Raw genomic sequence first — 1149287 nt, 5'->3', positions numbered from 1 at the left:
TGAGATTTTGCATTGTGCCCCAGATCGATGTCGATTGACAGTCATTTTGTACTTCTTCCGTTTTCTTACTATTGTGCCAACAGTTGTCTCCTTCTCACCTAGTGTCTTACTTATGGCTTTGTAGCCCATTCCAGCTTCATGAAGGTCTATGATCTTGTCCATGACATCCTTAGAAAGCTCTTTGGTCTTGCCCATGCTGTAGAGGTAAGAGTATAACTGATTGAGTCTGTGGACAGGAGTCTTTTATAAAGGTGACAGCTGTTTTTAATGCAGGTAACGAGTTGATTAGGAGCGTCTAACTAGTCTGTAGGAGCCAGAACTCTTAATGGTTGGTAGGGGATCAAATACCATATTTTTAGGATAAGGCGCTCTGGATTATAAGACGCACCCCAAATTTTGAGGCGACAAATAGGAAAAAAGTGTTTTTAATAAAATTGTGGTGCTTCATATAATCCATGCATCTGATTGCTTACCGGGGGGTTGTGTCTGTGTTGAAGCGGGGCCTCAGGGTCGCTGCTGGAGGAGGCAGGAGTGGGGTGATGCTGCAGGCTGGGATGAATGAGGTGTTCCCATGTGCGGCGCGCCACTGCTGATGTCCAGTTATGCTGCTGGTGTCCGGTGCTGCTGCTTGTGTCCAGTGCTGAGGGGTGTGCTTCGGGGGTTTCCGGTGCTGCTGCGGGTGTCTCCATGTCTCTGGTGCTGCTGCGGCTGTCTCCGGTGCTGAGGGGGGCTGTGCTGACATTTTGTGAAAGGCCAGAGCCCCCTGTAGTTCCTTGGTTTCCTGTGCAGTGGACTCCGGGAAAATGGCCACTGGGGCGGAGCATGCGCAGATGGAGATCTCGGCACCAAGATCTTGGGAGATGAGATCTCAGGGAAATTACTCTCTAGTACAATATGATATTTGCCTTACCTTGGGCATTAAGATTGCATTAGTGAGATTAAGAATTTGTACAAAGTACTCATTAGGAGCAAAATGCCATCATATGCTGTACTGGTTGGCATTAAGCATGACAAAATAATACTAATGGATTTCATTTTGCCAGATTTCAATGCCTTTTCCTTACACAATTGACTCTTTTTAAAAAAGGAGATGGCAGACTGTTCTTGTGGTTTTGTGGGTTAAAGCGCCCATCTGGTGGTTCGAATCTCAGGAGAGAGACGTTTAAATCTATCCACAATAAAGCTTCCTAGCGAACAAATGGAAATTTCTCTCCAGCACAATATGACATTTCCCTTACCTTGGGCTTTAAGATGGTGAGATTAAAAATTTGAACAAAGTACTCAATAGGAGCAAAATGTCATCATATACTGTACTGGTTGGCATTAGCTGTATGATGAGTATATACTGTATGTCTATGTGTATGTGTTTTGTTTTTGTTTTTTTACACTTGACCACAGTAGCTGGGTGATGGGACTACTACTGTCCCATAATCTGGCTACCTGTCACTGTAGCAGGCATAGCCAGATGGGACTAGTAGACCCATCGGAGGATGCCTGACACACACACGCACACACACACAGCCCCACACACCCACACAGATACACATAGACACAAACAAAAACCCGCACCCAGCCCCGCACATCTTCTCTGCCCACACACACAGTCTCTGCCCACACACTCTTCCCCCTCCCGATCTCGCAGGCACATCCGCAGCAAAACCGCAGATGTTTTTTAAAACAATGGAAGTCAATGGATGCAGAAACGCTGCAGATTGCACACGTTTTTTCCACATCATGTGCACACCAAATGTCAATTTCACATAGGCTAACGTTGCTTGTGCACTAAACTGTTGATTTGATGCAATTCTGTGCGTCCAAAAACACTGCGGATCCGCATCAAAATCTGCAATGTGTGCACATACCCTTCAGCTTCCTAGCCAGGAAAAGAAAATTTTTTTCTCCAGTACAATATGACATTTGCCTTACCTTGGGCTTTAAGATAGTTCCATGGTGAGATTAAGAATTTGTATAAAGCACTCATTAGGAGCAAAATGTCATCATGTGCTGTACTGGTTGGCATTAAGCATGACAAAGATATACCAATGGATGTCATTATGCCAGATTTGAAAGCCTTCTCCTTACACAGCTAATTATTTTAACAAAGGGTGATGGCAGGCTGTTCTTGTGGGTTAGGCTGGCGTCAGATGAGCATTGGATGCTATATGCTAATGACCCTTGGCTCCTGGTCTGCTGCGAGCGGGAGCCGAGTGTCATGCGTCTGTGCTCTGAGCCTTTCGTACAAAGAGGATCAGAGCACAGCTGCAGAGGAGGCGGAGAAATGATTTCTCCATTTCCTCCATTGGTCAGTGTATACCGCACATCGCTGTGATGATTTCACTCGCACACTGAAAACGGCAGAGAAAAAATACGGTGATGTGAGCTGCCCCATAGATGAATATGATTTTTTGTCACATAGCACTCGTCCATATTCAATGGTAGTGTGACTCCGGCCTTAAAGCGCTTATCTGGAGTCTGTGAGTTCACGAGTTCGAATCTCAGCAGAGAGCCTTTTACATCTACCCACAATTAGGCTTCCTAGACAGCAGAAGAAAATTTCTCTCCAGTACAATATGACATTTCCCTTAACTTGGTCTTTGAGATATTGCAATGGTAAGATTAAGAATTTGTACAAAGTGCTCATTAGGAACAAAATGTCATTATATGGTGTACTGGTTGGCATTAAGCATCACAAGGTAACATTAATGGATTTCATTTTGACAGATTTGAAAGCCTTCTCCTTACGCAGCTAATTATTTTAACAAAGGGTGATGGCAGGCTGTTCTTGTGGGTTAGGCTGGCGTCAGATGAGCATTGGATGCGATATGCTAATGACCCTTGGCTCCTGGTCTGCTGTGAGCGGGAGCCGAGTGTCATGCGTCTGTGCTCCGAGCCTCTCGTACAAAGAGGATCAGAGCACAGCTGCAGAGGAGGCGGAGAAATGATTTCTCCATTTCCTCCATTGCCAGGGTCAGCGTATATCGCACATCGCTGTGATGATTTCACTCGCACACTGAAAACGGCAGAGAAAAAATACGGTGATGTGAGCTGCCCCATAGATGAATATGATTTTTTGTCACATAGCACTCGTCCTTATTCAATGGCAGTGTGACTCCGGCCTTAAAGCGCCTATCTGGAGTCTGTGAGTTCACGAGCTCGAATCTCAGCAGAGAGCCTTTTACATCTACCCACAATTAGGCTTCCTAGACAGCAGAAGAAAATTTCTCTCCAGTACAATATGACATTTCCCTTAACTTGGTCTTTGAGATATTGCAATGGTGAGATTAAGAATTTGTACAAAGTGCTCATTAGGAACAAAATGTCATTATATGGTGTACTGGTTGGCATTAAGCATCACAAGGTAATATTAATGGATTTCATTTTGCCAGATTTGAATGCCTTCTCCTTACGCAAATGACTTTTTTTTTTTAACAAAGGGATCACCTAGCAGACTGTTCTTGTGGGTTAAAGCTCATTTCTGGCATCACGAGTTTGAATCTCAGGAAAGAGGCTCTTAGGCTAAATTCACACTTGCGTTGTGCAGTCCGTTCAACACATCCATTAAACGGACTGCACTAGCGCAAGTGCCGACGTTTGCACAGCGCTAGCACAGATGGAGCATCTGCTAGCTCCATCTGCGCTAGCAGTGCGCTAGCAGTGACGGACCCGGAAACACTGCAGCCCACGTCTCGGGTCCGTCACTCAATGACTGCACATCGCTAGCGCACGCCCATTGTGGGTGTGCGCTAGCGATGCGTCCGCCATTGAAAGTAATGGCGGCGTTAACGAACTATGTTACACCGCGTTATGCCACGGTGAAACGTAGTCCGTTAAACGGGTCTCACTAACGCAGTGTGAACCCAGCCTTACATATACCAAAATGAAACTTCCTAGCCAGCAGAGGAAAATTTGTCTCCAATACAATATGACATTTGCCTTACCTTGGGCTTTACAAGAGTGCAATGGTGAGATTAGGCTATGTGCACATGTTCAGAATTTATTGCAGAAATTTCTTGAGAAAAACCTGAAATTTTCTGCAAGAAATCTGCATGCATTTTTTGCATCTTTTTACGGCGTTTTTGGTGCGTTTTTTCCCAGACATTTCCCAATGCATTATATAGTGGGAAATCTGCAAAAAAAACGCAAAATTAATGAACATGCTGCGTGTGCAAAAAAATGGGATGCATAATGTATGCAGTTTTTTTTGCAGTTTTATAGCGTTTTTATAGCGAAAAAAACGTGAAAAAACAGCAACGTGTGCACACAGCCTAAGGGTATGTGTCCACGGGCCATTTTACATCCGGACTAGCTGCGGATTGAACGCTGCGTGGAGCCGCAGTATTCAATCCGCAGCGCCAGATGTTACAGCGTAGTGGAGGGGATTTTATGAAATCCCGTCTCCACTATGCGTGGTAACACGCATCCGGCGGCCCTGCGATTCCGGACATGCGGCGCGTCTTTTTAGATCGCAGCATGTCGGTTTACCTTGCGGCGCCGCTGCAAGGTAAAACACAGGGCCCAATGTGTGGGGTGCGATGATTCCGGATGTGTGCAATGAACACATCCGGCATCATCGCGTCTCCAGAAGGGGGCGGAACGAGTTTTCTGCTCCGTCCAATGCGCCGGCCATCCTGAATGTGGACACGTACCCTAAGAGTTTCCACAAAGTACTCATTAGTAACAAAATGTCATCATATGATGTACTGGTTGGTATTATCCCCTTTACCCCCAAGGGTGGTTTGCATGTTAATGACCAGGCCAATTTTTACAATTCTGACCACTGTCCTTTTATGAGGTAATATCTCTGGAACATATTGTATTTCATGATAGTGGTAAAATTTCTTTGATATTACTAGCGATTATTTGTGAAAAAAGCGGAAATTTGGTGAAAACTTTGAAAATTTCACAATTTTCCAACTTTTAATTTTCTTGCCCTTAATAAGTAACATTTCCCACATGTCTACTTTACATCAGCACAATTTTGGAACCAAAATTTTTTTCTTAAGAAGTTATAAGGGTTAAAAGTTGACCAGCAATTTCTCATTTTTTACAGCAACGTTTTTTTTAGGGATCACATCACATTTGAATTCACTTTGAGGGGTCTGTATGATAGAAAATACCCAAAAGTGACACCATTCCAAAAACTCCAGCCTCCAAGGTGCTCAAAACGACATTCAAGAAGTTTATTAACCCTTCAGGTGCTTCACAGGAATTTTTAGAATGTTTAAAAAAAATGAACATTTAACTTTTTCCACAAAAATTTACTTAACCCCTTCATGACCCAGCCTATTTTGACCTTAATGACCTGGGCGTTTTTTGCAATTCTGACCAGTGTCCCTTTATGAGGTAATAACTCAGGAACGCTTCAACGGATCCTAGCGGTTCTGAGATTGTTTTTTCGTGACATATTGGGCTTCATGTTGGTGGTAAATTTAGGTCAATAAATTCTGTGTTTATTTGTGATAAAAACAGAAATTTGGCGAAAATTTTGAAAATTTCGCAATTTTCACATTTTGAATTTTTATTCTATTAAACCAGAGAGTTATGTGACACAAAATAGTTAATAAATAACATTTCCCACATGTATACTTAACATCAGCACAATTTTGGAAACAAAATTTTTTTTTTGCTAGGAAGTTATAAGGGTTAAAATTTGACCAGCGATTTCTCATTTTTACAACGAAATTTACAAAACCATTTTTTTTAGGGACCACCTCACATTTGAAGTCAGTTTGAGGGGTCTATATGGCTGAAAATACCCAAAAGTGACACCATTCTAAAAACTGCACCCCTCAAGGTGCACAAAACCACATTCAAGAAGTTTATTAACCCTTCAGGTGCTTCACAGCAGAAGAAGCAACATGGAAGGAAAAAATGAACATTTAACTTTTTAGTCACAAAAATGATCTTTTAGCAACAATTTTTTTATTTTCCCAATGGTAAAAGGAGAAACTGAACCACGAAAGTTGTCCAATTTGTCCTGAGTACACCGATACCTCATATGTGGGGGTAAACGACTGTTTGGGCACATGGTAAGGCTCGGAAGGGAAGGAGTGCCATTTGACTTTTTGAATGAAAAATTATCTCCATCATTAGCGGACACCATGTCGTGTTTGGAGAGCCCCTGTGTGCCTAAACATTGGAGCTCCCCCACAAGTGACCCCATTTTGGAAACTAGACCCTCAAGGAACTTATCAAGATGCCTACGGACCACTTTAAACCCTCAGGTGCTTCACAAATTGATCCGTAAAAATGAAAAAGTACTTTTTTTTTTCACAAAAAAATTCTTTTCGCCTCAATTTTTTCATTTTCACATGGGCAATAGGATAAAATGGATCCTAAAATTTCTTGGGCAATTTCTCCTGAGTACGCCGATACCTCATATGTGGGGGTAAACCACTGTTTGCGCACACGGCAGGGCTCGGAAGGGAAGGCGCGCCATTTGACTTTTTGAATGGAAAATTAGTTCCAATTGTTAGCGGACACCATGTCGCGTTTGGAGAGCCCCTATGTGCCTAAATATTGGAGCTCCCCCACAAGTGACCCCATTTTGGAAACTAGACCCCCAAGGAACTTATCTAGATGCATATTGAGCACTTTAAACCCCCAGGTGCTTCACAGAAGTTTATAACGCAGAGCCATGAAAATAAAAAATAATTTTTCTTTCCTCAAAAATGATTTTTTAGCCTTGAATTTCCTATTTTGCCAAGGGTAATAGGAGAAATTGGACCCCAAATGTTGTTGTCCAGTTTGTCCTGAGTACGCTGATACCCCATATGTGGGGGTAAACCACTGTTTGGGCGCACGGTAGGGCTCGGAAGGGAAGGCACGCCATTTGGCTTTTTAAATGGAAAATTAGCTCCAATCATTAGCGGACACCATGTCACGTTTGGAGAGCCCCTGTGTGCCTAAACATTGGAGATCCCCCACAAATGACCCCATTTTGGAAACGACCCCCAAAGGAACTAATCTAGATGTGTGGTGAGCACTTTGAACCCCCAACTGCTTCACAGAAGTTTATAACGCACAGCCATGAAAATAAAAAAAAAATGTCTTTTCTCAAAAATGATTTTTTAGCCCGCAATTTTTTATTTTCCCAAGGGTAACAGGAGAAATTTGACCCCAAAAGTTGTTGTCCAGTTTCTCCTGAGTACGCTGATACCCCATATGTGGGGGTAAACCATTTTGGAAACTAGACCCCGAAAAGAATTTATCTAGATATGTGGTGAGCACTTTGATCCCTCAAGTGCTTCACAGAAGTTTATAACGCAGAGCCGTGAAAATAATAAATGTTTTCTTTCCTCAAAAATAATTATTTAGCCCAGAATTTTTTAATTTTCCCAAGGGTAACAGGACAAATTTGACTCCAATATTTGTTGTCCAGTTTCTCCTGAGTACGGTGATACCCCATATGTGGGGGTAAACCACTGTTTGGGCACATGCCGGGGCTCGGAAGTGAAGTAGTGACGTTTTGAAATGCAGACTTTGATGGAATGTTCTGCGGGCGTCACGTTGCGTTTGCAGAGACCCTGATGTGGCTAAACAGTATAAATCCCCCACAAGTGACCCCATTTTGGAAACTAGACCCCGAAAAGAATTTATCTAGATATGTGGTGAGCACTTTGAACCCCCAAGTGCTTCACAGACGTTTACAACGCAGAGCCGTGAAAATAAAAAATAATTTTTCTTTCCTCAAAAATTATGTTTTAGCAAGCAATTTTTTATTTTCACAAGGGTAACAGGAGAAATTGGACCCCAGTAATTGTTGCGCAGTTTGTCCTGAGTATGCTGGTACCCCATATGTGGGGGTAAACCACTGTTTGGGCGCACGGAAGAGCTTGGAAGTGAGGGAGCACCATTTGACTTTTTGAATACAAGATTGGCTGGAATCAATGGTGGCGCCATGTTGCGTTTGGAGACCCCTGATGTGCCTAAACAGTGGAAACCCCTCAATTCTACCTCCAACACTAACCCCCCACACCCCTAACCCTAATCACAACCCTAACCACAACCCTAATTCCAACCCTAACTCTAAGGCTATGTGCCCATGTTGCGGATTCGTGTGAGATTTTTCAGCACCATTTTTGAAAAATCCGCGGATATTTCCACTGTTTTTTGTGCAGATTTCACCTGCGAATTCCTATTGAGGAACAGGTGTAAAACGCTGCGGAATCCGCACAAAGAATTGACATGCTGCGGAAAATACAACGCAGCGTTTCCGCGCAGTATTTCCCGCACCATGGGCACAGCGGATTTGGTTTTCCATAGCTTTACATGGTACTGTAAATCTGATGGAACACTGCTGCAAATCCGCAGCGGCCAATCCGCTGCGGATCTGCAGCCAAATCCGCACCGTGTGCACATAGCCTAATTCTAAAAGTATGTGCACACGCTGCGGAAAACGCTGCGGATCCGCAGCAGTTTCCCATGTGTACAGTTCAATGTAAACCTATGGGAAACAAAAATCGCTGTACACATGCTGCAGAAAAACTGCACGGAAACACAGCGATTTACATTCCGCAGCATGTCACTTCTTTCTGCGGATTCCGCAGCAGTTTTACAACTGCTCCAATAGAAAATCGCAGTTGTAAAACCGCAGTGAAATGCGCAGAAAAACCGTGGTAAATCCGCCATAAATCCGCAGCGGTTTAGCACTGCGGATTTATCAAATCTGCTGTGGAAAAATCCGCAGAGGACCAGAATACGTGTGCACATACCGAAACCCTAACCCTAATACGTGTGCACATACCGAAACCCTAACCCTAGTTCTAACCCCAACCTTAGTGGGAAAAAAAAATTCTTTATTTTAATATTGTCCCTACCTATGGGTGTGACAAAGGTAGGGTCATTTACTATTTTTTTTATTTTGATCACTGTGATAGGTTTTATCACAGTGATCAAAATGCACATTGGAACGAATCTGCCTGCCGGCAGATTCGGCGGGCGCACTGTGCAGCGCCCTAGAGACCTGGTCTTTGCAGAATGGCACTCTGCCGCTAAGGAGAGTGGCGGTACGTCTGATGGTACTAAAGAGTTCTCCTGACCAGGTATCACCAGAACACATTACACTTCACACTCCGGCTACTAGGGGGAGAAAAAGGCTTTATTTATTGGGCCATTCCTCACACTGGTAAAACTAGGGGCTGGGGAGGAAGTTAGTTAGAAGCTGACTGGGTTGGAACCAGGCAACATCCCGTGGCAAGGGGTGTTGCAGGGAGAAGGCACAGGGGAGTCCCTGTCAGGCGTGGGAACCTGGCAGGTGCCTAGCGAACAGAACGTAACGGAACCTCGCCTGCACACCCTGCGGCGGTATCCAGGAGAGAGACACGAAGGGAAGGATATTGTGGAACAGTGTAAACAAGATCAAGCACAAAGGAGAGCCAGTAAGAGTTGTACCAAGAGAGAGAGGCAACATCTTACTGAGGCACGTAGTCGGTGGCCGGATCACCGTAGGAGTAACTGACTTCAGGCCTTACTTCAAATTCCGCTGGACAGTTAATTATAGGTTGGCTGTCTACCTACTACACCTACGAAGACATAGGGGGCAACATTGGGTGAGGGGCGTCTCTAGGGTCCCAGAAGACCTCCAAGCCTTCCCATCAAACGGGTGGCGTCCTAGCCATAACATATCTGGGGGACGTTAGAAACTAGTAACATCTGGAACCAAAGAACAAGAGAGAGAAAGAAAGCTGTAGAGAACGAACGAACGAGAACAGCAGTTGTGAGGACTATTCAGAATGCTCAGCAGGGTAGGACTACAACACACAGGCGCTATTGGTAGGCAACGATTTCCATCTGCGAGGGAAACTCTGGATGTGCCCATCGGACCGGCCGGTCTCTGATAGCCCGGTTGAACGTGCTCTGGACTGAGGATCTTGAAGCCTTCAGTAAAGAGGTAAAGAGACTGCAACCTTGTGTCCTCGTTATTGCCTGCACCTCACACCATCCACCTTACTGGGAAGCCCTGGGGACATACTTCACCTGTGGGAAGTTATACCATCCAGCTGCCATTCCATCACCCCAGCGGACCCCACAGCAGCGTCGGTCACCCTGACCGAACAACACAGGTGGCGTCACGAACCCTTGACAGACTGTACTATCACCTTTATTGGACACCCCTTAGCAGGGTCACGACCGGGTCCAGCCACCGTGACAACCCCAGAACCGAGAAGAAAGGACCGGTACTGAGTAACCTGTGGCCCTGTGTCTGGGGGCGATCCACACTGCGCATGCGCCCGCCATTTTGGAAGATGGCGGTGCCCATGGAGAAGACAGACGGACCCCGGGAGGATCGGTAAGTATGATGGGGTGGGGAGGAGCACGGGGGGGGGGTGGATCGGAGCATGCGGGGGTGGATTGGAGCACGGGAGGTGGATCGGAGGAGGGGGTGGATCGGAGCAGGGGGGTGGATCGGAGTGCGGGGGGTGGATTGGAGCACGGGGGGTGGATCGGAGCATGGGGGTGGGATTGGAGCACGGGGGGAGCGTACATGAGGACGGAGAGGAGCAGGGCAGTGTTCAGGACTGATCGGAGGACTGGGGGGGCAATCGGTGGGGTGGGTGGGGGCAGACCAGTGTTTCCAGCCATGGCCGATGATATTGCAGCATCGGCCATGGCTGGATTGTAATATTTCACCAGTTTTAATAGGTGAAATATTACAAATCGCTCTGATTGGCAGTTTCACTTTCAACAGCCAATCAGAGCGATCATAGCCACGGGGGGTGAAGCCACCCCCCCTGGGCTGTACTACCACTCCCCCTGTCCCTGCAGATCTGGTGAAATTGGAGTTAACCCTTTCACCGAATCTGCAGAGACGCAATCTTTCCATGACGCCACATAGGCGTCATGGGTCGGATTGGCACTGACTTTCATGACGCTTACGTGGCGTCATGGGTCGGGAAGGGGTTAAGATCCAATTTTTTTTATTTTACCAAGGGTAACAGAAGAATTTGGACCCCAAAAGTTGTTGTGCAATTTGTCCTGAGTACGCTGATACCCCTTATGTTTGGCCACATGGCAGAGCTCAGAAGGGAAGGAGCGCTTCTACTGTAATGATTTGCAGACACCATGACCCACTGGGAGAGCCCAGGAGGTGAAAAAACAGCAGAACCCCCCATAAGTGACCCCATTTTACGAATTACACTTCAAAATGAATTCATCTAGGGGTGCAGTGATCATATTGACACCATGGGTGTGTCACATAATTTTATATCATTGGGCAGCCATGCGGAGAGACTCGGGAGGAATGGAGCGCTATTTGCCTATTCAACTGAATGGGTCTGTGCATGTCAGTGTGTTTCCACGGACTGTGTGACCGTGGGCAAAACACGCTGACGTGTTGCTTTTTTAATGTCATCACTAGCCACAAAACATCCAGCACACGTGCATACGCATAACACACCCGGCGCCGGGTGCTGAACACGACTCTCATTGTGGTACCTCTGAGGGTCCAGTGACCACAGAGGTACTTCACCTCAGCCAGAGGTGTGGTATCCCACTTTTGGGTAAGGAGGGGGCACTATCCATTACCCGCACACTAGCATCCAACACCACTCCAGGCCAGGGAATCTGGACGGACCCTATTTAGGGAGGGCCCCATCTCAGGCTGGAGAGAACTAGGTAGAGGGTGTGGGTGGAGGAAGTAGATTGACAGTGGGGAGTTAAGAGTTGTTATGGTGTATTGCCAAGTTTTTAACACTAAGGTTTGGATACGGCTTTAAAGAAGGCTACTACTTGCGATATAACGCAATTTTAATTCAAAATACAAAATTAATGGAATAATATGATTGAATAGTATGATTGCGTACACCTTTGTATATTTTAAGATACAAAGTACATACAGTATAAGGATTAAATTCATATAATGATTAAGTACATATACTCACATCATCCATCACCAAGAAGCTTTTAAACATCATCCGTCTGGAAAATCAGAGAAGCAACACCAAGACAGAGAACCCCTGGAAAATTCTCAACACTGCACGGGCGTCCCCACTTATGCAGGTATCTCAATAGTCAACACTGTACACATGTAAGTACAGGTATACCAGTTTATGCTTCTGTCTTAAGGTACCTTCACACTAAACAACTTTCCAACGAGAACGACAACGATCCGTGACGTTGCAGCGTCCTGGATAGCGATCTGGATCCCGCTGTGATATCGCTGGTCGGAGCTAGAAGTCCAGAACTTTATTTCGTCGTTAGGTCGTCGTGTATCGTCATGTTTGACATCAAAAGCAACGACACCAGCAACGAGCATAGGGGGCATCGCAGCGTCTCGTTCTAGCCAGGTAGGCGTTTTACATTACAAAAGGAGACGCCCTCCGTCGTGACGGCCAGGGAGGTGGCGTAACATTACAAAAGGAGACGCCTTTAAAATACATTACATTACAAAAGGAGACGCCTTTACATTAAAAAAAGGAGACGCTATTACATTATATTACAAAAGGAGACCCCATTATATTACATTACAAAAGGAGACGCCTTTACATTATAAAAGGAGACGCCCTCAGTCGCGACGGCCTGGGAGGTGGCGTGTACATTACAAAAAGGAGGCCTTTGAACACTATATTTGAGTGGGCACCATCCAAATATTCTAATGCAAAAGGGGATCACCATATGCATACCAATAAACAGTAATAGCAAACAAGAACAAGCGTATGCACTAAAATAGGGATCACCACAGTATAGCTCAAAGTAGAAAAAATCTTTATTCAAAGAACAACGTGTACAAAAACATTTAAAAACATAGATAGACATAATGGGTCCACCAATATAACAGATAAATGCTGACAGAAATATGCACCTTACACAGATAATATAAATGTTCTAACACCATTTGGCATAAATCACAGCTGATTCTGACAATACACCCAGAGCACATATGCACACTCTGAAGACCAATACTCCAAGGTGCTGGGCAAGTAGATTGGAACTCATGGGCCACAATTGAGCCTGGTCCCACATATGAACTGCTACCAAGTGGGGATATAATGAAAAGAGTCTCAATACTCAGATAGCGACCCCACTAGATCCACCTCAACAGTCCTGAATTGTCTCTTACCCAGCCCTAGTGCAGACACCTATAGAGACGATCCTAACCAGCAAGCATGTCAGATCAGTGAAGCTGTGTGGGTGCCCAGACCCACGCGTATCGACGCTCAAGGCGTCTTTCTCAAGGTCAGTATAATACTACTCACGTTGTTCCCCGGTATTTGTAGTCAAAGATAATGTAGGGAGCACCTGTCAGCTGTGCAGGGGCATGGCGGCGCTGGAGATTCCACCCGGTATTATGGCCGATACTCTGCGCAGGCGCTGGGAAAGCAGAATCCCAGAGGGCTGTGCGCTGTCATCCAGACATGCGCAGAACAGCCATAGTCCGGGTTTAATCACCCTGGAAACCACCAGCACTTACCAGCTACACCGCGTCCGCAAAACATCAAAATATGAAGATCCCACGGCGCCGAAGCGGCGCTCAAACACCGGAGCACTCAACCCACCCATATGTAGGGGGATTTTTACACATCCTTCATCGCCGCAAGTCGCGCATGCGCCCACAAGGGGAGCAATCTACCCCATGTATAAGGCACCTACCAGCCCGACAGTATATCAGTAGGTAGTTCACAAACTAGTGCGCCCGTGCCAGACGAAACTACGGTTTCTCTGGTAGCCGCAGGTGTTAACCATATAGGGGGCCCTCCAGGAACTTATGTGACATCATAAACCCAGCACTCAGGCGTAAGGGCAGTTAACCCACCACAGACAACTGGGGGCTTTTTAACCTGCCCAACGTCACAGCAGTTCCAGGCAGGATACAGCATATAGAGCTAAAATAACACATACATGCCAACATACAAAAACTCTGGCCAGGGTACAAGCACCAACACATACATATCCACACTCCTACCCCCACCCACAGAAAAGTGATGAGAGCAGGGGACTGCCGCGCAATTACCACCACATAAATGAGCTGACAGATAGTACTATCGTCGTGCAGGGAGTAATGCTCATCCCCAACTGTAGATCTTACACAATCCCATATCCCCAATATGTAAGGGGGTAAGGTGGTGCATGCCCGGTGCGGTGAACACAGCTAGTAAGGTTATCAAGTATATAAAATTAAATTAGAGAGCATAAGCACGCTCTACTGTAATGTGTTATGTGTCACTGAGACCTGACACCCAGTAAGTGGTAATACAGTTTTTCAGTTTTCCAGTTCTTCAGGGAGAGGAGGGGCATACGTGGACCAAGGACCAGACCACCCACAAAATCCAAGGACCAGATAGCAACAGAGATAATCCCCCCACCATCATTAAGTCAGTCTATAACATATCCTATTAATTAGACAATGCCTAATACGGAGAAAACCGACAGCTATTCTCCTTGTTCTCGAACCAGAAGACAATAGATGTAAAACAAATTCACAAGCAGAGAAGGACAGATAATGAAATATTAAAGAAGTGGGAACACCACTCAAATATGTCCCTCGGATCCAATAATTATGAGCTTCGGTTCCTCCATAGTTAATCTTCGACTGGAGGATTTCCTCTCCGAATGGTCCCCGTGAGGGTCGGGATTAGAGATCCGCCGAACCCAGTCAGGCCGCCAACAAACGATGAAATCACCTATAACACCTATAAAAAAGCCAGGGATAAGTTTAACATGAAATGGTGCCCATAATCAACCCATCCCAGCGGACCAAAGCACACGGGCACCACAAAAAGACCATAGATGACAACATCTAGAGCTTTTTGTAGAAACCCGTGTACAGTAGCTCCTCATTCAAACCAACTGGAGCTAAGCTCTTCAATTCAAAAATCAGACGGGATTCCTTCCTCAGTAGTTCGTCTGTGAGCCTACCACCCCTAATGCTGGGGGTAACCCCCTCGAGGCCCATAACACGGAGGGTCCTGTGGCTGCAATTATGATGTTCTAAGAAATGGGTTGCCACAGAGGTGATCTGTTTCCCTTTTTCCCTATCACCTTTGGCCGTAGAAATATTCGAGATGTGCTGTTGCACCTTCCGGCGCAACTCTTGGGTGGTCTGACCAACATAAATTTTCTGGCAACCACATATCAGGGCATATACCAGATTCCTGGTGCGGCAATTAAAATATGATTTTGACTTAACCCGAAAAGGTAGAGATGGGATATAGGTCCCCAATTCGACCAACATGAGGGGGCAAATCTAACAACTATCACACGGATAAGACCCAATGATGGTTTTACCTGTATTCGTTCTGGTCGTGGGTCGCCTATAGTGGCTCCTGGTCAGGCAGTCCTTCAGGTTATGCGCTCACCTTGCTACCATTCTTGGCCTATTCGGGATGATGGTCTTCAATCTCATATCACTGAGTAGGATCCCCCAGTTAGACTCCATTATGTGGTACACATCCTTCCACTGGTTATTAAACCTTGTGATCAGGCACAGCTGATTCTTGTTGTTTCTCTGCTGTGTCCTGAGGACCTCTTCCCTTGATTTTTGCCGAGAGAACTCGTATGCTCTCGAGACCACTCTCCGTGGGTACCCCCGTTCCTGGAAGCATTTAGTGAGCAATTTAGATTGTTCTTGAAAGCATGTCATGGTACTACAGTTCCTCCTGACGTGCAGGAATTGACCCTTAGGGATACTATTGCGTAGATGGTGTGGGTGGAAGCTGGAGTAATGTAAGATGTTATTAGTGTCCGTCTTCTTGCGGAAGAGAGTCGTGGTAATCCGATGGTCATTAATCATGATCCTCAAATCCAGGAAGTCCACCGTCCTGCTGGAATAACAATGTCAACCTGATACCACATTGGTTGGTATTCAGCTCCCTAATAAAGTCTTCCAGGGTTTCCACAGTACCTGTCCATAAGACAACAATGTCATCAATGAAGCGGTACCATTTTAGGACGTGCTCCCGGTAGTCACGGTTCTTATATACCTGGGTCTCTGTTATGTTTGCTAATGACAGGTGTTATGAAGGCAATCCAGAAACACAGTGTGCTTAGCGATCAGAGCGCACACAGTGATCTGACAAATACCCAAAAATACAAGAACGAGCTCTGAGACGTGGAAACTCTGTAGACTGCACACCTGATCCTATCCTAAACACAACTAAAAGCGGCTGTGGATTGCGCCTAACAACTACCTAGGCAACTCGGCACAGCCTAAGAAACTAGCTAGCCTGAAGATAGAAAAATAGGCCTGACTTGCCCCAGAGAAATTCCCCAAAGGAAAAGGCAGCCCCCCACATATAATGACTGTGAGTAAGATGAAAAGACAAAACGTAGGGATGAAATAGATTCAGCAAAGTGGGGCCCGATATTCTAGGACAGAGCGAGGACAGTAAAGCGAACTTTGCAGTCTACAAAAAACCCTAAAGCAAAACCACGCAAAGGGGGCAAAAAAAAAACCCACCGTGCCGAACTAACGGCACGGCGGTACACCCTTTGCGTCTCAGAGCTTCCAGCAAAACAAAAGACAAGCTGGACAGAAAAAAAGCAACAAAAAAGCAAAAAGGCACTTAGCTATACAGAGCAGCAGGTCACAGGAACAATCAGGAGAAGCTCAGATCCAACACTGAAACATTGACAAGGAGCAAGGATAGCAGCATCAGGCGGAGTTAAGTAATGAAGCAGTTAACGAGCTCACCAGAACACCTGAGGGAGGAAGCTCAGAAGCTGCAGTACCACTTGTGACCACAGGAGTGAATTCAGCCACAGAATTCACAACAGGTCTCCTCCCACCACCCCATAAATAGGTTTGCATAAGGGGGCGCACACCTCGCCCCCATAGCTGTACCGGACACCTGTTTGTAATAGACCCTATCAAAAATAAAATAATTCTTTTCCAAGATAATTTTGAGAAGGTCTAGAACAAACGAGTCATGGCCCATACTCCCCGTAGTATATTTATCCAAAAAGTATCCCACAGCTGTAATACCTAGGTCGTGATTAATGTTGGTGTACAACGCCATAACTCCGGGTGGAATCTCCAGCGCCGCCATGCCCCTGCACAGCTGACAGGTGCTCCCTACATTATCTTTGACTACAAATACCAGGAAACAAGGTGAGTAGTATTATACTGACCTTGAGAAAGACGCCTTGAGCGTCGATACGCGTGGGTCTGGGCACCCACACAGCTTCACTGATCTGACATGCTTGCTGGTTAGGATCATCTCTATAGGTGTCTGCACTAGGGCTGGGTAAGAGACAATTCAGGACTGTTGAGGTGGATCTAGTGGGGTGGCTATCTGAGTATTGAGACTCTTTTCATTATATCCCCACTTGGTAGCAGTTCATATGTGGGACCAGGCTCAATTGTGGCCCATGAGTTCCAATCTACTTGCCCAGCACCTTGGAGTATTGGTCTTCAGAGTGTGCATATGTGCTCTGGGTGTATTGTCAGAATCAGCTGTGATTTATGCCAAATGGTGTTAGAACATTTATATTAGCTGTGTAAGGTGCATATTTCTGTCAGCATTTATCTGTTATATTGGTGGACCCATTATGTCTATCTATGTTTTTAGATGTTTTTAAATGTTTTTGTACACGTTGTTCTTTGAATAAAGATTTTTTCTACTTTGAGCTATACTGTGGTGATCCCTAGTTTAGTGCATACGCTTGTTCTTGTTTGCTATTAAAAAGGAGACCTTTACAATACATTACATTACAAAAGGCGACGCCTTTACATTACATTATTACATTACAAAAGGAGACGCCATTAAGTTACATTCCATTACAAAAGGAGACTCCTTTACATTACAAAAGGAGACGCCCTCAGTCGCAATGGCCTGAAAAGAGTGGCTGTTACGCCGTCTCCCTGTGAACGTTGATAGGCCACAGCGGGATCATCTGTAGCTGCATTCCAAAATATAAACCGCGACTCTACTCCTTTGCAATCACTTGTGCGTACTCCGCCATCTACGAGCATCTCATGAGCGTCTTGGTTGGAAATCCTGAACTCAGCATCGTGTTCACTCTCCATCATCTCGTGAGCGTCCTTGTTGGAAATCCAGATCTTTGCACCGTCTTCGTTCTCTAGCCTCTCGTGAGCGTCTTGTTTGGAGATCCTGAACTCAGCATCGTCTTCATTCTCCAGCATCTCGTGAGCATCTTGGTTGGAAATTGAGAACCCTGCATCGTCTTCGTTCTCTAGCCTCTCGTGAGTGTCCTGTTTGGAGATCTTGAACTCAGCATCATTCTCTATTAGCTCATCAACGGTAAGTATATCTTTGTGCTGTTACTCATCTGCCATGCAGCAATGCTAATTTATGTGTATTGTAAAGTGATGTATACTACATCTCTGCAGTGATTTGTTTGAGCTTGCAAGTTTGTTAACAAATACGCTTTTGTGCTGGCTGGCAGCCACTTTGTGCTTTCACTATATGGAAAGGTAAACTAATACGTTTTTACGCTGGCTGGCAGCCCTTTTGAGCTATTGCTTTATGGAAAGTGTATTGTAGAGTGATGTATACTACATCTCTGCAGAGATCTGTTTGAGCTTGCAAGTTTGTAAACAAATACGCTTTTGCACTGTAGTATTGGCCGTTAGTGGTCATTGCTGGGTAACAAGGATTTGGTGATGTGGTGTGTTAAGATGTTCACCAACAAAATGGCCACCGCCAAATTAACATTTGCCATCCACAAAATAGCCACCATTAGAATTAACACCTTTTCAACCCACAAAATGGCTGCTAACAATAGGAAAAATAACACGGCCCATCCCATCCACAAAATGGCGGCTAACAATAGGAAAAAGCCCACGGCCCTTCCATTCTACTAAATGGCTGCTAACAATAGGAAAAAGCCCACGGCCCATCCCATTCAAAAAATGGCTGCTAACAATAGGAACAGCACATGGCCCATCACTTTCTTGCTTGCTGTAACTTAACTATTTCTTTCTTTTTTCCAGATGTCTGCCAATGACCAGGACTGTGTTCGGGCACTCATCGATATGTACCGCTCCCTGCCCTGCTTGTGGAAGATAAAGTCTGCGGATTACAGCAACCACTACAAAAAGAAAGCAGCGTATGAGAAGCTGGTGGCCATCTACAAGGAGCATCATCCCACTGAGATGGTGGATGAAAACATTGTGCGGAAGAAGGATCAGGCTCTTCGCACAGTGTACAAAAAAAGAGTAAACAAGGTTAAAAAGTCGATGAAGTCTGGGGCCGGAACTGATGACGTCTATGTGCCCAAATTGTGGTACTATGACCTGCTGGCGTTCACTCGTGACCAGGAAATCCCTCGCCCGTGCCAGACTGTCACAAGCCTTTGTGCGCCATCTGCCGAAGAGATCCTGCCCGAATCTCCTGATGAACATGTAAGTACCCCCCAGCTTCCCTTCTTGTAGCTTGCCGTGTGTCTTGTATGTTTATGAGACTGCACGGTTTCCAATAATAATGATTCACATTTTTCATGTTTAATCCCCCAGATAATAACAATTGCCAATTCCTGTTCAGATAAGTATGTCCAAACAGTCCTTCCCTTCCTTTAAATGCTGTCTTATTATTTAAAAGGTCAATAACATAAATATACAGATATTTACATTTTGTGTCTTCCGCACATTCGTACAGTATAGCCGGCAAAAGTAGTTCAGCCCAGCTCTGTAAGCTCTGTAACCCCTGTGGCATGGCTACCTAGATAACTGTTCCTCATAGCTTCCCATGGACGGGCATAGAGGTGTTGGGGAGGTGGGGGCTCTCTAGGGCTGATTTGTTTCTATGTTATTGCGTTTTTATTTTCTTTTTTCCTGTACTCGCAGGTGCCTCCGCAACAGCTGGAAACACCGGAAGGGAACGATGACCAGACCCCTCAGTCCTCTAGAAGCCCGTGTCTCGAGGAGCAGACACGTCCACAGCGGACACCACCTCCACCCCCTTCTTTTGGTGACTTTTCACAAGGACCTCCTACGTCCACACACCAGTACAGCATGATGGACACCTACTATCAACATCTGTAGTGTTCTTGGCTTGAAAACAATAGAGACTTCTGTTTCATAAGCTCCGTAATCCCCTATGCCTACTCCCCTGCACTCACTGCCCGGCGCCCCCTCCGTAATCCCCTATGCCTATGCAGCATCAACAGTAAAAAAAGTCATGTAAAAAAAATCACCTGCTATCACACCTGCTATACTCACCCTCCGTCGCCTTTCCCGCTCCCGGGACCGCTCCATTGCAAGCGGCAGCTTACGGTCCCAGGGAAAGGTGGCGGAGGGTGAGTATAGCAGGACTTCATCGGGACTTCGGAAGAAGAGTATATATATATATATATATATATATTTATATGTTAATAAACTCCGATAAATAAATGCTTCGGTGCGAAACGCGCGTCGGGTGTGGTGGGTCCCCAGGAGCGCGCCATTTGGTAACTATATCACTATAGGTTTATCTCTACTGCTGTATTTGTCACCCATTTTGCCATTTATTGTTGCATATTTGTACATGACTATTTGCACATCGGCACATGCCTATTTATACTGTACTTATTGTGCTGCTATTGCTATATATGGAGTTTTGTTCCGGGTTGCCCACCTTTTGTGCTGTGCCTTAGGTGTTCACCCGCCATTGATTTTTATATATTATTGTCATTAATAAAAGTTATTTTTTAATCTTATGGCCTTTGTGTGAAGGTAGTTCTTTTGGTGTATCTATGTGTTTTCTTCACGGCTGTATACTAGGGATATTGTTAGGTGTTGGTTATTATAATACATGGTACAAGTACAAGAGAACACTTCAACCCCAAAAAATGTATTCCATAATACATGGTAAAAGTAATGGCTACAGTTACGCTACTGCTGGAGATGCTGCCATGGGACAGCCCCTGGCCCATTGAAAAAGTCACAGTACTTCTCCCTGCAAATCGTCGCATCATCAGAGTTCCTTCCGGATCCAAGACTTTCCAAGCCTGAAACCCTGTGCTCGTCTAGACGCCATTCGCCCTGGGTTACATCTCCGTTTGCAGGGTCGGGTCAACAGAGTCAACATATTGTGGAGGGCTGTATGCACTGGCATCACGGCAGCGTAGAAAGTTGTGCAGGACGCAACAGGCAAGCACCACAGAGTCAATAGACGAGAGTTTCATGTTGAGTGCAGTGTGGAAAACCCGAAATCGGTTTGCCATAATACCAAAAGCATTCTCCACAACGCGTCTAGCTCTGGAAAGTCTGTAATTAAAAATATGTCGCTCCGGTGTCAATGTTTTCTGGGAGAAGGGCTTCAGAAGGTTGGAATGCAGTGGGAACGCCTCATCTCCGACAAACACAAAGTTCATGTTTTCAGTTGTGTCACTGTTGGGCGGCAAGGCCAGTTTGTGTTCTTTCAAGCGGTCCCCAAAATCGGTGTGCTCCAAAACTCCGCCATCAGATACTCTCCCGTTGATCCTTACAGCCACACTTATAAATTCATAGTTTGCATTAACGAGGGCCATGAGAATAACGCTGAAATAACCCTTATAATTGTAGAAAAATGAGCCGGAGTGTGGTCTTTGGGTGATGCGGACATGTTTCCCATCCAAGGCCCCACCGCAATTTGGGAACTGCCATTGCTGCTGAAATCCATGGGAAATCTGTTTCCAATCATCAGGGGTCTCTGGTAAAGGCATGTAAGGGCGGTGTAAAGCTGAGACGATTGCTTTACATGTCTCTGGGATGATGACGCTGAGCAGGGATCGGGAAATAGCTGAGCAGTAATGCAAGTCTTGCAAAGACCTGCCAGTCGCCAGGAACCGCAGCGTGACAGCCAGCCTCTCATCTACAGGGACAGCAGCTCACATCCTGGTATTTTGCCACCTGATATAAGGTTCCACAGCAGCAATTAGCACATTAAAGGAATCCTCCGACATTCGCAGGTAGTTCCTGAAATTATGCGGGTTGTTCTCCTGCATTTCCCTTATTAGGCCCATATGGGACAATTGATTCCTCTTCTGCAGCCACTGTCTGGTCTACATGCGGCGCTGTCACTTAGCACGAGTGTTCCGTGCGTGAGCCTCCAGCTGGCGGTGAGCTTAAACCAACAACGCAGCCGCTACAATCACAGGTACATCTGAAATAGACATGGCAACCTGAAAAAGACCCCCAAAAAATTAGTACTTATGATTTGCTAAACTGACACAAGACATCCCATACTGTAATGTAGCGTTCACACATCGCATTTTTTGCCACTTATAAGGCTACGTTCACATTAGCGTTGCGTCGGGCGCAGCCGCGGAGATGCATGCATCATCCGCCCCTATATTTAACATGGGGGGCGCATGGACATGTGTTGCTCTAGCGTTTTGTGACGCATGCGTCAAATGCGTCAGGGCGCAGAGGACGCTGCATGAAGCAGTTTTTTCTGCGCGAAAAACCATGCAAAAGTGAACGCATGTGTCACAAAATGCTGCGTTGTGCATGCGTTTACATTTGCGTTGTGCATTGCGTCGCCGACGCTGCACCGCTCAGCGCAAATGTTAACATAGCCTTACACGTACATTAAATACGTAGGGCTAATAAGCAGCGTTGACGCAACAGCCGTACCCCATAGATACCCTAAAATCACTGTACAAGCCACTGAAACACTGAACCCAGGACGATGAGCGCTGCGGCTTGAAACCGGGAACGCCAAAGAGGGATTTCTGGAGCCGGCGCCACAACCGCGACGCTGTGCATAAACGGAGAAGCTATAGCGATGCGGATCGCGCGGCAGCATGGCTGAGTCAAGGACCTCCTCTGGGCGTGGTTAGGCGGTGCCGTACAGCGTCTTTCCAGCAAAAATGGTGGTGAGACAACGTTCTACTCCTCTGGGGCAGACCGAGCTCAGATTTTTAGTGAGCAAAATGGATGCCCTGGACTACGAGGGCCTGGAGACTCAACCTGCCCACCCGAACCTCCACAAGCAGGAGGTGCTGCGCCGCATTAGGCACATGATGGAGAGGCGGTTCGGCATCCGCCGCAGTGCGCTGCAGCTGCGGAAAAAGTGGGCTGACCTCCGCTACAAAAACCCACAGCATCTGGCAGAGTTGCGGGCGGAGACAAGGCGAGGCAAGTACCAGTATGGGGGAATTGGGAGACGCACGCTGCCGGGAGGGGGGAATCAGTAGACTCGCGATCGTGGTTGCCAACTTTTCCTGGAAAAACATGCCACTTTTTTCTCATGTCCGTATTGTCCGAGAGGAAAATGCGGTGTTTGTGAAAAATGGTCAGGTCAGGGGTTCCAGAATCTCCACCCCCATATTTACATTTTTTTGAATGTCCACAATTTTTATCTAGATTGTCCAGAAATCATTTAGGAGGAGGTTGGCAACCCTGCGCGCACTGCCAGGAGGGGGAATCAGGAGACGCACGCTGCCGTGAGGCACTTCCTAGTGATGCAATAATATGTGTCCCAGGCCAGGCAGACCATTGAACACCAAAGCCCCCAGACAATGCAGAGTATAGCATCACTGGGAAGTGTGATCTCTATTTTCTATATATGTACGTACATTTGGCGTCTCAAAATTTATTTTACTCCTTGCCGCCAATGGCTTAGGTATTTTTTTTTAAACATTGCGGTTCTTTAATTTTTGTGTAGAGAGACGCCGCCGGGAACAGGCACCTGCCATTGCCAGCAGCACTTCTTCCGCCACCAGTGGCAGCCCACAGCCCGGGACGTTACGTAAGTTAACCATCATTCATTGCAATTTTATTACTGCATACGGGGCATAAGAGGGGAGCTGAAATATTGTATACATAATTACCTGCGCAGTTAGGACCAGGCGCCCTAGCACCCCTCCACCATCAGTAAGGACCAGGCGCCCTAGCACCCCTCCACCATCCTCAACACCTCCCTTCCACCACTCATCTTCCTCCCCCGGGTCGGCGGCATTCTCCCCAGAGGCGACCATTCATAAGTGACCAAAACTGCGAGCGCTTCCCCACAGCATGTTCAATTGTTAACCAGATATGTATTTGCTGCCTTTTAGCTGCGGCAGCTGTGGCTCGAGCGAGGGGCTGTGAAATGAGCAGCTCTTGTTCCGGCGATGAAGAACCGGCGTCCCTTCTCCGTAAGTATACAGACAGTGGGAGGGGTTATCGGTGGGATGTCACATTTGACAACGACAAAAACGCCAAAAAAAAAATGTTCTCGACCTCTGGGACAGGACCAAATTGAGTGTGTAGTAAATCTCAGGGTATGTTCACACATGCCGTATTTCCAGCGTAATCACTGTTTGGTCTCCGACCTCTTCTATCCATAGAATCGGCCACCATGAGAGAGCTGCTGGCAAAGCAAAAGCGGCTGGAGGGGACAGCAGCGCGCCTGCTGGAACAAGTTAAGCAGCAGGGCCGCACGCTGCGACACCTCTTGGGCCGTGGGAGGATGTAATTGTTTTTTTTTGTTGTTGTGGTTATGTTTGGTAATTGTTTACAAAAAAAAAGTTTATATTACCAGTTTTCTACCAAAAAAAAATTTCTTATTACCGTTATGTTGTGTGCTGTTTTAATTAACTAGAGGAGCAGGCCAGGGCCAGCCAAGCTAAAGCAGGCACAAAAGAGTTGGTTTACCTTTCCATATAGTGTGCGCACAAAATGGCAGCCAGCGCAATAGAGCTTGCTAACCGCATCCTAAAGTGCCTCCATCTTGTGCATCCGCTTGCCAGATGCACAAGATGGCTGCCAGAGATGTTTTATACATCATTTTAACGTGCACGTAGATAAGCACTGCTGCATAGCCATAACTATACACACAAGAAACAACCCAACTCAAAGATATTTCATACCGTTGATGAGCAAGAAAAGAACCGATGAAGACGCCTGCAGTATACTGAGTACGGCGTTCCGGACAGAACGTTCACGGGAGAAGAGGATCGTAGTTGGTGGAGGATCGTCACAGTAGAGTCGCGGTTTATATTCCGGGACGCCGGGACGTCACATCCTGGGTGTCTCCCTGTGGAGAAACACGCCTATCTGGCTACGCTGCAATTTGTCGGATCATTACACCCCAGCTGTTTGTCATGGAGCTAACAACCAGCGAGAACGATAAGTGAGTCGCTGTTACGTCACTGGATCGCTCCTGCATCGTTCAGGAGTTGGTGTGTTTGACGTCTCTACAGCGACCTAAACAGCGACGCTCCAGCGATCTAGTTTAGGTCAGATCATTGTCTATATCGCTGCAGCGTCGCTGAGTGTGAAGGTTACCTTTAGATAAACCCACCACAGACAGAGGTTAAATAAACCTTGTTTTACAATAACAAACAGAAACATTGAACTGTTTGTGAACTGAAAGGTCTTCAGACAATTAACAGCTCTCAAGATTGTGTCACAATGAGCATTGTCTGTCTGTAAATGTATGACAAGAAATGCTGCTCTGTAATGGTCTGAATGCATTCAGTATATTTCAAAATGGACTCAAAATAACCATTTTTATATTCACATTACATTCCACCCTTGGCTATTTTGAGCCAAACATTATTTATACAAGGTACCATATCCTAAGGGGATGGTTTTAGTGGATGATTGGCATAAGGATAATAATGGAAGTGTGCACTGAATACAACAGCACAAAGCAATGCATGCACAAATTATAGCAAGATTACTATTATATGTGAAGTTTTAAGTCACTTCTTCGTCTATGTCTTCATAGAATACCCCTGTCTTCTTTAATACCCCTATCAGCTTTGTCCATAACTGTAAAGGGGCCCGTACTGCCACCAGACACGTTTCTAATATATTGGTAGCAGTAGTAGTCTTTGTCATAAAAAAAAATGGCTAGTGTTCATCAGCTGAGCCAAGTACATCCATAGATTCTGTTTGGTCTTCCTTAAGCTCCACTTTCCATGGTTGGTCTCTTGGTGTTCGGTCTGAAGATCTCTTGGGTAGTGACGGAACTTGAAAGGACCATGCACACGGTAGCTGCAATGATGCACCATTTCCAGGTTTTGATCTAAAGGGAAAATATATATTATTCTCTGATATAACACCTGTCTGTTGGGACGTGTTCCCACTTCTCTTGCCCGGGTTTCATAACTATCAGCACATTATTTGCTCCACAAGCAATTACTTCTGCATGTTCTGGAGGACCTTTGTCCCACAGATTTTTCTTTAGACCATCATTGGTAGGATGTAAGAATCCAAATACTTTAGCAAATCTAACCAGATGGGCACCCCTATGGTCTGTGCCCATTGGTAAATAGCTTTTTCTCCCAGGTGCCATGTTTCTGGTGTGCCCACTGAGTCAATCCAAGCAGTCCCTCAGTGGTGTCAGCCTTTGAACTGGATTCAGAGACTGATATTTTGGAATGTTCATCTGATACTGAGTTGAAAAGTCTTTCCAGTATACCTGAAGCACAATAATCATGAACATTAAACACAGTAACTTTAATTCTTTGTACAATTACCCATATATCTTGCCTCAACTTCCCCCACACTACAGGATTGTTCCATTCAGTAGTAGTAAGCACAAGCACACAGGTCTCTAATAAATTCTGCAATTGTAACCTTGCGCCCACTGAACTAAACTGTTTTGGATTTACATAAATCAAACTGGCCTCCACCCTTGTATCTGTTATGTTTGCTAATGACAGGTGTTATGAAGGCAATCCAGAAACACAGTGTGCTTAGCGATCAGAGCGCACACAGTGATCTGACAAATACCCAAAAATACAAGAACGAGCTCTGAGACGTGGAAACTCTGTAGACTGCACACCTGATCCTATCCTAAACACAACTAAAAGCGGCTGTGGATTGCGCCTAACAACTACCTAGGCAACTCGGCACAGCCTAAGAAACTAGCTAGCCTGAAGATAGAAAAATAGGCCTGACTTGCCCCAGAGAAATTCCCCAAAGGAAAAGGCAGCCCCCCACATATAATGACTGTGAGTAAGATGAAAAGACAAAACGTAGGGATGAAATAGATTCAGCAAAGTGGGGCCCGATATTCTAGGACAGAGCGAGGACAGTAAAGCGAACTTTGCAGTCTACAAAAAACCCTAAAGCAAAACCACGCAAAGGGGGGCAAAAAAAAACCACCGTGCCGAACTAACGGCACGGCGGTACACCCTTTGTGTCTCAGAGCTTCCAGCAAAACAAAAGACAAGCTGGACAGAAAAAAAAAGCAACAAAAAAACAAAAGGCACTTAGCTATACAGAGCAGCAGGTCACAGGAACAATCAGGAGAAGCTCAGATCCAACACTGAAACATTGACAAGGAGCAAGGATAGCAGCATCAGGCAGAGTTAAGTAATGAAGCAGTTAACGAGCTCACCAGAACACCTGAGGGAGGAAGCTCAGAAGCTGCAGTACCACTTGTGACCACAGGAGTGAATTCAGCCACAGAATTCACAACAGTACCCCCCCCTTGAGGAGGGGTCACCGAACCCTCACCAGAGCCCCCAGGCCGACCAGGATGAGCCGCATGAAAGGCACGAACAAGATCGGAAGCATGAACATCAGAGGCAAAAACCCAGGAATTATCTTCCTGAGCATAACCCTTCCATTTAACCAGATACTGGAGTTTCCGTCTAGAAACACGAGAATCCAAAATCTTCTCCACAATATACTCCAATTCCCCCTCCACCAAAACCGGGGCAGGAGGCTCAACAGATGGAACCATAGGTGCCACGTATCTCCGCAACAACGACCTATGGAATACATTATGTATGGAAAAGGAGTCTGGGAGGGTCAAACGAAAAGACACAGGATTGAGAACCTCAGAAATCCTATACGGACCAATAAAACGAGGTTTAAATTTAGTAGAGGAAACCTTCATAGGAATATGACGAGAAGATAACCAAACCAGATCCCCAACACGAAATCGGGGACCCACACGGCGTCTGCGATTAGCGAAAAGTTGAGCTTTCTCCTGGGACAAGATCAAATTGTCCACTACCTGAGTCCAGATCTGCTGCAACCTATCCACCACAGAATCCACACCAGGACAGTCCGAAGACTCAACCTGTCCTGAAGAGAAACGAGGATGGAACCCAGAATTGCAAAAAAATGGAGAAACCAAGGTAGCCGAGCTGGCCCGATTATTAAGGGCGAACTCAGCCAACGGCAAAAAGGACACCCAATCATCCTGGTCTGCAGAAACAAAACATCTCAGATATGTTTCCAAGGTCTGATTGGTTCGTTCGGTCTGGCCATTAGTCTGAGGATGGAAAGCCGAGGAAAAGGATAGGTCAATGCCCATCCTACCACAAAAGGCTCGCCAAAACCTTGAAACAAACTGGGAACCTCTGTCAGAAACAATATTCTCAGGAATGCCATGCAACCGAACCACATGCTTAAAGAACAAAGGAACCAAATCAGAGGAGGAAGGCAATTTAGCCAAGGGCACCAGATGGACCATTTTAGAAAAGCGATCACAGACCACCCAAATGACTGACATCTTTTGAGAAACGGGAAGGTCAGAAATGAAATCCATCGAAATATGTGTCCAAGGCCTCTTTGGGACCGGCAAGGGCAAAAGCAACCCACTGGCACGAGAACAGCAGGGCTTAGCCCTAGCACAAATCCCACAGGACTGCACAAAAGTACGTACATCCCGTGACAGAGATGGCCACCAGAAGGATCTAGCCACTAACTCTCTGGTACCAAAGATTCCAGGATGACCAGCCAACACCGAACAATGAAGTTCAGAGATAAGTTTATTAGTCCACCTATCAGGGACGAACAGTTTCTCTGCTGGACAACGATCAGGTTTATTCGCCTGAAATTTTTGCAGCACCCGCCGCAAATCAGGGGAGATGGCAGACACAATGACTCCTTCCTTGAGGATACCCGCTGGCTCAGATAAACCCGGAGAGTCGGGCACAAAACTCCTAGACAGAGCATCCGCCTTCACATTTTTAGAGCCCGGAAGGTACGAAATCACAAAGTCGAAGCGGGCAAAAAATAACGACCAACGGGCCTGTCTAGGATTCAAGCGCTTGGCAGACTCGAGATAAGTCAAGTTCTTATGATCAGTCAATACCACCACGCGATGCTTAGCTCCTTCAAGCCAATGACGCCACTCCTCGAATGCCCACTTCATGGCCAGCAACTCTCGATTGCCCACATCATAATTACGCTCAGCGGGCGAAAACTTCCTGGAAAAGAAAGCACATGGTTTCATCACTGAGCAATCAGAACCTCTCTGTGACAAAACCGCCCCTGCTCCAATCTCAGAAGCATCAACCTCGACCTGGAACGGAAGAGAAACATCTGGCTGACACAACACAGGGGCAGAACAAAAACGACGCTTCAACTCCTGAAAAGCTTCCACAGCAGCAGAAGACCAATTAACCAAATCAGCACCCTTCTTGGTCAAATCGGTCAATGGTTTGGCAATGCTAGAAAAATTACAGATGAAGCGACGATAAAAATAAGCAAAGCCCAGGAACTTTTGCAGACTTTTCAGAGATGTCGGCTGAATCCAATCCTGGATGGCTTGGACCTTAACTGGATCCATCTCGATAGTAGAAGGGGTAAAGATGAACCCTAAAAATGAAACTTTCTGCACACCGAAGAGACACTTTGATCCCTTCACAAACAAAGAGTTAGCACGCAGGACCTGAAAAACCATTCTGACCTGCTTCACATGAGACTCCCAATCATCTGAGAAGATCAAAATGTCATCCAAGTAAACAATCAGGAATTTATCCAGATACTCACGGAAGATGTCATGCATAAAAGACTGAAACACAGATGGAGCATTGGCAAGTCCGAACGGCATCACTAGATACTCAAAATGACCCTCGGGCGTATTGAATGCAGTTTTCCATTCATCTCCTTGCCTGATTCTCACCAGATTATACGCACCACGAAGATCTATCTTAGTGAACCAACTAGCCCCCTTAATCCGAGCAAACAAGTCAGATAACAATGGCAAGGGATACTGAAATTTAACAGTGATCTTATTAAGAAGGCGGTAATCAATACACGGTCTCAGCGAACCATCCTTCTTGGCTACAAAGAAGAACCCTGCTCCCAGTGGTGATGACGATGGGCGAATATGTCCCTTCTCCAGGGATTCCTTCACATAACTGCGCATAGCGGCGTGTTCGGGCACGGATAAATTAAATAATCGACCTTTAGGGAATTTACTACCAGGAATCAAATTGATAGCACAATCACAATCCCTATGCGGAGGTAGAGCATCGGACTTGGGCTCTTCAAATACATCCTGATAATCAGACAAGAACTCTGGGACCTCAGAAGGGGTGGATGACGAAATCGACAAAAATGGAACATCACCATGTACCCCCTGACAACCCCAGCTGGATACCGACATGGAATTCCAATCGAATACTGGATTATGGGTTTGTAGCCATGGCAACCCCAACACGACCACATCATGCAGATTATGCAACACCAGAAAGCGAATAACTTCCTGATGTGCAGGAGCCATGCACATGGTCAGCTGGGCCCAGTATTGAGGTTTATTCTTGGCCAAAGGTGTAGCATCAATTCCTCTCAATGGAATAGGACACCGCAAAGGCTCCAAGAAAAACCCACAACGTTTAGCATAATCCAAATCCATCAGATTCAGGGCAGCGCCCGAATCCACAAACGCCATGACAGAAAACGACGACAAAGAGCATATCAAGGTAATGGACAGAAGGAATTTGGACTGTACAGTACCAATGACGGCAGACCTAGCGGACCGCTTAGTGCGCTTAGGACAATCAGAAATAGCATGAGTGGAATCACCACAGTAGAAACACAGACCATTCAGATGTCTGTATTCCTGCCGTTCAACTCTAGTCATAGTCCTATCGCAATGCATAGGCTCAGGTTTAACCTCAGGCAGTACCGCCAAATGGTGCACAGATTTACGCTCGCGCAAGCGTCGACCGATCTGAATGGCCAAAGACAAAGACTCATTCAAACCAGCAGGCATAGGAAATCCCACCATGACATCCTTAAGAGCCTCAGAGAGACCCTTTCTGAACAAAGCTGCCAGCGCAGATTCATTCCACTGAGTGAGTACTGACCATTTCCTAAATTTCTGACAATATACTTCTATATCATCCTGACCCTGGCACAAAGCCAGCAAATTTTTCTCAGCCTGATCCACTGAATTAGGCTCATCGTACAGCAATCCGAGCGCCAGGAAAAACGCATCGACACTACTCAATGCAGGGTCTCCTGGCGCAAGAGAAAATGCCCAGTCTTGAGGGTCGCCGCGCAAAAAAGAAATAATAATCAAAACCTGTTGAATAGGATTACCAGAAGAATGAGGTTTCAAGGCCAGAAATAGCTTACAATTATTTTTGAAACTTAGAAACTTAGTTCTATCTCCAAAAAACAAATCAGGAATAGGAATTCTTGGTTCTAACATAGATTTCTGATCAATAGTATCTTGAATTTTTTGTACATTTATAACGAGATTATCCATTGAAGAGCACAGACCCTGAATATCCATGTCCACACCTGTGTCCAGAATCACCCAAATGTCTAGGGGAAAAAAAAAGTGAACACAGAGCAGAAAAAAAAAAAAAAAGGATGTCAGAACTTTTTCTTTCCCTCTATTGAGAATCATTAGTTTGGCTCCTTGTACTGTTATGTTTGCTAATGACAGGTGTTATGAAGGCAATCCAGAAACACAGTGTGCTTAGCGATCAGAGCGCACACAGTGATCTGACAAATACCCAAAAATACAAGAACGAGCTCTGAGACGTGGAAACTCTGTAGACTGCACACCTGATCCTATCCTAAACACAACTAAAAGCGGCTGTGGATTGCGCCTAACAACTACCTAGGCAACTCGGCACAGCCTAAGAAACTAGCTAGCCTGAAGATAGAAAAATAGGCCTGACTTGCCCCAGAGAAATTCCCCAAAGGAAAAGGCAGCCCCCCACATATAATGACTGTGAGTAAGATGAAAAGACAAAACGTAGGGATGAAATAGATTCAGCAAAGTGGGGCCCGATATTCTAGGACAGAGCGAGGACAGTAAAGCGAACTTTGCAGTCTACAAAAAACCCTAAAGCAAACCACGCAAAGGGGGGAAAAAAAAACCCACCGTGCCGAACTAACGGCACGGCGGTACACCCTTTGCGTCTCAGAGCTTCCAGCAAAACAAAAGACAAGCTGGACAGAAAAAAAAAGCAACAAAAAAACAAAAGGCACTTAGCTATACAGAGCAGCAGGTCACAGGAACAATCAGGAGAAGCTCAGATCCAACACTGAAACATTGACAAGGAGCAAGGATAGCAGCATCAGGCGGAGTTAAGTAATGAAGCAGTTAACGAGCTCACCAGAACACCTGAGGGAGGAAGCTCAGAAGCTGCAGTACCACTTGTGACCACAGGAGTGAATTCAGCCACAGAATTCACAACATGTATCTACCAAAGCTTTAACATGTTGGCTGTTTTATTTTTCCAGTTAATCACTAAATCTACATGAGGACATCTATCCATTTGTGGGGCGTGGCCAGCTAGTTAATCACTCTTATTTCCCCTCCCAATTGATCCAACATTTTAGATGAAGGCATCTTGGTAGGATAAAATGATAGCCCCCTCAGTTGGGCTTTGAATTCATGTATCAAGGATTTGTCTTCAGCATAAAGATCCTCAATCCTGGCCCCTGCTGTGGAGATTCAGAATCTTTCACTGTAACCTTTTCATTATGCGACACACCTGACTTTTTATTAATTCCTCTCTTTTGATACAATTTCAACATCGCATCAGTACTAATGCCATCTATTTTATCCCTGTGGACGCCATCCTTTATTAAATAAATAGGGCAGCACACTGCAGCGCCAAAACATGCAAACTTGAAAACACGAAATTTAAACTGCATTACTGCACTAGAAATATGAAAAATGAGAGCTTTTAGCGCACAAAAATGGCCAATTTTATGTGTACCTCGTAGCCACTTTACGGCATCTCTCTTATACGAGGTCCTACTCTAAACCTACCTCGCTGAGAATAAACGTCTCCATCTGAATGGGTACATGTGAAACCTCTCCTTGGACTCAAATTCTCTCTCACTGTGGAGGGGTATTGGACCTACTATAATTAAAACACCTGAAGCTAGGAGGCAGGGAGTGCACGATCAGAAGGCTAGAGAATACATTTCAAAAAACCTGATCTGCACATCCAAACATAGACTGAGTGTGAACAGGTGCTGAACCCAGAGTCGCCAACTCGTATATAGTTAAATAAATAGGGCAGCACACTGCAGCGCCAAAACATGCAAACTTGAAAACACGAAATTTAAACTGCATTACTGCACTAGAAATATGAAAAATGAGAGCTTTTAGCGCACAAAAATGGCCAATTTTATGTGTACCTCGTAGCCACTTTACGGCATCTCTCTTATACGAGGTCCTACTCTAAACCTACCTCGCTGAGAATAAACGTCTCCATCTGAATGGGTACATGTGAAACCTCTCCTTGGACTCAAATTCTCTCTCACTGTGGAGGGGTATTGGACCTACTATAATTTAAACACCTGAAGCTAGGAGGCAGGGAGTGCACGATCAGAAGGCTCGAGAATACATTTCAAAAAACCTGATCTGCACATCCAAACATAGACTGAGTGTGAACAGGTGCTGAACCCAGAGTCGCCAACTCGTATATAGTTAAATAAATAGGGCAGCACACTGCAGCGCCAAAACATGCAAACTTGAAAACACGAAATTTAAACTGCATTACTGCACTAGAAATATGAAAAATGAGAGCTTTTAGCGCACAAAAATGGCCAATTTTATGTGTACCTCGTAGCCACTTTACGGCATCTCTCTTATACGAGGTCCTACTCTAAACCTACCTCGCTGAGAATAAACGTCTCCATCTGAATGGGTACATGTGAAACCTCTCCTTGGACTCAAATTCTCTCTCACTGTGGAGGGGTATTGGACCTACTATAATTAAAACACCTGAAGCTAGAAGGCAGGGAGTGCACGATCAGAAGGCTAGAGAATACATTTCAAAAAACCTGATCTGCACATCCAAACATAGACTGAGTGTGAACAGGTGCTGAACCCAGAGTCGCCAACTCGTATATAGTTAAATAAATAGGGCAGCACACTGCAGCGCCAAAACATGCAAACTTGAAAACACGAAATTTAAACTGCATTACTGCACTAGAAATATGAAAAATGAGAGCTTTTAGCGCACAAAAATGGCCAATTTTATGTGTACCTCGTAGCCACTTTATGGCATCTCTCTTATACGAGGTCCTACTCTAAACCTACCTCGCTGAGAATAAACGTCTCCATCTGAATGGGTACATGTGAAACCTCTCCTTGGACTCAAATTCTCTCTCACTGTGGAGGGGTATTGGACCTACTATAATTAAAACACCTGAAGCTAGGAGGCAGGGAGTGCACGATCAGAAGGCTAGAGAATACATTTCAAAAAACCTGATATGCACATCCAAACATAGACTGAGTGTGAACAGGTGCTGAACCCAGAGTCGCCAACTCGTATATAGTTAAATAAATAGGGCAGCACACTGCAGCGCCAAAACATGCAAACTTGAAAACACGAAATTTAAACTGCATTACTGCACTAGAAATATTACTGGGTTCAGCACCTGTTCACACTCAGTCTATGTTTGGATGTGCAGATCAGGTTTTTTGAAATGTATTCTCTAGCCTTCTGATCGTGCACTCCCTGCCTCCTAGCTTCAGGTGTTTTAATTATAGCAGGTCCAATACCCCTCCACAGTGAGAGAGAATTTGAGTCCAAGGAGAGGTTTCACATGTACCCATTCAGATGGAGACGTTTATTCTCAGCGAGGTAGGTTTAGAGTAGGACCTCGTATAAGAGAGATGCCGTAAAGTGGCTATGAGGTACACATAAAATTGGCCATTTTTGTGCGCTAAAAGCTCTCATTTTTCATATTTCTAGTGCAGTAATGCAGTTTAAATTTCGTGTTTTCAAGTTTGCATGTTTTGGCGCTGCAGTGTGCTGCCCTATTTATTTAACTATATACGAGTTGGCGACTCTGGGTTCAGCACCTGTTCACACTCAGTCTATGTTTGGATGTGCAGATCAAGTTTTTTGAAATGTATTCTCTAGCCTTCTGATCGTGCACTCCCTGCCTCCTAGCTTCAGGTGTTTTAATTATAGTAGGTCCAATACCCCTCCACAGTGAGAGAGAATTTGAGTCCAAGGAGAGGTTTCACATGTAACCATTCAGATGGAGACGTTTATTCTCAGCGAGGTAGGTTTAGAGTAGGACCTCGTATAAGAGAGATGCCGTAAAGTGGCTACGAGGTACACATAAAATTGGCCATTTTTGTGCGCTAAAAGCTCTCATTTTTCATATTTCTAGTGCAGTAATGCAGTTTAAATTTCGTGTTTTCAAGTTTGCATGTTTTGGCGCTGCAGTGTGCTGCCCTATTTATTTAACTATATACGAGTTGGCGACTCTGGGTTCAGCACCTGTTCACACTCAGTCTATGTTTGGATGTGCAGATCAGGTTTTTTGAAATGTATTCTCTAGCCTTCTGATCGTGCACTTCCTGCCTCCTAGCTTCAGGTGTTTTAATTATAGTAGGTCCAATACCCCTCCACAGTGAGAGAGAATTTGAGTCCAAGGAGAGGTTTCACATGTACCCATTCAGATGGAGACGTTTATTCTCAGCGAGGTAGGTTTAGAGTAGGACCTCGTATAAGAGAGATGCCGTAAAGTGGCTACGAGGTACACATAAAATTGGCCATTTTTGTGCGCTAAAAGCTCTCATTTTTCATATTTCTAGTGCAGTAATGCAGTTTAAATTTCGTGTTTTCAAGTTTGCATGTTTTGGCGCTGCAGTGTGCTGCCCTATTTATTTAACTATATACGAGTTGGCGACTCTGGGTTCAGCACCTGTTCACACTCAGTCTATGTTTGGATGTGCAGATTAGGTTTTTTGAAATGTATTCTCTAGCCTTCTGATCGTGCACTCCCTGCCTCCTAGCTTCAGGTGTTTTAACCCTCCGTCACATACAATATTCGGACTAACGAGTTCACATACAATGTGCCTGTCAGGCGCCTGCTGGAAAAATACCTATAATATCTAATGTTTGCAATTTCAGTGCTCTAAAAGTGATCAGTGACCTTCATAGGGATGTAATAAAAGAGACTACACATAATCAGTTGCAAAAAAAACATTTACTTAACATAAAACTAATAACTATGAAATACAAACTTTTCAAAACTCCCGCCAAATAGTCCCCAGTTCGACTCTCTCAAAAAAATGTACAAAGAAAATTTTTGAACACAAACTTAATTTTAAGGTACCTTAAGTACTATTAAAAACATATTCAATCAGAAGTAGATGCTGAGGTTTCCCCAGAAAAGTCACACTTGCAGAGCAAATAGCAAGAATTACACACCATTGCAAATTGCTTTATGACATTTGAGACATTCATAATTTGAAAGCCTTCTGGTTCCGCTTTCCGTTTGGCAGGTGGTGCATCTCCTTCTTTTGTGAGGTGGTGCAGATGGTGACTTTTCACCATCATCTTCTGGGCGGAACCTCTTGAGCTGAACTTGAAGGCGAGAGGGGATACCGATTGTTTTCACGCTTCTCCTGCGTAGCTCTCCAAGTACTAGTTCATGGGCCAATTTTTTCAGATACAATCGTCTACGGAGTGGTTCAAGCTTGTTTTCAAGATAAATTACTTGTGAATTTATACCACCCAAATTCAACATAGCAAAAAATATGACCATTGGCCAACGTTTGATGTTTCTGCTGACGTTGAAAGTGGAGCACATCTGATCTGCTGTATCCACACCCCCTTTGGTGGCATTGTAAAATGTAATTATCTCCGGTTTTTTTTCTGCCCCAGTCCCAGGATCGATGGCAGCATCATCATGAAGTGTTGATAGAAGTACGATTTTTTTGGCATGTGGTACATAGGAAACTAAAGCCTTTCCATTATGGAATGCAAACATACTGCTGTACTATTGTCTCTCTTTCACACTTACAAACTGTGGCGGCAATTCCCTTTTGTTTTTTCTTACAGTTCCCACATATGACAGCTTCTGAATTTTCAGATAATAAATCAGATCACAACTTGTAAACCAATTGTCAGCTGTAATATTGCGACCCGATCCAAATAAGGGTTCAGCCAGTCTTTTTACAACATCAATGGGTTTGTTGCTCACACAGTAAGGACCTTCTGGTTGTTTTCCTGCATAAACTTCCAGGTTGTAAGTGTAGGTCTTACTGGCATCAACAAGGGCATAAATTTTTATTCCATATTTGTTTGGCTTTGATGGAATATATTGACGAAAGGCACATCTACCACGAAAACCAGGGAGCATTTCGTCAATAGTGAGATTCTCTCCACGGTAATAACTTTGTTTACAGTTTACAACAAATCTTTGAAATATATCACGAATTGGAGCAAGTCGGTCATGTGTTTTGCGTTCAGTTCGGGTAGTTCTGTCGTCAAACCGAAGGCAACGAATTAGAATCTTGAATCTGTTTATGGACATAACAAGGCTAAATTTTTCAACTCCATCCCCATCTTTACCCCAAAGTTCCTCCAAACTTTGTCTATTTGCCCTATAAGCTCCTGCAAGGTACAGTAATCCAAAAAAAGCACGCAGTTCTATTTCATCTGTGGGCTTGATGGTTCTGTTGCAGATGTACTTGTCCTTTATAATGTCTATATATTGGTTGGTATATGTGACAATAGAGTCCAGAATGTCATCTGTAAATATACTGTTCCAGCATTCAACTGCAGTTTTTGCATTACGTGCAGTTCCTATTACTGCAGGAAGGTGAGTAATAATGTTTAAAGGTTCCCTACGTTTTTTCTGGAATGGCTTCTTGTTCCATTTAGTATTTTTATCTTTTCCAATATAATATGATCCAACTTCTTCATCCTCACCACTGTCACCATCTTGCTCTGTTTCAGAATCCAGGACACATTCTTCCACCTCATCATGAGAATCAATCTCACTTTCCTCTCCTAAATCCTCATTCAGTGTGAGGTCTCTATCATCTAACAGCATGTTTGTTACTTCCTCAACATCAAGTTGTTTGGATAAATTGTACATTTTCCTCTCCATTTCAGCAGATAATCTGAAGCAAGAGAAGGAATATGTTAGGGAACTACTGTATATGCCTGAGCAGCACACTTTCTTTTATAAAATCTCCCTTATTTCTATGAAATATCCTCACATTTTGTGCTATACATTCATAAAACAAGCTAAATAAACTATTGTGATGAATAAAAACATAAAATACCAACCTTACTGAATGTGACGTATTCACAAACAATGAGCCTGAGAGATCTGTGCAGCTATATCCTCTCCCCTGAAGCTCTGAAATCCAACTGTGATATCAGGTTTCACAGACCTTCAAGAGACAGGAGACTACCTGGAGGGAGGGGGTTTCCTCACAATCTGGTGAGGAAGGAGAAATGAAAGTAAAAGAGAAGCGCCTGTCAGATCAGTTGTATGTGACGGAGGGTTAATTATAGTAGGTCCAATACCCCTCCACAGTGAGAGAGAATTTGAGTCCAAGGAGAGGTTTCACATGTACCCATTCAGATGGAGACGTTTATTCTCAGCGAGGTAGGTTTAGAGTAGGACCTCGTATAAGAGAGATGCCGTAAAGTGGCTACGAGGTACACATAAAATTGGCCATTTTTGTGCGCTAAAAGCTCTCATTTTTCATATTTCTAGTGCAGTAATGCAGTTTAAATTTTGTGTTTTCAAGTTTGCATGTTTTGGCGCTGCAGTGTGCTGCCCTATTTATTTAACTATATACGAGTTGGCGACTCTGGGTTCAGCACCTGTTCACACTCAGTCTATGTTTGGATGTGCAGATCAGGTTTTTTGAAAAGCCATCCTTTATTAAGGCCCTAAACATATATTTTCAGGTAATACAGGTCCTAGGATTGTAATTACTTTTGACATCATCACGCTGCTCTTCAGAGGGAAAATTACCCTTTTGTTTGGGACCCCAATCTCCCAGATCCCTTAACTGTCGAATTGTCTCCAATGTACTGGCAATTGTTATCCCAGTCTGATTTACCATTAGCATCATCATGACATGTTTATAAGCTGGAGGGGTGTTTCTAATGATACGATTTCTAACAGTTACACTTACAATAACTTGCATATAATCATCATAGGTGTTTGCTGAAATAGCATTTTTCATTACCTCCTCCTTCAACCTCTGAGCACAATCTTTCAACGTAAACCATGGTTTTTCATTGGGCGGCCAGTCCGTCTTAGATGGGTATATATGCTGCAGTGCCATAGCCACAACATCAAGCATACTACATACCACATGTGGTTGCTGGATTATCAAAGTACGAAATGCCTCCTTCACTACAGGCTCATGACAGAGTTGGACAAATTTGGGGCCATTCACAGCATCCACCAGTACTCCATGAGCCCCCATCTCCCATAATCTGATTGCCCAAGCTACCAGGGATTCATTTGACTTTTGAGAAAAACGATCATGAAGATCACTAAGCTCCTGCTGACTGTAATCCTCTACTGCATTCTCGATCCGTCTGCTTGTCGCTGTCTCTACAATCCGTCTCCGATATATAGATTGAGCTTTCACTGGGTTAAGAGGAGGATCAATTTCCCTCTTCCCATGGAAATGTTCATCTTCAGACTCGGGATCAGTGATGTTTTCGGAGTCAGTTGAATTCCAAATATCACCATCCCACTGATCAGGGTTCCACTCTATCCCTGCTTTGGCTATGCCCAAAGCCACTTTGTTTTTATTCACCTTCCCTCGCCTCTTTTTGTACTTATACTCTGCTACACGTACGGCAGCCTTTTCTGCAACATGCTGATATCCATCACATCTGTCCATTAATAACTTATTCTGACATTGTGCTCTAACCAATGCTTTCTGGGCCTCATACAACTGTTTTTCCAATTTCTGGACTCTTGTTAACATACATATTCTTTCCTCATGCTGTTTTCTATATGCAACCAACAATATCCATCCACGCCTAGCAACAGCGCCCAACTCTTTACCTTTCTCCACTTTCACTTTCTGTTAGCATGCAACAACATCAGCAGGTTCAGCATCCTTCAAACATTTGTCCCATGCTTCACCCAAACCAGCACTATGCGACCACTTAGTTGCCAAAATATCTTAGGGAGCCCATTCCCAACCTGGAATCTCAATAGACTCACCCACAGCCACCTTTTTCTTAAAGAGAGGCATGTTTTACACAATATCACACAGAGTCCTGTTAATATTATAAACTTCTGAGCCTTCTGCGTATCCTGCCGACTCGGCCAATTATGTATTGCCAAGTTTTTATCACTAAGGTTCGGATACGGCTTTAAAGAAGGCTACTACTTGCGATATAATGCAATTTTAATTCAAAATACAAAATTAAAGGAATAATATGATTGAATAGTATGATTGCGTACACCTTTGTATATTTTAAGATAAAAAGTACATACAGTATAAGGATTAAATTCATATAATGATTAAGTACATATAAGGATTAAATACATATAATGATTAAAGGGACACTGTCACCTGAATTTGGAGGGAACAATCTTCAGCCATGGAGGCGGGGTTTTTGATTCACCCTTTCCTTACCTGCTGGCTGCATGCTGGCTGCAATATTGGATTGAAGTTCATTCTCTGTCCTCTGTAGTACATGCCTGCACAAGGTAATCTTGCCTTGCGCAGGCGTGTACTATGGAGGACAGAGAATGAACTTCAATCCAATATTGCAGCCAGCATGCAGCCAGCAGGTAAGGAAAGGGTGAATCAAAAACCCCAAAACCCCGCCTCCATGGCTGAAGATTGTTCCCTCCAAATTCAGGTGACAGTGTCCCTTTAAGTACATATACTCACATCATCCGTCACCAAGAAGCTTTTAAACATCATCCGTCTGGAAAATCAGAGAAGCAACACCAAGACAGAGAACCCCTGGAAAATGCTCAACACTGCACGGGCATCTCCACTTATGCAGGTATCTCAACAGTCAACACTGTACACATGTAAGTACAGGTATACCAGTTTATGCTTCTGTCTTAAGGTACCTTCACACTAAACAACTTTCCAATGAGAACGACAACGATCCGTGACGTTGCAGCGTCCTGGATAGCGATCTCGTGTTTGACACGCAGCAGCGATCTGGATCCCGCTGTGATATCGCTGGTCGGAGCTAGAAGTCCAGAACTTTATTTCTCCGTCAGGTTGCTGGGTATCGTCATGTTTGACATCGCCAGCAACGAGCATAGAGGGCGTCGCAGCGTCTCGTTCTAGCCAGGTAGGCGTTTTACATTACAAAAGGAGACGCCCTCCATTGCAACGGCCTGGGAGGTGGCGTGTACATTACAAAAGGAGATGCCTTTACAATACATTACATTAGAAAAGGAGAGGCCTTTACATTACATAAAAAAAGGAGACGCTATTACGTTACATTACATTACAAAAGGAGACCCCATTACATTACATTACAAAAGGAGACGCCCTCAGTCACGATGGCCTGGGAGGTGGCGTGTACATTACATAAAGGGGGCCTTTACAATACATTACATTACAAAAGGAGTCGCCTTTACCTTACATTATTACATTACAAAAGGAGACGCCATTACCTTGCATTCCATTACAAAAGGAGAGGTAATTACATTCCATTACAAAAGGAGACGCCCTCAGTCGTGATGGCCTGAAATGAGTGGCTGTGACGTCGTCTCCCTGTGAACGCTGATAGGCCACAGCGGGATCATCTGTAGCTGCGTTCCAAAATATAAACTGCGACTCTACTCCTTTGCAATCACTTGTGCGTACTCCGCCATCTACGAGCATCTCGTGAGCGTCTTGGTTGGAAATCCTGAACTTAGCATCGTGTTCATTCTCCATCATCTCGTGAGCGTCCTGGTTGCAAATCAAGATCTTTGCCCCGTCTTCGTTCTGTATCCTCTCGTGAGCGTCTTGTTTGGAGATCCTGAACTCAGCATCGTCTTCATTCTCCAGCATCTCGTGAGCATCTTGGTTGGAAATCGAGAACTCTGCATCATCTTCGTTCTCTAGCCTCTTGTGAGCGTCCTGTTTGGAGATCTTGAACTCAGCATCGTTCTCTATTAGCTCATCAACGGTAAATATATCTTTGTGCTGTTACTCATCTGCCATGCAGCAATGCTAATTTATGTGTATTGTAAAGTGATGTATACTACATCTCTGCAGTGATTTGTTTGAGCTTGCAAGTTTGTTAACAAATACGCTTTTGCGCTGGCTGGCAGCCACTTTGTGCTTTCACCATATGGAAAGGTAAACCAATATGTTTTTACGCTGGCTGGCAGCCCTTTTGAGCTATTGCTTTATGGAAAGTGTATTGTAGAGTGATGTATACTACATCTCTGCAGAGATCTGTTTGAGCTTGCAAGTTTGTAAACAAATACGCTTTTGTGCATTAGTATTGGCTGTTAGTGGTCATTACTGGGTAACAAGGATTTGGTGATGTGGTGTGTTAAGATGTTCACCAACAAAATGGCCACCGCCAAATTAACATTTGCCATCCACAAAAAATAGCCACCATTAGAATTAACACCTTTTCAACCCACAAAATGGCTGCTAACAATAGGAAAAAGAACACGGCCCATCCCATCCACAAAATGGCAGCTAACAATAGGAAAAAGCCCATGGCCCATCCCATCCACAAAATGGCGGCTAACAATTGGAAAAAGCACACGGCCCATCCAATCTGTTATGGCCTGGTGGTCAGGACAATAATGGACCTGGTGGTTAAGAGCACACGGAATGACCTGATAGTTACTGATAATAAAGGACGAGCTCTGGGACGTGGGAACTCTGCTGACCGCAATCCCTAATCCTATCAAACACACTAGAAATAGCCGTCGATTGCGCCTAACGCTCCCTATGGAACTCGGCACAGCCTAAGGAACTAGCTAGCCCTGAAGATAGAAAAATAAAGCCTACCTTGCCTCAGAGAAATTCCCCAAAGGAAAAGGCAGCCCCCCACATATGACTGTGAGTAAAGATGAAAATACAAACACAGAGATGAAATAGATTTAGCAAAGTGAGGCCCGACTTACTGAACAGACCGAGGATAGGAAAGGTTACTTTGCGGTCAGCACAAAAACCTACAAAAAGACCACGCAGAGGGCGCAAAAAGACCCTCCGCACCGACTCACGGTGCGGAGGCGCTCCCTCTGCGTCCCAGAGCTTCCAGCAAGCAAGACAACAATAAAAATAGCAAGCTGGACAGAAAAATAGCAAACCAAAGAAATACAAGCTGGAATTTAGCTTCTGCTGGGAAGACAGGTCACAAGAACGATCCAGGAGTGAACTAGACCAATACTGGAACATTGACAGGTGGCATGGAGCAAAGATCTAAGTGGAGTTAAATAGAGCAGCAAGCTAACGAATTAACCTCGTCACCTGTGGAAGGAAACTCAGAAACACCCACCAGAGGAAGTCCATGGACAGAACCAGCCGAAGTACCATTCATGACCACAGGAGGGAGCCCGACAACAGAATTCACAACAGTACCCCCCCCTTGAGGAGGGGTCACCGAACCCTCACCAAAGCCCCCAGGCCGACCAGGATGAGCCAAATGAAAGGCACGAACCAGATCGGCAACATTAACATCAGAGGCAAAAACCCAGGAATTATCTTCCTGACCATAACCCTTCCACTTGACCAAGTACTGGAGTTTCCGTCTCGAAACACGAGAATCCAAAATCTTCTCCACCACATACTCCAACTCCCCCTCAACCAACACCGGGGCAGGAGGATCAACGGATGGAACCACAGGCGCCACGTATCTCCGCAATAACGACCTATGGAACACATTATGGATGGCAAAAGAAGCAGGAAGGGCCAAACGAAATGACACAGGATTGATAACCTCAGAAATCTTATACGGACCAATGAAACGAGGCTTAAACTTAGGAGAGGAAACCTTCATAGGAACATAACGAGACAACAACCAAACCAAATCCCCAACACGAAGTCGGGGACCCACACAGCGCCGGCGGTTAGCGAAACGTTGAGCCTTCTCCTGGGACAATGTCAAATTGTCCACCACATGAGTCCAAATCTGCTGCAACCTATCCACCACAGTATCTACACCAGGACAGTCCGAAGACTCAACCTGCCCTGAAGAGAAACGAGGATGGAAACCAGAATTGCAGAAAAACGGCGAAACCAAAGTAGCCGAGCTGGCCCGATTATTAAGGGCGAACTCAGCCAACGGCAAAAAGGACACCCAATCATCCTGATCAGCAGAAACAAAACATCTCAGATATGTTTCCAAAGTTTGATTAGTTCGTTCGGTTTGGCCATTTGTCTGAGGATGGAAAGCCGAGGAAAAAGACAAGTCAATGCCCATCCTTGCACAAAAGGATCGCCAAAACCTCGAAACAAACTGGGAACCTCTGTCAGAAACGATGTTCTCCGGGATACCATGTAAACGAACCACATGCTGGAAAAATAATGGCACCAAATCAGAGGAGGAAGGCAATTTAGACAAAGGTACCAAATGGACCATCTTAGAAAAGCGATCACAAACCACCCAGATGACTGACATCTCTTGAGAGACGGGGAGATCCGAAATAAAATCCATAGAAATATGCGTCCAGGGCCTCTTCGGGACTGGCAAGGGCAAAAGCAACCCACTGGCACGAGAACAGCAGGGCTTAGCCCGTGCACAAGTCCCACAGGACTGCACAAAAGAACGCACATCCCGTGACAAAGACGGCCACCAAAAGGATCTAGCCACCAAATCTCTGGTACCAAAGATTCCAGGATGCCCAGCCAACACTGAACAATGAATCTCAGAGATAACTCTACTAGTCCATCTATCAGGGACAAACAGTTTCTCCGCTGGGCAACGGTCAGGTCTATCAGCCTGAAATTTTTGCAGCACCCGCCGCAAATCAGGGGAGATGGCAGACAAAATTACCCCCTCTTTGAGAATACCCGCCGGCTCAGGAACACCTGGAGAGTCAGGCACAAAACTCCTTGACAGGGCATCAGCCTTCACATTCTTAGAGCCCGGAAGGTACGAAACCACAAAATCAAAACAGGAGAAAAATAACAACCATCGAGCCTGTCTCGGATTCAACCGTTTGGCAGACTCAAGATAAGTCAAATTCTTGTGATCTGTCAAGACCACCACGCGATGCTTGGCTCCTTCAAGCCAATGACGCCACTCCTCGAATGCCCACTTCATGGCCAACAACTCTCGATTGCCAACATCATAATTGCACTCAGCAGGCGAAAACTTTCTAGAAAAGAAAGCACATGGCTTCATCACCGAGCCATCAGAACTTCTTTGCGACAAAACAGCCTACAGCTGCAGAAGACCAATTGACCCTTCTTGGTCAAATCAGTCAACGGTTTAGCAACAGTAGAAAAATTAGCGATGAAGCGCCGATAAAAATTAGCAAAGCCCAGGAACTTTTGCAGGCTCTTCACAGATGTCGGCTGAGTCCAATCGTAAATGGCCTGGACTTTAACAGGGTCCATCTCGATAGTAGAATGGGAAAAAATGAACCCCAAAAATGAAACCTTCTGAACTCCAAAGAGACACTTTGACCCCTTCACAAACAAGGAATTCGCACGAAGGACCTGGAACACCATTCTGACCTGCTTCACATGAGACTCCCAATCATCCGAAAAGACCAAAATATCATCCAAATACACAATCAGGAATTTATCCAGGTACTCTCGGAAGAGGTCATGCATAAAGGACTGAAATACTGATGGAGCATTGGAAAGCCCGAATGGCATAACCAGGTATTCAAAATGGCCCTCGGGCGTATTAAATGCTGTTTTCCATTCATCGCCTTGTTTAATACGCACAAGATTATACGCCCCTCGAAGATCTATCTTGGTGAACCAACTAGCCCCTTTAATACGAGCAAACAAATCAGACAGCAACGGCAAAGGATACTGAAATTTGACTGTAATTTTATTAAGAAGGCGGTAATCAATACAAGGTCTCAAAGAACCATCCTTCTTGGCCACAAAAAAGAACCCTGCTCCTAACGGTGATGACGACGGGCGAATATGGCCTTTCTCCAAGGATTCCTTTATATAACTCCGCATAGCGGCGTGTTCTGGCACAGATAAATTGAACAATCGGCCCTTAGGAAACTTACTACCAGGAATCAAATTAATTGCACAATCGCAATCCCTATGAGGAGGTAGGGCACTGGCTTTGGGCTCATCAAATACATCCCGATAATCCGACAAAAACTCTGGAACTTCAGAAGAAGTGGAAGACGAAATAGACAAAAATGGAACATCACCATGTACCCCCTGGCAACCCCAGCTGGACACAGACATAGATTTCCAGTCCAATACTGGATTATGAACCTGTAGCCATGGCAACCCCAAAACGACCACATCATGCAGATTATGCAACACCAGAAAGCGGATATCCTCCTGATGTGCAGGAGCCATGAACATGGTCAATTGGGTCCAGTACTGAGGCTTATTCTTGGCCAAAGGCGTAGCATCAATTCCTCTCAATGGAATAGGATACTGCAAGGGCTCCAAGAAAAAACCACAGCGCCTAGCATACTCCAAGTCCATCAAATTCAGGGCAGCGCCTGAATCCACAAATGCCATAACAGAATAGGATGACAAAGAGCAAATCAGAGTAACGGACAATAGAAATTTAGACTGTACTGTACCAATGGTGGCAGACCTAGTGAACCGCTTAGTGCGCTTAGGACAATCGGAGATAGCATGAGTGGAATCACCACAGTAAAAACACAGCCCATTCCGACATCTGTGTTCTTGCCGTTCAGCTCTGGTCAAAGTCCTATCACATTGCATAGGCTCAGGTCTATGCTCAGATAATACCGCCAAATGGTGCACAGCTTTACGCTCACGCAAGCGTCGATCGATCTGAATGGCCAAGGACATAGACTCATTCAGACCAGCAGGCATGGGAAATCCCACCATGACATCCTTAAGGGCTTCAGAGAGACCCTTTCTGAATATTGCTGCCAGGGCACATTCATTCCACTGAGTGAGCACAGACCACTTTCTAAACTTCTGACAATATATCTCCGCTTCATCCTGACCATGACACAGAGCCAGCAAGATTTTCTCTGCCTGATCCACTGAATTAGGTTCGTCATAAAGCAATCCAAGCGCCAGGAAAAACGCATCAACATCACGCAATGCCGGATCTCCTGGCGCAAGGGAAAATGCCCAGTCTTGAGGGTCACCACGTAACAAAGAAATAATGATCTTTACTTGTTGAACAGGGTCACCTGAAGAGCGAGGTTTCAAGGCAAGAAACAATTTACAATTATTTTTGAAATTCAAGAACTTAGATCTATCACCAAAAAACAAATCAGGAATTGGAATCCTAGGCTCTGACATCGGATTCTGAACCACAAAATCTTGAATGTTTTGTACCCTTGTAGTGAGATTATCCATCCAAGAGGACAGACCTTGAATGTCCATGTTTACACCTGTGTCCTGAACCTCCCAGAGGTAAAGGGGAAAAGAGAGACAAAACACACTGCAAAGAAAAAAAAATGGTCTCAGAACTTCTCTTATCCCTCTATTGAGATGCATTAGTACTTTGGGCCACCTGTACTGTTAAGACCTGGTGGTCAGGACAATAATGGACCTGGTGGTTAAGAGCACACGGAATGACCTGATAGTTACTGATAATAAAGGACAAGCTCTGGGACGTGGGAACTCTGCTGACCGCAATCCCTAATCCTATCAAACACACTAGAAATAGCCGTGGATTGCGCCTAACGCTCCCTATGCAACTCGGCACAGCCTAAGGAACTAGCTAGCCCTGAAGATAGAAAAATAAAGCCTACCTTGCCTCAGAGAAATTCCCCAAAGGAAAAGGCAGCCCCCCACATATAATGACTGTGAGTAAAGATGAAAATACAAACACAGAGATGAAATAGATTTACCAAAGTGAGGCCCGACTTACTGAACAGACCGAGGATAGGAAAGGTTACTTTGCGGTCAGCACAAAAACCTACAAAAAGACCACGCAGAGGGCGCAAAAAGACCCTCCGCACCGACTCACGGTGCGGAGGCGCTCCCTCTGCGTCCCAGAGCTTCCAGCAAGCAAGACAACAATAAAAATAGCAAGCTGGACAGAAAAATAGCAAACCAAAGAAATACAAGCTGGAACTTAGCTTCTGCTGGGAAGACAGGTCACAAGAACGATACATGAGTGAACTAGACCAATACTGGAACATTGACAGGTGGCATGGAGCAAAGATCTAAGTGGAGTTAAATAGAGCAGCAAGCTAACGAATTAACCTCGTCACCTGTGGAAGGAAACTCAGAAACACCCACCAGAGGAAGTCCATGGACAGAACCAGCCGAAGTACCATTCATGACCACAGGAGGGAGCCCGACAACAGAATTTACAACACCCATCCACAAAATGGCGGCTAACAATAGGAAAAAGCATATGGCCCATCCCATCCACAAAATGGCGGCTAACAATAGGAAAAAACATACGGCCCATCCCATACAAAAAATGGCTGCTAACAATAGGAACAGCACACGGCCCATCACTTTCTTGCTTGCTGTAACTTAACTATTTCTTTCTTTTTTCCAGATGTCTGCCAATGACCAGGACTGTCTTCGGGCACTCATCGATATGTACCACTCCCTGCCCTGCTTGTGGATGATAAAGTCTGCGGATTACAGCAACCGCTACAAAAAGAAAGCAGCATACGAGAAGCTGATGTGTTGTGAATTCTGTGGTCAAGCTCCCTCCTGTGGTCATGAGTGGAACTTCGGCTGGTTCTGTCCATGGGCTTCCTCTGGTGGATGTGAGTGGGGCTGCGGCTTCTGAGTTTCCTTCCTCAGGTGACGAGGTTAAGTCGTTAGGTGCTGCTCTATTTAACTCCACCTAGTTCTTTGTTCCTTGCCTCCAGTCAATGTTCCAGTATTGGTCTTGCTCTCTCCTGAATCGTTCTTGTGGCCTGTCTTCCCTGCATAAGCTAAGTTCTGCTTGTGTTTCTTGTTTGCTATTTTTTCTGTCCAGCTTGCTATTTTGGTTTGACTTGCTTGCTGGAAGCTCTGGGACGCAGAGGGAGCACCTCCGTACTGTTAGTCGGTGCGGAGGGTCTTTTTGCGCCCTCTGCGTGGTTGTTTGTAGGTTTTTGTGCTGACCGCAAAGCTATCTTTCCTATCCTCGGTCTATTTAGTAAGTCGGGCCTCACTTTGCTAAAATCTATTTAATCTCTGTGTTTGTATTTTCATCTTTACTCACAGTCATTATATGGGGGGGCTGCCTTTTCCTTTGGGGAATTTCTCTGAGGCAAGGTAGGCTTATTTTTCTATCTTCAGGGCTAGCTAGTTTCTTAGGCTGTACCGAGGCGCCTAGGTCTGGTCAGGAGCGCTCCACGGCTACCTCTAGTGTGGTGTGATAGGATTAGGGATTGCGGTCAGCAGAGTTCCCATGTCTCAGAGCTCGTCCTATGTTATTATTAACTATCAGGTCATTTTGTGTGCTCTTAACCACCAGGTCCATTGTGTTTCTAAAACCACCAGTTTATAACAGTACTGGAGGCCAAAAGTACTAATGCTTCTCAATAGAGGGAAAAGAGAAGTTCTGAGACCATTTTTTTTTCTCTGCCCTGTGTTTTGTCTTTCTTTTCCCCTAGACATTTGGGTGGTTCAGGACACAGGTGTAGTGATGGACATTAAAGGTCTCTCTTCTTGTGTGGATCATCTCACTGCAAGAGTACAAAATATTCAAGACTTTGTGGTTCAGAATTCTATGTTAGAGCCTAGAATTCCTATTCCTGATTTATTTTCTGGAGATAGAGCTAAGTTTCTGAATTTCAACAAGTAAAGATCATTATTTCTTTATTACGTGGCGACCCTCAAGACTGGGCATTTTCCCTTGCGCCAGGAGATCCTGCATTATGTGATATTGATGCATTTTTTCTGGCGCTCGGATTGCTTTATGATGAACCTAATTTAGTGGATCAGGCAGAGAAAGTCTTGCTGGCTCTGTGTCAGGGCCAGGATGAGGTAGAGATATATTGTCAGAAGTTTAAGAAGTGGTCTGTGCTCACTCAATGGAATGAATGTGCTCTGGCAGCAATATTCAGAAAGGGTCTCTCTGAAGCCCTTAAGGATGTCATGGTGGGATTTCCTATGCCTGCTGGTCTGAATGAGTCTATGTCTTTGGCCATTCAGATCGATCGATGCTTACGTGAGCGTAAAACTGTGCACCATTTGGCGGTATTATCTGAGCATAAACCTGAGCCTATGCAATGTGATAGGACTTTGACCAGAGCTGAACGGCAAGAACACAGACGTCGGAATTGGCTGTGTTTTTACTGTGGTGATTCCACTCATGCTATCTCCGATTGTCTTAAGCGCACCAGGCGTTTCGCTAGGTCTGCCACCATTGGTACGGTACAGTCGAAATTTCTTTTGTCCGTTACTTTGATCTGCTCTTTGTCATCCTATTCTGTCATGGCATTTGTGGATTCAGGCGCTGCCCTGAATTTGATGGACTTGGAGTTTGCTAGGCGCTGTGGGTTTATCTTGGTGTAAGGATTCTGGAATTTCCTAGTGCCTGTTCGCCCTGATCCAAGATGAAGTCTTGTATCTCGCCCTGTCATGGAACTTCCTGTCTGTCCAGATTATTTAAGTCCTGGTCATGTGTGCTAAGGTGCCTGAGTATTTTGTGCTGCTGGCTCCTGAGCTTCTGCTGGTGAACTCCCTGCTACTTCTGTTCACTACTCAGTGGTCTGCATTCAGCTATCTCTGGAACCTCTGCAACGGACTGCGTATCTGTGGAAGTATCTTCCTTGTTTGCAAAACTTTTCCCAGTGTTGTGCCTCTTTGCACAACCACACCAGGTGAGCAAGATTCAAGTTGTGCTTGTCTCATTCAGGAATATTTACTCATTTGCTACGCTTAGTTAGCGCTCTCTCTTTTTCCCTCATCCTCTCTTTCCCAGGACTGCATTCACACAACGCCTCATCTGTGAATTACTGGACTCCTTCTACAATTACTGTGTACATGTGTGATCGAGTTTTGCTGGACTTCCTGATTTAAGGACTGCATGCATTTGCACTAATAACCTTATCAGACTTCCTTGTTTATATATCTGTTCGCCTCTCCATTTGCTGTGACTTACTATATTGTGCTGAGGACCTCGTCACTGTAACAGGAATATCTGTATTATGTTCTGTCTGCTATTATTTACTATATAGAGCTGATGACCTCGTTACAATTGCAGAAATATCTGTTTACTTTTCTGTTTTGAGTAAAATATTCTTTGCTGCAACTTAGTGCTCGGACGGGCTTTATCCCATGCTATTAGATTCCATAGTATCCATATAATTATTACACTTGGAGCCCTTGCAGTATCCTATTCCATTGAGAGGAATTGATGCTACGCCTTTGGCCAAGAATAAGCCTCAGTACTGGACCCAACTGACCATGTGCATGGCTCCTGCGCATCAGGAGGATATTCGCTTTTTGGTGTTGCATAATCTGCATGATGTGGTCGTGTTGGGGTTGCCATGGCTACAGGTCCATAACCCAGTATTGGATTGGAAATCTATATCTGTGTCCAGCTGGGGTTGTCAGGGGGTACATGGTGATGTTCCATTTCTGTCTATTTCATCATCCACCCCTTCTGAGGTCCCAGAGTTCTTGTCAGATTACCGGGATGTATTTGATGAGCCCAAATCCAGTGCCCTACCTCCACATAGGGATTGCGATTGTGCTATCGATTTGATTCCTGGTAGTAAATTTCCTAAAGGTCGACTGTTTAATTTGTCTGTGCCTGAGCACACCGCTATGCAGAGTTATGTAAAGGAATCCTTGGAGAAGGGTCATATTCGCCCGTCGTTGTCGCCATTGGGAGCAGGGTTCTTTTTTGTGGCCAAGAAGGATGGTTCGTTAAGACCTTGTATTGATTACCGCCTTCTTAATAAAATCACAGTCAAATTTCAGTAACCCTTGCCGCTGCTGTCTGATTTGTTTGCTCGGATTAAGGGGGCTAGTTGGTTCACCAAGATAGATCTTCGTGGTGCGTATAATCTTGTGCGTATTAAACAGGGCGATGAATGGAAAACAGCATTTAATATGCCCGAGGGCCATTTTGAGTACCTGGTTATGCCATTCGGGCTTTCCAATGCTCCATCAGTATTTCAGTCCTTTATGCATGACATCTTCCGAGAGTACCTGGACAAATTCCTGATTGTATACTTGGATGATATTTTGGTCTTCTCGGATGATTGGGAGTCTCACGTGAAGCAGGTTAGAATGGTGTTCCAGGTCCTGCGTGCAAATTCTTTGTTTGTGAAGGGGTCAAAGTGTCTCTTTGGTGTTCAGAAGGTTTCATTTTTGGGTTTCATTTTTTCCCCTTCTACTATCGAGATGGACCCTGTTAAAGTTCAGGCCATTTATGATTGGACTTAGCCGACATCTCTGAAGAGTCTGCAAAAGTTCCTGGGCTTTGCTAATTTTTATCGTCGCTTCATCAATAATTTTTCTAGTATTGCTAAACCGTTGACTGATTTAACCAAGAAGGGTGCTGATGTGGTCAATTGGTCTTCTGCTGCTGTGGAAGCTTTTCAGGAGTTGAAGCGTCGTTTTTCTTCTGCCCCTGTGTTGTGCCAGCCAGATGTTTCGCTCCCGTTCCAGGTCGAGGTTGATGCTTCTGAGATTGGAGCAAGGGCTGTTTTGTCGCAAAGAAGTTCTGATGGCTCGGTGATGAAACCATGTGCCTTCTTTTCCAGGAAGTTTTTGCCTGCTGAGCGTAATTATGATGTTGGCAATCGAGAGTTGCTGGCCATGAAGTGGGCATTCGAGGAATGGCGTCATTGGCTTGAAGGAGCTAAGCATCGCGTGGTGGTCTTGACTGATCACAAGAATCTGACTTATCTCGAGTCTGCCAAACGGTTGAATCCTAGACAGGCTCGTTGGTCGCTGTTTTTCTCCCGTTTTGACTTTGTGGTTTCGTACCTTCCGGGCTCTAAGAATGTGAAGGCGGATGCCCTGTCTAGGAGTTTTGTGCCCGACTCTTCGGGTTTGCCTGAGCCGGCGGGTATTCTCAAGGAGGGGGTAATTTTGTCTGCCATCTCCCCTGATTTGTGGTGGGTGCTGCAAAAATTTCAGGCTAATAGACCTGACCGTTGCCCAGCGGAGAAACTGTTTGTCCCTGATAAATGGACGAATAGAGTTATCTCTGAGGTTCATTGTTCGGTGTTGGCTGGTCATCCTGGAATCTTTGGTACCAGAGATTTGGTGGCTTGATCCTTTTGGTGGCCGTCTCTGTCGCGGGATGTGCGTTCGTTTGTGCAGTCCTATGGGACTTGTGCTCGGGCTAAGCCCTGCTGTTCTCGTGCCAGTGGGTTGCTTTTGCCCTTGCTGGTCCCGAAGAGGCCCTGGACACATATCTCTATGGATTTTATTTCGGATCTCCCTGTCTCTCAAAAGATGTCGGTCATTTGGGTGGTTTGTGATCGCTTCTCTAAGATGGTCCATTTGGTACCCTTGTCTAAATTGCCTTCCTCCTCTGATTTGGTGCCATTGTTTTTCCAGCATGTGGTTCGTTTACATGGCATTCCGGAGAACATCGTTTCTGACAGAGGTTCCCAGTTTGTTTCGAGGTTTTGGCGAGCCTTTTGTGCTGGGATGGGCATTGATTTGTCTTTTTCCTCGGCTTTCCATCCTCAGACAAATGGCCAAACTGAACGAACCAATCAGACCTTGGAAACATATCTGAGATGCTTTGTTTCAGCTGATCAGGATGATTGGGTGTCCTTTTTGCCTTTGGCTGAGTTCGCCCCTAATAATCGGGCCAGCTCGGCTACTTTGATTTCGCCGTTTTTCTGCAATTCTGGTTTCCATCCTCGTTTCTCTTCAGGGCAGGTTGAGTCTTCGGACTGTCCTGGTGTGGATACTGTGGTGGATAGGTTGCAGCAGATTTGGACTCATGTGGTGGACAATTTGACATTGTCCCAGGAGAAGGCTCAACGTTTCGCTAACCGCAGGCGCTGTGTGGGTCCCCGACTTCGTGTTGGGGATTTGGTTTGGTTGTCATCTCGTCATATTCCTATGAAAGTTTCCTCTCCTAAGTTTAAGCCTCGTTTCATTGGTCCGTATAGGATTTCTGAGGTTCTTAATCCTGTGTCGTTTCGTTTGACCCTTCCAGCTTCTTTTTCCATCCATAATGTATTCCATAGGTCATTGTTGCGGAGATACGTGGCACCTGTGGTTCCATCCGTTGATCCTCCTGCCCCGGTTTTGGTTGAGGGGGAGTTGGAGTATGTGGTGGAGAAAATTTTGGATTCTCGTATTTCGAGACGGAAACTCCAGTACCTGGTTAAGTGGAAGGGTTATGGTCAGGAAGATAATTCCTGGGTCTTTGCCTCTGATGTTCATGCTGCCGATCTGGTTAGTGCCTTTCATTTGGCTCATCCTGGTCGGCCTGGGGGCTCTGGTGAGGGTTCGGTGACCCCTCCTCAAGGGGGGGGTACTGTTGTGAATTCTGTGGTCAAGCTCCCTCCTGTGGTCATGAGTGGTACTTCGGCTGGTTCTGTCTATGGGCTTCCTCTGGTGGATGTAAGTGGGGCTGCGGCTTCTGAGTTTCCTTCCTCAGGTGACGAGGTTAAGTCGTTAGGTGCTGCTCTATTTAACTCCACCTAGTTCTTTGTTCCTTGCCTCCAGTCAATGTTCCAGTATTGGTCTTGCTCTCTCCTGAATCGTTCTTGTGGCCTGTCTTCCCTGCATAAGCTAAGTTCTGCTTGTGTTTCTTGTTTGCTATTTTTTCTGTCCAGCTTGCTATTTTGGTTTGTCTTGCTTGCTGGAAGCTCTGGGACGCGGAGGGAGCACCTCCGTACCGTTAGTCGGTGCGGAGGGTCTTTTTGCGCCCTCTGCGTGGTTGTTTGTAGGTTTTTGTGCTGACCGCAAAGCTATCTTTCCTATCCTCGGTCTATTCAGTAAGTCGGGCCTCACTTTGCTAAAATCTATTTCATCTCTGTGTTTGTATTTTCATCTTTACTCACAGTCATTATATGTGGGGGGCTGCCTTTTCCTTTGGGGAATTTCTCTGATGCAAGGTAGGCTTATTTTTCTATCTTCAGGGCTAGCTAGTTTCTTAGGCTGTGCCGAGGCGCCTAGGTCTGGTCAGGAGCGCTCCACGGCTACCTCTAGTGTGGTGTGATAGGATTAGGGATTGCGGTCAGCAGAGTTCCCACGTCTCAGTGCTCGTCCTATGTTATTATTAACTATCAGGTCATTTTGTGTGCTCTTAACCACCAGGTCCATTGTGTTTCTAAAACCACCAGTTTATAACACTGATGGCCATCTACAAGGAGCATCATCCCACTGAGATGGTGGATGAAAACATTGTGCGGAAGAAGATTCAGGCTCTCCGCACAGTGTACAAAAAAGAAGTAAACAAGGTTAAAAAGTCGATGAAGTCTGGGGCCGGTACTGACGACGTCTATGTGCCCAAGTTGTGGTACTATGACCTGCTGGCGTTCACTCGTGACCAGGAAATCCCTCACCTGTGCCAGACTGTCACAAGCCTTTGTGCCCCATCCGCTGAAGAGATCCTGCCCGAGTCTCCTGACGAGCATGTAAGTACCCCCTAGCTTCCCTTCTTGTAGCATGCCGTGTGTCTTGTATGTTTATGAAAGTGCACGGTTTCCTATAATAATGATTCACGTTTTTCATGTTTAATCCCCCAGATAATAACAGTTGCCACTTCCTGTTCAGATAAGTATGTCCAGACAGTCCTTCCCTTCCTTTAAATGCTGTCTTATTATTTCAAAAGTCTATAACATAAATATACAGATATTTACATTTTGTGTCTTCTGCACATTCGTACAGTATAGTCGGCAAAAGTAGTTCAGCCCAGCTCTGTAAGCTCTGTAACCCCTGTGGTTTGCTACCTAGATAACTGATCCTCATAGCTTCCCATGGACGGGCATAGAGGTGTTGGGGAGGTCCCCCACCTCCCCAACACCTCTAGGGCTGATTTGTTTCTATGTTATTGCGTTTTTATTTTCTTTTTTCCTGTACTCGCAGGTGCCTCCGCAACAGCTGGAAACACCGGAAGGAAACGATGACCAGAACCCTCATTCCTCCAGAAGCCCGTGTCTCGAGGAGCAGACACGTCCACAGCGGCCATCTCGCAAAAGAAAGGCGACTGTGGGCACACCTGTGGATCTCCTGGCACTGGCCAACAACATCTTGACTCAGCATGCCACAACCCAGCTCACCGGATTCCCATCCTTGGTTGCGGAACGGTTAAACCGATTGGACGTTACCCAGCGAACGCATGTGGAGAGATTAATGTTTGACGTTTTGAACGCGGCAGCCGCTGGCAAACTGAGCGAGAGATCAACGGTGACCATCAGCGACCGTCAGCCCAGTGGCCAGTTTTATTGGGGACACCAGCAGGAGCCCATACACAGCACTCCTGTCCGCAGACCTGGCCCACATCTTTTGCAGTTCCGGACACCACCTCCACCCCCTTCTTTTGGTGACTTTTCACAAGGACCTCCTACGGCCACACACCAGTACAGCGAGATGGACACCTACTATCAACATCTGTAGTGTTCTTGGCTTGAAAACAATAGAGACTTCTGTTTCATAAGCTCCGTAATCCTCTATGCCTACTCTCCTGCACTCACTGCCCGGCGCCCATTCCGTAATCCCCTATGCCTATGCAGCATCAATAGTAAAAAAATGTCATGTCCAAAAAATAAATAAAAAATCACCTGCTATCACACCTGCTATACTCACCCTCCGTCGCCTTTCCCGCTCCCGGAACCGCTCCATTGCAAGCGGCAGCTTACGGTCCCAGGGAAAGGTGGCAGAGGATGAGTATAGTAGGACTTCAACGGGACTTCGGAAGGTGAGTATATATATTTATATGTTAATAAACTTTATAAGTCTGATTAGTTCCTCCCCTACTCCGTAATCCCCTATGCAGCATCAACAGTAAAAATATGTCATGTTAAAAAAAAAAAATCACCTGCTATCACACCTGCTATACTCACCCTCCGTCGCCTTTCCCGCTCCCGGGACCGCTCCATTGCAAGCGGCAGCTTACAGTCCCAGGGAAAGGCGGTGGAGGGTGAAATAACCCTTATAATTGTAGAAAAATGAGCCGGAGTGTGGTGGTTGGGTGATGCGGACATGTTTCCCATCCAAGGCCCCACTGCAATTTGGGAACTGCCATTGCTGCTGAAATCCATGGGAAATCTGTTTCCAATCATCCGGGGTCTCCGGGAAAGGCATGTAAGTGCGGTGTAAAGCTGAGACGATTGCTTTACATGTCTCTGGGATGATGACGCTGAGCAGGGATCGGTAAATAGCTGCGCAGTAATGCAAGTCTTGCTAAGACCTGCCAGTCGCCAGGAACCGCAGCGTGACAGCCAGTCTCTCATCCACAGGGACAGCAGCTCACATCCTGGCATTTTGCCGCCTGATATAAGGTTCCACAGCAGCAAGTAGCACATTAAAGGAATCCTCTGACATTCGCAGGTAGTTCCTGAAATCATGCGGGTTGTTCTCCTGCAGTTCCCTTATTAGGCCCATATGGGACAATTGATTCCTCTTCTGCAGCCACTGTCTGGTCCACATGCAGCGCTGTCGCTTAGCACGAGTGTTCCGCGCGTGAGCCTCCAGCTGGCGGTGAGCTTCAACCAACAACGCAGCCGCTACAATCACAGGTACATTTGAAATAGACATGGCAACCTGAAAAAGCCAAAAAAAAAAAAAAGAATTAGTACTTATGATTTGCTAAACTGACAGAAGACATCCAATACTGTAATGTAGCATTCACACATAGCGTTTTTACCACATATCATACGTACATTAAATACACAGGGCTAATAAGCTGCGTTGACGCAACAGCCGTACCTCATAGATACCCTAAAATCACAGTACAAGCCGCTGAAATGTTGATACCAGGACGGAAAGCGCTGCGGCTTGAAACCGGGAACGCCCAAGAGTGATTTCAGGAGCCGGCATCACAACCGCGACGCTGTGCATAAAGGGAGACGCTATAACGTTGCGGATCGCGGTCCTCCTCTGGGCGTGGTTAGGCGGTGCCGTTCAGCGTCATTTCAGGTTAAATGGCGGCGAGACAATGTTGCACTCCTTTAGGCCAGGTGGAGTTGCGTTTTTTCGTATGGAAAATGACAGCCTGGGACTATGAAGGTCTTCAGACGGCACCTGCCCACATCAACCTGCACAAGCAGGAGGTGCTGCACCGCATTGCTGGGCACATGGAGAAGCGGTTTGGCATCCGCCGCAGTGCGCTCCAGCTGTGCAAGAAGTGGGCGGACCTCAAGTTCAAAACCCCACAGCTTCTGGCAGAGTTGCGGGCGGATACCAGTCAAGGCAAGTACCAGTGTGGGGGAATCGTGTGACGCACCCTGCCGGGAAAGGGGAAAATGTGGAAAAATGGTCAGGTCAGGGGGATGTCTTTTGGGATGTCTGCAATTGCCGGGAGGGGGGAATCAGGAGACGCGCGCTGCAGTGAGGCACTTCCTAGTGATGCAATAATAAGTGTCCCAGGCCAGGCAGACCATTGAACAACAGAGCCCCCAGACAATGCAGAGTATAGCATCACTGGGAAGTGTGATCTCTATTTTCTATATATGTACGTACGTTAGGCGACTCAAAATTTCATTTTACTCCTTGCCGCCAATGGCCTAGGTATTTAATTTTTTTTAGTATGGAGCCCTGTACTTTTGCTGTCTAAACATTACGGTGCTTTAATGTTTGTGTAGGGGGACAACAGCGCCGACAACAGGCACCAGCACTTGCCAGCACGCTTTCTTCCGCCACCAGCGGCAGCCCACAGCCCGGGACGTCACGTAAGTTAACCATCATTCATTGCAATTTAATTAATGCATACGGGACATTAAAGGGGAGCTGAAATATTGTATAAATTACAGGCGCAGTAAGGACCCTAGCACCCTTCCACCATCCTCGACACCTCCCTTCCGCCACTCATCTTCCTCCCCCGGGTCGGCGGCATTCTCCCCAGAGGTGAGCATTCGTAAGTGACCAAAACTGCGAGCGCTTCCCAACGACGTGTTCAATTGTTAACCAGATATGTTTTTGTTTCCTTTTAGCTGCGGCAGCTGTGGCCCGAGCGAGGGGCTGGGAGATAAGCAGCACTTCTTCCGGGGATGAACAACTGGCGTCCCTTCTCCGTAAGTATGCAGACAGTGGGAGGGGTTATCGGTGGGATGTCACCTTTGACAACAACAAATAAAAAAACATTCTCGCCCCCTGGGACAGGACCAAATTGAGTGTGTAGTAAATCTCAGGGTATGTTCACACATGTCGTATTTGCAGCGTAATCACTGTCCGTTCTCCGACCTCTTCTATCCACAGAACCGCCCACTGTGAGAGAGCTGCTGGCTAAACAACAGCGCCTGGAGCGGACAGCAGCGCTCCAGCTGGAGCAAGTCAAGCAGCAGGGCCGCACGCTGCGACATCTCTTGGGCCGTGGGAGGATGTAATTTTTTTTTCTTATTGTTTGTTAATTTGTTTGTTACAACAACAACAAAAAAAATTTATATTCCCTGTTTTTCACAAACAAAAAAAAGTTTCTTATTAGGCTGGCGTCACACACAGCGTAAAACAATACGGTCCGTATATTACGGCCGTAATACGCTGAAAAGTCCCGAAAAAAGTGGTCCGTAGCTCCTCCGTAGGCAGGGTGTGTCAGCGTTTTTTGCGCATGGCATCCTCCGTATGTAATCCGTATGGCATCCGTACTGCGTGGTTTTCTCGCAGGCTAGCAAAACCAACATACCGCTATAGAAGTGATCCATGTGTCCCAAAAAGAAAAGAAAATATATATATACTGTCTATATATATATATATATATATATATATATGTCAGTAGACACATATATGTATATATATTCATATTTATTCCAGCGCTATACAGCTTGAAAGCCGGTAATTCAATTACCGGCTTTTTCTTTCTCCTTCCTAAAACCCGACATGATTTGAGACATGGTTTACATACAGTAAACCATGTCTTCTCTCCATTTTTTTTGCAGATTCCACACTACTAATGTCAGTAGTGTGTATCTGCAAAATTTGGCCGTTCTAGCTCTTAAAATAAAGGGTTAAATGGCGGAAAAAATTGGCGTGGGCTCCCGCACAATTTTCTCCGCCAGAGTAGTAAAGCCAGTGACTGAGGGCAGATATTAATAGCCTGGAGAGGGTCCACGGTTATTGGCCCCCCCCCGGCTAAAAATATCTGCCCCCAGCCACACCAGAAAAGGCACATCTGGAAGATGCGCCTATTCTGGCACTTGGCCACTCTCTTCCCATTCCCGTGTAGCGGTGGGATATGGGGTAATGAAGGGTTAATGCCACCTTGCTATTGTAAGGTGACATTAAGCCTAATTAATAATGGAGAGGCGTCAATTATGACACCTATCCATTATTAATCCAATTGTAGTGAAGGGTTAAATAAAACACAAACACATTATTTAAAATTACTTTAATGAAATAAAAACAATGGTTGTTGGAGTATTTTATTCAACGCCCAATCCAGTCACTGAAGACCCTCGTTCTGTGAGTAAAAAAACATAATAAACCAACAATATACTTACCCTCCGCAGATCTGTAACATCCAACGATGTAAATCCTTCTGAAGGGGTTAAAACATTTTGCAGAAAGGAGCTGTGCTAATGCAGGCTGCTCCTCGCTGCAAAACCCCAGGGAATGAGGCTAAAAATAGATCAATGATCTATATTTAGCTTCATTTGCGGTGAGGCGCCCTCTGCTGGCTGTTCATAGATCGTGGGAAATTACCTAGAAAGCTCCCTGGCTTTCCCCATATCCCACCGCTACACGGGAATGGGAAGAGAGTGGCCAAGTGCCAGAATAGGCGCATCTTCCAGATGTGCCTTTTCTGGGGTGGCTGGGGGCAGATATTTTTAGCCAGGGGGGGGCCAATAACCGTGGACCCTCTCCAGGCTATTAATATCTGCCCTCAGTCACTGGCTTTACTACTCTGGCGGAGAAAATTGCGCGGGAGCCCACGCCAATTTTTTCCGCCATTTAACCCTTTATTTTAAGAGCTAGAACGGCCAAATTTTGCAGATACACACTACTGACATTAGTAGTGTGGAATCTGCAAAAAAAATGGAGAGAAGACATGGTTTACTGTATGTAAACCATGTCTCAAATCATGTCGGGTTTTAGGAAGGAGAAAGAAAAAGCCGGTAATTGAATTACAGGCTTTCAAGCTGTATAGCGCTGGAATAAATATTAATATATATACATATATGTGTCTCACTGACATATATATATATATACCTATTCTATGTGTACACATTTATTCTACCTATTCTACTGTAAGCTGTCAGTGTGATTTTACTGTACACCGCACTGAATTACCGGCTTTTCTCTCTAACAGCGCTGCGTATTTCTCGCAAGTCACACTGCTTGTCCGTGTGTAATCCGTATTTTTCACGCTTCCATAGACTTTCATTGGCGTATTTCTTGCGCAGTACGGTGACAAACGCAGCATGCTGCGATTTTGTACGGCCGTAGAAAGCCGTATAATACTGATCAGTAAAATACGGCAAATAGGAGCAGGGGCATAGAGAATAATTGTGCCGTATTTTTTGCGAGTTTTACGGACGTAGATTCTGCGCTCTTACGTCCGTAAAACTCGCATGTGTGACGGCGGCCTTACTGTTATGTTGTGTGCTGTTTTAATTAACTAGCGGAGCAGGCCACGGCCAGCCAAGCCAAGGCAGACACAAAAGAGTTGGTTTACCTTTCCATATAGTGTGCGTACAAAATGGCAGCCAGAGTAAAAGAGTTTGCTAACTGCATCCTAAAGTGCCTCCATCTTGTGCGTCCGCTTGCCAGATGCACAAGATGGCTGCCAGAGATGTTTTATACATCATTATATCGTGTACGTAGATAAGCATTGCTGCATAGCCATAACTATACACAGAAGAAACAAACAAACAACAACTCAAAGATATTTCATACCGTTGATGAGCAAGAAAAGAACCGATGAAGACGCCTGCAGTATACTGAGTACAGCGTTCCGGACAGAACGTTCACAGGAGAAGAGGATCGTAGTTGGCGGAGGATCGTTCCTAACAGGACGCTGGAAAGGCAGAAGATCCTCTCAAACAATATGGAATCAATCGCTGTAGAGTCGCGCTTTATATTCCGGGACGTCACATCCTGGGTGTCTCCCTGTGGAGAAACACGCCTATCTGGCTACGCTGCAATTTGTCGGATCGTTACCACCCCAGCTGTTTGACATGGAGCTAACAACCAGCGAGAACGATAAGTGAGTAAGGAACAGGCGCCCGCTGTAACGTCACTGGATCGCTCCTGCATCGTTCGGGAGTTGGTCTGTTTGACGTCTCTACAGCGACCTAAACAGCGACACTCAAGCGATCTAGTTTTGGTCGGCTCGTTGTCTATATCGCTGCAGCGTCGCTGAGTGTGACGGTACCTTTAGTCATGTTTCTCTGGTCTTATATAGTGATTTGCACTATGTTTAAAGGGAACCTGTCATCTGAATTTGGCGGGACTGGTTTTGGGTCATATGGGCGGAGTTTTCGGGTGTTTGATTCACCCTTTCCTTACCCGCTGGCTGCATGCTGGCCGCAATATTGGATTGAAATTCATTCTCTGTCCTCTGTAGTACCTGCCTGCGAAAGGCAATCTTGCCTTACGCAGGTGTGTACTACGGAGGACATAGAATGAACTTCAGTCCATTATTGCGGCCAGCATGCCATATGACCCCAAACCGGTCCCACCAAATTCAGGTGACAGGTTCCCTTTAACTTTGGTTTCACTCTGCCCTTCAAGTGGCCAGCTTTCAAGATAGGATGAGACCAAGATATCAGTCATACATCAGACAATGGGCCAACCCATAGATACATAAAAACCCACAAGGGTTAGATAAACCCACCACAGACAGAGGTTAAATAAACCTTGTTTTACAATAACAAACAGAAACATAGAACTGTTTGTGAACTGAAAGGTCTTCAGACAATAAATAAACAGCTCTCAAGATCAGGGGTGTCAAACTGCATTCCTCGAGGGCTGCAAACAGGTCATGTTTTCAGGATTTCCTTGTACTGAACAGGTGATAATTTAATCACCTACACACATAATGATTGCAGCACCTTGTGCAATGCTAAGGAAATCTTGAAAACACGCATGGTTTGCGGCCCTCGAGGAATGCAGTTTGACAACCCTGCTCAAGATTGTGTCACAATGAGCATTGTCTGTTTGTAAATGTATGACAAGAAATGCTGCTCTGTAATGGTCTGAATGCACTCAGTATATTTCAAAATGGACTCAAAATAGCCATTTTTATGTTCACATTACATATGGAAACAGGAGGCAGAGATAGTTAGTCAGCGAGAGCAGGACAGAAGTGTGGGAGAAGAGCTCTAGAGAGAAGGGGTCCTAGGGGCCAGGGAAGTGAAGAATCCATCCATTGCTCCTGAATCCACGCCGACCGTAGTCGGGTGGAAGGACCAGGTCGCAGTGGGGACCGGCCCCCATCTAGTGGAGAGACTGTAGGACTAGCAAACCGAAGGCAGTGGCATCTGTATGTGGCACAGCCAAATCTACACATATTCACTAAAAAGACAGCCACATAGGGTCAATGGGACCAGGAGATAGTTGCCTGACAGGACGTGAGGCTGCTGGCTTGGGACACTGTGTGTAAAGCGCACGGCAAGAAGACAATAGCCAGCGCAGAGAGATGACCTGGAATGGTACATAAGAAGGGGGTCCTGGAAAAGTTCACCCCAAATTACTTGAGAGCTGGCTGAACCACCGACCCGGAGGACACAGCACCCGGCTGGTGACTGTAACCTACAAACTGTGAGTAAAGTGTGAAGACTGCAACACGCTGTGTCCTCAGAATTATTTACTGTGTCACCTGCCCAGTACTACAAAAGCCATCATCACTAACCCTATATCTCCCCTGGGGCCCCGATCTACCCGCGGAGAGCTGAAACATCTTTGCTGCGTCACCATCGGCCCCAGTGGACCTGAACCGCAGTGTCAACCATCCCTTGCCGACAGAGGCGTAGCTAGGGTTTTGGTTCAGGGGGGGAAAACTTCTAAGTGGGCCCCTAACCAGGTAACCTTGATTACAACTCGGTGACGCATCCTAATAGTGGAGGAGAACCTCCGCAGATCACCGCGCTGTTACTGAAGATAATCTCTATATAACGACCAACATGGATATTACCGCCATATGGTCAGTGGTAGATACCTGTCCTACAGAACATATAAGAGATCACAGCACAGTTACAGATAATGTCTTACGGCTGACGTTCTTTCTGATGGAATTGTTCCTTTTTTGCCGTCTTTTCCATCTGGCCCAGACTGACATGACAACTTCTTCCAGCAACAACTCACCTGCAGAGAATACAACAAAGACACATTTCACTTCTCATATTCCAGCCCCATCATCTATTCCCAACCTGCACAAACTCCTCATACCACTGATACCCCAATGCTGAGCCGCTGCTGCCGTATCTGTCCTTATTACTGCACCTGATACCCCAATGCTGAGCCGCTGCTGCCGTATGTGTCCTATTACTGTACCTGATACCCCATTACTGAGCCGCTGCTGTCGTATGTGTCCCTATTACTGCCCCTGATGCCCCAATACTGAGCCGCTGCTGCCGTATGTGTCCCTATTACTTCCCCTGATACCCCAATACTGAGCTGCTACTGCCGTATGTATCCGTATTACTCCACCTGATACCCCAATACTGAGACGCTGCTGCCGTATGTGTCCCTATTACTGCACCTGCTGTGTGGTCCTCTCTATAATATAGTAATGCTGGCTGCAAGTGCCCTAGTGCCCATATTTTGCCCCCTAGAAAGCAATATTGCCCTCTGTGCCCCTTTTGATAGCCATAGTAACCTGAGTTCGCCTATAACAATAAAGGTATGTTTCCACGTTCAGGTTTGCATCAGGATTTGACGCAGGTAAAATCTGCACCAAATCTGCACCTGAGGTCACTGGCAGGTCACCTGCATTTTTCATGCATTTTTGATGCGTTTTTTTTTTTTTTCATGCGGATTTGTGTGTTTTTGTAAGCTCAATAAAGATATACAAAAAAAAAATGGTGATGTCATTTCTTGTCCAACCTCTTCATTTACATACTCCATTGAAAAATAATGTTTACAAACAGAGACAGATAGATGATAGATAACAGATAGATTATAGATAATAGATACGATAGATCTATCTATTATCTATCTAACTATCCCATATCTATCTATAAATATATCTATCGATAGATATATTTATAGATAGCTAGATAGATATATTGATAGATAGATAATAAATATATAGATAGATAACACTGGGGAACAATTTGAAAAAAAAATTCTGTTGAGTTAGGTTTTTGAGCTGATTTATACTAAAATTGGCATGCTGATTCCAAAAATGTAGTCAGTTTTTTTCTAGCACGTCAAGTTTTTCCTCCACAACTTACCTGCCAGAGAAGCACAATTGCACTGATATCTGTAATAAGACTTATTATCTGATTACAATTCGACTCATGTAGAGCTACGTGGCAACTTGTAAGAGTAGTCACAACTGAGACAGTGTGGTGAGAGGTGTGTGCAGCTCCCAATACGTCATAATTATCAATATCTTTACACAAAAAGTTTATCATAGTAGGAATAAATAGGATTTGTGATCGCTTTTCTCTTTACATTGGGCGCTTAGTTGTAATTTATATATCTTTTATGATTTTTTTTCTTTGTTAGTTTTCAAAGCTTGTAACTTTCCATCTCAGTGTTTTATTTACATATGTACATATTTCCTTTGTTTCAGATCATGTCTGCTTCTTATATATTTCATTTTTTGTTCATATTTGTACTATTTAAAAAAAACAACACTTTTTAGGTACAGTAGTTTACATATTTTTGAGAAGACAAAAATCCTATAGTTCACAAACTTGACGTGATAGAGAAAAACTGAGATCATTTCTGGATTCAGCATCCAAAAATTAGTTAAGAACAGTTGTCTGACCTAACTCCTAAAAAATTGTGTTCCCCAGTGTAATAGATAGATACGATAGATAGATAATACCAAGCCCGATGTTTAGTATATCTATGTATCTATCGATATATCTATCTATAAATATATCTATAGATAGATTATCCATATACAGTATATATAATCGTCTAAGGGTCTGTTTGTAATGGAAATCCCGCATCGCTGATTAGTCGCGGGCGGCTGGCACGACCAATCAGTGACAGGTGTAGTCTGGCCGCGAATTGGCACGGGATTTAAACCACACTTCGCTGATTGGTTGTGTCCGGCCGGCCGCGACCAATTAGCGATATTGCAGCGGGATTTAAACACTGCTTCGTAAATAAACTACATACATATACTAGAATACCCGATGCGTTAGAATCGGGCCACCATCTAGAAGATATGTAATAGCAAGGCTGACGTTTATTAATGAAAATTTAATTTAAAAAAATGGCGTGGGCTCCGGCGCAATTTTCTGCGCCAGAGGGGGATGGCCGGGGGACAATATTTGTAGCCTGGGAAGGGATTAATACCCATGGCCCCTCTCTAGGCTATGAATATCAGCCCGCAGCAGTCTGCATAGCCTTTACTGGCTATTAAATTAGGGGGGCCCCCAAAAAATGACGTGAGGTCCCCCTATATTTTATAGCCAGAAAGGCTACGCAGACAGCTGCGGGCTGATATTCATAGCCCAGAGAGGGGCCATGGTTATTGGCCCCACCAGCTACAAATACCAGCCGCCCCAGAAATGGCACATCTGTTAGATGCGCCAATTCAGGCACTTAGTTCCTCTCTTCCCACTCCCCTGTATCGGTGGGATATGGGTAATAAGGGGTTAATGTCACCTTGCTATTGTTAGGTGACATTAAGCCCGGATAATAATGGAGAGGCGTCAATAAGACGCCTATCCATTACTAATCCTACAGTAGTGAAAGGGTTAAAAATAAAAAGACACAGCCAGAAAAAAGTATTTTAATATTCTTAATTTCACCATACTTACCATACTCGATCACCTGCAAAAAATTAAAAATAGTAAACCAACCGTATACTACCTTTCTGCCGTAGTCCAATTAATAACGAGTGTCCCACGACCATCTCCCCTATAGAACAGTGACAATCGGGTGATATCACTGCTCTATAGGCCCTCCAGTGACACACTGACAGAAGACAATGGCTCCTGCAGAGCATCACTGAAGAGGTTAACTGAGTTCAGGGTCTCACTTTATGGCAAAGCTGCGTGGGAATTTTCCCACACAGCAGTGCCACAAGTGAGATTAGGGAGTATTTCTCACAGAGGCGGAGGAATATGTTGCTGAAGGATACTGTTATGAACTGGTGGTTTAGGAGCAACATGGGACGAGCTCTGAAGGAGGTGGTACCTGTACTGACCGCAGTCCCTAATCTCAACACAACACTAGAAGTAGCCGTGGGATGCTCCTGTCACTCCCTAGGCACCTTGTCACAGCCTGAGAATTAACTACCCCTAAAGATAGAAACAGGAAAACTATCTTGCCTCAGAGAAAATCCCCAAACGATAGATAGCCCCCCACAAGTAATGACTGTGAGTGGAGAGGGAAAAGACATACACAGAATGAAACCAGGATGAGCACAGGAGGCCAGTCTAGCTAGATAGATAGGACAGGATAGAATACTGTACGGTCAGTATTAAAAACTACAAAAATACACACAGAGTTTACAAAAGTCTCCACACCTGACTAAAGGTGTGGAGGGTAAGTCTGCTTCCCAGAGCTTCCAGCTTAACTGAAATAATCCATACTGACAAGCTGGACAAAACATAGAATGCACAGAACGAATAAGTCCACAACATGTGGACAGAAAAGAGCAAAGCAAGGACTTAACTTTGCAGAACTGGTCAGGATATCAGGGAAATCCAAGAGAGATGTGAATCCAACCAGGAACCATTGACAAGTGGCACTGGCTGAAGAGAAGAGCCAGGCATAAATAGCCGAGCAGAAAGACAATCAGTGGAAGCAGCAGCAGACTGCTAAATCCAAGGAGCAGCCATACCACTTAAAACCACCGGAGGGAGCCCAAGAGCAGAACTCACAAAAGTGCCACTTTCAACCACCGGAGGGAGCCCAAGAGCGGAATTCACAACAGGATACCTTCCTTCATTGCATTCCTGGAGCCCTTGGAGAGCGGTCACATCAGCTGATGTGGCTGCTCTCCACAAGAGATCGTCGTGGGACCCTCGTTTTAATTGGATATCTGCGGATCAGGGAGTATAGTGTTTATCATTTTAATATTTTTTACAGGTGACAAGGTGATGGTGAGTATGTACTCTATGTTATATGTACTGTATGTCTATATGTATGTTGTATGTAGTTTATGTGTGTTGTATGGTGTATGTTGTACGTACTGTATGTTGCATGTCGCATGGTGCATGTTGTATGTCGTTTGTCGCATGTTGGATGTCGTATGTTGCATGTCGCATGGTGCATGTCGCATGGTGCATGTCACATGGTGCATGTTGTATGTAGCATGGTGCATGTCGTATGTCGAATGGTGCATGTTGTATGTCGCATGGTACATGTTGCATGTCGCATGGTGCATGTTGCATGTCGCATGGTGCATGTTGTATGTCGCATGGTGCATGTTGTATGTTGCATGTCGCATGGTGCATGTTGCATGGTACATGCCTGTTGCATGGTGTATGGTGTGTGTTATATGTGCACACAGTCTAGACGAGTCCAGCTCTGCTATATCTGGATGCCTGACATCCAGATGTAGCAGAGCCTGTAGATGATCGCTGGAGATAACTCTCTAGCGATCACCAACACTGCAGCGTTCTCACAATCATCTGATCAGCTGTTTGTGAGAACCAGACTAGTGACCAGAGATAACTCCCGGTCACATGCACGGCAGTTCTCGCGATAATATAAGTTATCGCGGGAACTGCAATGGACGAGGGACTTCCGGCGGCGGGACAGGTGAGCCAGCATGGACATGCGTAGTAAGCTGCGTTTACAGCACGGCGACGGAGCGTCGCCGCATTGTAAACAGACATGCTGCGTTCTGAAAAGATGCACCGCGTGTCCGTTTAAGCGGGTCTGCCGCCTGCGTGTTTTACCGCATAGTGGATACGGGATTTCATGAAATCCCCTCCACTATGCTGACGCTGCGGCTCTGCGCAGGGTCAAACACGCAGCGTTTCCTGAACGTGGAAACATTCCCTAAGTGCCCACTTAACATTTAATAATGTCCCGAGTCTCCCCCTGTACAGCTCCCCTATACACAGCATGATGCTCCCTCAATGTATAGTACCACCCACACAGTATACTGGCATCTTAGTAGCCTCCAAACTGTTTGATGGCTCCAACAATGTATAATGACTCCCACACTGTAATCTCCATACTGTGTGATGGCCCCCTAGATAGCCTACATATACACAATATAGTATAATGCACTCCCCATAGGCAGACTCTGCAGCATAAGGCAGCCCCCATAGGCAGACACTGTAATAAGGCAGTACCCCCATAGGCAGACTCTATCGTATAACGCAGCACCCCTATAGGCAGACCCTGTAATAAGGCAGCACCCCCATAGTCAGACCCTGTAATAAGGCAGCACCCCTATAGGCAGACCCTGTAGTAAAGCAGCGCCCCCATTGTCAGACCCTGTAATAAGGAAGCCCCCATAGTCAGACCCTGTAATAAGGCACCACATACATAGAAAAACGGAGTTCTAGTCCCAGATTTTATAAAGGTAAAAATCTATTTTATTTAACATACATATTTTACATGAAGTCACCACAACTATTGAACATGCTCAGCAAAGGGACATTTGGTACCAGACCTGTGTGATCACACACACCTGCTCACTATCTAAAATACAGTGCTCAGTACATATCAATAAATATCATGGGATCCAGAGTCCCCCCAGGAAAGAGTCAACACCTCCTTGGTCTAAACGTCTCAAGTCTCTCATAACCCAGCTATCTCAAATATAAGTTTAAATCCTAGGTATGACTCCTTACCCATGTGGCAGATGCAGTGCGATCACACAGTACAGCCCCATTGTCAGACCCTGTAATAAGGAAGCCCCCATAGTCAGACCCTGTAATAAGGCAGCACCCCCATACTCAGACCCTGTAATAAGGCAGCCCCAATAGTCAGACCCTGTAATTAGGCAGCACCCCTATAGGCAGACCCTGTAATAAGGCAGCCCCCATAGACCCTATAATAAGGCAGCACCCCCATAGTCAGACCCTTTAATAAGGCAGCACCCCTAAAGGCAGACCCTAAAATAAGGCAGCCCCCATAGTCAGACCCTGTAATAAGGCAGCACCACTATAGGCACACCCTGTAATAAGGCAGCACCCCCATAGTCAGACCCTGTAATAAGGCAGTACCCCTATAGGCAGACCCTGTAATAAGGCAGCACCCCCATAATCAGACCCTGTAATAAGGCAGCACCCCTATAGGCAGACCCTGTAGTAAGGCAGCGCCCCATTGTCAGACCCTGTAATAAGGAAGCCCCCATAGTCAGACCCTGTAATAAGGCAGCCCTGATAGTCAGACCCTGTAATTAGGCAGCACCCCTATAGGCAGACCCTGTAATAAGGCAGCCCCCATAGACCCTGTAATAAGGCAGCACCCCCATAGTCAGACCCTTTAATAAGGCAGCACCCCTAAAGGCGGACCCTAAAATAAGGCAGCCCCCATAGTCAGACCCTGTAATAAGGCAGCACCACTATAGGCACACCCTGTAATAAGGCAGCACCCCCATAGTCAGACCCTGTAATAAGGCAGTACCCCTATAGGCAGACCCTGTAATAAGGCAGCACCCCCATAATCAGACCCTGTAATAAGGCAGCACCCCTATAGGCAGACCCTGTAGTAAGGCAGCGCCCCCATTGTCAGACCCTGTAATAAGGAAGCCCCCATAGTCAGACCCTGTAATAAGGCAGCACCCCCATACTCAGACCCTGTAATAAGGCAGCCCCGATAGTCAAACCCTGTAATTAGGCAGCACCACTATAGGCAGACCCTATAATAAGGCAGCCCCCATAGACCCTGTAATAAGGCAGCACCCCCATAGTCAGACCCTTTAATAAGGCAGCACCCCTAAAGGCGGACCCTAAAATAAGGCAGCCCCCATAGTCAGACCCTGTAATAAGGCAGCACCACTATAGGCACACCCTGTAATAAGGCAGCACCCCCATAGTCAGACCCTGTAATAAGGCAGTACCCCTATAGGCAGACCCTCTAATAAGGCAGACCCCATAGTCAGACCCTGTAATAAGACAGCCCCCATAGGTAGACCCGGTAATAAGACAGCCCCCATAGGTAGACCCGGTAATAAGGCAGCCCCCATAAGCAGACCCTGTAATAAGGCAGCACTCGCATAGTTAGACCCTGTAATAAGGCAGCACCCCCATAGTCACACCCTGTAATAAGGCAGTACCCCTATAGGCAGACCCTGTAATAAGGCAGCCCCCTTAGACCCTATAATAAGGCAGCCCCCATAGTCAGATCCTGTAATAAGGCAGTACCGCTATAGGCAGACCCTGTATTAAGGCTGCACCCCCATAGTCACACCCTGTAATAAGGCAGCACCCCTATAGTCAGACCCTGTAATAAGGCAGCACCCCCATAGTCAGACCCTGTAATAAGGCAGCCCCCATAGGTAGACCCTGTAATAAGGCAACGCCCATAGGCAGACCCTGTAATAAGGCAGCACTCGCATAGTTAGACCCTGTAATAAGGCAGCACCCCCATAGTCAGACCTTGTAATAAGGCAGTACCGCTATAGGCAGACCCTGTAATAAGGCTGCACCCCCATAGTCACACCCTGTAATAAGGCAGCACCCCTATAGTCAGACCCTGTAATAAGGCGGCACCCCCATAGTCAGACCCTGTAATAAGGCAGCACACCATAGTCAAACCCTGTAATAAGGCAGCCCCCATAGTCAGACCCTGTAATAAGGCAGCCCCTATAGGCAGACCATGTAATAAGGCAGCACCCCCATAGTCAGACCCTGTAATAAGGCAGCACTCCCATATAGGCAGACCCTGTAATAAGGCGGCACCCCCATAGTCAGACTCTGTAATAAGGCGGAACCCCCATAGTCAGACCCTGTAATAAGGCGGCACCACATAGTCAAACCCTGTAATAAGGCAGTACCGCTATAGGCAGACCCTGTAATAAGGCTGCCCCCATAGTCAGACCCTGTAATAAGGCAGCCCCCATAGTCAGACCCTGTAATAAGGCGGCACCCCCATAGTCAGACCCTGTAATAAGGCAGCACCCCCATATAGGCAGACCCTGTAATAAGACGGTACCCCCATAGTCAGACCCTGTAATAAGGCGGAACCCCCATAGTCAGACCCTGTAATGAGGCAGCAACCCTATAGTCCGACCCTGTAATAAGGCAGCCCCCATAGTCAGACCCTTTAATAAGGCAGCCCCCATAGGTAGAGCCTGTAATATGGCAACGCCCATAGGCAGACCCTGTAATAAGGCAGCACCCCATAGTCAGACCCTGTAATGAGGCGGCACCCCCATAGCCAGACCCTGTAATAAGGCGGCACCCCCATAGTCAGACCCTGTAATAAGGCGGAACCCCCATAGTCAGACCCTGTAATAAGGCGGCACCCCCATAGTCAAACCCTGTAATAAGGCAGTACCGCTATAGGCAGACCCTGTAATAAGGCTGCACCCCCATAGTCACACCCTGTAATAAGGCAGTACCCCTATAGGCAGACCCTGTAATAAGGCAGCCCCCATAGTCAGACCCTGTAATAAGGCAGCACCCCTATAGGCATACCCTGTAATAAGGCAGCACCCCCATAGTCAGACCCTGTAATAAGGCAGTACCCCTATAGGCAGACCCTGTAATAAGGCAGCCCCCATAGTCAGACCCTTTAATAAGGCAGCCCCCATAGGTAGACCCTGTAATAAGGCAGCACCCCATAGTCAGACCCTGTAATAAGGCAGCACCCCCATAGTCTGACCCTGTAATAAGGCGGCACCCCATAGTCAGACCCTGTAATAAGGCGGAACCCCCATAGTCAGACCCTGTAATAAGGCGGAACCCCCATAGTCAGACCCTGTAATAAGGCGGCACCCCCATAGTCAGACCCTGTAATGAGGCGGCACCCCTATAGTCAGACCCTGTAATAAGGCAGCCCCCATAGTCAGACCCTGTAATAAGGCAGCACCCCCATAGTCAGACCCTGTAATGAGGCGGCACCCCCATTGTCAGACCCTGTAATGAGGCAGCACCCCTATAGTCAGACCCTGTAATAAGACAGCCCCCGTAGTCAGACCCTGTAATAAGGCAGCACGCCCATAGTCAGACTCTGTAATAAGGCAGCACCCCTATAGTCAGACCCTGCAAAAAGGCAGCCCCCCCATAGTCAGACCCTGTAATAAGGCAGCACCCCCATATAGGCAGACCCTGTAATAAGCCGTACCCCATAGTCAGACCCTGTAATGAGGCAGCACCCCTATAGTCAGACCCTGTAATAAGGCAGCCCCCATAGTCAGACTATGTAATAAAGCAGCACCCCCATAGTCAGACCCTGTACTAAGGCAGCACCCCTATACTCACCTCTCTTCTTCCTGGTTCCTGTGCTGCTCCCGCTGATCTCCTGACAGCGGGTGCTGGGCAGTGACGTCATCGCGCCCGCTGTCAGTGTTGGCGACGTCCGATGCCGAAACTGACAGGGGGATGATGGTAGAAGGAGCGTAGCGTTCCTTCTCCCATCAATGTGATCAGCTGTATTGGCTAAATGCCAGTACAGCTGATCTTCCCATGAAGGCGGGGGGCCCACTGCTGGCACCGGGCCCCCCCCCCCCCGCCTGCTCAGGGGCCCAATAGCGGCAGAGCAGGGAGATCTATTCTCCCTGCTTTGCCGCAGTATGTAACTGTATCGGCCCTGCGTGCGCCGATGCAGTTACAGTAGCGTAGCTCCGGGTGGGTCCCGTCAGAGCACCGGACCCGGGGCGCCTGCACCCTCAGCCCCCCCGGTAGCTACGCTACTGCTTGCCGAACATCACTGGCGGCGTCACGAATCAATCCCATATAAACTTTCCCGCTTGTATCATTTTTATTGCACACCCAGGGCCACGGAGTGACTTCCCCAAAGAACTGTCCGACCCAGTTCCGAGTACCCCACGGCCCTGGTGGGTGTCGCATCATCATTCTCCCCTGCTTGTGCCGATCGCTGGCAGAACAGGGGAGAATGATGAGAGGCATGTTCAGCGCCGGTGAACAGCGCTTACTGTAACACTTCTTCGCTGGCGCCCATCCTTATGGTACTGATGCGGCTCACGCATGCCACACGTGTGACGTAAGTATTACACACACGGACACTGACATCTCCGGTACCGGAAATATCAGGACATGTGAAAGAGGCATTATTAAAGCGGGTTTTTATGTTTGGCTGCTATCACACACTAAAAGACACTTTTTATTGCAAAAAATTGTTTTTGCATCACCATATTTTAAGAACTATAATTTTTCCATATTTTGGCCCACAGAGTCATTTGAGATCTTGTTTTTGCGGGACGAGTTGACGTTTTTATTGGTACCATTTTCGGGCACATGACTTTTTTTACCTCTTTTTATTCCGATTTCTGTGAGGCAAAATTAACAAAAACCAGCAATTCATGAATTTCTTTTAGGGAGGGGGCGTTTATACCGTTCCGCATGTGGTAAAATTGATAAGGCAGTTTTATTCTTTGGGTTAGTACGATTACAAAAATAACTCATTTATATCATTTTTTTATGTTTTGCCGCTTTTATACAATAAAAACTATTTTATATAAAAAATAAATATTTTTTCTTTATTCTGAGAGCTCTAACTTTTTTTTTTTCCGGTGGTGGTGCCGTATGGTGGCTTGTTTTTTTGCAGGACAAGTTGACATTTTCAGCGGTACCATGATTATTTTTATTTGTCTTTTTGAACGCGTGTTATTCCACTTTTTGTTCAGCGGTATGATGATGAAGCATTGTTTTTTGCCGTGTTTTTTTGTTGTTCACTAAAGGCGTTAACTAGTTTGACAGTTTTATAGGGCGGGGTCATTACGGACAATGGGATACCAAATATGTGTACTTTTATTGTTTAGACTTTTTTTCATGGGCAGCACGGTGGCGCAGTGGTCAGAACTACAGCCTTGTAGCGCTGGAGTCCTGGGTTCAAACCCAACCAAGGACAACATCTGCAAAGCGTTTGTATGTTCTCTCTGTGTTTGCGTGGGTTTACTCTGGGTACTCCAGTTTCCTCCCACATTCCAAAGACATACAGATAGGGAATTTAGATTGTGAGCCCGTCGGGGACAGTGATGATAATGTGTGCAAAATGTAAAGCGCTGCGGAATATGTTAGCGCTATATAAAAATAAAGATTATTATTATTCCAATATTTATTTATTGATAGAATAAATATTGATTTTTTTATTACTATTTTTTTCATATTTTTACAATTATTTTTTACATTTTTTTTACCTTTTTTTCTATAGCATGCAGATCTTGGGCTTTAAGATATTGCAATTGTGAGATTCAAAATTTGTACAAAGAACTTATTAGGAATAAAAGGTCTTCATATGCTGTACTGGTTGGCATTAAGCATGACAAAGTAATACCAATGGATTTCATTTTGCCCGATTTGAATGCCTTCTCATTAAGCAACTGACTCTTTGAACAAAAAGTGACAGCAGACAGTTCTTGTGGTTTTGTGGGTTAAAGCGCCATTCTGGTGGGTGTGAAGTCATGAGCTTGAATCTCAGGAGAGAGCATCTCACATTTACCTACAATAAAGCTTCCTAGCCAGCAAAGGAAAAAAAAAATTCTCCAGTACAATATGATATTCGTCTTACCTTGGGCTGTATGATAGTGCAATTGTGAGATTAAGAATTTATACAAAGCGCTCATTAGTAACAAAATGTCATCATATGGTGTACTGGTTGGCATTAAGCACCACAAGGTAATATTAATGGATTTCATTTTTCCAGATTTGAATGCCTTCTCCTTATCCAATTGACTATTTTACCAAATGGTGATAGCAGACTATTCTTGTGGGTTAAAGCGCCTATCTGGTGACTATGAGGTATCTCAGGAAATTATGCAAATTGTCTCTTCAGAGAGGAAGAGAGCTAGAACTCTTGTGCCACCTTTTGGAAGGTAGCAATCCTACAAGTCAATGTTGACCCTTTAACGAGCCATGTCACATGACTTAGGATAATAGCCAAACCAGAATCTCTATTTGCAGACAGTGTGTTTCGGGGTACTGCCCCTCATCAATGCAAAGTGGAGATCTGGTTTTACTGATTGAGAGGCGTCTGACCGGGATCCACAAAGTATTGTTTCTCCTTGCGGAGAATGACATGATAAGCATGTCGAGGTGAGGAGACTTAAAGCAGCAATGCTCTTCTGGGAACTATGCTAATTATGCAAATTGTCTCTTCAGAGAGAAAGAGAACTAGAACTCTAGTGCCACCTATTGGAAGGTAGCAATCCTAGGAGTCAATGTCGACTCTTTAACGAGCCTTGTCACATGACTTAGGACAATAGCCAAACCAGAATCTCAATTTGCAGGCACTGTGTTTCAGGTCCTGCCCCTCGACAGTGCAAAGCAGAGATCTGGTTTGGTTGTTTGAGAGGCGTCAGACCATTATCCAAGAAGTGTGGAGGAGAAATGAAAGCTAGCACTCAATCAGTACAGTTCTCGGTGCCAGTGAACGGGATGTTTAATCCCACACGTCATTAATACAGAAGAAATCACTGCACTCGTTTGGTTTTCAAATGCATTAATTAATAAGTTTATTTGAATTAGTGAAGAAGAGATACTAGGCGAATTGACGTTTCGGCCAACCCGTGGCCTTGTTCATAAAACCGCTGTAACAAGCAAAGAAACAAAACAATATTACAAACAGGTAAATATATACATATACGAGGGGCGATCCAAAAGTAATGATAACTAATCACAATGAATATAGTCAAAAAATTTTTTTATTTTTTTACATAGTCTCCTAACAAGTCTATACATTTAGTCCATCTCTTTTCTAAACTTAGAATTCCCTTAGAAAAAAATTCTTGATCTTGACCCTCAAAAAAATCCCCAACAGCGGTTATCACGTCGCTATTGTCATCAAATTTCTTTCCCAGGAGGTGTTCCTTGAGCCGAGGAAAGAGAAAGAAGTCACTGGGAGCTAGATCTGGCCAATAGGGGGGGCGTTCCACCAGTTCAAAGCCCGCTTCTTGAATGGTAGCCATGGCAACTGCAGTTTTGTGAGCCGGCGCATTATCTTGGTGAAACAGCACTCCAGCCCGCAGTTTGCCGCTCCTTTTCTCCTTGATAGCCTCCTGCAATCTTCTTATTTGTTCTGCGTAGTAGGAGCCCGTAATAGTGGCTCCCTTCTCCAAATAGTCCACCATAATAATTCCTTCAGCGTCCCAAAAAACGGACGCCATAACCTTCCCTGCTGAGCTTGACACTTTGAATTTCTTCGGCGTCGGTTCGTCGGGTCGTTTCCACGTCATTGATTGGGTTCGAACCCCACCAAGGACAACATCTGCAAAGAGTTTGTATGTTCTCTCCGTGTTTGCGTGGGTTTCCTCCGGGCACTCCGGTTTCCTCCCTCATTCCAAAGACATACTGATAGGGAATTTAGATTGTGAGCCCCATCTGGGACAGCGATGATAATGTGTGCCAAAAGTGTAAAGCGCTGCGGAATATGTTAGCGCTATATAAAAATAAAGATTATTATTATTATTATTATTGTTGTTTAGTTTCGGGATCAAAGTGGTGGATCCAGGTCTTGTCCATGGTCAAAAAACGTGACAAAAAATTTTCCTTGTCTGCTTGGAACTTTTCGAGATTTGCTATTGAAATGTCAACTCGTTTCTTCTTTTGCTCGTCGGTTAACATTTTTGGCACCCAACGCGCGGAGACCTTTCTCATATGCAATTCTTTTGCAAGGATTCTTTGAATACAGCCATATGAGATCCCTGTGACCTCAGCTACATGCCTGATAGTCACTCTTCGATCTGCCAATACAACTTCTTCAACTTTTTTCATGTTTTCTTCATTGAGGGACGTGGATGGGCGTCCTTCACGATGTTCATCTTCCGTCGATGTTCTTCCCAGCTTAAATTCCTTGGCCCAGCAGGCAACTGTGGAATATGGAGGAGAAGAGTCCCCCAATGTTTCCACCAAGTCGCTGTGTATGTCTTTGGTAGTCATTTTTTTCAAGCAGAGGTATTTGATGACAGCTCTGAGCTCGTTTTTTTCCATTTTGATGTTCACTCCTCGGCAGTTCATATTCAAATGAATGTAGCTCCCGGGAATCGTGGTCTATTTAAGTGATTTTTTTTTTCCTGGACTAGTGGGTACTTAAGAGAGAAGAAAACATTTTATTTTAATTTCTGTGTGCAATAGAAATAACCGATTATCATTACTTTTGGATCGCCCCTCGTATACAATTATACATAGGGGCAAAAATCCATATCAAGATCAATAAGCTGCCATTAATTGGACATATTATGTAAAGACCAAGACTGAAAATCGTGTTATACAACGGTGGGAAGTACAAAAGAGAAAATATATTGGAGTTTCAAAAAACGGTACTGGAGGAAGAACATACCCTGTTAGAACTCTGTTGCATATAAAGAAGGACCCTTTACTTTATGTTGAGTCATACAAAGTGGTATGGAAATATACCTGAAAAGAACAACATAGCGTAAGATAGCAGCTAAAGTCCTATGTCCACCAGGTAGCGGGCCTATACAGACCTTATAGGGTTTATCTAGTAGTACAGAACGGACGTCCCCTTGATAGTATCTACAATCTACATAGTATAGTGTTGACTAAAAATCCCTGTATAGTGCCCAGTTACACATATCCCAAGTGAAAATAAAGATACTGACCTAGCCGGAAAGCTAGACAACGTATGCCCATGCACAAAAGCCGTATCTGCGGCCGGAACAAAACTTGTGGCTGAAATATATGCGCATATATGAGGATGAGGCACAACTGTATATATTGACTCGACTGTAAACTATAAAGTCATTGTAATACCTGTCTTGTGGGTACAGTGAGCAATAAATTTCAGGTGGTGTTCGTCTTGTATACTCTGATGTGTCCCCAAGGGCACATAGAGGTATAGTGCTGTGGGCAGAGCAGAAGGGATCAAACCTTATATAGGGGATAGTCAGTTGGAAAATTACGTTCGTGACATTGCTAGATACCTGTGTTAAGTACGCATGCAGGGGACCAAATATGTTCTGGCAAATATTCGTAGAGGTGACCTGGGTTATAGGGTATGCTGCCAGTGGATAGAGGAATTCCGTCCCTGTTAGAGGAGATGATAGTACAGGCTAGAGTAACCTCTCATAGTAGTGTGACACTTATCTGCTGGTAGCGCTGGAGTCTCACGTTTCCGTTGTCAGTGCAGGCAAGGGGCAAGCGTTGGTGGCGTAGTGGAGGAGGCCGACACAATCCTGTGTCTTGGCAGTGGAACAGCTCAATGTGATGCATGGTGCCAGGCGTCATGTGACCGGAAGCTCAAGGGGACCCTGGTGCCTGCGCATGAGTTACTCATACTGCTGCGTAGGTATGCAGATCGGCGCTTGCGCACACAGCCCCATACCTGGCGCTTGTGTACAGCGCCTGCGTCTGCATGCTTTGTGTGTGTGAGACCAAGAAGCGGCACCTGCGCAGATCTTGTAGTGGGCGTTATTGGGAGGACACTGATATCACCCGTGCCCCTGATGATGATTTCACCATAATAGCTAGCAATTGTCAGCCACTGCCGCAAGTGGGATATAAAGAGGTCACTATTAAGGTGGGGCGGGTAGAATTGGAGGCCCAAGGAATTGTCATTGTTGATATTGACCGGCGTGAACGTAACCCCATGATGACCATCGGTACTAATGTCATAGAAAATTGTCTTGCAGAAGTTATTGTTTTGTTGCAGCAAGCAGCAGAGACAGCTGGTTACAGTGAACAACGTGCTTTACAGAAAGAAATCAGAGCCCTAATGCGGAGACAGCAAGTGGAGCTGACTGGTGGTGAAATTGGCCGGGTCACCGTGAGTGATTCGAACCCCATTGCAATACCCCCCAGGAGTGAAATGTTAATATGGTGTCGGGCAGCCATAGGTTTCGGGGGTAAAGACTATCAGGCCCTGGTAGAACTTGTGTATTCGGAGAATAGGCCTACCCTCCTGACAGCCAGAGGGGTGGTTGACGTCCGCAAGGGGAGGGTGCCGGTACGTGTTCTTAACTGCGGGGAGGAGGAAGTCCACCTAACTAAATATGTCACACTTGCCAAGCTGTTTACTGTTAATAATAGTGTGATACAGGCACCCGGGCCCTTGGCTCCGTCCAAGTCGGCGGAGGACAACGGCTCTGCAGAGCAATCAAAAGATTGGTGCCAAGAATTACATGTGGGCACTGATGCTACTCCATCTCACCAGATACAGGGGGCCTACAGGGTGGTTCACGAGTATGAGCGGATATTCAGCAAACACCCCCTTGATTTCGGGCGGGTAAAGGGATTCAACATCACATCCTCACAGGAGATCACCCGCCCGTAAAAGAAAGATACCGTCCTGTACCCCCAGCTCATTATCAGTGTGCCAAGGACATGTTGCGAGAGATGAAGGAGGCTGGGGTAGTGAGAGACAGCTGTAGCCCCTGGGCACCTCCATTAGTCCTCGTTAGAAAGAAAGATGGCACCATGAGGATGTGTGTGGATTATAGGCAATTAAACCGCATTACACATAAGGACGCATACCCCCTGCCTAGGATAGAGGAGTCCTTGGCTGCGTTAAAGTCTGCTAATTACTTCTCTACTTTAGATCTCACCAGTGGGTATTGGCAGGTTCCCGTGGCAGAGGCGGACAAAGAAAAGACAGCCTTCACGACGCCGATGGGTCTCTGCGAGTTCAACTACATGCCCTTCAGATTGTGTAACGCCCCGGGGACGTTCCAGAGGATGATGGAGTGCTGTTTGGGACACAAGAGCTTTGAGACCGTGCTGCTGTATCTGGACGATGTCATTGTCTTCTCTAAGACCTATGAAGACCATCTGAAGCACCTGGCCGAGGTCTTTGAAGCGCTGTTGAACTTTGGCTTAAAGGTGAAACCGTCCAAATGCCATCTGCTCAAACCCAAAGTACAGTACCTGGGCCATGTGGTGAGTGCCGAAGGAGTGGCCCCAGACTCCGACAAGGTCACGGTGATCAAGGACTGGCCGCAGCCCAGTAACATTCATGAGGTCCGGCAGTTCCTCAGGTTGGTGGGTTACTACCGGAGGTTTATCAAGGACTTCACCAAGAAGGCCGCGCCGTTGCAAGACCTGTTGGTGGGCCAGCCCAAGAAACCCAAGGGTAAGAATACCCCGTTGGATTGGAACGACGGACTGGAAGGATCGTTCACTTGCTTAAAATCGGCATTAACGGGAGAGGAAGTACTAGCCTACCCGGAATACGACCAACCATTTGTATTGTACACGGACGCCAGCAACGTGGGACTGAGAGCGGTGCTGTCCCAGGTCCAGAAGGGCAAGGAATGAGTAATCGCTTTTGCCAGCAGGAAGCTTCACCCCACTGAAAGGAACCCAGACAACTACAGTTCCTTTAAGCTGGAGTTCCTCGCAGTCGTTTGGGCCGTGACAGAGAGGTTCAAGCACTAACTGGCCTCAGCGAAATTCACCATCTTCACGGATAATAATCCACTTACGCACTTGGACACAGCGAAACTCGGCGCCTTGGAGCAGTGGTGGATGGCCCGGTTGTCTAATTACGATTTTACCATCAAGTACCGGGCAGGGCACAAGAATGCGAATGCCGTTGCATTGTCCCGAATGCCTCACCTACCCGAAACGGAGGAAGACCCAGAAGCATTTGAAGAAGTGGAGCTGCCCACTTTCCATCGTCCCAAGGCAACTCAGTGTTCCCATCAGGTGGAGAACAGGCGCAGAAACAAACAGGGTGCCCCGTTGAATCCCCTGCCCCACCACGGGTGGACAGAGAACCAGGATGGTGACCCTGCAGTCCGTCGGGTGAAGGAGCTCCTGACGCAGGCAGGTTTGCATCCTGGCCTGGATGATCCACCGGAGACATTACAGTTGTGGAAGGAGAGGGGCAAACTGTTTCTTCACGATGGCAAGCTGTGCCGAAGGAACATCGACCCTCGCACTCACGAATTAGTGTGGCAGATTGTGGTCCCCAGACAAGATGTGCCCATGGTCCTGGGAGCATACCATGATGGGGCAGGACACTTCGGATGGAGAAAGCTGGAGAGGGTACTCCGTGGGAGGTTCTACTGGGTCGGCATGAGGAAGGCCATCGAGAAGTGGTGTCGAGAGTGTGGCCCCTGTAGCCTACGCCGGAAGGATCGTGACAGCCAATGCGCTCCCCTGCAGCCCATCATCACCAAACGGCCGCTCGAGTTGGTCGCGCTGGGTCACGTAAAGCTAACACCTAGCCGGTCAGGGTATATCTACGCTCTCACCATTTTGGACCACTATTCCAGATTCCTGGTAGTCATACCAGTCAAAGATCTGACGGCTAGGACGGCTGCCAAAACCTTCCAGCAGTACTTCTGTCGACCCCATGGGTACCCAGAGAAGGTGTTGACCGATCAGGGGCCGGCATTTGAAGCGGAGGTGTTCCAGGAGTTCTGCAATTTGTACGGGTGTAAGAAGATCAGAACCACGCCGTACCATCCACAGACCAACGGAATGTGTGAAAAGATGAATCAAGTGGTGATCGACTTACTGAAAACCTTACCTGTAGAGGAGCGGAACTTGTGGCCTACGAAGTTACCAGACTTGGTGGACATGTACAACCACATTCCGGTGAATTCCACCAACTGCACCCCAGCATACCTGATGCGAGGAAGGTCTAGCAAGTTACCCGTCGATCTGGACATGGGGGTTCTGACCCCCAAAGATATATCAGCAAATGCGGATTGGGATACCGAGAGGCAGCAGAGGTACCGCAAAGTACAGGAATGTGTGGAAAAGAGTCTCAATCAGGCCAGACAGAAGCAAGAGAGGGACTACAACCTGCATGCTCCCGCGACTCCATTGGCACCTGGTGAGCAAGTACTCAAAAGAAAGAGGAGACTACACAAGCTTGATGATCAATGGGAAGCGGAACCGTATACCATTCTCCCCTCCGACTTCGACAATACAAAGGTCTGTCTCATCAGTAAGTACGGAGGAGCGGCCTCAGCGGCCATATCCAGAGACCACCTGAAAATATGCCCGGATAAGCTGAAAGATGGGGAAATAGATCCCAGGATTTCTCCGCCCATGGAAGAGGAGAAGATGATACACACTGTTCTTGGCGATTTTCCCCAGTCCTGGACTCAAATAAATCAGGCCATTGTGGTACCTGTCCTAACGTTCCGTCAACCGAGACCGCCAGAACTAAATGTGGTGCCAGGGCAGCTGGACCCGCCAGCGCAGCCGACCCCACCAGAAGATGCGATGCCAACGGTCGAACCAGCGGATCCTCCCTCTGTCATCGGTGAATCTGCCATGCCCACCACTAATAGTGGTAGCACTGAGGACGCAAGTATGCCAGTGCTGCCCAGAATCACTAGAAGTGTAGCTAGAAGACAGTGCACTACACTAGCGATAGCAAGCGTAGCGGGTCCTGTCAGGCCAGTAGCAACCCCTGCGCTGCGGAGGTCCACGCGTAGCACCAAGAATCAGACTCCACTTCGTTATAGACCTTGGCGATATTAACGATAGTTGTTATTTGGTTGAAAATGCTTGTGTAAATATCTGTGTTATAGGTTAAAAATGGACAATGGCGTGATGGACAGTGAATCACTCCAAAACTTTCACAGGGGCCCCTTTGTTTACCCGGGGTCCCTGCTATTCTATGGTTGCACCTACAGAACTGGGAGTCATGGACTGTGCATGACCAATCTTTTGCAACGTTCAAGCGTCCTTACCTTCCATAACGGAAAGCACTGTTATATTTATTTGTTCATAGTATATATATAAGAATTTTTTTTTTTGTGTGTTTTCTATTAACATGTATTGTTGTTCTTCTTTTCCCAGTCTGGGAGTACTGGATTTAACGGGGGGGAGTGCAGCGCCCCAGAGATCTGGTCATTGCAGTAACATCGCTCTGTCACTAAGGGGAGTGATGGTATGTCTGATGGCACTAAAGGAGTTCTACTGACCAGGTATCACCAAGCACACACTACACTTCACACTCCGGCCACTAGGTGGAGCAAAAGGCTTATTTATTGGGCCACTTCTCACATTGGTAAAACTAGGGGTCGGACAGGAAGTTAGGCAGAACGAAACCTGGGAGAGCTCCAGGGAGGACCTGTCAGAACTGGGAAATCTGGCAGGTACCTAGTGAAAGGACAGATAGTTACGGAACCGCGCCTGCACTACCTTGCGGCGGTATCCTAAGAAAGAGACACGAAGCGAAGGATATTGTGGAACAGTGAGAAACGAGATCAGCACAAAAGAGATCCAGTAGAAGTCGTGCCCCGAGAACGGCAACATCTTACTGAGACGCATAGCCGGTGGCCGGAGCACCGAAGAAGTAACAGTCTCCACACATTACTTCAAACAGCGGCAGGACAGTTAATTACAGGTTGGCTGTCTACCATACAACACCTAAGAAGGACATAGGAGGCAATCGTGGGAGAGGGGCGACACTAGGGTTCCAGAATAACTCCAGGCCTACCTGTCATAAAGGTGCGTCCTAGCCATAACATACCTGGGGGACGGAGAAGAGAAAGATCTAGAACGAACGAGAACAGCAGTTGTGAGGACTATCCTGAATGCTCAGCAGGGAAGCCCTACAACACACAGGCGCTAGTGGGTAAACACTGATTTCCACCTGCAAAGGGAACTCTGGATGTGCCTTCGGACCGGCCGGTCTCAGACAGCCCTGTTGAAAGTGCCCTGGAATGAGGATCCTAAAACCTTCAGTAAAAGGTAAAGAAACTGAACCCTGTGTCCTCGTTATTCCTCGCACTACGCACCATCACCCTTTATTGGACGCCCCTTAGCAGGGTCGCTGTTATGGACCTGGTGGTTAGGAGCACCCGGCACGACCTGATAGTTAAACTCACACAAGACAAGCTCTGGGATGTGGGAGCTTTGCTGACCGCAGGCTCTAATGACACTCCCTAGACGTCTCTTCACAGCCTAAGAGCTTGCTAGCCCTAGAGATAGAAAATAAAGCCTACCTTGCTTCAGAGAAATTCCCCAAAGGAAAAGGCAGCCCCCCACATATATTGACTGTGAGTAAAGATGAAAGTCACAAACGCAGAAATGAAACAGGTTTCAGCAAAGGGAGGCCAGACTTACTAAACAGACAGAGGATAGGAAAGGTATCTTTGCGGTCAGCACAAAAAACTACAAAAGACCACGCAGAGTGTGCAAAAAGACCTCCGCACCGACTAACGGTGCGGAGATGCCACTCTGCATCCCAGAGCTTCCAGCTAGCAAGACAAAATCATGATAACCAGCTGGACAAGGAAACAATGAACAAATAATAACTAGCAGGAACTTAGCTTCTGTTGGAGAAGACAGGTCACGAGAAAGATCCAAGAGCGAACTGAACCAATGCAGGAACATTGACAGCTGGCATGGAGTAACGATCTGAGTGGAGTTAAATAGAGCAGCCAACCAAAGGATAAACCACGTCACCTGTGTAAGGAACCTCAGAAGCAGCAGCTCCACTCACAGCCACCAGAGGGAGTCCATGGACAGAACTCGCCGAAGTACCATTCACGACCTCAGGAGGGAGTTCGACAACAGAATTCACAACAGTCCCCCCCCTTGAGGAGGGGTCACCGAACCCTCACCAGAGCCCCCAGGCCGATCAGGATGAGCCAAATGAAAGGCACGAACTAGATCGGCAGCATGAACATCAGAGGCAAAAACCCAGGAATTATCTTCCTGACCATAACCCTTCCACTTGACCAGGTACTGGAGTTTCCGTCTCAAAATACGAGAATCCAAAATCTTTTCCACCACATACTCCAACTCCCCCTCGACCAACACCGGGGCAGGAGGATCAACGGAAGGAACCATAGGCGCCACGTATCTCCGCAACAACGACCTATGGAACACATTATGGATGGCAAAAGAAGCTGGAAGGTCCAAACGAAATGACACAGGATTAAGAACTTCAGAAATCTTATATGGCCCAATGAAACGAGGCTTAAATTTAGGAGAGGAAACCTTCATAGGAACGTGACAAGATGACAACCAAACCAAATCCCCAACACGAAGTCGGGGACCAACACAGCGCCGGCGGTTAGCGAAACGTTGAGCCTTCTCCTGGGACAATGCCAAATTGTCCACCACATGAATTCAAATCTGCTGCAACCTGTCCACTACCGTATCCACACCAGGACAGTCCGAAGGCTCAACCTGCCCTGAAGAGAAACGAGGATGGAAACCAGAATTACAGAAAAAAGGAGAAACTAAAGTAGCCGAGCTGGCCCGATTATTAAGGGCGAACTCAGCCAAAGGCAAGAAGGACACCCAATCATCCTGATCAGCAGAAACAAAGCATCTCAGATATGTTTCCAAAGTCTGATTAGTTCGTTCGGTTTGGCCATTAGTCTGAGGATGGAAAGCCGAAGAAAAAGACAAATCAATGCCCATCTTAGCACAAAAAGACCGCCAAAACCTCGAAAAAACTGGGAACCTCTGTCCGAGACGATGTTCTCCGGAATGCCATGCAAACGAACCACATGCTGGAAAAACAATGGCACCAAATCAGAGGAGGAAGGCAATTTAGACAAGGGTACCAAATGGACCATCTTAGAGAAGCGATCACAAACCACCCAAATGACCGACATCCTTTGAGAAACAGGGAGATCAGAAATAAAATCCATGGAAATATGCGTCCAGGGTCTCTTCGGGACCGGCAAGGGCAAAAGCAACCCACTGGCACGAGAACAGCAGGGCTTAGCCCGAGCACAAGTCCCACAGGACTGCACAAAAGAACGCACATCCCGTGACAAAGAAGGCCACCAAAAGGATCAAGCCACCAAATCTCTGGTACCAAAGATTCCAGGATGACCAGCCAACACCGAACAATGAACCTCAAAGATAACTCTGCTAGTCCATCTATCAGGGACAAACAGTTTCTCCTGTTGTGAATTCTGTGGTCGAGCTCCCTCCTGTGGTCATGAGTGGTACTTCGGCTGGTTCTGTCTATGAGCTTCCGCTGGTGGATGTGAGTGGGGCTGCGGCTTCTGAGTTTCCTTCCTCAGGTGACGAGGTTAAGTCGTTAGGTGCTGCTCTATTTAACTCCACCTAGTTCTTTGTTCCTGGCCTCCAGTCAATGTTCCAGTATTGGTCTTGCTCTCTCCTGGATCGTCTTGTGGCCTGTCTGCCCTGCATATGCTAAGTTCGGCTTGTGTTACTTTTGTTTGCTATTTTTTCTGTCCAGCTTGCTATATTGGTTTTTCTTGCTTGCTGGAAGCTCTGGGACGCAGAGGGAGCACCTCCGTGCCGTTAGTCGGTACGGAGGGTCTTTTTGCCCCCTCTGAGTGGTTGTTTGTAGGTTTTTGTGCTGACCGGAAAGCTATCTTTACTATCCTCTGTCTATTCAGTAAGTCGGGCCTCACTTTGCTAAAACCTATTTCATCTCTGTGTTTGTATTTTCATCTTTACTCACAGTCATTATATGTGGGGGGCTGCCTTTTCCTTTGGGGAATTTCTCTGATGCAAGGTAGGCTTATTTTTCTATCTTCAGGGCTAGCTAGTTTCTCAGGCTGTGCCCGAGGCGCCTAGGTCTGGTCAGGAGCGCTCCACGGCTACCTCTAGTGTGGTGTGATAGGTTTAGGGATTGCGGTCAGCAGAGTTCCCACGTCTCAGAGCTCGTCCTATGTTATTAGTAACTATCAGGTCACTTTGTGTGCTCTTAACCACCAGGTCCATTGTGTTTTTGAATCACCAGTTCATAACAGTACTGGAGGCCCAAAGTACTAATGCTTCTCAATAGAGGGAAAAGAGAAGTTCTGAGACCATTTTTTTTTCTCTGCACTGTGTTTTGTCTTCCTTTTCCCCTAGACATTTGGGTGGTTCAGGACACAGGTGTAGTGATGGACATTAAAGGTCTGTTTTCTTGTGTGGATCATCTCACTGCAAGAGTACAAAATATTCAAGACATTGTGGTTCAGAAATCTATGTTAGAACCTAGGATTCCTATTCCTGACTTATTTTCTGGAGATAGAGCTAAGTTTCTGAATTTCAAAAATAATTGTAAACTGTTTCTGGCTTTGAAACCGCGCTCCTCTGGTGACCCAGTTCAACAAGTTAAGATCATTATTTCTTTATTACGTGGCGACCCTCAAGACTGGGCATTTTCCCTTGCGCCAGGAGATCCTGCATTATGCGATATTGATGCGTTTTTTCTGGCGCTCGGATTGCTGTATGATGAACCTAATTCAGTGGATCAGGCAGAGAAAAATTTGCTGGCTCTGTGTCAGGGTCAGGATGAGGTAGAGATATATTGTCAGAAGTTTAGGAAGTGGTCTGTGCTCACTCAATGGAATGAATGTGCTCTGGCAGCAATTTTCAGAAAGGGTCTCTCTGAAGCCCTTAAGGATGTCATGGTGGGATTTTCTATGCCTGCTGGTCTGAATGAGTCTATGTCTTTGGCCATTCAGATCGATCGACGCTTACGTGAGCGTAAAAATGTGCACCATTTGGTGGTATTATCTGAGCATAAACCTGAGCCTATGCAATGTGATAGGACTTTGACCAGAGCTGAACGGCAAGAACACAGACGTCGGAATGGGCTGTGTTTTTATTGTGGTGATTCCACTCATGCTATCTCCGATTGCGCACTAAGCGGTTCGCTAGGTCTGCCACCATTGGTACGGTACAGTCGAAATTTCTTTTGTCCGTTACTTTGATCTGCTCTTTGTCATCCTATTCTGTCATGGCATTTGTGGATTCAGGCGCTGCCCTGAATTTGATGGACTTGGACTTTGCTAGGCGCTGTGGGTTTTTCTTGGAGCCCTTGCAGTATCCTATTCCATTGAGAGGAATTGATGCTATGCCTTTTGTCATGATCCCAATGGCAGGGGATCACAAAAGGACAAGCACAAAAACAAAACAAGCTCTAGGGTGATGGAACCTGAGCTGACCGCGATCCTGAACCTAACACACAACTAGCAGTAGCCGGGGAACGTGCCTACGATGATTCCTAGACGTCTCGCGCCAGCCGAAGGATTAACTTCCCCTATCAGAAGAAACACAGACCTCACTTGCCTCCAGAGAAACACCCCACAGAAATAGCAGCCCCCCACATGTAATAACGGTGAAATGAGAGGAAAGCACATACGTAGTTATGAAAATAGAATCAGCAAAAATGAGGCCCGCTAAAACTAGATAGCAGAGGATACAAAAGTGAACTGCGCGGTCAGCGAAAAACCCTTCAAAAAACCATCCTGAAATTACTTGAACTCATGTGCCAACTCATGGAACATGAGGAGTAATTTCAGCCCACTAGAGCAACCAGCAGCAAGGAATCACATATCTGCAAGCTGGACTAAGACAAAAATTAAGCAAAACGTGGAACAGGAAAATCAAAACTTAGCTTGTCCTGAAGATAACAGACGCAGGGAGCAGAGGTAAAAAGACACGCTGATTACATTGATAGCCGGCGATGAAAAGACAAAAAAGCCAGGTTAAATAGGAAACTCCCACAACCTGATGGAACAGGTGGACACCAGAGACCGCAGAGAACACAAGTCACCCAGTACCATCAGTAACCACCAGAGGGAGCCCAAAAACAGAACTCACAACAGTACCCCCCCCTTGAGGAGGGGTCACCGAACCCTCACGAGAACCACCAGGGCGACCAGGATGAGCCCTATGAAAAGCACGGACCAAATCGGCAGCATGAACATCAGAGGCAATCACCCAAGAATTATCCTGACCATAACCCTTCCACTTGACCAAATACTGGAGTTTCCGTCTGGAAACACAAGAATCCAAGATCTTCTCCACAACATACTCCAATTCACCCTCCACCAGCACCGGAGCAGGAGGCTCAACGAAGGAACAACAGGTACCTCATACTTCCGCAACAACGACCGATGGAACACATTATGAATAGCAAACGATGCCGGGAGATCCAAACGAAACGACACAGGGTTAAGAATTTCCAAGATCCTATAGGGACCGATGAACCGAGGCTTGAACTTAGGAGAAGAGACCTTCATAGGAACAAAACGAGAAGACAACCACACCAAGTCCCCAACAAGAAGTCGAGGACCCACGCGGCGACGGCGATTAGCAAACTGCTGAGCCCTCTCCTGGGACAACTTCAAATTGTCCACCACATGACTCCAAATCCGATGCAACCTATCCACCACCATGTCCACTCCAGGACAATCAGAAGGCTCCACCTGACCAGAGGAAAAACGAGGATGAAAACCCGAATTACAAAAGAAAGGAGAAACCAAGGTAGCAGAACTAGCCCGATTATTAAGGGCAAACTCGGCAAGCGGCAAAAAGGAAACCCAGTCATCTTGATCAGCAGAAACAAAACACCTTAAATAAGTTTCTAAAGTCTGATTAGTTCGTTCCGTCTGGCCATTCGTCTGGGGATGGAATGCAGACGAAAAGGACAAATCAATGCCCATCTTAGCACAGAACGTCCGCCAAAATCTAGACACAAACTGGGATCCCCTGTAAGAAACGATGTTCTCCGGAATGCCATGCAAACGGACCACGTTTTGAAAAAACAGAGGGACCAACTCAGAGGAGGAAGGTAACTTAGGCAAGGGTACCAGATGAACCATCTTAGAAAAGCGGTCACACACAACCCATATGACGGACATTTTTTGAGAGACAGGGAGATCCGAAATAAAGTCCATGGAAATGTGCGTCCAAGGCCTCTTCGGGATAGGCAAAGGTGACAACAATCCACTGGCCCGAGAACAGCAAGGCTTAGCCCGAGCGCAAACTCCACAAGACTACGCGAAAGAACGCACATACCTCGACAAGGAAGGCCACCAAAAAGACCTGGCCACCAAGTCTCTAGTACCAAATATTCCAGGATGACCTGCCAACACAGAAGAATGGACCTCGGAGATGACTCTACTGGTCCAATTATCCGGAACAAACAGTCTTTCCGGCGGACAACGATCAGGTTTATCCGCCTGAAACTCCTGCAAAGCACGTCGCAAGTCTGGGGAGACAGCCGACAAAATCACCCCATCCCTAAGGATACCAGTGGGCTCAGAATTTCCAGGGGAGTCAGGCACAAAACTCCTAGAAAGAGCACAAAATTGATACGGGAGAAAAACAGTGACCAACGAGCCTGTCTAGGATTCAGACGCTTGGCAGACTCAAGGTACATCAGATTTTTGTGATCAGTCAATACCACCACATGATGTCTAGCACCCTCAAGCCAATGACGCCACTCCTCAAATGCCCACTTCATGGCCAAAAGCTCCCGATTACCAACATCATAATTCCGTTCAGCGGGCGAAAATTTTCTAGAAAAGAACGCACATGGCTTCATCACTGAGCCATCGGAGCTTCTCTGTGACAAAACCGCCCCCGCTCCGATCTCGGAAGCATCAACCTCAACCTGAAAAGGAAGCGACGTATCTGGCTGACGCAACACAGGAGCAGAAGAAAACCGGCGCTTAAGTTCCTGAAAGGCCTCCACAGCCGCAGGAGACCAATTAGTAACATCAGCACCCTTTTTAGTCAAATCCGTCAAAGGCTTAACAACACTAGAAAAATTAGTTATGAAGCGACGATAAAAATTAGCAAAGCCTAAGAACTTCTGTAGACTCTTAAGAGATGTAGGCTGCGTCCAGTCACAAATAGCCTGAACCTTGACGGGATCCATCTCAATAGTAGAAGGGGAAAAAATATACCCCAAAAAAGAAATCTTCTGGACTCCAAAGAGACATTTAGAACCTTTTACAAACAAAGAATTGGCCCGCAGGACCTGAAACACCTTCCTGACCTGCTGAACATGAGACTCCCAGTCATCAGAAAAAACCAAAACATCATCCAAATACACGATAATAAATTTATCCAGATATTCACGGAAAATATCGTGCATAAAAGACTGGAAGACAGAAGGAGCATTAGAATGTCCAAAAGGCATCACCAAATACTCGAAATGGCCCTCAGGCGTATTAAATGCGGTTTTCCACTCATCACCCTGTCTTATCCGCACAAGATTATACGCACCCCGAAGATCAATCTTAGTGAACCATTTAGCCCCCTTAATGCGAGCGAACAAATCAGTAAACAATGGCAAAGGATACTGATATTTGAATGTAATCTTATTCAAAAGACAATAATCTATGCAAGGCCTCAAGGAACCATCTTTTTTGGCTACAAAAAAAAAACCTGCTCCCAAAGGGGACGAAGATGGACGGATATGTCCCTTTTCCAAGGACTCCTTAACATAATTCCGCATAGCAGTATGCTCTGGCACTGACAGATTGAACAAACGACCTTTAGGGAATTTACTGCCAGGAATCAAATCTATAGCACAATCGCAATCCCTGTGAGGAGGAAGCGAACTGAGCTTAGGCTCCTCAAAAACCTCCCGATAATCAGACAGAAATACCGGAACCTCAGAAGGAGTAGATGAAGCGATAGAAATCGGAGATGCATCATCATGAACCCCCTGACATCCCCAGCTTAACACAGACATTGTTTTCCAGTCCAGGACTGGGTTATGAGTTTGTAACCATGGCAGACCAAGCACTAAGACATCATGTAAATTATACAGTACCAGGAAGCGCATCACCTCCTGATGAACGGGAGTCATACGCATGGTCACTTGTGTCCAGTACTGAGGTTTATTCATAGCCAAAGGTGTAGAGTCAATTCCTTTCAAAGGAATAGGAACTTCCAGAGGTTCCAGACTAAACCCACAGCGATTGGCAAATGACCAATCCATAAGACTCAGGGCAGCGCCTGAATCCACATAGACATCGACGGAAATGGATGATAATGAACAAATCAGCGTCACAGACAGAATGAACTTAGACTGTAAAGTACCAATGGCAACAGACTTATCAACCTTTTTTGTGCGTTTAGAGCATGCTGATATAACATGAGCTGAATCACCACAATAAAAACACAATCCATTTTTCCGCCTATAATTTTGCCGTTCACTTCTGGACTGAATTCTATCACATTGCATTATCTCAGGTGCCTGTTCAGAAGACACCGCCAAATGGTGCACAGGTTTGCGCTCCCGTAAACGCCGATCAATCTGAATAGCCATAGTCATGGACTCATTCAGACCTATAGGCGCCGGGAACCCCACCATAACATCTTTAATGGCCTCAGAAAGGCCATCTCTGAATTTTGCAGCCAGAGCGCACTCATTCCATTGAGTAAGCACCGACCATTTCCGAAATTTCTGACAATATATTTCTGCTTCATCTTGCCCCTGAGAGAGAGCCAATAAAGCTTTTTCAGCCTGAATCTCTAGGTTAGGTTCCTCATAGAGCAAACCCAATGCCAGAAAAAACGCATCCACATTGAGCAACGCAGGATCCCCTGGTGCCAATGCAAATGCCCAATTCTGAGGGTCACCCCGCAGGAAAGATATAACAATCTTGACCTGCTGAGCAGGGTCTCCAGAGGAGCGAGATTTCAAGGAAAGAAACAACTTGCAATTGTTCCTAAAATTCAGAAAACTAGATCTATCTCCAGAAAAAAACTCTGGGATAGGAATTCTAGGTTCAGACATAGGCGTATGTACAACAAAATCTTGTATATTTTGAACCTTAGCAGCAAGATTATTCAGGCTGGAAGCCAAACTCTGGACGTCCATGATAAACAGCTGAGGTCAGAGCCATTCAAGGATTAAGAGGAGGAATTAAGACTAGGCAGCAAACACTGAGGAGGGAAAAAAAAAAAAAACTTCCTCAGACTACTTTTCCTCCTACTTCAGCCAAAACGATGACCAATATTTTTTTTTTGTGGCCGGCTATACTGTCATGATCCCAATGGCAGGGGATCACAAAAGGACAAGCACAAAAACAAAACAAGCTCTAGGGTGATGGAACCTGAGCTGACCGCGATCCTGAACCTAACACACAACTAGCAGTAGCCGGGGAACGTGCCTACGATGATTCCTAGACGTCTCGCGCCAGCCGAAGGATTAACTTCCCCTATCAGAAGAAACACAGACCTCACTTGCCTCCAGAGAAACACCCCACAGAAATAGCAGCCCCCCACATGTAATAACGGTGAAATGAGAGGAAAGCACATACGTAGTTATGAAAATAGAATCAGCAAAAATGAGGCCCGCTAAAGCTAGATAGCAGAGGATACAAAAGTGAACTGCGCGGTCAGCGAAAAACCCTTCAAAAAACCATCCTGAAATTACTTGAACTCATGTGCCAACTCATGGAACATGAGGAGTAATTTCAGCCCACTAGAGCAACCAGCAGCAAGGAATCACATATCTGCAAGCTGGACTAAGACAAAAATTAAGCAAAACGTGGAACAGGAAAATCAAAACTTAGCTTGTCCTGAAGATAACAGACGCAGGGAGCAGAGGTAAAAAGACACGCTGATTACATTGATAGCCGGCGAGGAAAAGACAAAAAAGCCAGGTTAAATAGGAAACTCCCATAACCTGATGGAACAGGTGGACACCAGAGAATGCAGAGAACACAAGTCACCCAGTACCATCAGTAACCACCAGAGGGAGCCCAAAAACAGAACTCACAACAGCCTTTGGCCAAGAATAAGCCTCAGTACTGGACCCAACTGACCATGTGCATGGCTCCTGCGCATCAGGAGGATATTCGCTTTTTGGTGTTGCATAATCTGCATGATGTGGTCGTGTTGGGGTTGCCATGGCTACAAGTCCATAACCCAGTATTGGATTGACAATCTATATCTGTGTCCAGCTGGGGTTGCCAGGGGGTACATGGTGATGTTCCAGTTCTGTCTATCTCATCATCCACCCCTTCTGAGGTCCCAGAGTTCTTGTCGGATTACCGGGATGTATTTGATGAGCCCAAGTCCAGTGCCCTACCTCCGCATAGGGATTGCGATTGTGCTATCGATTTGATTCCTGGTAGTAAGTTTCCTAAGGGTCGACTGTTTAATTTGTCTGTGCCTGAGCACGCCGCTATGCGGAGTTACGTAAAGGAATCCTTGGAGAAGGGTCATATTCGCCCGTCATCGTCGCCATTGGGAGCAGGGTTCTTTTTTGTGGCCAAGAAGGATGGTTCGTTGAGACCTTGTATTGATTACCGCCTTCTAAATAAAATCACAGTCAAATTTCAGTACCCCTTGCCACTGCTGTCTGATTTGTTTGCTCGGATTAAGGGGGCTAGTTGGTTCACCAAGATAGATCTTCGTGGTGTGTATAATCTTGTGCGTATTAAACAGGGCGATGAATGGAAAACAGCATTTAATACGCCCGAAGGCCATTTTGAGTACCTGGTTATGCCATTCGTGCTTTCCAATGCTCCATCAGTATTTCAGTCCTTTATGCATGACATCTTCCGTGAGTACCTGGATAAATTCCTGATTGTATACTTGGATGATATTTTGGTCTTCTCGGATGATTGGGAGTCTCACGTGAAGCAGGTTAGAATGGTGTTCCAGGTCCTGCGTGCGAATTCTTTGTTTGTGAAGGGGTCAAAGTGTCTCTTTGGTGTTCAGAAGGTTTCATTTTTGGGTTTCGTTTTATCCCCTTCTACTATCGAGATGGACCCTGTTAAAGTTCAGGCCATTTATGATTGGACTCAGCCGACATCTCTGAAGAGTCTTGCAAAAGTTTCTGGGCTTTGCTAATTTTTATCTTCGCTTCATCAATAATTTTTCTAGTATTGCTAAACCGTTGACTGATTTAACCAAGAAGGGTGCTGATGTGGTCAATTGGTCTTCTGCTGCTGTAGAAGCTTTTCAGGAGTTGAAGCATCGTTTTTCTTCTGCCCCTGTGTTGTGCCAGCCAGATGTTTTGCTCCCATTCCAGGTCGAGGTTGATGCTTCTGAGATTGGAGCAGGGGCTGTTTTGTCGCAAAGAAGTTCTGATGGCTCGGTGATGAAACCATGTGCCTTCTTTTCCAGGAAGTTTTCGCCTGCTGAGCGCAATTATGATGTTGGCAATCGAGAGTTGTTGGCCATGAAGTGGGCATTCGAGGAGTGGCGTCATTGGCTTGAAGGAGCTAAGCATCGCGTGGTGGTCTTGACTGATCACAAGAACTTGACTTATCTCGAGTCTGCCAAACGGTTGAATTCTAGACAGGCTCGTTGGTCACTGTTTTTCTCCCATTTTGACTTTGTGGTTTCGTACCTTCCGGGCTCTAAGAATGTGAAGGCGGATGCCCTGTCTACGAGTTTTGTGCCCGACTCTCTAGGTTTGCCTGAGTCGGCGGGTATTCTCAAAGAGGGGGTAATTTTGTCTGCCATCTCCCCTGATTTGCGGCGGGTGCTGCAAAAATTTCAGGCTAATAGACCTGACCGTTGCCCAGCGGAGAAACTGTTTGTCCCTGATAAATGGACGAGTAGAGTTATCTCTGAGGTTCATTGTTCGGTGCTGGCTGGTCATCCTGGAATCTTTGGTACCAGAGATTTGGTGGCTAGATCCTTTTGGTGGCCGTCTCTGTCGCGGGATGTGCGTTTGTTTGTGCAGTCCTGTGGGATTTGTGCTCGGGCTAAGCCCTGCTATTCTCGTGCCAGTGGGTTGCTTTTGCCTCCTGGATCGTTCCTGTGGCCTGTCTGCCCTGCATAAGCTAAGTTCTGCTTGTGTTACTTTTGTTTGCTATTTTTTCTGTCCAGCTTGCTATATTGGTTTTTCTTGCTTGCTGGAAGCTCGGAGACGCAGAGGGAGCACCTCCGTACCGTTAGTCGGTGCGGAGGGTCTTTTTGCCCCTCTGCGTGGTTGTTTGTAGGTTTTTGTGTTGACCGCAAAGCTATCTTTCCTATCCTCGGTCTATTCAGTAAGTCGGGCCTCACTTTGCTAAATCTATTTCATCTCTGTGTTTGTATTTTCATCTTTACTCACAGTCATTATATGTGGGGGGCTGCCTTTTCCTTTGGGGAATTTCTCTGAGGCAAGGTAGGCTTATTTTTCTATCTTCAGGGCTAGTTAGTTTCTCAGGCTGTGCCGAGTTGCATAGGGAGCGTTAGGCGCAATCCACGGCTACCTCTAGTGTGGTGTGATAGGATTAGGGATTGCGGTCAGCAGAGTTCCCACGTCTCAGAGCTCGTCCTATGTTTTTGGTAATTGTCAGGTCATTTTGTGTGCTCTGAACTTCAAGGTCCATTGTCGTTCTGAATTACCTGTTCATAAGAGATTGGGTGTCCTTTTTGCCTTTGGCTGAGTTGGCCCTTAATAATCTGGCCAGCTCGGCTACTTTGGTTTCGCCGTTTTTCTGCAATTTTGGTTTCCATCCTCGTTTCTCTTCAGGGCAGGTTGAGTCTTCGAACTGTCCTGGTGTGGATACTGTGGTGGATAGGTTGCAGCAGATTTGGACTCATGTAGTGGACAATTTGACATTGTCCCAGGAGAAGGCTCAACGTTTCGCTAACCGCAGGCACTGTGTGGGTCCCCGACTTCGTGTTGGGGATTTGGTTTGGTTGTCGTCTCGTTATATTCCTATGAAAGTTTCCTCTCCTAAGTTTAAGCCTCGTTTCATTGGTCTCTATAGGATTTCTGAGGTTCTTAATCCTGTGTCTTTTCGTTTGACCCTTCCAGCTTCTTTTTCCATCCATAATGTGTTCCATAGGTCGTTGTTGCGGAGATACGTGGCACCTGTGGTTCCATCCGTTGATCCTCCTGCCCCGGTTTTGGTTGAGGGGGAGTTGGAGTATATAGTGGAGAAGATTTTGGATTCTCGTATTTCGAGACGGTAACTCCAGTACCTGGTTAAGTGGAAGGGTTATGGTCAGGAAGATAATTCCTGGGTCTTTGCCTCTGATGTTCATGCTGCCGATCTGGTTCGTGCCTTTCATTTGGCTCATCCTGGTCGGCCTGGGGGCTCTGGTGAGGGTTCGGTGACCCCTCCTCAAGGGGGGGGTACTGTTGTGAATTCTGTGGTTGAGTTCCCTCCTGTGGTCATGAGTGGTACTTCGGCTGGTTCTGTCTATGAGCTTCCGCTGGTGGATGTGAGTGGGGCTGCGGCTTCTGAGTTTCCTTCCTCAGGTGACGAGGTTAAGTCGTTAGGTGCTGCTCTATTTAACTCCACCTAGTTCTTTGTTCCTGGCCTCCAGTCAATGTTCCAGTATTGGTCTTGCTCTCTCCTGGATCGTCTTGTGGCCTGTCTGCCCTGCATAAGCTAAGTTCGGCTTGTGTTACTTTTGTTTGCTATTTTTTCTGTCCAGCTTGCTATATTGGTTTTTCTTGCTTGCTGGAAGCTCTGGGACGCAGAGGGAGCACCTCCGTGCCGTTAGTCGGTACGGAGGGTTTTTTTGCCCCCTCTGCGTGGTTGTTTGTAGGTTTTTGTGCTGACCGCAAAGCTATCTTTACTATCCTCGGTCTATTCAGTAAGTCGGGCCTCACTTTGCTAAAACCTATTTCATCTCTGTTTGTATTTTCATCTTTACTCACAGTCATTATATGTGGGGGGCTGCCTTTTCCTGTGGGGAATTTCTCTGAGGCAAGGTAGGCTTATTTTTCTATTTTCAGGGCTAGCTAGTTTATCAGGCTGTGCCCGAGGCGCCTAGGTCTGGTCAGGAGCGCTCCACGGCTACCTCTAGTGTGGTGTGATAGGTTTAGGGATTGCGGTCAGCAGAGTTCCCACGTCTCAGAGCTCGTCCTATGTTATTAGTAACTATCAGGTCACTTTGTGTGCTCTTAACCACCAGGTCCATTGTGTTTCTGAATCACCAGTTCATAACAATCTCCGTAGGACAACGGTCAGGTCTATCAGCCTGAAACTTCTGCAGCACGCGCCGCAAATCAGGGGAGATGGCAGACAAAATTACCCCCTCTTTAAGAATACACGCCGGCTCCGGAACACCCGGAGAGTCAGGCACAAAACTCCTTGACAGGGCATCAGCCTTCACATTCTTAGATCCCGGAAGGTATGAAACCACAAAATCAAAACGGGAGAAAAAGAGCGACCATCGAGCCTGTCTAGGATTCAACCGTTTGGCAGACTCGAGATAAGTCAAATTCTTGTGATCCGTCAAGACCACCACTTGATGTTTAGCTCCTTCAAGCCAATGTCACCACTCCTCGAATGCCCACTTCATGGCCAACAACTCTCGATTGCCAACATCATAATTGCGCTCAGCAGGCGAGAATTTTCTAGAAAAGAAGGCACATGGTTTCATCACCGAGCCATCAGAACTTCTTTGCAACAAAACAGCCCCTGCTCCAATCTCAGAAGCATCAACCTCGACCTGAAACGGGAGCGAAACATCTGGCTGGCACAACACAGGGGCAGAAGAAAAACAACGCTTCAACTCCTGAAAAGCCTCTACAGCCGCAGAGGACCAATTGACCACGTCAGCACCTTTCTTGGTCAAATCAGTCAACGGTTTAGCAATACTAGAAAAATTAGCGATGAAGCGACGGTAAAAATTAGCAAAGCCCAGGAACTTCTGCAGGCTCTTCACAGATGTCGGCTGAGTCCAATCATAAATGGCCTGAACTTTAACAGGGTCCATCTCGATAGTAGAAGGGGAAAAAATGAAACCCAAAAATGAAACCTTCTGAACTCCAAAGAGACACTTTGACCCCTTCACAAACAAGGAATTCGCACGAAGGACCTGGAACACCATTCTGACCTGCTTCACATGAGACTCCCAATCATCCCAAAAGACCAAAATGTCATCCAAATATACAATCATGAATCTCTCCAGGTACTCTCGGAAGATGTCATGCATAAAGGACTGAAACACAGATGGAGCATTAGAAAGCCCGAATGGCATAACCAGGTACTCAAAATGGCCCTCGGGCGTATTAAATGCTGTTTTCCATTCATCGCCCTGTTTAATTCGCACAAGATTATACGCCCCTTGAAGATCTATCTTGGTGAACCAACTAGCCCCTTTAATCCGAGCAAACAAATCAGACAGCAGCGGCAAAGGATACTGAAATTTGACTGTGATCTTATTAAGAAGGCGGTAATCAATACAAGGTCTCAAAGAGCCATCCTTCTTGGCCACAAAAAAGAACCCTGCTCCCAATGGTGACGACGACGGGCGAATATGACCCTTCTCCAAGGATTCCTTTATATAACTCCGCATAGCGGCGTGCTCTGGCACAGATAAATTAAACAGTCGGCCCTTAGGAAACTTACTACCAGGAATCAAATTAATAGCACAATCGCAATCCCTATGAGGAGGTAGGGCACCGGATTTGGGCTCTTCAAATACATCCCGGTAATCTGATAAAAACTCAGGGACTTCAGAAGGAGTGGAAGGCGAAATTGACAACAATGGAACATCACCATGTACCCCCTGACAACCCCAGCCGGACACAGACATAGATTTCCAATCCAACACTGGATTATGGACCTGTAGCCATGGCAACCCCAAAACGACCACATCATGCAGATTATGCAACACCAAAAAGCGAATATCCTCCTGATGTGCAGGAGCCATGCACATGGTCAATTGAGTCCAGTACTGAGGCTTATTCTTGGCCAAAGGCTTAGCATCAATTCCTCTCAATGGAATAGGATACTGCAAGGGCTCCAAGAAAAAACCACAGCGCCTGGCAAACTCCAAGTCCATCAAATTCAGGGCAGCGCCTGAATCCACAAATGCCATAACAGAATAGGACGACAGAGAGCAAATCAGAGTAACGGACAAAAGAAATTTCGACTGTACCGTACCAATTGTGGCAGACCTAGCGAACCGCTTAGTGCGCTTAGGACAATCGGAGATAGCATGAGTGGATTCACCACAGTAAAAACACAGCCCATTCCGATGTCTGTGTTCTTGCCGTTCAGCTCTGGTCAAAGTCCTATCACACTGCATAGTCTCAGGCCTATGCTCAGAGAATACCGCCAGGTGGTGCACAGCTTTGCGCTTACGCAAGCGCTGATCGATCTGAATGGCCAAGGACATAGACTCAGTCAGACCAGCAGGCGTGGGAAATCCCACCATGACATCCTTAAGGGCTTCAGAAAGACCCTTTCTGAAAGTTGCCGCCAGGGCACACTCATTCCACTGAGTAAGCACAGACCACTTTCTAAACTTCAGACAGTACACCTCCGCTTCATCCTGACCCTGACACAAAGCCAGCAAGATTTTCTCTGCCTGATCCACTGAATTTGGTTCATTATAAAGCAATCCAAGCGCCAGAATAACGCATCAAAATCACGCAATGCAGGATCTCCTGGCGCAAGTGAAAATGCCCAGTCTTGAGGGTCACCACGCAACAAAGAAATAATGATTTTTACTTGTTGAACGGGGTCACCAGAGGAGCGGGGTTTCAAAGCTAGAAACAGTTTACAATTATTTTTGAAATTCAGGAACTTAGATCTATCCCCAGAAAATAAATCAGGAATAGGAATTCTAGGCTCTAACATAGGATTCTGAACCACAAAATCTTGAATGTTTTGTACCCTTGCAGTGAGATGATCCACACAAGAGGACAGACCTTGAATGTCCATATCTACACCTGTGTCCTGAACCACCCAAAGGTTTAAGGGAAAAGAAAGACAAAGCACAGTGCAAAGAAAAAAAAATGGTCTCAGAACTTCTCTTATCCCTCTATTGAGATGCATTAATACTTTAGGCCAGCTGTACTGTTATGGACCTGGTGGTTAGGAGCACCCGGCACGACCTGATAGTTAAACACACACAAGACAAGCTCTGGGATGTGGGAGCTCTGCTGACCGCAGGCCCTAATCCTATCACAACAACTATAAATAGGCATGGAGCGTTCCTGACACTCCCTAGACGCCTCTTCACAGCCTAAGAGCTAGCTAGCCCTAGAGATAGAAAATAAAGCCTACCTTGCCTCAGAGAAATTCCCCAAAGGAAAAGGCAGCCCCCCACATATATTGACTGTGAGTAAAGATGAAAGTCACAAACGCAGAAATGAAACAGGTTTCAGCAAAGGGAGGCCAGACTTACTAAACAGACAGAGGATAGGAAAGGTATCTTTGCAGTCAGCACAAAAAACTACAAAAGACCACGCAGAGTGTGCAAAAAGACCTCCGCACTGACTAACGGTGCGGAGATGCCACTCTGCATCCCAGAGCTTCCAGCTAGCAAGACAAAATCATGATAACCAGCTGGACAAGGAAACAATGAACAAATAATAACTAGCAGGAGCTTAGCTTCTGCTGGAGAAGACAGGTCACCAGAAAGATCCAAGAGCGAACTGAACCAATGCAGGAACATTGACAGCTGGCATGGAGTAACGATCTGAGTGGAGTTAAATAGAGCAGCCAACCAAAGGATAAACCACGTCACCTGTGTAAGGAACCTCAGAAGCAGCAGCTCCACTCACAGCCACCAGAGGGAGTCCATGGACAGAACTCGCCGAAGTACCATTCACGACCACAGGAGGGAGTTCGACAACAGAATTCACAACAGGTCACGGACCGGGTCCAGCCACCGTGACAACCCCAGAACTGAGACAGAAAGGACCGGTACCAAGTAACCTGTGGCCCTGTGTCTGGGGGCAATCCATATATTTCCATACCACTTTGTATGACTCAACATAAAGTAAAGGGTCCTTCTTTATATGCAACAGAGTTCTAACAGGGTAAGTTCTTCCTCCAGTACCGTTTTTTGAAACTCCAATATATTTTCTCTTTTGTACTTCCCTCCGTTATATAACACGATTTTCAGTCTTGGTCTTTACATAATATGTCCAATTAATGGCAGATTTTTGATCTTGATATGGATTTTTGCCCCTATGTATAATTGTATATATGTATATATTTACCTGTTTGTAATATTGTTTTGTTTCTTTGCTTGTTACACCGGTTTTGTGAAGAAGGCCACGGGTTGGCCGAAACGTCAATTCGCCTAGTATCTCTTCTTCACTAATTCAAATAAACTTATTAATTAATGCATTTGAAAACCAAATGAGTGCAGTGATTTCTTCTGACTTTATGACGTGTCGGATTAAACATCCCATTCACTGGCACCGTGAACTGTACTGATTGAGTGCTAGCTTTCATTTCTCCTCTACAGTTACTTGTTTCGTAAGCTGTAATCACCAATCGAATCCATGTCAGCCGAGACATATGTTTACGACGAATCTACCGGTTCTACCATTCTATCAAAGATTAAGACTAAAACTGACTTTCTTCATCTACCAAGCAAAGATGTAAAATCGAGGGATTGGGAAAAGGAGAGAAAGAAGCTCATCAGCTACGATTTACATTGTGCAACATTAGGGGAATACCACCGACAAGCCAGGATACCTCGTGGTCTACGCTGCAATTTACATCCCACATTATTTTCAGATAATGAGAAATACTGTACCACATTCTAAAAAATTCTAAACAAATGTTCCTTCGACATAATACTATTGACCATTGAATATCTACAAGAGGCTATAAAGAGTACTGAAGAGAAAATTGAAAGTATTGAAACTCAACTCACTGCTACTTTAAACACCACCGAATTTTCTACTCTCAAGAATACAATAGACGCTAGCCTCGTTTCCTACCAAAGGTCCTTGGAGGAAAGGAAACAAACAAAATTTCAAAGGGACACTGAGGACTATTTATCTAATAAAGTGTACCAATGGGAGGATACAGCTCCCCTCCGACCGAGATCAAGATATCGCCGCACACCAGGAGGCAACTACCCCTCAGGGGGCTCCTCGCCGGCCAGGGATCATCAGCAGGATCCGGCAGTGAGACTGGCGGGGCCCAAGCTATAGGACCGCGTTTTTTAGGACAAGCCGCGCGCCCACAAGGAGGGGAAGGAAGAAGAAATGGGTATCGACACATGACGTTGAGATCTCAGGTAGGAGTCCAAACTCTGTGGTAAACATCTCTGATTACACCCTTTCTCCTTTAGAACTTAAAGTCTTGAATATAGGCCTCTCCTTCTGCCCCCCAAATGGGATTCTTTTCAACTGGAAAAGGATCTTCAACGGTTTTATAGGAATATAAGACTTAAGGTACATTTCAATGAACTTCCTTATACAGTAGGTAACTACATCTAGTCAGAGCGAAGAAGCTGGCATTATCTTAGGATCATTGGGCCTGAGGAATCCTAGGTCCTTCGTTCCATCTAAATCCAATTATGCAGTGGAAACTTTCATCGACCTCCTTGATAGAGATATCAGAGAGACTATACATGAACAACGCCTTGGTCTCCTCCCAGTCCGACATAACCTTAGCTCCTCAGAAAAACAAGCGTTAGACACACTGAGTGAGAATAGGAACATTGTAATTAAACCCGCAGACAAGGGGGGAGCCATCGTCATTATGAATAAACACCACTATGTCACCGAAATAAGATGCCAACTATCCGATACAAATACTTACAAAAAGCTCCAGAGGGACCCTACATATTCCATACAGCGGAAAATCAATACTGTAGTTGACAAATACATGAGCCTAGGTACCATAGATAGCAAAACCAAAATTTACCTCACTAACCATCATCCAGTTACACCAGTATTGTACATTCTCCCGAAAATACATAAAAACCTTCAGAATCCCCCTGGCCGCCCCATTTGTTGCTTCAACCGACTCAGTGCTCAACCCCCTTTCAAAATTCTTGGAAAAAATACTCACACCCTACACCAAGTTGACTAAATACTTTATACTGGACACCAGTGATTTCTTATCCAAAATTCACAATATCTCTAACATCCCTCCCGACAGCCTTCTTTGTACTTTGGATGTCAACAGCCTGTACACCTCTACTGTACATGATAGGGGTGTTACAGCGGTTTCACTCACATTACAGGAAGCAGGCATTGACAGGAACACACATGACCTTTGTGTAGACCTCTTGAACCTGGTGCTCAGGGAGAACTTCTTCCTCTTTGAGGATGACTTCTTTGTACAGACGTGCGGCACCGCCATGGGGTCCAATGTGGCCCCGGCATACGCAAATTTGTACATGGACCACTTCGAGAGGGAATATGTATATGCCAACCCTATCTTCCAACAAAACGCATTAGTTTGGTACAGATATATCGACGATATATTCTGTATCTGGCAAGGAAACCACACCAGCCTTCAGGGATTCTACGATGCCATTAATACCACCCGACCGGAGGTTACCTTCACACTTACTTACCATGACAGTGAAGTCACCTTCCTAGACACTAAAGTCCTAAAGAAAACCTTGGGTAATTTAAGCACGGACTTATACTCCAAACCAACTGATTGTAACAGCCTTCTGCTTTACAACAGTTGTCACCCTAAATCCACGAAAGATAGTCTTCCAAGGTCCCAGTTCAAGAGAGTATCAAGAATTGTCTCTGACTCTGATTTGAAAGCTACCAGACTACAAGAGATGTCTAATAAATTTAGGGCCCGCAATTACCCTATTGACCTTCTTAAAACTGAGTCCACTAAAATTCTTAATGAAGCGGAGAATGATACAATTAAAATTCAAAAAAACCCTAGACTCCTATTTGTGCATAGTCACCATCCTACTATGCGTAGAGTACATAATCTAATCAGGGCACACTGGCCACTCTTGAATAAAGCGTACCCCACCATCCCCATATTCAAAGAACCCCCTCTGATGTGCACAAGAAGGCCCAAGAACATAAAGGACAGGGTTGTCAAGGCAGATCTGGGCACTCAAAAAACACTGACACATAGAACGCTTTTGGGTCAGAAACGTACAGGGACCTTCCCATGTTTGGGCTGCATGAGCTGCTCAAATGTAATTAAGGGTAGTGAAGTGGTACACCCACGGACAGCCAAATCTTATAAAATCAAGGACTATTATACGTGTGAAACGAATTTTGTGGTGTATATCATAAAGTGCCCTTGCGGGTTACTATATGTAGGGGAGACCACCCAAGCGGTTAGAGATCGTATCTCTAACCATAAATCGACTATTCGTTGCGGCAAAGTGTGGCTCCCCCTCCCCCTTCACTTCAAAGAAGCCAACCACAACGTAGCACAATTAAGATTCCAAGTCATAGAAAAGGTCCCCCATCCTAGGCGAGGAGGGAATCATGTTAAATTATTGAAACAGCGTGAGACCTATTGGATTTACACACTCGACACTTCACATCCACGTGGCTTAAACCACGAGATAGACTGGCTAACTTAATTTTTCTCCCATATAGGCCAATTGACCCTTTGCACAACCAACCCCTATGGTAAACGCGTTTTGGATGGTAAGACGCATACCCCATTAGTCTTTTTACAAGTTTCCTTATCAGTTCCCCTTTTTTTTAGTTTTTTTTTTTTTTCGTTTTTTCAATTTTCATAGTTCAAATTCTTATCTTTTTTTTTTTTTTTATTGTTTATTTTTTTCATTTCATTTTTTCATTTCATTCATTTCATTCATTTTTTTTCATTTCATTGATTTCATTTTTTCATCATATTTTTTTCCATCATATTCAATTATCATCAGCTAATTTGTTCAGTAGTCATTGCAATTTTTTTTCTTATTATTACCTTTTTTTTCCTTTTTTATTAGGTTTGTTCCTTTTCATTTCTTTTCTTGATTTCATTTCTTTTATTTCTTATTTATTTCCTTTTGTTTGGACTCCTACCATTATAAATGTAATTACATTGTATCAATTGTGGTTATATATATTATGGCTATGTGCTTTCTTGTACCGATAGAATGCCGGTTATTATCTACCTCTTTTTCCCTTCTCCCCTTTCATTAGATAAGAGGATTTATCTAGGCAATATACCGTTTAATCACAGGCATCCATATAGGCACCATTAAACACATTAGCGCTGACTGATGTGGCTACATAATACAACGCCTAGGCGCTAGATCCCCGCCTTCATATAGTAGCACTCTGCCTGGTGCGCCGCCTCTCCGGTTTCCATATACGAGTGCCCTGCCCGACAAGATCTGCGCAGGCGCCGCTTCTTGGTCTCACACACACAAAGCATGCAGACGCAGGCGCTGTACACAAGCGCCAGGTATGGGGCTGTGTGCGCAAGCGTCGATCTGCATACCTCCGCAGCAGTATGAGTAACTCCTGCGCAGGCGCCGGCGTCCCATTGAACTTCCGGTCACCTGACCGGCTGGGGAATCAGATAAAACGCCGGGCACCATGCATCACATTGAGCTGTTCCACTGCCAAGACACAGGATTGTGTCGGCCTCCTCCACTACGCCACCAACGCTTGCCCCTTGCCTGCACTGACAACGGAAACGTGAGACTCCAGCGCTACCAACAGCTAAGTGTCACACTACTATGAGAGGTTACTCCAGCCTGTGCTATCATCTCCTCTAACAGGGACGGGATTCCTCTATCCACTGGCAGCATACCCTATTACCCAGGGAGGTCACCTCTACGAATATTTGCCAGAACATATTTGGTCCCCTGCATGCGTACTTAACACAGGTATCTAGCAATGTCACGAACGTAATTTTCCAACTGACTATCCCCTATATAAGGTTTGATCCCACATGTATCCTCCCTTCTGCTCTGCCCACAGCACTATACCTCTATTTGCCCTTGGGGACACATCAGAGTATACAGGACAAACACCACCTGAAATTTATTGCTGCTCACTGTACCCACAAGACAGGTATAACAATGACTTTATAGTTTACAGTCGAGTCCATGGGTGGATTAAGGGTAGCCAGGGCCCTGGGCTGTTCAGACACTGTGGGCCCCACGGTCATGTGACGGGGGTCATGATATACCTGAACCAGATCATTCCAGAAAAATGGCCGGGCCCCACTCTACTGTAACCTATTAAATATTTGTTAAAATATGCAATACAATTTAGGTATATTTTGATTTATTTTTCAATTTTTAAAATGACCAATATCACATACAAGGAACAAATACCACCGCACCATGGCCAGACCACAAATTTCAACCACAGCGATCGAATAAAATCACATACAAGGAACAAATACCACCACACCATGTCAAGACCACATATTACCACCACTTGGAGACCAAATAGCACATACAAGGGACAAATACCGCAACACCATTTCCAGACCACATATTACCACCACATAGTGACTGAATACTACAATACTGATCAGTAATAAAAAAAAAAAAAAAAACACAATACTATCACCATAAGTGCCAGTATTCACAGGAGATCTGTACCTAGTATGAAGTGTCTGTGTAGAGGTTATACAGCAATCACTGGTGACATTATACACAGGAGCTCTGTATATAGTATACAGTGTATAGTGTCAGTGTATAGGTAACACACGGACTCACCAGTGACGTCTCTAGGTGAAGTCCTTCACCTTTCATCCAGCACAGACCGCCATCATTTCTTCCAGCCAGGGCTCGTTTCTGCAGGAAATAACACAGTTATCTCAAGGTCCGCTTGCAGAACACATTACTTAATTTTTCCCAATTTCTACATTACACCACATGAAGAAAAAAAGGCGATATAGTGTCACTCTGCACAGTAACAGGACCGCCCCCCCATTTAAAACAGTATACTCAAAAAATAAAATAAATACATCACTGCAGTAATAATATCCCTTAATTAGCCCCTATGGTAATAATATTCCCCATCCTGGCCCCGTGTATCTCATTCCTGGCTCCTGCAATATGTTCTCACATTCTGCCCTCATGAGTATCCATTCTACCCCATATGATCTCCCCATCCTGCACCATCTGTCTCCATCGTATCCATCCTGCCCTATGTCTTTCATTCTGCCCCGTGTCTCCAATCATGCCCCATATCTACATTCTGCCCATGCCTCCAGTCCCGCCCCCAGTGTCTCCAGCAATCTGCACCAGTATGTCCAGCATATTGCCCCAGTGTGTCCAGCATTGCCCCCAGACAGTGTGTCCAGCAATCTGCCCCAGTGTGTCCAGCAATCTGCCCCACTGTGTCCAGCATATTACCCCCAGTGTGTCCAGCAATCTGCCCCAGTATGTCCAGCATTGCCCCCAGTGTGTCCTGTCCAGCAATATGCCCCAGTATGTCCAATTGTCCAGCATTGCCCACAGTTTGTCCAGCAATCATCTGCCCCAGACTGTGTCCTCCAGCATTGCCCCCAGTGTGTCCAGCAATCATCTGCCCCAGACTGTGTCCTCCAGCATTGCCCCAGTGTCTCCAGCATTGCCCCAGTGTGCCCAGCAATCATCTGCCCCACACTGTGTCCTCCAGCATTGCCCCAGTGTCTCCAGCATAGCCCCTGTGTGTCCAGCAATCATCTGCCCCAGACTGTGTCCTCCAGCATTGCCCCAGTGTCCCCAGCATTGCCCCAGTGTGTCCAGCAATCATCTGCCCCAGATTGTGTCCTCCAGCATTGCCCCAGTGTGTCCAGCAATCATCTGCCCCAGACTGTGCCCACCAGCATTGCCCCCAGTGTGTCCAGCAATCATCTGCCACAGACTGTGTCCTCCAGCATTGCCCCAGTGTCTCCAGCATTGCCCCAGTGTGTCCAGCAATCATCTGCCCCAGACTGTGTCCTCCAGCATTGCCCCAGTGTCTCCAGCATTGCCCCAGTGTGTCCAGCAATCATCTTCCCCAGACTGTGTCCTCCAACATTGCCCCAGTGTCTCCAGCATTTCCCCAGTGTGCCCAGCAATCATCTGCCCCACACCGTGTCCTCCAGCATTGCCCCAGTGTCTCCAGCATAGCCCCTGTGTGTCCAGCAATCATCTGCCCCAGACTGGGTCCTCCAGCATTGCCCCAGTGTCCCCAGCATTGCCCCAGTGTGTCCAGCAATCATCTGCCCCAGATTGTATCCTCCAGCATTGCCCCAGTGTGTCCAGCAATCATCTGCCCCAGACTGTGTCCATCAGCATTGCCCCCAATGTGTCCAGCAATCATCTGCCCCAGACTGTGTCCTCCAGCATTGCCCCAGTGTCTCCAGCATTGCCCCAGTGTGTCCAGCAATCATCTGCCCCAGACTGTGTCCTCCAGCATTGCCCCAGTGTCTCCAGCATTGCCCCAGTGTGTCCAGCAATCATCTGCCCCAGACTGTGTCCTCCAGCATTGCCCCCAGTGTGTCCAGCAATCTTCCCCAGTGTCTCCGACTCCACCGTTAGGTTATCAAAAAAGAAGAAAAACACCTGACCAGCGTTACAAGCGGCGAGCTCCCTCCAGCAGCGCGCACTCGCCAGCGACTGACAATGACGTCAGACGCCGGCGACGTATGCGCTGCGCCTGCGGCTGACTTCAGCTGCCAGCCTCCAATTGGCTGGCGGCTGTTGTTGACTATTGACGTGCGGGCACGCGCCCGCACGTCAATAGGAAACCGCCGCAGGCAGCACCGGTAGGGGCCCGGTGAGCAGATGAGACGGGGCCCGATGCGGGCCCCCTCTCTCTGCCCTCCGGGTCCGGCACGGGCGGCACATAAATAATCATACGTAACGCCACCAGTCTGACAGGGGCCGGTGCACACTGAGTGACTGTCTGGACCGCTGCAGTAGTAATGCCCTGATGATGGCAGCGGGCAATCTGTGCGGTAGCCCAGGGCCCCCCTACACCACTGGGCCCTGGGCTACCGCCCAGATGGACCCTCTTATAATCCGCCCCTGGTCGAGTCAATATACACAGTTGTGCCTCATCCTCATATATGCGCATATATTTCAGCCACAAGTTTCGTTCCGACCACAGATACGACTTTTGTGCATGGGCATACTTGTCTAGCGTTCCGGCTAGGTCAGTATCTTTATTTTCACTCGGGATATGTGTAACCGGGCACTATACAGGGATTTTTAGTCAACACTATACTATGTAGATACTATCAAGGGGACGTCCGTTCTGTACTACTAGATAAACCCTATAAGGTCTGTATAGGCCCGCTACCTGGTGGACATAGGACTTTAGCTGCTATCTTACGCTATGTTGTTCTTTTCAGGTATATTTCCATACCACTTTGTATGACTCAACATAAAGTAAAGGGTCCTTCTTTATATGCAACAGAGTTCTAACAGGGTATGTTCTTCTTCCAGTACCGTTTTTTGAAACTCCAATATATTTTCTCTTTTGTACTTCCCACCGTTGTATAACATGATTTTCAGTCTTGGTCTTTACATAATATGTCCAATTAATGGCAGCTTATTGATCTTGATATGGATTTTTGTCCCTATGTATAATTGTATATACAGTTAGGGCCAGAAATATTTGGACAGTGACACAATTTTCGCGAGTTGGGCTCTGCATGCCACCACATTGGATTTGAAATGAAACCTCTACAACAGAATTCAAGTGCAGATTGTAACGTTTAATTTGAAGGGCTGAACAAAAATATCTGATAGAAAATGTAGGAATTGTACACATTTCTTTACAAACACTCCACATTTTAGGAGGTCAAAAGTAATTGGACAAATAAACATAACCCAAACAAAATATTTTTATTTTCAATATTTTGTTGCAAATCCTTTGGAGGCAATCACTGCCTTAAGTCTGGAACCCATGGACATCACCAAACGCTGGGTTTCCTCCTTCTTAATGCTTTGCCAGGCCTTTACAGCCGCAGCCTTCAGGTCTTTGCTTGTTTGTGGGTCTTTCCGTCTTAAGTCTGGATTTGAGCAAGTGAAATGCATGCTCAATTGGGTTTAGATCTGGAGATTGACTTGGCCATTGCAGAATGTTCCACTTTTTGGCACTCATGAACTCCTGGGTAGCTTTGGCTGTATGCTTGGGGTCATTGTCCATCTGTACTATGAAGCGCCGTCCAATCAACTTTGCAGCATTTGGCTGAATCTGGGCTGAAAGTATATCCCGGTACACTTCAGAATTCATCCGGCTACTCTTGTCTGCTCTTATGTCATCAATAAACACAAGTGACCCAGTGCCATTGAAAGCCATGCATGCCCATGCCATCACGTTGCCTCCACCATGTTTTACAGAGGATGTGGTGTGCCTTGGATCATGTGCCGTTCCCTTTCTTCTCCAAACTTTTTTCTTCCCATCATTCTGGTACAGGTTGATCTTTGTCTCATCTGTCCATAGAATACTTTTCCAGAACTGAGCTGGCTTCTTGAGGTGTTTTTCTGCAAATTTAACTCTGGCCTGTCTATTTTTGGTATTGATGAATGGTTTGCATCTAGATGTGAACCCTTTGTATTTACTGTCATGGAGTCTTCTCTTTACTGTTGACTTAGAGACAGATACACCTACTTCACTGAGAGTGTTCTGGACTTCAGTTGATGTTGTGAATGGGTTCTTCTTCACCAAATTAAGTATGCGGCGATCATCCACCACTGTTGTCATCTGTGGACGCCCAGGCCTTTTTGAGTTCCCAAGCTCACCAGTCAATTCCTTTTTTCTCAGAATGTACCCAACTGTTGATTTTGCTACTCCAAGCATGTCTGCTATCTCTCTGATGGATTTTTTCTTTTTTTTCAGCCTCAGGATGTTCTGCTTCACCTCAATTGAGAGTTCCTTTGACCGCATGTTGTCTGCTCACAGCAACAGCTTCCAAATGCAAAACCACACACCTGGAATCCACCCCTGACCTTTTAACTACTTCATTGATTACAGGTTAACGAGGGAGACGCCTTCAGAGTTAATTGCAGCCCTTAGAGTCCATTGTCCAATTACTTTTGGTCCCTTGAAAAAGAGGACGCTATGCATTACAGAGCTATGATTCCTAAACCCTTTCTCCGATTTGGATGTGGAAACTATCATATTGCAGTGTGCACTTTCAGCCCATATTATATATATAATTGTATTTATGAACATGTTTTTGTAAACAGCTAAAATAACAAAACTTGTGTCACTGTCCAAATATTTCTGGCCCTAACTGTATGTATATATTTACCTGTTTGTAATATTGTTTTGTTTCTTTGCTTGTTACAGCGGTTTTGTGAACAAAGCCACGGGTTGGCCGAAACGTCAATTCGCCTAGTATCTCTTCTTCACTAATTCAAATAAACGATACTTTTATCTCAGGAAAGAAAATCTTACATACAGTTAGGGCCAGAAATATTTGGACAGTGACACAATTTTCGCGAGTTGGGCTCTGCATGCCACCACATTGGATTTGAAATGAAACCTCTACAACAGAATTCAAGTGCAGATTGTAACGTTTAATTTGAAGGGTTGAACAAAAATATCTGATAGAAAATGTAGGAATTGTACACATTTCTTTACAAACACTCCACATTTTAGGAGGTCAAAAGTAATTGGACAAATAAACATAACCCAAACAAAATATTTTGATTTTCAATATTTTGTTGCAAATCCTTTGGAGGCAATCACTGCCTTAAGTCTGGAACCCATGGACATCACCAAACGCTGGGTTTCCTCCTTCTTAATGCTTTGCCAGGCCTTTACAGCCGCAGCTTTCAGGTCTTGCTTGTTTGTGGGTCTTTCCGTCTTAAGTCTGGATTTGAGCAAGTGAAATGCATGCTCAATTGGGTTTAGATCTGGAGATTGACTTGGCCATTGCAGAATGTTCCACTTTTTGGCACTCATGAACTCCTGGGTAGCTTTGGATGTATGCTTGGGGTCATTGTCCATCTGTACTATGAAGCGCCGTCCAATCAACTTTGCAGCATTTGGCTGAATCTGGGCTGAAAGTATATCCCGGTACACTTCAGAATTCATCCGGCTACTCTTGTCTGCTCTTATGTCATCAATAAACACAAGTGACCCAGTGCCATTGAAAGCCATGCATGCCCATGCCATCACGTTGCCTCCACCATGTTTTACAGAGGATGTGGTGTGCCTTGGATCATGTGCCGTTCCCTTTCTTCTCCAAACTTTTCTCTTCCCATCATTCTGGTACAGGTTGATCTTTGTCTCATCTGTCCATAGAATACTTTTCCAGAACTGATCTGGCTTCTTGAGGTGTTTTTCTGCAAATTTAACTCTGGCCTGTCTATTTTTGGTATTGATGAATGGTTTGCATCTAGATGTGAACCCTTTGTATTTACTGTAATGGAGTCTTCTCTTTACTGTTGACTTAGAGACAGATACACCTACTTCACTGAGAGTGTTCTGGACTTCAGTTGATGTTGTGAACGGGTTCTTCTTCACCAAATTAAGTATGCGGCGATCATCCACCACTGTTGTCATCCGTGGACGCCCAGGCCTTTTTGAGTTCCCAAGCTCACCAGTCAATTCCTTTTTTCTCAGAAAGTACCCAACTGTTGATTTTGCTACTCCAAGCATGTCTGCTATCTCTCTGATGGATTTTTTTTTTTTTTCAGCCTCAGGATGTTCTGCTTCACCTCAATTGAGAGTTCCTTTGACCGCATGTTGTCTGCTCACAGCAACAGCTTCCAAATGCAAAACCACACATCTGGCATCCACCCCTGACCTTATAACTACTTCATTGATTACAGGTTAACGAGGGAGACGCCTTCAGAGTTAATTGCAGCCCTTAGAGTCCATTGTCCAATTACTTTTGGTCCCTTGAAAAAGAGGACGCAATGCATTACAGAGCTATGATTCCTAAACCCTTTCTCCGATTTGGATGTGGAAACTATCATATTGCAGCTGGGAGTGTGCACTTTCAGCCCATATTATATATATAATTGTATTTCTGAACATGTTTTTGTAAACAGCTAAAATAACAAAACTTGTGTCACTGTCCAAATATTTCTGGCCCTAACTGTATACCCAAAATGAAGCTTCCTAGCCAGCAGAGGAAAATTTGTCTCCAGTTCAATATGACATTTGCCTTACCTTGGGCTTTACAATAGTGCAATGGTGAGATTAAGAATTTCCACAAAGTACTCATTAGTAACAAAATGTCATCATATGTTGTACTGGTTGGTATTAAGCATGACAAAGTTAATACCAATGGACTTCATTTTGCCAGATTTGAATGCCTTCTAATTACGCAACTGATTCTTTGAACAAACCGTGATTGCAGACTGTTCTTGTGGCTTTGTGGGTTGGAGTGCCTAAAGGTACCGTCACACTCAGCGACGCTGCAGCGATATAGACAATGAGCCGATCGCTGGAGCGTCGCTGTTTAGGTCGCTGTAGAGACGTCAAACACAGTAACTCCAGAACGATGCAGGAGCGATCCAGTGACATAACGGCGACTCACTTATCGTTCCCGCTGGTTGTTAGCTCCATGTAAAACATTGCTGGCATCATTGCTTTTGATGTCAAACATGACGATACACGCCGACCTGATGACCAAATAAAATTCTGGACTTCTAGCTCCAACCAGTGATGGTACAGCGAGATCCAGATCGCTGCTGCGTGTCAAACACAACGAGATCGCTATCCAGGACGCTGCAACGTCACGGATCATTGTTCTCATTGTAAAGTTGCTGAGTGTGACGGTACCTTAACTGGCATATGTGAGGTCATGAGTTCGAATCTCAGGAGAGAGTCTTTTACATCTATCCACAATGAAGCTTCCTAGCTAACAAATGACATTTTTTTCCAGTACAATATGACATTTGCCTTACCTTGGGCTTTACGATCGTGCAATGGTGAGATTAAGAATTTGTACAAAGTACTCTTTAGGAATAAAATGTCATCAAATGCTGTACTGGTTGGCATTAAGCATGACAAGGTAATACCAATGCATTTCATTTTGCCAGATTGGAATGCCTTCTCCTTAAAGGGACACTGTCACCTGAATTTGGAGGGAATAATCTTCAGCCATGGAGGCGGGGTTTTTGGGTGTTTGATTCACCCTTTCCTTACCCGCTGGCTGCATGCTGGCTGCAATATTGGATTGAAGTTCATTCTCTGTCCTCCGTAGTACATGCCTGCACAAGGCAATCTTGCCTTGTGCAGGCATGTACTATGGAGGACAGAGAATGCAATTGTGAGATTACAAATTTGTACAAAGTACTCATTAGTAACAAAATGTCATCATATGGTGTACTGGTTGGCATTAAGCATCACAAGGTAACATTAATGGATTTCATTTTGCCAGATTTGAATGCTTTCTCCTTACGCAATTGACTATTTTAACAAAGGGTGATGGCAGACTGTTCTTGTGGGTTAAAGCACCTATATGGTGGCTGTGAGGTCATGCGTTTGTATCTCAGGAAAGAGACTCTTACATATACCCAAAATGAAGCTTCCTAGCCAGCAGAGCAAATTGAGATTCTGGTTTGGCTATTATCCTAAGTCATGTGACAAGGCTCATTAAAGGGTCGACATTGACTCCTAGGATTGCGACCTTCCAATAGGTGGCACTAGAGTTCTAGTTCTCTTCCTCTCTGAAGAGACAATTTCAATAATTAGCATATTTCCCAGAGGAGCATTGCGGCTTTAAGTCTCCTCACCTCGACATGATACATGATAGGAGAAATGATACTTCTTGGATCCCGGTCAGACACCTCTCAATCAGCCAAACCAAATCTCAACTTTGCACTGACAAGGGGCAGTACCCCGAAACATAGTGTCTGCAAATTGAGATTCTGGTTTGGCTATTATCCTACGTCATGTGACAAGGCTTGTTAAAGGGTCGACATTGACTCCTAGGATTGCTACCTTCCAATAGGTGGCACTAGAGTTCTAGTTCTCTTCCTCTCTGAAGAGACAATTTGCATAATTAGCCAGCAGAGGAAAATTTGTCTCCAGTTCAATATGACATTTGCCTTACCTTGGGCTTTACGATAGTGCCATGGTGAGATTAATATTTTGCACAAAGTACTCATTAGTAACAAAATGTCATCATATGATGTACTGGTTGGTATTAAGCATGACAAAGTAATACCAAGAGGAATGAGGGCCCTGCTCGCAAGCTTATAAACTATGAGGAAAAGGGGAGACAATAGAGGTGGATGGAAACAATTGCTTTTGTTGTTCATACCAACCATAGTGTAAGATTCGGGTGTTCATGCAATGCTGCATGAACCGGTTATCAGCCTAAGTATGTAAGTAAGTAAGATACAGATGGTTATTAAATGCATAAAGCGTATGAGAACATGATGCGAGGAACCCGATTATGGTTTAAGTTTTTTGAATGGGCAACACAGGGATAGTTAGATTAATGCGTTGAGACTGTAGGCCAGTCTGAACAAATGCGTTTTTAGGGCACGCTTAAAACTATGGGGATTGGGGATTAATCATATTAACCTGGGTAGTGTGTTCCAAAGAATTGGCGCAGCATGTGAAAAGTCTTAGAGACGGGAGTGGGAGGGTCTGATTATTGAGGATGTTAACTTCAGGTCATTAGTAGAACTGAGAGCACGGGTAATGGTGGTAGGCTGAGACCAAGGAGGAGATGTAGGGTGGAGATGAGTGATGGAGTGCTTTGTGGGTGAGAGTAATAAGTTTCTACTGGATTCTGGAGTGGATGGGTAACCAGTGTAATGACTGGCACAAGGCAGAGGCATTGGAATAACAGTTGGTGAGGAATATGATCCTGGCTGCAGCATTCAGGACAGATTCGAAAGGGGAGAGTTTGCTAAGAGGGAGGCCGATTAGTAGAGAGCTACAATAGTCCAGATGAGAATGAATAAGAGAAACAGTAAGAGTTTTTGCAGAGTCTAAAGTAAGAAAAGGTTGAATTCTAGAAATGTTTTTGAGGTGCAGATAACAAGAGCGAGCCAGTGATCGGATGTGGGGGGTGAATGAAAGCTTGAAATCAAGTATGACACCAAGGCAGCGGGCATGTTGCTTGGGAGTAATGATGAAACCAAACACGGAAATGGCAATGTCGGGCGGAAACCAGATTGAAGAGGGTTGAGAAAAGAGTTATCTGAGAGATAGCGGATAAGATGGGAGTATGGGAGTGGACAAGGTGTTCGAGGAGTTTAGAGACAGGTCTATAGTTAGCAGCACAGTTTTGGTCGAGGGATGGTTTTTTAAGTAATGGATGTATGATGGCATGCTTAAATAAGGAGAGAAAGATATCGGAAGAGAGAGAAAGGTTGAATATTATTGTTAGGTGAGAGGTGACAGCAGGGGAAAGGGACTAGAGGAGAAATGATGGAATGGGGTCACTGGTACAAGTGGTCGGGCGAGAAGATGCAAGGAGCCTGATTACTTCTTCTTCTTCTGTGACTGGTTCAAAGTCAGAGAGTGAGCAGTGGGGGAGGGAGGACAGTGCATGATATGAGGGGACTGGGAGATAATTTCCTGTCCGATACGGTCAATATTTTCTTTGAACTAAAGCGCCTATCTGGTGGATGTGAGGTCATAAATTTGAATCTCAGCAGATAGCCTTTTGCATCTACCCACAATGAAGCTTCCTAGACAGGAATCAGTTATCATGCTTCGTACTGACGAGGGCCAACAGCCCGAAACACCATGTCTGCGAATTGAGATTCTGATTTGGCTCTTATCCTAAGTCATATTGCAAGACACGTTAAAGGGTTGATTGTGACTTGTAGGATGACTACTTCCAATAGGTGGTACTATAGAGTTCAAGTCCTTTTTTTCCTCTGAAGATGCAATTTGCATATTAAATTTCCCAGAGAAGCATTGCATGGCGAATAAGCCTCCTTACCTTGAGAAGCCAGAGCTGGTATGTCACTCTCCATAAGGAGAAACCTTACCCCTTAGACCTGTCTAGAGCCTCTCACCTAGCCAAATCAGTTCTCATGCTTCGCACTGACGAGGGCCAACAGCCTGAAACACTGTGTCTGCAAATTGAGATACTGATTTGGCTCTTATCTTAAGTCATATCGCAAGACTCGATAAAGGGTTGATTGTGACTTGCAGGATCGCTACTTCCAATAGGTAGCACTATAGAGTTCAAGTCCTCTTTTTCACTGGAGAGGCAATTTGCATGGATTACCAGTAAAAATAAAATGGTCAAACTGTTTTATTTCATTAAAAGAGTTTATTCTGCATGTGTGTGTTTACAAACTATACGATTAGTAATGGAGAGATGTCTTATTGACACCTCTCCATTACTAAGCCAGGCTTAATGTCACCTTACAATACAAAGGTTACATTAACCCCTTATTACCCCATATGCACAGCTACAGGGCAGTGGTAAGAGAGAGGCTAAATGCTGGAATTGGCGCGACTTTTTTGGGGTGGCTGGGGGCAGATGTTTTTAGCCAGGGGGAGGCAATAACCATGGTCCTTTTCTAAGCTAATAATATCTGCCATCAGACTTCAAAAAAGTGTAACATGCCTAGGCTAGGCAGCTTTAAACAAATAGATGCATCAGAAGAGAGAACAAAGCTATTGCCATAAAGGAATTCTTAATATTTTGTTATAGTCAAATTAAAATGTAAAGTTTGCAAACAAACAACATGCAGATAAAAAAATTAATCCGAGGATACAATGTACAAATATAAATCGGCCTTGCCGGCATAAATAAGGTGCCAACGGCTATAGAAGAGGTAAGCACATGTATATAATTTGTGTAATATCAAAGTGAAAAAGCTCATATCCAAAACAAAGGGTAAAAAACCTCTTAAAAGGTCAGAGTGACCTGAGGACCTGAGTCAGTAGCAAATAGTTAAATAAATAATGAGTATAGTACTAGTGAGAATACATCAAAAAATAAGTGTGGAGAAAGAGATGGTAAAGTAAAGCGTCCAAATGCAAGTGCAGCATGGCTGAATCACGGAGGTAAGCGAAGATGGCTATAGATAACCCAAACAATATAGAGCACTAGTGGCGCTGGCTTATTACCTTTCTGGCCCGGACCGATTCCCCGACGAGTGCAGCTTTATCGAGGGGTAGATGGATATGTGTCAAATACTGGGAGCTTTATATCATGTAAGCTTAGGACATTAGTGGCAGCGGCTGTGTAGCGGCGCTACGGTCGGGTGAATCCGCCGACGTCATCAGGCCTCGGCGTCATGTGACACTGGAGCTCCGCCCAGCCCGACGCGTCAGAGCGGGGAGGTAGAACCAGGTCACTGTAGATGCGCCACCCCGGCGACGTCAAGACAGGAAGCCCGGACGGAGCGCACGCCGCTGGGAGTGTGCTGGGACTAACAGGAGTAAGTGTTATACATAAAAGGGGTTGTGCGGTACTGTGGAAAAGTGAATGGAGGGGAAAGTGAACAGCGGCCAACATATAAGAAAAAGTGAAGAAAATACGTGGGCATGGAGTATGGAAAAATACTTGGTAACTAAAGAAATATATACTCATATTAAATTTTTAGTGATACAAGTGAAGGGTAATGATTAAAATGTCCAGATACTAAAACATACCTAAGAAATATGATAATGCACTGTGACCTATAAAATGTGAAATTCAATATTGCACTGTGAATTATAAAGTTCAAAGTTCAATAAAGCACTGGATATGATAAATGAAACATATACAGTGAGTACAAAAAGTATTCATACCCCTTTACATTTTTCACTCTTTGTTTCATTGCAGCAATTTGGTAAATTCAAAAAAGTTCATTTTTTTCTCATTAATGAACACTCTGCACCCCATCTTGACTGAAAAAAAAACAGAAATGTAGTAATTTTTGTAAATTTATTAAAAACTAAAAACTGAAATATCACATGGTCATAAGTATTCAGACCCTTTGCTCAGTATTGAGCAGAAGCACCTTTTGAGCTAGTACAGTCTTGAGTCTTATTGGGAATGATGCAACAAGTTTTTCACACCTGGATTTGGGGATCCTCTGCCATTCTTCCTTGCAGATCCTCTCCAGTTCCGTCAGGTTGGATGGTGAACGTTGGTGGACAGCCATTTTCAGGTCTCTCCAGAGATGCTCAATTGGGTCTAGGTCAGGGCTCTGGCTGGGACAGTCAAGAATGGTCACAGAGTTGTTCTGAAGCCACTCCTTTGTTATTTTAGGTGTGTGCTTAGGGTCATTGTCTTGTTGGAAGGTGAACCTTTGGCCAAGTCTGAGGTCCAGAGCACTCTGGGAGAGGTTTTCATCCAGGATATCTCTGTACTTGGCCACATTCATGTTTCCTTCAATGACAGCCAGTCATTCTGTCCCTGCAGCTGAAAAACACCCCATAGCATGATGCTGCCACCACCATGTTTCACTGTTGGGATTGTATTGAACAGGTGCTGAGCAGTGCCTGGTTTTCTCCACACATACTGCTTAGAATTATCACCAAAAAGGTCTATCTTTGTCTCATCAGACCAGAGAATCTTATTTCTTATAGTCTGGGAGTACTTCATGTGTTTTTTAGCAAACTCTGTGAGGCCTTTCATGTCTTGCACTGAGGAGAGGCTTCCATCGGGCCATTCTGCCATAAAGGCCCAACTGGTGGAGGGTTGCAGTGATAGTTGACTTTGTGGAATTTTCTTCCATCTCCCTACTGCACCTCTGGAGCTCAGCCACAGTGATCTTGGGGTTCTTCCTTTACCTCTCTAACCAATGCTCTTCTCCCACGATTGCTCAGTTTGGCTGGATGGCCAGGTCTAGGAAGACTTCTGGTGGTCCCAAACGTCTCCCATTTAAGGATTATGGTGGCCACTGTGCTCTTAGGAACCTTGAGTACTGCAGAAAATCTGTTGTAAACTTTGCCAGATCTGTGTCTTGACAACAATTCTGTCTCTGAGCTCCTTGGCCAGTTCCTTTAGCCTGATGATTCTCATTTGGTCTGACATGCACTGTGAGCTGTGAGGTCTTATTTAGACAGGTGCGGGCCTTTCCAAATCAAGTCCTATCAGTTTAATTAAACACAACTGGACTCCAATGAAGGAGTAGAACCATTTCAAGGAGGATCACAAGGAAATTGACAGCATATGACTTAAATATGAGAGTCTGAGCAACGGGTCTGAATACTTATGACCATGTGATATTTCAGTTTTTCTTTTTTAATAAATTTGCACAAATTTCTGCAGTTCTGTTTTTTTTCAGTCAAGATGGGGTGCAGAGAGTACATTAATGTAAAAAAAATGAACTTTTTTGAATTTACCAAATGGCTGCAATGAAACAAAGAGTGAAAAATGTAAAGGGGTCTGAAAACTTTCCGTACCCACTGTATGAATAAACCGTAAAAGAACATGAAGCTAAAATCGAATGCACATAAAGACAATTTAAAAAAAAGGGTCTCAAACAAGAGAGCACACAAAATAAGCCAGCGGGTTGTCCTGGGTAGTCCACGATGAAGATGCCAGAAATGTCCACAGCAAATGATGGAAAGAAGAAAGATGCAGCTTAATGGATAAACACATCATTACGATAATCTATTAATAAAGAAAAAATACAAAAGTGTTAAAACATGATAAAACAGCTAAAAATATATTTACAATCAGAGAAAAGGTGCAAAACTAAAGGACCTCATTTAGGCCTACAGGTTGAACAGATCCTATCCTGTAGATCCATCGGGCTTCTAATTGAGCCAGCGATTTCCTCCAATTTCCTCCCCATGTATCTATGTATATTTTATCTATACCCATGGCTTTCATAAGGGAGGCATTGCAATCATGTGTGAGCTTAAAGTGTTTAGGTACAGATTTAAGAAGTGCAGGATCATCTATCTCACGTGCATTCATGATGTCGCGATAGTGCTCCCTGATCCTGGTTTTGAGAGGTCTGGAGGTAAGTCCTACGTAGACTTTGGGGCAGGGACAGAAGATGTAATAAATCACACCGATGGTATTACAGGTAATGTGTTGAGTGATGGAAAAGGTTGTTTTTCCATCACAAGAGTCAAAGGTGGTAGAGCGCAGCATGTTGGGGCAGGCGATGCAATCGTCGCATGGATAGAAGCCCCATTTAGGTCCTCTGGAGGAGAATGCCTTCTCTAGAGTGGGGCCAGAGTAATAACTTTGGACCAAATATTCTTTAACCCCTTTCTGCCATTAGACGTACTATTCCGTCCAGGTGGGGTGGGCTTTACTTCACAAGGACGGAATAGTACGTCATAGGCGATCGGCCGCGCTCACGGGGGAAGCACGGCCGATCGCGGCCGGGTGTCAGCTGCTTATCGCAGCTGACATCCGGCACTATGTGCCAGGAGCGGTCACGGACCGCCCCCGGAACATTAACCCCCGGCACACCGCGATCAAACATGATCGCGATGTGCTGGCGGTGCAGGGAAGCATCGCGCAGGGAGGGGGCTCTCTGCGTGCTTCCCTGAGACTCCCGCAGCAACACGATGTGATCGCGTTGCTCCGGGGGTCTCTTACCTCCTCCCTGCAGCAAGTCCTGGATCCAAGATGGCCGCGGATCCGGGTCCTGCAGGGAGGGAGGTGGCTTACCAAGTGCCTGCTTAGAGCAGGCACTTGGTAACGCTGCAGCGCTGTTTTACAGATCGGTGATCTGTCAGAGTGCTGTGCAAACTGGCAGATCACCGATCTGTATTGTCCCCCCCTGGGACAAAGTAAAAAAGTTAAAAAAAAAAATTTACAAGTGTGTGAAAAAAATAATTAAAAAAAAATCCTAAATAATGAAAAAAAAAAAAATATATTATTCCCATAAATACATTTCTTTATCTAAAAAAAAAAACCAAAACAATAAAAGTACACATATTTAGTATCGCCGCGTCCGTAATGACCCGACCTATAAAACTGGCCCACTAGTTAACCCCTTCAGTAAACACCGTAAGAAAAAAAAAACTGAGGCAAAAAACAACGCTTTATTATCATACCGCCAAACAAAAAGTGGAATAACACACGATCAAAAAGACAGATATAAATAACCATGGTACCGCTGAAAGCGACATCTTGTCCCGCAAAAAACGAGCTGCCATACAGCAACATCAGCAAAAAAATAAAAAAGTCATAGTCCTCAGAATAAAGCGATGCAAAAATAATTATTTTTTCTATAAAATAGTTTTTATCGTATAAAAGCACCAAAACATAAAAAAATTATATAAATGAGATGTCGCTGTAATCATACTGACCCGAAGAATAAAACTGCTTTATCAATTTTACCAAACGCGGAACGGTATAAACGCCTCCCCCAAAAGAAATTCATGAATAGCTGTTTTTTGCTAATTCTGCCTCACAAAAATCAGAATAAAAAGCGATCAAAAAATGTCACGTGCCCGAAAGTGTTAGCAATAAAAACGTCAACTCGTCCCACAAAAAACAAGATCTCACATGACTCTGTGGACTCAAATATGGAAAAATTATAGCTCTCAAAATGTGGTAACGCAAAAAATATTTTTTGCAATAAAAAGCGTCTTTCAGTGGGTGACAGCTGCCAATCATAAAAATCCGCTAAAAACCTGCTATAAAAGTAAATCAAACCCCCCTTCATTACCCCCTTAGTTAGGGAAAAATTAAAAAAATTAAAAAAATGTATTTATTTCCATTTGCCCGCTAGGGTTAGGGTTAGGACTAGGGCTAGGGTTAGGGCTAGGGTTAGGGCTAGGGTTATGGTTAGGGCTAGGGTTAGGGCTAGGGTTAAGGCTACAGTTAGGGTTAAGGCTACAGTTAGGGTTAAGGCTACAGTTAGGGTTAAGGCTACAGTTAGGGTTGGGGCTAAAGTTAGGGTTAGGGTTTGGATTACATTTGCGGTTGGGAATAGGGTTGGGATTAGGGTTAGGGGTGTGTCTGGGTTAGAGGTGTGGTTAGGGTTACCGTTAGAATTAGGGTTAGGGGTGTGTTTGGATTAGGGTTTCAGTTATAATTGGGGGGTTTCAACTGTTTAGACACATCAGAGGCTCTCCAAACGCGACATGGCGTCCGATCTCAATTCCAGCCAATTCTGCGTTGAAAAAGTAAAACAGTTCTCCTTCCCTTCCGAGCTCTCCCGTGTGCCCAAACAGGAGTTTACCCCAACATATGGGGTATCAGCGTACTCAGGACAAACTGGACAACAACTTTTGGGGTGCAATTTCTCCTGTTACCCTTGGGAAAATACAAAACTGGGGGCTAAAAAATAAGTTTTGTGGGAAAAAAAGATTTTTTAATTTTCACGGCTCTCCGTTATAAACTGTAGTGAAACACTTGGGGGCTCAAAGTTCTCACAATACATCTAGATAAGTTCGTGGGGGGGTCTATTTTCCAATATGTGACGCCTGCAGACCATTCCATCTAAGTCTGCATTCCAAATGGCGCTCCTTCCCTTCCGAGCCCTCCCATGCGCCCAAACTGTGGTTCCCCCCCACATATGGGGCATCAGCGCACTCAGGACAAATTGGACAACAAATTTTGGGGTCCAATTTCTCCTGTTACCCTCGAGAAAATACAAAACTGGGGGCTAAAAAAATAATTTTGGGGGGAATGTTTTTTTTTATTTTCACGGCTCTGCGTTAGAAACTGTTGTGAAACACTTCGGGGCTCAAAGTTCTCACAACACATCTAGATAAGTTCCTTGGGGGGTCTAGTTTCCAATATGGGGTCACTTGTGGGGCGTTTCTACTGTTTAGGTACATTAGGGACTCTGCAAACGCAATGTGACGCCTGCAGACCATTCCATCTAAGTCTGTATTTCAAATGGCGCTCCTTCCCTTCTGAGCCTTCCCATGCGCCCAAACGGTGGTTCCCCCCCACATATGGGGTATCAGCGCACTCAGGACAAATTGTACAACAACTTTTTGGTTCCAATTTCTTCTCTTACCATTGGGAAAATAAAAAATTGGGGGCGAAAAGATCATTTTTTTCACAAAAATTATTTTTTATTTTTACGGTTCTGCATTATAATCTTCTGTGAAGCACTTGGTGGGTCAAAGTGCTCACCACACCTCTAGATAAGTTCCTTAGGGGGTCTACTTTCCAAAATGGTGTCACTTGTGGGGGGTTTCAATGTTTAGGCACATCAGTGGCTCTTCAAACGCAACATGGCGTCCCATCTCAATTCCTATCAATTTTGCATTGAAAGGTCAAACGGCGCTCCTTCCCTTCCGAGGTCTCCCATGCGCCCAAACAGTGGTTAACCCCCACATATGGGGCATCAGAGTACTCAGGACAAATTGTGCAACAACTTTTTGGTTCCAATTTCTTCTCTTACCATTGGGAAAATAAAAAATTGGGGGCGAAAAGATAATTTTTGTGAAAAAAAAATATTTTTTATTTTTACGGTTCTGCATTATAAACTTCTGTGAAGCACTTGGTGGGTCAAAGTGCTCACCACACCTCTAGCTAAGTTCCTTAGGGGGTCTACTTTCCAAAATGGTGTCACTTGTGGGGGGTTTCAATGTTTAGGCACATCAGTGGCTCTCCAAACGCAACATGGCGTCCCTTCTCAATTCCAGTCAATTTTGCATTAAAAAGTCAAATGGCGCTCCTTCCCTTCCGAGCTCTGCCATGCACACAAACTGTGGTTTACCTCCACTTATGGGGTATCGGCGTACTCAGGACAAATTGTGCAACAAGGTTTGGGGTCCATTTTCTCCTGTAACACATGGCAAAATAAAACAAATTGGAGCTGAAGTAAATTTTTTGTGAAAAAAAGTTAAATGTTCATTTAAACATTCCAAAAATTCCTGTGAAACACCTGAAGGGTTAATAAACTTCTTGAATGTGGTTTTGAGAACCTTGAGGGGTGCAGCTTTTAGAATGGTGTCACACTTGGGTATTTTCTATCATATAGACCCCTCAAAATGACTTCAAATGAGATGTGGTCCCTAAAATAAAATGGTGTTGTAAAAATGAGAAATTGCTGGTCAACTTTTACCCTTATAACTCCCTAACAAAAAAAAATTTTGGTTCCAAAATTGTGCTGATGTAAAGTAGACATGTGGGAAATGTTACTTATTAAGTATTTTGTGTGACATATCTCTGTGATTTAATTGCATAAAAATTCAAATTTGGAAAATTGCAAAATTTTCAAAATTTTCGCCATGTTTCTGTTTTTTTCACAAATAAACGCAGGTAATATCAAAGAAATTTTACCACTATCATGAAGTACAATATGTCACGAGAAAACCATGTCAGAATCTCCGGGATCCGTTGAAGCGTTCCAGAGTTATAACCTCATAAAGGGACAGTGGTCAGAATTGTAAAAATTTGGCCCGGTCCATAACGTGCAAACCACCCTTGGGGGTAAAGGGGTTAAGGTTAGGAGATTTTTTGTAAGTGATAGAGGGATGGTCAGGCAGGTGTTTGGAGAGAGTGCGATCTATTTTCAATAGAGGCCAATATTTTTCCAAGGCCTTTTTGGAAAATAGTAATAGTAATAGTAATAAATCGTAATAAAGTAATAAATCTGTAGAAGGACGTAAATCTGGGGATTTATTATGATGGAATATAGGCTGAACTGGATGGACAAATGTCTTTTTTCGGCCTTACTAACTATGTTATGTATTAACCCCTTAATGACCGCCAATACGTCTTTTAACTGACCTGAGATATAAGAGAATAGCCTCCCCATACAGATGACAATCCAGCATCTGTCGGTTGTACACTATAGCTGACAACTTGCTGCATCAGCCACGATCAGTATTTGCACCATCTAAATCTGTTTAACCCCTTAGATGCTGCTGTCAATAGTGACTACATCATTATAAATGGTTAACAGTGTGTGGGGGCTTCTTCTTTGTCACAATTGGTGCCCTCAGATCATGATTTTGTTGTCCTGATGTTTGCCATGGCAATTCATGACCAAATAGCGGCCTTAGAGTCTGACGGCTGTAGTAATCTGTTCAGAAGTTAGAGGCATTTAGGTGGTAAAAATACACATTTTCATTTCTGTCATACCACTTTGCATTAATTCCTGTAAAGCACCTGAAGGGTTAATAAACTACCTGACAGCTGTTTTCAATATGTTTAGGGGTGCTGTTTTTAAAATGGTATCACGTTTGTGGGTTTCCCAATATATGGGACCCCTAAAGTGACTTCAAACATGGATAAGTCCCTAAAAAAATAAATTTTGTAAATTTCTTTGAAAAAATGAAAAATTGTTGCTACATTTTTAAACCTCCTAAAATGCTAACAAAATAAAATAACATTTTACAAATGGTGCTGATGTAAAGCCGACATGTGGGAAATGTTATTTATTAATGGTTTGCTGTTGTATGACTATCTGGAATAAAGGGATAATCATTCAAATTTAGAAAATTGCTAATTTTTTAACATTTTTCTAAAATTTTTGATATTTTTTATAAATAAACACAAAAAATGTTGAACAAAATTTACCATTATCATAAAGTATAATGTGTCACGAAAAAACAGTCTCAAAATCACTGGGATTTGTTGAAGCGTTGCAGAGTTATTACCACATAAAGTGACACTGGTCAGATTTCAAAAATTTGGCTCGGTCACTAAGGGGTTAAGGAGTCGGCGGTAGATTTGGTGTGCGGTTTTAGTAACTCCAACCGATTGGATATAAGGGCATGAAGGTTGTGTTAGGGCTGGCAGAATGCACCGAGTATATTTAGATATAATTATTGGTGTGTTCGCAGCCCGGGGTCCACCATACAGGAGACGAACCTGCTGCTAGCAAATGGCACAATATGGCGGTATAAGCAAACTCTGTTACTTCACAGAGTCGCACAGAAGGGATAACGCTGTGCCCTGTTAGCGTCACAGACTTCAAAGAGTCGCACAGAAGGGATAACGCTGTGCCCTGTTGGCGTCACAGGTGAACACAAATGCCTAAGGGTATGTGTCCATGTTCAGGATTGCATCAGGATTTGGTCAGGATTTTTCATCAGTAATTGTAAGCCAAAACCAGGTCTGGCTCGGCGTTATAAACTTTTGTGAAGCACTTGGGGGTTGAAAGTGCTCACCACACATCTAGATAAGTTCCTTGGGGGGTCTAGTTTCCAAAATGGGGTCACTTGTGGGGGGTTTCTACTGTTTCGGCACATCAGGGGCAAATGAAACGTGACGCCCACAGACCATTCCATCAAAGTCTGCATTTCAAAAGTCACTACTTCTCTTCCAAGCCCCGATGTGTGCCCAAACAGTGGTTAACCCCCACATATGGGGTATGAGTGTACTCAGGACAAACTGGGCAACAACTATTGGGGTCTAATTTCTTTTGTTACCCTTGTGAAAATAAAAAATTGCTTGCTAAAACATCATTTTTGAGGACAGAAAAATGATTTTTTATTTTCACGGCTCTGCGTTGTAAACTTCTGTGAAGCACTTGGGGGTTCAAAGTGCTCACCACATATCTAGATAAGTTCCTTGGGGGGTCTAGTTTCCAAAATAGGGTCAGTTGTGGGGGGTTTCTACTGTTTAGGCACATCAGGGGCTCTGCAAACATAGTAACATAGTAACATAGTAACATAGTTAGTAAGGCCGAAAAAAGACATTTGTCCATCCAGTTCAGCCTATATTCCATCATAATAAATACCCAGATCTACGTCCTTCTACAGAACCTAATAATTGTATGATACAATATTGTTCTGCTCCAGGAAGACATCCAGGCCTCTCTTGAACCCCTCGACTGAGTTCGCCATCACCACCTCCTCAGGCAAGCAATTCCAGATTCTCACTGCCCTAACAGTAAAGAATCCTCTTCTATGTTGGTGGAAAAACCTTCTCTCCTCCAGACGCAAAGAATGCCCCCTTGTGCCCGTCACCTTCCTTGGTATAAACAGATCCTCAGCGAGATATTTGTATTGTCCCCTTATATACTTATACATGGTTATTAGATCGCCCCTCAGTCGTCTTTTTTCTAGACTAAATAATCCTAATTTCGCTAATCTATCTGGGTATTGTAGTTCTCCCATCCCCTTTATTAATTTTGTTGCCCTCCTTTGTACTCTCTCTAGTTCCATTATATCCTTCCTGAGCACCGGTGCCCAAAACTGGACACAGTACTCCATGTGCGGTCTAACTAGGGATTTGTACAGAGGCAGTATAATGCTCTCATCATGTGTATCCAGACCTCTTTTAATGCACCCCATGATCCTGTTTGCCTTGGCAGCTGCTGCCTGGCACTGGCTGCTCCAGGTAAGTTTATCATTAACTAGGATCCCCAAGTCCTTCTCCCTGTCAGATTTACCCAGTGGTTTCCCGTTCAGTGTGTAATGGTGATATTGATTCCCTCTTCCCATGTGTATAACCTTACATTTATCATTGTTAAACCTCATCTGCCACCTTTCAGCCCAAGTTTCCAACTTATCCAGATCCATCTGTAGCAGAATACTATCTTCTCTTGTATTAACTGCTTTACATAGTTTTGTATCATCTGCAAATATCGATATTTTACTGTGTAAACCTTCTACCAGATCATTAATGAATATGTTGAAGAGAACAGGTCCCAATACTGACCCCTGCGGTACCCCACTGGTCACAGCGACCCAGTTAGAGACTATACCATTTATAACCACCCTCTGCTTTCTATCACTAAGCCAGTTACTAACCCATTTACACACATTTTCCCCCAGACCAAGCATTCTCATTTTGTGTACCAACCTCTTGTGCGGCACGGTATCAAACGCTTTGGAAAAATCGAGATATACCACGTCCAATGACTCACCGTGGTCCAGCCTATAGCTTACCTCTTCATAAAAACTGATTAGATTGGTTTGACAGGAGCGATTTCTCATAAACCCATGCTGATATGGAGTTAAACAGTTATTCTCATTGAGATACTCCAGAATAACATCCCTCAGAAACCCTTCAAATATTTTACCAACAATAGAGGTTAGACTTACTGGCCTATAATTTCCAGGTTCACTTTTAGAGCCCTTTTTGAATATTGGCACCACATTTGCTATGCGCCAGTCCTGCGGAACAGACCCTGTCGCTATAGAGTCACTAAAAATAAGAAATAATGGTTTATCTATTACATTACTTAGTTCTCTTAGTACTCGTGGGTGTATGCCATCCGGACCCGGAGATTTATCTATTTTAATCTTATTTAGCCGGTTTCGCACCTCTTCTTGGGTTAGATTGGTGACCCTTAATATAGCGTTTTCATTGTTTCTTGGGATTTCACCTAGCATTTCATTTTCCACCGTGAATACCGTGGAGAAGAAGGTGTTTAATATGTTAGCTTTTTCCTCGTCATCTACAACCATTCTTTCCTCACTATTTTTTAAGGGGCCTACATTTTCAGTTTTTATTCTTTTACTATTGATATAGTTGAAGAACAGTTTGGGATTAGTTTTACTCTCCTTAGCAATGTGCTTCTCTGTTTCCTTTTTGGCAGCTTTAATTAGTTTTTTAGATAAAGTATTTTTCTCCCTATAGTTTTTTAGAGCTTCAATGGTGCCATCCTGCTTTAGTAGTGCAAATGCTTTCTTTTTACTGTTAATTGCCTGTCTTACTTCTTTGTTTAGCCACATTGGGTTTTTCCTATTTCTAGTCCTTTTATTCCCACAAGGTATAAACCGCTTACACTGCCTATTTAGGATGTTCTTAAACATTTCCCATTTATTATCTGTATTCTCATTTCTGAGGATATTGTCCCAGTCTACCAGATTAAGGGCATCTCTAAGCTGTTCAAACTTTGCCTTCCTAAAGTTCAATGTTTTTGTGACTCCCTGACAAGTCCCCCTAGTGAAAGACAGGTGAAACTGTACAATATTGTGGTCGCTGTTTCCTAGATGCCCGACCACCTGCAGATTTGTTATTCTGTCAGGTCTATTAGATAGTATTAGGTCTAAAAGTGCTGCTCCTCTGGTTGGATTCTGCACCAATTGTGAAAGATAATTTTTCTTGGTTATTAGCAGAAACCTGTTGCCTTTATGGGTTTCACAGGTTTCTGTTTCCCAGTTAATATCCGGGTAGTTAAAGTCCCCCATAACCAGGACCTCATTATGGGTTGCAGCTTCATCTATCTGCTTTAGAAGTAGACTTTCCATGGTTTCTGTTATATTTGGGGGTTTGTAACAGACCCCAATGAGAATTTTGCTACCATTTTTCCCTCCATGAATTTCAACCCATATGGACTCGACATCCTCATTCCCTTCGCTAATATCCTCCCTTAAAGTGGACTTTAGACAAGACTTTACATAGAGACAAACCCCTCCTCCTCTCCGATTTTTACGATCCTTTCTAAACAGACTGTAACCCTGTAAGTTAACTGCCCAGTCATAGCTTTCATCTAACCATGTCTCGGTTATTCCCACTATGTCAAAGTTACCTGTAGATATTTCTGCTTCTAGTTCTTCCATCTTGTTTGTCAGGCTTCTGGCGTTTGCGAGCATGCAGTTTAGAGGATTTTGTTTTGTTCCAATCTCCTCACTGTGGATTGTTTTAGAAATGTTCTTACCTCCCTTCTGAGTATGTTTTCCTGGGTCGTCTTTGTTCGAGTCTAATGTTTTTCTTCCCTTCCCCTCTTCTTCTAGTTTAACGCCCTCCTGATGAGTGTAGCGAGTCTTCTGGCGAATGTGTGTTTCCCAGGTTTGTTGAGGTGTAGTCCGTCTCTGGCGAGGAGTCCATCATACCAGTAATTCACACCGTGGTCCAGGAATCCAAATCCTTGTTGTCTGCACCATCGTCTTAGCCAGTTGTTTGCATCAAGGATCCTGTTCCATCTCCTGGTGCCATGCCCGTCTACTGGAAGGATAGAAGAAAAAACTACCTGTGCATCCAGTTCTTTTACTTTCTTCCCCAACTCTTCAAAGTCCTTGCAGATTGTCGGTAGGTCCTTCCTTGCCGTGTCATTGGTGCCAACATGTATCAGAAGAAATGGGTGGACGTCCTTGGAGCTGAAGAGCTTTGGTATCCTATCGGTCACATCCTTGATCATCGCACCTGGAAGGCAGCATACTTCTCTTGCAGTTATGTCCGGTCTGCAGATGGCTGCTTCGGTGCCTCTCAGTAGTGAGTCTCCCACCACCACCACTCTTCGTTGCTTCTTGGCTGTACTTTTTGCTGTCACTTGTTGCTGTGTGCCCTTTTCTTTCTTGCTTGCTGGTATTGCTTCATTCTTAGGTGTGCCATCTTCATCCTCTACAAAGATTTGATATCGGTTCTTCAGTTGTGTGGTTGGTGATTTCTCCATGGTCTTCTTGCTTCTTTTGGTCACATGCTTCCACTCATCTGCTTTTGGAGGTTCTCTGACACTTTTTGCACCTTCTGTGACCAGTAGAGATGCTTCTGTTCTGTCTAGAAAGTCTTCATTCTCTTTGATGAGTTTCAAAGTTGCTATTCTTTCTTCCAGACCCCGCACCTTTTCTTCTAAAAGGGCCACTAGTCTACACTTCTGACAGGTGAAATTGGATTCTTCTTCTGGTCGATCTGTGAACATGTAGCACATGCTGCAGCTCACCATGTAGGTTGTCACATCTGCCATGTTGCTCCTAGATCCTGCTGACTTGCTGTGTGTTTTCCTTCTTGTGTAATCTACTCAGCCAAGCTCTCTTGCAATAATGTCCTACAGGGAAAAATTTGCGCGCCGTAAGGCGCGCGGTTTGGTGATGCTTTTGAAGCAGCTGGTCCCGGCTGTACCCAACGATCTTCTAGCTTAGGGAGACTTCGCTTCTCCCAGAAGGCACCTGGAATATGCAAATTAGCCTCCTGAAGCTTGAATCCCTGGTTTGGTGATGCTTTCGAAGCAGCTGGTCCCGGCTGTACCCAACGATCTTCTAGCTTAGGGAGACTTCGCTTCTCCCAGAAGGCACCTGGAATATGCAAATTAGCCTCCTGAAGCTTGAATCCCTGGTTTGGTGATGCTTTCGAAGCAGCTGGTCCCGGCTGTACCCAACGATCTTCTAGCTTAGGGAGACTTCGCTTCTCCCAGAAGGCACCTGGAATATGCAAATTAGCCTCCTGAAGCTTGAATCCCTGGTTTGGTGATGCTTTCGAAGCAGCTGGTCCCGGCTGTACCCAACGATCTTCTAGCTTAGGGAGACTTCGCTTCTCCCAGAAGGCACCTGGAATATGCAAATTAGCCTCCTGAAGCTTGAATCCCTGGTTTGGTGATGCTTTCGAAGCAGCTGGTCCCGGCTGTACCCAACGATCTTCTAGCTTAGGGAGACTTCGCTTCTCCCAGAAGGCACCTGGAATATGCAAATTAGCCTCCTGAAGCTTGAATCCCTGGTTTGGTGATGCTTTCGAAGCAGCTGGTCCCGGCTGTACCCAACGATCTTCTAGCTTAGGGAGACTTCGCTTCTCCCAGAAGGCACCTGGAATATGCAAATTAGCCTCCTGAAGCTTGAATCCCTGGTTTGGTGATGCTTTCGAAGCAGCTGGTCCCGGCTGTACCCAACGATCTTCTAGCTTAGGGAGACTTCGCTTCTCCCAGAAGGCACCTGGAATATGCAAATTAGCCTCCTGAAGCTTGAATCCCTGGTTTGGTGATGCTTTCGAAGCAGCTGGTCCCGGCTGTACCCAACGATCTTCTAGCTTAGGGAGACTTCGCTTCTCCCAGAAGGCACCTGGAATATGCAAATTAGCCTCCTGAAGCTTGAATCCCTGGTTTGGTGATGCTTTCGAAGCAGCTGGTCCCGGCTGTACCCAACGATCTTCTAGCTTAGGGAGACTTCGCTTCTCCCAGAAGGCACCTGGAATATGCAAATTAGCCTCCTGAAGCTTGAATCCCTGGTTTGGTGATGCTTTCGAAGCAGCTGGTCCCGGCTGTACCCAACGATCTTCTAGCTTAGGGAGACTTCGCTTCTCCCAGAAGGCACCTGGAATATGCAAATTAGCCTCCTGAAGCTTGAATCCCTGGTTTGGTGATGCTTTCGAAGCAGCTGGTCCCGGCTGTACCCAACGATCTTCTAGCTTAGGGAGACTTCGCTTCTCCCAGAAGGCACCTGGAATATGCAAATTAGCCTCCTGAAGCTTGAATCCCTGGTTTGGTGATGCTTTCGAAGCAGCTGGTCCCGGCTGTACCCAACGATCTTCTAGCTTAGGGAGACTTCGCTTCTCCCAGAAGGCACCTGGAATATGCAAATTAGCCTCCTGAAGCTTGAATCCCTGGTTTGGTGATGCTTTCGAAGCAGCTGGTCCCGGCTGTACCCAACGATCTTCTAGCTTAGGGAGACTTCGCTTCTCCCAGAAGGCACCTGGAATATGCAAATTAGCCTCCTGAAGCTTGAATCCCTGGTTTGGTGATGCTTTCGAAGCAGCTGGTCCCGGCTGTACCCAACGATCTTCTAGCTTAGGGAGACTTCGCTTCTCCCAGAAGGCACCTGGAATATGCAAATTAGCCTCCTGAAGCTTGAATCCCTGGTTTGGTGATGCTTTCGAAGCAGCTGGTCCCGGCTGTACCCAACGATCTTCTAGCTTAGGGAGACTTCGCTTCTCCCAGAAGGCACCTGGAATATGCAAATTAGCCTCCTGAAGCTTGAATCCCTGGTTTGGTGATGCTTTCGAAGCAGCTGGTCCCGGTGTACCCAACGATCTTCTAGCTTAGGGAGACTTCGGCTTCTCCCAGAAGGCACCTGGAATATGCAAATTAGCCTCCTGAAGCTTGAATCCCTGGTTTGGTGATGCTTTCGAAGCAGCTGGTCCCGGCTGTACCCAACGATCTTCTAGCTTAGGGAGACTTCGCTTCTCCCAGAAGGCACCTGGAATATGCAAATTAGCCTCCTGAAGCTTGAATCCCTGGTTTGGTGATGCTTTCGAAGCAGCTGGTCCCGGCTGTACCCAACGATCTTCTAGCTTAGGGAGACTTCGCTTCTCCCAGAAGGCACCTGGAATATGCAAATTAGCCTCCTGAAGCTTGAATCCCTGGTTTGGTGATGCTTTCGAAGCAGCTGGTCCCGGCTGTACCCAACGATCTTCTAGCTTAGGGAGACTTCGCTTCTCCCAGAAGGCACCTGGAATATGCAAATTAGCCTCCTGAAGCTTGAATCCCTGGTTTGGTGATGCTTTCGAAGCAGCTGGTCCCGGCTGTACCCAACGATCTTCTAGCTTAGGGAGACTTCGCTTCTCCCAGAAGGCACCTGGAATATGCAAATTAGCCTCCTGAAGCTTGAATCCCTGGTTTGGTGATGCTTTCGAAGCAGCTGGTCCCGGCTGTACCCAACGATCTTCTAGCTTAGGGAGACTTCGCTTCTCCCAGAAGGCACCTGGAATATGCAAATTAGCCTCCTGAAGCTTGAATCCCTGGTTTGGTGATGCTTTCGAAGCAGCTGGTCCCGGCTGTACCCAACGATCTTCTAGCTTAGGGAGACTTCGCTTCTCCCAGAAGGCACCTGGAATATGCAAATTAGCCTCCTGAAGCTTGAATCCCTGGTTTGGTGATGCTTTCGAAGCAGCTGGTCCCGGCTGTACCCAACGATCTTCTAGCTTAGGGAGACTTCGCTTCTCCCAGAAGGCACCTGGAATATGCAAATTAGCCTCCTGAAGCTTGAATCCCTGGTTTGGTGATGCTTTCGAAGCAGCTGGTCCCGGCTGTACCCAACGATCTTCTAGCTTAGGGAGACTTCGCTTCTCCCAGAAGGCACCTGGAATATGCAAATTAGCCTCCTGAAGCTTGAATCCCTGGTTTGGTGATGCTTTCGAAGCAGCTGGTCCCGGCTGTACCCAACGATCTTCTAGCTTAGGGAGACTTCGCTTCTCCCAGAAGGCACCTGGAATATGCAAATTAGCCTCCTGAAGCTTGAATCCCTGGTTTGGTGATGCTTTCGAAGCAGCTGGTCCCGGCTGTACCCAACGATCTTCTAGCTTAGGGAGACTTCGCTTCTCCCAGAAGGCACCTGGAATATGCAAATTAGCCTCCTGAAGCTTGAATCCCTGGTTTGGTGATGCTTTCGAAGCAGCTGGTCCCGGCTGTACCCAACGATCTTCTAGCTTAGGGAGACTTCGCTTCTCCCAGAAGGCACCTGGAATATGCAAATTAGCCTCCTGAAGCTTGAATCCCTGGTTTGGTGATGCTTTCGAAGCAGCTGGTCCCGGCTGTACCCAACGATCTTCTAGCTTAGGGAGACTTCGCTTCTCCCAGAAGGCACCTGGAATATGCAAATTAGCCTCCTGAAGCTTGAATCCCTGGTTTGGTGATGCTTTCGAAGCAGCTGGTCCCGGCTGTACCCAACGATCTTCTAGCTTAGGGAGACTTCGCTTCTCCCAGAAGGCACCTGGAATATGCAAATTAGCCTCCTGAAGCTTGAATCCCTGGTTTGGTGATGCTTTCGAAGCAGCTGGTCCCGGCTGTACCCAACGATCTTCTAGCTTAGGGAGACTTCGCTTCTCCCAGAAGGCACCTGGAATATGCAAATTAGCCTCCTGAAGCTTGAATCCCTGGTTTGGTGATGCTTTCGAAGCAGCTGGTCCCGGCTGTACCCAACGATCTTCTAGCTTAGGGAGACTTCGCTTCTCCCAGAAGGCACCTGGAATATGCAAATTAGCCTCCTGAAGCTTGAATCCCTGGTTTGGTGATGCTTTCGAAGCAGCTGGTCCCGGCTGTACCCAACGATCTTCTAGCTTAGGGAGACTTCGCTTCTCCCAGAAGGCACCTGGAATATGCAAATTAGCCTCCTGAAGCTTGAATCCCTGGTTTGGTGATGCTTTCGAAGCAGCTGGTCCCGGCTGTACCCAACGATCTTCTAGCTTAGGGAGACTTCGCTTCTCCCAGAAGGCACCTGGAATATGCAAATTAGCCTCCTGAAGCTTGAATCCCTGGTTTGGTGATGCTTTCGAAGCAGCTGGTCCCGGCTGTACCCAACGATCTTCTAGCTTAGGGAGACTTCGCTTCTCCCAGAAGGCACCTGGAATATGCAAATTAGCCTCCTGAAGCTTGAATCCCTGGTTTGGTGATGCTTTCGAAGCAGCTGGTCCCGGCTGTACCCAACGATCTTCTAGCTTAGGGAGACTTCGCTTCTCCCAGAAGGCACCTGGAATATGCAAATTAGCCTCCTGAAGCTTGAATCCCTGGTTTGGTGATGCTTTCGAAGCAGCTGGTCCCGGCTGTACCCAACGATCTTCTAGCTTAGGGAGACTTCGCTTCTCCCAGAAGGCACCTGGAATATGCAAATTAGCCTCCTGAAGCTTGAATCCCTGGTTTGGTGATGCTTTCGAAGCAGCTGGTCCCGGCTGTACCCAACGATCTTCTAGCTTAGGGAGACTTCGCTTCTCCCAGAAGGCACCTGGAATATGCAAATTAGCCTCCTGAAGCTTGAATCCCTGGTTTGGTGATGCTTTCGAAGCAGCTGGTCCCGGCTGTACCCAACGATCTTCTAGCTTAGGGAGACTTCGCTTCTCCCAGAAGGCACCTGGAATATGCAAATTAGCCTCCTGAAGCTTGAATCCCTGGTTTGGTGATGCTTTCGAAGCAGCTGGTCCCGGCTGTACCCAACGATCTTCTAGCTTAGGGAGACTTCGCTTCTCCCAGAAGGCACCTGGAATATGCAAATTAGCCTCCTGAAGCTTGAATCCCTGGTTTGGTGATGCTTTCGAAGCAGCTGGTCCCGGCTGTACCCAACGATCTTCTAGCTTAGGGAGACTTCGCTTCTCCCAGAAGGCACCTGGAATATGCAAATTAGCCTCCTGAAGCTTGAATCCCTGGTTTGGTGATGCTTTCGAAGCAGCTGGTCCCGGCTGTACCCAACGATCTTCTAGCTTAGGGAGACTTCGCTTCTCCCAGAAGGCACCTGGAATATGCAAATTAGCCTCCTGAAGCTTGAATCCCTGGTTTGGTGATGCTTTCGAAGCAGCTGGTCCCGGCTGTACCCAACGATCTTCTAGCTTAGGGAGACTTCGCTTCTCCCAGAAGGCACCTGGAATATGCAAATTAGCCTCCTGAAGCTTGAATCCCTGGTTTGGTGATGCTTTCGAAGCAGCTGGTCCCGGCTGTACCCAACGATCTTCTAGCTTAGGGAGACTTCGCTTCTCCCAGAAGGCACCTGGAATATGCAAATTAGCCTCCTGAAGCTTGAATCCCTGGTTTGGTGATGCTTTCGAAGCAGCTGGTCCCGGCTGTACCCAACGATCTTCTAGCTTAGGGAGACTTCGCTTCTCCCAGAAGGCACCTGGAATATGCAAATTAGCCTCCTGAAGCTTGAATCCCTGGTTTGGTGATGCTTTCGAAGCAGCTGGTCCCGGCTGTACCCAACGATCTTCTAGCTTAGGGAGACTTCGCTTCTCCCAGAAGGCACCTGGAATATGCAAATTAGCCTCCTGAAGCTTGAATCCCTGGTTTGGTGATGCTTTCGAAGCAGCTGGTCCCGGCTGTACCCAACGATCTTCTAGCTTAGGGAGACTTCGCTTCTCCCAGAAGGCACCTGGAATATGCAAATTAGCCTCCTGAAGCTTGAATCCCTGGTTTGGTGATGCTTTCGAAGCAGCTGGTCCCGGCTGTACCCAACGATCTTCTAGCTTAGGGAGACTTCGCTTCTCCCAGAAGGCACCTGGAATATGCAAATTAGCCTCCTGAAGCTTGAATCCCTGGTTTGGTGATGCTTTCGAAGCAGCTGGTCCCGGCTGTACCCAACGATCTTCTAGCTTAGGGAGACTTCGCTTCTCCCAGAAGGCACCTGGAATATGCAAATTAGCCTCCTGAAGCTTGAATCCCTGGTTTGGTGATGCTTTCGAAGCAGCTGGTCCCGGCTGCACCCAACGATCTTCTAGCTTAGGGAGACTTCGCTTCTCCCAGAAGGCACCTGGAATATGCAAATTAGCCTCCTGAAGCTTGAATCCCTGGTTTGGTGATGCTTTCGAAGCAGCTGGTCCCGGCTGCACCCAACGATCTTCTAGCTTAGGGAGACTTCGCTTCTCCCAGAAGGCACCTGGAATATGCAAATTAGCCTCCTGAAGCTTGAATCCCTGGTTTGGTGATGCTTTCGAAGCAGCTGGTCCCGGCTGTACCCAACGATCTTCTAGCTTAGGGAGACTTCGCTTCTCCCAGAAGGCACCTGGAATATGCAAATTAGCCTCCTGAAGCTTGAATCCCTGGTTTGGTGATGCTTTCGAAGCAGCTGGTCCCGGCTGTACCCAACGATCTTCTAGCTTAGGGAGACTTCGCTTCTCCCAGAAGGCACCTGGAATATGCAAATTAGCCTCCTGAAGCTTGAATCCCTGGTTTGGTGATGCTTTCGAAGCAGCTGGTCCCGGCTGTACCCAACGATCTTCTAGCTTAGGGAGACTTCGCTTCTCCCAGAAGGCACCTGGAATATGCAAATTAGCCTCCTGAAGCTTGAATCCCTGGTTTGGTGATGCTTTCGAAGCAGCTGGTCCCGGCTGTACCCAACGATCTTCTAGCTTAGGGAGACTTCGCTTCTCCCAGAAGGCACCTGGAATATGCAAATTAGCCTCCTGAAGCTTGAATCCCTGGTTTGGTGATGCTTTCGAAGCAGCTGGTCCCGGCTGTACCCAACGATCTTCTAGCTTAGGGAGACTTCGCTTCTCCCAGAAGGCACCTGGAATATGCAAATTAGCCTCCTGAAGCTTGAATCCCTGGTTTGGTGATGCTTTCGAAGCAGCTGGTCCCGGCTGTACCCAACGATCTTCTAGCTTAGGGAGACTTCGCTTCTCCCAGAAGGCACCTGGAATATGCAAATTAGCCTCCTGAAGCTTGAATCCCTGGTTTGGTGATGCTTTCGAAGCAGCTGGTCCCGGCTGTACCCAACGATCTTCTAGCTTAGGGAGACTTCGCTTCTCCCAGAAGGCACCTGGAATATGCAAATTAGCCTCCTGAAGCTTGAATCCCTGGTTTGGTGATGCTTTCGAAGCAGCTGGTCCCGGCTGTACCCAACGATCTTCTAGCTTAGGGAGACTTCGCTTCTCCCAGAAGGCACCTGGAATATGCAAATTAGCCTCCTGAAGCTTGAATCCCTGGTTTGGTGATGCTTTCGAAGCAGCTGGTCCCGGCTGTACCCAACGATCTTCTAGCTTAGGGAGACTTCGCTTCTCCCAGAAGGCACCTGGAATATGCAAATTAGCCTCCTGAAGCTTGAATCCCTGGTTTGGTGATGCTTTCGAAGCAGCTGGTCCCGGCTGTACCCAACGATCTTCTAGCTTAGGGAGACTTCGCTTCTCCCAGAAGGCACCTGGAATATGCAAATTAGCCTCCTGAAGCTTGAATCCCTGGTTTGGTGATGCTTTCGAAGCAGCTGGTCCCGGCTGTACCCAACGATCTTCTAGCTTAGGGAGACTTCGCTTCTCCCAGAAGGCACCTGGAATATGCAAATTAGCCTCCTGAAGCTTGAATCCCTGGTTTGGTGATGCTTTCGAAGCAGCTGGTCCCGGCTGTACCCAACGATCTTCTAGCTTAGGGAGACTTCGCTTCTCCCAGAAGGCACCTGGAATATGCAAATTAGCCTCCTGAAGCTTGAATCCCTGGTTTGGTGATGCTTTCGAAGCAGCTGGTCCCGGCTGTACCCAACGATCTTCTAGCTTAGGGAGACTTCGCTTCTCCCAGAAGGCACCTGGAATATGCAAATTAGCCTCCTGAAGCTTGAATCCCTGGTTTGGTGATGCTTTCGAAGCAGCTGGTCCCGGCTGTACCCAACGATCTTCTAGCTTAGGGAGACTTCGCTTCTCCCAGAAGGCACCTGGAATATGCAAATTAGCCTCCTGAAGCTTGAATCCCTGGTTTGGTGATGCTTTCGAAGCAGCTGGTCCCGGCTGTACCCAACGATCTTCTAGCTTAGGGAGACTTCGCTTCTCCCAGAAGGCACCTGGAATATGCAAATTAGCCTCCTGAAGCTTGAATCCCTGGTTTGGTGATGCTTTCGAAGCAGCTGGTCCCGGCTGTACCCAACGATCTTCTAGCTTAGGGAGACTTCGCTTCTCCCAGAAGGCACCTGGAATATGCAAATTAGCCTCCTGAAGCTTGAATCCCTGGTTTGGTGATGCTTTCGAAGCAGCTGGTCCCGGCTGTACCCAACGATCTTCTAGCTTAGGGAGACTTCGCTTCTCCCAGAAGGCACCTGGAATATGCAAATTAGCCTCCTGAAGCTTGAATCCCTGGTTTGGTGATGCTTTCGAAGCAGCTGGTCCCGGCTGTACCCAACGATCTTCTAGCTTAGGGAGACTTCGCTTCTCCCAGAAGGCACCTGGAATATGCAAATTAGCCTCCTGAAGCTTGAATCCCTGGTTTGGTGATGCTTTCGAAGCAGCTGGTCCCGGCTGTACCCAACGATCTTCTAGCTTAGGGAGACTTCGCTTCTCCCAGAAGGCACCTGGAATATGCAAATTAGCCTCCTGAAGCTTGAATCCCTGGTTTGGTGATGCTTTCGAAGCAGCTGGTCCCGGCTGTACCCAACGATCTTCTAGCTTAGGGAGACTTCGCTTCTCCCAGAAGGCACCTGGAATATGCAAATTAGCCTCCTGAAGCTTGAATCCCTGGTTTGGTGATGCTTTCGAAGCAGCTGGTCCCGGCTGTACCCAACGATCTTCTAGCTTAGGGAGACTTCGCTTCTCCCAGAAGGCACCTGGAATATGCAAATTAGCCTCCTGAAGCTTGAATCCCTGGTTTGGTGATGCTTTCGAAGCAGCTGGTCCCGGCTGTACCCAACGATCTTCTAGCTTAGGGAGACTTCGCTTCTCCCAGAAGGCACCTGGAATATGCAAATTAGCCTCCTGAAGCTTGAATCCCTGGTTCAAACGCAACGTCATGCCCGCAGACCATTCCATCAAAGACTGCATTTCAAAAGTCACTACTTCCCTTCTGAGCCCCGTCGTGTGCCCAACCAGTGGTTCCCCCCCCCCACATATGGGGCATCAGCGTACTCAGGACAAACTGGACAACAACTTTGGGGGTCCGATTTCTCCTGTTACTCTTGTGAAAATAAAAAATTGCAGTCTAAAAAAAAATTTTTGAGGAAAGAAAAATGATTTTTTATTTTCACGGCTCTGCATTATAAACTTCTATGAAGCACTTGGGGGTTTAAAGTGGTCACCGCACATCTAGATTAGTTCCATGGGAGATCTAGTTTTCAAAATGGGGTCACATGTGGGGGAGCTCCAATGTTTAGGCACACAGGGGCTCTCCAAACGCGACATGGTGTCCGCTAACGATTGGAGCTAATTTTTCATTCAAAAAGTCAAATGGCACTCTTTCCTTTCTGAGCCCTGCTGCGTGCCCCTAAAATTTATTGGGCAACTTCTCCTGAGTACACTGATACCTCACATGTGGAGGTAAACCACTGTTTAGTGGTTTACTCCCTCATGTGAGGTATCAGTGTGCTCAGGAGAAATTGCCCAATAAATTTTAGGATCCATTTTATCCTATAGCTCATGTGAAAATGAACAAATTGAGGCTAAATGAAATTTTTTGAGAAAACAAAGTACTTTTTCATTTTTTCCGATCAATTTGTGAAGCACCTGGGGGTTCAAAGTGTTCACTATGCATCTTGATAAGTTCCTTGAGGGGTCTACTTTCGAAAATGGGGTCACATGTGGGGGAGCTCCAATGTTTAGGCACACAGGGGCTCTCCAAACACGACATGGTGTCCGCTAATGATTGGAGCTAATTTTTCATTCAAAAGTCAAATGGCGCTCCTTCCCTTCCGAGCCGTGCCGTGTGCACAAACAGTGGTTTGTGACCACATATGCGGTATTGGTGTACTCAGGAGAAATTTCCCAACACATTTTAGGATCCATTTTATCCTGTTGCCCATGTGAAAATGAAAAAATTGAGGCTAAAATAAATTTTTTGTGAAAAAAAGTACTTTTTCATTTTTACGGATCAATTTGTGAAGCACCTGGGGGTTCAAAGAGCTCACTATGCATCTAGATAAGCTCCTTGGGGGGTCTAGTTTCCAAAATGGGGTCACTTGTGGGGAAGCTCCAGTGTTTAGGCACACATGGGCTCTCCAAACGCAACATGGTGTCCGCTAAAGATTGGAGCCAATTTTTCATTGAAAAAGTCAAATGGCGCTCCTTCCCTTCAGAGCCCTGTCGTGCGCCCAGACAGTGGTTTCTTCCATATATGAGGTATCCGCGTACTCAGGACAAATTGTGCAATAACGTTTGGGGTCCAGTTTCACTTTTTACCATTGGGAAAATAAAAAAATTGTTGCTAAAACATCATTTTTGTGACTAAAAAGTTAAATGTTCATTTTTTCCTTCCATGTTGTTTCTGCTGCTGTGAAGTACCTGAAGGGTTAATATACTTCTTGAATGTGGTTTTGAGTACCTTGAGGGGTGCAGTTTTTAGAATGGTGTCACTTTTGGGTATTTACAGCCATACAGACCGCTCAAACTGACTTCAAATGTGAGGTGGTCCCTAAAAAAATGGTTTTGTAAATTTCTTTGTAAAAATGAGAAATCGCTGGTCAAATTTTAACCCTTATAACTTCCTAGCAAAAAAAAATGTTGTTTCCAAAATTGTGCTGATATAAAGTAGACATGTGGGAAATGTAATTTATTAACTATTTTGTGTCACATCTCTCTGGTTTAACAGAATAAAAATTTGAAAATTGCTAAATTTTCAAAATTTTAGCCAAATTTCCATTTTTTTCACAAATAAACGCAAAAATTATTGACCTAAATTTACCACTATCATGAAGCCCAATATGTCACGAAAAAACAATCTCAGAACCGTTACGATCCATTGAAGTGTTCCTGAGTTATTACCTCATAAAGGGACACTGGTCAGAATTGCAAAAATCGGCCAGGTCATTAAGGTCAAAATAGGCTGGGTCATGAAGGGGTTAACCTGTTCGAGGACCTTGAAGGGTCCCAAGTAGCAAGGTGCAAACTTAGTGGACTCAACTCGCAGCCTGATGTTACGGGCGGAGAACCACACTAAGTCGCCAGGAGAAAAGGTAGGAGCGGGGCACGATGTGTATCTGCGGAGGACCTCATTCTCTCCTTGGAGGCCCGGATGGCATCCTGAGTGTGGTCCCAAATGTCCCGTGCCTCCACAGCCCAGTCTGCCACCCTGGAGTCAGCAGAAGACACGGGCATAGGCACAGGAACCCGCGGATGCTGACTATAGTTAGGAAGGAATGGGGTTTGCCCAGTGGAGTCAGATATGGCGTTGTTCAGCGCAAACTCCATCCACGGTAGCAAGGATTCCCAGTCATCCTGCCTGGCTGAAACAAAATGTTGCAGATATGTGACCAAGGTGGCCCTCTCTACCAACCCATTTGTCTCGGGATGGTATGCTGAAGAGAGATTCAACTCGATGCTGAGTAGACGACAAAGCTCTCTCCCGAACTGAGACGCAAACTGGGGACCCCGGCCACTGACAATTTTGTCTGGCATGCTGTGTAGGCGGAAAATGTGTTTTATATACAACGCTGCCAAGGCCCTTTCAGAAGGTAACCGTGAAAGCGGCACCAAGTGCACCATTTTAGAAAAATGGTCGCTGGTTACCCAAATGATGGTGCAGCCACGGAACTTGGGTAAGCCCACCACAAAGTCCATCCCAACCATCTCCCAGGGCCTGTCTGCCACTGGCAGGGGATAAAGTAACCCAGCTGGCCGTTGTCGAGGAGACTTATTTTTGGCGCAGGAGACACATGCCCGAATATATAGTCTCCGACGTCAGGGGCCATATGCGGCCCCCAGTACGTCCTCGCCAGAAGCTCAGATGTCCTTTTGGTCCCAAAGTGTCCACCCACCCTGGAGTGAGCCCAAGAGAGAACCTCCATTCACAACTTTGATGGCGCGAAGGTCTTGTTCGAGGGCACAGACTCTAGCGAAACCGGAGCCACGGTCCTCAGGCTCTCAGAAGGGACAATAAGGAGCGGGAGAGAGTGTCGGCACGAATGTTCTTCTCCCTGGAGAGAAAATGGAGGGTGAAATGGAATCAGGAAGAAGAACAGGGACCGCCTGGCGACAATTTAGCAGCTGGGCAGTCTGAATATAGAACAAGTTCTTGTGGTCGTTGTAAACTTGGAAGGGAAAGCGAGCCCCCTCCAGGAGGTGTCTCCACTCCGAGAAGGCAAACTTCATAGCTAGCAACTCCCTGTCCCCGATGGAATAATTCATCTCCGCCGGTGTGAAGGTCTTAGAGAAAAAGAAGCAAGGATGCTTCCAACCTTGAGCATCCTTTTGGAATAGGACAGGTCCAGCACCGACAGATGAGGCATTCACCTCCATTATGAAAGGTTTATCTGCATCGGGGCGATGTAGAATGGGAGCGCTAGCAAAGTGGGACTTAATAGAGAGGAAGGCCTTGGAGACCTCCTCTGACCACAATTTGGGATTTGCTCCCTTTTTGGTGAGGGCAACCAAAGGAGCTACCAAAGTTGAGAAGTGGGGAATGAACTGGCGATAGTAATAAATGAACCCCATAATGCGCTGCACCGCTTTGAGAGAATGGGGTTCCTGCCAGTCCATCACAGCCTGTAGCTTGGCGGGATCCATAGGCAATCCTTAATTATCAGATTCTCCTGGATGTACTGAGACATCGCCTCCATCTCTGGGAGAGATAATGGGTAGACTCGACCCCGAGGAGGCTCAGCACCAGGCAACAAAATTGCTTTCCTGGATGTGTCCATCGCCATACAACTGGATGGCTCGTTGTAAACCTCTATCTTTAGGAAACCTATGGCTACGAATAGTCTATTGAGGTGGGAGAGCCACCATCCTGTCCCCCAAAAACAGGGTATCCCGAAGGGTCAGTTCCTTCGCCTTAGAAGGAACTGCTTGGGGACAGCAGACTTCTGTGATAAGGCACGTGATCTCACTAAGAGATTTAGAGATCGAGGGTATCCAGAGCCGGTGATAAAAAGAATATGATAACGCACTCAGGACTGATAGGACATCCCTTCTGACGACAAAGAAGGAGCAAGATCCGGAGACACTCACTAGACTGATAGGAACGTTTGACGATCAAAACCCTAAAGTAATGCATATTCTCAGAAAACATTGGAATGTTTTGAAAACTGATTCTGATATTGTCAAGTGGATTACACCGAGACCCTCAGTTACATTCAGACGGGGGAAATCAATAAAGGACCAACTTGTGAATGGTCACTTTGCCCCTCCTAAAAAAGAAGGTACGTGGCTTGAAAATAGAGCCGTAGGCACCTTCAGGTGTGGGCACTGTATCTATTGTCGGTACGTAGCGCCTTCCAATTCATTTACGAGCACAGTCACCAAGAGAGCATATAATAATAAACAGTTTGCAAATTGCAAAATGGTGGGTGTTGTATACTTGTGCACATGTTCCTGTCCATTAAACTATATCGGAAAGACCAAGAGACAGTTTAAAATTCGTATTGGAGAGCATCTTGGCGACATACGCAAAAAGAGAGATACACCATTGGCGCGTCATGTGAATATGCATCACGGGGGGGGGATTTGGGGTCAATTGCATTTAGGGTAATTGAAGTGGTGGAACCATCAGTCCGTCAAGGAGATTGGGATAAGAAAATCTTGCAGAGAAAAACAAGATGGATCTTTTGGATGGATACAGTCCATCCTAATGGACTAAATGAGCAGTTGACTTTCTCGAGCTTTATTTAGTTGTTATGGTGAGAGCATTTCCCATGCGAGGAAACAACATAGCCTAGTTAATATATTGATATTTTGTTATCCATATAAATCCAGGTGGTAGAGGTACCCCTGGTTTGTAACATCCTCTAAAATAGTGGAAGGCTCTTATCTGCTATTCAGCTATCACATATATAGGTAATCTTAGCTTTGATAATCTTTTGCCGTATAGCTTCCACTTTTAGCCATATCCTCTCTACAAGATGTCGTATTGGTACCCGGTAAACTATACAGAATGGAGTTTTATAACTGCCACCTAATTAGACTTGATGACATTGTGGCGTTTGATAAATTATATCTCATACTGTGAGGAAATATATGTGGATACCTTTTAATTGTTACTCTGTCAATCAGGACAGTATCAATTATATACATCATTTACTCATATTTTGAGTGGTAAGCACTATCTGGGTTTGATAACAAGTTACCCATATTCAGCTGCTTGATTAGGTGGCTATACGGGCAGCACATATGTTAGTATTGCTGTTTGCATGAGAAAGTGCAGGCGCATGCACAGGACAGAAGCGGTGCGCGCTGTCATCACATCTCTGTGACCGGCAAGGCTAGTCTGCGGCTGTGCGGTATGCATAGATATGGTGGAGTGCTTGTGCGTTCCACAGAACACTGCTCGCGTCATCAATGTGAGCACATGCGGTCCAGAGAACGTCATCATTAGGAGCGCATGAGCTCCGTAGAGCACGCCTGACGTCACTAAACTTCCTGATGCAGCACAACACGTGGATTATGGTGCCGGGTATAGGAGGACGCCGATGCCTGATTGAGGTGGGTGGAGATTGAAGCACTGCGCTATATAAGTGAGTGGATAAGGCAGTTGGTAGCACAGACTCTGGAATTCAGCATCTTGATTCCTGCGTGTAGCTCTATGACCTACAAGAAAAGAATAGCATGCACAAAAGAAGGGATCACCGCAAATAGTAGCAAAACATAACAATTTTATTATAACACCACACATAAACACTACAAAAATCATAAAAACAGTTAAAATTGCACAACAAAGTACAAAGATGAATGAAAACCAGACCCAAAATAAGGTCAACCACGGTGCCCCCCTATATATATATATGCAAGAAGCTGCCTAATCTATCGATGCATGCAAGGGATACAAAAAAGAGATGGTGACTCCCTCATACAACCAGACCCCTATGGAGCCCTATGGAGAACAACCTGAACAAGGTGAGGTTACCTGTAGCATGTTGAAGGTGATCCCGGGCGGCGGTGCCTGCCTCTACTTTGTTGTTCATAGCTCTATGACCTATTACGGAGAAGTGATCTGTTAAGTCCTCTGATGAACCACCTGAGTGAATAATACGGGGGAGAAACGCGTCGGGTCAGCGTGAACATGAGCCGATGTATCTACATGGCTGTTATGAGGGAACATCTGAGGAGCAAAGAGCTAAGTGGATAACTTTTATTAGTTATAGTTTTCTATAATATATGGTGCAATTATAGTATACCAAGCACTTGATTTACTAAGGCACTAGATATATACAGTTAGGGCCGGAAATATTTGGACAGTGACACAATTTTCGCGAGTTGGGCTCTGCATGCCACCACATTGGATTTGAAATGAAACCTCTACAACAGAATTCAAGTGCAGATTGTAACGTTTAATTTGAAGGGTTGAACAAAAATATCTGATAGAAAATGTAGGAATTGTACACATTTCTTTACAAACACTCCACATTTTAGGAGGTCAAAAGTAATTGGACAAATAAACATAACCCAAACAAAATATTTTTATTTTCAATATTTTGTTGCAAATCCTTTGGAGGCAATCACTGCCTTAAGTCTGGAACCCATGGACATCACCAAACGCTGGGTTTCCTCCTTCTTAATGCTTTGCCAGGCCTTTACAGCCGCAGCCTTCAGGTCTTTGCTTGTTTGTGGGTCTTTCCGTCTTAAGTCTGGATTTGAGCAAGTGAAATGCATGCTCAATTGGGTTTAGATCTGGAGATTGACTTGGCCATTGCAGAATGTTCCACTTTTTGGCACTCATGAACTCCTGGGTAGCTTTGGCTGTATGCTTGGGGTCATTGTCCATCTGTACTATGAAGCGCCGTCCAATCAACTTTGCAGCATTTGGCTGAATCTGGGCTGAAAGTATATCCCGGTACACTTCAGAATTCATCCGGCTACTCTTGTCTGCTCTTATGTCATCAATAAACACAAGTGACCCAGTGCCATTGAAAGCCATGCATGCCCATGCCATCACGTTGCCTCCACCATGTTTTACAGAGGATGTGGTGTGCCTTGGATCATGTGCCGTTCCCTTTCTTCTCCAAACTTTTTTCTTCCCATCATTCTGGTACAGGTTGATCTTTGTCTCATCTGTCCATAGAATACTTTTCCAGAACTGAGCTGGCTTCTTGAGGTGTTTTTCTGCAAATTTAACTCTGGCCTGTCTATTTTTGGTATTGATGAATGGTTTGCATCTAGATGTGAACCCTTTGTATTTACTGTCATGGAGTCTTCTCTTTACTGTTGACTTAGAGACAGATACACCTACTTCACTGAGAGTGTTCTGGACTTCAGTTGATGTTGTGAACGGGTTCTTCTTCACCAAATTAAGTATGCGGCGATCATCCACCACTGTTGTCATCTGTGGACGCCCAGGCCTTTTTGAGTTCCCAAGCTCACCAGTCAATTCCTTTTTTCTCAGAATGTACCCAACTGTTGATTTTGCTACTCCAAGCATGTCTGCTATCTCTCTGATGGATTTTTTCTTTTTTTTCAGCCTCAGGATGTTCTGCTTCACCTCAATTGAGAGTTCCTTTGACCGCATGTTGTCTGCTCACAGCAACAGCTTCCAAATGCAAAACCACACACCTGGAATCCACCCCTGACCTTTTAACTACTTCATTGATTACAGGTTAACGAGGGAGACGCCTTCAGAGTTAATTGCAGCCCTTAGAGTCCATTGTCCAATTACTTTTGGTCCCTTGAAAAAGAGGACGCTATGCATTACAGAGCTATGATTCCTAAACCCTTTCTCCGATTTGGATGTGGAAACTATCATATTGCAGCTGGGAGTGTGCACTTTCAGCCCATATTATATATATAATTGTATTTATGAACATGTTTTTGTAAACAGCTAAAATAACAAAACTTGTGTCACTGTCCAAATATTTCTGGCCCTAACTGTACAATATCTGTGTGGGCATATCCCCGTTATGGTAAACTATGAAGCTGGGAGTATGTATCTACCCCATTTATGAAAACATATAACATATGGTGCATAAATGGTTTATGAAGCACTATTTTGACTAAGGCATCAGTTATAAACAATTGTGTGAGTTCACCCCCTCTATGATAAACTATGGATATATGAGCACTTTTTTTCTAGCCTATCTGTGTATTCAGTAAAGCTGATTTATTGATGTAGGACAATCTTACAGAATTTTGTTATGCTGTCAAAGATAAACCTGTTGCTAATATACATATACAGGGCAGCTAAGGAGCAGTTTAGTTTCCTACTGATCATACATCTGTTACTATTCTGGATACACATGATGAGAGCATTATACTGCCTCTGTACAAATCCCTAGTTAGACCGCACATGGAGTACTGTGTCCAGTTTTGGGCACCGGTGCTCAGGAAGGATATAATGGAACTAGAGAGAGTACAAAGGAGGGCAACAAAATTAATAAAGGGGATGGGAGAACTACAATACCCAGATAGATTAGCGAAATTAGGATTATTTAGTCTAGAAAAAAGAAGACTGAGGGGCGATCTAATAACCATGTATAAGTATATAAGGGGACAATACAAATATCTCGCTGAGGATCTGTTTATACCAAGGAAGGTGACGGGCACAAGGGGGCATTCTTTGCGTCTGGAGGAGAGAAGGTATTTCCACCAACATAGAAGAGGATTCTTTACTGTTAGGGCAGTGAGAATCTGGAATTGCTTGCCTGAGGAGGTGGTGATGGCGAACTCAGTCGAGGGGTTCAAGAGAGGCCTGGATGTCTTCCTGGAGCAGAACAATATTGTATCATACAATTATTAGGTTCTGTAGAAGGACGTAGATCTGGGGATTTATTATGATGGAATATAGGCTGAACTGGATGGACAAATGTCTTTTTTCGGCCTTACTAACTATGTTACTATGTTACTATGTTACTATGATTGCCACTCTGTTCTCCTGGCCTATTTACATGCACTTGTTTGCCAATTTTAGCCCATCTACTTGTTAGAAACCTTTTTTGTATATTTAATAAACTTTACAATATTTGTTTAAATTCTGGACTACTACACTGTGGTTCTTCTGTGATTTATTCTGCTGGAACGTGTACAACCCCTGGCAAAAATTATGGAATCACCGGCCTTGGAGGATCTTCATTCAGTTGTTTAATTTTGTAAAAAGAAGGCAGATCACAGACATGGCACAAAACTAAAGTAATTTCAAATGGCGACTTTCTGGCTTTAAGAAACACTAAAAGAAATCAAGAACAAAAAATGTGGTAGTCAGTAATGGTTACTTTTTTTAACCAAGCATAGGGAAAAAATTATGGAATCACTCAATTCTGAGGAAAAATTTATGGAATCACCCTGTAAATTTTCATACCCAAAACAACACCTGCATCAAATTAGATCTGCTTGTTAGTCTGCATCTAAAAAGGAGTGATCACACCTTGGAGAGCTGTTGCACCAAGTGGACTGACATGAATCATGGCTCCAACACGAGAGATATCAATTGAAACAAAGGAGAGGATTATCAAACTCTTAAAAGAGGGTAAATCATCATGCAATGTTGCAAAAGATGTTGGTTGTTCAAAGTCAGCTATGTCTAAAATTTGGACCAAATACAAACAACATGGGAAGGTTGTTAAAGGCAAAATACTGGTAGACCAAGGAAGACATCAAAGCGTCAAAACCAGAAACTTATAGCAATATGTCTCCAAAACAGGAAATGCACAACAAAACAAATGAGGAACGAATGGGTGGAAACTGGAGTCAACGTCTGTGACCGAACTGTAAGAAACTGCCTAAATGAAATAGGATTTACATTCAGAAAAGCTAAATGAAAGCCATCACTAACACCTAAACAGAAAAAAACAAGGTTACAATGGATGAAAGTCATATTCAGTGATGAATCACGAATCTGTATTGGGCAAGGTGATGATGCTGGAACCTTTGTTTGGTGCCATTCCAATGAGATTTATAAAGATGTCTGCCTGAAGAGAACATGCAAATTTCCACAGTCATTGATGACATGGGGCTGCATGTCAGGTAAAGGCACTGGGGAGATGACTGTCATTACATCTTCAATAAATGCACAAGATTATGTTGATATTTTGGACACTTTTCTTACCCCATCAATTGAAAGGATGTTTGGGGATGATGAAATCATTTTTCAAGATGATAATGCATCCTGCCATAGAGCAAAAATTGTGAAAACATGCCTTGAAAAAAGACACATATAAGGTCAATGTCATGGCCTGCAAATAGTCCGGATCTCAATCCAATTGAAAATCTTTGGTGGAAGTTGAAGAAAATGCTCCATGACAAGGCGCCAACCTGCAAAGCTGATCTGGCAACAGCAATCAGAGAAAGTTGGAGCCAGATTGATGAAGAGTACTGTTTGGCACTCATTAAGTTCATGCCACAGAGACTGCAAGCTGTTATAAAAGCCAGAGGTGGTGCGACAAAACACTAGTGATGTGTTGGAGTGTTTTTTGTTTGTTTTTCATGATTCCATAATTTTTTCCTCAGAATTGAGTGATTCCATATTTTTTTCCCTATGCTTGGTAAAAAAGTAACCATTACTGACTACCACATTTTTTGTTCTTGATTTCTTTTAGTGTTTCTTAAAGCCAGAAAGTTGCCATTTGAAATTACTTTAGTTTTGTGCCATGTCTGTGATCTGCTTTCTTTCTACAAAATTAAACAACTGAATGAACATCCTCCAAGGCCGGTGATTCCATAATTTTTGCGAGGGGTTGTACTGTATATCATTAAGGCAGAGGTTGATGGTGCAGGTGGACACCCAAAGGGAGGTAAAATCATCAGCTTTTGGAAACTGTATCTATCAGGCGGAAAGGCAGCATTTCCATGGCCAACAGATTGGAGATGGTGAGGTTCAGCCTTTTAGCTTTGTCATATGTAGGAGGAAACAATCTTTTACGATACCACATCTGCGGGACCATGGGCTGGCTGCAGTGCTGAGAGAAGGCAGAGTACGGTGAACCGGACAAACTGCTTGACCATGAGGAAGGTGCAGGTGCAGATGTTACGGTGGATTGAGAAAGTAGTCATGTGATTGATGTCTCCGATCTGTCAAAAACAGCAGGCATGTCCACTTCCATTACAGCTGAGGGGCTCTCATTCATCCGGACTGGGGCGGGTATATAACCCGAGGTTCTGCGGTCAGAGACCTGTGTCACAGTACTTGGCATGGTAACAGAGGAGGAGGAAGAAGCAGCAGATCCGATTGATGGGATGGCTGATGGTTGTTGAGGTCCACAGTTTATCACAGTGGGATTTCTAGAGTAAAGCATGTTGATTGCGCAATCATACATTCATACATGTAGTAGTCAAATTATTGCACTTTTTACCTCTACTCAGATTTTTTTGTAAAGTTGGCAGATTACGTGAGTTAGCTCATTGTTTGCAGTATCAAAAAAGGCCCAGGCTAGGCTACCCTTGCAACCCCTCTGAGCTGCAGACCCGCGAAGACTGCTGATCACAGCCACAGTTGTGACTGAGGATGCATTGTTTGTCGTGGCTGCATCACTACGTGTCTACGCCGTATTTGATGACCTACTCAGCTGTGTGCCTCTGTGTTCATGCCAACTGGAATCTACCACCTCATCATCATCCTCTGTGTTATCACATTCCTCGCCCTGAGAGTCCCCCTTACCCTCTTCCTGCCCTGACAGCACAGTACAGTCCGTGTGAGCCCCAGATATTTGAGTTTCATAGGGATCACCTTTCCCCCGGGTGTTATCGTGTGGTGACGAGAGTCAGGATTCTGCTTTGGCCCTACTTTGTCCTGTCCTGGATTCAAGCTAAAAAAAATTTGGACATTGGTGCAGATGATTTCCTCCTCTTGACTCTGTGAAGCTTTTGAGTACACTTCTGATGCCCATGGCATAGAATGTGTGAACAATTCTTCAGACTCACCCATCTGTGGTTCCCTACAGTCAGTAGTGCTTTCACAAACATTACCACTTATCCCACATACACCTTGAACACAAAGCCATTACTGACTACCACATTTTTTGTTCTTGATTTCTTTTAGTGTTTCTTAAAGCCAGAAAGTTGCCATTTGAAATTACTTTAGTTTTGTGCCATGTCTGTGATCTGCTTTCTTTCTACAAAATTAAACAACTGAATGAACATCCTCCAAGGCCGGTGATTCCATAATTTTTGCGAGGAGTTGTACTGTATATCATTAAGGCAGAGGTTGATGGTGCAGGTGGACACCCAAAGGGAGGTAAAATTATCAGCTTTTGAAAACTGTATCTATCAGGCGGAAAGGCAGCATTTCCATGGCCAACAGATTGGAGATGGTGAGGTTCAGCCTTTTAGCTTTGTCATATGTAGGAGGAAACAATCTTTTACGATACCACATCTGCAGGACCATGGGCTGGCTGCAGTGCTGAGAGAAGGCAGAGTACGGTGAACCGGACAAACTGCTTGACCATGAGGAAGGTGCAGGTGCAGATGTTACGGTGGATTGAGAAAGTAGTCATGTGATTGATGTCTCCGATCTGTCAAAAACAGCAGGCATGTCCACTTCCATTACAGCTGAGGGGCTCTCATTCATCCGGACTGAGGCGGGTATATAACCCGAGGTTCTGCGGTCAGAGACCTGTGTCACAGTACTTGGCATGGTAACAGAGGAGGAGGAAGAAGCAGCAGATCCGATTGATGGGATGGCTGATGGTTGTTGAGGTCCACAGTTTAGCACAGTGGGATTTCTAGAGTAAAGCATGTTGATTGCGCATTCATACATTCATACATGTAGTAGTCAAATTATTGCACTTTTTACCTCTACTCAGATTTTTTTGTAAAGTTGGCAGATTACGTGAGTTAGCTCATTGTTTGCAGTATCAAAAAAGGCCCAGGCTAGGCTACCCTTGCAACCCCTCTGAGCTGCAGACCCGCGAAGACTGCTGATCACAGCCACAGTTGTGACTGAGGATGCATTGTTTGTCATGGCTGCATCACTACGTGTCTACGCCGTATTTGATGACCTACTCAGCTGTGTGCCTCTGTGTTCATGCCAACTGGAATCTACCACCTCATCATCATCCTCTGTGTTATCACATTCCTCGCCCTGAGAGTCCCCCTTACCCTCTTCCTGCCCTGACAGCACAGTACAGTCCGTGTGAGCCCCAGATATTTGAGTTTCATAGGGATCACCTCTCCCCCGGGTGTTATCGTGTGGTGACGAGAGTCAGGATTCTGCTTTGGCCCTACTTTGTCCTGTCCTGGATTCAAGCTAAAAAAAATTTGGACATTGGTGCAGATGATTTCCTCCTCTTGACTCTGTGAAGCTTTTGAGTACACTTCTGATGCCCATGGCATAGAATGTGTGAACAATTCTTAAGACTCACCCAGCTGTGGTTCCCTACAGTCAGTAGTGCTTTCACAAACATTACCACTTATCCCACATACACCTTGAACACAAAGCCTAATTCCCCTTCCACCACAACCTCGATTTTTGCCAGTCATGTTGTTCAAGTAGTGTGGTAAGAGCAGGAACGGACTGTGACTGAAATTCGGCACTCAAAGAATCATGAAAAAATGATTTGTTTATTAAATGATCCAACTTTAAGTCATATATAACGTTTCGGCCTTTATGGCCTTCATCAGACAGTGGATGCAGACACTAGTGAAATCACTGGTATAGCATAAAGGGTCCTTTATGCTATACCAGTGATTTCACTAGTGTCTGCATCCACTGTCTGATGAAGGCCATAAAGGCCGAAACGTTATATATGACTTAAAGTTGGATCATTTAATAAACAAATCATTTTTTCATGATTCTTTGAGTGCCGGATTTTTTCTTATTATATTGAAATAGGGGTTGGCATCCCTTCTCTGAGCACCTAATTAAAAAGAGGAGTGACGTGATACAAAATTTAAAAATGTGACTGAAATTCAGCCCTGGCATTTGAAATCACATAGGCCAATGCTGTCCCTGTCCCTGAGCACCAGATGGGCCCTGCCTAAAGGATATCAAGATTTACTACAAGACTGATATTTCTAATAAAACCAATAATATTGCTATATAAGATTAAATAATTATAATATCAAGATAATAATATTGCAATATTGCAAACAAATACCAACCAACCATAACCAAATATTACCAGTAATAATAATACCACCATACTGATCATTAACCCCTTTACCCCCAAGGGTGGTTTGCACGTCAATGATCAGGCCAATTTTTACAATTCTGACCACTGTCCCTTTATGAGGTTATAACTCTGGAACGCTTCAATGCTTCAACGCTTCTGGAACGCTTGATTCTGACAATGTTTTCTCGTGACATATTGTACTTCATGATAGTGGTAAAATTTCTTTGATAGTACCTGCGTTTATTTGTGAAAAAAACGGAAATTTGGCGAAAATTTTGAAAATTTCGCAATTTTCAAACTTTGAATTTTTATGCAATTAAATCACAGAGATATGTCACACAAAATACTTAATAAGTAACATTTCCCACATGTCTCCTTTACATCAGCATAATTTTGGAACCAAATTTTTTTTTTGTTAGGGAGTTATAAGGGTTAAAAGTTGACCAGCAATTTCTCATTTTTACGACACCATTTTTTTTAGGGACCACGTCTCATTTGAAGTCATTTTGAGGGGTCTATATGATAGAAAATGCCCAAGTGTGACACCATTCTAAAAACTGCACCCCTCAAGGTGCTCAAAACCACAATCAAGAAGTTTATAAACCCTTCAGGTGTTTAATAGGAATTTTTGGAATGTTTAAATAAAAATGAACATTTAACTTTTTTACACAAAAAATTTACTTCAGCTCCAATTTGTTTTATTTTACCAAGGGTAACAGGAGAAAATGGACCCCAAAAGTTGTTGTCCAATTTGTCCTGAGTACGCTGATACCCCATATGTGGCAGTAAACCACTGTTTGGGCGCATGGGAGAGCTCGGAAGGGAAGGAGCGCCGTTTGACTTTTCAATGCAAAATTGACAGGAATTGAGATGGGATGCCATGTTGCGTTTGGAGAGCCACTGATGTGCCTAAACATTGAAACCCCCCAAAAGTGACACCATTTTGGAAAGTAGACCCCCTAAGGAACTTATCTGGATGTGTGGTGAGCACTTTGACCCACCAAGTGCTTCACAGAAGTTTATAATGCAGAACCGTAAAAATAAAAAATCATATTTTTTCACAAAAATTATATTTTTGCCCCCAATTTTTTATTTTTCCAAGGGTAAGAGAAGAAATTGGACCTCAAAAGTTGTTGTCCAATTTGTCCTGAGTATGCTGATACCCCATATGTGGCAGTAAACCACTGTTTGGGCGCATGGGAGAGCTCGGAAGGGAAGGAGCGCCGTTTGACTTTTCAATGCAAAATTGACAGGAATTGAGATGGGACGCCATGTTGCGTTTGGAGAGCCACTGATGTGCCTAAACATTGAAACCCCCGACAAGTGACACCATTTTGGAAAGTAGACCCCCTAAGGAACTTATCTGGATGTGTGGTGAGCACTTTGACCCACCAAGGGCTTCACAGAAGTTTATAATGCAGAGCCATAAAAATAAAACAAAATTTTTTTCCCCAAAAAATTATTTTTTAGCCCCCAGTTTTGCATTTTCCCTAGGGTAACAGGAGAAATTGGACCCCAAAAGTTGTTGTCCAATTTGTCCTGAGTACGCTGATACCCCATATGTGGGGGGAGAACCACCGTTTGGGCGCATGGGAGGGCTCAGAAGGGAAGGAGCATCATTTGGAATGCAGACTTAGATGGAATGGTCTGCAGGCGTCATATTGCGTTTGCAGAGCCCCTAATGTACCTAAACAGTAGAAACCCCCCACAAGTGACACCATTTTGGAAAGTAGACCCCCTAAGGAACTCATCTTGATGTGTTGTGAGAGCTTTGAACTCCCAAGTATTTCACTACAGTTTATAACGCAGAGCCGTGCAAATAAAAAATATTTTTTTTTCCACAAAAATTATATTTTAGCCCCAGTTTTTTATTTTTCCAAGGTTAGCAGGAGAAATTGGACCCTAAATGTTGTTGTCCAATTTGTCCTGAGTACGCTGATACCCGATATGTGGGGGTAAACCCCTGTTTGGGCACACAGGAGAGCTCGGAAGGGAAGGAGCACTGTTTTACTTTTTCAACGCAGAATTTGCTGGAATTGAGATCGGACGCCATGTCGTGTTTGGAGAGTCCCTGATGTGCTGAAACAGTGGAAACCCCCCAATTATAACTGAAACCCTAATCTAAACACACCCCTAACCCTAATTCCAACGGTAACCCTAACCACACCTCTAACCCTGACACACCCCTAACCCTAATCCCAACTCTATTCCCAACTGTAAATGTAATCTAAACCCTAACCCTAACTTTAGCCCCAACCCTAACTGTAGCCCCAACCCTAACCCTAGCCCTAACCCTAGCCCTAACCCTAGCCCTAACCCTAGCCCTAGCCCTAACCCTAGCCCTAACCCTAGCCCTAACCCTAACCCTAGCCCTAACCCTAACCCTAACCCTAGCCCTAACCCTAACCCTAGCCCTAACCCTAACCCTAGCCCTAGCCCTAACCCTAGCCCTAGCCCTAACCCTAGCCCTAACCCTAGCCCTAATGGGAAAATGGAAATAAATACATTTTTTTTACTTTTCCCTAACTAAGGGGATGATGAAGGGGGGTTTGATTTACTTTTATAGCGAGTTTTTTAGCGGATTTTTATGATTGGCAGCCGTCACACACTAAAAGACCCTTTTTATTGCAAAAAATATTTTTTGCAATACCACATTTTGAGAGCTATAATTTTTCCATATTTTGGTCCACAGAGTCATGTGAGGTCTTGTTTTTTGTGGGACGAGTTGACGTTTTTATTGAAAACATTTTCGGGCACGTGACATTTTTTGATCGCTTTTTATTCCGATTTTTGTGAGGAAGAATGACCAAAAACCAGCTATTCATGAATTTCTATTGGGGGAGGCGTTTATACCGTTCCGCGTTTGATAAAATTGATAAATCAGTTTTATTCTTCGGGTCAGTACGATTACAGCGATACCTCATTTATATCATTTTTTTATGGTTTGGCGCTTTTATACGATAAAAACTATTTTACAGAAAAAATAATTATTTCTGCATCGCTTTATTCTCAGGACTATAACTTTATTATTTTTTTGCTGATGATGCTGTATGGCAGCTCGTTGTTTGCGGGACAATATGACGTTTTCAGCGGTACCATGGTTATTTATATCTGTCCTTTTGATCGCGTGTTATTCCACTTTTTGTTCAGCGGTATGATAATAAAGCGTTGTTTTTTGCCTCGTTTTTTTTTTTTTTCCTTACGGTGTTTACTGAAGGGGTTAACTAGTGGGACAGTTTTATAGGTCGGGTCGTTACGGACGCGGCGATACTAAATATGTGTACTTTTATTGGGTTTTTTTTATTTAGATGAAGAAATGTATTTATGGGAATAATATTTTTTTTTCTTTTTCATTATTTTGGAATATTTTTTTTTATTTTTTTTTACACATTTGGAAAAATTTTTTTTTACTTTTTTACTTTGTCCCAGGGGGGGACATCACAGATCAGTGATCTGACAGAGCTCTGAGCAGGCTCTGTGAAGCCACCTCCCTCCCTGCAGGACCCGCATCCGCGGCCATCTTGGATCCGGGGCTGGAGGAAGCAGGGAGGGAGGTGAGACCCTCGCAGCAACGCGATCACATCGCGTTGCTGCGGGGGGCTCAGGGAAGCCCGCAGGGAGCCCCCTCCCTGCGGGAAGCTTCCCTATACCGCCGGCACATCGCGATCATGTTTGATCGCGGTGTGCCAGGGGTTAATGTGCCGGGGGCGGTCCGTGACCGCTCCTGGCACATAGTGCCGGATGTCAGCTGCGATAAGCAGCTGACACCCGGCCGCGATCGGCGGCGCTCCCCCCGTGAGCGCTGCCGATCGCTATGACGTACTATCCTGTCCAGGGTCAGATAAGCCCAGGGCACCTCGACGGGATAGTACGTCTAAGGTCACAGAGGGGTTAAAGGTGTTGAGGTTAAAATCTATGTAACCTCACACTTCTTATCCTCATAGTGCACACGGTGAGGATTCTCCAGTGCCAGCATTGGGAGCGGGCCTCCATGTGACCACAAGTATGGGATTTCCACACCTCCGGCCACAGTACAAATAATTGTACTCAATTTTGCTAATCTCAATTGTATTGAGAGAGGCCATAAACGTCTAGTCAGCATGTGACTGCATGTATGCAAATTGCATACTTGCTGTAACATGACATAATCACCAATGACCAATGCCAACACTTATGAGCTCTGTGAGGATTCAGAAGTCCGCAGTAACATAGAGTAACTACAGACTTTAACTGCCATCTTGGACAACTACTGTAACCAAAAACACTGTACTTAGACTGATATTACCACCAGACAGTGACCATATAATGGTAATATCAATTTTACACCAGTGCTCTGCAGACCATATAGTGGAGGAAATAATTATTTGATCCCTTGCTGATTTTGTAAGTTTGCCCACTGAAAACACATGAACAGTCTATAATTTTAAGGGCAGGTTAATTTTAACATTGAGAGATATAATATCAAAAATAATATCCAGAAAATCACATTGCATAAATTATATAAATTTACAGTATATACTCGAGTATAAGCTGACCCAAGTATAAGCCGACCCCCCCTAATTTTGCCACAAAAAACTGGGAAAACTTAATGACTTGAGTATAAGCCTAGGGTGGAAAATGCAGCAGCTACCGGTAAATGTCAAAAGTAAAAATAGGTACCAATAAAAGTAAAATTAATTGAGACATCAGTAGGTTAAGTGTTTTTGAATATCCATATTGAATCAGGAGCCCCATATAATGCTCCATAAAGTTTATGATGACCCCACAAGATGTTCCATATTAAAATATGCCCCATACTAGCCTGCACAAAGGTTAATAATGGCCCCATAAGATGGTCCATAGACACATTTGCCCAATATAATGCTGCACAAATGTTGATTATGGCCCCATAAGATGCTCCATAAAGATATTTGCCCCATATAATCCTGCACAAACGTTGATTATGGCTCCATACAGACACTTGCCCCATTTACTGTTGCTGCAATAAAAAAAAAAAATCACACACTCACCTCTCGTCGCTCAGGCCCCCGGCACTTGCAATATTCACCTTTCCTCGTTCCGGTGCCGCTTCATCTTCAGCGTCTTCTGCACTGACGTTCAGGCAGAGGGCGCACTAGCCACGTCATCGCTCCCTCGGACCTGAGCGTCACTGCAGAAGACACTGAAGACGGAGCGGTACCGGAACGAGGAGCAGGTGAATATCATGCAGCGCAGAGCTCCCCCTCCCCGTTATACTCACCTGCTCCTGGCGCGGTGCAGTCCCGGCTCATTACAGTAATGAATATGCAGCTCCACCCCTATGGGAGGTGGAGCTGCATATTCATTACTGTAATGAGCAGTACCATGTGACCGCTCAGTACAAGAAGAGGCTCCGGTGCCGGGGAAGCAGGGGCCTGCAGGGACCGCGCCAGGAGTAGGTGAGTATAATTAGACCCCCCCCGTTCCCCCTCCCCTGCCAACCCCTGGGTATGACTCGAGTATAAGCCGAAAGGGGAACTTTCAACCCCCAAAATGGGCTGAAAATCTCGGCTTATACTCGAGTATATACAGTATTTGCATTTTGCAGTGAGAAATAAATATTTGATCCCCTACCAACCATTGAGAGTTCTGGCTCCTACAGACTAGTTAGACGCTCCTAATCAACTCGTTACCTGCATTAAAGGGCCACTGTCACCCCCCTCCAGCCGTTATAAACTAAAAGAGCCACCTTGTGCAGCAGTAATGCTGCATTCTAACAAGGTGGCTCTTTTAGTTTTGTGTTCATGTATTACTAAAATAAAGCACTTTGAAACTTTTCAATAATACATATCTTTGTCCACGGATGCAGGTCTGAAGCCTCCTCTGTGAAGCGCTAAACTGCCGTCACTCATCTCTTCTGGGGCGATGGTCGCCGCCCCCTGCACGCTGTTCTTCTTAAATCCGGCGCCTGCGCTGTGCGTGCCTGCCTGGGGCAGGTGCATTGAGAATTGGCAGTCATAGCTCAGATGCCAGGTTCCTGACTGCGCCTGTGCGGGCAGTGCGGCCACCCTGTTACAGAATCCCCGCCCCGTGTTATGCATTATGCACAGCGTGGGGCTGGGATTCCTGGGCAGATTCCTGCACAGACCGACACTGGAAGGCGGGGAACCTGGGGGAGCGTCTGACAAGCGCAGTGCGCATGCCCAGGAATCCTAGCCCGCACTGTGCATAATGCATAACACAGTGCGGGGCGGGGATTCAGTAACAGGGTGGCCGCACTGCCCGCACAGGCGCAGTCAGCAACCCGGCATCTGAGCTATGACTGCCAATTCTCAATGCGCCTACCCCAGGCAGGCACGCACAGCGCAGGCGCCAGATTTAAGAAGAACAGCGCGCAGGGGGCGGCGACCATCGCCCCCGAAGAGATGAGTGACGGCAGTTGGACACTTCACAGAGGAGGTTTCAGACCCGCCTCCGTGGACAAAGATAGGTATTTTTGAAAACTTTCAAAGCGCTTTATTTTAGTAATACATGAACACAAAACTAAAAGAGCCACCTTGCTAGAAAGCAGTAATACTGCTGCACAAGGTGGCTCTTTTAGTTTATAACGGCTGGAGGGGGTGACAGTGGCCATTTAATGACAGCTGTCTGTCTTACATAGTCACCTTTATAATAGACTCCTGTCCACAGACTCAAATTATCAGTCAGACTCTAACCTCTACAACATGGGCAAGACCAGAGAGCTTTATAAGGATGTCAGGGACAAGATCATAGACCTGCGCAAAGCTGGAATGGGCTATAAAACCATAAGTAAGATGCTGAGTGAGAAGGAGACAACCCGTTCCTCTGACGCCCACCCCCTGCTCCCTCTCTCTCGAGCACTCTGGAATGCCCGCTCAATCTGCAATAAGCTTCATATGATTCATAACCTTTTTCTCTCTCGCAATCTTGCCTTCCTCGGCCTCACAGAAACATGGCTAACACCCTTTGACACCGCCTCCTCTGCTGTGCTGTGTTACGGCGGCCTCCACTTCACCCACACCCCTCGCCCTGGCAACAGACATGGTGGAGGAGTGGGTCTTCTCCTTTCTTCAAACTGCACCTTTAACCCAATCCCACCTCTTCCCTCCCTTATCCTCCTCTCTTTTGAAGTCCACTCTGTCCGCATCTACTCTCCCTCCAAACTCCAATTGGCCATTATATACCGACCTCCAGGCCCGGCTACTGCCTTTATTGACCAATTCTCCACCTGACTTCTTCACTTTCTCTCTGCTGACATTCCCACCATCATCATGGGTGACTTCAACATCCCCACTGAAACCCTTCAGTCAACAGCCTCCAAACTTCTGTCCCTTACTTCATCTTTTGGACTTACTCAGTGGTCCTCCACAGCCACCCACACAGACGGACATACACTAGACCTGGTCTTCACCCGTCTCTACTCTCTATCTAACTTCACCACCTCCCCTCTCCCTCTATCCGACCACCATCTGCTCACCTTCTCATCCCTGTCCTCCTCACCGGTCACCCATGTCCAGCAACATGCGCACCCCCGCAGAAACCTTGCACACCTAGACACCCACACACTCTCTGACTCTATGCTACCACTGGCATCCATATCCTCACTCCACGACACAGACCGTGCCACTGCTTTCTACAATGCCACTCTCGCATCAGCTATTGACACGGTTGCCCTTCTCATTCATAGCAAAGTGCGACGTATAAATAGACAACCCTGGTACAATAACATCACTAAAAAGCTCCGGCAAGTGTCCAGGGTTGCACAGCGGCGTTGGAAGAAAACAAATTAGCAAGATGACTTCACTGCATTCAAACATTCACTTTTAAATATGCTCTCACCTCTGCTAAACAGGCCTACTTCACAACCCTCATATCTTCCCTATCCTACAACCCCAGTTATTCAAAACCTTTAACGCTCTCCTCCGCCCCCACTGCCCCCTCCAACCACCCTCATCTCTGCTGAGGACTTTGCCACACATTTTAAAAATAAGATCGACCAAACAAGGCAAGTCTTCATTGTTCAACCACCGCAACCCCTATCCAACATCACTGAAGGGGGGCTAATAATAATAATAATAATTTTTATTTATATAGCGCCAACATATTCTGCAGGAGGATAATATGTGCCTTGTTACCGCTGATATACAATCTCTGTACACCTGCATTGGCCATGGAGATGGGTTGGAGGCGGTCCACTTTTTCCTGGATGCTGGCAACTGGGATGGAGCCATCTGTGAACTGGTCATGGAACTTCTGACATTTATTTTGACAAAGAATTTTTTTGTTTTTAAGGATGTTTTTTACCTGCAGCAGCGCGGCACTGCCATGGGCGCGGCCTGTGCGCCCTCTTTCGCCAATCTCTTCCTGGGGTATTGGGAGAGGGAGATTTTTGGCGGGGGAGGGCCGCAGGCCGCGGACCATGTGCAGTGCTGGCTGCGCTACATTGATGATCTATTCATTATATGGCAAGGACCTGATGAAGCTCTGCATGAGTTTATGCATCAACTTAATGAGAATACGTATAATATCAAACTGACGTATCAAATGAGCAAGACCGAGGTGGATTTTCTGGACATCAAAGTTGAGGTCGATGGTGATCGTTATCTGCAGACTGATGTTTTCAGAAAATCCACGTCGGTCAACTCACTCCTTCATGCAGAATCAGGTCATCCATATAGCACAATTAAAGCCATCCCAGTTGGTCAGCATCTTAGGATGAAGCGGATCTGCTCCTCCACCCCCAAGTTTGAAGCCCAAGCAGCAGATCTTAAGGTCAGATTCCAAAATAGGGGATATAGCAATAGAAGTGTCATGATCCAGTTCTGAGATTATGCTCAGCTCTCTTGTCTCTGGACTGGTCATGTGGGAGTTAATCCTCTCTGCCTCACCCTGGAGCTGGCTGAACTATTTAAGTCCTCTGCAGCCATTTGGCCAGTGTCAGCTATAGTTCATGCTGCACGGTTTGAGCTCCTGACCTGATCCCTGTTATTGTGTTCCTGTTTGCCTCTGACTGCCTACACCCGTTTATGACTTGTCCTGACCTCTGGCCTGTACCCCGACTCCGTCTCCGTCTCACGTTTTGGTTACCACGTTCCCGGTAGGTTCTGACGTCTTGCTTGTCCCCGACGATTCTCTGCTCGCCCCTTCTTTCATGTCCCTTTCATTACCTGTGACACCTGTGTTGTTGCTCAGTGTTGCTGTGCTGTGTGTGCAACCTCCTTTCCTTAGCCAGAACCCCCTGGTGGAGATTGCTCTATACTGCACTGCAGCAGCACATCACAAGAAGCATCAGAAAGGGGTATCTAAGAGCTAAATATGCCCCGCGTGATGAATTGTTGTGTTCTACTAATAAGAGCAGGAAAGCCATTGAACAACAAAATGTGGTAAGATTTATCTCCACCTACAATGGCGAATGGTCCACTATGAGAGATTGTCTCCAAAGACATTGGGGCATTCTCCAAAGTGATCCATTGTTGTCCAAATGTCTTACAAATCGCCCCTCAATGACCGCAAGACGCAGTAAAAATCTTAAGGATTTATTGGTATCTAGTCACTATATCCCCAGGGTGAATACATACAACTTTGGATCTTGTGGGCCACCCCATGGCCGTTTTCCATGTGGCGATTGTGTCTCTTGTCAAAATGTCGGTCGCATTGCTTGATTCAGCGGATGGTAGAAAAACCTTTTCCATCAATTATATTATTATTATATAACATGTAATACCATCCAGGTTGTATACTATGCTGTATGCAGCTGCCCGAAAATTTATATCGGATTAACATCCCGCCGTTTGGGCACACGCACCAGAGAACACGTGCGCGACATTATGGCTGCTGACATGACACAGTTGAAGACGATACCACGTAATTTTCGACAGTTCCATGGGTGTAACCCTAGGTCTTTCTTGGTACGTGGAATTGATCTTGTCCAGTGTGGTATTAGAGGTGGAAACGTTAAACGTATTTTGGCACAGAGGGAATGCCGTTGGATTACCACACTGGGCACAATGACGCCCATGGGTCTCAATGAAGCGCATGGATTCTCCTCTTATCTCTGAAGGAGATATACATTTACATTATTTCCCTTGTTGTCTTTATTATGCCCGATCAGTTTTTAATTTTGTATCTCTGTTTCATATAATTTTTAGTGTGTTTATTATCCTGACCGTGCCCATGTGACGCCCGACATTGTGAACATCAACATTTAAATGGAATGCGACTGAAAAAATTTATAACATCACCCTTGAATGGATTTTTACAAAGATTGGATAATGGATAAGACAATTATGACAAATTTGGAATGTATAGGCTAATTAATAATAGCTGTTGTAATGGTAACTAATGTAAGATTTGTCATATGGCTACAGAATTTATATATTTTCACTTTTTGTCATTTTCAACTTCTATGTCCTTAATGCTTGATATGGTGTTACTATGTATGCCCCCAGTTGAGGGGTCTCTCATGTGCATCGCCGGGATGTTTTATTCTTTGTGCTTGTCAATAGTTGTTTTTTTTAATGTTATTACCATATATTTGATAATGCACATTTACCTTTTTAAGCACACATTATTTATTAATTATTCCCCTGCCCGTCTCTTCTCCTACCGGTGGACCTCGGTCATGGGGTATGGATATGGCCTGGATCCATCGTGGGGTTGTGGGGGTGGGACATTGGGGACTTATTCACCATCAACATGATTCACGCATGCGCACTACTCTGCGTTACATGGTTGGTATGGGAACGCTAATATGTATTAAATTGTAATTCATCTTTGCACTTTACCTCACTGTCACTTTAGATCCAGACATCAGATGGTGTTCTGTACGCCAGCATGCGGAGCTCATTTGTGCCCCTGGTCCCTTCTCTAACAGCGGTCCCGTGTCATGTGTTGTGGGCATGGCGCTGGCCCGCTCACATGACCGGTGTCTGCTGGATAGGTGTGAGGCCTGGGACGCATACATGGGGCTCTGCGTGCGGTCCACGCATGCGCACGCGCTATTTTCACTTCATCACATGATCGGATGTGATCATTATTTAAATGGGACTGAGATCTTGATTAAGCCACGCCCCCTGAGGAAGCAGCAACTATTGAACACAAAATGCGCGTTGGGGTATGTGACTGGGATCCAGACGGGACACTCCACATGGGTAATTAAATCTCCTGTATATTGCATTGTATGCACATTAGTTTACGGCCATTATTATAGTACTTATCTATGCGCTTACACTATTAAGCCTGGCTGATTGGACATTAGTAAATACCTTCATGTTCACGTGCTGGCAGCATGCCGGCTGCATGTTTGAGTTAACAAACTATTGTGTTACCGTCCCGGACTGTGATTCATGGTTATTATTGTATCAATGGATTTAGTCACAAATCTGTCACTTTTACTTATATGGTAATATTATGTTTATGATTATTATGTGCCTTCAATAAAGTTTGTATTTTTTGTAAATCTTTTTGGCTACCTTTTGACTCATGGTTCTCCTATCCTTGCTACTTTACAATTAAGCGGGGACATGTACAGACAATAAATTCAGTACAAGTTAAGACAATTTAAACCGTGACATTAAGGATGAGGTCCCTGCTCGCAAGCTTACAATCTACAAGGAAATGGGGGGACACAATAGGTGAAAAGTGCTTGTTAATTCAGGTCTGGCAATTATAATAAATAGGGATTTTCATATAAAGCTGCACGGTCATGTGTTTAAGTGCAATAGTCAAGTATCAAGTGCAGTTATTGTGTGCATGGAGGGTGTGGAGACAGATGAATAGTAGGGTGCAGATTCACATGCAGATAATATTTGGAAGGAGGGAACAGGACAAAGTTAGTTTACTGAGTAGTTGATGTGGTAGGCTTGTTTGAAGAGATGGGTTTTAAAGCGCGCTTGAATAGGTCGGGGCTAGGTATCAGTCTGATCGTCTGGGGAAGTGCATTCCAGAGAGCTGGCACAGCACGAGAGAAGTCTTTGAGACGGAGGTGCGAGGTTCAGATTACGGGGGATGTTAGTCTTAGGTCATTTGTAGAACGGAGGGCACGTGTAGAGCGATAGACAGAGATGAGAGAGGAGATATAAGGTGGTGCAGATCTGTGGAGAGCTTTGTGGGTGAGAGAGATGAGTTTATACTGGATCCTGTAGCGAATGGGTAGCTAGTGTAATGACTGGCACAAGATGGAGGCATCGGTGAAGTGGCTGGACAGAAATATGACCCTGGCTGCCGCATTTAAGATGGATTGGAGAGGAGAAAGTTTGGAAAGAGGGAGACCGATCAGAAGAGAGTTGCAGTAGTCCAGACGAGAATGAATAAGATATATACTTCGATTGAGAATGAATAAGAGCGACAGGAAGAGTCTTAGCAGTTTCAAAGGTGAGAAAAGGTCAGATTCTGGAGATGTTTTTAAGATGCAGGTGACAGGAGCGAGTGAGTGATCGGATATAGGGAGTAAAGGAAAGTTTGGTGTCGAATATGACCCCAATACAGAGGGCGTGCTGCTTGGGAGCTATGGTTGAACCCTACAGGGTAATTTCGATGTTGGGTAGAGTGAGGTTCGTAGAAAGGAGAAACATAAGTAGGTCAGTTTTGGAGAGATTTAGTTTCAGATAGAGGGAGGACATGATGTTAGAGGCAGCAGACAGACAATCCTTGGTATTTTGAATTAGGGTAGGGGTGATGTCGGGGGAAGAAGTGTATAATTGGGTGTTGTAACGGGGTCTACTGTGCTGTAGTACCTCTTTCAGCACCCCCCGTGTTTCAGGAGGTCCACTCTGCTTTTGCTGGATTCTGAATGAAGGACGCTGGCTGGAATTCCTTGATTACATGGGAGCATATAAAAGCTGACTGCTACTCCACGTATTTCCAGTCTAAAAGAACACACTTTTTTCACAGCAAACAGAATATATAACACAGATACACAGGGCAGGCCAATAGAAAAAACAGGCCAGACATACATTACAATAGCCGCAGGGGGCCGGAGCCTGCTGGTATTTACTGTGGGAATTACAAAGGTGAGGGAGGTCAGAAGGAGAATATCTTGTCCCCTCTGCCCAGGGATGCAGCCTGTGGACTGATGCATTTCACATGGAACCTATTATACATAATATATATATAGCATAACATATTCTTGGTTCTGGGGTTCTGTAACACGGCTCCCCTTTTCAGCGACGCGATTGGCATACACAGTCTGATCCTTAATGGATCGGTTTGGGGATGACCGAAGTTTATGGGGTTGGTACAAGTTCCATTTGTCGACTTAGTCCATCGGCATTACCGTTTTGTTTGCCGGGTCTGTAGTGGATGGTGAAGTCCAGAGGTTGTAGGGCTAAACTCCACCGCAGTAATCTGGCGTTGTCTCCGGAGACCCGATTAAGCCAGACTAGGGGATTATGGTCCGTTAGGAGGGAAAACTGTCATCCATACAAATATGGTTGTAAGTTTTTGAGTGCCCATACTATTGCCAGGCACTCCTTCTCGATGGCCGCATAGCTCACTTCACGGGGCAGTAGTTTCCAACTCAGGTAAGCTACCGGGTGTTCTTGGCCGTCCGGCCCGACTTGGCTTAGTACTGCCCCCAATCCAAACATAGAAGCGTCTGTGTGAACCAGGAAACGTTTAGTTGGATCGGGTGCGGCCAATACAGGGGTATTGGTGAGGGCGTCCTTTAGCTGGCGGAAGGCTTCCTCACACTCTGGGGTCCAGGTTACCTGGCGGGGTTGGTTCTTATGGGTCAGATCAGTGAGGGGCTTGGCCACGCTGCTGTAATTGGGAACGAATTTCCTGTAATACCCCGCTGTCCCTAGAAACGCCATGACCTGGGTTTTAGTGCGTGGGGTGGGCCATTTGGCTATGGCCTCAATCTTGGCTGGTTCTGGTCTCTGTTTCCCACTTCCCACCCAATACCCTAAATACTGAACCTCTGCTTCGCCCACGTGACACTTGTTTGGGTTCAGGGTGATTCCGGCCTTGTGGATCCTGTCTAATACTGTCTCTAGGTGATTTAGATGCTCTTCCCATGTCGCGCTGTAGATGGCGATGTCATCCAGGTAGGCACACGCATAGTCCTGGAGACCATCCAGAAGCCGGTCAGCCAGCCTCTGGAAGGTCGCCGGGGCAGTCTTCATCCCGAATGACATAACTCGAAACTGGAATAAGCCAAACAGGGTGACAAATGCCGACTTGGGAATAGCATCAGGACTAAGGGGAATCTGCCAGTAGCCTTTGCATAGATCGATGGTGGTCAAATACTTTGCCCCCGCCAGCCGGTCTAACAACTCATCCACACGCGGCATGGGATACGCATCCATCACTGTTTTCTCATTGAGCTTACGATAGTATACACAAAACCGTGTAGTCCCATCCATCTTGGGCACTAACACTACGGGGGATGCCCAGGGACTATCTGACTCTTCAATGACCCCTAAACGCAACATCTCTTGTATCTCTTGTCGCATCCCTTCTCGTACAGACTCAGGGATGCGGAAGGGAGGTTGTCGCAGGGGGGTCTGATCCTGGGTCTCAACCTTGTGTTGTGCCGGGTGAGTGTACCAGGGTTTCCCCAAAAACATCCTCTGTTGCTGCCTCAACAACTCCTCCGCCTGCTGTCTCTCCCAGGGACCTAAGTCTTCACCCCAGTGTACCTGGTCCCATGTTTTAGACTGAGTCCTCTCCCCTAAGACATCCGGCAAGGGAAGTCCGGCTAAATCCTCTGCTTCAGGTGCACAGATGGCCACTACCTCTTCAGGGCGCTCCCAATAGGGCTTCAGCATATTCACGTGGAACATGCGGATAACCCTGGGGTCGTCACAATCGGCGACATTGTAGGTGGTGTCGGCTATTTTCCCCACTACCTGGTAGGGCCCCTGCCAAGCAGCTTGGAACTTGTTCTGCCTAGTGGGCTCTAACACCAGGACCTTCTGCCCTATTTCCAAAGTGCGCTCTCTGGCCCTCCGATCGTACCATACGCGCTGGTGCCGCTGGGCCACCTGCATGTTCCCACGTACAGCCTGGGTCAGCTCCTGTAGGCGGTCCCGGAATTCCAGCACATAGGGTACAATAGGAACCCCTTCTATGATGCCCTCCCCTTCCCAGTGTTCTAGCACTAAGTCTAGGGGTCCCCTTACCCGTCTCCCAGTTCGAATGGGGAGAACCCCATGGATTCTTGGGGCACCTCTCGATAGGCAAACAGGAGGTGAGGCAAGAATTTCTTCCAGTCACTGTAGGTCCTTGTAAAAGTCCCAATGAGTTGTTTTAACGTCCCGTTAAAGCGTTCACAGAACCCATTGGTTTGCGGGTGGTATGGGGCGCTTCTAATGGACTTTACGCCACACAGCTTCCACAGTTGGTTGGTCACCTCTGCTGTAAACTGGGTACCCTGGTCTGAGATAATCTGCCGGGGAAAACCAACCCGTGAGAAAACCTGGAGCAGGGCAGACGCCACCGTCTCTGCCAGTATGTTAGGTAATGCAACCGCCTCTGGATACCGTGTGGCATAATCTACCACTGTCAATATATACCTTTTCCCTGAGGGACTGGGTTTGGCTAACGGCCCTATCAGATCGACCGCTACTCGGCTAAATGGTTCATCCACAATGGGGAGGGGGCGTAATTTGGCCTTGCATCGATCTCCCCTCTTGCCAATGCGCTGGCAACTGTCACAGGTCTGGCAGTATTGACGAACATCATAGGTTACTCCCGGCCAAAAGAAGTTTTGTGTCAGACGATGCCTGGTGCGACTGATGCCGAAGTGCCGGCCAAGGGTATGTCATGAGAGATTCGCAGTAACTCCTGCCTATACTTCCTGGGAACTACCAGCTGTCGTTTTATAGTGGGGCTCGTTGATGTGTGGTGCTGCTCTGTGATGCGGTAGAGGAGTCCCTGCTTCCATATAAACTGTTCCCCTTCCAGTACCCCTCTCCCCTCCTATGCCTTCCCACGATATCCCTCCAATGAAGTAACTCCCTCTTAAATTCATCTGGGGTGGCCCAAGAAATGTGTCTGGCTATGGGAATACATGTAGGGCTGGGATGTCTTACCTGGGCCTCTTCTGAGTGTGATTCCGCCTCCGCAGCTCAAGCTTGTCTCCGGGTGGTCACAGGATATGTCTCAGCCAGAGGGGCAACCGAGAAGGCAGAGAACATGGGCCCCAAGTCATTTCCCAGCAAAACGTCTGCAGGCAAATCCTCCATCAAGCCGACCCCAACAAGACTCTCCCCAACTCCCCAGTTCAGGTGAATCCTGGCAGTGGGCAGTCGATGTATGGCTCCCCCTGCTTCACGGACTGCCACTGTGTTCTCTTGGTCTCGGACGAGATGAGGCTTCGCAACAGTCAAAGTTGCCCTGGAATCTCTTAGTCCCTGCATACGTTTCCCATTAACCCACACGACCTGTCGATGCTGTTGTCGATTATCTGCCCGGGCTGTCTGCACGGGGTCTACTTCATGCAGCACTTCCTCCATCTCTTCCACCCCTTGGTTAGTCGTAGCCCCCGAGTCAGCTTCGAATTGGTAGCAGTGTACAGCAGCCCGGCTAAAGGTAGCTGTTCCCGCCTTTGGCCACTGGGTATGCGGAGTCTGGTTGGGACATTGTCTTTGCAGGTGGCCCAGCTGACAGCAGGTGTGGCATCACGTCCCAGGGGGACTGTGGTAGGCCGGGTTTCTAGCTGGTCCCCCTACAATCTTCGGTGGTTTGGGGCCCTCCAGGTCCACGGGCGGACCCCTAGTGACCATCTTTGATCCAGACAACTGAGGCCTCCTGGCATCATGATGTTCATCGGCCAGACGAGCGGCTTCCTCCAGAGTCGTTGGCCGCTTGTCCCGAAGCCATTCCTGTGTCTCGGGGTTTAGTCCATTAAAGAATCGTTCTAACAAGAAGAGCTGGAGGACATCCTCCTTAGTGGTTGCTTGGCTCCCTTTTTCCCATTGTAGCAGTGACCGCCATAATTTACAGGCCCATTCAGCGTGGGTATCGGTTACGCTTTTTATAAGTCCACGGAACTATTGGCGGTATGCCTCTGGTGTCAGCGCATACTGGGCCAAGATCACTTCTTTGATACGCTCATAGTCCATACAGTCTTCATCAGGTACCGTGCGATAGGCGTCCACTGCCCGGCCTGTCAGCTTGCTGGCGAGAATCTGAACCCGTTCCTCACTCGATGAAGGGCACACTGCCGCTCAAAGTCCTGCAGAAAGCCATCAATGTCTTCCTCTGCCTCCCCCCAACTGTCGGAAGGCATTTTACTGGATCTTTCTGTGGCTTACTGTTGAAGGTACCTGGTCGGAGGCCAGAGCTCCCCCTGCTCGATGACTCTCCTCTCTTTGCTCTGCCATCTCCATCCTGGCCAGCTCCACTTTGGTCCGCTCTGCCATCTCCATCTTGGCTAGCTCTATCCTGGTCCGCTCGGCCATCTTTTCCTTCAAATCAGTACGCAGATCAGTCATCACCTCTCGTATGATCTCTACTGCAGGGTTTGGGCCATAGAACGCCAGTCTGTTCTTTACCTCCCTCTGGAATTCAGTCTCCTCCACGTTCACATTGGGGGGCGCTGCACTGTCGTGTTCCATGATGGCTACTATCAAATCCGCTTTTGTTTTGTTGCTGGCGATTAACCCTCGGGCTTCCACCAGATCTTTTAATTAAGTCCTCTTTAACTTCTGGTAGTTGTTTTCCATTCATTCCTTTCCTCCTGCAGAAGGGGTATCACATCCCACTGTCTGCCACCAGTGTAATGGGGTCTACCGAGCTGGGGTACCTTTTTTTGTACCACCCTGTGTTTCAAGAGGTCCACTCTGCTTTGCCTGGAGTCTGAATGAAGGACGCTGGCTGGAATTCCTTGATTACATTGGCGCATATAAAAGCTCACTGCTTCCCCACGTATTTCCAGTCTGACCACACTTTATTCACAGGACACAGAATATATCACACAGATACAGAGGGCAGGCCAATTGAAAAGCGGCAGGCCAGACATACATTACAATAGCCGCAGGGGGCTGGAGCCTGCCGATATTTACTGTGGGAATTACAAAGGTGGGGGAGGTTAGAAGGGGGATATCTTGTCCCCTCTGCCCAGGGGCGCAGCCATGGGCTGATGCATTAGGGACATGCATCTCACATGGAACCTATTATAAATATATATAACTGCACAACATATTCTGGGTTCTGAGGAGTTCTGTAACACGTAACACCATATATCTCGAAAAATACTTACAGATGCTAGCCCCAGGGGCGGGGGAGCGCATATGTGAAGTAGCTGGGTCCAGGGTTTATGGTCTCAACCTGAACAAAGCTTATAGTTCAACCTAAAGGAATTACTAGCAGTAGAACAGGCTCTAAGTAGTTTTCTTATATCCCTACTGGGCCGGCACATCGGGCTATTTTCAGACAACCAGCCTACATTAACCACTAGGGGGGGAACTCGGTCCAAGTCATTAATAGAAGTTGCGCATCATATCTTTCAGATAGCTGAAGTTCATCTGCTGTAACTTACATCTCTTCACATAAAAAGCACAATATCACAGCCTCAACAGACTCAAACAAGGAGATTGGGTGCTATATCAGACCATCTTCAATCAGATCGTGCAATTATGGGGGGCCCCAGATATAGACCTTTTTGCCAACAAAGAAAATAAAAAGCTGCACCGATTTTGTTCCTTGAATCCCAGAGAGAATCCGTATGCAGTGAACGCTCTCCTAACCTCGTGGCGCTTCAATCTCGCCTATGCCTTTCCCCCATTAAACCTAATTCCGATAGCTCTGAGGAAGATACGAGAGGACAGAGCCCGGGTAATCTTAATAGTGCCATTCTGGCCCAGGAGACCTTGGTTTCCCTGGTTGAGAAAGATGCCCATTTTCCCAGCCTTGGATTCTTCCAGAAATTCCAGATCTCCTCTCCCAAGGCCCAATTTACCATCCACGGGTGTCCAATTTACATCTGGTGGCGTGGAATTTGAAAGGGCATAGCTAAGGGGGAAGGGGTTTTCCAGGGAACTCGTTAATACCCTGCTGAAAAGCAGGAAAGCTTCCATAACAAATATTTGTTAGAATCTGGAAAAAATGTTTGACAGTTTCAGGAACAGAGATTGGTCAAGGTCCAAGGAGTCTGTATTAGCAAAATTTTGGAATTTATGCAAACAGGTTTAGCCACGAGTACTCTTAGAGTTCAAGTATTGGTTCTAGGAGCACTATATAATTGTAACTTAGCTAGCAATTATTGGGTTACTAGGTTCATCAAGGCAGTGGCTAGGTCCAGACCCATTATTAAACAGAAATTAGTTCTGTGGGACCTAAACCTAGTACTTACAGCATTAACAGAAGCTCCTTTTGAGCATATTGACTCTGCCCCGATAAAGATCCTGTCCCTCAAAACTGCTCTTATAGTTGTTCCCACATCTGCAAGAAGGGTTAGTGACCTGCAGGCACTCTCTAGACAGACCCTGTATATTCAATTTAGAGACGATCGAGTGATTCTAAAACCTGACCCTCTTTACCTTCCTAAGGCTACGTTCACATTAGCGTTTCCCGACGCAGCGTCAGGAAACGCAGCGGTGACGCATGCGTCATGCGCCCCTATATTTAACATGGGGGACGCATGGACATGCGTTGTGCTGCGTTGTGCGACGCATGCGGTTTTTTTGCCGCAAGCGTCGGGCAAAGAAAACGCAACAAGTTGAATTTTTTTTGCGTCGAAATTTCGGCAAAAAACGACGCATGCGTCGTAAAACGCAGCGTTTTTGCGTGCGTTTTGGTGCGTTTTTATTTGCATTTGCAGCGGCGCACAACGCAAATGTGAACGTAGCCTAAAGTAGCTTCAAAATTCCATAGACTGCAAGAGTTAGTCCTCCCTTCTTCCTGCCCTAATCCCCTTAATCAAAAGGAACATAAACTTCATTCGTTAGATGTATGAAGGTGTCTGCTTAAGTATATTTTAGTGACAGACCCTTGGAAAAAAATATAATTCCTTGTTTATATCCTTTCAGGGGGTTAGGAAAGGACTTAATGTCCAAAAACACTTTAGGCAGATGGATTAGTGAGGCAATTTCTTTAACTTATACGGCAGGTGGCATGGAAGTTCTGGCAGGTATAAGAGTGCACTCCACTCGAGCCATGGCAACATCCTGGGCAGAGAGGTCGGAGGTGTCGATTGAGGACATATGTAAGGCGGCCACATGGTCCTCTCCGTCTACTTTCTTTAAACACTATAGACTAGAGCTAGGTGGCTCCTCCGATCTCACGCTTGGGAGAAGGGTACTGGAGGCAGTAATCTCTCCCTAAGACTCTTTTCTCTGTAAATCTCTCGTTGGTGCTGTGTTGGCGACTGAATAAAAACTCAAGCAACTTACCGGTAGGGTGTTTTTCAGGAGCCCATGACAACACCCTTATATTCCCTCCCTTTTTCCTTCTCGTATGGGTTAACACCTTTTGTTCCTTCGGAGCTTTAAGTTTAATCACATGGGTGAAATGTAATGTGGTTATTGTTGTTTATGTGCTACTAACCAAGGAGGTCCTCTCATGGTCTCTAATCCAACTGATGCGGGAGAGAGGTGCCGCTCTTTTATGTCTGTAGGTTTCCTGTCCCCGAAGGGCGGATCCCCTCTCTCGTTGGTGCTGTCATGGGCTCCTGAAAAACACCACTACCGGTAAGTAGGTTGAGTATTTTTGCATCGCTTTATTCTGAGGGCTATAATTTTTTTTATTTTTTAGCTGATGACGCTGTATGGCAGCTCGTTTTTTGCAGGACAAGATGACGTTTTCAGCGGTACCATGTTTATTTATATCCGTCTTTTTGATCGCATGTTATTCCACTTTTTGTTTGGCGGTATGATGATAAAGCATTGTTTTTTGCCTTGTTTATTTATTTTTTTACGGTATTCATTGAAGGGGTTAACTAGTGGGACAGTTTTATAGGTTGGGTCGTTACGGACGCGGCGGTACTAAATATGTGTACTTTTATTGTGTTTTTTTCTTTTTCAGAAAAATGTATTTATTGGGACAAATATATATATATATATATATATATATATATATATATATCTAATATATAAAGCTGAATGTGTGTGTGTGTGTGTGTATGTATGTATGTATGTATGTCCGGGATTGGCATCTGCACCGTCGCAGCTACAGCAACAAAATTTTACACAGTCACACGTCTGGGGACCCTGAGAGCGTCATAGGCTACGTTGTGAGGTGAAATTTTAATCCCGCGCTTTCCAATTCACCAAACAATTTTGCCTCTATGTACATAATGGGGAAAAAAGTGAAAGGAAAAGTGTTGGAGGCGTCGCAGCTACAGCAACAAAATTTTGCACAGTCACACGTCTGGACCCTGAGAGCGTCATAGGCTACGTTGTGAGGTGAAATTTTAACCCCGCGCTTTCCAATTCACCAAACAATTTTGCCCCTATCTACATAATGGGGAAAAAGTGAAAGGAAAAGTGTTGGAGGCGTTGCAGCTACAGAAACAAAATTTTGCACAGTCACACGTCTGGACCCTGAGAGCATAGGTGGCTTTCCTTCATAGGATGCTGCCCTTCCCGTGGTTGTTCCTTCCCGGGGAAAGGCCTGGCTATTCACTGCTTGCGTCGAGAAACACGTGATGGTGTCTCCGCAGCTTCTTTACATGGACCCTGAGAGCGTCATAGGCTACGTTGAGAGGTGAAATTTTAACCCCGCGCTTTCCAATTCACCAAACAATTTTGCCCCTATGTACATAATGGGGAAAAAAGTGAAAGGAAAAGTGTTGGAGGCGTCGCAGCTACAGAAACAAAATTTTGCACAGTCACACGTCTGGACCCTGAGAGCGTCATAGGCTACGCTGTGAGGTGAAATTTTAACCCCGCGCTTTCCAATTCACCAAACAATTTTGCCCCTATCTACATAATGGGGAAAAAGTGAAATGAAAACTGTTGGAGGCGTCGCAGCTACAGCCACATAATTTTGCACACTCACATGTCTGGACCCTGAGAGCGTCATAGGCTACGTTCTGAGGTGAAATTTTAACTCCGCGCTTTCCAATTCACCAAACAATTTTGCCCCTATCTACATAATGGGGAAAAAGTGAAAGGAAAAGTGTTGGAGGCAAATTGACAGCTGCCAGATGTGAACAAGGGGGACTTAAAGAATGAGAGCGATGGCGCCAAAGAGTATATACCGATCAGTTGCTAAGGTGGGGCCCCGACATGAGATACTCACCACACACGGGGATATGAGCACACACACAAAATGCGCCACACACTACCACGTGCTTGAACACATAATTCCACCCTCAGCACACATTTCACCACACATACACCAACCTCGCCACATAAAAGTCAAAACACAAAAGTCGCCGCTCAAAACTCACCACGCGCAAAACTCGCCACATGCAAAAACTAGGCTCACGCAAAACTCGCCACAAGTGCAAAACTCACCTCATGGAAAACTCGCCACACGCAAAACTTGCACATGCGGAAAAATTGCCACATGCACAAAATTTGCAACACATGCAAAAGTTGCCTCACACAAAACTTGCACATACTCAAAAGGCACCAGACATAAAACTCACCACGCGCAAAACTCGCCATGCGCAAAACTTGCTGCACACAACTTGCTACACTAACCTGTCACATGCAACTCGACACACAAAAAGTTGCTACACGCATGTTGCCACACAAAACTCATCTCACAAAAGTCGCTACATGCATGTCGCCACACACAACTCAACACACACAACTTGACAAACGAAACTAGCCCTAAAACACACAAAGTCTGGTATTAGCCTTCAAAAATTAAAATCTGATTAATAAGCAGACAAACTACAAGAGCAACAAATGTACCATATAGGAAATAAGGCAGCTGTCAGTCACATGACCTGTCTATTATGTGTATGTGTGAGCTAATATATACTGCCAGGGGGAGGGCTTCCTGTTGGCTGGGGATTTATCAGGCTGCCAATTTATCTTACAAATACTGAGGTAAAAATACTGAACAAATAACGTGTTAACGAGGTCTAATAAAGGAGATCACACAGGTATATACTATATACAGGAGACATGACACACAGGTATATACTATATAAAGAAGGAGATGACATACAGGTACATACTATACACAGGAGGAGATGACATACAGGTATATACTATATACAGGAGGAGATTACCTACAGGTATATACTATATACAGGAGGAGATGACATACAGGTATATGCTATATATAGAAGATGACATACAGGTATATACTATATACAGGAGGAGATGACACACAGATATATACTATATACAGGGGAGATGACACACAGGTATATACTATATACAGGAGGAGATGACATACAGGTATATACTATATATAGAAGGAGATGACATACAGGTATATACTATACAGGTCCTTCTCAAAAAATTAGCATATAGTGTTAAATTTCATTATTTACCATAATGTAATGATTACAATTAAACTTTCATATATTATAGATTCATTATCCACCAACTGAAATTTGTCAGGTCTTTTATTGTTTTAATACTGATGATTTTGGCATACAACTCCTGATAACCCAAAAAACCTGTCTCAATAAATTAGCATATTTCACCCATCCAATCAAATAAAAGTGTTTTTTAATAACAAACAAAAAAACCATCAAATAATAATGTTCAGTTATGCACTCAATACTTGGTCGGGAATCCTTTGGCAGAAATGACTGCTTCAATGCGGCGTGGCATGGAGGCAATCAGCCTGTGACACTGCTGAGATGTTATGGAGGCCCAGGATGCTTCAATAGCGGCCTTAAGCTCATCCAGAGTGTTGGGTCTTGCGTCTCTCAACTTTCTCTTCACAATATCCCACAGATTCTCTATGGGGTTCAGGTCAGGAGAGTTGGCAGGCCAATTGAGCACAGTAATACCATGGTCAGTAAACCATTTACCAGTGGTTTTGGCACTGTGAGCAGGTGCCAGGTCGTGCTGAAAAATGAAATCTTCATCTCCATAAAGCATTTCAGCCGATGGAAGCATGAAGTGCTCCAAAATCTCCTGATAGCTAGCTGCATTGACCCTGCCCTTGATGAAACACAGTGGACCAACACCAGCAGCTGACATGGCACCCCACACCATCACTGACTGTGGGTACTTGACACTGGACTTCAGGCATTTTGGCATTTCCTTCTCCCCAGTCTTCCTCCAGACTCTGGCACCTTGATTTCCGAATGACATGCAAAATTTGCTTTCATCAGAAAAAAGTACTTGGGACCACTTAGCAACAGTCCAGTGCTGCTTCTCTGTAGCCCAGGTCATGCGCCTCTGCCGCTGTTTATGGTTCAAAAGTGGCTTTACCTGGGGAATGCGGCACCTGTAGCCCATTTCCTGCACACGCCTGTGCACGGTGGCTCTGGATGTTTCCACTTCTCCACAATCTTCCTCAGGGTCCGGTCTCCTCTTCTCGTTGTACAGCGTTTTCTGCCACATTGTTTCCTTCCAACAGACTTACCATTGAGGTGCCTTGATACAGCACTCTGGGAACAGCCTATTTGTTGAGAAATTTCTTTCTGGGTCTTACCCTCTTGCTTGAGGGTGTCAATGATGGCCTTCTTGACATCTGTCAGGTCGCTAGTCTTACCCATGATGGGGGTTTTGAGTAATGAACCAGGCAGGGAGTTTATAAAAGCCTCAGGTATCTTTTGCATGTGTTTAGAGTTAATTAGTTGATTCAGAAGATTAGGGTAATAGGTCGTTTAGAGAACCTTTTCTTGATATGCTAATTTATTGAGACAGGTTTTTTGGGTTATCAGGAGTTGTATGCCAAAATCATCAGTATTAAAACAATAAAAGACCTGACAAATTTCAGTTGGTGGATAATGAATCTATAATATATGAAAGTTTAATTGTAATCATTACATTATGGTAAATAATGAAATTTAACACTATATGCTAATTTTTTGAGAAGGACCTGTATATAGGAGGAGATGACATACAGGTATATACTATATATAGGAGATGACATACAGGTATATACTATATATAGGAGGAGATGACATACAGGTATATACTATATACAGGGGAGATGACACACAGCAGGTATATACTATATACAGGGGAGATGACATACAGGTATATACTATATACAGGAGATGACATACAGGTGTATACTATATATAAGGGAGATGACAAACATGTATATACTGAGGTGAAAATGAGAGGTGTGAGGTGAAAATGAAAAGGTGTGAGTGCAAAATGAGAGGAGTGAGGGAAAATAGTGTAGTGATCGGAAAATGACAGATGTGAGGTCGAAATGACAAGTGTTAGGCGGGAATGAGAGGAGTGAGGGAGAAAATGAGAGGTGTGAGGGAGAAAATGAGAGATGTGAGGGGGGAAATTAAAAATGTGATTGGGAAAATGAGAGGTGTGATGGGAAAATAAGAGAAGTGACGTGCTATAACTAACCACAGATATTTACTATGCCCAGGCAACGCCGGGCTCTTCAGCTAGTATATATATATATTTATTTTTTCTTTATTAGGTTTTTTTTTCTTTTTTACACGTTAATATTTTTTTTTTAGCTTTTTACTTTGTCCCAGGGTGGGACATCATTGTATAATATCAGATCGGTCTTCTGACACTTTGCAAAGCACTGTGTCAGATCAGCGATCTGACAGGCAGTGCAGGAGTCTTGCCGGTGGCTTGCAAGCCACCTCCCTGAAGGACCCCCATGGCCATCTTGGATCCAGGGCCTGCAGAGAGGAGACAGGAGGAGATGCTCGGAACAACACGATCACATTGCGTTGTTCCAAGGGTCTCAGGGAAGCACGCAGGGAGCCCCCTCCCTGTGCGATGCTTTCCTATGCCGTCGGAATGCTGCCATCATGATTGATCACAGTGTTTCGTGGGTTAATGTGCTGGGAGAGGTCCGTGACCGCTCCTGGCACATAGTAACGGATGTCAGCTGTGATAATCAGCTGACACCCGGCCACGATCAGCCGCACTCCCCTCGCTGATCGCATATGGCGTACTATCCCATCGGTGGTCATACGGGCCCAGGCCACCTCAACGGGATAGTATGTCTAATGTCAGAAAGGGGTTAATTAAACTTTATTAGAAAAGAATTTATATTGACATTAACCCCTTTACCAACTCGTGTTTTTAAGTTTTCGTTTTTTGCTCCCCTTCTTCCCAGAGCCATAACTTTTTTTTCTTTTTGCAACAATATGGCCATGTGAGGACTTGTTTTTTGCGGAACAAGTTGTACTTTTGAACAATACCATTGGTTTTACCAAACAATGTACTGGAAAACAGAAAAAAAAAATCAAAGTGCGGTGAAATTCTGAAAGTGACCTTCCATTATGATTCTCCAGGTCATTACTAGTTTGTAGATACCAAACCCATAGCATCTCCATTTTTTGTGATCTAGGGCTGAGTGAGGGCTGATTTTTGAATGCTGAGCTGATGTTTTCATTGATACAATTTTGGTGTACATACAATGTTTTGATCGCCTGATGTTGCATTTTGATGCAATGTTGGGCAACCAAAAAACGAAATTCTGGCATTTTGATTTTTTTTATTGTTACACCGGTTACCAATCTGATTCATTTTATACATTGATAGATCGGGCGATTCTGAACGTGGCAATACCAAATATGTGTAATTTTTTATGTTTTATTTTTATTGAGGCAAAAGGGGGGGATTTAACCCCTTAGTGACAGGTCCAATTTGGTACTTAATGACCGAGACAATTTTTACAATTCTGATCACTGTCCCTTTATGAGGTTATAACTTGGGAACACTTCAACGGATCCTGCTGATTCTGAGAATGTTTTTTCATGACATATTGTACTTCATGTTAGTGGTAACATTTCTTCGATATTACTTGCGTTTATTTATTAAAAAAACAGAAATATGGCAAAAAGTTTGAAAATTGATGTAATGTAAAGTAATGCTGCACAAGGAAAAGGTGGCTCTTTTAATTATGCTCCTTGCAGACGCTGAAGTTAACACTTATAAAATGTGCCCCCTCATACCTTCAAACGGTCCCGGAGGTGAGACTTTCCTTCTTAATGAGACGAAGCACAGCCGTCATTCATACCCCCTTGGCGCTGGGCGCCACCTCCTCAGCGTTGTTTGAATCTGTCCCTGAGCCAGCGCTGTTATGTTATCCCTTGACCATGCGCAGTTAGCGCTGCCCATCTTCTAACATCATTTGTTGTCAGGCTGGCTGCGCTTGTGCGGCAACGCTGCCCGGGATCACGCCCCGCAGTGTCTTATTTATTCACACTGCGGGCCTGGGATTCATGGGCATGCACAGTGCATATCTTGGCCTCTCACTCATCTCCTTCCGCCTTCTTCAGACTGTGCCACGTCACTGCCGTGGCATGCGATTTGGGATCAGCTGATGCGGCACAGTCTTAGGAAGGCGGAAGGAGATGAGAGAGAGGCCAAGATATGCACTGCGTATGCCCATAAATCCCAGGCCCGCAGTGTCTTCACATTTATTCACACTGCGGGCCTGGGATTCATGGGCATGCACAGTGCATATCTTGGCCTCTCACTCATCTCCTTCCGCCTTCCTCAGACTGTGCCGCGTCACGGCCGTGGCATACGATTTGGGATCAGCTGATGTGGCACAGTCTAAAGAAGGTGGAAGGAGATGAGTGAAAGGCGAAGATATGCACTGTGCATGCCCATGAATCCCAGACCCGCAGTGTGAATAAATCAGAAGACACTGCGGGGCAGGATCTCTGGCAGGGCGGCCGCACAGGCGCAGCCAGCCTGACAACAAATGATGTCTGAAGACAGGCAGCGCTAACTGCGCATGGCCAAGGGATAACATAACAGCGCAGGCTCCGGGACAGATTCAAACAATGCCGAGGAGGCGGCACACGTCGCCAAGGGGGTGTGAATGACAGCTGTGCTGTGTCTCATTAAGAAGGAAACGTGAGTGAAAACACTGTGTGCACAGCTACAAAGTGGTGCTGAGACTAGGTTCCCAAACCATCAAGTCAATATAAAGAAGTCTAGCACTCAACTTAAGCATCAATAAGTTTGATTTATTTGTAGCACTTGAAACTTTTCAGTCCGTGAGGACTTTCATCAGTCACTACAGTGATATAGCAAAAATGAAATAAAACATAAGGTACAACAAATACAAAATAAAGAAAGTATATACAAATGACAAAAAAACAGGTCATTGTACATGATCGTAGCATAACCAAATGCCAAATGTATAGCAGTGGTGTCGAGACAAGTAGCCCCGCTCAGTAAAGAATGTGGTGAGAGTGAAATAATGTAAAGGCCGACATAAAAGGAGAAAAATACCATACCATGCTAATCGTAGCATGTATGGCAAGGTTCATGCGGGAGAAAATACACGGAACGTGCCTAATATGATGTAAGAAGAAATAAGGGTTAAAGGGGACAGAAGTGAGAGAGGAGGGGTTGGGATGTATGTAACATATTCACAAGAGAGCCGCCACGCCGTTGGGTAATAATAGTAATATTTAGTATGGCTGTAGAGCAACAACGGAAAGAATTAGGTCTGCCTGTAGGAGACAGCTAGGTGACAGTATAAAATGAACGTTGTGACGGTAGTTCATATAGATAAGTACCTTTAATTGAATGCTGTTGTAGTGGGGCAGTGACCACATTTAACCATAGAGCACCCATGGGCTAAAAGGAATATGGCTGTTAGAATATAATATGCTCTAGTTAACATGTCCGGGGAGGTATATAAAGGTATTACCTGATAGAGCCGGTATGTAGAGCGAAGGACCTAGCCTCCAGACACGGAATCCACTGCTAGTCTGGGGTGTGCTCAGCCCTGTGAGGTTAAGTGCAAAATGGAGCGGAAGCCGGGTGGACTGGGTTCGGAGCGCGGTAACCGGATGTGATGTAGCGCGACATGGTACAAACCGGAAGAAGATGTCCGTGCAGTTCAGTAGCCCAGTATGCGTTCCACATATGTGCAGAATATGCAGAGGAACTGAGGACTATGAAAATAGTATGGGATATGTGAGTGTGGTAACCGGATGTGACGTAGCGTGACTTGGTACAAAACCGGAAGAAAATGTACGTGCGGTTAAGTCGGTACCTGTTAAACATATATAGAAATATACAAATAATGCAACGGTTCTGAGGACTGTGGAGATAATATAGGATAGAACGTATAATCTAAACTGGAGATGCCGCAGTGTATTGAAAAGTGGAAATCTGTGGTAAAGAGCACAGAAGGAGGAGGCAAGGGGTGGAGCCTAACAGATGGAATAGATGTAATGAATAGAGAAGATACTATTTGGCCATAGGTGGATGAAGTATACCTGTGAAAAGGAATATGTTATCTACAGACATACAGTGTACTGGTGACATAGTGGCATCTATTTGTAGCATGTAGCAGTGCCTATGGTGAAGCGTGATACGATGTCTTCAGGTCGTAGTAGACAGGCAAAAGGTAGTGATATATCCAGTGGGAATTCGTGATGTCCTCATCAAATCACTTAATAAAGACGGCTCTGAAGGAATAGAAATATGTGTTAGAATATATATCACAGTTCCCACATCCATAATACAGTGGGGCAAAAAAGTATTTAGTCAGTCAGCAATAGTGCAAGTTCCACCACTTAAAAAGATGAGAGGCGTCTGTAATTTACATCATAGGTAGACCTCAACTATGGGAGACAAACTGAGAAAAAAAAATCCAGAAAATCACATTGTCTGTTTTTTTAACATTTTATTTGCATATTATGGTGGAAAATAAGTATTTGGTCAGAAACAAAATTTAATCTCAATACTTTGTAATATATCCTTTGTTGGCAATGACAGAGGTCAAACGTTTTCTGTAAGTCTTCACAAGGTTGCCACACACTGTTGTTGGTATGTTGGCCCATTTCTCCATGCAGATCTCCTCTAGAGCAGTGATGTTTTTGGCTTTTCGCTTGGCAACACGGACATTCAACTCCCTCCAAAGGTTTTCTATAGGGTTGAGATCTGGAGACTGGCTAGGCCACTCCAGGACCTTGAAATGCTTCTTACGAAGCCACTCCTTCGTGTGCTTTGGATCATTGTCATGTTGAAAGACCCAGCCACGTTTCATCTTCAATGCCCTTGCTGATGGAAGGAGGTTTGCACTCAAAATCTCACGATACATGGCCCCATTAATTCTTTCATGTACCCGGATCAGTCGTCCTGGCCCCTTTGCAGAGAAACAGCCCCAAAGCATGATGTTTCCACCACCATGCTTTACAGTAGGTATGGTGTTTGATGGATGCAACTCAGTATTCTTTTTCCTCCAAACACGACAAGTTGTGTTTCTACCAAACAGTTCCAGTTTGGTTTCATCAGACCATAGGACATTCTCCCAAAACTCCTCTTGATCATCCAAATTCTCTCTAGCAAACTTCAGACGGGCCCGGACATGTACTGGCTTAAGCAGTGGGACACGTCTGGCACTGCAGGATCTGAGTCCATGGTGGCGTAGTGTGTTACTTATGGTAGGCCTTGTTACATTGGTCCAAGCTCTCTGCAGTTCATTCACTAGGTCCCCCTGCGTGGTTCTGGGATTTTTGCTCACCGTTCTTGTGATCATTCTGACCCCACGGGGTGGGATTTTGCGTGGAGCCCCAGATCGAGGGAGATTATCAGTGGTCTTGTATGTCTTCCATTTTCTAATTATTGCTCCCACTGTTGATTTCTTCACTCCAAGCTGGTTGGCTATTGCAGATTCAGTCTTCCCAGCCTGGTGCATGGCTACAATTTTGTTTCTGGTGTGCTTTGACAGCTCTTTGGTCTTCACCATAGTGGAGTTTGGAGTCAGACTGTTTGAGGGTGTGCACAGGTGTCTTTTTATACTGATAACAAGTTTAAACAGGTGCCATTACTACAGGTAATGAGTGGAGGAAAGAGTAGACTCTTAAAGAAGAAGTTACAGGTCTGTGAGAACCAGAAATCTTGATTGTTTGTTTCTGACCAAATACTTATTTTCCACCACAATATGCAAATAAAATGTTAAAAAAACAGACAATGTGATTTTCTGGATTTTTTTTTTCTCAGTTTGTCTCCCATAGTTGAGGTCTACCTATGATGTAAATTACAGACGCCTCTCATCTTTTTAAGTGGTGGAACATGCACTATTGCTGACTGACTAAATACTTTTTTGCCCCACTGTATATAGTCAGTCTAACAGGTATCATACATATAAAACAATACAAAGGCGGATAGTTCGTACTCTCGATTTAAGCCTTTAGGTGACATCGTATCAAGTGTATGGATCCAAAACGCTTCACGTTTTTTAAGAGTTAGGATTCTGTTGCCCCCTCGGCGTGATAGTGGTATCTGTTCCAGGTTTCGAATTTCAACTGGGAAATGTTGTGTCCCTTTGAAATAAAGTGATGGGGTATAGGTAGGAGGAGGTTTTTGCAACGAATCGTTGATTTATGTTTAGATACTGTAAGATTGCTCTTACTGAGTGTATTGGGGGACACTCGCTTAGCACGGGATTCACGTACACAGGCACGTTTTTTTTCCAAACAAAACAGTCCATATGGTTTATTATGGCATCATAAACCACAGAAATACGAACAATAAGCAAACAGTGTTTGCATCAATCTCCCCATTAACAGGTTGCAGCAACTAATCACGCTGGTCCTCCTCTGACCAGTTGCCATGGGTTACCACACAGTTCATATCACACAGGTTGCAGCAACTAAACACGCTGGTCCTCCTGACCAGTTGCCGTGGGTTACCACACAGTTCATTTAACATATGAAGCACCAACAATCAATGGTACCTTCTGGGAGCTCCTGCTCCACCTGCTGACTCCTTGTCAGTCCTCACTCTTCCGGGAAAGCTGCCAAACGGGGGATCACCAACTTGCCTGGTCGGCACACATTAGTCAGTCCAGACCCACCGAAGGACTGTAGCTTCCCCACATGAACCGCACATGTGACCTGTCCAGGTGCTATTCAGGACCTCGTCCAACACCCCAGGCCACCCGCAAGTCCAAAGCCCCACCGTGTGCTCTTCAGAACTCCTACTCCCAGGAATCCAACACACCAGGCTCACCAGGTCCAAAGCCCCACTATGTGCTATTCAGAACTCCTAGTCCCAGGAAATTCAACACAGGTGGTTCAGTGTGCTATTCAAGGATCCGGTCCTACTCCCAGGGCCTCCCAACACACAGGCTCTCCAGGACCTTCCACTGGAACCACACAGGAACATGTGACCCACACCCTAGTCACGTATGTATACACTTAAACCACTCCCCTGGGTGGGAGTGTGGGTGTGTGTGGCTAGTTTGTCCCGCCCATCTCACATAACTAGCCCTGCCAAACCTCCCATGACTATTTTACAACACTACACTTGTAGGACTACAGGTCCCAGAACACCATATCGCTTCAGGCTGGCAGCGCAGAGTCCCCTGCTCTGCGACACATATATCGGCCATTCACCACAATGCCGGACTTTGTCACATAATCACATCCATGTATGCAATTGCCATGCATTCTCACGGCCTCAACACACCTCTGTGCGCCTACTGGGGAGACTATGCAGCGCCCCCTACCTGTTACAGGGGTCACTGCGTCACATACCCCCCCCCCTGTTCAAACTTGTGGGGTTGAACAACTGTCACACACCTGGGGTCTCGAGACCGGGTACCCAAGTCACCTTGGCCTACTAGTCGAGAGAGCCCTCTCAGTCGGGTTTGGGCATCACACATCATACCATTGTTGGGTTTACCCCGCCCCAGTGGTCAACACGTAGGTTTTGAGCTTTGGCCCTTAAGTCACAGTCTCTCTGTGTCACCAAACTTTTAGTCACCACACTTTCCAAGTGTACCCCATTACCCGGCCTTTTTCTCCATGGCCGCCACCCCCGGTTGGTGCGGTCATGAGTCCCTCTTACAGTCGAGGCTACTGTCTGGTCAGAGTTTGCCCCTCTGTCACCACTTTGGCTACAAGGTCTCCCACCTATGTCGCTCAGTCCTGAGTTAGCTGAGGCGACACCACTTCTTTCATCCGAGAGGGTACTCCCACCCCTTTGTTTGTCCACATTTCGGGTCGAAAGTGGCCGCCATCTTCCATCAAATGGGCGCAGCAGTCCTGTAAGGCGCCGTCCTTCAACCCTTAACTGCTCCATTTCCTTCAGCCATACCATGCGATATTCCAGCAGAGTCCGCATTTTGTTAAGACTCTCCACTGTTCCTACCATGAAGAAGGGAACCATACCCTTTTCCCAGGGTAACTGGTCTTCGTGGACACCAGGTATTCTCAACCTCACCACTCCAGATTTGTCAACCATCTCTTGCATGGCTTGACCACTTCCAATGACCTTCTTCACCATAAAGATGGGTACCTGTATTAGCCCTTCCTGCAGACTCTGAGCTTTCCTCATAAGCTCCAGCCGCCTAGCAGCGTCTTCATTCTTCAATTGGGCCATCCACTTTGTGCGCACATATCTCAAGTGCATGTCACTCAGGGTGGCTACTCTCTTGGCTGTGACCTCAGTTGTGGACAGTATCACTAACTGACTTGTTTCCGGGGTCCAGTTCACCTTACAGGCTACCACAGCTCTCTTAAGCTCTTCATGCATAGACTCCCTGGCACATGCCTCTCTCAGGTCTTCAGGTACATCTATCATGCACTTGAACAAGTAAGTCTCCTTCTCTTCTGCTGTCAGACACCCATCTTGTTCCGCTTCCAGAACTATCTTCTCAATGTCACCAGCTTTCAGATGTTTGGCCAGGATAGACACCTGCCGCTCCATCTTCTCCCAGGCTGCTTTATTTATTGACTGGCTTTCTGCCAAGTGATCTCTGAGCTCCGCCACCTCTTTCTCTAAGGCCCCCACACGGCGCTCAGCAGCCCATCTCCGAAGCGCCTCTTGCTTCAACCGGGTATCCACTTCAGGCCCCACTCCTTTGGTGGCCTCCTCCCCATCTTCCCAAGGTGCAACTGGTACCACCTCTTTCTCTTTACATCTCCGGCGATCAAAGGATTTGCCCTTCTTTTGGGGCTCTTCTTTACTGTGCTCCCCTACTTCCTCAGAGTCACAGTCACCCTGGTATTCTGTGTCACACCCCACAGTATGGCGACCTCCCAAGTCACACTCTAACTGGGTGTCAGCTCCACTCTGTTTAACCACCACATCCTTATCTACCAGATCATTACCAGTCACACTGTTGCACACTTCAGGTGATGTCAGGTCAGTAAGTTCGGCAGACGCACCTTTTCCTCTGGTCACCCTTATACCTGGCCCATCAGTGTTGGGAGGTGTTTCTGCCAACGTCATGTCACTAAGTTGGGCCCATTCACCATTTTCTTTGGTCATGCCCAGCTTAGGTCTGTCATCTCTAGGGGGTGCATTCTCAACATTACTACCTCCCATACACATAATTTCCACAAACACTTCACCTTTTTCCCACCAGTCCCACAGTGCTTCCAAATCTTGTCCTATTACCATAGGACACGGCAAGTTTGGGACTACAGCCACTTCATGGTATGTGGAAACCTCAGCTGCAACAATATAGAGAGTGGCTACCTGAAGACCTTTAGTGTCCCCAACTATGCCACCCACTTTCGCCTTTGTCCCAGGTGACACAGAACTTTCAGGAAGGGTCCTCAGAAAAGACGCTTCCCTCTCCGGGTCTAACAACCCCCGCACACGCTCTCCATCCAGCCAAAAAGGACACAGTCGTGACTCCTCACTGATTGCCGCCCCTTTTTTGGCTCCACCCCCTTTTGGGCAAGTGCTCCGCTTTTTGACACCACCCCTGTTCGGGATACAGCCCCCTTTTGGGATTCCACCCCTTTTTGGGCTACTACCCCTGCTCGGGTTACCGCCCCTTTTTGGGACTCTGCCCCCTTTTGGGCAACCATCCCCATTTGGGTCCCCGCCCACTTTTAGGGACACCCCCTTCCCTGGGGTACACCCCGTGGACTTCCCCACGGCACTCAGGCCCCAGTTCGCACAGTACACCCCTATGTCTCTGGGCTTGTACTGGCCCTTTAAGAGTCTACACGATCTGGGAAAGAGAGAAAGGGAAAAAAATATATATTTTTTCTTTTTATATGTCACTTCACCAGCTCCTGCTGGTACTGCCACAGCTCCTCGCTGCAAACACATATAACCGGCACCTCCGGCTGCCGACGACAAGCCACTGCAGCTCCGGCTGCTGCGGAACCTCTTGCTGCAACTGCAGCTATGCTCCACAAGGCTCTGCATGGCTCCACCGCAAACTTCGTGGACCCGCCGATCCACAGCAAGCCACTTGTCACCTTCATGGACCCGCCGATCCACAGCAAGATGCTTGTCAGCTTCGTAACCCCGCCGAGTTACAGCCAGACACAATCTTCGTGGCCCGCCGAGCCACAGCAATTATCACTGAACATGCCACCTGGAACGTTGCCCGCATTCGAACGCCATATGTAAGATTGCTCTTACTGAGTGTATTGGGGGACACTCACTTAGCACGGGATTCACGTACACAGGCACGTTTTTTTTCCAAACAAAACAGTCCATATGGTTTATTATGGCATCATAAACCACAGAAATACGAACAATAAGCAAACAGTCTTTGCATCAATCTTCCCATTAACAGGTTGCAGCAACTAATCACGCTGGTCCTCCTCTGACCAGTTGCCGTGGGTTACCACACAGTTCATATCACACAGGTTGCAGCAACTAAACACGCTGGTCCTCCTGACCAGTTGCCATGGGTTACCACACAGTTCATTTAACATATGAAGCACCAACAATCAATGGTACCTTCTGGGAGCTCCTGCTCCACCTGCTGACTCCTTGTCAGTCCTCACTCTTCCGGGAAAGCTGCCAAACGGGGATCACCAACTTGCCTGGTCGGCACACATTAGTCAGTCCAGACACAACGAAGGACTGTAGCTTCCCCACATGAACCGCACATGTGACCTGTCCAGGTGCTATTCAGGACCTCGTCCAACACCCCAGGCCACCCGCAAGTCCAAAGCCCCACCGTGTGCTCTTCAGAACTCCTACTCCCAGGAATCCAACACACCAGGCTCACCAGGTCCAAAGTCCCACTATGTGCTATTCAGAACTCCTACTCCCAGGAAATTCAACACAGGTGGTTCAGTGTGCTATTCAGGGATCCGGTCCTACTCCCAGGGCCTCCCAACACACAGGCTCTCCAGGACCTTCCACTGGAACCACACAGGAACATGTGACCCACACCCTGGTCACATATATATACACTTAAACCACTCCCCTGGGTGGGAGTGTGGGTGTGTGTGGCTAGTTTGTCCCACCCATCTCACATAACTAGCCCTGCCAAACCTCCCATGACTATTTTACAACACTACACTTGTAGGACTACAGGTCCCAGAACACCATATCGCTTCAGACTGGCAGCACAGAGTCCCCTGCTCTGCGACACATATATCGGCCATTCACCACAATGCCAGACTTTGTCACATAATCACATCCATGTATGCAATTGCCATGCATTCTCACGGCCTGAACACACCTCTGTGCGCCTACTCGGGAGACTATGCAGCGCCTCCTACCTGTTACAGGGGTCACTGCATCACAATACCCTATCGCGGATAGGTTGGGATGTCTCCTACATACAGAAGGCCACAAGGGCATTTTATGACATAAATGAGGTATGTTGAACTGCACGTAAAATAGCCCTGTATTTTAAATTCCTTACCCGAGTATGGGTGTGTAACTTTATCGCCTTTGAGGACATTATTACACTGTACACAGTGCAGACACGGGAAGGTCCCTTCCCTAGGTTTATGGAGAAAACGTCTTGTTACAGTGCTAGGGCCTATGTCCGCTCTAACAAAAGTGTCCCTTAGGCTGGAAGCCCTTTCAAAGCACGGTAAGAATGGTTGTTTGAACTCAGGAACATCTGGGTAGGTGGTGGAGAGTATTGGCCAGTTCTTACATATGGACTGAAAGGGTGAAACGAATGAACGAATGGAATTCGTTTAGTGGTATCCGTTCTGGGTCTGTTAGGTGTCAACTTAGATTCTTCCAAAAGGGAAAGTGGGTACCCCCTCGTCTGAAATTTGTTTGTCATTTCGCGGGTGCGCAAGTCTCTGGTTTGGGTATCGGAGACAATCCGTTGAACTCTATGGTATTGTGCCTTAGGTATGGATTTCTTAGTGGATGGGGGGTGGAGGCTCTGGAAATGTAAGAGACTATTGCGATCTGTACTCTTTGAGTACAGGTCGGTGCTCAAGAGGCCATCTGAGTCTTTGATGACAAGTGTGCCCAAAAAGTTCATACTCCCGGGATCGTGATTGATTGTGAAGCCGATACCTGGCCAGGAGGTGTTGAGGACTTCAAAAAAAGTATACAGAGTCTCAATGGATCTCAATTGTTCTCTTGTTTCTACAAGACTAGGGAGTCCACCACTCCTTATGGGTCATTTGCATCAAAGCTGTTCCATCAAGCATGTCCACATGGATATTCCCTCTCTAAACCCTGCTTATACAGATACTATACAGATGATCAGGTTTTTAAATACATCAGATATGGGATTATATACATTAGTTAGGACTGCTCTATATGGGTATACCTTGATGATTGGTGGAGCAGCTTAGTATACATTTTTTTGCAAAAAACGTATCGACTAAATACCCTGTTTTTTCCATCTTTTGACTAGCATTTGCTTATTACTGTGATTTTTTTTTTACAACAGAGTATTTTTTACCTCACTGTGCTCTTTTGTGTCTTCAAGTTTCTTGGTGGTGTGTGAACAGGTTCCTACAGACTTGTTCAATGTGCAAGTAGCCCATGTGTTTCTGGTTCTATAATTGTTCTCTTGTTTCTACAAGACTAGGGAGTCCACCACTCCTTATGGGTCATTTGCATTAAAGCTGTTCCATCCAGCATGTCCACATGGATATTCCCTCTCTGAACCCTGCTTATACAGATACTATACAGATGATCAAGTTTTTAAATACATCAGATAGGGATTATATACATTAGTTAGGACTGCTCTATATGGGTATACCTTGACGATTGGTGGAGCAGCTTAGTATACATTTTTTGCAAAAAAACCTATCAACTAAATGTTAGGGGTCGAGTTCCCGCCTCTGCACAGGGGGAATCTCGGGCCATCTTCGCTGCGGTCTCCCATTCTTCTCCTGCTGCAGTGGAGCCTGCTCAGTGGAGACGTCTGTCCCAGCATCTTGCTCAGTCCCACTCTGTACAAAGAGTTACTGCTGCTTTTCCTGCTTCTGCCATTGAAGTCAGTGCTGGACAGCGGCGAGCAGACTCTTCTTGTTCTAAGTCCTGCTTTTCTCGTTCTGAGCAAGCCCTGAGTAAGATCTCTCAGTGGAGATCGAGGGTCACATGGTCAGATACTGCAGCTAAGTCCATTGGTCCTTTTAGGAAGGTCCTGTAGGTGCTAGGACTAAGTCTTGCTTTGCACACACTGAGCATGCCCAGGGCAAGATCTCTCAGTGGAGATTTAGGGTCACATGCTCAGGTATGGCAGTCTATCATTGGTCCTTCTAGGAAGGTCTTTTACTTGCTGCAGCTATATAAGGCTCGCATGGCCGCACGGCCATACGCTAGTATCAATTCATATATGTGCTTTGCGCCAGTGTGGTTATGCATGAGTGTGTTCAGAGACCCAGCTGAAATAAGCCCCCAGAATACCGGCACCTCCGGTGAGGAGATTGTATGAGTGTGTTCAGGGACCCGGCTGAAATAAGCCCCTAGAATACTGGCTTCTCCGGTGAGGAGATTGCATGTTGCATAACCACTAACTGCTATCAGCTTGGCAGTAAGCTTGTGCTCCTGTGAGGCTAACAGGGCACAGTGCTTCCCTTTCACGGCTACTCTGTGGAGTAACAGAGCTATTCTATACTGCCAAACAGTGCCGCCATTCGCTAGCAGCAGGATCCTCCTGCACGGTGGACCCCGGGCTGTGAAAGCACCATTTATAATTAACATCTCTATTTACTCGGTGCGTTCCGCTAGCCCTAACACTAAATACCCTGTTTTTTCCATCTTTTGACTAGCACTTGCTTATTACTGTGATTTTTTTTACAACAGAGTATTTTTTACCTCACTGTGCTCTTTTGTGTCTTCAAGAGTCTCAATGGAGCCAAGCCATACACAGAATATGTCATCTATATATCTCTTCCATAAGATGACGTTATCTTGAAAGAGAAGATTCCTATAAATAATACTTTCCTCGAAATCAATCATGTAAGCATTAGCATACTGGGGTGCTGCGTGCGAGCCCATCGCAGTCCCCCTTACCTGTAAATAAAACGTAACTTGAAAGAGAAAAAAGTTAGATGTCAGTATCAATTTCAAGAGGTCAGTGCAAAGGGATACCTGGTCAGAATCCATTTCTGTGTTCTCTAATAGACGGCGTACGGAATTGATGCCCTCGACATGTGGAATTGAGGTGTATAGATCCCTAATATCGAGGGTCACTAGAAGAGCATCAGTCGGTACAAAGTGGGTATCATGGAAAAGTTGAAGAAAGGAATCCGTGTCTAAAAGAAAAGATCTAGATTGTTGTATTAGCGTAGTGAGGATTTTTTCAAGGTATTTGGCAATGGGCGATAGTAATGAGTCCGTGAAGGCTATAATAGGCCTCCCGGGTGGATTTTCAAGATTTTTATGGACCTTCGGTAGTGTATAGAAGACCGGCATGATGGGATTGGAATTTGTAAGATAGTCGCAAGTTTTTAGGTCAAGGATTCCAAGGTGCATATATTTGTGAAGTATTATTTCAATCTCATGTTGAATAGTACAGGAGGGATCTCTTTCGAGTGCCCGATAGACTGAGTTATCACTCAATTGCCATGCGATTTCCGCTAGATACATAGTTTTGTCCATAATTACCAGTGCCCCACCCTTGTCAGCCGGTTTAATTATAATTGAGTCATCCTCCTGTAGGTTTTTAAGGGAGTATCTCTCCTCTACAGTGAGATTATGTGGGTAGAAAAGAGTACCTTTTTCCACATCATTTTTGAAAGATATAAACGAGTCCTGTACAAAGCTGATAAAAGTTTCCACAGCATGGAAAGAGTGTGGAGGTCGGAAGTGACTCTTTGTGCGTAGTCCCAGGCTAGAGGAGGACAAAAGCCTGGGATTACTGGTAATAGTATTAATGTCACTGACAAAGGGTGTGGTGGAAAAATATGCTTTCAATCTGATGAGGCGAAAGAAATGTTGGAGATCCATGTCCAAATCGAATGTACGACAGCGATATGATGGACAAAAAGAGAGACCCTTTTGTAATAAAGAATGTTCTGCGACGTTAAGAGTTCTGAATGAAATGTTGATCACCAGATTGTCCATACCTTCGATCTGGTGGTCCGTCCTGAGTCCTGATTTCTTCTTACACTCCTGTCCCCGTCTGGTTTTCTTCTGGGATATTTGCGTCGACCTAAAAAAGGAGGAGGAGGCATCGAGGAAGATGGTCCCTGTTCGTGATCTGACCCAGAGGTAGAGAGATCTGAGGATGTGGGCTGATTTGTACGTATATTTGTGCGCCAATAGCTGTCATGCCATCTGTAAACCCTGTTATTCTTGTAGTCTTCTGCGTCTCTTGCAAATTTGTTACGCTTCCTTGTTTCATTGTCTCTCTTATAGCGGTTAATGCGTTCCTGGATTTCAGCTCTAAGGGAGTTTAGTTCATCAGGCGTACCTGTTGTGGATAACTGAGCTTCAATAGTCTTAATCTTTTCTGAGTTATCAGCAATAGCCCGTTGAAGATGTTCCACTGTCAGGGTGATTAGATCCAGAGAACAATTGTTAAGGATGTGCTCAAATTTAGCGCAAAAATCCGGTGACTCTCTAAAAAGTGTGGGGCACAGAGGAACCCGTAAACCTCTGGGGATGCGCTGCACCCGCAGATGTTCTGAGAGGGTGGCGCAATGTAACTCAAGGTTAACAAAGGATCTAAGTTCCCATTCCAGGTCTCTTCCACGAATTTCTCGTGGCGGGATTGAGAGGAACTCACTCGGTAGTTTAGACTGGGCGAGGATATTTGTCTCGACACCACTGCTATACATTTGGTTATGCTAGGATCATGTACAATGACCTGTTTTTTTGTCATTTGTATATACTTTCTTTATTTTGTATTTGTTGTACCTTATGTTTTATTTCATTTTTGCTATATCATTGTAGTGACTGATGAAAGTCCCCACGGACTGAAACGTTTCAAGTGCTACATATGAATCAAACTTATTGATGCTTAAGTTGAGTGCTAGACTTCTTTATATTTCATTAAGAAGAAAAGTCCCACCTCCGGGATGGTTTCAGGGTATGAGGGGACACATTTTATAAGTGTTAACTTCAGCGTCTGCAAGGAGGATAATTAAAAGAGCCAACTTTTCCTTGTGCAGCAATAGTGCTGCACAAGGTGGATCTTTTAGTTGCAAACACCTGGAGGGGTTAAAGGTTCCCTTTCAACTTGCTCCAATTAGGCCTCAGCCTATACTCGGCTTCTCCTGCATTCCCTGGGCTCCAACACCGTCAGCTGCTGCTCAGAAGTGTCTTTGGCATGGGTACTCCCTCCTGCCCAGCCCGGTTCCAGCACACCAGCTGTTTCCAGGTAGTGTCAAGGTCACTTTGCCTCCAATACATTGTCCTGTCATGTTGCGGTCTGGTTAGCCAACTCTATGGTGCCTGCAGTTTAGGTGCTTTCTATGTGGACTGCGGGAACTGGCAATGAAGGCTGGTTCCGTTGTGCCAATAGGACAAGCTCCCCCTGTTGGACTGTGGGTTTTCGATAACTACGGTGGCTCGCTGCCTAGCAATTTTTTTTTCCTGTGGACCTTCTGCTGCCTATCTGAGTTCCAGCACCTTTAGCTGGTTCTTAGGAACACAAGCTTGAATAGGTCCCCCTGTGTTGTGAATTCTGTTGTCGAACTCCCTCCTGTGGTCGTGAATGGTACTTCGGCGAGTTCTGTCTATGGGCTCCCTCTGGTGGCTATGAGTGAAGCTGCTGCTTCTGAGGTTCCTTACACAGGTGACGTGGTTTATCCTTTGGTTGGCTGCTCTATTTAACTCCTCTCAGATCGTTACTCCATGCCAGCTGTCAATGTTTTTGCATTTGTTCAGTTCGCTCCTGGATCTCTCTGGTGACCTGCCTTCTCCTGCAGAAGCTAAGTTCCTGATAGTCATTATTTGTTCACTGTTTTCTTGTCCAGCTGGTTATCATGATTTTGTCTTGCTAGCTGGAAGCTCTGGGATGCAGAGTGGCCCCTCCGCACCGTGAGTCGGTGCGGAGGTCTTTTTTGCACACTCTGCGTGGTCTTTTGTAGGTTTTTGAGCTGATCGCAAAGTTACCTTTCCTATCCTCTGTCTATTTAGTAAGTCTGGCCTCCCTTTGCTGAAACCTGTTTCATTTCTGCGTTTGTGACTTTCATCTTTACTCACAGTCAATATATGTGGGGGGCTTCCTTTACCTTTGGGGAATTTCTCTGAGGCAAGGTAGGCTTTATTTTCCATCTCTAGGGCTACATAGCTCTTAGGCTGTGACGAGGCGCCTAGGTCTGGTCAGGAGCGCTCCACGGCTATTTCTAAGTGTGTGTGATAGGATTAGGGCTTGCAGTCAGCAGAGTTCCCACATCCCAGAGCTCGTCCTGTATGAGGTTTAACTATCAGGTCATTCCGGGTGCTCCTAGCCACCAGGTCTTAACACCCTGGTTCCAGTACCGTCAGCTGGTTCTGGGCAGAGCCTTTGGCTTAGGTGCCTCCTTCTGGGTATCCGAGTTCCACCAACGTCAGGTGGTCCTTGGTAGTTGTAACGCCCACAGGGTGGGACAAGGTATAGTGGACTCACTAGACCACTGATGGTGCAGTGGCGGCTGTATACCCGATATTCAAAAGACAGGAGAGTGGATCTCATAAACCAAAAGATATTTATTAACAAGGTAAAAACAAAAAGGAAAACAGAATCAGAGGGAAAGAACCTCTGGATCATAACACTGTACCACGTAGTGGAGCACCGGGCTAGGTGTACCCCTATACAGGGATTCCCCCGTCACAACACCAGGTGGCCTGAATGCCACGAAACCAGGACCAGAGGACGACCCGAACTGACAAACTAGCAACACAGAAGAATACTTGGGCCTGCTGGTGGAGAGAATCCGAGAAGCTCCATGAAGTCCAGAAAGGTTGATCCCACCGGTAGCTGGGTCAGGAGGGTTCCGTGAGAAAAGGCAAGACAACTTGGAGTGGGAACCAGAGAGACCAGAGGAGTCCAGGATGGGAATTGCCAGAAGGGAACTCTGTGAAAATAGAGGAATCATTAAGGTGCAGAGCACAGCAGAGTGTGGCCTGACGCTGGGGCAACTATCCAGAGAATGAACACGTTGCCCAGGCACCTCCCATAAGGGGAGGGTGCATTTTATGCACAGAACATCATGACACAGACAGCCCTAATAGCGAACAGGTGCTCTGCTCTTTTAAGTATGTGCAGGAAGCGGGGCGGGGCTCCTAAGAGCATTTCCAGGATACTTGCCAAGAGGATGCATGTTCTTAGCAGAGAAAGGAGCCGCTGAACGTCTGGAGCCACGGACAGGGTGAGCAAAGCTGTGTAATAGGCGCCGGTCTTCCTGCGCAGCGGAGACCGGACCTGCGGCTGAGGGCATGACAGTACCCCCCCCCCCCTTATGCCCCCCCTTCTTCAAACCTGCCAGGAACCTTCTAAGAACCAGGGCATTAATGTTCTCCACAGGCTCCCAGGATCTCTCTTCAGGACCGTATCCCTTCCAGTCAACCAGAAAGAGTGACCTGCCCCCTATTTTCTTCATGGCCAGGATGTCCTTCACTTCATAGACGTCCTCGGAACTGACAGGAGAAGGAAAATTACCTGGATCCTAGGTGAAGCGACTGAGAACAACTGGTTTCAGCAGGGATACATTGAAGGAGTTATGGATCCGTAAGGAGACAGGCAATTTCAAACGATAGCACACATCGTTGATCCGGTGGATTACTTCAAAGGGACCGATGAAATGAGGAGCCAGCTTATAAGAAGGGACTTTAAGATGGATGTGCCTGGAAGATAGCCATACCTTATCTCCGGGTTGGAAAGATGGAGGATCCAGACGTCTCTTATCCACATGTTCCTTGGTTCGAACAGATGCCTGCTCCAGTGAGGTCCTTGTCTCAGTCCAGACTTTTGTGAAGTCCTTGGCCAGGGACTCAGCTGCAGGATTGCCGGAAGCAAGAGGCAATGGAGTCGGAATCTTAGGATGCTGTCCATAAACAATGAAAAATGGGGAGTTAGAGGAGGACTCACCGACATTATTATTGTAGGAAAACTCAGCCCATGGCAGCAGGTCAGCCCAGTCTGTTGTGAATTCAGCTTTTGGGCTCCCTCCGGTGGTTGTAGAGGGTAATGCAGTTGTGACTGGACTGCAGGATTGGACAGGTGTATCTACTAATTGCAAAACTGACTGGGGTATATAGCCTTGCTGGACTCTTTAGTCCCTGCCAGTTGTCCATTGTTTTTGAAGGATTCACTTCCCTGCTGGTCTCTCCAGTTTGCTGTGCTTTTCTACAAAGATAAATCCTGGCTTTGTTTTTGCTGTCCACCTGCTGTGGACCTTAAAGTTTTGTGCATATTCATGTTTTTGTCTTGTTCAGCTTTGTCTGTGAAGGATTTTCTGCAGCTAAGCTGTGTCTCTGGAGATGCAGATATACCCCCCATGTCTTTAGTCAGATGTGGTGATTCGTATTTTCTGTGGTGGATATTTTCTAGTGTTTTTATACTGACCGCATAGTACTCTGTTCTATTCTTTCTTTTTAGCTAGTATGGCCTCCTATGCTAAAATCTGATTTCATTTCTGCGTATGTTATTTCCCTCTCCTCTCACCGTCAATATTTGTGGGGGGCTATCTATCCTTTGGGGATTTTCTCTGAGGCAAGATAGGTTTCCTGTTTCTGTCTTTAGGGGTAGTTAGATCTTAGGCTGTGCCGAGGGGTCTAGGGAGTGTCAGGTACCCCCCACGGCTACTTTTAGGTGCGCTGCTAGGTTCAGGGTTTGCGGTCAGTACAGGGACCACCTTCTCCAGAGTCCGTCTCATGTTGCTCCTAGGCCACCAGATCATAACACCAGTCGATGTGGTGACCATTCACAAAGTGTCGCAGATAGTTGGTGAGGACTTGATTCACTCTCTCCACTTGGCCATTAGATTGTGGGTGATAGGCCGAGAAGTCCAGGGTGACATCCAACAGTTTACAGAGGGACCGCCAGAATCGGGAAATGAATTGGACTCCTCTGTCGGAAACAATGTGGAGTGGAAGTCCGTGAAGCCGAAGGACATGCTGAATGAAGAGCTCCGCGAGTTTAGGAGCGGAAAGAAGACCAGACATTGGAGTGAAATGTCCCATCTTGGAGAACCGGTCCACAACAACCCAGATTACTGTACAACCAGATGATGCTGGCAGATCTGTGATGAAATCCATGGCAATGTGTTGCCAGGGAGCAGACGGAATCGGGAGCGGGAGGAGGTGACCGGCTGGCAGTTTCTTGGGTGTTTTATTACGAGCACAGGAGGGACAGGCTGCAACAAAGTTCAGAACATCTTGGCGCAAGGTGGACCACCAGTAGTGTCGAGATATTAGTTGTAACGTCTTCTTCTGACCGGCGTGTCCGGCAAGCTTAGAAGAATGACCCCAGCGAAGAACTCGCTTCTTATCTCTTTCAGTTACAAGGGTCTTTCCAGGAGGGAGCTGCGACAGCCTGACTGGAGCCACCGTGATCATCTTGGACGGTTCAATGATATGCTGAAGCTCCTCTTCATGGTCATCTGACAAGCACATCGGCTTTGATATTCTTCTCTGCAGGACGGAAATGGAGAGAGAAATTGAACCGAGCAAAGAATAATGACCAACGAGCTTGGCGAGGATTGAGTCTTTGAGCAGACTGAAGATAGGACAGATTCTTATGATCAGTGTAAATGATGACTGGATGAACTGCGCCTTCAAGCAGATATCGCCATTCCTCTAAGGCTAGCTTAATTGCTAGTAACTCTCTATCGCCAATTGAGTAGTTACGTTCACAGGGTGAAAATGCCTTGGAGAAGAAACCACAGGTACCCATCTTACCGGTAGGCAGTTTTTGTGTGAGGACTGCTCCAGCTCCGGATGACAAAGCGTCCACCTCAAGGAAAAACTGTTTGTTGATCATAGGCCTATGAAGAGCTGGTGCGGTTGAGAAGGCTTGTTTGAGGGAGGTGAAAGCTGATTCGGCCTCAGGAGTCCAATCCTTAGGTTTGGCACCTTTACAAGTCAGGGCGGTGAGTGGTCTTACCAGAGAAGAGAATTGGGGAATGAATTGCCGATAGTAGTTGGCGAATCCTAGGAACCGCTGAATGGCCTTGATTCCCTCAGGTTGGGGCCACTTTTACACGGCAGAGACCTTCTCAGGATCCATCTCCAGACCTGTATCGGAATTAATATAGCCAAGAAAGGGTAAAGACCTCCGTTCAAACAGACATTTTTCAAACTTTGCGTAGAGACGATTCTCCCTCAATCTTTGGAGAACGAGACGAACATTCCTCCTGTGAGTTGGTAAGTCGGGAGAAAACACCAGGATGTCATCTAGATATACCACTACACAAACATAGAGCAGGTCCCGAAACACGTCATTGACAAACTCCTGGAAGACAGCGGGTGCATTGCTTAACCCTAAAGGCATGACCCGATATTCATAGTGACCATCTTGCGTGTTGAAGGCGGTTTTCCACTCATCCCCGGATCGTATCCTGACGAGGTTGTAAGCCCCAAGGAGATACAACTTGGTGAAAATCCTAGAACCTCGAAGCCGATCAAAGAGCTCGGGAATTAAGGGAAGAGGGTATCTGTTCTTTACCGTTATTAGGTTGAGACCACGGTAGTCGATACACGGGCGAAGAGACCCATCTTTCTTCTTGACGAAGAAGAACCCAGCTCCAGCTGGGGAGGAGGACTTCTGGATAAACCCTCGAGCCAAATTCTCCTTGATGTAATCGGACATGGCTTGAGTCTCAGTAGGGGAAAGAGGGTAGATCCTACCTCGAGGCGGAGTAGATCCAGGGATTAGATCGATGGGGCAATCATAAGGCTTGTGAGGCAGAAGTGTCTCGGCTTCCCTCTTGTTGAATACATTCGCGAAGGACCAGTAGGCAGAAGGTAACCCGGGTAAAGCTGCAGGAGGCCGCGGGGTAGAACCAGGCCGTACTGGTTTGAGGCAGTGTTCATAGCAAGACTGACCCCATCGAAGGACATCTCCAGACTGCCAATCCAGGACAGGTTCATGGAGGCGTAGCCACGGAAGACCTAGAAGGAATGGTGGAGAAAGATTCGGTAACACATAGAAGGTAATTTTCTCTCTGTGGAGTGCCCCAATTAGAAGCTCCACCTCTTCAGTGATACCGATAATGGCATCTTTCAGGGGTCTACCATCTACAGAGGCAATGCGCCAGGACCGCTGCAGTGGAACGATTGGAATCCCGAACCGCCTGGCCACAGCTTGCTGGATGAAATTTCCACCAGACCCAGAGTCCAGATAGGCCGTCTCGGAGAACCGCACCTTCCCGAAGATCACCTGTATGGATATGGTTAGCGAGAGAGAAGAGTCATTCTCATCAAGGGAGATCTCCTTTACCTGTCCTAGGCGGAAGAGTTTTTCCGACTTCTCAGTTCCACTGCATTGACCGGAAGTGGAGCGTCCACCATAACGATATGGATTCCTAGGGAGAATCTCCTCCTGCTGATTCCTCTTCACCTTTACGCTGTCAAGCTCAACAGGCTCATCCTCGAAGACCGGAGCAGGACAAAGCGTAAACCGAGGTTTCGGTGAAGAAGACGCTGGATGAGGAAATTGCTTCTCGAGAAGCCTCTCTCTGGAACGCTGCTGAAGATGCAGGTCAATCCAAATGGCGAGGGATATGAGATCATCCAGGGTCTCGGGTAGGTCCCTGCTTACCAATTCATCCTTGATTCTTCCAGATAACCCTCGCCGGAAGACTCCGACCATGGACTCATTGGTCCACTGGAGTTCCGAAGCCAAGGTGCGGAAACGGATGGCATACTGACCGACAGAGAGAGAGCCCTGTTGCAAATTGAAGAGAGACTCCATGGCAGATGTGGCACGACCAGGCTCATCAAATATCTTGAGGAACGTGTCCAAGAATACCTGCAGATCAGACACGATGGGATCATTCCGCTCCATTAGGGGGTTGAACCAAGCTAAAGCCTCTCCCTCCAGATGAGAGGCAAGGAAAGCCACCTTGGCCATGTCTGTTTGAAAATGCTGAGGCAAAAAATGAAAATGCAGCAAGCATAGGTTGAGAAATCCTCTGCACAACTTGGGGTCACCATAGTAACGAGGAGGCTTGCAGAGACGAGGACAGGGTCTCATGGTGGGATCAACCATCGGATGCTGTACCTTAGTTAACTGGTCATCCATAGAGGTCAAGAAGTCCAACAAGCGGGTCTGCGTCTCATGTTGGCGATTGAATTCCAGACGGAGCTCTGCTAGCTGGGTCACGTTGGTGGACTTGGCAGCCTGTAGAGTAGATAAGCGGGTACCCAGAGTTTTCAAGAAGGCAACTAGCTGATCTTGGCTTTGACAAAGCATAGCTAGCTCTCTCTGGACTGAGAATTGGGTATCAGCGGAGTCCATGGCCTGGGCAAACTGTAACGCCCACAGGGTGGGACAAGGTTTAGTGGACTCACTAGACCACTGACGGTGCAGTGGCGGCTGTATACCCGATACTCAAAAGACAGGAGAGTGGATCTCATAAACCAAAAGATATTTATTAACAAGGTAAGAACAAAAAGGAAAACGGAATCAGAGGGAAAGAACCTCTGGATCATAACACTGTACCACGTAGTGGAGCACCGGGCTAGGTGTACCCCTATACAGGGATTCCCCCGTCACAACACCAGGTGGCCTGAATGCCACGAAACCAGGACCAGAGGACGACCCGTACTGACAAACTAGCAACACAGAAGAATACTTGGGCCTGCTGGTGGAGAGAATCCGAGAAGCTCCATGAAGTCCAGAAAGGTTGATCCCGCCGGTAGCTGAGTCAGGAGGGTTCCATGAGAAGAGGCAAGACAACTTGGAGTGGGAACCAGAGAGACCAGAGGAGTCCAGGATGGGAATCGCCAGAAGAGAACTCTGTGAAAATAGAGGAATCATTAAGGTGCAGAGCACAGCAGAGTGTGGCCTGACGCTGGGGCAACTATCCAGAGAATGAACACGTTGCCCAGGCACCTCCCATAAGGGGAGGGTGCTTTTCATGCACAGAACATCATGACACAGACAGCCCTAATAGCGAACAGGTGCTCTGCTGTTTTAAGTATGTGCAGGAAGTGGGGCGCGGCTCCTAAGAGCATTTCCAGGATACTTGCCAAGAGGATGCATGTTCTTAGCAGAGAAAGGAGCCGCTGAACGTCTGGAGCCACGGACAGGGTGAGCAAAGCTGTGTAATAGGCGCCGGTCTCCCTGCGCAGCGGAGACCGGACCTGCGGCTGAGGGCATGACAGTAGTGCTTTCTGGCACGGGTACCTCCTGCTTAGTAACCAGGTTCCAGTAACGTCAGCTGGTCCTCGGTAGTTCCATTGGCTCTTGTACCTTCGGCTAGCCATCCGGCTTCCAGTACCGTCAGCTGGTTCTCAGCAGTGTCTTTTGCTCTTGTACCTTCTGCTCCCCATCCTGGTTCCAGTACCGTCAGCTGGTTCCAGGCAGAGCCTTTGGCTTAGGTGCCTCCTTCTGGGTATCCGAGTTCCACCAACGTCAGGTGGTCCTTGGTAGTGCTTTCTGGCATGGGTACCTCCTGCTTAGTAACCGGGTTCCAGTAATCAGCTGGTCCTCGGTAGTTCCATTGGCTCTTGTACCTTCGGCTAGCCATCCGGGTTCCAGTACCGTTAGCTGGTTCTCGGCAGTGTGTATTGCTCTTGTACCTTCTGCTCCCCATCCTGGTTCCAGTACCGTCAGCTAGTTCTGGGCAGAGCCTTTGGCTTAGGTGCCTCCTTTTGGGTGTCCGAGTTCCATCAACGTCTGGTGGTCCTTGGTTGTGCTTTCTGGCAAAGGTACCTCCTGCTTAGTAACTGGGTTCCAGTAACGTCAGCTGGTCCTCGGTTGTTCCATTGGCTCTTGTACCTTCGGCTAGCCATCCGGGTTCCAGTACCGTCAGCTTGTTCTTGGCAGTGTCTTTTGCTCTTGTACCTTCTGCTACATTTCCAAGTTCAAGACCTTAAAGATGACAACCCTGAAGACCGAGAAGCAGAAGAACGAGAAGCTGCAGATCAAAAAGCAGAAGAACATTAAGCATAAGACTAAAAATAAGAGCAAAAGATATTATCTAATTTATAAGCAGAAGAAGACTAAGCAATGTATTTGGGTGAGTCCGTTCCTCCTCATGGTGCCCCTGGAAAAAAACTGCTGCTGCAGGCCAAACTGAACGCGGACAAATCCTGTTGTAAATCTTTTGTGACAGGCAGAACAGAAGGTGTAATCTTCAAACTTTTATAGATAACTACAGGAAGGCCTGGCTGTCACAAATAAGAATATGATGAAGAAGAAGAATATGAAGAAGATGAATAAGTTGATTATGAAGAAGAATAATAGTTGAATAAAAAGAATATGAAGAATGTAAAAAAAAATAATAATACGAAGAAGGTGAAGAAGAAGAAGAAGAAGAAGAAGAAGATGAATAAGGTGAAGGAGAAGTTGATGGAAAAGATGATGCTGCTGAGGATGATGAAGAAGAAAGTGTGGGAGAAGTTAAAAAGAAGGTGAACAGCATGGAAGTAGTGAAACATAAATATCTGACTAAATATAAAAAATTGTAACATAGTCAATAGCTTTGTAACTCCGAACGTCTTAAAAAAAAAAAATTAATTCCTGCTATTCCATTTGATTGGGCTAAACCTCTATGCCTTTAATGTCTCCTCCACCTCCCCCAATACATCCTACATTATTCTTAGTTGTTTTCCTTCATGTAGAATTAACCTACAAAGAAAGAAAGGGTTTATTTTAATTCCGATATTTTGGTCCCATTGACTTGCATTGGTATCGGGTATCGGCGATATCCGATATTTTTTGAATATCGACTGATACAATCCGATACCGATACTTATGGATATCGGAAGGTATCACTCAACACTAGTGAGGAGATAATCTTATAAATGTGCCCGTGCTGTGTACTGTGTAATGGCTGTGTCTGACCATACAGGGACATGGTCTGATAATTCCAGAGCTCCTGGGCAGGGAGGGACACAGACATTACAGCAGAGGATCACAAATGATTCTTTATGTGAGATAAAACATTGTTTATAAAAAGGCAGCGAAATGTGTTTCCTTGCAGCGATAATAAGCGGTGATCCCATGCAGTAATGTCTGTATACTCTTTGGCTTCTCCCCTGCTCAGAAGCTGTGGCATGATCAGACCATGCCCCTGTACGGTCAGACACAGCAATTACACAGTACACAGCAGGGGAACATTTATAAGATTATCTCAGCCCAGGAACATTTTATTTAAATGGAACCTGTCAGCAGGATTGTGCATAGTAACCTACACACAGTGTGTGCTATACTTTTAAAATTATACCTTGGTTGATGAAATCCATCTTGTGGTTCTCAAATCTTTATTTTCAGTTTGTAACTAATGATATGCTGAAGCCTGGAAGGGGGTCTGCATGTGATGCTCTGATTAGGTATTCGTAATGCTGACTGCTGACAGGTCACTGATCCCTCACTGACCTGCCTCCTACTTTGCACAATGAATAACTACATATTTAAAAAAAAAAAAAAACTTCTGCAGTCTGGTGCCAACCGTGGCACCTGGTCTGCGGCATAATCACATGTTTTGTGTGCCAATAATACATTTTGTCATTGATCCTCAATATTTGTTAGGACTTTCTTAATCCCACAAATCCCTGATATCACAGGCTGGGATAGTCATGAGTACCAACCACTGTGATCTTTGGAGCGAACAGTTCTCTCCTGCCTCTTATCGTCTGGGCAATTACATGATTGACCGACAATCAACGGAGAAGGCCGCAGCCTGTTCGCACCACTAGGCCGGCTATCGGAAAATTAGCGCTGAGTGTACGGCATATACACCTCCAGATTCCAACATATGGAATAGGTGTACACACCCAAGTACAGTAGGAGTCAACTCTCAGACAACCCCAGGGGCGTGGCCTGAGAGTCCATGTGAGCGGACGTGCGGCTGTGAGCTCCCGCCGCTGTATATTGTAAAATCCTGCAGAGCCGCTGCTGTTTGGTCCCTGCGGGGGCTTACTGGCTGCGGGGAGACTTGGAGAGGCCGGCGGTGCTGTTCGGTAGCGCTGGAACCGACGAACATGACCAGGAGACGGCAGAAGGACGCGGGAGCCGGGGATGCAGGCGCAATCCAAGATGGCGCCGACTTGAGGGAAAAGGCAGACAAGGAGAACGCCGCATGCAGAAAGCGCATGGAGGTAGCGGCAAAGCTCCAGCAGTTTGCGAGAGCGGAGGCCGCAGAGGAGGGAGCCGGAGCTGATACCGAAGAGGAGGAGGAGGAGGAGAGCCCAGCAGGAGAACATGAGGTACAACAGGGGAGAAAGGAGAGTAAAATGGCGGTGGCAGAAGGGGGACCCGAGGAAATGGCGCCAGAAGCTGAGCCTACCCTAAGAGACGTTTTTGCGCTAGTCTCTTCATGTAAACAATCTCTGACCATACAGATACAGGAGGTTAAGGGGGACACAGCCCAGATAAACGCAGCCATGCAGAAGATTGACAAACGTGTGGGGGAGGTAGAGGAGAGAGTGAGCACTGCAGAAGATCATATAGTGCAGCTGCAAAAAGCAGAGAAAAAGTTCACTCAAGCAATAGCTGAATTGGCTGCGAAAAATGAGGACCTTGAGAACAGGTCCAGAAGAAATAATATTCGCATAGTGGGCATCCCTGAAAAAGCTGAAGGGAGGAATCCAACGGAATATATTGAAAAATGGCTGTTAGAGACATTTGGAGATATGGCGCTAACAAAAGTGTTCGCGGTAGAAAGAGCGCATAGGGTCCCGCCGAAACCACCTGTCCCTGGAGCGAATCCCCGTACCATGCTCGCCAAAATTCTAAACTATAGAGACAGAGACATTATACTGAGGAAGGCCAGAGACATGACGGATCTGACAGTTGAAGGCCAAAAGATTGCTATATACCCAGACTATTCTACTCTGGTGCAGAAACAACGGATGATGTTCACGGGTATCAAGAGACGGCTGAGGGAATTGGGTGTGCAGTATTCCATGATGTTCCCAGCAAGACTGAGGGTGGTGGCGTTTGATAAAATTCATTTTTTCCAGAAGCCGGAGGACGCTACCCAGTGGATCGATATTAATGCTAAAAAGCTTAAAGGAAAAGGAGACTGAAACTGTGGGAAGAGTCTGAAGTTGTTTACTTATCTGTCAGTTGGAAAAGAGTCATGTGATTGACAAACCAGGGGGTATGGGTGGTGAAGAAGGGAGCTGGATTGTATTAAGTTAAAGGGATGGTGTAATGGTTGCTGGGAAAGGGGGAGGAAGGGTATGCGGCATATTTTAAGTGTATGCAGGCTTCTTGTGTGTGCAAATAATTCTAAGTTAAAATGTTTTGAGAACGTTATTTTTCAAAATGTCTGAAATCCTGCTATGTACAGTGGTGGGAGGAGGGTTGGGAAGGTAATGCCAAACGGAGTGTTCGCTATGGGCGATGGTGCCCCACTCTTGGAAAGAGGTGGAATGGTTAGATGTGAGGGGGGAAGGGTGGGAGGGGGAGTTGGGAGGGGGGGGGGGGGGAGGGTAGTTAGACAGCCTGAGCTCAAAATTGATGATACTTATAGTAAAGATGAGCCAAGTGATGGGGACCCGTTTTAAGATTTTGTGCTGGAATGTGAGAGGCCTAGGGGAGAAATCTAGACGTGCTGCGTGTTTGCAATATGCAAGAGACCAAAGGGCCTCAATGATATGCTTGCTGGAGACGCATTTGGTAAGGGAAAAAGTGGATGTTTTGAATAGACGATGGATCCAGAGGGGATATCATTCTACCTTCTCCACGTATGCAAGAGGAGTCTCAATCTTGGTTCCAGCGGGAGTTCAGTATGAGGAGGTGAAGGTATATGTGGACGTGGAGGGACAGTATGTACTATTACGGTGTATACTGTATGGAGTGATGCTGTGTGTTGCCGCGATGTATACTCCGCCTCCCTACTCTAGCAGGAAGATTAGAGAAGTAATGGAGCGAGTGGAAAAATGGGGACCGACACCGTTAATAATTATCGGAGATCTAAATAACATCTGTGATGAATATTGGGATAAAAATAAAAATACTCAGAATAGGTCGGAGGGACACATAACAACATTTGGCACCTATATACAGGAGATAGGTTTGATTGATCTGTGGAGGGTTAGACATGTGGGGGAGAGAGGGTACTCATGTTATTCACCGGCACATGCCACACTCTCTAGAATCGATATGGCTCTGGGTAACAGGATCTTGGACACACTGGTTGGGGAGGTGAGATATCTGCCAAGGGCCTGGTCGGACCATAGTCCAATTGAAGTAGAGGTTAGATTGGAGGGGGCTCGCTCGCTAAGTGGGAGAGAATGGAAGATTCATCCTATTTGGTTACAGAGTATTGAGTTGGAAAGTATAGGACGGGAGGTGGCGGAATTCTTTCTCTTAAATGATGGAAGCGCCGACGCTCTTACAATTTGGGATGCAATGAAGGCGTACCTGAGGGGACTACTGTTTAGGGACATTAGTAGGTGTAAGCGGAAGACGAGAGAGGTAGAAAAAGCGGCAGTTGAGGAGTTGAAGGAAGCAGAGGATGGGATGGCCACACTGGGAACCCCTGAGGCAGAGAAAAGAATGAAAAACGCACAAGATCATTTGGAAAAAATTCTGCTAGGTAAAGCTGAGAGGAAATGAGATTTCCAAAGGGTATTGTTCTATCAGGAGGGAGAAACAGTGGGACATATGCTGTCGGTAGTGGCTGCTGCTCAGAGAGGTTCTTCATATGTACACTCTTTGGATTCTGCTAGTGGAGGTAAAATAACGGAAACACCTGAAATTTTGAGAGCCTTTGCGGACTTCTATGCAGATTTGTATTCCTCTCGGGTTGGTGAATCGGTCGAGGATGCACTGACTTTCTTGGAAGGTCTGGATTTGCCGAGACTGAGTGAGGCAGATAGGGAGAGCCTTGAGGCCCCTATCACTGAGGAGGGATTGAGTCGGGCATTGATGTCTATGGCCAATGGGAAGGCGCCTGGGGTCGATGGGTTACCCGCTGAGATCTATAAAGGGTTGGCAGAAGTGTTGATTCCTAGATTAAAAATAGTATTGGAGGAAGCTAGGTCTTGTGGGCGCTTGCCAGCCTCTATGAGAGAGGCCATAATAGTGGTCATTCCAAAGGAGGATAAGGACTTGGGGAAACCGGAGTCGTACCGCCCAATTTCTTTACTAACAATTGATGTCAAGCTTCTGGCCAAGGTGTTGGCTCTCCGCCTCTCTAGTGTTATTGCGAGTCTGGTGCATTCGGACCAATCTGGCTTTATGCCGGATAGATCAACGGCGATCAATTTGCGGAGGTTATATGTAAATTTGCAGGTAGAGTCTGATAACTGTGGTCGAAGAGTGATTGTATCGCTAGATGCACACAAGGCGTTTGACAGCGTCGAATGGGGGTACCTCTGGCAGGTGCTGGAATGTATGGGGTTTGGCCCGCAGTTTGTGGCCTGGATACAGCTGTTGTACTCATTACCATCCGCCAGAATTAGAGTAAATGGGGAGCTATCTCGTCCTATAGGGCTGGCTAGGGGTACTAGGCAGGGATGCCCGCTGTCACCCCTCCTGTTCGCGTTGGCTGTAGAACCTCTTGCTGCTAAGATTCGGCAGTCGGATGGGGTCCCTGGGTTTAGGTATGGCAAAGTAGAGGAAAAAATAGCGTTATATGCGGATGATGTTTTGCTGTTCCTGGAGGATCCAGACAATTCACTAAGAGGGGCCGTTGAAATTGTTGAGAGATTTGGTACTGTGTCGGGACTAACAATTAATTGGGATAAGACGGTTCTTTTTAGAGTGGATGACGTAGGAGAGAATGTGAGTGAGGATGTTGGGGATGAGAGGCTGAAGGTGGTTTCCCAATTTAAATATCTTGGAATATGGATTTCGGTGCCGGTGGCGGAGTTTCTGCAAAGAAATTTGACTCCTGTTATGGGGGTACTCAAGGCAAAGGTAGACGCCTGGAATAAGCTACATCTATCGGTCGTCGGTAGGGTTAACCTTATTAAAATGGTCCTTATGCCCAAAATTCTCTATGTTCTGCATAACGCACCAATTTGGATCCCTCGGGGGAAGTTCAGGCAGATTAATGCCCTCTTTAGAAGTTTGATATGGGGTAGACAATATCCACGTATTAGCTTGGAGACGCTTCAACGACCCAAGGAAGATGGTGGTTTGGCTTTGCCCAACCCGGAAATATACTTCCTTGCGGCCCAGGGCCAGCATTTGAAGGGCTGGGCGCGAGGGGCGTCATCCAGTGCAGTACAACAGCTATTGGAAGAGGTGACGGACCGACGACCGATGGCCAGGTGTTTGGAGGATGGCTCATTGGGCGCGCTGGGGAAAATATACCCAACCCTGTTCCTGATTCGTAAATTATGGAATAGACTAAGGCAGATTCGTGGGGTTACAGGGTTGACTAGATTCACACCGATATGGTCTAACCACAACTTAAAGGATTTTGAGGCCCTGGGAGGATTGATGGAATGGCAGAATAAGGGAATTTGCTTTGTTCACCAGATAATCCAGCAGCAGGAGCTGAAGTCCTTTTCCCAATTGCAGGAAGAATTTGGTTTGCGATCCACAGGGGAATATCAGTATGCGCAGATGAGACATGCCTTTAGAGCTCAGAATAAGAAGGCTGATATCAGGGTTCAAGATGATATAGTGTTGGAGTATGTGTGTGGTGAGGGTACTACAAGGGGAGTTATTTCCACTCTGTATAAGGATCTTATGCACACATTTCTGCTAGATTTCCCTATAAAGGCGAGAGCTAAGTGGGAGAGAGAAGTGGGGCCGATGGAAAATGAAACCTGGGAATCGGTGATGGAGTGGGTTCCGCGACTGTCCTTGAGTGAACCATATAGGCTCTCGCAGCTATACATTTTGCATAGGGTATATAAATCTCCGGAAGTGTTATACAAAGCGGGATTGCGTGCCAATTCTGGGTGTCCGAGGTGTGCGAGTGAGAAGGCAGGAATATATCACATGATGTGGACGTGTCCGAGACTGGCTGCCTTTTGGGTGGTGGTTTTGAGCCGGGTTGAAGCAGCATATAAGTGCAGAGTTGTTAGAGACCCGATAGTATGTGTGCTGGGATATGTGGAAGAAATTGGAGTTGACAATACTTGGAAGATTGCAATCGCTAGGCTACTCTACATGGCCAGGAAAGTAATAGCACGAAACTGGATAAACGCGGAACCACCTGTGAGAAGGGAATTTCTCCAATATGTTCAACATGGTCTAAAATTGGAAAAGGGGGTGTACAGTAAAAGGGGGAAAATAGAACTCTTTAATAAAATATGGTCTCCTTGGCTTGATTTGGATTGAGGAGTATAGGCGTCGTGTTTCCTAAGACCTGGAAGAGGATAAATTACATGAGGCAGATAATGCCTCGGTGGGGTGGAGATTGAGACTGTGCTGTCTTATGGGGGAGGGGGGTAGTTGGGGTAATGTTGGGGTTTATTAAAGTAAGAAAATGTGTATCTGATATAATGCAATGTAAATGGCATTCTGTTGTTCTCTTTTTTTATATTGTTAATAAAAATCTATTTAAATCAAAAACTCTCAGACAACCCCAGACTACTTGCTGCCACCACTAATCTGTTTCAATCGATTAGACTCTGTTAACCCCTTTACCCCCAAGGGTGGTTTGCACGTTATGGTCGGGCCAATTTTTACAATTCTGACCACTGTCCCTTTATGAGGTTATAACTCTGGAACGCTTCAACGGATCCCGGTGATTCTGACATGGTTTTCTCGTGACACATTGTACTTCATGATAGTGGTAAAATTTCTTTGATATTACCTGCGTTTATTTGTGAAAAAAACAGAAATTTGGCAAAAATTTTGAAAATTTCGCAATTTTCCAAATTTGAATTCTTATGCAATTAAATCACAGAGATATGTCACACAAAATACTTGATAAATAACATTTTCCACATGTCTACTTTACATCAGCACAATTTTGGAACCAAAATTTTTTTTTGTTAGGGAGTTATAAGGGTTAAAACTTGACCAGCAATTTCTCATTTTTACAACACTATTTTATTTTAGGGACCACATCTCATTTGAAGTCATTTTGAGGGGTCTATATGATAGAAAATACCCAAGTGTGACACCATTCTAAAAACTGCACCCCTCAAGGTGCTCAAAACCATATTCAAGAAATTTATTAACCCTTCTGGTGCTTCACAGGAATTTTTGGAATGTTTAAATAAAAATGAACATTTAACATTTTTTTCACAAAAAATTTAATTCAGCTCCAATTTGTTTTATTTTACCAAGGGTAACAGGAGAAAATGGACCCCAAAAGTTGTTGTACAATTTGTCCTGAGTACGCCGATACCCCATAAGTGGAGGTAAACCTCTGTTTGGGCGCATGACAGAGCTTGGAAGCGAAGGAGCGCCATTTGACTTTTCAATGCAAAATTGACTGGAATTGAGATGGGACGCCATGTTGCGTTTGGAGAGCCACTGATGTGCCTAAACATTGAAACCCCCCACAAGTGACCCCATATTGGAAACTAGACCCCCCCAAGGAACTTATCTAGATGTGTTGTGAGAACTTTGAGCCCCCAAGTGTTTCACTACGCAGAGCCGTGAAAAAAAAAATTTCCCCCCAAAATTATTTTTTAACCCCCAGTTTTGTATTTTCTCGAGGGTAACAGGATAAATTGGACCCCAAAAGTTGTTGTCCAATTTGTCCTGAGTGCGCTGATACCCCTTATGTGGGGGGAACCACCGTTTGGGCGCATGGGAGGGCTCGGAAGGGAAGGAGCGCCATTTGGAATGCAGACTTAGATGAAATGGTCTGCAGGCGTCACATTGCATTTGCAGAGCCCCTATTGTACCTAAACAGTAGAAACCCCCCACAAGTGACCCCATATTGGAAACTAGACCCCCCACAAACTTATCTAGATGTGTTGTGAGATATTTGAGCCCCCAAGTGTTTCACTACAGTTTATAACGCAGAGCCATGAAAATAAAAAATCTTTTTTTTCCCACAAAAATTGTATTTTAGCCCCCAGTTTTGTATTTTCCCAAGGGTAACAGGAGAAATTGGACCCCAAAAGTTGTTGTCCAATTTGTCCTGAGTACGCTGATACCCCATATGTTGGGGTAAACTCCTGTTTGGGCACACGGGAGAGCTCGGAAGGGAAGGGGCACTGTTTTACTTTTTCAATGCAGAATTGGCTGGAATTGAGATCGGACGCCATGTCGCGTTTGGAGAGCCCCTGATGTGCCTAAACAGTGGAAACCCCCCAATTATAACTGAAACCCTAATCCAAACACAACCCTAACCCTAATTCCAACAGTAAACCTAACCACACCTCTTGTAAGGATTTGGACTGTACATCTGTTCCTGTCTGCTGTTGCCCTCAGTTCGGTTACTTTTGCCCTTACCTAAGATGGAGTCACTGGCCTCACGGGGGCCATCTTGCTTCCTGTCAGACTTTCCTTGTTCCTGTCTGTGGTGTATATAAGGGAGCTCTGTATATTACTCATTGCTTGAGTATCTTGTTCCTGGACTTGTGATCAAGCTGGAAGAACTGCTATCTTGCTGGTTTCTTCGTTACTTTGGGATACCCCATCTGTCTCCGGATCTACATCTCTTCATCATAAGACTTGTTTCCCTGGATCTGCTCTGCACTCATCTCTGCTGCTGGACTGTTCCCTGCTAGGAGGCCTGGCCTGGTCTCCAGGTCTCTGGATCTGACATACTTGGACTTCCACGGTCTGTACACGTGCTTACTGCTTATCCAGCTCTGTCTGCTACTAACTTGCTGTGTCATAGCTGTTTACCTGCATACCATCATAAATATTATTGAACTCTTAACCTGTTGTCTCTCGGCCTCTTTTCTGACCCATGATACTGATCTCCACTGCACTTAGCACTAAGTTTATAACAGAATACTCAAGCCCAAAAAAATGGAGATCTCTGGGTCAGATTCTACGGAGGTGCGAATGAAAAAACTTTGCTCTTTTGTCTCTGGACTTCATGGGGAGCTGCAGGCTATAAAAACAAAACTGGGGACATTAGAATCGCAAACTAATCATAATGCGAATGTGGCCGATACGTCTATTCAGGCCTTAGCATCTCGACTTTCAAATGTGGAGACTACAGCTGCAAACATGGTATCTGCTCCAATCCCGGCTCCTGGTCCGGCTTTTCCTAAACTCCCACCATTCAGGTTTGGTGGTGAAAGAGAGAAATTTCGGGGGTTTTTGAATCAATGTCAGCTGTATTTCTCTGCACGTGTGTTGTGAATTCTGTGGCAGAGCTCCCTCCTGTGGTCACAAGTGGTACTTCGGCTGGTTCTCTCTGTGAGCTTCCATTGGTGGAGGAAAGTGGTACTGCGGCTTCTGAGTTTCCTTCCTCAGGTGATGTGGTGAAGTCATTAGGTGCTGCTCTATTTAACTCCACCTAGTGCTTTGATCCTGGCCTCCAGTCAATGTTCTAGTATTGGACCTGTTTCCTCCTGGATCGTTCCTGTGGTCTGCTGCTCTGCATAGCTAAGTTCTTCTTTGCTATTTGTTTGCTGTTTTTTTCTGTCCAGCTTGTCAATTTGTTTTTTACTGCTTGCTGGAAGCTCTGGGACGCAGAGGGTGTACCTCCGTGCCGTTAGTTCGGTACGGAGGGTCTTTTTGCCCCCTTTGCGTGGTTTTTGTAGGGTTTTGTGTTGACCGCAAAGTTACCTTTCCTATCCTCGCTCTGTTCAGAAAGTTGGGCCTCACTTTGCTAAATCTATTTCATCTCTACGTTTGTCTTTTCATCTTAACTCACAGTCATTATATGTGGGGGCTGCCTTTTCCTTTGGGGTATTTCTCTGAGGCAAGGTAGGTGTATTTTCTATCTTCAGGCTAGCTAGTTTCTCAGGCCGTGCCGAGTTGCATAGGGAGCGTTAGGCGCAATCCACGGCTGCCTTTAGTGTGGTTGGAGAGGATTAGGGATTGCGGTCAACAGAGTTCCCACGTCTCAGAGCTCGTTCTTGTTTTTTGGGTTATTGCCAGGTCACTGTATGTGCGCTGACCTCTATGTCCATTGTGGTACTGAATTACCTTTCATAACAGTACTGGAGGCCCAAAGTACTAATGATTCCCAATAGAGGGAAAAAAAGAAGTTCTGAGACCATTTTTTTTTTCTTTGCACTGTGTTTTGCCTTTTTTTTCCCCTAGACATTTGGGTGGTTCAGGACACAGGTGTAGCAATGGACATTAAAGGTCTGTCTTCATGTGTGGATCAGCTCACGGCAAGAGTACAAAGTATTCAAGACTTTGTGGTTCAGAATTCTATGTTAGAACCGAGAATTCCTATTCCTGATTTGTTTTTTGGAGATAGAACTAAATTTCTGAGTTTCAAAAATAATTGTAAACTATTTCTGGCTTTGAAACCTCGCTCCTCTGGTGACCCAGTTCAACAAGTTAGGATCGTTATTTCTTTTTTGCGTGGCGACCCTCAGGACTGGGCATTTTCTCTTGCGTCAGGAGATCCTGCATTAAGTAATATCGATGCATTTTTCCTGGCGCTTGGATTGCTGTACGATGAGCCTAATTCTGTGGATCAGGTAGAGAAGAATTTGCTGGCTCTGTGTCAGGGTCAGGATGAAATAGAGGTATATTGTCAGAAATTTAGAAAGTGGTCCGTACTCACTCAGTGGAATGAAGGTGCGCTCGCAGCTATTTTCAGAAAAGGTCTCTCTGAAGCCCTTAAGGATGTCATGGTGGGATTTCCTATGCCTGCTGGTCTGAATGAGTCTATGTCTTTGGCCATTCAGATCGGTCGACGCTTGCGCGAGCGTAAATCTGTGCACCATTTGGCGATATTACCTGAGCTTAAACCTGAGCCTATGCAGTGCGATAGGACTTTGACCAGAGTTGAACGGCAAGAACACAGACGTCTGAATGGGCTGTGTTTCTACTGTGGTGATTCCACTCATGCTATCTCTGATTGTCCTAAGCGCACTAAGCGGTTCGCTAGGTCTGCCACCATTGGTACGGTACAGTCAAAATTTCTTTTGTCTGTTACCTTGATCTGCTCTTTGTCATCGTATTCTGTCATGGCATTTGTGGACTCAGGCGCTGCTCTGAATTTGATGGACTTGGAGTATGCTAGGCGTTGTGGGTTTTTCTTGGAGCCCTTGCAGTGTCCTATTCCATTGAGAGGAATTGATGCTACGCCTTTGGCCAAGAATAAGCCTCAGTACTGGACCCAGCTGACCATGTGCATGGCTCCTGCACATCAGGAGGTTATTCGCTTTCTGGTGTTGCATAATCTGCATGATGTGGTCGTGTTGGGGTTGCCATGGCTACAAGTCCATAATCCAGTATTATATTGGAAATCCATGTCTGTGTCCAGCTGGGGTTGTCAGGGGGTACATGGTGATGTCCCATTTCTGACTATTTCGTCATCCACCCCTTCTGAGGTTCCTGAGTTCTTGTCTGATTACCGGGATTTATTTGATGAGCCCAAGTCCGATACCCTACCTCCGCATAGGGATTGTGATTGTGCTATCGATTTGATTCCTGGTAGTAAATTCCCAAAAGGTCGACTGTTTAATTTATCTGTGCCTGAGCACGCCGCTATGCGGAGTTATGTGAAGGAGTCTTTGGAGAAGGGGCATATTCGCCCGTCATCGTCGCCATTAGGAGCAGGGTTCTTTTTTGTAGCCAAGAAGGATGGTTCACTGAGACCTTGTATAGATTACCGCCTTCTAAATAAGATCACGGTTAAATTTCAGTACCCCTTGCCATTGTTATCTGATTTGTTTGCTCGGATTAAGGGGGCTAGTTGGTTCACCAAGATAGATCTTCGTGGTGCGTATAATCTTGTGCGTATTAAGCGAGGCGATGAGTGGAAAACTGCATTTAATACGCCCGAGGGCCATTTTGAGTATCTAGTAATGCCATTCGGACTTGCCAATGCTCCATCAGTGTTTCAGTCCTTTATGCATGACATCTTCCGAGAGTACCTGGATAAATTCCTGATTGTGTACTTAGATGACATTTTGATCTTCTCGGATGATTGGGAGTCTCATGTGAAGCAGGTCAGAACGGTGTTTCAGGTCCTGCGTGCTAATTCTTTGTTTGTGAAGGGATCAAAGTGTCTCTTTGGTGTTCAGAAGGTTTCATTTTTGGGGTTCATCTTTTCCCCTTCTACTATCGAGATGGACCCTGTTAAGGTCCAAGCCATCCATAATTGGACTCAGCCGACATCTCTGAAAAGTCTGCAAAAGTTTCTGGGCTTTGCTAATTTTTATCGTCGCTTCATCTGCAATTTTTCTAGTATTGCTAAACCATTGACCGATTTGACCAAGAAAGGTGCTGATTTGGTCAATTGGTCTTCTGCTGCGGTGGAAGCTTTTCAAGAGTTGAAGCGTCGTTTTTCTTCTGCCCCTGTGTTGTGTCAACCAGATGTTTCGCTTCCGTTCCAGGTCGAGGTTGATGCTTCTGAGATTGGAGCAGGGGCTGTTTTGTCGCAGAGAAGTTCTGATTGCTCGGTGATGAAACCATGCACCTTCTTTTCCAGGAAGTTTTCGCCTGCTGAGGGAAATTATGATGTGGGCAATCGAGAGTTGCTGGCCATGAAGTGGGCATTCGAGGAGTGGCGTCATTGGCTTGAAGGAGCTAAGCATCGCGTGGTGGTCTTGACTGATCATAAGAACTTGACTTGTCTCGAGTCCGCCAAGCGGTTGAATCCTAGACAAGCTCGTTGGCCGTTGTTTTTTGCCCGTTTTGACTTTGTGATTTCATACCTTCCGGGCTCTAAAAATGTGAAGGCGGATGCTCTGTCTAGGAGTTTTGTGCCCGACTCTCCGGGTGTATCTGAGCCGGCGGGTATCCTCAAAGAGGGAGTAATTGTGTCTGCCATCTCCCCTGATTTGCGGCGGGTGCTGCAAAAATTTCAGGCTAATAAACCTGATCGTTGCCCAGCGGAGAAACTGTTTGTCCCTGATAGGTGGACGAATAAAGTTATCTCTGAGGTTCATTGTTCGGTGTTGGCTGGTCATCCTGGAATCTTTGGTACCAGAGAATTAGTGGCTAGATCCTTTTGGTGGCCATCTCTGTCGCGGGATGTGCGTACTTTTGTGCAGTCCTGTGGGATTTGTGCTCGGGCTAAGCCCTGCTGTTCTCGTGCCAGTGGGTTGCTTTTGCCCTTGCCGGTCCCGAAGAGGCCTTGGACACATATCTCTATGGATTTTATTTCAGATCTTCCCGTCTCTCAAAAGATGTCAGTCATTTGGGTGGTCTGTGATCGCTTCTCTAAGATGGTCCATTTGGTACCCTTGTCTAAATTGCCTTCCTCCTCTGATTTGGTGCCATTGTTTTTCCAGCATGTGGTTCGTTTACATGGCATTCCAGAGAATATCGTTTCTGACAGAGGTTCCCAGTTTGTTTCGAGGTTTTGGCGAGCCTTTTGTGGTAGGATGGGCATTGACTTGTCTTTTTCCTCGGCTTTCCATCCTCAGACTAATGGCCAGACCGAACGAACCAATCAGACCTTGGAAACATATCTGAGATGCTTTGTTTCTGCTGATCAGGGTGACTGGGTGTCCTTTTTGCCTTTGGCTGAGTTCGCCCTTAATAATCGGGCCAGCTCGGCTACCTTGGTTTCACCGTTTTTCTGCAACTCTGGGTTCCATCCTCGTTTCTCTTCAGGGCAGGTTGAGTCTTCGGACTGTCCTGGTGTGGATACTGTGGTGGACAGGTTGCAGCAGATTTGGACTCATGTAGTGGACAATTTGACTTTGTCCCAGGAGAAGGCTCAACGTTTCGCTAATCGCAGACGCTGTGTGGGTCCCCGACTTCGGGTTGGGGACTTGGTTTGGTTATCTTCTCGTCATATTCCTATGAAGGTTTCCTCTCCTAAGTTTAAACCTCGTTTTATTGGTCCGTATAGGATTTCTGAGGTTCTTAATCCTGTGTCTTTTTGTCTGACCCTTCCAGATTCTTTTTCCATACATAACGTATTCCATAGGTCATTGTTGCGGAGATACGTGGCACCTATGGTTCCATCTGTTGATCCTCCTGCCCCGGTTTTGGTGGAGGGGGAGTTGGAGTATATTGTGGAGAAGATTTTGGATTCTCGTGTTTCAAGGCGGAAACTCCAGTATCTGGTTAAGTGGAAGGGTTATGCTCAGGAAGATAATTCCTGGGTCTTTGCCTCTGATGTCCATGCTCCCGATCTTGTTCGTGCCTTTCATATGGCTCATCCTGGTCGTCCTGGGAGCTCTGGTGAGGGTTCGGTGACCCCTCCTCAAGGGGGGGTACTGTTGTGAATTCTGTGGCAGAGCTCCCTCCTGTGGTCACAAGTGGTACTTTGGCTGGTTCTCTCTGTGAGCTTCCATTGGTGGAGGAAAGTGGTACTGCGGCTTCTGAGTTTCCTTCCTCAGGTGATGTGGTGAAGTCATTAGGTGCTGCTCTATTTAACTCCACCTAGTGCTTTGATCCTGGCCTCCAGTCAATGTTCTAGTATTGGACCTGTTTCCTCCTGGATCGTTCCTGTGGCCTGCTGCTCTGCATAGCTAAGTTCTTCTTTGCTATTTGTTTGCTGTTTTTTTCTGTCCAGCTTGTCAATTTGTTTTTTACTGCTTGCTGTAAGCTCTGGGACGCAGAGGGTGTACCTCCGTGCCGTTAGTTCGGTACGGAGGGTCTTTTTGCCCCCTTTGCGTGGTTTTTGTAGGGTTTTGTGTTGACCGCAAAGTTACCTTTCCTATCCTCGCTCTGTTCAGAAAGTTGGGCCTCACTTTGCTAAATCTATTTCATCTCTACGTTTGTCTTTTCATCTTAACTCACAGTCATTATATGTGGGGGCTGCCTTTTCCTTTGGGGTATTTCTCTGAGGCAAGGTAGGCTTATTTTCTATCTTCAGGCTAGCTAGTTTCTCAGGCCGTGCCGAGTTGCATAGGGAGCGTTAGGCGCAATCCACGGCTGCCTTTAGTGTGGTTGGAGAGGATTAGGGATTGCGGTCAACAGAGTTCCCACGTCTCAGAGCTCGTTCTTGTTTTTTGGGTTATTGCCAGGTCACTGTATGTGCACTGACCTCTATGTCCATTGTGGTACTGAATTACCTTTCATAACACATGTGCGGCCCAGTTTGCAACTGATCGGGATAAAGTGTTGACTATAATTATGTTGCTAACAAACAAAGCGTTAGCCTGGGCTAATCCTCTAATTGAGACTAATGGTGTGTGCTTGAATTCCCTGAAAGACTTTACTGCAGCAATGTGTCAAATGTTTGATGACCCTAATCGGAGTATCACAGCTGAAACTGCATTACTGACACTACGTTAGGGGAAGCGTCCTGTTGTGGAATACGCAATGGAGTTTCGGAAATGGGTGCTGGATACTACATGGTGCGATTCAGCGAAATATGCAGTGTTCAGGAGAGGTTTATCTGCTTCCATCAAAGATGAACTAGCTCGAGGTGAATCACCTACTAACTTGGCTGACTTTATACATCATTGTATTCGGATTGATATTCGTCTCACCGAACGTCGTCAAGAAAAATGGGCTGATGCTAATCGTAATAACTTTATGCCTTTTCCATCCCCCACCAAGGAGGCGCTGACTAAGACTTTATCTCAGACAGAGCTGGAACCTATGCAGGTTGACGCAGTACGGAGGAAACCCATCGATGCACGTAAGGAATATCGTTTCAAGGAGAATCTATGTTTTTACTGCGGTAAATCGGGTCACTATATTTCAGAGTGCCCTGGGAAAAATCGCAAGTCCGCAGCTGCAGTAACTGGACTTGACTTTTCGGATGTATCTTCAGTGTGTTCTCTTCCGCACAGACAGGAAATATCCGCTGATAACTTTGATTTTCCTGATGATTCATCATTAACATCATCACCTGTGGACATAGCCTTACTTTCCGTAAGTTCTACCACGGCGAGAAGGGATTCGCTCTGCTGCGTTTCCATCAAAATTTGGGTGTGTTCCTGCTGGATCACCTGCTCCGCCATGATAGACTCTGGAGCTTGCAGCAATCTCGTGGACATCTCCTTTGCTGAAAAACATGGCATACGCTCACGAAAAAGTGGATGGGTCTCCACTAATATCTGGGCCTGTGAAACTCGAAACAGTCCCATTAAAGATCCGTATGGGCGCGGATCATTCTGAAAATATGTCCTTTTTGTTGATTTCTTCTCCTAATTTTCCTATTATTTTAGGTTTGCCCTGGTTGCGGCTGCGAAATCCGACTATCAATTGGACAACGAAGGAATTACAGTTTCCAAATGAATCAGCGTTGTCCGGAGAGCTGGCTCCAGTGAAGACCGCAGTCACGGTCGACTCGACATTGCTGGTAGAGTATCGGGACTTCAGTGATGTGTGTGACAAAAAAAATGCGGATAAATTACCGCCACATCGGCCATATGACTGTCCCGTGGAATTATTGCCTGGTGCCGCGATTCCTTTCGGGAGTATTTATCCATTGTCTGGGCTAGAATTAAAAGCTCTCAAGGAGTACATAGATGAAAACCTAGCTAAAGGGTTTATACGACCATCTTCCTCCCCAGCAGGTGCTCCAATCTTCTTTGTCAAAAAAAAAGATGGCTCACTCCGACCATGCATTGACTACCGGGAGCTTAACAAAGTCACAATCAGGAACTCTTATCCACTCCCACTAATTCCCGAATTACTTGAAAGAGTGCGACACGCCAAAATCTTCACAAAATTGGATCTTCGTGGAGCTTACAATTTAGTACGGATTCGTCCTGGCGATGAGTGGAAAACGGCTTTTCGGTCACGTTGTGGACATTTTGAGTACCTCGTTATGTCTTTCGGTCTCCGTAACGCACCGGCTACATTCCAGCACTTGGCGAATGATGTTTTCCGGGATATACTCGATATTTTTGTTGTGATTTATTTGGATGACATCTTGATTTTTTCCAGCAACATCGAGGACCATCAGTGACACGTGAAAATAGTCTTGGATCGTCTACGGCAGAATCATTTATACATCAAACTGGAGAAATGTGAGTTTCACAAAACAGAAATTCAATTCTTGGGATATGTTATTTCTCCCCAGGGTCTCAGCATGGACGCAAGCAAGACACAAGCCATTCAGGAGTGGCCGACTCCCAAGTCAGTGAAGGAAGTACAGCGATTCATCGGATTCGCCAATTTTTACAGACGCTTTATTAAAAATTTTTCAGCGATCGTTGCACCCATCACTCAGTTAACCCAGAAGAAGACGCCATTTGTCTGGTCTCCCCAAGCTCAAACAGCATTTTCTACATTGAAATCCAGACAAAGCCTTCATAGTGGAAGTGGATGCCTCGGACTGTGTTGTAGGGGCCATACTCTCGCAAAGAACAGGTGAGAAAGATCTCTTGCATCCATGTGCCTTTCTCTCGCAAAAATTGTCACCCGCAGAAAGGAATTACGACGTTGGCAACAAGGAACTGTTAGCCATCATAACCGCATTTAAGGAATGGAGACATCTGTTACAAGGAGCATCCCAACAGATTGTTATACTCACAGATCATCGGAATCTCGAATTTATGAGGTCGGCAAGATGTCTGAAACCTAGACAGGCTCGATGGAAACTTTTTCCTAATCAATTTGATTTTGTCATTTCCTATAGGCCGGGCTCTCGTAATAAGAAGGCTGATGCACTATCCAGGATTCATTCAGATGAAGCAACTTCGGCTTCGTCTTCAAGGACCATTCTATCTGAGAAAAACTTTGTAAGCGTCTTGCATAATCAGGATCTTCTAACTGAGATTAAGGAGGCTTATGCTGCGGATTCACTTTTGAGTCAACCACCCACTCGGGTAAATCTGACTTTCAAGAATGGACTTTGGTTTCAAGGACAGCGTCTGTATATCCCAGAAACAGTAAAACTGAGTGTGTTGAAATTAATGCATGACTCCAAGTTTGCCGGTCATAGGGGAGTTCAGAAGACTCAGGAATTTCTGTCTCGTTTTTTCTGGTGGCTGACTTTTCGGAAAGATGTTCTTCGGTACGTGTCATCGTGTGAGGTATGTGCCAGGTCAAAAGTCCCTCGTTCTTCACCTACAGGACTGTTGCAACCTCTGCCTGTTCCATCTCGTCCCTGGGGGTCTATTTCAATGGATTTTATTGTGGAGTTGCCTTTGTCACAGGGAAAAACCACGATTCTTGTAGTAGTTGACCGGTTGACTAAAGCTGCTCATTTTATTCCCTGTGCTGGTGTCCCAACAGCTAAGCAAACAGCGGATCTTGTTGTGCAAAATGTTTTTCGTTTACACGGAGCTCCGGATGAAGTCATATCTGATCGTGGAGTTCAATTCACCTCACGGTTCTGGCAAAGCTTCTGTGCTGCTCTGGACATCAAAGTTAAATTATCATCTGCTTTTCATCCACAGTCTAACGGCCAAACAGAGTGAACCAATCAAACCTTGGAGCAGTATCTGTGTTGCTACGTGTGTCATCTACAAGACGATTGGGTGAGTCTACTGCCGTTGGCCGAGTTCACGTATAACAACTCTCAGAATGCTTCCACCAAATTATCTCCGTTCTTTGCTAACAAGGGATGTCATCCCAGTATTCTCCCTCGACTCCCCATAGACATGTCTGTGCCTGCGGTTGCTGACCGCATTGCATTTTTACAGCAAAATTTGGACGTTCTAAAAAACACCTTAGTTTAAGCACAGGAAAGATTCAAGAAGGCAGCAGACAGATTCCGTAAGCCAGCACCAACGTACAAGGTAGGAGACATGGTCTGGCTCTCAACAAAAAACTTAAAACTCAGAATTCCAACTTCCAAGCTGGGACAAAAGTATGTTGGCCCGTATAAGATCAGCGGTATTGTGAGTCCTGTAGCCTGTCGACTCAAGTTGCCTAACTCTTTAAAAATTCATCCTGTTTTCCATGTTTCCCTGCTTAAACCAGCAGTGCCTATTTCTTTTCCCGGACGCACCTCTGCTCCTCCTGATCCAGTCTTCATTGATGGGCAAGAGGAATTCGTTGTGGAGAAAATCTTGGATTCACGGATTCATAGGGGACGTCTTCAGTATCTGGTGAAATTGCAGGGATACTCGGTTGAAGTAAATTCCTGGGAACCTCTGGAGAACATCCATGCTTCCCATCTGATCAGACTGTTTCACAGCAGATACCCCAATAAGCCAGACTTAAGATCGTCCAGAGGACGTCTTTTAAGAAGGGAGTTATGTAAGGATTTGGACTGTACATCTGTTCCTGTCTGCTGTTGCCCTCAGTTCGGTTACTTTTGCCCTTACCTAAGATGGAGTCACTGGCCTCACGGGGGCCATCTTGCTTCCTGTCAGACTTTCCTTGTTCCTGTCTGTGGTGTATATAAGGGAGCTCTGTATATTACTCATTGCTTGAGTATCTTGTTCCTGGACTTGTGATCAAGCTGGAAGAACTGCTATCTTGCTGGTTTCTTCGTTACTTTGGGATACCCCATCTGTCTCCGGATCTACATCTCTTCATCATAAGACTTGTTTCCCTGGTTCTGCTCTGCACTCATCTCTGCTGCTGGACTGTTCCCTGCTAGGAGGCCTGGCCTGGTCTCCAGGTCTCTGGATCTGACATACTTGGACTTCCACGGTCTGTACAGGTGCTTACTGCTTATCCAGCTCTGTCTGCTACTAACTTGCTGTATCACAGCTGTTTACCTGCATACCATCATAAATATTATTGAACTCTTAACCTGTTGTCTCCCGGCCTCTTTTCTGACCCATGATACTGATCTCCACTGCACTTAGCACTAAGTTTATAACACCTCTAACCCAGACACACCCCTAACCCTAATCCCAACACTATTCCCAACCATAAATGTAATCCAAACCCTAACCCTAACTTTAGCCCCAACCCTAACTGTAGCCTTAACCCTAGCCCTAACCATAACCCTAGCCCTAACCCTAGCCCTAACCCTAGCCCTAACCCTAGCCCTAACCCTAGCCCTAACCCTAGCCCTAACCCTAACCCTAATGGGAAAATGGAAATAAATACATTTTTTTAATTTTTCCCTAACTAAGGGGGTGATGAAGGGGGGTTTGATTTACTTTTATAGTGGGTTTTTTAGCGGATTTTTATGATTGGCAGCCGTCACACACTGAAAGACGCTTTTTATTGAAAAAAATATTTTTTGCGTTACCACATTTTGAGACCTATAATTTTTCCAAATTTGAGTCCACAGAGTCAAGTGAGGTCTTGTTTTTGGCGGGACGAGTTGACGTTTTTATTGGTAACATTTTCGGGCATGTGACATTTTTTGATCGCTTTTATTCCGATTTTTGTGAGGCAGAATTACCGAAAACCAGCTATTCATGAATTTCTTTTGGGGGAGGCGTTTATACCGTTCCGCCTTTGGTAAAATTGATAAAGCCGTTTTATTCTTCGGGTCAGTACGATTACAGCGATACCTCATTTATATCATTTTTTTTATGTTTTGGCGCTTTTATACGATAAAAACTATTTTATAGAAAAAATAATTATTTTTGCATCGCTTTATTCTGAGGACTATAACTTTTTTAATTTTATTCGCTGCTGATGCTGTATGGTGACTTATTTTTTTTCGGGACAAGATGACGCTTTCAGCGGTAGCATGGTTATTTATAACCGTCTTGATCGCGTGTTATTCCACTTTTTGTTCGGCGGTATGATAATAAAGCGTTGTTTTTTGCCTCGGTTTTTTTTTTCTTACGGTGTTTACTGAAGGGGTTATCTAGTGGGCCAGTTTTATAGGTCGGGTCGTTACGGACGCGGCGATACTAAATATGTGTACTTTTATTGTTTTTTTTTATTTAGATAAAGAAATGTATTTATGGGAATAATATATATATATTTTTTTTCATTATTTAGGATTTTTTTTTAAAATTTTTTTTACACATTTGGAAAAAAATTTTTTTAACTTTTTTACTTTGTCCCAGTGGGGGACATCACAGATCGGTGATCTGACAGTTTGCACAGCACTCTGTCAGATCACCGATCTGTCTCAGAGCGCTGCAGGCTTACCGAGCGCCTGCTCTGAGCAGGCACTTGGTAAGCCACCTCCCTCCCTGCAGGACCCAGATGCCGTGGCCATATTGGATCTGGGCCTGCTGCGCGATGCTTCCCTATACCGCCGGCACATCATGTTTGATCGCAGTGTGCCGGTGGTTAATGTGCCGGGGGCGGTCCGTGACCGCTCCTGGCACATAGCGCCGGATGTCAGCTGCGATAGGCAGCTGACACTCGGCCGCGCTCCCCCCGTGAGCGCGGCCGATCGCCCTGGACGTACTATTCCGTCCTTGGGAAGTAGGGCCCACCCCACATGGACGGAATAGTACGTCCATTGGCAGAAAGGGGTTAAAACAGTAGCTAATGTCTTTGGGGCATAGTTTACAGAACAGAACTATTACATTTTATATTTAGTCCAAAGGGGGGCAGTGTTTATGAAAAATATACAAAAGATTTAATAAAGGGTACAAAACAATACAGCATAAACGGTTACATAAAGAGAAATGGAATAAAAGAGAACTTATTACACCAATCGCAGAGACGATTCAATTTAGCAGAAGAGAGCACTTTACTTGGTCTGTGGATAAACAGGGTCCCTACATACATAAAAATGTATCTCTCGTGTAGGAATGCTAATCATAATTGGGATCGATCTTTTATCAGACCCTGAGTCCCACCCACACACCCCTTGACATGAATATGCACACCTGTACAGCTCTGCTACATCTCTTTGGCTTTGTAGTAGCAGGCTCCAGCCCTGACCCCCACCCCCCTTGCAGCTTCCCCCCCCCTTCACAGCTGCATATGTGTGTAAGTCCACTTCTCCCTCTCCCCTGCTGTACAGCTGTAATATGAAAACAGTGTGCTAGCAGCCACGCTGGTTAGTTTTATGGCTCTGAACTGGTTGAAAGCAGCCTACAGCCTCATGGCCATCTCTGTTGTGAATTCTGTGGCTGAATTCACTTCTGTGGTCACAAGTGGTATTGCAGTCTCTGGGCTTCCTCCCTCAGGTGTTTTGGTGAGCTCGTTGGCTGCCTTGCTATTTAGCTCCACCTGAGTCTGTCTTCCTTGCTCCTTGTCAATGTTCCAGTGTTGGATCTGAGCTACTGCATCTTTCCTTGGGCCTGCTGCTCTGCTAGATAAGTGCTTCTAGTTTGTTTTCTGTTTTTTCTGTCCAGCTTGCTATTAACTTTTGCTGGAAGCTCTGAGAAGCAAAGGGGTGCACCGCCGTGCTGTTAGTTCGGCACGGTGGGTCTTTTTGCCCCTTTGCGTGGTTTTCGTTTTAGGGTTTTTTGTAGACTGCATAGTTCTCTTTGCTATCCTCGCTCTGTCTAGAATATCGGGCCTCACTTTGCTGAATCTATTTCATTCCTACGTTTGTCTTTTCATCTTGCTAACAGTCATTATATGTGGGGGGCTGCCTATTCCTTTGGGGTATTTCTCTGAGGTAAGTCAGGCTTGTATTTCTATCTTCAGGCTAGTCAGCTCCTCAGGCAGTGCCGAGTTGCATAGGTAGTGATAGGCGCAATCCACTGCTGCTTATAGTTGTGTGAGGATAGATCAGGTACTGCAGTCTACAGAGATTCCACGTCTCAGAGCTCGTCCTATTGTTTTTGGTTATTGCCAGATCTCTGTATGTGCGCTGATTACTGCACGCTGTGTTGCCTGATTGCCAGCCATAACACATCTCTTTGTCTAGTACAGTGTTCATTTTAAGACCAAATATAATGGCATCGATTAAGTGAGATAGGGGAAATCTTACATTTTTGGAATGTGCATCAGTAGAGCTATACACCAGTGCATTTTCTAATTTCCCGTACCAGCAGAATCCGAGAAATGGATTACTACTTAACCGGGTCATACAGATACTTCATGTTTGGGCTCAAATTAAAGCCCAGCCCTACGCTATTCTTGATATATAAATTATGGGGAAGAGTTAGACAAATTTGTGGAGTCACCTGTCTTACCAGGTTCTCCCCCTGTGGTTTAATAACAATTTACCGGAGTTTTTGGCAATGGTATGTTTATCAGAATGGCAGGCCAGGGGGATACGATATGTCTATTAGGTTCTAGAACGGCGAGAGCTGAAATCCTTTTCCCAGCTACAATTGGAATTTGGTATTAGGACTTCTGGGGGATATCCATATGCACAGGTGAGACATGCGTTTAATGCCCAGAACAGGGGAGACTGTTTTAAAATTCAAGGTGATTTAGTGTTGGAGTATGTGTGTGGAGAGGGGGCAACGAGAGGGGATATTTCCACCTTGTACAGAGACCTACTACATACTCATTTACTGGGTTTCCAGATTGGCACTAGAACTAAATGGGAGAGAGAATTGGGCCATTTAGAGGATGAAACATGGATGTCTGTGTTAGAATTGATACCAAAACTGCCACTGAATGAACCATACAGACTGTCTCAGCTTTATATCCTACATAGAGTGTATAGATCTCCAGATGTTTTGTATAAGGCCGGATTGCGGTCTGACTCAGAGTGCCCTAGGTGCAGGAATGACAGTGCTGGACTGCTTCACATGCTCTGGACTTGTCCGAGGTTTGCTGCTCTCTGGTTGGTGATTATCAGTCGAATAGAGGTGGGCTTATAAATGCGTGGTCCCAATGGAACCGGTGGTGTGTTTTTTGGGATATGTACAGGAGATAAGAGTAGATAACAATTTGAAGATAGCAATTGCTAGACTATTGTACATGGCTCGGAAGGTCATAGCAAGAAACTGGATAAAAGAGGATCGAGAGAGAATACTTTCAATATGTGAAACATGTTATTACTCTAGAAAAGGGGGTTTACCAGAAAAGAGGGAAAGTGGAGTTTTATGATAACCTGTGGCTGGAATTTGGGAGGGATGAGGGAAGAATGTTCTGTGAAGTTTTTTCCTGTTGGAATGTTTGTTTATATGGGGACAGTAGGAGTCATCATCACATAATACTAAAGTATATGCTGGTATACGATATGCTAAGGGAAAAGCATGAGCTGTCTAAATGGAGAGAAGGGGAGGTGGTGGTAATGTTGGGATATATTGCGGGAGGGGGTGAAATCTTTTCAAAATCCCTGTATTGTTGTAAATTTTTTATTGTGATTTAATACTTAATAAAAATCTATTTGAGTTAAAAAAAACTAAACCCAGCTCATGCTCGGAAGAATGGTAGTTCCGTCATCGCTATACAAGGTTCCATTCCAGAGCGATGACGGTTATAAGTTTTCAGTGAAATTTGAGTTCATCTGAGAAAAGAGGAGTGCATATCATAACTCAGCCCACTCAGTGATGTCACGAGCAGAGGGTATAAAATATGGAACCTCATTTTAGGAAAGGGTTTTTGTCTAAGAAGCCTGCTACAGGAGGCCCTGCAACCAGCATGATGCATTGGGATGTCACTCCCTTCCCCCCACATTGCATGGCAGCCATGATATGAGATAATTGTGTTTTTTCAACTTTAATCCCTTTTATGTGTAACAAGATGGTGGCTCGATTCTAACGCATCGGGTATTCTAGAATATGCATGTCCACGTAGTATATTGCCCAGCCACGTAGTATATTGCCCAGCCACGTAGTATATTGTCCAGTGACATAGTATATTGCCCAGCTATGTAGTATATTGCCCAGTGACGTAGTATATTGCACAGCAACGTAGTTTACAGCACAGAGCCACGTAGTATATTGCCCAGTAACGTGGTATATTGCCCAGCCACGTAGTATATTGCCCAGTGACATAGTATATTGCCCAGTGACATAGTATACAGCACAGAGCCACGTAGTATATTGCCCAGCCACGTAGTATATTGCACAGCCACGTAGTGTATTGCCCAGTGATGTAGTATATTGCCTAGTGACGTAGTATACAGCACAGAGCCACGTAGTATATTGCCCTGTCACGTAGTATATTGCCCAATGGCGTAGTATATTGCCGAGTGACGTAGTATACAGCACAGAGCCACGTAGTATATTGCCCAGTGACATAGTATATTGCCCAGCCACGTAGTATATTGCCCAGCCACGTAGTATATTGCCCAGTGACGTAGTATATTGCACAGCCACGTAGTATATTGTCGAGCCACGTAGTATATTGCCCAGTGACGTAGTATATTGCCCAGTGACGTAGTATACAACACAGAGCCACATAGTATATTGTCCAGTCACGTAGTATATTGCCCAGTGATGTAGTATACAACACAGAGCCACGTAGTATATTGCCCAGCCACGTAGTATATTGCCCAGTCACGTAGTATATTGCCCAGCCACGTAGTATATTGCTGAGTGACTTAGTATACAGCAGAGACACGTAGTATATTGCCCAGCCATGTAGTATATTGCCCAGTCACGTAGTATATTGCCAGTGACGTAGTATATTGCCCAGTGACGTAGTATATTGCCCAGCCACGTAGTATATTGCCCAGTGACGTAGTATACAGCACAGAGCCACATAGTATATTGCCCAGTCACGTAGTAAATTGCCCAGAAAAAGCAAACAGGTGACCGACAGCACTCAATTATACGGGCTCTCGTTCCATATCCAGGGACCCTCCTGGGTAACACATCAATATCCTCACAAAAGAACAGCGCTCCACCGGGTGTAATAGTCCAAAAGAAAACTTTATTCAGCCATATAACATCAGCAACGTTTCGACCATATGCTGGTCTTTTTCAAGCATACAAACATGGCGGCAGAGCGGGCTTAAATAGTGTGGACACCACGCAGGGGGCCAATCACCATTCAGTGCCACCCACCTTACTTCTTAATATAAACTTACAAAATATTAGACATCAGACATTGGTATATATATATATATATATATATAACAATAAAACCTTATCACCATTGCAATAATTATATTAATTCATATAGAATCATCTAAAGAACGCTTTGTTTACATTTCTTCTCCATAGGTCTCTTTGTTACTTAGTTGCCATGGTGCTCAGCGGCCAATCAGAAGCCCCTTCTGTTGTATTCCTTCTTAACTATGTATCAGATTGGCGCCAAGAATATCATTCAGCCAATCCGTATACTCCTTATATTCTGGCCCTCACAGCTCTCCCAATCCAAATCCTTTATATGACCTACGCCACCGGCATCTGCCGGCGTCTATACTAAATATCGGGCACCTGGGTAGTGAGGCGCACGCGCACCAGCGCGATCCAGGGGTATGCCACGTCACAAAAAGTGATCGAAGACACGCCCAAGGATGACGCAGGTCAGCGCTGTACCACATCACCAACCCGGCGTCTCCGAAGGAATATCCGGGGAAGCAGTGACGCGTCACCATGGGAACTCATCCAAACGGCGAGCAGGGCCGTGGAGCGAGGGCGCAGGCGCGCTGTGTCAGGGCCATGCCTCTTCTGGAATACCCTTCTGAGGCACGCCCCCACACGACGCAACTCCGCGTATCCCAGCAACCACCCCACACATACGCCGAACAGGAAGGTAACCAGGACGCTGTACCAGCCAATAAGTGGGCACTTAATCACATAGCCAGAGCTACCTTCTCCTACCATTATTACTATGGCCCTAAATATTATATATTATACATTAATACATCGATTAATATAAGAATAGCAAAAACACCCTTGTGAAAAAAAACGCAAACACCAAATAGATACAAGCCAATCACATAGGGGCAGTCGGGAATCAGGAAAAGGACAATATCCAAAATGAATAACATTATTATCATACAGATAATCCGCATCTTGATCTATTTCATTACTTTATCTTCATCCATATCCATTCACCGACTGTCCCATGTGTGGCGCCTCTAAAAAACATATATAAAAAAACAATTAAAATCTCCACATCTGATGGTAAAAACAAATGACGACTGCAAACATATCTAAAGGGGCAATAGATTCAATGCGTACACATCTGAAGATTAAAATCTAAATTTAGACCCCCTGGTTGTAATGAACCCAGGGTATATATCCATTTCATTTCTTTTGTTTTTAACATTTGTAATCTATCGCCTCCCCTCCTTAGAACAGGTACATTGTCTATGACTCTGAATCTAAGTTGATTCACCGAATGTTTTCTCTCAATAAAATGTTTTGGCACAGGCAACTCCGTAAGTCCTCTTCTGATCGTACTTTTATGTTTAATTATGCGGGCTTTCACTTCCATAGTGGTCTCCCCTATGTAAGCAAGCCCGCATGGACAGGTAATCATATAGATGACATAACTTGATGTACACGTATATCTCTATTTTAGAAAAAACTTTTTTCCTGTATGGGTATGGCAGAAAAACTCTCCTTTAATCAGGTTATTGCAACAGGTGCAACACAGGCACGGGAAATTCCCGTATCTCGGTGCACTCAAAACTCTTTGGCCCAATGATCTGGAGGTACCAACATCAGATTTTACTAATTTGTCACTTAAGTTTCTACCCCTTCTATAAGACATCATCGGAAATTATTTAAAGCCTGTCACTTGAGGTAACCCTCGTTGTAAGAGGGCCCAATGCTTCTTGATCACCCCACTTACACGATTACTTATCGAGCTGTATGTGGAGACAAAAGGAATGCGATCACTTACATTTCTCGAAGAAGGTTTTTTACGGACACTTTCCCTTGTAGAATTACGGGCCTTATTTTTAAAGACTTCAATTTCTATCTTGGGGTACCCTCTTGCTATAAACTTGGAACTCATGTCCTCCAGACGTTGATCACCCACACCCTCATCGGACACTATTCTCCGTACCCTTAATAATTGACTCCATGGGAGCGAGTCAATCATTTTCCTCGGATAGTTACTGTCAAATGATAACAGGCTGTTTCTATCCGTTTCTTTAATGAAAATGTCCGTTCTTAATCTCCCTCCTTCTTTGTAAACCAAGGTATCTAAAAATTGAATTTGAACCGCCGAGTGTACCAGCGTGAATTGCAGTTCCGCATAAATCTCATTTAGACTAGTATGGAAGTTTTCTAGCTCTGATAAACTCCCCTCCCAAATCAAAAAAATATCATCAATGTAGCGCCACCAAGCTCTGACGTGGTGCCAGAGGATGGAATTGCACACAAACCTGTCCTCAAATACCGCCATATAGATGTTGGCATATGTGGGGGCCACATTGGACCCCATGGCGGTACCTCTCAACTGAAGGAAAAACTCATCCCCAAAGAGAAAAAAATTTCTCCTGAGGATGAGCTCCAACAGTGTGAGGACAAGCTGTGCACACTCCGGGGCCACGTCAGAGCTCAATAGCGCACACCGCACAGCCTCAAGGCCCTTCTCATGTTCGATTGACGTGTATAATGATGTCACATCGAATGATGCCAAAATGGATGTATCAGAAACCGTTAAATTTTTGATTTTATCCAAAAAATCGCTCGTATCCCTCACATAGGACCGTGCTGCCACTGCATAGGGGCGTAGCACTTTATCCAGGAAGATAGCAGTTTTGCTAAACAATGAACCTCTCACCGAGACTATCGGCCTACCAGGGGGGTTGAACAGGTCTTTATGAATCTTCGGTAACACGTACAGCACGGGTGTAACCGGAGCTTCAACAGTCAAGAACTCAGACAGCTTGTGGTCAATGAGTCCCGAAGTTAAGGAGTCACTGATCACAAGCTGTAATTCCTTCTGAAATCTTAAAGTGGGATTACATGACAATTTTTCATAAATGAGATGGTCACTCAACTGTCTAAATATTTCCGCTTTGTATTTGTCACTATCCATAATGACCACTGCTCCGCCTTTGTCGGCCCTTTTGATGGTAATTGCAGTGTTATTAGCCAGATTGTTAACCACTTTCCTCTCAGCTACAGTCATATTTTGACATAAGGCGGGTTTGTATGTTTTTTTCAGTTGGTTAATCTCATTCTGAACCAACTCAATATATGATTCAATAAAATGGTTCTTAACTGGCGGTTGAAAAGTACTCTTGTTATAGAGGCCTAGCTCTTTCAGTGAGAAACCCCGCACCGGAGTGACCGGATTCACAATCTCAAATTTATCTGAAAAATATGATGACAGTCTCAGCCTTCTAAAAAAAGCCTGTAAGTCAATCTCAATCCCAAACCAGTCAGGATGACTGGATGGGCAAAACGACAGTCCTTTAGATATAACTTTAAGTTCAATATCAGATAAAGTAAAGGAAGAAATATTTACCACTAATTCGTGATTATCTGTCAGTAGTTCTTTGTGTTCCTCGTCTTCATTGTTGTTGTCCTCCCTTGTTTCTGTTCCCTGGGGTGTCCTTTGTTTTCTATGTTTCCGACCCCCTCTCCGATTCCGTTTCCTGGGGTAGTCTTGTCCATTCTCGTTGGTTCTAAAAAATGTGCTCCCCTGCCACTTCCTGCGATCGATTCATCTGTAGAGTCGGATTCAGCTGTGGTAAAACCGAAATTAGAGTACTTCCGTGCTTGTGGTCTCCTTCTTCTTTTTGCTACCATATTAGTCCCTTTATTATTCTTTGAGAATTGATTAGATCTCATATGCCAGGCAAACACTCGACCACCTCTGTAGTCCTCCATATCTCTAAACCATTTCGTTCTTTTAGTGGTTTCTATATCAGATCTATATTTCATCAAATTCTCTTCCGTTTTGGTTTTAAGTGGGCTCCATTCCTGGGCTGTCAGTTGTTTCATTAGCTGTTCTTCCCAGTCAACAATATTTTTCCTGGTAGTCTCCATTTCTTTATTCAGAAATTCAATGTTCAATAACATAATGTCAAATGCGAATTTATTGGAAATTGCTTCAAATTTCGAGCAGAATTGTGCATTTTCTGGGAATAGGGTTGGCCTTAAATGCGGCCGCAACCCCCGTGGGATCCTTTTCACCTTATAATACTCTGTCAAAGTTATAGCATGGAGCTCAGATGAAATAAGCTTCCTTCTTTCACTTTCCCACTTCCTTCTCAGCATATCAGCAGTTGGTTTACTTAGAAAGGCAGTGTCAACATTAGAGCCAGACAATATTCGTGTTGCATCGTCATTAGTGTAAGAAAAAGTCATGGTCATACCAGAGTCACCCATCTCAGTATTAGTAATACCTTCCATCTTGGTGGTTCAGGTGCACGTCAGTCTGGGTCCAATCCAGCAGAAAAAGCAAACAGGTGACCGACAGCACTCAATTATACGGGCGCTCGTTCCATATCACCATTCAGTGCCACCCACCTTACTTCTTAATATAAACTTACAAAGTTTATATTAAGAAGTAAGGTGGGTGGCACTGAATGGTGATTGGCCCCCTGCGTGGTGTCCACACTATTTAAGACCGCTCTGCGGCCATGTTTGTATGCTTGAAAAAGACCAGCATATGGTCGAAACGTTGCTGATGTTATATGGCTGAATAAAGTTTTCTTTTGGACTATTACACCCGGTGGAGCGCTGTTCCTTTGTGAGGGTAGTAAATTGCCCAGTGATGTAGTATACAGCACAGAACCACGTAGTATATTGCCCAGCCACATAGTATATTGCCCAGTCACGTAGTATATTGCCCAGCCACGTAGTATATTGCCGAGTGACGTAGTATACAGCACAGAGCCACGCAGTATTTTGCCCAGCCACGTAGTATATTGCCCAGTGACGTAGTATATTGCCCAGTCACGTAGTATATTGCCAGTGACGTAGTATATTGCCCAGTGACGTAGTATATTGCCCAGCCACGTAGTATATTGCCCAGCTACGTAGTATATTGCCCAGTGACGTAGTATACAGCACAGAACCACATAGTATTGTCACGATATGGTATAAAATATCATATAAGTAGTTCCTCTTGCAGCAGGCTGTGGGCTAAAAAGCCCCCCCCCTTTCCTTTCACTCAGCCAAGAGCTGCTTTGCCAATGTACTGGGGGGAGTTTTATGGCCGAAAGGTATTTACGACCAGGTTAGAATCTTCCTCCAGCTAGAACTGGAGTCTAAGTTTCCAGAAATGCATGGAAGTTCTTTGTTCTGTTTTTGTAAGATATTATGCCGACCGTTTACGTTACGAACACGAAAATATATATTCTTAATCTCACTCGGTGGACCTACCCATCCCTCGAAACACGGGCTTCTAACTCCATCTGGTAAAGAAGTAGGGTTTTCTCTGTAAATATGTATCCCAGATAGGACACATTTGATCTCATTAGAATGCCCATGTGAATCCGAGATGAATGCTGGGTTTGTTATGACTATGACATGTGTTGTAGCGAAGTTATAGAAATTAGATATAGATTAGGGTAAGATTAGTTAACTGAAGAGGCAGGAGGGACGAGGTGATCCAACCCTTTTCTGGGATGTTACAGGCTTAGCTATAACTGTCTGCCCACATCCCCAGCTCAGGTTCTTGTCTGTTTTTTTTTCCTGGAAGAGCTGAGCACGTCCCATGAACTGGGACGTATGGAAAACTGCACTAGCCTGGGTGCCTGCCATGCTTTGAACATGTGAGTGTTAGCTTTTCTCCTTTACTCCCTTTACGTTATAATTACCGTGTACATATTTGCAATTGTCTCATTTGTAACCTCTTTTGTTGTGATAGGCAATTCAGTAACACAATGTACATAGCGATCAGAGCACATACAGTGATCTGACAATAACCCAAAATAATAGAACGAGCTCTGAGACGTGGGAACTCTGTAGACCGCAATTCCTGATCCTCTCCAAACACAACTAGAGGCAGCTGTGGATTGCGCCTTACGCTCCCTATGCAACTCGGCACAGCCTGAGAAACTAACTAGCCTGAAGATAGAAAAATAAGCCTACCTTGCCTCAGAGAAATACCCCAAAGGAAAAGGCAGCCCCCCACATATAATGACTGTGAGTAAGATGAAAAGACAAACGTAGGGATGAAATAGATTCAGCAAAGTGAGGCCCGATATTCTAGACAGAACGAGGATAGGAAAGATAACTTTGCGGTCTACACAAAACCCTAAAGAAAACCACGCAAAGGGGGCAAAAAGACCCTCCGTACCGAACTAACGGCACGGAGGTACACCCCTTGCGTCCCAGAGCTTCCAGCAAAACAAAAAGACAAGCTGGACAGAAAAAATAGCAACAAATAGCAAAGAAGCACTTAGCTATGCAGAGCAGCAGGCCACAGGAATGATCCAGAGATACACAAGTCCAACACTGGAACATTGACAGGAAGCATGGATCAAAGCATTAGGTGGAGTTAAGTAGAGAAGCAGCTAACGAGCTCACCAGATCACCTGAGGGAGGAAACTCAGAAGCTGCAGTACCAGTTTCCTCCACAAACGGAAGCTCCCAGAGAGAATCAGCCGAAGTACCACTTGTGACCACAGGAGTGAACTCTGCCACAGAATTCACAACAGTACCCCCCCCCCTTGAGGAGGGGTCACCGAACCCTCACCAGAGCCCCCAGGCCGACCAGGATGAGCCACATGAAAGGCACGAACAAGATCGGGAGCATGGACATCAGAGGCAAAAACCCAGGAATTATCTTCCTGAGCATAACCCTTCCATTTAACCAGATACTGGAGTTTCCGTCTTGAAACACGAGAATCCAAAATCTTCTCCACAATATACTCCAATTCCCCCTCCACCAAAACCGGGGCAGGAGGCTCAACAGATGGAACCATAGGTGCCACGTATCTCCGCAACAATGACCTATGGAATACGTTATGTATGGAAAAAGAATCTGGAAGGGTCAGACGAAAAGACACAGGATTAAGAACCTCAGAAATCCTATACGGACCAATAAAACGAGGTTTAAACTTAGGAGAGGAAACCTTCATAGGAATATGACGAGAAGATAACCAAACCAGATCCCCAACACGAAGTCGGGGAACCACACGGCGTCTGCGATTAGCGAAAAGTTGTGCCTTCTCCTGGGACAAGGTCAAATTGTCCACTACCTGAGTCCAAATCTGCTGCAACCTGTCCACCACAGTATCCACACCAGGACAGTCCGAAGACTCAACCTGTCCTGAAGAGAAACGAGGATGGAACCCAGAATTGCAGAAAAACGGCGAAACCAAGGTAGCCGAGCTGGCCCGATTATTAAGGGCGAACTCAGCCAAACGGCAAAAAGGACACCCAGTCATCCTGATCAGCCGAAACAAAGCATCTCAGATATGTTTCCAAGGTCTGATTGGTTCGTTCGGTCTGGCCATTAGTCTGAGGATGGAAAGCCGAGGAAAAAGACAAGTCAGTGCCCATCCTACCACAAAAGGCTCGCCAAAACCTCGAAACAAACTGGGAACCTCTGTCAGAAACAATATTCTCTGGAATGCCATGCAAACGAACCACATGCTGGAAGAACAAAGGCACCAAATCAGAGGAGGAAGGCAATTTAGACAAGGGTACCAGATGGACCATCTTAGAAAAGCGATCACAGACCACCCAAATGACTGACATCTTTTGAGAAACGGGAAGGTCAGAAATAAAATCCATAGAGATATGTGTCCAATGCCTCTTCGGGACCGGCAAGGGTAAAAGCAACCCACTGGCACGAGAACAGCAGGGCTTAGCCCGAGCACAAATCCCACAGGACTGCACAAAAGTACGCACATCCCGCGACAGAGACGTCCACCAAAAGGATCTAGCCACTAACTCTCTGGTACCAAAGATTCCAGGATGACCAGCCAATACCGAACAATGAAGTTCAGAGATAACTCTATTCGTCCACCTATCAGGGACAAACAGTTTCTCCGCTGGGCAACGATCAGGTTTATTAGCCTGAAATTTCTGCAGCACCCGCCGCAAATCAGGGGAGATGGCAGACACAATTACTCCTTCCTTGAGGATACCCGCCGGCTCAGATAAACCCGGAGAGTCGGGCACAAAACTCCTAGACAGAGCATCCGCCTTCACATTTTTAGAGCCCGGAAGGTACGAAATCACAAAGTCAAAATGGGCAAAAAACAACGACCAATGAGCTTGTCTAGGATTCAAGCGCTTGGCAGACTCGAGATAAGTCAAGTTCTTATGATCAGTCAATACCACCACGCGATGCTTAGCTCCTTCAAGCCAATGACGCCACTCCTCGAATGCCCACTTCATGGCCAGCAACTCTCGGTTGCCCACATCATAATTTCGCTCAGCAGGCGAAAACTTCCTGGAAAAGAAAGCGCATGGTTTCATCACTGAGCAACCAGGACCTCTCTGTGACAAAACAGCCCCTGCTCCAATCTCAGAAGCATCAACCTCGACCTGGAACGGAAGAAAAACATCTGGTTGACACAACACAGGGGCAGAAGAAAAACGACGCTTCAACTCTTGAAAAGCCTCCACAGCAGCAGAAGACCAATTGACCAAATCAGCACCCTTCTTGGTCAAATCGGTCAATGGTTTGGCAACACTAGAAAAATTGCAGATGAAGCGACGATAAAAATTAGCAAAGCCCAGGAACTTTTGCAGACTTTTCAGAGATGTCGGCTGAGTCCAATCATGGATGGCTTGGACCTTAACCGGATCCATCTCGATAGTAGAAGGGGAAAAGATGAACCCCAAAAATGAAACCTTCTGCACACCAAAGAGACACTTTGATCCCTTCACAAACAAAGAATTAGCACGCAGGACCTGAAAAACCGTTCTGACCTGCTTCACATGAGACTCCCAAACATCCGAGAAGATCAAAATGTCATCTAAGTACACAATCAGGAATTTATCCAGGTACTCACGGAAGATGTCATGCATAAAGGATTGAAACACTGATGGAGCATTGGCAAGTCCGAACGGCATCACTAGATACTCAAAATGACCCTCGGGCGTATTAAATGCAGTTTTCCATTCATCGCCTTGCCTGATTCTCACCAGATTATACGCACCACGAAGATCTATCTTAGTGAACCAACTAGCCCCCTTAATCCGAGCAAACAAATCAGATAACAATGGCAAGGGGTACTGAAATTTAACAGTGATCTTATTAAGAAGGCGATAATCTATACACGGTCTCAGCGAACCATCCTTCTTGGCTACAAAAAAGAACCCTGCTCCTAATGGCGACGATGACGGGCGCCTTCTCCAGGGATTCCTTCACATAACTGCGCATAGCGGTGTGCTCAGGCACGGATAAATTAAACAGTCGACCTTTTGGGAATTTACTACCAGGAATCAAATTGATAGCACAATCACAATCCCTATGCGGAGGTAGGGCATCGGACTTGGGCTCATCAAATACATCCCGGTAATCAGACAAGAACTCTGGAACCTCAGAAGGGGTGGATGACGAAATTGACAGAAATGGAACATCACCATGTACCCCATGACAACCCCAGCTGGACACCAACATGGAATTCCAATCTAATACTGGATTATGGGCTTGTAGCCATGGCAACCCCAACACGACCACATCATGCAGATTATGCAACACCAGAAAGCGAATAACCTCCTGATGTGCAGGAGCCATGCACATGGTCAGCTGGGTCCAGTACTGAGGCTTATTCTTGGCCAAAGGTGTAGCATCAATTCCTCTCAATGGAATAGGACACTGCAAGGGCTCCAAGAAAAACCCACAACGTTTAGCATAATCCAAGTCCATCAAATTCAGGGCAGCGCCTGAATCCACAAACGCCATGACAGAATACGACGACAAGGAGCATATCAAGGTAACGGACAGAAGAAATTTTGACTGTACAGTACCAATGGCGGCAGACCTAGCGAACCGCTTAGTGCGCTTAGGACAATCAGAGATAGCATGAGTGGAATCACCACAGTAGAAACACAGCCCATTCAGACGTCTGTGTTCTTGCCGTTCAACTCTGGTCATAGTCCTATCGCACTGCATAGGCTCAGGTTTAATCTCAGGTAATACCGCCAAATGGTGCACAGATTTACGCTCACGCAAGCGTCGACCGATCTGAATGGCCAAAGACATAGACTCATTCAAACCAGCGGGCATAGGAAATCCCACCATGACATCCTTAATGGCTTCAGAGAGACCCTTTCTGAAAATGGCTGCAAGCGCAGATTCATTCCATTGAGTGAGCACGGACCATTTTCTAAATTTCTGGCAATATAGCTCTATCTCATCCTGAGCCTGACAAAGAGCCAGCAAATTCTTTTCTGCCTGATCTACTGAATTAGGCTCATCGTACAGCAATCCAAGCACCAGGAAAAATGCATCGATATTACTTAATGCAGGATCTCCTGACGCAAGAGAAAATGCCCAGTCCTGAGGGTCGCCACGCAAAAAAGAAATGACGATCCTAACCTGTTGCGCTGGGTCACCAGAGGAGCGAGGTTTCAAAGCCAGAAACAGTTTACAATTATTCTTGAAACTCAGAAATTTAGTTCTATCTCCAAAAAACAAATCTGGAATAGGAATTCTCGGTTCTAACAAAGAATTCTGAACCACAAAATTTTGAATATCTTGAACTCTTGCCATGAGCTGATCTACACATGAAGACAGACCTTTAATGTCCATTGTAACACCTGTGTCCTGAACCACCCAAATGTCTAGGGGAAAAAAAAGACAAATCACAGTGCAAAGGAAAAAAAATGGTCTCATAACTTCTTTTTTTACCTCTATTGAGAATCAGTAGTACTTTTGGGCTTCCTGTACTGTTGTGATAGGCAATTCAGTAACACAATGTACATAGCGATCAGAGCACATACAGTGATCTGACAATAACCCAAAATAATAGAACGAGCTCTGAGACGTGGGAACTCTGTAGACCCCAATTCCTGATCCTCTCCAAACACAACTAGAGGCAGCTGTGGATTGCGCCTTACGCTCCCTATGCAACTCGGCACAGCCTGAGAAACTAACTAACCTGAAGATAGAAAAATAAGCCTACCTTGCCTCAGAGAAATACCCCAAAGGAAAAGGCAGCCCCCCACATATAATGACTGTAAGTAAGATGAAAAGACAAACGTAGGGATGAAATAGATTCAGCAAAGTGAGGCCCGATATTCTAGACAGAACGAGGATAGGAAAGATAACTTTGCGGTCTACACAAAACCCTAAAGAAAACCACGCAAAGGGGGCAAAAAGACCCTCCGTACCGAACTAACGGCACGGAGGTACACCCCTTGCGTCCCAGAGCTTCCAGCAAAACAAAAAGACAAGCTGGACAGAAAAAATAGCAACAAATAGCAAAGAAGCACTTAGCTATGCAGAGCAGCAGGCCACAGGAATGATCCAGAGATACACAAGTCCAACACTGGAACATTGACAGGAAGCATGGATCAAAGCATTAGGTGGAGTTAAGTAGAGAAGCAGCTAACGAGCTCACCAGATCACCTGAGGGAGGAAACTCAGAAGCTGCAGTACCAGTTTCCTCCACAAACGGAAGCTCACAGAGAGAATCAGCCGAAGTACCACTTGTGACCACAGGAGTGAACTCTGCCACAGAATTCACAACACTCTTTGTAGAATACTTTGATAAAGCACTGCCTAAATTTTGTGGGGTATATTATTTCATGCCAGTTCTTTCTCCATGCTCTAAAAACCGTACCCTAAGTCTCCTGAAGGGAAATACGCTACTGTTGTTTTTGGGTTAGCTTCGGACCCGTTTAATCGAAGCTGGTGGCAGCGATACCATGTGCAGACTTTTGGGTTATGTTGTAGCGACTGCGGCGTTGATAATTATTGTTCCTGCCTCAGTGGGAGTAGTTTATCGCGTCGCTGCAGCGTGCCCAATAGCCAGTACATAGCAGGCAGCCTGTCTGGCGACTAATTACCTGGGGTGCAGTACCTAATCTGACCTGAGAGTAAGGGGGGGTGCCAGAGAGCTGCAAGTGTGAAGTGAAACTGTAAGCGGGATAGACATAAATCCCTGCAGTTCGTGGTATATTAAAAAGCAGTGGGATATCTAAAATAAGCCCCTGCTGGAAACTAAGAGGTCAATAGCCTTGTGTGTGTTTTTTCATCACATTGTTAGCAGTGGAGGGATAACTAAGATAAGCCCCCCTGCACATGTGATAGCCGTCTGTTGGCCTAAAGTCACCCCGACCCGTGACGTAGGGGTGACGGTCACGGTGTGAATCGTGACAAATTGGTGGCAGCGGTCAGGGATTCCTGACAAATTGGTGGCAGCGGTCAGGGATTCCTGACAAATTGGTGGCAAGGCGGTGGGAGATATTAGAGCATTAGTGATTTGGCTTGAGCAATCATTCCCCTCACTAAAAACTTGCAGAAAGTTCTTGCGAGGACTCTGCGCAAATAAGTTTGGAGAAGGAACTCAGTGTTTTTTAGTCTTGAGACAATTGCGTACTGGTAATTATCCCCTCCCTTTCTCTTCGTTTTTCTGTCCTATCGTTTATTTGGCAACCATGGTTGTGCTGGGAGAAACCTTTTATGAGCAGCAGACCAGAGACACCCTTATTGCCTTATGCAAGTCACAGCACATTGACTTTGCAAGCAAAAACAAAGCCCAACTGCAGAAACCAAAAAGAGACAGGTACATGCATATACTTGTAGGATCAACCACGAGACAGCAAAATGCTAATCACAAAAATTCAAGTTTTATTTGACACATCAAAGAAAAAAAAAGACGAACCCGCATCTGACACTGCATTGAAACCCGGAGCACTCAAGAATACAAAACTGAGTTATACATGGACTGAAAGCTCTAAAGGGGTTAACGGCAGGTCTATAGGGGATGAGCACCCTCTGCCAGTTCATTAATGTTTGTAACCCCCAATGGGGGGGATGGATGGCCTTTTCTGATAAATGAAGTTTCTTCAAATTGTAATTCAATTTTCTTGTCAATGTAGGTCTCTCTACCCATGATGATAGGGGTAAGACTGATGTGCGCATTTAGTGCTAGTGTTCAGGTCATGTGTGCCTACATGGGTTCACAGTGTTTAGATGTGTACTCATGTATACTGTGGGTTCTTTATTTTGAGCGCCCATAGTGAGGTATTAGGCTATGCGCCAGTATGGACAAGGGCTCAATCCCTACTGTACATATTCGACTTGGCCACATGTGCCACCTGAGCCCACATGGGTTCTGTTTAACCATGCTCGTCAATTGGGATGGGGGGGGGTCTGTATTTTAAATACCTCCAACAGGAATAAGTAGGATGCTGGGGCAACGTCACTATACGTACTGATGGCACTTAAGCTGCCCGAGCCCATTGAGGCTTGGGCGACTGAGCATGTGCATTATAGACCGTGGGGACAATAGCCTGTGGTGCCCCAGGCGGACTGAAGATGTGTATGCAATCTAGGCGCAGGGGAAATTGAGCTGGACGTACTTTACGTCGGGTCCTACGCAATTGGCGCCCACACAGGCCCCTAGTGATGATGCACATCTATGGTACTCTGGGGGAGTGTGTACTTGGAGCGCTTTCTATGTAGCACTCGCGAATATATAAATAAGGGGTGAAATTCTTGTACACATCTAACGCTGGTATTTATGCCATATGCGCCCACATGGGCTCCATCTAACTGCGACTACCTAATGTATACAGGGGGGGGTGGAGCGCCCGAGCGCCCGAGCGCGGCTGGTTGACTGTGGGCGCCATTATTCCTCGATACAGGGGAGGAGCTTCGCTGCATGCAGTCAGTGGTGGTATAGATGCGCTATTTGCGCCCATACGGACGCCAAAAGAGTACGCGCGCGCACTCTAAATAAGGGAGGATCGTCTCCTACAGTACCTACAAAATGAGTAAAATGTTGGTGTAATAAACGGGGTAGTACTATTGGCCTTTGGGGCACCCCTTTGTAGGTGCCCTTTTGTTAAAAACTAAGCCGTGTGGGTGATTTTGAGATGTGAATGGATGCGCAGGCGCACTCCACAATACGAAAATCTGTGGGAGGCGTCTTCTATTACTCCACTCTTGGCGTCAGTAAACCATGTGACCTGTGAACTCCACTTCCGGGGCAGCAGCGCACAGATTCATCTGCATGCTTGCGGAGCTGCGTCTCACAGCTGCAACATGAACATAATTTAAGGTATCTATAAATAGACACATTTAGCTAATCTCAGACAGTACCACCTTGAGAAAGACACAGGGTGTGTTGGAACGCGTGGGTCCAGCTATCATGCCCGGACTGTAACAGTGCACTTAGGACCATGATGACGGTAGTGGACTTGGAGACGGTATAGGGTGGAGTATGACCAACTCGCTACTCGGGCAGTGTACCTCTTGTCTTTCTGTTACCCTTAGGGTGTAAGGGAGTATCCATGTGTTAATCTGTGCTCTGGGACACCCTCTATATAAGACTCTATGTGGATGCCCACACTAATAGGAATATATATATGTATGAGGGCACTTGGTTCTAGTATTGTATGGTTTTGGGTTGTTATCACCATACTGTGGGGTGCTGCCTATGCCCTATGGACTACCAGAGTCCACTCTGATTGGTTTCCATTATAACCTAGTGCATTATAAAATAGAAAAATAGGTAGTACAAACTATGGACTTTTCTTGTATTTAAGTATATTTCACAGCCGGGCACTTTTTGTTATGATATATACTGATTGTCATTCATTATATGCCATTTGGATCTAACTGATTGTTCAATGTGGAACAAGTTTTAAATGTTTTTAATTGTGTGTTCTGTCTGTTTTTTCTTTGATGTGTCAAATAAAACTTGAATTTTGTGATTAGCACTTTGCTGTCTCGTGGTTGATCCTACAAGTATATGCATGTACCTGTCTCTTTTTGGTTTCTGCGGTATTTTTTACATGCATGGTAGTGATCCCCGACAAGTTATCATAGTATTATATGCGATGGTGCCCACTTAAACAGCTCTTTGTCAACAAAGCCCAACTGGTCGCAGATCTGGTGCAATGGGAAGCCGCTCTAGACCGCTCTCAGAGCTCAGAGGCCGCAGAAGCCAGCACGAGCAGAGGTGCTGCAGCAGAGGTCCAACCACTGAATGCTGGCCCTGTTAGCAATCCGGGCGAATTGGACCCCCACCTGCAGGCGGCCTTGAAAGAATTCCCCACTGACGACCATGAGGGACGTCGGCAGCTGATTCAGCAATACCAGGAGCGAGCCGAGTGAGAGGCCCAGGCCCAGCGAGCCGAGTGGGAGGCTGAGAGAGCCGAGCGCCAAGCCTAGCGAGCACATGAACCGGAGATGCTCCGGCAGGGGGGGATGCCCTGTTATGACCTGGTGGTTAGGACAATAATGGACCTGGTGGTTAAGAGCACACGGAATGACCTGATAGTTACTAATAATATAGGACGAGCTCTGAGACGTGGGAACTCTGCTGACCGCAATCCCTAATCCTATCACACACACTAGAAATAGCCGTGGATTGCTCCTAACGCTCCCTATGCAGCTCGTCACAGCCTAAGAAACTAGCTAGCCCTGAAGATAGAAAAATAAAGCCTACCTTGCCTCAGAGAAATTCCCCAAAGGAAAAGGCAGCCCCCCACATATAATGACTGTGAGTACAGATGAAAATTACAAACACAGAGGTGAAATAGATTTAGCAAAGTGAGGCCCGACTTACTGAACAGACTGAGGATAGGAAAGGCAACTTTGCGGTCAGCACAAAAAACTACAAAAAGACCACGCAGAGGGCGCAAAAAGACCCTCCGCACCGACTCACGGTGCGGAGGCGCTCCCTCTGCGTCCCAGAGCTTCCAGCAAGCAAGACAAAAATCAAAATAGCAAGCTGGACAGAAAGACAGCAAACAAGAGAAAAACAAGCAGGAACTTCTGCTGGGAAGACAGGTCACAAGAACGATCCAGGAGTGAACAAGACCAATACTGGAACATTGACAGGTGGCATGGAGCAATGATCAAAGTGGAGTTAAATAGAGCAGCCAGCTAACGAATTAACCTCGTCACCTGTGGGAGGAAACTCAGAAGCCGCAGCCCCACTCACAACCACCAGAGGAAGCCCATGGACAGAACCAGCCGAAGTACTATTCACGACCACAGGAGGGAGCTTGACAACAGAATTCACAACAATGCCCTCCACCGCCCAGAGACGTGAGCCCAGCAGCGCTCAGATACCTAAGCCCTGGCCCGATCAATTTCCTGTTATGGAGAAGGACGGGGACTTGGACACGTTTCTGCGGGCCTTTGAGAAAGCCTGCAGACAGTACAGGCTGCCTACAGATGAATGGGCACGATACCTGACACCAGGGCTGAGAGGCAAAGCTCTGGAGGCGTTTTCTGCCCTCCCCCAAGAACAAAGGTGGTGACTATGAGGCCATCAAGCAGGCTCTCATAGCCAAGTACCAGCTTACACCCGAGGTGTACCGTAGAAAGTTCCGGACCCTCCAACGTGGCACACAACGACAGTTACAGTGATGTGGTGCATGGACTGGGGACCCACTTTGACCAGTGGACCCAAGGACTGTCAGTGACCACCTTTGCACAGTTGCGAGACCTGATGATCAAAGACCAGTTCTTTCATCTTTGCCCAGCTGAGGTGCGACAGTTCGTGATGGACAGAGAACCCAAAGACATGACGAAAGCAGCGCAGATTGCCGATGCCTATGAGGCCATCCGTAGATCGGAAGTGCGGAAGCCAGTCACCACCAGCTTGGAGAGGGGGTAAGCTTGCAACCAACGCCAGTATCCCTGCCAGCCAACACACCAGAGGTCCTGGCCCTGTGGCCAACAGCACCAGACCTACCACCGAACCTCGCAAGTGTTACACCTGCAATCAGACTGGTCATCTCAGTCCCTCCTGCCCAACCAAGCAGAAGAACACCCCAGCCAAGGCCCCAGGGCCTAATGCAGCAGTTCTTTTGGTGGGTGGTGTGGTTGGGAGGGTGTGTGACAACATACAGCACGTCACTGTGGGAGGCCATGTTGCTACAGGCCTCAAGGACACCGGGGCTGAACGAACCCTCATCCAACCCGAACTGGCGGCCCCTGAAGAAATCTTTCCGGGGAAAACCCTAACTGTCACTGGGATTGGGGGCATCAGCTGTCCCTTACCGATGGCCCGGGTTTTTATTGATTGGGGTGCCGGGAGCGGGGTGAAGGAAGTGGGGCTGTCTGATAATTTGCCCACTGATGTTTTGTTGGGGACTGATTTGAGGAGGATGGTTGCATACTACGTTCCTGACAACCCTCCCCAATCTACTAATAAGGGTAACGTTAACCCTGATGATGATGATGATGATGATGGGAAATCGCATGTGTTACCTGACCATGCTTTATCTTGTAATGATGCATCTAATAACCATTTTTTTCCTAGCATTGATGGTGAAAATGTTGTACCTGTGCCAGCTGAACCTGATAATGATTTTTCTGTGAATGTTAATGTGTCCATAGGTACAGGCGTGCCCAGCCACGTCGCTCAGCGGAGTGAGACGGCTGAGGAACCCCTATCAGGGGCAAGTGTCGGTGCTACAGGAAATGGGGAGATGCATGGGAACCGTGAGGAAGGTGATGCCATGAAAGTGACCAGTGCCACCGAGGAAGGTAACTGGCCCATAAGTAGCACTGCCCCTGGAGTGTTGGGGGTGGATGGGGTGGTAGAGCCCATAGCAGCGCCGGCTGATGGGTCTGTAGAAACCCCCGGGGAGACAGCCTATGTAGCTGCTGTCACCCGCAGTCAGAGTGCAGATAACTGTCAGCCTTCCGGACCCTCCTCAGTCATCACTGTGACTGAACCAGAGGTGGACTTAGAGCAGGTCCAAGAGGGTTCCCGTGGGGAAGGGACCCTGACGTCTCTTCTGGCTTCCCCTAGCCAGGAGTTTCAGGCCGCTCTGCACACAGATGCGAGCCTAGAGAGTTTGAGGCAACTCGCCGAGACGCCCACCTCCGAGACTGATAAGGAGAGGGTGTTCTGGGAACGAGGAAGGTTATACCGGGAGACAGTACCCGGAGAATCACAAAAGGAGTGGTTGAGGGAAAGACTGCTGGTCGTCCCGCGGCAATTCCGGGGTGAGTTGTTGCAGATTGCCCATGAGATCCCGCTAGCTGGACACTTGGGGATCAGCAAAACTAAGGCCCGGCTGTCTCAACACTTCTATTGGCCTAAGATGGGGACAGATGTGTCAAACTACTGCCGCTCCTGTGTCACCTGTCAAAGAGTGGGGAAGGCGGGGCCTGCTATTACGGCTCCCCTGATCCCTTTGCCAGTAATAGAGGAGCCTTTCCAGAGTATCGCGGTGGACATTGTGGGCCCGCTGGCCGTCCCCAACAGCTCTGGAAAGCAATACATCCTTACTGTGATAGACTACGCTACCCGGTACCCAGAGGCAGTAGCTCTGTCTTCAATTAGGGTAGATAAGGTGGCGGATGCCCTGTTGGCTATCTTTTCACGTGTAGGATTTCCCAGGGAAATGCTTACTGATCAAGGGACCCAATTTATGTCTCGCCTAATGGAGGCTCTCTGTAAGAGAATGCAGGTGAAGCACCTGGTATCGAGTGCGTATCACCCACAGACCAATGGCTTGTGTGAATGCTTCAATGGTACCCTCAAACAGATGCTACGCATGCTGGTTGAGAGTCAAGGGCGCGACTGGGAGCGGTATCTCCCACACCTGCTGTTCGCTTACCGAGAGGTTCCGCAGGCCTCGACGGGGTCTCCCCCTTCGAGCTCCTGTACGGCAGGCGAGTCCGGGGGAAGAGGGGCCGAACCCTTCTGAAGTGTCCATAGTGGAGTATGTCATGCGCTTCCGTGACAAGATGCAGACCTTGACGCAGTTGGTGCATGACAACATGACGCAGGCTCAGGCTGACCAGAAGCACTGGTACGACCAGAACGCCCGGGAGCGGACCTACTACGTGGGTCAAAAGGTGTGGGTGCTGGTCCCCGTACCAACGGATAAGCTTCAGGCAGCCTGGGAGGGCCCATACGTCGTCCACCAACAGCTCAACCCGGTCACTTACGTGGTCACGCTTGACCACGCTCGGGGTAGGCGAAAGGCCTTTCACATCAACATGATGAAGGCTCATCACGAACGTGAACCTTTCGTCATACCGGTCTGCAGCTTGCCCGAAGACGGGGAGGAAGACACCCTCCTGGACATGCTGGCCCAAGCCAAGGCCAATGGGTCCATCGAGGACATGGAGGTAAGCACCTCGTTAATGGCACCCCAACGGTTGCAGTTGCAAACCACACTGGAACCCTTCCGGGTCGTGTTCTCCAACCGACCTGGGAGGACTGAGTTAGCCGTCCACGAGGTGGACACCGGGAATCACGCCCCACTACGGCGAACACCCTATCGAATCTCTGACCAGATGCACCAGATTATGCGCCAAGAGATCGATGAGATGTTACAGCTGGGGGTGATTCGACGGTCAAAGAGCGCGTGGGCCTCACCTGTAGTTCTCGTGCCAAAGAAAGACCGGACCACCCGGTTCTGCGTGGAATACAGGGGGCTCAACGCCATCACAGCCTCTGACGCGCACCCAATGCCGCGCATCGAGGAGCTGCTTGAGAAGTTAGCTGGCGTGAAATACCTGACGATAATGAATCTGAGTCGAGGATACTGGCAGATTCCCCTGAGCCCCGAGGCGCAGAAGTCCGCCTTTATCACACCCTTTGGACTGTACAAGTCCACGGTCATGCCCTTCGGCATGAAGAATGCCCCTGCCACTTTCCAGCGGATGGTCAACCTCCTGCTTCAGGGACTGGAGAAGTACGCCATGGCGTACTTGGATGACATTGCCATCTTCAGTTCCTCCTGGAAGGAACACCTGCAGCATCTCGAGGAGGTGCTCAGGAGAATTCACCAAACAGGACTGACTATCAAGCCGGGAAAGTGCCAGATGGGCATGAGGGAGGTTCACTACCTGGGGCACCGGGTAGGCGGGAACACCCTGAAGCCAGAGCCGGAGAAAGTGGGCGCTATCGTGAACTGGCCCACTCCCATGACCAAGGAACAGGTTATGTCCTTCTTGGACACTGCAGGGTACTATAGGCGCTTCGTACAGCACTATAGTAGCCTGGCAAAACCTTTGACGGACCTCACCAGGAAGAAGCTACCCCACATTGTCAACTGGACAGATGGCTGTGAGGGGGCCTTCCAGGCGTTGAAAAATGCACTGTGCAACGCCCCTGTGTTGAAAGCAGTCGACAGCAGTCGACCGTTCTTGGTGCAGACCGACGCCAGCGAGTTTGGCCTTGGTGCTGTGCTCAGCCAGGTTGACTCAGAGGACCAAGAGCACCCTGTGTTATACCTGAGCCGGAAACTTTTGCAGAGGGAAGTGGCCTACTCCACCACCGAGAAGGAGTGCCTGGCCATAGTCTGGGCCCTGCAGCACTTGCAGCCCTACTTGTACGGTCGCCCCTTCACTGTGGTGACTGACCACAACCCTTTGCGCTGGCTAAACGCCATGGGTGGAACCAACGGCAGGTTGGTACGCTGGAGCCTTGCCCTTCAGCAGTTTGACTTCACCATTGAACACAAAACTGGCAAAGAGCATGGGAATGCAGATGGACTGTCCCACCAGGGTGAACCCACTGAGGTGCGCATGGAGGCATACCGTGGGGTTCTACCTCCCTAGTGCACACCAAAGAGGGGAAGGTGTCACGATATGGTATGAAATATCATATAAGTAGTTTCTCTTGCAGCAGGCTGTGGGCTAAAAAGCACCCCCTGTTATGATCCGGTGGTTTGAACAAATAATGGACCTGATAGTTACTGATAATAAGGACGAGCTCTGGGACGTGGGAACTCTGCTGACCGCAATCCCTAAACCTATCAAAACACACTAGAAATAGCCGTGGATTGCGCCTAACGCTCCCTATGCAACTCGGCACAGCCTAAGAAACTAGCTAGCCCTGAAGATAGAAAAATAAGCCTACCTTGCCTCAGAGAAATTCCCCAAAGGAAAAGGCAGCCCCCACATATAATGACTGTGAGTAAAGAAGAAAATACAAACACAGAGATGAAATAGATTTAGCAAAGTGAGGCCCGACTTACTGAACAGACCGAGGATAGAAAAGGTTACTTTGCGGTCAGCACAAAAACCTACAAAAGACCACGCAGAGAGTGCAGGGAAAAATACCTTCCGCACCGACTCACGGTGCGGGAGGCGCCCCTCTGCGTCCCAGAGCTTCCAGCAAGCAAGGCAATATTGACAAAAGCAAGCTGGACAGAAAAAAATAGCAAACAAGCAAAATAGCACAGAGGAACTTAGCTTCTGCTGGAGCCACAGGAACTCAGAACGATCCAGGAGCGAACTAGAGCCATAGTACAACATTGACAGCTGGCATGGGGCAAAGATCTAAGTGGAGTTAAATAGAGCAGCCCACTAACGAATTAGCCTCGTCACCTGTGGAAGGAAACTCAGAAACACCCACAGGCACCAGAGAAAGTCCATGGACAGAACCAGCCGAAGTACCATTCATGACCACAGGAGGGAGCCTGACAACAGAATTCACAACAGTACCCCCCCTCCCTTGAGGAGGGGTCACTGAACCCTCACGAGAGCCCCCAGGCCGACCAGGATGAGCCAAATGAAAGGCACGAACCAGATCGGCCGCATGAACATCAGAGGCAAAAACCCAGGAATTATCCTCCTGACCATAACCCTTCCACTTGACCAAGTACTGGAGTTTCCGTCTCGAAATACGAGAATCCAAAATCTTCTCCACCACATACTCCAACTCCCCCTCAACCAACACTGGAGCAGGAGGGTCAACGGATGGAACCACAGGCGCCACGTATCTCCGCAATAACGACCTATGGAACACATTATGGATGGCAAAAGAATCTGGAAGGGCCAAACAAAATGACACAGGATTGATAACCTCAGAAATTTTATACGGACCAATGAAACGAGGCTTAAACTTAGGAGAGGAAACCTTCATAGGAACATAACGAGACGACAACCAAACTAAATCCCCAACACGAAGTCGGGGACCCACACAGCGCCGGCGGTTAGCGAAACGTTGAGCCTTCTCCTGGGACATTGGTCAAATTGTCCACCACATGAGTCCAAATCTGCTGCAACCTATCCACCACAGTATCTACACCAGGACAGTCCGAAGACTCAACCTGCCCTGAAGAGAAACGAGGATGGAAACCAGAATTGCAGAAAAACGGCGAAACCAAAGTAGCCGAGCTGGCCCGATTATTAAGGGCAAACTCAGCCAACGGCAAAAAGGACACCCAATCATCCTGACCAGCAGAAACAAAGCATCTCAAATATGTTTCCAACGTCTGATTAGTTCGTTCGGTTTGGCCATTTGTCTGATGATGGAAAGCCGAGGAAAAAGACAAATCAATGCCCATCCTAGCACAAAAGGATCGCCAAAACCTCGAAACAAACTGGGAACCTCTGTCCGAAACGATGTTCTCCGGGATGCCATGCAAACGAACCACATGCTGGAAAAACAATGGCACCAAATCAGAGGAGGAAGGCAATTTAGACAAGGGTACCAAATGGACCATCTTAGAAAAGCGATCACAAACCACTCAAATGACTGACATCTTTTGAGAGACGGGAAGATCCGAAATAAAATATACGTCCAGGGCCTCTTCGGGACCGGCAAGGGCAAAAGCAACCCACTAGCACGAGAACAGCAGGGCTTAGCCCGAGCCCAAGTCCCACAGGACTGCACAAAAGAACGCACATCCCGTGACAAAGACGGCCACCAAAAGGATCTAGCCACCAAATCTCTGGTACCAAAGATTCCAGGATGCCCAGCCAACACCGAACAATGAAGCTCAGAGATAACTCTATTAGTCCATTTATCAGGGACAAACAGTTTCTCTGCTGGGCAACGGTCAGGTCTATCAGCCTGAAATTATTGCAGCACCCGCCGCAAATCAGGGGAGATGGCAGACAAAATTATCCCCTTTTTGAGAATACCTGCCGGCTCAGAAACACCCGGAGAGTCAGGCACAAAACTCCTTGACAGGGTATCAGCCTTCACATTCTTAGAGCCCGGAAGGTACGAAACCACAAAATCAAAACGGGAGAAAAACAACGCCCATCGAGCCTGTCTCGGATTCAACCGTTTGGCAGACTCAAGGTAAGTCAAATTTTTGTGATCTGTCAAGACCACCACGCGATGCTTGGCTCCTTCAAGCCAATGACGCCACTCCTCGAATGCCCACTTCATGGCCAACAATTCACGATTACCAACATCGTAATTGCGCTCAGCAGGCGAAAACTTTCTAGAAAAGAAAGCACATGGCTTCATTCCCGAGCCATCAGAACTTTTTTGCGACAAAACAGCCCCTGCCCCAATCTCAGAGGCATCAACCTCAACCTGAAACGGGAGCGAAACATCTGGCTGGCACAACACAGGGGCAGAAGAAAAACGACGCTTCAATTCCTGAAAAGCATCCACGGCCGCAGAAGACCAATTGACCACATCAGCACCCTCATTGGTCAAATCAGTCAACGGTTTAGCAACACTAGAAAAATTAGCGATGAAGCGACGATAAAAATTAGCAAAGCCCAGGAACTTTTGCAGGCTCTTCACAGATGTCGGCTGAGTCCAATCATGAATGGCCTGGACTTTAACAGGGTCCATCTCGACAGTGGAAGGGGAAAAAATGAACCCCAAAAATGAAACCTTCTGAACTCCAAAGAGACACTTTGACCCCTTCACAAACAAGGAATTAGCACGAAGGACCTGGAACACCATTCTGACCTGCTTCACATGAGACTTCCAATCATCCGAAAAGACCAAAATATCATCCAAATACACAATCAGGAATTTATCCAGGTACTCTCGGAAGATGTCATGCATAAAAGACTGAAATACTGATGGAGCATTGGAAAGCCCGAATGGCATCACCAGGTACTCAAAATGGCCCTCGGGCGTATTAAATGCTGTTTTCCATTCATCGCCCAGTTTAATACGCACAAGATTATATGCCCCTCGAAGGTCTATCTTGGTAAACCAACTAGCCCCTTTAATACGAGCAAACAAGTCGGACAGCAACGGCAAAGGATACTGAAATTTGACTGTAATTTTATTAAGAAGGCGGTAATCAATACAAGGTCTCAAAGAACCATCCTTCTTGGCCACAAAAAAGAACCCTGCTCCCAACGGTGATGACGATGGGCGAATATGGCCTTTCTCCAAGGATTCCTTTATATAACTCCGCATAGCGGCGTGTTCTGGCACAGATAAATTGAACAATCGGCCCTTAGGAAACTTACTACCAGGAATCAAATTAATTGCACAATCGCAATCCCTATGAGGAGGTAGGGCACTGGCTTTGGGCTCATCAAATACATCCTGATAATCCGACAAAAACTCCGGAACTTCAGAAGGAGTAGAAGACAAAATTGACAAAAATGGAACATCACCATGTACCCCCTGGCAACCCCAGCTGGACACAGACATAGATTTCCAGTCCAATACTGGATTTTGGACCTGTAGCCATGGTAACCCTAAAACGACCACATCATGCAGATTATGTAACACCAAAAAACGGATATCCTCCTGATGTGCAGGAGCCATGCACATGGTCAATTGAGTCCAGTACTGAGGCTTATTCTTGGCCAAAGGCGTAGCATCAATTCCTCTCAATGGAATAGGATGCTGCAAAGGCTCCAAGAAAAAACCACAGCGCCTAGCATACTCCAAGTCCATCAAATTCAGGGCAGCGCCTGAATCCACAAATGCCATAACAGAATAGGACGACAAAGAGCAAATTAGAGTAACGGACAAAAGAAATTTAGACTGTACCGTACCAATGGTGGCAGACTTAGCGAACCGCTTAGTGCGCTTAGGACAATCGGAGATAGCATGAGTGGAGTCACCACAGTAAAAACACAGCCCATTCTGACGTCTGTGTTCCTGCCGTTCAGCTCTGGTCAAAGTCCTATCACACTGCATAGGCTCAGGCCCATGCTCAGATAGTACCGCCAAATGGTGCACAGTTTTACGCTCACGCAAGCGCCGATCGATCTGAATAGCCAAAGACATAGACTCATTCAGACCAGCAGGCATGGGAAATCCCACCATGACATCTTTAAGGGCTTCAGAGAGACTCTTTCTAAAGATTGCTGACAGGGCACAATCATTCCACTGAGTGAGCACAGACCACTTTCTAAACTTCTGACAATATATCTCTGCTTCATCCTGACCCTGACATAGAGCCAGCAAGATTTTCTCTGCCTGATCCACTGAATTAGGTTTGTGATAAAGCAATCCGAGCACCAGGAAAAACGCATCTACATCACGCAATGCCGGGTCTCCTGGCGCAAGAGAAAATGCCCAGTCTTGAGGGTCGCCACGTAATAAGGAAATAATGATCCTTACCTGTTGAACAGGATCACCTGAGGAGTGAGGTTTCAAAGCTAGAAACAATTTACAATTATTTTTGAAATTCAAGAACTTAGATCTATCACCAAAAAATAAATCAGGAATTGGAATCCTAGGCTCTGACATCGGATTCTGAACCACAAAATCTTGAATGTTTTGTACCCTTGTAGTGAGATTATCCATCCAAGAGGACAGACCTTGAATGTCCATGTCTACACCTGTGTTCTGAACCACCCAGAGGTAAAGGGGAAAAGTGAGACAGAACACGCTGCAAAGAAAAAAAAATGGTCTCAGAGCTTCACTTATCCCTCTATTGAGATGCATCAATACTTTGGGCCAGCTGTACTGTTATGATCTGGTGGTTTGGACAAATAATGGACCTGATAGTTACTGATAATAAGGACGAGCTCTGGGACGTGGGAACTCTGCTGACCGCAATCCCTAAACCTATCAAAACACACTAGAAATAGCCATGGATTGCGCCTAACGCTCCCTATGCAACTCGGCACAGCCTAAGAAACTAGCTAGCCCTGAAGATAGAAAAATAAGCCTACCTTGCCTCAGAGACATTCCCCAAAGGAAAAGGCAGCCCCCACATATAATGACTGTGAGTAAAGATGAAAATACAAACACAGAGATGAAATAGATTTAGCAAAGTGAGGCCCGACTTACTGAACAGACCGAGGATAGAAAAGGTTACTTTGCGGTCAGCACAAAAACCTACAAAAGACCACGCAGAGAGTGCAGGGAAAAATACCTTCTGCACCGTGCGGGAGGTGCCCCTCTGCGTCCCAGAGCTTCCAGCAAGCAAGGCAATATTGACAAAAGCAAGCTGGACAGAAAAAAATAGCAAACAAGCAAAATAGCACAGAGGAACTTAGCTTCTGCTGGAGCAACAGGAACTCAGAACGATCCAGGAGCGAACTAGAGCCATAGTACAACATTGACAGCTGGCATGGGGCAAAGATCTAAGTGGAGTTAAATAGAGCAGCCCACTAACGAATTAGCCTCGTCACCTGTGGAAGGAAACTCAGAAACACCCACAGGCACCAGAGAAAGTCCATGGACAGAACCAGCCGAAGTACCATTCATGACCACAGGAGGGAGCCTGACAACAGAATTCACAACAACCCCCCTTCCCTTTCACTCAGCCAAGAGCTGCTTTGCCAATGTAGTGGGGGGAGTTTTATGGCTGAAAGGTATTTACGACCAGGTTAGAATCTTCCTCCAGCTAGAACTGGAGTCTAAGTTTCCAGAAATGCATGGAAGTTCTTTGTTCTGTTTTTGTAAGATATTATGCCGACCGTTTACGTTACGAACACGAAAATATATATTCTTAATCTCACTCGGTGGACCTACCCATCCCTCGAAACAAGGGCTTCTAACTCCATCTGGTAAAGAAGTAGGGTTTTCTCTGTAAATATGTATCCCAGATAGGACACATTTGATCTCATTAGAATGCCCACGTGAATCCGAGATGAATGCTGGGTTTGTTATGACTATGACATGTGTTGTAGCGAAGTTATAGCAATTAGATATAGATTATGTAAGATTAGTTAACTGAAGAGGTAGGAGGGACGAGGTGATCCAACCCCTTTCTGGGATGATACAGGCTTAGCTATAACTGTCTGCCCACATCCCCAGCTCAGGTTCTTGTCTGTTTTTTTCCTGGAAGAGCTGAGCACGTCCCATGAACTGGGACGTATGGAAAACTGCACTAGCCTGGGTGCCTGCCATGCTTTGAACATGTGAGTGTTAGCTTTTCTCCATTATTCCCTTTATATTATAATTACCGTGTACATATTTGCAATTGTCTTATTTGTAACCTCTTTGTAGAATATTTTGATAAAGCACTGCCTAAATTTTGTGGGGTATATTATTTCATGCCAGTTCTTTCTCCATGCTCTAAAAACCGTACCCTAAGTCTCCTGAAGGGAAATACGCTACTGTTGTTTTTGGGTTAGCTTAGGACCCGTTTAATCGAAGCTGGTGGCAGCGATACCGTGTGCAGACTTTTAGGTTATGTTGTAGCGACTGCGGCATTGATAATTATTGTTCCTGTCTGAGTGGGAGTAGTTTATCACGTCGCTGCAGCGTGCCCAATAGCCAGTACATAGCAGGCAGCCTGTCTGGCGACTAATTACCCAGGGTGCAGTACCTAATCTGACTTGAGAGTAAGGGGGGGCGCCAGAGAGCTGCAAGTGTGAAGTGAAACTGTAAGCGGAATAGACATAAATCCCTGCAGTTCGTGGTATATTGAAAAGCAGTGGGATACCTAAAATAAGCCCCTGCTGGAAACTAAGAGGTCAATAGCCTTGTGTGTGTTTTTTCATCACATTGTTTGCAGTGGAGGGATAACTAAGATAAGCCCCCCTGCACATGTGATAGCCGTCTGTTGGCCTAAAGTCACCCCGACCCGTGACGTAGGGGTGACGGTCACGGTGTGAATCGTGACAAATTGGTGGCAGCGGTCAGGGATTCCTGACAAATTGGTGGCAGCGGTCAGGGATTCCTGACAAGCATATTGCCCAGCCACGTAGTATATTGCCCAGTGACGTAGTATACAGCACAGAGCCACGTAGTATATTGCCCAATCACGTAGTATATTGCCCAGTGATGTAGTGTACAGCACAGAACCACGTAGTATATTGCCCAGCCACGTAGTATATTGCCAAGTGACGTAGTATACAGCAGAGCCACGTAGTATATTGCCCAGCCACGTAGTATATTGTCCAGTCACGTAGTATATTGCCAGTGACTTAGTATATTGCCCAGTGACGTAGTATATTGTCCATCCACGTAGTATATTGCCCAGCTACGTAGTATATTGCCCAGTGACATATTATACAGCAGAGCCACGTAGTATATTGCCCAGTGACGTAGTATATTGCCCAGTGACGTAGTATATTGCACAGCCACGTAGTGTATTGCCCAGTGACGTAGTATATTGCCCAGTGACGTAGTATACAGCACAGAGCCACGTAGTATATTGCCCTGTCACGTAGTATATTGCCCAGTGATGTAGTATACAGCAAAGAGCCACATAGTATAATGCCCAGCCACGTAGTATATTGCCCAGTGATGTAGTATACAACACAGAGCCACGTAGTATATTGCCCAGCCACCTAGTATATTGCACAGTCACGTAGTATATTGCCCAGCCACGTAGTATCTTTCCCAGTGACGTAGTATACAGCACAGAGCCATGTAGTATATTGCCCATCCACGTAGTATATTGCCCAGGCATGTAGTATATTGCTCAGCCACGTAGTATATTGCCCAGTGACATAGTATATTGCACAGCCACGTAGTATATTGTTGAGCCACGTAGTATATTGCCCAGTGACGTAGTATACAGCACAGAGCCACACAGTATATTGCCCAGTCACGTACTATATTGCCCAGTGATGTAGTATACAACAGAGCCACGTAGTATATTGCCCAGCCACGTAGTATATTTTCCAGTCATGTATATTGCCCAGCTACGTAGAATATTGCTGAGTGACGTAGTATACAGCAGAGACACGTAGTATATTGCCCAGTCACGTAGTATATTGCCAGTGACATAGTATATTGCCCAGTGATGTAGTATATTGCCCAGCCACGTAGTATATTGCCCAGCTATGTAGTATATTGCCCAGTGACATAGTATACAGCACAGAACCACGTAGTATATTGCCCAGCCACGTAGTATATTGCCCAGTGATGTAGTATATTGCACAGCCACGTAGTATATTGCCCAGTGATGTAGTATATTGCCCAGTGACGTAGTATACAGCACAGAGCCACATAGTATATTGCCCAGCCACGTAGCATATTGCCCAGTCACGTAGTATATTGCCCAGCCACATAGTATATTGCCGAGTGACGTAGTATACAGCAGAGCCACGTAGTATATTGCCCAGCCACGTAGTATATTGCCCAGTCACGTAGTATATTGCCAGTGATGTAGTATATTGCCCAGTGACGTAGTATATTGCCCAGCTACGTAGTATATTGCCCAGTGACATAGTATACAGCACAGAACCACGTAGTATATTGCCCAGCCACGTAGTATATTGCCCAGTGATGTAGTATATTGCACAGCCACGTAGTATATTGCCGAGCCACGTAGTATATTGCCCAGTGACATAGTATATTGCCCAGTGACGTAGTATACAGCACAGACCCACATAGTATATTGCCCAGTCACGCAGTATATTGCCCAGTGATGTAGTATACAGCACAGAACCACGTAGTATATTGCCAGTGACTTAGTATATTGCCCAGTGACGTAGTATATTGTCCATCCATGTAGTATATTGCCCAGCTACGTAGTATATTGCCCAGTGACATATTATACAGCAGAGCCACGTAGTATATTGCCCAGCCACGTAGTATATTGCCCAGTGACGTAGTATATTGCACAGCCACGTAGTGTATTGACCAGTGACGTAGTATATTGCCCAGTGACGTAGTATACAGCACAAAGCCACGTAGTATATTGCCCTGTCACGTAGTATATTGCCCAGTGATGTAGTATACAGCAAAGAGCTACATAGTATAATGCCCAGCTACGTAGTATATTGCCCAGCCACGTAGTATATTGCCCAGTGATGTAGTATACAACACAGAGTCACGTAGTATATTGCCCAGCCACCTAGTATATTGCACAGTCACGTAGTATATTGCCCAGCCACGTAGTATATTTCCCAGTGACGTAGTATACAGCACAGAGCCATGTAGTATATTGCCCAGCCACGTAGTATATTGCCCAGGCATGTAGTATATTGCTCAGCCACGTAGTATATTGCCCAGTGACGTAGTATATTGCACAGCCACGTAGTATATTGTTGAGCCACGTAGTATATTGCCCAGTGACGTAGTATACAGCACAGAGCCACACAGTATATTGCCCAGTCACGTACTATATTGCCCAGTGACGTAGTATACAGCACAGAGCCACGTAGTATATTGCCCAGCCACGTAGTATATTGCCCAGTGATGTAGTACACAACACAGAGCCACGTAGTATATTGCCCAGTGACGTAGTATATTGCCCAGCCACGAAGTATATTGCCCAGCCATGTAGTATATTGCTCAGCCACGTAGTATATTGCCCAGCCACGTGGTATATTGCCCAGTCATGTATATTGCCCAGCTACGTAGAATATTGCTGAGTGACGTAGTATACAGCAGAGACACATAGTATATTGCCCAGTCACGTAGTATATTGCCAGTGACATAGTATATTGCCCAGTGATGTAGTATATTGCCCAGCCACGTAGTATATTGCCCAGCTATGTAGTATATTGCCCAGTGACGTAGTATACAGCACAGAACAACGTAGTATATTGCCCAGCCACGTAGTATATTGCCCAGTGATGTAGTATATTGCACAGCCACGTAGTATATTGCCCAGTGACGTAGTATATTGCCCACTGACGTAGTATACAGCGCAGAGCCACATAGTATATTGCTCAGCCACGTAGCATATTGCCCAGTCACGTAGTATATTGCCCAGCCACGTAGTATATTGCCGAGTGACGTAGTATACAGCAGAGCCACGTAGTATATTGCCCAGCCACGTAGTATATTGCCCAGTCACGTAGTATATTGCCAGTGACGTAGTATATTGCCCAGTGACGTAGTATATTGCCCAGCTACGTAGTATATTGCCCAGTGACGGAGTATACAGCACAGAACCACGTAGTATATTGCCCAGCCACGTAGTATATTGCCCAGTGATGTAGTATATTGCACAGCCACGTAGTATATTGCCCAGTGACATAGTATATTGCCCAGTGATGTAGTATACAGCACAGAGCCACATAGTATATTGCCCAGTCACGTAGTATATTGCCCAGTGATGTAGTATACAGCACAGAACCACGTAGTATATTGCCCAGCCACGTAGTATATTGCCCAGTGAGGTAGTATATTGCCCAGTCACGAAGTATATTGCCAGTGACGTAGTGTATTGCCCAGTGACGTAGTATATTGCCCAGCCACATAGTATATTTCACAGCTACGTAGTATATTGCCCAGTGATGTAGTATACAGCACAGAACCACATAGTATATTGCCCAGCCACGTAGTATATTGCCCAGTGATGTAGTATATTGCACAGCCAATAGTATATTGCCGAGCCACGTAGTATATTGCCCAGTGACATAGTATATTGCCCAGTGACGTAGTATACAGCACAGAGCCACGTAGTATATTGCCCAGCCACGTAGTATATTGCCCAGCCACGTAGTATATTGCCCAGTGATGTAGTATACAACACAGAGCCACGTAGTATATTGCCCAGCCACCTAGTATATTGCCCAGTGACGTAGTATATTGCCCAGCCACGTAGTATATTTCCCAGCTACGTAGTATATTGCCCAGTGATGTAGTATACAGCACAGAACCACATAGTATATTGCCCAGCCACGTAGTATATTGCCCAGTGATGTAGTATATTGCACAGCCAATAGTATATTGCCGAGCCACGTAGTATATTGCCCAGTGACATAGTATATTGCCCAGTGACGTAGTATACAGCACAGAGCCACGTAGTATATTGCCCAGCCACGTAGTATATTGCCCAGCCACGTAGTATATTGCCCAGTGATGTAGTATACAACACAGAGCCACGTAGTATATTGCCCAGTGACGTAGTATATTGCCCAGCCACGAAGTATATTGCCCAGCCATGTAGTATATTGCTCAGCCACGTAGTATATTGCCCAGTGACATAGTATATTGCCCAGTGACGTAGTATACAGCACAGAGCCACATAGTATATTGCCCAGTCACGTAGTATATTGCCCAGTGATGTAATATACAGCACAGAACCACGTAGTATATTGCCCAGCCACGTAGTATATTGCCCAATGAGGTAGTATATTGCCCAGTCACGTAGTATATTGTCGAGCCACGTAGTATATTGCCCAGTGACGTAGTATATTGTCCAGTGATGTAATATACAGCACAGAGCCACACAGTATATTGCCCAGTCACGTAGTATATTGCCCAGTGATGTAGTATACAACAGAGCCACGTAGTATATTGCCCAGCCACGTAGTATATTGCCCAGTCATGTATATTGCCCAGCTACGTAGAATATTGCTGAGTTACGTAGTATACAGCAGAGACACGTAGTATATTTCCCAGCCATGTTGTATATTGCCCAGTCACGTAGTATATTGCCGAGTGACGTAGTATATTGCATAGCCACGTAGTATATTGCTGAGCCATGTAGTATATTGCCCAGTGACGTAGTATATTGCCCAGTCACGTAGTATATTGCCAGTGACGTAGTATATTGCCAAGTGACGTAGTATATTGCCCAGCCACGTAGTATATTTCCCAGCTACGTAGTATATTGCCCAGTGATGTAGTATACAGCACAGAACCACATAGTATATTGCCCAGCCACGTAGTATATTGCCCAGTGATGTAGTATATTGCACAGCCACGTAGTATATTGCCGAGTCACGTAGTATATTGCCAGTGATGTAGTATATTGCCCAGTGACGTAGTATATTGCCCAGCCACGTAGTATATTGCCCAGTGACATAGTATATTTCCCAGTGACGTAGTATACAGCACAGAGCCACATAGTATATTGCCCAGTCACATAGTATACTGCCCAGTGATGTAGTATACAGCACAGAACCACGTAGTATATTGCCCAGCCACGTAGTATATTGCCCAGTGACGTAGTATATTGCCCAATAACGTAGTATATTGCCAGTGACGTAGTATATTGCCCAGTGACGTAGTATATTGCCCAGCCACGTAGTATATTTCCCAGCTACGTAGTATATTGCCCAGTAATGTAGTATACAGCACAGAACCACATAGTATATTGCCCAGCCACGTAGTATATTGCCCAGTGATGTAGTATATTGCACAGCCACGTAGTATATTGCAGAGCCACGTAGTATATTGCCCAGTGACATAGTATATTGCCCAGTGACGTAGTATACAGCACAGAGCCACATAGTATATTGCCCAGCCACGTAGTATATTGCCCAGTGACGTAGTATATTGCCCAGCCACGTAGTATATTGCCAGTGACGTAGTATATTGCCCAGTGATGTAGTATACAGCACAGAACCACGTAGTATATTGCCCAGCCACGTAGTTAATGGCCCAGCTATGTAGTATATTGCCCAGTGACGTAGTATACAGCACAGAACCACGTAGTATATTGCCCAGCCACGTAGTATATTGCCCAGTGATGTAGTATATTGCACAGCCACGTAGTATATTGCCCAGTGACGTAGTATACAGCACAGAGCCACATAGTATATTGCCCAGCCACGTAGCATATTGCCGAGTGACGTAGTATACAGCAGAGCCACATAGTATATTGCTCAGCCACGTAGTATATTGCCGAGTGACGTAGTATACAGCAGAGCCACATAGTATATTGCTCAGCCACGTAGTATATTGCCCAGTCACGTAGTATATTGCCAGTGATGTAGTATATTGCCCAGTGACGTAGTATATTGCCCAGCCACGTAGTATATTGCCCAGCTACGTAGTATATTGCCCAGTGACGTAGTATACAGCACAGAACCACGTAGTATATTGCCCAGCCACGTAGTATATTGCCCAGTGATGTAGTATATTGCACAGCCACGTAGTATATTGCCGAGCCACGTAGTATATTGCCCAGTGACATAGTATATTGCCCAGTGACGTAGTATACAGCACAAAGCCACAGAGTATATTGCCCAGTCACGTAGTATATTGCCCAGTGATGTAGTATACAGCACAGAACCACGTAGTATATTGCCCAGCCACGTAGCATATTGCCCAGTCACGTAGTATATTGCCCAGCCACGTAGTATATTGCCGAGTGACGTAGTATACAGCAGAGCCACGTAGTATATTGCCCAGCCACGTAGTATATTGCCCAGTCACGTAATATTTTGCCAGTGATGTAGTATATTGCCCAGTGACGTAGTATATTGCCCAGCCACGTAGTATATTGCCCAGCTACGTAGTATATTGCCCAGTGATGTAGTATACAGCACAGAACCACGTAGTATACTGCCCAGCCATGTAGTATATTGCCCAGTGATGTAGTATATTGCACAGCCACGTAGTATATTGCCCAGTGACATAGTATATTGCCCAGTGATGTAGTATACAGCACAGAGCCACGTAGTATATTGCCCAGCCACGTAGTATATTGCCCAGCCACGTAGTATATTGCCCAGTCACGTAGTATATTGCCCAGTCACGTAGTATATTGCCCAGTCACGTAGTATACAGCACAGAGCCACGTAGTATATTGCCCAGCCACGTAGTATATTGCCCAGTCACGTAGTATATTGCTCAGCCACGTAGTATATTGCACAGCGACGTAGTATATTGCCCAGCTACTTAGTATTTTGCACAGCGACGTAGTATATTGACCAGCCACGTATGTCACAGGTTACAAAATAAAAAATAAACACACTCACCTTCGGATCCGAGGGCCCCTTGTAGCGCACGGCTGCCACCATCTTCCATTCCCAGGATGCATTGCGAAATTACCCAGATGACTTAGCGAGGCCGCTAAGTCTTCTGGGTAATTTCGCAATGCATAGCCGGGAACGGAAGATGGCGGCCAGCTCTGCGGACAATGGAGGGTGAGTATAGCAGGTTTTTTGTTTTTTTATTATTTTTAACATTACATTTTTTACTATTGATGCCGCATAGGCAGCATCAATAGTAAAAAGTTGGGGACACACAGGGTTAATAGCGGCGGTAACGGAGTGCGTTACCCGCGGCATAACGCGGCCCGTTACCGCCGGTATTAACCCTGTGTTAGCGGTGGCTGGAGGGGAGTATGCGGGCGCCGGTCAGTGACTGCGGGGAGTAAGGAGCGGCCATTTTCTTCCGGACTGTGCCCATCGCTGATTGGTCATGGCTGTTTTGCCGCGACCAATCAGTGACTTGGATTTCTTTGACAGACAGAGGCCGCGACCAATGAATATCCGTGACAGAAAGAAGGAAAGACAGAAAGACGGAAGTGACCCTTAGACAATTATATAGTAGATTGTCTGTACATACTATAATTGTCTCATCTTGTAATATCATTTTTTTATACCTTTTGTAAACACTCCCTAATCTTTTTGGAGTAAAAGCTATAATATTTACTAGTGTCATTTTCCTTGCTCTAAACGTACCCTAACTCCTCCGACCTAACCCATTGCTACTGATCGGGTTGGCTCCTAACCCGCTATTGATCATAGTAATAGGAGCTGGTGGCAGCGGAGCGTGCTGAGCTTGTTGGGTAAAATTGGCAGTGACAGAAAGGGGTTTGTAAGTATATTGCCCGGCTGCGGCTGGGAATAGTTACATTGCCTTGCAAAAGTATTCGGCCCCTTGGAACTTTTCAACCTTTTCCCACATATCATGCTTCAATCATAAAGATACTAAATGTACATGTTTGGTGAAGAATCAACAACAAGTGGAGCACAACTGTGAAGTTGAACGAAATTTATTGGTTATTTTAAATTTTGTGGAAATTCAAAAACTGAAAAGTGGGGCATGCAATATTATTCGGCCCCTTTACTTTCAGTGCAGCAAACTCACTCCAGAAGTTCATTGTGGATCTCTGAATGATCCAATGTTGTCCTAAATGCCTAATGATGATACATATAATCCACGTGTGTGTAATCAAGCCTCCGTATAAATGCACCTGCTCTGTGATAGTATCAGGGTTCTGTTTGAAGCACAGAGAGCATCATGAAGACCAAGGAACACAACAGGCAGGACCGTGATACTGTTGTGGAGAAGTTTAAAGCTGGATTTGGATATAAAATGATTTCCAAAACTTTAAACATCCGAAGGAGCACTGTGCAAGCAATCATATTGAAATGGAAGGAGTATCATACCACTGCAAATCAACCAAGACCCGGCCGTCCCTCTAAACTTTCATCTCAAACAAAGAGAAGACTGATCAGAGATGCAGCCAAGAGGCCCATGATCACTCTGGATGAACTGCAGAGATGTACAGCTGAGGTGGGACAGTCTGTCCAGAGGACAACAATCAATCATACACTTCACAAATCTGGCCTTTATGGAAGAGTGGCAAGAAGAAAGCCATTTCTCAAAGATATCCATATAAAGTGTCCTTTAAAGTTTGCAACAAGCCACCTGGGAGACACACCAAACATGTGGAAGAAGGTACTCTGGTCAGAAGAAACCAAAATCAAACTTTTTGGCAACAATGCCAAACGATATGTTTGGCGTAAAGGCAACACAGCTCATCACCTTGACCACACCATCCCCACTGTCAAACATGGTGGTGGCAGCATCATGGTTTGGGCCTGCTTTTCTTCAGCAGGGACAGGGAAGATGGTTAAAATTGATGGGAAGATGGACGGAGCCAAATACAGGACCATTCTTGAAGAAAACCTGTTGGAGTCTGCAAAAGACCTGAGACTGGGACAGAGATTTGTCTTCCAACAAAACAACAATCCCAAACATAAAGCAAAATTTACAACGGAATGGTTCACAAATAAACGTATCCAAGTGTTAGAATGGCCAAGTCAAAGTTCAGACCTCAATCCAATCGAGAATCTGTGGAAAGAACTGAAAACTGCTGTTCACAAACGATCTCCATCAAACCTCACTGAGATCCAGCTGTTTGACAAGGAAGAATGGGCAAGAATTTCAGTCTCTCGACGTACAAAACTGATAGAGACATACCCCAATCGACTTACAGCTGAGATTGCAGCAAAAGGTGGCGTAACAAAGTATTAAGTTAAAGGGGCCGAATAATATTGCACGCTACACTTTTCAGTTTTTGAATTTCCAAAAAATTTTTAAATAAGCAATAAATTTGGTTCAACTTCACAATTCTGTTCCACTTGTTGTTAAATCTTCACCAAAAATTTACATTTGGTATCTTTATGTTTGAAGCATGATATGTGGGAAAAGTTCCATGGGGCCGAATACTTTTGCAAGGCACTGTACATCACCCTCACTGCAACGTGCCCAATAGTCAGATTTTTTATATTTTCTATGACATTTTACTCACATTATTCAGCTAGGGAAAAAAAATCAATGTGAAACTGTCTAGCTGTTATCCGATAGTTGCTACTTCGCATGCACTGGTGGCGCCATCTTACAGGAGAAGAAAAAAAAATTCCTTCTCTAAGATGCACAGTAGCATCTCTCGGATCACAGGTATATACACAGGAGATAGATGAGAGATGCTACAGCGCAGGTGCGTGGGGCGCCATCTTGGAGGAATTTTTTTTTTCTTCTCCAGTAGGGTATGTGCACACGTTGCAGAATTGCCTGCGGATTTGTCTGCACTAAATCCGCAGCTCTTGGCAGAAAATGCAGGTGCGTTTTTGATGCGTTTTTGCACGTTTTTGATGCGTTTTTTGCTCGGTTTTGACGCGTTTTTGTATGCGTTTTTGAAAGCTAAATAAAGATGTATTATTGAACAAAAAAAAAGATTTGTGATGTCATGTCTTGTCCAACCTCCTCTTTTACATTTGTCCAACCCACACTCCATTAGGCCGGTTTCACACGTCAGTGGCTCCGGTACGTGAGGTGACAGTTTCCTCACGTACCGGAGCCACTTACACACGTAGACACATTAAAATCAATGCATCTGTGCAGATGTCATTTATTTTTTGCGGACCGTGTCTCCATGTGCCAAACACGGAGATATGTCAGTGTTCGTGGGAGCACACGGATTACACGGACCCATTAAAGTCAATGGGTCCATGTAAAGCACGTACTGCACACGGACATTGTCCGTGTGCAGTCCGTGTGTCGTGCAGGAGACAGCGCTACATTAAGCGCTGTCCCCCCCACTGGTGCTGAATCCGCCATTCATATCGTCCCTGCAGCAGCGTAAAATCAAGATCCAGGTCCCCAACCCCCTCCCACCCCCTGTGCCCCCCCCCTCCCCCCCGCTGTTATTAAAATACTCACCCGGCTCCCTCACTGCTTCCTGTCCGGGCCGCACCTTCTACTGTATGAGCAGTCACGTGGGGCCGCCGATTACAGTCATGAATATGCGGCTCCACCTCCCATAGGGGTGGAGCCACATATTCATTACTGTAAATGAGCGGCCCCACGTGACCACTCATACAGTAGAAGGTGCGGCCAGGACAGGACGCTGCGAGGGAGTCGGGAGCCGGGTGAGTATTTTAATCACAGCGGGGGAGGCGCACAGGGGGTGGGAGGTGGGTGGGGACCTGGATCTTGATTTTACACACGATTATTCATATCTTCTCTACAGCAAACGCTGCTGCAGGGAAGATATGAATGGGGATTCAGCACCAGATGCAGGGGACAGCGCTAAACTTTAGCGCTGTCTCCTACACGGTGCGTGTGGTACCCAGTGGGCACACGGGCGGCACATGTGTGCCGCACGTGTGCCACACTGATGTGCCACAGAAACGCAGGGGCACACGGACACGGATAATTTTTCCGGTACCAGAATTATCTGGACGTGTGGGACTGCCCCTACACACATAGATAGATAGATAAAAGGAATGAGATAGATAGATAGATAGATAGATAGATAGATAGATAGATAGATAGATAGATGTAGATAGATATATGGATAGTTAGGCTACTTTCACACATCAGTTTTCTTCTGTCAGGCAGGATCCGACAAATTTTTTAAAAAACGGATCCGTTGCAAATAGTGAAAAACTGATGCAACTGATCCGTTTTTTTTGAGAGAGAGAGAGAGAGAAAGGAAAATGTGCATGATTTGAATGGAAACATGAACGAACAACCAGATTCGGAGGCCGGATTCATCATTTCACATCTCAGTTTCATACGTTTTTCGCCGGATCTGTCACTGTGCGTTTTTGTTGGACAGAAAAACCGTTCTTCTGTACGTTTTCTCTGTCCACCGGAAACAGCTTTTCTGACGGATCCGGCAAAAAACGGATGAAACGTGAGGCCATCAGGCGCAATCCGGTGCTAATACAACTCTATGAGAAAAAAACGGATTCGGCGGGAAAAAAACAACTGATCTGTTATTTTCAAAACTCACCAGATTGTGCCTGATGGCAAAAACCTGATATGTGAAAGTAGCCAGATAGATACAGTATATGGATAGATGTATCTATGTATCTACAGATATTGTGAAGGAACAAATTATGAAAGATTCTCCATTTTGTGCTAGGTTCTCCATTTTGTGCTTTGACTCCATTTTGTTGTTGGTTAAAGATAAATTCTGTTATTTACTTAGGTAGAAGGTTACAGCTGCCATGAAGTAACTCTGTCCTGTTTCTCACGAAGATAACATTTTGTTATTCAACTAGGCTATGGTTTATAATTGGTATAAAGACCTTGAGTGTTCTAACTCGAGCCAGGGAGGGGACTCGGGAGTGTATCGCTAGATAAGACTTTCAGGCACCTGTTAATATGTTTTTTATGCCAAAAAGACACGACCATATCTGTAGTTTCCGTTTTTTCCTGTATCTTTATGGGTTAAGTTTTTCCTGCATTCTTATAGGTTAAGAACTGCGAGCGTGTTCTTATGCTGATTGGTGGAAGTAGAATTTGCTAATATGATAAAACTGCAACACAATAAACGGGGGCCCAGAGATCTGCTCGATCCCCCACACAGAGACACGTGTCTCCGTCTGGTCATTTTCAGTTGCCGGCAACGCCCTGTAGATTAATTTGGAAATCACTGAGTCAACCGTGAAGGATCAATTTAGATCCTCCCTCAACAGCTTGGCGCCCGTAACGTGGGGCCCCAAACAGGAACGCCTCTGCTCCCCGGAGGACAACAAGATAAAGGACCCTCGGACCGGACACAGGCACTGGAAAATTCGGACTGATCATCCCCCACAACAACCACGGTAAGTTGGCAGTTATACTGTCCAGACTGACTGTTTGGTGTGGTTTTCCTGTGTTTGTGCTGCAAAGAGGATCTGAGGTTTGTCCCCGATGGTGGGGTGATTTTTGGGTGGAATCATATAGAGGTGTAGTTCCGTTGGGAGCCCAGTGCTCGAACCGTACCTCATAAGGGACGGACACCCCGGATTGACCAGTGATGTAATTCTCTTTATAGTCAAAATATCCTGAATTCCTGATCATTGTTAGAATCAGGCGTGGTGAGGTGATCGAAGATTGGGTAGGATACGTAACTCAGGAATATATAGAAGTATACAGTATATATATCCAGAGGTGTCCGGAGGGAAGTCTGAGACACCCTCCTCCTTTCACTGAGTACCGCGTTTTTGGGTTGTCCCAGTGGGGGACTGAGAGACCCGTGAAACAAACCGTAAGGCCGCTCGGTATTGTGCACAAGTAAAGTAAGGATATTTAGCTCTAAAGGAGAATCATGTTTCCATGGAAGTAAGAGAAGACTTTGAATTTGTGTGATGAATCTGATATTGTTAGCCCAAAGATGAGGAAAATATTCTCAATCATTGGTTTTTCTAAGGTGTTCTGGCATGTGAATTGTGTGATGAAGGTTTTGTAGAAATTAATGAAGTCTGAGAACTGCTGTATTCTGTTTCTGTGTAGATTTCCAAGATACCCAATGGGGGGGGTCAAACGTCTGCGCTATTGCTTTTTTTTTGTGTTGAGGAATGCTGTGATGTTCTTATCTGTTCTGTGTCTCTGGTATGGAGGGGGCACGAAGCTGCGTCCTCTCTGAATTTTCTATCCTTGTGTAGTATGTGCTGAGAGATCTGTGTTTTGTTTGAAGCAATAGTACAATATTGTATTGAAGTAGACAGAAATATTGTGGAAGTTTAAAGTAAAAAATGGCACCTAGATTTAGAAGGAAACATGTAAGAGATTGTTTGGTTATCAGTGTAATTGAAAGATTGGTAAAAGATTCATCTGCTTCAAGTCGAATGGTTGATATATAGCTAATTAAGGATTAACAGAGGAAGTGAATTCTGATTTGTTTTTGTTACGTTGAAAAAGGAAAGTTGTCTATTACTATGACAAAAACTGGATGTTTGTGGTGCAAGAAGGAACTGAGAAAGTGACTGAGATTAATGTGTTGGGAAAGCAAACAATTAAAAATTTGAAACAGGGGGGCTCCCTGCTAGATAATATGGTCCCTCCCCAGGAAATTAAGCCTCTTCTCCTGACTGTAAGCCCTATGCCCCTTAACCCCAAGGCACCAATATATCCTGGACTGCCGAGAAGCTCTATGGGCGTCTTATGGTAGTATTTAAAGATCTGGGGTTTTCACTGTATAATAAAGCCCATACACACCCTTTTGTGGCAGCTTTGATATCCGGCCTTAAATCTGAATTGAAAGAGGCAATAATGTCAGTGAGACCCGATATTGAGACTTCCATTCTGGACGATGCATTGAAAAAAAGTGGTACAAAATTTTCAGAAGAACTTAACCCATTCTGCATCAGCAGAGATATTAAAGGTTAAATCAGTAGCTGCAGCGATTTCTGCTCCAATCTCAGCCCCCCCCCCACAGTTACAAGGATGCAGCTGGTTCCTTATCAGTGGCCCAGACTCCAGCTCCAGCCCTCCTGCTTTACACAAATCCAGTCCCATACTCCAATATCCCTTTTTAACCCTATGTCTGGGAATCTCCCTCGCCATGTTAATTCTCAGATCAAGAGCTTGTTTTAATTAGAGTAGATAGCAGACCCAATAAATATACTCTCACAAAACCCATCCTTGTGGGACCTTTCCCTGAAGTTACTGCTGAGTTCATAATCTCTCCCTCATGTCCGGTAAATTTACTGGGGGCAGATTTATCATCACAGCTCCGCTCCAGAATACAATTCCAGGATGATGGTCAGATGGTACTTACGTTATATAACCCCTATGCAGATGAACATAATGAGATGTGTATCTTACATGCCCTTCCCACGGTTATGATGGCCCTTATAGGCCCAGATCCACCCCCAATAATGCCTGTAGGACCAGTAAAAGTGTTTCTCAAACCTGGTGCCCTTTTTCCCAAAGTCCATCAGCACCCTTTGAAACATGATCTGGAGCAGGGCCCCAAGGGCAAATACAAACGTTACTCGATAATGGTGCCCTCGTACCCTGTGTTTCCCCATGTAACACGCCCTTGTTTCCCGTTAAGAAAAAAGACCCCACCCGGCCAGTCCCCTGTGTACCGGCTGGTACAAGATCTACGGGCAGTTAATGCAGCTACTGTTCTGGAAACTCCGGTGCCTACGCCACATACTATCTTGTCCCAGATATCTCAGGATGCTGCTTGGTTCACACTCATCGACCTTGCCAATTCCTTCTTCAGCATTCCATTACACCCAGATTGCCAGTTTCTGTTTGTATTAATTTATCAGGGACGACAATTGACGTGGACAGTTATGCCACAAGGGGCCCAAAACAGTCCCAATCAGTTTGCAAAAAATATGGGCCAATGTCTTTTACCCTGGCAGTTAAATCACCCCTATGTCACGCTGCTTCAGTATGCGGCTGATCTTCTGTTGTGTGCACGAACAGAGCAGGAAGCCATTGCTGCCACTGTTAGCCTCCTCAAGTATCTGGCAGATCTGAACTGTCGGGTTTCAGCCTCGAAACTTCAGTTCTGCCTTGGTCAAGTGATATTTTTGGGTCACTGTCTCCTTCAGGGTGCCAGACACCTCACAGAAGAAAGAAAAATAGCCGTCAGCTCCCTTTTTTTTCCCAAAAGATGAGACTGAACTCCAGCGTTTTCTTGGGCTATGTACTTATTGTTGTCAGTGGATACCGGACGCATCCCGCATAATGCAACCTCTCTACAAGTCCCTGAAAGACGGTTCAAGATGTGCTGATGATTTTGGCAGATTCCACACGGGATACACTGTTACTACAGAAGACACTGTAGTGCACAGAGCTGCGCTCCCTCCCTCCCTGTCAGCACAAGAAGAACAGAACTTCAGGCTCTGTCTACTGCATGTGTTCTGGCCAAAGACAGGCGGGCTAATATATACACGGACTCACAGTATGCATTTGGTATTGCTCATGATTTCGGAGCCCTATGGGCCAATCGAGGGTTTGTTACTACTGCCGGGACTCCAATGGAGAATGCTGAAGCTGTTAAAACCCTCATAGACTCAATCAAATTACCTACTCAGGTGGCCATTATCAAAGTTAAGGAGCGCGGTCCTAGGAACAGTCCACAGACTGTTGGTAACGCCTTTGCGGATATGCAAGCAAAAGCTGCTGCTCTCCTACCCGTTGAACAGACCATACCAGCTATGGTGACCACACGCTCTCAGCGTAAACAGTTACAAGAAACACTGACTCTACAGGAACCTGATGATCTATGCCAGACTGAAGTTTTCTGTCGGACCCCACGAGACCGCTTAATGACGATGCAGAGAATGTCTCCAAAGGAAGAAGTGAAGCAGTGGAAAGCTGATGGAGCACGTATGGACATGGTCTCTGGAAAAAGGACCAACTTGTGTGTCTCCCTAAGCGGATGTACCCTGCTATCGCCACGTGGGCACATGGGCCCACACATATTGAGGAAAAAAACCAGGCCCTTGACCTGGTACAAAAATTCTACTGGGCTCCAGGTATTTCTACAGTCCTGACAGCACTCAACCATGCATGTAACATCTGTCAGACCTGCAATCCCGGTCAACTTCAACATGCACCCCAAAGCACCTTGCTAAGCCCGACTATTCTTTCCAAAGGCTCCAGGTGGACCACATCACGTTGCCTAAGTCTGGAAGGTATGAATATTGTCTGGTGGTTGTCGACATGTTCTCCAGTTGGCCAGAAGCATTCCCTGTTACCAACATGACTGCAAAAACCACAGCGAAGAAACTGGTGATGGAAGTTATATGCAGATATGGTGTTCCAAAAGTTGTTGAAAGTGACCAAGGCCTGGCCTTTCCTTCTCATGTGTATCAGGAGGTTCTGACAATGCTTGGATCCACTGTAGCCCTCCATACTCCGTACCATCCACAATCCAGTGGGAAAGTTGAGAGGCTGAACGGCACACTGAAGGGACAATTGACCAAAATGATGAAGGAGACTACGGCTCCATGGCCAGAGCTCTTACCCATTGTACTATACCATATTTGTACTACCCCTATTGCAAAACATGGCCTGTCCCCATATGAGATATTGTTTGGTGCCAGGCCCTCAGTTGCAAATTTCCAGTCTCAGTAGTTGTCAGAAGAAACTCACCGTACTGTTCAATATGTTATTCAGCTTAGTAAAAATCTTGCTAACACCCATGCTCTAGTTTCTTCTTCCCTTCCAGATCCAGCAGAAACTGACACTTGTCACAATTTGAAGCCTGGTGGTTTTATGGTCGTGAAAAGCTATGTCAGAAAACACGGACTAGAACCCTTGTATGACGGTCCCTACCAAGTCCTCCTCATTACTCCTATGTCAGTAAAGCTGGAAGGAAGGCCGACGTGGATCCACGCATCGCACTGAAAGCTGGTCAAACAGACTAGTAGCAAATAAGGGGACATAATGTTTTGGTTTTTCGTATTTCCATATAATAATATTGATAACCGAATGGGACAGTCTAAATTCCCCAACATCCTTGAATAATAAGTTTGTACAATATCATGAAAGATTATTTTCATTTACCCTCTGATTACACAAATGTGGGATAAATTGCTTAGGGCTACAGACTATCTAGATGATCAAATTTGGGATATATTGGATATACTTTATACTACTGTTGCTGTCCAAAACCAACTTATCATAGTCACTAATCGATATACTGTAGTACTGGACTACTTAACAGCAGCACAGGGTGGTATGTGTCAGGTTATTGGACCCGCTTTCTGTTATTATACAGATCCCAATAGTACTTTAAAGTTAAAGTTAGAGAATATTCAAAGACTCAGAGATTGATATGATAAAGACAATGACCGTAATAATGACAGTTGGTGGGCAGACACCTTCTCCTTTCTTAATCCAGCCAATTGGTTTGAGGGACTTGGGGGCTGGATAGCTGGAATCTTGCAAAGTTTGTTACACATCGCTGCCTTTATCGTTGTCATGTATGTAATACTAAAACTTGTTCTTTGGTGTATTTCTGTATGTATTAGGAAATTCTGCACTAAGACAACTAATGATGAAACCAAAAGCGTTGCCACCCCTGCTCTTCTCTACACCGATTTCACAAAATTACCTGATGAAGATGTTGAAGTCAAGCACATGGCTATCTTCAAAAGATCCCCACCACCGTTATCAATAATTGTTATTCGTAAATTCTAGTATACAGGGGGGACGGGGACGCCGCAACAGCCATGGCTGGTAACATGGCACCAGTCATGTGAAGACCAGTACCCCTCGAGCTTATAGCTTGGGATAGTACCTCTGATGCTGGACATTAATTAACAAAATTTATCTAGGGGGGAATGTGAAGGAACAAATTATGAAAGATTCTCCATTTTGTGCTAGATTCTCCATTTTGTGCTTTGACTCCATTTTGTTGCTGGTTAAAGATAAATTCTGTTATTTACTTAGGTAGAAGGTTACAGCTGCCATGAAGTAACTCTGTCCTGTTTCTCACGAAGATAACATTTTGTTATTCAACTAGGCTATGGTTTATAATTGGTATAAAGACCTTGAGTGTTCTAACTCGAGCCAGGGAGGGGACTCGGGAGTGTATCACTAGATAAGACTTTGAGGCACCTGTTAATATGTTTTTTTCCTGTATCTTTATGGGTTAAGTTTTTCCTGCATTCTTATAGGTTAAGAACTGCGGGCGTGTTCTTATGCTGATTGGTGGAAGTAGAATTTGCTAATATGATAAAACTGCAACACAATAAACGGGGGCCCAGAGATCTGCTCGATCCCCCACACAGAGGCACGTGTCTCCGTCTGGTCATTTTCAGTTGCCGGCAACGCCATGTAGATTAATTTGGAAATCACTGAGTCAACCGTGAAGGATCAATTTAGATCCTCCCTCAACAATATATCTATCTATAAATATATCTATAGATAGATATAGCCATAGTTATCCATCTATAGATATACAGATTTATCTATGGATATATCCATATATATATCCATAAATATATAATAGCAAGGCCTATGTTTATTAATGAACGTTTAATTAAAAAAACAACAAAAAAACGGAAAAAAAAGTTGGTCTCCCGCGCAATTTTCTGCACCAGAGGTGGAAAGCTGATGGCCGGGGGCCAATTTTTGTAGCCTGGGAAGGGGGTAATACCCATGGCCCCTTCCCAGGCTATGAATATCAGCCCGCAGCTGTCTGTGTAGCCTTTACTGGCTATTACAATAGGGCGACGTGGGGTCCCCCTATATTTTATAGCCAGAAAGGCTACGCAGACAACTGCGGGCTGATATTCATAGCCTAGTGAGGGGCCATGGATATTTTCCCCCCTTCCTGGCTACAAATACCAGCCCGCAGCCGCCACAGAAATGGCGCATCTGTAAGATGCGCCAATTCCTGCACTTAGCCCCTCTCTTCCCACTCCCCTCTAACGGTGGGATATGGGGTAATAAGGGGTTAATGTCACCTTGCTAGTGTAAGGTGACATTAAGCCCGGTTAATTATGGAGAGGCCTTTATTAATCCTATAGTAGTGAAAGGGTTAAAAACAAAATAAAGACACAGCCAGAAAAAAGTATTTTAATATTCTTAATTTAACCATATTTGCCATACTCAATCGCCGAAACAAATTCCCAGTCTGCGCTGTAAGGAATACAAAGGGCACGGATCAGCTGTGATGTAGGCAGGAGGTACACAGTCTAGAAGGTAGGAAGAGAATAGAGAATACCTGCGGATCCGGTGTGCTGGCGTGCCTGCGGTGATGTGTGGAGCCGTGGGAAGTCGGTGGGATTAATAAAGGGGCGGCACAGGAAGTGCAAAGCAGGACCGAGGGCTGGAGCGCAGGGCCAGAGAAAGAGAGAGAGAAGAGAAAAGCGCAGACTGGGAATTTGTTTCCCCTTCCCTGACCTTCTCTCCGCATTTTCGCTAAACGGTATGTTATGTACCTTCACCCCCTACTTCCCTACTACACATCCTTATCCTATTTAATCTTACATCATCCCCCTTTTTACAGTTTTCCTCTGGGTCCTGCCTCATATTATTATCTGTCCCGCAACTTCGGGGTACCCTCCACTTTTTTCTTTCTACAACAAGGTTAGTCGCCCTCCCTCTTTTACTACTACTTGCATTTAATTTTACAGAACCTTACCTCTGGATGCCATTCGTTTATACCACGCCAACCTGCATGATGGCTCTATGAATGTATATAATTTTTTCGTTATTCAGCTATTGGCTCGAGATGCATATTCTTTGTAAATTTTTGTATATATATAGTGTCTGTATTGGGTAGACATCACTGTATATAGTCTTACAAACCACTAGTTGTTGTACATGTATAGTACCGTTTTATTTTTGTTCTGTTTCTCTGTTTCTTTGTTTGTTTTTTTGTACTTCTATTAGTAACATTGTGCAATTCTCATTGTTTTCTAGTGAGGTTTGACAAAGGCCCACTACAGGGCCGAAACGTTACCTCAGTACCTTGGTATATGATTGTGGTGACCCCAGCTTCGCAATACCACTGTGGTGAACATAATAAATTACTTTATTGCATATGAAAAAACCAAATATCGAGTGCGGCTATAGTCCAATTAATAAGCAGTGTCCCAAGATGATCTACTCTATAGAACAGTGACATCAGATGATGTCACTGCTCTATAGACCTTCAGTGACACACTGACAGGAGACAATGGCTCCTGCAGTGCATCACTGAAGAGGTTACCTGAGTTCAGGGTCTCACTTTATGGCAATGCTGCGTGGGAATTTTTCCACACAGCATTGCCACAAGTGAGACTAGGGACTATTTCTCACAGGGGTGGAGGAATACATTGCGGAAAGATACCTTCCGTCATTGTATTCCTGGAGCCCTGCAGATCAGGGAGTATATTGTTTACTGACCAACAGAAAAGAAACTGAGCGGCACTCGGTATAACAATCTTCACAGGCAGTAACAACATAGGAGGAGTCTCGGCATAAACTTCAAGCAACAAATCTTTATACTCGCAATGCCGGGTGGTGCTTAGCATATGAAGTGGTTAGAAATCCAGGAATAGCAAATAACAAAAGATGCAGCACTCACCCGAATCTTGCTGAAGATAGTGTCCTTTATTCGCTTTAAACGGTGTTAGACATATTGCGGAGAGGCGGCAGGAAGGAAGAATAGGTGTGGGGGAAAGAAAGGACGGACTACGGCCGTTTCATGCAGATGCGCTTCAACGGGTCCAGGTGCACAATCAAGTGTGTCATTTCCCTTTTATAGTATAGTATATTGTTTGTTTGTTATTTTAATATTTTTTACAGGTGACAATGTGATGGTAAGTATGTACTCTTTGTTGTATGTACTGTATGTCTATATGTATATATTGTATGAATGTACTGTATGTATGTATTGTATGTTATATGTACTGTATGTTGTATGTACTGTTGTATGTACTGTTATATGTTGTATGTACTGTTGTATGTTGTATGTACTGTTGGATGCTGTATGTACTGTTGGATGCTGTATGTACTGTTGGATGTTGTATGTTCTGTTATATGTTGTATGTTCTGTTATATGTTTGTGGTTTTTTTTTACATTCAAACACATTAGCCGGATGTTGGGACTACTACTGTCCCATCCTTGGCTAATGTGTTAATTACTGTCACTGTAGCAGGCATAGCCTGATGGGACTTGTAGTCCCATCGGACGATGCCTGCACACACACCCCCCCCCGACAGACACGGCAGACCCCCGACAGCCCCACACAGACCCCCGACAGCCCCGCACAGACCCCCGACAGCCCCGCACAGACCCCCGACAGCCTGCACAGACCCCCGACAGCCCCGCAGACACACACACGCGCAGAGTCCGCCCGCACACAGACACGTAGTCTCTGCCCACACACTCCCCTCCTCCCGATCTGCAGCGTTTCCCCCACAGCTAAACTACAGATATTTTTTACATCTGCGATTTTGCTGCGAATGTGCCCGACTCAATGCAAGCCAATGGGTGCAGAAACGCTGCAGATCCGCACAAAGAATTGACATGCTGAGGAAAAAACAATGCTCTGTTTCTGCACGTTTTTTTCCACAGCATGTGCACAGTGGATTGGGTTTTCCATAGGTTTACATGGTACTGTAAACCGCATGGAAAACTGCTGCAGATCCGCAGCTTCAAAAACGCTGTGGATCCACGGTAAAATCCGCAACGTGTGAACATGGCCGTAAGATGGCGCCACCGACGCATGAAAATTGGCAGCTATCGGATCATATTTAGACACAGATAGCTACTACTGTGCAGGCACCAATTTCAAATTGATTTTTTCCCCCCTAGCTGAATAACGTGAATAAAATGTATTATTGGCATATAAAACACGCTATTATGCTGCAGAAGGGGGCAAACTAGGGGGCAGGTCAGTGAGGGATCAGTGATCTGTGAGCAGTCTGCATTATGAATATATAATCAGAGCAACACATGAAGCCCCCCCTCACATGCCGCATCGGAGCACTATCATATAATTAACTGAAAATAGTGATTTTTGTGTACTCACCATAAAAGCCTTTTCTAAGAGCCAATCATTGGAGGACTGTTGTGAATTCCGTTCTGGAGCTCCCTCCTGTGGTTGCTAATGGTATTTTTGTGAGTTCTGCCCTTGGGCTCCCTCTGATGGTTTCGAGTGGAACTGCTGCTCCTTTAGCTAGCTGTAGCAGCTGCCTTCACTAATCGCCTTGCCTGGGTTTGTTATTTAAACCTGCTCTGGGCTTTAGTCCATGCCTGCTGTCAATGTTCTTGGTTGGATTTGGTTCTCTCCTTGGAATTTTCATATGGCCAGTCCTTGTCTGCAAAAGATAAGTTTTTGCTAGTTTTTGTTTGTCCATTTGTTTGGACTCTATTGCTTTGCAAATATGTCTCTTTTTGTCCAGCTTGTCACTATGTCTTATTCAGGCTAGCTGGAAGCTCTGGGAAAGCAGATTTGCCCCTCCACACCGTGAGTCGGTGTGGAGTTCATTTTTGTAAACTCTGCGTGGATTTTGTAGTTTTTTATACTGACCGCACAGTATCCTTTTCTCTCTGTCTATCTAGTTTAGTATTGGCCTCCTTTGCTGAATTCTGATTTCATTTCTTAGTACGTCATTTCCCTCTCCATTCACAGTCAATATTTGTGGGGGGCTATCTTTCCTTTTGGGGGTTTTCTCTGAGGCAAGATAGCTTTCTATTTCCTTCTTTAGGGGTAGTTATTTCTTAGGCTGTGAAGAGGTGTCTAGGGAGAGTCAGGAACATCCCACGGCTATTTCTAGTGTTGTTGTTAGGATTAGGGACTGCGGTCAGTAGAGATACCACCTTCTCAGAGCTCGCTCCATGTTGCGTTTTAGCCACCAGGTCATATCAGTGTGGCCTCTTAACCACCAGGTCATAACAGTACAGCAGGCCAGAAATGAATTAAATGCATCTCAAAAGAAGGAAAAGAAAGTTCTGAACCATTTTTTTTCTGTGCTCTGTTCTGTCTTTTTTTTCCTCTTGATATGTGGGTGGTGCTGGATATATGCTCTGGTATGGAGGTTCAGAGTTTGTTTTCTCGTGTGGATCAACTTGCTGCAAGAGTCCAGAGTATCCAAGATTATATTGTCCAGACTCAGGCTCTAGAGCCTAGAATCCCTACTCCTGATTTGTTTTTTGGGGACAGATCCAAGTTTTTGAACTTTAAAAATAGCTGCAAATTGTTTTTTGCTTTGAAACCCCGTTCTTCTGGTGATCCCATTCAGCAAGTAAAAATCATCATATCCTTACTGTGTGGTGATCCTCAAGACTGGGCTTTTGCTCTTGAAACAGGGGATCCGGCATTGTTGAGTGTGGATGCATTTTTTCAAGCGCTCGGATTGTTGTATGACAAACCTAACTCAGTAGAGCATGCTGAGAAAACACTGTTGGCTCTGTGTCAGGGTCAAGAAGCGGCTGAGTTATACTGCCAGAAATTTAGAAAATGGTCTGTGCTCACTAAGTGGAATGAAGAGGCTCTGGCTGCTATTTTCAGAAAAGGTCTTTCTGAAACCCTTAAAGATGTTATGGTGGGCTTTCCTACGCCTACCGGTTTGAGCGAATCTATGTCTCTAGCCATTCAGATTGATCGGCGCTTGCGTGAGTGCAAGGTGGTGCACCATATGGCAGTGTCCTCTGAGTAAAGTCCTGACTCTATGCAATGTGATAGGATTTTGACTAGAGCAGAAAGACAGAAATTCAGACGTCAGAATGGCCTGTGTTTTTACTGTGGTGATTCTGCTCATGCTATTTCTGATTGCCCTAAGCGTACTAGGAGGGTTCCTGGGTCTGTTACCATTAGTACTGTACAGCCTAAATTTCTCTTGTCTGTTACCCTGATTTGCTCATTGTCGTCCTTCTCTGTTATGGCATTTGTGGATTCTGGCGCTGCCCTGAACTTAATGGACTTAGAATTTGCCAAGCGCTGTGGTTTTTCCTTGGAGCCTTTGCAGAGTCCTATTCCCTTAAGGGGGATTGATGCTACGCCATTGGCCAAGAATAAACCTCAGTATTGGACTCAGTTAACCATGTACATGGCTCCAGCACATCAGGAAAATATTCGCTTTTTGGTGTTGCATAATTTGCATGATGTTGTTGTGCTGGGTTTTCCATGGTTACAGGTACATAACTCAGTGCTGGATTGGAGATCTATGTCTGTAACTGGTTGGGGTTGTCAGGGGATAAATAGTGATATTCCTTTGATGTCCATTTCCTCGTCCCCTTCTTCTGAAGTTCCTGAGTTTTTGTCGGATTTCCAGGATGTATTTGATGAGCCCAAGTCCAGTTCTCTGCCTCCTCATAGGGACTGCAATTGTGCCATTAATTTGATTCCTGGCTGTAAGTTCCCTAAGGGCCGACTTTTCAATCTGTCTGTGCCAGAGCATGCCGCTATGCGGAGTTATGTAAAGGAGTCCTTGGAGAAGGGGCATATTCGCCCGTCTTCGTCACCGTTGGGAGCGGGATTTTTTTTTGTTGCCAAGAAGGATGGCTCCTTGAGACCCTATATAGATTATCGCCTTCTCAATAAGATCACTGTCAAATTCCAGTACCCTTTACCTTTACTTTCTGATTTGTTTGCTCGGATTAAGGGTGCCAGTTGGTTTACTAAAATCGACCTTCGAGGGGCGTATAATCTCGTGCGTATTAAACAAGGTGATGAATGGAAAACAGCATTTAATACGCCCGAAGGCCATTTTGAATATCTTGTGATGCCATTCGGGCTCTCTAATGCTCCATCGGTATTTCAGTCCTTTATGCATGATATCTTCCGGAATTATCTGGATAAATTCATGATTGCGTATTTGGATGATATTTTGGTTTTCTCCGATGATTGGGAGTCTCATGTAAAGCAGGTTAGGATGGTATTTCAGGTCCTTCGTGCTAATGCGTTGTTTGTGAAGGGGTCTAAGTGCCTCTTTGGAGTTCAGAAGGTTTCTTTTTTGGGTTTCATTTTTTCCCCCTCGGCTATTGAAATGGACCCTGTTAAAGTCCAGGCCATTCATGATTGGACTCAACCTACATCTGTAAAGAGCCTTCAGAAATTTTTGGGCTTTGCCAATTTTTATCGCCGCTTTATTGCTAATTTTTCTAGTGTGGTGAAGCCTCTGACCGATTTGACGAGGAAGGGCGCTGATGTGGTGAATTGGTCCTCTGCAGCTGTTGAGGCCTTTCAGGAGCTTAAACGTCATTTTACTTCTGCCCCTGTGTTGCGTCAGCCAGATGTTTCTCTCCCTTTTCAGGTTGAGGTTGATGCTTCTGAGATTGGGGCAGGGGCCATTTTGTCTCAGAGAAATTCTGATGGCTCTTTGATGAAACCGTGTGCTTTCTTCTCCAGAAAGTTTTCGCCTGCTGAGCGTAATTATGATGTCGGCAATCGGGAGTTGTTGGCTATGAATTGGGCATTTGAGGAGTGGCGAAATTGGCTTGAGGGAGCCAAGCATCGCGTGGTGGTCTTGACTGATCACAAGAATCTGATTTACTTCGAGTCTGCTAAGCGGTTGAATCCTAGACAGGCTCGGTGGTCTCTGTTTTTCTCACGTTTTGATTTTGTGGTCTCGTATATTCCGGGTTCTAAGAATATGAAGGCTGATGCCCTTTCTAGGAGTTTTTTGCCTGATTCTCCGGGAGTTCTTGAGCCGCCTGGGATCCTCAAGGAGGGGGTGATTCTTTCTGCCATCTCCCCTGATTTGCGGCGGGTACTTCAGGAGTTTCAGGCTGATAAACCTGACCGCTGTCCTGTGGAGAAATTGTTTGTTCCTATCGATGGACTAGTAGGGTAATTTCTGAGGTTCATTGTTCGGTGTTGGCTGGTCACCCTGGGATTTTCGGTACCAGAGATTTGGTGGCTAGGTCCTTTTGGTGGCCTTCCTTGTCGCGGGATGTGCGTTCGTTTGTGCAGTCCTGTGGGACCTGTGCTCGGGCTGAGCCTTGCTGTTCCCATGCCAGCGGGTTGCTTTTGCCTTTGCCTATTCCTGAGAGGCCCAGGACGCATATTTCCATGGATTTTATTTCTGATCTTCCTGTCTCTCAGAAGATGTCTGTCATCTGGGTGGTTTGTGACCGGTTTTCTAAGATGGTCCATTTGGTGCCGTTGCCTAAGTTGCCTTCCTCATCTGATTTGGTTCCATTATTTTTCCAGCATGTGGTTCGTTTGCATGGTATTCCGGAGAATATAGTGTCTGACAGAGGTTCTCAGTTCGTTTCTAGGTTTTGGCGGTCCTTTTGTGCTAGAATGGGCATTGATTTGTCTTTTTCTTCAGCATTCCATCCTCAGACAAATGGCCAAACGGAGCGAACTAATCAGACCTTGGAGACCTATTTGAGATGCTTCGTGTCTGCTGATCAGGATGATTGGGTGACCTTTTTGCCGTTGGCTGAGTTTGCCCTTAATAATCGGGCTAGTTCTGCTACCTTGGTTTCGCCTTTTTTTTTGTAACTTTGGTTTTCATCCTCGTTTTTCTTCAGGGCAGCTTGAGCCTTCTGACTGTCCTGGTGTGGATTCCGTGGTGGACAGGTTGCAGCAAATTTGGACTCATGTGGTGGACAATTTGACGTTGTCTCAGGAAAAGGCTCAGCGTTTTGCTAACCGTCGTCGGTGTGTTGGTCCCCGGCTTCGTGTTGGTGATTTGGTCTGGTTGTCTTCTCGTCATGTGCCTATGAAGGTTTCTTCCCCTAAGTTCAAGCCTCCCTTTATTGGGCCTTATAAGATTTCTGAAATTATCAATCCAGTGTCTTTTCGTTTGGCCCTTCCAGCTTCCTTTTCCATTTATAATGTGTTCCATAGATCCATGTTGCGGAGATATGTGGTACCTATGGTTCCCTCCGTTGATCCTCCTGCTCCGGTGTTGGTTGAGGGGGAATTGGAATATGTGGTGGAGAAGATTTTGGATTCTCGTTTTTCGAGGCGGAAGCTTCAGTATCTGGTCAAGTGGAAGGGTTATGGCCAGGAGGATAATTCTTGGGTTGTTGCCTCCGATGTACATGCTGCCGATTTGGTTCGTGCTTTCCATTTGGCTCGTCCTGATCGGCCTGGGAGCTCTGGTGAGGGTTCATGACCCCTCCTCAAGGGGGGGTACTGTTGTGAATTCCGTTCTGGAGCTCCCTCCTGTGGTTACTAATGGTATTTTTGTGAGTTCTGCCCTTGGGCTCCCTCTGGTGGTTTCGAGTGGAACTGCTGCTCCTTTAGCTAGCTGTAGCAGCTGCCTTCACTAATCGCCTTGCCTGGGTTTGTTATTTAAACCTGCTCTGGGCTTTAGTCCATGCCTGCTGTTAATGTTCTTGTTTGGATTTGGTTCTCTCCTTGGAATTTTCATATGGCCAGTCCTTGTCTGCAAAAGATAAGTTTTTGCTAGTTTTTGTTTGTCCATTTGTTTGGACTCTATTGCTTTGCAAATATGTCTCTTTTTGTCCAGCTTGTCACTATGTCTTATTCAGGCTAGCTGGAAGCTCTGGGAAAGCAGATTTACCCCTCCACACCATGAGTCGGTGTGGAGTTCATTTTTGTAAACTCTGCGTGGATTTTGTAGTTTTTTATAATGACCGCACAGTATCCTTTTCTCTCTGTCTATCTAGTTTAGTATTGGCCTCCTTTGCTGAATTCTGATTTCATTTCTTAGTACGTCATTTCCCTCTCCATTCACAGTCAATATTTGTGGGGGGCTATCTTTCCTTTTGGGGGTTTTCTCTGAGGCAAGATAGCTTTCTATTTCCTTCTTTAGGGGTAGTTATTTCTTAGGCTGTGAAGAGGTGTCTAGGGAGAGTCAAGAACATTCCACGGCTATTTCTAGTGTTGTTGTTAGGATTAGGGACTGCGGTCAGTAGAGATACCACCTTCTCAGAGCTCGCTCCATGTTGCGTTTTAGCCACCAGGTCATATCAGTGTGGCCTCTTAACCACCAGGTCGTAACAGGGGACACAGACCATGGGTGTATGCTGCTGCCACCAGGAGGCTGACACTAAGTATTACAAAGAAAGTTAGCTCCTCCCCTGCAGTATACACCCTCATGTTGGCTCCCAGAGAACCAGTTCAGTGCAAAAGCAGTAGGAGATCAATAATAACATATAAGAGCATAACATGTCACATTACAGAACAAGCACAGTCATTAACAGGGTGGGTGCTGTGTCCCCCAATGATTGGCTCGGAGAAAAGGATTTACGGTGAGTACACAAAAATCCCTACTTCTCCTTCGCTTCATTGGGGGACACAGACCATGGGACATCCCAAAGCAGTCCCTGGGTGGGGACAACATAACAAATCAGGCCCTGCATAGCCGCTTCTTAAGAATGCGCTACCAGGGCCTGCTGAGTCCACCTGCCCAGACTCACATCTGCGGAAGTCTGGGTGTGAATATTGTAGTGCTTCAAAAATGTGTGCAAACTGGATGAAACCGTAACGTTGTCGGCCTGCTTTGCCGACATCTGGTGACTAATGGCCCAAGAAGTTACTATCGACAAAGTGGGAAGTGCCCCGATCCCCGCTGGGATAGGCTGACCTCTGACAAGGACCCCTGGATGGTGTAACAAATCTACCAGGCTAACAATGAAGTGGCTAAACTCTTCCTGTAACCATCAGGACGCCTTCCTGTGACCGTCAGGAAGCCCAAATAAAGTGTCCAACCTTCGGATGGACACCGTCCTCAATACGTACCTTCTCAGAGCACTCACCTCGTCCAGAGTATGGGGAACCCGCTCCTTTTTGTGGACTGGTGCCGAACGAGACGAGGGAAGAATGATGTCCTCGTAACAGAGGGAGTACGATACCACATTGGTAACAAGGGACGAGGACAGCCTGAGCACAACCTTGCCTTGATGGCAATAAGGAAAAGAGTCTAAAAGGACAGAGCGGCTAGCACCGAAGACTCGCCTGAATGACGTGACCGCAGAGAAAAAGGCGACCTTCCATGACAGTAAAATCTGTCCGGATCAAAAGGAGTCTACTATAAGACCCCCAGGACCATTAAGGTCCCAAAGATCTAACGGTAAGCGATAGGGAAGAACCGCATGTGAACACTCCCTGCGAGAAAACTCCCTACTTGCAGTTTTGTTGCAATAAGACCGAAAAGGCTAAAATGTAGACTTACAGTGAGCTGAGCATTAGGCCTGAATCTAGACTATTTTGAAGTAAAACTAAAAAAGGGGAAAGGCGTCCGTGATCTCTGCCCCAAGCAAAATGCGTACTGAAGCGGGCTTACAGGCACTAGTTGCTGACTTGTTGTAAGAGTCCTGCCTGGGTCAGAACGGGTTCCTGGAGAGCAGATCTGGACGATCCGACAACCACCAGAGAAAATTGGAGACGAGTTGTACTAGCTCCGCAAACAAAACCTGACGTGGTCAGTGCAGATCGCCCAGGATCACTGGGACCCTTTCCGCCTCCTAAAGACTCTCGGAAGTAGTGGAAGAGGGGTGACGGAATTGGTACCACGGAAGAACCAGAGCATGCACTGCGATGGCTTTTGGATTTCCAAACCGAACAATGAACTCGAGTACATTAGCATTCAGTCTGGACGCCATCTATCTACATCTGCAGTGTTCCAGTGAAGGCAGATCTGTTGGAAGACTTCTGGATGAAGTTCCCACTCGCTGGAGGCGAGACCCTGACAGCTAAAGAAGTCTGCCGCCCAGAGTTCTACTCCTGGGATGTGTACTGCCGAGATCACCGAGTGATTGATCTCGGCTAGTGTTGAGCATTCCGATACCGCAAGTATCGGGTATCGGCCGATATTTGCGGTATCGGAATTCCGATACTGAATTCCGATACTTCCCGCGTATCGGATACCGGAATCGGAAGTTCCCAGAATTCAAATTGAACGCAGCAGCCAATGAGGAATGAATGAAAGTGTGGGCACATCCTGTTTAGCATGGTGGGCATGTAAGTACTGGCAAGGCTGGGATTGGCTGCTGAAATGATGTCACTCTGCACTATAAAAAAGCGCTGCCGCCATTTTGCGCTCACTCTGCTGTGATTTCAGTTAGGGACAGGACGCTGTGTTCTAACTGAGGGCCAGTTGAGCTTGCTAATTGCTTTATTTTCCTTTCCAAAGGCTAATTTAGCAAAACGCTGTGTGTTCTTCACTGTTCACCTTGCTCTTGCCTTGCAGCGCTGTTTTAACAGCGTTCTGCAAGGTCTCTGTGTGTGTGTGTGTGTGTGCAGCTCACTCTGTAGTCTGTGTGCAGCCATATACCCGGTTGTATTCAGCTCAGGGGGGGTTCACACTGCCTCACACAGTTGTTCTTTTTTGCTCTTAGTGCAGCCTGCTGCACATTTTTTCTCAAATTTCCTATTAGTGTTTTTCCACCAGTCTCCAGCTCTATTGTGGAAAAACACTACATAGGATAACCTAGAGGGGGGTTTTTGGGCCTTGCAGCGCCGTTTACGGCTGTCTGCACGGTCTCCGTGTGAGCCCAGCTCGCCCTGTAGTCTGTGTGCAGCCATAGCCGGTTGGATTCAGCTCAGGGTTCGTTACTGGCTCATACCTTGCGAAAAATTTTCCTTTTTTTTCAAATAGTGCAGCCTGTTTAAAATTTGACAAAAAAAAATCCTATAAGTGTCTTTCCACTCGTATCCAGCTAAATAGTGGAAAAACACTATATAGGATAACCTAGAGGAGGGTTTTTTGGCCTTGCAGCGCCGTTTACGGCTGTCTGCACGGTCTCCGTGTGAGCCCAGCTCGCCCTGTAGTCTGTGTGCAGCCATAGCCGGTTGGATTCAGCTCAGGGTTCGTTACTGGCTCATACCTTGAGAAAAATTTTCCTTTTTTTGAAATAGTGCAGCCTGTTTAAAATTTGAAAAAAAAAAAATTCCTATTAGTGTCTTTCCACCAGTCTCCAGCTCAATTGTGGAAAAACACTACATAGGATAACCTAGAGGGTTTTTTTGGGGCCTTGCAGCGCCGTTTACGGCTGTCTGCACGGTCTCTGTGTGAGCGCAGCTCGCCCTGTAGTCTGTGTGCAGCCATAGCCGGTTGGATTCAGCTCAGGGTGCGTTACTGCCTCATACCTTGAAAAACAATTTCCTTTTTTTCAAATAGTGCAGCCAGTTTAAAATTTGAAAAAAAAAATTCCTATTAGTGTCTTTCCACTTGTATCCAGCTAAATAGTGGAAAAACACTATATAGGATAACCTAGAGGAGGGTTTTTTGGCCTTGCAGCGCCGTTTACGGCTGTCTGCACGGTCTCCGTGTGATTTAAACTAGCTCTGTAGCCCGATCTGCACCAAAAAAAAAGTTAAGTTCACCAAACACAACTTAACACTTGTGTAGGCCACATTTGAAAAATAATAAAGTTTAGTCCACAATTTACAACATTAGTGTTTCTTACACCTGTTAGGAGGAGCATTACAGGAATAAGCACACTAAGGCCTTAGTACTTTTCTGCTTATCTTTATCTGTCAACCAAGATGAAGAGGGCAGGGAGTAAGGCACGTGGGCGTGGGCTCGGAGCAGGGAGAGGAGCAGGGAGAGGACGTGGTGATTCTGTGCCTGCTGCGGGCGCCGGTGACTCGTCGTCACTCAGTTTCAGCAGGGAACAGTCCTTCATGCGCAGCTTTGTCGGAGAGCGCCGTGCACCGCTGCTGCGTGAAGACCAAATTGAAGCCGTTGTCGGGTGGATGGCAGCTAACGCCTCGGCATCGACTTCAGTTAGTGCCACATCCTCTCAGGCACAGAGCACTGGAGAGCAGCCATCTGTCTCTTCACCACCTGCCAAATTGGCCAGGCAGTCAGAGAGCCCAGGACAGGAGCCGTCTCTACTTCTGTTCTCTGAATCTCTTGGCTTGGAAACAGGGGGCCAGCCAAGCAGCATTGGAGAAATGGAAGAAGAGGCAGTGTGCAGTGATGCCCAACACCTTTTTCTCTCTGACTCTGAAGAGGCAGGTGGGCCAGTGCCTCCGGTGACCACAGCGCAGTACGCATCTGATGATGAAACTCAGGTGCCGCTTTCTCGTGCGTACTGTGCTGCTGAGACTACCCAGGAGGAGCAGTTGGTGGCAGAGGGTAGTGGAGATGATGAGGTCCTTGACCCATCGTGGCGTGAGGAACAGGAAGGTGGTGGGAGCAGCTCAGAGGAAGAGCTTCCTCTTACGGGCCAAAGAGGGAGAGGGAGGGGGAAGACTGCGGAGCCTGTAGCCTCCACTTTGGCACCCGTTAGGAGCCTGTCTCTTTCCAAAGCCAAAAAGGGCGCTCCCAAGACTTGCAGTGCCTGGTCCTTTTTTGACACAGTTGCAGATGACATTTGTTTTGTCAAATGCAAGCTGTGTCATCATAAAGTAAAAAGAGGGAAAAATGTCAGCAACCTCAATACCACAAATATGTGGAAACATGTGCGGACCAGGCACGCGGTGGAGTTACAGAAACACACTGAAGATGTAGGCCAACCAACAGCGGCAGCTACCACCTCTTCAGCTCGTGTTGCCTCTTCCTCCAGCTCACGCACAGCTGGTTTGGCTTCCTCCCAGAGACCTTGTGTAATTCCACCCACAGCACCACCTTCCCAGTCATCCTCACACTCCCAGTCTACTCTACAGCCATCGGTAGTACAGGCATGGGAGAAAAGGCGGGCATTCTCGGCCAACCATCCCCGAGCACAGGCTCTGAATGCAGGCATTGCCAAACTGTTGTCCCTGGAAATGCTCTCGTTGAGGCTGGTGGAGACTGACAGCTTCCGTGACTTGATGGCATTGGCAGTCCCACAGTACAAGGTGCCCAGCCGCTTTTACTTCAGCAGGCAGGCTGTCCCTGCCCTGCACAGGCATGTTGAGGCAAACATAAAACATGCGCTACTGAACGCCATCAGTAGCAAGGTCCACCTCACCACCGATGCGTGGACCAGTCAGCATGGACAGGGGCGATATGTTTCCCTCACTGCCCATTGGGTTAATGTTGTTGAGCCAGGTACAGATCGTGCGAGTGGCGCAGGACGTGTCCTGCCCACTCCAAGGATTGCAGGAATCCAGTCTGTACGCATCGACTCCTCCTCTTACACCAGTTCCTCTGATTCCTCTCTGCAGGATCCGTCACAGTCCACCCCCACATGGACCCGTGAACGTTTACCTATGACCGACATGAGCACAGCCGTGGCCAAACGTCAGCAGGCCGTCTTGAAACTAGTTTCATTGGGGCATCGAAGCCACACAGCGCAGGAGCTCTGGAATGCCATAAAGCAGGAGAGCGATGTGTGGTTACTGCCAGCGAATCTCCAGCCAGGCATGGTAGTGTGTGACAATGGCCGAAATCTGGTGGCAGCTTTGGCCCTTGGCAACCTCACTCACATCCCATGTCTGGCACATGTGCTCAATTTGGTTGTGCAGAGTTTTCTGAGGGACTATCCGGATCTTGATGCCCTGCTGCACAAGGTCCGCCTAGAGTGTGCTCACTTGCGGCGTTCCAGCTTGGCCAGATCCCGCATTGCTGCTCTGCAGCGCCGATTCCGCCTTCCGGAACACCGCATCATATGTGACCTACCTACCCGGTGGAATTCCACGTTACATATGTTGGAGCGGTTGTGTGAGCAGCAGCAAGCAGTTATGGAGTACCAGCTGCATCAGGCGCAAAGAAGTCGCAGTCAGCGCCGATCAGACTTCACAACCACAGAGTGGGCCACTATGAAGGACGTCTGCCAGGTTTTGCGTCCTTTTGATTATTCCACGCGGATGGCAAGTGCAGATGATGCACTAGTCAGCATGACTGTCCCCCTTATCTGCCTGCTTCAGCAAACTTTGCAAGGGTTAAGGGATGATGTGGTGGAAGAGGTGGAGGATGAGGAGTCACCTTTTCCATCAGCTTCTGGAGACTCAGCGCCACGTGGTTCCTCACAAAGGGGTACGCAGGGGCCAATTTGTGAGGAGGATGAGGAGGAGTCAATGGAGGAGGAAGAGCTCCGTCCAGAGGAGGGAGCGACACAATTGTCCAGTGGTCAGTGTGTACAGCGAGGGTGGGGTGATGACGAGCGGGCAGAGATCATGTCTCAAGCAGGGGACAGCGTTTCTGGGCCAGTTGGCACTCTGCAGCACATGGTGGATTTCATGCTGCAGTGCCTGAGAAACGACCGCCGCATCGACCACATTCTCAACATGCCTGATTATTGGGTGTTCACCCTCCTCGATCCTCGCTACCGGGACAACGTCCAAAACCTCATCCCTGCGTTGACCCGTCAGCGTAAATTGCGGGAGTACCACGACACACTGGTGAATTCCATCATCTTCTCCTGTCCAACTGAGAGGAGTGCTGCTAGTGCTTTACAAAGCAGCTCAGTGCGTCGAGGCAGTGGGGGAGGCTCTGCCCAAAGAGGGAGCAGAAGCAGTGCCTCTGCCCAAGGCAAGCCCAGTATGGCACAACTCTGGCACACTTTTGTGTGCCCGCCCCAAATGTCTACACCATCACCGGCGGCTCCAGTCAGCAGGAGGCAACGGTTCCGTCAGATGGTGACAGACTACATGGCTTGCCCTCTTACTGTACTCCCAGACGGCTCTTCCCCGTTCAAGTTTTGGGTCTCTAAGCTGGATACATGGCCAGAGCTAAGCCAGTATGCATTGGAGGTGCTGGCTTGCCCTGCGGCTAGTGTCTTATCGGAACGTGTCTTTAGTGCCGCAGGTGGTGTACTAACAGACCGTCGCATGCGACTATCCTCCGATAACGTTGACCGGCTTACTTTCCTGAAAATGAACCAGGCCTGGATCTCGCAGGAATTTGCCACTCCTCTGCCTGATTAAGTAATTGGGTGTCATCCAGGTCTCCTGCTGTGTTCATCTTTCTACCACCTGAACTGCTATTCCTGGGCTCCAACACCGCCAGTTGCGGCTCAGAAGTGCAGGCTGCACAGTAAAAACATACGACCCAGTGTTATTGGGTTTCAGTAACGTCAGCTGATCCCCAGCTGTGTAGCCGGCAATGTGTCCTGCGACCGCCACGCTGGCACAACAACCTAAATGTAAGGGAACCTGTTCCCCCCCCCCCCGTCGTTTGTTACTGAAAGAGCCATCTTGTGCAGCAGTAATGCTGCACAAGGAAAAGGTAGCTTTTTTTTTTTAGCTCTTTGCACACGCAGAACTTAACACTTATAAAATGTGTTCACTGATACCGTTATACCGTCCCGGAGCTGGGACTTTCCTTCGTAATGTGACGCAGCACAGCCGTCATTCCTACCCCCTTGGTGCCATGCGCTGCCTCCTCAGCGTTGTTTTAAGCTGTCACGGAGCCTGCGCTGTTCTGTTATCCCTTGGGCATGCCCTATTTGCGCTGCCTGTCTTCTGACATAATTTGGTGTCAGGCTGGCTGCGCCTGTGCGGCCGCGGTGCCCGAGATCCCGCCTCGCAGTGTCTTCTGATTGAGTCACACTGCGGGCCTGGGATCCATGGGCATGCGCAGTGCATATCTTCCCCTCGGGCTCTCGCTCATTTCCCTCCGCCTTCTTTAGACTGTGCGCCGTCAGCTGATCCCTAGCATGCCATGGCCATGACACCGCACAGTCTGAAGAAGAGGGAAGGAGGGGAGTGAGAGTCGAGGTTATGCACTGTGCATGCCCATGGTTCCAAGGCCCGCAGTGGGATTACGTTAGATGAGACTGCGAGGTGGGATCTGGAGCAGCGTGGACGCACAGGCACTGACAGCCTGACACCAAATTATGTCAGAAGACAGGCAGCGCTAATTGGGCATGGCCAAGGGCTAACAGAACAGCGCAGGCTCCGTGACAGCTTAAAACAACGCTGAGGAGGCAGCGCACGGCATCAAGGGGATAGGAATGACAGCTGTGCTGTGTCCCATTACGAAGGAAATTCGCACCTCCGGAACGGTTTAACGGTATAAAGGGACACATTTTTAGTGTTTACTTCGGTGTTTGCAAGGAGCATAATTAAAAGAGCAACCTTTTCCTTTTGCATCCTTAGTGCTGCACAACATGGCTCTTTCAGCTACAAACGTCTTGGGGGGGGGGTTAAAGGTTTCCTTTCAACTTGCTCCAATCAGGCTTCGGCCTACACTCTGTTCCTCTGCTCCTCCTTCTGTCCCTGGGCTCTAACACCGCCAGTTGGTGCCTGGAAGTGCTGTGTGCACAGTCAACAGTCGCTCCTCTGTTATTGGGGTTCAGTAACGTCAGCTGATCCCCAGCTGTGTGTGCGGCAATACCTCCAATCTGCTCCTCCTGCTGTCCCTGGGCTCTAACACCGCCAGTTGGTGCCTGGAAGTGCTGTGTGCACAGTCAACAGTCGCTCCTCTGTTATTGGGGTTCAGTAACGTCAGCTGATCCCCAGCTGTGTGTGCGGCAATACCTCCAATCTGCTCCTCCTGCTGTCCCTGGGCTCTAACACCGCCAGTTGGTGCCTGGAAGTGCTGTGTGCACAGTCAACAGTCGCTCCTCTGTTATTGGGGTTCAGTAACGTCAGCTGATCCCCAGCTGTGTATCCGGCAACGTGTCATGCGACCGCCACGCTGGCACAACTAAAATGTAAGGGGACCTGTCCCCCCCCCCCCAGGCGTTTGTTACTGAAAGAGCCACCATGTGCAGCACTAATACTGCACAAGGGAAAGGTCGCTCTTGAAATTATGCTCCTTGCAAACGCTGAACTACACACTCATGTAATGTGTCCCCTCACACCGTCCAACCGTCCCGGAGGTGGGACTTTCCTTTGTAATGTGACGCAGCACAGCCGTCATTGCTACCCCCTTGGCACCGTGCGCTGCCTCCTTAGCGTTGTTTGATTCTGTCATGGACCCTGCGCTGTTATGTTATCCCTTGGCCATGCACAGTTTGCGCTGCCCGTCCTCTGACATCATTTGTTGTCGTCCTGGCTGCGCCTGTGCGTCCACGCTGCCCGAAATCACACCTCGCAGTGTCGTCTAATGTGATCCCACAGTGGGCCTGGTATCCATGGCCATGCGCAGTGCATATACTAGCCTCTCACTCCCCTTCTTCACGCTTCTTCAGACTAGGCGGCGTCAGCTGATCCCTAATAGCATGCCACGGCCGTGACGCCGCACAGTCTGAAGAAGCAGGAAGGAGGTGAGTGAGAGGCGATGATATGCACTGCGCATGCCCATGGATCCCTGGCCCGCAGTGGGACTACATTAGATGACACTGCAAGGTTGGATCTCGGGCAGCTTGGACGCACAGGCACTGCCAGCCTGACACCTACATGATGTCAGAAGACGGGCACCGCTAACTGTGCATGGCCAAGGGATAACATTACAGCGCGGGCTCCGTGACAGAACCAAACAACGTTGAGGAGGTGGCGCCCGGCACCAAGGGGGTTGGAATGACGGCTGTGCTGTGTCACATTACAAAGGAAAGTCCCACTTCCGGGATGGTTTGACGGTGTGAGGGGACACATTATATGAGTGTGTACTTCAGCGTTTGCAAGGAGCATAATTTTCGGAACAACCATTTTCCATGTGCAGTATTACTGCTGTACAAGATGGCTCTTTCAGCAACAAATGCCTGGGGGGGGGGTTAAAGGTTCCCTTTCAACTTGCTCCACTGCAGGCTTCGGCCTACACTCTGCTCCTCTTTGATTCCCTGGGTTTCAACACTGTCAGTTGCCACCTGGAAGTGTTGTCTACACAGAAAAAACACTAGGTGATGTGTCAGTGGGGTTCAGCACCGCCAGCTGTTCCCCTGCTGTGTAGTCGGCAACGTGTCCAGCACAAGCCACGCTGGCACAACAGAACAAAAGCTGCCACCAGTGCAGGCTTCGGCCTACACTCTGCTCCTCTCCTCCTCCTGCTGACCCTGGGCTCAAACACCGCTAGTTTTTGCCTGGAAGTGCTAGCTGCACAGAGAAAAACACCAGCCAATGTGTTAGTGGGGTTCAGCAACGCCAGCTGTTCCCCTGCTGTGTAGCCGGCAACGTGACCTGCAAACGCCATGCAGGCACAGGAACTGAAATTAAAAGGGAACCTGGCCCCACCCCCCAGGTGTTTCTATGTATAACAGCCACCTAGTACAGCAGTACTGCTGCATTTGTACAAGGTGGCTGACTTTTTCTCCTTGCCCACGTGGAACTCAACACGTACAAAATGTGTCTCATTGAGACCATTCCACTGTCCCTGAGGTGTGACTTTCCTTTGTAATGATACGCAGCACCCCCCTTGGTAGCGTTTCCCGTCTTTTGTCATCATGGTTAGCTGGCTGCGCCTGTGCATCCGCCCTGCTAGAAACAACGCCCCTCGTTGTCATATTTATTTTGTCAGCGAGGGTGTGGTTTATGGGCACGAGCAGTGCATATGTTCGCCTGTCTTAACTCATCTCCTTCCGCCTTCTTCAGACTGTGCGGCCTCCTGGCCGTGGTAGGCGATAAGGGATCAGCTGAGGCCGCCCAGTCTGGAGCAGGTGTAAGGACATGTGTAAGCGGCAAACCTATTTACTGCACAAGGCCACGAATCCCAGCCACGCAGTGTGATTTTTTGAAAACACACTGTGGGTCTGGGATTCATGTCCATCGCTAACCGCAACGGCCGACATGAAATGAGGTCAGAAGACAGGAAGCGCTCACAGCGCATGGCCAAGGGATCACAATAGCGCAGACTCCTGTACAGCAAATAACAACGCTCAGGAATCTGCGCCCAGTACCTAGGTGAAAATTTTGACACCTGTGCTGCGTCTCGTTAAAAAGACAAGTCACGCCTCCACAACTGTTTGACAGTATAATGGGCTAAATAGTGTACGTGTTTTAGTCAGCGTGTGCAAGGAGCAAAACAAATAGAGCAACCTTTTACTTGTGCAGCATTAATGCTGCACAAGGTGTGGCTCTTGTACCTTGCAACACCTGAGGGGGGTTAAAGGTAACCTTTGAAATTGGTTCAACTAGGCTTCGGCCTACACTCTGCTCCTCTACTCCTCCTGCTGACCCTGGGCTCAAACACCGCTAGTTTTTGCCCGGAACTGCTAGCTGCACAGAGAAAAACACCAGCCAATGTGTTAGTGGGGTTCAGCACCGCCAGCTGTTCCCCTGCTGTGTAGTCGGCAACGTGTCCAGCACAAGCCACGCTGGCACAACAGAACAAAAGCTGCCACCAGTGCAGGCTTCGGCCTACACTTTGCTCCTCTCCTCCTCCTGCTGACCCTGGGCTCAAACAACGCCAGTTTCTGCCCGGACATGCTAGCTGCACAGAGAAAAACACCAGCCAATGTGTTAGTGGGGTTCAGCACCGCCAGCTGTTCCCCTGCTGTGTAGCTGGCAACGTTTCCTGCAAACGCCACGCAGGAACATGAACTGAAATTGAAGGGAGCCTGCCCCCCACCCCCCCCAGGTGTTTCTATGTATAACAGCCACCTTGTACAGCAGTACTGCTGCATTTGTACAAGGTGGCTGACTTTTTCTCCTTGCACACGTGGAACTCAACAAGTACAAAATGTGTCTCATTACAGACCATTACAATGTCCCTGAGGTGTGACTTTCCTTTTTAATGACACGCAGCACCCCCATTGTTAGCGCTGCCCGTCTCCTGACATCATTGGTTGGCTGGCTGTGCCTGTGCGTCCCCCCTGCCCGACACAACGCCCCCCGTTGTCTCATATATTTTGACTGCGAGGGTGTGATTGATGGGCACGAGCAGTGCATATGTTCCCCTGTTTTCACTCCCCTCCTTCCGCCTTCTTCTGACTGTGCGGCCTCATGGCCGCGGCATGCGATAAGGGATCAGCTGAGGCCGCCCAGTCTGAAGCAGGTGTAAGGACATGTGTGAGCGGCGAACATATTTACTGCACAAGGCCACGAATCCCAGCACCGCAGTGTGACTTTAGGAAAAGCCACTGTGGGTCTGGGATTTATGGCCATCGTTAACCGCACCGGCCAACATGAAATGAGGTCATGAGACGGCCTGCACTAACAGGGTATTGCCAAGGGATAACACAAGAGCGCAGTTTCCTGTACTGCAAATAACAACGGTAAGGAATCTGCGCACAGCACCTAGGTGTAAATTTGTACACCTGTGCTGCGTCTCCTTAAAAAGACTAGTAGTCACGCCTCCACTACTGTTTGACAGTATAATGGGCTAAATAGTGTACGTGTTTAATTCAGCGTGTGCAAGGAGCAAAATTAAATAGAGCAACCTTTGACTTGTGCATCATTAATGCTGTTCAAGGTGTGGCTCTTGTACCTTGCAACACCTGAGGGGGGGTTAAAGGTAACCTTTGAAATTGGTTCAACTAGGCTTCGGCCTACACTCTGCTCCTCTACTCCTCCTGCTGACCCTGGGCTCAAACACCGCTAGTTTTTGCCCGGAAATGCTAGCTGCACAGAGAAAAACACCAGCCAATGTGTTAGTGGGGTTCAGCAACGCCAGCTGTTCCCCTGCTGTGTAGTCGGCAACGTGTCCAGCACAAGCCACGCTGGCACAACAGAACAAAAGCTGCCACCAGTGCAGGCTTCGGCCTACACTTTGCTCCTCTCCTCCTCCTGCTGACCCTGGGCTCAAACAACGCCAGTTTCTGCCCGGACATGCTAGCTGCACAGAGAAAAACACCAGCCAATGTGTTAGTGGGGTTCAGCACCGCCAGCTGTTCCTCTGCTGTGTAGTCGGCATCGTGTCCAGCACAAGCCACGCTGGCACAACTGACCAAAAGCTGCCACCAGTGCAGGCTTCGGCCTACACTTTGCTCCTCTCCTCCTCCTGCTGACCCTGGGCTCAAACAACGCCAGTTTCTGCCCGGACATGCTAGCTGCACAGAGAAAAACACCAGCCAATGTGTTAGTGGGGTTCAGCACCGCCAGCTGTTCCTCTGCTGTGTAGTCGGCATCGTGTCCAGCACAAGCCACGCTGGCACAACTGACCAAAAGCTGCCACCAGTGCAGGCTTCGGCCTACACTTTGCTCCTCTCCTCCTCCTGCTGACCCTGGGCTCAAACAACGCCAGTTTCTGGCCGGACATGCTAGCTGCACAGAGATAAAAAAAACAGCCAATGTGTTAGTGGGGTTCAGCACCGCCAGCTGTTCCCCTGCTGTATAGCTGGCAACGTGTCCTGCAAACGCCACGTAGGCACATGAACTGAAATTGAAGGGAGCCTGCCCCCCACCCCCCCAGGTGTTTCTATGTATAACAGCCACCTTGTACAGCAGTACTGCTGCATTTGTACAAGGTGGCTGGCTTTTTCTCCTTGCACACGTGGAACTCAACAAGTACAAAATGTGTCTCATTACAGACCATTACAATGTCCCTGAGGTGTGACTTTCCTTTTTAATGACACGCAGCACCCCCATTGTTAGCGCTGCCCGTCTCCTGACATCATTGGTTGGCTGGCTGTGCCTGTGCGTCCCCCCTGCCCGACACAACGCCCCCCGTTGTCTCATATATTTTGACTGCGAGGGTGTGATTGATGGGCACGAGCAGTGCATATGTTCCCCTGTTTTCACTCCCCTCCTTCCGCCTTCTTCTGACTGTGCGGCCTCATGGCCGCGGCATGCGATAAGGGATCAGCTGAGGCCGCCCAGTCTGAAGCAGGTGTAAGGACATGTGTGAGCGGCGAACATATTTACTGCACAAGGCCACGAATCCCAGCACCGCAGTGTGACTTTAGGAAAAGCCACTGTGGGTCTGGGATTTATGGCCATCGTTAACCGCACCGGCCAACATGAAATGAGGTCATGAGACGGCCTGCACTAACAGGGTATTGCCAAGGGATAACACAAGAGCGCAGTTTCCTGTACTGCAAATAACAACGGTAAGGAATCTGCGCACAGCACCTAGGTGTAAATTTGTACACCTGTGCTGCGTCACCTTAAAAAGACTAGTAGTCACGCCTCCACTACTGTTTGACAGTATAATGGGCTAAATAGTGTACGTGTTTAGTTCAGCGTGTGCAAGGAGCAAAATTAAATAGAGCAACCTTTGACTTGTGCATCATTAATGCTGTTCAAGGTGTGGCTCTTGTACCTTGCAACACCTGAGGGGGGGGTTAAAGGTAACCTTTGAAATTGGTTCAACTAGGCTTCGGCCTACACTCTGCTCCTCTACTCCTCCTGCTGACCCTGGGCTCAAACACCGCTAGTTTTTGCCCGGAAATGCTAGCTGCACAGAGAAAAACACCAGCCAATGTGTTAGTGGGGTTCAGCACCGCCAGCTGTTCCCCCGCTGTGTAGCCGGCATCGTGTCCAGCACAAGCCACGCTGGCACAACCGACCAAAAGCTGCCACCAGTGCAGGCTTCGGCCTACACTTTGCTCCTCTCCTCCTCCTCCTGCTGACCCTGGGCTCTAACACCGCTAGTTTTTGCCCGGACATGCAATCTGCACAGAGAAAAACACCAGTCAATGTGTCAGTGGGGTTCAGCAACGCCAGCTGTTCCCCTGCTGTGTAGCTTGCAACGTGACCTGCAAACGCCACGCAGGCACATGAACTGAAATTGAAGGGAGCCTGCCCCCCACCCACAGGTGTTTCTATGTATAACAGCCACCTTGTACAGCAGTACTGCTGCATTTGTACAAGGTGGCTGACTTTTTCTCCTTGCCCACGTGGAACTCAACACGTACAAAATGTGTCTCATTAGAGACCATTACAATGTCCCTGAGGTGTGACTTTCCTTTGTAATGACACGCAGCACCACCCTTGTTAGCGCTGCCCGTCTTTTGACATCATTGGTTAGCTGGCTGCGCCTGTGCATCTCCCCTGCTCGAAACAACGCCCCACGGTGTCTTATTTTTTTGGACAGCGAGGGTGTGATTGATGGGCATGTGCAGTGGATATGTTTGCCTGTGTTCACTCATCTCCTTCCGCCTTCTTCAGACTGGGTGTCCAGTCTGAAGCAGGTGTAAGGACATGTGTGAGCGGCAAACATATTTAGTGCACCAGGGCACGAATCCCAGCACCGCAGTGTGATTTTTTAAAAACACACTGTGGGTCTGGGATTCATGTCCATCGCTAACCGCAACGGCCAACATGAAATGAGGTCATAAGACAGGAAGCGCTCACAGCGCATGGCCAAAGGATCACAAGAGCGCAGACTCCTGTACAGCAACTAACAACGCTCAGGAAGCTGCGCCCATGCAAAAAGGTGTTGTTTTCGACACCTGTGCTGCTTTTCTTTAAAAAGACAAGTCACGCCTCCACTACTGTTTAACAGTATAATGGGCTAAATAGTCTACGTGTTGCATTCAGCTTGTGCAAGTAGAAAAATTAATAGAGCAACCTTTTACTTGTGCAGCATTAATGCTGCAGAAGGAGTGGCTCTTGTACTTTGTAACACCTGAGGGGGGGTTAAAGGTAACCTTTGAAATTGGTTCAACTAGGCTTCGGCCTACACTCTGCTCCTCTCCTCCTCCTGCTGACCCTGGGCTCTAACAACGCTAGTTTTTGCCCGGAAATGCTACCCTGCTGTGCAGCTTGCAACGTGACCTGCAAACGCCACGCAGGCACATGAACTGAAATTGAAGGGAGCCTGGCCCCCACCCCCAGGTGTTTCTATGTATAACAGCCACCTTGTACAGCAGTACTGCTGCATTTGTACAAGGTGGCTGATGTTTTCTCCTTGCCCACGTGGAACTCAACACGTACAAAATGTGTCTCTTTGAGACCATTCCACTGTCCCTGAGGTGTGACTTTCCTTTCTAATGATACGCAGCACCCCCCTTGGTAGCGCTTCCCGTCTTCTGACATCATTGGTTGGCTACTTGCGCCTGTTCGTCCGCCCTGCCTGAATAAAATGCTCCTCGTTGTCTTAATTATTTTGACTGCGAGGGTGTGATTGATGGGCACGAGCAGTGCATATCTTCGCCTGTCTTAACTCATCTCCTTCCGCCTTCTTCAGACTGTGCAGCCTCATGGCCGCGGCATGCGAGAAGGGATCAGCAGAGGCCGCCCAGTCTGAAGCAGGTGTAAGGACGTGTGTGAGCGGCCAAAATATTTACTGCTCAAGGCCACGAATCCCAGCACCGCAGTGTGGCTTTATGAAAAGACACTGGGGGTCTGGGATTTATGGCCATCGTTAACCGCACGGGCCAACATGAAATGATGTCATAAGATGGGCAGCGCTAACAGGGCATTGCCAAGGGATAACACAAGAGCGCAGACTCCTGTACAGCAAATAACAACGCTCAGGAAGCTGCGCCAAGCACCAAGGCGTTATTTTGGACACCTGTGCTGCGTCTCATCAAAAAACCAAGTCACGCATCCACTACAGTTTGACTGTAGAATGGGGTAAATTGTGTATGTCTTTCATTCAGCGTGTGCAAGTAGACAAATTAATAGAGCAACCTTTCACTTGTGCAGCATTAATACTGCACAAGGTGTGTCTCTTGTACTTTGTAACACCTGAGGGGGGGGTTAAAGGTTTCCTTTGAAATTGGTTCAACTAGGCTTCGGCCTACACTCTGCTCCTCTCCTCCTCCTCCTGCTTCAACACGGGCTCTAACATCGCTAGTTTTTGCCCGCAAGTGCTAGCTGCACAGAGAAAAACACACGCCATTGTGTTAGTGGGGTTCAGCAACGCCAGCTGTTCCCCCAGTGTGTAGCCGGCAAAGTGTCCTGCAAACGCAACGCAGACACAAAGCTGCCTCCAGTGCAGGCTTCGGCCTACACTCATCTCCCCCTGCTTACCCTTTGCTCCAACACCGCTAGTTGGGGCTCTAGGAAGACAATCTTTAATAGGCAAGGCAACGCATCTGGGTTCCAGCACCGCCAGCTGGTTCTCGGCAGTGTTCTTGTCACAGGTACTCCCTCGTGCCAAGCCTGGTTTCAGCACCGTCAGCTGTTTCCGGGTTGTGTCAACTTCACTGAGACGCCTATGCTTGCCCCGTCGTGGTGCGGTCGAGTTAGCCAACTCCAGGGTGCCTCCAGTTTAGGAGCTTCCTATGTGGGCTGCGTGAACTGGTAGTCAAGGCTGGTTCTGTAGTGCCAGTAGGCCCAGCTCCCCCTGTAGGACTGTTGGGGTTCGGTAACTGCGGCTGCCTCGCGGCCTAGCTGTTCTCTCCTCTCCTGTGGGCCTTGGGGTCCACCACCTGGTTCCAGCACCGTCAGCTGGTTCCGGGCCGAGCCTTTGGCTTAGGTGCCTCCTCCTGGGTATCCGAGTTCCGCCAACGCCAGGCGGTCCTTGGTAGTGCTTTTAAGCACGGGCACCTACAGCTTAGTAACCGGGTTCCAGCACCGTCAGCTAGTCCTCGGTCGTGCCATTGGCTCTTGCACACTGGGGCAACGCATCCGGGTTCCAGCACCGCCAGCTGGTTCTCGGCAGTGTTTTTGTCACAGGTACTCCCTCGTGCCAAACCTGGTTTCAGCACCGTCAGCTGTTTCCGGGTTGTGTCAAGCTCACTGAGACACCTATGCTTGCCTCGTCGTGGTGCGGTCGGGTTAGCCAACTCCAGGGTGCCTCCAGTTTAGGAGCTTCCTATGTGGGCTGCGTGAACTGGTAGTCAAGGCTGGTTCTGTAGTGCCAGTAGGCCCAGCTCCCCCTGTAGGACTGTTGGGGTTCGGTAACTGCGGCTGCCTCGCGGCCTAGCTGTTCTCTCCTCTCCTGTGGGCCTTGGGGTCCACCACCTGGTTCCAGCACCGTCAGCTGGTTCCGGGCCGAGCCTTTGGCTTAGGTGCCTCCTCCTGGGTATCCGAGTTCCGCCAACGCCAGGCGGTCCTTGGTAGTGCTTTTAAGCGCGGGCACCTACAGCTTAGTAACCGGGTTCCAGCACCGTCAGCTAGTCCTCGGTCGTGCCATTGGCTCTTGCACACTGGGGCAACGCATCCGGGTTCCAGCACCGCCAGCTGGTTCTCGGCAGTGTTTTTGTCACAGGTACTCCCTCGTGCCAAACCTGGTTTCAGCACCGTCAGCTGTTTCCGGGTTGTGTCAAGCTCACTGAGACACCTATGCTTGCCTCGTCGTGGTGCGGTCGGGTTAGCCAACTCCAGGGTGCCTCCAGTTTAGGAGCTTCCTATGTGGGCTGCGTGAACTGGTAGTCAAGGCTGGTTCTGTAGTGCCAGTAGGCCCAGCTCCCCCTGTAGGACTGTTGGGGTTCGGTAACTGCGGCTGCCTCGCGGCCTAGCTGTTCTCTCCTCTCCTGTGGGCCTTGGGGTCCACCACCTGGTTCCAGCACCGTCAGCTGGTTCCGGGCCGAGCCTTTGGCTTAGGTGCCTCCTCCTGGGTATCCGAGTTCCGCCAACGCCAGGCGGTCCTTGGTAGTGCTTTTAAGCGCGGGCACCTACAGCTTAGTAACCGGGTTCCAGCACCGTCAGCTAGTCCTCGGTCGTGCCATTGGCTCTTGCACACTGGGGCAACGCATCCGGGTTCCAGCACCGCCAGCTGGTTCTCGGCAGTGTTTTTATCACAGGTACTCCCTCGTGCCAAACCTGGTTTCAGCACCGTCAGCTGTTTCCGGGTTGTGTCAAGCTCACTGAGACACCTATGCTTGCCTCGTCGTGGTGCGGTCGGGTTAGCCAACTCCAGGGTGCCTCCAGTTTAGGAGCTTCCTATGTGGGCTGCGTGAACTGGTAGTCAAGGCTGGTTCTGTAGTGCCAGTAGGCCCAGCTCCCCCTGTAGGACTGTTGGGGTTCGGTAACTGCGGCTGCCTCGCGGCCTAGCTGTTCTCTCCTCTCCTGTGGGCCTTGGGGTCCACCACCTGGTTCCAGCACCGTCAGCTGGTTCCGGGCCGAGCCTTTGGCTTAGGTGCCTCCTCCTGGGTATCCGAGTTCCGCCAACGCCAGGCGGTCCTTGGTAGTGCTTTTAAGCGCGGGCACCTACAGCTTAGTAACCGGGTTCCAGCACCGTCAGCTGGTCCTCGGTCGTGCCATTGGCTCTTGCACACTGGGGCAACGCATCCGGGTTCCAGCACCGCCAGCTGGTTCTCGGCAGTGTTCTTGTCACAGGTACTCCCTCGTGCCAAGCCTGGTTTCAGCACCGTCAGCTGTTTCCGGGTTGTGTCAAGCTCACTGAGACACCTATGCTTGCCTCGTCGTGGTGCGGTCGGGTTAGCCAACTCCAGGGTGCCTCCAGTTTAGGAGCTTCCTATGTGGGCTGCGTGAACTGGTAGTCAAGGCTGGTTCTGTAGTGCCAGTAGGCCCAGCTCCCCCTGTAGGACTGTTGGGGTTCGGTAACTGCGGCTGCCTCGCGGCCTAGCTGTTCTCTCCTCTCCTGTGGGCCTTGGGGTTCACCACCTGGTTCCAGCACCGTCAGCTGGTTCCGGGCCGAGCCTTTGGCTTAGGTGCCTCCTCCTGGGTATCCGAGTTCCGCCAACGCCAGGCGGTCCTTGGTAGTGCTTTTAAGCGCGGGCACCTACAGCTTAGTAACCGGGTTCCAGCACCGTCAGCTAGTCCTCGGTCGTGCCATTGGCTCTTGCACACTGGGGCAACGCATCCGGGTTCCAGCACCGCCAGCTGGTTCTCGGCAGTGTTCTTGTCACAGGTACTCCCTCGTGCCAAGCCTGGTTTCAGCACCGTCAGCTGTTTCCGGGTTGTGTCAAGCTCACTGAGACACCTATGCTTGCCTCGTCGTGGTGCGGTCGGGTTAGCCAACTCCAGGGTGCCTCCAGTTTAGGAGCTTCCTATGTGGGCTGCGTGAACTGGTAGTCAAGGCTGGTTCTGTAGTGCCAGTAGGCCCAGCTCCCCCTGTAGGACTGTTGGGGTTCGGTAACTGCGGCTGCCTCGCGGCCTAGCTGTTCTCTCCTCTCCTGTGGGCCTTAGGGTCCACCACCTGGTTCCAGCACCGTCAGCTGGTTCCGGGCCGAGCCTTTGGCTTAGGTGCCTCCTCCTGGGTATCCGAGTTCCGCCAACGCCAGGCGGTCCTTGGTAGTGCTTTTAAGCGCGGGCACCTACAGCTTAGTAACCGGGTTCCAGCACCGTCAGCTAGTCCTCGGTCGTGCCATTGGCTCTTGCACACTGGGGCAACGCATCCGGGTTCCAGCACCGCCAGCTGGTTCTCGGCAGTGTTCTTGTCACAGGTACTCCCTCGTGCCAAGCCTGGTTTCAGCACCGTCAGCTGTTTCCGGGTTGTGTCAACTTCACTGAGACGCCTATGCTTGCCCCGTCGTGGTGCGGTCGAGTTAGCCAACTCCAGGGTGCCTCCAGTTTAGGAGCTTCCTATGTGGGCTGCGTGAACTGGTAGTCAAGGCTGGTTCTGTAGTGCCAGTAGGCCCAGCTCCCCCTGTAGGACTGTTGGGGTTCGGTAACTGCGGCTGCCTCGCGGCCTAGCTGTTCTCTCCTCTCCTGTGGGCCTTCGGGTCCACCACCTGGTTCCAGCACCGTCAGCTGGTTCTCGGCAGTGTCTTTTGCTCTTGTACCTTCTGCTCCCCATCCTGGTTCCAGTACCGTCAGCTGGTTCCGGGCAGAGCCTTTGGCTTAGGTGCCTCCTTCTGGGTATCCAAGTTCCACCAACGTCAGGTGGTCCTTGGTAGTGCTTTCAGGCACGGGTACCTCCTGCTTAGTAACCGGGTTCCAGTAACGTCAGCTGGTCCTTGGTAGTTCCATTGGCTCTTGGACCTTCGGCTACCCATCCGGGTTCCAGTACCGTCAGCTGGTTCTCGGCAGTGTCTTTTGCTCTTGTACCTTCTGCTCCCCATCCTGGTTCCAGTAACGTCAGCTGGTTCCGGGCAGAGCCTTTGGCTTAGGTGCCTCCTTCTGGGTATCCGAGTTCCGCCAACGTCAGGCGGTCCTTGGTAGTGCTTTTTAGCACGGGTACCTCCTGCTTAGTAACCGGGTTCCAGTAACGTCAGCTGGTCCTCGGTAGTTCCATAGGCTCTTGAACCTTCGGGTAGCCATAGGAGTTCCAGTTCCATCAGCTGGTTCTTGGCATTTTCTCAGCCTTCTTGTACCTTCTGCTACATTTCCAAGTTGAAGACCCTAACGTCGACGACCCGGAAGACCACCCCGATGACGACGACCCGGAAGACCATCCCGATGACGACGACGGCGGAGACGACGACGGCGGAGACGACGACGGCTGAGACGACGACGGCGGAGATGACGACACTGGAGACGACGACCCTGGAGACGACAACATGGAAGACCGAGAAGCAGAAGAACAAGAGGCTGCAGAACAAAGAGCAGAAGAACATTAAGCATAAGACTTAATATCAGAGCAAAAGATATTATCTCAATTATATGCAGAAGAAGACTAAGCAGTGTATGGGGGTGAGTCCGTTCCTCCTCGTGGTGCCCCTGGATAAAGCCTGATGCTGCAGGCCAAACTGAACGCGGACAAATGTAACTTTTGTGACTGGCAGAACGGAAGGTGTAATCTTCCAACTTTTATAGATAACAACTACGGGAATGCCTGTCACAAATGAGAATATGATGAAGAAGTAGAATAGGAAGAATAATAACAGTGGAATAAAAAGAATATGTAGAATAGGAAGAATAATAATAGTTGAAGAAAATGAATATGAAGAATGTAATAAAAAAAAAAATATAGGTAGAAGATGAAGAAGAAGATGAATAAGGTGAAGAAGTTGATGTCAAAGATGCTGATGATGATGAAGATGAAAGTGTGGGAAAAGGAAAAAAAAGAAGGGGAAGGTCGTGGAATAGTGAAACATCAATATCTGACAAAATAAAAAAAATTTACATAGTCAATATCTTTTTCAATCCGAACGTCTTTAAAAAAAAAAAAAATCATGCTATTCTATTTGATTGGACTAATCCTCATTGCCTTTAATGTCTCCGCCACCTCCCCCATACATCCTACATTATTCTTAGTTGTTTTCCTTCATGTAGAATGAACCTACAAGGAAAGAAAGGGTTTATTTTAATTCCGATATTTTGGTCCCATTGACTTGCATTGGGATCGGGTATCGGTATCGGCGATATCCGATATTTTTTGAATATCGGCCGATCCAAACCGATACCGATACTTTCCGATATCGGAAGGTATCGCTCAACACTAATCTCGGCCCATCGGAGAATATGAGGTACCTCGGACATGGGCACCTGGCCGCGGGTTCCTCCTAGATGATTGACTTACGGCACAGCCGTGGCATTATCCGATTAATTTAGGAGGCAGTGGACCTGCTGTAGGACTAGCCATACCGATCGGATCCCCAGAACAAAGATCAGGATACTGAATTCCCGAGCCGACCGGCAGCCTTGAGCAGTGTGGTGATGCTCCCCAGTCCAGAAGACTGGCATTGGTAGTCAAATAACCATTGAACCAGGAGAAAGGATCTCCCCTGGATGAGGAAGGAGCTCAGAGACTACCCTCTGAGAGCCTGTCTAACCTGCAGAAAACAAGCGGAGCAAAGGGAACTGCTTCCATTGCCGAAACCATTTTTTCCTCAAAACCATCATAGTAAATTGAATGGAATGAGATGAGTGACCAAGTGCATGAGCTCCCTGTTGAAGGGCCAGGGCCTTGTCTCAAGGGAGAATTACCAACCCTCTGGAGGTGTCCAGGATCATCCTCAAAAAGGATATCTGCTGGGCTGGAAATGAGGAGGACTTGTCTAAGTTTATCTGCCAGCCCAGGTGAGAAAGGGTATCCCAAGTGATATAGTCGACTCAGCGCAGTCCTGGAAGGATGGCTAGAAAGTCGACCGGATAGGGCAGGACGAACACGCCCCGAGAGTGCAAGATGGACATGACAGCCACCATGACCTTTGTGAATACTCTGTGAGAAATAGCAAAGCCGAAGGGCAAGGTCGTGACCTGAAAATGCTGTTCGCAAATGGAAAAGCGCAGGAATTTTTTTTCTGGAGAGGGGAAAAATCGGAATGTGGAGGTAAGCATCCCGAATGTCGATGGATGCCAGTAACTCCACCTTTTTCCATTGAGGTAATGGCCGAATGGAGGAACTCCATCCAAAAAAGGAGGACCGTGTCAAGCTTGTTAGAAGTTTGAGGTCCAGGATCGGTCTTAGTTTTCTGTCCCCTTTTTGGGACCAAGATCCCTCAGATCTAGACTGTTTTGGACAACCCTTCCACTGCTGGTTGGGGCTATAGGAAACATGTGATCCTTTGTTACTGCATGGGGAACGCCCCCAACTTCTCACCGAATAACCGACCACTCTGGTAAGGGAGTGATGTCAGGCTTTTTGAACGCAGAGTACGCTTCCATTCTCTGAGCCATAATGCCCATCTGAATGTAATGGCATTTGCTGCTGACAGCGCTGCTCAACTAGCCGCATCCAAGAGGCGTGAACCACAGTCTCCTGCTCAAGATGTTGGATTGGCCAGCTGTGTTGTCTTCAGGAAAAGGTTACTGTTGTGAATCAAAATAGTTAAGGTCTCCGACCAGGCGACCACTGCTCTAGCAACTCATGCGGCGGCTAAGGGAGGGTAGGGCGCTGAACCCAAGGCCGCAAGACGGAACGAGCCTGATTTGCTATCTGACAGTCTGTGGTATTTTTAATTGATCACCCATCGGACAGGGATACTGGTAGGTATACCACAGGAGATTCTACCCAGTTAAGCTGCCGGGTGGCAGAATGCGCGGCTGCATCCAGCAGGTCAGGAAAAAGCCATCTCTTGCTATCGCTGCTGTCTTTTGACGGTGTAGAGTAAAAATGATGAACCCTCAATCCACCATCCTCTTAACAGGGAAGTGGAGAGGGATAGTCTGCCTTCTTGCATCATCCGCAAACTAGTGGTGATGCAGAGGGGGCTGCTCAGACGCCAAAAGGGGTGTCTCTGTACATCCATGGAGCTCAGGTCCCCGGGTGGACAGGGCTGGTTGTCCGGCATTAGGCCTGGCTGCAGAAGAGGATACATAGAGGCGACACTCCATGTGCTTGTCTGTTGATGGTGTGGGAAGATCGGTGCCCTTAACAGGACCCGTCACCCCTAAAAATCAGACCAGGCATGGCATCCCACATCATAGGGGATGGGGGGTAAAACGTGGATGGGATTCTCCACGTGTTCGCATATTGGCTGAAAAAGGATACCTCGCTTGAAGAGGCTTCTGTCCAATGAATCGCTTATCAAGACGCTCCCTATCCGGGTGAATGGTAAATGCTCTAGGATTTTAGTCTCCTTTTGAGGGTCACTGCCCGATCTAGAGCAGAACCGGAGTCCTCGTCAATCTACAGAGATTGGTTGATGGTCTAAATAGGCGAAACCATCTTTTTCTGAACCTCTGGCGAGTCTAGATCCAAGGCAACATCTGATCCATATTCAGAGTCTTGTTCTCGGCAAACCATTTGTGAGGGAGATCAGGAAACGAAGCTTCCATTTTCTAGATGCCTGTACGTTTCTAGAATACTTGCGGCCTCTACTAGCCGACGGCTCCCATATAGGAGAGGGTCCATCTACATCGGTTCTGCAAGCACTCCGAGCTACAGAGGGTTCATGGAGGGATTAAATCTTGGTTAGAGAAGCCATGGATTGCGGCAGTGACAAAGCCCACTCAGGGGAACTAGGTACTCTGGGATAAGCTGGGATCAGTGCCGGCAGAGGGCTCCTGAGATCATTTGGGGTGACCGGCTTCGGACTGGTCATGTACCTTTAAAGACCAGGGAATACTGGTCATGTGCCTTTAAAGACCAGGGAATACTGGTTCTGTGCCTTTAAGACCAGGGAATACTAGTCATGTGCTTTTAAGACCAGGGAATACTGGCCTTTATGCTGCCGGAGATAATGTGGGAAGGGGGAGGGAGCGGCATCTCCTTACCCGGATCCTGGGTCCCCCGAGTCCCGCCGGGTCATATGCAGCAGCCGCTTCCGGATGCCAACTCGTGTCCGGAAGCGGCAGAATATGCTGCGAGTGCTCTCATCCTGAACGAGAAGCGCCTAAATAGGGGGACGGAGCCGTGGAAGCACGGCATAGTATGGGCTGCGGCCTATACAAACCCGAAGCCGGGGGCTAAATTTTTGGCGCTGGCCGGCAGGAAAAGAAAGGTGACCCATGCTGCAAAGAAACCGGGGATCTGCCGGTTGCGCAGAGCACTCCAGCAGCTCCAGTCTCGGCACTTTGCCTTCCGGCAGCTTCTTGGCTGAGTACGCAGCTCTATTCAGCAGGTCAGAAAAGTAGAAAAGATCCTCTGCTGTCGCTGCTGTTTGGACGGCGCAGGGATAAAAAGAAAAACCTCAATCCATCATCCCTTTAGTAGGGAGGTGGAGAGGTACTGTCTGCCTCCTTGTACCATCTGCTTTAACTGTGGTGGTGCAGTGAGGGCTGCTTGAACGCCACGAGGTGTGCCTCTGTACATCCAAAGGGTTAATCACCTAGGATGGGACAGGACTGAATGTCCAGCAATAGACCTGGCTGTAGAAGAGGATATGTGGAGGCGACACTCCATGTGCTCGTCCGTTGAAGGTTTGGGGAGATTAGTACCTGTCGCCCCTAAGAATCAGCTCAGGTGTGGCATCCTAAGTTGCAGGAAAGGATACGGAGAGGCGACACTCAACGTACGCCCCTGGTGATGGTTCGGGGAGATCGGAACCTTGAAAAAAGGATCGGCCGCCCCTTTGTCTGTTGTGAAAAGTAAAATCAAAAATGTAAAAGGTAAAAAATGTAAAAATATACTATATAATTGTCTAAGGGTTACTTCCGTCTTTCTCTCTGTCACGGAAGTCCCAAGTCGCTGATTGGTCGCGGCAAAACAGCCATGACCAATCAGCGACGGGCACAGACCGGCGGCAAAATGGCCGCTCCTTACTCCCCGCAGTCAGTGCCCGCTCCATACTCCCCTCCAGTCAGCGCTCACACAGGGTTAATGGCAGCGTTAACGGACCGCGTTATGCCGCGGTGTAACGCACTCCGTTAACGCTGCTATTAACCCTGTGTGACCAACTTTTTACTATTGATGCTGCCTATGCAGCATCAATAGTAAAAAGATCTAATGTTAAAAATAATAAAAAAAATAAAAAATTGTTATATACTCACCGTCCAGCCCCTCGGATCCAGAACAGGCCTTTCCCGCTCCTCGCAACGCTCCGGTGATCGCTCCATGCATTGCGATATAGCGAGATGATGACGTAGCGGTCTTGCGAGACCGCTACGTCATCATCTCGCGAGACCGCAATGCACTATTGGGACCGGAGCGTGCGAGGAGCATCGGTAACTGCTTCGCCTAGATCCGGGGGCCAACGGAAGGTGAGTATATAACTATTTTTTATTTTCATTCTTTTTTTAACAGGGATATGGTGCCCACATTGCTATATACTACGTGGGCTGTGCAATATACTACGTGGGCTGTGCAATATACTATGTGGGCTGTGCAATATACTATGTGGGCTGTGCAATATACTATGTGGACTGTGCAATATACAGTACTACGTGGGGTGTGCTATATACTACATGGCTGTGCTATATACTACGTGGGCAGTTATATACTACGTGGGCTGTGTTAGGGTACGTTCACATTTGCGCCTTTCGACGCAGCGTCGGCGACGCAAATCGACGCATGCGTCATGCGCCCCTATCTTTATCATGGGGGGCGCATGGACATGCGTTTGTATGCGTTTTCCTGCGTTTTCCAACTCATGCGTCGTTTTGCCGCACCTGTCAGCGCGCGGCTGACGCTACATGTTGCATTTTTGAATTTAAAAAAAAAAACGCATGTGTCACCCTTGTGTCGTCAATGCGTCGTTCAAAATCCCATTGAAAACAATTGACGACGCAAGTGCTTGCGTCGCAGTGCGTTGTACGACGCATGCGTCGTTAAATAAAATAAGATAAAGTGTCTAGACGGTGTCTAGACAGTGACAGAACAACCCATATATAAAATAAATGTTGATGCATTGTTTGTCAGTTGGCTGCAACATAGGACACACAGCAGACAAGCTCTCTCCCATCTTCTTTCAAGAAATGTAAGTACAGGTCCTTCTCAAAAAATTAGCATATAGTGTTAAATTTCATTATTTACCATAATGTAATGATTACAATTAAACTTTCATATATTATAGATTCATTATCCACCAACTGAAATTTGTCAGGTCTTTTATTGTTTTAATACTGATGATTTTGGCATACAACTCCTGATAACCCAAAAAACCTGTCTCAATAAATTAGCATATCAAGAAAAGGTTCTCTAAACGACCTATTACCCTAATCTTCTGAATCAACTAATTAACTCTAAACACATGCAAAAGATACCTGAGGCTTTTATAAACTCCCTGCCTGGTTCATTACTCAAAACCCCCATCATGGGTAAGACTAGCGACCTGACAGGTGTCAAGAAGGCCATCATTGACACCCTCAAGCAAGAGGGTAAGACCCAGAAAGAAATTTCTCAACAAATAGGCTGTTCCCAGAGTGCTGTATCAAGGCACCTCAATGGTAAGTCTGTTGGAAGGAAACAATGTGGCAGAAAACGCTGTACAACGAGAAGAGGAGACCGGACCCTGAGGAAGATTGTGGAGAAGGACCGATTCCAGACCTTGGGGAACCTGAGGAAGCAGTGGACTGAGTCTGGTGTGGAAACATCCAGAGCCACCGTGCACAGGCGTGTGCAGGAAATGGGCTACAGGTGCCGCATTCCCCAGGTAAAGCCACTTTTGAGCTGCAGAGAAGCAGCACTGGACTGTTGCTAAGTGGTCCCAAGTACTTTTTTCTGATGAAAGCAAATTTTGCATGTCATTCGGAAATCAAGGTGCCAGAGTCTGGAGGAAGACTGGGGAGAAGGAAATGCCAAAATGCCTGAAGTCCAGTGTCAAGTACCCACAGTCAGTGATGGTGTGGGGTGCCATGTCAGCTGCTGGTGTTGGTCCACTGTGTTTCATCAAGGGCAGGGTCAATGCAGCTAGCTATCAGGAGATTTTGGAGCACTTCATGCTTCCATCGGCTGAAATGCTTTATGGAGATGAAGATTTCATTTTTCAGCACGACCTGGCACCTGCTCACAGTGCCAAAACCACTGGTAAATGGTTTACTGACCATGGTATTACTGTGCTCAATTGGCCTGCCAACTCTCCTGACCTGAACCCCATAGAGAATCTGTGGGATATTGTGAAGAGAAAGTTGAGAGACGCAAGACCCAACACTCTGGATGAGCTTAAGGCCGCTATTGAAGCATCCTGGGCCTCCATAACATCTCAGCAGTGTCACAGGCTGATTGCCTCCATGCCACGCCGCATTGAAGCAGTCATTTCTGCCAAAGGATTCCCGACCAAGTATTGAGTGCATAACTGAACATTATTATTTGTTGGTTTTTTTGTTTGTTATTAAAAAACACTTTTATTTGATTGGATGGGTGAAATATGCTAATTTATTGAGACAGGATTTTTGGGTTATCAGGAGTTGTATGCCAAAATCATCAGTATTAAAACAATAAAAGACCTGACAAATTTCAGTTGGTGGATAATGAATCTATAATATATGAAAGTTTAATTGTAATCATTACATTATGGTAAATAATGAAATTTAACACTATATGCTAATTTTTTGAGAAGGACCTGTATATAATGTATTCTGTGCATTTTCTTGGTGATTTATTTTAAAAAAATTGTATTGTATGTTTTGGAGGTTTATTAATGTTTGCTCTGTCCTTTAATCCGGCTATACTGTGGTTGGTTAATGTAAAAATTGGTGTTTTTTATTATCTGGTTCTGATGTATTTTTGGCGTTATGATGGCGTTGTCTCCGGCCTAATTGGTTTTATGGTAAAGTATGGTGGTTTATACAGGATTGCATTTCAGAATTTATCTGCTCATTTTCTTTCTTTTTTTTTAAATTTTTTTTTAAATGCAATTTGTGGTTGTTTGTTTGTTCTGTACTGTAATCCGGCTATACTGTGGTTGATTAATGTAAATATGTGTTTTTTTATTATCTGTTTCTGATGTATGTTTGGCGTTATGATGGCGTTTCATTGTATCCGGCCTTGTTGGTTTTATTGTAAAGTATGGTGGTTTATCCAGGATTGAAGTTTAGAATGTATCTGCTCATTTTTTTTTAATGCAATTTGTGGTTGTTTGTTTGTTCTGTACTGTAATCCGGCTATACTGTGGTTGATTAATGTAAATATGTGTTTTTTTATTATCTGTGTCTGATGTTTGTTTGGCGCTAAGATGGCATTTCATTGTCTCCAGCCTTGTTGCTTTTATTGTAAAGTATGGTGGTCTATCCAGGATTGACTTTTCTTTTCATAATTTTTTTTTCCTATTAATTTAAGGTGTTTTAAAATAATTGTTGGTTGTTCTGTATTGCACGTGGTTGTTCCACTGTGTTTTTTTTTTTAGAAATGTTTATTTTCTTATCAGGTTCTGATGTATTTATGGGGTTACATGCAACCGAATGGCGTTATCTTGGCTTTGTTGTTTTTTAATAAAATTGTAAAGCATGGTGGTTTATAATGCATTTCCTTTTCCTGTGGCTTTTCTGGAAATAAATTATTTTTTTTTTTAAAAAAAAAAAGGTATATTTGTTATTTTTTGATTTTGTCATAGTGGCTTTTGTTTATTTTTTGGTTATCTTTTCTGGGAAATTTTATATTCTGTTTTTGCTGTACTCTGCCATTGTTTTTTTTCAATGTATGGCGGTGTTGTTTGCTCAGCGCTTGTTCTGTTGGCATTGTACTATGAGTGCACTGTTCGTTGTGGTCGTAATGTTTGTGTATGGATTTTTGGTTATTTTTTTCTATGTGGCTGAGGATTCTGTTAATGTAGTAATTGTTTAACTTTTACCTTACAGAATTTATCTTGCAAAACCATGGCCAGTGACTCAAACCACACAACACCGCAGGGGAGTTCGGTGAGTACATGACCTACTGTTGTTTACTATTCGTTGTATTTGTACACGTGTCAGTACATTTTTTGTAAACTGTTTTCCAGGCTTCTTCAAATGAGGAGGAAGCGAGCCAGCAGGAGCAGCCACCTCGGGGCCAAGCTGTGGTGGCAAGACGGCGAGTAAGTATTTTTTTAATCAACATTAGGAATGTTTTCATGGTTAAATTTATTTTTTTTTTGTGGGGGTGGGGGGTGGGGAAATATTTGTATTGCTTGCAAACATTCATGTTTTCCAATTATTCTAGGTTCCACGACGGGACCAATATGACTCCATTGACATAGATATGATGATCGCCTTAATCCAGGAGCGAGGCCCGTTGTGGGACAGCCGTAACCCGTGGGACAGCCGTGACCCCCCGGCACGCAGACCAGGTGGTGTTGAGGCGGATGTGGAAGGAGGTGGCCACATCGCTGTGGGATGGCTTTGACAGCGCTTCTCCCACGGACAAAGGCAAATTTGGTAAGTATTGCTGAAATGCCGCTCTGACCCATCAGGCCACGATAACACAACCGTGTGCGATGTGATCAACTCATGCCAGTTTGTTGCATCGCACACGGTTGTGTTATCATTTGCAAATGTACAATCGCTAATTTTTTTTGTGGCTTTTTCACAGTCCAAAAATTGAAGACAAGATGGCGTTCCATGAAGGACCGTTTCAATCAGGGCCTGCGGAAGGAGGAGGAACAGGCTTGAAGTGGTGCTGGTACGGCAAGGATATCAACGTATAAGTACACACGACTTCTACAGTTCCTGAGACTGATCCTTGGCCAATGAGAGTAAGTATTTTACCTATTCCAACACATCGGGTATTGTACAACATGTCCAGCCATGTAGTATATTGCCCAGCCATTTAGTACATTGCCCAGTGACGTAGTATACATCCCAGAGACACATAGTATATTGGCCAGCCACGTACACTATTTCATACTATTTCATAGTATATTGACCGTGATGTCATGGCAGGCAGGTCCGATGATAAGTGTAAACGATGACGGTCATCACAAACGGCTACGGAGGGTGAGTATAGCATGGTAATTTAAAAAATCTAAATGTTTAAATTTTTTAATACTGATGCGGTATAGGCAGCGTCAATATTAAAAAATTGGTGACATCAAGGTTTAACGGCGGCAACGGATTGCACACGCGGCATAACGTGGTGCGTTACCACCGGTAAGTGTTGATGACAGAGGGGAGTATGCGGGCGACAGGCATTCACTGTGGGGAGTAAGGAGCGGCCATTTTATTCATGACTCTGCCCATCGCTAATTGGTCTCGTCAGCCATGACAGTCAGCTGGCCAGAACAATCAGCGAATGAATAACGGTTACTGAAGTACAGAAAGACTGACAGACGGAAATGACCCTTTACAATTATGTTAGATTATTTTATAGTTTTGTGTGATGCAATGTTCACTTTATATTACACAGGAGGTAGCGAATGTAAAATGTTATATTTTGTATACTAATGTTTTCTTTATGTTTTCACAGAACACACAGCAGCACCCTCGAGCCTGTTCGGCCTTCTGGAGCGGTCCTTCAGGAATCGCCATCTGAGCTGTCACAACCATCCCACAGAGTGAGCAGGCTTGCACCACCATCTAGAGAACCGGCAGCCGGTACATCAGGTGTTCCCCTGGCCGAGGCCTCTGTCGCTCTTTCTTTCGGGTATACCCGACAGCGTCAGCGGGCCTCGGACAGGCCGCTAATGCCCGAATATTTTCACTTGGGCACAGTATTCCAAACTTGTTTCAAGGTGCTGGGAGATAGGATGGACACTGCTCTGTCCACTATCGACCGGCAACTTGAATCAATGGAATCCGAGCTCATGAAGCCAGCGAAACATTTTTTTAGTACAATAGCGAAGGGCATGGTGGAACACCTTACGCCGGAACTCCAAATTTCGGTGATGCAGGCCTGCAACAATGCCTATGTGAGTGCTCTGCAGCAGGCTAGGATAATGCAGTCAGCGGCTACAATGCCAGTAGTACCAACGCTGGCAAGCATGACTCCTAGTCCTGCTGCAGAGCAACTCTACCGAGGTCCGGGTGCTGAGGGACGACGCCACCGACACCATCGCACTGAGCCGCCGAGTCATGCTCCTGCCAGGCCCTCAAGTTCACAAAGACTGCCTGCGGAGGAACACCAAGAGGGACACAGGAAGAGAAAGAAAACACGGACAGCTACGGCGCCTCTGGCTGCTCCAACACCCACAACGAGCTCTCGTCCGGGTTCAACCCGGAGCAGGAGTAGCCAGAGCCAGTCAACAGTCACGCGTGAGTCATGAGTTGGCAATATCACCACCGACGGCCACAGGGTGGTCTCAGATACCGTCTAGTATCCTGGAGTATGGTTCCTCCACCTCCTCCACCCCCGCTATAGACTGCCAAAACGAGGAATATCAGTCGCCCTTAATTGCCGACGTTGATACCCCTTAATCTTCCCCCATTTTTTCTTTTGTTTCCCTAATAAAAATGTTTGTTTCAAACTCTATTTATTTTTTTGGTAGTTGCCGGCAACTCACACCGTGCGCCGTGTACACAAATCTTGGGTTTTTCACACCTCATATCTGCAATGTCAGACACTATTTTAACATTTTGTTAATCTTTTTTTTTTCGTGTCTCTCATTGTAGTATGAGGTGTTAAACACAAAGATAGTAAAATTATTTCAATTTTTAGGCTGGCGTCACACTCGCAGTATTTGGTCAGTATTTTACTTCAGTATTTGTAAAAGCCAAAACCAGGAGTGGAACTGTTCTGTCTTCATACACGTTGATACGGTGTGTGATCCGACATACGGCATAAACCATTTCTGTCTCCCAAATAAGCAGACTGTTCTCTGTAGTCTAACTTGTTTATTGGTAAACATGAGCGCGGTAAAACTATAAGAATACAAATGATTTGTATAAGTATTGGGCAAATAATAACATGACTGCAACTAACAGGGAAAGCATACAGGATGATGCAACTTCTATAATAACTACATACAGCAGGTAACCAAAAATCACATTTCCTGTGTACTAGCTGCTATACAGTTAATCACACTCTGTACAACATTACATAGCAAGAACAGGGATAATGGTCTTACCGGATAATCTTAACCGGAATGGCAAGTAAGTGAGGTAGTTCAACACAGCAGATTAACACGTGTGTCCAGGGAAATACACAGAGAGAAAATGGAGTTTCCCCTTCCCATGATACCTTGGTGAATCCCAGAATGCAGCACTCTAATAGTTACTGAAAAACACAGGTAGGTGCTGGTGGGTGGTAGGTGGGTGGTGCTATAACACAGCAAAACCAAAACTATGGTATTAAACCTTTTTAAAGCTAGATACAAAACCTGACCTTCGCTAGAATGGGCAGAACACTCCCCGCTTGGCATCAACCGATGCCACCCACAGGTTCTTTTGGCGAAAACAGTAAGACAAGTTCCGCAACTGGTCTGAGGAATAGTTTACTCTCCCCTGACTTGCCTACTTTGACCTCGACCTTACGCACCTTCCCATCTTTGCTTGGGAGTATCTTAGTGATGAGGCCTAGTGGCCACTCATTACGGTGAGACTGGCTGTCTTTCATGAGAACGACATCACTGGTTTTGATGTTTGGTTTGTCGGTCTGCCACTTCTTCCTGGGTTGTAAGGTAGAGAGGTACTGCTTCCTCCATCTGTCCCAGAAGGTATTGGAGAGACTTTGGACTTGTCTCCATTGTCGTCTGTAGAGGTCCTTGTTGCTAAATTCTCCAGGTGGAGCGCTGAGAACGCTGGCTTTCTGAGTAAGTAACATGGCAGGAGTGAGAATGGTCGGATCCTCAGAGTCACTAGAAAGTGAAGTCAATGGTCTAGCATTAAGAATGGCCGAAACTTCTGCCAGGAATGTGGTCAAACTTTCATGTGTGAGTCTTGCGCTACCTGCTTGCAAGAAGGTGGAGTCAAGGATTCTGCGTGCCATTCCTATCATCCTCTCCCAAGCGCCTCCCATGTGAGAAGAGTGTGGAAGATTGAAAGTCCAGGTGCACCCTCTCATTCAAGTACCTTTCCACACTGGTGGTGTCTAGGTTGGAAGGAATTTGAAGTTCTTTCACTGCTCCTACAAAGTTGGTACCTCTATCGGAGCGTATGTGCTTCACGGGCCCTCTAATGACGATGAAACGTCGGAGTGCATTTATAAACCCTGAAGTGTCCATGGACTCAATTACTTCGATGTGGACTGCTCTGATGGACATACAGGTGAACATAACCGCCCAGCGTTTGGCGTTGGCTTGGACTCTTCTAGTGTGCCGTGCAACCACAGACCATGGCCCGAATACGTCCAGTCCGACGTTGGTAAAAGGAGGTTCTGTACTAAGTCTGTCTGGTGGGAGATTGGCCATCTTTGGCTTTTGAGTCCCGCCACGGAGTTTGCGACAAATCACGCAGTTGTAAATGAGTTTACTCACGCACCGCTTTGCTCCAACTATCCATAGTCCAGCAGTTCGTAGATTTCCTTCGGTAAACAGTCGGCCCTGATGTTTCACCAAGACGTGGTGGTGTTGCACAAGCAGGGTCGTGACATGATGATGTCCAGGAATTATTATAGGGTGTTTCTCCCCAAATTCCACTTCAGCTTCTTGAAGACGACCTCCAATTCTTAACAGCCCATCTTGGTCGATGATTGGATCAAGCTTCTTCAAGACACTGTCTCTAGAGACAGGTTGGTTTTTATTGATCTATTTCTTTGGCATAACATTCACGTTGTATGGTACGAATTATAACGTTCTTGGCATTTTCCATGTTTGGAATGGTAAAGGCAAGCTTGCAGTGGTGCCAACCTTTGCAAGGTTCCTGGATGGCGGGTGACGTTGACTTGTAGGATCGAGCCGCATGAATTAAACAAGCGAGGGCACGAACAAGCGAGTTCCAAGATGAGAACCTATTGAAACGGTGGGATTTGAGGTGATTGTCTTTAGTCACCGTACGTAGGACGGATACCTGAGGGCGGATTTCTTCATCTGCCTCCGGATCTACCAGCTCAAAGATGTTTGACTCGTCCGTGTATGGCATCGAACGGTATAAGAATGTTGGGCCAGTAAACCAGGTTGTGTCCTTAAGGTGTCTTGCTTCAATGGATCTGGTTGCGTGGTCTGCAGGGTTGTGGTTTGTGGACACATAATGCCACTGTTTAGGGTCGGTGGATCTCCTGATCCTTAGCACCCGATTGCTGATGTAGACATAGAAACGACGAGTTTCATTGCAAATGTACACCAACACTACCTTGCTGTCAGTGTAGAACTCGATTTCTTTGACCTCCAGGTCCATTTCTGTTGAGATAAGCTCAGCTAACTCTACTGCTAACACAGCTGCACAGAGTTCCAGTCTGGGTACTGTGTGTTCACGGAGCGGGGCCAGTTTTGTCCGGCTCATAACAAGCCTCACGTGGCATTGTTCGTTGATGTCAATAGTTTTCAAATACACCACTGCTGCAATTGCTTTGGTTGAGGCATCGCAGAAGATACAAAGCCTTTGCATCTTGATTTCTGTAGATGGCACAGAAGCATATGGTCGTGCAACGTAGAGACTTGACAGGGCTTCTAACGAGTTCTTCCATCTTACCCACAAGTCTCTTTTCTCACTGGGAAGCGGATCATCCCAATCGGACGTCTCTTGGGTGAAGTCTCTCAACATCATTTTACCTTGGATAGTTACAGGAGTTACAAATCCCAGAGGATCGTACAAGCTGTTCACAACGGACAGGACGCCTCTACGCGTGAAAGGTTTCTCTTCTTCGCTGATCTGGAAGGTGAATGCATCCCTTTTCAAATCCCAAAGTAAACCCAGGCTCCGCTGCATAGGGAGGGAGTCTGTGCTTAAATCCAAGTCTTTTAAATCGGTTGAGTAATCTTGAGAGGGAAAGGCTGCCATTAGTTTTTGGCTGTTGGAAGCAATTTTGTGCAACCTCAAATTGGATGAAGCGAGCATTTCTTGCGCCCTTTTCAGGAGACTGACTGCAGACTCATCTGTGGGTGTGGATTTCAGGCAGTCATCTACGTAGAAATCCTTTTCCACAAAAGATCTTACATCCGATCCGTACTTTGCTTCACCCTCTCTGGCTGAATGTCTACGCCCATAGATAGCGACAGCAGGGGAAGGGCTGTTCCCGAAGATGTGTACCTTCATACGATATTCCACGATGTCCTTGTAGGGGTCATTATCGCGGTGCCAGAAAAACCTCAAGTAGTTTCTGTGTTCTTCTTTAACAAGGAAGCAGTGAAACATCTGTTGTATGTCGGCCATAAATGCTACTGCATCTTTGCGGAAACGAAGAAGTACTCCCAGAAGTCTGTTGTTGAGGTCTGGACAAGATAGAAAGACGTCGTTTAAAGAAACACCTTCGTATCTGGCACTTGAGTCAAATACCACTCTTATCTGACCAGGTTTCTTCGGATGATACACACCGAAAATAGGTAAGTACCAACATTCCTCGGAATCTTGAAGTACAGGTGCAATTTCCGCGTGGCCACTCTGGAATATTCTCTCCATGAAGGTAAAGAAGTGTTCTTTTGTCTCTGGTGACTTCTGCAGTTTGCGTGTAAGGGAGACAAATCGACTGTACACAAGTTCTCTGTTGTTGGGTAAGCGTTGCCTCTGTGGTTTGAATGGTAAAGGTGCGACCCAACTCTTTGATTCATCTCTTACTATCTCCCGCTCCATGATGTCCAAGAACAGTCTGTCCTCTATGGACGTTGCTACCTGGTTGTCTTCTCTTGTCCTGTGGAAAACTGTGCACCCTATATGATCTTCCTCACCATCGCATGCATGGTCTTCACAGGAAGGATCAGCTAACGGACAAGGTGGAAGGGCGTTGTGTGGCAATTCTTTAATCAGGAAACTGCTCTCGCATGGCTGGAAGAGAGACGGGCGTCCATTCTCGAGGGTATTGGTGAGCATGCTGTTGACTGATGTCTGCCTGTGTGCTCCACCCAAACAGACGTCTCCCACAATGACCCATCCTAGGTCAAGTCTCTGAGCATATGGGGCATTTTGTGGGCCGTTGATCTGTCCTCTAGCCTTGTGGACCTGTAAAATGTCTCTTCCGAGGAGTAAGACGATAGGAGCTCCATGGTCAAGCTCCGGTATCAGGTGAGCTATACATTTCAAGTGGGTATGATGAGCTGCTACCTCTGGTGTAGGTATCTCCGACCTGTTGTCGGGAATTTGATTGCACTCCAGTATCGATGGCCAGGTTTGGCCGTCTATAGACTCTACTTTGAATCCGGTCGCCTTTCTCCCCGCCGTCTCGACAGTACCTGCACATGTCTTCAAGGAGTACAGAGAGCCGGGACCAGCAATGTTGAAGGTGTTGAAGAAATACCGGATTACGTACCGGTAATGCTCTTTTATAGAGCCCACGACAGCACCCACTAGAGAGAGGGGATCCGCCCCTAGGAACAGGAAACCTACAGAGAGATAAAAGGGGCGGCCCCCCCTCGCTCCTCAGTTGTTTTACAGAGAATAGGAGGAACCGCCGCCAAGTTTTAGTTAACAGGTTCAAGTATATACATATATACACATATTTATAACCTCATATTATATCTTTCTAATATTTACACCTCACCAAAAAAGCACCATGTGCAACTATATACAGAAAAGGGAGGGATGTGAACGGGTGCTGTCGTGGGCTCTATAAAAGAGCATTACCGGTACGTAATCCGGTATTTTCTATTCGCCACGACAGCACCCACTAGAGAGAATTGCAGAGACTATAGACTGGGTGGGTTTACTGAGTCAAGGACCGATACACCAAAAGTTAGATCAGAAGCAGAGGATAGATCTAATCTATAATGCTTATAGAAGGTATTTGGTGAAGACCAAGTTGCAGCCTTACATATAAGGTCTATTGGCACATTCGCCCTTTCTGCCCAGGAAGTCGACAAGGCTCTTGTAGAGTGCGCTCCCACATGCATTGGAGGATCTTTCCCTCCAGCTTTATAGGCCAAGATTATGGCCTCTCTGATCCAGCGAGATAATGTGTTCTTTGTGACTCCGGCACCCTTGGTTTTACCCTGGAAAGACACAAAGAGAGCCCTACTCTTCCTCCAGTCCCTAGTTCTCTCTAAATAGGCTAGGACAGACCTTTTTACATCTAGGGTGTGAAGTCTTTCTTCTTCTGGAGTTGAGTGGTTCTCATAAAAGGTGGGTAACAAGATCTCCTGGGATCTATGAAAGGTAGAAGCCACCTTAGGGAGATAACAAGGATCTGTTTTTAAAAGTATCCTATCTGATGTTACCGTTAAAAAGGGAGGATCTATAGATAATGCATGGAGATCGCTCACTCTTCTGGCAGAGACTAACGCCACTAGCAAAACCGTCTTCAAAGAAATATTCTTTAGTGAGGCTGTATGGAGAGGCTCAAAAGGTGGTTGTGTTAATGCATTTAAAACTATCGAAAGATCCCACTGAGGAACCCGAGGAATGTTAATTGGTTTTGATCTTTCACAAGCGGATATAAACCGGGATATCCATTTATTTCCTGCAATGTTATGATTAAAAAGAGCTCCTAATGCTGAAACCTGCACCTTCAGAGTGCTCACGGAGATCCCTAATTCCAGCCCTTTTTGTAGAAATTCTAACATTGCAAATATAGGAATCTCAGAGGAAAATTGTGTAGTATGAAATTGAAGGAATTTCCTCCAAATTTTAACATAAATCCTGGTAGTTGAAGGTTTTCTGCTCTTCATAAGAGTATCGATTAACCCATTAGAAAACCCCCTGAGATTTAGTAACCGCCTCTCAAACTCCAGGCAGTTAAGTTCATGCCCTTTGCCTGAGGATGGAGGAATGGACCTTGAGAGAGCAGGTCCTTGGACTGAGGCAGAATCCATGGATCTGACACTGACATCGCCCTCAGCCATGAGAACCATGGCCTCTTGGGCCAGAATGGGGCTATCAACAGAACTTTTGCGCCCTCCTCCCTTATTTTTCTTATTACTATAGGTAATAGATTCCATGGAGGGAAAGCATAGGCCAGATCAAATGTCCATGGCGTCTGGAGGGCATCGAGTATGTCTGGCTTGTCCTCCCTGTTTAGAGAGGCAAACATCTTGACTTGACGGTTGGCTCTTGTGGCAAACAAGTCTATTTGAGGAACACCCCATCGAGCTGTTATTGCCTTGAAAATCTTCCTGCTCAGCATCCATTCCCCTTGATGAAGAGTATGACGGCTCAGGAAATCGGCACGAAAGTTGTCTGTGCCTCTGATGTGTACTGCCGATAGTGATAGTAGATGACCTTCGGCTAATTCCATGATGTCTGATGCCACCTCCCTGAGTTTGTCCGACCTCGTACCTCCCTGATGGTTCAGATACGCCACCGCAGTGGTGTTGTCGGAGAATACTCTTGTATGAGAGCCGCTGAGCTGGGGAAGAAAGTGGAGAAGGGAGTAATATACCGCCCTCAACTCCTTGACATTCGAGGAATTATTAAGATCTGAGCTGGACCAAAGATCCTGAACCCATTGATCCTGAAAATGTGCCCCCCAGCCTTCAGGACTAGCATCTGTGGTCACAACATTAGAAGGAGTGATTACCCATAGAACCCCCTTTGAAAGATTATTCTGATCCAACCACCACCTAAGGGAGTGTAATAGTTCCGATGTTAGAAAAACTGTTCTATCCAGACATCCTCTATTCTTAATGTCCTCCTCCAATACAAATTTTTGTAGCTGCCTAGTATGGAACTGTGCCCACTGTACCGCAGGAATGCACGATGTTAGAGAGCCTAGCAACGACATGACCTGTCTTAGTGACATACTACGTCTTTTTATTGCTGAGGACACCTTATCAACTATGGAGAGCTTCTTATCCTCAGGCAGTTTACAAATCTGGTCAACGGAATCCAGAAGGAGCCCAAGGAATTTCTGACACGTTACAGGCTGAAGTCTAGATTTTTCCCAATTAACTAGCCAACCCAGGGATTGTAAGGATATGACTACTTCCCGTAATCTCTGCTCACACTGTAGGGGGCTCTTTCCTACAATCAACAGGTCATCTAGATATGGAATGACCAAAGTATCCTTTACCCGTAAAAAGGACATTACTTCTGATAGTAACTTAGTAAAAATCCTTGGGGCCATAGATAACCCGAAGGGCATTGCTCTATATTGTAAATGACGAATTTGCCCCTCTATACAAACTGCTACTCGAAGAAATTGTTGGTGCGAATTATGAATGGGATATGGTAGTAAGCATCTTTTAGATCCAATACTACCATGTAACAATTTGGAAATAGATTTTTTATAGCTGAACGAATGGATTCCATTTTGAATGTTTTAGGTTTTATAAAGGAATTCAGCTTCCTCAAATTGATTATAGTTCTGAAAGAGCCATCCGGCTTACTAATCAGAAACAAGGGAGAGTAAAAACCTCTCCCCATCTGGGAAGATGGAACCTCTACTAGGACATGTTTGCGTAGGAGGGTTTTAACCTCGGTTTCAAGTGCCTCTTGCTGAGGCTTGGATCTTAGGGTGGTAAGAAGGAAAGAATCCGGAGGAGTTTTAATAAAGTCTAGTGTGAGGCCTGAGGATGTTAATTTAATAGCCCATTGATTAGTTGTTATTTCTTTCCATTGATGACTGAATTGTTTTAGTCTTCCACCCACCGGAGAAATATCACTGATGGAATTTATCGGTTGGCTTGAAGGGGCGTTTATTAAACAGATTTCCTTTTTGTTTGAAATCCTTATTATTCCACCTGTCTCTGAAGCCTCCCTTTCTTCCGAATGGTGGCTTCCTGAACGCCCTTCTGTAAGACGGAATAAAGGGATTAGGGAATCCTTTCTTCCTCTCGCCCGCCTTAGTGAGAATATCATCAAGGACTGTGCCAAACAGGTACTCACCCTGACAGGGTATGGAACATAATTTGGATCTTGACTGGGCATCCCCCTTCCAGTTTTTTAACCATAAAGCCCGCCGAGCCGTATTAGCGAGATTAGCTGTTCTGGCCGCCAGGCGGAGGGAATCAATTGAGGCATCTGAAATAAAAGCCGCAGCACCTTTAATCAAAGGGATAGATGCCCTTAATTTCTCTCTAGATACGCCACTTTTAATCTTCTGATCCAGCTGATCCAGCCAGACTAGCATTGATCTGCCAGTACATGTGGCTGAAATAGCCGGCTTGAATGCCGTGACACAGGCCTCCCACGATTTTTTAAGGAGTGCGTCTGATTTCCGGTCCATAGGATCTGATAAGGAACCTGCATCCTCCACTGGTAAGGAAAAACGGCGAGATGTAGACGCAACTGCCGCATCGACTTTTGGTATCTTGGCCCAGGTATTCAAATCCTCATCATCAAAGGGGTAGCGCCTCTTACAGGATATTGGGACCAACCCCTTTTGACCTCTACTCCATTCCTTTTTAACGAGATCTTTTATGGCCTGATTTATTGGAAATACGTGGCCTTTCTTCTGAGAAAGACCAGCGAACATAACTTCTTGTGGCGTCTGGGGTTCTTTTGATTCAGACACCCCCATCGTATTTCTCACTGATTTTACTAGGTTGTTTATGCCCTCAGTTGGAAAACAGACGAAGTCCTCTTCCTCTGAGGAATTAGATTGTTGAGAAATATCAGAGTCGACCTCCCCACTCTCCGCTGATGTGTCAGCTCTAGGAGAGGATGTTTTTCTCCTTCGTTTCTCCATATTTACAGAAGAAGTAGAACCACCTCCTAACGACTGGAGTTCTTCCCGAATTATGAGACGTATCTCATTCATTTTAACCGATTCCTCCTGCCGTAAGGTGTTGTCTATACATGCCTGACACAGATTTTTAAGATAGGAGTCAGGCAGGGGTTCGGTACATATGGCACATTGTTTGTGCTTACTCTTCCCCGTCCTCTTTGCCTAGAAATAATACAAGCAAAGGAATCAATATAAGCTTCAGTGAAGCAAAATACGCACTCACCCAGCGTAATAATTATACCGGCTGCGGAGATGCCTTAGCTTGGGGTGTGGAACGGGAGGATTTTCTTCCTGATTTATCAGTGGAGTCACTTATTTTAGAGTGTCCACTATTTCTTTTCCTGGCTTCACCACTAGGGACTAATGGCTCTTCCGTAGGGTGCACCCTGACCTCCTCTTGGGATGACATAATGGCACACTGACTGCCTTAACTGACTACACTTTATAGTGTAGTAATGTACACACCCCTTGCTTTGTCTCCACTTTTTTTTTTTTTTTTTTACTTACAGATCCGGCGTTTAGAGTAATGGCACCGCATGGGGGAATCCAATATGGCGGTTCCCCCGGAAATGACCTCCAACACCGTGCCCCGGAAGTTTCTCTCCATTTCCGGGACGCCGACGCTACTGCGCATGCGCCCGCGTCCTGTATGCCAGGAGACGCCACTGCCTGCTGCATCCCACCATGTCACCGCTTACCTTGGAGGGACAGGAGGGCCTCGTATCATGGAACCGTCTCACCGCTGCTCAGACGCACACCGGAGGACGTCCTCTATCACCGGCCGCACCAGGTACCCGCACTGTCGGGGTCTCCACAACGGTGTCCCAGCAGGGAGACCGTTGGATAACTTCAGGCTGCCTGTCAGCCGCACCAGATGAGGGGGGAGCCCGCAGGATCATTCCCCCGACTCTGTCTACCTGCTCTGGAACCCCTGCCGCTCAGCAGAGTCGTACAGGCGGTAGTCCAGGCAGGTCTTCCTCTTCCTATCCATAGAGTCTTCTCTGTGGGTCTCCATCTAGGAACAGGAAACCAACTGAGGAGCGAGGGGGGGCCGCCCCTTTTATCTCTCTGTAGGTTTCCTGTTCCTAGGGGCGGATCCCCTCTCTCTAGTGGGTGCTGTCGTTGGCGAATAGAAAAAAGGACTTAGCTAGAGACCTGTTGCTCTGATCGTCCAATATTGCATATACCTTGATTGCCTTATCCTGTTGGCTCACTGGGAATACTGTGACAAGACAGATCTTCGAGCAGGATCTCCCTGCTACAAATTCCTTGCAGATCTCTGTACACTGAGAAGTGACCACTGGGGTGTCAATGTCAGTGTCCGTCTGTTTTTCAGCAGACTCTTCTACTCGTGACGATACCCCTGAGGGTGGTCCAGGGTGTAAAGCCGTGTTGTGCTCCACACTACTGCATTCTGCGCATTTCACACTGGTTTCACAGTTCTTGGCGAAGTGTGAGGTAGTCGCGCAGCATCTGAAGCATATCTTGTTTTCCCTTAGGAAGCTCTTACGGTCATCTAGAAGCTTCTCCCTGAAGGTTCTACATTTTAGTAGAGGATGAGGTTTCTTGTGTAGGGGGCAGTGTTTGCTGAGATCCTGAGGTTTGTCCTCCTCTGGAGAGGACTTACTTGCCCTGTAAGGAAAATCTGTGGAGGTAACATTAGTTTTGTGTACTGCCACTGGTGTTTTACTGGGTTTTACACCGGAGGCAGTGGTACATGACATAGTGAAATCGAAACTGGGGTCATTTCTAACTTTAGCCTGCTGAGCAACAAAGTCTACAAACACCCTGAAAGGAGGAAATGGCACCTTATGAGCCTGTTTGTAATGGGACCCGTGACTGACCCACTTTTCTTGTAAATTGTAAGGGAGCTTTTGGACAATCGGGTTGACACCTCTGGCAGTGTCCAGGAATGCCAACCCTGGTAGGTCACCTTCTGCCTGAGCAGCATGTACCTCCATTAACAAGTCGCTCAGTTCCCTGAGCTTTTGATAACCCTTATTTGCTATCTTGGGGAAATCATCAATTCTTTTATACAAAGCATTTTCTATAGCTTCTATTGACCCATAACATTCTTCGAGTCTCTCCCACACCATGCGAAGTCCTGTGTGTGGGTACTTTATGTTAATGTTCCTGATTCTTTTGGCGTGTTCAGCTGACTCGTTCCCAAGCCACTTAACCAGCAGATCTAACTCTTCACTACTGGAAAGATGCAAGTCTCTGATGGCGTTCTGGAAGGAGGCTCGCCAAGCTCTGTAGCTTTCAGCTCGATCGGTGAACTTTACAAGTCCCTTGGTCACCAGCTCCCGGCGGGTAAAGAACCTTGCAAAGTTCATAGTGGCTGAGTCAGTGTCAACATGAGCTGGTGTGCTGTTGTCATGCAGTGTGTGTGGTGCATCCTCATACCTGGTAGGAGCTTCTGGCTTAGGAAAGTCTGTATAAAACCGTTCTGAAGCGAAGGGTGTCCCTGTCAGTCTGGGAGGAGGCCGTACCTTCTGTTCTGTAAGACGATAGTGGTAGTCGACGTCGTTTCGCAGTATACCTTCCTGCTTCCAGTACGGTGTTTGGGGGAAGGATCTCTGGTAATCTGTATAGGCTGGTTGGTGTAACGGATCAGAATTGTCTTCAATTCCGGGATGTTGGTGGACATATTCTGAGACGCGTTGAGCAGGGTCCTGACGATCAAGGTCTGGTCCACGTACGTCGCTGTCATGCTCAGATTCGGGAAACTCCACGGCTTCTAAGAACTCAGCTTTGGCTATTGCGGCTGCTGCTTCTTTTTCGGCGGAAAGCCTTTCTAAGGTCGCTCGCAGGCGTGCTGTATCTGCGTCTCTATCGGCTTGCAGGCGGGCTCTTTCTGCTTCTTGCTCGGCTTGCAGGCGGGCTCTTTCTGCTTCTTGGCAGGCTCTTTCTGCTTCTCTATCTGCTTGCAGGCGGGCTCTTTCTGCTTCTTGCTCTGCTTGCAGGCGGGCTCTTTCTGCTTCTCTATCTGCTTGCAGGCGGGCTCTTTCTGCTTCTTGCTCTGCTTGTCTTAACTTTAACTGCATCTCTTGTGCAGCGAAGGAGGATCTTACCTTCGCCGCCTCAGCTTCTGCTCGGGCGAGGGTGACAGACCTTTTCGAGGAAGACTTGCTAGAGCGGCTTGTTTGAGACCTCGTCCTGACTGAGGATGCTCGACTTGCAGACATCGTGTGTCCGTTTGCAGGCTGTAGGACGTCTCAGAGCGGGTAGGAATGACTTCAGCGTAGACTGAGACGTGTAGCGCTTGGCGGGCAATATGGCGGCCGCTGCGGTATCTGCAGGCTGTGCGGTGAGGTACAAGGGGCTGTGTAAGTGGTCTTGTTATTCCTGGTGTCTAGCCTGGTTTTGCTAGCCTCCGCTGGTATTTAGCTTCTGTTTTACTGGCCAAGCTGGCGTCAAGAATCCGTTTTACTGTTCTGTCTTCATACACGTTGATACGGTGTGTGATCCGACATACGGCATAAACCACTTCTGTCTCCAAAATAAGCAGACTGTTCTCTGTAGTCTAACTTGTTTATTGGTAAACATGAGCGCAGTAAAACTATAAGAATACAAATGATTTGTATAAGTATTGGGCAAATAATAACATGACTGCAACTAACAGGGAAAGCATACAGGATGATGCAACTTCTATAATAACTACATACAGCAGGTAACCAAAAATCACATTTCCTGTGTACTAGCTGCTATACAGTTAATCAAACTCTGTACAACATTACATAGCAAGAACAGGGATAATGGTCTTACCGGATAATCTTAACCGGAATGGCAAGTAAGTGAGGTAGTTCAACACAGCAGATTAACACGTGTGTCCAGGGAAATACACAGAGAGAAAATGGAGTTTCCCCTTCCCATGATACCTTGGTGAATCCCAGAATGCAACACTCTAATAGTTACTGAAAAACACAGGTAATAAATTTAACCACCACTGGGTGGTGCTATAACACAGCAAAACCAAAACTATGGTATTAAACCTTTTTAAAGCTAGATACGAAACCTGACCTTTGCTAGAATGGGAAGAACAGGAACAAATATAGGAAAAGTATACTAGAAACATATGCACCACTTCTGCATTTATCACCCACTCCTGGTTTTGGCTTTCAAATACTGATGTAAAATACTAACCAAATACTGCTAGTGTGACGGCAATAAACATACTTGAAGGTAATGTGTCAGGTGAGGTGGTAGCAATGGTCATTAGAAGAACATTAGAGTAGGCACACAAATGGTTATTTTATGGACACAATTGTGTTAAAATCTTTAAATGCCAGTATTTTCTTTAAATCACAATACATTTATGGTATGTTAAAATCAGGATAAAGTAGAACTGCTAAACATAACACTACACCATTTGATCTTGCCATGACACACGGCCAAGATCAGAAACAAAATAGGAAGCGAATCGATCCCTCATCTGCCCAATTTCAACTGTTGTCCTCAGAGGATGATCTTGGTAATCGGGCAATGGGTTTGGTATGGGTTCATCTAGGTCCACGTTCAGTCTCTCTTTAGCAATAATATAATTGTGTAGAACCACACGAGCCTTCACCACCTCATCCACTGTCTCAATTTTAAGATTGATGGCGGATCCTAAAATACGCCATTTGGAGACCAGGATGCCAAAGGCGCACTCCACAGTTCTTCTGGTCCAAGCCCCGACTGGAGTAGGGTTTCAGTAGGTTGGCACACATTTGAAATGCCTCATCCCCAACCACAACAAACGGCATCGCCGGGTCATCGGCGTTGGGAAGAAGTCGTGGCTGGGGGAAATTAAAATTGTTCTCATATAATCTTCGGCCCATATCAGACTCTTTAAATGTCCGCGAGTCATTTGTCCGGCCAAAAGCTGCTATGTCCACGGCAAGAAACCTGCAGTCCCCACCTGCAATTGCCATGAGCACGGTGGAAAAATATTTTTTATAATTAAAAAACATAGATCCACTTCTTACAGGCTTTGTAATCCTTATGTGCTTCCCATCCACAGCTCCAATACAGTTAGAGAAAGAACACAGCTGTTCAAATTTATTGGCGTTGGCCTCCCATATTTCACTTGTAGTGAGGGGTAAAAATTCTTCACGGAGATTGTCCCACAAAGTGCGGCATGTGTCGGCAATAATTCCCGAAAGTGTGGAGACTCCAATCCTGAATTGGAAATGCAGGGATCTCAAGGTCTCTCCGGTAACCAGGAAACTGCCAAGAAGAAAAATAAATACATTTAGTACACTGTAATAAGAAAAATATACATTTACCATACCCACACAAAAAAAATAAACAAAAAAAAAAGAATGGCAGAACATATCACTGTCGTTCAAATATATCAACATTATGTACCGTAGAGTCACCAGCAGCCGTTCCTCTGCGGAAATTGATCTCCGGAGCTGTGTGTCCCACCTGGTAATGACTCCTTCCACACAACGCAGCAGATAGCGGAAGCTGTCTTGAGACATCCTGGTATATTCAAAATATTTTTCCAGGTTCTCATTCAGCTCGCCAAACAAACAATTGTAAGCTCCACGGCTCTCCCGGACTTCCACGATAGGGTGTAACCAAAAGCGCCGATGACTCCTTCTCCGTTATTCTCTCTTCCTTTGTTCATGAAAGGCAATGGCATAAGCATTAGCCAAGGCAAAATCCAACTCCATATTCATGTAGATACTCTCCATGGGACGCTCCATCATGACGCTGTAGAAAAATGGGAGGAATTCATCTATGCCGGGGTATATATACACTAATTCCATTACACCCACCCTCCTCTATCCATTGGTGGTCTTTATCTAGTGTCTAGACACTATGGATATTTTTTTACTGCAATTGTGACAACTTTTGTTTGACGACGCATGCGTCTTCAAACGCAGCGTTTTTTTACAAAAACACAAGGAAAAGTGCAAAAAACGCATTCAATGCATGCGTTCAACGCATGCATAAAAATATGCTGCGTTTTCTGTGCGTTTTCAGTGCGTCGTGCGTTGCGTCGACGACGCTGCGCCTAAAGACGCGAATGTGAACCTAGCCTTATACACTACGTGGGCTGTGTTATATACTACGTGGGCTGTGTTATATACTACGTGGGCTGTTATACACTACGTGGGCTGTGTTATATACTGCGTGTGTGGGCTGTTATATACTATGTGAGCTGTGTTATATGCTACGTGGGCTGTTATAAACTATGTGGCTGTGTTATATGCTATGTGGGCTGTTATACACTCCATGGGCTGTGCTATATACTACGTGGCTGTGCTATATACTATGTAGCTGTGCTATATACTATGTGGCTGTGCTATATACTATGTGGCTGTGCTATATATTATGTGGCTGTGCTATATATTATGTGGCTGTGCTATATACTATGTGGCTGTGCTATATACTATGTGGCTGTGCTATTTACTATGTGGGCTGTTATATACTACGTGGCTGTGCTATATAATACGTGGCCAGCCGCGAACAATCAGCAACAGGCGCAGTCCGCCCTTGAATTGGCGCAGGATTTCAACCACGCTTCGCTAATTGGTCACGCCCGGCCGGCCGAATGCTGTGTATTCAATGTATTATTCTAAAATCTTCATAAATAAACTACATACATATTCTAGAATACTCGATGCGTTAGAATCGGGCTACCATCTAGTCTACTATATAATTGTCTAAGGGGTACTTCAGACTGTCTGTTCCGGAAATCCAGCGTCGCTGATTGGTCTCGCCAGCTGCCTGTCCTGGCTGTCGCGACCAATCAGCGACAGGCACAGTCCGGCCGAGAATTAATCCCTCCCTACTTCCGTCCAGTCAGTGCCCGGCGCCTGCTCCATACTCCCCTCCACTCAGCGCTCACACCAGGTTAATGACGTTAACGGACTGTGTTATGCCGCGGGTAACGCACTCCGTTAATGCTGCTATTAACCCTGTGTGACCAACTTTTTACAATTGATGCTGCCTATGCAGCATCAATAGTAAAAAGATCTAATGTTAAAAATAATAAAAAAAACCTGCTATTCTCACCTTCCGTCGTCTGCCGATGCGCTCGTGGCTGCCGCCAGCTTCCGTTCCCAGAGATGCATTGCGAAATTATCCAGAAGACTTAGCGGTCTCGCGATACCGCTAAGTCATGTGGGTAATTCCACAATGCATCTCTGGGAACGGAAGCTGGCGGCAGCAGCGCGCGCATCGAGACAGAGCTTCGCTGGACAACGGAGGGTGAGTATATAACTATTTTTTATTTTAATACTTTTTTTTAACAGGGATATGGTGCCCACACTGCTATATACTACGTGGGCTGTGTTATATACTGCGTGGCTGCTATATACTACGTGGGCAGTGTTATATACTGCGTGGGCTGTGTTATATACTATGTGGCTTGTGTGATATACTGCGTGGGCTGTGCTATATATTACATGGGCTGTTATATACTGCGTGGCTGCTATATACTACGTGGGCAGTGCTATATATTACGTGGGCTGTGTTATATACTGCGTGTCTGCTATATACTACATGGCTCCTATATACTATGTGGCCTATGCTATATACTATGTGGCTGCTATATACATACATACATATGCTAGAATACCCGATGCGTTAGAATCGGGCCACCATCTAGTAAAATAATAAAGAGTTTGGGGTCTGAATAGCAGACCTGCTCATGTGCCTCCTTTCAGACACTAAGCAAGAACTGGTTCTCTGGGAGCCAGCAGGAAGGTGTGTACTGCAGGGGAGGAGCTAACTTTCTTTGTAATACTTGGTGTCAGCCTCCTGGTGGCAGCAGCATACACCCATGGTCTGTGTCCCCCCCCCCAATGAGGCGAAGGAGAAATAAAGATTACACAACAGGCACTGTATAATTTTAATCAGTGTAAGGGTATGTTTCCACGTTCAGGTTACGCTGCTTGTTTGACGCTGCTTAGAGGCACAGTGACAAACATGCAGCGTCCAGATGTTACAGCATAGTGGAGGGAATTTCATGAAATCCCGTCTCCACTATGCGGTAAAACACACAGGCGGCAGACCTGCGGTAAACGGACATGTGGCACATCTTTTCAGAACGCAGCCTGTCGGTTTACAATGTGGCGACGCTCCGTAGCCGCGCCGTATATGTACCATAGACTATCATTAGATGCAATAAAATCGCATCTAATGATTAGTCACATGCGTAGAAACTGCGTAAATGCAGCTTACTATGCATATCTGCCGACCAGTCCCACCGCCGGAAGTCCCTCGTCCACTGCAGTTCTCGCGATAACTTATGTTATCGCGAGAACTGCCGTGCACGTGACCGGGACTTATCTCCGGCCACTAGTCTGGTTCTTGCAAACAGCTGATCAGCTGTTTGCGAGAACGCTGTAGTGTAAGTGATTGCTGGAGAGGCATCCAGATGTAGTAGAGCCAGACTCATCTACACTGTGTGCACATACAACATACACCACACAACATAGACCATGCAACAACATGCAACATGCGACGACATGCAACATACGACATGCAACATATACACAGTACATACATATAGACATACAGTACATTAAACATAGATTACATACTCACCATCACTTTTCACTTTGATCCCCGAAGCCAGTGTAAAAAATATTAAAATAATAAACACTATACTACCTGATCGCAGAAATCCAATTAAAACGAGTGTCCCACGACGATCTCCCGTGGAGAGCAGCAGCATCATCTGATGCGACAGCTCTCCAGGGGCTCTAGGAATACAATTAAGGAAGGTATCCTTCCACACTGTGTTCCTCCGCAACTGTAAAAAAAATAGTCCCTAGTCTCACTTGTGGCACTGCTGTGTGAGAAAGTTCCCAAGCAGCAATGCCATAAAGTGAGACCCTGAACTGAGGTAACCTCAGTGATACACTACAGGAGCCATTGTCTCCTGTCAGTGTGTCACTGGAGGGCCTTTAGAGCAGTGACATCACCAGATGTCACTGTTCTATAGGGGAGATCGTCGTGGGACACTCGTTATTAATTGGACTACGGCGGACAGATAGTATACGGTTTATTATTTTTAATTTTTTGAAGGTGATCGAGTATGGTAAGTATGGTTAAATTAAGAATAAAATACTTTTTTCTGGCTGTGTCTTTATTTAGTTTTTTAACTCTTTCACTCCATTATTAACCCGGCTTAACCCCTTCCCGACCTGTGACACAGCGTATGCGTCATGAAAGTCGGTGCCAATCAAACCTGTGACACATATGCTGTGTCACAGAATGATCGCGTCCCTGCAGATCGGGTGAAAGGGTTAACTCCAATTTCACCCGATCTGCAGGGACAGGGGGAGTGGTAGTACCGCCCGCGGGGGGGGGGGGCTTGGCTTCACCCCCCTGTGGTTACGATCGCTCTGATTGGCTGTTGAAAGTGAAACTGCCAATCAGAGCGATTTGTAATATTTCACCTATGAAAAGTGGTGAAATATTACAATCCAGCCATGGCCGATGCTGCAATACCATCGGCCATGGCTGGAAACACTGGTCTGCCCCCCCACCCATCGCCCCCCCCTAGTCCTCCGATCAGTCCTATGCACCGCTCCCCTCTGTCCTGTGCTCCGCTACCCCCGTGCTCCTGTCCACTCCCTCCGTGCTCCAATCCCACCCCCCTGCACTCCAATCCACCCCCGTGCTCCGATCCACCCCCCATGCTCCGATCCACCCCCGTGCTCCGATCCACCCCCCTGTGCTCCGATCCACCCCCCTGTGCTCCACCCCACCCCATCATACTTACCGATCCTCCCGGGGTCCGTCCGTCTCCTCCATGGGCGCCGCCATCTTCCAAAATGGCGGGCGCATGCGCAGTGCGCCCGCCGAATCTGCCGGCCGGCAGATTCGTTCCATATACAGTTTGGTCACTGTGATAAAACCTATCACAGTGATCAAAATAAAAAAAAAGTAAATGACCCCCCCCCCCCCCTTTGTCACCCCCATATGTAGGGATAATAATAAAATAAAGAATTTTTTTTTTTTTTTCCACTAAGGTTGAGGTTAGAACTAGGGTTAGGGTTTCGGTATGTGCACACGTATTCTGGTCCTCTGCGGATTTTTCCGCAGCGGAATTGATAAATCCGCAGTGCTAAACCGCTGCGCATTTATCGCAGATTTACCGCAGTTTTTCTGCGCATTTCACTGCGGTTCTACAACTGCGATTTTCTATTGGAGCAGTTGTAAAACCGCTGTGGAATCCGCAGAAAGAAGTGACATGCTGCGGAATGTAAACCGCTGCGTTTCCGTGCAGTTTTTCTGCAGCATTTGTACAGCGATTTTTGTTTCCCATAGGTTTACATTACATAGTAACATAGTAACATAGTTAGTAAGGCCGAAAAAAGACATTTGTCCATCCAGTTCAGCCTATATTCCATCATAATAAATCCCCAGATCTACGTCCTTCTACAGAACCTAATAATTGTATGATACAATATTGTTCTGCTCCAGGAAGACATCCAGGCCTCTCTTGAACCCCTCGACTGAGTTCGCCATCACCACCTCCTCAGACAAGCAATTCCAGATTCTCACTGCCCTAACAGTAAAGAATCCTCTTCTAAGTTGGTGGAAAAACCTTCTCTCCTCCAGACGCAAAGAATGCCCCCTTGTGCCCGTCACCTTCCTTGGTATAAACAGATCCTCAGCAAGATATTTGTATTGTCCCCTTATATACTTATACATGGTTATTAGATCGCCCCTCAGTCGTCTTTTTTCTAGACTAAATAATCCTAATTTCGCTAATCTATCTGGGTATTGTAGTTCTCCCATCCCCTTTATTAATTTTGTTGCCCTCTTTTGTACTCTCTCTAGTTCCATTATATCCTTCCTGAGCACCGGTGCCCAAAACTGGACACAGTACTCCATGTGCGGTCTAACTAGGGATTTGTACAGAGGCAGTATAATGCTCTCATCATGTGTATCCAGACCTCTTTTAATGCACCCCATGATCCTGTTTGCCTTGGCAGCTGCTGCCTGGCACTGGCTGCTCCAGGTAAGTTTATCATTAACTAGGATCCCCAAGTCCTTCTCCCTGTCAGATTTACCCAGTGGTTTCCCGTTCAGTGTGTAATGGTGATATTGATTCCCTCTTCCCATGTGTATAACCTTACATTTATCATTGTTAAACCTCATCTGCCACCTTTCAGCCCAAGTTTCCAACTTATCCAGATCCATCTGTAGCAGAATACTATCTTCTCTTGTATTAACTGCTTTACATAGTTTTGTATCATCTGCAAATATCGATATTTTACTGTGTAAACCTTCTACCAGATCATTAATGAATATGTTGAAGAGAACAGGTCCCAATACTGACCCCTGCGGTACCCCACTGGTCACAGCGACCCAGTTAGAGACTATACCATTTATAACCACCCTCTGCTTTCTATCACTAAGCCAGTTACTAACCCATTTACACACATTTTCCCCCAGACCAAGCATTCTCATTTTGTGTACCAACCTCTTGTGCGGCACGGTATCAAACGCTTTGGAAAAATCGAGATATACCACGTCCAATGACTCACCGTGGTCCAGCCTATAGCTTACCTCTTCATAAAAACTGATTAGATTGGTTTGACAGGAGCGATTTCTCATAAACCCATGCTGATATGGAGTTAAACAGTTATTCTCATTGAGATAATCCAGAATAACATCCCTCAGAAACCCTTCAAATATTTTACCAACAATAGAGGTTAGACTTACTGGCCTATAATTTCCAGGTTCACTTTTAGAGCCCTTTTTGAATATTGGCACCACATTTGCTATGCGCCAGTCCTGCGGAACAGACCCTGTCGCTATAGAGTCCCTAAAAATAAGAAATAATGGTTTATCTATTACATTACTTAGTTCTCTTAGTACTCGTGGGTGTATGCCATCCGGACCCGGAGATTTATCTATTTTAATCTTATTTAGCCGGTTTCGCACCTCTTCTTGGGTTAGATTGGTGACCCTTAATATAGGGTTTTCATTGTTTCTTGGGATTTCACCTAGCATTTCATTTTCCACCGTGAATACCGTGGAGAAGAAGGTGTTTAATATGTTAGCTTTTTCCTCGTCATCTACAACCATTCTTTCCTCACTATTTTTTAAGGGGCCTACATTTTCAGTTTTTATTCTTTTACTATTGATATAGTTGAAGAACAGTTTGGGATTAGTTTTACTCTCCTTAGCAATGTGCTTCTCTGTTTCCTTTTTGGCAGCTTTAATTAGTTTTTTAGATAAAGTATTTTTCTCCCTATAGTTTTTTAGAGCTTCAATGGTGCCATCCTGCTTTAGTAGTGCAAATGCTTTCTTTTTACTGTTAATTGCCTGTCTTACTTCTTTGTTTAGCCACATTGGGTTTTTCCTATTTCTAGTCCTTTTATTCCCACAAGGTATAAACCGCTTACACTGCCTATTTAGGATGTTCTTAAACATTTCCCATTTATTATCTGTATTCTCATTTCTGAGGATATTGTCCCAGTCTACCAGATTAAGGGCATCTCTAAGCTGGTCAAACTTTGCCTTCCTAAAGTTCAGTGTTTTTGTGACTCCCTGACAAGTCCCCCTAGTGAAAGACAGGTGAAACTGTACAATATTGTGGTCGCTATTTCCTAAATGCCCAACCACCTGCAGATTTGTTATTCTGTCAGGTCTATTAGATAGTATTAGGTCTAAAAGTGCTGCTCCTCTGGTTGGATTCTGCACCAATTGTGAAAGATAATTTTTCTTGGTTATTAGCAGAAACCTGTTGCCTTTATGGGTTTCACAGGTTTCTGTTTCCCAGTTAATATCCGGGTAGTTAAAGTCCCCCATAACCAGGACCTCATTATGGGTTGCAGCTTCATCTATCTGCTTTAGAAGTAGACTTTCCATGCTTTCTGTTATATTTGGGGGTTTGTAACAGACCCCAATGAGAATTTTGTTACCATTTTTCCCTCCATGAATTTCAACCCATATGGACTCGACATCCTCATTCCCTTCGCTAATATCCTCCCTTAAAGTGGACTTTAGACAAGACTTTACATAGAGACAAACCCCTCCTCCTCTCCGATTTTTACGATCCTTTCTAAACAGACTGTAACCCTGTAAGTTAACATTGAACTGTAAACTCATGGGAAACTGCTGCGGATCCGCAGCGTGTGCACATACCTTTAGAATTGGGCTATGTGCACACGGTGTGGATTTGGCTGCGGATCCGCAGCGGATTGCCCGCTGTGGATTCACAGCAGTGTTCCATCAGGTTTACAGTACCACGTAAACCTATAGAAAACCAAATCCGCTGTGCCCATGGTGCGGAAAATACAGCGCGGAAATGCTGCGTTGTATTTTCCGCAGCATGTCAATTCTTTGTGCGGATTCCGCAGTGTTTTATACCTGTTCCTCAATAGGAATCTGCAGGTGAAATCCACACAAAAAACACTGGAAATCTGCGGTAAATCCGCAGGTAAAACGCAGTGCCTTTTAACCGCGGATTTTTCAAAAATGGTGCTGAAAATCTCACACGAATCCGCAACGTGGGCAAATAGCCTTAGGGTTAGGGTTGGAATTAGGGTTGTGATAAGGGTTATGGCTACATTTGGGATTAGGGTTAGGGGTGTGTTGGGGTTAGTGTTGGAGTTAGAATTGAGGGGTTTCCACTGTTTAGGCACATCAGGAGTCTCCAAACGCAACATGGCGCCACCATTGATTCCAGCCAATCTTGTATTCAAAAAGTCAAATGGTGCTCCCTCACTTCCGAGCCCCGACGTGTGCCCAAACAGTGGTTTACCCCCACATATGGGGTACCAGCATACTCAGGACAAACTGCGCAACAATTACTGGGGTCCAATTTCTCCTGTCACACTTGTGAAAATAAAAAATTGCTTGCTAAATCATCATTTTTGAGGAAAGAAAAATGATTTTTTATTCGGCTCTGCGTTGTAAACGCCTGTGAAGCACTTGGGGGTTCAAAGTGCTCACCACATATCTAGATAAGTTCCTTGGGGGGTCTAGTTTCCAAAATGGGGTCACTTGTGGGGGGTTTCTACTGTTTAGGCACACCAGGGGCTCTGCAAACGCAACGTGACGCCCTCAGACCATTCCATCAAAGTCTGCATTTCAAAAGTCACTACTTCTCTTCTGAGCCCCGACGTGTGCCCAAACAGTGGTTTACCCCCACACATGGGGTATCAGCGTACTCAGGAGAAACTGGACAACAACATTTGGGGTCCAATTTCTCCTATTACCCTTGGAAAAATAACAAATTCTGGGCTAAAAAATTATTTTTGAGGAAAGAAAACATTTTTTTTATTTTCATGGCTCTGCGTTATAAACTTCTGTGAAGCACTTGGGGGTTCAAAGTGCTCACCACGCATCTAGATTAGTTCCTTTGGGGGTCTAGTTTCCAAAATGGGGTCATTTTTGGGGGATCTCCAATGTTTAGGCACACAGGGGCTCTCCAAACGTGACATGGTGTCCGCTAATGATTGGAGCTAATTTTACATTTAAAAAGCCAAATGGTGTGCCTTCCCTTCCGAGCCCTGCCGTGCGCCCAAACAGTGGTTTACCCGCACATATGGGGTATCAGCGTACTCAGGACAAACTGGACAACAACATTTGGGGTCCAATTTCTCCTATTACCCTTGACAAAATAGGAAATTCCAGGCTAAAAAATCATTTTTGAGGAAAGAAAAATTATTTTTATTTTCATGGCTCTGCGTTATAAACTTCTGTGAAGCACCAGGGGATTTAAAGTGCTCAACATGCATCTAGATAAGAGTTCCTTGGGGGGTCTAGTTTCCAAAATGGGGTCACTTGTGGGGGAGCTCCAATGTTTAGGCACACAGGGGCTCTCCAAACGCGACATGGTGTCCGCTAACAATTGGAGCTACCGTATATACTCGAGTATAAGCCGAGATTTTCAGCCCAAATTTTTGGGCTGAAAGTGCCCCCCTCGGCTTATACTCGAGTCACGGTAGCGGTGGGGTCGGCGGGTGAGGGGGTGAGGGCGCTGAGGCATACTTACCTAGTCCCAGCGATCCTCGCGCTGTCCCTGCCGTCCCACGGGCTTCGGCGCTGCAGCTTCTTCCTCTCTTCAGCGGTCACGTGGGACCGCTCATTACAGAAATGAATAAGCGGCTCCACCTCCCATAGGGGCGGAGCCGCTTATTCATTTCTCTAATCAGCGGTGCCGGTGACCGCTGATAAAGAAGCTGCGGCACCGAAGACCAGGCAGAGGGACAGCGCGAGGATCGCCAGGACTAGGTGAGTATGTTATATTCACCTGTCCACGTTCCAGCCGCCGGGCGTCGCTCCATCTTCCCGGCGTCTCCATCTTCCCGGCGTCTGCACTCTGACTGTTCAGGTCAAAGGGCGCGATGACGCATACAGTGTGCGCGGCGCCCTCTGCCTGATCAGTCAGAGCAGAGACGCCGGGAAGATGGAGGCGCCGGAACGAGACGCCGGGAGCTGCAATCAAGGGAGGTATGTGTTTTTGTTTTTTTTATTGCAGCAGCAGCAGCGGCAGAACAGATTAATGTGGAGCATCTATGGGGCACAATGAACGGTGCAGAGCACCGTATATGGAGCACATCTATGGGGCACAATGAACGGTGCAGAGCACCGTATATGGAGTACATCTATGGGGCACAGTGAACGGTGCAGAGCACCGTATATGGAGCACATCTATGGGGCACAGTGAACGGTGCAGAGCACCGTATATGGAGCACATCTATGGGGCACAGTGAACGGTGCAGAGCACCGTATATGGCACAGCTATGGGGCACAGTGAACGGTGCAGAGCACCGTATATGGCACACCTATGGGGCACAATGAACGGTGCAGAGCACCGTATATGGCACACCTATGGGGCACAGTGAACGGTGCAGAGCACCATATATGGCACACCTATGGGGCACAGTGAACGGTGCAGAGCATCGTATATGGCACACCTATGGGGCACAGTGAACGGTGCAGAGCATCGTATATGGCACACCTATGGGGCACAGTGAACGGTGCAGAGCACCGTATATGGAGTACATCTATGGGGCACAGTGAACGGTGCAGAGCACCGTATATGGAGCACATCTATGGGGCACAGTGAACGGTGCAGAGCACCGTATATGGAGCACATCTATGGGGCACAGTGAACGGTGCAGAGCACCGTATATGGCACAGCTATGGGGCACAGTGAACGGTGCAGAGCACCGTATATGGCACAGCTATGGGGCACAGTGAACGGTGCAGAGCACCGTATATGGCACACCTATGGGGCACAATGAACGGTGCAGAGCACCGTATATGGCACACCTATGGGGCACAGTGAACGGTGCAGAGCACCGTATATGGCACACCTATGGGGCACAGTGAACGGTGCAGAGCATCGTATATGGCACACCTATGGGGCACAGTGAACGGTGCAGAGCATCGTATATGGCACACCTATGGGGCACAGTGAACGGTGCAGAGCACCGTATATGGCACAGCTAGGGGGCACAATGAACGGTGCAGAGCACTGTATATGGCACAGCTATGGGGCACAGTGAACGGTGCAGAGCACTATATGGGGCACAGCTATGGGGAAATATGAACGGTGTAGAGCACTATATGGCACAGCTATGGGGAAATAATTATCTATTTTTATTTTTGAAATTCACCGGTAAATGCTGCATTTCCACCCTAGGCTTATACTCGAGTCAATAAGTTTTCCCAGTTTTTTGTGGCAAAATTAGGGGGGTCGGCTTATACTCGGGTCGGCTTATACTCGAGTATATACGGTAATTTTCCATTCAAAAAGTCAAATGGCGCGCCTTCCCTTCCGAGCCCTGCCGTGTGCCCAAACAGTGGTTTACCCCCACATATGAGGTATTGGCGTACTCGGGAGAAATTGCCCAACAAATTTTAGGATCCATTTTATCCTATTGCTCATGGGAAAATGAAAAAATTGAGGCGAAAATAATTTTTTTGCGAAAAAAAGTACTTTTTCATTTTTACGGATCAATTTGTGAAGCACCTGAGGGTTTAAAGTGCTCACTAGGCATCTAGATAAGTTCCTTGGGGGTCCAGTTTCCAAAATGGGGTCACTTGTGGGGGAGCTCTGTTGTGAATTCTGTTGTCGAACTCGCTCCTGTGGTCGTGAATGGTACTTCGGCGAGTTCTGTTCATGGACTCCCTCTGGTGGCTGTGAGTGAAGCTGCTGCTTCTGAGGTTCCTTGCACAGGTGACGTGGTTTATCCTTTGGTTGGCTGCTCTATTTAACTCCACTCAGATCGTTACTCCATGCCAGCTGTCAATGTTCCTGCATTGGTTCAGTTCGCTCTTGGATCTTTCTGGTGACCTGTCTTCTCCAGCAGAAGCTAAGTTCCTGCTAGTTATTATTTGTTCATTGTTTCCTTGTCCAGCTGGTTATCATGATTTTGTATTGCTAGCTGGAAGCTCTGGGATGCAGAGTGGCACCTCCGCACCGTGAGTCGGTGCGGAGGTCTTTTTGCACACTCTGCGTGGTCTTTTGTAGTTTTTTTGCTGACCGCAAAGATACCTTTCCTATCCTCTGTCTGTTTAGTAAGTCTGGCCTCCCTTTGCTGAAACCTGTTTCATTTCTGCGTTTGTGACTTTCATCTTTACTCACAGTCAATATATGTGGGGGGCTGCCTTTTCCTTTGGGGAATTTCTCTGAGGCTAGGTAGGCTTTATTTTCTAACTCTAGGGCTAGCTAACTCTTAGGCTGTGAAGAGGCGTCTAGGGAGAGTCAGGAACGCCCCACGGATATTTCTAGTTGTTGTGATAGGATTAGGGCTTGCGGTCAGCAGAGCTCCCACATCCCAGAGCTTGTCCTGTGTGAGTTTAACTATCAGGTCGTGACGGGTGCTCCTAACCACCAGGTCCATAACAGTACAGCTGGCCAAAAGTATTAGTGCATCTCAATAGAGGGATAAGAGAAGTTCTGAGACCATTTTTTTTTTCTTTGCACTGTGTTTTGTCTTTCTTTTCCCCTAAACCTTTGGGTGGTTCAGGACACAGGTGTAGATATGGACATTCAAAGTCTGTCCTCTTGTGTGCATCATCTCACTGCAAGGGTACAAAACATTCAAGATTTTGTGGTTCAGAATCCTATGTTAGAGCCAAGAATTCCTATTCCTGATTTATTTTCTGGGGATAGATCTAAGTTCTTGAATTTCAAAAATAATTGTAAACTGTTTCTAGCCTTGAAACCCCGCTCCTCTGGTGACCCCGTTCAACAAGTAAAAATCATTATTTCTTTGTTGCGTGGTGACCCTCAAGACTGGGCATTTTCCCTTGCGCCAGGAGATCCTGCATTGCGTGATGTTGATGCGTTTTTTCTGGCGCTTGAATTGCTTTATGATGAAACCATGTGCCTTCTTTTCTAGAAAATTCTCGCCTGCTGAGCGCAATTATGATGTTGGCAATCGAGAGTTGTTGGCCATGAAGTGGGCATTCGAGGAGTGGCGACATTGGCTTGAAGGAGCTAAACATCGCGTGGTGGTCTTGACGGATCACAAGAATTTGACTTATCTCGAGTCTGCCAAACGGTTGAATCCTAGACAGGCTCGATGGTCGCTCTTTTTCTCCCGTTTTGATTTTGTGGTTTCATACCTTCCGGGATCTAAGAATGTGAAGGCTGATGCCCTGTCAAGGAGTTTTGTGCCTGATTCTCCGGGTGTTCCGGAGCCGCGGGTATTCTTAAAGAGGGGGTAATTTTGTCTGCCATCTCCCCTGATTTGCGGCGCGTGCTGCAGAAGTTTCAGGCTGATAGACCTGACCGTTGTCCTACGGAGAAACTGTTTGTCCCTGATAGATGGACTAGTAGAGTTATCTCTGAGGTTCATTGTTCGGTGTTGGCTGGTCATCCTGGAATCTTTGGTACCAGAGATTTGGTGGCTAGATCCTTTTGGTGGCCTTCCTTGTCACGGGATGTGCGTTCTTTTGTGCAGCCCTGTGGGACTTGTGCTCGGGCTAAGCCCTGCTGTTCTCGTGCCAGTGGGTTGCTTTTGCCCTTGCCGGTCCCGAAGACGCCCTGGACGCATATTTCCATGGATTTTATTTCTGATCTCCCTGTTTCTCAAAGGATGTCGGTCATTTGGGTGGTTTGTGAACGCTTCTCTAAGATGGTCCATTTGGTACCCTTGTCTAAATTGCCTTCCTCCTCTGATTTGGTGCCATTGTTTTTCCCGCATGTGGTTCGTTTGCATGGCATTCCAGAGAACATCGTCTCGGACAGAGGTTCCCAGTTTGTTTCGAGGTAGGTTTTGGCAGTCCTTTTGTGCTAAGATGGGCACTGATTTGTCTTTTTCTTCGGCTTTCCATTCCCAGACTAATGGCCAAACCGAATGAACTAATCAGACTTTGGAAACATATCTGAGATGCTTTGTTTCTGCTGATCAGGATGATTGGGTGTCCTTCTTGCCTTTGGCTGAGTTCGCCCTTAATAATCGGGCCAGCTCGGCTACTTTAGTTTCTCCTTTTTTCTGTAATTCTGGTTTCCATCCTCGTTTCTCTTCAGTGCAGGTTGAGCCTTCGGACTGTCCTTGTGTGGATACGGTGGTGGACAGGTTGCAGCAGATTTGGACTCATGTGGTGGACAATTTGACATTGTCCCAGGAGAAGGCTCAACGTTTCGCTAACCGCCGGCGCTGTGTTGGTCCCCGACTTCGTGTTGGGGATTTGGTTTGCTTGTCATCTCGTCATGTTCCTATGAAGGTTTCCTCTCCTAAGTTTAAGCCTCGTTTCATTGGGCCATATAAGATTTCTGAAGTTCTTAATCCTGTGTCATTTCGTTTGGACCTTCCAGCTTCTTTTGCCATCCATAATGTGTTCCATAGGTCGTTGTTGCGGAGATACGTGGCGCCTATGGTTCCCTCCATTGATCCTCCTGCCCCGGTGTTGGTCGAGGGGGAGTTGGAGTATGTGGTGGAGAAGATTTTGGATTCTCGTGTTTCGAGACGGAAACTCCAGTACCTGGTCAAGTGGAAGGGTTATTGTCAGGAAGATAATTCCTGGGTTTTTGCCTCTGATGTTCATGCTGCCGATCTAGTTCATGCCTTTCATTTGGCTCATCCTGATCGGCCTGGGGGCTCTGGTGAGGGTTCGGTGACCCCTCCTCAAGGGGGGGTACTGTTGTGAATTCTGTTGTCGAACTCCCTCCTGTGGTCGTGAATGGTACTTCGGCGAGTTCTGTCCATGGACTCCCTCTGGTGGCTGTGAGTGAAGCTGCTGCTTCTGAGGTTCCTTGCACAGGTGACGTGGTTTATCCTTTGGTTGGCTGCTCTATTTAACTCCACTCAGATCGTTACTCCATGCCAGCTGTCAATGTTCCTGCATTGGTTCAGTTCGCTCTTGGATCTTTCTGGTGACCTGTCTTGTCCAGCAGAAGCTAAGTTCCTGATAGTTATTATTTGTTCATTCTTTCCTTGTCCAGCTGGTTATCATTTTGTCTTGCTAGCTGGAAGCTCTGGAATGCAGAGTGGCACCTCCGCACCGTGAGTCGGTGCGGAGGTCTTTTTGCACACTCTGCGTGGTCTTTTGTAGTTTTTGTGCTGACCGCAAAGATACCTTTCCTATCCTCTGTCTGTTTAGTAAGTCTGGCCTCCCTTTGCTGAAACCTGTTTCATTTCTGCGTTTGTGACTTCATCTTTACTCACAGTCAATATATGTGGGGGGCTGCCTTTTCCTTTGGGGAATTTCTCTGAGGCTAGGTAGGCTTTATTTTCTATCTCTAGGGCTAGCTAACTCTTAGGCTGTGAAGAGGCGTCTAGGGAGAGTCAGGAACGCTCCACGGCTATTTCTAGTTGTTGTGATAGGATTAGGGCTTGCGGTCAGCAGAGCTCCCACATCCCAGAGCTTGTCCTGTGTGAGTTTAACTATCAGGTCGTGCCGGGTGCTCCTAACCACCAGGTCCATAACAGAGCTCCAATGTTTAGGCACACAGGGGCTCTCCAAACGTGACATGGTGTCCGCTAACGATGGAGATAATTTTTCATTCAAAAAGTCAAATGGCGCTCCTTCCCTTCCGAGCCTTACCATGTGCCCAAACTGTGGTTTACCCCCACATGTGAGGAATCGGTGTACTCAGGAGAAATTGCCCAACAAATTTTAGGATCCATTTTATCCTGTTGCCCATGTGAAAATGAAAAAATTGAGGCTAAAAGAATTTTTTTGTGAAAAAAAAGTACTTTTTCATTTTTACGGATCAATTTGTGAAGCACCTGGGGTTTAAAGTGCTCACTATGCATCTAGATAAGTTCCTTGGGGCGTCTAGTTTCCAAAATGGGGTCACTTGTGGGGGAGCTCCAATTTTTAGGCACACGGGGGTTCTCCAAACATGACATGGTGTCCGCTAAAGAGTGGAGCCAATTTTTCATTCAAAAAGTCAAATGGCGCTCCTTCCCTTCCAAGCCTGGCCGTGCGCCCAAACAGTGGTACCCCCCACATGAGGTATCATCCTACTCAGGACAAATTGGACAACAACATTCGTGGTTCAGTTTCTCCTTGTACCATTGGGAAAATAAAAAAAATTGTTGCTAAAAGATCATTTTTGTGACTAAAAAGTTAAATGTTCATTTTTTCCTTCCATGTTGCTTCTGCTGCTGTGAAGCACCTGAAGGGTTAATAAACTTCTTGAATGTGGTTTTGTGCACCTTGAGGGGTGCAGTTTTTAGAATGGTGTCACTTTTGGGTATTTTCAGCCATATAGACCCCTCAAACTGACTTCAAATGTGAGGTGGTCCCTAAAAAAATGGTTTTGTAAATTTCGTTGTAAAAATGAGAAATCGCTGGTGAAATTTTAACCCTTATAACTTCCTAGCAAAAAAAAAATTTTGTTTCCAAAATTGTGCTGATGTAAAGTAGACATGTGGGAAATGTTATATATTAACTATTTTGCAGGGTGAATAAAAATCCATGTTTTTTTTTTAAAAATAAAAAAAAAAAAATCGGATTTTTTTTATTTAAATCGGATTTTTTTTTCAATAAACTGCTTTTTGAGGAAAATATTTAACCATCCAAAGGTTCTTCCATCATGAGATAAAGCTGAGTTGTTTAACTCAGTAGAATAAAGGCTGTATATGTGTAACATTCACAATGCCATGCTCTTCCAGAGGTTTCTGTAGGATTAGTGGGCAGTTTCTCTCCTATATTATCACAGACGCTCGCTTTACTTACGCAGTTCTCAAAACTGAATTTGACTCCGCAGAGGTCCCAGCCTCTTCTTCACGGCAAAAATGTTACAACATGAACAGAGTTGAGAAAAAGATCTTAATCCTATTGTTCTACAAACCTATGAATACAGAATCAACCCCTTCAGTGCCAAGTCCAAGAAGTTAGACAATATGTTTCTGATTGTTTGGAGTGGAATAGATCTGCACAACACAAGAAGAATGTGAATCTAAGTGTGAGGAGGAGGAAGGGCAAGCAGGCAAGAAAATGAAAGTGAAACTTTGAGCACAATACTGCAGCATAGCCACAGACAGACAAGTCTGGATCTGTTTGTGTGTACGATCTGAGGTTTATTACATTCTTTCCTTATAATGGCAGCAGGCCGTAAAAGAGACCCAGTTTGGGAATATTTTAATGAAGCTCCTTCGCCTATCGGTAAGGCAGGCATGCGTGCAAAATGCAAACGATGCAACAAAGAGATGCAAGGCCTGGTGGCGCGAATGAGGCAACATCATGAGAAGTGCGGTGATGAAGATGACCAAAGAAACACTTCTGGACAGACAGGATCTTCAGGTTGGTAAACATTTTTATTGAATCCTATTTCTAAAGACTGAACTGTCATGTGTGAGAAAAATTATATTTCTTATTATTACTGCATGTTACTGTCATTTGGTACAGTTATGAAGAAAAACAAATATTCCTTTTGGGGCAGGGGCAGTGATGTGTTGTGTACAATAAGCAGAAATTGTATAAACAATAAAATAACAGCATTGACTTTTTTTGTTTAGGGGAATTCATGGATTCTGGAAACTATCCACCTCCAAGATCACCATCATCCTGTTCTACAGTTTCAGAGTTATCCATCCAGGATAGTGCTTCATTAGCAGCAGCATCATCATCAGACACCCACAGCCACATATCACCATCACCCTAAAGGAAGAAAAAACCTTTACCTCCTGGAACCACCATAGATAGGTTTGTGATAAGAACTAGCAGATTAGAAAAAGAGTTGATTGATGAAAAAATTGCCCAGTTTATTTATGCAACGAACTCTTTTTTCCTTCTGACTGAGAACCCACATTTCATTAATATGGTTCAGTCACTGAGACCAGGATTCAGTCCACCCAGCAGAGCTGATGTTGCAGGGAAACTGCTAGATCAAGTGTATGACAGAGAAATGGAGCAATGTGCAACAGCTCTGGAGGGTAAAATTGTTAACCTAAGTATTGATGGGTGGAGTAATGTCCACAATGATCCTATTGTATGTGCTTGTATAACAACAGAAGAAGGTAAAGTCTTCCTTGCACAAACAACTGATACGTCAGGAAATGCACACACAGCAGAATACTTACAAGAAGTGGCAGTAAAAGCTATAACGACATGTGAACAAAAATTCAAATGTCTACTACGCAGTTTGGTCACTGACAATGCTGCAAACGTATCCAAGATGAGAAGAGATTTAGAAGAGCAGGGAGGGAATACAAAGCTGCTAATAAAATATGGTTGCAGTGCTCATTTGCTGCACCTCTTAGCCAAAGACTAAGTGTTCCAGAAATAAAGGCTAATGTTGTTGAAATTGCTAAATACTTCCGTAATAATCATTTTGCTGCAGCAGCTCTGAAAAGGATGGGTGGAACTAAGCTAACGCTCCCACAAGATGTTAGATGGAACTCTGTGGTGGACTGTTTTGAGCAGTATTCCAAAGGAAGATGAACAGCGCTCCAGCCGGGTGTCTTGGTATCAAAAAGGAAACTTTATTGGTCCATGTAAAAGCAACGTTTCGACCAGTATCCTGGTCTTTTTCAAGCATGTAACACAGTACAAAGTGTCGGCTTAAATGGTGTGGATACCACACAGGGCACCAATCACCAACCAGCCACTAATTACATATATAAATACAAAAAGTAACATCAATCAAACCCTATATGATTCATTAAAATAGATACATACAATGTCTGCAGCTTTAGAAACAAAGAAAATCAAAACTCAAAAGCATATAACATGATATTGCTGCATTGTTTATATTTCGTCCAGCCAATAAGATTCAGGCATACCCGTAGTCACGGCTACAAGGCTCCAATGAAACAGTCCTTGCAGCGATCTTCTTGTCCAAGCCGGATCAATTCTGCAGTGGGCGCCAAAATTCAACCAGCCTGTCAAACCCCATCATGCTTCCAAGCATGTCCCAGATAACCAATCAGGCAAACACTTATACCATATACCATGACTACATCACAATCCTGCGACTCACTGCGGCAAGCCACCTGGCCGCAGAGGACTCAGAAGCAACCTGGTAAGTATAACTGTGCGTCATGGCAACAGCCCGCCCACCTCACGTGATCACACAACTGGGTCCGCCCCACAGTGACGCAACCATCCCTCCCCCATGCACAGGAGAAGCCGTGGATACGCGCAGACTCAGCACCGACGGAAACCGCCGCATCGTAAACCACGATACAAGCAGATCCAGCGGCACAGTGAGATGCCACGCCCCCCTCCAGCCCCCATGCAAGGAGGACGCCGGCGCGTCACAGTCAGGACGTCCCAGATGCGACGTCACAGAGTCGGCTAGCCAGATGCCAATACACAGGCGCCCACAACCATTGGATCTGCGCAGCCACGGCCACAACGGGTTGCCAAGGGAACCTAAATAAATGTAAATAGATACAATTAACCATCTATAAGGTGTGACTCAAGAAAAAATATGGAAGCATCCATTTTGATCAAATAGATCAATAGAGTAACACTACCTAAGGACGGAAAAAGACATTGTATAATCAATCGCTAAAAACAATAAAAAACGACAAAAACACTATAAAAACAATATACCGATGAATAATGCCATAACCAAGGGGAGAGAGAACAGTAAACCATGTAAAAGAAAATATTACCTAGGAATGCAGACCTGTAAATTAAAGTCTAAATTAAGGCCTCCAGGTTGTAAAGTCCCCAATGAGTAAATCCATCTCATTTCTTTCTTCCTAAGCAACGATAATCTATCCCCACCTCTCCTCAGAACCGGAACACTATCTATTACCCTAAAGCGTAATTGATTGACAGTGTTTATTGTCAAGAAAATGTTTGGGGATCGGCAAATCTGTAAGTCCTGTACGTATCGTGCTTTTGTGTTTACTGATTCGCGCCCGCACCTCCATCGTGGTCTCCCCCACATAAGCTAACCCGCACGGGCACGTAATCATGTAAACAACAAAGCTCGAAGAACAAGTGTAACGTTCCTTCAGATAAATCTTCTTCCCCGTATGAGGGTGGTAGAAAAATTCCCCTTTAAGTATGTTGTTACAGCTCGCACACCCCAGACATGGAAAATTTCCAAGTCTGGGTGTGCTTAGAGTTGATTGGACTAGGGAACTCTTAGATGATCCAATATCTGATCTCACGAAGCTATCACCCAGATTGCGACCCCTTCTATATGGCATCATTGGATAGTTTTTAAACGCCGGTATAGATGGTAAACCGCGTTGCAAACCCATCCAATGTTTTTTCAAAATCCTGTCAATTTGACCACCAGCTGAAGTGTATGTAGATACAAAAGGGATACGTTCCCCAGGCTGTTTCAAAGAGCCTGATTTACGAGTGGACTCACGTGGTACATTCCGAGCCTTATGACTAAATCTGCAAAGCTCCTTCTTGGGATAACCCCTGTTGGAGAACTTAAGACACATTTTATCAAGCCTCCGATCATCCAGAGTGTCATCCGACACTATTCTCCGCACCCTCAGGAGTTGGCTCCATGGTAAGGAGTTAACCATTCTCCGAGGATGGTTGCTATCAAATAGCAACAGGCCATTTCTATCGGTCTCCTTCACAAAAATGTCTGTCTTCAGTTTATCTCCTTCTTTATAAACAAGGGTATCCAAAAACTGGAGCTGAGAAGTAGAAAAAGTCAAAGTAAACTGTAATTCCACGTATACTCATAGTAACATAGTAACATAGTAACATAGTTAGTAAGGCCGAAAAAAGACATTTGTCCATCCAGTTCAGCCTATATTCCATCATAATAAATCCCCAGATCTACGTCCTTCTACAGAACCTAATAATTGTATGATACAATATTGTTCTGCTCCAGGAAGACATCCAGGCCTCTCTTGAACCCCTCGACTGAGTTCGCCATCACCACCTCCTCAGACAAGCAATTCCAGATTCTCACTGCCCTAACAGTAAAGAATCCTCTTCTAAGTTGGTGGAAAAACCTTCTCTCCTCCAGACGCAAAGAATGCCCCCTTGTGCCCGTCACCTTCCTTGGTATAAACAGATCCTCAGCAAGATATTTGTATTGTCCCCTTATATACTTATACATGGTTATTAGATCGCCCCTCAGTCGTCTTTTTTCTAGACTAAATAATCCTAATTTCGCTAATCTATCTGGGTATTGTAGTTCTCCCATCCCCTTTATTAATTTTGTTGCCCTCTTTTGTACTCTCTCTAGTTCCATTATATCCTTCCTGAGCACCGGTGCCCAAAACTGGACACAGTACTCCATGTGCGGTCTAACTAGGGATTTGTACAGAGGCAGTATAATGCTCTCATCATGTGTATCCAGACCTCTTTTAATGCACCCCATGATCCTGTTTGCCTTGGCAGCTGCTGCCTGGCACTGGCTGCTCCAGGTAAGTTTATCATTAACTAGGATCCCCAAGTCCTTCTCCCTGTCAGATTTACCCAGTGGTTTCCCGTTCAGTGTGTAATGGTGATATTGATTCCCTCTTCCCATGTGTATAACCTTACATTTATCATTGTTAAACCTCATCTGCCACCTTTCAGCCCAAGTTTCCAACTTATCCAGATCCATCTGTAGCAGAATACTATCTTCTCTTGTATTAACTGCTTTACATAGTTTTGTATCATCTGCAAATATCGATATTTTACTGTGTAAACCTTCTACCAGATCATTAATGAATATGTTGAAGAGAACAGGTCCCAATACTGACCCCTGCGGTACCCCACTGGTCACAGCGACCCAGTTAGAGACTATACCATTTATAACCACCCTCTGCTTTCTATCACTAAGCCAGTTACTAACCCATTTACACACATTTTCCCCCAGACCAAGCATTCTCATTTTGTGTACCAACCTCTTGTGCGGCACGGTATCAAACGCTTTGGAAAAATCGAGATATACCACGTCCAATGACTCACCGTGGTCCAGCCTATAGCTTACCTCTTCATAAAAACTGATTAGATTGGTTTGACAGGAGCGATTTCTCATAAACCCATGCTGATATGGAGTTAAACAGTTATTCTCATTGAGATAATCCAGAATAACATCCCTCAGAAACCCTTCAAATATTTTACCAACAATAGAGGTTAGACTTACTGGCCTATAATTTCCAGGTTCACTTTTAGAGCCCTTTTTGAATATTGGCACCACATTTGCTATGCGCCAGTCCTGCGGAACAGACCCTGTCGCTATAGAGTCCCTAAAAATAAGAAATAATGGTTTATCTATTACATTACTTAGTTCTCTTAGTACTCGTGGGTGTATGCCATCCGGACCCGGAGATTTATCTATTTTAATCTTATTTAGCCGGTTTCGCACCTCTTCTTGGGTTAGATTGGTGACCCTTAATATAGGGTTTTCATTGTTTCTTGGGATTTCACCTAGCATTTCATTTTCCACCGTGAATACCGTGGAGAAGAAGGTGTTTAATATGTTAGCTTTTTCCTCGTCATCTACAACCATTCTTTCCTCACTATTTTTTAAGGGGCCTACATTTTCAGTTTTTATTCTTTTACTATTGATATAGTTGAAGAACAGTTTGGGATTAGTTTTACTCTCCTTAGCAATGTGCTTCTCTGTTTCCTTTTTGGCAGCTTTAATTAGTTTTTTAGATAAAGTATTTTTCTCCCTATAGTTTTTTAGAGCTTCAATGGTGCCATCCTGCTTTAGTAGTGCAAATGCTTTCTTTTTACTGTTAATTGCCTGTCTTACTTCTTTGTTTAGCCACATTGGGTTTTTCCTATTTCTAGTCCTTTTATTCCCACAAGGTATAAACCGCTTACACTGCCTATTTAGGATGTTCTTAAACATTTCCCATTTATTATCTGTATTCTCATTTCTGAGGATATTGTCCCAGTCTACCAGATTAAGGGCATCTCTAAGCTGGTCAAACTTTGCCTTCCTAAAGTTCAGTGTTTTTGTGACTCCCTGACAAGTCCCCCTAGTGAAAGACAGGTGAAACTGTACAATATTGTGGTCGCTATTTCCTAAATGCCCAACCACCTGCAGATTTGTTATTCTGTCAGGTCTATTAGATAGTATTAGGTCTAAAAGTGCTGCTCCTCTGGTTGGATTCTGCACCAATTGTGAAAGATAATTTTTCTTGGTTATTAGCAGAAACCTGTTGCCTTTATGGGTTTCACAGGTTTCTGTTTCCCAGTTAATATCCGGGTAGTTAAAGTCCCCCATAACCAGGACCTCATTATGGGTTGCAGCTTCATCTATCTGCTTTAGAAGTAGACTTTCCATGCTTTCTGTTATATTTGGGGGTTTGTAACAGACCCCAATGAGAATTTTGTTACCATTTTTCCCTCCATGAATTTCAACCCATATGGACTCGACATCCTCATTCCCTTCGCTAATATCCTCCCTTAAAGTGGACTTTAGACAAGACTTTACATAGAGACAAACCCCTCCTCCTCTCCGATTTTTACGATCCTTTCTAAACAGACTGTAACCCTGTAAGTTAACTGCCCAGTCATAGCTTTCATCAAACCATGTCTCGGTTATTCCCACTATGTCAAAGTTACCTGTAGATATTTCTGCTTCTAGTTCTTCCATCTTGTTTGTCAGGCTTCTGGCGTTTGCGAGCATGCAGTTTAGAGGATTTTGTTTTGTTCCAATCTCCTCACTGTGGATTGTTTTAGAAATGTTCTTACCTCCCTTCTGAGTATGTTTTCCTGGGTCGTCTTTGTTCGAGTCTAATGTTTTTCTTCCCGTCCCCTCTTCTTCTAGTTTAACGCCCTCCTGATGAGTGTAGCGAGTCTTCTGGCGAATGTGTGTTTCCCAGGTTTGTTGAGGTGTAGTCCGTCTCTGGCGAGGAGTCCATCATACCAGTAATTCACACCGTGGTCCAGGAATCCAAATCCTTGTTGTCTGCACCATCGTCTTAGCCAGTTGTTTGCATCAAGGATCCTGTTCCATCTCCTGGTGCCATGCCCGTCTACTGGAAGGATAGAAGAAAAAACTACCTGTGCATCCAGTTCCTTTACTTTCTTCCCCATTAAGATCTTCTTCCATTAAGATATTGATGGAACTCATTAAGTTCTGTCTCATTTCCATCCCAAATCAAAAAAATATCATCAATGTAACGCCACCAGGCTCTGACGTGGCGCCAGAGGTTGGAACAGTACACGAATCTGTCCTCGAATACCGCCATGTAGATGTTTGCATAAGTGGGGGCCACATTGGACCCCATGGCGGTACCCCTCAACTGTAAAAAGAACTCATCCCCAAAGAGAAAATAATTCCTCCTGAGGATGAGCTCTAACAGTGTGAGGACAAGTCGTGCACTCTCCGGGGCCACGTCAGAGCCCGATAGCGCACAAGAAACTGCGTCGAGCCCCTTGTCATGCTCGATCGACGTGTACAAAGATACGTCAAACGATGCAAGCAAGGTGGTCTCAGATACAGTGATGCCTTCAAGTTTGTCAAGGAAATCATTCGTGTCACGAATGTAAGATCTAGCTGATATAGCATAGGTACGCAATACTTTATCTAAGAAAATCGCTGTCTTATTAAATAGAGAGCCCCTCCCCGACACAATAGGCCTTCCGGGGGGGTTTTCCAGATCCTTATGAATTTTCGGTAGTATATATATCACCGGTATCACTGGTGCATCAACGATCAAAAATTCTGACAACTTGTGGTCAATGAGTCCCATGGCTAGGGAGTCACTGACCACAAGTTGTAATTCCTTCTGAAAACGAGTAGTGGGATTACTTGGTAGTTTCTCATAAACACATCGATCACCCAGTTGCCGCAAGATCTCTGCTTTGTATTTTACACTGTCCATAACGACAACCGCCCCGCCTTTATCGGCCTGTTTAATGGTCAACAAAGTATTATCTGCCAAGGCCCTCAAAACTTTCTTATCAGCCACTGTCATATTACGATTGCCCGGAGGTTTAAATGTCTTTTTTAATCTGTCAATATCCCTCTGAACCAATACAATATAAGATTCTACAAAATGATCCCTATTGGGTGGCTGAAAATCACTTTTCGTATATAACCCCAACTCCCGCAGAGTAAATCCCCGTGATGGTATATTCGTGCTAGACGATATTTCATTACATTTACCAGCAAAAAACAAAGATAGTCTTAACCTCCTAAAAAAGGCATGCAGATCAACTTCTAACGAAAACCAATCAGGGTTACTAGACGGGCAAAATGACAGGCCTTTAGACAATACTTTGAGTTCAATTTCAGAAAGCGTGACAGAAGAAATATTTACCACCAAGCTCCTATTGTCATTTAACTGTCCTTCGTGTTCCTCGTTTTCATCGTGTTCTTCCTCGTTGGACGTTGTTCTCTGTGCATACTCCGATTTTCTATGTTTCCGGCCGCCTCTACGGCCCCTCCTCCTGGATCTGCTTTGTCCATATTTTCTCTCTCTAAAAAAGGCAAACGCCTAGCGCCCTCCATATTAGAATCCTCTGTGGAGTCAGATTCCGCCGAGGTGAAGCCAAAGTTCGAATGTTTCTTCACCTGTTGCCTCCTGCGTTTTCTAGACACCCCGGGCTTACCCCTACCATTATAGGGGAGATGATTAGGTCCCATATGCCATGAGAAAACCCGGCCCGCCTTATAGTCTTCCACGTCACGGAACCACTTTACCCGTTTAGTGGATTCAATGTCTGCCTGGAACTTCCCCAAATTCACCTCGATTTTATTTTGTAGGGAGCCCCAATCCTGTGCTGTCAGCTGCGATTTCAGTTGTTCCTCTAGTTCCAAAGTACCTTTCTTCAGCACCTCCATTTCCTTCTTTAAAAATTCAATGTTCAATAGCATGATGTCAAATGCAAACTTGTTAGTAATTGACTCGAATTTAGAGCAAAATTGTTCATTATCTGGTAAAAGGGTGGGTCTAAGATGTGGCCGTAGCCCACGTGGAATTCTCCTCGCTCTGAAATATTCCATCAGAGTCACCACATGGAGTTCCAGAGAAATGTATCTCCTCCTGTCATTCTCCCACTTCTTTTTAAGCATATCTGCCGTGGGTTTACTCAAGAATGACATGTCCGCATTAGAGCCAGAAAGTATCCGTCTGGCATCATCATCAGTAGTATACGAGAAAATCATGGCATTATCTAGGCCACCCACCTCTAGATTAGTATTCACATCCATATTTATGGTTGGGGTGCACATCAGTCCAGGTTCAGTCCATGTAGTAGAAAAAAGAAGTCGGGCTGACAGCACTCACACAAACGGGCGCTCGTTCCTTGTCCAGGGAACCCACCTGGATATATACAATAATCCAAAGGAAGATGAACAGCGCTCCAGCCGGGTGTCTTGGTATCAAAAAGGAAACTTTATTGGTCCATGTAAAAGCAACGTTTCGACCAGTATCCTGGTCTTTTTCAAGCATGTAACACAGTACAAAGTGTCGGCTTAAATGGTGTGGATACCACACAGGGCACCAATCACCAACCAGCCACTAATTACATATATAAATACAAAAAGTAACATCAATCAAACCCTATATGATTCATTAAAATAGATACATACAATGTCTGCAGCTTTAGAAACAAAGAAAATCAAAACTCAAAAGCATATAACATGATATTGCTGCATTGTTTATATTTCGTCCAGCCAATAAGGTTCAGGCATACCCGTAGTCACGGCTACAAGGCTCCAATGAAACAGTCCTTGCAGCGATCTTCTTGTACAATCCGGATCAATTCTGCAGTGGGCGCCAAAATTCAACCAGCCTATCAAACCCCATCATGCTTCCAAGCATGTCCCAGATAACCAATCAGGCAAACACTTATATCATATACCATGACTACATCACAATCCTGCGACTCACTGCGGCAAGCCACCTGGCCGCAGAGGACTCAGAAGCAACCTGGTAAGTATAACTGTGTCATGGCAACAGCCCGCCCACCTCACGTGATCACACAACCGGGTCCGCCCCACGGTGACGCAACCATCCCTCCCCCATGCACAGGAGAAGCCGTGGATACGCGCAGACTCAGCACCGACGGAAACCGCCGCATCGTAAACCACGATACAAGCAGATCCAGCGGCACAGTGAGATGCCACGCCCCCCTCCAGCCCCCATGCAAGGAGGACGCCGTTGCGTCACAGTCAGGACGTCCCAGATGCGACGTCACAGAGTCGGCTAGCCAGATGCCAATACACAGGCGCCCACAACCATTGGATCTGCGCAGCCACGGCCACAACGGGTTGCCAAGGGAACCTAAATAAATGTAAATAGATACAATTAACCATCTATAAGGTGTGACTCAAGAAAAAACATGGAAGCATCCATTTTGATCAAATAGATCAATAGAGTAACACTACCTAAGGACGGAAAAAGACATTGTATAATCAATCGCTAAAAACAATAAAAAACGACAAAAACACTATAAAAACAATATACCGATGAATAATGCCATAACCAAGGGGAGAGAGAACAGTAAACCATGTAAAAGAAAATATTACCTAGGAATGCAGACCTGTAAATTAAAGTCTAAATTAAGGCCTCCAGGTTGTAAAGTCCCCAATGAGTAAATCCATCTCATTTCTTTCTTCCTAAGCAACGATAATCTATCCCCACCTCTCCTCAGAACCGGAACACTATCTATTACCCTAAAGCGTAATTGATTGACAGAGTGTTTATTGTCAAGAAAATGTTTGTGGATCGGCAAATCTGTAAGTCCTGTACGTATCGTGCTTTTGTGTTTACTGATTCACGCCCGCACCTCCATCGTGGTCTCCCCCACATAAGCTAAGGTGTTTTGAGCAGTATATCAAAAACTGGCCTATTCTGATGACACTTTGTGAAGAAAATCGAGATAAAACAGATGGCACTGTCACGGCGAAAATCCTCAACATTGGGCTTAAGAGAAATGTTGAACATATGCTGAGCTTCCTGAAACCCATCTCTCAAGCTTTAAACAAAATACAGAAAAATAGCTGTTTTATTGCGGATGCTGTTGAAATTTGGAAGGAACTGAGTGAACACTTAAAAACAGAACTACACATGGACAGAATTAAATTACAAGCAGTAAACAAACGAATGGGACAAGCACTGACTCCAGCTCACTTTTTGGCAAATATTGTCAATATCCAATATCAGGGTCAAAACCTAAGTGCTGAGGAAGAGGAGTTAGCTATGACATGGGTATCCAGCAATCATCCATCTTTAATGCCAACTATAATAAACTTCAGAGCTAAGGGGGAACCATTCAAGAAATATATGTTTGCTGAAGATATTTTAAGGAAGGTCACACCAGTAAACTGGTGGAAGTCACTTAAGCGCTTGGATTTAGAGACTGTTCAAGTAATGATTTCACTTTTAACAGCAGTAGCTTCTTCTGCAGGCGTTGAAAGAATATTCTCTTCCTTTGGACTCATTCATTCTAAATTGAGAAATCGGTTGGGACCCAATAAAGCAGGAAAGCTTGTTTTTCTTTTCCAGATTATGAATAGGAACAAAGAAGAAGATGATGATGAAGATGACGACAAGTGAGCTACAGAGGACAGCAGGGACAGTAGTATTTGTTTTTCATGTGTCGGCTGGGCTGACAGTCTAAGTTTCTTATATATATATTTTGTTTAGCCAAATTAGTTAACAAACATGGATGTTTGTTTAAGCAAATAACTTATGCTGTAATGTTGTTATTGTTTCAGTTGAATAAATCTATTTAAATTGTTATTAAGGTCAGGATTATTTTTCTGCTTCCTAAGTACAACAGAACAGTGGTGTCCAAATATGAATGATTAACCCATTAAACTGGGGAGAAAAAAGTAATATAAAAAGTGATTCTAAAAATCTTCATCTACTTGCATGTTAAAGTAGCAAGAACTAGTTTAGGTAGAAACTTTGATTTAAATCACTGATTTAAATCAAGCCTTACTGACTAGTGATTTAAATCGTGATTTAAATCAGTTAGATTTAAATCAAATCCACCCTGCTATTTTGTGTCACAAAACGCTCTGGTTTAACAGAATAAAAATTCAAAATGTGAAAACTGCGAAATTTTCAAAATTTTCGCCAAATTTCCGCTTTTATCACAAATAAACGCAGAATTTATTGACCTAAATTTACCACTAACATGAAGCCCAATATGTCTCGAAAAAACAATCTCAGAACGGCTAGGATCCGTTGAAGTGTTCCTGAATTATTACCTCATAAAGGGACACTGGTCAGATTTGCAAAAAATGGCCAGGTCATTAAGGTCAAAATAGGCTGGGTCATGAAGGGGTTAATGTCACCTTACAATAGCAAGGTGACACTGACCTCTTATTACCCCATATCCCACTACACGGGAGTGGGAAGAGAGGGGCTAAGTGCCGTAATTGGCGCATCTTACAGATGCGCCATTTCTGGGGCGGCTGGTATTTGTAGCCGGGGGGGCCAATATCCATGGCCCCTGTCTAGGCTATGAATATCAGCCCGCAGCTGTGTGCGTAGCCTTTCTGGCTATAAAATATAGGGGGACCCCACGTCTTTTTTTTTTTTTTTGGGGGGGGGGTCCCTCTATATCCAGTAAAGGCGACGCAGACAGCTGCGGATATTCATAGCCTAGAGAGGGGCCATGGGCATGACCCCCTTCCGAGGCTACAAATATTGGCCCCTGGCCGTCTGCTTTCCCCCTCTGGTGCAGAAAATTGCGCGGGAGCCCACGCCGTTTTTTTCCCATTTTTTTTTTTAAATTAAACGTTCATTCATAAACATCGGCCTTGCTATTACATATCTACTAGATGGTGGCCCGATTTTAATGCATCGGGTATTCTAGAATATGTACAGTTAGGGACAGAAATATTTGGACAGTGACACAATTTTCGCGATTTGGGCTCTGCATGCCACCACATTGGATTTGAAATGAAACCTCTACAACAGAATTCAAGTGCAGATTGTAACGTTTAATTTGAAGGGTTGAACAAAAATATCTGATAGACAATGTAGGAATTGTACACATTTCTTTACAAACACTCCACATTTTAGGAGGTCAAAAGTAATTGGACAAATAAACATAACCCAAACAAAATATTTTTATTTTCAATATTTTGTTGCAAATCCTTTGGAGGCAATCACTGCCTTAAGTCTGGAACCCATGGACATCACCAAACGCTGGGTTTCCTCCTTCTAAATGCTTTGCCAGGCCTTTACAGCCGCAGCCTTCAGGTCTTGCTTGTTTGTGGGTCTTTCCGTCTTAAGTCTGGATTTGAGCAAGTGAAATGCATGCTCAATTGGGTTTAGATCTGGAGATTGACTTGGCCATTGCAGAATGTTCCACTTTTTGGCACTCATGAACTCCTGGGTAGCTTTGGCTGTATGCTTGGGGTCATTGTCCATCTGTACTATGAAGCGCCGTCCAATCAACTTTGCAGCATTTGGCTGAATCTGGGCTGAAAGTATATCCCGGTACACTTCAGAATTCATCCGGCTACTCTTGTCTGCTCTTATGTCATCAATAAACACAAGTGACCCAGTGCCATTGAAAGCCATGCATGCCCATGCCATCACGTTGCCTCCACCATGTTTTACAGAGGATGTGGTGTGCCTTGGATCATGTGCCGTTCCCTTTCTTCTCCAAACTTTTTTCTTCCCATCATTCTGGTACAGGTTGATCTTTGTCTCATCTGTCCATAGAATACTTTTCCAGAACTGAGCTGGCTTCTTGAGGTGTTTTTCTGCAAATTTAACTCTGGCCTGTCTATTTTTGGTATTGATGAATGGTTTGCATCTAGATGTGAACCCTTTGTATTTACTGTCATGGAGTCTTCTCTTTACTGTTGACTTAGAGACAGATACTCCTACTTCACTGAGAGTGTTCTGGACTTCAGTTGATGTTGTGAACGGGTTCTTCTTCACCAAATTAAGTATGCGGCGATCATCCACCACTGTTGTCATCCGTGGACGCCCAGGCCTTTTTGAGTTCCCAAGCTCACCAGTCAATTCCTTTTTTCTCAGAATGTACCCAACTGTTGATTTTGCTACTCCAAGCATGTCTGCTATCTCTCTGATGGATTTTTTCTTTTTTTTCAGCCTCAGGATGTTCTGCTTCACCTCAATTGAGAGTTCCTTTGACCGCATGTTGTCTGCTCACAGCAACAGCTTCCAAATGCAAAACCACACACCTGGAATCCACCCCTGACCTTTTAACTACTTCATTGATTACAGGTTAACGAGGGAGACGCCTTCAGAGTTAATTGCAGCCCTTAGAGTCCATTGTCCAATTACTTTTGGTCCCTTGAAAAAGAGGACGCTATGCATTACAGAGCTATGATTCCTAAACCCTTTCTCCGATTTGGATGTGGAAACTATCATATTGCAGCTGGGAGTGTGCACTTTCAGCCCATATTATATATATAATTGTATTTCTGAACATGTTTTTGTAAACAGCTAAAATAACAAAACTTGTGTCACTGTCCAAATATTTCTGGCCCTAACTGTATGTATGTATGTCGCGCTGTGAGTGGGGGTTAAATTCCGTGCCAATATCGCTGATTGGTCGCGGCCGGCCGTGTAGTATATAGCACAGCAACGTGGTATATAGCACAGCGATGTAGTATATAGCACAGCCCATGTAGTATATAACAGACACGTAGTATATAGCACAGCCAACACAGTAGATAGCACAGCCATGTAGTATTTAGCAGCCACGTAATATATAGCACAGCCACGTAGTATATAGCACAGCGATGTAGTATATAGCAGCCACGTAATATATAGCACAGCCACGTAGTATATAGCACAGCGATGTAGTATATAGCAGCCACGTAGTATATAGCACAGCGATGTAGTATATAGCACAGCCAACACAGTAGATTGTGCAGCCATGTAGTATAAAGCATAGCCACAAAGTATATAGCACAGCCACGTAGTATATAGCACAGCAATGTAGTATAACACAGCCCACGTAGTATATAGCAGCCACGTAGTATATAGCACAGCGATGTAGTATATAGCACAGCCCACATAGCATAAAACACAGCGACGAAGTATATAGCACAGCCAACACAGTAGATAGCGCTGCCACGTAGTATATAGCAGCCACGTAGTATATAGCACAGCAATGCAGTATATAACACAGCCCACGTAGTATATGGCAGCCACGTAGTATATAGCACAGTGATTTAGTATATAACACTGCCCACGCAGTAGATAGCACAGCCCACGCAGTAGATGGCACAGCCACATAGTATATAACACAGCCAACGCAGTAGATAGCACAGCCACGTACTATATAGCAGCCACGTAGTAAATAACACAGCCCACAAAAAGAATGAAAATAAAAAGTTACTCACCTTCCGTCGTCCACCGAAGCTGTCCCGCTCATCGCGATGCGGCTGGCAGCTTCCGTTCCCAGAGCGCTAAGTCATCTGTGTAATTTCGCAATGCATCTCTGGGAACGGAAGCTGCCGAGAGTATCGGGAGGAGCGGAAAAGCTGCGGAGGCGACGGAAGGTCAGAATAGCATGATTATTGTTATTTTTTTTTTATTACTTTTTCCATATCTTTTTACTATTGATGCTGCATAGCCAGCATCAATAGTAAAAAAGTTGGTCCGGGATGGGGAGTAGGGAGGCACCAATCAGCGACTCGAAATTTCCGTTACAGACAGAAAGACAGACAAACAGACGGAAGTACTCCTTAGATGATTATATAGATAGATGGATAATCTATCTATGGATATATTTATAGATAATTTATACATAGATATACTAAACATCGGGCTTGGTATTATCATCTACCTATTATCTATATATATCTAATAATAATCTTTATTTTTATATAGCGCTAACATATTCCGCAGCGATTTACACACATTATCATCACTGTCCCCGATGGGGCTCACAATCTAAATTCCCTATCAGTATGTCTTTTGAATGTGGGAGGAAACCGGAGTACCCGGAGGAAACCCACGCAAACACGGAGAGAACATACAAACTCTTCTAGCTTATCTAGATATCTACAGATATATCTATCGATAGATATATTTATAGATAGATCTATCGTATCTATTATCTGTGTATCTATCTATCTATCAGTCTGCGTGTAAACATTATTCTTCAATGGAGTATGCAAATGAAGAGGTTGGACAAAAAATGACATCACCCCTTTTTTTTTTTGGTATATCTTTATTGAGCTTGCAAAAACACACACAAATCCGCATGAAAAAAACGCGTCAAAAAACGCATGAAAAACGCAGGTGACCTGCCAGTGACCTCAGGTGCAGATTTGACCTGCATCAAATCCTGATGCAATCCAGAACGTGGACACATACCCTAAACAGCGCCGACCTGACACTGTGTGTAGGTTACTGTGCACGATCCTGCTGACAGGTTCCCCCTTTGAGGATGTTTCCACGGTCAGTAAACGCTGCAGGTTGGACTCTGCGTACATCCGCAGCATCCAGATTTTACAGCATAGTGGAGGAAATTTTATGAAATCCCATCTCCACTATTTAGGCAGGGACACCTCTGGCTTCCCTTCGTGAATGGACATGCAGCGTTTTTCAAGACTGCATCATGTCTATCTGGTGGAGACGCTCAATGTCCGCAAGATAATGATCACCGTCCAATGTATAGGATGCAGTGATTCTGCACGGTTCAATGAACACACGCGGAATCACCGGCGTTCAAAAGCCGGCAGCGCTTTGGACAGAGCAGACATGTGGTGCGTCCAAAACGCTGCCCGTGGAAACATACCATAACACATCCACTTGAAGTTATTATTATTCCAAGATCTATTGATTAAAATATACTTTGTTCTGGGACATTGCCTTTAATACTAAATCTAGTTGCTATGGGTTTAACACAGTGTATTTATGCAGCAGCCAGATGTTACAGCATAGTGGATAGGATTTCTAGAACTCCCTGTCCACTATACGTGTATGTGCACCTCTGGATCACCCACGGAGACTGATGTGCGGGCAGGTGTCTCCGCAACAGAAATGTCAGTAGAATTTCTTGGATGAGGTAAAGTCACACGGTTCAGTGAACACATGCAGATTTACCTGCGTGACTAGGCCGGGAGCCCACCATCTGCTAGTAGCAGTGCAGGTCCGCTACGTCCAAAGCGCTGCCTGAACGCAGGTGAATTGCGTGATCGCTGAACCGTGTGGATTCACTGTGTCCAATACATTGTGCAGGTGAAAATACTCTTGTGGTCTGGAAAGCCTCGCCACATGTCCGACTCCGCAGGTGATCCGCAGGCGCCGCTGCACGCATAGTGGAGATGAGACTTCTTGGTATTCCATCTACTATACTGCAACATCTGGCTGCTTAACACTAGCGCCCAACCCGCAGCAAGTACTGACCGTGTGCACATGCACATACCCTTCGCATTTAGCGTTGTGGGCGCAGAGCAAATCCGCTGCTATAGCTTCAGATAACCTGCGCCGGTGCCTTCTCTGAACCAGTGGCCGTGTGCACAGCAGGAGTACACTGCATGCCCCGGCCAGTAGCACTGGGACGGATGCCGCCCCCAGGTGACTGCGCCAGCTATGTATTAGCGGGGCGGAGACCCCGAACTCTAAGCTTTGTACTCTGTAGCCCTAAAATGGAGCCTTCTCTTCCGACTTCCGCCCGCGCCCTCAGCGCAATTCACAGGGCGCCATGTCCCAGTAGGGTTGAGCCTAGAGTGTATGGGCTCCTTCCAGGTCCTGACTGCAGCCCATACACTCTAACCGGCTCACTGGTGAAGATGCTAGAGTGTATGGGCTCCTTCCTGGTTTCCTGACAGCAGCCCATACACTCTAGCCGGCTCAGTACTGAAGATGCTAGAGTGTATGGGCTCTTTCCAGGTCACCTGACTTCAGCCCATACAGTCTAGCCGGCTCACTGTGAAGATGCTAGAGTGTATGGGCTCCTTTCAGGTCCTGACTGCAACCCATACATTGTAGCTGGCTCAGTACTGAAGATGCTAAACTGTATGGGCTCCTTCCAGGTGCCTGACTGCAGCCCATACAGTGTAGCAGGCTCACTACTGAAGATGCTAGAGTGTATGGGCTGCAGTCAGGTATATACTCTTGAAGATAGCAGACTTTATGGGCTGCTGCCTGGCCCTGACTGCAGCCCATACATGACACTAGAATGTATGTGCTCCTTCAAGGTATAAATTATTAAAACCAGCAGAATATATGGGCTCCTGCCAGGTCCTGACTGCAGCCCATACAGTCTAGTCAGCTCACTGGTGAAGACACTAGACTGTATGGGCTCCTGTCAGGTATATAGTATGGTAGATATAGACTGTACGGGCTCCTGTCAGGTATATATTATTGTAGATATAGACTGTACGGGCTCCTGTCAGGTATATATTATTGTAGATACAGACTGTATGGGCTCCTGTCAGGTGTATATTATTGTAGATACAGACTGTACGGGCTCCTGTCAGGTACCGTATATACTCGAGTATAAGCCGAGATTTTCAGCCCAAATTTTTGGGCTGAAAGTGCCCCTCTCGGCTTATACTCGAGTCAAGGTGGGTGGCAGGGTCGGCGGGTGAGGGCACTGAGGCATACTTACCTAGTCCCAGCGATCCTCGCGCTGTCCCTGCCGTCCCACGGGCTTCTGTGCTGCAGTGTCTTCCCCTCTTCAGCAGTCACGTGGGACCGCTCATTAAAAAAATGAATAGGCGGCTCCACCTCCCATAGGGGCGGAGCCGCCTATTCATTCCTCTAATCAGCGGTGTCGGTGACCGCTGATAGAGAAAGAAGCTGCGGCACCGAAGACCAGGCAGAGGGACAGCGCGAGGATCGCCAGGACTAGGTAAGTATAGCATATTCACCTGTCCGCGTTTTAGCCGCCGGGCGTCGCTCCATCTTCCCGGCCGGCGCCTCCATCTTCCCGGCATCTGCGCTCTGACTGTTCAGGTCAGAGGGCGCGATGACGCATATAGTGTGCGCGGCGCCCTCTGCCTGATCAGTCAGAGGAGAGACGCCGGGAAGATGGAGGCGCCGGAACGAGACGCTGGGAGCTGCAATCAAGGGAGGTGAGTATGTGTTTTTTTTTTTTTATTGCAGCAGCAGCGGCAGCAGAGATTTATGTGGAGCATCTATGGGGCACAATGAACGGTGCAGAGCACCGTATATGGGCACAGCTATGGGGCACAATGAACGGTGCAGAGCACCGTATATGGGCACAGCTCTGGGGCACAATGAACGGTGCAGAGCACCGTATATGGGCACAGCTATGGGGCACAATGAACGGTGCAGAGCACCGTATATGGGCACAGCTATGGGGCACAATGAACGGTGCAGAGCACCGTATATGGCACAGCTATGGGGCACAATGAACGGTGCAGAGCACCGTATATGGCCACAGCTCTGGGGCACAATGAACGGTGCAGAGCACCGTATATGGGCACAGCTATGGGGCACAATGAACGGTGCAGAGCACCGTATATGGGCACAGCTATGGGGCAGAATGAACGGTGCAGAGCACTGTATATGGGGCACAATGAACGGTGCAGAGCACTATATGGGGCACAGCTATGGGGAAATATGAACGGTGCAGAGCACTATATGGCACAGCTATGGGGAAATATGAACGGTGCAGAGCACTATATGGCACAGCTATGGGGAAATAATGATCTATTTTTCTATTTTTATTTTTGAAATTCACCGGTAAATGCTGCATTTCCACCCTAGGCTTATACTCGAGTCAATAAGTTTTCCCAGTTTTTTGGGCAAAATTAGGGGGGTCGGCTTATACTCGGGTCGGCTTATACTCGAGTATATACGGTATATATTATTGTAGATATAGACTGTACGGGCTCCTGTCAGGTATATATTATTGTAGCTACAGATTGTATGGGCTCCTGTCAGGTGTATATTATTGCAGATACAGACTGTACGGGCTCCTGTCAGGTATATATTATTGTAGATACAGACTGTACGGGCTCCTGTCAGGTGTATATTATTGTAGATACAGACTGTACGGGCTCCTGTCAGGTATATATTATTGTAGATATAGACTGTACGGACTCCTGTCAGGTATATATTATTGTAGACATAGACTGTACGGGCTCCTGTCAGGTATATATTATTGTAGATATAGACTGTACGGGCTCCTGTCAGGTATATATTATTGTACATACAGACTGTACGGACTCCTGTCAGGTATATATTATTGTAGATATAGACTGTATGGGCTCCTGTCAGGTATATAGTATGGTAGATACAGAGTGTACGGGCTCCTGTCAGGTATATATTATTGTAGATATAGACTGTACGGGCTCCTGTCAGGTATATATTATTGTAGATACAGACTGTACGGACTCCTGTCAGGTATATATTAGTGATGATATCAGAATGTATAGGCCCGTCAGGTATATATTATTATTGATATCAGAATGTACGGGCCCCTGTCAGGTATATATTAGTGATGATATCAGAATGTACGGGCCCCTGTCAGGTATATATCACTGATGATATCAGAATGTACGGACCCCTGTCAGGTATATATTACTGATGATATCAGAATGTATGGGCCCCTGTCAGGTATATATTATTGATGATATCAGAATGTATGGGCCACTGTCAGGTATATATTACTGATATCAGAATGTACGGGCCCCTGTCAGGTGTATATTACTGATGATATCAGAATGTATGGGCCCCTGTCAGGTATATATTACTGATATCAGAATGTACGGGCCCCTGTCAGGTGTATATTAGTGATAATATCAGAATGTATGGGCCCCTGTCAGGTATAAATTACTGTAGATATAGACTGTACGGGCTCCTGTCAGGTGTATATTAGTGATGATATCAGAATGTATGGGCCCCTGTCAGGTATATATTACTGATGATATCAGAATGTATGGGCCCCTGTCAGGTATATATTATTGATGATATCAGAATGTATGGGCCCCTGTCAGGTATATATGCTGCGATTGTTCTCGTATGCCGATTCGGCATGAAAAAATAATCACAGATGTGATCTGCCCCATAGATTAACCCTGGTCCAAGTGCCATGCGATGTTTTCTCACATAGCGCTCGTCCGTATTCTACGCTAGTGTGACCCCGGCCTTAAACTTATGAAGAGACACAGACCACCTGCAGCTCAGCCTTCATCAATATTTAAATTACAAGTTTTTCACCATCCAAAAAATGCTATTTTTTACCTAGTTCCATAGGTTTCTTAAAGGGAACCTGTCACCAGGTTTTCCCCATATATAGTACCACCAGAACCTATATGCCCTTATACACACCCTTCTACAGTGCTGTACCGTACATACCGTATATACTCGAGTATAAGCCGAGATTTTCAGCCCACTTTTTTGGGCTGAAAGTGACCCTCTCGGCTTATACTCAAGTCATTGTCGGCGGGGGAGGGGGAGCGGCGGCTGTCACATACTCACCTGCTCCCGGCGCGGTCCCTGCATGTCCGATGGTCTCCGGGCAGCTCTTCCTTTGTTCAACGGTCACGTGGAACCGCTCATTAATGAATATGGATGCATATTCATTACTTTAATGAGCTGTTCGTGACAGCTGAACATAGGAAGACGCTGCCGACTCCCGGAGACCATCTTACAGTGAGAAGCTGCCAGGGACTGCATCGGGAGCAGGTGAGTATGACGGGGGAGGTGAGCATTGCGCGATATTCACCTCTCCCCTTTCCACCGCTGTGGGCCGCTCTGTCCTCTGGCTGTGACTGTTTAGGTCAGAGGGCACGATGACGTAGTTAGTGTGCGCGCCGCCCTCTGCCTGAACAGTCAGTGCAGAGGATGGAAGACAGAGCAGCGCTCAGCAGTGGAAAGTGCCGGGGGCCTGAGCGAAGAGAGGCGAGTATGTAGTTTTTTTTTTATTTTATTCGCAGCAACAGCAAATGGGGCATAATGTGTGGAGCATCTCATGGGGCATAATGTGTGGAGCATCTCATGGGGCATAATCTATGGAGTAAAATCTATGGAGCATCTTATGGGGCCATCAACCTTTATGCAGCATTGTATGGGGCAAGTTTCTATGAAGCATCTTATGGGGCCATTATTAACATTTGTGCAGCATTATATGGGGCATATTTTAATATGGAGCATCTTATGGGGCCATCATAAACTTTATGGAGCATTATATGGGGCTCCTCATTCAATATGGATATTCAAATATACTTAACCTACTGATGTCTCAATTAATTTTACTTTTATTGGTATCTATTTTTATTTTTGACATTTATCAGTAGCTGCTGCATTTTCCACCCTAAGGCTTATACTCGAGGCATTAAGTTTTCCCAGTTTTTTGTGGCAAAATTAGGGGGGCGGGGGGGTGGTCGGCTTCTACTCGAGTATATACGGTATGTCCCTAAGCCAATGTGCATAATGTAAATAACTTCTTATACTCACCTACGGGGCGGTCCGGTGTTATGTTTGGCGCTGGTCTTCATCCGGCACAGTCCTTCCCGTGGATGATGTGTTCTACATCATCCACACAACCTCCCTCATCACGCTTCTGTGCAGGAACACTTCTCTGCCGAGCACAAAGCAAAGTACTGCAACGGGCAGAAAGAAGTGCGATGCACAGGAGCACGATGGAAGACACCGTGTGGATGACATAGGACGCGTCATCGACTCAAAGAAAGAAGGACGGTGATAGAAGAGGAGAAGGCCCCGGATTATGACTAGCAAAGCCCATTGTATGGGGCTAGGCAAGTCTTAAGGGCATACAGATAGTGGTTGTGCTTTATAAAATGCTGTATATAAGGGTATACAGGCAGTGGGCCTACTATATATACACAGCATTCTAGAATGCTGTATATAAAGGCATATAGATAGTGGTCGTACTTTATGTGGGGGGGGGGGGGGGACAGAAACAATGATTGAATACCCTGTAGTAAGTGAACGGCTACAGTGCAAGAAAATAAAGGGTACTTAGTTAACACTTTTTTGGGGGCCTGAGAAAGGAGTCAGAAAAGAGCATCGGGGCGGACGCGCTGCTGTGAATGTCAGTGTCTATATCTAGCACGGCATAATTTTCATAACCAGCAGAGGGAAAGCTGACAGCTGATGTTAATATTCTGGATAGGAGCCAATAACCATACAGGTTCCCAGGCTATTAATATCAGCTCACAGCTGTTTGCTTAGCCTTTACTGGCTATTTTACAGTGGGACACAAAATATTGACATGAGGTCCCCCTATAAAAGCTGTAGGCTGATATTAATAGTCTGTGAAGAGGCCATGGATATTGGCAGCCCCAGAGGCTAAAAACCATCAGCTCTCAGCCATCCCATAAATGGCGCATCTTATAGATCTGCCAATTCTGGTACTTAGCCTCGCTCTTCCCACTTGCCCTGTAGCAGTGGGGCTCAGATTTGTGGGGTTGATGTCACCATTTTATTGTCAAGTAACATCAAGCCCAAAGGTTAGTAATGGAGAGGCATCTATCAGACACCTCTCCATTAGTAAGCTGGCCTACTGTCACCTTACAATACAAAGGTGACATTAACCCCTTATTACCCCATATGCCACCGCTACAGGGCAGTGAGAACAGAGGCTGAGTGCCAGAATTGGCGCATCTTACAGATGCACCTTTTCTGGGGTGGCAATAACCATGGTCCCTCTCTAGGCTATAATATCTGTCCTCAGTCACTGACTTTCCCTCTGTGGCACAGAAAATTGTGTGGGAGCCCACGCCAGTTTTTTCAGTGAAAACATTTTTATTAAATACATATAGGTCCCAAATTTTACACACACACACATACTACTAACCGTATTAGTCACTGACCTATATAAATCTAACCGTTCTGCAATGGTTTACTGTATGTAAACCATGTCTCCTATCCTGCAATGATTTGACAGAAGCCGACAAATTAACTATTTGTAAATATTGTAAGCTGTCAGTGTGATTTTACTGTACACTGCACCTGAATTGCAAGCCTTTCAAAGGACACCGTTGCGTATTTCTCGCAAGTCACACTGATGGCCCGTGTGGTATGAGTTTTTCTTGCATAAACAGACTTTCATTGGGGATTCTCGGCTGATATACGGTGCAAATCGCAGCATAGTACAATTTCACTCGCACATATAATACGGCCGTGAAAAAAAAAAAAAGTGATGGGAGCTGCCCAACAGATTAACATTGGTCCGAGTGCTATGCAATTTTTTTTTTCTCGCATAGCACTTGTCCGTATTCCTCTCTAGTGTGACTCCGGCCTTAAAGGGAAAATCATTCAAAATTTGAAAATTTCTATTTTTTAAAATTTCGGATATTTTTACAAAATAAAGCAAAACATATTAACCCAAGTTTATCATTAGCCCAAGTTTACCATTATCATAAAGTCTAATATGTCAGGAAAAAAAAAAACTCAAAATCAATGGAATATGTTGAAGCATTCCAGAGTTATTACTACATAAAGTGACACTGGTCAGATTTTAAAAAATTGGCCCCGTCACTGAGGGGTTAAATGCTTGTACAAGTGAACATTGTTTCAAAAGTGGTTTACCTGTCTAAGACTGGTTTCACACCAGCGTTCGGCAGCCTTCTTCCTCCGTTAAGCCCCACCCACTGCTACACCTCTTCTTTCAGCTCCGCCTACGTCTGCATGCATCCCCTATCTTTAACATTGGGTACACAGGCACGTGTCGTTTTGACGATGCGCTGAACTGCGTCGAACGCAACATGTTGCATTTTGTTGCGGTCGGCGCAGCGTTAAAACAACGCATGCAGAGGCATCCGCTTGGCCTGCGTACCCAATGTTAAAGATAGGGTATGCAGGACGCATGCAGATGCAGGACGCATGCAGACGTAGGCGGAACTGAAGGAAGAGGTGCGGCATTGGGCGGGGCTTAACGGAGGAAGAAGGCTGCCATCCGCAGCCCTGCCGAATGCTGGTGTGAAACCAGCCCAAGGCTGTTATTATAGCACCTTAAGTCTTACGCTAGGTTCACATTGCGTTAGTGCAATCCGTTAAGCACATAGTGCTAGCGGATTGCGCTAACGCAATGTTTCTAGAGGGTCGGCGTTCACCCTCCCCGCTAGCGCAGATCCCCGATCTGCGGTAGTGAGGAACGGGCATCGGACGCACCTCGGACGCAGCAAGCAGCGTCTGAGGTCCGTCACAAAAGAACGGCACATCGCTAGCGCGTGCCGAAAATGGCATGCGCTAGTGATGCGCTTCAGCTAAAAGTAACATTGCTGTCAATGGGTGCGCTAACGGACCCGTTGCACGGCGTTAATTTTGACATTTTCGCCGTGCAACGCAGTCCGTTAGCGTTAACCCATTAACGCAATGTGAACCTAGCTTTACACAGATACATCATGGGCTTGTCCTGCCCTACGCATGAAATGAAAGACAAATACAATGTGGAGACTAAGGCTATGTGCACACGTAGGAAATGTGGTGCAGAATTTTCTGCACTAAATCTGCATCTGCAGATTTGGTGCAGTTTCTGTGCAGTACAATGTAAATCAATGTGAAAAGAAAAAAGTTGTGCACATGGTGCAGAAAAATCTGCGCAGAAACGCTGCAGAACTGCACAAAAGAAGAGACGTGCACTTCTTTGAAACCTGCAGCGTTTCTGCGCAGATTTTTCTGCACCATGTGCACAACTTTTTTCTTTTCACATTGAGTTACATTGTACTGTAAATCACAGTGCAGTTCTGCAGCGTTTCTGCAGCAGAAAAATCTGCTGCAGTTCTGCACCAATTCTGCATCGTGTGCACATACCCTTAATCAGAGCAATGTTTTATTTACATTCAGAACTGGTTTAAGAGGTAAACAATTACCATTTCTCACAGAAATCTCAGACTTTTACTTATAGAAATACTGGATAAATATCATTTTAACATTAGATATAGAAATATTTCTAATTTTATAAAACTTGCCGTTTTTTGCATAGAAAAACTTTATGCCTTTCCTTGTTTCATTTTATGCCTTTGCTTGTTTCATTTTATGCATTTCTAAAGTATTGTAAAAATGTAATATGCTGTTGGTGCATGCGGGCAGGACTGTCGGTAGGGTATGCGGCTCTGAAGCCCCCCCCTTCCCCCTCAGGCCTGCCTCCGGTGTCTGAGGTTTCGGTGTCCCGGACCAGAGATCATAATACCGGCCTTGAATTGTGAAGGACACGGCAGCCGATCCTGAGAAACATCCAAGGTGGGAACGCCCCATCATGTCGAAGAGAGTCTGCTAGATCCAGGCCTAGCAGACCAGTGCTGGTGGGTTCATGGATGCCAGGAGGGAGCTGGCCTAAAGGAAGGTCTCGTCTTTTCCTAGCGGGTCAGAGAGTTGTCCCGTCGTTTGTTTTTTTTGGACAGAACATTTCCAAAACAACCAAATTTGAACAGATCTCTTGGGAGGCAGACTTTAGTCCTCTGTTGCAGAAGCGAAGTACTCTTAGGGCCCCTTTCCACTTGCGAGGAAAACGGACGAGTGCAATCCGATAAAAAAATCGGATTGCACTCGGACCAATGTTAATCAATAGGTGACATTCCATTTGCGATTTTTTTCTCAGCCGAAATCGGACTGAAAAAAATCTGTCGGCTGAGAAAAAAAATCGCAGCATGCTGCGTATTGCTGCGATTCTCGGACGAGACTCGCCAATGCAAGTCAATGGGTGCGAGAAAAAAAACGCACAGCACTCGCACCATGCTGTCCGATTTTTACGCATCCGTGTCCTTAGAAAAGCCGGCAATTCAGCGTAGAGTACAGTAAAATCACACTGACAGGTTAGATTAGAGTAGATATATACACATAGAATAGATATATATATATATATTTAATGCAGAGTGAGATAGCTTTAAAGCTGGTAATTCAATTACCGGCTTTTGCTTTCTCCTTCACAAAAAGGTGTTTTTAGCCGGGGGGGGGGGGGGGGGGGGCAATAACCATGGACCCTCTCCAGGCTATTAATATCTGCCCTCAGTCACTGGCTTTACTACTCTGGCGGAGAAAATTGTGCGGGAGCCCACGCCGATTTTTTCCATCATTTAACCCCTTATTTTACTAGCTAGAATGGCCAAATTTTGCATATACACACTACTAACATTAGTAGTGCGGAATATGCAAAAAAAAATGGTGATATGAGATGGTTTACTGTATGTAAACCAGGTCTCATATGTCGGGTTTGTGAAGGAGAAAGCAAAAGCCGGTAATTGAATTACCAGCTTTAAAGCTATCTAGTGCTGTATGAAATACATACATACATACATACATATGTCTCCCTGACATATATATATATACCCGTGTTTCCCCGAAAGTAAGGCCCTGTCTTACATTAATTTTACCCCCAAAAGTCCCACCCTGCCTTACTTTCGGGGGAGGCCTTACATTGGGAAAAAAAAATGACAATTTTTTTTAACAATAAAATTAACATTTATTAACAGGCTGAACAGTATGGTCAAACAAATAATCAAACAAATGTCTCAAGAATATCTTGTTACGTACTAAAGTTCCGTATCATTACGGTATTTTCATGTATAACATGCAAAACAATGAACAGTAACGAACAGTCTCAATACCGTATGTAACACCGTAACATAAAGCAAGATTTATTCAAGGACAACCATGTCATCCTCTTCTGGAACATCATCATAAACATCCAAGTTTTGAGGTTCCTCTGGGATTGCTTGGGACTCAAGTTCCTGCAGAATCATTGGGCCATATCGCTCATGTGTAGCCACGGCACTGTCCAGAAATGAGCAGGTCTTGTCCAGGTAGCCAGCTCGTAGGGCATTTTGAATGCAAATGTCCGCGATCTTAGCCCATGAATTCTTGACCCAATTCACGATCTCTGGCAGTCTGGGCTTCACAAAGTTCCCACGCACATTTCTCTCCATTCTGTTCTCAATGTAGTCATTGATCTCGGCACGGAGATTGTCCTTGAAGGGCTTGTTTATGGCGATATCCAGAGTCTGGAGATAAGCCGTCATCCCTGCCGGAATCATGATCTGGTCGATTCGTCGCTCATGAAGAAAGTTCTTCATGTCTTTGGCGCGGTGTGTGCTGGCTGCATCCCAGATCAGCATCCCTCTTTGGGTGCCTCGCATAACAAGCGGCAGCATTAAATCAAGCCACTTCCTTATAACCGCTTGTGTGGCCCAGGCTTTCTCAGTTTCCAGCACATAAATGCCAGACACCCTCTCAATCTTGTCCTTCTTGCCCTTTGCAATGAGTAGCGGTGGGACTTTAGTGCCATCCAGCCGAATTGCCAAAATGCAGGTGACACGTGCACTTTCATATGCAGTGGAGGGAACGTACACGGAGGAGGCACCTCGTTGGTCAATGGTGGTTTGAGCAGCTTGACCCATGAACACTGCGGTTTCATCCATGGCAATCATGTTGGAGAGACTGTACTTTGTGAAGTCAGTGTCATCCACAAACTTTTTGTAGGCAAAAGCACGTTTCACTATTTCTGCATCCTCCACCCTAAAGAGTGTGGTGGATCTTCTCAGAGACAGGTCATTGCGTTCAAGAAAGTTATCCACCCAGTGCTGTGAGGCCTTGAATTCCTCAGGGGAAATCTCAAACTGTGGTGCACTTGCAAGAGCAAATTCCTGAATCTGAGCCCTGGTCACCACCAATGTCTTCGCTCTCCTGTCAGCAACCCACTCAGAGACCAGGGCTTCCAGCTCAGTAAACATTGGTTGCCGACCACATCCAACCTTACGCATTTTAGCCTTTCCGGTCTCCGCTCGTTCACTGAGGTGATCATAATCAGCTCGCCATTTGCGGACCAAACGTTCAGCCAGCATTTTTTGTTTGCAGAATTCCGCAAGATTCTTGCCCCGAGATTCCTCCACTATCCCTTTTTTGTACTCCACAGAGTAGCTTTTTCTTTTACCGGGACCGGAAGAGCTCATCTGGGGGTAAAAATATACGGTATCAGCATTGTTTCTGGTTCCGTATCTGTTTTACAGTACGGTACTTTACATTACGGTAGACTGTTCAACAAGCAAGCAATCCCTGCAGCCTCCCCATTGTTGTACAGTCCGACATCCCTTCCCATACAGTATCCCTGCAGCCTCCCCATTGTTGTACGGTACAGTACGGCATCCCCTGCAGCCTCCCCATTGTTGTACAGTCCGGCAACCCTCCCCATACAGTATCCCTGCAGCCTACCCATTGTTGTATGGTACAGTACGGCATCCCCTGGTGCCTCCCCATTGTTTGAGAGTCCGGCATCCACCCCATCCTCCCCCCTGCAGCATCCCCATTGTTTGAGAGTCCGGCATCCACCCCATCCTCCCTCCTGCAGCCTCCCCATACAGTGGTTCTGCCCCCCACTCTGCCACCACACACACTGACACATACGGTACCGGTACAGCCCCACACGGCACCCACACACATATCGTACCGGTACCGTACACACACTGACACATACAGCCCCATACGGCACCCATACACATACCGTACACACACGCACACACAGAGAGAGTTTCGGAACTTAACGTTACTTTCCTTCTGTTTCGATCTCCTCTGCGGTGCCGGGCTGACGATTCGGATGCCGGGGAAGCTGGACCAATCGGAGCGAGCCTGCAGGCGGTGACGTCGCAGCTGATTCGGCCAATCAGCTGCGAGCCGGCTTACTGCCAATCACAGCTCGAGCTGATGGCCAGCAGGGACTAGGGAGCCTGTGACGAACAGGCTGATCGGCCAATCAGCCTTACATTCCCCGGCCCCCCCCCTCCCGCTACCCTGCCTTACAATCGGGGGGTGCCCTACATTGGCGGACCCCCCGAAACCCCCCACCCTGCCTTACTTTCGGGGGGGTCTTACTTTCGGGGAAACACGGTATATGTATATATACCTATTCTATGTGTATATATCTACTCTAATCTAACCTGTCAGTGTGATTTTACTGCACTCTGCTCTGAATTGCCGGCTTTTCTAAGGACACGGGTGCGTAAAAATCGGACAGCAAATACGGATGTCATACGGATGTTGCGATAAAAAACTCGCATCACACTCGCAGACGTTACATCAGTTTTTTCGGTCCGTAAATCGGACCGCTTTTTTCTCACACAAGTGGAAAGGGGCCCTTAAACTGATAGGCGCAGAGTAGGACGCACTAGAAAGTTGGCGTGCATGATTGTTCAGGGCGCTGGCGGTGTGGACCGGCCACCAGAGAAGGCCTAGACCAAAGCCTGGATATTTTAAGAGCAAGGTCACAGGAGCCTCTGGAAAACGTGGAGGCTGCATGAATAGGAAGGTTTCCTCAGGAGACGTCCACATTGCTCAGGGGAAAACTAGGACATATTTGTCCTGTGTTTTTTTTTTTTTTTAAAGTAGCCCCCTTACTGCCTCGTAGGATATACCAGTCCTTAAGATCATAAATCCTTTTTCGCAGAGCGATGATGAAGATGGGCATGGAATAACCTGAACGCAGAGAGGCGAGAGGGTAGGGCGATTCGTGGCATGAACGGTCCTCCGGGGAACCCCAAACACTCTTGATGTGTTAGGGCCTTGCCTCGTAGACCACAGATGATATGGTAGTGAGTGACAATTCTAGGTGGGAGATTAGAGTGACAATTCCACTGTCGCCCTCAAAAGCCATATCTGGGAAGAAAAAAAAAAATTAAAAAGAAAAATCGTTAATAAAAAACCTCCCAAAACCTAAGGCCTAAACTGGGCTGGGCGGTCCAGACCCATGTCTTCCTCCTACTGACATTAAGTTAAAACGGATTAGCTTCGTGCTAGTTGGTGGTGTACCCTCCTCTACAGGAAATACCTAAATTTTTTTTTTGCATAGCATAAGCAGCATACACCCATTTTTTTTTGTGTACCCCAATGAAGCATTAGCTCCCCCACATCAACCAGAAGGCCACACAGCATAACCTCGCTCCCCCAGTCAGAAACCTCCACCTCACATTAACCAGCGGACCCCACAGGATAAACCCAAAGCCCACCAGACATTCCCTCCCACAAGCGTAAATCCCCATATGACGCCCCCTGCCCCCAACCATAAATCCCATCAGACACCCCCCCCAAATCGGATGCCACCCCAGCTTAACCCCCCAGCATAAACCCCCATCGGACGTCCACCCCTCCTCCAAGCATTACTCCCATCGTACACCACGCCCACCCAATAATAAACCCCCACCGGACGGCCAAACCCCCACAGGACGTGGACCCCCCCATACAGCACACACCCCCATCAGACGCGGACACCCCACCCAGCACAAACCCCCCATCGGACGTCCGCCCCCGACCCAGCCTAAACTCTTATCGGACGTCCACTCCACCCAGCCTAAGCCCTCATCAGCCCCCCAAACCCAACCCATAAGCAGGTCGCCCCCCAATAAAGGGGATCCCTCCGTAAGCGGCAGGTCGCCTCAACACGACCCACCACAGGCAGGTCGCCTCCCCACGTCCCACCACAGGCAGGTCGCCTCCCCACGTCCCACCACAGGCAGGTCGCCTCCCCACGTCCCACCACAGGCAGGTCGCCTCCCCACGTCCCACCACAGGCAGGTCGCCTCCCCACGTCCCACCACAGGCAGGTCGCCTCCCCACGTCCCACCACAGGCAGGTCGCCTCCCCACGTCCCACCACAGGCAGGTCGCCTCCCCACGTCCCACCACAGGCAGGTCGCCTCCCCACGTCCCACCACAGGCAGGTCGCCTCCCCACGTCCCACCACAGGCAGGTCGCCTGCCCACGTCCCACCACATCCCACCACAGGGGTCCCCCAATAGCCTGCAGCAGGTCTCCCCCCACATCCCACAAGCAGATAGCCCTTAAATCCCACAACAGGGGTCCCCCCCAATAGACAGGTCACACCCCCCCAGACCGAACCACAAGCATGTCACCCTCAAACCCCACCACAGGTCTCCCCCACTAAAAGGGCTCCACCCCGTAAGCAGGTCACCTCCAAACCCCACCACAGGGGTCCCCCCCAACAGCCAGCAGGTGCCCCCCAAAAGAGTCAGCAGCAGGTGCCCCCCAAAATCCCACCACAGGGGTCCCACCACAACAGCCAGCAGCAGTAGGTGCCCCCCCCAAATCTCACCACAGGGGTCCCCCCACAACATCCCACCACAGGGGTCCCCCACAATAGCCAGCAGCAGGTCCCCCCCAAAATCTCACCACAGGGGTCCCCCACAACAGCCAGTAGCAGCGGTGCCCCCCCAAAAAGCCCACCACGGGGGTCCCCCACAACAGCCAGTAGCAGCGGTGCCCCCCCAGAAAGCCCACCACGGGGGTCCCCCACAGCCCACCACGGGGGTCCCCCACAGCAGCAGCGGTGCCCCCCCCCACAAAGCCCACCACAGGGGTCCCCCACAACAGCCAGCAGCAGCGGTGCCCCCCCAGAGCCCACCACGGGGATCCTCCACAACAGCAGTGGTGCCACCCCCCAAAAAGCCCACCACGGGGGTCCCACACAGCAGCAGCGGTGCCCCCCAAAAGCCCACCACGGGGGTCCCACACAGCAGCAGCGGTGCCCCCCCAAAAAGCTCACCATGGGGGTCTCCCACAACAGCCAGCAGCAGCGGTGCCCCCCAAAAAGCCCACCACGGGGGTCCCCCACAACAGCCAGCAGCAGCGGTGCCCCCCCCTAAAAGCCCACCACGGTGGTCCCCCACAACAGCAGCGGTCCCCCCCAAAAGTCCACCACAGGGGTCCCCCACAACAGCCAGCAGCAGCGGTGCCCCCCCCAAAAAGCCCACCACGGGGGTCCCCCACAACAGCCAGCAGCAGCGGTGCTCCCCTCAAAAAGCCCACCACGGGGGTCCCCCACAACAGCCAGCAGCAGCGGTGCCCCCCCAAAAAAGCCCACCACAGGGGTCCCCCACAACAAGAGTGGTGACCCCCCCCAAAGAAAGCCCACCATGGGGGTCCCCCACAGCAGCAGCGGTGCCCCCCCCCACAAAGCCCACCACGGGGGTCCCCCACAGCAGCAGCGGTGCCCCCCCCACAAAGCCCACAACGGGGGTCCCCCACGGTGGTCCCCCACAGCAGCAGCGGTGCCCCCCCCACAAAGCCCACAACGGGGGTCCCCCACAGCAGCAGCGGTGCCCCCCCCACAAAGCCTACCACAGGGGTCCCCCACAGCAGTAGCGGTGCCCCACCACCACCACGGGGGTCCCCCACAACAGCCGGCCGGCAGCATCGGTCCCCCCCCCCACAAAGCCCACCACAGGGGTCCCCCACAGCAGCAGCGGTGCCCCCCTGTGAAGAGCAGAACAAAAAAGATTACAAATATTGACCTGTCCATTCAAGGACATTTTAGCTATAGTATGAAATCCTGTTTTTCCTGTCTGTGGAATTGCCTTTGTACTGTTTGTTGTGAAACTGCCGCCCACGAAACTGTTTTTTCTTTTCTTTCTTTCCTGTTTTGTCTCTTTGTTTAAACATGCAAAACTTGTATAACCACTAAACCTGCTGAAACAACTATATAAAGAAGGGATAGCACCATTGAAGGCAGGCGTGCTTCAGAGACTTCCCAGTGATACACTATACAAGACGTGTCTTGTGTATTATTTCTGGTGATTCACCACTTCCAAAGGCTGCTCCGACTGAGTGTGATCCCGACATTTCCTGGCGCCTGAACAGGGACCCGAGGTCTGTGTATTCCTTCAAGAACACCGGCAGAATACGAACGAAAAGAGAATCTGGGATAATGGACGGCAGATGAACAAAAACCTGGCCAGGTAAGAGACACTGTTAGATCTCTTATATCTGCCCTGCACTGTCCGTAAGATTTTCTGTGTCGTGTTTTTTAGCGGGTAGTTCTAGTAGAGGAGGATACCTATAGCTCGGGTTCTTGAACTATTTAGGAATTGATCACCTCACGGAGTACGGCATTGAATGAGAGTGAATGTGAATAGAAGGTGTGTGGAAGTTGGGAATAGCCCTATAAGCCGCCCAGGGGGTTGAAACAGAAGAAGTGACTGTCCCACTGGGCAAAGTGGTTGCGTCCTTTCGGGGAGACCTCCGCGCCTATGTTCAATCTCTGATCCTGTCTTTGACAAAAACCTGGTGACGGATAAGTGTATGATAGTATGAGCCCAGGACAGATAAATTAGCCTGGGACAAGAATACGTTGTATGTGATAGTATAAGCCCAGGACAGATAAATTAGCCTGGGACAAGATACGTTGTATGTTCTTTTTCTTTTTCTGTCTGGTTGCATTTGTGTTGTTTGCTATAGGTGTAGGAATCAGGATTTTCTTACATCAACACAGTTTAAACATCCTAGCTCCTTAGGAAGAAGGTAACGAGGTATTCTCATACCCAAACGCCACCTAGGGCAAGAAAAGGACATCCTAGCTCCTTAGGAAGAAGGTAACGAGGTATTCTCATACCCAAACGCCACCTAGGGCAAGAAAGCTCAGGATAAGAAAATGGGGAATAAGCAAACAAAGTCGGAACCAGAAGAATTAGATATCTATACTATCATAAAGGAGAGAAGTGGTGAAGATGCCACTAAGGGGCTGAAAAAGATTTTTAGTAAGTTTGGAGTTACTAGGGCAGAAGCTTTTAGTAGAAAACTATGGGAAGGAATTCAGGAAAGGAAAAAAGGCATAATCAGAGACAAGAAATGGATAGATCAGATCCAAGCATTGATTGATGTCTCTAGGGTAGCAGAAAATGAGGGATGGACATATAATCAACAGAGTAAAAAGTGGTGTATTAGACCCACAGGCTGTGGAGAAAAACAAAATGTAGAATCTAAAAATACCCCACCCCCATACCTTAACCCACATGCCCCATCTTTTCTCCAAACACCACCTCAAAGTTTAGCCGGACCAGGAGGATGGGTATGTCCGCACTGTGGACAACAAAATCCAGACTGGAGAAATGATTGCCTAGCCTGTGGTACACCTAGACATGGCGCTGTACTTGCCCCTGTTAGGGTAGTACCAAGACCCTTTAGGGAACCTGGTGCTGACGGAGTAATGGGAACTAGATATCACCAAACTCGACAATATTTCCCTTGGTCCCCCGCTGAAGGCATGTCTCTCTTGCATAACGCACCAGATCCCACCCAGTGTCCAGTTAGATTTGCACAATATATACAGCAAATTATGCAGACTCACGCTGGAGTTTGGGCAGATGGAGAAGAATTATGTAGAATGAAAATGACTCCTGGACTCTTCCAGGAGCTATTAGCGAATCTACAGGTACATAGGCCCCAAGCAGGAGATGGTGCCTTACAAACGATAGAATCAGGTACACAATTTGTAGATCACTTAATGGTTTTCATGAGGGAGAGACAGAGGCAGAGAGGAACAACGGGAGTGGTGGCTCAGAAATCTGGACAATCAGTAGACGAATATTATCTAAGTGTAGAAAATAATTTCAGAGATGAAGGCATGGATCTAACCGCTCCAGGAATGATGAGGTTAGTTACAAAAACCTTTATAGATGGATTGTCTCCAAAAGTGAAGGAAAAGCTTAAGGCCGCAACCCCTGATTGGAGAACCTTGGAAGACCCACACCTGGCTAGACAGAAAGCTGTAGGGATAGAAATGGACTTAAGAGAAAATTCTAAGCCAGTAAGAATTGCACAGGCTAATACTGGCTCTGCTAATCAAAAGTTTACTTGTCATTACTGTAAGAAGCCAGGACATTTCCAAAGGGAATGTAGGAAGAGAAAAGCAGATATAGATTCAGGAACCTTTGTACCCAAAAATAGGATAAATAACCCAGTGCCTGATCAAACAGACAGCTCAGAATGACTGAAAGTTATGCAGGTCTCTCTTCCTTCTAGAAGACCAATAATACAAGTTGAAGTTGAGGGTAAAAATGTACCTTTTCTGATAGATACGGGAGCAACATCCTCCATTTTAAATCAGGACTTTTTACCATATCCTGACAATATATCCTCAAAGGTTACATATGCAGAAGGGTATGATGGTAAAATTCAGGCGTTGCCCTTTACAAAACATTTAAATGTGAGCTTTGGCCCTAAAACTTTTGTATCCAAATTTTTATTTGCTAAAGGTGCACCTACCTGCTTGTTGGGTACTGATGTCTTAAGTAAAATGCATGCAAACATCCATTTTAGAGAAGATGGCACAGTTATGCTGACCATCCCTGAAGATGCAGAAACTCTGGAACCATATGTTAGAATACAGGCAATGGAGGATTTTCCCGAAATTTACACTCAACAAGCAAAAATTGACTTGTCTCGGGTTCCTGACAGCCTATGGGCAAAAGGAGACACTGATGTAGGATTTTTATCAGTAGCTCCTATACTGTTAGAAACTGCCCCGGGAACCATATTACCTCAGCTTAGGCAATACCCCATCAGCGCCCAGCAAGAACAGGCGATTTCTCAACAAATTCAGGATTATGTGTTACAAGGTGTTTTGGTAGAAATCAGGTCACCCGCCAATACACCCTTATATCCTGTTAAAAAGAAAGTGTCCTCCAAAGAAACTATGGTGAAATATCGCATGGTGCACGACTTACGGGAAATCAATAAGGTTTTGGCACCGGTCACCCCTGTGGTACCGAATCCTCATACCTTACTGTCTCAAATTCCCAGCACTGCTGCATATTTTACGGTAATTGACTTATCAAACGCATTTTTTTCTGTGCCACTATATAAGAACTGTTGGCATTTGTTTGCCTTTACATTCAAGGGTAAACAATTAGCATGGACAAGATTGCCACAAGGTATGGTACACTCACCAACTTTGTACTCTGAAGCAATGCAGACCGTGCTAAAAAATTTCATCCCAGAACCAGGAGTAGTCATTCTACAGTAGAATGTACATTCTACTGTAGAAGGACGTAGATCTGGGGATTTATTATGATGGAATATAGGCTGAACTGGATGGACAAATGTCTTTTTTCGGCCTTACTAACTATGTTACTATGTTACTATGTATGTTACTTATTTGTTGCCCTGATGAGCAGACGGCAGTTACCTCAACTGTTAATTTCTTAATTTTCCTAGCGCAAGAAGACTGTAAAGTAAATAGACAGAAACTCCAGGCTTGTCAACAAAGAGTCGTGTTTTTAGGTCACTGCATATCACAGGGCATCAGACACCTCACACCTCAACGTACGGAAGCCATACGTAACATGCTTGAACCCAGGAATCACAAACAGCTGCGTGCTTTCCTAGGTATTGTTTCACAATATTGTTTCACACTGTAGACAGTGGATCATACATGCAAGTCAACTCATGCAGCCTTTATATGACTGTATTGCCAACACACCATATTCACTCAGTGAAGAGGCTAAACAGTCATTTTCCTCTTTGAAAACAGCACTGGTATCAGCTCCGGCTTTGGGACTCCCAGACTACACTAAACCTTTTCAATTGATGGCAGCTGAGATATCCTCACATGCTACAGGGGTGCTCACACAAAAACATGGAAACAAACAGAGACCTGTGGCATACATATCAGCTCATCTGGACCCTGTAGCTAGAGCCGCACCTTCTTGTGTAAGAGTAGTAGCCGCAATTTCACTGTTATTAGATAAAGCTTCTGAGATTGTTCTTGATCACCCACTTCTAGTTCAGACCACTCATGATGTACATGGCATTCTTAACCAGGTCCAACCTAAACATATTTCAATGGCCAGACACCTCCGTCTCCAATGTTCCCTACTACTGCCGCCCAACATTTCCTTTGCCAGGATTCAGACTCTTAATCTCGCGTCTTTGCTCCCTTTAGAGTCTGAGGGGGGTACCATACCTGAGGAAACTGCAACTGCACTCTCCAACTCCTTTGACCCATCAAAGTCAATGCATGATTGTGTACAATTAATGGAACAAGAGACTCAGGGCTTATGTAATGTAAGTGACAAGCCACTCTGTAATGCTACATTTGAACTTTTCATAGATGGCAGTAGATATGCAGATATGAATGGACAATTTCATACAGGTTATGCGGTAGTAACTCAGCATGAAGTGCTGAAAGCAGAACCTCTCCCTGCTAATCAGTCTGCACAAGAAGCAGAACTTACGGCATTAGTTGAAGCTCTAAAAATAGCCAAAGATCAGACAGCAAACATATACACTGATTCTAGATATGCACATGGCATTATTTTCGATTTTGGCGTAATATGGAGAGCCAGAGGTTATATGACTGCTTCAGGCCAACCTGTTAAACATGCCTCCCTCATTAGACAGATTCTGGAGGCAGCACAAGAAACTAAAGAAATAGCGGTGATAAAGGTAGCTGCACATGTGAGACTCGACACCGAGGAAGCCAGGGGTAACGATAAAGCCGATAAGGCAGCAAAACAGGCAGCACGTAAACCCTTACATCATGCCCACACACTAGATAGCTCTGAAGATGATGAGGAAAGATTGAAGGAAGCTCAGAAACAGGTAGACGACGAAGAACGAGGGCAGTGGCAGAAAAAAGGGGCAGAAGATCAGCAAGGATTATGGAAAAAAGGAACTTTGTTGTGTTTACCCAGAGCCTGGTACCCCGCAGTGGCAAGTGACCTCCACCTACCCACGCATGTGTCGGCAAATGGTATGACGCTCAAGGTAAAAGAAAGGTGGTTGGCTCCAGGTTTTGGTAATTTTGCTCGGAACATGTGTGCTGCATGCGCTATATGCCTGGCACACAATCCAGGTCAGGCCATTAAAACCCCAACCAAGCATCATGTAAGACCACTGTATCCCTTTCAAAGACTCCAGATCGACTACATCCAACTTCCTAGGTACAATGGATACGAATATGTGCTTGTGTGTGTGGACATGTTCTCAGGGTGGCCAGAGGCTTATCCAGTTCGTAGAGCCTCAGCAAAAACTACTGCCATTAAAATAGCACATGAACTGATACCCCGTTACGGCATGCCTGAGGTGATCGAGTCAGATAGAGGTACCCATTTTACTGGGGAAATATTCCAGAATGTTATGAAAATGTTGGGAGTAGAAAACCAGTTTCACACTCCATATCATCCACAGAGTTCAGGTAAAGTGGAAAGATTAAATGGGACAATAAAATTAAAAATCCAGAAGGCCATGGCAGAAACAGGAAAGCCTTGGACCGAGTGTCTACCACTTGCCCTGTATTCCATCCGAAACACCCCAAGGGGGAAGGCTAAGCTGTCACCACATGAGATTCTTTTTGATAGAGCAGCAAATTTGGGTTGTTATTTTCCACAACAACTGATGTTGAATACTGAGACTTTAACTGCTTATGTACAAGAATTACAAAAACGTTTAACTAAAGTGCATTCGCAAGTTTTTGCTTCCCTTCCAGATCCAGAAAATCTCGAAGGAGGCCACAAGTTGGAACCTGGTGATCAAGTCTACGTGAAAAGACACACCAGAAAGACTCTGGAACCGAGATTTGACGGACCTTTCCAAGTCCTGTTAACAACTCCAACAGCAGTCAAGCTTGAAGGAAAGGCATCATGGATACATGCAAGCCATTGCAAAAAAGCAGTATAAGACTCATGATATTGATGTTAATAATGTTAACCTCAACGGAGGCATGGGAAAGACTGAATTCTCTAGCCCCTTTGAACAATAGATTCGTACAACATCATAGAAAATTAGTGCATGACTTGTTAAATAATACGCAACCCCTGGCAGATTGTTGGATCTGTACCCATTCACCAGTATCAGCCACAAGTATACCTTTTCTAGCAGTTCCCGTGTCAGCTGAAGAAATATTCGCTTGGCCTAATTGTTCAGACAACCTGGCCAACAACCAACCTGGCAATACTAGACTATGGAATACTACAATCGCCATACCAATTGTGGGATGGGTAGAATTTCCTTGGTGGCAGGGCAATCTTACAGTGTTAAATCATCAGACCCACCTGCTGTCATTATATAGACCCGAATAGTACTATGAGTATGAGATTTAAATTAAAAGACGTACAACGACTCAGGGATCAGTATGACAAAGACAATGACCAAAATAAGGATAGCTGGTGGTCAGATACCTTTTCTTTTCTTAACCCGGCTAATTGGTTCAGAGGGATCGGTGGGTGGGTTACCGGGATTATGCAAAGCCTAATACATACAGTTATGGTTATTGTAATTATATATGTATTGTTCAAGGTTGTACTCAAGGGTATCTCGGTATGCACAAATAAATTTTGTGTAATGGATGCGAGAATATAAAGTTTTTTTTGTAATATCACAAAAAGAATGACTAAAATGATCGACAAGGTTTTGAATGGAATATGTCAAAGGGGGGATTGTGAAGAGCAGAACAAAAAAGATTACAAATATTGACCTGTCCATTCAAGGACATTTTAGCTATAGTATGAAATCCTGTTTTTCCTGTCTGTGGAATTGCCTTTGTACTGTTTGTTGTGAAACTGCCGCCCACGAAACTGTTTTTTCTTTTCTTTCTTTCCTGTTTTGTCTCTTTGTTTAAACATGCAAAACTTGTATAACCACTAAACCTGCTGAAACAACTATATAAAGAAGGGATAGCACCATTGAAGGCAGGCGTGCTTCAGAGACTTCCCAGTGATACACTATACAAGACGTGTCTTGTGTATTATTTCTGGTGATTCACCACTTCCAAAGGCTGCTCCGACTGAGTGTGATCCCGACACCCCCCCCCCCCACAAAGCCCACCACGGGGGTCCCCCACAGCAGCAGCGATGCCCCCCCCCACAAAGCCCACCACGGGGGTCCCCCACAGCAGCAGCGGTGCCCCCCCACAGCAGCAGCGGTGCCCCCCCCAACAAAGCCCACCACAGGGGTCCCCCACAGCAGCAGCGGTGCCCCCCCCACAAAGCCCACCACAGGGGTCCCCCACAGCAGCAGCGGTGCCCCCCACACAGACAAGCAGGTCGCCCATCACAGAGCCTCCCCCCAATTGCGAGCACCAAATAGCATTTTTTCACCCTGAAACCACTAACCTCCATGTGCCATGGCGTCCACAAGCTAGAATCATGCTGCCTTGCTTTGCCGCCTTCATGATGGGTAAATGCTAGAGTGTATGGGCTCCTTCCAGGTGTGACGTCATTTCCGGGGGCGTGTCCTATCGGGAGGGGGCGTGTTTTCAGTCACATCATGAAGGCGGCAAAGCAAAGCAGCATGATTATATCTTGTGGACGGCATGGCACATGGAGGTTAGTGGTTTCAGGGTGAAAAAATGCTACTTGCTGCTCGCTATTGGGGGAGGCTCTGTGGTGGGCGACCTGCTTGTCTGTGTGGGGGGCACCGCTGCTGCTGTGGGGGACCCCTGTGGTGGGCTTTGTGGGGGGGGCACCGCTGCTGCTGTGGGGGACCCCCGTGGTGGGCTTTGTGTGGGGGGGCACCGCTGCTGCTGTGGGGGACCCCTGTGGTGGGCTTTGTGGGGGGAGCACCGCTGCTGCTGTGGGGGACCCCTGTGGTGGGCTTTGTGGGGGGGCACCGCTGCTGCTGTGGGGGACCCCTGTGGTGGGCTTTGTGGGGGGGCACTGCTGCTGCTGTGGGGGACCCCTGTGGTAGGGGGGGCACCGCTGCTGCTGTGGGGGACCCCTGTGGTAGGCTTTGTGGGGGGGGGCACCGCTGCTGCTGTGGGGGACCCCCGTTGTGGGCTTTGTGGGGGCGGGCACCGCTGCTGCTGTGGGGGACCACCGTGGGGGACCCCCGTTGTGGGCTTTGTGGGGGGGCACCGCTGCTGCTGTGGGGGACCCCCGTGGTGGGCTTTGTGGGGGGGGCACCGCTGCTGCTGTGGGGGACCCCCGTGGTGGGCTTTGTGGGGGGGGTCACCGCTCTTGTTGTGGGGGACCCCTGTGGTGGGCTTTTTTTGGGGGGGCACCGCTGCTGCTGGCTGTTGTGGGGGACCCCCGTGGTGGGCTTTTTGGGGGGGGCACCGCTGCTGCTGGCTGTTGTGGGGGACCCCTGTGTTGGGCTTTTGGGGGGGACCGCTGCGGTTGTGGGGGACCCCCGTGGTGGGCTTTTAGGGGGGGCACCGCTGCTGCTGGCTGTTGTGGGGGACCCCCGTGGTGGGCTTTTTGGGGGGCACCGCTGCTGCTGGCTGTTGTGGGAGACCCCCATGGTGAGCTTTTTGGGGGGGCAGCGCTGCTGCTGGCTGTTGTGGGGAACCCCCGTGGTGGGCTTTTGGGGGGCACCACTGCTGCTGGATGTTGTGGGGGACCCCTGTGGTAGGCTTTTGGGGGGCACCGCTGCTGCTGGCTGTTGTGGGGGACCCATGTGGTGGGCTTTTTGGGTGGGCACCGCTGCTGCTGGCTGTTGTGGGGACCCCCATGGTGGGCTTTCTGGGGGGGGCACCGCTGCTGCTGTGGGGGACCCCCGTGGTGGGCTTTTGGGGGGCAGAGCTGCTGCTGTGGGGAACCCCTGTGGTGGGCTTTTTGGGGGGTGGCACCGCTGCTGTTGTGGGGGATCCCCGTGGTGGGCTCTTGGGGGGCGCTGCTGCTGGCTGTTGTGGGGGACCCCCGTGGTGGGCTTTTTGGGGGGCACCGCTGCTGCTGGCTGTTGTGGGGGACCCCTGTGGTGAGATTTTGGGGGGACCTGCTGCTGGCTGTTGTGGGGGACCCCTGTGGTGAGATTTTGGGGGGGACCTGCTGCTGGCTATTGTGGGGTACCCCTGTGGTGGGATGTTGTGGGGGGGACCCCTGTGGTGAGATTTGGGGGGGGGGCACCTACTGCTGCTGGCTGTTGTGGGGGACCCCCTGTGGTGGACTGTTGAGGGGGGCACCTACTGCTGCTGCTGGCTATTGTGGTGGGATTTTGGGGGGCACCTGCTGCTGCTGACTATTGTGGGGGACCCCTGTAGTTGGATTTTGGGGGGCACCTGCTGGCTGTTGGGGGGGACCCCTGTGGTGGGGTTTGGAGGTGACCTGCTTACGGGGTGGACCCCTTTTAGTGGGGGAGACCTGTGGTGGGGTTTGAGGGTGACATGCTTGTGGTTCGGTTTGGGGGGGTGTGACCTGTCTATTGGGGGGGACCCCTGTTGTGGGATTTGAGGGCTATCTGCTTGTGGGATGTGGGGGGAGACCTGCTGCAGGCTATTGGGGGACCCATGTGGTGGGATGTGGTGGTGACCTGCTCGTGGTGGGACGTGGGGAGGCGACCTGCCTGTGGTGGGACGTGGGGAGGCGACCTGCCTGTGGTGGGACGTGGGGAGGCGACCTGCCTGTGGTGGGACGTGGGGAGGCGACCTGCCTGTGGTGGGACGTGGGGAGGCGACCTGCCTGTGGTGGGACGTGGGGAGGCGACCTGCCTGTGGTGGGACGTGGGGAGGCGACCTGCCTGTGGTGGGACGTGGGGAGGCGACCTGCCGCTTACGGAGGGATCCCCTTTATTGGGGGGCGACCTGCTTATGGGTTGGGTTTGGGGGGCTGATGAGGGCTTAGGCTGGGTGAAGTGGACGTCCGATAAGAGTTTAGGCTGGGTCGGGGGTGGACATCCGATGGGGGGTTTGTGCTGGGTGGGGTGTCCGCGTCTGATGGGGGTGTGTGCTGGATGGGGGTGTGTGCTGGATGGGGGGGGTCCACGTCCTGTGGGGGTTTGACCATCGGGTGGGGGTTTATTATTGGGTGGGCGTGGTGTACGATGGGAGTAATGCTTGGAGGAGGGGTGGACGTCCGATGGGGGTTTATGCTGGGGGGTTAAGCTGGGGTGGCATCCGATTGGGGGGGGGTGTCTGATGGGATTTATGGTTGGGGGCAGGGGGCGTCATGGGGATTTACGCTTGTGGGAGGGAATGTCTGGTGGGCTTTGGGTTTATCCTGTGGGGTCCGCTGGTTAATGTGAGGTGGGGGTTTCTGACTGGGGGAGCGAGGTTATGCTGTGTGGCCTTCTGGTTGATGTGGGGGAGCTAATGTTGGGGTACACAAAAAAAAATGGGTGTATGCTGCTTATGCTATGCAAAAAAAAAAATTTAGGTATTTCCTGTAGAGGAGGGTACACCACCAACTAGCACGAAGCTAATCCGTTTTAACTTAATGTCAGTAGGAGGAAGACATGGGTCTGGACCGCCCAGCCCAGTTTAGGCCTTAGGTTTTGGGAGGTTTTTTTATTAACGATTTTTCTTTTTAATTTTTTTTTTTCTTCCCAGATATGGCTTTTGAGGGCGACAGTGGAATTGTCACTCTAATCTCCCACCTAGAATTGTCACTACCATATCATCTGTGGTCTACGAGGCAAGGCCCTAACACATCAAGAGTGTTTGGGGTTCCCCGGAGGACCGTTCATGCCACGAATCGCCCTACCCTCTCGCCTCTCTGCGTCCAGGTTATTCCATGCCCATCTTCATCATCGCTCTGCGTAAAAGGATTTGTGATCTTAAGGACTGGTATATCCTACGAGGCAGTAAGGGGGCTACTTTAAAAAAAAAAAAAAAAACACAGGACAAATATGTCCTAGTTTTCCCCTGAGCAATGTGGACGTCTCCTGAGGAAACCTTCCTATTCATGCAGCCTCCACGTTTCCAGAGGCTCCTGTGACCTTGCTCTTAAAATATCCAGGCTTTGGTCTAGGCCTTCTCTGGTGGCCGGTCCACACCGCCAGCGCCCTGAACAATCATGCACGCCAACTTTCTAGTGCGTCCTACTCTGCGCCTATCAGTTTAAGAGTACTTCGCTTCTGCAACAGAGGACTAAAGTCTGCCTCCCAAGAGATCTGTTCAAATTTGGTTGTTTTGGAAATTTTCTGTCCAAAAAAAACAAACGACGGGACAACTCTCTGACCCGCCAGGAAAAGACGAGACCTTCCTTTAGGCCAGCTCCCTCCTGGCATCCATGAACCCACCAGCACTGGTCTGCTAGGCCTGGATCTAGCAGACTCTCTTCGACATGATGGGGCATTCCCACCTTGGATGTTTCTCAGGATCGGCTGCCGTGTCCTTCACAATTCAAGGCCGTTATTATGATCTCTGGCCCGGGACACCGGAGGCAGGCCCGGGGGGGGCTTCAGAGCCGTATACCCTACCGACAGTCCTGCCCGCATGCACCAACAGCATATTACATTTTTACAATACTTTAGAAAGGCATAAAATGAAACAAGCAAAGGCATAAAGTGAAACAAGGAAAGGCATAAAGTTTTTCTATGCAAAAAAAGGCAGTTTTATAAAATTAGAAATATTTCTATATCTAATGTTAAAATGATATTTATCCAGTATTTCTATAAGTAAAAGTCTGAGATTTCTGTGAGAAACTGTAATTGTTTACCTCTTAAACCAGTTCTGAATGTAAATAAAACATTGCTCTGATTAAAGGTACCGTCACACTAGACGATATCGCTAGCGATCCGTGACGTTGCAGCGTCCTCGCTAGCGATATCGTCCAGTGTGACAGGCAGCAGCGATCAGGGCCCTGCTGTGCTGTCGCTGGTCGGGGAAGAAAGTCCAGAACTTTGTTTCGTCGCTGGACTCCCCGCAGACATCGCTGAATCGGCGTGTGTGACACCGATTCAGCGATGTCTTCACTGGTAACCAGGGTAAACATCGGGTTACTAAGCGCAGGGCCGCGCTTAGTAACCCGATGTTTACCCTGGTTACCATCCTAAAAGTAAAAAAAAAACAAACACTACATACTTACCTACAGCCGTCTGTCCTCCAGCGCTGTGCTCTGCACTCCTCCTGCTCTGGCTGTGAGCGTCGGTCAGCCGGAAAGCAGAGCGGTGACGTCACCGCTCTGCTTTCCGGCCGCTGTGCTCACACAGACAGTACAGGAGGAGTGCAGAGCACAGCGCTGGAGGACAGACAGCGTTAGGTAAGTATGTAGTGTTTTTTTTAGTGTAGTTTTTTTTTTTTACGTTTAGGATGGTAACCAGGGTAAACATCGGGTTACTAAGCGCGGCCCTGCGCTTAGTTACCCGATGTTTACCCTGGTTACCGGCATCGTTGGTCGCTGGAGAGCGGTCTGTGTGACAGCTCTCCAGCGACCAAACAGCGACGCTGCAGCGATCCGGATCGTTGTCGGTATCGCTGCAGCGTCGCTAAGTGTGACGGTACCTTAAGTCTCCACATTGTATTTGTCTTTCATTTCATGCGTAGGGCAGGACAAGCCCATGATGTATCTGTGTAAAGCTAGGTTCACATTGCGTTAATGGGTTAACGCTAACGGAATGCGTTGCACGGCGAAAATGTCGAAATTAACGCCGTGCAACGGGTCCGTTAGCGCACCCATTGACAGCAATGTTACTTTTAGCTGAAGCGCATCACTAGCGCATGCCATTTTCGGCACGCGCTAGCGATGTGCCATTCTTTTGTGACGGACCTCGGACGCTGCTTGCAGCGTCCGAGGCCTGTTCCTCGCTACCGCAGATCGGGGATCTGCGCTATCGGGGAGGGTGAACGCCGACCCTCTATAAACATTGCGTTAGCGCAATCCGCTAGCGCTATGCGCTTAACGGATTGCACTAACGCAATTTGAACCTAGCGTAAGACGTAAGGTGCTATAATAACAGCCTTGGGCTGGTTTCACACCAGCATTCGGCAGGGCTGCGGATGGCAGCCTTCTTCCTCCGTTAAGCCCCGCCCAATGCTGCACCTCTTCCTTCAGTTCCGCCTACGTCTGCATGCGTCCTGCATCTGCATGCGTCCTGCATACCCTATCTTTAACATTGGGTACGCAGGCCAAGCAGATGCCGCTGCATGCGTTGTTTTAACGCTGCGCCGACCGCAACAAAATGCAACATGTTGCGTTCGACGCAGTTCAGCGCATCGTCAAAACGACACGTGCCTGTGTACCCAATGTTAAAGATAGGGGATGCATGCAGACGTAGGCGGAGCTGAAAGAAGAGGTGTAGCAGTTGGTGGGGCTTAACGGAGGAAGAAGGTTGCCGAACGCTGGTGTGAAACCAGTCTTAGACAGGTAAACCACTTTTGAAACAATGTTCACTTGTACAAGCATTTAACCCCTCAGTGACGGGGCCAATTTTTTAAAATCTGACCAGTGTCACTTTATGTAGTAATAACTCTGGAATGCTTCAACATATTCCATTGATTTTGAGGTTTTTTTTTTCCTGACATATTAGACTGTATGATAATGGTAAACTTGGGCTAATGATAAACTTGGGTTAATATGCTTTGCTTTATTTTGTAAAAATATCAGAAATTTTAAAAAATAGAAATTTTCAAATTTTGAATGATTTTTCCCTTTAAGGCCGGAGTCACACTAGAGAGGAATACGGACGAGTGCTATGCGAGAAAAAAAAAATTGCATAGCACTCGGACCAATGTTTTTTTTTTTTTTTTTTTTTTCACGGCCGTATTATATGTGCGAGTGAAATTGCACTATGCTGCGATTTGCACCGTATATCAGCCGAGAATCCCCAATGAAAGTCTGTTTATGCAAGAAAAACTCATACCACACGGGCCATCAGTGTGACTTGCGAGAAATACGCAACGGTGTCCTTTGAAAGGCTTGCAATTCAGGTGCAATGTACAGTAAAATCACACTGACAGCTTACAATATTTACAAATAGTTACTTTGTCGACTTCTGTCAAATCATTGCAGGATAGGAGACATGGTTTACATACAGTAAACCATTGCAGAACGGTTAGATTTATGTAGGTCAGTGACTAATACGGTGAGTAGTATGTGTGTGTAAAATTTGGGACCTGTATGTATTTAATAAAAATGTTTTCACTGAAAAAACTGGCGTGGGCTCCCACACAATTTTCTGTGCCACAGAGGGAAAGCCAGTGACTGGTGACAGATATTATAGCCTAGAGAGGGACCATGTTTATTGCCACCCCAGAAAAGGTGCATCTGTAAGATGCGCCAATTCTGGCACTCAGCCTCTGTTCTCACTGCACTGTAGCGGTGGCATATGGGGTAATAAGGGGTAATGTCACCTTTGTATTGTAAGGTGACAGTAGGCCAGCTTACTAATGGAGAGGTGTCTGATAGATGCCTCTCCATTACTAACCTTTGGGCTTGATGTTACTTGACAATAAAATGGTGACATCAACCCCACAAATCTGAGCCCCACTGCTACAAGGCAAGTGGGAAGAGCGAGGCTAAGTACCAGAATTGGCAGATCTATAAGATGCGCCATTTCTGGGATGGCTGAGAGCTGATGGTTTTTAGCCTCTGGGGCTGCCAATATCCATGGCCTCTTCACAGACTATTAATATCAGCCTACAGCTTTTATAGGGGGACCCCATGTCAATATTTTGTGTCCCACTGTAAAATAGCCAGTAAAGGCTAAGCAAACAGCTGTGAGCTGATATTAATAGCCTGGGAACCTTTATGGTTATTGGCTCCTTTCCAGAATATTAACATCAGCTGTCAGCTTTCCCTCTACTGGTTATGAAAATTATGCCGTGCTAGATATAGACACTGACATTCACAGCAGCGCGTCCGCCCCGATGCTCTTTTCTGACTCCTTTCTCAGGCCCCCAAAAAAGTGTTAACTAAGTACCCTTTATTTTCTTGCACTGTAGCCGTTCACTTACTACAGGGTATTCAATCATTGTTTCTGTCCCCCCCACATAAAGTACGACCACTATCTATATGCCTTTATATACAGCATTCTAGAATGCTGTGTATATATAGTAGGCCCACTGCCTGTATACCCTTATATACAGCATTTTATAAAGCACAACCACTATCTGTATGCCCTTAAGACTTGCCTAGCCCCATACAATGGGCTTTGCTAGTCTTAATCCGGGGCCTTCTCCTCTTCTATCACCGCCCTTCTTTCTTTGAGTCAATGACGCGTCCTATGTCATCCACACGGTGTCTTCCATCGTGCTCCTGTGCATCGCACTTCTTTCTGCCCGTTGCAGTACTTTGCTTTGTGCTCGGCAGAGAAGTGTTCCTGCACAGAAGCGTGATGAGGGAGGTTGTGTGGATGATGTAGAACACATCATCCACGGGAAGGACTGTGCCGGATGAAGACCAGCGCCAAACATAACACCGGACCGCCCCGTAGGTGAGTATAAGAAGTTATTTACATTATGCACGTTGGCTTAGGGACATACCGTATATACTCAAGTAGAAATAGACCACCCCCCCCACTACCTAATTTTGCCACAAAAAACTGGGGAAACTTAGTGACTCGAGTATAAGCCTTAGGGTGGAAAATGCAGCAGCTACTGGTAAATGTCAAAAATAAAAATAGATACCAATAAAAGTAAAATTAATTGAGACATCAGTAGGTTAAGAGTTTTTGAATATCCATATTGAATGAGGAGCCCCATAAAATGCTCCATAAAGTTTATGATGGCCCCATAAGATGCTCCATATTAAAATATGCCCCATATAATGCTGCACAAATGTTAATAATTGCCCCATAAGATGCTTCATAGAAACTTTTGCCCCATACAATGCTGCATAAAGGTTGATGGCCCATAAGATGCTCCATAGATTTTACTCCATGAGATGCTCCACACATTATGCCCCATGAGATGCTCCACACATTATGCCCCATTTGCTGTTGCTGCGAATAAAATAAAAAAAAACACATACTCGCCTCTCTTCGCTCAGGCCCCCGGCACTTTCCACTGCTGCGCGCTGCTCTGTCTTCCATCCTCTGCACTGACTGTTCAGGCAGAGGGCGGCGCGCACACTAACTACGTCATCGTGCCCTCTGACCTAAACAGTCACAGCCAGAGGACAGAGCGGCCCGCAGCGGTGGAAAGGGGAGAGATGAATATCGCGCAATGCTCACCTCCCCCGTCATACTCACCTGCTCCTGACGCGGTCCCTGGCAGCTTCTCACTGTCAGATGGTCTCCGGGAGTCGGCAGCGAGTATGTGACAGCCGCCGCTCCCCCTCCCCCGCCGACAATGACTTGAGTATAAGCCGAGAGGGTCACTTTCAGCCCAAAAAAGTGGGCTGAAAATCTCGGCTTATACTCGAGTATATACGGTATGTACGGTACAGCACTGTAGAAGGGTGTGTATAAGGGCATATAGGTTCTGGTGGTACTATATATGGGGAAAACCTGGTGACAGGTTCCCTTTAAGAAACCTATGGAACTAGGTAAAAAATAGCATTTTTTGTATGGTGAAAAACTTGTAATTTAAATATTGATGAAGGTTGAACTGCAGGTGGTCTGTGTCTCTTCATAAGTTTAAGGCCGGGGTCACACTAGCGTAGAATACGGACGAGCGCTATGTGAGAAAACATCGCATGGCACTCGGACCAGTGTTAATCTATGGGGCAGATCACATCTGTGATTATTTTTTCATGCCGAATCGGCATACGAGAACAATCGCAGCATATATACCTGACAGGGGCCCATACATTCTGATATCATCAGTAATATGTACCTGACGGGCCCATACATTCTGATATTATCAGTAATATATACCTGACAGGGGCCCATACATTCTGATATCATCACTAATATACACCTGACAGGAGCCCGTACAGTCTATACAGTAATATATACCTGACAGGGGCCCATACATTCTGATATTATCACTAATATACACCTGACAGGGGCCCGTACATTCTGATATCAGTAATATATACCTGACAGGGGCCCATACATTCTGATATCATCAGTAATATACACCTGACGGGCCCGTACATTCTGATATCAGTAATATATACCTGACAGGGGCCCATACATTCTGATATCTTCAGTAATATATACCTGACAGGAGCCCATACATTCTGATATCAATAATAATATATACTTGACAGGAGCCCATACATTCTGATATCATCACTAATATACACCTGACAGGGGCCCGTACATTCTGATATCATCAATAATATATACCTGACAGGGGCCCATACATTCTGATATCATCACTAATATATACCTGACAGGGGCCCATACATTCTGATATCATCACTAATATATACCTGACAGGAGCCCATACATTCTGATATCAATAATAATATATACATGACAGGAGCCCATACATTCTGATATCATCAATAATATATACCTGACAGGGGCCCATACATTCTGATATCATCACTAATATATACCTGACAGGGGCCCGTACATTCTGATATCATCAGTAATATATACCTGATAGGGGCCCATACATTCTGATATCATCAGTAATATATACCTGACAGGGGCCCGTACATTCTGATATCAATAATAATATACACCTGACAGGGGCCCGTACATTCTGATATCATCACTAATATATACCTGACAGGAGTCCGTACAGTCTGTATCTACCATACTATATACCTGACAGGAGCCCGTACAGTCTGTATCTACAATAATATATACCTGACAGAGGCCCATACATTCTGACATCATTAATATATAACTGACAGGAGCCCATACAGTCTGTATCTACAATAATATATACCTGACAGGAGCCCGTACAGTCTGTATCTACAATAATATATACCTGACAGGAGCCTGTACAGTCTGTATCTACAATAATATATACCTGACAGGAGCCCGTACAGTCTGTATCTACGATAATATACACCTGACAGGAGCCCGTACAGTCTGTATCTACAATAATATATACCTGACAGGAGCCCGTACAGTCTGTATCTACAATAATATATACCTGACAGGAGACCGTACAGTCTGTATCTACCATACTATAGACCTGACAGGAGCCCATAGAGTCTGTATCTACAATAATATACACCTGACAGGAGCCCGTAGTCTATATCTACAATAATATATACCTGACAGGAGCCCGTACAGTCTGTATGTACAATAATATATACCTGACAGGAGCCCGTACAGTCTGTATCTACAATAATATACACCTGACAGGAGCCCGTACAGTCTGTATCTACAATAATATATACCTGACAGGAGCCCGTACAGTCTGTATCTACAATAATATATACCTGACAGGAGACCGTACAGTCTGTATCTACCATACTATAGACCTGACAGGAGCCCATACAGTCTGTATCTACAATAATATACACCTGACAGGAGCCCGTAGTCTATATCTACCATACTATAGACCTGACAGGAGCCCATACAGTCTGTATGTACAATAATATATACCTGACAGGAGCCCGTACAATCTGTATCTACAATAATATATACCTGACAGGAGCCCGTACAGTCTGTATCTACCATACTATAGACCTGACAGGAGCCCGTACAGTCTATATCTACAATAATATATACCTGACAGGAGCCCGTACAGTCTATATCTACAATAATATATACCTGACAGGCGCCCGTACAGTCTGTATCTACAATAATATATACCTGACAGGAGCCCGTACAGTCTGTATCTACCATACTATATACCTGACAGGAGCCCGTACAGTCTATATCTACAATAATATATACCTGACAGGAGCCCGTACAGTCTATATCTACAATAATATATACCTGACAGGCGCCCGTACAGTCTGTATCTACAATAATATATACCTGACAGGAGCCCGTACAGTCTGTATCTACCATACTATAGACCTGACAGGAGCCCGTACAGTCTGTATCTACCATACTATAGACCTGACAGGAGCCCATACAGTCTGTATCTACAATAATATATACCTGACAGGAGCCCATACAGTCTAGTGTCTTCACCAGTGAGCTGACTAGACTGTATGGGCTGCAGTCAGGACCTGGCAGGAGCCCATATATTCTGCTGGTTTTAATAATTTATACCTTGAAGGAGCACATACATTCTAGTGTCATGTATAGGCTGCAGTCAGGGCCAGGCAGCCGCCCATAAAGTCTGCTTAAGTCTGCTATCTTCAAGAATATATACCTGACTGCAGCCCATACACTCTAGCATCTTCAGTAGTGAGCAGGCTACACTGTATGGGCTGCAGTCAGGCACCTGGAAGGAGCCCATACAGTTTAGCATCTTCAGTACTGAGCCAGCTACAATGTATGGGCTGCAGTCAGGACCTGGAAGGAGCCCATACACTCTAGCATCTTCACCAGTGAGCCCGCTAGAGTGTATGGGCTGCAGTCAGGAAACCAGGAAGGAGCCCATACACTCTAGCATCTTCACCAGTGAGCCCGCTAGAGTGTATGGGCTGCAGTCAGGACCTGGAAGGAGCCCATACACTCTAGGCTCAACCCTTCATGATGGGACTGAAAACACGCCCCCTCCCGATAGGACACGCCCCCGGAAATGAATGACGTCACACCTGGAAGGAGCCCATACACTCTAGCATTTACCCTTACACAATTGTCTACATCCTCTTTTGCTTGGAATTTTCGTCTAGAAAAGCGAGTGCAGCGGGAGCGGGCCGGTAAGAAGTGTTGTCTCATACACGGCGTAATACAGGCCGAGGTGGCTCAGTGAGCGCAGCAGTGCGCAGGCCCACATGGCTGGTAGGTCAGTGAGCGCGGCACTGCGCAGGCGCAGATGGTAGTTCGGGGCGCAGTATTCGTCTGGTCTCTGGTGTGCGGCTCCAGGAGGGCAGCATCGATGACGAGAAGAGCCCAGTGCTCGGGAGCAAGGTGCCGAGGGGTAATTTTTTCTGTTTGCTTGCGTAAGGGTCTCACAGCAGGGTGGTAAACAACTGGCCGGGACTGCGGGGGCACCGCATGTGTGGCCCGGGGGCACAGGACCCACCTCATAAGAGACAGGCTGCTCACATTGGAAAAAGGCCAAAATTTCTCCCACGTGAGGGCTAGGCCTCCTCACACATAAGATGGCTACCGTGGTGTGGGAGTCCATGCACACGTCCTGTGAGTAGCCACTGTTAGGCTACGTTCACACTAGCGTTGTGCGCCTCGGCGACGCGACGCACAACGCACCGAAAAACGCGTGCAAACGTTTGCACGCAAAAACGCTGCGTTTTTCGACGCGTGCGTCGTTTTTTGACGAAAATCGGACGCAAGAAAAATGCAACTTGTTGCGTTTTCTTGGTCCGACGCTAGCGTCAAAAAAGACGCATGTGTCGGAAAACGCAACAAGCAAAAACGCATGCGTCCCCCATGTTAAACATAGGGGCGCATGACGCGTGCGTCGCCGCTGCGTCGCCCGACGCTATCGCGACGCACACTAGCCGAACGTTAGTGTGAACGTAGCCTAAGGCCGCTGCGTCGGCGACGCAACGCACGACGCACGCAAAAACGCGGCAAAACGCACGCAAAAACGCTGCGTTTTGCGACGCGTGCGTCGTTTTTTGCCGAAAATCGGACGCAAGAAAAATGCAACTTGTTGCGTTTTCTTGGTCCGACGCTTGCGGCAAAAAAGACGCATGCGTCACACAACGCAACAAACAAAAACACATGCGTCCCCCATGTTAAACATAGGGGCGCATGACGCGTGCGTCGCCCGACGCTAACCCGACGCACACTAGCACAACGCTAGTCTGAACGTAGCCTTGCCTGTGTCCGCGGCTCTTCTTTTCATTAGTTGGCATGGCATCGGTACCGCCTCTTGCCTGCCTGTGTCCGCAGCTCTTTTTGTTAGCATGGCATCGGTACCGCCTCTTGCCTGCCTGTGTCCGCAGCTCTTTTTGTTAGTTAGCATGGCATCGGTACCACCTCTTGCCTGCCTGTGTCCGCAGCTCTTTTTGTTAGTTAGCATGGCATCGGTACCGCCTCTTGCCTGCCTGTGTCCGCAGCTCTTTTTGTTAGTTAGCATGGCATCGGTACCGCCTCTTGCCTGCCTGTGTCCGCAGCTCTTTTTGTTAGTTAGCATGGCATCGGTACCGCCTCTTGCCTGCCTGTGTCCGCAGCTCTTTTTGTTAGTTAGCATGGCATCGGTACCGCCTCTTGCCTGCCTGTGTCCGCAGCTCTTTTTGTTAGTTAGCATGGCATCGGTACCGCCTCTTGCCTGCCTGTGTCCGCAGCTCTTTTTGTTAGTTAGCATGGCATCGGTACCGCCTCTTGCCTGCCTGTGTCCGCAGCTCTTTTTGTTAGTTAGCATGGCATCGGTACCGCCTCTTGCCTGCCTGTGTCCGCAGCTCTTTTTGTTAGTTAGCATGGCATCGGTACCGCCTCTTGCCTGCCTGTGTCCGCAGCTCTTTTTGTTAGTTAGCATGGCTCGGTACCGCCTCTTGCCTGCCTGTGTCCGCAGCTCTTCTCTTCATTAGTTGGCACGGCATCGGTACCGCCTCTTGCCTGCCTGTGTCCGCAGCTCTTTTTGTTAGTTAGCATGGCATCGGTACCGCCTCTTGCCTGCCTGTGTCCGCGGCTCTTCTCTTCATTAGTTGGCACGGCATCGGTACCGCCTCTTGCCTGCCTGTGTCCGCAGCTCTTTTTGTTAGTTAGCATGGCATCGGTACCGCCTCTTGCCTGCCTGTGTCCACGGCTCTTCTCTTCATTAGTTGGCACAGCATTGGTACCGCCTCTTGCCTGCCTGTGTCCGCGGCTCTTCTCTTCATTAGTTGGCACGGCATCGGTACCGCCTCTTGCCTGCCTGTGTCCGCAGCTCTTTTTGTTAGTTAGCATGGCATCGGTACCGCCTCTTGCCTGCCTGTGTCCACGGCTCTTCTCTTCATTAGTTGGCACGGCATTGGTACCGCCTCTTACCTGCCTGTGTCCGCGGCTCTTCTCTTCATTAGTTGGCACGGCATCGGTACCGCCTCTTGTCTGCCTGTGTCCGCTGCTCTTCTTTTCATTAGTTGGCATGGAATCGGTAAAGCCTCTTACCCGTTTGTGTCCGCGGCTCTTCTTTTCATTAGTTGGCATGGCACCGTGCCGCCTCTTACCTGCCTGTGTCTGCAGCGTTTTCGGTTTCCCATAGGTTTACATTGTACTGTAAACTCATGGGAAACTCTGCATCGTGTTCACATAGCCTGACACTTTCTGAAGTGCTGACTTCAGGAGCCAGCTGTGGGTCCATTCTTTTGTTAGGTGACATACGGTACTTCTCCTTATACCAGTACACGAAGTATTTTTAAATGTGATTTTTTTACTTGTATTTTTAGTACAATAGAAAAGACTGAAGAAAACAACATACCAATAGTGAATTGTAATCTTATATCCGTGTATGTTATGAAAAAACAAACTTTACAAAAACACCAGAAAACAAACAACTTTTTTGCATTTCAACTTTGAAATATTCTACTTAGAAGCTTCAGGCTGTGTTCACATCTGTATTGGTGGCCAAATACAGATTGTGCATTGTAGTGAATATTCGGACTTGCATATTGTCAGTGGCCATGTAGATTTGTGGCACCGTACCCTAAGGCTATGTGCACACGTTCAGGATTTCGTGCAGAAAAGCCTGAAATTTTCTGCAAGAAATCTGCATGCGTTTTTGCCCGCGGTTTTGATGCGTTTTTTTCCCAGACATTTCCCAATGCATTTTATAGTGGGAAAACCGCAAAATTAATGAACATGCTGCGTTTTTTACCGCAATGCGTTTTTTTTTTTCACGGAAAAAAAACGCATCATGTGCACAAAACATGCGGAATTCATTCTAAATGATGGGATGCTTATTGTATGCTTTTTTTTTTGCGGTTTTATAGCGTTTTTATCGTGAAAAAAACGTGAAAAATCAGCAACGTGTGCACAAAGCCTAAAGATGGGGTGAGATGCCTTTGAAGTAAAGTCAGTAAAGGTGTCCTTTTGTATTGAATTTGGAGAAACCACTTCTTACTGTGTTTGGCATTTACATTATTTTTTCGAATTAGTGTATGGCAAGAATAAGGAATTTGAAATGGCGTTTGATTAATTTTGATCACGGTTGTAATTATGCTTATGAAAGCTGATGACTTTGTTAGTACAGAGTGACTACTGAAACCACCATGTCACTCATTTGTATGCACCTTCCCACCTGCTTGTTTTCCCTCTATCTCCTTCTCCCTCTTTAGTTGACAGCTCTGGCTTCATACAGCCAGAGAAGGGAGGAGATAGATGGGATGGTGTATTTAAATGATTGGGTTCAACAGTCACTGTGCTGACAGTCCCTTTTAAAGGGAACCTGTCAGCAGGATTGTGCACAGTAACCTACAGTGTCAGGTCTGCGCCATTGTACTGACTAAAATGATACCTTGGTTGATATCCATTTTATGGTTAATTTTTATTTTTAGTTTTGAGTTAATGATATCCGTGTCCTCTGGGTGCGGCCTGTGGGGGGGTCTTAATGTGATGTTCTGATTAGCTATTCATAATGCAGACTGCTGACAGGTCACCAATCCCTCACTGACCTGCCCCTAGTTTACATAATGATTATTATATATACACATATTTGGAAAAAACCCTTCTGCAGGAAGGTACCAGCCATGGCACCTGCTCTGCAGCATAATCACATATGCACTGTGTATAGAATTAATGTCTGAGGTTATCCTGCTATTGCAAAAAAATCAATTTGAAAATGGTGCCGGCTGCGCCTGCGCAGTAGTAGCCATCAGTGATCCAATAGCTGCTACTTTGCTTTTTTTCTCAAGCAAGATGGTGCCGCCTGCACAGTAGCAGCTATCGGATCACTGATGGCTACCACTGCGCAGGTGCTGCTGGCGCTATTTTCAAGTGGGTTTTTTTTCTTTGGAATATCAGGAGTATCTCAAGCATATTAATTCTGTACATAGTACATATACGATCATGCTGCAGCGCAGGTGCCACGGCTGGTGCCTTTCTGCAGAAGGGTTTTGTTATATATTACTCATTATGTAAACTTGGGGGCAGGTCACTGAGGGGTCTGTGACTCACCAGAAGCCATACAGATGATTAGCTAATCAGAGCACCACATAAAGCCCCCCCCCCCCCCCCCCCACATGCCACCCCTGAGCACCAGCATGTCATTAACTCAAAACTGAAAACAAAGATTAAACAACAAGCACAAGATGGATTTAATCACCTAAGGTATCATTTTATTCAGTGTAACGGTGCCAACCTGGCAATGTCTGTAGGTTACTGTACACAATCCTGCTGACAGGTTCCCTATAAATTAGGCCTGTCACTTTTTGCTTTTCCGTGCAGTCGAAGGGCCCATCAAAATGCTGCATTTGGATGCATCCGCATACAACGCATGTCCCTATGTACCGAATGTTAAAGACAGGTATGCAGACCCATGCAGAAGTAGGCGGAGCTTTAGGTATGCAGACCCATGCAGAAGTAGGCGGAGCTTAACTCCTTTACCCCCAAGGGTGGTTTGCACATCAATGACCAGGCCAATTTTTACAATACTGACCACTGTCCCTTTATGAGGTTATAACTCTGGAACGCTTCAACGGATCCCAGTGATTCTGACATTGTTTTCTCGTGACATATTGTACTTCATGATAGTGGTAAAATGTCTTTGATATTACCTGCGTTTATTTGTGAAAAAAAACGGAAATTTGGCGAAAATTTAGAAAATTTTGCAATTTTCCAACTTTGAATTTTTATGCAATTAAATCGCAGAGGTATGTCACACAAAATACTTAAGTAACATTTCCCACATGTTTACTTTACATCAGTACAATTTTGGAACCAAATTTTTTTTTTTTTGTTAGGGAGTTATAAGGGTTAAAATTTGACCAGCGATTTCTCATTTTTACAACACCATTTTTTTTTTTGGGACCACATCTCATTTGAAGTCATTTTGAGGGGTCTACATGATAGAAAATACCCAAGTGTGACACTTCTAAAAACTGCACCCCTCAATGTGCTCAAAACCATATTCAAGAAGTTTATTAACCCTTCTGGTGCTTCACAGGAATTTTTGGAATGTGTAAAAAAAAAAAAAAAAAAATGAACATTTACCTTTCTTTCACAAAAAAATTACTTCAGCTCCAATTTGTTTTATTTTACCAAGGGTAACAGGAGAAAATGGACCCCAAAAGTTGTTGTACAATTTGTCCTGAGTACACCGATACCCCATATGTGGGGGTAAACCACTGTTTAAGCGCATGACAGAGCTCGGAAGCGGAGCGCCATTTGACTTTTCAATGCAAAATTGACAGGAATTGAGATGGGACGCCATTTTGCGTTTGGAGAGCCACTGATGTGCCTAAACATTGAAACCCCCCACAAGTGACACCATTTTGGAAAGTAGACCCTTAAGGAACTTATCTAAATGTGTGGTGAGCACTTTGACCCACCAAGGGCTTCACAGAAGTTTATAATGCAGAGCCGTAAAAATAAAACAAATTTTTTCCCACAAAAATTATTTTTTAGCCCCCAGTTTTGTATTTTTAACAGGAGAAATTGGACCCCAAAAGTTGTTGTCCAATTTGTCCTGAGTACGCTGATACCCCATATGGGGGGGGGGGGGGATGCGCGCCTGGAAGGTGAGTGCATGGACGCTGGAGGGCGACAGAGCAGCGCGCATCGGAAGTAAGTGCAGGAGTGCCGCCTCCCAGAAGAAAAAGAAGAAAAAATCAAACAGATGATTATGGCCACATTAAAAAAAGCCGGAAATGACCTTAAGAAGGGCCATGTCGGTGTTGGGGTCCCTAACCTTCTGCATACCGGCAGTAAAATGGGCCCAGTTCCATGCAAGAGAACTACAATGGTGTGTGCTGCAGAACGACCGAGAACTTCAGGGACAGTTAGAGCAGAAGCTCACTCTCCCACTCTCTGTGCTCCAATCTCTCAGATGGTGGTTACAGATAGTCATCCCCCAGAGGAGTTCCCTGGACATTCACAGCCTCCATGGTAATCACAACGGACGCCAGTCCATGGGGATGGGGAGCTTACTCGGACACACTATGGGTCCAAGACCCCTGGGCTCAAGACGAGTGGGAGCTCCTAGCAATAGAAAGGGCACTAGAGAGATTACTTCCACACTTGGCAGGGCATCATGTGAGAGTCCTATCGGACAACCGAACAGCGGTCGCATACGTGAACCACCAGGGAGGCACCCGCTCTCGGGCACTGATGCACATAACCACAAGACTCATGTCTCTAGCCGAAAAGCACTTCCTGTCATTATCGGCCCTGCATATCCGAGGTGTGGACAACATAAAGGCAGACTTTCTAAGCAGGAACCACTTGAGGCAAGGGGAATGGTCCCTAAAAAAGTCCGTTTTTCAACGGATAGTGCACATGTGGGGAAAACCCAGGGTGGACCTCTTTGCCTCAAAAGTCAACAAGAAAGTCCAAAAATTCTGCTCCCTGAACCCTACAGACAGGCCGTTGGCAGTAGACGCCTTTAGCATAAAATGGACATCTGGACTCCTGTATGCCTTCCCACCGATATGTCTAATCCCAGTGGTTCTGAGGAAGATCAGGGAAGACAAGGCCAGAGTGATCGTGATAGCGCCCTTCTGGCCGAAAAGACCGTGGTTCTACTGGCTGAGAGTGATGTCAGTGACGGACCCGTGGGTTCTCCCGGAAGACCAGGACCTTCTAACTCAGGGTCCCTTCAACCACCCGCAGAACTCCGGGCTTCATTTGACAGCCTGGCATTTGAGCGGTCGTTACTAGAGAAAGAAGGGTTCTCAGCTGGGTTAATATCCACCTTGCTCAGCAGCAGAAAACCAGTAACGACCAAGATCTATGGGAGGATATGGAAGAAATTCCTGTCCAGCTCAGGGCCAATACGGGAAGGGGAGGTCCCGATAGTGGCAATACTCGAGTTCCTGCAGAAGGGCTTAGATCTGGGGTTAGCTGTTAGTACCCTCAAAGTACACATTTCAGCCTTAGCAGCCCTATTCAACTGTGACCTGGCAAGTAATAGGTGGGTGGTGAGGTTTATCAGAGCCTGTAGTAGAGCTGACTCTGTCCCATCTCCTACTCCTCCACCATGGGATCTAAATCTAGTGTTAACTGCCCTGACGGAAAGCCCCTTTGAGCCGTTAAATACAACTTCTGATAAAATTCTAACATTAAAAACAGCTTTGTTAGTGGCACTTACATCGGCCCGTAGGGTGGGGGATTTACACGCATTGTCAGCTGACCCTCCTTACACACAAATCATGGACGATAGGGTTGTATTAAAATTAGATCCGGCGTATCTCCCCAAAGTGGTATCGAGATTCCATAGAACTCAGGATATAACCCTACCCTCTTTTTGTCCCAACCCTAGTAACAAAAAAGAGGAGAGACTCCATTGCCTAGACGTTAGGAGATGTATCCTACAGTATCTAGAGAATACAAAATCCTGGAGGAAGCAGAGGGCTTTATTTGTTTCGTTCCAGGGGTCAAGGAAGGGCCTTAAAGCCTCAAAACAGACTATAGCTAGATGGGAGAGATAGGCCATTATTCTAGCATATAGTAGTGCAGGCAGGGTTGTTCCACAGGGTCTGAAAGCCCACTCCACGAGGGCCATGGCGACGTCGTGGGCGGAGAGAGCAGATGCTACCATCGACCAAATCTGTAAGGCGGCCACTTGGTCCTCTCCGTCTACATTTTTTAAACATTATAGGCTAGACCTATCTGCTACCTTTGATCTCACATTTGGGAGAAGAGTGTTACAAGCAGTGATCCCTCCCTAGAAGAGAATACAAATCTCTGTAACTCTCTCGTGGTGCCGTCATGTATGATGGAAAAACACGGGTATTACATACCTGGTAATGTGTTTTTTCATGAGACATGACGGCACCCTTATATTCCCACCCTTTTGATCACGTCATTAGTTGGGTGCATGATTAGCATTATTTGTATTATACACTCCCTGGGGTATCGGTGAATAGAACCGTATAGGATGTATTATTTATGTGTACACTAACCAGCGGAGTTCCTCTCGTACTCTGTAAAACAACTGATGTGGAGAGAGGAGCCACCCCTTTTATCTTGAAGGTTTCCTGTCCTTGATGGGCGGATTCCCTCTCTCGTGGTGCCGTCATGTCTCATGGAAAAACACATTACCAGGTATGTAATACCCGTGTTTCGTCGCTGGACTCCCGCAGACATCGCTGAATCGGCGTGTGTGACGCCGATTCAGCGATGTCTTAACTGGTAACCAGGGTAAACATCGGGTTACTAAGTGTAAATGAAAAAAAACAAAACAAACACTACATACTTACAGTCCGGTGTCTGTCCCCAGCGTTCTGCTTCCCTGCACTCCTCCTGCATCCTGTGTCAGCGCTGGCCAGCCGTAAAGCAATTACAGCGGTGAAGTCACCGCTCTGCTTTTACGCCAGCACTTACACAGTGCAGGGAAGCAGAAAGCCGGGGGACGCGACAGGAATGTAAGTATGTAGTGTTTTTTTTTTTTTACATTTACACTGGTAACCAGGGTAAACATCGGGTTACTAAGCGCGGCCCTGCGCTTAGTAACCCGATGTTTACCCGGGGACTTCGGATCGTTGGTCGCTGGAGAGCTGTCTGTGTGACAGCTCTGCAGCGACCAAACAGCGACACCGCAGCGATCGGCATCGTTGTCGGTATCACTGCAGCGTCGCTAAATGTGACGGTACCTTTAGATGGAATGGTCTGCAGGCGTCACATTGCAATTGCAGAGCCCCTAATGTAACCTAAACAGTAGAAACCCCCCACAAGTGACACCATTTTGGAAAGTAGACCCCTAAGGAACTCATCTAGATGTGTTGTGAGAGCTTTGAGCCCCCAAGTGTTTCACTAGTGTTTATAACGCAGCCGTGCAAATAAAAATATTTTTTTTCCACAAAAATTATTTTTTAGCCCCCAGTTTTGTATTTTTCCGAGGGTAACAGGAGAAATTGGACCCTAAATGTTGTCCAATGTGTCCTGAGTACGCTGATACCCCATATGTTGGGGTAAACTCCTGTTTGGGCACATGGGAGAGCTCGGAAGGGAAGGAGCACTGTTTTACTTTTTCAATGCAGAATTGGCTGGAATTGAGATCGGACGCCATGTCGCGTTTGGAGAGCCCCTGATGTGCCTAAACAGTGGAAGCCCCCCAATTATAACTGAAACCCTAATCCAAACACACCCCTAACCCTAATCCCAACGGTAACCCTAACCACACCTCTAACCCTGACACACCCCTAACCCTAATCCCAACCCTATTCCCAACCGTAAATGTAATCCAAACCCTAACCCTAATTTTAGCCCCAATCCTAACTGTAGCCTTAACCCTAGCCCCAATGGGAAAATGGAAATAAATACTTTTTTTTAATTTTTTAATTTTTCCCCAACTAAGGGGGTGATGAAGGGGGGTTTGATTTACTTTTATTGCGGTTTATTTAGCGGATTTTTATGATTGGCAGCCGTCACACACTGAAAGACGCTTTTTATTGCAAAAAATATTTTTTGCGTTACCACATTTTGAGAGCTATAATTTTTCCATATTTGAGTCCACAGAGTCATGTGAGGTCTTGTTTTTTGCGGGACGAGTTGACGTTTTTATTAGTAACATTTTCGGGCACGTGACATTTTTTGATCGCTTTTTATTCCGATTTTTGTGAGGCAGAATGACCAAAAACCAGCTATTCATGAATTTCTTTTGGGGAGGGGCATTTATACCGTTCCGCTTTTGGTAAAATTGATAAAGCAGTTTTATTCTTCGGGTCAGTATGATTACAGTGATACCTCATATCATTTTTTTATGTTTTGGTGCTTTTATACGATAAAAACCATTTTATAGAAAAAATAATTATTTTTGCATCGCTTTATTCTGAGGACTATAACTTTTTAATTTTTTTCGCTGATGATGCTGTATGGCGGCTCGTTTTTTGCGGGACAAGATGACGTTTTCAGCGGTACCATGGTTATTTATATCTGTCTTTTTGATCGCGTGTTATTCCACTTTTTGTTTGGCAGCATGAGAATAAAGCGTTTTTTGCCTCGTTTTTTTTTTTTTACGGTGTTCACTGAAGGGGTTAACTAGTGATATAGTTTTATAGGTGGGGTCGTTACGGACGCGGCGATACTAAATATGTGTATTTTTTTTTTTTTTAATTTAGATAAAGAAATGTATTTATAGGAAGAAAATAATAATAATAATAATAATCTTTATATAACGCTAACCTATTCCTCAGCGCTTTAAAGGTTGCACACATTATCAGTATGTCTTTGGAATGTGGGAGGATACCGGAGAACCCGGAGGAAACCCACGCAAACACGGAGAGAACATAAAAACTCTTTGCAGATGTCATCCTTAGTGGGGCTTGAACCCAGAACTCCAGCTCTGCAAGGCTGTTGTGCTATCCACTGCGAATATATATATATATATATATATATATATATATATATATATATATATATATATATATATAATTTTTTTTGTTTAGTTTCTTTTTACACATTTGAATATATAAATTTTTTTACACTATAACATTGCCCCAGGCGGAGGCATCATGTTATAGTGTAAGATCGCTGATCTAACACTTTGCTGTGCACGGTGTCAGATCAGCGATCTGACGTGCATTTCTCCTGGCTTCCCGGCGCCTGCTCTGAGCAGGCGCAGTGAAGCCACCTCCCTGCAGGACCCGGATGCTGCGGCCATCTTGGATCCGGGCCTGCAAGGAGGAGGAGGTGGTAAGAGACCCTCGCAGCAACGCGATCACATCGCGTTGCTGCGAGGGTCTCAGGGAAGCCCGCAGGGAGCCCCCTCCCTGCGCGATGCTTCCCTATACCGCGATCATGTCGGGGGCTAATGTACCAGGGGCGGTCCGTGACCGCTCCTGTACATAGTGCCGGATGTCAGCTGCGATAGGCAGCTGATACTTGGCCACGCTCCCCCCGTGAGTGCGGCCAGTCGCTATGACGCACTATCCCGTCGAGGGTCAGATAGGCCCAGGTCACCTCGACGGGATAGTACGTCTAAGGTCAGAAAGGGGTTAAGGGAAGGTATACGCAGACCAGCTAAACGCAAGTGTATGCCTAGCCTTAGGGCTCTTTTCCACTTGAAAGATAAACGTCCGTGTCTCACATGTGAAAACCAAGCTGTGGCGTCGGCACTGCAGAGCGGAGCGTGCAGCTGCATAGCAATATATGCAGCTGCACGCTCCGCTCCCAAGTGCTGACGCCCGAGCTTGGTTTTCGCATGCGAGACACGGACGTTTATCTCGCAAGTGGAAAAGAGCCCTTAGAGAGAACAAGGTCAATCATTTTATAATATTAACAATAGTAACAAGAAAGGAATTACAATAAACCAGGGTAACATCAAAGGATGTACATGTACATTTCACATGAGAGCAGCATAATACAAAGAATAGCAGGTTTACCCAGAATTCTTTGCAGTAGGCGGAGCTATGCAAATCATCTTTCCACCCCAGTCTAATCCACAGCGCTTGGAACCGCCAAGCGTGCAATGCTGCGGATTAGTTTCTAAATTTACACAGCCAACCAATTCCTACCTGTGGACACGTGTTTCGGGCTTTAGGCCCTCATCAGCACAGGGCTGGAATTGGTTGGCTGTATGGAGTGGGGCTCGGTGAGCAAGCGATACATATATGCTAGCCACCTTAGGGCTCACTGAGCCCCACTCCATACAGCCAACCAATTTCAGCCCTGTGCTGATGAGGGCCTAAAGCCCGAAACACGTGTCCACAGGTAGGAATTGGTTGGCTGTGTAAATTTAGAAACTAATCCGCAGCATTGCACACTTGGCGGTTCCAAGCGCTGTGGATTAGACTGGGGTGGAAAGAGATGATTTGCATAGCTCCGCCTACTGCAAAGGATTCTGGGTAAACCTGCTATTCTTTGTATTATGCTGCTTGCAAGTACTTTCCGTTTCAGGAAAGCATCTACTATGTATTTCCTTTAACCCCTTTCTGACATGGGACGTACTATCCCGTCGAGGTGGGGTGGGCCCCTATGACCATGGACGGGATAGTACGTCCAGCGCGATCGGTGGCGCTCACGGGGGGAGCGCCGCCGATCGCGGCCGGGTGTCAGCTGCCTATCGCAGCTGACATCCGGCACTATGTGCCAGGAGCGGTCACGGACCGCCCCCGGCACATTAACCCCTGGCACACCGCGATAAAAGATGATCGCGATGTGCCGGCGGTGCAGGGAAGCATCGCGCAGGGAGGGGGCTCCCTGCGGGCTTCCCTGAGCCCCCCGCAGCAATGCGATGTGATCGCGTTGCTGCGAGGGTCTTACCTCCCTCCCTGCCTGCTCGAGCCCCGGATCCAAGATGGCCGCGGATCCGGGTCCTGCAGGGAGGGAGGTGGCTTCACAGAGCCTGTTCAGAGCAGGCACTGTGAAGCAGCCTGCACTGCTATCAGATCGGTGATCTGACAGAGTGCTGTGCACACTGTCAGATCACCGATCTGTGATGTCCCCCCCTGGGACAAAGTAAAAAAGTAAAAAAAAAATTTTTTCAAATGTGTAAAAAAAAAAATATTCCAAAATAATGAAAAAAAAAAAAGAAAAATATTATTCCCATAAATACATTTCTTTATCTAAATAAAAAAAAACAAAACAATAAAAGTACATATATTTAGTATCGCCGCGTCCGTAACGGCCCGACCTATAAAACTGGCCCACTAGTTAACCCCTTCAGTAAACACCGTAAGAAAAAAAAAATGGTACCGCTGACAACGTCATCTTGTCCCGCAAAAAACGAGCCGCCATACAGCATCATCAGCAAAAAAATAAAAAAGTTATAGTCCTGAGAATAAAGCGATGCAAAAATAATTATTTTTTCTATAAAATAGTTTTTATCGTATAAAAGCGCCAAAACATAAAAAAAGATATAAATGAGGTGTCGCTGTAATCGTACTGACCCGAAGAATAAAACTGCTTTATCAATTTTACCAAACGCGGAACGGTATAAACGCTTCCCCCAAAAGAAATTCATGAATAGCTGGTTTTTGGTCATTCTGCCTCACAAAAATCGGAATAAAAAGCGATCAAAACATGTCACGTGCCCGAAAATGTTACCAATAAAAACGTCAACTCGTCCCGCAAAAAACAAGACCTCACATGACTCTGTGGACCAAAATATGGAAAAATTATAGCTCTCAAAATGTGGTAACGCAAAAAATATTTTTTGCAATAAAAAGCGTCTTTCAGTGTGTGACGGCTGCCAATCATAAAAATCCGCTAAAAAACTTTCTATAAAAGTAAATCAAACCCCCCTTCATCACCCCCTTAGTTAGGAAAAAATTAAAAAAATGTATTTATTTCCATTTTCCCGTTAGGGTTAGGGCTAGGGTTAGGGCTAGAGTTTGGGTTGGGGCTAAAGTTAGGGTTCGGGTTGGGGCTAAAGTTACAGTTAGGGTTTAGATTACATTTACAGCTGGGAATAGGGTTGGGATTAGGGTTAGGGGTGTGTCAGGGTTAGAGGTGTGGTTAGGGTTACTGTTGGGATTAAGGTTAGGGGTGTGTTTGGATTAGGGTTTCAGTTATAATTGGGGGTTTCCACTGTTTAGGCACATCAGGGGCTCTCCAAACGCGACATGGCGTCCGATCTCAATTCCAGCCAATTCTGCGTTGAAAAAGTAAAACAGTGCTTCTTCCCTTCCGAGCTCTCCCGTGTGCCCAAACAGGGGTTTACCCCAACATATGGGGTATCAGCGTACTCAGGACAAATAGGACAACAACTTTTGGGGTCCAATTTCTCCTGTTACCCTTGGGAAAATACAAAACTGGGGGCTAAAAAATAATTTTTGTGGGAAAAAAAGATTTTTTATTTTCACGGCTCTGCGTTATAAACTGTAGTGAAACACTTGGGGGTTCAAAGCTATCACAACACATCTAGATGAGTTCCTTAGGGGGTCTAGTTTCCAAAATGGTGTCACTTGTGGGAGGTTTCTACTGTTTAGGTACATTAGGGGCTCTGCAAATGCAATGTGACACCTGCAGACCATTCCATCTAAGTCCTCATTCCAAATGGAGCTCCTTCTCTTCCGAGCCCTCCCATGTGCCCAAACAGTGGTTCCCCCCACATATGGTGTATCATCGCACTCAGGACAAATTGGGCAACAAATTTTGGGGTCCAATTTCTCTTGTTACCCTCGGGAAAATACAAAACTGGGGGCTAAAAAAATTAATTTTTGTGGGAAAAAAATTTTGTTTTATTTTTAGGGCTCTGCATTATAATACTTTAGCAAAACAAAAGTCCAAACGTAACGTTCTAGACGCCTCTGACCAATATTAATACACAAGACAGCAAAGCCAGCCACTAAATTTTAAAACTTAACATTTAATATGTATACTTCTAAAACAATATCTTATGTTTAAAATTATAATTAGGTGCTCATGCGTACCAGTGCACTAGACAAAAAATAGTTTGATCTCACCAAACGCCGTTTCTCTCCTTCTTATAGATTTCTGTGCTTTTCCAGAGCACGGCGTAGGGGAGAGACAAGTAAACCTTTTCCCCTCAAGGGGGAGACGAAGGGGAGGGGGTGGGGGTTGAAACCTATCTCCCCTGTCGTGCCCCGTGTATAAGTCTCCCACCCTGACAAGGGCAGTTCCCAAGTTTGAGCCTGTTTAAATGAAGCCCATTGGAAAATATAGCCACCCTGGATAATGTATCGTCTTATACTTCCTTTTTTCTTCCCGACGCGTTTCCCTCCCCGTTATGGGGGTTCATCAGGGGATTGAAAGAATGTCCAGGTTCATGAAGGTATTCTGCAGTGGCAGACAAAACCTCATCTAGTAGTATCCTCCATGTGAGGGTCAAGCAGTCTCTCTCTTGTCAGGTCTAGTTGCCATTAAATAAGGGAGGGGGAGGTGCTTGGACTCAGCGTCTGTCATCACTTCCCTTTTAATTATACCATACATATTATTCTATTTAAATCGCTCCTTGTTAAACACATATTTCTAACAATACTCACAGAACAGTTTATTATACTCTTTAAGCAGTTCACATGTAGTTGTAGATTAGTTCTTATATCATGCGCTGTTCAGCGTGCCTCATTAACACCTCTGCGTAATGGAGCAACTGCGCATGCTCCTCTAAACCATAGAATTCCTTCACCCACATTTGCCGATCTGATTGATAATGACTCAGAACATACTACCACCCGTGCGCTCTTCACATAACCCGGGTCAAAGTGCTCACCACACCTCTAGATAAGTTCCTTAGGGGGTCTACTTTCCAAAATGGTGTCACTTGTGGGGGGTTTCAATGTTTAGGCACATCAGGGGCTCTCCAAACGAAACATGGCGTCCCATCTCAATTCCAGTCAATTTTGCATTGAAAAGTCAAATGGCGCTCCTTCGCTTCCGAGCTCTGCCATGCGTCCAAACAGTGGTTTGCCCCCACATGTGGGGTATTGACGTACTCAGGACAAATTGTACAACAATGTTTGGGGTCCATTTTCTCCTGTTACCCTTGGTAAAATAAAACCAATTGGAGCTGAATTAAATTTTTTGTGAAAAAAAGTTAAATGTTCATTTTTATTTAAACATTGAAAAAAATTCCTGTGAAGCACCAGAAGGGTTAATAAACTTTTTGAATATGGTTTTGAGCACCTTGAGGGGTGTAGTTTTTAGAATGGTGTCACACTTGGGTATTTTCTATCATACAGACCCCTCAAGATGACTTCAAATGAGATGTGGTCCCTAAAAAAAAAAAAATGGTGTAGTAGAAATGAGAAATTGCTGGTCAACTTTTAACCGTTATAACTCCCTAACAAAAAAAATGTTGGTTCCAAAATTGTGCTGATGTAAAGTAGACATGTGGGAAATGTTACTTATTAAGTATTTTGTGTGACATATCTGTGATTTAATTGCATAAAAATTGGAAAATTGCGAAATTTTCTAAATTTTCGCCAAATTTCCGTTTTTTTCACAAATAAACGCAGGTAATAGCAAAGAAATTTTACCACTATCATGAAGTACAATATGTCACGAGAAAACAATGTCAGAATCACCTGGATCCGTTGAAGCGTTCCAGAGTTATAACCTCATAAAGGGACAGTGGTCAGAATTGTAAAAATTGGCCCGGTCCATAACGTGCAAACCACCCTTGGGGGTAAAGGGGTTAAAAAAAGAGCCGGATTGGGCCAGAGGGAAAAAACCTGATGTGTGAAAATAGCCTAACCTACAGTGTCAGTGCCGTTATACTGAATAAAATGATGGCTTGGGAGATGAAATCCGTCTTGTGACTGTTAATCTTTTCAGTTAACCCATTACTTGCCAAATTAAAATTTTTACAAGTACGGATTTTTCAGAAAAGGGCGTCCCAATATTCAATTAAAAATGACAATGACATGATTTCCTATTTTGAAAACATTCACTCTACAAACGCAACACAAAAAATTGGACCTAATTATAAAAATTATAAAATCTAAGTTTCTAGAAGCTAAAGATTAGGCGTCCCCAAAAAAAGGACATTGGTAGATAATGGGTTAATGAGATGCTCGTTCTCTGGGGCGGCGTGGGGGGGGGGGGGGGGGTGTTTGCTTGATGTGGTGCTCTGATTAGATATTCATAATGCAGACTGCTGACAAGTCACTGATCCCTCTCTGACCTGCCCCCTAGTTTGCATAATGAATCTATAATATAACGCTGGGAGTGTCACTCTGTCCGAAGCCTTTATAGACTGCGCAAGCGCCGGCGCAGTCTGGGCCTCACAGAGTGACGCTCCCGGGAGATCGCGGTATGCGTTCACACTGAACGCACACCGCGATCTCCAGCAGAGAAGCAGGGACCGCCAGGAGGGGGAGTATCGCCTATATTCACCTGTCCTCCGTTCCACCGCTGAGCGCCGCCATCTTTCCAGTCCTCAGCCTGTGACCTTCAGTTCAGAGGGCACGATGACGCGCTTAATGCGCGCTGGCGCCACCCACTGACCAGTCACGGGCCGAGAAGATGGCGGCGCTCAGCGGTGGAACGGAGGACAGGTGAATATAGTAAGTGCTGGGGGGCCTGAGCTGGCGGCGATACCGGCACCTGACCCCCACAGCGCGCCGGTGTCCCCACCTGCTCAGGCCCCCCAGCACTCAGCGCCCAGCGACGATAGGTGAGTATGTTTTTTTTTTTTTTTTTTTTATATTGCAGCATACGGGAGCATATAGAATGGAGCATGTTAACCATCAACCATAATGGAGCAGTGTATGAGGGCATATAGAATGGAGCATGTTAAGGGGGCCATAAACCATAATGGAGCAGTGTAAGGGGGCATATGGTATGGAGCATCTTATGGGGGCCATAAACCTTTATGGAGCAGTGTACGGGGGCATATACTATGGAGCATCTTATGGGGGCCATCAACCTTTATGGAGCAGTGTACGGGGCATATACTATGGAGCATTTTATGGGGGCCATAAACCTTTATGGAGCAGTGTATGGGGCATATGGATGGGAGCAGCAAATTAAAGAACGGTGGCGCAGGATGGGAGCAGCACATGTCAGAACGGGGGCGCAGGATGGGAGCAGCACATGACAGGATGGGGACGCAGGATGGGTGCAGCACATGACAGGATGGGGACGCAGGATGGGTGCAGCACATGACTGGATGGGGACGCAGGATTTAGCAGCACATACCAGGATGGAGACCATATACCAATATAAATGCTCGCCACCCGGGCGTAGAACGGGTTCAATAGCTAGTAGTATATATACATACTGGGAATAAAGGTACCTTCACACTGAGCGACGCTGCAGCGATACCGACAACGATCCCGATCGCTGCAGCGTCGCTGTTTGGTCGCTGGAGAGCTGTCACACAGACGGCTCTCCAGCGACCAACGATCCCGAGGTCCCCGGTAACCAGGGTAAACATCGGGTTACTAAGCGCAGGGCCGCGCTTAGTAACCCGATGTTTACCATGGTTACCAGCGTAAACGTTAAAAAAACAAATAATAATAATAATAATTTTTATTTATATAGCGCCAACATATTCCGCAGCGCTTTACAAATTATAGAGGGGACTTGTACATACAATAGACATTACAGCATAACAGAAATACAGTTCAAAACAGATACCAGGAGGAATGAGGGCCCTGACACGAGAGGTGGATGGTAACAATTGCTATAATTATTCGGACCGGCCATAGTGTAAGGCTCGGGTGTTCATGTAAAGCTGCATGAACCAGTTAACTGCCTAAGTATGCAGCAGTACAGACACAGAGGGCTATTAACTGCATAAAGTGAATGAGAACATAGTGCGAGGAATGTGTTTTTTTTTTTTTTTTTTAAATAGGCCACACAGGGATCGTTAGGTTAATGCATTGAGGCGGTAGGCCAGTCTGAACAAATGAGTTTTTAGGGCACGCTTAAAACTGTGGGGATTGGGAATTAATCGTATTAACCTAGGTAGTGCATTCCAAAGAATCGGCGCAGCACGTGTAAAGTCTTGGAGACGGGAGTGGGAGGTTCTGATTATTGAGGATGCTAACCTGAGGTCATCAGCGGAGCGGAGGGCACGGGAAGGGTGGTAGACTGAGACCAGAGAGGAGATGTAGGGTGGTGCTGAGCCATGGAGCGCTTTGTGGATGAGGGTAGTAGTTTTGTACTGGATTCTGGAGTGGATGGGTAGCCAGTGTAATGACTGGCACAAGGTAACAAACAAACACTACATACTTACCTTCAGCTGTCTGTCCTCCGGCGCTCTGCTTTCCTCTGCACTGTCAGCGCCGGTCAGCCGGAAAGCAGAGCGGTGACGTCACCGCTGTGCTTTCCGGCTGGCCGGCGCTGACACAGGATGCAGGAGGAGTGCAGAGAAGCACAGCGCCGGGGACAGACAGCTGAAGGTAAGTATGTAGTATATGTTTTTTTAACGTTTACGCTGGTAACCTGGGTAAACATCGGGTCACTAAGCGCGGCCCTGCGCTTAGTAACCCGATGTTTACCCTGGTTACCAGTGAAGACATCGCTGGATCGGCGTCACACACGCTGATCCAGCGATGTCAGCGGGAAGTCCAGCGACGAAATAAAGTTCTGGACTTTCCTCAGCGACCAGGGATCTCCCAGCAGGGGCCTGGTCGCTGTCACACATAACGATTTCCTTAACGATATCGTTGCTACGTCACAAAAAGCAACGATATCGTTAACGATATCGTTATGTGTGACGGTACTTTAAGGCTGTCTTACCAATTTTACCACACGCGGAACGGTATAAAAGAACAAGACAAAAAGCAATTCCTGAATTACTATTTTTTGTTCATTTTGTCTCCCAATAATCGGAATAGAAAGCGATAAAAAAATGTCACGTGCCAGAAAATGGTACTAATTAACCCCTTTACCCCCAAGGGTGGTTTGCACGTTATGGACCGGGCCAATTTTTACAATTCTGACCACTGTCCCCTTATGAGGTTATAACTCTGGAACGCTTCAACGGATCCAGGTGATTCTGACATTGTTTTCTCGTGACATATTGTACTTCATGATAGTGGTAAAATTTCTTTGCTATTACCTGCGTTTATTTGTGAAAAAAAACGGAAGTTTGGCAAAAATTTTGAAAATTTCGCAATTTTCCAACTTTGAATTTTAATGCAATTAAATCACAGAGATATGTCACACAAAATACTTAATAAGTAACATTTCCCACATGTCTACTTTACATCAGCACAATTTTGGAACCAAAATTTTTTTGTTAGGGAGTTATAAGGGTTAAAAGTTGACCAGCAATTTCTCTTTTTTTAGGGACCACATCTCATTTGAAGTCATTTTGAGGGGTTCATGATAGAAAATACCCAAGTGTGACACCATTCTAAAAACTGCACCCCTCAAGGTGCTCAAAACCATATTAAGAAGTTTATTAACCCTTCTGGTGCTTCACAGGAATTTTTGGAATGTTTAAATAAAAATGAACATTTAACTTTTTTTCACAAAAAATTTAATTCAGCTCCAATTTGTTTTATTTTACCAAGGGTAACAGGAGAAAATGGACCCCAAAAGTTGTTGTACAATTTGTCCGGAGTACGCTGATACCCCATATGTGGGGGTAAACCACTGTTTGGGCGCATGGGAGAGCTCGGAAGGGAAGGAGCGCCTTTTACTTTTCAATGCAAAATTGACAGGAATTGAGATGGGATGCCAGGTTTCGTTTGGAGAGCCACTGATGTGCCTAAACATTGAAACCCCCCCACAAGTGACACCATTTTGGAAAGTAGACCCCATAAGGAACTTATCTGGATGTGTGGTGAGCGCTTTGACCCACCAAGGGCTTCACAGAACTTTATAATGCAGAGCCGTAAAAATAAAACAAACATTTTTTCCCACAAAAATTATTTTTTAGCCCCCAGTTTTGTATTTTCCCGAGGGTAACAGAAATTGGACCCCAAAATCTGTTGTCCAATTTGTCCTGAGTGCGCTGATACCCCATATGTGGGGGTGAACCACTGATTGGGCGCATGGGAGGGCTCGGAAGGGAAGGAGCGCCATTTGGAATGCAGACTTAGATGGAATGGTCTGCAGGTGTCACATTGCGTTTGCAGAGCCCCTAATGTACCTAAACAGTAGAAACCCCCCACAATTAACACCATTTTGGAAAGTAGACCCCCTAAGGAACTCATCTAGATGTGTTGTGAGAGCTTTGAACCCCCAAGTGTTTCACTACAGTTTATAACGCAGAGCCGTGAAAATAAAAAATCTTTTTTTCCCCCCAAAATTATTTTTTAGCCCCCAGTTTTGTATGGGACATCACAGATCGATGATCTCACAGTTTGCATAACACTCTGTCAGATCACCGATCTGACTTAGAGCAGTGCAGGCTTACCAAGCGCCTGCTCTGAGCAGGCAGTTGGTAAGCCACCTCCCTCCCTGCAGGACCCGGATGCGGTGGCCATCTTGGATCCGGGCCTGGAGCAGGGAGGGAGGTAGGGAGACCCTTGCAGCAACGCGATCACATCGCGTTGCTCCGGGGGTCTCAGGGAAGCCCGCAGGGAGCCCCCTCCCTGTGCGACGCTTCCCTATACCGCCGGTACACCGCGATCATGTTTGATCGCGGTGTGCCGGGGGCGGTCCGTGACCGCTCCTGGCACATAGTGCCGGATGTCAGCTGCGATAGGCAGCTGACACCCGGCCGCACTCCGCCCGTGCTCCCCCCGTGAGTGTGGCCGATCGCTCTGACGTACTATCCCGTCGGTGGTCATACGGGCCCATCCCACCTCGACGGGATAGTACGTCAGATGTCAGAAAGGGGTTAAAATGTCAGCTCGTCCTACACAAGTCCTCACATGACTGTCAGCCGAAATGTAAAAATATTGTAGCTCTCAAAATGTGATGCAAAAACTAGTTTTCCATTACATCCCTCAGGACGGCACCATGGAGGATGTCCTTCCTTGACATATAGCGGGACAGGATCATAGAGAGGTTAAAAGGGCCCTCCACCCTTCAGTGCTTTTCCTGTCCCTACAGGGACGGTTGTATGAGAGGTTGCTCCTAGAGCAAAAAGAGCCTGTGGATTCTCTTCCCCCTGTCAAGTGGACCGTGGCCGACTCCTCTTTGAGAGGTTCCTAAGCCAACAGCCTGTGCAATGGGCTTAGGGGGATCGTGCGGCAGGTCCAATCCTTCCCCCTGTCAAGTAGCCCAGGGTGGAAACTCCCCGGTGGGGAGTCCCTCAGCCCCAGAGACCAGTCGAGCGGACTTGCTCCTGGGTAGAGCCGCTTCCTCCCGGTGGGGGGGCTCTCGTCTCGGACACCGACCGGCAAAACACAGCTACTTCCGAAAGGAGCACTGAAACTCAACTTCCACCTCTCTACAGTGAGAGCCAAAATGGGCTAGACCCCTTACTTTGCAAATCTAAAATCACCTGTGCCAAATGGGAGGAGTGCTGGTCCAAGAAATAGACTAGAACATGCTTTGCAAAAAAAAAAAAGGAGCATGAACCGCACATCCCAAAATCATACGTTGCTCTAAAGCCTACAGTTATATGAAAAAGTTTGGGGCCCCCTATTAATCTTAAGCTTAATGTTTTATAAAAATTGTTTTTTTTTTTTGCAACAGCTATTTCAGTTTCATATATCTAATTACTGTTGGACACAGTAATGTTTCTGCCTTTAAATGAGGTTTATTGTACTAACAGAAAATGTGCAATCTGCATTCAAACAAAATTGGACAGGTGCATAAGTATGGGCACCCTTCCAGAAAAGTGACGTTAATATTTAGTAGATCCTCCTTTTGTAAAAATAACAGCCTCTAGTCGCTTCCTGTAGCTTTTAATGAGTTCCTGGATGAAGGTATTTTTGACCATTCCTCTTTACAAAACAATTCCAGTTCAGTTAAATTTGATGGTCGCCGAGCATGGACAGCCCTCTTCAAATGATCCCACAGATGTTCAATGATATTCAGGTCTGGGGACTGGGATGGCCATTCCAGAACAGTGTAATTGTTCCTCTGCATGAATGCCTGGGTAGATTTGGAGCTGTGTTTTGGATCATTGTCTTGCTGAAAGATCCATCCTCTGGGTAACTTCAACTTTGTCACTGATTTATGAACATTATTGTCAAGAATCTGCTGATACTGAGAGGAATCCATGCGTCCCTCAACTTTAACAAGATTCCAGGTGCCGGCATTGGCCACACAACCCCAAAGCATGATGGAACCTCCACCAAATTTTACTGTGGGTAACAAGTGTTTTTCTTGGAATGCTGTGTTTTTTGGCCGCCATGCATAACGCCTTTTTGTATGACCAAACAACTCAATCTTGGTTTCATCAGTCCACAGGACCTTCTTCCAAAAAGAAATTGGCTTCTCCAAATGTGCTTTTGCATACCTCAGCCGACTCTGTGGCGTGCTTGCAGAAACGGCTTCTTTCGCATCACTCTCCCATACAGCTTCTCCTTGTGCAAAGTGCGTTGTATAGTTGACCGATGCACAGTGACACCATCTGCAGCAAGTTGATGCTGCAGCTCTCTGGAGGTGGTCTGAGGATTGTCCTTGACTGATCTCACCATTCTTCTTCTCTGCCTTTCTGATGTTTCTCTTGGCCTGCCACTTCTGGCCTTAACAAGAACTGTTCCTGTGTTCTTCCATTTCCTTACTATGTTCCTCTCATTGGAAATTGACAGGTTAAATCTCTGAGACAGCTTTTTGTATCCTTCCCCTGAAAACTATGTTGAGTAATCTGTTTTCAGATCATTAGACAGTTGTTTTGAGGAGCCCATGATGCCACTCTTCAGAGGAGATTCAAACAGGAGAACAACTTGCAAGTGGCCACTTTAGGTAGCTTTTCTCATGATTGCATACACCTGGCTATGAAGTTCAAAGCTCAATGAGGTTAGAAAACCAAAAAAAGTGCTTTAGTAAGTCAGTAAAAAGTAGGTAGGAGTATTTAAAACAAGAAAATGATAAGGGTGCCCATACTTATGCACCTGTCAAATTTTGTTTGAATGCAGATTGCACATTTTCTGTTAGTACAATAAACCTCATTTCAAAGCAGAAACATTACTGTGTCCAACAGTTATTAGATATATGAAACTGAAATAGCTGTTGAAAAAAAAACAAAACAATTTTTATAAAACATTAAGCTTAAGATTAATAGGGGTGCCCAAACTTTTTCATATAACTGTATAAGCATCATAGTGCTTCATATTGCCTTTGTGCGTCCTATTGCATCATATTGCTTCATGGTTCCTATATGCATCATAGCGCTTCATAGTGACTTTGTGCATCATATTGCATCACTGTTCCTATATGCATCATAGCGCTTCATATTGCATTTGTGCATTATATTTCAGCATATTGCTTCATGTTTCCTATACGCATCAGCACTTCATATTGCCTTTGTGCATTATATTACTGCATATTACTTCATGGTTCCTATACGCATCATAGCACTTCATAGTGACTTTGTGCATTATATTACAGTATATTGCTTCATAGTTCCTATATGCATCAGAGTGCTTCATAGTTACTTCATGCACCATATTGCATTGTATTGCTTCATTGTTCTTATATGCACCATAGCGCTTCATAGTTACTTCATGCATCATATTGCTTCATAGTCCCTATATGCATCGTATTGCTTCATTGCTCCTATATGCACCATAGCGCTTCATAGTTACTTCATGCATCATATTGCATCATACTGCTTCATTGTTCCTATATGCATCATATTGCTTCATTGTTCCTATATGCATCATAGTGATTCAGATTGCCTTTGTGCATCATATTTCTTCATAGTTGCTATATGCTTTCATAGTGCTTCATAGTGACTTTGTGCATCATATTACATCGTATTGAATCAGATTACTTAATAGTGCCTTTTGACATCATATTGCATTATATTGCATCATAGGGTTTCGGTGCCCTTTGCCTCAGGGGGTATCGTTAGTGTGTCGGGCTTGGTGCCTTTTTTTCGCCTCTGGCTGTGAGCCACTGGGTTAGACTTTCTATATGGTGCCTTGTTGTGTGGCCGCAACATTGTATCATTGGCCTACCACTTCACATTTTTGTCTTGGGCCTCAACTCTGGATATGGAATCCTTGTGTTTTGGACCCAGATCCAGCTTCTGTTACTTCATTCTTTACAACAAGGCTTAAGGTACCGTCACACTCAGCAACTTTGCAACGAGAACGACAACGATCCGTGACGTTGCAGCGTCCTGGATATCGATCTCGTTGTGTTTGACACGCAGCAGCGATCTGGATCCCGCTGTGCCATTGCTGGTCGGAGCTAGGAGTCCAGAACTTTATTTCGTCGTCAGGTCGGCGTGTATCGTCATGTTTGACATCCAAAGCAACGATGCCAGCAATGTTTTACATGGAGCTAACAACCAGCGAGAACGATAAGTGAGTCGCCGTTACATCACTGGATCGCTCCTGCATCGTTCTGGAGTTGCTGTGTTTGACGTCTCTACAGCAACCTAAACAGCAACGCTCCAGCGATCGGCTCGTTGTCTATATCGCTGCAGCGTCGCTGAGTGTGACGGTACCTTTAGTCAAGCAAACATATATGCTTGAATTGGCTTAGTAAAATTTGCATTTCTTCTGTTTGGAACAGATCTCTCAGGTAGGTTCTACCTTGAGTGCTAAAGGCAAGTCTATTACATAATTGGCTTTAAATGATGGCATACATCATTTTGATACATCCTATAAAAGGACATACTACTGTCCTGGGAGCGGAAAATCCCACGAGTTGAAAGGAAGTATTCCTTCAGCCTCAGACTGCTTTGCCCTAAGATATTAGGACCATCCACAATTTGCAAAACCAATTTGTTCAGAGCGGCCTATCACGTTCCTTAATCAGTCACTTTGTTTGTGTGTGCATGTGTAGCCCATCCACTATCTCCATATATCCCACACCCCCTGAAAATGGCGGGGCCATCATTGTAAATACAACATTGTTGTTACACACCTGTACATTGTATCTTCCCCGCCTCATTGTAGATTGTCAGCTTTCACGAGCAGGGTCGTTTTATTTTGTTTAATTATTATATGGTTGCTACTTATGACTGTTGTGTTTGAAATTGTCAAACTGTAAAGCGCTGCGGAATACACTATCTAAATAAAGTTTATTATTTATTATTGTTGTTGTTATTAATCCTTCCTAAACTCCACATTCGGCAATCAGACAGATTCTTGTCCCATAAGTCTGTGGCGTTTTGGTTACCAGGGACATCAGCACTGCTTTTTTACCTTGTGGCGAAGCAGCAGCACTGTCATGTGGCAGAGGATCCCATTCTCGCGGCTCTTACAGCAATCATTGCTCCTAATTTAAATGAAACTGTATCCAGGGCTCTTTATGTTAAGACCCCATAGTCTCACTGCCTCACAGTAGATAATCTCCCTCTGTGATGAGGAAGAAACCTACTTTTTCTCTAGCCATGGAATATGCATATATGGACAAATATGGTAAGTTGACATACTTATTATGTCTGCATTTATACGAGTCATTAGTCCAGTTTCGAATAATTTAAAGTGTCGGAAGATTTTTACTAGCACCACCACCACCACCTTCATCGATTCAGAGTCCAGACTCCCTGTGTCAAACATCAAGTAAAACAGGAGTGATGATCCACGTTTCTCTTTCAGCGCTTGTAATGAGAAGCCCGACGTTGGTAATGGCAGGAGATATTACCTGCCGGATGGTGTATTCCTTAGTTTCAATAATATATATCCCTTACTTGGGGTTAGACATCTAAGGATTCGGAATAGACGTGAGCTCCTGGATGAGTAATGTGCGTACATCCCAATGCTCTGCCATTATCCATTTACTAACTGTTATTGGTTTGATCCTCCCGCAGTCCAGGGCCTCTGTCCTGCAGGTCTCCTTGTAGTACAGTAAGCTGGTCTGTAACCAAGGCATAACCTGAGCCCAGAAGGACCGATGAAGGAACAGTCCTGTGTTGTTAAGCACATGCAGCTGCTTATTGGTCGGTACAGTCCTCATTGGGTGGTGGCTGTGACTTTCACCATATTTTGCTGGGCAGTAAGGTTTTCTAACCCTATTCTGGGGCTGCGGTGTCTATAAGTATCTATCACAATAAATAACTTGCTGTGGTTCATTATTGGTATTGGAGTACAATGGGTGTATTTCACTCTCTGCTTCTGATACTTATTTCGTTTACCACATTCATACGGAAATTGGCCATTATAGATGTATATAAGACACTTACTACAGTGATTTTCTTTGCGGATCTCTTTAGATATCTCTGGTTTTTCTGATCTTTCAGATCATTTATATATCTAGTCTGATTTTTGACTGGGACTTGGATTCCGTGGCTTCTGTACCCTCCCTGGGAGAGTTGCTTTGGTATTCTCCATGATGCTGTCCTGAGGGACGTAATGGAAAAAGGGAATTAGACCTACCGGTAATTCGGTTTCCAGGTAGTCCCTCAGGACAGCACCCATAGTTCCCTCCCTTATGTTTCTCTTTTTAGGTTTGCACGGGATTAATTTACCGGCAGATCGTTCATCCTTTGGGTCACCATGGCTCGAAATTAAGATGAAGCTGTTAAATGGTTTCACACCTGTTTGTAAGGGCACGTTTAGACCATTTATTTCCATCCTTCTGTGGTACTTTGAAAAAACACTGGCGGGTGGAGGTGGGAGGGTCCTTTTAACCTATGATCCTGTCCGGCTCTAGGTCAAGGAAGGACGTCCTCCATGGTGTTGTCCTGAGGGACTACCTGGAAGCCGAATTACCGGTAGGTCTAATTCCCTTTTTTCGCAATAAAAAGCATCTTTTAGTGTGTGACAGCACCAAATATAAAAACCCGATATAAATCCGGTATCGCTGTAATCGCGCCGACACGAAGTATAAAGTTGCCTAGTCACTTATACCGCACAAGGAGTCACGGACCGGACCATGACGCCCATCGGACCAGAACCGGACTGGGATCGCCCCTGAGTGAGCATAATCTAACCTCTTTTTTTTCATCTTTCAGGATATCTACAGAATTCTGTAGATAAGCCCCTGATGCCGGTGGGCTTAGCGCACCTTCGATTTTGGGGGTGATGGGTTCCTTTAACTATTTTGTGCACTATGACTCTGATTTAAGGTCATAAAAATTAAGTTAGAAAATTGCGACATTTTCGCCAATTTTACATTCTTTTTTCACAAATAAATGTATTGTATATACTCGAGTATAAGCCGAGATTTTCAGCCCATTTGTTTGGGCTGAAAGTCCCCCTCTCGGCTTATACTCGAGTCATACCCAGGGGTCGGCAGGGGAGGGGGAGCAGCAGCTGTCTAATTATACTCACCTGCTCCTAGCGTGGTCCCTGCAGGTCCCTGGCTCCCCAACAGCTTCTTCCTGTACTGAGCGGTCACATAGGGGTGGAGCCGCATATTCATTACTGTATTGAGCGGTACCGGTGACCGCTCAGTACAGGAAGAAGCTGGAGCGTCGGGGAAGCAGGGACTGCACCGTGCCAGGAGCAGGTCAGTATAATGGGGAGCGCTGTGCGATATTCACCTGCTCCTTGTTCTGGCGCCGCTCCATCTTCAGCGTCTTCTGCAGTGACGCTCAGGTGAGAGGGCGCGATAACGTGGTTTGTGTGCGCCCTCTGCCCGAACGTCCGTGCAGAAGATGCTGAAGATGGAGTGACTCCGGAACAAAGTCAAGTGAATATTGAAAGTGCCGGGGGCCTGAGCGCCGGAGAGGTGAGTATGTGATTTTTTTTTTTTTTTTATCGCAGCAAATGGGGAAAGTGTCTGTATGGAGCATCTTATGGGGGCCATAACGTTTGTGCAGTACTATATGGGGCAAGTGTCTGTATGGGGCCATAATCAACTTTTGTGCAGCATTGAGGCAAATGTCTGTATGTAGTATTTTATGGGGCCATAATGTTTGTGGAGCATTATATGGGGCAAGTGTCTGTATGGAGCATCTTATGGGGCCATAATCAAGGTTTGTGCAGCACTATATGGGGCAAATATCTTTATGGAGCATCTCATGGGGCCATAATCAACATTTCTGCAGCATTATATTGGGCAAATGTGTCTATGGAGCATCTTATGGGGCCATTATTAACCTTTATGCAGGATTATATGGGGCATATTTTAATATGGAGCATCTTATGGGGCCATCATAAATTTTATGGAGCATTATATGGGGCTCCTGATTCAATATGGATATTCAAAAACACTTAACCTACTGATGTCTCAATTAATTTTACTTTTATTGGTATCTATTTTTACTTTTGACATTTACCGGTAGCTGCTGCATTTCCCACCCTAGGCTTATACTCGAGTCATTAAGTTTTCCCAGTTTTTTGTGGCAAAATTAGGGGGGGGTCGGCTTATACTCGAGTATATATGGTAAATCATATCAAAGAAATGTTACCCATATCATAAAGTACAATATGTCACAAGAAAACATTCTCGGAATCAGTGGGATCCATTGAGGTCATAACTCTAGAACGCTTCAAAGTGACAGTGGTCAGGAAGGTGAAAACAGGCTTCAGGGTAAAGGGTTTAAGTGTGAGATTTGTATTGGACTGGAAGACTGATGAGCACCTTGTACTCACGCCTGTGTCATTTGTTGTTTTGTTTTTCAGTTTATTGACAATCGTGGGAAATCAATCAGTGTGAGTATGGAACTAACCTTTATCTACAAAGTGGCATTGCTTAGCCCTAATAGGATCACATCTTGCTCAGGTTGGGAGAACATCCGACAATGGCACGTAGCTTTTCTAGAATACTTGGTACTCATTCCACCAGGTTAAAAAGTGTAATAATCCATTATAGACCAAGTGCTTTAATAAAAAACTGCACAAACCCCTTGTATATTTTTTATATGGTAAGACATACATTATTGCATAACACTACTGGATATAGTGTGATTTCTTGACCAGTAAATATTCAGTTAGAACCGTAGTCATGGATACACCATTATTTGGTTAGACCGTATACATATAATCTATTAGATGCTCCTGTCTATACCATGGTAGTAGCAATATGTTTAAGACCGTATAATAACCCTGTGCTTATCTACTTCCGCTTTATTTTTAAGAAAGGGGGAGTTTTTTTGTTCTTTTCATACTAGGTTAAGAAGATGTGGAATGGAAGTTATTGAAAGCAGCTTAATTTTTCTTTTACTTTTTTTTTCCCCAAGAAGATTTTTTGATATTACATTCCTTGCAGAAAACTGGCCTTACGCTTTTTGGTGTTTTTTTTTTTTTCCTACTTTCTTTCCCCTCAAGTAGTTGAGGATTATATTTAAAAAAAATAGTTTTTTTTAAAAAGCCTTTTTTGTCTATGGACTGTCCTGTATTTCTTATACATAACTGATCATTCAAGGTCAAGTCTTAATTCCATTCCTTCACCTTACGGGCCATTCTCTGCCACAAATTAACTGTTGGATTGATGGTTGATTCGACCTACAGGAGAAAAGTCTTGCAGCTGTTTCAGTTCGGAGATCTACCAATGTGCCTTGGTGAGTTTTCACCTGCTAAAATGTTGTTTTAAGGGTATATCTATAGACAAAAATAAAGCAGGGTAGCAGGAGCAGGCAGTCTATTCTTATGGGCTATGCTAGAATTCTATTTAATGGGGTCGTGCTTTGTACTTGTAGCCAAACACATATGAAATTAAAGACCTAGTTGCCTGCCACTTTGCGCACAGACTTTAACCCCTTTCTGACCTTTGACGTACTATCCCGTCGAGGTGACCTGGGCCTATCTGACCCTCGACTGGATAGTACGGGGGGAGCGCGGCCGATCGCGGCCGGGTGTCAGCTGCCTATCGCAGCTGACATCCAGCACTATGTGCCAGGAGCCGTCACGGACCGCCCCCGGCACATTAACCCCCGGCACACGGCGATCAAACACGCGGTGTGCCGGCGGTATAGGGAAGCATCGCGCAGGGAGGGGGCTCCCTGCGGGCTTCCCTGTGACCCCTGCAGCAACGCGATGTGATCGCGTTGCTGCGAGGGTCTCTTCTCCTCCCTGCAGCAGGCCCGGATCCAAAATGGCCACGGCATCCGGGTCCTGCAGGGAGGGAGGTGGCTTACCAAGTGTCTGCTCAGAGCAGGCGCTTGGTAAGCCTGCAGTGCTGTAAAGGTACCGTCACACTAGACGATATCGCTAGCGATCCGTGACGTTGCAGCGTCCTGGCTAGTGATATCGTCCAGTGTGACAGGCAGCAGCGATCAGGCCCCTGCTGTGATATCGTTGGTCGGGGAAGAAAGTCCAGAACTTTGTTTCGTCGCTGAATCGGCGTGTGTGACGCCGATTCAGCGATGTCTTCGCTGGTAACCAGGGTAAACATCGGGTTACTAAGCGCAGGGCCGCGCTTAGTAACCCGCTGTTTACCCTGGTTACCATCGTTAAAGTAAAAAAAAACAACCACTACATACTTACCTACCGCTGTCTGTCCCCGGCGCTCAGCTTCTCTGCACTCCTCCTGCACTGACTGTGAGCACAGCGGCCGGAAAGCAGAGCGGCTCCCATAGGCTTCCATTCTAGCAAACAGCCGGATCCGGCACGTCCGGCTCTTCCCCTGGAGACAAAAAAACGTTGCTATGGACGTTTTTCCGGAAACTGCATATTTGCTGGATCCTGCGAAAACCGGATGAAGCACAATGTCATCCAGCGCAATCCGGCACTAATACAAACCGGACGAAATGCAATGTCACCCGGCGCAATCCAGCACGAATACAAGTCTATTGGAAAGAAATGGATCCGGCGGCAACATTCGCCGGATCCGTTTTTTAAATTTAGCCGGATTGAGCCTGACAGCGAAAACCTTGTCTGAAAGTAGCCTTAGAGGAAGGGAGAAGTGACAAAGCTTTTTTTTTTCCCCAACCTCTCCACACACCATCTGCATCTTCAGTCCCCACTCGCACATGCCTTGTTAGCTGAAAAGAGATGTCATCAAGGGGCACTGATAGAAACGGTGAGTGACAGTAGCACCGCCCCACAGTTTCCATCACCACTCTGATGTGAATTGTCATCAGGGGAGGCCCTGGTGTTTCTCCCTTTGCTTCAATCACCGCACCCTGATGACTCTTTTCAGTGAATGAGGTGGTAGGGACACAAGACGACATGTGGCAGTGGTGAATAAAGCTGCCATCCCTCTTCTTGCCTCCATCATCCCAATTACTTTTGGACATGAGGATGACAGTGAAAATGCTGTACAGTAGTCACTGAATGGTAGGGAATTTTTTAATAAAGCGAATTATAAATGTGCTTAGGGCTTAAAGCTGAATATTTATAAAGTGCATTATATGTATCAGACAATCCCTTTAGGATACGAAGCTTGCAACGTGTTTGTAATTTGACAACCCTAAATAAGTGTTACACCCCCCGCCATGTTGTGTCAATGTCTTAGGCTGAATTTCTTTTTAAGGGCTCATTCAGGTGTTGGTATTTTTCTTGGATGCAAAAAACGGAGATGATTTTTTTTCTTTAGTGCTTTGAATCAGATTTTCTGTCATGAAGTTGTTTTTTTGCCTATGTTACAGTTTTCAAGCTTCTATCACATAAACATGGATATTGCACAGCACTGGGATGCTACTGTGGTGGCACAAGTGCTGTTCATTTTTTTTTTCCTTTCCTCACAAATCCATAGACTTGCAGCGGTGAGTTTCATATGTGATTTGGATCATAATCGGGCATGTGCTTTAGTGCTGACCACTCCTGCAAAAAAATATTTGAACAGCCCCATAGACTGTAATGGCTACGAGTTATATCCATGAAAAACAGATTGAACCCGAAAGTTTTTAATTGACGTCATATTGAGGCCTAAGATTTCGGTCTTGCAACATATACAGGATTAACCCCTTCATGACCCAGCCTATTTTGACCTTAATGACCTGGCCGTTTTTTGCAATTCTGACCAGTGTTCCTTTATGAGGTAATAACTCAGGAACGCGTCAACGGATCCTAGCGGTTCTGAGATTGTTTCTTCGTGACATATTGGGCTTCATGGTAGTGGTAAATTTAGGTCAATAAATTATGCGTTTATTTGTGATAAAAACGGAAATTTGGCGAAAATTTTGACAATTTCACAATTTGAATTTTTATTCTGTTAAACCAGAGAGTTATGTGACACAAAATAGTTAATAAATAACATTTCCCACATGTATACTTTACATCAGCACAATTTTGGAAACAAAATTTTTTTTTTGCTAGGAAGTTATAAGGGTTAAAATTTGACCAGCGATTTCTCATTTTTACAACAAAATTTACAAAACCACAATGGTAAAAGGAGAAACTGAACCACGAAAGTTGTTGTCCAATTTGTCCTGAGTACGCTGATACCTCATATGTAGGGGTAAACCACTGTTTGGGCGCACGGCAGAGCTTGGAAGGGAAGGAGCGCCATTTGACTTTTTGAATGGAAAATTAGCTCCAATCATTAGCGGACACCATGTCACGTTTGGAGAGCCCCTGTGTGCCTAAACATTGGAGATCCCCCACGAATGACCCCATTTTGGAAACTAGACCCCCAAAGGAACTAATCTAGATGTGTGGTGAGCACTTTGAACCCCCAAGTGCTTCACAGAAGTTTATAACGCAGAGCCGTGAAAATAATGAATAAGTTTTCTTTCCTCAAAAATAATTATTTAGCCAAGAATTTTTTAATTTTCCCAAGGGTAACAGGAGAAATTTGACCCCAATATTTGTTGTCCACTTTCTCCTGAGTACGGTAATACCCCATATGTGGGGGTAAACTACTGTTTGGGCACATGCCGGGGCTCGGAAGTGAAGTAGTGACGTTTTGAAATGCAGACTTTGATGGAATGCTCTGCGGGCGTCACGTTGGTTTGCAGAGCCCCTGATGTGGCTAAACAGTAGAAACCCCCCACAAGTGACCCCATTTTGGAAACTAGACCCCCGAAAGGAACTTGTCTGGTTGTGTGGTGAGCACTTTGAACCCCCAAACACATCAGTGTTTCCAGCCATGGCCGATGATATTGCAGCATCGGCCATGGCTGGATTGTAATATTTCACCAGTTATAATAGGTGAAATATTACAAATCGCTCTGATTGGCAGTTTCACTTTCAACAGCCAATCAGAGCGATCGTAGCCACGGGGGGGGGGGGGGGGTGAAGCCACCCCCCTTGGGCTGTACTACCACTCCCCCTGTCCCTGCAGATCGGGTGAAATTGGAGTTAACCCTTTCACCGGATCTGCAGGGACGCGATTGGCACCAACTTTCATGACGCATACGCTGTGTCACAGGTCGGGAAGGGGTTAATGATACTGGAGTGCCCAATACAGTCTGGTAACAGTACTGAAGCAGAATTGTGATTTTAGCATTTTGTCTGAGGACATCAAAGCTTGGGTGATCATGTACCAAAACTTCTAAACAGATTACTATTATTAACCCCTTTACCCCCAAGGGTGTTTTGCACGTTAATGTTCAGGCCAATTTTTACAATTTTACAATTCTGACCACTGTCCCTTTATGAGGTTATAACTCTGAAACGCTCCAACGAATCGCGGTGATTCTGACTGTTTTCTCGTGACATATTGTACTTCATGATAGTGGTAACATTTTCTTTGATATTACCTGCGTTTATTTGTGAAAAAAAAACAGAAATTTGGTGAAAATTTCGCAATTTTCCCGTCTCCCATGACAGCACACATGAGAGAGGGGATCCGCCCAGTCAGGACAGGAAACCTACTGAAATAAAAGGGCGGTACCTCTCCCTCGCTTCAGTTGGGTTTCCTGTTCTGATGGGAACCCCAGTGCTGGAAATCACGGCGGTTTTTGAAGACTCACTCACTCCTGTCCCGCCACTGGAAGAACAGGCAGGATGCCTGTATGCCGGCCTTCAGGTTGTGGAAGCGCCGTTCGCAGGTCCTGGGGCCTTTGCGCACGTGCGGGCGTTAGGCAGCGCAGTCCGGAGTCCTGTGGCTCTTCTGCGGCTGCCACACCGCTCTCTGCCCCCTCTGCTGCTGCCTTCGGCCCTGGCCTAGCTTCCGGGTGCGCGGCAGGAGTTGTGCGCAGGGCATGCTGGGAATGGGTGTGCTCGCGTGACGTCACGCGTGCTCGCGTGACGGGACTTACCCTCAAAAAATAGACTGTTCCATTCCGTGTGACGGTAAATTCCTCTTTGGTCAAAAGCTGGAGGACATTTTAGAAAAAGCAGGCGACAAGAAAAAAGGTTTTCCTCGCTTTCCAGTGGATATCAGAAGGCCTTATTTTCGGAGAGGAAGATTCAATAGAGGTCGCCCTCCGGGAGATAGAAGGAACTGGGACTATAGCGATAGAAAAGGATCTGGGTACATGTTTAAGGGCCCCTCCACATCCACAAAAAAGCCCTCCCAATGACGCCAAGCCAGAAGTAGGGGGAAGGCTCTCTTTCTTTCTTCACGCCTGGTTAAGTATTTCCCCCAGTGATTGGGCGTTAAATGTTGTCAGCGAAGGACTAAAAATAAAATTTATTCATCCACCTCGACAGACTTTTGTGTTGACACCACGCAGAAAACTTCCAGAGGAACAGCTAGCTCTGGAAACAGAGGTATTGGGGCTAGTTCTAAAAAAGGTCCTAGTAGAGGTTCCAAGGGAAGAAAAGGGAGAAGGGTCTTATTCCCCTCTCTTTTTTATACGAAAACCAGATGGCTCACTAAGGCTACGTTCACATTAGCGTTGTGCCGCCGTGCGTCGGCGACGCAACGCGCGACGCACGCTGAAACGCACGCAAACGCGCGCAAAAACGCGCGCGTTTTGCGACGCGTGCGTCGTTTTCCGACGAAAATCGGACGCACAGAAAATGCTACATGTAGCGTTTCCTTGCGTCCGACGCTAGCGTCGGAAACGACGCACATGGCGAAAAACGCCACCAAAACGACGCACGCGTCCCCTATGTTAAACATAGGGGCGCGTCGCCGCTGCGTCGCCGGCGCAACAGCGACGCACATTGGCGGAACGCCAATGTGAACGTAGCCTAAGGACTATTGTCAATTTTAAGAAAACTCAAATCGATCAGTAATAAATTACTCCTTCAAAATGGAGTCGGTAAGCTCAGCGATAAAGATGCTTTTCCCGGACTGCTTCATGGCAGCTATAGACCTAAAAGACGCTTACTACTGTCGGGGTCGTCACGACAATACCCTTCCTTCACCAGTCATTCCAAATCAGAATAAAAGCATTGGTACCGGATAAGAAGAATGAGTCAGACAAAATGCTGGTTCAAACTAATTGCATGCTTGTGTGTCTACATAGTGTAGCAACGTCACAGCAACTCACTTTATTTTCTAATACACAACATTATATGATCTATTGGGGGAAGGTGTGCAGAGGGCGGGGATAGGCAGGGTTTAAGCAATGTATCTAGTATTCAGTCTTTCTGGTTGGCTCTGACATCATCTGATGGATCCTCCTTCCTCCACGTCACTTTAAGTTTCCATTTCACCAGAAACGATACTTTAGCTTCAGAAACGAAAGTAGCTTTTTGGCAAGAACAAAAACTAGGGCAAAAGTGAATACTGGCAGCCATATTAAATACAGTTAAATTTGCATTAGCAAGCATAAAGGGAAAAACTTATTGTTTCACAGCATAAGAATATATAAAAGTTCAAAAGAGTATAAAGAAAATATATTTTCACCTTGACACTACCATGTCCCAATTCATCGGGACAATCAAAAATTTCTGAGGGTAGCAGTGTTTTGTCCAAGGGCAACTCAAACACTACCAGTACGCTGCCCTTCCATTTGGTCTATCTATAGCGCCAAGAATATTTCCAAAATTAATGTCAGAGGTCATGTCCTTCCTCTGTTCCCGGGACATAGTCATCGTTCCGTACCTAGACGACTTCCTTGTAATAGGCAAGATCAGTGGATCACTGTCTTGCACAAATAGAAGAAGTGACTACGACCCTAGCAGTGTTAGGTTGGGAAATAAATGTCGCCAAATCGAGGTTAACACCAGAGAAAGTTCAGTCCTTCTTGGGGTTTGTTCTGGACTCCACGCGTCAACTCTGTCTCCTGCCGGAGAACAAAATATCCAAAATACAAAGTCTTGTGGAATTGGCGATACATCAGTCTGTAATGACACTAAGAAAGGCGATGTCCCTGCTAGGGTCACTAACATCCTGTATTCCCGCTGTAAAATGGGCACAGTTTCACCTGAGGCAATTACAGTGGGAGGTCCTGTCAACACAAAGGTTGTTAGAAGGGCGTTTGGAGGAAAAAATTCACCTCTCAATACGCGTCAGATTCCCTAGTCTGGTGGTCAGTAAGGGATCACTTGGGCTCAGGGGTTCAGTGGCTAACTCCGATAGAAGACGTAATCACAATGGACGCGAGTGGTACAGGATGGGGTGCACATCTAGGGACCCTTTCCATACAGGGATCCTGGTCCCATACAGAAAAACATCAGACATCCAATATAAGAGAGTTATGGGCTGTAGAAAGGGCAGTAAGACATTTCCTTCCAATACTTCAGGGTCGTCATACCAGAGTGATGTCTGACAATTACGCGGTAGTAGCCTATATCAATCATCAGGGGGGAACAAGGTCCCTTTCACTCATGAGGGCAACATCGGTGCTTCTTCCGTTAGCAGAATCTCACCTTCTGTCCCTTACAGCTTTGCACATAAAGGGGGTCGAAAACACGAAGGCGGACTGCTTAAGTCGCAAAAAGCTAAGACAGGGAGAATGGTCGCTGAGTCCCAGGGTGTTCCATCAAATAGTGCAGGCCTGGGGCGAGTCGGTAATAGACTTGTTTGCCACGCTTCACAACAAGAAGGTGGAGAGGTTCTGCTCGTTAGACCCGAGGGGGAACCCGGTTGCAGTAGATGCCCTCCGAATACCGTGGGAATTCAGCCTTGCTTACGTGTTTCCACCAATAGCATTAATTCCGGTAGTGGTAAGGAAGATCAGGATGGAGCAAGCAAGAGTGATTCTGATTGCTCCATTCTGGCCGGAGAGACCATGGTTTTCTCTTCTAAGGCAAATGTCGGTAACCGATCCATGGATCCTACCGGAGGTTCCGGACCTGCTTACCCAGGGTCCAGTATGCCACTCTCAAGTGAAGGGCTTCCATCTGGCAGCCTGGAATTTGAGAGGGCATTACTAAGCCGACAGGGATTCTCATCAGGGCTAATCTCCACCCTGTTGAGAAGTAGGAAGCCGATTACATCAAGAATTTATGGTAGGACATGGAAGAGGTTTCTTGAGTTTTTAGGACAACCTTTGTCTGATGAGGCTCCTGTGGGTGCTATTTTAGAGTTTCTGCAAGCAGGCTTACAGCTGGGATTGGCTACTAATACGCTTAAAGTTCAGGTGTCAGCATTAGGAGCTTTATATCATTGTAATCTAGCCTCCAACAAGTGGGTAGCCCGTTTCATTAAATCATGCAGTAGGTCTGGACCTGTTGTAATTCAGAAAATTCCTTCCTGGGATTTAAATCTGGTATTAGATGCTCTAACTAAAAGTCCCTTTGAGCCTTTGCAAGAGTTATCGATAAAATTTCTCACTCTAAAAACAGTGCTATGGGTAGCTTTGACATCCGCACGTAGAGTGAGTGACTTACAAGCCCTGTCCGTTTGTCCTCCATACACTCAGATATATGATGACAGGGTGGTTCTAAAACCAGAACCGGCTTATCTACCTAAAGTAGTTCTTAAATTTCATAGAAGTCAGGAGATTGTTTTACCCTCATTTTGTGTAAATCCTAAAAATCCAGGCGAGGAGAGGTTTCACACTCTTGATGTAAGAATATCTGTTACAGTACATATCCTTATCTAGTCAGTGGAGGAAAGATCAGTCTCTATTTGTAGCATTCCAGGGTAGCAGGAAAGGTCATGGGGTGTCCAAAAGTACTATTGCCAGATAGATTAGGGAGGCCATTAGCTTATCCTATGCTGCATGTGGCGTTCCGATCCCTGATGGCATCAAGGCTCACTCCACCAGGGCCGTGGCTACTTCCTAGGCTGAAAAAGCAGAGGTATCGATTGATCAGATATTTAAGGCCGCTACCTGGTCCTCACCGTCTACCTTCTTTAAACACTACCGACTGAACTTATCTTCCTCTGCTGACCTTACCTTTGGTAAAAGGGTGCTGCAAGCGGTGGTCCCTCCCTAAGGTGTGCGCTGTCATGGGAGACGGGAAAACACCAAGGTTACTTACTGGTAGCCGTTTTTTCCGGAGCCCATGACAGCACCTGTATATTCCCTCCCTTTTTTCACCCTTTGGTGTGCACTTTTAGTTGGCTGTTTTTTATTATTATTATAATGTGGTGGTAGATTACCATGTGAACTAACCAAGGGGGCCTCTCATGCTCTGAGATCCAACTGAAGCGAGGGAGAGGTACCGCCCTTTTATTTCAGTAGGTTTCCTGTCCTAACTGGGCAGATCCCCTCTCTCATGTGTGCTGTCATGGGCTCCGGAAAAACCGGCTACCAGTAAGTAACCTTGGTGTTTTCCAACTTTGAATTTTTATGCAATTAAATCACAGAGATATGTCACACAAAATAAGTAACATTTCCCACATGTCTTCTTTACATCAGCACAATTTTGGAACCTAATTTTTTTTTTTGTTAGGGAGTTATAAGGGTTAAAAGTTGACCGGCAATGTCTCATTTTTACACCATTTTTTTTTTTTTTTTTTTTAGGGACCACATCTCATTTGAAGTCATTTTGAGGGGTCTATATGATAGAAAATAACCAAGTGTGACACCATTCTAAAAACTGCACCCCTCAAGGTGCTCAAAGCCACATTCAAGAAGTTTATTAACCCTTCAGGTGTTTCACAGGAATTTTTGGAATGTGTAAATAAAAATGAACATTTACCTTTTTTTCACACAAAATTTATTTCAGCTCCAATTTGTTTTATTTTACCAAGGGTAACAGGAGAAAATGGACCCCAAAAGTTGTTTTACAATTTGTCCTGAGAACGCCGATACCCCATATGTGGGGGTAAACCACTGTTTAAGCGCATGGCAGAGCTCGGAATCGAAGGAGCGCCATTTGACTTTTCAATGCAAAATTGACAGGAATTGAGATGGGACGCCATGTTGCGTTTGGAGAGCCACTGATGTGCCTAAACATTGAAACCCCCCACAAGTGACACCATTTTGGAAAGTAGACCCCCCTAAGAAACTCATCTAGATGTGTTGTGAGAGCTTTGAACCCCCAAGTGTTTCACTACAGTTTATAACGCAGAGCCGTGAAAATAAAAAAATCCTTTTTTTCCCCACAAAAATTATTTTTTAGCCCCCAGATTTGTATTTTTCCACGGGTAACAGGAGAAATTGGACCCTAAATGTTGTTGTCCAATTTGTCCTGAGTACGCTGATATCCCATATGTTGGGGTAAACCCCTGTTTGGGCGCATGGGAGAGCTCGGAAAGGAAGGAGCACTGTTTTGCCTTTTTAACGCAGAATTGGCTGGAATTGAGATCGGACGCCATGTCGCGTTTGGAGAGCCCCTGATGTGCCTAAACCCCCCAATTATAACTGAAACCCTAATGTCAACGGTAACCCTAACCACACCCCTAACCCTAATCCCAACCCTATTCCCAACTGTAAATGTAACCCTAGCCCCAACCCTAGCCAGAAAATGGAAATAAATACATTTTTTTTTTTAAACTTTGTAATTTTTCCTTAACTAAGGGGGTGATGAAGGGGGGGTTTGATTTACTATTTATAGCGGGTTTTCTAGCGGATTTGTATGATTGGCAGCCGTCACACACTAAAAGACGCTTTTTATTGCAAAAAATGTTTTTTTGCGTTACCACATTTTGAGAGCTATAATTTTTCCCTCCCTGCGCGATGCTTCCCTATACCGCCGGATCACTGCGATCATGTTTGATCGGTGTGCCAGGGGTTAATGTGCCGGGGGCGGTTCGTGACCGCTCCTGGCACATAGCGCCGGATGTCAGCTGTGATAGTCAGCCGACACCCGGCCGCGATCGGCTACGCTCTCCCCCGTGAGCGCGGCTGATCGCGCTGAACGTACTATTCCGTCCTTGGGAAGTAGGACCCACCCCACATGGACGGAATAGTACGTCCAATGGCAGAAAGGGGTTAAAGTTGTTAATACTGTACAAGCTCATTTTAATAGTTCCACTCTGCAGCATAAAATTTAAAAAGCTCTGTGACCTGTCGCCGTTCCTACGATCTCGGCATCAGGTCCCCTGGTGATCACGTGACATAAACTTGTTACTTGAGCACTGATGACAAACCACATCCCCTGATCTGCTGCAGCCTTCACTATTCACTGCTGCATAGTAGAACTATTCGGCTATGTGCACACGTTGCAGATTAGACTGTGGAATTTTCGGTGCAGATTCTGCATTTCTTGGCAGAAAACGCAGGTTTTTGGTATGTGCACACGTTGCAGATTTTTGTGCAGATTTCTTCCTTTTTTTACCCCTGCAGATTTCTATAATGGAATGGGTGCAGAAACGCAGCAGATCTGCGCAAAGAATTGACATGGTCCTTTTTTGAATCTGCTGCGTTTTCCGTGCAGATTTTTCTCCACCATCAGCACAGCATTTTTTTTTTTGCCATTGATTTACATTGTACTGTAAATCACTTGCAGATCTGCAGCGTTTCTGCACAGAAAAAAAAGTTGCAGATCTGCGTGAAATCTGCAACGTGTGCGCATACCCTTAATAAGGAATTTCCAATAATAGACAACCCCTTAATGACCACCAATACATCTTTTTACTGACCTGAGATATAAGGGAATATCATCCCCATACAGGTGACAATCCAGCAGCTGTACACTATAGCTGAAAACTTGCTCCATTAGCCATGATCAGCCATGGCACCGTCCATATCTGCTTAAGGCTACTTTCACATTAGCGTCGTTCGACGCACGTCACAATGCGTCGCTTGACGCACATCACAATGCGTCATTTTGAAGAAAAAACGCATCCTGCAAAGTTGCCTGCAGGATGCGTTTTTTCTCCATAGACTTTCATTAGCGACGCATTGTGACAGATTGCCACACGTCATGCGACGGATGCGACTTGTTTTTGCAGTCCGTCGGGACAAAAAACTGTTGCTTGCAACGTTTTTGTCCATCGGGTCCACTTTTTCCGACCGCACATGCGCGGCCGGAACTCTGCCCCCTCCTCCCAAGACCTTACAATGGGGCAGCGGATGCGTTGTAAAACTGCATCCACTGCCCCCGTTGTGCTTTTACTTCACAGCATTCGTCAGTACGTTGGGCTGACGCACTGCGACGGGCCCATACCGACGCTAGTGTGAAAGTAGCTTAACCCCTTATATGTTCCTGTCCATAGTGACTACATCATATAAATAGTTAATAGAGTGTGGGGCTTCCTATTTAACCCCATCGGCACCTAGAGATCATGATTGTGTGGTCCTGATGTTTGCCATGGCAATTTTTGGCCTAAGGGCTTGTTTCCACTTGCGAGAAACACGTCTGTCTCGCATGTGAAAACCAAGCTCTGGCACCGGCATTTGGGAGCGGAGCGTGCAGCTCCATGTGCTGCTATGTGGCCGCACGCTCCGCTCTGGAGTGCCGACGCCACAGCTTGGTTTTCACATGCGAGACACGGACGTGTTTCTCGCAAGTGGAAACAAGCCCTAATAGTGACCTTAGAGTCTGCCGGCTACAGTGACCTGTTCAGAAGTTACCGAGATTTAGGTGGTAAAAATACACTTTGCATTAATTCCTGAAAATCACCTTCAGTGCAAATAAGCTACCTGACAGCAGTTTTCAGTATGTAGAGGGGTGCAGTTTTTAAAATGCTATCACTTTTGGGGGTTTTCCAATATCTGGGACCCCCAAAGTCACTTCAAACCTGGATAGGTCCCTAAAAAAAAAAAAAAAAAAATTGGTGCTACATGTTTAAACCTCCTAAAATAATAAACATTTTACAAATGGTGCTGATGTAAAGCAGACAAAAGGAAAATGTTATTTATTAATGTTTCTGTGGTATGACTATCTGGATTTAAGGGATAATCATTCAAAGTTTGAAAATTGCACATTTTTTAAGTTTTTAACAAATTTTTTTATATTTGTTTTAGAAATAAACACAAAACATATCAACCTAAAGTTACCATTATCATAAGTTATAATGTGCCACGAAATGATAATCTCAAAATCACGGATTTGTTGAAGCGTTCCAGAGTTATAAACACATAAAGTGACACTGGTCAGATTTCAGAAATTTGGCCCATCACTAAGGGATTAAAAAACACACGAACTTTAAAAGAAATCTACTGAATCAGATTATCATGAACAATTTTATTTTATCTGGGTTGTCCAACATCTAGAATGTTATGAACAGTAAGACAATAGTGTTTGAGAAAAATGAGATGTGGTCTTTGAGATTCTTGAGGCTGGTGGTAGCTGAGGTCATATTGATAGTAGGTATGCTGGTAATGGGTTTAGACCAGTGTATTGAGCCGTAGACCTGTATTGCTGAGAGTATTATTTAATGATATCTTTCGCCAGATTTAACAATACAAAATATTTATAGATGTCTTGGACCTTATGGCTCGCATACTTTGTTTCAGCCATAGGAGTGGGGGATCTTTAGCTTTCTAATCACGGTCAGTCAAATGCCTTTTCAAATTCTCCATGCCTATTGTAAGTTCCAGCTTCATATCAAATGTGTTCATGCTCCAGAGCCACTGAGTCACACCATCCACAAGCCACTGACTCTGACTCCAGAGCATGCGCACATGATGTGACGCTGGGACGTACACTCAGATTCGGTGCACATTGCCAGGAAGTGGATAGTCCTTGCGCAAGCCCAAGATCTGCTGGGAGATTTTGGTGATGTAGGGAGCAGTGAAGGAAATTAATTATGATGGGATGGGTGTGGAAAATTTGAAAAGGCATTTGACTAACCATAACTGGAAAGCTAGAGATCCCTGCCCCTATGACTGAAACAGAAAGTATGTGGGGCAATCAAAGTAGCAAATGAGATTTAATGTAGATAAATGTACAGTAATGCACCTAGGACAGAGTAATCCTATTGCTGCATATGGGAGTATACTCTGGACATTATGGTTACAAGTAAGCTGAGCAACAGTACTCAATGTCAAAGAGAAAATCCCATGATCCGAACGTATTGTTACTCCTTAATAAATCACTGGTGGGGTCACATCTAGAATATGGGGTCCAGTTTTGGGCTACACGTTTTAAAAAGAATATTCAGAAATTAGAGACAGTTCAAAGACTGGCAACTAGATTATTACAGTGATGGAAGGCCTCTCATATGAGGAGAGGTTGGAAAAGTGTGGCTTGTTTAGCTTGGAAAGAAGACACCTCGGAGGAGATCTCATTTACATGTATAAATGTGTGTGATCAGTACAAAGGACTGGCACGTGAATTATTCCTTCTAAGGACTATACTAGGGACCAGGGGGCACACATTACGGGTGTAAGAAAGGTAATTCCGACAGCAAAATAGGAAATGGTTGTTTACTAGGGTTGATTGAATAGCCTCGGACAAGAGCTTATCCGAATAGCCATAGCACTTCCCAAATAGCTGCGTCCGTAAGCTGGATACCTGGAGCGCTCTCGATCAGCTGTTTGGCTCTGAAGCTGCATGTCGCGGATGTGACAGTCACAGCACATGCATTGGGAGAGCCAGTTTGTTGGGCAGTCAAGACTGGAATGCCCGACCACAGGAGGTAGTAGACTGGAATGCCCGACCACAGGAGGTAGTAATGGCCGACACTATAACAGCTTTTAAAAAAAAAAAAAAAGGGCTGGGTGATTTCCTTGATACACATAACATTGCGGGTTATAGTTAGTTTTTTTTTTTTTTTTTCAACCTATGCAACTATGTAAATAGATCGGGTGCGGGTGACAGCTGACACCCCACAGCAATGCCCAGGATCAGTGCTAGCACAAATCGTGGGCATTTAACCATTCTGATACCGCTGTCAGTATACTGTGACAGAAGGGCATCGCGCAGGAATGGTTTTCCATTTTTTGTTGTAAAAATGAGAAATCGCTGGTCAACTTTTAATCCTGATAACTTCCTAACAAAAAGTTTCAAAAATTGTCGATGTAAAGTAGACATGTGAGAAATGTTGTTTATTAACTATTATGTGCGATATGACTGATTTAAGGGTATAAAAATTAAAAGTTTTAAAATTGAAAATTTTCTCCAAATTTTAGCTTTTCACAAATAAACGCAAGTCATATCAAAGAAATCATGAAGTACAATATGTCACGAGAAAAAAGTCACAGAATCAGTGGGATCCATTGAAGTGTTCCAGAGTTATGACATCATAATATGACAGTGGTCAGAATTCTAGAAATTGGCCTGGTCAGGAAGGTTTAAACAGATTTGGGGGTGAAGAGGTTACAGACTTAAACTACTCCTGTGTTATTTATCTCAAATTTCTGAGGACCCCAGCCAGTGCTTGCTTACTTTTCAAGTCACATGCTGCCCTTACTAGCATCACTACCAGAAAATAAAGGACCAGCGGGCATCAGCACTGGAGGAGGAGCATTCAGCAGTTGAGGATTTTATTTATTTATAACATTTCCTGCTGCTAGTTTTAGACTAGGAGTGCTAGGCGAAATGTGACTCATGTGCAACTTGCTGTTTTATTACTATGCTTTGAATAAAATTGCCACGTTGCCATTGCATGTAACTTGCATGTGACTTTCATGCAAGTTGCGACCAACATCTGACATAAAATCTGACATTTTTGGTCAGAAGCACTCCAGGGCACTGAATCCTATGCCCAGTTCTAAAAAGAAAATTTGTGAGCTATGAACAGAAATGTTTTTCTTTTTGCACAGAATGTGGATAGCCAAACTAACTAAAATATGTCTTCTTTGTTTTAGTATAGAAGATTATTTAAGATCTATATATACTTCTATATATATTTGTTAGAAAAAAAAATAACCGGCTGAGTTGCCAAGCTTGAAGTCCGATGTCTAACCAAGGAGATGATTGCTATTTCTTCTTCTACTCCACCTGCACTAAGGTAACCCTGTGACCTTAAAAGCTGTGCTTTGCTAGCTCCAGTTTGGTTGCATGACACTTCACTTTGCTCATAGTTCCATGTTTACTTCATAAGTGTAAATGAATTGTATAATATCATGCTAGCTATTTTCACATCATTAACCCCTTACCCCACTTTGATGCAGACTTGGAAGTTGAACCTGCATCATTTTCTGCAATTGGTAGCTGTATTACATAGCCATCATCTGCTATCCCTTACCCCACTTTGATGCAGACTTGGGAGCTGAACCTGCATCATTTTCAACAATTGGTAGCTGTATTACATAGCCATCATCTGCTGCTAACAGCAGCGATCGGAGCTGAGCACCACCTGCTGCTGTTAACTCTGTTAAAATTTTTGAAAGTGCAGCATTTACATGCAGTCCAGAAGGCACCTTTTCCACACGCCAAACTTCTTTACCCAACCCTTGGTGTCTGACAGATTTACTATGTCAGTTGGGGACCTGCTGAAAATGCCAATGCCTACCAGTGCAGGACTATATATTGCAATGCTTTAGTATTGCAGTATATAATACAAGTGATTGGATAAAATTGAAAACCGTGGAAAGTTTAAAAAAAAACAAAAACACCATTTTTATTCCTATTTAAAAATAAACATTAAAAAATCTAGCCAACAGATTTGTTGTTCCAAACAACTTTATTAAAATTTTTAACCAAAACAAGACAGAGAGAGAGAGCAAGGTTAACACAAATGCAATGACATGAAACATTCACGAAGCATAAAAGTAAAAATAGAATAAAATAAAACCACAAAACAATAAATACAGTAAATTCTTATGGAAATATTTCCAGCCAGCGAGACCATTTTTTCAAAAAGAAAGGAAAGCAGCCATTCAGTAACTTCAATATTTGTCATAGGATTTATGCAAAGCCATACATTTTACTTATAGAAAAAAGGAGTTCAAGTCCAAAATACACAACCGGTACCAGACCTGGGGCTGTACTGTGTGATCTGTCCACATCTGCTACATGGGTAAGGAACAAAAACCTTGGGCTTTAATGGATATGTTTTGTTAATGAGATACTCCCAAACCAAGGATAAATGATATGAGATATTGTGACTTCTAGGTCTGAGGTGGTCCTGTTTCCCATGGTATCTGGATTTATGCACATAGCACTTTATTATATACGTTTATGGAAACAGGAACACATGGGCTACTTGCACAGTGAACAAGTCTGTAAGAACATGTTCACACACCACCAAGAAACCTGAAGACACAAAAGAGAATGGTAAAACCAAAAACACTCAGTTTGAAAAAATGTTTGCAGTAATCCGCAAGTGCTAGTAAAAGATGTAAATAACAGGGTATTTGGTTGATACGTTTTTTGCAAAAAATGTATACTAAGCTGCTCTACCAATCTTCACGGTATACCCATATCAGAGCAGTCCTAACTAATGTATGCAATCCCTATCTGATGTATTTAAAAACCTGATCATCTGTATATAACCTGTGTGAACAGGGTTCAGAGAGGAAAAATCCATGTGTGCATACAGGGTAGAACAGCTTTTGTGCAGATAGCCCAAGAGGAGTGGTGGAACTCCCCAGTCTTGTAGACACAAGAGAACAATCATGGAAACAGGAACACATGGGCTACTTGCACAGTGAACAAGTCTGTAAGAACATGTTCACACACCACCAAGAAACCTGAAGACACAAAAGAGAATGGTAAAACCAAAAACACTCAGTTTTATATACGTTTAGCAGTATGTGGTAGGTTACACAGGTCTGGTACCGGTTGTGTTCCCTTTCTGAGCATGTGATAAATTTTAGTACATTCGATAGATTGTTATTGATGGATATATTGTACAAATAAAATTGATTATACTTTTTCACGATTTTGGACTTCTTTTTTCTATAAGTAAAATGTATGGTCAATGGAGTGTCCTAAATTGCTGGTGTGATTCCTCTATTTTCAGCTCCTCCACATGGAGATGAACTGATATTTGAGGATTATTGGCTTCACTATGGGATATAATTATCTCGTGATCCCAAAAACTATTGCTCACACAATTCCAGCGGCAGAAAAATGAAAACATTAAGTGTCTTGGAAAATGATGACCTAAGCAAAAAACAAAAAAAATTTAATATATATTTTTTTTTTATATACAACTTAACCCCTTCATGACCTTGGGATTTTTCGTTTTTCCGTGTTCGTTTTTTCACTCCCCTCCTTCCAAGAGCCATAACTTTTTTTATTTTTCCGTCAATTTGGCCATGTGAGGGCTTATTTTTTGCGGGACGAGTTGTACTTTTGAACGACATCATTGGTTTTAGCATGTCGTGAACTAGAAAACGGGAAAAAAATTCCAAGTGCGGTGAAATTGCAAAAAAAGTGCAATCCCACACTTGTTTTTTGTTTGGCTTTTTTGCTAGGTTCACTAAATGCTAAAACTGACCTGCCATTATGATTCTCCAGGTCAGTACGAGTTCATAGACACCTAACATGACTAGGTTATTTTTTACCTAAGTGGTGAAAAAAAATTCCAAACTTTGCTAAAAAAAAAAAAATTGCGCCATTTTCCGATACTCGTAGTGTCTCTATTTTTCGTGATCTGGGGTCGGTTGAAGGCTTATTTTTTGAGTGCCAAGATGACGTTTTTAATGATAGCATTTTGTTGCAGATACGTTCTTTTGATCGCCCGTTATTGCATTTTAATGCAATGTCGCGGAGACCTAAAAAACGTAATTCTAGCGTTTCGAATTTTTTTCTCGCTACGCCGTTTAGCGATCAGGTTAATGCTTTTTTTTTAATAGATCGGGCGATTCTGAGCGCGGCGATACCAAATATGTGTAGGTTTGATTTTTTTTTTATTGATTTATTTTGATTGGGGCGAAAGGGGGGTGATTTAAACTTTTATATTTTTTTTCTTTTTTTTTCACATTTTTTTTTTTTTTTTTTAACTTTTGCCATGCTTCAATAGCCTCCATAGGAGGCTAGAAGCAGGCACAACTCGATCGCCTCTGCTACATAGCAGCGATCTGCTGATCGCTGCTATGTAGCAGAAATGCAGGTGTGCTGTGAGCGCCGACCACAGGGTGGTGCTCACAGCCACCGGTGATCAGTAACCATAGAGGTCTCTAGGACCACTATGGCAGGGGTCCCCAACTCCAGTCCTCAAGGCCCACCAACATGTCATGTTTTCAGGATTTCCTTAGTCTTGCCCAGGTAATAATTGCATCACCTGTGCAATGCAAAGGAAATCCTGAAAACATGACCTGTTGGTGGGCCTTGAGGACTGGAGTTGGGGACCCCTGCTCTATGGTTACCATCCTGACGCATCGCCGACCCCCGATCATGTGACGCGGGTCGGCGACGACGTCATTTTGTTTGCGTTTGACAGCGGCATTGAACTAGTTAATAGGCGCGGGCAGATCGCGATTCTGCTCGCGCCTATTACGGGCACATGTCAGCTGTTCAAAACCGCTGACATGTCCCGGCTTTGGTGCGGGCTCACCTCGGAGCCCTGCATCAAAGCGGGGCTTCTGACCTCGGACGTACTATCCCATCCGAGGTCAGAAAGGGGTTAAACACGAAAACCTAACATTTTCATGGCGGGAAGAGGCTCGAGTGCACCTAATTTGTCACGCTGACTTGTGTTGGATAAGAAATGTGGTGCATTATACACTCTTGTCTCTTTACACTGCATCTTAGTATCTTGCTCATGGATAATTTTTTTCACCAAAAACTATTGCCCAGGGCCACAATTACTAAATTGGGTGCATTTTAGAAATGACATGTGACACTGGGATTGTGATATCGCATCTAGCCATTTCCCATGGTGGCACATTGCGACCTACATTTGAGCCCCAAATATTTAAAATGTTAGATTTTCAGTTGCTGTTGCAAGTGACATGCAACTTTGGCAGTACCAAATTTGTGTAATTTTGTAGGTTTTACAACTTTTACACAATACTCCCATGTCCTTGCAATCAGAATGATGAACATGTATGTCAACGTTTGGCCAGGCATCTATATACTGCAAATGACGTGTATGGTTTTAAGTCAGGTGGTTAAGCAGCTATGCTATATACTTCGGATATTCCATATCCAATATATAATTGAATATTTTTGTTTATGCTACTTCATTATTCATCATGGGATCAGTAAGTTGGTACAAATGTCTCCTTTTCAACAGGGGGACGGCTGTGCGTTCCGTCACTCTGAGGCTGCCTTAGGAAATGAAACCGTTTGCACTTTGTGGAAGGAAGGCCGGTGTTTTCGCCAAATCTGCAAGTTTCGCCACATGGAAATTGATGTAAGTGCTCAAGATTAGAGATGAGCGAATATCTTTAGCTTGCCGAATAAGGAGGAAGGCAGTGCTTACCGAAGATGCTGCAGCGGGAACCCGGATGCCTGGAGCGCTCCGATAATCAGTGTCCGGCGCCGCTTCTGCATGTGTCGCGGCTGTGTCACTGCCACAGCACACACTCTCCATGCAGGTGCATCGCGAGGCATCGGATTATCGGAGCGCTCCAGGTATACGGGTTCTTTCTGCAGCTTCTTCAGTAAGCGCTATAGCTTGCTGAATAAGGAGGGAGCCGAACATATTAACTCATGTCTATTCAAGATCAATAAGTGACAGCCAAATGTGGATCATTTTTGGGTTGTAAAAAATCCTTTTTTTGTATTGTTTACATAAATGGCTAATTCAGCATCACACCTTTTGCATCTTTATGGAGTATTTTTTTCTGCCTTATATCTGGTATATAAAATAAGACAAGTTAAATTTGAAAATATTATTTTTGGTGATGTAGAAATGAATTACGGTAAGTATAACTTAATGTGCAAAAATAGAACAGAGAGGGCGTGCTGAGATCAATTAAGGATAAAGAGTACATCATGACTTTACTAAGCAATATCAAGTATAATAGAATTATGATGGCTATTTATAATGAGTGCTATGCACACCAATCACCCATCCTTGCTTTTATTGGTCATACTAGCACCAGGCGTTTGTCCAGTACTTGAGAGCAACAAAAGCTGCCCAAAAACTTAGAACAGTGTACTTTTAACTCTTATAATACATGAAAACACCAGAAAGAGAGGGTATACGTACCATAAAAAAATCTTTTTATTAAATATGTATTTAAAAAGACCACATATATGAAATATACAATTGTAATGGCAGAGACTGCAAAAAACGTATACAAATCAGGGGAGGCCAAAACACATGTATTATCCCCAAATGAGGTTCTACCACATGTCTACAAAATATAAACCTTGAATAGTAGATTACAATCAGTAAAAGTGCATATAGTGCAAAAAGCTGTCGAATGGCATGCAAACTTAATACATGTAAATAAAGGGACTTACCTTATTTTTCTGATTATAAGATGCACTTTTTTCCCCCCAAACTTGGTGGGGAATGGGGGTGCGTCTTATAATGCGGATATACCTTACCTAGTAGCGTTGCTGCAGGCCGTAGGCTGGATGAGGGAGTGTCTGGCGGTGCCATGGGGGTGTCTGACGCTGTGGGTGGTGTCCTGCGCTGCCCGGTGGTGCTCATGCTGGTCTCAGTTTGAGATCTCAGGAGATGAGATTTCAGCGCTGAGATCTCATCTCCTGAGATCTTGGTGCAGAGATCTCAATCTGCGCATGGGGGCTGCACCGGAGACCAGCATGAGCACCACCGAGCAGCACTGCCCGACACCCCCCTATTTGACATGGACAGGTTATCAATTTCGGTGAGAACTGTTGTGACTCTTTGAGAGAATACAGGCAACTGTTTATTACTCTACAGATTGCAGCTGACAACAGGGGGCAGCCTCTGGATATATGTCACTGTAAGGGTATGTGCACACGTCTGGATTTTTAGCGTTTTTTTTTGCGGAATTTCGCTATAAAAACGCTATAAATCCGGGAAAAAAACGCTAACATTATGCATCCTATCTTTTAGAATGCATTCCGCATTTTTTGTGCATATGTTAGCGTTTTTTTCCGCAAAAAAAAAAACGCATTCCGCAAAAAAAACGGACATGCTCATTCTTTTTGCGGATTCCATAGCAAAAATGACATTCAGGGGGGGAAAAAAAAAAACCGCAAAAAACGCGCAAATTCCGTGAGAAATCCGCGTGAAAAAAAAACGCGAATTTCTGGCAGAATTCTCAGGATTTTGTCAAAAAAAAAATCCTGACGCGTGCACACATACCCTAAATAAGTTTTAGGCAGGTGTTGAAAAAAGCTGTAACGTAAGTGTTTATTGGGAAGCCGCAGCAGCACGCCACACATTGGAACACCCCTCATCCCATCCTGCGCCTCCAGCAGCGACCCTGGGACCCCGCTTGACCGCAGCCACAACCCCCAGTAAGCAATGGATTATAAGAAGCACCACCATTTTATTAAAAAAAAAAATCCTATTCCTGACAGCACCCTGGAGGACGTCCTCCTCCCCTTGCTGGGACAGGAAACACACGAGTTTAAAAGGTCATGTCCCACCCCCAGTCCTCAGTGTTTTTCCTGCCCCTGCAAGGAAGGGACGCATGAGTGATAGCTGCGCAAGGCTTACCAGAGCTCAGGGGGATCGTGCGGCTTGCCAATACCCTTCCCCCTGTCAAGAGGCTCAGGGCAGAAACTCTCTGGAGGGGGGTCCCTCTGCTCCAAAGACCAGGAGCGGGACGAGGCTCTAGGTGGCAGCTGCTCCTCCCGGTGGGAGGCTCTCGGCTGCGGACGCCATCCACGCTGAGTTCAAAGGCAGTGCGGTGTCCAGCTCGGCGTCTCCAGACGGAAGTTCGCAGGGACGCGTCACTTCCGGGTTTTCAGCATCCGGTACCGTCACTTCCGGTATCACTGCATGAGTGGGGGAAAGCGTGCATTCCAGCGTGGATTACAGAGCGGCTGAAGCGTTCCTGATTTGGCGCTAGGAGCCGTGGGGACCTGCAACTTTCACCATGGATGCGAGCATTCCAGTCGAGGAGGGGGTAAGTGCGCATAGCGCGGATTCCCCTACCTGTACGCAGGAGCAGGCTTACCCCAGTGCTTATCCCTACCTTATGTCTTTAAGGATAATGGAACCCCCGCTGGCCCCTCTGGTCAAGTCAAAAGATCCGGCAAGGCCTCTGGGAGGTCCATTAGATGCCCTATATGTAATACGAAGCTCCCAGACTCCCATGGGAAGACCTTGTGTGCAGATTGCACATCTAAGGTCATGAGGGACAAACAACCCGCACTGCTGTCTGAGATGAGATCTCTTATACGCGAAGAAGTACAAGCTTCTTTGTCCAGCATGGTGCTGAAATCCAGTCCTATTCCCAGCCGCAAGAGAGCCAGACGGGAGCGAGACTTAAGAGAGCAGGAGTTTACTTCTGAGGACAAGTCTGACTCTGAAGACTTCGTCTCAGAAGAAGATGGAGAAATTCCGTCAGGGAGCCAGGACCACCAAAGAAAATATATCTTCCAAGCTGAAGAGACGAATGACCTAGTGCAGGATGTACGTTGCACTATGCAGATTGAAGAGACTGCTAAGCCGCAATTCAGGCAGGACCTGATGTTTGGGGAACTAATGTCACGCCAGCAGACAGTGTTCCCGGTCAGTGAGCATATTAAGGCCATGATTCTGGAGGAGTGGAAAGAGGCGGAACGCCGGCTGGTACTAACTAAAGACTTCAAAGCTCTTTTACCATTCGAGCCTGAAGACATAAGACTTTGGGAAGAAATTCCCAAGGTAGACGTTCCAGTCGCAAAGGTGGCTAAAAAGACAGCCATACCGTTTGAGGACTCGTCAAACCTGCGTGATCCCATGGATAGGAAGACTGACATACTGTTGAAAAGAGCCTGGGAATCTTCTGTGGCTCTAATAAAAACTAACATAGCGGCTATTTCGGTAGCTCGGTCTATGTACCTGTGGATGGGTCAATTGGAAGAGCACCTGTCCAATAACACTCCGAGATCTGAAATCCTAAATTCTCTCCCTATAATGAGATCCGCCACGGCTTTTCTGTCTGATATGACTGCCGAGTCAGTCAGATTTTCGGCTAGAAGCGGCTCTCTATCCAACGCGGCTAGGAAGGCGGTTTGGCTGAGATCCTGGTCTGGGGATAGTGCTTCTAAATCTAAGTTATGTTCAATTCCCTTCTCAGGAGCAAGGGTATTTGGGCCATCCCTGGATACTATTCTAGAGCCGACCTCTGATAAAAAGAAGGGGTTTCCGGAAGAGAAACCCAGGAAACCTCAGTCCTTTCGGAGAGGATTCCCCTTCAGGAGGCAGTCCGATTTTAGAGGTGGCAGATCCAATAGAGGTTCCTATAGGGGTTCCCGTAGCCAGGGAAATAGAAACAGAAGTTTCTTCTTTAGTCCCTCCTCAAAATCTAAGACACAATGACACCACACTCATAGGGGGTCGACTCCGTCATTTTGCACACAATTGGGCCCGGGTCACCCAGAACCAGTGGGTCCTTCCGACTGTGTCAGAGAGCTACAATATCGAGCTTCACTCCCCCCCCCCCCCCCAGACAGATTAATCGTGCCTACGGTAGTATCACGAGACTCTCCCATGTTGTTAGACCTAAGGGATATGCTTTCCTCAGAGGTCATAGTTCCAGTACCACCACTAGAGGTAGGCCGGGGTCACTACTCCCCCCTTTTCTCTATAACAAAACCGTCCGGCGAATCTCGCACGATAATAAATCTGAAACCTCTGAATGCCTGGGTCAGATACAAGAGGTTCCGTATGGAGTCCATTCGATCGGCTATCCTCCTTATAGATCGGGATGCCGTGATGTGCACTCTCGACTTGAAGAGCGCCTATTACCAGGTTCCCATCCACCTCTCTTCTCAAAGGCTTCTGAGGTTTGCGGTGGTTCTGCCATCCGGGACCTGTCACTACCAGTTTCAGTGCCTTCCGTTCGGTCTTGCCTCAGCACCCCGTATCTTTACAAAACTGGTGTCGGAGATTGTCGCGTTCTTAAGGAACCAGGGGATCATAATAATCCCATATCTAGACGACTTCCTCCTGGTTGTAAGAACGTCAGAGATTCTATCAGACCACAGGAACAGAACCATTTCTGTGATGGAAGAATTAGGATGGGTCATAAACTGGCAGACATCCAACCTAACTCCAGAAAACAGGAAGACCTTTCTGGGAGTATGTCTGGACTCAACAAACAGAATATCACTCCTACCCGAGGCCAAGCTGGATGCTATACAGTCTCAGATCTGGCTCTTATTAGAGCACAGAGTATCAATAAGGACGGCCATGAGAGTTCTCTGCCTAATGACGGCTTGTATTCCATGTGTAAGATGGGCACAGTTCCATTCAAGGCCACTGCAGAAACTAATCCTTTCCAGATGGGACAGGCATCTGTCTTCTCTGGACAGTACTTTAAGGCTACCACATTCCGTAAGAAGGTCTTTCCTCTGGTGGACAGAGCCAACAAACTTAAGAAGAGGAGTGTTATGGTCTGTCAATCCCTACGTGGTAGTTACTACAGACGCCAGCGCCTGGGGCTGGGGAGCTCACTTAGAAGACAGGATTCTTCAAGGGAGTTGGCCGGAAGATGTCGTCCACTGCTCCTCTAACTACAAAGAACTGTACGCTGTTTTGGGAGGCCTTGAGAAGGAACAGACATATATTCTGGAGAACCGCCATGCCAGAATAATGTCCGACAACGTGACAACAGTCTCTTTCCTGAAACATCAGGGAGGCACAAGACACAATCGGCTTCAGGAATTGGCGGGGAGAATATTTCATTGGGCAGAAAGATCAGTTCTATCCATTACGGCGATTCACCTGGAAGGCTCCCAGAATGTCATAGCAGACTATCTCAGCAGGAGAAGGGTGTTCGCAACAGAGTGGGAACTCAACCAAGATGTCTTCCAGGACCTGTGTCTACGCTGGGGAACTCCCTGCATAGACCTGTTCGCAAACAGAACAAACTCGAAGGTCTCGAGATTCTTCTCTCTGAACCCTCGGGATCTTCCGGAAGGAATAGATGCTCTGAGCCAGGTTTGGACAGAACCTCTCTCGTATGCATTCCCTCCTCTGGCATTGGTTCCGGCTGTTCTCAGAAAGATCAAGGAGGATCAAGCTCGTGTCATATTGATCGTTCCATACTGGCCAAGAAGGAGTTGGTTTTCCCTTCTTTTGGAGCTGGCAACCGAGAATCTAGTAGAGCTTCCTCTCAGAGCAGACGTAATCCACCAGGGTCCGGTACTTCACCCGAACCCAGAGAAGCTCCATCTTTCAGCATGGATCCTGAAGGGTTCATCCTGAAGGCAAGAGGTCTGTCAAGCCAAGTAATAACTACTATCAAGTCCAGTAGGAAGCCCGTTACTTCAGCAATTTACCTGAAGATCTGGAGGCGGTTTAGTCTGGAAGGTGGCAGGTCTGAGGTTTCGGCAGGCACTCCCGACTTACCCAGAATTCTAGACTTCCTACAGGCTGGGTTTGACAAGGGTCTCAAACCAAGTACCTTGAAGGTGCCGGTTTCTGCACTTGGCTCCTTTCTTCACTATCCCCTAGCGTCGCACCCGTGGATAGTTAGATTTATCAGAGCCACCCAGAGGTTGCGTCCCACCATTAATTTGGTCCTCAAATTCCTCTGTAAAGACCTCTATGCTTCAACTGATAAAATGCCCATCTCGGTTCTCACGCGTAAAACGGCTTTTTTAGTAGCAATTACCACGGCTAAAAGAGTGGGGGAAATTCAGGCCCTGTGCACTAGGGACCCGTACCTCCAAATTAGAGAGGATTGTATAATTGTTAAACTAGACCCCTCTTTTATTCCTAAAGTAGGTACAATTAAAAATAGAAATCAAGAGATTGTGTTACCATCTTTCTGCAATAACCCTGCTAATGCTAAAGAAAAGGCCCTTCATTCGCTGGATGGCAGGCAGGCAGTTCTAGACTACCTGACAGCCACCAACTCTTGGCGCATTGACCCAAACCTATTCATTCTGTATGGGGGAAAGAATAGGGGTAGGAAGGCCTCTAAGGCCTCAGTCGCACGGTGGATCACGTCTGTGATCTGAGGCCTACCAGTCAGAGGGTGTCTCTCCTCCAAAAGGTGTCCATGCACATTCTACTAGAGGGATGGCTACTTCTTGGGCAGAGAGGGCAGGTGCCTCTCTAGATCAGATCTGCAGGGCAGCGACGTGGGCTAGTGCCAACACCTTTTGTAAACATTATAAACTTGATGTTTTGTCTGGTCAACATACTGCATTTGGGAGAAAAGTTCTCCAAGCGGTAATCCCACCCTGAGGAGGTGCTTTGGTACTCTCCAGGGTGCTGTCAGGAGGACGTCCTGGAAAATAGGTATTAAGCTTACCGTTAATGATGTTTCCAGGAGTCCATCCTGACAGCACGGGTAGTTCCCTCCCTGTAATATCTATATCAGGTTATAGTATCCTGACTTGTATGTAACATGTTCCTATCATATGATGTAATACGGTTTTGGATACAATGTAATTTGTGTGTTACCATTAAACGATTTTTTCTGCATTTCCTTGAAGCGGTTCTTGTTACAACACTGAGGACTGGGGGTGGGACATGACCTTTTAAACTCATGTGTTTCCTGTCCCAGCAAGGGGAGGAGGACGTCCTCCAGGGTGCTGTCAATGATGTTTCCAGGAGTCCATCCTAACAGTAAGCTTAATACCTATTTTTTTTTTTTCCTCAAAATTTGGGGTGCGTATTATAATCCGAAAAATGCGGTACATTGAAGGACAGGGTATAGTGATGGCACTCCCACTGCCCTAGCGCACGTTACGTTATGTAACTTCCTCAGGATGCCTCCTTTTGTAGACGTGATAGAATCTCATTTGGGGATAATACATATGTTTTTGTCTTCCCTGATTTTGTATACGGTTTTTACAGCCTCTGCTATTACAATTGTAGGTTTCATATATATGGTCTTTTTAATTTAATAAGATTTTTTTATGGTACTTATACTCTCTCGTTCTGGTGTTTTCTTGTTTGTCCAGTACTGTAACACTTTTATATTAAGGCGAATATTATTCTCACCATGTTAATTGTGATCTGATCTTTGCAGAAAAAACGCAGTGAGATAGCCTGCTACTGGGAAAACCAGATCTCTGGTTGTCAGAAGGCAAACTGTGCTTTCCATCACATAAAGGGGAGATTTGTGGATGGCGCATACTTTCCTCCCAATAAGGGTGAGTGTTTTGCTTTCTGTGTACTTGGCAAATATTCTCTCATCTGCTTTAACTTTGCAGCTGACCTGATGCATCTAAATATTCTTCCATAGCAGTGACAATGCCTGAACTATGTGAACCTGATGTGCAGAACTCTCTACCATTGCCAGCCCCAGCTAAGCTTTCAGTGGTCCCCACACCACAGTTACGTGGGGTCAAAAAAATGGAAGCTACAGAGAATGTTCCAAGTCCTACACATCCACCTGTGGTCATAAATGCAGCTGATGATGATGAAGATGACGATGGTGAGATTGACTTGCAGGATAACCTAGTACACAATTTTGCAGGGGTAAAGTAATTAAGTACTGTATTTTTCGGATTATAAGATGCACTTTTATGATCCCCAAACATAGGGGGAAAATGGGGGTGCGTCTTAAAAACCAAACATTGTTCTTACGAGATCAATGCTGTGGGCCCGGAGCTGGGGGTGTTGCGGTGGTACAGCAACGAGTAGTGATCCTGCTGTGGTGGAATGGTGGCGAGCGGTAGCCATACGGTGGCAGCCGTTCTTCTTCCGGGGTCCGGCTTCTTACTCTGCGCAGATGGCGGAAAGCCGAAATCTCCATCCCCGCCTGCCTCTGTGATGTCTCCAGGAAAATAAACGCAGATGGAGATCTTGGCTTTCTTCCATCTGCGCCAAGTAAGAAGCCGGACCCTGGAAGAAGAATGGCTGCTGCTGCCGCCACAGGGATGCCGCTCGCTGCCGTACCACCATTGCACCACAACACCCCCTGATCCGGGCCCATAGCATTGACGCTCCAGTAAGAATGCTTCACCGAGCCACTACCTCCGGTAAGCTATAAGACACCTGGATTGTAAGAAGCACCACAATTTTATTAAAACAAAGTTTCCTATTTTTCTCAGAATTTGGGGTTTGCCTTATAAACCGCAAAATATGGTACACATTTGTCAACACTATTGTGCTCAGCTAAAGCCTCAATCAGAAGTCAGGGTTTTTTCTAGTATTTTTAATCAGTTTTTTTTTATATTTCTAATCCAACTGCTCACTGTCAGTTTTAGCATCAGAAATGAGCCATTTTCATAAATTTTTCCGAGACACTAAAAAGAAATTTAGGTTTCTCAACTATCTCGTATCAAACAGTACATGAAAGGCAGCGGAGTGCTTTCCAGTTTTTTTTTTTTTCTCAGACCTATAGACTTTGCTTCAAACAATTTTAATCTCTTCAAGACTGAGTACATCTCAGTGATTTTCTGACAACCACTCAGCCCGTAAAAATATACAGCTCAATAGGCTAGAATTATGATGTTATTTTCACAGAACTCGTATGAAAAACTGACATCTGAGCCCTGTAAAAGACTACTGCCACCAGATATTTGTACCTGTAAATTTGCATCATTGAAGCCAGTTTCTCTATTGGAGGCACAGCTGAATTCCATTGTTTAGGAATTCAAGCGCAGTTCAGACTGGCGTTCCACACAATGTCAGGTTTGTCAAATTTAATTTATGTTAATTTTTACTTTTTTTTTTTTTTTTTTTTCTTGAAAGATCAATTTTCAGAAGGTGAGGAGATGAAGAATTCTTCCCAGCATAGTGTGGCACCTGGAAATCAACAACGAATACATACATTATCTACTAGAAAATCAGTGAAAAAAGGTAAATGAAAGGGGTTACCGTATTTTTCTGACCATAAGATGCACTTTTTTCCTCCAAATTTGGGAGCAGCTTTAATCTGGCATAGGTTTTTACAAAATCATAGTTATAAATGATGGATTATGAGGGTCAACAAGTGTCAGGAAGATTTGTATCACATTAACCCCTTCAAGACCTTGCCCTTTTTCGGTTTTCACTCCCCTCCTTCCCAGAGCCATAACTTTTTTATTTTTCTGTCATTATGGCAATGTGGGGGCTTATATTTTGCGGGACAAGTTGTACTATTGAACAACTTCATTGGTTTTAGCATGTCGTGTACTAGAAACCGGGAAAAAAATTCCAAGTTAGATGAAATTGCAAAAAAAGCGCATTCCCACACTTGTTTTTTGTTTGGCTCTTTTGCTACAGTAGGTTCACTAAATGCTAAAACTAACCTGGCATTTTGATTCTCCTGGTCATTACGAGTTCATATAAACATAAGGATGAATGACCTCGGGGAGATCAAAACATTCAACACCGCGGAGACACCATCACGTGTTTCTCAACGCAGTGATCCAGAACACTGCCCCCATCCCTTATGGGAAATATGCAAATGCACGTAAAAAAGCCACGGAGACACCATCACGTGTTTCTCAACGCAAGCAATGAATAGCCAGGTCTTTCACCGGGAAGGAACAACCACGGGAAGGGCAGCATCCATAAAGGAATACCACCTATGCCAAAACATGGTATCCATCCACAGACAGCTGTTTCGGGGTATTTGCCCCTCATCAGTGTGGAGTAGGAAACTGGCTATTAGGAGCAGTGCCTAGTAAAAGGACTATAAACATAAGGATGTTCATAGGCAACAAAAATGTCTAGGGGGAGGGCTTATTTCTGTTGTGCTGAGCTGACATTTTTAATGATACAATTTTGGTGCAGATACGTTCTTTTGATTGCCCGTTATTACTTTTTAATGCAATGTCGTGGCAACCCAAAAAAAGTTATTCTGGTGTTTCAAATGCTTTTCTCACTACGCCGTTTAGCGTTCAGGTTAATCCTTTTTTTATCTTTTCTTTTTTTTTTATTGATCGGGCGATTCTGAATGCGGCGATACCAAATGTGTAGATTTTTTTATTTATTTTGAATGGGGCGAAAGGGGGGCTGTTTAAAATATATATATCTCTATAGCTCAATATATATATTTGTATCTCTATAGCTCAATATATATATTTATATCTCAATATATCTATATCTCATATCTATATATCTATATCTCGTATATCTATATCTCATATATCTTATATCTCATATATCTTATATCTCATATATCTCATATCTCGTATATATCTCATATCTCGTATATATCTATATCTCGTATATCTATATCTCGTATATCTATATCTCGTATATCTGTCTCGTATATCTGTCTCGTATATCTATATCTCTGTCTCGTATCTCTATATCTATCTATCTATCTCTATATCTATCTATCTATCTATCTATCTATCTATCTATCTATACATACACACTCACTCTCCCGGAAGGTGAGTATATGATGATTTTTTTTATTTTTAACATTAGATCTTTTTACTATTGATGCTGCATAGGCATCATCAATAGTAAAAAAAAGTTGGTCACACAAGGTTAATAGCAGCGTTAATGGAGTGCGTTACACCGTGGCATAACGCTGTCTGTTAGCGCTGCCATTAACCCTGTGTGAGCGCTAACTAGAGGGGAGTATGATTGGTCCAATCAGCGACTTGGATTCCATGACAGAGACCGCGACCAATGAATATCTGTGACAGAAGGACAGACAGAAAGACGGAAGTGACCCTTAGACAAATATATAGTGTGTATGTATATATATATATATATATATATATATATATATATATATATATATATATATATATATATATATATATATATATATATATACAGGTCCTTCTCAAAAAATTAGCATATAGTGTTAAATTTCATTATTTACCATAATGTAATGATTACAATTAAACTTTCATATATTATAGATTCATTATCCACCAACTGAAATTTGTCAGGTCTTTTATTGTTTTAATACTGATGATTTTGGCATACAACTCCTGATAACCCAAAAAACCTGTCTCAATAAATTAGCATATTTCACCCATCCAATCAAATAAAAGTGTTTTTTAATAACAAACAAAAAAAACATCAAATAATAATGTTCAGTTATGCACTCAATACTTGGTCGGGAATCCTTTGGCAGAAATGACTGCTTCAATGCGGCGTGGCATGGAGGCAATCAGCCTGTGACACTGCTGAGATGTTATGGAGGCCCAGGATGCTTCAATAGCGGCCTTAAGCTCATCCAGAGTGTTGGGTCTTGCGTCTCTCAACTTTCTCTTCACAATATCCCACAGATTCTCTATGGGGTTCAGGTCAGGAGAGTTGGCAGGCCAATTGAGCACAGTAATACCATGGTCAGTAAACCATTTACCAGTGGTTTTGGCACTGTGAGCAGGTGCCAGGTCGTGCTGAAAAATGAAATCTTCATCTCCATAAAGCATTTCAGCCGATGGAAGCATGAAGTGCTCCAAAATCTCCTGATAGCTAGCTGCATTGACCCTGCCCTTGATGAAACACAGTGGACCAACACCAGCAGCTGACATGGCACCCCACACCATCACTGACTGTGGGTACTTGACACTGGACTTCAGGCATTTTGGCATTTCCTTCTCCCCAGTCTTCCTCCAGACTCTGGCACCTTGATTTCCGAATGACATGCAAAATTTGCTTTCATCAGAAAAAAGTACTTGGGACCACTTAGCAACAGTCCAGTGCTGCTTCTCTGTAGCCCATTTCGGCACCTGTAGCCCATTTCCTGCACACGCCTGTGCACGGTGGCTCTGGATGTTTCCACACCAGACTCAGTCCACTGCTTCCTCAGGTTCCCCAAGGTCTGGAATCGGTCCTTCTCCACAATCTTCCTCAGGGTCCGGTCTCCTCTTCTCGTTGTACAGCGTTTTCTGCCACATTGTTTCCTTCCAACAGACTTACCATTGAGGTGCCTTGATACAGCACTCTGGGAACAGCCTATTTGTTGAGAAATTTCTTTCTGGGTCTTACCCTCTTGCTTGAGGGTGTCAATGATGGCCTTCTTGACATCTGTCAGGTCGCTAGTCTTACCCATGATGGGGGTTTTGAGTAATGAACCAGGCAGGGAGTTTATAAAAGCCTCAGGTATCTTTTGCATGTGTTTAGAGTTAATTAGTTGATTCAGAAGATTAGGGTAATAGGTCGTTTAGAGAACCTTTTCTTGATATGCTAATTTATTGAGACAGGTTTTTTGGGTTATCAGGAGTTGTATGCCAAAATCATCAGTATTAAAACAATAAAAGACGTGACAAATTTCAGTTGGTGGATAATGAATCTATAATATATGAAAGTTTAATTGTAATCATTACATTATGGTAAATAATGAAATTTAACACTATATGCTAATTTTTTGAGAAGGACCTGTATATATATATATATATATATATATATAATTTTCTCGATTAGCCGAACAGCCAGGCAATCTCCACATGTATTCATGCTGTCTAGCAGCTGCATCAACAAAAACTAAATCTCAGAGCACTCACAAATACTCGGAGTCCACCCAACCATGCTTGGGAAAACCCGAGCAACTAATATACTCGCTCATCACTGCTAATAATTTTTTAAAAAAAAGTTAACTAGTATGGAGGGGAAAAAAGCACAAGATCAAATCACCCTCTGGTTTGCCCTTTATTGCTTCATTGGGGGACACAGGCAACCATGGGTGTATGCTGCTGTCGCTAGGCGGCTGACACTAGGCAAAAAAAGGATAATGGCTCCACCTCTGCAGTGTACACCCCACCGACAGTCACAAAGTACCTCAGTTTAAGCTTAGTGTCTGTAGGAGGCAGACCTGGATCTGATTCCAGATCCGTATTTTCCGTTCAGGTCACCTGTGGTTTTATTAATCTTTTCCTTTTCTTTCAGGTTCCTTCGTCTTCTGGGTAACTGGGTATAATTTCTCCCCCTGTTTTCCCACACTTATGCGACCGAGAGAGCAGTGTGGTGTCACCCACATCGCCCACTCTCGGACCCGCAGGCAGGACTTTCCCCTGTCACTTTTACTGGTGTTTCATGATGATTCCCGGTGGCCAGTCCTTTGCCTTTTCTCCACCCACCCCTCTCCTCGGAGAGGGCTGGGCGGAAGACTCTGGTCACCAGTAGTGGCCTCCCCCCTTCTTGTGAGGGGTTGATGCCGTCTTCTGCACCATCTGGAGATGGTGTAGGAAGGAGGATCCTGGATTCCAGTGACCCTCTCCCACCCGAGGACTCCAGATGTGATCCTCATCGCTGCAGAGGGATCGGGTTTCACCGCAGGCATGTCTCCCACCCCTCCCTCCGCAGCGGCAGGCGTTATCCTGGGGTACGCTGTCCCTTCATCCCAAGGGGATGGGCGGCGTTAGTGGTAGGGAACAGCCGGCGGCCGCAGCCATGTTTCCCATAGCCAGGCCCAGCACTTGCGCACACCCCGCTCCCTTTGCTGGCTGCACCTTTCCTGTTTTCCTTTAGCCAGTCACTGGTGTGCGTTTAAATGCTGGATTATCAACAGGGAGAAGTCCTCCCTGACCCCAGCTCAGCACTTGGTGTTTTAGGGCATAAGGTTACACAAGACCCAAGACCGTGTCTTCCTTCCAAAGGAGAAGTTTTCATCCCTCTGCCAGGACATACGTACTCTAAAGCGACCAGCTTCTCTCCCCCTTCGGTCCAACGTGGGAGTTCTAGGGAAGAGATTGTCGCCATGGAAGCCGTTCCTTTTGCCCAGTTCCATAATCGTCCTCTTCAGATGGCCCGCTTGTCAGCTTTGGACAGTTTTCCTGGATGGTCCTGTGCTTCTACCTTTCAAGGTGAGGCAGTACCTCACCTGGTGACGCTATCGGCATCAGTCCTATGAGGGAAGTCCTTCCTTCCACTCTGATGGCAGGTCATCACTATCGACGCCAGTCTCCTCAGTTGCGGAGTGCTTTTTTTTCTTCGTCACACAGCGCAGGGCTACTGATCACCCAAGAGGCCGCTCTCCCCATCAATCTCCTGGAGATCAGGGCAATTTTCTTTGCCCTTCGCCACTGGCAGACCCTCTTCGCATTCCAGCCGGGCTGCATACAGCCGGACAACGCCATGGGCATAATAAACCATCAAGGCGGAACTCGCAGCAAGCAGGTTATGATAGAGGTGACCCTCTTCGCGTTCCAGCCGGTCCGCATACAGCCGGACAATGCCATGGGCATAATAAATCGTCAAGGCGGAACTCGCAGCAAACAGGTTATGATAGAGGTAACAAGGATTCTGCTATGGGCAGAGCGTTCCCGCCATATCAGCCGTGCACATTCTGGGGGTAGAAAATCAGGCAGCCGATTTTCTGAGCCGTCAGGTACTCGCTTCAGCCGAGTGGTTGCTCATCCCCTCCATCTTCATCCAGATATGCCAGAAATGGGGCACCCCAGACGTCAACCTGATGGCGTCTAAGATGAACCACAAGGTTCCTCAGTTCGCAGCCAAGTCTCGGTATTCGCTGGCCACCGGTTGCCATGGTCTAGTAATCATGTGGTCACAATTCCACCTGTCTAATCTTTTTCCACCTCTCCCTTTTGATCCGAGTCGTGAAAAAGATACACAGAAGAGATCCCCGCAATCCTGATGGCTCCGGACTGGCCAAGAAGTGTCTGGTGCGTGGAGCTAGTGAACATGCTCACGGATGCCCCCTGGAGGCTTCCAGACCGTCCAGATTTCTCTCAAGGCCCCCTCTTCCACCAGAGTTCACAGTCTGAGTTTAACAGTATAGCCGTTGAGGCCGCAGTCCTGAGGGAGGCTGGTTTTTCCCATCAGGTCATTCAGACCATGATTGGGGCCAGAAAACCAGTATCCTTGCGTATCTACTACCGATACTGAAAGGCCTTCTTCTGGTGGAATGAGGAAAATGGTTTGGTCCCTATGTCCTTTTCTCTTCCTTCCATTCTTGGTTTTCTACAAGGGGGTCTTGACTTGGGTCTATCGCTCTGTCAATTCTTGTCCAACGAAATCTGGGTTCTCGTTCCCAGGTAAAGCCCTTTCTTCAAGAAGTAGTCCACCTGGCACCTCCTTACCGTCTTCCGATAGATCCATGGGATTTTAACCTGGTCTTTGGCGCTCTCCTGTTGAGCCCATTCAAGACATCACATTTTCTCTCCTGTCGTGCAAAGTTGTCTTCCTAGTTGCATTATGTCCAAGAGGAGAGTTTCCGAGTTAGGGGCATTGTCCGGCCGTTTATGATTCTACATCAGGACAAGGTAGTTCTCAGGCCTGTTCCTTCCTTCCTACCCAAGGTGGTCTCTTCATTTCACATTACTGAAGACATTGTCCTTCCTTCTCTATGTCCCTCTCCGGTCCAACCCCTGGAGAAGTCCCTCCATAAGCTGGATCCCATCAGTTATCAGAGTCTATCATTCAAGGACTGCTCCCTTTCATCAATCTGATGCCCTGTTCGTTATCTCTGAATGTCGTCGGAATGGGCTCCCAGCTTCTACGTTCACTATTGCCGTTGGATTCGTTTGGCAAAATTTTAGGCATACCGCTCAGCGATGGGGGCCTCCTGGGCTGTTCGACACCAGGCCTCGGCTTTCCAGATTTGTAAAGCTGCGACCTGGTCATCTTTTCACTCCTTTGCGAGGTTTCACAGGGTTCATATCCATGCCTCGTCTGATGCAGGCCTGGTAAGGAAGGTGCTACAGGCGGCGGATACTCCAATGAAGGCTCCAAAAAAGATTTTACAGTTAATACCAAGTTAATACCAAGAATCTCCCTTTTTTAGCTGCCCCAACATTGAAATAAGAGGTAATCAAAATATTGTATCTACCCCAACATGGTATAGGTAAAAACATCAGTTCAGAGCTTAAAAAAAGTGATTACTCAGCCTGATATCTTAAACATTGAGAGCGAGGAAAACGGCGACACAAGCAGAAGTGTTTGGAGTGGTTTCTTTTTATTTCCATTTTTTTTTCACCACTTAAATAAAAAAACAAAACAAATATGCATGTTTGGTATCTGCGTAATAGTACATACCTGGAGAATCATATTGCGGGTCAGTTTTACCGTGCAGTAAACAAGGTCAATAACCAATTTGTCTGTTATGCTCAACTTGTACTCTGCTTATAAAGAAGAGCAAGGTGTTTATAGCTCACACAGGAGTAGTCCAGAACAGGCAAAGCTGCTCCTATGTGAGATGTAATGACAGTCTGCTCTTATCTTGCTGCAACGCGATTACAAGCTGTTTGCATACAGCAGACATAAGTATGATTTTTTTTTTTTTAAATAACATACTTAGTAACCACCAGAGCTGATAGGGTTTGTAATTGCGGTTGATCAAATAGCTTATCCGAATAGCTATAGCGCTTACCGAATATCTGCCTTGGTAACCTGGATACCTAGAGCGCTCCCAATAATTAGCTGTTCTGGTCCGCAGCTGCATGTGTCGCAGCTGTGTGACAATCACAACACATGCATGGAAAGCCCAACAAACTGGCTCTCCATGCATGTGTTGTCACACAGGGCAACACATGCAGCTGCGGCGCTGAGCAGCTGATTATTGGGAGCACTCCAGGTATCCAGGTTACCGAGGCAGCTATTCGGATTAGCTCTTATCCGAAGCTATTTGATCAGCCTTCTTTGTAATGTGACACAGATAATCTCAGATGCAGTGCCCTTTTCCCCCACACTGACTCATGCAGGAGGTTAGACCAGGAGATCAGGGCTGTATCATTATATCTCGCACAAGGGGAATTCTGCTCTAAGCTTCTAGTATGGGGCATGTTCTTTTTTTCCTTTTGAGTGTCTGATTAGGCTACTTAAACACTAGCGTCGGTACGGGCCCGTCGCAGTGCGTTGGGCCGACGCATACTGTGAAGTAAAATCACAACGGGGCAGCGGATGCAGTTTTACAATGCATCTGCTGTCCCATTGTAAGGTCCAGGGGGGAGGGGGCGGAAAAAGCGGACCCGACGGACAAAAAAAACGTTGCAACGTTTTTTTGTCCCGACTGCAAAAACACGTCGCATCCGTCACACGTGTGGCAATGCGTCGCTAATGAAAGTCTATGGAGGAAAAACGCATCCTGCAGGCAACTTTGCAGGATGCGTTTTTTCTTCAACACGACGCATTTTGACGTGCGTCGAACGACGCTAGTGTGAAAGTAGCCTTAGTCAGAATTGTACAGGGAGCAGTACAAGCCCCTAGTGAAAATTATCTGATAACACCCACTTGGATTTAACTTTTTTTTTTTTAACTCATGAGGTGCCAAATTTCTATAATGCTCACCATGGAAAAGGGCATGAAAAACGTTCCACTCTGCAGCTACTACTACATCCTGTGTACAGTTAAACATAAAAAATTTGGTGAAAGGTCTTCTGCAAGTGCATTGATCAGCAAGTAGAAGCGCTTAGCTTCTGCATGACTGCTTGTGCAGAGTGGTGTACAGGCTGTGAATCAGTTATTGGGGCACAGTCAGACTACTGTATTACTCGTGTGAGGATCACATTGCAATCCTCACACTTGGCGTTGGCTGTCTTGACCTGAGTAGGACACCATGTATTTCTATGCAGCTGTCACACTCGGGCAGGGAGAAGCCGACTGCCAGTCCGAGGATTGTGATGCGATACTTGCAAGTAATACTGCAGTCTGACAGCACCCTAAATCCCATACTCTGCTCTGTGTACTCGCTTATGCTCGAGCACCTGCTTTTGCTTGCTGAGCATTGAGCTTCTGAGCAGTTTTTTTTGAGGGATAGTGGGGGTTTCTATACTCGGACCACCAACAATCTTGCAGGATAAGTCTGAGTAATTTTTATTTATTTTAATGACCTTTGGCTCTGTCTCAAGTTATGATGACTTGATGGATGAATGCTCTGTAGGAAGATTGATCTTGTGCAAACCTAGATGGGTCCGCCATTATCTCGATCCTATCACTAAATAGAACGTGTTTGTGAAATAAATGATCGGTATTAGTGATGAGCGAATATACTCATTACTCAAGATTTCTCGAGCATGCTCGGGGGTCCTCCAAGTAATTGTTAGTGCTCAGAGATTGTTTTTCTTGCCGCAGCTGAATGATTTACATCTGTTGCCCAGCATAAGTACATGTGGGGGTTGCCTGGTTGTAGGGAATCCCCACATGTAATCAAGCTGGCTAAGAGATGTAAATCATTCCACTGCAGCAAGAAAAACTAAATCGCTGAGCACTAAAAAAATACTGAGGAGTGAGGACCCCCGAGCGTTCTCGAGAAATCTCGAGTGACGAGTATATTCGCTCATCACTAATAGGTACACTTTAAAAGGGAGGAACTATAAGTGCACTTTGATTTCGCTAAATTTACTACTCCTGACTTATTTTATTTTAGACACATTTACAATGTTTTTCATTTTAAGATAGAGCCTTTTCCAAAACACAAACTTTTTCTTTTTTCCCCAGAATCCACGGTTTCTTCAGAAATTTTAGTTTCATCCTATAAACAAAGAGACAACAGCATTTCATTTCAGCGAACTGTAAAGTTCACCAACAAAGGTAGCCTGAAGATGGGTTTTCAGCTTTTCATTTGTATCCCTGACTATTAATGTTTTGCTAAAGCCCTTTTTCTTGAAAAATGTTAAAGAAAGTAATTGGAGGAAACATGGGTGTGATTGCGTGGGTTGTCATCAATTTATATGTAAAATATTATATACTCTGCATGTGTGTATGCATGTAGATGATAGTGATGTATAATTAATTACATATTATATAATGTGTGTGATATTTATACACACTATAATATATTTGTATATAAAATATTTTTTTGCTTTCAAACAGATTTGGCAACAAACCTTAGTTTGGCACAACGATTGGGAAAAAGCAAGAAATTCCAGGGAGACAGTCCATTAGGTAGTGCATTTACTGCTTTATTTTGTGAACTGTTATGTGATTAAAAGAGCAACTTTTCTGGATGGAATTGTATGTTCTGTTTAAATATGTTGATTGAATTGCATATACAGGAACAGCAAATTAGTTACAAATATTCTTTTAATCTGTTCCACAAGCTGCTTCTGATGGAGAGGTTCCGCCTTCTGTGAAGAAATCATTATCAGAAAGACTTGGGAAGAGAATTGCCACACCTACTGATAGCCTAGAGCGTCCACCAAAGAAAGGTATTTATTTTATAGCTCGAAATTGTTTGGTTTAATAATTGTTGTAAAGCGGTTTTAAGCCAAATAGTCAAATGTCTTCATTTAACCAAACTAAACTTGAATTGTGCAATAGATTGTGAGACCATTCTGGACAGTGAGTGATGACCATGTCTGTAAAGCGTTGCAGAGGAGAGATGTGGCACATTAGGGAACTTGTTCATTGGCACTTTACAATTTTGACCATCTTTTAAACAACTCTGAATCAAAAAATTTTTGATCACAGCTGAGTCCTGAAAAATAGGCATCAGCGGCATGGATGAACTCTGCATGTCCTTAATGCTTACGTCTAAATGCGTATATGACCACATAATTACAAGAACAATATCCCAAAAAGCAGATGTCCACGACTTGGAGTCCATAAATGACTGGATTAAGGCGTTACATGCTCGCCATACTCACTGATTATTATAAAAGTATGACGGAGTTAAATAGTCCTTAACCCCTTTCTGACCTCGGACAGAATAGTACGTCTGAGGTCAGGACCCCCGCTTTGATGCGGGCTCCGGCGGTGAGCCCGCATCAATGCCGGGACATGTCATCTGTTTTGTACAGCTGACATGCGCCTGCAGCAGCGGAATCCACGATCCACCCACCCCGTCACGTGAACGGGGGTCAGCGATGCGTCGGCATGACAACCAGAGGTCTCCTTGAGACCTCTATAGTTGTTCATGCCGGATTGCTATGAGCACCACCCCGTGGTCGGCGCTCATAGCAATGCAGAAAATCTACTACATAGGAGCAATCTGAGGATCGCTCCTATATAGCAGAGCCGATCGAGTTGTGCCAGCTTCTAGCCTCCCATAGAGGCTATTTGAAGCATGCCAAAAGTTTAAAAAAAAAAAAAAAAAAAAAAAAAAGGATTAACCTGATCGCTAAACGGCGTGGTGAGAGAAAAATTCAAAACCCCATAATCTTTTCTTGGTCGCCACAACATTGCATTAAAATGCAATAACAGGAGATCAAAAGAATGTATCTGCACCAAAATGGTATTAAAAACGTCAGCACAGCGCGCAAAACGTAAGCCCTCACCCAACCCAAAATCCTAAAAAATGGAGACGCTACGGGTATCGGAAAATTGCTTAAAAAAACAAATTGTGCAAAGTTTAACATTTTTTTCCCCCTCTTAGATAAAAAATAATCTAGACATGTTTGGTGTCGATGAACTCTTAATGACCTGGAGAATCATAATGGCAGGTCAGTTTTAGCATTTAGTGAACCTAGCAAAAAAGCCAAACAAAAAAACAAGTGTTGGGTTGCACTTTTTTCCCCAATTTCACCGTACTTGGAATTTTTTTCCCGTTTTCTAGTACATGGCATGCTAAAACCAATGATGTCGTTCAAAAGTACAACTTGTCCCTCAAAAAATAAGCCCTCACATGGCCATATTGATGGAAAAATAAAAAAGTTATGGCTCTGGGAAGGAGGGGAGCGAAAAACGAAAAAGCTAAACTAAAAAAAGCTCCGGGGTCATGAAGGTTTTTATTTGGAAAGGGTGTGATCTGAAGATAGGTTCCACTATCCTTCACCTTTAGGATTACTTGAGACTGTACAGGCAGGCAGATATGTGATGCTTACAGGCTGTAATCTTTCTTCCTGCTGTCACTAGTAGTGTCTCCCACCCTTTCCTTACTGGGCTGTTCTTTTAAAATATATTTTAGTCTAGTATCAAGTGATAGCAAAGATTTTGTCCTTTTTTAATATCACTTACAGATCTATGATTAAAATATGGCAGTCATTTAAAGGGGTTATCTGTGACTTTAGACTTGTCCTTTTGGGCGATGAACTTGCTGGCAGTTGCCGACCACTCTTGCCAGGAAAATTCTTGCTTCCGGTGACGTGACATCGACAACAGTGCTTTCTCTTCTGTTCTGATCTGTTGACAAGGTCATCACTGCCGATGTCATGCTGATTGATCGCCGACTCCTTCCCATTCTGCCTGTCAATCAATATGACATTGGCACTGATGCCTCGTTGGCAAAGGTGACTGGAAGAGAAGGGGCTGCTCTGTTGACGGGAGATCGAAAGAAGCAGAGGAATTGCTGCCTGAGCTGGGAGAGATCGTCACAAGGAAGAAGATGCTGGAAGTTCTTAGCACCATAGGAAAGAAACCCTAAAGTCCCAGATTACCCATTCTGTAATAAATATTCTCTTTTTTTAGGCCGTGGTCACACTTGCGAGTTCAATGCGAGAAACTCTGGCATCAATACACGGCACTGCTGCTGGCACTTGGGACCTAAGCATTCAGCTGCATAGAAATACATGCAGCCGCACAATCCGGTCACGAGTACCTGTGGCAGTGCCGGGTATTGATGAGAGAGACTCGCGTGAGTTTCTCGCATTGCACTCACAAGTGTGACACCGGCCTTACACATACTTATGCACCATGCACACTTAACCCACAGTTTTATGTAGACTATATTGCTGTGCATGCCAATAAAATAAATAAAAATACATTTTTTTCATACAAAGCACCATTTTATTCCACTGTGCTTGATAGATATTCTCAGCACTGTCCCCTTTGGGGCTCAGTCTAAATCGGTATCACCCAGTCAGCCTGACTTGCTTATGGATCATAACATAAATATGTCCTGATTGGTGCATCAATATCTGCAAAAAAATATTTTTTATTGGGAGGAGAAGCGCCAATACAGAAATTTACCTACCTTTTATTTGTAAAACAATCCTGACAGGTTCCCTTTAACATCCAGGAACAATTGGTAACTATGATGAAATCTTTGTTTTTCAGTTCAAATTTCCAGACCTTTGAAGGATCGACTTGGTTTACCAATAGAACAAGGCAACAAAGAAGCAGGTAACAAATTAAACTCCAAACTAAGTTTGTGTATTTTTTTTCTTTATCCTTTCAGACTAAGAGGTTATCTTACGTAGTTTTGTAAAGTTAATGATCTTTTGCTGTATATCTTAAAGGGATTGTCCAAGGCAGACATTATTGACCTATTTTTTTTGGATATGTCATTAAATTTAGACTTTTTGAGTCTGATATCTCGCCCATGAGCTGATGGATTATATAGTGGCCACCAAAGGTAAATGGTATGTACAGAGGCAAAACTCGACAGCACCATGCACTCTATACTCCATAAGCTGTCGTGGAATACTTAAACTCATCTCCAATTTACTTCAGCGTGAGCTGAACTGTAGTACCCAAGAATGGCAGCAGTCTCTCCTATTGCAGATCTTTGCTCATAGCTATCCTCATGGATGACTCCCGTGCCTGTCATTACTCATCCTGTGAATACTGAACCATGGCCAGTTTTCATAGATGGAGATTCCAGCTATACAGATGCTGATACACTGCTATGTATAGTACAGTCCATCAGAACATCACGTGTTCAAGTCCTCTGAGGGGGCTATTAACCCCTTTACCCCCAAGGGTGGTTTGCACTTTAATGACCTGGCCAATTTTTTACAATTCTGACCACTGTCCCTTTGAGGTTATAACTCTGGAACGCTTCAACAGATCCCAGTGATTCTGACATTGTGTTCTCGTGACATATTGTACTTCATGATAGTGGTAAAAATTCTTTGATGGTACTTGCGTTTATTTGTGAAAAAAACGGAAATTTGGCGAAAATTATGAAAATTTCGCAATTTTCCAACTTTGAATTTTTATGCAATTAAATCACAGAGATCTGTCACACAAAATACTTAATAAGTAACATTTCCCACATGTCTACTTTACATCAGCACATTTTTGGAACCCAAATTTTTTTTTTGTTAGGGAATTATAAGGGTTAAAAGTTGACCAGCAATTTCTGATTTTTACAACACCATTTTTTTTTTTAGGGACCACATCTCATTTGAAGTCATTTTGAGGGGTCTATATGATAGAAAATACCCAAGTGTGACACCATTCTAAAAACTGCACCCCTCAAGGTGCTCAAAACCATATTCAAGACGTTTATTAACCCTTCTGGTGCTTCACAGGAATTTTTGGAATGTTTAAATAAAAATGAACATTTAACTTTTTTTTCACAAAAATGTTACTTCAGCTCCAATTTGTTCTTTTACCAAGGGTAACAGGACAAATTGTACAACAACTTCTGGGGTCCATTTTCTCCTGAGTACACAGATACCCCATATGTGGGGGTAAACCACTGTTTGGGCGCATGACAGAGCTCGGAAGCGAAGGAGCGCCATTTGACTTTTCAATGCAAATTTGACTGGAATCGAGATGGGACACCATGTTGCGTTTGGAGAGCCCCTGATGTGCCTAAACATTGAAACCCCCCACAAGTGACACCATTTTAGAAAGTAGACCCCCTAAGGAACTTATCTAGATGTGTTTTGAGCGCTTTGACCCACCAAGGGCTTCACAGAAGTTTATAATGCAGAGCCGTAAAAATAAAACAAATTTTTTCCCACAAAAATTATTTTTTAGCTCCCAGTTTTGTATTTTCCCCAGGGTAACAGGAGAAATTGGACCCCAAAATTTGTTATGCAATTTGTCCTGAGTACGCTGGTACCCCATATGTGGGGGGAACCACTGTTTGGGCGCATGGGAGGGCTCGGAAGGGAAGGAGCACCATTTGGAATTCAGACTTAGATGGAATGGTCTGCAGGTGTCACATTGCGTTTGCAGAGCCCCTAATGTACCTAAACAGTAGAAACCCCCCACAAGTGACACCATTTTGGAAAGTAGACCCCCCAAGAAACTTATCTAGATGTGTTGTGAGAACTTTGAACCCCCAAGTGTTTCACTACAGTTTATAACGCAGAGCCGTGAAAATAAAAAATCTTCTTTTTCCGCACAAAAACTATTTTTTAGCCCCCAGTTTTGTATTTTCCCAAGGGTAACAGGAGAAATTGGACCCCAAAAGTTGTTGTCCTATTTGTCCTGAGTACGCTGATACCCCATATGTTGGGGTAAACCCCTGTTTGGGCACACGGGAGAGCTCGGAAGGGAAGGAGCACTGTTTTACTTTTTCAACGCAGAATTGGCTGGAATTGAGATCGGACGCCATGTCGCGTTTGGAGAGCCCCCAATTATAACTGAAACCCTAATCCAAACACCACCTTAACCCTAATCCCAACAGTAACCCTAACCACACCCCTAACCCTAATCCCAACCCTATTCCCAACTGTAAATGTAATCTAAACCCTAACCCTAACTTTAGCCCCAACCCTAACTGTAGCCTTAGCCCTAACCCTAGCCCTAATGGGAAAATGGAAATAAATACATTTTTTTTTTTTATTTTTCCCTAACTAAGGGGGTGATGAAGGGGGGTTTGATTTACTTTTATAGCGGGTTTTTTAGCGGATTTTTATGATTGGCAGCCGTCACACACTGAAGACGTTTTTTATTGCAAAAAATATTTTTTGCGTTACATTTTGAGAGCTATAATTTTTCCATATTTTGGTCCACAGAGTCATGTGAGGTCTTGTTTTTTGCGGGACGAGTTGACGTTTTTATTGGTAACATTTTCGGGCACGTGACATTTTTTGATCGCTTTTTATTCCGATTTTTGTGAGGCAGAATGACCAAAAACCAGCTATTCATGAATTTCTTTTGGGGGAGGCGTTTATACCGTTCCGCGTTTGGTAAAATTGATAAAGCAGTTTTATTCTTCGGGTCAGTACGATTACAGCGACACCTCATTTATATCATTTTTTTTATGTTTTGGCGCTTTTATACGATAAAAACTATTTTATAGAAAAAATAATTGTTTTTGCATCGCTTTATTCACAGGACTATAACTTTTTAATTTTTTTTGCTGATGATGCTGTATGGCGGCTCGTTTTTTGCGGGACAATATGACGTTTTCAGCGGTACCATGGTTATTTATATCTCTTTTTGATCGCGTGTTATTCCACTTTTTGTTCGGCGGTATGATAATAAAGCGTTGTTTTTTGCCTCGTGTTTTTTTTTTTTTTCTTACGGTGTTTACTGAAGGGGTTAGCTAGTGGGCCAGTTTTATAGGTCGGGCCGTTACGGACGCGGCGATACTAAATGTGTACTTTTATTGTTTTTTTTTTTTTTTTCAATTTTTTTATTTCGATAAAGAAATGTATTTATGGGAATAATATATATATTTTTCCCGTCTCCCATGACAGCACACCTGAGAGAGGGTTCCGCACAGTCGGGACAGGAAACCTACTGAAATAAAAGGGCGGTACCTCTCCCTCGCTTCAGTTGGGTTTCCTGTCCTGATGGGAACCCTTGTGCTGAACATCATAGCGGTATTGTTGATTGAAGTTCCACTCACCCACTCCTGTCCCGGTACTGGAAGAACAGGCGGGGCGCCTGTATACCGGCCTTCAGGAAGATGGAAGCGCCGTCCGCAGATCCTCCAGGCTCTGGCGCACGTGCGGGCGTCGGGTCAGCCATGATTCGTGGTCCTGGGGCCCTTCTGTGTCTCCCACGCCGCTCTCCCCCTCTGTGAGCAGTCACTTCCAGGCGCGCAGCTGGCGTTGCGCGCAAGGCACGCTGGGTAGGGGCATGCCTGCGTGACGTCAGAGCCGCGCGCCGGATCCAACATTGCGGCGCCCATCGCTCTGATCACCGGCATCGTTCCAGGCTTCCCGGTGGGTTTCAGGAGGGGGAGAAGTTATATCAGGGACCGGAAGAGGCGGTGAGCACGGCGGTTCACCCTATTTAAGGGTGTAAAGACATAGAAACGCCGCTCACTTCGTTAAAGTCTCCAGAGATGGAGAATACTATGGAGCAACAGCAGCAGCCTTTACAGCAGCAGCATGAGCCTAGGTCAGGTGATTCACCTGCCCACCAACGTGTTAAAGGAAGCGGCCGCTCCAGTGGAAGGAGTAGCAATCGCCCTCGGAGATCACAGGACTCCTCAACGTCTAGGTGGGATGTGGTCCATGCTCCTATTCAGCCTCAAAATCCGGTACCCTTCATGGTCAGCGGGTGGTGAGTGATCTTCGTGAATGTCACCCTGGTGGTAATGGGCTACATTTTCTGTTTGCTTGGCAGGCGCCGAGGAAGGCTAGCACCAAGTCTAAGAACAAGGAGTGTGCCCTCTGTAGAGTTCCGTTGACAGCCCAGTGGCAGAAAAGTCTTTGTGCGGATTGTATCCAAAAGACTATCCAGGAGGAGACCCCTGACTTTGCCTCTAGTCTTAGAGCCATGATTAGGGCCGAAGTGGAAGGCTCAGTTAAATCAGCACTTAAAAGAAAGGGTAGTAAGAACCCTGAACTTATTTTAGATTCTGATGTCTCTCCGTCTGACGAGGAATATCAGGAAGAACAGTTCTCCTCTCCACTCTTCGTCTATATTCCCCGACTCCTCTTCAGATAGCGATGTGGGGGGCCGTCCGTGTTTTCTGACTGAGAACACGGATAAATTAATAAAAGCCGTTAGAGCTTCGATGGGACTTAAAGATGAAAAAGCGGCCAAGTCCCTGGAGGACATTATGTTTGGGGGTTTAGAAAAAAAAGGAAGCATACTTTCCCTGTGAATTCCAAGGTAAAATCCCTTATAGAAAGAGAGTGGAGGAAGCCGGAAAAATCGGGTAATCTGCCCTCGGCTTCTAAAAGACATTATCCCTTTGAGAAGAAGGATTCGGAAATATGGGATAAAGTTCCAAAAATTGATGGTGCAGTTGCCAGGTCCTCTAAAGTCTTCTCTTCCCTTAGAAGACTCTGGTGTATTAAGAGACCCTCTAGATAAGAAAGCGGACGGGTTCCTAAAGCATACCTGGGAGGCAACTGCAGGGGGCTTAAAACCAGCAATCACCGGAACTTGTGTTGCACGCTCCCTTATAGTCTGGTTACAACAGATTAAAGACTAGTTAAAATCTAAAGTGTCGAGAGAAGACATCCTAACCAATGTAACTATGGCTAAAGGAGCGGCTGCCTTTATAGCAGACTCATCGGCAGACTCCGTGAGACTAGCAGCCAGAGCTGCGAATTTATCTAATGCGGCTAGACATGCTCTTTGGTTAAAGGGTTGCCCGGGTGACTTGCCTTCAAAAAACAGACTTTGTTCTTTGCCATGTGATGGCCATTTCCTTTTTTGGACAGAAATAAGAGGATATTTTGGAGAAAGCAGGGGATAGAAAAAAGGGATTCCCTCGCTTTCCGGTGGACTTGGCGGCCCTATTTTCGGAGGGGAAAATTTAGTAGGGGTCGCCCCTGGGAGATAGAAGGAATTGGGATTCCAGAGACAGGAGAGGATCTGGATATATGTTTAAAGGTCCCTCAACATCGGCGAGGAAGCCCTCCCAATGACGCCAGGCTGGAAGTAGGGGGAAGGCTTTCGTCTTTTTTCCCAGCTTGGGTAAAGATCTCCCCCAGTCCTTGGACTCTGAAGGTCATCAAAGATGGCCTAAAAATAAATTTTGTTTATCTGCCACGACAGACTTTTGTGTTAACGCCCCAAAGAAAAACCCCGGAGGAACAGCTTGCCTTGGAAGCAGAGGTATTGGAACTGGTATCAAAACGAGTTCTGGTAGAAGTCCCGGGAGAAGAGCATGGAAAAGGTTTTTATTCCCCTCTTTTTTTTTTTTTTTGATAAGAAAGCCAGACGGGTCGCTTAGAACCATTGTCAATTTAAAAAATCTAAACCGGTCGGTAGTAAACTGCTCCTTCAAAATGGAGTCTGTGAATACAGCGATAAAACTCTTGTTCCCAGGTTGCTTCATGGCAGCCATAGACTTAAAGGACGCCTACTACCACGTCCCAATCCATCGGGACTACCAAAAATTCCTAAGAGTAGCAGTTTGTCCATGGTTGTCTCAGGCACTATCAATACGCTGCCCTCCCGTTCGGCCTGTCAATAGCGCCGAGAATTTTTACAAAGCTAATGTCAGATGTCATGTCTTTCCTCCGCTCTCAGAACGTAGTTATAGTTCCGTACCTGGACGACTTCCTTATAATAGGGAACTCAGCAGCACATTGTCTGGCGCAAATAAAAGAAGTTATAACAACGCTAGAACGGTTGGGGTGGAAAATAAATCTCGCCAAGTCGAGATTGACGCCGGAGCTAGTCCAGTCCTTTCTGGGTTTAGTTCTGGACTCCACACGTCAGCTTTGTCTCCTACCAGAAAACAAGCTGGTCAAAATTCAAAATCTGGTGAAATCAGCAATCCATCACCCCATAATGACGTTAAAGGCAATGTCCCTGAGTTCCCTGACGTCTTGTATACCTGCAGTAAGATGGGCACAGTTCCATCTAAGACAGTTACAGTGGGAGGTCCTGTCAGCACAGAGGTCGTTAAAAGGGCATTTAGAGGGGAAGCTTCGCCTTTCATTAGAGGTAACAGATTCCCTAAAATGGTGGGCCGTGACAGATCATTTGGCGTCGGGGGTCCAGTGGATAACTCCGATAGATCAGATCATCACCACAGACGCAAGCGGTTCAGGATGGGGGGCCCATTTGGGGACTCTCTCAGTTCAGGGATCCTGGTCCCAACTAGAATCACGTCAGGCATCAAATTTAAGAGGGTTATGGGCTGTAGAGAGAGCTATAAAACATTTCCTTCCCATCCTTCAGGGTCACCATACCAGGGTCATGTCAGACAATCACGCAGTAGTTGCATATATCAACCACCAAGGGGGGACGAGATCCCCTTCCCTGATGAAGTTAGCGTCTGTCCTCCTACAATTAGCGGAGCGCCACCTACTATCCCTCTCTGCTCTCCAAATAAAGGGAGTCGAGAATACGAAAGCAGACTACCTAAGTCGCAAAATACTGAAACAAGGAGAGTGGTCTTTGAATTCCCAGGTGTTTCAACAGATAGTGCAGGCTTGGGGCTTACCTGTGATAGATTTATTTGCCACTCTAAACAGGAAAGTAGAGTTTCTGTTCATTAGACCCGAGAGAGAAACCCTTCGCGGTAGATGCTCTCCAAATACAATGGAATTTCAGTCTCGCGTATGTGTTTCCACCAATAGCGATGATTCCGACAGTGGTAAGGAAGATCAGGATGGAGCAGGCGAGAGTAATTTTGATTGCTTCATTCTGGCCAAAAAGACCTTGGTTCTCCCTTCTGAGACAAATGTCAGTGACCGATCCATGGATTCTGCCAGAAATTCCAGACCTGCTTACTCAGGGTCCAATATACCACTCTCAAGTGAAGGGCTTCCATCTTGCAGCCTGGAATTTGAGAGGGCATTACTGAGTAGGCAGGGGTTTTCACCAGGGTTAGTCTCCACCTTGTTGAAAAGTAGAAAGCCAGTAACATCGAGGATATATGGCAGAACATGGAAAAAGTTTCTAGATTTTTCAGGACAACCTCTGGGGGATAAGGCGCCTGTAGGTACTATTCTAGAATTTTTACAGGCGGGTTTACAACTGGGGTTGGCAACAAATACGCTCAAGGTACAGGTGTCGGCTTTAGGAGCCTTATATAATTGTAATCTGGCCTCCAACAGATGGGTATCCCGCTTTATAAAATCCTGTAGTAGGTCTAGACCAGTAATAATTCAGAAGGTTCCTCCATGGGATTTAAATTTGGTGTTAGAGGCTCTGACTAGTGATCCATTTGAGCCTTTGCAGGAGTCATCAATAAAAATGCTCACTCTTAAGACAGTACTTCTGGTAGCGTTGACATCAGCCCGTAGGGTCAGTGACTTGCAAGCCCTGTCTGTCTCCCCTCCTTACACACAAATATTTGATGACAGAGTAGTACTCAGACCAGACCCGGCATACCTGCCGAAAGTAGTTCTTAAATTCCATGGAAGCCAGGAGATTGTATTACCCTCTTTTTGTAATAATCCCAAAAATCCGGGGGAAGAGAAATTTCATACACTGGATGTAAGAAGAGCTATTTTGCAATGCTTATCATTGACTAGTCAGTGGAAGAAAGATCAGTCCTTATTTGTAGCTTTTCAGGGTAGCAGAAAAGGACATGGGGTATCCAAGGGTACTATCGCTAGGTGGATTAGGGAGGCCATTTCCTTATCCTATGCTTCTCGTGGTGCCCCAATCCCTGAAGGCATCAAGGCTCACTCCACCAGAGCTGTGGCTACTTCCTGGGCAGAAAAAGCATAGGTATCCATTGATCAAATTTGTAAGGCCGCTACCTGGTCCTCACCGTCTACCTTCTTTAGACACTATCGACTAGATCTATCCTCCTCAACTGACCTTACCTTTGGTAGAAGGGTGCTGCAAGCGGCGGTGGTCCCTCCCTAAGGTGTTTCTTTCTCCAAAAATCTCTCAGGTGTGCTGTCATGGGAGACGGGAAAACACCAAGGTTACTTACTGGTAGCCGGTTTTTCCGGAGCCCATGACAGCACCTGTATATTCCCTCCCTTTTTTTCACCCTTTGGTGTGCACTTTTAGTTGGGTGTTTTTTATTATTATAATGTGGTGGTAGATTACCATGTGAACTAACCAAGGGGGCCTCTCATGCTCTGAAAACCAACTGAAGCGAGGGAGAGGTACCGCCCTTTTATTTCAGTAGGTTTCCTGTCCCGACTGGGCGGATCCCTCTCTCAGGTGTGCTGTCATGGGCTCCGGAAAAACCGGCTACCAGTAAGTAACCTTGGTGTTTTTTCATTATTTAGGTTTTTTGTGTTTTTTTTTTTTTTTTTTAACACATCTGGAAAATTTTTTTTTTACTTTGTCCCAGGAGGGGACATCACAGATCGGTGATCTGACAGTTTGCACAGCACTCTGTCAGATCACCGATCTGTCTCAGAGCACTGCAGGCTTCACAGTGCCTGCTCTGAACAGGCACTTGGTAAGCCACCTCCCTTCCTGCAGGACCCGGATGCCGTGGCCATCTTGGATCCGGGCCTGGAGCGGGGAGGGAGGTAGGAAGACCCTCGCAGCAACGCGATCACATCGCGTTGCTGCGGGGGGCTCAGGGAAGCCCGCAGGGAGCCCCCTCCCTGCGCGATGCTTCCCTGTACCGCCGGCACATCGCGATCATGTTTGATCGCGGTGTGTCGGGAGCGGTCTGTGACCGCTCCTGGCACATAGTGCCGGATGTCAGCTGCGATAGGCAGCTGACACCCGGCTGCGATCGGCTACGCTCCCCCCGTGAGCGCGGCCGATCGCGTAAGACGCACTAAAGACGTACTATCCCGTCGGTGGTCATAGGGGCCCACCCCACCTCGACGGGATAGTACGTCTAATGTCAGAAAGGGGTTAAATACAATAAAAAGTGAAGAAAAAAGTTTTGATAATACAAAGTTTAAATCGCCTCTTTTTGCCCCATTAAAAGTAAAGTGATTAATACACGTGGCAGGCATCCCTGTGTTTAGAAATGTCCGATCTATCACAATATAAAATTAATCTGATCGGTAAATGGTGTAATGAGAAACAAAGTTCATAACTACACAAATGCCTTTTCTCCTTCGCCTCATTGGGGGGGACAGGATCATGGGTGTTATGCTGCTGCCACTAGGAGGACACAAAGCAAATACACAAAAAAGTTAACTCCTCCTCCGTAGTATACACCCTCTACTGGCTCTCTCTTGAACCAGTTCTTGCTTAGTGTCTGTAGGAGGCACTAGGGTCTGATTTCAGACCCCGATTTTCTTATTTTATTTTTTGCTATTTTTGTCTTTTTTTTTCCACGGATTGGGCGGACGGGGCTTTTCAAGGTCCCGATCTCACAAAACATCAACAGGCGGGAACGCGGAGTGTCGCCTCCCCGTACCCCTCCTGCGACGTCAGCCTGGGCTCTCATCGAGGTGACAGATTCCTTTAATGGGTCCACTCTCCCCACACCAACAATGGACGGTCAGTGGGGGCCTCCTGGGCCATTCGGCACCAGGCATCTGCACAGCAAGTGTGTAAGGCTGCAACTTGTCTAGTCTTCACATATTTGCTAAACATTACAACATTCATACTCAAGCCTCTTCAGATGCGGCCCTGGCAGACAGATTCTGCAAGCGGCAGTTTCGCATCTGTAAGCTTCATTTAATCACTTAATCCTTTAAGCATTGGGTGTGCAAGGTTTCACCTGTTGTGACGTTTTCCCACCCAGGGACTGCTTTAGGACGTCCCATGGTCTTGTGTCCCCCAATGAGGCAAAGGAGAAACAAGGATTTTTGTGTACTCACCGTAAAATCCTTTTCTCTGAGCCAATCATTGGGGGACACAGCACCCGCCCTGTTAGCCGTTGGCTTGTTGTCTTTGTTGGTTTTGACATATTGCAATTCTGTTTGTGAGCTCCTACTGCTTTGGCACTGAACTGGTTCACGAGGGAGCCAGCAGAGGGTGTATACTGCGGTGGAGTTTACTTTTTTGTGTATTTGCTTAGTGGCAGCAGCACAACACCCATGGTCCTGTGTCCCCCAATGATTGGCTCGGAGAAAAGGATTTTACGGTGAGTACACAAAAATCCTTGTTTTTGGCCACCGCAACATTGCTATAAAATACAGTAAGAGGCGACCAAAACATCGTATCAATAAAAACGTCAACCCAGGGTGCAAAAAATAAGCATCATACAGCCCAATATCCAAAAAAATACAAACGTATGGGTCTCAGAAAGTAGTGAAAAAGCAAGTTTTTATTTCTTACAAATTTATAAAAAAAATTTTTTACCACATAAATAAAATAAAATCTATACACGTTTGGTATCTGTGTACTTGTATTGACCCAGAGAATCGTATTGCCCAGTCAGTTTTACCATATATTGAATATGGTAAATAATAACTAAAAAGTTGTGGAATTGCACTTTTTTTTTTTTTTGGAATTTCAGCGCGCTTGGAATTTTTTTCCTGCTTTCCATTTGCATCACGTGATAAAATGGTGTCAGTGAAAACTACAACTCATCTCCCAAAAAACAGCCCACCATACAGCTATACTTACCGAAAAATGGAAAAGGTATGGCTCTTGGAAGGAGGGGAGGAAAAATCGACATCTTAAGAAAAAAAAAAATGGAAAACTGCAAGTTGATTAAGGGATTGAAGTACCATATATACACGCGTATAAACCGAGATTTTCAGCCCATTTTTTGGGGCTGAAAGTCCCTCTCTCGGCTTATACTTGAGTCATACCCGGGGGTCGACAGGTGAGGGGGGGGGGGGGGGGAGGCGGGGGCTGTCTAATTATACTCACCTGCTGGCGCAGTCCCTGCACGTCCCTGCTTCCAGTGCTGCAGATTCTTCCTGTACTGAGCGGTCACATGGTACCGCTCATTACAGTAATGAATATGCGGCTCCTCCTCCCATAGAGGCGGAGCCGCATATTCATTACTGTAATGAGCGGTAACTGTGACCGCTTAATACAGGAAGAAGATGCAGCGCTGGAAGAAGCAGGGACTGCACAGCGCCAGCAGTAGGTGAGTATATGGGGAGGGGAGCGCTGCGCGATATTTACCCCTCCTCGTTCCGGTGCGGCTCCATCTTCATCGTCCTCTGGCTGTAACGCTCAGGTCAGAGGGCGCGGTGACTTAGTCGGTGCGCGCCTTCTGCTGAACGTCAGTGCTGAAGACGGAGCCGCACGAGGAGCAGGTAAATATTGAAAGTGCCGGGGGTCCTGAGCGAAGAGAGGTGAGTGTGATTTTTTTTTTATTTTTATCGCAGCAAAAGCATAAGGGGCAAGTGACTGTATGGAGCATCTTATGGGGTCATAACGAACGCTTGTGCAGCATTATAATGGAGCAAGTGACTGTACGGAGCATCTTATGGGGCTATAACGCTTGTGCAGCATTATATGGGGCAATTGACTGTATGGAGCATCTTATGGGGCCATAACGCTTGTGCAGCATTATAATGGGGCAAGTGACTGGAGCATCTTATGGGGCCATAACGCTTGTGCAGCATTATATGGGGCAAGTGACTGTACGGAGCATCTTATGGGGCCATAACGCTTGTGCAGCATTATATGGGGCAAGTGACTGTATGGAGCATTTTATGGGGCCATAACGTTTGTGCAGCATTATAATGGAGCAAGTGACTGTACGGAGCATCTTATGGGGCCATAACGCTTGTGCAGCATTATATGGGGCAAGTGACTGTATGGAGCATCTTATGGGGCCATAACGCTTGTGCAGCACTATATGGGGCATGTGTCTGTATGGAGCATCTTATGGGGCCCTTATTACCCTTTATGCAGGATTATATGGGGCATATTTTAATATGGAGCATCTAATGGGGCCCATGAAACTTTATGGAGCATTATACGGGGCTCCTGATTCAATATGGATATTCAAAAACACTTAACCTACTGATGTCTCAATTAATTTTACTTTTATTGGTATCTATTCTTACTTTTGAAATTTACCGGTAGCTACTGCATTTTCTACCCTAGGCTTATACTCAAATCATTAAGTTTTCCCAGTTTTTTGTGGCAAAATTAGGGGGGTCGGCTTATACTCGGGTCAGCTTATACTCGAGAAAATACGGTATGTGACATTTTCTGCCTGACATGAGTGCGTAATGCTTTTGGCTAATATATTAGTCCCATGGTATCTTAAGGACAGGGTTAAATCTGCCAGACCGTATTAATGAGAAATTATTGTTTTTGTTCTATGATGTAACCTTTATTATGTTGTATAATCTTCAATAAAATGAGTTTAAAAAAAAAAAGCGTTTATAAAAAAAAAAAAAAAAGGGTCCAACAACCAGCATTCACCCCCAATCTGAAGTTGGCTTTTAGTCCCTTTCAACTCATTTAAATTCTTAAGGTACCGTTACACTAACCGATTTACCAACGATCACTACCAGCGAGACGACCTGGCCGTGATCGTTGGTAAGTCGTTATGTGGTCGCTGTGGAGCTGTCACACACAGCTCTCTCCAGCGACCAACGATCAGGGGAACGATTTCGGTATCGTTGAAACTGTCTTCAACGATGCCGAAGTCCCCGGGTAACCAGGGTAAACATCGGGTTACTAAGCGCAGGGCCGCGCTTAATAACCCGATATTTACCCTGGTTACCATTGTAAAAGTAAAAAAAACACACTACATACTTACATTCCGATGTCTGTCACGTCCTCCGCCGTCAGCTTCCCACACTGACTGTGTCAGCGCCGGCTGTAAAGCAGAGCACAGCGGTGACGTCACTGCTGTGCTCTGCTTTACGGCCGGCGCTTACAGTCAGTGCAGGGAAGCTGACGGCAGGGGGCGTGACAGACATCGGAATGTAAGTATGTAGTGTTTTTTTCTTTTATAATGGAAACCAGGGTAAATATCGGGTTACTAAGCGCGGCCCTGCGCTTAGTAACCCAATATTTACCCTGGTTACAAGTGAACACATCACAGCGGGTGATCAGCGACCAAAAAAAGGTCCTGATCATTCCCCGACGATTTCCCAGCAGGGGCCTAATCGTTGGTTGCTGTCACACATAACGAGATCGTTAGCGGGATCGTTGCTACGTCACAAAAAGCGTGACGTTGCAACGATATCGTTAACGAAATCGTTGTGTGAAGGTACCTTTAAACTGATTCTAATAGATGAGAATGAGACACAATGTCCACGTGTCGACCATGCTTTTCTTCATACAGGCATCGGTGACCATCAGATCCTCCGTCAAAATGTCCAGTTGAAAAGAACAAATTAAACTGGTTTCCTGGGACCTAACTGGGTTTTCACAGGATTGAAAGTTTTCACACCAATTCCAAGAATGGGCTGGGCAGAAACCTGTAGAAATGGAGTGGAGTCAAGCATGCTCGCCTCCTCTCTTCATTGTTATGCGACTCTGGGAGAAAGCAGAGTGCAGGACTTGGCCATTTCCTACAGTCCTATAGCCAATAAATGGTGTACTAGTGCACATGTGTGAATCCAGGGTTCTTGTGCTTCAACCCTAACTGATCCCCCATTAAATAGGGAATAACTTTCAATGTTGGCAGAACCCCTTTAGACTTTAGAAAAAAATCCCATCAAAATGTAGGAGGTTCAAAAACTTTGCCGGTCTGCACAATGAGGTGGATAGGAGTCAGCTGCAGTACCCACACAACTGCTTGTACAGATGATGCTGTGTTCGTACTGATAATTAGGAGGCACTTGTTTTTTTTTATAGCAGGATAAAAAAAAAAAAAAACTTCACCATTTGAATACCAATGGCGTATCCTAAGTAAAACAAGTTCTGTTTTGTTTTAGGGAAAGCAATCCCTCCAAGAAAGTGGTTTACAAGCCCTGAGTGATTTAGGCTACGTTCACATTTGCGTTGTGCGCCGCTGCGTCGGCGACGCAACGCACAACGCAAATAAAAACGCACCAAAACGCTCGCAGAAACGCTGCGTTTTGCGACGCATGCGTCGTTTTTTGCCGAAATTTGGATGCAAGAAAAATGCAACGTGTTGCGTTTTCTTGGTCCGACGCTTGCGGCAAAAAAAAACGCATGCGTCGCACAACGCAACAAACAAAAACGCATGCGTCTCCCATGTTAAATATGGGGGCGCATGACGCATGCGTCGCCGCTGCGTCACCCGACGCAAACCCGACGCAAACTAGCATAATGCTAATGTGAACGTAGCCTAAATGCTTCGTTTCGAGTTACCTGTGATTTTATGTCACTACACCAGATCTTCTGTTAACTGTCATAAGCAGATACATAACTCAAGCATCCCATAAAGGATCGGGTATCACAATGCAGAAGTGAACTACATAATACCTCTATAGATTTGTGAGGTTGTAAATATATACTTAAAGCCGGCTTCTTACAGGTCACCAGCCCTAACATTGATGCTTATGGTGTGTGCTGTCCACTGTCGGCCACTCCACCCAAACTGACCAAACCCTTATTAACCCCTTCGCGCAACGCGCCGTACTAGTACTGCGCTGCCGGCACTGCATTTGTGCCAGCAGCAGTAATAGTACGGCGCACCGATCACCGCGGTCTCGCGCTGAGCGCCGCGGTGATCGGGTGCGGGTGTCAGCTGTATATGACAGCTGACACCCCGCAGCAATGCCCACGATCGGCGCTATGGCCGATCGCGGGCATTTAACCCCTCTGATGCCGCTGTCAGTAGGGACAGCGGCATAGAGGGGGATCGCGCAGGGACGGGGGCTCCCTGCGCTCTCCCACCGGAGCAACGCAATGAGATCGCGTTGCTCCGGTGACCCGGAAGGAGTCCCCAGATCCAAGATGGCCGCCGGACTCCTTCCGGGTCATGAAATGACCTGGCTAGCCGGCGCCTGCTGAGAGCAGGCGCTGGAAAGCCAGCTAAACTGCCTGTCAGATCGTTGATCTGACAGTGTGCTATGCACAGTGTCAGATCAACGATCTGATCTAATACAGAGATGTCCCACCCTGGGACAATGTTAGAAAGTTAAAAAAAAAAAAAATAGAATGTGTAAAAAAAAAAAAAAAATCCCCAAATAAAAAAACAAAAACATTTCCCAATAAATCCATTTATTTATGTAAATAAAAAAAAAAAACAATAAATGTACACATTTGGTATCGCCGCGTCCGTAACGACCCGCTCTATAAAACTATCCCACTAGTTAACCCCTTCAGTGAACACTGCAAAAAATAAAAAATAAAAAAACAAGGCAAAAAACATTGCTTTATTATCATACAGGCGAACAAAAAGTGGAATAACACGCGATCAAAACGACGGATATAAATAACCATGGTACCGCTGAAAACGTCATCTTGTCCCGAAAAAAAAAGCCGCCATACAGCATCATCAGCAGAAAAATAAAAAAGTTATAGCTCTCAGAATAATGCGATGTAAAAACAATAATTTTTTTATTATTTTTTTTATATTAAATAGTTTTTATTGTGTAAAAGCGCCAAAACATAAAAAAAAATTACATAAATGAGGTATCGCTGTAATCGTACTGACCTGAAGAATAAAACTGCTTTATCCATTTTACCACACGTGGAACGGTATAAATGCCCCCCCTAAAAGAAATTCAGGAATGGCTGTTTTTTGTTCATTCCGCCTCCCAAAAATCGGAATAAAAAGCGATCAAAAAATGTCATCTGCCCGAAAATGTTACCAATAAAAATGTCAACTCGTCCCGCAAAAAACAAGACCTCATATGACTCTGTGGGCCAAAATATGGATAAATTATAGCTCTCAAAATGTGGTGATGCAAAAACTATTTTTTGCAATAAAAAGCGTCTTTTAGTGTGTGACAGCTGCCAATCATAAAAATCCGCCAAAAAAACGCTATAAAAGTAAATCAAACCCCCCTTCATCACCCCCTTAGTTAGGGAAAAATAATAAAATATAAAAAAATGTATTTATTTCCATTTTCCCATTAGGGCTAAGGTTAGGGTTAGGGCTAGGGTTAGGGCTAGGGTTGGGGTTAGGGTTTCAGTTATAATTGGGGATTTCCACTGTTTAGGCACATCAGGGGCTCTCCAAACGCGACATGGCGTCCGATCTCAATTCCAGCCAATTCTGCTTTGAAAAAGTAAAACAGGGCTCCTTCCCTTCCGAGTTCTCCTGTGCGCCCAAACAGTGGTTCCCCCCAACATATGGGGTATCAGCGTTCTCAGGACAAGTTGGACAACAACTTTTGGGGTCCAATTTGTCCTTTTACCCTTGGGAAAATAAAAACGGGATAAAATATCATTTTCGTGGAAAAAAAAATATTTTTTATTTTCACGGCTCTGCGTTATAAACTGTAGTGAAACACTTGGTTCAAAGCTCTCACAACACATCTAGATAAGTTCCTTGGGGGGGTCTAGTTTCCAATATGGGGTCACTTGTGGGGGGTTTCTACTGTTTAGGTACATCAGGGGCTCTGGAAATGCAACATGACGCCTGCAGACCAATCCATCTAAGTCTGCATTTCCAATGGTGCTCCTTCCCTTCCGAGCTCTGCCGTGCACCCAAACAGTGGTTCCCCCCAACATATGGGGTATCAGCGTTCTCAGGACAAGTTGGACAACAACTTTTGGGGTCCAATTTGTCCTTTTACCCTTGGGAAAATAAAAACGGGATAAAATATCATTTTCGTGGAAAAAAAAATATTTTTTATTTTCACGGCTCTGCGTTATAAACTGTAGTGAAACATTGTTGGTTCAAAGCTCTCACAACACATCTAGATAAGTTCCTTGGGGGGTCTAGTTTCCAATATGGGGTCACTCGTGGTGGGTTTCTACTGTTTAGGTACATCAGGGGCTCTGCAAATGCAACATGCCACCTGCAGTCCATTCCATCTAAGTCTGCATTTCAAACGGTGCTCCTTCCCTTCCGAGCTCTGCCATGCACTCAAACGGTGGTTCCCACCCACATGTGGGGTATCTGCGTACTCAGGACAAATTGGACAATAACATTTGTGGTCCAATTTCTCCTGTTACCCTTGGGAAAAAAAAAATTGCGGGCTAAAACATCATTTTGTGGAAAGAAAAAATGATTTTTTAATTTTCACAATGCTACGTTCTAAACTTTAGTGAAACAATTGGGGGTTAAAAGTGCTCACCACACATCTAGATAAGTTCCTTAGGGGGTCTTCTTTCCAAAATGGGGTCACTTGTGGGGGGTTTCCACTGTTAAGGCACGCCAGGGGCTCTCCAAATGCGACATGGCGTCCGATCTCAATTCCAGCCAATTTTGCATTGAAAAGTCAAATGGCACTCCTTCCCTTCCGAGCTCTGCCATGTGCTCAAAGAGTGGTTTATCCCCACATATGAAGTATCGACGTACTCAGGACAAATTGCACAACAACTTTTGGGGTCCAATTTATCCTGTTACCCTTGGGAAAATATAAAATTTGGGGCAAAAAGATCATTTTTTGTGAAAATTAATATAAAATTTTTTTTTACGGCTCTACATTATAAACTTCTGTGAAGCACTTGGAGGTTCAAAGTGCTCACCACACATCTAGATTAGTTCCTTAGGGGGTCTACTTTCCAAAATGGTGTCACTTGTGGGGGTTTCCACTGTTTAGGCACATCAGGGGCTCGCCAATCGTGACATGGGCTCCGATCTCAATTCCAGCAAATCTTGCATTGAAAAGTCAAATGGCGCTCCTTCCCTTCCGAGCTCTGCCATGTGCCCAAACAGTGGTTTACCCCCACATATGGGGTATCGGCGTACTCAGGACAAATTGTACAACGACTTTTGTGGTCCAATTTCTCCTGTTACCCTTGGTAAAATGAAACAAATTGGACCTGAAGTAAAAATTTTGTGAAAAAAAAAGTTAAATGTTCAATTTTTTTAAACATTCAAAAAATTCCTGTGAAGCACCTGAAGGGTTAATAAACTTTTTGAATGTGGTTTTGAGTACCTTGAGGGGTACAGTTTTTAGAATGGTGTCACTTTTGGGCATTTTCTGTCATATAGACCCCTCAAAGTCACTTCAAGTGTGAGGTGGTCCGTAAAAAAAATGGTTTTGCAAATTTTGTTGCAAAAATGAGAAATCGCTGGTCAACTTTTAACCCTTATAACGTCCTAACAAAAAAAAAAAATTGTTTCCAAAATTGTGCTGATGTAAAGCAGACATGTGGGAAATGTTGTTTATTAACTATATTATGTGATATAACTCTCTAATTTAAGGGCATAAAAACTAAGAGTTTGAAAATTGCTAAATTTTCATAATTTCCGACAAATTTTTGTTTTTTTCACAAATAAATGCAAGTCATATCGAAGAAGTTTTACCACTATCATGAAGTACAATATGTCACGAGAAAACAGTGTCAGAATCACCAGGATCCGTTGAAGCGTTTCAGAGTTATGACCTCATAAAGTGACAGTGGTCAGAATTGTAAAAATTGGCCCGGTCACTTAGGTGAAAACAGGCTTTGGGGTGAAGGGGTTAAAGAAAAGATGTCTCATTGTTCTGTGGGATTTCAATAGAATATTCAAAGGTTGTAGGGTGACTGGGTCACTCATTTTTGAGACCAGTCTGTTTTTTTTCTGCTGGTTTGCACATTCTAAGAGTCCAGATGCTCCTGACTCATGAAGAGGCATACGCCTTTTGCATCTGGAGCATTGGACAAGTAGTATACATGTCAGTGTGCGACACCACAAATCCTATTCAATGTCCCTGCTGGAGTAAGACTTGTGGCTTGGCAAACGCCTTCTCTCTTTTTTTATTTGATGATCATCGCTCAATACGCCCACGTTCCGCCAACTTTGTCAGAATTGGGTAAGAACTGCATGAGAGCATTAAAAGATGAAAAAGCTTTGATCAGTCGGGGCCAAATTGTATTTCAATGTGTGCTATTTTTTTTCAGTCTCTTGTGGATTTTTGTATCCAATAAATTCTATGGCTTGATCATCTTAGTGTGCACGGCTGTGGCACATTATAGAATTTACCATGGTTGTGCCTGTTCATCGTTATAGAAGGCTCCTTTGCCTACTGCCAATTCCTTCTATTGACTCATCAGACCACATTGCTGCTTGTAGTAAAAAATATAACCACATTGTTTTATTATAGTAGTTTTGACTTTGTTGAAATAAACTGCCAGTAATGGTGTAGAAATCTTCTAGTGCCAGGCTGCAATGCAGTAGGGTCTTTTACAGCCTTCTGGGTAATTCCCAGGGCCATGTGGTGCCAACAATGTAGAACGTTAGTACTTAAAATTATTATTATTATAGAATCTAGTTTATTTATATAGCGCCAACATATTCCGCAGCGCTTTACAAATTGTAAAGGGGACTTGTACAGACAATAGACATTACAACGTAACAAAAACACAGTTCAAAATAGATACCAAGAGGAATGAGGGCCCTGCTCGCAAGCTTACAATCTATAGGAATGTCCCTAAATGACGGGGGGTTTTTTTTTTTTTTGCAGAAACAGATGACAATACAGGGAATGACTTCCATATTAAGACTCTTCAAGAAATCCGTCAGGAAAAAGCCAATCAAAGGCAGGATCACAATGTCTCAAGTTTATCTTCTCAAAATGAAGACAAAGTCCTTGTTAAGAGCAAACCTTCCTCCAAGCCTCAAATAGCAATTTACATCAAATCATTAAGTGAAATTCAGGCAGAAAAGAGACTTAGACAACTGAAAAATGGGGTAGAGAAGTGTGAGACCCCAAAAGATGAAAAACAGAGCATTGCAGATAATGCTCTAGAGCAAAAAACGGATGGAAGTACAGCACAACATTGTCTGGTCCCACCTGAAACCACACAAAAACAGACTGGTGTTAATTGTAAAATTCAGTGTGAAAGAAAGATGAAACGGACAAATGACAATATTTCCAGCAATTCTGGTACTGCTAAACTTCTTTCTGTGAGTTTACAGTCAATAGAAAAAGTAAGAGTCAAAACATTGGAAGAGATCAGGCAAGAGAAAGCTCTCCGTCTCCAACAAGCCGCAAAATCAGAGAATGTGGAGTCTGCATTTCAGCCATCGGCACCCGTACACCACAGAAAGATCCTGTGGCTCTCCAAACTCCCCGGTAAATATGATTATCTGTAAGGTGTAACTACTATAGCCTTCAACTTCTGACCTCTAGAGATCTCGCTTACTGATCATCAGTGCACAGATATCTGCACGGCTTGGTTCTTATTAATCTTCTGCTTTAAATGTATTTATATTTTAAATCTGTGCCTTGCCTGCTGTAAGTAATCACTTGCCACTTCAATAGTCAAGATGTGGGGAAAATGGTAACCCTTTAATGAGAAAGCAAGTTTTTGGGATTGGTGCATTTGTTTTTTTTTTCCTTTTTTTTTGTCTTCTAAGAGACACAGCTGGCATCTGCCGGAAATGGTGCATGCTCAGCTCCCTAGCCCTCTCCCTACACCCACATTCGAGAAGTAGTTAAAAGGTTGTTCTGCATAAACAAGTTATCACTAGCTTATTGGTGGGTGTCCCATCACTGCAATTCTCACCGATCAGTAGATCGGGGAACTTCTATCAACCGACCGCCCCTCTATTCATTTTTTTATGAGCGCGTGGGAAAAAGCCGAGCACAGCGCTTGGCAGCCCCAAAGTGCAATGTAGTGCAGGTCACACACATTGCCACTCCATTCTGAAGGGGATAAATGTTCCACACTTTGCTGTTCAGTGGGGGTCTCAGCAGTCAGACCCTCACCAATATATGTTATCACTTATCTTATGCATAGGAAGCTACTTGTTTTAACCGGACAACCACTTTAAAGGGGTTATCTGGTTTGCTAGTTTAGTCTGGCATGTTAATGTTCGAATTAACCCACATATGATTGATTGGACCACTCTGCCCAATTCTTATTGACTGCTTAAGAGGAAAGTCCATAGTTTCATGCAGGTCCTTGGTTGGAATCCTACCACATGAACCATAGTGGCACAAAACAACAATGTGCTATAGCTGGGTACAGAAGAGCCACATTTAGATAAGCGACAATTGTTTTTAAGCACTTGGTACTAAACCATTATGTACTCCATTCCTCATTTCCATTCAGTTTTTTCCCCCCTCCCTATATATCGGGAAGATCTGGACAGAAAACATCATATAACTCACATCAGTTCTTATCCCACACAAGACTAATTTTCCCTCATCATACACATGGATACACATTTAACACTTAAATAAATAAAAAAACTACATTGCTATATCATAATATATGTAACTAGCTGTTGAACCCGTTCTACGCCCGGGTAGCGAGCATTTATATTGGTATATGGTCTCCATCCTGTCATGTGCTAATCCATCCTGCGTCCCCATCCTGTCATGTGCTGCTCCCATCCTGCGCCCCCGTTCTGTCATGTGCTGCTCCCATCCTGCGCCCCCGTTCTGTCATGTGCTGCTCCCATCCTGCGCCCCCGTTCTGTCATGTGCTGCTCCCATCCTGCGCCCCCGTTCTGTCATGTGCTGCTCCCATCCTGCGCCTCCGTTCTGTCATTTGCTGCTCCCATCCTGTCATGTGCTGCTCCCATCCTGCGCCACCGTTCTGTCATGTGCTGCTCCCATCCTGCGCCCCCGTTCTGTCATGTGCTGCTCCCATCCTGCGCCCCCGTTCTGTCATGTGCTGCTCCCATCCTGCGCCTCCGTTCTGTCATTTGCTGCTCCCATCCTGTCATGTGCTGCTCCCATCCTGCGCCACCGTTCTGTCATGTGCTGCTCCCATCCTGTGCCCCCGTTCTGTCATGTGCTGCTCCCATCCTGCGCCCCCGTTCTGTCATGTGCTGCTTCCATCCTGCACCCCCGTTCTGTCATGTGCTGCTGCCATCCTGCGCCCCCGTTCTGTCATGTGCTGCTCCCATCCTGCGCCCACGTTCTGTCATGTGCTGCTCCCATCCTGTGCCCCCGTTCTGTCATGTGCTGCTCCCATCCTGTGCCCCCGTTCTGTCATGTGCTGCTCCCATCCTGCGGCACCGTTCTGTCATGTGCTGCTCCCATCCTGCGGCACCGTTCTTTAATTTGCTGCTCCCATCCATATGCCCCATACGCTGCTCCATAAGATGCTCCATAGTATATGCCCCGTATCAGGTGGCGTAAGTAACAAATAGCTGTGGCATGAAGTGCCACAGCCTCATGCCACAGCAATTTGTTACTTACGCCATTCCTTTCCGCCCATTTTCTTTGCCCTCCTGCCTGAATCGGCGCCTGCGCAGTCCGCGCTTTCTGGCGCCATTTTCTTGAAGACACACCTGCAGTGTGTCTTCAAGAAAATGGCGCCGGCAGTGTGTCTTCATGAAAATGGCGCCGGAAAGCGCGGACTGCGCAGGCGCCGATTCCGGCAGCAGGAATCGGCGCAGTCCGCGCTTTCCGGCGCCATTTTCTTGAAGACACACTGCAGTGCGCAGGTGCCGCCATTTTCTTTGTCCTGCTGCCGGAATCGGCACCTGCGCACTGCAGTGTGTCTTCAAGAAAATGGTGCCGGAAAGTGCGGACTGCGCAGGCACCGATTCCTGCTGCCGGGATCGGCGCCTGAGCAGTCCGCGCTTTCCGGCGCCATTTTCTTGAAGACACACTGCAGTGCGCAGGTGCCGCCATTTTCTTTGTCCTGCTGCCGGAATCGGCACCTGCGCACTGCAGTGTGTCTTCAAGAAAATGGTGCCGGAAAGTGCGGACTGCGCAGGCACCGATTCCTGCTGCCGGGATCGGCGCCTGAGCAGTCCGCGCTTTCCGGCGCCATTTTCTTGAAGACACACTCCGGCATTAAGCACGTCATCGCATCGCTCCCTCTGAACTGTGAACGTCACAGCAGAGGACCCGGGAGACGGAGCCACACGCAGCGCTGGAACGGGGGACAGGTGAATATACTTACTCCCTGACTCTCCGGTGGAGATCGCGGTGTGCGTTCATTGCTTACGCATACAGCGATCTCCTGGGAGCGTCACTCTGTGGGGGCCAGACTGCGCCGGCGCTTGCGCAGTCTATAAAGGCTTCGGAAAGAGTGACGCTCCCAGCGTTATATTATAGATGGCATACCAGATTTCCAGAAAAATTCTGCTCTACTTACCCCAACAATCACCTCTTGCTGAAAATATCTTTTTATACTATGTATTTAACAAATGATTGCAAAAATTGTGTATGTTCTTTAAAAAAAAAAATAGGTAGGACAGATGCAAAGATGGACCAAACGACTGACAAGCCAACCCCTGCTGAAGAGGTAAGTTGGGTATTTTGTCGTAAGGTCTGATGTTTCTGATCTAATTCTTGTAGATGAGGACAATGAGACGCATCTTCCATGTATTGACTGTGCTTTTCTGCATACAGACATCCGTGACGATCAGATCCTCCGTTAAAATGTCAAGTCGAAAAGAAATTAAAAAAAATCTCTCCACCAAGACTGAAAGTAGCACATTGATTGCAGACTCTCAAGTGTCCACACCGAAACATGGAAGCAACACAGAAGTGTTTAAGCCAACGCCTATAGCGCTTGAAAAGAGAGGTATGTGTTTCAGTGAATTCTGATAATGGTGAATAAACAGTAGTGCATGAATATAAGATAACTGGTTTTACAGTTACAATTGTTAGGCGTTATGGAGTATTCAGTCTGTATTTGCCACACAGTAAAGATGGTTGCAGATTGGTACTTCATGAGTATTATGCATTTTCAACAGTATCATTTCCACCACAAGTGTAACTTGTACATCCTGGGGTGTAGCCAGGTAGAAAATAGCTATACTGCCTTTCATGCTTGGAAACAGTGGTTGTCAAATGGTGTCATACATTGGATATGCCTTACATGTTCATGTGTTGTGGTGTAACTGCTGGGAGCACCATTAATCCCATGGATGATCTTTCAACAAATGGACACTGCACTCTTACATCCAATAAACCTATCCTATATTCTCATTCTGCTACAAGCCTTTACTGTTTTTAGATAATTATTAGTAACATTTAATATCTTCCTGCTTTACAGAGAAACCAAAACATAATGTTGAGCCATTGCCTGTGAAAGTTGCCACGAAGCAGAAAGCACAAGAAAGAACTATAGTTGCTGAAGTTAAACCAATGAGCTCTGCTCTAACATGCAGCAAAGGCGAGACCTCACCAGGAATAGTAAGTAACACTTTACTTATGTTTTATTATAAACACTTCACAAACTGAGAGAACAGTAGGACAATTGCAGGAACATAGTCTGAGCCGTGCTGCCACTTGTTAGTCTGCTGTCCATCAGTGATCAATCACTCCAAAGACCTACTGATAGGGAATTTACATTGTGAGCCCCACTAGGGACAGTGATGATACTGTATGTAAAGCGCTGCAGAATATGATAGTGCTGTATAAGCAAAGCATAATAAATAATAATAATCGCTCAATTCAGTGTAGAGTTTAACAGAAGCCATTGCGAGCCTTCCTCTCTCTTACACCTGATGGCAAAGCTGACATTGCCTTTGCTCTGTTCCACTCTCCCAAGTAGATTATCACCTGTACTTTTGCACAGTACACCACAGTGCATCTTATGATGGTTGTCCTCATGAACTGGTGATACACCATGTGAGTTCAACAAACATTTATCTAACTTGCTTAACCCCTTAGAGCTATATGACATGTATATCCATAATCAGCACATGTCAGTAGATCAGTGTCTTTCTATTGCGATCATTTGTTTTCAACAATTTTATTGGGGAATTTCAACTTTTAACAAGGAGGGATAAATTAGGAAGGGAAGGGAAAGGGAAGTGGGGTATGAGAATAGGGAAAAAAAATAAAAAATAAACCCCTATAGCAATAGGGGTGACAGGCAATCAATCATATAGTCGGTTAATGTAGTGTAATAAGCTAATAAGTTAACATTAAGTAGCATAACATATTGAACAGTGAGTCAAATTTTAAGAGGTCGCTAAATAAACAGTTTAGAACTATGCACAAATTTGCTGACTAAACGTTCGTAGGAATGTTATAAAGCTTAGTCTAAAGTCGCTAAATAAACAATTAGAGTATGAATATGAATGCCCTTTGTGGACTCTAAGCTTGGTGTATAGTAAGTAGTAATATCTAAAGCTATGTTAGTTAATCAGTATGTAGTAATATGTAAAGGCCTGTTTTGAACATAAGCTTGCAGTATGTTATAAGGTAGCTTACTATGTCCGGGAACACCTTCGGGTGGCCCTGCGACTGTGGGCAGCAAAATAACTGGCTCATTGTTAAGGCTAATCATTGGGAAGAGGCATATCTAAAACTCCTATTAGTAGAAAAGAGATGACGCTATGTGTCAGGCAGAACTATAATTCAGGTAGGACTGTTGTGGGTTCTGTAAGAGTACAAGCCATGCTGTTGCAGAAAGGACATGCCCTCTGAAGGGGTCGCGATGTGTACAGTTCCGGACAAGAGTTTTATTAAAAGAGTAGAGGATGGCGACCATGAATAGGTGAAATGAGACCTCCGGAGCTCCCGCGTAACTGGTGAAAAGTCCCGTCGCTTTTTTAGAGTGTCTTTGGACAAATCTCTCTGTAGAATGTTAGGTGACCATATGGGGAAAGCAGGAAATTTTTTTCAGAGGAGAGGTCGAATAGTTTACCTCTAACCCAGGCTGGAAAAAAGGAAACAATGATGTCTCTTGGCATGTCAGGTGGCAGTGACACAGGTTTTTTAATTCTGTAGGCACTTTCAATAATGTTAGGATCGTTGATCTCAGGAATAAATTTGGAGATCATATTTTATTCGGACTCCCATGACAGCACTACGAGAGAGGGGATCCGCCCTTCAGGAACAGGAAACCTACAGATACAAAAGGGCGGTACCTCTCCCCATGCATCAGTTGGTTTCCTGTTCCTGGAGGGGCAGGATCCTACAGATGAATCTCGTAAATGGATCCCAGGCCGGCCGGTCGAATCAGGTAGCGGGGGGGTCTCCTACCTCGACCGGTGCGGAAGCTCCTGGAAGACATCACGGTGGTCCTGGCTGGACTGCACGTCAGTGATGTAGACAGCAGGGAGCAGAGTCCAGAGGATTCCTGATCTCCGTTAGCGCCGGCGCCGGTAAGTATATCGCTCCTTCGGTGTGGTGGTGCAGCACGGTGGTGATGTAGCGGTGCCAGGAGGGGAACGCTATCCGGAACGCTGCTGCGTGCTCTTCGGCGTCCTGCATCGCTCTCAGCGTTAGCTGGAGCGTTTCCGGTGCAGTGACGTCGAGGGGGCGGAGTCAGCAGGCGTTTCCGGTCTCTGGGTGACTGCGCATGCGCAGTTCATCCAAGATGGCGGCGCCCATCGATCCTGAACGCCGGTCTCCTCACACACTGCGCTGACCCCCCAGATGTAGTCTCATCAGCCGGAACCAATAGGAGTGGCGCCAAGCAGCCTGCTGACCGGATCTGAGGGGGATTTAAGCAGGAGCTGGGAATAGAGCTCTGCCTTTGGTCACATCCACATCATGGAGAGTGATGGTGAGCGGCAGCTTCAGTTGCCGGAGGACGTGCGACAAAAGCCCACGGAGAAGGAGCATGCCAGAAGTGACCAGTCCAGCCGTAAAAGCTCGTCCAAGCAGGGATCCAGAGCATCGACTGGCAAAGAACCCCCTCGTGTTCCGGTACCTTTTTTGGCGTACACTGGTAAGAGATCTACGTGAATGCTCACTCAGTGACGCGGGCCCCTTATACTTTGTCATTTTAGGGAAAGAAAAGTGCAAAGTCGAAACATAAGGAGTGTGCCCTGTGTGAAGTCCCGTTACCAGATTCTTATATTAAAAAATTATGCGCCTCCTGTATACAACAGACGGTGAGGTCTACAGGAGTGGAGGGGTTGAGTGACATCAGGCTAGATAGATGGTATCACCCTTATTGTCCTCCCCTAGGTAGCGGAAGAATCTGCTTCTACGGCTAATCTGCGTGAGATGATCCGTACAGAAGTAAGGGAATCCCTGCGGTCTATGTCCCAGGCGGGGAGTTCAAAACAGAGAACCTCGGTGATCTCTGATTCATCAGAGGAAGATAAGGATGAAGGTTCCTATGGCTCAAATCTCTCTTCCTCGTCATCAGAAGAGGAATCTGGCCGATTCTGTCTGCCTCTGGACCGAGTAGATAAATTAGTTAAGTCGGTCAGAGGTACGATGGGCCTAGAAGAACCTAAGACTCCGCTTTCCCGTCAGCAACTAATGTTCAGTGGTTTGGAACACAAGAAGCGTAGGTCCTTCCCCGTGAATGATAAAATTCAAGACCTGATTCTCCGGGAATGGAAGAAACCGGAGAAGAAAGGCTCATTACCACCAGCCTTAAAACGCAGATATCCCTTTGAGGATACGACTGTGGATACCTGGGACAAGGCCCCTAAATTAGATGCTGCGGTAGCAAAGGCATCAAAAAAGGCCGCATTACCTTTCGAAGATATGGGATCCCTTAAAGACCCCCTTGACAGGAAGGCGGATACCTTCCTTAAAGGTACCTGGGAGATGGCAGCCGGATCGTTGAGGCCAGCGGTGGCTGCGACTTGTACAGCCAGATCCCTAATGGTCTGGCTGGAACAGTTGGAATCCCAGCTTAAGGAAGGCGCTTCCAGAAGTTCCATTCTAAGTGCGCTTCCGGTGATTCAAGATGCTGCGGCTTTCCTGTCGGACGCGTCGGTCGATTCGGTCAGGATGGCGGCCAGAGCAGCAGGACTCTCCAACGCGGCTCGTAGAGCCCTGTGGTTGAAATGTTGGTCGGGTGACATTCAATCAAGGTCCAAATTATGCGCTATCCCATGCAAAGGGGAATACCTCTTCGGACCAACCTTGGATGACCTGCTTGAAAAGGCTGGAGATGACAAGAAAAAATTCCCGAGTTTGTCATCATCTTCTTATCGGCGTCCATTCAACAGGAGGAGATTTGGTCGCGGAAGGAAGCGCGCATCCTCACCCACTAGAGAGAATTTTAGATGGGAGGATAGACGCAGGAGAGGTACGGGTTACATGTTCCGCCGTTCCTCAAAAGAACGTAAGAAACCGGACCAATGACTAGCGATCCCTGTGGGAGGGAGATTGTCAGCCTTCTCTTCCGCATGGTCTAACATCTCAAATAGTGACTGGGTCCGAGGTATTATTTCAGAAGGTCTGAAATTAGAATTTATTCACTGGCCTCGGGATAAATTTATGTTAACCCCCTTACGTTCCTCCACTATTGAACAGACGGCTTTGGAGGCAGAAGTTGTGAGTTTATGCCTCAAAAACGTGCTGATTGAAGTTCCAGAGTCAGAAAGAGGGAGTGGATTCTACTCTCCCCTTTTTCTAATCCAGAAACCAGACAGATCATTTAGGACTATCATTAACCTTAAATCCCTGAATGAATACCTGGTTAAAGCCACATTTAAAATGGAGTCAATCAGCTCTGCAATTAAAATGTTGTTCAAACACTGCTTCATGGTAGTTGTGGACTTAAAAGATGCGTATTATCATGTTCCTATCCATGAAAACTTTCAGAGGTTTCTACGTGTGGCGGTGTCTATGGGGGGTATTGTTCGACATTTTCAATTTAGAGCCCTTCCCTTCGGCCTCTCAACGTCTCCCCGAGTATTCACTAAAGTAGTTGCGGAGGTCATGGCGCATTTACGTGAATCTGATATCCTCATAATCCCTTATCTGGATGATTTCCTGATAGTTGGGAACTCAGCAGACCATTGCCTTGCTCAGGTAAAAACAGCTATATCTAAGCTAGAGAATCTGGGCTGGATCGTGAATTATGAAAAATCCCGATTACAACCCCTAAAAAACCAGAGATTCCTAGGTCTGCTGTTAGATTCCGAGTCCCAACAATGCTGTCTTCCAACTGATAAACTGCGCCATATCCAACAACAGGTATTAAAAGCAATTAAAGAACCAACCATGACTCTTAGACAGGCTATGTCCTTGTTAGGTTCCCTAACTTCCTGTATTCCCGCCGTCCGTTGGGCCCAGTTCCACTCCAGACCTTTACAGTTTGACGTACTGAATTATGACAGAGTCTTACAGGGTTCCTTGCAGGGTCAGATGACATTGAGTCCAGAGGTTCTGACATCTCTTAGATGGTGGCTAAGGGAAGACAATCTGTCAGCAGGAGTTCCCTGGGTGACTCAAGTGACTCGGGTAGTTACGACGGACGCCAGCCCCACAGGGTGGGGGGCACACATGGGTGACGTGGTAGTCCAGGGTCTATGGGACCCCCAAACATCAGCCTCTTCTAATCAAAAGGAGTTGTTGGCGATTGAATTATCAATTAAGGAACTCCTCGTGTATCTACAGGGTCACCATGTCAAAATCCTCTCCGACAATCAGGTGGCAGTGGCCTACGTGAATCACCAAGGTGGAACACGCTCCGAGTCCCTGATGGAAATAGCGGACCGCCTGCTCCAGATAGCGGAAAATCATTTTCTATCTTTAGCAGCAGTACATATAAAAGGGAAGGAAAATATAAAGGCGGACTTTCTAAGTCGAAACACCTTAAGACAAGGAGAGTGGTCTCTGAACACAAAAATCTTCAACCAGATTGTCCGCAGGTGGGGTCATCCAGAGGTGGACCTATTTGCCAACAAGGACAACAGAAAAACGAAAAAATTCTGTTCCTTGAATCCCAGGGAATATCCGCTGGTAGTGGATGCCTTCCTGATCAGATGGGATTTCCGGTTGGCTTATGCGTTTCCCCCGCTAAACCTGTTGCCTCTGGTGGTCAGAAAGATAAGGGAGGATCAAGCGAGAATCATACTGATCGCTCCGTTCTGGCCCCGAAGGGCTTGGTTCTCCTGGCTCAGGACCATGTCGGTGGAAGACCCCTGGGTACTGCCAGACATCCGGACCTACTTCATCAAGGTCCGATCAACCATCCACAAGTGAAGGGTCTACATTTGACGGCATGGTCTTTGAAAGGTCACTGTTAAAAAACAGAGGATTTTCTCCAAATCTCATTGATACCCTTATGAAGAGTAGAAAACTCATAACAACTAAGATCTACTCTAGAACTTGGAGGAAGTTTCTGGCCTCTTCAAATTTTAATATCGAAGAGGGTTTACCAATCAACCAGATTCTAGAATTCCTGCAGAGAGGGCTAGAGCTAAATCTATCCACGAGTACGCTAAAAGTACAAGTCTCAGCCCTAGGGGCCTTATTTTCTTGCAACATTGCTGGTAATTATTGGGTATCAAGGTTCATCAAAGCAGCTAGTAGATCCAGACCTATACACAGGAATAGGTCAATGCCTTGGGATCTTAACCTAGTCCTCTCAGCCTTGACTAAAGAACCGTTTGAGCCTTTACATTCAGCCTCACTTAAATTACTATCCCTCAAAACAGCATTTTTGGTGGCAATTACATCTGCTCGTAGGGTAGGAGACATACAGGCTCTTTCTAGGCTGTCCCCCTATACAGAGTTTCTACAGGACAGGGTAGTCCTCAGACCAGATCCAGCTTACTTACCAAAAGTGGCCTCAGAATTTCATAGATCTCAGGAGATAGTTCTACCATCATTTCTCCCTAATCCTTCTAATTCCAAAGAGGAGTTACTCCATACGTTAGATGTTAGGAGATGTCTCTTAGAATATATATCAGTCACTGATGCTTGGAAGAGAGAGGAGGCGTTGTTTCTATCTTTCCAAGGTCCCAGGAAAGGTCTTAGAGTGTCGAAGTACACGCTAGCGAAGTGGATTAGGGAGGCTATCTCTCTGGCTTATACTGCAGGTGGAGGTCCAGCTCCGCAGAATCTGAGGGCACATTCCACTCGGGCCATGGCTGCATCCTGGGCTGAGAGATCTGGAGTTTCCATCGACCAGATATGTAAGGCAGCTACGTGGTCATCCCCTTCCACCTTTTTCAAGCACTATAGGTTGGACTTGGGGTTCTCTTCTGATCTCACCTTCGGGTTAAGGGTGCTACAGGCTATAGTCCCTCCCTAAGGTAGTTTACATCTCTGTAATTCTCTCGTAGTGCTGTCATGGGAGTCCGAATAAAGCATTAAGCTACTTACTGGTAGCGGCATTTTTCGGAGGCCCATGACAGCACCCTTAGTTCCCTCCCTATTCACGTGGGGGTTGCACTTCCCATAATGTATATAATGAGATAGATAGATCTCACGTGTGGTATATAGTTCATTATGATTGATTATTTTTGGACATAAACTGTATATAATGTATGTTTGTGTGCTACTAACCGCGGTAGTCCTCTCAGGCTCTAATATACAACTGATGCATGGGGAGAGGTACCGCCCTTTTGTATCTGTAGGTTTCCTGTTCCTGAAGGGCGGATCCCCTCTCTCGTAGTGCTGTCATGGGCCTCCGAAAAATGCCGCTACCAGTAAGTAGCTTAATGCTTTGAATATAGCTTTTTAAATGGAGGGGTTTAACAGACTCCGGAACTCCCCTGATTTTTACATTATTTCTTCGCTTGTGGTCCTCTAGGCTCGTCCGGTTACATTTTAGAGAGGCAATTTCTTTTTGTAGATTCTCTAGAAGAACTGCGGAGATTGGGGGAGTTGGTAAACTGTCCGAAAGGGGGAGATCTATACCCTCAGGTGAGTATTCTTCCATGCTACTGATTGAGGAGCATACAGAGGAGGCGTACGAGTCACATGTAGTAGAGGAGTAGCTACATTGGGACGACCTTGAAGATGATACGTGTGAAGAGGAACTAAGACTTTCTGCAATGGAAGTCAGCGCGTCTCTCACATAGGACTCAGATGCCTTCTCCGTGCGTGATGATCTCGAGTTTAATGTGTTGAGAGAGAATATATGTTTATCCAGTATTGCTGAGCCTTCTTCCATTTTTTTGTTAATGATGTCACAAAAGTTTTTTAGCATAGTGTCCATTGCTGATTCGGTAGGGGGTCCCTCCTCATCTATCACTCCCTCTGTGCCAAGGAATGGGTATGGAGATTTTGAGGTGGAGCTTCCCTCCCCCTTGTTGCTATGACAGTCCTCACCCTGTTTTGGGGCGTCCTGTGAGTGACAATTATCCTGTGGTTGACCTTCTGATTCACTCGGTGTCACCAAAGGGTCTGTGGCCTGGTGTTTCTCCCCCGTCTGGGGTCTGCGCTGCGGTGTAAATGTGGGAGCTTCAAATCTTAATGTGCGGCCAGTAGACTGGATAAACCTATCCATAGCAGCAGTGTCTCTGCGAGCTGTGGGCTGAGTTATGGGCGGGGTTTCGTCCTGTCTCCCTCTCCCCTGTCTCGCTTGCATATTGGTGGCTGTGGTTTTAAGAACTCTCCCTGAGACCGCATCTGTCTGGTGACATGGACCAGGGGTACCCGGGGGCTCTGAGGTTAGTGTCACCCTTTGTGCCGGCTCACCTGTGACTCTCCTCTTGTCCGCGCTGATTCTCTCTCCTCCTGCAGTGTTACCGCCGCTTATCGCAGTCGGAGCTTTGGGCGCAGCTGTGGATCCCCCTGCAGCAGCGTTGGATTTCTTTGTTCCATTCGCGGTGCCGCCGCTATTAGTGGGAGGAGTTGTAGGCGTGGCTCCAGTCCCGTCTCGTCTCTCCGGCTTCTGTACTGCTCCCGTAGCCGCAGCTCCGGGTCTCGTCCCAGCAGCCGTGCCAGCCCGGGAGCGGCGACCATCGGGCCCCGGAGGTCCAGCAGCCCCCGCCGCTTGAGGTAAAGGCTCCTCCGATGTCTTCTCTGCCGCTTGGTTGCGGCTCCGTCCTCTGGGGGCGGCACCGCTGCTTGCCGTGGGCATGTCCAGGGGCGGGGTAACCTCCCCTCTCATGCTTCTCGGCCTCGCCAACTCAGGCGAGGCCACGGCTTTGGGCCTACCTGCGGCAGCAGCTCCGATTCCAGCGGTGATGCCTGTAAGACCCGCGGTTTTCAGTGTGGGAGCCACTGTGGACGTGTGCTTGTCCAGAAGTCCTTCTGTGGACGGATTTGGTCTGGGGCTTTGTGGCACCGATGTATGCAGCCTCTTGTCCTCCTGTTCATGCAGGCCTGTCACACGGCCATGTCTGGGATTAGTATGTCCCTTTGTGTTCTGTGCCTTCCATAAAGTTGCTTTTTTCATGGTGTATCTCTCTCCTGGGCACTTCCAACAAATTTCTGGGTAGTCTCTTCCCAATAAAGTAGCTATTAGTTGCTAATAAAACGGGATTCAGCAGGAGCTCCCCAGTCACAGGTCTGCTCCTGAGCCCGTGCAAGCCACGCCCCCTATTGCGATCATTTGAATCACGTCTCTGTCCTCCTGGGAGACTAATAAATATTGTGTATGTATATATATATATATATATATATATATATATATATATATATATATATATATATATATATATATATATATATATATATATATATATATATAAAAAAAAAAAGTAAAACAATTAACACCTTTCCCAAAATGCAATTTTCTTAATTTTTTTTTGTTTAATCCAGAAGAAATATACGTACCTTTTTTAAAGGGAACCTGTCACCTGAAAAAGCAGAGGTTTTGCAGGTTAATAGCGTTGTGAACCTGCCTGGTGTGGCACTTAAGGTACCTTCACATTTAGCGACGCTGCAGCGATCCAGACAACGATCCCGATCGCTGCAGCGTCGCTGGAGAGCTGTCACACAGACAGCTCTCCAGCGACCAACGATGCCGGTCCCCTGGTAACCAGGGTAAACATCGGGTTACTAAGCGCAGGGCTGCGCTTAGTAACCCGATGTTTACCCTGGTTACCAGCGTAAACGTAAAAAAAAAAACAAACACTACATACTTACCTTCCGCTGTCTGTCCTCTGGCGCTCTGCTTCTCTGCACTGACTGAGCGCCAGCTGGAAAGCACAGCGGTGACGTCACCGCTGTGTTCTGCTTTCCGGCTGGCCGGCGCTGACAGTGCAGAGAAGCAGAGCGCCGGTTACCCCTGGTTACCAGTGAAGATATCGCTGAATCGGCGTCACACACGCCGATTCAGTGATGTCTGCGAGAGATCCAGCGACGAAATAAAGTGCTGGCCTTCTAGCTCCGACCAACGATGGCACAGCAGGATCCAGATCGCTGCTGCGTGTCAAACTCAACGATATCGCTAGCCAGGACGCTGCAACGTCACGGATCGCTAGCGATATCGTTGAGTGTGAAGGTACCTTTAGACCCTCTGCCAAGAGAAAATTAACTTTCTCCCCCCTCCCCCCAGCAGCATTCGAGTACGTCATAGGGATGGCACTATATACACAAAGCGGTGGCTGAACTCTGGTCCCTTCCACCCCTGTGATCGCTACCGGGGAAATAAAGTTTATTTACTCTAGACAGCATGGGTGTAAGTGAAGGCGCCGGGCAGGTTAACAACGCTATTAACCTACAGATTAACCCCATATCAGCAGGTTAATACTGGGTTTTTTTTTTCAGGTGATAAGTCACATATTTAATACTACCATGTCCATAATATCTTGCATGGTAAGCCGTGCAATAAATATACAGTACAGACCAAAAGTTTGGACACGCCTTCTCATTAAAAGATTTATCACTTGCACTTGGATACTTTGAAAGCTTTCCAAATTTTTCGAACTGACTGACCTTCATTTCTTAAAGTAATGATGGCCACTTGTTTTTCTTTACTTAGCTACTTTTTCTTGCCATAATACAAATTCTAAGTAAAGAAAAACGAGTGGCCATCATGGTGTTGGGACCATCAGTTGTGTTGTGCAGAAGTCTGGTGGATACACAGCTGATAGTCCTATTGAATAGACTGTTAGCTACTTTTTCTTGCCATAATACAAATTCTAACAGTCTATTCAATAAGACTATCAGCTGTGTATCCACCAGACTTCTGCACAACACAACTGATGGTCCCAACACCATGATGGCCACTCGTTTTTCTTTACTTAGCTACTTTTTCTTGCCATAATACAAATTCTTACACTCTATTCAGTAGGACTAACAGCTGTGTATCCAGCAGACTTCTGCACAACACAACTGATGGTCCCAACCCCATTTATAAGGCAAGAAATCCCACTTATTAAACCTGACAGGGCACACCTGTGAAGTGAAAACCATTCCCGGTGACTACCTCTTGAAGCTCATCAAGAGAATTCAGAGTGTGCAAAAAGCAGTCATCAAAGCAAAAGATGGCTACTTTGAAGAACCTAGAATATAACACACAATTTCAGTTGTTTCACACTTTTTTGTTAAGTATATAATTCCACATGTGTTAGTTCATTGTTTTGATGCCTTCAGTGTGAATATACAATTTTCATAGTCATGATACAGAAAAATCTTTAAATGAGAAGTTGTGTCCAAAATTTTGGTCTGTACTTGTATGTATTTTGATTTAAAATGTTGCTTTCTTGTTCAAAATGTATAAAATGTAAAAAATAAATAAAATGACCTGTACTATGAAACAATAAAATTATGGATCCCGTATTATGAATGACATAAAGGAAAAAGTGGAAAACTATACCAAATTTGTCAGTGTTTGCTCATCCAGCTTCATAAAAATAAAAAAAAAAGCAATTCAAAAGTTGTATGTGGCAAAAAATACGGTAAATGCACCAGTGAAATTACAGCTTGTCTTGCAAAAAATAAGCCTTAACACGACTGGGTAAAAATTGTAAAAGTTATTACCCTTGTAATATGGTGAACCACCCCCTTCACCACCATATTTTTAAGTAATAAATCCAAACAGAATAAGGAAGTATAAGCCCCAAAAAAAAAAAAGTTACTGCCTAATATGGTTGTACACCCATACCTAACTAGATCAGTGTAATCATGCAAAGCTGATCTATATCACTGCCAAATAAACAATTCCCTTAAGGTACCTTCACACTGAACGATATCGCTAGCGATCTGTGACGTTGCAGCGTCCTGGCTAGCGATATCGTTCAGTGTGACAGCGACCAACGATCAGGCCCCTGCTGGGAGATCGTTGGTCGCTGCAGAAAGTCCAGAACTTTATTTCGTCGCTGGACTCCCTGCAGACATCGCTGAATCGGCGTGTGTGACGCCGATTCAGCGATGTCTTCACTGGTAACCAGGGTAAACATCGGGTTACTAAGCGCAGGGCCGCGCTTAGTAACCCGATGTTTACCCTGGTTACCATCGTAAAAGTAAAAAAAACAAACACTACATACTTACCTTCAGCTGTATGTCCCCGGCGCTCTGCTTTCTGCACTGGCTGTGAGCGCCGATCAGCCGGAAAGCACAGCGGTGACGTCACCGCTCTGCTTTCCAGCCGCTGTGCTCACAGTCAGTGCAGGAAAGCAGAGCGCCGGGGACAGACAGCTGAAGGTAAGTATGTAGTGTTTGTTTTTTTTACTTTTAGGATGGTAATCAGGGTAAACATCGGGTTACTAAGCGCGGCCCTGAGCTTAGTAACCCGATGTTTACCCTGGTTACCAGGGGACTTCGGGATCGTTGGTCGCTGGAGAGCTGTCCAGCGACCAAACAGCGACGCTGCAGCGATCGACATCGTTGTCGATATCGACGCAGCGTCGCTTAGTGTGAAGGTACCTTTACAAAAGGTTCAACTGCAGACAGGACAGAGTACATAAAATATGAGGCAGCTAATATAAATCTGGATAGTAGATTTCATGGGATCAGTACATTTGCAGCACTAGTTAAGCTTAATGCATAGAGGTAAATATGAAGTCAATGTAAGACTATACTTACTAGAGCTGATTTCAGGTGTATGAGAGCTCTGTTTACTAAACGTGCAAATACAGATATATCTATATATCAAAAGAAATCAAGTGTATTGTACTAAAAAATATATATATATATACACACACACACACACACACACACACACACACACACACACACACACACACATATATGGATATATATATATACACGCACACACGCACACACGCACACACACACAGACCAGAAGTTTGTACATTCACACTGAATGCATCAAAACTATGAATTAACACATGTGGAATTATATACTTAACAAAAAAGTGTGAAACAACTGAAATTATGTCTTATATTCTAGGTTCTTCAAAGTAGCCACCTTTTGCTTTGACTGCTTTGCACGCCCTTGGCATTCTCTTGATGAGCTTCAAGAGGTAGTCACCAGAAATGGTCTTCCAACAATCTTGAAGGAGTTCCCAGAGATGCTTAGCACTTGTTGGCCCTTTTGCCTTCACGCTGCGGTCCAGCTGACCCCAAACCATCTCGATTGGGTTCAGATCTGGAGACTGTGGAGTACAGGTCATCTGGCGTAGCACCCCATCACTCTTCTTCTTGGTCAAATAGCCCTTACACAGCCTGGAGGTGTGTTTAAGGTCATTGTCCTGTTAAAAAATAAATGATGGTCCAACTAAACGCAAACCGGATGGAATAGCATGCTGCTGCAAGATGCTGTGGTAGCCATGCTGGTTCAGAATACCTTCAATTTTGAATAAATCCCGAACAGTTTCACCAGCAAAGCACCCCCACACCATCACACCTTCTCCTCCATGCCTCACTGTGGGAACCAGGCATGTAGAGTCCATCGGTTCACCTTTTTCTGCGTCGCACAAAGACATGGTGGTTGGAACCAAAGATCTCAAATTTTGACTCATCAGACCAAAGCACAGATTTCCACTGGTGTAATGTCCATTCCTTCTGTTATTTAGCCCAAACAAGTCTCTTTTGCTTGTTGCCTGTCCTTAGCAGTGGTTTTTTAGCAGCTATTTTACCATGAAGGCCTTCTGCACAAAGTCTCCTCTTAACAGTTGTTGTAGAGATGTGTCTGCTGCTAGAACTCTGTGTGGCATTGACCTGGTCTCTAATCTGAGCTGCTGTTAACCTGCGATTTCTAAGGCTGGTGACTCGGATAAACTTCTCAGAAGCAGAGGAGAATCTTGGTCTTCCTTTCCTGGGGCGGTCCTCATGTGAGCCAGTTTCTTTGTAGCGCTTGATGGTTTTTGCCACTGCACTTGGGGACACTTTCAAAGTTTTCCCAATTCTTCGGACTGACTGACCTTCATTTCTTAAAGTATTGATGGCCACTCGTTTTTCTTTACTTAGCTGCTTTTTTCTTGCCATAATACAAATTCTTACACTCTATTCAGTAGGACTAACAGCTGTGTATCCAGCAGACTTCTGCACAACACAACTGATGGTCCCAACCCCATTTATAAGGCAAGAAATCCCACTTATTAAACCTGACAGGGCACACCTGTGAAGTGAAAACCATTCCCGGTGACTACCTCTTGAAGCTCATCAAGAGAATGCCAAGAGTGTGCAAAGCAGCCATCAAAGCAAAAGGTGGCTACTTTGAAGAACCTTGAATATAAGACATAATAATATATATAATATAACCCCTTCACGACCTGTGACGCCACGTAGGCGTCATGAAAGTCTGTGCCAATCCGACCTCTGACGCCTATGAGGCGTCATGCAGGGATCGCATCCCTGCAGATCGGGTGAAAGGGTTGACTCCAATTTCTCCCGATCTGCAGGGACAGGGGGAGTGGTACTTCAGCCCGGGGGGGTGTGACTATAGCTCCCCACCCTTCCCCCGTGGCTACGATTGCTCTGATTGGCAGTTTCACTTTCAACAGCCAATCTGCGATTTGTAATGTTTCACCTATGAAAACTGGTGAAATATTACAATCCAGCCATGGCCGATGCTGCAATATCATCGGCCATGGCTGGAAACCCTGATATACCCCCCCCACCGCCACTGATCTCTTCCCCAGTCCTCCGTCCTGTGCTCCGCTCCCCCTGTGCTCCGATCTCCTCTCCCCCCTCATACTTACCGAGCCTCCTGGTGTCCGTCTTCTCCATGGGCGCTGCCATCTTCCAAAATGGCGGGCGCATGCGCAGTCCGCCCGCCGAATCGACCGGCATATTCATTCCAGGTATAGGTTTTATCAGTGATCAAAATAAAAAAAAATAGTAAATGAACCCCCCTTCCCCTTTATCACCCCCATATGTAGGGACAATAATAAAATAAAGAAAATATACTTTTTTTTTTTCCCACTAGGGTTAGGGTTAGAGCTAGGGTTAGGGTTAGAACTAGGGTTAGGGTTAGAACTAGGGTTAGGGTTAGAATTAGGCTATGTGCACATGGTGCGGATTTGGCTGCAGATCCGCAGCGGATTGGCCGCTGCGGATTAGTAGCAGTTTTCCATCAGGTTTACAGGACTATGTAAACCTATGGAAAACCAAATCCACTGTGCCCATGGTGCTGAAAATACCACGCGGAAACACTACGGAGAGAGGGGATCCGCCCTTCAGGGACAGGAAACCTACAGATAAAAGGGCGATACCTCTCCCTCGCATCAGTTGGTTTCCTGTCCCTGACGGGGAACCTCTCTTCGGTGGTACCTGTATGAAGACCTATGGACCGGGACCGGGCGGTCGGGTTCCGGCAGCGAGGAGGCCCCTGCCGCGGCTTGTCCAGCTCCCGAAGCCACCACCGCTGGAACCGAGGGGTTCTTCAGGGTGAGAGGAGGGAGAACGCCACCGAATCTGAAATGAGGAAGGGGCGCTGGATCACCCGGAGCTCCTGTGCCGATAAGCGCACACTCCGGGTGTAGAAAGATGGCCGCCGCTCCGGAAATGCGGCAGGACTTCCGGGTCATCGCCGCGCGCATGTGCTGTAGCTTCTTCTCCCTGGAGGATGTACGCAGGAAACCGGAAGTGCGGTGAACGCCGGGGGTGGCGCCGGATTCAAATAGGGAGATGCTGCACACATGGTTGTCACACTATCTCCCTGTAACCATGGAGGACAGCGATCCACAGCAGGAGCTGCAGCCAAGGCAGCAGCACCACAGGAAGGCAGACCCAAAGAGTACCAGGAGAAGTGGGTCTAGCAGCCGTTCCACACAGCGCAGCAGATCTGCTGCAATGACTAATACTCCTCCTCAAGAACTTCCTCTACAAGACCCAGGCCCTCCTCCAGAACCGGTACCTGCCTCCACATCCGAATGGTGAGTGATCTCCGTGAATGAACATATTTTATAGGGAATGAAGAGGTTGGAGAAAAAGAAATCCTGCCCCACCTGTAACAAAGCTTTACAGGTAACCTGGGACATAAAGCTTTGCAAATCATGCATCCAACGCTTGTTATGTGAGGAGACCCCCGACTTCGCATCTGAACTTAAAAACATAATCGGGTCCGAGGTTCAGAATGCCCTTTTATCTTCCAAAAAAGGGAAGGAAGGAGACGGTACATTCCCACTCTGTCCGATCCTCATCTGAAGATGCAGATTCGGACGATTCTAATTCCTCCCTATCCTCCGAGGAAGATTCGGGCCGGCATTGCTTCCCACTAGAAGTGGATACTCTAGTGAGAGCCGTTAGGGCTACAATGGGGGTTGAGGAGCCCAGACCCGATAAAACGGCCCAAGATGTAATGTTCGGAGGTCTGGGACAAAAAAAGCGGAGGACATTTCCTCTAAATCCCAATGTCCAGACACTAATTAAAAAGAGTGGGAGAAACCGGATAGGAGAAATTCTTCGGTGCCCTCGCTTAAAAGAAAGTATCCCTTCGAAGATGAGGCATCCTCTTCCTGGGACAAGGCACCAAAACTGGATGTAGCGGTGGCCAAAGCCTCAAAAAAATTTGCGATCTCGTTCGAGGATATGGGTACCCTCAAAGACCCTTTAGATAAGAAAGCGGATACATTTCTTAAAGGGGCATGGGAATCGGCTGGGGGTAGCTTGCGACCTGCACCTTCAGATCTCTAATGGTGTGGATTGACCAGCTAGAAAGTCAAATTAAAGATGGGTTACCCAGAAATAAGTTGCTGGATTCAATCCCTGTAATTAGAGCAGCAGCAGCGTTGCTGGCGGACTCCTCAGCAGACTCCGTGCGCTTAACATCTACACTATGTTCCAAATTATTATGCAGATGACATTTTTCTCGGGTTTTCCTAAATGGTCGGTGCATATGAAAGTCAGTCTAATAAAAGTCATCACCCGTTAGAGTATAAATCGAATTTTATTGAAGAAACCTCCCAATAACAGTATAATCTACAAAATGAATAAAAACTCAAAATGCACTGTTCCAACTTATTAGGCAGTTAATTTTCTAAACATTTGATATGTTTTAAAGAACTGAAAATGCTCATTTGTGGAATTAGCAGCATTAGGAGGTCACATTCACTGAGCAAAAAAGCTATTTAACTCCAAAACATCCTAACAGGCCAAGTTACATTACATAGGACCCCTTCTTTGATATCACCTTCACAATTCTTGCATTCTTGAGTTTTTGGAGAGTTTCTGCTTGTATTTCTTTGCATGAAGTCAGAATAGCCTCCTAGAGCTGCTATTTTGATGTGACCTGCCTCTCACCCTCATAGATCTTGTGCTGGATGATACTCCAAAGCTTTTCTATAGGGTTGAGGTCAGGGGAAGATGGTGGCCACACCATGAGTTTATCTCCTTTTATGCCCATATCAGCCAATGACTCAGAGGTATTCTTTGCAGCATGAGATGGGGCATTGTCATGCATGAAGATGATTTTCCTCCTGAAGGCACGTTTCTGCTGTTGGACCATGGAAGAAATTTGTCAGTCAGAAACGCTATTTACTTTACAGAGGTCATTTTCACATCTTTAGGAACCTTAAAGGGCCCCACCTGCTGTTTCCCCATGATTCCGGCCCAAAACATGATTTCTACACCTCCTTGCTGACGTCGCAGCCTTGTTGCGACAAGGTGGCCATCCACCAACCATCCACTATTCCGTCCATCTGGACCATCCAGGGTTGCTCGACACTCATCAGTAAACAAGACTGTTTGAAAATTAGTCTTCATGTATGTCTGGGCCCACTGCAACCGTTTCTGCTCATGAACACTGTTTAGGGGTGGCCGAATAGTAGGTTTATGCACCACAGCAAGCTTTTGAAGGATCATACACCTTGAGGTTCGAGGGACTCCAGAGGCACCAGCAGCTTGAAATAACTGTTTGCTGCTTTGTAATGGTATTTTGGCAGCTGCTCTCTTAATCCAATGAATTTGTCTGGCAGAAACCTTCCTCAATATGCTTTTATCTGCATGAACTCTGAAGAGATTTGTGACTGAAACAAAGCACAGACACAGTATGATGATCACAAAGTTTTTGTGAAGTATCTAATTTTTTCATACCTTGTCCAAGGCATTGCACTATTTAACGCTTTTCAGCAGCAGAGATATCCTTTTTATTTCTCATATTGCTTGAAACCTTTGGCCTGCTTAATAATGTGGAACATAATTTTTAAGTAGTTTTCCCTTTATTAGAATCACCTGGAAAACTAATCGCATGTGTTTAACCCCTTAGCGACCGCCGATACGCCTTTTAACGGCGGCCGCTAAGGGTACTTAAACCACAGCGCCGTTAATTAACGGCGCTGTGGAAAAAGTGAATAGCGCCCCCCAGAGTCGGATTTTCTCCGGGGACCCCAGAGAACATGATTCGGGGGGGGGGGGGGGGGCTTAACCCACCCCGCATTTGCGATCGCCGGTAATTAACCGTTTACCGGCGATCGCAAAAAATAAAACAAAAAAATACCGCGATCTCTTTTTAATTTCTCTGTCCTCCGATGTGATCGCACATCGGAGGACAGAGAAAATGGGTCCCAGGTAGCCCCCCAATACTCACCTATCTCCCCCGATGCTCCTCGTGTCTCCTGGTGGGCGCCGCCATCTTCAAAATGGCGGGCGCATGCGCAGTGCGCCCGCCGGCTGGCCCCGCGAGAATCTTTGGGGTCTCGGCTGCCGGGGGTAGCCGAGACCCCAAAGAGCATGATCGGGGTCGGTTTTACCGGCGACCGCAAAAAAAAAAAAAAAAAAAAAAAAGTAAAGAGTAATTCTCTGTCCTCTGATGTGATCGCACATCAGAGGACAGAGAAATAGGGGGATTCGGGGACCCTACAATACTCACCTGTGTCACTGGATCCTCTTGCTGCTCCTCCTGGCCGCCGGCAGAAGAAAATGGCAGGCGCATGCGCAGTGCGCCCGCCATCTGTCTCCATCTGCCGGCCGGCAGGAGAACAGCAGTTGGGGCTAAAATTAGGGTTAGGGGTAGGGCTAGGGTTAGGGCTAGGGTTGGGGCTAAATTTAGGGTTAGGGTTGGGGATAAATTTAGGGTTGGGGCTAAATTTAGGGTTAGGCTTCTTTCACACTTACGTCGGTACGGGGCCGTCGCAATGTGTCGGCCCGACATACCGACGCACGTTGTGAAAATTGTGCACAACGTGGGCAGCAGCTGTAGTTTTTCAACGCATCCGCTGCCCAATCTATGTCCTGGGGAGGAGGGGGCGGAGTTACGGCCACGCATGCGCGGTCAGAAATGGCGGATGCGACGTACAAAAAAACGTTTCATTGAACGGCAATACAAGTCTATGGGCAAAAAACGCATCCCGCGGGCATATTTGCAGGATCCGTTTCTTGTCCAAAACGACGGATTGCGACGGAATGCCAAACGACGCAAGTGTGAAAGTAGCCTTAGGGTTGGGGCTAAAGTTAGTGCTAGGGTTGGGGCTAAAGTTAGGGTTAGAGCTGGGGTTAGGGTTAGGGTTTGGATTAGGGTTGGTATTAGGGTTGGGGTTGGCATTAGGGTTAGGGCTTGGGATTAGGGTTAGGTTTGGGATTAGGGTTAAGGTTAGGGTTGTGATTAGGGGTGTATTGGGATTAGGGTTAGGTTTGAGGTTAGGGTTGAGATTAGGATTAGGGGTGTGTTGGATTTAGGGTTTTGATTAGGGTTATGGTTAGGGTTGACATTAGGGTTGTTTTGGGGTAAGGGTTGTGATTATGGTTAGGGTTAGTGATTAGGATTATGGATCAGGTTGGGATTAGGGTTAGGGGTGTGTTGGGGTTAGGGTTGGAGCTAGAATTGGGGGGTTTCCACTGTTTAGGTACATCAGGGGGTCTCCAAACACGACAGCCAATTTTGCGCTCAAAAAGTCAAATGGTGCTCCCTCCCTTCTGAGCTCTGCCGTGCTCCCAAACAGTGGGTTACCCCCACATATGGGGCATCAGCGTACTCTGGATAAATTGGACAACAACTTCTGGGGTCCAATTTCTCTTTTTACCCTTGTGAAAATAAAAACTTGGGGGCTACAATATCTTTTTTGTGAAAAAAAAAATATTTTTTATTTTCACGACTCTGCATTCTAAACTTCTGTGAAGCACTTGGGCATTCAAAGTTCTCACCACACATCTAGATAAGTTCCTTGGGGGTCTAGTTTCCAAAATGGGGTCACTTGTGGGGGGTTACTACAGTTTAGGTACATCAGGGGCTCTGCAATCGCAACATAATGCCCACAGACCATTCTATCAAAGTCTGCATTCCAAAAAGGCGCTCCTTCCCTTCTGAGCTCTGCCGTGCGCCCAATCAGTGGTTTACCCCCACGTATGGCGCATCAGCGTACTCGGGATAAATTGGACAACAACTATTGCAGTCCAATTTCTCCCATTACCCTTGTGAAAATAAAAACTTGGGGGCTACAATATCTTTTTTGTGGAAAAAAAAATATTTTTTATTTTCACGACTCTGCATTCTAAACTTCTGTGAAGCACTTGGGCATTCAAAGCTCTCACCACACATCTAGATAAGTTCCTTGGGGGGTCTAGTTTCCAAAATGGGGTCACTTGTGGAGGGTTTCTACTGGTTAGGTACATCAGGGGCTCTGCAAACGCAACATAATACCCACAGACCATTCTATCAAAGTCTGCATTCCAAAACGGCGCTCCTTCCTTCTGAGCTCTGCTGTGCGCCCAAACAGTGGTTTACCCCCACATATGGGGTACCAGCATACTCAGGACAAATTGGACAACAACTTTTGGGGTCCAATTTCTCTTGTCACCCTTGTGAAAATAAAAACTTGGGGGCTAAAAAATCTTTTTTGTGGAAAAAAAAATATTTTTTATTTTCACGACTCTGCATTCTAAACTTCTGTGAAGCACTTGGGCATTCAAGGTTCTCACCACACATCTAGATAAGTTCCATGGGGGGTCTAGTTTCCAAAATGGGGTCACTTGTGGGGGATTTCTACTGTTTAGGCACATCAGGGGCTCTCCAAACGCGACATGGCGTCCGATCTCAATTCCAGCCAATTCTACATTGAAAAAGTAAAATGGCACTCTTTCTCTTCCAAGCTCTGCGGTGCGCCTAAACAGTGGTTTACTCCCACATATTGGGTATCAACGTACTCAGGAGAAATTGCACAACAACTTTAGTGGTCTAATTTCTCCTGTTACCCTTGTGAAAATAAAAATTTGTGGGCAAAAAGATCATTTTTGTAGAAAAAATGCAATTTTTTATTTCACGGCTCTACGTTATAAACTTCTGTGAAGCACATGGGGGTTCAAAGTGCTCGCCACACATCTAGATAAGTTCCTTAAGGGGTCTAGTTTCCAAAATGGTGTCACTTGTGGGGAGTTTCCACTGTTTAGGCACATCAGGGGCTCTCTAAACGTGACATGGCGTCCGATCTCAATTCCAGCCAATTCTGCATTGAAAAAGTCAAATGGCGCTCCTTCACTTCTAAGTTCTGCGGTGCGCCCAAAAAGTGGTTTACCCCCACATATGGGGTATTGGCGTATTCAGGAGAAATTGCATAACAAAATTTATGGTTACATTTCTGTTTTTACACTTGTGAAAATAAAAAAAAAATGGTTCTGAATTAAGATGTTTGCAAAAAAAAGTTAAATGTTCATTTTTTCCTTCCACATTGTTTCAGTTCCTGTGAAGCACGTAAAGGGTTAATAAACTTCTTGAATGTGGTTTTGAGAACCTTGAGGGGTGTAGTTTTTAGAATGGTGTCACACTTCATTATTTTCTATCGACCCCTCAAAATGACTTCAAATGTGATGTGGTCCCTAAAAAGAAATGGTGTTGTAAAAATGAGAAATTGCTGGTCAACTTTTAACCCTTATAACTCCCTAACAAAAAAAAATTTTGTTTCCAAAATTGTTCTGATGTAAAGTAGACATGTGGGAAATGTTATTTATTAACTATTTTTCGTGACATATCTCTCTGATTTAAGGGCATAAAAATACAAAGTTTGAAAATTGCAAAATTTTAAAAATTTTCGCCATATTTCCGTTTTTTTCATAAATAATCGCAAGTAATATCGAAGAAATGTTACAACTAACATGAAGTACAATATGTCACGAAAAAACAATCTCAGAATCAGCGGGATCCGTTGAAGCGTTCCAGAGTTATAACCTCATAAAGTGACAGTGATCAGAATTGCAAAAATTGGCCTGGTCATTTAGTACCAAATTGGCTCTGTCACTAAGGGGTTAAGATTGATTTCAGTTATCTATTGAGCCCTGAGACACAATACCATCCACAAGTTTATTTGAAAAACAAAACAATTACCGTATATACTCGAGTATAAGCCGACCCGAGTATAAGCCGACCCCCCTAATTTTGCCACAAAAAACTGGGAAAACTTATTGACTCGAGTATAAGCCTAGGGTGGAAATGCAGCATTTACCGGTGAATTTCAAAAATAAAAATAGATCATTATTTCCCCATAGCTGTGCCATATAGTGCTCTGCACCGTTCATATTTCCCCATAGGTGTGAACCATATAGTGCTCTGCACCGTTCATTGTGCCCCCTAGCTGTGCCATATACGGTGCTCTGCACCGTTCATTGTGCCCCATAGATGTGCCATATACGGTGCTCTGCACCGTTCACTGTGCCCCATAGCTGTGCCATATACGGTGCTCTGCACCGTTCACTGTGCCCCATAGCTGTGCTGTGCCATATACGGTGCTCTGCACCGTTCACTGTGCCCCATACATAGCTGTGCTGTGCCATATACGGTGCTCTGCACCGTTCACTGTGCCCCATAGCTGTGCTGTGCCATATACGGTGCTCTGCACCGTTCACTGTGCCCCATAGCTGTGCTGTGCCATATACGGTGCTCTGCACCGTTCACTGTGCCCCATAGCTGTGCTGTGCCATATACGGTGCTCTGCACCGTTCATTGTGCCCCATAGCTGTGCCATATACAGTGCTCTGCACCGTTCACTGTGCCCCATAGATGTGCCATATACAGTGCTCTGCACCGTTCACTGTGCCCCATAGATGTGCCATATACAGTGCTCTGCACCGTTCACTGTGCCCCATAGCTGTGCCATATACAGTGCTCTGCACCGTTCATTGTGCCCCATTGCTGTGCCATATACAGTGCTCTGCACCGTTCACTGTGCCCCATAGCTGTGCCATATACGGTGCTCTGCACCGTTCACTGTGCCCCATAGCTGTGCTGTGCCATATACGGTGCTCTGCACCGTTCACTGTGCCCCATACATAGCTGTGCTGTGCCATATACGGTGCTCTGCACCGTTCACTGTGCCCCATACATAGCTGTGCTGTGCCATATACGGTGCTCTGCACCGTTCATTGTGCCCCCTAGCTGTGCCATATACGGTGCTCTGCACCGTTCACTGTGCCCCATAGATGTTCCACATAAATTTGTGCCGCCGCTGCCGCAATAAAGAAAAAAAACACATACTCACCTCCCTTGATTGCAGCTCCCGGCGTCTCGTTCCGGCGCCTCCATCTTCCCGGCGTCTCTGCTCTGACTGATCAGGCAGAGGGCGCCGCGCACACTGTATGCGTCATCGCGCCCTCTGCCTGAACAGTCAGAGAGCAGAGACGCCGGGAAGATGGAGGCGCCGGCCGGGAAGATGGATCGGCGCCCGGCGGCTGGAACGAGGACAGGTGAATATGCTATACTCACCTAGTCCTGGCGATCCTCGCGCTGTCCCCTCCTGGTCTTCGGTGCCGCAGCTTCTTTCTCTATCAGCGGTCACCGGCACCGCTGATTAGAGAAATGAATAAGCGGCTCCGCCCCTATGGGAGGTGGAGCCGCTTATTCATTTCTGTAATGAGCGGTCCCACGTGACCGCTGAAGAGAGGAAGAAACTGCAGCGCCGAAGCCCGTGGGACGGCAGGGACAGCGCGAGGATCGCTGGGACTAGGTAAGTATACCCCAGCGCCCTCACCCCCTCACCCGCCGACCCCACCGCTACCGTGACTCGAGTATAAGCCGAGGGGGGCACTTTCAGCCCAAAAATTTGGGCTGAAAATCTCGGCTTATACTCGAGTATATAAATCTTTGACACTTAAATCCAATTAGCATAATAATTTGGAACACCGTGTAAGGCCGCTGCTCTCTCCAATGCAGCCAGAAGAACCTTATGGCTCGAGCTGGCCTGGAGACCTCCAAACAAAGTTGAAACTATGTTCTATCCCATGCGAAGGGAATTTTTTGTTTGGAGAGACCCTGGATGACATCCTCCAGACAAAAAGGAGGGGTCTCCAAATCTGGGTACAGCCCCGTTCAGACAGTACTTTTGGAACCGGAGATTTTTCCGTCGTAGACCCCCAGGGAGCAGAAGAAGTGGGAAGAAGGGAGAAGAAGGGATAGGGGTTACCTCTTTGACAACACCTCCCGTGACAAAAAGCCCTCCAATTGACATTTTTCCTACGGTGGTGGGGGGAGGGGGGGGTGGGGGGGGGAGACTCACATCATTCCTTCCCGCCTGGAAGAAAATATCCAACAACATCTGGATTTTAAATATCATACAGTTTGGTCTAAAAATAGATTTTGTTTCTTTTCCCCCCCGGAATTACATAGTAACAAAAACAAGATCTTCGGCAGCAGAACAAGCAGCATTAGAGAGAGAAATTTTTTCCCTACTGAAAAAATCTGTAATTCGGGAAATCTCCCCTCAGGAAATAGGGGAAGGTTTTTTCTCCCCTCTATTTTTAGTACCGAAACCCGACTGGTCCTTTCGGACAATTCTAAATCTAAAAAACTTAAACAGATAAGTAAGAAATCACAAATTCAAAATGGAAACAAAGTCTACCATAAAAATCCTTTTCCCGAATTGCTACATGGTCGTGATAGACCTAACCGATGCATATTACCATGTGCCCATCCGCGATCAATCTCAAAAATTTCTCAGGATGGCCGTCTCCATAAAGGGACAAATAAGGTATTTCCAATACAGGGCTCTCCCATTCGGGATCTCAGTAGCTCCACGAATATTCACGAAAATTGTAGCGAAAATGATGGCCCACATAAGGGAACAAAATATATTAATAGTCCCTTACCTGGATGATTTTCTTATTGCAAGCAACTCTGCTCAAAGTTGCAGGGAACAGAGAAACCAAGTAATGACCATTCTGATGGACTTGGGGTGGCTCATAAATGTAAAAAAATCAAAGTTGGTACCCTGTCAAGTACAGGAGTTCCTAGGGCTGACGTTAGACTCCCGGATCCAAGAATGCCGACTCCCAGGTCCCAAAAAAGACAACATATTAACCATGATAGCACGAACGTTACACAATCCCTCCATGACTCTAAGGAGAGCAATGTCGCTACTAGGCTCACTACCCTCATGCCTACCAGCGATATCCTTCGCACAATTCCACACAAGGGAGCTTCAGTGGCACATACTAGAATGGCAGTTATTACTAAAAAACAATTTGGAAAGCCGGGTCATCCTAAATTCCTCAGTTATTCTTTCCGTTCTTTGGTGGGGAAAGAACCAAAACCTGTCAAAGGGAGTCCCTTGGGTGCCAAAAATATCTCGGATAATAACAACCGATGCGAGTCCCAGAGGGTGGGGGGGCTCACATGGGGGACAGAGTGGCTCAGGGAAACTGGTCAGTTAAGGAACTATCAGCATCCTCAAACCAAAAAGAACTTTGGGCGGTGCATCAGCCTCTTCTGTCTTTCCTAACCTACATTCAGGGACATCATGTCCGAATTTTTTCGGACAACAAAGTGACTGTACCGTATATAAATCACCAGGGAGGAACAAGGTCTCGATCACTGATGAGTTCCTCCGCCAAAATTATCAAGATTGCGGAAGAAAATCTACTATCCCTCTCTGCGCTACATATTCAGGGTTCAAGCAACGAGAAAGCAGATTACTTGAGTCGAACTCCATTAAAACAAGCCGAGTGGTCCCTAAACCAATCTATCTACAACCAGATCACAGAAATGTGGGGAACACCAACAATAGACTTATTCGCCAATTCCAAAAACAAGAAGGTAAACAAATTCTGCTCACTGAACCCGGAAGGCAATCCACAGGCTCTAGATGCCTTTCTGATTCCATGGACCCACAAGTTGACTTATGCCTTTCCTCCAACCATTCTGATCCCGGCAGTTATTCGGAAAGTCAGAAAGGACAAAACAAAAATGATCCTTATAGCCCCGTTCTGGCCAAAAAGAACGTGGTTTTCCTGGCTGAGGATGCTATCGGTCTCAGACCCATGGGTCCTACCGAATATACCAGACCTGCTACAGCAGGGGCCAATCTTCCACCCACAGGAGTCGAACTTGCATTTGACAGCCTGACTTTTGAACGGAGACTATTAAAAGAAAGGGGTTTCTCAGACAACTTAGTTGCTACGCTATTAAAAAGTATCACTACTAAAATATATGGGAAAACATGGAGAAAATTCCTGTCTGTCTCCAAGGTAAAAGTCCAGGATGGGCCTTCAATTCCTAAAATACTTGAGTTCCTACAAAAAGGTCTGGAACAGGGGTTGGCGGTCAGTACTCTTAAGGTACAGATAGCAGCTCTAGGAGCACTCTATAATCAAAATATTGCGGCCGACCCATGGGTAATAAGGTTTATTAAGGTAGTAACAAGATCAAAGCCCTTAATTACTCAAAAGATGCCCTCATGGGACCTAAATTTAGTCCTCTCGGCGTTAACGGGTCCTCCATTCGAACCCATAGAGATGATTCCCATTAAAACATTATCACTTAAGACCATTCTCTTGGTAGCATTAACATCTGCGCGCAGAATAAGTGACATTCAAGCCCTATCCTCTAATCCACCTTTCACTAAAATATTGGATGATAGGCCGGGTCGGGTCTAAGAGTGACTGTTTGCCAAAAGTGGCGTCAAAATTCCATAGGTCACAAGAAGTATCCCTGCCGTCCTTTTGCCCAAACCCAAAAAATGAGAAAGAGCAGAGCTTCCATAATCTAGACGTCAGAAAATGCCTAGTCCAAAACTTAGATTCCACCAGGGAGTATAGGAAGGAAGGCTCTTTGTTTGTCTGTTTTCAGGGTCCCAGAAAAGGATTCCGGGCATCCAAAGATACTTTGGCAAGGTGGATAAAGAAGGCGATAGCCTTGGCATATTCATCCTCGGGGGAATACGATCCCGGATGGTATAAGAGCGCATTCCACAAGAACAGTAGCTACCTCATGGGCTGAGAGGTCAGAGGTATCGATAGAGCAAATATGTAAGGCGGCCACCTGGTCATCACCATCAACCCTTCTTTAGACACTATAGATTAAATCTAGCCTCTGTGTCTGACTTAACCTTCGGACGAAGGGTTCTCGAGGCGGTGGTCCCTCCCTAAGCTTAGTCTCTGCAATTCTCTCCGTAGTGCTGTCATGGGAGACCGAGAAAGTCATAGTTACTCACCGATAACGGTGTTTCTCGGAGCCCATGACAGCACCCGCTTATTCCCTCCTATCACGAGTGCAGTGAGCACCTTTAATTACATATAATTTATATAGTATAGTCTAGGCACAGGGTTCCTCTATTAAGAAATGTTGTAATATGATTTTTTTCTCTGTTGTAAACTAACCTGGAGGTCCTCCAATGCTCTGTAAACCAACTGATGCGAGGGAGAGGTACCGCCCTTTTATCTGTAGGTTTCCTGTCCCTGAAGGGCGGATCCCCTCTCTCCGTAGTGCTGTCATGGGCTCCGCGAAACACCGTTATCGGTGAGTAACTATGACTTTCCGCAGCATGTTAATTTTTTGTGCGGATTCCGCAGCGTTTTACACCTGTTCCTCAATAGGAATCCGCAGGTGAAATGCGCACAAAAAACACTGAAAATCCGCTCTAAATCCGCAGGTAAAACGCAGTGCCTTTTACCTGCGGATTTTTCAAAAAATTGTTTGGAAAAATCTCACACGAATCCGCAAAGTGGGCACATAGCCTTAAGGTACCGTCACATTTAGCGACGCTGCAGCGATCTAGACAACGATGCCGATCGCTGCAGCATCGCTGTGTGGTCGCTGGAGAGCTGTCACACAGACAGCTCTCCAGCGACCAACGATGCCGAAGTCTCCTGGTAACCAGGGTAAAAATCGGGTTACTAAGTAAGACTTCACCGCTGTGCTCTGCTTTACGGCCAGCCGGCGCTGACACAGTGCAGGGAAGCAGAATGCCGGGGGACGTGACAGACACCGGAATGTAAGTATGTAATGGTGTTTTTTTTTTTTTACATTTACACTGGTAACCAGGGTAAATATCGGGTTACTAAGCGCGGCCCTGCGCTTAGTAACCCGATGTTTACCCTGGTTACCAGTGAAGACATCGCTAAATCGGCGTCACACACGCCGATCCAGCGATGTCAGCGGGTGATCCAGCGATGAAATAAAGTTCTGGCCTTTCTGCTCCGACCAACGATGTCACAGCAGGATCCAGATCGCTGCTTCGTGTCAAACACAACGATATCGCTATCCAGGACGCTGCAACGTCACGGATCGCTAACGATATCGTTGTTAAATTGTTCAGTGTGAAGGTACCTTTAGGGTTCGGGTTGGAAATAGGGTTAAGATTAGGCTTGTGGTTAGGGTTAGGAGTGTGTTGGGGTTAAAGTTGTGGTTAGGGGTGTGTTGGGGTTAGGGTTGTGATTAGGGGTAAGGCTACAGTTGGGATTAGGGTTAGGGGTGTGTTGGTGTTAGTGTTGAAGTTAGAATTGAGGGGTTTCCACTGTTAAGGCACATCAGAGGTCTCCAATCGCAACACGGCGCCACCATTGATTCCACCAATCTTGCGTTCAAAAAGTCAAATGGTGCTCCCTCCCTTCCAAGCCCCGACGTGTGCCCAAACAGTGGTTTACCCCCACATATGGGGTACCAGCGTACTCAGGAGAAATTGGATGCCAATAATTGTTGCCCAGTTTGTCCTGTTACCCTTGCAAAAATAAAAAAATTGCTTGCTAAAACATAATTTTTGAGGAAAGAAACATTATTTTTTATTTTCACGGCTCTGCGTTATAAACTTCTGTGAAGCACTTGGGGGTTCAAAGTGCTCACCACACATCTAGATTAGTTCCTTGGGGGATCTAGTTTCCAAAATGGGGTCACTTGTGGGGGGTTTCTACTGTTTAGGCACATCAGGGGCTCTGCAAATGCAGCGTGACGCCCGCTGACCATTCCATCAAAGTCTGCAATTCAAAACGTCACTACTTCCCTTCCAAACCCCGACGTGTGCCCAAACAGTGGTTTACCCCCACATATGGGATATCAGCGTACTCAGGACAAACTGTGCAGCAACTATTGGGGTCCAATTTCTCCTGTTACTCTTGTCAAAATAAAAAATTGCAGGCTAAAAAATAATTTTTGAGGAAAGAAAAATGATTTTTTATTTTCCCGGCTCTGAGTTATAAACTTCTGTGAAGCACTTGAGGGTTTAAAGTGGTCACCGCACATCTAGATTAGTTCCATGGGAGGTCTAGTTTCCAAAATGGGGTCACGTGGGGGAGCTCCAATGTTTAGGCACACAGGGGCTCTCCAAACTCGACATGGTGTCCGCTAACGATTGGAGCTAATTTTTCATTTCAAAAAGTCAAATGGCGCTCCTTCCCTTCCAAGCCTTGCCGTGTGCACAAACAGTGGTTTGTGACCACATATGAGGTATCTGTGTACTCATGAGAAATTGCCCAACACATTTTAGGATCCCTTTTATCCTGTTGCCTATGAAAAAATTAAGGCTAAAAGAATTTTTTTGCGAAAAAAAAGTACATTTTCATTTTTACGGATCAATTTGTGAAGCACCTGGGGGTTCAAAGTGCTCACTATGCATCTAGATAAGCTCATTGGGGGGTCTAGTTTCCAAAATGGGGTCACTTGTGGGGGAGCTCCAATGTTTAGGCACTGGGGCTCTCCAAACGCGACATGGTGTCCGCTAAAGATTGGAGCCAATTTTTCATTGAAAAAGTCAAATGGCGCTCCTTCCCTTCCGAGCCCTGTCGTGCGCCCAGACAGTGGTCCCCCCCCCCCCCCCCCCACATATGGGGTATCGGCGTGCTCAGGACAAATTGTACAATAACGTTTTTTACCTTGGGAAAATTAAAAAAATTGTTGCTAAAACATCATTTTTGTGACTAAAAAGTTAAATGTTCATTTTTTTCCTTCCATGTTGCTTCTGCTGTGAAGTACCTGAAGGGTTAATGAACTTCTTGAATGTGGTTTTGAGTACCTTGAGGGGTGCAGTTTTTAGAATGGTGTCACATTTGGGTATTTTCAGCCATACAGACCCCTCAAACTGACTTCATATGTGAGGTGGTCCCTAAAAAAAAAAAAGGCTTTGTAAATTTCGTTGTAAAAATGAGAAATCGCTGGTCAAATTTTAACCCTTATAACTTCCTAGCAAAAACATTTTTTGTTTCCAAAATTGTGCTGATGTAAAGTAGACATGTGGGAAATGTTATTTATTAACTATTTTGTGTCACATAACTCTCTGGTTTAACAGAATAAAAATTAAAAATTTCAAAATTGCGAAATTTCAAAATTTTTGCCAAATTTCCTTTTTTTCACAAATAAACGCAAAAATTATTGACCTAAATTTACCACTAACATGAAGCCCAATATGTCATGAAAAAACAACCTCAGAACCGTTAGGATCCGTTGAAGCGTTCCCGAGTTATTACCTCATAAAGGGACACTAGTCAGAATTGCAAAAACAGCCAGGTCATTAAAGGGAACCTGTCACCCCGTTTTTTCAGATTGAGCTATAAATACTGTTAAATAGGGCCTGCGCTGTGTGTTACTATAGTGTATGTAGTGTACCCTGATTCCCCATGTATGCTGAGAAATACATTACCAAAGTCGCAGTTTTCGCCTGTCAATCAGGCTGGTCAGGTCGGGTGGGCGTGTTCACAGCGCTCTTTTCTTCCCCAGCTTTCCGTTGGTGGCGTAGTGGTGTGCGCATGTCCAATTTCCGAATTCCCTGCGCCCACGTGAAGACACAGCGCGCGATCTGCGCTGTCATCCCTTTCATCGGTGGGGGCGGCCATCTTCCTGGTGCCGCGCGTGCGCAGATGGAGTGCTCTGCTGCACGGGGCTTCAGGAAAATGGCCGCGGGATGCCGCGCGTGCGCACAAGAAATCGCGGCGGCCATTTTCCCAAAGCCGAGTTTCTCGGCTTTGGGAAAATGGCTGCCGCGATCTCTTGTGCGCACGCGCGGCATCCCGCGGCCATTTTCCTGAAGTCCCGTGCAGCAGAGCACTCCATCTGCGCACGCGCGGCCCCAGGAAGATGGCCGCCCCCACCGATGAAAGGGATGACCGCGCAGATCGCGCGCTGTGTCTTCACGTGGGCGCAGGGAATTCGGAAATTGGACATGCGCACACCACTGCGCCACCAACGGAAAGCTGGGGAAGAAAAGAGCGCTGTGAACACGCCCACCCGACCTGACCAGCCTGATTGACAGGCGAAAACGGCGACTTTGGTAATGTATTTCTCAGCATACATGGGGAATCAGGGTACACTACATTACACTATAGTAACACACAGCGCAGGCCCTATTTAACAGTATTTATAGCTCAATCTGAAAAAACGGGGTGACAGGTTCCCTTTAAGGTCAAAATAGGCTGGGTCATGAAGGGGTTAAGGCCAAAAGGGGCATGTCCTTGAAGGGAATCTGTTGCATTGAAAATGCAGTCCGTTCTGCAGGTGTGGTGACCCTATACAATTTCACCCATTGTTTCAGGTGTGAATGTCTATTTTCTTAAGGTACCTTCACACACAATTATATCGTGAAGGATATCATTGCAACGTCATGCTTTTTGTGACGTAGCAACGATCCCGCTAACTATCTCGTTGTGTGACAGCGACCAACGATCAGGCCCCTGCTGGGAGATCGTTGGTCGTGGGGAATGATCAGGACCTTTTTTTGGTCGCCGATCACCCCGCTGTCATCGCTAGATCGGCGTTTGTGACGCCGATCTATCGATGTGTTCACCTGTAACCAGGATAAACATCGGATTACTAAGTGCAGGGCCGCGCTTAGTAACCCGATATTAACCCTGGTTACCATTGTAAAAGTAAAAAAAAAAAAACACTACATACTCACATTCCGATGTCTGTCACGTCCCCCGGCGTCCACAGGGTTAAAATGGCTTTCGGCAGGTGCGCTGCTAATGCACACGCTCCGGCCGAGAGCTTCCCTGCACTGACTGTCAGTGCCGGCCGTAAAGCAGAGCACAGCGGTGACGTCACCGCTGTGCTCTGCTTTACGTCCGGCACTGACGGTCAGTGCAGGGAAGCTTCTCGGCAGCAGTGCGTGCGTTAGCAGCGCTCCTGCCGAAAGCAGTTTTAACCCTGTGGACGCTGGGGGACGTGACAGACATCAAAATGTGAGTATGTACTGTTTTTTTTTTTTTTTTAAATTTTTTTTTTTTAACTTTTACAATGGTAACCAGGGTAAATATCGGGTTGCTAAGCGCGGCCCTGCACTTAGTAGCCTGATGTTTACCCTGGTTACCCGGGGACTTCGGCATCGTTGAAGACAGTTTCAACGATGCCGAAGTCTTTCCCCGGATCGTTGGTCGCTGGAGAGAGCTTTCTGTGTGACCGCTCCCCAGCGACCACACAACGACTTACCAACGATCACGGCCAGGTCGTATCGCTGGTCGTGATCGTTGGTAAATCGTTTAGTGTAACCGGTACCTTTAGTGTCAATTCTAGGTATGTTTATATGGCATTGCTTTGTGTAAATTGTAATTCATGTTTCCTTCTCTTCACAGCTTCCAGTAGCAGAATCCTCAGACAGTGCAAAACCAAAACATCTCAAGCTCAGGTATTTGAATCATAAATAAATGTAATTTTATTTCCCAGTGAAGACTGCATGTTTGATTCCATACTGACAAATGCATGTCGGTGTGATGTAAGTGGTGGCTAGCAATTTTCAATGGGGAGGTTAGAAATGCATAAAATGCTGCATAGCGGTGGTAGATTTTTCCTCCCCTATAGGGGAATTACAGAGTAACTTCTCACCAGTCTAGGGCTGCACGTTCTATTTAGTAAGACTGTGCAGCTCCGCACTATTGATTTTATGAAATATAGTTTAGTGTAAAACTGCTCCTAATGCTCCCCCACTTTTTCAACCCGGTGGGCCGAAGCTTCTGGTTTGTGGGTTTTCACAGTGAGAGAGTAAGGCTTTGTGCACACGTTGCGGATTGGTGTGCAGATTTTTCCGCACTGTTTGTGCAAAATCCACAGGTAAACTGCACAGCGGATTTACCGCGTTTTTTGTGCAGATTTCACCTGCGGTTTTACACCTGCGGATTCCTATTGGGGAGCAGGTGTAAACCGCTGCGGAATCCGCACAAAGAATTGACATGCTGTGGAAAAAACACTGCGACGTTTCCGCAGCATGTGCACTGCGGATTTTTTTTTTTCCCATACGTTGACATGGTACTGTACAACGCATGGAAAACAGCTGCAGATCCGCAGCAAAATCCGCAATGTGTGCACATATCCTAAGATTTCACCCTTTCCACTAACCCAATTCTGTCACATTCTTTCCAAGGCTGTTGTCGAGCGATATCTCTGTAAGGATGTTACCATTGGTTTAGGAAACTTGTACTGGCCTGAGATCTCAGAATCAACCATTGCGATCCGGCCACATGTAGCTGTGACGTAAGAAATGGGGTGTTATATCCTTTGCAGTTACGCCGTCTTGATTGAGTTACTACTATGTGTATGTACAGTGGGGCAAAAAAGTATTTAGTCAGTCAGCAATAGTGCAAGTTCCACCACTTAAAAAGATGAGAGGCGTCTGTAATTTACATCATAGGTAGACCTCAACTATGGGAGACAAACTGAGAAAAAAAAATCCAGAAAATCACATTGTCTGTTTTTTTATCATTTTATTTGCATATTATGGTGGAAAATAAGTATTTGGTCAGAAACAAACAATCAAGATTTCTGGCTCTCACAGACCTGTAACTTCTTCTTTAAGAGTCTCCTCTTTCCTCCACTCATTACCTGTAGTAATGGCACCTGTTTAAACTTGTTATCAGTATAAAAAGACACCTGTGCACACCCTCAAACAGTCTGACTCCAAACTCCACTATGGTGAAGACCAAAGAGCTGTCAAAGGACACCAGAAACAAAATTGTAGCCCTACACCAGGCTGGGAAGACTGAATCTGCAATAGCCAACCAGCTTGGAGTGAAGAAATCAACAGTGGGAGCAATAATTAGAAAATGGAAGACATACAAGACCACTGATAATCTCCCTCGATCTGGGGCTCCACGCAAAATCCCACCCCGTGGGGTCAGAATGATCACAAGAACGGTGAGCAAAAATCCCAAAACCACGCGGGGGGACCTAGTGAATGAACTGCAGAGAGCTGGGACCAATGTAACAAGGCCTACCATAAGTAACACACTATGCCACCATGGACTCAGATCCTGCAGTGCCAGACGTGTCCCACTGCTTAAGCCAGTATATGTCCGGGCCCGTCTGAAGTTTGCTAGAGAGCATTTGGATGATCCAGAGGAGTTTTGGGAGAATGTGCTATGGTCTGATGAAACCAAACTGTAACTGTTTGGTAGAAACACAACTTGTCGTGCTTGGAGGAAAAAGAATACTGAGTTGCATCCATCAAACACGATACCTACTGTAAAGCATGGTGGTGGAAACATCATGCTTTGGGGCTGTTTCTCTGCAAAGGGGCCAGGACGACTGATCCGGGTACATGAAAGAATGAATGGGGCCATGTATCGTGAGATTTTGAGTGCAAACCTCCTTCCATCAGCAAGGGCATTGAAGATGAAACGTGGCTGGGTCTTTCAACATGACAATGATCCAAAGCACACCGCCAGGGCAACGAAGGAGTGGCTTCGTAAGAAGCATTTCAATGTCCTGGAGTGGCCTAGCCAGTCTCCAGATCTCAACCCTATAGAAAACCTTTGGAGGGAGTTGAAAGTCTGTGTTGCCAAGCGAAAAGCCAAAAACATCACTGCTCTAGAGGAGATCTGCATGGAGGAATGGGCCAACATATCAACAACAGTGTGTGGCAACCTTGTGAAGACTTACAGAAAACGTTTGACCTCTGTAATTGCCAACAAAGGATATATTACAAAGTATTGAGATGAAATTTTGTTTCTGACCAAATACTTATTTTCCACCATAATATGCAAATAAAATGATAAAAAAACAGTCAATGTGATTTTCTGGATCTTTTTTTCTCAGTTTGTCTCCCATAGTTGAGGTCTACCGATGATGTAAATTACAGACGCCTCTCATCTTTTTAAGTGGTGGAACTTGCACTATTGCTGACTGACTAAATACTTTTTTGCCCCACTGTATGCATGTGTGTCTGAATGACTTGGCCTTAGATAATCAGGCGAACATCTTCAGTTTTGTACTAATAGAATTCTTGATCTTTATGTAGCATTGCTTTCTAGCTTCTGGAATATCTGATTTCTTATATTGGTAGATGTATGGCTGCCGTCACACTAGCAGTATTTGGTCAGTATTAGTGTTGAGCATTCCGATACCGCAAGTATCGGGTATCGGCCGATACTTGCGGTATCGGAATTCCGATACCGAGATCCGATACTTTTGTGGTATCGGGTATCGGATACATAGGGATGTGTAAAATAAAGAATTAAAATAAAAAATATTGATATATTTACCTCTCCGGCGGCCCCTGGTGAGTCCGCGTGTAACCGGCAGGCTTCGTTGTTCAAAATCAGCGCTTTTAGGACCTGAGAAACACGTCCCGGCTTCTGATTGGTCGCGGGCCGCCCATGTGACCGCCACGCGACCAATCACAAGCCGCGACGTCACCGCAAGCTATTAACGCGCTCATTTTTAAAAATGAGCGCGTTAATGGCTTTCAAAGACGTAGCGGGTTGTGATTGGTCGCGGCCGCGACCAATCACAAGCCGCGACGTCACCGCAAGCTATTGACGCGCTCATTTTTAAAAATGAGCGCGTTAATGGCTTTGAAAGACATAGCGGCTTGTGATTGGTCGCGTGGCCGCGACCAATCACAAGCCGCTACGTCTTTGAAAGTCATTAACGCGCTCATTTTTCAAAAATGAGCGCGCTAATAGCTTGCGGTGACGTCGCGGCTTGTGATTGGTCGCGGCCACGCGACCAATCACAAGCCGCTATGTCTTTCAAAGCCATTAACGCGCTCATTTTTAAAAATGAGCGCGTCAATAGCTTGCGGTGACGTCGCGGCTTGTGATTGGTCGCGGCCACGCGACCAATCACAAGCCGCTATGTCTTTCAAAGCCATTAACGGGCTCATTTTTAAAAATGAGCGCGTCAATAGCTTGCGGTGACGTCGCGGCTTGTGATTGGTCGCGGCCGCGACCAATCACAACCCGCTACGTCTTTGAAAGCCATTAACGCGCTCATTTTTAAAAATGAGCGCGCTAATAGCTTGCGGTGACGTCGCGGCTTGTGATTGGTCGCATGGCGGTCACATGGGCGGCCCGCGACCAATCAGAAGCCGGGACGTGTTTCTCAGGTCCTAAAAGCGCTGATTTTGAACAAAGAAGCCTGCCGGTTACCCGCGCTGAGTTCAGGGGCCGCCGGAGAGGTAAATATATCAATATTTTTTATTTTTATTCTTTATTTTACACCTCCCTATGGATCCCAGGGCCTGAAGGAGAGTTTCCTCTCCTTCAGACCCTGGGAACCATGAGAATACCTTCCGATACTTGATGTCCCATTGACTTGTATTGGTATCGGATATCGGTATCGGCGATATCCGATATTTTTCGGGTATCGGCCGATACTATCCGATACCGATACTTTCAAGTATCGGACGGTATCGCTCAACACTAGTCAGTATTTAACATCAGTATTTGTAAGCCAAAACCAGGAGTGGGTGATAAATGCCGAAGTGATGCATATGTTTCTATTATACTTTTCCTCTATATACTATATATTGTCCACTCCTGGTTTTGGCTTATAAATACTAATGTAAAATACTGACCAAATACTGCTAGTGTGACGGCAGCCTATTACTTTGGCATTGTGCTGGGATGTGAGCTGAGCCAATGAAGGAGCTGAGCACTTTATCTCCTAATAATTGTGCTGGACTTGATCTAGGTATGACAGGCTCTCCTCCTGCTCTTGGTATTAGACTGCACAGCTATCCTGTCCATGGCTGATGATGGTGTGACATGTCACCAGCTCTGTCCATCCTCACATGGAAAAGCTGCTTTTCTGTTGGACAAGGCTAATGGTTAGGTCTCATGCTCCTCCGTCAGCAGCCATTTTATGGACCGAAGTGCCCTGAAAAAAGCTGAACTAACAAAAGAAAGTTAACCTCCTTTTATGGTGTAATTGGTCATTTTACATTTTATGAATGCAAGATAAGAAATTCTGTGATATATCTTATTAGAGATATAGGGTCTGATTCATCAAAGCTTTTATGCCAGTATTTGAGTATAAATAGTGTTAAACGTTGCAAAATTTTGGTGCAGCTCTAGTTGGTGTTAAAACATAGTGAATTTTTCTCGCTCCATTTTTGCCCTGCTTTGACAAAGTGAGTAGAGCGGAGATGGTATGGTGCAGTGAGTGCCACTCGTCAAATTCATGACAAGTTATGGCATTCAGGAAGCCACTCATTTTACTCCAGTAGGCCTGACGCTACATGAAGCATACGCCTCTTCGTGAATTGGGAGCCTCTGACTCTCAACATGTCTTCTCATCAAAACCAGCATAAACACTGATCATTCACACTCTCAGATTACTAGTAAAATGTGTAATTCGCTCAGTGGTGAGAAATGTGTTAGGCCGGCGTCACACTCGGCGTAAGACAATACGGTCCGTATCTTACGGCCGTAATACGCTGAAAAGTCCCCAAAATAGTGGTCCGTATCTACTCTGTAGGCAGGGTGTGTCAGTGTATTTTGCGCATGGCATCCTCCGTATGTAATCCGTATGGCATCCGTACTGCGAGATTTTCTCGCAGGCTTGCAAAACCGACATACGGATATACAATGGATCCATGGGCTCAAAAAATAATACAAACATATGTACTGTGTGTATATATATATATATCTATATATCTATATATCTATATATCTATATATCTATATATCTATATATCTATATATATATCTATAATATAAAGCTGGGAGCGTCACTCTGTCCGAAGCCTTTATAGACTGCGCAGGCGCAAGCGCCGGCGCAGTCTGGCCCCCACAGAGTGACGCTCCCAGGAGATCGCGGTATGCGTAAGCACTGAACGCATACCGCGATCTCCACAGGAGAGTCAGGGACCGTGGACGCGCCAGGAGGGAGGGTAAGTATATTCACCTGTCCTCCGTTCCAGCGCTGCGTGCGGCTCCGTCTCCTCTGCTGTGACAGAGTCCAGTCACAGGCAGAGGAGCCGGAGTGTGTGTTCAAGAAAATGGCGCCGGAAAGCGCGGACTGCGCAGGCGCCGATTCCTGCTGCCGGAATTGGCGCCTGCGCAGTCCGCTCTTTTCGGCGCCATTTTCTTGAAGACACACTCCGGCTCTACTGCAGGTGTGTCTTCAAGAAAATGGCGCCGGAGAGCGCGGACTGCGCAGGCGCCGATTCCTGCTGCCGGAATCGGCGCCTGCGCAATCCGCGCTTTCCGGCGCCATTTTCTTGAACACACACCTGCAGTGGAGCCGGACGATAGGTGAGTATTTTTTTTTTTTTATATGGCAGCAGCATACGGGGGCATATAATACAATAGTGGCGCAGGATGGCAGCAGCGCATGACATAACGGGCGCAGGATGGCAGCAGGATGGGAGCAGCACATGACAGAACGGGCGCAGGATGGCAGCAGCGCATGACAGAACGGGCGCGCCGGATGGCAGCAGCACATGACAGAACGGGCGCAGGATGGCAGCAGCACATGACAGAACGGGCGCAGGATGGCAGCAGCACATGACAGAACGGGCGCAGGATGGCAGCAGGATGGGAGCAGCACATGACAGAACGGGCGCAGGATGGCAGCAGCGCATGACAGAACGGGCGCGCCGGATGGCAGCAGCACATGACAGAACAGGCGCAGGATGGGAGCAGCACATGACAGAACGGGCGCAGGATGGCAGCAGCGCATGACAGAACGGGCGCAGGATGGCAGCAGGATGGGAGCAGCACATGACAGAACGGGCGCAGGATGGCAGCAGCGCATGACAGAACGGGCGCGCCGGATGGCAGCAGCACATGACAGAACGGGCGCAGGATGGCAGCAGCACATGACAGAACGGGCGCAGGATGGCAGCAGCGCATGACAGAACGGGCGCAGGATGGCAGCAGCGCATGACAGAACGGGCGCAGGATGGCAGCAGCGCATGACAGAACGGGCGCAGGATGGCAGCAGCGCATGACAGAACGGGCGCAGGATGGCAGCAGCACATGACAGAACGGGCGCAGGATGGCAGCAGCACATGACAGAACGGGCGCAGGATGGCAGCAGCACATGACAGAACGGGCGCAGGATGGCAGCAGGATGGGAGCAGCACATGACAGAACGGGCGCAGGATGGCAGCAGCACATGATGGAGACCATATACCAATATAAATGCTCGCCACCCGGGCGTAGAACGGGTTCAATAGCTAATATATATATATATATATATATATATATATATATATATATATATATATATATATATATATATATATATATATATATATATATATATATATATATATATATATATATATATATGTATATATATGTATATACAGGTCCTTCTCAAAAAATTAGCATATAGTGTTAAATTTCATTGTTTACCATAATGTAATGATTACAATTAAACTTTCATATATTATAGATTCATTATCCACCAACTGAAATTTGTCAGGTCTTTTATTGTTTTAATACTGATGATTTTGGCATACAACTCCTGATAACCCAAAAAACCTGTCTCAATAAATTAGCATATTTCACCCATCCAATCAAATAAAAGTGTTTTTTAATAACAAACAAAAAAACCATCAAATAATAATGTTCAGTTATGCACTCAATACTTGGTCGGGAATCCTTTGGCAGAAATGACTGCTTCAATGCGGCGTGGCATGGAGGCAATCAGCCTGTGACACTGCTGAGATGTTATTGAGGCCCAGGATGCTTCAATAGCGGCCTTAAGCTCATCCAGAGTGTTGGGTCTTGCGTCTCTCAACTTTCTCTTCACAATATCCCACAGATTCTCTATGGGGTTCAGGTCAGGAGAGTTGGCAGGCCAATTGAGCACAGTAATACCATGGTCAGTAAACCATTTACCAGTGGTTTTGGCACTGTGAGCAGGTGCCAGGTCGTGCTGAAAAATGAAATCTTCATCTCCATAAAGCATTTCAGCCGATGGAAGCATGAACTGCTCCAAAATCTCCTGATGGCTAGCTGCATTGACCCTGCCCTTGATGAAACACAGTGGACCAACACCAGCAGCTGACATGGCACCCCACACCATCACTGACTGGGGAGAAGGAAATGCCAAAATGCCTGAAGTCCAGTGTCAAGTACCCACAGTCTTCCTCCAGACTCTAGCACCTTGATTTCCGAATGACATGCAAAATTTGCTTTCATCAGAAAAAAGTACTTGGGACCACTTAGCAACAGTCCAGTGCTGCTTCTCTGTAGCCCAGGTCAGGCGCCTCTGCCGCTGTTTATGGTTCAAAAGTGGCTTTACCTGGGGAATGCGGCACCTGTAGCCCATTTCTTGCACACGCCTGTGCACGGTGGCTCTGGATGTTTCCACACCAGACTCAGTCCACTGCTTCCTCAGGTTCCCCAAGGTCTGGAATCTGTCCTTCTCCACAATCTTCCTCAGGGTCCGGTCTCCTCTTCTCGTTGTACAGCGTTTTCTGCCACATTGTTTCCTTCCAACAGACTTACCATTGAGGTGCCTTGATACAGCACTCTGGGAACAGCCTATTTGTTGAGAAATTTCTTTCTGGGTCTTACCCTCTTGCTTGAGGGTGTCAATGATGGCCTTCTTGACATCTGTCAGGTCGCTAGTCTTACCCATGATGGGGGTTTTGAGTAATGAACCAGGCAGGGAGTTTATAAAAGCCTCAGGTATCTTTTGCATGTGTTTAGAGTTAATTAGTTGATTCAGAAGATTAGGGTAATAGGTCGTTTAGAGAACCTTTTCTTGATATGCTAATTTTTTGAGACAGGTTTTTTGGGTTATCAGGAGTTGTATGCCAAAATCATCAGTATTAAAACAATAAAAGACCTGACAAATTTCAGTTGGTGGATAATGAATCTATAATATATGAAAGTTTAATTGTAATCATTACATTATGGTAAATAATGAAATTTAACACTATATGCTAATTTTTTGAGAAGGACCTGTATATTAATATTTCATCCACCGCGAGATAGCTTTAAAGCCGGTAATTCAATTGCCGGCTTTTGCTATCTCTTTCCTAAACCCGACATGATATGAGACATGGTTTACATACAGTAAACCATCTCAAATCCCCATTTTTTTTTTTTTTGCATATGCCACACCACTAATGTTAGTAGTGTGTATGTGCAAAATTTGGCCGTTCTAGCTATTAAAATAAAGGGTTAAATGGCGGAAATAATTGGCGTGGGCTCCCACGCAATTTTCTCCACCAGAGTAGTAAAGCCAGTGACTGAGGGCAGATATTAAAGGGAACCTGTCACCCCGAAAATCGCGGGTGAGGTAAGCCCACCGGCATCAGGGGCTTATCTGCAGCATTCTGTAATGCTGTAGATAAGCCCCTGATGTTACCTGAAAAAGGAGAAAAAGACGTTATATTATACTCACCCATGGGCGGTCCCGCTGCTGGTTAGGTCGGATGGGCGTCTCTGGTCCGCTGCGGCGCCTCCCATCTTCATTACAAGACGTCCTCTTCTGATCTTCAGCCACGGCTCCGGTGCAGGCGTACTTTGCTCTGCCCTGTTGAGGGCAGACAAAGTACTGCAGTGCGCAGGCGCCGGGCCTCTGACCTTTCCGGCGCCTGCGCACTGCAGTACTATCCTCTGCCCTCAACAGGGCAGACAAAGTACGCCTGCGCCGGAGCCGTGGCTGAAGATCAGAAGAGGACGTCTTGGAATGAAGATGGGAGGCGCCGCAGTGGACCAGAGACACCCATCCGACCTGACCAGCAGCGGGACTGCCCCTGGGTGAGTATAATATAACGTCTTTTTCTCCTCTTTCAGGTAACATCGGGGGCTTATCTACAGCATTACAGAATGCTGCAGATAAGCCCCTGATGCCGGTGGGCTTACCTCACCCGCGATTTTCGGGGTGACAGGTTCCCTTTAATAGCCTGGAGAGGGTCCACGGTACTCTCAATCCACCTGAAGACCCTCGCTCTGTAACAAAGGAAAAATAATAAACCGACAATATACATACCTTCCGTTGATCTGTAACGTCCCACGATGTAAATCCATCTGAAGGGGTTAAAATATTTTACAGCCAGGAGCTCTGCTAATGCAGCGGTGCTCGTGGCTGTAAAACCCCAGGGAATGAAGGTAATGTAGGTCAATGACCTATATTTACCTTCATTCGCGGTGATGCGCCCTCTGCTGGTTGTCCTCATATGAACTCGAGCCTGGGAGCTTTCCAGGAAAGTTCCCACGCTCGAGGGACATCCAGCAGAGGGCGCCTCACCGCGAATGAAGGTAAATATAGGTCATTGACCTACATTACCTCCATTCCCCGGGGTTTTACAGCCACGAGCACCGCTGCATTAGCAGAGCTCCTGGCTGTAAAATATTTTAACCCCTTCAGATGGATTTACATCGTGGGACGTTAGAGATCAACGGAAGGTATGTATATTGTTGGTTTATTATTTTTCCTTTGTTACAGAGCGAGGGTCTTCAGGTGGATTGAGAGTACAATAAAATATTACAACAACCTTTGTGTTTATTTTATTAAAATACTTTTTAATAATGTGTGTGTGATTTTTTTTTTTTTTTTAACCCTTTCATTCAATTGGATTAATAATGGATAGGTGTCATAATTGACGCCTCTCCATTATTAATCTGGCTTAATGTCACCTTACAATAGCAAGGTGACATTAACCCTTCATTACCCCATATCCCACCGCTACACGGGAATGGGAAGAGAGTGGCCAAGTGCCAGAATAGGCACATCTTACAGATGTGCCTTTTCTGGGGTGGCTGGGGGCAGATGTTTTTAGCCGGGGGGGGGGGGGGGGGGGCAATAACCATGGACCCTCTCCAGGCTATTAATATCTGCCCTCAGTCACTGGCTTTACTACTCTGGTGGAGAAAATTGCGCGGGAGCTCACGCCAATTTTTTCCCGCCATTTAACCCTTTATTTTAATAGCTAGAACGGCCAAATTTTGCACATACACACTACTAACATTATTAGTGTGGAATATGCAAAAAAAAATGGGGATATGACATGGTTTACTGTATGTAAACCATGTCTCATATCATGTCGGGTTTAGGAAGGAGATAGCAAAACCCGGCAATTGAATTACCGGCTTTAAAGCTATCTCGTGCTGGATGAAATATTAATATATACATATGTCTCACTGATAGATTATATATATATATATATATATATATATATATATATATAATCTATCTATATATATGTATATGTATGTATGTGTATATATATATATATATATATATATATATATATGTGTGTATATATATATATATATATATATATATATATATATATATGTATATATGTGTGTATATGTATATATGTGTGTATCTATCTATCTATATATCTATATCTCTATCTATTAACACTGCTGGTCCGTGTGTAATCCGTATTTTTCTTGTTTCCATAGACTTTCATTGGCGATTTTTTTTTTTTGCGCAATACGGTGACAAACGTAGCATGCTGCGATTTTCTACGGCCGTAGAAAGCCGTATAATACGGATCAGTAAAATACGGCAGATAGGAGCTGGGGCATAGAGAATAATTGGGCCGTCTGTAATGCGTGTTTTACGGACGTATTTTATGCGCTCATACGTCCGTAAAACTCTCTAGTGTGACGCCTGCCTTACTGCTCGTAAGTCTATGGGCAGGAGGTGGGAAACTAGAGGAACACTTCAGGCTTTTCAGTGATGGTATCTATTTGACGATAACAATTTTTTTTTCTTGTCCTAGCCCTGAAGTTATCACACCTTCGCCTAGTGCTTCTGCTGCAGTTCATCTTCCCATGAAGTCACCAAGGACAAGTACAGCATCGATGGGTAAAGCCTCTGTGCCCACAGAGGACGAGCTGGATGAGATGATATGGGAAATTGATGATGATGATAAGCTTGATGCAGAGTTGAATCTGGATTCAAATAAAGATGAAGATGCTCTTCTTCTGGAACTGTCCAAGATGATTGACAGCTGATCCTGCAGTTATTTTGGATCTAAGCAATGTAAACTGTATATGATGTATTAAATATACAACTGCCATGGTTTTGCACAGTGAATTGCTTGCTCAGTTTTAATCCTGAACCATGTGAAGCATCAGACTGGTATGGCATCAAGGCTAAAATTTGTAGGAGAAAAAAAAGGAAATTTTATTACTCTAGACTAAATAAATCAGCAAAAAGTTAGTATCTAGATAATCTCCTAGGCTTAAGCAAAACCAATATAAATTATGGGCAATACTTTGTTTTTGTCTTTTTCAAAAATATCCAGCCACTATTTTACATTTTTGTTTGTTTTTATAATGAGACCTGTAAAAAAAAAAATTCAATTATATGTGTGTGTATTTATATAAAAAAAAGTTTCATGTGAAAGCAAATTACCCTCCCTTTCTTTTTAATTGGACACTGAAGTATAAAGAATTACTGTGCTGGGTTGTTTTGTTAAATTATGTACAATTATTGAAGTAATTGCTAATATATTATTTAAAGCAAAGTGTCCCTTGCAGCTTTTCATATACTAGTCATAAAACCGAGCTGTAATTTTTCTCAGGAAATACTTTCACCATTGAATCATGTCAATTTTTGTATTTTTTTTTTTGTTGGATTTACTTACACTTACTAGATGTACATAATTGCATTCACTTAAGGCTATGTGCACACGTAGGAAATGTGGTGCAGAATTTTCTGCACTAAGGCTATGTTCACACTTTGCGGATTTTGCTGCGGATCCACAGCGGATTTGACCGCTGCGGATCCGCAGCAGTTTCCCATGAGTTTACATTACAATGTAAACCTATGGGAAACAAAAAACGCTGTGCACATGCTGCAGAAAAATCCGCGCGGAAACGCTGCGGATTACATTCCGCAGCATGTCACTTCTTTTCTGCGGATTTTCACCTGCTCCTATAGGAAACTGCAGATGAAAATCCGCGGAAGAAACCGCAGTAAAAACCGCGATAAATCCGCAGTAAAAACCGCAACGGGTTTTGACTGCGGATTTCGGAATTCTGCTGCGGAAAAATCCGCAGTGGAATCCGCAAAGTGTGAACATAGCCTAAATCTGCATCTCCTGGCAGAATCTGCAGGTGCAGATTTTCTGCAGTTTTTGTTGCAGTTTTAGTGCAGATTTTACCACTGAAGATCTTTAACATGGAGGGGTGCAGAAACGCAGCAGAACTGCACAAAAGAAGCGACATGCACTTCTTTGAAATCTGCAGCGTTTCTGCGCAGATTTTTCTGCACCATGTGCACACCTTTTTTTTCACATTGATTTACATTGTACTGTAAATCACAGTGCAGTTCTGCAGCGTTTCTGCAGCAGAAAAATCTGCTGCAGAACTGCACTAATTCTGCACTAAATCTGCCTCGTGTGCACATACCCTAAAAACTCTATTGCTTACTGGGCTTTAATTTATTTGTTTAAACACCTGACACAGTGCGTCATATTGACAAAATGTAGTAGTGTCAACTTCTGTGACTCTTGTTAATTTTCTTTTTTTAATGGGTGATTCAGTTTTGGACAAGCTGAGGTTTAAAAGTTCTTACAATAGAGAAATGTGTATGTTTAATCATACTGTGTATTTTTAATTGAAAGTGTTGAGTTATTGCCACAAAGTAAAAATATTTTCTCAACTTTAATGGTTTGTCTTTTGGTGTTTTTTTTTCTTCACCTTCAAATCTTACTGATTTATTCAATATATTCTATGTTGTCTTAAAGGGTTTTTTCCACAAAGTTAATTTGAACTCCTTTCTGACCTCGGACGGGTGAGTACGTCTGAGGTCAAATCCCCTGCTTTGATGTGGGCTCCGGCGGTGAGCCCACATCAAAGCTGCGACATGTCAGCTATTTTGAACAGCTGACATGTGCGTGCAATAGCCGCGAGTAGAATTGTGATCCACCCGCCGCTATTAACTAGTTAAATGCCGCTGTCAAACACTGACAGCGGCAATTAACTACCGCTTCTGGCCATCCGGCCGGAAATACTCTAATCGCCGACCCCCGTCACATGATCGGGGGTCAGCGATGCGTCGCCATAACAACCAGAGGTCTCCTTGAGACCTCTATGGTTGTTGATGCCGGCTTGCTGTGAGCACCACCCTGTGGTCGGCGCTCATAGCAAGCCTGTAATTCCACTACGTAGAGGCGATCTATGCTTCGGCTCTATGTAGCAGAGCCGATCAAGTTGTGCCAGCTTCTAGCCTCCCATGGAGGCTATTGCAGCAAGGCAAAAGGAAAAAAAATTATATTTTTTTTATTTTTCATATTTATTAAAAGTTTAAATCACCCCACTTTTGCCCCATTGCAAATTAAAAAAAAAAAAATAAAAAAAAAATACACATACAGTATATTCTCGAGTATAGGCAGATTCTCTCTCCCTTACCCCCCCCCCCCCCCCCCCCCCCCAAATCCCTAATTTTGCCACAAAAAACTGGGAAAACTTAATGACTCGAGTATAAGCCTAGGGTGGGAAATGCAGCAGCTATTGGTAAATTTCAAAAATAATTAATTTTACTTTTATTGGTATAATTTCTGAGACATCAGTAGGGTTAAGTGTTTTTGAATATCTATATTGAATCAAGAGCCCCATATAATGCTCAATACAGTTCATGATGGGCCCCATAAGATGCTCCATATACAAATGTGCCACATAAAATGCTCCATGCAGTTCATTATGGCCCCATAGACGCTCCATATAACAATGTTCCACATATAATGCTGCTGCAATAAAAATAAAAATGACATACTCACCTCTAGTGGCTGCTCCTTGGCGTCCCTTCTCTCCTGGACAGTCAATGCAGAGGATGCGGAAGACGGAGCGGCGCCGATGCTGGAACGAGGGACAGGTGAATATTTAATACTCACCTGCTCCCTGTGCGGTTCCTGGCAGCTCCTCCTGGACAGATGGTCTCCGGCGCCCGCAGCTTCTTCCTGTATTGAGCGGTCACTGGTACCGCTCATTACAGTAATGAATATGCGGCTCCACCCCCATGGGAGTGGAGTCCATATTCATTACTTTAATGAGCGGTACCACGTGAGCGCTGAACAGAGGAAAAAGGAGCCGGAGACCATGGGACACACAGGGACTGCGCCAGGAGCAGGTGAGTATGTGACAGTCGTCGCTCCCCCACATACGCCGAATCCCCACCTTCCAATACTCGAGTATAAGCCAGGGGGCACTTTTAGCCCATTTTTAGGGGGGCTAAAAATCTCAGCTTACACTCTAGTTTATATGGTATTTCGTATCGCCGCGTTCAGAATCGCCTGATCTATCAATTAAAAAAAGGATTAACCTGCTAAACGGCGTAGCGAGAAAAAAAAAATCGAAATTCCCGAATTACGGTTTTTTGGTCGCTGCGACATTGCATTAACCCCTTTCTGACATATGACGTCATATGCGATCGGCCACGCTCACGGGGGAGCGTGGCCGGGTGTCAGCTGACTATCGCGATCACGGACCGCCCCCGGCACATTAACCTCCGTCACACTGCGATCAAACATGATCGCAGTGTTCCCACGGTATAGGGAATCATCGCGCAGGGAGGGGGCTCCCTGCGGACTTCCCTGAGACCCCTGGAGCAACGCGATGTGATCGCGTTGCTCCGAGGGTCTCCTACCTCCTTTCTCTCTGCAGCAGGCACGGATCCAAAATGGCCGCGGCATCCAGGTCCTGCATGGAGGTGGCTTCACAGCGCCTGCTCAGGCTGCTCAGAGCAGGCGCCAGGAAGCCTCCAGGAGTGCACGTCAGGCAGTTTATTTATTTTTTTAAATCCCCCCCTCCCAAAAAAAAAATATATATATTTTTCCTATAAATACATTTTTTATCTAAATAATAAAAAAACTATAAAAGTACACATATTTAGTATCACTGCATCCGTAACAACCCGACCTATAGAACTGTCCCACTAGTTAACCCCTTCTGTGAACACCGTAAAAAAATAAACGAGGCAAACGCTTTATCATACCGCCAAACAAAAAGTGGAATAACACGCGATCAAAAAGACGGATATAAATAACCATGGTACCGCTGAAAACGTCTTTTGTCCCGCAAAAAACGAGCCGCCATACAGCATAATCAGCAAAAAAATAAAAGTTATAGTCCTCAGAATAAAGCGATGCAAAAATAATAATTTTTTCTATAAAATAGTTTTTATCGTATAAAAGCACCAAAACATAAAAAAAATATTAAAAATTAAAATGCTTTATCCATTTAACCAAATGCGGAACGGTATAAACGCCTCCCCCAAAAGAAATTAATGAATAGCTGGTTTTTGGTCATTCTTCCTCACAAAAAACAAGACTTCACATTGACTCTGTGGACCAAAATATGGAAAAATTATAGCTCTCAAAATGTGGTAACGCAAAAAATATTTTTTGCAATGAAAAGCGTCTTTCAGTGTGTGACGGCTGCCAATCATAAAAATCCGCTAAAAAACCCGCTATAAAAGTAGATCAAACCCCCCTTCATCACCCCCTTAGTTAGGGGAAAATTAAAAAAATGTATTTATTTCCATTTTCGGGTTGGGGCTAGGGTTAAGGCTACAGTTAGGTTTAGGGCTAAAGTTAGGGTTTGGATTACATTTACGGTTGGGATTAGGGGTGTGGTTAGGGTTACCTTTGGGATTGGGGGTAGGGATGTGTTTGGATTAGGGTTTCAGTTATAATTGGGGGGTTTCCACTGTTTATGCACATCAGGAGCTCTCCAAACGCGGCATGGCGTCCGATCTCAATTCCAGCCAATTCTGCGTTGAAAAAGTAAAACAGTGCTCCTTCTCTTCCGAGCTCTCCCTTTCTTCCAAACAGGGGTTTACCCCAACAAATGGGGTATCAGCGTACTCAGGAGAAATTGGACCCCAAAAGTTGTTGTCCAATGTGTCCTGTTATCCTTGGTAAAATACAAAACTGGGGGCTAAAAAATTTTTGTGTAGAAAAAAAATATTTTTTATTTTTACGGCTTTGCGTTATAAACTAGTGAAACACTTGGGGGTTCAAAGTTCTCACAACACATCTAGATAAGTTCCTTGGGAGTCTAGTTTCCAATATGGGGTCACTTGTGGGGAGTTTCTACTGTTTAGGTATATTAGGGGCTCTGCAAACGCAATGTGATGCCTGCAGACTAAAGGTACCTTCACACTCAACGATATCGCTAGTGATCCGTGACGTTGCAGCGTCCTGGCTAGCGATATCGTTGAGTTTGACACGCAGCAGCGATCTGGATCCTGCTGTGACATCGTTGGTCGCTGGGGAAAGTCCAGCACTTTATTTCGTCGCTGGCTCTCCCGCAGACATCGCTGAATCGGCGTGTGTGACGCCGATTCAGCGATGTCTCCACTGGTAACCAGGGCCGCGCTTAGTAACCTGATGTTTACCCTGGTTACCAGCGTAAACGTAAAAAAACACAAACACTACATACTTACCTTCCGCTGTCTGTCCCCCGGCGCTGTGCTTCTCAGCACTGTGAGCGCCAACCAGCCAGAAAGCAGAGCACAGCGGAGACGTCACCACTGTGCTTTCCGGCCGGCGCTCAGTCAGTGCAGAGAAGCACAGCGCCGGAAGACAGACAGCGGAAGGCAAGTATGTAGTGCTTGTTTTTTTTACGTTTACGCTGGTAACCAGGGTAAACATCGGGTTACTAAGCGCGGCCTTGCGCTTAGTAACCCGATGTTTACCCTGGTTACCAGGGGACCGGCATCGTTGGTCGCTGGAGAGCTGTCTGTGTGACTACTCTCCAGCGACGCTGCAGCGATCGGGATCGTTGTCTGGATCGCTGCAGCGTCGCTAAATGTGAAGGTACCTTAATCCATCTAAGTCTGCATTCCAAATAACCCTCCTTCCCTTACGAGCTCTGCCATGCGCCCAAACAGTGGGGGGCCACATATGGGGTATCGGCGTACTCAGGACAAATTGGACCACAACTTTTGGGGTCCAGTTTCTCCTGTTATCCTTGGAAAAATACAAAACTGGGGGCTAAAAAATAAATTTTTGTGGAGAAAAAAAAATATTTTTTATTTTCATGGCTCTGCGTTATAAACTGTAGTGAAACACTTGGGGGTTCAAAGCTCTCACCACACATCTAGATAAGTTCCTAAGGGGGTCTACTTTCCAAAATGGTGTCACTTGGGGGTTTTAATGTTTAGGCACATCAGGGGCTCTCCAAACACAACATGGCGTCCCATCTCAATTCCTGTCAATTTTGCATTGAAAAGTCAAACGGCGCTCCTTCCCTTCTGAGCTCTCCCATGCGCCCAAACAGTGGTTTACCCCCACATTTGGGGTATCGGCGTACTCATGGCAAATTGTACAACAACTTTTGGGGTCCAATTTCTTCTCGTACCCTTGGGAAAATAAAAATATTGGGGCGAAAAGATCATTTTTGTGAAAAAATATGATTTTTTATTTTTACGGCTCTGCATTATAAACTTCTGTGAAGCCCTTGGTGGGTCAAAGTGCTCACCACACATCTAGATAAGTTCCTTAGGGGGTCTACTTTCCAAAATGGTGTCACTTGGGGGTTTCAATGTTTAGGCACATCAGGGGCTCTCCAAAAGCAACATGGCGTCCCATCTCTATTCCAGTCAATTTTCCATTGAAAAGTCAAATGGCGCTCCTTCGCTTCCGAGCTCTGCCATGCGCCCAACAGTGGTTTACCCCCATACAGTCATGGCCAAAAGTATTGACACCCCTGCAATTATGTCAGATAAAACTCATTTTCTTCCTGAAAATGATTGCAAACACAAATTGTTTGCTATTATCTTCATTTAATTTGTCTTAAATAAAAAAACACAAAAAGAATTGTCCTAAAGCCAAATTGGACATAATTCCACACCAAACATAAAAAGGGGGTGGACAAAAGTATTAGCACTGTTGGAAAAATCATGTGATGCTTCTCTAATTTGTGTAATTAACAGCACCTGTAACTTACCTGTGGCACCTAACAGGTGTTGGCAATAACTAAATCACACTTGCAGACAGTTGACATGGATTAAAGTTGACTCAACTTCCCTGATGTTTTGGGGTTGCTTTGCTGCCTCTGGCACTGGACTGCTTGCCCGTGTGCATGGCATTATGAAGTCTGAAGACTACCAACACATTTTGCAGCATAATGTAGGGCCCAGTGTGAGAAAGCTGGGTCTTGAGTCATGAGTCTTCCAGCAGGACAATGACCCAAAACACACTTAAAAAAGCACTAGAAAATGGTTTGAGAGAAAGCACTTGAGACTTCTAAGGTGGCCAGCAATGAGTCCAGACCGGAATCCCATAGAACACATGTGGAGAGATCTAAAAATGGCAGTTTGGAGAAGGCACCCTTCAAATATCAGGGACCTGGAGCAGTTTGCCAAAGAAGAATGGCCTAAAATTCCAGCAGAGCATTGTAAGTAACTCATTGATGGTTCCTGGAAGCGGTTGATCGCAGTTATTTTGGCTAAAGGTTGTGCAACCAAGTTTTAGGCTGAGGGTGCCAATACTTTTGTCTGGCCCATTTTTGGAGTTTTGTGTGAAATAATCAATGTTTTGCTTTTTGCTTCATTCTCTTTTGTGTTTTTTCATTTAAGACAAATTAAATGAAGATAATACCAAAGAATTTGTGTTTGCAATCATTTTCAGGAAGAAACTGAGTATTATCTGACAATTGCAGGGTGTGAATACTTTTGGCCATGACTGTATATGGGGTATCTGCGTACTCAGGAGAAAATGGACCCCAAAATTTGTTGCACAATTTGTCCTGTTACCCTTGGTAAAATAAAACAAATTGGAGCTGAAATAAATTTTGTGTGAAAAAAGTTAAATGTTCATTTTTATTTAAACATTCCAAAAATTCCTGTGAAACACCTGAAGGGTTAAAGGGAACCTGTCACGCCGTTTTTTCAAGATGAGCTAAAAATAGCGTTAAATAGGGGCAGAGCTGTGCTTTACATTAGTGTATTTTGTGAGCCTTTATTCCCCACCTATGCTGCCGAAATACCTTTGTAAAGTCGCCGTTTTGGGCTGTCACTCACGCTGGTCTGGTCATATGGGCGTGGTGACAGCGCTGTTTCTCCCCCAGATCTTCGTTGGTGGCGTATTGGTGTGCGCATGTCCAACTGACGAATCCACTGCGCAGCTTGAAGGAAAATAGCGCGATCTGCGCTATTCAGCCGTTTATCGGTGGGCGCGGCCATCTTTGTGAGGCTGCGCGTGCGCAGATGGTTCTTCTCGGCTTCCCGGGGCTTCAGGAAAATGGCCGCGGGATGCCGCGCGTGCGCAGTTGGCGATCGTGGCGGCCATTTTCCTGCAGCCGAGATGCGAACTCTGCTTCAGGAAAATGGCCGCCGAGATCTCCATGTGCACACGTGCGACATCCCGCGGCCATTTTCCCGAAGCCCCGGGAAGCCGAGAGAACCATCTGCGCACGCGCGGCCTCACAAAGATGGCCGCGCCCACCGATAAACGGCTGAATAGCGCAGATCGCGCTATTTTACTTCAAATAGCGCACACCACTACGCCACCAACAGAGATCTGGGGGAGAAACAGCGCTGTCACCACGCCCATATGACCAGACCAGCGTGACAGCCCAAAATGGCGACTTTGCAAAGGTATTTCGGCAGCATAGGTGGGGAGTAAAGGCTCACAAAATACACTAATGTAAAGCAGCTCTGCCCCTATTTAACGCTATTTTTAGCTCATCTTGAAAAACGGAGTGACAGGTTCCCTTTAATAAACATCTTGAATGTGGTTTTGAGCACCTTAAGGGGTGCAGTTTTCAGAATGGTGTCACACTTAGGTATTTTCTATCATATAGACCCCTAAAAATGACTTCAAATGAGATGTGGTCCCTAAAAAAAAAAATGGTGGTGTAAAAATGAGAAATTGCTGGTCAACTTTTAACCCTTATCTCCCTACCCAAAAAAAATTTGGTTCCAAAATTGTGCTGATGTAAAGTAGACATGTGGGAAATGTTACTTAAGTATTTTGTGTGACTTTGATAAAAATTCAAAGTTGGAAAATTGTGAAATTTTCTAAATTTTCTCCAAATTTACATTTTTTTCACAAATAAACGCAGGTAATATCAAAGAAATTTTACCACTATCATGAAGTACAATATGTCACGAGAAAACAGTGTCAGAATCACCGACATCCGTTGAAGCGTTCCAGAGTTATAACCAGAGTTATAACCTCATAAATGGACAGTGGTCAGAATTGTAAAAATTGGCCCGGTCATTAATGTGCAAACCACCCTTGGGGGTAAAGGGGTTAAAATGCAATAACGGGTGATCAAAAAAACATATCTGCACTAAAATATCATTATAAACGTCAGCTCAGCGCGCAAAAAATAAGCCTTTACCCAACCCCAGATCACCAAAAATCGAGACGCTACGGGTATCGGAAACTGGCGCAATTCTTTTTTTAGCTAAGTTTGGAATTTTTTTTCACCACTTCGATAAAAAAAATAACCTAGACATGTTTGGTGTCTATGAACTCGTAATGACCTGGAGAATCATAATAGCAGGTCCCTTTTTAGTTTTTAGTGAACCTGGCAAAAAAGCCAAACAAAAACGCGCATGGGATTGCCCTTTTTTTGTAATTTCACCGCACTTGGAATTTTTTTTCCCATATTCTAGTACACAACATGGTAAAACCAATGATGTCGTTTAAAAGTGCAACTCGTCCTGCAAAAAAATAAGCCCTCACATGGCCATATTGACAGAAAAATAAGAGTTATGGCTCTGGGAATGAGGGGAGCGGAAAAAACTGAAAATCTTCCAAGGTCATGGAGGGGTTAAAGTTGATTTTTAATCAATAGATCTTAGAACAATAATAAGTTCCACAATTGCATGTGTTTTAATAAAATGTTTCTGTGCTGAAATAATCTTATAAATGTGTCCCTGCTGTGTACTGTGTAATGGCTGTGTCTGACCGTACAGGGACATGGTCTGATCATCATATCGCATCTCCTGGGCAAGGGAGGATAAATAGAAGTATACAGACATTTCAGCAGGGGATCGCAAATGGTTGTGAGATAAAGCATTTCACTGCCTGTTATTAACCCCTTCAAGACCCAGCCTATTTTGACCTTAAAGACCTTGCCGTTTTTTGCAATTCTGACCAGTGTCCCTTTATGCGGTAATAACTCAGGAACGCTTCAACGGATCCTAGCGGTTCTGAGATTGTTTTTTCGTGACATATTGGGCTTCATGTTAGTGGTAAATTTAGGTCAATAAATTCTGCATTTATTTGTGATAAACACGGAAATTTGGCGAAAATTTTGAAAATTTCGCAATTTTCACATTTTGAATTTTTATTCTGTTAAACCAGAGAGATATGTGACACAAAATAGTTAATAAATAACATTTCCCACATGTTTACTTTACATCAGCACAATTTTGGAAACAAAATTTTTTTTTGTTAGGAAGTTATAAGGGTTAAAATTCGACCAGCGATTTGTCATTTTTACAACGAAATTTACAAAACCATTTTTTTTAGGGACCACCTCACATTTGAAGTCAGTTTGAGGGGTCTATATGGCTGAAAATACCCAAAAGTGACACCATTCTAAAAACTGCACCCCTCAAGGTACTCAAAACCACATTCAAGAAGTTTATTAACCCTTCAGGTGCTTCACAGCAGCAGAAGCAACATGGAAGGAAAAAATGAACATTTAACTTTTTAGTCACAAAAATTATCTTTTAGCAACAATTTTTTTATTTTCCCAATGGTAAAAGGAGAAACTGAACGACGAAAGTTGTTGTCCAATTTGTCCTGAGTACGCTGATACCTCATATGTGGGGGTAAACCACTGTTTTGGCGCATGGCAGGGCTTGGAAGGGAAGGAGCGCCATTTGACTTTTTGAATCAAAAATTGGCTCCACTCTTTAGCGGACACCATGTCACGTTTGGAGAGCCCCCGTGTGCCTAAAAATTGGAGCTCCCCCACAAGTGACCCCATTTTGGAAACTAGACGCCCCAAGGAACTTATCTAGATGCATAGTGAGCACTTTGAACCCCCAGGTGCTTCACAAATTGATCCGTAAAAATGAAAAAGTACTTTTTTTTCACAAAAAAATTCTTTTAGCCTCAATTTTTTCATTTTCACATGGGCAACAGGATAAAATGGATCCTAAAATGAGTTGGGCAATTTCTCCTGAGTACACCAATACCTCCCATGTGGAGGTAAACCACTGTTTGGGCACATGGTAAGGCTCGGAAGGGAAGGAGCGCCATTTGACTTTTTGAATGAAAAATTATTTCCATCGTTAGCGGACACCATGTCGCGTTTGGATAGCTCCTGTGTGCCTAAACATTGGCGCTCCCCCACAAGTGACCCCATTTTGGAAACTAGACCCCCCAAGGAACTAATTTAGATGCCTAGTGAGCACTTTAAACCCTCAGGTGCTTCACAAATTGATCTGTAAAAATGAAAAAGTAATTTTTTTTCACAAAAAAATTCTTTTCGCCTCAATTTTTTCATTTTCACATGGGCAGTAGGATAAAATGGATCATAAAATTTGTTGGGCAATTTCTCCCGAGTACGCCGATACCTCATATGTGGGGGTAAACCACTGTTTGGGCACTCGGCAGGGCTCGGAAGAGAAGGCGCGCCATTTGACTTTTTGAATGGAAAATTAGCTCCAATTGTTAGCGGACACCATGTCGCGTTTGGAGAGCCCCTGTGTGCCTAAACATTGGAGCTCCCGCACAAGTGACCCCATTTTGGAAACTAGACCCCCCAAGGAACTTATCTAGATGCATATTGAGCACTTTAAACCCCCAGGTGCTTCACAGAAGTTTATAACGCAGAGCCATGAAAATAAAAAATAATTTTTCTTTCCTCAAAAATGATTTTTTAGCCTGGAATTTCCTATTTTGCCAAGGATAATAGGAGAAATTGGACCCCAAATATTGTTGTCCAGTTTGTCCTGAGTACGCTGATACCCCATATGTGGGGGTAAACCACTGTTTGGGCGCACGGCAGGGCTCGGAAGGGATGGCACGCCATTTGGCTTTTTAAATGGAAAATTAGCTCCAATCATTAGCGGACACCATGTCACGTTTGGAGAGCCCCTGTGTGCCTAAACATTGGAGATCCCCCAGAAATGACACCATTTTAGAAACTAGACCCCCAAAGGAACTAATCTAGATGTGTGGTGAGGACTTTGAACCCCCAAGTGCTTCACAGAAGTTTATAACGCAGAGCCATGAAAATAAAAAAAAAAATTATTTTCTCAAAAATGATCTTTTAGCCTGCAATTTTTTATTTTCCCAAGGGTAACAGGAGAAATTTGACCCCAAAAGTTGTTGTCCAGTTTCTCCTGAGTACGCTGATATCCCATATGTGGGGGTAAATCACTGTTTGGGCACATGCCGGGGCTCGGAAGTGAAGTAGTGACGTTTTGAAATGCAGACTTTGATGGAATGCTCTGTGGGCGTCACGTTGCGTTTGCAGAGCCCCTGATGTGGCTTAACAGTAGAAACCCCCCACAAGTGACCCCATTTTGGAAACTAGACCCCCAAAGGAACTTATCTAGATGTGTGGTGAGCACTTTGAACCCCCAAGTGCTTCATAGAAGTTTATAATGCAGAGCCGTGAAAATAATAAATACGTTTTCTTTCCTCAAAAATAATTATTTAGCCCAGAATTTTTTAATTTTCCCAAGGGTAACAGGAGAAATTTGACCCCAATATTTGTTGTCCAGTTTCTCCTGAGTACGGTGATACCCCATATGTGGGGGTAAACTACTGTTTGGGCACATGCCGGGGCTTGGAATTGAAGTAGTGACGTTTTGAAATGCAGACTTTGATGGAATGCTCTGCGGGCGTCACGTTGCGTTTGCAGAGCCCCTGATGTGCCTAAACAGTAGAAACCCCCCACAAGTGACCCCATTTTGGAAACTAGACCCTGAAAGGAACTTATCTAGATGTGTGATGAGCACTTTGAACCCCCAAGTGCTTCATAGAAGTTTATAATGCAGAGCCGTGAAAATAATAAATACGTTTTCTTTCCTCAAAAATAATTATTTAGCCAGAATTTTTTATTTTCCCAAGGGTTACAGGAGAAATTGGACCCCAAAAGTTGTTGTCCAGTTTCTCCTGAGTACGCTGATACCCCATATGTGGGGGTAAACCACTGTTTGGGCACACGTCGGGGCTCAGAAGGGAAGTAGTGACTTTTGAAATGCAGACTTTGATGGAATGGTCTGCGGGTGTCACGTTGCGTTTGCAGAGCCCCTGGTGTGCCTAAACAGTAGAAACCCCCCACAAGTGACCCCATTTTAGAAACTAGACCCCCCAAGGAACTTGTCTAGATATGTGGTGAGCACTTTGAACCCCCAAGTGCTTCACAGACGTTTACAACGCAGAGCCGTGAAAATAAAAAATCATTTTTCTTTCCTCAAAAATTATGTTTTAGCAAGCATTTTTTTAGATTCACAAGGGTAACAGGAGAAATTGGACCCCAGTAATTGTTGTGCAGTTTGTCCTGAGTATGCTGGTACCCCATATGTGGGGGTAAACCACTGTTTGGGCACACGTCAGGGCTCGGAAGTGAGGGAGCACCATTTGACTTTTTGAATACGAGATTGGCTGGAATCAATGGTGGCGCCATGTTGCGTTTGGAGACCCCTGATGTGCCTGAACAGTGGTAACCCCTCAATTCTACCTCCAACACTAACCCCAACACACCCCTAACTCTAATCCCAACTGTAGCCATAACCCTAATCACAACCCTAACCCCAACACACCCCTAACCACAACACTAACCCCAACACACCCCTAACCCTAACCACAACCCTAATTCCAACCCTAACCCTAAGGCTATGTGCCCACGTTGCGGATTCGTGTGAGATATTTCCGCACCATTTTTGAAAAATCTGCGGGTAAAAGGCACTGTGTTTTACCTGCGGATTTTCCGCGGATTTCCAGTGTTTTTTGTGCGGATTTCACCTGCGGATTCCTATTGAGGAACAGGTGTAAAACGCTGCGGAATCCGCACAAAGAATTGACATGCTGCGGAAAATACAACGCAGCGTTTCCGCGCGGTATTTTCTGCACCATGGGCACAGCGGATTTGGTTTTTCATATGTTTACATGGTACTGTAAACCTGATGGAACACTGCTGCGAATCCGCAGCGGCCAATCTGCAGCCAAATCCGCACCGTGTGCACATAGCCTAATTCTAAAGGTATGTGCACACGCTGCGGAAAACGCTGCGGATCCGCAGCAGTTTCCCATGAGTGTACAGTTCAATGTAAACCTATGGGAAACAAAAATCGCTGTACACATGCTGCGGAAAAACTGCACGGAAACGCAGCGGTTTACATTCCGCAGCATGTCACTTCTTTGTGCGGATTCCGCAGCGGTTTTACAACTGCTCCAATAGAAAATCGCAATTGTAAAACCGCAGTGAAATGCGCAGAAAAAAACGCGGTAAATCCGCCATAAATCCGCAGCGGTTTAGCACTGCGGATTTATGAAATCCGCAGCGGAAAAATCCGCAGAGGACCAGAATACGTGTGCACATTCCTAACCCTAGCCCTAACCCTAGCCCTACCCCTAACCCTACCCCTAACCCTAACCCTACCCCTAACCCTACCCCTAACCCTACCCCTAACCCTACCCCTAACCCTAACCCTACCCCTAACCCTAACCCTATTCTAACATTAGTGGAAAAAAAAAAATTTCTTTATTTTTTTATTGTCCCTACCTATGGGGGTGACAAAGGGGGGGGGTCATTTATTATTTTTTTTATTTTGATCACTGAGATAGATTATATCTCAGTGATCAAAATGCACTTTGGAACGAATCTGCCGGCCGGCAGATTCGGCGGGCGCACTGCGCATGCGCCCGCCATTTTGGAAGATGGCGGCGCCCGGGAGAAGACGGACGGGACCACGGCTGGATCGGTAAGTATGATAGGGTGGGGGGGGACCACGGGGGGGAAATCGGAGCACGGGGGGGGGGGGATCGGAGCGCGGGAGGGGTGGAACGGAGCGCGGGGGGCGTGGAACGGAGCACGGGGGGGCTGGAATGGAGCACGGGGGGGTGGAACGGAGCACGGGGGGGGTGGATCGGAGTGCAGGGGGGGTGATTGGAGCACGGGGGGGTGATTGGAGCACGGGGGGAGCGGACACGAGCACGGGGGGGAGCGGAGCACTGGACGGAGGGGAGCCGGAGCAGTGTACCGGCCAGATCGGGGGGGTGGGGGGGCGATCGGAGGGGTGGGGTGGGGGCACACTAGTATTTCCAGCCATGGCCGATGATATTTCAGCATCGGCCATGGCTGGATTGTAATATTTCACCCGTTATAATGGGTGAAATATTACAAATCGCTCTGATTGGCAGTTTCACTTTCAACAGCCAATCAGAGCGATCGTAGCCACGAGGGGGTGAAGCCACCCCCCCTGGGCTAAACTACCACTCCCCCTGTCCCTGCAGATCGGGTGAAATGGGAGTTAACCCTTTCACCCGATCTGCAGGGACGCGATCTTTCCATGACGCCGCATAGGCGTCATGGGTCGGATTGGCACCGACTTTCATGACGCCTACGTGGCGTCAAAGGTCGGGAAGGGGTTAAAAAATATTTTACCTCAAAGACAGATTTATTTGTGATCCCTTCATGTATACTTCTGTACTCCTCCCTCTCCTTTTCCCCTCCCTGCACATGACTGTGTATCGCCAAGATTGGTCCTTCTCTCTCATGACATCATAATCCCACCATACCAAATTCTCCATAAAACCAAAACTTATTACTGAACAAATGAGCGTTTTTTCTTTGGCCACAGCGGCCATTTATCAACAAAACAAAGATAATAACACTATTTATACAATTGTGTAAAAAACTTGAGGGGAGGGTTCTTGGAGCTAAAAAAACTGGCACACCATGGGAAAAAGCCCCCCACAAACTTTTTTAACCTAACCTTCTTTACCCTATATTAAGGGTCACCAATGTAACCCAAGAAGAGGTGCGAAACCGGCTAAATAAGATTAAAATAGATAAATCTCCGGGTCCGGATGGCATACACCCACGAGTACTAAGAGAACTAAGTAATGTAATAGATAAACCATTATTTCTTATTTTTAGGGACTCTATAGCGACAGGGTCTGTTCCGCAGGACTGGCGCATAGCAAATGTGGTGCCAATATTCAAAAAGGGCTCTAAAAGTGAACCTGGAAATTATAGGCCAGTAAGTCTAACCTCTATTGTTGGTAAAATATTTGAAGGGTTTCTGAGGGATGTTATTCTGGATTATCTCAATGAGAATAACTGTTTAACTCCATATCAGCATGGGTTTATGAGAAATCGCTCCTGTCAAACCAATCTAATCAGTTTTTATGAAGAGGTAAGCTATAGGCTGGACCACGGTGAGTCATTGGACGTGGTATATCTCGATTTTTCCAAAGCGTTTGATACCGTGCCGCACAAGAGGTTGGTACACAAAATGAGAATGCTTGGTCTGGGGGAAAATGTGTGTAAATGGGTTAGTAACTCGCTTAGTGATAGAAAGCAGAGGGTGGTTATAAATGGTATAGTCTCTAACTGGGTCGCTGTGACCAGTGGGGTACCGCAGGGGTCAGTATTGGGACCTGTTCTCTTCAACATATTCATTAATGATCTGGTAGAAGGTTTACACAGTAAAATATCGATATTTGCAGATGATACAAAACTATGTAAAGCAGTTAATACAAGAGAAGATAGTATTCTGCTACAGATGGATCTGGATAAGTTGGAAACTTGGGCTGAAAGGTGGCAGATGAGGTTTAACAATGATAAATGTAAGGTTATACACATGGGAAGAAGGAATCAATATCACCATTACACACTGAATGGGAAACCACTGGGTAAATCTGACAGGGAGAAGGACTTGGGGATCCTAGTTAATGATAAACTTATCTGGAGCAGCCAGTGCCAGGCAGCAGCTGCCAAGGCAAACAGGATCATGGGTTGCATTAAAAGAGGTCTAGATACACATGATGAGAGCATTATACTGCCTCTGTACAAATCCCTAGTTAGACCGCACATGGAGTACTGTGTCCAGTTTTGGGCACCGGTGCTCAGGAAGGATATAATGGAACTAGAGAGAGTACAAAGGAGGGCAACAAAATTAATAAAGGGGATGGGAGAACTACAATACCCAGATAGATTAGCGAAATTAGGATTATTTAGTCTAGAAAAAAGACGACTGAGGGGCGATCTAATAACCATGTATAAGTATATAAGGGGACAATACAAATATCTCGCTGAGGATCTGTTTATACCAAGGAAGGTGACGGGCACAAGGGGGCATTCTTTGCGTCTGGAGGAGAGAAGGTTTTTCCACCAACATAGAAGAGGATTTTTTACTGTTAGGGCAGTGAGAATCTGGAATTGCTTGCCTGAGGAGGTGGTGATGGCGAACTCAGTCGAGGGGTTCAAGAGAGGCCTGGATGTCTTCCTGGAGCAGAACAATATTGTATCATACAATTATTAGGTTCTGTAGAAGGACGTAGATCTGGGGATTTATTATGATGGAATATAGGCTGAACTGGATGGACAAATGTCTTTTTTCGGCCTTACTAACTATGTTACTATGTTACCCTCAGGCGTAACCACCAGCTCGAGTGCACCAGGTAACCTGTTTCCGGGCAAACCAACTCCAAAAGCTCCTGAGGTAAACACCCTGTCCAGAGCCCGTAAACCGAAGCCAGTACACCCCATAAAACATCAACTCCAAGAACCCAACCACGAGCAGCCTTGTCAACCTCAGGCTCGCGAGTGCCCCACCACCGTCCTGCTCTCTCAACTCCTGCCTGTATGGCTAGCGCCCACGAGTCCAAACGTATATCGTTTAACCCCTTAGTGACAGCCAATTTTTGCAATTCTGACCACTGTCACTTTATGAGGTTATAACTCTGGAACGCTTCAACGGATCCCGCTGATTCTGAGATTGTTTTTTCGTGACATATTGTACTTCATGTTAGTGGTAACATTTCTTCGATATTCCTTGCGATTATTTATGAAAAAACGGAAATATGGCGAAAATTTTTAAAATTTTGCAATTTTCAAACTTTGTATTTTTATGCCCTTAAATCTGAGAAATATGTCATGAAAAATAGTTAATAAATAACATTTCCCACATGTCTACTTTACATCAGCACAATCTTGGAAACAAAATTTTTTTTGTTAGGGAGTTATAAGGGTTAAAAGTTGACCAGCAATTTCTCATTTTTACAACACCATTTTTTTTTTAGGGACCACATCACATTTTAAGTCATTTTGAGGGGTCTATATGATAGAAAATAATGAAGTGTGACACCATTCTAAAAACTACACCCCTCAAGGTTCTCAAAACCACATTCAAGAAGTTTATTAACCCTTTACATGCTTCACAGGAACTGAAACAATGTGGAAGGAAAAAATGAACATTTAACTTTTTTTTGCAAACATCTTAATTCAGAACCATTTTTTTTATTTTCACAAGTGTAAAAACAGAAATGTAACCATAAATTTTGTTATGCAATTTCTCCTGAATACGCCAATACCCCATATGTGGGGGTAAACCACTTTTTGGGCGCACCGCAGAACTTAGAAGTGAAGGAGCGCCGTTTGACTTTTTCAATGCAGAATTGGCTGGAATTGAGATCGGACGCCATGTCACGTTTAGAGAGCCCCTGATGTGCCTAAACAGTGGAAACTCCCCACAAGTGACACCATTTTGGAAACTAGACCCCTTAAGGAACTTATCTAGATGTGTTGTGAGCACTTTGAACCCCCAAGTGCTTCACAGAAGTTTATAACGTAGAGTCGTGAAAATAAAAAATCGCTTTTGTTTACTCAAAAATGATCTTTTCGACCACAAATTCTTATTTTCACAAGGGTAACAGGAGAAATTGGACCCCAAAAGTTGTTGTCCAATTTGTCCCGAGTATGCTGGCACCCCATATGTGGGGGTAAACCACTGTTTGGGCGCATGGTAGAGCTCGGAAGGAAGGAGCGCCGTTTTGGAATGCAGACTTTGATAGAATGGTCTGCGGGCATTATGTTGCGTTTGCAGAGCCCCTGATGTACCTAACCAGTAGAAACCCTCCACAAGTGACCCCATTTTGGAAACTAGACCCCCCATGGAACTTATCTAGATGTGTGGTGAGAACTTTGAATGCCCAAGTGCTTCACAGAAGTTTAGAATGCAGTCGTGAAAATAAAAAATATTTTTTTTTCCACAAAAAAGATATTGTAGCCCCCAAGTTTTTATTTTCACAAGGGTAACAGGAGAAATTGGACTGCAATAGTTGTCCAATTTATCCCGAGTACGCTGATGCGCCATATGTGGGGGTAAACCACTGTTTGGGCGCACGGCAGAGCTCGGAAGGGAAGGAGCGCCTTTTTGGAATGCAGACTTAGATAGAATGGTCTGTGGGCATTATGTTGCGATTGCAGAGCCCCTGATGTACCTAAACAGTAGTAACCCCCCACAAGTGACCCCGTTTTGGAAACTAGACCCCCCAAGGAACTTATATAGATGTGTGGTGAGAACTTTGAATGCCCAAGTGCTTCACAGAAGTTTATAATGCAGAGTCATAAAAAAATATGTATATATTTTTCCACAAAAAGGATTTTGTAGCCCCCAAGTTTTTATTTTCACAAGGGTAACAAGAGAAATTGGACCCCAGAAGTTGTTGTCCAATTTATCCCGAGTATGCTGATGCCCCATATGTGGGGGTAACCCACTGTTTGGGCGCACGGCAGAGCTCAGATGGGAGGGAGCACCATTTGACTTTTTGAGCGCAAAATTGGCTATCGTGTTTGGAGACCCCCTGATGTACCTAAACAGTGGAAACCCCCCAATTCTAGCTCCAACCCTAACCCCAACACACCCCTAACCCTAATCCCAACCTGATCCATAATCCTAATCACTAACCCTAACCATAATCACAACCCTTACCCCAAAACAACCCTAATGTCAACCCTAACCATAACCCTAATCAAAACCCTAAATCCAACACACCCCTAATCCTAATCTCAACCCTAACTTCAAACCTAACCCTAATCCCAATACACCCCTAATCACAACCCTAACCTTAACACTAATCCCAAGCGTATCCCTAATGCCAACCCTAACCCTAATCCAAACCCTAACCCTAATCCAAACTCTAACCCTAACTTTAGCCCCAATCCTAGCCCTAACTTTAGCCCCAACCCTAACCCTAAGGCTACTTTCACACTTGCGTTGTTTGGCATCCGTCGCAATCCGTCGTTTTGGACAAGAAACGGATCCTGCAAATGTGCCCGCAGGATGCGTTTTTTGCCCATAGACTTGTATTGCCGACAGATCGTGACGGATGGCCACACGTCGCGTCTGTCGTGCACTGGATCAGTGTTTTGGCGGACCGTCAGCACAAAAAAAGTTCAATGTAACGTTTTTTTGTATGTCGCATCCGCCCTTTCTGACCGTGCATGCGTGGCCGTAACTCCGCCCCCTCCTCCCCAGGACATAGATTGGGCAGCGGATGCGTTGAAAAACTACATCCGCTGCCCACGTTGTGCACAATTTTCACAACGTGCGTCGGTATGTCGGGCCGATGCATTGCGACGGCTCCGTACCGACGTAAGTGTGAAAGAAGCCTAACCCTAAATTTAGCCCCAACCCTAAATCTAAATTTAGCCCCAACCCTAACCCTAAATTTAGCCCCGACCCTAACCCTAAATTTAGCCCCGACCCTAACCCTAAATTTAGCCCCAACCCTAACCCTAAATTTAGCCCTAACCCTAACCCTACCCCTGACCCTACCCCTAACCCTAATTTTAGCCCCAACTGCTCTTCTCCTGCCGGCCGGCAGATGGAGACAGATGGCGGGCGCATTGCGCATGCGCCCGCTATTTTCTTTTGCCGTCGGCCAGGAGGAGCAGCAGGAGGACCCAGGGACACAGGTGAGTATGGCAGGGTCCCCGAATCCCCCTATTTCTCTGTCCTCTGATGTGCGATCACATCAGAGGACAGAGAATTACACTTTGACTTTTTCTTTTTTTTTTTGCGGTCGCCGGTAAACAGTTAATTACCGGCGATCGCAAAACAGGGGTCGGTAAAACCGACCCCGATCATGCTCTTTGGGGTCTCGGCTACCCCCGGCAGCCGAGACCCCAAAGATTCTCGCGGGGCCGGCCGGCGGGCGCACTGCGCATGCGCCCGCCATTTTGAAGATGGCGGCGCCCACCGGGAGCCACGAGGAGCATCGGGGGAGATAGGTAAGTATTGGGGGGCTACCTGGGACCCCTTTTCTCTGTCCTCCGATGTGCGATCACATCGGAGGACAGAGAAATTAAAAAGAGATCGCGTTTTATTTATTTTTTTTGTGATCGCCGGTAAACGGTTAATTACCGTCGATCGCAAATGCGGGGTGGGTTAAAAAACGCCCGAATCATGTTCTCTGGGGTCTCGGCTACCCCCGGCAGCCGAGACCCCGGAGAAAATCCGACTCTGGGGGGCGCTATTTACTTTTTCCACAGCGCCGTTAATTAACGGCGCTGTGGTTTAAGTACCCTTAGCGGCCGCCGTTAAAAGGCGTATCGGCGGTTGCTAAGGGGTTAAATGAACACAGTCATTCCTCCAAAAGTTCCCCACCCCATCTTCCAATTTCAAATGCCGAACCGCCACACCCCCATTCAGGGAAACAAAACTTCCTACAGCCCTGTTCAGCTTGACCCGTGCCCTGTTAATACCCTTATGAGAACGTGCCGCCCTCCAAGTCTTCCTCGGCACGATATCCGACCAAACCGTCATCATCCCAGGAAAAGATACCCACAATCTCAGGAAGGCAAAGCGGATATCCCGAATCAACTCCCTCACCGGCTTAGACCTCAAGTCGTTCCCTCCCAAATGTACCACCACTATATCCGGCGCGCGATCCAACCGAGCAGAGTGGGAAAATTCAGACAATCTGCACCACAACATGCCCCGAAATCCCAACCAACGAACAACCACTGTATCTCTGCAAAAACCCAATTGCCTCCCATTTTGCCTAACGTCAGCCTGAATCGCTCCCCAATGAACGAAGGAATGTCCAAGTATCCAAGCCAACAGATGAGTCCGACCTGCAAGATACAACAATTATTAATACCAAAATAACAAATGTCCACCCTCGATCAAGATACTCACTTCAACGCCGAACGTAAGACAAATATCGATTAGACGTCCATCTTCCTATACGCTTTATTACATCCGCACCCAAACCCAAGAAATCCGCCTCCGACGCTGCCCCAATTCTAAATGAGTGTGAACCGAAGAAAAAGTCAAGACCTAACAACACTAAGACTTTTTTTTTTTTTTTAACACCACCGTAAATTGAAACCGCGACAAAAACTCCCTTTGACGGTGCCTCAACAGTGGACCGGACCTACCATACTACAATCCCCAATAATCCTCCAAACAACGATGTGGACACATCAAACCACCCACCACCTTCCCTAACACCACCCGTTTTCCCTTCCCCCAGCTGGTCAGTCTTTGAACGTCTAATCCAAAAGGTAATACCCCCTGCCCAAAAATCTACATTCTCGGCTAATAAGCCCCTGGCCAAATCCTTTGTAGGGGACACCAGCTCCCCAAGTCTCAATGCCCCAAAAAAGGCCAAAGAAAAAGCCAAGCGAAACGGTCTCAAAATGAGAACTACAAATCTCCCCCAAAGGCCCCCCCAAACGTTCCAACATCCCAAAAGTTATGGGCCTGCGCTTGTCGCAAATTGAGGATCCTTTACGAAAACATCTTAATGCCTGTCATATCAAAAAGTCTTTCGTAACATCCATAGAACCCTGAAGCTTGAGACCAAAAGCCACACCAGCTATAAATTTGTTCAACTTTGACACTGACCAACCCCATTCCTCCGCTGACCCTATCAATAACAAAAGCGCCATTATCTTATCACTGTCAGACACAACCGTACCCAACTGATCTAACCACTGCTCCCATGTATGCCACGACAATTCGTCACCTGACCAAGTCCGTCCCGACCCGAAGCCTGTCACAAATGTGAAGGGCATCCTGTTCCTGCCTCCTCTGCGTATGGTGCCAACTCCCGGAAACGCTCCCATTGCAAACGAGACAAAGCATCCGCAATAGAATTTTGAACGCCGGGTACATGAACAGTTGAAATACATGTATTCAACTCCAGGCACCGCAACACCAACTCCCGCACCAATCTAATCAATGGGGAAGAGGAAGAAGAAAGGCTATTAATCACCGCCACCACACTCGCATTATCGCAATGGAAACGCACCCGCCTATCTTTAAACATGTTGACCCAGATAAACACAGATACAACGATTGGAAACAATTCCAGCAACACCAAATTTTTGATAAATCCATTTTTACACCACCAATCGGGCCAAACGCCAATGCTCCATTTACCTCCACAATAGGCGCCGTAACCAACACTGCCCGCCGCATCCGTAAAAATCTCAATCAAAATCATTAAGTTCCTCCTGTAGAATCAAAGACCTTCCATTATATTTTTCTAAAAAACGCCTCCAAACAATTAAATCCTCTCTATGCTCTTTATTCAATCGAATGAAATGATGCGCCGACCGCACTCCAGAAAAAATTCTACCCATAGGCATAATACGACATGCAAAATTCAAACGACCTAACAGCGACTGTAACTCCTTCAATGTAACCTTGTGCAATTTTTCAACTCAGCACCTCCTGCTGGAGAGATAACTTATCCTCGGGCAACCTGCACTCCATTCTCTCAGAATCGATAAGAATTCCCAAAAAACTCAACACCGTGCATGGGCCCTCCGTCTTTTCCTGCGCTAATGGAACACCAAAGTGTCCCGACACCCATTCCATGGTAGCAAACAAATTCCTACACAATAATGAATCTGGCGGTCCAACAAGCAAAAAATCATCCAGGTAGTGGATGACTGAAGGAACCTGCGAAACATCCCGCACAACCCACTCTAAAAAAGTACCAAAAGACTCATAGTGAGCAAGAAATCGAACAGCCCATGGGTAAACACCTATCCAAATAAAAACAATTCCAAAAGCAACCCAAAAGAGGAATGCTATCTGGGTGAACCGGAAGTAATCGGAAAGCCGATTCAACATCTGTCTTAGCCATTAACGCACCAGCGCCATACCTACGTACCCATTGCACGGCTGCATCGAAAGATGTGTATACCACGGAGCACAGCTCCTCAGCAATGCCATCATTAACAGATAGCCCTTTAGGGTATGACAAATGTTGAATCAAACAAAACTTGTTAGGTTCCTTCTTTGGAACAACCCCCAAGGGCGAAACAATCACTCCCTCCCCAGGTAAACAACTAAACGGCCCTGCCATTCGCCCCAAATCCACCTTCTTCGCCAATTTTGCCATAACAACATCTGCATGTAAATCAGCTGACCTCGGATTCTTTTTTGAAAAAGGGACCTCATGAGTGGGATGAGAAATCCGAAAACCCTCAGAAAAACCTTTGAAAAGTAACTTCGCCTTTAACCTATCCGGATACCTATTTAGACAAGGGGCCATCTTTTGTACATTCACTGGTGTCACCCCCTTGACCAAAACCCACTGCAGGTCTACCCCTCGCTTTTCTAAAACATTTGGCCGCTCCATGTGAGGCCCCATTGCAGTGGGAACGTACATGCTTGAATTTACAAGTGCTACCGTACTTGCATTGGCCGTCATTAAACTGCCAACACATCCCTGTTTTGTATTTCGTCCCCTGAGTCCCTTGACCCCCACCTCCCTGTCCCGGATGCTGCCCAACACTCCCTCCGCCCCCGTGAAAGGACTGCCCAAACCGTGTTGGTGCCATAACTTTCAACTACAACCCTATATCTTTCTGGTCCCATTTTATCTCAGGCCTAACTGCCTTCCTTTGCCTAAATTGCTCATCGTACCGCAGCCATGCCAGGTCACCGTACGCCCTATATGCTTCACCAATAGCATTCAAGTAACAAAAAAAGACCCGAACAATTTTCTTGAAACGTTTCACCAATAACACTCGCCAAAATAGCAAACGCCTGCTGTCAATTAACGAATGTCTGCGGAATCAAACGCCACCTACGCTTTTCCTCTTCCTCTTTTCTGCTATCATCCTTCTTCCCCTTTTCTAGATTAAATTTTTCCAAAGGAAGGAGGGAGAAAATCTCCACATATTCATCCTTCCCAATTTTTTCCTTTACTTCTTGTTTTAAATGAGCGCCTAAAGGCCCTTCAAAACAAATGTAAACCTCCCCTCTTGCCCTATCATCCAATATCCAGTATCAGCCTTATCCTTTCCAGTTTGTATAGCCACTGACACCCCACCTGACGCTGACTGCTCCCCCCATTCAACATGTCCGAACCCAAAGGCCCTACTGAACCCTGACCCAAAGCAGGTAACCACGCTCCCACAGGGGATGCCCGTAAACTATCTGCGCCCTCCCATCCAGCCTCCTCAAAATCTGTGACATACTTGACAAAAGCTCTCTCACCCCGGGAATCCCAAAATTACCAGCCTCACCACAGTTCTCCCCTAAGTCCCCCGACCGAACCCCACTAATTGGCGTACAAGGACTATACTCACACACACGAGGCTGCGTAGGTGCTGAGTTCCCAACAGCCGTGCTTCCAGAATCCAGGGGTTCGCGATAGCCGTTTAGGTCACTGCTGGATCCGGAATTCTCCGCCGCTTTGTTGCTCCAGGCCCGTGCCCCCGGCCTCCTCGTCACCGGGGGGACCGAAGCAGGAGAAGATGATCTATTCCTTGATCTCCTCGCCGACCTCGACCTGCCAGCCGCCTGTCTGTCCCCACGCCTGCCCTCCTGCTGAGCCTTCTGCTGACTTCGTCTGTGCGCCGCTGTCACAGTACGCCCTGGCCGCACAGGGCCAGGTTGAGGGCCCGGAATCCGCCTGCCCGCCGATCTGCTGCTCAGTGCACCGGACCTGCCAGGTACCCCTGCAGCGTCTGTTACAGGGTCACCCGCCGCAGTGCACACATCTCCAGGCCGTTGCTGACCCGACGCTCCATTCCTGCTCCACGTCGGCGCCGGAGCCACCGTTATTGCCGCACCCCGCCTCTAATTGCCGCCTCTCCTCACCAATGCCACGTGTCCCACCTCCATGGCTACACCATGTGCAGCCATCGCTTCAGGGTGCGCCTGCACCGCCGCAGCCCTAGGCCGCCTACCCACGCCAGCAGCGCCGGCCGATGGATTCCTGCCAGAGGGTGGGTCAGGCCGGATACCATCACCGCGGCCTGTACCCTCTGCAGGGTCCCCGGAGAGACTCCGAGGCCGGCGTCTACCGCACGTACCTGCCTCAGGCGATAAGACGTTCTGGTGGCCGGGTCCTCCTTGTCCTGGTGCCCTGGGTTCCTTGTGCTCCAAAAAGCGTCGCCAGCTGGTCTTCCAGCCAGCCACCCCTTCTCGACCGGGCCATGTCCCACAGCTGCGACAGCATGGAATCTACAGAGGCCATGGTAAGCACGTGTGCTTTTTTCTTCTTTCCCTGCTAATGCCACATGTACTGTCCCTAACCACACATTTTTCTTTATACCCACACCCTCCTCAGCCTAAACACCCACCCCCTCCTTTGTCCCCTTTCAACCAATCCCACTGCACTGCCTTCACATGTTCCCACTCCCCTTGGCACCACAGTCATGGGCATATTGCAGCCCCCCCCCCTGCTGAAGATTTGGTATGATCAGACACAGCCATTACACAGGAGGGACGCTTTTATTAGATTATCACAGGAACATTTTATTTAAACACATCCAATTGCGGAAGAAGTTATTATCCTAAGATGTATTGTTTACAATGAATTTTTGTTCATAGGTATAACCCCTCTCCCACCTGAGATGTATCCATACATCCCTGTTACCTGGTTTCATATTGACCTGGGACATATGGCTACGTCCCGATAATTTTGTGCACACAGAGGCTGTGCACGTGCAATCACCACCAGGTTTCGTTTGATCCTCACAGCTGACACCGCTACGCAGTGTCAGGAGTGGTCCTGCATAAGGTCTTTATGCCTTTGGATCGGAGACCCCGTGACGTCATTGCAGGGTCCTGATAGTTGTCACGACCCTGCTCACTAGAGCTAGAAAAGTTGCTTGATCATGCTCAGACCGTGATCACCAACTTTGTCAGTGCAGCGCTGACCGTTTGCTAGACTGTTTGCTGTGCTATACAAGCGATCAGCCTGCAAAAAAATGAAAATCATGTAGTTGGACAAAGTAAACCAATTATTGTAAAAATATTAAACCTTTTCACCCCAAGGCCATTTTCGCTTTTGTTTTTTGCTTCCCTTCTACTTAAAGCAATAACTTTATTTTTCCATCATACATGACGACACCACGAGAGAGGGGATCCGCCCATCAAGGAAAGGAAACCTTCAAGATAAAAGGGGCGGCTCCTCTCCACATCAGTTGGTTTCCTGTCCTTGACGGGGAACCCTCAAGATAGAAGACTTCTGATGGATTTGGGCAGGCGCTGGTCTGCTGCACCCGTCACCAGGTACTGGTAGTCGCCTCGGAGGCCATGTATTCCATGCCTCCCCCTGAGCGAAGCATGCCCACAGCCCGTGAGGCGAACGCCCGGGTGAAGATTGGGCCCTGTTGAGCACACAGCAACCCTCCCCTCCCCATTCCCCAAAGACGGATGGTACCTGCAAGGAGCAGCATGGTGTTTCTCCCCGTGAAGCAAGGTATGGGGCAGCATTGCGGGACATCATGGAGCTGCAGGGGTGAGGGTAAGGCTGTGCATGCGCCCTCCTCGGCGCTCTACACCGCGACCGGAAGTGAGGGGGCGTGTCTATGTGGCGCTCAGCTGATGCTGCAAGCAGGGAAGCGCATCGTCGGCTTTGGACCCGGGATCAAGCGGGGACCAGAGGAGGGGCCGAGAAATCAGTGCGAGCACACAAGCCGGTACACAATGCGGCTGCGCAGACGTCACGCTGGGCGGCCTGGAGAGAGCGCGCACCGGAAGTGGTTGCCGGGTGCGCGCTCAGATATTGTCTCATTGGGCAGGCGTCACGCTGGGTGGCCGGCAAAGGCAGGATCAACCAGGTGATTGATTGCATCTATGAGCACCGGAAGTGGTGCAGGCACGATCAGCCAGGTAATCAAATCATGACAGGTGCGCACATGCACCTGACTATGAAGCGACCAGTAATAGCAGGATCAACCAGGTGATTCATTAAAAAAAAAAAAAAAAGGAGGAAATGAATCTATTTAAACAAACTAGAAGTGCTGCCCTGTGTCACTAAAACCAGGCCAGGTTGAAGGTGACTACTCATGTTATGTGGTAGTGTGTATGATGGAGAGCTTTTCACCAGAACATTTAATGCCACAGCAAGAGGTGCAGGAGAGGCGGTCTCGCTCAAGTGAAAAGAGCCAGATCCGCCATGGCAGCAGCAGAAGCCGCTCGGACAGCGTACGGACGGATCGCCATACCAAGCAGGGGTCCCTGGTCTCATTGGGAGACACAGAGAAAACCAGTCAACCTCCAGATCCGGTACCCGTACTTTGAAAGAGTCCGAGTGGTGAGTTAACTGCGAGAAAGTCCAGCATGCTAATTTCTGTTCTTTTCTCTTATCTCCGTCTCTCCCCTCTTTTCTTACATACATTGTGGGGTGGAGTATAGGAGGTCCCCAAAAAGTATAAGGCAAAAGCTATAAATAAGGAATGTCCCTTATGTTAAAAGCCTTTAAAGACATCTTGGGGTAAAAGACTGTCAGGAGTGTATCAACAAGACGGTGGCGGAGGAAACACCCTCCTTTACGGACAGCCTAAGATCTCTGATCCAGTCCGAAGTCTCTAGATTCGTAAAAGCATTACAGACAGCTGACACAGATGCCAGATCTAGGGACAGATCCAGCCCCTCAGTAGCATCCCAAAGGGAGTCAGAGGAGGACTCAGATACAGCCCGCTCAGATAGTAGCTCAGAGGAGGAGGATACATTTCCAGCGGAGGCTACGGATAAGCTTATAAAAGCTGTTCGCTCTACCATGGGGCTGGTAGACGAGAAGGCAAAAAAGACAGCCAAGAACTTATGTTCAGTGGTCTGCAAAAGAGAAAATGGAGGTCATTCCCTATTAATGAACAACTACAAGAACTGTTTAAAAGGGAATGGCAAAAACCGGATAAAAGGTCCCAAATAACCACCTCCCTAAAGAGAAGGTATCCTTTTAAAGAGGAGGTGTCCTCATCTTGGGATAGAGCCCCAAAAAATGATGTGGCAATTTCAAAAGTTGCCAGAAAATCCTCCCTGCCATTCGAGGATTTAGGTTCTCTAAAAGAACCTCTGGACAGAAAAGTGGACGGTTCCCTGAAAACAGCATGGGAAGTCTCAGCAGGAGCACTAAGGTCAGCTATCGCGGCCAGTTGTGTAGCCAGATCCCTAAAAATCTGGATAGACAACCTGGAGGAACAGGTAAAACAAAAAGTTCCCAGAGAAACTATCCTGGAGGCAATACCAACCATGAGACCAGTGGCAGTGTTTCTAGCTAAAGCATCAGCAGACGCAGCAGCAAAATCAGCAGCTTTAGCCAACACAGGGCGTCGTGCCGTATGGCTTAAATGCTGGCCAGGAGATACTCAGTCAAAGATGAAGCTTTGCTCTTTGCCATGTGAGGGGAACTTCTTGTTTGGACCGGCATTAAACGAGGTATTAGAAAAGGGCGGTGACAAAAAGAAAAACATTTTCCAAAGAAGCCATTTCAGCTCTTACGGCGCTCCTTTCAGAGAGGCCAAAAATTCCGAAGGCAGCAGTTTAGAGACCGAGACAGGAGCAACTTGGACAAGCGACCCAGGGGAGGAAGACGCTTCTATTTTGGCAAGTTCCCCAGGGACACCAAAAAAAACCTTCCCAGTGACGGTCCTTCTCAGGTGGGAGGGAGGCTCTCTCAGTTCCTTCCAGCCTGGGAGAGGATCTCCTCCAGCATATGGATCTGACAGATCATAGGATCAGACCTAAAATTAAAATTCCACCACTGGCCTCCAAAAAGATACATGCAGACCCCGGTACAGTCCTCTCAAGAGAAACAAGACAGTCTGGAAGGGGAAGTAACATCACTCCTAGACAAACACGTCTTGGAAGAAGTTCCAAAAGAGGAAAGGATGGAAGGATTTTATTCCCCCCTTTTTCTCATAAAAAAAACGGATAATTCTTGGAGGACAATAATACATTTTTAAAGGCCTCAACAAATACCTAATAATTCCATCCTTCAAAATGGAAACAATAAAATCAGCAGTGAAGCTCCTATATCCTCAGTGTTACATGGCGGTCCTAGACCTAAAGGACACTTATTACCACGTCCCAATCAGACAACAAGATCGTCAGTTCCTCAGAGTGGCAGTTCAGATGGGGTCCCAGTTGCGTCACTTTCAGTACAGGGCTCTGCCCTTTGGGATAGCAACAGCCCCACGGGTGTTTACAAAACTGATTGCAGAGGTCACAGCACATCTCCGAGAAAAAGACACTCTGATAATACCCTACTTAGATGACTTCCTGATAGTGGGGAAAAACTTTTCTCACTGTCAGGAGCAGGTCAGAATAGTGATGGACACTCTACAGACACTAGGATGGCAACTGAACCTCAAGAAATCCAAACTGGAGCCAGCAATGGTCCACAATTTCCTAGGGATTATGGTAGACTCCGTGACGCAGGAGTGTCGCCTCCCAGAGGAGAAGGAGGTAAAAATCAAACAGATGATCATGACAACATTAAAAAAAACAGAGATGACTTTAAGAAAAGCCATGTCAGTGTTAGGGTCCCTAACCTCCTGCATACAGGCAGTAAAATGGGCCCAGTTCCATGCAAGAGAACTACAATGGTGTGTGCTGCAGAATGACCTGGAGCTTCAGAGGCAGCTAGAGCAGAAGCTCATTCTCCCACTCTCTGTACTCCAATCACTCAGATGGTGGTTACAGATAGTCATCTCCGAGAGGAGTTTCCTGGACATACACAGCCTCCAAAGTAATCACAATGGACGCCAGTCCATGGGGTGGGGAGCTCACTCAGACACACTATGGGTCCAAGACCCCTGGGCTCAAGAGAAGAAAACTCTATCCTCAGATGAGTGGGAACTCCTACCAATCGAAAGAGCGCTAAAGAGATTACTTACACACTTGTCAGTGCATCATGTGAAAGTCCTATCGGACAACCGAACAGCGGTCGCATACGTGAACCACCAGGGAGGCACCTGTTCTCGGTCACTGATGCACATAACCAAGAGACTCATGACTCTAGCCGAAAGGCATTTCCTTTCATTATCTGCCCTGCATATTCGAGGTTTGGAGAACATAAAGGCAGACTTTTTAAGCAGGAACCACTTAAGCCAAGGGGAATGGTCCCTAAAAAAGTCCATTTTTCAACGGATAGTGCACATGTGGAGAAGACCCAGTGTAGACCTCTTTAGACCTCAAAAGCCAACAAAAAAGTTCTGCTCCCTGAACCCAGCAGACAGACCGTTGGCAGTAGACGCCTTCAGGATAGAATAGACGTCAGGACTCTTGTATGCCTTCCCACCGATATGTCTAATCCCAGCAGTTCTGAAGAAGATCAGGGAGGACAAAGCCAGGGTAATTGTAATAGCTCCCTTCTGGCCAAAAAGACCATGGTTTTACTGGCTGAGAGTTATGTCAGTGACAGACCCGTGGGTACTCCCAGAGGAGCAGGACCTTCTAACACAGGGTCCCTTCAAACCACCCACAGAACTCCGGGCTACATTTGACAGCCTGGCATTTGAATGGTCATTGTTAGAGAAAGAAGGGTTCTCAGCTGGTTTAATATCCACCTTGCTCAGTAGCAGAAAACCAGTAACGACTAGGGTTGAGCGACTTTTACTTTTTTAGGGTGAAGTCGGGTTTCGTGAAACCCGACTACCTCAAAAGTCGAGTCGAGTGAAATCGGCTGATTATCGCGAAAAGTCGGGGATCGACCGAAACCCGAAACCCAATGCAAGTCAATGGGGAAACATAGTCGGCAGTGAGTGGAGGCCAGGAAAACACCTACAGTGCCCATTTTAATGGCAAAAACATCTATTCTTGGTACTGAAGCTTGTCAATCTTAATTTACCTTATAATAATAGTTAGGCATTGGATATTGGGGGTCATTTGGCTAAAGTTGGGGGTATGGCTGGTTCAAGTATTTAGTGGGCCCAGGAAACGTGGACCACGTCACGGCTGTGGAGCAGGGAGAGGTAAGTATTTCAACTTTGCAAGTGCCGTGATCCTGAGCAAGCAGGGGTGGCCCACTCGTTTGCATTGGCACTGGCACAGGGCCCCTCAAAGTACGGCGGTGTGTTTGCACGGCGGGGGCGCCTCCCACCGGCAGCGACACTTTTGCGTACTATGAGGGGCCCTGTGCCAGTGACGTCGCCAACGAGTATTCCCCCCACCTGATGAAGGAACCTGCACTTTCATCTGCACCTTCCTCTTTGTCCCCGTGTAAGGTGGTATAGTATGCGGGAAGGGGAACCTCACTTTCAGCAGGGTCAGAATCTGGCTGTGTAGTGTGCAAGGGGAATGTAGTGGTCTGGGTCAATGTACCAGCAGACTCATCTAGCACTGGCTGGGCAATGGGCAGGATGAGGAGGAAACACAGATATAGGCCCAAATAATAAAGTGGGCTAAATGCATTTCAAAATTGGTAACAGGACTAACCAGGCGGCATTGCTTTGTTCAGTGGAGGACAACTGTAATCAGAGGCTGACACAGTGAGTAGGCCCAAATCAGTAAGTAGTCTAAATGCAATTCAAAATTGGTAACAGTAGTTAACAGGCGGCACTGCTTTGTTCAGTGGAGGAGAACAGCAAGGAGCGGCAGGCGCCATTAGTAGGCCCCAACCAAACTAGTAGGCCAAATCCACTGCTATATTAAAAACTACTTAACGAGAGCCTGAAGATCGAAGCTCAGGACAGGAAACCAGAACAGCAAGGAGCGGCAGACACCGTTAGTAGGCCCCAACCAAACTAGTAGGCCAACTGCAGTGTTATATTAACTACTTAATGAGAGCCTGAAGATCAAAGCTCAGGACAGGAAACCAGGAGAACAGCAAGGAGCGGCAGACACCGTTAGTAGGCCCCAGCCAAACTAGTAGGCCAAATCCAGTGTTATATTAACAACTACTTAATGAGAGCCTGAAGATCGAAGCTCAGGACAGGAAACCAGGAGAACAGCAAGGAGCGGCAGACACCGTTAGTAGGCTCCAACCCAACTAGTAGCCCCACTGCATTTGTTCCATTTAACAACTATTTAACGAGAGCCTGAAGATCGAAGCTCAGGAAAGGCAACCTGGAGAACACCTTGGAGCGGCAGACACTGTTAGAAGGCCCCAACTAGTAGCCCCACTGCAGTTTTAAAATTCCGATAGGTTGAAAGCCTGACAATTGCAGGTCATTTTTTTTTAAAGAGGACAGCTGTATTGAGTGGCGCAGACAGACACTGCTAGTAGGCCTTACACCACAAAGTCGGCTCGATGCAGGTTTAAAAAAAGGTTACATGGGTACACGGTCGGCATTGGTTTGGTCAGTGGAGGAAGGAGGGACCGCAGACAGACTTACTAGGCCTAAAATTAAAAAAGTTGGCTCTATGCACTTTTAAATAGGTTCCCAGGGGTACACAGGCAGCATTGGTGTGGTCAGTGGAGGACTATTGGAAGGAGGGACCGCAGAGACTTAGTAGGCCTAAAATAAAAAAGTAGGCTCCATGCAGTTTCAATTATCTTGCAGGGGTACACAGGCAGCATTGGTGTGGTCAGCGAAGGACAATTGGAAGGAGGGACCGCAGACAGACTTACTAGGCCTAAAATAAAAAAGTTGGCTCTATGCATTTTTCAATAGGTTCTAGGGGTACACAGGCAGCATTGGTGTGGTCAGTGGAGGACAATTGGAAGGAGGAACCGCAGACAGACTTAGGCCTAAAATAAAAAAAGGAGGCTCTATGCACTTTTAATTAGGTTCCAGGGGTACACAGGCAGCATTGGTGTGGTCTGCGGAGGACAATTGGAAGGAGGGACCGCAGACAGACTTACTAGGCCTAAAATAAAAAAATTGGGCTCTATGCACTTTTAATTAGGCAGGTTCAATAGGTTCTAGGGGTACACAGGCAGCATTGGTGTGGTCAGTGGAGGACAATTGGAAGGAGGGACCGCAGACAGACTTAGTAGGCCTAAAATAAAAAAAGTAGGCTCTATGCACTTTTAATTACGTTCCAGGGGTACACAGGCAGCATTGGTGTGGTCAGCGGAGGACTATTAGGAGGGACCGCAGACAGACTTAGTAGGCCTAAAATAAAAAAGTAGGCTCTATGCACTTTTAATTAGGTTCCAGGGGTACACATTGGGAATAACCGAGACATGGTTAGATGAAAGCTATGACTGGGCAGTTAACTTACAGGGTTACAGTCTGTTTAGAAAGGATCGTAAAAATCGGAGAGGAGGAGGGGTTTGTCTCTATGTAAAGTCTTGTCTAAAGTCCACTTTAAGGGAGGATATTAGCGAAGGGAATGAGGATGTCGAGTCCATATGGGTCGAAATTCATGGAGGGAAAAATGGTAACAATTCTCATTGGGGTCTGTTACAAACCCCCAAATATAACAGAAACCATGGAAAGTCTACTTCTAAAGCAGATAGATGAAGCTGCAACCCATAATGAGGTCCTGGTTATGGGGGACTTTAACTACCCGGATATTAACTGGGAAACAGAAACCTGTGAAACCCATAAAGGCAACAGGTTTCTGCTAATAACCAAGAAAAATTATCTTTCACAATTGGTGCAGAATCCAACCAGAGGAGCAGCACTTTTAGACCTAATACTATCTAATAGACCTGACAGAATAACAAATCTGCAGGTGGTCGGGCATCTAGGAAATAGCGACAATATTGTACAGTTTCACCTGTCTTTCACTAGGGGGACTTGTCAGGGAGTCACAAAAACACTGAACTTTAGGAAGGCAAAGTTTGACCAGCTTAGAGATGCCCTTAATCTGGTAGACTGGGACAATATCCTCAGAAATAAGAATACAGATAATAAATGGGAAATGTTTAAGAACATCCTAAATAGGCACTGTAAGCGGTTTATACCTTGTGGGAATAAAAGGACTAGAAATAGGAAAAACCCAATGTGGCTAAACAAAGAAGTAAGACAGGCAATTAACAGTAAAAAGAAAGCATTTGCACTACTAAAGCAGGATGGCACCATTGAAGCTCTAAAAAACTATAGGGAGAAAAATACTTTATCTAAAAAACTAATTAAAGCTGCCAAAAAGGAAACAGAGAAGCACATTGCTAAGGAGAGTAAAACTAATCCCAAACTGTTCTTCAACTATATCAATAGTAAAAGAATAAAAACTGAAAATGTAGGCCCCTTAAAAAATAGTGAGGAAAGAATGGTTGTAGATGACGAGGAAAAAGCTAACATATTAAACACCTTCTTCTCCACGGTATTCACGGTGGAAAATGAAATGCTAGGTGAAATCCCAAGAAACAATGAAAACCCTATATTAAGGGTCACCAATCTAACCCAAGAAGAGGTGCGAAACCGGCTAAATAAGATTAAAATAGATAAATCTCTGGGTCCGGATGGCATACACCCACGAGTACTAAGAGAACTAAGTAATGTAATAGATAAACCATTATTTCTTATTTTTAGGGACTCTATAGCGACAGGGTCTGTTCCGCAGGACTGGCGCATAGCAAATGTGGTGCCAATATTCAAAAAGGGCTCTAAAAGTGAACCTGGAAATTATAGGCCAGTAAGTCTAACCTCTATTGTTGGTAAAATATTTGAAGGGTTTCTGAGGGATGTTATTCTGGATTATCTCAATGAGAATAACTGTTTAACTCCATATCAGCATGGGTTTATGAGAAATCGCTCCTGTCAAGCCAATCTAATCAGTTTTTATGAAGAGGTAAGCTATAGGCTGGACCACGGTGAGTCATTGGACGTGGTATATCTCGATTTTTCCAAAGCGTTTGATACCGTGCCGCACGAGAGGTTGGTACACAAAATGAGAATGCTTGGTCTGGGGGAAAATGTGTGTAAATGGGTTAGTAACTGGCTTAGTGATAGAAAGCAGAGGGTGGTTATAAATGGTATAGTCTCTAACTGGGTTGCTGTGACCAGTGGGGTACCGCAGGGGTCGGTATTGGGACCTGTTCTCTTCAACATATTCATTAATGATCTGGTAGAAGGTTTACACAGTAAAATATCGATATTTGCAGATGATACAAAACTATGTAAAGCAGTTAATACAAGAGAAGATAGTATTCTGCTACAGATGGATCTGGATAAGTTGGAAACTTGGGCTGAAAGGTGGCAGATGAGGTTTAAAAATGATAAATGTAAGGTTATACACATGGGAAGAAGGAATCAATATCACCATTACACACTGAACGGGAAACCACTAGGTAAATCTGACAGGGAGAAGGACTTGGGGATCCTAGTTAATGATAAACTTACCTGGAGCAGCCAGTGCCAGGCAGCAGCTGCCAAGGCAAACAGGATCATGGGGTGCATTAAAAGAGGTCTGGATACACATTATGAGAGCATTATACTGCCTCTGTACAAATCCCTAGTTAGACCGCACATGGAGTACTGTGTCCAGTTTTGGGCACCGGTGCTCAGGAAGGATATAATGGAACTAGAGAGAGTACAAAGGAGGGCAACAAAATTAATAAAGGGGATGGGAGAACTACAATACCCAGATAGATTAGCGAAATTAGGATTATTTAGTCTAGAAAAAAGACGACTGAGGGGCGATCTAATAACCATGTATAAGTATATAAGGGGACAATACCAATATCTCGCTGAGGATCTGTTTATACCAAGGAAGGTGACGGGCACAAGGGGGCATTCTTTGCGTCTGGAGGAGAGAAGGTTTTTCCACCAACATAGAAGAAGATTCTTTACTGTTAGGGCAGTGAGAATCTGGAATTGCTTGCCTGAGGAGGTGGTGATGGCGAACTCAGTCGAGGGGTTCAAGAGAGGCCTGGATGTCTTCCTGGAGCAGAACAATATTGTATCATACAATTATTAGGTTCTGTAGAAGGACGTAGATCTGGGGATTTATTATGATGGAATATAGGCTGAACTGGATGGACAAATGTCTTTTTTCGGCCTTACTAAATATGTTACTATGTTACAGGCAGCATTGGTGTGGTCAGCAGAGGACAATTGGAAGGAGTGTCTGACACAGTTAGTACCGTATATACTCGAGTATAAGCCGAGATTTTCAGCCCAAAATTTTGGGCTGAAAGTGCCCCTCTCGGCTTATACTCGAGTTATGGTGGGTGGCAGGGTCGGCGGGTGAGGGCGAGAGGGCGCTGAGGCATACTTACCTAGTCCCGGCGGTCCTGACGCTCCCCCTGCCTGTCACATGGTCTTCGGTGCTGCAGCTCTTCCTCTATCAGCGGTCACGTGGGACCGGTGATTAGAGAAATGAATATGCGGCTCCACCTCCCATAGGGGTGGAGCCGCATATTCATTTCTCTAATCAGCTGTGCCAGTGACCGCTGATAGAGAAAGAGGCTGCGGCACCGAAGACCAGCTGTCTGGGGGAAGGAGCGGGACGCCGGGAGCAGGTAAGTATGTCATATTCACCTGTCCACGTTCCACACGCCGGGCGCCGCTCTGTCTTCGCGTCCTCTTGCTCTGACTGTTCTGGTCAGAGGGCAAGATGACGCATATAGTGTGCACGGCGCCCTCTGCCTGAACAGTCAGTGCGGAGAGATGCCGGGACCGGACGCCGGGAGCTGCGAGCAAGAGAGGTATGGCATTTTTTTTTTATTGCAGCAGCAGCAATGGCACAGCTTTCTACGGAGCATCTATGGGGCAATAATGAACGGTGCAGAGCTATGGCACAGCTATGGGACAAAAATGAAACGTGCAGAGCACTATATGGCACAGCTATGGAAAATAATGAACGGTGCAGAGCACTATATGGCACAGCTATGGGACAAAAATGAACGGTGCAGAGCACTATATGGCACAGCTATGGGGCAATAATGAACGGTGCAGAGCACTATATGGCACAGCTATGGGGCAATAATGAACGGTGCAGAGCACTATATGGCACAGCTATGGGGAAATAATGAACGGCGCAGAGCACTATATGGCACAGCTATGGGGCAATAATGAACGGCGCAGAGCACTATATGGCACAGCTATGGGGCAATGAATGGCGCAGAGCACTATATGGCACAGCTATGGGGCAATAATGAACGGTGCAGAGCACTATATGGCACAGCTATGGGACAATAATGAACGGTGCAGAGCACTATATGGCACAGCTATGGGGCAATAATGAACGGCGCAGAGCACTATATGGCAGAGCTATGGGGCAATAATGAACGGTGCAGAGCACTATATGGCACAGCTATGGGCCAATAATGAACGGCGCCTGAGCACTATATGGCACAGCTATGGGACAATAATGAACAGTGCAGAGCACTATATGGCACAGCTATGGGGCAATAATGAACGGTATGGAGCATCTATTTTTATTTTTGAAATTCACCGGTAGCTGCTGCATTTTCCACCCTAGGCTTATACTCGAGTCAATAAGTTTTCCCAGTTTTTTGTGGCAAAATTAGGGGGGTCGGCTTATACTCGGGTCGGCTTATACTCGAGTATATACGGTACTCCAAAATAATACCTAGATGTTAATGTCTCACAAAAAAAGAAAAAAAAAAGGGTGGCATACTTAGGTACAGGGGTGGGCTCCTCTGCTGACTTTCAGACATTGTTATTTGGCGCAAAGTATTTACTGGTGTAAATGTAGGACAGGGCCACTGAATATTTTAACTAGCATCATACATGTCAACAAATTGGTATTGTCAGTGCCAGGCATTGAAGGATTTCACTGCATAGACTAAACAGCGGTGGAGCAGTGAGAGATAATTTTGCAAGTGGTAAAGCACAGGTGAGCTTGGGGGGGACACTCTCGTGCCCGGCGGTATTGGCCCAGGGCCCCTCATGTTACAACGGTGTGTCTGACGCTGGGTGCACGCCACCACCGCCAGAGACACTTCATAGTACTATGAGGGACCCAGTGGCAGTGCCGTCGACCAAAAGTGGGCACACCTACCTCTTCAGACAAACTGCACTCTCACGGGTGCTTGCGCCAAGTGGCGAGAACACGGCCCCATGGGGGGAGTCAGCCCATTTAGGGAGGTGTAAACATGTCGTATGCTGGACATACAGCAGCTACAAATTAAGAGATTGGAACAGTCAGTAAGACCAGTCCAAAAGCAAGACCTTTTTACAGGAAAGCTAGGTGTCAGCCGGGAAAGGTGGGGCAAAATAATTAGAAATCCATGAGTGGTTCATTTTAATGAAGGTTAGATCATCAACATTTTGGGTAGCCAGACGAGTCCTTTTTTTGGTCAGTATTGAACCAGCAGCACTGAATACTCTTTCTGATAGCACTCTAGCTGCTTGGCAAGCGAGCTCCTGCAATGCATATTCGGACAATTCAGGCCAGGTGTCTATTTTGGATCCAAGTAAAAGAGAAAAATGTTCCAGCTTCTTGATAAAATGTAAAACTTTAATCCATCATATAAAATAGTAGAAGACACACTCCTGGGACAATGCCATGTCACAAGTGAAGAAAGCTACGCGTTTCGACCATACGGTCTTTGTCCCAGAAAAGGGAGCGTTCGAGGCCTTGACGATGACGGTGGCTGAACAACTCGAGACTTAGGTGCTATATTGCTTTTCCCACGACCACCTGATTCTCCACCACCACTACCATCATTACCAGCTGACAATGACCGCCCACGGCCACGACCTCTTCCACCAGACTTCCTCATTCTTGGAAATATGTAACCAAACTAATAAACGATATTTTGTACTGTAGAACCAGTTACAAGGTGGATACAAAATCTCCCCTTTTTTTTTATATGGAAGACTAGTGAACAAATCTGGCTCACTGTGTTTCTGTGGCAGAAAATGACTGGACAGATAACACAGACTGGACTGGCACAGATGCACAGATTTGCCAATATTAATCTCCCCTTCTTTTTTATGGGAGACTAGTGAATGAATCTGGCCCACTGTTTTACAGTATAGTTTCTGTGTCAGAAAATGACTGAGAGATGACACAGACTGGACTGGCACAGATTTGCCAATACTAATCTCCCCTTTTTGTTTTTATATGGAAGACTAGTGAATAAATCTGGCCCACTGTTTTGCAGTATTGTTTCTGTGTCAGAAAATGACTGACAGATACAACAGACTGGACTGGCACAGATGCACTAATTGACAATATAAATCTCCCTTTTTAGGTGTGGGACAGTGCAGAAAAATACAGGCCCACTGTTTCACACTACACAGTTTCAGGGGCAGAAAGTGGCTTGAAGATATATATATATATATATATATATATATATATATATATATATATATATATATATATATATAAAAAGGGACTGTACTACAATTACTATCTCCCTACAGTAATCTTAGAAAAGTATGGCAGGCAGCAATAAAAAGGACTGCTGCACACAAAAGTGTGGACAAACAAACAAGATAGCTGTGCAGAAAGGAAGGAGCAACAGGATTTGTGCTTTGAAAAAAGCAGTTGGTTTGCACAGCGGCGTACAAACAGCAATGCAGCTATCAGGGAGCCTTATAAGGCAGCCTTATAAGCTACAGAGCTGATGCACAGAAATCTAGCCCCCATTGTCCCTGCAAGGAAAAGGTGGTGATGGACAGTGGAAATCGCTACAGCACAAGTGGTTTGGGGGTTTATATTCCCTGCCTAACGCTATATCCCTGCTTCTGACGAAGCGGCAGCAACCTCTCCCTATGCTCAGATCAGCAGCAGTAAGATGGCGGTCGGCGTGCACGCCCCTTTATAGCCCCTGTGACGCCGCAGAAAGCAAGCCAATCACTGCCATGCCCTTCTCTAAGATGGTGGGGACCGAGAACTATGTCATCACGCTGCCCACACTCTGCGTCCTCCTTCATTGGCTGAGAAATGGCGCTGAACGCGTCATATGAAACGCGACTTTGGCGCGGTCGCCGACCGCGTGGCCGACCCCACACAGGCATCGGGTCAGGTTTCATGAAACCCGACTTTGCCAAAAGTTGGCGACTTATGAAAATGACCGATCCGTTTCGCTCAACCCTAGTAACGACCAAGATCTATGGGAGAATATGAAAGAAATTCCTCCAGCTCAGGGCCAATACGGGAAGGGGAGGTCCCGATAGTGGCAATACTGGAGTTCCTGCAAAAGGGCTTAGATCTGGGATTAGCTGTTAGTGCCCTCAAAGTACACATTTCAGCTTTAGCAGCCTTATTCAACTGTGACCTGGCAAGCAATAGGTGGGTGATGAGGTTTGTCCGAGCCTGTAGTAGAGCTGAATCTGTTCCATCCTCTACTCCTCCACCATGGGATCTAAATTTAGTGTTGACAGCTCTGACAGAAAACCCCTTTGAGCCGTTAAATACAACTTCAGATAAAGTACTAACATTAAAAACAGCTTTGTTAGTGGCACTTACATCGGCCCGTAGGGTTGGGGATTTACACGCGTGGTCAGCTGACCCCCCTTACACACAAATTATGGACGATAGGGTTGTCTTAAAATTAGATCCGGCATATCTCCCCAAAGTGGTATCGAGATTCTATAGGGCTCAGGATATAACCCTACCCTCTTTCTGTCCCAATCCTAGTAACAAGAAAGAGAGACTCCATTGCCTAGATGTCAGGAGATGTATCCTACAATATTTAGAAATGACAAAATCCTGTAGGAAACAGAGAGCTTTATTTGTTTCATTCCAGGGGTCAAGTAAGGGCCTTAAAGCCTCAAAACAGACTATAGCTAGATGGGTGAGAGAGGCTATTATTCTAACGTATAGTAGTGCAGGCAGGGTTGTGCCACTGGGTCTGAAAGCCCACTCCACGAGGGCCATAGCGACATCTTGGGCAGAGAGAGCAGATGCTACCATCGACCAAATCTGTAAGGCGGCCACTTGGTCCTCCGTCTACATTTTTTAAACATTATAGGCTAGACCTATCTGCTACCTTTGATCTCACATTTGGGAGAAGAGTGTTACAAGCAGTGATCCCTCCCTAAAAGAGAATACAAATCTCTATAACTCTCTCGTGGTGCCATCATGTATGATGGAAAAACACGGGTATTACATACCTGATAATGTGTTTTTTTCATGAGACATGACTGCACCCTTATACTCCCACCCTTTTGATCACGTCATTAGTTGGGTGCATTATTAGTATTATACACTCCCTTGGGTGTCGGTGAATAGAACCGTATAGGATGTATTATTTATGTGTACACTAACCGGCGGAGTTCCTCTCGTACTCTGTAAAACAACTGATGTGGAGAGAGGAGCCGCCCCTTTTATCTTGAAGGTTTCCTGTCCTTGATGAGCGGATCCCCTCTCTCATGGTGCCGTCATGTCTCATGAAAAAACACATTACCAGGTATGTAATACCCGTGTTTTTCCATCAATAAGGCTTGTTTTTTTTTTGCAGGACGAGTTGTGTTTTTGAACGACATCATTGGTTTTACCATATAGTTTACTGGCAAAAGGGAGAAAAATTCCAAATGCCGTGAAATTGAAAAAAAAAAGTGCAATTCCACAAATTTTTTTTTTTGCCATGTTCACCAAATGCTAAAACTGACATGGCATTATGATTCTCCAGGACATTATGAGTTCCATGATACCAAACATGTCTAGGTTCTTTTTTTCTTTAACCCCGGAGCTTTTTTTGTTTTTCGTTTTTCCGCTCTCCTCCTTCCCAGAGCCACAACTTTTTTTATTTTTCCGTCAATAGGGCCATGTCAGGGCTTACTTTTTGTGGGACGAGTTGTACTTTTGAGCGACACCATTGGTTTTACCTTGTCGTCTACTAGAGAACGGGAAAAAAATTCCAAGTGCGGTGAAATTGCAAAAAAGTTCAATCCCACACTTGTTTTGTTTGGCTTTTTTGCTAGGTTCACTAAATGCTAAAACGGACGTGCCATTATGATTCTCCAGGTCATTACGAGTTCATAGACCAAAAACATGTCTACGTTCTTATTTTAATTAAGTGGTGAAAAAAAAATTCCAAACATTGATTAAAAAAAAAAAAAATTGCATTTTCCGTTACCCATAGCATCTCCATTTTTCGTGATCTCGGGTTGGGTGAGGGCTTATTTTTTGCGGGCTGAGCTGACTTTTTTTTAATGATACCATATTGGTGCAGATGCATTCTTTTGATCGCCCATTATTGCATTTTAATGCAATGTCACGGCGACCAAAAAAAGTAATTCTGTCGTTTTGACTTTTTTTATCGCTACACCTTTAGCGATCAGGTTAATCTTTTTCTCCTACGCCTCCGTACAGACCGTGGGTGTGTGAGCTACTGCCACCAGGAGGCTGACACTAAGTGATACAAAGAAAGTTAAATCCTCCCCTGCAGTAAAACCCTCCTGCTGGCTCTCAGCTAACCAGTTCTTGTAGGAGGCACTTGGGTCTGGTTCAGGCCCCAACGTTTTTATTTTTACTTTTCTGTTAATTTTTATTTTTTAATTAACGGAGTGAAGGGGGCGACGGATGCTTTCAAGGTTCCGATCTCCCCTGAATCATCAACAGACGAGCACGCGGAGAGTTCCTCCCCGTTCCCTCTCCTGCGACGTCGGAAGCTATGCCTGAGCTCACTTCATGGGCGACTGTTCCTTCGAGTTCCAATCTCCCCACAACTGCAGCAGGCGATCACACGGAGTGTCGCCTCCATGTATCCTCTCCTGGAGCCAGGCATATAGCTGGATAACTGGCCCTGTGCACCCGAGTGCTTGAACTCTACGGATGTACAGAGGCCCCTCTCTTTGGCATCCGAGCAGCCCCCACTGTCCCACCACGGTTAAAGCGGATGCACAAGGAGGCTGACGGTTCCTCTCCACCTCCCTAACAAAGGGATGGTGAATTTAGGTTTATCCCTCTATCCCTGCACCATCCACGCTGCAATACCTGACCTGCAGCAGAACAGTAGCGTGCGCGCGCTTTCCTCAGAACTGAAACCCAGTCATCGTGGCGGCTCCATGCCGGGACGCGCACCAATGTTGAGTGGATCCAGTTAGCGATGAGCCTCTGCAGTGGGATATTCACATGCTGACAGGCAGCCTCTGCTTCGCTGTCCCACCTCCCTGAGGTAGCGCTCTGTTCGGCTACAAAAATGTAGCCCCCGGCTTCAGCCGATGTGTAGGCCGCATCCCGGAAGCCGTGCCCACATTATGGCCTGCTAAGGCGGCTCCGCCCACCTTTTCTGGTGCTTTCCTGGCATGGGAGCGATCGCTTCCCTCAGCAACATTGGTATTGCTCACGCAGGCTGCAGAAATTTAGGCCGGACAACCAGCCCTGTCCACCCAGGGACCTTAACTCTGTGGATGTACAGAGGCTCCCTTTTTGGCGACCAAACACACCAATTGTATCACCACTAATTAGCAGATGATGCAAGAAGACAGACGATCCCTCTCCACTTCCCTGTTAAGAGGATGGTGGATCGAGGGTTCATCATTTTATCTCCGCACCGTCAAGAGAGCTGCGATAGTAAGAGACTTTTTCTCCGCCACGACAGCACCCACTTGAGAGAGGGGATCCGCCCCTAGGAACAGGAAACCCTCTGGAGAGATAAAAGGGGCGGTCCCCCTCGCTCCCAAAGTTGGTTTCCTGTTCCTACGGTAACTCATGGAGAGAAGAGGATGCCTAGCCTGGATGCCGCTTGCGCAGTTTACCTTGAGGACAGCAAGGGCTCCACAGCTGGAAGCAGCGTCGGGGGTCCTGGTCCCACCTTCCCCCCTCTGATGGCAGGCGCCGTGAGGCCAGGACCGGGGGAAGTCGTCTGGTTCATGGGGATCCATCTGGGTGGCCTGCGGGGAGCAAAGCACTTGGGTGAGTGTGTCATCCCGCCGTCCTCGGCGGGCGCACAAGCAGCGTGGGGCCCCAGTGTATTTTCCCCCGGAAGTGAAAGCTATAACTTCCGGGGTGAAGAGGGAGGATAGACGGCGTCTGCGCTGACACCGGTGGGCACGCAGGCGCATACAGCATGGCCGCGACCCAGAATTGATGAACACTTCCAGGTGCAACAGGAAGAAGATGGCGGCCCTCATGTTCAAAAGGACGTTGGCACTGATACTCCGGTGTCCAATATGGAATCTCCTCAGGACCCTGCGATGTCTTCACTAGAAGTCACCGCAACTATGCCTGGCAGCCGTACAAAAAGCACCAAAGATAAGAGATCGGACCTATCTATTCCTCAGCCTGTGCCTCCATCTCCTCCTTGTCAGCCAGTACCTTGGCAAATAGCTTCACTGAGGTGTGTATCTACCCTAATTAAGCTGATTATTGTTCCCTCTTCTTCTGTACACCCTAGGCAAAAAGAACTGAAAAAACAAAAAACATACAGTGTGCTTTATGTTCCCAGCCCCTCCCAGATAGTCATAAAAAGAGATTGTGTCACTCATGCATTGATTCCACCTTACGTGAAGAATCCTTAGTAACGTCGCAGGACATTAGAAAAATTATTAGGGATGAATTAATAGCCTTACGTGGTTCCGAGAGTATTCCTGAAAGTAAAGATAGAAGGAAATACAATTCGCCTAAATCTGACCAAAATCTACTGATATTGACGATAGAGATTCGGACGTTTCCCAGAAATACATCTCCTCAGACGGCGAACAAGATACATGCTTTCCCACAGATAGCATTGACAATCTAGTTAAATCTGTATGTAACACCATGGGCATTGACGACACTAAAGACCCTAAAACGCCACAGGACATAATGTTTGCTGGCCTATCAGAAAGGAAAACACCTTCTTTTCCAGTAATAGGAGCAATTAAAAATTTGGTCAAAAAAGAATGGGAGAGCCAGGAGCAAAGAGGGTTACCATCATCATCAAAAAGACATCCCTTTAATGATGAAGACTTTTCCACATGGTTAAAAGCCCCATAGGTAATTGCGGCGGTAGCATCCACGTCTAGAAAATCCTTGCTACCAGTAGAGGATTCAGGTTCTTTACTGGACCGTAAAGCTGACTCTCTTAAAAAGAGCATGGGAATCTTGTACGGGAGCATTCAGACTGGCTATATCAGCTACATGTATGGCTAGGTCCATGTTAGTCTGGTTAAACGACCTGGAAGAGGGGTTAAAAGGCGGGTTTTCCAGAGATAAACTGATCTCCCCTATACCCTTGATCAGAGGTGCTACAGCCTTCTTGGCGGACTCATCTGCTGACTCCATAAGGTTAGCAGCCAAATCGGCAGGCCTGACTAACGCAGCACGCCGGGCTCTTTGGCTAAAGGACGTCCCTCATTGAGGTCTGAATCGTCATAAAATAGCTGCCATGTGACATCATTGTACAGGTCGCCGCATCGCTGCTGCGTCGTTGGGAAGATCTCACTGTTTGACATCTCACCAGCGACCACATAGCGACGCAGCAACGATCCCTGACAGTTCGTATCGTTGTTGAGATCGCTTTAGCGTCGCTAAGTGTGACGGGGCCTTGATGCTAGTCCTACTGGTTGGGGAGCACACTTCGGAGATCAGATAGTTCCAGGTCTATGGTCTATTAGAGAATCAAATGATTCATCTAATGAAAGAGAGCTAAAAGCTATCTATCATGTCGTGTGTAAATTCCTTCCGCAGCTACACAGAACACATACCAGAATATTGTCAGACAACATGACATTAGTCGCATATATAAATTATCAAGGAGGAACAAGATCGGAAGCTCAAATGTCTATAGCCGACGACATCCTAGCTATGGCCGAGGAACATCTTCTATCCTTATCAGCACTGCATGTCAAAGGAGTGGACAATTCAAAATTCAGATTTCCTCAGCCGTCACACCCTCCACCAAGGAGAGTGGGTTCTCAATCGTCATATCTTCGTAATGATAACAGAGAAATGGGGTGTACCCGAAATAGATCTTTTCGCTACAAGGAGCAACAGAGAAGTAAAAAAATTTGCTTCACTATTTTTAAACGACAATCCCAATATCCTCGATGCCCTCCAAGTTCCATGGACATTCTGAAAAGCATATGCCTTCCCTCCATTGATACTTCTTCCAACTGTGATCAGGAAGATAAGGGAGGACAGAGCAAATGTGATCCTAATTGCTCCGTTTTGGCCCAAGAGACCATGGTTTTCCTGGCTCAGGGTCATGTCAATCTCAGATCCATGGATTCTTCCAGGGCCCCTTCAACCACCCTCATGTGAAGGGCCTACGGTTGACAGCCTGGAATTTGAGAGGCAGCTACAAAAACTAACAGATTTTTCAAATAAAGTAATTGATACCTTTCTATTAATTTAACCAAAAGAAATTGATCCCTGTTATATCATTGTGTTATAATGCCAACATAACAAACCACAAAAAAGTCTCAAATTGCCATACAACGCAACTAAACTCAATACACAATGCACCAAAAATACTTAGATTCAATAATATTTATTAATAATTCACATCAAAATTAAACAACAGTAATTAAGAGAAAACCTCCAAATGTGATGGAGCGGATTAATACACATGACACCTACAAAGAAACCAATATGAAACATAAGTGGCCAGACAAGCCCCTATGCAGAAAGAAACTGCCTAAACAAAAGACCCGGGCCTAACAAACCGGTAAGGTTTGTGTATACATACGGCTAACAAGCATGCCAGGTGACCCAATCAACGGGACTTTTAAATTATTACTGCCACATGGCATGTAGATATACTGGCGCTTAGACCTATAACAATCTAATATGCCAAAAGTATCGTGGCCGGTCTCAAAATATGGGCAATCTGGCAACAAAAGACTTACATATGGTAAGATGTCCATGTCTCCGTTCCTTTACCCCGACGCACGTTTCGTAACACTTCCTCAGGGGGCGTGTCGGGGTAGAGGGACGTCGGACATTTAAATGCTCTCCCATCCAATAGAATTTGTTACAAAAAGAGACGCCTCCCGATGCGTGGTCATGGAAACCATGGAGCCTTGTGCCGTCCCGGCGCACCGGAAATGAGCTCATCAGCTCCGGGCCGTGGTACTGTAAACCTGATGGAACACTGCAGCGAATCCGGAGCGGCCAATCCGCTGCGGATCCGCAGCAGTTTCCCATGAGTTTACAGTTCAATGTAAACCTATGGGAAACAAAAATCGCTGTACACATGCTGCAGAAAAACTGCACGGAAACGCAGCGGTTTACATTCCGCAGCATGTCGCTTCTTTCTGCAGATTCCGCAGCGGTTTTACAACTGCTCCAATAGAAAATCGCAGTTGTAAAACTGCACTGAAATGCGCAGAAAAACCGCGGTAAATCTGCCATAAATCCAAAGCGGTTTAGCACTGCGGATTTATCAAATCCGCAGCGGAAAAATCCGCAGAGGACCAGAATACGTGTGCACATACCGAAACCCTAACCCTATTCTAACATTAGTGGGAAAAAAGTTCTTTATTTTATTATAGTCCCTACCTATGGGGGTGACAAAGGGGGGGGGGGTCATTTACTATTTTTTTTTATTTTGACCACTGTGATATAACCTATCAAAGTGATCAAAATGCACTTTGGAATGAATCTGCCGGCCGGCAGATTCGGCGGGCGCACTGCGCATGCTCCCGCCATTTTGGAAGATGGCGGCGCCCATGAAGAAGACGGACGGACCCCGCAAAGATCGGTAAGTATGATGGGGTGGGGGTGGGCAAAGGGGAGGGGATCGGAGCATGGGGGGGTGGATCGGAGTGCGGGGGGGGGGTGGATCTGAGCATGGGGGGGGTGGATCTGAGCACGGGTGGGTGGATCGGAGTGCACGGGGGGGTGGATCGGAGTGCAGCGGGGTTGGATCGGAGCACGGGGGGAGCGGACAAGAGCACCGGGGGAGCGGAGCACAGGACGGAGGGGAGCCGGAGCAGTGTACCGGACAGATCGGTGGCGTGGGGGGGCGATCGGTGGGGTGGGGGCACATTAGTGTTACCAGCCATGGCCGATGATATTGCAGCATCGGCCATGGCTGGATTGTAATATTTCACCAGTTTTAATAGGTGAAATATTACAAATCGCTCTGATTGGCTGTTGAAAGTGAAACTGCCAATCAGAGCGATCGTAGCCCCGGGGGGAAGGGGGGTGAAGCCACCCCCCCTGGGCTGAAGTACCACTCCCCCTGTCCCTGCAGATCAGGTGAAGTGGGAGTTAACCCTTTCACCCGATCTGCAGGGACGCGATCTTTCCATGACGCCACATAGGGAAGGGGTTAAACACCTTCTCACATCTAATGTGTGGAACCTTTCCTCTTTTTTATTTTTAGGGTTTGGGCAGAAGGAAGGAAGGATTATTTCTTGGGACTTGTGGAAATTGGAAGCAACCTTGGGTAGATAAGCGGGGTCTGTTTTTAGTATTACCCTATCATCCATGATTTGCGTGAAGGGAGGGTTCGCAGATAGAGCCTGGAGGTCACTAATTCTACGGGCAGATGTCAAAGCTGTGAGAAGGGCTGTTTTGAAAGATAAGATTTTAAGTGGTATCGAATCTATGGGCTCGAACGGAGGTTCTGTCAGGGCTGATAAGACTAAATTTAAGTCCCAGGTCGGAAGGCTTTTGATTTTTAAGGGTTTAGACCGTATCGCAGCTTTAATAAACCTTGTTACCCATGGGTTAATGGCAATATTCTCACTGTATAATGCACCTAAAGCCGCTATTTGCACTTTTAAGGTGCTCACCGAGAGGCCCATATCCAAGCCTTTCTGTAGAAATTCTAATATTTTGACCACTGGGACCCCATCTTGTAGTTTTACCCCAGAGGTGGACAGAAACTTTTTCCAGGTCTTACCGTAGATTTTAGTTGTTACTGTTTTTCTACTTTTTAATAGCGTAGACACTAAATTACCTGAAAAGCCCCTTGCCCTTAGTAGTGACCTCTCAAAGTCCACGCTGTCAAGTGGAAGTTTGCTAACTGAGGGTGGAACACCGGTCCCTGTGATAAGAAGTCCGGAAGGTCCGGGAGAACCCAGGGATCGGTGACCGATTCTCAGCCAGGAAAACCAGGCCCTTTTGGGCCAGAAGGGGGCTATTAGGATGATTCTCGCCCTGTCCTGTCTGATTTTCCGCAGAACTGCCGGAATAAGTATGTGAGGGGGAAAAGCATATGCCAGACCCTGAGTCCAGGGGATTGTGAATGCATCCAGAGCCCGAGGGCCCCCTCTGGGGTTCAGAGAACGAAATTCCCTTAGTTTTCTGTTTTCTGCACTGGCAAAGAGATCTATTACAGGGACCCCCCAGATTTTGGTGATCCGATCGAAGATGCTTTGGTTCAGTGCCCATTCCCCCTGTTTTAACCGGGTATGGCTTAAGAAGTCTGCTTTTTGGTTCTCTACCCCCTTTATATGTAGCGCAGAGAGGGATAGGAAGTTGTCTTCTGCTAAGGTGAAGATCTGGGAAGTGGCCTTCATTAGGGCTTTGGATCTGGTCCCCCCTGATGGTTCAGGTAGGCTACGACTACCTGATTGTCCGAAAAAACCCGGATATTGATGCCCCTGCAGGCTGGGAAGAAAATATGATAGAGCGTGGCTCACTGCCCAAAGTTCTTTTTGATTTGAGGATACCTCGTATTCTTGATCTGTCCAGACTCCCTGAGTGATACGGTCATCCAGGTGAGCTCCCCACCCCGTGTGACTGGCATCCGTGGTAACTATCCGAGATATGTCTATTACCCACGGAACCCCCTTTGATAGGTTGTTGGAATCTAACCACCAGGCTAGGGAACGAATAGTGTTTGAATTTAGAGTCATGTGTCCTTCTAGGTGTCCCCCCAGTGTAACCTGATTCCTCAGAATATCCCACTGGAGGTCCCTCGTGCGAATTTGTGCCCACTGTATTGCTGGGAGACAAGCAGAAAGGGACCCCAGCAGTGACATCGCCCCTCTCAGGGTCATATGAGGGTTTGAGCGAGCTCTGGACACAAGATTTGATATTTTCTGTTTTTTCTGGTCTGGAAGACGACATTCCTGCGTTATCGAGTCCAAAGTTAGGCCCAAAAACTCTTGAACCCTGGTCGGTTCTAGTTTCGACTTTTGGAGATTTAGGAGCCAACCTAACTCCGATAGAATTTTTATTACTCTGTCGCATTGTTGGCGACAGTGTTGGGCTGAGTTGCTGACAATTAGGAAGTCGTCCAGATATGGTATTATTAGAATGTCTTTTTCTCTTATGTGGGCCATCATTTCCGCTACCAATTTGGTAAATATACGGGGGTGCTACTGAAATGCCAAATGGAAGGGCCTTGTACTGGTATTGTTTTATTTCTCCTCCAATGACTACCGCTAGTCTGAGGTATTTCTGGGCATTTTTGTGGATGGGGACATGATAGTACGCTGAGATCCAACACTATCATGAAGCAATTCGGAAACAGGTTTTTTATTGTTGATTTTATTGATTCCATTTTGAAGGATTGATTTTTTACATAACTGTTTAGTTTCTGTAAATTTATTATTGTGCGGAAAGAACCATCTGGTTTTGGGACCAGAAATAGTGGGGAAAAGAACCCTTTGCCTCTTTCCAGTAGGGGAACTTCTTGGATCACGTCTTTGATTATAAGCTTTGAGATTTCTTGTTCCAAGGCCTGTTGTTGCTGAGGTGAGGGTTTCAGTGGGGTGACCACATAGTTTTGGGGAGGAAGGGAGGTAAAGTTTATTTGAAGTCCCATCTTTATCAGATTTAAAATCCAAGTATTGGTTGAGATTTTTTCCCAGGCCGGAAGGTATTGAGACAATCTCCCTCCCACCCTGGGGGTGGTGTCACTTAGGGTTTTTTTTTTATCTCTTGGGGAATTACCAAAGAGGAAGCCCCTATCCCTCCTTCTCCCATCATCCCATCTGTTCTGTTCCCTTGGGGGACGTCTCCGAAAAAACTTCCTACTCCGAAAGGGCCGCTTAACAAATGGTGTGGCCAGGTTAGGGAACCCCTTCTTCTTATCCCCGGCTTTTTGTAAAATGTCATCTAGGGTTTCCCCAAACAAAAATTTCCCCTCACATGGGATTGAACAGAGTTTTTGTTTAGTCTGTAGGTCGCCCGGCCAACTTTTTAACCATAGCGTCCTACGAGCTGCATTGGATAAGGCTGCCGATTTTGAAGTCAGTTTGATTGAATCGGCTGAAAAGGCTGCCGCCCCTCTAATCATGGGAATTGATTCAATCATTTTATGTCTGGATACCCCGTCTCTTAGTTGCTTTTCCAAGTTATCTATCCAAATCATTAAAGATCTGGAAGTACATGCGGCTGCTATTGCAGGCCTTATACATCCCCCTGCCGATTCCCAGGCCCCTTTAAGGAAGGTATCGGCTCTTTTATCGAGGGGATCTTTCAGAGTTCCCATGTCCTCAAAGGGCAATGCAAATTTTTTTGACGTTTTGGCTACTGCTATGTCAAGTTTGGGTGCCTTCTCCCATGACTTAGAAGCCTCTTCCTCGAAGGGATATTTCCTTTTAAGGGAGGGCACGGATGAATTTTTTCTTTCTGGTCTCTCCCACTCCTTTTTAATTAAGGCTTGAACATTTTCATTAAGTGGAAAGACTCTACGCCTTTTCTGCCCCAGGCCTCCAAACAATGTCCTGTACTGTTTTGTCAGGACGTGGATCTAGGACCCCCATGGTTGATCTTACGACCTCCACAAGGGCATCTACTTCATCTAAGGGGAAGCAGTGGCTGCCTCCGCTCTCAGAATCCGAGGAGGAGGAGGAACCCTGTCTGTCTGAAGCATCCCCCTCAGAACTAGAAGAATCGGAGTGAGAATAGGGCACATGTGTTTTCTCCTTGACCCCTTTCCCCTTTAAGAGATTTAAATGCTGTTTCTACCTCTGATCTTATTACAGTAATTCAGAGGCGAAACTAGGGGTTTCTTCACAAAGGACTTGTCCTATACAGGAACCGCACAATTTCTTATCCCAGTTTTGCAACAGGGGTTCTCTGCATAAGGGGCAGACTCTATTCTTAGTTTTCTCCGTTCTTTTTCTTGCCTAAAAATAAACGGAAAAGGGGGACCCCAATTATTTGGTGAACTTTCACGAAGATCACTAACCCATCTTGCGCAGCCACAGGGACCGGTTCTGGAGGAGGTATAGGATCCTGTATGAGATACGAAGTCGGTGGTATCGGCTGGTTAGCCATATTGGAGGCTTTAATCTGCAGCGTGGAATGGCTGCTAGAGCGGGTACTGCGGGTGCCTGCAGAGAACCTTTTCTTTTGCTCATCTGGCTTGCGCTGGTGGTGACGCTGCTGTAAGGGCTGCGCTGGCTGGAGCTGCTGATCGCTGTCCTCCATTATTAGGACTGCATGCAGCAAAGAGCCACTCCACAGCTGTCTTTAAATAGCCATATTTTTGGCGCCGATTCACCCCCTCCTCCAGGGCTGCGTTCCAGGGAAGCGCTGATCACCCATGATTCAACTGCGCATGCGCGCTCTGCCTGGGACCCGGAAGTAGCATATCTATATCCGGTGTGGCGGCCATCTTGGTGCTCTCACACACACCATGCCACCGCTCCGAATCAGGAAGTGCCTCTGCATCGCCGAGGCACACCGGGTCCCTGAAGCCCCTACCCCAATCCGGGGAGGCGGCCGCGCTTCCCTCCACGCACTCTGCAGCCCCATCGGACCCAGAAGTGGTGGCGTCGGACACCGCGCCAGCCGTGACAGGGGCCTCCCCGCCGTCATAGGTCGACTGGTCGGCTCCGGATCTCAGGTACCGATCCTAGAGGGTTCCCTGTCAGGGACAGGAAACCAAACTGACGCAGGAGAGAGGTACCGCCCTTTTTATCCTGTAGGTTTCCTGTCCCTGAAGGGCGGATTCCCTCTGGTAGTGCTGTCATGGGCGACTGAGAAAGCTTACATACATTTCATAAGTATTTGGTACCATTGTCTTTAAAAACATAATGACTTGGGTCAAACATTTGGGATATCCTTACACAAGCTTCTCACAATAGTTGTTCAGAATTTGGGCCCATTCCTCCTGACAAAACTGATGTAACTGATCCAGGTTTGTAGGTTGCCTTGCTCGCATCTGCCTTTTCAGCTTTGATCATACATTTTTAATAGGATTGAGATCAGGGCTTTGTGATGGACACTCCAAAACATTGACTTATGACTGTTGACTTATTGACTGTTATCCTTAAGCCACTTTGTTAACATTTTGACAGTATGCGTCGGGTCATTGTCCATTTGGAAGACCCATTTCCGCCCAAGCTTCAACTTCCTGTTGATGTCTTAAGATATTGCTTCAGTATTGCCACATAATCTTTTCTCATGATTCCATCTATTTTGTGAAGTGCACCAGTCCCTCCTGCAGTAAAACAACCCCCCCACACCATGATGCTGCCACCCACGTGTTTTACAGTTGGATGGTGTTCTTATGCTTCCAAGCTTCTCCCTTTTTCCTCCAAATGTAACGATGGTTATTATGCCCAAAAAGTTTTCTTAGACTACAGGACATATCTCCAAAAATTAAGGTCTTTGTTCATGTGTGCATTTACAAACACTAATCTGGCTTTTTTTGTTTCTTTTGGCGTAATGGCTTCTTCCTGGCAGAGTGGCCTTTCGGCTCATGTTGATACAGTACTCGTTTCACAGTGGATATTGACACAATCTTACCAGCGTCCACCATCATCTTAACAAGGTCTTTGCTTTTGTCCTTGGGTTGACATGCACATGCCGCCCCAAACCACGTTCATCTCTGGGACACAGAATCCATCTCCTTCCAGAAGCGGTATGATGACTGGACATTCCCATCTTGTTTGTACTTGTGTATGATTGTACAATCACCTTGAAGCACCTTCAGGTATCTTGAAATTGTACCCAAGGATGAGCCAGATTTGTGAAAGTCCACAATTCTCTTCCTGATATCTTGGCTGATACATCTACAGGTGTCTCTAATTAACTCACGTTACCAAAAACAGAAGCTTCCAAACACATGACATCATCATATGGGCAGTCCAAAATTGTTTAAAGGCATAGTAATCTTAGTGTACGTAAACTTTTGACTTTGCAGTAATAAAAATGCCTTAAAACATTCTCTCTCTCAATATTCTGACATCTGGCAAATAATAATTATGATAATCCTAATTGACCTAAAACAGGAAAGGTTTATTCTTATTTCAAGAAGTAAGTAAATTTCTGGTTTCAACTGTAGATGTTGGAGGGCTTGTTTTTTTGGGAATGAGTTGTACTTACAAATGACACCATTCATTTTATCACGCAGTGTACTAGAAAATGGGAAAAAATTCCAAGTGCAGTAAAATTGTGAACCACCACCAACCCCCGCAATATATGAGAATTGTTTTTCCGGCTTACATTGTGTGGTAAAAATGACCACAGAATATGATTCTCCTCTTCAGTACGATTATGGTGATACCAAACATGGTCAGTTTTTTTCATTATTTTAGTGATAAAAAATGTTTTGAAAATTTTTTTTGTGGTCATATCACTATTTCCAGAGACCCGTAACCAATTTATGTTTTTTGTGAAATTGTTGAGTATAATTTATATTAATCTCTGCTTTTTTGATAATGAACTTAGGAGCCTTGAGCAAGTCCTATGTCCACTATACGTCCAGCGAGGTCCGCTGCTCACCCGTGGAGACGGACATGTGGCGCGTCTTTCCAGACCGCAGCAAGTCAATTTCTCTTAGGCTAGGTTCAGATTGCGTTAGTGCAATCCGTTTAGCGCCTAGCGCTAACGCAATGTTTTGTAAAGGGGTCGCGTTTAATGTCTGTGATCTGCGAGAGCGGAGAACGGACCTCGGGCGCGCCGCGTGCAACGCTGTCCGTTAGCGCGGTCCCATTAACGCAATGGGAATTTAGCCTTACAGAGACACGAGTCTCCACAAGAGAAATTTCACCGATAGATTGCATACGGTGAATCCACATGGTTCAGTGAACACATGACGATTCACCTGCACTCAATAGACGGCAGCACTTTGAATGCAGTGAACATGCACTGCGTCCAAGGCGATGCCACTTCCGGGTCGTCTGCACATACCCTAAGAAACAAAGTCTGCAGTCACTCCATGTAACGGCATCAAGAAGAAACCGTCAGCACAGCCGTCTGGAAAAGGTCCACAAGTAGGTTCCCAAACCCTGGAGTATAGTAAATATAACTTGGCACACAATCGTGGTAGAAATGTAATCCTAAAGTACATACAGTAGTCACAAAGATTTCGGTCTATTGCGACCTTCATCAGTGTACTATATAACATAAGAAACCATCATGGGATATCCTTATCCCTGTGAAAACTGTACTTTCAGTTTAAGGGTATGTGCACACGTCAGGATTTTCTAGCAGAAATTTCCTGACAAAAAATGGACATTTCTGCCAGAAATACGCATGCGTTTTTTTTGCGTTTTTTCCCAAATGCATAGAATAGCGCAGGCCTGGGCAAACTGCGGCCCGCGGGCCACATCCGGCCCCCTGAGTGTTTCTGTGCGGCCCGCTGACACTCACAGCCAGCAGGCCAGAGAGGGACTGATCTATGAGTCTGATCTTTCTCAGAAGCGATTGTTGCCCCGCCCCTGTCGTCTCATTGGTGGATGCGGGGCTGCTCAGTTCCCGGCTTGCAGAGCTGCTGAAACCTATGCAGGTCTGGAGGCAGAGCGGTCAGGACCGGAGGAGGGAAGCATGGACTACAACACACATCTGCTGCAGATAATGGGCAGGTAGCTTAAGAGGAGCCCAGATACCACCTGGGAAGTAGCATCCTGTGTCCGCTGTGCTGAGGAGGTCACAGCACCTGCATTGCCTCCTTTCACACTGTGGAATGAAAGTTGTGGGGCTGTAGTTTAGGTTCAGGGAGAGCAGCTTATTAGTAGCCATTGTGTCTCCCTGGATCTTCCTGGCAGCTGAATGGGGATAAAACACTTGGGCTGAGTATTCCCACTGAATATGGGGTCCAGCAGTGAAGTGCCCCCTCACCCCCACTACATACATATTCTATGTGCTCCCCAAACTGCTCTTCTGCCCCCACCATGTATGCCTCCTCACCTCTGTATGTGAGGGTTAATCCTTACCTCCCTGTTTGCTCCCAGCTTGTACTGTTGTATGTCCTGTGCAGGAGAGGTAAGGGTTAAGTCCCCCATAGTGCTCAACCTGTGATCTGTGGTTTATCACATCCTCTCCAGACCGTTCCCCCTGTTGAAGTTTATGGGTGTGCAAAAAATAAAAAAATTGGATCCCATATGAATCATCCATATAGCATCTGATTTTTACGAATACATTTCCATTACTAACACAGGACACTGTATTTCTTCTTTTAAATTTTATTCACTTCTGCTCTATAAAAATGGACGCCATACAGATGACAATACAGATGGAAAATCGTCTTTTTCTGGACGAAAATCCTGATTTTTTTTATATGCTCATGTAAATTTCATCACATAAGCAACTGCTTTTTAAAAAGTCATGGTTTTGGACCGCCCCTTGAAGTTCAGCCGATTGGTTCGGCCCTCCACAGCAGGGCCAGTTTCTGAGGTGGCCCCTTGGGAAAATTAATTGCCCACCCCTGGAATGGCGGGAAAAACATGAAAAATTCGCAAAATTAATTAACATGCTGCTTTTTTTTACCGCAATGCGTTTTTTTTTGCGGAAAAAAACGCATCATGTGCACAAAAATTGCAGAATGCATTCTAAATGATAGGATGCATATGTCTGCAGTTTGTAATGCGTTTTTATCGTGAAAAAAACACAAAAAGAACACGAAAAAACCTGAACGTATGCACATACCCTAATAGGTTATATACGGTATACTAGTATGGCATCAGCAGCCGGGCTGGCTTGGCAAAGATAAGAACTAGACGAGAGTCCTGGACGCGGCATCCACCGCTTGTCAGTCAGGTGACAAGCCAGCCTGACTGACAAGCGGTTGATACCGCATCTAGGACTCTCTTCTACTTCTTATCTTTGACAAGCCAGCCCAGCGGCTCATGCCATACTAGTATACCGTATATAATCTATTAGACTGAAAGTACAGTTTACACAGGGATAAGGATATCCCATAATGGTCTGCTATATCATATAGTACACTGATGAAGGTCTCGATAGATCGAAACGTTTGTGACTACTGTGTGTACTTTTGGATAAAATTTTCTTCACTTCTACAATGATTATGTGCCAAGTTATATTTTCTATGTAATATGCACATTGTAACGACTCCCCTAGCACTCACATGACCACATATATACAATTTGTTACTCGAGGTCAAATGCTTACTAGACTCATCTGGCTTCTCTCAATTCTTTCCTACTGAAAGCAAAGTCCAGGAGAATCTAATTTGCATTGGACTACAACTATGCAAATCGCATACCTTGGGTCACATGACAACTCGCACAGGAATCATGGCAGCATGCGCATCGGACACGGTCATAATTTGCCAGTCTGCTGTCACACAGTTCGCGGAAACTTTGCTTCATAGATGGTACAACCTCCAAGTCCTGAAGATGGCAGTGTTCCATGACAGGCTCTATTTTATAAGGGGATGGTGGAGTGAGATTTCGCAATGCACACACACTGCAGAATCCAGTGACAGCAAACATTAAGCTTGTGCTGCTATCGGAAACAAATGGCCTTAAAAATAATAAAAATATAGTAACCAGTTCTTTAATATCATGCACACAAAACTCAGAGCCAGTCAGTTGTTTCATACAAAATAACAGTGCTTGTTTAACCAATTACTGAACGCAAAAAAGATAAGAGTAAAACAAGTAAGGAAACCCAAGTTTAATAAGGCATGCTCTTTCCGGGCGACAGATAAATGTTTACAAGATTTGTGAAAGACTTGTAGGACATATGTAAATATTAAGAACAATGGAGAATATAGGGGAATAGAGTGGACGTGGCCACATTGTGTATTTTACCTTCCCTGGGGTTGGGTGAGCTGCATTTTTAATTTTATGAGACCATTATGTATAATAAATTCAATACAACTGTATCACATTTTACTCCAATATAATGATACATTATCACTATTGTAATACCATGACCAGGTATCAACTTTATGATGAGAGAAAAAACAGACCTGATGGATGTTATATTAGAAGACAACGCATAAAAATGCTATTAGCTGCAAATTTCTCTAACATGGACAGATCAGACACATTCTCTGCCAAGTAGAACGTTTTACTTTTGTTCTGATGTGTATCACACCAACTAGCAAGGATTTGTGGCACACATAGAAAGCAGTTATTCTCTCGGGATAGTGTGAAATGTCATGAGACTGAAACAAATGCTAACAAGTCTATTACCAACTGTGCCACAAATTCTTTCATTGTCCCAATAAATTTAAAATAAAAAATAAAGCAACTTTGCAATAAGGCTGTATTACCGTGCATCAGACGTGCAGCGGCATAGAACCACTGCGGCCCAGTGCTGCTGCAGAGAACCACCACGGGCCCGATGGTGCTGCAGAGAACCACCGCGGGCCGATGCTGCTGCAGAGAACCACCGCGGGCCCGATGCTGCTGCAGAGAACCACCGCTGGCCCGATGCTGCTGCAGAGAACCACTGGGGGGCCCGATGCTGCTGCAGAGAACCACTGCGGGCCGATGCAGCTGCAGAGAACCACCGCGGGCCCGATGCTGCTGCAGAGAACCACCGGGGGGCCCGATGCTGCTGCAGAGAACCACCGCGGGCCCGATGCTGCTGCTGAGAACAACCGGGGTCTGATCCTGCTGCAGAGAACCACCGGGGGGCCCGATGCTGCTGCAGAGAACCACCGGGGCCCAGTGCTGCTGCAGAGAACCACCACGGGCCCGATGCTGCTGCAGAGAACCACCGCAGGCACGATGCTGCTGCAGAGGACAACCGGAGCCCGATGCTGCTGCTGAGAACAACCGGGGTCTGATGCTGCTGCAGAGAACCACCGGGGCCCAGTGCTGCTGCAGAGAACCACCACGGGCCCGATGCAGCTGCAGAGAACTACCACGGGCCCGATGCTGCTGCAGAGAACCACCGTGGTCCGATGCTGCTGCAGAGAACAACCAGGGCCCGATGCTGCTGCAGAGAACAACCGGGGCCCGATGCTGCTGCATTCTTTTTATCTGTTACCCTGGCACATTTCATTTTGAAGCAAAACTCAGTGACCATGTGTGAACGCAACCTTAGTATAAATGTAAATACATATAAAAATATTTGGTACTTACATCTGCTCTGCAAACTCTGATCAAATACATTTTATAGAAAAACGAAGAAAAACCGAGACAAAAGTCCAAAATGAAGTGTAAATAACAATATTTATTAAAATATAAAGTGGAACGGTGGGAAAGAATACCATATACAGCACACCACAAGGGACATATAAATAGTACAAAATTAATACAAAAAAGTATAATAATAGATTTATCCATATCAATAAACCGTATTGATAAACCATATAGCGGTGTCAAAGAGTAGATGAGATGCTATCAAATTGTAAGGTGCATGTGCAATAGTATCGGCACATCCCAGGGATCCATTCACCATATAGCAGGCAACATCTATGGCTTGTTCTGACCTATAATACTTGCACTTTATTTAGTTTTGGCTCTGTTATCTAGGTGCCCCATACTTATTTGGCTACTTGGTCCTCCAGGCCCTCATCTAGTTTATTCAGCAGCACTAGCTGGTACCATTTTCTATATTCCTGCTAGCACTTTACTTGGCCTCCTCCAGCCTATTGTTTATACTATTGCACATGCACCTTACAATTTGATAGCATCTCATCTACTCTTTGACACCGCTATATGGTTTATCAATACGGTTTATTGATACGGATAAATCTATTATTATACTTTTTTGTATTAATTTTGTACTATTTATATGTCCCTGGTGGTGTGCTGTATATGGTATTCTTTCCCACCGTTCCACTTTATATTTTAATAAATATTGTTATTTACACTTCATTTTGGACTTTTGTCTCGGTTTTTCTTCGTTTTTCTATATAATTTCCGGATCTGTCCATCATTTTTTCCATTGGTGCACATTGGTGGATATATATATATATATGTTTCCCCCTCTTATATATTTATTTTGTGCATCGTGCCTTGAGGTTTATTTATTCAAATACATTTTATGTAGTGTATTCTCATACATTCTTCTATTTGCCCCTTGCTTTCTATGTGTGCCTATTTATAAGGGTTAGCCACAAGTAGAATCACAGAAAGGGAACATGATTGCAGGATATTATACAAAGATTGTTTGCTGACCATTACCATAGAAACACAGTCTGCATAGGAGCTACGGGGAAAAAGACTTATTGCAAAGTTGTGTCATTTTTCATTTTATTTACACTAAGAATTTAAAAAAAATGTGAAGGTGGGCATACGGCTTTAATTTTATCATATCATACAAAGACCAGACTTTACATTTTATTGGTCATATGAACTTCAAGTTTATGGTGCATATTACCGTATACTTTTCAGAAAAGAAAAAGAAAGCAGCTATTCAAGATGGTAGATTGTGTTGTCTTTTCAAATGTACCGGTAACTTAATGTTACTCTTCCTTTCTTTGACAAAGTAGGACTTGAGCTGTAGAATTAGCAGCCATTCAAAAACCCCTTTCCGTGTGAAGAAAATCCTTGCTCTGCCCTTACATGTTGTGGTTTCAGTTAACGACAATGGGAATCCAGTCAGAGGTTTTTGGAATGTTGAAGGATTCTGGTGGAAATTCTGCGCCCCGTATGCAGCAGCTGGAAAGCACTTTCCGTGTGCAATCTCCAAATGCACAACACATTCCTCTTCTCTTTGTTGTCCACCACAGCACAAGGTTTGTAAGACTACCTCTCTTATGGCTAAGCATTTCACTGCCAAGAGACATCTGCTGTATACTCTAACAGCATATGTCAGATTATCCTTGGCAATGAAGTATTTAACGACTTGTATAAAAATAACAGAAAAAAATCTCCCCAAACTGTATTCCATACAGTCTCCCCAACAACAACAAAATTTCAGGATTTCTGTGGTGTACGCAACGTCAAAACAAAATAGAAAAACCTATTTTACATTAAAAAAACGTCAGCACATAAAAAGCGTACACTGCAGAATGCCCTGCCATATATGAACATAATTTATATATCTATATATATATGCATGTATAAAAACACATTTCTGTATGACAGCCCCATGCCGACAGAGCACGGAGCTGACAGTGGTATGAGAAATCAAAAATACAATATTGGCTTTTGTACCACTTGCACTACCTGCTGGCCATGAGACTAGCATTGCCCCTCTGGGATTCACCTTGGATCTTAATCTATTGTGCACACAACCCCAAAGCTTTCTTCATTCTCTAAACTAACAAAATAAGGTTCTGTATAACATCAGATCTTGCTTTCCTGAAAGCATAAAAACATCAAATAAAAAATGCAATAAACACTACAATGTATAGAATTATTTTACAACTAAGCCAAGCAGCTTACAAAGAGGTTACCTATATCACTTACCCAGTAGCGAATTCAATGTTTTAACTGCAATTTACAAAGTAGAAAAGGGCTGTATGGGGTTAACAGTACTACGGTGTCTTTCAGTGTGCACATTCCCATACAGTATCTGCTGGCAATACATTGCTTGTGTATTACAACGCTATGTAAGTGAACCCCTTTAGCTGCCAGCGTTCACAATCTTTCCTGAAAATGTAATATCTTATTGGTATTGCAACATATTAATTTTGTATGTGAGCAGAAAGCATCAAAAGTGGAATACTTAGGCTTTCAGTGTAGTTCTTAAAGCTTGAGTTTTAGATTTTACTCAGGCAACAGACAGAACGGATAACTATCCCATGTACAGTGCTTGGAAGAGAAATCCAGCTCACTGGAATGATTGGTTAGCGTTAGACAGCAACAATTCAATCCCTCCATCTGATCATTCCAAGCCTGAATCAGGTCGGTGGGCCGTCACCTCGACCCACTCCAGAAGTGTCATAGGCTGCAGAGGAGACAGGGGGAGATCTTAAAAACATTTCCCTTTATAAGGAACACTTAAATACTAGGAGTTGTGCAGGAACTAGAAAAAGGCACAAGAAAGGGAAAAGAAATCCACTCACACGGATACAGAGAAAGGTTTTCTTCCCCTACACTGCTAGTTGTAAACCCCTTCTGGCAGTGAAAAAGGAGTAATGTAGATGGACACAACTTAGCAAATGGACAGTATGCTCTACTTAAGTGATCAACTCAGTCTTTTAGAACTTGTGACTAGGAAGATTTTACTACTGTCACATGCATAGGTAAAGGTAGTAGCAATGCTCAGCTACCTCCTAGTGCATACTATCCATGCTCGTGTAATGTACATTGTGGCCAGCTCTAGTCTAATTGCCACCATATTCAATTCTCAAAAAAAGCGGTGCCAGTCTCATGCATCCATTGTCCTGCTGTACTAAGTGTCAATATGATGGCGTACAGTCCGGCTATTCCCTTTGGCATACTGTGCCCCATCATAGATTAATTTCCCGGCAGCAGAACAAGGTCAGCAGCAGTGCAAAACTTCCCACATATTCATTAGCCCTCATTCAGGAACACAGATTGTAAACATACCAATATTAGCGTTTGTGGATGTGTGATCATTTCTGTCTAGAGATCTTTATTGCACACACATGCTTTTTTCAATGGCAGTGTAGCCCTGCTTCCAAGAACACACCCTGGGACCCCTCCACCTAGAGCCTGATGACCTCCGGGTTTAAGGATCAGAAATTCAGGGGGTACAAACACCAGCTATACTGGCAGAATGGCACAGTTTTTACTCCGTGGTACTGGGAGATATCCGGCAGTTGGCAAGCTGCAAAAGTTCACAGCTTCAGACAGTCTGGGGCAGATAAGCTGTGGGAAAATGCAGTCCTACATGTGGAAGACAGGTGCTTTGGGTGCTGTGCCTTGGTGAAGCAATAAACGGATGACACACTTTGGTTGGAAATAGAATCCTAAGACCAGCTCCCTTATTCAGTGGCACCTTTGGGTGAAGACAAAACATATCGGCTAGGAGAACAAGCAGGTTATATAGGATATAAGGGAGTAACAGGACAGGGAACATGTAATTAAACATGCAAACACACAGGACAAAGGGAAACGGAGTTAAAAGCGTAAACTCACATGCGCTGTGTTTATGCTCACATTACCAAGCGGCTGTGGAAATTGTGACGTTGAATATATGATCAAATTCATGTAGAAACAAAAAAACAATTTGATGAATCATACATAGCTGTCTAATGGGTGAGTTTCTTGAGTATGTGTTTAAGACATTACATGTATTAAATAAATACATTTCCTCATGGCTGTAGAATAAGGGGTAGTGTTGAAGACTTTTTCAATGATTACACAATGAATGCACAGAGGATGAACAGGCCTAGTGTACAATTATAGGTGCTAAGCCCATGAGAGTGAGTAGGTGGAAGTGCTGTAATTATTAGCAGTTAGTTATGTAGTTATAGGAATATTGGCATAGCGGAGGAGTAGGACTCTATACTAAAATGTCTGCTTTTATGGTTGTCACACAATGGGGCTCATGTTGAACTGTCTCAAAGAAAAAGTGAACCTGTTGCACCAATCCAGAATCTAGATCTCATTTTCCAGTGTTCTTAACAAAATGAAAGTTGAATCTTCTTGGTTGCTACGGGCAAGTAAGGACACTTTTTCTCAGATAGTTTAGATACATCATGTTCAGTGTTGGTATGGCTTTATGATTACCCATTGAAGTGATGACATGTAATTTTTGGCTGAATAGACCTAGTATTGGGTAGTGTTTGCGAATTGTGATGAAGATGGCTATTGTGGGAGTGTTGGGTAAAGAGTAGTGAAAGGACAGGACAGCAAGGGAAGGAACGGTGACCTCATCCACAGTCGCGGCTGAATGGGGCTTTCATTCTGGTGTTAAATGGAGGTCTCCATACTGTGCACTGGGCTTTCAGACGGTGATACTGTGATGTCCAATGGGCGAGGATCAGCAGAGGAGTTGTTATTGTGATTGTGCATCTGTACAGTAAGTCCTTTCAGAAGACCCTGCGATTCCTCACCCTCGCTGTCGCTGTCTGTTAGCTGGGGATCAGGCCTTGACTCCTGTGGCATGAACTCCGGATGGGTCATGAAGCAATGGATGGCACTGCGGGTCTGTGGCTTTTCAAGTCCCTCATACAGGGAGCTGCGAAACGCATTAACCACCTTAATCTGTTTCATGGAAAAAAAATGTTAAAATAAATATTTTAAGAGAAACAGGCGATTAACAATTCAAAAAACAAAGAAATATGAAATGGACATAGAATACAATGAGAATATCAAAGTAAGGACTGAAAGAAAATCTGTGATGTAAAATAAAAGTTAACAAAAAAGAATATTTGTGTGTAAAAAAACTGAATCTCTATATACACACAAATACTCTTCCCAAGGGTTAGTTACTTGGAATACACTCAATTACTTAAAATATCAACTAGCCATACATTACAAGGCCAAGAGTATGTGCACCCAAATGTACTTATTCACTACTAGAACACTCTGGACATACAGGTTTGATTTCATTTTCTTTTAGGACAGCTTCATTTTTTTTAGGACTTTCCCCTAAATTTTGGAACTTAGGGCTCACCCAGATATAAGTGATTGTTATGGTAAGCAAAAGAAAAAATAAAATAAATTGGTCAGATTTTCATCAGTGTGTCAGTTTTTACCACCAGAGTTTCATCAGTGATTTTCTCTTATGAACAAGTATATAATTAAAATTGCGAAGCTTCTGTTATCCATTGCAATGTTAATCGATGGACAGGACATGGATATCAATGTGTGATGTTCCTGATTTTTCACAGACCCAGACTTGTATGGGTTATTTTGATCCAAAAAGGGACAAATCTCTGTTTGTAGACACGCCATGTGAAAAAAAAAACCACATGGACATGTGAACAGCACCGTAGATTATAATGGGTACGTGTTCTGTAAGAAACATGGATGGAGCATATATGTGATTCACAGATGTCTGGCTGAAGCCTTAGCTGCATTTAGTGAGAACATTTCGGATTCAACTTAAAGGACCAGTGCAGATAAAGGTAATTTTTGTGCTCACGAAGCAGTGTCAAAATAATAAGTAACAAGACCCCAAATTGTGCAACAAGATGTGAGACCAAAATCCTTATGTCATTAGATGCAGCTTATATCTAGCTTTGAACAGGATCTCAACCCATGTATATATATATATATATATATATATATATATATATATATATATATATATATATATATATATATATTTATTGTAAGATTGCTCTCACTAAGTGTATTGGGGGACACTCGCTTGGCACGGGATTAACGTAGTCAGGCACGATTTTTCCAAACAAACAGTCCATACAGTTTATTAAATTGTCATAAACCGGCTTATGCACAGTTCATATTATACGTTCCATAGAACACAATAGGCACCAACTGGTGATATTAACTTGCAGCTTTATCTTAACACTTCATGTACGGCTTTGACTCATGGACACTAAACATGCTGGACCTCTCACTTCGTCCAGTTACCATGGGTGTCCGTACGTCGTACAGTTCACCAATGTCCCATGTCACATACAGCACATATGACACTGGGTCGCGGTCTCTAAACACTCCGAACCTCACTCCGTTCAGTCACCGTGGGAGACCACACAGTTCATAGAACATCACAAGCACCAACAGTCTGTATAGGTACCTGACGGGAGCTCCTGCTCCACCTGCTGACTCCTTGTCAGCCCTCTGGGAAAGCTGCCTCGCGGGAATTACCAACTTGCCTTTGCAGCATATCTTAGTCAGTCCAGACCCACCGAAGGACGGTTGCTTCCCCACATGAACCGCACATGTGACCTGTCCAGGTGCTATTCAGGACCTCGTCCAACACCCCAGGCCACCCGCAAGTCCAAAGCCTCACCATGTGCTCTTCAGGACCTCGTCCAACACAGGTTGTTCAGTGTGCTATTCAGGACTCCTACTCCCAGGAAAATCCAACACACCAGGCTCACCAGGTCCAAAGCCCCACCATGTGCTATTCAGGACTCCTACTCCCAGGAAATCCAACACAGGTGGTTCAGTGTGCTATTCAGGGATCCGGTCCTACTCCCAAGACCTCCCAACACACAGGCTCTCCAGGACCTTCCACTGGAACCACACAGGAACCATGTGACCCACACCCTGGTCACATTATATATCCTTAACCACTCCCCTGGGTGGGAGTGTGGATGTGTGGCTAGTTTGTCCCGCCCATCTCACACAACTAGCCTAGTAAGTCTCCCTTACCACTACACCATACATATACACTCTTGAGGGACTACAGGTCCCAGAACAACAACATTGCATCAGACTTACTACGCAGACTCCCTCTGCGACACATATCGGCCATTCACAACACAGCCAGTCACTGTTTCACCACGATTATCACAATAGATATGCCTCCATGCACATCCCAAGGAGCACTCACAGCGCCCCCTAGCTGTCACAGAGGTCATTGCATCACAATATTAATATATATATATATATATATATATATATATATATATATATATACACACACACACACACGCATTAGTTAAATCAGAAACCAGACAAGCTGCCAAATATCTCTGACTGAAACCCAATTACGGTACCAGTTATGCAGTTTTGTTTCAGGTGCCGCTATTGCAATGGCAACAACAGGCGCGAGGTCCTGAATGTAGCGGAGGCCAGATTTGTGCTTGTATGAGGTACTGTCAAAGTGATCCATACAAAAAATGAAAAGACCTTGCCGCCAAATTTCTGCAATAAAGTTGTGAGAACAAGATACTCAATAAATAATGTCAGATGTGGTTTATATCTAGTTTGGAACAAACTCTCCAACCAAAAAGTGTCCATATATTGTTAACACAGAATGGAGACTGATTGCCAATACTACCATCTCCAAAAAAGATAAATTATCGCAATTTGGCTGTTTTGTTTGAGATGCCATATTTGTAAAAACGACAACAGACACTGCAACTTCATATGATGCTATTTCTTGAAAATTCAAGCAAAATTACAGGCAACCATCAGTTTCTGAGAAGTTTAATGAAAAGTCACTCCAATATGGATGAAGCCAGATGGTATGCCTGAATACGTGTGGCCATATCACCCACACACACGCTTTGGCCAAAATGTTCTCAGCAGAATAGTGCAGCAGACATGGTGGAGGCATGTTTGTAGCTAAAAACTAGGCAACTGCACTGAAACTCCTGCGAGACCAAAACGTAATGCGCTATCTTACTCTACTTTACACACTAACACAGCCCCTTGTTGGTGTCAAGTCACTGAGCTCTTCATTTTACTCCTGGGACTATTTTCCCCTTCCAATACACTGGATTAGAGAGACACTATACTGGTTTACTAGAGGCAGTAATCTGTATGCAAGTGTTGGCAATGGGTGCAGCTGGAACATGACAGGGACTTCATCATAATCTTGGCCATGCACTGTATAACACATTTTGTAGGAATTAATTTATTAATATTTCATATAAGTTGGTGACTGTATTATGCCATAAGAACGCTCTGTTCACATCACGTTTACCGGCTAAATCTGGTGCATACACCTGAGAAATCCGCCCGCTTATCTGCCAAACATAAAGGCCCAATATAGATCATACAGAGGTATATGTTACCCACGTGATTGGGGTAGAGGTGGTGTATACCTAGTAGAAGCCTAGAATACACTCTCTGCGTTCATTGGCTCTATGGCACTCTACAGCCATGTTCTGCATGTGCCAGAACGTGATGTGCACAGAACAAAGTCACAATGATCATAATTATTGGCATAAAAATAAAACACAGTACAAAAACAAGACAACAACAGAAGACTAAACAAAAATATGATTGTTTCTATTAATGGCTTCAGACTGCTAAAATCAAGACACTAATAAAATCTTTGGTACGAAAAAAAATCTTAAGCGTTCAGTACATGATAGTCATCATTCATAATAAAGCATTTATAAAGCTGCAGTCCCACTCAGTCAGAGAAAAAGGCAGACAGTGTCATCCTGAATTCATCAAGTTCAGTGACATTAAAGCGACATACTCAACCTAATTTGAACAATGGAAACACTTCCTCAATCATTGTGGTTTACGTGATTGTAAACTATCTGGATGGGTATTCCAAGAGGGTCTGCATCTTTAATACCTACTCAACACACTGATCTAAACCCTTCACTGCACAACAGCATCTTCCCAAGAAGGCGTTAGCATGCCCACTCATGCATTCTATGCAGGCAGCAGGACCCCCATGCAGACAATGAGCTGAAAAATCAAAGCAGCACAGAAAGTGAGAGAAACAGCAAGTTAGAGCCCAATTAAAGCAAAGGTCCAGGACTCCTGTGAATATGGATATTAAAAAAACTAAAAGAGGCATTAGTAATTGATATTAGTATATCAATGTGTGTTTAATAACTATACCAACATTAAGGACATCCCATCGCTTAGTAAACTACTGAGTTGTGCTCAGTTTTCCTTTGTCTAGGCTACTACCGCACTCCCACAGTCTAGTGGTTATACGGAATAAAACTATAAGCCAAACATATTCACTGCCACTAAATAAGAACATTAATACTGCAGAAACACTCAAAACATTCTCTATTATATATATGTATAGATGCAAGTTCTATTCTAAAGAACTTACACCTACCCGACTAGACAGTACAATGTAATCTGCATGATAAAAAAGGGTTTAATAGCAAAGCCTGTTTACAAAAGCAGAACTGGTAGTCTAGGTCTGCAAGATGAGAAAATGGAAGATTGTGTTACACGGCTCTATTAACACCAGGTTTGTGATCTGCATTATTTATACTTTGTTTTTGTCTTAGAAACACGTTGTTAAATAATTTAATAGTGAAATGTAAACGTATTAAAACCATAAAGCTATAAAAAAACAGCTTCCCTGTAAACTAGATACAAATATATTTTTGCTTAACCATTTAGAGCATAATGATGTCAGTTTGCTCAATTTAAGCATTTTCCCTTTGTGTGGCATCACAATAAGCCAAAAATAATATATACATACAGGATTTACTCCATTATTAAACAAAATACTACTTAAATGTATATTAGTAATTTATTGAGAAAATACATGAATTGTAAAAAAAAAACATGTATAAATAAAAGCACAAGAAAAGGGGGAGTCTGATTTGTAAACTGTACCCCCGCAGGCAGGGTCCTCTCTCCTCCTGTACCAATCGTGACTTGGCTACGTGAGGCTACGTTCACATTAGCGTTTTGCGGGGCTGCGTCGGGCGCAGCCGCGGTGACGCATGTGCCATGCGCCGCTATATTTAACATGGGGGCGCATGGACATGCGTTGTCTTGAGTTTTGTGACGCATGCGTCTTTTTGTCGCAACAGAAAACGCTGCATGATGCAGTTTTTTCTGCGCCAAAAATCATGAAAAAATGAACGCATGCGTCACAAAAAGCTGCGTGTTGCGTCGCCGACGCAGCACCGCACAACGCAAATGTGAACATAGCCTAAGATTATTGTACTTGTTTTTATTATGTATATCCCTCCTCACATGTAAAGCGCCATGGAATAAATGGCGCTATAATAATAATAATGCAGGACACAGTACTATTAGAGATAAAGCACTGCCATAAAGAGCCACTAGATGGCAGTGGACTCACACAAAACAGTGGTATCTCAATAGAAGTACTGCCTGAAGATTGGTGTAATGTACTTTAATCTTGTTCGTTTTGCCTCAAAATTTGGGTAAAGAGCATGTACATGTGTTATAATAATCATACTGACGACTCATATTAAAGTAAAAAAGTCTACCACCGCATCACTCTTCACCTAAACTCCAACACGTGTTATGTCTCTACTTTCTATGGGTGTTGACCTGCTTAAAGGGCACCTGTCAGGTCCCAGTGCCCTCCAATCCAGCAGCATTCAGGTATGTATGATTAAACTCCCTCCCTAACCAGCCCTGTATAAAATAATTCAGTTAAATAAATGCTTTAAAAAAAGCATTTATAACCTCCGCTTTCCCTATGGTAATGAAAGCTTTGACTAGTCGATGGGGCGTTAGTTGCCCCAAGCTAGTTTAGCCCTCTTTTCAAGTTATCATGCCCCTGTAGGCGCGATAACATAATTTGCACGAGCCGGCCTTGACAGGTTCCCTTTAAGTGTTACATTACACCCTTGTTTAGACAGTACATTTATGCCTTCTATTTGAAATACCACTATTTTGTGCGAGTCCACTGCCATTTAGTGGCTTTTTATGGCAATACTTTACATCTAATAGTGCTTGTGTTCTAAACCAACTTCCCCACTTTTTCTTGTGCTTTTGTATACAGTGGGGAAAATAAGCATTTGATACACTGCCAATATTGCAATCTTTCCCACCTACAAAGAATGAAGAGGTCTGTAGTTTTTATTGTAGGTACACTTCAACTGTGAGAGACAGAATCTTAAAAAAAAATCCAGAAAATCACATTGTACATTTTTTACATAAGCATGTGCAAGAAATAACTATTTGATACAATAGAAAAAAAGAACGTAATATTTGGTACAGAAACCTTTGCAATTACAGAGGTCAGACGTTTCCTGTGGTTCTTGACCAAGTTTGCACACGCTGCAGCAGGGATTTTGGCCCACTCCTCCATGCCGATCTTTTCCAGATCTTTCAGGTTTGGGGTCTGTCACTGAGCAACATTGAATTTTAGCTCCCTCCAAAGATTTTCTATTGGGTTCAGGTCTGGAGACTGCCTTAGCCACTCCAGGACCTTCAAATGCTTCTTACGGAGCCAATCCTTAGTTGCTCTGGCTGTGTGTTTTGGGTCAGGTAAATGATGTAAGCAGATTATTTTTGGATTGCCTGCACAAAATAAAATTAAGAAACGTTTTGGTCCTACAATGACCTTCATCAGTCAGACTGACTGCAGTGTGCACAGGGTTACAGGCAGAAATGAACGTTCAGGATATGCAGCACGTTTCTTTATTTTTGGATTGCCTGCAGAAAATAAAATTATCTGCTTACATCGTTTACCCGAGTGCCAAGTTTTCTACAAGATTTACATTGGCATAGGATCCTACTTGGGCACCAGCCACAGGAGTGCTGTAATTACCATTTATGTTTTGGGTCATTGTCATGCTGGTCTGTGAGAGTCACATTTCTTGCTCTTGGGTAGGTGATAAAATAATTAATTTGTATTTTATTGCATGAAATAAGTATATAACAATCCTACAATGTGATTCTCTAGTTTTTATTTTTCAATTCTGTCTCATAGTTGAAGTGTACCTACGATAAACATTACAGACCTCTCCATTTTTTGTAGGTGGGAAAGCTTGCCAAATCGACAGTTTAAGTAATGGAATCCTACATTAATAGAACAGCCCAGACATGGTGTTAGGAGAACGGAATATGAACACTTTCTAGGTTTGAGGTTTTTCTTTTTTCTTATCTCTATGTGCTCTGCTGATTTTTTTCCCCTCTATGAATCTTTATCACTTAATTAATGAATAACTATTCTATTTCTATCAGACAATAGTGCCTGCAATTATCAGTTATGGCATGATAATTATTTTTAATGTAATTTATCTTTTAGTATATAACCACCTTTATTAAAACTTTATACACTTATTGTTACAAATAACTTTCCGGTTATCTACAAAAAAATCTAAAACTCTAGGGCTCTCCAAAGCTAAAGTAGTAACTGGCCCGTACACTGCAGGGTTCTCTATTAAATATCGCTATGCCCTAGAAAACAAGTAAGGCTGCGCTAAGTGGCCCTCCCTTTGCTCTATAGCTCATCTTTTTGAAAAAAGCAAACAAAACCATAACAAAACAAAAAAAAAAAAAAAAAAAAAAAGACTGTCACCTGCTGGATAAATGTAACATAAGAGAAAAGTTAAAAATAAATAGGGAAAAAGGCAAAAAGTGAGCATGAACAATCCCCATCACACCCATCCCGAGGTTAGGTGACTTGGTCGCCTGGATAGTGATAGTGTTAGGAGACAGACAGAAGTGACCAGCAGCCCAAGTGCACAGCATGCATTGTAATAGTGTTGAACTCACTGCCCACAGAAGCAGCAGCAGCAGAGGTGGCTGGGGGAGAGGTAGCAGAGGACAGAGCTACATGTGTTGGGCTAGAGACATGTTTAGCATCGAGGTGCTGGCTAATGGTGGAAGGCTGGCGCCTCAGAGCCCCTTGTAAAGAGGTACCGCCCGTCTGGAATGTATAAACTACGTCCATCTGTAAGGAATCAGAGGGAGACACACTAAAGTCAGAGGAGGAAACAGAGATGAGAAATAGAGAACTAAGGAAGGTGGAGACATTACAGAATTCTGAGCAAAACAGAAAAATGTAAATATTACTAGAATATAAAGTAATAAAGCGTTATTAAACAGAACAATAGAGACAAAAGTGTAATAAGTACACACCAAAAGATATGCATATACATATGTAATGGTTGTTTGAAAGCTTGGCTACATAAACAAACAGCTACCCTCACAAAACAGGCTAAATATGGTTGTCATTCATGAGAGCACACAAATACAGCGTCTCCCATTCGTGGAGACGTTGTGTTAATACCAAACAAATCAAGCTTTCCCATAGGATAGGAGACAACTTGCTAATTGCTGGGGGTTCAGCCATTTGGCTGCCAGAGAACCTGAGAATAGTGCTTTGGGTCCCTGAGAATGAGGCTCTGAGCATGAGACTGCAGGAAATAGCCAAAAACTGAACTCACCAGTAGACAATGAAAGGGGTAGAGCAGTGACCCCCCAACCTTTTTTTACCTTGAGAGCCATATTCCGCTGTGAGCGAGGGTCGCGAGGCACATTCAGTACTGCTCCCGCCTCCCTTACAGTAGTGACAAGCAGATTCCCCATTTATAGGTATATCATCAACCAAAGCTTCCCCACAAAATAGAACCGAGGCAGAATACTTGCATCTAGGGGGATACCACCTGACCCTCATTCGGTATTTTTGCATCAAGCATTCCCACCACACTGTCAGATCCAACTCCAAGAACCTCTGTCTGGCAGGATCATTCCATGTCCAGCTTAGCGCTTACCTAATTTCTCTCTCCAACAAGCCCCACACAGATCTGTCACTATCTGGAGATCTGCTGTTCACAGCTGTCTTCTAGACCTGGTAATAATGCACCAGCCGTGAGCCACACATCATAGTCCCGCTAGCCACTCCCAAGCCACAGGTAGGGGATCCCTGGGTTGGAGGCTGCACATATGCACCTCCGCTCCATTCAGTTCTCTGGGTTCCCAGCTCCAATCCCACTGATCAGCACATTATCCCCTATCCTATTGACTCGAGAAGAACCATTTAGCACATCTGGTGTTATGTGCTACATTGCATTTTCAATGTACTCTCTCATTTGTTTTTCTGGGATAACAATCAAGTGTCCATAGTAAAAATTTAGTAGGTTAGCATTCAGAGACCACTTAAAACAACCCAGGAATTCTCTATATTTATGTATGGAGACTTTTACATCCACCAGTATTGTATCATACTTTTGTAATAATTTAATATTGTTTTATTTTACTGTAATAAAGAGCAAAGCTGGATTTTTGCCTTTCTCTTGTTGCGGAGTCGAAAAGCAGTTAGTTTTCCATCTTGCTTGGATTCACAGGACAACTGTTGATTGAATCACATGGTAACTAGTGGAATTTGACATTTCTAATGCCCTGTGGGTTAATATTGAATATTTCTGCTCCATGATTGGTTAAATATTAGAGAACTGCAATTCGAAGAAGTTAAAGAAAATAAACACTTTATGGCACGTCAACAACATTCAGTATTTATTGGAATCTAGAAAATAAAAGTCAGTTATTGGCTAAGGCTATGTCTCTACGTTCAGGAGTCCCTGCGCTTTGGACGCAGCGGATACCCTGCTCCGCCCCCAAAGCCCTGCCCCCTTTTGTGCGCGCGGTGATTCCGGATGTGTTCATTAAACACATGTGGAATCACCGCATCCTTTACATAGGACGGTGCTATTCATCTTGCGGAGACTGAGCGTCTCCGTAATATAAATAGACATGCTGCGGTCTATAAAGACGCACCGCATGTCCGGCAGAAGCGGCCCTGCACGCATAGTGGAGATGGGATTTCATAAAATCCCCTCCACTATGCTGTACGCAGCATCCAATCCCCAGCAAATCCTGAAGGTTTCCTGACCGTGGAAACAGCCTAAGAAGAAGCAGACCTGCATCGTGGTGGTGTGGCAAGTATAAGAGGCTAATTCTCTTGTGGAATCTATTAAATGGATCTACAAGAAAAACTCTTCTCCCGTAACAACCAGTCAGAACACAGCTTTTATTTTACCAGAGAAGGTAAAGAAAAAACATCTTTGCTCCAATTAGTTGCTGTGGACATAGATCTCAGACATACTGTGGAGCATGTGCAATTGTGTAATACTAGGCACTCGTACAATATTTGCTGCTAAGATTTTCCCTTGAACAAAATAAAGCTTTAGTATGCAGTCTGAAGCATACGGATGCACTGCACAGCCCTCTTCTAGGTGCTTTTTTAAAGGCAGGTGCATATCGAAAATGTGAAGGGGTATTACAATTGCGACCAATAAGGTACGCTTTGTATCATGAAAACATACAATTTGCATCGATTCCTTAGATTTCAAGGTCTCCACTTGTATTGTTGACTTCTAGAGGCTAAAAATCTGTGACTGGTCATGTGACACCCTGGTGCTCTGATAATGGTAGTGGACCTGTAATCAGTCCATCACATGTCCAGGACAGGTGTTTATTTCATATACCATGGAGGTAGTGAAAGATCGTCAATGAAAAAAATTCTGTTCTCCTGGTTACCAGCCAGTCTTTACACAATGGTTTAGCTTAAAGGGAATCTGTCAGCAGGTTTTGATTGTATTTTTAGAACAGCATAATTTAGGGACAAAGACCCTGATTCCAGTGATATGTCACTTACTACTCTGCTTGGTGCAGTTTTGAGAAATCGCAGTTTTCTCTGCAGCAGATCTAGCAGTTCTCTGAATGCGGAGCCCTGCGTAACCCCACCCACACCACTGATTGACAGCTTTCTATGTACACTGTATACTGACTGAAAGCTGATGATAAATTGTGGGTTCTAGGTTACAAAGAGCAGGATGTCTACATGGCTTGAGACACCTTGTTCTATATTGATTATCTCCTGCTGCTTAAATATGGTTATTATTGAAACAGTAACACACAGCCTAGTAGTGATACATTGCAGGAATCATGGTCTCTTTCCCAACATCATGCTGCTCTTACATTACATAGCATATTCCTGCTGACAGATCCCTTTTAAACGCTGCAGTGTTTCAGAGTGAAACACAGATGACTGCAATGTTTGAGCTGTTCCCGTTTCAAGCAGCTGATAGATTGGGCAGCATTAATAATCTGACAGTTTCCCTTTAACGTTTCATAATACAAATAATATTACTGAAAGTGCAATACCCCTTTATCTATTTTACCTTAGAAAGTATATACTGAAATATGAACTTAGGCCTCAAAACATATTTTAAAAAAAACAAAGTAAAATGGGTCACAGAGGATTAAGAAAGCAAAAAAGAATCAGCAGGAAGGATATGAAAGACATTTGAAGATACATTTTTTTAGCTAACAGCACACAGAGAAATTGAACACTGTTATTCCATAAGTGAGATGAGATTACCAAGACAACAGCAGATTCAAGAGCCAGAAAAAGATCCCAAGTCAGCGGCCACTAAGCTGCTTAGTGACCTTATCTCTTTTTAGCAGCCCTAGTTTGCAAGAATACTGAAGAATTATGCAGGACTGTAATGGCTGCTGGAGAAACTTGGCAGCATAATTGTTCTCATGCTGTATATGTACCATAATAAGTAACACTTCCTATACATGAATACTTGCAGCCAGTCAAATATGAGATAGATGTATATGGAAATGTGCTGAAAAATTACAGCTCTGGAAAAAATTAAGAGACCACTGCAAAATGTTCAGTTTGTCTGATTTATCTCTTCATAGGTATATTTTTGAGTAAAATGTAAATTGTTCTTTTATTCTATAAACTTCTGACAACATATCTCCAAGCAATAAATCTTGTATTTATTTTCTGAAAATGAGAAATGGTCAAAATAAAAAAATGCATTGCAAAACAAGTTCATAATCATTTGGAAACAACAATACTAATGTTTTAACTCGGGAAGAATTCAGAAATCAATATTTGGTGGAATAACCATGATTTTTAATCACAGCCTTCATGCGTCTTGGAATGCTTTCCACCAGTCTTTCACACTGCTTCTGGCGCAAACATTTAAGCAGTTCTTCTTTGTTTGATGGCTTGTGACTATCCATCTTCCTCTTGATTACATTCCAAGGGTTTTCAATAGGGTTCAGGTCTGGAGACTGGGCTAGCCATGACAGGGATTTGATTTGGTGGCCCTTCATGCACACCTTGATTGACCTAGCTGTGTGGCATGGCGCATTGTCCTGCTGGAAAAAACAGTCCTCAGAGTTGGGGAACATTGCCTGAGCAGAAGGAATCAACTGTTTTTCCAGGAAAACCTTGTATGCGGCTGATTCATGCGTCCTTCGCAAAGAACAACCTGATCAATTCTAGCCTTGCTGAAGCATCCCCAGATCATCACCGATCTGCTTTCAAATTTTACAGTGGGTGCAAAACACTGTGGCTTGTATGCCTCTCCAGGTCTCGTCTAACCATTAGATGACCAGGTGTTGATCTGGGGATGCTTCAGCAAGGCTGGAATTGGGCAGGTTACGAAGGATGCATGAATCAAGCCGCATACAAGCTTATCCGGGAAAAAATAGTTGATTCCTTCTGCTCAAGTAATGTTCCCCAACTCTGAGGACCGGTTTTACCAGCAGGACAATGCGCCATGCCACACAGCTAGGTCAATCAATGTGTGGATGACAGACCACCACATCAAATTCCTTTCACTTTCATGGCCAGCCCAATCTCCAGTCCTAAACCCCATTGAAAGCCTCTGGAATGTAATCAAGAGGAAGATTCAGAATCACAAGCCATCAAACAAAGAAGAACTGCTTACATTTTTGTACCAGGAGTGGCATAAGGTCATCCAAGAGCAGTGTGAAAGACTGGTGGAAAGCATGCCAAGACGCATGAAAGCTGTGATTAAAAATCATGGTTATTCCACAAAATTTGATTTCTGAACTCTTCCTGAGTTAAAACATTAGTATTGTTGTTTCTAAATGATTATGAACTTTTTTTTTTCTTGCATTATTTGAGGTCTGCAAGCACTGCATTTTTTGTTATTTTGACCATTTCTCATTTTCAGAAAATAAATACAAAATTTATTGCTTGAAAATTCAGAGCATGTTGTCAGTAGTTTATAGAATAAAAAAACAAATTATATTTTACTCAAAAATATACCTATACAGAGAAAAATCAGACAAACTGAAAATGTTGTGGTGGTCTCTTAATCTTTGCCAGAGCTGTGTGTGTGTGTGTGTGTGTGTGTGTGTGTGTGTGTGTGTGTGTGTGTGTGTGCGCGCGCGCGTGCATGTGTGTGATGCATGTGCAGGTAAAGTGTGTGTGTGTGGATGAAGTGTGTGAGGGTGATGTGTGTGTGAGGGTGATGTGTGTGTGAGGGTCATGTGTGTGTGAGGGTGATGTGTGTGTGAGGGTGATGTGTGTGTGAGGTGATGTGTGTGTGAGGGTCATGTGTGTGTGAGGGTCATGTGTGTGTGAGGGTGATGTGTGTGTGAGGTGATGTGTGTGGGAGGGTGATGTGTGTGTGAGGGTGAGGTGTGTTTAAGGGTGATGTGTGTGTGAGGGTGAGGTGTGTGTGAGGGTGATGTGTGTGTGAGGGTCATGTGTGTGTGAGGGTCGTGTGTGTGAGGGTGATGTGTGTGTGAGGTGATGTGTGTGTGAGGGTGATGTGTGTGAGAGGGTAAGGTGTGTGTGAGGGTGAGGTGTGTGATGTGAGGGTGATGTGTGTGTGAGGGTGATGTGTGTGTGAGGGTGATGTGTGTGTGAGGGTGATGTGTGTGTGAGGGTCATGTGTGTGTGAGGGTGATGTGTGTGTGAGGTGATGTGTGTGTGAGGGTGATGTGTGTGTGAGGGTGAGGTGTGTGTGAGGGTGAGGTGTGTGATGTGAGGGTGATGTGTGTGTGAGGGTGATGTGTGTGTGAGGGTGATGTGTGTGTGAGGTGTGTGTGAGGGTGAGGTGTGTGTGAGGGTGAGGTGTGTGATGTGAGGGTGATGTGTGTTTAAGGGTGATGTGTGTGTGAGGGTGATGTGTGTGTGAGGGTGATGTGTGTGTGAGGGTCATGTGTGTGTGAGGTGATGTGTGTGTGAGGGTGATGTGTGTGTGAGGGTGAGGTGTGTGTGAGGGTGAGGTGTGTGATGTGAGGGTGATGTGTGTGTGAGGTGATGTGTGTGTGAGGGTGATGTGTGTGAGAGGGTGAGGTGTGTGTGAGGGTGAGGTGTGTGATGTGAGGGTGATGTGTGTGTGAGGGTGATGTGTGTGTGAGGGTGATGTGTGTGTGAGGGTGATGTGTGTGTGAGGGTCATGTGTGTGTGAGGGTGATGTGTGTGTGAGGTGATGTGTGTGTGAGGGTGATGTGTGTGTGAGGGTGAGATGTGTGTGAGGGTGAGGTGTGTGATGTGAGGGTGATGTGTGTGTGAGGGTGATGTGTGTGTGAGGGTGATGTGTGTGTGAGGGTGATGTGTGTGTGAGGGTGAGGTGTGTGTGAGGGTGAGGTGTGTGTGAGGGTGAGGTGTGTGATGTGACGGTGATGTGTGTTTAAGGGTGATGTGTGTGTGAGGGTGATGTGTGTGTGAGGGTGATGTGTGTGTGAGGGTCATGTGAGTGTGAGGTGATGTGTGTGTGAGGGTGATGTGTGTGTGAGGGTGAGGTGTGTGTGAGGGTGAGGTGTGTGATGTGAGGGTGATGTGTGTGTGAGGGTGATGTGTGTGTGAGGGTGAGGTGTGTGTGAGGGTGATGTGTGTGTGAGGGTGATGTGTGTGTGAGGGTGATGTGTGTGTGAGGTTGAGGTGTGTGTGAGGGTGAGGTGTGTGATGTGAGGGTGATGTGTGTGTGAGGGTGATGTGTGTGTGAGGGTGAGGTGTGTGATGTGAGGGTGATGTGTGTGTGAGGGTGATGTGTGTGTGAGGGTGATGTGTGTGTGAGGGTGATGTGTGTGTGAGGGTGATGTGTGTGTGAGGGTGATGTGTGTGTGAGGGTGATGTGTGTGTGAGGGTGATGTGTGTGTGAGGGTGATGTGTGTGTGAGGGTGATGTGTGTGTGAGGGTGATATGTGTGTGAGGGTGATGTGTGTGTGAGGGTGAGGTGTGTGTGAGGGTGAGGTGTGTGATGTGAGGGTGATGTGTGTTTAAGGGTGATGTGTGTGTGAGGGTGATGTGTGTGAAGGTGACGTGTGTGTGTGTGAGGGTGATGTGTGTGTGAGGGTGATGTGTGTGTGAGGGTGATGTGTGTGTGAGGGTGATGTGTTTGTGAGGGTGATGTGTGTGAGAGGGTGAGGTGTGTGTGAGGGTGAGGTGTGTGATGTGAGGGTGATGTGTGTTTAAGGGTGATGTGTGTGTGAGGGTGATGTGTGTGTGAGGGTGATGTGTGATGTGAGGGTGATGTGTGTTTAAGGGTGATGTGTGTGTGAGGGTGATGTGTGTGTGAGGGTGATGTGTGTGTGAGGGTGATCTGTGTGTGAGAGTGATGTGTGTGTGTGAGGGTGATGGGTGTATGAGGGTGATGTGTGTGATGTGTGTGAGGGTGATGTGTGTGAGGGTTGTGTGTGAGGGTGATGTGTTTGTGGGTGATGTGAATGAGGGTGATGTGTGTGAGGGTGATGTGTGTGTGAGGGTGAGGTGTGTGTGATGTGAGGTGTGTGTGATGTGAGGTGTGTGTGATGTGTGTGTAAGGGTGATGTGTGTGTGTGTGTGTGTGTGTGTGAGGGTGATGTGTGTGTGAGGGTCATGTGTGTGTGAGGGTCATGTGTGTGTGAGGGTGATATGTGATGTGAGGGTGATGTGTGTTTAAGGGTGATGTGTGTGTGAGGGTGATGTGTGTGAGGGTGATGTGTGTGTGAGGGTGATGTGTGTGTGAGGGTGAGGTGTGTGTGAGGTGTGTGTGAGGGTGAGGTGTGTGATGAGAGGGTGATGTGTGTTTAAGGGTGATGTGTGTGTGAGGGTGATGTGTGTGAGGGTGATGTGTGTGTGTGAGGGTGATGTGTGTGTGAGGGTGAGGTGTGTGTGAGGGTGAGGTGTGTGATGTGAGGGTGATGTGTGTTTAAGGGTGATGTGTGTGTGAGGGTGATGTGTGTGAAGGTGGTGTGTGAGGGTGATGTGTGTGTGAGGGTGATGTGTGTGTGAGGGTGATGTGTGTGTGAGAGTGATGTGTGTGTATGAGGGTGATGGGTGTATGAGGGTGATGTGTGTGATGTGTGTGAGGGTGATGTGTGTGTGAGGGTGATGTGTGTGTGAGGGTGATGTGTGTGTGAGGGTGATGTGTGTGTGAGGGTGAGGTGTGTGTGATGTGAGGGTGATGTGTGTGTAAGGGTGATGTGTGTGTGAGGGTGATGTGTGTGTGAGGGTGAGGTGTGTGTGATGTGAGGGTGATGTGTGTGTAAGGGTGATGTGTGTGTGAGGGTGATGAATGTGTGTGTGAGGGTGATGTGTGTGGGTGGTGTGTGTGTGAGGGTGATGTGTGTGTGTGAGGGTGATTGTGTGTGGGTGATGTGTGTGAGGGTGATGTGTGTGTGAGGGTGATGTGTGTGTGAGGGTGATGTGTGTGTGAGGGTGAGGTGTGTGTGAGGTGTGTGTGAGGGTGAGGTGTGTGTGAGGGTGATGAATGTGTGTGTGATGTGTGTGTGTGTGTGAGGGTGATGTGTGTGTGTGAGGGTGATGTGTGTGTGTGTGGGTGATGTGTGTGTGAGGGTGATGTGTGTGTGAGGGTGATGTGTGTGTGAGGGTGATGTGTGTGTGTGAGGGTGATGTGTGTGTGAGGGTGAGGTGTGTGTGAGGTGTGTGTAAGGGTGATGTGTGTGTGAGGGTGATGAATGTGTGTGTGAGGGTGATGTGTGTGGGTGATGTGTGTGTGTGTGAGGGTGATGTGTGTGTGTGAGGGTGATGTGTGTGTGTGGGTGATGTGTGTGTGAGAGTGATGTGTGTGTGTGAGGGTGATGTGTGTGTGAGGGTGATGTGTGTGTGAGGGTGATGTGTGTGTGAGGCTGATGTGTGTGTGAGGGTGATGTGTGTGTGTGAGGGTGATGTGAGGGTGATGTGTGTGTGATGTGTGTGAGGGTGATGTGTGTGAGGGTGATGTGTTTGGGTGATGTGTTTGTGGGTGATGTGAATGAGGGTGATGTGTGTGTGAGGGTGAGGTGTGTGTGATGTGAGGTGTGTGTGTTGTGAGGGTGGTATGTGTGTGAGGGTGATGTGTGTGTGTGTGTGAGGGTGATGTGTGTGTGTGTGTGAGGGTGATGTGTGTGTGAGGGTGATGTGTGTGTGAGGGTGATGTGTGTGTGAGGGTGATGTGTGTGAGAGTGATGTGTGTATGGATGTGTGTGAGGGTGATGTGTGTGTGAGGTGAGGGTGATGTGTGTGTGAGGGTGATGTGTGTGTGAGGGTGATGTGTGTGAGGGTGATGTGTGTGAGGGTGATGTGTGTGCAGGTAATGTGTGTGGTGTGTGTAATGTGTGTGATGTGTGTGAGGGTGATGTGTATGAGGGTGATGTGTGTGGTATGTGTGTGTGAAGGTGACGTGTGTGTGTGACGGTGATGTGTGTGAGGGTGATGTGTGTATGAGGGTGATGTGTGTGATGGTGATGTGAGAGTGATGTGTGTGTTATGTGAGGGTGATGTGTGTGAGGGTGATGTGTGATTTGTGTGTGGGTGATGGATGTGTGTGCATTTTTTTTTTGTTATGCACCTTAAGCAGTTACATGTCATGTGTAGGGTATCAATGGAAGTCAAAAGTAGCATTGCTCTAGCTAAATGTAGAGATGTGCATGTGTTATATTAATATCTATATCGTTATATATGTCTATATCCAGCTATCTACACACACGTATATGTCTCTACAGTTAAACAGATAAGAACACTAAGCTTCCTTTGGATACCCTTACACATCTACTATATAATTGTCTAAGGGTCACTTCCATCTGTCCTTCTTTCTTTCTGTCACGGTTATTCATTCGCTGATTGGTCTCGCCAGCAGCCTGTCATGGCTGCCGCGACCAATCAGCGACGGGCACAGTCCAGAAGAAAATGGCCGCTCCTTACTCCCCGCAGTCAGTGCCTGCCGCCCACATACTCCCCACCGGTCACCGCTAACACAGGGTTAATGCCGGCGGTAACGGACTGCGTTATGCCGCGGGTAACGCACTCCGTTACCGCCGCTATTAACCCTGTGTGTCCCCAACTTTTCATTATTGACGCTGCCTATGCGGCATCAATAGTAAAAAATGTAATGTTAAAAATAATAATAAAAAAAAACCTGCAATACTCTCCCTCCGTTGCAGCTCGCGCCGGCCGCCATCTTCCGTTGCAGGTTCTGGTGGCAGAAGGACCTGCCATGACGTCACGGTCATGTGACCGCGACGTCATCACAGGCTCTGCACGCCAAGGACCTGTCATGACGTCATGGTCATGTGACCGCGACGTCATCACAAGCTCTGCGCGCCTGCGCTACAAAGACCTGCCATGACGTCACGGTCATGTGACCGCGACGTCATCACAGGTCCTACGCTAATACCAACCCTGGGACCGGAACCTGCCGTGGACTACAAGGGGCGCTCGGAAAGGTGAGTATATGTTTATTTTTTCACCTGTGACAAACCTGGCTGGGCAATATACTACGTAGCTGGGCAATATACTACGTGACTGGCCAATATACTACGTGGCTCTGTGCTGTATACTACTTCACTGTGCAATATACTACGTGGCTGGGCAATATACTACGTCACTGGGCAATATACTACGTGGCTGGGCAATATACTACATGGCTCTGTGCTGTATACTACTTCACTGGGCAATATACTATGTGGCTGTGCAATATACTACGTGGCTGGGCAATATACTACATGGCTCTGTGCTGTATACTACGTCACTGGGCAATATACTACGTGGCTCTGTGCTGTATACTACTTCACTGGGCAATATACTACGTGGCTGTGTAATATACTACATCACTGGGCAATATACTACGTGGCTGGGCAATATACTACGTGGCTCTGTGCTGTATACTACGTCACTGGGCAATATACTACGTCACTGGGCAATATACTATGTGGCTGCGCAATATACTACGTAACTGGGCAATATACTACGTGGCTGGGCAATATACTACATCACTGGGCAGTATACTACGTCACTGGGCAATATACTACATGGCTGGCCAATATATTACGTCACTGGGCAATATACTACGTCACTGGGCAATATACTACGTGGCTGGGCAATATACTACGTGGGCTGTGCAATATACTACGTGGACATGCATATTCTAGAATACCCAATGCGTTAGAATCGGGCCACCATCTAGTGACACATACAGTAACTGCTTAAGTTGCGTTTCTCTAATACCCATTATACAGAACCATGGTATAGTCTGCTGCCACCTGGAGGCTGACGCTATTATTACAATTAAATAACATTGGCTCCTACCCAGCAGACTATACCCTGCCTGCTGGAGAAGGCTTCCTCAGTTTTGTGAGAAAGCAGAAAGAGGAGAAAAGAATTAAGACAAGAAGAAACATAACTGTACGCACAAGCAAGTAAGGGATCTGTATCTCCAAATAAACGCTACGAGAAACTGACGTTAGAGCTGTAAGTCATTATTTATCAGCTACTGCCTCATTTAGGTATTCCGATAGTTTGCTCCCAGCCGAGCCCCTGAACTGCGGTGAGATCACCGCTGGCAGGGTAAGAAAACATCACACGTTACAGCGCAAGTTCACCTCAGTTCACAGTGAGAAATTTCTCACGCAGCACTGCAAGATTTTTGTTTTATTGTTAAATAAAACAGTAAAAATGTGTTTTTTTTTATTTCAAATAAAGGACTTTATTCTGGCTTTGTCTTTATTTGCCATATAACTATAGGATTAGCGATGGATAGGTGTCTTATAGATGCCTCTCCATTACTAATCCATGGGCTTGATGTCATCGGACAATTCAAAGGTGACATCAACCCCACAAATATGAACCTCACTTGTCATCGCTAAATGGCAAGTGGGAAGAGCCGGGCAAAGTGCTAGAATTCACACATCTAATAGATGTGATTTTTCTGGGGCAGCTGTGGGCTGCTATTTTTAGGCTGGGGGGTCAATATCCATGGCCCCTTACCGGCTTGAGAATGCCAGCCCCCAGTTGTCTGCTTTAGCTTGGCTAGTTGTCAAAAATGGGGGGAGCAGGCTGTTTTTTTAATTACTTATTTAAATAATTTTAAAAAATGGCGTGGGGACCCCTCTATCTACTATATAATTGTCTAAGGGTCACTTCCGTCTTTCTGTCTGTCCTTCTGTCTGTCACGGATATTCATTGGTCGTGGCCTGTCTGTCATGGAAATCCAAGTCGCTGATTGGTCGTGGCAAAACGCCCACGACAATTGCCACGACCAATCAGCGACGGGCACAGTCCGATGGCAAAATGGTCGCTCCTTCCTCCCCGCAGTCAGTGCCCGCTCCATACTCCCCTCCAGTCAGCCCTCACACAGGGTTAATGGCAGCTTAATGGACCGGGTTATGCCGCAGTGTAACGAACTCCATTAACGGAGCTATTAACCCTGGCCACGACCAATGAATATCCGTGACAGACAGAAAGACGGAAGTGACCCTTAGACAATTATATAGTAGACTAGATGGTGGCCCGATTCTAACGCATCGGGTATTCTAGAATATGTATGTATATAGCAGCCACATAGTATATAGCACAGGCCACGACATATTCTTGAATATACAGGCCTCGCAGTATATAACAGTGGCCACGCAGTATATAACAGTGGCCACGCAGTATATAACACACGCCAAACAGTATATAACACAGCCCACGCAGTATATAACATTGCCCACATAGTATATAACACTGGCCACATAGTATATAGCAGCCGTGCAGTATATAACGCAGCCCACACAGTATATAACACTGCCCACATAGTATATAGCACTACCCACGTAGTATATAGCAACCATGTAGTATATAACATTGCCCACATACAGTAGTATATAACACTGCCCACGTAGTACATAGCAGCCACGCAGTATGTAACACAGCCCACGTAGTATATAGCAATGTGGGCATTATATGCGTGGTTAAAAAAGACTTACAATAAAAAATAAACATATACTCACCTTCCGAAGGCCAATTGAAGTCCTGGCGCCTGTGTGCGGTGCACGCGGCAGCTTCTGGTCCCAGGGTTGGTACGAGCGCAGGACCTGTGATGACGTCGTGGTCACAGGTCCATTAAGCTGCCATTAACCCTGTGTGAGGGCTGACTGGATATACGGTATGTATGTTCTCCCCGTGTTTGCGTGGGTTTCCTCCGGGTACACTGATTTCCTCCCACACTCCAAAGACATACTGATAGGGAATTTAGATTGTGAGCCCCATCAGGGACAGTGATGATAATGTGTGCAAAACTGTAAAGCGTTGCGGAATACGTTTGCGCTATACAAAAAATAAAGATTATTATTTCTATTATTATTTTGAGTATGCTCACTAAAAATTAAAAGGCTGCACAAACATAAAAAAAAAAGCAGTCGGTATTCGCACCACAAAATATGGATGTGTGAATCTGACCTTATGTAAAGTAGCACTACTTATATTATTAGCATTAGAAAAAATGGAGGTTCCTAGAAATGGTTTCAGGCAAACAGAAACAACTGTGAGCAGCACGGTGGCTCAGTGGTCAGAGCTGTATTCTAGCTCAGTGGTTAGCACTGTTGCCTTGCAGCACTGACATCATAGGTTCAAATCCCACCATGGACAACATCTGCAAGGAGTTTGTGCGTTCTCCCGTTTCCTCCCACTCAAGACATACATAATGATTGTGAGCCTCAATGGGGACTGTGATGATGAAGCCTGTGAAGTGCTGTGGAATTAATGGTGCTCTATAGGCAAATAAAATTATACATAAATCCCACCTTTCTACATAATTAGGGATGAGGGACGGAGTGAAAACAGGAACAAACTGGAGAAGGATGAGGCAATAAAGGACAGCTATATTTCACTAAAGGATAATTTAAAGTGTCCTGAAACTGCAAATGTCCTTTTAACCCCTTTCTGACCTCGGACGGGATAGTACGTCCGAGGTCAGATCCCCTGCTTTGATGCAGGGCTCCTCAATGAGCCCGCATCAAAGCCGGGACATGACAGCTGTTTTGAACAGCTGACATGTGCCCGTAATAGGCGCGGGCAGAATCGCGCTACAGAGAATTGAATTTGCATCATGTACAGTATATGATGCAGAGTTACTGCATGTGTCTGCAATGCTAAGAGAAGAAATAATGTCATTGGTTACATTGGAACAACTAATAGCTGCATTACCTGAGTCTGTATCCTGTTCAAGCCTCTAAACCACAAGATCTGGCCTTTTCGGAGCTCCATTTCTGCATGGTCAATCTCATCTACATCCTCTGGCAGTTCTTCATGGGGAATATCCTCTTTCATGGGTCCATGGCCTGCTTCTTTCAAAAACTTAAGTCGGCTTGTGGGAACTGTGCAGATTAACTGAACAGATCAACAAGAAGATGATCATGTCATTCTGTGTGCAGGATATACATCGACATCTTCATATGGTAATAAAAAGAAAGAGGAAACACACCTGGCCCCATAACAGCTCTCCGAGTCCTATAAAGATGCACCAGAACCATTGGGACAAAGTTAGGCCAGAGCAACTGAATGGTTTGCCTCCAAATTCTACAATTACAATCTGTCAAAAAAAGCAGAAACAGGATATGGATAGATGTATTACATCTATTAGCAAGCTGAAGACTGATGTTTTCCCACAGTACTCGGACAATACAAATCACAGACGTAAGTGATGCCCATGGCCACATTCTTTTCATGATATACAGTGGGGCAAAAAAGTATTTAGTCAGTCAGCAATAGTGCAAGTTCCACCACTTAAAAAGATGAGAGGCGTCAGTAATTTACATCATAGGTAGACCTCAACTATGGAAGACAAATTGAGAAAAAAAAATCCAGAAAATCACATTGTCTGTTTTTTTTAACACTTTATTTGCATATTATGGTGGAAAATAAGTATTTGGTCAGAAACAAAATTTCATCTCAATACTTTGTAATATATCCTTTGTTGGCAATGACAGAGGTCAAACATTTTCTGTAAGTCTTCACAAGGTTGCCACACAGTGTTGTTGGTATGTTGGCCCATTCCTCCATGCAGATCTCCTCTAGAGCAGTGATGTTTTTGGCTTTTCGCTTGGCAACACGGACTTTCAACTCCCTCCAAAGGTTTTCTATAGGGTTGAGATCTGGAGACTGGCTAGGCCACTCCAGGACCTTGAAATGCTTCTTACGAAGCCACTCCTTCGTTGCCCTGGCGGTGTGCTTTGGATCATTGTCATGTTGAAAGACCCAGCCACGTTTCATCTTCAATGCCCTTGCTGATGGAAGGAGGTTTGCACTCAAAATCTCACGATACATGGCCCCATTCATTCTTTCATGTACCCGGATCAGTCGTCCTGGCCCCTTTGCAGAGAAACAGCCCCAAAGCATGATGTTTCCACCACCATGCTTTACAGTAGGTATGGTGTTTGATGGATGCAACTCAGTATTCTTTTTCCTCCAAACACGACAAGTTGTGTTTCTACCAAACAGTTCCAGTTTGGTTTCATCAGACCATAGGACATTCTCCCAAAAAGCCTCTGGATCATCCAAATGCTCTCTAGCAAACTTCAGACGGGCCCGGACATGTATTGGCTTAAGCAGTGGGACACGTCTGGCACTGCAGGATCTGAGTCCATGGTGGCGTAGTGTGTTACTTATGGTAGGCCTTGTTACATTGGTCCCAGCTCTCTGCAGTTCATTCACTAGGTCCCCCCGCGTGGTTCTGGGATTTTTGCTCACCGGTCTTGTGATCATTCTGACCCCACGGGGTGGGATTTTGTGTGGAGCCCCAGATCGAGGGAGATTATCAGTGGTCTTGTATGTCTTCCATTTTCTAATTATTGCTCCCACTGTTGATTTCTTCACTCCAAGCTGGTTGGCTATTGCAGATTCAGTCTTCCCAGCCTGGTGCAGGGCTACAATTTTGTTTCTGGTGTCCTTTGACAGCTCTTTGGTCTTCACCATAGTGGAGTTTGGAGTCAGACTGTTTGAGGGTGTGCACAGGTGTCTTTTTATACTGATAACAAGTTTAAACAGGTGCCATTACTACAGGTAATGAGTGGAGGAAAGAGGAGACTCTTAAAGAAGAAGTTACAGGTCTGTGAGAGCCAGAAATCTTGATTGTTTGTTTCTGACCAAATACTTATTTTCCACCATAATATGCAAAAAAAATGATAAAAAAACAGAAAATGTGATTTTCTGGATTTTTTTTTCTCAGTTTGTCTCTTATAGTTGAGGTCTACCTATGATGTAAATTACAAACGCCTCTCATCTTTTTAAGTGGTGGAACTTGCACTATTGCTGACTGACTAAATACTTTTTTGCCCCACTGTATCTCTCCGAGATGCACTGCTGTATTATGACGAGCACTGGGTTCATATTTCGGTTCTTCCCACTACAGAACATTCAGTATTTTATCTACAGTTTATTAATGATTTTAGAGTTGCTTTTACAATACTACGTTATACAAAAAAATAATTCTGGTAAAATTAGAACAAAGAAAAGAAAAGGCTGAAGATCACATACAAATATCCTAATGAAAAGAACAGCTAAGCCCAGAGTTGCTGTATTTTTCTTTAACTGTACATTGCACATTCCTTAATTTTAGTTTTCTTATCTTAAAAATACATAAATATAGGAAAAAAAGCCCAGTATCAGTTCACAACCTGGACCTTCAGACTATTCAACCAGTGAATTATCTGGAATGGGGTCTTATTAGTGGAATAGTAAGACACTAATAGATTCCTCTGAGCATTGAAGATGACCAAGGTCCACATAAAACTGTCAGAAGATAAAGATTAACAATGAAGGTCTGGAAATTTGTGCTACATACTTGATATTTTACTTTTGCATAAACTGACAAAAAGTACATGTGACAATGGAAACACACTATTTACCATCACACTTATATTGTGGAACATATTGGTAATTGTACGCTACCAGCTTATGGAGGGACATATTTATGGTGATGGCCAATACCAATGCAGCAATATCAGTGTTAAACCAATTCTGTTTTTTTATTCCTAAATTTTGTACACAATTTTAGGATCAGCCATCTTGCCTGAGCTGCTGCTCTTCTCTGTCAATAGCATACAGAAATAGGAATCTGTAGACTGAAAATAACTCATTGGCATCAATGGAATCTGTGCAGAAGTCACTTTTTGCAGGGGGAGTAGGAGAGAGGTCATGACTAGTGATGAGCGAGTATACTCGTTCGGGTTTTCCCGAGCATGCTCGGGTGGTCTCCAAGTAATTGTGAGCTCTCGGAGATTTAGTTTTTCTTGATGCAGCTGCATGATTTACGGCTGCTAGCCAGGCTGAATACAGGTGGGGATTCCCTAACAACTAGGCAACCCCCACATGTATTCAGGATGTCTAGCAGCCGTAAATCAAGCAGCTGCGTCAGCAAAAACTAAATCTCCGAGCACTCTCAAATACTCAGAGACCACCCAAGCATGCTCGGGAAAAGCTGAGTAATGAGCATACTCATCACTAGTGATGACGCCTATCAAGAATGGTGGGATTCTTAATTAAAATACATATATATTTTTATATTGCTGTAATCCTACCTGTAATAGCAATGACATCACTGCGACTAATAAATATAAAAAATAGCTTAAAATAAATATGTTTACTCTTTCTCTGCTAAGGATATCATTAGCAGCCAAGAAAATATAAGGTACAGGTCCTTGGAAGTAAAAGTTTTAGTTAAGTGATAAAATAAGCTGTGACCTAGGGTTTGTTTCAAAAATCAGTTACGTGTCAATTAGAGCTGCAAACCAGGTCTTCTTTTGAAGCTCAAACTTCCAGACCTAGGATGCAGATTATACTTATGTTTTGGGCACAAATTTATATTTTTACTGTATTTATAAAAATAATAATTTGTGTCAAAAAGTTACATGTAGGTGTATATCGCCTTTTAAAGTGGGCTTCCCTGTATTTTGTATGTTGCTACCGTAATAAAATCTCCTTTATAATAGATTTTTAGGCTTTAGAGTCCCGGGGATTATAGGAAATAATACAAAACTATAAAAAAAAAAAAAAAAGAAAAACCTCTGGCAGCAAAAGGATGAATTTACAAACTTTGTATACTACTTTGCAAGAATAAATATAGTAAATGCAATAAAGAATACATTTTAAAATACCAAAAGGAGAAATTAAAGAGCGTGAAACTGTGTTCCAACTTTTTTGAGACTCAAATACCTGTGCTGCAAAAGTTCCCACAACAACTGCACAAAAAATAGGGTTTCTGAAGATGTTCTCAAAAACATTCCGTTCTCCATGGATTTTTCGGGCGTTGATCTCATTAAAAAGTTGCATCATAACAAATGTGTTGAATACAATAGTGTAATGTTCTGAGGGAGGGGAATGTAGGGGTGCATTTCTTCCACTGTCAATGTCAAAAAAGGTCTCTCCTATGAAAATGGAAAAGAAAAAAAACATAAAGAGAAATCCCAGTAATTACACTTTTGTACAATGAGATTAGGAATGATAGAATGCATACACCCCCCATTAACAGACAACACAATGGACACTTATAACGACTATGGAGGAAAGTTAGAACACATTGTAAATCTTTGCCAAGTCAGCAATGGTAGCGCAAGGACTTCCAAGCCAGGCTGATGTCTCACAGACAGTCAATAACCATCAAGAATCTATACATTTTCCAATGAGACAGACTCGCACTTTCATTCACTCCATTAAAACGAAAGCTGGTCCCACAACCCAGAATTATTCCCAGATAGAAAAAGAGTTTTTAAACTACTACAAATCTTTATACCAATTATGCCCAAACGAGGGGGAAAAAGAGAAAACCCAGAGAAAGCAAGAAATCCAAACTTTCTTTGAAACCTTAAATCTCCCAACTCTCTCCACTTCCCATCAAGAACAATTAATTAAACCATTTACCCTTGGGGAGCTACGGACGGCCCTGTCAAAATGTCCCAAAGGGAAAGCCCCAGGACCGGATGGCTTTACAACTCAGTATTATAAATCCAATTCAGACATCCTACTTCCTCACCTCCTAAATGTGTGAAATTCCCTACAGAAAGGTGAAAAAGCGCCACACCAGTTTCTGGAAGCCAGAATTTCTCTGATCTATAAAGAAGGAAAAGATCCAGAACAATGTGGCAGCTATAGGCCTATATCATTGTTAAATATGGATCTAAAGCTGTATGCGAGAATGATGGCAGACAGAATCGCGATCGTGCTACCACAATTAATCTCTCCAAATCAAACTGGATTTGTGAAAGGTAGAGAGGGGAAAGACAACACATATAAAGTACTGCACTTGATGCAATACGCGAAGCTGAAGAAAATACCATTGGCGCTAATGGGTATAGGTGCTGAAAAAGCATTTTATAGGGTTGACTGGACGTTTCTGCAGGAAACTTTATCAAAATTTGGCTTTCCCCTATCAACCACAACTGCAATAATGGCAATGTACTCGGAGCCCACAGCTAGAATTAGACTAAATGGGGCCCTTACAGACTCTTTTCATATTTTCAACGGTACAAGACAGGGTTGTCCGTTGTCTCCTTTACTCTTCGTTTTGTCATTGGAGCCTCTTCTGCAGGCCATTCAACAATGCGCTAATATAGAAGGTTTGCAAATTAAGGGCATACATTATAAAACTGCGGCATTTGCAGACGACTTATTATTAATCATTTCTAAACCCTTAAGGAGCATTCCAGTCATAATGAATATTATGGAGATCTATAGCAAATTATCTAATTTCAAAATAAATGAAACAAAATCTGAATGACTAAACTTAGGATTACCAGCCAAAGTAGTAAATAACCTTAAATCTGCATTTCCCTTTCCCTGGCAAACAAAAAGTCTAACATATTTAGGTATACAGCTATGTGCCACAAAGATCTCTTTACTCTTAACTTTAATCAATTATCAGTGACCACATCATCACAACTCCGTTCCTGGAAAGACACTTTCCTGTCTTGGATAGGACGGAAAAACATCTTAAAAAGCTTAATACTACCCAAATTTCTTTATATCTTTAATATGCTCCCAATCCAAATCCCCCTCTCTTACATATCCAAATTACACTCCTTATTCTTCAGCTATATTTGGCAAAAAAGAAAACCACGCATTAATTCTAAGACCCTTACTCTGCCGAAAGACTTCGGAGGAATGGGTGCCCCGGATATTGTAAAATATTACCAAGCAACACATATAACAAGAATGATCTATTGGATTAGAAAATCAGATGATAAACAATGGTTAAACATAGAAGAAGCAGTGTCTCCTCTCCCTTTGCGTTCCATTCTACTTGGACAAAACAAAGATCTGTCCTCATACAAAATAACAAATGTACACACAATAGCCACAGTTAAAATTTGGGAGAAACTAGGCATATCCTTAGCCCCGCCCCTATCGCCACTGACTAAAATAGATCTCTATCCCCCTTTGAAATCTTATGTGCAAGAGCGAAAACCCCTACCCGAACCCTTTCAATAATATATCAATCACTAATTAGCATTGATACACCATTGAAACGTGCTTATTTGGCTAGATGGGAAAAAGACATAGGTACCTCCTTCTCTGAAACACAAACTAAATATATATATATATATATATACAGTGGGGCAAAAAAGTATTTAGTCAGTCAGCAATAGTGCAAGTTCCACCACTTAAAAAGATGAGAGGCGTCTGTAATTTACATCATAGGTAGACCTCAACTATGGGAGACAAACTGAGAAAAAAAAATCCAGAAAATCACATTGTCTGTTTTTTTATCATTTTTTTTGCATTTTATGGTGGAAAATAAGTATTTGGTCAGAAACAAACAATCAAGATTTCTGGCTCTCACAGACCTGTAACTTCTTCTTTAAGAGTCTCCTCTTTCCTCCACTCATTACCTGTAGTAATGGCACCTGTTTAAACTTGTTATCAGTATAAAAAGACACCTGTGCACACCCTCAAACAGTCTGACTCTAAACTCCACTATGGTGAAGACCAAAGAGCTGTCAAAGGACACCAGAAACAAAATTGTAGCCCTGCACCAGGCTGGGAAGACTGAATCTGCAATAGCCAACCAGCTTGGAGTGAAGAAATCAACAGTGGGAGCAATAATTAGAAAATGGAAGACATACAAGACCACTGATAATCTCCCTCGATCTGGGGCTCCACGCAAAATCCCACCCCGTGGGGTCAGAATGATCACAAGAACGGTGAGCAAAAATCCCAGAACCACGCGGGGGGACCTAGTGAATGAACTGCAGAGAGCTGGGACCAATGTAACAAGGCCTACCATAAGTAACACACTACGCCACCATGGACTCAGATCCTGCAGTGCTAGACGTGTCCCACTGCTTAAGCCAGTACATGTCCGGGCCCGTCTGAAGTTTGCTAGAGAGCATTTGGATGATCCAGAGGAGTTTTGGGAGAATGTCCTATGGTCTGATGAAACCAAACTGGAACTGTTTGGTAGAAACACAACTTGTCGTGTTTGGAGGAAAAAGAATACTGAGTTGCATCCATCAAACACCATACCTACTGTAAAGCATGGTGGTGGAAACATCATGCTTTGGGGCTGTTTCTCTGCAAAGGGGCCAGGACGACTGATCCGGGTACAAGAAAGAATGAATGGGGCCATGTATCGTGAGATTTTGAGTGCAAACCTCCTTCCATCAGCAAGGGCATTGAAGATGAAACGTGGCTGGGTCTTTCAACATGACAATGATCCAAAGCACACCACCAGGGCAACAAAGGAGTGGCTTCGTAAGAAGCATTTCAAGGTCCTGGAGTGGCCTAGCCAGTCTCCAGATCTCAACCGTATAGAAAACCTTTGGAGGGAGTTGAAAGTCCGTGTTGCCAAGCGAAAAGCCAAAAACATCACTGCTCTAGAGGAGATCTGCAGGGAGGAATGGACCAACATACCAACAACAGTGTGTGGCAACCTTGTGAAGACTTACAGAAAATGTTTGACCTCTGTCATTGCCAACAAAGGATATATTACAAAGTATTGAGATGAAATTTTGTTTCTGACCAAATACTTATTTTCCACCATAATATGCAAATAAAATGTTAAAAAAACAGACAATGTGATTTTCTGGATTTTTTTTTCTCAGTTTGTCTCCCATAGTTGAGGTCTACCTATGATGTAAATTACAGACGCCTCTCATCTTTTTAAGTGGTGGAACTTGCACTATTGCTGACTGACTAAATACTTTTTTGCCCCACTGTATATATAGAAACTCGCATGGTCCATCTACATGTGTGCGGATTCCAGAAAATTCGTATAAAATTATCTCCAGATGGTATATAACGCCCAAGCTCACCCAGAGATGGCATTGCAATATAAATACCAACTGTTGGAGATGTGAAGTAGCGGATGGTTCCTACATACACATGTGGTGGTCCTGCTCGCAACTTACTCCAATTTGGAGTGAGATGAACTCTATTATATATAAGGTCTTGGGAAAACAGACAACTCTGAAACCGGAAAATGTCCTTTTAAACCTTCCTCTTTGGCCAAATGAAAAGAACGTCTCCAAGATGGCTCAGTTCATTATAGCGGCTGGGAAATCTTTAATTCCGTCATATTGGAATACTAAGAACATACCCACCTCCAGCCAGCTTTACTCCAAAATTGAGCAATTGTTCCACATAGAAGAATTAGCTGCAAGAGTGTATCATACCACTGATAAGTTCTATAACACTTGGAATTTATGGATCCAATTCAGGACCCAAAATACTTTTTACTCTGCAATAGCACAATAAACAATTCAATCCTCAAGGTGTCATCCTAGTCTACCCCTCCCCCCAACCACCACCTCCCCCCATCTTACCTCTATCTCTCTCTGTTCCCCCCTATACCTTCTCATCTCTCTAAATCTATAAAGTTACTCCCGTATCAACAATTTTGAATGAGTTGTTAGACTCATTTTCTTTAAAAGTATATGGACTTATTAGTGTCAGTTGGCCTGAGTTTATATCGCTAACTTGTCACATGTTCTTTTGCACTTTGATATGCTCATTCGTAGTTCTTGATGTTTTACTTGTCTGTAATTATTAAAACTTCAATAAAAAGAAAATTGAAAGAAAGAAGGAATCATGTCCAGTGTTTCACATTTTAATGCATAGTTAACCGATTGTGCAAGTTTCTCCCAATTTGTATATACCGTACACTGCTCAGAAAAAAAAGGGAACACTAAAATCCCACATCCTAGATATCACTGAATGTAATATTCCAGTTGTAAATCTTTATTCATTACATAGTGGAATCTGTTGAGAACAATAAAACCTAAAAATTATCAACATAAATCACAACTAATATCCCACGGAGGTCTGGAGTTGGCATTATGCTCAAAATCAAACAGGAAAATGAAGTTACAGGCTGATCCAACTTCAGTGGAAATGCCTCAAGACAAGGAAATGATGCTCAGTAGTGTGTGTGGCCTCCACGTGCCTGTATGACCTTCCTACAATGCCTGGGCATGCTCCTGATGAGGCGGCGAATGGTCTCCTGAGGGATCTCCTCCCAGACCTGGACTAAAGCATCCACCAACTCCTGGACGTCAACGCCTGGATAGTCTGTGGTGCAACGTGGCGTTGGTGGATGGTGCGAGACATGATGTCCCAGATGTGTTCAATTGGATTAAGGTCTTTGGAATGGGCGGGCCAATCCATAGCTTCAATGCTGCCCCGGTCATGCTGAAGGATGTTGCAGGCAGCAGATCGCTCTCCACAGCGTCTCCAGACTGTCACGTCTGTCACATGTGCTCAGTGTAAACCTGCTTTCATCTCTGAAGAGCACAGGGCGCCAGTTGCAAATTTGTCAATCCTGGTGTTCTGTAGCAAATGCCAAGCGTCCTGCACGGTGTTGGGCTGTGAGCACAACCCCCATCTGTGGACATCGGGCACTCAGACCATCCTCATGGAGTCGGTTTCTAACCGTTTGTGAAGACACATGCACATTTGTGGCCTGCTGGAGGTCATTTCGCAGGGCTCTGGCAGTGCTCCTCCTGTTCCTCCTTGCACAAAGGCTGAGGTAGCGGTCCTGCTGCTGGGTTGTTGTCCTCCCACAGCCCCCTCCACATCTCCTGGTAGCTCCTCCTGCCTTTGGACACTACGCTGACTGACACAGCAAACCTTCTTGCCACAGCTCGCATTCATGTGCCATCCTGGATGAGCTGCACTTACCTGAGCCACCTGTGTGGGTTGTAGAGTCCGTCTCATGCTTCCACGAGTGTGAAAGCACAATCAACATTCAAAAGTTACCAAAACATCAGCCAGAAAGCTTTGGTACTGCGAAGTGGTCTGTGGTCCCCACCTGCAGAACCACTCCTTTATTGAGTGTGTCTTGATAATTGGCAATAATTTCCATCTGTTGTCTATTCCATTTGCACAACAGCATGTGAAATTGATTGTCAGTGTTGCTTCCTAAGTAGACAGTTTAATTTCACAGAAGTTTAATTTACTTGGAGTTATATTCTGTGTAAATGTTCCCTTTATTTTTTTGAGGAGTGCATTTTATTTGGTTTCTGTACTATGATAAGGACAGTGTTTGATTGGGGTTCTGCACTTGGCGGAACACTACGACTGCTACTTATTCAGCAGATTATAGTGCCCGCTTATACATTTTAATAACAGATTGTAGGCAGGGCCGTATTTAGAGTTTCTGCTGCCCTAGGCACTTTTCGTGCTGCCTCCCCCATTGGTGAGTATGACTAATGCAGACACTATCGGCAGTGACTTAGGCTACTTTCACATCAGCGATTTTTGACATTTGCGGCAGATCCGTCAGTTTTTCCGCATCCGTAACGGATCACTTACGGCAACACTGTGTTCGGCCTCATTCATTCCCTATGGGACTTGCGGCACTTGCGGTTTTGCTGCGATCCGGCAAATGCAGTACTTGCAGCAACAAGAAAAAAAATGCTGCTAGCAGTGTTTTTTTTTGTCTCACCTCAAGTGCCGCACATGTCCGCAAGTCCCATAGGGAATGAATGAGGCCGAACGCAGAGTTGCCGGCCTGTAAGTGATATGTTACACGACAGAGGCGGAAAAACTGCAGTATCTGCCGCGAACGGAGAAAATCGCAGATGTGAAAGTACCCTTAGCAAACCTTTCCATTAGTTGTCATATGAGAATCTGGTGGATCTCAGACACAGTACATGGTCAGTTGATTCTGCCAAGGTTCCAAGGTTTGGCTGACAGGTTTTTAAGGGGAACCTGTCAGTCGATTCATACTACCAAAACCACGGGCAGCATCACTGAGACTGCAAACAGGAAAGTTTATCTCTGCAATGCTGGGACGTTTCAGAGAGAATAGTTTTAAGAGCTGGATGGGTAATTTAGTGAGAGAACGGACTAATCTGTTGCTATCGTCTGTGGGCTTCTCACTCCATGTCTCTAGATCAGGGGTGGGCAATTTATTTTCCTGAGGGGCCAGATGAAAGACCATGACTGTTGTGGAGGCCGAACCAATAGCATGAAAATAATGCTACTCAATATTAATTAATATTAATTGTATCACTTAATATTGAGCAGAATTAAGTATGCTGACACCCCCTATATATCTTTAAACCCCCACAGCCCCTTATATACAGCATGAGCCCCACACAGCCTCCCCATATACAGCATGAGACCAGCCTCTCATCTCCTCTCCTCAGCAGCCTCTCCTCTCCTCACCAGCCTCCCCTCTCCTCCTCAGCAGCCTCCCCTCACCAGCCTCTCATCTCCTCTCCTCAGCAGCCTCCCCTCACCAGCCTCTCATCTCCTCTCCTCAGCAGCCTCCCCTCACCAGCCTCTCATCTCCTCTCCTCAGCAGCCTCCCCTCACCAGCCTCTCATCTCCTCTCCTGAGCAGCCTCCTCTCACCAGCCTCTCATCTCCTCAGCAGCCTCCCCTCACCAGCCTCTCATCTCCTCTCCTCAGCAGCCTCCCCTCAGCAGCCTCTCATGTCCTCTCCTCAGCAGCCTCCCCTCACCAGCCTCTCATGTCCTCTCCTCAGCAGCCTCCCCTCACCAGCCTCTCATGTCCTCTCCTTAGCAGCCTCCCCTCTCCAGCCTCTCATCTCCTCTCCTTTCCAGCCTCTCCTTTCCAGCCTCAAACCTCATCTCCTTTCCAGCCTCTCATCTCCTTTCCAGCCTCTCATCTCCTCTCCAGCCTCTCATCTCCTCTCCAGCCTCTCATCTCCTCTCCAGCCTCTCATCTCTCCAGCCTCATCTCCTCTCCAGCCTCTCCTTTCCAGCTTCTCCTCTCCAGCCTCTCATCTCCTCTCCTTTCCAGCCTCTCAGCTCCTCTCCTTACCAGCCTCTCATCTCCTCTCCTTACCAGCCTCTCATCTCCTCTCCTTACCAGCCTCTCCTCTCCTTTCTAGCCTCTCCTCTCCTTACCAGCCTCTCATCTCCTCTCCTTTTCAGCCTCTCCTCTCCTTTCCAGCCTCTCCTCTCCTGCCTCTCATCTCCTTTCCAGCCTCTCATCTCCTCTCCTTACCAGCCTCTCATCTTCTCTCCTTACCAGCCTCTCATCTCCTCTCCTTACCACCCTCTCATCTCCTCTCCAGCCTCTCATCTCCTCTCCTTTCCAGCCTCTCCCTTCCAGCCTCTCATCTCCTTTCCAGCCTCTCATCTCCTCTCCTTACCAGCCTCTCATCTCCTCTCCTTTCCAGCCTCTCCTCTCCTGCCTCTCATCTCCTTTCCAGCCTCTCCTCTCCTTATCAGCCTTTCCTCTCCTTTCGAGCCTTTCCTCTCCTTTCCAGCCTCTCATCTCCTCTCCAGCCTCTCCTCTCCTTACCAGCCTCTCATCTCCTCTCCTTACCAGCCTCTCATCTCCTCTCCTTTCCAGCCTCTCCTCTCCTTTCCAGCCTCTCCTCTCCTGCCTCTCATCTCCTTTCCAGCCTCTCCTCTCCTTATCAGCCTTTCCTCTCCTTTCCAGCCTTTCCTCTCCTTTCCAGCCTCTCATCTCCTCTCCTTTCCAGCCTCTCCTCTCCTTACCAGCCTCTCATCTCCTCTCCTTATCAGCCTCTCATCTCCTCTCCTTTCCAGCCTCTCCTCTCCTTTCCAGCCTTTCCTCTCCTTTCCAGCCTTTCCTCTCCTTTCCAGCCTCTCATCTCCTCTCCTTTCCAGCCTCTCCTCTCCTTACCAGCCTCTCATCTCCTCTCCTTACCAGCCTCTCATCTCCTCTCCTTTCCAGCCTCTCCTCTCCTTTCCAGCCTCTCCTCTCCTGCCTCTCATCCCCTCCCCTTAGCAGCCTCCCCTCTCCTCACTCACTCACATCAAAAAAAGTAGCCCGCTAAAGGGGATTTTTCAGGAGCTCTGCAAAGCACAACTTCTCCTGTCCCCCGCAAACCACGCCCCCCCCCCCCCCCCCAAATATACTATGTTTTAAGTCATGTCCTTGGTGTTGAATAATCAAAAATCCAGTGTGATTTCCATCCTCCCATAGATTGCCTTCTACCTAACAAACATGGCTGGAGAATGCTGAAGGTGAGCTGATTTTCTTTATATGGTTTGAGATATCTTGTTCATTTCAAGACAATTCAGTTATATTTTAGAGCACTCACTCTTACTAACCTTTTCCTGATAAATTATGTATTATTACAAAATATAGTGGGTGCATGCATATATAGTGGGCTCAGAAACAGAGCACACTCCACACACAGAGAAGGTGCTGGGTGTTACCTCTGTCACCTTCCTCTAACAGCAGACATCAGAGTTAAAAGTTTCAGAATTTTAAAGCCATAAAAATAATACAAAAACTGTAAGAGAATGATGTATAGTGACCTAGCTAGAATATCACATGGCCTGAAACCAAACAGGTAAACAGCAAATTACCCTATTATTTCGATCATGTTTGCCAATTAGACGAGATGTACAAACCAACACGCAACACACAGAAGTCCACATATAAAGAAAATAGGTTACTTTACTCAAAGGAGGCACAATCCTGACCTGCGAAGAGCAGAGTGAAGATGATAGTCAACTGATACATGGCATGTCCCAAAATATTTTTCATCATAGTACGCGAGATGAGTGGCTTGTTACGACCGTATGGTTTACGCAGAAGTAGTGATTCTGTGGGAGGCTCAGTGGCAAGTGCAAGGGACGCAAAGGTATCCATGATCAAATTGACCCAAAGCATCTGCACAGCTTTTAACGGAGAGTCCTGCAGAAATAATGCAATTAAGAACAGTTAACATTCTAGCATTTGCGTGTGCAAAAATAGAAATGTGTACATCAGGATTACGATTCTGGAGGAAGATGGGCCAATAATTGGCCAATGAACATTCACAAGAACGCTTGCTCTCAATCAGCCAGTGTAAATATGCCAATTACCCAATATACGAGTTAAACACTCATTTTTCAAGTAATCAAACCATTAAAAAGTAAATCGCTCTCAGCAGCACATTGCATATTATGTTATGTAACCATTGCCCCTAATAAGTGCATACTTGTCAGTCACAGCAGCTATGTGACATAAGAATGTCATATGAATGACGGTCCGAGAGGTATGACTTTTTATTTTGTTCTGCGCAGCAAAGCTATTAAAAAGGGGTTGTCCAGTAGTAGACAGTTCAATGTCTTAAATGTGATTGTACACACCCCTGCTGTGGTCCTAGTGTTGTAAGTAAGGCCAGTTTCAGACATCCTGATATTTTCGATACCGGAAAAACCAGCACCAGAGATGTCAGTGTGCGTGTGTGCAATACTTGGGCAGAAGTGTGGCAACCGTGTGCCGCCCGTGTACCGCATCAGTATCACACGCACGGGCGCCAGGGAAGCAGCGGTATATTTTGCGCTGTTCCCCGGCGCCGATGCTGAAGACGGCTCTCATCATTTTCCTCTGCTCTGCTGGCGATCAGGGGAGAATGAGGAGAGTTATATTCAAGTTATATTCAAGTGATAACAATGACAGCAGGTGGGGGCTAATGGTACTATTATGCCCATCACCATACACCTGGTGCCGCTAATACCAGTGACAGTGATTGGCGGCTGATTAGTATTCATCATACGCCGACTACGCTATAAATTAATTAAAAATTCGGCATGGATTCCCCTGTATTTTTGATAACCAGCCAGGGAAAACTCACAGCTTGGGGCTGCAACCCTCAGCTGTCAGCTTCAGAAAGGCTGGTTATCAACAATAAAGGGGTTCCCACGCTGTTGTTATTTTTTTAAATTATTTAATTGAATAATTTAAACAAATGGCATGGGGTCCCCTCATTTTTGACAACCAGCCTTGCTGATGGATATTGACCCTCCCAGACTAAAAATACCATTTCTAAGTCGGGCTTGATGCCACCTGACAATACAAAAGTGACAACAACCCACAAATATGAACCCAACTTGCCACAGCTACAGGACAAGTGGAAAGAGCTGGGCAAAATTCCAGAATTGGCACATCTAGTAGATGCGTCTTTCCTGGCCGGCTGCGGGTTGCTATTTTTAGGCTGGGTGAGGTTATATCAATGGCCCCTTACCAGCCTACCAGCCCCCAGCTGTCAGCTTTAGCAAAGGCTGGTTGTCAAAAATGGGTATTTTAAATTATTTAAATCATTTAAAAAAACAGCATGGGGACCCCTCTATTCTTGATATTGAGCCTTGCCAATGCTGACAGCTGAGGGTTGCGGCCCACAGCAGTGAGTTTTGCTTGGCTGGTTATAGAAAATACAGGGAAACCCACGCCAGATTTTTTATTTATTTATTGCGCAGGCGGCAGGTGATGAATACTCTCAGCAGCCGCTCATGCTTTCACTGTTATTAGTGGCAGCAGGTGTAGGCTGATAGGAGAAATAGTCCCATCAGCCGCAGCCTGCTCTCATAGTTATCACTTGAATATAACTCTCATCACTCTCCCCTGATCATGCTGATTGCCTGCAGAGCAGGGGAGAAATGATGAGAGCAGTCTTACTGTACCGCTGCTTCTCAGGCGCCGATACGTGTCACAAGGATGACATACCAGTGTTTCATCTGTGTGCATGTGATGGACATTTTGCAGCCCATGCTGCTGGTAAAAAAACGGACATGTCTACGTGTGGGTCACAATCACTTGAATGGATCTATTAATTTAAGTGTCTCCGGTATGTGTGAAAACTGTCACCACATGTACCAGAGACAGGGATGTGTGGAAACGGCCTACAGCAGTGACATCATGTCAAAAGAGCAACTCATCGCTAGCTCTAGCTGCCGAGCTCATTGACTGGCTGGCTAGTCAGAACACCAGGAATGCAGAAATGGCGGGACCCAGGGACATGGAGTACCTAAGTTTGTTATTTAATGAACTGTAGACACTTTGTGGAGCACTTTATCGCAAGTGGAAATCCCCTTTAAATACCTAAAATATCTATAATTTTGTTTCCGAAAAGGTCACACACTTTGACTTGAGTAAATAAAAGTTTGAGAGTAATTGAGACACATGCTCACACAATAAGATATTAAAACACACATTTCCTTACCTGAGTGATGCAGGCTCCAGTGAAAGCAACAATGACAGCAACCACGTTAACAGTGAGCTGGAACTGAAGGAACTTGGAGATGCTATCATACACGTTGCGTCCCCACATAACGGCCTTTACAATGCTGGTAAAGTTATCATCTGTGAGGATAATGTCTGAGGCTTCCTTTGCCACATCTGTACCAGCTATACCCTATTAAAGAAAGCACATGTTGAGTCTTGACATATTTTTAAAAATGTGGAGGTTTATGATTTCAGCTACTACAGAAAGTGTAAATGCTCTTGTAAAGCAATAACTTAATGTATTATTCCAATGTACCATGGCAAATCCCACGTCTGCTTTCTTTAATGCTGGCCCATCATTAGTTCCGTCCCCTGTAACGGCGACCACTTGTCTCTGTTCCACCACTGTGCTGTCAATGATGCCTAAAATAGGTATACAATTAGAAACATTTTAGAAAAGAAGAACCTAGGCAGAATAAGAAATGGAATGGAGAGATGTTAATGTCATTTTAGAAGCTACACTTTTCTTTTTTTACTATGGGCCTAAAAACAAACAAGCAGGTAGGTCCTAACTACCCACTTGATTGCTTTTTCTTTTACAATGTGCCTAAGAACTATGTCACAATAACCCTGATAAGGCCTGTTGCATTACCTACCTTTCACCAATGTGTGCTTGTCTGTGGGAGATGACCGTGCCAGCACTCGAAGACTTGGCCAAACTTTGTCCAGCTTTTCTTGCTCTACCTAGGAATGTTACAACAATAAAAACAAGCTAATACTCTTGTAAGAACAACTTGGGCCACTTCCTCGTCTGTACGGAAACTGGAAGTAGGCGAAGTTCATAAATGGCCTTGTACAAAACCAATATTGAGTTAGTACTGTCATAAAAGGGAAAGGGGCATCCTTTTGGGTTCCCTCTATAGAGGTAAATACAAAACCCTAATATCTCATGCATGAACAGAGGTCATCTTATAACTCAAAACTGCACTGGGATCACAAGACACCAATGCACACAGAAAGCCATCTTCCTGTGCAGCGTGAACACATTAACCCCCTCACCATGACTGATACTTTGCATGTCTCGCATTGTCAGGAAACAAAGCACTGCAAACAGTGAATTATTTCTGCTTATATACCCCATCATGCTAGGAGGCACAGCCATAATAATCATAGCTATGAACCCTTTCATTCCCAGAGGGTGTTTTTTTTTACCTTTTTATGGTTTTCATTGGGTTGGATAAATATATGCTCATTTTAAACTTATTTTATACTTTTTATGTATTTTATTTTTTTTGTTGAGGGAGTTGTACGAGAGTTTATTTTTGGAAATAATACCTATTTATTGGTATCATTTTGGGTTTCATTAGTCTTTTGATCACTGTTTATTCAATTTTGTTTTTTTAAAGTAAATGATCGTAAACAAAAACTCTGGCTATTTTTTTTATTGCATTTACTGTATCGCTATTGTTATACCGTGGGTTGTTACGGACACAACAATATCAAATATGTGAAGTTTATGTACACTTACTTTCTCACAGCAAAATCCCACAAACGAAAGTCTTCCTGAGTCGCTATATTCCAACAGCCATCTTTTTTTTCAGTGATGATGATGTATGAGGACTTAATTGTTTGAAGGACAAACTAAAATTTTTGTTGGTATAATTTTGGGACTCATGACTTTTTGATTTAGTAACATAGGAACATAGTTATTAAGGTTGAAGGAAGACTTTAAGTCCATCAAGTTCAACCCATAGCCTAACCTAACATGCCCTAACATGTTGATCCAGAGGAAGGCAAAAAAAAACCATGTGGCAAAGAGTAAGCTCCACACTGGGGAAAAAAATTCCTTCCCGACTCCACATATGGCAATCAGACTAGTTCCCTGAATCAACGCCCCATCAAGGAATCTAGTATATATAACCTGTAACATTATACTTTTCCAGAAATGCATCCAGTCCCCTCTTAAATTTAAGTAATGAATCACTCATTACAACATCATACGGCAGAGAGTTCCATAGTCTCACTGCTCTTAAGGTACCGTCACACTCAGCAACTTTGCAACGAGAACGACAACGATCCGTGACGTTGCAGTGTTCTGGATAGCGATCTCGTTGTGTTTGACACGCAGCAGCGATCTGGATCCTGCTGTGCCACCGCTGGTCGGAGCTAGCAGTCCAGAACTTTATTTCGTTGTCAGGTCGGCGTGTATCGTCATGTTTGGCATCAAAAGCAACGATGCCAGCAATGTTTTACATGGAGCTAACAACCAGCGAGAACGATAAGTGAGTCGCCGTTACGTCACTGGATCGCTCCTGCATCATTCTGGAGTTGCTGTGTTTGACGTCTAAACAGCAACGCTCCAGCGATCGGCTCGTTGTCTATATCGCTGCAGCGTCGCTGAGTGTGACGGTACCTTTACAGTAAAGAATCTGCAAAAATTTGGGCTGAAAATCTCGGCTTATACTCGAGTATATAGGGGTAACCAAAATATAGCAATTCTTTGTTTTCTTTTTCAATGGCGTTCACTGGAAAGCTAGGCAGCAAGCTAGATTTTTAGTTTGGGTTGTTAAAGACGACATTTTGAAAATATGTGGAAGGTTTTTTTTCAACAATAAAAGGTACCGTATATACTCCAGTGTAATCCGAGATTTTCAGCCCAAATTTTTGGGCTGAAATTGCCCCTCTCGGCTTATACTTGAGTCACGGTCTGTGTCAGGGTCGGCGGGTGAGGGGGGGAGAGGTCTGAGGCATACTTGCCTAGTCCCGGCGATCCTGACGCTCCCCCTGCCCGTCACACTGTCTTCGGGTGCCGCAGCTCTTCCCCTGTACAGCGGTCACGTGGGACCGCTCATTAAACTTATGAATATGGACTCCACTCCCATAGGGGTGGAGCCACATATTCATTTCTCTAATCAGCGGTAACGGTGACCGCTGATAGAGGAAAAAGCTGCGGCACCCAAAGACAGTGTGACGGGCAGGGGGAGCGTCAGGATAGCCGGGAGCAGGTAAGTATGTCATATTTACCTGTCCACGATCCACACGCCGGGCGCCGCTCCATCTTCCCGGCGTCTCTCCGCTCTTACTGTGCAGGTCAGATGGCGCGATGACGCATATAGTGTGCGCGGCGCCCTCTGCCTGATCAGTCAGTGTGGAGAGACACCGGGACCGGACGCTGGGGAGCTGCAAGCAAGAAAGGTGAGTATGTGTTTTTATTTATTTTATTGCAGCAGCAGCAGCGTTATATAGGGCACAGATTTATGTGGAGCATCTATGGGGCCAAACTGAACGGTGCAGAGCATTCTATATGGGGCAGCTTTATAAGGAGCATCTATGGGGCCAAACTGAACGGTGCAGAGCATATAGGGCACAGCTTTATAATGAGCATCTATGGGGCCAAACTGAACGGTGCAGAGCATATAGGGCACAGCTTTATAATGAGCATCTATGGGGCCAAACTGAACGGTGCAGAGCATATAGGGCACAGCTTTATGAGCATCTATGAGGCCAAACTGAACGGTGCAGAGCACATATGGCACAGCTTTATAAGGAGCATCTATGGGGCCAAACTGAACGGTGCAGAGCTTATATAGCACAGCTTTATAAGGAGCATCTATGGGGCCATAATGAACGGTGCAGAGCATATATGGCACAGCTTTATAAGGAGCATCTATGAGGCCATAATGAACGGTGCAGAGCACTATATGGCACAGCTTTATAAGGAGCATCTATAGGGCCATAATGAACGGTGCAGAGCATTGTATATGGGGCACAGCTTTATATGGAGCATCTATGGGGCCATAATGAACGGTGCAGAGCATTCTATATGGCACAGCTATATATGGATAATCTATGGGGCAATAATCAATGGTATGGAGCATTATATATGGCACAGCTTTATATGGAGCATCTATGGGACAATAATGAATGGTATGGAGCATCTATTTTTATTTTTGAAATTCACCGGTAGCTGCTGCATTTTCCACCCTAGGCTTATACTCGAGTCAATAAGTTTTCCCAGTTTTCTGTGGCAAAATTAGGGGGATCGGCTTATACTCGGGTCGGCTTATACTCGAGTATATACGGTACTTAAAAGAAGATAAAGGGTTATAATTGTTTCAAATATGTTATTCAGAAAAAGTGACATATTGTTAAATAATTAGTTACAGTTTATAAAAGTAAACCAGGAGAGGGAATATTATGTTATAAATATTAACCCCCTTATTGACCTCTGATACGCCTTTTTATAGCCGTTATTAAGGAGACTTAGGGTATGTGCACACGTTGCGGATTTCCTGCGGATACGCACCGTGTTTTGCAGCACAGAAACGCAGCAGATCCGCAAGTGATTTACAGCACAATGTAAATCAATGGTAAAAAAAAATGCTCTGATGATGGTGCCGAAAATTCTGTGCGGAAACACTGCGGATTAAAAAAATTAAATGTCAGCGTTTTTGTACCCATTCCATTATAGAAATCCGCAGAGGTAAAAAAACGCAGTAAATCCTCAAAAAATCCGCAACAAAGCCACACGGAAAACGCGTCAAATCCACACCTGCGTTTTCTGCCAAGAGATGCAGAATCCGCATCAAAAATTCCTAAACCTAATCCGCAACGTGTGCACATAGCCTTAATCCTCGGTGCCAATTTTTACAGTGCTGACGTTTAAGATAGTGCCCCCTGACAGGTAAAAATGCAACAGGTATGGAATCACCTGTATACTATCTATTTAAATACCGATCACAACCAGTTTAACCCCGTAATTGTCAATCACAACAGCTAAATAATTAATAGAACAGATGGAGAAGGTCCCTTCTTTATGTCTATCTTGATCAGGGTTGTAGAGTCAGTAAGCCAACCCTCCGACTCAGACATCTCAGCACTGCCTCTCTACTGAGCATGTACATTAAGTGCAGCACAGATTCATCTCCCGCCATCATCAGGAATAGAACAGAGTTTTATATGACATATCACAACTTTCCCAAATTCTTATGAAAAAATTACTGCATTGAACTCCTGAACCCAATTTATTATATCTTTTGGGTGTCGGTCCATTTTTTAAGGACCTAAACTCCGACTCCACAACCCTGATCGGGATCCAGCAATTGTGGGTTACCAAGGCACCCTGGAGCTTAGTAATGACCTCAGGGCACGGTGGCCTGTTGGGCTCTGCCGTAAGCAAGGTCTTAGGTCTTAGGGTACCGTCACACAGTGGCATTTTGATCGCTACGACGGCACAATTCGTGACGTTCCAGCGATATAGTTACGATCTCGCAGTGTCTGACACGCTCCTGCGATCAGGGACCCCGCTGAGAACCGTACGTCGTAGCAGATCATTTAAAACTTTATTTCGTCGTCTAGTGTCCCGCTGTGGTGGCATGATCGCATGGTGTAACAAAGGTGTGCACGATATTGTATACGATGTGCGCATAGTAACCAATGGCTTCTACATCGCACATACGTCATGAAATTATCGCTCCAGCGTCGTACATTGCAAAGTGTGACAGCAGTCTACGACGCTGGAGCGATATTGTTACGATGCTGGAGCGTCACGGATCGTGCCGTCGTAGCGATCAAAATGCCACTGTGTGACGGTACCCTACAGACTGAGTCAGTATGAAATGGAAAGATCTTGCACACTGCAGTACAGAAGTTCTGAGACTAGTGATGAAAGTGAAAAATACTCAAGCTATGTAGTTGGACTAAGTAAAAATGTTAAAAAAACAAACAAAGCCCACAAAAAAAAAAAGAGAGGAAAGCGGTTTAGTCACTTAAAATGCAGCTTTTGTGCGAAAACAAAATAAACATGCACCATTTTTATTTCTGTGTGTGAAAAACCTGAACAGAAAGTGATTATATTATGTACCCGAAAATAGTACCAATAAAAACTTCAACTCAACCTGCAAAAAAACAAGCCCTCACACAGTTCTGTCACCCCCAAAAATAAAGTTGCGCTCTCAGAATATGGCGATGTAAAACTTATTTTTGATTAAAAACAAAGAGGTTTTAGTGTGCAAAAGTAGCAAAAGATAATCAATCTGGAAATATTGGAATCATACGGTCTTTAATAATAAAGCTGTACTATCAAACCACAAGGTGAATGGAGTAACGAAGTAATTGAATGAAAATAATTCTTGAACTGCTCTTTATTGGTTCATTCTGCCTACCTTTAGATTGAGCAATTGGGATGCTCCCATGAGTGATTTGGTGTTGGAGCTGTTGAGGTTTATTACATTCTACAGAAAATCAAGGCAATGCCATGGGTATGGCATGTGTGCCTTCCTACATCAATCTCTTTTCTTGGTCACTGGGAGCGAGGGGCTTTTGGCGGGAGGCTAACGGGCAGTTTCCCATGTGCAGTGCTAAGGCTAGTTTCACATAAGCGTTTGCATGAGCTGCGGAGGGCTACGGACTTCCTTCGTGAAGCCCTGCCCTCGGCCACACCTCTGCCGCTAGCTCCATCTATTTCTGCATGCGGCCGGCATGTGGCCTGCGTACCTATCTTTAACATTAGGTACGCAGGTCGTGCGGCTGTATGCGGATGCTTCTGCATGCGTCGTTTTGACGATGCGGAGACAAAAAAAATTGCTACAAGCTGCGTTCTACGCTGGTCGCCGCATCGTCAAAACGACGCATGCGGAAGCATCCGCATACAGCCGCCCGACCTGCGTACCTAATATTAAAGATAGTGTGCGGTTTTCCTTTTTTATTCTTCGTATTAAAGATAGGTACGCATGCCGGCCGCATGCAGAAGTAGGCGGAGCTAGCAGTGGAGGTGCGACCGAGGGCGGGGCTTCACGGAGGAAGTCCGCAGCCCTCCGCAGCTCATGCAAACGCTAATGTGAAACCGGCTTAATACAGTTCCATGACTTGTTTATCATGTGACAAAGTACTGAATTTGAACTTAAATATTTTGAGCTGAACCGCAACGTCCTTCTATCAGACTCACATACAACTACTATAGATCACCTATCAACTTACTAAATGTCCAGTTAGAGGTATGCAATGATGGCTCAATACACAGATTTATTTAGGAAGGTGACTTCAGTAAATTATTTATTACCCACATGAGATCAACGATTCGGGTCATCCCAGTTGTTCAATTTTTGAGGACTAAGCGCATCTGATCAGCCATCTGATGCTTGCTTTGAAAAGCAAGCAGATAACCTCAGGGACAGATTCCTTACACGAGGGTAAAGCAATAAAAACATCAAAATTGGGTATCGCCGCGATAGGGCAACATCTCACACTAATCTACTCACTGAATCCCAGAGGAAATCCCACAGTGACACCACTGAGATTTCCACTTACAATTGCCACTGGGAAACTAGGAGGAGTATTTTGAAAAAGCACTGTTTTGAAGACTGAACCAGCAACAACCCCTGAAACTCTATCACTAACTGACTGAAATAAAAACATTCTTGGTGAGAAGCCATAATGTGGCCAAACCGCCATCAATTTCTCATCTAACAGAATTGAAATGGAGCCAGTATCCTTGTGGTGACTGCATGGCATGTAAAAATATTTTTAGGGCTACATCCTTTGAGTCGGCTTATGGCCGTAAATTTAAGATGACTAACTATAATTCTTGCAGTAGTACTTTTGTTATTTATTATGCTACATGCACATGTAAATTGGAGTAACCATAAGAAAAAAAGAGTTACAATTCCCAACTGCAAATCAAATAAATGATAACAAATATCACTGCTCCCTGAAGAAGCGGAAGCGAAACACGTGTTGGGGTGTGTTCAGTGCTGTCCTATGGGTGAGAAATTCCTTATCCAGCATCTGCTCCTGACTTACTTTTGATCTGTATGGATAATGGGGACATAATGTGCGGTTACTATACCTATTTACTTAGATTGTCCTGAGAGCAGGCTGGTGGTTATATATTCCTCTCACCCATTTACCGTATATACTCGAGTATAAGCCGACCCGAGTATAAGCCGACCCCCCTAATTTTGCCACAAAAAACTGGGAAAACTTATTGACTCGTGTATAAGCCTAGGGTGGAAAATGCAGCAGCTACCGGTGAATTTCAAAAATAAAAATAGATGCTCCATACTGTTCATTATGGCCCCATAGCTGTGCCATATAGTGCTCTGCACCGTTCATTATTGCCCCATAGATGTGCCATATAGTGCTCTGCACCGTTCATTATTGCCCCATAGATGTGCCATATAGTGCTCTGCACCGTTCATTGTTGCCCCATAGCTGTGCCATATAGTGCTCTGCACCGTTCATTATTGCCCCATAGCTGTGCCATATAGTGCTCTGCGCCGTTCATTATTGCCCCATAGCTGTGCCATATAGTGCTCTGCGACGTTCATTATTGCCCTATAGCTGTGCCATATAGTGCTCTGCACCATTCATTATTGCCCCATAGCTGCCATATAGTACTCTGCGCCGTTCATTGTTGCCCTATAGCTGTGCCATATAGTGCTCTGCGCATTTCATTATTGCCCCATAGCTGCCATATAGTGCTTTGCGCCGTTCATTATTGCCCCATAGCTGCCATATAGTGCTCTGCACCGTTCATTATTGTCCCATAGCTGTGCCATATAGTGCTCTGCGCCGTTCATTATTGCCCCATAGCTGCCATATAGTGCTCTGCACCGTTCATTATTGCCCCATAGCTGCCATATAGTGCTTTGCGCCGTTCATTATTGCCCCATAGCTGCCATATAGTGCTCTGCGCCGTTCATTATTGTCCCATAGCTGTGCCATATAGTGCTCTGCACAGTTCATTGTTGCCCTATAGCTGTGCCATATAGTGCTCTGCGCATTTCATTATTGCCCCATAGCTGCCATATAGTGCTTTGCGCCGTTCATTATTGCCCCATAGCTGCCATATAGTGCTCTGCACCGTTCATTATTGCCCCATAGCTGTGCCATATAGTGCTCTGCACCGTTCATTATTGTCCCATAGCTGTGCCATATAGTGCTCTGCACCGTTCATTATTGCCGCATAGCTGTGCCATAGAAAGCTGTGCCATTGCTGCTGCAATTAAAAAAAAAATGGCATACTCACCTCGCTGCTTGCAGCTCCCAGCGTCCAGTCCCGGCGTCTCTCCGCACTGACTGATCAGGCAGAGGGCGCCGCGCACACTATATGCGTCATCGCACCCTCTGACCTGAACAGTCAGAGCAAGAGGACGGGAAGATGGAGCGGCGCCCGGCGTGTGGAACGCGGACAGGTGAATATTACATACTTACCTGCTCCCGGCGTCCCGCTCCCTCTGCCTGTCACACGGTCTTCGGTGCCGCAGCCTCTTCCTCTATCAGCGGTCACCGGCACCGCTGATTACAGAAATGAATATGCAGCTCCATCCCTATGGGAGGTGGAGCCGCATATTCATTTCTCTAATCAGCGGTCACACGTGACCGCTGAACAGGGGAAGAGCTGCAGCACCGAAGACCGTGTGACAGGCAGAGGGAGCGTCAGGACCGCCGGGACTAGGTGAGTATGCCTCAGCGCCCTCTCCCCCTCACCCGCCGACCCTGCCGCCCACCGTGACTCGAGTATAAGCCGAGAGGGGCACTTTCAGCCCAAAATTTTGGGCTGAAAATCTCGGCTTATACTCGAGTATATACGGTATGTACTCTTACAGTTGGGGTTACTTATATATGTATTGTTAGACACTGTTATAAGATGATGTTACGGTTAGAGTACCCCTGTACTTTGGATAGCCTGTCACTGCCTATATGCATCATTGCTTAGATTACCTGTCCAGTCATTTTGGATATTATTGTGTGTTTCTATATTTATGTATTATGTGGTAATAAAGTTTTGTACTTTTTTCTAAATCAGTTTATTCTTTTGATATTTGTTATCATTTATTTGATTTGCAGTTGGGAATTGTAACTCTTTTTTTCTTATGGTTACTGCATTGCTCTTTAGAGTTTTCCCCTAATATGGTCCTTACATATTATCAGTTCTGGTATATGTATATAATGCACATGTAAATTATTTAAGTTGGTCTCCCTTCTTGTTAACTTAAGTTACGTACTAGAGAGCAAATTATGGACATCCTGGCAGCATGTGAAATTGAGGATCTATCTTCACTGAAAACTATGCCTAAACATTTTAAGTCGTGTCATGGCTGTGATCCTACCTGCTTTTGGGTGAAAAGTATTGATAGACTGTGCTACGGGATCGAAGGGGGCAGCATGAAGCTTGAATGTTGCTGGATTGTGACCCTAGGCACCTTAACACCTCACGGATTAAAATAAAAAAAGTTATTTTTGCTCGTTTCATCTAATATCGTTTATCTATTTTAACTGTGTGTTTTGGCCATGTAAGTGCTCTTTCTTTGAAGACTTGAAGATTCTTCTTTGAAGATTCCATTGTACTTTTTTCCCTACCACCTAAGGGCTACAGCGTCATTGGTTGGAGTGTCACATCTGGAGAACACTCATTTACGACCCCCTGCTATCCTGTCTGCATACTCTCTTTTGTTTGCTCCCCTGCTCAGGAGATGTGGTACCTTCAGACCATATTCCTGTAAGGCCATTACACAGTACACAGCAGGGGAACATATATAAGATCATCTCAGCACAGGAATATGTTTTTAACACATCCAATTGTGGATCATATTTTTATTTCAAGATCTACTAATTAAAATGGTGATTAAAATGAACTTTGATCATAAGAAAACCCCTTTAAACAGAACCTGTCACCACAAGAAACAATATTACTCTACCCCCATAAATGAAACCTGAACGTTGACGGGGTGGGGGGGGGGAGGGTTTTTGGGGAGGGATAAAGTTCAGTTTTCTCTCCACACCATTTGGCTACTTGCAGGTGCTGGGCAGGTTAGTAACACTATTATTCCGGGGGGACTCTGCAGGGCGGCTAACACTGAGGGCAATATGGCCTGTTTCTCCAGCCCTGAGGCTCCAGGGAGCCCCTGGCCAGTTTGCCCTCATGTGTGGCGGGCAGAGAGCAATCCCTGCAGCTCTGTTGCCTACAGGAGAAAATGCTGCTGACGTCAGCATTCCGCGCACTTCTGTGTCAGACAGAGAGCTGCCGGCGGTGACGATACTGCAGTTGCGGGGGGACGTGAGGAAAGGTGAGGTGTGTGTGTATGTATGTATATGTGTGTAGGTGGTGATGTGTGTTTGTGTGTGTAACGTGCAGAGAGGTGAATGGTGTGTGTGTTGGTGGTGGAGTGGGCAATGATGGGGGTGGTGGGATGGAAAGGGCAATGATGGTGGTGGTGGAAAGGGCAATGAAGAGGTGGTGGGGGAGGCGGAAATGGTGGAGGTGGTAAAATGGGCAATGATGGAGGTGGTGGGGAGAAGGCAATGATGGAGGTAGTGGAGAAGACAATGACGGGGTAAAGGGGAGAATAATGATGGAGGTGGTGGAGAGGGCAATGATTGAGGTGATGGGGAGGGCAATGATTGAGGTGATGGGGAGGGCAATGATTGGGGTGATGGGGAGGGCAATAATTGGGGTGATGGGGAGGGCAATGATTGGGGTGATGGGGAGGGCAATGATGGAGGTGGAGAAGAGGACCATGATGGGATGCGGGGGATTGGGATGGGAGGAAGGGGATCTTATAATGGATATGAACAGGAGGAAGGGGAGGACGATATTAGATATGGATGTAAAATGAACTGGGTGGTTGGAGGAGGTTGCTAAGTCCCTGATAGCATCCTCCTCAATCTCAAAATTCTATGTGATGCCATCGGGGACTTAAAATTTACTGGGGAGTGGAAGAGGAGACAATAAGGTGCATAGGACCCTTTATAATGAACTGAAAGGTGAGAGAAGACGTTGTCAGTGACTTGTAAAGAACTGGGAGGTGGCGGAGGATGCTCAGTACTTGATGGCGTCTTCTCCAACTTCCAAATTCATTACCATGCTATCAAGTAATTTTGATGAAAGGGGGGACACAGGACAGGGACTAAGGCTCTGTGCACACGTTCAGGATTTGCAGGAGAAAATTCTGCTGCATATCCTAATGTGTTGCCAGAAAAAAGTTGCATAAAATACATTTATTTTTTCCATATCTTTGCCATGCTTTTGTTACGTATTTCTCCCCATTACAATAGGTGAGATATGCTGCAAGAATTGACATTTTGCAGATTTTAATCTTACCGAACTCTTTGAGATTTTAATCTGCTGCAAATCTACAAGGAAAAAATAAGCAGCGTGTGCATGAGACTTCAGGGATCTCATTCACTTTTCCTGTACTGTAAAACCTTGCATATTTTATGTGGGTATACAGGTAATTGGGGAGCGTCACAGACTGGATCATTTATATTATTGGGAGTCAAAGATTATAGTTAATGGGGGACACTGTGCCGTTTATCACTGTATATTTTTAATGGTGCATAACTAATAGTATAATAATGGTGGGGTACATATTTGTATTCAGGGGGGAGACATGTATGTATACAATGTATGTGACCTTGTTATTTTCAGGGGCTGCGATGATCATTGTGACAAGACGAGACGTGGCTGGGAGATGTTGACATGAAGGTCTGACCAGATGGAGAAGAAACAGGAGAAAGCATCTCTAGTCAGACGAGACGTTAGTGGTAAGTGCCTGGATGTAGATATTATTCTGTATCTGCACTGTGTGACGTGGAGTGATAATGTTTTTTTTTTTTTTTTTTAATTCCTTATTCTACATTCTCAAATTTGTGTGAAATATCCGTGTGCTTCCTGTCTTTTTTTTTTTTTTTTAATCGGATGGCACACGGACTCAGAGTTTTATAAGTCCATTCACACATACATGAAAATCATGGCTCTGAGAATGAGATCCGTGAGGGTAAGTTCTCATCCGTGAGGGTTCTGTTCTGGGTATCAGGGGCTATATAAGGAGCATGAAACTGCCGGGACCTTTAGCCCTGACGAAGAAGTTCCGGAGACCTTCGAAACGCGTAGGCAATTTTGGTCCTGTGCGGCACCCGTCCTTTGCTCCTTACCCTCCTGTCTTGGTGATGTCACCCAGACCACGCCCCCTTTTCTCACCGCTCTTTGCAGCGGCTCTCTTCCGGCTCACGTGTGCCGGTTAGCGGCGCTCCAGGCGCACGGAGGCTGTGCACTCACCAGGGAGGACACTCCCCATACCCATAGGTGTTGTTACCGCCCCACGCTGCCGTTTTGGACTCTGTATTTCCAGATACCCGGGCCGCTGGTGATCCTGCTCCTACATTTCTTAGGACAGCGCCAGCATCTCTCAGGACAGCGCCAGCTTCTCCATAGCAGTCACATCTATCCTAGTAAGTGTGCGGTCTTTCCATTCTATTCATAATATACATCTGCCACACACTTCTTATTTATTTCTCCTTTATACCTCATACCGCGGCCACAATAGGCAATTTTGCTGGCTTTGTTAGCTATTGCTCATTTGTTTATTGACATTTGTGACACCCTCATTGCACTTACTATTGTTTTTTCTGCTGGTGGTTGCGGCCATTCCTTTACTGGCTGCCCCCACTGCTGGCTATTTTCTATCTTCAGTTCTTGTTTAGCTAGACGTTTACCCAATCCTTTTATTATACGTACCCATTATTTGTTTCTATATCTAGTTAGCACGGTGTCTTAATCGATTTCTTCTTCTTCTTTTTGCCATATGACAGATTTAGCACAGTAGCTGTCTAGGCACCTGCAGCTTTCTAGTGTATCCCGCCGGTGTGTTTCTATTCCTTTGTGTTTTTCTGTTCTGATCTGATTTTGAGGATCAGAATAGGACATGCTCAATGCGTCTGTAAAAGCGGGCAGCACACAGACACTGCACAAAGATACAGGAATGTAGCCTCATTATATATTGCACATAATAAAATGTACTCACTTATTATATATAGCACAGTCACTTAGTATATAGTGTACTCACTTAGGTATAGCACAGTCCCTTAGTATATAGTGTACTTATCATGTATGCCACCATCCTTAGTTACATAGTTTCCTTTTTTATTATTTATAACACCGTCCCTTATTACGTACCATCCTCTCAGTTATATATGGTGCTGTCCCTTATTCTATAGCTTCCTCTGCTGCTATGTACAGCGCTGTCACTTACATAGTGTATTCTAGTTATTTTTGTTATTCACAGGGCTCTCTTTTATAACATAGTCCCCTCTTGTTAGATATAATATCACTGACGATGGAGCCGGTGAACAGACGACCAGTCCATCAGCTCCTACATTAGAAAAGAACCTTTCCCATGCTCAATCAGCAGTCATTGCATAATACATCTAACAATAACTATATAAGACCAGACATTCAGCGTCTCCCACTCACACACCACCTCCTCACCTCGCCCCTTATCTGCCGGAGTCCCGCAAGGTTCAGTCCTAGGGCCTCTGCTCTTCTCCATCTATACCTTTGGCCTTGGACAGCTCATAGAGTCCCACGGCTTTCAGTATCATCTCTATGCCGACGATACATAGATCTACATCTCTGGCCCAGATATCACCACCCTAGTAACCAGAATCCCACAGTCTATTATTTCATCCTTCTTCTCCGCTAGATTTCTTAAACATAAAATGGACAAAACAGAATTCATCATCTTTCCCCCATCCCACTCGCCTCCCGCAACAGAACTATCCATTAAAGTAAATGGCTGCTCACTCTCTCCAATCCCACAAGCTCTCGGCCTCGGGGTAATCCTTGACACGGATCTCTCCTTCAAACCACATGTCCAAGCCGACTTCAGCTCAAAAATAATTCCCGACCTGTACATTTCTAAACTGCAAAAACCCTAATTCATGCCCTCATCATTGCCTGCCTTGACTACTGCAACCTCCTGCTCTGTGGCCTCCCGTCTAACACTTTCGCACCCCTCCAATCTATTCTAAACTCTGCTGCCCGACTAATCCACCTGTCCCCCCGCTATTCCCCAGCCTCTCCATTTTGTCAATCCCTGCACTGGCTCCCCATTACCCAATGACTCGAGTTCAAAACCCTAACCATGGCATACAAAGCGATCCACAACCTGTGTTCTCCATAAATCTGTGACCTAGTCTCCCGGTACTTACCTACACGGAACCTCCGATCCTCACAAGATCTCCTTCTATCTCCCTCTTATCTCCTCTTCCCACAATCACATACAAGATTTCTCGCGCACATCCCCCACACTCTGGAACTCTTTACCCCAACACATCAGACTCTCGCCTACCGTGGAAACCTTCAAAAAGAACCTGAAGACCTACCTCTTCCGACAAGCCTACAACCTGCAGTAATCACCGATCGACCAAACCACTGCACGACCAGCTCGCCTACTGTATTCTCACCCATCCCTTATAGATTGTAAGCCCTCGCGGGCAGGGTCCTCTCTCCTCCTGTACCAGTCGTGACTTGTATTGATTAAGATTATTGTACTAGATTTTTATTATGTATACCCCTCCTCATATATAAAGCGCCATGGAATAAATGGCGCTATAAAAAAATAATAACATATATACCGTAGCTTTGTCGCCATAAAAGAGGGGTGGATCAGACATTTCTTGCACAGGGGACACAAGCTGTCATTGTCCGCCCCTGTATTAACCTGCAGATTAAACCCATATTTGCAGGTTAATCACATTTTCTTCTGATAACAGTTTCCCTTTAAGCACTTTGTTTTATGGTTTCACATTCCGTATGTCTTGTTCGGTGGCCCAACACCTTGCAATGTTCATGTATGTATTTTGGAAGCAAAGCTGAACTTTGGAATCCTGAAAAATGCAGCAAAAAGCATCCAGAAAAAGCAGCAAAAAAAAAAGCAGCAAGAAAGCCTGCAACCTTGTTACTTCCAAAAGATCAGGCTTTAGCTGCAGAAAATAAGCAGAAAAAAACCAATGTATGAACATAGCTTTACACTCTATAGAAACTGATCTTACTAAAGTCCCTAATGATCCACTAACAAGTAAATGTCATGGTCATTACTCCCTTCTGACTCTCCCGTATCTCTCTGCAGTATGACACTGTGAATCACACTGTACTCTATTCTATTGAACTCAAGGACAATGCTCTAGCTTTCTGTTCTCTCTCATTATATATATATATATATACACACACACGCACACATTGCAGTTTGTTTAGCGAAGACATTTTGACAACTTTAATCCGGGAAAATATACATTGTAATCAAACTAAAAGTTTATTCATTGATTACTTGACTCTTAAGCATGCACCCTCATGTACTTCTTCCCTGAGACAGAGGGTCAACCAGTTAGGCTATATTCATGTCAATTCCGAGTCCTACATTAGAGATAATTTCATTTTGTTATATTTAATTTAAAAAAAAGGATGCTTGTGTAGGCATTAGGTTTAGCTTCCAACTTTGGTAAGGTCATTCCAAAAATTATTGCAGTGCTAAGAGCTAATGAAGTCAATGAGGTAATGAAATTAAAACTGTGCTTTCAGGAAGTCAAGCCTCAATGTCATTACGGGGCTGGAGACAACAATCACTGCTGAGAGACTGCTTTAATGCAGTTTTGTTGCACTGCACAATGTTTGTGAACCAGCATTCCTAGGAACACGCTTTCACAATATTCGTGCAGTCTACACAGGGTGGTTTACACATAAGATCATAGTTCTTGGCAGTGCATCATCCTGTGTAAACACCTGCACTGCAGGGATCACTGGCGCACTAAAGACAATCGGTTAGTGATCAGTAACGCAGCAGCGCACATCTAAACCTGGTATCAGCCTGTGTAAACAGACTATTTAAGGTCGTCTCTTAACAATATGGGTCACTCAATGTAAATTAACTCCTAGTTAAAAAGCACACCCAATATTCTGTTTGTTTGACAGCAAGGAGCAGTCAGGTGTTAAGTTTGATTTTTTTTCACTTTTTTATTCAACTTATTTTCTAACAAAATAGCCCAAATAAACTCAAACAAATGTGTTGTCCTAAATTAGCAATGTGTAGGTATGTGATAAGTTGTCGATAGCTGGGGATCCAACAATCCTGAGAGCAAGGTTTCCCTTTTCTGCATGCGCACCACTAGTCCACGTAATATCTAAGGTACTGTCAGAGATAGCGAGTACAGTGCTCATTTTCTAGTAGCCCCATATGCAATGAATAGAGAAGTCATGGCCATTGCTCCATCCAGACAGTGAAAATGTAAAGCCTTGTTCTCAGAATCAGGACAGCCAAGTTATTACATATCTTGTAGATAGCAGATGTCTTGCCAAGTTGGGACAACACGTTCAGCTTTCTCAATTAAACTATTTATACAAATTGGCCGATGGCACAAGCAAAATATCTGAAAATGTCTTTCAATGCTTCTTACAGTTTCTATAGCGTACCCCTAGGCAACTTGCATCAAGAACTCAAGACAACAATCCATGAACTGTGAGAGAAACATCACTACCAACAAAAGATATAAAGAACAGGACGGCACTAGAGAAATACGAGCTCCACTGAGCAGGACTTATTCAGAACAGCCGAGTAGCAGGTGTCACGAAAGCTGTGGGTATATGGTGCTCTGCATAAAAGTATCAAGTACGATCCACAATGCAGTCGAAGAAAAAGAATATATGCGGCACTCACCCAAATGTAGCTGTGTAATTCGTGCACTTTATTGGAGAAAATAATTAATACATCCGTCAGGACATCAGGTATGCAGGAGGGTGCGGTAAGTGCATCGACGGGTCCAGATCAAAGATATATTCTTTTTCTTCGACTGCATTGAGAAACATCACTACGCAGCACACAGAATACCTCCTCGCAGTACCAAACACTACAGCTGAGATCAAAGTATCTCTCCGGTAGCACCAAACACTACAGCTGAGCACAAGGTACCGCTAGCACAAAATACTACAGCTGAGCACTAGGTACCTCTCCAGTAGCACCAAATACTACAGCTGAGCACAAGGTACCACTAGCACAAAATACTACAGCTGACCACAAGGTACGTCTCCAACAATTCTGGAATTTAGATTTTTTTTTCTCGTTACGCTGTTTTCCGTTTAGATTAATATATATTAGATTTTGATAGATCAGACTTTTACGAACGCAGCGATACCAAATATGTATATTTTTTAAAATGGTTTTATTTTTACTGGGGCAAAACAGGAGTGATTTGAACTTCGTTATTTTTCATAACTTTTTTTTTTCACTTTTTACTGTGTTTAACCCTGCTGTTCTGTTCGGTCTGGGGAGACCTATTTTGAACTTTGGTATTTTTTGGGGTGTTCAAGATGCGGTTCTGAATCTTGTGGTTGATTGACTTAAATGAGGATGGGTCGGTCGGCCACGGGTTTCAGAGCCGCATCTTGAATATTTTAAAGAATATTGAAGTTCAAAGTCGGTCATTTTTGACCAACAGAACAGCAGGGTTAATAGTCTCTTTAGGAGACGTGAAGCTGAGATCATCCTATCGCCTGTGCTGTACAAAGCAAGGCATCAGCACTGTATAGAAGAAATCAAGATATATGAACCCAGGCCACCATTCACAGAAAGATCGTGATGACAGGCACTGGGGTCATCAGCAAACCTGTGGCTGTCCTGACAAGTCATCAGTGACCTGTGAGTATTAAATCCCGCTGTCAGTGAATGACAGCGGGATTTAACTGGTTAGCCGCAGCGGGCAGAGCTTTGATCTACCCAAGGCTGTTAAAAGGCACATGATGACTGATTAAATCAATCACCACATGTGGGGATGAAAGAGGTGGGCTCTAATCAAAGGCAGGGACACAACCTTTGACATAACTATATGCCAAAGGTCGTGAAGGGGTAAATATTAAGTGTTATTTTAATTTTCATTTCATAAATGAAAATAAGCAACTTTGCAATATACCATATCAGAGAAATTTGCTATTCTCCAACAGGACCGATCGTTCACTCTCAAAATATTCAGTTCTCAGGTAAGATCTGTGTTTAGTGAAGAGACATTGTTAACATTACTGGGACAGAATCTTAGTAGCAACTGGCACCGTCCTGGCTGAAAACGGTTTTACCCCAGACATGGATTTATGTCATGGGACAGAACTACAGAGATGAGAAGGATATTGTTGTTTTTTTTTTTATTTTACTTTTACTACAGCAGAACGAGGGCTTCGGTGGAATAGGCGTTAGGTGAGTATAACTGTGTTCGTTATTTTGAAATAAAAAAGGAAAAGTGTGTTTTGTTTAAATTCTAATAAAGGACTTTATTCTGGCTGTGTCTTTATTTACAATACAACTGTAGGATTAGTAATATATACCGTAGGTGTCTTAGGGTGCGTGTCCACTGTCCGGATTGACGACGCTTTGGACGGAGCGTAAAACTCGCACTGCCCCCTTCTGTACGCGCGGTGATTCCGGATGTGTTCATTGCACACATCTGGAATCTCCGCACCCTATACATAGGACCCTGTTATTTAGCTTGCGGCAACGGAGCGCCGCTGCAAGGTAAACAGACATGCTGCATTCTAAAAAGATGCGCCAAATGTCCGTATACGCAGGGCTGCCGAAAGCGTGTTCGTACGCATAGTGGAGATGGGATTTCCCTCCACTATGCTGTAACATCTGGACGCTGCGGGTTGAATGCTGCGGTTGTAACGGATGTAATCCGGCCGTGGACACATACCCTTATAGACACTTCTCCACTACTAAGCTGTGGGCTTGATGCCACCTGACAATACAAAGGTGACATCAACCCCACAAATATTAACTCCACTTGCCACCGCTACAGTGCAAGTGGGAAGAGCCGGACAAAGCGCCAGAGTTGGCGCATCTAATAGATGTGTATTTTCTGGGCAGCTGCGGGCTGCTATTTTTAGGCTGGGAGGGGATATCCATGTCCCCTTACCAGCCTGAGAATACCAGACCCAGCTGTCTGCTTTAGCAGGGCTGGTTGTCAAAAATGGGGGAGACCCCATGCCTTTTTAAAATTGATTATTTAAATAAAATAAAAAATATGGCGTGGGGACCTCTCTATTCTTAATAACTAACATTGTTGAAGCTGACAGCTGAGGGTTGCCCCTGGCTAGTTTACAAAAACACAGGGGAACCCACTCCGGGTTTTTTTTTTATTATTATTTATTTACAGCACAGGAGCGGATGATGAATACTCCCATCCACTGCACCTGCTCTCACTGTAATTAGCAGTAGCATGTGTTGGATGATGGGTGCGTTAGTCCCATCAGCTGACACTAGTGACCGGAGGTAATCTTTATACCTCCAATCACAGCTGAGCGCTCATAATGTCTTTTGACAGCGTGGGAACCGCGGCTCTCTGACTGGCGGGGATGATTTCACCGCCAATCAGAAGCGGTGTTTGCCGCGCTGTCATGCACATTACAGCGCAGCAAACACTGTATGTTCGGGTCCCTCATTCAAGTGAATGGGGTCCGGGTACTGTTCTGGTACCCAAACTTTTTGTAACTGTTCGGCCGAACCCACAGGACCCGAACATCCAGGTGTCCGCCCTCAAGTGTTCAGGAGTCAATATAAATTACTATGTAAATGTTTTACTAGTTTGCAACATAAACAGACTAAAAAATATTTTTGGTGCTTTTTTTTTTCTTGCATACTACATACGCTGCAGTTTTTTTTCCTCAGTGCTCATTATTTATAGGTGCCTGGAACATTCATAGGAGCCTCAGTTGTTGCTAAAAAACTAGGGACCCATGCCGACAAGATTGGCGGAAAGGGTTAATATGGATTGTTTTGCTCAGTTTTATGAGCACATTAGCGATTTGTCAACATACTAAAAATTCAAGTGTACAGTTAGGCTACGTTCACATTTGCGTTCTGCCGGGCTGCGTCAGGCACAGCCGCGGCGACGCATGCGCCCCTATACTTAACATGGGGGCGCATGGACATGCGTTTGCATGCGTTTTGCGATGCATGCGTCTTTTTTGCCGCAAGCGTTAGGGCGTAGAGGACGCAGCAAGATGCATTTTTTTTGCGTCCAAAATCCAGCAAAAAAGGACGCATGTGTCGCAAAACTATGCGTTTTAGCGTGCGTTCTTGTTTGCGTTGTGCGTTGCGTCGCCGACGCAACAGCGCACAACGCAAATGTGAACGTAGCCTTAGGTCCCACATTTTTGTGAAACAGAAATATTTGTGAAAGGGAATGACTTATCTTTGATGTGATGGTAGTGATGCGTTTGACATCAATGGGATATTATAAAACCATTGAATGTTAATAAACATAGGGACAGATTATCCTCTCTCAATTAAAGGGAACCTGTCACCATAAAAAAGCAGTCCAATCTGCAGACATGTTAAAGCCCCCTAATGAAGGCTTTGCCGAAACGTGCGTTGGGGTGGATGCACGTCCAGTCAGGAACTTTACCCATATGGTATTACTTATCCCCAGGTAGTTGTGCATATCTAACTATAGTCTTGAATCATATGTCATACTATTATGGATACCATTATACTGTAAACCTCGGACAATGTTTAAACACTGCACTTTAGGTACATCGGGGTTGTGCAATTGTTCTATTGAATCCCACTGTTGGGATTTAGGATTATGATACATATAACCAAATGGCATGCATCTGTATGTGATGTGTGCCCATTTTCTCCCTCTCCCCTTATATCTGATCTTTGAATAAACTTTGTAATTTGAGTATTACTTCGGACATTTGACAGGTTTCCTTTTTTTCATTCCTTTTCCTAGACATGTTATAGAGTAGGGGGAGCAGAACAGATTGTTATAGTTAGGTCTAGAAATATTTGAACAGCGACACAAGTTTTGTCATTTTAGAGGTTTGTTAGTATTGAGCTAACGTGCTAGGATAAGGTGTTATCCAAGCATGCTCGTGCGCTAACCAAGTGATTTTGGCAAGCTCGAAAAATATGTTTGAGTCCCTGAGCCTGCATGTCTCGCGGATGTTCGACAGCTGCAACACATGCCGGTACTGCCTAACAAACAGGCATACCAGAGAAGACTTTATGAGAGCATTACAGAGGGTTCACCACAAGGTGCAAGCCATTAATCAGCTTTAAGAATAGAAAGGCCAAATTAGACTTTGAAGTTTTTCCAGAACAGTAAATATCGGCCATAAATGTTGTGGTAAATCAGGATTTTATTTCTGGGATCTGTTCACATCCCTGCTGCCTCACACAGTCCATTACTGCTTGCCCAGTGTCCTTCTTACCTCCCCCTTTTCATTGCGAATTAGTGTGTTGAACTCTTTTCCCTCGAGGCACAGGAAGTCTTCCCCGGGTTGTAGGATGCCACACTTTGTAGCAATGGCACGAGCTGTGTTGATATTGTCCCCAGTAACCATGCGCACAGTAATCCCAGCTCTCTGGCACTTCACTATAGCCTCTGGCACCTGCACATAGACCAAATGATAGGAGACAGAATAAAAAAAAAAAAAGGAATAGAGCTGATCCTTGCACAAAGACAGAGATACCAGCCAGATCGCCTGTAGTCAGTGCTTGGTTATGCTTTTTATGGCATTTACAATTGTTTTTGGAGTTCGCTGGCACAGCATACAGAGATAAATGTCAAAAAATGCCATATCTAGATCATGCAACATTTTACTAACTCTGACCTCAACCTCCTCCACCCCGAAAAAAACAAACTGTCAATCTGAAACACTGTGTATGTGGTCATTTAATATTTTAAATATTACCTGATGGCAAAAAGGTTTACAAAAAAGAGGCCATAAAGTTTGCTACAAATCCTAATGCGGATGCAGCCTAAGGCTAGGTTCACATTGCGTTAGTGCAATCCGTTTAGCGCATACGGTAACGGAATGCGCTAACGCAATGTCCAAAAAGGGATTGCGTTTAGCGATCCCGCTAGCGCAGATGCCCGATCTGCGCTAGCGAGAACGGACCGAAAAACGCTGCAAGCAGCATTCGAGGTCCGTCAGAAAATAACAGGACATCGCTAATGCATGCCAAAAAGGGCATACGATAGCGATGCGTTAGATACATTGCGGTCAATGGCTGCGCTAACGGATCCGTTACATTGCGTTAGTGGCGCTATGTAACGGATCCCGTTAGCAGACTGCCACTAACGCAATGTGAACCCAGCCCTAAAGGAAGGCTTACATGCGTTCAGGATTCAACCACTTGCTTGACAATAGCTCCTGACCATGCAGGAAACTTACAAGATATTTTTCTATAACAACTAAACAATACTGTGATGAAGTAAAAAAAACAATAGGTCACAGTCATCATTCGCATGCTACTAGATTGGCTATTTGTAACTTTAACAGACACATGGAAGAAAATTAATTCTAGTAAAATATTACCTCTGGACGAACTGGGTCTTCAATGCCCACCACAGCAATACAAGTGAGGTCAGACAAGATGTCAGCTTCATTATCCCAGTCAGGTTCAGCGCCTGCTGGGAAGTCCCGATATGCCAAACAAATCGTACGAAGACCATCACATGCCATTGGCTCTATTACTTTTTTGACCATTTCATCCCGGTCTCTAGTCTTAAATGGGCATACCTCGCCACCTTGATCCAAAATTTTTGTACATCTATGCACCAAAAAGAAAAAACATTAGTATGTGGGAAAAATATCTTATTCTGAGAGCAAATTGTGTGCAAAGTTTTTGAAGGCATCATAAAAGATGACCTGCAGAAATATATTATAATATAATATATAATATATAATATATAATATTATATTATAATATAATAAATGCTAGCCAGCATGGATTCATGAAGAATAAGCCATGTGTAACTAACATGTTGGGTTTCTATGAGGAGCTAAGTGCAAACCTGGATGTAGGTAATGCGGCTGATGTGATTTATCTGGCTGTTTGATACTGTTCCACAGCCTTCTACTAAAGCTCCATAACCAGGGACTGGGGGAAACTATATGCAGATGCGTAAGGAATTGGCTAAATGACAGGAAACAAAGAATTGTCATAAATGGTACGTTCTCTAAATGGGATATAGTCAGCAGAGGGGACCGCAGGGATCTGTGCTAGGACCGATTCTTTTTTTAACATCTTTATTAATGACCTTGTGGATGGGATTGACAGTAACGTGTAAGTCTTTACTGACGACACCAAACTATGTAGGATATTAAAATCTGACCTTGACATTACAATATTACAAAATTATCTGAATAAGATGTCTGAATGGGCAAACACTTGGCAAATGAGATTTACTGTAGATAAATAAAGAGTAATACACCTACTGTAGGACGGAGTAATTCTATTGCTGCACATACATTAAATGGGAGTATACTCGGGACCACAGAACAGGAGAAGGACTTGGGTATTCTGGTTACAAGTAAGCTGATCAACAGTGCTCAATGTCAAGCAGCAGCCACAAAAGCAAGCAAGATTTTGAGGTGTATCAAAAGAGAGAGAAAATCCTGGAATCCCAACGTATTGTTACTACTTTATAAATCACTGGTGGGGCCACAACTAGAATATGGGATCCAGTTTTGGGCTCCACTTTTTAAAAAGAACATTCAGAAATTAGCCAGTTCAAAGGCGGGCAACTAGATTATTACAAGGGATGGAAGGCCTCTCATATAAGGAGAGGTTGGAATAGTCGAGCTTGTTTAGCTTAGAAAATAGATACCGTATATACTCGAGTATAAGCCGACCCGATTATAAACCGACCCCCCTAATTTTGCTACAAAAAACAGGGAAAACGTAATGACTCGAGTATAAACCTAGGGTGGAAAATGCAGCAGCTACCGGTAAATGTCAAAATAAAGATAGATACCAATAAAAGTAAAATTAATTGAGACATCAGTAGGTTAAGTGTTTTTGAATATCCATATTGAATCAGGCGCCCCATATAATGCTCCATACAAAATATGCCCCATATAATGCTGCACAAATGCTGATTATGGCCCCATAAGATGCTCTATACAGTCATTTGCCCCATAAATGCTGATTATGGCCCCATAAGATGCTCCATACAGTCATTTGCCTAATATAATGGTCTATAAATGCTGATTATGGCCCCATTAGATGCTCCATACAGTCATTTGCCCCATATGCTGTTGCTGCGATAGAAAAAAAATAAATCACATACTCACCTCTCGTCGCTCAGGCCCCCGGCACTTTCTATATTCACCTGCTCCGCCGCTACGTTCCCGTCCACTGCACTGACTGCTCAGGCAGAGGGCGGCGCGCATTAATCGCATCACCGCGCCCTCTGACCTGAGCGTCAGTGCAGAGGATGCAGAAGCGACGGTGGAACGGGGAGCAGGTGAATATAGCGCACTGCTTATACTCACCTGCTCCTGGCGCGGTCCCTGCTTCCCCGGCACCGGCAGCTTCTTTCTGTAGTGAGCGGTCACATGGTACCGCTCATTACAGTAATGAATATGCGGCTCCACCCCTATGGGAGTGGAGTGGGGTCCATATGCATTACTGTAATGAGCGGTACCATGTGACTGCTCACTACAGGAAGAAGCTGCCGGCACCCGGAGAACCAGGGACATCCAGATACCGCGCCAGGAGCAGGTGAGTATGCTTAGACCACTGCCTTTCCACCTCCCCTGCCGACCCTTGGGTATGACTCGAGTATAGGCCGAGAGGGGCAATTTCAGCCTAAAAAATAGGCTAAAATTATCGGCTTATACTCGAGTATATACGGTATCTCAGAGTAAATCTCATTTGTGTGTGTAAATATATGTGTGTTCAGTATAAGGGACTTGCACATGACTTATTCCTTCCAGGGACCATAATAGGGACCAGGGGGAACTCAGTACAGGCGGAAGAAAGGTGATTCCGGCAGCTTAACCCTGCTGTTCTGTTAGGTCAAAAATGACCGTTTTTGAAATTCTATAATGTTATAAAAATTCAGCGTGTGATTCTGAGACTTGAGGCTCCCTGACTTTTCGTCATTAGGGGGGTACTCTCTGTGGGAATTTTTTTTTTTTTTAATTTTTGTTTACTTTATTTGGTACAATTTTTTTTACACTTGTACTGTTCGGTCAAAAATGACCGATAGGCCTTTATTCAGCTCTCCAGACAATTTTTGACAAAAATAAAGGTGCTATCACCTCATTTTGAACTATATATTGCATCTACTACTATTTATCAATGTATCTGACTACTTTTGGTCAGAAAAGATTTACACATACCAACATTTTCAAGTTGCGATACAGCCGACGGATTCGCTTCCAGTATAGCTATGCGCAATTTATTTCACTGGTTTTTATTTACCCTGCTGTTCATATAGATCTAGTTCCATTCAGTTGTCAACATTTCATATTGTAAATCATGATTTTCTGATTTTCCATGTGTTTGCTGGTTGTACAGTATTACACTGTGCAATGCTGTCCTAAGCAGAATTCACCTAAAGTGTTGTACTGTGAGCTTTTTCCTGCTGCAGGGTGGTGTCTGCTCTGATCTTATCTGTAGACAGATAACATAGCAGTGTAGAGTTTCAGTTCAGCTGGAGACAACACAGAGTGAGCAGAGGTTCAGACGTCAGAGCTCTGAAGTCCCATTTTTACAGGTATGTTACAGATAAATTATTCTTTTATTCTAAAATTATTCAATATTCTCACTGCTGTGATAAAATGGATGATAGGGGGTTAGCATTAGGGTTGTGTAGACAATGTCTGCTTATGAGTACATATTCTCACTGCTGTGATAGAATGGATGATAGGGGGTTAGCATTAGGGTTGTGTAGACTCAATGTCTGCTTATGAGTACATATTCTCACTGCTGTGATAGAATGAGTGCATGCCTCATTTTTGTTTGCGACGCTCCAGCACCATAATCACAGGGCATATCTCAATGTGTGACGGGACGTTATTGTGTGTATTGTTGCGAAATTGTTTTGATTTTTTTTTTCATTCATTGTTTATGGATATATTTTATTTTTTCATTCAACAGTGATGCCTTACAGCATGAGAAGAAGACACTTCACCCAAGCTGAATTGGAGGAGTTTATAAACGACTCCGATACAGACGAGGATGTTAGGTCCGGTCAAAAATGACCGGGAACAGTATAAGTGTATAAAAAACAACGTTTTTTGCCATTTTATAGAGAAAAAAGCTTTTTTTTTTTTTTTTTTTTGCCTTTGAAAAAAGTATATCTACATAATGTTTGATATTATTACTTATAGTTAACATTTAGATCAAGATTTTTTTTTTATCTGCAAAAATAATCAATTTTTACAAAAATCGAAAAAATACCATGTTCCCTTTTGGATATAAAAAAAATATAAAACAAGCTTTGTATTTATTTTTTTTTTCTGGTATTTGAACAACCATCTTCACAAGCAATATAATAGTGCAAAAACTGTTTAAAAAAACCACTTAGATTAGCTAAAAATGATTATTTTATAAGGACGGTCAAAAATGACCGGGAACAGTACAAGTGTATGTGAAATCTAAACAGAACAGCAGGGTTAACAGGAAAGGGTTATTTACAGTTAGAGCAGTCAGACTGTGGAATGCCCTGCCACAATAGGTAGTAATGACAGACACTATAACAGCTTTTAAGAAAGGGCTGGACAATTTCTTCAGAACACATAACATTGTGAGTTATAGATAATTTAGTGACAGAAATTGTTATCATTGAAGGAGAAAGGTTGGACCTAGGTCTTTTTGAACCTATGTAACAAATTGCTCTCAGTTCTTACTTGCGTAAAATTATTTCAGAGGCGCCTTTGCTGTACATGCGGAAACCTCCTCCAGTCTCGCTGAGTACAGTGCTCATGGACTTGCGCACTGAATTAAAGGTATACACTTTGTAGAGTTTCTCTTCAGGAATCTCATTACGAACAGCTTGGTAATCTTGCTTCAGGTCCAAAACAAATCCCAGCAGAGCACATTCAGTCTTATTACCCACTTGTCTTGGAAGACCACCTTCTTTTTCTGGGGGCTATAGATCGAGTGAAGATGATAAAAAAGCTTGTTAACACAGAGAAAGGTAGAACGTTAGTATGGTAGTACGGTGCTGCTAAGTGAAATAGAAAGAATTTTTCATCTTTTTTGCAAGATTTCCTAGACCAGAGACTTAACATGACGTTCAGTAACAATAGATTACAAAAGTTGTCTAAAGATAGAAAAAGCCAAATGTTAAAAACAACCATCTACTAATATACAGTACTTTAAATCACCACTCCAGTGAATTTTTTTATTGCAGCACTGGAGTGCTGTTACTAATCTAAGTTTCTTGCCCCTAGTACTCACCAGCCACTGTCTTCATGTGTTATCGGCGCCACTCCGCTCAGTATCCAGCAGCTACTGACCTGTATGTAGCACCAGTGTGTGCTGGACGAGCCAGAGGTCACTGCTCAGTGTAAGTCTGTGAGAGCCAGAACAATGATCCCACAGACTTACATTGAGAGCTTGTGACTGTTACCTATGACTTTCGGTCATTCAGAAGTTGTGGTCACAAGACAACGGATCGGGACTGAAGTGGTGCTGGGAAGAGCTGAAGACAGCGGCTGGGGAGAATAAGATTAGGGCCAGGGAATTTAGATTAGTAGCACCACTCGAGTGCTGAAATAAAAAAAACGCGGGAGTGGTGCTTTAATTATCAAGACTGACAGATTTCAGTTCCTAAGCTACAGGTACCTCCTTACCTTGCCAAGCCAGAGCTGGTATGTCACTCTCCATAAGCAGAAACGTTACCCCTTAGACCCCAGTCCAGAGCCTCTCACCTAGCCAAATTAGTTCTCATGCTTCGCATTGACGAGGGCCAACAGCCCGAAACACCGTGTCTGCGAATTGAGGTACTGATTAAGCTTTTATCCTAAGTCATATTGCACGACTCATTAAAGGGACTCTGTCACCTGAATTTGGAGGGAACAATCTTCAGCCATAGGGGCGGGGTTTTTTGGGTGTTTGATTCACCCTTTCCTTACCCGCTGGCTGCAATATTGGCAATCTTGCCTTGCACAGGCGTGTACTATAGAGGACAGAGAATGAACTTCAATCCAATATTGCAACCAGCATGCAGCCAGCGGGTAAGGAAAGGGTGAATCAAACACCCGAAAACCCCGTCCCTATGGCTGAAGATTGTTCCCTCCAAATTCAGGTGACAGAGTCCCTTTAAAAGGTTGATTGCAACTTGTGGGATCGCTACTTCCAACAGGTGGCGCTATAGAGTTTGAGTCCTCTTTTTCTCTGAAGAGGCAATTTGCATATTAAGCTACAGGTGTCATTCTGATACAGGCAGGCAGTTCCCTTCATTGTCCAGCACATGACTATGATGATAGGGAATTTAGATTGTGAGCCCCATCGGGGACAGCAATGATAATGTGTGCAAAATGTAAAGCGCTGCGGAATATGTTAGCGCTATATAAAAAAAAAAAATAAAGATTATAAGGTGTCTGTTCATTAGTGAAGGGATCAGTAGGAGATAAGTCACCAGTAGAGGTGTCTGACAGGAGCTTATCTCCGCCCCCCCCCCCCCCCCAAAAGAGTACATCTACATGGTGGGAGTCTAGCATACAGCTATCAAAAGGCCAAGCCCACCAATTTCACACCAAACATCTGAGGTGTATGCCGACTTCCCGACATCAGGCAAAAAAGGACTGGCCAGAGAAGGATGAATGCCAGGTCCTCTTGTGTTAAGGAGAAAATAACTGCAGTCAGATGTTTATCTGACGATTTCTCCTCTATGCTTGTTGAAAACGGCTGTAAGCCAAGTACTCAAGTGTACGAAGGAATCACGATAGCGGTCTGACAAATGGAAAGCTGATCTGATAGCTGCCTAATGTGTATGACGAGTTTATGATGTTTGGCCACCTTCAGAACTGCATTTATTGGAAAGTATCTGTACTTTGAATTTATGCAATTTAGTGAAGCACATGATACTGGGAGAAGACAGTCTCCATTAAAAGGATTTTTTTTAGATAGCAATTTTTATAGGATTTTATGAGCTCTATTGGAATACAACAACCAGCCCCAAGGTTTGTTCCAATTCCTAGGATCAGTTGGCACCATACAGTTTACAGCATACACCAAACTCTTTCTCTCTACAGAATTCTTGTTCTGGATTTAGGCATACTTACCAAAATCTTTGATGTATATGCTGAGTTAATAGATATTCCATTGACAACCAGGTCTAATATTTTTGGGTTCAGTGCTTCAGGGTCAGGAATTTGTCTATAGTGTGTCCCACACACATATGCTTGAACCACAGTCATACGATTCATGGTTAAAGTACCAGTCTTGTCAGAACATATAGCTGTAGCATTACCCATAGTTTCACAAGCATCCAAGTGACGTACAAGGTTATTATCCTTCATCATTTTCTAAAAAAAACACAATATAAGAATAACAGGGAAAAGTTAGGATGTTAAAGAAGTGATGTAGTAGTAAACTTTACATACAGTTAGAACCAAAATTATTCAACCTCCATTTCAATTTAGGGTTATTAACACATTTTGTGAACTTTCTACTGTTTGCAATAAACCTAACAAGAACAAATTAAGGGGAATCTGTCAACAGGTTTGTTATCCCATCTGAGAACAGCATGATATCCGGGCACAGACCCCAATTCCAGCAATGTGTCACTTACTGGGATCCATGCTGTCATTTTAACTAAATAAATGTTTTCTTTGTTGCAGCTCTATCAGATCTCTGAATGCTGAGCTCAGAATAACCTCACACACCACTAATAGACAGCTTCCTCTCCAATCTGTGGTGGGGGCTTGATATTCAGAGTTCAAGAATATGGAGGACTACATGGCAAGAGGTGTACTAGTCCTCTACTGATAAAATCACTGTTATATCAGCAGGCGATTATCAAGACTGTAGGAAGCATTCCAGTAAGTGACACATCATTGGACTCAGAGCCTGTCTATATATTATGCAGCTCTCAGATTAGATGGCAAAGACATGGTGACAGATTCCCTTTAAATATCTTAACACAACTAATATAAATAGTGGTTTCTTCAAATTTAACATAAAATGACACATAAAATGATTACTGCAGCCTCGGAATTACTCAATCCCTGCAGCAAATACGATGCAAACCAGATACCTAAAGATTCAGTTGAAAGCTTAGTTAGCAAAGAAGCCATCACCAACTGTGTGACAACACATCATTTTATCTTAATAAACCAGATGTTTACTTTCAGCAAGCCATGAGTAATAGACTGCAATGTATATGTTGACTTTTGAATTTGTGTGTTTCATTCTGGTTGGTCAAGAAAACACAGACTTTTGTTCGAATAAGCCTGTAATATTGACTTTTAAGTTGACGTTCCTTGTAACATATTGTGCGGTTATCCTGGATCACAGAGATGCAGGGCAACTGAACTATGATGTTTGCTGATATGCTGATTACACATTGTCCAGGCAAGCTTGACTTGCAAAATAGAGGAGTACAAACTATGCAAATTGATTATATGGTCAAACAATGAGCGTCATCTTTCTCTTTATCTCTGGATGCTGGCTTGAAGGATAGTTGTTAACTATAAAAAGAAATGTGCCTCTGTAACATTGATACATCCAAACATATACACCGTGTTCCAAATTTTTATGCAAATTGGATTTCAGTGTCATAAAGATTTAATTGTTTTGTTTTTCAAATAAACTAAAGGATGGTATTGTGCCTCAGGGCTCAATGGATCACTGAAATCAATCTTAAACACATGTGATAATTAGTTTTCCAGGTGATTCTAATTAAAGGAAAACTACTTAAAAATGATGTTCCACATTATGAAGCAGGTCCCAGTTTTCAAGTAACATGGGAAAGAAACATGATCTCTCTGCTGCTGAAAAGTATCAAACATTAGATATTTCCCAAAAACTTAAAGGGAACCTGTCACCCCGAAAATCGCGGGTGAGGTAATCCCACCGGCATCAGGGGCTTATCTGCAGCATTCTGTAATGCTGTAGATAAGCCCATGATGTTACATGAAAAAGGAGAAAAAGACGTTAGATTATACTCACCCAGGGGCGGTCCCGCTGCTGGTCAGGTCGGATGGGCGTCTCCGGTCCGCTCCGGCGCCTCCTATCTTCTTTCCATGACGTCCTCTTCTGATCTTCAGCCACGGCTCCGGCTCCGGCGTACTTTGCTCTGCCCTCTTGAGGGCAGAGGATAGTACTGCAGTGCGCAGGCGCCGGGCCTCTGGCCTTTCCGGCGCCTGCGCACTGCAGTACTATCCTCTGCCCTCAAGATGGCAGAGCAAAGCACGCCTGCGCCGGAGCTGTGGCTGAAGATCAGAAGAGGACGTCATGGAAAGAAGATAGGAGGCGCCGGAGCGGACCGGAGACGCCCATCCAACCTGACCAGCAGCGGGACCGCCCCTGGGTGAGTATAATCTAACGTCTTTTTCTCCTTTTTCAGGTAACATTGGGGGCTTATCTACAGCATTACAGAATGCTGCAGATAAGCCCCTGATGCCGGTGGGAATACCTCACCCGCGATTTTCGGGGTGACAGGTTCCCTTTAAGTGTGATCATCGCACTGTTAAGAGATTTGTGGCTGAATCTGAGCACAGATGTGTTCGTGCTGATAAAGGCATAATGAGGAAGGTTTCTGCCAGACAAGTTCATCGGATTAAGAGAGCAGCTGCTAAAAACCGATTACAAACCAGCAAACAGATATTTGAAGCTGCTGGTGCCTCTGGAGTGCCCCGAACCTCAAGGTGTAGGATCCTTCAAAGGCTTGCTTTGGTTCATAAACCTACTATTCGGCCACCCCTAAACAGTGTTCACAAGCAGAAAAGGTTGCAGTGGGCCCAGACATACATGAAGACTAATTTTCAAACAGTCTTGTTTATTGAGGAGTGTCGAGCAACCCTGGATAGTCCATATGAATGGAGAAGTGGATAGTTGGTGGATAGCCACCATGTCCCAACAAGGCTGCGATGTCATCACGGAGGTGGAGGAGTCACGTTTTGGGCCGGAATCATGGGGCTGGTAGAGCCCTTTAATGTTCCTGAAGGTGTGAAAATGACCTCTGCAAAGTATATAGAGTTTCTGACTGACAACTTTCTTCCATGGTATACAAATCAGAAACGAGCCTTCAGGAGAAAAATCATCTTCATGCTGCAAAGAATACTTCTTGAATAATTGGCTGCTATGGGCATAAAAGGAGATAAACTCATGGTGTGGCCACCATCTTCCCCCTGACCTCAACCTTTGGATTATAATCAAGCAAAATATCTATGAGGGTGGGAGGCAGTTCACATCAAAACAGCAGCTCTAGGAGGCTATTCTGACTTCATGCAAAGAAATACAAGCAGAAACTCTCCAAAAACTCACAAGTTCAATGGATGCAAGAATTGTGAAGGTGATATCAAAGAAGGGTTCCTATGTTAACATGTAACTTGGCCTGTTAGGATGTTTTGGAGATAAATAGCTTTTTTGTTCAGTGAATGTGACTTCCTAAGGCCGGCCTCACACTTAGCGTTGAAAAATACGGTCCGTATTTTAGGGCCATAATACGCGTCAAAATTAGAAATACGGTGATCCGTAAGAACTCCGTAGGCAAGGTGTGGTTGCGTATTTTGCGCATGTAATATTGCGTATATAATCCGTATGCCCACCGTAATGCGTATTTTTATCGCAACCTGACAAAATGGACATTTAACGGATCTGGCGGCTGAAATTGATTTAAATTACCCTCATCAACCCTATTTAAGGCCTCTACAACAGGTGTCTCACTCCCATATGGTCATTTTGTGGTTTGTCAACTGTTGGAGTGTTGTGGTAACATTTGTACCATGTCTGACCACCTGCAGTTCACCCCAACGCAGCGGGTTTTGCTTAACTGGCTATTGTCTCGTCGGTTTGGCCACCCATACCCTGTGATTGTGGATCCGCGAAGGAGTAGCAGAAGAATGTTGGTGCATCCTCTTCTGACTAAACGCCTCACTAAAGGCCATTTTCATCGGCTATATACAGCTCTGCGGGAACATCCAGACAAGTTTTATCTCTACTGTCGCATGTCTATCCAAACATTTGACAGATTGTTGGAGATCTTACACCCAGGAATAACATTTCAGGACACAAGGCTGCGCAAAGCCATCTCTGCTGAGGAGCGTCTTCTCCTCACGTTACGGTATGTATTCTACATCCTCACATACTGTATGTTGATGATGGTTTTTTTTGGCCCTTTTTTTGGTTTTAATCTGTTTTCGCCCGGAATATGTGTACATTATGTCCCAAGCAGATGTGACAAAGTGACGTAACTGTTATAGTTAAGCCCCTTAAGGACATTTTTCCCTTTCCAGCGTTAATCTAGTATCAGACAAATGTAAATATGATTGTGCTTAGTCATGTTTTGTGTTCACTCTTGAAACCGACCTGATTGTCCTTTTTTTTTTTTTTACTTACAGATTTCTGTCCACTGGATTGTCCTTTGCGGGTCTCCACCTTGAATTTTTGATTGGCCGGTCCACCATTTCTGGCATTGTGCGGTTAACTTGTCGCAAAATATGGGATAGACTTAAGGACCTTGTGATGCCTGAGCCAAAACAGGCTGATTGGCTCAAAATTGCCCGTGGGTTCCAGGTCAATTGTGACTTCCCAAACTGCATTGGAGCACTGGATGGGAAACTGTTGTGAATTCTGTGGCTGAATTCACTCCTGTGGTCACAAGTGGTACTGCAGCTTCTGAGCTTCCTCCCTCAGGTGTTCTGGTGAGCTCGTTAACTGCTTCATTACTTAACTCCGCCTGATGCTGCTATCCTTGCTCCTTGTCAAAGTTTCAGTGTTGGATCTGAGCTTCTCCTGATTGTTCCTGTGACCTGCTGCTCTGTATAGCTAAGTGCTTTTTGTTTTTTTTTTTGTTGCTTTTTTTCTGTCCAGCTTGTCTTTTGTTTTGCTGGAAGCTCTGAGACGCAAAGGGTGTACCGCCGTGCCGTTAGTTCGGCACGGTGGGTTTTTTTTGCCCCCTTTGCGTGGTTTTGCTTTAGGGTTTTTGTAGACTGCAAAGTTCGCTTTACTGTCCTCGCTCTGTCCTAGAATATCGGGCCCCACTTTGCTGAATCTATTTCATCCCTACGTTTTGTCTTTTCATCTTACTCACAGTCATTATATGTGGGGGGCTGCCTTTTCCTTTTGGGAATTTCTCTGGGGCAAGTCAGGCCTATTTTTCTATCTTCAGGCTAGCTAGTTTCTTAGGCTGTGCCGAGTTGCCTAGGTAGTTGTTAGGCGCAATCCACAGCCGCTTTTAGTTGTGTTTAGGATAGGATCAGGTGTGCAGTCTACAGAGTTTCCACGTCTCAGAGCTCGTTCTTGTATTTTTGGGTATTTGTCAGATCACTGTGTGCGCTCTGATCGCTAAGCACACTGTGTTTCTGGATTGCCTTCATAACACCTGTCATTAGCAAACATAACAGTACAAGGAGCCAAACTAATGATTCTCAATAGAGGGAAAGAAAAAGTTCTGACATTTTTTTTTTTTTTCTGCTCTGTGTTCACTTTTTTTTTTTCCCCTAGACATTTGGGTGATTCTGGACACAGGTGTGGACATGGATATTCAGGGTCTGTGCTCTTCAATGGATAATCTCGTTATAAATGTACAAAAAATTCAAGATACTATTGATCAGAAATCTATGTTAGAACCAAGAATTCCTATTCCTGATTTGTTTTTTGGAGATAGAACTAAGTTTCTAAGTTTCAAAAATAATTGTAAGCTATTTCTGGCCTTGAAACCTCATTCTTCTGGTAATCCTATTCAACAGGTTTTGATTATTACTTCTTTTTTGCGCGGCGACCCTCAAGACTGGGCATTTTCTCTTGCGCCAGGAGACCCTGCATTGAGTAGTGTCGATGCGTTTTTCCTGGCGCTCGGATTGCTGTACGATGAGCCTAATTCAGGGGATCAGGCTGAGAAAAATTTGCTGGCTTTGTGCCAGGGTCAGGATGATATAGAAGTATATTGTCAGAAATTTAGGAAATGGTCAGTACTCACTCAGTGGAATGAATCTGCGCTGGCAGCTTTGTTCAGAAAGGGTCTCTCTGAGGCTCTTAAGGATGTCATGGTGGGATTTCCTATGCCTGCTGGTTTGAATGAGTCTTTGTCTTTGGCCATTCAGATCGGTCGACGCTTGCGCGAGCGTAAATCTGTGCACCATTTGGCGGTACTGCCTGAGGTTAAACCTGAGCCTATGCAGTGCGATAGGACTATGACTAGAGTTGAACGGCAGGAATACAGACATCTGAATGGTCAGTGTTTCTACTGTGGTGATTCCACTCATGCTATTTCTGATTGTCCTAAGCGCACTAAGCGGTCCACTAGGTCTGCCGTCATTGGTACTGTACAGTCCAAATTCCTTCTGTCCATTACCTTGATATGCTCTTTGTCGTCGTTTTCTGTCATGGCGTTTGTGGATTCGGGCGCTGCCCTGAATCTGATGGATTTGGATTATGCTAAACGTTGTGGGTTTTTCTTGGAGCCTTTGCGGTGTCCTATTCCATTGAGAGGAATTGATGCTACACCTTTGGCCAAGAATAAACCTCAATACTGGGCCCAGCTGACCATGTGCATGGCTCCTGCACATCAGGAAGTTATTCGCTTTCTGGTGTTGCATAATCTGCATGATGTGGTCGTGTTGGGGTTGCCATGGCTACAAACCCATAATCCAGTATTGGATTGGAATTCCATCTCGGTATCCAGCTGGGGTTGTCAGGGGGTACATGGTGATGTTCCATTTTTGTCGATTTCGTCATCCACCCCTTCTGAGGTCCCAGAGTTCTTGTCTGATTATCAGGATGTATTTGAAGAGCCCAAGTCCGATGCTCTACCTCCGCATAGGGATTGTGATTGTGCTATCAATTTGATTCCTGGTAGTAAATTCCCTAAAGGTCGATTATTTAATTTATCCGTGCCCGAACACGCCGCTATGCGCAGTTATGTGAAGGAATCCCTGGAGAAGGGACATATTCGCCCATCGTCATCACCACTGGGAGCAGGGTTCTTCTTTGTAGCCAAGAAGGATGGTTCGCTGAGACCGTGTATTGATTACCGCCTTCTTAATAAGATCACTGTTAAATTTCAGTATCCCTTGCCATTGTTATCTGACTTGTTTGCTCGGATTAAGGGGGCTAGTTGGTTCACTAAGATAGATCTTCGTGGTGCGTAAAATCTGGTGAGAATCAGGCAAGGAGATGAATGGAAAACTGCATTCAATACGCCCGAGGGTCATTTTGAGTATCTAGTGATGCCGTTCGGACTTGCCAATGCTCCATCTGTGTTTCAGTCTTTTATGCATGACATCTTCCGTGAGTATCTGGATAAATTCCTGATTGTTTACTTGGATGACATTTTGATCTTCTCAGATGATTGGGAGTCTCATGTGAAGCAGGTCAGAATGGTTTTTCAGGTCCTGCGTGCTAACTCTTTGTTTGTGAAGGGATCAAAGTGTCTCTTCGGTGTGCAGAAAGTTTCATTTTTGGGGTTCATCTTTACCCCTTCTACTATCGAGATGGATCCAGTTAAGGTCCAAGCCATCCAGGATTGGATTCAGCCGACATCTCTGAAAAGTCTGCAAAAGTTCCTGGGCTTTGCTAATTTTTATCGTCGCTTCATCTGTAATTTTTCTAGCATTGCCAAACCATTGACCGATTTGACCAAGAAGGGTGCTGATTTGGTTAATTGGTCTTCTGCTGCTGTGGAAGCTTTTCAGGAGTTGAAGCGTCGTTTTTGTTCTGCCCCTGTGTTGTGTCAGCCAGATGTTTCTCTTCCGTTCCAGGTCGAGGTTGATGCTTCTGAGATTGGAGCAGGGGCGGTTTTGTCGCAGAGAGGTTCTGATTGCTCAGTGATGAAACCATGTGCTTTCTTTTCCAGGAAGTTTTCGCCCGCTGAGCGTAATTATGATGTGGGCAATCGAGAGTTGCTGGCCATGAAGTGGGCATTCGAGGAGTGGCGTCATTGGCTTGAAGGAGCTAAGCATCGCGTGGTGGTATTGACTGATCATAAGAACTTGACTTATCTCGAGTCTGCCAAGCGCTTGAATCCTAGACAGGCCCGTTGGTCGTTATTTTTTGCCCGCTTCGACTTTGTGATTTCGTACCTTCCGGGCTCTAAAAATGTGAAGGCGGATGCTCTGTCTAGGAGTTTTGTGCCCGACTCTCCGGGTTTATCTGAGCCAGCGGGTATCCTCAAGGAAGGAGTCATTGTGTCTGCCATCTCCCCTGATTTGCGGCGGGTGCTGCAAAAATTTCAGGCGAATAAACCTGATCGTTGTCCAGCAGAGAAACTGTTCGTCCCTGATAGGTGGACTAATAAACTTATCTCTGAACTTCATTGTTCGGTGTTGGCTGGTCATCCTGGAATCTTTGGTACCAGAGAGTTAGTGGCTAGATCCTTCTGGTGGCCATCTCTGTCACGGGATGTACGTACTTTTGTGCAGTCCTGTGGGATTTGTGCTAGGGCTAAGCCCTGCTGTTCTCGTGCCAGTGGGTTGCTTTTGCCCTTGCCGGTCCCAAAGAGGCCTTGGACACATATTTCGATGGATTTCATTTCTGACCTTCCCGTTTCTCAAAAGATGTCAGTCATTTGGGTGGTCTGTGATCGCTTTTCTAAAATGGTCCATCTGGTGCCCTTGGCTAAATTGCCTTCCTCCTCTGATTTGGTACCTTTGTTCTTTCAGCATCTGGTTCGGTTGCATGGCATTCCTGAGAATATTGTTTCTGACAGAGGTTCCCAGTTTGTTTCAAGGTTCTGGCGAGCCTTTTGTGGTAGGATGGGTATTGACCTATCCTTTTCCTCGGCTTTCCATCCTCAGACTAATGGCCAGACCGAACGAACCAATCAGACCTTGGAAACATATCTGAGATGTTTTGTTTCTGCAGACCAGGATGATTGGGTGTCCTTTTTGCCGTTGGCTGAGTTCGCCCTTAATAATCGGGCCAGCTCGGCTACCTTGGTTTCTCCATTTTTTTGCAATTCTGGGTTCCATCCTCGTTTCTCTTCAGGACAGGTTGAGTCTTCGGACTGTCCTGGTGTGGATTCTGTGGTGGATAGGTTGCAGCAGATCTGGACTCAGGTAGTGGACAATTTGATCTTGTCCCAGGAGAAAGCTCAACTTTTCGCTAATCGCAGACGCCGTGTGGGTCCCCGACTTCGTGTTGGGGATCTGGTTTGGTTATCTTCTCGTCATATTCCTATGAAGGTTTCCTCTCCTAAATTTAAACCTCGTTTTATTGGTCCGTATAGGATTTCTGAGGTTCTCAATCCTGTGTCTTTTCTATGGAGCATCTTATGGGGTCATAATCAACCTATGCAGCATTGTATGGGGCACATTATCTATGGAGCATCTTATGGGGCCATAATCAACCTATGTAGCATTGTATGGGGCACTTTATCTATGGAGCATCTTATGGGGCCATAATTAATCTATGCAGCATTATATGGGGCACATTATCTATGGAGCATCTTATGTGGCCATAATCAACCTATGCAGCATTGTATGGGCATATTTTCTATGAAGCATCTTATGGGGCCCATCATAAACTTTATGGAGCATTATATGGGGCGTATTTTGTATGGAGCATCTTATCAAGCCATCATGAACTGTATGGAGCATTATATGGGGCTCCTGATTCAATATGGATATTCAAAAACACGTAACCTACTGATGTCTCAATTAATTTTACTTTTATTGGTATCTATTTTTATTTTGAAATTTACAGGTAGCTGCTGCACTTCCCACCCTAGGCTTATACTCGCGTCATTAAGTTTTCCCAGTTTTTTGTAGCAAAATTAGGGGTCTCGGCTTATACTCGAGTCGGCTTATACTCTAGTATATCCGGCGTTTTTCTGTGGTTGTTCTATGTGTTATGTGCATGTTTTGTGGTTCAATAAAGTATTTCCACACTGTTTTACCCTCACCCTGTGCTGTCTGAGTATTATGCCCATGGTGAAAGGATAGTAGGCGTTTGGTGGGATGATCCCTGGTCCATAGGGTAAAAGCTAGCGGACTAGAGAACCCACTGACCCCCGTGTCTCCACAAGCTGTTCCCAGATTCCTGAGGATGCTGATGGTGAAAAACCCTTTAACCCCTTTCTGACCTCGGATGGGATAGTACGTCCGAGGTCAGATCCCCTGCTTTGATGCAGGGCTCCGTGGTGAGCCCGCATCAAAGCCGGGACATGTCAGCTGTTTTGAACAGCTGACATGTGCCCGTAATAGGCGCGGGCAGAATCGTGATCTGCCCGCACCTATTAACTAGTTAAATGCCGCTGTCAAACGCAGACAGCGGCATTTAACTACCACTTCCGGCCGGGCGGCTGGAAATGATCGCATCGCCGACCCCCGTCACATGATCGGAGGTCGGCGATGCTTCAGAATAGTAACCATAGAGGTCCTTGAGACCTCTATGGTTACTGATCCCCGGCAGCTGTGAGCGCCACCCTGTGGTCGGCGCTCACAGCACACCTGCAATTCTGCTACATAGCAGCGATCTGATCATCGCTGCTATGTAGCAGAGCCGATCGTGCTATGCCTGCTTCTAGCCTCCCATGGAGGCTATTGAAGCATGGCAAAAGTAAAAAAAAAAAGTAAAAAAAAAATGTGAAAAAAATAAAAAAAATATAAAAGTTTAAATCACCCCCCTTTCGCACCAATCAAAATAAATGAATAAAAAAAAAAAATCAAATCTACACATATTTGGTATCGCCGCGCTCAGAATCGCCCGATCTATCAATTAAAAAAAAGCATTAACCTGATCACTAAACGGCATAGCGAGAAAAAAATGCAAAACGCCAGAAAATGCAAAACGCCAGAATTAAAATGCAATAACGGGCGATCAAAAGAACGTATCTGCACCAAAATGCTATCATTAACAACTTCATCTCGGCACGCAAAAAAGCCCTCAACCGACCCCAGATCATGAAAAATAGAGACGCTACGAGTATCGGAAAATGGCACAATTTTTTTTTTTTTTTTTTTTTAGCAAAGTTTGGAATTTTTTTTCACCACTTAGGTAAAAAATAACCTAGTCATGTTAGGTGTCTATGAACTCGTACTGACCTGGGGAATCATAATGTCAGGTCAGTTTTAGCATTTAGTGAACCTAGCAAAAAAAGCCAAACAAAAAAACAAGTGTGGGATTGCACTTTTTTTTTGCAATTTCACCGCACTTGGATTTTTTTTCCCGTTTTCTAGTACACGACATGCTAAAACCAATGATGTCGTTCAAAAGTACAACTCGTCCCGCAAAAAATAAGCCCTCACATGGCCAAATTGACGGAAAAAGAAAAAAGTTATGGCTCTGGGAAGGAGGGGAGTGAAAAACGAACACGGAAAAACGAAAAATCCCAAGGTCATGAAGGGGTTAAAAAGACCTCTAGCAAGCATCAAAGCTTCTACTTGCACATACTAAACATTGAGGTCACCATGCTCAAACTCCCAAGACTGATATATATAAAGTAAAGTCACCTCTAATATGATAAAAATCATATAAATAAGCTATAGAAGTTTTGGAATTCTGTTCTGTGGAGCCATGAAACAAATCTGGAAGTTTCAGGGTCTATGGTTCAAAGGTATGTCTTTTTGTCTTGGGGAGGAAACATGAAGTTCATACTGAAAAGAACCATAGGAGTTTATGATTACTAATGATCTATATATTTCACTAGAACTATGAGTATATGGAGGAGCATATGTTTTTGATAAAAATATGCTCCTACACTATACTACAATTGCTATTCTTGTGAATTTATTATTATTGGAAAGAACCCTCTACCTATAGTTAAAGATGGTGGAGGACCTGTGATTCTCTGGGGCTGCTTTGTTTACTCTAGCACTGAAAACATGCTAGAGGAATGGGTTAGGATTCCTCAGGAATGCTGCCAGAAGCTGATGTTGCCCCACGTTTGCAGCAGATAAAACTCAAAAAGTACTCTATTAAGATGCATGTCTTGAATAATTCTGAGACTGCTTTTTCACAGTATACACTTACATTTTGCGAAAACAAATTGTTTTTTAACCCATTAATACTTGCTTTATTTAAAGAAGCATTCCCGTCAAAGTTTTTATCCACTTAATACATTGCAGTCACCATCCATATTATATAGCACTGTGTACTTACAATTGCTCATTTTTTCCTTCTAGCCAGTACTTTGCTTTTCTCTGCTCAAATTAGAAAACAGGAAGTTTCTTGTCCCTGCATTTATCGTTCCCTTCTTCACCTCCTGTCCCAGCTGCTCCCTACTCCCCCGTCAGGGACTTTTGAGGGGCTTATGACTCATACATGGAAAGTTGATTTTGTTTCTACATAAAGCTTAGAAATATTCAGTTACTCACTCTTTAATCATGTGATGTCATAGACCTAATGCAAAACAGAAGAATTATCTGGGTAGAAGGGAAAAATGAGCAATTGTAAATACACAGTGTTATGTAATATGATGACTTCAATAAATAAAGAGAATAAACATTTTGTTTGATGGCACTGCTCTCACGTGTGCACACTAACACTTGGGCTGACGCAACAAATGAATTCCGTAAGGTGACAGGGTACAGAAATATTATTTCCTTGTCTGTGAAACTCTTGAGAGCACTCATAGAAGGCTAACATGATAGTGTGGTTCGTGTAGCGGTATGTTGCCATCGTACATTAAACAATATATACATATTCGGTCGGCACAGCCATGAACACGAAAATTGCAAGATTCATTTTTGGAATAAATATTAAAGATTGACCCAGCTATTCATGTAAAAAAGAAAAAAGTTTAATTTTTCTCTAATTTCTGCCTGATTATCACTACAGAAGTCCTTGGAATTAACAAAAAAAATTGACTCCAATTTGAATTTACTAATGATCTTTTTGTCCCATTTTCTTTCCCTCCGGAAAAAAGTTTACTATTTATAAAAATCTCTTTTACAGTGTAGCATTCAAATATTTGACATTTTGTTCCGATCATCAAGGTCCAAAGCACACCTGGCCATGGAGGAGTTAAGAGTCTTCTTGTTTTAGTGGTTCATCAAAGACAAATTTTGCCAATAAACCTAATTTGTAACGTGAGATTTATTAATTCTTATTGCAACTGTATATGCATCATGAGCAGAAAAAAAATTCCATCCATATTTATACGTATCTTCTCCCATGAGAACACCCACTGAAATTAACAAAGCTAAGCACCTTGCTATCCAATTCTGAACAGGGTTCTGGGAGTTACAGGGCCACCGCACATCAGTGTCAGTATGACTTCAAGGAATCACAGCTGTTCACTGCCTAGCAACTTTCTTACATCCAACTCACTTACAACTCCTACTTAAAAGATACTTGACCATAGTAACAAGTTACTGCTATGGCAACCAGCTTTGTTTCCAACACAAAGTGTTGCTGTATGCCCGCTACAGAACTAAGTAAGTGCACATCTTCTATTACTATTAACTGTAGCATTTAAAGAACGGCTGATCTTATTTTACAAATCACTGCCAAAAGATGGCTTCCCCTGCTGATTAGAAGACAAAAGGATTGATGCTGGCCTATTCGTTCCCACAATGCAACCCTGTATGGCGGCAGGCTAATGTTAGGGTACTGGCGGAACCACTATTGGAACAAAAAAAGTAATTTCTCACCTTCACGGAGTATGCCAGCGATATGGTCACGGCAAGGGGTAGTCCCTCAGGAACAGCCACTACAAGCACGGTGACACCGATGATAAAAAACTTAACAAAGTACTGAATGTAGATAGGGGTGCACTCTGTGAGCCATGGACGCCCCAATACACCAAAAGTGTAAATGACAAAGTACAGCACCAGAATGATCACAGTGATGGCAGACATGATAAGGCCTGTTAATGACAAGATAACATTTGTAATTGGAACATTTAAAAATATAACTTCTTAATATATCTTTTTTAACCCCTTAAAAGGGAATAAGTCAACAGGTTTTGGCTAGTTAATCTGAGAAGAGAATATTGTAGGGGCAGAGAACCTGATTACAAGGATGTGTCACTTGTTAATTAGCTTGCTGTAGTTTCAATACAGTGTTTTGTCATCAGGAGATTATCACTAGAGGACTACAACTCACATGGCAGGCAGTCCAGCTCATCTGTGTAACCCCGCCCCCACCAGATTGTCAGCTTGTTGACAATTCACAGTGTACACAAGAAGCTGTTAATCAGTGGTGCGGGCGGGGTTATGTAGAGCTCAGAATTCAGAGAACTGCTAGATCTACAGGGATTATAAGTGACACATCTATGGAATCAGGCTCTCTGCATCAGGCTGCTCCCAGATTCCATAGCAAGAATCTGATGAAAGATTCCCTTGAAGGGTGCTGACATTTTTTGTTTGTGTATTGTCATCTTTGCTTTCCTTCTTTCAAAAAGTCATATCTTTAATTTCCCATCAACATACACTTAGGTGGGTTTGTTTCTTTTCCCAGACAAGTTGTAGTTTTGAGTAGATAAATATTTTTGGGAAACAGAGCACACCACCAGACCATCGGCTTATGCCTTTATAGAGTAAATGGATCCATGTAATGTGTAGGCACAATGCCTGTGAAAGCTCAATAACGGCTGCTGCTGCCCCGTGGCCGGGTGGTTAACTGCACCAGGATGCTTGAAGGAAAAGACAATTCACCGTTTGGGCTGTGCTAACCAAAATGAAGATCCTTGGTTCAATAATATAAAGAAGTGGCCTATATTACACAATGCGTTTCCATGCCAGACAGGCGTAATTCTCAAGTGGAGAAATGGAGATGGTGGAAAAGCGTTGTCGAATAAAAAAAATGCTTCTTTTTATTATTGGATCAAGGATCCTCATTTCAGTTAGCGCGGCCCAAAACTTTGCATTGTAGTTTTGAATGACACAATTTATTTTATCATGGGAAATGGGAAAAAAATTTCTACATGGTTTTGGGGTTTTTATTTTTACATGTTATTTGTGCAGCAAAAAATCAACTCACTCATAACATTATTCTCCATGACAGTCCAATTATGGTGATATTAAACACGTATGCTTTTTTACTATCTTAGTGGCTTAAAAAAAATGGAACCATGTAAAAAAATAAAATAATCAAAAATCGTCTGTGTTAGCATTTTCTGAGAGCCATTTTTTTCTTCCAATATAGCTATATGAAGGCTTGTTTTCTGCATGGCAGGCCCCTTTTTTAGTGATATAATTTCGAGGTAAACAAGACATTTTGATGGCTTTTTCATTGCGTTATTTTTTCAATATTGGAGCAACTGAAAAAATGCATTTATGTTACGGTACTTATTTCCACAGTGGCACAAAAAATCGAGTGACTGCAAACAATAAGGGTATGTGCACACGTTCAGGTTCGCGTTTTTTCGTGATAAAACCGCATTAGAAACTGCAGACATATGCATCCTATCATTTAGAATGCATTCTGCAATTCTTGTGCACATGATGCATTTTTTCCGTGAAAAAAACGCATCACGGCAAAAAAAAAGCAGCATGTTCATTAATTTTGCGGCTTTTTTCTTGTTTTTCCCGCTATTCTATGCATTTGGAAAACACAAGAAAAAACGCATCAAAAATGCGCAAAAACGCATCAAAAACGCGAAAAAAAGCATCCGGATTTCTGGCAGAAATGTCAGGTTTTTTTCAGGAAAATTTCTGCCAGAAATCCTGACATCTGCACATAGCCTAAAGCAAAAACCCATTGCCATGCAGGCAGGGGATGTGGATTTCAAGTAGAAATCTGGCATATGTGAATATACCCCTGGTAATAAAATGGAGGATACATGTCTGGTCATTTTGCAGACTATACTTCAGTAAAACCTTAAAAACTTTTAAAATAGCTGGTCTACTTCAGGAGTGGTCTGCTCAAAAACATTTGTAGAGTTAACGCTGTTAGTTAAAAAAAAAAAAAAACAACCAAAAAAAAAAAACAACCAAACACCTGCTTTTCCAATCTGCACAGCTAGCCGGGTCAGTTTTCCTTGTAGGACAGACTTCTCCTTCTTTGGTACTTTGACCACTTTCTTTTCTTTTTCTTCACTTTCTACGCCTTCCTCACTCTTTAGAGGTTGTATTTCTAGGGCTACACCATCCTGTGCTTTTGCTGGAAATAAAAAAAAGAAGAGCAAAGCCATGACAAAATCAAATAAGAGGAAAATAGACACATCAGACACGACGTAGACAAAAAAAGCAACACCGGAACAGAATACCACTAGACAACAAAACACAACCAATGGAGAGGTCATTGCATTAATTGTAAAGTCAATCAGGGAACAGGAGAAATAAGTTACAAGAAAGGTAAATATGAGTTTATGTGAGAAAAGAGAAAGAAATGACTAAAGTTCAGCGTCTATAGCTGGACAGAGAAATTAAGAATGGATCATTTTCTTGTCCAGTTAAGTAAGATCCAAAGTCACAACGGATGCCGCTGAACACAAAATTTCCATATGAAACTGTTAGGATCAGTGCAGTCATTGGTTTTTGTAATAGCAAGGAGGCTTTAAAAAAAAAAAAGAAATAAAAAGGACAAGACCAGAAATATGTGAACAAACCCTAAGACGGAACGGAAGAAAGTAGTGGATATGTCCATTGTGTGATCATCTTCTATGTTCCTGCATATTAAAATGCCTCATTAAGAATTGTCAAAAGGCAGGGCCGTATTTGCCACTAGGCACTTGACGGCACGTGCCTAGGGCGGGGACAATGCTGGGGGCGGCACCTGAGCAAGTTTAAAAAAAAAATAAAAAATTAAAGTCCGGGGGTCATGGGCCCGGCTGCTGCGGGGGGAGGGGGCCTCAGGCGCAGGGCCGCCGTCAGGGCATTGCTGCCCTGACTACTGTATGGGGCAGAAATGGGTGCTGTACCTTTAAGCAGCAGCAGGCCCAAGTGCATCATGGTCCTGACGCCGGTCATTTGACACGCTGCGCGCTCTTCTTAATGTAGGAGCACTGGAGCAGACTGCAGAGAAGCAGGTAATGTTTGTGGGAGAAGTTACTGAAGTCGGCTGTGAGCAGGGAGAGGAGGAGGCGGGCAGTGTGTGAGGACTCAGAGGAAGCTGCAGAGAGGAGTGAGGTGAGAGAGGAGTCTGCTAATGTGAGTGAGTGAGGAGAGGGGAGGCTGCTAAGGGGAGGAGATGAGAGGCTGGTAAGGAGAGGAGATGAGAGGCTGGAAAGGAGATGAGAGGCTGGAAATGAGAGGAGATGAGAGGCTGGATAGGAGAGGAGAGGCTGGTAAGGAGAGGAGATGAGAGGCTGGAAAGGAGAGGAGATGAGAGGCTGGTAAGGAGAGGAGAGGCTGGTAAGGAGAGGAGAGGCTGGTAAGCAGAGATGAGAGGCTGGAGAGGAGATGAGAGGCCGGTAAGGAGAGGAGATGAGAGGCTGGTAAGGAGAGGAGATGAGAGGCTGGTAAGGAGAGGAGATGAGAGACTGGAAAGGAGAGGAGATGAGAGGCTGGAAAGGAGAGGAGATGAGAGGCTGGTAAGGAGATGAGAGGCTGGAAAGGAGATGAGAGGCTGGAGAGGAGATGAGAGGCTGGAGAGGAGATGAGAGGCTGGAGAGGAGATGAGAGGCTGGAGAGGAGATGAGAGGCTGGAGAGGAGATGAGAGGCTGGAGAGGAGATGAGAGGCTGGAGAGGAGATGAGAGGCTGGAAAGGAAATGAGAGGCTGGAAAGGAGATGAGAGGCTTGTAAGGAGAGGAGAGGCTGGTAAGGAGAGGAGATGAGAGGCTGGTGAGGGGAGGCTGCTGAGGAGAGGAGATGAGAGGCTGGTGAGGGGAGGCTGCTGAGGAGAGATGAGAGGCTGGTGAGGGGAGGCTGCTGAGGAGAGGAGATGAGAGGCTGGTGAGGAGATGAGAGGCTGCTGATGTGAGTGAGAGGGGAGGCTGCTAAGGGGAGGATGTGAGAGGCTGATGAGGAGAGGGGAGGCTGCTGAAGAGAGGAGATGAGAGGCTGGTCTCATGCTGTATATGGGGAGGCTGTGTGGGGCTCATGCAGTATATGGGGAGGCTGTGTGGGGCTCATGCTGTATATAAGGGGCTGTTGGGGGTTTAAAGATATATAGGGGGGTGTCAGAATACTTAATTCTGCTCAATATTAAGTGATACAATTAATATTAATTAATATTGAGTAGAATTATTTTCATGCTATTGGTTCGGCCTCCACAACAGTCATGGTCTTTCATCTGGGCCCTCGGGAAAATAAATTGCACACCCCTGATCTAGAGACATGGAGTGAGAAGCCCACAGACGATAGCAACAGATTAGTCCGTTCTCTCACTAGCTCTTCAAACTATTCTCTCTGAAACGTCCCAGCATTGAAGAGATAAACTTCCCTGTTTGCAGTCTCAGTGAGGCTGCCCGTGGTTTTGGTAGTATGAATCGACTGACAGGTTCCCCTTAAAAACCTGTCAGCCAAACCTTGCAACCGTGGCAGAATCAACTGACCATGTACTGTGTATGAGATCCACCAGATTCTCACACGACAACTAATGGAAAGGTTTGCTAAGGCTACTTTCACATCAGCGATTTTCTACATTCGCGGCAGATACTGCAGTTTTTCCGCATCTGTCGCGTAACATATCACTTACAGGCCGGCAACTCTGCATTCAGCCTCATTCATTCCCTATGGGACTTGCGGACATGTGCGGCACTTGAGGTGAGACAAAAAAAAACACTGCTAGCAGCATTTTTTTCCTGTTGCTGCAAGTACCGCATTTGCAGGATCGCAGCAAAACCGCAAGTGCCGCAAGTCCCATAGGGAATGAATGAGGCCGAACACAGTGTTGCCATAAGTGATCCGTTACGGATGCGGAAAAACTGACGGATCTGCCGCAAATGTCAAAAATCGCTGATGTGAAAGTAGCCTAAGTCACTGCCGATAGTGTCTGCATTAGTCATACTCACCAATGGGTGAGGCAGCACGAAAAGTGCCTAGGGCAGCAGAAACTCTAAATACGGCCCTGACAAAAAGCCATCTTTAATAAAAATAATCAATCGAGAAACAGTCAGTTTTTGTGCCTCTTGGACATATTAACACTTTGTATTTATATCCAGAAGAGAACGACCTTTGTGGACTACAAGTTGCCTTTCTGCTGAACATCAGCAAATGATGGCATAGTATACACAAAGGTACAGCTATAGATCTCCATCTACTGAAGGGGCATGTAATCTACAAAAAAAAATCTGTAACTCCAAGTTTATTCGGGCTGTGGAAGACAGTGTATAGCGGGCCCCTCTTTGCTTTCTAAAGATCTTACTTTGTTATTCTTCAGTCGTTGTATCATGGCTTGTTTTTGTGGTATGAGCTGTGGTTTGCGGTCCATACAACTTTATGCTTTTTTTATTAAAATTATCAGAAGTGACAAAGAAAACATATATATTTTGCCATTTTTTATTTCTCTTAGCGTTCCAAGTATGAATAAATATTATAATTTGATTAATTAGGTCAGTTAGAGATGCAGCAAAACAAAATATGTAAAATTAGTGCAGATTATTGTGTAATTAACTTATAGTCCCCTAGGAAGCCCAGCGCAGACTTGGCTTCACAAGTGTATAAGCACGGCATACATGGGGGTCTTCAGTATGTCCCCTGTGTGGGCCAATGGGGGTCAGAAGGAACAACTTCCCACTTCCGACCTTTTAAATGCCACAGCCATTTGACAGTTGCATCTAAGCTTGCTGCAATCAAAGCTAGCTCAAATGGTAGCAGTTTGATTTGATGACAGCTATATAACACAGCAAGCACCAGCACTGTATGCAGAAGGCTCAGTGCCTGAGCCTACTCCTTACAGTGCACATATCTGCTGTACATGAATGGTGCATGTCACAAATTGAAACCCAGGTGCTGAAAACATTGGTTAAGGTTTCAGTTCAGCAAAGTGGTAATGACTGAGACATGACAAACTGCAAAACAGATCTGTGCAATGTTACTGTAATAGTGATTAAGTAGATATATTAGTGTATACCCAACATGTATACCCATACACCAAAAGTTTAAGCAAAAGCTAGAGCAGTCAAAGTTTCTTTGTTGCATTTTTTTTCTAACTTACAGAGAAGTTGCCATATATACTCATGTATAAGTCGACCCGAGAAGCCGAGGCACCTAATTTTGCCTCAAAAAACTGGGAAAACTTATTGACTCGAGTATAAGCTAGGTATGCATTGTCCCCTCATCCCCATCCTTGTCTACATGGCTCCTTATTCCCATCCTTGTCTGTGTGGCTCCTTATTCCCATCCTTGCATGCGTCGTTCCTCATCCCCATCTTTGTCTGCATGTCTCCTTATTCCGATCCTTGTCTACATGGCTCCTTATTCCTACCCTTTTCTACATGGCTCCTTATCCCCATCCTTGTCTGCACGGCTCCTCATTCCCATCCTTGTCTGCATGGCTCCTTATCCCCATCCTTGTCTGCATGGCTCCTTATTCCCATCCCTGCATGCATGGCTCCTTTTTCCCATCCTTGTATGTATGGCCCCCATGGAAAAAGCATTAAAAAAACAAAACATCCTACTTACGTTCCAAGGGCCGTCGCAGCATCTTGGTCCGGAGCCAGCAGCTCCTGCGACCGGCGATCACGTGTCACCGCTCATTAAGATAATGAATATTCACCTCTCCACTTCCATAGGCGTGGAGTGGAATGAATATTCATTCCCGTAATGAGCAGGGACATGTGACTGCCCGGCCACTGGAGCTTCTAGAAGCCTTAACGAGATGCTGCGAAAGCGCACAGGGAAGGTAAGTAGGATTTTTTTTTTGTAATGCTAGAATATATACGGCTCCTCCTTCCCTGCCGTAAACTGGGACAATTACTCGTGTATCAGCTGAGGGGGGCATTTTCAGCACAAAAAAAGTGCTGAAAAACTCGGCTTATACACGAGTATATACAGTACGTTTTTTCTATTCAGTTGTGGTGGTATTTGTTGCTAAAGCGGCAATAGGAATTTTGGCTGTAATGGTCAACATTTTTTTTATTTTTAATAAGTTCTCAGTAACTATTTGTCCACTGACACTTTCTAAGTAATTGAAAAATACTGACAGATGGACAATTGTTTGCCAGTTTCAGCAAGTCAGCGTTTGCTCTAATTGGTGCAAAAACGGCTTCAACTGTTGTCGATAAATAAAATGTACCGTATATACTCGAGTATAGGCCGAGATTTTCAGCCCATTTTTTTGGGCTGAAAGTCCCCCTTTCGGCTTATACTCGAGTCATACCCTGGGGTCGGCAGGGGAGGGGAGCGGGGGCTGTCTAGTTATACTTACCTACTCCCGGAGCGGTCCCTGCAGTCCCTGCTTCTCCCGGCGCTGCAGCTTCTTCCTGTACTGAGTGATCACATGGTACCACTCATTACAGCAATGAATATGCGGCTCCACCTCCCATAGGGGTGGAGCCGCATATTCATTGCTATAAATGAGCGGTAACTGTGACCGCTCAATACAGGAAGAAGATGCAGTTCCGGGAGAAGCAGGGACCGCGCCGGGAGCAGGTAAGTATACGGGGAGGGGAGCGCTGCACGATATTTACCTGCTCCTCGCTCCGGTGTGGCTCCGTCTGCAGCGTCCTCTAGCAGTGACGCTCAGGTTAGAGGGCGCGGTGACGTAGTCAGTGCGCGCCCTCTGCTGAGTGTCAGTGCTGGAGACGGAGGCGCAGGTAAATATTGAAAGCGCCGGCGTTCTGAGCGAAGAGAGGTGAGTATGTGATTTTTTTTTTATTGCAGCAGCAGCAGCAGCATTATATATGGAGCATCTATGGGGCCATAATCAACGGTGCAGAGCAATATATATGGGGCACAGCTTTCTATGGAGCATCTATGGGGCAATAATAAACGGTGCAGAGCATTCTATAAGGCACAGATTTCTATGGAGCATCTATGGGGCCATAATGAACGGTGCAGGGCATTATATGTGGGGCACAGGTTTATGTGGAGCATCTATGGGGCCATAATGAACGGTGCAGAGCATTATATATGGCACAGCTTTCTATGGCGCATCTGTGGGGCCATAATGAACGGTGCAGAGCATTATATATGGCACAGCTTTATGTGGAGCATCTATGGGGCCATAATGAATGGTGCAGAGCATTATATATGGCACAGCTTTATGTGGAGCATCTATGGGGCCATAATGAACGGTGCAGAGCATTATATGTGGCACAGCTTTCTATGGAGCATCTATGGGGCCATAATGAACGGTGTAGAGCATTCTATATGGCACAGCTTTCTATGGAGCATCTATGGGGCCATAATGAATGGTGCAGAGCATTCTATATGGCACAGCTTTCTATGGAGCATCTATGGGGCCATAATGAATGGTGCAGAGCATTCTATATGGCACAGCTTTCTATGGAGTATCTATGGGGCCATAATGAACGGTGCAGAGCATTATATATGGCACAGCTTTCTATGGAGCAATAATGAACGGTATGGAGCATCTATTTTTATTTTTGAAATTCACCGGTAGCTGCTGCATTTCCCACCCTAGGCTTATACTCGAGTCAATAAGTTTTCCCAGTTTTTTGTGGCAAAATTAAGGGGGGTCCGCTTATACACGGGTTGGCTTATACTCGGGTCGGCTTATACTCGAGTATATACGGTAAGTGATTGTGCCATCAGGATCAACAATTTGGCTAGTTTTTAGTCTAAGTCTGGGGTAGCCAGAGGCACACTTGGTTGAAGCTGCCGCTTTATCTTTCCTCCCTGCACTTCTGCCTCCTTTGGCTGGCTGCTGGGTAGGACGCTGGGCTTAAAGAGACGCTCCAAGAAATTGGTGCAACTAGAGCTAATGTCCATTAGGCTGTGTGCACACGTTGCTGATGTTTCGTGTTTTTTTCACGATAAAAAGGCTATAAAACCGCCAAAAAACAGCATACAATATGCATCTCATCATTTAGAATGAATTCCGCATGTTTTGTGCACATGATGCGTTCTTTTCCACACAAAAACGTGTTGCGGTAAAAAACACAGCATGTTCATTAATTTTGCGGGTTTTTTTTGCGTATTTCCCACTAAAAAATGCATTGGGAAATGTCCGGAAAAAAATGCATCAAAAACGCACCAAAAACGCATGCAGATTTCTTGCAGAAAATTTCAGGTTTTTCTCAGGAATTTTCTGCAAGAAAATCCTGAACGTGTGCACATAGCCTTAACGTCAGGAAAGAAAGTGCTTGTTTGGTCTAGGAAGACAAGTTTGGAGCCATTCTACGTGACTGAAAACTGACAAATTGTGACAGTGTTTAATGCATACACTGCTGCTATTTCCCTGTATTGACCGCATTGGAAAACACTACTAACCTACAGATACTATTAAGTTGTACATTAACCAGTATTACAAAGCTGACCAGCTACCTTACTGGATACCAGGGAAAAACAACCTCTATTCCTCCCAGAAGCCTTCAGCTTTTAATTACAGATGTATGTTCCTAGCTTCTACATTCATTGCTCAGTACACAGTGAGCGGCGGCTATTTGCACGCACCAGCACTTTACCAGATCGTTCTCAGTACATCATGTGCACAATGAGCTGTCAAAGTGCCAGGTTGTGCTTACAGATGCAGCTCACTGATCATTGAGCAGTAGCCCCTCCAGGCATACCTCTATGACTAAGGAAACTTTCCCACATCCTGATATTTCCGGGTGCTGGAAAAACCAGCAACGGGACATCCGCGTCCCGCATCAGTGTGACATGTACCGGCGCCGAGGAAAAGTGGTTCAGTTCATGCAGTTCCAAGGCGCCAGGTGCTGAAGACAGCTCGGATCATTGTCGCCTGTTCTCCCTGAGATCAGCACAACCAGGCAACAATGATGTCAGTTGTATTCAACACCCACTGTGTACATTGTGTATAAAACAAATAATTCAAATTATAAAAATAAAATGGCCTGGGCTCCCGCATTATTTTCATAACTTGCAGAGGCAAAGCCCACAGCTGGGGGCTGATGTTAATAATCTGGGAAAGGGGACAATATCCCCAAAGGTTCCCAGGCTATTACTAATAGCTCACAGCTGTTTGTTTAGCCTTAACTGGTTAGTTTACTGGGGACAGCATAAAAAAAAGACATAGGGTCCCCCTATAAATTCTATCCAGCAAAGGCAGACAGACAGCTGTGGGCCAACATTAATGGCCTGAAATGGGGTCAGAAATATTGGCCCCCTCCCAAGCTAAGAACATCAGCCCTCAGCCAGACTAGTAATGGCAAATCCATAAGATGAGCCAAATCTGGCGCTTGGCCTCACTCTTACTACATGCCCTGGTGAGGTGGCAAATGGGGTACTAGGGTTTGGATTGATGTCAGCTTTGTATTGGCAGTGGGCATCAAGCCCAGGGGTTAGTAATGGAGAGGAGTCTATAAGACGCCATCATTGCTAACCCCATAGTCATATTGTAAAAAATACACAGCCAGAATAAAGTCATTTAACTGAAAGAAAGAAACTGACTCCTTTATTTGAAAAATATTTTCTCATGATGCTAGCGGTGATGTCATGAAGGTTCATCGGCCGGCTCACACTGAACTGAGCGTACGAAATCCTGGCAGTAACCAGCAGTAACCTATATGATGTTACCGCCTGTCAATTAAGCTGTGCCTCAAGCTCAACTGTGTGTGTCCTGGATTCATGGCCGAGTGGTCAAATCATGCCACTGCTCAGCCATGTAATATTTAATTTAACATATGTATATGGGACAAAGAGGGTGGGATGTCTTTACTTCAAATAAAGTAGTCAGTGTCTTTCTTTCAAATAAATGACTATTCTTCCTGTGTATTTTTCACAATATGACTATGGGGTTAGTAATGGGGGCATCTTATAGATGCCTCTCCATTACTAATCCCTGGGCTCGATGTCGGTGGCCATAAAACAGCTGACATCATAGTTACATAGTTATTAAGGTTGAAGGAAGACTATAAGTCCATCTAGTTCAACCCATAGCCTAAACTAACATGCCCTAACATGTGATCCAGAGGAAGGCAAAAAAAAACCATGTGGCAAAGAGTAAGCTCCACATTGGGGAAAAAAAATTCCTTCCTGACTCCGCAATCAGACTTATTCTCTGGATCAACGCCCTATCAAGGAATCTAGTGAATATATCCTGTAACATTATACTTTTCCAGAAAGGTATCCAGTCCCCTCTTAAATTTAAGTAACGAATCACTCATTACAACATCATACGGCAGACAGTTCCATAGTCTCACTGCTCTTACAGTAAAGAACCCGCGTCAGTTATGCTTAAACCTTCTTTCCTCAAGACGTAGAGGATGCCCCCTTGTCCCTGTCTCAGGTCTATGATTAAAAAGATCATCAGAAAGGTCTTTGTAATGTCCCCTCATATATTTATACATTAAAATGAGATCACCCCTTAGCCTTCGTTTTTCCAAACTAAATAGCCCCAAGTGCAATAACCTATCTTGGTATTGCAGACCCTCCAGTCCTCTAATAACCTTGGTTGCTCTTCTCTGCACCCGCTCCAGTTCAGCTATGTCTTTCTTATACACCGGAGACCAGAACTGTGCACAGTATTCTAAGTGTGGTCGAACTAGTGACTTGTATAGAGGTATAATTATGTTCTCCTCATGAGCATCTATGCCTCTTTTAATGCATCCCATTATTTTATTTGCCTTAAGCTGGAGTCACACATAACGATATCGTTAACGATATTGTTGCAACGTCACACTTTTGGTGATGTAGCAACGATCCCGCTAACTATCTCGTTATATGTGACAGCGACCAACGATCAGGCCCCTGCTGGGAGATCGTTGGTCGTTGGGGAGTGATCAGGACCATTTTTTGGTCGCTGATCACCCGCTGTCATCGCTGGATCGGCGTGTGTGACGCCGATCCAGCGATGTGTTCACCTGTAACCAGGGTAAATATTGGGTTACTAAGCGCAGGGCCGCGCTTAGTAACCCGATATTTACCCTGGTTACCATTGTAAAAGTAAAAAAAAAACAAAAAACAGTACATACATTCTGATGTCTGTCACGTCCCCCGTCGTCCACAGGGTTAAAACTGCTTTCGGCAGGAGCGCTGCCAGGGGTGGATTAAGGGTAGCTAGGGCCCCGGGCTGTTCTGACACTCTGGCCCCCCACCCCCGGTCATGTAACGGGGTCATGCAATGGGGTCATGATATACCTGAACCAGATTATTCCAGAAAAATAGTTGCTGTGTGAAACTATAACCTGTCAAACATCCATTGATCTAGTCAATTTACCCTTCAGTTAGAAAGGAAAAAAAAACACAATACTATCACCATAAGTGCCAGTATTCACAGGAGATCTGTACTTAGTATGCAGTGTCTGTGTAGAGGTAATACAGTGATCACCGGTGACATTATACACAGGACCTCTGTATATAGTATACAGTGTATAGTGTCAGTGTATAGGTAACACTGACTCAACAGTGACGTCTCTAGGTGAAGTCCTTCATCTTTCATCCAGCACAGACCTCCATCACTTCATCCAGCCAGGACTCGTCTCTGCAGGAAATAACACAGTTATCTCGAGCTCCGCTTGCAGAACATTACACCACAGGGAGAAAAAGAGGCGACATAGTGTCACTCTGCACAGTAACAGGACCGCCCCCCCATTTAAAAGTGTCCTCAAAAAATAAAATAAATACATCACTGCAGTAATAAAATCCCTTAATTAGCCCCTATGGTAATAATAATATCCCCCATCCTGCCCTCATGAGTATCCATTCTGCCCCATATGATCTCCCCATGCTGCCACATCAGTCTCCATCGTATCCATCCTGCCCCATGATCTTGTATGATCTGTCTCCAATCCTGCCCCCGGTGTCTCCAATCCTGCTTCATGTCTTTCATTCTGCCCATGTCTCCAATCCTGCCCCATATGTCTCCAGTCCTGCCCCCAGTATGTCCAGCATCTCTGCCCCCAGTGTCCAGCATCTCTGCCGCCAGTATCCAGCATCTCTGCCCCCAATGTGTCCAGCATCCTGCCCCCAGTGTGTCCAGCATCTCTGCCCCCAATGTGTCCAGCATCCTTCCCCCAGTGTGACCAGCATCCTTCACCCAGTGTGACCAGCATCCTGCCCCCAGTGTGTCCAGCATCCTTCCCCCAGTATGTCCAGCATTCAGCCCCCAGTGTGTCCAGCATATTTCCTAGTGTCTCCAGTATTCAGCCCCCATAACATCAGACGCCGGCGACGTGAGCGCTGCGCCTGACTTCAGCTACCAGCCTCCAATTGGCTGGCAACGCTGGTAGGGGCCCGGTGAGCAGATGAGATGGGGCCTGATGCGGGCCCCCTCTGCCCACGTGCCCCATACGTCAGTCAGGGCAGTAATGCCCTAATGGCGGCGGTCAATCTGAGCGTTTGCCCAGGGCCCCCCCACACCACTGGGCCCTGGGCTACCGCCCAGGTTGACCTCATTATAATCCGCCACTGAGCGCTGCTAATGCACGCGCTCCGGCCGAGAGCTTCCCTGCTTCCCTGCACTGACTGTGTCAGCGCCGGCCGTAAAGCAGAGCACACGCTGTTACTGCCGGCGCTGATACAGTCAGTGCAGGGAAGCTCTCGGCAGCAGCGCATGCATTAGTAGCGCTCTTGCCGAAAGCAGTTTTAACCCTGTGGACGCCGGCGGGGGACGTGACAGACATCAGAATGTGAGTATGTAGTGTTTTTTTTTTTTACTTTTACAAATGGTAACCAGGGTAAATATCGGGTTACTAAGCGCGGCCCAGCACTTTGTAACCCGATGTTTACCCTGGTTACCCGGGTGCTGCAGGGGGACTTCGGCATCGTTGAAGACAGTTTCAACGATGCCAAAGTCGTTCCCCTGATCGTTGGTCGCTGGAGAGAGCTATCTGTGTGACAGCTCCCCAGCGACCACACAACGACTTACCAACGATCACTGCCAGGTCGTATCGCTGGTCGTGATCGTTGGTAAGTCGTTTAGTGTGACTAAAGCTTTAGTAGCAGCTGCCTGACACTGGCCACTGAATATGAGTTTGTCATCCACCCATACACCCAGGTCTTTTTCATTGACGGTTTTGCCCAGAGTTTTAGAATTAAGCACATAGTTATACATATTATTACTTCTACCCAAGTGCATGACCTTACATTTATCCCCATTAAAGCTCATTTGCCATTTATCAGCCCAAGCTTCTAGTTTACATAAATCATCCTGAAATATAAAATTGTCCTCCACTGTATTGATTACCCTGCAGAGTTTAGTGTCATCTGCAAATATTGAAATTCTACTCTGAATGCCCCCTACAAGGTCATTAATAAATGTTAAAAATAAGAGGGCCTAATACTGACCCCTGTGGTACCCCACTGCTAACCGCGACTCAGTCCGAGTGTGTTCCATTAATAACCACCCTTTGTTTCCTATCCCTGAGCCAGCTCTCAACCCACTTGCACATATTTTCCCCTATCCCCATTATTCTCATTTTATGTATCAACCTTTTGTGTGGCACCGTATCAAAAGCTTTTGAAAAGTCCATACACACTACATCTACTGGGTTCCCTTGGTCCAGTCCGGAACTTACCTCTTCATAGAAGCTGATCAAATTAGTCTGTTATGAACGGTCCCTTGCTGATACTGGGTCATGAGGTTATTCCTCTTCAGATACTCCAGTATAGCATCCCCTAGAATGCCCTTCAGGATTTTACCCACAGTAGAGGTTAAGCTTTCTAGCCTATAATTACCGAGTTCAGTTTTTGTCCCCTTTTTGAATATTGGCACCACATTTGCTATACACCAGTCCTGTGGCACAGACCTTGTTATTATGGACTCTTTGAAGATTAAAAATAATGGTCTATCAATGACTGTATTTAATTCCTGCAGTACTCGGGGGTGTATCCCATCCGAGCCCAGAGAATTGTCAATTTTAATGATTTTTAGACGCCGTCATACTTCCTGCTGGGTTAAGCAGGTGACACTTAATGTGGAATTTTTGTTATCACTGATCATATTATCTGCCATGTGATTTTCTTTTGTAAATACTGATGAAAAAAGTCATTTAGCATATTGGCTTTTTCCTCATCCTCATCCACCATTTCACCCAGACTATTTTTAAGGGGGTCAACACTATCATTTTTTAGTTTCTTACTATTTACGTAGTTAAAGAATATTTTGGGATTTTTTCTACTCTCTCTGGCAATGAGTCTCTCTATCTCAATCTTTGCTGCCTTGATTTGCTTTTTATAGACTTTAATTTTCTGTATTTATTTAATGCCTCATCACTACCTACTTCCTGTAATTCTCTCAATGCTTTCTTTTTGTCACTTATTGCGCACTTTACAGCTTTATTTAGCCATATCGGTTTCCTCCTATTTCTGGTATGTTTATTCCCATACGGTATATACTGTGCACAGGTCCTATCCAGGATGCTAATGAACGTCTCCCATTTTCTTTGTGTATTTTTGTGTCTCAGGATATCATCCCAGTTAATTGCACCAAGATCCTCTCTCATTCGTTGGAAATTTGGCCTCCTGAAGTTTAGTGTCCTTGTAACCCCTCTACTACACATCTTATTAAAGGATACATGAAAACTTATTATTTTGTGATCACTATTCCCCAAGTGACCCCCAACTCTTATATTTGATATGCGGTCTGGCCTGTTGGTTAATATTAGGTCTAGCAGTGCCCCCCCCCCCCTTCTTGTTGGGTCCTGAACCAGTTGTAAAAGGTAATTGTCTCTCATAGTTGTCAAAAACCGATCACCTTTGCTGCAACTGCAGGTTTCTGTTCCCCAATCTATTTCAGGGTAGTTGAAGTCCCCCATAATAATGACTTCTCCTTGAGTCGCAGCTTCATCTATTTGCTTTACGAGGATATTCTCCATTGCTTCCATTATTTTTGGAGATTTATAACAAACCCCTATCAGTAATTTATTATTTTTCCCCCTCCCCTTATCTCCACCCACAGGGATTCTACATTTTCATTAAATTCACCTATATTATCTCTGTTAGGGCAGTGAGAATCTGGAATTGCTTGCCTGAGGAGGTGGTGATGGCGAACTCAGTCGAGGGGTTCAAGATAGGCCTGGATGTCTTCCTGGAGCAGAACAATATTGTATCATACAATTATTAGGTTCTGTAGAAGGACGTAGATCTGGGTATTTATTATGATGGAATATAGGCTGAACTGGATGGACAAATGTCTTTTTTCGGCCTTACTAACTATGTTACTATGTTACTATCACGCCGGATGGGTTTTAAGGACGATTTTACATACAGACACACCCCTCCCCCTCGCTTATCTGTAAAATCATTTCTGAAAAGGCTATAGCCCTGCAAGTTAACAGCCCAGTCATGGCTCTCATCCAGCCATGTTTCAGATATCCCTACCATGTCATAATTATGCTCCAACAACATTAATTCTAATTCGTCCATTTTGTTGGTGAGACTTCTAGCATTAGTATACATGCACTTGATGTTCCTCTCTGTACCTCTATTCTTTCTTAAATTATCAACTGTTCTGACCCCACCCCCCATGCCACCGCCACCCCCAACTTCCTTATTTGTGCCCAGGTTTCTATCTGCACTATCTTCCCCTCCTATAAATTGAATACCCTTCCCCCCAATCCCTAGTTTAAACACTCCTCCAACCTTCTAGCCGTTTTCTCCCCCAGCACAGCTGCACCTTCCCCATTGAGATTCAGCCCGTCCCTAGTGTAGAGCCTGTAGCCAACTGAGAAGTCGGCCCAGTTCTGCAGGAATCCAAACCCCTCCTTCCTACACCAATTCTTGAGCCACTCCCTAATCTCCCTAATCTCCCGTTGCCTCTCTGGCGTGGCACGTTGTATAGGCAGTATTTCGGAAAATACCACGTTGGAGGTCCTTGCTTTCAGCTTGCAGCCTAATTCCCTGAAATCATCCTTAAGGACTTTCCACCTACCTCTAACTTTGTCATTTGTGCCAATGTGCACCATGACCGCTGGGTCCTCACCAGCCCCTCTCAGTAATCTATCCACCCGATCAGCGATGTGTCGGACTCGAGCGCCAGGTAGGCAGCACACCGTTCGACGATCCCTGTCTTTGTGACAGATTGCCCTATCTGTTCCCCTAATAATTGAGTTGCCCACTACCAGCACCTGTCTGGCCTGCCCTGCTCTCCTATTTCCCTCCTTACTGGAGCAGTCACTCCTCCGGCTTTCAGAGGACATGCCTGGCTGCAGCAGTGCTACCCCTGTACTGGCACCCCCCTCATCTGCCAACTTAGCAAACTTATTGGGGTGTGCCAGATCAGGACTAGCCTCCCTGGCACTCTTCCCTCTACCCTGCTTCCTAACTGTCACCCAGCTTGCTACTTCACTGTCCTGTGGCTCCATCCTACCATCCCCCCCTCATCTATCCCATTGAGCGTCTGCTCAGTGAGCAGAAGACTCCTCTCCATATTGTCTATGGATCTTAGTGTTGCCAGCTGCACATTTAGATCCAGAATCTGGGCTTCCAAATGCTCAACATGCTCACATCTCGCACAGCAGTATGCACCCTCAATCGGTTGATCAAGGACTGCATACATGTGGCAAGATGTGCACTGGATTGCATTAACAATAGTGGAGCACATTTCCTAATGGGGATTGCACCAGACAAAAGCGTTAAATAAAAATAAATACAAAGTATTAATAAAATACAGACAGCAATTCCTCCCTTGGAAACTCCCTGACTCCAAAGTCACTGAATCACAAGTCACACTTACCGCCGTTCACACTTACGCTCAGGTCACACTCAGCTCGCTCACACTTGCTAAGCTGAAGATTTAAAGTTTTTTTTTTTTTCCCCTCTGCAGCAATCCGCCTTCAACCCCAATCCTATTACCCGACTGCCACAGGAAAAGTGGGAAAAGCGAGGCCAAGCACCCTAGGCTATTAATATCAGCCCACAGCTGTCTGTTTAACCTTTGCTGGTTAAAATTTATAGGGGTACCATTTTTTCATCGGGTCCCCTGTAACCTAACCAGTAAAGACAAAGCAAACAGCTGTGAGCTTTTATTAGTAGTCTGGGAACCTTTGGGGATATTGTCCCCTTTCGTCGATTATTAAGAACAGCCATGAGCTTTCCCACTACTTGTTATGAAAAATTTAGTGGGAGCCCATGCCATTTTCTTTTTAAAATTATTTATTTTACATACGATGTACACAGCGGGTGATGAATACATTTCCCATCATTGTCGCCTGGTCGTGCTGATCAAAGAGAGACCAGGTGACAAAGATCAGAGCTGGCTTCACCACCCGATGACTGGGAACAACGAGAACTGTACTGTTTTTTCCCAGGTTCCAGTACGTGTCGCACACATGACACGTGGATGTCTTCCATGTGCCATCAGTGTGCATGTGTGAGCGACGTTTTGCAGGGTCCCTAGAAACACACTGACATGTGCAAGTGTCCCCGGTACGTGTGAAAACTGTCACCAGACATACTGCGCACACTGAAGTGTGAAGGAGGCCTTCCAGGAGTAATAAAATTCATATTTTCCTGGTAGCCATGCTTTCAGTAAGGTAGCAGAACAGCTTTGTAACATTATTAACCCTCAAATTAACATGATTTGGGGACATGTATTTCTACAAGTATGCTATAGCAAATCAGACTTAAGGGTGGGCCTAGAGATTTCCTCTAACAAGCTATGATAATCATTCTAACTTCTGATTTACAAATATATGTACCCCTGTTTTCATTTTGCAGCGATGTTTGGTAGCTTATTATTAGTTTGCAGTGGTATAGTCCTTCACAATGCACAATGTTTAACTGTGAGGAAGATAATAGTTATGGACATTAGTTGTGGATATTAGTTGTGGATTTTTTTCCATAATTAGTAGTGTCCCTAACACTGCTGATACAGGCATTCACAACCACAGTATTGTGTTAAAATTAAACTGTGTGCTGTTTTTCATGCAGTTTGGAACACTGCCCTAGAGAACAGATGTCTCTGTGTCAGAGTAAACACGTGGGTGGTTATTTATTTTTTTTTATTACTTTTTTTAAGCAAGTCCCAATCAATAAATACTAAAAAAAAGATCTGGTCATTTATACATATTAAAAAAGTGGTGAAGTTACAAAGTCTGAGCATAGTCTAAATCACAACAACTGCTTTAGACGGCGAGGGGCACACTGCATCGGGAGGCAAAATATCTTAAAATTAAATAGTAAAAGAGAGCGAGAGATAAAGACAGTGTATATGTCCATTAGGTTAGGTTAAAAGGAGGCAAAGAACTTGAATGGGACAGCTCGGAAGGAATGAAACTGTGAAAAGGCAGACAGGACACGGGATGTGCATAAACACTAAGGGACAAGACAAACGTCTACTGGAAATTTTTAGTACAAATCACGTGCTACAAACAACAAAACAAGGAAGGTGCTGCTTGTCCAGCTCTGCAAATGTGAAGGGGAGTGCGGTGCAGAAGACATGAAGGCTTTGCCCCTGCAAGCAGCTAGCATCCGTCAAGATGGGGGTTAAAAATCCTACTCTATTATGACATTTCCATATCATCTCATTGTGCTAGCAGCAAACTCATTGCAACTACAGTTTCGCTTGCTGAAATATTTGCAGGACTTGTAAAGAAAAAGTAGCCATTGTTTAAAAAAAAAACTTTTAATGTAGTGAGTTTAAAAAATATATATCTATATACTAGAATGGCGCTCAGATCCCGGACGTTTGTTCGCTTCCGCTTTTACATTTGCAGATGCATCAAATACATTTTGCAGCTATGAAACGGGGGTGTTCTAATTCCCCTCTATTTTTCCATCTTTCACCAGCAAACAACAATAACAGTCTACGTGACAAACGCAAATTGCAATGTAAAGTATAATTAATGAATAATTTAGCTCAACTATTGTTAGTCTCGTTCAAAATAGTATCTGTGAGACCTCAATGAGCCCGTGTTTTGGTCTTGTTTCACATTAATAAATGGCCATTTATACAAAGCACTACTCGATGTCCATAAGGCCAGAGATGCATCATACATTAGAGGTGAATGTCCAGAAGGACAATGCAGAAAAGGAAGAGACGCTGAAAAATTCCGCAAAACGAAACTCGGCTGCAAGCTTAGCAGGTAAGTACAGGTGACGCTGCCCACACGAGGTGAACAGGAGTGAGAGATTGCGTGAACTGCCCCTGTGACAGGAAAGGAGGTTGTGAAGAGATGGATTGGTTACCTTTGTTGCGATTTTCTGGAGGTCCTTGTTTTTTACCTGTTTAGATATAAAAAATAAAAAAAGAAAAAAAAAGAAATAGAAAACAAAAAGGAGGAGGGATTCTGGTCACTTTGACTGTATGAAAGAGGAGGATCATACCCCCCACTGCGATGGAAGACATGGAATGACTAACCCACTCTTGGGAACTACGGTAAATGTGAGAGCAGCAGAAAGATGGTCAGACTCAGACTAAAGTGTAAAAAAAAAAGAAAGCTTAAGGATAGTGGTAAAAGAGTACAGAATTATTATTATTATTATTATTCATTTTTAATCAGTTGAAAAGCCTGCAGAAAAGTAGTACCTTTACAATATCTGATAGGAACAGGATGGAGACATGAAGATTACAACTAAGTTGGAGAGAGAAAGTGCTAGGACAATACATAACAGACAAGACTGAAGCAAGATTAATTGTTAGAGAAATAAAAGGGAGAGGATGGGACGAAAAGACGGGAACAAAAAGAGAAAAAGAGACGTCATTGTAGGGTCAAATGTTGGTAAGATGCTGGTGAAAGACATACAGCCATAAGTGCAAGATAACAAAGATGGGCTAGGAGGAAAAGAAACGTGAAGAAGAAAGAATGACACCCAAAGATAAAACAACTGAAGTTTTAAGATATGGCAAAGTTATATTCAAAAGCAGAAAGATATGTTCCAAAGTTGGACAAATGATCCAAAATCACAAGTTTTAAAGTCCCAAAAGATTGCAGTGAATTATACAGGCTCAAGAAAGAGTCGAGTATCGAAATCAGACATACAGATCTCATTATGGAAGAAGGGCCAACAAAAGCACACAACAATGCAAAAACCAACCAAATAAGAACGTGTCAGACTGTTCCAGAACAATAGAGGCAATAGTAAAGGAAAAAGAAGAACATTTTAGGAAAAAACAGGTAAGCGTCTGTGGACCAGCTTTTTACACGAGTCTGGCCTGAACAATATGAACAAACCGATGACTAGGGGAGCCAGGCTCTGGGCCTGGGATCTAAGACCCCTAAGTGACAAAGTGGCAAGTAGTGTCAAGCACCCCATGCACTACAGAAGACTATATTTAGGCCACGCTTACATCCATCACTACGGAATATTTCATAGCCTCACAATATGTATCCACCATCTTACCCAACTTCCTGGCAAATAATTACCTTTCTTTGACTTTTTCTCTTCCTCACCCCCTTCATTTGCTCCCAAAAGAGTAAAAATGATGCCTGTCTGAGAGTTGATGCCTACGGCTGTGACAACCATGCGTCCGGACCCTTCCATCACATGAGTGCCTATAGGGAGACAACCGCAGCATGAAGCCTGCTTACTGTGCGTGCGTCCAATACTCCTACTTGTGCTACTCCTTACCAGACAGCAGCATGGGATCCTTCTCAAGGGACTTTTTCACCTGATCACTTTCTCCGGTTAGCGAGCTTTCATCAATTTTCAGGTCATTGCCCTGGATCAAGATGCCATCTGCAGGTAGGAGATCCCCTGGGGGTATAAGTAACACCACACTGTTAACATGATACACTAAGAAAGATTGTTAAAAAAATAATAAAATATTCCTGAATCTCGGTAATTTGTTTTACCATATTTTATTTGTGCAATATCCCCGGCCACCAGTTCTGCCACAGGAATCTGGATGACTTGCCCTTTTCGGATAACAGTGAACTTTTGCTCCTGCTCGATTCGACTCTGAAGGCCACGGAACTGCTTCTCTTTGCTCCAATCATTGAATGCAGTTACCAACACTACAATTATAACTGAGAACAAGATGGCTGCTCCCTCAATCCAACCAGCTTGTGCTTCTCCTTCATCCTCCACTCCTCCAGCTGCTTCCGCACATGCTGGGAACAAAATAGCGGTGTTTTGTGAGACATTGATGAAGAAGACATATACCGGAAAATCTGAGTTTATACACTATTTCCTGCACAGTTGCTGAAGTAAGAACAGAACAGGATTTTGCAAGGCTAAAACATTTTTATAGTATAGAATTTTTTTACAACTTTCTCTTAAAAGGAGTATGTCAGAAGGTTTTTGATAGGCTTTGAAAGCAGCATGATGTTTACTGGTTTGTGATGTTGTTTCAATAAAATCAAGTATTTTACTTCAGCAGGAGTTTATGACTACAGGACTAGTTATCTTGTGCCATGTAATCCTCTGCTCTGTATAACCCCTCCCCCCACCACTGATTGGCAGCTTTCTGCCTATACACAGTGTACACAGAATGTCATCAATCAGTGGTGGAAAAGGGGTTATACAGAGCTCAGCATTCAGAGTTCTGATAGATCTAGAGCAGATAAAACAACGATAATATCAAAACTGCAGCAAGCAATATAGTAAAGGTCAACATCACTGTAATCAGGGTCTCTGTCCTTACATTAGGCTGTGCTCAGATAACACAGCGAAAACTCAGTGACAATCACTTTCATGATAAACAAATCTGGAATTGCATTTTCATTTTAACTGTCTGCCACTTAGAAAAGGAAGCCACTTGTTGTAACCCTCTCATATCACAATTTTTTTTAAATAAAACCTATAGCCAAAGTAGTACAACCTACTGCCTAACATTATGTATGACACAATGTCTCAAAAGCTCTGGCCTATTAAGGTGTGAACCTCCCCACACCTCAGAAGTTGTCCTGTGGTTTGCAGATATAGGAAGTCTACTGTCATGCACTGGAATTTATGACACCTTTGTTTTATAGCCAGCATTAACAATTTCAACAAGCCCCGTGGCCAATGTGAAAATTAAAAGATTTAACATTTTCAATACACTTTGTGATATACAGAAAAAAAATTGCAAAACATTTTAACATAAATACACATTTCTCATTAAAACCGGATTTAAACAATAGGTGATTTCTGATGACAATTTCCGTTGAACACGTGCGAGCCCTAGTTGGTTGGAAATCCATTGTCACATACTGAGTTTCCATCTTTTTGTTTGTCTTACATAGTTTCAGACTGTATCCCTTACAGATTAACAATCACAATAAAACATAACCAGATGTAATAATTATGGATTCCTAGCTATTAGTACAATTCTCGCTCTGGAGTTCTAAGACTACTATCCGATTGTAACTCTACAGTAAGATCCCCTCACTATTGTTCCAACAGGTCATTTTTATTTCTTAATTCTTTATTTTATTTACCAAGAAAACCAAAAATCCTTTGGCCGCGTCTCCCCATTTATCCATTACTCGATTTGAGAAACAATATAGAAAGACTCCTCCCTTGGCTGTTATATTCCAACTGATAAAGGCGACACCTCACTTACCCTACCCATTCTCTTCACCGTCTCATGAACAGTAGACAGAAATTTGGTACTCTAACTCTCAATATATTCTTAAAAGGGATGTGTCACCACATTTTACCCATGTAAACTATTAATATGAACATACAGGTTATAGACTGCTGATAAGACGGGTACCTGTGTGCCTTATGTCAGATGCCTTGTTGTGGAGAAATCCTCTTATCACTTAATATATACGACCTCTTCCAGGCTCCGGAGCGGATGGAGCTGCCTCCAGAGCTTGTTTTAAATAACAGGAGGAATTTTTATTTCATTTTCGGCAGTGTATAATCTGTATGCCCATATTAACAGTTTACATAGATGACATGTAGTAACAGATCCCCTTTAATTCTAGAATAGAAAACCAATTATAAGAGGCTTATGAACCCCTTAAAGACTAGGCAATATTTTGAGTGAAACGGTTTTTCTATCGTTAGATGGATTTTGGCAATAGAAAGGAATAATGATTCCCCAAGACAAGAAAATACTACCACAGCGTGGAACGACTGCTTTTCCAGCTGCAGAGCAGTCAATCCAAAAAAGTCCATCTTCTTTTATACCTGAGACATATGGAACTCTGAAGTCACTTTAGGTAGGAATAATGGGTCTAATCAGAAAATAATCCTGTCTTCCAGAATCTTTAGATTGAGAGGAACTCAAGCTCAACAATTCTCTTAGCCATTGCAATTGCTACCAAGAAAGATGCTTTCCAGGATAGTTTGTCCAAGTCCAGTGGGGCCATTGGTTGAAATGGGGGAAATGTTAGACCTTTGAGGACAATATTCAGATCACGGGCCGCGATTAAGCTGGGCACTCTCACATGTAAACAACAGGCTGCAATCATGAATCTCTTTATCTAATGATGATCTGCCAAGTTCTGATTGCAGAATGAACTAAGGGCTGAACCTTGAGAGTGCAAGATTTTAAACCCTTTTCTAGACCATTTTGTAAGAAATCTAGAGTTTGAAGCATATCCAGATCCAGGGGGTCTGGAGGGTCACAGCTATACCAGGATATGAAAATTTTTCATATCTTACCATTGATAACAAATGCTGTTTGCTACTTTTTTAATTAAACGTATGACTTTGTCAGAGGCTCCTAGATTTTAGGATTTTGGACTGAGAAGCCAAGAAGCCCTATCAAAGCTTTGGGGGTCCGGGTGGTAGATTAAACTCAAGCAAAAAAAAGCTTCTGATTAGTGGGAGATTTAGGGGACCTTCTAAAGAAAGACTGTTCAATGTCCCGAACCAACTCCTCCTTGGCCAGAGAGGTGTAATACAGTAGATACTGTATGTTGAAGGAATAAACCTTTACAGGAGTCCCCTGTACTAAGGTCACTTGTGGCTCTGATAAGGAGAAGTTTCGTACGTTCAAGGAGAATTGCAAGTTGTAGTATTCTCTTAGACACCGATCTTCTGGAGATGAGATTCAGCGAGTGGGGATAATTATTTCTTTACTTCGGGAGGGACATCTATCGTGGGCTTTCTCTTTACCTGCTACTGCCCCTGAACGTACTGTATGTTTGTTGATAATTTTTTTGAGGCCTAAAAACTTATTTTTGACTAGCCTGACCAGGTCAGAGTAGTAGAGGACACAATCATGAGTCTCTTTCAGGGTAAGCTATCGACTGAATGGTATAGCTCAGAGTTCCGTCGATTGTCCACTGAGGTGTCCTGGGATGACTCTGCGCTGAGATGTCAGTTCAGGATAGGACTGTCGAATCACCTGAAGGACGCTCTGGCTCTCCATCCATCACTCAGCTCATTGGAGGAGGCTATGACTCAGGCTATCCATAAGGATTGAGGATGCGGGAAAGAGGTGTTACACAGCGAGAGGTACCGTTGCTCCCTGCTATTCCTGTTGATTTGCCACCGTCTGAACCTATGGAGGTGGAGACCACCAACTCCAAGGAGAAGGAGAGGAAGCATGATGGGAAATTATGTTTTTATTGTGGAGATTCAGGATATTGGAAGAAGGACTGCCCCCTCTTGTCCATCGATTAACAAGCTTCCGAGTCTGGGTGATTGTCGAGGATGTCACCCAGACTCTCAGGTGCCATTTTCATCATTTCAAAAAGCTTTGTAAGATGTGGAACTGTGTAATGGAGGTGGCTACGTATCCACTTCAGCTTTTGTGGACTGTGGATCTTCCATGAACATCATTGACTCTAGTCTGGTGTCCAAGTTAAAATTAGGGACAGTTAGGCTAGAGGCTCCCATCCATATCATTGGCATTGATAAGACACCGTTGGCTCAAAATGTTATTAAGTTTGTCTCTGAGGAGTTCCTCCTCATGGTGGAACCAGGAACAAATTTCATGTAATGTTATGAATAATCTTCCTGCGGAACTGGTGTTGGGGTTCCCCTGGTTACAGAGGCATAATCCTGTTATAGACTGGGGATCTCGTGATATTGTTAAATGGGGTCCTAATTGTTCCAATGGTTGTCTTTCTGCTGTTTTTGTGTCTGCCATTAATCTGGAGGGTATTCCGGAGTTCCTGAAGGATTTTGGGGACGTGTTCTCTGAAAAAGAGGCCGAGGTCTTGCCACCACATCGTCCGTATGATTGTACAATTAATCTTATTCCGGGTTCTAAATTGCCCAAAGCCCTTTTGTACAATTTTTCTGGACCGGAACGTACCGCTATGAAAAACTATATCTCTGAAAGTCTACGCAAAGGTCACATCCGTCCTTCTGTTTCACCTGTGGCCGCTGGATTCTTTTTTGTTAAGAAAAAAAGGTGGTGGCTTATGCCCGAGCCTCGATTTCTGGGAACTAAATAAAATTACGGTGAGAAATACCTACTCTCTCCCACTCATTCCAGATCTTTATAACCAATTATCTGGGGCTAAGTGGTTTTCCAAACTCAATCACAGGGGAGCATATAACCTTATCTGCATTCGGGAAAGGGATGAGTGGAAAACAGAATTTCTCACCTCCGAGGGTCTGTTTGAAAATTTGGTCATGCCCTTCGTTCTCACTAACGCACCCGCAGTGTTTCAAAACTTCATGAATAATGTTTTTTATGATTTTATCCGGCGCTTTATGGTTGTATACCTGGATGACATCCTTCTTTTCTCGCCTGACAAGGAATCCCACATTGGTCATTTACGTGCTCTTCTTCATAGGTTACGGGGAAATTCTCTGTTCGCTAAATCAGAGGGGTGTTTGTTTTGCGTCCCGGAGCTTTCCTTTCTGGGGATCATCCTTTCTGCCAATGGGTTTCGGATGGATCCTTTGTTGATTGGGTGCAACCCAGAGACCTCAAGGGTCTGCAGCTTTTTGTGGGTTTTGCCTATTATCAAAAATTCATCAAGGGGTTTTCTCAGGTGGTCAAGCCACTCACCGATCTCACTCACAAGGGTGCTGATCTCAAAGTCTGGTCACACTTGGCGGTTGAAGCATTTTCTACATTAAAGAAGTGTTTTATGTCTTCTCCTGTATTGGTTCAGCCCGATCTGTCAAAACCGTTCATTGTAGAGGTGGACGCATCGGAGGTGGGAGTGAGGGCGGTGTTGTTTCAGGGACCCGTTACTTTGACCAATTTAAGACCATGTTCCCTTTTCTCTAGAAAGGTTTCTTCTGCGGAGAGGAATTACAATGTTGGTAACCAGGAGTTATTGGCCATAGATTTGGCTTTTGAAGAATGGAGGCACTTTTTAGAGGGGGCGGTTCATCTGATCACGGTGATTACGGACCACAAGAACCTGTCTCACATTGAGCCTGCCAAGCAGTTAACTCATAGGCAGGTGACTAAAAAAGGTCACTTTTTTTTCTAGTTTTTATTTTTCTATCACCTTTCGGCCTGGTTCCAAGAATGTCAAGGCAGATGCCTAATCTCGCAGTTTTGATTCGATATACCCCCTGAACCTCCCTTCCTCCATTCTTCAGCACGGGTTAGTTGTTGCTGGGGTATCCTCTGAATTGGAGCATGAAATTTGGGAGGCTCAGTCTCTTGCTCCTCCCTCTTTGCCTGATAATAAGCTCTTTGTCCCGGTTCAGTACCTGTTGAGGGTTCTCGGGAGTTCCACGATTTTGCACTCAGTGGACACCCGGGGATCTCAGCGATCCGGAAAGCCATTGCTAAGCGGATTTTGTGGTCCTTCATGACCTCTGATGTCACTGTGTTTGTGTCTGCTTGTGATTAGTGATGAGCGAGTGTACTTGTTGTTAGGGTTTTCCAGAGCATGCTTGGGTGACCTCCAAGTATTTATGACTCCACGGAGATTTAGTTTTCTTCGTGGCAGCTGAATGATTTACAGCTACATGCCTGCTTGATTACATGTGGGGATTCCCTAGCAACCAGGCAACTCCCACATGTACTCAGCCTGGCTAGTAGATGTAAATCATTCAGCTGCCGTGATGAAAACTAAATCTCTGAGCAGTCAAAAATACTCGGAGGTCACAGAGCGTGCTCAGGAAAACCCGAGCAACGAGTACACTCGCTCATCACTACTTGTGATACCTGTGCCCGTGCTAACAGCTCCCATAACAATCCGGCACGGGAATTGGTGCCATTGCCAATTCCGGATAGACCTTGGACTCATTTGTCCATGGATTTTATCACCGATTTCCCTCCTTCCAATGACAAAACTGTAATCTGGGAAGTGGTTGACAGATTCAGTGAACAGGCGCATTTTGTACCTCTGGCAGGATTGCCTAATGCAGAAACACTAAGTTGTTTCTTGAGCGCGTTGTGCGGTTGCATGGCATGCTTTTGAGTGTGGCTTCTGATAGAAGGATACAATTTGTGTCCAAATTTTGGAGGGCATTTTGTAAAAAATTGGGTATTTGCATGACTTTCTCCTCTGCCTACCATCCTGAGACCAATGTTCAGACGGAGGTGACCAGTCAGTCACTTGAACAGATTTTGCAGTGTCTTGCTACGTCTCAGCAGAATGATTGGCAAAGTTTGCCAGTGCCAGTGGCAGAGTTTGCATTTAATATTCGGATTAACCAGTCCACTTGCACCTCTCTGTTCTTTTGTAATTACGGCTTTCACCCCCATTTTGGATAATTTTCCAGGCTGGATTCAGGATGTCCAGGGGCCGATATGGCAGTTCAACAGTTGGGGAAGGTGTGGAGGGAGGTCCAGAAGAACATTGGGGAGGCTCAGGGCAAACAAACATTTTGCTGACAAACGACGGTCGGTAGGACCTATATTTCTGGTAAGAAATAAAGTGTGGTTGTCTACCAAGAACATTCGTCTGAAAGTTCCTTTAACTAAGCTAGGGCCCAGGTTTATTGGTCCTTAAAGATCACCGAGGTTTTCAATCCAGTTGCCTTTCGCTTACGCCTACCTCCGTCACTTCGGATCCCCAATGTGTTCCATAAGTCCCTCCTTAAGACATTTGTACCTTCCACTGCTGGGTCTCCATCCCCTCCGCCTCCTGTCTCTGTGGATGGCCAGACTGAGTATGAAGTTGAATGGATTCTCACATTTTCCGCAATTCACTTCAGTATTTTGTCCATTGAAAAGGTTACGGTCCTGAGGATCGATCTTGGGCGCGATCTGTCCATTCTGCCCGATTGGTTTGGGTTTTTCATATACGATATCCTGGGAAACCTGGGGGATTCGGTGGCCCCCCACTTGAGAAGAGGGTACGGTCATGTTCCAGACCAAGTTTTGAGTCCTGTCTTCCCTTTTCCCGGTCAGATCATGTCAGGGGTTAACTTTTCTCAACACAGTCTGGTCTCAGGTTTGCTATTTAGCCCAGCTGTGTCCTGCAGATCATGTCAGTTATAGTTTCTGCCTAGTGCTGCTGTAGCTGATGCTAATTGCTCCGATTTGCCCTCCTTCGTTGCTGTCTGAACCCGTGTTTCTGTTTTCCCCTGTTCCCGTCTTGACGCAGTGTTTCCATTTAGTGTGCAGACTCCCTGGTTTGACTTGGCATGTATCCTAACCTGTTTCTGCCCTTTGTCTTATCCGCTCCTGACCATTACTGACCCCCTGACTTGTCTCTGTCCACGAGTTTGCTTATTCCTTTGGTACTGTGCTACTGTCTAGGATTTGACCCTGCTTGTTTTGACTATTCTGCTGCCACCTGTGGTAGTCTCACTGTTGCACTGCAGGTTAGCTCTGTTTAGGTGCAGACCTGCTTCCTCTCTACTGCCATCTAGTGAAGCCTGCACCTACTTGAATTGCAGCAGCATGACACACTGCTTCTGATCAGCGGTAAAATCAACACCGCCGGTCAAACAGCTGCGGTTCCCATGCTGTCAAATGATAGTGTGAGCACTCAGCTGTGATCAGAGGTATAAAGTTTACCTCCGGTCACTGGTGTCAGCTGATGGGACTACAGTCATGGACCAAAATTTTGAGAATGAGACAAATATTAATTTTTCCAAAGTCTACTGCTTCATTTTTTTAATGGCAATTTGCATATACTCCTGAATGTCAGAGTGATCAGCTTAACAGTAATTACTGTACTTGCAAAGTCAATATTTGCCCGTAAAATGAACTTTAACCCCCAGAACACATTTCAACATCATTGCAGTCCTGCCTTAAAAGGAGCAGCTAACATCGTTTTAGTGATTGATCCATTAACACAGGTGTGGGTGTTGATGAGGACAGGGCTGGCGATCAATCAGTCATGATTAAGTAAGAATGACATCACTGGACACTTTAAAAGGAGGCTGGTGCTTGGTATCATTGTTTCTCTTCAGTTGACCATGGTTATCTCTAAAGAAACACGTGCAGCCATCATTGCACTGCACAAAAATGGCCTAACAGGGAAGAGCATCGCAGCTACAAAGATTGCACCGCAATCAACAATCTATCGCATCATCAAGAACTTCAAGTAGAGAGCTTCCATTGTTATCAAAATGGCTCCAGGGCGCCCAAGAAAGATCAGCAAGCGCCAGGACCGTATCTTAAAACTGTTTCAGCTGCGGGATCGGACTACCAGCAGTGCCAAGCTTGCTCAGGAGTGGCAGCAGGCTGGTGTGAGTGCTTCTGCACGCACTGTGAGGCGGAGACTCTTTGAGCAAGGCCTGGTTTCAAGGAGGGCAGCAAAGAAGCCACTTCTCTCCAGAAAAAACATCAGGGACCGACTGATATTCTGCAAAAGGTACAGGGAGTGGACTGCTGAGGACTGGGGCAAAGTCATTTTCTCTGATGAATCTCCTTTTCGATTGTTTGGGACATCTGGAAAACAGCTTATTCGGAGAAGAAGAGGTGAGCGCTACCACCAGTCTTGTCTCATGCCAACTGTAAAGCATCCTGAAACCATTCATGTGTGGGGTTGCTTCTCAGCCAAGGGAATCGGCTCACTCACAGTCTTGCCTAAAAACACAGTCAAGAATAAAGAATGGTACCAGAATGTCCTCCAAGAGCAACTTCTCCCAACCGTCCAAGAACAGTTTGGCGCCCAACAATGCCTTTTCCAGCATGATGGAGCACCTTGCCATAAAGCAAAGGTGATATCTAAATGGCTCATGGAACAAAACAGAGATTTTGGGTCCATGGCCTGGAAACTCCCCAGATCTAAATCCCATTGAGAACTTGTGGTCAATCATCAAGAGACGGGTGGACAAACAAAAACCAACAAATTTTGGCAAAATGCAAGCATTGATTATGCAAGAATGGACTGCTATCAGTCAGGATTTGGTCCAGAAGTTGATTGAGAGCATGCCAGGGAGAATTGCAGAGGTCTTGAAGAAGAAGGGTCAACACTGCAAATATTGACTTGCTGCATTAACTCATTCTAACTGTCAATATAACCTTTTGGTACTCATAATATGATTGCAATTATATTTCTGTATGTGATATAAACATCAGACAAACACTAATATAATTTTGGTGTCATTCTCAAAAATTTTGGCCATGACTGTACTACTCCCAGAAGCCGACCAGTCAGGCAAAACCCTCACCATGTCTGGGGGATAAACAGTGTTCAACCTGCACGGTGCCAAGATGCAACCGTCCAGGCTGAAAAACACTGGAGAAATAGTTGCTGCAAGTGCAACCTCAATGACTAGCGGGGACGTCAAAAAGGTTACTGATTGTCACTGAGGCTGCGCTCCCAGCCAGGCCAATGAACTGCGGTGACCTCGGTGAATTCACCGCTAGCACAGTGAGAAAAAGTGTCATGGTGCAGAGGCGAGTTCACCGCAGTTCAAATTCACCGAAGTGAAATTCTCCCGGTGAACTGCGGTGGACTCGCCTCTGCAACGTGATACTTTTTCTCACTGTGCTAGCGGTGATCTCACCAGAGGGAGGTCACCGCAGTTGATTGGCCCAGCTGGGAATGCACCTAGTGACCTGCGGTAACCTTGATGACATCACCGCCGGTCACTGACGCTGTGCTTGCAGCATCTCATTTATCAGTGGTTCTCAGCCTTGACGGTCGATTGTCACTCAGACATAGATTACGGCGTAGGACAAAACGACGGACAGGTGAGGGATTTTTTTTTTTAGTTTCGTTTTATTACAGAAGACGAGGGCATCAGTGGAATAGTTGTTAGGGGAGTATAACTGTTTATTATTTTTAAATAAAGTAAAAGTGATTTATTTCACCATATTACATTTACCATATAACTATAGGATTAGTAATGGATAGGTGCCTTATAGACGCCTCTCCATTAATAATCCGTGGGCTTGATGTCACCGGACAATACAAAGATGACATCAACCCCACAAATATGAACCCCACTTGCCACCGCTACAGGGCAAGTGGGAAGAGCTGGGTATAGCGTCAGAAATGGTGCATCTAAACGATTCATGGCCCCTTACCAGCCTGACAATACCAGCCCCCAGTCGTGACAAGGCTTGATAAAGGAACAATATTGACTTTTAGGATTGCTACTCCTAATAGGGCAGCATGGTGACTCAGTGGTTAGGACGAATACTTTGCAACAATGGGTTCCCACCAAGGACAATATTTGCAAAGAGAAAGAGTTTGTATTGGTTTCCTCACACACAGATTGTGAACTCCAATGAGAAACGAAAAATTATAAGTAAAATAGATATAGGATATTTGCATATTTTCATCCTAAAGGAGCATTGCATGGCCTTTAATTCTCCTTAAGCTGGCTTGGCACTTTCCACAAGGAGAAATGTTCCACCTTAGTCAGACCACCTGGAGGAGGTTAGAACCTCATTGGAGAATATGGACTAAAAAGATGATGGAAAAGGTCACTCACCTTCATTATTTTCCCCTTGAGGATGGTAGAAAGACAGGCCAAGTGATATTATGGCTGCAATTTCCAGGATGATTAAGGTTACATCTTGCAATGCCTCCCATACAAGTTGCAAGAATGTTTTGGCTTTCTTTGGGGGAATAAAATTTTTTCCAAACGTTTGTCTTCTCTTTTCCAAGTCTGCAAGGTTTCCGGACAAACCTGGAATAGTTATAAACATTAGTTTTAGCTAAACGAACACTTATGTAGCGAAAACACAACAGAAAACTGAAATATGGCATAAACAGATCTGAATATCAAAGATAGGTAAAATGCTAAAAACAAGATCAGGTATGAGAGTAGCTGTGCCGTGGGAATAAATATGGTAAATCCAATAACAATTAGGCTAGCACATTTTGCCTCGTATAATATTGGCGCAGTAGTAATACCTGTCCCATTGATGATACCATGGGTTACTATGAACGAACGTGTAAATGGAAGGGCTCCAACAGCCGTACAAAGGGTTTTTAACTCAGCAATTAAGGACCCTTGTTATAGAAAAGTACTATTTAGATAGGAAAATCGCTTAGAAAAAGTAAAGTTCGTGGAAAAATTTAACAAATTAAATCTTACACACAAGTATTGCAAACATTTTTATTAGTTACATTTTTAACCCCTTAGTGACAGAGTAAATTTGGTACTTAATGACCGAGCCAATTTTTACAATTCTGACCACTGTCACTTTATGAGGTTATAACTCTGGAACGCTTCAACGGATCCCGCTGATTCTGAGATTGTTTTTTCGTGACATATTGTACTTCATGTTAGTGGTAACATTTCTTCGATATTACTTGCGATTATTTATGAAAAACGGAAATATGGCGAAAATGTTTAACATTTTGCAATTTTCAAACTTTGTATTTTTATGCCCTTAAATCAGAGAGATGTGACGAAAAATAGTTAATAAATAACATTTCCCACATTTCTACTTTACATCAGCTCAATAAGGGTTAAAAGTTGACCAGCAATTTCTCATTTTTACAACATCATTTTGTTTTAGGCACCACATCACATTTGAAGTCATTTTGAGGGCTCTATATGATAGAAAATAACGAAGTGTGACACCATTCTAAAAACTGCACCCCTCAAGGTTCTCAAAACCACATTCAAGAAGTTTATTAACCCTTTACGTGCTTCACAGGAACTGAAAATGTGGAAGGAAAAAATGAACATTTTCCGTACCTTTTTTTTGCAAACCTTTTAATTCAGAACCATTTTTTTTTTATTTTCACATGTGTAAAAACAGAAATGTAACCATAAATTTTGTTATTCAATTTCTCCTGAACACGCCAATACCCCATATGTGGGGGTAAATCACTTTTTGGGCGCACCGCAGAACTTGGAAGTGAAGGAGCGCTGTTCAATGCAGAATTGGATGGAATGGAGATCGGACCCCATGTCATGCTTAGAGAGCCCCTGATGTGCCTAAACAGTGGAAACTCCCCACAAGTGTCACCATTTTGGAAACTAAACCCCTTAAGGAACTTATCTAGATGTGTGGTAAGCACTTTGAACCCCCAAGTGCTTCACAGAAGTTTATAACGTAGAGCGGTGAAAATAAAAAAATAAAAAATCGCATTTTTTCTACAAAAATGATCTTTTTGCCCCCAAATTTTTATTTTCACAAGGGTAACAGGAGAAATTAGACCACAAAAGTTGTTGCGCAATTTCTCCTGAGTACGTCAATACCCCATATGTGGGGGTAAACCACTGTTTGGGCGCACCGCAGAGCTTGGAAGAGAAGGAGTGCCGTTTTACTTTTTCAATGTAGAATTGGCTGGAATTGAGAACGGATGCCATGTCGCGTTTGGAGAGCCCCTGATGTGCCTAATCAGTAGAAACCCTCCACAAGTGACCCCATTTTGGAAACTAGACCCCCCATGGAACTTATCTAGATGTGTGGTGAGAACTTTGAATGCCCAAGTGCTTCACAGAAGTTTATAATGCAGAGTCGTAAAAATAAAAAAAAATAAAAAAATCTCCACAAAAAAGATTATTTAGCCCCCAAGTTTTTATTTTCACAAGGGTAACAAGAGAAATTGGACCCCAAAAGTTGTTGTCCAATTTGTCCTGAGTATGCTGGTACCCCATATGTGGGGGTAAACCACTGTTTGGGCACACGGCAGAGCTCGGAAGGAAGCAGCGCCGTTTTGGAATGCTGACTTTGATAGAATAGTCTGTGGGCATTATGTTGCGATTGCAGAGCCCGTGATGTACCTAAACAGTAGTAACCCCCCACAAGTGACCCCATTTTGGAAACTAGACCCCCCAAGGAACTTATCTAGATGTTTGGTGAGAACTTTGAATGCCCAAGTGCTTCACAGAAGTTTAGAATGCAGAGTCGTGAAAATAAAAAATATTTTTTTTCCACAAAAAAGATTTTGTAGCCCCCAAGTTTTTATTTTCACAAGGGTAAAGGGAGAAATTGGACCACTAAAGTTGTTGTCCAATTTATCCTGAGTACGCTGATGCCCCATATGTGGGGGTAAACCACTGTTTGGGCGCACGGCAGAGCTCGGAAGGGAAGGAGCGCCGTTTTGGAATGCAGACTTAGAGAGAAAGGTCTGTGGGCGTTATGTTGCGTTTGCAGAGCCCCTGATGTACCTAAACAGTAGTAACCCCACACAAGTGACCCCATTTTGGAAACTAGACCCCCCAAGGAACTTATCTAGATGTGTGGTGAGAACTTTGAATGCCCAAGGGCATCACAGAAGTTTAGAATGCAGAGTCATGAAAATAAAAAATATTTTGTAGCCCCCAAGTTTTTATTTTCACAAGGGTAACAGGAGAAATTGGACTCCAAAAGTTGTTGTCCAATTTATCCCGAGTAGGCTGATGCCCCATATGTGGTGGTAACCCACTGTTTGGGCGCACAGCAGAGCTCAGAAGGGAGGGAGCACCATTTGACTTTTTGAGCGCAAAATTGGCTGTCGTGTTTGGAGACCCCCTGATGTACCTAAACAGTGGAAACACCCCAATTCTAGCTCCAACCCTAACCCCAACACACCCATAACACTAATCCCAACCCGATCCATAATCCTAATCACAACCCTAACGATAATCACAACCCTTACCCCAAAACAACCCTAATGTCAACCCTAACCATAACCCTAATCAAAACCCTAAATCCCTAAACCCTTATCCTAATCTCAACCCTAACCTCAAACCTAACCCTAATCCCAATACACCCCTAATCCCAACCCTAACCTTAACCCTAATCCCAAACCTAACCCTAATCCAAACCCTAACCCTAATCCCAACTCTAACCCTAACTTTAGCTGCAACCCTAGCCCTAACTTTAGCCGCAACCCTAGCCCTAACTTTAGCCCCAACCTTAGCCCTAACCCTAAATTTAGCCCCAACCCTTAACCATAGCCCTAACTTTAGCTCCAACCCTAACCCTAGCCCTAACTTTAGCCCCAACCCTAACCCTAAGGCTACTTTCACACTTGTCGGATGTCGTTTGGCATCCGTCGCAATCCGTCGTTTTGGACAAAAACGGATCCTGCAAATATGCCCGCAGGATGCGTTTTTTTGCCCATAGACTTGTATTGCCGACGGATCGCGACGGATGGCCACACGTCGCGTCCGTCGTGCACTGGATCAGTTGTGTTTTGGCTGACCGTCGGCACAAAAAAACGTTCAATGTAAAAAAAAATTTGTGCGTCACGTCCGCCATTTCCGACCGCGCATGCGTGGCCTTAACTCCACCCCCTCCTCCCCAGGACATAGATTGGGCAGCGGATGCGTTGAAAAACTACATCCGCTGCCCACGTTGTGCACAATTTTCACAACGTGTGTCGGTATGTCGGGCCGACGCATTGCGACGGCCCCGTACCGACGTAAGTGTGAAAGAAGCCTAACCCTAAATTTAGCCCCAACCCTAACCCTATATTTAGCCCCAACCCTAACCCTAAATTTAGCCCCAACTCTAACCCTAAATTTAGCCCCAACCCTAAATTTAGCCCCAACCCTAACTCTAAATTTAGCCCCAACCCTAACCCTAAATTTAGCCCCAACCCTATCCCTAATTTTAGCCCCAACTGCTCTTCTCCTGCCGGCCGGCAGATGGCGACAGATGGCGGTCGCACTGCGCATGCGCCCGCCATTTTGTTTCCCAAAGAAGACGCCGGCGGCCAGGAGAAGCAGGAGGACCCAGGGACACCGGTAAGTATAATAGAGTCCCTGAATCCTCCTATTTCTCTGTCCTCTGATGTTCGATCACATCAGAGGACAGAAAATTACACATCGCTTTTTTTTTTTTTTGCGGTCGCCGGTAAACAGTTAATTACCGGCGATCGCAAAACAGGGGTCGGTAAAACTGACCCCGATCATGTTCTTTGGGGTCTCGGCTACCCCCGGCTGCCGAGACCCCAAAGATCCTCTCAGTGCCGGCCGGCGGGCGCACTGGGCATGCGCCCGCCATTTTTTTGCCGGAAAAAGATGGCTGCGCCCATCGGGAGCCACGAGGAGCACCGGGGGAGACAGGTGAGTATCGGGGGGCTATCTGGGACCCCGTTTCTCTGTCCTCTGATGTGCGATCACATCGGAGGACAGAGAAATTAAAAGGGAAATCGCGTTTTTTTTTTGCGATCGACGGTAAAAGGTTAATTACCGGCGATCGCAAAAGTTAAAAACCGATCTGAATCATGTTCTCTGGGGTCTCGGCTACCCCCGGCAACCGAGACCCCAGAGAAAATCCGACTCCTGGGGGCGCTATTTACTTTAATTAACGGCGCTGTGGTTTAAGTACCCTTAACTGCCGCCGTTAAAAGGCGTATCGGCGGTCGTTAAGGGGTTAAAGGGAATTTGACAGCAGATTTTGCTAAGTAATGTAACAGAAGCATGGGAGCATCAGAGACCCCGATTCCAGCGATGTTACACTTAGTTTACTGGGTGCAGCAGTTAGGAGTCACAGTTTTCGCTGCTACAGTTATAGCAGAGTTCAATTGTTATCTGTGTATAATCCTTCCACACCACGGCTTTCTGTGTACATTGTTTAGTGACAGAGGGCTGCTATTCAGTGCTCGGGGCGTCATTGTAATACTATACACAGAGAAGTTGTCCAGTCCAGTGATAATCTCCTGCTGATAAAACACTGATTGTATTAAAACAGCAAAATACAGCCCAGTAAGTAACATCACTAACCAGAGTTTCTATTCCTACATTATGGTGATCTCAAATTACACAGCAAAACCTGCTTACAGATTTATTTTTAAGGGGTTGTCTGGTCCAAATCGATAAGTCTGCTGTCACTCTGAATCCCCCAGGGCATACACTGTGCCCTGTGGGGAGTCTGAACCGGGTCTATACACTTGTATGGATCGAGGTCGAGCCCAGGAGGATTTCAGGAGGATGTTACTGGAAGCACCAATACAGCTCACATAGCCTACAAAGGACAGGCAGAATGTATGCAGCGTACTCTACTTATGGGTTAGGAGATCTAAACACTCATACTGAAACACCCCAAGTGGAATTTTAATCATTCTTAGACCACCCACCCCCTCATAAAAAAAAAAAAAAAAAAAGCCAACCAAAAATGCCATTTCCCTGCTGATTTTAGTAAAGCAGAAGAAAATGATTGTCAGCTATAAGGATGAAAATTGTGTTATTTCCCTTTATATGTTAGTTTTCAACATGTGCTGGCCAAATGTTTTATATATATGGGCAAAGATCAGGCCAAATTTATCACCAGAAGTCAGGAAGCTTATTATTCTGAGAGTGAAGGCAAAAGCCAAAAAGAGGCAGAGTCAAATTTTGTTTGAATGCAGATTGCACATTTTCTGTTAGTACAATAAACCTCATTTCAAGGCAGAAACATTACTGTGTCCAACAGTTATTAGATATATGAAACTGAAATAGCTGTTGCAAAAAAACACCAATTTTTATAAAACATTAACCCCTTTCTGACATATGACGTACCATCCCGTCGAGGTGGGGTGGACCCGTATGGCCACCGACAGGATAGTACGTCATACGCGATCGGCCGCACTCACGGGGGGAGCGTGGCCGGGTGTCAGCTGACTATCGCAGCTGACATCCGGCACTATGTGCCAGGAGCGGTCACGGACCGCCCCCGGCACAATAACCCCCGGCACACCGCGACTGCCTGCTTTATAGGGAAGCATCGCGCAGGAAGGGGGCTCCCTGCGGGCTTCCCCGAGACCCCTGAAGCAACGTGATGTGATCGCGTTGCTGCGAGGGTCTCTTACCTCCTCCTCCCTGCAGCAGGCCCGGAACCAAGATGGCCTCAGCATACGGGTCCTGCAGGGAGGTGGCTTCACTGCGCCTGCTCAGAGCAGGCGCCGGGAAGCCAGGAGAAGTGCACGTCAGATCGCTGATCTGCTACAATGCACAGCAAAGTGTCAGATCAGCGATCTTACACTATAACATGATGCCCCCCCGGGACAATGTTATAGTGTAATATAATCATAAAGAAAGAAAAAGGAGCCAGAAATTCCCAAGTATAATTACCTATATAAAATACGCAACATATCCCATGAGAAACCTTCATATAAAAAATTACAAAATTTTATTAGATCAATAATACACAAACATATACAAAAAATACATATCAAAAAATAATAAGTCTAGGACAGATAAGTTATATGACAATGCATACAAGCAGTAATAAACTATCCACAATTTCAAGGGTTCTCAATAAATAACCACAATTGTACATATATTTAAAACAAGGTGGCGTGAATATGAGTAACCTAATGAAAACCATATGTATATATGCTGCATATAAGTAACACCAGACTCCTCTATTCCATCTCTGAAGTGTGCCAAAGACCCATGCTATAGATCCAAATAGAGTATGCACATATAGTCACCGGAAAGGAGATACTGGAAAAAGTAAAGTCTCACCCATTAGGATAGTACTAAGGCACTGCTCCGATACCCCAACGCGCGTTTCGCTGCTTCCTCAGGGGGCAGTGTACAAAAGTGCCAAGCCACAGGTTTATATAGCCCGCTCCAAGGCGGATAGCCAATCACCGGCGGTAAGTATAATCAAATCTAGCAAGCGCATGAAGGCGGAGCCGCACAGCCCCCACCATCTCATCTGGCGTCACAGGGCATAGTAGTACGTTCCCATGGAAATAACCAATGTACCGCCCCGTACAGACGCCAGACAGGATGCAAGGGGGAGGAGCCAGCCATGGACATGCGCTACCAACGGCAGGAAAGAATCAATACGCCATTTTAAGTGAGGGCAGCAGACCAGAAAGGACGCTGTAAGTATATACCCACATATCGCATATAAAATACACTCAGTGCGTTAATCAGTATGACATATCAGCATTAGCACCGAACGCATTTACAATTTCAACAAGCAAAGATCGCAGAATATAAACCGCCCATATGTTAATGCGAGGTTGTTCATGATGCGTGCGATGACATGGCGATGATCAGGCTGTAAGCCAAGAGGGGCATCAATTATCTGCGATAACACCGGTCAGGAGCAGGAGGTGGCAAGATATCAAAAACAGACGTACTCAATCCCATATAACGAACTCTAATAAACTAAAAAGGAAAAGACACAAAAAACACACATGTTAAAAATGAATAAAATCAGTGACTACAACAGGGTACCAATGGAGTCACTGCTAGGAAAATATCGGGTACCACTAAACAAACACACAAGTTTATAAAAAGGAGGAGAAACTAATGTTTTCATTTAACCATAAGGGGGTCATTGTATCCAAAGTGACGATCCACCGGCACTCAAGCGGCGAGAGTCTGCGCTTAAGATCACCACCTCTGATTCCACCGTGTAAACGGTCAATTCCACGGACCTTCAAGAGGTCCGAATCACATGCATGGCACAGCCTGAAGTGCCGAGGGATCGTTTTTAGAGAAGCCACATCCACAGCGGACTGAGCCGCCTTAATATCCCTAACATGCTCCCTCGTTCTCACGCGTAGCTCCCTTGACGTTAGGCCAATGTATATTAAACTACACGGGCAGGTAGCGTAATAAATGACAAAGTCGCTACTGCAGGATATGTATTCCCTGATCTTAAAGCTCTTTTTTTCCGTCAGATGACTGAAAATCAAACGCCCGCACAATGTTGCGACAGGCTTTACATGAGCCACAAGGAAAACATCCCTGCCGTGGTTTACCAGTATAGAATGGTAATGAGGGGGTTGCCACATAGTGGCTCTTAACCAGTAAGTCCTTTAGGTTATTGCTTCTCCTTGCTGTTAGAAGTGGTCTCTCAGGGAGAAGATCACCAATGACTGGTTCGGTTTTCAAAATGGACCAATGTTTATTAAGGATGCTGCAAATAGTGCCCCACCTATTGTTATAGGTAGAAATGAATCTAATTTGTTTTGAGTCATCCTTATCCTTCCTGGAGCCTACCAAAAGCCGGCCACGAGCATATGCCCTGGCCCTCCAGTAACCCCTCTTAATACACCGATTGCTGTAACCACGAGTACGGAAGCGATCCCGAAGGTCCAGCGCCTGCTCCTCAAAGCGCTCGGCCATAGAGCGCAACCGCCTGATGTGCAGGAACTGCCCTATCAGGATCGCCCGTACCGTGGAAGGAGTGTGGGCCGAGGATGCGTGGAGGAGAGCATTCACAGAAGTTTCCTTCCTAAATGCATCAGTTTGAATTGAAAGATCATCCTCCACAACAATCTGGATGTCCAAAAAATCTATCATGCGATCATGATGTTTAAAGGTTAATTTGATATTGTATTCATTTCTGTTTAGGAAAGCAAAAAAGGAAAAAAGATCAGCCTCGGACGCCTGCCAGATAATAATTAATAGGTCGTCGATATAATGATACCACCCGACGACCTGGTATCACCAGGTGACGTCACCGCTCTGCTTTCCGGCCGCTGTGCTCACACAGCCAGAGCAGGAGGAGTGCAGAGCACAGCGCTGGAGGACAGACAGCGGTAGGTAAGTATGTAGTGTTTGTTTTTTTTACTTTTAGGATGGTAACCAGGGTAAACATCGGGTTACTAAGCGCGGCCCTGCGCTTAGTTACCCGATGTTTACCCTGGTTACCAGTGAAGACATCGCTGAATCGGTGTCACACACGCCGATCCAGCGATGTCTGCGGGGAGTCCAGCGACCAAATAAAGTTCTGGACTTTCTTCCCCGACCAGCGACATCACAGCAGGGGCCTGATCGCTGCTGCCTGTCACACTGGACGATATCGCTAGCGAGGACGCTGCAACATCACGGATCGCTAGCGATATCGTCTAGTGTGACGGTACCTTAAGGCTTCCTGTTCGGCCCTAGTATTAAGATCCACACTATGTTGATTCTTTGCATGTAGTTTTTTTTTTTAAATCAATTTCTTTGAAAACAAGAAAAGGTCCTTCACTGCAGTGAAAAAATCAAAGTTATTGTTTGCCACAAATGCTAAACCCAAACGCAAAACCTCACATTGCATTTCAGTTAGTGTATGAGAGGACAAATTAATTACCTCTAAGTTATTTTTGCTTGTTATAGTGTAAAAAAAAATATACACGTGTGTAAAAAAAAATGAAAACAAATTCCCCCCCCCCCCCAAAAAAAAAATTCTTCCTATAAATACATTTCTTTATCTAAATTTAAAAAAAAACAATAAAAGTACACATATTTAGTATCGCCGCGTCCGTAACGACCCCACCTATGAAACTATATCACTAGTTAACCCCTTCAGTGAATACCGTAAAAAAAAAAGAAGCAAAAACAACGCTTTATTCTCATACCGCCGAGCAAAAAGACTGCTATAAATAACCATGGTACCGATGAAAACATCATCTTGTCCCGCAAAAAACGAGCGAAAAAAATAAAAGTTATAGTCCTCAGAATAAAGCGATGCAAAAATAATTATTTTTTCTATAAAATTGTTTTTATCGTATAAAAGCGCCAAAACATAAAAAAATGATATAAAAGAGGTATCGCTGTAATCGTACTGACCCGAAGAATAAAACTGCTTTATCAATTTTACCAAACGCGGAACGGTATAAACGCCTCCCCCAAAAGAAGTTCATGAATAGCTGGTTTTTGGTCATTCTGCCTAACAAAAATTGGAATAAAAAGCTATCAAAAAATGTCACGTGCCCGAAAATGTTAACAATAAAAACGTCAACTCATCCCGCAAAAAACAAGACCTCACATGACTCTGTGGACCCAAATATGAAAAAATTATAGCTCTCAAATTGGCGTAACGAAAAAAAATATTTTTTGCAGTAAAAAGCGTCTTTCAGTGTGTGACGGCTGCCAATCATAAAAATCCGCTAAAAAACCTGCTATAAATGTAAATCAAACCCCCCTTTCATCACCCCCTTAGTTAGGGAAAAATTAAAAAATTTAAAAAATGTATTTAATTCCATTTTCCCATTAGGGTTCGGGCGAGGGTTAGGATAGGGGTTAGGGCTAGGGTTAAGGCTACAGTTAGGGCTCGGGCTAAAGTTAGGGTTAGGGGCTACATTTACGATTGGGAATAGGGTTGGGATTAGGGTTAGGGGTGTGTCAGGGTTAGAGGTGTGGTTAGGGTTACCGTTGGGATTAGGGTTAGGGGTGTGTTTGGATTAGGGTTTCAGTTATAATTGGGGGGTTTCCACTGTTTAGGAACATCAGGGGCTCTCCAAACGCGACAAGGCGTCCGATCTCGATTCTAGCCAATTCTGCATTGAAAAAGTAAAAAAACAGTGCTCCTTCCTTTCCGAGCTCTCCCGTGTGCCCAAACAGGGGTTTACCCCAACATATGGGGTATCAGCGTACTCAGGACAATATAGACCCCTCAAAATGACTTCAAATGAGATGTGGTCCCTAAAATAAAATGGTGTTGTAAAAATGAGAAATTGCTGGTCAACTTTTAACCCTTATAGCTCCCTAACAAAAAAAAAATTGGGATCCAAAATTGTGCTGATGTAAAGTAGACATGAGGGAAATGTTACTTACTAAGTACCATATATACTCGAGTATAAGACAAGGTTTTCAGCCCATTTTTTGGGGCTGAAAGTCCCCCTCTCGGCTTATACTCGAGTCATACCCAGGGGTCAGCAGGGGAGGGGGGTGGTTGTCTAATAATATTCACCTGCTCCTGGCGCGGTCCCTGGCTCCCCAGTGCCCCAGCTTCTTCCTGTACTGATCGGTCACATGGTACCGCTCATTACAGTAATGAATATGCGGCTCCACCTCCCATAGGGGTTCAGCCGCATATTGATTATTGTAATGAGCGGTAACGGTGACCGCTCAATACAGGAAGAAGCTGCAGTTCCGGGGAAGCAGGGACCTGCAGGGACCGCGCCGGGAGCAGGTGAGTATAACGAGGAGCGAAGCGCTGCACGATATTCACCTGCTCCTCAATCCGGGTGCCACTCTGTCTTCAGCATCTTCTGCAGTGACACTCAGGTCAGAGGGCGCGGTGACGTGGTTAGTGTGCGCCCTCTGCCTGAACATCAGTGCAGAAGATGCTGAAGATGGAGCGGCACCGGAACGAGGAAAGGTGAATATTGAAAGTGTCCGGGGCCTGAGCGACGAGAGCTGAGTATGTGATTTTTTTTATCGCAGCAACAGCAAATGGGGCAAGTGTCTGTATGGAGCATCTTATGGGGCGATAACGTTTGTGCAGCACTTTATGGGGCAAGTTTCTATATGGGGCCATAATCAACGTTTGTGCAGCACTATATGGGGAAAGTGTCTGTATGGGGCCATAATCAACGTTTGTGCAGCACTATATGGGGCAAGTGTCTGTATGGGGCCATAATCAACATTTGTGCAGCACTATATGGGGCAAGTGTCTGTATGGGGCCATAATCAACATTTGTGCAGCACTATATGGGGCAAGTGTCTGTATGGAGCATCGTATGGGGCCATAATCAACGTTTGTGCAGCATTGTATGGGGCAAATGTCTGCATGGAGTATCTTATGGGGCCATAATCAACGTTTGTTGAGCATTATATGGGGCAAGTATCTGTATGGAGCATCTTATGGGGCCATAATCAAGGTTTGTGCAGCACTATATGGGGCAAATATCTTTATGGAGCATCTTATGGAGCCATTATTAAACTTTATGCAACATTATATGGGGCTCCTGATTAAATATGGATATTCAAAAACACAACCTACTAATATCTCAATTAATCTTACTTTTATTGGTATCTATATTTACTTTTGACATTTACCGGTAGCTGCTGCATTTCCCACCCTAGGCTTATACTCGAGTCATTAAGTTTTCCCAGTTTTTTGTGGCAAAATAAGGGGGGCGGCTTATACTCGTGTCGGCTTATACTCGAGTATATACGGTATTTTGTGTGACATATCTGTGATTTAATTGCATAAAAATACAAAGTTGGAAAATTGCGAAATTTTCAAAATTTTCACCAAATTTCCATTTTTTTCCACAAATAAACGCAGGTAATATCAAAGAAATTTTACCACTAGCATGAAGTACAATATGTCACGAGAAAACAATGTCAGAATCACCAGGATCCGTTGAAGCGTTCCAGAGTTATAACCTCATAAAGGGACAGTGGTCAGAATTGTAAAAATTGGCCCGGTCATTAAGTGCAAACCACCCATCGGGGTTAAGGGGTTAAGCTTAATAGGGGTGCCCAAACTTTTTCATATAACTGTAGTATATGCAAAACTTTGGGCAGTCATTAATTAAATGACCCTACCTATATTCTAAAGCATTTTGGTTAAAATGAAGGTCCTGCATGATGACAACTTCATGCAGTTTCAATTCATCACCAGGAAAAAGGCATCACAGCAATCAGACAGAAGTAATCACAAAAAAAAAAAAAAAAAAAAAACTTTTGGTGGCCAATGTACCTGGCTGAAATCATGCAGCACATTTCGATGAATCAGGCAGCACGTACGAGATGCCAGAGTCTCTTCAACAAATTAGACCAAAATGTTGAAGCAGTTTGTAAAAAATTACATATACCACAGGAATGTTACGGCTAATCAAATGCACTTGATTACTGTATTTTTCCAACTATAGGACGCACCTTACCATAAGACACACCTGAGATTTAGACAACTGAAAATGGGAAAAAGATATTTCCTAATGGTTAATTCGCACCTGCAGCATCCGTGCAGTCTACGTAATGTACAGTTCCTGGTTGCCTCCTCTCCTGATAGCCTCCCCTCCTGGTAGCCTCCTCTCCTGGTAGCCTCCCCTCCTGGCAGCCTCCTCTCTTGTCTTGCACTTATCAGATAGATAAGTGTCGAGACTGGAGGAGAGAGAGTTTTGCTGCTGCATAGGACACTGTGGTCACCTTATAGGCAGTGTCTTTTATGATCAAGGAGAATGTGAACATAAAGTTGATTTTTTTTTCTTACTAAAAAGTGCATCCTATAGTCCAAAAAAATACAGCAATTGTTCATCAGCAAGTGTGACCTCTATAAGGCTACTTTCACACATCAGGTTTTTCGCCGCACGCCGGTGCCGCTGTCGCGCCGCAGAACCGGATCCGGCTTATTTTGTGAAAACCGGATGAGACGGATACGGTTTTCTGCCGGATCCGGATATTGGATCCGGCAGAAAACCGGATCCGTCTCATCCGGTTGTCATCCGTTTCGTCCGGTTTTCCATCCGGTTTTTGACAGATCCGGTTTTTAAAAACGCCCCCTGAAAAGCAGAGAATGTGATTGGCCCACTGAAAACGATATATACAGTGTTCCTACAGCCCATCGGTGACAGGTTTGAGAGGAGCAAGACCCAGAGCAAGATGGATGTCATTATTGCAAAGATTCTGCAGAACAACGTGGATTTCATCGTGGAAGCAAATCGATTGAAAACAATTGTTCTTGAGAAGGAGCGAGAGAGACAGCGCATCATGGGTCTGCGCCGACGCAGTTTGAGGATCCACCCCATCAGTGCACAGAGAAGGACGTGGGGAGTCTTTTCAACTTTATATATGGAGCTACGAAGAGACCCTGAGAAGTTTCACAGCTATGTGCGGATGAAAGCGGAGAACTTTGATGTATTGGTGGAGCGGATTGAACATCTCATCCGAAGGAGTGATACATATTGCAGATTCTCCATTACACCGGCTGAGCGTCTGATGGTCACTCTTCGGTAAGCATTCTTTTTTTATGTACTCTTGTAGAGTGCTTTCATTGTTTAATATTTTGAATTTGCAGTAATTTCTGCCTTGCTTTTGTTCACAGATTCCTAGCTACTGGAGAATCCCTGTCTTCACTACATTTCCAGTTCAGACTGGGAATTTCAACCATATCTGGAATAGTGAGGCACACTTGCCGTGCTGTGTGGGACTCTCTGGACGACGAATTCATTCCACATCCCACAATGCAGACATAGTTGGAAGTAGCTGACAGTTTCCAGGAAGTGTGTCAGTTTCCCAATTGCATGGGCGCGGTGAATGGGAAACATATCCGTATCGTGAAACCAGCTGGTTCTGGATTTGAGTATTTCAACTATAAAAAGTACTTTTCCATCGTGCTGATGGCCATCGCCGATGCGGATTACAAATGTATTGCGGTGGATATTGGGGCGTATGGCCGCTCTAATGATTCTCAAGTTTTCAAACTGTCTTCTATGGGGCGGCATTTGTATGGACAAACCTTTCAATTCCCCCCCCTAGACCACTGCCTCAAACCTCTGAGCCACCAATGCCTTTTGTTTGTGTTGGGGATGAAGCCTTTCAGCTTTCAGAACATCTTTTGAAACCCTACTCCAGCCATGGTTTAACCCAAACTAAAAGAATTTTCAACTATCAACTCACACGTGCACGAAGAATGGTGGAGTGTGCGTTTTGGATCTTAACCGCCAAATGGAGAGTTCTACTGACATCCATTAACTTGAGGACAGAGACTGTGGATGAGGTAGTGAAAGCGTGTGTTGTCCTTCACAATTATGTTAAATCCAAGGAACAGCTTTTCATTGAGGACCACTCTGAACAAACCACCTTGGCTGATTATAGCAACATAACGTATAGAAGTTCTGCCATTGTTTCCAGAATTCGGGATCACTTTGCAGAATATTTTATTTCACCTGAAGGAAGAATACAGTGGCAGGATGAGAGAGTTTAAACTATTTGTCTTGAACCTAGTAACAACTTTTTTACCTTTTACCCATGTTGTGTACCTGTTTGGGTAGTACCCAAAGTATTTAACCTTTTACCCAAGTTGTGTACCTGTTTGATTTTACATTTTACCAAAGTTGTGTACCTGTTTGGTTATGTATTTTACCTTTAAACCCAAGTTGTGTATCTGTTTGGTTTTACCTTTTACCCAAGTTGTGCATCTGTTTGGCTTGTACCCAAAGTATTTTACCTCTGACCAATAAACCTTGTTTAGGCTAAGTGCACACGTTGCAGAATTGCCGCAAAAATGTCCACGGCAATTCTGCGCCTCCTGCCGCGGGTATATTGCATGCGGAAATGGCATGCATATTCCCGCAGAAAACTAGCATTTTGCAAGAATAATTAGCTTGCAGAATGCTAGCGTTTTCCAAGCGATGCTACAGATCGCTTGGAAAACTGATTGACAGGTTGGTCACACTTGTCAAACATAGTGTTTGACAAGTGTGACCAACTTTTTACTATTGATGCAGCCTATGCCGCATCAATAGTAAAAGATAGAACGTTAAAAATAACTTAAAAAAAATAAAAAATGGTTATACTCACCTACCGCAAACAGCCGATCTCCTCAGCAGCTTCCGTTCCTATAGATGGTGTGTCACGTGACCGCGACGTCATCGCAGGTCCTTCACACACACCATCTACAGGAACGGAAGCGGCCGCGTGCAGCGCAGAGGGGCAGGAAGACTCCGAAGGTGAGTATATCACGATTTTTTTATTTGAATTCTTTTTTTTTTTAACAATTATATGGTGCCCAGTCGTGGAGGAGAGTCCCCTCTCCTCCACCCTGGGTACCAACCGCACATGATCTGCTTACTTCCCGCATGGTGGACATAGCCCCATGCGGGAAGTAAGCAGATCAATGCATTCCTATGTGTGCGGAATCCCCGCGATTCCGCAAATATAATGAACATGCTGCATATTTTACCGCAAATCTTTTCAGCTGCGGAAAAATACTCAGTATGTGCACAACATTTGCAGAATGCATTCTAATTAATAGGATGCTTAATGTTAGTGTTTTTTTGCGCGGTTTTATAGCGTTTTTATAGCGAAAAAACGTGAAAAAAACACAAAAAATCTGCTGCGTGTGCACATAGCCTTAACCAAAGTGTTAATCTATACCTTATAAAGAATAAAGAATAAATACAAAATAGCTTTTTAAATATCAAAACCAAACTTATTTTGAAACAAAAAAAAAAAAAAAATTTTCAGCATACAAAACAAACTAGAGAACTAGAGATTGGAATAAGTCGGGGTGGAGATTGTGCTGGAGGGGCTGTTGGATAGGGACACTTCGACAGTGGGAGTGGGGAGAGAGGAATGTGTTGGTGGTGGGGAAGGATCAATAGGTAGTGGTGAAGGAGTGGAGAAGTCAATTGAGCGGGTGGACAGGAAAGTGGGATTGGGGTTAGGAATTTGGTAGTATGGAGGGGTGTAGCTGATGTTTTGGGAGGATTGGAAGGCAGAAGCAGAAGCAGTGATGGGTGGAGAAGAGGGCTGGGAAGGAGGTGAAAGAGGCTGTTGGTAGTGGGCAGAGGGAGAGGAGGCTCGGATGAAGTAGATGGGAAGTGGTATGGGTCAGGATCATCATATGGGAGGGAAGGGGCACGGAAGGGACGCTGGTAGTGTGGCTGGTAGTAAGGGGCACGGGGACGATGTGAGTGTTGTGGCCAGGGGCGGATTATAAGAGGGTCAATCTGGGCGGCAGCCCAGGGCCCAGTGGTGTGGGGGGGGCCTGGGCTACCGCACAGATGCAAACTCGGCTTTGGGAAAATGGCCGCCGCGATCTCTAATGCACACGCGCGGCATCCCGCTGCCATTTTCCTGAAGCCCCGTGCAACAGAGCACTCGATCTGCGCACGCGCGGCCCCAGGAAGATGGCCGCCCCCACCGACGAAAGGGATGACAGTGCAGATCGCGCGCTGCTTGTTCACGTCCACAGTGGATTAGTCACCTCAACATGCGGACACCACTACGCCACCAACGTAAAGCTGAGGAAGAACCAGCGCTGTGAACACGCCCTCCCGACCTGACCAGTCTGATTGACAGGCGAAAACGGCGACTTTGGTACGTTATTTCTCAGCATAGGTGGGTAATCGGGGTACACTACATACACTATAGTAACACACAGCGCAGGCCCTATTTAACAGTATTTATATCTCAATCTCAAAAAACGGGGTGACAGGTTCCCTTTAACTGCATTCATAAAATGCTTATCTTAGTTTGAGGAATGTTCAGCCATTTTGCCATGGATTTTCAAGGTAAGAACAGTGGATTGTGAAAGTATTCACCCAAATGGCATATTTTGTGTTTTGCCATCTCACAACCTGGAATTTCACTGTTTTTTTTGTGAGGGTGTGCACCACTTCATGTAAAGAAAATGCCTACAGCTGTGAACATTTGGTTTTCTTTTTATTGTGAAGCAAATAACATAACACAAAATAACTGAAAACTTCAGTGTGCATAACTATTCACCCCTGTAAAGTCAATACTTTGTGCAGCCTCCATTCTCAACTATTACAGTTGCAGGTTGCTTTGAATTAGTCTCTGAGGTTTCCACTGGGATTTTTGCTCATTCCTCAAGGCAAAACTGTTCCAGCTCTTTCAAGTTAGATGGTTTCCTCTGGTGAACAGCAATCTTCAAGTCTGACAACAGACTCTGAATTGGATTAAGGTCTGGGCATTGACTAGGCCATTCCAAAACATTTCCATGCTTCCCCTTAAACCATTGGAGTGTTGCTTTAGGGCTTTTTCACACATTAGTGTGTCTGGTACGTGTCATGACAGTTTTCACACACACAGACCCAAGTGAATGGGTCAGTGCACAAGTCAGTGTGTGTCCATGAACCGTGTGTCCAAGGGCAAAACACGGTGACATGTCTGGTTTTTAGCAGCAGCACGGCCCGCAAAACAACCCACACACGTGCAAACCGATGACATCCGTGTGACCTGTACCGGCGCCTGGGATTCAGCGGTATTGTTAGCACTGTTCCCTGATGCCGAGTGTTGAAGACAGCACTCATCATTTTCCCCTGCTTGCGCTGCAATAAGCTAGCAGGTAAGAATGTCGAAATTTATATTCAACTGCAAAAATCAGGTTTTGCAGCATTTTTCAGGATCCTAAAGTTCATCTTTGCTTCCATCATACAAACGTGAGCAATGCAATGTGCTAGGCCGCAAATGGAAGGCCTATCGGAAACCAAGAATCATTTTTTGAAAAAAATGGCAATTTGATAAAAAAAAATGTTATGTCTGAAAAACTTTACTATTCTGAACAAAAAAGGTCATGAAAAAATACACAACTGCAAATGTAAAAACAGTGGGGGAGTTAAATTGAGCAGGCATAGTTTACTTAATACATCAACACTGAGTAGGTCGGGCAACTGTTTACTTTCACACATTGGTTGAGGCTAGTCAGGTATAGAGATGGGTGCACAACTGGATGTTCGGGTCCAGCGGGTTCGGCCAAACAGTTATAAACAGTTCAAGTACATGACAGTGAGGTAAATGCTGCTTCTGATAGGTGGAAAAATCATCACCATCGGTCAGACTGCCAGCAGCTGTGATCGGAGGTGTACAGTTTACCTCCGGTCACTGGTGTCAGCTGATGGGACTACTGCCCCGGTCAGCCAACATCTGCTGCTGCTAATAACAGTGAGAGCAAGAGCGGCGGATGGGAGTATTCATCATCAGGCGCCTGCACTGTAAATAAATAATGAAAAAAAAAATGGCATGGGTTCCCCTGTATTTTTGATAACCAGCCAGGCAAAACTCAGTCGTCAGCTTCAGAAAGGCTGATTATCAAGAATACAGGTGTCCCCACTTAGATTTTTTTTAATTATTTAAAGAAATTAAAAAAACAGTGTGGGTCCCCCATTTTTGACAACCAGCCAAGCTAAAGCAGACAGCTGGGGGCTGGTATTCTCAGTCTCCCCCAGACTAAAAATAGTAGCCCGCAGCTGCCTAGAAAAGGCATATCTATTAGATGCGCCAATTCTGGAGCTTGGCCCAGCTCTTCCCACTTGTCCTGTATCAGTGGCAAGAGGGGTTCTTATTTGTAGGGTTGGTGTCACCTTTGTATTGTCAGGTGACATCAAGCCTACGGATTAGTAATGGAGAGGCGTCTATAAGACCCCTATCCATTACTAATCCTATAGTTACATGGCAAATAAAGACAAAGCCAGAATAAAGTCTTATTTTAAATAAAACAAAAACACACTTTTCCATTTTTATTTAAAAATAAACACAGTTATACTCACCTAATGCCCATTCCATTGAATCCCTCATCTTCTGTAACAAAACAAAAATAAAAATAACAATATCCCTCACTTGTCTGTCGTTCTATCCCACGCCGTAATCCATATCTGGGGATTAATAGTTTTTAACCTGGACGGTGCTAAGATGCGACTGTCCAGGCTGAGAACCACTGGTGAATGAATTGTGACGTCATAAAAGTTACTGCCGGTCACTGAGGCTGCGTTCCTAGGCAGGCGGAAGTGAGGAAAAAAAAGCGTTACAGTGCAGAGGTGAATTTACCGCAGTTTACCGGGAGAATTTCACTGCAATGAATTTGAACTTGAAGTAAACTTTACACTTCCGATCACAGCTGTGGACAGTGTGGACACCGTGGTTGTCTGACCGGCGGTAATAATTTCACTGCCAATCAGAAGCGGTGTTTGCCGCGCTCTCATGCACATGACAGCGCAACAAATACCCAGTGCTCAGGAGGACAAACCCAAATAGTAACTAAGACTTCCTGGTGAAGTCCGTATTTGTCGTCTGTGCACGAACAGTAGGTGTTCGGTATGGATGTCAAACTTTACTGTTCGGGTTCACCCATCTCTAGTCAGGTATTGTTCAATTTCACACATTGGTCAGGCAATGTTTGGCTTTACACATTGATTGGCCATTGAGTTGGTTAGGCATTGTTTACATATCACTAATTTAAAGAGGCTGTCCACTACATTTACATTGATGACCTATTTGAGGATATTTCATCAATGTCTGAAAGGCCAGGGTCCAACACTCGGCACCACCATCGTACCATTACCAGAAGGTGGAGCAGTTTGGCAACGAGGACTTCTGTCCGGCAGCCGCCGCGGACACCAATAACAGCTGATAGGCGGGGGCACGGGGTGTTGGACCTCCACTGGTCAGACATTGATGACCTATCCTAAGGATAGGTCATCAATGGAAAAGTAGTGGACTTTAATTAATTTTTTTGCACTTACCCATCTATTTCTATGGGTGAAAAAAATGCAAAAGGCTGAAAGAATTTACATGCTGCAGTTTTTAAAAAAGCAGCAGTTTTCAAATTCAGTAAGGAATAAAAACCAAGTGTGCATGAGATTTCTGAAATATAGCTTTTGCTAGTACTGCAAAAAGCAGCTTTTAATTTGAATATTAAAATGCAGCAAAACACGTGTCAACATAGCCTAAGAGAAAAAGTATAATAGAAACATGCGCAGCACTTCTGCTTTTTTCACCCACTTCTCGTTTTGGATTACGCATTTGGATGTAAAATATTGACTAAATTCTGAATGTGGCCTTAGACTATCCACCATAAACTGCCTCTCTCCCATCCCAGCACTACACACACTGCTGAGCTAACCCAATTGCCTGTTATGCCTGTAATACCCAGATTGGAGAATGGGAACAACATTTTCTATTCGCCACGACAGCACCCACTAGAGAGAGGGGATCCGCCCCTAGGAACAGGAAACCTACAGAGTGATAAAAGGGGCAGCCCCCCCTCGCTCCTCAGTTGGTTTCCTGTTCCTAAAGGGGAACCCACAGAGAAGACTCTATGGAGTGCTAAAAGAAGAGGAAGGTCCGCCTGGATGCCGCCTGTCCGTCTCTGCTGAGCGACACGGGCTCCAGGGCGGATAGACAGAGTCGGGGGTTCCTGCTGGCTCCCCCCTCATCTGCTGCGGCTTGCTGCAAAACAACGATCTCCCTGCTGGGACATCGTTGTGAAAAGTGACCGGTGGAGCGGCATGTACCTCAGGTATGGAGTCTCCAGGCGTGGCGGTGCTGCCTTGCGGGGAGGAGGTCGGCGTCACTTTCCCCGGTCCCTTAGGTGGTAGCTGGATGCTGGGGCGGCGGTGAGAGCGGCCGACAAGCTGCAGGGACGCCGGCGCATGCGCAGTGCAGTGGCGCTCCCTGAACTCTGAGGTCACAGTATCACTTCCGGGGGCGCCATATTAGATCTGTGAGCGGTTCCTTCCCCCTGGGCCACACTGCAGCGCTGGTAAAAAAAAAGAAAAAAAAGAAAGAGAAAACAGCAGGAAGGGGTGTGTGAGGTCCGGCGCTATAAATAACAGCTCAGCTGTGCAGGGGGTGCGTCAGCATGTCGTCCCATGAGGAGGTTTGTGAGTGCCCTATGGAGGAGTTAGCTGTACCCAGCGAAAATGTCAGAAAGAGAAGTGGTGGACAATCAAAAGTGAGCGACTCCACTGACAAGTCAGGGAGGAGGTCGTCCCGTGGCACACCCCAGGCCGAGCAAAAAAGCCGAGACCCGGTATATAGAGATACTTCGGGGTGAGTGTTTATTTAGCTTCATGGAAGCTTATGTTGGTCTCCTCTCCTTATGTTTTTGTAGGCGAAGAGGACTGGGAAGACTAAGCACAAGCAGTGTGCAATATGTACTGAGCCCTTACCTGATGCTTATAGTAAAAAACTGTGCCAGGCTTGTATAGATAACACCTTGCGGCAGGAAGAGTCCGTTAAAATGAATGAGATACGTCTTATGATTCGGGAGGAGCTTCAGTCTTTAGGAAGTGGTCCATCTGTGAATATTGAGAGGAGAGGTAGCAGAGCATCCTCACCTAAAGCTGACACGTCGGCAGAAAGTGGGGAGGTTGAGTCAGACGTCTCTCAGCTATCGGTTTCCTCAGATGAAGAGGACTATGTCTGTTTTCCTACTGATGGCATAAATAACCTGGTTAAGTCAGTAAGGAGTACTATGGGGTTTTCAGAATCAAGAGAACCTCAAACTCAGCAGGAGGTGATGTTCGCGGGTCTCTCTTAACGGAAGGGCCATGTGTTTCTGGTAAACCAGGCTATAAAGGACCTTGTCAAGAAGGAATGGAGTAAGGGACAAAAGGGGTTTGTACCAGTGTCCTGTAAGAGGTGCTACCCCTTTGAAGATGAGGACTTGGCCACCTGGGCTAAAGTACCAAAAGTTGATGCGGCTGTGGCATCTACCGCTCGCCGTTCCTCTTTGCCGGTAGAGGATGCGGGTTCTTTGTCCGACCCTATGGACAGAATATCTGACGCACTTCTTAAAAAATCATGGGAGGTCTGTGTTATTGCATTTAAACCAGCAATCTCAGCCACATGTACTAGCAGGTCCATGTTGGTTTGGCTGGAACAACTAGATCAAAATATCAGGAGTGGCGTTTCCAGAGAGAAGTTGCGGGCCTCTATTCCATTAAGGGGGCTGCGGCATATATATATCCAATGCTTCAATAGACTCTCTCCGCCTGGCGGCTAGATCAGCTAACCTCTCTAATACGGCTCGTTGGGCATTGTGGTTAAAGAACTGGAAGGGAGATGCCCAGTCCAGGTCTAAGTTGTGTGCCATACCCTGTCAGGGTGAGTACCTCTTTGGAGCTGTCCTGGATGACATACTCACTAAGGCGGGCAAAAGGAAAAAGGGGTTTCCTAATCCCTTTATTCCTTCCTACAGAAGGGCGCTCAGGAAGCCGCCATTTGGAAGGAAAGGAGGCTTTAAAGACCGCAGGAGTAACAGGGAGTTCAGGCAGAAGTGAAATTTGTTCAATAAGCGCCCCTTCAGGCCAGTGGATAAGTTCCGAGAACCCTATTCCACCAGTGGGCGGTAGACTACTACAATTTGTTGAACAGTGGAAAGAGATAACAGCTAATACATGGACCATAAATTTAATTTCGTCAGGCCTCACCTTAGACTTCATCCGGACACCTCCGGATTTTTTTCTTCTTACCTCCCTGAAATCCAGGCCACAGCAAGAGGCACTGGAAACTGAAATCAAATCTCTTTTGTCCAAACGAGTTCTAATAAAAGTTCCATCATCTCAAATAGGAAAGGGGTTTTATTCTCCCTTATTTCTAATTACTAAGCCTGATGGGTCCTTTAGGACTATATTTAATTTGAGGAAGTTGAACACCTGCATAAAATCTAAAGCTTTTAAGATGGAGTCCATTTGGTCAGCCATTAAAAATGTATTTCCCAACTGTTACATGGTGGTACTGGATCTTAAGGATGCTTACTACCATCTGCCTATACACCGGTTACACCAGCAGTTTCTTCGGGTAGCAGTTGTAATGGATGGTCAGGTTTGTCATCTACAGTACAGGGCAATGCCTTTTGGCCTATCAATGTCTCCGAGAGTGTTCACTAAATTATTATTGGAAGTAATGTCCTTTTTGCGTTTAAAAGACACACTGGTCATTCCGTATCTGGATGATTTACTAATAGTGGGAAAAGACTCCCTACAGTGTGAGCAGAGATTAGAGGATGTGGCATTTTCTTTACAAACACTTGGCTGGATTATCAACTGGGAGAAATCCAGACTCCGCCCTGTTACATGTCAAAAGTTCCTTGGTCTCCTTTTGGATTCGGTTGATCAAGTATGTTGGCTGCCAGATAATAAAAAACCCTCCATAATTGATAAAGTGAACTTTGCAATCAATAGACGTAGTATGTCATTGAGGAGTGCCATGTCATTGCTAGGTTCTTTAACTTCTTGTATTCCTGCAGTTGAGTGGGCACAATTTCATACCAGACAGCTGCAGAAATTTATATTACAAGAGAGTATTAAAAATCAGGGACGTTTAGATCAGACAATTTTTCTACCGTCAGAAGTGGTACACTCCCTTGCATGGTGGTTGGATTGGGAGAATCTGTCAAGAGGAGTCCTATGGGTAATCACTCCTTCAAAAATAGTCACCACAGATGCTAGTCCTGAAGGTTGGGGGGCACATTTTCAGGATCAGATGGTTCAGGGTCTTTGGTCCAGATAAGAGTTTAATAATTCTTCTAATGTTAAAGAATTAAGAGCTATATATTATTCCCTACTCCACTTTCTTCCTCAGCTGCGAGGTTCTCACACAAGGGTCCTCTCCAACAACACCTCTGCGGTGGCCTATCTAAACCATCAAGGAGGTACACGGTCGGACACTCTCATGGAGGTGGCATCAGACATCATGATGTTAGCCGAAAATCATCTGTTGTCCTTGTCAGCGGTACACATAAGTGGCATAGACAACTTTCAGGCCGATTTCCTCAGCCGTCACACCCTTCATCAAGGAGAATGGATGCTCAACAGGAAGATTTTCAGATTGATAACAGCCCGATGGGGCATGTCTCAGATAGACTTGTTCTCAACAAGGCCCAACCGTCAGGTCAGAATGTTTGCCTCCCTATGCAGACTAGACAATCCAGACATATTCGATGCCCTTCAGGTACCATGGACATTCGACCTGGCATATGCGTTTCCCCCATGGAATCTATTGCCCATAGTGATAAGAAAAATAAGGGAAGAAGGGGCAAGAGTTCTGTTGATAGCCCCTTTTTGGCCCAAAAGGCCATGGCTTTCATGGCTCAGAGCAATGTCAGTTACAGACCCTTGGATTCTGCCTCAGACCAAGGACCTGCTGTCTCAGGGACCATTTTTCCATCCTCAAGTAAAGGGCATGAACTTGACTATTTGGAAATTGAGAGGCAGTTACTAAGTAGCAGGGGGTTTTCTAGTGGGTTAGTAGATACCCTCATGAAGAGTAGAAAGCCTTCCACTACCAAAATTTGTCGGGGTCTGGAGAAAATTTCTTGAGTTTCATACAACACAGATTTCTTCAGAGGTGCCTATATTTACAATACTAGAGTTCTTGCAAAAAGGACTAGAGTTGGGACTCTCGGTTAATAATCTGAAAGTTCAGATTTCAGCTTTAGGGGCCCTTTTCAGTTATGATGTCGCAGGTGATAGGTGGATATCCCGTTTTATATCTGCATGTGAACGGTCGAAACCAATAAATATACCACAGGTGCCCCAGTGGGATCTATCTTTGGCCCCATAGATGCTCCATATAAACCTGTGCCATATATAATGCTCCATACTGTTCATTATTGCCTCATAGATGCTCCATATAAAGCTGTGCCATATATAATGCTCTATACCGTTCATTATTGCCCCATAGATGCTTCATATAAAGCTGTGCCATATATAATGCTCCATACTGTTCATTATTGCCCCATAGATGCTCCATATAAAGCTGTGCCACATATAATGCTCCATACTGTTTATTATTGCCCCATAGATGTCCATATAAAGCTGTGCCACATATAATGCTCTGCACCGTTCATTATGGCCCCATAGATGCTCCATATAAAGCTGTGCTACATATAATGCTCTGCACCGTTCATTATGGCCCCATAGATGCTCCATATAAAGCTGTACCACATAAAATGCTCCATACTGTTGATTATTGCCCCATGGATGCTCCATATAAAGCTTTGCCATATATAATGCTGCTGCTGCAATAAAATATATTGAATATATACGTATTTGCCCTATATAGTGCTGTACAAATGTTATGGCCCCATAAGATGCTCCATACAGACACTTGCCCCATATAAGGCTGCACAAATGTTATGGCCCCATAAGATCATCCATACAGTCACTTGCCCCATATAGTGCTGGACAAATGTCATGGCCCCATAAGATGCTCCATACAGTCACTTGCCCCATATAGTGCTGCACAAGCGTTATGGCCCCATAATATGCTCCGTACAGTCACTTGCCCCATATAGTGCTGCACAAGTGTTATGGCCCCATAAAATGCTCCATACAGTCACTTGCCCCATATAGTGCTACACAAGCGTTATAGCCCCGTAAGATGCTCCGTACAGTCACTTGCCCCTTATAGTGCTGCACAAGCGTTATGGCCCCATAAGATGCTCCGTACAGTCACTTGCCCCATATAGTGCTGCACAAGTGTTATGGCCCCATAAAATGCTCCATACAGTCACTTGCCCCATATAGTGCTACACAAGCGTTATGGCCCCGTAAGATGCTCCATACAGTCACTTGCCCCATATGCTTTTGCCGCATTAAAAAAAATCACATACTCGCCTATCTTCACTCAGGACCCCCAGCACTTTCAATATTTACCTGCTCCTCGTGCAGCTCCGTCTTCAGCACTGACGTTCAGCAGAGGGCGCACACTGACTACATCACTGCACCCTCTGACCTGAGCGTCACAGCCAGAGGACGCTGAAGACGGAGCCACACCGGAACGAGGAGCGGTAAATATCGCGCAGTGCAGCGCTCCTCTCCCCGTATACTCACCTACTGCTGGTGCGGTCCCTGCATGTCCCTGCTTCTTCCACCGCTGCATCTTCTTCCTGTATTGAGCGGTCACAGTTACCTCTCATTACAGTAATGAATATGCAGCTCCATCTCTATGGGAGGAGCCGCATATTCATTACTGTAATGAGCGGTACCATGTGACCGCTCAGTACAGGAAGAATCTGAGGCGCTGGAAGAAGCAGGGACGTGCAGGGACCGCGCCAGCAGTAGGTGAGTATAATTAGAGAGCCCCCACTCCCCCTCCCCTGCCGACCCCTGGGTATGACTCGAGTATAAGCCGAGAGGCGAACTTTCAGCCCAAAAAAATGGGCTGAAAATCTCAGCTTATACTCGAGTATATACGGTATTATGCAAATTTGTTTGATGTGAATTTTATGCATTTGATAACTGGTGATTGATATTCTGGAGTTATGTTATATTTCAATGTATAAGTCCAGACATATGCAATATAAATATGATACACATTTTATTTAGTATATAGTTATGATTTAGTATTAGAAATCTGTTTGTGGCTGTAGAAAATTTCCAAAGTTGTTTTGGGCATATTTTATTGGACCAGGTATTTTTGTTTTATTCATTTGATGAAGGGGTGGAGAAACAAGCCACCAGGACCAGAACTTTTGGACTAAGTTATCATGGACAAAGTTAATACATCTTGGACTGTTGCCTTGGACTGAACTTTTTCAAGTGTGACTTTGAGTTTCTTTACAATAGTGCAGGCTGTATCTGTGCCAATGTCCAATTGAGACCGAGCCCAGATGCTGCTAAGCCGTGACCAGGGTGAACCTCAGAACCGCCAGCTGATGATAAGCGACCCTAACTAACCCTAGAAGTGTCTGCATGAATGTAAATGGCATATAAAATGAGGCCCTGACCAGCTGCAGCAATAGAAGATAAAGGGACTCAGCCATGTACACCTGTACCCCCCTCACCCGTTGCTTTGAAGAGACGAGGGGTTAATGTAATAAGGCAGGGACAGATTATGTTTGGGTCTGTCCTTTGGCCAACCAGGGAAAAGCAGTGAAGTCATCTTGGCCTTTAGGCAAGAGGATGAGGGCACAATAATCCCCGTGCTTTCCCTGCAAGGTAGACCAATCTATATTTATGGTCTAAAGAAGAAAAGAAGATTTCTGCAAAGACATTTCATTTTCCAGTACCTTTGGTCCATTGTTTTGTTTTTGATTTTTATGTCCATTGTTTTTTGTACCAACGTAGTTTTCTATAGGTAGCAAACAAATAAATATATAGGGAACAATGTATAATGGTTTATGAAGCATTTGAATAGTTTAGTGGTAGGATAATTAAAGAGATTGAAATCAGGGGTGGAATGTGTTGTATTATATATGTTTTAATATGATTTCAACACTAATACGAATGATAAAGATATTGAGTGGTTTTGTTATATAATATACAGTATATATGTATTTTCAATGGAGTCCACAGAAAGCTAATTGAAAACTTGTCCAGCCACATGTTAATTGTTCCAAATGGTCAGTCTAAAAGTACCTTCACATTTAGCGACGCCGCAGCGATCCAGACAACGATCCTGATCGCTGCAGCGTCGCTGTTTGGTCGCTGGAGAGCTGTCACACAGACAGCTCTCCAGCGACCAACGATGCCGGTCCCCTGGTATCCAGGGTAAACATCGGGTTACTAAGCGCAGGGCCGCGCTTAGTAACCCGATGTTTACCCTGGTTACCAGCGTAAACGTAAAAAAAAAAACCACTACATACTTACCTTCCACTGTCTGTCCTCCGGCGCTCTGCTTCTCTGCACTCACTGAGCGCCAGCCGGAAAGCAGAGCGGTGACGTCACCGCTGTGCTCTGCTTTCCGGCTGGCCGGCGCTCACATTGCAGAGAAGTACAGCGCTGGAGGACAGACAGCGGAAGGTAAGTATGTAATGTTTGGGTTTTTTTTACGTTTATGCTGGTAACCAGGGTAAACATAGGGTTACTAAACGCGGCCCTGCGCTTAGTAACCTTTTACCCCGGTTACCAGTGAAGACATCGCTGAATCGGCGTCACACACGCCGATTCAGCGATGTCTGCGGGAGATCCAGCGACAAAATAAAGTGTTGGCCTTCTAGCTCCGCTAGCCAGGACGCTGCAACGTCACGGATCGCTAGCGATATCGTTGAGTGTGAAGGTACCTTAAAGGGAAGGTAACTGACCTAGTAATTTACATGTAATGTACACTTTACATTTATCTTTAAAGATCAGAAACAAGGGAATATCATGTAAATGCTAATAAGACAGATACTTGTTAAGCCCCCAGGGATGCCAGGTGGTGTTCTTATCTATTTGGCCTGAAGGCTTTAGTACACATACCATGATATAGATCAAAATCTTTTAACATATAAATGGAAGTATTGCCTAAAGGCCCCTTCACATTAAGCGACGCTGCAGCGATACCGACAACGATCCGGATCGCTGCAGCGTCGCTGTTTGGTCGCTGGAGAGCTGTCACACAGACCGCTCTCCAGCGACCAACGATGCCGGTAACCAGGGTAAACATCGGGTAACTAAGCGCAGGGCCGCGCTTAGTAACCCGATGTTTACCCTGGATACCATGCTAAAAGTTAAAAAAAACAAACACTAGATACTTACCTACCGCTGTCTGTCCTCCAGCGCTGCGCTCTGCTTCTCTGCTCTCCTCCTGTGCTGTCTGGGAGCCGGAAAGCAGAGCGGTGACGTCACCGCTCTGCTTTCCGGCTCACAGCCAGTACAGGAGGAGTGCAGAGCGCAGCGCTGGAGGACAGACAGCATTAGGTAAGTATCTAGTGTTTGTTTTTTTTTACTTTTAGCATGGTAACCAGGGTAAACATCGGGTTACTAAGCGCGGCCCTGCGCTTAGTTACCCGATGTTTACCCTGGTTACCAGTGAAGACATCGCTGGATCGGTGTCACACACGCCGATCCAGCGATGTCTCCAGGGAGTCCAGCGACGAAATAAAGTTCTGGACTTTATTCAGCGACCAACGATCTCCCAGCAGGGGCCTGATCGTTGGTCGCTGTCACACAGAACGATTTCATTAACGATATCGTTGCTACGTCACAAATAGCAACGATATCGTTAACAATATCGTTATGTGTGAAGGTACCTTAAGATAGGAGACACAGAGACACAGATTTGGATGAGCGAGGACACAGAGAGAGCAGGCTGATTTGACTCCTACCTTTTCCAATGTAATGTATGACTTATGTCTTTATTCATTATTTACTATTTTGAGTGACTGTTTATATTTATCTTTCATTAAGTAAATTTATATTAGTTTATTCAATTGTCGTGTGAGCATTTATTTTTTCATCACAATTCTTTGAACCTTAACAAAACAATGTACTATGTGGCTGTGCTATATACTACGTGGCTGTCTGTGTCACGTGGGCTGTGCTATATACTATGTAGCTGTTATATACATACATACATATTCTAGAATACCTGGTGCGTTAGAATTGGGCCACCATCTAGCTTGTCAAACACTGCCTGGATTGAATATAAAATGTAATAGCTCTGCTCCTCTTGCTCTGCAAACCGCACCACTAAAGCCGGGTGTCCAATCGGCCTGTATAAAGAATTTGTGGGGGACAGCTATTAGTAGTTCTTTTTGTTATTGCAGAGCTGACAATGACTGTACCGGGGTATATACACATATTCAATAGTTGGAATCTGAGGTGAATATACCATACACTCACTGTTAGTTCCCCAATAACCAGCCTAGCAGTGGATGCAGCTTGTCCATCGTCTATCACTTGTCAACCAATTGCGCAATTGTCCTGACAATTGGAGGCAGCGGAGGTGCATTCCCATGACATCTGGTGTCAGTGGTGGGATCTATGTGACCTCTCTGGTGCCATCTGTGACAGTGGTAACAATGGTGGGTTCAGTGTAACCACCTCCATCCCCCCAGCTGTGTATCAGACAGGCACCTTTTAGATCTCTTTCTGGGGGGAAATGTGTAGAAAACACCAACTTAGGCATTGTATGTTGCATAATAAATTTTGCAGCATTCACCAAGCAGCATATATAATATGCTATCTTTGCTACAAGTTGATACAATTACAGTGTATCAAACTTTTGTATACTTTTTTGCAGTTAGCTACTTTTGCACGGGAAATTAGAAATTAGCATATCAGCAGGTAGTCCTAGTCATCCTCTAGGAACAGGAAACACACGAGAGGTTAAAAAGCCCCACCCCCCTCCTGTCTTAGGCTGCTTTCACACATCAGGTTTTTTGTTTCAGGCGAATTCCGGCTCTTCCGATAAAAAAACGGAATAGAAAACCGGAGAAACCGGATCCGGCATTTCCCCCATTGAATATTGATGGCGCCGGATGGCCCAGCGTTCCTTCCGGTTTGATGCCGGATCCGGCGTCAAGTCGATTCCGGCGTCTGGAGGCTTTTTACAACAATGCATGTCTATGGACGCCGGAAAGCGCCGGATCCAGAAAAAGTCGGATCCGGCGGCCGTATCCGGCTTTTTACACTGAGCATGCTCAAAAAACTTTGATCAGCCCCCTGGACTATATATAAAGCAGGGCCATGAGGCCTTCAGCCATTTGCAGCCCAAAAGCAGAAGAGCCAACACCCTGCCACACCCTGCCAAGACGGAAGGAGCCAGAAACCTGCCCGAGAGCCTGCCACAGAGCCAAGAGCCTGCCACAGAGCCGAGAGCCTGCCACAGAGCCCAGAGCCTGCCACAGAGCCCAGAGCCTGCCACAGAGCCCAGAGCCTGCCACAGAGCCGAGAGCCTGCCACAGAGCCGAGAGCCTGCCACAGAGCAGAGAGCCAGCCACAGAGCAGAGAGCCAGCCACAGAACCGAGAGCCTGCCACAGAGCCGAGAGCCTGCCACAGAGCCGAGAGCCAGCCACAGAGCCGAGAGCCAGCCACAGAGCCGAGAGCCTGCAGCCATGTCTTCGGGGAGCCCTCCTCCTCCTCGCCGTCCTCGCCGTCAACGCACAGAGGTTAGTATGAACCTAAGGTGTGTGTGTGTATCATGTATTTTTTTATCTTTCACCGTAGGAAGCTGATGAGGCTGAGTCCCCAGGAGAAGAGGTGGTCCCCGAAGATGAGGGAAGGGGTGGAGAAACCCACGGAGAGGGCTCACAATTGGTATGTATCTGTGATGTATTGTGGAAACACACCCTACACTACACACAAAACATAACACTAGATTCTTACAACAAAATACAAAGAAACTGATACTTTCAAACCTCACACAACACATACAAAACATATATATCACATGGCACACAACACATAGAATAGCTACCAACAAGCACATAATTTTTTATTTTTCTCTTCTAGAGTTCTGAATCTGGTGCCCAAGCAAAAGGTCCTTCCAGTGGCTCCCAGGGTCGTCGGCGACATTCACGTGGCGGCCGTCGTCGTGTAGGTTTTTTGTTATTTTTTGGGTGGAGGTTAGCAATGTTTCAAATTTGTTGTTAATTTTTTTCCCCCTTTTCAAACAGGTTTCACAGCGTGCTCCAGATTCGGATGGTGAGGAGGTCGGCCTTGATATTGACCTCCTCATCGATCTTGTCAGAGACAGGGAGCCGTTGTGGAATATGGGTGACGGCCGCCATGCTGATCTCTCAGTGACCCGTCGACTCTGGGAGCAAATCTGCTGTGAACTGATTCCGAGGTGGGAGGACCTAGATGTTCAGGCCCAGATTCAAGAACGTAAGTGTCCTCAGTTCAGTTTTGGTGATGTATTCTAAAATGCTGTTTCTAACCAAGTTGTCTTTCTCCTATTTTAACAGGTGAGCGGATTGTGAAAAGGTGGCGGTCGATCAGGGATCGCTTTAAGAAGGAGTTCAATAAAGAGATGCGGGCCCCGAGTGGATCTGGAGGACGCAGGAGAACGTACAAATACGCAAGGGCCCTGTCGTTCCTCAGGTCAACAATGGTCACCCGAAGGTAAATATTACCCACCACATGCAGTAATGTTTTACATGTCTAACCTCTTTTGCTCTTTCAGCCAGGGCCATGCAATTACAGTATTAATTGTTTGTTTCTCTCTTTTTCGACAGTACCGTTGGGAGCACTCGGGAGCCTGCAGCACAATTGAACACTTCTGGGGCGATCCCTCAGGAGGCCGCCACCGAGGGACACTTTGACAGTGAGGAACCCTCTGCACCTTCCCACTCTGAACCTTCCCACTCTACTGATCCCACTTTCCCATCCACGAGCGCTGGAGCATCCTGGCCGGTTCCATTGCATGTAGCTGCTGGTGAGAACATAGCGTTTCCTGTACCCCACCCCTCTGCTGCAGCCACCTCTAGTACACCTGTAGCATCGGGGCGGTTTCGCCAGAGGGGTCAGGTACATAGTTATGCTCCCGAGTTCTTGCACCTGAACGCATCGTTCCAGAACTGTCTGAAAGTTTTGTCCGAGCAAATGGCTGCAGGATTCAATTTCATAAATAAAAGTATGCTCGAGATGCATACACTTCTGGTAACGATGCGTTCAGAGGCAAAACAGTCACCGAACAACACTTTTTTTCAGTCGGTGCTTGAGAAAATGGAGACGCTATCTACTTCTCAGCAGATGCAAGTAATGGAATCCTGCCAGTCTACTCTAGCGCTAATTGCCTCTAGAGCAGATAGTCTTTCCAACCATCCTCCAACTGGCCCCCCTTCCTTCACTGTCCACCACTACAGCCAGTACCATCCTCCTGACCCGTATCGCCAAACTGACCTTGCCCCATCCCGCCATCATCCACATCGTGCCCCGTCCCAACAGCCACAACACTATCAGCGTTCCCGTGCCCCTTCCCACCAGCCACACCACCAGCCCCGTGCCCCTTCCCACCATCCACACTACCAGCCTCCCGCCCGTGCCACTTCCCACCCATATGATGATCCCGACCCATACAACTTCACATCTACTTCATCCTCGCCTCCTCTCCCTGCCCACTTCCAACAGACTATCACCCTCTTCCCAAACATCTTCTACACACATCACTCATTCTGCCACCCAATCCTCACAAAACATTTCCTACACCCCTCCATCCTACCAAATTTCTAACCCCAATCCCACTTTCTTGTCCATCCGCTCAATAGCTTTCTCCACTCCTTCACCCCTAACCGTTGAACATTCTCCACCACCATCACATTCCTCTCTCCACACTCTCACTGTCGAAGTGTCCCTATCAGACAGTGCCTCCGATAGTATCTCCACCCCGACGTATGAAAACATTAAGGGCATGTGCACACGATGCAGATTTAGTGCAGTTCTGCAGCGTTTTTTTCTGCAGCAGAAACGCTGCAGAACTGCACTGTGAGTTACAATTCAATGAAAATCAATAGAAAAAAAAAAAAGCTGTGCACATGGTGCAGAAAAATCCGTGCAGAAACGCTGCAGATTTCAAAGAAGTGCATGTCACTTCTTTTGTGCAGTTCTGCAGCGTTTCTGCACCCATAGGCTCCCATTTTGTGGGTCAAATCCGCAAAAAAACTGCAGATGTAAAAACCATCTGCAGATTTTATGCGGATTAGGGTATCAAAACCGCAGCAGACGGAAGTGACGTCAGTGATGTGGAGGAAGTGTGTGGGCGGAGTGTAGTGAAGTTAGTGTATGGTCGATGTGAAGCGTATGGTGGAAATGGTATGTAGTGTCTGTGTGTCGGTCTGTGTGTGTGTCGGTCTGGGTGTGTCTCTCTGTCAGTAGTGACTCATTGTAGTCATTCGTCGGGTGGGATTACTTCTCCTATCGAAATGTGATGATGGGAGAGTTGTCCCATCGTCAGGCGACTGACTACAATGGGTTAAAAACACAAACACACATAAAACATACATTACATACAACATATAACATGTGCCCCCACCCCACCGATCTGTCCGGTATACTGCTCCGGCTCCCCCCGTGCTCTTGTCCGCTCATCCCCGTACTCCGATCCACCCCCCCCCCCCCGCGCTCCGATCCACCCCCCGCGCTCCGATCCACCCCCCACCTCATCATACTTACCGTTCCTCCCGGGGTCCGTCCGTCTTCTCTCTGGCCGCCACCATCTTCCAAAATGGCGGGCGCATACGCAGTGCGCCCGCCGAATCTGCCGGCCGGCAGATTCGTTCCAAAGTGCATTTTGATCACTGAGATATAACCTATCTCAGTGATCAAAATAAAAAAAATTGTAAATGACCCCCATTTGTCACCCCCATAGGTAGGAACAATAAAAAAATAAAGAATTTTTTTTTTTCCCACTAAGGTTAGAATAGGGTTAGGGTTAGGGCTAGGGCTAGGGTTAGGTCTAGGGTTAGGGCTAGGTCTAGGGTTAGGGCTAGGGTTATAGCTAGGGTTAGGGTTAGATCTAGGGTTAGGGCTAGGGTTAGGGCTTAATTTAGCTTTAAAAAACGCTTACAAAACTGCATGAAAAAAACGCATAAAAAACGCACAAAAACGCACAAAAAACGCACAAAAACGCAAAAAAAACGCACAAAAAACGCACTTCAAATCTGCACCAAAACTGCACTGTAAAAAATGCATAAAAAACGCACAAAAAACGCACCTGCAGATTCTGCCAGTAGATGAAGATTTAGTTCAGAACTGCAGCAGATTTTTCTCCACCAAATCTGCATCGTGTGCACACAGCCTTAGTATCCCATTTTTTTGCGTGTTGTTTCATTATGTTAATAAAACTTTTTGGTTGAAAACTCTCTTGTATTTATTCATTAGGCACAAATAACACTTTTGTTAAAAAAGGTTTATTGGTAACAGTAGTACTTTGGGTAAAACCAAAAGAGATACTCAAACAGGTACCCAACATGGGTAAAAGGTAAACACAAACAGGTACGCAACATGAGGGTAAAAACCAAACTTGTACACAACATGGGTAAGGTAAAAACAACAGGTACACAACATGGGTAAAGGTTAAAGTTATTACTAGGTACATACAACGTGTTTAAACTCTATCATCCTGCCAGTGTATTCTTCCTTGGAGTGAAAAAAAATATTCTGCAAAGTGATCCCGTATTCTGGAAACTGTGGCAGAACTTCTGTATGTCTGGTTGCTATAATCCATCAAGGTGGTTTCGGCAGAGTGGTCCTCAATGGAAAGCTGTTCCTTGGATATAACATAATTGTGTAGGACAACACACGCTTTCACCACCTCATCCACAGTGTCTGTCTAAGTTTATGGATGTCAAGAGAACTCTCGATTTGGCGGTTAGGATCCCAAACGCACACTCCACCATTCTCCTTGCACGTGTGAGTCTGTAGTTGAAAATTCTTTTAGTATTGGTTAAACCACGGCTGGAGTAGGGTTTCAAAAGATGCTCTGAAAGCTGAAAAGCTTTATCCCCAACACATACAAATGGCATTGGTGGCTCAGAGGTTTGAGGCAGTGGTCTTGGGGGGGGAAATTGAAAGGTTTGTCCATATAAATGCCGCCCCATAGAAGACAGTTTGAAAACTTGCGAATCATTAGAACGGCCATACGCCCCAATGTCCACCGCTACAAATTTGTAATCCGCATCGGCGATGGCCATCAGCACGATGGAAAAGTACTTCTTGTAGTTGAAATACTGAGATCCAGAACCAGCCGGTTTCACGATATGGATGTGTTTCCCGTCCACCGCACCCAAGCAATTGGGAAACTGGCACACTTCCAGGAATCTGTCAGCTACTTCCAACCATGTCTGCATTGTGGGATGTGGAATGTATTCTTCATGCAGACAGTCCCACAGTACACGGCAAGTGTGCCTCACTATTCCTGAAATTGTGGAAATGCCCAGTCTGAATTGAAAATGTAGGGAAGACAGGGATTCACCAGTTGCTAGGAATCTGTGAAGAAAAGGAAGGCAGAAATTACTACAAAATCAAAATATCAAATAAAGAGTCCACAACAAAAGTGGATCCAAAAAGAATGCTTACCGAAGAGTGACCATCAGACGCTCAGCCGGGGTAATGGAGAATCGGCAATAGGTATCACTACTTCTTATCAGATGTTGAACCCACTCCACCAATATATCAAAGTTCTCCGCTTTCATCCGAACATAGCTGAAAAACTTTTCAGGATCACCTCGAAGCTCCATATACAACGTTGAAAAGGCTCCCCGGGTCATTCTCTGTGCCGTGATGGGGTGGATCCACAAACGGCGTCATCGCAGACGCATGACACGCTGTCTCTTCCTCTTTCTCAATCACAATAGCTTTTAATCGATTCGCCTCTGTGACGAAATCCACGTTGTTCTGCAGAATCTTTGCAATAATGCCATCCATCTTGCTCTGTATCTTGCTCCTCTCCAACTCGTCACAGATGTTAAGAACACTGTATATATAGTTTTCAGCCGGCCAATCACCTTTCTAGCCTTTCAGGGGGCGTTTTTTAAAGACGGATCCGTAAAAAACCGGAAAGAAAACCGGACGAACCGGAGGCAACCGGATGAGCCGGATCCGGTTTTTCGCTGCATCCGGACACCTGATCCGGCAAAAAAAACGGATCTGGCTCATCCGGTTGCCTCCGGTTTCTTTTAAAAAAACCGGATCCTGCGTGACGCCGCATCCGGCATCCGGCAAAAAATCTGATGTGTGAAAGCAGCCTTAACCAATCAACACACCAGGATGGATGCAACTCTTATTTTATTGAATTCTTGCATAACTAATGTTAATTTCATATAGCAGTCAAAATTCAGGGGAGGGAATGTAATGGTGCTATCATGATGGACTCCTGGAAAAACAATTACAGGTAGGACTAATTCCTAATTTCCCATGACGTCCCCCTCATGACAGTATGCCAGGAGAAATACCAAATCAATGGCATCTCTGGGTGGGACCACTGCCCGAAGGATTTTGCCCCCGAAAGCTCGCTGTTGACCTGATATTACATCTAGCTTGTAAGATTTACAGAATGTTGTTATATTAGACCAAGTTGCGGCCCAGCAAATTTGGCCTATGGACACCCCTGCTCTCTCAGCCCAGGATGTTAACCCCTTTCTGACCTCGGACGGGATAGTACGTCCGAGGTCAGATCCCCTGCTTTGATGCAGGGCTCCGCGGTGAGCCCGCATCAAAGCCGGGACATGTCAGCTGTTTTGAACAGCTGACATGTGCCTGTAATAGGCGCGGGCAGAATCGCGATCTGCCCGCACCTATTAACTAGTTAAATGCCGCTGTCAAACGCAGACAGCGGCATTTAACTACCGCTTCTGGCCGGGCGGCCGAAATGACGTCATCGCCGACCCCCGTCACATGATCGGGGGTCGGCGATGCGTCAGGATGGTAACCATAGAGGTCCTAGAGACCTCTATGGTTACTGATCACCGGTGGCTGTGAGCGCCACCCTGTAGTCGGCGCTCAAAGCACACCTCCATTTCTGCTACATAGCAGCGATCAGCAGATCGCTGCTATGTAGCAGAGGCGATCGAGTTGTGCCTGCTTCTAGCCTCCCATGGAGGCTATTGAAGCATGGCAAAAGTAAAAAAAAAAAGTTAAAAAAAATGTGAAAAAAATAAAAAAAAATATAAAAGTTTAAATCACCCCCCTTTCGCCCCAATCAAAATAAATCAATAAAAAAAAAAATCAAATCTACACATATTTGGTATCGCCGCGCTCAGAATCGCCCGATCTATCAATAAAAAAAAGCATTAACCTGATCGCTAAACGGCGTAGCGAGAAAAAAATTCGAAACGCCAGAATTACGTTTTTTAGGTCGCCGTGACATTGCATTTAAATGCAATAACGGGCGATCAAAAGAACGTATCTGCACCAAAATGCTATCAATAAAAACGTCATCTCGGCACGCAAAAAATAAGCCCTCAACCGACCCCAGATCACGAAAAATGGAGACGCTACGAGTATCGGAAAATGGCGCAATTTTTTTTTTTTTTTTTTAGCAAAGTTTGGAATTTTTTTTCACCACTTAGATAAAAAATAACCTAGTCATGTCAGTTGTCTATGAACGCGTACTGACCTGGAGAATCATAATGGCAGGTCAGTTTTAGCATTTAGTGAACCTAGCAAAAAAGCCAAACAAAAAACAAGTGTGCATTTTTTTTGCAATTTCACCGCACTTGGAATTTTTTTCCGTTTTTTAGTACATGACATGCTAAAACTAATGATGTCGTTCAAAAGTACAACTCGTCCCGCAAAAAATAAGCCCTCACATGGCCAAATTGACGGAAAAATAAAAAAGTTATGGCTCTGGGAAGGAGGGGAGTGAAAAATGAACACGGAAAAACGAAAAATCCCAAGGTCATGAAGGGGTTAATTGGGGGCTCATTCTTCTCAAATTCATAAGCCAGGGAAATGGTCAAAGTGATCCATCTGGCTAGGGTTGGAGTTGAGGCTTCCTTGACTTTATTGTTTTCTGAATGCTGTACAAACAGGTATGAGGCTTGTCTCCAGGCTTTAGTAGTTTCCACGTTACACATTACTGATCTTCTTAAGGTACCTTCACACTCAGCGACGCTGCAGCGATACCGACAACGATGTCGATCGCTGCAGCGTCGTTGTTTGGTCGCTGGAGAGCTGTGACACAGACAGCTCTCCAGCGACCAACGATGCCGGTAACCAGGGTAAACATCGGGTTACTAAGCGCAGGGCCACGCTTAGTAACCCGAAGTTTACCCTGGTTACCAGCATAAAAGTTAAAAAAAACAAACACTACATACTTACATTCCCGGTGTCTGTCCCCGGCGCTGTGCTTTCCTGCACTGACTGTGAGCACAGCGGCCGGAAAGCACAGCGGCGACGTCACCGCTGTGCTTTCCGGCTGGCCGCTGCTCACAGCCAGTGCAGAGAAGCACAGCGCCGGGGACAGACAGCGGAAGGTAAGTATGTAGTGTTTGTTTTTTTTAACTTTCACGCTGGTAACCAGGGTAAACATCGGGTTACTAAGCGCGGCCCTGCGCTTAGTAACCCGATGTTTACCCTGGTTACCAGTGAAGACATCGCTGAATCGGCGTCACACACGCCGATTCAGCGATGTCTGCAGGGAGTCCAGCGACTAAATAAAGTGCTGGACTTTCTGCTCCGACCAGCGACATCACAGAAGGATCCTGATCACTGCTGCGTGTCAAACTGAACGATATCGCTAGCCAGGACGCTGCAACGTCACGGATAGCTAGCGATATCGGTCAGTGTGACGGTACCTTTACACCCACAGTATGAAAAAGTCTCTCTTTATAATTACTAGGATGTTGACAAAATGATTAGAGGACGATCTCCTGATTCAAGTTTGCCCTTGATATTACTTTTGGCCAGAAAGAAGGGTCAAGCCTAAAGGTACCTTCACACATAACGATATTGTTAACGATATCGTTGCTATTTGTGACGTAGCAACGATATCGTTAATGAAATCGCTATGTGTGACAGCGACCAACGATCAGGCCCCTGCTGGGAGATCGTTGGTCGCTGAATAAAGTCCAGAACTTTATTTCGTCGCTGGACTCCCTGGAGACATCGCTGGATCGGCGTATGTGACACCGATCCAGCGATGTCTTCACTGGTAACCAGGGTAAACATCGGGTAACTAAGCGCAGGGCCGCGCTTAGTAACCCGATGTTTACCCTGGTTACCATGCTAAAAGTAAAAAAAAACAAACACTACATACTTACCTACCGCTGTCTGTCCTCCAGCGCTGTGCTCTGCACTCCTCCTGTACTGGCTGTGAGCCGGAAAGCAGAGCGGTGACGTCACCGCTCTGCTTTCCGGCTCACAGACAGTACAGGAGGAGAGCAGAGAAGCAGAGAGCAGCGCTGGAGGACAGACGGCTGTAGGTAAGTATGTAGTGTTTGTTTTTTTTTACTTTTAGCATGGTATCCAGGGTAAACATCGGGTTACTAAGCGCGGCCCTGCGCTTAGTTACCCGATGTTTACCCTGGTTACCGGCATCGTTGGTCGCTGGGGAGCGGTCTGTGTGACAGCTCTCCAGCGACCAAACAGCGACGCTGCAGCGATCCGGATCGTTGTCGGTATCGCTGCAGCGTCGCTTAATGTGAAGGGGCCTTAAGGATTAGACGGTCCTCCAAGACCTGAAGATAAGGATTTTTTACTGATAGTGCCTTGATCTCCCGTAATCGCTTTGAAGAGGTGACCGCCACCAAGAACACAGTGACAAATTTCAATTTGGTGCATTCTTTTTTTTTTTTTTTTAAAGCGATGAGACTTTTGGTACTAAAAAGTCCAAAAGCTGGTCAAAAGACAAAAATAGAAAGCATTTTTATTTTGCGCCAAATTCATTAACTACATGCATAAATTTGGATAATTTGTAACATAGTAACATAGTAACATAGTTAGTAAGGCCGAAAAAAGACATTTGTCCATCCAGTTCAGCCTATATTCCATTATAATAAATACCCAGATCTACGTCCTTCTACAGAACCTAATAATTGTATGATACAATATTGTTCTGCTCCAGGAAGACATCCAGGCCTCTCTTGAACCCCTCGACTGAGTTCGCCATCACCACCTCCTCAGGCAAGCAATTCCAGATTCTCACTGCCCTTACAGTAAAGAATCCTCTTCTATGTTGGTGGAAAAACCTTCTCTCCTCCAGACGCAAAGAATGCCCCCTTGTGCCCGTCACCTTCCTTGGTATAAACAGATCCTCAGCGAGATATTTGTATTGTCCCCTTATATACTTATACATGGTTATTAGATCGCCCCTCAGTCGTCTTTTTTCTAGACTAAATAATCCTAATTTCGCTAATCTATCTGGGTATTGTAGTTCTCCCATCCCCTTTATTAATTTTGTTGCCCTCCTTTGTACTCTCTCTAGTTCCATTATATCCTTCCTGAGCACCGGTGCCCAAAACTGGACACAGTACTCCATGTGCGGTCTAACTAGGGATTTGTACAGAGGCAGTATAATGCTCTCATCATGTGTATCCAGACCTCTTTTAATGCACCCCATGATCCTGTTTGCCTTGGCAGCTGCTGCCTGGCACTGGCTGCTCCAGGTAAGTTTATCATTAACTAGGATCCCCAAGTCCTTCTCCCTGTCAGATTTACCCAGTGGTTTCCCGTTCAGTGTGTAATGGTGATATTGATTCCCTCTTCCCATGTGTATAACCTTACATTTATCATTGTTAAACCTCATCTGCCACCTTTCAGCCCAAGTTTCCAACTTATCCAGATCCATCTGTAGCAGAATACTATCTTCTCTTGTATTAACTGCTTTACATAGTTTTGTATCATCTGCAAATATCGATATTTTACTGTGTAAACCTTCTACCAGATCATTAATGAATATGTTGAAGAGAACAGGTCCCAATACTGACCCCTGCGGTACCCCACTGGTCACAGCGACCCAGTTAGAGACTATACCATTTATAACCACCCTCTGCTTTCTATCACTAAGCCAGTTACTAACCCATTTACACACATTTTCCCCCAGACCAAGCATTCTCATTTTGTGTACCAACCTCTTGTGCGGCACGGTATCAAACGCTTTGGAAAAATCGAGATATACCACGTCCAATGACTCACCGTGGTCCAGCCTATAGCTTACCTCTTCATAAAAACTGATTAGATTGGTTTGACAGGAGCGATTTCTCATAAACCCATGCTGATATGGAGTTAAACAGTTATTCTCATTGAGATAATCCAGAATAACATCCCTCAGAAACCCTTCAAATATTTTACCAACAATAGAGGTTAGACTTACTGGCCTATAATTTCCAGGTTCACTTTTAGAGCCCTTTTTGAATATTGGCACCACATTTGCTATGCGCCAGTCCTGCGGAACAGACCCTGTCGCTATAGAGTCACTAAAAATAAGAAATAATGGTTTATCTATTACATTACTTAGTTCTCTTAGTACTCGTGGGTGTATGCCATCCGGACCCGGAGATTTATCTATTTTAATCTTATTTAGCCGGTTTCGCACCTCTTCTTGGGTTAGATTGGTGACCCTTAATATAGGGTTTTCATTGTTTCTTGGGATTTCACCTAGCATTTCATTTTCCACCGTGAATACCGTGGAGAAGAAGGTGTTTAATATGTTAGCTTTTTCCTCGTCATCTACAACCATTCTTTCCTCACTATTTTTTAAGGGGCCTACATTTTCAGTTTTTATTCTTTTACTATTGATATAGTTGAAGAACAGTTTGGGATTAGTTTTACTCTCCTTAGCAATGTGCTTCTCTGTTTCCTTTTTGGCAGCTTTAATTAGTTTTTTAGATAAAGTATTTTTCTCCCTATAGTTTTTTAGAGCTTCAATGGTGCCATCCTGCTTTAGTAGTGCAAATGCTTTCTTTTTACTGTTAATTGCCTGTCTTACTTCTTTGTTTAGCCACATTGGGTTTTTCCTATTTCTAGTCCTTTTATTCCCACAAGGTATAAACCGCTTACACTGCCTATTTAGGATGTTCTTAAACATTTCCCATTTATTATCTGTATTCTCATTTCTGAGGATATTGTCCCAGTCTACCAGATTAAGGGCATCTCTAAGCTGTTCAAACTTTGCCTTCCTAAAGTTCAATGTTTTTGTGACTCCCTGACAAGTCCCCCTAGTGAAAGACAGGTGAAACTGCACAATATTGTGGTCGCTATTTCCTAAATGCCCAACCACCTGCAGATTTGTTATTCTGTCAGGTCTATTAGATAGTATTAGGTCTAAAAGTGCTGCTCCTCTGGTTGGATTCTGCACCAATTGTGAAAGATAATTTTTCTTGGTTATTAGCAGAAACCTGTTGCCTTTATGGGTTTCACAGGTTTCTGTTTCCCAGTTAATATCCGGGTAGTTAAAGTCCCCCATAACCAGGACCTCATTATGGGTTGCAGCTTCATCTATCTGCTTTAGAAGTAGACTTTCCATGCTTTCTGTTATATTTGGGGGTTTGTAACAGACCCCAATGAGAATTTTGTTACCATTTTTCCCTCCATGAATTTCGACCCATATGGACTCGACATCCTCATTCCCTTCGCTAATATCCTCCCTTAAAGTGGACTTTAGACAAGACTTTACATAGAGACAAACCCCTCCTCCTCTCCGATTTTTACGATCCTTTCTAAACAGACTGTAACCCTGTAAGTTAACTGCCCAGTCATAGCTTTCATCTAACCATGTCTCGGTTATTCCCACTATGTCAAAGTTACCTGTAGATATTTCTGCTTCTAGTTCTTCCATCTTGTTTGTCAGGCTTCTGGCGTTTGCGAGCATGCAGTTCAGAGGATTTTGTTTTGTTCCAATCTCCTCACTGTGGATTGTTTTAGAAATGTTCTTACCTCCCTTCTGAGTATGTTTTCCTGGGTCGTCTTTGTTCGAGTCTAATGTTTTTCTTCCCGTCCCCTCTTCTTCTAGTTTAACGCCCTCCTGATGAGTGTAGCGAGTCTTCTGGCGAATGTGTGTTTCCCAGGTTTGTTGAGGTGTAGTCCGTCTCTGGCGAGGAGTCCATCATACCAGTAATTCACACCGTGGTCCAGGAATCCAAATCCTTGTTGTCTGCACCATCGTCTTAGCCAGTTGTTTGCATCAAGGATCCTGTTCCATCTCCTGGTGCCATGCCCGTCTACTGGAAGGATAGAAGAAAAACTACCTGTGCATCCAGTTCCTTTACTTTCTTCCCCAACTCTTCAAAGTCCTTGCAGATTGTCGGTAGGTCCTTCCTTGCCGTGTCATTGGTGCCAACATGTATCAGAAGAAATGGGTGGACGTCCTTGGAGCTGAAGAGCTTTGGTATCCTATCGGTCACATCCTTGATCATCGCACCTGGAAGGCAGCATATTTCTCTTGCAGTTATGTCCGGTCTGCAGATGGCTGCTTCTGTGCCTCTCAGTAGTGAGTCTCCCACTGAGTACTGAAATTCGCTTTTTGAATGTAAGCATACGAGAGCCTCGGAGGCCTACAACTCCCTTAACATCACCAACCAAGGCCCTTGAAGGGAGTTTGTCAGCACAAAATGACTTTTCTTTTCCAATATTTTTATTTTGGTTTCATTTTAGTAACATAACATGACTCATGTTTATAGGCATTGTTTGCCATTAAGTAACATATAACATAATTAGTGTTGAGCGATACCGTCCGATATTTGAAAGTATCGGTATCGGATGGTATCGGCCGATATCCGAAAAATATCGGATATCGCCGATACCGATATCCGATACCAATACAAGTCAATGGGACACAAATATCGGAAGGTATCCGTAATGGTTCCCAGGGTCTGAAGGAGAGGAAACTCTCCTTCAGGCCCTGGGATCCATATTAATGTGTAAAATAAAGAATAAAAATAATAAATATTGATATACTTACCCTCGGACGGGCCCTGGTTGTCACCGCTGAAATCGCCATGCTTTTCTTCCTAAGAATGAGCGCTTTAATGACCTTCGATGACGTCGCGGCTTGTGATTGGTCGCTGAGCGGTCATGTGACCGTTCACGCGACCAATCACAAGCCGCGACGTCATCGAAGGTTATTAACGCGCTCATCATGTGACCGCTCACGCGACCAATCACAAGCCGCGACGTCATCGAAGGTCCTTAACGCGCTCATTCTTAGGAATGAGCGCGTTAATAACCTTCGATGACGTCGCGGCTTGTGATTGGTCGCGTGAGCGGTCACATGACCGCTCAGCGACCAATCACAAGCCGCGACGTCATCGAAAGGTACTTAACAAGCTCATTCATAGGAAGGAAAACATGGCGATTGCAGCGGTGACAACCAGGGCCCGTCCGAGGGTAAGTATATCAATATTTTTTATTTTTATTCTTTATTTTACACATTAATCTAAATCCCGATACCGATTCCCGATATCACAAAAATATCGGAACTCGGTATCGGAATTCTGATACCGCAAATATCGGCCGATACCCGATACTTGCGGTATCGGAATGCTCAACACTAAACATAATATAACATTTGATATTTGACATCTAATCATTGTCTATAATGCTTTGTTTTGTTATCAATTTTCAATTTTAAGCATTTCAAACGCTTTAAAACGCTTTGAAGTTCTAATAGAAATACAATAAAAATTAATATACTAAAATATAATAAACATTTTTAAGGTACGTATGTTAGATTTGTATCTTTGAGGATAGAAGTTAGGGATAGATATTGTCCCAGTGAGACCATTTATTTGTAAATTTGACTAGCGGGTTATTCGCTAAAGCGAAGGATATTTCATATGACCTATAGAGAGATAGTTTTTCTATTATATCTGAGAATGAAGGGGGAAGATGATGTTTCCAGTTAAAAGCTATGATGTTCTTTACTACCAGTAGTATTTGTATGATCAAGATTCTTTTATCCGCACTAAGGTCCTCAAGGCCTAGGGAGAGCAAAGGTATTTTGTCTAAAAGGGTAGATATTTGTGTCCAAAGAGGTTTTAGTTTTGGGCAATGCCAAAACATGTGAAGGAGGTCGCCTTTAATGCCACATTTTCTCCAACATGTAGCAGATCCATCTTGGTCAATATGAGCTAATCTTGCTGGAGTATAGAACCAGCAAGTATTTACTTTGAAATGACATTCTTGAAGAGACACAGATAGTGTAGAATTATATGTGGAAGACAGAGGGTCTTCCCATTCCTCTCTGGTAAAGGTAGACTGCAATTCCCTTTCTCATTTGCACATATAGGGGTGTTTAGGCATTTCCCAATCATAATTAAACCAGTCACAAATGTATTTGTAACTCCAGAAGATTTCGTGTTCCGTGTTACTTATTAAGTTTAAGGACGCTTCGGAGAATTTAGGAACCCTCTGGAGAAATTTCATGACCTGTTCTTTTAACCCCTTTACCCCCAAGGGTGGTTTGCACGCTATGGACCGGGCCAATTTTTTACAATTCTGATCACTGTCCCTTTATGAGGTTATAACTCTGGAACGCTTCAACGGATCCCGGTGATTCTGACATTGTTTTCTCTTGACATATTGTACTTCATGATAGTAGTAAAATTTCTTTGATATTACCTGCGTTTATTTGTGAAAAAAAACGGAAATTTGGCGAAAATTTTGAAAATTTCGCAATTTTCCAACTTTGAATTTTTATGCAATTAAATCACAGAGATATGTCACACATAGTACTTAATAAGTAACATTTCCCACATGTCTACTTTACATCAGCACAATTTTGGAACCAAAATTATTTTTTGCTAGGGAGTTATGAGGGTTAAAAGTTGACCAGCAATTTCTAATTTTTCCAACACCATTTTATTTTAGAGACCACATCTCATTTGAAGTCATTTTGAGGGGTCTATATGATAGAAAATACCCAAGTGTGACACCATTCTAAAAAATGCACCCCTCAAGGTGCTCAAAACCACATTCAAGAAGTTTATTAACCCTTCAAGTGTTTCACAGGAATTTTTGGAATGTTTAAATAAAAATGAACATTTAACTTTTTTTCACAAATAATTTACTTCAGCTCCAATTTGTTTTATTTTCCCAAGGGTAAGAGAAGAAACTGGACCGCAAAAGTTGTTGTACAATTTGTCCTGAGTACGCGGATACCACATATGTGGGGGTAAACCACTGTTTGGGTGCATGGGAGAGCTCGGAAGGGAAGGAGCGCCATTTGACTTTTCAATACAAAATTGACAGGAATCGAGATGGGACGCCATGTTGCGTTTGGAGAGCCACTGATGTGCCTAAACATTGAAACCCCCCACAAGTGACACTATTTTGGAAAGTAGACCCCCTAAGGAACTTATCTAGAGGTGTGGTGAGCACTTTGACCCACCAAGGGCTTCACAGAAGTTTATAATGCAGAGCCGTAAAAATAAAACAAAAATTTTTCCCACAAAAATTATTTTTAGCCCTCAGTTTTGTATTTTTCTGAGGGTAACAGGAAACATTGGACCCCAAAAGTTGTTGTCCAAATTGTCCTGAGTGCGCCGATACCCCATATGTGGGGGTGGGAACCACCGTTTGGGCGCATGGGAGGGCTCGGAAGGGAAGGAGCGCCATTTGGAATGCAGACTTAGATGGAATGGTCTGCAGGCATCACATTGCGTTTGCAGATCCCCTAATGTACCTAAACAGTAGAAACCCCCCACATGTGACCCCATATTGGAAACTAGACCTCCCAAGGAACTTATCTAGATGTGTTGTGAGAACTTTGAGCCCCCAAGTGTTTCACTACAGTTTATAATGCGGAGCTGTGAAAATAAAAAACCTTTTTTTTCCCACAAAAATTATTTTTTAGCCCCCAGTTTTGTATTTTCCCAAGGGTAACAGGAGAAATTGGACGCCAAAAGTTGTTGTCCAATTTGTCCTGAGTACGCTGATACCCCATATGTTGGGGTAAACTCCTGTTTGGGCACACGGGAGAGCTCGGAAGGGAAGGAGCACTGTTTTACTTTTTCAACGCAGAATTGGCTGGAATTGAGATATGACGCCATGTCGCATTTGGAGAGCACCTGATGTGCGTAAACAGTGGAAGCCCCCCAATTATAACTGAAACCCTGATCCAAACACACTCCTAACCCTAATCCCAATGGTAACCCTAACCACACCTCTAACCCAGACACACCCCTAACCCTAATCCCAACCCTATTCCCAACCGTAAATGTACGGTAATCCAAACCCTAACCCTAACTTTAGCCCCAACCCTAACTGTAGACCTGGCCTTAACCCTAGCCCTAACCCTAACTCTAGCCCTAACCCTAATGGGAAAATGGAAATAAATACATTTTTTTTAATTTTTTAATTTTTCCCTAACTAAGGGGGTGATGAAGAAGGTTTGATTTACTTTTATAGCAGGTTTTTAGCGGATTTTTATGATTGGCAGCCGTCACACACTGAAAGATGCTTTTTATTGCAAAAAATATTTTTTGCGTTACCACATTTTGAGAGCTATAATTTTTACATATTTGAGTCCACAGAGTCATGTGAGGTCTTGTTTATTGCGGGACGAGTTGACGTTTTTATTGGTAACATTTTCAGGCACGTGACATTTTTTGATCGCTTTTTATTCCGATTTTTGTGAGGCAGAATGACCAAAAATCAGCTATTCATGAATTTCTTTTGGGGGAGGCGTTTATACCGTTCCGCGTTTGGTAAAATTGATAAAGCAGTTTTATTCTTCGGGTCAGTACGATTACAGCGATACCTCATTTATATCTTTTTTTATTTTTTGGCGCTTTTATACGATAAAAACTCTTATAGAAAAAATAATTATTTTTGCAAAGCTTTATTCTGAGGACTATACCTTTTTTATTTTTTTGCTGATGATGCTGTATGGCGGCTCGTTTTTTGCGGGACAAGATGACGCTTTCAGCGGTAAATGTTTATTTATATCTGTCTTTTGATCGCGTGTTATTCCACTTTTTGTTCGGCGGTATGATAATAAAGCGTTTTTTTGCCTCTCTTTTTTTTTTTTCTTACGGTGTTTACTGAAGGGGTTAACTAGTGGGACAGTTTTATAGGTTGGGTCGTTACGGACGCGGCGATACTAACTATGTGTACTTTTATTGTTTGTTTTTTTTATTTAGATAAAGAAATGTATTTATGGGAATAATATTTTTTTTTCTTTATTTAGTTTTTTTTTTTTTTTTTTTTTTTTTACACACATGTGGAAATTTTTTTTTCTTTTAATTTTCTACTTTGTCCCAGGGGGGGACATCACAGATCATTGATCTGACAGTTTGCACAGCACTCTGTCAGATCACCGATCTGTCTGAGAGCTACGCGACGCTTCCCTATACCGCCGGCACACCGCGATCATGTTTGATCGCGGTGTGCCGGGGGTTAATGTGCCGGGGGCGGTCCGTGACCACTCCTTGCACATAGTGCCGGATGTCAGCTGCGATAGGCAGCTGACACCCGGTCGCGATCGGCCGCGCTCCCCCTGTGAGCGCGGCCGATCGCCCTGGACGTACTATTCCGTCCATGGGAATTAAGGCCCACCCCACATGGACGGAATAGTACGTCCAATGACAGAACTGTAAAAACATCGATGACGGGAGTCTAAGCTTGTTTTTTAGGTTGCTGAATTTTTTAAAAGAGCTACCGTCATAGATGTCTCCTATTTTCGTGATTCCCCTTTCCTCCCAAAGAGCTGGCAGTGTAACATTGTTAAATGTAGAAATAGTGGAGAAAGGAATTTCACAGAATGACTTTTCAAACCAAATACAGATGCACGGTGCACCATGGTTTGGTCACACATTTAAGTGCACCTTCCCACCAGCTTCTTTTCCTCGTATCTCCATCCTTCTTTGGCGCCATGTAGCCAGAGATGTTAGTTAAACTAGAGTATTGTAAGGTGGACTTAAATGTTTCGCCAATACATGGTGCACTGAGTGCCTGTACATTTATCGACAATCTGCATTTCCCTCCTGGCTCATACTATTTATTTGCTATAAGCATAACACTCTTCTCAGCTATATTGATGCTGTTCACACTACAATGCTGTTGCAACAGTGTCTATTATTTTCTGTCAGCAAGTTTCCAGTTTTCTTGATCATCATTAATGCCAGTGATTAACCATTTGTTTGCTGCAAGTCCTGGATTGACTATACTTCTGTTAGTTAGCCACACTCCTGGCTCTTTGTCTTCTGATATTCCCTGTTCTGCTTGCCATCCAGCATACCCTGCTGTCCTGGCCTCACTGATCTAAGTGCCATCGACTTTATGCCCTGTTTCTGACCTACAGCTTAAAGAATCCACCTCACTAGGTGAGCCAATCACATTAGAGAATACAATTTTTACTGGGATTGTTTTTTTTTTTAAGAGAACAAGGCTTCATTTCACATTAAAATCCTTCATATTCTGCGAGCTTGAAAGGGAGATGAGTCGCTGGCAGATACTTCTGACAAATGCATATCTCCTAGTAAAACAAAGGGTCAGGATCTGACATTACCGTACTGTATATGGGCAGCTTAACACTTTCTTATTGATGTTGTGCAAAAGAAATGACAAAAAACAAAGAATATTAGCAGCCAGACAATTTCTCTGTATTATTTTTCAAACATGCACTTCAAAATTTAAATGCTTTAAAGCCAGTCACAAAACCGCGGCAAAATGTAAAGTAACACATCTGCTAAAATACTAACATAAAATGCAGGAAATGTAGTCATCATAGATGGAAAACCATACCACCCAGCTTTGGAATTTAAAAAAGAAAAAGTGTACAGCATCATAAATTAATCCCGGTTATAGGAACATGCTGACAAAAAAAATGACTTATTATCCATTCCTTGCAGGGAAGCACTGATGACATTTTTGCCCATTTATAATAATATTAATAATAATCTTTTATTTTCACAATCTAAATTCCCTATCAGTATGTCTTTGGAATGTGGGAGGAAACCGGAGTACCCGGAGGTAACCCACGCAAACACGGAGAGAACATACAAACTCTTTGCAGATGCGCCACTGTGCTGCCCATCCAAGAGCATTTGAGAGATCATATGCGGAGGTTGGACAAGGGGACCTGTCTTTCAATATATGTTCTACTTTATCGCAAAGGTAGGTCAGAGATCATTCAAAAGTCTGATTTTTCTTGTGTGCAGAACAGTCCAACTTTCATTACTGCTTTTGATCAGAGTATCAGTTTTTACCATAGTATGAGCAGTTTTTCTTGAATTAAAGGGAATCTGTCAGCAGGTTTTTGCTACCTTATCTGAGAGAAGCATGATGTAGGCATGTAGGAGACCCTAAATACAACGATGTATCACTTATATTACTGGGTATAGTCGTTCTGACAGTTTTTAGATTTAGCAATGCAGCAGCGCTGAGAAAGCTGCCTCTGCCCACAACAGGCTCTCCATATAAAATGCTTATAACCATGCAATCTTATGAGAACATATTTAAAAAGTGGGAAACCACAAGATGGCGCCACATTACCAAAAGACAAACAGACAGGTCCTAAAAGGCTAAGGCCGCTTTCACACTTCCGTCTTTCTTTTTCAGCATCAATTGTGAAAAGTTGGTCACACTTGTCAAACACTGTTTGACAAGTGTGACCAACCTGTCGATCAGTTTTCCAAGCGATGCTACAGATCGCTTGGAAAACGCTACGGGTCCATCAAAAAAACAGATCCAGTGCATTCGTTTCTTACAATCTGCACAGGATCCGTCTTTTCAACATTTTGACGGATTGTGACAGATTGTAAAAAATGGAAGTGTGAAAGAGGCCTACCAGTACATGCTTAATGTGTGTGGGGTGGGTGATCGGTAAGGGCTAAGGCCGGTTTCACACTAGAGTTATCCGTCCTGCGTACCTATCTTTAACATTGTGTACGCAGGGTCATGCATTGTATGCGGATACGTCCCCGTGCGGCGTTTTGACGTGACCGCCGAACGCAACATGTTGTACACATGTCCCTGGGTACACAATGTTAAAGATAGGTACGCAGGACAGTTGCAGATGTATGCGGATCTGAAGGTAAGAAATAAGCAGCCCTATGCTGCGTACACAAACGCTAGTGTGAAACCGGCCTAAAAGAGGTATCTAAGACAAAGCAGTCTAAGTACCAAAAATATAGTGGCGTCTCAAAGACACAGCACACTATTAGTATACACAAAGGACTCCATTATACAGAAGGGAATCTATATGAGGTTCCAAAAAAGCCAGCTCCCCGCCACACACTTTATACAAGTTATACTCAACAAAACTCTAAAGCACCAGTGTAACTAAAGCAATACCTGCAGTATGGGACGTGGCACGCAAAGGACACCCGACGAAGGTTTTGGCAGTTAACCTTCTTCTGGGGTTCCCAGGTAGGACTAGTTTAACATTTTTTATTACCTGTATGCCTATATTAATAGGTCATATAAATCCCGTGGGGGGGGGGGGGGGGGTTACAGATTCCCTTTAAGGTCAAGGCTCAGTCGCGCTGTCCCACACCAAACCATATATTTATGGACCTTGCTTTGTGCACTGGGTCACAGTTGTGTTGGAACTAGTGTTGAGCGATACGTTCCGATACCCAGAAGTATCGGTATTGGATTGTATCGGTCGATATCCAAAAAATATCGGATATCGCCGATACCCAATACCAATGCAAGTCAATGGGACACAAATATCGGAACGTAAATAAGCCCTTTCTGTCTTTCTATATTCTGTTCCGGAGGGGGGAAGAGTGTGGGCGGACACTGAGTGTCAGTGTGTGCGGGACGGGTCTGTGCAGGCCTGCCAGGGATCTGTACGTGCCTACCGGGGCTCTGTGCGGGCCTAGCGGGGCTCTATGCGGGCCTGCCGGGGCTCTATGCAGCGTCCGGGGATCTATGCGGTGTGTCGGGGCTGTATGTGGGCTGCCAGGGGTCTATGCGGCGTGCTGGAGCTCTGTGCGTGTGTGCAGGCATCGTCCAATGGGACTACAAGTCCCATCGGACGATGCCTGCTACACTGACAGTTATTGACACATTAGCCAATGATGGGACAGTAGTAGTCACATCATCCGGCTAATGTGTTGAATGAAAAAAAAAAAAATAATAATAATAATACATACTCCATACATACTCCATACAGTACATTAACCCCTTTCTGCCATTGGACGTACTATTCCGTCCATGTGGGGTGGGCCTTACTTCCCAAGGTCAGAATAGTACGTCATGCCCTTTAATGCGACACTGCGGCTTAAGTCGCAGCGATCGCATTAAAATTCCGACGCCATCTTACCTTAGGGAAGATGGCCTCGGCATCCTGAGGTATGGTGCCGCCCCCCCAGCCTACCAATCGCTGTGATTGGCTGTTCAATTCTGAACAGCCAATCGCAGCCTTTCCCATTGTTTCAGCCAATCAGATTGGCTGAAACAGTGAGGTCCCAGGCTAGAATCGAGTACCGATGTACTCGATCCTAGGCCGGTGTCAGGCATCGGTCAAACCCCCCCACCCCGATTGGCGTGATCGACGATCACATTGATCGCGCCAATCGCAGGGCACAGCGGTGCACGGCGTTAGTTGCGATATTTTTGCCGTGCAACGCAGTCCATTAGCGTTAACCCGTTAACGCAATGTGAACCTAGCCTAATCCGTGCCTTGCCTTTTCTTTTTTTTTTCACATCCCCGTTCGCACACTCAGCCACCGCGTCTAATCCGTGCCTTCCCTTTTTTCTTTTTACATCCCTGTTCGCACACTCAGCCACCGCATCTAATCCGTGCCTTCCCTTTTTTTTCTTTTTTTTTTTTCACATCCCCGTTCGCACACCCAGCAGCCGCCGAACTTTGATAAGTGACGCGGTTCACTTATCAGACCTAGGGCCTGCTGTTTTAGACTTTTCCTTTCACAGGTATTTTTTTCTCCCCATTTGCTTTTTTTTTCCTTTAGCTTTTTTTTTCAGAATAGTTTGCACCAAACACTATTTCCCCCACACGTACACATAGTTACCAATAAAGTACACCCAAGCACCATACTCACAAAAAAATGTCCCGCTCGTCCCAACAGCGCTATTCAGCGGAGGAGGCATATTCTTTCCTTGCCTCCGACACAGATAGCGAGGGAGAGGATCCCACTTTTCTTTATTTTTCTGATTCTTCTTAATCCTCTTCCGACTCCTCATCTTCCTCCTCCGGCCCTGCGGAACCGCCACGCAGACATCGCAGGAGAGAAGCAGTGCCCATCATTCATGAAGATGAAGATGAGGCAGGGCCCACTCCTGAAGATGAACCAGCGCGCCCCTCTTCGGACCCCGTATGGACCTCAACCCCCGAAAATTACGAGCCACTGATTCCTGATTTTGTGGCAGAATCAGGAATCAGGTTTGACACCACCGGCCTCACAGAAACACCAAGGTTACTTACTGGTAGCCGGTTTTTCCGGAGCCCATGACAGCACACCTGAGAGAGGGATCCGCCCAGTCGGGACAGGAAACCTACTGAAATAAAAGGGCGGTACCTCTCCCTCACTTCAGTTGGTTTTCAGAGCATGAGAGGCCTCCTTGGTTAGTACACATGGTAATCCATCACCACATTATAATAATAACAAAAACACCCAACTAAAAGTGCACACCAAAGGGTGAAAAAAAGGGAGGGAATATACAGGTGCTGTCATGGGCTCCGGAAAAACCGTCTACCAGTAAGTAACCTTGGTGTTTTCCCGTCTCCCATGACAGCACACCTGAGAGATTTTTGGAGAAAGAAACACCTTAGGTCAGTTGAGGTCAGGTAAGGTCAGTTGAGGAGGATAGATCTAGCCGGTAGTGTTTAAAGAAGGTAGACGGTGAGGACCAGGTAGCGGCCTTACAAATTTGATCAATCGATACCTCTGCTTTTTCTGCCCAGGAAGTAGCCACGGCTCTGGTGGAGTGAGCCTTGATGCCTTCAGGGATCGGGGCACCACAAGAAGCATAGGATAAGGAAATGGCCTCCCTAATCCACCTAGCAATAGTACCCTTGGATACCCCATATCCCTTCCTGCTACCCTGGAAAGCTATAAATAGGGATTGATCCTTCCTCCACTGACTAGTCAGAGATATATACTGCAAAATAGCTCTTCTTACGTCAAGCGTATGAAATTTCTCTTCCCCTGGGTTCTTGGGATTATCACAGAAAGAGGGCAACACAATTTCTTGACTCCTATGGAATTTAAGAACTACTTTCGGCAGATATGCCGGATCCGGTCTGAGCACTACTCTGCCATCAAATATCTGTGTGTAAGGAGGGGAGATGGACAGGGCTTGCAAGTCACTCACCCTACGGGCTGATGTCAACGCTACCAGAAGTACTGTCTTAAGTGTAAGTATCTTTATTGATGACTCCTGCAAGGGTTCAAACGGAACACTAGTCAGAGCTTCTAACACCAGATTTAAATCCCATGGAGGAACCCTCTGAATTACCACTGGTCTAGACCTACTACACGATTTAATAAAGCGGGACACCCATCTATTGGAGGCCAGATTACAGTTATACAAGGCTCCTAATGCCGACACTTGTACCTTGAGCGTATTAGTTGCTAATCCCAACTGCAACCCCGCCTGTAAAAATTCTAAAATAGTACCCACAGGAGCTTTGTCCCCTAAAGGTTGCCCCGAAAAATCTAGAAACTTTTTCCATGTTCTGCCGTACATCCTTGATGTAACTGGTTTTCTACTTTTCAACAGGGTGGAGACTAACCCTGGTGAAAACCCCTGCCTACTCAGTAATGCCCTCTCAAATTCCAGGCTGCAAGATGGAAGCCCTTCACTTGAGAGTGGCATATTGGACCCGGAGTAAGCAGGTCCGGAATTTCTGGCAGAATCCATGGATCGGTCACTGACATTTGTCTCAGGAGGCAGAACCAAGGTCTTTTTGGCAAGAATGGAGCAATCAAAATTACTCTCGCCTGCTCCATTCTGATTTTTCTTACTACTGTCGGAATCATCGCTATTGGTGGAAACACATACGCGAGACTGAAATTCCATTGTATTTGGAGAGCATCTACCGCGAAAGGTTTTTCTCTTGGGTTTAATGAACAGAAGCTCTCTACTTTCCTGTTGTCTAGGGTGGCAAAAAAATCTATCACAGGTAAGCCCCAGGCCTGCACTATTTGTTGAAACACCTGGGGATTCAAAGACCACTCTCCTTGTTTCAGTGTCTTGCGACTTAGGTAGTCTGCTCTTGTATTTTCGACTCCCTTTATGTGGAGAGCCGAGAGGGATAGTAGGTGGTGCTCCGCTAGTTGTAGGAGGACAGACGCTAACTTCATCAGGGAAGGGGATCTCGTCCCCCCTTGGTGATTGATATATGCAACTACTGCGTGATTGTCTGACATCACCCTGGTATGATGGCCCTGAAGGATGGGAAGGAAATGTTTTACAGCTCTCTTTACAGCCCATAACTCTCTTAGGTTTGATGCTTGTTGAGATTCCGATTGGGACCAGGATCCCTGAACTGAGAGTGTCCCCAAATGAGCTCCCCATCCTGAACCGCTTGCATCTGTGGTGATGATCTGATCTATCGGAGTTATCCACTGGACCCCTGATGTCAAATGATCTCTCACGGCCCACCATTTTAGGGAATCTGTTACCTCTAATGAAAGGCGTAGCTTCCCCTCTAAATGCCCTTTTAACCACCTCTGCGCTGACAGGACCTCCCATTGTAACTGTCTCAGATGGAACTGAGCCCATCTTACTGCGGGTATACAGGACGTCAGAGAACCCAACAGGGACATTGCCTTTCTCAACGTCATTACGGGGTGATGAATTGCCAAGTCTACAAGATTTTGAATTTTGACCAGCTTGTTCTCTGGTAGAAGACAAAGCTGACGCCTGGAGTCTAGAACTAAGCCCAGAAAAGATTGCACTAGCTCCGGCGTCAACCTTGACTTGGCAAGATTTATTTTCCACCCCAACCGCTCTAGCGTCGCTATGACTTCTTTTATTTGTGTCAGGCAATGTGGTGCCGAGTTCCCTATAATAAGGAAGTCGTCCAGATACGGAACAATAACTACATTCTGAGAGCGGAGGAAGGAAATGACCTCTGACATCAGCTTTGTAAAAATTCTCGGTGCTATTGATAGGCCGAATGGTAGAGCAGCATATTGATAGTGCCTGAGACAACCTTGGACATAAACCGCCACTCTTAGGAATTTTTGGTAGTCTTGATGAATTGGGACGTGGTAATAGGCGTCCTTTAGGTCTATGGCTGCCATGAAGCAATTTGGGAACAAAAGTTTTATTGCCGTGTTTACCGACTCCATTTTGAAGGAGCAGTTTACTACTGACCGATTTAGATTTTTTAAATTGACAATGGTTCTTAAATACCCGTCCGGTTTTCGTACCAAAAAAAGAGGGGAGTAAAAACCTTTTCCCTGCTCTTCCCCCGGGACCTCCACTAGAACCCGTTTTGACACGAGCTCCAGTACTTCTGTCTCCAAGGCTAGCTGTTCCTCCGGGGTTTTTCTTTGGGGCGTTAAAACAAAAGTTTGTCGCGGTGGAAAAACAAAATCTATTTTTAGGCCATGTTCGATGACTTTTAGAGTCCAATGGCTGGGGGAGATGTCTACCCAGGCTGGGAGAATAGATGAAAGCCTTCCCCCCACCTCCGGCCTGGCGTCATTGGGAGGGCTTCTTTGCCGCTGTTGAGGGACCTTTAAACATATATCCAGATCCCTTCCTGTCTCTGGAGTCCCAATTTCTTCTATCTCCCGGGGGGCGGCCCCTATTAAATTTGCCCCTCCGAAAATAAGGCCTTCTAAAGTCCACAGGAAAACGAGGAAACCCCTTTTCCCTGTCTCCTGCTTTTTCTAAGATGTCTTCCAACTTTTGGCCGAAGAGGAAATGGCCGTCACATGGTATAGAACAAAGTCTGTTTTTTGAAGGTAAATCACCCGGGCACCCCTTCAACCAGAGAGCACGTCTAGCCGCGTTGGATAAACTTGCGGCCCTAGCTGCCAGCCTTACGGAGTCTGCTGAGGAATCTGCTACGAAGGCAGCTGCACCTTTAGCCAAAGTTACATTCGTTAGAATTTCATCTCTCGGGGCTTTAGACTTCAGTTGCTCCTCTATCTGCTGCAGCCAGACGATAAGGGAGCGAGAGACACAGGTCCCTGCAATTGCTGGTTTCAAGCCCCCCACGGTTGCTTCCCAGGTGTGTCTTAGGAATCTATCCGCTTTTTTATCTAAGGGATCCCTTAATACCCCAGAGTCTTCTAAGGGAAGGGACAACTTTTTAGACGATCTAGCGACCGCCCCACCAATTTTCGGAACCTTATCCCAAGTCTCTGAATCTTTATCCTCAAAGGGGTAACGTCTTTTAGAAGCTGAGGGAAGATTACCCGATTTTTCTGGCTTCCTCCACTCTTTTTCTATAAGGGCCTTTATTCTAGAATTCACTGGAAAGGTGCGCTTCCTCTTTTCCTCTAAACCCCCAAACATTATGTCCTCCAGGGATTTGGCCGCTTTCTCATCTTTGAGGCCCATTGAAGCTCTAACAGCTTTTACTAGCTTGTCCGTGTTCTCAGTAAGAAAGCACGGACGACCCCCACATCACTATTAGAAGAGGAACCCGAGGAATTAGAGGAAGAGGAGCAGGGAGATAACGGTTCCTCTTGATATTCCTCCTCAGAAGGAGATACTTCAGAAGCTGAAACTGGTTCAGGGTGTTTACTACCCTTTTTCTTAAGGGCTGCTTTAACAGAGTCCTGCACTTCGGCTCTGATTATTGCTCTAAGACTAGAGGCAAAGTCAGGGGTCTCTTCCTGGATAGTCTTTTGAATGCAATCTGCACACAGACTTTTCTGCCACTGGACTGACAATGGAACTCTACAGAGGGCACATTCCTTATTCTTTGCCTTGGAGCTAGCCTTCCTCGGCGCCTGCCAAGTAAACAGAAAATGTAGCCCATTACCACCAGGGTGACATTCACGTAGATCACTCACCACCCACTGACCATAAAAGGGTACCGGATTCCGAGGCGGACTGGGAGCACGGGGAACATTCCTCCTGGATGCCGAAGAGTCGTGAGACGTCCGACGACCGCTGCCCTTTCCACCTGAGCGGCTGTCTTTCTTAGCGTGATGGTGGGCAGGCGTGTCACCTGACAAGGGCTCTTGCTGCTGCTGCTGCTGTGAAAGCTGCTGCTGCTGCTGCTCCATATCTTCCATCTCTGGATTGTATGGAAACGAGCAGCGATCTTGTGTGGCCACCCCCTTAATAAGGGGTCTTTCCACAGCACTCCCCGCCTCTTCCGGTATCAATATCGCTCCTCTCCCCCTCCAGAATACCGCCGGAAAGTTCAGATTATTACCGGCGTTCTGAATCCATGGGCGCCGCCATCTTGGATCCGGCGCGCCTCTCTGACGTCACGCAGGCACGCCCATTCCCAGCGTGCTCTGCGCTGAACGCCAGCCGCGCACCCGGAAGTCGCCCAGCAGAGGGGGAGAGAGCGGCGTGGCAGCCGCAGAATGGCTCCAGAGATCCGGACTGCGCTGGACCGACGCCCGCACGTGCGCGAGAGCCCGAAGGATCTGCGGACGGCGCTACCAGCATCCCGAAGGCCGACATACAGGCGTCCTGCCTGCGCTTCAAGTGACGGGACGGGAGTGGGTAAGTGGATCTTCAATCAACAAAAAAATAAAAAACAAAAAAAGTACCGCCGTGAATCAGCACAAGGGTTCCCATCAGGACAGGAAACCCAACTGAAGCGAGGGAGAGGTACCGCCCTTTTATTTCAGTAGGTTTCCTGTCCCGACTGGGCGGATCCCTCTCTCAGGTGTGCTGTCATGGGAGACGGGAAAATAGACTTTTTCAAAGTCCTTTTCTCCGAGGATTTTGTTAACCTCATGGTGGAGCAAACTAATTTGTATGCTCGTCAATTTTTGGAGCAAAACACCGGTTCATCATATTTTAACTGGTCTCCCGTAGACGCAGTTGAAATGAAGCAGTGTTGGGGCCTGATCCTTCATATGGGGCTCCTGAAGAAGCCAGAAATTCGGCAATATTGGAGTGTTGATATTTTATACAACACTCAAGTGCTCCGAATGGTCATGGTCCGGACGCGTTTTGAGGCCATCCATAAGTTCCTGCATTATTCCGATAATGCAGTGTCCCGCACGAGGTGACCCCAGCTTTGACCGTCTGTTCAAAGTTCAGCCGGTCATCGAACACTTCAACAAAAAGTTTGGTGAAGTGTACGTGCCCAAAAGGGACATCTGCGTGGATGAGTCCTTGGTTCATTTTAAGGGGCGGCTCGGATTCCGTCAATACCTGCCCAGCAAGAGGGCCAGGTACAGAATAAAACTCTACAAGCTGTGTGAGAGTACCTCAGGATACACCTACAGTTTAGAGTCTACGAAGGGAAGGACACCAGGATTGAACCCCCTGAGTGTCCCCCTGCCCTGGGAGTGAGTGGGAAAATTGTGTGGGATTTGGTGCACCCACTGCTGGATAAAGGTTATCACCTCTACACTGATAACTTTTATTCCAGCATCCCACTCTACAAATCCCTCTCTGCACGAGGTACCGCAGCCTGCGGTACTGTCCGCAAAAATCAGAGGCCTCCCGAAAACGCTACTTGGGCAGATGCTCAGAAGGGGTGACAGCAGAGCCCAATGTAGCGACCACCTACTGGTGGTCAAGTACAAGGACAAGATGGATGTCCTTCTCTTGACCGCCATACACGGTGATGGCAGTGCCCTCAGCACTGTACGGGGTACCTCTACACAGGTCAGGAAACCTGACTGTGTACTGGGGTACAACAAAAACATGGGGGGCGTTGATCTCTCTGATCAACTCCTCCAACCGTACAGTGCTTTGAGAAAGGCCAAGGTGTGGTACAAAAAGCTATCCGTGTACATCGTACAAATGGCAATGCTCAACCCTTTCCTGCTGTCACGATGTGCACGCAACACAGATACGTCATATCTTCAGTTCCAGGAGGTAGTGGTTAAGGCCCTGATATTTGGCACGAGGGAAGGCGCGGGCCCCAGTACTTCCGGAACTGAAGGTGCTCGTATCGTACCAGGTCAGCATTTCCCGAGGGACGTCCCGCAAACTGGAAAAAAAGAGGTAAGTCGCAAAAAAGGTGCAGAGTGTGTTACAAAAGGGGAATACGCAAGGACACCATTTATCAATGCGACACCTGCCCCGAAAAACCTGGCCTGTGTATGAAGGATTGCTTCAAATTGTACCACACCTCCATGCACTACTAATTTACTTTACAGGAAACAGTAGATTAGTTCCAAAAAGGGGGCACATCTATGTAAGTTCATTGGGGGTCTAGTTTACAAAATGTCACTTGTGGGTTTTTTTTTTTTTTACTGTTTAGGCACATCAGGGGCTCTGCAAATGGAACATGACGCCTGCAGACTATTCCATCAAAGTCTGTTTTCCAAAACGTCACCACTTCTCTTCCGAGCCCCGACGTGAGCCCAAACAGTATTTTTTCCCAGATGTGGGGTATCGGCATACTCAGGACAAATTGGACAACAACTTTTGGGGTTCAATTTCTCCTGTTACCCTTAGGAAAATTAAAAATTGAGGACTAAAAGATCATTTTTGTGGGAAAAAATAGGATTTTTTATTTTCACGCCCGGGACTTATAAATTTAAGTGAAACACTTGGTGGTTCAAAATTCACACCACAGACCTAGATAAGTTCCCAATTAGGTCTAGTTTCCAAAATGGGGTCACTTGAGGGGGAATTCTACTGTTCAGGCACATCAGGGGCTCTGTAAACGGAACATGACGCCCGCGTACCATTCCATCAAAGTCTGCTTTTCAAGACGTCACTACTTCCCTTCCGAGCCCCGAAGTGTACCCAAACAGTAGTTTTCTCCCACATGTGGGGTATCAGCGTACTCAGGACAAATTGGACAACAACTTTTGGCGTTCAATTTATCCTGTTACCCTTGGGAAAATTAAAAATTGGGGACTAAAAGATCATGTTTGTGGGAAAAATATAATTTTTTATTTTCACGCCCGGACAAGTTCCTTAGGGGGACTAGTTACCAAAATGGGGTCACTTGTGGGGGGTTTCCACTGCTTAGGCACATCAGGGGCTCGCCAAACGAGACATGGCATCCGATCTCAATTCCAGCTAATTTTAGCTTGAAAAAGTCAAACGGCGCTCCTTCCCTTCTGAGCCCTGCAATGCGCCCAAACAGTGGTCCCCCCCACATATGGGGTATCGGCGTACTCAGAACAAATTGGGCTACAACTTTTGTGGTCCAATTTCTTCTGTTACCCTTGTGAAAATAAAAAATTGGGGACTAAACGATCATGTTTGTGGGAAAAATATGATTTTTTATTTTCACACCCGAGCATTATAAACTTCTGTGAAGCACTTGGGGGTTAAAAGTGCTCACCACACATCTAGATAAGTTCCTTAGGGGGACTAGTTTCCAAAATGGGGTCACTTGTGGGGGGTTTCCACTGTTTAGGCACATCAGCAACATGGCCAAACGCAACATGGCGTCAGATCTCAATTCCAGCTAATTTTAGCTTGAAAAAGTCAAACGGCGCTCCTCTCCTTCTGAGCACTGCCATGCGCCCAAACAGTGGTTTCCCCCCACATATGGGGTATCGGCGTACTCAGGACAAATTGGACTACATCTTTTGTGGTCCATTTTCTCCTTTTACCTTTGGGAAAATAAAAAAATTGTTGCTGTAATATCATTTTTGTGACTAAAATGATAAATGTTCATTTTTTCCTTTCACGTTGCTTCTGCTCCTATGAAACACCTGAAGGGTTAATAAACTTCTTGAATTTGGTTTTGAGTACCTCGAGGGGCGCAGTTTTCAAAATGGTGTCACTTTTGGGTATTTTGAGCCATATAGACCCCTCAAAGTGACTTCAAATGTTAAGTGGTCCCTAAAAAATGGTTTTGTAAATCTTTTTGTAAAAATGAGAAATCACTGGTCAACTTTTAACCCTTATAACTTCCTAACGAAAAAAAAATGTGGTTCCAAACATGTGCTGATGTAAAGTAGACATAAGGGAAATGTTATTTATTAACCCCTTCCCGACCCATGACGCCACGTAGGCGTCATGAAAGTCGGTGCCAATCTGACCCATGACGCCTATGTGGCGTCATGGAAAGATCGCGTCCCTGCAGATCGGGTGAAAGGGTTAACTCCAATTTCACCCGATATGCAGGGATAGGGGGAGTGGTAGTTTAGCCCAGGGGGCTTCACCCCCCCCCCCCTCCCCGTGGCTACGATCGCTCTGATTGGCTGTTGAAAGTGAAACTGCCAATCAGAGCGATTTGTAATATTTCACCTAAAAAACTTGTGAAATATCACAATCCAGCCATGGCCGATGCTGTAATATCATCGGCCATGGCTGGAAACACTGGTGTACCCCTCCCCACCACCACCGATCGCCCCGCCAGTCCTCCCATCTATGTTCTGCTCCCCTCCGTCCTGTGCTCTGCTCCCCCGTCCTCCTGCCCGCTCCCCCCGTGCTCCGATGCCACCCCCGTGCTCTGATCTCCCCCCTCTTATACTAATCGGGCCTCCCGATGTCCGTCCGTCTTCTCCCTGGGCGCCGCCATCTTCCAAAATGGCGGGCGCATGCGCAGTGCGCCCGCCGAATCTGCCGGCCAGCAGATTCGTTCCATGTACATTTTGATCACTGTGATAAAACCTATCACAGTGATCAAAATAAAAAAACAAAGTAAATGACCACCCCCCCTCTTTATCACCCCCATAGGTAGGGACAATAATAAAATAAAGAATTTTTTTTTTCCACTACAGTTAGAACTAGGGTTAGGGTTAGGAATGTGCACACGTATTCTGGTCCTCTGTGGATTATTCCGCAGCGGTTTTTATAAATCCGCAGTGCAAAACCGCTGCGGATTTATTGCAGATTTATCGTGGTTTTTCTGCGGATTTCACTGCGGTTTTCTATTGGAGCAGTTGTAAAACCGCTGCGGAATCCGCGGAAAGAAGTGAAATGTGCGGAATGTAAACCGCTGCGTTTCCGCGCAGTTTTTTCCGCAGCATGTGTGCAGCGTTTTTTGTAAGCTCATGGGAAACTGCTGCGGATCCGCAGCGTTTTCCGCATCATGTGCACACACCCTTAGAATTAGGCTATGTGCACACGGTGCAGATTTGGCTGCGGATCCGCAGCGGATTTGGCTGCGGATCCGCAGCGGATTGGCCGCTGCGGATTCGTAGCAGTTTTCCATCAGCTTTACAGTTCCATGTAAACCTATGGAAAACCAAATCCGCTGTGCCCATGGTGCGGAAAATACCGCGCGGGAACGCTGTGTTGTATTTTCCGCAGCATGTCAATTCTTTGTGGGGATTCCGCAGCGTTTTACACCTGTTCCTCAATAGGAATCCGCTGGTGAAATCTGCACAAAAACACTGGAAATCCACGGTAAATCCGCAGGTAAAACGCAGTGCCTTTTACCCGCGGATTTTTCAAAAATGGTGCGGAAAAATCTCACACGAATCCGCAACGTGGGCACATAGCCTTAGGGTTAGGGTTGGAATTAGAGTTAGGGTTGGAATTAGGGCTAGGGTTGGAAATAGGGTTAAGATTAGGCTTGTGGTTAGGGTTATGGTTAGGGGTGTGTTGGGGTTAGGGTTGTGGTTAGGGGTGTGTTGGGGTTAGGGTTTGGATTAGGGTTAGGATTATGGTTAGGGTTGGGATTAGGGTTAGGGGTGTGTTGGGGTTAGGGCTGTGGTTAGGGGTGTGTTGGGGTTAGGGTTGTGATTAGGGTTATGGCTAGTGTTGAGATTAAGGTTAGGGGTGTGTTGGGGTTAGTGTTGGAGTTAGAATTGAGGGGTTTCCACTGTTTGGGCACATCAGGGGTCTCCAAACGCAACATGGCGCCACCATTGATTCCAGCCAATCTTGCGTTCAAAAAGTCAAATGGTGCTCCTTTCCTTCCGAGCCCCGACGTGCGCCAAAACAGTGGTTTACCCCCACATATGGAGTACCAGCGTGCTCGGGACAAAGTGGGCAACAACTATTGAGGTCCAATTTCTCCTGCTACCCTTGTGAAAATAAAAAACTGCTTGCTAAAACATCATTTTTGAGGAAAGAAAAATATTTTTTTTTATTTTCACGGCTCTGCGTTATAAACTTCTGTGAAGCACTTGGGGGTTCAAAGTGCTCACCACATATCTAGATAAGTTCCTTTGGGGGTCTAGTTTCCAAAATAGGGTTACTTGTGGGGGGTTTACTGTTTAGGCACATCAGGGGCACTGCAAATGCAACGTGATGCCCGCAGACCATTCCATCAAAGTCTGCATTTCAAAACGCCACTACTTCCCTTCCGAGCCCCGACGTGTGCCCAATCAGTAGTTTACCCCAACATATGGGGTATCAGCGTACTCAGGACAAACTGCGCAATAATTATTGGGGTCAAATTTCTCCTGTTACCCTTGTGAAAATAAAAAATTGCGGGCTAAAAAATAATTTTTGAGGAAAGAAAAATGATTTTTTTATTTTCACGGCTCTGCGTTATAAACTCCTGTGAAGCACTTGGGGGTTTAAAGTGGTCACCGCACATCTAGGTTAGTTCCATGGGAGGTCTAGTTTCCAAAATGGGGTCACATGTGGGGGAGCTCAAATGTTTAGGCACACAGGGGCTCTCCAAATGCGACATGGTGTCAGCTGGCGATTGGAGCTAATTTTTCATTCAAAAAGTCAAATGGCTCCTTCCCTTCCAAGCCCGGCCGTGTGCCCAAACAGTGGTTTACCCCCACATGTGAGGTATTGGTGTACTCAGGAGAAATTGCCCAATAAATTTTAGGATCCATTTTATCCTGTTGCCCATGTGGAAATGAACAAATTGAGGCCAAAATAATTTTTTTGTGAAAAAAAAGTACTTTTTAATTGTTACGGATCAATTTGTGAAGCACCTGGGGGTTCAATGTGCTCACTATGCATCTAGATTAGACCCCCCAAGGAACTTGTTTCCAAAATGGGGTCACATGTGGGGGAGCTCCAATGTTTAGGCACACAGGGGCTCTCTAAACGCGACATGTTGTCCGCTAACGACTGGAGCTAATTTTTCATTCAAAGAGTCAAATGGCGCTCCTTCCCTTCCGAGCCTTACCATGTGCCCAAACAGTGGTTTACCCCACATATGAGGTATCAGTGTCCAAACCAAGAAAAGAAAAAAGTAAGCGGCACAGGTCGACTTTCCAGAGATTAATAACTCGATGTGGAGAGTTTCCCAACAATAGGTAGTCCAGTCAGATGAAAGGCGGTGCTTGCGTGAAACAAAGTGTCCATGTAAATAAAAAAGTAGAAAAAACGCAATAGTACTCACCAATCAGTGGCAATTCAGACGTCCTTTATTGGAACATATAGCAAATCATCTTCGCGGATCAAGGGAGGGAGTGAGAGAGGGAGTGCGACAGGCAAGACGACGACGGCCGTTTCGCGCTAATACCGAGCGCTTCCACGGGACCCTTGGAAGCGCTCAGTATTAGCGCGAAACGGCCGTAGTCGTCTTGCCTGTCGCACTCCCTCTCTCACTCCCTCCCTTGAACCGCGAAGATGATTTGCTATATGTTCCAATAAAGGACGTTTGAATTGCCACTAATTGGTGAGGTATCAAGTGTACTCAGGAGAAATTGCCCAATAAATTTTAGGATCCATCTTATCTTGTTGCCATGTGGAAATGAACAAATTGAGGCTAAAAGAATTTTTTTGTGAAAAAAAAAGTACTTTTTCATTTTTACGGATCAATTTGTGAAGCACCTGGGGGTTCAAAATGTTCACTATGCATCTAGATAAGTTCCTTGGGGGGTCTAGTTACCAAAATGGGGTCACTTGTGGGGGAGCTCTAATGTTTAGGCACACAGGGGCTCTCCAAACGCGACATGGTGTCCGCTAACGATTGGAGCTAATTTTTCATTCAAAAGTCAAATGGCGCTCCTTCCCTTCCGAGCCTTGCCGTGTGCACAGTGGTTTGTGACCACATATGAGGTATCGGTGTACTCAGGAGAAATTGCCCAACAAATTTTAGGATCCATTTTATCCTGTTGCCCATGTGGAAATGAACAAATTGAGGCTAAAAGAATTTTTTTGTGAAAAAAAGTACTTTTTCATTTTTACGGATCAATTTGTGAAGCACCTGGGCATTCAAAGTGCTCACTATGCATCTAGATAAGTTCCTTGGGAGGTCTAGTTTCCAAAATGGGGTCACTTGTGGGGGAGCTCTAATGTTTAGGCACACAGGGGCTCTCCAAACGCGACATGGTGTCCGCTAAAGATTGGAGCCAATTTTTCATTGCAAAAGTCAAATGGCGCTCCTTCCCTTCCGAGCCCTGTCGTGCACCCAAACAGTAGTTCCCCCCACATATGGGGTATCGGCGTACTCAGGACAAATTGTATATAAATCATAAGCTGATAAACAGCATAGGGTCAGGAAAATCAATATATGAAACAAGTAACCCTTAGTTTTCTATGATCGGTCAGATAAAATCTTAAATTTTATTAAATATAACTATAAAACCATGAGACAACTACAAAAGTAGTTGTCTCATGGTTTTATAGTTATATTTAATAAACTAAGGGTTACTTGTTTCATATATCAGGACAAATTGTACAATAACTTTTGATGACCAGTTTCTCTTTTTACCCTTGGGAAAATAAAAAAATTGTTGCTAAAAGATCATTTTGTGACTAAAAAGTTAAATGTTCATTTTTTCCTTCCATGTTGCTTCTGCGGCTGTGAAGCAAGTGAACGGTTAATAAACTTCTTGAATGTGGTTTTGAGCACCTTGAGGGGTGCAGTTTTTAGAATGGTGTCACTTTTGGGTATTTTCAGCCATATAGACCCCTGAAAATGACTTCAAATGTGAGGTGGTCCCTAAAAAAATGGTTTTGTAAATTTTGCTGTAAAAATGAGAAATCGCTGGTCAACTTTTAACCCTTATAACTTCCTAGCAAAAAAAAATAGTGTTTCCAAAATTGCGCTGATGTAAAGTAGACATGTGGGTAATGTTATTTATTAACTATTTTGTGTCACATAACTCTCTAATTTAACAGAATAAAAATTAAAAATTTGAAAATTGCGAAATTTTCTAAATTTTAGCCAAATTTCCATTTTTTTCACAAATAAACACAAAAATTATCAACCTAAATTTACCACTAACATGAAGCCCAATACGTCACGAAAAAACAATCTCAGAACCGCTAGGATTCGTTGAAGCGTTCCTGAGGTATCACCTCATAAAGGGACACTGGTCAGAATTGCAAAAAACGGCCAGGTCATTAAGGTCAAAATAGGCTGGGTCATGAAGGGGTTAACTATTTTGTGTGACATATTTCTCTGTTTTATGGGCATAAAAATTCAAAGTTGGAAAATTGCAAAATTTTCGCCAAATTTCCGTTTTTTTTCACAAATAAACGCAGGTAATATCAAAGAAATTTTACCACTATCATGAAGTACAATATGTCACGAGAAAACAGTGTCAGAATCACCGGGATCCGTTGAAGCGTTCCAGAGTTATAACCTCATAAAGGGACAGTGGTCAGAATTTTAAAAATTGGCCTGGTCAATAACGTGCAAACCACCCTTGGGGGTGAAGGGGTTAAACCTTGAGTTTATACTCACCATTACTTGTTACTTTGTTCCCCGAAGCCAGTGTCAACCTGTAAAAAAAGATTAAAATAACAACCAATATACTCCCTGTCTGCAGAAATCCACTAGTGTCCCACGACGATCTCCCGTGGAGAACGGCAGCAACAGCTGTTGCGACCACTCTCCAGGGGCCCCAGAAACACAATGACGAGAGGAAGGTATTCCTCCGCCGCTGTAAAAAAAACAGTCCCTAGTTTGACTTATGGCATTGCTGGGTGAGATATTTTCCCACGCAGCAATTGCCAGAAAGTAAGACTTTGAACTTTAGTAACCTCAGTGATGCACTGCAGGAGCTATTGTCTCCTGTCAGTGTGTCACTGAGGGTCCTATAGAGCAGTGACATCACCCAATGTCACTGCTCTATAGGGGAGATCGGTGTGGGACACTCGTTATTAATTGGACTACAGCGGACAGGTAGTATACGGTTTATTATTTTACGTTTTATGCAGGCGCTGAAGTATGGTAAGTATGGTTAAATGAAGAATATTAAAATACTTTTTTCCTAATGTGTGCGTGTTTTATTAACCCTTTCTTACTATTGGATTAATAATGGATAGGCGTCTTATTGACGCCACTCCGTTATTAACCCTGCTTAATGTCACCTTACAATAGCAAGGTGACATTAACCCCTTATTACCCCATATCCCACTGCTACACAGGAGTGGGAAGAGAGGGGCTAAGTGCCAGAATTAGCGCATCCTACAGATGTGCCATTTCTGGGGCGGCTGTTGACTGGTATTTGTAGCCGGGGGAGGGCAATATCCATTGCCCCTCTCTAGGCTATGAATATCAGCCCGCAGCTGTCTGCTTAGCCTTTCTGGCTATAAAATATAGGGGGACCCCACGTCATTTTTTGGGTGGGGTCCCCCTTTTTTAATAGCCAGTAAAGGCTACGCAGACAGCTGTGGGCTGATATTCATAGCAGGCTACAAATATTGGCCCCCGGCCGTCGGCTTTCCCCCTCTGGCGCAGAAAATTGTGCGGGAGCCCATGCTGTTTTTTTCCGTTTTTTTTTTAAATTCAATGCTCATAAAGGCCTCTTTCACACTTGCGTCGGTACGGGTCCGTCGCTATGCGTCGGGCCGACGTACCGACGCACGTTGTGAAATTTGTGCACGACCTGGGCAGCTGATGCAGTTTTTCAACGCATCCGCTGCCTATTCTGAAGTCCAGGGAGGAGGGGGCAGAGTTTCTGCTGCGCATGCGACAGGCAAAAAAAAGTTCACTTGAACGTTTTTTCGTGCCGACGGTAAGCCAAAACATGACGGATCTGTTGCACGACGGACACGACGGATCCGTTGCACGACGGACACGACGTGTGGCCATCCGTCGTGATCCGTCGCTAATACAAGTTTACGGGTAAAAAACGCATCCTGCGAGCATATTTGCAGTATCCGTTTTTTCCGCCAGATCCGTTTTTTTCCGCCAGATCTGTTTTTTTCTCATAGAGTTGTATTAGTGCTGGATTGCGCCTGATGGACACATTTCATCCGTTTTTTTGCAGGATCCGTCAAAAAAGCTGTTTCCGCCGGACGGAAAACACATACAGAGGAACGTTTTTTCTGTCAGGCGTAAAAGCGCACAGCGATGGATCCAGCAAAAAATGGATGAAACTAAGATGTGAAATGATGAATCTGGCCTCCGAATCCGTTTTTTCATGCATGTTTCCATTCAAGTCATGCACATTTTCGGTATATTTATTTCCAAAAAACTGCATCAAAACCGCGCAAAAAAACGGAACGAAAACTGCATCAAAAACTGCATCAAAAACCACATAAAAATGCATCAAAAACAGCACCAAAAACTGCACCAAAATCTGCACCAAAAACAACATCAAAAACCGCACCAAAAACTGCATGTCGTGTTTTGGCAGACCGTCGGCACGAAAAATCGTTCAAGTGAACGTTTTTTTGTCTGTCGCATCCGCCATTTTCTACCGCGCATGCGTGGCAGAAACTCCGCCCCCTCCTCCCCGGACTTCAGAATGGGCAGCAGATGCGTTGAAAAACTGCATCCGCTACCCATGTCGTGCACAAATTTCACAACGTGCGTCGGTACGTCGGCCCGACGCACAGCGACGGACCCGTACCGACGCAAGTGTGAAAAAGACCTTTATGAGCGTTGAATTTTTTTAAAAAATGGAAAAACCGGTGTGAGCTCCCGTGCAATTGTCTGCGCCAGAGGGGGAAAGCCGACGACCGGGGGCCAATATTTGTAGCCTGCTATGAATACCAAAAAAAAATGTCGTGCGGGCTGATATTCATAGCCTAGAGAGAGGCCATGGATATTGCCCCCCTCCCCCCTACAAATACCAGTCCGCAGCCGCCCCAGAAATGGCGCTAATTCTGGCACTTAGCCCCTCTCTTCCCACTCCCATGTAGCGGTGAGATATGGGGTAATAAGGGGTTAATGTCACCTTGCAATTGTAAGGTGACATTAAGCCGGGATAATAACGGAGAGGCGTCAATAAGACGCCTATCCATTATTAATCCAATAGTAAGAAAGGGTTAATAAAACCCGCACACATTAGGAAAAATGGGTATTATACCTACCGATAATTCGGTTTCCAGGAGTCCATCCTAACAGCACTTTGGAGGACGTCCTCCTCCTCCTTGCAGGGACAGAAAAAACAACATGAGAGGTTTAAAGGTCCCACTCCGCCCCCTTTCCTTCAGTGTTTTGACAAGTACCACATCATGGATAGATACCATTTGAATTTTTTATTAACCAAATCATATTACAGCATATGACATAGTATACATAGGGGGGGAAAGTAACAGTGCTGTTAGGATGGACTCCGGGAAACCGAATTATCGGTAGGTATAATACCCATTTTCCAGAATGTCCCCCTGACAGCACTCTGGAGAATACCAAAGAAAACTCCTTTAGGGTGGGACAACTGCTTGGAGAACCTTTCTCCCAAATGACGTTTGCTGGGCTGCTAATACGTCAAGTTTATAATGTTTGCAAAATATATTCACCCTGGCCCAAGTTGCAGCCTTACATATTTGTTCTAAGGACCCCTGCTCGTTCAGCCTATGATGCTGAAATGGTCGTAGTAGAATGAGATTTAATTCCTGCTGGACAATCTACCCCTTCTGATGAGTAGGCTTTAGCAATTACCGTTGTGATCCATCTAGCTATAGAGGTTTTGGAAGCTTTTTTACCCCTATTCTTTCCCCCAAAAAGGATAAATAGGTTAGGATCTTTTCTCCAGGTACTAGTGGCCTCTAGATAGTCTAACACTGCTTGTCTGACATCAAGAGAATGTAAAGATTGCTCTTTTGCATTACAGGGGTTTTCGCAAAAGGAGGGTAAAATTATCTCCTGGTTTCAGTTTTGTACTGAAGTTATTTTAGGGATAAATGACGGATCTAATTTTAAAATTATGTGATCGTCACGAATCTGAAGGTATGGATCCCTAATAGATAGGACTTGAATTTCTCCCACTCTTTTAGCCGTTGTAATCGCTACCAAAAAGCAGTTTTCCATGTCCGAACCGAGATAGGCATGTCTTCCTCAAGTGTATAAGGGTTTTTACATAGAGCCCTGAGAACTACATTTAAGTCCCAAGTGGGAGTCAATTGTCTGAAAGTGGGACGTAATCTCTGGATGGCTTTAACAAATCTAATCATCCAAGGGTGAGAGGCCAAAGGATAGTCTAAAAGTGCTGAGGGCCGAGATCTGCACCTTAAGGGTACTAGGTCTAAGCCCCATATTGAAACCAGATTGGAGAAAATCCAGAACTCTGGAAACGTCCGGGGTCTCCGGCATCACGGCCGACCTGCCACCCTCCATACAGAATATTTTCCAGATTTTGAAGTAGATGGCTGAAGTTACCGGTTTTCGACTGTCCTGAATGGTTGAAATGACTTCATCGGATAAACCTCGTGCTTTCAAAATGTCCCTCTCAGGATCCATGCTGAAAGGTGCAATCGTTCCGGATTTTGGTGTAGGACAGGACCCTGATAGATGATGTCCTTCTATAGAGGAAGTTTGATTGGGTTCTCTGTTGTCATGGATCCCAGCAACAGAAACCAGCTTCTTTTTGGCCAGAATGGTACAATCATCAACACTGTTGCCTGGTCTTCCTGAATCTTTCTGAGTACCATCGGAATGAGTGCCAATGGAGGAAACGCATAAGAGAGTGGTTCGTCCCATGTCTGGCTTAAGGCGTCGACTGCTTCTGGCATGTCCGAAGGGTTGAGAGAACAGAATCTGGGCACCTTCGAATTTTTTCTTGTGGCAAATAAATCTATATTGGGTGTTCCCCAACGGTGGCATAATAGTTGGAAAACCTCTTGATTTAATTCCCATTCTGTTGGACAGACTTTCCTCCTGCTCAGGTAGTCGGCCAGGAAATTCTGAGACCCTTCTAAGTGTACTGCTGTGATTGACAGAACTGTGTTCTCCGCCCAAACAAATATCTTCTGTGCTAACTCCTGAAGTGGTGTGTGCCTGGGACCTCCCTGGTGTTTCAGGAAGGATACTGCCGTCATATTGTCTGTTAGAATCTTCACATGCTTGTTTTTTAGGCGAGAACGATTTCTTCTTAGGGTCTCCCAAACCGCGTAAACCTCTCTGTAATTTGATGACTTGTGGCTGATGTCTTTGGGCCACCGGCCCTGGAAGAAACTTCCTTCTAGATGTGCTCCCCATCCCCACTGACTGGCGTCTGTGGTGATTATCACACAAGGGGTCAAGATCCATGGTACACCTATTCTTAGGCTGCTGTCTTGTGTCCACCATCGTAATGATCTCCTCCTGCCGTTGATAGTTGAATTGTTCTGTCCAGCGATGTTTGGCGACGATCCCATACCGAGAGAACTTGATTTTGAAATAGTCTTGAGTGAGCTTGGGCCCGCCTGACACGAGTGATACAGGCTTTCATCTTTCCTAAGATCTTCATGGCTGATCTTATGGTAACCTGATGCCTCAGGAACTCTATGATCATCTTCTTTATTGTCTCCCGTTTTTCTCTTGGAAGAAAGGAGGTAGAATCCAGAAGAACTCCCAGGAATACCTTCCGAGACTCGGGTTTTAGGTTAGACTTTTTTCGATTTACGACCCAACCCAGGTGTTCCAACAACGATATGACTCGATCTCTGTGTAGGAGTAAAGTTTCTTCTGCTCGAGCTACCAGGAGAAAATAGACCCCAAACATTGTTGTACAATTTGTCCTGAGCACGACAATACCCCACATGTGGGGGTAAACCACTGTTTGCGCGCATGGCAGAGCTCGGAAGCGAAGGAGCGCCATATGACTTTTCAATGCAAAATTGACTGGAATTGAGATGGGACGCCATGTTTCGTTTGGAGAGCCCCTGATGTGCCTATACATTGAAACCCCCCACAAGTGACACCATTTTGGAAAGTAGACCCCTTAAGGAACTTATCTAGAGTTGTGGTGAGCACTTTGACCCACCAAGTGCTTCACAGAAGTTTATAATGGAGAGCCGTAAAAATAAAACAAACATTTTTTCCCACAAAAATTATTTTTTAGCCCCCAGTTTTGTATTTTCCCGAGGGTAACAGGAGAAATTGGACCCCAAAAGTTGTTGTCCAATTTGTCCTGAGTACGCTGATACCCCATATGTTGGGGGGAACCACCGTTTGGGCGCATGGGAGGGCTCGGAAGGGAAGGAGTGCCATTTGGAATGCAGACTTAGATGGAATGGTCTGCAGGCGTCACATTGCGTTTGCAGAACCCCTAATGTACCTAAACAGTAGAAATCCCCCACAAGTGACCCCATATTGGAAACTAGACCCCCATGGAACTTATCTAGATGTGTTGTGAGAACTGTGAACCCCCAAGTGTTTCGCTACAGTTTATAACGCAGAGCCATGAAAATAAAAAATCTTTTTTTTTTCCACAAAAATTATTTTTTAGCCCCCAGTTTTGTATTTTCCCAAGGGTAACAGGAGAAATTGGACCTCAAAAGTTGTTGTCCAATTTGTCCTGAGTATGCTGATACCCCATATGTTGGGGTAAACCCCTGTTTGGGCACACGGGAGAGCTCGGAAGGGAAGAAGCACTGTTTTACTTTTTCAACGCAGAATTGGCTGGAATTGAGATCGGACGCCATGTCGCGTTTGGAGAGCCCCTGATGTGCCTAAACAGTGGAAACCCCCCAATTATAACTGAAACCCTAATCCAAACGCACCCCTAACCCTAATCCCAACAGTAACCCTAACCACACCTCTAACCCTGACACACCCCTAACCCTAATCCCAACCCCATTCCCAACCGTAAATGTAATCTAAACCCTAACCGTAACTTTAGCCCCAACCCTAACTGTAGCCTTAACCCTAGCCCCAACCCTAACTTTAGCCCCAACCCAAACTGTAGCCCTAACCCTAGCCCTAACCATAGCCCTAACCCTAACTTTAGCCCCAACCCTAACTGTAGCCTTAACCCTAGCCCTAACCATAGCCCTAACCCTAGCCCTAACCCTAGCCCTAGCCCAAACCCTAACCCTAGCCCTAACCCTAGCCCTAATGGAAAAATGGAAATAAATACTTTTTTAATTTTTCCCTAACTAAGGGGGTGATGAAGGGGGGTTTGATTTACTTTTATAGCGGGTTTTTTAGCGGATTTTTATGATTGGCAGCCGTCACACACTGAAAGACGCTTTTTATTGCAAAAAATATTTTTTGCGTTACCACATTTTGAGAGCTATAATTTTTTCATATTTTGGTTCACAGAGTCATGTGAGGTCTTGTTTTTTGCGGGACGAGTTGACGTTTTTATTGGTAACATTTTCGGGCACGTTACATTTTTTGATCGCTTTTTATTCCGATTTTTGTGAGGAAGAATGACCAAAAACCAGCTATTCATGAATTTCTTTTGGGGGAGGCGTTTATACCGTTCCGCTTTTGGTAAAATTGATACAGCAGTTTTATTCTTCGGGTCAGTACGATTACAGCGACACCTCATTTATATCATTTTTTTATGTTTTGGCGCTTTTATACGATAAAAACTATTTTATAGAAAAAATAATTATTTTTGCATCGCTTTATTCTCAGGACTATAACTTTTTTTTTTTTGTGCTGATGATGCTGTATGGCGGCTCGTTTTTTGCGGGACAAGATGACGCTTTCAGCGGTATCATGGTTATTTATATCTGTCTTTTTGATCGCGTGTTATTCCACTTTTTGTTCGGTGGTATGATAATAAAGCGTTTTTTTTTTTCTTACGGTGTTTACTCAAGGGGTTAACTAGTGGGCCAGTTTTATAGGTCGGGCCGTTACGGACGCGGCGATACTAAATATGTGTACTTTTATTGTTTTTTTTTTATTTAGATAAAGAAATGTATTTAGGGGAATAATATATATATATTTTTTTTCATTATTTAGGAATATTTTTTTTTTTTTTTTTACACATTTTGAAATTTTTTTTTTTACTTTTTTACATTGTCCCAGGGGGGGACATCACAGATCAGTGATCTGACAGTGTGCATAGCACTCTGTCAGATCACTGATCTGACATGCAGCGCTGCAGCCTTCACAGTGCCTGCTCTGAGCAGGCTCTGTGAAGCCACCTCCCTCCCTGCAGGACCCGGATCCGCGGCCATCTTGGATCTGGGGCTGGAGGAAGCAGGGAGGGAGGTGAGACCCTCGCAGCAACGCGATCACATCGCGTTGCTGCGGGGGGCTCAGGGAAGCCCGCAGTGAGCCCCCTCCCTGCGGGAAGCTTCCCTATACCGCCGGCACATCGCGATCATCTTTGATCGCGGTGTGCCAGGGGTTAATGTGCCGGGGGCGGTCCGTGACCGCTCCGGGCACATAGTGCCGGATGTCAGCTGCGATAAACAGCTGACACCCGGCCGCGATCGGCGGCGCTCCCCCTGTGAGCGCCGCCGATCGCGCTGGACGTACTATCCCGTCCATGGTCATGGTGGCCCACCCCACCTCGACGGGATAGTACGTCCCATGTCAGAAAGGGGTTAAATTCTCGGGACATCACCAGTCTACGCTCTACATCCTTCCATTCTTGCAATATCATAAGTCGGATGTGTTCGCTCACCGGGAACACGGTCTGTCTTTGGGATGTAAGACCCCCAAACATCAAGTCCTGTCTGGATTTTGGACGCGGCACCTCCTTCATCTGCATTGTATTTCTCACCGCTTGAACTAACTATTCCGTGTCTTCCACAGGAAAGAGAGAAGTCCTTCCCTGATCCTGTTCTTTTAGAGGCAGCTCTCCTTCCTCCTGATCCGAACTCTTAGTCTGATTCTTCCCTTGAAGAAATATCCGAGTCCCTTTGTTCTGGGTCCACTCTTGGTCTCTTGCAACTCGGACCTGGACTGGAAGGGTACTGCTGTGCCATAGTAGCTAACAAACTTTGTATCTCCTCCCGAATTAGACTCCTCATTTCTGATAAGAATGTTGGTTGTTCTTCTCTTACAACCTTGGAAATACAGGAGTTGCAAAGATCTTTTTTGTATGCTTCTGGCAGCTTTACATGACATATGGAGCACCGCCTAGACTTCGCCGAGGCCTTGCCTGGCTTTTTTGTCATTGGGAGGGGTGTCTGTGGGGCATCCTTATCCTAAACATAAGAATGGGTACTGCTTAGCGTCTACATATGTGTGTGTAGGTACATCTGCGCTATGCGCACTTACCCCAGCATCCTCGCTCCTGACTTCCATATCCTCTGTTGAAAGACAATCAGGCGTGGGTAAATGTGTAATCCTCTGACAAAAAGGCCAGAGCAGCCGTCGCTGCACTCACCCTTTGTCTCCGGCATTGCAGAACCTGTGCTACAGTCCTTTGTGCTCACCTCGTGACTCTGGACTGAGTAACCGCGACCTGCGCAAATTTAATCAAATTTTGGCGCTCGCTGCTCCTTACGCTGTGGAACGCTGGATATGCACTGATATCACAGTGCTCGCCGCTCGGCTATTATGCCTATTTCCGCATTCCACGAAGTGGATCGCCTGTTATGCTGCCGCCATCACCGGAAATGACGTCCGGATCTCCCTGGGATACGCCGCTGACGTCACCGGAAATGACGCTCGGCTACCCTGAACACTTACAGCCGCTGATCCGCTGACTCCGGAAGCTCTTTTATGTAACACGTGGGTCCTTGCGCCTATTCTGCCTGGCGCCGGCGCCTCTTCTCCCATATGGCGCCCGAGCCGAGAGCATAACCAACCCCCCCCCCCCACCCCCGGGAGGAAGCGGCTCTACCCAGGAGCTCGTCCGCTCGACTGGTCTCTGGGGCAGAGGTACTCCACCTCCCTTCCCCAAGGAAGTTTCTGCCCTGGGCTACCAAAGAGAGGGAAAGATATTGGACCAGCTGCACGGTCCCCCTGAGCCCTCCGGATCCGGTAAGCTTCTGAGCTGACTCTCGTGTGTCCCTCCATGCAGGGACAGGAAAAACACTGAAGGAAATGGGGCGGAGTGGGACCTTTTAACCTCTCGTGTTGTTTTTCCTCTCCCTGCAAGGAGGAGGAGGACGTCCTCCAGAAAGCTGTCAGTGGGACGTCCTGGAAAATAAGTATTTTAATATTCTTCATTTAACCATACTTACCATACTTCAGCGCCTGCAAAAAACGTAAAATAATAAACCGTATAGTACCTGTCCGCCGTAGTCCAATTAATAACGAGTGTACCACGACGATCTCCCGTGGGAAAATGTCTCACCCAGCAATGCCATAAGTCAAACTAGGGACTATTTTTTTACAGCGGCGGAGGAATACCTTCCTCCCGTCATTGTGTTTCTGGAGCCCCTGGAGAGCGGTCGCAACAGCTGTTGCTGCCGTTCTCCACGGGAGATCGTCGTGGGACACTCGTGGATTTCTGCAGACAGGGAGTATATTGGTTGTTTGTTTTTTTCATATTTTTTACAGGTTGACACTGGCTTCGGGGATCAAAATGACAAGTAATGGTGAGTATGTAATCTATGTTTAATGTACTGTATGTCTATATGTATGTCATGTATGTAATGTATGAATGTACTGTATGTAGTATGTAGTATGTATGTAGTATGTATTTAGTATGTATGTAGCATGTATGTTGTATGTATGTAGCATGTATGTAGCATGTATGTAGTATGTATTTGTGTAGTATGTAGTACGTATGTAGTACGTATGTATGCAGTATGTATGTATTATGTATGTATTATGTATGTATGTAGTATGTATGCAGTATGTATGTATGTAGTATTTATGTATGTAGTGAGTATGTATGTATGTAGTATGTAGTAAGTTGGTATGTAGTGAGTTGGTATGTAGTGAGTTGGTATGTAGTGAGTTGGTATGTAGTGAGTTGGTATGTAGTGAGTTGGTATGGAGTATGTATGTATGGAGTATGTATGTATGGAGTATGTATGTATGGAGTATGTATGTATGTAGTATGTATGTATGTATGGAGTGTGTATGTATGGAGTGTGTATGTATGGAGTATGTATGTATGGAGTATGTATGTATGGAGTATGTATGTATGGAGTATGTATGTATGGAGTATGTATGTATGGAGTATGTATGTATGGAGTATGTATGTATGGAGTATGTATGTATGTATGTATGGATTATGTATGTATGTATGGAGTATGTATGTATGTATGGATTATGTATGTATGTATGGATTATGTATGTATGGATTATGTATGGATTATGTATGTATGGATTATGTATGTAGTATGTACGTAGTATGTATGTAGTATGTATGTATGTATGTATGTATGCATGTAGTGTTTTTTTTTTTTTTTCATTCAACACATTAGCCGGATGATGGGACTACTACTGTCCCATCATTGGCTAATGTATCAATCACTGTCAGTGTAGCAGGCATCGTCCGACTTGCAGTCCCATCGGACGATGCCTGCACACACGCAGAGAGCCCCGGCACACACGCACAGAGCCACGGCAGCCCGCACAGAGCCCCGGCACATACGCACAGGGCCCCACGGTCACATACAGACACCGCCCGCACACACGCAGTCTCCACCCACGCACCGCCCACACTTCATTATAGTGCATAATTGCACTATAGGAACTTCCGATTCCGGTATCCGATATCGCAAAAGTATCGGATCTTGGTATCGGAATTCTGATACAGCGAATATCGGCGATACCCGATATTTGCAGTATCGGAATGCTCAACACTAGTTGGAACTGAACATACAATACATACAGTGTCCAAGAAAATCAGATTGAGGCACCAGTCCACACTATATCAAATCCCATAGAAGGAAAGTACAGTGGGTACGGAAAGTATTCAGACCCCTTTAAATTTTTCACTCTTTGCTTCATTGCAGCCATTTGGTAAATTCAAAAAAGTTCATTTTTCTCTCATTAATGTACACTGCACCCCATCTGGACTGAAAAAAAGAGAAATGTAGAAATTTTTGCAAATGTATTAAAAAAGAAAAACTGATATATCACATGGTCATAAATATTCAGACCCTTTGCTCAGTATGGCGTAGTAGAACCCTTTTGAGCTAGTATAGCCATGAGTCCTCTTGGGAATGATGCAACAAGTTTTTCACACCTGGATTTGGGGATCCTCTGCCATTCTTCCTTGCAGATCATCTCCAGTTCCATCAGGTTTGGGTGCAGAGTGTACTTTAAAGAAAAAAAAAAAATAACTTTTTTGAATTTACTAAAAGGCTGCAATGAAACAAAGAGTGAAAAATTGAAAGGGGCCTGAATACTTTCTGTACCCACTGTAGATCACCCAGACAAGAGCTGCAGCGGTATAACAAATGGTTCAAGGTGCTCTGCATAGAATATAAACAGTTTTCAGAGTAAATTTGAGAACATATGCGGCACTCACCAATTCAAAAAAAGTGCTAGTCCTTTATTCCAAAACTTGGGATCTGGACACAAAGACGTGCAGGTTACAGCGGCATGCAGGGAGAGGCAGAGAGGACGGCGTTTTTTTCGCATACCAATGCTTCATCGGGTCACCTGTACCCTCACTGTTGCCTTGATCCACTCCCGCCTGGATTACTGTAACGCTCTATTACCGTATATACTTGAGTATAAGCCAACCCGAGTATAAGCAGAGACCCCTAATTTTGCCACAAAAAAACAGGGAAACTTAATAACTCGAGTATAAGCCTAGGGTGGAAAATGCAGCAGCTACCGGTAAATGTTAAAAATAAAAAAAATACCAATAAAAGTAAAATTAATTGAGACATCAGTAGGTTAAGTGTTTTTGAATATCCATATTGAATCAGGAGCCCCATATAATGCTCCATACAGTTCATGATGGGCCCCATATAATGTTCCATACAGTTTATGATGGGCCCCATATTAAAAAAATATACCCCATATAATGCTGCACAAATGTTGATTATGGCCCCATAAAATGCTCCATAGAGATGTTTGCCCCATATAACGCTGCACATGGTCCCATAAGATGCTCCATAGACATATTTGCCCCCATATAACGCTGCACGTAGCCCCATAAGATGCTCCATAGAGATATTATGCCCCATTTGCTGTTGCTGCGATTTAAAAAAAAAAAAAAAGACATTCTCACCTCTCGTCGCTCAGGCCCCTGGCATTTGCTATATTCACCTGTCCTCCGTTCCACCGCTGAGCGTCGCTGTGTCTTCCCAGTCCTCCGCACTGATGCTCAAGCAGAGGGCGGCGCACACTAATAGCGTTATCGCGCCCTCTGACCTGAGCATCACTGCAGAGGACGCAGAAGACACAGCAGCACCAACGGGGGAACGAGGAACAGGTGAATATTGCGCACTGCCCCCGCCATACTCACCTGCTCCCAGCGCGGTCCCTGGACGTCCCTGGTTCTCCGGGCGCCGGCAGCTTCTTCCTGTATTGAGTGGTCACATGGTACCGCTCATTACAGTAATGAATATGCTGCTCCACCCCTATGGGAGTGGAGTCGGGTCCATATTCATTACTGTAATGAGCGGTACCATGTGACTGCTCAATACAGGAAGAAGCTGTCAGCGCCGGAGAACGAGGGATGTGCAGAGACCGCACCAGGAGCAGGTGAGTATTATTAGACAGCTGCCGCTCCCCCTCCCTTGCCGACCCCTGGGTATGACTCGAGTATAAGCCGAGAGGGGCAATTTCAGCCTAAAAAAACGGGCTGAAATTCTCGGCTTATACTCTCCAGTCTATCCTTAATGAAGAAAGCCAGGGTTGTCCATCTAGCTAATCGGTACTCAGACGTGTCCGCTCTTCGCCCGTCGTTACACTGGCTGCCCATTCATTATAGAATCCAAAGTACTTGTTCTCACCCACAAAGCTCTCCACAGTACGGCACCCCCTCACATCTCCTCCCTCATTTCTGTCTATTGGCCTAACTGACCGCTGCGCTCTGCAAACGACTTTCAACTAACCTCTGCACTAATCCGTACCTCCCACTCCCGACTCCAAGACTTCTCCCCCAAGATATTAGGACCATCCACAATTTGCATAGTTTTAGGCGCTCCCTCAAAGCACATTTGTTCAGAGCGGCCTATCACGTTCACTAATCAAAGTCATTTTATGCTTGTGTGTTTGTAGCCCATACTTCCATCTATCCCTCACCCCACCTCATTGTAGATTGTAAGCTCTCACGAACAGGGTCGTCTTATTTTGCTTTAAATTATTGTATTGTTAACGTTGTCACTTATGACTGCTGTGTTTGAAACTATTAAACTGTAAAGCGCTGCGGAATATGTTGGCGCTATACAAATAAAGATTATTATTAAGTCACATGCTGTCCATTTCCTTGTGATCCTCCTTGACATGTTTCTACTCCTTCATTGGAGTCCATCTGCGTTTAATTAAATTGATAGGACTTGATTTGGAAAGGCACACACCTGTCTATAAGGCTGTGTGCACACGATGCAGATTTGGTGCAAAAAAATCTGCTGCAGTTCTGCACTAAATCTGCATCTCCTGGCAGAATCTGCAGGTGCGTTTTTTGTGCGTTTTTGATGTGTTTTTTACAGTGCAGTTTTGGTGCAGATTTGAAGTGCGTTTTTTGTGCGTTTTTTATGCGTTTTTTCATGCAGTTTTGTAAGCGTTTTTTAAAGCTAAATTAAGCCCTAACCCTAGCCCTAACCCTAGCCCTAACCCTAACCATAACCCTAACCCTAGACCTAGCCCTAACCCTAGCCCTAACCCTATTCTAACCTTAGTGGAAAAAAAAAATTCTTTATTTTTTTTATTGTTCCTACCTATGGGGGTGACAAAGGAGGGGGGTCATTTACTATTTTTTTTATTTTGATCACTGAGATAGGTTATATCTCAGTGATCAAAATGTACTTTGGAACGAATCTGCCGGCCGGCAGATTCGGGGGGCGCACTGCGCATGCGGCCGCCATTTTGGAAGATGGTGGCGCCCAGGGAGAAGACGGACCCCGGGAGGAACGGTAAGTATGATGAGGTAGGGGGGCACGGGGAAATCGGAGCATGGAGGGGTGGATCGGAGCGCCGGGGGCGTAACGGAGCGCGGGGGTGGATCGGGCACCGGAGGGGGGAGTGGATCAGAGCACGGGGGGTGATTGGAGCACGGGGGTGAGCGGACAAGAGCACGGGGGGAGCGGAGCACAGGACGGAGGGGAGCCGGAGCAGTGTACCGGACAGATCGGTGGCTTGGGGGGGATCAGTGGGGTGGGGGCACATGTTATATGTTGTATGTAATGTATGTTTTATGTGTGTGTGTTTTTAACCCATTGTAGTCAGTCGCCTGACGATGGGACAACTCTCCCATCATCACATTTCGATGGGAGAAGTAGTCCCACCCGACGAATGACTACAATGAGTCACTACTGACAGAGAGACACACACAGAGACCGACACACACACACAGACACTACATACCATTTCCACCATACGCTTCACATCGACCATACACTAACTTCACTATACTCCGCCCACACACTTCCTCCACATCACTGACGTCACTTCCGTCTGCTGCGGTTTTGACACCCTAATCCGCATAAAATCTGCAGATGGTTTTTACATCTGCAGTTTTTATGCGGATTTGACCCACAAAATGGGAGCCTATGGGTGCAGAAACGCTGCAGAACTGCACAAAAGAAGTGACATGCACTTCTTTGAAATCTGCAGCGTTTCTGCACGGATTTTTCTGCACCATGTGCACAGATTTTTTTTTTTCTATTGATTTTCATTGAATTGTAACTCACAGTGCAGTTCTGCAGCGTTTCTGCTGCAGAACTGCACTAAATCTGCATCGTGTGCACATACCCTAAAGGCCTCATAGATCACAGTGCATGTCAGACCAAAGGAGAATCATGAGGTTCACATTAGCGTCGTCGACGCACGACAACGCATGCGTCATGCGCCCCTATCTTTATCATTGGGGACGCATGCGTTGCGTTGTCGTGCGTTTTCGGTAAAACGCACGACGCATGCGTCGTTTCACCGCACCTGGGTGGCGTCGGAGACGCTACATGTTGCATTTTTGAAGCGTCAAAAAAACGCATTGCGTCGCTCGTGCGTCGTCATTGCGTTACAATTTCCCATTGAAACCTATTGACAACGCACTTGCATCGCGTGTGTGCGTCGTGCGTGCGTTGTGCGACGCATGCGTCGTTAGATAAAATTAAACCAAAAAGTGTCTAGACAGTGCAAACAGTGATAAAAACATCCCCCATATATAAAGAAAATGTTGGATTGTTTGTCACTTCTGCTGCAGCATCTAGAGGCAAGACATCACACCAGACGACTTCTACTTTTATTCATCCGCTGTCCAGAGATGTAAGTATAGAATGATTCTCTGCATTTTCTACATGTTTTTTAAAATTGTTTTTGCAAGTTGTGTATTATATTCTGCACTGTGGTTGTTTAAAGATATTTTTGTATTTTTAGTCTGGTTGTGATGTATGGCGTTGTATAGAATGGCGTTTCATTGTCTGCGGCCTTGATTATTGTTCTTTCCAGGATAGATTTTTCTTTTCCATTTTTTGGTTTGGTGGTGTTTTTTGTATTCAGTTGTGATGTTTTATTCTTGCGTTATATGATGGCGTTTAATAGTCTCCGGCCCTGTCGGATTTATTGTAAAGTATGGTAGTATAGAATGATTCTGCGCCCTTTTATTAAATGTAATAATTTATAATGCTAGTTGTGTATTATGTTCTGCACTGTGGTTATGTAAAGACATTGTTGTATGTTTCTGGTATGGCGTTGTATGGCCTTTTATTGCATCCGTCCCTGTCGGTTTTATTGTAAATTATGGTGTGTTATTGCCGTTTCTGCCCTTAATTTTTGGGTGTTGTTAATTTTTTCCTTTCAAAAATCTATTGTGGTTTTTGGGTTGCTCCATGCGTACTTTAAAAAAAAAAAAAAACTCTCTTTTGGGATTACTACATAGGGTCTGTTGTAGATTAGTTTTCTTATCTTTAGGCTTTTGTTTACTCTGGCATTGGGTTGTCTCTGCCATTGTTTCTTTTAATCAATGTGGCAGTGTTGTTTGCTCAGTGTTAGTTAAGTTGGAGTGCAATGTTCTTTGTGGTTGAAATGAAAATGGTTTTTTTTTTTTTTATATATTGCTGGATTGTGCATAGGAGCATAGGATCAATGTTATTTTGTTCTTTTTTTCAGAATCAGAATTGCATTATGGCCAGCGATTCCAGCAACACCCCACCGCTGAGGAGTCCGGTGAGTACATGATCTACTATTGCTTACTATATTCGCTGCCATTTGTAGATGGGTCACTCAACTTTTTGGTGAACTATTTTGCAGGCTTCTTCAAGTGAGGAGGAGAACCAGGAGGAACAGAGGGAGCAGGAGCAGAGACCACGGGGCCAAGCTGTGGTTGCAGGACGGAGAGTAAGTTTTTATTTCAAACCTATTCCTTTTTTTTTTCGTTAATTTTTTTGTTTTTGCGGGTATGGGGGGTGGTGGGAGGGGGTGGTGGTGTGTGTGGTAGGTGGCGGTGGAGGAGGTAGGGACAACATTTTTTTATCTTGCAAACAATAATATTTTCCATTTATTCTAGGTTTCACAACGGGCTCATGATGACCCACTGGATATCGATATGATGGTGGCATTCATAGAAGAACGGGGCCCGTTGTGGGACAGCCGTGACCAGGGCATATTGCGCAGTTTGTGGATAGAGGTGGCACAATCGCTGTGGGATGGCTTCGACAGCGCTTCCCCCAAGGGCAAAGCTAGTTTTCGTAAGTATTTCCAAAATGCTGCTGTGACCCATCATGCCAGGATTACACAACCGTCTGTGATGTCTTCTATTGGGATTGCACACGGTTGCGTAATCGTTTTCAATATATTCTCTAAAACCTTTTTTATTTTTTTAATTTATACACAGTTAAACAATTGAAGACCAGATGGTGCTCCATGAAGGACCGTTTCAGGAGGGGCCTGAAAAAGGAGGGACAGACCCGTAGTGGTGCTGCAGCTTCAAGGACCTCTGTGTACAAATACAACCGTATATTGCAGTTCTTGCGACCGGTCCTTGAAAGCAGAGAGTAAGTATAGTACCTATGCACACACCTAGTTTTTACAACATGCATATTCACCTACTATATTCCAGCCACGTAGCTTATTGCCCAGCCATTTATTTTGGCAAGTACGAAGTATAGAAATGAAGAAAAAAATGCAAGCTCACCGAGGCGTGAAAAGTAAAAAATACATACTTTTATCCTCTTCAATCATAAGCAGAGGATGAAACATCAGCACAATACAATAGACACTATCTACGCGTTTCAGGTGACAGGGAACATCAGACCTGAAACGCGTAGATAGTGTTTTTATTGTATTGTGCAGATGTTTCATCCTCTGCTTCTGATTGAAGTGAATAAAGTATTTAGTTTTTACTTTTCACGCCTCGTTGACCTCAAATTTTTTATTCATTTCTGGTCTTCTCACACTTGACACAGCGGCTCCCTTCTGGGATTACTACAATGGTGAGTTTGACTTACTAGTTATTTCCCTGAAATCAGAAGTATACAGAACACAGAAAGATAGTAGATTGGCCATGCCCGGGCAATATTTCATAGTGGAGTAGTATAGTGCCCATCCAGGTGTATCCCAGTTTTTTTATACACCAAAAATTAAAATATAATAGACACACCATACCTTCTACTGCAAGGCAGGTTATGTTCCCATGGTTGCTCAGCTCGCAGGACCTGTGATGACGTCTCGGTCACATGACCGTGACGTCATGGCAGTTCCAACGTAAGCATAATTGTCTGGCGTTACAAACCGCAACCATGGGTGACTATTTTGAATTAAATAAATGCATTTTTTTTTAATATTGATGGGGCATATGCAGTGTCAATATTTAAAATAGGTTAATATTAACGGCGGAAATGGATACTGGCGGTAAAGTTAATTAATGACGCATGTGAAATGTTATATTTAGTATACTAATGGTTTCCTTATGTTTTCACAGAACACACAGCAGCACCCGCGAGACTGTCCGACCCTCTGGAGCGGTCCTTCGTGAAGCGCCATCTGAACCGTCGCAGCCATCCCACAGCGAGAGCAGGTCTGCACCACCACAATCTGGCGAACCGGCAGCCGGTCCATCAGATGTTCCCCTGGCCGAGGCCTCTGGCGCTCCTTCCTTCGGGTCTTCCCGACAGCGTCAGCGGGCCTCGGACAGGGCGGTCATGCCCGAATTTTTACATTTGAGCACCGTATTTCAGAATGGTTTCAAGGCGCTGTGCGATAAAATGTCCAATATCGACTGGCGTCTTGAAAACATCAAATCGGAGCTCTCGAGGCCGGCCAAACATTTTTTTAGTGCCATTCACAAGGGCATGGTTGAACATCTTACGCCGGAACTCCAGATTTCGGTCATGCAGGGCTGCAACAACGCATATGTCACTGCTCTGCAGCAGGCTCGGGTCATGCAGTCAGCGACAAATGTGCCCGCAGTACCATCGCTGGCTGCCATGACTCCGACTCCTGCTGCAGAGCACCACCACAGAGCTCCGCGTGCCAAGGGCCACCGCCACCGCCACCACAGAACAGAGCCCCAAAGTTCTGATCATGCCAGGCCTTCAAGGGCACACAGACGGGAAGCCGACCCACACCCAGAGGGAGAGAGGAGGAAAAAAAAGAAGACGACGACGACAAGCACTACAACCTTGGCTATGGCTGCTCCCAAAACAACCACCACTACACAGCCTGGGTCGACCCGGAGCACTCCAAGTACCCAGCCTGGGTCTACACGGAGTACACCCAGTACCCAGCCTGGGTCTACAAGGAGTACACCGAGTACACAGCCTGGGTCTACCCGGAGCCGGAGTAGCCAACCAAGGACACTGGTCGTCCCTCCTCCTCCCTCACCTCCTGCTTTGGCTGGATCGCCACCGTCAACTGGCTGGATTGATGTCGGCATCCCGTCTAGTGTCATAGACTATGCTGCTTCCTCCCCCTCGTCCTCCTCCTCGGTCTCCTCAACACCCCCCAAAAGTGGGGGATATCAATCCCCCTTAATTGCTGATATCGATACCCCCTAACATTTCCCATTTCTTTTTTTTTGTGTCCCTAATAAAATTGTTATTTTTTTTTTTTTAAATTATTTTTTATTGTCTCAAATAAAGTTTGCACCAAATCACACCGTGCGCCGTATACACAAATCTTGTCTTTGTAACAACTGATGTGCAATGTCTGACAATATTTTATACATTTTTTTTTTTCATTTTTTTATAGGGCTGTCGTTCATTGTACTATGAGATGTTACAAACACAAACAGCATTGCTCAATATGTCAAGTTTAAAATGTACCATCACACAACGATTTCAGTAACGATATAGTTGGTTTGTGTGTGTAACCAACGTTATCTTTTCTGAAATCGTACAACGATTAGGCCCCTGCTGTGAGATTTTTGGTGTCAGCGAATGATTAGGAATTTCTTGGGGTAACTGATCACACGCTGTCATTGTTGGATCGGCGTGTTTGACACCGATCAAGCAATGTCTTTGTTTTAAACAAGGGAATATTGGGTTACTAGCGCAGTGTTTTAAACACTCAAATAAGTGAACAATACCCCCCAAAAAAAATAAAGGTGTCAACCACGTCCCTCGCCGTCATCTTTCCGCAGTCACTGACACTGTTTCCCGCCCGTAAAGCAGAGCACACCGTTGACTTATACGCTGTGCTTTGCTTTAGGGCTGGCACAGTACGGAAAGCTGACGGCAATGGACGTGTCACACACCGGAATGAAAGGTTTTTTTTATTTTTTTATATTACATTTACAATGGTAAACAGGGAAAACATCGTGAGTGCGGCCATGCGCTTCATAACATTACCCAGATTACACGGGGACTTGCTCTTTTTTGGTCGCTGGAGAGCTGTCTGTGTGACAGCTCTCCAGCAACCACGCGACGACTAAACAATGGTCACGGTCCGGTCGTATCACTGGTCGGTATCGTTGGATAATAGTTTTATTAATGTACCTTAAGATTATTGGTCAGGTGAGGTGGTAGCAATGTTCACAGTGTCGCCACTATTTGACTCTGGACGTATTCCAGCATCCTGAGTGCAATAGTGTTAACTCTGTAGAGTTTTGCAAACATGATCGTCTCCCTCCTTGTCAAGCCAGGTTCCATATGCAAATAGTCTGCAGGATTAAAAATGGTTGACAAGGTGGGAGCCGATTATGTTATACGTCAAAACTATGGAACACACGGCTGAAATATTTTTTTGTTTTGTCACAGTCCATTTGTGTACTGGTGCTCACATAAATTTTGTGGGACACACATTACTTTACATAACATTGGATTTTACAATTTGATTACTATGGAAAAACGTATGGGAGATTTTTTTTGTGAAAACGGAAAGGCACAAGAACTTTATTTCAAAACACAACGCATTAGAAAATCAGGGGACATTATAACAATAACCTTACATAGGATGGTTAAATGACATGGACTTCACAGTGTTTACATGACATCATAATAACAAGATGAATTAAACCATTTGATCTTGCCATGAAACACGGCCAACATCTGAAACAAAGTATGCAGCAAATTGGTCCCTCATATGAGCAATCTCCACAGTTGTCCACAGAGGATGATCTTGATAATCAGGCAATGGATTTGGTATGGGTTCATCGAGTTCCACGTTGACTCTCTCTTTATCAATAATAAAATTGTGGAGAACCACACACGCCTTCACCACCTCATCCACTGTCTCAATTTTCAAATTTATAGCGGATCCTAAGATATGCCATTTGGAGACAAGAATTCCAAAGGCGCACTCCACAGTTCTTCTGGCCCTGGACAGTCTATAATTAAATATACTTTTGGTGCGGTCCAACCCCCGACTGGAGTACGGTTTAAGTAGGTTGCCACTCATTTGAAAAGCCTCATCCCCAACAACAACAAATGGCAGGGCCGGGCCTTCGGTGTTGGGAAGAGGTCGTGGATGGGGGAAATTAAAATTGTTATCGTACAATCTTCGGCCCATATCAGACTCCTTAAATGTCCGTGAATCATTTGCACGGCCAAACGCTCCAATGTCCACAGCGAGAAACCTGCAGTCCGCACCTGCAATTGCCATCAGCACGGTGGAAAAGTATTTTTTATAATTAAAAAACAGAGATCCACTTCTTGAAGGCTTGGTAATCCTAATGTGCTTCCCATCCACGGCTCCAATACAGTTAGGGAAAGAACACACTTGTTCGAATTTTTGGGCATTGGCCTGCCATAATTTGGTTGTTGGGATAGGTAAGAATTCCTCCCGGAGGTTGTCCCACAATGCGCGGCATGTGTCGGCAATAATACCAGACAGTGTGGAGACTCCAATCCGAAACTGGAAATGCAGTGATCTCAAGGTCTCTCCAGTAGCAAGGAAACTGACAAGAAGAAAAATAAATAAAAGAAATTAATTAAATTGTTATGAAATAATTTTTCATTCTTAATTACGATCCCCCACCCCACAAAACCAAAACACGTTAGTTACTTGAAAAAATGGCAAGAACATATAAATCCTTCACATTGCATTACGTACCGTAGAGTCACCAGCAGACGTTCCTCGGGGGAAATCGATTTACGGAGCTGCGTGTCCTGCCTGGCAATGGTTCCTTCCACCAGACGCAGCAGATATCGGAAGCTGTTTTGTGACATCCTGGTGTATTCAAAGTATTTCTCCTGGTTCTCATTTAATTCGCCAAACAGACAATGGTAGGCTCCACGACTCTCTGGACTTCCACTATAGGGTATAGCCAAAAACGCCGACGACTCCTTCTCCGTAGTTTGTCTCTTTTCCTCTGTTCATGACAGGCAATAGCATAAGCAATAGCAAGGGCTAATTCCAGCTCAAAATTGAGGTAGATACTCTCCATGGGACGATCCATCTTGATGCTGTATGGTTGGAAATAATCTATGCCGGGGTATATATACCACTATTACATTAATACCCACCCTCATCTACCCATTGGTGGCATTATCTATTGTCTAGACACTAGACCCACCCTCTTCTATTCATTGGTGGTGTTATCTAGTGTCTAGACACTAAATTGTGTGTAAAGATATAATCATTGTTTGACAACGCATGCGTCGTAAAACGCTGCGTTTTTTGTAAAAACGCAACAAAAACGCACAAAAAATGCTGCGTTTTACGACGCATCCGTCCGACGCTTGCGTCAAAAAAGGTACGTTTTTGCGTGCGTTTCCGATCCGTCGGCGACGCAGCGTCGCATGACGCTACTGTGAACATAGCCTTAAAGGAACTTGCCAAGGAGCTCAGGGACAATTGTGGCAAGGCACAGATCTGGCCAAGATTACAAAAGAATTTCTGCAGGTCTCAAGGTTCCTAAGAGCACAGTGGCCTCCACACTCCTTAAATAGAAGAAGTTTTGGTTTGGGACCACAAGAAGTCTTCCTAGACCTGGCTGTCCAGCCAAACTGAGAAATTGTGGGAGAAGAGCCTTGGTGAAAGAGGTAAAGAAGAACCCCCAAATCACTGTGGATGAGCTCCAGATGCAGTGGGGAGATGGGAGAAAGTTCCACAAAGTCAACTGTCCTTGCAGCCATCCACCATTCGGGCCTTTATGGCAGAGTAGCCCGACCGAAGCTTCTCGTCAGTGCAAGACATATCAGTTTCTTCCTGAAAATGATTGCAATCACAAATTCTTTGGTATTATCTTCATTTAATTTGTCGTAAATGAAAAAACACAAAAGAGAATGAAGAAAAAGCAAAACATTGATCATTTCACACAAAACTCCAAAAAATGGGCCAGACAAAAGTATTGGCACCCTCAGCCTAATACTTGGTTGCACAACCTTTAGCCAAAATAACTGCAACCAACCGCTTTTGGTAACCATCAATGAGTTTCTTACAATGCTCTGCTGGAATTTTAGACCATTCTTCTTTGGCAAACTGCTCCAGGTCCCTGATATTTGAAGGGTGCCTTCTCCAAACTGCCATTTTTAGATCTCTCCACAGGTGTTCTATGGGATTCAGGTCTGTATTAATTGCTGGCCACCTTAGAAGTCTCCAGTGCTTTCTCTCAAACCATTTTCTAGTGCTTTTTGAAGTGTGTTTTGGGTCATTGTCTTGCTGGAAGACCCATGACCTCTGAGGGAGCCCCAGCTTTCTCACACTGGGCCCTACATCATGCTGCAAAATTTGTTGGTAGTCTTCAGACTTCATAATGCCATGCACACGGTCAAGCAGTCCAGTGCCAGGGGCAGCAAAGCAACCTCAAAACATCAGGGAACCTCCGCCATGTTTGACTGTAGGGACCGTGTTCTTTTCTTTGAATGCCTCTTTTTTTCTCCAGTAAACTATGTTGATGCCTTTGCCTAAAAAGCTCTACTTTTGTCTCATTTGACCAGAGAACATTCTTCCAAAAAGTTTTAGGCTTTTTCAGGTACGTTTTGGCAAACTTCAGCCTGGCTTTTTTTTATGTCTCAGGGTATGAAGTAGAGTTTTCCTGGGTCTCCTACCATACAGTCCCTTTTCATTCAGACGCAGACGGATAGTACGGGTTGACACTGTTGTACCCTCGGACTGCAGGGCAGCTTGAACTTGTTTGGATGTTAGTCGAGGTTCTTTATCTAACATCCGCACAATCTTGCGTTGAAATCTCTTGTCAATTTTTCTTTTCCGTCCACATCTAGGGAGGTTAGCCACAGTGCCATGGGCTTTAAACTTTTTGATGACACTGCGCACGGTAGACACAGGGACATTCAGGTCTTTGGAGATGGACTTGTAGCCTTGAGATTGCTCATGCTTCCTCACAATTTGGTTTCTCAAGTCCTCAGACAGTTCTTTCGTCTTTTTTCTTTTCTCCGTGCTCAATGTTGTGCGCACAAGGACACAGGACAGAGGTTGAGTCAACTTTAATCCATGTCAACTGGCTGCAAGTGTGATTTAGTTATTGCCAACACCTGTTAGGTGCCACAGGTAAGTTACAGGTGCTGTTAATTAAACAAATTAGAGACGTATCACACGATTTTTCGAACAGTGTCAATACTTTTGTCCACCCCCTTTTTTATGTTTGGTGCAGAATTATATCCAATTTGGCTTTAGGACAATTATTTTTGTGTTTTTTTCATTTAAGACAAAGTAAATGAAGATAATAATAACAAAGATTTTGTGTTTGCAATCATTTTCAGGAAGAAACTGAGTATTATCTGCAGAATTGCAGGGGTGTCAATACTTTTGGCCACAACTGTATGAAAGCCTGCATAGAGTTTGCTAAAAACACATAAAGGACTCCCAGACTATGAGAAATAAGATTCTCTGGTCTGATGAGACGAAGATAGAAGTATTTGGTGATAGCTGTAAGTGGTATGTGTGGAGAAAACCAGGCACTGCTCATCACCTGCCCAATACAATCCTAACAGTGAAACATGGTGGTGGCAGCATGACGCTATCGGGGTGTTTTTCAGCTGTAGGGACAAAATTACTGATTGCCATTGAAGAAAACATGAATGCGGCCAAATACAGAGATATCCTGGATGAAAACCTCTTCCAGAGTGCTCTAGACCTCAGACTTGGCCAAAGGTTCACCTTCCAACAAGACAATGACCCCAGGCACATAGCTAAAATAACTAAAGAGTGGCTTCAGATCAACTCTGTGACCATTATTGACTGGCCCAGCCTGGGACCTGACCTAAACCTGTCCACCAATTTTCACCATCCAACCTGACGGAACTGGAGATAATCTGCAAGGAAGAAAATCCGGGTGTGAAAAACTTGTTGCATCATTCCCAAGAAGACTCATGGCTGTACTAGCTCAAAAGGGTGTTTCTACTTAATATTGAGCAAAGGGTCTGAATATTTATGACCATGCAATATTTCAGTTTTTCTTTTTTTTTAAATTTGCAAAAATTACTACATTTCTGTTTTTTTCAGTGAAGATGGGGTGCAGAGTGTACCTTAGTAAGAAAAAATGACCTTTTTTTATTTACCAAATGGCTGCAATGAAACAAAAAGTGAAAAATTTAAAGGGGCATGAGTACTTTCCGTACCCACTGTATATATATGTCAGTCACATATATGATTACTGTGTGTGCAGCTTACTGTACATGTATTTAACCCCTTTCCCACCTGAGACGTAGCCATATGTCCCTGTGACCTGAGACTTATTGACCTGGTACGTATGGATACGTTCAGGTGTTTTTGCACCCACACAGCTGACACCCGGCACTCTGTGCCAGCAGTGGTCCTGCACCGCTCCTGGAACTTTAGCCCCCTAAATGCTGTAAATGAACCAGTTTACCAGGCTTTTTTTTTTTTTTTTAAAGACCAGTTTATATTGTGGTCTTTAAAAAAAAAAATTTAACTTCAGTAAAATGGAGCCAGCGCAGTAGGATCTATGGCTTGCTGAGATGATACTGCGCATGCGTCGCCGGTGCCATTTTGCAGAAGTTAATAAAAAAAAATTTAAGACTAATATAAACTGCGCAAGCACAGTATTTAAAATAGGAGGCAGGTCATTTAAGTTTCAGTGCCTCTCATTTAAGCCCACAAGGATTAAGATGAGGCCACAGCATCTAATGTGGACCTGCCCACAGTCACGCCACAAAGCACGAGAATCTCATTAACTGAAAACTGCAAACAAAGATTAAACAACAACCATAATACACATTTCTTCAACCTAGGTATTATTTTAACCAGTGTAACAGCCCCAACCTGGCAATGCCTGTAGTTTACTTAGCCAAATCCTGATGACAGGTTCGCTTTAATTTGAATGGATGAAAAACGTTGCAAAAACAATAAGAGAACGGACATGTTGCAGATGTTTAAAAAATGCATTAGTGGTTAAATTTAGCAAAAAAAATAAGCAGCATGCCTAATACATTTTGCTGGTACTGTAAACTGTGACGTTTTTGCCTAATCAATGCTTTGAGTTTATTATAATTAGTGTGTTTTTGCTAGTCCAGAAGCTTTTTGAGCATTGATCACCAGGACCTCAATGGTATTGAGATCTGGGGAGTTTCCTGGTCATGGATTCAAAATGTAAATGTTTTGCTCACTGAGCCACTTATTACTTTAACATGAAAAACACCAAAAAAGCGCATGCTTCAAAATACTGGGGAAAGCATTGTACATCACTAAATTGTTCCCGAATGGTAGGGAAATGTTCCTCAATAATCAAATCTATGTCAAGGGGTAAAGTTAATGTTCTCTCATGAAGCCCCCATCAGACCAATTGGGACAAATCAAAGAATGATTGTCCAAAGAAGACACGGTGAGAGCGCTACGATGAGTCTTGTCTCATGAAAACAGTAAAGCAACCGGAGACCATTGCTTTTGCTTTTCATCCAAGGAGTGTGTTCACTCAGAATTTTGCCTAAGGCTAGGTTCACATTGCGCTAGGTGAGTCCGTCTAACGGACACGTTTTTAAGTAGTAATAACGCAATGTAACACACATACTAACGCGCCCATAGACTTGCATTGTCTGACGCATCATGACGCATCCCTAAATTGGTATGCGTTTGTCACATAACGTTTTTTTTCTGACGGACCTTGAACGCGGCTTGCAGCGTTTTCGGGTCCGGCCAAGCTAACGCAATACTAACGGAAGCGTTCATTCTGCCATAGAAGGCTATGGCAAACGCAGTCAGACGCAAATCATGAAAAATTTACAAATAGGACCACACGTTTTAATAGCGTTTGAGGGTGGTCACATGTGGTCATGTGACAGGAAATGTGATTTCGGCCAAATGAGGAGTATCCCACCCACACATTTCTCCTGAGGCCTACTGCACGTGACAGAGTGTTGCAAGAGATCACAGGAAATGTAAGTACATTTCTATATATTATATATCTCTGTATACATCATGGGAGTCTGTATTGTCCGTCGGATGTGTGTGTACTAAAAATTTATTGCTTTGTTGCACGCAGATGTCGGATACTGATGTCAGCAGCAGCAGCAGCAGCAGCAGTGTGTCTGCGGTGTTTTCATCGCAATCGGTAGGCTTGCACTTTAAAAAACCACAATAATGTTGTGTGTAACTCCATTGTATTGAGCTAAGCACGTAATAAAAATCATGTTTTTATTGTGAATAGGAGTCTTCTGAGCCCGAGGTTGCTAGACCTCCCCCCAAAAAAACAGGCAAAAACCACAAAGGTACAAAGCACACATTTTGACTTTTTCAGGCATAAATTTATTGATCCAATGAATGTTAATTTTTTTTACATTTTACATACACAATAGGTTGTGGCACACGGAGGACACAAAAGAAAGAAGGTTCCTAGCCGTCTGTCGTTGCCACAACTGCCAGTGGTAAATATAAAACTAGAAATATTCTATCCAATATTAATCAACAATCTATCTATTCACTTTCTATCTACTATATCTATAAACTATCTATCAACTATCTATCGCTCCATCTATTTATCTATCTATATCTATGTATCTATCTATCGCTATATCTATGTATCTATCTATCGCTATATCTATGTATCTATCTATCGCTATATCTATGTATCTATCTATCTCTATGTATCTATCTATCTCTATGTATCTATCTATCGCTATATCTATGTATCTATCTATCGCTATATCTATGTATATCTATCGCTATATCTATGTATCTATCTATCGCTATATCTATGTATCTATCTATCGCTATATCTATGTATCTATCTATCTATATCTATGTATCTATCTATCTCTATGTATCTATCTATCGCTATATCTATGTATCTATCTATCGCTATATCTATGTATATCTATCGCTATATCTATGTATCTATCTATCGCTATATCTATGTATCTATGTATCAATCTATCTCTGTATATATGAATATGGGCATCCAGTGAAATTGAAACATAACGTTTTGTGTTTACATAGTCCAAGTCAGCGACCAAGAAAAAAAGGATTGTCGTTGACGAAGAGCCATTGACTATTCACAACGAGACACTGATCAACCTTGTGGAAGCGAACCCCTCCATATGGGACCAGAGCGACAGCTCCCACCATGACATTGTGAAGAACCGCAAGTTGTGGGATCAAATTATCTGTCACTTTGATCTCCGATACATGAAGAAGTCGACAACCTCAAAGAAAAAAATTGGTAAATATTGGTGGCGTTACATTGAAAAATGTTAAAAAATTTTAAAAAAAATTCTATCCTATCAACCTATCCACTTGTTGTCTGCTATTTATCTCTCAATTATCAACTATCTGTACACTATATATCTATCTATACACTATTTCTAAACTATTTCTCTATTATCTAACAACTATCTATATACTATTTATATATCAACTATCGTAAAAAACTATGAACAATTTTTCATATATCTTCAAACTATCTATCTACTATTTTTATATATATATATATATATTTTTTTTTAATTTAAAGCCGATGCTGTCCATACCCGTTGGAAGTCCATCCGCGATCGCTTTGTCCGTGACTACTGGAACAGTCAGAATGCACCAAGCGGATCAGGTGGCAAACGGGTGACACCGTATGTGCATTACGACCAATTGCTCTTCATTCAAAAAACATTGTCTCAGCGCTCGTAAGTAGAAATAGGTCTGTGTGCGAGACATATTTGTTTAAAGGAAAATAATTAACTTTTTTTGTGTGGTTTTACAGCACGGTATGCAGTACTGCTGCGCCTAGACCAGCAGAGGAACTGGAGCCTTCTCCAGTGGAACCAACCCAACCTGAAGTTGTGTCTGGCATCAGCGAGCCACGATCTGTGGATAGAAGCACTGTTGCTGCAGGTGTGAGTGCCCGGCTGCAATCACAGCGTGGACGCAAGCGAGCATCACAAAAAGATGAAGCTGATGCAATTATCGTCGATGGACTCCAACGGGTACAGGCCATGTGTCGCAGTGAGCTCAAAGACCTGAGGCGGGAAATTACCGAGCTGCAAGCCCGCGAGTCTGTATACTCTGCTAATGAGTGGAAGCTACTTTTCTTGTCCTATGTGCCTGTAGCACAAAATATCCCGGCACATAGAAACCTTATGTTTAGACAAAGACTGAACGACCTTCTTGAGGAATTTGTGGGCCCCCAGGAACCCGCTCCATCGGGAACAAGAAGAATGGACATGCCGGCCTACATCCCTCAATATAGAGGCCGGGGTGAAACGAGCGTGGAACCTCATAGACAATGTAGCAGTCCATCATACAGTTGGGCAGACAATACGCCCGTGCAGTACCAAAGTCTTTAGTACTGTTCAGTGTCCCCAGCCAGGTGCAATTACCGCGTTGCAAGTTTTGTTTTTTCATTATTTTTTTTTTTTTTACATTTCTATTTTCCTTTGGTTTTCATCCCTATGGGATATCATATGTTAAACCTGTCTACCAACAGTTTGTTGGCAAAATCCATAACCATTTAGTAAACTGTTTCAAATTTAAGATTCTTGTATTACTTAAACTTTTAACACAACATAACTTTTTACACGACATCAGGTTAAACAACATAACTTTTTACACGACATAAGGTAACTTTTTACACGACATCAGGAAGACTTTAAATTATTTTCACACGTATCTGTCTTGCCATGGAACATGGCCTTCATGTGTGAAGTAATGTGCAAATTGATCATGAATCCTCATTATTTGTGCTGTAGACTGAACTGCATTCGATTCAATGCTAATGAGGTTCGACTCACAATCATCGGGGTCTACCACCTGGGGTTCATGTCTCGCCACAAAATTATGCAGACAGATGCACGCCTTCACAACACGGTCCACATTTTCTGGTTGCAGTTGCATGCAGGTTAGTAAAATCCGCCATTTTAATGTCAAAATCCCAAAGGCACACTCCACATAACGTCTTGCCTGGCTCAAGCGATAATTAAAAATGCGCCTGGTGGAGTCTAGACTACGGCTTGAGGAGATTTTGTCCGAGTTGGAACGCCTCATCACCAACTAAAACATAGGGCAAACTTGGGCCTTCGGTCCCCGGAAGAGGTCGTGATAAGGGTATGTTGAAACTTTGGCTGTACAAACATCGGCCCATGTTGGAGTCTCTGAAGACTCAGGAATCGTTAGTCCGGCCATAAGCACTAATATCCACAGCAACAAAATGGTACCTGGCATCCGCAATCGCCATCAATACTATAGAAAAGTATTTCTTATAGTTATAGTAGAGGGATCCACTATGCGCAGGTTTCTGAATCCGAATGTGCTTGCCGTCCACGGCACCAATACAATTGGGGAAATTAGCCACATCCTCGAACTGTTGGGAAATCGCTAGCCACATTTTTGATGTTGGTGTTGGTAGCACAAGTGGTTGCAAGTTGTTCCAAATGGCATCACAAGTTTCCCGAACAAGTTGGCAAATTGTTGACTTCCCAAGTCTAAACTGATAATGCAGTGACGCAAAAGATTCTCGGGTAGCCAGATATCTGTCGACATTCAAAAAGAAAAAAAAAATTAGGATTTTAATGATCATCTAAAAGGCTAGTTACAATAGAATATACAATTGCTAAATGAACATTAGGCCACACGATACCGAGATCTAGTCTTTGTCAATAGAATGATAAAAAAATGTATAATTACCTCACAGTCACTACTAAACGTTGCTCCGCACAGATGCTTTCACGAAAAGTGCTGCGATGATGATGTATCTCATCCTTCACATGTGAGAGCAGAACATCAAAGGTCTCAATGGACATCCGTAGATAGCGTTGGAATTTGAAGGGATGATCCCGAAGCTGCACATACAGGGTGTGAAATGCACCATATGTATTCCGCAAGAAATTCACTTCGTGGATCCAATATCTCCTTTGCGAACTACGCTTTCTCTGCCGAAGTCGCAACCGCATCAAGCGAAATCTAACAAGCTCAGACACAAACATCTTGCTAGCAGAAGTTCACTCAATGCTTTCAAAATGGAGAATGAGTCTGTGCCCACACCCGACAGTGACAAAAGGGAGAAAAAAAAAAAGAAGAATAACTTTATTGACAGTGACAAATGCAGCCAAACGGATACTTCGTAACGGACATCAAAAAGAAAAAAGGCGATCACATGCGTTAACGCTAGCGTTACCGTGACGACGAAATTTTACATATTTTGGCTCCTTTTCTGTACATGCGTTTAACGAATCCGTTTAACGCCATGTACTTGACGCAATGTGAACCTAGCCTAAGAACACTGCCATGAATAAAGAATGATACATAAATATTTTTCAAGAGCAACTTCTCCCAATCATCGAACAATTTAGTGATGGATAATAATTATCCCAACATTATGGAGCATGAAGTTACAGAGCGAAAGTGGCTTGGTGAAGAAAACATTAACATTTTGGGTCAATGGATAGTGAACTCCCCAGATCTCAACCCCATTGGATGGAAAAACAAAACACACAAATTGTGATAAACTTCAGGCTTGTTTGAGGTCTTCAGTGAAGGAGACCACCAGGCAAAAATATAACTTTTACTGAACACAAACTTGGTAGGGAATATATACAGTAGTTAGCGGGTACATATCTTAATTAACGTTTCTTTCACCATACTGAGAATTTTTACATACACACACAACTCCTTTCCCGTCAGGGCCGTATTTAGAGTTTCTGCTGCCCTAGGCACTTTTCGTGCTGCCTCCCCCATTGGTGAGTATGATTAATGCAGACACTATCGGCAGTGACTTAGGCTACTTTCACATCAGCGATTTTTGACATTTGCGGCAGATCCGTCAGTTTTTCCGCATCCATAACGGATCACTTACGGCAACACTGTGTTCGGCCTCATTCATTCCCTATGGGACTTGCGGCACTTGCGGTTTTGCTGCGATCCGGCAAATGCAGTACTTGCAGCAACAAGAAAAAAAATGCTGCTAGCAGTGTTTTTTTTTTTGTCTCACCTCAAGTGCCGCACATGTCCGCAAGTCCCATAGGGAATGAATGAGGCCGAACGCAGAGTTGCCGGCCTGTAAGTGATATGTTACACGACAGAGGCGGAAAAACTGCAGTATCTGCCGCGAACGGAGAAAATCGCTGATGTGAAAGTAGCCTTAGCAAACCTTTCCATTAGTTGTCATATGAGAATCTGGTGGATCTCAGACACAGTACATGGTCAGTTGATTCTGCCAAGGTTCCAAGGTTTGGCTGACAGGTTTTTAAGGGGAACCTGTCAGTCGATTCATACTACCAAAAACACGGGCAGCATCACTCAGACTGCAAACAGGAAAGTTTATCTCTGCAATGCTGGGACGTTTCAGAGAGAATAGTTTGAAGAGCTGGATGGGTAATTTAGTGAGAGAACGGACTAATCTGTTGCTATCGTCTGTGGACTTCTCACTCCATGTCTCTAGATCAGGGGTGGGCAATTTATTTTCCTGAGGGGCCAGATGAAAGACCATGACTGTTGTGGAGGCCGAACCAATAGCATGAAAATAATTCTACTCAATATTAATTAATATTAATTGTATCACTTAATATTGAGCAGAATTAAGTATGCTGACACCCCCTATATATCTTTAAACCCCCACAGCCCCTTATATACAGCATGAGCCCCACACAGCCTCCCCATATACAGCATGAGACCAGCCTCTCATCTCCTCTCCTCAGCAGCCTCTCCTCTCCTCACCAGCCTCTCACATTCTCCCATCACCAGCCTCCCCTCTCCTCCTCAGCAGCCTCCCCTCACCAGCCTCTCATCTCCTCTCCTCAGCAGCCTCCCCTCACCAGCCTCTCATCTCCTCTCCTCAGCAGCCTCCCCTCACCAGCCTCTCATCTCCTCTCCTCAGCAGCCTCCCCTCACCAGCCTCTCATCTCCTCTCCTGAGCAGCCTCCCCTCACCAGCCTCTCATCTCCTCAGCAGCCTCCCCTCACCAGCTTCTCATCTCCTCTCCTCAGCAGCCTCCCCTCACCAGCCTCTCATCTCCTCTCCTCAGCAGCCTCCCCTCACCAGCCTCTCATCTCCTCAGCAGCCTCCCCTCACCAGCCTCTCATGTCCTATCCTCAGCAGCCTCCCCTCACCAGCCTCTCATGTCCTCTCCTCAGCAGCCTCCCCTCACCAGCCTCTCATCTCCTCAGCAGCCTCCCCTCACCAGCCTCTCATCTCCTCTCCTCAGCAGCCTCCCCTCACCAGCCTCTCATCTCCTCAGCAGCCTCCCCTCACCAGCCTCTCATGTCCTCTCCTCAGCAGCCTCCCCTCACCAGCCTCTCATGTCCTCTCCTTAGCAGCCTCCCCTCACCAGCCTCTCATCTCCTCTCCTCAGCAGCCTCTCCTCTCCTTTCCAGCCTCTCCTTTCCAGCCTCTCACCTCATCTCCTTTCCAGCCTCTCATCTCCTTTCCAGCCTCTAATCTCCTGTCCAGCCTCTCATCTCCTCTCCAGCCTCTCATCTCTCCAGCATCATCTCTACAGCCTCTCATTTCCAGCTTCTCCTCTCCAGCCTCTCATCTCCTCTCCTTTCCAGCCTCTCAGCTCCTCTCCTTACCAGCCTCTCATCTCCTCTCCTTACCAGCCTCTCCTCTCCTTTCTAGCCTCTCCTCTCCTTACCAGCCTCTCCTCTCCTCACCAGCCTCTCACATCCTCCCATCACCAACCTCCCCTCTCCTCCTCAGCAGCCTCCAATCACCAGCCTCTCATCTCCTCTCCTCAGCAGCCTCCCCTCACCAGCCTCTCATCTCCTCTCTTCAGCAGCCTCCCCTCACCAGCCTCTCATCTCCTCTCCTCAGCAGCCTCCCCTCACCAGCCTCTCATCTCCTCTCCTGAGCAGCCTCCCCTCACCAGCCTCTCATCTCCTCAGCAGCCTCCCCTCACCAGCCTCTCATCTCCTCTCCTCAGCAGCCTCCCCTCACCAGCCTCTCATCTCCTCAGCAGCCTCCCCTCACCAGCCTCTCATGTCCTCTCCTCAGCAGCCTCCCCTCACCAGCCTCTCATGTCCTCTCCTTAGCAGCCTCCCCTCACCAGCCTCTCATCTCCTCTCCTCAGCAGCCTCCCCTCAGCAGCCTCTCCTCTCCTTTCCAGCCTCTCACCTCATCTCCATTCCAGCCTCTCATCTCCTTTCCAGCCTCTAATCTCCTGTCCAGCCTTTCATCTCCTCTCCAGCCTCTCATCTCTCCAGCATCATCTCTCCAGCCTCTCATTTCCAGCTTCTCCTCTCCAGCTTCTCCTCTTTAGCCTCTCATCTCCTCTCCTTTCCAGCCTCTCAGCTCCTCTCCTTACCAGCCTCTCATCTCCTCTCCTTACCAGCCTCTCCTCTCCTTTCTAGCCTCTCCTCTCCTTACCAGGCTCTCATCTCCTCTCCTTTCCAGACTCTCCTCTCCTTTCCAGCCTCTCCTCTCCTGCCTCTCATCTCCTTTCCAGCCTCTGATCTCCTCTCCTTACCAGCCTCTCATCTTCTCTCCTTACCAGCCTCTCATCTCCTCTCCTTACCAGCCTCTCATCTCCTCTCCAGCCTCTCTTCTCCTTTCCAGCCTCTCATCTCCTCTCCTTTCCAGCCTCTCCTTTCCAGCCTCTCATCTCCTTTCCAGCCTCTTATCTCCTCTCCTTACCAGCCTCTCATCTCCTCTCCTTTCCAGCCTCTCCTTTCCTCTCCAGCCTCTCCTCTCCTTTCCAGCTACTCCTCTCCAGCCTCTCCTCTCCTTACCAGCCTCTCATCTCCTCTCCTTTCCAGCCTCTCCTCTCCTTTCCAGCCTCTCCTCTCCTGCCTCTCATCTCCTTTCCAGCCTCTCCTCTCCTTATCAGCCTCTCATCTCCTCTCCTTTCCAGCCTCTCCTCCTCTCCAGCCTTTCTTCTCCTTTCCAGCCTCTCCTCTCCAGCCTCTCATCTCCTCTCCTTTCCAGCCTCTCCTCTCCTTACCAGCCTCTCATCTCCTCTCCTTACCAGCCTCTCATCTCCTCTCCTTTCCAGCCTCTCCTCTCCAGCCTCTCCTCTCCTGCCTCTCATCTCGTTTCCAGCCTCTCCTCTCCTGCCTCTCATCTCCTTTCCAGCCTCTCCTCTCCTCCCCTGCCTCTCGTCTCCTTTCCAGACTCTCCTCTCCAGCCTCTCCTCTCCTGCCTCTCATCTCCTTTCCAGCCTCTCCTCTCCAGCCTCTCCTCTCCTGCCTCTCCTCTCCTTTCCAGCCTCTCCTCTCCTTTTCAGCCTCTCCTCTCCTGCCTCTCATCTCCTTTCCAGCCTCTCCTCCCCTGCCTCTCATCTCCTTTCCAGCCTCTCCTCTCCTGCCTCTCCTCTCCTTACCAGCCTCTCCTCTCCTGCCTCTCATCCCCTCCCCTTAGCAGCCTCCCCTCTCCTCACTCACTCACATCAGCAGACTACCGTCTCCTCTCTCACCTCACTCCTCTCTGCAGCTTCCTCTCCTCTGAGTCCTCACACACCGCCCGCCTCCTCCTCTCCCTGCTCACCGCGGACTTCAGTATCTTCTCCCACAGACATTACCTGCTTCTCTGCAGTCTGCTCGAATGCTCTTAGAGCGCGCAGCGTGTGACATGACCGGCGTCAGGGGGACCATGATGCACTTGGGCTGCTGCTGCTTAAAGGTACAGCACCCATTTCTGCCCCATACAGTACTCAGGGCAGCAATGCCCTGATGGCGGCCTTGCGCCCGAAACCCCCTCCCCCCGCAGCAGCTGGGACTGAGGTGGGTGAGCGGGGGGATCCCCGGACTTAAAAAAAAAAAAAAAAAAAAATTTAACTTGCTCAGGTGCTGCCCCCCTGCATTGTCCCCGCCCTAGGCACGTGCCCTCAAGTGCCTAGTGGCAAATACGGCCCTGCTGACAGGTTTTTAAGGGGAACCTGTCAGTCGATTCATACTACCAAAACCACGGGCAGCATCACTCAGACTGCAAACAGGAAAGTTTATCTCTGCAATGCTGGGACGTTTCAGAGAGAATAGTTTGAAGAGCTGGAGGGGTAATTTAGTGAGAGAACGGACTAATCTGTTGCTATCGTCTGTGGGCTTCTCACTCCATGTCTCTAGATCAGGGGTGGGCAATTTATTTTCCCGAGGGGCCAGATGAAAGACCATGACTGTTGTGGAGGCCGAACCAATAGCATGAAAATAATTCTACTCAATATTAATTAATATTAATTGTATCACTTAATATTGAGCAGAATTAAGTATGCTGACACCCCCTATATATCTTTAAACCCCCACAGCCCCTTATATACAGCATGAGCCCCACACAGCCTACCCATATACAGCATGAAACCAGCCTCTCATCTCCTCTCCTCAGCAGCCTCTCCTCTCCTCTCCTCAGCAGCCTCCCCTCACCAGCCTCTCCTCTCCTCAGCAGCCTCCCCTCACCAGCCTCTCATCTCCTCTCCTCAGCAGCCTCCCCTCACCAGCCTCTCATCTCCTCTCCTCAGCAGCCTTCCCTCACCAGCCTCTCATCTCCTCTCCTCAGCAGCCTCCCCTCACCAGCCTCTCATGTCCTCTCCTCAGCAGCCTCCCCTCAGCAGCCTCTCATGTCCTCTCCTCAGCAGCCTCCCCTCACCAGCCTCTCATGTCCTCTCCTCAGCAGCCTCCCCTCAGCAGCCTTTCCTCTCCTTTCCAGCCCCTCTTCTCCTTTCCAGCCTCTCCTCTCCAGCCTCTCCTCTCCTGCCTCTCCTCTCCTCTCCAGCCTCTCCTCTCCTTTCCAGCCTCTCCTCTCCTTTCCAGCCTCTCCTCTCCTCTCCAGCCTCTCATCTCATCTCCTTTCCAGCCTCTCCTCTCCTTTCCAGCCTCTCATCTCCTCTCCAGCCTCTCATCTCCTCTCCTTTCCAGCCTCTCATCTCTTCTCCTTTCCAGCCTCTCCTTTCCAGCCTCTCCTCTCCTGCCTCTCATCTCCTCTCCAGCCTCTCATCTCCTCTCCTTACCAGCCTCTCATCTTCTCTCCTTACCAGCCTCTCATCTCCTCTCCTTACCAGCCTCTCATCTCCTCTCCTTTCCAGCCTCTCATCTCCTTTCCAGCCTCTCCTCTCCTGCCTCTCATCTCCTCTCCAGCCTCTCATTTCTCCTTACCAGCCTCTCATCTCCTCTCCTTTCCAGCCTCTCATCTCCTCTCCAGCCTCTCTTCTCCTTTCCAGCCTCTCCTCTCCAGCCTCTCATCTCCTCTCCTTTCCAGCCTCTACTTTCCAGCCGCTCATCTCCTTTCCAGCCTCTCATCTCCTCTCCTTACCAGCCTCTCATCTCCTCTCCTTTCCAGCGTCTCCTTTCCTCTCCAGCCTCTCCTCTCCTTACCAACCTCTCCTCTCCTTTCCAGCCTCTCCTCTCCTGCCTCATCTCCTTTCCAGCCTCTCCTCTCCTTATCAGCCTCTCATCTCCTCTCCTTTCCAGCCTCTCCTCCCCAGCCTTTCCTCTCCTCTCCAGCCTCTCCTCACCAGCCTCTCATCTCCTCTCCTTTCCAGCCTCTCCTCTCCAGCCTCTCCTCTCCTTACCAGCCTCTCCTCTCCTTTCTAGCCTCTCCTCTCCTGCCTCATCTCCTTTCCAGCCTCTCCTCTCCTTATCAGCCTCTCATCTCCTCTCCTTTCCAGCCTCTCCTCCCCAGCCTTTCCTCTCCTCTCCAGCCTCTCCTCACCAGCCTCTCATCTCCTCTCCTTTCTAGTCTCTCCTCTCCAGCCTCTCCTTTCCAGCCTCCTCTCCTTTCCAGCCTCTCCTCTCCTTTCCAGCCTCTCCTCTCCTGCCTCTCATCTCCTTTCCAGCCTCTCCTCTCCTTTCCAGCCTCTCCTCCCCTGCCTCTCCTCTCCTGCCTCTCATCTCCTTTCCAGCCTCTCCTCTCCTGCCTCTCCTCTCCAGCCTCTCCTCTCCTTTCCAGCCTCTCCTCTCCTGCCTCTCATCTCCCTTCCAGCCTCTCCTCTAATTACTAGCCTCTCCTCTCCTGCCTCTCATCACCTCCCCTTAGCAGCCTCCCCTCTCCTCACTCACATCAGCAGACTACCGTCTCCTCTCTCACCTCACTCCTCTCTGCAGCTTCCTCTCCTCTGAGTCCTCACACACCGCCCGCCTCCTCCTCTCCCTGCTCACCGCAAACTTCAGTATCTTCTCCCACAGACATTACCTGCTTCTCTGCAGTCTGCTCCAGTGCTCTTAGAGCGCGCAGCGTGTGATATGACCGGCGTCAGGGGGACCATGATGCACTTGGGCTGCTGCTGCTTAAAGGTACAGCACCCATTTCTGCCCCATACAGTAGTCAGGGCAGCAATGCCCTGATGGCGGCCTTGCGCCCGAAACCCCCTCCCCCCGGGGCAGCTGGGACTGAGGTGGGTGGGCGGGGGGACCCCCGGACTTTAAAAAAAATATATTTTTTTTTTTAAACTTGCTCAGGTGCCACCCCCCTGCATTGTCCCCGCCCTAGGCACGTGCCCTCAAGTGCCTAGTTGCAAATACGGCCCTGTTTCCCGTTACTCATTTATTCTCCATCTCCACAGCTTCACTTTGCTTCACCACAATACAGCTCAGTACTACAGTGCAGTTACATAGTTACATAGTTACATAGTTATTAAGGTTGAAGGAAGACTATAAGTCCATCTAGATCAACCCATAGCCTAACCTAACACGCCCTAACATGTTGATCCAGAGGAAGGCAAAAAAAAAACATGTGGCAAGAGTAAGCTCCACATTGGGGAAAAAAATTCCTTCCCGACTCCACATACGGCAATCAGACTAGTTCCCTGGATCAATGCCCTATCAAGGAATCTAGTGTATATACCCTGTAACATTATACTTTTCCAGAAAGGTATCCAGTCCCCTCTTAGGCCGGCTTCACACTCAGCGTATGAAAATACGGTCCGTATATTACGGCCGTAATACGCTGAAAAGTCCCGAAAATAGTGGTCCGTAGCTCCTCCGTAGGCAGGGTGTGTCAGCGTTTTTTGCGCATGGCATCCTCCGTATGTAATCCGTATGGCATCCGTACTGCGTGGTTTTCTCGCAGGCTTGCAAAACCAACATACCGCTATAGAAGTGATCCATGTGTCCCAGAAAGAAAAAAAAAATATATATATATATACTGTATATATACTGTATATATATATACAGTGGGGCAAAAAAGTATTTAGTCAGTCAGCAATAGTGCAAGTTCCACCACTTAAAAAGATGAGAGGCGTCTGTAATTTACATCATAGGTAGACCTCAACTATGGGAGACAAACTGAGAAAAAAAAATCCAGAAAATCACATTGTCTGATTATTAACAATTTATTTGCATATTATGGTGGAAAATAAGTATTTGGTCAGAAACAAACAATCAAGATTTCTGGCTCTCACAGACCTGTAACTTCTTCTTTAAGAGTCTCCTCTTTCCTCCACTCATTACCTGTAGTAATGGCACCTGTTTAAACTTGTTATCAGTATAAAAAGACACCTGTGCACACCATCAAACAGTCTGACTCCAAACTCCACTATGGTGAAGACCAAAGAGCTGTCAAAGGACACCAGAAACAAAATTGTAGCCCTGCACCAGGCTGGGAAGACTGAATCTGCAATAGCCAACCAGCTTGGAGTGAAGAAATCAACAGAGGGAGCAATAATTAGAAAATGGAAGACATACAAGACCACTGATAATCTCCCTCGATCTGGGGCTCCACGCAAAATCCCACCCCGTGGGGTCAGAATGATCACAAGAACGGTGAGCAAAAATCCCAGAACCACGCGGGGGGACCTAGTGAATGAACTGCAGAGAGCTGGGACTAATGTAACAAGGCCTACCATAAGTAACACACTACGCCACCATGGACTCAGATCCTGCAGTGCCAGACATGTCCCACTGCTTAAGCCAGTACATGTCCGGGCCCGTCTGAAGTTTGCTAGAGAGCATTTGGATGATCCAGAGGAGTTTTGGGAGAATGTCCTATGGTCTGATGAAACCAAACTGGAACTGTTTGGTAGAAACACAACTTGTCATGTTGGAGGAAAAAGAATACTGAGTTGCATCCATCAAACACCATACCTAAACATGAAAACATCATGCTTTGGGGCTGTTTCTCTGCAAAGGGGCCAGGACGACTGATCCGGGTACATGAAAGAATGAATGGGGCCATGTATCGTGAGATTTTGAGTGCAAACCTCCTTCCATCAGCAAGGGCATTGAAGATGAAACGTGGCTGGGTCTTTCAACATGACAATGATCCAAAGCACACCGCCAGGGCAACGAAGGAGTGGCTTCGTAAGAAGCATTTCAAGGTCCTGGAGTGGCCTAGCCAGTCTCCAGATCTCAACCCTATAGAAAACCTTTGGAGGGAGTTGAAAGTCCGTGTTGCCAAGCGAAAAGCCAAAAACATCACTGCTCTAGAGGAGATCTGCATGGAGGAATGGGCCAACATACCAACAACAGTGTGTGGCAACCTTGTGAAAACTTACAGAAAACGTTTGACCTCTGTCATTGCCAACAAAGGATATATTACAAAGTATTGAGATGAAATTTTGTTTCTGACCAAATACTTATTTTCCACCATAATATGCAAATAAAATGTTAAAAAAACAGACAATGTGATTTTCTGGATTTTTTTTTCAAAGTTTGTCTCCCATAGTTGAGGTCTACCTATGATGTAAATTACAGACGCCTCTCATCTTTTTAAGTGGTGGAACTTGCACTATTGCTGACTGACTAAATACTTTTTTGCCCCACTGTATATATATATATATATATATATATATATATATATATATATATATATATATATATATATATATATATATATATATGTCAGTAGACACATATATGTATATATATTAATATTTTTTCCAGCGCTATACAGCTTGAAAGCCGGTAATTCAATTACCGGCTTTTTATTTCTCCTTCCTAAAACCCGACATGATTTGAGACATGGTTTACATACAGTAAACCATGTCTTCTCTCCTTTTTTTTTGCAGATTCCACACTACTAATGTCAGTAGTGTGTATCTGCAAAATTTGGCCGTTCTAGCTAGTAAATTAAAGGGTTAAATGGCGGAAAAAATTGGCGTGGGCTCCCGCGCAATTTTCTCCGCCAGAGTAGTAAAGCCAGTGACTGAGGGCAGATATTAATAGCCTGGAGAGGGTCCACGGTTATTGGCCCCCCCCTGGCTAAAAACACCTGCCCCCAGCCACCCCAGAACAGTCACATCTGTAAGATGCGCCTATTCTGGCACTTGGCCACTCTCTTCCCATTCCCGTGTAGCGGTGGGATATGGGGTAATGAAGGGTTAATGCCACCTTGCTATTGTAAGGTGACATTAAGCCAAATTAATAATGGGAAGCCTGGTAGCTTTCTAGGTAAGTTCCCACGATCTAATAACAGCCAGCAGAGGGCGCCTCACCGCAAATGAAGATAAATATAGATCATTGATCTATATTTAGCCTCATTCCCCGGGGTTTTGCAGCAAGGAGCAGCCTGCATTAGCGGAACTCCTTGCTGCAAAATGTTTTAACCCCTTCAGAAGGATTTACATCGTTGGACGTTACAGATCTGCGGAGGGTAAGGATATTGTTGGTTTATTATGTTTTTTTACTTACAGAACGAGGGTCTTCAGTGACTGGATTGGGCATAGAATAAAATACTCCAACAACCATTGTTTTTATTTCATTAAAATAATTTTAAATAATGTGTTTGTGTTTTATTTAACCCTTTACTACAATTGGATTAATAATGGATAGGTGTCATAATTGACGCCTCTCCATTATTAATTTGGCTTAATGTCACCTTACAATAGCAAGGTGGCATTAACCCTTCATTACCCCATATCCCACCGCTACACGGGAATGGGAAGAGAGTGGCCAAGTGCCAGAATAGGCGCATCTTCCAGATGTGCCTTTTCTGGGGTGGCTGGGGGCAGATATTTTTAGCCAGGGGGGCCAATAACCGTGGACCCTCTCCAGGCTATTAATATCTGCCCTCAGTCACTGGCTTTACTACTCTGGCGGAGAAAATTGCGCGGGAGCCCACGCCAATTTTTTCCGCCATTTAACCCTTTATTTTAAGAGCTAGAACGGCCAAATTTTGCAGATACACACTACTGACATTAGTAGTGTGGAATCTGCAAAAAAAATATAGAGAAGACATGGTTTACTGTATGTAAACCATGTCTCAAAGCATGTCGGGTTTAGGAAGGAGAAAGAAAAAGCCGGTAATTGAATTACCGGCTTTCAAGCTGTATAGCGCTGGAATACATATTAATATATATACATATATGTGTCTCACTGACATATATATATACCTATTCTATGTGTACACATTTATTCTACCTATTGGACTGTAAGCTGTCAGTGTGATTTTACTGTACACCGCACTGAATTGCCGGCTTTTCTCTCTAACAGCGCTGCGTATTTCTCGCAAGTCACACTGCTTGTCCGTGTGTAATCCGTATTTTTCACGCTTCCATAGACTTTCATTGGCGTATTTCTTGCGCAGTACGGTGACAAACGCAGCATGCTGCGATTTTGTACGGCCGTAGAAAGCCGTATAATACTGATCAGTAAAATACGGCAGATAGGAGCAGGGGCATAGAGAATAATTGTGCCGTATTTTTTGCGAGTTTTACGGACGTAGTTTCTGCGCTCTTAAGTCCGTAAAACTCGCAAGTGTGAAGCCGGCCTTAAATTTAAGTAATGAATCACTCATTACAACATCATACGGCAGAGAGTTCCATAGTCTCACTGCTCTTACAGTAAAGAATCCGCGTCTGTTATTATGCTTGAACCTTTTTTCCTCCAAACTCAGAGGATGCCCCCTTGTCCCGGTTTCAGGTCTATGATTAACCCCTTCATGACCCAGCCTATTTTGACCTTAAAGACCTTGCCGTTTTTTGCAATTCTGACCAGTGTCCCTTTATGAGGTAATAACTCAGGAACGCTTCAACGGATCCTAGCGGTTCTGAGATTGTTTTTTCGTGACATATTGGGCTTCATGTTAGTGGTAAATTTAGGTCAATAAATTCTGCGTTTATTTGTGATAAAAACGGAAATTTGGCGAAAATTTTGAAAATTTCGCAATTTTCACATTTTGAATTTTTATTCTGTTAAACCAGAGAGATATGTGACACAAAATAGTTAATAAATAACATTTCCCACATGTTTACTTTACATCAGCACAATTTTGGAAACAAAATTTTTTTTTGTTAGGAAGTTATAAGGGTTAAAATTTGACCAGCGATTTGTCATTTTTACAACGAAATTTACAAAACCATTTTTTTTAGGGACCACCTCACATTTGAAGTCAGTTTGAGGGGTCTATATGGCTGAAAATACCCAAAAGTGACACCATTCTAAAAACTGCACCCCTCAAGGTACTCAAAACCACATTCAAGAAGTTTATTAACCCTTCAGGTGTTTCACAGCAGCAGAAGCAACATGGAAGGAAAAAATGAACATTTAACTTTTTAGTCACAAAAATTATCTTTTAGCAACAATTTTTTTATTTTCCCAATGGTAAAAGGAGAAACTGAACCACGAAAGTTGTTGTCCAATTTGTCCTGAGTACGCTGATACCATAGAAAACTAAGGGTTACTTGTTTCATATATTGATTTTCCTGACCCTATGCTGTTTATCAGCTTATGATTTATATACAATTTGTCCTGAGTACGCCGATACCCCATATGTGGGGGTAAACCACTGTTTGGGCGCACGGCAGGGCTTGGAAGGGAAGGAGCGCCATTTGACTTTTTGAATCAAAAATTGGCTCCACTCTTTAGCGGACACCATGTCACGTTTGGAGAGCCCCCGTGTGTCTAAAAATTGGAGCTCCCCCACAAGTGACCCCATTTTGGAAACTAGACGCCCCAAGGAACTTATCTAGATGCATACTGAGCACTTTGAACCCCCAGGTGCTTCACAAATTAATCCGTAAAAATGAAAAAGTACTTTTTTTTCACAAAAAAATTCTTTTAGCCTCAATTTTTTCATTTTCACATGGGCAACAGGATAAAATGGATCCTAAAATGTGTTGGGCAATTTCTCCTGAGTACACCAATACCTCACATGTGGGGGTAAACCACTGTTTGGGCACATGGTAAGGCTCGGAAGGGAAGGAGCGCCATTTGACTTTTTGAATGAAAAATTATTTCCATCGTTAGCGGACACCATGTCGCGTTTGGAGAGCTCCTGTGTGCCTAAACATTGGCGCTCCCCCACAAGTGACCCCATTTTGGAAACTAGACCCCCCAAGGAACTTATTTAGATGCCTAGTGAGCACTTTAAACCCTCAGGTGCTTCACAAATTGATCTGTAAAAATGAAAAAGTACTTTTTTTTCACAAAAAAATTCTTTTCGCCTCAATTTTTTCATTTTCACATGGGCAGTAGGGTAAAATGGATCATAAAACTTGTTGGGCAATTTCTCCCGAGTACGTCGATACCTCATATGTGGGGGTAAACCACTGTTTTGGCACTCGGCAGGGCTCGGAAGGGAAGGCGCGCCATTTGACTTTTTGAATGGAAAATTAGCTCCAATTGTTAGCGGACACCATGTCGCGTTTGGAGAGCCCCTGTGTGCCTAAACATTGGAGCTCCCCCACAAGTGACCCCATTTTGGAAACTAGACCCCCCAAGGAACTTATCTAGATGCATATTGAGCACTTTAAACCCCCAGGTGCTTCACAGAAGTTTATAACGCAGAGCCATGAAAATAAAAAATAATTTTTCTTTCCTCAAAAATGATTTTTTAGCCTGGAATTTCCTATTTTGCCAAGGATAATAGGAGAAATTGGACCCCAAATATTGTTGTCCTGTTTGTCCTGAGTACGCAGATACCCAATATGTGGGGGTAAACCACTGTTTGGGCGCACGGCAGGGCTCGGAAGGGATGGCACGCCATTTGGCTTTTTAAATGGAAAATTAGCTCCAATCATTAGCGGACACCATGTCACGTTTGGAGAGCCCCTGTGTGCCTAAACATTGGAGATCCCCCAGAAATGACACCATTTTGGAAACTAGACCCCCAAAGGAACTAATCTAGATGTGTAGTGAGGACTTTGAACCCCCAAGTGCTTCACAGAAGTTTATAACGCAGAGCCATGAAAAAAAAAAAAAAAATTATTTTCTCAAAAATGATCTTTTAGCCTGCAATTTTTTATTTTCCCAAGGGTAACAGGAGAAATTTGACCCCAAAAGTTGTTGTCCAGTTTCTCCTGAGTACGCTGATACCCCATATGTGGGGGTAAATCACTGTTTGGGCACATGCCGGGGCTCGGAAGTGAAGTAGTGACGTTTTGAAATGCAGACTTTGATGGAATGCTCTGTGGGCGTCACGTTGCGTTTGCAGAGCCCCTGATGTGGCTTAACAGTAGAAACCCCCCACAAGTGACCCCATTTTGGAAACTAGACCCCCAAAGGAACTTATCTAGATGTGTGGTGAGCACTTTGAACCCCCAAGTGCTTCATAGAAGTTTATAATGCAGAGCCGTGAAAATAATAAATACGTTTTCTTTCCTCAAAAATAATTATTTAGCCCAGAATTTTTTATTTTCCCAAGGGTTACAGAAGAAACTGGACCCCAAAAGTTGTTGTCCAGTTTCTCCTGAGTACGCTGATACCCCATATATGGGGGTAAACCACTGTTTGGGCACATGCCGAGGCTCGGAAGTGAAGTAGTGACGTTTTGAAATGCAGACTTTGATGGAATGCTCTGTGGGCGTCACGTTGCGTTTGCAGAGCCCCTGATGTGGCTTACCAGTAGAAACCCCCCACAAGTGACCGCATTTTGGAAACTAGACCCCGAAAGGAACTTATCTAGATGTGTGGTGAGCACTTTGAACCCCCAAGCGCTTCATAGAAGTTTATAATGCAGAGCCGTGAAAATAATAAATACGTTTTCTTTCCTCAAAAATAATTATTTAGCCCAGAATTTTTTAATTTTCCCAAGGGTAACAGGAGAAATTTGACCCCAATATTTGTTGTCCAGTTTCTCCTGAGTACGGTGATACCCCATATGTGGGGGTAAACTACTGTTTGGGCACATGCCGGGGCTTGGAATTGAAGTAGTGACGTTTTGAAATGCAAACTTTGATGGAATGCTCTGCGGGCGTCACGTTGCGTTTGCAGAGCCCCTGATGTGCCTTAACAGTAGAAACCCCCCACAAGTGACCCCATTTTGGAAACTAGACCCCGAAAGGAACTTATCTAGATATGTGGTGAGCACTTTGAACCCCCAAGTGCTTCATAGAAGTTTATAATGCAGAGCCGTGAAAATAATAAATACGTTTTCTTTCCTCAAAAATAATTATTTAGCCCAGAATTTTTTATTTTCCCAAGGGTTACAGGAGAAATTGGACCCCAAAAGTTGTTGTCCAGTTTCTCCTGAGTACGCTGATACCCCATGAGTGGGGGTAAACCACTGTTTGGGCACACGTCGGGGCTCAGAAGGGAAGTAGTGACTTTTGAAATGCAGACTTTGATGGAATGGTCTGCGGGTGTCACGTTGCGTTTGCAGAGCCCCTGGTGTGCCTAAACAGTAGAAACCCCCACAAGTGACCCCATTTTAGAAATTAGACCCCCCAAGGAACTTATCTAGATATGTGGTGAGCACTTTGAACCCCCAAGTGCTTCACAGACGTTTACAACGCAGAGCCGTGAAAATAAAAAATCATTTTTCTTTCCTCAAAAATTATGTTTTAGCAAGCATTTCTTTATTTTCACAAGGGTAACAGGAGAAATTGGACCCCAGTAATTGTTGCGCAGTTTGTCCTGAGTATGCTGGTACCCCATATGTGGGGGTAAACCACTGTTTGGGCACACGTCAGGGCTCGGAAGTGAGGGAGCACCATTTGACTTTTTGAATACGAGATTGGCTGGAATCAATGGTGGCGCCATGTTGCGTTTGGAAACCCCTGATGTGCCTAAACAGTGGAAACCCCTCAATTCTACCTCCAACACTAGCCCCAACACACCCCTAACCCTAATCCCAACTGTAGCCATAACCCTAAACACAACCCTAACCGCAACACACCCCTAACCACAACCCTAACCCCAACACACCCCTAACCATAACCACAACCCTAATTCCAACCCTAACCCTAAGGCTATGTGCCCACGTTGCGGATTCGTGTGAGATATTTTCGCACCATTTTTGAAAAATCCGCGGGTAAAAGGCACTGCGTTTTACCTGCGGATTTTCCGCGGATTTCCAGTGTTTTTTGTGCGGATTTCACCTGCGGATTCCTATTGAGGAACAGGTGTAAAACGCTGCGGAATCCGCACAAAGAATTGACATGCTGCGGAAAATACAACGCAGCGTTTCCGCGTGGTATTTTCTGCACCATGGGCACAGCGGATTTGGTTTTTCATATGTTTACATGGTACTGTAAACCTGATGGAACACTGCTGCGGATCCGCAGCCAAATCCGCACCGTGTGCACATAGCCTAATTCTAAAGGTATGTGCACACGCTGCGGAAAACGCTGCGGATCCGCAGCAGTTTCCCATGAGTTTACAGTTCAATGTAAACCTACGGGAAACAAAAATCGCTGTGCCCATGCTGCGGAAAAACTGCACGGAAACGCAGCGGTTTACATTCCGCAGCATGTCACTTCTTTGTGCGGATTCCGCAGCGGTTTTACAACTGCTCAAATAGAAAATCGCAGTTGTAAAACCGCAGTGAAATGCGCAGAAAAACCGCGGTAAATCCGCCATAAATCCGCAGCGGTTTAGCACTGCGGATTTATCAAATCCGCAGCGGAAAAATCCGCAGAGGACCAGAATACGTGTGCACATACCGAAACCCTAACCCTAGCCCTAACCCTAACCCTACCCCTAACCCTACCCCTACCCCTAGCCCTAACCCTAACCCTAGCCCTAACCCTACCCCTACCCCTAACCCTAACCCTACCCCTAACCCTATTCTAACATTAGTGGAAAAAAAAAATTTTCTTTATTTTTTTATTGTCCCTACCTATGGGGGTGACAAAGGGGGGGGTCATTTATTATTTTTTTTATTTTGATCACTGAGATAGATTATATCTCAGTGATCAAAATGCACTTTGGAACGAATCTGCCGGCCGGCAGATTCGGCGGGCGCACTGCGCATGCGCCCGCCATTTTGGAAGATGGCGGCGCCCAGGGAGAAGACGGACGGGACCCCGGCTGGATCGGTAAGTATGATGGGGTGGGGGGAGACCACGGGGGGGGGATCGGAGCACGGGGGGGGGGAATCGGAGTGCGGGAGGGGTGGAACGGAGCACGGGGGGGGCGTGGAACGGAGCACGGGGGGGGCTGGAACGTTGCACGGGGGGGTGGAACGGAGCACCGGGGGGGTGGATCGGAGTGCAGGGGGGGTGATTGGAGCACGGGGGGGTGATTGGAGCACGGGGGGAGCGGACAAGAGCACGGGGGGGGAGCGGAGCACTGGATGGAGGGGAGCCGGAGCAGTGTACCGGCCAGATCGGAGGGCTGGGGGGGCGATCGGAGGGGTGGGGTGGGGGCACACTAGTATTTCCAGCCATGGCCGATGATATTTCAGCATCGGCCATGGCTGGATTGTAATATTTCACCCGTTATAATGGGTGAAATATTACAAATCGCTCTGATTGGCAGTTTCACTTTCAACAGCCAATCAGAGCGATCGTAGCCACGAGGGGGTGAAGCCACCCCCCCTGGGCTAAACTACCACTCCCCCTGTCCCTGCAGATCGGGTGAAATGGGAGTTAACCCTTTCACCCGATCTGCAGGGACGCGATCTTTCCATGACGCCGCATAGGCGTCATGGGTCGGAATGGCACCGACTTTCATGACGCCTACGTGGCGTCATGGGTCGGGAAGGGGTTAAAAAGATCATCAGAAAGGTCTTTGTACTGTCCCCTCATATATTTATACATTAACATAAGATCACCCCTTAGTCTTCGTTTTTCCAAACTAAATAGCCCCAAGTGTAATAACCTATCTTGGTATTGCAGACCCCCCAGTCCGCTAATAACCTTGATCGCTCTTCTCTGCACCCGCTCTAGTTCAGCTATGTCTTTCTTATACAACGGAGACCAGAACTGTGCACAGTATTCTAAGTGTGGTCGAACTAGTGACTTGTATAGAGGTAAAATTATGTTCTCCTCATGAGTATCTATGCCTCTTTTAATGCATCCCATTATTTTATTTGCCTTTGTAGCAGCTGCCTGACACTGGCCACTGAATATGAGTTTGTCATCCACCCATACACCCAGGTCTTTTTCATTGACGTTTTTGCCCAGAGTTTTAGAATTAAGCACATAATTATACATCTTATTACTTCTACCCAAGTGCATGACCTTACATTTATCCCCATTAAAGCTCATTTGCCATTTATCAGCCCAAGCTTCTAGTTTACATAAATCATCCTGTAATATAAAATTGTCCTCTTCTGTATTGATTACCCTGCAGAGTTTAGTGTCATCTGCAAATATTGAAATTCTACTCTGAATGCCCCCTACAAGGTCATTAATAAATGTTAAAAACAAGAGGGCCCAATACTGACCCCTGTGGTACCCCACTGCTAACCGCTACCCAGTCCGAGTGTGCTCCATTAATAAACACCCGTTTCCTATCACTGAGCCAGCTCTCAACCCACTTGCACATATTTTCCCCTATCCCCATTATTCTCATTTTATGTATCAACCTTTTGTGTGGCACCGTATCAAAAGCTTTTGAAAAGTCCATATATACTACATCCACTGGGTTCCCTTGGTCCAATCCGGAACTTACCTCTTCATAGAAACTGATCAAATTAGTCTGACATGAACGGTCCCTAGTAAACCCGTGCTGATACTGGGTCATGAGGTTATTCCTCTTCAGATACTCCAGTATAGCATCCCTTAGAATGCCCTCCAGGATTTTACCCACAGTAGAGGTTAAGCTTACTGGCCTATAATTTCCGAGTTCAGTTTTTGTCCCCTTTTTGAATATTGGCACCACATTTGCTATACGCCAGTCCTGCGGTACAGACCCTGTTATTATGGAGTCTATAAAGATTAAAAATAATGGTCTATCAGTGACTGTACTTAATTCCTGCAGTACTCGGGGGTGTATCCCATCCGGGCCCGGAGATTTGTCAATTTTAGTGATTTTTAGACGCCGCCGCACTTCCTGCTGGGTTAAGCAGGTGACATTTAATGGGGAATTTTTATCACTATTCATTTTGTCTGCCATGGGATTTTCTTGTGTAAATACTGATGAAAAAAAGTCATTTAGCATATTGGCTTTTTCCTCATCCACCATTTCACCCAGACTATTTTTAAGGGGGCCAACACTATCAGTTTTTAGTTTCTTACTATTTATGTAGTTAAAGAATATTTTATGATTATTTTTACTCTCAATGAGTCTCTCTGTCTCAATCTTTGCTGCCTTGATTTGCTTTTTACAGAATTTATTTCATTTTCTGTATTTATTTAATGCCTCATCACTACCTACTTCCTTTAATTCTCTAAATGCTTTCTTTTTGTCACTTATTGCGCTCCTTACAGCTCTATTTAGCCATATTGGTTTCCTCCTATTTCTAGCATGTTTATTCCCATACGGTATATACTGTGCACAGGTCCTATCCAGGATGCTAATAAATGTCTCCCATTACGCAGCAGAATATGGGGCAAATGTTTATATGGAGCATCTTATGGGGCCATAATCAACCTTTATACAGCATTGTATGGGGCATGATATTCTGTGGAGCATCTTATGGGGTCCAAATCAACCTTTATGCAGCATTATATGGGGCAAATGTTTCTATGAAGCATCTTATGGGGCCATAATCAACCTTTATGCAACATTATATGGGGCATATTTTCTATGGAGCATCTTATGGGGCCATCATCAACCTTTATGCAGCATTGTATGTGGCACATTTTCTATGAAGCATCTTATGGGGCTATAATCAACCTTTATGCAACATTATACGGGGCACATTTTCTATGGAGCATCTTATGGGGCCACAATCAACCTTTATGCAGCATTGTATGGGGCACATTTTCTATGGATCATCTTATGGGGCCCAAATCAACCTTTATGCAGCATTACATGGGGCACATTTTCTATGGAGCATCTTATGGGGCCATAATCAACCTTTATGCAGCATTACATGGGGCACATTTTCTATGGAGCATCTTATGGGGCCATAATCAAACTTTATACAGCATTGTATGGGGCATAATATTCAATGGAGCATCTTATGGGGCCCAAATCAACCTTTATGCAGCATTATATGGGGCAAATGTTTCCATGGAGCATCTTATGGGGCCAAAATCAACCTTTATGCAGGATTGTATGGGGCAAATGTTTCTATGGAGCATCTCATGGGGCCAAAATCAACCTTTATGCAACATTATATGGGGCACATTGTCTATGGAGCATCTTACGGGGCCATAATCAACCTTTATGCAGCATTGTATGGGGCACATTTTCTATGGAGCATCTTATGGGGCCATAAGCAACCTTTATACAGCATTGTATGGGGCATGATATTCTGTGGAGCATCTTATGGGGCCCAAATCAACCTTTATGCAGCATTATATGGGGCAAATGTTTCTATGAAGCATCTTATGGGGCTATAATTAACCTTTATGCAACATTATATGGGGCACATTTTCTATGGAGCATCTTATGGGGCCATAATCAACCTTTATGCAGCATTGTATGGGGAACATTTTCTATGGAGCATCTTATGGGGCCATAATCAAACTTTATATAGCATTGTATGGGGCATAATATTCAATGGAGCATCTTATGGGGCCCAAATCAACCTTTATGCAGCATTATATAGGGCAAATGGTTCCATGGAGCATCTTATGGGGCCAAAATCAACCTTTATGCAGGATTGTATGGGGCAAATGTTTCTATGGAGCATCTCATGGGGCCAAAATCAACCTTTATGCAACATTATTTGGGGCACACTTTCGATGGAGCATCTTATGGGGCCATAATCAACCTTTGTGCAGCATTATATGGGGCATATTTTTGTATGAAGCAACTTATGGGGCCCATAATGAACTTTATGGAGCATTATATGGGGCATATTTTGTATGGAGCATCTTATGGGGCCCATCATGAACTTTATGGAGCATTATATGGGGCTCCTGATTCAATATGGATATTCAAAAACACTTAACCTACTGATGTCTCAATTAATTTTACTCTTATTGGTATCTATTTTTATTTTAGAAATTTACCAGTAGCTGCTGCACTTCCCACCCTAGGCTTATACTCGAGCGTTTCCCATTTTTTTTGTGGCAAAATTAGGGGTCTCTGCTTATACTCGGGTCGACTTATACTCGAGTATATACGGTATGTTGCCAGTATGGCCAGAACTTATCTTCTCTGCTACTGGCGCATTGGAACCCCCATCCGGGGCACTCTCTTCATCTCACTTCTCTATCCCGTCTTGGCCCGTTACCTTTGAGTTATAAACTTGGAGCTGTACTGTTAGGCGTACTGTCCTAAGACCAGTCTCCGAACGATCACTCTACCTCTCGATCAATTCGCTCCCCTAGGATCTCACTATCCTCTGTCACAGTCTTCTCTCAAGTTAGAGACTCCCAAGTCATGCGGCTCTGCTCACTGAGCAGACCTAAGGTCTGCTTTCTGTGCCCTATCAGATGTCATGAAAGGAAACTGCCTCTGTCCCTTAACGCTCCCACTGTGGGCTAGTCCCAAACTTTAATACTCATGCTCCCAACCATTAGGCAATACACAATACTAACACTATTAACGCATGTCACAGTTCACATCACACAATACACTCCTCCTTCAATGGGGAACATGGGTAGTATAGCCAACTCCCGACCAAGTTTATTATACAGCATTGCACAAGTGTATGAGGAAGTATTGATAAATAGCCGGCCTTGAATATTTCTAGCAGACAAAAATAAATCCCGTTGCTAAGGAAACAAGTATTAAACTTTGACAATAGCACATGCTAAGTTTTAGCAGAAAAGGTTATGTCATTTTGAAATTGTGAATCAGAAAAATTAACCATGTCAGGTGAAGATTAGAACTTTCTGGTTTCAGCAGGATACTGCAGCCGCCCACCAGTCTCCTATTGCCAGTCAGAAACTCAATGAAATCAGGTGAGAAATTCACCACATTCTCCTGATTTAGCCCCTTCAGATTATTCTCTTTTCAAAACTCAAAAAAAATCATTGAAAGGATGAAAATTTATGACAAACAAGATTGTAATTGATGCTGTGGCATAATAGTTTGTAGAACAGGATTAAAAAATAAAAAATGTGAAGGATTAGAAATACTTTTTGATCAATGCAATAAACATGTAGAGTTTAAAGTTGAATAAAATATTAATTAAAAAACATGAATTTGTTTTCTAGGAAAGTCCAATATAAATATAATCAACTTTACCAAGTTTAATTCTAGGAAACTGATCTGCATGCAAATCTGCCTCCAGAGCTTATTATAAATGAAAGAATGATGCTAGTGTGAGACATGTAATGACTGACACTTTGGTCTCAATCACATATACAGCTCTGCCTCGAATTCAGAATTCAACACAGGACAGCAGAAAAGAACTTGGTCTCATTACAAAAACATTTACAGCTCCAGTCCCGCAGCTTCCATGTCATGCTCAGCAAGCGTGGGGGAGGGGCAGTACAGCAGAGATGAAAGCTCTTTGAGAAGACAACTGCAAATGTGTTTGTTGTATTTGTAATGACACAAGGTTCAACTTAGTTGTACTGTGTTAACTTATAATCAGGCACCTCTCTGCAACAGAGCTGACAGCACAAAGCAAAAACTAAGTGTTGGCTCAGTAATTAATACTTTTTCTTTGTATTTTTGCATTGTGTGCAAGCCGGGGTGTGGCCTCCCTTTCCTGAGCTGGACATTACATTTAAAGGTTACCTCAGACTGGTGACCACTGGTTGGGACCCGGTCCTTTTGTCTGCCATTATTCACACACTGAGGTCAACTCTGACACATGGTAAGGTTTTTAATATTAAACCGTGTAGGACCGTCCCGATACGAGTCATTTTGTCGACGGTGGGATGGCTAAAACAGTATTAATAAGAACACTGTTATTTATGCATTTTTGCTTTTTTACATAGTTACAGCAGGGTTTTTGCTCATTTTGACTCTTGTAGGTTTTGTCTGTGATTAACACTGTAGTTTGCAGCACTACGGTCCTTGGTGGAAACCCCACCAAGGACAACATCTGCAAGGAGTTTGTATGTACTTGCGAGCAGGGCCCTCACTCCTCCTGGTATCTGTTTTGAACTGTATTTCTGTTATGCTGTAATGTCTATTGTCTGTACAAGTCCCCTCTATAATTTGTAAAGCGCTGCGGAATATGTTGGCGCTATATAAATAAAATTATTATTATTATTATTATTATGTTCTCCCCATGTTTGAGTGGGTTTCCTCTGCGTTCTCTAGTTTCCTCGCACACTCCAAAACACACTGATATCGAATTTAGATTGTGAGCCTCAATGGGGACATTGACGATGATGTCTGTAAAGCGCTGTGGAATTAATGGCGCTATATAAGTGAGTAAAATGAATAAGTGCCGTTGAAAATCTCTGTAATAAGATGAAGTTCTCTTCTGCTGTACTGTGCTAGTTCTGATCTCACTGTAAACAGGTGTGTGATTATGAGAGCAAAGAGTCAGTCATTACATGTCTCACACTTGTAACACCACCTTTTATTTCAAAAAAGCTCTAGAGGAAGATTATCAGGGGTAGATATAGTCTTTAACAACTCATTTCCATATGAGGAACACGTGGAGATCTCTGAAATAACATATTGAATCTATCAAGGTAACATTTTACTATGATCTGCTTAACCATATAGATGGCTTAGGAGGGTTGATCATACTGACAAATTCCCATTAATGAGAATTCTGTCAGATATACTAACATTCCTGTCTTAGTAAATTATTGCCTTATACAGTGGCTTACAAAAGTATTAAACCCCACCCTTCCCTGGCATTTTTTGCATTTTGCGACCTCATAACCTGAAAATTCACTGTTTTTAAAAAGGCTTGCATCAGTTCATGTAAAGAACATACCTACAATTGAACTTTTTTTTTCTTTTTATTGTGAAGCAAACAACAAATAGGACAAAACTTCAAGTCTAAAGGTACTGTCACACTAGACGATATCGCTAGCGATCCGTGACGTTGCAGCGTCCTCGCTAGCGATATCGTCCAGTGTGACAGGCAGCAGCGATCAGGCCCCTGCTGGGAGATCGCTGGTCGGGGAAGAAAGTCCAGAACTTTATTTCGTCGCTGGACTCCCCGCAGACATCGCTGAATCGGTGTGTGTGACACCGATTCAGCGATGTCTTCACTGGTAACCAGGGTAAACATCGGGTAACTAAGCGCAGGGCCGCGCTTAGTAACCCGATGTTTACCCTGGTTACCATCGTAAAAAAACAAACAGTACATACTTACATTCAGCTGTCTGTCCCTTGCCGTCTGTTTGCTGCACTGACTGCTGGCCGCAAAGTGAAAGTGAAAGCACAGCACAGCGGTGAGTCACACAGCGGTGACTCACCGCTGTGGCTGTGCTCTGCTTTCACTTTACGGCCAGCAGTCAGTGCAGCAAACAGACGGCAAGGGACAGACAGCTGAATGTAAGTATGTACTGTTTGTTTTTTTACGATGGTAACCAGGGTAAACATCGGGTTACTAAGCGCGGCCCTGCGCTTAGTTACCCGATGTTTACCCTGGTTACCGGGGACCTCGGGATCGTTGGTCGCTGGAGAGCTGTCTGTGTGACAGCTCTCCAGCGACCAAACAGCGACGCTGCAGCGATCCGGATCGTTGTCGGTATCGCTGCAGCGTCGCTTAGTGTGACGGTACCTTAACCACAGACTGTGAATTGGATTAAGGTCTGGGCTTTGACTGGGCCACTCCACAACATTTATGTGCACACGTTGCGGATTTGCCTGTGGTATTTTCCGTGCGGACTCTGCATCTCTTGGCAGAAAATGCAGGTCAAAATCTGCACTTTTTTATGCGGTGCTTTTTTTCCTGCGGATTTGCTGCAGATTTTGTGCGGATTTCATGCATTTTTACCAATGTGTTTTCCTATAATGGAATGGGTGCAGAAACGCACAAATAATTGACATGGTCCTTTTTTTTTTAATCCGCTGCGGATTCCGTGTGGAATTTTCCACATTATTAGCACAGCATTTTTATTTTCCCATTGATTTACATTGTACTGTAAATCACATGCGGTTCTGCAGCGTTTCTGCATGGAAAAATCGCTGCGGATCCGCAATAAATCCGCAACGATTTCCCACATTTCCCCTTAAACCACTTGAGTGTTGCTTTAGCAGTATGCTTTGGGTCACTGTCCCGTTGGAAGGTGAACCGCGCCCCAGTCTCAAATCACTGATAGACGGAAACAAGATTTTTTTTGCTGAAGAATATCCCTGTATTTCGCAGAATCCATCTTCCCCTCGACTCGGACTATTTTCCCTGTCCCTAGTGCAGGAAAAAATTCCCATGTCATGATGCTCCTGCCAAGACCATGTTTCACTGTGCGACTGGTGTTTTTTCAGCCATGAGAAGTGTTGGTTTCACATAGCGTTTACCTCGGCGACCAAAAAGTAAAATTTTGGTCTCATCTGACCACAGCACCTTTCTCCGTACATTTGGGAATTCTTCGCGTCCTTTGGCAATCTCAAAATGAGCCCTAGGCTGCCGTCACACTAGCAGTATTTGGTCAGTATTTTACATCAGTATTTGTAAGCCAAAACCAGGAGTGGGTGATAAATGCAGAAGTGGTGCATATGTTTCTATTATACTTTTCCTCTAATTGTTCCACTCCTGGTTTCGGCTTACAAATACTGATGTAAAATACTGACCAAATGCTGCTAGTGTGACGGCAGCCTTACAATTTTTGTAAGTAAAGGCTTTTGACATTTTTTTTTTTGTTAGGAAGTTATGAGGCCAGGTGCCCACGATCCAGAACTAGTAGCGCTTTGGGTGCAGCGCACGTTCGCTGCGTCCAAAGCGCTGCCTTCTATGGAACACAGGTGAATCCGCATGTGTTCACTAAACCATGCAGATTCATCGCGTTTAATACATTCTATCAGTGGAATTTCTTTTGCGGAGGCCAGTGTCTCTGCAAGAGAAATTGACATGCTGCAGTCTGGAAAGATGCACCGCATGTCAGTGTCTGCGGTTGATCTTCGGTCATATGTAGACACATAGTGGACATGAGATTGCTTGAAATCCCATCCACTATGCTGCAACAGCAGCTGTACGCAGCGCCAAACCTGCAGCAACTCTGGATCGTGGGCACATACCCTCAGGGTTAAAAGTTGAGCAGCAATTTCTAATTTTAACAACAACATTTACAAAACCATTTTTATTTTTTAAGGGACATCACATTTGAAGTCACTTTGAGGGGCCTACATGACAGAAAATACCGAAAAGTGACACTATTATAAAAACTGTACCCCTCAAGTTGCTCAAAACCACGTTCAAGAAGGTCACTAACCCTTCAGGTGCTTCACAGGAATTAATTGAATGTGAAAGGAAAAAATCAACTTCTTTTCCACAAAATTTTTCCTTTAGACCCAATTTTTTTTACTTTCATAAGTGTAACATGAGAAACTGGACCATACAATTCAGTCCAGAAAGGAAAGAAATGAGCGGCACTGCCCCCACAACTCGGGTCCACACTGGACCAGCTTCAGGTGGTAACACAATATATTGCTAGATGTCACTCTCCAAAATCCGTGATAACATGGGACTCTTCAGAAATGATAGTCTATTGTCCACAAATTCTTGAAAGGAGAAAATGAAGGCACTCACCAGTCTTCCAAAAGATCCAAAATATTCCTTTATTAACACCAACTCCAGATAAAATTCATGGCCGGGGGAGAGGGAGCCCAAGCTCGTGTGAGCAGAGGTGGACGACAGCCGTTTCGCGCTGTGCCTGCGCTTCTACGGGTCTTGACCAGAACTTCAACGGAGGGTGAGTATATGTTTATTTTTTATTTTAAGTCTGTATACTACATGGCTCTGTGCTGTATACTCCGTCGCTGTGCAATATACTATGTGGCTGGGCAATATACTACGTGGCTGGGCAATATACTACGTGGATGGGCAATATACTACGTGACTGGACAATATACCAATATATCAAAATGAATATCCCATGGAGCTCTGGATTTGGAATGATACTCCAAATCAAAGTGGAAAATCAAATTACATTCTGATCCAACTTCAGTGGAAATGCCTCAAGACAAGGAAATGATGTTAAGTCATGTGTGCGTTACCTCCATGTGCCTGTATAACCTCCCCACCATGCCTGGGCATGCTCCTGATGAGGTGGCGGATGGTCTCCTGAGGGATCTCCTCCCAGACCTGGACTAAAGCATCCGCCAACTCCTGGACAGTCTGTGGTACAATGTGATGTTGGTGGATGGTGCGAGACATGATGTCCCAATTGTTCAATCGGATTCAGGTCTGGGGAATAGGCGGGCCAGTCCATAGCTTCAATGCCTTCATCTTGCAGGAACTGCTGACACACTCCAGCCACATGAAGTCTGGCATTGTCCTGCATTAGGAGGAACCCAGGGCCAACCGCACCAGCATATGGTCTCACAAGGGGTCTGAGGATCTCATCTCGGTACCTAATGGCAGTCAGGCTACCTCTGGCGAGCACAAGGAGGGCTGTGCGGCCCTCTAAAGAAATGCCACCCCACACCATTACTGACCCACTGCCAAACCGGTCATGCTGAAGGATGTTGCAGGCAGCAGATCGCTCTCCACGGCGTCTACGGACTCTGTCACGTCTGTCACATGTGCTCAGTGTGAACCTGCTTTCATCTGTGAATAGCACAGGGCGCCAGTTTCAAATTTGCCAATCCTGGTGTTCTGTGGCAAATGCTAATCATCTTGCACGCTGTTGGGCTGTGAGCACAACCCCCATCTGTGGCACTCAGACCATCCTCATGTAGTTGGTTTCTAACCGTTTGTGCAGACACGTGCACATGTGTGGCCTGCTGAAGGTCATTTTGCAGGGCTCTGGCAGTGCTCCTGTTCCTCCTTGCACAAAGGCTGAGGTAGCGGTCCTGTTGCTGGGTTGTTGCCCTCCTACGGGCCCCTCCACGTCTCCTGGTGTACTGGCCTGCATCCTGGTAGTACCTCCAGCCTCTGGACACTACGCTGACAGACACAGCAAACCTTCTTGCCACAGCTCGCATTGATGTGACATCCTGGATGAGCTGCACTACATGAGCCACTTGTGTGGGTTGTAGAATCCATCTCATGCTAACACGAGTGTGAAAGCACAACCAACATTCAAAAGTGACCAAAACATCAGCCAGAAAGTATTGGTACTGAGATGTGGTCTGTGGTCCCCACCTGCAGAACCACTCCTTTATTGAGTGTGTCTTGATAATTGCCAATAATTTCCATCTGTTGTCTATTCCATTTCCACAACAGCATGTGAAATTGATTGTCAGTGTTGATTAATAAGTGTATCTCAGCAAGGACAAAAAATTACCACTAACCAATATTTACTATATCCAACAGCAGGTTAGAAATTACACGTTAAAACTTAACTTTTACTTATATTTGTTAAAATCACGAACGTGACCGTGAGCGAACAAGGTGCCAGTGTTTTTAAAAACCAAAAAATCATAACACAGACCACAACAGGTAAGAGTTCAAATGGAACAGTATTTGTGGAGCATATGTTTCAAAATCTATCATACATACAGTGGGGCAAAAAAGTATTTAGTCAGTCAGCAATAGTGCAAGTTCCACCACTTAAAAAGATGAGAGGCGTCTGTAATTTACATCATAGGTAGACCTCAACTATGGGAGACAAACTGAGAAAAAAAAATCCAGAAAATCACATTGTCTGTTTTTTTAACATTTTATTTGCATATTATGGTGGAAAATAAGTATTTGGTCAGAAACAAACAATCAAGATTTCTGGCTCTCACAGACCTGTAACTTCTTCTTTAAGAGTCTCCTCTTTCCTCCACTCATTACCTGTAGTAATGGCACCTGTTTAAACTTGTTATCAGTATAAAAAGACACCCGTGCACACCCTCAAACAGTCTGACTCCAAACTCCACTATGGTGAAGACCAAAGAGCTGTCAAAGGACACCAGAAACAAAATTGTAGCCCTGAACCAGGCTGGGAAGACTGAATCTGCAATAGCCAACCAGCTTGGAGTGAAGAAATCAACAGTGGGAGCAATAATTAGAAAATGGAAGACATACAAGACCACTGATAATCTCCCTCGATCTGGGGCTCCACGCAAAATCCCACCCCGTGGGGTCAGAATGATCACAAGAACGGTGAGCAAAAATCCCAGAACCACGCGGGGGGACCTAGTGAATGAACTGCAGAGAGCTGGGACCAATGTAACAAGGCCTACCATAAGTAACACACTACGCCACCATGGACTCAGATCCTGCAGTGCCAGACGTGTTCCACTGCTTAAGCCAGTACATGTCCGGGCCCGTCTGAAGTTTGCTAGAGAGCATTTGGATGATCCAGAGGAGTTTTGGGAGAATGTCCTATGGTCCGATGAAACCAAACTGGAACTGTTTGGTAGAAACACAACTTGTCGTGTTTGGAGGAAAAAGAATACTGAGTTGCATCCATCAAACACCATACCTACTGTAAAGCATGGTGGTGGAAACATCATGCTTTGGGGCTGTTTCTCTGCAAAGGGGCCAGGACGACTGATCCGGGTACATGAAAGAATGAATGGGGCCATGTATCGTGAGATTTTGAGTGCAAACCTCCTTCCATCAGCAAGGGCAGTGAAGATGAAACGTGGCTGGGTCTTTCAACATGACAATGATCCAAAGCACACCGCCAGGGCAACGAAGGAGTGGCTTCGTAAGAAGCATTTCAAGGTCCTGGAGTGGCCTAGCCAGTCTCCAGATCTCAACCCTATAGAAAACCTTTGGAGGGAGTTGAAAGTCCGTGTTTCCAAGCGAAAAGCCAAAAACATCACTGCTCTAGAGGAGATCTGCATGGAGGAATGGGCCAACATACCAACAACAGTGTGTGGCAACCTTGTGAAGACTTACAGAAAACGTTTGACCTCTGTCATTGCCAACAAAGGATATATTACAAAGCATTGAGATGAAATTTTGTTTCTGACCAAATACTTATTTTCCACCATAATATGCAAATAAAATGTTAAAAAAACAGACAATGTGATTTTCTGGATTTTTTTTTCTCAGTTTGTCTCCCATAGTTGAGGTCTACCTATGATGTAAATTACAGACGCCTCTCATCTTTTTAAGTGGTGGAACTTGCACTATTGCTGACTGACTAAATACTTTTTTGCCCCACTGTATGACACTATACCACAATGAGCAAGCTCAAAAAACCATATAGGGTGGGTCAATCTCCAACCTATTAAATTTATACCACCAATAGCACTAGAATACATATATGCCTCACCACATTAATAATGCACACCAGCATATGTTCGGTAAGTGTCTATGCGTGGATTCATCTAGCAACAGCGTTTATAATTTATACTCATCCTTCTGGGACCGATGCTGCCAGCGGTGCCTCCTTAGAGTTTCTGGGGCTTAGGGGCGGATCATGCCGCACTAGCCATAGTTCCCCGTTATATCCAGTGTCTGGGAGGATGAGTATAAATTATAAACGCTGTTGCTAGATGAATCCACGCATAGACACTTACCGAACATATGCTGGTGTGCATTATTAATGTGGTGAGGCATATATGTATTCTAGTGCTATTGGTGGTATAAATTTAATAGGTTGGAGATTGACCCACCCTATATGGTTTTTTGAGCTTGCTCATTGTGGTATAGTGTCATATGTATGATAGATTTTGAAACATATGCTCCACAAATACTATTCCATTTGAACTCTTACCTGTTGTGGTCTGTGTTATGATTTTTTGGTTTTTAAAAACACTGGCACCTTGTTCGCTCACGGTCACGTTCGTGATTTTAACAAATATAAGTAAAAGTTAAGTTTTAACGTGTAATTTCTAACCTGCTGTTGGATATTGATTAATAAGTGGACATTTTGTTTTCAGAGAAGTTTGATTTACTTGGAGTTATATTCTGCTGTTTAAGCGTTCCCTTTATTTTTTTGAGAAGTATATACCGTATATACTCGAGTATAAGCCGACCCGAGTATAAGCCGACCCCCCTAATTTTGCCACAAAAAACTGGGAAAACTTATTGACTCGAGTATAAGCCTAGGGTGGAAATGCAGCATTTACCGGTGAATTTCAAAAATAAAAATAGATCATTATTTCCCCATAGCTGTGCCATATAGTGCTCTGCACCGTTCATATTTCCCCATAGGTGTGAACCATATAGTGCTCTGCACCGTTCATTATGCCCCCTAGCTGTGCCATATACGGTGCTCTGCACCGTTCATTGTGCCCCATAGATGTGCCATATACGGTGCTCTGCACCGTTCACTGTGCCCCATAGCTGTGCCATATACGGTGCTCTGCACCGTTCACTGTGCCCCATAGCTGTGCTGTGCCATATACGGTGCTCTGCACCGTTCACTGTGCCCCATACATAGCTGTGCTGTGCCATATACGGTGCTCTGCACCGTTCACTGTGCCCTATAGCTGTGCTGTGCCATATACGGTGCTCTGCACCGTTCACTGTGCCCCATAGCTGTGCTGTGCCATATACGGTGCTCTGCACCGTTCACTGTGCCCCATAGCTGTGCTGTGCCATATACGGTGCTCTGCACCGTTCACTGTGCCCCATAGCTGTGCTGTGCCATATACGGTGCTCTGCACCGTTCACTGTGCCCCATAGCTGTGCTGTGCCATATACGGTGCTCTGCACCGTTCACTGTGCCCCATACATAGCTGTGCTGTGCCATATACGGTGCTCTGCACCGTTCACTGTGCCCTATAGCTGTGCTGTGCCATATACGGTGCTCTGCACCGTTCACTGTGCCCCATAGCTGTGCTGTGCCATATACGGTGCTCTGCACCGTTCACTGTGCCCCATAGCTGTGCTGTGCCATATACGGTGCTCTGCACCGTTCACTGTGCCCCATAGCTGTGCTGTGCCATATACGGTGCTCTGCACCGTTCACTGTGCCCCATAGCTGTGCTGTGCCATATACGGTGCTCTGCACCGTTCATTGTGCCCCATAGCTGTGCTGTGCCATATACGGTGCTCTGCACCGTTCACTGTGCCCCATAGATGTTCCACATAAATTTGTGCCGCCGCTGCCGCAATAAAGAAAAAAAAACACATACTCACCTCCCTTGATTGCAGCTCCCGGCGTCTCGTTCCGGCGCCTCCATCTTCCCGGCGTCTCTGCTCTGACTGATGAGGCAGAGGGCGCCGCGCACACTATATGCGTCATTGCGCCCTCTGCCTGATCAGTCAGAGAGCGCAGACGCCGGGAAGATGGAGGCGCCGGCCGGGAAGATGGATCGGCGCCCGGCGGCTGGAACGAGGACAGGTGAATATAACATACTCACCTAGTCCTGGCGATCCTCGCGCTGTCCCCTCCTGTCTTCGGTGCCGCAGCTTCTTTCTCTATCAGCGGTCACCGGCACCGCTGATTAGAGAAATGAATAAGCGGCTCCGCCCCTATGGGAGGTGGAGCCGCTTATTCATTTCTGTAATGAGCGGTCCCACGTGACCGCTGAAGAGAGGAAGAAGCTGCAGCGCCGAAGCCTGTGGGACGGCAGGGACAGCGCGAGGATCGCTGGGACTAGGTAAGTATACCCCAGCGCCCTCAGCCCCTCACCTGCCGACCCCACCGCTACCGTGACTCGAGTATAAGCCGAGGGGGGCACTTTCAGCCCAAAAATTTGGGCTGAAAATCTCGGCTTATACTCGAGTATATACGGTATATATTGTGATGCAGTGACGCCTGTTACAGGTAGGGGGCGCAGCATGTGCTCCTCAGAATACGCATGGAGGCGTAAACGGTGTCCGGCATGACTGTAAATGGCCGGTATGTGTCGCAGAGGGAGTCTGCGCTGTAAGCCGGTAATGATGTTCTGGGACCTGTAGTACCACAAGTATTTGTGTAGTTGTAAAGGGAGGCTTACAGGGTTAGTTGGAGAGCTTGGGTGGTCTGACTAACCACACACACCTCCCACCTATGTGATTGGCTACTATTACTTTAGGGGGTCTAGTTTCCAAAATGGGGTCATGTGTGTGGGATTTCCACTGTTTAGGCACATCAGGGGCTCTCCAAATGGGACATGAAGTCCGCTAAAGATTCCAGGAAATTTTACGTTCAGTAAGTCAAATGATGCTCCTTCCCTTCTGAGCTCTGCTGTGCGTCCAAACAGTGGTTTTCTCCCTCATATTGGGTAAATTACACAACAAATTTCAGGGGACATTTTTGTCATGATCTGTACTTTTTTCCCTGTCCTGTATTTTGTATAATATGTCATGATGTGATGCGACTTCTCTTTCGTTGTATTTACTGTACATTTTGCAATGTCATGGGGTGTATGTAACTAACCTGTCTCCTTCCCCCAATACTTGCAGCCCTGAGCTATAATGTAATTAAGCTTTGTCCACACCACTAGGGAAGGAATAGCCATTCTTCCTCACAGCAGGTGGCTAGTCAAATGCACATAATGAATAGACTAAGTGGAACCAACCAGTCTAGAATCTTCTGCTGGACCCAACCATTGAATAGAAGGTGTGACCCCTACCCCCCCTTCATGGGCGGATCCCAGGAGCTCAGACAATCCATTCTTATTTTGAGATCAGATGTGAGTTGATCCTTGAAGGAGAAGGAGTGGGGATTCTTAGCTGAGGCAAGACCCCACGCCCATCTGGGACTGCGGAAGCAAACAGGGCAAGACTTGAGCTGAGGACATATCTCGTTGTTCGTGAGAATGTTTTGGGATCCATTGGACTAATTGTGGACTATTGCTTTGTTACCTGGCACAAGAATTATCGAGAGGTGCCCCCGAACCTGTTCTGTTGGACTAATTGTGGACTCTTAGTTCAAGGAGAAAAAAACTGAGCATTGATGAACAATTAATAAACTTTATTCCAAAAACCAATAAAATCACAATAGGTCTCATATCAAAATATCATAGAGTAATATGCACAACGATGAAAGCTTAGAATATGCTGACAAGTAACCCCCATACACCTACTCCCCCAAAGCCCTGCCCACCCCCTCCAAAAAACCGAGGGAGAAAAAAGGTTGAAGCACACATGCTGGTAAAAATATGCCCATAGACACAGGTGTGTCTAACCTGAAAAGAACCCAGCCCTATACACTGTGTAATAATATTCAATTAAACATTATTGTGGTACCAAAACCATATGAATCAGTAAGAACACAATACCAAGGGTATTCGGGTCCACAGGTAAATAGAGACATAGATGTGCCTCAACCTAATAGATAGGCGCCCATGCGTACGGAAGTAACATCCATGCTGCAGTTATACAAAAATACCTATAGTCATAGTGACCAGCATGAGGACAGTGTAAAAACATAGGCTTACCTAATTACAGGGCAGGGTAGGGGGACATTCAGGAGGTGGTAGTCCCCGACGCGCGTTTCGCGGCCTCAAACCGCCGCTTCCTCAAGGGGATAACTAAACTGTGCCCAAAAGGACCCTGAAATAATCCCTGACCCCGGTCACATGGTGCCCGGTGACCAATAGCAGTGGCGCGATCGGCGCATGCGCACTACGTCCGCCAGGTCCTGGCAGTGCAACTCAGCGTCAAGGCAAGCGCGCACGTGCAGAAAAAGATCCGCAACGTGCGAACGAGCCATAGAGACGCTAGTGCACGCCAGGACAAGGCCGGACGGAGCGCGACGCGCACTGCCACCAATGTGAAAAGAACTGATGGTAAAGGATGGTCTGAGCTAATACAGCCGTCCCAAACTCCGCCCCCACCAATAGGAACAAGTGCCAATCTGATATCAATCCCCCAAATCCCATATATACGACACACGAACGCGTCCATAAATACATGCAGAAACATTATCAATAAAAGAGAAGAATAGTCCAGTCTCCAGACGCCAATTCACTACTGCCGTGCATATATTCATTGCTTCATGGATGAAGTGTTCATAATATTAGATGGGAAATATCCTATTCAGTTGCACTGTGATAGTAGTTGGTGGAATCTTTATGTCACAGTTGGTGGTGAAGATTGACGGAGCCACATGATGGCATGACAGGAAACACCTCTGGGCACAACGTTATTCTGGTTCACTATTGATATAGACATAAAGCAGTTAAAATCACAAAGACAAGAACCAAAAAATAATTAAAATAACATAAAAACAACCACGTGGCGTAATAAATCACATTGGTTGTGCCACAGGAGATTCGTTCTCTGATGTCATATTTTCTGGTCCCGTCCGTAGATGTAAAACTAGAGCATCGCAGGACATTGGTGCAGGCAAGACAGTGCCCGCATGGGAAACAACCCTTAATGGGGCCCCTCGTACCAAATGGGTTGTTCGGGGTGGGGACATAGTGGCTACGCACCAATAAGTCGTTGAGGTTTTTACACCTCCTCGACGTCATCTGTGGGCCAGGACCCAGGAAGGCCGCCAGAGAGGGTTCAGTCCCCAAAACAGACCAATGTTTGGCAAGGATGGAGCGCATATTGCCCCACTCGTGATTGTACGTTGAAATAAAGCGAATGGGACCAGCCCCATCCCTGTTGGTCTGCTTTTTAAGTGAATGCAATAGAGTCTCACGCGGTGTTCTTCTGGCGCGATCATAGCCGTATTTGATAGATCTCCGGCTATAACCCCGGGCCAGAAAGCGCCCTTTTAGATCAGAGGCTTGTGCCTCGAATCTGGACTCAGAAGAGCAGATTCGCCGCATCCTGAGGAACTGTCCGACCGAGACGGCCCTCACCGTGGACGGGTCATGTGCAGATGAAGCATGTAGAAGTGAATTGACCGAAGTCGACTTCCTGAAGACATCCGCCTGGATACGCCGAAAAGAATCGACCTCCAAGCGGATGTCCAGAAAGTCGACCATGACATTACTATGTGTATATGTCAATCTAATATTGAACATATTATTATTTAGAGTACCCATAAAGTCCTCGAGCTGCCCGACGGTCCCATCCCACAAAAAGAAAATATCGTCAATGAAGCGATACCAGCACAGCACATGGGAAGCGGCCCGCGGGCCCTCGTCGCCAAAAAGGAATCTCTCCCAGTAACCCAGGAAGAGATTAGCGTACGAGGGCGCACAGGCCGCGCCCATGGCTGTGCCACGCTTCTTTAAAGACGAAAAAATTGTGGGTAAGGGCATAGTCAAGCAGCTCGAGGACAAGCCCACGTAGTGGGCCGTCCAGGTCGGAGGTCCCCAGGAAGAAGCGAGCCGCCTCTAAACCACAGGAGTGTTCTATGCACGTATACAAATCTTTTCGAACTGAAATCAATCCCACGCCATTTCAGGTTGCACCACAAATGTGATGCAAAATTACTGAGTGTGAGAGGTATTGATGTTTTACATCTGGGTGTTCGGGGTGGGGACAATAAAAAGTTGCTGGCGCAAAAAGAAACAAAATGGATAGTGCAGCTTGGCACTATGGCACCAAAAGGCCTAAATGAGGCATTAAGTTTTGCCCCCTATCTGTAGGCACTATCTTATATTGCTCTTGGCGTGTTTATTATACTATTTACCTCCTGAGTACTCCTGTATTTGTAGGTTAATATCGTACTAATATCTCTCCTTACCGGGGCCTCCATACCCGATGGCAGTCGGGTGGTTGTTTTTATGTTATTTTAATTATTTTTTGGTTCTTGTCTTTGTGATTTTAACTGCTTTATGTCTATATCAATAGTGAACCAGAATAACGTTGTGCCCAGAGGTGTTTCCTGTCATGCCATCATGTGGCTCCGTCAATCTTCACCACCAACTGTGACATAAAGATTCCACCAACTACTATCACAGTGCAACTGAATAGGATATTTCCCATCTAATATTATGAACACTTCATCCATGAAGCAATAAATATATGCACGGCAGTAGTGAATTGGCGTCTGGAGACTGGACTATTCTTCTCTTTTATTGATAATGTTTCTGCATGTATTTATGGACGCGTTCGTGTGTCGTATATATGGGATTTGGGGGATTGATATCAGATTGGCACTTGTTCCTATTGGTGGGGGCGGAGTTTGGGACGGCTGTATTAGCTCAGACCATCCTTTACCATCAGTTCTTTTCACATTGGTGGCAGTGCGCGTCGCGCTCCGTCCTGCCTTGTCCTGGCGTGCACTAGCGTCTCTATGGCTCGTTCGCACGTTGCGGATCTTTTTCTGCACGTGCGCGCTTGCCTTGACGCTGAGTTGCACTGCCAGGACCTGGCGGACGTAGTGCGCATGCGCCGATCGCGCCACCGCTATTGGTCACCGGGCACCATGTGACCGGGGTCAGGGATTATTTCAGGGTCCTTTTGGGCACAGTTTAGTTATCCCCTTGAGGAAGCGGCGGTTTGAGGCCGCGAAACGCGCGTTGGGGACTACCACCTCCTGAATGTCCCCCTACCCTGCCCTGTAATTAGGTAAGCCTATGTTTTTACACTGTCCTCATGCTGGTCACTATGACTATAGGTATGTTTGTATAACTGCAGCATGGATGTTACTTCCGTACGCATGGGCGCCTATCTATTAGGTTGAGGCACATCTATATCTCTATTTACCTGTGGACCCGAATACCCTTGGTATTGTGTTCTTACTGATTCATATGGTTTTGGTACCACAATAATGTTTAATTGAATATTGTTACACAGTGTATAGGGCTGGGTTCTTTTCAGGTTAGACACACCTGTGTCTATGGGCATATTTTTACCAGCATGTGTGCTTCAACCTTTTTTCTCCCTCGGTTTTTTGGAGGGGGTGGGCAGGGCTTTGGGGGAGTAGGTGTATGGGGGTTACTTGTCAGCATATTCTAAGCTTTCATCGTTGTGCATATTACTCTATGATATTTTGATATGAGACCTATTGTGATTTTATTGGTTTTTGGAAAAAAGTTTATTAATTGTTCATCAATGCTCAGTTTTTTTCTCCTTGAACTAAGATATGTTCTTGAGCGGATTTAGTGAGTCCGGGGCTCACTGGCGGTAATTTTCGCCGGGACCCGTTATCTCACAGTATGTATTTGGGATCCTTGTTCTCAATGTTTTCTGTGTTTTTCACAGTTTCCCTATCTATAGGCATGGACTTCCGTGCGCGTGATTGCACTTGGCGAGCACAGATCAACGATGTCTGTCTTGATAATGCTGATGGGGGTATGGAGGGGCCATCTAAAGAGTTGCAGGAGGTTGTATATCGTTTTAAAGAATTATTACACAAGAGAACTCGCACATGGTGGAACCACGAGTTTTTGGACATGTATATTCAGAAGGATCTGATTCCGCGTGGGCTCCGCATTCAGGTTTTTCCGTCATTCCCAATCCTGGATGATAAATTCAAAAATGATTGGGAAGAACTAACTAACACCTGTTCCAAGGGGTTCATGACTCTACTGAAACAGATGAACCATGAATCCCTTGAAGTCATGGAAAAAGAAATTGACAATTTACAGGTGTGTTTACAGAGGGACATGTCAAGCGATGCACTTAAGAAATTAAATGAAGAAATTGACGTGGACCTACAAAAGTGGGCCCATGACATCCAAACTACTAAGACCAAAAAATTCAACCGAGACATCAAGGATAAACAACAATCTAGGGTCTATAGATGGAGAAACCCATGGGGCCGATCACGCCCAAGATCTAGGAACACTTCGTATTCCCGATCCAGATCCACTTCAGTACTTTCGGGCAGATCCAACTATGATGAAGATATGAGGCCCAATACATCTCAATCGGAACAGGTTCCCACGTCCGAGTCCAATAACAAAGGGATGACCACTAGACAACACACCTGGAGCAAGGGTGCCGGGGGTACTATGGCTCGAGGAGGCCGCCAGGGAGGACTTCAGGTACTAAATTTGTCATCATATGTTCTTACTGAGTCTCAGTTGGATGTCCTAAGTAGGGGCCTGACCTTCTCCCCAACTAATTCTTTTGATTATTTTACAGCTCTTAAGGACCTCCACCTGTTCGCCCGCAAGTTAATCCTAAAAAAACTACATGGTAAAAATTCTACATCTCAGCCCATAAGTGAGATTGAGGCACAGGCACTTCGTGACTTGGAGGATTTACTTGAGGAACAGGAGTCCCCGAGTGTAAGCAGGTTCCCTTCATCTGTCTTGCCCAGATCTACCAGGTTCCCCCCCTTGTCCCTCAATCCAGCAGTCGAAATATTTACCAAACTGGTGGGTGATGACTTTAAAAAATTATCGACTAGACGGACTTTTGATAATTTAAGGGCTAAACAACGGCAGGCTATCTCGCAATTACAATCTATGCAGGATGCTGTATTTAAACCTGCGGACAAGGGGGGGAACATTGTGATCTGGCCAAGTGATAAGTACGAACGGGAGGCTTTCCGCCAACTTCGGGACTCTAATACTTACCTCAAGTTATCCTTCAATCCGATGGGCACGTACCTGCGGGAGTTGGAGAGGATTCTTGTTGGTGCCCAGGTGGAGGGTACCATCCCTAAAAATGTTCTCGATGGTTTGATGGTCAGGTCCCCTAGGACTCCAACGTTCTATTTGTTACCTAAAGTCCACAAGGATGCCCTCAACCCCCCGGGACGTCCCATTGTGTCCGGCATTGGGGGTTTATGCGAAAATGTATGTCGATTTATAGACTTCTATTTAAAACCTCTGGTCCAAACATTACCTTCATATGTCCGTGACACAACTGACGTCCTGGCACGGGTTGATGGCATCCTTGTGGACGATACAACCCTCCTCGTCACTGCTGACGTGGAGGGTTTGTATACGTGCATAGAACACTCCTGTGGCTTAGAGGCGGCTCGCTTCTTCTTGGGGACCTCCGACCTGGACGGCCCACTACGTGGACTTGTCCTCGAGCTGCTTGACTATGCCCTTACCCACAATTTTTTCGTCTTTAAAGACGTTTTTTATTTACAGAAGCGTGGCACAGCCATGGGCGCGGCCTGTGCGCCCTCGTACGCTAATCTCTTCCTGGGTTACTGGGAGAGATTCCTTTTTGGCGACGAGGGCCCGCGGGCCGCTTCCCATGTGCTGTGCTGGTATCGCTTCATTGACGATATTTTCTTTTTGTGGGACGGGACCGTCGGGCAGCTCGAGGACTTTATGGGTACTCTAAATAATAATATGTTCAATATTAGATTGACATATACACATAGTAATGTCATGGTCGACTTTCTGGACATCCGCTTGGAGGTCGATTCTTTTCGGCGTATCCAGGCGGATGTCTTCAGGAAGTCGACTTCGGTCAATTCACTTCTACATGCTTCATCTGCACATGACCTGTCCACGGTGAGGGCCGTCCCGGTCGGACAGTTCTTCAGGATGCGGCGAATCTGCTCTTCTGAGTCCAGATTCGAGGCACAAGCCTCTGATCTAAAAGGGCGCTTTCTGGCCCGGGGTTATAGCCGGAGATCTATCAAATACGGCTATGATCGCGCCAGAAGAACACCGCGTGAGACTCTATTGCATTCACTTAAAAAGCAGACCAACAGGGATGGGGCTGGTCCCATTCGCTTTATTTCAACGTACAATCACGAGTGGGGCAATATGCGCTCCATCCTTGCCAAACATTGGTCTGTTTTGGGGACTGAACCCTCTCTGGCGGCCTTCCTGGGTCCTGGCCCACAGATGACGTCGAGGAGGTGTAAAAACCTCAATGACTTATTGGTGCGTAGCCACTATGTCCCCACCCCGAACAACCCATTTGGTACGAGGGGCTCCATTAAGGGTTGTTTCCCATGCGGGCACTGTCTTGCCTGCACCAATGTCCTGCGATGCTCTAGTTTTACATCTACGGATGGGACCAGAAAATATGACATCAGAGAACAAATCTCCTGTGGCACAACCAATGTGATTTATTACGCCACGTGTCCCTGCCCAATGGTTTATGTGGGCTTAACTACTCGTGAATTGAGAGTTAGGGTCCGTGAGCATGTGCGGGACATTGGTGCGGCCAGGACGGTGCCTGATCTTTTCGAACTGAAATCAATCCCACGCCATTTCAGGTTGCACCACAAATGTGATGCAAAATTACTGAGTGTGAGAGGTATTGATGTTTTACATCTGGGTGTTCGGGGTGGGGACAATAAAAAGTTGCTGGCGCAAAAAGAAACAAAATGGATAGTGCAGCTTGGCACTATGGCACCAAAAGGCCTAAATGAGGCATTAAGTTTTGCCCCCCCTCTGTAGGCACTGTCTTATATTGCTCTTGGCGTGTTTATTATACTATTTACCTCCTGAGTACTCCTGTATTTGTAGGTTAATATCGTACTAATATCTCTCCTTACCGGGGCCTCCATACCCGATGGCAGTCGGGTGGTTGTTTTTATGTTATTTTAATTATTTTTTGGTTCTTGTCTTTGTGATTTTAACTGCTTTATGTCTATATCAATAGTGAACCAGAATAACGTTGTGCCCAGAGGTGTTTCCTGTCATGCCATCATGTGGCTCTGTCAATCTTCACCACCAACTGTGACATAAAGATTCCACCAACTACTATCACAGTGCAACTGAATAGGATATTTCTCATCTAATATTATGAACACTTCATCCATGAAGCAATGAATATATGCACGGCAGTAGTGAATTGGCGTCTGGAGACTGGACTATTCTTCTCTTTTATTGATAATGTTTCTGCATGTATTTATGGACGCGTTCGTGTGTCGTATATATGGGATTTGGGGGATTGATATCAGATTGGCACTTGTTCCTATTGGTGGGGGCGGAGTTTGGGACGGCTGTATTAGCTCAGACCATCCTTTACCATCAGTTCTTTTCACATTGGTGGCAGTGCGCGTCGCGCTCCGTCCGGCCTTGTCCTGGCGTGCACTAGCGTCTCTATGGCTCGTTCGCACGTTGCGGATCTTTTTCTGCACGTGCGCGCTTGCCTTGACGCCGAGTTGCACTGCCAGGACCTGGCGGACGTAGTGCGCATGCGCCGATCGCGCCACTGCTATTGGTCACCGGGCACCATGTGACCGGGGTCAGGGATTATTTCAGGGTCCTTTTGGGCACAGTTTAGTTATCCCCTTGAGGAAGCGGCGGTTTGAGGCCGCGAAACGCGCGTCGGGGACTACCACCTCCTGAATGTCCCCCTACCCTGCCCTGTAATTAGGTAAGCCTATGTTTTTACACTGTCCTCATGCTGGTCACTATGACTATAGGTATTTTTGTATAACTGCAGCATGGATGTTACTTCCGTACGCATGGGCGCCTATCTATTAGGTTGAGGCACATCTATGTCTCTATTTACCTGTGGACCCGAATACCCTTGGTATTGTGTTCTTACTGATTCATATGGTTTTGGTACCACAATAATGTTTAATTGAATATTGTTACACAGTGTATAGGGCTGGGTTCTTTTCAGGTTAGACACACCTGTGTCTATGGGCATATTTTTACCAGCATGTGTGCTTCAACCTTTTTTCTCCCTCGGTTTTTTGGAGGGGGTGGGCAGGGCTTTGGGGGAGTAGGTGTATGGGGTTTACTTGTCAGCATATTCTAAGCTTTCATCGTTGTGCATATTACTCTATGATATTTTGATATGAGACCTATTGTGCTTTTATTGGTTTTTGGAATAAAGTTTATTAATTGTTCATCAATGCTCAGTTTTTTTTCTCCTTGAACTAAGATATGTTCTTGAGCGGATTTAGTGAGTCCGGGGCTCACTGGCGGTAATTTTCGCCGGGACCCGTTATCTCACAGTATGTATTTGGGATCCTTGTTCTAATTGTGGACTCTGTAGATCTACCTGCATGTGTTGTTCCAGCGTTCTTGATAATAAATCTGTGAAATCATCCCTTGGCCTGTTGTCCCTTCTTGCTCTGCCGTACACCCAGTCACAATTTTCTCTTGCTATCCTTGTCAAAGTAAGAAAAATTGGATCTGAAGTAAATGTTTTGTGAAAAAAAGTTACATATTCATTTTTTTCCACATTATAAAAATTCCTATGAAGCACCTGAAGGGTTAATAAACTTCTTGAATGTGGTTTTGAGCACCTTGAGGGGTGCAGTTTTTAAAATGGTGTTACTTTTGGGTATCTTCTATCATATAGACCCCTCAAATTGACATCAAATATAATGTGGTCCCTAAAAAAATGGTTTTGTAAATTTTGTTGGAAAAATGAAAAATCGCTGGTCAACTTTTAACCCTTATAACTTCATAAAAAAATGTTGGTTACAAAATTGTGCTGATGTAAAGTAGACATGTGGGAAATGTTACTTATAAACTATTTTGTGCGACATCTCTCTGTCATTTAAAGGCATGAAAAAACATTGGAAAATTGCAAAATTGTCGCTAAATATCCGTTTCTTTTTTTTTTCTTCACAAAAAATGTAAGTCATACCAAAAAATTGTTACCGCTATCATGAAGTACATGTCACAAAAAAATGTCAATCACCGGCATTTGTTATAACCACATAAAGTGACAGTGGCCAAAATTGTAAAAATTGGCCTGGTGGCAAACCACCCTTCAGGGGTAACGGAGTTAATTTATTCATAGATTTCCAGGGGGAAAAATTAAGGAACCGGTCATTTGGAAAATACAAGAGCGTCACTGAATTAAGACCATAAAAGCCATTTAGCTGGGGCAAGTAAACAGGGAATAAAAACTACGTGCAATAAGCCTTGGCATTGAATGTGCTTCTTTACTTCAATACCAGCCAAAAGACATTGAGGATTCTCTAATCACTAATTATATTGACACAAAAAAAAAAGTTATCCGGGAGGCAGCTTTATTTGTTGTGGATTATTAATGTACCCTGGCACGTACACAGTGACTACACTTGAATCATTTTTCTAGTACACTGAGTGCAGAATTATTGGGCAAGCAGATCACAGAACAAATGCGGCAGCACTCACCGATAGGGTTGAGCGACTTAGTTTTTTAGGGTCGAGTCGGGTTTCGCGAAACCCGACCATCTCAACAGTCGAGTCGAGTGGAATCGGCCGATTATCGCGAAAAGTCGGGGATCGACCGAAACACGAAACCCAATGCAAGTCAATGGGGGAGCATAGTCGGCAGAGAGTGGAGGCCAGGAAAACATGTACAGTGCCCATTTTAATGGCAAAAACATCCATTCTTGTTACTGAAGCTTGTCAATCTTAATTTACCTTATAATAATAGTAAGGCATTGGAAATTGGGGGTCATTTGGCTAAAGTTGTGGGGGGTAGGGCTGGTTCAAGCATTTAGTGGGCCCAGGAAATCTGGACCACGTCACGGCAGTGGAGCAGGGAGAGGTAAATATTTCAACTTTGCAAGTGCTGTGATCCTGAGCAAGCAGGGGGGGCCCACTCGTTGGCATTGGCACTGGCACAGGGCCCCTCAAAGTACGGCGGTGTGTTTGCCGGCGGGGGCGCCTCCCACCGGCAGCGACACTTTTGCGTACTATGAGGGGCCCTGTGCCAGTGACGTCGCCAACGAGTATTCCTCCCCCCACCTGATGAAGGAACCTGCACTTTCATCTGCACCTTCCTCTTTGTCCCAGTGTAAGGTGGTATGGTATGCGGGAAAAGGAACCTGACTTTCAGCAGGGTCACAATCTTGCTGTGTAGCGTGCACGGGGAATGTTGCGTTATGGGTCAATGTACCAGCAGACTCATCTATCACTGGCTGGGCAATGGGCAGGATGAGGAGGAAACACAGATATAGGCCCAAAGAATAAAGTGGGCTAAATGCAGTTCAAAATTGGTAACAGGACTAACCAGGGGGCATTGCAGTGGAGGACAACTGTAATGAGAGGCTGACACAGAGAGTAGGCCCAAATCAGTAAGTAGTCTAAATGCAGTTCAAAATTGGCAACAGTAGTAAACAGGCGGCACAGCTTTGTTCAGTGGAAAAGAACAGCAAGGAGCGGCAGACCCCGATAGTAGGCCCCAACCCAACTAGTAGGCCAAATGCAGTTGCTCCATTTAACAACTATTTAACAAGAGCCTGAAGATAGAAGCTCAGGAAAGGCAACCTGGAGAACACCTTGGAGTGGCAGACACCGTCTACAACCCAGACCCAACTTGTAGGCCTAATGCAGTGTTGTTTCAACAACTACTTAACGAGAGCTAGAAGATCGAAGCTATGGAGAGGCAACCTGGAGAACACCTTGGAGCGGAAGACACAGTCTCTACAACCCAGACCCAACTTGTAGGCCTAATGCAGTGTTGTTTCAACAACTACTTAACGAGAGCTAGAAGATCAAAGCTATGGAGAGGCAACCTGGAGAACACCTTGGAGCGGCAGACACCATCTCTACAACCCAGACCCAACTTGTAGGCCTAATGCAGTGTTGTTTCAACAACTACTTAACGAGAGCTAGAAGATAGAAGCTATGGAGAGGAAACCTGGAGAACACCTTGGAGCGGCAGACATCGTCTCTACAACCCAGACCCAACTTGTAGGCCTAATGCAGTGTTCTTTCAACAACTACTTAACGAGAGCTAGAAGATCGAAGCTATGGAGAGGCAACCTGGAGAACACCTTGGAGCGTTAGACACCGTTAGTAGGCCCTACCAAAGTAGTAGCCCCAATGCAGTTTTCAAATTCCTATAGGCTGAAAACCAGACTATTGACGCTCAGCTTTTTTCAGAGGAGGACAGCTGTATTGAGTGGCGCAGACAGACACAGGCAGTAGGCCTTAAACAAAAAATTTGGCTCAATGCAGTTTAAAAAAGGTTACAGGGGTACACAGGCAGCATTGCTCTGGTCAGTGGAGGAAAATTTCAATTATGGACCGCAGACAGACTTAGTACGCCTACAATTAAAAAAAGGATGCTCTGTGCAATTTAAAATAGGTTCCAGGGGTACACGGGCAGCAGTGGTGTGGTCAGTGGAGGACTATAGGAAGGAGGAACCGCAGACAGGCTTTGTAGGCCTAACATAACAAAAGTAGGCTCTATGCACTTGGAATCTTGCAGGGGTACACAGGCAGCATTGGTGTTGTCAGCGGAGGCCGATTGGAAGGAGTGTCTGACACAGTTAGTACTCCCAAAAAATAAATAGATGTTAATGTCTCGCAATACAACAAAACCAAAAAACAAAAGGGTAGCATACTTAGGTACAGGGGTGGGCTCCGCTGCTGAGTTTCAGACCTAGTAATTTGGCGCAAAGTATTTACTGGTGTAAATATAGGACACTGCCCCTGACTATTTTAAGTAGCATCATAAATGTCAACACATTGGTATTGTCAGTGCCAGGCATTGAAGGATGTCAGCGCATAGACTAAACATTGGTGGAGCTGTGAGAGATAATTTTGCAAATCGTAGAGCACTGTTTGAGCTGGAGGGGGGGGGGAAACTTTCTTGTGGCCGGCGGTACAGGCCCAGGGCCCCTCATGTTACAACAGTGTGTCTGACGTTGGTTGCGCGCCACCACCGCCAGAGACACTTTATTGTACTATGAGGGACCCAGTGGCAGTGCCGTCGACCAAAAGCGTGCACACCCACCTCTTCAGACAAACGGCACTCTCACGGGTGCTTGCGCCAAGTGGCGAGACCACGGACCCGTGGGGGGAGTTTGGCCATTTAGGGAGGTGTAAACATGTCGTATGCTGGACAAACAGCTGCTGCAAATTATGAGATTGGAAAACTCAGTCAGAGCAGTCCAGAAGCAAGACCTTTTCATTGGAAAGCTAGGTGTCAGCCGGGAAAGGTGGGGCAAAATAATTCGAAATCCAGTAGTGGTTCATTTTAATGAAGGTTAGATCATCAACATTTTGGGTAGCCAGACGAGTCCTTTCTTCAGTTAATATTGAACCTGCAGCACTAAATACTCTTTCTGATAGCACACTAGCTGCTGGGCAAGCAAGCTCCTGCAATGCATATTCTGCCAATTCTGGCCAGGTGTCTAATTTGGATGCCCAGTAATCAAATGGGAATGACGGTTGAGGGAGAACATCGATAAGGGATGAAAAATAGTTAGTAACCATACTGGACAAATGTTGTCTCCTGTCACTTTGAATTGATGCTGCAGTACCTGTCCTGTCTGCGGTCATACCAAAATCACTCCACAACCTGGTCAGAAAACCCCTCTGTCCAACGCCACTTCTGATTTGTGCACCTCTAGCACCTCTGCCCTGTTGCCCCCTGCAGCTCGTGTGAGAACGATCACCGGCGCTGTGTGATGGGAATGCCTGAATCAAACGGTCAACAAGAGTTGATTGTTTGGTTGCTAATATTTGTTCCAGGTTCTCATGTGGCATAATATTTTGCAATTTGCCTTTATAGCGAGGATCAAGGAGGCAGGCCAACCAGTAATCGTCATCGGTCATCATTTTAATAATGCGTGGGTCCCTTTTGAGGATACGTAAGGCATAATCCGCCATGTGGGCCAAAGTTCCAGTTGTGCTGGGTTGTGCTGGGTTGAGGGGCAGTTACAGGCAAATCTATGTTACTTGTGTCCCTCAAAAAAACTGAACCCGGCCTTGCCACGCCACCAATTTCCAGTGGCCCCGGAGAAGCTTCCTCATTAAAAAAATACTCATCCCCATCATCCTCCTCATCCTCCTCCTCCTGTTCGCCCGCTACCTCGTCCTGTACACTGCCCTGACCAGACAACGGCTGTCATCAAGGCTTTACTTTTCCTCTGCTGCAGACGCCTGCTCCTTTATGTGCGTCAAACTTTGCATCAGCAGACGTATTAGGGGGATGCTCATGCTTATTATGGCATTGTCTGCACTAACCAGCCATGTGCATTCCTCAAAACACTGAAGGACTTGACACATGTCTTGTACCTTCAACCACTGCACACCAGACAACTCCATGTCTGCCATCCTACTGCCTGCCCGTGTATGTGTATCCTCCCACAAATACATAACAGCACGCCTCTGTTCGCACAGTCTCTGAAGCATGTGCAGTGTTGAGTTCCACCTTTTTGCAACGTCGATGATTAGGCGATGCTGGGGAAGGTTCAAAGACCGCTGATAGTTCTGCATACGGCTGGAGTGTACGGGCGAACGGCGGATATGCGAGCAAAGTCCGCGCACTTTGAGGAGCAGGTCGGAGAACCCCGGATAACTTTTCAGGAAGCACTGCACCACCAGGTTTAAGGTGTGAGCCAGGCAAGGAATGTGTTTCAGTTGGGAAAGGGCAATGGCAGCCATGAAATTCCTTCCGTTATCACTCACTACCTTGCCTGCCTCGAGATCTACAGTGCCCAGCCACGACCGCGTTTCTTTCTGCAAGAACTCGGACAGAACTTCCGCGGTGTGTCTGTTGTCGCCCAAACACTTCATAGCCAATACAGCCTGCTGACACTTGCCAGTAGCTGCCCCATAATGGGACACCTGGTGTGCAACAGTAGCAGCTGCGGATGGAGTGGTTGTGCGACTGCGGTCTGTGGACGAGCTCTCGCTTCTGCAGGAGGACGAGGAGGAGGGGGGCGAACGGCTACAGCCAACTGTTTCCTAGACCGTGGGCTAGGCAGAACTGTCCCAATGTTGCTGTCCCCTGTGGACCCTGCATCCACCACATTCACCCAGTGTGCCGTGATGGACACGTAACGTCCCTGGCCATGCCTACTGGTCCATGCATCTGTTGTCAGGTGCACCTTTGTATTCACAGATTGCCTGAGTGCATGGACGATGCGCTATTTAACATGCTGGTGGAGGGCTGGGATGGCTTTTCTCGAAAAGAAGTGTCGACTGGGTAGCTCGTATCGTGGTTCAGCGTAGTCCATCAGGGCTTTGAAAGCTTTGCTTTCAACTAACCGGTAGGGCATCATCTCTAACGAGATTAGTCTAGCTATGTGGGCGTTCAAACCCTGTGTACGCGGATGCGAGGATGAGTACTTCCTTTTTCTAACGAGAGTCTCATGTAGGGTGAGCTGGACTGGAGAGCTGGAGATCGTGGAACTAGCGGGGGTGCCGGTGGACATGGCAGACTGAGAAACGGTTGGAGACGGTATTCTTGCCGGTGCCCTAGATGCAGTGTTTCCTACTACGAAACTGGTGATTCCCTGACTGCTTTGGCCTGACAACGAAACCTGCACAGATACTGCAGGTGGTGCGGAAAATGGTGGCCTTACAGTGACGGAAGGGATGTAGCGTTGCTGACTAGCTTCATTGGCCGAGGGTGCTACAACCTTAAGGGACGTTTGGTAGTTAGTCCAGGCTTGCAAATGCATCGTGGTTAAATGTCTATGCATGCAACTTGTATTTAGACATTTAAGATTCTGACCTCTGCTTAAGGTAGTTGAACATTTTTGACAGATGACTTTGCGCTGATCAATTGGATGTTGTTTAAAAAAATGCCAGACTGCACTCTTTCTAGCATCGGATACCTTTTCAGGCATTGCAGACTGAGCTTCTTTAACCGGATGGCCACGCTGTCCTCCAACTGGTTTTGGCTTTGCCACGCGTTTTGTGCCAGATACGGGCCCGGCAGATGGAACCTGTTGCGATGTTGATGCTTGCTGCGGCCCCTCCTCCTCCACTTCAGAACTACTGCCGCCTGCACCCTGTTCCTCCAATGGCTGCCAATCGGGGTCAACAACTGGGTCATCTATGACCTCCTCTTCTATCTCATGTGCAACTTCGTCTGTGTTACCGTGTAAGCCGGTGGTATAGCATTCGTGACGGGGCACCATAGTCTCATCAGGGTCTGATTCTGGATCAGTACACTGCGAGGGCAATGTTGTGGTCTGAGTCAAAGGAACAGCATAGTAATCTGGCTGTGGCTGTGCATCTGTGCACTCCATGTCCGATTCAACTTGTAATGGGCATGGCCTGTTAACTGTTTCACTTTCTAACCCAGGAACGGTATGTGTAAAGAGCTCCATGGAGTAACCCGTTGTGTCGCCTGACGCATCCTTTTCTGTTGTTGATTTTGCTGAACAGAACAATGGAGCGACTTGTCCCTGAGCGTGAACATCCACTAACAACGCGCTGCTTTTACATTTACCAGTTTCAGAAAAGGAGGCAAAAGAGCTAGAGGCTGAGTCAGCAAGGAAAGCCAAAACTTGCTCTTGCTGCTCCGGCTTTAAAAGCGGTTTTCCTACTCCCAAAAAAGGGAGCGTTCGAGGCCTTGTGTAGCCAGACGACGAACCTGGCTCCACAGCTCAAGACTTAGGTGCAATATTGTTTTTCCCACGACCACCTGATGCTCCACCACCACTACCATCATTATCAGCTGGCAATGAACGCCCACGGCCACGACCTCTTCCACCAGACTTCCTCATTGTTTTAAAAACGTAACCAAAGTAACGGTATTTGTTACTGTAAAACAACTTACAAGGTGAACTCAAACTTCTGTAGGATTTAGATATCCCTTTATAGGTGGGTGGTGAGACTGCAAGGAAAATCAGGCACAATGTTACACACTCGGTTTTCTGTGGCACAAAATGAGACAGATGCCACACACGCAGGACTGGTACTGAAGCACAAATGCCAATATTAATCTCCCACTATTTATTTTTTTTCAGGGAGAATTTAAAAACCAAAATAAAAAAAACAGACACTAGGCTTTCTGTGGCCCACAATTTGAGAGAGATGGCACACACGACTGGCACTGAAGCACAAATGCCAATATTAATCTCCCACTATTTATTTTTTTTCAGGGAGAATTTAAAAACCAAAATAAAAAAAACAGACACTAGGCTTTCTGTGGCCCACAATTTGAGAGAGATGGCACACACGACTGGCACTGAAGCACAAATGCCAATATTAATCTCCCACTATTTTTTTTTTTTATTTCTGGGAGAATTGGCAAGAAATCAGGCCCACTGTTAGACTGTATGTTTTCTGTCCCAGAAAACGAGACACAGATGCCACACACAGGACTGCCACTGATGCAGATTTGCCAATTGTAATCTGCACCCTTTTTTTTTATTCAGGGAGACTAGTGAATAAATCTGGGCCACTGTATTAGAGTATATTTTCTGTGGCAGAAAGTGGCTTGAACAGATGTAATGAAAAAAAAAAAAAAAAGGGACTGTCCTACAATTACTATCTTCCTGCAGTAATCTCAGCAATGTATGGCAGGCAGCAATAACAAGGAGTGGACTGCTGCACAAAAAAAGTCAAAAGTGTGGACAAACAAACAAGATAGCTGTGCAGAAAGGAAGGAACAACAGGATTTGTGCTTTGAAAAAAGCAGTTGGTTTGCACAGCGGTGTACAAACAGCAATGCAGCTATCAGGGAGCCTTCTAGGGCAGCCCAATGAGCTACAGCGCTGAGGAAAAAAAATGTAGCCTCCACTGTCCCTGCTAACAAAAAGGTGGTGTTGGACAGTGGAAATCGCTACAGCGCAAGCGGTTTAGGGGTTAATGGACCCTGCCTAACGCTATCCCTGCTTCTGATGAAGCGGCAGCAACCTCTCCCTATGCTCAGACCAGCAGCAGTAAGATGGCGGTCGGCGGGAACGCCCCTTTATAGCCCCTGTGACGCCGCAGACAGCAAGCCAATCACTGCAATGCCCTTCTCTAAGTTGGTGGGGACTGAGACCTATGTCATCACGCTGCCCACACTCTGCGTCCACCTTCATTGGCTGAGAAATGGCGCTTTTCGCGTCATTGAAACGTGACTTTGGCGCGAAAGTCGCATACCGCATGGCCGACCCCACACAGGGATCGGGTTTCATGAAACCCGACTGTGCCAAAAGTCGGCGACTTATGAAAATGACCGACCCGTTTCGCTCAACCCTACTCACCGATCCTGGAGTTAAATAGTCCTTTATTCAAGCATGTGAGAAGACATCTTTACGGCTCGGGGGTGTGCAATAATGACGGGAGTGTGCAGGGATCGACGACGGCAGTTTTGCGCTGTGAGTAGTGCTTCTATGGGTACATGTCTGTGGGAAGTGACGCTAGGAGAAATAGGTAAGTGCATACAGACTCCTCCTGCACCACGCTTTAATCAGACACCAGGGAAGTGCAAAGTGCATAATCATAAAAACATTTAAAAACAGAACCGGCAACACTGGCCGGATTAAGCACAGAATCCTTATTTTACTCATAGCTCTAACATCAAAATTCATTTACACTGACAAATATATGTAGAAAATGGAGTGAACGGTAAATTATAAACCAATAAATGCATTTGCCGCATAATGTGGCAGATAGCATGCCGCATAGGAATCCACCTAACAACTAGGGTATAAATAATAATATATGACGATGATAATAACAATAATAATAATAAAGGTGACAGGTGCTGGTTGGGTTACGGGGTTCATAAAAAGATAGACATATCAATTCTGTCATTGAGGCCTGCCGGACCTGGGGCTTGTGTCCGCATAATCCACCTGGCCTCCTGTTTTAATAATAATTTATGCAAATCCCCTCCCTGTGACGGTAATAACACCTTCCCAATACCCGCAAATGTCAGGACCTCTGGATTTCCTTCATGTGCCTCTCTGACATGGCTAATCAATCTAGGTACTCCTTTACCTGAAAGAACAGACTTGAAATGTTCCCTGAACCGTATGTATACTTTGCGTATGGTTTTTCCGAAATAAAATCTTTTACACGGACAAAAAAAACGTGTATACCACGTAGTCAGTTTTACAAGAGATGAATTGTTGTACGGTATGTGTTACTGGACCGATACTGAACACTCTCCCGGGGATATGATATTGGCAGTACTGGCAATGTCCGCAACGAATTGCCCTTAAGGGCTGCTTGTGCTAACCAGGTAGTTTTTTGTTTTGTGACAATACGTGTGCTGTGTCTATTAGAAATTAGGCTACGTTCACATTTGAATTGCGGGGCACAGCGTCGGCGACGCAACCAACCAACAACGCAAATACACAACGCTGCGTTTTGTGACGCATGCGTTGTCATAAGACCCTATAGATCAAGAATTTCGGCGCAGGGAAAATGCTACAAGTAGCGTCCTCTGCGCCCTGTCTTGTGCGTCTATATGACGCACGCGTCGCAAAACGCAGGACAACACATACCGGCGTATGTCCATGCACCCCCCATGTTAAAGATAGAGGCGCATGACGCATGCGTCGGTATGCGCCGACGACGCTGCGACCCGCAACGCTAATATGAACGTAGCCGAAGCGGTCCCCCGGCTGTTCTACCTGCTAAATCCTTATCCCTTTCCAGCAAGTGCCAATGTTTCCTGATGATGGATCTTATCTCCTGATCCATCGGACCATACTGGAAACAGAAAGTAAACCGCTGTCCTGACATGTTATTTACCTTCCCCCTGTGATCTTGGGAATGATTATTTACCCACTCTAAGGTATTCTGTAGCAAAGCATCTGGGTAGCCCCTACTGTGGAGCCTATGACATAGTTCTCTCGACTGTTGTTCGAAGCCTTTTTATGTATTGTTAACCCTTCGTGTCCTTAACGCTTGACTGTAAGGTAACGACTTCTTGGTGTGAAATGTAATACCGAATTAATGGCGGTAGGTTTACGGTAGATAGAGGTACACACCTCCCCCTCCTGAATCTCTTCCAACACATCCAAGAATTCTAAACTGGAGCCCCCAAAATTGAAAGTAAAGGACATCCCCATAGAATTGGTGTTATTAACCCCTTTCTGACATATGACGTACTATCCCGTTGAGGTGGGGTGGGCCCGTATGACCACCGATGGGATAGTACGACATAGCGATCGGCCGCGCTCACGGGGAGAGTGCGGCCGATCGCGGCCGGGTGTCAGCTGACTAACGCAGCTGACATGCGGCACTATGTGCCAGGTGCGGTCACGGACCGCCCCCGGCACATTAACCCCTGGCCCACCGCGATCAAACATGATTGCGGTGTGCCGGCGGTATAGGGAAGGATCGCGCAGGGAGGGCACTCCCTGCGGGCTTCCCTGAGACCCCCGGAGCAAAGCGATGTGATCGCGTTGTGATCGCGTTGCTGCGAGGGTCTCTTACCTCCTCCTCCTCCTCCTTGCATGCCCGGATCCAAGATGGCCGCGGCATCCGGGTCCTGCAGGGAGGTGGCTTCACTGCGCCTGCTCAGAGCAGGTGCTTCCCGGCGCCTGTTCTGAGCAGGCGCCGGGAAGCCAGGAGAAGTGCACGTCAGATCGCTGATCTGACACAGTGCACAGCAAAGTGTCAGATCAGCGATCTTACACTATAACATGATGCGCCGGGGGACAGACACCGGGAATGTAAGTATGTAGTGTTTGGTTTTTTTTACGTTTACGCTGGTAACCAGGATAAACATCGGGTTACTAAGCGTGGCCCTGCGCTTAGTAACCCGATGTTTACCCTGGTTACCCGGGGACCGGCATCGTTGTTCGCTGGAGAGCTGTCTGTGTGACAGCTCTCCAGCGACCACACAGCGACGCTGCAGTGATCGGGATCGTTGTCTAGATCGCTGCAGCGTCGCTAAGTGTGACGGTACCTTTACCCTTGGGAAAATAAAACATTGGGGGCAAAAAGATCATTTTTGTGAAAAAATATGATTTTTTATTTTTACGGCTCTGTATTATAAAACTTCTGTGAAGCCCTAGGTGGGTCAAAGTGCTCACCACACATCTAGATAAGTTCCATAGGGGGTCTACTTTCCAAAATGGTGTCACTTGTGGGGGGGGTTTCAATGTTTAGGCACATCAGTGGCTCTCCAAACGCAACATGGCGACCCATCTTAATTCCAGTAAATTTTGCATTGAAAAGTCAAATGGCGCTCCTTCCCTTCAGAGCTCTGCCATGCGCCCAAACAGTGGTTTACCCCCACATATGGGGTATCAGCGTACTCAGGACAAATTGTACAACAACTTTTGGAGTCCAATTTCTTCTCTTACCCTTGGGAAAATAAAAAAATCGGAGGCGAATAAATTATTTTTGTGAAAAAATATGATTTTTTATTTTTACGGCTCTGCATTATAAACTTCTCTAAAGCAACTGGTGGCTCAAAGTGCTCACCACACATCTAGATAAGTTCCTTAGGGGGTCTACTTTCCAAAATTGTGTCACTTGTGGGGGGTTTCAATGTTTAGGCACATCAAGGGCTCTCCAAACGCAACATGGCGTCCCATCTCAATTCCTGTCAAATTTGCATTGAAAAGTCAGACGTCGCTCCTTCGCTTTCCGATCTCTGCCATGCGCCCAAACAGTGGTTTACCCCCACATGTGGGGTATCGGTGTACTCAGGACCAATTGTACAACAACTTTTGGGGTCCATTTTCTCTTGTTACCCTTGGTAAAATAAAACAAATTGGAGCTGAAGTAAAAAGTTAAATGTTCATTTTTATTTAAACATTCCAAAAATTCCTGTGAAACACCTGAAGGGTTAATAAACTTCTTGAATGTGGTTTTTAGCACCTTGAGGGGTGCAGTTTTTAGAATGGTGTCACACTTGGTTATTTTCTATCATATAGACCCCTCAAAATGACTTCAAATGAGATGTGGTCCCTAAAAAAATGGTGTTGTAAAAATGAGAAATTGCTGGTCAACTTTTAACCCTTATAACTCCCTAACAAAAAAAAATGTTGGTTCCAAAATTGTGCTGATGTAAAGTAGACATGTGGGAAATGTTACTTATTAAGTATTTTGTGTGACATATCTCTGTGATTTAATTGCATAAAAATTCAAAGTTAGAAAATTGCAAAATTTTCAAAATTTTTGCCAAATTTCCATTTTTTTCACAAATAAACGCAGGTAATATCAAAGAAATTTTACCACTATCATGAAGTACAATATGTCACGAAAAAACAATGTCAGAATCGCCAAGATCCGTTGAAGCGTTCCAGAGTTATAACCTCATAAAGGGACAGTGGTCAGAATTGTAAAAAATGGCCTGGTCATTAACGTGCAAACCACCCTTGGGGGTAAAGGGGTTAAGGTACCCCACAAATAGTGAGAACTTCCACACCAGAACTAACGGAAAACCAGTGGTTAACATTCATTAAAAAAATGGACCCTAGACTTATTCCGATACAGGCGGAAATTAAGCAGAGAAAGCGGGATAAATTTCTTCGGGACAAAAACGATTATGATTCAGGACATGTGTTTACGTGGAATAAGATAAATAAGGACAATCAGATCTCGCATGCCCACGGGGGCAAACATAAATATAAAAAATGTAATTTTAAAAGGCGCAACCAACAAAGAAAAAAGGATTATCTGATCACTGAAAGACTCAAGCCTTAGTGAAGGAAAGGCCACTAATACAGGTTCAACAGAGGAACTGAGATCAGAGACCCAAGCGACCACCTCATTCCCTTTAGGAGGAGGATCCGGAGGGGCAAACAAACAACGCCCCCGATTGGCATCGCAAGAGGAAGAATGTCTCCTGGAGGCAGGAGCGGCAGTAGAGACGCGCCCTGAACATTACGTGGTCAATTTAACACATCATCATTTGGACACGGCACACCTGGCACTGCTAGCTAGAGGTTTAAATTATTGTATACCCGACTGTTTTGACTTCCCAACTTTCCAAATAGACTTATTCAAAGCTATTAGAAAAATCCATCTTTATAAATCTTTTCTTTCCGGTCACACTAACACCACCACACTGGAAGGCGAACGACCCTGCAGTATAGGACCCCTTGGCTTTATGACAGCCACTCAGGCAGAGGTTCTTGCAGACAGCCGTGAAGACGCAGCGCTCCTTTCTCAGCCTCATAGACACTGTGCCGGGTGATAGTAAGCTGGGGTTAACAAATTTTGTACCGTTTACTGTTGGGGTCCCTTCGACATACATGCCCCCGATCTCCCCTGGTAACATGGCTGACTTGTTTGAAACTCAAGTGTTGAAGGACATGGAGGCTTTACTGTACAAAAAGGCACCTCCTAACCTTACTGATTTGGAAAGGAGGGCTTTGAGAGACATAGCGAATTGGTCAGATGTTATCGTGCGTCCAGCGGACAAGGGGGGTAAAACGGTTCTAATACCAAGAGAAGCATATTTGTTGGAGGCAGATCGGCAATTGTCAGATACGACAATTTATACCAAATTAGATGGAGATCCAACACAGAAATTTAAAGGGTAACTATGCTCCTTTTTGTGAAAGGCAGTAGAAATTAAAGTGATCACAGAGAAAGGCAGAGAAGCTCCTCCCAGGGTTTCCAACGAAACCACATTGGTATTACAGTTAGGGCCAGAAATATTTGGACAGTGACACAATTTTCGCGAGTTGGGCTCTGCATGCCACCACATTGGATTTGAAATTAAACCTCTACAACAGAATTCAAGTGCAGATTGTAACATTTAATTTGAAGGGTTGAACAAAAATATCTGATAGAAAATGTAGGAATTGTACACATTTCTTTACAAACACTCCACATTTTAGGAGGTCAAAAGTAATTGGACAAATAAACATAACCCAAACAAAATATTTTTACTTTCAATATTTTGTTGCAAATCCTTTGGAGGCAATCACTGCCTTAAGTCTGGAACCCATGGACATCACCAAACGCTGGGTTTCCTCCTTCTTAATGCTTTGCCAGGCCTTTACAGCCGCAGCCTTCAGGTCTTGCTTGTTTGTGGGTCTTTCCGTCTTAAGTCTGGATTTGAGCAAGTGAAATGCATGCTCAATTGGGTTTAGATCTGGAGATTGACTTGGCCATTGCAGAATGTTCCACTTTTTGGCACTCATGAACTCCTGGGTAGCTTTGGATGTATGCTTGGGGTCATTGTCCATCTGTACTATGAAGCGCCGTCCAATCAACTTTGCAGCATTTGGCTGAATCTGGGCTGAAAGTATATCCCGGTACACTTCAGAATTCATCCGGCTACTCTTGTCTGCTCTTATGTCATCAATAAACACAAGTGACCCAGTGCCATTGAAAGCCATGCATGCCCATGCCATCACGTTGCCTCCACCATGTTTTACAGAGGATGTGGTGTGCCTTGGATCATGTGCCGTTCCCTTTCTTCTCCAAACTTTTTTCTTCCCATCATTCTGGTACAGGTTGATCTTTGTCTCATCTGTCCATAGAATACTTTTCCAGAACTGAGCTGGCTTCTTGAGGTGTTTTTCTGCAAATTTAACTCTGGCCTGTCTATTTTTGGTATTGATGAATGGTTTGCATCTAGATGTGAACCCTTTGTATTTACTGTCATGGAGTCTTCTCTTTACTGTTGACTTAGAGACAGATACACCTACTTCACTGAGAGTGTTCTGGACTTCAGTTGATGTTGTGAACGGGTTCTTCTTCACCAAATTAAGTATGCGGTGATCATCCACCACTGTTGTCATCTGTGGACGCCCAGGCCTTTTTGAGTTCCCAAGCTCACCAGTCAATTCCATTTTTCTCAGAATGTACCCAACTGTTGATTTTGCTACTCCAAGCATGTCTGCTATCTCTCTGATGGATTTTTTCTTTTTTTTTCAGCCTCAGGATGTTCTGCTTCACCTCAATTGAGAGTTCCTTTGACCGCATGTTGTCTGCTCACAGCAACAGCTTCCAAATGCAAAACCACACACCTGGAATCCACCCCTGACCTTTTAACTACTTCATTGATTACAGGTTAATGAGGGAGATGCCTTCAGAGTTAATTGCAGCCCTCAGAGTCCATTGTCCAATTACTTTTGGTCCCTTGAAAAAGAGGACGCTATGCATTACAGAGCTATGATTCCTAAACCCTTTCTCCGATTTGGATGTGGAAACTATCATATTGCAGCTGGGAGTGTGCACTTTCAGCCCATATTATATATAATTGTATTTCTGAACATGTTTTTGTAAACAGCTAAAATAACAAAACTTGTGTCACTGTCCAAATATTTCTGGCCCTAACTGTATGTTCCAAAAATCCACAAATCGGTCACACAACCCCCTGGCAGACCCATCGTGTCTGGGATAGGGTCGCTCACTGAGCCCCTATCCCAGTACATTGATTGGCTTCTGCGTCCGCTATTTAAGGACATACCGTCTTACATTAAGGATACCAAATCTTTTTTTAGGTCACGTCCAGAACTTTACGTGGCAGCCGGGGTTCTCCTTAGCATCCATTGACGTGGTGAGTTTACACAACAATATTCCACAGCTGTTGGGGGTAAATGCCATTAGACGCATTTTGGAAACCACAGATAGAAGTCAGGATTTTATAGATTTCGTCTGTGAGTGTCTCGGTTTCATACTAACACACAATGCCTTCACATTTCTGGACACCCGGTACATGCAGACCACCGGGACCGCTATGGGGACCCAGGCTGCATGTACATTTGCTAACCTGTTTTTGGCAGTGTTTGAAGAAGATTACATTTATTCAGCCAGTAACATCTTTCTTAAACACACTAAACTCTACCTGAGATACGTCGATGACGTATTTCTGGTGAGGGACGTCACAGAGAAAGAGTTCTCACTATTTGTGGGGTACCTTAATATCACCAATACTATGGGGATGTCCTTTACTTTCAATTTTGGGGGCTCGTTTAGAATTCTTGGATGTGTTGATAGAGATTCAGGAGGGGGAGGTGTGTACGTCTATCTACCGTGAACCTACCGCCATTAATTCGGTATTACATTTTAATAGCTTCCACCCGGGTCACACCAAGAAGTCGTTACCTTACAGTCAACTGTTAAGGACACGAAGGGTTAACAATACACAAAAAGGCTTCGAACAACAGTCGAGAGAACTACGTCATAGGCTCCACAGTAGGGGCTACCCAGATGCTTTGCTACAGACTACCTTAGAGCGGGTAAATAATCATTCCCAGGATCACAGGGGGAAGGTAAATAACATGTCAAGACAGCGGTTTACTTTCTGTTTCCAGTATGGTCCGATGGATCAGGAGATAAGATCCATTATCAGGAAACCTTGGCACTTGCTGGAAAGGGATAAGGATTTAGCAGGTAGGACAGCCGGGGGACAGCTTATTTCTAATAGACGCAGTACACATATTAGGGACGTCTTAAGGTACCGTCACACTCAGCGACGCTGCAGCGATATAGACAACGAGCCGATCGCTGCAGCGTTGCTGTTTAGGTCGCTGTAGAGACATCAAACACGGCAACACTAGAACGATGCAGGAGCGATCCAGTGACGCACTTATCGTTCTCGCTGGTTGTTAGCTCCATGTAAAAACATTGCTGGCATCGTTGCTTTTGCTGTCAAACATCACGCCGACCTGACGACCAAATAAAGTTCTAGACTTCTAGCTACGACCAGCGATGTCACAGCAGGATCCTGATCGCTGCTGCGTGTCAAACACAACGAGATCGCTATCCAGGACGCTGCAACGTCACGGATCGTTGTCGTTCTCGTTGTAAAGTTGCTCAGTGTGAAGGTACCTTTAGTTCGCAACCGCATCACAAAACAAAAAACTACCTGGTTAGTGCAAGCAGCCCTTAAAAGGAAGGTACCGCGTTTGTAGGTCATTAATAAATCACTGTAATGTAGCATAACATGTTGCTATAAGCAAGTTTGAAATGCATGTGAAACAGATTTCATGTGTTATATGAGTTTAAAGAATGCACTGGGGGCTTACATCTTGGTTTTGCAGCAGTAGCAGGGCACTATCAGTGTCAGATTATGGCACCCCATGGACATAGGAGATAATAGACCGGCGCTGACCCTATCTCTAAAGGTACCGTCACACATAACGATATCGTTAACGATATTGTTGCTTTTTGTGACGTAGCAACGATATAGTTAAGGAAATCGTTATGTGCGACAGCGACCAACGATCAGGCCCCTGCTGGGAGATCGTTGGTCGCTGAGGAAAGTCCAGAACTTTATTTCGTCGCTGGATCTCCCGCTGACATCGCTGGATCGGCGTGTGTGACGCCGATCCAGCGATGTCTTCACTGGTAACCAGGGTAAACATCGGGTTACTAAGCGCAGGGGCGCGCTTAGTAACCCGATGTTTACCCTGGTTACCAGCGTAAACATTAAAAAAACAAACACTACATACTTACCTTCAGCTGTCTGTCCCCGGCGCTGTGCTTCTCTGCACTCCTCCTGCATCCTGTGTCAGCGCCGGTCAGTCGGAAAGCACAGCAGTGACGTCACCGCTCTGCTTTCCGGCTGACCGGCGCTGACAGTGCAGAGGAAAGCAGAGCGCCGGAGGACAGACACCGGAGGGTAAGTATGTAGTGTTTGTTTTTTTAAAGTTTACGCTGGTAACCATGGTAAACATCAGGTTACTAAGCTCGGCCCTGCGCCTAGTAACCCGATGTTTACCCTGGTTACTGGGGACCTCGGGATCGTTGGTCGCTGGAGAGCTGTCTGTGTGACAGCTCTCCAGCAACCAAACAGCGACGCTGCAGCGATCGACATCGTTGTCGGTATCGCTGCAGCGTCGCTTAGTGTGATGGTACCCTTACATTGTAGCTGCTTTAGCAGTGAGCTGGGCACGCCTCTGTGGGCTGCACAACTCACTGCTGTAGGTGTGACTAGCTGCCATTTTATTATAGCCCTGTGCTCTCTATCGCAGGACAGAAGAAGCCCTCACTGCTCCTCTGTACTCCAAGCAGGAAGACATCCTCTGCTCCTCACACGCTTCTCCTGCTCTGTCTCTGCTTCCCCCTCACACACAGTCCCTGTGATCTCTGGTAAGCTGAACTCACAGCCTGCAGAGAGGGAGGTGACACCTGGAGAGAGAGAGCAGGGCAGCTGACAGGACAGGGATTAAGGTGGGGGAAGGGGGATGGCAAGAATGGTATTAACAAAAAATGCTGCTGAGCCCACTGTGTTCTGCTCCTCTGTAAACCAGCTGTGCCCCTGATGCAGTAACTGCTGGTGATAGCAGGTCACAGGGCAGTCACACACAAAATGGTGCTGCCCTGTGATGCTGCTCTTCATTCTTACTGTTAGCAGCAAAATTGGGGCAGTAACTGCTGACATCACCATTTCCCTCCCCTTTTGGGTGGTCTAATATCCCTGGGGCAGAGCTGCTAAATCTTACTATAGCTGCTTGAGGTCTAAAACGGAAAATGCTCCCCCTAGTGGTAAATATGCATATTTGTAGAAAAATATATAATATTTTTCATATAGAAATGTTTGCAAACATTGCATTAATACATTTTAATTACTATTTTAAGCTTAATTTCACAAAAAAAACAAAATACAAGAAAACTGGTGGCACCTTCGCTTTAAAGGGAACCTGTCACCCCGTTTTTTGAGATTGAGCTATAAATACTGTTAAATAGGGCCTGCGCTGTGTGTTCCTATAGTGTATGTAGTGTACCCCGATTCCCCACCTATGCTGAGAAATAACTTACCAAAGTCGCCGTTTTCGCCTGTCAATCAGGCTGGTCAGGTCGGGAGGGCGTGGTGACATCGCTGGTTCTTCCTCAGCTTTACGTTGGTGGAGTAGTGGCGTAGTGGTGAACAAGCAGCGCGCGATCTGCGCTGTAATCCCTTGCATCAGTGGGGGCGGCCATCTTCCTGGGGCCGCGCGTGCGCAGATCGAGTGCTCTGCTGCACGGGGCTTCAGGAAAATGGCCGCGGGATGCCGCGCGTGCGCATTAGAGATCGCGGCGGCCATTTTCCCAAAGCCGAGTTTGCATCTCGGCTTTGGGAAAATGGCCGCCGCGATCTCTAATGCGCACGCGCGGCATCCCGCGGCCATTTTCCTGAAGCCCCGTGCAGCAGAGCACTCGATCTGCGCACGCGCGGCCCCAGGAAGATGGCCGCCCCCACCGATGCAAGGGATTACAGCGCAGATCGCGCGCTGCTTGTTCACCACTACGCCACCAACGTAAAGCTGAGGAAGAACCAGCGATGTCACCACGCCCTCCCGACCTGACCAGCCTGATTGACAGGCGAAAACGGCGACTTTGGTAAGTTATTTCTCAGCATAGGTGGGGAATCGGGGTACACTACATACACTATAGGAACACACAGCGCAGGCCCTATTTAACAGTATTTATAGCTCAATCTCAAAAAACGGGGTGACAGGTTCCCTTTAAGGGCAATTATCGTTGCGGACATTGCCAGTACTGCCAGTATCATATCCCCGGGAGAGTGTTCAGTATCGGTCCAGTAACACATACCGTACAACAATTTAGCTCTTGTAAAACTGACTACGTGGTATACGCGTTTTTTTGTCCGTGTAAAAGATTTTATATCGGAAAAACCATACGCAAAGTATACATACGGTTCAGGGAACATTTCAAGTCTGTTCTTTCAGGTAAAGGAGTACCTAGATTGATTAGCCATGTCAGAGAGGCACATGAAGGAAATCCAGAGGTCCTGACATTTGCGGGTATTGAGAAGGTGTTATTACCGTGGATTATGTGGACACAAGCCACAGGTCCGGCAGGCCTCAATGACAGAATTGATATGTCTATCTTTTTATGAACCCCGTAACCCAGCCAGCATCCGTCACCTTTATTATTATTGTTATTATCATCGTCATATATATTATATATACCCTACTTGTCAGGTGGATTCCTATGCGGCATGCTATCTGCCACATTATGCGGCGAATGCATTTATTGGTTTATAATTTACCGTTCACTCCATTTTCTACATATATTTGTCAGTGTAAATGAATTTTGATGTTAGAGCTATATGAGTAAAATAAGGATTCTGTGCTTTATCCGGGCAGTGTTGCCGGTTCTGTTTTTAAATGTTTTTATTATTATGCACTTTGCACTTCCCTGGTGTCTGATTGGAGCGTGGCGCAGGAGGAGTCTGTATGCACTTATCTATTTCTCCTAGCGTCACTTCCCACAGACATGTACCCGTAGAAGCACTACTCACAGCGCGAAACGGCCGTCGTCGATCCCTGCACACTCACGTCATTATTGCACACCCCCGAGCCGTAAAGATGTCTTCTCACATGCTTGAATAAAGGACTATCTAACTCCAGGATCGGTGAGTGCTGCCGCATTTGTTCTGTGATCTGCATGCCATTCAACTCTATGTTTCATGCGAGCACCTCTGATCAGCTGTCGGGCAATCAGCTGTTGAAGTACACATTAGTTCTCCCTGGTTACTTGGGCTGTGCTGCTCAGCATTTTTCGATTTTTGTTCTATTAGAATTATTAGGCAAGTTGTATTTTTGATCACATGATACTTTTTATACATGTTGTCCTACTCCAAGCTGTTCAGGCTTGAGAGCCAACCACCAATAAGGTAAATCAGGTGATTTGCATCTCTATAATGAGGAGGGGTGTTGTCTAATGACATCAACACCCTATATAAGGTGTGCTTAATTAGGCAACTTCCTTTCCTTTGGCAAAATGGGTCAGAAGAGAGATTTGACGGGCTCTGAAAAGTCCAAAATTGTGAGATGTCTTGCAGAGGGATGCAGCAGTCTTGAATTTGCCAAACTTTTGGGCAAAAAAGGCGCAAAATAACTGCCCATGAATTGAGGAAAATCAAGCGTGAAGATGCCAAGATGCCATTTGCCACCAGTTTTGCCATATTTCAGAGCTGCAACGTAACTGGAGTATCAAAAAGCACAAGGTGTGTGATACTCAGGGACATGGCCAAGGTAAGGAAGGCTATAAAACGACCACCTTTGGACAAGAAACATAAGATAAAACGTCAAGATTGGGCCAAGAAATATCTTAAGACTGACTTTTCAAAGGTTTTATGGACTGATGAAATGAGAGTGACGCTTCATGGGCCAGATGGATGGGCTAGAGGCTGGATCAGTAAAGGGCAGAGAGCTCCACTCCGACTCAGATGCCAGCAAGGTGGAGGTGGGGTACTGGTATGGGCTGGTATCAAGGATGAACTTGTGGGACCTTTTCGGGTTGAGGGTGGAGTGAAGATCAACTTCCAGACCTACTGCCAGTTTCGGGAAGACAACTTCTTCAAGCAGTGGTACAGGAAGAAGTCGGTATCGTTCAAAAAAAAAACATGATTTTCATGCAGGACAATGCTCCATCACATGCCTCCAACTACTCCACAGCGTGGCTGGCCAGTAAAGGTCTCAAAGAAGAAAAAAAATGACATGGCCCCCTGGTTCACCTGATCTGAACCCCATAGAGAACCTGTGGTCCCTCATAAAATATGAAATCTACAGGGAGGGAAAACAGTCCACCTCTCGGAACAGTGTCTGGGAGGCTGTGGTGGCTGCTGCACGCAATGTTGATCGTAAACAGATCAAGCAACTGACAGAATCTATGGATGGAAGGCTGTTGTTGAGTGTCATTATAAAGAAAAGTGGCTATAATCGGTCACTAATTTTTTGGGGATTTTGTTTTTGCATGTCAAAAATGTTTATTTCTATATTTTGTGCAGTTATATTGGTTTACCTGGTGAAAATAAACAAGTGAGATGTTTAATATATTTGGTTTTTATTAAGTTGCCTAATAATTCTGCACAGTAATAGTTACCTGCACAAACAGATATCCTCCTAAGATAGCCAAGTCTAAAAAAAAAAAACCACTCCAACTTCCAAAAATATTAATCTTTGATATTTATGAGTCTTTTGGATTGATTAAGAACATAGTTGTTGATCAATAATAAAAATAATCCTCTAAAATACAACTTGCCTAATAATTCTGCACGCAGTGTATAAATGACAGATGTAATAGAAATATCAAGACCATGCTGCTGATGGCTAATAGAATAAAAACTATGCATTCTGTACATGCTGCCATGAAAAATGACACAAATATGATTAGGCCTGATTCACATGGCTGTATTATGACTCCGCGCGGCTTCTGGAGACCCCGTAACTGCTTTATTTATCCCCTTCCCGATGTGTGACATACATGTGTCATACACAGCAGCAGGTGACTAAAGCAGGATTAAGAGCCAAGCCTGCACTGCAACCAGCAGATCCAACTCAGGTTATCAATCAGTCCAGTGTGTTTTTCATTGATAGCAGTCACACCCATGTTATTCTATGGAGCTATGCACATGTCCAATTTTTTCCGAGGAGAAAAAAAAAGGCAGCTTGCAGGATTTACATCAGATAATCGGCCCATTCAAACCCTTTTTTTGTTTCTGAGAAAATCGGATCCCACTCCGGTCTAACTCTGATCAGAGTATGGTTAGCATGAGCAGATGGGTTTTCTCCGATGGAGAGAAAACTGTTGTGTGGCCCTAACCCCTGTCCAATTTTGTAAGACTAACAACCTATTCGAGCCTTCTTCCATGACTATATCCCATGCCTGCCGGGCTTTATTATCTAAAAATGCATCAGAAGAGCAGAGTATTAGTCCTTTGGGTTCTGTAGACAACATTTTTGAGCAAAATGTGTATTATCAGCCTAATGAAAGTACCACATAATGTTTCCTACTGAGACAGTTGTAATAAGCCACAGAGGCAGCATCGTAAGTACAGCGCTTGTTTTAATGTAGACTAAAATGTTCATTCAGCAGCTGAAATCAGATGTAGACTGACGTCATCTACTATACCTTCTACTGGAGAAGTCTTTAGTCTTCTGCAGATGGTGCTCACTCCACCATAGTTGTCCCTTATCCGATTCACCGCTTCTCCACTCCTCAACTCCATAAGGTCCCGCAGTTCCTGCACGCTGCACCCAAAGTCCCCTTCATAGCTGCCATCATTGACAGAATTAGAAGGGTGATGATCTGTGGAATTGTTTGCCATTTTGTGGATGTGATTCCACAAGAGTCTGTGTACCACCTAACTTATCTCCTCTTTCTTTTAGGCTTGTTTTCTTTTTTAATGTTCTTGTATTCCTGTGTTCTATGTGAAGTCTTCCTTGGGGGATTTCTTAGTCTATACCACTCTCCTTTCACACATCTCCAATGAGTGCGTTAAGCTTGACACAATGCAAACAGGATGCACATGTTACGAGGGTGTAGCGGGGTGGTAACCTGTTGGGTTATCCTGGTGTTTGTCAAGACCCGAAATGGAGGATAGCAGGTGCTGAGGAAGCAAAAATAAAAGACCAGTCAGTAGCATGAACAGACTAAACATTTTATACATAATGTTACAGTGTAATAGAATATGACTTTTGGGCTCTGTTCTCACCATGAGTATTTGTAGAGTTTTTCTGACCGATTAGCTACATTAAGTTACCGGTACATGCATTTTTGTCTCTTTTTCTTATGTCATGTATAAAATAAAGCTGCTTTGCTTTGGCTACTTCCCAGTATTTGGCCCAGAGAAAACATTATTGATGCAGTTTAGTTTTTATTTCCGAAGCAGAAACACATGACTAACACTTGTGCATATTTTTACCTGTGGATTTTCCATATCTAATGCAATTCTATTGAGAAAATCTGCACATAAAACTCTGTGCACGTGTAACAAAAACGGAGTTTATGCTGAATAAATAAAAAGCACACTGGGCATGAAATTTCTATGAATCCCATCCACTTTGCTGTAACTGTAGGACGCTATGTTTTTTTCACAGTGAAAATATGCAGCGTCAAAAACTCATTGTGGAAAGTTAACCTTAAAGAACCTTACAAAAAAAAAAAAACTAGAGACTTAAAAGGGTTGTCTGGTCCAAATCAATAAGTCTTTAGTCCCTCTTATCGATGGGGGAATTCATAAGTCTGCAGTCACACAGAGTAACTGGAGAACTGGAGACATCGATTTTGGCTGGACAGCCCCTTTAAAAGGGATCCTGTCAGGTCCCCCATGCCCTCCAACCCAGCAGCATACACTTATCAGTAAATTCCCTGCCCAACCATCTCTGTATAACATTTTTTCTGGTCAAATGAGGTTTTAGAAAAAAGCATTTATATTGGCACAATTTCCTGTGCTAATAAGGGCTTTGACTGGTCGATGGGGTGTTAGTTGCCCCAGACTAGTCACCCCTCTTTCCATTTTATCACGCCCGTGTGGTCGCGATAACAATTTGCACGAGCTGCATCACTGCCGCTTATACAAATCTAGCACATACACGCCCCGCTCATTTTGCCAGCATGACCGAATCTCTGAAACTGGGTGTACACTTTCCAACTTCAGAGGTGCACAATGCACATGACTGGAAGCCATCTTCTAAACTTTCAGACATATGCAGTGCATGTCTCTAAAGCCAGGGAAAGGACACCCTGCTTAAGAAGTGCACTGCACATGACCAGAAGTTTACCAGTTGGCTTCTGGTCTTCTGCAGTGTGCACCGCTGAAGTCAGGAAGCGTACACCCAGCTTCAGAGATCCTGTGACGCCACCAAAACGAGTAGTGGACATGCTCTAGATTTGCATAAGCGGCGATGACGATGTACATGCAAATTATGACATGGAAAGAGGGCTGACTAGTCTGGGCAACTAAATACCCATCGAATAGTCAAAGCCGTCATTAGCATAGGACACGGCGGCAATATAAATGCTTTTTTTAGCCTAATTTGACCAGAAAAAAGGTTATACAGGGCTGGTTAGGCAGGGAATTTACTGATAAATAAGTGCACGTTGGAGGGCTTGGGGGACCTGACAGATTCCCTGTGACAGGATAAATATTGCTAGCCTCAGACACAGATTCGGTCATTAATCTGAATGAAAAAACTAGGTGTGGGTGCAAGTGAGAAGCAGATATCGCCCTTTATACTTTGTGTTCAAGATCCACTTCAGTTTTGTTTTTAAATAATTGCTGTTAAATGTAACCCTAAAACACTCTTTACAATTACAACCAAAAGGAAATATTGTACACTTCAGGATCCCACATTTCTAATTTGCTAAATATTTTCCCAATGCCAAAATGACAGGCCTTTTATTATTCCTCCCACACATTATTCATAGGGCCCAAGGGAGCTTCATGCCAATGCGAGATGGCCAAGTTACATCGCCAGGTCCATTAAGCTAATGTACTACGCCACAACCTCAGTGCTTAACGTGAGCCTGCGATGAACCAAAAAGGCTCTGGTACCAATATGGCTACACAGCATTGGTAAGTGTGAAAACACTTCTCATATTCTTTCCCCCATCACCAGTGGTAATCAGCAAGGCTTTCCCTTCTCTCCACACTTAGAATATTTTGCATCTTGTATGAGCTTAACCTGTTATAAGTGTTGCTTCCATAAAAGTGGTATCGCACGAAGTAGCCACCTCAGGGTATGGAACCCCTCATAACAAATATAATGGGGGTCTAATGAGAACACAAACCTTCACCCCCTTTTTATGTATTGTATTATGGTGTATAGCATGGTTTTCTTTGTTAAACGTTCAACTGTCAGCTGTGAATTCAGGAGCAGCTTGTTGTTCCAGTTAAAACCAGTTTTCGACAGTCTTTATTTTAATCTGATTGGTTAACTTGAAAAAGTACGGGATGACTTTGGTCTATAAATATCCCAGTTTTCTGTCATCTGTTCGTTAAAGTGAACCTTTCACCCCCAAAATCGAAGGGGAGCTAAGCCCACCAGCATCAGGGGCTTATCTACAGTATTCTGGAATGCTGTAGATAAGCCCCCGATGTATCCTGAATAATGATAAAGAGGTTAGATTATACTCACCCAGGGGCGGTCCCAGTCCGGTTCTGGTTCAATGGGCGTCGCGGTCCGGTCTGGGGCCTCCCATCTTCTTACGATGACATCGTCCTCTTCTTGTCTTCACGCTGCAGCTCTGGAGCCATGACAGAATGCAAGGAAGAGGACGTCATCGCATGAAGATGGGAGGCGCCGGACCCCGATGCCCATCGGACCCAGACCGCCCCTATCCCCTGCCCAACCCCCCCCCCCCCCCCCCCCCGGTGAGTATAATCTAACTTGTTTTTCTTATATTTCAGGTTACATTTGGGGCTTATGCTTATCTACAAGACCCTGATGGCGGTGGCCGAAGCTTATATACAAAAAAGTAGGTGACAGATTCCCTTTAATAAACATCATGACCTTTTCTCTAGCCAAAATTGATGTCATGGTGCATTCTTTCCAATGTCTGAATCAGTTTTTGTGTTACCATGTGCACACAACGTCTTTCACACGCCCAAAACATCTGTTTTTCAAGCAGAAGATGCTTCAGGAATGGCTCCTTTACTTCGGAGTCTTGTAACACTTAGGCCTCATTCATACTTCCATTCTTCATTTACCATACTTGTTCAATCTGTTAGAAGACATACCAATTGTACTTGATGGAGCAGTTAACGTTAAAAAAAAAAAAAGTTATCATATGAGAAATTGCTAAGACAAATATTGAGGGTAAAAGCAGACACGGACCAAACATTGATGAAAATCTGATCCAAGGCCGTGATGTTAAAGTCTGTTTTAAGATACAAGAAAAATCACTGACATCTGAATGAGGCTTAAAAAGGTGTATTTACTCGGCCAGTTTCTACCCATAAATCAGGGGTTCCCCAACCTGTGACTCAAAAGTGTGGTTCGAGGCTGTCTGCTAGCTTAGTGCATTAGCTCCAGGGCTAGGACACAGCTATGAAGAGCAGGTCTCCACATGGTGATAATTCTGAGTAGCCTCGTCCCAAAGATCAAATCTGGATGTGCATATACTTGCCATGGGGGTGGAGATGTAGGAGGGTACTGCCAATCAGAGAGCCTGAAGCTGGATTTGATATTGTGTTTGGTATTCACCCATCAAGCTGTCCTAACAGTGGTAATTAATCTGGGAATACCTAGATTTAAGTACAGTGCATAGAAGGCAGGGTGACAATCCTCATGATTTCTGGGGGCTCTGGGTGTCACTACACAGAGGGCTTTGCATGTGGCTTGTGACCATCTGTCAGAACTGAATGTAGCACTTCTGGAACTAAGACAGGTCTCAGTTCCATAGATAGTTAACAGCCAGTACCCACGGGCTGACAACTGTATGGGAACAATGATTGGTCAGTATGATTGGCCGCACATCATTTTGTCAGTAGCACAGCCTCTGTTAAGAACGTCAAACAATAGAAATCACTGTACAAGTGTTTTGCTTGGCACATTTGCACCATGCCAATGAGTAGGAACAAGTGTTTTTAAGAACCCTTGTTCAAAGATTACTGCGCTATGTAAATGGAGGGTGCCCTCCTGACAACCTCATGTTCCCACAGTGCGTTTGCATTGTATCTATTGATGCGATTTTCTGAAATTGCATTAAAAAATGCATACATTTTGCTACGATTTTGTGCGGACATACGCTAATCTATATATGCGAGAGTTTACACACATTACTGGACTGCGGGAATCCTCAGACATGCCATCCACCCTCTAAGACAACAGAAATGCCCTTTGTCCCCTGCAATGCCTCCCTCCAGCCACCTCCTGCCATAAGGATTGTTGGGTTGTATTTTCCCCTCGCAATTTTCTGAAAATGCAGTAAAAAGTGCAACATGTCCACACCCGTTTTTCAAAACAAAAACAAAGTGTCAAAAATGTTATATATACATTTCAATTTTTGATAATCAAAAAAAGAACAAAGAACCCTCATTGCAGTGTTGCAATGACGATGGTGATCTGTACAACATGGTGACCAGTAAAATGCCCACAGGAAAAATACCCACACGGAAAATTGCCCATTGCAGCATCACAAAGTTTCAGATCCATGATATTTGAGGTGCTAGGTGAAGAATGCCCAGAAAATTGCCCACAGGCTGAATTATAGGTTAAATGCTCGGTAGGACAGGGGGACAGTATATGCATGTATACATGAGATGCTCTGCAGGGCAGAAGAATAATATAGAATTATAGGTGAGATGCTCTGCAGGAAAGAGAATAGCAAAGAGATATAGGTTAAATGCTCTGCAGGACAGGGGGATAGTATGCAGGTATACGTGACATGCTCTGCATAACAGAGAATAGTATAGAATTATAGGTGAGATGCTCTGGAGCACAGAAGAATGTCGTCGAAAATTGCCCACATAAAAAACTACCGACAAGTTTATTAAGAACAGTTTATTAAGGAGTTCTAATAACAACAGTAACTTAAGTTTATTAAACAATCATTGCACACCTGAAAATAATTAGCTGCCGGGTGATTGTCCTTGACTTCCATGGGCTCCATTGAAATACAATACAGCACAACACAGGCAGCAAAGAAAATGCAGAATGGATTTCAACAAAGGTCTCTGGGCCCAGTTTACTTCTCCAGGTTCGGTTCACTCATCCCTAGTCCCAGAATACGGATTCTGTTCTTAGGAGTTATCATTCCACTGTGCCAACAATAATTCTACTCTCAGTGTGGTGTGTCTGGGCCTAGAGACCCTTATTCCACTCTCACTGTGGTGTGTCTGGGCCTAGAGACCCCTATTCCACTCTCACTGTGGTGTGTCTGGGCCTAGAGACCCTTATTCCACTCATTGTGGTGTGTCTGGGCCTAGAGACCCTTATTCCACTCTGTGTGGTGTGTCTGGGCCTAGAGACCCTTATTCCACTCTGTGTGGTGTGTGTGTGGGCCTAGTGATCTTAGTTCCACTCTCATTGTGGTGTGTCTGGGCCTAGAGACCCTTATTCAAATCCACTCTGCATTTCCTTCCATCCTATGCCTGCCTGCACCTGCAGTATATGTGTATGATACATAACTAGGTAGGGTCTGTTCACTCTTACGCTTGGTAGCCATAAGTGGACAGGGAAGGAAGTGCAGGCACCAGATTCACTACCACTGAAGTCAATGGGACAGCGGCGCTGCTATGGCACTTATGCTCCTCTGACAGATTCTGACAGAATCTCACTTTTCTCCTGTGCCTTCTGGGCTTCCAGGACCATCTATCTCAGCCAGCAGCACCGGCTTTTGGTGGGCACCCACTGAGATGATAATGTATTAGATCTGACATGCAGTCCCATGTAACTCCACAGATAATACAGTGATTCTTTTGTGAGTACTGATAGCAGTGATGGCTCCTCTGGATCATACTGCTGCTGTTTCTGCATGTGCTGCTGTTCTGGGCTGGAGGGAGGAGTAAGGCAGTATCAGTGAGAGAGAAGAGCAGACTAGATCTATCTATTGCTGAGAATGACAGACTGCTACAAACCACAGATCTTCAGCATGTTTGCAGTTTTGCACTAGGGCAGCTGTAAATCACAAGTTGATCACATATCATGTGAACATCCCCACCTTTCACCTCAAATATCATAGATCTGAAACTTTGTGTTGCTGCAATTGGCAATTTTCCATGTGGGCAATTTTCCATGTGGGCAATGTTCCGTGTGGGCAATTTTCCTGTGGGCATTTTTCCTGTGGGCATTTTTCAGGGAACCGTTGACTTTTCAGTGTGGATTTTTTCCGCATAGACTAGCATTAGATATGGAAAGTCTGCAATAAAAAAAACAACTAAAAACACACATGCGTTTTAGTGCGTTTAAGTGGTGGAAAAGCAACAAAAATTTGTGTAGTCAGCACCTAGGTATTACAACAAAGTTTTGTCAAAGCCAAAAACAAAAAAGCAGCTTTATTTAAAACTTGACAAAGAGAAAAAAAAGCAGCATCAAAAAACGTGATGAAGCCACAAGCCTAATTTAAATAACAGGTGCAAAAATAGGGCAGAAATTCTGCAATGCCAAAAACTCGCCATAAGCTCATTGTGGGAACATACTGCTGATCAAATGGACTCCCTCTGTAATACAGTACATTAAATGAGTTGTCTTGGAGGGAATCTGTCATCTTAGCAGAGCCAGAATTCACTGGAGGGTATGTAACGTGCTAGAAGAGTTGGCTTCCAGTGTTTACTATTTTTACCTTTATCAGCCATTGTAAGTTTTATTGTGACTTTAACCCGTTCACCCCGAAGTCCGTTTTCACCTTTCTGACCAGGCCATATTTCACAATTCTGATCAATGTCATCAGTGACATAACTTGAAACTCATGGGCCCCGATGCGAAAGCCCCAGCAGGGCCCAAAATATTTTAACCCCTTACCGACCTCCGCCGTACTATTACAGCTGAGGTCGGTACCCCCGCTTTGATGCGGGCTCCGGCAGTGAGCCCACATCAAAGCCGGGACATGTCAGTGGTTTTGAATAGCTGACATGTGCCCGCAATAGCGGCGGGTGAAATTGCGATTCACCCGCCGCTATTAAGTAGTTAAATGCTGCTATCAAATGCTGACAGCGGCATTTAACCGGCGCTTCCGGACAGAAATGAGCGCATCGCCGACCCCGTCACATGATCGGGGGTCAGCAATGAGTCGGCATAGCAACCAGAGGTCTCCTTGAGACCTCTACGGTTGTTGCTGCCGGATTGCTGAGAGTGCCACCCTGTGGTCGGCGCTCATAGCAAGCCTGTAATTCAGCTACATAGGAGCGATCTGATGATCGCTGCTTTGTAGCAGAGCCGATCAAACTATGCCAGCTTCTAGCCTCCCAAAAAAAAAAAAAAAAGTTTAAATCACCCCTTATTCGCCCCATTCAAAATACAACAATAAAAAAAAATCAAACCTACACATATTTGGTATCGCCGCGTTCAGAATCGCCCGATCTATCAAAAAAAAAAGGATTAACCTGATCGCTAAACAGTGTAGCGAGAAAAACATCGAAATGCCAGAATTACGTGTTTTTGGTCACCGTGACATTGCATTAAAATGCAATAACGGGTGAAAAGAACGTATCTGCACCAAAATGGTATCATTAACCCCTTAAGCCCCAAGGGTGGTTTCCACGTTAATTACCGGGCCAAATTTTACAATTCTGCCCACTGTCCCTTTATGAGGTTATAGCTCTGGAACGCTTCAACAGATCCTGATGATTCTGACAATGTTTTCTCGTGACATATTGTACTTCATGATAGTGGTAAAATTTCTTCGATAAGACTTGCGTTTATTTGTGGGAAAAAATGGAAAATTGGCGAAAATTTTGAAAATTTCCAACTTTGAATTTTTATGCCATTAACCCCTTCATGACCCAGCCTATTTTGACCTTAAAGACCTGGCCGTTTTTTGTAATTCTGACCAGTGTCCTTTATGAGGTGATAACTCAGGAACGCTTCAACGAATCCTAGCGGTTCTGAGATTGTTTTTTCGTGACATATTGGGCTTCATGCTGGTGGTAAATTTAGGTCGATAATTTTAGCGTTTATTTGTGAAAAAAATGGAAATTTGGCTAAAATTTTGAAAATTTTGCAATTTTCAAATTTTGAATTTTTTTTCTGTTAAACAAGAGAGTTATGTGACACAAAATAGTTAATAAATAACATTACCTACATGTCTACTTTACATCAGCACAATTTTGGAACCAAAATTCTTTTTTATAAGGGTTATAAGGGTTAAAATTTGACCAGCGATTTCTCATTTTTTACAGCAAAATTTACAAAACCATTTTTTTAGGGACCACCTCACATTTGAAGTCAGTTTGAGGGATCTATATGGCTGAAAATACCCAAAAGTGACACCATTCTAAAAAATGCACCCCTCAAGGTGCACAAAACCACATTCAAGAAGTTTATTAACCCTTCAGGTGCTTCACAGCAGCAGAAGCAAAAATAGTCACAAAAATGATGTTTTAGCAACAATTTTTTTATTTTCCCAAGGGTAAAAAGAGAAACTGGACACCAAAAGTTATTGTACAATTTGTCCTGAGTACACCGATACCCCATATGTGGGGGGGAACCACTGATTGTGCACACGGCAAGGCTCGGAAGGGAAGAAGCGCCATTTGACTTTTGAATGAAAAATTAGCTCCAATCATTAGCGGACACCATGTCGCGTTTGGAGAGCCCCTGTGTGCCTAAACATTGGAGCATCCCCACATGTGATCCCATTTTGGAAACTAGACCCCCCAAGGAACTTATCTAGATGCATAGTGGGCACTTTGAACCCCCAGGTGCTTCACAAATTGATCCGTAAAAATGAAAAAGTACTTTTTTTTTTTCACAAAAAAATTATTTTAGCCTCAATTTGTTCATTTCCACATGGGGAACAGAATAAAATGGATCCTAAAATGTATTGGGCAATTTCTCCTGAGTACACTGATACCTAACATGTGGGGGTAAACCACTGTTTGGGCACACGGTAGGGCTCAGAATGGAAGGAGCGCCATTTGACTTTTTGAATGAAAAATTAGCTCCAATCGTTTGTTGACACCATGTCCCGTTTGGAGAGCCCCTGTGTGCCTAAACATTGAAGCTTCCCTACATGTGACCCCATTTTGGAAACTACACCTCCCAAGGAACTAATCTAGATGTGTGGTGACCACTTTAAACCCTCAAGTGCTTCACAGAAGTTTATAACGCAGAGCCGAGAAAATAAAAAATAATTTTTCTTTCCTCAAAAATTATTTTTTAGCCCACAATTTTTTATTTTTACAAGAGTAACAGGAGAAATTGGACCCAAAAGGTTGTTGTCCAGTTTTTCCTGAGTACGCTGATACCCGATATGTGGGGGGTAACCACTGTTTGGGCACACGTCAGGGCTGGGAAGGGAAGCAGTGACTTTTGAAATGCAGACTTTGATGGAATAGTCTGCGGGCGTCATGTTGCGTTTGCAGAGCCCCTGATGTGCCTAAACAGTAGAAATCCCCCACAAGTGACCCCTCTTTGGAAACTAGACCCCCCAAGGAACTTATCTAGATATGTGGTGATCACTTTGAACCCCCAAGTGCTTCACAGAAGTTTACAACGCACAGCCGTGAAAATAAAAAATCATTTTTCTTTCCTCAAAAATGATGTTTTAGCAAGCAATTTTTTATTTTCACAAAAGTAGCAGGAGAAATTGGACCCCAATAATTGTTGCGCAGTTTGTCCTGAGTATGCTGGTACCCCATATGTGGGGGTAAACCACTGTTTGGGTGCACTTCGGGGCTCGGAAGGGAGGGAGCACCATTTGACTTTTTGAATGCAAGATTGACTGGAATCAGTGGTGGCGCCATGTTGCGTTTTGAGACCCCTGATGTGCCTAAACAGTGGAAACCCCTCAATTCTAACTCCAACACTAACCCCAACACACCCCTAACCCTAATCTCAACTCTAGCCATAACCCTAATCACAACCCTAACCCCAACACACCCCTAACCACAGCCCTAACCCCAACCCTAACCCCAACACACCCCTAACCCTAACCATAACCACAGCCTAATCTTAACCCTATTTCCAACCCTAGCCCTAATTCCAACCCTAACCCTAAGGCTATGTGCCCACGTTGCGGATTCTTGTGAGATTTTTCCGCACCATTTTTGAAAAATCTGCAGGTAAAAGGCACTGCATTTTACCTGTGGATTTACCGGGGATTTCCAGTGTTTTTTGTGCGGATTTCACCTGTGGATTCCTATTGAGGAACAGGTGTAAAGCGCTGCGGAATCCACACAAAGAATTGACATGCTGCGGAAAATACAACACAGCGTTTCCGCGCGGTATTTTCCGCACCATAGGCACAGCGGATTTGGTTTTCCATAGGTTTACATGGTACTGTAAACCTGATGGAAAACTGCTACGAATCCACAGCGGCCAATCCGCTGCGCATCTGCAGCCAAATCCGCACCGTGTGCACAAAGCCTAATTCTAACCCTCACCCTAGTTCTAACCCTAATTCTAGCCATAACCCAAACCCTAACCCTAAGGCCAGGTTCACATTGCGCTAGCAGCAGCCTGTTCAGCACATACGCTAACGGGCTGCTGCTAGCGCAAGTGCTGACGTTTGCATCGCGCTAGCGCAGATAGAGCATCTGCTAGCTCTATCTGCGCTAGCAGTGACAGACCCGGAAACGCTGCAGCCCGCGTCTCTGGGTCTGTCACTCAATGACGGCACATCCCTAGCGTACACCCATTGTGGGCATGCGCTAGTGATGCGTCCGACATTGCTGTCAATGACGGCCGTAACGGACTACGTTACACCGCGTTTATGCCGTGGTGTAACGTAGTCCATCTAACGGACGGCTTAGACGCAGTGTGAACTAACCCTAACGGGGCAAAGAAAAAAAAATTTCTTTATTTTATTTTTGTCCCTACCTATGAGGGTGATAAAGGGGGGGGGGGTTTATTTATTATTTTTTTATTTTGATCGCTGTGATAGAACCTATTACAGCGATCAAAATGTACTTGGAACAAATCTGCTAGCCGGCAGATTTCTCGGGCGCACTGCGCATGCGCCCGCCATTTTCCAAGATGGCGGCGCCCATGCAGCAGCCGGATAGACACCGGGAGGCACACGGGAGGTCAGTAAGTTTGATGGGGGGGGGGGATCGGACAGCGGGGAGGGACCGGACAGCGAGGGGAGCGTACAGGAGGATGGAGGGGAGCAGAGGACATAAAATGACAGGACGGGGGACCGGAGGGGAGGCGATTGGTGGCGGTGGGGGGTCAGATCACAATCTCCAGCCATGGCTGATGCTATTGCAGCATCGGCCATGGCTGGATTGTAATATTTCACCAATTTTCATTGGTGAAATATTACTATCGCTCTGATTGAAAGTGAAACTTCACTTTCAACAGCCAATCAGAGCGATCGTAGCCACGGGGGGGGGGGGGGCGGGGGGTTAGCCACCACCCCTGGGCTAAAGTACAACTCCTCAACTCCTCCTGTCCCTGCAGGCTGGGTAAAATTACAGTTAACCCTTTCACCCGGCCTGCAGGAGCCCAATCCGGCCAGGACGCATATGCTGCGTCACAGGTCGGAATGGCACAGGTTTTCATGACGCATACGCTGTGTCAAAGGTCGGGAAGGGGTTAAATCACAGAGATATGTCACACAAAATATTTAATAAGTAACATTTCCCACATGTCTACTTTACATCAGCACGATTTTGGAACCAAAATTTTTTTTTGTTAGGGAGTTATAAGGGTTAAATTTGACCAGCAATTTCTCATTTTTACAACACCATTTTTTTTTAGGGACCACATCTCATTTGAAGTCATTTTGAGGGGTCTATATGATAGAAAATACCCAAGTGTGACACCATTCTAAAAACTGCACCCCTCAAGGTGCTCAAAACCACATTCAAGAAGTTTATTAACCCTTCAGGTGTTTCACAGGAATTTTTGGAATGTTTAAATAAAAATGAACATTTAATTTTTTTTTCACAAAATATTTACTTCAGCTCCAATTTGATTAATTTTACCAAGGATAACAGGAGAAGATGGACCCCAAAAGTTGTACAATTTGTTCTGAGTATGCCAATACCCCATATGTGGGGGTAAACCACTGTTTGGGTGCATGGCACAGCTTGGAAGGGAAGGAGCGCTATTTGACTTTTCAATGCAAAATTGACAGGAATTGAGATGGGACGCCATGTTGCTTTTCGTGAGCCACTGATGTGCCTAAACATTGAAACCCCCCAGAATTGACACCAATTGGAAAGTAGACCCCCTAAGGAACTTATCTAGATGTGTGGTGAGCACTTTGACCCACCAAGTGCTTCACAGAAGTTTATAATGCAGAGCCGTAAAAATAAAAAATCATATTTTTTCACAAAAATGATATTTTCGCCCCCAAATTTTTAATTTTCCCAAGGGTAAGAGAAGAAATTGGACCCAAAAGGTTGTTGTGCAATTTGTTCTCACTATGCTGATATGTGGGGGTAAACCACTGCTTGGGCGCATGGCAGAGCTCAGAAGGGAAGGAGCGCATTTGACTTTTCAATGCAAAATTGACAGGAATTGAGATGGGACGCCATGTTGCATTTGGAGAGCCACTGATGTACCTAAACATTGAGACCCCCAAGCTTTGAACCCCCAAGTGTTTTACTACAGTTTATAATGCAGAGCCGTGGAAATAAAAATTAATTTTTTTTCACAAAAAAATTTTTTTTTAGCACCCAGTTTTGTATTTTCCCAAGGATAACAGGAGAAATTGGACCCCAATAGTTGTTGTCCAATTTGTCCTGGGTACGCGGATACCCCATATGTGGGGGGGGGGGACCACCGTTTGGGAGCATGGCAGAGCTCGGAAGGGAAGGAGCGCCATTTGGAATGCAGACTTAGATGGAATGGTCTGCAGGCGTCACATTGCGTTTACAGAGCCCCTAATGTACCTAAACAGTAGAAACCCCCCACAAGTGACCCCATATTGGAAACTAGACCCCCCAAGGAACTTATCTAGATGTGTTGTGAGAACTTTGAACCCCCAAATGTTTCACTACAGTTTATCACGCAGAGCCGTGAAAATAAAAAATCATTTTTTTCCCCACAAAAATGTTTTTTTTAGCCCCCAAATTTTTATTTTCCCAAGGATAACAAGAGAAATTGGACGCCAAAGGTTGTTGTCCAATTTGTCCTGAGTACGCTGATACCCCATATGCTGGGGTAAATCCCTGTTTGGGCGCACGGGAGAGCTCGGAGGGAAGGAGCACTGTTTTACTTTATCAATGCAGAATTGGCTGGAATTGAGATGGGACGCCATGTCACGTTTGGAGAGCCTCTGATGTGCCTAAACAGTGGAAACCCCCAATTCTAACTGAAACCCTAATCCTAGCCCTAACCCTAGCCTTAACCCTACCCCTAACCCTACCCAACGCTAGCCCTAATCCTAAACCTAGCCCTAACCCTAGCCCTAATCCTAATGGGAAAATGGAAATAAATAATTTTTTTTAATTTTATTATTTTTCCCTAAGGGGTGATGAAGGGGGGTTTGATTTACTATTTATAGCAGGGTTTTTTAGCAGATTTTTATGATCGACAGCCGTCACAGACTAAAAGATGCTTTTTATTACAAAAAATAGTTTTTGCGTCTTCACATTTTGAGAGCTATAATTTTTCCATATTTTGGTCCACAGAGTCATCTGAGGTCTTGTTTTTTGCGGGACGAGTTGACGTTTTTATTGGTAACATTTTCGGGCACGTGACATTTTTTGATCGCTTTTTATTCCGATTTTTGTGAGGCAGAATGACCAAAAACCAACTATTCATTAATTTCTTTTTGGGGGAGGCGTTTATACCGTTCCACGTGTGGTAAAATTGATAAAGCAGTTTTATTCTTCGGGTCAATACGATTACAGCGATACCTCATTTATATTTTTTTATGTTTTGGTGCTTTTATATGATAAAAACTTTTATAGAAAAAATAATTATTTTTGCACCGTTTTATTCTGAGGACTATAACTATTTCACTTTTTCACTGATGATGCTGTGTGGCCGCTTGTTTTTTGCGGGACAGGATGACATTTTCAGCGGTACCATGGTTATTTATATCTGTCTTTTTGATCGCGTGTTATTCCACTTTTTGTTTGGCGGTATGATAATAAAGCGTTGTTTTTTGGCTCGGTTTTTTTTTATTATTATTTTTTACCGCATTCACTGAAGGGGTTAACTAGCGGGACAGTTTTATAGGTGGGGTCGTTACGGATGCAGCGATACTAAATATGTGTACTTTTATTATTTTTGCACTATTTAGATAAAGAAATGTATTTATGGGAACAATATTTTTTTTCCTTTATTTAGGAATTTTTTTTTTTACACATGTGAATATTTATTTTTTTTCACTTTATAACATTGCTCCAGGGGGGCATCATGTTATAGTTACAGATCGCTGATCTGACACTTTGCACAGCACTGTCAGATCAGCGATCTGACATGCAGGGCTGCAGGCTTACCAGCGCTTGCTCTGGTAAGCCACCTCCCTGCAGGACCCGGATGTAGCCCCGCGGCTATTTTGGATCCGGGGCCTGCAGGGAGAAGGAGGTTGGAGACCCTCGGAGCAACACGATCACATCGCGTTGCTCCGAGGGTCTCAGGGAAGCACGCAGGGAAGCCCCCTCCCTGCGTGATGCTTCCCTATGCCGCCGGAACACTGCGATCATGTTTGATCGCAGTGTGCTGGGGGTTAATGTGCCAGGGGCGGTCCGTGACCGCTCCTGGCACATAGTGCCGGATGTCAGCTGACACCCGGCCGCGATCATCCGCGCTCCCCTTGTGAGCGCGGCCAATCGCATATGACGTACTATCCCGTCACTGGGAATTAAGTCTCAGGTCACCTTGATGGGATAGTATGTCATATGGGATTAAGGGGTTAAAAACGTCAGCTCGCCGAGCAAAAAATAAGCCCTCCCCTGACCCCAGATCATGAAAAATGGAGACGCTACGGGTATTGGAAAATTGCTCAATCTTTTTTTTTTTTTTTAGCAAAGTTTGGAATATTTTTTACCACTTGGATAAAAAGTAACCTAGACATGTTTGGTGTCTATGAACTCGTAATGACCTGGAGAATCAAAATGGCTGGTCAGTTTTAGCATTCAGTTAACCTAGCAAAAAAGCCAAACAAAAAACAAGTGTGGCATTGCACTTTTTTTTTGCAATTTCACCACACTTGGAATTTTTTTCCCCGTTTTCTATTACACGACATGCTAAAACCAATGAGGTCTTTCAAAAGTGCAACTTGTCCCGCAAAAAACAAGCCATCTCATGGCCATATTGACGGAAAAATAAAAAAGTGAACTGGGAAGGAGGGGAGCGAAAAAAAGAGAAAGCGAAAAAAAGAGAACGCAAAAATGGAAAAGGGCAAGGTCTTGAAGGGGTAAAATCTTTAATAGCAATAGTCTTTTTCTATTGGCCAAATGAACTTTTAGGGCCCTCTAGGCTCCAGAAAACTTTTTTTTTTTTTTTTTTAGGGACCATCTCACATTTGAAGTGACTGAGTAGCCTACATTACAGAAAATGCCCAAAAGTGACACCATTCTAAACTGCATTCTAAAAATTTACTATTGATCCCCCATGCTTTATAATAGAGGCTGTTTGGATGTATTATGGGTTAATTTTGGAACATACTATAATAGACATATCTCTATGGTGCCTTTACTGACTAATATTTTGATATTATGAGATATACGGCTTACTGGGTGGGTTATTCATGTGGGGGGTGCCCCTTTTGTAACCGCATTTTGCACAACTAGTCTGTTATTTTATTATACTCTCTTGTCCATTATCTCCCTGAATCTATTTTAGATATCTATCAATAATAAAGATTTAATATTTTTTTTATCTTTATTTGGACTTGTACATCATTGTTTCTTTGGTTATTGGTTATATGGTAGTTTTTGATGTGTCCTCTCTATGTCCAATTTTCCATATAGGTTTGATATACTGCCATAATAGTGACATTGTACCATGTGGTTTTGTTGGCGGAGTACTTCATGTTTGGGCGTGCAGTAGAGCTCCGAAACAGACACAGATTCTTTACTGTAAGAGCAGTGAGACTATGGAACTCTCTGCCGTATGATGTTGTAATGAGCGATTCATTACTTAAATTTAAGAGGGGACTGGATGCCTTTCTTGAAAAGTATAATGTTACAGGATATGTACACTAGATTCCTTGTTAGGGTGTTGATCCAGGGAACTAGTCTGATTGCCGTATGTGGAGTCGGGAACGATTTTTTTTCCCCAGTGTGGAAGCTTACTCTTTGCCACATGGGTTTTTTTTGCCTTCCTCTGCATCAACATGTTAGGGCATGTTGGGTTAGGCTATGGGTTGAACTAGATGGACTTAAAGTCTTCCTTCAACCTTAACCCCTTAATCTCATATGACGTACTATCCCGTCGAGGTGGGGTGGGCCTTAATTCCCACCGACGGGATAGTACGTCATAGCGATCGGCCACGCTCACGGGGGGAGAGCTCGGGCGATCGCGGCTGGGTGTCAGCTATCACAGCTGACATCCGGCACTATGTGCCAGGAGCGGTCACGGACCGCTCCCGGCACGTTAACCCCCGGCACACCGCGATCAAACATGATCGCGGTGTGCCGGCAGTACAGGGAAGCATCGCGCAGGGAGGGGGCTCCCTGCGGGCTTCCCTGAGACGATCGGTACAAGGTGATGTGCTCACCTTGTACCGAGCATCTTTTCCCTGCAGTCCCCGGATCCAAAATGGCCGCGGGGCTGCATCCGGGTCCTGCAGGGAGTACTTCCGGGTCGACTGCAGGTGCTGGTAAGCCTGCGGCGATGTGAGATCGCCGATCATACAGATTGCTATGCAAACTGTAAGATCGGCGATCTGTGATGTCCCCCCCTGGGATAAAGTAAAAAAAAAAAAAAATTACTAAATAAATAAATAAATAAAATAAAAATATTATTCCCATAAATACATTTCTTTATCTAAAAAAAAAAAAAAACGCAATAAAAGTACACATATTTAGTATCGCCGCGTCCGTAACGACCCAACCTATAAAACTATCCCACTAGTTAACCCCTTCAGTGAACACCGTAAGAAAAAAAAAAAAAACGAGCAAAAAAACAACGCTTTACTATCATACCGCCAAACAAAAAGTGGAAAAACACACGATCAAAAAGACGGATATAAATAACCATGGTACCGCTGAAAACGTCATCTTGTCCCGCAAAAAACGAGCCGCCACAAAGCATCATAAGCAAAAAAATAAAAAAGTTATAGTCCTCAGAATAAAGCGATGCCAAAATAATTATTTTTTCTATAAAATAGTTATTATCGTATAAAAGAGCCAAAACATAAAAAAAAATTATGAGATATCGCTGTAATCGTACTGACCCGACAAATAAAACTGCTTTATCAATTTTACCAAACGCGGAACGGTAAAAACGCCTCCCCCAAAAGAAATTCATGAATAGCTGGTTTTTGGTCACTCTGCCTCACAAAAATCGGAATAAAAGTGATCAAAAACTGTCATGTGTCCAAAAATGTTACCAATAAAAACATCAACTCGTCCCGCAAAAAACAAGACCTCAGATGACTCTGTGGACCAAAATATGGAAAAATTATAGGTCTCAAAATGTGGAGACGCGAAAACTTTTTTGCTATAAAAAAGCATCTTTTAGTGTGTGACAGCTGCCAATCATAAAAATCCGATATAAAAACGCTATAAAAGTAAATCAAACCCCCCTTCATCACCCCCTTAGTTAGGGAAAAATAATAAAATTTAAAAAATGTATTTATTTCCATTTTCCCATTAGGGCTAGGGTTAGGGTTAAAGCTAGGGTTAGGGCTAGGGCTAGGGTTAGGGTTGGGGCTAGGGTTAGGGCTAGGGTTGGGGCTAGGGTTGGAGCTAAAGTTAGGGTTAGGGTTGGGGCTAAAGTTAGGGCTAGGGTTGGGGCTAAAGTTAGGGTTAGGGTTTGGATTACATTTACGGTTGGGATTAGGGTTGGGATTAGAATTAGGGGTGTGTCAGGGTTAGGGGTGTGGTTAGGGTTACCATTGGGATTAGGGTTAGGGGTGTTGTTGGATTAGGGTTTCAGGTAGAATTGGGGAGTTTCCACTGTTCAGGCACATCGGGGGCTCTCCAAACGCGACATGGCGTCCGATCTCAATTCCAGCTAATTCTGCGTTGAAAAAGTAAAACAGTGCTCCTTCCCTTCCGAGCTCTCCGGTGCGCCCAAACAGGGGTTTACCCCAACATATGGGATATCAGCGTACTCGGGACAAATTGGACAACAACTTTGGGGGTCCAAGTTCTCTTGTTATCCTTGGGAAAATAAAAAGTTGGGGGGCTAAAAATCATTTTTGTGGGAAAAATAAGATTTTTTTATTTTCACGGCTCTGCGTTGTAAACTGCAGTGAAACACTTGGGGGTTCAAAGTTCTCACAACACATCTAGATAAGTTCCTTGGGAGGTCTAGTTTCCAATATGGGGTCACTTGTGGGGGGTTTCTACTGTTTGGGTACATCAGGGGCTCTGCAAATGCAATGTGACGCCTGCAGACCAATCCATCTAAGTCTGTATTCCAAATGGCGCGCCTTCCCTTCCGAGCTCTGCCATGCGCCCAAACAGTGGTTCCCCCCCCACATATGGGGTATCAGCGTACTCAGGACAAATTGGACAACAACTTTTGGGGTCTAATTTATCCTGTTACCCTTGTGAAAATACAAAACTGGGGGCTAAAAAAATCATTTTTGTGAAAAAAAAGAATTTTTATTTTCACGGCTCTGCGTTATAAACTGTAGTGAAACACTTGGGGGTTCAAAGCTCTCAAAACACATCTAGATAAGTTCCTTAGGGGGGTCTGCTTTCCAAAATGGTGTCAATTGTGGGTGGTTTCAATGTTTAGGCACATCAGGGGCTCTTCAAACACAACATGGCGTCCCATCTCAATTCCAGTCAATTTTGCATTGAAAAGTCAAATGGCGCTCCTTCCCTTCCGAGCTCTGCCATGCGCCCAAACAATGGTTTACACCCACATATGGGGTATCAGCGTGCTCAGGACAAATTGCACAACAACTTTTGTCCTCTAATTTCTTCTCTTACCCTTGGGAAAATAAAAAATTTAGGGCAAAAAGATCATTTTTGTGAAAAAATATGATTTTTTATTTTTATGGCTCTGCATTATAAACTTCTATGAAGCACTTGGTGGGTCAAAGTGCTCACCACACACCTAGATAAGTTCCTTAAGGGGTCTACTTTTCAAAATGGTGTCACTTGTGGGGGGTTTCAATGTTTAGGCACATCAGGGGCTCTTCAAACACAACATGGCGTCCCATCTCAATTCCAGTAAATTTTGCATTGAAAAGTCAAATGGCGCTCCTTTCCTTCCGAGCTCTGCCATGCGCCGAAACAGTGGTTTACCCCCACATATGGGGTATCAACGTACTCAGGACAAATTGTACAACAACTTTCGGGGTCCATTTTCTCCTGTTACCCTTGGTAAAATAAAACAAATTGGAGCTGAAATAAATTTTGTGTGAAAAAAAGTTAAATGTTCATTTTTTATTTAAACATTCCAAAAATTCCTGTAAAACACCTGAAGGGTTAATAAACTTCTTGAATGTGGGTTTGAGCACCTTGAGGGGTGCAGTTTTTAGAATGGTGTCACACTTGGGTATTTTCTATCATATAGACCCCAAAAAATGACTTCAAATGAGATGTGGTCCCTAAAAAAAATGGTGTTGTAAAAATGAGAAATTGCTGGTCAACTTTTAACCCTTATAACCCTTATAACTCCCTTTTGGTTCCAAAATTGTGCTGATGTAAAGTAGACATGTGGGAAACGTTACTTATTAAGTATTTTGCATGACATATACAGAGATATTTTACATCTTTGAATTTTTATGCCCTAAAATCACAGAGGATTTTAGGGCATAAAAATTCAAAGATGGAAAATTGCGAAATTTTCTAAATTTTCGCCAAATTTCCGTTTTTTTCTCAAATAAACGCAAGTTATTTTGAATAAATTTTATCACTAACATGAAGTACAATATCTCACGAGAAAACAATGTCAGAATCGCCAAGATCCGTTGAAGCGTTCCAGAGTTATAACCTCATAAAGGGACAGTGGTTAGAATTGTAAAAATTGGCCCGGTCATTAACGTGCAAACCACCCTCGGGGCTCAAGGGGTTAATAACTATGTTCCTATGTTACTATGAAAGGATGGAGCGACTTTTGGAACAGAGATTTTGATTAAATGTTCTAGGGGTGTCATGTTGCATTTGGAGAGCTCCTGATGTGCCTAAACAATGGAAACACCTCAAGTATTTTATCTAGATGTGTGGTGTGGTGAGCATCTTGAACCCACAGGTGCTTCACAGAATTTTATAACAATATGGATATGTGCACATGTTCAGGTTTTTTCGCGTTTTTTTCACGCTAAAAATGCTATAAAAACTCATTAAAAACGCATACATTATGCATTCTATCATTTAGAATGAATTCTGCATGTTTTGTGCACATGGATGCGTTTTTTTCCGCGAAAAAAAATGTATCGCGGTAAAAAAATGAGCATGTTCATTATTGTTGCGGATTTTCTGCGTTTTTCCCACAATTCTATGCATTTGGGAAAAAACGCGTCAAAAAACACGAAAAAACACGAAAAAAACGCATGCGGATTTCTGGCAGAAATGTCAGGTTTTTGTCAGGAAAATTTCTGCCAGAAATCCTGACGTGTGCACATACCCTGAGCCATGAAAAACAAAAATTACAATTTTCCCACAAAAATGTTCTTTTAGCCCCAAATGTTTTACATTCACAAGGTTAACAGGGAAAATTTGACCCCAAAATATGTTGTGCAATTTCTTCTGAGTACACCAATACCCATATGTGGTTATTTTGAGGCACAGTGCAAAGCTCAGAAGGCAAGAAGCGCCATATTGGAGTTCAGATTTTGCTTGACTGGCTTGAGGATGCCATATCACATAGAGCTCCTGAGGTGCTACCGTGTTTCCCCGATAGTAAGACACCCCCGAAAGTAAGACGTAGTGGGGGTTTTAGCGGGGTCGGCTAATGTAAGACGTACCCCGAAAGTAAGACGTAGTAAATAGTGTTGAGCATTCCTATACCGAGTTCCGATACTTTTGTGGTATCGGGAATCGGTATCGGGATCAATATTCATGTGTAAAATAAAGAATTAAAATAAAAAATATGGATATACTCACCTCTCCGGCGCCCCTGGACCTTACCGCTGTAACCGGCAGCCTCCGTTCCTAAGAATGAGGAGTTTAGGACCTTTGATGACGTCGCGGCTGACGTCGCGGCTTGTGATTGGTCGCGTGAGCGGTCACATGAGCGCTCACGCGACCAATCACAAGCCGCGACGTCAGCCGCGATGTCATCAAAGGTCCTAAACTCCTCATTCTTAGGAACGGAGGCTGCCGGTTACAGCGGTAAGGTCCAGGGGCGCCGGAGAGGTGACTATATCCATATTTTTTATTTTAATTCTTTATTTTTTACATGAATATGGATCCCAGGGCCTGAAGGAGAGTTTCCTCTCCTTCAGATCCTGGGAACCATCCAGGGATACCTTCCGATACTTGTGTCCCATTGACTTGAATTGGTATCGGTATCGGCGATATCCGATATTTTTCGGGTATCGGCCGATACTATCCGATACCGATACTTTCAAGTATCGGACAGTATTGCTCAACACTAGTAGTAAACTGTACGTTGGAAAAAAAAACGCAGCATTTTTTTTTTCCAATGTAAGACATACCCCGAAAGTAAGACATAGTGGGACTTTTGAGTGGTAAAAGAATGTAAGACACTGTCTTACTTTCGGGGAAACACGGTAGAACAGCAGAACCCCCCCATAACTGACCCCATTTTACAAACTATACCTCTCAATGAATTTATCTACGGGTGCAGTGATCATATTGACACCACAGGTGAGTCACAGAATTTTATAAAACTGGGTAGTGAAGAAAAACTAATTACATTTTTACAACCACAATTTCTCCCGAGTATGCCGATACCCCATATGTGCGGGAAAGCCACTGTTTGGGCACATGGCAGGGCTCAGTAGGGAGGGAGCACTGTTTGACATTTTGAAAGCAAAATTGGCTGAAATCAATGGTGGGTGCAATGTCGCGTTTGGAGACCCCTTGATGTACCTAAACAGTGGTACCCCCTCAATTCTAACTCCAACCCTAACCCAACACACCCCTAACCACAACCGTAAAACACCTCTAACCCTAATCCTAACCATAATCCCATCCATAACCACAACCTTAACCCCAACACAAACCTAACCCCAACCCTAGCCCAAAGCCTAATCATAGCTCTAAACCCAACCCTATCCCAAAAATGGAAATAAATACATTTTTGTATTTTTTTATTTACCTAACCTTACCTAACTAAGGGGATGATAAAGGGGGTTTGATTTACTTTTTTTTAATATTTTGATCACTGTGATAGACCCTATCACAGCGATCAAAATGAACCAATAGAAAAAATTTCCTAATGTTGCCGGGTGCCAAATGGCAGATCTCGGCTGGCGCACTGTGCATGTGCCTGCCATTTTCTTCCCGGAAGAAGACGCCGACAGCCGGGGGAGAGGACCAGGGGATGCAGGAGGGTCCAGGAACACCGGAGATACCGGGAGGGGCCTCGGGGGACGCCATTTCACTCTCCTCTGATGTGCTAGATCATATCAGAGGAGAGAAAATTAAATGGGAAATCATACTTTCTTTGTGGTCACCGTTATTCCATGAATAACGGTGATCCCAACACAGGGGTTGGTTAAAAGCCAACCCGAATCATGTTCTCTGGGGTCTCAAGCTACCTCCGATAGCCGAGAACCTGGAGAATTTCCAACACTGGGGTGCGCTATGACATTTCTCAGCGCCGATAAAAAGTGGCGCTGAGTAATAAGTACCCTTAACTGCCGCTGTTAAAAGGCGTATCAGCGGTCGGTAAGGGGTTAAATTGGTGAAAAGCGCTGAAAGAAGCAACATGCTGAATTTTGCAAAAACCAAGATATTGCACATAATACTGAGGACAAAATAACTTAGCTGTGTGCATGAGTTTTCTGCAATCTCACAGACGTTGCTGCTAATGTGAAATGCAGCTGAAAATTTGTATTAAAAAAAACACAACATGTAAATACAGCCTTATATGTCTTTTTATAAGCTCCTCTCAGGTGATTTAGGACCACCAAGAATAGCTCAACTTTGATGTGGCATAGTAGAGCTAAGAAGAAAGTCAAGACTCCTGTCAGAACAGACTCCCTGAGCAATTTTCAGATGACTTATTCTGCAGCCTGCAACAGACAGCTCACAGAGCCATAAAAGAAACTGGACAATTTTAAATGTTACCGAACTGCAAAAAAGATTTAGCAAAAAAGCCCCCGGTGTCCATATCCTTTATAAAGTAAAGTCCAATCAGGACCGAATTTCCTGTGTCCAATTATGGCTTTCCATGTGTCTGTTTCTCATGTCTTATATTTGCAGCTTTATAGCTATGTAATCTATCAGCGGCTTTTTGCTATATAATCCCAGAGCAGCATGATGTAGGTTAAGAGACCCCGATTCCAGTCATTTTCACTTCGGCTAGGGTCACATTGCGTTAGGGCAGTCCGTTTAGCGCATAGCGCTACGGACTGCGCTAACGCAATGTCCCAAAACGGATCGCGTTTGGCGATCCCGCTAGCACAGATACCCGATCTGCCCTAGCGAGAGACGGACCTCGGATGCCGCAACATCCACGGTCCGTCCGAAACTAATGGGACATCGCTAGCGCGTGCCGAAAATGGCATGCGCTAGCGATACGCTAGAGTTAGCACATTGCCGTCAATGGGTGCGTTAACAGATCCGCTGCATGGCGTTAATTGCGACAATTTCGCCATATAACGAAGTCTGCTAGCGTTAACGCATTAACGCAATGTGAACCTAGCCTTACTGGTATGTATGCTGTCATTTTAAAAGAATTAATGTTTTTTCTGCTGCAGATCTAGAGGGCTCACTCAGAATGCGGACCTTTGTAATCCCACTCCCACCACCGATTAGCAGCATTCTCCTATGCACAGTGTACACAGCTAATCAGTGGGGGTGGTGGAGTTACACAGAGAAACAGGACAAGGAGGCACAAGACATCAGGTCCTAAAGTCAATCTCCTGCTGCATAAACACCGATTTTACCAAAACACAGTAATTAAAGGTACCTTCACACTCAGCGACGCTGCAGCGATACCGACAACGATGTCAATCGCTGCGGCGTCGCTGTTTGGTCGCTGGAGAGCTGTCACACAGACAGCTCTCCAGCGACCAACGATCCCGAGGTCCGCAGTAACCAGGGTAAACATTGGGTTACTAAGCGCAGGGCCGTGCTTAGTAACCCGATGTTTACACTGGTTACCAGTGTAAAAGTAAAAAAAACAAACACTACATACTTACCTACCGCTGTCTGTCCCCGGCGCTCTGCTTCTCTGCACTCCTCCTGCACTGACTGAGCACAGCGGCCGGAAAGCAGAGCGGTGACGTCACCGCTCTGCTTTCCGGCTGACCGACGCTCACAGCCAGTGCAGGAGGAGTGCATAGAAGCTGAGCGCCGGGGACAGACAGCGGTAGGTAAGTATGTAGTGTTTTTTTTTTTTACTTTTACGCTGGTAACCAGGGTAAACATCGGGTTACTAAGCGCGGCCCTGCGCTTAGTAACCCAATGTTTACCCTGGTTACCAGTGAAGACATCACTGGATCGGTGTCACACACGCCGATCCAGCGATCTCTGCAGGGAGTCCAGCGACGAAATAAAGTTCTGGACTTTCCTCAGCGACCAACGATCTCCCAGCAGGGGCCTGATCGTTGGTCGTTGTCACACAGAACGATTTCCTTAACGATATCGTTGCTACGTCACAAAAAGCAACGATATCGTTATGTGTGAAGGTACCTTAAGGTTTCTGTCCCTACATGGGGATCTCAGATTGCATAGCAAGAACGACGCATTTATTACATTATACACAATTCCCTATACCTATTTACTTTCATAGCCTTGTAAGCTTCAGTGACACGCTTTTTTGATTAAAAGACTATTGGCATCTATGAAGGCACCGAAACTGCCTGTGTGATTAAATACATGAATTATTTTACACAAGGTCGCCACAGGAGATGCGTGGGGAAGGGGTTTACTAATGAGTAGTAGAAAGTCACAGGTCAATGATGGAGATGACTGTTCATACTTCTGAGATAAAGATTATATCTATCTCTATCTATCTCTATCTATCTCTATCTCTCTCTATCTATCTCTATCTATCTCTATCTATCTCTATCTATCTCTATCTATCTCTATACACACACACACAGTTGTGGCCAAAAGTATTGACACCCCAGCAATTCTGTCAGATAATACTCAGTTTCTTTCTGAAAATGATTGCAATCACAAATTCTTTGGTATCATTATCTTCATTTAAATTGTCTTCAATGAAAAAAACATAAAAAAGAATGAAGCAAAAAGCAAAACATTGATCATTTCACACAAAACTCCAAAAATGGGCCAGACAAAAGTATTGGCACCCTCAGCCTAAGGCCGGAGTCACACTCAGCGTATAAAAATACGGTCCGTATATTACGGCCGCAATACGCAGAAAAGTCCCCAAAATAGTGATCCGTATCTTTTCCGTAGGCAGGGTGTGTCAGCGTATTTTGCGCATGGCATCCTCCGTATGTAATCCGTATGGCATCCGTACTGCGTGTTTTTCTCGCAGGCTTGCAAAACCAACATACGGATTTTCAATGGATCCATGTGTTAAAAACATCATAAAAACATATATACTGTATATATGTATATATATGTATATATACATATATATATATATATATATATATATATATATATATATATATATATATATATATATATACACATACACACACACAGTGCCTACAAGTAGTATTCAAACCCCCTGCAAATTTAGCAGGTTTAATAAGATGCAAATAAGTTAGAGCCTTCAAACTTCAAACAAGAGCAGGATTTATTAACAGATGCATAAATCTTACAAACCAAAAAGTTTTGTTGCTCAGTTAAATTTTTATAAATTTTAAACATAAAAGTGTGGGTCAATTATTATTCAACCCCTAGGTTTAATATTTTGTGGAATAACCTTTGTTTGCAATTACAGCTAATAATCGTCTTTTATAAGACCTGATCAGGCCGGCACAGGTCTCTGGAGTTATTTTGGCCCACTCCTCCATGCAGATCTTCTCCAAGTTATCTAGGTTCTTTGGGTGTCTCATGTGGACTTTAATCTTGAGCTCCTTCCACAAGTTTTCAATTGGGTTAAGGTCAGGAGACTGACTAGGCCACTGCAACACCTTGATCTTCTGCCTCTTGAACCAGTCCTTGGTTTTCTTGGCTGTGTGCTTTGGGTCGTTGTCTTGTTGGAAGATGAAATGACGACCCATCTTAAGATCCTTGATGGAAGAGCGGAGGTTCTTGGCCAAAATCTCCAGGTAGGCCGTGCTATCCATCTTCCCATGGATGCGGACCAGATGGCCAGGCCCCTTGGCTGAGAAACAGCCCCACAGCATGATGCTGCCACCACCATGCTTGACTGTAGGGATGGTATTCTTGGGGTCGTATGCAGTGCCATCCAGTCTCCAAATGTCACGTGTGTGGTTGGCACCAAAGATCTCGATCTTTGTCTCATCAGACCAGAGAACCTTGAACCAGTCAGTCTCAGAGTCCTCCAAGTGATCATGAGCAAACTGTAGACGAGCCTTGACATGACGCTTTGAAAGTAAAGGTACCTTATGGGCTCGTCTGGAACGGAGACCATTGCGGTGGAGTACGTTACTTATGGTATTGACTGAAACCAATGTCCCCACTGCCATGAGATCTTCCCGGAGCTCCTTCCTTGTTGTCCTTGGGTTAGCCTTGACTCTTCGGACAAGCCTGGCCTCGGCACGGGAGGAAACTTTCAAAGGCTGTCCAGGCCGTGGAAGGCTAACAGTAGTTCCATAAGCCTTCCACTTCCGGATAATGCTCCTAACAGTGGAGACAGGTAGGCCCAACTCCTTGGAAAGGGTTTTGTACCCCTTGCCAGCCTTGTGACCCTCCACGATCTTGTCTCTGATGGCCTTGGAATGCTCCTTTGTCTTTCCCATGTTGACCATGTATGAGTGCTGTTCACAAGTTTGGGGAAGGTCTTAAATAGTCAGAAAAGGCTGGAAAAAGAGATAATTCCCTGAGGAATGAAGGTAAAGTAGGTCAATGACCTATATTTACCTTCATTCGCGGTGAGGCGCCCTCTGCTGGTTGTCCTCATATGAACTCAAGCCTGGGAGCTTTCCAGGAAAGTTTCCACGCTCGAGGGACAACCAGCAGGGGGCGCCTCACCGCGAATGAAGGTAAATATAGGTCATTGACCTACTTTACCTTCATTCCCCGGGGTTTTACAGCCACGAGCACCGCTGCATTAGCAGAGCTCCTGGCTGTAAAATATTTTAACCCCTTCAGATGGATTTACATCGTGGGACGTTACAGATCATTGGAAGGTATGTATATTGTTGGTTTATTATTTTTTCTTTGTTACAGAGCGAGGGTCTTCAGGTGGATTGAGCGTACAATAAAATATTACAACCACCTTTGTGTTTATTTCATTAAAATACTTTTTAATAATGTGTTTCTGTTTTTTTAACCCTTTACTACTATTGGATTAATAATGGATAGGTGTCAGAATTGACACCTCTCAATTATTAATCTGGCTTAATGTCACCTTACAATAGCAAGGTGACATTAACCCTTCATTACCCCATATCCCACCGCTACACGGGAATGGGAAGAGAGTTGCCAAGTGCCAGAATAGGCGCATCTTCCAGATGTGCCTTTTCTGGGGTGGCTGGGGGCAGATGTTTTTAGCCGGGGGGGGGAATAACCGTGGACCCTCTCTAGGCTATTAGTATCTGCCCTCAGTCACTGGCTTTACTACTCTGGCGGAGAAAATTGTGCGGGAGCCCACGCCAATTTTTTCCGCCATTTAACCCTTTAATTTAATAGCTAGAACGGCCAAATTTTGCACATACAACACACTACTAACATTAGTAGTGTGGAATATGCAAAAAAATGGGGATATGAGATGGTTTACTGTATGTAAACCATGTCTCATATCATGTCGGGTTTAGGAAGGAGATAGCAAAAGCCAGCAATTGAATCACCGGCTATAAAGCTATCTAGCGCTGAATGAAATATTAATATATATACATATATGTGTCTCACTGATATATATATATATATATACCTATTCTATGTGTACACATTTATTCTACCTATTCTATTGTAAGCTGTCAGTGTGATTTTACTGTACACCGCACTGAATTACCAGCTTTTCTCTCTAACACCACTGCGTATTTCTCGCAAGTCACACTGCTGGTCCGGGTGTAATCCGTATTTTTCTGGCTTCCATAGACTTTCATTGGCGATTTTTTTGCGCAATACGGTGAGAAACGCAGCATGCTGCGATTTTCTATGGCCGTAGAAAGCCGTATAATATGGATCAGTAAAATACGGCAGGTAGGAGCTGGGGCATAGAGAATAATTGGGCCGTAAAACTCGCTAGTGTGAGGCCGGCCTAATACTTGGTTGCACAACCTTTAGCCAAAATAACTGCGACCAACCGCTTCCGGTAACCATCAATGAGTTTCTTACAATGCTCTGCTGGAATTTTAGACCATTCTTCTTTGGCAAACTGCTCCAGGTCCCTGATATTTGAAGGGTGCCTTCTCCAAACTGCCATTTTTAGGTCTCTCCACAGGTGTTCTATGGGATTCAGGTCTGGAATCATTGCTGGCCACCTTAGAAGTCTCCAGTGCTTTCTCTCTAACCATTTTCTAGTGCTTTTTGAAGTGTGTTTTGGGTCATTGTCCTGCTGGAAGACCCATGACCTCTGAGGGAGACCCAGCTTTCTCACACTGGGCCCCACATTATGCTGCAAAATTTGTTGGTAGTCTTCAGACTTCATAATGCCATGCACACGGTCAAGCAGTCCAGTGCCAGAGGCAGCAAAGCAACCCCAAACCATGATTTTTCTAACAGTGCCACTGCCAATACTTTTGTCCACCCCCTTTTTTATGTTTGGGGTGGAATTACCGGTATATCCAATTTGGCTTTAGGACAATTCTTTTTGTGTTTTTTTCATTGACGACAAATTAAATGAAGATAATACCAATGAATTTGTGATTGCAATCATTTTCAGGAAGAAGCTGAGTATTATCTGACAGAATTGCAGGGGTGTCAATACTTTTGCCCACAAATATATATATAACTGAACTCCTCGTGTTTTCTCCCTCTACTAACCTACCTTTGCCTGACATTGCCATCTCCGTGTGCGGTTCCGCCATTACTCCAAAGCAACATGCCCGCTGCCTTGGGGTCATACTTGATTCCGACCTTTCATTCACCCCCCATATCCGATCACTGTCTCGCTCTTCTTATCTGCATCTCAAAACATTTCTAGAATTCGCCCTTTTTTTTTTTTTACTTTCGACACTGCAAAAACTCTTACCGTTTCACTTATTCATTCTCGTCTGGACTATTGTAACTCCTAAACGGCCTCCCTCTTTCCAAATTCTCCCCGCTCCAATCTGTCCTGAATGCGGCTGCAAGGATTATGTTCCTCACCAACCGTTACACTGATGCCTCTACCTTGTGCCAGTCATTACACTGGTTACCCATCCACTCCAGAATCCAGTACAAAACTACTACCCTCATCCACAAAGCACTCCATGGCTCAGCACCACCCTACATCTCCTCTCTGGTCTCAGTCTACCACCCTTTCCGTGCCCTCCGCTCTGCTAATGACCTCAGGTTAGCATCCTCAATAATAAGAACCTCCCATTCCCGTCTCCAAGACTTTACACGTGTTGCGCCGATTCTTTGGAATGCACTACCTAGGTTAATACGATTAATCCCCAATCCCCACAGTTTTAAGCGTGCCCTAAAAACTCATTTGTTCAGATTGGCCTACCACCTCAATGCATTAACCTAACTATCCCTTTGTGGCCCATTCAAAAAAACAAAAACATAATCAGGTTCCTTGCAACATGTTCTCATACACTTTATGCAGTTAATAGCCCTCTGTGTCTATACTGCTACATACTTAGGCAGTTAACTGGTTCATGCAGCATTACATGAACACCTGAGCCTTACACTATGGCTGGTCCGAATAACTAAAGCAATTGTTACTATCCACCTCTCGTGTCCAGGGCCGCCATCAGGGCATTACAGCCGTAACTGGCGTATGGGGCCCGGTGAGCAGAGGGGGCCCGCATCGGCAGCTCACCTGCTCACCAGGCCCCTACCGGCAGCCGCAGCCTGAACCGGGCCCTTAGCGGCGGCGGGCGCTACAGCTGTTTAACGCTATTGACGTGCGGGCCCGCGCCCGCACGTCAATAGTTAACAGCCGCCAGCCGCAGCGTGCAGGTCGCCGGCGTCTGACATCATTGTCAGTCGCCAGCGAGTGCACGCTGCAGCTGCGTGGAGAGAGCAGGAGCGCGGCAGGTAAGCAGAACTTTTTTTTTTTCATTGAGAGCGGCAATCCGGAGGGGGGGGGGGGTGCAGGACAGTAAAGCTGGACACAGGAGGGGGCAGAAAGCTGGACACGGGGGGGCAGAAAGCTGGACACGGGGGGCAGAAAGCTGGACACGGGGGGGCAGAAGGCTGGACACGGGGGGGGGCAGAAGGCTGGACACGGGGGGGGGCAGAAGGCTGGACACGGGGGGGGGGCAGAAGGCTGGACACGGGGGGGCAGAAAGCTGGACACGGGAGGGCAGAAAGCTGGACACGGGGGGCAGAAATGCTGGACACAGTGGGGCAAAAATGCTGGACACAGTGGGGCAGAAATGCTGGACACAGTGGGGCAGAAATGCTGGACACAGTGGGGCAGAAATGCTGGACACAGTGGGGCAGAAATGCTGGACACAGTGGGGCAGAAATGCTGGACACAGTGGGGCAGAAATGCTGGACACAGTGGGGCAGAAATGCTGGACACAGTGGGGCAGAAATGCTGGACACAGTGGGGCAGAATGCTGGACACAGTGGGGCAGAATGCTGGACACAGTGGGGCAGAATGCTGGACACAGTGACAGGGGCAGAATGCTGGACACAGTGACAGGGGCAGAATGCTGGACACAGTGACAGAATGCTGGACACAGTGACAGGGGCAGAATGCTGGACACAGTGACAGGGGCAGAATGCTGGACACAGTGACAGGGGCAGAATGCTGGACACAGTGACAGGGGCAGAATGCTGGACACAGTGACAGGGGCAGAATGCTGGACACAGTGGGGCAGAAATGCTGGACACAGTGGGGCAGAAATGCTGGACACAGTGGGGCAGAAATGCTGGACACAGTGGGGCAGAAATGCTGGACACAGTGGGGCAGAAATGCTGGACACAGTGGGGCAGAAATGCTGGACACAGTGGGGCAGAAATGCTGGACACAGTGGGGCAGAAATGCTGGACACAGTGACAGGGGCAGAATGCTGGACACAGTGACAGGGGCAGAATGCTGGACACAGTGACAGGGGCAGAATGCTGGACACAGTGACAGGGGCAGAATGCTGGACACAGTGACAGGGGCAGAATGCTGGACACAGTGACAGGGGCAGAATGCTGGACACAGTGGGGCAGAAATGCTGGACACAGTGGGGCAGAAATGCTGGACACAGTGGGGCAGAAATGCTGGACACAGTGGGGCAGAAATGCTGGACACAGTGGGGCAGAAATGCTGGACACAGTGGGGCAGAAATGCTGGACACAGTGGGGCAGAAATGCTGGACACAGTGGGGCAGAAATGCTGGACACAGTGACAGGGGCAGAATGCTGGACACAGTGACAGGGGCAGAATGCTGGACACAGTGACAGGGGCAGAATGCTGGACACAGTGACAGGGGCAGAATGCTGGACACAGTGACAGGGGCAGAATGCTGGACACAGTGACAGGGGCAGAATGCTGGACACAGTGACAGGGGCAGAATGCTGGACACAGTGACAGGGGCAGAATGCTGGACACAGTGACAGGGGCAGAATGCTGGACACAGTGACAGAATGCTGGACACAGTGGCAGAATGCTGGACACAGTGACAGGGGCAGAATGCTGGACACAGTGACAGGGGCAGAATGCTGGACACAGTGACAGGGGCAGAATGCTGGACAGTGACAGGGGCAGAATGCTGGACACAGTGACAGGGGCAGAATGCTGGACACAGTGACAGGGGCAGAATGCTGGACAGTGACAGGGGCAGAATGCTGGACACAGTGACAGGGGCAGAATGCTGGACACAGTGACAGGGGCAGAATGCTGGACACAGTGACAGGGGCAGAATGCTGGACACAGTGACAGGGGCAGAATGCTGGACACAGTGACAGGGGCAGAATGCTGGACACAGTGACAGGGGCAGAATGCTGGACACAGTGACAGAATGCTGGACACAGTGGCAGAATGCTGGACACAGTGACAGGGGCAGAATGCTGGACACAGTGACAGGGGCAGAATGCTGGACACAGTGACAGGGGCAGAATGCTGGACAGTGACAGGGGCAGAATGCTGGACACAGTGACAGGGGCAGAATGCTGGACACAGTGACAGGGGCAGAATGCTGGACAGTGACAGGGGCAGAATGCTGGACACAGTGACAGGGGCAGAATGCTGGACACAGTGACAGGGGCAGAATGCTGGACACAGTGACAGGGGCAGAATGCTGGACACAGTGACAGGGGCAGAATGCTGGACACAGTGACAGGGGCAGAATGCTGGACAGTGACAGGGGCAGAATGCTGGACACTGACAGGGGCAGAATGCTGGACACAGTGACAGGGGCAGAATGCTGGACACAGTGACAGGGGCAGAATGCTGGACACAGTGACAGGGGCAGAATGCTGGACACAGTGACAGGGGCAGAATGCTGGACACAGTGACAGGGGCAGAATGCTGGACACAGTGACAGGGGCAGAATGCTGGACACAGTGACAGGGGCAGAATGCTGGACACAGTGACAGAATGCTGGACACAGTGGCAGAATGCTGGACACAGTGACAGGGGCAGAATGCTGGACACAGTGACAGGGGCAGAATGCTGGACACAGTGACAGGGGCAGAATGCTGGACAGTGACAGGGGCAGAATGCTGGACACAGTGACAGGGGCAGAATGCTGGACACAGTGACAGGGGCAGAATGCTGGACAGTGACAGGGGCAGAATGCTGGACACAGTGACAGGGGCAGAATGCTGGACAGTGACAGGGGCAGAATGCTGGACAGTGACAGGGGCAGAATGCTGGACACAGTGACAGGGGCAGAATGCTGGACACAGTGACAGGGGCAGAATGCTGGACACAGTGACAGGGGCAGAATGCTGGACAGTGACAGGGGCAGAATGCTGGACAGTGACAGGGGCAGAATGCTGGACAGTGACAGGGGCAGAATGCTGGACACAGTGACAGGGGCAGAATGCTGGACACAGTGACAGGGGCAGAATGCTGGACACAGTGACAGGGGCAGAATGCTGGACAGTGACAGGGGCAGAATGCTGGACACAGTGACAGGGGCAGAATGCTGGACAGTGACAGGGGCAGAATGCTGGACAGTGACAGGGGCAGAATGCTGGACACAGTGACAGGGGCAGAATGCTGGACACAGTGACAGGGGCAGAATGCTGGACACAGTGACAGGGGCAGAATGCTGGACAGTGACAGGGGCAGAATGCTGGACACAGTGACAGGGGCAGAATGCTGGACACAGTGACAGGGGCAGAATGCTGGACAGTGACAGGGGCAGAATGCTGGACACAGTGACAGGGGCAGAATGCTGGACACAGTGACAGGGGCAGAATGCTGGACACAGTGACAGGGGCAGAATGCTGGACACAGTGACAGGGGCAGAATGCTGGACACAGTGACAGGGGCAGAATGCTGGACAGTGACAGGGGCAGAATGCTGGACACAGTGACAGGGGCAGAATGCTGGACACAGTGACAGGGGCAGAATGCTGGACACAGTGACAGGGGCAGAATGCTGGACACAGTGACAGGGGCAGAATGCTGGACACAGTGACAGGGGCAGAATGCTGGACACAGTGACAGGGGCAGAATGCTGGACACAGTGACAGGGGCAGAATGCTGGACACAGTGACAGGGGCAGAATGCTGGACACAGTGACAGAATGCTGGACACAGTGGCAGAATGCTGGACACAGTGACAGGGGCAGAATGCTGGACACAGTGACAGGGGCAGAATGCTGGACACAGTGACAGGGGCAGAATGCTGGACAGTGACAGGGGCAGAATGCTGGACACAGTGACAGGGGCAGAATGCTGGACACAGTGACAGGGGCAGAATGCTGGACAGTGACAGGGGCAGAATGCTGGACACAGTGACAGGGGCAGAATGCTGGACACAGTGACAGGGGCAGAATGCTGGACACAGTGACAGGGGCAGAATGCTGGACACAGTGACAGGGGCAGAATGCTGGACACAGTGACAGGGGCAGAATGCTGGACACAGTGACAGGGGCAGAATGCTGGACACAGTGACAGAATGCTGGACACAGTGGCAGAATGCTGGACACAGTGACAGGGGCAGAATGCTGGACACAGTGACAGGGGCAGAATGCTGGACACAGTGACAGGGGCAGAATGCTGGACAGTGACAGGGGCAGAATGCTGGACACAGTGACAGGGGCAGAATGCTGGACACAGTGACAGGGGCAGAATGCTGGACAGTGACAGGGGCAGAATGCTGGACACAGTGACAGGGGCAGAATGCTGGACACAGTGACAGGGGCAGAATGCTGGACACAGTGACAGGGGCAGAATGCTGGACACAGTGACAGGGGCAGAATGCTGGACACAGTGACAGGGGCAGAATGCTGGACACAGTGACAGGGGCAGAATGCTGGACACAGTGACAGGGGCAGAATGCTGGACACAGTGACAGGGGCAGAATGCTGGACACAGTGACAGGGGCAGAATGCTGGACACAGTGACAGGGGCAGAATGCTGGACACAGTGACAGGGGCAGAATGCTGGACACAGTGACAGGGGCAGAATGCTGGACACAGTGACAGGGGCAGAATGCTGGACACAGTGACAGGGGCAGAATGCTGGACACAGTGACAGGGGCAGAATGCTGGACACAGTGACAGGGGCAGAATGCTGGACACAGTGACAGGGGCAGAATGCTGGACACAGTGACAGGGGCAGAATGCTGGACACAGTGACAGGGGCAGAATGCTGGACACAGTGACAGGGGCAGAATGCTGGACACAGTGACAGGGGCAGAATGCTGGACACAGTGACAGGGGCAGAATGCTGGACACAGTGACAGGGGCAGAATGCTGGACACAGTGACAGGGGCAGAATGCTGGACACAGTGACAGGGGCAGAATGCTGGACACAGTGACAGGGGCAGAATGCTGGACACAGTGACAGGGGCAGAATGCTGGACACAGTGACAGGGGCAGAATGCTGGACACAGTGACAGGGGCAGAATGCTGGACACAGTGACAGGGGCAGAATGCTGGACACAGTGACAGGGGCAGAATGCTGGACACAGTGACAGGGGCAGAATGCTGGACACAGTGACAGGGGCAGAATGCTGGACACAGTGACAGGGGCAGAATGCTGGACACAGTGACAGGGGCAGAATGCTGGACACAGTGACAGGGGCAGAATGCTGGACACAGTGACAGGGGCAGAATGCTCGACACAGTGACAGGGGCAGAATGCTCGACACAGTGACAGGGGCAGAATGCTCGACACAGTGACAGGGGCAGAATGCTCGACACAGTGACAGGGGCAGAATGCTCGACACAGTGACAGGGGCAGAATGCTCGACACAGTGACAGGGGCAGAATGCTCGACACAGTGACAGGGGCAGAATGCTCGACACAGTGACAGGGGCAGAATGCTCGACACAGTGACAGGGGCAGAATGCTCGACACAGTGACAGGGGCAGAATGCTCGACACAGTGACAGGGGCAGAATGCTCGACACAGTGACAGGGGCAGAATGCTCGACACAGTGACAGGGGCAGAATGCTGGACACAGTGACAGGGGCAGAATGCTGGACACAATGACAGGGGCAGAATGCTTGACACTGACAGGGGCAGAATGCTGGACACAGTGACATGGGCAGAATGCTGGACACAGTGACAGGGGCAGAATGCTGGACACAGTGACAGGGGCAGAATACTGGACACAGTGACAGGGGCAGAATGCTGGACACAGTGACAGGGGCAGAATGCTGGACACAGGGGCAGACTGTGAAACCCGGGGCAGAATGCTGGACATTGGGGCAGAATGCGAGACATGGGGCAGAATGGAGATACGAAGCATGATTAGAGACACGGGGCAGGATGAAAGACATGGGGGCATGACTGGAGACAGATGGGGGAGGATTGGAGACAGATGCGGCAGAATGGAGACACAGGGGGCATAATTGCAGACAGAGCGGCATGGTTGGAGACATAGGGGGCAGAATGGAGACATGGGGCATGATTGGAGACACTGGGGGCAGAATTGGAGACAGATCGTGCAGGATGGATATGATGGAGACAGATGGGGCCGGATGGAGAGATCACATGGGGCGATCATATGGGGCAGGATGGGGAGATCATATGGGGCAGAATGGATACTCATGAGGGCAGGATGGGAGAACATATGGCTGATGCCAGGAATGAGACACACGGTGGCCAGGATGGGGAATATTATTACCATAGGGGCTAATTTAGGGATATTATTACTGCAGTGATGTATTTATTTTATTTTTTGAGCATACTGTTTTAAATGAGGGGGCGGTCCTGTTACTGTATAGAGTGATACTACGTTGCCTCTTTTTCTTCATGTGGTGTAATGTAGAAGTTGTGAAAAATTAAGTAATGTATTCTACAAGCGGAGCTCGAGATAACTGTGTTATTTCCTGCAGAAACGAGCCGTGGCTGGATGAAAGGATGGCGGTCTGTGCTGGATGAAAGATGAAGGACTTCTCCTAGAGACGTCACTGGTGAGTCAGTGTTACCTATACACTGACACTATACACTGTATACTATATGCAGAGCTCCTGTGTATAATTTCACTAGTGATCACTGTATTATCTGTACACAGACTTGTGAATTCTGTTGTCGAACTCCCTCCTGTGGTCGTGAATGGTACTTCGGCGAGTTCTGTCTATGGGCTCCCTCTGGTGGCTGTGAGTGAAGTTGCTGCTTCTGAGGTTCCTTACACAGGTGACGTGGTTTATCCTTTGGTTGACTGCTCTATTTAACTCCTCTCAGATCGTTACTCCATGCCAGCTGTCAATGTTTTTGCATTCGTTCAGTTCGCTCCTGGATCTCTCTGGTGACCTGCCTTCTCCTGCAGTAGCTAAGTTCCTGATAGTCATTATTTGTTCACTGTTTTCTTGTCCAGCTGGTTTTCATGATTTTGTCTTGCTAGCTGGAAGCTCTGGGATGCAGAGTGGCCCCTCCGCACCGTGAGTCGGTGCGGAGGTCTTTTTTGCACACTCTGCGTGGTCTTTTGTAGGTTTTTGTGCTGATCGCAAAGTTACCTTTCCTATCCTCTGTCTATTTAGTAAGTCTGGCCTCCCTTTGCTGAACCCCGTTTCATTTCTGCGTTTGTCACTTTCATCTTTACTCACAGTCAATATATGTGGGGGGTTTCCTTTACCTTTGGGGAATTTCTCTGAGGCAAGGTAGGCTTTATTTTCTATCTCTAGGGCTAGATAGTTCTTAGGCTGTGACGAGGCGCCTAGGTCTGGTCAGGAGCGCTCCACGGCTATTTCTAGTGTGTGTGATAGGATTAGGGCTTGCGGTCAGCAGAGCTCCCACATTCCAGAGCTCGTCCTGTATGAGGTTTAATTATCAGGTCATTCCGGGTGCTCCTAACCACCAGGTCATAACAGTACAGCTGGCCCAAAGTATTAATGCATCTCAATAGAGGGATAAGAGAACTTCTGAGACCATTTTTTTTCTTTGCACTGTGTTTTGTCTTTCTTTTCCTCTAGACCTTTGGGTGGTTCAGGACACAGGTGTAGATATGGACATTCAAGGTCTGTCCTCTTGTATGGATCATCTCTCTGCAAGGGTACAAAACATTCAAGATTTTGTGGTTCAGAATCCTATGTTAGAGCCTAAAATTCCTATTCCTTACTTATTTTCTGGGGATAGATCTAGGTTCTTGAATTTCAAAAATAATTGTAAACTGTTTCTAGCTTTGAAACCCCGCTCCTCTGGTGACCCCGTTCAACAGGTAAAAATCATTATTTCTTTGTTGCGTGGTGACCCTCAAGACTGGGCATTTTCCCTTGCGCCAGGAGATCCGGCATTGCGTGATGTTGATGCATTTTTTCTGGCGCTTGGATTGCTTTATGATGAACCAAATTCAGTGGATCAGGCAGAGAAAATCTTGCTGGCTTTGTGTCAGGGTCAGGATGAAGCGGAGGTGTACTGTCAGAAGTTTAGAAAGTGGTCTGTGCTTACTCAGTGGAATGAGTGTGCCCTGGCGGCAATTTTCAGAAAGGGTCTTTCTGAAGCCCTTAAGGATGCCATGGTGGGATATCCCACGCCTGCTGGTCTGAATGAGTCTATGTCTTTGGCCATTCAGATCGATCGGCGCATGCGTGAGCGCAAAGCTGTGCACCATCTGGCGGTATTCTCTGAGCATAGGCCTGAGCCTATGCAGTGTGATAGGACTTTGACCAGAGCTGAACGGCAAGAACACAGACGTCGGAATGGGCTGTGTTTTTACTGTGGTGAATCCACTCATGCTATCTCCGATTGTCCTAAGCGCACTAAGCGGTTCGCTAGGTCTGCCACCATTGGTACGGTACAGTCGAAATTTCTTTTGTCCGTTACTCTGATTTGCTCTCTGTCGTCCTATTCTGTAATGGCATTTGTGGATTCAGGCGCTGCCCTGAATTTGATGGACTTGGAGTTTGCCAGGCGCTGTGGTTTTTTCTTGGAGCCCTTGCAGTATCCTATTCCATTGAGAGGAATTGATGCTACGCCTTTGGCCAAGAATAAGCCTCAGTACTGGACTCAATTGACCATGTGCATGGCTCCTGCACATCAGGAGGATATTCGCTTTTTGGTGTTGCATAATCTGCATGATGTGGTCGTTTTGGGGTTGCCATGGCTACAGGTCCATGATCCAGTGTTGGATTGGAAATCTATGTCTGTCTCCAGCTGGGGTTGTCAGTGGGTACATGGTGATGTTCCATTGCTCTCAATTTCACCTTCCACTCCTTCTGAAGTCCCTGAGTTATTATCAGATTACCGGGATGTATTTGAAGAGCACAAATCTTGTGCCCTACCTCCTCATAGGGATTGCGACTGTGCTATTGATTTGATTCCTGGTAGTAAGTTTCCTAAGGGTCGTCTGTTTAATTTATCTGTGCCAGAGCACGCCGCTATGCGGAGTTATATAAAGGAATCCTTGGAGAAGGGTCATATTCGTCCGTCGTCGTCACCATTGGGAGCAGGGTTCTTTTTTGTGGCCAAGAAGGATGGTTCTTTGAGACCTTGTATTGATTACCGCCTTCTTAATAAGATCACAGTCAAATTTCAGTATCCTTTGCCGCTGCTGTCTGATTTATTTGCTCGGATTAAGGGGGCTAGTTGGTTCACCAAGATAGATCTTCGTGGTGCATATAATCTTGTGCGAATTAAACAGGGTGATGAATGGAAGACGGCATTTAATACGCCCGAGGGCCATTTTGAGTACCTGGTTATGCCATTTGGGCTTTCTAATGCTCCATCTGTGTTTCAGTCCTTTATGCATGACATCTTCCGAGAGTACCTGGATAGATTCATGATTGTATATTTGGATGACATTTTGGTCTTTTCGGATGATTTGGAATCTCATGTGAAGCAGGTCAGAATGGTGTTCCAGGTCCTTCGTGCGAATTCCTTGTTTGTGAAGGGGTCAAAGTGTCTCTTTGGTGTTCAGAAGGTTTCATTTTGGGGTTTCATTTTTTCCCCTTCTACTATCGAGATGGACCCTGTTAAAGTTCAGGCCATTTACGATTGGACTCAGCCGACATCTGTAAAGAGCTTGCAAAAGTTCCTGGGCTTTGCTAATTTTTATCGTCGCTTCATCGCTAACTTTTCCAGTGTTGCAAAGCCGTTGACTGATTTGACCAAGAAAGGTGCTGATGTGGTCAATTGGTCCTCTGCGGCTGTAGAGGCTTTTCATGAGTTGAAGCGTCGTTTTGCTTCTGCACCTGTGTTGTGCCAGCCAGATGTTTCGCTCCCTTTTCAGGTGGAGGTTGATGCTTCTGAAATTGGAGCAGGGGCTGTTTTGTCGCAAAGAAGTTCTGATGGCTCTGTGATGAAACCCTGTGCCTTCTTTTCTAGAAAATTCTCGCCTGCTGAGCGCAATTATGGTGTGGGCAATCGGGAGTTGTTGGCCATGAAGTGGGCATTCGAGGAGTGGCGACATTGGCTTGAAGGAGCTAAACATCGCGTGGTGGTCTTGACGGATCACAAGAATTTGACTTATCTCGAGTCTGCCAAACGGTTGAATCCTAGACAGGCTCGATGGTCGCTCTTTTTCTCCCGTTTTGATTTTGTGGTTTCATACCTTCCGGGATCTAAAAATGTGAAGACTGACGCCCTGTCAAGGAGTTTTGTGCCTGACTCTCCGGGTGTTCCGGAGCCGGCGTGTATTCTTAAAGAAGGGGTAATTTTGTCTGCCATTTCCCCTGATTTGCGGCATGTGCTGCAAAAGTTTCAGGCTGATAGACCTGACCGTTGTCCTACGGAGAAACTGTTTGTCCCTGATAGATGGACTAGTAGAGTTATCTCGGAGATTCATTGTTCAGTATTGGCTGGTCATCCTGGAATCTTTGGTACCAGAGATTTGGTGTCTAGATCCTTTTGGTGGCCTTCTTTGTCACGGGATGTGCGTTCTTTTGTGCAGTCCTGTGGGATTTGTGCTCGGGCTAAGCCCTGCTGTTCTCGTGCCAGTGGGTTGCTTTTGCCCTTGCCGAACCCGAAGAGGCCCTGGACGCATATTTCCATGGATTTTATTTCTGATCTCCCTGTTTCTCAAAAGATGTCGGTCATTTGGGTGGTTTGTGATCGCTTCTCTAAGATGATCCATTTGGTACCCTTATCTAAACTGCCTTCCTCCTCTGATTTGGTGCCATTGTTTTTCCAGCATGTGGTTCGTTTGCATGGCATTCCAGAGAACATCGTCTCGGACAGAGGTTCCCAGTTTGTTTCGAGGTTTTGGCGGTCCTTTTGCGCTAAGATGGGCATTGATTTGTCTTTTTCTTCGGCTTTCCATCCTCAGACTAATGGCCAAACCAAACGAACTAATCAGACTTTGGAGACATATCTGAGATGCTTTGTTTCTGCTGATCAGGATGATTGGGTGTCCTTCTTGCCTTTGGCTGAGTTCGCCCTTAATAATCGGGCCAGCTCGGCTACTTTAGTTTCTCCTTTTTTCTGTAATTCTGGTTTCCATACTCGTTTCTCTTCAGGGCAGGTTGAGCCTTCGGACTGTCCTGGTGTGGATGCGGTGGTGGACAGGTTGCAGCAGATTTGGACTCATGTGGTGGACAATTTGACATTGTCCCAGGAGAAGGCTCAACGTTTCGCTAACCGCCGGCCTTGTGTTGGTCCCCGACTTCGTGTTGGGGATTTGGTTTGGTTGTCATCTCGTCACGTTCCTATGAAGGTTTCCTCTCCTAAGTTTAAGCCTCGTTTCATTGGACCATATAAGATTTCTGTAGTTCTTAATCCTGTGTCATTTCGTTTGGATCTTCCAGCTTCTTTTGCCATCCATAATGTGTTCCATAGGTCGTTGTTGCGGAGATACATGGTGCCTATGGTTCCCTCCGTTGATCCTCCTGCCCCGGTGTTGGTCGAGGGGGAGTTGGAGTATGTGATGGAGAAGATTTTGGATTCTCGTGTTTCGGGACGGAAACTCCAGTACCTGGTCAAGTGGAAGGGTTATGGTTGGGAAGATAATTCCTGGGTTTTTGCCTCTGATGTTCATGCTGCCGATCTTGTTCGTGCCTTTCATTTGGCTCATCCCGATCGGCCTGGGGGCCCTCAAGGGGAGGGTACTGTTGTGAATTCTGTTGTCGAACTCCCTCCTGTGGTCGTGAATGGTACTTCGGCGAGTTCTGTCTACGGGCTCCCTCTGGTGGCTGTGAGTGAAGTTGCTGCTTCTGAGGTTCATTACACAGGTGACGTGGTTTATCCTTTGGTTGACTGCTCTATTTAACTCCTCTCAGATCGTTACTCCATGCCAGCTGTCAATGTTTTTGCATTCGTTCAGTTCACTCCTGGATCTCTCTGGTGACCTGCCTTCTCCTGCAGTAGCTAAGTTCCTGATAGTCATTATTTGTTCACTGTTTTCTTGTCCAGCTGGTTTTCATGATTTTGTCTTGCTAGCTGGAAGCTCTGGGATGCAGAGTGGCCCATCCGCACCGTGAGTCGGTGCGGAGGTCTTTTTTGCACACTCTGCGTGGTCTTTTGTAGGTTTTTTTGCTGATCGCAAAGTTACCTTTCCTATCCTCTGTCTATTTAGTAAGTCTGGCCTCCCTTTGCTGAACCCTGTTTCATTTCATTTGTCACTTTCATCTTTACTCACAGTCAATATATGTGGGGGGTTTCCTTTACCTTTGGAGAATTTCTCTGAGGCAAGGTAGGCTTTATTTTCTATCTCTAGGGCTAGATAGTTGTTAGGCTGTGACGAGGCGCCTAGGTCTGGTCAGAAGCGCTCCACGGCTATTTCTAGTGTGTGTGATAGGATTAGGGCTTGCGGTCAGCAGAGCTCCCACATCCCAGAGCTCGTCCTGTATGAGGTTTAATTATCAGGTCATTCCGGGTGCTCCTAACCACCAGGTCATAACAACAGACACTGCATACTAAGTACAGATCTCCTGTGTATAATGGCACTTATGGTGATAGTATGGTGCTTTTTTTTTTTAATTGCTCATCAGAATTGTAGTATTCGGTCACTTTGTGGTGGTAATATGTGGTCTGGTCATGGTGTTGTGGTATTTGTTCCTTGTATGTGATATTATTCGATCACTGTGGTGGCAATATGTGGTCTGGACATGGTGTTGTGGTATTTGTTCCTTGTATGTGATATTATTGGTCATTTTAAACATTGAAAAATAAATAAAAATATACCTAAATTGTATTGCATATTTTAACAAATATTTAATAGGTTACAGTAGAGTAGGGCCCGGCCAAAAGTGTCTACCGTGCTATGGTGGCGGCTTAAAAAATCTTTTGGCCAAAACAAAAGCTGCTGGCTATATGTGGGATCTGGTGATGGGAACTGTTAATGTGTGATAGGTAAGAAGTGGAGTTTTTTCAAGAGAGAGCGGTGGGATGGACAGTTCGAGGGGTGGAGCGTGGAGGCGGGGCTGGGGTGGAGCCTGGGCGGAGTCTCAAGGGGGCCCCGAAATTTTGCCAGTATGGCGCCCCGAAATTTCTAGTGGCAGCCCTGCTCGTGTCTCCCCTTTTCCTCATAGTTTGTAAGCTTGCGAGCAGGGCCCTCATTCCTCTTGGTATCTATTTTGAACTGTGATTTCTCTTATGCTGTAATTATTATTATTATTTATTGTTATAGCGCCATTTATTCCATGGCCCTTTACATGTGAGGAGGGATATACATAATAAAAACAAGTACAATAATCTTAAACAATACAAGTCATAACTGGTACAGGAGGAGTGAGGACCCTGCCCGCGAAGGCTCACAATCTACAAGGGATGGGTGAGAATACAGTAGGCGAGGAATGTAATGTCTATTGTCTGTACAAGTCCCCTCTATAATTTGTAAAGCGCTGCGGAATATGTTGGCGCTATATAAATAAAATTATTATTATTTTTATATATATAATATAAATAATCGCTTGCAGTGTGTGATAGGCTGCCAAGCAGTGGAGATTGGGGTGCACAGTGATGGAAGGCTTACTGTCACTTTCCCATTCCAGCACTATTTTTCGTGAAGCTTTAATAGGTCCATGAGGCCTCTACTGTACCTAGGTGAGGCCTACATCGGCCTCCAGCATCGCACACCCTATTGTGGACGACAGTTTTGCTTTTCTTACTGTCAGATTTCTATGTTTGTTATGATCCTCGGGCTTCTTTCACACTGCGCCTGAAAACATTGCATCCAGTCTCCCCAAAGGAGTCATCCATCACGTAAAGACATTCTTCCTTACAGTCTGTTGTGCTATTCCATGCAGACAAAAAAAAAAAACATATCCTGATGTACAACAGCCATATGGAGGCCAAAAAGGCAATGTTTTGGACTCCATCTGGTGATGGAAGGGCTATGCATCTGATTACCGTACGTATTATTTGCTTTTTTCCCCTGCCCTTGCTCCATGCTCACATGCTGATTCGCTTTCTCATCCATGGGCTTCTTCACATTGTACCTGCAGTGTCCGGAGAGACTTGCAAACCTTGGAGGGACCTGTATAATGGGTGCTACTAATTGACATCCATTAAACACAGGTTTGACAATTGCTTTTACAGCACATACTGTAGCCCTGCACTGCAGTGTAAGAATAATATGTGGTATGCGTTTGTCCTTGTTTGTCCTCAGATCTCCTTCTGTCCAGCTGGCATGCACACGCTGATTTGCTTGGATGACTTCTCTCCTCTGACCACTGCACATAAATAATGCATGTGCATTTAATATACAATATATAAAGAGCGATGTGCATACAGCCCGTCAGTGGAAGGATATTTACAGGAGTGGAGGCGAGAAGGTATTACACATTACACAGGAAAAAGACAACTGTGGTCATTACTTTTTGCCAAGCATTGTCTTTCCTGGGGCATTCAGCACCAGAGGATATGAGAAAGCAGAGAAAATAGTCTGCGACTTCCTGCAGCTCGGAAGCAGCCGCAGCCAAGAAGTCAGCACACCGCCATAATCGCCAATAAATCTGCTATAACCTAATGTGTCACACGTAGGCAGGCAGGGTGCACAAGTGAGTTAGAAAACCTAATGATAGATTCCAAACTGAGACAAAGTCCACAATAATGGAGGCACAGGACAATGAGGAGGAGATAACCTAGCACCAGAATGGTCTGAACATTTCTCATCAGCTTCATAGAAAAACAATAAGATCATATCTTCATCTCTACTCAAAGTTCTTCTGCAGAAAAAGGGTCGGGAGCAGTAATTAGGGGCGCTAGTGTCTGATTATTGGTGTGTGAGAGGAGTGCTGCCATCCAGACTTGTGCTAAATGGCAAATAATATCCTTGTGAGCAGTTCCCAAGGCTTCTGCACATCATTAATTAATATTTGGACTGCTGAGTCATTAATTAAAGTGACATGGAGAGAAGGAGGGGAAAACTGTATGAAGTATATAGAATTACTACACAGGCAACAAGGCTTTCTGCCATATGGACACAAAGCTTTCGGCTGTTATTAAACTGTCAATTACAACAGTGCATTTCAAAGGCCTTGTGGGATTTTATTGCACCATAAAGTTCTGCTCCACATGGAACCTCCATGTCTCCCTGCAGCCGCGCAACCCCTCCCAACTCCTTGAAAGTAAGAAGTGAGTGAATGAGTCAGTACAGGAGAGAGACACTGAGACAATGGGTGTGGGTGGAGAGAAAGAGCAGAGGGAGGGTGTGGGGTGATTAATGGGGAGGGGGAGGCTTCAACCAGCACTGCAGATGAACCTGCCCAGAATACTAAACCCTGAAAGACAACCCCACACCCAGGAAGCCGACCAGCCACTCGGACCAGGAGCCGGAGTTAGCCCTATTACTACATTATTAGCATTGCCACATTCTACATGCAGCTAGCCATTGAGGACCAATGATACAAAGCCTACAGCTCTCCGGGGTAACACTGCTGCACACAATCACATGCAGACCTGGCTTTCTGAAATATTTACTATTATTATTATTTATTGTTATAGCGCCATTTATTCCATGGCACTTTACATGTGAGGAGGGGTATACATAATAAAAACAAGTACAATAATCTTAAACAATACAAGTCATAACTGGTACAGGAGGAGTGAGGACCCTGCCCGCTAAGGCTCACAATCTACAAGGGATGGGTGAGAATACAGTAGAAAATATTTGTGCTCTTGTGTGTTTTTGCCACACAACACTACAGCATCGGAGCAGGACGCCTGCTGCGCCACTACGTCAGCATTTCATGTATTGCAACAAGATTTACAATAAGGTTCTATAGCTTTGTTTTTTCAATTTCCTCTTCGTTTAAGTAAAAAAAAAAAAAAAATATATATATATATATATACGTATATATATATATATATATATATATATATATATATATATATATATATATATATACACACACACACTAGCTGAAGAGCCCTGCGTTGCCTGGGCATAGTAAATATATGTGGTTAGTTATAGCACCTCACTTTTTCCCCCTCACACCTCTCATTCCCCCCTAACACTTGTCATTTCGACCTCTCACATCTGTCATTTTCTGATCACTCCACTATTTTCCCTCACTCCTCTCATTTTGCACGCACACCTTTTCATTTTCACCTCACACCTCTCATTTTCACCTCAGTATATACATGTTTGTCATCTACCTTATATATAGTATACACCTGTATGTCATCTCCTGTATATAGTATATACCTGTGTGTCATCTCCCCTTTATATAGTATATACCTGTATGTCATCTTCTATATATAGCATATACCTGTATGTCATCTCCTGTATATACTATATACCTGTAGGTCATCTGCTCCTGTATATAGTATATACCTGTGTGTCATCTCCTCCTGTATATAGTATATACCTGTATGTCATCTCCTCCTGTATATAGTATATACCTGTGTGTCATCTCTCCTGTATATAGTATATATCTGTGTGTCATCTCCCCTGTATATAGTATATACCTGTGTGTCATCTCCTCCTGCAGCGTTCAATATTGCCCCATAGCTGTGCCATATAGTGCTCTGCACCGTTCATTCTTGCCCCATAGATACTCCGTATAAAGCTGTGCAATTGCTGCTGCTGCTGCTGCAATAATTTAAAAAAAAATAAACCATACTCACCTTTCTTGCTTGCAGCTCCCGGCGCCGCTCCATCTTCCCGGCGTCTCTCCGCACTGACTGATCAGGCAGAGGGCGGCGCACACACTATATGCGTCATCGCGCCCTCTGACCTGCACAGTCAGTGCGCAGAGACGCCGGGAAGATGGAGCGGCGCCGGGAAGATGGAGCGACGCCCGGCGTGTGGAACGTGGACAGGTGAATATAAAATACTCACCTAGTCCCGGCACTCCTGACGCTGCCCCTGCCTGTCACACTGTCTTGGGGGCCGCAGCTCTTCCTGTCAGCGGTCACTGGCACCGCTCAGAGGAATGAATATGCGGCTCCACCCCTATGGGAGTGGAGTCCATATTCATTTTTCTAATGAGCGGTCCCACGTGACCGCTGAAAAGGGGAAGAGCTGCGGCACCCGGAGACAGTATGACAGGCAGGGGCAGCGTCAGGAGCACCGGGACTAGGTAAGTATGCCTCAGCACACACACAAAAAAAAAATGGAATTTTAATGCCTGTACGGCGTTGAGTTTCAGATATACAAGCTTGAAAAAGGATTGTGTATCCGAAACGTTGCCACGCTGTACAGGCATTAAAAGCCCACTTCTTCTATTTTTTTTGTGTGCTGTCTTCCTTTTTTTCTTCTATGATTGAGGCCATTGGAATATTGGTTTGGAGAGCTTTGCACTACAATTGTGGCAATATGATGCTGTTCTAATTTATATATATACACATGCATACAGTACAGACCAAAAGTTTGGACACACCTCATTTAAAGATTTTTTCAGTATTTTCATGACTACGAAAATTGTAAATGCACACTAAAGGCATGAAAACTATGAATTAAGACATGTGGAATTATATACTTATCAAAAAAAGTGTGAAACAACTAAAATATGTCTAATATTCTAGGTTCTTCAAAGTAGCCACCTTTTGCTTTGATGACTGCTTTGCACACTCTTGGCATTCTCTTGATGAGCTTCAAGAGGTAGTCACTGGAAAGGGTCTTCCACCAATCTTGAAGGAGTTCTCAGAGATGGTTAAACACTTGTAGGCCTTTTGCCTTCACTCTGCGGTCCAGCTTACTCCAAACCATCTCGATAGGGTTCAGGTCTGGTGACTGTGTAGGTCAGGTCATCTGGCGCAGCAACCCATCACTCTCCTTCTTGGTCAAATAGCCCTGGAGGTGTGTTTGGGGTCATTGTCCTGTTGAAAAATAAATGATGGTCCAACTAAATGCAAACCGGATGGAATAGCATGCCGCTGCAAGATGCTGTGGTAGCCATGCTGGTTCAGTATGCCTTCAATTTTGAATAAATCCCCAACAGTGTCACCAGCAAAGCACCCCCACACCATCACACCTCCTCCTCCATGATTCACGGTGGGAACCACGCATGTAGAGACCATCCGTTCACCTTTTCTGCGTCGCACAGAGACACGGTGGTTGTAACCAAAGATCTCAAATTTGGACTCATCAGAACAAAGCACAGATTTCCACTGGTCTAATGTCCATTCCTTGTGTTCTTTAGCCCAAACAAGTCTCTTCTGCTTGTTGCCTGTCCTTAGCAGTGGTTTCCTAGCAGCTATTTTACCAACAGTTGTTGTAGAGATGTGTCTGCTGCTAGAACTCTGTGGCATTGACCTGGTCTCTTATCTGAGCTGCTGGTAACCTGCGATTTCTGAGGCTGGTGACTCGCATAAACTTATCCTCAGAAGCAGAAGTGACTCTTGGTCTTCTTTCCGGGGCCGGTCTTTATGTGAGCCAGTTTATTTGTAGCGCTTGATGGTTTTTGCCACTGAACTTGGGGACACTCTCAAAGTTTTCCAAATTTTTCGGACTGACTGACCTTAATTTCTTAAAGTCATGATGGCCACTCATTTTTCTTTACTTAGCTGCTTTTTTCTTGCCATAATACAAATTCTAACAGTCTATTCAGTAGGACTATCAGCTGTGCATCCACCAGACTTCTGCTCAACACAACTGATGGTCCCAACCCCATTTATAAGGCAAGAAATCCCACCTATTAAACCTGACAGGGCACACCTGTGAAGTGAAAACTATTTCCGATGACTACCTCTTGAAGCTCATCAAGAGAATGCCAAGAGTGTGCAAAGCAGTCATCAAAGCAAAAGGTGGCTACTTTGAAGAACCTAGAATATAAGACATATTTTCAGTTGTTTCACAGTTTTTTGATAAGTACAGTTAAGTCCATATATATTTGGACAGAGACAACATTTTTCTAATTTTGGTTTATAGACATTACCACAATGAATTTTAAACAAAACAATTCAGATGCAGTTGAAGTTCAGACTTTCAACTTTCATTTGAGGGTATCTACATTAAAATTGGATGAAGGGTTTAGGAGTTTCAGCTCCTTAATATGTGCCACCCTGTTTTTAAAGGGACCAAAAGTAATTGGACAGATTAAATAATTTTAAATAAAATGTTCATTTCTAGTACTTGGTTGAAAACCCTTTGTTGGCAATGACTGCCTGAAATCTTGAACTCATGGACATCACCAGATGCTGTGTTTCCTCCTTTTTGATGCTCTGCCAGGCCTTCACTGTGGTGGTTTTCAGTTGCTGTTTGTTTGTGGGTCTTTCTGTCTGAAGTTTAGCCTTTAAAAAGTTAAATGCATGCTCAATTGGGTTGAGATCAGGTGACTGACTTGGCCATTCAAGAATATTCCAGTTCTTTGCTTTAATAATCTCCTGGGTTGCTTTGGCTTTATGTTTTGGGTCATTGTCCATCTGCAGTATGAAACGACGACCAATCAGTTTGGCTGCATTTGGCTGGATCTGAGCACACAGTATGGCTCTGAATACCTCAGAATTCATTCGGCTGCTTCTGTCCTGTGTCACATCATCAATAAACACTAGTGACCCAGTGCCACTGGCAGCCATGCATGCCCAAGCCATCACACTGCCTCCGCTGTGTTTTACAGACGATGTGGTATGCATTGGATCATGAGCTGTACCACGCCTTCACCATACTTTTCTCTTTCCATCATTCTATTAGAGGTTGGTCTTGGTTTCATCTGTCCAAAGAATGTTCTTCCAGAACTGTGCTGGCTTTTTTAGATGTTTTTTAGCAAAGTCCAGTCTAGCCTTTTTATTCTTGATGCTTCTGAGTGGATTGCACTGTGCAGTGAACCCTCTGTATTTACTTTCATGCAGTCTTTTCTTTATGGTAGATTTGGATATTGATATGCCTACCTCCAGGAGAGTGTTGTTCACTTGGTTGGCTGTTGTGAAGGGGTTTCTCTTCACAATGGAGATTATTATGGGATCATCCACCACTGTTGTCTTCCGTGTGCACCCAGGTCTTTTTGCATTGATGAGCTCACCAGTGCTTTCTTTCTTTCTCAGGATGTACCAAACTGAATATTTTGCCACTCCTAATATTGTAGCAATTTCTCAGATGGGTTTTTTATGTTTTCGCAGCTTAAGGATGGCTTGATTCACCTGCATGGAGAGCTCCTTTGACCGCATTTTTACTTAACAGCAAAACCTTCCAAATGCAAGCACCACACTTCAAATCAACTCCATGCCTTTTATCTGCTTAATTGAGAATGATATAACGAACGGATTGCTCACATCTGTCCATGAAATAGCCTTGGAGTCAATTGTCCAGTTACTTTTGGTCCCTTTAAAAACAGGGTGGCACATGTTAAGGAGCTGAAACTCCTAAACCCTTCATCCAATTTTAATGTGGATACTCTCAAATGAAAGCTGAAAGTCTGAACTTCAACTGCATCTGAATTGCTTTGTTTAAAATTCATTGTGGTAATGTCTATAACCAAAATTAGAATAATGTTGTCTCTGCCCAAATATATATGGACCTAACTGTATATAATTCCACATGTGTTAATACATAGTTTTGCTGCCCTCAGTGTGAATTTGCAATTTTCATAGCCCTGAAAATACAGAAAAATCTTTAAATGAGAAGGTGTGTCCAAACTTTTTGTCTGTACTGTATGTATGTATATATATATATATATATATATACACATATACATATATATATACACATATACATATACATACACACACATACACACTAGATGGTGGCCCGATTCTAACGCATCGGGTATTCTAGAATATGCATATCCACGTAGTATATTGTTCAGCCACGTAGTATATTGCCCAGCCACGTAGAATACAGCACAGAGTCACGTAGTATATTGCCCAGTCACGTAGTATATTGCCCAGTGACGTAGTATATTGCCCAGCCACGTAGTATATTGCCCAGCCACGTAGTATACAGCACAGAGCCACGTAGTATACAGCACAGAGCCACGTAGTATATTGGCCAGTCACGTAGTATATTGCCCAGCCATGTATGTAACAGGTTAAAAAATAAACATATACTCACTTTCTGAACGGCCCTTGTAGTCCTGTCGCTTGTGTGCGGTGCACGCCGCAGCTTCCGGCCCCAGGTTTGGTATGAGCGCAGGACCTGTGATGATGTCGCGGTCATGACCGTGACATCATGGCAGGTCCTTCTCGCATAGCATCCTTAGCACCGGAACCTGCCGCTTGCACTGCCGAGGACAGGACGACACGTCGGAGGGTGAGAATAAGGTTTTTTTTTATTAATATTATTTGTAACAGTAGATCTTTTTACTATTGATGCTGCATACGCATCATCAATAGTAAAAAGTTGGTCACACAGGGTTAATAGCTGCGTAACCGGAGTGCATTACACCGCGCTCCGGTAACGCTGGCATTAACCCTGTGTGAGGGCTGACTGGATGACTGGAGGAGAGTATGGAACGGGCACTGACTGCGGGGAGGAAAGAGCAGCCATATTGCCGCCGGACTGTGGCAGTCGCTGATTGGTCGTGGCAATGGTCGTGGGCGTTTTGCCACAACCAATCAGCGACTTGGATTCCATGACAGACAGAGGCCGCGACCAATGAATATCCGTGACACAAGGACAGACAGACAGAAAGACGGAAGTGACCCTTAGACAATTATATAGTATACTAGAATATGCATGTCCACGTAGTATATTGCCCAGCCACTTAGTATATTGCCCAGTCACGTAGTATATTGCCCAGCCACATAATATATAGCCCAGCCACGTAGTATATTGTCCAGCCACGTAGTATATTGCCCAGTTACGTAGTATACAGCACAGAGCCACGTAGTATATTGCACAGCAACGTAGTATACAACACAGAGCCACGTAGTATATTGCCCAGTCACGTAGTATATTGCCCAGCCACATAGTATATTGCCCAGTTACGTAGTATACAGAACAGAGCCACGTAGTATATTGCACAGCGACGTAGTATACAGCACAGAGCCACGTAGTATATTGCCCAGCTACGTAGTATATTGCCAAGTCATGTATGTCACAGGTTTAAAAATAAAAAAAAAACATACTCACCTAACGATCCGAGGGCCCCTTGTAGTTTAACATACTCACCATTCTGGTCGCTGCTCCTCAGCGTCCCGTCTCTCCGCCTCCTGGGATCCAACGGTGCTGTGCCGATGGGCGCGCGGCTGCCGCCATCTTGCGTTCCAAGAATGCATTGCGAAATTACCCAGATGACTTAGCGGTCTTGCGAGACCACTAGGTTTCTGGGTAATTACGCAATGCATTGCTGGGAAAGGAAGATGGCGGCAGGCGCGAGCGGCTCAGCGGACAACGGAGGGTGAGTATAGCAGGTTTTTTAACATAGTAACATAGTTAGTAAGGCCGAAAAAAGACATTTGTCCATCCAGTTCAGCCTATATTCCATTATAATAAATACCCAGATCTACGTCCTTCTACAGAACCTAATAATTGTATGATACAATATTGTTCTGCTCCAGGAAGACATCCAGGCCTCTCTTGAACCCCTCGACTGAGTTCGCCATCACCACCTCCTCAGGCAAGCAATTCCAGATTCTCACTGCCCTAACAGTAAAGAATCCTCTTCTATGTTGGTGGAAAAACCTTCTCTCCTCCAGACGCAAAGAATGCCCCCTTGTGCCCGTCACCTTCCTTGGTATAAACAGATCCTCAGCGAGATATTTGTATTGTCCCCTTATATACTTATACATGGTTATTAGATCGCCCCTCAGTCGTCTTTTTTCTAGACTAAATAATCCTAATTTCGCTAATCTATCTGGGTATTGTAGTTCTCCCATCCCCTTTATTAATTTTGTTGCCCTCCTTTGTACTCTCTCTAGTTCCATTATATCCTTCCTGAGCACCGGTGCCCAAAACTGGACACAGTACTCCATGTGCGGTCTAACTAGGGATTTGTACAGAGGCAGTATAATGCTCTCATCATGTGTATCCAGACCTCTTTTAATGCACCCCATGATCCTGTTTGCCTTGGCAGCTGCTGCCTGGCACTGGCTGCTCCAGGTAAGTTTATCATTAACTAGGATCCCCAAGTCCTTCTCCCTGTCAGATTTACCCAGTGGTTTCCCGTTCAGTGTGTAATGGTGATATTGATTCCCTCTTCCCATGTGTATAACCTTACATTTATCATTGTTAAACCTCATCTGCCACCTTTCAGCCCAAGTTTCCAACTTATCCAGATCCATCTGTAGCAGAATACTATCTTCTCTTGTATTAACTGCTTTACATAGTTTTGTATCATCTGCAAATATCGATATTTTACTGTGTAAACCTTCTACCAGATCATTAATGAATATGTTGAAGAGAACAGGTCCCAATACTGACCCCTGCGGTACCCCACTGGTCACAGCGACCCAGTTAGAGACTATACCATTTATAACCACCCTCTGCTTTCTATCACTAAGCCAGTTACTAACCCATTTACACACATTTTCCCCCAGACCAAGCATTCTCATTTTGTGTACCAACCTCTTGTGCGGCACGGTATCAAACGCTTTGGAAAAATCGAGATATACCACGTCCAATGACTCACCGTGGTCCAGCCTATAGCTTACCTCTTCATAAAAACTGATTAGATTGGTTTGACAGGAGCGATTTCTCATAAACCCATGCTGATATGGAGTTAAACAGTTATTCTCATTGAGATAATCCAGAATAACATCCCTCAGAAACCCTTCAAATATTTTACCAACAATAGAGGTTAGACTTACTGGCCTATAATTTCCAGGTTCACTTTTAGAGCCCTTTTTGAATATTGGCACCACATTTGCTATGCGCCAGTCCTGCGGAACAGACCCTGTCGCTATAGAGTCACTAAAAATAAGAAATAATGGTTTATCTATTACATTACTTAGTTCTCTTAGTACTCGTGGGTGTATGCCATCCGGACCCGGAGATTTATCTATTTTAATCTTATTTAGCCGTTTTTTTGTTTTTTTACTATTTTTAACATTACTTTTTTTTACTATTGATGCCGCATAGGCATATCGCGGTGTGCCGGCGGTATAGTGAAGCATCGGGCAAGGAGGTGGCTCCCTGGGGGCTTCCCTGAGACTCCCGCAGCAATGCGATGTGATCGCGTTGCTGCGAGGGTCTCTTACCTCTCCTCCCTGCAGCAGACCCGGATCCAAAATGGCCAAGGCATCCGGGTCCTGCAGGGAGGGAGGTGGCTTACCAAGTGCCTGCTCAGAGCAGGCGCTTGGTAAGCCTGCAGTGCAGTAAGTCAGATCGCTAATCTGACAGAGTGCTGTGCAAACTGTCAGATCAGCGATCTGTGATGTCCCCCTCCTGGGACAAAGTAAAAAAAAAAAAATTTCCACGTGTAAAAAAAAAAAATATATATATATATATATTATTCCCATAAATACATTTCTTTATCTAAATAAAAAAAACAAACAATAAAAGTACACATATTTAGAAACGCCGCGTCCGTAACGACCCAACCTATAAAACTGGCCCACTAGTTAACCCCTTCAGTAAACACAAAGAAAAAAAAAACGAGGCAAAAAACACTATTATCATAACGCCGAACAAAAAGTGGAATAACACGCGATCAAAAAGACAGATATAAATAACAATGGTACCGCTGAAAACGTCACCTTCTCCCGCAAAAAACGAGCCGCCATACAGAATCATAAGCAAAAAAATAAAAAAAGTTATAGTCCTCAGAATAAAGCGATGCAAAAATAATTATTTTTTCTATAAAATTGTTTTTATCGTATAAAAGCGCCAAAACATAAAAAAAAATGATATAAATGAGGTATCGCTGTAATCGTACTGACCCGAAGAATAAAACTGCTTTATCAATTTTACCAAACACGGAACGGTATAAACGCCTCCCCCAAAAGAAATTCATGAATAGCTGATTTTTGGTCATTCTGCCTCACAAAAATCGGAATAAAAAGCAATCAAAAAATGTCACGTGCCCGAAAATGTTACCAATAAAAACGTCAACTCGTCCCGCAAAAAACAAGACCTCACAAGACTCAAATATGGAAAAATTATAGCTCTCAAAATGTGGTAACTCAAAAAATATTTTTTGCAATGACGGCTGCCAATTATAAACACCCGCTATAAAAGTTAATCAAACCCCCCTTCATCTCCCCCTTAGTTAGGGAAAAATAAAAAAATTAAAAAAATGTATTTATTTCCATTTTCCCATTAGGTATAGGGTTAGGGTACCGTCACACAGTGGCACTTTGGTCGCTAGGATGGCATGATCCGTGACGTTCCAGTGATATAATTACGATCTCGCTGTGTCTGACACGCTACTGCGATCAGGGACCCCGCTGAGAATTGTACGTCGTAGCAGATCATTTGAAACTTTATTTCGTCGCTGGATCTCCCGCTGACATTGCTGAATCGGCGTGTTACGCAGATTCAGCGATGTCTTCACTGGTAACCAGGGTAAACATCAGGTTACTAAGCGCAGGGCCGCGCTTAGTAACCCGATATTTACCCTGGTTACCAGTGTAAATGTAAAAAAACACTACATACTTAACATTCCCGGTGTCTGGTCATGTCCCTCGCCTTCAGCTTCCCGCACTGACTGGTGAGCGCCGGCCAGACGTAAAGTACAGCGGTGACGTCACCGCTGTGCTTTCCGGCTGTCCGGCGCTCACTGTCAGTGCAGAGAAGCACAGCGCCGGGGGACAGACACGGAATGTAAGTATGTAGTGTTTGGGTTTTTTTTACGTTTACGCTGGTAACCAGGGTAAACATCGGGATCGTGGGTCATAGGAGAGCGGTCTGTGTGACAGCTCTCCAGCGACGCTGCAGCGATCGACATCGTTGTCGTATCGCTGCAGCGTCGTTTTAGTGTGACGGTACCATTAGGGTTAGGGCTAGGGTTAAGGCTACAGTTAGGGTTGGGGCTAAAGTTAGGGTTGGGGCTAAAATTAGGGTTTGGATTACATTTATGGTTGGGAATAAGGTTGGGATTAGGGTTAGGGGTGTGTCTGGGTTAGAGGTGTGGTTAGTGATACCATTGGGATTAGGGTTAGGGGTGTGTTTGCATTAGGGTTTCAGTAATAATTGGGGGGTTTCCACTGTTTAGGCACATCAGGGGCTCGCCAAACGCGACATGGCGTCCGATCTCAATTCCAGCCAATTCTGCGTTGGAAAAGTAAAACAGTGCTCCTTCCCTTCCGAGCTCTCCCGTGTGTCCAAACAGGGGTTTACCCCAACATATGGGGTATCAGCGTACCCAGGACAAATTGGACAACAACCTTTGGGGTCCAATTTCTCCTGTTACCCTTGGGAAAATACAAAACTGGGGGCTAAAAAATAATTTGTGGGAGAAAAAAAAAAGTTTTTTTATTTTCACGGCTCTGCGTTATAAACTGTAGTGAAACACTTGGGGGCTCAAAGTTCTCACAACACATCTAGATAAGTTCCTTGGGAGGTCTAGTTTCCAATATGGGATCACTTGTGGGGGGTTTCTACTGTTTAGGTACATTAGGGGCTCTGCAAACGCAATGTGACGCCTGCAGACCATTCCATCTAAGTCTGAATTCCAAATGGCGCTCCTTCCCTTCCGAACCCTCCCATGCGCCCAAATGGTGGTTCCTTCCCACATAGGGGGTATCAGCGTACTCAGGACAATTTGGACAACAACTTTTGGGGTCCAATTTCTCCTGTTACCCTTGGGAAAATACAAAACTGCGGGCTAAAAAATATATTTTGGGGGAAAATTTTTTTGGTTTTATTTTCACGGCTCTGCGTTATAAACTGTAGAGAAACACTTGGGGGTTCAAAGTTCTCACAACACATCTAGATAAGTTCCTTGGGGGGTCTAGTTTCCAATATGGGGAAGAAAAATTTTAGTTTTATTTTTACGGCTCTGCATTATAAACTTCTGTGAAGCACTTGGTGGGTCAAAGTGCTCACCACACCTCTAGATAAGTTCCTTAGGCGGTCTACTTTCCAAAATGGTGTCACTTGTGGGGGGTTTCAATGTTTAGGCACATCAGTGGCTCTCCAAACGCAACATGGCGTCCCATCTCAATTCCTGTCAATTTTGCATTGAAAAGTCAAATGGCGCTCCTTCGCTTCCGAGCTCTGTCATGCGCCCAAACAGTGGTTTACCTCACATATGGGGTATGGCCGTACTCAGGACAAATTGTGCAACAACTTTTGGTGTCCATTTTCTCCTGTTACCCTTGGTAAAATAAAACAAATTTTAGCTGAAGTAAATTTTTTGTGAAAAAAAGTTTAATGTTCATTTTTATTTAAACATTCCAAAAATTACTATGAAACACATGAAGGGTTATTAAACTTCTTGAATGTGGGTTTGAGCACCTTGAGGGGTGCAGTTTTTAGAATGGTGTCACACTTGGGTATTTTCTATCATATAGACCCCTCAAAATGACTTCAAATGAGATGTGGTCCCTAAAAAAAAATGGTGTTGTAAAAATGAGAAATTGCTGGTCAACTTTTAACCCTCATAACTCCCTAAAAAAAAAAAAATTTGGTTCCAAAATTGTGCTGATGTAAAGTAGACATGTGGGAAATGTTACTTATTAAGTATTTTGTGCGACATATCTCTGTGATTTAATTGCATAAAAATTCAAAGTTGGAAAATTGCAAAATTTTTGCCAAATTTCCGTTTTTTTCACAAATAAACGCAGGTAATATCAAAGAAATTTTACCACTACCATGTAGTACAATATGTCACGAGAAAACAATGTCAGAATCACTGGGATCCGTTGAAGCGTTCCAGAGTTATAACCTCATAAAAGGACAGTGGTCAGAATTGTAAAAATTGGCCTGGTCATTAACGTGCAAACCACCCTTGGGGGTAAAGGGGTTAAACTCATTGATGGTGATGTGTGTCAGGGCTCTTTATATCACTGACAGCAATTGCAGATAGCTGTGCAAATTAGTTTGGCAGGGGTGTCCAAATAAAGGCAAGACTACTTAAGAAGGCTGTTCCACATTATTAAGCAGCCTACATTTCTGGCCAAAATGGGAAAGAAAAAGGATGTGTCGGCTGCTGAGAAGCAACAAACTGTGGAGTATTTAGGTCAAGGCATGACTACAATCAACATTGCCAAGACACTTCATCGTGATCATCGCACAATCAAGAAGTATGTAGCCGATTCCCAGCACACACTCTTTCCAACAGGCAATTGCATAAGGTTAAAAGAGCAGCTGCAAAAACGCCTTGTCATAGCAGCAGACAAATTTTTGAAGCTACTGGTGCCTCCAATGTCCCCAGAAAAACAAGATGGAGGGTCCTTCAGAGGTTTCCAGCTGTGCGTAAGCCATCCTGTCGACCACCTCTATCCACTGCACACAAGCAGAAACGGCTCCAGTGGGCCAAACGATACATGAAGACTGACTTCCAAACTGTTTTGTTCATCAATGAGTGCCGTGCAACGCTCAATGGTCCAGATGGATGGAGTGGAGGATGGCTAGTTGATGGACACCCCATGAAAATACGGCTAAGGCGCCAATAAGGAGGAGGTGGAGTAATGTTTTGGGCTGGAATCATGGGGAGAGAGATTGTCGGCCCCTTTATGATCCCTGAAGGGGTAAAGATGAACTCCATAATCTATGTGGAGTTAATCTATGTGGAGTTTCTTTTTCCAAAGATTTTATTTTAAGATAAACAGACAACTTAGGACTAAGGGCGGGAGGGAAGGTGGGGGGGGGGGAGGAGTGATGAGGGTAGGGAGGGGAAGGGGGGGGAAGGGACATAGGGGATCAAGTATAACAAGTTTAGCAAATATTACAGTTAATGCAATATAACTGAAGGAACACATATTAGATTATAAATTAAAGTATACGTAGTGCCCAGAAACTCTGGGGATAGGTGAAGTACAGAGGTATTGATTGCAAGCCATTTAAGGCCAATCATATGTGAACAACACTTTAACATTTAGTTAATGAGCAGAAATATGCAATTAAATGGTATTACACCTATATGTTAGTGGTGAATAAATTAAGTGATGGGTGGCGGAAAGGCTTTGTCCCATTTGCTCCACTTCTTGCAGAATTTTTCAAACTGATTATTGATCAGAGCAAAATTCAGTTCAGGGGATCTATGTTGCTGGAATAATTGTAAAATGAAATCCGGGTTTGGGAGTGTTTTGTTTTTCCAGTGGAAAGTAATGGTATTTTTTGCTACGAGACATAGGTGGATGAGTAGAGGTTGGAGTGCCAAATCCAATTCATCCAGATTAAGGGATAGAAGGGCCATTTGAGGAGTGAGGGTAAAGACTTTATTGGAGAGTTTATTGAAAGTAGTAGAGATCCCAGACCAAATTGTTTTGACTTTAGGGCATTCCCAAAACATATGTATTAGGTCTCCCTTGAAGCCGCAATCCCTCCAGCAGAGGGGTGAGGTTGAGGGACCAAAGTGTGCCAATTTTGCTCGTGTAAGATACCATCTACTGATTATTTTGAAGTGCGTCTCTTGGAGCGGAAATGAGATTGTGGAGTTATAGGTTATTGAGAGAGCATCTTCCCATTGCTCTGGGGAAAAGGTAGAGTCCAGGGTTTTTTCCCAGGTAATCATGTAGGGGTTTTTTGACATACTTTCGTCATTGTTGAAGGAGTCGTAAAGGAAGCCATGGCTCCAGAAAATTTTATGATGCGGGTTATTTAGGACTTTTATGGAAGCACATGTGAAGTTCATTTTTAAGTTGAGAAATGTAAGGACATTATCTTTTAGGAGGATGAATTCTGTGAATAAGGAAGAGGGGACGTTTAAGTTTTTCCTTAACTATATGAAATCTAGGAAATTAGAGCCATTGTGGATATCCCCCAATTTTGTCATTTTCAATTCTGACCAAATGGCAGGGAGAGTTTTGTTATTGAGGCTAAAAACGAGAATGAGGGGTAACTTTTTTAGAATGGAGAATTTGTGTATCCGTCTCTTTGGTTTTGAGAATTTGCGCCATGCTTGGGCAATGGCAAGGAATAAAGGATGGGCATTAAGGTTGGGAAGATGGTTTGAGATTGCTTGAATAATAATGTTACTTAGTTGTTTTAAGTCGAACCAAGCTGGAGGCTCATGATGAAAAATCCAATGAGCACTTTGTTTGATCAGCAGGGTTTGGTAATGTGCAATAATGTTGGGAAGGCCCATGCCCCCGTTCCCTTTTTTCTTGTATAATGATAGGGTAGAAGTCCTAGCTCTTTTTCCTCCCCATAAAAATGTGTTTAACATGGTTTGAATGTTTGTCAAAAGAATGACGGGGATGGGCAGAGGCAGGCATCGGAGGACATATAAAATTTTTGGGAGGATAAATGTTTTTAGAGTAATTCTTCCCCCAACATGAAAGTACTTTCTCTTTGAAAATTGAACAATCCTTACTGATTCAGTCAATTTTCTCAGATTCACCTTCATCATATGCTAGAGGTTATTGCAAAGAGTAATACCCAAGTAGGGAATCTCTTTGTCACACCAGTTAAGAGATTTTTTTTCTTTATTACATCTATTTGTTTAGTATCAAGGTTGAGGGGGAGAATATTCGATTTTAACTGGTTGATTTTATAGATAGATAAGTCTGATAATTTGTCCAATTCTTTGGAGATCTCAGATGTAGAATTGTGAGGGTCAGTTAGCGTCAATATGATGTAATCGGCGAATAGGCTGATTTTATGTTCCTTATGGTGGGTATGTATGGTGGGTATTTGATTTGGTCGTTACTGCGGATGTGTTCAGCTAGGGGGGTTCAAGGGCTAGATTAAAAAGTAAGGGTGAAAGGGGGCACCCCTGCCTAGTGCCATTTATAATAGTAAAGGAGTTCGAGGTATGGTTGTTGGAGAGTATTTTTACACTTGGGTTGGAATATAAAGCCATAATAGTGGTCACTAGTTTTTGATTGAATCCAAATTTGAACAGTGTGCCAAAGATAGCCCCAATCAATCCGATCAAAGGCCTTCTCGGCATCAAGTGAAATTAAAGCTGTTGGAGTTTTAGTTGAATTAGCGTACCTAATAGCATTTATTGATCTCCTTGTGGCGTCTGAAGGTTGTCTCCCTTGGGTGAATCCCATTTGATCATTGACCAGTAGATTCGGGAAAAAGAAACTCAGTCTATTGTCTATTATTTTGGAAAATAATTTTATGTCCGTATTGATAAGAGAAATGGGGCGGTAATTGGTTATTAGTTCTGGGTTTCATTTTGGTTTCGGTATTCGGACGATCGAAGCCTCAAGCATTTCTTTTGGAAAAAAATCTCTGGTCTGCAGCGAAGTTGAATACTTCTGCAAGATGGGGAGATAAAAGTTTACTGAAGGTTTTGTAGTATGAGTTATTGAATCAGTCAGGGCCTGGGGATGTGTGGAGGGTTAGTTTGTTGATGGTATCTTCTATTTCAGTAGCGGAGAAAGGGGCAGTCATATAGGCTAGGTCGTCGGTTGATAAAGATGGGAGATTAATTGATTCGAGGTATTTGTTGATATCTGGGAGATTGGATTGTGAGGGGGAGGAGGTTGGTTTGAGGTTATATAATTTTTGGTAAAATTGAGCGAATTTGTTATATCTTGGGGATAAGTCAAAATATCCTTTTTGGAGGTGGCTACAATTCTGTTGATTCTGTTGTGGATTCTTTTACTATTTATTATTTTGGACATATAAGATGTTGGTTTGTTTAGTGCGGAATAGTATTTATATTTTGAGGATTTTACTGCAGCATCTTAAGGAATGCAAATTAGTGATTCACGTTTTTGTCTCAGATTTTAAAGTTCAGATTGGAGAGAGGATGATTGAGATTGATGGGCTAAAATTTCTGATTCTTTATTATGGATTTGGGTTTGAGTTTCTATGATCTCCCTTCTATTTTCTTTTTTAATTTTTGATGAGATACCAATGAGGGTACCTCTAAGTATGGCTTTGTGGGAACACCAATTGTTGAAAGGGTTGGTAGAAGATTTGTTGTCTAGAAAGAATTGAGAGATGGCCTTCTCTATGTTTTGCTTGTGAATGGGATTATGAATAATATTAGAGTTACACTTCCACATGTTGGCTTTCTTGAGAGGGGGACCTAATTGAATTAAGCTAAGGACTGGAGTGTGGTCAGAAAAGGCCTTTTTATCTATGGAAACATCCAGAAGTCTAGGGAGAGTGAGCACGTCCGTAAGGATTAAGTCAATACGGGATGCGGACTGATGGACATTGGAAAAGAAAGTATATTCTCTTGACGACGTGTTAAGGCAGCGGAATGCGTCGAATAGTTCATTTTTAAAGATCCGCTGGTTTAAATTTTCCGAGGACCTCCGAATGTGTGAGGAAGAATATACAGTACTATCCGGTGTGATGTTAAAGTCTCCGACGAGAAAGTTCTCCTTGTCTGACTTTGGAAATAATTTTCAGGAGTTTGTTTAGAAATCGAATCTGGTGACGGTTAGGGGCATATATGTTAACTAGGGTTCAAAGTTGTTCGTTAATTTTACAGACTAAGGCTACTTTCACACTAGCGTATTTCTCCGGGCGTCGAAAAGCATCGTTTTGGTAAAAAAAACGCATCCTGCAAAATCTCCAGCAGGATGCGTTTTTTTCCCATAGACTTGCATTAGCGACGCATCGAGACGGATTGTCATGCGTTGTGTACGTTTTTCTACGGATGCGTCGGAATGTCCCGACACGTCGTCTGGAAAAAACGTTGAGTGTAACTTTTTTTGTTTGCGCAGTAAAAACGTGTCGCGTCGCTTCCTTATTAATGCGTCATTGGCTACAATGGCGGTCTATGAGCGCAGGATGCGTCGGGACACGTTTTTTGACGGAATGCAGCGCTGCAATCCGTTTTTTTACACTGAGCATGCTCAGAAGCTGGATTTTGTTGCCAATTTCAACAGACAGCACCCAATCTATATAAACCAGGCCTGAGCCTTCAACCCCAGATATGCCAAAGACTGAAGACAGAAGCCAGCCTGCCTGCCAGCATCTGCCCAGCCTGCCAGCCTGTGCCAAGCCTGCCAGTGTCCAGAGGCCTGCCAGCTTAAAGCTGCAGCATTCCAGCGTGAGTATATATACTGCCATTTTTTCGTGCGTCTGTGTGCATGTGTGTGTGTGTGTGTGTGCATGTGTTTGTGACGTACTGAATACAGTCAGAGCTATACCAGAGCTAAACCTGAACCAGAGCTAAACCTGAACCAGAGCTAAAACCTGAATACAGCCAGAGGCCTGACATCGTGCTGCACCAGCCAGCGTCCTGCTCCAGCATGAGGCCTGCCCTTGTGAATCCAGTCAGCTTTGAGCTCCAGCCTGATTCCTGCCATTTTTGCATTTGTCTGTGGGTGTGTGTGTGTGTGTGTGCGCGTGTCTGTGTGTGCCTTGTGCTTTTGGCTGGCTGTGTTATTTTGTGTGTGTGGATGTGTGTTTGTGTTTGCGTACGGCTGTGTGCTTTTGTGTGTGTTCGTGCGTTTTATGCCTGCACCTGTGTGCTTTCGTGCATGTGCATGTGTCTGTGATTGCGGGTGCATGCGTCCATGCACGTGTGTTGTTTTTTTTTGTTTTTTTTTTTACTGTGATGTATTTACCAAGTTGTGCGATTTGTGCAGCCTGTGGTTAGTTTGAGAGCGTGTGTCAGCATGTGTCAAGCGTATGTGTTATTTGTTTTTCAACATATATTTTTTGTGTTTTATTGCTGAATTTCCATTTGATGTACTTGTATTTAACATAAAGAGCAGTATCGCTCCTATTGTGATAAAACACTAAAAAAATTTACAAACAAAAAAAAAATTAATAAAAAGTTTATGAAATATCTCCGTAGTATCATTTCACAAAGGTAAATTTTTAACTGGTGTATGTACAAATGTCCACACAGGCAAAACTGTGTTGGTGCAGGGTTTATTTTTAAAGATAAAAGGTAATCTAATATTTTTTTAAGAAGGGAAATGAAATGTGGTTCAGCTGGATCTTTTAAAATCACATATATAATCAATACATTTTGAACTGGTGTGCAGGCCTTTCAAGTTTCAAAGATATATATATATATATATATATATATATATATATATATATATATATATATATATATATATATATTTTTTTTTTTTTTTTTTTTTTTTTTTGGGGGGGGGGGGGGGGGGGGGGTGCTAGAAGTAAATGGTTTTAAAGGTAGCACATACAATACCATAATGGAATCCAGCTCAGACTGGAGGGCCTGTAATTTTGGGGGTGTTTTTTATCTCCAAACCTTCGCAGGTGGCCTGCATGAACATTGCTCTGATAATGTCAGCAGGGTGGTTATTACATCTTTTACATTTGGGACTTTGGGGGTTTGTTTCTGACAATATAAACTTGTCATACTTGCAGAGCCAACAGGGACAGAAGTGCCGAGGCCCACCCAGGAACACTGCCCACAAGGGACCACTGCCGCCCAGACGGGACCCAGGGACCACAGCCGCTTTGCTGCTGTAAGTATTAACCCCTTTACCCCCAAGGGTGGTTTGCACGTTAATGACCGGGCCAATTTTTACAATTCTGACCACTGTCCCTTTATGAGGTTGTAACTCTGGAATGCTTCAACGGATCCTGGTGATTCTGACATTGTTTTCTCGTGACATATTGTACTTCATGATAGTGGTAAAATTTCTTTGGAACCTGCGTTTATTTCTGAAAAAAAGAGAAATTTGGCGAAAATTTGGAAAATTTCACAATTTTTCAAATTTGAATTTTTAAAATCACAGAGATATGTCACACAAAATACTTAATAAGTAACATATCCCACATGTCTACTTTACATCAGCACAATTTTGGAACCAAAATTTTTTTTTGTTAGGGAGTTATAAGGGTTAAAAGTTGACCAGCAATTTCTCATTTTTACAACACCATTTTTTTGGGGGGACCACATCTCATTTGAAGTCATTTTGAGGAGTCTATATGATAGAAAATACCCAAATGTGACACCATTCTAAAAACTGCACCTCTCAAGTTGCTCAAAACAACATTCAAGAAGTTTATTAACCCTTCAAGTGTTTCACAGGAATTTTTGGAATGTTTAAATAAAAATGAACATTTAACTTTTTTTTCACAAAAAAATTACTTCAGCTCCAATTTGTTTTATTTTACCAAGGGTAACAGGAGAAAATTGACCCCAAAAGTTGTTGTACAATTTCTCCTTAGTGCGCCGATACCCCATATGTGGGGGTAAACCACTGTTTGGGCGCATGACAGAGCTTGGAAGCGAAGGAGGGCAATTTGACTTTTCAATGCAAAATTGACAGGAATTGAGATTGGATGCCATGTTGCGTTTGGAGAGCCACTGATGTGCCTAAACAGTGGAAACCCCCACAAGTGACACCATTTTGGAAAGTAGACCCCCGAAGGAACTTATCTAGAGGTGTGGTGAGCACTTTGACCCACCAAGTGCTTCACAGAAGTTTATAAAGCAGAACCGTAAAAATAAAAAAATTTTTCACAAAAATCATCTTTTTGCCCCCAATTTTTTTCCCAAGGGTAAGAGAAGAAATTGGACACCAAAAGTTGTTGTACAATTTGTCCTGAGTACGCCGATACCCCATATGTGTGGGAAAACCACTGTTTGGGCGCATGGGAGAGCTCAGAAGCGAAGGAGCGCCGTTTGACTTTTCAATGCAAAATTGACAGGAATTGAGATGGGACTCCATGTTGCATTTGGAGAGCCACTGATGTGCCTAAACATTGAAACCCCCATAAGTGACACCATTTTGGAAAGTAGACCCCCTAAGGAACTTATCTGGATGTGTGGTGAGCACTTTGACTCACCAAGGGCTTCACAGAAGTTTATAATGCAGAGCCGTAAAAATAAAACAAAATTTTTTTCCCACAAAAATTATTTTTTAGCCCCCAGTTTTGTATTTTCCCGAGGGTAACAGGAGAAATTGGACCCCAAAAGTTGTTGTCCAATTTGTCCTGAGTACGATGATACCCCATATGTGGGGGGAAACCACCGTTTGGGCGCATGGCAGAGCTCGTAAGAGAAAGAGCATCATTTGGAATGCAGACTTAGATGGAATGGTCTGCAGGCATCACATTGCGTTTGCAGAGCCCATAATGTACCTAAACAGTAGAAACCCCCCACAAGTGACCCCATATTGGAAACTAGACCCCCCTAGGAACTTATCTAGATGTGTTGTGAGAACTTTGAACCCCCAACTGTTTCACTACAGTTTATAACGCAGAGCCGACAAAATAAAAAATCTTTTTTTTTCCCACAAAAATTATTTTTTAGCCCCCAGTTTTGTATTTTCCCAAGGGTAACAGGAGAAATTGGACCCAAAAGTTGTTGTCCAATTTGTTCTGAGTACGCTGATACTCCATATGTTGGGGTAAACCCCTGTTTGGGCACACGGGAGAGCTCAGAAGGGAAGGAGCACCGTTTTACTTTTTCAACGCAGAATTGGCTGGAATTGAGATCGGACGCCATGTCGCGTTTGGAGAGCCCCTGATGTGCCTAAACAGTGGAAACTGTTATGACCTGGTGGTCAGGACAATAATGGACCTGGTGGTTAAGAGCACATGGCATGACCTGATAGTTACTGATAATAAGGACGAGCTCTGGGACGTGGGAACTCTGCTGACCGCAATCCCTAAACCTATCAAACACACTAGAAATAGCCGTGGATTGCTCCTAACGCTCCCTATGCAACTCGGCACAGCCTAAGGAACTAGCTAGCCCTGAAGATAGAAAAATAAAGCCTACCTTGCCTCAGTGAAATTCCCCAAAGGAAAAGGCAGCCCCCCACATATAATGACTGTGAGTAAAGATGAAAATACAAACACAGAGATTAAATAGATTTAGCAAAGTGAGGCCCGACTTACTGAACAGACCGAAGATAGGAAAGGTTACTTTGCGGTCAGCACAAAAACCTACAAAAAGACCACGCAGAGGGTGCAAAAAGACCCTCCGCACCGACTCACGGTGCGGAGGCGCTCCCTCTGCGTCCCAGAGCTTCCAGCAAGCAAGACAACAAATAAAATAGCAAGCTGGACAGAAAAATAGCAAACCAAAGAAATACAAGCTGGAACTTAGCTTCTGATGGGAAGACAGGTCACAAGAACGATCCAGGAGTGAACAGACCAATACTGGAACATTGACAGGTGGCATGGAGCAAATATCTAAGTGGAGTTAAATAGAGCAGCAGCTAACGAATTAACCTCGTCACCTGTGAAACTCAGAAACACCCACCAGAGGAAGTCCATGGACAGAACCAGCCGAAGTACCATTCATGACCACAGGAGGGAGCCCGACAACAGAATTCACAACAGGAAACCCCCAATTATAACTGAAACCCTAATCCAAACACATCCCTAACCCTAATTCCAATGGTAACCCTAACCACACCTCTAACCCAGACACACCTCTAACCCTAATCCCAACCCTATTCCCAACCGTAAATGTAATTCAAACCCTAACCCTAACTTTAGCCCCAACCCTAACTGTAGCCTTAACCCTAACTGTAGCCTTAACCATAGCCCTAACCCTAGCCCCAACCCTAACCCTAGCCCCAACCCTAACCTTAGCCCTAGCCCTAACTTTAGCCCCAACCCTAACTGTAGCCTTTACCCTAGCCCTAGCCCTAACGGGAAAATGTAAATAAATACTTTTTTTTATTTTTCCCTAACTAAGGGGGTGATGAAGGGGGGTTTGATTTACTTTTATAGCGGGTTATTTAGCAGATTTTTATGATTGGCAGCCGTCACACACTGAAAATGTTACCAATAAAATCTTCAACTCGTCCCGCAAAAAACAAGACCTCACATGACTCTGGACTAAAATCTGGAAAAATTATAGCTCTCAAAATGTGGTAATGAAAAAAATATTTTTTGCAATAAAAAGCCTCTTTCAGTGTGTGACGGCTGCCAATCATAAAAATCCGCTTTTTATTGCAAAAAATATTTTTTTCATTACCACATTTTGAGAGCTATAATTTTTCCAGATTTTGGTCCAGAGTCATGTGAGGTCTTATTTTTTGCGGGACGAGTTGAAGATTTTATTGGTAACATTTTCGGGCACGTGACATTTTTTGATCGCTTTTTATTCCGATTTTTGTGAGGCAGAATGACCAAAAAACAGCTATTCATGAATTTCTTTTGGGGGAGGCGTTTATACCGTTCCGTGTTTGGTAAAATGGATAAAGCAGTTTTATTCTTCGGGTACGATTACACTGACACCTCATTTATATCATTTTTTTTATGTTTTGGCGCTTTTATGCGATAAAAACTATTTTACAGAAAAAATAATTATTTTTGTATCGCTTTATTCTGAGGACTATAACTTTTTTATTTTTTCGCTGATGATGCTTTGTGGTGGCTCGTTTTTTGCGGGACAAGATGACGTTTTCAGCGGTACCATGGTTATTTATATCAGTCTTTTTGAACGCGTGTTATTCCACTTTTTGTTCGGCGCTATGATAATAAAGTGTTTTTTTGCCTGTGTTTTTTTTTTTTTTTTACGACGTTCACTGAAGGGGTTAACTAGTGATACAGTTTTATAGGTGGGGTCATTACGGACGTGGCCATACTAAATATGTGTACTTTTATTAAAGAAATGTATTTATGGGAATAATATTTTTTTTTTCATTATTTAGGAATTTTATTTATTTATTTATTTTGTACACATTTGGAAAAAAATTTTTTTACTTTTTTACTTTGTCCCAGGGGGGAACATCACAGATCGTTGATCTGACAGTTTGCACAGCACTCTGTCAGATCACCGATCTGTCTCAGAGCGCTGCAGGCTTACCGAGCGCCTGCTCTGAGCAGGCACTTGGTAAGCCACCTCAATCCCTGCAGGACACGGATGCCGCAACCATCTTGGATCCGGGCCTGGGGCAGGGAGGGAGGGAGGTAGGAAGACCCTCGCAGCAACGCGATCACATCGCGTTGTTTCAGGGGGCTCAGAGAAGCCCGCAGGGAGCCCCCTCCCTGCGCGACGCTTCCCTGCACCGCCGGCACACCGCGATCATGTCTGTGACCGCTCCTGGAACATAGTGCCGGATGTCAGCTGCGATAGGCAGCTGACACCCGGCCGCGATCGGCCGTGCTCCCCCCGTGAGCGCGGCCGATCGCTATGACGTACTATCCCGTCGAGGGTCAGATAGGCCCAGGGCACCTCGACGGGATAGTACGTCAAAGGTCAGAGAGGGGTTAAAGACCCTACAGCTTCAATTTGAATGTGTATAGTAGATTACAAGGGTTTTTATACTTGCAGAGCCAACAGGGACAGAAGTGCCGAGGCCCACCCAGGAACACCGCCCACCAGGGACCACAGCCGCCCGGACGGGACCCAGGGACCACAGCCGCTTTGCTGATGTAAGTATTAAAGACCCTACAGCTTCAATTTGAATGTGTATAGTAGATTATAAGGGTTTTTATACTTACAGAGCCAACAGGGACAGAAGTGCCGAGGCCAGGAACGATGTCTTCTTCTGAGAGCCCTTCTCCACAGCAACAGCGTGTTGCAGTAATTATCAATGTTTACATTTGATGTAGCTACACGTAAAATGTTTTTTTATCACTATATGCCTTTATTCTTTTTCACAGGAAGCTGAATCAGCCGAGGGACTCTCAGAAGGAGACAAGAGGGGTGGAGAAAGACAAGGAGAGGGCGCACAGAGTGTAAGTTTTGTCGAAACAGCTTCACGCATCACTGAGAAACCAACACAAAAAAAACCATGACATCATACATAACAGTACACATACAACATATGCATAACTTTAACGTAATTCTTTTTAATGTTTTCCAGTCTGCTGCACAGCGAGATCCTCCCAGCCGCTCCCGGAGCTGAAGTTCTCGTGGCCGCAGTCGCCGACAGGTGTGGTTTGTTTTTTTTTACCTCTATTCTAATCTTTTTTGGTTTCTGTGTAGTAATGTTCTTTTTATTTTTTTTATAAATATCAACAGCGCGCTGCCGATTCAGACGCAGAGGACACGATGGGCATAGATGTGGACCGTCTCATTGAGGAGGTCCGCGAACGGCAGCCGCTCTGGCATATGGGTGACCGCCGCCATGCAGACACATATGTGACCCGTCGGCTTTGGGAGGAAGTATGCCGTAATGTTTTGCCGAGGTGGGAGGACCTTGATCCAAGCCAGCAGACTCAAGAATGTAAGTATAAACTTCACAGTTATGTTTTGAACAGAATGAAATGCGTTAAAACTAAGGCTACTTTCACACTAGCGTAGGATTCGGCCCATCGCAATGCGTCGGGCCGAGATTCCGACGCTAGCGTTTGATGCGCTGCACAACGGAGGCAGCGGATGCATTTCTCCGGCGCATCCGCTGCCCCATTGTGAGGTGCGGGGAGGTGGGGCGGAGTTCTGGCCGCGCATGCGCGGTCGGAAAAAGCGGTCCATCGGCAGCAAAAAACGTTACATTTAACGTTTTTTGCTCCCAGCAGTCCGCCAAAACATGGCGCACCTGTCGCACGACGGTTTGCGACGTGTGTCAATGCGTCGGTAATGTTACTCTATGGGGCAAAAACGCATCCTGCAAACAACTTTGCAGGATGCGTTTTTTCCCCTAAACGACGCATTGCGACGTATTGAAAACAACGCTAGTGTGAAAGTAGCCTAACACTTGATTCTATTCTTGTCTTTACAGGTGAAAGGGTTAGGAAGCTGTGGCGGTCACTCAGAGATCGCTACAAGAGGGAGTTTAACGAAGACATGCAGGCCCCGTGTGGCTCAGCTCGCAGAAGAAGGACTCCATATAAATATGGGCCGCCCTTGTCCTTCCTACGTGAGAGTATGCTGCAAAGAGTGTAAGTATTCAACAGGCCATTGAATGACCAATTGTACCTACCTTGTTTGGTTTCAGTCAGGACTTTGCCTCAAATCAATATTGTTATTTGTTGTCTATTTCACAGCACCTTCTCCAGCCACCGGGCGCCTGCACCAACCTCAGACCCCTCTGTAGCGATCTCTCAGGAGTCCGTCACCGAGGGGCACGTCGGTAGGCCACATCCCTCTGACCCCTCATCTGGCCCTTGCGGTACCTCTGCCCCATCCACATCAGACAGCGGTGGAGCAGCATCGCAGCCCTCGTTACTGGAATCTGCCCTTTACCACACCCCTCTGATCCTGCCACCTCTAGACCACCGTTAGGTTCGTGGCGGCAGCGACAGAGGGGTCCGGAAAGGAGCTATGCTCCTGAGTTCTTGCATCTGAATGCATCCTTTCAAAACTCTTTCAAGATTTTGGGAGAGCAAGTGACTGCTGGTTTCAGCATGGTGCAAGCACGCATCAGTGAAACCTACACTGAAACCAGCAGTCGCTTGGATAGGCTGCATTCAGATGTAAGTCAATCACCGGCCAACCTTTTTTTCCAATCAATGCTCAGGAGCATGGAAAAGCTATCTCTTGACCAGCAGATGCAGGTAATGCACGACTGCCATGCTGCTCTACTGCGGGTCATGAGCCAAACTCCCACACCTCCCCAGCCCCAATACCAACCCCAGTGCCAATACCAACCCCAGTCCCAATACCAAACCCAGTCCCAATATCAAACCCAGTCCCAATATCAAACCCAGTCCCAATATCAAACCCAGTCCCAATACCAACCCCAGTCCCAAAACCAAACCCAGTCCCGATTCCCATCCCAGCCTCAAATCCCAATGTCTTCCCCATTGTTTTCCTCGTCAAGCTTTCCTTCCCCGTTTACTATTCCTACCCCTACAACACCCTCCCCAGCTCAGGCTACTGCTTTTTCACCCATCACGCTACACCACAAACGCGTTCCCCACCTATCGACGTGGTCCAACCTTCCAGCCCCTCCGCTACTATCTCCACCCAACAGTTTACTGATTTGTAATTTTGTTGTTTTATTAATTTGCTGTTATGTTGTGTAATATTTTTTGTCTAAAAAAAACAAAAAAGATAAAAAAAAATTAAAAAAATTTGTTAATGAAAAAAAAGGGGGGAAAAGGAAATTTACATTTTACCCTAAAAAATAAAAAAAAATAAAAAAATGCAAAAAAAAACAATGTTGACACTATTTGGTCATTCAACCTATACTTATTAAATCATTTACAATGTTTGTTATTAAATTAATTTTTCAATAAATTATGTTTTTGTTTGAAAACAAAATTGCTTGTGGTGGATTCATTTGATATGTTAATAATTGTAAATAAAAACACACCACACGTTTGAACGTATAACATTGGGTTTATTACACCACATATACCAAAGTGTATTCAACTAATTATGAAGTTGGTGGCAATAAAAAAAACTTTATACACATTTATCACCAAGAACTGAAATAAAAGTTCACACAATGTTATCTTGCCATGGCACCATACCCACAGGTGAAACAAAATACTCAGCAAAGTTGTCCCTCATTCTGGAAACAGAACCGGCAGAACGTACAGAGCTGCTGTGGTAATCCCACAGGGTGGTCTCCAAATCCTCATCATCCAGGGAAACAGGCTCCTTGGAAAGTACATAGTTATGGAGGACCACGCAGGCCTTCACAACCTCATCCACAGTTCGTATGTGCAGAGTTATCGCGGTGAGCAGTATGCGCCACTTTGCAGTGAGAATGCCGAATACACACTCCACCACTCTTCTTGCTCTTGTTAAGCGATAATTGAACACTTTTTTTGTTCTGGTCAAGATTCGGCTTGAGTACGGTTTGAGGAGATGTGGGGACAACTGAAAGGCCTCATCACTCACACAGACATACGGCATAGGTGGTCCTGTTGTTCCCGGGAGTGGTCTGGCTGGTGGAAAGTCGTATGTATCGCCATACAAACAACGGCCCATCGGTGAAGTTTTGAAGACTTGGGAGTCGTTGGACCGTCCATAGGCTCCAATGTCCACAGCCATAAATTTGCAGTTGGCATCTGCTATGGCCATGAGTACGATAGAAAAGTACTTCTTGTAGTTGTAGTACTCCGAGCCTGTTCCTGCCGCTTTTGCTATACTGATGTGTTTCCCATCGACTGCCCCCAAGCAATTAGGGAAATGGCACACTTTCTCAAACTGTTCTGCACTCTGCAGCCAGTTGTCCCTTGTTGGTTGTGGAATGTACTCCGTGTGCAAGGTATCCCATATCGCCAGGCAGGTCACTTTCACTATTCCGGAAATGGTCGATATTCCAAGTCGAAACTGGTAGTGTAGTGACATTAGGGATTCTCCTGTAGCCAAGAAGCTGTGAAAAAGCAAAACAAAAGTTATAAAAGATTGTAAAGACAGCTAAATGACATTTGTAAGCAATTTACATACATTTATTTATTTGTTTTTAACCAATTTAAAAATGCCACTTTTTTTGTTTTGTTTTGGATGTTGCAGTGCACATTAACATCAACATTTTTACATCTCAGCATACATAAGCCCATACATGGAAAATATTAACATGGTCCAGAAAATGCAACGCTGTGTACAGCGCTGTATTTTGGGGACCATGTTCACTGCTGATGTTGTTTTCTATTCGTTAAAATATGCTGGCATGGCATTAAATATGAGCAATTTGATAAAAAAAAAAATTAACTTACCGCAGGGTCACCATCAGCCGCTCCGCCGGTGTAATGGAAGACCTCATGTGTGTGTCCTGCCTTTGGATGACATCCCCAACTTTTTCCAGCAACACATCAAAGTGGTCCTGCCTCATCCGAAGATAATTATAAAATTTCTCCGGGTTCTGCCGTAACTCCATGTACAGGGTAGAATAGACGCCCCGGGTCATCCGCAGTGCGTTAATGGGATGAATGCAAAGTCGGTGAACCATCCTCCGACTTTCTGATGCCGCCTCCTGCTCCCGAACCATGATATCCAGGCGATTGGTCTCAAAAATCACATCGGTAACCACATTCGCAATCCTCCCAAGCACTCCTTCCATCTCTGCAACTTTCTCTAAACACTTTCAAAGATGGGCTGTAAAAACTGTCTGTATATACTTTACCATATTTTCCAGTAGCCAATCCCATAAAAGGAGACTCCCACTTTTAGGCGTGAAAAAAGGATCCATCATAAAAACGGATGAAACGGATGGAAAAAACGGAAACAACGGATACAACGGATCCAGTTTTTCTACGGAACCGTCTAGCGAATCGCCGACGGATCCGTCGAAATAATGGAAGCGTTGTATCCATTTTTCTGTCTTTGCGACGCATCCGTCGATGCGTCGCAACGACGCTTTTCGACGCCCGGAGAAAAACGCTAGTGTGAAAGTAGCCTTAGATGAGGTATCTTCCGTTGGCGTCCTTGTATTCATTTATAGCTTCAAAGGGAGTGGAGGAACTAATCATGGTGATTACTCCTGCTTTTTTCTGAGGGCCGCAACATACAAAGATATGGGGGAATTTAGTTTAAGTTGTGGATGGTTATTAATCATGAATTTAAACTCCTGTATACAGGTGATATCGGTATGGGATCTTTCTAATTCCCTCCAAAGGGAGATCCTCTTCCGTGGGCTATTTAAGCCTTTCACGTTGTAAGAGGTAAGTTTAAAGCTCATAGTTTGGAAAAGGTGCAAGAATGATTAGCAAATAACTATGTATCCTATAACAAACAATTACAATTATATAAAACGCTCAAATGCTTGAATGCAATCGGTGAAAATCAACAAGAGTCGACCTGTGAAAAGAAACAGTAAAAAAAATGAACAATAAACATAGGCAAATCACTCAATAGTGAATCGCTACTAAGCACTCGGGGTATTACTCGTGGACGGGTAATAGTGAAACCCAGTGTGAACATGGAAGGAACCTAGTGGTCAGTAAAGTTACTTGTCACTTTCTATTACTTTGTCTTGGTCTTGAGATGGACTTTAGAAAATTGGAAGCTTCCTCTGGGGTGAAGATGGGAATAGTTTTGCCGTGGTAGCGAATTAGAAGTTTGAGGGGGAAACCCCAATTGTACGAAATTTCTCTGTCCCTGAGAGCAGAGGTGACACTGGAAAAGGAGCGTCTAGCGTCCAATGTAAATTTTGACAAATCTGGTTAGACTTTCAGGCTACTGCATGGGTCAAGAAATACTTTTTGTTCTTTTAGGTATTTTAGGATTTTTTCCTTCGTCTGGAAAAAGTGTACCCTCAGGATTGTGTCCCTGGGAACGTCAGCTGCTAGTTTTGGTGGCCGTGGAAGTTTGTGGGCCCTGTCTATCTCGAGATCAGATGAAGAAAGATTTGGAATGGCTAACTTAAAGATATCTTTGATATGATCAGAAAGTTATTCTGGTGGGACGTTTTCCGGGATGCCGCGTATCTTTCTATTGCTACGGCGACTTCTGTCTTCCACGTCTGAGAGTCTGAGTTTAAGTTTATGGACCTCTGCAGACAGTTCTTGTATGTCGAAGGACGAATCGGCAGATTTACGTTCGAGTCTCTAGTCTCTTCATGGTTGGCAATTTTTTCGGAGAACTTTTCGAACATGTTGTCCAATTTGCGGTCAAACTGTTGTCTTTGATCTTTGAAAATTTTGTCCATATCTCTTCTCATTTTTTCAAAATTCTCAGATAGGTTGACCAAACAGGATAGTACGTCGCCCTGTAGCAATTCAGGACCTGCTTTGGATCTCGCTAAAGATGGAAAGTCTTTTTCGTAGTTGTAATTTGAGGGATTTTTCTTAGTTTTGGTTTTGGAAGGGGAGGAATTCGGAGAAATGTCCTCTGACTCAACTTCCGAGTCAGATTGTTCATGTGAGGAGGTGCAAATATTTCCCCATACTCCTGGGGTGCTTCTTTTGAGGCTTTGAGATGTGTCCATCTCCGCGAGGGCCTGATTATTTTTTCCCATATTATCGGGTAGACTTTGGTAATAAGAAGATTGTTTTATAGGAGAATTGTATCGGCGACGCTTCCGAAAAGGGCGAGCGCTTACCAGTGCCGAGCAGGCCGGTTTTTATGATAAAAGTTGGGGCAATGGAAGCCCGATGTCTCTGTGATATGTGGATCTAGATCCACGTCGGCTGTGTTTCCTTGTGCACAGTGCCAGGGTCCCGCCGCTCTGTAATATGAGCCCTATGGCTGTGGGGGCCTTGATGGGAAGACTGCGGTGGTTCAGGCCATACACTGCGGTCCTTTGTGTTGCGCTGGCAATTGCTTCACAGCGAACTTTAGTGCCACTTCTCTCTTCAGGGAGGCACCTGTGTATTCCTGGGGGGTATGAGGAGCTCTCTGGCTGTCCCAGGCTTCTTAGGAGGATGAGGGAGGGGCCGGGCCGGATGTGGAGAAATTTAGCCCCTGGATTCAGGCCTGCAGTGAGGTGTAGACCGCAAAGGCCTCAAATAGGTCCAAAATTGATCAAAATTGGTCCCAAGCGATCTAGTAGCTTCTTGAGGTGATGATAGAATGGAATTAAGCTGATTAAGTCGGATTATAAGGGTTTCACAGGAGCACCCGGTTCCTATGTCCTCATGTCGCAAGGCATAGGCCAAGCCCCCCCTATGTGGAGTTTCTAAAACAACACTTCCTGCCATGGTTCAAGAGGAAGAACTGTGCTTTCTGCAGCAAGATCATTTTCATGCATGATAATGCACCGTCTCATGCTGCAAAAAACACATCTGCATCTCTGGCTGCTATGGGCATAAAAGAGGACAAACTTATGGTGTTACCACCATCTTCCCCTGACCTCAACCCCATTGAGAACCTCTGGAGCATCATAAAAAGGAGTGTCTATGATGGCGGGAGGCAGTTCACATCTAAGCAACAGCTCTGGGAGGGTATTCTGTCCACATGCAAAACAATTGAAGCAGAAACCATCCAAAAACTGACAAATTCAATGGACGAGAGAGTTCAGAAGCTTCTTTCGAACAAGGGGTCTATGTGCAAACTGTAACATCACCTAGAATAAAGTTTTCACTTAAAAACTGTTTGATTTCATTTTGTAATAAGCAGATAATGCTTATAACTTCACAATTGACCATTTTTTGTTCAAAATTAAATAAAAAAGGTTGAAAACTTGCTGTGAATAATAATTTGGAACTTGCATTTTGAGTGTTTTTTTTTTTTTTTTTTTTTAAAAGAGACTTTTCATAGGCAGTTTGTTCCAAAACATTGCAATTATACTAGAATAGTAGATGACTGGAAAATAACAATGACTGCAATTTAGATAGGTGATTTAGAGAAAATATGAGGAAATATTATTTGCATAATAATTTGGAACATACAGTTCTATGAAAAAGCTTGGGCACCCCTATTAATCTTAAGCTTAATGTTTTATAAAAATTGTTTTTTTTTGCAACAGCCATTTCAGTTTCATACAGTGCCTACAAATAGTATTCAACCCCCTGCAGATTTAGCAGGTTTAATAAGATGCAAATAAGTTAGAGCCTTCAAACTTCAAACAAGAGCAGGATTTATTAACAGATGCATAAATCTTACAAACCAAAAAGTTTTGTTGCTCAGTTAAATTTTTATAAATTTTAAACATAAAAGTGTGGGTCAATTATTATTCAACTCTTAGGTTTAATATTTTGTGGAATAACCTTTGTTTGCAATTACAGCTAATAATCGTCTTTTATAAGACCTGATCAGGCCGGCACAGGTCTCTGGAGTTATCTTGGCCCACTCCTCCATGCAGATCTTCTCCAAGTTATCTAGGTTCTTTGGGTGTCTCATGTGGACTTTAATCTTGAGCTCCTTCCACAAGTTTTCAGTTGGGTTAAGGTCAGGAGACTGACTAGGCCACTGCAACACCTTGATTTTTTTGCCTCTTGAACCAGGCCTTGGTTTTCTTGGCTGTGTGCTTTGGGTCGTTTTCTTGTTGGAAGATGAAATGACGACCCATCTTAAGATCCTTGATGGAAGAGCGGAGGTTCTTGGCCAAAATCTCCAGGTAGGCCGTGCTATCCATCTTCCCATGGATGCGGACCAGATGGCCAGGCGCCTTGGCTGAGAAACAGCCCCACAGCATGATGCTGCCACCACCATGCTTGACTGTAGGGATGGTATTCTTGGGGTCGTATGCAGTGCCATCCAGTCTCCAAATGTCACGTGTGTGGTTGGCACCAAAGATCTCGATCTTTGTCTCATCAGACCAGAGAAGCTTGAACCAGTCAGTCTCAGAGTCCTCCAAGTGATCATGAGCAAACTGTAGACGAGCCTTGACATGACGCTTTGAAAGTAAAGGTACCTTACGGGCTCGTCTGGAACGGAGACCATTGCAGTGGAGTACGTTACTTATGGTATTGACTGAAACCAATGTCCCCACTGCCATGAGATCTTCCCGGAGCTCCTTCCTTGTTGTCCTTGGGTTAGCCTTGACTCTTCGGACAAGCCTGGCCTCGGCACGGGAGGAAACTTTCAAAGGCTGTCCAGGCCGTGGAAGGCTAACAGTAGTTCCATAAGCCTTCCACTTCCGGATGATGCTCCCAACAGTGGAGACAGGTAGGCCCAACTCATTGGAAAGGGTTTTGTACCCCTTGCCAGCCTTGTGACCCTCCACGATCTTGTCTCTGATGGCCTTGGAATGCTCCTTTGTCTTTCCCATGTTGACCATGTATGAGTGCTGTTCACAAGTTTGGGGAGGGTCTTAAATAGTCAGAAAAGGCTGGAAAAAGAGATAATTAACCCAAACATGTGAAGCTCATTGTTCTTTGTGCCTGAACTACTTCTGAATACTTTAGGGGAACCAAACAGAATTCTGGTGGGTTGAGGGGTTGAATAATAAATGACCCTCTGAAAAGACTTTTCACAATTTAAAAAAAAAAAATAAAGAAATAACATTCTTTTTTGCTGCAGTGCATTTCACACTTCCAGGCTGATCTACAGTCCAAATGTCACAATGCCAAGTTAATTGCAAATGTGTAAACATGCTAAATCTGCAGGGGGTTGAATACTACTTGTATGCACTGTATATCTAATAACTGTTGGACACAGTAATGTTTCTGCCTTGAAATGAGGTTTATTGTACTAACAGAAAATGTGCAATCTGCATTCAAACAAAAATGGACAGGTGCATAAGTATGGGCACCCTTATTTTCTTGTTTTAAATACTCCTACCTACTTTTTACTGACTTACTAAAGCACTTTTTTTGGTTTTCTAACCTCATTGAGCTTTGAACTTCATAGCCAGGTGTATGCAATCATGAGAAAAGCTACTTAAAGTGGCCACTTACAAGTTGTTCTCCTGTTTGAATCTCCTCTGAAGAGTGGCATCATGGGCTCCTTAAAACAACTGTCTAATGATCTGAAAACAAAGATTATTCAACATAGTTGTTCAGGGGAAGGATACAAAAAGCTGTCAATTTCCACTGTGAGGAACATAGTAAGGAAATGGAAGAACACAGGTACAGTTCTTGTTAAGGCCAGAAGTGGCAGGCCAAGAAAAACATCAGAAAAGCAGAGAAGAAGAATGGGGAGATCAGTCAACGACAATCCTCAGACCACCACCAAAGAGCTGCAGCATCAACTTGCTGCAGATGGTGTCCCTGTGCATCGGTCATCTATACAACGCACTTTGCACAAGGAAAAGCTGTAGTTCCCCTTAGACGATTATATATATATTAGATACCTGTATGGCATCTCCTCCTGTATATAGTATAGAAAAAAAGTAAAGAAAAAAAATATATATTGTTCCAATAAATGCATTTCTTTATCTAAATAAAAAAACAATAAAAGTACAGATATTTATATCGTCGCGTCCGTAACGACCCGACCTATAAAACTGTCCCACTAGTTAACCCCTTCAGTGAACACCGTAAAAAAAAAAAAAACACGAGACAAAAGACGACGCTTTATTATCATACCTCCAAACAAAAAGTGGAATAACACGCGATCAAAATGACGGATATAAATAACCATGGTACTGCTGAAAATATCATCTTGTCCTGCAAAAAACGAGCAGCCATACAGCATCATCAACGAAAAAATAAAATAAGTTATATTCCTCAGAATAAAGCGATGCAAAAATAATAATTTTTTATATAAAATAGTTTTTATCGTATAAAAGCGCCCAAACATAAAAAAATGATATAAATGAGGTATCGCTGTAATCGTTCTGACCCAAAGAATAAAAGTGCTTTATCAATTTTACCACACATGGAACGGTATAAAAGCCCCCCCTAAAATAAATTAATGAATAGCTGGTTTTTGTTCATTCTGCCTCACAAAAATAGGAATAAAAAGCGATTAAAAAGTGTTACGTGCTCGAAAATGTTACCAATAAAAACGTCAACTCGTCCCGCAAAAAAACAAGACCTCACATGACTCTGTGGACCAAAATATGGAAAAATTATAGCTCTCAAACTGTGCAGACGCAAAAACTATTTTTTGCGATAAAAAGCGTCTTTTAGTGTGTGTGACAGCTGCCAAACATAAAAATCCGCTTAAAAAAAGTTCTAAAAGTAAATCAAACCGCCCTTCATCACCCCCTTAGTTAGGGAAAAAGTAATAAAATTTGTAAAAATGTATCTATTTCCATTTTCCCGTTAGGGTTTGGATTACATTTATGGTTGGGATTAGGGTTATGGGTGTGGTTAGGGTTATGGTTGGGATTAGGGTTAGGGGCGTGTTTGGGTTAAGGTTTCAGTTAGAATTGGGGGGTTTCCACTGTTTAGGCACATCAGGGGCTCTCCAAACGCGAAATGGCATCCGATCTCAATTCCAGCCAATTCTGCGTTGAAAAACTAAAACAGTGCTCCTTCCCTTCCCAGCTCTCCCGTGCGCGCAAACAGGGGTTTACTCAAACATATGGAGTATCATCGTACTCAGGACAAATTGGACAACAACTTTTGGGGTCCAATTTCTCCTGTTACCCTTGGGAAAATACAAAACCGGGGGCTAAAAAATAATTTTTGTGGAAAAAAAAAAAAAAGATTTCTTATTTTCACGGCTGTGTTATAAACTGTAGTGAAACACTTGGGGGTTCAAAGTTCTCACAACACATCTAGATAGGTTCCTTGGGAGGTCTAGTTTCCAATATGGGGTCACTTGTGGGGTGTTCTACTGTTTAGGTACATCAGGGGCTCTGCAAATGCAACGTGACGCCTGCAGACCATTCCATCTAAGTGTGCATTAAAAACGGCACTCCTTCCCTTCTGAGCACTGCCATGCGTCCCCAAACGGTGGTTTACCCCCACATATGGGGTATAAGCGTACTCAGGACACATTTTCCAGCAGGGGGGTTAAGACCTGCCTCCCTGTCTAAAGAAAGGTATTTTGGCGAATTTATAAAACGCTTTATTTTGGCAATAACTGCACCAAAAACTAAAAGAGCCACCTTGTTAGAATGCAGCATTACTGCTGCACAAGGTGGCTCTTTTTAGTTTATAACGGCTGGAGGGGGTGACAGAGGCCCTTTAATCCCTTTCTGCTAGCTGACGGAATAGTATGTCAGCTGGCAGATCCCCTGCTTTGAGGTGGGCTCCGGCGGTGAGCCCACCTCAAACCCGCGACATGTCAGCTGTTTTGTACAGCTGACATGTGCGCGCAATGAGCGCGAGCGGAATCGCGATCCGCCCGCGCCCATTAACTAGTTAAATGCCGCCGTCAAGCGCTGACAGCTGCATTTAACTAGAGCTCCCGGCCGGAAGTGCTCTCACTGCTGACCCCGTCACATGATCGGGGGCCAGCAGTGCATTTCCATAACAACCAGAGGTCTCCTTGAGACCTCTATGGTTGTTGATGGCCGATTGCTTTGAGCGCCACCCTGTGGTCGGCGTTCAAAGCAACCCTGCATTTCTGCTACGTAGAGGTGATCTGTACTACACCTCTATGTAGCGGAGCCGATTGAGTTATGCATGCTTCTAGCCTCCTATGGAGGCTATTGAAGCATGCCAAAATAAAAAAAAAAAAGTGATTAAAAATATTTAAAAAAAATACAAAATATATAAAAGTTCAAATCACCCCCCTTTCGCCCCAATCAAAATAAAACAATTTAAAAAAAAATCAAACATACACATATTTGGTATCGCCGCGTTCAGAATCGCCCGATCTATCAATAAAAACAAAGGATTAACCTGACCGCCAAATGGCGTAGCGAGAAAAAAAATCAAAACGCCAAAATTACGTTTTTTTTGGTCGCCGCGACATTGCATTAAAATACAATAACGGGCGATCAAAAGAATGTATCTACACCAAAATGGTATTATTAAAAACGCCAGCTCGGCATGCAAAAATAAGCCCTCCCCTGACCCCAGATCACAAAAATTGGAGACGCTACGGGTATCGGAAAATCGCGCATTTTTTATTTCTTAGCAAACTTTGGAATTTTTTTTCACCACTTAGATAAAAAATAACCTAGACATGTTAGGTGTCTATGAACTCGGAATGACCTGGAGCATCATAATGGCAGATTAGTTTTAGCATTTGGTGAACATAGCAAAAAAGCCAAACAAAAAACAAGTGTGAGATTGCACTTCTTTTGCAATTTCCTCACGCTTGGAATTTTTTTCCCGTTTTCTGTTACATGGCATGGTAAAACCAATGGTATTGTTCAAAAGTACATCTCGTCCCGCAAAAAAAGTTATGGCTCTGGGAAGGAGGGGAGCAAAAAACGAAAATGAAAAAACGGAAAAAGCTCCAGGGGTGAAGGGGTTAAAATCAAAAGGCAAGTCAGATGGAATGAGTGGAATTTTTGGAATGAAAAGGTCCTCTCCTTTGGCACATCCTGCTGCTCAGCTGTGTACCTAATCCTATCCTGTGTGATACTGTCTACTGAGCCGTGTATCTAATCCTATCTTGTGTGATAGTCTGCTGAGTCGTGTATCTAATCCTCTCCTGTGTGTTATGGTCTACTGAGCCTTGTATCTAATCCTATCTGGTGTGATACAGTCTGCTGAGCTGTGTATCTTATCCTCTTCTGTGTGATACTGTGTGCTGACCCGTGTATCTTATCCTATCCTGTGATACAGTCTGCTGAGCAGTGTATCTAATCCTATCCTGTGTGATACTGGGCTCCCCCTGCAGTCAGAGGGTGGTCTGTTTTGGCACAGTAATAAATTATGCTATTTCCAGCTTTACAGAAGGAGGATAACACCATAGAAATGCTAAGAGTAATAGGCCTCAGTTACCACAACTGTCTACAAGGAAAACTGTTGCTCATAGCAACCAAACACAGCTCAGCTTCTTGAAAGATGCTTAGTGATTGGTTGAAGATACACACACATTTTTATATACACTGCTCAAAAAAATAAAGGGAACACTTAAACAACAGAATATAACTCCAAGTACATCAAATTTCTGTGAAATCAAACTGTCCACTTAAGAAGCAACACTGACAATTTCACGTGCTGTTGTGTAAATGGAATAGACAACAGATGGAAATTATTGGCAATTATCAAGACACACGCAATAAAGGAATAGTTCTGCAGGTGGGGACCACAGACCACATCTCAGTAGCAATGCTTTCTGGCTGATGTCTTGGTCACTTTTGAATGTTGGTTGTGCTTTTACATTCGTGGAAGCATGAGACGGACTATACAACACACACAAATGGCTAAGGTAGTGCAGCTCATCCAGGATGGCACATCAATGCGAGCTGTGGCAAGGTTTGCTGTGCCTGTCAGCGTAGTGTCCAGAGGCTGGAGGCGCTACCAGGAGACAGGCCAGTACACCAGGAGATGTGGAGGGGGCTGTAGTAGGGCAACAATCCAGCAGCAGGACCGCTACCTCAGCCTTTGTGCAAGGAGGAACAGGAGGAGCACTGCCAGAGTCCTGCAAAATGACCTCCAGCAGGCCACAAATGTGCATGTGTCTGCACAAAATGGTTAGAAACCGACTCCATGAGGATGGTCTGAGTGCCCGACGTCCACAGACGGGGGTTGTGCTCACAGCCCAACACCGTGCAGGATGCTTGGCATTTGCCACAGAACACCAGGATTGGCAAATTCGCCACTGGCGCCCTGTGCTATTCACAGATGAAAGCAGGTTCACACTGAGCACATGTGACAGACGTGACAGAGTCTGGAGACGCCATGGAGAGCGATCTGCTGCCTGTAACATCCTTCAGCACAGCATGACCGGTTTGGCAGTGGGTCAGTAATGGTGTAGGGTGGCATTTCTTTGGAGGGCCGCACAGCCCTCCATGTGCTCGCCAGAGGTAGCCTGACTGCCATTAGGTACCGAGATGAGAACCTCAGACCCCTTATGAGACCATATGCTGGTGCAGTTGGCCCTGGGTTCCTCCTAATGCAGGACAATGCCAGACTTCATGTGGCTGGAGTGTGAGCAGTTCCTGCAAGATGAAGGCATTAAAGCTATTGACTAGCCCGCAGGTTCCCCAGACCTGACTCCAACTGAACACATCTGGGACATCATGTCTCACACCATCCACCAAAGTCACGTTGCACCACAGACTGTCCAGGAGTTGGCGTATGCTTTAGTCCAGGTCTGGGAGGAGATCCCTCAGGAGATCATCCGCCGCCTCATCAGGAGCATGCCCAGGCGTTGTTGGGAGGCACATGGAGGCCACACACACTACTGAGCATCATTTCCTTGTCTTGAGCCATTTTCACTTAAGGCTACTTTCACACTAGCGTTTTCTGCAATCCGTCACAATGCGTCGTTTTGCAAAAAAAACGCATCCTGCAAAAGTGCTTGCATGATGCGTTTTTTCCCCATAGACTTGTATTGACGACGCATTTGCGACGGATTGCCACACGTCGCATCCGTCGAGCGACGGATGCGTCGTGCTTTGGCGGACCGTCGGGAGCAAAAAACGCTACATGTAACGTTTTTTGCTCCTGACGGACCGCTTTTTCCGACCGCGCATGCGCGGCCGGAACTCCGCCCCCACCTCCCCTTACAATGGGGCAGCGGATGCGCCGGAGAAATGCATCCGCTGCCTCCATTGTGCAATGCGTTAAACGCTAGCGTCGGAATCTCTCCCCGACGCATTGCGACGGGGAGATTCCGACGCTAGTGTGAAAGAAGTCTAAGTTGGATCAGGCTGTAACTTCATTTTCCAAGTTGATTTTGATCATCATTCCAACTCCAGACCTCCGTGGGATATTAGTTGTGATTTACATTGATCATTTTTAGGTTTTATTGTTCTCAACACATTTCACTATGTAATGAATAAAGATTTACAACTGGAATATTTCATTCAGTGATATCTAGGATGTGGAATTTTAGTGTTCCCTTTATTTTTTGGAGCAGTGTATATAGATAAACATATATAAAAAAGACAAATAATAATATATATATTAAAATATATAAAAAGGACATCTACTATATAATTGTCTAAGGGTCACTTCCGTCTTTCTGTCTGTCCTTCTGTCTGTCTTTCTGTCACGGATATTCATTGGTCGCGGCCTCTGTCTGTCATGGAAATTCAAGCCACTGATTGGTCGCAGGAAAACAGCGATGGGCACAGTCCGGAAGAAAATGGCCGCTCCTTACTCCCCGTAGTCAGTGCCCGGCGCCCGCATACTCCCCTCCGGTCACCGCTCACACAGGGTTAATGCCGGCGGTAACGGACCGCGTTATGCCGCGGGTAACGCACTCCGTAACCGCTTCTATTAACCCTGTGTGTCCCCAACTTTTTACTATTGATGCTGCCTATGCGACATCAATAGTAAAAAAATGTAATGTTAAAAATAATTAAAAAACAAAAAACCTGCTATTCTTACCCTCCGTAGTCCGCCGAGCCGATCGCGCCTGCCGCCATCTTCCGTTCCCGGCGATGCATTGTGAAATTACCCAGAAGACTTAGCGGTCTCTCGAGACCGCTAAGTCATCTGGGTAATTTCGCAATGGATCCTGGGAACGGAAGATGGTGACAGCCGCGCGCGTATTGCCGGAGATTCGGGGGACCCCAGGGGGTGAGTATTTAACCATTTTAATTATTTTTTTTAACAGGGATATTGTGCCCATACTGCTGTATACTACATGGGCTGTGTTAGATACCGCGTGGCTGCTATATACTACATAGGCAGTGTTATATACTATGTGGGCTGTGCAATATATTACACGGCCACTGTTATATACTGCGTGGGCCGTGTTATATGCTACGTGGCTGCGTGGCCTGTGTTATATACTACGTCGCCTGTGTTAAATACCGCGTGGCTGCTATATACTGCGTGGGCTGTGTTATATAGTACGTGTCTGTGCTATATACTGCGTGGCCACTGTTATATATTGTGTGGCCTATATTAACGCATCGGGTATTCTACAATATGTATGTACATAGCAGCCACAAAGTATATAGCACAGGCCACGTAGTATTTGTCTGCTATATACTACATAGCTCCTATATACTACGTGGCCTGTGCTATATACTATGTGGCTGCTATATACATACATAAATACATATTCTGGAATACCCGATGCGTTAGAATCGGGCCACCATCTAGTATATAATAAAAGACAAATAATACATTTAAAAAAATAAAAAAAAGACATAATAAAAGACAAATAATTGCATTTAATTAACAGGCACAAGTATTCCTCAGACATTTTGGACCAGTTTTATCAAACCTGGCGTTGTGTATGGCGGCCTTGATGAACTGTGTGCCATTTTCTGCCATCCTGAACCCCCATCAGCAATGTTATGCATTCAGGGAGTGCACGTAGTCTCAAAAATTAGCTGTTCATGCTTGGTACCTCTCCATCCTACCACAGTTCCATACACTTTCCTAAAAAATTGCTGAGCTGGCTGCAGTTGGCATACAAACGCCAGAAGTCACAAAATCCATCCTGTGCCTTTAGCAAGGCAATAACAAGCAGGTGGCACCTTGTATTGTACACCGCAGTTCCTACTGCTCACAATTTCTACCCGATTCTGGATCTATACACAGATTTGACTTTGCCCTGTCTCAATCTTCCCATTGAATTAGAACGGCAAATACTGAAGACATTTTAGTTTGCTACAAACAGTGGTGGATGCATTTTTTGACCATTAGTATTTCAGGCTATATCTGTGACTGCTTTTCATATACCTTTTGTTATTATATGAACACATCACCGCTGCCTCATTGATTCAATCCCATGAAGACTGATGGCTTCCGGTTGGGGTCTGTCATGATAGTAATCAACCTTATGCAAGTAAAGGAAGGCAGTAACACGGCCCGGCTATAGCGATATAGAGGTCAGCACACATGGCCATCTGTCTGACAGGAGGGGATACGTGACTACATGACATACAAAGACATCAGGGAGTTCTGTTCAGCACGTTTTGCCATTTATATTCTCCATTCTGTAGGTTAGCAATCCACATTGTGCCCTACTCACATTGATTACAGAACAGGGTACATGCCAAGAATTAAAGGGATTGTCTGGTTGAAGAGGAGAAGTCTGCAGTCACTATGTACTGCTCGCACACTAACAATTCTCCTGTATTCCCCGTGAGAGTGGGCAATTTGCATACTTGCCAACAAGTCAAGGAGAGAATTGAGAAAAGTGCAGGAGTCTAGTTAGAAAAGATTCAGCAAACAATTGCATTTTTTTTTTTCATGCTAATCCCAACTCATTGCGAGTTAAAGAAGTATAAAGTAGCAGCGCTGTTGCGTTTGTGAACTGCAGACAGCAGCAGGTGAAGCCCTATATCACAACTAGGGTAAACAAAGCTAAAAACAGAAGGTATTTACAGAAAGTATATGCACCCGCGCTAAATCCTATGTTACATTAAATAAACCACTATTAATCTGGATTTAACTGGTAAAATGGATTACCCAAGATGTTAAAATATGGCGTGATTAAAATGTATGTACACACATAAACGCTTATATGTAAGATCGGATATTAGATATAACAAATACCTCGGCCTTTTTTTTGCTAATAGAACTTACTTTCGTGCCACCTCCGATTTGAATCACGCCATATTTTAACATCTTGGGTAATCCATTTTACCAAACAGGTAAAACCAGATTAATAGTGGTTTATTTAATGTAACATAGGATTTAGCGCGGGTGCATATACTTTCTGTGTATACCTTCTGTTCATTGCGAGTTAAGTAGTCCAGCAGGCAGTCTTATACTGATTAACAGCCTACAGAGATGGTTGCGAGTTAGTGACTGCTGCTCAGCACAGAATCACTGAACTTCTTTTTTACAACCGATACATGAATCTGAACGAGTCCTGCGCTATGAGGCTGTGTGCCCACGTTGTGTTTTTTATGCGTTTCCACCGCAGTGGAAATAGTTAAAAAAAGCTTAAAAATCCTATGAAGTTCCGCAGTTGCTGTGCCCATGCTGCGGATTTTCCCGCTGTTGAATCGCATAGCGGTAAAATCTGCAGCATGTTCTGCAGCAGAGGAGACTCTTCTTCCGGCCCTGGGTACAATATTCCTGTAAAAAAAAAAAAAAGAAAGAATTAAAATAAAAAAATCGGGATATACTTACCTTCTGAAGGCCCCTGGAATCCTCCCGCCTCTCAGCGGTGCACACGGCAGCTTCCGTTCCCAGGGATGCATTGCGCGAGTCACCTGAGATGACGTCGCGGTCACGCGACCGTGACGTCACAAAGGTCCTTCGTGCAAAGCATCCCAGGGAACGGAAAGTACCGGGAGCGCCACTGAGGAGATCGGGGACCGTCGGAAGGTGTTAACCATATTTTTTATTTTTTTTTATTATTTTAACATTCTATCTTTCACTATTGATGCTGCATAGGCTGCATAGTGCTTGACAAGTGTGACCAACCTGTCAATAACGCAATGCTTCAAATCGCTTGTAGAGTGCAAGCATTCTGCAAGCTAAAAACGCTTGCAAAGCGCTTGTGTTTTGCGGGAAAACGAATGTGAATTCCGCATGCATTTTACCCGCAGCAGGGAGTCGCAGAAATGCTGCAGAAATTTCCGCATTTCTGCAATGTGGGAACATAGCCTGACTGCTGCACAGGACGGGCACCTGGTAAATACCGATCATTACTGGTTAGGGCAGTCACACAAACTATATATATCTATCCATATAATCGTCTAAGGGGTACTTCCGTCTGTTTGTCAGTCTGTCTTTCTGTCTGTAACGGAAACCCCGCATCGCTGATTGGATCAGTGACAGGCTTAGTCCAGCCGCGAATTGGCCCCTCCCTACTCTCCTCAAGTTAGTGCCCTCTCCCTACTCCCCTCCAGTCAGTGCCAGTGTGTAGCCCCATCCAGGACCAACTTTTTACTATTGATGCTGCCTATGCAGCATCAATAGTAAAAAGATATAATGTTAAAATAAAAAAATTGTGCTATTCTCATCTTCCGCCGCCAACCGATGCGCGTGATGCTGCCGCCAGCTTCCATTCCCAGTAATGCATCACTGGGAACAGAAGCTGGCGGCAGCATCGCGCGCATCGGGACAGGTTCGGTGGACGCCGGAGGGTGAATATATAACTATTTTAATTTTTTTTGTTTAACAGGGATATGGTGCAAACACTGCTATATACTACGTGGGCTGTGTTATATACTGCGTGGGCGGGCTGTTATATACTGCGTGGCCTGTGTTATACAGTCATGGCCAAAAGTATTGACACCCCTGCAATTCTGTCAGATAATACTCAGTTTCTTCCTGAAAATGATTGCAAACACAAATTATTTGGTATTATCTTCATTTAGTTTGTCTTAAATGAAAAAAAAAAAACACAAAAAGAATTGTCCTAAAGCCAAATTGGACATAATTTCACACCAAACATAAAAAGGGGGTGGACAAAGGTATTGGCACCCTTTGAAAAATCATGTGATGCTTCTCTAATTTGTGTAATTAACAGCACCTGTAACTTACCTGTGGCACCTAACAGGTGTTGGCAATAACTAAATCACACTTGCAGCCAGTTGACATGGATTAAAGTTGACTCAACCTCTGTCCTGTGTCCTTGTGTGTACCACATTGAGCATGGAGAAAAGAAAGGAGACCAAAGAACTGTCTGAGGACTTGAGAAACCAAATTGTGAGGAAGCATGAGCAGCCTCAAGGCTACAGGTCCATCTCCAAAGACCTGAATGTTCCTGTATCTACGGTGCGCAGTGTCATCAAGAAGTTTACAGCCCATGGCACTGTGGCTAACCTCCCTAGATGTGGACGGAAAAGAAAAATTGACAAGAGATTTCAACGCAAGATTGTGCGGATGTTGGATAAAGAACCTCGACGAACATCCAAAAAAGTTCAAGCTGCCCTGCAGTCCGAGGGTACAACAGTGTCAACCCATACTATCCGTCGGCTTCTGAATGAAAAGGGACTGTATGGTAGGAGACCCAGGAAGACCCCACTTCTTACCCCGAGACATAAAAAAGCCAGGCTGGAGTTTGCCAAAACTTACCTGAAAAAGCCTAAAACGTTTTGGAAGAATGTTCTCTGGTCAGATGAGACAAAAGTAGAGCTTTTTGGGCAAAGGCATCAACATAGAGTTTACAGCAGAAAAAAAGAGGCATTCAAAGAAAAGAACACGGTCCTTACAGTCAAACATGGCAGAGGTTCCCTGATGTTTTGGGGTTGCTTTGCTGCCTCTGGCACTGGACTGCTTGACCGTGTGCATGGCATTATGAAGTCTGAAGACTACCAACAAATGTTTCAGCATAATGTGGGGCCCAGTGTGAGGAAGCTGGGTCTCCCTCAGAGGTCATGGGTCTTCCAGCAGGACAATGACCCAAAACACACTTCAAAAAGCACTAGAAAATGGTTTGAGAGAAAGCACTCGAGACTTCTAAGGTGGCCAGCAATGAGTCCAGACCTGAATCCCATAGAACACCTGTGGAGAGACCTAAAAATGGCAGTTTAGAGAAGGCACCCTTCAAATATCAGGGACCTGGAGCAGTTTGCCAATGAAGAATGGTCTAAAATTCCAGCAGAGCATTGTAAGAAACTCATTGATGGTTACCGGAAGCGGTTGGTCGCAGTTATTTTGGCTAAAGGTTGTGCAACCAAGTATTAGGCTGAGGGTGCCAATACTTTTGTCTGGCCCATTTTTGGAGTTTTGTGTGAACCCAATGTTTTGCTTTTTGCTTCATTCTCTTTTGTGCTTTTTCATTTAAGACAAATTAAATGAAGATAATACCAAAGAATTTGTGATTGCAATCATTTTCAGGAAGAAACTGAGTATTATCTGACAGAATTGCAGGGGTGGGAATACTTTTGACCATGACTGTATACTATGTCGGCTGTGCTATATACTGCGTGGCCTGTGTTATATACTGCGTGGCCTGTGTTATATACTGCGTGGCCTGTGTTATATACTGCGTGGCCTGTGTTATATACTGCGTGGCCTGTGTTATATACTGCGTGGCCTGTGTTATATACTGCGTGGTCTGTGTTATATAATGCATGGCCTGTATTATATACTGCGCGGTCTGTTATATACTGCGTGGCCTGTGCTTTGTATTACGTGGGCTGTGTTATATACTGCCTGGCTGCTATATACTGCGTGGCCTGTGTTATATACTATGTGGCCTGTATTATATACGGTGTGGGCTGTGCTATATATTATGTGGGGTGTGTTATATACTACATGGCTGTTATATACTACGTGGCTGCTATATACTACGTCGCTGTGCTATATACCACGTGGCTGTCTGTTATGTGGGCTGTGCTATATACTATGTGGCTGCTATATACTACGTGGCTGTGCTATATACTACGTGGCTGGCTGTGTTATATACTACGCGGCTGTGCTATATACTACTATACATATTCTAGAATATCCGATACGTTAGAATCTGGCCACCATATAGTATAAATATATTTGCCTTGTAATGTTTTCATTTACTGTTCTGTCCAGATGTCACAGTATCCAAGAATTCCAAGCGGAGGAAGATCACAGACTGCCATATTGGGACACCCAAGTGGCGGGTGTCTCAATACGGAACAGCTGCTGGTACTAATCTATTGCGCGATACCACCAGCGGAACACAGTCGCACCACACACACACACTCTATACGCCGTACGCACCACTCACACACTCTCTTGTGGGGTACCACCAGCGGAACACTGTCGCGAACAAGCCGCCACTGAGATCAGCCAAATGATTCACTTTGTACAGGAGGAGTGCATGCGCAGTTTTAACCCCTTCATGACCCAGCCTATTTTGACCTTAAAGGGAACCTGTCACCCCGTTTTTTGAGATTGAGCTATAAATACTGTTAAATATGGCCTGCGCTGTGCGTTACTATAGTGTATATAGTGTACCCTGATTCCCCATGTATGCTGAGAAATACATTACCAAAGTCGCCGTTTTCGCCTGTCAATCAGGCTGGTCTGGTCAGGTGGGCGTGTTCACAGCGCTCTTTTCTTCCCCAGCTTTCCGTTGGTGGCGTAGTGGTGTGCGCATGTCCAGAGTTCCGACTTCCCTGCGCCCACGTGAAGACACAGCGCGCGATCTGCGCTGTAATCCCTTGCATCGGTGGGGGCGGCCATCTTCCTGGGGCCGCGCGTGCGCAGATGGAGTGCTCTGCTGCACGGGGCTTCAGGAAAATGGCCGCGGGATGCCGCGCGTGCGCATTAGAGATCGCGGCGGCCATTTTCCCAAAGCCGAGTTTGCATCTGCCGGAATCGGCGCCTGCGCAGTCCGCGCTTTCCGGCGCCATTTTCTTGAAGACACACTCCGGCTCCACTGCAGGTGTGTCTTCAAGAAAATGGCGCCGGAAAGTGCGGACTGCGCAGGCGCTGATTCCTGCTGCCGGAATCGGCGCCTGCGCAGTCCCCGCTTTCCGGCGCCATTTTCTTGAAGACATACCTGCAGTGGAGCCGGACGATAGGCGAGTATGGTATTTTTTTTTTTTTTATATGGCAGCAGCATTCGGGGGCATATAATACAATGGTGGCGCAGGATGGGAGCAGCACATGACAGAACGGGCGCAGGATGGCAGCAGCACATGATAGAACGGGCGCAGGATGGCCGCAACACATGACAGAACGGGCGCAGGATGGCAGCAGCACATGACAGAACGGGCGCAGGATGGCCGCAGCACATGACAGAACGGGCGCAGGATGGCAGCAGCACATGACAGAACGGGCGAAGGATGGCAGCAGCACATGACAGAACGGGCGCAGGATGGCAGCAGCACATGACAGAACGGGCGCAGGATGGCAGCAGCACATGACAGAACGGGCGCAGGATGGCAGCAGCACATGACAGAACGGGCGCAGGATGGGAGCAGCACATGACAGAACGGGCGCAGGATGGCAGCAGCACATGACAGAACGGGCGCAGGATGGCAGCAGCACATGACAGAACGGGCGCAGGATGGCAGCAGCACATGACAGAACGGGCGCAGGATGGCAGCAGCACATGACAGAACGGGCGCAGGATGGCAGCAGCACATGACAGAACGGCCGCAGGATGGCAGCAGCACATGACAGAACGGGCGCAGGATGGCAGCAGCACATGACAGAACGGGCGCAGGATGGCAGCAGCACATGACAGAACGGGCGCAGGATGGCAGCAGCACATGACAGAACGGGCGCAGGATGGCAGCAGCACATGACAGAACGGGCGCAGGATGGCAGCAGCACATGACAGAACGGGCGCAGGATGGCAGCAGCACATGACAGAACGGGCGCAGGATGGCAGCAGCACATGACAGAACAGGCGCAGGATGGCAGCAGCACATGACAGAACGGGCGCAGGATGGCCGCAGCACATGACAGAACGGGCGCAGGATGGCAGCAGCACATGACAGAACGGGCGAAGGATGGCAGCAGCACATGACAGAACGGGCGAAGGATGGCAGCAGCACATGACAGAACGGGCGCAGGATGGCAGCAGCACATGACAGAACGGGCGCAGGATGGCAGCAGCACATGACAGAACGGGCGCAGGATGGCAGCAGCACATGACAGAACGGGCGCAGGATGGCAGCAGCACATGACAGAACGGGCGCAGGATGGCAGCAGCACATGACAGAACGGGGACGCAGGATGGGAGCAGCAAATGACAGAAAGGGGCGCAGGATGGGAGCAGCAAATGACAGGATGGGAGCAGCAAATGACAGAATGGAGACGCAGGATGGGAGCAGTACATGACAGAACGGGGGCGCAGGATGGGAGCAGCACATGACAGGATGGGGGCGCAGGATGGAGCAGCACATACCAGGATGGAGACCATATACCAATATAAATGCTCGCCACCCGGGCGTAGAACGGGTTCAATAGCTAGTATATATATAATCTTCAAATGAAATCACTGAATCACGCCTAATGGATGTGCCACTTTTCAATTAGGATTTGAAAAGGCAGAGAACCTTCACCCCGAGATCATGACCCTAGGGCTACCGCTGCCTAACAACATTCCGTTCTACCTGCTAGCAAAGACATAGATCAGTGGTTCTCAACCTTTCTAATACCGTGACCCCGCAATACAGTTCCTCATGTTGCGGTGACCCCAAACCAAAAAATAATTTTGGTGGCTACTTCATAACTGTAATTTTGCCACAGTTATGATTCGGGATGTAAATACCTGATATGCATTATGTATTCTCATTGCTACAAATCAAACATAATTTAAACATAGTGATTAATCACAAAAACAATAATTATATGTTGAGAAATATTTATTACTAATTCCAATAAATAACATTTCACTATGGCATAGCATGGGTTTAATCGGGGCACTCTGCTCTGTGAGGACTAAGGATTCTTTCTGCCTGCCTATTTGGGCCCGTTCACACTACATTTTCCTATGCAGTAAATTTAGGGCTGTACATGGTTTGCCTCCTATTTTCATCAATGGGAGTCCAAAATATTGAGCACTGAAAAAAGCGTAGTTACTCACTGATAACGGTATTTCTCAGAGCCCATGACAGCACCACCAGAGAGAGGGGATCAGCCCTTCAGGGACAGGAAACCTACAGGATAAAAGGGCGGTACCTCTCCCCTGCATCAGTTTTGTTTACAGAGCATAACAGAGCTTAACAAGTGAACACCGTGTCTATATAGAAAAAACACATTTCATACAAAAGAATGTGCTCATCGCACACGTGATGAGGGGGGAAATAAGCAGGTGCGGTCATGGGCTCTGAGAAATACCGCTATCGGTGAGTAACTACGCTCTTCTCAGTCCCCCATGACAGCACCAGCAGAGAGAATTGCAGAGAATATTGCTTTAGGAAGGGACCACAGCCTGCAGAACCCTTCTTCCGAAGATTAAGTCAGATGAAGAGTGTAGGTCTAAGCGGTAGTGTCTAAAAAAGGTTGAAGGTGATGATCAAGTGGCCGCCTTAGATTTGATCTAATGGCACCTCCGACCTTTCGGCCAAGGAGGTCGCCATAGGCTTTGTAGGGTGGGCCTTCAGACGCTCTGGAACTGCGTTCCCGGAGGACGAGCACGCAAAGGCTATCGCATCTGTTATCCAACGTGCTATAGTGCCTTTAGAGGCTCTGGGTCCTTTCCTGGATCCCTGGAAGCAGATAAAGAGAGACCCTTCCTTCCTATGCTGCTGGGTGGATTTTATATACCAAACTTAACACCTTCTCACAATCTAATGTGTGGAACTTTTCTTCTTTCTTATTTCAAGGGTCTGGACAGAAGGAAGAAAGCAATATTTCCTGAGACCTATGGAATGTGGAAGCTACTTTTGGTAGATAGGCAGGGTTTCTTTTAAGTACCACTTTATCGTCCAGGATTTGTGTAAATGGAGGGTTTGCAGACAGAGCTTGGAGATCACTTGTTCTGCGGGCCGATGTTAGGGCTATCAGGAGGGCAGTTTTAAGTGATAGAATCTTAAGGGGTATTGATTCTATAGGCTCAAATGGGGATTCTGTTAAGGCTGACAAGACTAGGTTCAAATCCCAGACTGGTAATCTATGTATAGTTACAGATTTAGGGTACCGTCACACTAAGCGACGCTGCAGCGATACCGACAACGATGTCGATCGCTGCAGCGTCGCTGTTTGGTCGCTGGAGAGCTGTCACACAGAGAGCTCTCCAGCGACCAACGATCCCGAGGTCCCCGATAACCAGGGTAAACATCGGGTTACTAAGCGCAGGGCCGCGCTTAGTAACCCGATGTTTACCATGGTTACCAGCGTAAACGTTAAAAAACAAACACTACATACTTACCTTCAGCTGTCTGTCCTCCGGCGCTCTGCTTTCCTCTGCACTGTCAGCGCCGGTCAGCCGGAAAGCAGAGCGGTGACGTCACCGCTGTGCTTTCCGGCTGGCTGGCGCTGACACAGGATGCAGGAGGAGTGCAGAGAAGCAAAGTAACCCGATGTTGTGTGATGGTGTGACGGTAACTTTAGACCTTGCGGCTGCTCTGACAAACTGTATTATCCAAGGGTTGGAGAAATCTTGTATACGATTGTGGGAAGAGGAGATAAGAGGGGAGTAGAGTAGGAGATCTTGTGAGGATCGGAGGTTGCGTGTAGGTAAGTACCGGGAGACGAGGTCACAGATGTATGGAGGAGACAGGTTGTGGATGGCTTTGTACGTCATGGTTAGGGTTTTGTAGTGAAGTTTCTGGGCAATGGGGAGCCAGTGAAAGGATTGACAGAGGGGAGAGGCCGGGGAATAGCGGGGGGACAGGTGGCTTAGTCGGGCAGCAGAGTTTAGAATAGATTGGAGGGGTGCGAGAGTGTTAGAGGGGAGGCCACAGAGCAGGAGGTTGCAGTAGTCAAGGCGAGAGATGATGAGGGCATGGACTAGGGTTTTTGCAGATTCATGGTTGAGGAATGAACAGATTCGTGAAATATTTTTGAGTTGAAGTCGGCAGGAGGTGGAAAGGGCTTGGATATGTGGTTTGAAGGAGAGATCAGCGTCAAGGATTACCCCGAGGCAGCGAGCTTGTGGGACTGGGGAGAGTGGGCAGCGATTTACTGTAATGGATAGGTTCGTTGGGGGGGGGTCGCGTGAGATGGGGGAAAGATGATGAATTCTGTTTTGTCCATGTTAAGTTTCAGAAATCTAGCGGAGAAGAAGGATGAAATAGTGGACAGAAATTGAGGGATTCAGGTTAGAAGGGAGGTGATATCTGGTCCAGAGATGTAGATCTGTGTGTCGTCAGCATAGAGGTTATACTGAAAGCCATGAGATTCTATGAGCTGTCCCAGGCCAAAGGTGTAAATGGAGAAGAGCAGGGGCCCAAGGACTGAACCTTGTGGGACTCCGACATATAGAGGGCGAGGTGAGGAGGTGGTGTGTGAGTGGGAGACGCTGAATGTCCGGTCTGTTAGGTATGATGAGATCCAGGATAGGGCCAAGTCTGCGATGCCAAGGGATGAGAGGGTCTATAATAATAAGGAATGGTCCACTGTGTCAAAGGCAGCCGACAGGTCGAGGAGGAGGACAGAGTAGTGTCGCTTGCTCTTGGCGGTTAAGAGGTCATTGGTGACTTTAGTTAGGGCAGTTTCAGTGGAATGGTGTGACCGGAAGCCAGATTGTAGGCGGTCAAAGAGGGAGCAAGAAGAGAGATGGGAGGACAGTTCAAGGTAAACGTGTTGTTCCAGTAGTTTGGAGGCATAGGGGAGAAGTGATATAGGGCGATAGCTGGATACAGAGGATGGGTCAAGAGAAGGCTTTTTGAGGATAGGTGTGATGGAGGCATGTTTAAAGCTTGAGGGGAAAACACCAGTTGTTAGTGATAGGTTGAAGAGATGGTTTACGGTTGGGATGAAGACTGTGGTGAGGTTTGGGATGAGGTGGGATGGGAGTGGGTCAAGTGCACAGGTGGTGAGATGCGATCTTGAGAGTAGAGTGGAGAGTTGATCTTCTGTAATGGTGGAGAAGTTGGTTTTGGAGGTGGAGGGCTGGGAAATCGGGAGGAAGGGCTCTGGGGGTTGTTGACCAAAACTGTCTCTAATGCTATCAATCTTCTGCTTGAAAAATGAGGCAAAGTCTTCAGCGGAGATAAGTGGGGAGGGAGGAGGTGGTGGGGGACGGAGGAGAGAATTGAAGGTGTTGAATAACTGTTTAGGGTTGTGAGAGAGAGTGGATATGAGAGATGAGAAGTAGGTTTGTTTAGCTGTGGTGAGTGTGGTCTTGAAAGTAGTGAGGGACTGTTTGAGTGCGATGAAGTGCTCGTTAGAGTGGGATCTTTTCCATCTGCGCTCAGCAGCCCTGGAAGCTCGCCTCAGTTCTTTGGTCAGGCTGGTGTGCCAGGGCTGTCTGTTGATTTTGCGAGCTTTGGTATGTGTAAGTGGGGCAGCAGATTCCAAAGCTACAGCTATTGTGGTGTTATATAGCGCGGCAGCGTCATCCGCATTGTGTATGGAACTTATGTCTGTGAGAGGGAGGAGGGATTCAGAGAACGAATGTAGGTCAAGATGTTTAAGATTTCTGCGAGGGTGTGAAATTTGTGTGGTGGGGATTGTAGACATGGAGTGGAGAGAGATGAGAATGTGAGAAGGTTGTGGTCAGAGAGTGGAAGAGGTGAGTTAGAGAGGTTAGATAGAGAGTAGAGGCGGGTGAAGATGAGGTCCAGTGTGTGATCGTCTTTGTGAGTGGCTGCAGAAGACCATTGAGTGAGGCCGAAGGAGGAAGTGAGAGTTAGAAGTTTAGTGGCAGCTGAGAGGGAAGTGTCAACGGGTATGTTGAAGTCGCCCATGATGATAGTGGGGATGTCCGCAGAAAGGAAATGAAGTAGCCAGGTGGTGAAGTGGTCAAAGAAGGTGGTGGCTGGCCCTGGGGGGCGGTAAATGACAGCCAGTTGGAGGTTGGTGGGGGAGTAGATGCGCACAGAGTGCACCTCAAAGGAAGGGAGGGTAACAGAGGGTGGCAGTGGGATTTATTACAGGGATTTCCCACAGATCTGTAATTTTGTCGAAGATGTCCTTATTTAGAGACCATGCTCCTTGCTTTAGTTGGATACGACTCAGGAAGTCCACTTTCTGGTTCTCTACACCTTTTATATGTAGGGCCAATAGGGATAGAAAGTTGTTCTGTACCAGGCTGAAAATTTCGGAGGTGGTTTTCATTAATGTTTGAGACCTGGTCCCCCCCCCCCTGGTGGTTTAAGTAGGCTACCACTACTCTGTTGTCCGAAAATACTAGGACATGATGCCCTTGTAATTTGTCTAGAAAAAACAGTAATGCATGACTCACTGCCCTCAGTTCTTTTTGGTTTGAGGAAGCCCCGAGTTCCTGACTTGTCCATACCCCCTGAGTGACTCTGTCGTCCAGATGAGCCCCCCACACTGTGGGACTTGCGTCTGTGGTAACTATCTGAGACACTTCTATCACCAAGGGAATCCCTTTTGATAGGTTGCTGGGATTCATCCACCAAGCTAGGGAATGAATAGTAGCTAAACTTAGAGTCATGTGACCTTCTAAACGTCCCCTTAGCATAATCTGGTTTTTCAGGATGTCCCACTGGAGAGGTCTCGTTTGGAGTTGTGCCCACTGAACTGCAGGAAGGCAAGCAGAGAGGGAACCCAGTAATGACATCGCCTTTCTCAGAGACATGAAAGGGTTTGAGTGAGCTTCTGACACTAGACTTATTATCTTTTGTCTTTTCTGGACTGGGAGGCAACATTCTTGAGAAATAGACTCCAAGGTGAGACCCAAAAATTCCTGAACCCTGGTTGATTCTAGTTTTGACTTTTGAAGGTTAAGCAACCAGCCTAATTTTTTTTTTTAGAGCATCTATCACTCTGACGCATTGCTGACGGCAGAGTTGGGCTGAGTTGCCCATGATCAGAAAGTCGTCCAAATATGGAACAATCAAGATGTCTTTCTCTCTCAGATGCGCCATCATCTCTGCTATCAGTTTGGTGAAAATGTGTGGTGCAATTGATATGCCAAAGGGAAGAGCTCTGCATTGGTATTCCCTTATCTGTCCTTTCATGACTACTGCCAGTCTGAGAAATTTTTGAGAGTTCTTGTGGATGGGGACGTGATAATACGTGTCGCTGAGATGCAGTACTATCATAAAACAGTTTGGAAACAAGTTTTTCATTGTTCACTTTATTGACTCCATTTTGAATCTCTGGTTCCTTACATAAGTATTTAACTTCCGTAAATTTATTATAGTCCGGAAGGTCCCGTCCGGCTTGGGAACCAGGAATAATGGGGAGTAAAATCCCTTTCGTCTCTCCAGAGGGGGGACTTCCTGGATGACAGCTTTATCTATCAGTTTAAGGCTGTGTTCACACGTTGCGGTTTTTTCGCTGTTTTTCCCGATAAAAACCGCAAAAAAAACGCATACAATAAGCGTTCCATCATTTAGAATGAATTCCGCGTGTTCTGTGCACATGATGCGTTTTTTTCCGCGAAAAAGACGCATCGCGGCAAAAAACGCAGCATGTTCATTAATTTTCCGTTTTTTTTTTTTTGCGGATTTCCCACTCCAAAATGCATTGGGAAGTGTCCAGAAAAAAACGCGGCAAAAACGCATGCAGTTTTCTTGCGGATTTCTTGCAGAAAATGTCCGGAATTCTCAGGAATTTTCTGCAAGAAATCCTGAACGTGTGCACATAGCCTTAAGATTTCTAGTTCTAGAGCTTCTTGTTGTTGAGGAGAGGACCTCAGCAGTGTTACCACATTGTTTCGGGGGGTAGGGATAAAAAGTCTATTCGAAGCCCTACTCTTATTAAATTTAGTATCCAAGGGCTGGTTGAAATTTTCTCCCAGGCCGGGGAGAATTGAGACAATCTCCCTCCCACCCTGGGGGAGATGTCACTTGGGGGGGGGTTTCTATCCCGTGAGGAATTAACGAAAAGGAACCCTGTCTCTTCTTTTCCCATCATCCCATCTGTTTTGCTCCCTTGGTGGTCTTTTCCTAAAAAATGTCCTATTCCGAAAGGGTCGTTTAGTGAACGTTGGGGCCAGGTTGGGGAACCTTCTTTTTGTCACCTGCTTTCTGCAGGATATCTTCCAGAGTCTCTCCAAAAAGAAACTTGCCCTCACATGGGACTGAAAAAATTTTTTGCTTAGTTTGTAAATCACCTGGCCAGCTCTTTAGCCATAATGTTCTACGCACTGCATTCGAAAGAGCTGCAGATTTAGATGCTAGTTTAACTGATTCGGCCGATGAATCTGCCAAAACCGCCGCTGCTCCTCTAATCATAGGGATAGATTCTAATACTTTATTTCTAGGCACCCCATCCCTTAGCTGTTTCTCTAGGTTATCTACTCAAATCATTAAGGATCGTGACGTGCAAGCAGCTGCTATGGCTGGTCTTAAACATTCCCGACTCCCAGGCCCCTTTAAGAAAAGTATCTGCTCTTTTATCAAGAGGATCTTTCAGGGTTCCCATATCCTCAAATGGTAGTACGAATTTTTTTGAGGCCTTAGCTACCGCAACGTAGAGTTTGGGGTTTTTATCCCATGAAGTAGAAGCCTCCTCTTCAAATGGATATTTTCTTTTTATAGAGGGGACCGATGAGTTCTTCTGCTCTGTGTTTCCCCACTCTTTTTTAATTAACGCGTGTATGTTTTCATTAAGGGGGAAAACTTTACCCTTTTTTGGCATAGTCCTCCAAACATAATATCCTGGACTGTTTTGTCAGGACGAGGGTCCAATACCCCCATAGTCGATCTTACTGCCTTTACAAGTGCGTCAACCTTATCCAGGGGGAAGCAATGACGACCTCCACTGTCATCCGAAGAAGAGAAGGAGGAGTCCTGTGTATCTGAGTTTCTACTCTCAGAGCTGGAAGAGTCAGAGTTCGGAAAAGCAATAGGTTCTTTCCTATTAATTTTCTTTTCACCTTTAGGCTATGTGCACATCTTCAGGTTTTTTCGCGTTTTTTCGCGATAAAAACGCATTAGAAACTGCAGACATATGCATCCTATCATTTAGAATGCATTCTGCAATTTTTGTGCACATGACGCGTTTTTTTTTCCGCGAAACAAAAACGCATCGCTGTAAAAAAAAAAAAAAAAGCAGCATTTTCATTAATTTTGCAGTTTTTTTACACGTTTTTCCCGCTATTCTATGCATTCGAAAAAACGCATCAAAAACGCGGGAAAAGCATTAAGCTACCTACTGGTAGCGGCATTTCTCGGAGGCCCATGACAGCTCGACGAGAGAGGGGATCCGCCCATTAGGAACAGGAAACCTACAGATACAAAAGGGCGGTACCTCTCCCTTGCCTCAGTTGTATTTCAGAGTCTTGAGAGGACTACCGCGGTTAGTGGCACAAAAAATATACACTATATACAGATTATATACAAATTTTCAGCCATATATTTGGAACTGGGTATCATATGTGAGATATATACATCTATAGGAAGTGCAACCCCCACGAATAGGGAGGGAACTAAGGGTGCTGTCATGGGCCTCCGAGAAATGCCGCTACCAGTAAGTAGCTTAATGCTTTACTCGGACTCCCATGACAGCACGACGAGAGAATTACAGAGATGTAAGGTACCTTAGGGAGGGACTATGGCTTGTAGCACCCTTAACCCGAATGTGAGATCAGAGGAAGCCCCCAAATCCAACCTATAGTGTTTAAAGAAGGTGGACGGGGATGACCATGTGGCCGCCTTACATATCTGGTCGATTGATACTCCAGATTTTTCCGCCCAGGATGTAGCCATGGCCCTGGTGGAATGTGCCCTCAGATTCTGCGGAGCCGGACCCCCGCCTGCAGTATAAGCCAAAGAGATAGCCTCCCTAATCCACTTTGCTAGCGTGTATTTTGATACCCTGAGTCCCTTTCTAGGATTTTGGAAAGATAAAAATAATGCATCATCTTTCTTCCATGTGTCAGTAATAGAGATGTATTCTAACAGGCATCTCCTAACGTCTAATGTATGAAGTAGTTCTTCCTTAGGGTTAGCAGGATTAGGGAGGAAGGATGGTAAAATTATCTCTTGTAACCTGTGAAACCGTGATGATACTTTTGGTAAATAGGCTGGGTCCGGTCTGAGGATTACTCTGTCTGGTAGAAACTCTGTATAAGGGGAAACCCTGGAGAGAGCTTGGATGTCTCCTACTCTACGGGCAGATGTAATTGCTACAAGAAATGCTGTCTTAAGGGATAAGGCCTTAATTGAAGCTTATTGTAAAGGTTCAAACGGCTCTTTAGTCAATGCTGATAGGACTAAGTTGAGATCCCAAGGCATAGATCTATCTTTATGTATGGGTCTAGACCTACTAGATGCCTTAATGAACCTTGAGATCCAGTAATTATTGGCGATGTTACAGGAGAATAGAGCCCCTAGGGCCGAGACCTGTACCTTTAGAGTACTAGTAGATAGACCTAACTCTAAGCCTTTTTGCAGGAATTCTAAAATTTGTTTTACAGGTATTCCTTCTTCTAAATTGAAATCAGAAGAGGCCAGAAACTTTCGCCAGGTCCTAGCGTAGATTGTTGTGGTTATTTGCTTCCTAATTTTCATAAGGGTTTCAATTAAACTCGGGGAAAACCCCTTGTTTTTCAGTAACGCCCTTTCAAAATCCATGCCGTTAAATGAAGGTTCTTTACTTGCGGATGACTGATCGGACCCTGGTAGAGCAAATCCGGAATCTCCGGAAGCACCCAGGGATCCTCCACTGACATGATCCTGAGCCAAGTGAACCAGGCCCTTCTGGGCCAGAATGGGGCAATCAATATAACTCTGGCTTGATCTTCTCTTATCTTCCTGACTACTAAGGGTAACAGGCCTAGTGGAGGAAATGCATACGCCAGCTGAAAATCCCAATTGATCAGAAGGGCGTCTACTGCCAGAGGATACTCCCTGGGATTTAGGGAACAAAATTTTGTTGTCTTCCGGTTGTCCCTGGTAGCAAATAGATCTACCTCTGGATGTCCCCATCTTTGGACAATCTGATCGAACACGCAATTGTTTAGGGACCACTCCCCTTGCCTCATGGTGTTGCGGCTTAGAAAGTCCGCTCTGACGTTTTCTTTTCCTCTTATGTGTAGAGCGGTTAGGGATAAGAAGTGATTTTCCACTGTCTGGAACAGACGATCCGCCACTCTCATCAGTGACTCGGAATGAGTTCCACCCTGATGATTTATGTATGCGACCGCCACCTGGTTGTCCGATGGGATCTTGACATGATGACCCTGCAGATATATGAGGAATTTTTTCACTGAAAGCTCTACTGCCATTAACTCTTTCTGGTTGGAGGAGGCTGATGTTAGGGGAGGGGGCCATAGACCCTGAGCCATCATGTCATCCATGTGTGCTCCCCAACCCGAAGGGCTAGCATCTGTTGTTACAACACGTGTTACCTGTGACACCCAGGGAACTCCCGCCGATAAGTTTTCACTGTCTAGCCACCACCTAAGAGATGTAAGCGCTTTTGGACCTAAGGTAATCTGACTCTGCAGGGACCCCTGTAAGATTCTGTCATTAACCAGCACCTCAGATTGTAACGGTCTGGTGTGGAATTTGGCCCAACGGACAGCGGGAATGCAAGAGGTTAGGGAACCCAATAGTGACATAGGGTCTAAGGGTCATGGATGGTTTGTCAATTGCTTTAGACACCTGATGCTGGATATGTACTGATTTGTCGGGTGGAAGACAACACTGTTGGGATTCTGAGTTTAATGACAGTCCTAAGAATCTTTGTATTTTTTGAGGCTGTAAACGAGATTTCTCATAATTTATGATCCACCCCAGACGCTCCAGTCTGGATGTGGCTGTTTCTAGCTGGGACAGGCAATGGTCTGCTGAGCTCCCTACTATAAGAAAGTCATCCAAATAGGGAATGATCAGGATGTCGGACTCTCGCAAGTGCGCCATGACCTCAGCCACTAGTTTTGTGAACACCCTAGGAGCCGCTGATAAGCCAAAGGGGAGAGCTCTGAACTGGAAATGGCGAATGCTACCCTCCATTGACACAGCTACTCTCAGGAACCTCTGGAAATCTTCATGTATTGGGACATGATAGTATGCGTCTTTAAGATCTACAACTACCATGAAACAGTGATTAAACAACATTTTTATTGCTGAATTAATTGTTTCCATTTTGAAGGATTCATTAACCAGGAACTCATTAAGACATTTTAGATTAATGATCGTTCTAAAAGATCCATCTGGCTTTTTGATCAGAAAAAGAGGAGAATAGAATCCCCTTCCTCTTTCTGATTCTGGGATTTCCACCAATACATTTTTAACGCATAAGTTCATGACTTCTGCTTCTAGAGCTGCTTGCTCCAGGGGGGAGGAACGAAAAGGGGTTAATTTGAATTTATCTCGAGGCCAATGATTGAAGTCCAGCCTTAAGGCCCCGTCACACATAGCGACGCTGCAGCGATACCGACAACGATCCGGATCGCTGCAGCGTCGCTGTTTGGTCGCTGGAGAGCTGTCACACAGACAGCTCTCCAGCGACCAACGATCCCGAGGTCCCCGGTAACCAGGGTAAACATCGGGTAACTAAGCGCAGGGCCGCGCTTAGTAACCCGATGTTTACCCTGGTTACCATCGTTAAAGTAAAAAAAAAAAAACGCTACATACTTACCTATCGCTGTCTGTCCTCGGTGCTCTGCTTCTCTGGTCTGGCTGTGAGCACAGCGGCCGGAAAGTAGAGCGGTGACGTCACCGCTCTGCTTTCCGGCTGACTGGCGCTCACAGCCAGACCAGAGAAGCAGAGCGCCGAGGACAGACAGCGATAGGTAAGTATGTAGCATTTGTTTTTTTACTTTTAGGATGGTAACCAGGGTAAACATCGGGTTACTAAGCGCGGCCCTGCGCTTAGTTACCCGATGTTTAACCTGGTTACCAGCGAAGACATCGCTGAATCGGCGTCACACACGCCGATTCAGCGATGTCAGCGGGACCTCAACGATCAAAAAATGGCCCAGGCCATTCCGACACGACCAGCGATCTCACAGCAGGGGGCTGATCGCTGGTACGTGTCACACATAGCGAGATCGCTACTGAGATCGCTGTTGCGTCACAAAACTTGTGACTCAGCAGCGATCTCGCTAGCGATCTCGCTATGTGTGACGGGGCCTTTAGACCTTTAGTAACAATACCTCTGACCCATCTACTGTTCGTCATGTCAAGCCACGCTGAGGAGAATGCTGACAGTCTACCCCCCACAGGGATCGCTAGTCATTGGTCCAGTTTTTTCTGATCCTTTGAGGAACGGCGAAACATGTAGCCCGTACCTCTACCGCGTCTGTCTTCCCATCTGAAACTTTCTCTAGTGGGAGAGGACCCGCGTTTCTTCCCACGTCCAAACCTTCTTCGATTGAAGGGTCGGCGGTAGGATGCCGAGTACAGGCTGGAAAACTTTTTTTTGTCGTCGCCTGCCTTTTCCAGTAATTCATCCAGCGTTGGACCAAAGAGATATTGTCCCTCGCACGGAATGGCGCAGAGTTTAGTTCTGGACTGAATGTCACCCGACCAGCACTTTAACCATAGGGCTCTGCGAGCCGCGTTAGATAGTCCTGCCGCTCTAGCTGCCATTCTGACAGAGTCCACAGATGCATCCGATAGGAACGCCGCAGCATTCTGAATTGTCGGTAGCGCTTTCAGAATAGAATCTCTGGATGCCCCGTCCTTCAGCTGAGACTCTAATTGATCTAGCCAGACCATTAATGACCTGGCTGTGCATGTTGCGGCCACGGCTGGTCTGAGGGATCCTGCCGCCATCTCCCAGGTACCTTTTAGGAAGATATCCGCCTTCCTGTCTAGGGGATCTTTGAGGGAACCCATATCCTCAAAGGGTAATGAGGCTTGCTTTGATGCTTTTGCTACCGCCGCGTCCAACTTAGGGGCTTTATCCCATGTATCCACTACCGGATCATCAAAGGGATACCTGCGTTTTAAAGCTGGCGGTAAGGCCCCCTTTTTTTCCGGTTTCTTCCATTCTCAGAGGATCAGTTCTTGGATCTTCTCATTTACCGGAAAAGATCTATGTTTTTTACGATCTAATCCACTAAACATTAACTCCTGTTTTGAGGGCTGTGATTTGGGTTCCTCTATACCCATCGTGCCTCTAACTGATTTGACCACCCTGTCAATCTTATCCAAGGGTAGACAAAATCGTCCAGACTCATCTGATGAAGAGGAGAAAGGACTAGAGAGATAGGTACTTTCTTCTCTTTCCTCATCTGACGAATTAGAGTCCAGAGGTGTCCTATGCTTCGACCCTTCCGCTTGGGATAGGGATCGTAATGACTCCCTTACTTCAAGCCGGATCATTTCCTTTAAGTTTGCTGTGCTCACGGACTCTTCTGCTACCTAGGGGAGGACAATATAGGTGATAACCACTATCTGACCTAAAGTCCTTCCACCCAACCACTCCTGTAGACCTCACCGTCTGTTGTATACAAGGGGCACATAACTTTTTCAAACAAGAGTCAGGTAAGGGGACTCCACAGAGGGCACACTCCTTATGTTTTGATTTGCCCGAACTTCTTCCCCTGGAAAGATAAAGTATAAGGGGCCTGTGTCACAGAGTGAACTTTCACGTAGATCACTTACCCGTGCGCCAAAGTCAAGTACCGGAATCCGAGGGGGTTCTTTCCTAGTCGAAGCTCTGGATCCCTGCTCGGATGAGCTTTTTCGACTGGGTTGGTCGCCTCTATCCTTTTTGGGCTTCTGACGCACCTCGTCTGACAGCTGCTGCTGCTCACCACCACTCTCCATGACGAATTGCGATCAAAAAGCAAGGTTATGACATTTTAACCTGCTTATATCCCCCCCTGGATCCGGTCAGCAGATGGGCCAGCGCTATCCCTATTGGTTCTGGACACCGCAGGGAGGGAAGGAGGGCTGTCGGACGAACCGGCGTCCAGATGCGATGGGCGCCGCCATTTTGGACCGACCGCGCATGCGCAGACGTCCGGCGACCCGGAAGCGGCTACCAAACTCCGTCCCCCCCTCCCCCCCCCCCCCCGTCACCGCACCCGGAAACGCTCCAGCACACGCTGAGAGCGGTGCAGGACGCCGGGGACGGATTGGCAGCGCTCCGGAGCTCACCCACACATCTGAGCCCGGCACCCGCAGCCACGCCGCACCGCTGCGCCACCAATGGGAATACTTACCTGCGCCGACGCTGATGGATGCAGGAAATCCTCCGGACTCCGCTCCCTGCTGCAAACGCCACCGACGTGCAATCCAGCAAGGACCACCGTGGCGTCTCCAGGGATCTCCGCACCGGCCGAGGTAGGAGACCCCCCCGCTACCGTAATCGGCCGGCCTGGGCTTCTGTCTGTAGGCACCCGTCCCCTCAGGAACAGGAAACCAACTGAGGCAAGGGAGAGGTACCGCCCTTTTGTATCTGTAGGTTTCCTGTTCCTAATGGGCGGATCCCCTCTCTCGTCGTGCTGTCATGGGAGTCCGAGTAAAAAAACATGCGGATTTCTGGCAGAAGAGTCAGGTTTTTGTCAGGAAAATTTCTGCTAGAAATCCTGACCTGTGCACATAGCCTTAAGGGAATTAATGGCAGTTTCTACCTCTGACTTAATTACAGATCGTAACTCAGAGGCGAAGTTAGGGGTCTCCTCACAGAGGACTCGTCCTATACAGGAGTCACACTTCTTATCCCAAGATTGCGGTAAAGCTTTTTCGCACAAGGGGCAAGTTCTGTGTTTTGTTTTCCCCGTTCTTTTTCTTGCCGGTGCTGGAGGAGGGGTAGGATCCTGTAGTGTAAGGTCCGTAGGCAGTAGCTGGTTCACCACACTGGAGTTCTTGTCATGCTGCGTGGAATGGCTACCGGACCGAGAACTCTGGGTGTCAGCAGAAATTTGTTTCTTCTGTACATCCGGCTTCAGTCGCTGGTGGTGGCGCTGCTGCTGCTGTGGGGGCGGATGGAGCTGCTGGTCGCTGTCTTCCATGGTACTACCTTGGGACAGCATGCAGCAAGGAGCTCCCATATCCACCGTTTTTTTAAGCTTGGCGCCTATTGACCACCCCTCCCCCTGTGGCTGCATTGCTGAGGAAGCGTTCCCTTTTTTTTTTTTTTTTTAATTAAAAAAAAAAAAAACATGATTATCATGGAAAATATTGTAGTATGGAATAATGGTACCAGTCACCATCTGGTGTCTGCAGCAATCTAGTACATTTAATAAATACAAATTGTTTGTGAGCATTCTATCTTGTGTACGGAGTAGTGTTGAGCATTCCGATACCGCAAGTATCGGGTATCGGCCGATATTTGCGGTATCGGAATTCCGATACCGAATTCCGATACTTCCCGCGTATCGGATACCGGAATCGGAAGTTCCCAGAATTCAAATTGAACGCAGCAGCCAATGAGGAATGAATGAAAGTGTGGGCACATCCTGTTTAGCATGGTGGGCATGTAAGTACTGGCAAGGCTGGGATTGGCTGCTGAAATGATGTCACTCTGCACTATAAAAAAGCGCTGCCGCCATTTTGCGCTCACTCTGCTGTGATTTCAGTTAGGGACAGGATGCTGTGTTCTAACTGAGGGCCAGTTGAGCTTGCTAATTGCTTTATTTTCCTTTCCAAAGGCTAATTTAGCAAAACGCTGTGTGTTCTTCACTGTTCACCTTGCTCTTGCCTTGCAGCGCTGTTTTAACAGCGTTCTGCAAGGTCTCTGTGTGTGTGTGTGCAGCTCACTCTGTAGTCTGTGTGCAGCCATATACCCGGTTGTATTCAGCTCAGGGGGGGTTCACACTGCCTCACACAGTTGTTCTTTTTTGCTCTTAGTGCAGCCTGCTGCACATTTTTTCTCAAATTTCCTATTAGTGTTTTTCCACCAGTCTCCAGCTCTATTGTGGAAAAACACTACATAGGATAACCTAGAGGGGGGTTTTTGGGCCTTGCAGCGCCGTTTACGGCTGTCTGCACGGTCTCCGTGTGAGCCCAGCTCGCCCTGTAGTCTGTGTGCAGCCATAGCCGGTTGGATTCAGCTCAGGGTTCGTTACTGGCTCATACCTTGAGAAAAATTTTCCTTTTTTTCAAATAGTGCAGCCTGTTTAAAATTTGAAAAAAAAAATTCCTATTAGTGTCTTTCCACTCGTATCCAGCTAAATAGTGGAAAAACACTATATAGGATAACCTAGAGGAGGGTTTTTTGGCCTTGCAGCGCCGTTTACGGCTGTCTGCACGGTCTCCGTGTGAGCCCAGCTCGCCCTGTAGTCTGTGTGCAGCCATAGCCGGTTGGATTCAGCTCAGGGTTCGTTACTGGCTCATACCTTGAGAAAAATTTTCCTTTTTTTTCAAATAGTGCAGCCTGTTTAAAATTTGAAAAAAAAAAATCCTATAAGTGTCTTTCCACTCGTATCCAGCTAAATAGTGGAAAAACACTATATAGGATAACCTAGAGGAGGGTTTTTTGGCCTTGCAGCGCCGTTTACGGCTGTCTGCACGGTCTCCGTGTGAGCCCAGCTCGCCCTGTAGTCTGTGTGCAGCCATAGCCGGTTGGATTCAGCTCAGGGTTCGTTACTGGCTCATACCTTGAGAAAAATTTTCCTTTTTTTGAAATAGTGCAGCCTGTTTAAAATTTGAAGAAAAAAAAATTCCTATTAGTGTCTTTCCACCAGTCTCCAGCTCAATTGTGGAAAAACACTACATAGGATAACCTAGAGGGTTTTTTTGGGGCCTTGCAGCGCCGTTTACGGCTGTCTGCACGGTCTCTGTGTGAGCGCAGCTCGCCCTGTAGTCTGTGTGCAGCCATAGCCGGTTGGATTCAGCTCAGGGTGCGTTACTGCCTCATACCTTGAAAAACAATTTCCTTTTTTTCAAATAGTGCAGCCAGTTTAAAATTTGAAAAAAAAAATTCCTATTAGTGTCTTTCCACTTGTATCCAGCTAAATAGTGGAAAAACACTATATAGGATAACCTAGAGGAGGGTTTTTTGGCCTTGCAGCGCCGTTTACGGCTGTCTGCACGGTCTCCGTGTGATTTAAACTAGCTCTGTAGCCCGATCTGCACAAAAAAAAAAGTTAAGTTCACCAAACACAACTTAACACTTGTGTAGGCCACATTTGAAAAATAATAAAGTTTAGTCCACAATTTACAACATTAGTGTTTCTTACACCTGTTAGGAGGAGCATTACAGGAATAAGCACACTAAGGCCTTAGTACTTTTCTGCTTATCTTTATCTGTCAACCAAGATGAAGAGGGCAGGGAGTAAGGCACGTGGGCGTGGGCGCGGAGCAGGGAGAGGAGCAGGGAGAGGACGTGGTGATTCTGTGCCTGCTGCGGGCGCCGGTGACTCGTCGTCACTCAGTTTCAGCAGGGAACAGTCCTTCATGCGCAGCTTTGTCGGAGAGCGCCGTGCACCGCTGCTGCGTGAAGACCAAATTGAAGCCGTTGTCGGGTGGATGGCAGCTAACGCCTCGGCATCGACTTCAGTTAGTGCCACATCCTCTCAGGCACAGAGCACTGGAGAGCAGCCATCTGTCTCTTCACCACCTGCCAAATTGGCCAGGCAGTCAGAGAGCCCAGGACAGGAGCCGTCTCTACTTCTGTTCTCTGAATCTCTTGGCTTGGAAACAGGGGGCCAGCCAAGCAGCATTGGAGAAATGGAAGAAGAGGCAGTGTGCAGTGATGCCCAACACCTTTTTCTCTCTGACTCTGAAGAGGCAGGTGGGCCAGTGCCTCCGGTGACCACAGCGCAGTACGCATCTGATGATGAAACTCAGGTGCCGCTTTCTCGTGCGTACTGTGCTGCTGAGACTACCCAGGAGGAGCAGTTGGTGGCAGAGGGTAGTGGAGATGATGAGGTCCTTGACCCATCGTGGCGTGAGGAACAGGAAGGTGGTGGGAGCAGCTCAGAGGAAGAGCTTCCTCTTACGGGCCAAAGAGGGAGAGGGAGGGGGAAGACTGCGGAGCCTGTAGCCTCCACTTTGGCACCCGTTAGGAGCCTGTCTCTTTCCAAAGCCAAAAAGGGCGCTCCCAAGACTTGCAGTGCCTGGTCCTTTTTTGACACAGTTGCAGATGACATTTGTTTTGTCAAATGCAAGCTGTGTCATCATAAAGTAAAAAGAGGGAAAAATGTCAGCAACCTCAATACCACAAATATGTGGAAACATGTGCGGACCAGGCACGCGGTGGAGTTACAGAAACACACTGAAGATGTAGGCCAACCAACAGCGGCAGCTACCACCTCTTCAGCTCGTGTTGCCTCTTCCTCCAGCTCACGCACAGCTGGTTTGGCTTCCTCCCAGAGACCTTGTGTAATTCCACCCACAGCACCACCTTCCCAGTCATCCTCACACTCCCAGTCTACTCTACAGCCATCGGTAGTACAGGCATGGGAGAAAAGGCGGGCATTCTCGGCCAACCACCCCCGAGCACAGGCTCTGAATGCAGGCATTGCCAAACTGTTGTCCCTGGAAATGCTCTCGTTCAGGCTGGTGGAGACTGACAGCTTCCGTGACTTGATGGCATTGGTAGTCCCACAGTACAAGGTGCCCAGCCGCTTTTACTTCAGCAGGCAGGCTGTCCCTGCCCTGCACAGGCATGTTGAGGCAAACATAAAACATGCGCTACTGAACGCCGTCAGTAGCAAGGTCCACCTCACCACCGATGCGTGGACCAGTCAGCATGGACAGGGGCGATATGTTTCCCTCACTGCCCATTGGGTTAATGTTGTTGAGCCAGGTACAGATCGTGCGAGTGGCGCAGGACGTGTCCTGCCCACTCCAAGGATTGCAGGAATCCAGTCTGTACGCATCGACTCCTCCTCTTACACCAGTTCCTCTGATTCCTCTCTGCAGGATCCGTCACAGTCCACCCCCACATGGACCCGTGAACGTTTACCTATGACCGACATGAGCACAGCCGTGGCCAAACGTCAGCAGGCCGTCTTGAAACTAGTTTCATTGGGGCATCGAAGCCACACAGCGCAGGATGTTATGGCTGGCAATCAGGCAACACAGCGTGCAGTAATCAGCGCACATACAGAGATCTGGCAATAACCAAAAACAATAGGACGAGCTCTGAGACGTGGAATCTCTGTAGACTGCAGTACCTGATCTATCCTCACACAACTATAAGCAGCAGTGGATTGCGCCTATCACTACCTATGCAACTCGGCACTGCCTGAGGAGCTGACTAGCCTGAAGATAGAAATACAAGCCTGACTTACCTCAGAGAAATACCCCAAAGGAATAGGCAGCCCCCCACATATAATGACTGTTAGCAAGATGAAAAGACAAACATAGGAATGAAATAGATTCAGCAAAGTGAGGCCCGATATTCTAGACAGAGCGAGGATAGCAAAGAGAACTATGCAGTCTACAAAAAACCCTAAAACGAAAACCACGCAAAGGGGCAAAAAGACCCACCGTGCTGAACTAACAACACGGCGGTGCACCCCTTTGCTTCTCAGAGCTTCCAGCAAAAGTTAATAGCAAGCTGGACAGAAAAAACAGAAAACAAACTAGAAGCACTTATCTAGCAGAGCAGCAGGCCCAAGGAAAGATGCAGTAGCTCAGATCCAACACTGGAACATTGACAAGGAGCAAGGAAGACAGACTCAGGTGGAGCTAAATAGCAAGGCAGCCAACAAGCTCACCAAAACACCTGAGGGAGGAAGCCCAGAGACTGCAATACCACTTGTGACCACAGAAGTGAACTCAGCCACAGAATTCACAACAGTACCCCCCCCTTGAGGAGGGGTCACCGAACCCTCACCAGAACCCCCAGGCCGACCAGGATGAGCCACATGAAAGGCACGAACAAGATCTGGGGCATGGACATCAGAGGCAAAAACCCAGGAATTATCTTCCTGAGCATAACCCTTCCATTTGACCAGATACTGGAGTTTCCGTCTAGAGACACGAGAATCCAAAATCTTCTCCACAATATACTCCAATTCCCCCTCCACCAAAACAGGGGCAGGAGGCTCCACAGATGGAACCATAGGTGCCACGTATCTCCTCAACAACGACCTATGGAATACATTATGTATGGAAAAGGAGTCTGGGAGGATCAGACGAAAAGACACCGGATTGAGAATCTCAGAAATCCTATACGGACCAATAAAACGAGGTTTAAATTTAGGAGAGGAAACCTTCATAGGAATATGACGAGAAGATAACCAAACCAGATCCCCAACACGAAGTCGGGGTCCCACACGGCGTCTGCGATTAGCGAAAAGCTGAGCCTTCTCCTGGGACAAGGTCAAATTGTCCACTACCTGAGTCCAGATCTGCTGCAACCTGTCCACCACAGAATCCACACCAGGACAGTCCGAAGACTCAACCTGTCCTGAAGAGAAACGAGGATGGAACCCAGAATTGCAGAAAAATGGAGAGACCAAGGTAGCCGAGCTGGCCCGATTATTAAGGGCGAACTCAGCCAACGGCAAAAATGACACCCAATCATCCTGGTCAGCGGAAACAAAACATCTCAGATATGTTTCCAAGGTCTGATTGGTTCGTTCGGTCTGGCCATTAGTCTGAGGATGGAAGGCCGAGGAGAAAGATAGGTCAATGCCCATCCTACCACAAAAGGCTCACCAGAACCTCGAGACAAACTGGGAACCTCTGTCAGAAACAATATTCTCAGGAATGCCATGTAAACGAACCACATGCTGGAAGAACAAAGGCACCAAATCAGAGGAGGAAGGCAATTTAACCAAGGGCACCAGATGGACCATTTTAGAAAAGCGATCACAGACCACCCAAATGACCGACATTTTTTGAGAAACGGGAAGGTCAGAAATGAAATCCATCGAAATATGTGTCCAAGGCCTCTTCGGGACCGGCAAGGGCAAAAGCAACCCACTGACACGTGAACAGCAGGGCTTAGCCCTAGCACAAATTCCACAGGACTGCACAAAAGCACGCACATCCCGCGACAGAGATGGCCACCAGAAGGATCTAGCAACCAACTCCCTGGTACCAAAGATTCCTGGATGACCGGCCAGCACCGAACAATGAAGTTCAGAGATAACTTTACTAGTCCACCTATCAGGGACGAACAGTTTCTCGGCCGGACAACGATCAGGTTTATTAGCCTGAAATTTCTGCAACACTCTCCGCAAATCAGGGGAGATGGCAGACACAATGACTCCTTCCTTGAGGATACTCGCCGGCTCAGATAACCCCGGAGAGTCGGGCACAAAACTCCTAGACAGAGCATCCGCCTTCACATTTTTAGAGCCCGGAAGGTATGAAATCACAAAATCAAAACGAGCAAAAAATAACGACCAACGGGCCTGTCTAGGATTCAAGCGCTTGGCAGACTCAAGATAAGTAAGGTTCTTATGATCAGTCAAAACCACCACGCGATGCTTAGCACCCTCAAGCCAATGACGCCACTCCTCGAATGCCCACTTCATGGCCAGCAACTCTCGGTTGCCCACATCATAATTACGCTCAGCAGCAGAAAATTTCCTGGAAAAGAAAGCACATGGTTTGAACACTGAGCAACCAGAACCTCTCTGTGACAAAACCGCCCCTGCACCAATCTCAGAAGCATCAACCTCGACCTGGAACGGAAGAGAAACATCAGGTTGACACAACACAGGGGCACAGCAAAAACGACGCTTCAACTCCTGAAAAGCTTCCACGGCAGCAGAAGACCAATTAACCAAATCAGCACCCTTCTTGGTCAAATCGGTCAATGGTCTGGCAATGCTAGAAAAATTACAGATGAAGCGACGATAAAAATTAGCAAAGCCCAGGAATTTCTGCAGACTTTTTAGAGATGTCGGCTGAGTCCAATCCTGGATGGCCTGAACCTTAACCAGATCCATCTCGATAGTAGAAGGGGAAAAGATGAACCCCAAAAATGAAACTTTCTGCACACCGAAGAGACACTTTGATCCCTTCACGAACAAGGAATTAGCACGCAGTACCTGGAAAACCATTCTGACTTGCTTCACATGAGACTCCCAATCATCTGAGAAGATCAAAATGTCATCCAAGTAAACAATCAAGAATTTATCCAGATACTCACGGAAAATGTCATGCATAAAAGACTGAAAAACAGATGGAGCATTGGCAAGTCCGAACGGCATCACCAGATACTCAAAATGACCCTCGGGCGTATTAAATGCCGTTTTCCATTCATCTCCCTGCCTGATTCTCACCAGATTATACGCACCACGAAGATCAATCTTAGTAAACCAACTAGCCCCCTTAATCCGAGCAAACAAGTCAGAAATCAATGGAGGATACTGAAACTTAACAGTGATCTTATTAAGAAGGCGGTAATCAATACACGGTCTTAGCGAACCATCCTTCTTGGCTACAAAAAAGAACCCTGCTCCCAATGGTGACGACGATGGGCGAATATGTCCCTTCTCCAGGGACTCCTTCACATAACTGCGCATAGCGGTGTGTTCAGGTACGGACAATTTAAATAAACGACCCTTAGGGAATTTACTACCAGGAATCAAATCGATAGCACAATCACAATTCCTATGCGGAGGTAGGGCATCAGACTTGGACTCTTCAAATACATCCTGAAAGTCCGACAAGAACTCTGGGATGTCAGAAGGAATGGATGACGAAATAGACAAAAATGGAACATCACCATGTACTCCCTGACAACCCCAGCTGGTTACCGACATAGAGTTCCAATCCAATACTGGATTATGGGTTTGTAGCCATGGCAACCCCAACACGACCACATCATGCAAATTATGCAGTACCAGAAAGCGAATAACTTCCTGATGTGCAGGAGCAATGCACATGGTCAGCTGGGCCCAGTACTGAGGCTTATTCTTGGCCAAAGGTGTAGCATCAATTCCTCTCAACGGAATAGGACACCGCAAAGGCTCCAAGAAAAATCCACAACGTTTAGCATAATCCAAATCCATCAGATTCAGGGCAGCGCCTGAATCCACAAACGCCATGACAGAATACGATGACAAAGAGCACATTAAGGTAATGGACAAAAGGAATTTGGACTGTACAGTACCAATAACGGCAGAGCTATCGAACCGCCTAGTGCGTTTAGGACAATTAGAAATAGCATGAGTAGAATCACCACAATAGAAACACAGTCTGTTCAGACGTCTGTGTTCTTGCCGTTCTACTTTAGTCATATTCCTGTCGCACTGCATAGGCTCAGGTTTACTCTCAGACAATACCGCCAGATGGTGCACAGATTTACGCTCGCGCAAGCGACGACCGATCTGAATGGCCAAGGACATAGACTCATTCAAACCAGCAGGCATAGGAAATCCCACCATTACATCCTTAAGAGCTTCAGAGAGACCATTTCTGAACAAAGCCGCTAGTGCAGATTCATTCCACAGAGTGAGTACTGACCACTTCCTAAATTTCTGACAATATACTTCTACATCATCCTGACCCTGGCATAAAGCCAGCAGATTTTTCTCAGCCTGATCCACTGAATTAGGCTCATCGTAAAGCAATCCCAGCGCCTGGAAAAATGCATCAACATTACTCAATGCAGAATCTCCTGGTGCAAGAGAAAACGCCCAGTCCTGTGGGTCGCCGCGCAAAAAAGAAATAATAATCAAAACCTGTTGAATAGGATTACCAGAAGAATGAGGTTTCAAGGCCAAAAATAGCTTACAATTATTTCTGAAGCTCAGGAACTTAGTTCTGTCACCAAAAAACAAATCAGGAATCGGAATTCTTGGTTCTAGCATCGATTTCTGATCAATAGTATCTTGAATCTTTTGTACATTTACAACGAGATTATCCATTGAGGAGCACAGAGCCTGAATATCCATGTCCACAGCTGTGTCCTGAAGCACTCTAATGTCTAGGGGAAAAAAAAGACTGAAGACAGAGCTAAGAAAAAAAAATGATGTCAGGATTTCTTTTTTCCCTCTATTGGGAATCATTGGTGTGGCTCCTTGTACTGTTATGGCTGGCAATCAGGCAACACAGCGTGCAGTAATCAGCGCACATACAGAGATCTGGCAATAACCAAAAACAATAGGACGAGCTCTGAGACGTGGAATCTCTGTAGACTGCAGTACCTGATCTATCCTCACACAACTATAAGCAGCAGTGGATTGCGCCTATCACTACCTATGCAACTCGGCACTGCCTGAGGAGCTGACTAGCCTGAAGATAGAAATACAAGCCTGACTTACCTCAGAGAAATACCCCAAAGGAATAGGCAGCCCCCCACATATAATGACTGTTAGCAAGATGAAAAGACAAACGTAGGAATGAAATAGATTCAGCAAAGTGAGGCCCGATATTCTAGACAGAGCGAGGATAGCAAAGAGAACTATGCAGTCTACAAAAAACCCTAAAACGAAAACCACGCAAAGGGGCAAAAAGACCCACCGTGCTGAACTAACAGCACGGCGGTGCACCCCTTTGCTTCTCAGAGCTTCCAGCAAAAGTTAATAGCAAGCTGGACAGAAAAAACAGAAAACAAACTAGAAGCACTTATCTAGCAGAGCAGCAGGCCCAAGGAAAGATGCAGTAGCTCAGATCCAACACTGGAACATTGACAAGGAGCAAGGAAAACAGACTCAGGTGGAGCTAAATAGCAAGGCAGCCAACGAGCTCACCAAAACACCTGAGGGAGGAAGCCCAGAGACTGCAATACCACTTGTGACCACAGAAGTGAACTCAGCCACAGAATTCACAACAGCAGGAGCTCTGGAATGCCATAAAGCAGGAGAGCGATGTGTGGTTACTGCCAGCGAATCTCCAGCCAGGCATGGTAGTGTGTGACAATGGCCGAAATCTGGTGGCAGCTTTGGCCCTTGGCAACCTCACTCACATCCCATGTCTGGCACATGTGCTCAATTTGGTTGTGCAGAGTTTTCTGAGGGACTATCCGGATCTTGATGCCCTGCTGCACAAGGTCCGCCTAGAGTGTGCTCACTTGCGGCGTTCCAGCTTGGCCAGATCCCGCATTGCTGCTCTGCAGCGCCGATTCCGCCTTCCGGAACACCGCATCATATGTGACCTACCTACCCGGTGGAATTCCACGTTACATATGTTGGAGCGGTTGTGTGAGCAGCAGCAAGCAGTTATGGAGTACCAGCTGCATCAGGCGCAAAGAAGTCGCAGTCAGCGCCGATCAGACTTCACAACCACAGAGTGGGCCACTATGAAGGACGTCTGCCAGGTTTTGCGTCCTTTTGATTATTCCACGCGGATGGCAAGTGCAGATGATGCACTAGTCAGCATGACTGTCCCCCTTATCTGCCTGCTTCAGCAAACTTTGCAAGGGTTAAGGGATGATGTGGTGGAAGAGGTGGAGGATGAGGAGTCACCTTTTCCATCAGCTTCTGGAGAGTCAGCGCCACGTGGTTCCTCACAAAGGGGTACGCAGGGGCCAATTTGTGAGGAGGATGAGGAGGAGTCAATGGAGGAGGAAGAGCTCCGTCCAGAGGAGGGAGCGACACAATTGTCCAGTGGTCAGTGTGTACAGCGAGGGTGGGGTGATGACGAGCGGGCAGAGATCATGTCTCAAGCAGGGGACAGCGTTTCTGGGCCAGTTGGCACTCTGCAGCACATGGTGGATTTCATGCTGCAGTGCCTGAGAAACGACCGCCGCATCGACCACATTCTCAACATGCCTGATTATTGGGTGTTCACCCTCCTCGATCCTCGCTACCGGGACAACGTCCAAAACCTCATCCCTGCGTTGACCCGGGAGCGTAAATTGCGGGAGTACCACGACACACTGGTGAATTCCATCATCTTCTCCTGTCCAACTGAGAGGAGTGCTGCTAGTGCTTTACAAAGCAGCTCAGTGCGTCGAGGCAGTGGGGGAGGCTCTGCCCAAAGAGGGAGCAGAAGCAGTGCCTCTGCCCAAGGCAAGCCCAGTATGGCACAACTCTGGCACACTTTTGTGTGCCCGCCCCAAATGTCTACACCATCACCGGCGGCTCCAGTCAGCAGGAGGCAACGGTTCCGTCAGATGGTGACAGACTACATGGCTTGCCCTCTTACTGTACTCCCAGACGGCTCTTCCCCGTTCAAGTTTTGGGTCTCTAAGCTGGGTACATGGCCAGAGCTAAGCCAGTATGCATTGGAGGTGCTGGCTTGCCCTGCGGCTAGTGTCTTATCGGAACGTGTCTTTAGTGCCGCAGGTGGTGTACTAACAGACCGTCGCATGCGACTATCCTCCGATAACGTTGACCGGCTTACTTTCCTGAAAATGAACCAGGCCTGGATCTCGCAGGAATTTGCCACTCCTCTGCCTGATTAAGTAATTGGGTGTCATCCAGGTCTCCTGCTGTGTTCATCTTTCTACCACCTGAACTGCTATTCCTGGGCTCCAACACCGCCAGTTGCGGCTCAGAAGTGCAGGCTGCACAGTAAAAACATACGACCCAGTGTTATTGGGTTTCAGTAACGTCAGCTGATCCCCAGCTGTGTAGCCGGCAATGTGTCCTGCGACCGCCACGCTGGCACAATAACCTAAATGTAAGGGAACCTGTCGTCACCCCCCCCCCCCCCCCCCCGTCGTTTGTTACTGAAAGAGCCATCTTGTGCAGCAGTAATGCTGCACAAGGAAAAGGTAGCTCTTTTTTTTTTAGCTCTTTGCACACGCAGAACTTAACACTTATAAAATGTGTTCACTGATACCGTTATACCGTCCCGGAGCTGGGACTTTCCTTCGTAATGTGACGCAGCACAGCCATCATTGCTACCCCCTTGGTGCCATGCGCTGCCTCCTCAGCGTTGTTTTAAGCTGTCACGGAGCCTGCGCTGTTCTGTTATCCCTTGGGCATGCCCTATTTGTGCTGCCTGTCTTCTGACATAATTTGGTGTCAGGCTGGCTGCGCCTGTGCGGCCGCGGTGCCCGAGATCCCGCCTCGCAGTGTCTTCTGATTGAGTCACACTGCGGGCCTGGGATCCATGGGCATGCGCAGTGCATATCTTCCCCTCGGGCTCTCGCTCATTTCCCTCCGCCTTCTTTAGACTGTGCGCCGTCAGCTGATCCCTAGCATGCCACGGCCGTGACACCGCACAGTCTGAAGAAGAGGGAAGGAGGGGAGTGAGAGTCGAGGATATGCACTGTGCATGTCCATGGATCCAAGGCCCGCAGTGGGATTACAATAGACGACACTGCGAGGTGAGATCTGGAGTCGCGTGGACGCACAGGCACTGACAGCCTGACACCAAATTATGTCAGAAGACAGGCAGCGCTAATTGGGCATGGCCAAGGGCTAACAGAACAGCGCAGGCTCCGTGACAGCTTAAAACAACGCTGAGGAGGCAGCGCACGGCATCAAGGGGATAGGAATGACAGCTGTGCTGTGTCCCATTACGAAGGAAATTCGCACCTCCGGAACGGTTTAACGGTATAAAGGGACACATTTTTAGTGTTTACTTCGGTGTTTGCAAGGAGCATAATTAAAAGAGCAACCTTTTCCTTTTGCATCCTTAGTGCTGCACAAGATGGCTCTTTCAGCTACAAACGTCTTGGGGGGGGGTTAAAGGTTTCCTTTCAACTTGCTCCAATCAGGCTTCGGCCTACACTCTGTTCCTCTGCTCCTCCTGCTGTCCCTGGGCTCTAACACCGCCAGTTGGTGCCTGGAAGTGCTGTGTGCACAGTCAACAGTCGCTCCTCTGTTATTGGGGTTCAGTAACGTCAGCTGATCCCCAGCTGTGTGTGCGGCAATACCTCCAATCTGCTCCTCCTGCTGTCCCTGGGCTCTAACACCGCCAGTTGGTGCCTGGAAGTGCTGTGTGCACAGTCAACAGTCGCTCCTCTGTTATTGGGGTTCAGTAACGTCAGCTGATCCCCAGCTGTGTGTGTGGCAATACCTCCAATCTGCTCCTCCTGCTGTCCCTGGGCTCTAACACCGCCAGTTGGTGCCTGGAAGTGCTGTGTGCACAGTCAACAGTCGCTCCTCTGTTATTGGGGTTCAGTACCGTCAGCTGATCCCCAGCTGTGTATCCGGCAATGTGTCATGCGACCGCCACGCTGGCACAACTAAAATGTAAGGGGACCTGTCCCCCCCCCCCTAGGCGTTTGTTACTGAAAGAGCCACCATGTGCAGCACTAATACTGCACAAGGGAAAGGTCGCTCTTGAAATTATGCTCCTTGCAAACGCTGAACTACACACTCATGTAATGTGTCCCCTCACACCGTCCAACCGTCCCGGAGGTGGGACTTTCCTTTGTAATGTGACGCAGCACAGCCGTCATTGCTACCCCCTTGGCACCGTGCGCTGCCTCCTTAGCGTTGTTTGATTCCGTCATGGACCCTGCGCTGTTATGTTATCCCTTGGCCATGCACAGTTTGCGCTGCCCGTCCTCTGACATCATTTGTTGTCGTCCTGGCTGCGCCTGTGCGTCCACGCTGCCCGAAATCACACCTCGCAGTGTCGTCTAATGTGATCCCACAGTGGGCCTGGTATCCATGGCCATGCGCAGTGCATATACTAGCCTCTCACTCCCCTTCTTCACGCTTCTTCAGACTAGGCGGCGTCAGCTGATCCCTAATAGCATGCCACGGCCGTGACGCCGCACAGTCTGAAGAAGCAGGAAGGAGGTGAGTGAGAGGCGATGATATGCACTGCGCATGCCCATGGATCCCTGGCCCGCAGTGGGACTACATTAGATGACACTGCAAGGTTGGATCTCGGGCAGCTTGGACGCACAGGCACTGCCAGCCTGACACCTACATGATGTCAGAAGACGGGCACCGCTAACTGTGCATGGCCAAGGGATAACATTACAGCGCGGGCTCCGTGACAGAACCAAACAACGTTGAGGAGGTGGCGCCCGGCACCAAGGGGGTTGGAATGACGGCTGTGCTGTGTCACATTACAAAGGAAAGTCCCACTTCCGGGATGGTTTGACGGTGTGAGGGGACACATTATATGAGTGTGTACTTCAGCGTTTGCAAGGAGCATAATTTTCGGAGCCACCATTTTCCATGTGCAGTATTACTGCTGTACAAGATGGCTCTTTCAGCAACAAATGCCTGGGGGGGGGGGGGGGGTTAAAGGTTCCCTTTCAACTTGCTCCACTGCAGGCTTCGGCCTACACTCTGCTCCTCTTTGATTCCCTGGGTTTCAACACTGTCAGTTGCCACCTGGAAGTGTTGTCTACACAGAAAAAACACTAGGTGATGTGTCAGTGGGGTTCAGCACCGCCAGCTGTTCCCCTGCTGTGTAGTCGGCAACGTGTCCAGCACAAGCCACGCTGGCACAACAGAACAAAAGCTGCCACCAGTGCAGGCTTCGGCCTACACTCTGCTCCTCTCCTCCTCCTGCTGACCCTGGGCTCAAACACCGCTAGTTTTTGCCCGGAAGTGCTAGCTGCACAGAGAAAAACACCAGCCAATGTGTTAGTGGGGTTCAGCAACGCCAGCTGTTCCCCTGCTGTGTAGCCGGCAACGTGACCTGCAAACGCCATGCAGGCACAGGAACTGAAATTAAAGGGAACCTGGCCCCACCCCCCCAGGTGTTTCTATGTATAACAGCCACCTAGTACAGCAGTACTGCTGCATTTGTACAAGGTGGCTGACTTTTTCTCCTTGCCCACGTGGAACTCAACACGTACAAAATGTGTCTCATTGAGACCATTCCACTGTCCCTGAGGTGTGACTTTCCTTTGTAATGATACGCAGCACCCCCCTTGGTAGCGTTTCCCGTCTTTTGTCATCATGGTTAGCTGGCTGCGCCTGTGCATCCGCCCTGCTAGAAACAACGCCCCTCGTTGTCATATTTATTTTGTCAGCGAGGGTGTGGTTTATGGGCACGAGCAGTGCATATGTTCACCTGTCTTAACTCATCTCCTTCCGCCTTCTTCAGACTGTGCGGCCTCCTGGCCGTGGTAGGCGATAAGGGATCAGCTGAGGCCGCCCAGTCTGGAGCAGGTGTAAGGACATGTGTAAGCGGCAAACCTATTTACTGCACAAGGCCACGAATCCCAGCCACGCAGTGTGATTTTTTGAAAACACACTGTGGGTCTGGGATTCATGTCCATCGCTAACCGCAACGGCCGACATGAAATGAGGTCAGAAGACAGGAAGCGCTCACAGCGCATGGCCAAGGGATCACAATAGCGCAGACTCCTGTACAGCAAATAACAACGCTCAGGAATCTGCGCCCAGTACCTAGGTGCAAATTTTGACACCTGTGCTGCGTCTCCTTAAAAAGACAAGTCACGCCTCCACAACTGTTTGACAGTATAATGGGCTAAATAGTGTACGTGTTTTAGTCAGCGTGTGCAAGGAGCAAAACAAATAGAGCAACCTTTTACTTGTGCAGCATTAATGCTGCACAAGGTGTGGCTCTTGTACCTTGCAACACCTGAGGGGGGTTAAAGGTAACCTTTGAAATTGGTTCAACTAGGCTTCGGCCTACACTCTGCTCCTCTCCTGTTGACCCTGGGCTCAAACACCGCCAGTTTCTGCCCGGACATGCTAGCTGCACAGAGAAAAACACCAGCCAATGTGTTAGTGGGGTTCAGCACCACCAGCTGTTCCCCTACTGTGTAGTCGGCATCATGTCCAGCACAAGCCACGCTGGCACAACTGACCAAAAGCTGCCACCAGTGCAGGCTTCGGCCTACACTTTGCTCCTCTCCTCCTCCTGCTGACCCTGGGCTCAAACAACGCCAGTTTCTGCCCGGACATGCTAGCTGCACAGAGAGAAACACCAGCCAATGTGTTAGTGGGGTTCAGCACCACCAGCTGTTCCCCTGCTGTGTAGTCGGCATCATGTCCAGCACAAGCCACGCTGGCACAACTGAACAAAAGCTGCCACCAGTGCAGGCTTCGGCCTACACTTTGCTCCTCTCCTCCTCCTGCTGACCCTGGGCTCAAACAACGCCAGTTTCTGCCCGGACATGCTAGCTGCACAGAGAAAAACACCAGCCAATGTGTTAGTGGGGTTCAGCACCGCCAGCTGTTCCCCTGCTGTGTAGCTGGCAACGTGTCCTGCAAACGCCACGCAGGCACATGAACTGAAATTGAAGGGAGCCTGCCCCCCACCCCCCCAGGTGTTTCTATGTATAACAGCCACCTTGTACAGCAGTACTGCTGTATTTGTACAAGGTGGCTGACTTTTTCTCCTTGCACACGTGGAACTCAACAAGTACAAAATGTGTCTCATTACAGACCATTACAATGTCCCTGAGGTGTGACTTTCCTTTTTAATGACACGCAGCACCCCCATTGTTAGCGCTGCCCGTCTCCTGACATCGTTGGTTGGCTGGCTGTGCCTGTGCGTCCCCCCTGCCCGACACAACGCCCCCCGTTGTCTCATATATTTTGACTGCGAGGGTGTGATTGATGGGCACGAGCAGTGCATATGTTCCCCTGTCTTCACTCCCCTCCTTCCGCCTTCTTCTGACTGTGCGGCCTCATGGCCGCGGCATGAGATAAGGGATCAGCTGAGGCCGCCCAGTCTGAAGCAGGTGTAAGGACATGTGTGAGCGGCGAACATATTTACTGCACAAGGCCACGAATCCCAGCACCGCAGTGTGACTTTAGGAAAAGCCACTGTGGTTCTGGGATTTATGGCCATCGTTAACCGCACCGGCCAACATGAAATGAGGTCATGAGACGGCCTGCACTAACAGGGTATTGCCAAGGGATAACACAAGAGCGCAGTTTCCTGTACTGCAAATAACAACGGTAAGGAATCTGCGCACAGCACCTAGGTGTAAATTTGTACACCTGTGCTGCGTCTCCTTAAAAAGACTAGTAGTCACGCCTCCACTACTGTTTGACAGTATAATGGGCTAAATAGTGTACGTGTTTAATTCAGCGTGTGCAAGGAGCAAAATTAAATAGAGCAACCTTTGACTTGTGCATCATTAATGCTGTTCAAGGTGTGGCTCTTGTACCTTGCAACACCTGAGGGGGGGGTTAAAGGTAACCTTTGAAATTGGTTCAACTAGGCTTCGGCCTACACTCTGCTCCTCTACTCCTCCTGCTGACCCTGGGCTCAAACACCGCTAGTTTTTGCCCGGAACTGCTAGCTGCACAGAGAAAAACACCAGCCAATGTGTTAGTGGGGTTCAGCAACGCCAGCTGTTCCCCTGCTGTGTAGTCGGCAACGTGTCCAGCACAAGCCACGCTGGCACAACAGAACAAAAGTTGCCACCAGTGCAGGCTTCGGCCTACACTTTGCTCCTCTCCTCCTCCTGCTGACCCTGGGCTCAAACAACGCCAGTTTCTGCCCGGACATGCTAGCTGCACAGAGAAAAACACCAGCCAATGTGTTAGTGGGGTTCAGCACCGCCAGCTGTTCCTCTGCTGTGTAGTCGGCATCGTGTCCAGCACAAGCCACGCTGGCACAACTGACCAAAAGCTGCCACCAGTGCAGGCTTCGGCCTACACTTTGCTCCTCTCCTCCTCCTGCTGACCCTGGGCTCAAACAACGCCAGTTTCTGCCCGGACATGCTAGCTGCACAGAGAAAAACACCAGCCAATGTGTTAGTGGGGTTCAGCACCGCCAGCTGTTCCCCTGCTGTGTAGCTGGCAACGTGTCCTGCAAACGCCACGCAGGCACATGAACTGAAATTGAAGGGAGCCTGCCCCCCACCCCCCCAGGTGTTTCTATGTATAACAGCCACCTTGTACAGCAGTACTGCTGCATTTGTACAAGGTGGCTGACTTTTTGTCCTTGCACACGTGGAACTCAACAAGTACAAAATGTGTCTCATTACAGACCATTACAATGTCCCTGAGGTGTGACTTTCCTTTTTAATGACACGCAGCACCCCCATTGTTAGCGCTGCCCGTCTCCTGACATCGTTGGTTGGCTGGCTGTGCCTGTGCGTCCCCCCTGCCCGACACAACGCCCCCCGTTGTCTCATATATTTTGACTGCGAGGGTGTGATTGATGGGCACGAGCAGTGCATATGTTCCCCTGTCTTCACTCCCCTCCTTCCGCCTTCTTCTGACTGTGCGGCCTCATGGCCGCGGCATGAGATAAGGGATCAGCTGAGGCCGCCCAGTCTGAAGCAGGTGTAAGGACATGTGTGAGCGGCGAACATATTTACTGCACAAGGCCACGAATCCCAGCACCGCAGTGTGACTTTAGGAAAAGCCACTGTGGTTCTGGGATTTATGGCCATCGTTAACCGCACCGGCCAACATGAAATGAGGTCATGAGACGGCCTGCACTAACAGGGTATTGCCAAGGGATAACACAAGAGCGCAGTTTCCTGTACTGCAAATAACAACGGTAAGGAATCTGTGCACAGCACCTAGGTGTAAATTTGTACACCTGTGCTGCGTCTCCTTAAAAAGACTAGTAGTCACGCCTCCACTACTGTTTGACAGTATAATGGGCTAAATAGTGTACGTGTTTAATTCAGCGTGTGCAAGGAGCAAAATTAAATAGAGCAACCTTTGACTTGTGCATCATTAATGCTGTTCAAGGTGTGGCTCTTGTACCTTGCAACACCTGAGGGGGGGGGTTAAAGGTAACCTTTGAAATTGGTTCAACTAGGCTTCGGCCTACACTCTGCTCCTCTACTCCTCCTGCTGACCCTGGGCTCAAACACCGCTAGTTTTTGCCCGGAAATGCTAGCTGCACAGAGAAAAACACCAGCCAATGTGTTAGTGGGGTTCAGCACCGCCAGCTGTTCCCCCGCTGTGTAGCCGGCATCGTGTCCAGCACAAGCCACGCTGGCACAACTGACCAAAAGCTGCCACCAGTGCAGGCTTCGGCCTACACTTTGCTCCTCTCCTCCTCCTGCTGACCCTGGGCTCAAACACCGCCAGTTTTTGCCCGGACATGCGATCTGCACAGAGAAAAACACCAGTCAATGTGTCAGTGGGGTTCAGCAACGCCAGCTGTTCCCCTGCTGTGTAGCTTGCAACGTGACCTGCAAACGCCACGCAGGCACATGAACTGAAATTGAAGGGAGCCTGCCCCCCACCCACAGGTGTTTCTATGTATAACAGCCACCTTGTACAGCAGTACTGCTGCATTTGTACAAGGTGGCTGACTTTTTCTCCTTGCCCACGTGGAACTCAACACGTACAAAATGTGTCTCATTAGAGACCATTACAATGTCCCTGAGGTGTGACTTTCCTTTGTAATGACACGCAGCACCACCCTTGTTAGCGCTGCCCGTCTTTTGACATCATTGGTTAGCTGGCTGCGCCTGTGCATCTCCCCTGCTCGAAACAACGCCCCTCGGTGTCTTTTTTTTTTGGACAGCGAGGGTGTGATTGATGGGCATGTGCAGTGCATATGTTTGCCTGTGTTCACTCATCTCCTTCCGCCTTCTTCAGACTGGGTGTCCTCATGGCCGCGGCAGGCGATAAGGGATCAGATGAGGCCGCCCAGTCTGAAGCAGGTGTAAGGACATGTGTGAGCGTCAAAAATATTTACTACACAAGGCCACGAATCCCAGCCACGCAGTGTGATTTTTTGAAAACACACTGTGGGTCTGGGATTCATGTCCACCGCTAACCGCAACGGCCAACATGAAATGAGGTCATAAGACAGGAAGCGCTCACAGCGCATGGCCAAAGGATCACAAGAGCGCAGACTCCTGTACAGCAACTAACAACGCTCAGGAAGCTGCGCCCATGCAAAAAGGTGTTGTTTTCGACACCTGTGCTGCTTTTCTTTAAAAAGACAAGTCACGCCTCCACTACTGTTTAACAGTATAATGGGCTAAATAGTGCACGTGTTGCATTCAGCTTGTGCAAGTAGACAAATTAATAGAGCAACCTTTTACTTGTGCAGCATTAATGCTGCAGAAGGAGTGGCTCTTGTACTTTGTAACACCTGAGGGGGGGTTAAAGGTAACCTTTGAAATTGGTTCAACTAGGCTTCGGCCTACACTCTGCTCCTCTCCTCCTCCTGCTGACCCTGGGCTCTAACAACGCTAGTTTTTGCCCGGAAATGCTAGCTGCACAGAGAAAAACACCAGCCAATGTGTTAGTGGGGTTCAGCACCGCCAGCTGTTCCCCCGCTGTGTAGCCGGCATCGTGTCCAGCACAAGCCACGCTGGCACAACCGACCAAAAGCTGCCACCAGTGCAGGCTTCGGCCTACACTTTGCTCCTCTCCTCCTCCTCCTGCTGACCCTGGGCTCAAACACCGCTAGTTTTTGCCCGGAAATGCTAGCTGCACAGAGAAAAACACCAGCCAATGTGTTAGTGGGGTTCAGCACCGCCAGCTGTTCCCCCGCTGTGTAGCCGGCATCGTGTCCAGCACAAGCCACGCTGGCACAACCGACCAAAAGCTGCCACCAGTGCAGGCTTCGGCCTACACTTTGCTCCTCTCCTCCTCCTGCTGACCCTGGGCTCAAACACCGCCAGTTTTTGCCCGGACATGCGATCTGCACAGAGAAAAACACCAGCCAATGTGTTAGTGGGGTTCAGCAACGCCAGCTGTTCCCCTGCTGTGCAGCTTGCAACGTGACCTGCAAACGCCATGCAGGCACATGAACTGAAATTGAAGGGAGCCTGGCCCCCACCCCCAGGTGTTTCTATGTATAACAGCCACCTTGTACAGCAGTACTGCTGCATTTGTACAAGGTGGCTGATGTTTTCTCCTTGCCCACGTGGAACTCAACACGTACAAAATGTGTCTCTTTGAGACCATTCCACTGTCCCTGAGGTGTGACTTTCCTTTCTAATGATACGCAGCACCCCCCTTGGTAGCGCTTCCCGTCTTCTGACATCATTGGTTGGCTACTTGCGTCTGTTCGTCTGCCCTGCCTGAATAAAATGCTCCTCGTTGTCTTAATTATTTTGACTGCGAGGGTGTGATTGATGGGCACGAGCAGTGCATATCTTCGCCTGTCTTAACTCATCTCCTTCCGCCTTCTTCAGACTGTGCAGCCTCATGGCCGCGGCATGCGAGAAGGGATCAGCAGAGGCCGCCCAGTCTGAAGCAGGTGTAAGGACGTGTGTGAGCGGCCAAAATATTTACTGCTCAAGGCCACGAATCCCAGCACCGCAGTGTGGCTTTATGAAAAGACACTGTGGGTCTGGGATTTATGGCCATCGTTAACCGCACCGGCCAACATGAAATGATGTCATAAGATGGGCAGCGCTAACAGGGCATTGCCAAGGGATAACACAAGAGCGCAGACTCCTGTACAGCAAATAACAACGCTCAGGAAGCTGCGCCAAGCACCAAGGCGTTATTTTGGACACCTGTGCTGCGTCTCATCAAAAAACCAAGTCACGCATCCACTACAGTTTGACTGTAGAATGGGGTAAATTGTGTATGTCTTTCATTCAGCGTGTGCAAGTAGACAAATTAATAGAGCAACCTTTCACTTGTGCAGCATTAATACTGCACAAGGTGTGTCTCTTGTACTTTGTAACACCTGAGGGGGGGGTTAAAGGTTTCCTTTGAAATTGGTTCAACTAGGCTTCGGCCTACACTCTGCTCCTCTCCTCCTCCTCCTGCTTCAACACGGGCTCTAACATCGCTAGTTTTTGCCCGCAAGTGCTAGCTGCACAGAGAAAAACACACGCCATTGTGTTAGTGGGGTTCAGCAACGCCAGCTGTTCCCCCAGTGTGTAGCCGGCAAAGTGTCCTGCAAACGCAACGCAGACACAATGCTGCCTCCAGTGCAGGCTTCGGCCTACACTCATCTCCCCCTGCTTACCCTTTGCTCCAACACCGCTAGTTGGGGCTCTAGGAAGACAATCTTTAATAGGCAAGGCAACGCATCTGGGTTCCAGCACCGCCAGCTGGTTCTCGGCAGTGTTCTTGTCACAGGTACTCCCTCGTGCCAAGCCTGGTTTCAGCACCGTCAGCTGTTTCCGGGTTGTGTCAACTTCACTGAGACGCCTATGCTTGCCCCGTCGTGGTGCGGTCGAGTTAGCCAACTCCAGGGTGCCTCCAGTTTAGGAGCTTCCTATGTGGGCTGCGTGAACTGGTAGTCAAGGCTGGTTCTGTAGTGCCAGTAGGCCCAGCTCCCCCTGTAGGACTGTTGGGGTTCGGTAACTGCGGCTGCCTCGCGGCCTAGCTGTTCTCTCCTCTCCTGTGGACCTTCGGGTCCACCACCTGGTTCCAGCACCGTCAGCTGGTTCCGGGCCGAGCCTTTGGCTTAGGTGCCTCCTCCTGGGTATCCGAGTTCCGCCAACGCCAGGCGGTCCTTGGTAGTGCTTTTAAGCGCGGGCACCTACAGCTTAGTAACCGTGTTCCAGCACCGTCAGCTGGTCCTCGGTCGTGCCATTGGCTCTTGCACACTGGGGCAACGCATCCGGGTTCCAGCACCGCCAGTTGGTTCTCGGCAGTGTTCTTGTCACAGGTACTCCCTCGTGCCAAGCCTGGTTTCAGCACCGTCAGCTGTTTCGGGGTTGTGTCAACTTCACTGAGACGCCTATGCTTGCCCCGTCGTGGTGCGGTCGAGTTAGCCAACTCCAGGGTGCCTCCAGTTTAGGAGCTTCCTATGTGGGCTGCGTGAACTGGTAGTCAAGGCTGGTTCTGTAGTGCCAGTAGGCCCAGCTCCCCCTGTAGGACTGTTGGGGTTCGGTAACTGCGGCTGCCTCGCGGCCTAGCTGTTCTCTCCTCTCCTGTGGACCTTCGGGTCCACCACCTGGTTCCAGCACCGTCAGCTGGTTCCGGGCCGAGCCTTTGGCTTAGGTGCCTCCTCCTGGGTATCCGAGTTCCGCCAACGCCAGGCGGTCCTTGGTAGTGCTTTTAAGCGCGGGCACCTACAGCTTAGTAACCGGGTTCCAGCACCGTCAGCTGGTCCTCGGTCGTGCCATTGGCTCTTGCACACTGGGGCAACGCATCCGGGTTCCAGCACCGCCAGCTGGTTCTCGGCAGTGTTCTTGTCACAGGTACTCCCTCGTGCCAAGCCTGGTTTCAGCACCGTCAGCTGTTTCCGGGTTGTGTCAACTTCACTGAGACGCCTATGCTTGCCCCGTCGTGGTGCGGTCGAGTTAGCCAACTCCAGGGTGCCTCCAGTTTAGGAGCTTCCTATGTGGGCTGCGTGAACTGGTAGTCAAGGCTGGTTCTGTAGTGCCAGTAGGCCCAGCTCCCCCTGTAGGACTGTTGGGGTTCGGTAACTGCGGCTGCCTCGCGGCCTAGCTGTTCTCTCCTCTCCTGTGGACCTTCGGGTCCACCACCTGGTTCCAGCACCGTCAGCTGGTTCCGGGCCGAGCCTTTGGCTTAGGTGCCTCCTCCTGGGTATCCGAGTTCCGCCAACGCCAGGCGGTCCTTGGTAGTGCTTTTAAGCGCGGGCACCTACAGCTTAGTAACCGGGTTCCAGCACCGTCAGCTGGTCCTCGGTCGTGCCATTGGCTCTTGCACACTGGGGCAACGCATCCGGGTTCCAGCACCGCCAGCTGGTTCTCGGCAGTGTTCTTGTCACAGGTACTCCCTCGTGCCAAGCCTGGTTTCAGCACCGTCAGCTGTTTCGGGGTTGTGTCAACTTCACTGAGACGCCTATGCTTGCCCCGTCGTGGTGCGGTCGAGTTAGCCAACTCCAGGGTGCCTCCAGTTTAGGAGCTTCCTATGTGGGCTGCGTGAACTGGTAGTCAAGGCTGGTTCTGTAGTGCCAGTAGGCCCAGCTCCCCCTGTAGGACTGTTGGGGTTCGGTAACTGCGGCTGCCTCGCGGCCTAGCTGTTCTCTCCTCTCCTGTGGACCTTCGGGTCCACCACCTGGTTCCAGCACCGTCAGCTGGTTCCGGGCCGAGCCTTTGGCTTAGGTGCCTCCTCCTGGGTATCCGAGTTCCGCCAACGCCAGGCGGTCCTTGGTAGTGCTTTTAAGCGCGGGCACCTACAGCTTAGTAACCGGGTTCCAGCACCGTCAGCTGGTCCTCGGTCGTGCCATTGGCTCTTGCACACTGGGGCAACGCATCCGGGTTCCAGCACCGCCAGCTGGTTCTCGGCAGTGTTCTTGTCACAGGTACTCCCTCGTGCCAAGCCTGGTCTCAGCACCGTCAGCTGTTTCCGGGTTGTGTCAACTTCACTGAGACGCCTATGCTTGCCCCGTCGTGGTGCGGTCGAGTTAGCCAACTCCAAGGTGCCTCCAGTTTAGGAGCTTCCTATGTGGGCTGCGTGAACTGGTAGTCAAGGCTGGTTCTGTAGTGCCAGTAGGCCCAGCTCCCCCTGTAGGACTGTTGGGGTTTGGTAACTGCGGCTGCCTCGCGGCCTAGCTGTTCTCTCCTCTCCTGTGGACCTTCGGGTCCACCACCTGGTTCCAGCACCGTCAGCTGGTTCCGGGCCGAGCCTTTGACTTAGGTGCCTCCTCCTGGGTATCCGAGTTCCGCCAACGCCAGGCGGTCCTTGGTAGTGCTTTTAAGCGCGGGCACCTACAGCTTAGTAACCGGGTTCCAGCACCGTCAGCTGGTCCTCGGTCGTGCCATTGGCTCTTGCACACTGGGGCAACGCATCCGGGTTCCAGCACCGCCAGCTGGTTCTCGGCAGTGTTCTTGTCACAGGTACTCCCTCGTGTCAAGCCTGGTTTCAGCACCGTCAGCTGTTTCCGGGTTGTGTCAACTTCACTGAGACGCCTATGCTTGCCCCGTCGTGGTGCGGTCGAGTTAGCCAACTCCAGGGTGCCTCCAGTTTAGGAGCTTCCTATGTGGGCTGCGTGAACTGGTAGTCAAGGCTGGTTCTGTAGTGCCAGTAGGCCCAGCTCCCCCTGTAGGACTGTTGGGGTTCGGTAACTGCGGCTGCCTCGCGGCCTAGCTGATCTCTCCTCTCCTGTGGACCTTCGGGTCCACCACCTGGTTCCAGCACCGTCAGCTGGTTCCGGGCCGAGCCTTTGGCTTAGGTGCCTCCTCCTGGGTATCCGAGTTCCGCCAACGCCAGGCGGTCCTTGGTAGTGCTTTTAAGCGCGGGCACCTACAGCTTAGTAACCGTGTTCCAGCACCGTCAGCTGGTCCTCGGTCGTGCCATTGGCTCTTGCACACTGGGGCAACGCATCCGGGTTCCAGCACCGCCAGCTGGTTCTCGGCAGTGTTCTTGTCACAGGTACTCCCTCGTGCCAAGCCTGGTTTCAGCACCGTCAGCTGTTTCCGGGTTGTGTCAACTTCACTGAGACGCCTATGCTTGCCCCGTCGTGGTGCGGTCGAGTTAGCCAACTCCAGGGTGCCTCCAGTTTAGGAGCTTCCTATTTGGGCTGCGTGAACTGGTAGTCAAGGCTGGTTCTGTAGTGCCAGTAGGCCCAGCTCCCCCTGTAGGACTGTTGGGGTTCGGTAACTGCGGCTGCCTCGCGGCCTAGCTGTTCTCTCCTCTCCTGTGGGCCTTCGGGTCCACCACCTGGTTCCAGCACCGTCAGCTGGTTCTAGGCAGTGTCTTTTGCTCTTGTACCTTCTGCTCCCCATCCTGGTTCCAGTAACGTCAGCTGGTTCCGGGCAGAGCCTTTGGCTTAGGTGCCTCCTTCTGGGTATCCAAGTTCCACCAACGTCAGGTGGTCCTTGGTAGTGCTTTCAGGCACGGGTACCTCCTGCTTAGTAACCGGGTTCCAGTAACGTCAGCTGGTCCTCGGTAGTTCCATTGGCTCTTGGACCTTCGGCTACCCATCCGGGTTCCAGTACCGTCAGCTGGTTCTCGGCAGTGTCTTTTGCTCTTGTACCTTCTGCTCCCCATCCTGGTTCCAGTAACGTCAGCTGGTTCCGGGCAGAGCCTTTGGCTTAGGTGCCTCCTTCTGGGTATCCGAGTTCCGCCAACGTCAGGCGGTCCTTGGTAGTGCTTTTTAGCACGGGTACCTCCTGCTTAGTAACCGGGTTCCAGTAACATCAGCTGGTCCTCGGTAGTTCCATAGGCTCTTGAACCTTCGGGTAGCCATCCGAGTTCCAGTTCCATCAGCTGGTTCTTGGCATTTTCTCAGCCTTCTTGTACCTTCTGCTACATTTCCAAGTTGAAGACCCTAAAGTCGACGACCCGGAAGACCACCCCGATGACGACGACGACCCGGAAGACCACCCCGATGACGACGACGACGACGACGGCGGAGACGACGACGGAGACGACGACGGCGGAGACGACGACGGCGGAGATGACGACACTGAAGACGACGACCCTGGAGACGACGACAGGGAAGACCGAGAAGCAGAAGAACAAGAGGCTGCAGAATAAAGAGCAGAAGAACATTAAGCATAACACTTAATATCAGAGCAAAAGATATTATCTAAATTATATGCAGAAGAAGACAGTGTATGGGGGTGAGTCCGTTCCTCCTCGTGGTGCCCCTGGATAAAGCCTGATGCTGCAGGCCAAACTGAACGCGGACAAATGTAACTTTTGTGACTGGCAGAACGGAAGGTGTAATCTTCCAACTTTTATAGATAACAACTACGGGAATGCCTGTCACAAATGAGAATATGATGAAGAAGTAGAATAGGAAGAATAATAACAGTGGAATAAAAAGAATACGTAGAATAGGAAGAATAATAATAATTGAAGAAAATGAATATGAAGAATGTAATAAAAAAAAAAATAGGTAGAAGATGAAGAAGAAGATGAATAAGGTGAAGAAGTTGATGTCAAAGATGCTGATGATAATGAAGATGAAAGTGTGGGAAAAGGAAAAAAAAGAAGGGGAAGGTCGTGGAATAGTGAAACATCAATATATGACAAAATAAAAAAAAATTTACATAGTCAATATCTTTTTCAATCCGAACGTCTTTAAAAAAAAAAAAAAATCATGCTATTCTATTTGATTGGACTAATCCTCATTGCCTTTAATGTCTCCGCCACCTCCCCCATACATCCTACATTATTCTTAGTTGTTTTCCTTCATGTAGAATGAACCTACAAGGAAAGAAAGGGTTTATTTTAATTCCGATATTTTGGTCCCATTGACTTGCATTGGGATCGGGTATCGGTATCGGCGATATCCAATATTTTTTGAATATCGGCCGATCCAAACCGATACTTTCCGATATCGGAAGGTATCGCTCAACACTAGTACGGAGGCATCTTATAGTTGTTAGCTTAGAAGTAAAGACAAGCGATCGAAATTACAAAATAATCCCGCAAGTTTGTTACAAATAATTTGAGGGGTTTGATTTTTTTTTTACTGTTAGTTAGATAAATTGTCGATTGGCACACCTATCCACCAATTAATCTTCACGTGTAAAAGGACCCTTGGGTACATTCCCACCTTTCGGTTGGCGCATGCATCTGTCACAACATGGGGACGAACCCTGACAAAGCAAGCCCAATAAATTAATAATAAAATGTCTCTTTAGGTTTAATTTAGCTTGGTTTTTAGTTGCAGGGTTAAAAAACAAAACTGATAATGATCACATCAATGACAGGATGAAAGTAGTAGATTGTAGTCGCCAAGTCAAGGGTTACATTTTGAAAGGCGTTTATTAAGTGTTACTGTCTAACTGGAGCTACGAAGCGACCAGCCGCGATTCTCAGAGATCTGTGAAACTTGCAACTATTTTCAAGTTCCGATTTTGCTGTTAAATAAAACAGCAAAGTTACGGCAAGCGACATGCAGTGAAGTCTATGGCAAGCGAGTTGCTTGCGATAAAAAAAATCCAGCTTATTTGGAAACATTTGTGGCCAGATTGCCGCAATGCGACTTATAGGAAGTCATGAGATGCAATGTCGCTGCGTTGTCCTAGCCGTTAGCACAGGTAACACGCGTAATGAAGCTTTTGGACCAGTGCAATGTTAAATAGCATGAGTGGATGTGTTTACTTCATACATCAGCATGCTGGCCTCAGTTTCCCAATTCTACGCCTCTAATAGTGCACCCCCTCCCCCCAGTCTGGTGCAACACACTGAGAACCTCTTTGTGCTATATTTAGTGCTATGACAGAAGAGAAGGGGGAATCCTGCCCCGCTGCCCCAGAAGTGGTGGGAAAATGCCAGAAAAGGCACATCTACTCCAGACATGCTGGCAAGCACGGTGGTACAGTGGATGGCACAGCAGCCTTGCAGTGCTGGGGTCCTGGGTTCAAACCCCACCAAGAACAACAACTGCAAAGAGTTTGTATGTTCTCTCCGTGTTTGCGTGGGTTTCCTCCGGGTTCTCCGGTTTCCTCCCACAAAAAGACATACTGATAGGGAATTTAGATTGTGAGCCCCAATGGGGACAGTGATGATAATGTGTGCAAACTGTAAAGCGCTGCGGAATATGTTAGCGCTTTTTAAAAATAAAGATTATTATTATTAAGGGCTTTTCAAATGGGAGCCATTAAGGAAAGGGTAGAATCCCTACTAAATCCTAAAGTGATCAGTCACTATATCAATGTAATAGAATAAGTGAAGAAGAGGCATCTACTGACACATCTGACAAAGATGAGCCACATTTAGTTGGACTGTCTGGTTTCCGTGGCCGCCCACACACTCCAGAGATGTATAGCAGTACAGTAGTGAAGGCACCAGACGCTGCACACAATTCAGCACACCTTCCATCCTGTAAGTCTTGCTTCAGCATGGATCTCAAGAATACACGGTTTTCAGGAGGGGGCAGAGACACACCAAGAATAACTGCAGCAGAGGGAGAGCCCCTCAGATGGGCAGGCAGGCACTGTACCACAGAACATGGCTGCGCTCCAGCCGCCACACGCCCAGCTTATATCAGCCGCCTACGCCTGCTGCGCCACACCCTACTAGTCTGCGCTGCAAGAGTTAAAAAACAAACCACAGTGTGGAAAACAGAAAGCAGAGCTCCCAGCATGCCTCGCTCCTGTGAGGAGGGGGCAGTGTTCCATTTATAAACTGTTCCATGCTGTAAGCGGGTCCACTCGATCCAGTGTCAGCTACAGGAGAGCGGAAAAGAGAGACAGCCCACTAAAGCCTAGATATATGTCTGCAGGAGACAAACAACACAGAAAGGAGCACAGACGGTTAAAAAGATGTCACCCTTTACAAACAGGAACATGTAGTAACAGGAGGGGCCATACAATGTAACAAGGGAAAGCTGCTGGAGAAGAACTACGGTCCTGGGGACAGCAAATAGTTAATGGGAAATGTGTAAACTTACTGCACCCCCTGTCCCCCCCCCCTGTCCCCCCATCCCCCCCCACCGACCCCCCATCCCCCCCCCCCACCCCGACCGACCCCCCATCCCCCCCCCCCACCTCCACCACCACCACAGTTCTCATTTCACTTCACTTCATGCTCAGAAACTGTCTGATCCGCTCTCATTCACTAACCTTGTGCATGTTCTCATTCACTCACATACCTACCCCTGGGCTATTCAGTCATGATGTGTCATTAATATCACTCAAATTCAGGTCTTCTCTTTTAGGAAAAACTGAGTGGTCTTCTTCCACTGACGACATTTCTCAGAGGAGCATAATAATCATAGTACAAGTTTTTATTTGACAACACAACTCTACACTTTCCCTTACTTAGATAGGAGTACTTATTTAAGAGTGAAGTCAAGAAAACAACATGTTCCATCAGTTGCAGTCATTTCAATCCATCCAATGACCAATGTCTTCACATGCCAGACAGATTTATCCTTGTGTGATGACTGTGTGTACGTACATCTACCATAGAAACATCATTTGGAGGCATATATCTGTGTACCGTAAGGAGATACAGTGGGGCAAAAAAGTATTTAGTCAGTCAGCAATAGTGCAAGTTCCACCACTTAAAAAGATGAGAGGCGTCTGTAATTTACATCATAGGTAGACCTCAACTATGGGAGACAAACTGAGAAAAAAAAATCCAGAAAATCACATTGTCTGTTTTTTAATCATTTTTTTTGCATATTATGGTGGAAAATAAGTATTTGGTCAGAAACAAACAATCAAGATTTCTGGCTCTCACAGACCTGTAACTTCTTCTTTAAGAGTCTCCTCTTTCCTCCACTCATTACCTGTAGTAATGGCACCTGTTTAAACTTGTTATCAGTATAAAAAGACACCTGTGCACACCATCAAACAGTCTGACTGCAAACTCCACTATGGTGAAGACCAAAGAGCTGTCAAAGGACACCAGAAACAAAATTGTAGCCCTGCACCAGGCTGGGAAGACTGAATCTGCAATAGCCAACCAGCTTGGAGTGAAGAAATCAACAGTGGGAGCAATAATTAGAAAATGGAAGACATACAAGACCACTGATAATCTCCCTCGATCTGGGGCTCCACGCAAAATCCCACCCCGTGGGGTCAGAATGATCACAAGAACGGTGAGCAAAAATCCCAGAACCACGCGGGGGGACCTAGTGAATGAACTGCAGAGAGCTGGGACCAATGTAACAAGGCCTACCATAAGTAACACACTACGCCACCATGGACTCAGATCCTGCAGTGCCAGATGTGTCCCACTGCTTAAGCCAGTACATGTCCGGACCCGTCTGAAGTTTGCTAGAGAGCATTTGGATGATCCAGAGGAGTTTTGGGAGAATGTCCTATGGTCTGATGAAACCAAACTGGAACTGTTTGGTAGAAACACAACTTGTCGTGTTTGGAGGAAAAAGAATACTGAGTTGCATCCAACAAACACCATACCTACTGTAAAGCATGGTGGTGGAAACATCATGCTTTGGGGCTGTTTCTCTGCAAAGGGGCCAGGACGACTGATCCGGGTACATGAAAGAATGAATGGGGCCATGTATCGTGAGATTTTGAGTGCAAACCTCCTTCCATCAGCAAGGGCATTGAAGATGAAACGTGGCTGGGTCTTTCAACATGACAATGATCCAAAGCACACCGCCAGGGCAACGAAGGAGTGGCTTCGTAAGAAGCATTTCAAGGTCCGGGAGTGGCCTAGCCAGTCTCCAGATCTCAACCCTATAGAAAACCTTTGGAGGGAGTTGAAAGTCCGTGTTGCCAAGCGAAAAGCCAAAAACATCACTGCTCTAGAGGAGATCTGCATGGAGGAATGGGCCAACATACCAACAATAGTGTGTGGCAACCTTGTGAAGACTTACAGAAAACGTTTGACCTCTGTCATTGCCAACAAAGGATATATTACAAAGTATTGAGATGAAATTTTGTTTCTGACCAAATACTTATTTTCCACCATAATATGCAAATAAAATGATAAAAAAAACAGACAATGTGATTTTCTGGATTTTTTTTTCTCAGTTTGTCTCCCATAGTTGAGGTCTACCTATGATGTAAATTACAGACGCCTCTCATCTTTTTAAGTGGTGGAACTTGCACTATTGCTGACTGACTAAATACTTTTTTGCCCCACTGTACGTACATCTACCATAGAAACATCATTTGGAGGCATATATCTGTGTACCGTAAGGAGATACGTACATCTACCATAGAAACATCATTTGGAGGCATATATCTGTGTGCCATAAGGAGATACGTACATCTACCATAAAAACATCATTTGGAGGCATATATCTGTGTACCGTAAGGAGATACGTACATCTACCATAGAAACATCATTTGGAGGCATATATCTGTGTGCCATAAGGAGATACGTACATCTACCATAGAAACATCATTTGAAGGCATATATCTGTGTACCGTAAGGAGATACGTACATCTACCATAGAAACATCATTTGGAGGCATATATCTGTGTACCATAAGGAGATACGTACATCTACCATAAAACAGCATTTAGAGGAATATATCTGTGTGCCATAAGGAGATACGTACATCTACCATAGAAACATCATTTGAAGGCATATATCTGTGTACCGTAAGGAGATACGTACATCTACCATAAAACAGCATTTAGAGGAATATATCTGTGTACCATAAGGAGATACGTACATCTACCATAGAAACATACTTTGGAGGCATATATCTGTGTACCGTAAGGAGATACGTACATCTACCATAAAAACATCATTTGGAGGAATATATCTGTGTACTGTAAGGAGATACGTACATCTCTACCATAGAAACATCATTTGGAGGCATATATCTGTGTACTGTAAGGAGATACGTACATCTCTACCATAGAAACATCATTTGGAGGAATATATCTGTGTACTGTAAGGAGATACGTACATCTACCATAAAACATCATTTGGAGGCATATATCTGTGTACCGTAAGGAGATACGTACATCTCTACCATAGAAACATCATTTGGAGGCATATATCTGTGTACCGTAAGGAGATACGTACATCTACCATAAAAACATCATTTAGAGGAATATATCTGTGTACCGTAAGGAGATACGTACATCTACCATAAAACAGCATTTAGAGGAATATATCTGCGTACCATAAGGAGATACGTACATCTCTACCATAACAACAGCATTTGGAGGAATATATCTGTGTACCGTAAGGAGATACGTACATCTCTACCAAAAAACATCATTTGGAGGAATATATCTGTGTACCATAAGGAGATACGTACATCTACCATAAAAACATCATTTGGAGGAATATATCTGTGTACTGTAAGGAGATACGTACATCTCTACCATAAAACATCATTTGGAGGAATATATCTGTGTACTGTAAGGAGATACGTACATCTACCATAGAAACATCATTTGGAGGCATATATCTGTGTACTGTAAGGAGATACGTACATCTACCATAGAAACATCATTTGAAGGCATATATCTGTGTACCGTAAGGAGATACGTACATCTCTACCAAAAAACATCATTTGGAGGAATATATCTGTGTACCATAAGGAGATACGTACATCTACCATAAAAACATCATTTGGAGGAATATATCTGTGTACCATAAGGAGATACGTACATCTACCATAAAAAAATCATTTGGAGGCATATATCTGTGTACCATAAGGAGATATGTACATCTCTACCATAGAAACATCATTTGGAGGAATATATCTGTGTACCGTAAGGAGATACGTACATCTCTACCATAGAAACATCATTTGAAGGCATATATCTGTGTACCATAAGGAGATACGTACATCTCTACCATAGAAACATCATTTGGAGGAATATATCTGCGTACCGTAAGGAGATACGTACATCTACTATATAAAGCTGAATGTGTGTGTGTGTGCGCGTATGTGTGTGTGTATGTCCAGGATTGGCATCTGCACCGTCGCAGCTACAGCCACAAAATTTTTCACAGTCACACGTCTGGACCCCGAGAGCGTCATAGGCTATATTGTGAGGCGAAATTTTAGCCCCGCGCGTTCCAATTCACCAAAAAATTTTGCCCCTATCTACATAATGGGGAAAAAAGTGAAAGGAAAAGTGTTGGAAGCGTCGCAGCTACAGCAACAAAATTTTGCACAGTCACACGTCTGGACCCAGAGAGCGTCATAGGCTACGTTGTGAGGTGAAATTTTAACCCTGCGCTTTCCAATTCACCAAACAATTTTGCCCCTATCTACATAATGGGGAAAAAAGTGAAAGGAAAAGTGTTGGAGGAGTCGCAGCTACAGAAACAAAATTTTGCACAGTCACACGTCTGGACCCTGAGAGCGTCATAGGCTATTTTTCCCCTATCTACATAATGGGGAAAAGTGGAAGGAAAAGTGTTGGAGGCAAATTGACAGCTGCCAGATGTGAACAAGGGGGACTTAAAGAGTGAGAGCGATGGCGCCAAAGAGTATATACCGTACAGTTGCTAAGGTGGGACCCCGACATGGGATACTCACCACACACGGGGATATGAACACACACACAAAATGCCCCACACACTACCACGTGCTTGAACACATATACCACCCTCAGCACACATTTCACCACACATACACCAACCTCGCCACATAAAAGTCGAAACACAAAAGTCGCCGCTCAAAACTCACCACGCGCAAAACTCGCCACATGCAAAAAATAGGCTCACGCAAAACTCGCCACAAGTGCAAAACTCACCTCATGCAAAACTCGCCACACGCAAAACTTGCACATGCGGAAAAATTGCCACATGCACAAAATTTGCAACACATGCCTCACACAAAACTTGCACATACTCAAAAGGCACCAGACATAAAACTCACCACGCGCAAAACTCGCCATGCGCAAAACTTGCTGCACACAACTTGCTACACTAACCTGTCACATGCAACTCGACACACAAAAAGTTGCTACACGCATGTTGCCACACAAAACTCAACACACACAACTTGACAAACGAAACTCGCCCTAAAACACACACAAGTCTGGTATTAGCCTTCAAAAATAAAAATCTGATTAATAAGCAGACAAACTACAAGAGCAACAAATGTACCATATAGGAAATACGGCAGCTGTCAGTCACATGACCTGTCTATTATGTGTATGTGTGAGCTAATATATACTGCCAGGGGGAGGGCTTCCTGTTGGCTGGGGATTTATCAGGCTGCCAATTTATCTTACAAATACTGAGGTAAAAATACTGAGCAAATAACGTGTTAACGAGGTCTAATACAGGAGATCACACAGGTATATACTATATACAGGGGAGATGACACACAGATATATACTATATACAGGAGAGATGACACAGGTATATACTATATAAAGGAGGAGATGACATACAGGTACATACTATATACATGAGGAGATGACACACAGGTATATACTATATACAGGAGCAGATTACCTACAGGTATATACTATATACAGGAGGAGATGACACACACATATATACTATATACAGGGGAGATGACACACAGGTATATACTATATCTTCCAAAGGAAAAAAAAAAAAGGGGGATTGAGATCCAGCTCCTAAAATTCGGTAATTTTTATTAGATTCCAAAAACGATAAAATCCACAGACATGGAATAACCAAACTCCCTCCGGGTGGGTGCCCCTGCACATGAGGGGCTATACGGCAACGCGTTTCGATCTGACGATATTTTTCATAGCCATATCCTAATCTTAGGATATGGCTATGAAAAAGATCGTCAGATCGAAACGCGTTGCCGTATAGCCCCGTTGCCGTATAGCCCCTCATGTGCAGGGGCACCCACCCGGAGGGAGTTTGGTTATTCCATGTCTGTGGATTTTATCGTTTTTGGAATCTAATAAAAATTACTGAATTTTAGGAGCTGGATCTCAATCCCTTTTTTTTTTTTTTCCTTTGGAGGACTTGTTCGTTTACCTGCAACGGAGATCCGTGCACCTGTGATCGTCATCGGTGAGCTGGCTTATTTCTTTTCTCTTGTTGTATATACTATATACAGGAGGAGATGACATACAGGTATATACTATATATAGAAGGAGATGACATACAGGTATATACTATATATAGGAGGAGATGACATACAGGTATATACTATATATAGGAGGAGATGACATACAGGTATATACTATATACAGGAGATGACATACAAGTGTATACTATATATAAGGGAGATGACAAACATGTACAGGTCCTTCTCAAAAAATTAGCATATAGTGTTAAATTTCATTATTTACCATAATGTAATGATTACAATTAAACTTTCATATATTATAGATCCATTATCCACCAACTGAAATTTGTCACGTCTTTTATTGTTTTAATACTGATGATTTTGGCATACAACTCCTGATAACCCAAAAAACCTGTCTCAATAAATTAGCATATCAAGAAAAGGTTCTCTAAACGACCTATTACCCTAATCTTCTGAATCAACTAATTAACTCTAAACACATGCAAAAGATACCTGAGGCTTTTATAAACTCCCTGCCTGGTTCATTACTCAAAACCCCCATCATGGGTAAGACTAGCGACCTGACAGATGTCAAGAAGGCCATCATTGACACCCTCAAGCAAGAGGGTAAGACCCAGAAAGAAATTTCTCAACAAATAGGCTGTTCCCAGAGTGCTGTATCAAGGCACCTCAATGGTAAGTCTGTTGGAAGGAAACAATGTGGCAGAAAACACTGTACAACGAGAAGAGGAGACCGGACCCTGAGGAAGATTGTGGAGAAGGACCGATTCCAGACCTTGGGGAACCTGAGGAAGCAGTGGACTGAGTCTGGTGTGGAAACATCCAGAGCCACCGTGCACAGGCGTGTGCAGGAAATGGGCTACAGGTGCCTAAATGGGCTACAGAGAAGCAGCACTGGACTGTTGCTAAGTGGTCCCAAGTACTTTTTTCTGATGAAAGCAAATTTTGCATGTCATTCGGAAATCAAGGTGCCAGAGTCTGGAGGAAGACTGGGGAGAAGGAAATGCCAAAATGCCTGAAGTCCAGTGTCAAGTACCCACAGTCAGTGATGGTGTGGGGTGCCATGTCAGCTGCTGGTGTTGGTCCACTGTGTTTCATCAAGGGCAGGGTCAATGCAGCTAGCTATCAGGAGATTTTGGAGCACTTCATGCTTCCATCGGCTGAAATGCTTTATGGAGATGAAGATTTCATTTTTCAGCACGACCTGGCACCTGCTCACAGTGCCAAAACCACTGGTAAATGGTTTACTGACCATGGTATTACTGTGCTCAATTGGCCTGCCAACTCTCCTGACCTGAACCCCATAGAGAATCTGTGGGATATTGTGAAGAGAAAGTTGAGAGACGCAAGACCCAACACTCTGGATGAGCTTAAGGCCGCTATTGAAGCATCCTGGGCCTCCATAACATCTCAGCAGTGTCACAGGCTGATTGCCTCCATGCCACGCCGCATTGAAGCAGTCATTTCTGCCAAAGGATTCCCGACCAAGTATTGAGTGCATAACTGAACATTATTATTTGATGTTTTTTTTGTTTGTTATTAAAAAACACTTTTATTTGATTGGATGGGTGAAATATGCTAATTTATTGAGACAGGTTTTTTGGGTTATCAGGAGTTGTATGCCAAAATCATCAATATTAAAACAATAAAAGACGTGACAAATTTCAGTTGGTGGATAATGAATCTATAATATATGAAAGTTTAATTGTAATCATTACATTATGGTAAATAATGAAATTTAAGACTATATGCTAATTTTTTGAGAAGGACCTGTATATACTGAGGTGAAAATGAGAGGTGTGAGGTGAAAATGAAAAGGTGTGAGTGCAAAATGAGAGGAGTGAGGGAAAATAGTGTAGTGATCGGAAAATGACAGATGTGAGGTCGAAATGACAAGTGTTAGGCGGGAATGAGAGGAGTGAGGGAGAAAATGAGAGGTGTGAGGGAGAAAATGAGAGATGTGAGGGGAAAAATTAAAGATGTGATTGGGAAAATGAGAGGCGTAATGGGAAAATAAGAGAAGTGACGTGCTATAACTAACCACAGATATTTACTATGCCCAGGCAACGCCGGGCTCTTCAGCTAGTCTACTATATAAAGCTGAATGTGTGTGTGTGTGTGTGTGTGTGTGTGTGTGTCTGGGATTGGCATCTGCACCGTCGCAGCTACAGCCACAAAATTTTGCACAGTCACACGTCTGGACCCCGAGAGCGTCATAGGCTATGATGTGAGGCGAAATTTTAACCCCGCGCGTTCCAATTCACCAAACAATTTTGCCCCTATCTACATAATGGGGAAAAAGTGAAATGAAAAGTGTTGGAGGCGTCGCAGCTACAGCCACAAAATTTTGCACAGTCACATGTCTGGACCCCGAGAGCGTCATAGGCTATGATGTGAGGCGAAATTTTAACTCCGCGCTTTCCAATTCACCAAACTATTTTTCCCCTATCTTCATAATGGGGAAAAGTGAAAGGAAAAGTGTTGGAGGCAAATTGACAGCTGCCAGATGTGAACAAGGGGGACTTAAAGAGTGAGAGCGATGGCGCCAAAGAGTATATACTGTACAGTTGCTAAGGTGGGGCCCCGACATGAGATACTCACCACACATGGGGATATGAACACACACACAAAATGCGCCACACACACTACCACGTGCTTGAACACATATCACCCTCAGCACACATTTCACCACACATATACCAACCTCGCCACATAAAAGTCGAAACACAAAAGTCGCTGCTCAAAACTCATCATGCGCAAAACTCGCCACATGCAAAAAATAGGCTCACGCCAAACTCGCCACAAGTGCAAAACTCACTTCATGGAAAACTCGCCACACGCAAAACTTGCACATGCGGAAAAATTGCCACATGAACAAAATTTGCAACACATGCAAAAGTTGCCTCACACAAAACTTGCACATACTCAAAAGGCACTAGACATAAAACTCACCACGCGCAAAACTCGCCATGCGCAAAACTTGCTGCACACAACTTGCTACACTAACCTGTCACATGCAACTCGACACACAAAAAGTTGCTACACGCATGTTGCCACACAAAACTCATCTCACAAAAGTCGCTACATGCATGTCGCCACACGCAACACAACACACACAACTTGACAAACGAAACTCACCCTAAAACACGCACAAGTCTGGTATTATCCTTCAAAAATAAAATTCTGATTAATAAGCAGACAAACTACAAGAGCAACAAATGTACCATATAGGAAATACGGCAGCTGTCAGTCACATAACCTGTCTATTATGTGTATGTGTGAGCTAATATATACTGCCAGTGGGAGGGCTTCCTGTTGGCTGGGGATTTATCAGGCTGCCAATTTATCTTACAAATACTGAGGTAAAAATACTGAGCAAATAACGTGTTAACAAGGTCTAATACAGGAGATCACACAGGTATATACTATATACAGGGGAGATGACACACAGATATATACTATATACAGGAGAGATGACAAACAGGTATATACTATATAAAGGAGGAGATGACATACAGGTACATACTATATACAGGAGGAGATGACATACAGGTATATACTATATACAGGAGGAGATGACACACAGGTATATACTATATACAGGAGCGGATTACCTACAGGTATATACTATATACAGGAGGAGATGACATATAGGTATATGCTATATGTAGAAGATGACATACAGGTATATACTATATGCAGGGGAGATGACACACAGGTATATACTATATACAGGAGCAGATTACCTACAGGTATATACTATATACAGGAGGAGATGACATACAGGTATATGCTATATATAGAAGATGACATACAGGTATATACTATATACAGGGGAAATGACACACAGGTATATACTATATACAGGAGGAGATGACATACAGGTATATACTATATATAGAAGGAGATGACATACAGGTATATACTATATATAGGAGGAGATGACAGGTATATACTATATATAGGAGATGACATACAGGTATATACTATATATAGGAGGAGATGACATACAGGTATATACTATATACAGGAGATGACATACAAGTGTATACTATATATAAGGGAGATGACAAACATGTATATACTGAGGTGAAAATGAGAGGTGTGAGGTGAAAATGAAAAGGTGTGAGTGCAAAATGAGAGGAGTGAGGGAAAATAGTGTAGTGATCGGAAAATGACAGATGTGAGGTCGAAATGACAAGTGTTAGGCGGGAATGAGAGGAGTGAGGGAGAAAATGAGAGGTGTGAGGGAGAAAATGAGAGATGTGAGGGGGAAAATTAAAGATGTGATTGGGAAAATGAGAAGCGTGATGGGAAAATAAGAGAAGTGACGTGCTATAACTAACCACAGATATTTACTATGCCCAGGCAACGCCGGGCTCTTCAGCTAGTCTACTATATAAAGCTGAATGTGTGTGTGTGTGTGAGTGTGTGTGTGTGTATGTCCGGGATTGGCATCTGCACCGTCGCAGCTACAGCCACAAAATTTTGCACAGTCACACGTCTGGACCCCGAGAGCGTCATAGGCTATATTGTGAGGCGAAATTTTAACCCCGCGCGTTCCAATTCACCAAACAATTTTGCCCCTATCTACATAATGGGGAAAAAAGTGAAAGGAAAAGTGTTGGAAGCGTCGCAGCTACAGCAACAAAATTTTGCACAGTCACACGTCTCGACCCCGAGAGCGTCATAGGCTACGTTGTGAGGTGAAATTTTAACCCCGCGCTTTCCAATTCACCAAACAATTTTGCCACCATCTACATAATGGGGAAAAAAGTGAAAGGAAAAGTGTTGGAAGCATCGCAGCTACAGCAACAAAATTTTGCACAGTCACACGTCTGGACCCTGAGAGCGTCATAGGCTACGTTGTGAGGTGAAATTTTAACCCCGCGCTTTCCAATTCACCAAACAATTTTGCCCCTATCTACATAATGGGGAAAAGTGAAAGGAAAAGTGTTGGAGGCGAATTGACAGCTGCCAGATGTGAACAAGGGGGACTTAAAAAATGAGAGCGATGGCGCAAAAGAGTATATACCGATCAGTTGCTAAGGTGGGGCCCCGACATGAGATACTCACCACACATGGGGATATGAACACACACACAAAATGCGCCACACACTACCACGTGCTTGAACACATATACCACCCTCAGCACACATTTCACCACACATACACCAACCTCGCCACATAAAAGTCGAAACACAAAAGTCGCCACTCAAAACTCGCCACGCGCAAAACTCGCCACATGCAAAAACTAGGCTCACGCAAAACTCTCCACAAGTGCAAAACTCACCTCATGGAAAACTCGCCACACGCAAAACTTGCACATGCGGAAAAATTGCCATATGCACAAAATTTGCAACACATGCAAAAGTTGCCTCACACAAAACTTGCACATACTCAAAAGGCACCAGACATAAAACTCACCACGCGCAAAACTCGCCATGCGCAAAACTTGCTGCACACAACTTGCTACACTAACCTGTTACATGCAACTCGACACACAAAAAGTTGCTACACGCATGTTGCCACACACAACTCAACACACACAACTTGACAAACGAAACTCGCCCTAAAACACACACAAGTCTGGTATTAGCCTTCAAAAATAAAAATCTGATTAATAAGCAGACAAACTACAAGAGCAACAAATGTACCATATAGGAAAGACAGCAGCTGTCAGTCACATGACCTGTCTATTATGTGTATGTGTGAGCTAATATATACTGCCTGGGGGAGGGCTTCCTGTTGGCTGGGGATATATCAGGCTGCCAATTTATCTTACAAATACTGAGGTAAAAATACTGAGCAAATAACGTGTTAACGAGGTCTAATACAGGAGATCACACAGGTATATACTATATACAGGGGAGATGACACACAGATATATACTATATACAGGAGAGATAACACACAGGTATATACTATATAGAGGAGATGACATACAGGTACATACTATATACAGGAGGAGATGACATACAGGTATATACTATATACAGGAGCAGATTACCTACAGGTATATACTATATACAGGAGGAGATGACATACAGGTATATACTATATATAGGAGATGACATACAGGTATATACTATATACAGGGGAGATGACACAGCAGGTATATACTATATACAGGGGAGATGACATACAGGTATATACTATATACAGGAGATGACATACAGGTGTATAGTACATATAAAGGAGATTACAAACATGTATATACTGAGGTGAAAATGAGAGGTGTGAGGTGAAAATGAAAAGGTGTGAGTGCAAAATGAGAGGAGTGAGGGAAAATAGTGTAGTGATAGGAAAATGACAGATGTGAGGTCGAAATGACAAGTGTTAGGGGGGAATGAGAGGAGTGAGGGAGAAAATGAGAGGTGTGAGGGAGAAAATGAGAGGCGTGATGGGAAAATAAGAGAAGTGACGTGCTATAACTAACCACAGATATTTACTTTGCCCAGGCAACGCCGGGCTCTTCAGGTAGTCTACAATAAAAACATCATTTGGAGGCATATATCTGTGTGCCATAAGGAGATACGTACATCTACCATAAAAACATCATTTGAAGGCATATATCTGTGTACCATAAGGAGATACGTACATCTCTACCATATAAACATCATTTGGAGGAATAAATCTGTGTACCATAAGGAGATACGTACATCTCTACCATAGAAACATCATTTGGAGGAATATATCTGTGTACCATAAGCAGATACGTACATCTACCATAAAAACATCATTTGGAGGAATATATCTGTGTGCCGTAAGGAGCTACGTACATCTCTACCATAGAAACATCATTTGGAGGAATATATCTGTGTGCCATAAGGAGATACGTACATCTACATTAAAAACATCATTTGGAGGCATATATCTGTGTACCATAAGGAGATACGTACATCTCTACCATAAAAACATCATTTGAAGGCATATATCTGTGTACCGTAAGGAGATACGTACATCTCTACCATAGAAACATCATTTGGAGGAATTTATCTGTGTACTATAAGGAGATACGTACATCTACCATAAAAACATCATTTGGAGGCATGTATCTGTGTGCCGTAAGGAGATACGTACATCTCTGCCATAGAAACATCATTTGGAGGAATATATCTGTGTACCATAAGGAGATACGTACATCTACCATAAAAACATCATTTGAAGGCATATATCTGTGTACCATAAGGAGATACGTACATCTCTACCATAAAAACATAATTTGTAGGCATATATCTGTGTACCGTAAGGAGATACGTACATCTCTACCATAGAAACATCATTTGAAGGCATATATCTGTGTACCATAAGGAGATACGTACATCTACCATAAAAACATCATTTGGAGGAATATATCTGTGTACCGTAAGGAGATACGTACATCTACCATAAAAACATAATTTGGAGGAATATATCTATGTACCGTAAGGAGATACGTACATCTACCATAAAAACATCATTTGGAGGAATATATCTGTGTACCGTAAGGAGATACGCACATCTACCATAAAAACATCATTTGAAGGCATATATCTGTGTACCGTAAGGAGATACATACATCTCTACCATAGAAACATCATTTGGAGGCATATATCTGTGTACCATAAGGAGATACGTACATCTACCATAAAAAACATCATTTGGAGGAATATATCTGTGTGCCGTAAGGAGCTACGTACATCTCTACCATAGAAACATCATTTGGAGGAATATATCTGTGTACCGTAAGGAGATACGTACATCTCTACCATAGAAACATTATTTGGAGGCATATATCTGTGTACCATAAGGAGATACGTACATCTACCATAGAAACATCATTTGAAGGCATATATCTGTGTACCGTAAGGAGATACATACATCTCTACCATAGAAACATCATTTGGAGGCATATATCTGTGTACCATAAGGAGATACGGACATCTACAATAAAAACATCATTTGGAGGCATATATCTGTGTGCCATAAGGAGATACATACATCTACAATAAAAACATCATTTGGAGGAATATATCTGTGTGCCGTAAGGAGATTATTATTATACATTTTTATAGCGCCATTTATTCCATGGCGCTTTACATGTGAATACGAGGCAAATATAGACAAATACATTAAACATGAGCAGATAACAGGCACACGGGTACATAAGGAGGGAGGACCCTGCCCGCGAGGGCTCACAGTCTGCAGGGGATGGGTGACGAAACACTAGGAGAGGGTAGGGCAGGTTGCGTGGCGGTTCAGTAACTTCAGGATCACTGCAGGCTGTAGGCTTGTCGGAAGAGATGAGTCTTCAGGTTCTTTTTGAAGGTTTCTATGGTAGGCGAGAGTCTGATATGTTGGGGTAGAGAGTTCCAGAGTATGGGGCAAGCACGGGAGAAGACTTGGATGCGGTTGTGGGAAGAAGAGATGAGAGGGGAGTAGAGAAGGAGGTCTTGAGAGGATCGGAGGTTGCGTGTAGGTAGGTACCGGGAGACCATGTCACAGATGTATGGAGGAGAAAGGTTGTGGATGGCTTTGTATGTAATGTAGATACGTACATCTACATTAAAAACATAATTTGGAGGCATGTATCTGTGCACCGTAAGGAGATACGTACATCTACCATAGAAACATACTTTGGAGGCATATATCTGTGTGCCGTAAGGAGATACGTACATCTACAATAAAAACATCATTTGAAGGCATATATCTGTGTACCGTAAGGAGATACGTACATCTACCATAGAAACATCATTTGGAGGAATATATCTGTGAATCGTAAGGAGATCTACATCTACAATAATATAATAAATAATAAAATATAATAATCTGCACAGTTCACGCAGGACATTGCACAGCCCGCGCAGTACATTGCACAGCCACGTTGTATATTGCCCAGTCACGTAGTCGTATATAATACAGCCCACGTAATATATTGCACAGCCCACGCAGTATATAGCAATGTGGGCACCATATCTCTGTTAAAAAAAAAGAATTAAAATAAAAAATAGTTATATACTCACCCTCCGTTGGCCCACCGGATCGAAGCGGTTACCGACGCTCCTCGCGCTCCGGTCTGAAGAGTGCATTGCGGTCTCGCGAGATGATGATGTAGCGGTCTCGCAAGACCGCACGTCATCATCTCGCGAGACCGCATTGCATGGAGCGGTCACCGGGGCGTCACGAGGAGCGGGAAAGGCCTGTTCCTGATCCGATGAACGGTGAGTATATAACTATTTTTTATTTTTTTTAATTATTTTTAACAGATCTTTTTACTATTGATGCGGCATAGGCAGCATGAATAGTAAAAAGTTGGTCACACAGGGTTAATAGCAGCGTTAACCGAGTGCGTTACACCGCGGTCAACGCTGCCATTAACTCTGTGTGAGCGCTGACTGGAGGAGAGTACGGAGCGGGCACTGACTGCGGGGAGGAAGGAGCGGCCATTTTTCCGCCGAACTGTGCCCGTCGCTGATTGGTCGTGGCTTCTTTGCCACGACCAATCAGCGACTTGGATTTCCATGACAGACAGAGGCCGCGACCAATGAATATCCGTGACAGACAGACAGAAAGACAGACAGACAGACGGAAGTGACCCTTAGACAAATATATAGTAAATACAGGGGAACCCACGCCTGGTTTTTAATTTATTTATTGACAGGTCATGGGTGATGAATACTTCATCATTCAGCCGCTGTCACTCTTTTTAGTGGCAGCAGGGGTAGGCTGATGGGAGTAATAGTACCATAAGCCGCCACCTGCTGTCTCTTAATACTTAAGGCCGGGGTCAGACGAGCGTATGGCATTGGATGCGATAAGCTAATGACCCTTGGCACCTGCTCTGCTGCGAGTGGGAGCCGAGTGTCATGCGTCTGTGCTCCGAGCCTCTCACACAGAGAGGATGGGAGCACAGCTGCGGAGGAGGTGGAGAAATGAATTTCTCAATCTCCTCTATTGCCGAGTGATGTGCGTTGTCTCACTCGCACCCATAGGCTTATACAGTATGGGTGCGAATGAGCTGAGACTCGAACAAGTGTCGGTGACAATCACAGTGTCACGCTCACGCCCTGACTGGTGGGCGTGAGCTTGGGGGGTTTGTGGCCCCACTGTGCCACAAACCAGACTACCCTGGAAGGGGCGTGACTATGACAGCTGCCTGGGTTTTCACTGGAGCCTCTAATGGTGAGGTCAGGCTTGTGCAGCAGGCAGCTGCCAGGTGCTACTCCAGGGTGGTGTCTGGCTGTGGCTGCTGATCCCACTTGGGAGACAGGAACACCAGGATTGGTGTGGGCATCAGGCAGGACTGGCAGAAGAGCACGGCTGGAACTCAGATGAGTATGCTGGCACGGCTGAGAGACAGGGCTGGCAGAGAACACAGGGCTGGCAGAGACACGGCAGAGAACACAGGGCTGGCAGAGACACGGCAGGAAACACAGGACTGGCTAGGACGGCAGGAACGGCTGGACTGGCAGGAACACTGGATAGGAAAGCACAGCAGAGAACACAGGACTGATTGATGTGGTGTATGAATGAACAGGTAGGGGCCTGTTCACACTGGAGGTGCAGGTACGGATATGTAGTTAGGAGGAACAGGTAGGGACCTGTTCACACAGGAGGTGCAGATACGGAAATGTAGTATGAAAGAAGTAAGAAGGAACAGGTTGGGACCTGTTCACACAGGAAGCGAACTGCAAGGCTGCGAATAGGAGCGGTAGAGCAGCAAGATAGCACAGCAATAAAAGCTAAGCAGAGCGGAGCCACAAGGAATGTGGAGAGAAGCTGCAGCAAGAGATACTGCTGAAGCTAAGCAGAGTGGAACCGCAAGGATTGCGGAGAGGAGCTGCAGCAATAAATACTGCTGAAGCTAAGCAGAGTGGAACCGCAAGGATTGCGGAGAGAAGCTGCAACAATAGATTACTGCAGCAACGGGAGCGGAGCAAAGTAAAATGGAGCAGAACCGCAGGAGTGCGGAGTAGAGATAAAGCCACAAAGCTACAGAGCAGCCAGAGCTGCAAGAGTGCGGAGCAGAAGCAGACTGAGAACACAAGGAAAAACACAGCAAGGAAGGAAGCTACAGACAAGGAGACCGAGATAAGACAAAGTACAGACAAGGCAATGGAACAAGACACAAGGACAAAGACACAGGGACCAGGAGATTCTGCCTCCTGGAGGGCGGACAAAGATCAAGGCAATAGCACAGAGAAAAGCCTCCAGAGAGGGAGTAACTCCGAGCAGGACCTGGCAAACTCAGCAGCTAAACACAAACTGAGCTAACACATTGCACAGGCCCAGACCACAGGGTGGAAGTGCACTATATACAGGAGGCCTCTTGGTAATTGGTCAGGAACTGATTAGACAGATGCACCTGATTCCTACAAGAACCAGAGAGTTCAGGCGCCGGCCCCCTATACACACAGCCATGAAGCATGCAGAGAGCAGAGACACAGAACATGGAGCTGGCATGAAACAGAAACCACATCATGACCTGGAGCAGTGGGTAAGATAGTGTGAAAGATGTGAGGCCATGCCGTGATGCCAGCAGATATGTTACACACAGCATGCTGTGATTTCACTCACACATAAAATATGGCCGAGGAAAAAAAACAGTGATGGGAGCTGCCCCATAGATGAATACTGGTCCGAGTGCTATGCGATGCTTTATCACATAGCACTCGTCCGTATACCTCACACGTGTGACCCCGGCCTAAATGTAAATTCATCATTCTCCCCTGCTCGCGCCGATCGCCGGCAGAGCAGGGAAGAATGATGAGGGCTTTGTTCAGCACCCGGTGCTGGGGAACAGTGTTTACTGGAGCGCTTCTTCCCTGGCACTGCTGCGTGTAACATGGATGACATCCATGTGTGTTATCCGAGTACACGTGTGTGGGACGTTTTGCTGCCCGTGCTGATGGTAAAAAGCAGACATGTCAGCAGCGTGTTTTGCCCACGGACACACGGTCTGTGGAAACACACTGACATGTGCACAGACCCATACCCTTGAATGGGTCTACGTGTCAGTGTCTCCAGTATGTGTGAAAACTGTCACCACACGTACGGGAGACACGGACGCGTGAAAGAGGCCTTAAAGGAGCAAGATGAGAAAATATATAGCCAAAATCGCTGAGAATAAGTACTGTAATTCAGTCAGAAGAGTAGAAAAAAAGAATACAGAAAAAAAGAGAAAAGGAGAAAAGCAAAAGAAGCAAGAAAAGAAAAAGGGAAGGCGATAGGGAAAGGTGTTCAAAGGTGAGGTACAAAGAATGCAGATTCCAATTTCCCCAATAAGGGCCAGATAGTCAGCCGAAGATCTAAATTCCAGCATATAATACCAGGTTTTGTAAAAACGATCATTATTAATTTAGTTATTAATTGTAGATGCGAGCTCCTCCATTAACATCACCTTATTTATTTTAGTAGACCAGAAGGACATTGTCGGACAGGTATCTTTCTTGCAGAGGGATAAAAAAAAACCACTAAAATTGAGCTTGGTTTAACCGCTTCATGACCCAGCCTACTTTGACCTCAATGACCTGGCTGTTTTTTGCAATTCTGACCAGTGTCCCTTTATGAGGTAATAACTCAGGAACGCTTCAACGAATCCTAGCGGTTCTGAGACCGTTATTTCATGACATATTGGGCTTCATGTTAGTGGTAAATTTAGGTCGATATTTTTTGCGTTTATTTGTGAAAAAAATGGAAATTTGGCTAAAATTTTGAGAATTTCGCAATTTTTAAATTTTGAATTTTTATTCTGTAAAACGAGAGAGTTACGTGACACAAAATAGTTAATAAATAACATTACCCACATATCTACTTTACATCCGCACAATTTTGGAAACAAAATTTTTTTTTTGCTAGGAAGTAATAAGGGTTAAAATTTGACCAGCGATTTCTCATTTTTACAGCAAAATTTACAAAACCATTTTTCTTTTAGGGACCACTTCACATTTGAAGTCAGTTTGAGGGGTCTATACGGCTGAAAATACCCAAAAGTGACACCATTCTAAAAACTGCACCCCTCAAGGTGCTCAAAACCACATTCAAGAAGTTTATTAACCCTTCAGGTGCTTCACAGCAGCAGAAGCAACATGGAAGGACAAAATGAACATTTACATAGTTACATAGTTAAGGTTGAAGGAAGACTATAAGTCCATCTAGTTCAACCCATAGCCTAACCTAATATGCCCTAACACGTTGATCCAGAGGAAGGCAAAAAAAAAACCATGTGGCAAAGAGTAAGCTCGACCTTGGGGAAAAAAATTCCTTCCCGACTCCACATACGGCAATCAGACTAGTTCCCTGGATCAACGCCCTATCAAGGAATCTAGTGTATATACCCTGTAACATTATACTTTTCCAGAAAGGTATCCAGTCCCCTCTTAAATTTAAGTAATGAATCACTCATTACAACATCATACGGCAGAGAGTTCCATAGTCTCACTGCTCTTACAGTAAAGAATCCGCGTCTGTTATTATGCTTAAACCTTTTTTCCTCCAAACGTAGAGGATGCCCCCTTGTCCCTGTTTCAGGTCTATGATTAAAAAGATCATCAGAAAGGTCTTTGTACTGTCCCCTCATATATTTATACATTAAAATAAGATCACCCCTTAGTCTTCGTTTTTCCAAACTAAATAGCCCAAAGTGTAATAACCTATCTTGGTATTGCAGACCCCCCAGTCCTCTAATAACCTTGGTCGCTCTTCTCTGCACCCGCTCCAGTTCAGCTATGTCTTTCTTATACACCGGAGACCAGAACTGTGCACAGTATTCTGTATTAGGATTATTTAGTCTAGAAAAAAGACGACTGAGGGGCGATCTAATAACCATGTATAAGTATATAAGGGGACAATACAAATATCTCGCTGAGGATCTGTTTATACCAAGGAAGGTGACGGGCACAAGGGGGCATTCTTTGCGTCTGGAGGAGAGAAGGTTTTTCCACCAACATAGAAGAGGATTCTTTACTGTTAGGGCAGTGAGAATCTGGAATTGCTTGCCTGAGGAGGTGGTGATGGCGAACTCAGTCGAGGGGTTCAAGAGAGGCCTGGATGTCTTCCTGGAGCAGAACAATATTGTATCATACAATTATTAGGTTCTGTAGAAGGACCTAGATCTGGGTATTTATTATGATGGAATATAGGCTGAACTGGATGGACAAATGTCTTTTTTCGGCCTTACTAACTATGTTACTATGTTACTATGTTATTCTAAGTGTGGTCAAACTAGTGACTTGTATAGAGGTAAAATGATGTTCACCTCATGAGCATCTATGCCTCCTTTAATGCATCCCATTATTTTATTTGCCTTTGTAGCAGCTGCCTGACACTGGCCACTGAATAAGAGTTTGTCATCCACCCATACACCCAGGTCTTTTTCATTGACGGTTTTGCCCAGAGTTTTAGAATTAAGCACATAGTTATACATCTTATTACTTCTACCCAAGTGCATGACCTTACATTTATCCCCATTAAAGCTCATTTGCCATTTATCAGCCCAGGCTTCTAGTTTACATAAATCATCCTGTAATATAAAATTGTCCTCCTCTGTATTGATTACTCTGCAGAGTTTAGTGTCATCTGCAAATATTGAAATTCTCCTCTGAATGCCCCCTACAAAGTCATTAATAAATATGTTAAAAAGAAGAGGGCCCAATACTGACCCCTGTGGTACCCCACTGCTAACCGCGACCCAGTCCGAGTGTGCTTCATTAATAACGACCCTTTGTTTCCTATCCCTGAGCCGGCTCTCAACCCACTTACACATATTATCCCCTATCTCCATTATTCTCATTTTATGTATCAACCTTTTGTGTGGCACCATATCAAAAGCTTTTGAAAAGTCCATATATGCTACATCCACTGGGTTCCCTTGGTCCAGTCCGGAACTTACCTCCTCATAGAAACTGATCAAATTAGTCTGACATGAACGGTCCGTAGTAAACCTGTGCTGATACTGGGTCATGAGGTTAGTCCTCTTCAGATTCTCCAGTATCGCATCCCTTAGAATGCCCTCCAGGATTTTACCCAGAGTAGAGGTTAAGCTTACTGGCCTATAATTTCCGAGTTCAGTTTTTGTCCCCTTTTTGAATATTGGCACCACATTTGCTATACGCCAGTCCTGTGGTACAGACCCTGTTATTATGGAGTCTTTAAAGATTAAAAATAATGGTCTACAATGACTGTACTTAATTCCTGCAGTACTCGAGGGTGTATCCCATCCGAGCCCGGAGATTTGTCAATTTTAGTGATTTTTAGACGCCGCCACACTTCCTGCTGGGTTAAGCAGGTGACATTTAATTGGGAATTTTTTATCACTCGTAATTTTGTCTGCCATGGGATTTTCTTTTGCAAATACTGATGAAAAAAGTCATTTAGCATATTGGCTTTTTCCTCATCTTCATCCACCATTTCACCCAGACTATTTTTAAGGGGGCCAACACTATCATTTTTTAGTTTCTTACTATTTATGTAGTTAAAAAATATTTTGGGATTATTTTTACTCTCTCTGGCAATGAGTCTCTCTGTCTCAATCTTTGCTGCCTTGATTTGCTTTTTACAGAATTTATTTAATTTTTTGTATTTATTTAATGCCTCCTCACTACCTACTTCCTTTAATTCTCTAAATGCTTTCTTTTTGTCACTTATTGCGCCCCTTACAGCTCTATTTAGCCATATTGGTTTCCTCCTATTTCTAGTATGTTTATTCCCATACGGTATATACTGTGCACAGGTCCTATCCAGGATGCTAATAAACGTCTCCCATTTTCTTTGTGCATTTTTGTGTCTCAGGATATCGTCCCAGTCAATTGCACCAAGATCATCTCTCATCCGTTGGAAATTTGCCCTCCTGAAGTTTAGTATCCTTGTAACCCCTCTATTACACATCTTTTTAAAGGATACATGAAAACTTATTATTTTGTGATCGCTATTTCCCAAGTGACCCCCAACCCTTACATTTGCTATGCGGTCTGGCCTGTTGGTTAATATTAGGTCTAGCAGTGCCCCCCTTCTTGTTGGGTCCTGAACCAGTTGTGAAAAGTAATTGTCTCTCATAGTTGTCAAAAACCGATTACCTTTGCTGGAACTGCAGGTTTCTGTTCCCCAATCTATTTCAGGGTAGTTGAAGTCCCCCATAATAATGACTTCTCCTTGAGTCGCAGCTTCATCTATTTGCTTTACGAGGATATTCTCCATTGCTTCCATTATTTTTGGAGATTTATAACAAACCCCATCAGTAATTTATTATTTTTTCCCCCTCCCCTTATCTCCACCCACAGGGATTCTACATTTTCATTAAATTCACCTATATTATCACGCCGGATGGGTTTTAAGGACGATTTTACATATAGACATACCCCACCCCCTCGCTTATCTGTACAGTCATTTCTGAACAGGCTATAACCCTGTAAGTTAACAGCCCAGTCATGGCTCTCATCCAGCCATGTTTCAGATATCCCCACCATGTCATAATTATGCTCCAACAACATTAGTTCTAATTCGTCCATTTTGTTGGCGAGGCTTCTGGCATTAGTATACATGCACTTGATTTTCCTCTCTGTACCTCTATTTCTTAAATTATTAACTGTTCTAACCCCACCCCCCATGCTACCGCCACCCCCAACTTCCTTATTTGTGCCCAGGTCTCTGTCTGCACTATCTTCCCCTCCTATAAATTGAATACCCTCCCCCCCAATCCCTAGTTTAAACACTCCTCCAACCTTCTAGCCATTTTCTCCCCCAGCACAGCTGCACCTTCCCCATTGAGGTGCAGCCCATCCGTAGCGTAGAGCCTGTAGCCAACTGAGAAGTCGGCCCAGTTCTGCAGGAACCCAAACCCTTCCTTCCTACACCAATTCTTGAGCCACTTATTAACCTCCTCTCTGGCGTGGCACAGGCAGTATTTCGGAAAATACCACGTTGGAGGTCCTTGCTTTCAGCCTAATTCCCTGAAATCATCTTTAAGGACCTTCCACCTATCTCTAACTTTGTCATTTGTGCCAATGTGCACCATGACCGCTGGGTCCTCACCAGCCCCTCCCAGTAATCTGTCCACCCGATCAGTGATGTGTCGGACTCGAGTGCCAGGTAGGCAGCACACCGTTCGACGATCCCTGTCTTTGTGACAGATTGCCCTATCTGTTCCCCTAATAATTGAGTCGCCCACTACCAGCACCTGTCTGGCCTGCCCTGCTCTCCTGTTTCCCTCCTTACTGGAGCAGTCACTCCTCCGGCTTTCAGAGGACATGCCTGGCTGCAGCAGTGCTACCCCTGTACTGGCACCCCCCTCATCTGCCAACTTAGCAAACTTATTGGGGTGTGCCAGATCAGGACTAGCCTCTCTGGCACTCTTCCCTCTACTCTGCTTTCTAACTGTCACCCAGCTTGCTACTTCATCGTCCTGCAGCTCCATCCTACCATCCCCCCTCATCTATCCCACTGAGCGTCTGCACAGTGAGCAGAAGACTCCTCTCCATATTGTCTATGGATCTCAGTGTTGCCAGCTGCACATTTAGATTCAGAATCTGGGTTTCCAAATGCACAACATGCTCACATCTCGCACAGCAGTATGCACCCTCGATCGGCTGTTCAAGGATTGCATACATGTGGCAAGATGTGCACTGGATGGCATTAACAATAGTGGAGCACATTTCCTAATGGGGATTGCACCAGACAGAAAAGTTAAATAATAAAAAAAAAAAAATGAATACAAAGTATTAATAAAAAAACAGACAGTAATTCCTCCCTTGGAAACTCCCTGACTCCAAAGTCACTGAATCACAAGTCACACTTACCGCCGTTCACACTTACGCTCAGGTCACACTCAGCTTGCTCACATTCGCTAAGGCCGGTTTCACACGTCAGTGGCTCCGGTACGTGAGGTGACAGTTTCCTCACGTACCGGAGCCACTGACACATGTAGACACATTAACCCCTCTGTGACCTTAGACGTACTATCCCGTCGAGGTGCCCTGGGCTTATCTGACCCTGGACGGGATAGTACGTCATAGCGATCGGCAGCGCTCACGGGGGGAGCGCCGCCGATCGCGGCCGGGTGTTAGCTGCTTATCGCAGCTGACATCCGGCACTATGTGCCAGGAGCGGTCACGGACCGCCCCCGGCACATTAACCCCTGGCACACCGCGATCAAAGATGATCGCGATGTGCCGGCGGTGCAGGGAAGCACCGCGCAGGGAGGAGGCTCCCTGCGGGCTTCCCTGAGCCCCCCGCAGCAACGCGATATGATCGCGTTGCTGCGAGGGTCTTACCTCCCTCCCTGCTCCAGGCCCGGATCCAAGATGGCCGCGGATCCGGGTCCTGCAGGGAGGGAGGTGGCTTCACAGAGCCTGCTCAGAGCAGGCACTGTGAAGGCTGCAGCGCTGCTAGTCAGATCAGTGATCTGACAGAGTGCTGTGCAAAATGTCAGATCACTGATCTGTGATGTCCCCCCCTGGGACAAAGTAAAAAAGTAAAAAAAAATGTTTCCAAATGTGTAAAAAAAAAAATAAAAAAAAAATATTCCAAAATAATGAAAAAAAAATATATATTATTCCCATAAATACATTTCTTCATCTAAATAAAAAAAAAACAATAAAAGTACACATATTTAGTATCGCCGCGTCCGTAACGACCCGACCTATAAAACGGTCCCACTAGTTAACTCCTTCAGTAAACACCGTAAGAAAAAAAAAAAAAACGAGGCAAAAAAACGCTTTATTATCATACCGCCGAACAAAAAGTGGAATAACACGCGATCAAAAGGACAGATATAAATAACCATGGTACCGCTGAAAACGTCATCTTGTCCCGCAAAAAACGAGCCGCCATACAGCATCATTAGCAAAAAAATAAAAAAGTTATAGTCCTGAGAATAAAGCGATGCAAAAATAATTATTTTTTCTGTAAAATAGTTTTTATCGTATAAAAGCGCCAAAACATAAAAAAATGATATAAATGAGGTATCGCTGTAATCGTACTGACCCGAAGAATAAAACTTATTTATCAATTTTACCAAACGCGGAACGGTATAAACGCCTCCCCCAATAGAAATTCACGAATAGCTGGTTTTTGGTCATTCTTCCTCACAAAAATCGGAATAAAAAGCGATCAAAAAATGTCACGCGCCCGAAAATGTTTTCAATAAAAACGTCAACTCGTCCCGCAAAAATCAAGACCTCACATGACTCTGTGGACCAAAATATGGAAAAATTATAGCTCTCAAAATGTGGTATTGCAAAAAAAAATTTTTGCAATAAAAAGCGTCTTTCAGTGTGTGACGGCTGCCAATCATAAAAATCCGCTAAAAAACTCGCTATAAAAGTAAATCAAACACCCTTCATCACCCCCTTAGTTAGGGAAAAATAAAAAAAATGTATTTATTTCCATTTTCCCATTAGGGCTAGGGTTAGGGCTAGGGTTAGGGCTAGGGTTAGGGTTAGGGCTAGGGTTAGGGCTAGGGTTAGGGTTGGGGCTAAAGTTAGGGTTAGGGTTTAGATTACATTTACAGTTGGGAATAGGGTTGGGATTAGGGTTAGGGGTGTGTCAGGGTTAGAGGTGTGGTTAGGGTTACCGTTGGAATTAGGGTTAGGGGTGTGTTTAGATTAGGGTTTCAGTTAGAATTGGGGGTTTCCACTGTTTAGGCACATCAGGGGCTCTCCAAACACGACATGGCGTCCGATCTCAATTCCAGCCAATTCTGCGTTGAAAAAGTAAAACAGTGCTCCTTCCCTTCCGAGCTCTCCCGTGTGCCCAAACAGGGGTTTACCCTCACATATGGGGTATCAGCGTACTCAGGACAAATAGGACAACAACTTTTGTGGTCCAATTTTTCCTGTTACCCTTGGGAAAATACAAAACTGGGGGCTAAAAAATAATTTTTGTGGGAAAAAAATATTTTTTATTTGCACGGCTCTGCGTTATAAACTGTAGTGAAATACTTGGGGGTTCAAAGCTCTCACAACACATCAAGATGAGTTCCTTAGGGGGTCTACTTTCCAAAATGGTGTCACTTGTGGGGGGTTTCTACTGTTTAGGTACATTAGGGGCTCTGCAAACGCAATGTGACGCCTGCAGACCATTCCATCTAAGTCTGCATTCCAAATGGCGCTCCTTCCCTTCCGAGCCCTCCCATGTGCCCAAACGGTGGTTCCCCCCCCCCACATATGGGGTATCAGCGTACTCAGGACAACTTGGACAACAACTTTTGGGGTCCAATTTCTCCTGTTACCCTAGGGAAAATACAAAACTGGGGGCTAAAAAATAATTTTTGTGGGAAAAAAATTTTGCTTTATTTTTATGGCTCTGCATTAGAAACTTCTGTGAAGCCCTTGGTGGGTCAAAGTGCTCACCACACATCCAGATAAGTTCCTTAAGGGGTCTACTTTCCAAATTGGTGTCACTTGTGGGGGGGTTTCAATGTTTAGGCACATCAGTGGCTCTCCAAACGCAACATGGCGTCCCATCTCAATTCCTGTCAATTTTGCATTGAAAAGTCAAACGGCGCTCCTTCCCTTCCGAGCTCTCCCATGTGCCCAAACAGTGGTTTACCCCCACAAATGGGGTATCAGCGTACTCAGGACAAATTGGACAACAACTTTCGGTGTCCATTTTCTCCTGTTACCCTTGGTAAAATAAAACAAATTGGAGCTGAAGTAAATTTTTTGTGTAAAAAAGTTAAATGTTCATTTTTATTTAAACATTCCAAAAATTCCTATTAAACACCTGAAGGGTTAATAAACTTCTTGAATGTGGTTTTGAGCACCTTGAGGGGTGCAGTTTTTAGAATGGTGTCACACTTGGGTATTTTCTATCATATAGACCCCTCAAAATGACTTCAAATGAGATGTGGTCCCTAAAAAAAAATGGTGTTGTAAAAATGAGAAATTGCTGGTCAACTTTTAACCCTTATAACTCCCTAACAAAAAAAAAAATTTGGTTCCAAAATTATGCTGATGTAAAGGAGACATGTGGGAAATGTTACTTATTAAGTATTTTGTGTGACATATCTCTGTGATTTAATTGCATAAAAATTCAAAGTTTGAAAATTGCGAAATTATCAAAATTTTCGCCAAATTTCCGTTTTTTTCACAAATAAACGCAGGTACTATCAAATAAATTTTACCACTATCATAAAGTACAATATGTCACGAGAAAACAATGTCAGAATCACCAGGATCCGTTGAAGCGTTCCAGAGTTATAACCTCATAAAGGGACAGTGGTCAGAATTGTAAAAATTGGCCTGGTCATTGACGTGCAAACCACCCTTGGGGGTAAAGGGGTTAAAATCAATTCATCTGTGCAGATGTCATTGATTTTTTGCGGACTGTGTCTCCGTGTGCCAAACACGGAGACATGTCAGTGTTCGTGGGAGCGCACGGATTACACGGACCCATTAAATTCAATGTAAAACACGTACCGAACACGGACGTTGTCCGTGTGCAGTCCGTGTGCCGTGCAGGAGACTGCGCTCCAGTAAGCGCTGTCCCCCCCCACATGGTGCTGAAGCCGCGATTCATATCTTCTGTGCAGCAGCTTTGCTGTAAAGAAGATATGAATAATCCATTTTTTTAGTGGTTTTTCGTGTTTAAAATAACGCTCCATGTCCCCACCCCCTGTGCGCCCCCTTCCCCGCTGTTCTGAAAATACTCACCCAGCTCCCTCGTTGGCTGTCGCTGCTTCCTGTCCTGGCCGCATCTTCTTCTGTATGCGGTCACGTGAGGCCGCTCATTTACAGTAATGAATATGCGGCTCCACCCCTATGGGGCACACGGCAGGGCTCGGAAGGGAAGAGGCGCCATTTGACTTTTTGAATGAAAAATTAGCTCCAATCATTAGCGAACACCATGTCGCGTTTGGAGAGCCTCTGTGTGCCTAAACATTTGAGCTCCCCCACATATGACCCAATTTTGGAAACTAGACCTCCCATGGAACTAATCTAGATGTGCGGTGCCCACTTTAAACCCCCAAATGCTTCACAGAAGTTTATAAAGCAGAGCCGTGAAAATAAAAAATCACATTTCTTTTCTCAAAAATTATTTTTTAGCCCGCAATTTTTTATTTTCACAAGAGTAACAGGAGAAATTGGACCCCAAAACTTGTTGTCCAGTTTGTCCCGAGTACGCCGATACCCCATATGTGGGGGGGGGGGAAACCACTGTTTGGGCACACGTCGGGGCTCAGAAGGGAAGTAGTGACGTTTTGGAATGCAGACTTTGATGGAATGGTCTGCGGGCATCATGTTACGTTTGCAGAGCCCCTTATTTTCAATGCGAAATTGACTGGAATTAAGATGGGATGCCATGTTGCGTTTGGAGAGCCACTGATGTGCCTAAACAGTAGAAACCCCCCACAAGTGACCCCATTTTGAAAACTAGACCCCCCAAGGAACTTATCTAGATATGTGGTGAGCACTTTGAACCCCCAAGTGCTTCACAGAAGTTTACAACGTAGCAAGCAATATTTATTTTCACAAGGGTAACAGGAGAAATTGGACCCCAATAGTTGTTGCCCAGTTTGTCCCGAGTATGTTGGTACCCCAAATGTGGGGGTGAACTACTGTTTGGTCACACGTCGGGGCTCGGAAGGGAAGGAGCACCATTTGACTTTTTGCACGCAAGATTGGCTGGAATCAATGGTGGCGCCATGTTGCATTTGGAGACCCCTGATGTGCCTAAACAGTGGAAACCCCTCAATTCTAACTCCAACACTAATCCCAACACACCCCTAACTCTAATCCCAACTCTAGCCATAACCCTAATCACAACCCTAACCCCAACACACCCCTAACCACAACCCTAACCCCAACACACCCCTAACCCTAAACCCCCAACCCTAATCCTAATCCCAACCCTAACCACAACCCTAACCCCAACACACCCCTAACCATAACCCTAATCTTAACCCTATTTCGAACCCTAGCCCTAATTAAAACCCTAACCCTAAGGCTATGTGCCCTATGTGCGATGTGGATCCGCAGCCAAATCCGCACCGTGTGCACACGATGCGGGAAACGCTGCGGATAAACAGCGTTTCCACAGCTGCGGGTCCGCAGCAGTTTCCCATGAGTTTACAGTTCAATGTAAACCTATGGGAAACAAAAAACACTGTGCACATGCTGCAGAAAAAAACTGCGAGGAAACGCAGCAGTTTACATTCCGCAGCATGTCACTTTCTGCGGTTTCCACAGCGGTTTTACAGCTGCTCCAATAGAAAACCGCAGTTGTAAAACCGAAGTGAAATCTGCAGAAAAAACGGAGAAAAACCATGGTAAATCCGCATCGGTTTTGCACTGCAGATTTATCAAATCCACTGCGGAAAAATCCGCAGAGGACCAGAATACGTGTGCACATAGCCTTACCCTAGCCCTAACCCTAGTTCTAACCCTAACCCTAGAGGGGAAAAAAATATATATAATTTTCTTTATTTTATTATTGTCCCAAGGGGGGGGTCATTTACTATTTTTTTTATTTTGATCACTGTGATACATTTTAAATCACCGTGATAAAACCTACCTGGAACTGCGCATGCGCCCGCCATTTTGGAAGATGGAAGCGCCCATGGAGAAGACGGACGGACACCGCGAGGCTCGGTAAGTATGAGGGGGTGGGGGAGCAGGGGGGGTGGATCGGAGCATGGGGGGGTGGATCGGAGCATGGGGGGTGGATCGGAGCATGGGGGTGGATCGGAGCACAGGGGGGTTGGATCGGAGCACAGGGGAGCAGACAGGAGGATGGGGGGAGCGGATCACAGAACAGAGGACTGGGGAGATCGGTGGCAGTGTGGGGGGCAGATCAGTGTTTCAAGCCATGGCCGATGGTATTGCAGCATCGGCCATGGCTGGATTGTAATATTTCACCACTTTTCATAGGTGAAATATTACAAATTGCTCTGATTGGCTGTTGAAAGTGCAACAGCCAATCAGAGCGATCGTAGCCACGTGGGGGCAAAGCCACCCCCCCCCCCCCGGGCTAAAGTACCACTCCCCCTGTCCCTGCAGATAGGGTGAAATTGGAGTTAACCCTTTCACCCGATCTGCACGGACGCGATCATTCTGTGACACAGCATATGCGTCACAGGTCGGATTGGCACGCTGTGTCACAGGTCGGGAAAGGGTTAAGTTGGTCTACATATGCTGCATGTATACCAACTTAAACCAAGCTCATCTTTTGTATTTTCCTCTCTATTGCTGCATTCTGTGCAAGCCGGGTTGTGGCCTCCATTTCCTGAGCTGGAAATTACACTGTGTTCCAAATTATTATGCAAATAATATTTCCTCATATTTTCTCTAAATTACAAATCTGAATTGCAGTCATTGTTATTTTCCAGTCATCTACTATTCTAGTATAATTGCAATGTTTTGGAACAAACTGCCTATGAAAACAGTATCTTTTAACCCCTTAGCGACCGCCGATACGCCTTTTAACGGCGGCCGCTAAGGGTACTTAAACCACAGCGCCGTTAATTAACGGCGCTGTGGAAAAAGTAAATAGCGCCCCCCCAGAGTCGGATTTTCTCCGGGGTCTCGGCTGCCGGGGGTAGCCGAGACCCCAGAGAACATGATTCGGGGGGGGGGGGGGGGTTTACCGACCCCGCATTTGCGATCGCCGGTAATTAACCGTTTACCGGCGATCGCAAAAAAATTTCTTTTTAATTTCTCTGTCCTTCGATGTGATTGCACATCAGAGGACAGAGAAAAGGGGTCCCAGATAGCCCCCCGATACTCACCTATCTCCCCCGGTGCTCCTCGTGGCTCCCGGTGGGCGCCGCCATCTTAAAAATGGCGGGCGCATGCGCAGTGCGCCCGACCGTCTGGAACCGGGAGAATCTTTGGAGTCTCGGCTGCCGGAGGTAGCCGAGACCCCAAAGAACATGATCGGGGTCGGTTTTACCGACCCCTGTTTTGCGATCGCCGGTAATTAACTGTTTACCGGCGACCGCAAAAAAAAAAAATCAAAGTGTAATTCTCTGTCCTCTGATGTGATCGCACATCAAAAGACGGAGAAATAGGGGGATTCGGGGACCCTATCATATTCACCTGTGTCCCTGGGTCCTCCTGCTGCTCCTCCTGGCTGCCGGCAAAAGAAAATGGCGGGCGCATGCGCAGTGCGCCCGCCATCTGTCGCCATCTGCCGGTCGGCAGGAGAAGAGCAGTTGGGGCTAAAATTGGGGTTAGGGCTAGGGTTAGGGCTAGGGTTAGGGTTGGGGCTAAATTTAGGGTTAGGGTTGGGGCTAAATTCAGGGTTAGGGTTCTTTCACACTTACGTCGGTACGGGGCCGTCGCAATGCGTCGGCCCGACATACCGACGCATGTTGTGAAAATTGTGCACAACGTGGGCAGCGGATGTAGTTTTTCAACGCATCCGCTGCCCAATCTATGTCCTGGGGAGGAGGGGGCGGAGTTACGGCCACGCATGTGCGGTCAGAAATGGCGGACGCGACGTACAAAAAAACGTTACATTGAACGTTTTTTGTGCCGACGGTCCGCCAAAACACAACTGATCCAGTGCACGACGGACGCGACGTGTGGCCATCCATCACGATCCGTCGGCAATAAAAGTCTATGAGCAAAAAAACGCATCCTGCGGGCACATTTGGAGGATCCGTTTTTTGTTCAAAACGACGGATTGCGATGCCAAACGACGCAAGTGTGAAAGTAGCCTTAAGGCTAGGGTTGGGGCTAAAGTTAGGGCTAGGGTTGGGGCTAAAGTTAGGGTTAGATTTGGGAATAGGGTTAGGGTTTGGATTAGAGTTGGTATTAGGGTTAGGGTTGGCATTAGGGTTACGCTTGGGATTAGGTTTGGGATTAGGGTTAAGGTTAGGGTTGTGATTAGGGGTGTATTGGGATTAGGGTTAGGTTTGAGGTTAGGGTTGAGATTAGGATTAGGGGTGTGTTGGATTTAGGGTTTTGATTAGGGTTATGGTTAGGGTTGACATTAGGGTTGTTTTGGGGAAAGGGTTGTGATTATCGTTAGGGTTAGTGATTAGGATTATGGATCAGGTTGGGATTAGGGTTAGGGGTGTGTTGGGGTTATGGTTGGAGCTAGAATTGGGGGGTTTCCACTGTTTAGTTACATCAGGGGGTCTCCAAACACGACAGCCAATTTTGCGCTCAAAAAGTCAAATGGTGCTCCCTCCCTTCTGAGCTCTGCCGTGCGCCCAAACAGTGGGTTACCCCCACATATGGGGCATCAGCGTACTTGGGATAAATTGGACAACAACTTTTGGGGTCCAATTTCTCCTGTTACCCTTGTGAAAATAAAAACTTGGGGGCTAAAAAATCTTTTTTGTGGAAAAAAAATATTTTTTTATTTTCACGACTCTGCATTCTAAACTTCTGTGAAGCACTTGGGCATTCAAAGTTCTCAACACACATCTAGATAAGTTCCTTGGGGGGTCTAGTTTCCAAAATGGGGTCACTTGTGGAGGGTTTCTACTGTTTAGATACATCAGGGGCTCTGCAAACGCAACATAACGCCCGCAGACCATTCTATCAAAGTCTGCATTCCAAAACGGCGCTCCTTCCTTCCGAGCTCTGCCGTGCGCCCAAACAGTGGTTTACCCCCACATATGGGGTACCACCCTACTCAGGACAAATTGGACAACAACTTTTGGGGTCCGATTTCTCTCGTTACCCTTGTGAAAATAAAAACTTGGGGGCTAAAAAATCTTTTTTGTGGAAAAAAAAAATATTTTTTATTTTCACGACTCTGCATTCTAAACTTCTGTGAAGCACTTGGGCATTCAAAGTTCTCACCACACATCTAGATAAGTTCCATGGGGGGTCTAGTTTCCAAAATGGGGTCACTTGTGGGGGGTTTCCACTGTTTAGGCACATCAGGGGCTCTCCAAACGCGACATAGTGTCTAATCTCAATTCCAGACAATTCTACATTGAAAAAGTAAAACGGCGCTCCTTCACTTCCAAGTTCTGCGGTGCGCCCAAACAGTGGTTTACCCCCACATATGGGGTATTGGCGTATTCAGGAGAAATTGCATAATAAAATTTATGGTTACATTTCTGTTTTTACACTTGTGAAAATAAAAAAATGGTTCTGAATTAACATGTTTGCAAAAAAAAAGTTAAATGTTCATTTTTCCTTCCACATTGTTTCAGTTCCTGTGAAGCACGTAAAGGGTTAATAAACTTCTTGAATGTGGTTTTGAGAACCTTGAGGGGTGTAGTTTTTAGAATGGTGTCACACTTCGTTATTTTCTATCATATAGACACCTCAAAATGACTTCAAATGTGATGTGGTCCCTAAAACAAAAAGGTGTTGTAAAAATGAGAAATTGCTGGTCAACTTTTAACCCTTATAACAAAAAAAAATTTGGTTTCCAAAATTGTGCTGATGTAAAGTAGACATGTGGGAAATGTTATTTATTAACTATTTTTTGTGACATATCTCTCTGATTTAAGGGCATAAAAATACAAAGTTTGAAAATTGCAAAATTTTAAAAATTTTCGCCATATTTCCGTTTTTTTCATAAATAATCGCAAGTAATATCGAAGAAATGTTACCACTAACATGAAGTACAATATTTCACGAAAAAACAATCTCAGAATCAGCGGGATCCGTTGAAGCGTTCCAGAGTTATAACCTCATAAAGTGACAGTGGTCAGAATTGCAAAAATTGGCTCGGTCATTAAGTACCAAATTGGCTCTGTCACTAAGGGGTTAAAAAGAAAAAAACCACTCAAAATGCATGTTCCAAATTATTATGCACAGCAGAGTTTTCAACCTTTTTTATTTAATTTTGAACAAAAAAATTAAATCGAACAGTTTTCAAGTGAAAAGCCGGATTACTCACCGGTAATACTCTTTTAGTGAGTCCACGACAGCACCCCACTGGAGAGAGGGATCCGCCCCGCAGGAACAGGAAACCTACCGAGAAATAAAAGGGGGCGGTCCACCTCTCCTCCTCAGTTTTGATTTCAGAGTACCCGGAGGACCGCCAGTATTAGGCAAATATCATTTATTTCATTTTTTTTTTAAACTTATTTGCTTATGTATGATTAAAAGAATTTTACTCAATAGTAAGTACTATGTTAATATAGGGAGGGATGTAAGAGGGTGCTGTCGTGGACTCACTAAAAGAGTATTACCGGTGAGTAATCCGGCTTTTTCCCTTTCGCCACGACAGTACCCCACTGGAGATCTTACAGAGACCATCACCTAGGGGGGGACCACCGTGCTGAGGACAGTCCTGCCAAAGTCTAGGTCAGAAGTTGACGATAGGTCAAGCCTATAGTGATTATAGAAGGTAGAGGGATTTGACCAAGTTGCGGCCTTACATATGGTCTCAATTGGGACCTCTCCCCTTTCTGCCCAGGAGGATGCCATAGCTCTGGTAGAGTGCGTTGTATTGTTTCCCCGAGGGTTTTCTTTACTCGCGGAATAGGCCAGTCTGATAGACTCTCTGATCCACCGGGATAAGGTGCTTTTTGTTATTCCATGACCCTTCTTGTGACCCTGGAAGGAAATAAACAGAGCCCTACACTGTCGCCAGCTACTGGTTCTTTCAATGTATTTTAACACTACTCTTTTAACATCTAGAGAGTGTGGTACTTTTGTTCTTCACGAGTGGAAGGATTACTGAAGAAAGTGGGCAAGATTATTTCCTGAGACCTATGGAATTTTTTAGCTACTTTAGGAAGGTAGGAAGGGTCTGGTTTAAGGACCAACTTATCCTGAAAGGTTAGCAGGAAAGGTGGATCTATAGAGAGTGCTTGGATGTCACTGATTCTCCTGGCTGAAGTCAGTGCTACCAAGAGGGCCGTCTTTAGCGATAGGATTTTAATTGGTATTGAATCTATTGGTTCGAATGGAGAATCTGTTAGGGCTTGTAAAACTAAATTTAGATCCCAGGGAGGAACTCTAGGTATATTAACCGGATTTATCCGTTCGCAGGCTGTAATAAATCGGGATACCCATCTATCCCCAGCAATGTTATGGCCATAGAGGGCTCCTAGTGCTGAAACATGAACTTTTAAGGTGTTTACAGTTAAACCCAGTTCTCTCCCTTTTTGAAGAAATTCCAGGATAGACTGTATCGGAATTTCTGACGTGTTTGAAGATGTATGGAATTGTAGGAATTTCTTCCATATTTTTGTATAAATTTTTGTAGTGGAAGGTTTTCTACTCTGGAGGAGTGTGTTTATCAATCCCTCCGAGAACCCCCTTGATTTTAGCATCTGCCTCTCAAATTCCAGGCCGTGCGATGTAGACTGTCCACTTGAGGGTGGAAAAACGGACCCTGGAAGAGAAGATTGGGTGTTGAGGGGAGGACCCAAGGATCTGAGACCGACATGGTTTGCAGCCACGAAAACCATGGTCTCTTCGGCCAGAATGGAGCTATCAGTATTACTCTCGCTCCTTCGTCTCTGATTTTGCGAATGACTTGGGGTAGTAGTATGATCGGCGGAAAAGCGTATGCTAGACTGAACTGCCAAGGGGCTTGGAGGGAGTCCAGAATGTCCGGATGATCCGCTAGAGATAGAGAGGCAAATCTCCGGACTTTTTTGTTTCTTCTTGTGGCAAAAAGATCTACTTGAGGCCGACCCCATAGGGATACTATGTCCTGAAAAATCTGCTGGTTTAGGCAACACTCCCCTTGTTTCAAGGTGTATCGACTTAAGAAGTCTGCCTGCTGGTTGTTTTCCCCTCTTATGTGCAGTGCAGTAAGGGAGGTTAGGTGACTTTCTGCTAGATTCAAGATTTCTGTAGCAGAAGACATCAGTCTCTGATCGCGTGCCTCCTTGCCTGTTTAGATACGCCACTGTGGTGGTGTTGTCGGAAAGGATTCTTACGTCTTTCCCTTGTAGCTGTGGGAGAAAATGGTATAAGGCGTATTTTACTGCATTTAATTCTTTAACTTTAGAGGAGTAGCAGCTTTCCTCCATGTTCCATAACCCTTGGCAAAAATCATTCCCCATATGAGCGCCCCATCCATGAGGACTGGCGTCAGTGGTTATGGTATGAGATGGCGTTATTATCCATGGAACACCACTCATTAAATGGTCTGAATTCAGCCACCACGTTAAGGAAGCTAAGACTTCCTGTGATAAGGTTATTTTTGCATTTAGGTGACCAAATAACCGTCTATCTTCTTGTAAAATCTGGTGTTGCAGTGTACGGGTATGATGTTGAGCCCATTTTACTGCAGGTATACAAGAGATAAGGGATCCCAGTAAGGACATAGCTTGTCTTAGGGATATACGTGGATTATTTATTGCAGCTAGGACTTTGTGTTTGATCAGTAGTATTTTTAACTGAGGCAGGAGAAACTTTTGAGATATGGAGTCTAGATGGAACCCCAAGAACGCCTGACAGGAAAGCGGAGTAAGTCTGGATTTGTTGGTATTGATTATCCAGCCTAGATCCTGTAGAGAGGAAATTGCGTGAGCCAAACGATCAGCACATTGAGTAACTGAATTTCCTGTGACCAAAAAGGAATCCAGATAGGGAACAATTAAGGTTTCTTTTTGGCGAAGGTAGGCCATCACCTCTAGCATTATCTTGGTGAAGATCCTCGGCGCTGTTGACAGGCCGAAGGGCATGGCTGCGTACTGGAAATGACGAACTTCGCTGTTGATTGTCACTGCTACTCTGAGGAATTTTTGGTATCTGTCATGGATAGGGAGATGATAATAAGCATCTTTCAAATCAATGCCCCCCATCATACAGTTTGGAAAGAGGAGTTTTATAGTGGATCTAATGGATTCCATCTTAAATGTATGGTTTTCAGCAAATGAATTGAGTTTTTTAAGGTTTATGATGGTCCTGAAAGAACCGTCAGGTTTGGAAATCAGGAATAAGGGAGAATAGAATCCCCTACCTTCCTGTCCCTCAGGGACTTGGACTAAAACCCGCTTTGATAATAGGGTTTGAATTTCCAGCTCTAGAGCCTGTTGTTGTATAGGCGAGCTGAGAGATGTTATAATATATGACTCGTGGGGAACGAGTCAAATATCATCTCGGATGATATTTAAAACCCACGAGCTAGATGTCACTTTTTGCCATTGGGTGGCGAAAAATTTCAGTCTGCCCCCTACTGGTATATCCTCAGAATTTATTGTCTTTTGGGGGGTTGGGTCTTCTAAACATGGTACCTCTTTGTCTGTCCTCTTTAGCAGTCCATGTTGTAGACCTATCCGTTTGCCTCCTTTTACCAAACGGTCTCCTCTTAAAGGCTCTTCTGTAAAAGGGAATAGAGGAATCAGGAAAAGCTTTCTTCCTGTCCTTTGCCTTTTCGAGTATCTCATCTAAGGTCTTACCAAAGAGGTACTCACCCTCACATGGGATTGCGCATATTTTAGATTTAGACTGCGCGTCACCTTTCCAGCTTTTCATCCAAAGCGCCCGTCTTGCATTGTTCACAAGGCCTGCAGATCTTGCTGCTAACCGAAGACAGTCGGCAGATGCGTCCGCCATAAAAGCTGCCGCTCCTCGTATTAAGGGAATGGCCGCTCGTAGTTTCTCTCTCGAAACTTTATTTTCGATTTGCTGGTCCAACTGATCAATCCAAATGATCATTGACCGGGCAGCGCAGGTGCTGGCTACTGCAGGTTTAAAAATTCCTGTAGCCGCTTCCCAAGAACGTTTAAAGGATTATTCAGCCTTACGATCCAAAGGATCGACCAGAAGTCCCGCATCCTCCACAGGCAGAGTGGATTGCTTGGAGGTAGAAGCAACGGCTGCATCGACCTTAGGGACTTTGGTCCATGTAAGAAGCTCCTCGTCACTAAACGGATATTTACGTTTAGACGCGGAGGGTAAAAAACTTCTTTGATCCTGCTTCTCCCACTCTCTTTTGATTAATGCTTTTACTGCTGATATAACCGGAAAACATCTCTTTCTCTCTGCCAAACCCGCGAACATAATTTCCTGCGTGGTTTGCGCACCCTTTACCTCCTCACACCCCATGGTATTACGGATTGATTTTACTAAGTTGTCCACACTGTCTAATGGAAAACATGAACGACCCTCGATTTCTGATGAGGATGATGATAAGGAGGCTTCTGACAGTACAGTGTGGTCACTTTCGGAGTCCTGGGTCATATTTTTTAGCTCCTCCCTAATAATGGCCCGTAAGTCCGTAACGGACACTGTCGCTCCCTGTGTTGTTTCCTTAAAACAGTCTTTGCATAGTTTTTTGGGGTATGAGTCCGGAAGGGGCTGCCTACACAAGGCACATTCCTTGTGCTTCGTTTCTTGTCGTCTTTTAGACTAGGCGTAATAAGTAGCGAGAGAGAGAGAAAAAGAGAGAAATAGGGAGACAGCATCAGCTTAATAGGCAGAGTTTTAACACTCACCCAGTGAAGCGAATAGTACCGGATCAGAAGGCCGAGATCCTGTTCTGGATCCGTCGCTTTTACGAGCGGTCTCCGAGGATCCTTTGGTGTGATCTTTGGCGGGGGGTACTGGATCTCCAGCTGTGGGGTCCATGGCACCTGGGGATGACATCTCTGCATCGCCGCATTGTTGTTTCCTGGCAGTTTAAATAGTGCGCCTTTTTTTTTTTTGCACCGCGCAATGCGCATGCGCGGATCGGCTCTGGCTCCCCCGGCCTAGGCACCCCGGAAGTGACTCATTCACTTCCGGGGTAGCCAGTATTGCGGCGGTCGGCGCATGCGCGGTCCGGGATTCAGCACCGGACCGCAATGGGAGATCACCTTACCCGGCTCCTGGCCTCCCCGTACTGCCGCACCGCACGCTGCAGAAGACGCCGGGCGGCCCTCCACGGACCCGGCCGTCTGCACGCTCCATCAGACGAGGAGGGAGCCGTCTAACGGAACTCCCCCGACGCTGATTCTGAGCTGCAGCCCCTGCCGTTCTCAAGGATATAGCGCAGGCGGCATGCCAGCCCAGGTATGTTCGGTAGTCCTGTCTTTCCTGAACGTTCCCGCAGGAACAGGAAACCTAAACTGAGGAGGAGAGGCGGACCGCCCCCTTTTATTTCTCGGTAGGTTTCCTGTTCCTGCGGGGCGGATCCCTCTCTCCAGTGGGGTGCTGTCGTGGCGAAAGGGAAAAACTTTATTCTAGGTGATGCTTGCACATAGGACCCCTTGTTCGAAAGAAGCTTCTGAACTCTCTCGTCCATTGAATTTGTCAGTTTTTGGATGGTTTCTGCTTCAATTGTTTTGCATGTGGACAGAATACCCTCCCAGAGCTGTTGCTTAGATGTGAACTGCCTCCCGCCATCATAGACACTCCTTTTGATGATGCTCCAGAGGTTCTCAATGGGGTTGAGGTCAGGGGAAGATGGTGGCAACCCAATAAGTTTGTCCTCTTTTATGCCCATAGCAGCCAAAGATGCAGATGTGTTTTTTGCAGCATGAGACGGTGCATTATCATGCATGAAAATGATCTTGCTGCAGAAAGCACGGTTCTTCCTCTTGAACCATGGCAGGAAGTGTTGTTTTAGAAACTCCACATAGATTATGGAGTTCATCTTTACCCCTTCAGGGATCATAAAGGGGCCAACAATCTCTCCCCATGATTCCAGCCCAAAACATTACTCCACCTCCTCCTTGTTGGCGCCTTAGCCGTGTTTTCATGGGGTATCCATCAACCAGCCATCCTCCACTCCATCGCTCTGGACCATTGAGCGTTGCACGGCACTCATTGGTGAACAAAACAGTTTGGAAGTCAGTCTTCATGTATCGTTTGGCCCACTGGAGCCGTTTCTGCTTGTGTGCAGTGGATAGAGGTGGTCGACAGGATGGCTTACGCAGAGCTGCAAACCTCTGAAGGACCCTGCATCTTGTTGTTCTGGGGACGTTGGAGGCACCAGCAGCTTCAACTATTTGTCTGCTGCTATGACAAGGCATTTTTGCAGCTGCTCTTTTAACCTTACGCAATTGCCTGTTGGAAAGAGTCCTCAATTTTTCCGTATCAGCACGCACACTGTGTGCTGGGAATCAGCTACATACCGTACTTCTTGATTGTGCGATGATCACGATGAAGTGTCTTGGCAATGTTGATTGTAGTCATGCCTTGACCTAAATACTCCACAATTTGTTGCTTCTTAGCAGCCGACACATCCTTTTTCTTTCCCATTTTGGCCAAAAATGTAGGCTGCTTAATAATGCGGAACAGCCTTCTTAACCCCTATCTGACCTTGGACGGGATAGTACGTCCAAGATCAGATCCCCTGCTTTGATGCAGGGCTCCGCGGTGAGTCCGCACCAAAGCTGGGACATGTCAGCTGTTTTGAACAGCTTACATGTGCCCGTAATAGGCGCGGGCAGAATCGCGATCTGCCCGCACCTATTAACTAGTTAAATGCCGCTGTCAAACGCAGACAGCGGCATTTAACTACCGCTTCCGGCCGGGCGGCCGGAAATGACGTCATCACCGACCCCTGTCACATGATCGGGGGTCGGCGATGCGTCTCCATTGTAACCACAGAGGTCCTTGATACCTCTATGGTTACTGATCGCCGGTGGCTGTGAGCGCCACCCTGTGGTCGGCGCTCACAGCACACCTCCATTTCTGCTACATAGCAGCGATCAGCAGATCGCTGCTATGTAGCAGAGGTTATCGAGTTGTGCCTGCTTCTAGCCTCCCATGAAGGCTATTGAAGCATGGCAAAAGTAAAAAAAAAAAAGTTGAAAAAAATGTAAAAAAAATAAAAAAAATATAAAAGTTTAAATCACCCCCCTTTCGCCCCAATCAAAATAAATCAATAAAAAAAAAAGTATAAAATCTACACATATTTGGTATCGCCGCGCTCAGAATCGCCCGATCTATCAATTAAAAAAAGCATTAACCTGATCGCTAAACAGCGTAGCGGGAAAAAAATTCGAAACACCAGAATTACGTTTTTTTCGTCGCCGCGACATTGCATTAAAATGCAATAACGGGCGATCAAAAGAACGTATCTGCACCGAAATACTATCATTAAAAACGTCATCTCGGCACGCAAAAAAATAAGCCCTCAACCGACCCCAGATCACGAAAAATGGAGACGCTACGAGTATCGGAAAATGGCGCAATTTTTTTTTTTTTTTTAGCAAAGTTTGGAATTTTTTTTCACCACTTAGATAAAAAATAACCTAGTGATGTTAGGTGTCTATGAACTCGTACTGACCTGGAGAATCATAACGGCAGGTCAGTTTTAGCATTTAGTGAACCTAGCAAAAAAGCCAAACAAAAAACAAGTGTGGGACTGCACTTTTTTTGCAATTTCACCGCACTTGGAATTTTTTTCCCGTTTTCTAGTACACGACATGCTAAAACCAATGATGTCGTTCAAAAGTACAACTCGTCCCGCAAAAAATAAGCCCTCACATGGCCAAATTGACGGAAAAATAAAAAAGTTATGGCTCTGGGAAGGAGGGGAGTGAAAAACGAACACGGAAAAATGAAAAATCCCGTGGTCATGAAGGGGTTAAGTAGTCTTGCCTTTATTTGGACACACCTGCCAAACTAATTTGCACAGGTATCTGCAATTACTTTCAGTGATATAAAGAGCCCTGACACACATCACCATCAATGAGTTTAAATGACAAACAAAAAAATTCTAACCTTACCACTCCTAAACTCTTTGTGCATAATAATTTGGAACACAGTGTACATTTAAAGGCTTCCCCAGACTGGTGTCCATAGGTCGGGACTCGGTCCTTTTGTCTGCCATTATTCACACACTGAGGTCAACTCTGACACATGGTAAGGTTTTCAATATTAGACAGCGTAGAACCGTCCTGATCAGAGTCACCTTGTCGACGGTGGGATGGCTTTTATGCTATTTTTGAGAAAAAGCAGTATTACTAAAAACCCTGTGTTATTTAAATGCACTTTTGTTTTTTACTTCTTTAATTATAGCAGGGTTTTTGCTCATTTTGTTTTTTGTCGGTTTTGCATACTAGAGGGATACACGTGTGTGCAGTTACAATTAAAGGGAACCTGTCACCCCCAAAATCGAGGGTGAGCTACGCCCACCAGCATCAGCGGCTTATCTACATTATTCTGTAATGCTGTAGATAAGCCCCCGATGTATCCTAAAAGATGAGAAAAAGAGGTTAGATTATACTCACCCAGGGGCGGTCCTGGTCCGGTCCAATGGGTGTCGCAGTCCGGTCCGGCGCCTCCCATCTTCATCAGATGACATCCTCTTCTGGTCTTCACGCTGTGGCGCAGACGTACTTTGTCTGCCCTGTTGAGAGAAGAGCAAAGTACTGCAGTGCGCAGGGCCTCTCTGACCTTTCCCAGCGCCTACGCACTGCTGTACTTTGCTCTGCCCTCAACAGGGCAGACAAAGTACGCCTGCACCGAAGCGTGAACAAAAGAAGAGGACGTCATCCCATGAAGATGGGAGACCCCGGACCGGACCGCGATGCCCATCAGATCGGACCGCCTGCCCAGGTGAGTATAATCTAACCTCTTTTTCTCTTCTTTTAGGATACATCGGGGGCTTATCTACAGCATTACAGAATGCTGTAGATAAGCCCCTGATGCCGGTCGGCTTAGCTCACCCTCGATTTTGGGTGTGACAGGTTCCCTTTAAGTGTGATAGTCTCCCTTTAAGAAGTTTAAGTTGCTGTATATTGTTTCCTCTCATTTTTTGGACTTTCTTTCTCTGCATGTGAAGTTGCAAGTTTAGAGATTGGTGGACGTCTCCCTCCCCTCTCCTTTTGTGGAATGCCCCAGCTGTTAACAGCATGTTAAATCAGTAAAAACGGAATCCCACATACAGTATATGTCACAGTTTCTGTAGTACATATTTTACATAAAACAGATAAGCTGCTCCAAGCTCAGACTCCCACAACAGAATGTTGGGACCTAGGCTGCTACACGAGGACAGTCCTCTCAGGGCCAGAGCTCATAACTCCATTTTATAAATGCATATACAGTAATCAAGGAGAACAAATGCAGCAAAAAGGCACAACTTTGTAATTTTTCCACACAATGTTGGAGGGGTACTGCATCCAAAATTTGCTAGATGTCACACAATACAAGTGAATAGATTAATTTAAATGTCTACTGCACATGTCAATTTCCTCACAGGGTTTTTTACAGCACGTTGATGAAATTTTTGAAATCTGTCCCCAAATACGTAAGAAAAATCTGCAGCAAATTTGCAAAAAGTGAACAAGTCCTTAGAGATCTGAGCAACTCCCAAGAGCCTATTTGTGATGGTTGGACAACTGAGTGAGAACATATCCAAAACTTGTTGGGTTGTTCAAAAATGCAGTGGCTGGAACATGCTGGTGCGCCCATCAACTCATCAGCGTTGCTCAGCCGCAGACCAGTCAGAGCTGCCATCGTGACCCCAGCCCACCCTCCAAAAGTGCTTACTAGAGTTGAGCGACCTTGACCTTTTTAGAGTCGAGCCGGGTTTCGCGAAACCCGACTATCTCAAAAGTCGGGTCGAGTGAAATCGGCCGATTATGACGTAAAGTCGGGATCGACCGAAACACGAAACCCAATGCAAGTCAATGGGGGAGCATAGTCGGCAGTGAGTGGGGGCCAGGAAAACACCTAGAGTGCCCATTTTAATGTCAAAACCATCCATTCTTCTTAATGAAGCTTGTCAAGCGTAATTTACCTTATAATAATTGGAAGGCATTTGAAATTGGGGGTCATTTGGCTAAAGTTGTGGTGGGTAGGGCTGGTTCAAGTAATTAGTGGGCCCAGGAAATCTGGACCACGTCACGGCAGTAGAGCAGGGAGAGGTAAGTATTTCAACTTTGCAAGTGCTGTGAACCTGAGCAAGCAGGGGGGGCCCACTCGTTGGCATTGGCACTGGCACAGGGCCCCTCAAAGTACAGCGGTGTGTTTGCACGGCGGGGGCGCCTCCCACCGGCAGCAACACTTTTGCGTACCATGAGAGGCCCTGTGCCAGTGACGTCGCCAACTAGTATTCCTCCCCCCACCTGATGAAGGAACCTGCACTTTCATCTGCACCTTCCTGTTTGTCCCCGTGTAAGGTGGTATGGTATGCGGGAAGGGGGACCTGACTTTCAGCAGGGTCACAATCTTGCAGTGTAGCGTGCACGGGAAATGTTGCGTTATGGGTCAATGTACCAGCAGACTCATCTATCACTGGCTGGGCAATGGGCAGGATGAGGAGGAAACACAGATATAGGCCCAAAGAATAAAGTTGGCTAAATGCAGTTCAAAATTGGTAACACAGGAATAACCAGGGGGCATTGCAGTGGAGGACAACTGGAATGAGAGGCTGACACAGAGAGTAGGCCCAAATCAGTAAGTAGTCGAAATGCAGTTCAAAATTGGCAACCGTAGTAAACAGGCGGCACAGCTTTGTTCAGTGGAGGAGAACAGCAAGGAGTGGCAGACACCGATAGTAGGCCCCAACCCAACTAGTAGGCAAAATGCAGTCTAACATTAACAACTACTTAACGAGCGCCTGAAAACGGAATTTCAGGACAGGAAACCAGGAGAACAGCAAGGAGTGGCAGACACCGATAGTAGGCCCCAAACCAACTAGTACGCCAAATGCAGTTGTTCCGTTTAACCACAATTTAATGAGAGCCTGAAGATAGAAGTTCAGGAAAGGCAACCTGGAGAACACCTTGGAGTGGAACACACCATCTCTCTACACCCCATACCCAATTTGTAGGCCTAATGCAGTGTAGTTTCCAACAACTACTAAACGAGAGCATGAAGATCGAAGCTCAGGAAAGGCAACCTGGAGAACACCTTGGAGTGGAACACACCATCTCTCTACACCCCATACCCAATTTGTAGGCCTAATGCAGTGTAGTTTCCAACAACTACTAAACGAGAGCCGGAAGATCGAAGCTCAGGAAAGGCAACCTGGGGAACACCTTGGAGTGGAACACACCATCTCTCTACACCCCATACCCAATTTGTAGGCCCAATGCAGCGTAGTTTCCAACAACTACTAAACGAGAGCCGGAAGATCGAAGCTCAGGAAAGGCAACCTGGGGAACACCTTGGAGTGTAACAAACCCTCTCTCTACACTACGGAAGGGCTGATTCTTAGGAAGGAAGGCTGTCGGAAAGAAGCAGGGCGCGTCCGAGGGTGATTATATTCTTATTAGGTATATACTCACCCTCGGACGCGCCCTGCTTCTTTATTTGTAATGAATGTTTATTTGCAATGTGGTTTTGACTTACTCTATTTTTTTGGTAAATAATGATTTTATTATTTTAATTGTTTTGCATCTTCTTGGCAATAATATAAAGAAGACGCGACTGGACAACACTCGGTGGATGCCATATCTGTGTTTAAAATTGAAAAAACCTTTCAGTTAACTACTTGCAGGAGAAAGTTATTGTAGCTGGTGGCCATTTTTAGTACTGTACCAGATTTTTGTTGTATGTGTTTGTTTTTAATGTTAAAATGTCTGCATTTGATATCTCTCCAGTATTTTCTTTTTTATAAGCAAAATACTTATTTTTATTTTTTCTGATGTTGGTTCCAGGGGTACACGGGCAGCAGTGGTGTGGTCAGTGGAGGCCTAGTGGAAGGAGTGACCACAGACAGGCATCGAAGGCCTAAAATAATAACACATGGCTGTAGGCAATTTTAAATTGGTTCCAGGGGTACACGGGCAGCAGTGCCCTGGTCAGTGTAGTAGTAGTTGAAAGAATGGACCGCAGACAGGCATCGAAGGCCTAAAATAAAAAAATTGGGCTGGCTGTAGGCAATTTTAAATTGGTTCCAGGGGTACACGGGCAGCAGTGGTGTGGTCAGTGGAGGCCTAGTGGAAGGAGTGACCGCAGACAGGCATCGAAGGCCTAAAATAATAACACATGGCTGTAGGCAATTTTAAATTGGTTCCAGGGGTACACGGGCAGCAGTGCCCTGGTCAGTGTAGTAGTAGTTGAAAGAATGGACCGCAGACAGGCATCGAAGGCCTAAAATAAAAAAATTGGGCTGGCTGTAGGCAATTTTAAATTGGTTCCAGGGGTACACGGGCAGCAGTGGTGTGGTCAGTGGAGGCCTAGTGGAAGGAGTGACCGCAGACAGGCATCGAAGGCCTAAAATAATAACACATGGCTGTAGGCAATTTTAAATTGGTTCCAGGGGTACACGGGCAGCAGTGGTGTGGTCAGTGGAGGCCTAGTGGAAGGAGTGACCACAGACAGGCATCGAAGGCCTAAAATAATAACACATGGCTGTAGGCAATTTTAAATTGGTTCCAGGGGTACACGGGCAGCAGTGGTGTGGTCAGTGGAGGCCTAGTGGAAGGAGTGACCGCAGACAGGCATCGAAGGCCTAAAATAATAACACATGGCTGTAGGCAATTTTAAATTGGTTCCAGGGGTACACGGGCAGCAGTGGTGTGGTCAGTGGAGGCCTAGTGGAAGGAGTGACCGCAGACAGGCATCGAAGGCCTAAAATAATAACACATGGCTGTAGGCAATTTTAAATTGGTTCCAGGGGTACACGGGCAGCAGTGGTGTGGTCAGTGGAGGCCTAGTGGAAGGAGTGACCGCAGACAGGCATCGAAGGCCTAAAATAATAACACATGGCTGTAGGCAATTTTAAATTGGTTCCAGGGGTACACGGGCAGCAGTGGTGTGGTCAGTGGAGGCCTAGTGGAAGGAGTCACCGCAGACAGGCATCGAAGGCCTAAAATAATAACACATGGCTGTAGGCAATTTTAAATTGGTTACAGGGGTACACGGGCAGCAGTGGTGTGGTCAGTGGAGGCCTAGTGGAAGGAGTGACCACAGACAGGCATCGAAGGCCTAACATAACAAAAATGTCAATACAATGGTATTGTCAGTGGCAGGCATTGAAGGATGTCAGCGCATAGACTAAACATTGGTGGAGCTGTGAGATAATTTTGCAAGTGGTAGAGCACTGTTTGAGCTGGGGTGGGGGGAAACTGTCTTGTGGCCGGCGGTACAGGCCCAGGGCCCCTCATATTACAACGGTGTGTCTGACGTTGGGTGCGCACCACCACCGCCAGAGACACTTTATTGTACTAGGAGGGACCCAGTGGCAGTGCCGTCGACCAAAAGCGGGCTCACCCACCTCTTCAGACAAACTGCACTCTCACGGGTGCTGTCGCCAAGTGTCGATACCACGGCCCCGTGTGGGGAGTTTGGCCATTTAGTGAGGTGTAAACATGTCGTATGCTGGACAATCAGGTGCAGAAAATTACGAGATTGGAAAAGGCATTCAGAATAGTCCACAGGCAAGACCTTTTCATAGGAAAGCTAGGTGTCAGCCGGGCAAGGTGGGGCAAAAGATTTCGAAATCCAGTTGTGGTTCATTTTAATGAAGGTTAGATCATCTACATTTTGGGTAGCCAGACGAGTCCTTTATTCTGTTAGTATTGAACCTGCAGCACTGAATACTCTTTCTGATAGGACACTAGCTGCCGGGCAAGCAAGCTCCTGCAATGCATATTCTGCCAATTCTGGCCAGGTGTCTAATTTTGATGCCCAGTAATCAAATGGGAATGACGGTTGAGGGAGAACATCGATAAGGGATGAAAAATAGTTTGTAACCATACTGGACAAATGTTGTCTCCTGTCACTTTGAATTGATGCTGCAGTACCTGTCCTGTCTGCGGTCATAGCAAAATCACTCCACAACCTGGTCAGAAAACCCCTCTGGCCAACGCCACTTCTGATTTCTGCCCCTCTAACTCCTCTGGTCTGCTGGCCCCTGCAGCTCGTGTGAGAACGATCACGGGCGCTGTGTGCAGGGAATGCCAGAAGCAAACGGTCAACAAGAGTTGATTGTTTGGTTGCTAATATTAGTTCCAAGTTCTCATGTGGCATTATATTTTGCAATTTGCCTTTATAGCGAGGATCAAGGAGGCAGGCCAACCAGTAATCGTCATCATTCATCATTTTAGTTATGCGTGTGTCCCTTTTGAGGATACGTAAGGCATAATCCGCCATGTGGGCCAAAGTTCCAGTTCTCAAATCTGCGGTTGTGCTTGGTTGAGGGGCAGTTTCAGGCAAATCCACGTCACTTGTGTCCCTCAAAAAATCAGAACCCGGCCTTGCCGCGCCACCAATTTCCAGTGGCCCCGGAAAAGCTTCCTCATTAAAAATATAATCATCCCCATCATCCTCCTCGTCCTCCTCTTCGCCCGCTACCTCGTCCTGTACACTGCCCTGGCCAGACAATGGCTGACTGTCATCAAGGCTTTCCTCTTCCTCAGCTGCAGACGCCTGATCCTTTATGTGCGTCAAACTTTGCATCAGCAGACGCATTAGGGGGATGCTCATGATTATTATGGCGTTGTCTGCACTAACCAGCCGTGTGCATTCCTCAAAACACTGAAGGACTTGACACATGTCTTGAATCTTCGACCACTGCACACCTGACAACTCCATGTCTGCCATCCTACTGCCTGCCCGTGTATGTGTATCCTCCCACAAAAACATAACAGCCCGCCTCTGTTCACACAGTCTCTGAAGCATGTGCAGTGTTGAGTTCCACCTTGTTGCAACGTCTATGATTAGGCGATGCTGGGGAAGGTTCAAAGAACGCTGATAGGTCTGCATACGGCTGGAGTGTACGGGCGAACGGCGGATATGTGAGCAAAGTCCACGCAATTTGAGGAGCAGGTCGGATAACCCCGGATAACTTTTCAGGAAGCACTGCACCACCAGGTTTAAGGTGTGAGCCAGGCAAGGAATGTGTTTCAGTTGGGAAAGGGAGATGGCAGCCATGAAATTCCTTCCGTTATCACTCACTACCTTGCCTGCCTCAAGATCTACAGTGCCCAGCCACGACTGCGTTTCTTTCTGCAACAACTCGGACAGAACTTCCGCGGTGTGTCTGTTGTCGCCCAAACACTTCATAGCCAATACAGCCTGCTGACGTTTGCCAGTAGCTGCCCCATAATTTGAGACCTGGTGTGCAACAGTGGCAGCTGCGGATGGAGTGGTTGTGCGACTGCGGTCTGTGGACGAGCTCTCGCTTCTGCAGGAGGACGAAGAGGAGGAGGAGGGGGTGCGAACGGCTACAGCCAATTGTTCCCTAGACCGTGGGCTAGGCAGAACTGTCCCAAACTTGCTGTCCCCTGTGGACCCTGCATCCACCACATTTACCCAGTGTGCCGTGATGGACACGTAACGTCCCTGGCCATGCCTACTGGTCCATGCATCTGTTGTCAGATGCACCTTTGTGCTCACAGATTGCCTGAGTGCATGGACGATGCGCTCTTTAACATGCTGGTGGAGGGCTGGGATGGCTTTTCTGGAAAAAAAGTGTCGACTGGGTAGCTCGTAGCGTGGTACAGCGTAGTCCATCAGGGCTTTGAAAGCTTCGCTTTCAACTAACCGGTAGGGCATCATCTCTAACGAGATTAGTCTAGCTATGTGTGCGTTCAAACCCTGTGTACGCGGATGCGAGGCTAAGTACTTCCTTTTTCTAACCATAGTCTCATGTAGGGTGAGCTGGACTGGAGAGCTGGAGATCGTGGAACTAGCGGGGGTGCCGGTGGACATGGCAGACTGAGAGACGGTGGGAGATGGTATTGTTGCCACCGGTGCCCTAGATGCAGTGTTTCCTACTACGAAACTGGTGATTCCCTGACCCTGACGGCTTTGGCCTGGCAAAGAAACCTGCACAGATACTGCAGGTGGTGCGGAAAATGGTGGCCCTACACTGCCGGAAGGGATGTTGCGTTGCTGACTAGCTTCATTGGCCGAGGGTGCTACAACCTTAAGGGACGTTTGGTAGTTAGTCCAGGCTTGCAAATGCATGGTGGTTAAATGTCTATGCATGCAACTTGTATTGAGACTTTTCAGATTCTGTCCTCTGCTTAAGGTAGTTGAACATTTTTGACAGATGACTTTGCGCTGATCAATTGGATGTTGTTTAAAAAAATGCCAGACTGCACTCTTTCTAGCATCGGATACCTTTTCAGGCATTGCAGACTGAGCTTTAACCGGATGGCCACGCTGTCCTCCAACAGGTTTTGGCTTTGCCACGCGTTTTGGGCAAGATACGGGCCCGGCAGATGGAACCTGTTGCGATGTTGATGCCTGCTGCGGCCCCTCCTCCTCCGCTTCAGAACTGCTGCCGCCTGCACCCTGTTCCCCCAATGGCTGCCAATCGGGGTCAAGAACTGGGTCATCTATTACCTCTTCTTGTAGCTCGTGTGCAACTTCGTCTGTGTCACCGTGTCGGTCGGTGGTATAGCGTTCGTGATGGGGCAACATAGTCTCATCAGGGTCTGATTCTTGATCAGCACCCTGCGAGGGCAATGTTGTGGTCTGAGTCAAAGGACCAGCATAGTAGTCTGGCTGTGGCTGTGCATCAGTGCACTCCATGTCAGATTCAACTTGTAATGGGTATGGACTGTTAACTGCTTCACTTTCTAAGCCAGGGACAGTATGTGTAAAGAGCTCCATGGAGTAACCCGTTGTGTCGCCTGCTGCATTCTTCTCTGTTGTTGTTTTTGCTGAAGAGGACAAGGAAGCGACTTGTCCCTGACCGTGAACATCCACTAACGACGCGCTGCTTTGACATTTACCAGTTTCACGAGAGGAGGCAAAAGAGCTAGAGGCTGAGTCAGCAAGATAAGCCAAAACTTGCTCTTGCTGCTCCGGCTTTAAAAGCGGTTTTCCTACTCCCAGAAAAGGGAGCGTTCGAGGCCTTGTGTAGCCAGACGACGAACCTGGCTCCACAGCTCCAGACTTAGGTGCAATATTTTTTTTCCCACGACCAGCTGATGCTCCACCACTACCACTACCCTCATTACCAGCTGACAATGAACGCCCCCGGCCACGACCTCTTCCACCATACTTCCTCATTGTTTTAAAAACGTAAACAAACTAACGGTATTTGTTGCTGTCACACAAATTACACGGTGAGCTATAACTTCAGTATGATTTAGCTACCCCTTTACAGGTGAGTGAGACCACAACGAAAATCAGGCACAATGTTACACACTCTGTTGTTGGTGGCAACAAATGAGAGAGATGCCACACACGCAGGACTGTCACTGAAGCACAAATGTAAATATTAATCTCCCACTGATTTGATTTTTTTTTTTTTTCCAGGGAGACTTTAGGAAAAAAAAAAATAGAATAAAATGATTTTTTCAGGAAGAATTTAGAAACCAAAGAAAACAAAAAAAGGCTTTCTATGGCCCACTGAGTGAGAGATGACGCACACAGGAGTCAGGAGTGGCACACAAGCCCAGAGGCCAATATTTATCTCCCACTGATTGATGTAGTGATTTTTTAAGGTAGATTTTGGAACCCAAATCAAGCTAAAAAAAATAATAGGCTTTCTATGGCCCACAATTGGAGAGAGAGAGAGAGAGAGATGGCACACCCAGGAGTCAAGACTGGCACACAAGCAGAAAGGGCAATATTAATCTCCCACTGATTTGATTTTTTTTTTTTTTTCAGGGAGACTTTAGGGAAAAAAAAAAATAGATTAAAATGATTTTTTCAGGGAGAATTTAGAAAACAAATAAAACAAAAAAAGGCTTTCTATGGCCCACTGAGTGAGAGATGACGCACACAGGAGTCAGGAGTGGCACACAAGCCCAGAGGCCAATATTTATCTCCCACTTTTTTTTTTTTGTTCCAGGGAAAATTTATAAACCCAATAAAAAAAATAATAAATAGGCTTTCTATGGCCCACTATCTGAGAGACAGAGAGAGATGGCACGCTTAGGACTGGCACACAAGCCCAAAGGCCAATATTAATCTCCCTTTTTTTTTTAAGGGAGAATTTATAAAACCAAAAAAAAATAAATAAATAGGCTTTCTATGGCCCACTATTTGTGAGAGAGATGGCACGCTCAGGACTGGCACACAAGCCCAGAGGCCAATATTAATCTCCCACTTATTTTTTTTTTCCAGGGAAAATTTATAAACCCAATAAAAAAAAAAATAAATAAATAGGCTTTCTATGGCCCACTATCTGAGAGAGAGAGATGGCACGCTTAGGACTGGCACACAAGCCCAAAGGCCAATATTAATCTCCCACTGATTGATTTATTGATTTTTTCAGGTAGAATTTAGAACCCAAATAAAGCAAAAAAAAAAAAAAATGGGCTTTCTATGGCCCACTGAGTGAGTGATGATGCACACAGGAGTCAGGAGTGGCACACAAGCCCTGAGGCCAATATTTTTCTCCCAGTGATTGATGTAGTGATTTTTTCAGGTAGATTTTAGAACCAAAATCAAGCAAAAAAATAAATAGGCTTTCTATGGCCCACTGAGTGAGAGATGGCACACACAGGAGTCAAGAGTGGCACACAAGCCCTGAGGCCAATATTTTTCTCCCACTGATTGATGTAGTGATTTTTTCAGGTAGATTTTATAACCCAAATCAAGCAAAAAAATAAATAGGCTTTCTATGGCCCACTGAGTGAGAGATGACACAGACAGGGATGGCACTCTAGCAGAAATGTCAATCTTAATCTCCCACAAAAAAAAAAAAAAAAAAAACAGGGAGTGTCCTTCAATTACTATCTCCCTGCAGTAATCTCAGCCAAATATGGCAGGCAGCAATAAGGAGTGGACTGATGCACAAATTAAATAAAAAGTGTGGACAAACAAAAAAGATAGCTGTGCAGAAAGGAAGGAACAAGAGGATTTGTGCTTTGAAAAAAGCAGTTGGTTTGCACAGCGGCGTACACACAGCAATGCAGCTATCAGGGAGCCTTCTAGGGCAGCCCAATGAGCTACAGCGCTGAGGGGGAAAAAAAAAAATGTAGCTTCCACTGTCCCTGCACACCGAAGGTGGTGTTGGGCAGTGGAAATCGCTACAGCACAAGCGGTTTGGTGGTTAATGGACCCTGCCTAACGCTATCCCTGCTTCTGACGAAGCGGCAGCAACCTCTCCCTAAGCTCAGATCAGCAGCAGTAACATGGCGGTCGGCGGGAACTCCCCTTTATAGCCCCTGTGACGCCGCAGACAGCAAGCCAATCACTGCAATGCCCTTCTCTAAGATGGTGGGGACCAGGACCTATGTCATCACGCTGCCCACACTCTGCGTTTACCTTCATTGGCTGAGAAATGGCGCTTTTTGCGTCATTGAAACGCGACTTTGGCGCGAAAGTCGCGTACCGCATGGCCGACCACGCACAGGGGTCGGATCGGGTTTCATGAAACCCGACTTTGCCAAAAGTCGGCGACTTTTGAAAATGAACGACCCGTTTCGCTCAACCCTAGTGCTTACCAATAGGCCCCTGAGCTTCAGAACTGCACCATGAAGCAAAATGATACATTTCTAGCATTTTTTTGTACACCATGTGGACAGACAAGTGATGTGCACATCTGTCAGCTGATTGATGATTTTTAGGCCTGCATCATAAATGAAATGTTGGCACATCTCTTTACATGCATTTTTTTAAATTACAAAACCATAAAAGGGAACCTGTTGCCAAGTATTTGCTACCTAATGTGAAAGCAGCATAATATAGAGACCCAAATTCCGACTACGTGTCTCTGGTTTACTTAGTGTAGTTTTGATAAAAATCACTGTTTTATCAGGATCAGATTATAACTAGAGAACTGGTTATCTTGCTGCATGTAGTCCTCTGTATTCATGATCTCTGTATGACCCTGCCCCCCCCCCCCCCCATCACTGATTGTAATCTTTCTGCCTATGCAGTGTACACAGAAAGCTACCAATCAGTGGTGTGGGAGGGATTATACAGAGCTCAACATTCAGAGAACTGATATTTCTAGATAAGTGATATTATCAAAACACTGCTGCAGATCTATCAGTTTTATATCTAGAACATTTATCAAACTGTAGGAAGCAACCTAATAAGTGACACATCGCTGGATTCAGTCTGCCCTTACAGCATGATGATCTCAGATGGGGTAAAGATTCCCTTTATAGCTACATTTTGTGGATGCACCCATGATTATGGCAGTATTTTCACAATGGCCAGATCTCTCTAAGAAAATATAGGGGCATGGGGATACAGTGCAATTTGTTCCTATACAATTCTTTTTGTGTCTGTTTCTCATAGCAGTTAAAGGGTGTGTAGCATTTTTTCTATATGGTAAACCTTAACTAAATGTAAGCCTCATCTTTTTACGGTGGTGATTTTGCTATGTGCACACGTAGGAAGTGTGGTGCAGAGTTTTCTGCACTAAATCTGCATCTCCCGGCAGAATCCGCAGGTGCGTTTTTTTATGCGTTTTTGATGCGGTTTTAGTGCGTTTTTTGTGCAGAATTGATGCTGTTTTTGTGCAGTTTTTACCACTGCAGATAAACGCTGCAGAAACGCACAAAAGAAGTGACATGCACTTCTTTGAAATCTGCAGCGTTTCTACGCTGATTTTTCTGCACAGCTTTTTTTTCACATTGGTTTACATTGTACTGTAAATCAGGACGCAGTTCTGTAGCAGAAAAATCTGCTGCAGAACTGCACTAATTCTGCATCGTGTGCACATACCCTTATCTGGCTTTGCTTGCTTGTTTCCTTGCTTTAGCAGTGACAGGGAACATGGAAAGCAGAGCTGGTGATGGGACATCTGTTACACAGGTGACACCAGCTATCCAACCGTGACCTTGAGGGCAGCAAGAGAAAATTGGGAAGGAAAGAACAAGGACACTTATCAAGAAGGAAGGAAAGAGACTTATTTTACAAAAATTCATTTCATACATTTGCAGGCATCAAACTCAACATGCTAGAAAATATGAATAATGAACTGGCCACTTTGCCACTTAATAGAAGGGACACTTTCTGTGACGATAATGAGATAACACTATAATGATAATCACTATTGTTACACAATGGCCTTTTCCCAAAGAATGCCTATAACACTCTCCTATTAGGCTATGTGCACACGTTGCAGATTATTTGCGTTTTTTTTAGCGTTTTTGCGCTATAAAACCGCAAATAATCTGCATACATTAAGCATCCCATCATTTATAATGGAATCCGCAATTTCTGTGCACATGATGTGCGTTTTTCCGCATGAAAAACGCATTGCGGAAAAATAATGAACCTGTTCATTAATTTTGCGGGGGTTTTTTTGCGGATTTCCCACTGTCTAATGCATTGGGAAATGTCCGGGAAAAACCGCGCAAAAACCGCATCAATACCGGAAAATGCGGAAATCTGGCAGAAATGTCCGGATTTCCACAGGAATTTTCTGCATGAATTCCTGAACGTGTGCACATAGCCTTACAGTCCATGAGCAGCTATAGACTATTGCCATCTGTTGTCTAGGTAGGAAATTTTCTGGGCTCCTGGAAAAAAAAAATTAAGGGAGGTCCTTACCAGTTTGAGAAGTTTGGCCATATCATGGAATAGTGGCTACAAAGCTGACTGGAACAGACTTTCTCTCTGAGGCCGGAGTCACACTACAGTATAACATGGCCAATCGCTGTGCAAAAAAAAAATCACATAGTACTCAGCCCAGTGCTACTGTATGGGGCAGATCACATCTGTGATTATTTTCTCATGCCGGATTAACATATAAGTCTATGGGTGCGTGTGACAACACACAGCACTTGGATATCATCAGAGAGTGGTGCGATATCAATGTCGGCAGCGGAGGAGATGGAGAAATTAGCAGCTGTGCGCCGATCCTCTCTGTGCCACAGGATCGGCGTACAGTAGCATGACATTTGCCTCCCGCTCTGGTCATTAGCATATCGCATATGATGCCATACACAAGTCTGACTACAGCTTTAAATTTCTCCTCTCGAATTTGAAGATAAAGTTTAGGTTACAATTTATGATTTACTCATCAGCGTCACACACGCCGGTCCAGCGATGACAGCGGGTGATCAACGACCAAAAAAAGGTCCTGATCATTCCCCACGACCAACGATCTCCCAGCAGGGGCCTGATCGTTGGTCCTGTCACACAATAACGAGATCGTTAGCGGGATCGTTGCTACGTCACAAAAAGCGTGACGTTGCAACGATATCGTTATGTGTGAAGGTACCCTTAAGGTACCGTCACACTGAACGATATCGCTAGCGATCCGTGACGTTGCAGCGTCCTGGCTAGCGATATCGTTGAGTTTGACACGCAGCAGCGATCAGGATCCTGCTGTGACATCGTTGGTCGGCGCAGAAAGTCCAGAACTTTATTTCGTCGCTGGACTCCCGCAGACATCGCTGAATCGGCGTGTGTGACGCCGATTCAGCGATGTCTTCACTGGTAACCAGGGTAAACATCAGGTTACTAAGCGCAGGGCCGCGCTTAGTAACCCGATGTTTATCCTGGTTACCAGCGTAAACGTAAAAAAAACCAGACACTACATACTTACCTTCCGGTGTCTGTCCCCCGGCGCTGTGCTTCTCTGCACTGTGTAAGAGCCGGCCGGAAAGCAGAGCACAGCGATGACGTCACCGCTGTGCTCTGCTTTCCGGCTGTCCGGCGCTCACACAGTGCAGAGAAGCACAGCGCCGGGGGACAGACACAGGAAGGTAAGTATGTAGTGTCTGTTTTTTTTTACGTTTACGCTGGTAACCAGGATAAACATCGGGTTACTAAGCGCGGCCCTGCGCTTAGTAACCCGATGTTTACCCTGGTTACCCGGGGACCTGCATCGTTGGCCGCTGGAGAGCTGTCTGCGTGACAGCTCTCCAGCGACCACACAGCGACGCTGCAGCGATCGGGATCGTTGTCTAGATCGCTGCAGCGTCGCTAAGTGTGACGGTACCTTTAGACATGTCACAAATGAATTTCTGTAGCAATGTCTATTGAGGCGCATGACAAGCTGTAATCATCATTTGGAGTCCCCTGTTTAAAATAAACAAGGTTGTCTTTGTTCCTGCACACAACATTGGGAATTCAGCTCTTATCTGTGTGTTGATAGCTGATATAATTAGGATCATCAGCATTAGTATAGCTTTGGATGACCTGTTTTATCCTACCAGTGAAACAGCTCAATGAGATTTACCATATCCACTTATTCGTATACACATGGATTTCAAAGAGTTCAAAAATGCAGACAGCACACTCCTAAGGATTTAGAACTGTGCCCTACAAGACGTTCTCATAAGAGCCACTTCTGGAAACAAATGGTATTCAAACGTGTGAAAGCATAGAACACTCAAAAACGGTGTTGGTTTGTGTGGGTGTTAGGGCATGTGCTGACCATCCGGAAGTGGTAGCGCTTTGGACGCAATGCATGTTCGCTACATGCAAAGTGCTGCCGTCTATTGAATGCAAGGGGAATCCACGTGTTCACTGAACTGAGCGGATTCACAGTGTCCAATGCATTCTATGGGTGACATTTCTCTCGCATCTCCGCAAGAGAAATGAACATGCTGTGGTCTGGAAAGACGCGCCGCATGTCCGTCTACGAAGGTGAGCAGCGGTGTCTCTGGACGCATAGTGAACATGAGATTTCTTGAAATTCCTTCCACTATGCTGTAATAGCTGGACGCTGCAAAAGTACACATTTACTGATCGTGTGCACATACCCTAACAAAAAACCTGTTGCTACATTCATGCTGTCCGAAACACAGCAATACCCCATAAACAGCCCACATCAAAGAGGACAATTAAAGTACCCATCACATGCCATAATTAGTAGCCATATGGCACTGCCCAGTACCCCGACACATGTTGCTTCATCAGGGGTATCACTAGATTCATCACCTGTCATTAGATTCATGCTGCCTGAACAACAGGAGGCATGAATCAGTGCCTGGCTGTGTGATTGCAGCCAAGTCTGTCTTTCTCTGAAACATTGCAGGGTTTCAGAGGTAACACTTTGAAAACTCGGTCCAGGACTATAGGAAGAGACCAATCTAATCCAACGAGTCCCAGGTCAGCTTCTCCTGTATTGCTGTAGTTGACTGACAGATCATTCTTATGTGTGTCCCTAGAGCGGAGTGGGGAGAAGCTGGCGAGGGGCCACACAGCACTAACCAGGCTTCTCCCTATAATCCCTTCCTGGTTTTTCAAACTATTTATGGCAATAATCCATTGTAGACATGGCTTGGGCAGCACAGATCTAGTGACAAAAACAAATTAAAAAAAAGACATAAGAATAAATTGTAATCTTTCTTTTTGAAAAACAGACTAATGAATATTTGTGTACACATTGTTTACTAGGTCCACATTTGTTCTGTTTGTTTCCTAGCAACAAAGGCGGAAGCCAACAAATGACTCTGCAGGATTCTGGTGCCCTTGTGGAGACCACTACACTGGAGAAACCATGGTGGTGGATGACCCCCAGACCACATTTTCCATGCTGTAGCTTTATAATCACGACATGAGAATTGATACCAGCGAGCACATTTCATTAGCACTCAGAGTTTCCTTCTGCCGCTTGAGCCATGTTTCACATTACCCTAACATCAGTGTAGTCTTCATTGCTGCTTATAGAATGTGCTCTCTGGAATCTCTGGGTGCTAATGAAGACTTAAAACATCTTTTAAATGCCGTAACAGACCATTTATCGTGGACTATCAGAATTAAAATGCACAACTAAATTGACAGCTTCCCACAAAGTTTAAGATCTGATGAAGGGGAAAGCTATGAAATCTGTATCCTGATTTTATCGAGAAATGATCCAATTAACACTTTCCAAGTACGGTACGTTGTATCCATCCTGTTACAATCAGCACCTGAAGACCCCCGCATATGTGTCCTTTAACTGCAGAGACCATCACTAGGTTTCAGATGTGGGGATCATTTGTGACCCCTGAACCCCAGGACCAGGCAGTGGCTGCATAATCTTGTGTGGTCAATAGGAATGGCAAAGACTGAGTTCTTTCTATTCGTTTCTATGAGTGAGAAGTAGACATGACAGGACAAAATGTAAAGGGGCTTATGCTCCATATTCATATTACTTTAAAGCTGTCTGACCGCACGAGAGGCGCTCACTAGTGTAAGTGGCCCCTGCTTCGGCTCATCAGTCCTGTCCACTTACCAAAGGGGGCCATTCATTACATGACATTTTCTTGCAGCTCCTCACTAGAGGTTGCAGGGAATACATGTGCACCATCAGCTGTTTGGGTTTGTGATGGGAAGCTGTGTTCACATGACATCGTTAACCCTTTGTTTTACCCTGGGTCACTTGTTAATCTCCATAAAGATGGGATGTGCACAGCTTTTATTCTGCCAATTTCTACCCTGCCTGCATGCTACAGATCCACCATGATACCAGTCAGCCCAGGACAATGGAGTGCAGAGAGCATTGGACTTTACATCACTGCACTTCCACTTTACAGATTGCACTTATTATACAAAAAAAAACCTATTTCACGTATTCAATGGAGCAGCAACAACGTGCCTTTAGTTGCGTCTGAATATAAAAATAACCCCTGTCTATCAGTATCCCTCGCCAAGGTCATAATTGTAGCAGCGATTATGGTGCAGTAACAGGTTGCTCACATCAGTATCAAGAATTTATAGCAACAAATTGGTCAATATTAATGCTAGAGGAATTTTATTCATCTTTAGGAAATTGAGGATTTACCAAAAAAAAAAAAAAGAAAAAGAAAAAAGGATGAACCAGCAGAATTTGCTGCATGGTCATAATTACAATAGTCCATTAACATATCAGCCTACAGGGCACTGCTTCCTGGTGTTCTTGGGAATCTACCTAGGAGTTCGCTAGAAGACAGCAGGACGTAGTAATAGCAGATGAGAGGCGGCAACGAAAGGGTCAGCACCGGCAGGCGAGAGGCAGCAACGAAAGGGTCAGCACCGGCAGGCGAGAGGCAGCAACGAAGGGGTCAGCACCGGCAGACAACAACGAAGGGGTCAGCACCGGCAGGCAAGAGGCGGCAATGAAGGGGTCAGCACCGGCAGGCAAGAGGCGGCAATGAAGGGGTCAGCAACGGCAGGAAAGAGACGGCAATGAAGGGGTCAGCACCGGCAGGCAAGAGGCGGCAATGAAGGGGTCAGCACCGGCAGGCAAGAGGCGGCAATGAAGGGGTCAGCACTGCCAGGCAAGAGGTGGCAACGAAGGGGTCAGCACCAGCAGGCAAGAGGCGGCAATGAAGGGGTCAGCACCGGCAGGCAAGAGGCGGCAATGAAGGGGTCAGCACCGGCAGGCAAGAGGCGGCAATGAAGGGGTCAGCACTGCCAGGCAAGAGGTGGCAACGAAGGGGTCAGCACCAGCAGGCAAGAGGCGGCAATGAAGGGGTCAGCACCGGCAGGCAAGAGGCGGCAATGAAGGGGTCAGCACCGGCAGGCAAGAGGCGGCAATGAAGGGGTCAGCACCGGCAGGCAAGAGGCGGCAATGAAGGGGTCAGCACCGGCAGGCAAGAGGCGGCAATGAAGGGGTCAGCACCGGCAGGCAAGAGGCGGCAATGAAGGGGTCAGCACCGGCAGGCAAGAGGCGGCAATGAAGGGGTCAGCACCGGCAGGCAAGAGGCGGCAATGAAGGGGTCAGCACCGGCAGGCAAGAGGCGGCAATGAAGGGGTCAGCACCGGCAGGCAAGAGGCGGCAATGAAGGGGTCAGCACCGAAAGATGCACAGGAAGGATGAGGACACTCCATCACACGTGGCCATTCCATTGCAGGCATTTCTATGGCTGTTTCATGCATCTTAATGGACTGGGGATGAATGAAGGATTCAATTTCAGAGATATCAGTGAAAATTGCAACAGAAAAGAGTGAACTCCGCTTTAAGGCTAGCCCAGTCGGGATTTCTCTTTAAAGGTTTCTCCAAGGTGAAATGGTTGGGGAATGGCTACTACACAATCAGATGACACAAACAGCTTTGCTGTGGAAATAAATTTCAATGATTTACCCTAAGTGGCAGGTCATAATACATGACATTATTTCATTATGGGGCTGCACTAAATATTCCAGCCACTATGGGGAGGAGGTCAGTAATGCTCACAGCAGCAGGAGGGGAACATGAGGCAAGTCTTCCACTGGGAGACAGCGCTTGTAGCAGGGAAACCCCGAGCCTTCCGGGGCAGAGACTGCACAGGGAGCCACCGGGGGGAGGCACAGCTGAAGGCTGGGGCTCTGCAGACAATCATGCCTCCCCACACCCCGGGGGTACAGCCCCCCCCGCCCCCCGGGGGTACAGCCCCCCCCGCCCCCCGGGGGTACAGCCTCCCCACACCCCGGGGGTACAGCCTCCTCGCCCCCCGGGGGTACAGGCTCCCCACATCCCGGGGGTACAGGCTCCCCACATCCCGGGGGTACAGGCTCCCCACATCCCGGGGGTACAGGCTCCCCACATCCCGGGGGTACAGGCTCCCCACATCCCGGGGGTACAGCCTCCTCCCCCCCCCCCCCCCCGTGGGTACAGGCGCCCCACCCCCCGGGGGTACAGCCCCCCCCGTGGGTACAGGCGCCCCACCCCCCGGGGGTACAGCCTCCCCACACCCCAGGAGAACGGGCTGCCCATGATGTAGCAGAGTCGTGTCTGTGGAGAGCACGCCCATGACCGTTGCAGTGCAGTACTTCACTATCATGGGCAATGGAAGTTAGTGAGCACAAGACATGGAAGTTCTCTCCGTACGGCACTGAGATTGATGGCGCAATGTTCTGCGCAGCAGGACGGGGACCCGGAGCGCCACTACCTGTACGAGTGCACCGTGCACACCGAGCGCCTGCCGTGCGGCCACTTACCGGGAATGCAGCAGGACTCGACGGCTCAGCCGCGCAGCTTAGAAGCCACAGCCCAAAGGGAAGGGGAAATTCTGTGGGATGGTGAGGGGCACAGTCACCAGCTCTTCACCCACGGGGCGTCAGCAGCTCTTTCTCACACAGGCAGGCACTACCCAGCCCGTGGGCGGTGTCTCAGCACCAGAATGGGCGGTAAAGCTGCGCAGAGTCGCAGACGAGGCTGTCTCTCCTGTGCGATAGGAGCAGGCAAAATGTCCTTCCTCCTAGTAGTTTAGTGTGCGGTGTGGCAGTGTGCAGACGTCTGCTGTGTGTCCATGGGAGACGCAGCAGCGGGCCGGGCTGCATACTGCGAACAGGCCTGTAATGAGGACGTGTGGCAAGGAGGACAGCACTGGGCACACAGAATCGACAGCAGAGAGGAGTACACTGGGCTCAGAAAGGACAGCAGGGAGGAGGGCACTGGGCACACCCAGGAGATAACAGGACAACACTGGAGGACACATGAGTAGTCCTCCCTGTCCTACTGTAGGGAGGCCAGCACTGGGCACACAAAAGCTGCAGCAGGATACCGCACTGGGCACACAGAAGAGACAGCACTGGGCACACGAGGCACCGCAGGGAGGACAGCACTGGGCACACGAGGCACCGCAGGGAGGACAGCACTGGACACAGAAGAGACAGCACTGGGCACACCAGGCACCGCTGGGAGGACAGCACTGGGCACACAGAAGAGACAGCACTGGGCACACGAGGCACCGCAGGGAGGACAGCACTGGACACACGAGGCACCGCAGGGAGGACAGCACTGGGCACACAGAAGAGACAGCACTGGGCACACCAGGCACCGCTGGGAGGACAGCACTGGGCACACAGAAGAGACAGCACTGGACACACGAGGCACCGCAGGGTGGACAGCACTGGGCACACAGAAGAGACAGCACTGGGCACACGAGGCACCGCAGGGAGGACAGCATTGGGCACACAGAAGAGACAGCACTGGACACACGAGGCACCGCAGGGAGGACAGCATTGGGCACACAGAAGAGACAGCACTGGACACACGAGGCACCGCAGGGAGGACAGTACTGGACACACAGAAGAGACAGCACTGGGCACACGAGGCACCGCAGGGAGGACAGCACTGGACACACAGAAGAGAGCACTGGACACACGAGGCACCGCAGGGAGGACAGCACTGGGCACACAGAAGAGACAGCACTGGACACACGAGGCACCGCAGGGAGGACAGCACTGGACACACGAGGCACCGCAGGGAGGACAGCACTGGACACACGAGGCACCGCAGGGAGGACAGCACTGGACACACGAGGCACCGCAGGGAGGACAGCACTGGGCACACAGAAGAGACAGCACTGGACACACGAGGCACCGCAGGGAGGACAGCACTGGGCACACAGAAGAGACAGCACTGCACACATGAGGCACCGCAGGGAGGACAGCACTGGGCACACAGAAGAGACAGCACTGGACACACGAGGCACCGCAGGGAGGACAGCACTGGGCACACAGAAGAGACAGCACTGGACACACGAGGCACCGCAGGGAGGACAGCACTGGACACACGAGGCACCACAGGGAGGACAGCACTGGACACACAGAAGAGACCGCACTGGGCACACCAGGCACCGCTGGGAGGACAGCACTGGGCACACAGAAGAGACAGCACTGGGCACACGAGGCACCGCAGGGAGGACAGCACTGGGCACACAGAAGAGACAGCACTGCACACATGAGGCACCGCAGGGAGGACAGCACTGGGCACACAGAAGAGACAGCACTGGACACACGAGGCACCGCTGGGAGGACAGCACTGGGCACACAGAAGAGACAGCACTGGGCACACGAGGCACCGCAGGGAGGACAGCACTGGGCACACAGAAGAGACAGCACTGGACACACGAGGCACCGCAGGGAGGACAGCAATGGACACATGAGGCACCGCAGGGAGGACAGCACTGGGCACACGAGGCACCGCAGGGAGGACAGCACTGGGCACACAGAAGAGACAGCACTGGACACACGAGGCACCGCAGGGAGGACAGCAATGGACACATGAGGCACCGCAGGGAGGACAGCACTGGGCACACGAGGCACCGCAGGGAGGACAGCACTGGACACACGAGGCACCGCAGGGAGGACAGCACTGGACACACGAGGCACCGCAGGGAGGACAGCACTGGGCACACGAGGCACCGCAGGGAGGACAGCACTGGGCACACGAGGCACCGCAGGGCGGACAGCACTGGGCACACGAGGCACCACAGGGAGGACAGCACTGGGCACACGAGGCACCGCAGGGCGGACAGCACTGGGCACACGAGGCACCGCAGGGAGGACAGCACTGGGCACAAGAGGCACCGCAGGGAGAACAGCAATGGGCACACGAGACACAGCAGGACACAGCACTTAGCACACCAGGTACAGCAGGACACAGCACTTGGCGCGCATAAGGGACAGAATGGAGGACAGGACTGGGCGCGCAGAACAGAAAAGAAAGGACAGGACTTGGCACACAGAATAGAAAAGAAAGGACAGCACTGGGCACACAGAAGGGACATCATGGAGGGACAGCACTGGGCACACAGAAAGGACAGCACTGGGCATACAGAAGGGACATCATGGAGAACAGCACTAGGCACACACAAGGGGCATCAGGGATGACATCACTGGGCACACAGAAGGGACGGCATGGAGGACAACGCTGAGCAATAGTAGTAGGGAGGCCAGCACTGGGCACACAGAAAGGACATCATTGGGCACACAAAAGCTGCAGCAGGATACTGCACTGGCCACACAGAAGGGACAGCACTGGACACACGAGGCACCGCAGGGAGGACAGCACTGGGAACACGAGGCACCGCAGGGAGGACGGCACATGAGGCACCGCAGGGCGGACAGCACTGGGCACACGAGGCACCGCAGGGAGGACAGCACTGGGCACACGAGGCACCGCAGGGAGGACAGCACTGGGCACACGAGGCACCGCAGGGAGGACAGCACTGGGCACACGAGACACAGCACTTACACAAGGTACAGCAGGACACAGCACTTGGCACGCATAAGGGACAGAATGGAGGACAGGACTGGGCACACAGCGGAAAAGAAAGGACAGCACTGGGCACACAGAAGGGACATCATGGAGGGACAGCACTAGGCACACAGAAAGGACAGCACTGGGCATACAGAAGGGACATCATGGAGAACAGCACTAGGCACACACAAGGGGCATCAGGGATGACATCACTGCACACAGAAGGGACGGCATGAAGGACAACGCTGGGCAAATAGAAGGGACTGAAGGGAGGACAGTGCTGGGCCTTTTTTTTTTCTTTTTACAAAAATGCAAGTATATTTTTGTGCTAAAATAATGGTAGAATGTAGTTTTATAACAAAAATTACACAATTTGATTTGTATTTTACAAATTCCTGGCCTCTAAATGAATTAAACGATTGGACAAGGCCCTACTTTTAGGAGAACCTGTCACTATATTCATGCATTCCTCTTGGTATCTATTTTGAACTGTGATTTCTGTTATGCTGTAATGTCTATTGTCTGTACAAGTCCCCTCTATAATTTGTAAAGCGCTGCGGAATATGTTGGCGCTCTATAAATAAAATTATTATTATTTATTATTATTATTAAATAATAAGGTTTCAGTCCTTGTGAAAAGGGGAGTGCAGTCCATAGTTCTGCCCATCCCATGAGGTCATCCAGAGGGGGGGGGAACCCTTAGTTTTGGGCAAAGGTATAAAACTCAGAGCCCAGACAAGGGGGGTATTTTGCCAGGGGATTCAGCTATGACAGGCTGTGCAATCTGACCTGATGATTTTGGGAAGGTCCTCCCCCTCCACCACATGGCGTACCATTGAATGATAGAAAAGAACTGTAAGTTGATTTTCACCTTTAACCCCTTCATGACCGTGGGATTTTTTGTTTTTCCGTGTTCGTTTTTCGCTCCCCTCCTTCCCAGAGCCATAACTTTTTTATTTTTCCGTCAATTTGGCCATGTGAGGGCTTATTTTTTGTGGGACGAGTTGTACTTTTGAACGACATCATTGGTTTTACCATGTCGTGTACTAGAAAACGGGAAAAAAATTCCAAGTGCGGTGAAATTGCAAAAAACAGTGCAGTCCCACACTTGTTTTTTGTTTGGCTTTTTTGCTAGGTTCACTAAATGCTTAAAATTACCTGACATTATGATTCTCCAGGTCAGTACGAGTTCACAGACACCAAACATGACTAGGTTATTTTTTATCTAAGTGGTGAAAAAAAATTCCAAACTTTGCTAAAAAAAAAAAAAATTGTACCATTTTCCGATACCCGTAGCGTCTCCATTTTTCATGATCTGGGGTCGGTTGAGGGCTTATTTTTTGCGTGCCGAGATAACGTTTTTAATGATAGCATTTCGGTGCAGATACGTTCTTTTGATCGCCCGTTATTGCATTTAAATGCAATGTCGCGGCGACCAAAAAAACGTAATTCTGGCGTTTCTAATTTTTTTCCCGCTACGTTGTTTAGCGATCAGGTTAATGCTTTTTTTTAGTTGATAGATCGGGCGATTCTGAGCGCGGCAATACCAAATATGCGTAGATTTTATTTTTTTTTTATTGATTTATTTTGATTGGGGCGAAAGGGGGGTGATTTAAACTTTTATATTTTTTTTATTTTTTTAATAGTTTTTTCAACTTTTTTTTTTTACTTTTGCCATGCTTCAATAGCCTCCATGGGAGGCTAGAAGCAGGCACAACTCGATCGCCTCTGCTACATAGCAGCGATCTGCTGATCGCTGCTATGTAGCAGAAATGGAGGTGTGCTGTGAGCGCCGACCACAGGGTGGCGCTCACAGCCACCGGTGATCAGTAACCATAGAGGTCTCTAGGACCTCTATGGTTACCATTCAGACGCATCGCCGACCCCCGATCATGTGACGGGGGTCGGCGATGACGTCATTTCCGGCCGCCCGGCCGGAAGCGGTAGTTAAATGCCGCTGTCTGCGTTTGACAGCGGCATTTAACTAGTTAATAGGTGCGGGCAGATCGCGATTCTGCCCGCGCCTATTACGGGCACATGTCAGCTGTTCAAAACAGCTGACATGTCCCGGCTTTTGTGCGGGCTCACCGCGGAGCCCTGCATCAAAGCAGGGGAGCCGACATCGGACGGTATAGTACGTCCGATGTCAGTAAAGGGTTAATCCCTGTTATTTTTCTAATTGTCTGTACATACGATACTTGTCTTTTATAATATCTTTTCACCCTTTTGTAAACACTGCTTACCTTTTGGAGTAAAATATATAAAATTACTCACTTTGTTTCTCCTTGCTCTATAATGTACTGTCACGTCCTCTGAAGTAAATTGTGCTACTAATTGGGTTGGCTCCTAAATAGTGTTAAGCGATACCTTCCGATATTCATAAGTATCGGATTGTATCGGCCGATATTCAAAAAATATCGGATATCTCCAATACCGATACCAATGCAAGTCAATGGGACCAAAATATCGGAATTAAAATAAACCCTTTCTTTCCTTGTAGGTTAATTCTACATGAAGGAAAACAACTAAGATTAATGTAGGATGTATTGGGGGAGGTGGAGGAGACATTAAAGGCATAGAGGTTTAGCCCAATCAAATGGAATAGCAGAAATTAATTTTTTTTTAAGACGTTCGGAGTTACAAAGATATTGACTATGTTAAGATTTTTTTATACTTTGTCAGATATTTATGTTTCACTACTTCCATGCAGTTCACCTTTTTAACTTCTCCCACACTTTCTTCTTCATCATCCTCAGCAGCTCCTATGGGAAAAACGAATGGGGCGAAAAGCAAGTCAGCCTCAGCAGCAACATCTTTTCCATCAACTTCTCCTTCACCATATTCATCTTCTTCTTCTTCACCTTCTTCGTATTATTATTTATTTTTTTTTACATTCTTTATATTCTTTTTATTCAACTATTATTCTTCTTCATAATCAACTTCTTCATCTTCTTCATATTCTTCATCATATTCTTATTTGTGATAGCCAGGCCTTCCTGTAGTTGTAATCTATAAAAGTTTGAAGATTACACCTTCTGTTCTGCCTGTCACAAAAGATTTACAACAGGATTTGTCCACGTTCAGTTTGGCCTGCAGCAGCAGGTTTTTTCCAGGGGCACCACGAGGAGGAACGGACTCACCCCCATACACTGCTTAGTCTTCTTCTGCTTATAGTTTAGATAATATCTTTTACTCTGATTTTTAGTCTCATGCTTAATGTTCTTCTTCTTTTTGTTCTGCAGCTTCTTGTTCTTCTGCTTCTCGGTCTTCAGGGTCGTCATCTTTAGGGTCTTAAACTTGGAAATGTAGCAGAAGGTACAAGAGCAAAAGACCCTGCTGAGAAACAGCTGACGGTACTGGAACCTGGATGGCTAGCCGAAGGTACAAGAGCCAATGGAACAACCGAGGACCAGCTGACGTTACTGGAACCCGGTTACTAAGCAGGAGGTACCCATGCCAGAAAGCACTACCAAGGACCACCTGACATTGGTGGAACTCGGATACCCAGAAGGAGGCACCTAAGCCAAAGGCTCTGCCGGAACCAGCTGACGGTACTGGAACCAGGATGGGGAGCAGAAGGTACAAGAGCAAAAGACCCTGCCGAGAGCCAGCTGACGGTACTGGAACCCAGATGGCTAGCCGAAGGTACAAGAGCCAATGGAACAACCGAGGACCAGCTGACGTTACTGGAACCCGGTTACTAAGCAGGAGGTACCCGTGCCAGAAAGCACTACCAAGGACCACCTGACGTTGGTGGAACTCAGACACCCAGAAGGAGGCACCTATGCCAAAGGCTCTGCCCGGAGCCAGCTGACCACAGGGGGACCTATTCAAGCTTGTGTTCCTAAGAACCAACTAATGGTGCTGGAACTCAGATAGGCAGCAGAAGGTCCACAGGAAAAAAAAATTGCTAGGCCGCGAGCCGCCGTCGTTACCAAAAACCCACAGTCCTACAGGGGGAGCTTGTCCTATTGGCACAATGGAACCAGCCTTCATTGCCAGTTCCCGCAGCCCACATAGAAAGCACATAAACTGCAGGCACCATAGAGTTGGCTAACCAGACCGCAACACGACAAGGCAAGGTATTAGAGGCAAAGTGACCTTGACACTACCCGGAAACAGCTGGCGTGCTGGAAATGGGCTGGGCAGGAGGGAGTACCCGTGCCAAAGACACTTCTGGGCAGCAACTGGCGGTGTTGGAGCCCAGGGACAGCAGGAGGAGCAGAGTGTAGGCCGAAGCCTGCACTCGAGGAAGTTTAATATCTGTTGTTGTGTCAGCGTGGCGGTCGCAGGACACATAGCCGGATACACAGCTGGGGATCAGCTGACGTTACTGAACAAGAAAAGAGAAAAGACACTGCTATAGAAATGCACACCACCCAATATGTACGCAAAATACAATAACACTTTATTGGCAAAAACAATAAAAACAGTTAAAAACACTACACCACCACAGACCACCTGGATACAGAGTATACATTTCTATATATAGGCAATAAATACAGCCTGTCAGTATGCCCATAGGATATACAAAACGTATATAGTAATACTGTCCTGCCTAACGGCTCATGGGGAATCTAAAGGTAACCATATAAAACAGTAACTCACAGCCGTAAAGAAAAAATATATATAATGAGGCTAAGTGGCCACAAACCACCCATATATAATGGTGGAAAAGAGAGATTCCATACATGAGTCAAGGGGACATAATACCTTTGGTAGAGTATAGACCGACCTATGAACCAGTAAGCCGAGGTGTCCAGGGGGCTGGGTGGACCATAGCCCCACGCGTATCGCCTCCCAAATGAGGCTTCGTCAGGGGAAGTATGTCACCAGCCAATGAGCAAGTGTTTATATATAATCATGCTTAAAAACTCTTACCGGTGTGTGTGTGTAACCATGAAAACAGGGCTGCAGCGCCAACCCCCGAACCGGAAATGACGTGCCTGGAAGCTGAAGAACAGGCATACAAAGCGCCTGCATCTATGTAGAAGGATGCACATAAAGTGCGCATGCGCGGTAGTCTTGAGGGGAGCGCAGTCATCACAGGAGCTGCAGCCCCCCCCCGGAACGGAAATGACGCGCCTGAAGGACTACAGAGCCAGGCATGTAGGACGCCTGCTTCTAAACAGAAGAGCGCATAAAGCGCGCGTGCGCAGCAGCACCCACAGGAGCGCAGCCACAATTACAACAGCGCCGGCACAACTACCGGCGCCTATATAAAAAAACCGTTAGCCCGTGGCCAGATGACCATAAGTGGTCATACTATAGGATGCGCATGCGTGGACCGATACAATGATAATGAGAACCGCACATATGAACATGAGTGACGGTTTAAAGGTGCGCATGCCAACATACAGTTAGGGCCAGAAATATTTGGACAGTGACACAATTTTCGCGAGTTGGGCTCTGCATGCCACCACATTGGATTTGAAATGAAACCTCTACAACAGAATTCAAGTGCAGATTGTAACGTTTAATTTGAAGGGTTGAACAAAAATATCTGATAGAAAATGTAGGAATCGTACACATTTCTTTACAAACACTCCACATTTTAGGAGGTCAAAAGTAATTGGACAAATAAACATAACCCAAACAAAATATTTTTATTTTCAATATTTTGTTGCAAATCCTTTGGAGGCAATCACTGCCTTAAGTCTGGAACCCATGGACATCACCAAACGCTGGGTTTCCTCCTTCTTAATGCTTTGCCAGGCCTTTACAGCCGCAGCCTTCAGGTCTTGCTTGTTTGTGGGTCTTTCCGTCTTAAGTCTGGATTTGAGCAAGTGAAATGCATGCTCAATTGGGTTTAGATCTGGAGATTGACTTGGCCATTGCAGAATGTTCCACTTTTTGGCACTCATGAACTCCTGGGTAGCTTTGGCTGTATGCTTGAGGTCATTGTCCATCTGTACTATGAAGCGCCGTCCAATCAACTTTGCAGCATTTGGCTGAATCTGGGCTGAAAGTATATCCCGGTACACTTCAGAATTCATCCGGCTACTCTTGTCTGCTCTTATGTCATCAGTAAACACAAGTGACCCAGTACCATTGAAAGCCATGCATGCCCATGCCATCACGTTGCCTCCACCATGTTTTACAGAGGATGTGGTGTGCCTTGGATCATGTGCCGTTCCCTTTCTTCTCCAAACTTTTTTCTTCCCATCATTCTGGTACAGGTTGATCTTTGTCTCATCTGTCCATAGAATACTTTTCCAGAACTGAGCTGGCTTCTTGAGGTGTTTTCCTGCAAATTTAACTCTGGCCTGTCTATTTTTGGTATTGATGAATGGTTTGCATCTAGATGTGAACCCTTTGTATTTACTGTCATGGAGTCTTCTCTTTACTGTTGACTTAGAGACAGATACACCTACTTCACTGAGAGTGTTCTGGACTTCAGTTGATGTTGTGAACGGGTTCTTCTTCACCAAATTAAGTATGCGGCGATCATCCACCACTGTTGTCATCCGTGGACGCCCAGGCCTTTTTGAGTTCCCAAGCTCACCAGTCAATTCCTTTTTTCTCAGAATGTACCCAACTGTTGATTTTGCTACTCCAAGCATGTCTGCTATCTCTCTGATGGATTTTTTCTTTTTTTTCAGCCTCAGGATGTTCTGCTTCACCTCAATTGAGAGTTCCTTTGACCGCATGTTGTCTGCTCACAGCAACAGCTTCCAAATGCAAAACCACACACCTGGAATCCACCCCTGACCTTTTAACTACTTAATTGATTACAGGTTAACGAGGGAGACGCCTTCAGAGTTAATTGCAGCCCTCAGAGTCCATTGTCCAATTACTTTTGGTCCCTTGAAAAAGAGGACGCTATGCATTACAGAGCTATGATTCCTAAACCCTTTCTCCGATTTGGATGTGGAAACTATCATATTGCAACTGGGAGTGTGCACTTTCAGCCCATATTATATATATAATTGTATTTCTGAACATGTTTTTGTAAACAGCTAAAATAACAAAACTTGTGTCACTGTCCAAATATTTCTGGCCCTAACTGTAAGTCCAAACAATATGGTACATGGGAACAAGGATTATTACGGTGCTCAAATATTATAATGAACATGCTCTTGGAACATGATAGGGAGTTGTTAATGAGCACCAAAAACTATATTAAGGATCTGGAGTCTAAATTGCTTAATTTTGATGATAAGACGCAGGTTTAGCCCTTTAAGACCAGACTTAAGGACGCCTTAGACAAATACGATCATGATATTAGAGAAAAGAAGAGGTCTAAATTTTTCCGTGACCGGAGGGATTTCGATACTCAACAAGCATTTCAATGGAAACATCAAGGGAATCGCAGACAGGCTCCCCAGATTTCCAGACAGCCTGGGGCAGCATCAGGGCCATCTAGGGGAGAAGGAGGGGGTGTTGAAGAAGAATAAAGAGAAAAGGAACCACTTCATATAATCGCACACCACAAAATAAATGTAAGTAAAAAGGCAAACTTTTATTGACACAAAAATAAAAGCAATTAAAATGGTATCATACCAACATCCCCACACATACCCGCCAAAACAATACAGTACAAGCAGGTAAAGGCGCCAATGTACAAAAATACTAAGTAGCCATAAATAACACAGCACACTAATCACTGTCCTGTCAGGCACGATATCAGTATATCTAACCTAAGATTGCACAAAGAGTACAACTAGCACCCCCACAAAATCAACACAGACACTGCCAACTGTGGGAAACAAATAAGCACATACAAGCTAATATAGCGTATGAAGACGAGGGGTGCCTGTGCACCTGGGCCCAGACACAATGATAGCAGCAGTAAAAGCACATTCCTAGCAATGCCCATATATAATGATAACTACCGCATGGAAGGAAAGTGTATCCAGGTCCAAGGTCCGGCCAGACCGAACGCAAGAAGGTGCTGTGAGAAAACCCACATGAGGGTATAAAGCGCCAAAGGCAGGGCAAGCGTGGGGAGGAAGCCCAACGCGTGTCACCGTCGCAAGGACGGATTCGCCAGGGGAAGATACGCTGCAATGGCCAACGCCGGTTTAAATACCTTACATAAGGAGGAGCTGAGGGACGAGCTACGCCGAGAGCCGGAACCGGAAATGACGCCGAAAGGGCGGAAGCGTACACAATGGCAGACGTCTCTGCCAATACTACATAATGCGCATGCGTCGGAACTCTCCAGCGCCGCGCATTATGTAACTAGTTCAATGATACAACAGATAACAGAGCGGGCGGGCTAATAGATAGAGGACGCCCAGCTAGACACAATAGTTGTAGGGAGTCCAGGAGTAATGGGATAGATGAGACATACAACATAAACACCCAGACAAAACAGGATACATGACGGGACACACAGGAGGGCAAACAAACACAATAGTATTAGGGTGTAGAGATAACCAACTCCAAACAATGCATGAAAATACCAGTGAGTGATGTACCCGTTCCAATTTGACAAACCATCAGATGCCACATACCTGAAAAACAAGATAATAATACAAACCAACAGGCAACATAACTATGGAGATTTATTCAATAGTTTAGAACAAACACACGGTCGCTCCTACTCCATAAGAAACTAGATTTATAAGATAACTGCTGAATAAAGATAAAGCAGTGTATAAGAGGAGCCTGGGGCAAGTACCACCCAGGATAGTACCGAAAAATGACGACATGGCCAATGGACCTGGATACAGGAGAAGAGTAAGTAGGGCCTCGCGGGAAAACTCATGAAGCAATATGTATGGGCCAGAAGGTAAGGTTACGCCGCTGGAACAGGAATACCACCCTGTACCGCATTCAACTACGGATGAGGGCAACAAGCCCTCACATGTGGACCAAATAATAAGTTGAATGCAGGTACCCAGGTAAGTGATGACATATAGATCAACTGAACAAGACATAAGAATATATATCTAGTTCTCAGTCACAGCATAATGTCCAAAGGTGTCACATCCCGCTTGCTTCTCAGTCACAGCATAATGTCCAAAGGTGTCACATCCCGCTTACATATAGAAGATAAATCTTCGTCCATATAAACAGGAACAGACGAAGGGGATTCCCAGACCCGCCAAGATCCAAAAAGTGCTCAAGGTGCACCTGAGGGTAACTAGCCTTTATAAGTCTGCCAGAAAAATGTAGCTTGGACGCCAGTACCATGGCATATGATGGCATTACGGTCCTCCGAGTAACATAAACCAGAAGTAGAAATATATCCTATTGAAATGTCCAAGTGGTCCACATGTAGCTTGCTGCCAGAAAGTCTTCGTCTATAAACACAGAGACATACATCGTGGGATCCCAGGAACATCCCAATATCAGAGTGCTCCATACTTCAGGGGACGCAGGCAACATCTCAAAAGTATATTATAGATGCAGAGAACAGTCCCGGTGATCATCTGGAAAGGATTGGAACATCTGGATTGGCACATCTGGAACACAAAGACACCACGTTAAATTAGCCCAAAAAAACGGTAAAGAGAAGATTTTCATTAATGCCAGAGGGAGCAGTAGAATGTAACAAAAAAATTTAAAAAATAATACAACGGGCCTCTGCTTGCAAAAGCCTACTCTCCAACGGTCCCCCTCTGTCAGACCCACGAATACGCTCAAGTCCCACTATCTTGGTGCCAGAATATTTACCAGCATGATGTCTCAAAAAGTGGGCTGCCACCGTGGTGAGCGTTTTGTCCTTACGGGAGTCTGCCGCAGCCATACCAATGGTAGAAAAATGTTTCTGTATGCGTCGACGCAACTCCTGGGACGTCTGTCCCACATACACCAGTGGGCAGGGGCATATAATAGCATAGATGACATTTGTAGTCTTGCAGTTAATGTAGCTCTTAAGCCGATGCTCTTTCTGATCAGTTGGGTTACAAAAATTATCCCTCACTGGGTGCATAAACTGGCAGACGTTACAGTCACCACAGGGGAAAGAGCCCTTCAATGAGATACCCCTATTCAATTCTACCGTGGGCCTAACATAGTGACTCCTTGTAAGAATGTCACGAAGATTGGGTGCTCTTCTCGCAGTTATCAGTGGTCGTTCACTAACAATTTGAGATGTTGACAAGTCCGTTGTGAGGATGCCCCAATGTCTCTGCAAGATATGCCTTACCTGGGACCAATGTGTATTAAACCCGGTGATGAAACGAACAGATCTATCCGATGTCTTCTCTCTTGGCTGCAGGAGGGCAGCTTGTGACTGCCCCTTAGCCCTTTGGTACGCCTGAGAAATATATTTGTTGGGATAAGTCCTCTTCTTAAATCTCTGGGTCAGATCATGTGCCTCTCTATAGAAGTCCTCATCCTGCGTGCAGTTTCTCCTCGTTCTAAGAAATTGTCCCACCGGGATACCTTTCTTCGTATGGGATGGGTGGAAGCTGCGAAACTCCAATAAGTTGTTTGTGGCTGTAGGTTTACGATACAGGCAGGTGGACAGGACGCCATCCTGACATACCACATTCAGGTCCAGAAAATTCACTGAAGAGGAAGAACATGAGGAGGTAAGAAAGATATTATACGGATTGTCGTTGAGAGAGCCAATGAAAATCTCAACCTCATCCTGATTACCCGTCCAAATAAAAAACACATCATCGATGTATCTGCGCCAACATCGTACCTTAGACAAAAACCATACAGACTTGTAGACCACAGTTGACTCCCACCACCCTAAGAATAAATTAGCCAGGGCCGGGGCACAACGAGCCCCCATGGCGACACCAGAGACTTGAAGAAAGAAATTTCTGTCAAAAAGAAAAAAATTGTGTCTCAAAATGAAATCAAGGAGGTCCACTATAAAAGAGTCGTGTAGCCTGTCAGAGTTCCGCTGTAAATCAAGAAAGAAGAGCACTGCTTGCAGGCCATGGTCATGATCAATGTTAGAGTACAAAGACTCAACATCGCAGGTCACCATGATCTCACCTTGTGCCAGAGTGATATCTTGTAGAGAAGCTATGAATTTGGATGAGTCCCTGATGTATGAAGGAAGATCCAACACAAGTGGCTGCAAGAAAAAATCTATATAAGTACAGGCCTTCTCGCATAAACTCCCTATACTGGAAACAATGGGACGTCCAGGTGGTCTATGAACGTCCTTATGGACCTTGGGTAGCATGTAGAACGTTGATGTGGTAGGATGCTTAACCCAAATAAAGTCTCGTTCCCCCACGTTGATGATACCTAATTCCAGGGCCCTATCAATCAATGTTCTTAATTTGGTTGAATAGACACCCGTAGGGTCAGACGGAAGTTTGCAATAAAACCTAGGGTTCTCAAGTTGCCTATACGCTTCCTTAGTATATAGATCATGGGGCCACAGGACAATGTTACCACCCTTATCGGCTTCACGTATAATGAAGTCGCTGTTGTTTTTAAGACGAGATAATGCACGCTTTTCCTGTGCAGTCAAATTGTCCGCAAAGGGGATTTTTGTAGGTAAATTTTCAATATCCTTCCTAGCCATTTCGAAAAAAATTCTTACGGCTGGGACAACTGAGAAGGGTGGTGAGACACGGGACTTGTTTCTGTGAGGAAATTTAGACCTACCCGTGTCAACTTGTCCTTCATGCAGCAGATCCATGAGATCCTGAAAAACTCTCTGTTCCGTTTGATCCAAGAATGGGGTGATTTGAGACTTGTTATGGAGCACCTGTAAAACAATTTTTCTGCAGAAAAGAAAAAGATCTTTGATTAAAGTGAATTTGTCAACTTGTTGGACCAGTGAAAAGGTTAGGCCTTTGGAGAGGACTGAAATCTCATGCGCAGAAAGAACACATCCAGACAGATTTATCACTTGAGGGGTATTAGCTGGGTCATACTCACGGATATTGTCAGGATTTAAAGGAATCACTTCTGCTGGTGTCTCCGTGGATTGCGACGTGGTGGTTTGTAATTGTAATTCCTGGCGGTCTGTGTGGCGCCGCCTCCTATGCCCTCGCCTGGTCCTGGGTCGATATCGCTTTCTACCGATGACAAAAAATTCGCTCGAGGTATGCCCATCCGTGGGCGGTGAAAGTCTCTCTGAATTGAGACCCCTTTGTCTATGGTTATAGCCCCGGCGTTTATTGCCGTGATGTGTCCAAGTAAAGGCCGTTTTCTCCTCAAAGTCCGTCTTGTCCCTTAGAGATTTAGAGCGTTTTTTGGTCATAATCTCCTTATCATATTTATCCAGAAGGTCTTTAAGTCTAACTCTGAAGAGCTGGACCTGAGAGACCTCATCAAATTTACTCAGTTTAGCCTCCAAGCTTATAATCTCGGTTTTAACAGTAGTCAAAAGCTCTCTATCATGCGTAATCAATAGATTAATCAGAATATTGGAACAGCGTGTCAGACCCTGTTCCCACAGTATCCGAAACGTCGGGGAGGGTTCCCAAGCCGGAAAAATGGAAACCCTAAGTCCCCTTGGGATAATATTAAGTTTCAAGTACTCTTCCAAGCACCGAATATTCCAAAGCAATCTAATGCCATGTTTCTGAGAGGCAATTAGCTCAGTAGTGAGGCTTGAAAAATCTGCATCCCCTGATACCTGATTAGTCTCAAGAAAGGCACTAGATGAAGCAGCCCTCCACGCTGCTTCCCGCACCTCCCAATCCATGAGCACCGGCAAAGCTCACACGAAAGCCCTCAACACAAAAATAATAATATAATAAACTCAAATACAAAATTCTAAACTATGGTAAGTCGTGTGCTGCTGGCCAGAACGGCTGCCAAAAAGGAATCTACCAGACAGTAGATATAAAACTAAATACCAGCGCACTACCAATACAGAAAAATATATAAGGGGTGCAAAAGAAGCAGTATGGAACCATGAAGAAGAATAAAGAGAAAAGGAACCACTTCATATAATCGCACACCACAAAATAAATGTAAGTAAAAAGGCAAACTTTTATTGACACAAAAATAAAAACAATTAAAATGGTATCATACCAACATCCCCACACATACCCGCCAAAACAATACAGTACAAGCAGGTAAAGGCGCTAATGTACAAAAATACTAAGTAGCATTAAATAACACAGCACACTAATCACTGTCCTGTCAGGCACGATATCAGTATATCTAACCTAAGATTGCACAAAGAGTACAACTAGCACCCCCACAAAATCAACACAGATACTGCCAACTGTGGGAAAGAAATAAGCACATGCAAGCTAATATAGCGTATGAAGACGAGGGGTGCCTGTGCACCTGGGCCCGGACACAATGATAGCAGCAGTAAAAGCACATTCCTAGCAATGCCCATATATAATGATAACTACCGCATGGAAGGAAAGTGTATCCAGGTCCAAGGTCCGGCCAGACCGAACGCAAGAAGGTGCTGTGAGAAAACCCACATGAGGGTATAAAGCGCCAAAGGCAGGGCAAGCGTGGGGAGGAAGCCCAACGCGTGTCGCCGTCGCAAGGACGGCTTCGTCAGGGGAAGATACGCTGCAATGGCCAACGCTGGTTTAAATACCTTACATAAGGAGGAGCTGAGGGACGAGCTACGCCGAGAGCCGGAACCGGAAATGACGCCGAAAGGGCGGAAGCGTACACAATGGCAGACGTCTCTGCCAATACTACATAATGCGCATGCGTCGGAACTCTCCAGCGCCGCGCATTATGTAACTAGTTCAATGATACAACAGATAACAGAGCGGGTGGGCTAATAGATAGAGGACGCCCAGCTAGACACATGATAGTTGTAGGGAGTCCAGGAGTAATGGGATAGATGAGACATACAACATAAACACCCAGACAAAACAGGATACATGACGGGACACACAGGAGGGCAAGCAAACACAATAGTATTAGGGTGTAGAGATTTCAGTCCTCTCCAAAGGCCTAACCTTTTCACCGGACCAACAAGTTGACAAATTCACTTTAATCAAAGATCTTTTTCTTTTCTGCAGAAAAATTGTTTTACAGGTGCTCCATAACAAGTCTCAAATCACCCCATTCTTGGATCAAACGGAACAGAGAGTTTTTCAGGATCTCATGGATCTGCTGCATGAAGGACAAGTTGACACGGGTAGGTCTAAATTTCCTCACAGAAACAAGTCCCGTGTCTCACCACCCTTCTCAGTTGTCCCAGCCGTAAGAATTTTTTTCAAAATGGCTAGGAAGGATATTGAAAATTTACCTACAAAAATCCCCTTTGCGGACAATTTGACTGCACAGGAAAAGCGTGCATTATCTCGTCTTAAAAACAACAGCGACTTCATTATACGTGAAGCCGATAAGGGTGGTAACATTGTCCTGTGGCCCCATGATCTATATACTAAGGAAGCGTATAGGCAACTTGAGAACCCTAGGTTTTATTGCAAACTTCCGTCTGACCCTACGGGTGTCTATTCAACCAAATTAAGAACATTGATTGATAGGGCCCTGGAATTAGGTATCATCAACGTGGGGGAACGAGACTTTATTTGGGTTAAGCATCCTACCACATCAACGTTCTACATGCTACCCAAGGTCCATAAGGACTTTCATAGACCACCTGGACATCCCATTGTTTCCAGTATAGGGAGTTTATGCGAGAAGGCCTGTACTTATATAGATTTTTTCTTGCAGCCACTTGTGTTGGATCTTCCTTCATACATCAGGGACTCATCCAACTTCATAGCTTCTCTACAAGATATCACTCTGGCACAAGGTGAGATCATGGTGACCTGCGATGTTGAGTCTTTGTACTCTAACATTGATCATGACCATGGCCTGCAAGCAGTGCTCTTCTTTCTTGATTTACAGCGGAACTCTGACAGGCTACACGACTCTTTTATAGTAGACCTCCTTGATTTCATTTTGAGACACAATTTTTTTCTTTTTGACAGAAATTTCTTTCTTCAAGTCTCTGGTGTCGCCATGGGGGCTCGTTGTGCCCCGGCCCTGGCTAATTTATTCTTAGGGTGGTGGGAGTCCACTGTGGTCTACAAGTCTGCATGGTTTTTGTCTAAGGTACGATGTTGGCGCAGATACATCGATGATGTGTTTTTTATTTGGACGGGTAATCAGGATGAGGTTGAGATTTTCATTGGCTCTCTCAACGACAATCCGTATAATATCTTTCTTACCTCCTCATGTTTTTCCTCTTCAGTGAATTTTCTGGACCTGAATGTGGTATGTCAGGATGGCGTCCTGTCCACCTGCCTGTATCGTAAACCTACAGCCACAAACAACTTATTGGAGTTTCGCAGCTTCCACCCATCCCATACGAAGAAAGGTATCCCGGTGGGACAATTTCTTAGAACGAGGAGAAACTGCACGCGGGATGAGGACTTCTATAGGGAGGCACATGATCTGACCCAGAGATTTAAGAAGAGGACTTATACCAACAAATATATTTCTCAGGCGTACCAAAGGGCTAAGGGGCAGTCACAAGCTGCCCTCCTGCAGCCAAGAGAGAAGACATCGGATAGATCTGTGTTATGAATAGGTAATTCAGAACCACAATGGACCTTGAAGTTCAGAGCACACAAAGTGACCTGACAATAACCAAAAGACATAGGACGAGCTCTGAGACGTGGGAACTCTGCTGACCGCAATCCCTAATCCTATCCAACCACACTAGAGGCAGCCGTGGATTGCGCCTAACGCTCCCTATGCAACTCAGCACAGCCTGAGAAACTAGCTAGGCCTAAGAAGGAAAAATAAGCCTACCTTGCCTCAGAGAAATACCCCAAAGGAAAAGGCAGCCCCCCACATATAATGACTGTGAGTTGAGATGAAAATACAAACGCAGAGATGAAATAGATTTAGCAAAGTGAGGCCCAACTTACTGAACAGACCGAGGATAGAAAAGATTGCTTTGCGGTCAACACAAAACCCTACAAACAACCACGCAGAGGGGGCAAAAAGACCCTCCGCACCGACTAATGGTACGGAGGTACTCCCTCTGCGTCCCAGAGCTTCCAGCAAGCAAGAAAAAACAATTAAGCAAGCTGGACAGAAAAAATAGCAAACAAAAATAACACAAGCAAAACTTAGCTTATGCAGGAAGACAGGCCACAGGAACGATCCAGGAGGAAGCAAGACCAACACTAGAACATTGACTGAAGGCCAGGAGCAAAGCACTAGGTGGAGTTAAATAGAGCAGCACCTAACGACTTCACCACATCACCTGGGGAAGGAAACTCAGAAGCCGCAGTACGACTCACATCCACCAACGGAAGCTCATAGACAGAATCAGCCGAAGTACCACTTGTGACCACAGGAGGGAGCTCTGCCACAGAATTCACAACAGTACCCCCCCTTGTGGAGGGGTCACCGAACCCTCACCAGAGCTCCCAGGCCGACCAGGATGAGCCATATGAAAGGCACGAACAAGATCGGCAGCATGAACATCAGAGGCAAAGACCCAGGAATTATCTTCCTGACCATAACCCTTCCACTTAACCAGATACTGGAGTTTCCGTCTCGAAACACGAGAATCCAAAATCTTCTCTACAATATACTCCAACTCCCCCTCCACCAAAACCGGGGCAGGAGGATCAACAGATGGAACCATAGGTGCCACGTATCTCCGCAACAATGACCTATGGAATACGTTATGGATGGAAAAAGAATCTGGAAGGGTCAAACGAAAAGACACCGGATTAAGAACCTCAGAAATCCTACACGGACCAATGAAACGAGGCTTAAACTTAGGAGAGAAAACCTTCATAGGAATATGACGAGATGACAACCAAACCAAATCCCCAACACGAAGTCGGGGACCCACACAGCGTCTGCGATTAGCGAAACGTTGAGCCTTCTCCTGGGACAAGGTCAAATTGTCCACTACATGAGTCCAAATCTGCTGTAACCTGTCCACCACAGTATCCACACCAGGACAGTCCGAAGACTCAACCTGCCCTGAAGAGAAACGAGGATGGAACCCAGAGTTGCAGAAAAACGGCGAAACCAAGGTAGCCGAGCTGGCCCGATTATTAAGGGCGAACTCCGCCAAAGGCAAGAAGGACACCCAATCATCCTGATCAGCAGAAGCAAAGCATCTCAGATATGTTTCCAAGGTCTGATTGGTTCGTTCGGTCTGGCCATTTGTCTGAGGATGGAAAGCCGAGGAAAAAGACAAATCAATGCCCATCCTAGCACAAAAGGCTCGCCAAAACCTCGAAACAAACTGGGAACCTCTGTCAGAAACGATGTTCTCTGGAATGCCATGTAAACGAACCACATGCTGGAAGAACAATGGCACCAAATCAGAGGAGGAAGGTAATTCAGACAAGGGTACCAAATGGACCATCTTAGAGAAGCGATCACAAACCACCCAAATGACCGACATTTTTTGAGAAACGGGGAGATCCGAAATAAAATCCATAGAGATATGTGTCCAAGGCCTCTTCGGGACCGGCAAGGGCAAAAGCAACCCACTGGCACGAGAACAGCAGGGCTTAGCCCGAGCACAAATCCCACAGGACTGCACAAAAGAACGCACATCACGCGACAGAGATGGCCACCAAAAGGATCTAGCCACTAACTCTCTGGTACCAAAGATTCCAGGATGACCAGCCAACACCGAACAATGAACCTCAGAGATAACTTTATTCGTCCACCTATCAGGGACAAACAGTTTCTCTGCTGGGCAACGATCAGGTTTATTAGCCTGAAATTTTTGCAGCACCCGCCGCAAATCAGGGGAGATGGCAGACAAAATTACTCCCTCTTTGAGAATACCCGCCGGCTCAGACAAACCCGGAGAGTCGGGCACAAAACTCCTAGACAGGGCATCCGCCTTCACATTTTTAGAGCCCGGAAGGTACGAAACCACAAAGTCAAAACGGGAGAAAAACAGCGACCAACGAGCCTGTCTAGGATTCAACCGTTTGGCAGACTCGAGATAAGTTAAATTCTTGTGATCAGTCAAGACCACCACGCGATGCTTAGCTCCTTCAAGCCAATGACGCCACTCCTCGAATGCCCACTTCATGGCCAGCAACTCTCGATTGCCAACATCATAATTTCGCTCAGCAGGCGAAAACTTCTTGGAAAAGAAGGCGCATGGTTTCATCACCGAGCAGTCAGAACCTCTTTGCGACAAAACAGCCCCCGCTCCAATTTCAGAAGCATCAACCTCGACCTGGAACGGAAGCGAAACATCTGGTTGACACAACACAGGGGCAGAAGAAAAACGACGCTTTATCTCTTGAAAAGCTTCCACAGCAGCAGAAGACCAATTGACCACATCAGCACCCTTCTTGGTCAAATCGGTCAATGGTTTCGCAATACTAGAAAAATTACAGATGAAACGACGATAAAAATTAGCAAAGCCCAGGAACTTTTGCAGACTCTTCAGAGATGTCGGCTGAGTCCAATCATAGATGGCCTGGACCTTAACAGGGTCCATCTCGATAGTAGAAGGGGAAAAAATGAACCCCAAAAATGAAACCTTCTGAACACCAAAGAGACACTTTGATCCCTTCACAAACAAAGAATTAGCACGCAGGACCTGGAACAACATTCTGACCTGCTTCACATGAGACTCCCAATCATCCGAGAAGACCAAAATATCATCCAAGTATACAATCAGGAATTTATCCAGGTACTCTCGGAAGATGTCATGCATAAAGGACTGAAACACCGATGGAGCATTGGCAAGTCCGAATGGCATAACTAGGTACTCAAAATGGCCCTCGGGCGTATTAAATGCAGTTTTCCATTCATCGCCCCGCTAAATACGCACAAGATTATACGCACCACGAAGATCTATCTTGGTGAACCAACTAGCCCCCTTGATCCGAGCAAACAAATCAGATAACAGCGGCAAGGGGTACTGAAATTGACCGTGATTTTATTTAGAAGGCGGTAATCTATACAAGGTCTCAGCGAACCATCCTTCTTGGCCACAAAAAAGAACCCCGCTCCCAATGGCGACGATGACGGGCGAATATGACCCTTCTCCAAGGACTCCTTCATGTAACTCCGCATAGCGGCGTGCTCAGGCACAGATAAATTAAACAGTCGACCTTTAGGAAACTTACTACCAGGAATCAATTCAATAGCACAATCACAATCCCTATGCGGAGGTAGGGCATTGGACTTGGGCTCATCAAATACATCCTGGTAATCAGACAAGAACTCTGGGACCTCAGAAGGGGTGGATGACGAAATAGACAGAAATGGGACATCACCATGTACCCCCTGACAACCCCAGCTGGACACAGACATTGATTTCCAATCTAATACTGGGTTATGGACTTGTAGCCATGGCAACCCCAACACGACAACATCATGCAGATTATGCAACACCAGAAAGCGAATATCCTCCTGATGTGCAGGAGCCATGCACATGGTCAGCTGGGTCCAGTACTGAGGCTTATTCTTGGCCAAAGGCGTAGCATCAATTCCTCTCAATGGAATAGGACACTGCAAGGGCTCCAAGAAAAACCCACAACGCCTAGCATACTCCAAGTCCATCAAATTCAGGGCAGCGCCTGAATCCACAAATGCCATGACAGAATAAGATGACAAAGAGCAGATCAAAGTAACGGACAAAAGAAATTTTGACTGTACCGTACCAATGGTGGCAGACCTAGCAAACCGCTTAGTGCGCTTAGGACAATCGGAGATAGCATGAGTGGAATCACCACAGTAGAAACACAGCCCATTCTGACGTCTGTGTTCTTGCCGTTCAACTCTGGTCAAAGTCCTATCGCACTGCATAGGCTCAGGTTTATGCTCGGATAATACCGCCAAATGATGCACAGATTTACGCTCACGCAAGCGTCGACCGATCTGAATGGCCAAAGACATAGACTCATTCAGACCAGCAGGCATAGGAAATCCCACCATGACATCCTTAAGGGCTTCAGAGAGACCCTTTCTGAAAATAGCTGTCAGCGCACCTTCATTCCATTGAGTGAGCACGGACCACTTTCTAAACTTCTGACAATAAATCTCTATCTCATCCTGACCCTGACACAGAGCCAGCAAATTTTTCTCTGCCTGATCCACCGAATTAGGTTCATCGTACAGCAATCCGAGCGCCAGGAAAAACGCATCAATATTACATAATGCAGGAACTCCTGGCGCAAGGAAAAATGCCCAGTCTTGAGGGTCGCCACGTAATAAAGAAATAATAATCCTAACTTGTTGAACTGGGTCACCAGAGGAGTGAGGTTTCAAAGCCAGAAACAGTTTGCAATTATTTTTGAAATTCAGAAACTTAGTTCTATCTCCAGAAAACAAATCAGGAATAGGAATTCTAGGTTCTAACATAGATTTCTGAACCATAATGTCTTGAATTTTTTGTACTCTTGCAGTGAGATTATCCACACAAGAAGACAGACCTTTAATGTCCATCACTACACCTGTGTCCTGAACTACCCAAATGTCTAGGGGAAAAAAAAGGCAAAACACAGTGCAAAGAAAAAAAAATGGTCTCAGAACTTCTTTTTTCCCTCTATTGAGAAGCATTAGTACTTTGGGCCTCCAGTACTGTTATGAATAGGTAATTCAGAACCACAATGGACCTTGAAGTTCAGAGCACACAAAGTGACCTGACAATAACCAAAAGACATAGGACGAGCTCTGAGACGTGGGAACTCTGCTGACCGCAATCCCTAATCCTATCCAACCACACTAGAGGCAGCCGTGGATTGCGCCTAACGCTCCCTATGCAACTCGGCACAGCCTGAGAAACTAGCTAGGCCTAAGAAGGAAAAATAAGCCTACCTTGCCTCAGAGAAATACCCCAAAGGAAAAGGCAGCCCCCCACATATAATGACTGTGAGTTGAGATGAAAATACAAACGCAGAGATGAAATAGTGATGAAAAGTGAGGCCCAACTTACTGAACAGACCGAGGATAGAAAAGATTGCTTTGCGGTCAACACAAAACCCTACAAACAACCACGTAGAGGGGGCAAAAAGACCCTCCGCACCGACTAACGGTACGGAGGTGCTCCCTCTGCGTCCCAGAGCTTCCAGCAAGCAAGAAAAACCAATTAAGCAAGCTGGACAGAAAAAATAGAAAACAAAAATAACACAAGCAAAACTTAGCTTATGCAGGAAGACAGGCCACAGGAACGATCCAGGAGGAAGCAAGACCAACACTAGAACATTGACTGGAGGCCAGGAGCAAAGCACTAGGTGGAGTTAAATAGAGCAGCACCTAACGACTTCACCACATCACCTGAGGAAGGAAACTCAGAAGCCGCAGTACGACTCACATCCACCAACGGAAGCTCATAGACAGAATCAGCCGAAGTACCACTTGTGACCACAGGAGGGAGCTCTGCCACAGAATTCACAACAGTACCCCCCCCCTTGAGGAGGGGTCACCGAACCCTAACCAGAGCCCCCAGGCCAACCAGGATGAGCCATATGAAAGGCACGAACAAGATCGGCAGCATGAACATCAGAGGCAAAGACCCAGGAATTATCTTCCTGACCATAACCCTTCCACTTAACCAGATACTGGAGTTTCCGTCTCGAAACACGAGAATCCAAAATCTTCTCTACAATATACTCCAACTCCCCCTCCACCAAAACCGGGGCAGGAGGATCAACAGATGGAACCATAGGTGCCACGTATCTCCGCAACAATGACCTATGGAATACGTTATGGATGGAAAAAGAATCTGGAAGGGTCAAACGAAAAGACACAGGATTAAGAACCTCAGAAATCCTATACGGACCAATGAAACGAGGCTTAAACTTAGGAGAGGAAACCTTCATAGGAATATGACGAGATGACAACCAAACCAAATCCCCAACACGAAGTCGGGGACCCACACAGCGTCTGCGATTAGCGAAACGTTGAGCCTTCTCCTGGGACAAGGTCAAATTGTCCACTACATGAGTCCAAATCTGCTGTAACCTGTCCACCACAGTATCCACACCAGGACAGTCCGAAGACTCAACCTGCCCTGAAGAGAAACGAGGATGGAACCCAGAGTTGCAGAAAAACGGCGAAACCAAGGTAGCCGAGCTGGCCCGATTATTAAGGGCGAACTCCGCCAGAAGGCAAGAAGGACACCCAATCATCCTGATCAGCAGAAACAAAGCATCTCAGATATGTTTCCAAGGTCTGATTGGTTCGTTCGGTCTGGCCATTTGTCTGAGGATGGAAAGCCGAGGAAAAAGACAAATCAATGCCCATCCTAGCACAAAAGGCTCGCCAAAACCTCGAAACAAACTGGGAACCTCTGTCAGAAACGATGTTCTCTGGAATGCCATGTAAACGAACCACATGCTGGAAGAACAATGGCACCAAATCAGAGGAGGAAGGTAATTCAGACAAGGGTACCAAATGGACCATCTTAGAGAAGCGATCACAAACCACCCAAATGACCGACATTTTTTGAGAAACGGGGAGATCCGAAATAAAATCCATAGAGATATGTGTCCAAGGCCTCTTCGGGACCGGCAAGGGCAAAAGCAACCCACTGGCACGAGAACAGCAGGGCTTAGCCCGAGCACAAATCCCACAGGACTGCACAAAAGAACGCACATCACGCGACAGAGATGGCCACCAAAAGGATCTAGCCACTAACTCTCTGGTACCAAAGATTCCAGGATGACCAGCCAACACCGAACAATGAACCTCAGAGATAACTTTATTCGTCCACCTATCAGGGACAAACAGTTTCTCCGCTGGGCAACGATCAGGTTTATTAGCCTGAAATTTTTGCAGCACCCGCCGCAAATCAGGGGAGATGGCAGACAAAATTACTCCCTCTTTGAGAATACCCGCCGGCTCAGACAAACCCGGAGAGTCGGGCACAAAACTCCTAGACAGGGCATCCGCCTTCACATTTTTAGAGCCCGGAAGGTACGAAACCACAAAGTCAAAACGGGAGAAAAACAGCGACCAACGAGCCTGTCTAGGATTCAACCGTTTGGCAGACTCGAGATAAGTTAAATTCTTGTGATCAGTCAAGACCACCACGCGATGCTTAGCTCCTTCAAGCCAATGACGCCACTCCTCGAATGCCCACTTCATGGCCAGCAACTCTCGATTGCCAACATCATAATTTCGCTCAGCAGGCGAAAACTTCCTGGTAAAGAAGGCGCATGGTTTCATCACCGAGCAGTCAGAACCTCTTTGCGACAAAACAGCCCCCGCTGCAATCTCAGAAGCATCAACCTCGACCTGGAACGGAAGCGAAACATCTGGTTGACACAACACAGGGGCAGAAGAAAAACGACGCTTTAACTCTTGAAAAGCTTCCACAGCAGCAGAAGACCAATTGACCACATCAGCACCCTTCTTGGTCAAATCGGTCAATGGTTTCGCAATACTAGAAAAATTACAGATGAAACGACGATAAAAATTAGCAAAGCCCAGGAACTTTTGCAGACTCTTCAGAGATGTCGGCTGAGTCCAATCATAGATGGCCTGGACCTTAACAGGGTCCATCTCGATAGTAGAAGGGGAAAAAATGAACCCCAAAAATGAAACCTTCTGAACACCAAAAAGACACTTTGATCCCTTCACAAACAAAGAATTAGCACGCAGGACCTGGAACACCATTCTGACCTGCTTCACATGAGACTCCCAATCATCCGAGAAGACCAAAATATCATCCAAGTATACAATCAGGAATTTATCCAGGTACTCTCGGAAGATGTCATGCATAAAGGACTGAAACACCGAAGGAGCATTGGCAAGTCCGAATGGCATAACTAGGTATTCAAAATGGCCCTCGGGCGTATTAAATGCAGTTTTCCATTCATCGCCCCGCTTAATACGCACAAGATTATACGCACCACGAAGATCTATCTTGGTGAACCAACTAGCCCCCTTGATCCGAGCAAACAAATCAGATAACAGCGGCAAGGGGTACTGAAATTTGACCGTGATTTTATTTAGAAGGCGGTAATCTATACAAGGTCTCAGCGAACCATCCTTCTTGGCCACAAAAAAGAACCCCGCTCCCAATGGCGACGATGACGGGCGAATATGACCCTTCTCCAAGGACTCCTTCACGTAACTCCGCATAGCGGCGTGCTCAGGCACAGATAAATTAAACAGTCGACCTTTAGGAAACTTACTACCAGGAATCAAATCGATAGCACAATCACAATCCCTATGCGGAGGTAGGGCATTGGACTTGGGCTCATCAAATACATCCCGGTAATCAGACAAGAACTCTGGGACCTCAGAAGGGGTGGATGACGAAATAGACAGAAATGGGACATCACCATGTACCCCCTGACAACCCCAGCTGGACACAGACATTGATTTCCAATCTAATACTGGGTTATGGACTTGTAGCCATGGCAACCCCAACATGACCACATCATGCAGATTATGCAACACCAGAAAGCGAATATCCTCCTATGGTCAGCTGGGTCCAGTACTGAGGCTTATTCTTGGCCAAAGGCGTAGCATCAATTCCTCTCAATGGAATAGGACACTGCAAGGGCTCCAAGAAAAACCCACAACGCCTAGCATACTCCAAGTCAATCAAATTCAGGGCAGAGCCTGAATCCACAAATGCCATGACAGAATAAGATGACAAAGAGCAGATCAAAGTAACGGACAAAAGAAATTTTGACTGTACCGTACCAATGGTGGCAGACCTAGCAAACCGCTTAGTGCGCTTAGGACAATCGGAGATAGCATGAGTGGAATCACCACAGTAGAAACACAGCCCATTCTGACGTCTGTGTTCTTGCCATTCAACTCTGGTCAAAGTCCTATCGCACTGCATAGGCTCAGGTTTATGCTCGGATAATACCGCCAAATGGTGCACAGATTTACGCTCACGCAAGCGTCGACCGATCTGAATGGCCAAAGACATAGACTCATTCAGACCAGCAGGCATAGGAAATCCCACCATGACATCCTTAAGGGCTTCAGAGAGACCCTTTCTGAAAATAGCTGTCAGCGCACCTTCATTCCATTGAGTGAGCACGGACCACTTTCTAAACTTCTGACAATAAATCTCTATCTCATCCTGACCCTGACACAGAGCCAGCAAATTTTTCTCTGCCTGATCCACCGAATTAGGTTCATCGTACAGCAATCCGAGCGCCAGGAAAAACGCATCAAATTACATAATGCAGGATCTCCTGGCGCAAGGGAAAATGCCCAGTCTTGAGGGTCGCCACGTAATAAAGAAATAATAATCCTAACTTGTTGAACTGGGTCACCAGAGGAGCGAGGTTTCAAAGCCAGAAACAGTTTGCAATTATTTTTGAAATTCGGAAACTTAGTTCTAGCTCCAGAAAACAAATCAGGAATAGGAATTCTAGGTTCTAACATAGATTTCTGAACCATAATGTCTTGAATTTTTTGTATTCTTGCAGTGAGATTATCCACACAAGAAGACAGACCTTTAATGTCCATCACTACACCTGTGTCCTGAACTACCCAAATGTCTAGGGGAAAAAAAAGGCAAAACACAGTGCAAAGAAAAAAAAATGGTCTCAGAACTTCTTTTTTCCCTCTATTGAGAAGCATTAGTACTTTGGGCCTCCAGTACTGTTATGAATAGGTAATTCAGAACCACAATGGACCTTGAAGTTCAGAGCACACAAAGTGACCTGACAATAACCAAAAGACATAGGACGAGCTCTGAGACGTGGGAACTCTGCTGACCGCAATCCCTAATCCTATCCAACCACACTAGAGGCAGCCGTGGATTGCGCCTAACGCTCCCTATGCAACTCGGCACAGCCTGAGAAACTAGCTAGGCCTAAGAAGGAAAAATAAGCCTACCTTGCCTCAGAGAAATACCCCAAAGGAAAAGGCAGCCCCCCACATATAATGACTGTGAGTTGAGATGAAAATACAAACGCAGAGATGAAATAGATTTAGCAAAGTGAGGCCCAACTTACTGAACAGACCGAGGATAGAAAAGATTGCTTTGCGGTCAACACAAAACCCTACAAACAACCACGCAGAGGGGGCAAAAAGACCCTCCGCACCGACTAACGGTACGGAGGTGCTCCCTCTGCGTCCCAGAGCTTCCAGCAAGCAAGAAAAACCAATTAAGCAAGCTGGACAGAAAAAATAGCAAACAAAAATAACACAAGCAAAACTTAGCTTATGCAGGAAGACAGGCCACAGGAACGATCCAGGAGGAAGCAAGACCAACACTAGAACATTGACTGGAGGCCAGGAGCAAAGCACTAGGTGGAGTTAAATAGAGCAGCACCTAACGACTTCACCACATCACCTGAGGAAGGAAACTCAGAAGCCGCAGTACCACTCACATCCACCAACGGAAGCTCATAGACAGAATCAGCCCAAGTACCACTTGTGACCACAGGAGGGAGCTCTGCCACAGAATTCACAACAGATCTGTTCATTTCATCACCGGGTTTAATACACATTGGTCCCAGGTAAGGCATATCTTGCAGAGACATTGGGGCATCCTCACAACGGACTTGTCAACATCTCAAATTGTTAGTGAACGACCACTGATAACTGCGAGAAGAGCACCCAATCTTCGTGACATTCTTACAAGGAGTCACTATGCTAGGCCCACGGTAAAATTGAATAGGGGTATCTCATTGAAGGGCTCTTTCCCCTGTGGTGACTGTAACGTCTGCCAGTTTATGCACCCAGTGAGGGATAATTTTTGTAACCCAACTGATCAGAAAGAGCATCGGCTTAAGAGCTACATTAACTGCAAGACTACAAATGTCATCTATGCTATTATATGCCCCTGCCCACTGGTGTACGTGGGACAGACGTCCCAGGAGTTGCGTCGACGCATACAGAAACATTTTTCTACCATTGGTATGGCTGCGGCAGACTCCCGTAAGGACAAAACGCTCACCACGGTGGCAGCCCACTTTTTGAGACATCATGCTGGTAAATATTCTGGCACCAAGATAGTGGGACTTGAGCGTATTCGTGGGTCTGACAGAGGGGGACCGTTGGAGAGTAGGCTTTTGCAAGCAGAGGCCCGTTGGATTTTTTTGTTACAGTCTACTGCTCCCTCTGGCATTAATGAAGATCTTCTCTTTACCGTTTTTTTGGGCTAATTTAACGTGGTGCCTTTGTGTTCCAGATGTGCCAATCCAGATGTTCCAATCCTTTCCAGATGATCACCGGGACTGTTCTCTGCATCTATAATATACTTTTGAGATGTTGCCTGCGTCCCCTGAAGTATGGAGCACTCTGATATTGGGATGTTCCTGGGATCCCACGATGTATGTCTCTGTGTTTATAGACGAAGACTTTCTTTCTGGCAGCAAGCTACATGTGGACCACTTGGACATTTCAATAGGATATATTTCTACTTCTGGTTTATGTTACTCGGAGGACCGTAATGCCATCATATGCCATGGTACTGGCGTCCAAGCTACATTTTTCTGGCAGACTTATAAAGGCTAGTTACCCTCAGGTGCACCTTGAGCACTTTTTGGATCTTGGCGGGCCTGGGAATCCCCTTCGTCTGTTCCTGTTTATATGGACGAAGATTTATCTTCTATAAGTAAGCGGGATGTGACACCTTTGGACATTATGCTGTGACTGAGAAGCAAGCGGGATGTGACACCTTTGGACATTATGCTGTGACTGAGAACTAGATATATATTCTTATGTCTTGTTCAGTTGATCTATATGTCATCACTTACATGGGTACCTGCATTCAACTTGTTATTATTTGGTCCACATGTGAGGGCTTGTTGCCCTCATCCGTAGTTGGATGCGGTACAGGGTGGTATTCCTGTTCCAGCGGCGTAACCTTACCTTCTGGCCCATACATATTGCTTCATGAGTTTTCCCGCGAGGCCCTACTTACTCTTCTCCTGTATCCAGGTCCATTGGCCATGTCGTCATTTTTCGGTACTATCCTGGGTGGTACTTGCCCCAGGCTCCTCTTATACACTGCTTTATCTTTCTTCAGCAGTTATCTTATAAATCTAGTTACTTATGGAGTAGGAGCGACCGTGTGTTTGTTCTAAACTATTGAATAAATCTCCATAGTTATGTTGCCTGTTCGTTTGTATTATTATCTTGTTTTTCAGGTATGTGGCATCTGATGGTTTGTCAAATTGGAACGGGTACATCACTCACCGGTATTTTCATGCATTGTTTGGAGTTGGGTATCTCTACACCCTAATACTATTGTGTTTGTTTGCCCTCCTGTGTGTCCCGTCATGTATCCTGTTTTGTCTGGGTGTTTATGTTGTATGTCTCATCTATCCCATTACTCCTGGACTCCCTACAACTATTATGTGTCTAGCTGGGCGTCCTCTATCTATTAGCCCTCCCGCTCTGTTATCTGTTGTATCATTGAACTAGTTACATAATGCGCGGCGCTGGAGAGTTCCGACGCTTGCGCATTATGTAGTATTGGCAGAGACGTCTGCCATTGTGTACGCTTCCGCCCTTTCGGCGTCATTTCCGGTTCCGGCTCTCGGCGTAGCTCGTCCCTCAGCTCCTCCTTATGTAAGGTATTTAAACCGGCGTTGGCCATTGCAGCGTATCTTCCCCTGACGAAGCCGTCCTTGCGACGGCGACACGCGTTGGGCTTCCTCCCCACGCTTGCCCTGCCTTTGGCGCTTTATACCCTCATGTGGGTTTTCTCACAGCACCTTCTTGCGTTCGGTCTGGCCGGACCTTGGACCTGGATACACTTTCCTTCCATGCGGTAGTTATCATTATATATGGGCATTGCTATGAATGTGCTTTTACTGCTGCTATCATTGTGTCTGGGCCCAGGTGCACAGGCACCCCTCGTCTTCATACGCTATATTAGCTTGTATGTGCTTATTTCTTTCCCACAGTTGGCAGTATCTGTGTTGATTTTGTGGGGGTGCTAGTTGTACTCTTTGTGCAATCTTAGGTTAGATATACTGATATCGTGCCTGACAGGACAGTGATTAGTGTGCTGTGTTATTTATGGCTACTTAGTATTTTTGTACATTGGCGCCTTTACCTGCTTGTACTGTATTGTTTTGGCGGGTATGTGTGGGGATGTTGGTATGATACCATTTTAATTGTTTTTATTTTTGTGTCAATAAAAGTTTGCCTTTTTACTTACATTTATTTTGTGGTGTGCGATTATATGAAGTGGTTCCTTTTCTCTTTATTCTTCTTCATGGTTCCATACTGCTTCTTTTGCACCCCTTATATATTTTTCTGTATTGGCAGTGCGCTGGTATTTAGTTTTATATCTACTGTCAAGGAGGGGGTGTTCACTCATCCAGCAGTGATTTTTTATCATCGGCTGAAAGCGAGCCCGACGCCGGACTAGAAGGGGTCGCAAACGCCGCCCAGCCACCTCGACGGTTCACCAGATTTGGGGGCCGCAGGACACCGAAACGGCACAAATTCTTCCATTAATAGGAACACCATTAGAGTCCGTGACTCCATCACCTACTTCACAGGGACTACCAGGTAAATTGCAGGTCATTAACTTATCTGAGCACCAGCTTACTTCGGTTGAGCTTTCAGTGTTACAAAGGGGTTTGACATTTTCCCCGGTGCAAAATGTAGATAAGTTCACACTGGTTAAGGACCTGTATTTATTTTGTAGGTGTTTGGTTTTACAAGTTCTTCACAACAGACCACAGGACAGGGACGGATTGGACCAGACTGACCAACGAGTACTTCAAGATCTACTGCAACTATTGCAAGAGGACACCATCGAGAGTGGTAAGGATCGTTTTCCCCATAGGAATAAATCTATGGTGGCCCCCCTTCTCTTTAGTGCCAGCTATAAGGGTATTTTTTGAACTGGTGAAGAAGGATATTCTTCGATTACGCCCCTTCTCTGGTATACCAAATAATCTCAGGAAAGAAGAAAAACAAGCCATTTCAAACTTGAAATCCAACCCTGCCTTCTTAATTAAGGAGGCTGACAAAGGGGGTAATGTGGTCTTGTGGCCACATACCCTCTATTTGGAGGAGGCCCATCGTCAGCTGGACAACACCCGGTGTTACCGGAAATTACCATCTGACCCTACAGGGGTGTTTTCTGTTAAATTGAGAGGTCTTTTGGAAAGGGCCCAGGACTTGGGGATCATTAATGGTCATGAATTTAATTTCATGTGGGTTGAATACCCAATTATAGCTACCTTTTATATGCTCCCCAAGGTGCATAAAGATCTTTGTAAGCCACCGGGTCGTCCAATTGTGGCCACTATTGGGAGTTTATGCGAGAAAATCTGCATTTATGTCGATCACTTCTTGCAGCCCCTGGTTAAGAGGCTACCTTCCTTTACACTTGATTCCTCCCATTTCATCAAGAGGTGCGAGGGTATTGTATTGCCAAGGGAGACGTTACTGGCCACCTGTGATGTAGAGGCCCTCTACTCTAATGTCAATCATGATGATGCAGTCAGGGCAGTCCTCTACTTCTTGGACCAGTTAGGGCATTCTGACAGAATGCACGACTCATTAATTGTGGACCTCATGGAATTTGTCCTCAAGCACAATTACTTCACATTTGATAGGCCATATTATCTTCAGACCTCTGGTGTGGCCATGGGGACCAGATGTGCCCCGGCCCTTGCCAACCTATTTTTAGGATGGTGGGAGGCCACCATGGTGTATGTGCTTGATACATTCAAAGATAGAGTGCACCATTGGATGCGCTTTATCGACGACGTGTTCTTCGTTTGGTCTGGGACAGAGGCTGAGTGTAGGACATTTTTGGACATGTTGAATGAGAATTCCCATAACATCTTTTTGACATATTCAATATCTTCCTCCTCAGTCACTTTTTTGGATTTGGAGGTGGTGATGGAAAATGGTACTATTATTACCAAACTGTACCGTAAACCAACAGCAACAAACAGCCTCCTGGACTTCAGAAGTTTCCATCCCCAGCACACGAAATGCGGAGTCCCTATTGGACAGTTCTTAAGAACAAGGAGGAATTGTACACGTGATGATGATTTTAAGTCAGAGGCCCTGACATTGACTCCCCGGTTTAAGGAGAGAAATTATCCTCAGAGATGTATATCATCGGCATTCCAGAGTGCGAGGACCCAGACACAGGAGTCTCTATTGAACACGGCACGTAAGGTACGGGATAATGTTCCTAGGTTTATAACGAACTACAATACACATTGGTCACAATTGGGAGGCATCCTACGTAGACATTGGGGCATTCTTACTACAGATCTGAATACCTCCAATATTGTCGGTGAACGGCCTCTTCTTGCGGCTAGGAGGGCACCCAATTTGAGGGACCTCCTGGTTAGAAGTCATTATAGACGACAGACTACCCGGCTTAATCGTGGTGTTAGACTTAGGGGGTCCTTTCCCTGTGGGGACTGCAACATCTGTCCCCACATGGGCCCAACCAGGGAATTTTTTCAAAATCCCGTCGATGGTGTGACATATAAACTTGGGGGGCATATCAACTGCAGGACTAGATGTGTCATTTATGCTCTCATCTGTCCTTGTAAGATGGTCTATGTAGGCCAGACCTCTCAAGAATTGCGACGGAGGGTCCAAAAACACTTTTCTACAATCAACCTGGCAAGAAGTGATAGTGATAAAGGGAGGACTCTGACCCCGGTAGCGGCCCACTTTCTAAGACACCACTCTGGGAGTACCATGAACATACTGGTGGTTGGATTAGAAAAGATCCTTATGTCGGAGAGGGGGGGTTCCCCCAAAAAACGCTTACTTCAAGTAGAGTCACGGTGGATTTTTAATTTGGGATCTGTTGCTCCTACAGGTTTGAATGAGGAGCTGCTATTCACCGGATTCCTTGATTAATCTACGTATATGTGGACTATTGGATCGTGTCTCCCCCCCTCTATGGAGTTGGAGTAATGATGCGTATATGGGACCTAGGATGAACATGAAGCGGACATCATGGACGGTTCTTCATTGGGATTCCATTCTCATTTTGGACTCAAGACTATCATGGGACTTAGAATACTGGCCTTATGCCCAACACTGATTTTGGTCTTTTCTTCCTTTGCCATTATGCTATCTACTATGGTATATGTTACATGCTTGTCTGGCTCATGGGGGTAATATTAGGTGCAAAGGTTGGCTCATGGGGGTAGGTTCAGAGGGTATACATGTGTGTGTGTGGGGGGGTTTATTGGTATGCTTTTTGATATGTGGGATAGTACTTTAGGTAGGCCCTTCTTGTGGTTGTGTTTGAGCCTGGGTGCCTCAATAACGGATGGGCTGGTCCCATATTATGTATTATCTTTTGGGGCTTATGATGGACCTATTTCGGTCTTTATATCGGGACTCTTTGTGATGGATAGGACAATTCTTCCTCCTAATGGTTCCAGAGTATCATTCACCTTGGAGAAATCACCAACCACACAACTGAAGAACCGATATCAAATCTTTGTAGAGGATGAAGATGGCACACCTAAGGATGAAGCAATACCAGCAAGAAAGAAAAGGGCACACAGCAACAAGTGACAGCAAAAAGCACAGCCAAGAAGCAACGAAGAGTGGTGGTGGTGGGAGACTCACTACTGAAAGGCACAGAAGCAGCCATCTGCAGACCGGACATAACCGCAAGAGAAGTATGCTGCCTTCCAGGTGCGATGATCAAGGATGTGACCGATAGGATACCAAAGCTCTTCAGCTCCAAGGACGTCCACCCATTTCTTCTGATACATGTTGGCACCAATGACACGGCAAAGAAGGACCTACCGACAATCTGCAAGGACTTTGAAGAGTTGGGGAAGAAAGTAAAGGAACTGGATGCACAGGTAGTTTTTTCTTCTATCCTTCCAGTAGACGGGCATGGCACCAGGAGGTGGAACAGGATCCTTGATGCGAACAACTGGCTAAGACGATGGTGCAGACAACAAGGATTCGGAATCCTGGACCACGGTGTGAATTACTTGTACGATGGACTCCTCGCCAGAGACGGACTACACCTCAACAAACCTGGGAAACACACATTTGCCAGAAGACTAGCTACACTCATCAGAAGGGCGTTAAACTAGAAGAAGAGGGGACGGGAAGAAAAACATTAGACTCGAACAAAGAAGACCCAGGAAAACATACTCAGAAGGGAGGTAAGAACATTTCTAAAACAATCCACAGCGAGGAGATTGGAACAAAACAAAATCCTCTAAACTGCATGCTCGCAAACGCCAGAAGCCTGACAAACAAGATGGAAGAACTAGAAGCAGAAATATCTACAGGTAACTTTGACATAGTGGGAATAACCGAGACATGGTTAGATGAAAGCTATGACTGGGCAGTTAACTTACAGGGTTACAGTCTGTTTAGAAAGGATCGTAAAAATCAGAGAGGAGGAGGGGTTTGTCTCTATGTAAAGTCTTGTCTAAAGTCCACTTTAAGGGAGGATATTAGCGAAGGGAATGAGGATGTCGAGTCCATATGGGTCAAAATTCATGGAGGGAAAAATGGTAACAAAATTCTCATTGGGGTCTGTTACAAACCCCCAAATATAACAGAAACCATGGAAAGTCTACTTCTAAAGCAGATAGATGAAGCTGCAACCCATAATGAGGTCCTGGTTATGGGGGACTTTAACTACCCGGATATTAACTGGGAAACAGAAACCTGTGAAACCCATAAAGGCAACAGGTTTCTGCTAATAACCAAGAAAAATTATCTTTCACAATTGGTGCAGAATCCAACCAGAGGAGCAGCACTTTTAGACCTAATACTATCTAATAGACCTGACAGAATAACAAATCTGCAGGTGGTCGGGCATCTAGGAAATAGCGACCACAATATTGTACAGTTTCACCTGTCTTTCATTAGGGGGACTTGTCAGGGAGTCACAAAAACACTGCACTTTAGGAAGGCAAAGTTTGACCAGCTTAGAGATGCCCTTAATCTGGTAGACTGGGACAATATCCTCAGAAATAAGAATACAGATAATAAATGGAAAATATTTAAGAACATCCTAAATAGGCACTGTAAGCGGTTTATACCTTGTGGGAATAAAAGGACTAGAAATAGTAAAAACCCAATGTGGCTAAGCAAAGAAGTAAGATAGGCAATTAACAGTAAAAAGAAAGCATTTGCACTACTAAAGCAGGATGGCACCATTGAAGCTCTAAAAAACTATAGGGAGAAAAATACTTTATCTAAAAAACTAATTAAAGCTGCCAAAAAGGAAATAGAGAAGCACATTGCTAAGGAGAGTAAAACTAATCCCAAACTGTTCTTCAACTATATCAATAGTAAAAGAATAAAAACTGAAAATGTAGGCCCCTTATAAAATAGTGAGGAAAGAATGGTTGTAGATGACGAGGAAAAAGCTAACATATTAAACACCTTCTTCTCCACGGTATTCACGGTGGAAAATGAAATGCTAGGTGAAATCCCAAGAAACAATGAAAACCCTATATTAAGGGTCACCAATCTAACCCAAGAAGAGGTGCGAAACCGGCAAAATAAGATTAAAATAGATAAATCTCCGGGTCCGGATGGCATACACCCACGAGTACTAAGAGAACTAAGTAATGTAATAGATAAACCATTATTTCTTATTTTTAGGGACTCTATAGCGACTGGGTCTGTTCCGCAGGACTGGCGCATAGCAAATGTGGTGCCAATATTCAAAAAGGGCTCTAAAAGTGAACCTGGAAATTATAGGCCAGTAAGTCTAACCTCTATTGTTGGTAAAATATTTGAAGGGTTTCTGAGGGATGTTATTCTGGATTATCTCAATGAGAATAACTGTTTAACTCCATATCAGCATGGGTTTATGAGAAATCGCTCCTGTCAAACCAATCTAATCAGTTTTTATGAAGAGGTAAGCTATAGGCTGGACAATGGTGAGTCATTGGACGTGGTATATCTCGATTTTTCCAAAGCGTTTGATACCGTGCCTCACAAGAGGTTGGTACACAAAATGAGAATGCTTGGTCTGGGGGAAAATGTGTGTAAATGGGTTAGTAACTGGCTTAGTGATAGAAAGCAGAGGGTGGTTATAAATGATATAGTCTCTAACTGGGTCGCTGTGACCAGTGGGGTACCACAGGGGTCGGTATTGGGACCTGTTATCTTCAACATATTCATTAATGATCTGGTAGAAGGTTTACACAGTAAAATATCGATATTTGCAGATTATACAAAACTATGTAAAGCAGTTAATACAAGAGAAGATAGTATTCTGCTACAGATGGATCTGGATAAGTTGGAAACTTGGGCTGAAAGGTGGCAGATGAGGTTTAACAATGATAAATGTAAGGTTATACACATGGGAAGAAGGAATCAATATCACCATTACACACTGAATGGGAAACCACTGGGTAAATCTGACAGGGAGAAGGACTTGGAGATCCTAGTTAATGATAAACTTACTTGGAGCAGCCAGTGCCAGGCAACAGCTGCCAAGGCAAACAGGATCATGGGGTGCATTAAAAGAGGTCTGGATACACATGATGAGAGCATTATACTGCCTCTGTACAAATCCCTAGTTAGACCGCACATGGAGTACTGTGTCCAGTTTTGGGCACCGGTGCTCAGGAAGGATGTAATGGAACTAGAGAGAGTACAAAGGAGGGCAACAAAATTAATAAAGGGGATGGGAGAACTACAATACCCAGATAGATTAGCGAAATTAGGATTATTTAGTCTAGAAAAAAGACGACTGAGGGGCGATCTAATAACCATGTATAAGTATATAAGGGGACAATACAAATATCTCGCTGAGGATCTGTTTATACCAAGGAAGGTGACGGGCACAAGGGGGCATTCTTTGCGTCTGGAGGAGAGAAGGTTTTTCCACCAACATAGAAGAGGATTCTTTACTGTTAGGGCAGTGAGAATCTGGAATTGCTTGCCTGAGGAGGTGGTGATGGCGAACTCAGTCGAGGGGTTCAAGAGAGGCCTGGATGTCTTCCTGGAGCAGAACAATATTGTATCATACAATTATTAGGTTCTGTAGAAGGACGTAGATCTGGGGATTTATTATGATGGAATATAGGCTGAACTGGATGGACAAATGTCTTTTTTCGGCCTTACTAACTATGTTACTATGTAACCTTGGTCTCATTATTATCAATTTGGATGGGTATTTCCGTTTTGTTATATTCTTATTTGATAGGATATGAGATTGCTCCATTTGGGGATATATATTAGATCTACGGTATTTATACTTATTCGAGATATATATTATATATATTATACACAATAAATATTTATTTTCTACATTAGTTGTTTATAATTATTATTGGCCTACTGTGGTGGTTGACGAGTCTGTGTGATTTCCCTCCCCCCCCCCCCCCCTTCTCTCTCTCTCCCTCCATTTCTTGTATATGTGGTCCTTTGGGGTATATGAGTCTGTATATGTGGATATGTATCTATTGATGTGTGGTGTGGGCATATTTATGCCCCCTGGTCTGCATGCTTTGTCTCCCCTGGTATCTATGCATTATGACATCTGTGTGGACCCTGGGGGATAATTTTCTCTATATGGGCCTTTTTCATGTAACATAGTAACATAGTAACATAGTTAGTAAGGCCGAAAAAAGACATTTGTCCATCCAGTTCAGCCTATATTCCATCATAATAAATACCCAGATCTACGTCCTTCTACAGAACCTAATAATTGTATGATACAATATTGTTCTGCTCCAGGAAGACATCCAGGCCTCTCTTGAACCCCTCGACTGAGTTCGCCATCACCACCTCCTCAGGCAAGCAATTCCAGATTCTCACTGCCCTAACAGTAAAGAATCCTCTTCTATGTTGGTGGAAAAACCTTCTCTCCTCCAGATGCAAAGAATGCCCCCTTGTGCCCGTCACCTTCCTTGGTATAAACAGATCCTCAGCGAGATATTTGTATTGTCCCCTTATATACTTATACATGGTTATTAGATCGCCCCTCAGTCGTCTTTTTTCTAGACTAAATAATCCTAATTTCGCTAATTAGGATTATTTAGTCTAGAAAAAAGTTTCTCCCGGGCATACGCAGTGGGGGACCTATATGGTTGAGAGACCCATCAATGTGGGTAAATACACATGATTTTTAGCAATAGTCGCGGACGCGCGCTAGCCTATTTATATGGTCCTTTTTTTCCCTTTTTTTTCCCCTTTTTTTCCTTTTTTTTTCCTGTTTTTTGTACCATATTGTTTGGACTTATGTTGGCATGTGCACCTTTAAACCGTCACTCATGTTCATATGTGCGGTTCCCATTATCATTGTATCGGTCCACGCATGCGCATCCTATAGTATGACCACTTATGGTCATCTGGCCACGGGCTAATGGTTTTTTTATATAGGTGCCGGTAGTTGTGCCTGCGCTGTTGTAATTGTGGCTGCGCTCCTGTGGGTGCTGCTGCGCACGCGCGCTTTATGCGCTCTTCTCTGTTTAGAAGCAGGCGTCTTACATGCCTGGCTCTGTAGTCCTTCAGGCGCGTCATTTCCGTTCCGGGGGGGGTGGCTGCAGCTCCTGTGATGACTGCGCTCCCCTCAAGACTACCGCGCATGCGCACTTTATGTGCATCCTTCTACATAGATGCAGGCGCTTTGTATGCCTGTTCTTCAGCTTCCAGGCACGTCATTTCCGGTTCGGGGGTTGGCGCTGCAGCCCCGTTTTCATGGTTACACACACACATCGGTAAGAGTTTTTAAGCATGATTATGGACATATATAAACACTTGCTCATTGGCTGGTGACATACTTCCCCTGACGAAGCCTCATTTGGGAGGCGATACGCGTGGGGCTATGGTCCACCCAGCCCCCTGGACACCTCGGCTTACTGGTTCATAGGTCGGTCTATACTCTACCATAGGTATTATGTCCCCTTGACTCATGTATGGAATCTCTCTTTTCCACCATTATATATGGTTGGTTTGTGGCCACTTAGCCTCATTGTATATATTTTTTCTTTAAGGCTGTGAGTTACTGTTTTATATGGTTACCTTTAGATTCCCCATGAGCCGTTAGGCAGGACAGTAACATTATATACGTTTTGTATATCCTATGGGCATACTGACAGGCTGTATTTATTGCCTATATATAGAAATGTATACTCTGTATCCAGGTGGTCTGTGGTGGCGTAGTGTTTTTAACTGTTTTTATTGTTTTTGCCAATAAAGTGTTTTTGTATTTTGCCTACATATTGGGTGGTGTGCATTTCTATAGCAGTGTCTTTTCTCTTTTCTTGTTCATACCATTTTGCTGCTATTTGCACCCCCTGCTCATACAAGACTGTTATGGCTGTGCACCGATGTTTTTGATATTTCTGACTTTACTGAAACCCAATAACACGGCAGCTAGTGTTGACTGTGCAGACAATACTTCCAGGCAGCAAGTGGCAGTGTTAGAGCCCAGGGACAGCAGGAGAAGCAGAGTGTGTTGTGAATTCTGTGGCAGAGCTCCCTCCTGTGGTCACAAGTGGTACTTCGGCTGATTCTCTCTATGAGCTTCCGTTGGTGGAGGAAAGTGGTACTGCGGCTTCTGAGTTTCCTTCCTCAGGTGATGTGGTGAAGTCGTTAGGTGCTGCTCTATTTAACTCCACCTAGTGCTTTGATCCTGGCCTACAGTCAATGTTCTAGTTTTGGACTTGCTTCCTCCTGGATCGTTCCTGTGGCCTGCTGCTCTGCATAGCTAAGTTTCGCTTGTGTTATTTTTGTTATCTGTTTTTTCTGTCCAGCTTGCTTATTTGGTTTTTCTTGCCTGCTGGAAGCTCTGGGATGCAGAGGGTGTACCTCCGTGCCGTTAGTCGGTACGGAGGGTCTTTTTGCCCCCTTTGCGTGGTTGTTTGTAGGGTTTTGTGTTGACCGCAAAGTTACCTTTCCTATCCTCGCTCTGTTCAGAAAGTCGGGCCTCACTTTGCTAAATCTATTTCATCTCTACGTTTGTCTTTTCATCTTAACTCACAGTCATTATATGTGGGGGGCTGCCTTTTCCTTTGGGGTATTTCTCTGAGGCAAGGTAGGCTTATTTTCTATCTTCAGGCTAGCTAGTTTCTCAGGCTGTGCCGAGTTGCATAGGGAGCGTTAGGCGCAATCCACGGCTGCCTCTAGTGTGTTTGGAGAGGATTAGGGATTGCGGTCAGCAGAGTTCCCACGTCTCAGAGCTCGTTCTATGTTTTTTGGTTTTGTCAGGTCACTGTATGTGCTCTGACTTCTATGTCCATTGTGGTACTGAATTACCAAATCACAACAGTACTGGAGGCCAACAGTACTAATGATTCTCAATAGAGGGAAAAAAGAAGTTCTGAGACCATTTTTTTTTTCTCTGCACTGTGTTTTGCCTTTTTTTTCCCTTAGACATTTGGGTGGTTCAGGACACAGGTGTAGCGATGGACATTAAAGGTCTGTCTTCATGTGTGGATCAGCTCACGGCAAGAGTACAAAATATTCAAGACTTTGTGGTTCAGAATTCTATGTTAGAACCAAGAATTCCTATTCCTGATTTGTTTTTTGGAGATAGAACTAAATTTCTGAGTTTCAAAAACAATTGTAAACTATTCCTGGCTTTGAAACCTCGCTCCTCTGGTGACCCAGTTCAACAAGTTAGGATCATTATTTCTTTTTTACGTGGCGACCCTCAGGACTGGGCATTTTCTCTTGCGCCAGGAGATCCTGCATTATGTAATATTGATGCGTTTTTCCTGGCGCTCGGATTGCTGTACGATGAACCTAATTCGGTGGATCAGGCAGAGAAAAATTTACTTACTCTGTGTCAGGGTCAGGATGAGATAGAGGTATATTGTCAGAAATTTAGAAAGTGGTCCGTGCTCACTCAGTGGAATGAAGGTGCGCTCGCAGCTATCTTCAGAAAGGGTCTCTCTGAAGCCCTTAAGGATGTCATGGCGGGATTTCCTATGCCTGCTGGTCTGAATGAGTCTATGTCTTTGGCCATTCAGATTGGTCGACGCTTGCGTGAACGTAAATCTGTGCACCATTTGGCGGTATTATCTGAGCATAAACCTGAGCCTATGCAGTGCGATAGGACTTTGACCAGAGTTGAACGGCAAGAACACAGACGTCAGAATGGGCTGTGTTTCTACTGTGGTGATTCCACTCATGCTATCTCTGATTGTCCTAAGCGCACTAAGCGGTTCGCTAGGTCTGCCACCATTGGTATGGTACAGTCAAAATTTCTTTTGTCCGTTACCTTGATCTGCTCTTTGTCATCTTATTCTGTCATGGCATTTGTGGATTCAGGCGCTGCCCTGAATTTGATGGACTTGGAGTATGCTAGGCGTTGTGGGTTTTTCTTGGAGCCCTTGCAGTGTCCTATTCCATTGAGAGGAATTGATGCTACGCTTTTGGCCAAGACTAAGCCTCAGTATTGGACCCAGCTGACCATGTGCATGGCTCCTGCACATCAGGAGGTTATTCGCTTTCTGGTGTTGCATAATCTGCATGATGTGGTTGTGTTGGGGTTGCCATGGCTACAAGTCCATAATCCAGTATTAGATTGGAAATCCATGTCTGTGTCCAGCTGGGGTTGTCAGGGGGTACATGGTGATGTCCCATTTCTGTCTATTTCGTCATCCACCCCTTCTGAGGTCCCAGAGTTCTTGTCTGATTACCGGGATGTATTTGATGAGCCCAAGTCCGATACCCTACCTCCGCATAGGGATTGTGATTGTGCTATCGATTTGATTCCTGGTAGTAAATTCCCAAAAGGTCGACTGTTTAATTTATCTGTGCCTGAGCACGCCGCTATGCGGAGTTACGTGAAGGAGTCCTTGGAGAAGGGGCATATTCGCCCGTCATCGTCGCCATTGGGAGCGGGGTTCTTTTTTGTGGCCAAGAAGGATGGTTCGCTGAGACCTTGTATAGATTACCGCCTTCTAAATAAGATCACGGTTAAATTTCAGTACCCCTTGCCGCTGTTATCTGATTTGTTTGCTCGGATTAAGGGGGCTAGTTGGTTCACCAAGATAGATCTTCGTGGTGCATATAATCTTGTGCGTATTAAGCGAGGCAATGAATGGAAAACTGCATTTAATACGCCCTAGGGCCATTTTGAGTACCTAGTAATGCCATTCGGACTTGCCAATGCTCCATCAGTGTTTCAGTCCTTTATGCATGACATCTTCCGAGAGTACCTGGATAAATTCCTGATTGTATACTTGGATGATATTTTGGTCTTCTCGGATGATTGGGAGTCTCATGTGAAGCAGGTCAGAACTGTGTTTCAGGTCCTGCGTGCTAATTCTTTGTTTGTGAAGGGATCAAAGTGTCTCTTTGGTGTTCAGAAGGTTTCATTTTTGGGGTTCATTTTTTCCCCTTCTACTATCGAGATGGACCCTGTTAAGGTCCAGGCCATCCATGATTGGACTCAGCCGACATCTCTGAAAAGTCTGCAAAAGTTCCTGGGCTTTGCTAATTTTTATCGTCGCTTCATCTGCAATTTTTCTAGTATTGCTAAACCATTGACCGATTTGACCAAGAAGGGTGCTGATGTGGTCAATTGGTCTTCTGCTGCTGTGGAAGCTTTTCAAGAGTTGAAGCGTTGTTTTTCCTCTGCCCCTGTGTTGTGTCAACCAGATGTTTCGCTTCCGTTCCAGGTCGAGGTTGATGCTTCTGAGATTGGAGCGGGGGCTGTTTTGTCGCAGAGAAGTGCTGATTGCTCTGTGATGAAACCATGCACCTTCTTTTCCAGGAAGTTTTTGCCTGCTGAGCGAAATTATGATGTTGGCAATCGAGAGTTGCTGGCCATGAAGTGGGCATTCGAGGAGTGGCGTCATTGGCTTGAGGGAGCTAAGCATCGCGTGGTGGTCTTGACTGATCATAAGAACTTGACTTATCTCGAGTCTGCCAAGCGGTTGAATCCTAGACAGGCTCGTTGGTCACTGTTTTTCGCCCGTTTTGACTTTGTGATTTCGTACCTTCCGGGCTCTAAAAATGTGAAGGCGGATGCCCTGTCTAGGAGTTTTGTGCCCGACTCTCCGGGTTTGTCTGAGCCGGCGGGTATTCTCAAAGAGGGAGTAATTGTGTCTGCCATCTCCCCTGATTTGCGGCGGGTGCTGCAAAAATTTCAGGCTAATAAACCTGATCGTTGCCCAGTGGAGAAACTGTTTGTCCCTGATAGGTGGACGAATAAAGTTATCTCTGAGGTTCATTGTTCGGTGTTGGCTGGTCATCCTGGAATCTTTGGTACCAGAGAGTTGGTGGCTAGATCCTTTTGGTGGCCATCTCTGTCGCGGGATGTGCGTTCTTTTGTGCAGTCCTGTGGGATTTGTGCTCGGGCTAAGCCCTGCTGTTCTCGTGCCAGTGGGTTGCTTTTGCCCTTGCCGGTCCCGAAGAGGCCTTGGACACATATCTCTATGGATTTTATTTCAGATCTTCCCGTCTCTCAAAAAATGTCAGTCATTTGGGTAGTTTGTGATCGCTTCTCTAAGATGGTCCATTTGGTACCCTTGTCTAAATTACCTTCCTCCTCTGATTTGGTGCCATTGTTCTTCCAGCATGTGGTTCGTTTACATGGCATTCCAGAGAATATTGTTTCTGACAGAGGTTCCCAGTTTGTTTCGAGGTTTTGGTGAGCCTTTTGTGCTAGGATGGGCATTGACTCGTCTTTTTCCTCGGCTTTCCATCCTCAGACTAATGGCCAGACCGAACGAACCAATCAGACCTTGGAAACATATCTGAGATGCTTTGTTTCTGCTGATCAGGATGACTGGATGTCCTTTTTGCCTTTGGCTGAGTTCGCCCTTAATAATCGGGCCAGCTCGGCTACCTTGGTTTCGCCATTTTTCTGCAACTCTGGGTTCCATCCTCGTTTCTCTTCAGGGCAGGTTGAGTCTTCGGACTGTCCTGGTATGGATACTGTGGTGGACAGGTTGCAGCAGATTTGGACTCATGTAGTGGACAATTTGACCTTGTCCCAGGAGAAGGCTCAACGTTTTGCTAATCGCAGACGCTGTGTAGGTCCCCGACTTCGTGTTGGGGATTTGGTTTGGTTGTCTTCTCGTCATATTCCTATGAAGGTTTCCTCTCCTAAGTTTAAACCTCGTTTCATTGGTCCGTATAGGATTTCTGAGGTTCTTAATCCTGTGTCTTTTCGTTTGACCCTTCCAGATTCTTTTTCCATCCATAACGTATTCCATAGGTCATTGTTGCAGAGATACGTGGCACCTATGGTTCCATCTGTTGATCCTCCTGCCCCGGTTTTGGTGGAGGGGGAGTTGGAGTATATTGTGGAGAAGATTTTGGATTCTCGTGTTTCAAGACGGAAACTCCAGTATCTGGTTAAGTGGAAGGGTTATGCTCAGGAAGATAATTCCTGGGTCTTTGCCTCTGATGTCCATGCTCCCGATCTTGTTCGTGCCTTTCATATGGCTCATCCTGGTCGTCCTGGGGGCTCTGGTGAGGGTTCGGTGACCCCTCCTCAAGGGGGGGTACTGTTGTGAATTCTGTGGCAGAGCTCCCTCCTGTGGTCACAAGTGGTACTTCGGCTGATTCTCTCTATGAGCTTCCGTTGGTGGAGGAAAGTGGTACTGCGGCTTCTGAGTTTCCTTCCTCAGGTATTGTGGTGAAGTCGTTAGGTGCTGCTCTATTTAACTCCACCTAGTGCTTTGATCCTGGCCTCCAGTCAATGTTCTAGTTTTGGACTTGCTTCTTCCTGGATCGTTCCTGTGGCCTGCTGCTCTGCATAGCTAAGTTTCGCTTGTGTTATTTTTGTTATCTGTTTTTTCTGTCCAGCTTGCTTATTTGGTTTTTCTTGCCTGCTGGAAACTCTGGGACGCAGAGGGTGTACCTCCGTGCCGTTAGTCGGTGCGGAGGGTCTTTTTGCCCCCTTTGCGTGGTTGTTTGTAGGGTTTTGTGTTGACCGCAAAGTTACCTTTCCTATCCTCGCTCTGTTCAGAAAGTCGGGCCTCACTTTGCTAAATCTATTTCATCTCTACGTTTGTCTTTTCATCTTAACTCACAGTCATTATATGTGGGGGCTGCCTTTTCCTTTGGGGTATTTCTCTGAGGCAAGGTAGGCTCATTTTCTATCTTCAGGCTAGCTAGTTTCTCAGGCTGTGCCGAGTTGCATAGGGAGCGTTAGGCGCAATCCACGGCTGCCTCTAGTGTGTTTGGAGAGGATTAGGGATTGCGGTCAGCAGAGTTCCCACGTCTCAGAGCTCGTTGTATGTTTTTTGGTTTTGTCAGGTCACTGTATGTGCTCTGACTTCTATGTCCATTGTGGTACTGAATTACCAAATCACAACAAGAGTGTAGGCCGGAGCCTGCACTCGAGGCAGTTTAATATGTTGTTGTGTCAGCGTGGCGGTCGCAGGACACATTGCCGGATACACAGCTGGGGATCAGCTGACGTTACTGAAACCCAATAACATGGCAGCTAGTGTTGACTGTGCAGACGGCACTTCCGGGTAGCAACTGGCAGTGTTGGAGCCCAGGTACAACAGGAGGAGCAGAGTGTAGGCGAAGCCTGCACTCGAGGAAGTTTAATATCTGCTGTTGTGTCAGCGTGGCGGTCGCAGGACACATTGCCGGATACACAGCTGGGAATCAGCTGACGTTACTGAAACCCAATAATACGGCAGCTAGTGTTGACTGTGCAGACAGCACTTCCAGGCAGCAACTGGCAGTGTTAGAGCCCAGGGACAGCAGGAGAAGCAGAGTGTAGGCCGGAGCCTGCACTCGAGGCAGTTTAATATGTTGTTGTGTCAGCGTGGTGGTCGCAGGACACATTGCCGGATACACAGCTGGGGATCAGCTGACGTTACTGAAACCCAATAACATGGCAGCTAGTGTTAACTGTGCAGACGGCACTTCCGGGTAGCAACTGGCAGTGTTGGAGCCCAGGTACAACAGGAGGAGCAGAGTGTAGGCGAAGCCTGCACTCGAGGAAGTTTAATATCTGTTGTTGTGTCAGCGTGGCGGTCGCAGGACACATTGCCGGATACACAGCTGGGGATCAGCTGACGTTACTGAAACCCAATAACACGGCAGTCAGTTTTGACTGTGCAGACAGCACTTCCAGGCAGCAACTGGCAGTGTTAGAACCCAGGGACAGCAGGAGGAGCAGAGTGTAGGCCGGAGCCTGCACTCGAGGAAGTTTAATATCTGTTGTTGTGTCAGCGTGGCGGTCGCAGGACACATTGCCGGATACACAGCTGGGGATCAGCTGACGTTACTGAAACCCAATAACACGGCAGCTAGTTTTGACTGTGCAGACAGCACTTCCAGGCAGCAACTGGCAGTGTTAGAGCCCAGGGACAGCAGGAGGAGCAGAGTGTAGGCCGGAGCCTGCACTCAAGGCAGTTTAATATGTTGTTGTGTCAGCGTGGCGGTCGCAGGACACATTGCCGGATACACAGCTGGGGATCAGCTGACGTTACTGAAACCCAATAACATGGCAGCTAGTGTTGACTGTGCAGATGGCACTTCCGGGTAGCAACTGGCAGTGTTAGAGCCCAGGGACAGCAGGAGGAGCAGAGTGTAGGCCGGAGCCTGCACTCGAGGCAGTTTAATATGTTGTTGTGTCAGCGTGGCGGTCGCAGGACACATTGCCAGATACACAGCTGGGGATCAGCTGACGTTAATGAAACCCAATAACACGGCAGCTAGTGTTGACTGTGCAGACAGCACTTCCAGGCAGCAACTGGTAGTGTTGGAGCCCAGGGAAAGCAGGAGGAGCAGAGTTGTAGGCCAGAGCCTGCACTCGTGGCAGTTTAATATCTGTTGTTGTGTCAGTGTGGCGGTCACAGGACACGTTGCCAGATACACAGCAGGGGAGCAGCTGGCGTTACTGAACCCCACTGATACATAAGCGAATGTTTTTCTCTGTGCAGCCAGCATGCAAAGAAGCAATAGTGTAGACAAATCCACACTATATAACGCCCTCTGGGGGAAACAGATACAAAGAGCTATGGAGGGTTACCAATATTAAAACTTAGCTTTTAATTGACGAATCTAAAATATAAGAACCCAATAAACAAACACAATTACATATAAAGTGCTCAAAATAACCAGTGCTCAAAGAATAAAAGAATGGAACAGTCTCACCATTCAAGACGGACACATCAATATGGTCTATACTTCAGCCGGTGAGGCGATAGTCATTGTCCAGGGGAAAGTCAGTGGGTTAGGGCACAAAGATACTATCTACCCTGAAACCCCTGTGTAACTCCTGTCCTTACAAGGACAGGCCCCAAATGGACCCTGCTATGGACAACCACCAAATGTATGTATGTGGACAAATAAACTTCTTCTCCCTACGCGTTTCATCACCGATGTAGGAGACTCATCAGGGGAGTATATATGTGCTACTAGGCACAAAAGTCCAAGCGAGAACAATACAACGTCCGTTTATCAAAATTCAACACGGGTCCCGCAGTGGCTGAGTACCCATCAGCAAGGTATGGCTGTCTGTGTTTCAGGTGTATCCTCCTGTGCAGCCAGCACTTCCGGACACCAATTGACGGTGTTTCTGCCCAGGGAATCCAGGAGGAGCAGAGTGTAGGCCGAGGCCTGCACAGGAGGCAATTTAATGTCTGTTGTTGTGCCAGCGTGGCGGTCGCAGGACACTTTGCCGGATACACAGCAGGGGAGCAGCTGGTGTTACTGAACCCCACTGACACATGAGTTAGTGTTTTTCTCTGTGCAGCCAGCACTTCTGGGCACAACTGGCGGTGTTTGTGCCCAGGGAATCCAGGAGGAGCAGAGTGTAGGCCGAGGCCTGCACTGGAGGCAGTTTAATGTCTGTTGTTGTGCCAGCGTGGTGGTCGCAGGACACATTGCCGGATACACAACATGGGAGCAGCTGGCGTTACTGAACCCCACTGACACATGAGCGAGTGTTTTTCTCTGTGCAGCCAGCACTTCCGGGCACAACTGGTGGTGTTTGTGCCTAGGGAATCCAGGAGGAGCAGAGTGTAGGCCGAGGGCTGCACTGGAGGCAGTTTAATGTCTGTTGTGCCAGCGTGGCGGTCGCAGGACACGTTGCCGGATACACAGCAGGGGAGCAGCTGGCGTTACTGAACCCCACTGACACATGAGCAAGTGTTTTTCTCTGTGCAGCCAGCACTTCCGGGAACCAACTGGTAGTGATGGTGCCCAGGGAATCCAAGAGGAGCAGAGTGTAGGCCGAGGCCTGCACAGGAGGCAGTTTAACGTCTGTTGTTGTGACTGCGTGGCAGTCGCAGGACACGTCGGATACACAGCAGGGGAGCAGCTGACGTTACTGAACCCCAATAACAGAGGAGCGACTGTTGACTGTGCAGACAGCACTTCCAGGCATCAATTGGCGGTGTTGAAGCCCTGGGAAAGCAGGAGGAGCAGACTTTAGTTATTGCCGCACACACAGGTGGGGAGCAGCTGACGTTACTGAACCCCAATAACAGAGGAGCAACTGTTGACTATGCAGACAGCACTTCCGGGCAACAACTGGCGGTGTTGAAGCCCAGGGAAAGCAGGAGGAGCAGACTTTAGTTATTGCCGCACACACAGCAGGAGAACAGCTGACGTTACTGAAGCCCAATAACACTGGGTCATGTGTTGACTGTGCAGACGGCACTTCTGAGGAGCAACTGGCGGTGTTGGAGCCCAGGGATTACAGTTCAGGTGGTAGAAACATGAACACAACAGGAGACCTGGATACTGTTGGCAAACAATTATTTAATCTGGAAGACGAGTGGCAAATTCCTGCGAGATCCAGGCCTTGTTCATTTTCAGAAAACTAAGCCGATCAACGTTATCGGAGGATAGTCGCATGCGGCGGTCTGTTAGTACACCACCTGCGGCACTAAAGATGCGTTCCGATAATACACTAGCAGCAGGGCAAACCAGCACCTCCAATGCATACTGACTAAGCTCTGGCCATGTATCCAGCTTAGAGACCCAAAACTTGAAGGGGCAAGAGCCATCTGGGAGCACACTGAGAGGGCAAGCCATGTAGTCTGTCACCATCTTGCAGAAACGCTGCCTCCTGCTGAATGGAGCCGTCTGTGAAGGTGTAGCCATTTGTGGCGGGCACACAAAACTTTGCCACTGTTGGGCCATACTGGTCTTGCCTTGTGCTGAGGCACTGCTTCTGCTCTCTCTTTGTGCAGAGCTTCCTCCACTGCCTCGATGCATAGAGCTGCTTTATAAAGCACTAGCAGCACTGCTCTCGCTTGTACTGGAGAAGATGATGGACTGCACCAGTGTGTCTTGGTACTCCCGCATTTTATGCTTATGTTCATTGGTGTTATGAGGCTTTGAAAGTTGTCCCGATAGCGAGGATCTAGGAGGGTGTACACCCAATAATCAGCCGTGTTGAGAATGTGGGCGATGCGGCGGTCGTCTCTCTGGCACTGTAGCATGAAATCAACCATGTGCTGCAGACTGCCAACTGGCCAAGAAACGCTGTCCCCTGCTTGAGGTGTGACCTCTGCCTGCTCAGCATCACTCCACCCTCGCTCTACACACTGACTACTGGAGAATTGTGTAACTCCCTCCTCTGGAGAGATGTCTTCCTCCTCCATTGACTCCTCCTCATCCTCCTCACAAAGTGTCCCCTGCCTTTGTGAGGAACCACGTCGCCAGACTGTCCAGAAGCAGATGACATTTGTGACTCCTCATCCTCCACCTCTGCCACAACATAATCCCTTAGCGCTTGCAGTGTTCTTTCAAGCAGGCAGATAAGGAGGACAGTCATGCTGACTAGTGCATCATCTGCACTCGCCATCCGAGTGGAATCATCAAAGGCACGCAAAACCTGGCAGATGTCCTTCATAGTGGCCCACTCAGTGGTTGTGAAGTCTGAACAGCATGCAGTGCGACTTCTTTGTGCCTGATGCAGCTGGTACTCCATTACTGCTGGCTGCTGCTCACACAACCGCTCCAACATATGTAATGTTGAATTCCACCTGGTGGGTAGATCACATGTGATGCGATGTTCCGGAAGGCGGAATCGGCGCTGCAGAGCTGCAATGCGCGATCTTGCCATGCTGGAATGCCGCAAGTGAGTACACTCTATGCGGACCTTGTGAAGCAGTGCATCAAGATCCGGATAGTCCCTCAAAAAACTGCACGACCAAGTTGAGCACATGTGCCAGACATGGGATGTGAGTAAGGTTGCCCAGGGCCAGAGCTGCCACCAGATTTTGGCCATTGTCACACTACCATGCCTGGCTGGAGATTCGCTGGCACAAACCACACGTCGCTCTCCTGCTTGATGGCATTCCAGAGCTCCTGCGCTGTGTGGCTTTGATTCCCCAAAGAAATTAATTTCAGTACAGCCTGTTGACGTTTTGCCATGGCTGTGCTCAGATCGGTCGTAACAGGTAAGCGTTCACGGGTCAAGGTGGAGGTAGACAGCTCCTGCAGCGATGATTCTGAGGAACTAATATGGCAATGTGTACAGACTGGATTCCTGCAATCCTTGGAGTTGGCAGAACACGTACAGCGCCACTCGCAAGATCTGTACCCGGCTCCACAACATTGACTCAATGGGCAGTGAGGGAAAGGTATCATCCCTGTCCATGGTGACTGGTCCACGCATCGGTGGTGAGGTGGACCTTGCTACTGACGGCGTTTAGTAGCGCATGTTTAATGTTTCCCTCCACATGCTTTTGCAGGGCAGGGACGGCTTGCCTGCTGAAGTAAAAGCGGCTGGGCATGTTGTATTGTGGGACTGCCAATGCCATCAAGTTACGGAAGGTGTCAGTCTCCACCAGCCTGAATGACAGCATTACAAGGGACAGTAGTTTTGCAATGCCAGCATTCAGAGCCTGTGCTCGTGGGTGGTTTGCCGAGAATGGCCGCCTTTTCTCCCATGCCTGTGCTACCGATGGCTGTAGACTGGGCTGGGAGTGTGAGGATGACTGGGAACGTGGTGCTGTGGGTGGAATTACACTGGGTCTCTGGACAACAGTGCCAGAGGTTCTTCCATGGCAATCCTGGGAGGAAGCCGAACCAGCTGTGTGTGAGCTGGAGGAAGAGGCAACAACACGAGCTGAAGAGGTGGTAGGTGCCGCTGTAGGTTGGCCTAGGTCTTCAGTGTGTTTTTGTAACTCCACCGCGTGCTTGGTCCGCACATGTTTCCACATATTTGTGGTATTGAGGTTGCTGACACTTTTCCCTCTTTTGACTTTCTGATGACACACTTTGCATTTGACTAAGCAAATGTCATCTGCAACTGTGTCAAAAAGGACCAGGCACTGCAAGTCTTGGGAGCACCCGTTTTGGCTTTTGGAAGAGCCATGCTCCTAATGGGTGCCAAAGTGGAGACTACAGGCACCACAGTCTTCCCCCTCCCTCTCACTCTTTGGGCTTTTCGGGGAATCTCTTCCTCAGAGCTGCTCCCACCACCTTCCTGTACCTCACGCTATGATGGGTCAAGGACTTCATCATCTACACTACCCTCTTCCACCAACTGCTTCTCCTGGGTAGTTTCGGCAGCACAGTACGCACCTGAAAGTGGCACCTGAGTCTCATCATCAGATGTGTACTGAGGTGTGCTGACCGGAGGCACTGGCCCACCCGCCTCTTCAGAATCAGAGAGACAAAGCTGTTGGGCATCACTCCATTTCTCCAATGCTGCTTGGCTGGCCCCCTCTTTCCAAGCCAAGAGATTCAGAGAACAGAAGTAGAGATGACTCCTGTCCTGTGCTCTCTGACTGCCTGGGCAATTTGGCAGGTGGTGAAGAGACAGATGGGTGCTCTCCAGTGCTCTGTGCCTGAGAGGATGTGGCACTAATTGAAGTCGATGCGTTAGCTGCCATCCATCCGACAACGGCTTCAATTTGTTCTTCCCGCAGCAGCGGGGTACGGCGATCTCCTACAAAGCTGCACATGAAGGACTGTTCCCTGCTGAAACTGGGTGATGAGGAGTCACCGGTGCCCGCAGAATCCCCACGTCCTCTCCCTGCACCACGCCCACTGCCACGTGCCTTACTCCCTGCCTTCTTCATCTTGGTAGACTGATAAAGACAGGCAGAAAAGTACTAAGGGCTTAGGCTACGTTCACATTAGCGTTACGCTAATGTGCGTCGCTGTTGCGTCGGCGACGCAGCGGCGACGCAGCGGCGACGCGCCCCTATGTTTAACATAGGGGACGCGTGCGTTTTTTTGGTCGCGTTTTTCGACACGTGCGTCGTTTCCGACGCTAGCGTCGGACGCAAGAAAATGCAACAAGTTGCATTTTTTGTGCGTCCGATTTTCGTCAAAAAACGACGCACACGTCGCAAAACGCAGCGTTTTTGCGCGCGTTTTGCGCGCGTTTTTTGTGCGTCGTGCGTTGCGTCGCTGACGCACCGGCGCGCAACGCAAATGTGAACGTAGCCTTAGTGTGCTTATTCCTGAACAGCTCCTAACAGGTATAAGAAACACTAATTTTCAAAAGTGTGGACTAGACTTTTATATGAGCTAATGTGGCATACACAACTGTAAAGTGGTGTGTTTGGTGAACTGTATTAATTTTTTTTTTTTTTGCAGAACAGACTACAGAGTGAGCTGCACTCACACACAGACCGTGCAGACAGCCATGAACGGCGCTGCAAGGCCAAAACAAAGCTCCTCTATGTACTCTTATATAGTGTTTTTCCACAATCTAGCAGGATACGTATGGAAAGCCACTAATAGGATACATTTGAACAAATGTGCAGCAGGCTGCACTAATTGAGAAATGGACAATGGAACAGTATGAGGCAGTGACGCACCCTGAGCTGACTACAACCGGCTGTGGTGGTAGATTGGACTACAGAGTGAGCTGCACTCACACAGAGACCATGCAGACCACCGTGAACAGCGCTGCAAGGCCAAAAAAAGCTCCTCTATACAATCCTATAGTGTTTTCCCACAATCTAGCTGTATACGGATGGGAAGCCACTAATACTATAAATTTGAACAAATGTGCAGCTGGCTGCACTAATTGAAAAACGGACAATGGAACGGTATGTGATGCACCCTGAGCTTACTACAACCAGCGGTGGCTGCAGACCAGACTACAGAGTGAGCTCCTCTCACACAGACACCTTGCAGACACCTGTGAACAGTGCTGGAAGGCAAAAACAAGGTCCTCACACAGCGGTTGCTAAATTAGCCTGGGTAAAGCACGATGAAGCAAATCACTATCTCTAAACTGGCCCTCAGTCAGAACACAGCGTCCTGTCCCTAACTGAATTCACAGCAGAGTGAACCCAAAATGGCGGCAGCGACTTTTACATCATGACATCATTTCAGCAGCCAATCACAGCCATGCCAGCAGTTACATGCCTACTATGCAGAACAGGATGTGCCCACACTTCTAATCATTCCTCATTGGCTGAATTCTGGCTGTTTGAATTATGGGAACTTCCGATTCCGGTATCTGATATACTGAAAGTATCGGAACTCGGTATCGGAATTCCGATACCGCAAATATAGGCCGATACCCGATACTTGCGGTATCGGAATGCTCAACACTACTCCTGACCCATTACCAATTCAAGAAATAGGAATTGGTGGCAGCGGCAGTGTCCTGCGCTGGTGGGTAATGCTGGCAGCGACAGACAGCGTTCATATTGATTTCGCCTGAGTGGGAGTAGTTATATCGCCCTCACTGCAGTGGGCGCATTAGCCAGTACATAGAAGGCAGCCTTTCTGATGACTAATTATCCTAGGTGCAGTACCCTGTCTGACCTGAGGGTAAGGGGGTGTCAGAGAGCTGCAAGTTCCAAACTGGAACTGGGAAGTGGGATATAGATAAATCCCCTTCAGAAAAAAAATCAGGGCAACCATACAACCCCGGTTCATGACATTGGTGTCAGCGATGGGGATGATAAAAATATCCCCCTGTGATTCGTGACACTGCCCAACTGACTGTCAGGAACCAATGATGGCTGAGTCTGTAGATCTGTTCACACATTCTATTCCATCATCATTGGAAGTATACTCCAAATTTTCACAGAGTCAGAAGGAGAACATCAGCTGCACAGATGTCCAAAAAATTTTTCAGTTTCATCTAGGACTGGATGAAGTAGGTTCCAGCTAGAATCCAAACCCTCTTCAACAGTTGTTAACCCCAGGGGAGTGGAGATGATCTTGATGAGGCTCAGATACGTGAGACACTCGCAGACTGTACTGTGCTGCCAGGCAAGAAGAGGAGGAAGGTGAGTTTTAGGGTGAGGAGTGGGAGAACAGAGAAGATGACAATGAGGTAGTAGATCACACTTGGGGTAAACACAGAGGCATGCAGCTGAGTAGCTCAGCAGAGGAGAAGGAAGACGAGGCTACATTGCGGCTTCTCGTAGACACAGAGTTATGCACCCATAACAAACAATGCATCCTCAGCCCCAACTCTGTCAGTGGTCAGCAGCGTTCGTGTGTCTGCAGTTGCCTAGCGTTGTTATATTTTTCAGACTGCTAAAAATGAAACAAATCACATTATCTGCCAAATTTATTAAAAAAAGACTACTGTCGGGGTAAGTGAGAGAATGTCAGCATCGTCAGCTGATACAGAAGTGGACCTGCCTGCTGTTGTTGACTGATCTTAGATACCAAGCACACCCCACCTTTCTGAATCCACCGTAACATCTCCGCCTTGCACCTCTCTCACAGTCCAGCAGCTTGTCGTGTTCTACTCAACCCTTTGTCAGCACAGCAGCCAGCCCTCCTTTGTACAGTTGTGCTCACATAAAACATTGTATCCTTCTACACATGGCAAAGCTAAGAGATTGAACTTTTCATCTTCAATCTACTACTAATAATAATCTTTATTTATATAGCGCAAACATATTCGGTATAGCTTTACAAGTCAGCAGTTCATATAAAACAGTCAAAAGTTACAAAGTTTAAGATAATTAAATAAAGCTAAAATAATGACAAAACAGCTCTTCAGAGCTTACAATCTACAATGAGGTAGGGGTGACACAAAGTACAGGTGCTTATTTACTACGAAGGTCCAACCATCTAGAAGAAATAAAGGCTGCATGAGTTTTTTGGGTACGGTTGAGTTTGATGGTGAATTATGTTCAGAGAAGTAGAGAATAGGCTATAAATACAGTGCAGACCAAAAGTTTGGACACCCCTTCTCATTTAAAGTATTTTTCTGTATTTTCATGACTATGAAAATTGTAAATTCACACTGAAGGCATCAAAAGTATGAATTAACACATGTGGAATTATATACTTAACAAAAAAGTGTGAAAAAACTGAAAATATGTTGCTGCCCTTCCCGTGGTTGTTCCTTCCCGGTGCAAGACCTGGCTATTTATCGCTTGCGTTGAGAAACACATGATGGTGTCTCCGCAGCTTTTCTACATGCATTTGCATATTTCCCATAAGGGATGGGGGCAGTGTTCTGGATCACTGCGTTGAGAAACACGTGATGGTGTCACCGTGGTGTTGGATGTTTTGATCTCCCTGAGGTCATTCATCCTTATGTTTATAGTCCTTTTACTAGGCACTGCTCCTAAAAGCCAGTTTCCTACTCCACACTGATGAGGGCCAAATACCCCGAAACAGCTGTCTGTAGATGGATACCATGTTTTGGCATAGGTGGTTTTCCTTTTTGGATGCTGCCCTTTCCGTGGTTGTTCCTTCCCGGTGAAAGACCTGGCTATTTATTGCTTGCGTTGAGAAACACGTGATGATGTCTCCGCGGCTTTTCTACTTGCATTTGCATATTTCCCATAAGGGATGGGGGCAGTGTTCTGGATCACTGCGTTGAGAAACACGTGATGGTGTCTCCGTGGTGTTGGATGTTTTGATCTCCCCGATGTCATTCATCCTTATGTTTATACACCTCTTGAAGCTCATCAAGAGAATGCAAAGCAGTCATCAAAGCAAAAGGTGGCTACTTTGAAGAACCTAGAATATAAGACATATTTTCAGTTGTTTCACACTTTTTTGTTAAGTATATAAATCCACGTGTTAATTCATAGTTTTGATGCCTTCAGTGTGAATGTACAATTTTCATAGTCATGAAAATACAGAAAAATCTTTAAATGAGAAGGTGTGTGCAAACTTTTGGTCTGTACTGTATATATATAAAATGGACTG

The 1149287-nt window shown here is 45.6% G+C and overlaps 3 protein-coding genes and 1 long non-coding RNA gene across 23 annotated transcripts; 2 read left to right on the top strand and 2 right to left on the bottom strand.

Moving 5' to 3' along the window:
- Positions 1 to 393212: 393212 nt before the first annotated feature.
- LOC138669792 (uncharacterized) lies at positions 393213 to 396546 on the top strand. Its single transcript, XR_011319229.1, has 2 exons — positions 393213 to 393312; positions 396249 to 396546. It is a non-coding gene; the product is annotated as an uncharacterized lncRNA (long non-coding RNA).
- An 8627-nt stretch (positions 396547 to 405173) lies between these two features.
- On the top strand, positions 405174 to 547999 carry ZC3H11A (zinc finger CCCH-type containing 11A). Of its 13 annotated transcripts, none has more exons than XM_069756535.1 (18): positions 405179 to 405309; positions 434656 to 434685; positions 435484 to 435533; positions 450846 to 450988; positions 455165 to 455284; positions 463014 to 463137; positions 463230 to 463421; positions 464684 to 464791; positions 474281 to 474373; positions 474656 to 474727; positions 474883 to 474990; positions 477776 to 477841; positions 497605 to 498216; positions 501297 to 501352; positions 501460 to 501634; positions 502109 to 502248; positions 534760 to 534812; positions 546105 to 547999. In XM_069756535.1, the coding sequence occupies exons 4-18, from the start codon at positions 450935 to 450937 to the stop codon at positions 546337 to 546339; spliced, it is 2208 nt and encodes a 735-aa protein (XP_069612636.1). In that variant the 5' UTR covers positions 405179 to 405309; positions 434656 to 434685; positions 435484 to 435533; positions 450846 to 450934; the 3' UTR covers positions 546340 to 547999. The 13 variants fall into 13 exon arrangements, with proteins under 13 accessions (XP_069612641.1, XP_069612636.1, XP_069612633.1 ...); XM_069756532.1 differs by having other exon boundaries at positions 435398 to 435533; XM_069756536.1 differs by having other exon boundaries at positions 405184 to 405309; positions 450851 to 450988.
- A 57021-nt stretch (positions 548000 to 605020) lies between these two features.
- LOC138669788 (plasma membrane calcium-transporting ATPase 4-like) lies at positions 605021 to 1091704 on the bottom strand. 8 transcript variants are annotated; one of them, XM_069756525.1, is made up of 22 exons: positions 1091513 to 1091704; positions 1084397 to 1084511; positions 891880 to 892357; positions 726202 to 726399; positions 715353 to 715610; positions 715129 to 715254; positions 714924 to 715052; positions 695586 to 695747; positions 693296 to 693510; positions 679823 to 680065; positions 677441 to 677682; positions 673115 to 673349; positions 672005 to 672184; positions 650625 to 650712; positions 650285 to 650391; positions 649967 to 650158; positions 647463 to 647676; positions 637751 to 637962; positions 634023 to 634130; positions 633746 to 633928; positions 619291 to 619468; positions 605021 to 611442 (listed from the first exon to the last, which is right to left on the bottom strand). In XM_069756525.1, exons 3-22 carry the CDS (start codon positions 892073 to 892075, stop codon positions 611438 to 611440), a joined length of 3471 nt encoding a protein of 1156 aa, XP_069612626.1. In that variant the 5' UTR covers positions 892076 to 892357; positions 1084397 to 1084511; positions 1091513 to 1091704; the 3' UTR covers positions 605021 to 611437. The 8 variants fall into 8 exon arrangements, with proteins under 8 accessions (XP_069612626.1, XP_069612624.1, XP_069612628.1 ...); XM_069756523.1 differs by lacking the exon at positions 1084397 to 1084511 and adding an exon at positions 713746 to 713781; XM_069756527.1 differs by lacking the exon at positions 1084397 to 1084511 and adding an exon at positions 713746 to 713781 and having other exon boundaries at positions 619352 to 619468.
- On the bottom strand, positions 964952 to 966521 carry LOC138671617 (uncharacterized). The gene is made up of 2 exons (XM_069759793.1): positions 966178 to 966521; positions 964952 to 965834 (listed from the first exon to the last, which is right to left on the bottom strand). Exons 1-2 carry the CDS (start codon positions 966519 to 966521, stop codon positions 964952 to 964954), a joined length of 1227 nt encoding a protein of 408 aa, XP_069615894.1.
- Positions 1091705 to 1149287: the final 57583 nt, after the last annotated feature.

This window comes from Ranitomeya imitator, chromosome 3 (assembly GCF_032444005.1).
Source record: "Ranitomeya imitator isolate aRanImi1 chromosome 3, aRanImi1.pri, whole genome shotgun sequence".
Classification (NCBI taxonomy): domain Eukaryota; kingdom Metazoa; phylum Chordata; class Amphibia; order Anura; family Dendrobatidae; genus Ranitomeya; species Ranitomeya imitator.
This window is presented reverse-complemented; position numbering and strand designations above follow the sequence as displayed.

Coding starts and splice junctions, on each gene's coding strand:
- LOC138671617 (XM_069759793.1), bottom strand. CDS start 966,521: ATGGAAGGAGTGCTTGGGAGGATTGCGAATGTGGTTACCGATGTGATT. Junction 965,835..966,177: donor CGGCTGATGGTGACCCTGCG/GTAAGTTAATTT, acceptor GCTTTTTCACAG/CTTCTTGGCTACAGGAGAAT.
- ZC3H11A (XM_069756540.1), top strand. CDS start 450,935: ATGTCTAACCAAGGAGATGATTGCTATTTCTTCTTCTACTCCACCTGC. Junction 501,353..501,459: donor AGCCAACCCCTGCTGAAGAG/GTAAGTTGGGTA, acceptor TTCTGCATACAG/ACATCCGTGACGATCAGATC. Junction 502,249..534,759: donor GCGAGACCTCACCAGGAATA/GTAAGTAACACT, acceptor TTCTCTTCACAG/CTTCCAGTAGCAGAATCCTC.
- LOC138669788 (XM_069756527.1), bottom strand. CDS start 892,075: ATGGCAAACAATTCCACAGATCATCACCCTTCTAATTCTGTCAATGAT. Junction 672,185..673,114: donor AAGACCCAGTTCGTCCAGAG/GTAATATTTTAC, acceptor GTCTATGTGCAG/GTGCCAGAGGCTATAGTGAA. Junction 611,443..619,351: donor ATGTCTCTAGCCCAACACAT/GTAGCTCTGTCC, acceptor TCCATGAAACAG/ATTAAGGTGGTTAATGCGTT.